We start from the raw sequence: 1089776 nt of genomic DNA on the forward strand, positions 1-1089776 counted from the left end.
CTGAACATGAGTCAGCAACATGCTCCTGCAGCAAGGCAGCTGGTGGTGTCCTGGCTGTGTGATGACAGCATGGCCAGCAGGCCGAGGGGTGAGCTGAGGTCACAGCTGGAGCATGGAGCTCAGGTCTGGGTCCTCAGTACAAGAGAGACCTGGGCTGTGGGCTGGACACAACGCAGGGCCACCTGTGAGCAGAGGCTGAGAGAACCAGGCCTGTTTAGCCTGAAGGAATTTCCCAGGGATCTCACCAGTGTTAATGAATACCTGAAGGGAGGGAGCAATGAGGCCAGGCTCTTTACAGTGGTTCCCAGTGCCAGGATAAGAGGCAGTGGGCACAACCTGGCACACAGGATGTTCCCTCAGAGCACCAGGAGCACTTCTGTGCTGTGCAGGTGACGGAGCGCTGGCACAGGCTGTGTGTGGGCTCTGCAGCTCAGAGACCTTCAGCAGCTGCCTGGATGTGGGCCTGGGACCCTGCTCTGGTGTGCCTGATGGAACGGGAGTTGGGCCTGATGGGCACTGCCAGCCTCAGCCAGTCTGGGGTGCTGTGAAATTGTTCATGCAACAAAACCGCTGAAAGCTGTGGAGTGCAGGTCTTATGGGGAGCAGTTGAGAGAACTGGGATTGATCAATCTGGGGAGGAGAAAGTTCAGGGGAGACCTTGTTGCTCTCTACAGTCGCCTACACGGAGTCTGTAGCGAGGTGGGGATCAGTCTCTTATCCCAGGATACTAGCAATAGGACAAGAGGGAATGGCCTTAAATTGTGCCAGAAGATGTTCAGGTGGGATATTAGGAGGAAAAAAAAACCTCTGCTCGGAAAGAGTGGTGAGGCAGTGGCAGAGGCTGCCCAGGGAGGTGGTGGAGTCAGCATCTCTGGAGGTGTTCAACAAACACAGAGATGTGGCACTCAGGGGATGGGCTGGCAGTTGTACCAGATGGTCTTAGAGGTCTTTTCCAACCTTAATGACTCTAGAATTCTATGCAAACAGCTTCTGAGACTTCAGAAGAATGTGGCTGTATTCCTGCCTTGAATCCCTGAATCCTACTTTGGTAAATAGCATCACTTTTTTACTTACTTGCTTAGTTGCCCCCGAGCTTCACACCGTGAGGAGGAAGCACTGAGAACTACCACCTGAGCTGGGCTCCTCACCTGCTGGAACGCCGGGACGAAGGCACCCGGGGCAAGCCGGTCTTTACCATCACGAACCTGGGCAGCTCGTGCCCCTTTCCCACCTCGGAGCCGCGCCGGCCGCCCGCACCGCAGGGCTCCGCGTCCGAGCGCTCGCCTCGCGCCTCGGGAGGGCGCTGGGGTGCTGGGAGCGGGGCCGAGCGGAGCCGTCGCGGCCCCGGTGGGACGGGGCGACGCAGGGAGGGTGCAGGAACCGGGGACCCGGCACCTCCGCCTCCCTCCGTCCCCCCGGGGCCGCCAGGTGGCATCGCTCTGCGGTGCCCGAGGGAAGCGGCGTGCAGGTGCCAAGGGAGGAGCCGCGCGGACAGGGGCCGGCAGCACCTCACCCTTTCCCACCCCTCCGCGCACACACGCACACCCGAGAGGCAGGGACGAGCCCGGCCACCTCCCCCTCCTCCTCCTCCTCCTTCACGGCCTCGCACCCCACCCGCTCCCGCCTCCGGGTCCCCGGGGGTGCCGGGAACACCCCGCGCCCGTCACTGGGACGGGAGGCGGGGCCGCCGCCGTATAAGAAGGCACCGAGCGGCCGCCTGCACTGCCAGGTCCCGAGACGCGCCCGCGGGGAGCAGCGCCCGGCGCAGCACAGCGCAGCACAGCACAGCAGTCCGGAGCCACTCCGCAGCCCGGTAGCGCTCCGCAGCCGCAGGCAGCAGCCCGGCCCCGCTCCCCTCCGCCCGTCGGAAGCTGTGGAGCCGCGAGCGGCGCGCAGCAGCGGGTGGTGCCCGCGGCCCCGAGCCCCCATGAGCGCCGCCGCCCTCTACAGCCTGGACTCGCCGGCATGCTATAGGAGCTGGTGCCCCGAGCCCGCCAACTTCTACGACGCCAAGGTGGGCAGCGGCGGGCCGGGCCCCGCCTGCAAGCCGGGCGGCCGCGCCATGAGCGCCGAGGAGGCGGCGGGCGGCGGCGGCGGCGCGGACCTGGCCGAGCTGAGCGCGGCCGCGCCGGCCATGTACGAGGACGAGAGCGCCATCGACTTCAGCTCCTACATCGACTCCATGTCGGCCGTGCCCAACCTGGAGCTGTGCAACGACGAGCTGTTCGCCGACCTCTTCAACAGCAACCACAAGCCCGAGCGGGGCGGGGACTACGGCGAGTACCTGCCGCCCGCCGCCAGGGAGCCGGGCCCCGCCGGCAGCGCCCCGCCGGGCGCCGGGCCCCGCGCCGCCCCCGCCTCCTCCTCCTCCTCCCCGCCGCCCTCCTCCGCCTCCTCCGCCGCCTCCTCGCGCGGCGCCCTCAAGCAGGAGCCCGAGTGGAGCGACGCCGAGCTCTCGTCCTCGCTGCTGCCCTCGCAGATCGCCACCTGCGCGCAGACCATCATGAACCTGGGCGGGCAGCCCACGCCGCCCACCTCCCCCGAGCCGGCGGGCGGCTGCTCCCCGCCGGGCTGCCCCGCGCGCTCCCCCGGCCCCGCCGCCGCCGCCGCCGTCGCCTCCGCCGCCCGCCCGGCCCCGCCGCCCGGCGCCCGCGAGCGCGGCGCCAAGAAGTGCGTGGACAGGTTCAGCCCCGAGTACCGGCAGCGCCGCGAGCGCAACAACATCGCCGTGCGCAAGAGCCGCGACAAGGCCAAGCGGCGCAACCAGGAGATGCAGCAGAAGCTGCTGGAGCTCTCGGCCGAGAACGAGAAGCTGCACAAGAAGATCGAGCAGCTCACCCGGGACTTGAGCGGCCTGCGGCACTTCTTCAAGCAGCTGCCCGCCGCCTCCTTCCTGCAGCCCGGCTCGGCGGGCTCCGACTGCCGGTAGCGGCGCGGCGAGGCCGGCCCGCGGGGCGGGCGTCTCTTACCTCAGGGCCGCGCGGAGCGGAGCGGAGCGGAGGTGCCGGGCCGGGCCCACCCGGCGGTGCGTGGCGCTCCGGGCGCGGGGCCGCGGCGTTCGCCGCGAAGAAGCGAAAGGAACCGAAGCTACGCGTCTTTTCGTTCGCTCCCTTAAGTTATTTTTGTAACGGTAGTCCCTGTCTTTTCTACGTGTTACTCGAACCGATGCAGCTATGGTACATCTGTTAACGATCCGAACACCCGTGTGCGCTAGGCGGTAGGACGGCGAGGACCGAGCATGACCTTTTATATCGATTTTTACAGCATTTCTTAAGAATAAAACCGAACGAGTATTTTAAAGACGCTCCGCTCTCGTCTGTGCCGTACGGCTGCGGGCGGGCGCGGCGCTCGGGGCGAGGGAGCGGGGCGGGGCCGCGGGCCGGGGCTGTGCCGGCGGCAGAGCTGCGCTGCGCTGCGGGCGGGGCCGCCCTCCGGCCCGGGCCAGGTGAGGGAACGGGCGCGGGGCGAGCGGCGCGACGCCGCTGTGGCGGGTGCGCACGGAGCCGCTCTCCGCCCGAGGGACTCCTGCCCTTCGCTCTCGCCGTTTACGAAACCCACCCTCAGCCCGAGCTCTTACGCCGACCCCCATATCGGCTCCCCCGGGCGAGCTAGAGTTAGCAGGCCGCAGGGACGCGCGGCATCCCCCGAACACGCGGACTCGGAATGCGGGACACCTCAACACAAGCGCTGGTCAAGTCTTAGTGCCATTTATTACCCGGCGGTAACCGACACCGCCGCTCGGAACCAGCCGCTTCCGTGGGTCCCGCCGGCAGAGCTGCCCCGCGGCATTCATTGCAGAAGCGGCAGTAACGTGTTTGCCGTTGACATAACAGAATACAAAACGTCCCAACCGTTCGGAACTCCAGAACAAGGCGTTCGACGTGCCATAACAACAAACGGCTCAGCACAAGAGCCGGGGCGGCCGAGCAGAGCTCTGTGCGCTCCGTACACCCCCCCGTTTGACGGCCTCCCTTCTCGACTCCCCCCCCGCCCTGCATTACCGCGCTCCCGTTCAGCCGCTCGCCCCGCCGGGTCCCGCGGGCAGCAGCGCCACCTCCTCCAGCCGCGAGCAGCCGGGCCGCCCGCCGGCGCCGAGCAGGAGGCAGGGCAGCGGGCCCAGCTCCTTGCCCAGCACGCTGCTCGCCTCGTAGCTCTGCGGGGAGAGAAGCGCGGAGAGTGAGATCGTCCCGGATGCGCGGCTCTCAGACACAGGGCGTAAGGGAAAGTGCTCAGAACGGATGGAAGGAGCGAGCGCTTTGGGTTTCTGCTAATTAATTACATCTCATTGTCGTGTAAAGTGCTGCCTCCCCGCCGGGCTTTTAAAAATGAATCGTTTAAAGTAATGGGGGAGGGGGAGGGAAGTAAGTTTGACCTATTTTGCTGAACCCACCTCTTTCGCTAAACCCACCGGTGCTTCCTTTACGCAGCCTTCCTGCACCGGCGGGACCTCACACGCTGCGTACCGATGACCTCCTCAGCATCAGAACAACCCTTGCCGTACGCGATAACCACATCCAGCACCCGTTCCAGGTACCGTTCGGCCCCGCAGCCCGACTCGCCGTGCGGCGGCACAGGTGGCCGTGCCGGTCCCACTCGGGGTTGCCATGGGGCAGAAGTGGCTGAGCCCAGCCCCATTGCCCAGGGAAGGGACTGCAAAACATCACCCCCGTGTACCTCAGCAGCGCTGGCAGCACAAATAATAATTTAAAAAACTACCAGCAGCCACTCGAAGTGGTGCTTCTTGTGGTTGATGTACAGAGAAGTGCTGCTTTTTAAAATGCAGCCAGTTTTGAGGTGGAAATGCTAACGGGAAAAAAAAAAAAAAAAAAAAAAGCATCCCTTCACTTCAGATAGATAGGAAAAAAAAAAACAAAACAAAACCCAAATCCACAAAAAAAGCAAAGCTGTGTTTCAAGGCCAGGCTGGATGTGGCTCTGGGCTGCCTGGTCTGGTGGCTGGCGACCCTGCACATAGCAGGGGGGTTGAAACTGGGTGATCATTGTGGTCCTTTTCAACCCAGGCCATTCTATGATTCTAAATACCAGCATTATAACAACCGAAACATGAAGAAGAGGTTGTTTGAATCTAATATATAGAAAAAGTTACATTCTGTCAGCCTGTAATAAAACCAGACACATCCTGAAAAATTTTGAAGGACTTTGCAGCTATTTAAAGAGCTAACGTTTGGAAATGTATTCTTAATGAAACATACACCCTGTGGTATAAGAAAAGTAATACACAATTTCAGAGAATCCTCACACTTAAAGGATTGTCCAAGAATCACATTAAAACCATGGGGCACATAATTGCAGATTACCAGAATGCTGTATAAATGTGGGGAAGCAAAGTGAACCCCATAGGTACCACCTAAGTGCAGACACTTACCGAGGATGATTAACCAAAAAGACAAGCTGACCCTTGCCCCCTTCCACGTGCAATGGGAAGAGGGGTCTCCAGCTCCTACCAGGACTTAATCACTTTCTGAAGGTGCCGCTCCTTCTCTACTGATCAGCTGGCAGCCAATGGCAGCCACACACCTGCCCTCAGTGCCTCACTTACCTGCGATAAATCTGGGTCACTGTGCCAAATGTCAGGGTTCTTCTGATAGCCCAGAATAAGGAGTAACTACTTCATGGTTACATAAGCTGCACTTTAGCCCATGCATCCCGGCGGCTTATGTGTATTTCATTTATATAGATCCCAATTACAAAGTATTACTTTGCATGCATTTTGCAATTTGCTGTAGCATTACTGCCCCTCAGTAATTTTGTGTTCGTGCCTTGGTTGTTTTTATAGGGTTCAGAAGCCAGGAAAGGTAGAATGCTCAGACTGTAGCTTCACTGTCCGTGGACTCTAAAGCCTGGCACTGCCCAGTGTAGCTATGAATATCTGGACACTGCTATTGCAAGTAGCTGTGCATCCACATCTAAGCTAAAGCTGTCTACACATCCTGCCTGCAGCACCCCTGAGATGCAATAGCAGGGCATCAGCAGGTGCAAGGTGCAATTGCCAAAGGGGAGGTTTGTGCTAGGAGCACACTAACACACTTCAAACCACTCGGACCAGGCTGAACAGAAGAGGAAAAATATTTCTAACGAAACCTCCTACTGCTTTCAGTGCAGTTCTGAGAAGAGCTGCCTGAAAGGTGGTGGGACCTCTATCTTTGGATGTCTTCAAGACCCTGCCAGACGAAGTCATGATTGACCTGACCATGTGTTGGCAATAGCCCAGTGTGAGGGGCAGGTCAGACACCAACCACAGAATCATAAAATGGCCTGGGTTGAAAAGGACCATAAAGATCACCTAGTTTCAACCCCCCTGCCATGGGCAGGGTCGCCAACCTCTAGACCAGGATGCCCAGAGCCACATCCAGCCAACCTCCAGCATCCCTTCCATTTCTATGATTCAAATATCTTCCCTTTTGACTCGCAGCATCTTCAGGACTCTGCCACTCTATGTAGTTTAACTCTCATCGACAACCACTATACCTACCCCATCCACATTGGCAGCAGACATCAGGAGAGAAGAGATTGTTCTTTGTAGCAGCTGGAAAGAAGAAATGAACATGTTTTGATCATGACAAAAACTACAGGTGTTGGAAAACATTCTGTTTACAGATAAAACAGTCACGTTAAACAAAGATACATTATTCCATTATAGCACAGTTTTATTTCTCCGGACAAAAAAGCAGGGGAGAGGTGACACAAAAGATGCTTAGAATAGGAATGTGAAAATACAAGTTCCTTGCAGGCTGTGGGGAGCTTCCCAAGAGCCCAACCCAAGACAACCCTTCTGCTGGACCTGATGCTTTATTTTTTTGGGTACCTCAGGCTGAGCTCAATGACTGAGCTACTTGATCAAGATCTGGGACCTGGATTCTCTGTGCAATGACACACAAGTCCAGCATTAGATTAAATTATGGGATACTCTTACATCTTTTCTTTTTTCTTCTAAAAGAGCTTTTATAAAACTGCCATTTACAGTACTCATGTATCCACATATCTAGCCTCAATACACTCCATACACTGATGCTCATTTTTTGTCATACCTTTACTTTTACTGTACTTTGAGATTGGGATGGACAACTCAAGAAGACTTCCAGCTGCATTTTCAAAACGGGTGAAATGACAACTTCAGAGCACTGGCTGCAATACAGCAGTCCACTGAAGCGTGCAAATAATGATGGAAAAACACAAAGAATGGAAAAGTTATCAATCATTAAATCAAAACACAAACAAACAAAGAACAGCTTACTTATTTCCTAACCACTTTGCTGATAGGCTTCTAGTTGAAGAGCCCTGTTAAAAACTTCAGCTGATAACAGCAAATGGAGCTCTTCTGTTGGTGGACACAAGTAACATTAATGGAGGACCTAAACTCTTCTAGCAAAAGTATCTTCTTTTCTTACGTTCATACAACATGTGGGGAGGCTGTGATCTACACTCGACTCACTTAATAAAATATTAATCCCATAACCTTCTAAAAGTTATGGCCAAAAAAAAAAGAGAAAAATATAGAGTTGGCCTAAATGATTTGTTGATTTGGACCCTCACTGAGCAGACACTCAACATTTGCAGCACGCACGCACTTAAGCCATATGCACAAAATTAAGCACAGGCACAAGTACTCAATGGAATATGGTCTTAAATAAGTGTTGATGCCACATTGTTCTCCAAACAAAGCAGAAGCGTCCTTGAGAATACAGAAAAAAGATCATGAAGTACACTACTATGAGTACATGGATACCTCCTTGATTTTTGCACGACAGTATCATGCAGGACAACTTTTGCTTTATTTTCATCTTTTCCCCCCGGAGGTTTTACACAGCAGAGCACATGCAATAAAACCTCTTGTATTTAGGAAAATGGTATATATTTCAAGGGGACTGTAATCACCTTACTTCTGCTTTTTTTAAGTTTTCCCAATACAGAGAAGCCCCTTTCCTTCTTTTTACACTCAGCACTCTCTTACCTCCTCAAGCTTTTATCCCACCAGGTATCTCAAGAGTAAGCTGGCTAAGTAACTGAAGGGGATACTCCCCAAGAAAATACCAGTGTGATGCAGGCTGAACCTTTCACATGGTAACAGGTCACATTTGTGACAGCTCTACATCCAAAATTATTCAATTTCCTCTTTAGAAAGGCTGTACATTTCATTGGTCTGAAAGGCATCTCTTTCACATTTATGTAAATCACAGCAAAGATCACAGCTTGCTACAAAACCGTGGTGAATTACTGACATAGAGGGTAACAATATTGGGTAAAAAAATACTTTTCAAGGAGCTTAAAATCAGGCCTGTGATTTATGTGGCACGTTCATTAAAAGAAACACTACAATGCAGTAGGATTTGAAATCTTTATAAGCAAAAACTTAGCTTGGAAACTGTGGTAGCTACAAATTCAAACCATTCCATATCTACTTGTATCTTTCTTAATAAATTAATCTAACCTTGCTGGTTTTATCAGTTCATCAGCAATAAAAATACTACGTCTCAGTTCTAGGAAGGAACAAAGTGCAGCCTGTGCCTGCAGGAATTATTTCATCACCTATTGCTGTTATGGCTACATCTGCAGAACACCTGGAATTCTACGGAGCACCTTGACTCTCACCTGTCCTGGGGATACAGTTCCAACTTTCCATTGCCACATCTGTCACATGTAGGCCAGGAGAAAGCAGTGCTCTCATTAACTCCAACAACAGTACCTGCAGAAAATGGTATTTTTATTTACAAGATAAGAAATGTAAGCTAGCAAACACAGACACTACTGGCTTCACAGCAACTTCGGCCATTTTCAAAAACAATGATGCAAGTTAAACTCCATTAATAATAGAGTTATTCTTCATCTAGGCTGATTTAAGACAGATCAGATCTGACCCAGAGATTGAAGTGTGTGCTTAAGAAGGGAATGCCAAAGATACTTTGGACTAATACAAAGGGCCTAGCGAGTTTTGGCAAGAAAAACATTCTGAGTTTTATGAGAAGCAGTAAAGAGTTTATTATGCTTTATGGTAATGATATGCTGAAATAATTAGCACTGTTTATGGAGAAAATTCTTACAAGCATTTCGAACTAAACATGGTGGAACAGCGGAAAGACCAAAACTACAGTAAAATAAGCCCTCAGTCTAGTACAAAAGGTGCACAGACTAAAAATTCCAGCTCTTTTTGAAACAGAATCTCACAGTTGTATAACAGATTCAATGAAATAAGCCCCTGGAGACCAGGGAGCATTTGCACCGTCTGTAAAACAGGTTGTTAATCTCCTGTGTTCCAGACTCTCCTGAGACAAGGGCTGTCAGAAGGGACGAAAGGATACATAAACAGCAAACCCGCGTTTCCTTTGGGAATTCAGAGGACAGCAAGCCTGAAGATCAGGAAAGCAACTTCTCAAATGTAACATTTATGACCCGATTTCTGTATATATAACAAAATAACATGGATTACACTTTTTTTTTCTTATATTTAACTTCTTGGACTGTAGCAGGAAAAAAATTGTGATGCACTGTGGGTTTCTGTCAGCATTTGCAAGATAGACAATTCCTGCCACAGCACGGGCTTGCTCCCTTGCTAATGGAAAAGAAAAAACTGATTATTTTGCTGAGTTTTTTTCCTTTTTGTAACAACCTTTTTTTTTTTTTTTAAATCCCCTTTTCTGACAGATCTGTTTCTCTCTACACATTTCAGCTTGGGAGATTGGCTTTTTACATGGCAGAGAGTAACATGACAAGGCAGAACAGTTTCAAGCTAAAAGAGGGGAGATTCAGATTTGATGTCAGGAGCAAATTTTTCACTGAGAGGGCAGTGAGGCGCTGGCACAGCTGCCCAGAGAAGCTGCGGTGTCCCATCCCTGGAGGCACTCAAGGCCAGGTTGGATGGGGCCCTGGGCAGCTGAGCTGGTGGGGTGCAGCTCTGCCCATGGCAGGGGGAGGCTTTAGGGTCTTTTTCAACCCAAGCCACTGTATGAATTTTTCTGCCAGTTGTGTGCCATACTGCAACTACAGGATGCCAGTGACAAGCAACACAAATCCATTTGAGGAAGATGTATCAGGATCATTCTGACATTATGCCTACTGGAGAAGTTTATTTTGATGAAAACATGGAGTTCCCTCATGAGATCACCAGAGATCACTGAAGTGAGAAGAAATACAACTCTAAACAGCAGCATATCTAAGAATCCTGCAAGTCTTTTGCATCCTGCATGCAAAGTGACTTTTAAGCTGCTGATCATCTGTACATTTTTGTAAATCTTTTAGATTTTGCTTGTTTTTTTCAAACCTTTTAGACATTCTCCTAAGATCCTTCTTTTAAATGGAAACACACACAGCCAAAATTAGCTTTCCACTTCCACGCTACTCTTCTGGATTGTACCTGACAACACTGAGAAGAAACTGACAATAGCTCAATTAGGACAACACCTGGAAAAACAGATCTTGAGTGAGGGATGCAAGGGAGGGCTAAGGACTCAAAGTAACACTCTGGTTAAAATGCACCAAAAAAGGAAAAAAAAAAACCAAAAAGGTGTGTACACAATCAGTTGTCTGTTAGTTGGTTACCCTGATTAATAGATAGGAAAGAAAAAAGATGCAGTCCAAAAGCCCTAAGTAAGACAACTGACTCCATTTTGTTCAGACTGCAAATAGGGAAACTGAAAAAAAGAAACCTGAGTAAGGGCTTAAAGACAAAAATATCCAGTGTAAAAATTCAGTCACTGGATGTGAATCATACACTAGGCAAACATCATTAATCACGTAATAGTCCCACGCAGCATACGTGGTATGAACTAACTAGAATTTGCTCATAAGCATGGTTAAGATTAAGAGCAGTTCTCTACAGTGTGGACTGCCAACATTTAAGTCACACTGACTGCTACTATATGGCAAAAAGAGGTTACAAATCACTTTGGCATGAATAGTGAAAACAAATCTATTAACCCTCAGCTCACAGGTGAGAACCACAGATTGATCCTGGAAAGAAGAATAAACTGCCTTGTGGAAAGCAATCACAGGTTCTTACCAGGTACATGAGTGGGTGTGATCAGGCCTCCATGAAATTTGTGAGAAACTCAGTGGCTATGCTTGTCACCCATTCTTCTGATGGGGGAGAAAGGATTTGACCAAGTATAACTGGAAGACTTCATTTAGCAGAACACTGTTACAAACACATGAAGACAATCTGCACCAAGGGCTGTTCCACTGATTAAAAGGAAGCTTTTCTAGTGAAGGGTGAGATACTCTGTCACCTCCCTGAAAGGCAGAGGTGCAGCAAGTAGGGCAAAAGAGCACGAAGGAGCAACACTTCAAGTAGGGGTAAAGAAAGCCTTTGCAGCTCCTTTCAACATTTGATGAGAGGACGCCTGCACACAGCACACGAAGGTGACCAACAGTAAGGGAAGTAAAAGGAGGACACAGAGAAAAACAGTGAACACAGCAATCCTGCTGCTCACTGAAAGTCAGATTAACCATTTGGTGAGCTTTTTATAGATGAGACAGAGGTGGTGAGTGACCAAGACAATTTTTCTCCATCAAATTCATGTTCCCACCAATAAAGTAGTGCTAATATTATTATTTTCACTTCTTTTCATTAGAAAGCTGTAAGCTGTAAGCATTAGCTACCAAATCCCAAAGCAGTGGATATGTTTTAAATACAATTAAATAATTTTAGTTAGTTACACAAAAAAGTGAAGGTTGCAATCTATATATAGCAGTAGCATAGGGTTAAGGATGATGCTTCATATTCTACATTGGTTCAAAGGTGTGGAAACATGCTGATAGTAGCTACCCCAGGCAAATTTCATATCAAGCAAGACGAGATTGTAGGATTAATTTATCCTGATGTCATTCTACCATCTTTAATAAAGAACAGGGAAAGTGTTACACCTCTAACATATGTAAAGTAAGCGTTTGTTTACACATGGATTACAAAGACGTCTTTGCCTTGCTTTACTGAAAAAAAAAGGACAGGCACTTTTGCTTTATATACACTGTGAATGGGATGAAAGAAGACAGGTGCTTTGGGTAACCTAGTTATTAGTGTAACCTAGTTGCAGTGAGTAAGGGCAGAGGAGTAGGAACTCTTAGCATAACTACTGCAGAAGTGAAAATAAAAAGCATTTCCTACCCAGTGACAGAAATATCTTTCAAGTACCTCACGGTATCAGTGGAAGATGTACATAATGACCAAAGCTTAGAGAGCCTGTAGTTGTGCTTGTTTTTCATTATATAGAGTTCAATGTTTGCCACTTCAAGATGGCTTATATATCAATCACGGAGGCATTGCTAACTTGTGGCTCTACCCTAGAGAAGGTAAGTTTAGTGGTTTAGCTTTGAGTGGTTTAAAACGGACTTTTCGGTGTATTGCTGTATAGCTGAGAGGATTAATTTGTAATTACTATTTGCTCTTATTTCAAACATCATTTCAAACATTCAAGTGAATACTTGGAAGTGTAAATGTAAAACGGTGTCAAGAATTTTGTACAAGGGCTGCTGGAATTGTAAGAGTTAGATTAAAAAGGGAAAATGTCTTTAAAAGCCAAAAGTTACTTGGCTTTTAAGGACTTTTCCCTACAGGCATTCTGCAAATTGGGTGCTTAAGAAGTCTGAGTGGACAGTGTTAGAAGATACTGTGTATGAAATGTTTCTACACAGTTCAGAAATATTAGAAAATACACTGCAATAAATGTTTCTGCACGGTTAGCAGTAGGACTACACTATCAGACAAGGCAATGATCCAAAGTGGCTGGTGAGCGAATCTCAGCTAAGTTAAGCTTGGTGACTGTGGTGAAATATTAAATTGCCCCACTGCAGCAAAGCTCCAGGAAAATTAGACAGTAACCCCTATCATTCAGAGTCTGGCTGACATATCTTCTCCATCTGCCTGAAAAATATTGTTATCCCTTACTGTTGCCAGTATCAACATGGTGATGTGAACAGAAGGTTTCTGAAAGAAGATGGTGAGGAATATGACCAAACAGACCTGCACATCAAACATTTATTCTGGGGCATCAGTGAGTGGGAGCAGCAGGCAGGCAGAATTTGGCCAGCAAAAGACAAACAAAGCCCACAAAGAAGCACAAAAACTTAAATATCCTAATGATCTACAGCAGTACGGTGCTTTTTCATCCTTGCACCCTGTTTGTGCAAGAAATCAATATGAGAACCTGAAAGATTAAAGTGAACACAAATAATTAACCACATTCATTTCAGAAAAGGCCAATACGAACCTCTCACAGCACAAATGGAATTGGCCTGTGTGGTAGAATCCAGCTCATCGAGTTTGACAGGGCCAGGCAGCTCACTGAGGTCAGCATCAGCAGCCGAGCACAAAAGAGGCTTTTGTAATAAGAGAACAGTACGTTCAACACAAATAATCCTACCTGCCAACAAAGACATTTCAACTCAGTACAGTAACAAGGAAAAAGGTGACCATGATAACTGTCATGGCCAATAAAGACATTTGTCACTGCCAGCTACTAAACAGATGGATAGACTCTACCAGGTTTTCTCAATGACAAAATATTTTGCTTTCAGTGATACACGCAGCATGCTCTTGTCACATTTTGTGACTCTCGGGGAAAACAATTCTCTAAAATTCTAACATGTTACAAAAGCAAAGCAGATTCCATCCAGACTGCACTGTACCACGCTGGAAACAGAAAGTTCTTGTCTCTTCCCTAGTAAAAAGCTTGGTCGCCCTCAAGGTTGTTCTATTTTTATTTGTTTGTTTAAGATTACAAAGCGTAGGTGCATGCAATACTTTATTCTCCAAATAAATGAAACCAATGCAACCTCAGTTAGCAAGGGAAAACAGACTGATTAGAGGATGTGGTGACAGGACTCACAGCCACTTACATAGTTGCATTTTGGAAATGAGCAAAGGCATGAGAGGTGAATTACACAGGCGTACATCACACAGAAGGATGGGTGAGCCTCATTCATACAAATGACTAAAAAAGAATGTAGACTGAACCACCATCTCACAGGACCTGCATGGCACCCGAGGGCTCACAGCTGAAATGGTAAAGGAAAGCTTGTAATGGCTTTTTATCTAGGGACATGCAAGTCTTTAGGTTCATTGCCTTTCTCCTTTTGCAGGTTGTAAGTTCAATAAAACAAGATTCTGCAATCAAATATCAATACAAATGAATATTAAAACAAAGGAAAGCAAGTTTCTTACTATTTCTGAATCTTCTGTCAGCTAGCAAATTTGTTTGAGGTTGGTCTTTAGATTCAACAGTCATCAAGGAAGACTGATAGAAATATTGGTGAACAAATGGTAAGATCACTTAATTTCTTATTTTCTTGGAAGATAAAGAAAAAAAACCCCAAACTAACAACAACAGAAGAGAAACCTTACAGAAATCCTCCAATTACAACCCCTTTCAGGTTTCTCATCCCAAACTTGCAATGTTTCATCTTCATCTCAGAGTGGAAGTCTATACAGGTTATGTATTACAGTGTAAGTAACGCGGGTGTTTATTCTGTTTGATTCCAGTTGCTTCAAAACCACACGTAAAGCTTACCATTTCCCCACAGGGCATCCTTGAAGAAGATGAATCGTGAGGCAACATTGAGGGCTTCTATGATTTCCGTACTGAGAACACATGATGCAGTGACTGACACAGCAACAACTTTTGGAATTCCACGAACTACACTTTGCAAAGTGAAGTCAGTCACAAACAACAACATCTCTCTTTGATTTACAGGAACACTGTGTTTTGTCTATGATTTAAAAAAATAAAAAAATTCAAAATTAGAATGCAGTCATTAATTTTTGGAAGAAGAAAAGACAAGTAACACACTCATCTGTAAGCAACTAATAAAACTGACAAATTACTACACTTATGGCCAGTAAAGAAGAATGAATCAGGTTTTTCATTGTTCCTTAATGCAGTTACAGATTATCCTCTCTACCTTCAGTTAACTTTCCAAAGCTGACCCACTGAGATCTTGGTGCCCTCTCTATCAACTGTCATGTTTTATCGTGACTCATTTGCACATGAAAATAAATGCCATAAAAAGTTAATTGGATGTTTCTATGAACAAAGACTAAAGTAATTTTTCCCTTAAAAAAGAAAGGCTAACATCACTTCTATTATTAAGAAAATGTTCTATGCACTGTTGTGTGATTCTGAAGAGTACCTCACCCTGTCTAATAGCTCCTGCAAATACAAAGCTGCCGGGTTTTCTTTCTGCACATCCACAGGTATTTGAATGATACATAGAAGTGTGAAAGGAGATAACTCATAAGAAAGAAACACAGGAAATCACAATGACAATGCAAGTTTTCTGCCTAAGACAGGTACAAAAATTAAGGTATATCAAAACTAATGATGTCACAACCAAAATAACTACATTTCACATTGTATTTCTTCGTATCTGAAAACAGTTACTGCTAAGTCAATAGCGTTTTAAAACACTGACACTGTGATGATGAACAGGACAGCTTAGATAGACATGAATTTACACATCAGGGATTAGTTCAAAGGCTCTAACAAAATTAGATAGGTTGATAATGAGGTTTCTTTCTTCTTTTTTTTTGTTTTCAACACAACTGTTATAATATGTACATGTGTCTGTGATTTTTCCCACAGTTTAGAAACAAATGAGCTTAGTAAGATTATATTTCATATTTACCAGTCCAAGCAACTTGTAATTTTAAAAATTCTAATATTATACAATATTTAAGTGAAATTATTTTAGTTTTGCCTTAAAAGGGCTTTGTTACTATTTTTAATTAGTCTACTGATTAAAAACCATAGGACATTTTAATACTACAATGATTGGAGAGACTCATATCACACAAGTATTTTATCCTTAAAGTTACATTTCCGTGGCACAAGGCAATGCATTGAGAACTCCAACTTTTTATCTTCAGTTAAATTCACACCTTGAAAAAGTTAACCGGACTAAAAATAACTTCTGCTTGTAATGGCAGCTCTGAGGGCAAATACAGTAATCAGGAGTAATGACAGATATAATTCATAACTCAGATATTATGGTTATGCCTTAACGTAAGTTGCCTAATGCATTTACATTATTTCTTTCCCTCATAACTACGTGCATTTGAGTACCTCCTCTGTGCAGATACCATTAAAGCAGCTTCAAAAGGAAGATGCTTTACAGCTGTCCCATGAGAATTACTAACACATTAAAAGCTGTCTTTCAGAAGAATCAGACAAAAAAAGCAAATAATAATAACAGCAAAAATTTCAACTTATATAAAATCATCATCTTGCTATGTGTGACAATTTGTTCTGAACAGAGAGGACACAACAGACAAATAGCAGCAGGACTGAGTTACAAGGAAGGACAGCTCCTTAACCACAGATGGAATATATTTCCCCATATTCCTTCTGTACCACAGTACAGATTCTGAGCAATAATAGAAGCATATTCCCATTCCTCCTTCACACAAACGAAGCATCTCAGAACACTGTTGTTTCAGTGTTTTATTAACACCACTTTTAAAGTATATTTGAATTAATTCATGTTGCAGATTATCTCTGCTAAATGAACTAAACCACAGTCCCTACCTCAGATATCATCACTGAATGATTTTGCACGTGAAGAATAAATCTTCTTGGGAAAGGTAACTGCAATTAACAAGCTCATAACTTTCTGGAAGGATTAGGCAAGCAATACACTAACAGCAGGTAAATACCATGAGCTTTCTAGAGCAGCAATGCAGGGTGTTACCGAGCGCTTACAAAGACGAGGAACTCCCATTGCTTTTCCAATACAGCTTTCAAAAAATTTATAAAAAATCATGCTGTTCACTCATGGAAATCTACTGCTTATAGTTCACCAAGCAAATTCAGGAAACAGCTAGTAAAACTTCAAGAAAGAAGGAATCACAGACTTCTTTCTTCTTGTTAGATGAATTTCTACTCTTCAAAGTCACATCTGTTCCTGCATTCTTCATCTTTTCTCTAATTTAGTGATGAAGTGATTCTACACAAGAATGTTGATGACCTCCAGTGTCTCAGATGTAGATGTTCCCTTATAAAAAAAATGCTTGGCTAGGATATCACTAGTCTGTAATTGATTTATTTCTGTTAATTGAACAGACGCCACAGAATTCCACATATGTACATGTCCTGCTAGCATGTACATTTCTGCTAGCAGCCTGAAGATCTCCCATTAAGCTATCCTAATTTTGCATATTTAAAAATACTCTGCTGTCACTTAGTACGAAGAAAGCACTGCTGAGTAGTAAGAGCTGCCCCTCTCACAAGCTAAAGCTACTCCCTGCCTAATAATCAAATCACAACTCATAGGCTGCTGAAGCAAGAGGAAAAGACCTACATCACATTTATGTCCCATACTGCTGGGAAGCATTCTCAACTATTTTGCTGTCTGTTCTGGAGTTTCTTTGTCTTTGGTTCATATGCTTTGATTCACGCTTTATTTTCTGTGGTGCTGATGGACAACTGCAAATTGTTTTCCCCAGAGCTAACTGTACTGAGGGTCCAGTTGCCAGGAAAAAGTAAATAAATCAGCAGCCAAAAAAATCCTTCAACTACTGAGGGAGTTAGCAACATTTCAAAAGGAAGTTGTAGCATAATTCAGAAAAAATCAGAAACAAATAAAATGCAATTACAAGCTTCCCAGCACAGCGTGGACGGCAGATGTATTTACCTAAAGTTCCTCCTTTCTACTTGTGGGACCCTGAAAGCCAAGTTTGCCCGAGGGGCTTCTGCTGAACAACAACAGTCCACCCACTTGTCTGCAAAGAGCAAAACTGTATCTTTATAAAACCATCACCAGTTACATTCTATACCAACTCAACTGACCGATAACTTTTCGCTGTGTACATCTAAGGACAGCACTTACCTACAAACTGATTTTAATTGCAAGACTAAATTACCTGTCTGTGAGCTCCTTTATTAGGGTGAAATATTACTTTGGGCTAGATGGCAATTTATTCAAATATAATTCACCTTCTAGAGTAAATGGTACTGAAACTGCAGTTCATTTTACCCACTCACAAGCATTTTGGACCTGGTGATCATTCTTCTCGCACAGCTCTTGAAGGTAATCCGGAAGGTTTTTTTACTCTCCCCTAAACAAGACAAACGCTGGCCTCTTCACATAAACGTTATGTTACTTTTATGCCAATTTCATTGCTAAACGAACAGATTACCTGTGGCCTTAGATACAGTACTCGTGCCCAAAAGCTACAACGTTCATGACAACCACCCATCTGAAAAAAACGGTACAAAAACAGGGAATGAGTCAAACATGGTAAGTGAAATTTAGGGGTACAAAACATCGGTTACCAGCCTTTGAAAGCAACTTACCTGAAGAATTTCCTTTAGATTATGCACAGTTGGTGGCTGGTACAATTTAGAAATCGTCTCTTCCTCATCCACTTCCATGTGTATTTCACCAGACTGAACAGTCAGAACATAACAGAAGCTGGGAGGAGGCAGATTAGTTGTCATCTATTAAAAAGGAAAGAAATGTGACCTTAAAAAAGGCATTTCAATTTGGCCAGTTAGTATTTTATAATAATGTCCTAAATGAACCACACAATTTTCTTATTAAGAGCGATGGGAAAACAAAATAATGACTGTCTGAAGTAGAAGCTGAGATAACAAAACAATATGCACAAATTCTAAGTGAAATCAGCCTGTGTATCATTCTTTCCCTAATCTGACATCGATCCTCATCACAAAAACATCTTGTGATTTGGCACGCTTGGCAAACACTGCAACTTTTTCAAGGTGACAGTGCTTGTTTTGCATTTTTTTAGTACGTGGTAGGGGTGCCCTGATTATTTATTTCTCATCATCCATAACTTTTCTGAGATTTGGGGACTTCTGCATGTGGGTGGGTTTTTGTGATAGTAAACAGCTGAAGAACTTTAAAAGCTGCTAAATTAAATCCAGGACAGCACAAGGAGATAATGAAGAACAGGAACTCAGCAACTACAAGTACTGCTTTTTTCGTGTTATGCTGAATTTTCTCTCCCCTTAAAAAGTATTGTGACATAACAACCCTATCTCCATTTAAAGAATGAGAAAGGCTTCTGAGAACTAAAAGATGCTACACTACAGTAATTTTTATTTTGGACTCGGTAAATATTCTTATAACATTGTTAGTTGTTAATAAAGCATTTCATTTAATACAATAAATACAAATCTGCTAAAGACAGCTGTATATCCATATCCAAATAATCTGTCTATAGCAAAAAAAAAAAAAAAAAAAAAAAAAAGGCACGAGCTCATTATTTGCCTCTGACAGCACTAAAAAAGATATGCAAGTCCGTGCCACAGATCTCTTTGCAGAAACTTCATCAAATAATTGGCAGTAAGATTTAGGCATTGTTGCTTAAATCACAGAATCACAGAATGACCTGGGTTGGAAGGGAACTTGAGGATCATGAATCTCCAACCCCCCACCACATGCAGGGATACCAACTCCCATGTAATACCAGACCAGGCTGCCCAGGGCTCCATCCAATCTGGCCTGGCTGAATGGGCCCAGCTCCCTCAGCCTGTCTTTGTAGGGGAGGTGCTCCAGCCCCTTGATCATCTTTGTGGCCCTCCTCTGGACCCTCTCCAACAGCTCCCTGTCTCTTTTGTACTGTGGGCTCTACACCTGGACACAGTATTCCAGGTGGGGCCTCACAAGAGCAGAGTAGAGGGGGACAATCACCTCCCTGTTCCTGCTGGTCACCTCTCTTTTGATGGAGCCCAGGATAACATTTGCTTTTCGAGCTGCAAGGGCACGCTGCTGGCTCATGTTAAGTTTCTCATCTATCAAGATCCCCAGGTCCTTCTCCACAGGGCTGCTTTCACGGACCACTCCTTCCAGCCTGTACGGATGCCTGGGATTCCTCCGTCCCAAGTGCAAAACTCTGCACTTTGCCGTGTTGAACCTCACCAGGCTCACCTGGGCCCACCTCTCTAGCCTCTCGAGGTCCCTCTGAATGGCATCCCTTCCTTCAACCATGTCAACAGCACCACTCAGCCTGGTGTCGGATGTGCTTTCAAAAACTATGTAAAACTATACTTCTTGTACAAGGTAAAATGTATCTCAGCTAAAAAACCTGCACTTCACCAAAAATTTGCAGAAGTAGAATACATCTTGATACCCTGTAGAATGGATTGATATTTAAACCTGTGGCAGAAGTGTAAACTGCATGATTATGGAAAGTTTTCATCATTTCTAGGTTGTCAATAAAATAGAGAAAAAGAAGAACAAATGAAAATAACAATGCTGAAGAATATTTAAAAGTTTTGCTCCGTCTGTGTAAATTTTCATTGTTGTCCACAGTATTTTAACATACAAAACAGTCCTCTCCTCTGAGACTTCTAAAATGTGTGGATGAAAGGGAGAATCAAAGCAAGAGTGGTAGTTTCATTCATTTCCAGTCTTGGTTTTATAACCAAGTTCTGAACTTCTTATTATTCAAAATAAATCCCTGTACAATCCCAATAACTCTGTAGATTGCAGCGAGAAGAATCTCAGAGTTCAGAAATAGCTACGAATAACTAGGAATATCCTCTTGCAAAGTCCTCTGTTTTTAAAATTTGTTTATTTCCAGATTTTTCTTCCTAGACTCTAAAATAAATTTTTAATACCAGAAACTTCCTCCCCTAAGAACAGCTGTAGAGGAACAGCTATAAGACAGCACAAGCACTTGGTTACCAAGATTCTCAAATGAGCTTTTCATTTCAGATGCCACTTGATTTGACAGAACTCCTTTTCAAATACAAAAGCTAATTAAATGAAAATTAAAGATGCAGTTTTGGATTGGAAAATGTATAATAACATACTTGAAATCTATTTTAATACTTCATGTTGGGAATTTTCACCACTTCCCAAAATCACAGAAACTTTTATTACTTTTAGTAGGCAATTTTCGTTCTTATGTTTTGACTGCCTTCACAACAGGATGGACAACTGTCAGCCAGAATCATCCTAACTGAAAAGAGACTCAATTCCATCAGTTGGTCTGTCCTCATGGGGACTAATCTTCAGAAGAGTGTTTTCAAATATAAGGCTGAAAAGTTCTTCAAAAGAATGTATCATTTATGCATGTAGATTTATCAAATAGCATGGAGCCAGCTGGTATCTTTTCCTCCTGTGAGGAGAGGAAATGAATAATTTGGCTGGATACTCTATCATTTTAGTTCTAGATGGTTAATAAAAGTTTGATTGCATCAGACTGGAAAGAAGCTGCTGATCCAGAGAGTCTCAGGTTGGCCTAGGATAGATGGTGGAACCAACAAAACAAACATCATTAGATAAAGAGAGAATCTGATTCCCCAGATATGTTACACTACTAAGAAAAACAGTAATTATAGTGAAAAAGTACATTTCCATAATAACAAGACTTACCATTTCAGAGTCTTGACTTTGTCCAGGAACTTTTACAGGCACTACTGGAGGCCACAAACTGTCTATCAGACTAAAAAGTCCTAACGCCCTTCAAAAAGACCAATAAAATTAGCTTTAGAGTGGTTTCCACTGTTAGATGCTGTACTATAAAGATTCATTAAGAAATACAATTTAAACCATTGCATGATTATGAAAACAATTTTAAATCATATTTGTTTTCTACAAGCTGGTTTTGATTTGGTCTAATTAAATCTCCATCATTTCTGCTGCATGGTGGAGAGGGAGGGAAGGGACACATCGCATACAGTGACTAGCAAGTCATATTTAATTCTTTCCCATGAACAGCCTGTGACATGGTAAAATCCAGGGCAAGTGGGGTATGTGCTAGTTTGGGAAGGACACAGACACCAGTACAACTTTGAAAAAATAGCTTTTAACTATTTAGCCGATAGCTTGAACAAAATGTTTTGCTTCTAACATCTTCATTTCTTGCTTTTCTCTAACACTGATTGCCACTGCTGTTAGGAAAGTTAGCAATGAGATAGGAGTAGAAAGACAGGCAAGATTTTGTTATCTGAAGTGTACCCATGCCTTAGAGTACAAATGTGCAAAGAACCATCCCCTTCCTATGCAGCTGCTCATTTGGTTATGATTCTTTTCTTTTGCAAGTTTTCCACCTTCAGTTTAGAAACAAACAAAATGAACAGCCCTGCATACTAAGATTAACTGCTGCAAACCCTTCAGCTTTCGCACGCAAAGCTGTGATGTGCAGCAGTTCAGTGGCTGGCTTGTTGGTTGATGTGTCATCCATGCAGTAAAAGCAGGAACATCCAAGGGAGAGGCCAAGAAAATAGCTGAGGGAGGGGAAAAAGCTACAGATAACCAACTTGAAGAGGCGTGCATTTTTGAGTTTAAGCTCTCTGTTATCTTGTCCTAGCTCTCTGTGCATGTTCTGTGTGGTTAAAGCAGAGATCTGGATTTTAACCCCACAGTGCCTCTGAGAACTGTCTATTTGTTCCTCCAATTATGAAAGCCACCACTTCCAAAACAATTCTAAAATGAAGTACAAAACTTGCTGAAGGTAATCTTAGGTTCTAACCAAAAGTGCTTTGAAGAAAAAAAGGCAGGCTCTTGTTCTTGACTGAAGCACATTGCAGTATGCTGCTTCTTTTCAAGGAGTAACAGATCTCCTTTAAAGTTCTGCTTTTAATTCACTTCTGCTTGAGCTTACCTAATTTCATATTTCCCTCACCCTTCTTTTCAGCCTTAAATGCTTGTGTTTTGGGTATCTAATGTCAGTCAGCTTCTTCCCATATTTTTTCATAAAGCAGCAGGTATCACATATGAGAATGCTAACAGTGATGCCTATGGACCAATACTATATGAATTTAAATCTCTGGGAGTGACTGAATCTCAGGGGACAATGCTTTCATTTTAAGATTTGGGTAACCAAATGACAGGTTAAAAAGATGCTGCTGCTGTCTGTAGTTGTGTTCCCCACAGTGATTCAGAGAGCAGGAACAGAAATATGCTACCCTTCTACAAAAGCGAGAGAAGAAAAAGGAAGAGAGAAGAAAAGAATTTGCTGACTTATATGGCATCATCATTCCTGTAAAAGGAAAAGGCTGAGTACAGAGCCTGAGGTTTTTGTTTTGCATTTTGTTTTTAGCAGAATATTACAACATACAAAGCAAGTCTTCTTAGGTATTAATCAGACTTTAAAGCAAAAATGACCACATCTCAATTTCTTGACAAGGCGGCATTTTCAGTCTTCTACCATACAGAAAAGATCCTTCTCTGTATTTGCAGGAGGGCCAGTGCCCAGTGGAGCAAACTGCCCTTGTTAAGTGGGACACAAGGAAGGAGAAGTACTGAAGCAGAGAGCTTCTGTGTGACAAAGGAAGCTAAACAAGTGATGTTACTCACTTGACACTGAGTATATGGGCAGGATATGTATAATAGCATGCTGCAAATTTTGTGTTTGTTTGTATATGTGCATTCAGAAATCATGTATTTATCATCTTGGAGTCCAGATATAATCACATCTCTGCACAGACCTTACATTGATCTACCAGTGAAAATCTGTGTTTTTAAGTTTGCACAAGCAATATGGAGCTATCTCCCAGTCTTTAGTGCTCCTCTAGCTTGCAACTCAATGTCAGAACATCTATGACAGTATTGTGTCCTTTTGGAGGAGTTCATAAACTGCTTGAGCTAGAAGTACTTAATTATTACTGAATTACAGTATTTGTTTACAAACAGGGGGAGGAGCAGCACTGTGCAGTGAGTGTCTCCTAAACATCTTGGACTCATCCTTCTCTTTGACTCCAGTCAGGCAAACCACAAGTACATTTGCCACCCAAAGGATGTGCAAGTTCCAAGACACATCATGCAGGGATGAGGGGATTCTCCTCTGTAGAAAGGGGAGTTCTGCCCTTGAGCTGTCCCTGATGGGCCCAGGAATGTATCAGTCAGAGTCCCTGGTGAGGGGCTCCCCTTAACTTCACCCACTCCCATGCTCCCAAGAAAATTAACTCTCTCTTTACACTTATGGACTTTGACTTGCAGAAGGATGAATGGGGGAGGGGAGGGGAGGGGAGGGAGGCAACCACAGTGGAGAAATGGCAAGACATTGTGTCCTCCTCTGCAGAAAATCATTATCCTTGTGGAAATAATAAAATTCATTCTCTTTATTGGGCATGCAACACTCAAATCCCACTTCAATCTGACTTGAACAATGGGTTATTTTATCCAATAAATGTATCCTTCTTCAGATGTAGAATCGGGACAAGAGATGAACAGCTGGCTCTGTGCTACAGTGAGGAAACTTGGTTAGCCCTGATGTGCACAAAGAACCTTTCTCATTACAGAAGGCAAAATAAAAACCTAATGATTTAGATCCATGAGAGTAATCACTAGTCACTATTTCAAAAAATATATGTAATATTTTTATGACAACAGTATAGACTTCTAAAAAAATGAAGAATAAGAAGTGAAAAGAAACAAGCACACGATTAGAAGAAGAATTTTTAACCATTAAAATACTAAAATATTTTAATTATTAACATTTGTATTACTGAGATGACAAGGACTTTATTGTAATATTCTATAATCTTCCTTCAAAAAAAAACCAAGACTGAATCCAGGAAACAGACAGAAGTTACCTCAGATTCTAAATAAAAGATTAAATCTTCTAATAGCATGCCAAACTGCAATTGTCTGTTTGATAAAAATCTTTTTGACCCATACAAAATATGTATCCGTCCTGTACTTATCATTGACATAGCAAGATCACAAGTAATCCAACAGAGTTTTAAAATATTGACTTTTGCAGAAGTGTGGACCTTGGACAGACAGGTCCTCCACGTACAGGTACACTTCTCTCCTGTAAATCAACACCTTTAAGGTTTGCTAAAACACAATGATACTGTTATATATAACATCTGTGTGTATACACACAGACGTGAGCATGTACATATGACATAGGCTGTTGGCAAAATAATTATTTTTAGTATTCTAGATTATTTTTATTATTCAATATGCTTAAAATACGTCCTCTTAGATTTTGCTTGCTAAAATGTCTTTTCTGTGTATCAATAAGTGCAAACTGCGTGTTATGTACCCAGACAGCAATCAGAACATTTTAAAGATTGCCCATGACTGAGAAAATGCAAAATATGCTTGCAGCACGTGCAGGAATTAATCCTGACCTATTAGCAAATCATCCTGTCTGATAGTTGCACTACTTGCTGGAGAGTGATTGATACTAACAAAATAGCATTTACTTTTCCATCCAATAATTCTTGTCATAGATGATGACTGTGCTGCCCAGTACACAATAAGTTGCTTTCTTTTGCTCACCTAACTATCTTCTTTAATTTCACAGCTCAGTAGATAAGAGAAGTTACCTTCTACTAGCCTTCCTAGCTTGTTCTGCCCTTCACTGTGAAGTCAAATGGCATACATTCATATGTGCACACAAACACATATGTTTGCCCTATGATTTTTGATAAAAAAACATACAAATTAAAAAGTCCTTGCAGTTATACTTAGAAACCTGGTAAATTACAAATCTGTATCTACAGTCTCATTACATCCCTGATCCCGTGGACATTTCATACTATAAGTTACACTGAAAAAGTCAAACAACTTGGAATTTTCAGAGCAGTGTTTCACTGGTTTTCTGTTTCTTAAGTTACAGTAAGCAGTTACAGTGTCAAACAATACTCTCATCTGAACTGGGCAGATTTTGTTTGTTTCTCTCACAAGCATGAAGTTTCATCTACAGTTCTGGTCCAGAAGCGGTGCGTGTAATGTGCCTGACTCAATTTTTAAACAGTACAGATACACAGCTATGATTTTTGAGCACAAAGCAGCTTATAGTTTGGTAGATTTTTCCATTTTAATAACAACCCCACAGAATACATCAGAAACACCAAAGACGATCTAGGAAGAAAACAATGCCTCTAACTAGGAAAGAAGACTAAATAGAGGAGAGGAAGAAGATAAGATTCTCCTCCAATATCTTCCACAGCTTTGACTTAGCACTTCTCTGTTTCCTGCTCTGTTTCTCTTCCAATTTTAAATCTGAATGCAAACAGTTTTCTTTCAGCATTATTACTGTTGCAGACTCAATGTTAAGAACTCACAAATAAAGCAACTCTTAGCCCTCTGTGAAACTTTACTCAACATTGGAAAGAAATTCACTAGAAATCGCATAGGATGCATGACCCTGAACTACCAAGAGACAAGCAATCCAATCATAATGGTGATGCTGGAAGCTACCTTTCCATCTAATTTACATACTAAGATCTGACAGTACACAACCTATGCAACATTGTGTTTTCTCAGACTTGCATCTGAGAACAAGCAACAGAAAAATAAGGTAAAAAACAGAGCCTATTAAACTAGCATCTCAGTTAAAATACAGATACATTAAATCACTTTGTTGACAAAATTATTAATATGCTTTAATAACTATCTTCTGTAATACACTAGAATTTATCCATGCTATATTAAAACACCAAAATTCTAAGATAAAACTTTTCCTACACTATGAGTATGCCTGTTTCACCCTGCAGTGCTGGTTACTGAACAGACTCATGACAGAAGTACTGAATATGCAAAGCAGCAGTCACTGCTTGTTAAAGAGCACAAAGCCACGGAAAAAACCCTCTGATTTTCTCATGCATAATCAGTCATTAAAATAATAATATATATACACATTAAAAACTTTAATGTAATTACTTAAATTATGCTGTAAGTGGAACTCAGCTTTTAACCACAGCAATTACTGAAGTGTTTCAGGACCTCAAAACCTCAGAGATGTGGGTGGCTCTTTTAGATGGCAGTCTCTTTGGAAGCGGGAAAACCAAAGGAAGGAAGTTATGACTTCCTTGCTCTGTGGAGAAGTCTTACTATTACATTTCCTGTCAACGTCTACCAGTTGAAACGCTTTGTTTTGTAACAGTTAGCAGTGGTCCTACACTTCTAAATGTAAAACAACATCGAAAAGAAAGCATACAGTCACAGAATCATAGGGGTTGGAAGAGACCTCAAGAGATCACCGAGTCCAGCCTCCCTGCTAAAGCAGGTTTCCTACAATAGGCCACAAAGGTAGGCATCCAGATGAGTCTCGGATATCCCCACAGAAGGAGACTCCACAACCTCTCTGGGTAACCTGTTCCAGTGCTCCGCCATCCTTACTGCAAAGAAGTTCTTCTGCATGTTTGTAAGGAACTTCCTATTTTAGGCCATTACTCCTTGTTCTATCATTATGCACCACCAAAAAGAACTTGGCCTCATCCATTTGCCACTCATCTCTCTTAAGATATTCATAAACATTAATTAGTTCTCCCCTCTGTCTTCTTTTCCTCAGGCTGAACAGACCCAGGTTACTCAGCCTTTCCTCATATAGGAGATGTTCCAGGCCATTAATCATCTTTCTGACCCTCTTCTAGATTCCTTCTAGGAGATCCCTGTCTTTTTTGGACTGGGGAGCCCAGACCTGGGCACAGTAGTCCAAATGTGGTCTCATCAGGGCTGAGTAGAGGGGGAAGATCCCTTGACCTGCTGGCCACACTGTTGTTACTGCACACCAGGATACCATTGGCCCTCTTCGTCACAAGGGCACACTGCTGGCTCATGTTTAATCTGTTGTCTACGAGAATATCCAGGTCCTTCTCCACAGAGGTCCTTTCCAGTAGGTCATCCCCTAACCTGTACTGATGCATGCAGTTATTCCTCCCCAGGTGCAAGACTTGCTCTTGTTGAACCTAACCAGGTTCCTCCCTACCCAACTCTCCAGTGTGTCCAGTTCTCACTGAAAGGTAGCACAGCCTTCAGGCATGCCAGACACTCCTCCCATCTTTGTATCGTCAACAGACTTGCTAAGGGTGAACTCTATACCTTCATCCAGGTCGTTGATGAAGATGTTGAACAAGATCTGACCCATTACCAACCCCTGGGGAACACAGCTAGTTACAGGCCTCCAATCAACTTTGTGCTGCTGATGACAACCCTCTGAACTCTGCCAGCCAGCCAGTTCTCAATCTATCTCACCGCTCTCTCATCTATCCCACACTTTCTAAGTTTCATAACAAGTATGTTGTGGGAGATTGTGCCAAACACCTTGCTGAAGTCAGGGTACACACACAACAGACACTACTCTCCCTCCATCTACCCAGCCAGCTCAGGAAAAAAAAAAAAAAAAAAAAAAAAAAAAAAAAAAAAAAAAAAAAAAAAAAGAAGAAGAAAAAAAAAAGAGCAGAGGAAAAAAATGATTTGTACAGACCAGAGAATTATGAGACTGAAATAAAAAAGAAAAAAAAGAGGGGAAAAAAAAGAAAATGGTGACCAGTACCACAGATTGGGATTAATCATAGAATCATAGAGTGGGTTGGTGTGGAAGATACCTTAAAGGTCACCTAGCTCCAATCTCCAAATGTGGGCAGGGACACCTCCCCTTAGACCAGGCTGCCCAAAGCCCCAACCAACTTATTGCATGCTGCACTCATAAAGATCTGCACCAGCAGAAGTGACAAACTGTCACTGCTGCCACTGCTGAAACGCACCATCCTCCACTCACCGCGCTCACTTCCATGGTTGGTCCCCATAAACATTCAGCAAGCTTCAATGAATGTCAGTGGGTGCCATTTTTCCCTCACGGAGGAATTCAGTTCCACACCTTTGCTTCATACGCCCTCCCACATCAGACACCATTACATCAGACTGCCCCTATTCTGCCATCTGCCACATGGCAACAAAAATGTAATGAAATATTGGTGGGAATGTTGAACCTCTACTGCCATACCACCAATGTCCACCTCTGACATCATGGTCTGTTATAATAAAACAGGAGGAGGCATTACTTTTAAAGCAGTCCTTGTATATGTAGATTTTAGCAATATCCATGCAATATTCTCATCTTTTTTTTCCTTCTTTTTTTTTTTTTTTTTTTTTTTTTTTTAACTTTTCCAACATTTTTTTATCTAGGGACAAAATTGGCACTGACACCCTGCATTAATTATATTTTACAGTAAAGCATTTTCCCTCTTTCATTTTTGAATTGGTGTAATTTTTCTGTCCTGCTGGATATAAACTCCTCATCTTTCAACCTTGTAAATAAGTATTAGGAGAAGAATATAGTATGTCTGCTATACTCAGTAGTAAAACAAGTCAGTGCTTGGCAAATCAGGTGAAAGTTCACAGATTATCAAAACACAAAATATTCCGTGTGGAACTCTGGTCAGGGATAATAACATAAAGGTAATATTTTTTTGCTACTAAAGATAAATGTATAACTACAAAGTTCATCCTAGTTCATTGAGATCAGTTTATAGTAGGAAGCAGCAGACTATGCCAATTTATAGTTTATTTATTCCTGAGACATTTTAGTGAGTGCTCAGTCCCTGTATCTAATTGCATCCATTTAGTTACTGGTTATACTGGACATGCTGAAACAAATGGTCAAAATGGGAAGGTTACCTATTAGTTGAAATGCATGCATTTTTAGCCAGTATTTCCATCTCTAGCAGTACACCATAGAAATCTCACCTCCTCTTTCTCAAGGGGCTAAATTTATAAGGTTGACATATGAAGCAGTAAGAGGGCAAGAGATAGAAAGGCTCAAAAATCACCAGTGGCAGATCAATAAACATTTGGCTGTAGTTCTTATCCCACTTTTGTTTTGGAACACAAAGGTTTTCCTATTGGGAGAAGAAAAGGGTTTGGTTCCTCCGGTCCACCTCACAGTACAAGTTCATTTCAAAAATCAAGTCAGGTTTACAGCCAGGTTATTGCCTAGATGCAAACTATCCTTTATTATAGATTTTTTGTCACTGAAATGCAAATTCAGTTCACAATAGTGACTTTGAAATTGTATTTACTGGAATTATGTTAAATAGTACTTTAAATTAAATACTTGATGATGAGGATGAATGATGGCCTGGAACATATTTCAACAGTAACAGTATTCTATTGTTAAAAAACTTTGAGAACTTTTAGAATCTGATAAATGCAAATCTCTTCTGTCTAACAGAATGACTGAGGAAGCTCCTTGTCTCCATAAGAGACATTACAGTACACGTGACAACAGGCACATGTGGGATCTTATTAGCCATTCTTGATCTTCTCCAGATCATGTGCTACAAAGGCAGAAAAAAAGAAGACTTGTATTTCCCTCATATTTCCTACATTTTATTCCCTTTTATCTATTTTAAAAGTCACTGTCAAACTCCAGGAAACAAACAGTTTAAAAGCCATCTCCTTCCAAACAATAATTGGTGTTCCGGAAGGGGGAAAAAAAATAACAAATGTGTTTCTTGCAGGGCAGACCACAGAGTTGTTCTTCACTCATGTTCTACAAGCCAAGGTTGGGAACTTTACAGGCATATCCCATCATGTGCTCAGATATACCACTGGCTCTTGAAACGCATTTATGCAGCAGCAATGAGTTCTACAGCCCAATTATACTCTGCATGAATAAGTGCTCCCTTATATTCATTTCAGCTATGGCTTGACTGTGGTTTCCATCACACCTAGATTGACACAAAACATGTCCTGACACTTAAAAGTAATAGCAAGTTATAAAACAGAACTTAAGCTAAAACAATTAGGAAAGAAAGGACAGCAATCCCCCCACCCACCCAACTTGTACACTGAAATCACGTTTAACCACCGCTCTGTCCCTGAAGCTACACTGGCCATTTTCTTTTCATGTTTTCTAGCACGGTTACCACCAGCACAGCTCCAGCTGAGCCACCAGCATTTTCAGCAGTGTGTTTTCTAATCATCCTCAGAATAGCCAGAAGTAAGTTACTGCTGCTTTGAAAGAGAATTTACATTAGAAAAAGTCTGTCTCTTATTAGCTAGGCTGAGTACTGGAAACACCAGCAGCCAGTTGTAAAACTTCATTTGTATCCAGAATTCCAAAGCCATTATTTAATTTGTTTGGAAAAAATGTAACTTGAAAAAAAAAAAAAAAAAGCCAACAAAATAATTAAATAAGAAGACGTGTTTGTTATTAAAGATCCATAAAAATGCAAGTAGGCTTGAAATCCAAAGGATCTGAAAATTAACACTGCAAGTACATAAAAAGAGAAGCATACTGAATAGGGCTGGCTGGGAAACAACAATTCCATTTTGCTAAACATTTCAAGGCTTTGAAATTTGTTTTTGTTCCAGTATGAAACAAAAATGAGACTTTCTGAAAGTTTTCATGAAATGAAAAAGAGAGAGAGTATTCACTCCCTCTGGACCTGAAAAAATCTTCCCAGTAAAATTGTCTCCAAAATAGATAAAGTTTCTGTGAAAGTTTCTGGTTTTGATGAAACAGCATTTTTTCGACAGGAAAAAAGTGTCAGATGAAATATTATAGCCATTCTAATAGCAAAGGCTTATCGAGATAGGATGTTTTTACCAGAATAAATCATGTTGAGAATTAAACCAATCTAGTAACATTTATATAGCTCCCCATGTGGATACTATATCGATTCCCATGGAAAGATACTCTAAAAGATAACTCTGTAAGATCTACTTAAAGTGGAGTTGTTTTTTCATCTAACATATTTAATACATTTTATTTTAAGAAAGTAGAAGAAATCAAAGAATTAGCAAAATGAAGGAGGTACCATAACATCTATTTATTAATTAGTTGTGGGGATTTTTCTGAAAGTCTGTGGGTGCTCTTATTCCAAAACAGGAATGCTTTTATCATTCGAGAGGGTTTTTCGGTGTTAGGTTTGTTTGCTTTGTTGTTTTTTTTTTTTTTTTAATTTTTCTTTAGAGACACTTTAACTGTGCTTTCAAAAATGTATAGGCCTTACTGAATTAAGCTCCCAAATACCAAGGAAAAATCTTTTCTTGAAACTTCAACTCAGACTAAAAAGAACAGAAAAACAGAAGAAAAAAAACCCCAACATATTGTAATAAACAGCTTTGCAAAGAAGAGAGATGAACTAACATTTTTAAGTCTTTGAATCTACTGAAGAGGAAGAAAATTCCTATTTTATGAACCACTGCATAAGGTAATTCTTCTAAATTCTGTTCTCTGCTAAGTCTGTTTTTGTGTGTCAGCTTATTGACACTGATTTAGGAATACGATTGGCTCAAGTGCAATTGGATCCAGCTGATGCCTACTTGATGCCCTAAAAATGGCAATGAGGATATTTAATTGAACAGAACCTGATTCAGTTGTTCCAAAGAATACTGACCACATAAATAATTAAATGGAAGATCACCACTGCCTGCCACAGCACTCAACACACTCTTCTCAAATTGTTCTCACCTTCCTCTTGTCGTTCTTTGCAAAATTTTCATTCCAGCTAAACAGCAGAATTTTCCCTCCCATCTCTTGCAGTACTGCTCAAGGTCTTTTGCAGAATCCAGACACTGTAGCTGTACTTCACTGAACATGCCATAGGCATCCTGGACAAGGAGGCATAACCTGTAAAACATTCCTGTTACTCATTTATTCATGTTCATAACAAAATGAACAAACTTATCCTCTACAACATCTGAAGAAATCCTACCAAATAATGAATACTAGTACTAGTATCAGTAAACAAAACCAATATCATCAAAGGTTTTCTTGTATATATCTGCAGGAGGTAACATATAAAAGAGAAGTCTTACTGAAATTTACAACAAGGTCCTTCCATTCAGGATGAGAGAATCTAACTGCTAAACAATATATGCTTCTTGTATCTATAAAGAAAGTCATATTTTTGCCTACGTTGAGGTGAATTTTTCAGTGCAGACAAAGCAATGATGCAAACGTATATATGTGTATAAATACAAAAATATCTACTTCAAAATAAATAAAGGAACATATTTGACAAGTAATAATCACAAATGTTGAAACTGGTAAAGCAAGCGCAACATTTTTTCTGACTTCAAAAGAGTTCTGATGGTTCAAGACAATGAAATGTCAATTTTATTACATTTTGAAAAAAAACCAACATGAGTAAATTCAATATTGGGTATGGAAAAAGTCCAGAGGGACTATTTTAAGGAGGTAATTAAAAAACCTGCTAAACAAACAATTTGATTCAAGTAATCTATGGAATCGGAGCTGGGAACCATTGCTTAACCAACTTGTTGGCATTTCAAGATATTACCATCGTAGCAGATAAGGCAAAATCCAGGGGATGTCATACATTTAGACAGACGAAAATGCACTTCACAAGGTTGTGCACCTGAGATGAGTCACAACAATAGCTTGAGTCATGGAGGAAGGAGGGTGCTGTCGACAAGGTGGGCTTAACTGCCCGCCAGAAAAAACAGTTAAACATGGAAACTTTTCAAACAGCAACAAGAAATAGCTTTGAGGGTAGCACACATCTTTCCTTATTTCTAAATAAAACTCAGGAGTGTAGTAAGCAGCAGAATTCCACAACAACTTACTTCAGCAGAGGACCAGAAGACCTACGGAGGCCTTTCCAACCTCAACCATTCTGTGATTCAGTTCATTTCAAGAGTTGATGCCAAAACTACCTTCTTCAGAGAAGTACCATTGTTCACAACAAGCCAACCCCAAATGCTTTTGGAGAACGCTACGTAATTTGCTATACGCATCCCAAAAACATCCAACAGTAGTCATTATATCTCTAAAAACTAATTTCAAATGAAATGAGCTCCTATACATCTCTGTAGGAAATCTTACATTTTTTCAGTAGGGAGATTTAGGCACACAAAAGACCATTAATTATGGTCTTATTAATAATTAATTATATTAATTATGGTTTCCTTGTTCATTATGAACTAATTTTTTCTATATTCTACAGAGGATACAACTTTCTGAAGCCTTTAGAGATTAGTAGATGCTCAAGCACAAGCTATAAGTTTACATTTTTTTAAATGCAAGTGCTGGTTTTGAGGACGAGAGAATGGCAGGACTGAGCACAGATGAAGGCCCCATATTTTCTCTGTATCTATAACTATAAGGGTTACACAAAATCTTCACCTGGCAAAGCAAAGCAACCTTATGTACAACTCCTCCATAGCCTGGCAATGTTGGGATGTCTTTCACAGCCATGGAACACTGCCTTTATCTTGAGCAATGACAAACAAGAAGAAAACAAGTGTTGTTGTGAAGCATGGGGCTGGAAGGATACATATCCCAATTTATGGTATGAGCATTGCTCCCAGCTTAGACAAGTGTGTGACTGGCCTAACACAAAACTGTCTTAAGTAACTTTATCCCTAGCTTCATTTTCTCTGTAAAACACTCAGTGAGATCCCTGTGGATTGGTATCACACAATCATCTTGAACTCAACAAAACGAAGACTGTTATGCTATGGCTATGACAGCACAGAAGCACAACAACCAACGTTGCTTGCCATGTTAGGGCTTTGCAGTCACTTACAGTTCTGTTAAGTTTTAACTGATTGGACTGAAACTTCTTTGCTGTTGTTTTGTTTGGAAAACCAAAGCTAACGCGCTCTAGACTTTTCTGAAAACCAGACTGAAGAGAACAGAAAAAAAAAAAAAATCAAAGTTTTGTTTATACTAGCAAAACGTTCAGTGACTTCTAATTGTGAAAAATCAGGCCTTCATATCTTGGAGCAAGCAAGGGCCAACTGAGCTAGTGTCTTAGATCCAATCAGTTCAGCAGTCTGTTAACTGATCGCTGGAATTTCTCCTGTCTTTAGTGAGAAATTACTGAACGCAAGTAGGCCTCAGACTAGCTGGCACCATGCTCACATTAAGTCCCCTGGGACACATTAATTGCCCAAATAAAATTAACTCAGTTGGTGCCGAATATATCAAGCCACTGAAAGTGCATTTCCCTCATCCTTTTAAGCCAAGCAAAGAGGTGGTTGCTCTCAGACATGGAAATCTCAACTTCCCAGCTTCCAGCCTGCACATTTCCAGCCCTTCATGGTGACAACCATGGTGTCTCCTGGCTAGCGCAGGAGACAGATCTAATAATAACAACAAAAAAAATACTGTAGTCTAATAATAGAGTCAAACAATAACAATAATAGTATAATAAAAATATATAATAAACTTTATAATCATCCTCTGATTATAATCTATATCTCTGTATCTCTAATCATCAGCTCCCAGACAATGAACTCACTGAAATTAAACTCCAAGTTGCACAGAGTACTACTTCTAGATGAGGATGCATTATATGCAGTGTTAGGGGCTGAAGCTCCCACTCCAGCTTCTAGAGTATGCAGCACAACATCCTAGGTCAAATGATGGGGGAATGGTCATCAGATGACCAAGCTTGATATATAGAAGTAAAGGAAGAAGTATGTAACTTGATGCTCATAGCACTAATGTGCCCATTCATACTAGGAACATGTTCATGATTATTGGTGTAATGAAAAAAATAAAACTGAGCAGCAGATCCTCTTGCCCCAGACTCAAATCACTTGTTGTATTAGGATCACACGTGAGCAGACACTTAATATATTGCTACACTCACTTTAACAGCATCCAAAGTAAACATGATTTCTCTACAGCATGAATTTAAAATGAAATTAATATATCCATTCATCTGGAAGACAGAATTTCAGAAATAATCTTGAGATTCCTGATTTTTAGTCCGAAAGATGAGGAACATCCCAGACAAACTCTACTTTGAAGCTCACTGCCAGGATGAAAACCTATGTCTGACTTACAAGACAAGACACAAATTCAAACTGAATACTTGACCCCAGGAATTAAACACTTATGTTTTGTGCATAGCTATTAAAAATTCTTTTTCCATAAAATGCAGCATTTGTACTGAATCGGTTAATCAGTGAGAACATACCTTTACCAATGGCAAATGTGTTACCGAATTGTTAGAAAAAGGGAGAATATTGCCATTTTTTATCAGAGGTACTCATGCAATTAGGAAATTAAGGTCATCTTCATTTCCGAGACAACGGGATGAAACCCCATACAAGATGTGAATTTAAAATATGGCATTGGAAACATGATTTTTTCATGTAAAGGAGCAGATAATTCACTCCAGGAGTGAAGGGTGGCAGGAAAAGCAGTAGAGGAGTGAATGCAGACTAAGGAAAAGGTGAAATATGACTCACTGGTTATAACAAAGGGGTGAAGATAGGGGAACGATAAGAAAGTGAGGCAGAAATTAGCCTTATTTTTTTTAAAGTAATGGCACAATAAGTCTCATGCAAAAGCTTGGGAAAATTTTGTTCATTTGCTAATAGCCTGGAGCAAAGATTAGGGGCTAGGGGAAGACAAGACTGATTACTCTGCGTTATTTTTATGACGGTGCTAATATTTAGGACAAAATGGCTCCCAGTCGAAATCTGGAGAGGATTACAGGATTACACCGTCATGCTGTTCTCCTTAGTTAGTCACTCTTTCTGGGTACAGAGAGCAAGTTTCTGGTTTGGGTTGGTTTTTTTTGTTGGTTTTTTTTTGTTTGTTTGTTTCCTAATACTTTTATACACATGAAAAACCATATCTGTGCACATTGCTGCCTTGTATCAGGCAGGTAACTTTCCGGAGAGGTCAGAATGACTAAAAAGCTTAAGCTTTCATGCCTTCCAGCCTCCTCGGTGGTTAGTAGAAAAGAATAAGAAAAACGATTACCTGAAGAGATGACACAAGCAAGAAGGCAAAAACTGACTGATGGTGCAGTGGATTGCATTCACTAGGGTGCATTCATAGAGTCTTGTGAAAACAAACAGCAGACATTTATCATAAACAGATTTGAACTAACAAGTAACTGTTTTGCCCTAGGACAGGAAGACAGCCATATGGATCATACAAGCTTTCTTCTGTGCACGGCTAAGCTATGAAGTCCAGCTGAAGGAGCATGACCAGCAGACAAATGCAATGATAAATGCGGTGATCAGAAGGGACTTATTGTTCTGATGGAAAGAAAGGAAAGAATCAGGGAAATGTCTGCAAACGAACTACATTGTATCAGCCCTGATATTTGCTCAGTCTTTATCTCAACCACCCCCGAGACAGTTGTTGCTTCTTTTCTTTGTGTGACAGAAGGACTTATCTCTGAGGCGCGGTCCTCGTAGAGGCATAAAGCACACATAAACAAAACTCCCCTCTCTCTTAATCTCCAGAGGCACAACACTACCTACACAATTCCAATCCAGCAACTTGTCTGGTCAAGTCTCAAGGTGGAGCTGGTTAACTCCTGCTAATATGGCTCAGATTCAAACTGTAACCTGCAGGACACCACCCTACAGGGATTTGATGTATTCCTACCTTACACAGACCTTGAACACCTGTATTACCTCAGAAAAATCAAAGCTCAGTTCACTCGTCTAAAAACAGAGGATAGCTATCTATTTCCCTCGTCCTCCATATCAGTAGAGGGATTTCCCTATTAAAAGCCCCATATTCACTGGATCCGATCTAAACTGCTACATGTTCCCTTTCAAAAGCTACCTGACACAGCCTTCCTCATCCTCTGAAGATTCAGAATACTCTGTCCAAAATCCATGCCATTCGCTGTCACTAAACAAAAGCTCCAAGGAGCTGCAGTAACTGTGGATTGAATGGAGTTGGACTAGATGGCCTTCAGAGGTCCCCTCCAACTGTAAGGATTATAAAAATGTATGATATAGCCTTTCTGTACATAGGTCACAGATGCATAGAAGAAAACATAAACATCACTATTTCCAATTCATAAGGGCTCAAAGACTTCTGATCCAAGTACAGACATTCCCAGCACCTAAGCTGGTGCTCTGATTTGAAACTTGAGGTAACCAAAATGAAAATCGGAGGTTTAAAATAACTGAGAAGCAGGGTTTACGACCAATTTTTACTAGACATTTATGGAAGCACCAAGAAGGAAACAGAGAAGAGGGTTCAAGAATGTTGGATCTGGCAGAGAGGGAACAGAGCACACAGCTGCCACTGGACACACAAGTTCTCCAGCTAGAGATAGCCTATCTTTAAAATGGATTGGTGGGAACTGCACATGTGACAGGATTACAACCAGGGAAATAAGCAAGTCTTATCTCAGCATCTAAAATAGAAAATATGTAGCAGAGGCCTCCTCGGTCTCAGGAAAGGAATCTTTTCTTCGCAGATGGTTCTCAACATGAGCATAACAGAATATTTACACACCACCCTTTGCAAATAACTCCCTACAGTAACTATACCAAACTCACCATTTTGTATTTTCCTTTGTTTTTAATTCCATTTTTCATATGTATGTTAAAAATAAAATGTAAAAAAATGAAAAATAGCATGAGAGTAGAAAGTAACAGTTGCTTATTTTTATTCACCTCTTTGAATAGTCAACTGCTTCAATACAGACTGCAAAAATCAAATCTAACTTCCACAGAGTCTTTCAGGAACCTCCACATGCTTACTGCTTTCTCCATTTCTTCATTTGGGTTCGTTCTTCCACCTACTATTTTCTCTCTACAACGTGAAGAAGCACATACCTTCCATTGTGAGCTACTTTTGTGGGAAACTGCTTTCACACGTAGGAAGAGTCCTGTATGAGCCAAGCATAACAGCACACCTGCCTTTTTAATGCACAACATGCACATTTTGAATGGAGCTCCACACTGCAGCTTTCTGACTCAAAATGTGGAACACCAACTGCTTTGTGAGAACTACTTACAAACCCTTGCGAATGGATGTAAAACAAAATCAGACGGGTTTTGATATGTGCAGTGATGACCACGGCTTCACAACTGACAACTTTTCAGCATAACCCTGTTCTCCTACAAAGTTTTCCAATGGCACCAAATGAACTTCTTAAACTTCCCATCACACACTGTCTCTAAATGCACTTTCGAATCCTTAAATCATTGATCTGTCTTATCTGCAAGCAAAATTTTACTTTTAAAACTAAACAAAACATTTAAAATGATAAAATGGCATTCCCACCATCCACATAAATGCAATATATAAATTATAGCCTAAGCTATAATTTCAGTTATAGATCTGCAATTGACAAATATTTCCAATATCACAACAAAACTTCAGTTATGTCATATTCATAAATGAATACGAAAGTTTTGCTATATCAATAGTTTTAATTAAAAGTAACTATACAATATAAAAAATAATATAGCAACAGTTGGTTTGGAAGACAGGAAGCTAAAGAAAAATAGATGCCTCAGTACTGGCTAAAAAATGTGTAACAGTTCAGCCACAGCAAACCAGTAAGTAGTTTCCCACTCCAGATCCCCCCCCACATCTCTCCATTACAACACTAAACTGCACATAATTTATGGTCCGCCTGCTAAAATGCATTCCATAGAGTTTGTTACGCAAATAAAAACAAATTTTGGGTGGTAACAGAAAAGCAAGCACATCAGATTGTCCTAGCTTGTTTCAGACTTCTATGCTCTAAGTTGTAGTAGCTATAAAAAAAAAGAAATGATACGCACACTCCTCAGGTTCCTCAGTGTCCCCAGTACCGCTAATTCAGTATCAATTCAGAGGAAAAAAAAGATTTTCCCATATGACTTACTTATTGAGAGGAAAACATATATTACAGAAACTTACAGGCTCCACTAAAAACTTCAAATCTCTGTTATGGATGATCTCCAGCAGAAAAATCATGTTCCATATATTATGTGTAATTACCATCCAGCCATTTACAGTACTTATCTATGAATCTGAGGAGGAGTTCTTTGTTTATTTTTTTTAATCTTAAGACTACGTAATTACAGTTTTGGCATCCAAGAATTCCAACAGTCAGTGAGGTGATGCCAAAAGATCTCCTGCAAGGTGCTCAGCACCCTCCTTTCCAAGAAAATCAGTATTCAAATGCTGATCCTGGCAACATTTCACATAATCTTTGCCATACCGCATTTCCTCCACACCTCAGTTTCTTATATGTAAAAATCAGAATAAAAGTCCTGTCCTCAAAGGGTGACTGAAAAACTATAACTGGTATCTAGAAAACTATAGGATGGTCCAAAAAGAAGAATAGGTCCAAAACATTTATATGCTAGATCTCACTTGAGCTGAGGGAGGAGGCTATCTATTTATCTATATCTGTGCAGATCTGTCATGGGCTTGCAGCAGCAACCCATGTCTTCTGAGCTACAGGGTTTAGAGAACTGTCAACTCCTGCTGCAAAACCCATGGTGAGTGCTTTACACAATTGCAGCACCTGAAATGAAGCAAGAACACTGCAGCAGCAGTAAATTGGGATTCACCTGATTTACTTCTGAACCACATAAATGGAATCTTAGAAGACTTTGGTTAAAAAAAAAAAAGAAAAAAAAAAAAGGAAAAATAATGCATCAAATTAAAAAATAAAAATAATAATAATAATAAAAAATTTTAAAAAGGACTGCCCATCTCAGAGGGCACAGAACATCCCAAAGTACATTCTTGGTAGCAAAGCATTATGCTTGTGCTTCTACAGTGCGTGTGAAAGGTAAGTGAAATATGCTAACGCTACAGGATTTCTTTCAGAGCTGCGTCTGTATTCAATAAGATATGCTGCTGTTTCAGTGCCACATCATCCCACTGAAAAAGCACAAAAATATAATAATATTCACTCAAAAAAGCAGAAGAACAAATGCAAAGAAGAAAAGCAGAAATTAAATCTTGCTGGGGCACCTGCTGTGTCAGAAAAGCAACTTTCTAGTGTTCCTTGAGGGGTCTGCCGTTAGTGTTTTGCTCTCATGTCGTTTCCCTTTCCTCTTGCTTCCTGTCTGCATTTCCTAGGTGTGCTTTTAAAAGAGGGAGAGGGAACATGTTTGTGTGTAGCATGTTTACAAGAGTTATGGTAGCAGTTCTCAGCAGTCCACCGAGAGTTCTAGGAACTGGCCCCTGCTATTTTATTCTAGGTCAATGTCAGCTCATGTCAGGCAGGAAAGATCACACAGGACAGCTTGCTCCATCACACAGTCCTGGACGGAGGCCTCAATGGGAGAGGGAAAGCAGGCAAGCTGCGAGTGGGCGGAGTGCCTTCCCAGCACTCTACCAACCACTGCACAAGGAATTATGATAAACACCACTCTGGAAACCAGATACAACAGTACATTGTGTTCTTCTTCTGAAAAACAACCAGACTTCTACTCACTTTAAGTAAACAGTTAATCCTGTTTATCTTTCTCTTTTTCTTGATGAGTTGTTAACAGAACAATCTCTTCTGAAAGGCAAGTAAGAAGTTTGTCCCTTAAATTCATACTGATTTTCTCTTCCTTTGAGAGAAAAAAAATCAATTCAATACGTAAGCTTTCTACTATCAGCAAACAGCGTGGAATAACAATCTTTCTTGGCTTAAACTGACTTAACAAAGCAACGCCAACACTGAATGAAACCTTTCCCTCACTTACATATTTTATTTTGGAAAACTGAAGTTCCAAACAGAGCGTTCTGTTTGTCTCATTTAACTCTTCCTATTCTGGCAAGAACAAGGAAAACCAATTAATAAATCAATAAATCAGGACACGTGTTGTTCTTGCAGCTTGAGCAAACTGGGCTGTATGCAGAGATCAGCTGCTAAACAGGGCAGGGGGATTCTCAGGTTCTCCTCGTGAGTGGAAAGAAAAAAAAAGAGGAGTCAGAGCAATTGCCTGCAAATGAATTAACAAAGCTTTTGTTGTTGTTGTTGTTGTTGTTGTTGTTGTTTGTTTGCTTTCCCCAGAACATTTACTCACTGTGCAAATACATCATATCCTCAACTTTCAATATTAAGGGTGACTAATTAGAAAAGCAGATGCAAGTGATTATGTTGTTTTGTTGGAATCTCCACATTCTACCTATTAACTACTCCTAACTGGGAATCTAGCTGGGTCCCCTGCAAGCTACCACCTTTTCCAAGGGGAATTCTAATTTTTAGCACTTAGGAATTTAAATAGTTCTGAAAGTCAATAATGAAAGGATCCTTAACATCTCCAGTCAGTAAAAGCCTGTTGATTTAGCTATTTATATTCATAAAAATACATGATTTGCAAAACTGAAAAAGGAGAAGGAAAATATTCCCGTTTTATTTTTGCCCATCTTGCACTCTCTGGGTCTAATCCCCTGCGGTTTCTGTGCAACTGATGTCATTCACTGCAAAAAGGTAAATTCAGGCCTGGGAAAGTAAAAAAATAAAAGCCTGTTTTTTCAGATTTTTAAAATATTTCACATGCAAAACTTCTCTAGTTTTTATGCTTTCTCTTTTTCTTGCTCCCCTGAGATCTCAATTTTTATTTTTTTTTTTTAACACTTCTGTAGCATCTGCTGAATTTACTCAACCCTTAGGAGCTAAGTGACAACAAGTTTCCAAAGTGACAGAAAAGGCCAAACTAGAGCTATTTCTCATTACAGAATCTGAACTCTGGAGACAGCCAGCAACAGGCCAGGGCCAGAAACTGAGCTCAACAAAGCCCTGAGGAGCACCCTGGGGTCTATTCCCCCAAGTCACACAGCGCACTGCAGCCTCCAGCCAAGAGTGGAGATGCCAGAACTGGGAGGCTGGGGTTGCTACTGAACACTTCATACTGCTCCAAGTGCACCCTGTGTTTCACCCCCCTTCCTCCCACAGCTGCACTTGCTTGGGGAAAGCACAGTTGCTCTCTGATGATCATGGCTTTAGCCCACGAAAATTCTCCCAAGATGAGGCAGGACTACAACACTACAATGGAGACAACTCAGGCCATGATGCTGCAGCCCTGAGCAGAGCAGTTCATAGCAGCAGGACTGCAGAGGAGAAATATACGTTGATGAAACCTGTCTCTGAGGAAGTCACAGAAGAATGCAGCACTCTCTGCTTGTTAGAGAATCTCCTGCGAACAGGAGAAACAAGCAGTGCATATAAATCATCTAGCATATAGCTGTAATCCACATATGAAAGAGGACTCTCCTTAACCCCACACTGACTGGCCCCCACCATGGCATATTTAAGGAGGGAATATACCAGTCAAGAGGAACATGGACAAGAGGCAAATCAATGGGAGATCATTAGGAGGTGAAGCAACAGCAGGAGGAAAATGGAGGTGAAGAAAACGAAGACCAGGAGGAAATCTCTGATATTACCTCTTTCCTACTTTCCTACACCTCACTTATCTCCATTTCTCTGGCATTAAGAGATGAAGAGAATAAAACAGTCTGAAGCAACACCACTATAACCCCACGGATGCCCTGCAAGGATTACTTGATGAAGCATTTTCCACAGATATGTTTGACATTTTTTGATCCAAAATCAAGGACACAACAAGCACTGCTGGTAGAGAAGTGCAAATGCCAACAGTTTTCTAATTTGGAAATAGAAATTAGATTTGTTAGCCTTCTAGCTTCCATTAGAGCTTTTCAAAATGAGAAATCTCCTTTTCTGTTGCAGGTTGAGTAAAGCTCTACAAATTACTTTTAAATAAGCAACATGTTTGGGCCATTATTCAAAGCTCACCCAAGTTACTATTTTTCCAATGATTGCAATGAGCTTCATTTCATGCTGTGTAGAGGGTAAAGAAAACCAGGGCAGCACCAGTCACAACCCTCCACCTTGATTTCATTCAATCATTTACACAAATTCCATGTTTATCTCCTAAAAGCTATCTGAACTAAACACCAATCAAGGAACACTGACATAATTTTATTAACACCACATTTCCAACTTCCTATGATTTTAAAGAATCACTTTGAGCAGGATCCGAACTTGCAGCATAGCACAAAACATGAATCTTAAGTCCCATATGCTAGTTTTGATTGGGCATCTCGATACAGGAAAAGAGAATCTCTCATTTCTGTCATCACTTTTGTTACCTTCACATGCAACATGAATGAAGAGTTGAAATATTTTGTGTGTTTGTACGAAGTGACCTAAAAAAAAAAATAAAAATCTATTACTGTAACTCAATCACATTTATCCTGTACTGATGGCAGTCTTTACTTTTTTTCTCACATGGAACACTATTTTACTGTAATGACATAATCAGTCATTACACTGGATTTAAGGTAACTTCAGTGAAATAATGAGAAACAGTGTGCATGGTATACTTGATTCTGACTCTCCCTCTGTCTGAGAAAAAAAAATGTAGTCCTGAATGTACGAGTCTGTTCAAATATCAGTTGAGCACAGCTTGTTCTCACTAAATGTACTCCAGGAAAGAGAAAAAAAGATGGCTAAATCTAATCAAAAACTACAGGAAGAGTTTAGAGAGACAAAAGATAATTGTATAAATTAAGACTTGATTAGGGCCCTTAGTAAACCTATCTATTCAGGTCAAAAGACGTGGTTTAATATTCTGTGGTTAAGATTCTGGTTTTGCATCTTATCCATAAGAACATCAACAATAGCACATTGTTCTCCAACCACTGCGCTGCTTACAGCCTCTGATCTGGTTCACGGACATAAAGGGAAAGTAACAGCCACAAAAGCACTGCTTCTTTGCATTTGGATTTTCGTTAGATATCACCCATTCCAGGTCACATGAGATGCAACATCACAGCCAAGAGAACAAGGTACCTTTTCTTTTAAAAAAGTGGTTTCCTGTTGATAGCACTTCATATAGACACATATGTTGTCTCATCCTCTTTCCTGTCACACATTCCTTCTGCTAATCAGACTTCACTGCATTGCAAGAAGCAAGTGTTCTAACAAGGAATATGATTTGTACCTGCCTGTAGAGACAATACCACTGGAACATAAAGGTATTACTGTTGCACAAAACCAAATCAAGCCACAGTTTTGGTGTATGGGGATGAAACATTTAAAGACCACTTGTTGCTGCTCATCCTTCTTAACAACAGGCAATAGGGGTACATTTGTATTTTCAGAGTTCTGTCAGCATTTCAGAGGTTAAATTTTTCCCTCTCAGTCTCTTCGTGGAGACTAAGTAGGGTCTCTTGTCATTGAGGAATCTTAAACCAAGCTGCTGGACTACTTCTTCAGCCTGACTTGCTTTCTGTACCACAACAATACATTCAAGAAATCATCAGACAAAATTCGTACACCATTTCAGGAGTGTCCTTTCCTACTGGTCATGTAATAACACCATGAGCATATGAAAATGATGATATTTTACATAAATATAGGCCACATTTTTTGCACTTTCTCTTGCCATGGAACGCTTCCTTCACGGTGTGATCTCCACTGCCAAATATTTTCAGACACAGCAAATTTTGAATCATACGCCACTGTATAATTCTAGACCGAGCATAAAACGAGCTCACATTTAAAAAGCAGAGATACTCTAAAACAACAAAAAAAAAGCCTCAAAAAATACTTTAAAAATGTCCACATTAATGCATGCGCTTTATGACGGCCCGTTTTTCAAACATGTTTCAGAACTTCTACCGCTGCATTAAGTGTGAAAGTACGAACAGAAAAAAAGATACTTGAAAACACAGTAGGTGAATCCTGCTTGGATTAATCTAAGCACTTTGCTTTACCTATTAATAATAAAAAAGTTAAAAAAACATAACGAAATGGCATTTCTAAACAAGTGGCTTCACAGTAGGAAAATGGCATTCTTTCAAAACATAGCATTTCATCAGTTTCACAATTTTTAAACTGGTTGTACAAGCTTTTCCTAACTTTTATTTCATTTTATTTTTACAAAATGAGCTGACAAAAATAATTTACTTGAACAATTCTCAGCTATTTTTCCTAGAATTATTTTTTTTCAGAACTGTAGTACAGTAACTATTCATTAATTTTCAAGGTTTTGTTTTGACAAAGCAATTATCCAACTACCAAATAATAATTGTCCACTGTGTCTGTAAAGAAGGAATGTAACATGCATTTTCTCTTCCCCTCTTTCTCTCGAAATAGCTTATAGAAATATTTCAATATACAACATCTTTTTAAACAGAAGCACAACTGGAGAAAGCTATAAAAAGACCACTTGTGTGAAAGATTCTAAGTTACACAACTCACACAAAAGTGTATTTTTGTTTACGTTTTTTCTGTTTGTTGAAAATATCCTATTGAAGTTTAAGAAAATTATAAACTTGATGCAAAAAGCTAAACTCTCAGTTTAGAAGAAGAATAAAAACCCTGTGTCCAACACAGATAAAGAAAGAAGTTGAGACTCCTTGTGACATTTCTGGAGGCCCAGTATAACCGTGCCTGTCTTCCCAGAGGGCAACCAAAGCTGGGTACAGCCACTGATGTTGAAAACATAACATGAAAACAAGACAACTCGTATTTGTATGAACCTGAAAGGGAGGTCCAGATATGTGAGAACAGCATTTGGGTGAAGATGATTTAGTATTTGGGGGCTGCTGGTGGGAAAGCCAGTGAGAGTCCTGAATCTAAGAAAAGCGGCTGGTTTCCCTTCCTTTATGAAGACCACCTGCCAGCTAAGCAGCGCTGAATCTGAAAAGTCACTGCTGGATCTGCTCTGGATTGTACAGTTTAACTGCACCTGGATTTCAGAAGTGGTTTACATGCATTGCCAAAAAAAAAAACCAAACAACAACAAAAACAAAAAGCACCCCAAAAAACAACAACAACAACAACAACAAAACCAACAAGGCAGGGGGAGTAAGACACTCATGAGAATTTTCTTGGTAACTAAAACTGTATGTAACTCTGTTTCAATGTGTCATTATCACTAATTTTAATTCTGAAATGGCAACAGGCATAAACTGTATGAACTGTATGACACTGCTCTTTTTAATCCAGTTACTTAAATAGGTTCTCTTAATAGCAGTTCCACAGAATACGATCAAAATGTTCCTCAGTCTGGATTTTTTTCACCGATCTGTACAGAAGTTTAATTCACCACAAACTTTCCTTTTTTGACTAACAAACATCTCTTTGAGTGTAGCTAGCTGTAAATAAGCATGCATGTATAAATACATATATTTCATATACCATTAAGTCAAATATGTAATTGCTGGGGCACTAAAAAAAACCTGTTTCAGGGGAATATTCTCAGCTTAGCTTGACCTGATATGACAAGATAAGATGCTCCTTCCCTCCCCCCCAAAAAACCAACCTTGAAGATTGAGAAAGCATTAAAAGAAAACAAAGCAAACAGCAGGAAGAACTGACTTTCTAAAGAAAGCCAATGCTCTCCTGGTTGCCAGCCAAATAAACAATGAAAATCATATAATGCACATCTAGTAATTGAACTTCTTTGCTCCAATAAAGTTGTTTATGCAAAGTACAAAGATATATGTTGTAGGGCAAGCAGATGTGATAGCACCTGACTTGGGATGGGACACCAAAATAACATTTAATTTCAACCTATACTTGTTTAATTTGCATTCCTAACTCTCCCTTTCCTCTCCCATGTGTTTCCCCTTTCTCCCCAGCTTGCCATGTATTTTTCAGTGCTACCTATCTGTCCTCTGCACACGTACTGAACCCCATGTTTCAACATAAGCTGTCAATGAAAGATTCCACTATTTGTCCTTTTTTCACTCCACAGTGTAGACACCAGTTTTAGCTGAGATGGTAATGCATTGCAGCCCTTATTAAACACCGTATTCTTTGTATGCTTTATGTTACGATTTTTAATGATTATTATGCTATTAAGTGGAAGGAGCTGGGATAAATCAACCTTGTAAATACAGCTATACTGATAACGTTTAATTGATAAAGTGGTAAGAATGTTTTGTAGAAGTCAGTTGCATTTGTCTGGTGAGCAATGGTTTTCTAACTTAAATCGATCACCTAACGGAAGACAGCTATGGGCAGGATAGGAGAATGAAACTGAAAGAAAGTTATTTCTGTTCAACATGCTCAAGTCATCAGAAATCCTGAATCATCTCTACAGACTTGTCTCCAGACTCCAGTTAACTACTCCAGCATCAGCCCTCATAAAACTCGGTAAGAAGCCAAACAGTTGTCATGTCAGAGAGAAATATCACCTGCAGTTATTCCAGAACTAGACTGTAGGAACATCTTATAGCTTCTGAGAAGTGGAACTGCTTGAACAACAGTGTGCTGATGGTGGCCCTTGAAGAACACTCTTGGAAAAGCATTGTCCTCACCAAGTGTTTGTGTTTACCTGAAGAACACCAACAATTCACCTACGTCAACAAGGCTTACAAGGTGTTAGTCATTTAGGTTTAGAGAGTAAAAAATGGAAGTTACTGTTGTAACTCTTAAATATCAACGCTGGGATAATTACCACACTGATCTTCTTGCTCTACTAACTCTGTTAATTAAGGTACCAGAGAAGATTGCCTAAACATGACCACTGTGCAAGAGTCATTAGGTGGCTCAAAATTCAGACATTTGTAGTTGCAGAGCGGGTTGCACGATTTCAGCATCACAGTGGGTGATATGTAGTAAGAAGGAATGGATCCTGCGGATTTTATGCCTTTTCTAGTTTTCTCAACTACAGGTTGAACTAATATCAAGATGAAAAACAAAGAAAGCATCAATGGACATCACTCATCCTGTACAGTGTGCAATGAGAGGCCAAAGTGCGCAGTTTAGAGGAATAATTCAGAGTTTGCACTTCATTAGGTTTTAGCACAAAATTTTCCATACAGAAAACAGTGCCAGCAAGAGAAAGCAAGAACAAAAGAAATGCCTTTTCATCATCTTTTCCAGCTCTTTCCAGCTCTTTCTAGTACCTCTGTAGAACCAAGTCAAATGACTGATTTAGGCTGAGGCTGGCTTGCAGTATGTGGATAAGAAGAATGCCATATGAAAAGAAATAGATAACTACCACATTTGATGACACAAGGCTGTGTTAATCTTATGTAAAACCATCCAAAGAAAACAGAAATCAGAACTTGCAAGGCTGAGGGTCAGAATACTTAGTCTGCCTAGACAAATTTACCTTCTCTGTTGTACTTGTTTTGTATAAGATCTGCGATAGTAAAAGTGGGTTTGGACTGACATTTAACACAGGTAATCTTGGGACACAGAAAACTTCTTATGTTGTTTTTAAATTTCTAGTTGAGTAATTAAAGAAATATCAACATCTCCACCTACACTTCCTCATAAACTAAACTTTTTAATGACCAGATTCAGCATGGAAAAGGCTCAGCTTCTAGTGACGTGGTTTCATAAGTTCTGTAGATTTCAAGAACATTTGCACTTTCTGTAACATCATCTTCCTACTGTCACTTGAAATCATGTCCTTTGAAGCATTTTTCTGACAAATTGTAACACTCTTATTTTACATGCTCTGCAATAACAGCAAGATTTTAACTATCTTTTCCCATACACATATGTAAATTCATATATGTATATAGATAGAAACATATGCATACGAACAAACATGCACAAACAAATACAACCCGGGAGTTGTTCAAGGCCAGGCTGGACGGAGCCCTGGGCAACCTGATCTAGTGGGCAGCAGTCCTGGCCACAGTAGGGAGGTGAAACTGGGTAATGTTTAAGGTCCCTTCCAATCCAAGCCATTCTACGATTCTATTCTATGATTCAAAATACTATTTGTCAGGTGATCTGAACATTTAGCATCCACAAATTATTAAAGAGTTTCATGTCATAAAATCAGTGGAGATACCAAATGAAGATACTTCTGCCCTTCCCACTCCTAAGCTGCACTATATTGGATATTCCTACTCCTCATCTCCATCTTCCCATAACTGTGAAGGAAGAGCAGGCTGAGGCAACAAGGCAACACAGATGAGGGAAACAACTTGGCTTTAACAAATTAATCTCAGAAGGAAAAAATATATTTAGCTTTCCTTTTCATCTGTTTGTGGACTCAGCATCACAAACAGCTGTTCTGACTCAACTAAAAGGGCGCTCCAGCATGTCAGGGGTGGTAATAGAGCTCAGCATGGCGAGAAGCAGAGAGACAGCAACAGACAAGAGAATGCTTTAAGCCAAAAGAGAGAATAATTTATCAGAGAGTTACTTGACAGGAGATCACAGTTTCAGTGACATTGGAGATGGAGCAGAAAATCACATGGGCCTTCTGTCACTGCTTGAAGGTCCATTGCTATGCTCCTGTCTCAGGTGTTTATCCTTCAGTGTGGCCTCGATGAAAACATTCTTACAAGCTGTGGGGATTCAGACCAAGAATTCTGATAAGAGTAATTTCATACAAAATGTTTATGTAAAGAATAGCATACAATGCAACATTAAAAACAGCATCATTTTATTTTTATAACTGCAGAAGAGATAGAGGCCAACCTAAAAATGAAACCTACTTAAAAACAACAGCAGAAAAACTTCAAAAACACTGAAACCAGTCTAACAGGAAAAAAAAACCACATTCAAAACCCTATAAAAAGTTTCTATCTGCGTATTTTTGATCCCATTTAATCTTTCCAGCAAACCTATGTGTATAGCCATATTCTAAACAGATATACATAATCTATTTTCCCATCAGAATTCACTTACTAACACCAAAAATGAGGATCAGGCTTTCAAATTCATGTTTTAATTGGCATCCAAGTGTCAACCCCTAAATTTCTGACTGACTCACATTTCTTCTGATGCATCTTCTGTATGGATTACTGAATTTGTTCAGCCTACCTAAAATTTGAAATATAGTCTGCTTTACTGACTATTTTATTTATAAATCAGTTTTATGAAAAAAATTGTTTAAGCAATCCTCTAGCAAGATCTGCAACTGTTGATGTACGCTACAGTGAAAAATTATCGTATTCAAATGAATGTATTAACTTCTGCATTTCATTTTCTAAGGCAGATCAGCTGGTAAATGAGACAGCTGCAGGAAACATTCCCTTTAGTTTATCACTTTGTACTTGCAAGTAGGGACAGTTACAGGTATCCGTTTTTTCATAATACTATCTATTTGAACATATTCTAGTTGAAAATTATTAATAAAACCAATAACATATTTCTTGCTTTAAAGGGGGGGAAAGAAGACAAATCATGCTTGCTTTTTTTTTTGTTTTTACCAACCAAATGGATCTAAATTGTCAGACTCTAGGTCATCACTAGCATAGGCCAGAGCACTGGCACAAATGACTATGCTGTGAAGCCTACAAGCTTTATTTGGTTTTCAGTTCACATTCCTGTACAATGAGACATTCTTAATTTGGAAGAGCTACGGGTAAACATTTATGGGAAAAAAATATTAAATATTTCCTTTCACAAAGGTGGGAAGCAGAAATAAAAGCAAAAGCAAACTTTGGCACAATGTTAAAGGTGGTCTTTAACTATTAAAATTCAGCAAGATGAACAAGACACCTACACTCTTTTCTGACTGGCACTTGGAATTTTTATTATTACAGGGAAACTGATTTCACCCCTACCATTTATCCTTCTTTAACTCATACTGTGTTTATTTTCAGACAGGGACAAGATTATCTGTATGTGAATGTCCATACAGAACAGTCTTTTGCCCTACGTGGAGATAATAGCAATTATTAAGGGCTCTGTGCACACTTGCACTTAGATTTAACATTACAGAGGAAGTGAAAACACTTGCAAGGGTAATGATAATGATACTATTACAACACCTGATGTAACACTGGTCACTTCCCAAACCTCTCTCTGAACTCCAGTAGCCTTTGAGAGCTGTTTGTTGCAATTCAGTTTATGACACAATGTTTTAAATGTCCTTACTCCAAAAGTCTTGAAAGAGGAAGCCTATCCAAAAAATTTTCTCTCTAAATATGAAACATGTTCTGCTTGCAGATGACTTCAGAATTTTAAACAAACACAAAACATAGCTTAGTCACTTCAGTGAAAGAAGTCATCTTGCAGATGGGTCTAAAGCTGAAGAGGACATTAAGCACGATTCCAGAGAAAGGCTAAAACCAGTTTTTTATCCGGGCTGTAGCCCTCGGCGCTGCAGCTTGCTTGCTCATTTGTCTGAGTCTGAGAAATCTAGAGGAACACCAAAGAACATATATCAAGATGTGTCTTGATCACTGTGTACCAGGAGCAGAATCGTACTCTGCCTTTACAAGCAGGAACATGTTGGCCTGACAGCAGATCAGGGATTACAATGCTCTGCTGCTCCTCTGACCAAAATAAGATACATACTTTTCTACTGAAAATTCAAACATATGCACACCATCCCTGCTGTACTTCAAGCTGTATCCATTTTAACTCTTAAGAAAATAGAAGATCATCTGCTTCTCTCCTCTGCATCTACAAAACCATGCCATAGAATTCCTGACTGGAGAGGCTGTATGTCGCAGCATGCTTCCCTCAACAGGCTGATGGGTTGCACTGGCACTACATTTGTGACTTTTATATTATTATTTCGGGGTTAAAGTTGCACCATTTACCTCTCCTGACTTCAACAAACGTAGCGTATGACTGCCATTAAGTACTCCTATTCCAAACAGCAGTTAACCCAGGAACGGTTCCTGAAAGTAAAGCACATGGGTACACCAAAAACACATTGCTTTCCTCAGCAAATAATTTCCACGGAATCTCTGCTGAGTCTCACAGGGAAGGGTGCTCCTCTCCTGTTTACCTTTCTACCTCTCTCTATCCCTTATTTGGTAAGACTGAAGCAAAAAAAGTTTGCAGTAGATGAGTGAATTTCCTCTCATCTAATGCAACCCTGCTGCTCTTTCCAGTCAGACTGCAAAGATTTGGAACCTTCTCAGAATTTTTCCATGGCTATATAGAAGGGCCAAGCTTTTATTAGCATTTCCAATATTTGATACAATTTCCCATGGACTTCCAACATAGCTAAAGAATAATTCTTGGGTGCACTCAGTACAGTGAAACCCAGTTTTCCTGAAATGTTAGGCAAACATCTGGAAGATTTTCCTGGTGGTGATAGTGCCAAAGGACAGTAAGTCAGTAACAAAAAGCACATTTTGCTCCTCAGATGCCCTATGCAATAACATGCCAAAAATCTAACCTTCTTTAAGAATAGACTATATATGAGTAGTCTTTTCAGATATACATATATAGTCTATACAGTCTACTCTGCCACATACGTGGTAGAATTACTTACACAATGCTGCAGGACAATTATGTACACAGATGTCATACAGCTTGTAGAGAGCATAAAACAACTCAAAAACAGAACTAGTGGTAAAGAAAAGAGGCTACTTTTTTTTCCTTGGGAAAAAGTATTTACTGTTATGGTAAATAACTGATTCTTCTCAAGAAGCCTCAAGTACCATTCTTGTTTGACTACTGAACCGGCCAAACTACTGCCTGCTAATCCATAGAAACTGGGAGTATTAATTAGCTGGTACTCATATGTCATTTCAAGACTGTACATAGCATGCACGTGACTTCAAAAATCAATCATATATGTTCAAAATTTTTGGAGGAAGAATTACAAATTCTTACTGATTAATGATAAATGATCCATCTCTGTTTATTAGAGACTTCAGAACTCAGTTAACAATTGACGTCTTTAAAATACAGCGGAAATGAAGTCTTTTAAAAAATGCAAAGTTTATTTGCATGTAGCTTACTGTGTTTCTTCTAGGAGACCACAGAAAGTTAAAATGACCTAACAAAACATCAAGATATTATGATATAGTGAAAAGTTTAATCCTACTTGATTGCCTGACCTTTTATACTAATGTATAAGTAGTCTTTTGTTCCATGGCTTTTCAAATGTCAAGTAACTTATAAATGATAATCTGGATGTAAACAAATGTATGCTTGTTAAAAATTCTTATTTATTTAAAGTGTGAAATCATTACTTCAAGTATTTGAACAGCAATGTCTTTTCTCAGCAACTAACCTAGAGACTCTTCCAAATAGCCAAACTTGGACTACATCCATGAAATAAACATGGTAACAGCAAGACAGAATCTTCACCCATTTAAAACATTCACCATATATTAAATAACAAAAAAAAAAAGTTTAATATCAGTATTACTATGCTAATTTGAAGTAAGAAGGTAGCTGTAAGTATGGCAAGAGAAACTGAATTATAAGAATGTGTTACTATTATTACTATTATTATTTAGTATTATTTATATGTAAGTACCTGATTATTATATTTTGTTACTCTGTCAGTAACAATAATGATTGTTAGCAGGATTAAGAGCTAGAAAGACAAAAGTGAGAAGACTTTAAAAGCCATGCATGATGAAGGGTTTGACTTTATTTTGTTACAATGAAGGGAAATATTAATCTTCATACAGGGGTCATCTCACCTTTCCTTCCCATTCCCTCATAACACATGTGTACAAAGATTTAAAAATATTGTTTTAATTAAAAGAGAGTTTCTTTCGTTATTCACAAAATGTTTTTTTACTTTCACTACATACACTCAGTAAGTGAATTGTGTCAATAGAGGAGAATAACATGGACAGACGTTTTTAAAGTGAGATTTTAAAGTGAGACTACCCCCAACAACCCACAGATGTGAGCAAAGAAGTGAGTAGTAAGGTGGGAGGGAAAAAAGTCAAACCCTGTGCCAATTCACCACAAAAATCTGCTGAGCTGGGATTGATAGTCAACCCTTGACAAGCACAGCAAAACTGCAATGTCCTGCAGCCTTGATCTTGTAGGTCCTTTCCAACCTTGTGATGCTATGATTCTATGATTCTTCTCACCCCCCAGCACAGCAGTGTAATAGATGGCTGTTCTCATCAAGCTATGCTTGTTTAAAAATACAGTTTCTCCTCTCCCTCTTATTATCAGGATAGAATTAGTGATTATCGGATAAATAAATTGTTACTCAATTACCACCTAACCTCATCCCGTCAATTAATCCTGGGCACACCTTTTAAACCACAATTAAAAGAAAAAAAAGCGTTAATCTCTTCTCCTCTTTTCCCACATCTCCTTTCCCCACTCCCTTTTCCACTCTCCCCAGATTAATACACACTTTTCATGTTTGAGACCCAAGAATTAAAACATCTTCTATATAAGTTCTATAAGGGGGTGGCCAGGAGATGTTTGTCCCAAGCCTAGCTTCTTGAAGAGTATTCTGGTCTCACCTTCTGGAAAAGCCCAAGAGAGTGCTACAGCATTTCAGTTCTAAGAAAACTCCTCAAAAAGTGGTTCCACGTTGCTCAACATCCCTTGACTCCCCCTACTCTTCCAATACTAGTATTTCACGTTCTTCTGATCTCTGAGCTCCTTTCAGAGAAGTAGCTTCTTAGAGCACCTTGGTTTATTTGTTCAGAAAAAATAAATGTATTCAACTCGAACAGACTGCTTCAGATGTGAGAGTTAAAAAAATACAAATTTCTGAAGCAAATTCTAATCACAACACTGCTGCATTCCACGTGATCTATATATGTTGTATGCCATGTGCAAAAATGATCTGTACGCAGTGTTGACTTATGTTCCCCACAATGCCACACTACACAGTGTGCAGAAAGATAAGATCACTTATGTAAGCAAAATATGACCTTACACGTGTGTAAATCCCTTATTTGTGTATGCAAGGGAAAAAGCTGTGAGCACCAGCACTACTTGGTATGTGCAATTATTTGTTTTACATGCCACATCAATTCTGCAAACAATTGTGATTATTTAGCAATATGCATCTCTTTCTATTGTATAATACTGAACTAGGGAGAGATAGAAATACAAGAATTTGAAGTTACGGATAATATCATACTGACTACAAGCTAATACAGAAATCTCCAGTTTGTGCTGCAAGAACATAAATCTATGGCTGACAAAGCACCAGAAAACTGATTCAAGAATCAGAACTGCAATAGGCTGTGCTGCTCTGAGGGAAAATATGGCTCTAGAAAGAATAAACACACAGTAAATACATACACACATATGGATAATACATATGACACACTCATCGCCATTGGTGGCTTTTTAATCCACTAGAGAAGTGGATCACCAAACCTTCCTGTATTAGGAATCTGAAAATGGTAAAATCAAGTACTCAGAAGCCATCAGATGACAATCAGTTTTTAGTATATCCTTAAATTCTGCACTGTGGGAAATCTGGTATTAAGTTTCTTTTGGGTATTTTGCACCTGGACTACTCAACATTTGATTATAGAGTATCTATTTGTATTACCAAAGAATGCAGCTTGAAGACGGTCCATTTGAATTAGCAGACATTTGAGGGCCAGTATTGGGTAAGAGTGAAAAGCTGTCAGCCACAGCTCTGATACTGTTATTCAAGCTTCTGATTTACACACTTGGGAAGCATCATGTGATGCCCCTACAGGGGAAGCAGCACCAACATAGCGTATGCCCTCACTTGGAGGGTCGTTTGGAAAAGCTTTACCTCAGCAGTTGCCCATCTTGAAATATTTTCTGCCTCAGGTGGCATGAACCTCTTGAGCTAAAGGAGAAAAGTCTACCTCTTATCTCTTTGCCCCTTCTCCCTTTCCAATCTCAACTGTTTCCATGGTTTAGCCAGTTGTAGCTGCTGCCAAAGAAAACAAGGCATTTTCCTACCTTAAGGGCATTCCCCTTTGAACATCTAAAGTCTATAGTAAATAATGGAGTTGAAAGAGCTTTGTAAATAAAAGGTCACAAGATTTTTTTTTATAGTGGAAAATATCAGACTACCTTCAGGAAGGGGCTGCTTTTGGCTCATGAATACTGAACTTGCTTGTAAATACACTTTGATGCGAGTTGAACTAGTCTTTGCTGAGATGCTGCATGGTCCCAGTGATGTAACTCTAATTTATCCTCCCTCCAGCTATTCTGCAATCATCTTAATTATCAGGTCTTAAAAAATATATTTTTTTTCTATTCTATAATCACCTTAATTATCAGTTCTTAAAAAATAATATATTTTTTTGTTGTTCTATGGGAAGGGAATGCACTTACATACAGTTAAAAGCAAGCATACTGCAGGGTGTTCAGAAACAGCAGCTCACAAATCAAGCAGTGCACAAAGCAGGGGAAAGGAGAAAGGGCATTCACTATGGGAGTGCCTCAGGGAGAGGAGCAGAGCATGTGATAAGCGATTGATGGAACTGCACTTAGTAAGCTCTAGCCAAAGGACAAATGAGCACCAGCAGAGAGCCCTTGGCTGTCAGGAGCTACTGAACCCAGGTAGAGGCCTCCATCAAGAAATGACAGGATGGGATTCAGCAACAGCAGGAGCTACTTGTTCTCTGGGCTCCTGTCCCCTGCATGTATATGCCCAGAAATCTCCCAGAGGGTCAAGTTCCCCCCACCCTGGCCATTTCACTCCCTTAAAGGCATCCTTGCCTCTTGGCCTTCCCTCTCCTGCCTCTCAGGAACAGGGACTGACAGGAAGTATGTAAAACCATGTGAGAATGCTGCTGTTCTGAGGATGAGCAGAAAACTCCTAGTCCCTAGACCAACACCCAAAGCAAAGCAATTCAGGCATCTAGTACGAAAGAGCCTGGAAAAGCTCCTGTTGAGCAGCTTTACTGCACTAACCCTTAAGTGAACTAAAAAACCCTTCGGTTGTACACAGTAAGATGATTTTAGTGAGGGAAATTAGCGCACTTAAAATCTGCTCTTCAGATATTTCGCATTCATTTCCATGTAGATAAGCCTTCAGCTGTTCAGTACTGCAGGGCAATGAAGGAGTTGAGCAAGGAGGTATGAGCTGAACATTCTAAATTATCAGCACAACTCTTGTTGAAAATCAGAACTGCCATCATTCCATAATAAAAATGGCTTCCATTGGATCTTTATTATTTTATTTTAAATTTCCCGTTACTTTATTGGAGAGTTTAGCCAGAAATGCCAGTGTTTTAAACCGTAGATGAACACTTTAAAAGAATTAGCATTACCACCTCTTTCACATATCACCATCCTGTCAGCTCACATGGAAAGCTGCCCAACAAGACCATCATACTCACTGCTTGCAGCTTCTCCTAAGATTTCAACACACTCATCCTTGACCTAAAGTGCCCAGTGTGGGAACACTCCTCCAGTCTTACCTTCCTCTCTTCTCCTTCCCTATTTAGAAAAGCCTCGCCAGCCAACACTTTCTCCACAAGATGAAGAAAACCTGTGAGTTTGACTAAGTACAAGAACACGTTCAGAAGCACTAGCAAATTTACTACTGAGAACAAAACATCAGAATTTTTAGATTTTACAATATGGAGGCTTGAGCAAATGGGACTTGACTTGTGGAATAAGCTGTTAGTTAAAGGTCACTTTAATTGGAAAAAGAAAAAAGAGCAGTTCAGGCATTGTCAAAGTTCCTTTATAGAAAGACTGCTCCCATTTGGCAGCTTTCACTGCTCACAACCAAAATGACAATTGGTTTTCAGACACACAACTTCCGTTTTAGCAGAAACCATCAATTGAGATTAGTCCGGAAGCTGAATACAGCTCTGTATTTTCAAACAGATGTAGAGAGAAAAAAATGTTGTCGGTAAATAGCACAATATGGACAATAATGGAGATTTTTTGTTTCCTTCACTGCCATACCATACATGTTATTTAACAGTGAAATTTCAAGAAATCTTCATCAGGTTAATGCCTCATCAATCCAGCCATATGAGATATGTGGCAGTTTGCCTGCAGTGCTCACATGCATTAGTATCATCATCAATTTTAACAGATGAATGAAACAAATTGGAAATGTTGGTGTAAACAAGGGAACTTGTAAATAGTCTACAGAAATCAGTGCTAACTTATTCTGCTGCCTCTTTATTAATATTGTAGTGTAATGCAGATGGCTTAACCTCACCAACAAGGTCTCCAATCCAACATCTCATTAAAGCTCCCTCTTTTTCAGCTTCTATTTAATTTGTATATCTACATCCCAAGACAACTGTCATATTTTTTATAAGCAGGCAGCATGATTATTTCTGAGATATGCTAACACGTCATATGTACATACACACATATATATGTATATGAAAAGAGACAAGGAAAAGATGCATCAAACTATTTTACAAAGAGGCCAAGAGAAGAGAGTTTTCTGGCAATTATTCATCATCAGGAGCAAGGTATATGTGAAAAGATTAGATAAAATTAGTAGCTGTCGACCTAATACTGCCTGCTGACAGAAATTGTAGCTTTATCTCTCCCCTATACTTGCCTCCCTTACCATGTGCTTCATTAGGATGCTACTGACAAAACACACAAGAATAATATCCTCCCCTCAGTTTAGCCATCAGAAAAACTCAGGGAAAAACTCCAGCCAGTGTGTGATGACACTGCATGCGTCATTTCTGTGTACCTAATAAAAACAGTTTATGAAGCATTTAGGAGAATAGTAAACATGAATAAAAAATGTTTTCTACCATCACAATGAGCAAATGTTTCCAACAGTTGTACTGAATGACTGAATTTTGTTAGTTTGCATTTAAAGGAAGACTGTGAGAACATCAAAGCCCTACTTTGCCTGAGCAAGTGATTCTTCTGGCCCTCATAAGACTAGCAGACTTACAAATCAGAATGAACTGAACCTTGACCCACAATTGTAAAGGTAATAGTGACCCAGATCACAGAACACACTCTGTAGGAAAATCTAGAAACTGCTGATACAGGAGGTTTCCCACCTGTACTCCGAGGTTTCAGCTGTAGGCACTGAACACATATAATTCATGACCTGCACTTCCATAGCTTCACAAGGCTTTCAAGAGCTTGTCACATTCTTTTCAAGTGGATCATTAAGGGTGGCGTACCTAAATGGATGGGTGGAGGAAATTTATCTGAACAGGAGATTAGAGGTGATTCAATTTTGGGAGATAACCTTATTTTTTTTTTTTACTACAGTTCAACTATGTGAGTTGACATTGGCATCTGGAGCTACTCAGCAGTTTCACATACAGATACTGTTGTGCAGATGAAAAAGAATAGCATTATAAAACTTCTCATTGTGTACCATAAAGGTATACTTCTGACGATGATGGCTGATGTAATCAGCCATTTTTATGAGAAATCTAGGCTGAACAAGGGAGATGAAAACTACTTACAATGCTCTGGTCTTGAAAGCTCATCATTAACAATTGGTGGGAGAGTGATAAAGATAAAAAGAATGGAAATTCATGACAAGAACATTCCATGATGACCTAGCCCCTAACCATCTACTCTGGTCTCTGCAAAACACACTGCAAGTAGCACCAAAGGACCTGTGAAGAAGAGGAATAGCAATTGTCTTGAGAACAATCTGTGTCTCTTAGAGGAGGAAAACTTGAGAGGGAAGTCAGCCCTTGAACTTGGAATTCCAAAGTTTTAACTATTAAAGTGACTAAACTAGCTTTAAGAGAGCAATATACTCATTTCACACCTTCCACAGAAATGTAAAGTAAAGGGTAAATGACATTTCTTACTTCTTTAGGTCCAGGCAACCTCTACCATTGCCTAGTTAAGCAAAGTTGTCAGAACTGCTTGGGAAACATGGATTGAGCAGGAAAGGAAAGTGTCACACTGACGCAAATACCAGAGCCCATGGTGCTTGTCATACTGGAGCTCTAAAAACAGCACTACTTGTGCCCTTGTGCCTTCCTCATTCTCTGTTTTGCAGTTGCTTTTGTTATTTATTTTTAAACACCCTTCTGACTAACTATCTTCCAAAATAGCAGAAAGAAAAAAAAAAAGCAAAAAAAAAAACAAAAACGCAAGAACTGGGGGAAACCAGAGAAGGAAAGCTGAGCCATCAAATCCTCTGGGCCAAACCCTTAGGTCCAATTCATCCTAAGATGCTTCCAGCCACTTACATCATAGCAAAAAATCTAGCACTCCAAACTGGTGTATCCAGGACTTGTAGAAATATTGCTTATGCCCAATTCATCCTAAAAGCTAAACAGAAAGTACTTTTTGTAACTGTAGCTGCAAAACATTATTTAAAAAGGAACAGCTTTTAAACATACAGTAAGCTATTTAAATATGTAAATCTTTCGATTTGCTATGCTAAAACTTTTAGCATAAAATCCCTTTGAATCCTGGAAGGTGAGTTCATTAAAAAGGTGCACGCTGTTCCAGCATATATCCTATGTCAGCACAAACAGCCTTCCTGTAAACACGCAGCCATGAGGACCATGAGTAACAACTCTGTTTCCATCAGAAACCCTTTATCCTGCGTAAGAGGTCTGCACGCTAATAGATGTCCCAGGCTAATGTTAACTAGCTACAGCTGGCTCGCGGCTATAAAAAGCATTAATGAAAACATAAATACTAACTTCTCTGCTTCCCTCAGCCTGCACGTCAAGGCTGCGCAAAGGCATCACTTTCCAAGCGGTCTGTGTGAATGAACGGGCTGCTCTGAACCAGCTCGCTCTGGTTCCCCAAAGTTTGTTTACTGAACAGCGTGTGCAGAGACACTGAGCACAGGGCGAGGGGAGAGCTGCACCACGTGTCTGCCTGGCGCACCCTGCAAAGCCTCCTGCTCTCCAGAGCCACGGGCTTTTGGTGACGGCTCCACAGGGGAAGGAAATGACTATTAAGTGAGGAGCTGGCCTATGGACATAAAAATGTCAGTCTGAAGCTGAACACGCTCCGATTCTCCCAACATAATCGCTTTGCTTTGCTGTGATATTGCTTTGCTGTAACGTTGCTATGCACTTTGTTACAATAAATAATGCATGCGGTGACATACGCAGATCACAGGAAGGACGCTGCATATGTTAGAGCTCTGAGCCTCCTCTAGCTTCTCGCAGGACTGATTTAGTTATTGTGCCAAATATAAAACTAAAATGCAGGAGAAAAAAAAAGACTCATATGTATCAAATACATATACAGAAAAGGGAAAGACAGCTACTTCTGTTTAATGGATAAGAGGACGCATGCAACTTCATGCAACAAATTTGGACAGAAATATCAGGACGTCAATGTGCTACAATATTCAGCCATTTGTTGTTCAGACAAGCTGTGTGCACATTCTTGGTTATTCTCTGACTGTGGTGCTATTTAAAAATTGTTAATTTTGCCCTGAAAATAGTGACTTCCAGCTCCTGTACACTTCAGCACGTGACCTCAGACAGACAAAACCCCCAGGTCTATGCTGGGAGACCAGATATGCTGTTCTTTGCTACTCCTTCCTGCTAAGCACATCTCTCTTCTGTCCCATACTTGTCTCTTTCCAGCTTAATTTTGCATCTCAAAACACTGGATATTTATCTTATAAATTCAGCTTTTGGAAGTCCCACCAGTAAGTAAGAATAAGAGCTAAAGTTATTCGTTTTAATTTTTATAAAAGAAATCTATTTCTATATGATGAGACATCTTGGATTCCTCATCCTAAAAGCTTAAAAAAAAACCTCATTTCCAGATATAATAATCTCTCATCTTCACAATTCTCATGCTCAATGCGTAACTTCTGTATTTCCTCTGACTACACCACCCAAACTGCAACCATGTGTGTCACCCCCAGATTTAGCTTCCACAGATTTAACAGGGATCCAACTCAGGTTAGAACAAAATACACTTGTCTACACCAGGGTTCCCTAAATGCCACATACAGACACGTTATCTGACACGGTACAACCCTCTGCAAGCATTTTAAAATTTTGATTTGACTTCTCCTTCTTCTCCTCAGTGAGTAAAATCCGATTTCCAAGTCCCTTACTTAAAATCTTCAACACCATTAACACTAGCAGAGTTTCTTCCTGCTTACACTATTGAAATGAAAACAGGCCGAGAGCCACCAATTTTCTCAGCCTCTGAAACATTTGCTTCAAATGACAGTTTTCTCAGAATGCTACGGCTACAATTGACCCTGCCCAAAGTGGACGCTGAGTCTGATACACAAGAGGATCAGAGCACATATGGATGAGGTAGTCTTGATAACTACTTAAAAGCTCAGGCTGCAACAAGAAGCTTTGACAGTATCTAGCTCCCTCCCTCCCTCATTTAGAATTAAATAGGAATAATAGAAACAAAATATATTTTTGCAAAGATTAGGCACAGAATGTTTTTGTGGACAAGCAAAATGATCTGTTAATTTATAGCTCTATATAGGAGGTGTGACATTGCTTCTCATTCCAATCAAACCAATCTCCTGGCACATTTTTCCTCATGTCAAGTGGAGTTCACAAATTCTGGCATTAGTTCAGAGGCATCAGAAAATGCATAACCTATCCATGTAAGACAAAGACAGAAGCACCTGTAAGTGCTGTGACTACACCGTATTTGAATTCAGCGATGGGAAAACTCAGTATCTCAGAGAAAAAGTTCACTGCAGGACCTACATAGGCTCAATAGGAATTGCAGAATTCCTATTGAGGAACATGCAGAAGAAAGGTAGCTCCCATAAAATGGTATCTGAACAATCTTACAGCCACTCTCACATTCCCCCTATGAGAACTTCAACTCTGTGCATTACTTCCTTCTCCAACTAACTATCACACACTGCCTTGCCCAGGATTGTCATTGCATGATCCCAAGTACTTTTTCCATCCCTGTGTAAATGGGACTCCAGTTATGGAAGGGACTGCCCTTCCACATGTCAAGCCAGCACTTGTAAGTGATTGCCTTTGATCTAAAATAGTTGGGAAACCACTGAAAAAGTGCTGAAGAGTTTAACATTCTCATAATTAGTTCCTTAAAGTCATCTTCCTATGTATCGGTGAAGATAAGACAAGATCATTTGCAGTAGCAGCCCAAGCTCCAAGTGCCAAAGTGCAGCACAAATTCATGCAAAGTGAAAAAGCTGTACAGACTCTCATTGCATCTTGCACTGAAACTCTGCTCCTAATTGCTACCTGTATTTGTGCCCACGTGAAACTCAAAAGATCATGGGCAAAGAACCAAGCATGAAAATACAGAGAAAGTGCCTGCTGCTGCTTTCATTTCCATCTTTGCCTCCTGTCCACTGCTGCGGATCCAAGGAAGGTTACAGGGATCAGTTGATCCTCTCACCCAGTAGTTCAGGTGGCTGTATGAAGTCAGCTTTCAAATGTAGCCTTTGCACCTCAAGTTTTATGGATCAGTAAATGCCTCTGAACTGGAGTAACAGCTCCACAAAGACATTTACAGTTGGCTGGTGGCTGCCTGCTGGGTTAGATTAGCACCTGCAGAAGGGAAGGATCTGGAGCTGCTGGTGTGAAAGCCTCCTCAGTGACGGGCATACCACCCAAAGTAAGCACACCAGAGTTGAGAAACCACTGATACAGATAAATAGTTTTTAAAATATGTATACAAAATCATGTTATCATGTGATACTGAATGAAATACTGCAAGCATGACCAAAAATTACCTTTGCAACTTCATATCGTTCTTGCTCTGTTTAATGTGAAATCTCTCTGAAATATATTTCGTATTCACTTTTAGCCTTAATCACTTCTAAGGCAGGTCATCCAAACAAGTTCACACTGCAGCCAAATACAGGCCTCAAAAAAAAAATATCCGAACTCACTGAGTTACAAAACCTTTTGGAATAAGTATTACATAGTAAATAAATCAGGTGAATAGTTTCATTTTTTTCTGCTTTAGGATGAAAATTACAAAAATAACTCAATCTCTCAACCACCATTCCACTCAAGTCTTAACACTGTGAATTCATCCCAGGTTCACTCTCATTTTAGGTGTATGTTCTTCTCCCCATTCCAGGAAGCACTAGCAAAAGAGGGTGCTCAGGCATTAACTGCAGTGTTTTGGAGCATTTCATCACAGTCAGTATGGACCCTCACCTAGCGTGACACTGCTGACTTGCTCTGGCTGAGAAATGGAACAAGAATAGCAGGCACTGCAGCCGGTCACAACTTGAAATAGACTGGCACGTGAGATAACACTTAAGCATTCCCAGCACTTGGAAGTTACCTCCCAGTTTTAAGCCACAATGCCTACCAAAACAAATTTAGATGGTCTTCTCTGAAAAACTTTATCTTTTGTATCCCATAAAAGAAAGTGTACAAGAGTTTATGATACATCTATACAGGTCTATGCCCCCAGAGATATTCAGACCCTTCAAAATCTGACTTTTCTTAACTACTGGAGTGTGCCCGTTATTTTAAAACCACACAGGACAGTGTATTCTCAGCTTTATACTCCCTGGGACAAGAGACTTCCTTCTTCCCAAGAGAGTGAGATTATGTTCATAACACCCTTCCAAGGAGTAATAATTTGTTATACCCAAATCAAAGCTTTTTTGAAGTTGATGACAAAGTTATTCTTAAGAATCTTCCCTTTCAAAAACTTGCTACCCTGACATTTCTTTGTATGCTTGCTAGTCTATACTGGTACTCATGTTTGTGCATACAAAGACAGTTTATGTGCCCAAATTGCATAGAAATTAAATGTTATATCTGGGTGGTTTAGATTTCTTTCTTATCTGTTAGCTCAACATGTGTCCATCTAGGTATTTATAACATTTATCACTGCTCACGGTCCTTGACTTCTGCTGTACCATGGTAGCAGGAAAACAAATTCCAGAGACACAATCTGGCTTTTATAAAAGTTTTGGAGAGCTCCAGCGTGACTTTAACACTTCCTCCCAGGCAGGACTGAAGTCATGTATTCAGTGAAAGGTAGGGGTGTAAAATACATGTGGACATTTTCTGCTCTCAGTTCTGCCAACCACATAACTTCCAGAGATATAAAAATTCAAGGGGAAGAAAGGTCAAAAACAAGGGAAAGATTCCACACCTTTTATGTAGGCCATCTTAGAATAATTCTTGACAAATAACAGGCACTAGAAAATTATTAGTCCTGGTTTATCCAGGCAATGTACAACAATACATTCCCTGACTGTGGCTCTAGGGGCAGGAAATTACCTTTCCAACTGATCACTTCCTACTCCCTAAGCTGGTCTCCTTTATGGGATAACATACGAAGGACCACATTTCCCTTCCTGTGTTCCCTGCTTACATATTTCTTTCAAAATAGTTGGTTAGGTGAATGCAGCCATGAAGTAGAGAACAGTGGGAAATGAGGCGTTGATATGCAATAAAACCTCCCCACGTTTCTGAAGTTCTGTATGCAATTAATCAGATGTGGGAGGAGTGGAAAGGCACAGTTACACGGTAAGTGGTGGTAAATATATAACTCTATGTAACAATACATGCTATTTATCTTTTTCATTATTATTTACATATATCTGCAATTTCTCTATCATGGGGAATATATCACTAATCAGAGCTACTCTTTGTTCTTGACCAATGGAAGACTCTTCAGAAGGTAGGGAAGGTGTTTGACTTCTGCTAAAATACTGGCACTTTTCTGCTTACTCTACTGACTGCTTCATTATAGAGAAGAGAGAAGTTAGAAACCAGCATGTCCTTTTTGCTAGATGGATACACGGACATGCACATAGCATTGGTTATCTGGCAGTTGATCTGTGATCCTGACCATTTGCTTTCCAAAGAGACTAAATCTGTGCCATGCTTGTGGTCTATACTGGCTACTGTCTTCTTAAGACACGTCAGCAAGCTTACTTCTGCTCTGACATATTTTAGATCAGTGGCAAATTATTTAATCACTGATTCCTAGTGCAGAGCTGGTATACATTGTAGGGGGGGAAGGGGGATGTTCTGCAGAGTATATCAGATAACAGTGCTCTCAACTTGCCCTTGGACAGAATAAGATTATGTAAATATTTAGCACTGAAAAATAAACGGTAACGTCAAATTAACAAATTCTTGTACTACACTGGCACTGGAAGAAGCCCAAGTTCCATCTATCCATCTGCAGCAACAAAAGCAGGGAAAATAGACTTTTAGGGCTACCTGGGCAAGTGCACAGGGAATCCACAGTGTTAAATATGCAATACAGTTTAATGTGTCAGCTAGATAACATGATACCAAAGCTGTTTTTCCAAGTCTTTTGTCTTTACTCTTTGTTTTGGTAGCTCCAGTTTGAGAATTACAAAAGAGCAGGGTGGAAGAAAGAAGGAATATCCAAGTGTCAGAGAGTCTTAAAAGTGCTTTAAAAAGAAAACAAACAAAAACTTCAAAGCAGAAACAGGTTCCTAGACCTTGAACCACAGCTGTTATGAGAACTATTACAAGCCTGTCAAGTAGCAATTAGACTACTTTGCAAGAATATTAAAAGCACAGTATCTTCATTTCCGAGAAGGGTCTGAAAAAGGGAAATCAGAGAGAATTTCTAGCTCATGGAGTACTCTCTACTGCACTTCAGTTACCTATTTCCTGTTTACTTCCCACTTGAAAAATCACATCCCAGAAACATAATGTAATTTTAAAAAAAAAAACCTTGCATTTATGACCATCCCATTTAAAATGTTTTGTTGGGAAAAAAAAAAAAACAAAAAACAAAAAACAAAACTCAGAAAAAAAAACAAATGGAATGCTGTAAACAGATTTAAGTCAGCCACAAAAAACACTCTGACAGATGTTAGCATCTGTGAGCATGGATTTTTCATGACAGTCCTTTGCAATCTGGGCTATTTTCAAATAAGATTTCTATTTTTTTACCCTCCTCTCCCTAGTCCTGCCCCCCCCCCCCCCCCCTTTTTTTTTTCCCTTCCCTTTCCTCCCCCCCCCACCCCCTTTTTTTTTTTTCCCCTTAAGTATGTCTTATGAAATTGAAGGTAAGTTTTCCATGCCAGAATGGTTACTTTTCAATACTGCTTTTCAAACTGGTCTACCTTCTCAAAACGCTAGTTGCAGCACTTGATGCTCAATTTTTAGCAATGCAAGCAGCCAGACAGGTTAACATGTTGCCTACATTCATGTTAAGATAAGCAGCAAAGACCATCAAGAAAGAGAGGAGAAAGGAAATCAAACTTTGAAATGAATTAGTTCTACGGGATTACCCTTTGCCAGTAAAGCTGTTCTAAGCAGAATCACACAGGAACAGACGACACAGAAGCTTGCAACAACTTGGGAGAGTGTAATGAATCCCAGCAATAGACATCAATGTTTCCATTCAGAAAGAGAAACGTTACTTTCCCCACACTCCTGCTTCTTTGAGCCACTCTAACAAATGCTTGGCTCTTCTACATATTTTGCTCCCCAAGGGTCCTACTTGCACAGTAGCTGGTCTTTCTGCTTCTCTAAGATGTGGCAGATTGAAAACAAAATAAAAAGTAAAACTGAAAGAACTATTGATGGGTAGTGGATAATTTTTTAATGTAAATGTAGAGTCTTTCTTTTGTTCTTGGAATACATTCACGGTAGCCTTGAAAGTTAGCTTTCAGGTGGGAAGTAGGTCAAAATATACGCCAAGAGAAGTGAACGGAACATTTCTTTACTCACCCACAAAGATTTTAAAATCTGGATTCACAGCTATAGCCAGCATTGTTTTATTTTAGAAGTGCTTAGCTTTTCCTTCTTAGGAGACAACACCCTTCTCAGCCCTGCTTCCTAACCCAAATCTTGTGAGATTGGGTTTCTGGCCAGTTTAACCCCCCTACCAGTCCTGAAAACGCATCTATTTTAGTTTCACCAACTATCACACAATGATCCCTGTCCTTTAAGGAACAGAACTGACTGTCTATTTTTTACTGAACTCGTGTGGCCCACTCAAAACAAACAGATACTGGCTAAGAGTAAAATCCAAATTATACACTGCTTTACCCTAGGAACGCAAAGTACAAGGCCGACAGAATGAGTCAGACACCTCAAAGCCAGAAAACTCCTCAGGTTGACAGGATTCTCTCTGGGATTCATGTACCCATAGTCAGGCCTTTTTCAGAAAGTCAAAATAATTCGTTTTTTGTGTTGTAGTGTACAACAAATACACGCTGTGTCACTTGTAAAAGTATCTTTCTCATCAGAAGGGGAAAAGGCAGCAAAAAGTATGTCAGGAATGCTGGAAAGGGGCAGACAGTCAAAGCAAGTCATACTTTCTTCCCTCCCAGCCTACCCCTCACCCCCCCGAAACTCTTAACTTAAGCATGAAAAGCCCATTTGCAAGAACAGCTAATTACAGGAGGGAAAGGCAAATGATTCAGTAATAATGCAGGGAATGTGAGAACAATTTAAGTATGACAGAAAATGGAGAACTTTTCAGGCGCTGGGTTTCTGAGCATCCTAAGAAAATGCTGAGACAATTCAGCTAAACACACAGTCTTACTGAAGTAGTAAGTAAAGTCAGACTTAAAGGCTTAACCATTTGCCTACCAGTGAAAGGCTATAGTCTATGTATTTATCTTCACAAACAACAGAAGATACATACCTATAGGCATTTTCCCACTTGAGCTTTAAACAATTCAATAAATCAATTTGAACACTAAAAACACACATTTCTCCCACAATTTGTCAGACTCTTTCTAGAAAGTGGATGCTTTGAACAAAATGCATCACTTCCCCTGTTTGACATTCCATGTCTCTGATTCTCTGTGTTTCTCATGCTCCCTGAGGCAACAGCACCTAGATTATACTGCATGCTACAACAGAATAAATACAACAGCCTACAACAATACAAATCAAGTAAATACTCACCTACCTTGATATCTAATTAGAAACTTATTTTTACAGAACAGTGAATTATCTTACAAATGTTGATTTTATGGCAGTTTTACTTTAGAAAAAGAAGTTAACAAAGAAAAAAAGGCTTTCTTTACAAAAGCATGGGCCATTACTTGGTTCAAAGGACTGTCAGAGGGTGTTGAACCTTTTTTACTCACTATCAGGTGACAGACAGACTTTTTTGATAGAGGAGAAATGTCTCGTGCGGATGCTTATCAGCCATGAAAATAGCAGCTGATAGATAAAGGAGTATGAGGTGTTTTCTGTTCTTCAATCTTTAAAAGTCTTAATTCTCCTTCTTTCAAAGACAAAAGGGGTTGATTTTTTTCTCTTCAGAGCACGTGGATGCAAAAGGCAGTTCTAATTGCTGCAAATGACAGCCACCAAGGTTTTTTTTGAACAAAAACATTGACAAAATTTGAGGAATTTCCAATAGGCCAGTTCAACAACTGCACATGGGAATACCCAGCTACAACATATTCTCTTTTTTTTTTTTTTTTTAATTTCTATTTCAAGTTTGGCATAAGAAGTGTAATCTGAGATTTGTGTTGTTTCACCCCATTCCTGTGAAGAGTGCAGACTCAGGCAGGCTAACTATCAAGAATTGTGTGATTGAGTGTTAGGCACACTTTTGGTCAGAAGTTGAAAAGTAATAATGGAGAGCTGTCATTTGTCCTCTGCTGGAATCAGTGGCGTTAAAAATCAACTTGAATAACAGACTGTCAAGTGCCCTGACTTTTGATCAAATGTTTTAGAAGAAAACCTACACAGAGGAATATGGTTCTCAGAATCAAAGACTGATGTGGGATTGATAAACACCCTTGCCTATCTTTTTTTTTTAATGCATAAAATAGCAAAAATTAAATTATAGAGCAATGACTTCACACAACAAGGTGTGCCAGCTATGTTTTTAAAATAATGCAAGTTAAACCCATGCAACTTTTATAAAACATGAGAGGCAAGGCTGTTGACAATTACTTTTCTGAGAGTGATTACTGAATATGCTTCTTAGGAAAGAGCAATCTTCCTAAATTCCTCTTGGAAAAATATTATTGACCATTGAGTGCCATACATTGGTCCACATCCAGTGGTTTACAAGGTAGTCAGAATTAGGAGAATTCCAGTACTCCAAAAACTCAAGAAGGACCTGTGAACATGGTACAACCATCAGCAGTGTGGCTTAGAGGAACTGAAATTCTTCCAACCTTTGAAGAATTTCTTCAAAGCCCATTGCAAACTACATTTGCAGTTCTCAGAAGGATCTTTCAAACTAATTGCAGGAAGAAAGATCTCCTAATAGAGATCTACAGTCTCCTTGAAAGACTATACTTACAAGCTTAATAAAAGCCCTGCCACTGTAACTTACTTTAAGTTAAAATAAAGCTTATAAAATGTTAACCCATCTAGAACCAGAAGTTAGCACAAACCCTGGAGGAAGGAAAAACAACAACAGACACAGTAATCTTAGATCCAGAGTTGCTGAGAAAGACTTGAAAATCTATCTTTGGTCTCAAACTTTGAGGATTCTAAAAGGTCGAAAGGGAAAACTTCCCTGTCTATCTTTTGTACTGACAAAAACAAGGTCTCATTTCTGACTCCCTATGCTAAAGGCAGACCAGTGTCAGGATGCAAAGATTAAAATAGAAGCAGCTGAGAACACTAATCTAAATCTGTATGCTCTACAGTTTTGCATACAAGATTCCTGATTGGTGTTAATGTTTTGACACCAGATCACTTTTTACTATGGAGCAGATGAAGTGCCATGACTTCTGGACTTCCAGAAGTCAACGGGAGTGGCTTCACAGTGGCAGTTTGCATGTGTTTGCCTGCGTTTCTCATGCGAGGTCTGATCAAAATACCATTTTAGAAAAGCCTTTTGCTTCTCCATCTCTCCCTATATTTCTCCTGTCTTCCAAGAGACGACTCTATGAGCATAATTCACAGTAGAACATACTGGAGACTGGAATAGGTAAATGAGACATGTTTGATACAACACTTACTCTGTAAAACAAAAGAAACAGTATAGAATGCCCATGATCATCAGTGGTTCCCCTTCATGCATTTTCAGTCTTCCTGTTAGTTGCTGATGCAAATACAGAGAGATCCCTCCCTCCCGTGGACAGCATTACTTCTATTTCACACTGTATCTATTAAAAGACTATTGAAAATCCTGCACCTTGTTGAATGTACTTATTTCGTGGAACCTGAAGGCTAAGAATGACAATTCCAAACTCCCTCCTCTTTGGTTTCTCATACATAACAGGCACGTTAGGATAACTCCCACACATCTTATTACTTACCTAACATTTAGTAGATCTGAATTTATGATGGGTGTAGCACAGACAGGCTTGTTTCCTTGAATTTGGCTTCTGAAACTTTCTCTTGCAGGCAAATAGTACACCCTTTGGATAACGACTCGTACCTGCACTTCTCTCCATCCCACTGCTCCTTGGCTTTCCACCATTTCAAGCAGAGAATCATTAACAGCACCCAGTGCTAAGGGATGCTTTTTAGGATCACAGGTGTTATGGATTTGTGGAGCACAAGCCACCTGATGAAGGAAAATCCATTAACAGAAATATTTATTGGGACGGTGAAACTATGGAGTGCTAAAAAGCACAACATAAAAAAATCTCTGCAAGAAATACAAGGTCAGTTTCAAAATACTTACTGCACACAAACTGACTTACATACTATCGACCAATGTTTATTGGGGATTTTTAATAAACAGCTAAAGAGACTACAGCACATAGCACTCTCCTGTATTGATTGCTGCTCTGGAATGAGCTAAGTCAATCCATGAGAAATTAGGGCAACAGTAGGAGGAAAAGAGAACTGATACTAGTATTTATGATTCTTCCTCTTGAATAGTTTCATTTTTACTTTTCCAGTGTTCTGTTTCTCCCTTTTCTAAAAGAGAGGTAAAACCTGTCTTGAATGCTACAGATTTTCACACTTATGTGAAAATGAACAAGTGTCTAGAAACTTTAATGTAAAATGTTTCAAGTAAAATGTTTCAATTTAAAAATTAGATGATTAATGAGAAGTATAAAAACTTAATCTCAAAGTACAAACCTTAGTCCACCCTTTAGCTATTTCCCAAATGTATTTTAGAAGTACAATCCTCTAAACTTCCCAAATATATATCATGCACAAAATTATGTTTTATTTTCCCTCAGTTTAAATGAGAAGTTGCATTAGTTTTCATTCTAAAATAAATCTTTTAGTAAAAAAACTGATTGCAAGTATGAACTAACACTCTATGTACAAGCTCCTTACCAGCAGAAGCCAAAATCTTATTTTCAAATAAGAATAAATTCAATACAATGAAACATGTCTAATGAGTTTTAAGTGAGATGGTTTTGCTAGGAAGTATCAGGGAAAGAATTAAATTGCTCTGTTTTTCACATACTATAGAAGCAGCTCTCTACCAGATGGACCTGCAGCAAGAAATTAAATTAGGGTTTGACTTAGGCAACTGCTTCATTCTTACACTTATAGATGGAATTATATACATATATATGTATATATACGTAAGACAAATAAAACAATGACACTCAGTGTTGTTCCTGAGATTCTTGGGACCAAAATTCTCAAATGCTAACAATGATTTTTGGGTGGACAATACAAAAACTTCAAACAAATCTTTAAGAAAGTGTTGGTGCAAACTATCAGATAGCCAAATCACTTAAAATACTTCAGCTTGTACAACAGCTGGAGAGTCAGCAGTTATTTTGATATAAACAAAGTTATAACAGGAAAGAAAACAAATTGTAAAGATGCTGGAAAGGAGGCTGGTGTTCCCAACTGATGCATTAAATAAAGAACAGGACAGACTAGGAAATGAGTTCAATAGGAGTGGGAAAAGGGAATATTTATTAAAAATAATATCTCAGCTGATACTATCTTAGCAGTTATCAGGAAATTGATTTTACTTCAAATAAAATTTCGCTACTCAGCTATATAGAATAAAATAAAAATGTATGAAAAAACAAACTACAATTACTATTTAACACAGTAGTGAGATTTCAGCAAAATAACCTCTCAGCAGTTCAGCCGTTAGATGGGCCAGAAGCCTCTGCTAAGAAAATATTATTAAAATAAACATCACATATTATTCAGCCTTAGTTAAATGAAAGCGGAAACTGAACAGGTCAGTAATTTTTGTTTTTGTTATGATTTCCAAACATCTGCTTGCCAACTTCTTACAAAATGCTGAAGAACCCAATGAATGAGCCTTACCTGATTATTTGAAGATTCCTGGGGTTGCTTGTCAAGGTCATCTAGTTTGAATGTCTGTGCCAAAGATACAATATTCTTTCTAATAAGAATCTTTGTAGGACCCCGTGTCTTGCTTGTTTCTAAGTGTTCGCTGAGTAATACCTTCTGACTGAAATATGTATTCATGATAACAGGAATATCTGCATTCTTGAGAAGTAGTTTTTGCCTGGAAAAAAATAACATAATTGCCATTAAATCTAGTACAAGGTAAACTACAGATAAACACTATTTTCAGTTATGTTGTCTATTTCTCTCCGCTTTATTCTATAATTACCACTAAAAAACACAAAGTTGTATTATCCGACATTGCAAATAAGTCACCTCATAGATACATTCAGCTCGGATCAGCCCCGTGAGCTCAGGCACAGCCCTGTGCACCTGGGGACAGCATTCACCTGGTAGCAGTTTGGGCTGACAGGCCCCATGAACCTCATCCAGCTTCACTCAAACACTACTTGGTATCTCAGAATTGTCTTAGAGTACCAAGGACCCCTCCGTAAAGTTCCTGCGGTATAAGCTTGAAAAGGAAGATAATTCATTCAGTTCAGTATGAATACAGAGTGCTGGAGCTGCTGAACCCAGCCAGGCCTTTCAGAGAGACAGACATCCCTCTGCTCAGTACTTCCCATGAAGAAGAGTCCATTCTCACCAAGGCCACTGCAGAGCTGTTCCTGATTCTCGTCATTTTTTCTCAATGAAAATCATATGTTTTTCCTAGGATACACTGCATGTGATTTTGCCTCTTTATTCACTTCCTGTATGTTTGTTGCTGTCATTAACTTGGTCTCCAAGACACAGTTTTGGTTTCTAGTGCCAATCTAGATTACCAAATAGTTTCATATGCAGCAATTTCTTGCCTCACAAACTAAGGTAACAGTTGCAGAATGTCTAAATACAGCAGTAATTTAATGCCTAAGCAGGTCTCAATGTTGATACTGTTCCACACAATAGTACCAGAATCAAATATGTAGAAATACACATTTTATCCTCACAGGATACAAATCTACTGAAGTCACCTTTACAAAAACAGTCATCTCATTTTCTCAAGACCATCAAAGGAGAAACAAAATCCATTTGGTAAGTCTATTGCAGGCTATGTTTTTCTATTAGGTACAAAGAAATCAAGTCAACAGAATAGGAAAAGTAGCAACAGAGTGATAAATATAATCACCAATTTTATTTATAATTTGGACAATAATGAAACAAGATGATAATTTCTGCCCTTTAGAAAAAAAAATATATTAAAGAAGGCTTGCAACTTAATAAGTATAAATCATATACAGAAATTACAAAAAAGATGTATTGTTTCTATTTATTAACACTCACAGAAGTTATGATTTGAAATAGAAAATTCATGAAATGGAATAAAACTGACTACTGAATCCCACTGCAATGCCTTGCTACCATTTGGGAACTCTTAAGTAGGCAGCAGTTCATCCTTAATGGCCATCCAGTCCTTTGACTCCAAGGGAATTTATCGACATGGGTCCCAGCTCAGAAAAGTATGACAGTAGCTCACAAGGCTGCCAAATTCACATTGGCTGATAATTACAAGATTAAAACAGGAATTAGCTCAGTCAGCAAACCAAGACATCTCTGGTTCTTATGAGCTTTCTATGCCTCAGCTGCCATTACTCCTTTCTGAAGAATAAAAACCTATATAAAGTTGGTTACAGATCTCTGATCAGTTTTGGCTGCCTTTCCATGCAGATGTGGAATAAAAGTTTTAGCACCCGCTTTCTTGAGATGTCTGCGCTCAGACCCAAAGTAAACAGGAAATCTCACCAAACACGAGTCTGCTACGTCACTAATGCCAAAAGAATGTTTGTTTGATCTAAATAATCACATTCTCTAAAAAAAAATACTGACGTTAGCAGCAAATCATTCATAGGAACTCTGAGGTTTACGGTGTTACTTTTATCTTCCTGTTACAGATATATGATGAGGTTATACATATGCACACATATATATTTTTAAAGGCAGGTATGTTTTTACTGGTACTCAAATTATTTGTAACCATGGTTTTGCTATTTCTATGCCTCAATTACTTTTACAACTGCTAAGAGATTTCTGTGTTCCATTTTCATCATACCTTCACATGGATAATACCATTAACTAATGGCCAGTCAGCATTTCCACAAAGAATAAAAAAGAAATACATTGTCAGGACAGGCTCTCCCTTTCTTTCTTGTATTATTAGTTCACTAAAACTGGCCCTTTAATGGAGCTTTTCTTACAGACATTATTTTCTTACAGAGTATTTATCCACTGACTTACTTGACTATTAGCTAGGTCAGGAGTGTGATCACAGCCATCTACTTAAATCTTCCCTATCTGTCAATAAGCAGATTTCTCCCAAGAGGAAAGGAAAAGGATCAGTAATAAACAGAAATGATAATCAATTGAAATGAAAGAAATAAAAGTTAAGCTCACAATTCTGTATCCAGGTAGATGGCCAAATGGAAGTGTTTTCTATGTGTATGTATATATCCTTCCCAAAGAATGGCAGCTACAGGTGCATCATTTTTAATGTGCCTAAGCGAAATGAACACATTTCAGTTTTGGGAACAAAATAATAACATATTTCTAAGGTAACCTGCTTTACAGAAACTGTGATAAGATGCAAGAAACCATGAACAGATGAAGAAGATAAAGATGCTTTAAAAATCATTACAACAAACACCAATTTAAATACTGTGAAATGAACAGAAGTTTCTCTCCTTCATGTTTTTCACTGTGGAGATAAATTTCGTAAGAAATATTATAAGATAGAAAATAAATGAGACAAGCATTCCATGACAAACATGCTTAAGGTTGTGTGGAATGCCAGATGGAGTATCCCCCCACCAGATAAGACAGCTTGGTATCAGAGATACCGATCTCAGGATTTCCTTGACCACAGAATGACTGAGCCCCTAGCCCCTGTGATAGGTATTGCCACCTTCTGCCGCTGGATATGAGAAAAAAAATCACTTCCACAAACTGTGACTGTGGTCCTGAGCTTCATGTGTTGCCCCTGCTTGGGACCCCATAACCGATCCCCTCAACCTTCTGCATCTGTCCCATGTAGATTCTGTACAGTCAGACACAGGCCAGCTTTTACTCTGAGGGACTTAAGCATATAATGAGGAAAACATCTTGGTCTTCTGTTGTATTTAAACAGGGGAAAAAAACACAAAAATAAACAGATTTGAAGATGGCTTGAAGAGTTTCCTAGATGATTTTGCAGAACCCTCCTCACAGAGAAAGTGTTAAATGAGCATTTAAAGCCTTCTGTATCCTCAGTTTTCTTCTATCTGCTTCCCTGTAGATGTTTATTTTCAAAGAATGAAAAAGCCATATCTCAATATTCAAATTAAGCAGAAACAATGGAAAGAAAATGAACTTCACTACATGCTTAAAAAACCTTTTTTGGCACTCTCTGATTTTCTTCTGGCTCAGCAAAGTATATTTAAAGGTTGGATTAGACGTCCACTTCCTTAATAACTGCCTTTAGAGGAAAGGTTATTTGCAATGACCTGAAGTGGAGACTGTGAACTTTTTATGCTAGAGGACATTTTTTTCCCGGTATGCAGACAATCAACAGTTGCTGTAACTGGTCACATGCTAAAACAACATGAGGCAATGATGGTTTTTTTTTTTTGGTTTTTTTTTTTTTTCCTCTCTTGCAGCAGCTTCTCTCTCTAAGGATGGAGCTTGCTTTTTCTCTTCACCCCCCTCCTATGATGAAACACAGGAGCAGATATGCTTGCCTACTGCTCTGCTAATCACAGTCTATCACAATTTCAGGTACGAAACACTGCAGCAATTTATGCAAGGCGCAGTAAGAAGCTTCATCTCGAGGCAGGGTCCTGATCCCGCTCAGGCGGTCAGAAGGCTTGTAGTGTGGTTTGCTGTGAGCAGCCCACTGTGCTTGCTTTCCATCCACGCTCTCAGGCAGCAAGAAGTTCTGAATCTATGGCAGCAGTTAACTAACAAACCACAAACTTCCGCTCAGTTGTGCTGACATCAAACAGCGATGATGGTTCATGAACTTAAGATGACTTTGGATCACTTTAAATTCGAGAATTTATTCTTTGCTCCTTCTGGGTATTTTATTGGGCTTCCCCCACTCCCTTCCCCTTTTCTTCCACAAAGTACAAAATGCTTGAAGCTTTTTTTTTTTTTTTTTTTTTTTTTTTTTTTAAGAATACAGTATATTAGCTGAAAACTCTTAACATTTCAGCAACCTACAACATGCACTGTAATTATAAAACACACTCATTTCTAGATTCAAAACACTGATTTAGTAAGTAAATAAGATTTAACCTCAAGAAGAACAGTAGTCACATGTGAAGGCTAAAAGCAAGTCAGAACCTCACCCTGGTACCCAGAGAGCAGGAAGGGCCTTCCCCTGTAATGCATACCATACAAGGCCCATCCCTGATTTTCTAGAGATCATTTGTTTTGTCCAATATGGAAGAAGCTGCTCATGTTGCCTCTCACCAGGAGTTGAGTGCCATACGCAGTGTTTAATCTGCAAAATATTGTAACATGTCCAAGAAGTGTGATTCTGAGAAATACCTGAGCACTTCAATTACTTTTTTAAAAGTCTCAAGTCCAAACTAATCTCTGTGCACCTACCACCCAAGGACAATAACTATCTTCCCAATGGTCAGTTCAAATCAAAATACCATTTGGAACAAATTAACCTTATGTCAGGCCTAGAGCTCTCCCAAATACAGAATTAGCTACTTAGCAAAAACAGTAAAAAACAGTGTGACCAACATCCACAAACAACTATTCACTCAGCAGTGAGTAATATTACCACTCACACGCGAGCCTCCATCAGTCTCAATTACCATCAGTTGAACAATCTGTACAAATACCATGTTCACAACTTCACACTTCCATAAGCCGACTTTCCTTCCCCCAATATCAAAGGGGGGAAACAAAAGTTGGTGTGTCCTTCTTTGAAATTATCTCATTCAAAGCAACAGTAATTGTGGGACACAGTTCTTAAGACTGACTACATGCTTTTCTCCACAAAGAAAGAGTGTTAAGCATCTAGACCAATATCCAGAGTCACATACATCAAATATATAATTCTCTGCCTTTTCAGGTTTTCAAGGAAATGCAGCTTCAGCACTTCAGAACAGCAGATAAGAAGGAAAAGCTAATCAATATATGCCTAAATTGCTTACTCTTAGAATATGATGCATTTGTGAATAGCTAGACATTTGTTCAATATCTTTATTAAAAATGCATCTTATTAGAGGCTCCATTCCATGAATGCAACACAAAGATTACATAGCAAATCAACGCATATATTTCATTATAACCCAATTTACAACCATTTGTCACTCAACTTAAAGTGAAATACAAGTAGTGAGGAAAAAGAAAATCCATTGCACTGCAAGTTCCTCCTTCAAAATAACACTGTATTTCACAGCCAAATTATTTGTAAACCTAAGAAATAACCCTGATAAGAAATAACAGTACAACGTTTTATCACTATATCATTTTACTAATTTAAAATTAATTACATATAAACTAACCACTGGCTTGCCATAGTACTTCCTTTTGAAATGTGACACCTTGCAATGTGAAAAAGTTGGATGGAAAGTTTCGTATTTAAGAGAGCTCTGCTCTGTAAAGCTTGTGGTTCGCACTGCGCTCCTCCCTGTCAGTGCTCTCACCTCTGCAGGGAAGTGAGTGGGTGCCTCCTGAGGAGGACGTGCAGGTCTTCTGATGCAGGAAAGCACAGCTGAATAGCAAAGCAAATCCCATCCAGCTCTAGGAAATTACCACAATGACACACTTCAGCAAGACTGGAAAATAGGGATTTTTCTTAAAGCTTTCCAGCTACTTTCACTATGAGGAAAGCACCTGAAATTTCTAGAATTCTAGACAATTTATTGAAAAAAAAACTTAACTTTTGGCACCTACAACCATAACAAAATTCCACTCACGGGCTGCACAAAAATCATCTCCTGAGCTACAGGGGATACTACTTTTGAGAGAATTTGCTAAAAAATATACTTAAATTGTGTGTAAATCAGTTACAAAACTGTTATAGGAGTCTGAAGTTCTACCGGGTAAAACACAAAACAAAATGAAGCTGAGCACAATAAAACGTTAAACTTGAAAACTGATACAAAACAAGCAAAAAACCCAAGACTCCCACACACATGGAGGGTGTTACAAGTAACTAAGGAGATACAAATATCATGGTTATCTTTTCATAATCAAGATGTTATGAAAGAATTCTAGCTCGTATGTTTACTCCATATATCAACTTGTATCTGACTAGCCATGAGCTCATTACTCAGAAGACTTCTTCTATCTGCTCCCAGTGCTAAACTGCACGTAGAGTTCGAGGTAAACGAGGATGAAAGCTGAAGTCACCAGAAAGTTCAGTGATACATTGTAGGGATTCCAAAAGGAAAAACTCACCACCCAACCAAACAGTAAGGAAGAACAACTGAAGCACGCAAACTGCAAAGTAATGTCATACTAAAATTTGTGGGGAGTGTTAAGTTAAAGACAGCAAAAAAGGCCATAGCAGTGTCAGATCAGAGACTCATCTACCTCAAACCCACTTCCAGCAGCAAACTGCAGATACTTGAGGAAGACTACAAAATTAGAAGTAAGCCAGTAGTGAAAGTTCTCTAGAACACTCTTTTGCATTCTAGAGAATTCTAAAAACTTTCAGCTTACGAACTTAATGAAGCAGAAGCAGTGTCAACACAATTAAAGAATCCTCAGTACATTTTTCTTCCAGGAACTTATGTGCCTGCTTTTTGACTGCACGTACATTTCCAGCATCCACAACGGCTGCATCCACACGGCTCAACAGTCACTGTATATGCACGTGAGGAACCACTTCCTTTAAGCTGTTTTGAATCTGTCACCTAGTGGTTACACTGCTACTCCCCTACTTCTTGTTTTGTAGGAGTAACTACCCTTCTTGATACATTTCCTAATAGACATCCTCATCATATCTTTTCCCAGCAGCTGCTTTTTTCAGTGTGAAGATCCATAGCTGTTTTACTCATTTCTCATAGGGAAGCTATTCCATGCCTCTGCTTGTCCATCTTCTCAGATATGTTTCTACTTGTTTGAGTTGAGGGACTGACACTGCAACCTAAAAATGCACCACGAATTTCTAGTGACATAAGAATCTCCCTGGCTTCATTTCTAAGTCTTAGAGTTCTATACACTTTTTCTGATTGCTAGATGAAAACTAAGCTGGAAGATTAATGAAAGCATTAAGGGAAATGAGCTCAAGAGATAGAATGCTCACTTAGCAAGAGAGAGGTAATGGGATCAACACCCACATTCTCCACTCTTTCTCTGGGCAACCTAATCCAGAGCCTGATTTAGTTGGATGGCAAACCCGCCTGTCACAGGAGGGTTAAAACTAGATAATCTCTGATGTTCCTTTCAACCCTAGCCACTCTAGGATTCCATTAGAACCCTAAAAACTCAATCCTGAATAGTAACAATCCAGAGTCCATCATTTCATGTGAAATTTGAATTCACTTACAATTTCCTCATAAGACATCAAACCCTTTGTCCAGCCCCAGCTCTAGAGCACCCTACAGGAGAAAGAATATGCTCCCCATGTCCAGAGGACTGCAAGGACCACAGCTTGCAAATGAAGAGGAAGGAAATCTGCATTCTCTTGTAAAGAACTCATCCAATTCTTCATTCTTGACAGTGTGACACAATGGAGATCTGAGGAAACAACTCTGCTGCCTTCACACAGCACCACACCATGAGGTGCCAGAAGAGATCTGTGAGACCCATCCAGGCAGCTGTTGGGTCAAGCTGGAAGAATTGTTAGAGGAACTTTAACAAATTAATCTTTAGTTTTTTTAAAATATGTTTACCATATTTAAATACCATACTTAGTGGCTATTAAGAAAACCAGCCTTTTCTTCTACAAAAGCTTGGAAATTGTTATTTGCAAGGACATGCTTACATACATTCTCACCAAAGTCCTCAAGTGCACACAGTAATGAGAACAAGTACTCATACCTGAGCAAACTCCAGCATTCAGAAGACAGCTCGGTAGATGCATGCATTTGATTTTGTGTTTAATTATTAAACCTAACATTAAAACAAAACACAACAAAGCAAAACACATCAGATTCATTCTTGTACATTCCTCATTTGCCTGCTCTTCTCTGGGCACTTCCTATAGTTTCTTGGTGAGGCCACGCAACAAAACCACACTGCATTCTGATCTAGAGGTCATTTCTTATATGGATAAAGCCAGTGCTGTGAGTACCTCAGTACAGAGTACATGAAAACAAGATTCTGGATTGTTTTGTAATATAAATAAGAACACAAAGGGTAGCAAGTACTTGTTCAATGCTGCAGGGCACAAAAGCAAAGCAAGACTCCCCTTGAGCTAGTCAAACTCTGCTTAGACAAAGTACAAAGGGCAGCAGCCTGAAGATGTTAACGGCCCATGCTGAGCAAAAGGAGGTGGCTGGATTCCTAGCACAGAGACCTGTCGCCCAGTACTCTAGGGGATCCTTGCAAAAGTCTTAAAGCATGCTTACCTTTACCTTGATGCCCTTCAGCTTCACTGAGCTGCCCCTGGGCAGAAAAACCATTTTTTTCCATTGTGTTCCCTGTTGCCATTGATGCGTGTGTAAAAAAGGTAAGGGCAGTGTGGATAAGCCCTGTGTCACAAAAATTGTTGCAAGCAAAGAGTTGTTGGAACTGGAATCCTGTCTACAGGAATCCACTCTACACACACAGCTAAAAACACAGCAACGCCTGTGGCCAAAGCAGGATCTTTAAAGAAACATCTCTGTGCAGACACCCCGAGTAAAACACAGCAAGGGAAGAAAACTGGCTCAGTCAGCTGCAGTAACACTGTTGTTCTGTGTTCTATAAACAAAAACTTTTCAGGGTGTAAAACAGCCCTCAGAAGTCTACGCACTTTAAAGATCTTGGTCATGAATTACTTTCAGAGCTTCATTTTGCTTCTATGTAATAGTATATCTTCTACATTTAAAGCACAATAGATGGAATGTACTGCATAGCTCTCCCACAGCTAAAACAAGGAAAAACCCTCTAAGAAATTGAATGTAAATTTCAATATCCTCATTGCCCTTGCCCTTACTTCCCTCTCTCTCCCTGCCCCGCTCTTTTTTTTTTTTTTTTTGCAAGATCACTGCACTACTTTGAAGACAACTGTACAAAACCACCAACAACATTTAACTTTAATATTGAAATCTTACACTGGTGGTCTTCAGGCCATTGCTTAACTTTTTTTTGTTTCATTTCACTGAATACTTGCAATGACAAAATGACAATTAGCCACCAGACCATAGCTAGAAGAATTTTTGTACTGTATCACAGTATTTTCACACAACAGAAACTCTTTTTTGGATTGGTATAAGAGGGCTGATGATCTGGCACAGCAAACCCACTAAAGCAAAAACATGCATAAAAATCTGGATTGCTTCTTTTGTGATTGCATTAGGCTTTAGAAGCTAAACAGCTTCAGCATGTTCTAAGGTCATTTTCTTGTTTTAAAGAAAGGAAATGGTCTCTTCTTAAATCAGATAGAAGAAAAATTATGGAGGTATAATGCAGAGATAAAAGTCCTTAGTATTTAAAACAAAAAAACATACGTAACTATGCTTCTCTGTTTCTTTGCAATACTTCAACATCCATCAACATCCACCTACCACATCAGCCAAGCCTACCTACCACAATTATCCGTGCTGCTCAGTCATATGAACTCATCAACCTGAAACTAATTTTAAGCCAAGTCGAAAGGGGAAAGACAATACCAGATAAATAATTTCAGAAACAATGAAGAACAACTTTTTCAGAAGAATGAGATCTGTATTTTCCTACAGGATCTAACAAAAAAGACTGGCAACCCAATTCATTCATTGAAGAACTACCATCAGCACAATACGAAGTCCACAAACCCGACACAAATCCACTCACTAAAACCGCCAGCCATTAGCACAGCAACTTTAAAACTGGACAGTGACCTGGTAGCAATGAGGTTCCTGTGGAAAGAACTAGTTGTCAGATAACCCACCACAGCCAAAGGGCTCTACAGGAGCAATGGTGCTCCCAGGGTAGCAATGGGGTCTGGGTATCTCTTTCTGTTGCCCCAAGCCCTCCTCTCATAAAAAGAACAAAAGCAACGCCTTTGAAGGTGGGGAAAAACACTCGTGAAAACATACAAATTCTAGAGCAAACCAGTGGAACAGGCAGATAAGAAGCTATACTGCCATGAAAACGTTAGCCCCAAGAAAGAAAAAGAAACAAAAAAGCAGAAGTTTAAAGGTAAAATAAAATTTCAAGCACAACAGTGAAGTTGGCCAGTACAGGGGGTTGTTTATACAATACAGTACGAAACAACTTCACCCCTACACACACGTTTCCCATGCAAACAACTGTAAATTAATCCAGGACTTAAAGATACCCCTTATTACTTAACACATAATGGCAACCCTATTTTCTCAGACCTATTGTCTGCAGATAAAGTTTTAGAAGCAGGGATTTTGCAGCTGGGTTTGAACACCTGAGAAATATGAACCTAAGAAGGATTGCTGACCAACTTATTTTAAATGGATCATTACGTTTTTTGATTCATTTCTATACTCCTCTTTATAATTGTATCTTCACTAAGATAACAGCAAGCACAATACCACTATAGAATGTGCCACACAGAACCAAGCTAGAAGTTGCTTTTGAGTGTGGAGTCACATGCTATCACCAGAAAATCATCAGAAAAAAATCCTTGACAAAATGATCCAGACCACAACTAAGTTAAATGTGTTTCTTCCTTACTATCTGACAAGAACTGAAGTGCTAATGGTGAGAAATCACCTCCTAACTCCAACAGAAATGTGCTTGTGCCAGTTGAGATGAAGCCAAAACTCTTTTGGAGTGCCCCCTTCTTGCTGAGTCAAGTCAAGCCAAGAACGATCTCTCTTGACACCCTTCCCAAGGAGTGTCCTGCTCTCCTAGCACTCTGCTCACCCCTCCTGTCCTAGTATTCCTGCTGCTGGCACTGGGCAGGGGAGAAGAGAGCTTCACACCCATGGCAATTAAAGCTAGACCCAAAGCAAAATGAGTCTCTTGCTCAGCTACATCTTTAAACCAGACCTGGAAAAAAAAAAAAGTATATAAACAAAAAAATACCAGTATATTTTTTCTTAAAGTTGCACAAGCAAATATATTTATGATATCGTATTTTAAGCACATATATATACACTAGTTTTGAAACTCACTACCAATGCAAGTTGGGGGATGGAAGGGCAGAGTACAGCCCTGCTGAAAACAACCTAGAGGTAATGGTGGATGACAAGCTGGACATGAGCCAGCAGCGTGCCCTTCCAACTCAGAAAACTGTATCCTGGGCTGCATCAAAAGAAGCATGGCCAGCAGGGCAAGGGAGGTGATCCTGCCCCTCTACTCTGTGCTGGTGAGACCTCACCTGGAGTGCTGTGTCCAGATGTGGAGTTTTCAGTATAGGAGAGACATAGACCTGTTGGAGCACATCTAGAAGAGAATCACAAAAATGATGAAAAGGATGGAACACCTCCCTGCAAGGACAGGCTGAGAGAGCTGGGGCTGTTCAGCTTGCAGAATTGAAGGCTTTGAGGGGATCTGCTAGTGGCCCTTCAGTATTTAAAGGCAGGCTGTAAGAGGGAAGGGGACAGACTGTTCAGCAGGGTCTGTAGTGACAGGCAAAGGGAAATGGTTTCAAACTAAAAGAGGGGTGATTTAGATTGGGTATAAGGAAGAAGCATTTTACAGTGAAGGTGGTGAGGCACTGACACGGTTGCCCAAAGAGATGGTGGAACCCCATTCCTGACTTTTCAAGGTCAGGCTGGACAGGCTCTGAGCAACCTGATGTAGCTGTAGGTGTCCCTGCTTACTGCAGAGGAGTTGGACTAGCTGGCCCTTCCAACATTAAGGATTCTATGATTCTAAAGCAAAGTTACCTGTGTTCTGTATTTTTCTATTTAGCAGTTATTAAAAAAATAAATAGAAAGGAAATGCATGTCTGAAATCTGTGTGCAATTACCTACTACTATTTGAAGAGGGGTTTTAGGGCTGTATGTAAATGTATACAGTTGAAAAAATGTACAAGGCACAATTCCTGGGTTAAAGAACAGCAAAAATAATTTCGTAGCATCAGAGGGAACACCCAAGGGACTCAGCAAGAAGAAAGAGGCCACTCTGTGCCCATTGCAAGCGTGCATATTTGCCTGCAGAAGTGCACATGTGTGTGCATTCTCCTCCCTGCCCTTGTCTTCTCCTCCATGACTGGTGTGGGTGAGCAATTGCTGCATCCCCTCCAGGGAACAGCTCTGGAAAGATCTGATCCAACTGACTGTGCACAACATTCTTTTAAAAAAATATTATCTGTTTGCTTGCTTGAAGCGTCACAAAGATAATATTCACGTCTGTGACCCTGACTGTCTCTGGTCAAGAGGCAGAGATTGTGCAGACCGCATTGCTTTCCAGCACCCCCGGGACACCCGCCAGAGTACAGCTGTGCTGTACAGGAGGGGAGGCCAAAGCCCCCAGCACGGGGCAGCGCTGCTAGCAGTGCTGTGTTTCACTGCTGGGGAAAGTATGGGCACACTGGGGAGGCCTGTCTTCCACAGCCTAGCATCTGGGGTGCTGAGTGCACAGCAATAACACCAGTGTCCTAAATGCTGGGAGAGAACGTGAGATTATTTTCTTTCTAAAAAAGAACCTTACGCCCTGATCATTTATCTTGCCATTTCTTTCTCATTATTGCCCTCTAAATACCTACACCACTACCCCCTTTAAGTATCTGTCAAAATATTTGTATCTGTTTTTGACATTGTGGTTGCACATGCATGTGGGCTGAAAACCTTTTAAGGAGTCTTATTTAAACATAGCTTCACAATTCTGATATTATTTGGGCACCAACCTCTACAGAGCCAAGCAGTGTTAGAAAATCCCCTTTAAAGGCTTGATCTGACTATGCACACAATCATTTTAAAGTGAATCTAGCCTGGTATTCTTCCCATAAAATCCTGCCCTGCTACCATTAAAAAAAAAAAAAAAAAAAAAAAAGCAGCAACCCACACATTTTGCCAAGTGCAGAAATACAACCTCTGGCCTTGGAAGTCCTTGAACCAAAGTTTGCTGAAGGCTGGCAGGTTAATCCAGGAAGAATCAGCCTGTGTTTGCCCAGTTCTTTTATTCTCTCTCTGACATGCACTCCTGGAGATAGGACACCAAGATAGGCAGAGCTACTAGCTGATCTGATAGGGCTGCTCTGTTCAGCAGACCCACCACGCGTGTCTCCATGCCAATAAAGGCACAGCCTAACAGAAAAGTCAGCCATGACAAGCAGTTAAGTGCTATGTACATGTTTTAAATGTCTCAAGCTCATCCTGTCACGACAGCGTTCAGCACAGTACCCCATGCTACCACACACCTCAACCACAAGCTGTAATGAACAAATGTCTGCACGGCTGCGTGTAATAGAGAATGAATTCATTATTTTATAAGTTTGTCACAGAGCAACTGAAAGGCTTGAGATGCAAGCAGGCTTCACTTTATTCTGAAGTTGTTCTGGAGCTCTGTTTTTGCTTAAGTGCACTCCGTAAAGGTTGAAAAAAAAGTTCTGAAAAAACTCAAGAGCCTAATAAAAACAAGAATTTCATCTGAGTAGAGAGCACATACCAAAATATGTACACCCACAACAGCTATTTGTAAATGTAAATCCTCCAAACCCAAAGCCTTCTGCTCCTTTCAGAACAGAAGACAAGCGGCCTTCACAGGGCGTTCTGCCTGTGATCATTGAGCATGGTGCCCCTCCCAGAAGGGTATAATGCCTTTCCACCACTGCAACAGACGGTGGTGTAGAGTCAGATGTGCAGAGAACGTGAAGGTGAGAAGGTTAAAGAAAGAAAGAAAAAGAATCCATGTAAACACAGACTCTTACAGAATGCTATCTTCCTTTTTTGCCTTGATCCTTCCCCCTCCCCATCCCTGAAAGATACTTGTCAGCTGTTTTGCTGCGTCTCAGTATTCCAACAATGAGCAAACCTCATCCCATGGTGCTGGATCTCAAAGGCAGACTATGAATAAGCGTCAGCTGAGCAGGCGCAGCCACAAAACCAGAGTCAGTGGCTGGGAACTCAGTGCCACCCGAGATCCCGCCCAGCACTGGGATCTTCAAACATGAAGATATCCCTTCTGAGACAGGGAGGAAAAAATAGCACTTCCAGCAAGGAGAGAGCACACGGTGGTCCTAGGGTGACATGAAGGCTTTCTGCACTGAGACCTGTCGGAACTGCTGAGTTCCCTCACCAAATGATGCTCACCATCCTGCTCTATCCTGAAGCACTGCAAAGGAAACGTGTGCAAGAGGAATGCAAGTTGGGCAGGTCTGCAGGACAAAGACTACAGAGATGCTCAGCCACATCCCCTCACATTCAATATAAAAAACATCCCAGAGGCCAGTGAATTCTTCAAACGATTTTGGAAATAATAATTACCATTCAGATCAGTAAAATCAACAGTAAATAAATTTCCTTGCTCTGCTGCTTAACATCACCTATTCATTCTGGAAATCAGTTCAGCTGATTTTACTTTTGATACTCCTTACTGTCAAGAATTAGGTTGCTACAGGCGCACAGTTCTATCTGCTGGCCTACACTGATTTCATGCCATGGAAAACGCTTCTATGCTTTTCATAGAAACTGCAGGGAGAAATTGCATGTAGAAAAAAAAGTACCTGCAGATGCCCTCCTCCCCAACAGCAAACAAAGCAGGAGACTGCTAATGTTTGTCTGAAAGCACTTGCCCAAAGTGATAAACCTGACAGAAAAAAAGGAAGTAATTTTGCTTACTCTCTGCCTTCAGGTGGCTAATTAGAACACCTCCTACAAAAGAGGAGGATATGAGCTTCTCCTGAGAACTTCATGTTTAGGCTAAGCATCTTTGATGAAGGCAGCAAACGTGTGCAGGCTCAATTTCTTGTTTTGATTTTGAATTTAATTTGCAGCAAAACCAAACTTCAGATAGAAGGCAAATTTTGACAAATTGCAACTGCTGTGAGCTCTGCTAAGAGCAGGATGAAACATGAATGTAATTCTCCAAGAGAACAAATTGTAATAATTGCATACAAGCAAAAAAAAAAAAAAAAAAGCTTATGTTACAGGTTTATTTTCAGGCTGGGTCTAATGGGAATCCTAAACTTCACCTTCAGACTATGAAGTGATCTGCAGCATAAGGTGACAGGAACTGTTGTTATTTCTGAACTATAATTACCCCTTTCTCTGCTTATAGCTGTACCACCTTAAATCTGGGCACATCTATGAACAGAAATAGATCATAGAAACAAACCAATAGTCTTTCCCAACACCCAAGTAATTAGAGCTGGGAATGAAAACAGCTACTTAAAAATAGTAATTTCACTGTATATCTACGACACAACACAGCATGTGTATTAAGCATATGGTGAGAACATTTTGCTGTTCAATTCAGCCACAGTATATACATATTTTAAATATACTGCATTACATAGAGTGGCACAGTCTACAGGGAAATGTAAATTATTACATTAGACTCTACGATATCAGCAAATAGCCAAAGGCGTTCCAAGCCTAAAACATTCACCAGATACTTAGGAGGACTGGGATCTATCTAGTTAGCTTTATGAACTGGTCACTTAGACTCTTTATAGTTAAAGAGCAGAAACAAACAACTTCAAAGCAAGGTTCGACTGATTCCTTAAGAGGAGATGAGCTGCACTGCAGAAATGCCCATTTCTTCCTCCCTGCTTCATCCAGAAGCCCACGTGTGCACCTATTGCCATGGTGGTCAGGCAGGCACTGCACGGGATAGAAGCAATCTGTAAACCAGCAGTGCCTCTGCTAATGCAGGAAACACGATTTGTGCAGCTTCTCACAGCATCAGCTGCTCTCAGCACTGCACTCGCCATCATCTCATCACGTGATACTTGGCAAGGTGGTTAAGAATCATAATGAAACTGTATTACAAACTGCTCTCCCTGCCTCCTGCAATTCAATGTTCCTATTGCCTGTGAAGCAGACCTGCCTCCTTGATGCTGGGAAGAGGGAGTTCTTCCCATCCACATACTGCCCAGGATGGACAGAAACAGCTAAGAACAGACATCTCCACTCCTATTTCTGCATTCTTTCGGTTTCCAACCATGAACATCAACAGTTCACTGCTCCTACAGACAGACAGAAGATCATTTTCTGTAAACATCCTTATAACCGAGTCAGTGCAAAGCCATTAGCAAAAACTGCCTCAAATCATTAACCGGCATTCAGCTCATAGATTTTGCACATTCACACACCTGCTGATGTGGGATGGTTATCTACAGCAGGAGAGCAGGGATGTGTCTGCAGCTCATGCAGCAGCAAGCCATGATCCTCAAGGCAAAAAGATCTGCTGCTGCAGCAGTCTCTCTCCCTTCCTGCCTTTAATGTCTCCTCTGTTCCAGGATATGCTTGATCCTACTGAGACATAATGCAGTAAAGCAACAGAAGTTCATATTCTTTCCTCTTTTCTCCCCTCTCCCTCAGATAAGTTTTCTACAGGTTTGGTGATATGGGTCACTTTAGTGGTAGATCAGAAAAGCACCCACGCCTTGCAAGTCAGTACAATGCTGCAAGCTTTTGCAGTGGCTAAGCTTTACTCTAAACAATCAATTTATAGTTCAATACTTCACATGAAGTCATATACCCAAAAATTATGCAAGAAAGGGGTAAAATTTGTACAGCATGAGCAATCCATCTATCTGCCTTTTTTCACCACCAGTTCACACGAGAGTAGTAACACCAGACATGCAACTTGCAGAATGCTATCTGAAAAACGATTATTAGTTTCATGCAGACACCATCTCCTATCGTGCTTCTTGCTCTGGTTTACCATCTTGTTTTTTTTCCTCTTTGTGTTTTTTTTCCTCTTGATGTAATTATTTCTTTGAGAGTACAGAACAGAGTGAATGGGGATAAACCAAAGAAATAAACAGGAGCCAAAATCCCTCGCTGTCTACAACACAAACGTCACTAGCAACCACAAAGGATATTAAAATCAACAGATAAAGGTCAGATAAAGCACGAGATAACGTACTGCGTACATTAATATCTCAAATACGCTATTCCAAGGTTAATCAGTTATACTGTCAAGATTTAAATTTGAGTTATTTGTTGCCTAAGGAAAAAAAACAAAATTGTTTATTTGTACTTCATAAACAAAATGTAAATCAACCATGGAATTACAGCTTTTCATAACAAAGTGAATATAACACAATAAAAGTCAAAGTCTTAGATGTACAGCTATCCCTAGGGATTTTTTATACTAGTAAGGCTATACTTATATACTTTACTACTTTATACTTTATATTTATATAAGCAAGGTTGCTTTGCCTTACTTTAGTCCCAAGTTCTACCACTGCTCTGCCTTTTTTAAAGCCACGGGAAGTCAAATAGAAAGGCTGCATCAAAGTTTAGCTGCTCCAACGCAAAAAAGAAACCCACATACACAGATAAGCCCTGCACTGGCTGAAGAACAAACAGAAGAGTACTTGGGTTTGTTGGTTTTATGTTTTTCCCTCATTTAGTCACCTAACATATAGCCTTTACTTGTCTGCTTTCAGGGATGCTACTGAATACCACTAATTGGAGATTTCTTTCTTTATTTTTTCTTTTGAAAAAATTAGAATTTTAGGATTTGCATCATGGCTGTGTCAGCAACTTCCTTTCATTTTTGATCCCACTATATTTCTATAACCAGAACTTTAAGCCTTCCACAAAACCCTGGTTTCACACAGGGGTTTATGGTCAAGACTCCAGCTTCTTGCTGACATTCATCATGAAGGTTTCTGGCTCCTGAAATGAAGGAGAAATCATTCCTGTTCATACCATTACAATAAAAACAAAATATAGAAGAATTTGGAAATATTTGTTCAGACAACTTAATCTATCTGCAGCTTTTATAGAAAAAAATATAAAGAAAGACATACGTGCACCAAGAGAAGCACAGTTCTTTTGCCATAGCCTACTTGTAGTTCCCAGAAGCATTGGATGTTGAACCCTTTCAGTTCAGAGATAAGTCACAAAGATGGTTTCAAGTCAAAGTCTTAAGCTAGACATATAAAAAGGAAAATTACTATCAATACAGTATAAGTCATTATCTAGTGATTAACGGTTCAGTAGAGTTTAAAGACCATTTTAATTCCACATTTATTAAATCATTACCTCTGTTCTGTATTATCCACATAGCAGAAGTCTTAATTGCCCCACACTCTCAACTCCTTCCTCCCCACAAAAATGAAACAAATCAAAAAGGCCTACATTCACCCAAAGTCTACCTTTAACAAAAGTCTACCGAAACTCTAGAGTACAAATTGCCAAATGCTAACCATAAAGCTTCACACTGCACTAGTGATAACATTTATTAAGCTTTCATGACCCCGTTAGTATCAGCGTGCCATGGCACACACAGACATGGAAACAGAAATAGCAGTCCCTTCCTTCCCAGCCTTCAAGAGAGACACTTCAGTCAGTTTGCAGCTTTGTTGTTTGTTTGTATATGTACGTGGGTTTATTGGCTTCTTTTGCACAAAGAAAGTGCAAAAGGAAACTGAGGTAAAGCTATACTGAAAAAGATTTTCATACTGAGGACTGAAAACGCTTATTAGTTTCATGCTTTCATAAAAGGTGAGGCAGTAATGTTCAGGCACTTCCAAACTGCCATGATCTTGTATGGCAGCCATTCACTTTGCACCAATGTTTTAACGAGGTAATGGATTATTTAACTCCATGAGCAAGAGGCTGTTTCAAGCTAGACCTGCACACCCCAAGGGGAAATCACATTCAGTGTAGATTCGAGTTAGAAAGGAGAACATCAGTGACTTCTCTGAACATTCACTAAACAGATCTGTCAAATCAATCATTTTTCTAAGCACATAGCATCAGTCCTCAGAATACCGAGCTACTGCCATACAGGCTGGAAATGCTTAGCTTCATGACTAAGAGTGCAGATGTCTCTTTATTTATCATTTTTTTTTCCAGGAAAAAACTGTTCTGCATCAGTATCTAAACATGTAGGTGTTGAGCATGCTATAGTAGCTGGCTGAAAAAAATAGCTATCTCTTAAAACAGTACACTCCTCCTCAAGATCATAGAATATTGCACAAAAATTGAAAAGTTCAAATAACAGTTTTTATAAATCTGTGTCTTGTAATTTCTGTCTTAAGTTATTTCTCCCCTCATCTCATGAAATCAGAACCATAGGATGGTAACTTGGCTAAAGCTATATAGTAAAGGCTTCACGGTACAAGATGTTCATTGTGCCAGCAAGAGGTGCTTCTACCCTCATGCTGTGGTCTACCCCACCTCTCATTTACCAGCACATCTATGAGTTGTGCTGTAAAACCAGATCAAGAACTCACCCAACATGAACAAACAAAATGAAAACCTCCTGCCTTCAAACGATACAAATCTAACAGTTGGACCAGAGCCCCTCTCTCGTCCAGGCCACAGCAGAGACCCACAGTTACATATGCAGAAGCGCGAACAGGAACAAGCAGGAACAGTTGGAGGAACAAGGAATAGCTGAGGTCAGTTACACCAGAGGCTTTACCCCTGGCTGTTGCAGCTGCTGGTACCATTCTCTGTCCCACACTCTTGATTCCCTCAAAAAAGCACACCACTTACACTAAAAGCCCAGCACGTAGGGGAGAGGAGCACCTCAACGCTTTAGCTGACTGTAACTTCACGATTCACAGTTGAGGTAGACTGCAAGGAACTGCCCAGGTGTGTCGCTCTTTTAATGTGAACTAGTTCTTGTTAAAACTGAGGCATCAAACAGTCTGAATCCCAGGTTAGCAAAACTGAAAGAAATAAGGTAGGAGAAACAAAAACTTCAATCTAAATACTTCTCTCCAAGTTCTACTTAACCTCATTACAGTTTAGGTCATTTACAATGCAGCCAGAGCTGATTTTAGTCTTCTCAAAGCAAGAATTTACACTTTCTCCCCTCTAATTTAAAGCTAGCTATAAGGAGGATCTTTATTTCTCTTAGGGCTGCCCTCTGAACCTTTCAGAGACTGCTTTCAAGCACCTTGCAGCAGACAGCAAAGCCATGCACATTTCTTCTGTGCTGAAATGCAAGGGATCAGTATGAACCTCTTAGCAGATCATGCTCAGGGTCTTTAAAAAAAAAAAAGGACAACAGAAACCTTTGGCACAGAATTGACGTCACTTCTGATAGCAGTGCTTTGATACAAGTCTAGCAGAGACATGTGGGCATGGCCTTGCTGTTTGCTCTAATAATCGCAGCCCCCTTGCAGGTAGCTGACTGAGAATTAGCCCACTGCAGATTAGTAAGGTGTAATAAAAGTAAGCTCTCAATCACAATATGGAGCACCGAAAGCAAAGGTGGGGACGGAAAGATGAGAAATAACACACTTCAAACCACAAGAGAATAAAGTAGGTGAAGCACACTGCTGCCAATGAGCTACAAAAGTGCAAGGGGACGGTGCTGCCCAAAGAAATGCTTTGTGGCAGAAGAAAGAGTTTACAAGGAACACACAAACTGAGATGCTAGTTTTCAAATAGTAAAATATCCTACAATTGACACTGACAGTACTTGTACAAGAATGATTCTGCTTGTTGCTGAGATCATAACACTTACATATGGTGGTGCATTCAGATGAAACCCCAAAACTGCATCCATGCACACAAGTCATTAGCTGAGTGTTATACAGAATTCCATTTATTCCCTTGGGTTTTTTTTAAGAAAAGTTTCTTTTGTTTGGGTGTTTTTACTTCATTTTTTTAAAACAAAATAAAGAAAACCAACAAATGCAAGGAGGTCAACAGTGCTTACAAGGCAGGAAGTTGCTCATTTACTTCTTTTTTTTTTTTTTCTTCTAAGCTTCCACAACATTTACCCCAAATTACCACCAGTACATCTGTGCTAAGTTAAGTTAGAAGCACGGCTACTAGGGCTTTTAAACATGAATTTTCTGCAATAAAACACTGTCCTTACTATACGCTTTATTACTGCTGAAGTAAGCAAGCTGAGCTACAAGTGATGGTAAATTCTATGTTTTCCAAGTGGAGACAAAACCTCATAGCAACTCTCTTCCTTACAAGAAGTCAGAAATTGTTAGAAATCAGTGGGACTGGGAAGATAAGTTATCTGGATAACAAGTAGATCAAAGCAGCCAAAGTTCTTCATATCAACTCAGACTTGAGCTTTGTGAGGGATGCTCATCACTGGGGCAGCAAATTGCCTTCATTTGACTTTCAAAAAAAGTGTCAGGGATTATCTGCTGAGAAAACTCCCTTTTTATTTAACATAAGGAATTAAGAAGTAATTACATTATATTTACACATTTATAAACTACAGGTTGCCTTTTGTTCAGAATATTGGATCCTTTAATCCTTCCTTAATCTAATCACACAGGTAGGCAATAAATAAAGCACAAAAGGTTGTGGCAGCCCATCCAAGAAGCTGCAAGGAAAATCACCTCGGTTGCTCCTCAGCCTAAGGATGGAGAGCAGGCAAAGAGATCAGCTTCAGTGGAAGGAGAGGAAAGAAGGGAGCAAGACAAGCACTATTGGCTTATACAAAGTTGAAGCAATGAAATTTGCATTGCCATCATTAAGTCAATATACAGTGATCACATATTTTCCCTAGAATTACACCACATACAGAGACAGTCGTATATCCTCCTGAGTTTATGCTCAAAGGTTTAAACAGATCTACTTATGATCACAGTTGCTTCAAGCTTCAGCATCAAGCAATGAGAGGTTTAAAAGGATACGTACACATTTGGACTTACAAATAAAACTAAACTTACTTCTGTATTTGTTTTAAAGGTCTGAGAGCATGCAGTTATCACTGGAATTGATCTAGGACATTTGGTATTGAATGTTCAATAAATGCCAAAAAAATTCTGAATTATTTGTCAGGAATAAAAAAAAAAAAATCAATTCCTCACTGGTATGAGGGGAAAAAAAGACTGAGCTGTGAAATCAGTAGTTTCATACTGCAAATGTTTCAGTTTTGGACACCAATGGTTCATTACACAAACTTTTTCAACAGCATCTGATCAGAAGGACTTAAAATATAAAAATGCTTTAAGCCTCAGAGAAAATATACAAGGATGGATTTTCCTCTAGCCATCTTCAAGGTATATAAATTAACCACAGCATTGAATACATCACCAACAAAACATCACACCACTATCGCAGAGTCCACATTTTATTGGTAGTAGGAAAGTTGGGCATGCAGAGCTGTGTTGCAAGATAAATTTCTTTCTGGGAAAAGTCAGAGCCCAGTTTTCCAGAAATGTCAGCCAGGAGCATCGGAAATGGGCAGAACCTCACTTCTCCCTAGGTAAGCACCCTTGACTCTGCTTGTGTTGCCACACAGTGGCCCTGTATCATAGCTTGCTCAACTGGCTGAGGATTTCTGAGGTTTTTTCCCCCCTTTCTTTGAACTTGGTCAACTACAAGGGTTTAGATCTATTTCTATGGTTAACTGCCCTTCAGTCACCAGCTCACTTCAAAACCAAGATGCGAAGAAGGGGAGCTTCTTTAGCAGTAATAGTGAAAAATCCAGCATGAGAGAGAAAACATCGCTAGGCATTTGCTTGTTTGATAGCAGTCAGCAGGAACTTCAACTGTATAACAGATAAGTACTTGCTTATAAAAATTTCAATGACAAACTAACGTAAACATGGCATCAATGTTATAATCCTTGATCATGCAGAATTCCCAGGAATGTAGTGATGTTCTGCTTCAACAGCAATCATAAAACAAACAAATTCCAGAATTCTGTGTTTAGCCTGCAAAGACTTTTCTTCCCTGCTGTATTTTAACATTTTCTTATTACATTGTTCACACTAAGACCTGATCTTTGCAACAACATGCTTGTATTTCTAATCACACTCAGAAACAGTTTCCCAAACACAAGACAAAAGCTCAGCTTTCTGACAGTCAGAAACAGAATCTGGAATACAAACTAAGTCACTTATTTTTAAGTATGTGGCCACAAGGACAAACAAGAAGTGATTAAATTTCTTTGTTCATCACTTATTTGTAAAAAAAAAATATATATATATATTTTTTTCTTCACTTAAATTTTAACATCTTGTTAGTAAACAAGTTTTTTTTTTTTGTTTGTTTGTTTTTATTGCTGTTTTTTTTAATATTTAAAACCTACACTTCATTTCTAAATACCGAAACAGTGGAGAAATTGATTGCTGGTCTCCATTACACCTAGATCTAGTAGCTAGAGCACTGAGCCATAGATTAAGCTGATGCTCTGACCTTAAAGAACAACTGAGATCATAATAAACACGGCTCAAATTTTCAGTTGAATTCAAGCAGAGAGAAATCTCAGGAGATGCAGTTTCTCAAAGTATACCTACAGTGATTAGCAAAGGAGAAAAAAAGTGAACAAGAAAACAGACTGAAGTTAGTCTGAATTTGCACTCTTCCCCTGTACATACACTTCAAGTCCAAAAGTTATCCATGCACAGAGAACCACCAAAGCCATGTGAAACAATCAAAGGTTAGACCAGAGTCCAGTAGTTATGTGTAGCCTTTATGACACAGAATTTAATTTTTGTTAGAGAAACTAGAGATATTTCTTACACAGAAGGAAACATTTTAGTGATACATGTCCAGTGAAAGTAGGCTCAAATGCTGAAATACATATTAAGGCAGAAAAGTTAGGAACTATCTCACTTTACCAAACTCATGGGTTTTCCTAGTCGCTGTCATACTATTGTTGTTTGGTGGTTGTTCATTTTTTTGAGCTCTTATCCCAAACAAAACTAACTCCTCTTTCTTCATAAGCCCTTCAAATCCACTATGGGCCTCCTAAGATCTGGCTGTATGACCAAGTGCTGCACTTCTGCTCAGCTCAATGTACTTGTATCAGGACCTGTATTCTTGCATGCCTTTCAAGCCCTTATCTGTCAACATGAAGTTGTTAAAGATGTGTTGCATTAGCAGTTTTGTCACCCCAAGATTGTTTTTCACTATGCAGACACGTTTATATGAGCATAAATGTACTCATTCTAATGCAATTACTCCTAAGCACAGTACATTACAAGCTACATTCCTCACCAGCATACAGCTGCTACACTACCAAACAACTTATTTTACAGCAAAGCCTTTGTTTTTAGCATAGCTGAAGCTAAGCCATGTTAAGAGGTTGCTACTCCACCTGGGTGGTAGCAAGTTGTAATAGATTACTGTCAACTTTCAGTTAAAATGATAAGTAAATTTGGAAAAGACAGAGACCATCTCTTAACGTTCTTCCTGCGTTCAGAAGAATTTCTTTATGTAGACAAAACCAGGCGAGCCACATGATTCCACCGAGTGTATCTAGTGGCTGATTAAATCTTGGAAGGGAAGAGAGGGTCCAGCCCTGCTCCCTACTTGTCTATGGGCAGCTTCAGTTCACTAACCCAGGAGAATACACCAAGCTGGTCGATTGGCAACAGCCTCAGACATGTGTGATGCGTGCTGCAGATCCCCATACTGTAGCTGGGGCTCTTTGCTTAGGAAGGGACCCTAATACTCCCAGGAACACGGATCTTCAAGACAGGAATGATAACAAGCAACAAATATCTCAAGCTTTAACAGTAACAACAACAAAACCAGGAACAAAATGAATATCAAATACTGTCACAGCTCCGCGCCTTACTGAACATGAAACATTATTTATGTTATGCAATTCAGTTTATAAAGCACTTTCACTCTTGCCTGTACATCAGAAATGTCAGTATTAGATCTTGTTTGAAACGCCTCTTGGAGGCTTCAGCAAGTTCAGCAGCTCACTGCTGTCACGTGTAAAACTGTGCGCTGCCCCTGACTCCCTATGTAAATGAACTCACCTCCCTGGGTTTTCCCCTTTCTTTTCCCTGATGGTTAAGGAGGATATCGAGCTCAAAGGGAGCAGCAGCCGGGAGTTTGCTCGGTACTTTCAGTGTGGGAAAGAAGCCAAAATACAGATACAATGACTGGATTCAGCTTTTTAGGCAAGCACACCAGAATGGTATACATGCTTCTCCGGGAATAATACTTTCCACCAGGGCTTTAACAGGAAATCTAGCTCTAAACAGAGAGTGGGCTATCCCCTCATTAACTTCTCATACCTGGCTATTAAAGCTGTTCTCCCACAAGAAACCCCTTCCTGTTAGAGAAGCTCCAAAAATTGATTAAGAAATATTTGTTTTGGTCTTATGGTGATTTCATGCAGTGAATGTTAATTGTGGTCTTCAGTATTGGGCTTTTATATCAAGTGTTCCAATAAAAATACAGTTAATAGTTACTTGCTAAGAAAATAGAGTAAGTGTATCATTAGCAAATTAAACATGGTTTTGTACATGAAAATGCCTCCAAAGCCACTGTGTACTCATCTTTTGCTCTAGAATGTATTCCACTAGACATAGCTTATGCTAAATTCCTGTTTTCTATATGTTCCACCTACACTTTCCTTTGTCTCTATTTAGCTTCCTGTAACATAGACAAATTACTTGGTCTGAAGTTCCCCTCTTTGCGCTCAAATCCAGAGTGGATTTCCCTGGCTAATAGATAAACCTAGATACATTCTGTATTCTCATGCTCACTATGAACACAAACACCCTGAGATTGACTTTGCATATGATTCTAGAGAGAAGCAGCACAAGATTCAGAACTCATAAAAAGTCACCTTCAAACCTTTCAATGTGTTGCTGCTCTTGGAGGCTACAGCAGCCCCTGACACAGATCACTCAACCTCCCGATGAAAGGCTTCCCTCACACCCCTCCCATCCTGCCCTTCCTTCAAAGGCAGCATGCCAGCATTTCCTTAACATTATTTTGATTTACTCACAATCCAATTTTTACTGTTAAACATCCTTATTGTCATTTTTTTCACATGCAGAATCAAGGCTTACAACAGATAACTCGCTGAAGGTTAAATGGGAAGCCTGTGGCAAAAATCAAATGAAATTAGGAATGTAAACAGTATTTAGAAAACAAAGTCTATTTCTCCTCATTTAGTAGCCTTTGATGATCCTCCTTCCTTATATTACAAGGCATGTCAGGTCAAGAGGGAAGCAGATGATATTTTGATCAGGTGCTTGGCGTGCATCCTGCTGCAGGACATAGTCTACCACAACACAGTTGTGCTGTACGAGGTCATAGCACATGATCCTCCTCTGTGCCTGTACAGACTGTGCAGGTGACCCAGGAGGGCTTCAGGAGAGTTAAGGTTACAGACAGGCTTAAATTTAGATTTGCATAAAGAGAAAGCTCTGAACCTGTGCCATTAGTACGGTATTTGGGCTAGCTGGCATCTCCTTTCTTCACCCAGGGTTTATGCTGACTGTATCTCATAACATTTCCACATATAAACTTCCAAGACCTTTGAAATGGCCATTTACAGCATCATATTGTTAAGAAATTTTAGATTATTGCCCCAATCTTTGTTCCAGGCCACAAACTCTTCCTTACCAGTTAACAGAGGTTACTGGCAGAGAAAAGGTGTATTCATTAATTCACACAGCAATTATTGTCATGGAGGTTGAAACAAAAACAGGAAAAAGTGAATATGTTGAAGACAAATGTGACACTCTCCTCACAGAAACTAGCAGTCTTTGGCTTGAGAACAGTACACTTGTGTTTTAGTATTCATCCTCAAAACAGGGAAAGGGGAGATGGAGGATAGGAAAAGAAAATCAACAATGTTTGCTGCTGATTACATTCTGAAACAAAGGAAAATAAAAATATGAGAAGATATATGTCTAAGGAGATGGGAAGTGATTTGTTACACAGCAGAATTTCTGGACACATATCCCAGTCATAAGAGACATGGACACAAACACAGACTATTTTAAATGAGGTTACTAGTGTTTCTCTGTTATGGAAATAGGGGAAGCTAAGAAGGAAGGAAAGCTAAAAAAACATGTTGTTTTGGAGACATTATATTTTCATCAGTCTGAGGGAAGGTTGTGAAAAGAGGAAAAGTGTGTATCCTGATAGCAACTGACTGGATGAACACCCATTACAGATGAGCAGATTACGATCACACTTTTCATTTTTATGCGAGGCAGAACCTAATTCCTTGCTGATACTGCCCTAGTTTAAAGTTGCTTCTACGAAAACAAATATGACACAATGAAAAACTGCTTGAAGATTCACTGAGCTACGGAATGTCCTTCCTGCTCACCCTGGCTCACTTTTTGCTTTGAAACGTAAAAGGAATGTCACGCATTTCTAAACTATGTCTGGGAGCAAAGCCTCAAGTATCACGAACAAAAACACTGAAGATCTTCACTATACCAATAAAAACGCTACGTGACTTGCACTCGGGCACAAGCTCAGATGTTTCTAAATATATACAGTATCCATCACATGAAGGAAGAACATTAATTGCTATATTTGATGTCTTTCTTGGGAACTGCACCCATCTTCACTGAGCAGAACAACTCTGGCATACTAGTGGATGCCAAGCCTTTCCATATCTATCTTCAATGCAACGTGTATTCTCTACAGAAAGAAGAAAACAGGAAAAGGAAATATTTGTAAAGCAATCATCCATTCCGAATGGTACATTAGTTGTTATCTCAACCTAGTTTTTATTACCTAAGTTTACAGCAGCATCACCTCCAGGCAATTACACATTCACACACACACTGACAGCTTGTTTTTTCATTTATCTGAAATAAATGTTTGGCAAAACTTGTTACTCGCACCTTTGCCATTCAGAAGCTGTAACAGTGCACTACAGGGTGCCCAAACCTGCCCACATCTGACTGCCCCATGGCCCTGGCCTACACATTCTTGCTGGCTAAAAGCTGGCCCTGCATAGGAACTACGTGAAGCACACAGCAGTCTGCCTGCTTCTGCTGGAAGGAAACCTCAGCACCTAAGCAGGATGATGGAGAGATCACAAGATTGACTACTGTGGTGGACGTACTTTTTTCCATCTACCCTATCGCTTCACCAAAATGAAGTGTGAAAGAAATAAATGCTTTATTTTCCCTAAAAGCAGAAAGGACCACAACCTTACTTTCCTTAGCTAACACACACAAGTGTCTCCTAGGTGTCCATACTGCAGTAAGTGTTGAACTTGTTCCTTTACAAAGTTAATAGTATTTAAGACTGGTTTCCCCACTTACCATTCCAAGTATCTGTTTGCCTATGGTACAGTACAAGTTGTCAGCAATTTCTAGGGCAGTAGTGGGAAGGAAAATTTCCCTCTTTCAAGTTAATGCATATCAGCTACAATGGAACAATATCAGTATTTCAGTGCAGTCTTAGACACTCCAGAAGGAGAAAGGATAAAATAGGATAAGGTCCTGAATTTTATCAACTGCAGTGAAGACCATACAATTACCATTACCAGACTGAGCAACTCCCAGGTATTTGAAAACTGAACATCTACTCTTTTCCTTCTTGTTAGCATTACAAGAGCAGCACAGTGTCTGGGTTATCTATTTATGACTGTCCATCTGTGTATATGTATGACAATAGGAATCCTCAGGGCAAGCCAAACTGAAAAAGATGAACTGGTCTGATGTCTGGTCATCCGCGGGTGTGTCCACAGCAGCCCTTTTGTTCTGATCAGTGGCGTGCTTGTGAAGCAAATCTCTCAGTCTTCCCCATGATTTGGTCTGGACTGCGGAGCAGCCTTCTGACCTTACAAACTGGATTCCTTCTGAGTGAAACTAAACCTGAAGTTGTGTTCCAGATTCTAAAGGGCGTTTTGTCCACCAGAACCAGACTACAGCCAGTCTGGAGTCTCCAGTCTCTCCCACCAAATTCTGTTCCATAAAGCCACTCCTACAGCATATTATACTTGCTAGTACAGGCATACGTGTGTCAAAACTGGCAACTTATATCTTGGGTAAACGTGATTCCATCTGCATTCTTTGTCAGTTTCATTATTTCAGAAGAACATAAAACTGTGGAAGGCCAGGAACAAAGAAGGACATAAACTTTCACAGCTGGATAGCAGTACAAACATTTTTAAGTAGGTCTTGGAATCAAAAGCACAGGAAAGAGATCAAACTATTATGTTCAAGGTATCCATCCAGTCAAGCTAGATTAATGGATCAGACTTTGGGATGAACTGAACGTCCACCCTCTTCGAGGCTCTGGATGTAAACTCGTTGGTAATGAAGTCCTTAAAATGCCTATAATGATCAACCTAGGCACTAGACTTCTTTAACAGATGTAGATGTACCCATTTTTTGACGTACTGCTTGGTGGGCCATAACACAAGCGTGGGAATCCCTAAACAGATTAACATCACATTTAACTCACTGCTACCTTAAAAGAGGCGAACTTTGATTTAGTTTAAGTTTCAAATGATAGTTTGTGATCCATCTGCTAATTCATTACAACAAGAAATCAGGATGGTATTGAAAAGACAAAGGGTAAAACATAAAGAGAAGACTTAGAAATGGGAGACCTGAAAACAGGAGTTGAAATGGGGCTGAGAGTGTTGGGGACCCTCACAAAATAATGGTAAGCTATTTTTAACTTAACTGTCTGTTCCATATTTTTTCCTTAACTTCTCTGAATAACTAATTGGATTAAAAAAATGTGACTGATTCACTTTCAACGGTAAACATGACTTAAGACAATGACACAATAACAGAAAGTATGATAGCTGGAGCATTGGAATGAATCACTGAGATTTTGCACAGTTACCAAGATTGCAGTGTAATTAGTAGAGAAACATACCAAATAGTGGAGAGATCAGAAAGCTATACAAGAACAGGCAGTAAGAGGAGACCCATGTATCTGAGAAATTACAAGCTTACACTGCCACAAGCAGAAAGCTCTTTGCAGTACATGTACATATTAAAGACAGGAACCAGTCTGTGAAGTATGATATTACTAGAAAGAACTCCAGGATTCTACTAAGGCATATACAGTTACAAAAAGCTGACTGTAAAATGAGTAGATGTTCTTACTAAATTGATACGTGTCGTACCAACACTTTTCCTGGAAAGCTGGACGACACTCGTGTATTATTTTATTTATTTTTCTTCAGAAGACTGGGGACACGATCTTTGCAAAAAGGAATGTTCTGTGCCTCATCCAAATGAGAAAAGGGTCCAGCAGCAGATTGAAGAAGGGGTTATCTGGAGTCAAGCAATCTAGTTGAGGCATGTCTACCCAGGTCAGATGACACATCTATCTAGAGAGGACACAAGCAATGCCGCTAGTTCATGGCTCTTGGCATGAATTTTACTGACAGGTGGCTAGAAATAATGTAAGATCTATATTATTTTTCCAAGTGTCATGGTGAGTGCCAGGGCACAACCAAAGAAAATATACTTATGCAACTCTTAAAAAGGGACTATGCAGCTGCTATAAAATCTATGAGGGAACTGGCAGATATGGTCAGAACAGCCTTCTCTTGGAGATGGGTAGCTGGCCAGGTTGGAGTCATTAGTAAAAGTGGATACAATTGAGTAACTTTGCTGCGTGTGCAGCCTGCAATGATCTCTGCCCATAAAAACCTGCAGCAGTTCACATGCAAGAGCTGTATTTCCATTAAAATGAGTAAGACTGGGATTTTCTCACGGGGGTGAGCTAACAAATGAGCTTACTGCATGTCATGGAAACAGTCTAAGGTTCCACACAGCTGAGACCAACATCACTACTAGCTCTTCTAGTGTTGTCCTGTCTTTCTGGGCCTCCAGCTGTATCTGTGACTTGCCTCTTTTTTTTCTGGCCACACCAGCACTCCTGGATCCTCCAACAGAATGGTCACAGATTTGTCAGCCAGTGAGGAAGTATCCTCTTTGTTGCCAAAGCTGAGGATCCTCCAGGCAGCTACCATCACTTGGTCCCATGACAAAAACCAAGGAGAGCAGCTACACATTATCCAACTACAAGACAGAAATGGACATCCTCAGGGATACTGCACATCACTTATTCTAAAGCCACCTGCTGTAGGGTTGCTGTAAGAGATCTGGAGGTTTCCTTCTGTCTTGACTTTGTTTTTGGTATGTGCTAAATCTGTTGGCTTATGCTATGGATTCAAAAATTATTGGTGTTGTGATTGGAAGTCTCCAGATGATTCACTACTAATATAATTTACCAATAAGATATAAAAAAAGGGCTCTATGCTATTATTTATGCAGATGTACAGAGCTATGATGAGAAAATGACTAAAAGCTGACATAAATTTTAGATATTAGATGCATCAAACATTTTTTTCCCCACAAATTCTTATTCCATTTTATGACACTACGGGAATGAGCCTAGAGAGATCATCCCAAAGCACTCAGTGCTTGTTCAACACACAAACATTATCAAACACATAACACAAACACAATCATATGCAACACACAAGAACACATCTCAAAAAAACAAAACAAAACAAAAAAAAAAAACAGAAGATGAAAATCAAAAGTTTGCCACTACGAATTCAAGCACTGCGATTTCATTTTGAGAGGCGATGTAACTTGAAATGACTCCTCTGTCATTCTAGTTTCTGGCCAACACCAGTGAAAAACAGTATACAATGTTTTCTGTTCAGAAAGAGGGAAAAGGCATGGGAAAATACTTGCAACGTGACTGCTAGAAGTACAAGGAGAACAAAAAGAAAGTACCAAGCTTTTACAGTGATCTTATAATAGCACTAATCAAATACCTCAGGCATGTCCAACCTGCATGCCAGCACAGCTTGCACAGCGGCCTGTCCCCTGCACCATCACAGCCAAGTGGCCCAGCCTGGCCCCGTGCACACATCCATCGCTCAGCAATAACCAAACTTTGGTGGCTCTTAGTGCTGTTTTGGATAAAACCAGGGCACGGGGAGTACACAGCATGGTGCTAACTCAAATTATGGCAAGTAAGTGTATGCATTGTGATATATTGGCTAAAGGCAGCCTGTGAACAGAGAAAAATATACAATCTTGCTTTCCATTCCAACAAAGGAACTTTGAAGATAGGGTTCAGTATTGCTGAAAAGTCATCCATATATATTTGTGACTCTATTTTCAGTCAGCATGAAAAGATTATCAACCAATTTTCGAAGACATGTATGGAGTTGCAGTCAGATATTCAACTCAAAAATGTCATCGTGTCTCTCTACCAGACTTTTATAAGACCTCTTTTACCACAGAAAGATATCTCTCACTTCACAATCACACCTTATTCATGCTGTTGCTTTTTGATAGTGCATTTGTGAACAATGATTAAGGATAAAGTACACAAAGAGTAAAATTTCATCAAAAATCTCTGACAGGCACCTTAAGAACTTAGTAAGAATTGTAAGTATTGCCATTAAACACCAGACTGATGTTTAACAAAAACAGGGTCAAATACCCCACCAGCTTTGGTTTTGTTGCTCTTTTTATTTTATATGTTTCAATAAAATATTAACGGTTAAAATAAGTTCTGTACACCAACTATAGTATATATTTTACAAAGGCTGCTCCAAAAGTAATGCCTCCCATTTTATTATGTTGGCTTATACCATCAGAGAAGATGTTGGTAGTATGGTAGTAGAGACTGAATGTTCCTGCCAAAATTCCATTACATTTTGCTGCTGAGTGACAGATGGCAGCAGAGCGGCAGTCTGATAGAAAGGGATCTGACATGGGAGTGGCATGTGAAACAGAGGTGTAGAACTGAATTCCTCCATGTAGAAGATATTGTACTCACTGACATTCATTGATGCTTGCTGAACATTTATGGAGACCAAACAACGGATGTCAGCACAGTGAGGCAGTGAGTGGTGTATTTAAGCAGTGGCAACAGCGACCATGGGTCACTTCTACTGGTGCAGGTTTTAATGAGCAAGGCATGAAGGCTCCTGTTCATCACTGGCAAAAATGCAGAACTAATCACGGTGATTATGTTGAAAAATAATGTTTTGTAACTGAGAATTTGCTCTAACAGACTTAATGTACTCACTGGTATCTGCTGTTGTTTCTGTGAAAATAAATATGAGGCATTACTTTCAGAGCAGCCTACGTATATACGGCCCACGGCAATCCCTCTTCACCCAACGCAGCCCACACAATCCAAATAGTTGGACACCCATGAAATACCTGCTACACTTCTGCTTCAATAATTGGGGCTGCAGTCCCACCTCATCGCGTGAGAAATACAGGCAAGTAGGTGCCAGCAAGTTTCAGTCTCCAACGCTTCAGCATCTCCTACTCTGAGCGATATTTTGAACCACAGTGGTGGTAAAAGCCTTCTTGCATGAACTCCTTAAGGTTCCTTTACAACAACCCATTTACTGGGGAAACAGAGAAGCATCTGTATTTTAGCAAAACAACCTGTTTTCCAAATTCTAAAAATAGAAAAGAAAAAAAAATTAAAAGTGTCTGTCATTTTGAAACCACGAGCAAGCATTTCACCCTAAGCAACACAGCCTCCCCCCTTGCTAAAAATAAAACAGTACATTACAGCAACATTTTTTGCTGCCTTCAGCCAAAAGCTCGCAGCCCTCCCCTCAGCTGGAGCCCTCGCCTGCATACTGTGAGTCAGCACTTCTCAACATCGCTGGAAATTCCTCAACAAAGCATCCGCCCTGTAGCAGGAAGTGGCTTCTCCCTTTCAGCCCACACCAGGAAACACACGGGCGCTCGCAGGCCTCACCTGAGCTGCAGGCGTGACTCGTCAACACGGCGTGAAGCTGCCAAAGGCCCTGCTTCTCCTCTGCTTCCCTCCGCGTGCCCCGGGAGCACACTGCCCACAAGATCACATCAGCTCAGCTCATCACAAAATAAATTAAGCTTCACGTAGTGATGGTGAACAAGGAAAGGCCAGTTTAAGAAATCGTACCAGAAGAGGCTGACACGGCTCTATTCAGCCCTTTCAGTCGTAGGGGCTCTGCCACCCAGAACCCAGACGGTCTGGGGGCAGCTCTGCTAAACCTGCCATGGGATGGGGTCTGTCCCTGGATGTGGAAATGGGAATGATTAAAAGCATAGCACCATGCCCTACCCAGGTACAGAGCAGGGTGGCCTCCAAAGAGATGCACAGAAAGGAAAGGACTACGAAGCTGATGTGGACTCAGGGCATCATCATATCTGCAAGCAGAAGGGAGACATGACCACAGCTTCCTCCCTCCATCAGTCCTTGCTTTACACAGAAAGCTTGACAGTTCACGTAAAATGGAGCTTTGTGACAGGAGGAAGATGCTCTTGTTTCAGAGAAACACCCCGGGTCTGCAGAAGATAGAGCATTCTCAGGTATCTCGTATCCCTGAGCATCACAGAATTATTTCAGTTGGAAGCGCCCTTTAAAGGTGATGTAGTTCAACTCCCCTGCAATGGACAGGGATACCTACAGCTCAATCACACTGCTCAGAGACAGGTCCAGACTGACCCTGAGTAACAACAGGGACAGGGCCACCACCTATATGTGTAGCGTGTTCCACTGCCTAACTGTAAAAAACTTTTCCTTATACCCAGTATAAATCTCTTCTTTTAGTTTGAAACCATTTGCCCTTGACGTACAAAGCACCCTCCAGGAGCTTTTGGTGCTCACAAACATCTATGATGAGCAAGGTGGAGGCACTGATTTGAAAGCAAAATGTAACTTGCACTCAGGTCTTTCTTTAGCTATGATGCAATTATCTCACAGTTAGCAGCCATGGCTAAGGCAGCTCCTACATTATCTAGCTCAGACTGAGGATCTGCTGCTGCTTTAAATATGTACTTTGTCAGGGACATTAAAGAGAGAGTTAGGGGAATAGGAAGTACTTTGCAAACAAGAGTAATGACATGTTCTGACCCAGCTCACATTATATGTATTATCCAACAACCACAAATCAAGAAACAAATCAAATTTAAAGATCTTAACTTTCAGCAGAAAGCATATGTTAAAACTAACAGAAGAACAAAACAAACACTGACCATGTTTCTGCTTGTTTGTTTTAGTATGTGTGGCTTAATCTCCCAGAAGAATCGTGCCTTTCTTTTTTTTTCTTTTAAACATTTGTATAAAAGAAGTTGCCTAAAGTCGGGTACAAAAATCTGTTTTTCTCGACTGTTTTTAAATACAGAGCAATGAGATTAAAGCGGGGCAGATAGCCAAATACCTCAGCCATCACAGTCATTAATAGATGCATTTAACATTTGTGCAGCTTTCGAATGCAGAACATCTGGTTCTAATTTCCAATCTGGCTTTTAAGAGAGTGCCTCCCCCACAATACTTTTATTATAAAGTGTTCTTTTCCTCCTCGCGCTCTCGCCCCCCCATTTTTTAATTTAATTTTCTTTTTTTTTCATTTTTGGAAGCGGCTGTTCCTTCCTTCTTGCTGGAAGCCACCTGACCACTGCCAGGAAGAGGAATGCAAAACATTCCCAGGAGCAGCTCCTGACGTCAGGCAGCACTCCCTGCCTCACCGCCAAGCACTGCCTGGAAAGTCCAGGCCCTGCGCAGCTGATGGGACGTGGGAGCAGCTGCTGCCTGCTCTGTGCCGCAGGAAAAGCTGCGCTCCGCTAAGGGCTGCTCAGGAAGGGAGGGCAGGCACCAACTGCTCACACGTGCCATTTAATGGAATTCACTGCTCATTTTCCCTTTTTTTCCCCCCCATTCCTCCCTTTTTCTCCACCCTTTTCAGCATGGTAACAGTCTCAAGTGTTTTGGGGGGAATAGCCTCTTCTTAAGAGACTGCCTATTATTTTTGGTGTTTATTTCTTTCCCCACAGGAGAAGGGCTTACATAAGCCTAGCAAGGGATGAAGGTGACTCAGCCAGAAGCCCTTACACAGGCTCAAGCAGCGCTTTGGCCAATCTATGTATCCCTTCTGCCTGCCCTTAAATAGGAGTGCCAGCTTCAGATACACTTTCCATCCCTGGTGGGCTTAAATCAGCTTAGACACCAGCTTTTATGATTCCTTCTTTTTTACTTCTCAGTCCTTCAAGGCACTTAGCCTTGAAGCATGCCAAGGGAGCCAGTCACGCATTGTCGTTGGATTGTTTGTTTTTTCCACTGTTAACAAATTCCAGAGAGATCAAGACATGATAGCAATATCCAAATAGGTGGTAAATTGCCCTCATAAAACATGATTTTGGAACACAAATTCTCTTTTTTTCCCTTCTTAATTCCTGTTTTCCTTCTCCACAACATGACATGACAAACACAGACTAATGAGGTGGTATTTCTGTTCTGTGTTTCTTTAGTTTTGTGCATATGATATCCAGGGTAACGTCTACCAGGACGCATGAAACAATAAATGGCATTATATTCTACTCTTAAAGTAGGTGTTAGTTAACTATAAATAAGAGTGTCTCTGTTAAATTGCAGCCAGGAAGTTAACTTCTTCCAATACGTTTTGTCCAGCTATTATAAGGACAAGGGGGAATGGTTCTAAACTAAGACAGTTTAGGTTAGATATTAGGAGGAAGTTTTTCACACAGAAGTTGGTGACGCCCTGGAACAGGCTGCCCAAGGAGGTTGTGAATGCCCAACCCTGAAGGCATTCAAGGCCAGGCTGGATGTGGCTCTGGGCAGCCTGCTATGGTGGCTGGCGACCCTGCACATAGCAGGGGGGTTGAAACTGGGTGATCATTGTGGTCCTTTTCAACCCAGGCTGTTCTATGATAATATTTTTGGGACAAAATTTTTAAATGCTATACAGTGTCCTGACTGAAAAAAAATCTTCACATGGTTTAATAAGCTACTGTAACAAAAAGAGTGAGGAGAGAAAGAAACAATAGCTGTTACCAAATCCAGGATGAAGTCAAAGGAGAGTTCCCTAATTCCCCCACTCCAATTGAGCACAAAGTTAGGAGATGGAATATTAAAAAAAAAATACAAAATAGTATTTTTCCAGAGAACGCAATGAAGGGCTTCATGAAATACTTCTCTATTTCATATGCTTCTAATTGTACAACAAAAAGTTTAGGACGTATCATTTAATCACTCTAAAACCAACAAAAAGCTATCCTTTGGATTTTCTGCAGGAAATGCAATTTTTCTGAATGCAACATTCCTGAATATCCAGGAAGTACAACTGGTAGCACTGAAGTATTCATATACATGACATTCCCCCAAATATTTATACTATAAATACAAATGACTTGATGACTGACCACAATGGAAAAAAAGCTCTTGAAACACTAAGCAAAACAGTTGCAACATTTTCAATATAGATTGCAATTAATCAGCTATGTGCTGGTAGGGTCTTTCTATCTTCCTAGCCATTGCCTTACACACCAAGATCCAGATGTCTCCAAACCTGTAGCTGCTCTGTCAGCCACAGTTTTCCAGCTTCTCACTCCATTTGTGAGAATTTAAAAAATACATGTTTGCTGTTTTCTCCAAACGTAAGGATTTGATACCAGAAGGACAAACAAATGTCTGTCCACTGACCAACCACATACTATCTATGATTTTAAGGAAACCTGCTCTCTGAAGAACCACAGAGGAGGTAAACACGTTGCCTTCCTGGCAAGAAACCCACAGATGTTGATTACACCAGTTGGCCACATCTGAGCAGCTACAAAACCCAAAACCACTTTTTTTTCCCTCCTTTTCTCCAGAGGTCACAAATATTCAAGCAATGCATCACCTACTAATTGGTATTATTGGAAAATATGACAACAGGAAGACTCATTCATTTAAATATATAAAACAGAGTGGACCCAGAAAATCATTAGTCAGCGTTACAGAGCCACTGCAGCTAGAGGCAAATGAAAAAAAAGAACAGTCTGTTAGGTGGTTAGTTTTTTCTACTAATATATATATACACACACAAGTAAATTTAACTATAGCTCACTGAAAGTGAGCTGTACCCTCAATACCTTCTAAAATCAAGCACAAGCAAAAGTGGCCTGCAGGCACTGAGGCACTGTACTGTTCTTGGTTCTTGACACTCCATTTTCTCTCTTTTTTTTTTTTTTTTTTTAATACCATATGCAGAAATAAAACACAATTTTTTTGCCATAAACGTGAATTTTTTTAGCCATATTTTATGGATTGAAAAATTCTCCCCTTTTTCCCCTAGAAACAATTTTTTATGAATAAACATCACCTTATCAAAAATTATATTTATTAAAATCATTGCAGGCCACCCCTGAAAAGCAGACTTAAGAATTTCTGAAAATCCAACATTTAAAAATGTTTGAATATTAAATCTGCAATATTGAAGCGTGGATGGAAATTGGGATGGGCGCAAAACACACAAGAGATCAGAGCTGGGGCACGTTCTCCCTGAAGATTAAACCTATTCTCCTCCTTTGTGTTTTGGTTGTTCACTCATTCTACTTTCTCTCACCAGAAACACCCTTGGAATGCCAAAAGCATGAAAGATGTCACAATAAGAACTTCCTCCTATGTGTGGCACACAGGATTAAGCTTCAGGTCTGTTTCAGAAAGCCATTTCAAGAACCTGCAACTGACAGGCCCTATAGCAAATAGCCACGGGCAGCTCTTTCCCAACAAAATCTAGTAAGAACTTTGATCTTCATCCACCAGCAACAGAAGAAAGGAACGCTAAATTGTAAATTCAATCTCAGAAGACTAAAGATACCTACAATTTTTTTTGGTCAAGAGTAACAGAGTTACTCTTAACATATGTACATACATAGTTGACGTTAATTGGCAATACTGAGCAATACCCAGAGATCCGTAAGAAATAGTTCAACTCTATTCTCTTGGTTACTGCTCCATACATTTCTTGCTTATGCTACTAGCTGCTGAAATGTCTTCAAGATGAAATTTTTGTTTGAAAACAGATTGGTCTGCGACACAAGCAAGTGAAAAGAAAACCTTAATTCCCTAGAACTTATATCTGTGTCATGGTTTTACGATTTTTGTTATCGGTATTTCACATCATAACACCTTGTAAAGCCCTGGGAGTTATAGAGTTAATGCTCCAGGTCCACGGACTGCTGATTTTTCCAAGTACTTGGTTCTCAGAAGAGAACTACATACCCCAGAGGACTTTCCATTTCTGTGAAGTGAAACAGCCCAGATGCCAACTGCCATGATGCACAGCCCTGCTTGCACAGGGTTAAGAGCAGAGCCCTCTGGGAAGCAAAACTCAAGGCTGCAAGGCTGCAGGAAAACCTCACCTTTGTGCACAGCCTCCACCAATTTTTTTTCACCCATATGTTTTTTGTTTGTTTGTTTTCCTGAAGAACACTTCTTCTTCCCCTTTGTTTTTCTTTTCTTGCATCTCTGTGCTCTGTTTCTGGCTGGAACTGGCAATGGAATTGCTGAACAACAGAAGCTGATCCAACTGTACTGCTGACTCAATCCTGAGAGCCTGTTCTCATCAGATTTCACTGCAGCATTCCAGATTTCAGTACCCAAAAATTTCAGATACTTATCTAAACCAAACTTCCTGAGGGTGAACTATCCCCAATGCTAAGACAGCAAGAGCAGGGCTGACACACATTTGAACAAGATTCCATCAGAGCACAGGAGACAGCATGCCAACTATGCTTAAAGCAATACCTACCTACATAATTTCAACTCTGTCTGACTTGGTAAATTGCTGAGTTAATTGCCTTGGTATTCATATTTACATTCAAAAAAGAATACACAGATCTGAGGTCAATCATTATGCTGTTCCATTAAACACTTTGTTCTAGGCAAATGGACTTCTGAAAACTTCCTTTATAATGTAAAATGGAACCATCTGTATATAAAGTTTGGGAATTATTTTTATCTTAGTTTTATTGATATAATTACGTGGTTACTAAGATGCTTACAGTTTCAGACTCCTAATAGCTATAAGGGCTTGTTACTGATACTCCGTAATCACAGAGAAGTCTCTTCTTTCCCTTTGGCTTGAGAAGAGAAAAGAAAAATTCAAAATGTTTATTTCCATTTCTTTAAACTTTGTGTTTAACAAAGTCTAACAGTGCAAAGGTAAGATATTCCTTCATATTCACTGTGTTCTTAAAGCAATAAGGAAAGTGATATTGCAATTACTACAGAAATAAATAATCACAGGAAGTTAATACTGTGGTAATAACCCACCATATCTTAAATAATTCCCTGTTTGGAGTTGGAGGTTGATTTTTCCAGCTGGAATTTTGAAAAGGAAGTCTCCCACACATCTCAGAAAAAAAAGGATTTCTCAAAAGAAAGCTTCCAATCTCTTGCCATCTGAATTGTGGAAATAGAACACAGCACTTTCTGTCTGACAAATTTTCCAGAAACCCAGTTGTTTTTTGAAAGCCAATCTTCACTCTTAATACTAAAGAATTATTATCAAGGACTCGCATGGACAACTGCTGCACCATTTGCAGTAGGCAAAGTGTCCACACAGAAACAGATCTAGCTATCAAGCAATCAATCTTTCAGAAAAACTGAAACAGAGCCAGAAGCCTTCAGCATACAGTTAACGCAGGGGTAGTTAACCTCAAGAGACAGACTGGTCAGGAGAGGGGGGACAGAACCATACACTTATTTTAACTCTGAGAAATTGTACAGAGCTAGATGCACACACTCTGCCTTCCTTATGAAATATGGTAAGCAACTAGGTAAGTTCAACAAAAAACTCATTTCTGTTGTAAATAAATGTTAGCAGCAGGGTGTGAGATTAAAAGGTAATATCATCTTATTTGCTCTCTGCTTACCGTAAAGTATGTCAAGAATGTTTTTTTTTTTTGTTTTTTTTTTTTGCTCCATTTGATCTCCTAAATGGATGAAGTCCATTAGATCTTGTCAGAGTTTCAGTAAGGAACACAGAATGAGAGGTGAACCCAGTAATTAAGTATGTCTAATGGCTCCCAGATCATGTAAAATCAAGGATGGATTTACCACAGCAGAATCAAGATAAGAGAGTCAAAAGGAATGGTATAGAATAACAAACAAAAACTTGTGTACTTTCCCTTGAGGATGGCAAATAAGTTTTAGAAAAAATGTCAAAAATCATAAGGCACAAAAGTCTTGGAAAGGATCATTTGAAGTAGTTAAAAAGAAAAACAACCTCAGGAACGGTCTGTTGGGTTTTCATCAAGCTAAAAGTATGCCATAGCCAGGAGGTAGCTGTGAATAAAAACCCATGGCATGCAGGAAAGTTCTCAGTTTCTCCTCTGGCAAGCATGCTTTAAGGCAGAACTTTGTAAACACTGTGGGGGAGGGAGAAGTCAAAGTTCCAGAGCATTTCTGAACCATTTGCAAGTGTTTTGTACAAATGGAAGTTGAGTCGAGGAGATTGCTTTTGCTCACCATGATGGCCATGCCAATGACAACTAGCAGGAAAAAATCTTCAAGAAAGTAGGTGTTAACACTCAATGGCACATGGCCTTCTTCATTATGCAGGGAGGATGGTGAAGAAAATAGCGTCAACAGTGTGGTGACTTGTCTTAATGCTCAGTACCACCTTCAAAATAGATAACACCCATGGTTATTAAAAGGAACACAAATACAGTATCACACAAACATGACAAATCTCTCTTGCAAACCACAGCTTCACAAACACACAGCTTTGATTTTACAAAAAGCTCTGGACTGAAGCGATATTCAAGAGGTGAGTCAATCGAGTACAAGGCGGGGTGGTTTTACCTGGCCTTGTGCTGACAACATTGCCACCTTGAGCTCCAAGTGGGAAGAACACAGGCAAGCTATGCCAGCCACAGGCATGCCATGCTGAGCTCCAAGGCACCTGCCAAAACAATGCACCAAGCACCTCCTTGTAGCCAAAGACGTCACTTAGTCACCAGTGAGGACCAAGCTCAGTCTTTCACTGGATTTGGAAGATTTGATATATTTTTAACTGTTTTTCCCACCACTGACCTTCAACAGAACATTTATGTGGGCAGAGAGAGAACAATGCTTTCACATAATTTTAATGTTATCCAAAATGGTCCTACCCTTTGAGGCTCAGCACCACAGTTAAATGCTTCTGCAGTTAGGTCTCCAGTACTCCTGAGAGACCGTGGTGCTTAAAAGCCCAAAGTTAGGATATATTATTTGGTTTTATCTTCATAGAATCATAGGCACACAGAACAGCTTGAGTATGAAGGGACTTCAAGGATCATCAAGCTCCACCCCCCACCAACCATTTTCAATAGAAATGATTTAATTGATACAGTTTCCAGTACAGTCCAAACCAAAAACCGTGGGACAACTAACTCAGCAAACAGAAGGCAAACATACTCAAGTGAAAACACTCTTTACGAAGTAGTAAAACAAGCATAGTGCTGAATGCATCACCAGTGTGACTGTTTATGTAACTTCTGAAATAGCTTTGGAAGCTGAAGCAAGCCAAAGGCAGAAGTTACAGGCAGGAGAGTGCCTCATCTTCCCCAAGCCCAGACCAACGACCTCTCATTCCAAGTTACAGCTTTAACATATTTGTTTATGATCATGCCCAGTTTCAGTCAAGAGCAATAACCATCCACATGGATCTTGTTTTGGAAGAAAACGCTGTCTTTGCCTGGGTGCAAAAAGGACAAAGCTCTTTGAAGTCCTTTGTAAAGGCTCTTTTCAGAGGTGCCCAGTGGCAGGACAAGAGGCAATGGGCACAGACTGGAACACAGGAGGTTTACTATTATTTTAAAAAATAATTCATCGTTGCAATCAATATCCACAAAAATTCAGAAAATGAGTACTGAAAATTTCATCTCATTAGAGGGAGGCTTTTCAGATAAGAGCTACACACATTTTCAAAACTCAGACCTCTTCCATGAAGGCAATCCTAAATATGTACAGTTTACCTATAGGGAAGATTCACAGTCACACTAGTAAAGCTCAGAAAGAGAACACTTCAATATGTAGTCCGACCTAAGAAAATAATAAAATCTCTCATGTGTTCCCCTCTCCCTCCCAAAATGTCTTATCTATGTTTCAGTTGTGAAAATAGTTTTTTCTCTTCTTTTTCTCTAACTTAAATTGGTAATAAGGGAAATTTCAGTTTAACTAGAAAACCCCAAGTGATTCCATTCTAAAGTGAAGGTCCCATAAAAATCAGGAAATAGGAAATTATATCTGTATCTGGCGTGATCGACTACCAAAGCCAATTCTCAAGGCTTCAGTGGAGTGCTTTTGAAGTTGTTCATGTGATATGCTGATGTTTGCTTTCAAAAAAGGTCCAGTTTGGAGCACAGCCAGCAAATGTCTCCCTGCTATATAATAAGGTGGGAAGGTGAACTGGAGTGAAATATCTCCCAGCTAAATTAAACGATCACCACACAAGCAGCTTCTCAAACTGTAAGCAATGAGAATCAGCAAAAAGAGGCTGCAAGAAACAAAGATGGCCTATTTATCTTTTGTGTGAGAGATAGAAGGTAAGAAGTGCTTGGGTAGGTGGTAAAAAAGTATCTTATTCTCTATAAGAAATTTTCAGTTCAAGATTAACTGTTATGCTGTTAAATACTGATATGTTGTAAATCTGGGCTCCTTTATAGCTACAAAAGCTTTAAGTTCCTCATATCAATAAAATACATCGCTTACTCAGTCTCTATAGTCATAACACGCAAAATAGCACCAGCCCTATTAAATTAATATTTATGACAAGCTAGGAGAATCAGAAGACAAGCAGCAATTGCTAAGACACAACCATGAGCACAAGTCTCATTTAATTGCACTGCCCAAGTTTCTCAAAAATGAACATCAACTCCAAGAAATGCAACTTTCAGGGCAAACACGATCTGCCATCCAGGGAAGACAAATTACAACACAATCAATTAAATCGATGGTCATATGCAGAATTTAAGTGCTATAAATTCCAGCGTTTTCCTTTTGTTGTAGCACGCAACACTCTGGCAGGTATTCTGCCAGGTTTTGTTTTGTTTTTTGTTTGTTTGTTTGGGGGGGAAGGGCAGGAGTAGTTTAAAGTTATGATCAAGAGCACCCATCCCAACAACACTTCAGAGATGACAAATGGAGGTATTTCTTTACAGCTTCAGCTCACAATTATAAGGTATTACCTGAAGATGTGGACAGACTTGGATTTCCACTAACTCATGTAGTGCGAACTGCAACAGCTTAAAGGTGGAGATGCAGTCCTCTCCCTTATGCCAGCCACAGACCATGACTATAGACACTGATCTCCCAAAGAAAACAATGGAAAGGCCAGCACCACGCCCAGCACCACGATCTGCTCTATAACAAATACATGCTATTTATTAAAAATAATAATAGTAATAATAATAAAAAGCCAAACTTAAGAAAGGGGGTGGTAAGGAACAATCAAAACTAGAAACATCCACATAAAAGTTCAACAGGCTTCTTAACTCCTTTAAGAGAGAAAAATGAGAGGTACCATTTCTGGAGTCTTCAAGAGGTTAAAGCAAAAAAGAAAAACCTGTGATATATCGGCAAGTATTGGGTCTTTCTTGAGCCACATCAGTGATTTGGCTTTCAAAATGCACAGTGAATCCCTCAAAAGTAAAATTAATGGTTGCACACCACCTCTAGTGTCCTGGATACTGTCTCTGATACTTCTGCTGGGAGATGTTTGGTCTGCCAGAGAGCTGTGCTGGCACAGTAACAAGAGGAATACTTTTTAAGACATCTCAGGAAGCTGTCAAAAGAGTCTAGGGCTGAGGGAGGAGTAACATATTGCAAATTGCATGGTTACTGTTGAATCAGAAGACTAGTAGGAAGAGAAGCTCTGACAAACACATAAAAGACTACACTAAACATTTCACAGTTGAATTGCTCTATATACCAAAGGCAAGTGTTGTTGCCACCACAAATACAAATGCAGAGGATTTTTTTTTTTCCATGAGCTTTTACTACAGTGAAACCAATCTGTCTGGTAAAAGTAACAGGAGATTCCACCCTGCCATCCCCCAGATAGCAGAAATGTTTGAAATACTGCATTTTGGGAAATAGCTTTCTATTTGTTTGAAATTTTTGAAAGCAACATACCATTTTTTGAAATAATTATTTCCTTCTTTAATTATTATTTTGCCTAAGATCATCATTAACCTTTGCTTACCTACAGTGAAATATGTCATTTGAGAAAAGAAGTTTGAGACAGCACACCTTCACGTTCCATTTGGAATACTGTGTCCAGGTGTAGAGGCCCCAGTACAAGGAAGACAGGGAGCTGTTGGAGAGGGTCCAGAGGAGGGCCGCAAAGATGATCAGGGGGCTGGAGCACCTCCCCTACAAAGACAGGCTGAGGGAGCTGGGCCCATTCAGCCTGGAGAAAAGAAGGCTGCGGGGTGACCTCACTGCAGCATTTCAGTACCTAAAGGGAGCCTACAAACAGGAGGGGAATCAACTCTTTGAAAGGGTTGATAACTGCGGGACAAGGGGAAATGGTTTTAAGTTAAAGGAGAGAAGATTTACGCTGGATGTCAGGGGAAGTTCTTTACTATGAGAGTGGTGAGGTGCTGGAACAGGCTGCCCAGAGAGGCTGGGGATGCCCCGTCCCTGGAGGTGTTCAAGGCCAGATTGGATGGGGCCCTGGGCAGCCTGGTCTGGTGTTACATGGGGAGGTTGGTGGCCCTGCATGTGGCGGGGGGTTGGAGATTCATGATCCTCAAGTTCCCTTCCAACCAGGGCCATTCTGTGATTCTGTGATGTCAAATGGAATCAGCAGCCATGACAATTTAGAAACCTCATACCCTGTCCACCTTGTTATCCATACAGAATTGCACAAGGCACAAGCATATTTAGTGTGAGAATTCATATTGATGTGCAATATTCAGCATGTTCAAAGCCCAGCAGAAGTGCATGTAAAAATGTTTATCCTAACTACATACTTACCATTACAGTAGCACATCACACCCTCTCAGAGTTAAGCACTGTTCTTTTTAAACTGTTTCTTCACAGTGGAACTATGGAAATGCATTGTATTCCACGAAGTTAACACAGCACTGCTGGACAGCAATTCAACAAGAGGAAACTTCATTTTTCAAATTGTAAATTTTTAAAAGGATTAGCTGATCGCTGATAAACATTTAAACAAACCCATTCACACAGGCAGAACTCGCTCTTTAGTGGTTAAACTACTGCAGGAATTTTGGCACATGGTCTTTTTACAAATTAAGTATTGTTTTACACGTCCCAAATGTGTTAGTCATAAACATTAGCAGAGGAATACAATCGCAACTTTTTAATAACCCTGCATTAATTCTGAACTTGTTCATCTGAACTTATTTTGTTTTTCCTTCATGACTGGATAAAGCAGACTGCAGAATTTTGTGCTGTGCCAGGTCTTGGCTCCATCAGTTGCTCATTAAATGAGATCTGGAATTCAGCACTGGAGTGAATGCACATGGGAACTCATGTGAAGCTGCTCGTATATCATTGATAGCTCGGTTGCTAACACAGAGTTTATCCAAGACGGTACATTTTTCGTTGACATGAACAAAGCTGTTCACCATCCTCTGTTTTTGACGTCAGTGGACAACTACCCACTAACAGTATCTGTCACTACAAAATGCTTGGAATTTCCTCACTCATAAAAGCTGGAAAATTTCAACTACATTATTGGATTTTAAAGACAACAATTTTTAGTGATCATTAGGGTAGGACATTTTTACTCTCACTGATTTTTTTTCCAAAATCTTCAAAATTTAAACTTAAACAACATCACAGACTCTGAGGAATAGATATTTAAAACACCTCTTTTTGTTCTCTTCCTAAAGAACACGTTCTCAAATGAGTGCTAATTACCCAGTATACAACCATCACAGCAAGATACTTTAGATTTTTCCAATTAACTGGACACAACAATCATTTTGGTAGAATCTCTTGTGTAACTGGCAATAGGACTAGAAGGAATGGCTTCAAGCTGCACCAGGGGAGATTCAGGCTGGACGTTAGGAAATATTGCTTTTCTGAAAGAGTGGTCAGGCACTGGAATGGACTGCCCAGGGAGGTGGTGGAGTCACCGACCCTGGAGGTGTTCAAGGAACATCTGGATTTTGTGTTGAGGGACATGGTTTAGTGAGAACTACTGGTGATAGGTGGATGGTTGGACTCGGTGATCTTGTAGGTCTTTTCCAACCTTGGTGTTTCTTTGGTTCTGTGATTAATACTGGACCATAGCTAGTATTTAACAGAACTGTAGAAAACCAATGCCCTAGCATAAGCTATTTATTGCCTCTCTTCTACACCTCCTGTATTCTTCCAACTGCAATGGCCCCTGCGAAGTCAGTCATTCTGGTAGCAGTTTCCTCTCTGGAGCACAGTGTGACTTCTCAGGAACAAGGCACTAGGCTGGTTTCAGCCAGGGTTGTGCAGGCAGAAGGGTGGCCAGCCTTCATAGCCCTCCAGAGCCTAAGAGCATAACAACGGTCTGTGTATACACAATAAAGACATCCATCTTGACAAAGCTACATATTTTACCTCTGCTGGAGGCTTTCCTGCTGATAAGAATGCATTTCAACCTTGATCTAAAAACCAAGCTATGAAGCTGCTGCTTCACAAACACATCCCTCGCTTCTAAACCCCCCAATTTAGCTGAAAGCAAATAAATATATTAAAAAAAAACCAGCACGTTGGTACAATACAATGTAAAGTCCCTTTTTCTCAGCATGTCAAGATACCATCAACCAGCAAACTAGAAATAGCCTTGTTTAAAAACCCAGTTTTAATATTTTATGGATCTCTGGAACTACTGTCTCTTAAGCCTCTCAAGTTCTTTAAATGTGTTTCCATTCTTTTCTCCACAACAATCCCCTTTCAGAGAACAATTATTTCATTTTTGTTTTTTGGGGTTCTAATCTTTGAGGTATGACATTCATCTAATGCTTCCACAGAATAGTTACAAAAATAAACAATTCCATCTCATTTAAATGACCGATTGTGTTCTTACGTTTATTATACATAAGCCACATCTGAAATGCCAGGTATGTTGCTTCAGGTGGTTGTGACAAATCACAGAAATGGCACAAATGAAATGTTCTTCCCAGGGAATCACTGCTTTGTAGGTCTGTATTTTTATGATACGTCATTTTAGAACTTAACTTCATATGAAGGAACATAATTGTGCATCCACTGGCTACTAAGAAATGGCTCTTTTTTAAGGGTATAAAACAGGATATTCGTGAGCAGCTCTACAGAATCAACTTCATATGAGGGGATAGGAAAGAGCAAACATTTTTAAAAATGGAAAAATGAGTAAATCCTAAGTACTACTCTATCAAAGCAGATAAAACAAAAGCATTGAAGAAATGTTATCAAAAGCTTCTTAAAGACAACTTTCTATTCATAAAAGTATTCCTATTCTTAAGAACTCAGCTATTGTTGAGTGACTGTACTAGGAAATGTATGTTCTAACAAAAAATATGAAGAAAATATGCAAGAAACCTGCAGCTGTCTCAACTTCTGAAAGGAGCTTTGATTTTCACAACTGCAGCATCTCTGAAAAGCATTTCCAAGTAGATGACATGATATGATCTTTGGCTCGAAGGTCATTCCATATGTACTGTAGACACAGTGCCCACACTGGCTTTACAACTCTGAAGTTTTGTAGAATTTTATCTTCTGAGTGAGCCTTGTGCCGCTTATCAGGGTTCTCCCGCTCTGCTATTGTAACATCTTCAAAGAAAGAATGTAAAGACAGAGCCAACATCTTTCTGATGGGAGGGATATAACTCCTGATCTTTTCCTCTTTTTCATCTGTTTGAATATTTATATGTATAAGTGTTTGCATGTACAGATATCTATTTAAAAATGCTTAGATTTCAAAAGAAGACAGTGAACATACATCACTTGTGTCTAAATGATCAACCGAGCATTCAGAGAAGCTGTCTCCCTGGGGAGCAAGTAGGGAAATAGAGTTTATGCAAAAGATGTTATTTCTGTATGTCTAACTCATGTTTACATTACTACTTTTGTGGAACAAGGAAAGGATAGAGACTTCTTGTAGAACAGCAGTTGGTCATTTCTGCGTTTCTCTAACATACAAAGTCCAGGACCTTCCTTCCACATGATTCTGTGGTAGAGAGTTACTCTCTAACAGCATTCCTGAATGCTTCCCTTAACCAGTGAGAGCAGCAGTAATAAAAAGTCTGCGTCTTCATCAAATGGAGGGCAAACACTTTTTAACACCAGTTACACTGGTTGAAAATACCTATTTTAGTTCCCTGAATTTTAGCTCACTCTTACTGCTCATCAAGACAAAGTTAAGATCATGCAATAGGCAAGATATTGTATTAAGACAATGCTAAAATCACAGAGATATATCCATTTATGTTAGGTCTAGCAGTTAAGCCAATGAAACAGCTTACATCATACCCAGGATAATTTTGAAGCAGTAGAATGCTTAAGTTCACAAAGCTAGATTGTTCCCTTACATAAACTTGTTCAGAGCTTGCTTAGAAGTCATTTATATCAATGGCCCACCTTAAAGAACTCTCATTATAGGTTTCATTACATTACTTTCATTACATTAGCTGATTTGTAACGATGGTTTGTGTGAGCTCTTCTTGACAGTAAATGTATAACAATTTGAACTCTTTAAAAGCTTTTTCATTGAGGAGATCCTGAGTGTAGTGTAACACAAGTAGAGATGAGAAGTTCACATTAAACACTTTCACCAGGCACTGGAACACTTTCAAATCTGAGTAATTACGAATCCCCATGGTTTCATAGGTTAAGAGAAACAAGTATAACTTTCAAGTTACTTGCCGATGTCATTGCATTAAGCATTTTATATACTTCCCATACTGAGTTCCTAAAATAAATTGTTTTTAAACAGAGAATTTTTACAGAGAACAGCAGCTATCCAGCCACGAATCCTGTCTCCTGCAGTTCTTAATGGTCAGTGTTTGCAGACAATAGAATAGCACAAAGAGGCACTTTCCTCCTCATACTGTCCCAGCCATCCAGATATCAGCAACAAGTGAACCTCCTGAGCTAGAGATCATTGTTTAGTTGGATGGATGGATCTCTGAGCCTATCCAAATCACTCTTTGTTTGTTATTTTCAATGACTGTATGAATATCAACATCCCTTCAATAGTTTCACTTCAGAAATACACACAAAACTTTTCAAAGTTGTTAAATTTAATAAGGAAAAGAATTTGCACTATTTTCTTCAGGTCAATTTATGTTGAATACTTGACAGCAGGTGTAGCATTAAGCAGGAGGTTGGAATGGCTGAAAGGAACTACGCTCAAGATCTACTGTCTGAAAAATGGACACTCATGTCTCCATATCATTTTCTTTAGGTACATTAATTTGTATTCTATCTTTTTTTTTTTTAACAAAAAACAATAACAAAAACTCCTAGGTAAATTGTAAAATCATCTCCAGTGGAACTTAGAGGCCTCTCTTCCTACTCTTAAATGTCCTGGAAATGTCAAGCAGTCACCACTTTTTGATAAATACACATTTCTGTGAAACAAATAAAGGCTTAGCAACCAAGGCACATATACTCAGCAGCTTTTTCTTTTCCAGCTGCTAGAAGCACTTAACGATTCAGAACAAGTTTGTAAAAATTATGAAGTATCATTCAAATTCTTAATTCAAAAAGTTGCTCAGGCACTGCGATGACAATCAATGGCAAACCTGAATAGGCAGGGCTGACTTCTTGTCTGTTGTATTCCTAGCTGGCCAAGCACAAACCACCTCCAGTCACAAACGTGCAACATGCTTGCACATGATGCATCCAACTTAATAAGCTTTATTTCAATACACTATTGAAATAATACCTCAATACAGCCTCAAATGAGAGCAGGCTCACATCAGACAGCTCAGAGAACAGGTAGCTGAATTCTTTGTTCCACCAGATAAACTGGTTTTAAAATGTTAATCAGCTTAATAGAGTTTTCCCTATAGCAAGTGACCGGTGTATTATGTGCCCTAAGATAGAAGGCATTGATATGAAGTATATCCATGATATATCCAAGATATCCATGTCCAGTTATAGAGAAATCCAAACTCAATCCTACGGATTCTTAAATAAATCCCCCCTGAAGTCAGTAGGGCCACTCATGGGGAATGTCCAAGTTGATAAGATACTTACAACTGGCTGGCTATCTGCCTGTATTTTAATTTTTTTTAATTAATTGGCTTGCATTCTAGTGCTTAAGTATTATGAGATTCTGTATGCAATCAAATACCAACAATCATGTCAACAAATATGTAAACACCATCTCCCAAAGTACTTATGCAAGTCTCCTGTCTGAGACATCTCACATACCAAGCTGTGCACTAAGTTCCCAGCATACACAATTAAAAAAGCCAAGTCTAATACTGAAAAGGCTCTAAAATGATGCACTCAAGTTTTGCTCAGAAATGCAGCCACATATCAAAGCCAGCAGTCCATGCATCTGCTATCTTACCTATCTACTCAAGAACGTAATTTGAAAGCACGGAATTACATACGTATAACAACATAGTTATGGTGTATACAATTGAAAACATCACAAAATGCTATACTCCAGGAGAGCATTCTATCAAGCAGTATTTGGTTTTGGCAATGGAAGTACAAATTCAGTACAAAGTAACAGAAACTACGTTTCAGTGTTAAAAGCTCTCAAGAGTTCAACAGAATAGAAACTTGGAAATGTAATAGATGAAACTTCCACTGTGTGTACGAGTCCAATTTCCCAGTAATGTAAACTAGAAGTGCCAAATAATAATCAAAAACAAAAATATCCCCCACATCTCCTGCCAATAGGTTTAGTTTAATGTCATCCAGCCCAAGTTATTTTCACTTCTCTTTGAGTGAATAGAGACAACTGACATTCAGATAATGCCTAAACAATAGAAAATAGGACTAAAGATGAGATACCATGAAATTTTGTTCCTATCTGATTAGTAAAAAAGTGCCTTCAGAGCCCGGAAAGCAACTCTGGAGACTCAGCCAAAACTTGCTGCTTTTACGAAATAAGCCTTGGCTTACGTTAAAAGCACATCCTACTAAGAAAACCAACAAACAAACAGAAAAACACTCCAAGAAGCGGTATAACAATGAAGTTTTCCCATGAAATCTCACTTTATACTCTTTGCATATATACAGGAATGAGCTGTTATGTCCACCTGAGAACATTTTTCAAACAGATGAGAGTACTGCACTTGTACTGCACCGTAATAGATGCTTGTTGTCTGTAAAGGATTTTATCAGTGCAGAGTTGCATCTTCCCCAAGCACACAAGGAATAACCTAGAGTAACCCAAGACTTACACATGGCACATTTACCAATAGCAACTGTTCAGTAAAAGAAAAAACAACTTCAGTCACATCCTTGCTAAAATAGCTTTGCTGTTACTGAAATCTTTCTTAGGTTCAAGATCTCCATAAAAAGATACAGCTTTGTGGCAGTGTCTTGTGGTATAGAAACAACCTGAAGAGAAAAATGTAACTAAGGTAGAAATCAGTAGGGGAGAGACATAAAGTATGAGGAAACAAAAACAAGTTTAAAGTATGTAATGAAGCACCAAAGAAAAGGGAAATGAGACCAAACAATTGCATCTTGAGGACTGGAAGGGAAAAAACAAAACAAAACAAAACAAAACAAAACAAACCAGTGACACATCAGAGCAGGATTTTATTTCTATTCAGCTGTATTCCTCTGGCTACTGACCTATTTACATCTCACCTATCAGCACTTGCATCTGTAGCCGCAATGAATTCCACATTATATATATTCCTTTAATTTCTAGATCTCTTTCAACAAGTGAGAAATTACAAGTTAGGGAATCCAGAAAAGATTTGTAGCTATCTTAAGATAGCTTTAAGATCTTAAAAAAATAATAATAATAAATACGGGCCTTTGCAAAATAGGAAAAAGTATTTTGGAGAAAAAAACAAAAAACCTTCAGATAATGAATGCTGATCCATTAGAAGAAAAGTATCTCCTATTTAGTAATTTGTGTGAGAAAGAGAGAGAAGTAATATCCCCTTGTACCAGTTTTATTGATGTTTTTTTTCATTAAACACTCAGACCTTCCCACCTACAGGTGCTAACAACTAATTACTTTACTACAAATCTCACCACCCTGTGCTACCCCTTAAAACCAGGAAACTAACCCAATGTAGGAAAGACACAAAGCTAGACCAAACATTTTAAAGAGTTCTGAAAAAAAAAAAAAAAAAAAAAAAAAAAAGAGGTTAACTAGTTGCTCTGAAGAGAGATTTGGAGAACTGACGGCATTGACAGCAGCAGCAGTGTGAAACCATCAAGGCTTGTTTACTGATTTCATAAGAAAACAGCGTTAATCTCTCATTTATTTTTTCCCCATTTTGAGCTGGCACTGTCTTTGCTGGGCGCTACACAGTTAACACAGACTTGTCCACTGAAACATTATACCCGCACTAACATCAACAGATGAGCATTCCTGAACTACTTTGCAATGAGAAAGTATGTACTCTATTGGCCTTATCATTGATAAGACATTGCTCCTGCCTTTCTATCACTCAAAACACAAAAATATTAAGTGAAAGTCAAACTGAAGCCCCAAGCAAGACCAGAGGCATTACATTTAGTTGTTATCTCAGCTATCTTTAAGGTATCTGCCAAAGTCTCTCAGCCTGGCAGAGACAGATGAGCAACCACAAGACTGCTCTGTTCCGCACCCTCCAAGCTCTTTTCTACAGAAATATGACAAGCACAGTACCTGCAGCACCCTTATTCTGCAGCACTACAGCAAGCTTGACCAGTTCTCTCTCTACTTACCATGGGGGATAGATGTGGATGACATCCTGTGGCCTACTCTTCAGGTGAGCTGCTGTCTCTCTTGCAAAAAGGACTTTGATTATCGGTTCTCTTGTACTGATGACAAGGTCTTCGGATGAAATGATAGCAGGAGACTCTTCCAGCTGCTGGCAGATGGCAACTTGTATCATACACTCCTCAAACATTTCTAAGATCTTCACAATTAAAACACCAGATTTATCTGCAAATTTAAAAGAATGCAATGTTTGGATAAGGAGAAAAATTCTGGCACAATGAAGATGTATGTTCTGCTCTCTCCTTTCTTTACTGATCTGCAGAAAAGCCACACGAGCATAATACACCCAAATGAAGTTTTAAGCAATTACACCATTTTAAAGGTGAGCAGGTGTTTGCCCTCCAATCTAAGACAGCACCCATTAAGTACAAAGAACCTAAAAGCAGTGTTTCACATTCAGAGACAATGTGAAAAAAACACAGACTAAGATATATAGACTAAAAGCAGCTATTGCAAAACTTATCCACTTTATCAGTCCTCAAACAGGAGAGAAGCAACATTAACATATACCAGCATTCCTACAGTTTGATTCTATGCACTTCTGTCTATTTAAAAAATTACTTCTAGCTCCCTTTGCAGTCTGTACAGATCTACTCTGACAGACCTGGGTCTGTTCCTTTCATGTAAGATTTATTCTCTTTCTCACCTAACTCCACTTCAGTTTGCACTCTGATCACTGGTGTTGTTATCCACCTGCTAAACACTGCTATCAATAGTGGGGAAAATCATGGTGCTATAGAACAGGAGCAGCAGTATCCCAATTCTACTGATTTTGATTCACAATTTGCATTTAAAAAAAAACAACACAGTATCCCAAGAAAAACAGCTGATATAAATTATCTTCCCACAGCAAAGCAGAAGCAGAGGCGGAACTGTGAACGTGGTACTGGAACTTAGCAGAGCTGTACTAGTTATTTGCTTATTTTAAAGCCCATTTCACAATTGTAAATGTCTTTCCTTTGGAAAATAAGTCAAAATATTTAAGTTTATGAGCAACTTCAGAACAAACTAATGACCCAACCCTTTAGGAAACCCCAAACCAAAGAAACTGGGTTCTAAATCTTTTCAGATTTATTTAATATGTTCAATTCTATAAAATATATTATATATTTTGCCCATTTCATATTTCCATGTCTTTATTACATTTTATGCTAGAACTGAAATAAAATCATTTTGAAATATAAAACCAAAGTTTTCTCAAAACCACTTTTCTGTAAACCAATTTTTCATCACACGCAACATGTTTCTGCAAAGCATTGTTTCTCATGGACTGGTATTTTCCAGCAGGATAAAAGGTTCCTTCAGGAATTCCCCCATGCAATATATGTCAGCCATTTCTGTCCAAATCGTTACAGCTTGACCTCCTTCTCCAGAGCTGCAGAGCAGGAGTAAGAGAACCAATGCTTTTTGCCAGATCCTTTTCGTCAAGTACTTTGAGCTCGACTGGTGAAGAGAGATGGATGCCACCACTATCAATCCTCACCACTGTCACCTTCTAAGGGAAAGCTGTAACAAATGCACTGTCCCTCCAAAGACTCTGCTGACTAAAGTCTGCTTAAGAGCGTACTTCTGCTCATTGTGAGCTTGGACTAGTTTTCTATCCCTAAAGGCAAGGATTTCGAATATTCACACTTGAATTACACTTTGCCTGACTAGCTCCAATTGTAGTCCTCTGTCAACCCCAAGTCGTCATAAACAAATTGTACCAACCACAAAAATCTCAGCCTCCCAAGTAAGCAAAGTAGTGAACATTTACCTCTACTCATACTCCAGAATACAAATTTTCACCCACTTTAAAAAACAAGTGACAAAAAAAATCAATGTCAATGACGAAGCACACCAGCAGTCCCAAATATATATTATATATATATATAAACATCCTAGAACTTTTCATCACTTCTGAACAATGCATTTCTCACGTGCAAAATTTTTTGAAAATTCTTACTGGTCAGTGATGTATGTGTAACGTTAATCAGTTGATAAACCAGCTTAAAGAAATCACTGTAGAACAGAATGACAACTTAATACTTCCCTTTAAAATATCCCAGACTAGAAAACAGTTAAGAATGCTAGGCATATCAAAAACTTCATCTATATGAAAACCCCTTAAAGGATCTTGGAGAAAATGCTCCACAAAGACACCAGCATCTCTTGCAAGCCAAACTTGGCTCAAACTCTAGAAGCTGATACTAAATGAAGCAGAATGCCTCTGCGTTAAAAACAACACAACTTCAACAACAACCCACGTCTCAAACTTGGCACACGTGCACACTCTACAGAACCACAATCTATTTGTTTATTTAGATGCATGGAGATAGCTTAATTTAATTGCTCAAATTATTATTACTGCTGATGATAGAATGCTTTCTCAAACAACATAGCAAAGCTTTTTGAATTCCTGGCACGTGATGAAACATCAAAGTTCAGAATGTAGCTTTATTTTCAACTCATTTGGCTCCTGCTTTGTTATGCCAATCAAAAATAAATCAAACGTGCGGCTGCAAACTGAAAGGAGAATTTGTGGGTGAGGAGATGGGCTGGATCACTGCAATTTCTACAGCTTCTAGAGGAGTTTACTTGATTGTTCACTTGTGTGAAAACCTTACCTTAAGGTTTTGCAGTGTCCTCTTTCATCCGTGGATAATTCACATAAGTTCTCACTTGATAAACTCACCTCATTTCACTCACAAAACAATTATAGACTGAGAAATTGAAACCTTCAGATGCACAATTTTCATGGCAATATCCAACATTAAAAACTTTTGAGCAGTAACTGTGGTGCAGCCCTGCCTATTCCTACACTGCATATTTCTTCATGCCTTATTCTGCTGTCTAGAGCACACGGATTTCCTTCTTCACTGTTACTTTTTTCCAAAAATTAGTGAGCTAATCTTGCTAACAGTAAAGTCACTGAAGCATAAGAGTGGATACTAGGGAAAGAAGAGATGAACAACATAAAGGGGAGGGCACGAAGGGACAGGCGGACAATTGTTAAATGCTCTTTGCAATGACAGACTAACTAGGCTGGATTAATTGAGTTTGACTAAACCTTGAGGCTGCATATTTGCAAATAGTATCCAATTACTTTTCATCCCCTATAATGTCCACGTTGGACTGTCCTTGAGAAGCTCCTCTGGGACTCGGAGAAGGAATAATAACTACAAGTACCTATGGAATGCTCATTTCAAAAACTTCAGTTTATTCACATGAAGGTAACCTTTCTTCTCCCATTAAAAGAAAAGTCACTGTGCACATTCACAAACAGTGAGTACACACCTGTCCAGATGCGTTTAAAAAATCCTTCATTCAAGCAGCCATTCGAGGACTGCTTAACATAATCCACCTTTGGTGCAAGATGCCTTTCCAACAGCACCTTGTAGCAGACTTCATGCAGTTAGCAGAAGTTGGAAGACATTCACTTATACAGACTTAAGGGCCATTTGAAGCATCTGGACCCATGATTATAAAGAGACTTTATTCACTCCAGGGGCACAAAGTGTAAAGTCAGTCCCTGATACATATAGTATGAGATGTCATGAAGAGAGAGAAAAGCACTGACATAACTGGTTTGAGTATGGACTTTGAAGGTGCATTTAGGTTGTACAACTTGCTTCCTCTAAATGGCACCATTTAAAAGGAGAGCAAATCAGCCATCAGAACTCATAACACTACCTCAATGCTAACAATCTGCATCAAGACCAGAAACCTACACAGAGATGCAACATGCTAGCAAATCCAAAAGGCACCCAAGTCCTCCTGTGACCAACAAGAAAAAAAAAATAAAAATCAAGTACCAATGATAAGCTGTGTCAGCTTTCACCTGAAACATCACATCAGCCCTACGCAGAATGCTTCACCATGATAAGTGTCAATCATTGGATGGAAACCATCGCTAGGTGAACTGCGATGAAACAGATGAATTCCTCCAGATCTCACAAATGTGCAGACCTAGTGAAACAAGCTCAACATGCTGACTGGTGGGAAGAACAAGCCTTTTAAGCACGGAAGTAGCTCTGGAGAAGCCTCTCAATTATTGACAAGGGCTTCTCTCACCTTGCAGGCAAGATATGGCTCTGACAAGAAGCCAGTCAGTATCCCTAGCATAAGGAGATGCAGCATGGCCCCCTCAGAACACATAGGTGGAATGAACTTCAGAGACCTCAGAGACAGACGAGGAAAGCATCCAGAACCAGGCAAACAGAACATCAACAGCTCTTTGTTACTGTTAGCTAAATCTGAGAAATCACAAGGAAATATCTTTTTAGAAACAGTAATAATTGAATAAATCTGTCAACTTGGGCATCTTTGTAAACTCCTCAGCCACAAGAGCCCTGGGAATCCCTCCTGGAAAAAGAAGAAAAAACTGGCTTGTCACGAGATTGCTCTGAAAGTAATGTCTCTTATTTATTCCCATTCAAACTACAACACCAAGTTGTACAGCAAGTTCTCAGCTACAAAACACTATTTTTTAACACAGTCACTACCATTAACTATGCACTTCCACCAGCAATGAACAAGAACCTGCATGCTGCACTCAAAAATCTGCATGGCCACCTGGAACGTGTCTTGTTTTTCACTCCACTGTCACCACTGCTGAAATGAAACACCTTCCACCCCAACTGTGGCGACATCCACTGCTTGGTCATCATAAACATTCAGCAAGCATTAATGATAGATGCCATTTTTTCAGCATGGAAGAATTCAATTCCACACCTTTGCTCCATACACATTCCTATGTCAGACACCATTGTGTCAGGCTGCCCCTGTTCTGTCATCTCTCACAAAACGTTACAAAACGTTGGTGGGAAGGTTCAACCTTTACTGCCATACCACCATCATCTGCCTCTGATGTCATGGGACAACATGATAAAATAGGAAGCACTGCTTTCAGAGCGGCCCTCATATGCGCTTGTAATATGGAGCTTTTTTGATCGCAGGTTCACAAAAGCAACCAATAGCAGCTTCTTGGTAGAAGGAAAAAAGCTATTCAGGACAACAAAGAACATAGTTATCTCTGGATCAGGAAGACCTCGAGTCAGAGATCTGTGCAAGTTAAGATAATACTTTGGGAGAGATATTGTGAAGTATTATTTTTCCTAGGCATTTGGCAAGCCCTTGCCACTGCCAGAAAGAGGATTCTAAGCTAGGTGAATTTTGGGTTTGTCCATTTAGCAAATTTGCTCTCATGTCTAGGTAATTATTTAATTTCAGACGACCTCTGGGACATTGGTCTCTCACACCAATGCGAAACCTGGACATGAGGTAGCTCAGTTCATCTGTGATGCTATTTCAGACATCTGGGAGTTGAACAAACCCTGCTAAGCTCCTTTCATTTGTTTTTTATTTCAGTACACAGGGTGATACTGCCCTTCAGTATATATATACCATGAGAACAAAACATGTTTTAATACAACAACGTGGCAGATGTTCCACATTACCCTGAATTCCAGAAGAATTAAAAATAAAAGATTCTCTGTTCCTTTGGAGATCACGGACCTTGAGATGTCAAACATTTTAAAAATTTGAGCATGACTCCACAGTCTGAGTGAAGGTCCACAACAATTTTCAGGCTTAACAAAATAGCATTACAGATGCATATATTTAAGCCACAGAGCCACTCCAGCACTGAATGAACACGAAGGATGCACTGGCCATGCCAAAGGCAGCTTCTAGGGACATTAAGAAGAAAGCTGGTCTGTTTTCACTCTTAACAACCAAAGAGAATTCTTGAGAGAAGGAAAAAAACTGAGGAGTACAGTCATAATAAATAGAAGTAAAATAAAATTACATTCAGACATTCTGTCTTCAGTGCCCAAAATACAACTCTGAAGTTTGCTTTAATAATTCTGGAACTATCAATGAGATAAAAAGAAGTTATGACCTCTTGGGGACTGCATATTTTGTTGCTTTTACTACACACTGATGAGACACTGGAGAGACTGCAAGCACAGGGTCCATGGGACTGATGTGGAAAAATACATCAGATATTGACATCAACAGGACTACATGTGGCTTCATATTGCTCACATGAATTTTGCTAAAATGTTACGGTTCAAATGCTCAAAAATAGCTCCTACAGCCCTGAATGGAAAGCCCTCCTAAGAAACAGGTTCTCTTCATAGTAAGGTGACAGAACCCCGGTAGTGGTCCATACAAGATTAACAGAATGAAGATAAATGCATGGGGAGCACAAACTGGAATGTATAGTACTTCTCAGGTTCTGAAGAGAAAGCAGGGGTGGAGTTCATTTACTGTGTTCTGCATGATTGGAATGTGCTAGCTGGGACACCCAACATGCCTCTGTGCATGTTAGCTCAAGCTTGTCATGGTTCAGAGAGAAAGGAAGAAGATAGAGCTTCCAGCACCAGGCATTCCTCAGAAGTGATGGAACTTTGTGTTGCTTTCACTGCCTGTTACAGAAACCCTCCCCCTCTAGAAGACAAGGAGAAGACGACTTGTCTCCACAGAAGCAACAACAACAATAATAATAAAGGGAAGGAAAAAAAATAAAAAGCAGCACCAGGCAAGTTCAAGAAAATCTGTGAAAACCAAAACCAGGCAGCATTTACTACTGAATTTCTGGATTTTTTCATTCTTTCGTGAGAATTTAAAAATTTTGCAGTGTCCAGGGAATGTGTCTCACTCACAGGATAGAAGGATGTGATGCAACCATCTTCAGTCTGAATACAATGATAACACAAGGTAGAAATAATTTTTCACAAAGGTCAAAGTAAGAACCAGTGATGAAAACAATGAAATATAAGCTTGAAGAATCTCTACTAACTACTGGCACCTGTTTGTAGACCTTAAGGCCTGTTGTTTACTAAAATATTAGGTAGTGTACAACTCTGCTCCTTCGAGCATGCTGATAAAAAAATCACTCTTATGTGAGCATAAAGAATAGCACAGTGGAAAGCATTATTACTGCAATAGTAAAATAAAAAGTCTCTAGTAATAAAGAGCATGCACATCTACCAGTAAGAACACACGTGGACTGTCATACCTAACCTCAACAGGAAAGAGAAAGGAATGCTTTGGAAATTCCTCAGCCACAAGTCTTGCAGTGCAAGTCACATGAATGAAAGAAAAACCAAGTAAGCAGGACAAGAGGCAAATGGAAGAGTACGACAGTACCTTCCTTCAAAATCAAATAAAACACTCCTACAAGTAGAGAGTTTCCCCTTCACACACCTCCCTTCCCCCCTCTCCTCCTCTAAAAACAGAAAGCACCAAAGAATACAACAAAAAAAATGAGACAAACTCATAAGAAAATCCAAGGAACTGAGAGAAGGATAACGATGCCTTAAGCCATGTTAATCATTGAAAATGTGCTAAAAAATATTTTGTGCAAAGGCAGACAGGACAATCTATATTTTTTCTTACCAGCTAAATTGTCACGATGTACTTGATATTAATGATAGCATTAAGATATCTGAAGGACAGACAATTTTAAGAAAAAACTGTTACTTTCACTCAGTTATCAATCACAAATTATATATACGAACTGCAGTTTAGAAGCAGAGTTGCACTGAACATAACTGATATTTCTAAAAATTGTGTCCAAAAAGTTAAGTTACACTTCTAGTTATATGGCAAGTTCTTTAGAAGTATGAACTACAAGAACTATAGGCATTACAATCAGGTCAATGTTCTATTAATCCTAGCTGAATATTTCTATAAATTTCTAAGTTAAAAAAAAACCAATCTTGTGCAATTCATGTTGAGAACAGTCCTTCATATCATAATGAAAGTTAATTTCTGCATTCAGTTGTGATGGCTTGATCAGATCAGATCTACATTATGGAAGTATAAAGTAAACAAAGAAAACTCCTAAATGCCTTATTTAATAAAGTCAGCTAGCATCAAATCCACAGTAGCCCCTCAGTTATTTTTTGTTTTCAAAGGTATTATTTGATCCTAAGAACGTCTAACTTCTGACTGTCTAGCATGGAACAACAGTACTAGCCACATCATAGAATCATTCTACCTTTAGAGGGACCCTGCTAAAGAGAAACCTCCCCTCCCATCCCTGAGAGTGTTCAAGGCCAGGTTGGATGAAGCCTGATCTAGTGAGTAACAATCCTGCCCAAAGCAGGGGGTTGGAACTAAATGATTTTTAAGGTGATGATTCAATGCAAATGATCCAACGCAAGCCATTCCACGATTCTGAGATATTAGACACCCTCTTGGGACAGCACTTATTATTTGCAGTGGAAAAATAGCCAAGCCTACATTTTCTGGTTCAGACCAAAGTTCTACTTTCATTCCTGTAAGTATAAAATGTCAAATTACAGGCACCAAATGAAAAGAAACATTCTTTTGCTTGGCACCCATTGTTGCTCTTTGTTCCGCCTCATGCAAAAGACTGCAGGTGTAGGCATAACAAAGTCAGCAATCCAGCATATACCAAGCAGACCCTTGCAATCCAAAAGCCAACGTTTAAAAGCCAAGAAACAGCACTAAGATTCCAACATTTTCACAGCCCGTACAAAACCATCTGGTTGCCATTCTGAACCATACACGTTATTCTTCCTGGGCTGGTAGCTTCTGAAGCCATTCTGAAAGATGTTTCTCAAAACTATACCATGCATGCATACATGATGGATTCTTCCCACCTCTATATTTAAAAGAGGCTGCTGAATTTGGCCCTGCTTTACACATTATACACTCTTTATAAGCACATATATAAGCTAGAGTGATTGTGCATGCCATTATTGTTTCTCATAAGAAAACACAAATAATACAGAGAATTCTTGTTTGAAAAAGACAAGTTTATACTCGATTTTTCCCTCCCAGTGCTGTGACATGTTCAGGCAAAAAAACAAAAAAACACCAAATTTGGCTACTTGCCATTTCTTTAATTTATATTAACTCAAGACTAATTAAATTAGCAAGAACAAAGAATTAGTAATAACTAGGAAAGCTCAGGCTTTTGTATTTTTAGAAGAATTCTGCATGGTCTAAATTTGCTTACAGGAAACTGTATTAAGGACTATCCTTGTTTTCTTTGTCCACAGACAAATTTTTGTGCAAGCCTCATCACATTCAAGCTGCTAAAGTCTTTTATTCTCCCACACTGTAACTAGTCACCCAAACTGGAAGGTGGGAGAGTGACTCTTCATACTCTCTTCTGTAAGCCTTTCAGCCTCCCTGAAAAAAATGCACTACTATGCCCAAGGCCTGTCCTCAGCTTTAAGGCTTCACTCTCCTCCTCACATGTTACACTTGCTTCAGTCACCAGATCACTTCCCATCATAAGGAGGAGCAGAGAGGAAGGTACAGTTTAGAAAATGCCCACAGTTTAGGCTTGGTATCAATTTAGTTTAATTAATGCACTCAATTGTAACCCAATCACACTGGCTCATCCTAAATCTTCATCTCAGACCAACAAATACCAGTTATCTCACCAGGTTACAAACTTTAAGAATAATTCATGCCAGTATTTTAAATAAAAAAAGCGCTTCGACAGCAACTGCAAGAAAAAAAAACGCAGAGAAAATTAGTTTTTAGAAGTTACTTTTGAAATGAATCTGCATGAGTTTGCTTTATGTCTCATTTGTATCTGCTACGGACAGGAGAGTCTTCCAAATAAAACTCAGAAGAGCACTACTTTTTCTTCTGCATCATGCAATCCCCATATAAGCAGCAGATGTTGACAGGAAAAAGGGTTGGTTTTATTTTCCTCCCTCAACTGTCCAAATCTCTTTGCCCAAACAGGAAATTTCACAGGGAAGTTGCAGCACAGAACACTGCCGGGGGGAGGCGGGGAAAAAAGCTTGCAAATGGTCTAAAAGCCTTTGTACTCAGTACTCTCCAACCATCAGCTCAACTGATGAGAGACTTACTCTTACAGCGACTGCACACCTTTCAGCCTCCCTTTTGCATCTTGTGAAGAACAACTAATTCTGGATCTGTGGAGAAGAGCCTGATGCCAATCTGTTAGTTTTAAACCACATAAGCATCCAACTAATGCCATGCAGTGCAGGCAGGCTTCTGCTCTCTCTCCTTTCAGTGACGGCATTAGGTTGATTACAGAAATGGAATTATCCATCAGGAAGAACACAATTAGTAGTAAACACTTTCCCCCACAATACACACCTCTGCTGTATGATACCTTTGTTTCCATGTTTGCCTGCAGTTTCAGAAAATTATCATCACTTGAGCAACCCAATGCAGGGAGAGGCTGCCAAGCATAACACTCCAAAATTGTCTAACTGGGAAAAACACAAATTCTTCTGTCCTGCAGAGTGATTCTGACATAAGTGGGACAGTTCCCCCCACGCGCTTCAGAAAATACAGAAATGCATGCTGCAAAGAGGCACTCTTTTTGGAGGTGCTACCTCATCCCAGTAGCCAAAAGGCAGTCAAACCACATTGGATACTTATCAAAACAGGTCACAGGAACAAACAAAAGAATTTTAAAAAATTAAAGCCAGCCAAAAGATTTTTTTGGAGGTAATATGGACATCAATAAAATAGAAAACCAAGTAACAGCAAAACAAAAGCAAAACATTCTATAACATGAAATGCTTTAAAAAGGGGAGAAGAATGGCCCATACTTCCAAAAACAGTTTTCCTGATGACATAAGTGGAAGGATGACTTCAAACTTATCTCATTTGTAATTGCTCCTCCTTGCCTTAATCATTAACTTCTGTTCTATGTGTCTGTGGAATACCCAGAATGACTTGATGGCTCTTACATTACTTCAATCCTCCACATTAATCTTCAGATTCCTTTGGTAAATCAGTTCAGTTTGTCATTTGATAAGTTTTTTTCCCTCTACTTCTGTTGCTGGAATCAGAAACAATCCTGGAAACAGCCTGGGTTAGAAATATGTAACTATGCAAAAGAGAGGGAGATGAATCTCAGAAGAAACTCAGATTAGTAAGAGATCTCTAGTATGAACCTAAAAGATGACAGTAGTATGCTTTTGCTTTACCGGTTATTTCACACTTTCAGACTAGAAGCAATCGTAAGGTCATCTAGTTGCACTACTAAAATTTCAACCATTCAGACTGACAGTTGCCAAAGCAAACATCAGTTTTATTCTGATGACATCAAACTGTTCGACTATTCTAAGAACAAAACTATGAAAAGCTAATTTTTGTCTAGATGGAAAAAATATCCCCAAATATTATCACAGCTATTTTATTGTGAATTTTATTATCTTCGTGTTTTGGAATAAGGATTGGTAATTGGAAATATTGGTAATTGGAAATGAAATTCCTACATTATGGCACGTTCAGCACCTTAAAGAAATTCAGTTGTAAGTTCTGGCAAATGCTTGCAGAGTAAATGAAGCAGTAATTTGTCCTAGAGATTTCTAACTTGCCCAAGTTCTTATGTTTTTTCACCACGATGGCAAAAGGCATATCCCAGAAATGCCTTATGAGACATTCTCCCAAAATGAAATCATCCCAAAGATAAACTCTCCAGAATTTAAATTTTTTTTTTTACTTTACAGTAGAGCAACATATTTTTCCATAGCCTTTTTCCTCATAAAATTCTAATTAATTCTGACTCATTTTCTGAAAGAAAAAAATCTAGCCGAGAAAGATGTTTTGGTTGACAAGTTGGGATTGATGACGTGCAGAGGTCCCTTTCATCCTCTACAATTCTGTGATTCTGTGAATATTTCAGCCTAATAATTAAAGCCTAGCAGACTGGTGAGTAGCCAAACAAGTTCTTGTAATGACACATGCAATGTTAAGAGAAAAAGAATATTAGTCATTTTGCACTCCCGTTAGCACAGAGAACAGCAATAAGAACTGCTAAGATGACAGAGCCATTCAGTATCAGTTTCTGTTCCTCATTTCAGAAAAAAAGCAAGGAGACATTCTCATACCACTGTAAGGACAGGGAAGGAACTTCCTACCCATTAGTAACTCAGGTGGAGGATGAACAACTTGCAAAAGGCTTGATCAGTCTTCAGTGAGCATTCCTGTATCATATTCAACATAGATAGCAATTCTGAAGAGAGTTGACTAATGACACTTCTTGTTCTCTGATGCCGCTTTGTGGAATACAAAACATATTTCAGACAACTAATTTTATAAGTTACAGTTTGAGCTTTTCATCAGTGGAAACCCATAATTAAACAACAGCACTTCCAGCAGGATTTGAGAGTAAACACTATTAAAATTGTTTCATCAATGACTTTCCTTTGTGTAGATAAAAGAAGTGAATGGTAACTGGAGAATGGAGACTTGATCTCAGAAATCAACAGCTGCAGAAGTTATGGAATCACATCAGACAATCATCCTGTGATCAAAAACAACCAGACCCACGTCCTTACTTAAGTGCCCTGAACACACAGGAGGCCTAGAAGTGAACAGAAGCTGAGCTTCTGTTTTGACACGACTAACACTGAAAGGATACATATGGAGTAGCTGCCCTCATTTCTAAGACCCTGTGAAAAGTTTGAGAATGTGTAGTAAAGAGCCATGAAGATTGAAGGAAAAAAAACTCTAGAGCTCCTTAAAGAGCTTATTCTGTTTAGTTTATGAAATTTGTGAAGCAGCATGATTTTGCTATGCAAGCGTCAGAGAGGGATAATGCCACATACTAAGGAGCTCATGAATCCAATGGAGAACTGCTTTATGAAAAACAAAAGATGGGAACTGAAGCCAGACAAACCCAGATTTGAGAAACAAAAAACAAAAACTTTGAGTGGAATTAAGGACAACTCTCAAGGCAAATGATAGATTCCCTTATCCGCATGTTTTCAAATTAAGACCAGAGGACTTTCTGAAAAACAAATGGAATATGTGCTCAGAAACAATTAGTGGGCTTAATAAAGAATAAAGGCTTGACATTTTGTATCCTACAGTCACATACAAACTGACAAAAAAGCCTCTTAGACTATGAATCTATTATCTCCTATCAAATATTACTGAAAGATGGTGCTATCGGTCACTTAGAACTAATTAGTTGAACTCCTACCCCTTCTTTTTGGGAAGAGCATCCCTATAGTTATGTTTCACACTCATTTCACAGTTGTGTTCATTTGTCTACGTTTGCTGTCATCCACAGTTTCAGAAATTACCCATGAACATGGGTGTCCTCAAAAAAAAAAAAAAAAAAACTGTTAAGAGGAAGAAGTGGATATAAAGACATTATGTGAGGATGGATGGACTAGATGATCTTGAAGGTTGTTTCCAACCTTGTGATTCTATGATTCTACAATTATAAGAACAACAAAAAAAAATGCACGTCCATAAAATAAACCTTGACTTGTCTTAACAACTGCTAGAAACACAATTTTCCCAAGTGTTGGAAAGCAAAGAGTTCTAAAGAATCTAGTAGATGGAAGATACTTAAAAGAAGATTTTTACCCTTCACATTTAAATGTCTTCATAACGGGGATATTGCAAACTCAAAAGCATCAAGAAAACACTAAGCCCAATTCAGGCAACATCAAATTATAAACTTCAGTAGTACACCTACAGAGGCCCCATGCACATATACATATATGTACTTTCATATACATACTTACATATACATATTTATATTTCACATACATATATGTACTTTTACATGTGTATACTGCTTCTTACCTGATGGGATTTTAGCATCTGAAATGCACTGATGTCTCCAAAAGCTAATAGTAGATCTTTCTCTGTTCTGCAGTCGACATAATCTCTCAGCCAGCCCTCCCCTGCAGAGAAGGAAGAAATGATCAGTTTTGCCAATAATCAGATTTGCCAAGAGAAACCATAGGACTAATGGAATATCATAGAATGGTTTAGGTTGGAAGGGAGCTTTAAGACCATCTAGTTCCATCCCTTGTTATAGACAAGGACACCTCCCACTACACCAGGGTATTCAGAGCCCCATCCAGCCTGGCCTTGAAAACCTCCAGGGTGGTGGAACACATATAATTTGGCCCTTAAAGACAGAAGCATACAGTAACATTACATTTTACAGATTAGCTCTCCCAGTTTTTCACTTCCCAGAGAATAACCATGTGTTTTATTAGGAGTATAGAATCAGTACACACAATAAAACATTTTCCACTATCTGCAAGTCCATAACCCTCAAGTTTTCAGTTGTGTCTCAATCTTTACACAAGGATTGTAAAGAAAGACCCCCAACTTCTCTGCACTTATCGTGACAGCTACTACAGACAGTTTTGAATTTGAAACAAACATCCCAAATGGTTTAGTGTAGCCACTAGTTATAACAGGTTGGGTTTTTCCCTCCTAGATTTGTTTGTCTGTTGGCAAGGAGTGATCACAGAAATATTCTTTTACCCATACTTGACCCTGTGATTCATTTCACAAGCTGGGTCAAGTGTGCAGCTTCAGTGGTCTGAACACTCTCCAAGATGGAATTAATTTGGCATTCCCAAGGTGAGGAGCAGAGGAGTGGCATCTAAACCGCACACGTTTAAGGTAACACTAAAGCAATTTCTACCCCTTGGATTCCAATCCAAGGTACATCAATTTATCATCTTAAAACAAAAAATACTGTCATAGAAGATATCCCTCGGTTGTTGCAATGAACTTAAGGACAGCATGAGGGTATTTGTGCATTTCTCTCTGGCTTCAAACAGGTTATTTTTATTAAAAAAATACATTATTATTTCCTTAACACTAAGTTTCCCCACTACAAGAACAATTCAGTATATTAATAAGGGCTTCCACTAAGCTGCAATGTGTCCTTAGGTAAACTTGGTTTAGGAATCAAAGAGGGAGCACAAGACCACCTTGTTTGTGCATATGAATGGGGTTATTATTTTAGAATGTAGTTCACATAGCTTGGTAAAGCTGACGCTGCAAATGAGAAACTGGGAGGACTCACACCTGTGAAAACCAACGAGGAGCTGAAAAGGCTAAACACTAAAAATCTATGGTTAGAAATTACTAACAGCCATTTCACCTGCAGATAAGTCGACAGGTTACATAAAAACAGATTATCAGTCTCAGCTGATTTTCTAGTTAACCAACTATCTAATTTGCAAAACCATAACTATCTTAAGACTTAGTAGATAGCACAGCTGAACACCTTAGTAGAAAAGACCACAGAATGGATACTCAAATTTAAGAGCCATGCTTTACCCAGAATGATTCATGGAATTTACATGGTTTACATTATTGCAGCCTCTTCTACAGCTGAGGGGATTCTGGGAAGAGGAAAACTCTAATTTAGTATCTTCCAGAGGAAGCAAAGAATCTCCAAATTCCCAAAACAAAGAACCCTCTCTCAAAAAGCTACAGGACTTGCTGTATCAAGCAAGAACACTGACAAAAATATTTAAGAAACCTTGGGCTCCAGAGAACTTACAAAAAGCTTAATAACATGAACTGCTTTCAGCAAGAATCACGAAACACAGAATCAACTAATACAGAAAAATGCAATGGATACTTCAGTATGCAGCAGGGTCAAGTTAAGCACAATTTTGTACAGGACAACTTGATCTGCTGCTGTTAACGTTTTGCCATGTTTACCTCAAACTTGAGTATTCAAGCATACTGCACTCCAGTAGCTGTGGACAAAAAGCTTTTACAAACATCAGCAACCTGCCCACCCAGTTTTTCTTCTTGCCAGACTGCCATTCTTGGATGTAGTTCGTTGTTCAGCTCTGCTGCATGATCTACCCAAGCCATGCTAGAACACCATTCACTTCAGCTACACTTGGAAATACAGCAGCTACATGCATTTGGAGTTTGCTTGCTTGAGTCTGAGACTGGTCTCTATACAGAGAGTTGGACTACAGCAATAAACAGAAGAGCTAGTAGCTGAAAAACATTTCTGGCGGAAGAAAACTGCTCAGTAGAAGCATTCCAAAACACTATTTCATTCCTTCCACAAAGAACATTCAAAGAAATGCAGTTTCTTATAATGCTTAAGGCACAAAAAAACAGCTCACAGTATAATTTAGAACCATACAATCATAGAATCCTTAGAGTTGGAAGGGACCTTCAGTGGCCAACTAGTCTGATTCCCCCGCAATGAGCAGGGACACCACAGCTAGATCAGGTTGCCCAGGGCCTGAGCCAGCCTCACCTTGAAAGTCCCCAGCGACTTTCCTCCCCACTTTTCCTGATTAGGGTTGCAGTTGTGCCTAATCAGTCCCTACTCTTCTGGAAGCCCACTCCTACTTTACCTATGGCAGAAGCACTTTGTAGCATGAAAGGAAGCAAGTTCCTGGTTTTGAGGCACACAGCAGGAATTAAAAAATAAAAAATAAAAAATAAATTTAAGAAAGCAAAAAACCCCCAGTTTCAGGCCAGATGTGTCTGCCAGGGAAGCTATGTCAACAAAACCATGACAAGCTATCTGACCCTTCATTACTGATTTCCTAATCATGTCTGTATTAGAACAGTTATCACAGGGTCTATGAAGAATAAAATCATGTCTTTCCCTCGCAGGCCTTGATGCTGATAAAAACAAATTGATACTTATATTAATACTCATCCTTCAATTCTAATTCCAAATGCAGTTTAAATTAGTTAAACTGCAAACATACTGCATTTTGCATCTGCGTGGTTGCAAGATATAAAATGTATGCAAAAAAAAAAAAAAAAAAAGCATTTATGAGATGTTCTCAGTTGGTCACTGGAACTGCCTTCCTCCCCCCCCCAACTCCTTTGCCTGTTGCATACGCTGTGAAACTAGGAAAATACAGTTCAAGGACATGCCATGCACAAAAGGAATTTATGTAGCAATTGAGCTGGCTGTTTATGGTTCATTTCTTTTAAAAAGTAGAAATAAAAAAAGAAATTTAAATACTGCTCCAAACACAGGAGAATGAACTCCACTACACTTAAAGCAAAGAAACTGAAGGAAAAAAAAAAAAAAAAGGTGCTTTCTTTTGCAAGTTTGGCAGGTTTAAGACAACGACGCTTGAGATCAACAAATTTCTTCTCATACAGTACAGGTGCCCACTGCTGAAAGTGTTCATCTGTGCACTGTGAGATATTAGGAACTACACAGACTCACTCTTGGCTGCACAGAGGAAAAGTAACGGAGCTACACAAAGCTCATTGGAAGCAGAGTGTGATACTGAGCAGGTGCCAACTCCAGTGTAAAACCAAACTCCTTGCTTAGAAAAGAGCAACGCTTCCAATTACTATTTTATTTTCAAAAATATCCAGTTCCCTCTTTTACACATATCTAGCCCTCATAACACACTTAATTGTCCTAGATGACAAACCCACCATCTGGAGTATATTTATCTCAAATCAGAAAATGTATTTTGATTACTAATTCTGATTTTTGTGATCAAGGAAGCCAATGGTATGTATTTAAATGACAAAAGCTATAAGCTCAGGTGCATACCTTACTGACCAGCACTTCAAACTTGACCCCAAAACAGTGTTTTATCATAAGCAAACGTAATGCATTTGGCAAAAAGTTAATGCAAAGGCTGCTCAGTGAAGCCAAACCGCTCAGATAGAATCTCGACCAGTCAAAACCTTTTTATTTTTAATCATGCAACTCTAAACTATTTTATGTTGTTTTTTGGTGTTTTTTTTTTTAATCCCTTAAGGCAGTCATATTTAACAAGCAGAAATTCATGCACCACTTCCCTATTAAATCTGAGCTTGTTAAACTACTCATTTAAAATATGTATTGCCGCTGTTGCCCAGGTTGAACACCATCCACACGAAGGGCGGGTTTGATGACCAAAAGAAAGCTCTGTACCTGGGTAAAAGCTTGGTTGCTTGTGACTGTTGGTTTGCACAAACAAACAGCAAGTTTCAAATGTTTTGTACGTCACACAACAAGTACTATCCAAAAGGTAACACAGCTGGAACAGACATATTGCTGGTTCCCAGCTTCCAACTCCAGTCAGGTTAATAGAGAGGAAAATAAAGCATTAATGAGTAGGGTGAGTTTTAAACAGTCATTTTCAATCTTCTTTGGAGTGCTGGAGCTCTACCTGTGTTCATGTAATGAAGTTTTAATTTAGTAGAGCAATTACTAAAAATAACGTCACAGAATTAAATTAATCTAAACTTACTTTCTCAGACTTCATCCAAATTTATGAGCTGTGAACACATAAGCATCTCTTTGATTAAGTTATCTCCTCATATACATTACTCCACATATTTCAAAACATTAAGAATTACACAAATACATGAATCCATCTCAGGACTGGGCACTTGGCCTCATATTTTCTTTTCAAAGATAGATCTTTACCCACACTTCCAAGTTAACTAATTAAATAACTTCTGCAACATTCAGCTGTCCAGTTCCACTTTATAGGGTGCATGTTGGCATTTGTCAGCACTGTAAAGCCCTCAGATGTTTTCAGCTTGCATAATAGTAAGCAACACTGAGTGCTGACAGTTGCTACTACATGTTCCTTTAGCATGAAAAATTACACATGTAGGTATGAAAGATGTGATCAAAGTCTTCTATGGAGGCCACCTCCTCTCCAGTGAAGAAGAGGAGTTGTTGACTTAGTGAAGTAACAAAGAATCTGAAAGCAATTTTACATGTACAGATCAGCCCTATTCAAGCTTCCGCCTTGGGATGAATCACTAGTAACATGGTGATCATTGGGGTAATTCTGCTTGTTAAATTAATACAATTTTTCTAGAATCCTTTTCCATTCATTAGAACAAGTGGGCACCACCAGAATATCATAGAATGGTTTGAGTTGGAAGGAGCCTTTAAGATTATCCAGTTCCAATCCCCTTGCTATGGGCAGGGATATCTCTCGCTACACCAGGTTGCTCACAGCCCATCCAGCCTGGTCTTGAACGCCTTCAGGGAGGAGCATCCACAGCCTCTCTGGGCACTCTGTTCCAATGTCTCACCACCCCCCACAGTAAAGAGTTCTTTTCTAATATCTAGTCCAAATCTACCCTCTTCCTCCTAAAAGCTATTCCCTTCATCCTGTCACTACATGCTTTTAAATGAAAAGTCCCTCTACTCAGCTCTTGTGAGGCCCCATCTGGATTACTATGTCCAGGCATGGGGCCCCCAGTACAGGAAGGACAGGGAGCTCTGGGAGTGGGTCCAGAGGAGGATCACTAAGATGATCAGAGGACTGGGGCCCTTCTATGGAGAAAGGTTGAGGGAACTGAGCTTGTTTAGCTTGGAGAAGAGAAGAGTCAGGGGAGACCTCATTGTGGCCTTCCAGTACTTGAAGGGAGCGTATAAACAGGATGGGGAACGACTGTTTACATGGGTTGATAGTGACATGGGGGAATGATAGGACAAGGGGGAATGATTTTAAACTAAGACAGGGGAGGTTTAGGTTACATATTAGGAGGAAGTTTTTCACACTTCCTCCTAAGGGTGGTGATGCACTGAAACAGGTTGCCCAAGGAGGTTGTGGATGCCCCATCCTTGGAGGCATTCAAGGCCAGGCTGGATGTGGCTCTGGGCAGCCTGGTTTGGTGGCTGGTGACCCTGCACATAGCAGGGGGTTGAAACGAGGTGATCATTGTGGTCCTTTTCAACCCAGGCCATTCTATGATTCTATGATTTAGAAAAGTGCACTGTTGATTTCTATTGCATACCAGTCACCCCTATTTCAATTCTCTGAACTACAGTATCCACTTGGAGAGGTTTTTGGGGCTTTTTTTAGACCAGCTGAGTCTATGAGGCAGACGTGCTGAGGCCTTCATTAGAGCTTTAAGAGTCAGACCGTCTCTTAGAACAGTTAAAAAAGTCAGCGGTCTTTTCTGGTTTGCATGTATTTCTTTTTTTTTTTTTTTTTAAACCAACTGTTCCACAAAGATGCTCTTCCCCATAAAACATGCACAGAACAAAGATACCATTTTCATCAGCCACCATAGCTTGAGGTCTCATTCAACAACTGCCTGAGAGAGAAGCAACCATCTAGATGACTTACAGGGTCCCCAGCTGTAAATTCCGCGCAGTGTAAACTAGATGTGTCCTCATTCCTCTTTCAACAATTCAACTTTCTCATGTAATATTTTTGCATCACACCACAGTTATTCCTGCAGGTCAGAAATGGTTCTTTGTAACTGAGGCCAGAGCTTCATCCCTGTGTAGTGAGATTTTGTTTACAGGTCCTTGAGCCTCAAACAATACAGAGGAAGAGAACTAAGAGGGATGACAGCCGCAATAGTCAAGAACAGTGCAAGCAAGCACTTCTTAGGTTTCACAAATTCCCCAGCAAAAATATCTAACTATAACTTCATAGGCAGTTGATTTTCCCACACAAGTTATCTCTCAGAGTATATATGAAAGAATTTGGGAACACACAGACATTGAGGCCTGCTTTTTTCTTAATTTTTAAAGCATTGATTACCCTTCTTTTCAGTTTCTGATAAAGTTCAGAGCAGCCCTCTGGCCCTTCAGGCTATATAATAGAAAAAAAATATTCAGATTGCCCTAGCTCTTTTACAGCACCCACCAGAATTAAGATGATTTAACATGGAGAGACTTCATTCACAGAAATAAGTAATCCCTTTTTTGGAGGTATTGATAAATAAATTAATCAAGTACCAGACTCACACACCATTTCTCATAGAACACTGACACAAATTTAAGAGGAAAACAGTGCAGGAACCAGCTTTGATAGGAACAGCCTTGCCACACTAGATAAGGGAACAGCTCTCTTCACAGTTCTGAAGACCCATCAAAGTGACTCCTGTTCAATAGAGAATAACTACATTTCTCTTCAACCATTTCAAACAGGAAGATGTACTCTATATGAAATTTGGAAAATCTGTCACACTAAGGAAAAATTTATTTATTCATTTATTTATTTAAAGACTTATCTCCTTTTAACAACAGTCTTCTGGCCCATTTAAACTATCGGTTTGTTGGGTTTGTTTGTTTGTTAGAAAAGACATTTTGTTAGTAAGAAAAGACATTTTAGCTTTCAGTAAGTGACTAATAGACTGCCCATGTGTATTTTCAGTGATTACAAATGGCACATCTGTAGCGCAGCCATGATATTCTTCAGTTATATTCTCCTAATCTAAGAAGAAATTCACTAATAAATACAATTTCATTCAACTGTAAGGACTTCAGCCTAAGATCACTAGGCTTAAAAAAGCTAGTTTGTGGTTGTTATACTCTCGTGTTATTTATGGATGCATCTGAGAAAAACAGATCCAATTTTAAGGCTTGCTCCATTTGTGCCAACTCTTTCCTCTCTTGGCACTTTACTTTCAGGATCTCAGTTGGCCTCATGTGACCATTTTATTGCATGTAGAACCAGGATATTCTGTAATTGTCTCCTTTTCTAAAAAAGAGAAGTTAAACATAGCAGATCAAACCTGTTGGTGATCTACTGATTCATGTAAGAGAATTAAATGGTATTTTCCTAAGATTTTTGTTTCACTATTAAGCTAAAATTTGCAAACAAAATTAACAAGAAAATCAATGCCATTGGGAACAACCATCTACCTTTGATCCAAACCTAAAGCAGTTACTTCTACACAACTAAAAGCAGTTGCAACACGACAGATTTTGAAGTAGAGTTGACATTATATAATGTAAGATATCCATTTCCTGCATTGAAAGCCAGACTGCTTTGGCTGACAGAAATAAAATTCTGTTTGAAAAAATAAACAATTCATAAAACCTCCTGGTTGTCTTCCTGTAGAAAGGAAACACTGAATGAATGCATTTTGAGTTTTCTTGTATACAGATACTGAATAAATGCAGTGACTGGTTTATCCTGTGTAACAAATGTTGAGACTTCCAACATACTCTTTATTTCTCCCTTTGTTAACGAGGGATACTTGAGTGACTTGGAATTAGCACAGTTTATACATTTTGCCTTGTAACACGAATTCATAATCTGAAAAGAGCTTCCTGAAAACTAGTATTTGCAGGACCTACTCCCTTCTCCCTTAGCTTTGCAAATCACTTGCAGGGGATTTTTATTTGGTGCCATTCTATCATAATACTCATTGCTGCCAGCAGGCAGCTTATACAGAAGCAAAGGTAGTCTATACCTTGCTGAGAAATCAAAACTTTGTGGTAGAATAAAAGGGCAAGAACATCTAAAACCAATATTTCTTGACCTAATCACCAAGCCAACTCATCTCTGTATCAAATGCCACTACTAGTACTTCCTTATCAGCTATCTTAATAGCTTATCAGTGCAGTGGCATTTATATCTCAGAACATCTTGGAAAATGATATTTCTCCCACTCACTCTGATCCCATTTTTATTTAAATTAAATGAATGTGGCTACCAAAGATGGCACATAAAGCCAGCATTTAAGGTGAGGATGTCCTGGGTTTACAGTTTTACAGTGGCAAACGAAAGATTTCATTTTGCTACCAGCATAGCAGATCTGACTGGCACCTCCTACAGCACTGCCCTGCAGGGAGCTCAAGAACCTGACTCAGGCCTCCAACACGTCTGAAAAACAAGGCAATACTGACTACCATCTCTATGCTGCAGTTCACTGTAGAAAGAACAACAATCTCCACCTAAACAACCCTGAAAACAAGAACTAGCAATACAGGGGATATATGAAGAGATGCTTTTATTTGGCAAAAAGAGTACAGAATAGATCAATTAAATGAGGGAAAAACTGCTTACGTGATTTCTTTCTTTTCTGAAGATTCTAATTGCATCCCAAAACCCCACAGAGCTATTAAGTGAGAACCATTGCATTGTACCCCTTCAGATTTCACTCATCACATCCCAGCACTGTATACGTCCCACATTCCTTTGGAGGAGACAGGTGGACTTCTCATTTTCTTTCCACTCCAAGGTGTTGACCTTACACTCAAATTTCTAACACTAGCATTATTAGATTTTAATTATCCATAATCAGCTCATTTCTGAAGATTTGTTATGTATACTAAACTTCAATTTTTGTAGAGAATCACAATTGTATCCTTAATAGGATGAAACAAACAATACTCTTTCATTCAGTAACAAGAGTGTTCCAGCCAGAGAGGCTGACTAGAAAAATGAGGTAACTGGAACACAGCTGCAATTAAATAATATAGATAACATAAAAGCAGACAGCAGAATGCATAAAGAACATCACAAGAGATTATTCCACTCGGTATGTAATTTTTCACAAAAAATAAGCTAAGTTTTTTTTTTTTTTAAATATGCTCTAATTTTTGAAGGTCATCACAAGCTCAGTGATCACAATCAGTAAAAAACATATAATTATTTTTTATTTTGTAAAAAATGGAAATAATAACATAGGTGGCTTATTCATATCAGCACTTTTCCATCAAGTACATATAACAAAACAGTCTGGTTTTGGATTAGAATCTCTCACACAGAGCACAGGAACAGGTTGTCCAAAGAGACAGTGGATGCCCCATCCCTGGAGCCATCCAAGGTCAGGCTGGATGGGGCTCCGAGCAACCTGATGTAGCTGTAGGTGTCTCTGTTCATTGCAGGGGAGTTGGAACAGATGACCTTTAAAGGTCCCTTCCAACTCAAACCATTCTATGAATTTGCATAGGAAGACCAAGACTGTATCACCTCTGCTATCTCCTCTTAACCCACACTTCACTAAGCACCAGTCTGGAAAAAGAGAGCTTGGTTAAGCTCTTTTCCACCCGCTGCAGAATTTCAAATGGTCCAAGTGGGAACTCATGGAAGAGATCCTGTCTGCAAGAATTCTCTTGCTTACTGCTTTTCTGCTGTGATCTCAATCTGCAGCAGAGGCAGGAAGGAAGGAGAAAGAACAAGCCAAAAAAAATGCAGCATAGCTTTTAACTATATAACCAGAAAGAAAAGATTATCACTTAATTGATCATGCAGCTGATCAACCCTCTCCAATCTGGACTTCAATCCACAGCACTGAAAACCTAAGCCTTCCACTCAGTGGCAGCATACAGCAAAAACAAAAAATCCACCCTGCAAATTTTGTTCCTTTATTCATTCTGGCCAAATTGCATTCTGTATTGAAAAATTACAAATGAATAAATGCTTATTCTGCTGGACATCCATTTCAGACTACTTGAGCTATAAAAATACATTTTTGCACTAAGTGATATGTGATCATCAGAATCATCAAATTAAACTGACAGGTGCAGGCTGAAGCCATGTTTAAGCTATGCAGCCACTAACTGTGGGGTTTTATTGCAACACTCAAAGCTTTTTATGGCGTCAGAAAACTACAGGACAAATCCACGGAGGATAACAAAACACTCACACAGATCCTGAGCAGTAAACTGCCAAAAGCTCAAAGTACATCTGTGTAAAATAGCACCATGCCATTTGCCCTGTTCTTACTACCTTCACATAGACTTGCTGTTAGCCACCAGTAGCATTTTTGGTACAGCTTTGGTCTGACTTATTAGAGTTCTGTCTTCATGCTTTTAAAGTAGTAAGAAGTAAAGCTTGATTGCACAAGCAAAGCACTGCAAGTACAGAAATCCTCAAGTTGTTACAGCTTCAAATCTGTTCCCTTGGTTGGCATTTCTAAGTAGTCAAGAAAATTTTGAAAGATAAATAAAATATGGTTATTTAACAGAAGCAAGGATTCTCTCTAAGTGCCTTATTTTCTGATCGATTACTGTATAAAATCAGTAGGAAGAACCATATTGCTAAGGATGCAATTGCTATCTACAGCAGCATTGCTCATCATTTTCCTTCTCATAATTTAAGCCATGCTCACACAAATACCACATGAAACAACTTCTGTGAATTCAAAATAAGAACCAACTATTTTTGCATTGCAATTAGCTAGGGACATACAGGATCATGTACATCAGAGCTCCGCATCTCAAGCTTAGGTGGGTTTTGTTCAGCACCTTTTCAATACACTTAATTTAGTCACAAAGATTTATATTTCAGACAAACAAACACATCCCACTTTTGCTCAAATATCACTCCATCATGCATTATTCAGCACACCTTTCATAGGCCATTTTGGATAATTTTACCCTGACAAACCCTTTGATTCTTTTGCATCTTTTGCAGACTATCTGAAGAGGCACATGACAATGAAATGATCGCAAGCTAAAAAAAAAAAAGTATGCATGCTCATATTTGTAAGCTAATTTAAGGCATTTCTGAGATAAAAAATATTATATCAAATTGTATACTGGGGTTCAGGATTGAAAGGTTGACTCTAGTTTTGCAATTTGTCAAAAATCTTTCATGTGTTTGCCCTTGAAACACATTCCTACTCTTCTTTTAGTTAACCTGCATTATTTTATTTACAATTTAAAAAGCACTTAAGAAGAACAGTATCTTTACCTCAGTAATTTCCTTTTTTTAGCAGAATCTTCCGGGGTTCTTGAGGCCTTGCCTGACTGTTTCTTAGGTGTTTGTAGAAGGGCCTGTGCAGACTTGAGCCAATCGCTGGCAGGTCTTGCTGCAGCTTCTCCCACACTCAACTGCAATTTCTTAATGAATCCTGGATCAGTGGGCTGTGTGTCCACTTCTTCCACATAGTCATTGTCAGATGAATATTCAGAAATTTCTGCCAACTAATGAAATAAAAATAAAGAAGTATTTAAACAGAGTGCTAGTGAAATAAACTAAATTACATGAAATATCTGGTTAATTTCAGCTACAGATTTATGTAGACAGTTATGTTCCCTACCAATCAGTAAATGAAATCACAATTTATTGATTCGTATAACTTGAACAACTGTAAATGCATATTATTTTTTTCTGAGTCAGCATGAACTGCTGAATATAAAGATCATCTGTTGAAAGAAAACTGAGATGAGTAACATCTGTTCTAAAATAACCAGATCTGGAGAACTCATCAAAAAGCTAAGTCAATGCCCAACTCCATTAGAAGTTTACAAACAAGTGTCAGGATTAAAGCAAACTCAGGAAAACAGAGCCTAATGTGGAAAGGGATCATGAATGGCAAGAGAGCTGAAAGGCAACACAAAAGTTAGGTCCGGATTCAGGTAAATAGAAAGTTTTCTGCCCTATTCTGAGCTGAGAAAAAACAAACTAAAACAAGCACGTGTCTCTGCATGAGACAGAAATTGTAGCTGGCAAGCAGTATTTAACATTTTGTTAAAACAAGAATTTGACCACTACAGCTAGGCTTCATGCATGTCTAGTGGGCCTGTGAGTTGCAGGGAAGGTATCAGAAATGCTGGACCAACATGCAGATGCTATCAGGCCACAGCCACACAGCACCTTAGAGGAACCCCCAGTCAGCAGCCACAGCCACCAGCAAGCAGAGAGTGGAGCTGAAGTTCCTAAAAACCTTGCTGGAGCTCCTCTCACAGAAACACACAGGAGACATTGAACCAAGAAAGGAAGCATGAGAAGGCCTCAAAACAAATCTGGAACGGGAGATGAAAGGCTCAGGAGAGTGCTGACAGGAAAAAAAAATGACCTGCTTTGGCTCAGTTTGCCCTACTCTCCTGCAGGGCTCCTGCACAGACAGGGCAGGGCAGCAGGTTTGGCTGCCAGGGGTAAGACAAGCAGCGTTCAGTTGTTATGTAAGTTATTATCTCTTGACCCAGTATTTCTTAAAATACCAAGTACTAAGGAACATTAAGCAAAAATACTTGGAAATACAAAGAAAAATAAACATGTGGCAAATAGTCAGTGAAGTGCACAGCCATTCATCCTTCCAGAGCAGTACGGAAATGCTACACAACTGCTCACTCCTAAGTAAGAACAGACAAAATTCATTCAAGCCATATTCTAATGAACTGAAAGACACTAATTTACTGAAAGACACTTAAATAGCATTAGACTGTCTGCAAAACTACACTAAAGCTGAACTATAAACTGCATTTATAATATATGCCTTTGTCTCATTCTTCCACTGCTGTAAGTTGGTTAACAACAAAGCAGCACAAGTGCTCTGGAGCACAGAGCAGTTCCAGCACCAGGGCACAGCACTTCCTCACTCCAGCAGCCTTCCACAAAGCCCTTCTTTGGGGCAAGCAACTTCTGCAGCTCATCCTCCATCCCTGGAAAAGCCAAAACCCAGCTGTTAACTGCAATGCGTTAGGTTCATATTATCAACAGGGAAACTGGAAAAGAAACTAAGATTAACTAGGTCCAGATAATGCTGCTCCCATCACAAAATAAAATGAACCTGTTTAACAGCTCTCCACACAGCTTGTAAGACAAATGGCTGAGATAAAGACTCTAAAGATAAAAGGTGAAAGGGAGGGAAATCACTGCATTCACTAAAACTGCATGTTATTATTTAGCATAACCATCTGAAGGCAACATTTCTCTAGTGCAGACAACAAAGCCCCACATACAGCTACTGCCAGTTCTTTAACACGTTCTTCACGTAAATGATGAGACACTGTGTTCATGTTCTACGAGCTGACCTAAGTACTCTGGAAACTGGAAGGACCTTTTAAAGCGATCCAGAGAAGAATTGCTAAAAGAATGTAATTCATATCAGCCCGTGATTTTGCTGTTTTAAACAACGCAGTCAACACTCGTCCCTTGGCAACAACATCTCTCTGCAAACAAACTCCTTCCGCGTTGGAAAAGAGCCAAAAACAAAAAGTTTCAAGCAGTACAAAAGCAGTAAGCAAGTGCTTTGTTCTAAAAACACTTCGATGCTGTAGGAGTGCTTCAGTTTTACACAAATTGCTATGATACCTGGTGTGCCCAAAGGATGCAAGCCTCAAGTTCTCCCTGCACGTAAAATGCAAATCAGGAAAGCCCTTGGGATGTAATTGAAGTCGAGCACATTACAATCCCACAGACTGTTGTAAGAGTTGAGAAGCTTTCTTAAGGCTTGTCTAATAAATCATTTCATACTTCTTCTATTATTTATTACTGTATACTTGTTTAGACTTAACTTCCCCAAGGAAACCACACTTTGAGGTTTTTGTTTTGGGGTTCTTTGCTTATTAATGCTTTTCTGTTTTGTGTTTTTGTTGTTTTAACTTGGTCTGTTAGCATTAACAAAAAAGTCATTAAAAATGGAAAAGAAAAACAGGGAAGAAAAGCTTTCAAATGCTGAACATCATTCAGTTACCATCAGAAATACATCATGAAGAAGAAAACGTGCTCAGAACTTCCATGATTTTTATGCATGCAGATAAAACACAGCATGTCTACCAGCATTATGGCAGTGGCCAGTTGAGAAAATCATCTGAATTCTTAGGTTCGCTTTAAAATGATCACTGATAGCTACCGAATTGTATATCATTTATAAGTATCCTAAATACAAATTTTCACAAGGTTTTTGTTTAGTGGGTTGTTTGGTTTGTTATAAAATAACATCATCCCCAGTTGCATCACCATGAGTTTCTGGAGAGTGTCATTGCTGTGCACAAAGAAGCGTCATATTAAAAGTAGCAGATTTTCCTACATCGCTTGTTCCTTTGAAATATAGCCCCTTCTCATTTATTTTTTATGTTACAGTGGCAAAAGGCACACTGCTCCCACTACCCAGTCACTCAGTTTCTCTACCTTAGTTCTTCCTCCACACCAAGCCCAATCAACCATCCCCACTCTGGCATTTTCCACAGCTGGCTCTCATGTATCTCCATCACTCCAAATACTCTGCTCTAGACTATCCACTAAGATTCCCTTTCATTTCCAGTGATGACCTTGCTGCCACACCCTCATTTATGTCATGCTAACCACTTTTTCATTTCCCAGAGTTGGTTCCAAAAAAAAAAAAAGCAGGAGCTGACCTCACACTCTCTCTCCAAGATGACAAACATGGTTCATTTTCGTTCACTTTTAGAATAGATTGATTTCCTCTCTGAATGTTTTCATTTGAAATGGTCTAAATGCTGCTCTTCTAGGACTCTTCCCTTTAATGGAAAAATGACTTTAGTATAAATATACAGAATAGTGTCATTTTTTCCACTGAGATTTGTCTAGAAGAAAAAAGTCAGCAACTACTATAGTAGAGCATTCGGGACCCTGTATCTTAAAGATAAGCAAAATGCATCAAAAGATAGCTCTGAAGGTAAACTTCTGACGCATTTTTGACCACACTCACCAGTACATATTGGATGGCATGAACATGGAAATAGATACAAGAAACAGCAAGCTTGTGCCCTTAGCCAACCTGTTAAAATTACTAAAAAATACGAGATCAACTTAAATAAAAGCCAAACAAAAGTACCTTCCCATGAGCACATACATTTTGCACCCAGCAGCAGAGCAGCTAATATGCAACTGATACATGTGGGACCAAATACTCCCTCCTCAGCTTTCAAGAGATTGACTTCAGCTGTTACTTTATTAAAAAAGAAAAAAATGCTTTTTTTTTTTAAAGTACTTTTACAGTCTGCACAGCATTTGCCCTAGGAAGGTGTGAAAAAGTTACCTTTTGACTTCAGTATTGACAGAAACAAGAAACAAGAAATAGCTAGATTTGATCACTTTAATAAGCACTCGATGCATCTTACCAATAACACAGCAATAAACTGATAAGGATTAAATCTCCATGTAAATTTTCCAAATTCAGCACAGAACAGAGAAGTATACTCAACTTTTTGTACAAAGCTAGCATACCAATCTTCTTAAAACAAATTGTTTCAAACACAGGGATATCTCATACAATGGTTGCTAATGAGAGGCAGTGAGGTAAGTATCTGGGAGTCTCACCCCCCTCCCCCCATGGAGCTCGTCTCAAGATACACTTCTAAAACTTCTCTGCAGAGACATTTCAGCATATTCACCATACTTTTGTACTGGTTAAACACTTTCACTTGTTCAGACATCACACATTTAGAAAGCAAAGTGTTTTTCAGTTTATATGAAGACATCCCGCAGATATAACACTCAGTAAAAGTACACTGATATCCCAGATGAGCCCAAAAGCTGAAACTGTTTTGCCTAGTTTCTATCACATTATTTTTTTGCCCAAATCTTTCCCCGTTGACCATAAAAAAAAAAAAAAAAAAAAAAAAAATCAAATTCTATACAGACACTGAAGTAATACTTGCAAATGGAACTCGCTTAGTCTGTTATTTCCCTCACTAAAAATCATCTATTTTTTTCCCTCCCATTATCTTGCCACACCTTGGTTCAAACAGAAGTAGTAATCTGGTTCCTCAGATGGCACACTTGTGGAGCCAGGCATTTGGAAGGTCACAGAGAAAAGTTACGTTAGAAACAGAAATCCTATTTTGAGAGTTTCAGACCTCAATTTTCCTCTCTATATATACGATCAATCTTGTTGCGTTTCCTTTCTTAATTGTCCTTTCATGCATCTTTGCTTCCAACTATCTTTTATATCCTATTTGTTCTCTCCTCTCCTCTGATTCCTTTATTCCTTTCACAATTTGCATTTGCCCTAACCGTCCTCTCATGACTACTCACAAGATGGCTGGAAACCAGCTGCTTTAACAAACACACATGGTGACACTGTGTGACTGTCCTCCCACCTCTCATTTCTCACGTTTTTCCTTTTTAAGCAACACTACATCTGAACTAAAGGTTCTCTCTGCTCTCAGGCACGCAAAGGGATTTAGATGCAGAGAATTTCAACTGCAGGGAAGTAGTTACAAGAGATTTCATATCTTTCTCACTACTGCCCCAAAAATAGAGGGAGCAGAAAAGCCACGAAATTTGCTGCAATGAATATTCACAAGCATAAATCACCAGTGCAGTGTGCCAAAGGCTGAGCCTACATTAACAAATGCTTGAAGCTAGTTCCACCAGAAGCCAGCTTGCAGATTTATAGGGAGTAAAGGTAAGAAAGAAATTTTCACTTCTTTTAATCAACCAACTCAAAATTAATTCAAGCATTGTACACACAAGTGTAGGGGATATTATTCAGCTCTATGAAGATAATTAAAGATAAAGATTTAAAGCCTACAGTGCTCTTTTACATCTTTATGTTTTCTGATGCTTTAACTGAAGCACTGAAGTCTATGCCAGCTACTTTCCTACTACCCTTGAGAAATAATTTGGGTTTTGTTAAGCTAGCTTCTTTCACTCAGAAGAGACAAAAACCTCAGGGATACCTTCGTATAAGCAGCTAGATTTTCATGTCTAAAGTGAGGAACAGTCCACTCTGTGAGTGACACCAAGCTCTGTTCACACATGTCAGCCACAGAAAAGCACACAAAACACATGAGATAAGGAAGCGGACTGTGGGCAGAGAGCTGTATTTCAAAAAGAAGCAAATGTGAAAAATAAATCACTAATAAGATATTTTTTGTCTACAAGCACAAACTGATGCAGCAGATTAATTGAAAATTTTGTGTTAAACATCCAGTGTTACTCTTACAGACAGCATACATTTAAAGTGGATCCAGGCCATCGCCTACCTGTCTAGCTACGCACAGTGCATGCGCTCATACCATCTGATCTGCCCTAAATATTTACGAGCAGTGTTGGTTCAGCACGCTCGGAAATGGCTCGTCCTGCTCCACACAGGTTGGTGGCTGCCGTGACAGGACGCGGCCACACGCTCTTCAGGACAGGAACGGCCACCCCAAGCACGCAGCTCTGTTTGGAGGCAGCCCTACAGAAGGGCCTCAGGCACTGCCCTCAGCAGCTACATCGGGCCGGTTTCCTTATCCTCTCTCCACCATCGCTAAATTCCAGAGGCATTTCCCTTCACACGGACCTGGGAATTAATTTTTGCTATCTCTCACATGTCACCAACCCTAGGCTGGAATGCAACAAGTATTAGTACACAGAAAATCATTTATGCCAAGTAGCACAGAAGAATGCTGTATCTACTTGAATAAGGAGAAGTGTAGGCAGGAACACTGTAATTATTCAAAGCAGAATTTGGTCACAGACTGCACCCTCATCTTGTCTTAATGGTGTTTTGAGGCCTTTAAACAAGTGGTTAGAACTTCTCTTCTATGACTAATTAGAAAGGATTCATTGCATCCAGCAGCCTGGTGCTTATCACAAAGGAAATTGATTCATGATTAGCTCCAGAGAAAAGAGGCCAGCTACTAAATATTAAGCATCACTGCTAACACTGTCGTGCTTCCCTTTGGAGAGCTCACAGGTAATACTTCCCTCTGTCTGACCCCATTTGTTCTACAGTATCTGACAAAATTCACAGCTGCTTTAGCAACAGTCTTAAAAGGTCATCCCAAGTATGCATGATTCGATTCAAAGCAGAACCACTGCTGTCTGTTATCAAATGAAGGGCAAATGGGACAGTTTCAGACTCTTCCACAAACCAAGGGAGCTGAAAAGGCTTTGATATAGAAACTAATGGAATAATATGCCCGCTGCCGAGTCTGACTGCCAGTTATCCTCCAACGATGAGCTTCCCATAGGATTTCTGAAACCACAGGGAAGTACAGAGGGCAACACTGACACAGTAACTCAGTCTCATACTCTTCAAACCACCAAGCAGTTGAAGTACTGTATCTAAACCAACAAATTGGTGTTCTACATCACAAATCAAGTACCAATTAAAGTAAAATGTAACATTTAACTAACATTTAACAGTTCTCATATTTTGGGCAGATCATACTGCCTTGAATTGGAAAATCAGGTATGTGTCACACACAGTATGTTTGGGTGTCCATTCTTTTTTTTAAGGAGGATGTATATTATTCTTTGGTTTGAGTTCCTCCGTACATAATCCTGTAGCATTAGCAGGCAGCATCCCACACACAGCACTAGTAGTTTCAGAAATGAAAAGCAACAAATATTTGGTGCATGTACAATTACTTTATAAAATATCAACATGAATATCTGATATTTCAAAGAATAACTTCACAAGTGGAGCGATGGCATTGAGATTTTTTTTTTTTAAACAGGTAAAGAATACACAAGAATTGCAAAAAAGAAATTGAAGCTGTGAAGTTTAATCCTGAGCAGAAACCTTAGCTTTTAGAAGGCAAACAGGTTTAGCAGGCTTTGCCTCTGGAGATGCATCCACAAGCTGTTCCAGCCTGCCTCTCCCAGAACAGGTTGTTCTAAGGCACATATCATCCAATCAAAACAGGTGAGGCTGTCTTCTCAACCCAAGTACACTTTTATTCAAGGCAAGTAAGTAAAGCAAGAAACTCTGCATTTATTCCCAAGTGTGCTCTTTACATGTAGAGTCAAATGATGATTCTGAACGTAAGATATAAAACTCCTGTCTGCTGGGCACAAGAAAGAACAGCAGGAATATTAAGGTATTAAATGGCCGTAAAGCAACAGCTTACACAACCAGTTAAGGGACAGATTTGTACTTCTCAGAACATAAGGAAAACCCTGCTGCAGTCTTGGCATGTGCAGCGTTAGTTCTGCAACTGCACCTCTTGGAAGCATCATTTTAGTAGTTTAATGAAGCTTTAGCATTGAGAAATCCATCTATCATTTCCTAATTTTCTACATTACTACTGATCTCACCATCAGCCTGTGATTTGGTTAGTAGTCAATGTCTAATAGATCCAATAATGTTGAAAAATTTCTAGACAGACAACCTGCAACTGCCTTTTTCTGCTTTGTCTAATTGTTTTTTCCATTATACAAGAACATCTTCAGTTTCTCCCATTGAAAATAACTAGCTGTTAAAGCCAATTTGGACCACTTCAAGCATACTGTTAGCCAACATATAATATGCAACTGAGTTACTGTAACCCTTGCTCTCCCTTCCTTAAGGAAAAGGAGGAGGGAAGGAACAGGACTTCACATGTTGCATCTTGCAGACTGCTCAGGGACAGAACAAGGTCTCTTCGTACGCAACAGTGTATTATCCCACGCAGTAGAGCTCTCATCTTGATAAGGATTCTCCAGATGATACAAACCCAGGTTTTCAAATATAAATACCTGACTCTGATAGGACATGCAGATAATTACATCATTTCACACAGAAGCCTCAGCACACCTTTGTGCAGCGACGCTCGGACACACACACAAAATAAAACACTGTAGTCAATTATAATACCACTTAAACAGGGTTTAGTTCTCGACACAGGAATAGATACTTTCATGTTTCCAAGGACCAGATGTTATCACATGGTGTGATAACCTACTTTCACATTATTGTTTATAGTTATTCACTCAGTTTCATTTATTAAAGTTACTGGATTCAGGCTCTAAAACCTCAGCTACATTGTCTCTTTTTTAGGTGATGCTATGGTAATCATCTGGGTTAATGCTTGGATGTAACACGGGGACTCAACTAAAAGGTATGATTAAAAGCCAAATTATTATTTATGAACTAATTCCTAAGATAACTAGACTAAATACCTGCAGGATTCAGCAGAAACTGTTAATGGAGGAAACATCTCCATCTCCAAGTAGCTCTTTTGTTCTGTTCCAAGTCTAAAGAGAGAATACTTCCATGTTTGTCAAGTAAAAAAAAAAAAAATTACCTGTCATTACAACTGCAGGAAAACAATTAAGCTTTCAGCAATAAACCCTTCTAGAGGTCCCAATCCCAGATGTTTGCCAGTTGTTTTTTTTTTCCTCCAAATAGATCAAGCAACCTAAACAAATCAAACCTTTCCTTACAATGTGATTTCTTCTCCAATCCTTACCTATACATGCATAACTCTACATCCTCTCCCCACCCCTCAATTGACTCAAAAAATGGAGGGGAGGAGAAGAGGGGGGCTTCCTCACTTCATTGTTGTGAGAAAATAGCTCTCACAGTAATGTGACTGTTTAGACCTAACAGGGAACAGTCAAAGACCTTAAAACCATCTTTCATATTAAGTGTTCTCAAAGAGTAGGTGACTCATGCAAATATGTTATTTAAGATAAAAGGAATCAATTCCAGGACAACTAACTGTATGAGAGATTACACACAGATATCTATTGAAGGGCAAAGTATGCACAGTCTTCTCATCTTTGGTTGATCTGTCTCCAGTTTTCTGTGAATCCCCTTAGAAAACTACTCAAAAGAAAAATAAAAATGAGAGAGAAAACACAACTTTTGTATAAGATATAAATGCAATACAAGCATCATTTCTGCAATAATGCTCAGCACATTGTGAATATATATATATTTTTTTCCAAAGTGCCCACAGAAGGACACTATGCACATCTTGAAATTCAGACTTCTGCTCTGCACTTCCAGTTCCAGCAGTACCAGTGCTCACAGCCCTGGCAGACCAAGAGCCACTGGGGCTGCAGTGTAGCACATTACATTCATTTTCTTCTACTCCCACTCACTCTACATTCTTCTCACTTGACTGTGCTCCCCTTTGCCCCATTTACTGCTTCACAGTGCCTGCAGTACTGCCCCCAAAACTTCAGTCACTTCGTTTCTTCCCTCCTCTTCATTTCCAACTGCTTCCAACCCTTTCTTTCCTTTCCAGAAATCCTTGCACAGATTGTTTTCTAGAACGCTGTTCCACATTTTTATCCTGTCAAAGCTGTTTTAAACAACCAACCTTTCAGGGCAGGAAATGCCTTACCATGTCTGAAACACTGCGATAGTAATGACAGCACACGCAGGCACACAAAGCACCACCTTCACCTAAGCTGATTTTTAACCATGACAGCGAATATATGCATGCAGACTGGAGAAGCAAAAGAGCTTTTTAATTGCTTTTTCAAGAAAACTGAAGAACCCCCAAACAAGAAAGCTAGTTTAAAAATATATTGAAGTGTACTTTGTTGAAACAGGAGAAAAAAAATGAAAAAGGAGTGTGGCACTAAGTTTACCATTTTGTTGTTTGCTTTTTTCTATTTGGTCACAGGCTTAATCTTCAGAGGAACACAAAGAAAACAAAGCAAGCATCAATTGAGTTGGGCCTCTACAATAACATGGCAATTTTTATTTGCAAACACAGATTTCAAGAGATTCAAAGTCACTATCTGGTGCAATACTGACTCATGTTTACCATTTAGTTATGCTGACTGTCCAAATAAGAGCATAATACTTGAGAAGGTTTTACACTGAAGACCAGCTAAAAATCACTGAGATCTAGATTAGAGTACCAACTGTATGCTGTACAGCATGTTACATTGCATAGGTATTAGTGACATGATTACCATAACATATAAGATAGTCACAGATATTTAAGACTTGAAAGTAATAAGCGTATCAGATAAATACACCTGGTAAAGCACTTGAAGTGTCACAGTAAAGCAGTACTCCTGAGCAATTATAACTTGAGTTGCCTTTAAGCCTCCATATTTGTACCACTCTTTGTAAGGATTTTCTAGCTTACCTCAAGTAGGAAGATTAAGACTAATTAATGTAATGATTCTCAGTTAAAGGCAAAGGAAAAAAAGAGAGATAATCAGTGCACATCTACACACTTGAATTTGAAGAGCAATAGTTGGCTGGTTGGTTTCCACAGCAGCCACCCATATGTTTTCACTTAACACCTCCAATATGTCAAATCAGGTGAAGAGATTGTCTTCACTGCTATTCCTGAATCAATGCTTTGTTTACTTCAGAAAGTGCAAAAAAAGTGGAAGTGTTGGTTTTTTTTTTTCTATAACTACAAGGCTAGCACATGTCAACATGTATTTAGACACGGAAAAAAAAAACCTCTGCAACATTCAGAGCTTTGTCTTTTTGTCTTCATATATGCAAGAAGCTCAAAGCTGGGAAGGTAATGCTAAAATAATACAAGCCACTTTGGCTTCTAGGCAGAGCATTTAAAAATAAACTCTTTGTGTCCTTCAAGATGCCATTAAACATTTTGTCTTGATTTTTCTCTTCCTAAAGTAAAAATACCTGTGATATTTGTCCTTCAGATTGAACTCTGTAGCTAGCGGGACTGTAAAGAGTTGCAAACCACTTCTTCAATCTGTAAGTGAACTATTAGATTAGCCTTCCAATCAAAAATTCACCTTACACATGAGGCAACTGAAAATACTGTGCAAGTTGCATTTTCCTGAAATGTTCACTGTATGGGGCCACTAACTCCTTCTCAAGCATGGCTCTACAAGTAACTTGAAGAAAAATACTTTAACTAAGACACCAACAGTAAGGGATCTTTCTCTGAGAGCTGTGCTCAGCACTTGAGAAGTTAGACAGAAAAGGAAAAACCAAGCTGAAAGAGCATCAGTAAACAACAGCTCTGAAGGAAGTGCACAGAACAACCCTGCATAACTAGCTGCATAAATTCAGGGAGCGTGGCTATACTTCCCAGAAGACAAAGTGCAAATGCGGGCTTCTATTGTGGCAATTCTATGTTTGTCCCATTGGAAACTATATTAATTGGAAATGCTACTACTTAGCAGAGGTGCATGATACACTGCCATCTAGTCATTACTTTAGCAGCAACAAATGGCCAGTGCAGTCAATCATAACCCAAAACACTTTCTACTGACATTTTCTACTGCCCACTTCAAATCATCAGAGCATTCATGGCACATACTTTCTTAAACTACTCTGGAAGATCTCCGTTCCCTAGTTGACAAAACCAGTAATTTCATTTTAGCCAGTAAGATGGATGAGATGTTTTAACAGTTGGTCTCCATCCCTATTTTCTTTTTTAAATTAATCTTAATCTAAAGACACAGCTTCAAGGGTCATTTTCCTGGACACCACATAGGGCAAGACTGCTCTGGAGCAGGACTTTGCTTTCTACTTCTTAAAAGCCCAAGCTGATTATCTACATTGCTAGTTCAATTATTTAAACTCCAATTCATACAGTATTTTCTGTTCAGAGCACAGGGCATTGACTACAAAGACCTGCCAATGCACGATCACTCCTCTCACACAAGCAGAAGAAACAGAAAGCTAAAGTAAGCCTTTAGACAGAACAGTAGGTACCTGGTCTTTTTTCCAGAGTTACTAGTTCATTAAAAGAAAGTTAGATGCTCATTATAAATGTTAAAACAAGGCAAAAATTCACTCTGTTCTGAAAATTCAGCATGTAAACAAACACAGCTGTTGTATTATACTGTTAGATGATTTTGTCCCGGCAGAAAGGGGAGCATAAGCAAGATTCTGACAAGTATTTGTGTTGCCTTGTAGAAAAGATTATTTCTCAGTTTTAAACTCATTTGTGAGAACAATTTTAAAGTGCACTCACTAGTGCCCTGGTTTCCAAAATGCTGACTTGTGATACTGCAATTCAGAGCATTAATGTAACTATAGCACATACCAGAACTTCAGGATAAAAATCCTTCTGACATGTTTATTGACATCTGCTACAGCCAAATGTTAACTTGGAAATAGACATTTTTAAATGCATTTTCCCCCCAGATTGCCAGAAGCAAATGGATTCTTTTATGTATTAATCACTTAGGAAGGAGTGGAGCTGAGTTTCTAGATCAGGAGTTGACTGTCAATTTACAAGAGTACCACTGAACAAGTGGGTTTTTTTCTTCTATTTTTACTGTTAAAAGCCCTGGAAGATCATGTAACTACAGCCAAACGCAAGTATTGCTATTCCTGAAATGCACTAATACAAGGAATACAAAGTCTAGGCAAAATAACAAAACGTATAGCCGTGTTTAGACTACCTGATGAAACAACCAGTTCTTGACAAAGTGCTCCAGAAATGCCACAATGAACAAAGGCATGTGTGTACACACCTGCATTCCAAATACAAGCATTTTACAATTATTTGTTCAAGTATAAGCAATCCTGTCATCTCCACTTGGAAAATAGCAAATATTTTTCTCACCGGTTTCAGGTTTGACTGTAATATACACCTAATGTCAGCCTTGTTCTGGGCAAACTATAAGAACTATAAAAGCTTTCCTGAATTCACTTCTCTTTTTTGCAGAACAGAAACCATGGTTACCATCACTAACTTCTGTGCAAGGCTGTAACATTTCATCAGAAGTCTTACCAAATCCTGAAAGTATACATAGAAAGCAGATGCACGCAACTACATATCTGCTCCTCCTCACCACAAAAAGCAGTCTCAACACCACTCCACATAGGCTGCACGTGCACTTGCAGGACTTGCACGGCAGCTAACATCACATTTGAAGGATTATAGAAACATACCACACAAGGAGCAAAAGCAGCGATGTTTTCCCACACTGAAAACCACAGAGTTTTAGGCCAACATCCTAAGAGCTCCAATAGTTACAAGTGATACCATACTGTTAAACTAGGGCTTGGAGGACATTGAAGCAATGATTTATTCAAGTCCCAAAGAGCAAGTATGGAAGTTCAGGCAAATTAAACAAAACAACAAATGCAGACTGGCAAAGTTCCTCTATTTCACTTGACGTCCTTTTAAAAGCACAGTATAGGGAGAGGATTGAGAGCACAGTATAAGCTAAGTTTCCTATGAAAGAAAAAAGAACACTGGATTTAAATGGATGGGCTTATAGACCTTATAACATTACAATAGACCAAGGCCAAGACCGGGTGCACAAACAGGGCTTCTCTAGGAGCACATCCACACGGATGGAACAGAAGTAGACTGGAGCCTTTTCTCTACATACCAAGTTGGCCTGCACTAGTGCCAGTCAGGAATCTCAGCAGTGGTGCTACACAGGACCTGACGCCTTTGAAGAGCTAGCAAGCCATCCTAGTAGATACAGCTTAAATCATCAGATCTTCCCCACCTTCACTGTTCCTCCTCCACACGCACTCTCTCCCTTAATCTGTTCCCTACTGATATTTCCAGTTATAAATACGGTTCTGAAGATGGGTTTGTTGATCACTGCCTCATGATGAAGTTCACCCGAGACACTTGGGATACTGGCAGCGCAAACTCACAGGTGGATTTAATGCTTTTACTTCGCAGTTAGTGAGATCTTTATTTTGGCTGCTAATATTTTTCACTATTATGCTTCAAGTTTTCTTGTTTTGGCTTATCATCTTAGAGATGTGTGGAAGACATGGATTTACATTAGAACACTGAAAGAAAAGCTCCAACCCTGGCAGAAAGAAACACCAAAAGGTATCTAACGCAGCACAACAGTAAGTCAATTCAGTAGAAGGAGAGGAACACTTTTGCTGTAGATGGCAACCACCACCAGAAGGGTTTGCTCATGACTGATGAAGTAATATTTAACAAGGTAATTTTTAAGTGAAGGAGACTTCAGAGCATAACCAAGTACTAAATATTCTTGGGAGAAACGCGGGGAAATCCCTCTTTCACCTATAGAAGAAAGCATAGCAATCAAAGATTTACTTTAAAAAAAAAAAAAAAGCAGATGAGGTTTATGAACTACTGCCTGATCATATAAGGCTGAACAATAAAATGCTGCCTGGTGGTGTAAGCAGAGGACTGAGTCAGAAAGTCTGCTATTTAAGACTGCTTCTAACATCAGTTCTTGTGGTCTTGAGATACACTGTTTAAGACAAAATTTTCAGAAGTGACTCAACTGGATCCAACAAGCTTGGCTCCCAGGCTTATTTATCACAGGTCCTGGACACAGACTCCCATTTAGAAATGCTGAGCACCACTGATGCTTGGTGTCCAAGGGCAAGGGAAACAGAACTACAAAGCATCTACATTTTAATTTGAAGATATTTAAATGGAAAAGACTTTTGGAAATCTTCAATTGCATGTTTAAATCTTTAAAATAGGAGAGTGTTGATCATTCTGTTTAACTTGACGGAGAACACAAGAAAAATACTTTAAAGTGTTCTACACGCTTAAATACATAAACTTATCTTCAGCTATAAAAGCTGAGGGACTCAGACTCCAAAGGCACTTTGGTAGCATTTAAACACTGAAGTCCAAGAGTTCAGTCACAACATCTTCCATTCCTGTTCACAAAGCCCCCAGACAAAACCAGCTTTGTCAGGGCTCAATATTTCAAGATTTCCTTAGAGCACTGCTTCTTGTCGTAGCCAGCTTCAACATAACTCCACTGGCTGCTTTGCTTATAACACACTTCAACCCATGAGAACAAAATTGCTACTTCTATACTTAAGCCTGGCTAGGGACTTGGCTAGGATTAAGTAGGTGTGTTTACGTTCTGCAGAGATTCCAGCTCACAGCATGCTATATGCACATGCAATTTAATGCAAATACATAACAGCAAACATCACACTGCTCCTCTGCGGCTGCCCAGCCATTTCAGCCTAAGCAATGAGGAACCTAAATTCAAGCAAGACACTTTGTAGCTTCAGAGAGTTTAATCTTGCCCTCTTGGAAAACTGCCCGATCCAACAAAAGCAATAAGGAACTCATTTCTAACTCTCCCTTGAAAGCTGGACCACTCTGAGGGAAGAAAAAAAAAACACAACAAGATTTGTGAGGTCTTCAAAAGCACAGGAGTGCGCTATCAGGAAAATACATTCACTTGGAAACACAGAACAGAACTGTCGAGCCTGTGTTACAGTCCCTGCTCCACATCAGACAAGCTCTAGATAAAATGCAGGAACACCAGGGAGCTTAAGTGTTCCTCGATCAGAAAGGCAGTAGCTGTGAATCCTGGCGTTTTGCACTTAAGCTCTCTCCTGCTCATTGTATGCAGAACACAGGAATCTAAATTTAAGTTTAACAGCTATTTTACAGGCCAAGACTTAGATTCCTGTAATTCTGGCTCAGTGATCAGCCACACCACAGAAATCAGTGCGTTTGTATGTGTCTGGCTCCAAACATGCTGCAGCATTTTTTGGAATTCCAGACAACTCCCAGAAGGCAGATCTCCCAAAGTCTGTGATTATCACAGCAAATATGCTATAATTCAATCCTCTCTAGCTGCCTAACCAGCTTTAACTTACTCGAGCTTTGGAATTTTACAATGACACAGCATGACCAAGCACAATTTAAATGTATTTTCATTTGCTCGTTATTTAAGTCCCTATCCACTTCTATACTTCCTCAATTGAGGGAAGGCAGAAATTCAAGCTGTGAAGACAACACTGAATTTTGCAATGCATTCAGGACGTCAGAAAAAAAATTTCAAATACATCAAAGTGGTCACAGAAGTTAGTACTCAATAGGAAGTTGTTTCTTGAAAGGAAATTGCAAATTTCAGTCAAAGAGGAAGATGGAGAGTTAGAATTAACAAACTGTTCCAAAAGCTTCAGGAAGTAGGGAGGGTTTGAGAAGATTACAATAAGAAACTGCATGTGATCACATAAGCTGAATTTAGGACAATGCAAATATCTTAATATGCCTCCTACTAAGAAAAATCAGCCACAAGCAAAATAAAGATCTCCTTCAAGATGCATGTATCCAAAAGGACACAGCAGCTATCCCACAAGTCGTTATATTCAGACCTATTTACCAACGCGATAGGCTGGACGCAGACATCTTAAAGCTGATTACGCACAAATTCAGTTTGAATGGAATATGTAAGGACACATTTAAAATCATAACTCTTTCTATATTTTCATTAAATACTCCCTACCAATCACAACTTTCTAGCATTTGATTATTCAGCCTTGTCTGAAGACCAAGGATTACTTCAATCCACATTCAGCCAGGAGCAAAGCAAACAGTAACATGATTTTGCCAGTCACCAGCTTGACCTACGTTTATATCTCATGATCAAATAGCGAATAACTCACAACAAGCATAGAAGGGGTATAAGAATAGAAAGATCTTCAATCTGTCCTATATAGTCATTCTTATATCTCACTGAAAAATGTTCCTTTGCAGCTGGGGAAGAGGTGCATGCTTGTAAAGTCATTTAATACAACACTAAGATAGAAAGGCTACCAACTCACGATCATCTCCTCTTGTACCCACCCAGCAACAAGAGACTTGCTTGGCCTTTCATGCCCCAAAACACTAAGCAGTTCCTCAAGCTGTGTTCAGCTGCAACTGTGCATAAACTCTACAGGCAAATCCCTTCCAACTGCCTTGTTACTGTACCTGAATGTAACTTGGCATGTGCACAGTTCAGAGCTGCAGCTTTTCTGTAACACCACGGTAGCACGGGCTTGGTGCAATTACACCACATGCATTATCTTGGCATCCAGGCAGCAGCAGCTCCACCAACTGAGCTCAAGGCCAAGCCATCAACAGTCATGCTGAATGCAGTTGTCCGCACATTTTTACAAAGGCTTTCTCATTTATTATGCTTGTTTTAACTCACTGTGCTTATCTTAATGCTGCATCAACATCCCAATGCAATGCTTGTGTACCCAGTAAGTTGCGAGAAAACATACAGTAACAGGCAACAAACTCTAGCCTTGCCATTACTGCTTTGCAAAAACAATACTTCAAATCTTTTGCTCAGGATAAAATAAAATAGACAGTGCCTAATTAAGCTTGAAAAGTCATATGTACTCATCTTAGACTCAGATTTGCATTATGAATTCTAGGCCTCTCAGCTCACGATGCCACTACACAACCCTAAGGTCTTCCTGACCATCTAGAAAAAAATTCTCAGACATTTTCAATTCTTTTCCCAACTGCTTTTAAGCTTTTAGTTCAAAATTAGTCCAGATTCACTGCACTTCATTTCTGTTGAAAACTTTGACGTGTGCCACCTTGTGAAACCCATACACCTGGCTGTTTGAAATAACTGCCATTTTGATGTCATTCCTTCTTCACTGTTTGGTTTCTGTTCCTTTCTGCCATTTTTTCCCATTTTCTTTGCACAGAAAGATTGAAAATAATCATATCTGACAAAATGTGAAACAGAGCATAAGCAAATGCTGGAAAGTACTGTATTTCAGACTAGAGCAAAAGAATTAGTTTTAAAATAGCTGCTAGCATAATTAAGGTCCACAAGAAACAGCACCTGCTGGGCTTTATTAAAAGGACAGGATCAGTACAGGGCAGGGTGGGAAGAAGTTCTAAGTCACAAAAACCATACAACTCATAGCCCATTTTGATTCCAACTAGAAATTAGAATACTACAATAGCTTGCTTAAGCAAGCATGCATAGACAGTAGCTGAGCTGTGTCTTTGAGGGGCTGCGGGGATAAAACTTGCCCAGATCACTGTTTGGAGGTAGAGAGGATTTCTGGAGGCCACAATTTGCTTTCCACACCCATCAGCCTCTCGAAAGCTTAAGTAGTCTGGATGTGCTAAAAATTCCTCCCCATATCTTTAGAACTACATCTACTTCCAAACAAGACAACAGCAGAAGTACACTGAATGTAGACGAAACGATCACATTCAGTAAGAAACGAAACACACAATAGAGGTAGAAAATAGAATTAACAGGAGCATCTCCTTTCCCCTCATCACCATCCCCAAAAATAAGTCACACTGCCACGTACACTCGTGTACAGTGGCTTTAACACGCTGAGTGATTAGAGGTGATGATGATGACTATAGGCCATACTATGCATCTTTAGATACTCTTCAGTTCAGCACTGAGGGGCCAAATGGGGTTGCCGTGTATCTAAAATATTTTACTCTGATTAAAGGTGTAATTATACAGTTAGTCATAATAGCTGCCATACTTTAAAGAAACCCACCTCTCCTTCAGGGGAAGGGAAGGAAATTATGCTACTTTATTCATCCAAACACACTCTCAGTTAAATTCAAATTCAACATGCAGTCTAGATAAATACAGTGACACACAGCCACAAACGCTTAGTAATCCAAGATAGAACAAGGAGATGAATCTTAACCTATAATCTTCGCAAAGGGAAACTAAATCTTATGATTAAGAGTTCTGTCATATCTGTACAGGTATCAAGGGAGGCCGTGTTTTCTTCTCAACTGTCATAAGAAATTCATGCTGTTTTTAAGGTCTGAAAATGAGCTGAGCCACTGCAAACATGCAGTTTGACATCGGGCTTAAGGGATTTACTTGTTCATACGGTTAGCACATAACTTGGATATAACGTGGATACCCACATATATTTTGCAGGGAGGAGTAGGTTGAGTCTAAGAATCTTATTCTGCATAAACAACATAAATCTTTTTCTTCTCATCTTATTCTCAGCCCTGCAAAAGACCTCCTCCATTACTGTTACCTTCTCCAAGTCATCACTGCAGGTCCACAGGAATGACTTTTGTCTAGGAAGGGTTCCCTTGGCTCAGGTCACCTTTCACATAAGTATAATTGAACTACAAAGTAGCTACTATTGATACGCAAAGAAAGATGAGAGAAAGTAATTCCTGTGTATAACTGTCTTTTAAACTAGCACTTCTGGCTACAGAGGAGATGGAGAGAAAACAATATACACTTTTGCCAGATTTTTTTTTATTGACACTCAAAGTCCAAGTTGAACACCACTCTGGCAACTCAGAGAATCCTCCAGAGTGAGCACTGTCTGGAGACCCTCCAGGAGGCTCAGTTTCCTGACACAACAGATGGAGACACAACACAGATCCAGCTCACTTGAACCCAGACGAGGTGAGGCAGAGTCTACGCAAATGTCCTGATCCACAGCAGTCTCAGCCCCCACATTGAACGACAGAATTGGGTTGGAAAAAGGCATTATGTTTCAAGGGAGAAAGCAAGGGGGAGGGTGGGAAGCGCAAGAGAAGAAAAATCACTTATCCTTGCTGATGAAGTTTCCAGTTATCTACATGGATACTTTCTACTTTCTGGAAACTCTCCTTCTGGAATAAAGTCTCTGAGTATTTGGTGTACATTCAACAACTTTGAACCAATCTACTGAATTTTACTGATTAACCTTCACACCCAGCCTCCCCCTCTTTTTTATTTTTAAGTATTTCAAAATAACACTGATAACCAAATAGTTCAGTGACTGAACATACACTCCCCATACTAATTGCCTGATGAGGAAGACTGCTGACCAAAACCTAAGAGAGGCACCACATTCCACATAATTTGCTAGATAACACAAGTATAAATCATCTTTATGCACGCATTGGTTTTTTAATAACCATCCTTAGCCCAACATAGCTCAGTGGTCAGGTCCCAGGAATAACTTTGAGTTCCATCACCTCCATTTCTTTTTAAGCATTCTTTCAAGTGATCCAGAAGTGCCATCAACACAATTTCCTGATCCGAGTTCCCAAAGCTTTTAAAAGTTCTCAGCTATTAAATTCTTCCACAGTTGATAATAGAGGGGATGAAAGGGTTAACGATAAAATTTTCTTGTGCATTTCCTTGCATCAGTAGAACAACAAAAATGTAGATCAAGATATGCTGTAAAGCAATAAAAGTTACAAAACAACATACAATAGTTTTATGGGAAAGAAGGATGGGAAAAAATTCTTTTCCACATTTCACACCATTTCCTTCCCCCACACACCCAATTTGGGTGAGGTAGGAAGCAGGAGAGTTTCTTTTATTTTTGCCCTGAAACATACTTGAAGTAATTGCAAGTGAGTGACACCTAGTGATGAACACAAATCTGATCATCCTCCACTCTCCCACACAGAGAAGATAAGGCAGCAAGCACCAACAGGTAACCTAAGAGTGGGTGTTGAATCATGGGAACCTGACACTACTACGTTTCTCTCCCTTAAAAGCCAAACATCAAGTGAGCCAAGACATAGAATCTTGAAGCACAGCTAAAAAGAATACATAAAATAGCTAACCCATCCAAATAAGAGACAGTCAAAATATACTCAAATTATAATTCAATTAATTATGACTTCTTCGTTCTCTTTAAAATTAATCCCTTCTCTCCATAAGCATTGATTTTCCCCAGAGATCTCACTCTTAACTTAAAAAAATCCCAGAAGCAAACAGAAGAATGGGTTTCTCAAATACTAAAACATCAACAGTGGTCTTAGAGATCTCTTACTGATGTCGTCTCCGGCATTGCAACTACTGTCCTGTTGTGGGGATTTTATGAGCTTGTCAAAGACTCTTATTTTGCCAGTAGTTCCAAAATTGTTGCTCACAGAGCAGTTACTGGAAGTGAAGGGGAGGGGATCTAGTGTGATTTGTGGTAGGGTTACAGGAAGGAAAAGTGTGCTACTATGCAAAGTAGCAACAACACAGTCCCTGAAAGGGAAGTTGGAATCAAGAGGCAGAAAAAACCGACCTGACTTTTAACACAAGACAGTTCAGTCAGTATATGGGAAGCACATCCTGAAGAAAGGATTTCTTTAATTAGCGCATTTAAGAGCGGCTCAAAGCTCTCAGAGCTTAGAGAGCAAGACAAAAATTCCTGCAGGAAAGGGAAGCAATTAACCTAGCAGTCATTGGAAGCTTTTATGCACTATATGTCATTTCATCTATTTTTATCATGAGCAGGATTTTGCCACCGGAACCTCAGAGGTACCTCCTGTTTTAAAGACAAAATAGACCGATCACAAGCACAGGAGCAAAAAATAATAATAATCAGAGGACAGAGAAGGGAACACACAAAACACGACAGCTTGCAGATCTTGTTCTGCTCTATAACCCTACGAACCAATCTCATTTCTCTCTCCTCACAGACTCGCACAAGAATACAGGCTTTTATTTTCATCTTTTTAAACTCCTTACTCAAATTTAAAAGACAATTCAGAAGTGCGAACAACTCAAAAACCTGAAATCCCAAACGCTTTGGAAAACTAACACAACAGAGCCCCCTATCATGAGAAGGAGGACTAACACTGCTCACATAGAGAAAGCCTACACTGAAACTTATTTGAATGAACTTGACCCAGCTTGGCTTCAGGCCAGTGCTCAACGTCACAAAATGACTTAACAGAACACAGTGTTCCTGGCACAGGCACAAAAATGTGTTGAAATCCATGCTGGAGAAAGAAAAAAAAACTCAGTGTATGTTTCAAATTAATAAAGGAAAATGGTAATAAAAAGATAATAAACACAAAGACAGCATTAGATGTATTTTAAAACATATCTGCTGCTTTTCCCTCCCAATTTAATTTTATCCTTTGGTATTCCCTCATTTACCAGAAGTTGAGTGCATGGACAGTTCTCCCTGTGCCAAGCCCTTCCCTGTCTAAATCCCAGCCTACGCGCTCTCCCTCTCACCTCTCCCAGTGCTGTACCTGGAAAATTCCAGCACACCTTTTAGCTAGCGAAGGACAGGAGTGACAAGTTATAAAGCCAGAGCTGCTCATGACTCACTTCCTCTCCAAAGCTTCAAGCAGAGGCGACCCTGTAGGTATCTCATGCAATGCTTCTGGACAATCTGTTATAAAGTTATGTCATTCACACACGGATTAGGCTAATGCTCTGTCATGGGATGAAAAGCAAATAAGTAGAAAGACAAGAAAAATAAACTTGGTGAACCATGAACTTGATGTATTTCCTCCACATAACATAAGGAAAAGCTCAATAATATCCATATTTCCTCTCTCCCTTGGGACTGCCCGTCTTCATCTCCAAAGCCTAATATCAAGACCTGTTTCCTCTTTCCTTCTGATAGCCCTTCCGTCTCTTACACCCCGTCCTACTCTTCCATGAACAATCAAGGTATTTGATGCACGCAGATGTAGAATAAAAGCCAGCTCACAGATGAGTGCTGAGAGAGCTTTCCCCAGACACCTCTTTAGGTCTGTGATCCCATCAGTGTCCTGACAGCACAAGCCTGCAGCAGCACCTTCCAGCCAGGACGTGACACCAGCAGGAAGATGGATCTGGATTCACCCTGAGAACCTTCTGCACACACAACTTCAGCCTAGCATGAGTCCAAACAGATAGATCCACAGGAGGTGGCAAGGCAAACATGCAGCCTACTCAGGCTGTCCACTGAAGGTGCTTCTACCATTTCAGTACAAATGTGAAAAGCAGTTAATAGCTTCACCCACCTGCTGCAGGAAGGCAACATTTTGGCTTTGCTGCAGATTCTCTAGGAACACAAGACAGACATGCATCAAGGAGAGGACCCATGTCTCTGCAAGGCCCTCCAACATCAGGAGTACATGTGATGTGAAGACTGCACTGCATTTTGTCTTCACTATGCACTGCAAAGTACTATTACAACTACAAGAACTGCTAAACAAATAAATCTGCTAACCAAAGAGACAATAAAAGTTGTATAAGAAGTTACTGGGTCCCTGCTTAGTATCATACAAAATCCTTTCAGAAGTCCTTTTTTTTGAACCAGAATCCTACTTGTGACTTACCACTTGTATTTTATTAGCTGTAATTCTATAGTGGTTGGAAAAAGAAGTCTGCTTTAATTCTTGAAAGATGAAAAAGAAATGTTATGTCCTTGATGTTTTGAAGTTGTATTTTTTCATGCTCAAAACACTATTTTCTGAATAACTGCATCCTAAAGTAAAAATCTAGAAAGGCATCAAAAAAAATACAGCTCTTGAACCATTTTCCTTTATCTCTTGTGTAGGTTATACATACACTGGGTACAAATTCACATATCAGAGAAAAACAACCAGATATTAACCAGGACAAAGGAAGGTAGTAAAAGAGTGAATAATTTTAAAGCTCCCTATAAACAACTAGCAATCATTTGACAAATGGGCGAAACATTAGTGACAGTCTTCACAGTAGAGAAAATTCCCCATCCCGTTTTTATGACAGTTCCACTGCAGAATGAAGAGGGCAGCTGTAGTTGTAGTACAGATGAGTGAATTCATACTTAGATAAATTAGAGGAAAGCAATTATATAAGAAATATGCAGATGTCTGATGCCACAAATGACAGAGAATTAATATAAAGAAAAGTAAATATATTATCAACAGTGTGCCTTGACTCAATAGGTTACCACTGAAAATCCCTAGGGAAGGCATAGAAAGATTTCAAGATTTATTTAACAAAGATGTGAACACTGTACACACTCAGTGTCAAAGCAGTTACTTTCCCATTGCCCTCCAAGGACATCCGGAGCCACCAAATTGCAGAGGAGATGGGGAAAGGCTTTCACAGAGGATGGGAGCTCCACAGCAGTCCCATGTTTACAAAGGAGTTTACTGGGTTGTCAAGGAGAGAATAAACCAGCAATCCCGCACACAACACCATTTGAATATGCTCAAATTTGTCACAAAATTACAGACTAGTTCCCTGCCAAATTTTGAAAGCCTGCCCTAATGCCCTTCCCTCTCTCCTAATTGCGCTTGGCAAGGAGTCCTGAGATACTGTTAAGTCTGAAAGTTTGCTCGAGAACCAGATCCACAGGTTAGTGAAGTTTTCTCGAGCCACTCCCAGCTGGCAAGTGGGCAAACCACAGGGAGACTGCCAGCATCTCCAAAGAGGGCAAAGTTGAAGGGAGGATGTGACACACCACAGTCACGCAAGCTCCACGTCTTAATCACATGCAGCATGGCGTGTAACCTCAAGCAAATGCATGAGGGCCATCAGCTCAGAAAGTGTGAGATTAATTTTTGATTTTGTTAAACTAAATATTTAATCAGATTGCCTCTTCTTACACTCTTGAAGACTACGAATGGGATGTTTAGGAAAAAAACGAGCTGAGATTTCCTCCATCTGGAAGATGAAGTAGCAAGTCCTCTTATTTTGCAGCAGGACACAACAGCCAGCAAGGCCTGTGCTCCATCGCCCTCCTCCTAACCATCTCATCTCTCTGGAACATGAAGTATTTCAGTTTGTTAAACAGTGGAATATTTTCATTTGTGGTTGAGAACTCAAGTAACTGGATGCAATTTGCTTAGCAAGGACCAAAGGCAGAGTAACACATCACTTGATTTCAGCACATACTGTTTGAATTAAAACTTTCAATTGCTATTAATGGTTTTATTTAACATACAAAAGCAAATCTGATCTATCCACCAATAACTTTAACAGGAAAGCCCCATTTTCAAAGCACAGTTGAGTGCTGAGCCACAAACTCTCCTCACACCATTTTCAGCTATAAACATAGGAAAGCAACCACAACAGCACAAGACAGCAGCTACAGCTATAGCTAACCTACCTGCCAGGTAAGAAAAAATTGGGTGAGGAATATGTTATTTTCTTAAATACAACATTGTTTATCAATTTAAAAGAGTAAATTAATGGCTCACTCTTCTTAAAAACAAGGGTTAACAAGGCTCAGATTCTCAACAAGAACAGCAATTCCTTCTTGCTGCTAACCCATCAATTTACTCATTTGAAAATTGGGCCATTTCATAATAATAAAGCAAAGAGCACCTACTGGATTTACAGTAATGTTGCAGAACTTGACAACGGCATGTTTGCCTACTTTCTCCTCCCCCATTTTTCAACAGTTAAAATATGCCCTTACGGGGTCAGAGAAAAGAATCTAGGACAGATCCACAGCAGCAGGGAGACGTAAGTGCAGAAGCAGCCCAGAAATATGACTTCAGAGGAACAGGAAGCACGGCATCACATGAGATACGATCACAACCATAGGAAAGCACCACAAGGATAAGGCCAGAATTAGGTTTGCATTGCTTTTGCTACCACGTGGAATAATGGAAGTCAAAGCATTTTAATTCTGTTTTTCTTTTATATCACACAAATTGTTAACCCTCCCTAACACTTCGGTCTAGAAATGATTTATTACTAGAAGAACAGGTAATAGGTGAAAAAACATCTAGCCACCTATGGGAAAACTCAATAGCATTTGTGCTCTATGGTTACAATAAAGGCAGACAAATTGCACCTGACTGTGCACAGACAACAGGACCTTTCAAGTTAAATAAGATTAAACCATTTGCAGCGAAGGAGATGATGCCCATTGCCAGCTAAACATAGGGTCGCAATTCTGGACTCTTTAAAAGCTTAGGGTTGAGAGGGTGGGTGGTTTTTGTTGTTGGTTTTGTCTTTTGTTTTATTTCCCCTCCCCTCTCAAAACCAGTGCAGGTTGTCTTATTTTCCTAAGCCAACAGGCACACACAATAATGAGCATATTTCAACCCCAGCAGAACCATAACAGATCAGGCCTCCGGATGCTATGCAGACTTTCAAAGAGCTAAAACAAACTTGTTACCAAATCTTAAATAAAATTTCAATTTTCTTCAGTCTTAATTTCATTATCATTTCTGTTAATTCCTTTATGTTCCACAGTATGACTTCCATCACATTTGTCTTCTTTCATATTGTTACTTTGCTTTCATTTATTCTTTGCCTGATTAGACTTCTAGCAAGTACTCATTTCCCACAGTATCATTTCTACTCTTTACAGCACTACATAGTTAAGCACAAAGCAAAACCAAATTCCTTCCCAACTTTTCCCAGCACTCTTTGCTTACACTTCATTATTAATCTCATTTAGCGAAAACTTAAACATTATTCCTTTTAGGAACAGCATACATGGGGATTAAAGCCTGTCAGGGAGAGACTGAGGCATCAGGTATGAAGTTTCAGTTTCACTAACATAAGCAACCTATCAGATCCACTCTGCATTTTAGATATAAACAACGAACCAGAGCTTCCTTTTGCTTTAATCTCATAAACACTGGCAGAACGCCACGTAAGATAATATGCTAACCAGACTCTGGAAGCTGAGGACTTAAATATACAATAAAGCAGCAATTAAAAAATCATGGAGCTCAAGGAAAAAAAAAAAAGTAACAACAGCAAGAATGAATCAGATCACAGCCTTGCTGAAATCAGCATCCTGTCTGCTGCCTATTTGAGACACAAAGAGAAGAACAAGTACAAAATACATGAATATTTCCTCCCTGGTACGGTCTTCCCTACTGAAGTGATTTGTACTTATTTGTAATTCCAGAACTTCCTAAGGTAGCACCATTTCACTGATTAGCCCAATAGATCTTTTTCCCCAGAAAACTGTCCAACCATGTCTTAAAGCTAACTGTAGAAGTCCAGTGATGCACAACTCTTTAATGTTTTCTGTCAGTAGAAGTAATCTGAAGAGACTGCAGGTAGGTCAACAGCTACAGGTTTCAGATCCAGTTACAGTCATGTATTATTGCTGCTATACCAGTGCAAAAAAAAAAAAAAAAAAAAAAAAAAAAGCAGCAAAACAAAGTGACAATTTGTGCAATGACTTTGTGCCAGCTAAAGAGCCTGAGCAATAAGTGCATTAAAAAAGTTATCATGACAGAGGGGAAAGAAAACTATCAAAAGCTGTTTTTCTTCCGGCTAAACAGACACCACCAACACAACCACAAGCTACATCATCATTCCCTTCTCCTTAAACCCAGAACACAGTTCTGCTAAGAGGCAGATCATCAACTGGCTGCAAAGTTCAGAAATTAAATCCATTTGCTGTCTTCCCATTTGAGAGACACCTGGTGACAAAGCAACAAAAATTAACATTTGGTGGTTTCTCAAATCAATCCTCCCTGCTCAAAATGCAGAAAATAAACCACTGTACATATCAGCAGCAGTTTTATTTTTTTCTGTTTTCCCATGACAATATGGATTATTGCCTGTGCCAGGGCTGGATGCTTGTCTACATTATTACATCTAACTGTTTGGACATTTGGAGCATGTAAGACAGAACTTCCACCACTACTATCTAAAACGCTTACAAAGTAATTCGTGGCCATCAAGTAACGGCTGAGTAACATCAACGAACATATATGCAATTCACAGGCAGAGGATTTAAGAATTTTTGCCTCTTCCCAATCTAATTTTTGAAGCCATAATGTACAAGCAAGCCTTGCAGTACAATCTTGGCCTTGCTTAACCACGATTCAAAAATGCAGAAATGCCAACATGAGATTGTTCAACTTAGTTGCTAGGTTATACAAACAATGAAAAGTGATGGAGTATTTTAAAATGTTCCTGTCTTTCGTCATTATTTTAATCTGTTAAGTGATTTGCACAGCACAAGTGTGGTATAAGAGTTATGTTACCTTCTAATACTGTGTAAAATCATGTTTCACATTTCCCCTTCATTATTTCTTCCACCGAGCTTCCAACTCATCTCTGCTACAACATTAACTTAAATACTTCTAAGCATTCAGAACACATCACGGGAACCAGGGAAGTTCATGCAATATTTTTCACTTAGTGATGAATCAACTCATCAACTAAAGTGGTTATATACTAAGTCTTTAAATATAAAATGCTCTTACAGAATAGAAAAGCAATCACAGAATCCCTAAGTCACAAGTTACGTAAACTATGCTGTATCTACAAGTCTAGCTCTGTTTGCATAGGAAAAAAAATGAGGAAAACAAATGTCAAGTGCATCTAAAGGCTAAAAATAGATGGACATCAACATGGTCTTTTCGCCTCCTCTCTCCAGATTTGTTTATTGTAAAAACAATTATTTTTGTATCTGTTTAATGAGCTGAACAGCAGGTTATAAGATTGTCAGCTTTTTTTTTTGGGTGCAAGAGTGACAATTATTCCTATTTCAGTGCCTCATCCCAAGTTTGTACTAGTATTCTAACCCTTTGAAAAGTTGACATATGTGGATACTTTACAATTTCTCTCTCCCTCACAAATCACATAAACATAATACATCTTTTTCTTTACCTCTTCTTCCAGTAACTACAGGCTCATGACAAACTTCCCTAGTGCAGAGTTGCCTTGACTCTTCTCTTTCAAATACATAAACAATATATAAGCACTCTTACATCCTTCCAATGCACCACAAGTATCTCAACGTTATAAGAATGATTCCAATAAGTCCTGTAAAGGAGGAGCACAGTAGCTGAATTTCACAGCTAGTGAACTTCCCAGTGTACAGCTGTACAACGTAGTTTTACAAGCACTTCTTACATCATTGGCCATAATATTATTTCTTTACCCTGAACGCGCCTCTAAAGAATAACAGAATACTATGAAATACAGTGCTTTACCTACAGTCTCCATAGCCAAAAATCCTTTCATTTCCTTCTCATTCTATCAAACACAATACATTATTAGACTGGGGCATCCACTTCCCCAAATGTTTGGAGACAGTGGACTTAATTTGGTTCAGAAAGGAATAGAGTGATGCACTGGAGGATACATCTCTGAATCTCTCAGCCTTAATAAAGGCCATGTAACACTAGGCTGAGAAAGCACCTAAACTGTAACAGAGACCCTCCTCCCCAGCAGGATGTTTAATACAGTCATACACTGTTTCCTAGTGCTACTGTAATTTAGGACCCGAGCTTGATGAACACTCAATATAATAATCCTGTGCCATCTGTTCATGAATAGCCCATTCATTTATTGCTTCAGAGAGTTGTGTACTTATTTCCAGCTTTATTCCACACCATTATGCACTCATGCATCCATGCGCACGCTCCAAGATTATCCTGTTAGCTGCAGAAAATTCAGTATTGTGGATTTACACTATCCTATTTTTCTTGCACTGCCATTCATATTGTTCACTCATTCCAGAAGATTCTGGAAAACTTCATATCTTAATATCCTAGAAAAAGCACTATTTCTGGAACATATCAGATTCACAATGCAACTCAGCAACACTTTTTAAGTTTCACAATTTTTAAATACACTTCAATAAATACACATAAAAACAAATGCCTTGGTGCTCCTCCAAAAGTCAAAAAAATGAAAGACTTCAATTGAGAAAAAAACCTTTGCCTCTGCATTTCTTCCTCATCCAATTAGGTTAATAAAACAGCCTGTGAAGCCTGATACCAGCTCACTCCAGGGAAGCTAAACGCTTCTCTAGGCAAATCTGAATATAGCCCCCACTCTCTACAGAATCTATGTTGTTTTATAAGCTTCTTTCCATCCCTATGACTGTTTGGAAAGGTTTACTAAAAATGTAAAGTAAGCATAAACCAGACTGTACAGAAAAAAGATGGCAGAAGCCACATGGAGGAGCAGATGATATAGAGAGTTAGAGCTGCAAAAGGTACTTACTGCTTTGCACCAAGGAAATACTTATTTGCAGCATTGTCTTTTGACATGTTGTCTTCTCAACTCACTACAGAAAAAGGACAAAATTCATACACATTGAAAAGCCCACAGCATACAAACATGGGAATAACTGCAGGGGAATCTACCAGGAACAGTTCTAGCCTCTTAGTTTGCTTCTGACAGGGATTAATGCCAGATGTTTAAGGAAGAGCTTAAAAGAGGACAAGTGTGTGGCAATACCACCACACAGCAGCTTTCCTTCTTCCAGTCTGTGGCTTCAACTAGAGGCCAGATCTTTGTATTAAATCCCTAACAGATTTCTTTTTCCACAAACTTTATCCAACCAGTTTTGAACCCATATAATCTTTCAGCATCCACACCACCTATGGCATGGAGCTTCAAAGCTCCATCTCATGTAGTGAAAAGAATAATCTTTTAAATGTTGAGCCAACCTGTAAGTCTCACCTGATGTCTCCTAGCTCTACACAGCAGCCAGTAATTTCATTGAGTACCTGCTTGTTATTCATGGCCTTCTTTAACACTCTCTCACAGCCATCTCCTTCAGCCTAAAGGTTCTTATTATACCAAACTCCTTCTCATGCAGAAAACATTTCTTATATCTGATCACTATTACCAACTTTCACTCAACCTTTCCTACTTACACTACTTTTTTTCCCTCCCCCAAAAAAAGAAAGAACCAAAATTACCAGCCCACAAACATGCTGATGGGAAAACTTAGTGAATTTTCTTTAAAGCTGAATACTTCTTTTTAAGCAATTTTTTTGAGCATTTGAATTCCAACAAAAACCTTATCTTTTTTCATCCTACATGTGAAGCTGCTCTCCCCATAGCATTCACACTTCACATACAGACAGCTGCAGTCTCCTTTCCTCACTTAGCTGCCCTGTGCATGAGAAATGAACCATGAAAGGGTCTGCATAACTCAAGTCATTTCCTTTCAGAGGCATCAAACCTCTCAACAGCCCCACCAGGATACATGCTAAGTGAGAACATGTCTTTTCTGCACTACTGTAATGATGACAAAGATACATGAAGAAGAACAACAACAAAAAAAACCCTCATATGCAGAACATACTGGAAGATGCAACAACAGCACTGCCCTGGCAAAGCACCTGACATGCAGAGCTACCCCTTTTTGAAGGGTTGCTACTAGATGAGAGTATGTGTTGATGCAGAACTAATGTATTGAGCAAGAGAGATAGACCTGGTGAACTGAGACTGAGCAACAGAGGGTGAATGGGGACAAGCAAATGAAATGGTGACAGAGTTGGGAAGAGACAGAGTGGGTGGAAAACGACTGGGACAGAGTCAAACAGCATGCCCACTGCATTGGGATTGAGCAGCCAACAAAGGGTGAGGTTCAGCATTGCCTGTGTGATAACTGCAGATTATAAGGTTGAGCTGAAGTTGTGAGCAGCAGGAGGCATCTTTAAGACATGAAATTGTTACTCATAACATTTACGAGTGAATAATCATTCTGATGGAGTTACCATGTCTGAAGGTTTTCAAGAAACATGTAGTATGGCACTGGCACTGAGGGATATGGCTTAGTGGACACGGCGATAGTTTGATAGCTGAACTAGATGATCTTTACGGTCTCCCCCAACCTTATGATCCTATCAGCATATTTTCCAAAGAGACTGAGGACAAAGACAAAAATCATCAAGCAATAGCAGCTGCTAGGCCTGCTCTGAAGGCAAAGAGTGACATGCTAAAGAGAAAAAATGTGAAAGCAGGATTATATGCAGCTGGTCTATCTGGAGAGTGTGCTAAAAGATTCTTGCAGAACAGGTAAAGTCCTTTAACATTTTAGGAATTTGGAGTTCCAGCCCATCTCTACAGGACTTGTCAACAGAAGGGGTTAATCAGTCACCAGGGTTATTAGGCTGGAATGCAAGTATCCTGATAACAAAAGATTTGTAAATCTGAATTGTCATCTACAGATGATTCAGACATTTGTCTAGAAACTGTTTATCACAAAGCAAGAGCAACAGAACATGACACAAACCCTGCCAAACTGGCTATGAGAAACATGAGGACCTCACCCCACCCCAGGACAATTTCATTGTCCCCAGAAAAGCCAACCTCTCCCAGAGTTCCCACTTCAACATTTCTTAAACATTATTATAAACATTCTCAGCTTATTCTATTTGTTCTCATTTACTCCTTTCTTATCTATCCAACACACTTGCACATTGTGGTAGGAGCCAGGAACAAATGTCCTGTTCCTCCATACCATACCACAAAACTGCATTCTTTCCAATCAAAAGACACAGCAGCACAAATAATAATAAAACCTCAAAAAAAAAAAATCAAAAAACCCTACAAAATTACCTTCTGCCACAAAGGAAGAAAGCAAAGACAGATACACAACATCTTCATCCACTAAAGAGAGGGACAAACGCAGCCACTGGGGCTTTTAACTGTTTCTAGACTTCAGTTTCCTGTGTTTTCCAAGGTATTCTAGATTTATTTTCAGATCTTCAACATTCAGTAGATTTTATCAGAAACCCTTGTTACAAGAACAGTTCTGTTTTTGTGAAAAGTGAAATTAAACACTTAAGTTAATATTGAAATAAAGGGATAATTGGATAATTTTGATAGACCTCATGGTTGACTTATCCTACCTGTAACTGCGTGATCTTGGACATGTAATACCTTATTTTTACTTAATAGTCATTCTATACATTACACATTACACAAGTTTTGTTTGGTTGGTTGGTTTTTTGGTTTGTTTGTCTTTTAAAGAGGGACATGCACCTGCCTTTCCTGTACTGCTGTGACGAACCTCTAGATCAGCAAGCTTCAGCTCGTAAACAAATGTGGACTGTGAAAGCATGAGGTACAATTAATGTTTTCTTCCCCATTGGATGCAAGAAACATATCTGGTGGTAAAAGAGTGACTTTCTCTGATGCATTTGGTCCTTCATCTGATGCAATCATTGGCACAACAGGTAACAGAAAAAGTCATGGAAACAGAATAAAATTTTTAAGACAAAGCAACAACCCACAGGACAGATTAAAACAAAGGAGCTGCTAATTGAATAAAGGAGTTGTTAATTAAATTCTAAAATCTTTTAGATATAGATATTACATTCAGTTTGCAATACAGAGACTACTTTTTGTGGATGGAAACGAAATTCAGGTAGTCAACCTACTTTTGTTATGATTTCTTTCTAGAACCACAGTACCATTACCAGAACAAACAACTAAGACTGATTCTGTGTATTCCACTACAATTTTTTTCCCCCACATTTCCCTCAGAAGGGATTTCAAACCAACCTCCCATCTAGCCTGAGGAGCCCCAAGACTAATTGTTAAAAATTGGTTTGGAAGACAAGTTTAGACAAAACAAAAAAGCCAGCAGCTTTCCCACTGTCTTCATGGATCTTCGCAGAGCAACAAAACTACTAGCAAATTGTCCATATCAGCAAACAGAGTCTTATCTGAGGTAGGAGACAAGTAGGACAAAGGACTTCAAACTCCTACTGATGTTGTTAGCTCTCCTGCCCTCCTGTGCTTCCAGAGGACAGCAGTGCACCCCCAGTGTATGATCTCATTCCTACTGCCACCTCTAGTACAAGCACAAAAGGGACATATGTGAGACACGCTTTCTTTGCTTCACCTCCTGAGTGTGAGGTCAGGACCCTGACAGAGCAAACATCCACCTCCTTGCTTCTCCCTAATGCTCCTGAAGACTCTGTAATGCCTTGACAGTCTCAGCATTGAGTGATGCCAGGCCTGAGAAAACCCAGATCCCTCCCACAGAATGCAGCCACAAGAAAACCACCACAGGCCACTGCGGCCTTCTTTAAGAAAGAAGGGAATACAGTAAAGAAGAGGAGCATTTGATACACGTACGCAGAGATAGCAATGCTGTCAACTGCACTTAAAGTTGTTGCTCTCCAGAGCTGTGCAAGAAAGAATATGCTGCTCAGCTGAAGCCCTAACTTAAACAAAGCAGAGGAGTTGGATTAGCATACACAAACAGCCCAGTGTTTGAAACAACATAAAAATACAGCCTTGGAACGACAGCACAGGCAGAAGGGTCTAAAGTCTGTTTATGTCACTGTGGTAACTTCTGCAATTCATCAGATTTTGTACACCCAGCATGTGGATGGAATACAGGGCTCTTCTCTACTTAGTTAAGATGACACATGGGAAATTTCACAAACTAAGCTCAAAGTAGTCCTTCAGGGACACCCCAGATCACCCACAAGAGCCTACAGATATATGGAAGCACACGAGTATGTCACAGCTGTGACAAAAAACTTCCTGCAAAATGGGCATCGCAGACCCTCAACATTTTTACACCACAGAAAAGGCGCTTAGTGAGAACCAAGTGACTCTTAAGGCTCACTGCATCATTCCTAAGGAAGATAATGAGCCAATTCAGCTAAACTGATATTTGAACTCTTATCTCCTGGACTATAAAGAAAATTCTTCCCAAGATGCTTTAAACCATTAAAGCAAGGAACGTTTGAACCAGCCAGCTATCAGCTTAGCTAATACCTGACTGATCCCGATTTAAAATTAATGGGGTCATTACTTAGCTGAAGACTTAGAAACTAGCCATAACACAGATAGACACAGCTCAACCATTAACACGCTATTTTCTATTCTGATAATCTCCAAATAACTGAAACAAAATGTTGAGTGGAACTCTTGGCTTCGACTATGGAAAAAAGCTGCGAGGTTCTCTCCTAGATGAGAAGATGTAGTGACATGCCTGTAGCAGAAAGCAGCTGGCACACCTCTTCAGCTTTGTCCAGTAGTCTAGGTGTAAATCACTTTATCACTATGAATTCAAATGCCATTTGTTCCTGCACTTACTACCAACTTGAAGTCTTGACTAATATGTTACACTAGAAGGTCCACCTGAAGAGACCAGTTCTACCCAGAAAAGCAAGGTTCACTTTTTCCAGGGGGAAGAAGGGATAAGAGAGGCGAGAGGCAGGGAAAGAAGATGGACACTGCCCAGACTGGTTGTGCAAACACCATTCTTAAAGAGTTTTTCAAGATCCCACAGGATGAAAGTGCTCAGCAACCTCATCTGACCTTGTACCTGAGCCCGCTTTGAGGAGCTTGAATTAAATTGACTTAAATTAATTAGATTTGCATGTTTGGAAATAATGTAAGCTTGTGCATTTCTTGTACATATTCCAACAGACTTCCTTTAGTAATGGACTGACAAAAACAATTGCTTGCAACAATACAGTCACATCATCATCTTTTATCAGCGTTAAGTCAGTCTGACAGACGACACAAATTCCATTTGCCATAATAATGAGCCCCTACTTTGAAACAGCCTATTTTAAAATCTGTTACACAACAATAGATCTATGCTTAATTCCACACACCAAGCCAATAATAGCTATAATTACCACTGTAATAGATCAAAAAAGCAAAGACAAAAACAGGGCCAGAAACATAAGCAAAATCTTGGCCATGCATGATTCTTCCTCTCACTTAAGTGAGCTCTTCAAAATATGACGCTGAACTTCCCCATTTAACACCACAGGGGAAGAGAGACTTCTGAAAAAAAAAAAAAAACCTACACATCAAGACAGCAATAAAATAAATGTACTTAACAACTGATTAAACACAATTTTGACAGATGAGAAGGCCTCAGAGCGCAAGTCCTATGGTGAAGTGGCTGAGAGAAATGGGATTGCTCAGCTTGGAGTAGAGGAGGCCTCAAGGGAGATCTTACAGCTCTCTACAGGAGTTTATGGAGAGGCAGGGGTCAGTCTCTTCTCCCACACGAGTAGCAATAGGTCAAGAAGAAAAGGCCTCAAGTTGCACCAGCAGAGGTTCAGATTGGATGTTTGGAAAAACTTCTTTAGAAGAGTGGCAAGGCATTGGAACAGGGGAGATGTGGTCCCACCATCCCTGGAGGTGTTCAAGAAACATTTAGATGTCATACTAAGGCACATGGTTTAGTGGGGAGATACTGCTGGTAGGTGGACGGTTGGACTGGGTGATTTTGGAGGTCTTTTCCAACCTTGATGATTGTACAACTCCATAAAGAATACATATACAATAATTCACACCTAGGAAAGGTCTCAAATAATGCATTTCAAATGATCTAAAGTTCCTTTCATCCAAAAAAGATCAAATCAACTTTTGCACAACTGCACAAAAACCACATCAGATCTCCAATTATCAGTGCACACAGACCGCAGCACAGAAGGAAACGGAGATCACAGCTGTGGATCCCTTTAAAAAGTTTTGAAACAAAATACGATGATTATCTTTAATTGCTTATCATTCAACAAGATAGTTCAGAGTTCCATCCAATCTGTATTTCAAGAAAACAAGCTCTTACGTAGCTTTTTGATGGATTTTCAGCCACATTAGATGTCAAGATTAGCAGGTAAGCTTATTAGCACGTTCTGCAATAAAGTATCTGCTGCAACCATCTAAGTTGTATTTGTGCTGTATAGAAAGTACAGAAGAATTCTTAGTTCTTATACTCTAACACTATAAAGGGCACAAAACCTCTTATCATTCTGGAATAACTCTTTCTGTGCATAGAAAGCAAGCAAATCTGGACACCCATCAGAAACAAAGATGTTTAACAGAGGACAAGACAACTGTACTCCACAAGACACAGAAATTACACATTACATGAAACTACTTTAAGGGATAAAGCTGCAAAATATTTTGGATAAGAATTTGCAGAGGTGATGCCATTTAGCACAAAGGGACAGAGAATGCTTGCAGAGTAGGAGGTTCATGGCAGAAAACACAAATTCACATACAACAGCACTAGAGGAAGAACAGTAGTGATCCTCAGGCTGGTGACACTGTGACCACCACTATTTAATATCTTTGTCAGCAACGTGGACAGTGGGACTGAGGGCACTCTCAGCAAGTTTGCCAAGGAAGCCAAGCTGAGTGGTGCAGCTGATGCACTGGAGCAAAGTGCTGCCATCTAGAGTGACATGTACAGGCTTGAAAGGTGAGTCAGTGCAAACCTCATGAAGCTCAATACAGACAAGTGCAAAGTTCTGCACTTGTCAGAGCAGCTCCAAGCACAAAAAAAAGCTGGGCTAAGAATTGATTGAGAACAGTCCTGAGGAGAAGGCTGTTGGTTGATGAGAAGCTCAGCACAACCCAACAAAGCACGCTTGCAGCCCAGAAAGCCAATTGTATCCACAGCTACATGAAAAGCATAGCCCGTGGGGCAGTGACTCTGCCATTTCACTCTGCTCTCTCGAGATTCACCTCACCTGAAGCACTGCATTCAGCTCTGAGGTCACTGGCAAAAGGACATGAAGCTGTTGGACTGAGTCCAGAGCACCAGGAGGATTACCAGAGGGCTGGAGGACCTCTCCTATGAAGACAGGCTGAAGGAGTTAGCATTCAGCCCGCAGAAGAAAAGTCTCTGGAGAGACCGCATCTCAGCCTTCCAGTACTTGAAGGGAGGCTACAGGAAAGCTGGGGAGGGACTCTTTATCAGAGATTACAGAGATAGGGAAAAGGGTAGTGGCTTTAAACTGAAAGATGGTAGATTTAGATTTAGACATTAGGAAGAAATTCCCTACTCAGAGGGTGCAGAGGCACTGGCACAGACTGTCCAGGGAAGCTATGGATACCCATCCCTGGAGGCATTCAAGAACAGGTTAGATCAGCCCTGAGTAGTCTGATTTGGTGGGAGCAAGCCACGACCACAGCAATGGATTTAGAACTAATCTTTAGGGTCCCTTTACAACAGAAACCATTTCATGAGATTTCATATAATCCACAAAATATTCATAAATTGCAAGCAACTTAAAGATTAATACAATACGGAACTTAAGCTCATAAAAGAAGACCTCTGCACAAGTCAAAGTAGTCATCACCAATGCATGTAAATGCGTGAGATCAATTCTGAGTTCATTAGGTAATGCTCTTCTGGAAAATGTGGATGCTGAAAAAACTAACATTAGCTTCAATCTTTATTCTAGCAACACTGTCTCCAAACAAAACATCAACTAGGCTTCCTTCACAGACAACAGAGAGCAAAGGAGCTCTCAGAATAAAACCTTCTGGGATCAGGCCTTGCTAGAACTTTCTTCTGCATCACCTTAAACAAAAATTCAACCAGTTATAAATCAAAGAAAATTTAGTAATCACAAAATAAAACTCTCCCATCCCTTAAAGACATACAAATAAAGACTGTCATATTTCACACCTTTTCTTTTTTTCCAAAAATTCTGAACAAAACCAGAAATTAGTTAATAGTTGCTCACCCCAAGGCTAAATTCAACTTGCCTTCCTCACTCTCTGCCAAGTAGCTTTACACATCAGAGGCAGCTAGCTGCTAAGAAAGGCACTGCATAAGAACTTAAGATGAAACACAGACTGAAATGGGACTAGATTTACACCTGACACAAGCAGAAGTTTCATCTCTGAACCAATACAAGTCTTTCTGCATAGTTAATTGTCACTGAATAGAAGTATTTTTCAAATTAGATCTACTAATACATTGGAAAAAATAATCATTCACCTTTTTACATTTCCCAGGAGAAACCTAGCATACTCTTATCATCCATAAATAGTACAATAAAGATATTTGGCAGCAATCCTAAACCTCTAGAACCTCCTGGTGTTTGGTGCATTTTGAAGTGGAATAAAATAAATGTCAAGGTCTTTTGATTATCCACACACTTCATTGGGTTCCAGAGGTTTAGTAAACACCACAAAAATGATATATCAACATCTGGCTTTTTTCCTCCCTGCACCATGAACTATGCCTCAAAACTAAGAGGCTTTTCTTGAAAGAAACTCATACAGCAAATGACCTTCTGTGGGGAGCACTTCTGTATTCTCTCTTGGAACCATCCCAACTGTCTGCTATTTTTCCTAGGAAAACAGCATATCCCAAGCACAGCAAAGCATGCATATGACACGTGCAATCACTGGGGCTCTGCCCTCCTACATACATGAAGTTCCCAGAGAAAAGTTCACTGGTAAGGCTGACCACCCATGGAAACCCCCACCACGTGACACTCTGACTGGAAAAGGGAAACCTGCAAAGGTATCCTCCTGTCCTGTTTACTCAGGGACTCCTGTAGTACTGTAAATATTCTGGTTAAGATTGAACAATTTCGTTCCATATGTTTGCATCTGAAAAGCCCTCTCATGAGGGCTCACCTCTTACTAATATTGAAGTGTCTCAAAATTTATCCAAATTTCCATCTACAGTGGGGTAACTCATGCTGATGTAGTAGAAGCGGGACGACTTTCTACCGCTCGCACAACTCCCGGGTCTGCTGCCCCACGTTCACTCCCTCGAACCCGCCGTGCAAGCAGGTAACGGCCCTGCCCGGCAGCGCCCGCCGCTCGCAGAGCGGGCTTGCGGCGCCCCCTGGTGGACACGGAGGGAGCAGCTGAAGACCGGCGCTAGGCTCCCGAGGGGCTGCGCGCCCAGCAGTGCGGGACTCGCTAACCGCATGCCGGCACTCCCAGCACGGGGCTGCACGGCCCCTCATACAGCGCCCAGCCACCCTCGCTGAGGAACGCCGTCCTCATGTGGTAACACCGCCCCTCGTCCTCTCACTCGGTTCCTCGAAGGGACAGGTCACTCTCCTGTTACTTTAAGGGGTGAAAAACAGCACGGGAGGTTCCATAGGAATATGAGGAAAAGCTTCTTTACTATGAGGAAAAACTTTACTATGAGGGTGACAGAGAACTGGAACAAGCTGCCCACAGGAGTGGTGGAGTCTCCTTTTCCGGAGATATGACCCACCTGGACACTTTTCTGTGTGACCTACTGCAGCGAAGCTGCTTTAGCAGGAGGTTGGACTCCACAATCTCTAGAGGTCCCTTCCAACCCCCACAGTTCTATGATTCTGTATGGTCAGACCTCTGCTCTGCCTCCTCCAGGCCCAGCAATGCCAGCCCTCATACACTGCATATGCCAACCCCAGCCCCCCACACTGCTGAGGAACAGAGAGGAGCAAGGGCCTCACTGGAGACACTCCTGAAGATGCGCCTGGCTTGCAGCACCAGAGAGAAGCTCAATGTCAGCCTGGCCAAGAATGGTGTCAAATCTCAACTCTTTTAATACAACTCATTTCACTGGAAAAGCTCTTCTTATTAAACATTTATTCTGTACTTGATAGGACATGCCTTAAGTTTTATTTTCTGCAGTTAAAAAACCTCCCCCATACAAGAATAGAAACACTACCAGTCCTAGCTGATACGATTCAGTATTTACTTCTGCCTTTCCTAAGCTCTCCAATCCTCATCACCAAAAAGACAGTCCTATATTCATTAGTCTATTACCTCACCACCGCTCAGAGATTATGCCCTATGCACAATAACTGAATTTGATGTAGGCAAGCTCTCAAAACACTCCAGAGAAATAAGAAGCTCTCTGATCCAGCACATAACAGGAAATTGACATCAACTCGCTGGAGAAAGCCATTAGACAAGGGCTACAAAGAATCCAGACCACCATATTTCTGGTAAGAAATCTACCCACCAGGACATCTTTTTGTGCACATGTTGAAATACAAGAAATTCCATTTAAGAATAAACTTTATTCAGAGTGATTAAACAGCTTGCTCAGAAAGACTGTGGAGTCTTCAAGCCTGAAGGTACTCAAAACACAACCACACAGCCCTGAGCAGTTCACTCTATCAGATCTTGCCTTGAGCACAGAGGTTGAACTGGATGCTCCCCAGGAGGAGCCTTCCCATCATTGTCATTCTGTGTCTCAGCAATCACACTACCAATTTCTAGGTGTGGGGCACTGGTGATTTTGAGATATGGCAGTTGGAGAAAATATCCCGAAATTCTCGCAAACAGGATTCCTTCTAAAGTTAAGGTAAACAGAAGCCTCACATTCCTCCAAGTTAAGTGCAATCAAATAAGAATACACTACATAATTATAAGAGAAAAACTCCTTTTAAAAGAAAACGCTTTCTTACCTTACAAAGCTCATCATTCTCCTCTTGGACAGGTGGAGAATTAAGATTTGTGCAGGAGTCAGTGTCTGATATCTCCAGTGAGCTGTCATCTTTCTCAGATTCGTTACATTCATCTGCAGAATCACTATCTTTCTCCCAGTCAATAAACTCTGATTCATCTACAGAAAATTTGTAATAATGTTTCTTATTCATTCCACATATTATTCAAAAATATGAATTTAAACAGTAAAACATTAATTATCCATGACTTGGGAAAAGCACAATTTTTGTGCATTTTTTTTTTTGCTACATATGTTGAACCTGCCTTTATGTTTAACTACTTTATGATCCCATCCCTTGTAAAATCCATACAGAACTTCCATGAATGAATATATTAAAAAATAAAAATACAAAGTGCTGCCCATAAGGAGGCAGCATTTTTAACTACTTAGGTAAGTACTTGGTTTAGTTGTTAATTTCTTAGGATTTAGAGTGGTTATGGGTTTTTTTTTCCATCAAGCTGAATCAGATTTTTTTTTTTTCCAAGTGTACTTATTCAGAATTAACTGTTTTAAGTAAAAGCAAATACGTCAGACAGTGACCCAGAAGGGCTGCAAAGCTGATGGAAATTAGCACCTGTTATGAGTGGTAACTCCCACGTATAAAAAAAATACTTGAAATGGTAACCTTGTAAAACCATGCCCAAATACACAGGTCTGCAAACCAAACCTTTGACAGATGCGCGTATTAATTTCTCCTAAACAATCAGGCACAAGAAGACATGTGCTTGCTTCAAGCAAAGAACAGTGACAAAATGGCAATAAACACAGACACTGCTCTTTCACCACACTCGAAACCACGTAGTCCAGAAATACACTTGTGCTCATCTACAAGGATCTTCTGAAAGGCAGTGGAAGCCTGAGTTGCTGCAGCAGGCCTCCTCAACCTTCGGGTCCAAGTGTCTCAGCGCACAAGCTACTGGCAAAAAGAACCTCATTTAATTTTGAAAAGATAAAGTTTGGAGGAAGAAAACTGAAGACCTGAGTTTTGCTTGTATTGCTTTTGCAGACAGCAGAGAAAGGAGGCACCTACATGTAAAGGTGCTCTAGACATCTCTACAGATATGTGGAACAGCGGTAGTATGTTCTATTAAAGTGCTACAACAGTTTCACATAATTGAATCACAGAATTGTAGGGGTTGGAAGGGACCTCCAGAGATCATTGAGTCCAACCCCCCTATCACTAATTTCTTCACAGAACTTCCTAATTCTGAAGCCACCGAGACAAATAAACATAAAGCTCTGGTTTGCCTGTGTGAATTCATTTCTGTTTCTAAAAGCAAGCAAGCTATATAGAAAAAGTTTTAAATATAGTCATTGGTGACTAGTTTAGCACAAAGAGGTCTCTTGAAGCTATGTGTCACACCGCATGCAACTTTTGATGGCAGTATGAACCCCAAGTTTTACCTTGTCACACATAAATTAGTCAATCTATTTGCTCAACTCACAGTCCTGTTTGAAAGCTACCAGATAACCAGGATCTGAAGTCTGTCTGTAGTGCTTCAGATCCTGCTCAAGTAATCACATTGAAAATACTTACTTTCTAATGCAAATTAAACATTATCCTAATCAACTAAAATACACAAGATTTTTCTGTCTTCAGCTGCACTTTAATCAAAGTCTGCTATCTGGCATGCCTTGCTCCATGAAATAGAAAGCAAGTCCCAGAAACAAAACTCATGGTTGCCTGCACAATACAGCTAGCAGAGAAAACAAGGAATACTGTGTACTGAAATGAAAACTCATGCCACGTAAAATGATGTTATCTGCAGCTGCAAAGCCTGCCACATCTTCTCAGTATATGTAGAGGCAGCAACACCCACTAGAAGAACAGAGCAGGCAGAGGAAGGTGTTCACAACACCAGCATGGAAAAGGAAATGGTACAAAATGGACTCCAGAGTTTAATTTTTTTTTTTTACATAATTTATAATAAGTTATGCTATACTCACTGATACGATGGAAAAAAAGTCCTTCAAATGATCTAGACCTATTCTGATTAAGTCATGTCCTTTAGCCAGAATGATCTCGCAGTATTTTTGTCACAGCACTTGAAGCTGACAAAGTTCCTTGACAAATCTGCTCGTGTTTGGACTTACCTTCATCACTTCTGTCCTCTAACAAAAAATGCCTGCCCTGTGACTTCTCTGCTTTGCAAGTGAGACTTTTTTTGCTGTGTAACCTTGAAATCGATGTTTTATTTTCATTATCTGAAAAATCACTGCCACTAGAGGTCCAAATTATGTCTTCAACTTCCTTAGAGCTTTCAGCAGCAGATCCTATTAAAGAGAATTGTGAAGTTTTAGATCGTTACAGAAATACAGTACAGTTAAATTTAAAATCCTATAAGAATTATGCTAAACTGTTTTTGAACTGGAAAAAATTTACCAGTGCTGTCAGCAAGAGATCAACGCAGGAAAGTTAACTTAAATATTTCTTATACAGTCATGCTTTATTTTCATTTTGATTCTCTCTGCTGCTAGAGCAAGTAGAAAGACAAAGACTGAAGAAATCACTGCCCTATCTCTCCTTTCCTCTGGACTCAAGAAGTGAAAGATATGGAGACAGTCCATAAGTCCTCGTACTCCTCATGACGCCTAGGGTTCTTTTTCCAATCACAACACTAAACAGACTCAAGTATATACAGAAGATGGTGAATGCAGGATGCTGACAAAGTTCTGTTTCACTGTCTATTCCTCATAAAACACCTCGTTTCTCTCATGCCTGCTTCTCAGTCTCTAAAGTCAAGTAAGAATTATCTCACCCTCTATCTAGACAGCTACAAGTTGGTTTTCACTTCCTGCTCTTAAAATTGTGGACAGTGTTCTGTCCCTGCCAGGATACATAGCATATACTATATTAATAATAGTCTACCTATTCAAGAGCAATAGCTAAAGTTTTTGCAGAGCTGGCATTCCAGGTTAAGACAGGAGCTCAATCACAATAGCATCAGGACTGTCTCATCAAAATTAGATTCTAAGTACAAACACAGAAGAAAACCAGTACTTCTAGCAGCTTACACCTTGATAAGGGACAAAACAAAGTAGAAGTCTTTTTGACAGTACCAAGACAACATTGCTGTAACATACCAACTGGGCTTTCAGCAGTTGTTAAGAGTGGTCCAAGGTGCTTCTTAGTCTTAGATTTATTATCAGCAGATCTCAGTGACTAGAAAGAGAGATGTAATCAAGATTATCCACACTGAGTTAAAATTGTCCTTATAGCAATATACTTCAGATCTGTTATTATACACCCACCACAACTGAGCACATCTTCAGACAGATTTTTCAGTCTCCTACTACACTGTAGTATCATGAGAACATTAACATGAAAGCTTAACTTTCATCACTGAGGAAAATATAAGTTCACTGTGACAATGACAAGATTGACATCTAACCTTGTGAAGAGCAAAAGCTACTATTTTCAGCATTAAAATGTCAAAAAGGGGCAGGAAGACCATGCTTAATAAAGCACGTGCCCTGTTCCAAGGCTGCAGAAAAGCTTTCCATGCTCCTGTGTCTATTTCATTAAATCCCACAAGCTATGTAACACTAGGACTGCTCGGTAGAAGAAACAAAAACAAATCAGTTGAAGATTTTCAGCACACAGCCCTTTCCCACTCAGAGCTAACTGAATATCTCAATTCATGACCAAGACTAACATAGAAAAAATTAAGCTTAATTTGATATATAATTCCAAAGAGGAGCAGTAAGGCCATAACGCAGTATTTTTTTACAGTGAATTCATTGTTGCAAACAAACTCTTTATATCTAGCAAGAATTCTTCTAATGCAAAATAAAGTAATTTTGTTCCATTTTTATTTTTTTTTTAAAGGAAGAAACAGTTCTCCATCCCAAATGTTAAATTAAGTAATACTTTTAGGGACAATGCATAAAAGGGTGACTATTCAGTCAAGCACGGAAAGCACACCACCAGTTGGGCTTTTCTTTCTTACACCTTTAAGCAATTTTACCTCCAGCATAGAAGTACTCTCAAAGCCATCCCCACACTTCAGCCACGCACTGGAAATGGAAGCTGCAGCCACTGATGCCCTGAGACTTGATTTTTTCAGCTGTAGGGTTGTCTCATCTGGGAAGGACGCACACTCTGCATTCCAAAACCGCTTCCGCTAAGAAAAAGAAACCCATCAAAAACATGAACGTGCAAAATGCTTCTCAAGTGAAATTCACTTAACCTAGACATTCCCTTTTTCTAAATATTTCCAAACAAACTCCTTATTTTAAAACAGATGGAAAAAGTTCTGAACACTTCCAAGCATTTCTTGCACAACACCACACGACAACAGTAGCGCTAATTGTCACGGCTCAATCTGACCTTTGACGAGTGTGCCTTTCACTGCTCATCTACGTTCAGTTTGTAGTATCTGTTAGCTGCCCAACGAGGACGACAGTCCCAAGAGCAGCTCAGTAAAGTACGTTATAACTACATAAATCCTTCAAACTCTCATTTAATCTGAATCCCGTGTTGTGCAGGAGGTCAGACCAAGTAACCAATAGCCAGCGCTCCATTACACAACCAGCAGCAAAATACCAAGAACACCAGGCAGAACTCTTTCAGCTTCACAGATAACATTTGTTTTCATCCATTTCTCCATAACGGCGGATGAAGTGAAGCACTTTCCTTTCGTGCAATGTGAAAGTCATTCAGACTATCAAGTAAGCTGTGAAAACAGGCTCCTCATTTGCATGCAATAATTTCATGCAATAGATTTTACACGTGAAACCAGTTTAAACTGTTACCTCTAAGACTCTACATCAGTTTACACATATCAATTGAACTTGAGCACAGTAAAGATTTCAGTTCACTCTGCTGCTGAAACACTTTAGAACACTTTGACAGTACTTAAGAAGTACACCAAAGCTATGTTAATCAACACATAAAGATAGGGGAAAGAAAGAGGCCAGGGGCAGCTTTTGTGTCTGATGTGTATTTGTTTCTTCCTTAACTTCTGAGTGCTGGCCATAATGAAAAAGGTACTTCCAAAAAGCACACAGTGAGCAGCACCATGGTTTGCTCTTCAGTCAACTAGTCCTGTTTTATACACTAAACCAGTCCTAATTATACACTGAAACACAGAGAATAGATTCAGGCACATATATAATGCCAACTGATTTGTAATCCCACCGTAGATTACATAGGAATACCCAGCCAGTAATTTGCATGCAGATTAAAATCTATTTGTATTTTTCAAAAAGGGGATTCCAGTCAATTCCTTTGTTAATTTTTGCTTTGTTAGTTATTTTTGGAACCTTAACCAATGTTGGAAAGCTTGCCTATGTGTACGCTATCAGGACTTCTAAACCTATACAAGAAAAATTTTGCATAACAAAACCTGCAGTATGTGGCAGATCAAAATGTGATTCATCCAGTCATGTTTCTTAACTGGGGTACTGCAATTTGAAAGAATATGCATCTGTGTCAGTAACATCACTGTGACTTGTTCAGGGATTTACAATACACAGCTTTTGATGGTCAATTAAAAGCAGAGGCAGTTGGAAACAACTGAAAAAGCCACACAAATGCATGCACTAAGAGTTATGTAAAATAGGCTTTGTAATGAATTTCTATTGTCAAGAAGCATTTTAAACAGCACTACAAAATGACTATGTCCTGCTTCTCACCATATTATCCTTAAAAATCATTAAACCCCTTTTCTCAGAGAATCCCTCAGTTTCTCTGCACTGCAAGTACCAATGGAAGCAAAAAGAACACTGCATAAGAAGTGCGGTGTGCCATGGCAGATGAGGTAGCATCAGTGCTGTGGGAAGGCACATATAAAAAAGGGCACACACACTACGTATATATGTGCATATATACACACATATGCACAGTGTTTTAAAAAAGAAAAATACACCATGTAAAACGCATAAATTTCAACGTGCATAAAACAACTTGTGCTCATATAAACAAAGCACTTTTTTTTTAATAGAAAGCTGTAATATGAATGCTCCATGGAACAGAAAAATAAAGCTAGATTTACACAGACAAAGCTCAAAAGACAAATACTTAAGAACACAGGTGACACTGCTGAGTTCTCTCAGCCAAAGGCTCCAACCACCAGCCATGGGGGCAGCTCTGCAGAGCACTGTGCACGGCTCATGGGCACCGTGGGACTGTGCCTGTGCTGGGGAAGGCAACGGCTGTGCCAGCCAACCCTGCGGAGCTGCTGCCCCTCACACCTCTGCACAGAGACCTGCTGCTGTGGGAACACACCAGCTGGCACACGAACAGCAAGGTTTAGCTCCGGTCTGCTTCAGGGCAACAGGGAAACTGATAGTTGAAGAAACTTGTTTCTCTCAGTATTTATAACAAAGCTAGTCCAAAGGACATGCTGTTCCTAAAGAACAGTGAGTTCCTTCCACCTCAAGTCACAAAGTTAATCTATCTTTTTCCTCTGGCATAAAAGTGGGACACAAACATATATTAGGTAATTACTAGTGTTGCACATGAAGTATCCAAACCCAAGGTATTGGTATTAGTGAAGTTCAAAGGAGCTAGACCACATGGATCCAGTGCATCTCAAAAATCAAAACGTACTCAGAATGAAGGGCCACAGAATAATCTCATAGATTTGAGCACAGTGTCTGGAGACAAAATACGCACTCTAATATTGAGTTTAATTTCAGACTACCTTATGCAGAAATTGTCTGCTGACCTCTGTTCATGAAAGCATTGTACTTTTTCTCTGGAGCAATTCCTTTTAAGCAACAACAACAAAAAAAATAACAGTGCTGCATGTGTCACTGGATTAGGATCAACCCCTCCATGCCAAAGGCACAGAAAACAATCCTTCCCTCATTACCCCTGCAGTAACTCTCAGCAAAATAAAGGGCAACTCAGCCTCCATGGGTAGGGGTGTGCAGTGAGGAAAAGTGAGACAGAGACATCTCAAATACATAATGATTGGACACCAGACTGCTAGATGTATAAGGCTGGAGGGCTGGTTTTGACTTTTAACTAGATGGTCCTATCCAGAACATCTCCACCAATCCATATATCATTACTCCTGCAAATATTTGGTAAGCAGAGGCACCCTAAATGCAGTCACTGGGACATATGTTCAATGTCTACTAACTGCACACAGCCACTTACACACCACACAATCTCACTTCCTTGAGCCTGTGCCAAAAACCACAAAACAAACCCCCACAAAAAGCATGACCCAGTACCGTATCTAATGCATATGCCAGCAACATCTCTTTGATACATCGCTTTCTCTAACACAAAAACAACACAAGCTGAAGGACAAAAGAGAAAAGGTTTTGCTGTATGACTCCTGCTACTGACCTGCAGATCGGTTAGTTGCACCACTTAAGAACAGAAATTATTTCAATACACTTGTTGTATTCTTCTCTAGCACAGAGCAGGCAAGATGCTGAAGTTCTTGATCTCAAAGAGTTTTTTTCCCCATTAAAAATAGCTTCTGAATACATCACAGAACACAGAATGATATCAAACACTGACCAACAACCATTCTCATCTTTCACCTTCATCTTTACAGTCTTAGCATGAAAACACTCTTAAATTAGAACAAAGGAGTTCCAGGCTTTAAAAGCCCAATTTTAAGACTGCATAAAACTGAATTTGACAACAGAAATCTCATTCTCAGCAGAACTCAGCATTCATGCCACTGAGCTCCTGAACATAGAGTTTCCATTTTCAGTGCCTGGATGGAAATTGAGGTTTTCATTTGTTTGAAATATTAAAATATCCTTGCATTTTAAACCTTCAAGCAAGGATTTAAAATCAGGCTGTATTATTTCAACTCAAGATATTTTTTTTTCCTTAATGAAAACCAGCATACATCCTTTCCAAAGTCAACTGGCAAGAATACCCAGAATCTTCACTAAGAAGTGTTCTCACCAAGTTGTAATAATTTGCAAAAAATGCTGAGCTGCATTACTACGGTCACAGTGACCTGGCATTCCTCCTTCCAGCTGTTAGCATGCACTTAAAAAAAAAAAAAAGAAATATTATTTTACAAAATACTTCTCCTACTGATGCTGATGTAAGGGACGGGTATTTTTATATTTTAAAACTCTTATGTTTCTGATTTTTACTTCTGTTAACAAAAGCCTATTTTCTCATTAACTGATACACATGCAGATATACACACACAACTATGTAATATTACCACTTGAAAGCTGAGCGTTTTTTTAAACCTATACATGCTTACGTAAGCATCAGTACAAGTTACTGTGATAACACTGAGGGAGAAAACCCTCCCGGAATAAGGATACTACTGAAATATACTTCTTGCACATAGCTTGTGCCAAGTCATAGTTAGACATAAATCTGCACTTTACCAATCAAACTGATGATAACAGAAGTATATAGAAAAGCTTTCTCATGATTAGGTTATCCAAAACATTTCAGACACAATCATAACACCACACATCAGTTAATACCAGGTCAGTTTATTTCTTGAAGTGGCTTAATTAATAGAATAGCAAATGCAGAGGACTGCTGTCTTCTCACCTGACCAGTACAGCTGTCATTGATACAGTAACTAGAAACAGTGTCTACAAATTATTACCAAAAAGCTGTAATCAAACGTCAAAGCAATCTAGTCCAGCCTTAGTTGCTCACCTGTATTTTCCAATAGTCAATAACTTATAGAACCTTTAGAAGAAGTAGAGTACGTTACCTTAAGCCTGATGACATTTTTCAATAAAAATGACTTTAAACTTAGCTGTACTTAAAAAACTGGGGTGAAATACTCATACCATTTCCACCCATGTGCCAAAAAGAGAAACGATTTATTTTTTTTTTTTTTAGCACCTACACCTGACACTGGAGGTCTGTACAAGGCTGCCCAGAGTACCTGTAGGTGTCCCTTCCCTGCAGGTGTTTAAAAGCAGCCCGGCCGGGGGCCCCGTGCAGCCCGAGCCGGCGGCTGGGGACGGCAGGGGATTGGAGCTCGGCGCTGTTTAAGGCCCGTCCCACCCTAAGCCATGCCGTGGCTGCCCGCACAGGCGCCAGGCGGCAGCACGGGGCCGGGGGCACAGAACAGCAGCACCCCGAACGGCGCGCGCCTCCGCTTGGCTCTCTTCCCGCCCGCGCCCCGAGAGACCGAGCCACCGAGAGAGCGTCAGGGAACCCGCCCGTCCCGACCAAAGCCCCGGGGTTTACTTTCCACGGCTGCCACCGAAGCCGCCGAACCCCGTCCGCGGGGCTCCGCTGTACCGCGGCAAACCCCCAAGGCACGACGCGGGGAGGGCACAGCGTCCAGGACGCGTTGGAGCGGGCCGTAGTCGACCCCTTCCGGGGAGCCTCAAGGCCCGAGCTCCCAGCGGCGAGGGCGGGCAGCGGGGCCGGAGCTCGCCCTGAGGGGAGCGCGGCTATTAACCCGCCTCGCGCACCCCCTCCCGCACGGATCCCCTCGGCGCGCACGCAGGTACCTTCCGACTGGGCATCGCCCCCGGCAGGGCGGCCCGAACCCCGGTCACGTGGCAGGGGAGCCCTAGGGGCGTGGCGACAGAGGAACCCCCAGCCCGGCCGCACCGCCTCCCTTTCTAGCTTTGGCGCCAACAGAGCCGCCGCTCTTCATTGGGCGGGCCGGTGACGTCACGGAGGAGAGCGTCGCGCATGCGCGTGTTAGCGCCCAGGCTTGGCGGGTTTTGTGGTGCCGTCGGGCTTCCGGGGGCGCTTCGCCATGTGGAGTGGTGACCCCGAGCAGTGAGAGGAGAGCCGTGTTTCGGCTGTTGGGGCAGGAGGAATCCTTTGGGTGGTGTCTGCGTCGCTCAGATCTGACAGGGATGGTGGGTGCTGTGTTAACAGCTCAAGGAAATAAACAGCTCGTACCTAACAAAGCAAAATGCAAACACAACACAAAATGCTTTATGTGAAATTCGCTTGCTGTTAAGCCACGAGCTTAACATGTTTAACTCTAAACTAACACCAGCGTGCATTTACAGGCAAGAAAATATAAACAGTGCCAAAATGTAGGGCCTTTGAATGGAGCTTGTCTTGCTGCAAAAAGTCGCTGCAGCCAACTGAAGGGCAAAGAAGGCTGACAGCCTTTGACAATGTTTTCCTGATTCAGGAGGAAGCACTGGCAGAAAAAGGGCATCCCAGTTATTTTTAAATGCTTTTGTGTTGTCTTGAGAAGGTCAGACTGTCAATGGTGGTGTAAGGATAGAATAATAAACAATCTTGGTAAAAGAAAGAGAAAAAAAAGAATTATGTTTTATATTTCAGCATAACTAGAATTTGTAAATGTATATGTTTTGTTAGAAGGCACTGTATGACTAATTTTTGTTATTAAACCATAATTGCATGTATCTGCAGCTATACTGTACAGTTTGTATTTTTTCCAAGGCACCCTGGGCCAATACCTATCTCACATTCCCTTGGTGAAACTGACACTAATTAAAGTGCATTTTGCAGAGAGAGAGAAGAGCCAGAATCATCATTTACAACTCATGCTGCCTTTGATTGTTATGTTCAAAATAGAGTTCAAAGCTGTATGTTCACATCCTTCCAAAAGCTTGCAGTACTTCTTTTCCAGTTACCAGATTGACAAATTAGTTCAATTATGCATCGTCAAGGTGGTTTTCTTTGATATTTCAAGAGGTATTACTGTGCTATTCAGTTAGATAGGTTATGTTAGAGCTAAATAACAGAAATACTCAAACCACAAAGGTTTAGCCAGATAAATGAATCTGTGTTATTTTTTTCTGTAGTCTCCTTTTAAGGATCACAAGATACTTGTATCTAGCAGGAATTTCCTTCTATGGAATCACAAGAAAGTGACCCAATAAACAGATTTATTTATTTGCTTTAATGTTCTTCATAAAGTAATACTAAAATGACATGGAAATAGAGGAAAGAAGCCAGAAAACAACCCTATATAGTATGAATTAAAATAGAGCTGTGATTGTTCTAAAAATAATTTTTTGTGAAAAAAGAATACTGGATAGCCAGCTTTTTCACAAAGGCCTAAAGAAGCTTTGTAATACTTGTACATTGTTCTTCCAGTCTGTTAAAAGTTTCTGTGGGTTATACCTGTCATCACATCTTGCAGGCATGAACAATAGTTTAATTCCATACTTTGATCTGATGTACCAATTGACTGTGTTTGTGCTCAAGATCATGATGCCACTGCTTAGGAAACATTAAGAAATAGAACTTTTTGTATTCCAGTGCATTAAATATTTATTTAAAAAGAACAGAAATTTCATGTAATCAATAAAACAGTTTCTTCAGTAAAATCTGAAAAAAAATTAAAAACAAAAAAGAGCATTTATTTTTCTGCTGTTGCTTGCATGGACATTTTTAAATCCATGCAGAAAGAACTTCTCTCTCAAAGAAACAAAATGTATTTTAGACAAATTAATCAACAGATAAGGAGGCTTGGATTACTGAACCTCGAAGAACTTGTTTCTATTGAAGGAATGTGCCTGTCCTTCGTTCTAATATGAGTTTATGGATTCATTTCCTCCGATGGAGCATTAAGTTACAACTCTAAAAGCTTTCCAGTGTATAAAACCTTCAAGGACAATGTCAAATTTGAACACAGAGGAAGATGTTTGGTTAAAGTCATTTCCTTAGCAAAGTTTTGAAAGTCACAAACATCCCAGCCACTTAATTGGAATGAGACAGGGAGATAGCTCTAAGTATTTTAGAGCCTATGTTTCAGGATCAGCTTCTAACAGATAATAGGTGATCCCAAAGCCTAGCCTAGATCAAAGACAAGTCAGTGTAGATCCAACACATTTTTCTCCTGTAGACTGTGTTAAGTTTTTATGATTTCCAGCTTTCTAATGTTTCCTAGGAAACAACATGTAAAACTTCAGACTTCTTAGTCCCAAAGCTATGGTTTCAGTTCTGCTGCAAATTAAATGGTACCACTGCCCAGTGTGATATGCAGTGATATCCCTTTTTTCTTTCGTAACACTTGTATCTGTGGTATAGTGCTCCTTTCTAATATTGTCTTCCATGCACCAGTGGCACAAAGTGTCTGATCTTTCAAAATAATAAATCGCTGCTTTTCTTTCAGTGCTACACATCATTAGCAAACAGCACTGAAGTCTTGGGAATTCCCCTACTAATTTCGCTGGAGTCAGATCTGGCCTCAAATTATTTCCCTCTGAGCTGCAGAAAGCTCTGTATGGGTAATTTCTTTAGTACTAAAGTCTGAACTACCACGAACATTCAAGCCAGAGATTTTATAAAACTTAAACCTTTCCTTTACTGAAAGTTAACTGTGCTCTGATTTGCGCATTTGCCTTAATGTTTATTTCATCCACACTTAAATTCATGAAATGGAAGTTCTTTCAGGTCATAATACCCACTTACTGGAGCCAGCTAGAGCTCTATTTTCCTCAGGTTACAACTCAGTAATTTTCCAGAACATATACAAGGGAATGTGCTATAGCGCTAAGGCTGCTTTCATTGCTTTTCCAACATTCCTGTGTGAAGAATAGGTAGGTTGAACCATAACTGAAACATCTGTCTGAAAAAGCATCAAAAGCATCTGGGAGAAAATAAATAAATAAATACATACATTGTGAGATAAACCTCTGAACATACCATAGCACCCCAGACTGGCTGAGACTTGCAGTGCCTTCTGGCTCTGTTGTACTCAAGCCCTGCTTCTGCAGGGACACCAGAGCAGGGGCCCAAGCCCATGTCCAGGCAGCTGCTGGAGGTCTCTGAGTAGCAGACCTGCCTCTGGGCAGCCTGTGCCAGTGCTCTGTCATGTGCACAGCACAGAAGTGCTTCTGGCACTCTGAGGGAACATCCTGTGTTCCAGTTTGTGTCAGTTGCCTCTTATCCTGGCACTGGGCACCACAGAAAAAAGCCTGGCTCTGTACTCTTTGCGCCCTCCCTTCAGACTTCTACGTACTGAGATCCCCTGGAACCTCCTCCAGGCTGAACAGGCCCAGCTCTTTTAGACTCTCCTACCCAAAGCTGACTGCTTCAAATAAAGTCAAATGTGATGATTAGCAGACACAGAACATGCTGAGGTACAAATCCATAAAATTGCATTCTTACGCATATGCAATCTTGCATTTTCTGGATAATGGAGCATTTGCTAGAGTTTTGTTTTGTTTTTAAATTATTTTGTGTGTTCATCAGCAAGAGAGTTTTGAGTGAAGGAAATAAAATTTGTGCTCTATATCTATCAGTGTGTATCTACCTTCTATATCAATATCTTCCTGGCAGCAATTCTTTTTAAGATAAACTTTGAAGCCTGTGGAGAGGAAAAATATTTTGTTACCTTTCAATAAAGCAAGTGCCTTTTCTACCACCTGAGTGGCTGAGGGAGCTGAGATTGTTCAGTCTGGAGAAAGGGAGACTCCGGGGAGACGTCATCATGCCCTACAACTTCCTGAAGGGAGGTTGAGATGAGGAGAGCTTTGGTCTTCTCCCAGACAACAAAGAGAACCCAAGGAAATGGGCACAAGTTGTACCAGAGGAGGTTTAGATTTGATATAAGGAAAAACTTCTTCTCTCAAACAGTGGTTCAGGGAGGTGGTGGAGTCACCGTCCCTGGCAGCGTTCAAGAGGCATCTGCATGAGGAGCTACAAGGTATGGTTTAGTAGCTTATTGTATAGTAATGGTGATAGGAGAAGGCTGGACTAGATGATCTTGTAGGTCCTTTGCAACCTTGTGATTCTACGTATCTATCACATATCTCATATTTGTCCAGATGTATTTCTGCTTTTGTGTTTGAGGTTTGTGAGTGTCTGAGTTAAGGAATGAAAGCGATAACTAGAAAATGGTCAAGTCACTTTTAGTAAACTAGTTGTGTAAATAAACCCTCTGCTGACTACAGGAGTAGTCACGAGCCTTTCCTCAGACACCCTTGTAGATAATCTTGATAGCATAATACAGCTTAAAAACATGGTAGCAACAAGGGGAGGTGAAGGGAACCCCAAATCAAAATCCAGTGTATGAGTGCACATTAATTTAAATTGTCAGATCCAAATACTTTACCTTTCCTGACTGGCATCACTCAGTAATGTGAAGCTCAGTACTTATGCACTGGCAGTTTTCAAGGCCTGACGTTCAGATGTTGCTATTGGAAGCAGAATGTGGGTGTGTGTCTTAAGTGATTAATATGTAATTAATCATAGAGAACAAGAGCCATCGTATACAGCTTGCACTTAGTGATTTTAACTTGTATATAAATTCCTATCGAACCTGCACAGCTTGTAAAATAACACTGGCTCTCACAATGCCTGGAAGAGCTCGCAGGGCTGAGTAATGGGTTTTAATTGATTTCGTTGCTGGATAGATTCCCGTTGGTTAATAGGATCTCACGCCCTGACGTGCACAACTTCAACTCCCCACCGAACAGCGTGCAGTGAAGGTAACACGAGGTGAAAACCGCGCACTCACAAGCATCTGCAGCCCAACAGTGGCTCCGCGCTATCTGCAATACGGAAGGCAGAAAAACAGTTAACCAGAAAAATACATTCAGGGCCCGAAGGCGGCAGACTGGAGGCGTCTCCAGCCACCGGCAGCTCGCCTGCACGGAGCCCGGGGACACCCCCGACACGGGGAGCCCCGCCACAAAGGCGGGAGCACGGGGCAGAGCCGGGCGGCGTCGAGGCCCGGCAGCGGGAGCCGGCCCCGGCCTGACGGGCGCGGGTGGGTGCCGCCCTCCAGACCCGCCCTGCGCCCGCCCCCGGCCCTCCCGGCCCCTCCAGCTCCGCTGCTGCCTTCCCCGCCCGGCGCGGCGCGATGTGGCGGTGGCGGTATGTGAGCGGCCGGCAGCTGGACGGCTTCCGCCACTACAAGGTAACGGCTCGTAGCCCCGCAGGATTCCGCGCCGGGTGGGCTCCGGCCCCCGCGGGTGTCCCGGGGCTCCGGCACGGGCTGGGGCGGCGCGGAACGGAGCCCCGCTGCCTGCACAAGGCTCCGGGGAGGTGAGCGGGTGTTGCGAAGCGTCAGGTCCTGGTGGAAACCTGGTAGCGGTGTTTGCAGCGGGTAGCTGCCTCTCGGAAAGCCGTCTGCGTTTCAAAGAATCACGAGTCACAGAACGTAGGGAGTGGAAGGGACCTCTGGAGATGACCTAGCCTGCCCCTCTGGTAAAACATGGGTGAGGTATGGTCTCTGTGTGCATCTTTATGGGGCTGGTTGTGTTCCGTGCATCCTGCCTTCAGAAGAATGCTTCAGATTTGAAAAGAAATACGAAAGCTAGAGAAAAAAAGAAAAAAAAAAAGCTTACCTAAAGAAGTTGAAACAAACCTGATGTTTGCAAATAAGAGATCTGCAGAATTTAAATGAATGGGTGGGTCGCTAAATATCTTGATTTACTGTGTGCAGCAGATGTACGAGATACTGAGTTTCGTTCCCAGGCTGCTGCCTGCACGGTGCCTCAGCAGAGGTGCGGGTGCCCAAGACACCCTGTGCAGCCCCATCAGCACACCTTCACCTGTTCCGTCCTGCAGCACAGGGATGTACCAGCTTCCAGCAACCAACCTCTTATTTCAGGCCTGCTTTCCCAGAGCTGTTTCCACCTTGCGCTCTCCTTGCTTCTTGCTTTTTCCTAGTCCGGCTGTCTGCTCTCTGGGGTTCCCACCCAGCTCTGCTCACTGCTGAGGGAGTTATTTGGGAGCAAGTGTGGCTGCAAGATCTGCTCCAGGATACTTCCCGGCAGCTTGTTTAGCGAGCAGCTTGGTAAATGTGCTAACCTGGCTGGATGTCTGCTGTGCTGTGGGCTGCTGCTGGCTGTGAGCTGCACAGACCCATGCTTTGGCAGCAGAGCCAAGCTCCTGACTGAGATTGCCTGAGGAAAAATGAAAAGCTATTTTGAGATGGAACAGACATAATAGTTGGGGTTTGTAAGGCAAACACAAGGAATTTATGTTACATTCTTCCTTATCATTTGGGTAAAAGTAGCAGCAGACAAACACAGATAGAAAAGAACCAAAATAAGTTTTTTTTTTTTTTAAAGCTTGTAACCACTGTGTGCTTCTAAAGAATTAATCATTACCAGAAGGCAGAATCACATATTGCAACATTTTACTTGAGTGTATTAAAATGACTTTGGTTTCTTGGTTGCATTGGAAAATATGTTGGACCACTTTCTTAACCATAGGGATCAGCCAGCACATTTGAGAAGTATCTGTTAAACTGTGATCTGGAAAATGATGGTAAGTGCAGGTTTTGGAGAAGTGAGACCAAACAGCAATTTCTTCATTATCCCAGGTCACTTGGGACAGGGGCACGGCAGAAACAAATGACTCAGAGTAGCACAGCCAGATGAGGTGGGCACTGCAGGTTGTAGTAATTGCCCACCCTGCTCAAGTCTGCAGAAGGTGGTGGCAGAGCAGGCAGTGGCCCATTCCTGCAGTGCTGCTCACAACATATTTGAGCTTCCAGATGTGCAAGGGGAATGAAGCAAGGTGAGGCAAGCAGACCCTATCAGAATCCTCCATCTCGCCCGACCTCCTCCCTGCTCACTCCTATGCCCAATGCTGTCACCACAACCACAGCTTCTTGCCCCTCCCAGGCCAGAGATAATACTCTTCCACTCCTCATTGCTCTCAGGCTGCCATTCCTCCCCCATTTTCAGCTTGAACTCAAGGCCTCAGCCTGCACCTCCAGCTTTCTACCCTGCTTCCTTTACTGCTGAGTCAACAGGACCAGTGTTAAACTCAGCTCACTGTGCCCAGCAGACACAGGTTTCCTCCAATTCCTTTTTTGGTGGACCAAGCTCTAGAGCACATGGGCATGAGAGCAGGCCCTGTGGAGAGCTGGATAAGCTCTGGGAGGATTTATAAGAGCTAAAGCAATCTATTGCTTCAGACCTGAAGCGTGCTTGGAAAGCTAGATAGAGGCATCCATCTCCACTGTACACTACATTGCAGCATTGTGTTTGCACTAACACAGTGGCTCAGTGCAATCCACACTTCGCACAATTTCTCCACTGACAACTAAGAGTCAAACATAACACAACTTAAGAGCATGTAATCAGTTCCATTTCATAAAGGTAAACTTAGCAAGAATAAATCACTTTGTAATTTTCAAAATCTTCACACAGCTGAACTCATTTCTTTGCCATGAATGCCCCAATTGTATGCCTTAGCCATTTTCTGTCTCTTGTTCGCAGTGGGAGGAGGGTTTTGGCAACAAAACCCATACAGTTCTTTGCAAAGGGAACAGCAGACCTAATGAATGCAGAAACTTCAGCACCCTTTAGCATCATCAGGTGCACATGTATTTAGCATTATAGCTCAGATCAGGAGTGCGTTTTTAGGCAGGTCTGCCATTACCAAGCTTTGGTTCATGTCACAGTGCCACCTTGAAGCACACAAGAATGATTCCCTTGGAATGATTCTAATCTAGGTATATTAGGCACACATGAATGTAGTTATTAGCATGCAGTCTATGAAGTTAGACTAGAATAAGATCAGTGTAAAACCTTCTGAAATCATTACGACATGGACACTAGTCCTCGGTGTCAACTATACAAATATATGCTATATAAATATGCCCCTGTTGGTCTATTCTGAATGCCAGTGGGGACATAGCCATTTAGAGGCTTGTTCTTCTTTGCTCTGGTCCAAACTGTGCAGTGAACAGGTGGAGGGGTGATGATGAGATATGCAACCCTTGGTATTGCTGCTGTGTGTATATACTGCCTTGTTTCTGCCTGGGGGGCAGATGGGAATGTACTGATTTCAGACAATTGCAAGCACAGGAGATTCACTGTAATTGTAGAGCAGAATAAGCTCATACCTGGACTTGGTTCTGCTTCCTACCATTGGGAATAGCTACAGCCAACTACAATTTTAGGACTTGGGTCATGTTGTTCCTACTTTAGTATTTCTGTTACCAGCATTTTTCAGTGGAATTACACTGCATGACTGCCTTTCTTTTTCCTTCTTTTTTTTTTTTTTTTCTTCCTGTTTAGATTTCTGTTAGAAGCAGGCAATTCTGAGATAGCCAGGTAATGAGAACAAATAATAGCAGAATTTAGTTATCTTTATCCTCCTTGCCAGAGTCAAATAATGTTAATGAGCTCTTGTCATTGCCTGTTCCAATCACTTAGGACTTCCCCTGCAAGCTTACCTTGAGTTGGTCTCTCTATAGGACCTGTGTTCTGGGGTTTGTCAAACAAAAAACTTTCACACATCATCCTATTTCAGAATAAATAAGATCTAAGAACGAAGTCCATCAACTTGATTGAAAGAGTAGACTTGGCAAAATGTCATGCAAAAATCAGATATAAAGTTACAAACTAAGGACTAAGATGCCACATTTTCACTTGATATATCTTCAGCATTTCTGTCCTCTGAGATATCTTCAGAGCTGAACTCACTCTGAAGAGCAGGGGATGCTAAATCAAGAAGATAAGATTTCATTTCCGTGAGACTTCTGATACTGTCCCACGTTCCTGTAAATACACTGAGTACAAGTAGTTAAGAAGAAATCAACACAAAATGGAAATGTATTTCTCTGAAGTTCTCTGTCAAAGTAGGAAACTGTATCAAATGGAGTTCTATCCATAGAACCACCTCTGTCCCAGTTCCATTATTGTTCAATATTTTCATTAGATGCCAGAACAGAGAATACTCTTGTAAAATTTTCAGGTGATACCAAAGAACTTTGAAGAATAGGCTTATGATTTAAAAGGTTCTTGACAAAGAGATATAATGGCCAGAAATGAATATGATGCAATTCGGTCAGTAAGGCACAACGTGTAAGGAAAAGAAATTCAGCATTTCAACTATGAAATAGAAGACAACAGACTGCAAAATAGGTACCTGGGATTGGTGTGTCATCAGAGTTGTAGCTGCTTTAAACAAGAGAAGTTGTTACGTGTGAAGTGTCATAGATAATCAAAGGGCTGCATATACTGCTGTCCCTGAGGTACCACTTGGGTATCAGATGGAATAATGCACCCTACTTGGCACACAATTTACAGTCCACAAAATGGCTTTAAAATGTTTAAGACTCTCAGAAAATGCAAGCTGAGAGAAACAGTCATAATACACTCAGATTAGAAGAATACCAGCCAGATAGTCTTCGTGCATGCCCTCTTAAAGAAAGATAATGCACAAGCTTTGGCTGCACAAAGACAAGTGTAAGTTGGGAGCTATGTCAGTGCTGTGATGATAAGGGCAGCCAAGCCCTGTAACAGCAGGTACTAGGGGAGATTGTGTAACCATTTCACCAGTCTTAAGAAATCGTTCCCTTTCCCTCTGAAGGATGTAAAATCCAGTGCTTAGAGCGTTACAAACCAGCTGCTTACAACTTTCTCGGGCAAGTTTTGGCTAGTGTGTTTTATATTAGTTCACCAGCATTGTAATTTATCACAAGCAATTGGAAGGCAGAACTCATCACCTCACGGTAAGTTGATCTGCTTCCTGAACGTCCAACAAATGGGATCCTGCAGTAGGTGAAAGCACAGGGTTGCGTGACCTCTCAGGTTACCTCCCTTCAGTTTGGTGGGCTGGAGAAACAGTATCAGGTCCGATCATCATGTTTCAAGGTTGGATTGTTTCTCTCGTGCCAACAGAAGAGCAAAGTGTGTTCAGTATCTTCCAGCTAGTTACTTTGTTTAAATCCAGGATTGGACTGATGTGGAAAAATACAAGATTGGATATCTAATAAACCTTTATAGGCTACCTCTATAACTCAGAGATTGAGAAATAATGGGTTCTGCTCACACTGGTTGAATAGAAATTCTGCTTTCAGTACCAGAAGCGCAAGACCTGGACATACTGGAAAGGGCCCAGTGTAGGATCACAAAGGGACTGAAGCATCTCTCCTAGGAGGGGCTGAGAGCTGGACACATTCAGCCTGGGTAAGGGAAGACTTAAGGAGGGATCTTAAGATGTATAAAAATCTGCAAAGAGGACAGAGCCAGGGTCTTCTTGGTAGTGCTCAAAGCCAGGACAATAGGCAACTGATACAAACTGGAACACAGGATGTTCCCTCAGAGCACCAGGAGCACTTCTGTGCTGTGCAGGTGACGGAGCGCTGGCACAGGCTGCCCACAGGCTGTGTGTGGGGTCTGCTGCTCAGAGACCTTCAGCAGCTGCCTGGATGTGGGCCTGGGCCCCTGCTCTGGTGTCCCTGACGGAGCAGGAAGGGCCCTGCCAGCCTCAGCCATTCTGGGATTCCGTGATTTTTTTAAACTGGAAGACTAGGGTGTAATTAAAAACTGATTAATAATACATCAAATAAACTTTCTTTTTCTTTTTTTTTTTTCCCCCCCATTAGCTTTATGTTTTCTCTCACTGTGTGCATGCCTAGAATGGTCATGAGCCATGAACTACAGTATGCCTCTCATTTCTTATTCCTCATCCCGTTGTAATGGTAGCTGACATCATAATGTAGTGTATCAAGTACTCTGTAATCATGATACATATCAAATACTAATGCTAATGAGTCAGCAACATAATGAAATTACATCATAAAGATGTTGCAGTTGATATTATCAGCCGCAGGACTTTTCCCAATGATGGTGTAATCGTACCTGTTTTCAGGTGCTGAATTTCACTCATAAATTTACAAAGATTTTCCGTCCATTAGATCACTTTTTGGATATGTTCTAGATAAAATTGTATGCCTCGAGTCTCATAAAGTGCAAATAATGTTTTTATTCTACTGCTTTATCAAGAGATGTTAGTGCTTTGAAATGCTTACTGCATTCTTATGTATGGGATATGCAAGAATATGCACATTTATGTATTCATAAGTATTTTTTTTTTAATCCATATTTTAGCAGAAGATTAATTGTAAAGGTGAATCTGTGAGTAGAATGTAAATGATTTGGGTTTTTTGTTATTATTACAATCTGCTTTCTTTTGTTGGGATCGTGTCATAGAGGGAGGAATTGGAATTTTGCATCTTACTGTGAAATATTGCCTCTCTTTTAAGCATCAAGATTATTGTTCAGGACTGCTTACTTAGCACACATGGTACAGAACTCCTGGTCAGCATCCTTCATGCAAACTGCAACCCAGTTTTATCTGCCTACTCTTCTGGGATTAAAGCAGTTTCTTTGGGCTATCCAGAAGTTTGGGTGCACAGCCAGTCAGAGCTCTCTCTAGGTGAGAGTTCTGGCTACTGTTTGTACAACACAGGCGTTTGTACGTATACACAAAGAGATATAGCAAGCAAAACAAAAGAAAAACAAGCAAATAAACAAAAACCCACTTACTAATTGACTTCCTTGTCACGTTAGAACTCGTTTGAATATGGACGGTTAAGGTTCTTTTTGTGCATTCCTTGAGAGTGGATAAGTCTTGCTTTTTAACGGGGTTTGTGCTTTTGCCAGACTAGGCCAGCCTCTAGCTTTACAACAATAAACTTGTGTGCAATTAATAAACATACAGTTAGAAGAGTGGTGTGGTTAGGATGGTATTTTACAGGTTTATAGTTAGAAAGATTATCATGGTGGAATCAAGACAATCAAAAATGAAATGCTCACCTGTGTTCTAGGCTCACAGTAGAAAACTCCAGAAGGAGGGATCTCCAGGAAGAGATCCTTCCCCAGAGGCATTCAGCCCCTAAATGGGGTCTAGGAGAGGAAGAGCCAGGCTCCACTGTCACACAGGTGAATTGTCTTCACCTGTGCTCCCAGGGCTGACTCAGTCCTTGCCTCAGGTGATCAATCGATGGTTCAGGCCATGACTCAACAATTCCCATACAAACTTGTATCTGCCTTCTGTTATCCCTTGCTCAGTATTTGATCATATTTCTGTGTCCTTTTCTGTCATCTTTCTTCATTAATGTGTTTGGACATGTTTCATTACACAAACTCTTTTCCTGAGGATAGGTTAGGAGCACCCTTAATATAACTGTTGTTGACTGAAAAGTATTGCTGACTTCCAGCATTATCCCTCTCCACTTCTCTCTGCTTCGAGCACTAACATTCCTGCCAGCAATGAATCATATCTATCTATTCTCACATATTGAGCAAGATCTTAACTCTCAGGGCCAGCACATTACTTCTTCTTGCCCCCAGATGTACTCTCTCAGCAGTAGCTCTGATGTCTCTCACAGATCCCACATTTCAAGCATAGTCACTCAATAAATGAGACCATTGGCCTCTTACTCCTGGCAAATGGGGGTGTGGGAAGCAGAAAGCTGAATATGAGCTCTCTGTGCCTTGACAGAAAAGAAGATCAAGAGCATCCTGAGTCGTATTAACAATAATATGGCACAAGAGAAGTAATTATGTCCCTTTATTTGTCATTTGTTAGGTCATATCTAGAATACTGAATCCAGTTTTGAGTCCCTCAATACAGGGAAGACATCAACAAATCAGAGCAAGTTCAGTGAAGGATCTCCAAGATGGCTGAGGCTGGAGCTGTTTCTTTGTGAGAAGAAGCTGCAAGATTGGAGATTGTTTGGCCTGAGATGAGCTAGCTCTGTACACAGCTAACCACAGCCCCTCAGTACTGACCTCCTGAGGTCCTTTCTGAGCTGATATACCCTGTGACCTTGGGGCAGCAGCACTGCTTTGCAGGCAAGATGAAAAGCCACTATCAGGCATGACTCCTTTGGAGCAGCCTATCTTGCCCTACAGCTTCACGTGCTCCACAGACTCACGGAATGTGTGGTGTGTGGCCTGCAGTCCATGTTGGCATTCCTGAAAATGAGGAGGGATGCCTGAATGATGAGTAAACATCTACAAAGAAGTAACCATAGCACAGTGGTTTGCATAATAACAACTTCCTAACAACTTAATAATATTAATCAGAATTTGCCGAGGTGTCCAAATCATCACATTGGATTTTGAATATTTTTTTAGTAGTTTAACTTGATCAGGTTTCCTGACTGTGAGTGTGCAATGGAATTGAAAGAAAGTCAGAGGACAATCATTTGTATTCAAGGGTGCAACTGAATGCTCTCCACCCTCTGCTCTTCTCCAGGCTCAGTTACAAACCCTTTTCTTCTGTTTCCACTCTGCTGTAGGCTTTAGCCCTAGATGTCTTAGAGGCTTATACCTCCTGGTGACCTAATAAAAATACAGATACATGGATGTGCTAGTCCAAACTAAGCAATGGGACATAAAAGAATCCAAATCATTTACTTATGAATAATTAACTAAAAGATGGTATAACAGAAAGGAACTTCATTATTAAAAGTGCCAAAGTTGTGTTTTGGAATGCATCAGCACTTTTAAACTTTGGAACGTTTTGAATTTATTTGGTATCCACAATGTTGTATAGCTATGTTTTGTTGTCTTAGAGTTTACCTCTCATCTTTCCCTTTGTGAAGATTCTGTTTAAATCCCAAACCTGTAATATCTACAAGCCTGTAAAAAGACATATAGAGTAAAAATTAAAAGTCCTTGTGTTCAGTTCATTACAGGAATCTGAAAGGTGCATAGAAGATTATTCCCAGATGTTTCAATATTTAAGTGTTTTCTTTAATTTTTTTTTTGTGGTTACAAAAGCATAAATTACTGAAGGGAGAAAGTTTGTATTACATAATCATGAAATAACTTGCCAGAAGTGAGAATTGCTACTGAGCTCTCTGAAGTTGCAAGTGTGCCTGAGGTGGCTGTGTTTGCTTGTGAGATGTTCTTGTGTAGTTGTTTAACTGTTCTCATCTTTTCTCTGTGGAAACAGCTTGTGTATTCTTCCTCTGGAGGCATCTAATCACACATGAAATGTTAGAAGGATCACAGAACCACATATTCTATATATTGCAACCTAAACCAAGATTGCTCCCTGATATTTAGTTGTTTTAAATGTTAGTTTGGGAAATAATTTTTTGCAGGCTTTTGATTCTGGACGTATTTATTTATTTCCTTCTGCAAAAGTGAGTTCAAGTACAAAGTTGAGCTAATTTGGGTGATTTATTTGAATACACTGGTACTGGTATTGTTTATAATTAGATGGTGTCTGTAAACATGATCCTTGTAATAATATTGTGTCTGTACCCTTTGCTAGATACTCTTAGAGTGAATCACTGCTCATCTGTGCCTCAGTCTTGCAAAATGTCCATTGGGGATAGTAAGACCTGTGATAAATCACAAAATTATTGCACATTTTAATGAACAGGTTGAAGCAGGTGATTTGCAGGCAGGAAGGTAAACAAGAATATTTGTTGCTGTTAAGATGAAATCAATACCTATGGAGTCATGATGCTAGGAATTCAAATGTAAACAGTTCACTTCAGTTTTGCTCTGTATTTCTGAATGGATGTGGCTGCATTGCACAGTATGGTGCAATCTGGAGTAATATAATTTGTCTGTTAGCTTAAAGACCAGCTTAAACTGAATAACTATCTCCCTGTAGTAAATACAGCTATCTGTCTTCAGCTTACTTTCTCTACTGACTCTGTAGTTTGTGTAGACATGCTTTATGTTCTTCTCTTCATTTCAAATTCTATTCTTGGGATGCTTCTGTAGTGAAGTGCTGGAGAGGGCCAGGAAGCCAAGCGAAGATCCAGCTCTCTGCCCTGATTAATGGTTAGCTCACTCCCTCCTTCTCTTTTCCATTTTCTCTGCAAGGCTGTAGTAAGATTTTGTTTTGGAAATAGTCCATCTTGTAGGTGTTGTGCACCATTGTGTGGCTTTCACCATTCTTCATCCCTATCCCAATCTGCACATTTGGGTCTTTGAAGGTTCACTCTGGGTTACAACTTACTGTCCAGGTTGTTTCAGATCCTCTAGTACTGAAACAGACTCAGTGCTAATGAGGTAGGAGTTGTACAGATAACAAGGCCTCAGACCCCTCCACCAAGTGTGTTGAGGTGTGGATGTGATCAGCTGGTAACAGCTGGAGGCACTGCTAAGCTGTGTGGATGACAGCTAGAGGTAACATTTGTCTTGTGTGTTCAGCAGAGCAGACCTTGGTCATGGAGGCTGCTTTTGACCCACTGATGATCTGCCTCTTCTGTTCTGGGCAGGTTGTTTCCTGTTTGCCCACTCTTCTTTCTTCTGTGTTACCTAACTTTGCTTCTGCTCGTTGTCTTTTCTCTCATTTTTCCTGCTTACTTTTCTTTACATACTCTTACATTTCCTACTGTTCAAACCTCCATTCCCTCACTTGACCCCCTGAACACCTAGGTCTCCATGCTGTGCTGAGCAGAGGTCGTCCTGCAGGAGCTCAGTGAGAGCACATCTTACATGTGTTGTACACACGTGTGTCTGTGTGCATTGCTGTCTGTGCATCCTGCCTGCTGTTTGTATTGTCCTCACTTCTAGCTCTGACAGAAGCCATTCCTAACACTGAGAGAGAAAGCAGATATCTTTCAAGGAGACATCAGCTATTTTAAAATACACAGTAAGCATTTCTGAGCCTAGGAGATGGAGATGGATAATGCCACTTTTCCTGTTCTCCTCCTACTGCCATTCTCTCCCAACTATTGCAGCTTCCTTTATGTAATAATTAGTAAAACTTTCTGATAATTCCAAGTCCTTCTTCTTGATATAAATAAAAGGACAACCAGGACCCCCTATCAAGTGCAGGAAGGGGTTGCTGGGGAGTGCTTAGTACTTGCCTCACCCTTGCACTTAAACACCTCCAGCAGCCTTGTCCTCCACTTTGGTCTTTTAGTGTAAGTGTAATGCCCAGAAAATGGCAGTTATGCAATAGCAAATTGCAGTACTATTTTCAAATAAAGTTCTGGTGCACTCTCATGTTAATGTTCATTCATTATAATATGGATGTTTTACCAAGTAATTTGCTTTTCTGAGAAGCTGCGAACATTAAATTGCTGAGGATTTAATGACCTTGAGGTTAGTAGCTTCTTTGAAGCAGAGTGTTAAACTATATAGATTTTAAGTATTAGTTTTGCCAGGAGAGAAAACTCAAGCATATTTTTTCTCCTGGGAACAAGTAGTTGTTCAGGAAAGCCAGTGCATACCTTGGGTAGAAAGCCTCATTTTGCTGCTGTTATTTAGCAAGGATTGTATGACGTTATTCTTGGTTTTGAAGGGCTGAAGTGAGGAGGAGAAAGTCAATAGAAGGACCAGGAGCTGAGGTGATGTACTGTGCCTTCTCGTCTAGGCATGTTTGAATTAACAGAGGCTGCTGGTCAGTAAGTTGTCACATACCTCAAGTAGTCTTTGAATAACATCTGTAGTAAGGATGTGCCTCAGTAGTGCTAATGAATACTTTGATTTTTTTCCCCCCATTTTCAGAGGATTTCCTCCATTCTCATCCGAATTAATCACCACCTGACTATTCTATTAGCATAAGGATTTCATAGCTTTGTATTACTATTATTTCTGGTGTTAATATAGGCAAAGTGCGTGGCTGGTTCAGACTAGGCAGCATGTACTATCAAAAGATCAATCAGTCGTAATAACAAAGGTTTGAAAGACCTTTCAAGGGGACCTTGAAGCCCATGCAGCTCCAACCCCCTGCCATGTGCAGGACTGCACTCTAGCAGCTCAGCTGCCCAAGGCCCCATCCAAACTGGCCGTGGGTGCCTCCAGGGATGGGACTCCACAGCTTCTCTGGGCAGCTGTGCCAGCACCTCACTGCCCTCTGAGTGAAATATTTCTTGCTAGCATCTAAAATAAATCTCCCCTCTTTCAGCTTAAAGACATTCTCTCCGTCCTATCACTGTCTGACCATGTAAAAAGTTGTTCTCCCTCCTGTTTATGAGTTTCCTAATTATCCATCAAAAGATATTAAATCAAAAATACATTACAAATGCAGAGTCTTATAGGACAGCTTGCAAAATGATGAAGAGTTTAAAAGTAAAATGCGACTCTTTGCTATTTCATCAACCCAAATCTTTCTGTTTGAACATAGAGATACCTGCAAGATAAATGTAAACCAGGTCAGTGCTTTCAAACTAAATTCAAGCTGTAAGAGGGGTCATCAGTATAAAATAAATTTGCACCAGTTACACCCAGAATTATTTCTCTTAGATGTTGGATGGTATCCAGTGATGGAAAAATATGTATGGAAAAATAGTGCTTTGTTTTACATCTTTGCTTTTTTCCTCACAGTACAGTGCTGTGGATACAAATCCTTTATCAGTGTATGTCATGCAGCCCATCTGGAACAAAATCATTAAGGTAAGAGTCTTACTAAACAGAAATGTCACACAATAATAGAAGAATTTGTTTTAAATAGAACAAGTATTTTCATTTAAGGATACATATTGATCAGTAAAGCTGAAATTAGGACATGTATATGAAAGAACCCATATTACTGGATATATAGCTATATTTAGGATGAATATGTTTGGATTTAGATGTGTTGTTTTTTTAGAAAAGCAAGGTTGTATCTTTTTCTTTACCATTATACAAAAATCATCAGTTTCGGTTACATCTTTCATTAAACAGCTTTGCAGGCATTAAAGGGTTTAAGTGGTACACATTATTTTTGTTCAGCATATGCCACCTAACAACAGCATGACTGAATCTCTGCTGTGCAAGTGATTTTATGCAAGTGCTGTCTCATTTTCTCCCCTGGGTACTTGCTCCAGGGAGCCAGACGTTTCTCTAAGAAGCTGAAAATGAGAGCAGTTACCATGATCACCATAACGATTGGGAGATGGCATCTCTTGAATGCATTATGATCTTCAGTTCTTAAATATAAAGCTGCTCACAATTAGTTTTGCTGTTGTTGGCAAAAGCAGAAGCTGGATCTCAATAATCGTAAATTTATTGATCTTCAAGGAAGCAGAGACCACTGCATCTGTCTCTGAAGTGGAAATCTTTGGATTGGAGTAGACTTGAAAGGAAATGTATATGCAAGAAAATGTATGCATGCGGTCAGAATCTGCCATATTTGGGTTTTATAATCCAGCTGTTGCTTATGCTCAATATAGCAGAAAATTGTAATCTCTTGTGCATTACCTCAATGTAATTTTATAATTGCACATCCTAACTTCAGAATTAGAAAATAACTGGAGCCGATATGAAAGAAATTCCAAGACCCAAGCTGAATTCAGTGATTTAGTTATGAGAAATTTGTTTCCATTTCCATCATAATGTGGGGACAAACAATGAGAGACCCCCCACTCTGAGTCCCACGCAGGAGATGAGCGGAGGCTTTGCTGCATGTTTGCTCTGCGCTCTGAGGGATCCAGACTGAAAGAAGAGCACCACAAAGATAAACCTACCTTGGGGTTGAGTTCTTCTGCAGCTGCAGAGTTTTGGAATAATAGAGTCATTGAATCATAGAATGGCTTGGGTCCTCAAAGATCATCTAGTTCCAATCATCCTGCCATGGGAGTTTTCCTGGAAGGAAAGCAGTGCATTGTTTGTCATACCCACTGAGCACAAGGCGATAGGTCCTTTGAAAAGTCTGACCTCTTCAGATACCTTCAACCTCCTTGTACGCTAGCTGAGTATGGTTTTGTCCAGAGTAGAAACCAAAGCTGAGCACAGGGCTGAAAGTGGGAGGTAGGAGTGCAGAACCAAGGCCTGTAGAGTTGCTGCCTGTAACCTGTGTGAAACTATAGATTAACAATTAATTTTTTCTACATGTTATTTAAAATTATTCTGATTATGCAACTGTGGACATTTCTTCTTAGGAATTATTTAATCCATTGCATGATTCTTATGCCTTTAATTAAGGTTTGTGTTTTATAATAAATAACCATCACACGCTGTCTGGCAGATAATAGGCAGCATTACTTGGCTACTGCACTCTTCTTCCTGCGTTTGTATTCATGAGGAGTCACGTCTGTGTGGGAACAATAAAAGGAGGAAGTCCCAGTAGGAGACACAGGTGTATGCCATCTCCACTGAAGTCAATTAACCACCTCCCCAGGTCCCTTTATGAACTTTGATTTTATTATTAGAACTGTGCATGAGTAGAATTCTAGCAGTCTCAGGTGACCTACTTAAGGAATATCTCAAGTTTGAACAGAGCCTTATAGAAATACAGGTACTTCTCAACTCATTATCCAAATAGGCAATCGATTGTATTAAAATATTTGTTGTCTGTATTAAGGCTTTTAGCATGAGTGACTGTGGGCCCGTTAAAACAGGCATCAGTATTTTGTAGAGGTAGGTTTTTTAAAAGGTTGAAGTATGGAATGGTTTTGCAAAAGAGCAGATATGATTCTTCCCACTGGAGCCTCCAGCTGTATTAATTGTGTAGTGCATGGATGTGTTAGCTTTCTGCTGTCTGTTAATTAGACAGTAAAGATTCAAAGGTGTCCTTAATTAGTATACTATGGTGCTAGTGAAGTCAAGCTTTGGTTTTCCAATGTATTTGTGAAGTTAGTCATTACTACACTTTAATTTACAATTTATGAAATAAGACAATAGTAGTGTAATGCTTGATAAAAGAATAAGGGATATTGAATACAACAACAGAGATTTTGCACTTGGAATATTTTCCAAATACACGGGCAGTTTAGGTCAGTAAAGGATTGAAACAGTGACTGTAATGAGAGGAAGGGATCTTTTCCTAAGGACAGAACTCCTGTAACTGTTTTTCATTGCACATCTGCTAGCCAAAGGATTGGACCTACCTGTAAAAGTGTGCAATCCATAAAATACAGGTTTGTATTTGTACTAAAATCTCTATCTTCGTAAGTTTCAATAGGATGAGAGAAAATGACCTTAAGTTGCACCAGGGGAGGTTCAGGTTGGATATTAGGAAAAAATTTTTCTCAGAAAGAGCAGTGAGGCAGTGGCACAGGCTGCCCAGTGAGGTGGTGGAGTCACCATCCTGGAAGCGTTCATGAACCACGTGGATGTGGCACTGAGGGATGTGGTTAGTGGGCATGGTGAGGGTGGGTTGATGGTTGGACTAGGTGGTCTTAGGACTTCAGTGATTTTATGGTTCTGCATCCCCTGTACAGAAAGAAGGAGGTGTGCTCTGTCACTTACATCCAGAGCATGCCGCTGCTTTACTCTTCCTTGGGAGTTCCCTGAGAGGAACTTCAGCAAACGTTTGCCATCAATTGTTCTGAGGGATTTAGAATTGGGGTTTCAGAAATTCAGAATGATATAAGCATACATCTGCACAGCAACTGTGTGCACTACATTATGTACTTCAATTACTCTAAGATCTGACATACAGTATTTTAAAATTAGTGGCAAAATCCTAGTGGTAAAGAATTCAGCTATCAGATTTAATATTTTTTCCAACGTTATTAAATAAAGCAATGAAGATATATAGTTGAAAAGTATTCAGAAAATTTCATCTGAGTTTTGAGTTTACAGTGCACGTTATCAGTTGTACTGATTATCTGGAATATTATTCCTCGGCTGTACAGTACTAGCAAAGCAAGGATCTAATCATGATGATTGATCTGTCCAACATTCTTATTTTTATATACAATTTTTAGGATAGAGGAAATATAAAATGTATATAAATTAATATCTATTCATCCATCTGTTTGTTTACCTATTCCAAACAAATTAACGAGTTGGATTTCAAAACAATATTAGTGTATGAAATTATTCTACTCCTTTTTTCTACAATATTTATGCTGTTTTCTAATATGTTACAGTGTTTAAGTCCACCTTCATATACATTTTCAGTCCTAAAACAGTCCAGAGGATTTGATTATAATCCTCCAGTATTTTTATATTTTGTATATATCAGTGGCTGCTGTTTGAACAATATTTGTGCACATATTTTCTGTCTAAAAAACAATGCAGGATGCTGTGTATGTAACCTCAGAAAACATTTTGAAGCAAATGGGCAATTTGGAAAGAGCATTGCCCTGATGGCAGTATAAAGAATACCTTAAAGCCACAGGAGATGAATGATTGAAAAGGGTTAATGGGACAAAGAATTACTGGCTTAGGAGGAAACAGAATCTGTTTCTACACTCCACAATGTAAAAAAAAAAAAAAAAAAAAAAAAAAAAAGTAATGTTTTTGATTTATAGGTAAAGATGGAGACCCTGCAGAAAGTTACTGTCTGGAGAAGTAGGGAACTATTTGTAATACAGAGTTCTTCTGAACCTAGAAGTGTATGATTTTGTTGCTATTCTGAGTTGGGAATTATTAGCATACTACAGAAGAGATTTCCTTGCTGCAGTTGGAAGTAGGAAGCCTGACAAAACCCTGCCACGCTGATGCTGAATTGCCACACTGGGGTGCTGCAGGCCTCTTTCGTTTGCAGTATACAGAGCAATGAGAAGCTTTCCCTTGTGTTGAAGAGAAGAAGGAGAGCACGTAATTGAGGAAATACAACATTTTTACATTAAGCTTTCACTGCAGTCTCAAAGATCAGGCAAAATGATGACATGTGAAAATAAAGCACTTAAAAAAAAACCTGAATGGTAAATTCAAAATGGAAAAACATCCACAAATCTAAGTATTACTCATGTTGTTTACAGGCTTCTCATCTCCTGATGAAAACACAAAACATTTCATCAAAATAGGACTTTTAATTTGAAACCTGATTTCTTAGATTTCTCCTTTTCTCTTTAACAGATAGTGCCTTTGTGGATTGCTCCAAACCTGCTCACCTTTTCTGGATTTGTCATGATTTTAGTTAACTATTTTCTAATATCTTTTTATGACTGGGACTACACTGCTTCGGGTAAATATCCTCATACTGTAATTTATTATTATTATTATTATTACAATTACAATTTCTTATGTATGATACAGGGGGAACAGATACCTGAATCTTCCTCTCATTCCCATAATGTACATATAGTAGGGTCTGACCTCATGCATGGCATGATAAATTTAGATCTTTTTTATTGGAAAAACTGAATTTCATCCCTAAATATAGGTTTCAGCATATGCTGTTCGAACTCTATGATAATATCTCATTTTATTTAAAGTCCATGCCAGGATTTTAATGAACACTCAAAGAACAGCCTAACATTCTTCATAAAGTTTTCATTGGTTTCACATTTCCTAATACCTGAATCCATGTCACGAGTGTGTTGATTCCCCTTCCATTATTACATCCTTTCACTATTCTAGACTCCCCCCAAAAATTTCTAAACAAATGTATCCTGAAATTCTCTCACTCCAAGTCCAAATCTCCATTTTCTCCTTGTGAGAGTCCAAGTTGAAAGTTCCATGGAGTTGTTCCTGAGTGTAGGCATTGTTCAGTTCTGGTCTTCTCAGATCAGTTGTTGAAAAAAAAAGACCTACAGCCAGTAGCAAGCTTCTCCCAGATAACTAATATATAAAAATATTTGCTTTTCTTTAAATTAGACAATCTGGGGAAAATTTAGCACTCCAGCACTTCATGTTCCAGAATAACTGCATTAGATTTTTTAAATCACTTTTAATTTCTTATGCCTGTGGTTGGATTTTGTGTGCTAGTCTTTTGTAGTATGTATATTACAACAATTCTGTGGGAAGAGTGATGTGCAAGCAGTTTTGGTACAAAAATAGTCTTGTATGAACATCAAATTCTGAGGTGTCATGAAGCTTGGGTTGCCTATATTCATACTTCAACACTTGCCTTTCAATCAATGAAGCTGATAATTACCAAGTTCTGTAATAGTAGAGAATCCAGCACAGAACCTTTGACAGGATAATTGCATTAGGTGGATACATACTAAACATGAAAGATTTGTGACAAAGTTTGTTCTTTTGTGTGTAGTCTGCAGGCCTGCTCTTAGCTTCACAGGAGAACAGCATCCATCATTTCTGAATTGAAAACGCTCATGCAATCCAATGAATCTTTTGAATATTGCATATCAATTTCATGCACAGGATCAGAAATAAAAGCCCCAATTTCCTGGACAGCTGTCTTTCATTCTGCAGTTTGAAAACATGCAGCTAGGAGCCAGGAAGCGCCTTCTTCTCTTTCCTGCTGGCAAGGCAAGGCACTGAGGGGCAGGTGGTCTGAGGGGCCTTGCCTCAGGTGCCAGCCTTCCCCTGCAGTCCTGGGTGCAAGCCTCACACATGGGTGCTGGATGGAGGCTGCACGTGAATGGCTGCTGTGGTAGCCCTTACTGGGTTACAGACAGTTTAAATAGAACACCCTTTGGAAAAACCATTGATTTCTTGAAAAGAGCAAAGGTAGCCTTGGGTTACTGACAGATAACAGAACCTTGGGTTCAGTCCAATTCAACTTTCTTTTTTGCATTCACTCAAAGTTATCAGGCACCTTATCAAAAGGGAAAAAAAATAATGTACTAATATCTGACCTAGTCAAAAGGGTTACCCACACTAAAAGAGTTACCTATTATGACCTAGGCAAAAGTCTCCTGTTTGGATTTGTATGGAAAGCTGATAAACAAAACCCGTATTTACACTAATAAAAATGATCAAGCTTAAAAACTACAGTTTCCAGATGTGTTTGGTTTTTGTTTTTTGAAGGATTTTTCATAAACATTAACTAGTTTTCTGATATTTCATTCAAAACATTTCACTATCTTTGACACTGGGGGCTCATCAGTGGCAGCTCGTTCATGTCTGTCTGTCCGTCTTGGTGGAGTGCTTTGATATTAACCACTGCTGCATTTTTCAGGTACCAGCCCTGGACGTGTTCCAACCTGGGTGTGGCTGTTCAGTGCTTTTACCACCTTCTGCGCTTATGCCTTAGGTAAAGTACGATGGAATGATTGATGCTTCGTATAGTTTGATCTACTGGCTCCCTTGTACTGCTTCCAAAAGAATCATAACAGAGTCTTATTGATCTCTCTCTAAGTTGAAAATAAAAATAAAAATGAAAACCAGTAGGGTTAAAAAACCACCAATTTTTAAAGATGCTTTTGTGCTCCTATGAGTGCTCCCTTATCTCTCTTCAAAGTGTAGATGTTTGTGAAGTTATAATATAAATAAAGATTGTTACATAGCAGCAGTTATTGCTGGGTTTTCTGGAAATGGTTGGCGCACAGGAGTGATGTTCTGAAAAAGTACCTGACACCTGCATTTTCAGAGATTGCTTTCAAAGTCAGGGAAAATAAAAGACAAAGCAGAGAGAAAGGAAAATGAATGTAGCATTTTAATCTGAGAGACACTTCAGTGCTTATGGCCTGTGTCAGCAGAGAGGGTGTGGACAACTCCATTATCCTGAGCATCTAATGGAGATGGGGTACTTTTTTGTTTTTGTTTTTGTCACTTCTAGGGCTGCTTTTCTTTAATAACATATCAACACCATTTTTTGTTTTATATTCCATATTTACTTTTACCAGTATACCAAGATAGTATTTCTTTGTCCAGCACACCTTGCTGTGCAGTTGTGTGAAGCTACACCTCAGTGAGTTCAGATGTAGATGTAAACTGTTGCAGGTCTCAGAGTGACATCTGCACCAGATGGATACATTCCCCTCCAAAGCTAACTCTGAAAAAGCAGGCAGTACATCAGAGCTCATTTTGGGGGGATTCAAGCTGATATATTTACAAGCATTGCACAGTGTTGCATGGAAGTATCTTCTCTTCTGGAGCTGGTTCTTGTAAGGCACTGCATTGTGCAGTGTAGCCATGTAGTTGTGTGCCATACTTCAGATATCTGGACTAGATGCCTATGTTCTACACATGCTGAGCACTTTTAGTGTCAGACTCATGTATGTGGAACTATCTTCATTAGCCCTTGTGTTTTCCATTGTGCAGACACTTCCCTCTGTACTTTGAGTACCTTAGCATTTCACATTCACGTTGGAGTTTGTGCCAGAACTACTTTCTGCAGAATGTCTTTGTTTTTGTTTGTATCATAAACATCACTGGGACAACCACCACTTGACATTGATTACCAGTCAGATTTCCTAAGCAATTTTCCTTAATCGTTATCAGAAGCAGCAGCGTCTTTTACATCAACTGTTTTCTTTGTAACTGTGAGAAAGTTAATCAAATAGCCGTTGTTTCATAAATAGGAATTTCATAGGAATTTATTGTATAACATCTCAAAAAGCTGTCTGGATATTGAGCTTTGGAGGTTTTTACAGTAGATTTTGCCAGTGAGGCCTATCGTTTCTAATACTTGGAAGGCAGGGAACATGATGCTGACAGTACAAGCAATAATGAACTAATGTGTATGTAGATTTTTGTATCTGCTGTCCAAGCCACTATATAAAATATTTAGTCTCAGATTTAATTCTCTATGGCCAAAGTTTTCCCTTTGGAAGACTGCAGAGAGCCATAGTAACTAACCAAATATGCAACTTAAATCTCTCTCAGCTTCTTTTTAATGACACAGTTACTCTCTCCAAATTCCCTAACATACTGCTCTTTTTTCCCCTCTTTGTTAAGGTGGCTTGGTTAATTTTCCCTTTCCATAAAGGGGACTATTTTTCACTATTATTTTGAATTCCAATGCTTAAAAGTTATATAAACTTTAATAAAACTGAAGATTTGTGAACCTTCATGATAAATAATATGAGAATTCTAAAGCAACAGAAATGTGATGCAATGTATGTCCACTATGGCATACAGTTATTATCATAAATGATTACAAACTGACACCTAAAGCAGGAAATATTTTCAATACCTTGAAAAGCTGGTGAAATTGAATGGAAAAAAATATATATATATAAGATTTTGTGAAAGTCTAGTTTTACATATGCTTTACAAAGATGCTGTATTTCTTCCCACACGCGTTATAATTAGAAGCGGTATGTTTCTTGACATTATTCATGTAAGATTTGTTTAAAATTAAAATATTCCAAAAACATGAAGGCCACTGTTTCATTGTGATGTACATAGTTTAGTATCTTATGTGAGTATTCCCTTGAGAAAACCTAAAATAACTTATAAATAGACTGTAATGTGATAGAAGGTACAGCAATGACAGCAGAGAAGCAAGATCCTAGGCTACGGCAACAACAGCTGGGGGCAGAGAAACAAAGGAAAGAAACTTCTTACCTTCAAAAGATCTCCTGGATACAGGGATCTCCAACAAGACACCCTTGCCTCCACTGCCAACTCTTAAATGAAGTCTGGGATCCAGGATCCACCCTTTCTTGTCACTCAGGTTCATTGCATACACCTGAGCTCCCCTGGGTTGGTCCTGCCTTCTCATCGGGTTCTCAGTCACTGGTACAGGTTATGACTAAGCATTGCCACTAAAATAGACCAATCTTTTATCATCCTCATTTTTTAAAAAAAAGAACTAACCCTAAAACTGAGATCTGTCTAATCTGGGATAGATGTTCTTGAAACAAGAAAGACCATACAGTGCTTAGAAGTGTTCAGGTATCTGATTGCTAGCTAAGTTTCAGAAGCATCATTTAACAGACTAAAGAATTTCTGCACTTCTAATACATTATTCAGGTAACCTCAGGCTTATACGCAGTTTTCTTTCTGCACGTTTCAGTAAGGTGCTGCTAACTCAATGGCAGTGTTAATGGGAGAGAATGTGGCTTGAGAAGGGAGCACTTTGAGGTTTTTAGAGCTGTGAGAACTGCCTCAAGACATTTGTATCTGAGGCAAGAATATGTCACAGCTGTGCAGGTGTGACAATAGGGAGATAGTCTACATTCTGTGACAAAATGAAATTCCATGTTTTTCTGGTTTAGTTCCCTGAAGTATATTTACATTAAACAAAACCCAGTGCTGCCAAATAATCCAGAGAAGCTGCATATGATCTATAGCAGCTGTGGATTTTGGTCTCACTCTGCAAAATTGTCCCTTCAGTCAACTCGGGGTTAATAATGCTATCAACAGCCAATAATTGTTGGCTGTGGTAACTTCCAAGTAAAATAAAAAATATATTATCCTAGCTATTACACCAAGTAATTTTTAAGAATTTTTCTGTTTACTTTTTCTGAAGAGGTTCATCCTGTGTACTGAACCTTCTCCTGCACTGAACTTTAATAAAGAAACTACTACTAAACATCCTCACCAGCGGGGCTGCATAGCAGAGTCTGAGGGCATGATTTGATAGTAAGTTTAAGACAGTTTTTGGCTGCCAGGCCTTCCACCTCCCTGCCTTTCCCACCTCTCCTTTGTGCCAGCTCCACTGCTTTTTGTATTTCCCAGAGCCAACTCTGTTCAGTGACCCAGACCTAGAAGAACACAAAAGGTCTGGCTGTTTTTCTGTGAGCTGAGCAAGCTGCATGTCTTCCCCTGCTCAGCAGCAGGGAACTCTCAGGGTGGCTCTGGCCACAGTGACAAACCGTATTGCAGAGTGAGAGCCATTACAGCGCTTGGCCATCTTTCAAGCACCAGCTCCTCACAGGGAGCAGAGGGGCAGCACTGATCTCTGCTCCCTGTGACAGTGACAGGGCTCGAGGGAACAGCACGGAGCTGCATCAGGGGAGGGGAGCTGGGGTTAGGGAAAGGGTCTGCACCAGAGGGCAGTGGGCATGGAGCAGGCTGCCCAGGGCAGTGGGCACGGCCCCGAGCTGTTGGACTCAAGGAGTGTTCGGACTATGCTCTCAGATATAGGGTGGTCCTGTGGAGCCAGGGGTTGGGCTCAGTGATCCTTGTGCATCCCTTCTAATTCGGGATATTCTGTGATTCTATGAAATGCCTTAGTGAATCTACCCACAAGCATTCTCCGTGAAATGTCAGAATGCCCACAACAGCAACAGATGGGCATGAAGCCATGTGGGCACTTTCCTGCACGTTCACTGAGACACTGTCTGCAGGGGCTGACATGAAAGTGTGTTAAGGCCACTGGAGACAAATGTTTCTGAATGTGTTTCTAACAGGTGTGAGGATGTTGGCTTTTAATAGAAGAACTGAGGTAAGAACAATATTACATGAGAACTGAGGCAGTCCTAAATATGCTGGTTTTGAGATAATTGTGCTTCAGTTTGCTGTCAAAAGTGCATTTTTCCCAGGTACATATTGCAGTAAATTGTATGCATATATATGTAAAAACATATATGTTGTTAAATCTATGTGAGAAAACTACTCTTCTTGTTGTGTTCTAATCCTTTGTTTCTTTTTCCTTTCCAACCCTTTCAGATTCCATAGATGGGAAGCATGCTCGAAGGACTCAGTCCAGTAGTCCTCTGGGAGAATTGTTTGACCATGGGCTGGACAGCTGGGCTACCTCCATTTTTGCACTCTCTTTTTTTTCTGTCTGTTCCCGGGACAATGGGAAGACTGGAGTTTCTGTATATACAATGTATATGTATTTAAGCATTGTCTTGTTTAACTTTATGTGTTCACACTGGGAGAAATATAACACAGGAGTTCTTTTTCTTCCTTGGGGATACGATTTAAGCCAAGTGGTAAGTATTTATCATTCCTGTTTTATTTTTATTTTTTTAACTGTGTTAGTGTTTGCATAATATTACTGAAGTAGAAAAAAAACATAGCTCAAGGCAAATGTATTTGGCTAAAAGTTTGAGTGTGAAATTGAATAACCCTAGAAGTAATTTAGAAAAATTTCCTGCATTTGCAAAGAAAGGGAATTCTCAAGCCAATTGTCAGCATTGGGGATTCATTGCCTTGTAGGAAAAAGATTTGCAGCAAGCTTAGCAACTGGATGGCATGCGTGAGAATGTCATTTAACTGCCTTTGATTTGTGAAATTAACAAAAATTGTTATGCTCTCCAAAGCCGTAAGCAATTTTCCCACCAAAATTAGGTTCTGAACAGTGTGCAAATTAGTCCAGAGTTTATTAAAGTAATTACACAGGTGTGTACATTACTAGGCCAGACCAGTTCTCCTAAGTCTTAAACTGAATGTGATAATATAAACAGCACTGTACATATTCAGTGAGCATCCACTGTTGTCAGGTGATTTCCACCCTTGAAAAATGTTAGATTAATTATTTGGGAATTATGTAAACATGATTCAGAACGTGAATCATTTATCAGTCCACAGCCACCTTGCAGCTGACTTCTTGCCCAGCTTACAGCTCTGCCACAAGATGGACATCTTCACAAACATGAGCAGTGAGGTCACCACTTGCCGTAGTGTGTGCAAATGAATGGTAGCAGTGGCAGCAGCATCATGTGTTGCCAAGGGCCCTGTGCTTGGATTTTGGGGCTGCCTAGTCTCTGAGACAGCCAGATAGCCAGACTCTTGCAGTCTGAAAAGCAAACTCCCAGAATTCTGAGATTCCTGTCCCAGGCATGGGATAAAAGATACAGCCATAATTGAAAAGAAGTCTGACAAACATTCAAATATGTGTGTTAATGGAAATATGGTATTTGAATTAACGGCTGCAGATGTATTGCTGTAAACATAATCAGAATCCAGTTGTTTGAGAACAGCTCGGAGACGGTGGTCCAGCTGTGGTGCATCTGTTTTATCTCCTAGGAAATAGGTTCTGGGAGAAGAAGTTGGCTCAGCACTAAGACATTAGGCAGCCAGCTGGTCTGCGAGTTTCTGCTGTGTCTGTGCAAGGCTTCTCAGTGAAGTCCTTTCAGCCGGAGATGAATGGCTGTGCTCAAACCAATTTCACTTGTTGCTTGGGTGATCGCCACAGAGAAATATATGCACATTTAGAAAGATCTTTTTGATTGCAACCTCATCAGAACTGTGTGAGTGCTTAAATGTGGGAGTGGATATCAACTAATGAAGCCGTACTGTTAAATCTTCCAGTGCCTTTCAGTGACCTAGGCCCCTGCAGCAGCTTTCCCATCTGGGAAATAATGTAATAACATTTCCCCACCTCACAGATTTGTGGTGAGGCTTAATTTCAGTAGAGTTTGTAAACTGTTTTGATTATCTTGGATGCAAGGTGCTAACAAGTGTTACTTCCTCTTCCCCTTTGATGCGGAATTGCTGTCCTATGTGCTTTCTTTCTAGCAACTTCTGTGATGATTAACTTACAGTCAAAATAATAAGCATATAAATGTAAGGGTTTTTTAATGCTCAATTGCACAATCATCAACAGTGGTGGTAGACTGTACTATTGAAATGTCTCTATGTCCGTTTTTCTATCTGCTAAAATCAGCTTTTGTAGTTGTGATTGTCTGTGAGCAAAAAAACGAGATGTAACGTGTAGATAGAGGTAGTATTTTTTACATTAGTTCAAAGCAAATATTGTGCACATCAGAGAGACCCATATGTATTTTTTTCTGGCTGTGCTAAGTAGTCCAGTGAAAGACATTAATTCTGGCATAGACACTGCCTTGCTCTTGTTTTTCAAACTGGTCCAGTAATGTTGTATGATGGGTGCACTCTTCATAAAATCACAGTGTTATAGACCCACTTGGGTTCGTAGAGACCTCAATGATCATCCAGTTCCACCCCCCCCCCCCCCCCCCCCGCTGGAGACAGTGTTGTCAATTGCTAAACCAGGTTGCCCAGTGCCCCATCCGACTTGACCTTGAACACTTCCAGTGACTGGATACCAAGAACAGCAGCAAATGGCTAATGAGAAACAAGAAAGAAAATGCTTTTCTTGCTGCTTTGGTTTTTTTTTTTTTTCCCCTCAACTTGTCCACCAGATGTTGCCACAGTCACATTCAGAGGAAGAGGGTGAGGCAGCACTTGCAGGCTGTTTTCAGGCTGCTCCCATGTTCACGATTTCCTACATGGCATTCCTAGCTGAGTTGCTGCATGAGCATGCCTCTGTGCTCTGTCTTAAATGATTCTGCTGGCAGTATGATGTGATTGCATTGGCATGCCAGAAATTCAGGTGGACTGGTCCTCTGCTCCGGCTTTTAAAACGCATGGCATCCAGGAACACGGGATTTCGTTATCATTACAAAGCTCAGGAAGTACTGCTTTTAATATAAGTGTACAGATAAGTAACTTAGAATCATAGAATTACAGAATCATAGAATCACCAAGGTTGGAAAAGACCTCCAAGATCATGTAATCCAACTGCCCACCTATCACCAGTATTTCCCCACTAAACCATGTTGTCCCTTAGTACAACATCTAAATAATTTCTTGAGTACCTCCGAAAGTGGTGATTCAATCCCCGCCCTGAGCAGCCCATTCCAGCTCTTATCCACTCTACCACTCTTTTGGAGAGGAAATTTTTCCTAATATCCCACCTGAACAGAACACTGCTGCTGAGTCAGCTCCATTGCATATAAACACGGATGGTCCTCTGACTGGGTCTGCGTTAACTTGGTGTTAAAAGAGCTGTTGTACCCTGGGAAAAACTATCTCATTACGAATAGAGACATTTGTGGAACTTTGCTGATCACATTTTTCTGTGTTTTGATGACTCATTAGAACTGGTAACCTAATTTCAAGAGCTGAGCTGTAACTGGCACTCCAATTAGCTCTGATTACAGCAAACAGCCCTTTATGGGGAACTATGGCATGTAAACCTGAGATACAGCTTTGATAAGTGTGAAGGAGAGTCAGTCGAGGGGCTGAATGTTAGTGGGCCCAGCATCAAGGAGCAGGGCACAAGGCTGCCTTGTACTTACTCCCCTGCAAGCAGAGAGGAGCAGCCTCTTGGCACTGTCATCCTGACAGTTTCTGATAGAAGTTTCTGTCCAACTCAAATGATTCATCGATTCTGTGTCATATTGTTGGAAGGACCATGATGGCTTCTCCTCCTGCCTGGTTCCTAAAAGAGAAGGCTGTGGCATCTTTCTGAGCACTGTGAGATTTAGTGGGAGCAAGGTGATATCACGGGTAAAGGGGAAAGCCCACATCTTGCATCAGATCCCTTCTTTCTGAACTATTTGATTACGATTTCACTCAAATGCTACTTAGTTAATTAATCCCTCAGTGTGTTTTGTTGTTTGCCTACCATGTACCGTGTGTCTAAATGCAAAATGAGCTTTTTTAACATACATAAGAAACCATGTTTATAAGCAAATTATGCCAATTTCAACTATTTCTTGAAAGAATAAATGTTGGGGAAAAAAGGAAAATTGAAAAATTGCACATCATACTAAAGCTCTTGTGGGAAATCATTAATTTTTATTATTTTAGGAAAATACCATACTTACTGTCAGTGTAAAACTTGTGTTTATGTGACTGTACTCCCTAGATGTTCAGTGTGAGTACTGTGTTAATGGAAAGTACTCCAAGGCATGAGCAATTAATACTGGTGTAATGTGCTAGAGACACTGAATATTGCACTACAATTCATGTCATTTTTTTGTGGAATCATAAAAATTCATAAGCATATCCAGTGTAGTTTCAACAAAGATGAAAAAGTGTTTGAATTTCTTTTCTGTATAATTCAGTATACCCAATGAGCCTGTATGCAAAACACACTAACCTACACATTAACACCATCTGTTTTCAGATTTCTATCTCTAGTAAGTGCTATTGCCTCCTCTTAGATGAGATCTTGAGACAAATCTGGAATTGGCCTCATCAGAAGCCACAGAACCCAATACCATATATGTCTGATACTTGCTTGCAATACAATCTTTACTATTATTTACTATATTTACTATTATTTAATTTGGACTTCTTATTTTACGAAAGTTTGTGATTACGCTTATTTGCTCGTGACTAGCTTTATACATGAAAAGTACTAAATCCAATCAGTAAAAAGCTGTCTGTCTTTTCTTAGGTAGAATTACACCTTTGCACTTGGGAGCACTGCTGCACATTTTAATTATTATTATTTTTTACCATCAATGCCTTTTAAAACAGTCTAAAATACATACAGCTATTTAGCATACTTAGTTTCTGTCTAATAATTTTGACAGTCTTCAATTTCTGCTAGCACAGCTTAGATCCAGGGACACAGCCAGCTTCTCATTGCCCAGGATTCTAAAAGAAACCTTGGAGAGTGCTGCAATGAATTCACAGCGGTTATTCCTACTGATTCCAGTGATAGCAGGGGCTTGCTTACAATTCTCTAGAAACCAAAATACCAATGAATTGAAGCCAAAGAGTGTTTCTCCTACACAACATCTGTTAAATGAGAGACAACCTCAGCCTGGGAGCCTTGAATCCCCCAGTCCCAGGGCAGGGGATTCCCCATACGGCACGTTGCCTCAGCGCTCCCGTTCCTAGAGGTGTGCTGACATCTGACAGTGATACCCGTGAGTGTTCTGCCAAAAATACTGACTGTAATAGCGGATAATACCGAAGCTCCTCTTTTATTGCTCGCCAAAAATGTCTGTTCAGAGTGCAACGTGTGAGGGTAAATTCAGGCTCTGTCAAAGCCAGCTGGAGTTTTGCCCTCAAATCTGATGGAGCTAAGAGTTCATCTGTCATGTCTTATGGATAACATAATGCAGTCTCCTTAGGGAGCCAAATGTTACCTCTGTTGTAGTGGGTTGTAAAACCCGTTATATACATCCTTCATTTAGACCAATATTTCTCAGAATCCTAAAACACAACTTTTGCTCTTGTTCCTGCTCTTCTCCTTTTGGTTCTCACACAGGCAATTGTGCGTGCGGTCCTATGATGTCCCATTCAATAAAATTCTTTAAAATTTATGTAATGATAGGGCAAGAGTCTTGAATTTAGATACAGAGAAGTGAATGAAGTCAAATACAGTGGTATCTAACCAAAAAAACAAGCTAAGCAAAAAGGTAGTAAATTCTATCATATGGTAAGGCTGGAAAATATTTGCGATCCCAGAGTGAGAAGCTGTACTGAATGGAAAAAATAGAAGTTACCAAGTGTTACCTGAGAAAAAATAAGTGAGTATGCAGTCTCCTCACAGCATTACAAGTAATGTGACTGCTTGGACTTAGAGGTACAGTGAATTTTCATAATTCACTGTTAATCTTGGTCCAGAACAGTTCAGGGAACTGAACCAGACAGCACAGACTTAGCAGTGGTTGGCAGGGCTGCTGGCAGCCAGCATCAGGTGGAGAGCAGGGCTGTATTTCTGTTTGTACTGAGATGGTAAGCAAAATTCTGTGCCCTTAGGAGGAAAGGATTAAAAATGCGTTATCTTTTTTTCTTAGGTGTTAATAACAGCATATCTGCTCACTGGCATTGTTGGTGTGGAAGTTTGGCAGAAGCCTTTCCTGTTTGGTTATTACATTACAGATGTTTTAGTAATCTTGCTTATAGGTAAGTGCCTGGATCCATAAAGAACTTCACTGTTATTTAATTCCTTTGATCAGATAATTCCCTATTTTGCATATAAATTCCCTTTTCCTTTTGCAAGCATTGGCCAGTCCCAAGCTGACATGAATAGAGGTGATTAACAGGAGTCTTACTGGTAAACTTAAGCTGGAAACATTTTTCCTCACTGAATTCATATCTGTTGTATACAAATAACACAAAAATTGTTCCTCAGTTATACATGCAGATCAGTGTGCTGTTCTGACTGTTTTCAAACACTCACAAACTTCTACTATCAGTCAGGTAAAATGTTGCTCACATTTACATACGGTAAAAGATAAGTAGTTCAGCCTGCAGCACACTACAATCCAAAACATCATGGATAGAAGAAAGATATTATTTAAATAACGAGAGGAGGCAAAGCTGTAGATGTAGAATATCTAGATGGTTTCTAAGTTCTGTTCTTAAAATTACTCTCAGACCAGAAGTATACATTTTTCATACACAGCAGTTGCCAGTTTGCTCGTTGCTTGACACTGTCAGTGTATCTTGAAGTAAGCAAAGAGCACCTTCCAGCTGCCACAGCTAGACTAAGAACATGAGTAACATTGCAATGAGCTAGAACAGCGGGCTCAGATACAAAGGTGTGCATGTGGAATGCTTCCGTGTGTTGACTGGAAGGTGACAACATCAGCATATGTATTTTTCCAGGATTTCTATATGAACTTACAAGTAATGACAAGCGGGCACAAAACAGAGGGTTTGGCACAGGCCAGACAGACAGAAATGGCCTTGAGCCAGATAGAGGACTTGAGAAAAGGCTATCACCCAGATCCAACTCCAGCCAGGGGCTGCCAACATGTTTGTTGGGGTGCTTCTAAACCTGCTGCATTTGCACAGCTTTGTGTTGTCACCTGCCTGCAGAGATGTCTGCAGCATCTAAAACTGATCCTGTGTGACTGAAGTTGAGCAGTCTTTTTATTTATCAGGACTGCTGTGAGCACAGAGAAAAAGGAAGAAAGGAAAGGGCAAAAGCAGTGGCTGCCCTTTTGGTAGGCAATGCAAGGATCAATCTGGCCGTGTGCAGTGAGGAAATGCCCTCTGGTGGGAAGAGGGAGCTCTGTCTGCTCTGGGAGCCGTGCTGCAGAGCCAGAGATGGGTGCTGGCTTCTGAGTGAGCCGTGCTGCTGGGGTCTGTGAGTGCAGAGCTCCATCCACACTATCTACATCATTTCTGCTCCTGTTGTCAAGGCACATGACAGCTGCCTCTGTGAGGATCTGGATGCACTTGGGAAGTCATGGGTGAAAGTTAAACTCAAACTAGTCAATGTATTAGGAAGAACTGTGCTAGGAAAGTACATCAGCATGACAAAATCCATAGAACTGAGCATCTTTTTTCATATTCTATTGCAAAGTGAAGTTTGATGGAATGTTCCTTTAGATTTAGGAAGAAGTGCTGCTTCTGTCTAGTGTTGCATGGCTGGATTCCTAAGCAGGGAGCTGAGTACTTCTTCCATCATTGTCCCAGGCAGAGGAAACATAACTGAGAGCCAAAACATTTCTTTGAAAATATTGTTTCTTGCACTTTGTCTATAATGCCATTAGCAGGGCAACTTTTGCAGCTCAATTATACCTTTAATAAAGGTGTAAAGTATGCAATGCTTAGTAGCATTCTGATCCAGAGAACACTTCAGCTTTGTCACAGGTATGAATCCCAGTTCAACAACAGTGCTTAGAATGTTTTATCACTGGATAAACTGTGTGCTGTAAATCTGGATATATAAAGTTTTTAGAAGCTTGCAGTAAATCCCAGGAACCCACTGTGCCCACTGAAAGAGCATTGAGGTAGCCCGCACCAAGGGCAGAGCACACCTTGCTTGGCCAGACCTGTTTGTCTCAAGTCACCTCCCTGCAGCACGCTCAGCTCACTGCCTCTGTGGCCACTCAAAACCCAGAGCAATGCAATAGGGCCTCTGCAGCTTTTTATGAGTTTCTTTCCCAGAACTCTGAGAGGAGCCTTTAAGCCCTAACTGCTATCCTTAACCATCTGATGGCATTTAAGAGTCAGCAGTGCTCACTCTAACAATAGACCTGCACGTCTGCTTCATCAATACTTGGCCAAGAGCATGCCTGCAGTTTTGTGCTTTTACTGTTCTGTACACAACAGGAGTTCAACTGCTGAGCTGTCACTTTTCTGAGCACAGCTGGGCTTTAGCTAGCTAGTACCTTTTATAGTGGGAAGAAATCCAAACAAGAAGCACAAGAGTGGAGTTTTTCAGATGTGTTTCCTGGAGTTTCTCGGAGAAAAAGAAAAAAAAGAAGAGCCCACATATAACCTCAGGATGAACTCCACTCCAAGCACATCCTCAGTGGAAGCTGCGGTATCACCAGGTGACATTCACTCCCCCAAAAAGCAATTTTTATCAGGTGCCAGAACACAGAAAGATATACATAAAAACCACAGTGATACCGGTGTTTAGATTAGAAGCTTTATGAAAACCTCCCAAGAGAGAGCTTTACATATGTCCCTGGGAACTGTCTTGCACACAGTGAACACCTGTAGGAAGGTCAGCACTTGGGCTGCTGAAAAGTGCCCTCGGAGGCCTTCCTTGTGAAGCTGAGAAACTTCTGCAGAGTGTTCTGTGGGAATTCTGCTACCCAGTGAATTGGAACATGTAATTTTTGCAGGCAGTGAATGCAATTCCATCCTGAAGCTCCAGTCCTTATGCCCCCTAACACACACCTAGCTGAGCATCAAACAAAATAAAAAAGGCTGTTCTCTGTTTCCAGAGCCTTCTGGACAGAAATACCTTTGTTTTCCTGCCTTCTGGACAGAAATACCTTTGTTTTTTTCCCCCTCTTATGGCATGAAAGTAGCCAGACCTTTCTAAAGTTATGTGCCTGTGTGCTCAGCTGGAACTAATTACTTCTGCTCTCAGCAAAGCTTTTGTGGATGACACTCCAAAAGCCCCACTGGGATTTAACCACAACTGTCCCATAGCATTATCTGGCTAACAAGGGTCTCTTCAAAGGGCACCACTGGGGTGAGACCCATCATTTATTTTCACCCCTCCAGGATGCCCCAAATACCAGGCATTCCCTGTCACTGCCTTATCGGGTTGAGAGCCATATAAAATATTTACAATAAGCATTTTAAAACAGTCAGTTTGCTACATGCAGTCTAGTACCAAAAATGATGCCAAAAGATGTTACAGACTTTATACAAAGATTTTAATTGACAGATAAACGTCAGTAGTTTAAGGAGCAGCATTACTAATTGATTATGGTTTCTGTCTCACATTGCAATTACATGACCTATGATAGGGTGCATGAAGCTTTTTCATACTCAAGACACACACACTAGCTCTCTGTGGAATAGATTTTATAACGTGCAATAAAATCTGAGCTCAGGCTGCAATCTTCTCCTCACTGGAAACATCCATGTAACTGTTTTCCTTTACTTGACTGTTTATTTCCAGGCAACTTACAGGAAATGTCTTTCAACCTATTAAATTCGTTCAGAATTGAATAGGCAAAGTGTTATCAGTCATATCAGCTTCATTCCTTAGGGTGCCATGTTGGAAAAACTACTCCTAGGTGCACAGAAAGGTTCCTGCTCCTCCTCAGTATCAATTGCCGTTGCAGAGCAATGCTTTGTGGTTGAAAGATTGCCAGAGCATAGAGTGGATATGCTGTGCTTCATTGGTGTGTGGCACACGGTGCCGGCAGTTCCGCCCTCCAAACCCAGGGGCACATTTGAGTCTGATCTATCTGGTGAGCAGCAGTGCCCACATCTGGCTCGTGAAGCTTGTGGCAAAGCTGGTGCAAATTTTCCAAGTACAGGTTTGAACATGAAATGTTCAGTGGAGTACTAACAGCTGTCGTAGATCGGAAACTTGAACTTTCTCTTAGAGCTGGAGCCAAAGGATTCAGAATTTTTTCCTACGATGTGAACTGGATTGGGTCCTGTACTCTGCAAGGAGTGTGTGCCTTGAGGTTGCTCATTTCTCTGAGCTACTTAAGTACATGAAATAGGGAATAAGTGCATAAAATAAAACACATTAGCAGCAAAAAAAACTAATGATCAGACCAAGCTGCATTTAAAACATGCCAAGTATTTCAATTCTGTAATATCGAGAAAGCACAGTTATTCATCTAAAGCAGTTCTTAAACGATGTCCTATACTGTATGGATTGAAGGAGGACAGAGAAGTCATACAGCTGGCAATTATACAACAGCCTGTTCCTTTTTCCATGTAACAAGATTTTAGAAGGCCATGGTCAAACAGCCATCATCTGAAATGCACATTTCTTTAGTTGAGTTTTTTTGGTGCAAGTCAGCGTTACAGTTAAAACATACCTGATATTTTATTCATTTGAATATATCTCCTGCAGGCCAACCCTTCACAGGACATTTATTCCCGTAAATCCATTCAGTAGATCTGCATCACAGCAGGCAGGCAGGTTTCTTCTGGCTGGAGCAATCTGGACACAGCCCTCTACTTCTTCTCTGGGGCACAGTTGCAAGTGAGGCAGCTTGCTTTCCCATGGAAAGCCGGTGATGTTGGGAGCCTTCATAGCAATGCAAGGCACTGATCACAAAGACAACTTAAATGCACTTCTGATGGTGGAAGGAATTTTTCTTTCTTACATACATTAATTGTGTATTTTTTTCTGCTTCATGCCAATAAGTCATTCTCCACTGATTTTCTATAGTTCCCATTGCAAAGTAGCTGATTTTTCTGCCTCACTGTTGGACAATTAAGTGATTAAACGCTCAGTGAAATGTTTTCTAAATGCTATCACTCCTACAGGCCCTTGTCTAAAAAGTGTAGTTAACATGAGTTTGCTTCTGCTGCTCTGTCACCAATTTACCATCTATTAAGGCATTGCTGTGACAGATTGTACAAGGCTTTATAAGAAAAGGGTGTGAAATACTCATTTGTCACTCCAGGTCTACATAAAACACACTGAAGTTCGTGTATAGAATAACCCATCCAAAATAGCCACAATAACCCAGAAAACAAGAGCTCTGAGTGTTGCTGGCAGAATTACACCCTGAAACTCTGGGGTGAACCGTGAACCTCCAATCAGTGGTGTTGATCAAGATTCCATGATGGTGACTGTGACAATGATGTGGTTTCATTTCACAGGCAGTGAGAGCCCCAAAAGGGAAGTCACACAAGGGAACTCACCTGGCAGGGACCATCTGGTGGCCAGCCTTGAGTTTTCGACTAAGGGCACTCACTGCTCCTCAGGTGCTTGATTCTTGCTGTATGCTGAAAAAGAAACTTGAACATCCATGCTTTTAAACAAGACTACATCAAAGCAGCAACTGCATCCATAACCTAATTTCTCAGCCTATACTAAAGCCCTCCAAATGCTAATTGTTACCTTGCAGCCCAGTTCAAAGAGATTAATGCACTGTGTTCTTAGACTTTGAAAATAAGCTATAAAATCAGAAAGCATGACAAATGCATCCCTTTACTGCTTTATACTCAGTGTCTTAGATTCTAAACATCGCAAACTTACATCAGCTTTTTGCATGAATGCAGTACTCATGTTTACACAGTACTCTTAATCATGTCAAATCCTTTGAGAGTGTGTAGGTGTGTCCAGGTTTATTTTTCATCTGTCCTTAAATTACTTAATACAAAATTCTGAATTTACGGGTGCAATTCAGTCTGAAAATTATAAGTTTAAGAGTTTTCTTCACTTACTCAGTGGTTATAAGATTGCAATTTTATGTAACACTAAAATGCAATTTTATAGTAGACTGGACAACTGAACATGCAGTAATCTGTGTGCACAACCAGTCATGAGTTCTCTTCCCAGGAAATGCATGGGAAAGCCACACAGTTCCACAGAAGCTGCTGTTCCTGCTGGAAATGCTCCTGAATGTTCACCTTTCAATGAAGCCAGCTTTCAGGCACTGCTCAGCATGCTGAGATATGTTTTATAGATCTGGCTGTTCTAAATGTGGAAGACGTTTGGAAAAAAATCATGGAAAAAAAATTGAAGAATTTTTCAAGCTTACATTGAGGCCTCAATATTTTCAATCTTCCTTCTTTTTTTTTTTTCTAGTGGAAAAGGAAGTACTTGCTATCCCATTCTTTTGAAACAAGCATAGTCTATGATGAAGAATAAGCTAATGAAGAATAAGGGAGGAGGGTGATGATATTTAAATCGTAGATGCAACATCAGCAGTTGAAGTGTTGGTTTTTACTCAGGAGAGCTTCTGCAGTATGCAAAGGAAAAGGTCTGTGCAGGGCTCTCCACAATTGCTCCAGGAACTCTGTTCTGGGGGAGGACAGGGAATGGTAGGTACCCACCTGAAGACTTTGTGATGAAATAGGTGCAGAGAAAATAAACAGCTGAGATACCTCTTCCTTTGAAGCAGTGTATTTCATTAAAAATAGTATCCTAGGCGTTCTGGCTGCCTACTTAGAGTTATTTTATTTAGCATTGCTTAAAATCTCTGCAGTCGGGTGAATTCAGGAACCTGGTTACCTGAGGCAGGCTAGGTCTTTTCGCTGGTTACTGTAAGAGCATTTTGTAGAGCTGACAGCAGTGCCAGCTGCCAGTTTCTGGACTCATCCTCCCTTTCACTACAACAAGCAAGTCACCCAAGTGGCTGCACTGTGCCATGGTGAGATAAGCCTTGCAGTCTTCGTGCCATCAGGAGGTTTTGGGGAATGCTTTAAGACGCCTTTGTGTAAGTGAACTTAAATACATCACTGCCAGTCTGCCATTACTGCCAGGTTAACAGTGGACAAATGTATTGCATTGTCCATCTCTTGCTGTTTGTTTGTTTGTTTGTTTTCTGTTTTTGTTTTTTATTCACTCAGAAGTGTAACACAACTAACACCTTAGCAGTATTGGAATGGAATTTGAAAGAAGCAAATGAAATCTGAAGTTGTCACTAGAACTGATGGGAATTATCTTTTTGCCCTTTGCACACTTATATAAGAATGTGTGTGCTTGAGTACATAACTGTCTGCATGCTTATAGATATATAAATCTCTATACGCATCCTTGCTCACGTTTGGAATACAAGATATGCCTTTATTTCTGACATATCTGTAATCCTGAATTCATTGGTATTGGGTTTTGGGTTATTTTTTTGGTAGTTGTTGTTTTTTAATATGGACAAGATAATTCCTGATAAAGAGCTTTGCAAATGCTTATTTCTCTGAAAAGTGAGACGAGATATTGAAAGGCTCAGGACTGAGCATGGGATTGTGCCTAAATCCCAGGATTTGGGCTTGATGCCCAGCGTGACACAAGAATTCCCTGTGTGTATCTGTGCCACCCATCTGTGCTTTGCATTTCTGCCCTCAGAGCAGAGCTGTTTTCTTACCTTTGGGATTCAGGATTTAAATTAGCTGGGGAAGATATTGAAGGTAAAACTGAAAAAATACAACAGCAGTGATATTTTTAACAAGCATCTGGGGGTTGGACTTGACAATCTCTAGAGGTCCCTTCCAAACCCTGCCATTCTGTGAATCCATGAATTGTCTGTAGCCTTAAAAACTTCTAACGCACTAAGCTTGACTTTGTTACGATTTTAAAATAAAATAGGCTATTTAAAAAAAGAAAAAAGAAGAAAGCACCAAGGCCATCCCTTGGGCATTGCAGAGCTGGACCAGCGCCTGAGGGACAGCATGGTGGTGGCTTTCCAGGCTGCACCTTTTGTTCCCTGGACCAGCAGGGAATGGCAGCAATGCGGAAGCAGTAATTTAGCTCCCAGGCACAAAGGGCTTCTTAATGCCAATTAAAAGACAGACTTAATGAGTACCAAAAGCAGCCCCCTAGCCAGGCCTCCTTAGCTAAAAGACGATGGGGGAGAGCAACGTGTTGTAGGAAATGATGGAATTTTGAAAATCCTGTAAGAAAGAGGGGAACACCCTTTGCCTTCCCTACTGCATCCTCTGCACTCAGTTTGTTAAAGGAAAGGTGTCTAAAAATACAGAGGAGTGACTGCTGTAACTGTCCCAGTCCAAAAGCGACTTTCAGCTATAGCTTGGGGATTGTTTGTGGTCAGCATGTTATTTCTAACTAAAATGGCACTTCATAAAAATAACAAATTGCTGGCAACCATTGGGCTTTGAATTCTATTTCTAGTTGCAGTCTCTATTTCTGTTCCTCTTGGTTGCTTTTCTCCTAACAAATCAAACTTCAGGATTGCAGCAGGAAATTTAGATTTAACCTCAAGAGTCAATGTTTTGTCTCATGTCTGCTCTAATGTGATGCAGATGTTGGAACTGCTGTATGTTACTCAAGCTTTTATTGAACCAGCCCTCCCTGCCTAATAGAAAACATAGATAACTGCAGTGCACATGAAGCACAGATCATTCTGAAGGCACTAAGCTTGCAAATTTTGTAAATACATTTACAAAATACTTGAGCTGTAACTTCAGTTGCACAGCCTTCAGTTGTGTGATACAGAGATTCCTCCATGGCAAAGAAGCAGAGCTCTTATCTGTTTTAAGAAGCAACAAGAAGTAAACACATGAAAATGCAATACCTGAAATGACTTGCAGGCTGGATATTCTTTTTCCAATTCTCTGTTTCTTCTCCTTTAAAAGATAATTGAGAAGACTGCAGAAATAGAATATCTATTGTATCCCTTTTTATTTGTTTTCCAGCAATCCTGGAATCCCTACTATCCCTGCACTTTAAGTTTTCCTTCTCCTGCGTTGCCACTCTGGCCATGCTAAGACTTAGGTATGTCTTTGATGAGGGCTGAATGCTAAACACTGACATTTCTTGAGAGTCCACTATTCTGCACTGACTCTGGTGCTAAGTAATTCGGAATGGTTCTTGTGCTTGTTCCTGCTGCCTTGTAATTTGTAATATTTCTAATAATGAGATGAAAGTGTGTTGTACTGACTGCGCGTGTGAAATTTTAAGGGCAAAGCAAAAAGTTTACAAAATCTGTGTTATTCTTCCCCCTACAAAATATTAATTACACATGCTTTTAGTGCTCCCTTGGTGATCCTCAAGTATTATATTCTAGAAGCCAGGCAGAAATATATATGCTGCTGAGAGCCATACCGACCAGGCAGAGGTACTTGATACAGGAAAACCAAAACCAAAGAGCTCTGTGAGAAAATGGATATCACGGAGTAAAGAAGGTCATACATGCTCACCTAGTTGGGCTGACTACTGCTGCTGCTTTTTAAAGGCACTTGAATGCTCACTTCTTGCTGGAGTCCTTCTCTGCCCCTTGGACGAATGCATTCTGTGTGGGGGTGTTGCACAGGGCACCACGCTGGTCCTCAGCCAGCTCCTGGGTCCTCGGCAGCAGCGAGGCACAGAGACACAGAGTTAACAAAGGCAAATTCCTTGTCCTTTATTGGTTAAAGCTGAGCTCCAGAAAGGTCACAGCTGTATTTAAAAAACAAAACAAAACAAAACAACAACTCATCAAAATGATGGCTATATCATGAAAATTAATTCCCTTACGCCATTGTCTCAGCAAAGCCTCACATTAATTGAACCTCAGCATATTGGACCATAAACCTATTATTTCCCCACTGATGTGGTCAGCGCTGTTGAAGATTAATTATCCTTATATATTCCATTGGAAAGCTTCTGGTGTCAGATTTGTCTCTCTCTCTACATGAACAGAGAGCAGCTCACGCAAAATGGGGCCGTGATCTTTCTTAGATCCCGCAGAGGAACCTGCACTGCACACAATTGATTGTACTGACTTGTGGCATCACGTTTTAAAAGTCTTGCAGCTTTTGTCACTCACTGCACAAGAAAATCTGTATCAGCAACTACTTCTAGCAGCTAACACTTGGAAAAATAAGGAAGGTTTGTTATTGCCTAAAGCCTCTGAATTTCATTTGCGTCCTGTGATGAATACTAGAATACCAAGTCATTTCTACAATGGCTCATTGGCTCTCTTGTCGTATGAGAGACTGTGGGATTGTCAAGCTGGTATGACTGTAAATCAGTACATATCAATCTCTCTTTTCTTCCAGGCTTCAGTTTACTTCTTTCATTTCCACAGACACTATACAACATCCACAGGTAAGTGAATTAACATTAAATAAGTTCTACCCCCCAACCCCCATTTAATTGTGTATTTAATGGTTTTGTTACATGAGAAATACATGTAGACTTTCAGCCAGCTGTCCTAAGATGGTACAGCAGCTTTTTTTTTCAGTCCAGCTTTCAGCATCTGACTGGCTTCTTTCCTATGTCCGTAGCCTCTCTAGTTTCCCTTTCACTTGCAGCTCCTCAGGCAGTCTCACACTGTTCCTGGATGGCAAAACAATGAATGCCCTCTGGATATAAACAGTGTGTTTTATTTGCAGCCAAATGTGATTCCTGACTTTTACCCGCTTTAAGCAAAATTATGTAGCTGATCATCTCCACTCCATAAAGAGTTTATTGTCTTTCAGATCCTCCTGTAAAACTCCTCTCTGTATGAAGGCTGCAGATAATTGCCATCAGATATGGGCTAGGCAGGTGGCAAGCTGTGATTACATCTAAGAGTTGGCTTGCTGCACCTAGTGATTTCATACACAGCTCGCTTATACTCCAGTGGCCTATTTTTATTAATGCTGTCTGCCTTCCTCTAGTATTTGCTAGCTCATTTCCCTCACCTGTCACATCGGGTCTCTCAGAACCCACATTTCCTGGAGGAGGGGCTGTCACTCCCTATCTTAAGGAATTAGTGGCAATGAGTGTTAGTGTGTTGATTTTGGAGAGACTCTAAGACAGCAGTGCAGAGCTCCTAAGAGGCCCTCACCTCATCGCAGTCTGCCCCCAGTGAGGAGTTGCGGGCATGAGGGGCATCAGGGAGGGCGAGGAGGAGGAGGGCAGCACTATGTTCTTTCCACTCATTTCGGGACTTTTGCTTAGTATTTGCCTCCTCATGTCATCATCTGACATAGGCCTTTTGGCAAGTTTTATCATCCCTCTAAGCAGAAGAGCACCCAATTCTAAACATCCAGCTGGAGTTGCTTGAAGGATGCACACACAAGCTATGTGCTGGTGAGAAATTTGTGTTTTCCAGTAATGCTCTTTCTCTCCATCCTGCTGTCTGTTCTCAGTCATTATTTTATCAGAAGACTATTCTTTTTAGGACTGAAGAAAGTATTTATTGGCTTTTTGTCTAGCTGCTTTTATAAACACAGATAGTCAGAGATTTTAAACAGGACACTTCCCAGTACACTTCAAACACAGAATCGCTCATGTGAAAACTGTGTATGAAGAAATAGTTTAATGATAGTGAATTTTAGTACATTAAAGCTCCTACTGCTTTTATAACCTCTCAGCGTGTTCTGCCTGAGTGAGAATGCAAGCCAGATGCAAAAGGTACTGATGTTACATTTACCATTTTCCCATCTGACAGAAAATACAGTCCTTCGCTACCTTTATTTAGTACTGTTTCTAAAAAGCATCTTAAAACATCCAAGAAGAAAAACAAACAAATAATGCCTCACAGATTTTCCATTACTTTAGTTAGCAAAAGAAAAAAAAAAAAAGTACCCCCTACCTTTTGCCATTGCTGTGGGATTGTCCAGCATGTCTCCTCTCAATCCAAGTAACAGCAATACCTGCCAGCCACGTGCTCAGCTGTGTTGTCTCTGTATTGGCTGAAGTCATTTCCTGTCTTATATTAGAAGGTTAATCATCTAAAAATACACGCTTTGAGTTCACAGTAAGTTTGCATGCTGTGCATTTGGTGACACTGGAGCTACTACAGCTCACTGTGTGCAAGCCAAGGGGTCCACTGCCAGACAGTGATGAGAGAGGGGAGCTGACCAGAAGCTGTGTGAATAAAACAGTGCAATTATAGTCCATAAATATGTTCCTTTTATATCCTACCCTTTCTCTTTAAAAGCTTAGGTATACCTAACAGGTTTGTACAATTAGCTGTGTTGCAAGATGAATTCTTGGGCTGAGTTCAGGCTGGAGTTACTGTGCGGAAATGGAACGGATACATTTTCTTACTCCATAAAATCATTGTATTTATTTGCAGAGCACATTTAAGGAAAACACTGAAGAATGATTCTTTGTATGAAGGACTCCTACCTCTTGTGTCACCTCTGTTGCTCTTCATGCTTCTTACAGTCTGGGTGGTTTTATCTCCAGGCAACATATTAGCAAAGCAGCCAAGATTGTTTTTATGGATGGTTGGGGTTGCTTTCTCAAATGTTATTGTAAGTATGTTTGTGGTGATGGTATTATTTAGAGACAGCTTTGTGTCAGCAAGACTTCTATTTTTATGTGAATAAACAGAAGGAGCAGAAACTGTAGTTAAAATTCAGCAGAATCGCCCACACTACTCCTCTTCCTCTGTGCTACGCTCCTTCTTACAAAAACACATCCCAGCAGTTGGCTGGGCTGGGGAGCTCACAGTGCTGCAGCATTTATTTCACCGCAGAAGAACATTTTGATGAAGGCTCTTCCCCTGCCCTTCGCCTCAGGGTTTTATGAACAACCCAGAGAGGCTTTAGTTCCAGAAACGTAGCAGCTATGCACTGGCACATCCAGAATCAAAGTACAGTAAAGCTGAATGCAGGCTCAGATTTACCAGCAAGAGTAGGGGGTTGTCTGCAGCCTTTCCCTGCTGTTCTGCCTGTTAGCGTGTGCCACACACAGGTCAGATGGTCCTGCATCTCCTCTTCACTGCTCAGAATAAGGCCGTGCTGCAGACAGCAGCTTTTAGGGAAAGACACGAAGTGATGCAGGAGCACAGGGATGGCTCTGCACCCAAGGACTTCCTTCCTCGAGCCACATCAACACTGTTTCCAGTTTCCCCCTTTTAGTGACCATGAGGCAACATAAACCATGAATGTGACCAGGAGCACCTCCGCTATGAAGACAGGCTGAGGGAGCTGGGCTTGTTCAGCCTGGAGAAGAGAAGGCTGCAGGGTGACCTCACTGCAGCCTTCCAGTACCTAAAGGGAGCCCACAGTCAGGAGGGGAATCAACTCTTTGAAAGGGTTGATAACTGCAGGACAAGGGGAAATGGTTTTAAGTTGAGGGAGGGGAGATTTAGGTTGGATATCAGAGAGAAGCCCTTTACAGAGAGAGTGGTGAGGTGCTGGAACAGGCTGCCCAGAGAGGCTGTGGATGCCCTGTTCCTGGAGGTGTTCAATGCCACATTGGATGTGGCCCTGGGCAGCCTGGTCTGGTATTACATGGGGAGGTTGGTGGCCCTTCATGTGGTGGGGGGTTGGAGATTCATGATCCTTGAGGCCGTTCTGTGATTCTGTGATAAACCATAGCAAAGTAATAGCATGGGCAGGCAGGCACAGTCAGTAGTGGGGCCATGGTAGGAAACACAGGGCTGAAGCCTCATGCTTCTCTTCCTTCCTGGAGAGCAGTAGCCAAGAGAAAGGTATTTCTCTAGCTAGCATTAAAATATCCTAAAGCATTGCACTGGTTGACTTGTTAGGAAGGCAATCTGCAATAGCATGTCTGAGCAACACTGCATTCCATTTAAAATAGTGGAAGTCTCAAAGTGCCTTGTGTTGGGAGAGAGAGCTTTGAGAATACAGGAATTTTCAAAAGGAAAGCAGCACTCTTTTAGGAACTGTATCAAGGCATGGGAAAAAATCTTAACTGTGCTCCTTGATAAATGCCTTTTACAAATGTGCATTCCTGAAGGTCACAGACAACTCCATTGCAAGGAATCAGTCCCATAGAAGTCACAGAATCACAGAATCACAAGGGTTGGAAGCAGTAGCTTTACCATAGACTGCCGTTTACAAGGCACTGAGTGCAGCGCGCTGAATGCGAGGCCTTGTTTTCCTTGAACCAAGGCATCTGCTGCGGTACGAGAGGAATTAAAAATGTATGCATGTTAGTTGAAACGTATAACATTTAAAAAGCGGGCATAAAAAATGTATGTGTATTAGTTGTAATCTTTAACATTTAAAAGCGAAAGCTGGGCCCCCGTTTCCTCTCACCTCCCCCGGCCCCTCGCTCCCTGCAGCAGGGACGGTTGTCATGGCAACGCGCATCTTCCTCCAGCCTGACAGGCCGACTTGTCCTTGTCTGCTCTGCACATGCCTGTGTGATGGCCTCCCCCAAGACAGCAGGTGAAAGGCATCCAGCCCATCCTGAGAGATGGGGCATTCCCTGCATTTTTGGCTAAACAGAGGCAGAAGGGCCTGGAAAGGAAAGCTACTGGCCTGGCAGAGAGGTGAGAGAAGTTCTGCAACCCTGCTTGGCACTAAGCTTGCACTGCTCCAAATACTCACTGTAAATCTTTATGAAGGATTGAGTAATGTACTTAACAAGGTGTAATAATGATTTAAAACAGTGTGAAATCCAACCTTGGGACAGGTGCAATTATTCAGTCAGGAACTATAGCCTATACTCATGAATTGGAGAGATTGCTTTAGCAACGTCTGGAGCGGTTCCTAAAAGGCTTGTAGAATTGGTGCTACTTGAAACATTCATCATCCATACTGATAATTCACTGTAAGCAAATACGTTTACAATACGTACAGACACACATTGCATTATTGAAAGGTTTTCATTTTTGGACATTCTTCATGCCATTATTTTTTCCCTATCGTTAGATTTCATTCAGACTGCTACTGCTGCTCTTATGGGATTTCAAGCACTGCACAGGGAAAGGTTTTTTATTTTTTTCAGTGTTTTCAGGATGCATAACATCTGTTTTTAACGATATTCAAATTCTGAATGAAGCTTAAATGGATAAAACTTTCCTAAAATTCAAAAGGGAATGTTGTACTTGAGACAAAAAATCCTAAGGAGGCTCAAACAGATAAAACACTCGAGTATTTAACTGTATAAATGTGATCTTGATCTCATGACCGTTCAAGGTCTCAGTAAAATGAAGCTAACTGCTTTCAGCTGAATGTATCCATTTTTTTCTGCCATTCTGGGTGGGATCCCTTTCCTAAGGCCCCAGCTCCATCCCAGAGAGAGCCCATTGCCATAACTGAGACAGGGAAGCGATGCTGCTCAGGGGGTTGATGTGGTACAGGAAGGAGTGCTAGAACAGAAAAACAGCATTCAGAAGAGGCCTATTACTTCCTCTCCCTTACGCACGGCACATCTCTCCATGCCATGTGCCATGTGATTAGAATACCATTGTGCTCTCCCAGTGATTAAGTGGTGGCAATTTGATTTGGGATTACAACTTTATGAGGCTGTGTGAAAGCACAGAGTGTCAAACAAACTCCCCTTTTGCGAAAGCAGGCTTCAGCTCATAAAGTGTAGCATGTCAAAACATTGCCTCCTTGAAAGAAGTGTATATTTTAAATTACCTGTAATATAGTCCTTAAAGAACCACAGACAACAAGGCACAAAGGCCGTCGATAGCAGTTGCCTTTGCAGAAACAGGCTCCATTTTGAGGTCTAGCCTATTTTTCCCCATCGAAAGCAATCCGAAGAAAAAATGGATGAAGGCTGTTAGGAGCGAGCCGGCTGCCCCAGCACTTCTCACCCATCTGCCTTTCTTCCCACAGTGCAAAGTCATCATCTGCCAGATGAGCAGCACACAGCCGGAGCTGCTGCACTGGTTCCTGTTTCCCTTGGCACTGGTGGTCTACGCAGCCATCTCAGGGCTGCTGGGTCAGGCAGAGGAAGCCGTGCTGGGTGCATTCACAGCGCTGCTCACGGCCGCACACGTGCACTACGGCATCTGTGTGGTAAGGGGCCGGGGGGAGCTGTGTGCTCTGCGTGGGTGAGGGGCTTCTGGAGGGGGCTTGTGTGTTGTCTGGGTGGGGTGCTGTCCTGGAGTCCGAGCGTTAAGCTATGGCTTCCTCACGTGTTGCACGTAGCTCATCAATGGGGCGTGGATGCCCTGTCATCTTTGCTCTTTCTCCTCCTGAGGTTACTTGAGTGAAAAAAGCAGGAAGGTAAAGGGGGAGGTAAGATGTGTCACTTTCTTACAGTAAGGCGGTCAACTTTGCTTTGAATCCACAAGCAAAACAGCTGCTCGAATTTCTCATTTTTTCACAGCCTTCTATTAGCACCTCTTAAGCTGGAGACCCAAATGGTTTTCCAGTTAATTCAGTCTTCCCAGCACATTTCTGTGTCTGCTAGATATCAATTTTGTCATTTATTGGCATCTGAATTACTGCTGTAATTCATTTTCTCTCAGTTAATGCCCTTTTTTTTCCTAAATAGCATTGTCAAATAATCCTTAGCAAAGTGTCTTAATGGGGGTTCACATCCACATCCAGATAAGACATCTTACATGGCAAAGACCTAATTTAAAAGGGATTTGCTCAGCATTCTTTTATTTAAGACATGCTGTTGGGACACCAGGATTTTTCCTCCTGGCTATGAAAGAGGCCCTGTTACCAGCAGATATTGTCACTGTAGCAGACTTTATCCAAGCACCAATGTGGGATACTCTGTGAGGAGCAGAATGCGGTTAACTGGTCAAAATCCACTACTGAATGGTTGGGTCCAGCTCTGCCATGATGTATGCCAGCTGGGAATCTGATCTGTAGCAATTCAACTTCCCACAGCCCTCTTGCTCAAATACCTGAGGGTGCCCAAGCACCCGCAGGGCTCCAGAAACACCAGGGTTGAGTGCTTCCCACTGTGACCATGAGAGGAGAGGTGCTGAACTGCAGAGCATGTGCTGAGCTGATCTTTGGTTTGTCTTTAGGGGAGGCAGCTGAGCGAACACTTCAACATTTACATCTTTTCCCTGAAGAAACGTGTCCAAGAGTGAACACCTGCACTGTGATCGGACTGTGACACTTCACATAAGATTTCCAGCTTTTTGATGTGATCAGTAGTGGAATGAATCTGATTAGAGCAACCAAAGAACAGAATAGCCCAGATACTCGAACTGCTTGACAACAATGCTTCATCTCAAAGGAAAATTCCTGGCCTGCAGAGGCATTTACCAGGTTGTTCTGCTGCCAGTATTTACTCTCTTCACTAATGCCGTATCTCTACTGTGAAGCACTGGTCTTCCTCCTCCTTGCCACCGTGCCCCAAGCCCTGGGTACTGCCATGCTGGGTCATGTGGGACCCACCATGTTTTGTAACTCTGCCTGCTCTGTCCACCAGTGGGACCCCACAGTGCAGACCCACCCAGTGCATCCTTCCCACTCAGACATCTGTGCCTGCTGCCGTTCCCATATCTGTTTCCTCACAACTCATTTCTTCCATGCAGCCTCCTGAAGGGCTTACGTACACCCAGGCTTTTCTTCACCTTATCTGAATGCGTGAAGAGAATGAGATCAGAAAGTTATGGGCACACCATCTCTTCCTCCTCTCCAGCAGTAGGGTGAGCCTCAGCTGACCCGCATCTGTCAAAAACATGGGCTCCATACCCAAGGAACTTGCCTTTATGCTTCTGTTCTATGCAGAAACCAGTGCGCTCTTGGTACTGCAGTAGCAGCAAACGGCGTGCCCTACAGAAGTAACCAGCTGAGGATAAATGTAGTCAGCAAAGATGCTCATATTTCACTGCCTGACGGGTGCTTGCTGATAGGCCGACTCAGCATGCAGCATTCAAAACAAGCAATGAAAAATGAGCCATGTTCCAAGCATTTTTAAGCCCCATCTCTCGATGCAAAATGCTAAGCAAGTAATTATTTGCTTCTGTTCTTGATCCGAATTCTTGTGGTTTTAGATGATGGAAAGAACAACAAACAAGACAAGAATTGAGAAGAGCTTTTTTGCTTTTTATCACCATTTGCATGCAGATGTAAACTGCTCACTTCATCCATAATCTGCAGGGGTTTTCTGTGTGCCTTGGAGGAAGGTGCAGGAATCTGAGTTCCATCTCTTCGCCTATGCTGCCCTCGCCAAAGGGCCCTGTGGCCTTGCAGCTCTAACCAAACTACCTGCCCACTTGCCCCAAGGGGAGCACTTTATTACATCTCTTGCACAGACACGGGTGACTGAACAGCACGTGTGTCCAACAGGGAACTCTCAGCCACCAGAAGCAGGGCAGAAGTTAGCGAGTCGCTGAACATTAGATTCATCATAACCTGCGCACTGGGGACGAGCCTGCGGTTGCCTTTCCCCCTTCACAAAGCAGGGGGGGAGGCTGATCATCAGCAAGTGAGGAGCAGCAGCTTCCAGCCTCCCTCCCTGCTACAGGCTGTCCCATTCCTGCCCTGGGAGCATGATGCTCCACAGAACTGCTCCCCAGGTGCCCGAGGTCTCTCTCAGAGCCAAGCTGATGGCTGCTTAATGAAGGATGCTGCTAACAGTCCTGTGCATGCTTTGTTTGAAGGGGAACTACGAGCCTGAGGCAGGTGTGCACCCAGCGGTCTCATTGATTCAGATTTGAGATTCATCATTGTATAAGTCTCACCTATTTCAATATTTTTAACACATCCATCAAAAATGTCTGGAGGAAGACCTGACAAGAAAAGAACGTGAATACAGAACCCAAAAATATGCCTGGGCTGAAAGTGATAGGACTGGAGAACTCTGTGGACAGGTTTTCATTTTCCTTCTATCTTGCACTTAAATTGTAAAATAACTGGAAATAATGGTCACAGAATTGACACAATTGGATGCACTGGAGTATTTTGAAATATTACATTGATGAAATTATAAAACTTGAACTGTCACAGCTGCCTGCACTTGTCTCATTCTGAAGTATAACATCAATTTAAAAGGAAATTGAGCACTTTTTTTTCCTTTTTAAAGTAATTTGTCACTACAGTCTATGTGAAGACAAGTATAAGCAGAGATAATGCAATGCACAGTGTACATATTGAATTGTTAACCGTCAGAGATGGTAACCAGTACAACGAGAATAAAAATGCTCTGTTCATACAGCAGTATGGTCCCAGATTTATTTCTGCCATGTCAGGTAATGGCATGAGGATGACCAGAACATGTTGAAGAACAATGCAATTGTCTAAAAGTTTTCAGCTATTTGAACTGGAAAACACATTACCTCCTTTTTGTGCTGTTGCACATTGGAACAGGCCCAAAGACACACATATCCCCAGTGGGCTATGAAAGGTGATTTCACTGGCTCTGCTCCACAGGCTGGAGTGCCGAGCTCCCCTCTGCCAGAATCCTCCCAAAGTGGGGCTGGGCAGAGGATCAGCCCCAGCCTGGTTGTATCTGGAGGGCTCAGTCTGACCCTATGGTGGTGGCACGCACCCAGGTGGCTTCAACCCACAGCACAGAGATGTCCACCCCCAGCTCACACCCCTGCAAGTCAGCAGAACCGCTGCAGCACCACTGCATGTGCTGCCAAAGCTCAGTCCTGAGAACTGCAATAAAGTTTTCCCCTCTTCTTCACAAGTGGTCTTGCAATCTAAACAAGGTGGCTTTTAGGTATGGTGCAGCAGATTCATCCCTGAATACTTGAAGTGCACGGGGTGCTTCAGTGCCTTTGCTGTACAGAATCATTGCCTTCCACAGAATCATGGAGGTTGGACAAATCCTCTAAGACCACCTGGATTAACCACCAGCCCACCCCCACCATGCCCACTAACCACGTCCCTCAGTGCCACATCCACATGGTTCATGATCACCTCCAGGGACGGTGACTGCACCACCTCCCTGGGGAGCCTGAGCCACTGCCTCACTGCTCTGAGAATAAATTCCTCCAGATATCCAACCAGAACGTCCTCTAGCACAACTTAAGGCCATCACCTCTCATCCTATCACTAGTTACCCCCACCTCTCCTTTAAGGTCATTGCAGAGATCAATAAGGTCTCCCCTGAGCTTCCTCTTCTACAGACTGCACAATCCCAGCTCCCTCCCAGCTCCCCCCCATCAGACTTGTGCTCCAGATCCATCACAGCTTCGCTGCCCTTCTCTGGACACACTCCAGGGCCTCGATGTCTTTCTTGTAGTGAGAGGCCCAAAACTGAACACAGTTCTCATGGTTGCAGCCTCACCAGTACCCCACTCTTGCATCCCTCAAGTTTTGCTTTTGCTGCATTAAAACAAAGTAATGTTACATGAGATTAAATACTCGAAAGTTGGAAATCTGGCATAAAAAAGAGTGCTGTTCACATGTACATAGGTATACACACGTATGTGCATGCATAGATACTATTTGCACACACAGAATAAGTGAAGTTAATTTTTTAAAGCAGCTCTTTTCCCTCCTGCCCCCCTGTGCAGCCAGTCATGAAGCAAGTAAATGTTTTGAAAAAGAGAAAAGGATTATTTTAGCCTCTAGAACTGGACAGATTTTAACATACATTTTTTTTATTAAATATGTAAAAAGATAAACGCAAGTCAAGTTATTCACATATTCAGACAAAAATCTACTCTACCATGCGACAGTTTGTGGATAATGTGAAACGCCCGATACATCTGAATAAGACTTTTAAAATCTATTATGTCATTACTTATCTATTTATAATTAACAATACATATGTTTACATTCCTTTCAGTTTACATTTAATATATAACCGAAGCTTTACGGTGTGCTATTTAGTAAAGGTCATTAGAGACGCCTATTAAAACCATAACAGATTGATGGGTTACTCACGGGGTGGCAGGAGGAAGACTCTCTCCTGCTCAGAGCACGGCTCTCCACTCAGCACAGCGGCTTCCAGCGCCAAGCAGGTGCAGCCCTGCCACGGCTGCCTGCCTCCCTCACTTCCCCAGACACGGCAGTGGGAGCCCTGTGCTCCTCAGGCCCAAAAAAGCAGAGATGGAACCCGCCTGACACAAACCTCGGCTTGCTGTCGCTGTTGTTCTTTATATGTGCCCCAAAGAGGGAAAAGTCAGCAGCCTGGATGTGAGACACCAGGAGCTCAGCCACCCAACTGCCTTGGGTTGGATACCTTCAGAAGGAAGTCTTGGAGCGCTCCCCGTGCCCCTGCTCTACCGCTAGCAGGATGAACTGTGGCCATCAGAGACCAGGGCTGGCAAAACCAAATTGATGCCTGGTCCCAAACTGCGTGCCCCCCATCCAAAATCCCCTCCGGGTTAAAGGACAACCGCTCCTCAGTTCAACAGCGTTATGAAGAACTACTGTTTATTACAATGACAATTGTAATAAGTACATATGTTCTAATAAACACAAATACAATGAAAATGACAATTCCCCCATCTGTGGTGATTCCCAGAAATAATTCCTTTGGAAAATATGCATTCTTATACACCAGATCTTACTTGTACCCAATCAAAATCAGGAAGGGAAGCACTGCCCTGTTGTTGGTTGCAGCACTTTTGGTGTCACCGGGCTGGTGCTGGAGGCACAGCCAGGAAACCCTCAATGCGGATGGTCCAAAACTCTTCTGCGGGGCAGGGGGAGTGATCAAGGGAACTGAAATACCTGTTCTAATGTCTAGCAGTATTCTATATATTGCCTGCGGCGCAGCACAACAGCAGCGTTGTCACATTTCACTCAGAGCCACTTAGCTGCAAAAGATTTCTTGGGAATAGAAAGCCGCATGCGAGTGTGTGTATGTGTGTGTGTGTGTGTGTGTGTGTGTGTGTGTGTCTGTGTGTGTTGGGGGGCTGATTCATTAAAACCCTTTCTGTAGAAGCATCAGCTGGGAACCTGAGCTTGAGGTTAGGTCAGCTTTAGACCTAAGGTGATTCTGCTGTTCTATGGGCTTTTGAACTTTTCAATGACTGCAGACTGAGCTGGGACTCCCAAGTACCTGCTTAACTAGAGGAACAATTTGGAATTCAGAAAATTAAGTGAGAGGCCAAGAATACCAAGCATAAAATATTCAGAGCAACCAGAATGCACAGTTCCACAATAAAAACAAGGAATGCTTTGTACACTTCAAGATATTTCTGTTGATAAAATACCATCCTTTAGAACAGGGTAGCAGAGACCGTTCTGGAAGGGAGCACTCTCACCACAGGCACCTCCAGGTTTGATGCATTTGTGCAGCATGCTGGCTTCACTGGAGGACTCAGCCAAGTGCGGTGCCCTTGGCCAGTTGGATGGGCACACCACCTCAAGGAGGACTCCTTGACTCCTCTTCGTGCTTCAGAAGCAGCCTCGGCACCCACAAGGTGCTCATCACCACTTCTAGGGGGTTGGGAGGTTTTCAGGGCTGGTTCTGTGGTTGGTTTCCTCATCCATGCTTGTGTCGGGGCAGCAGAGCGGAAGGAAATGGTTGCCCTACTTTGTCCTCTTCTGAGGGTGCGGAGCCAAGTGTGATGGCAGAGATGGTGTCCTGCAGCTACACTTGTGTCAAGGAGATTTCTGCACCTCCGTCAGCACTGTGCCCTGTGGAGGCGGAGCTGCAGCTGCAGGCTGGGACAGAGTTCCTCAGGAAGGAAGAAAAGCTAGGAAATGTCTATTGACTAGTCAAGAAACTGGGAGGGTTTTGAAGAACTTAAGTGGATGTCTGTCCTCCAGAATTAAGCCAAAAAACATACCATGCAGCTTTCTAACACAAGGTTTTAGATCTCTCCTAGTGAAACAGATGCCTTGCCTCCCATTTGGTAAAGGCAGGAAAGGAACAAACGTGAGCAACACGAGCATTTTCCTCCACAACACATCTCATCGTTATGGCTTGAACATGACTTCCACTGTATCCCTTTATTCCAATTGTTTGACCAAATTTATGCCTCAGGGCAGACGTACAAGAAAATGCCAAAGCACCACAAAAGTGAGAGACACAGCTAGTGGTACGGTACTTCTTGCCACACAAAATGCCAATATAAATATGTTAGAACAAGTTACAAGTGTATCATACTTAAGACAAAAAGAAAAAAAAATAAATATATATATTTTCTTAAAGAGCAGAACAAATCTCAAGCAGCCAAGTGGTAAAGTTGCAGTGATGTACAGTAGGTGATGTAGCCCTACAGCCTCTCGGGAGGATACACTGAAAGAAGACTTCTGCAAACGCATCTTGGCAAAGTATGGGTACAGAATGCAGTGGTTGGCTGGCACTCACTATGGTACATAAATGTTAATGGCAGACTGGGAGTGAACTGATTTCAAGTTTGAGGCCACACATGTTCCATTCTCCAGAAGAAAGTTCTCACACAAAATGAAAATTGTCAGAGACGCTGCGTGAATCAGTACTCCTCCTGCTGCTGGGGCTGTTCGTGGACCTGCTCTTCGCCTTCATGCTCCTCTGTGTGGCTCTCCTGTGGGCAGAAAAACACCCCAAAACATCCTTCAGCAGAAGCATGTCATCATCTCCTCCCCTTCTGAGTTCAACCAGCCTCAAGCTCAACTTTTAATTTTCCTTCCAGTGAGCAGACAGCAGTAGCTGACAATTGCAAGATTGCCCCCAATTTGCTTCAATACCCCTGAACTGGTTCCATCTCATCTCCCTGCCTGCACCCAGCTTTTCTATTTGTCCTTTCACAAGGCTGTATCTGTACAATTGCTTAAAAGCAAATTACACGCTTGATATATTAACATTAAACTAAATTAAGACACAAAACTGACATAAATGCTAACTCCCAGGTAACATAAAGCTGAGCCATGGTACAAATGAAACTTTCCATAGCTCTTTTGCACTACTTTCTATTTAATTGGTCTTAAATACATTCTGTTTGCTGAAATCTGTTGCTGCAGCCTATGGAGTGTGAGTAGTGGCACAAAACTCAAGTGGAGTTTAAAAAAAAAAAAGTTGATGGAGTAATCAGGTAAGTCCATGTTGGCTTGTTTTCTTGACTGTTCATTGTTTCTCTAGCGCTTAAGGTGCTGCACATCGACATAAAGACAGACAGAACTGTTGCCTCAGAAATACAGCGTCTCATGATATTACAATAAAATGAATTTACTTTGTTTTTAACCAGTGTATGTGCAGCACTGACAGATCCCCAGAAAAATGGCAGTTCTCAGCACTATGGTGTTATCTGCTCCAGCAAAGCAACACCATAAATAAGTGGGTCATGAGGGGCTCCATGTACATAGCTTCCCAGTGTTCTCCCATTTTGTCTCCCCAAGGATTTCTGAACCTGCCTGCTACAGTTCTCACACAATCTTCACTCCAGGCTCTTATCACAAAAACAGACAAGACACTTCTGCTATCGTTTGCTTTATAAATTAAATCCAGCCTCATTTTCTAGATCAAACATCACTTTCCCAAAGCGATATGTCTATGTTAGTACAGACCAGGGTCCAAAGGCTACTGAAAACATAATTTTTAATATTATGCAGAAAATATAGCCAAAGATTTTCTTATTATGAATGCATTTTCTTTGAAAGGAATTTCAGTCTGGCATTCATTGACTTCCAGAAGCTACTGCTATAGGCAGGCGATCTTTGACAAACAGCTCCCTCTTGCAAATGACCATTATACCTACTATCTTCTAGAGCTGTGCTGCTCAATCCCTGATCTGAGAGACTAAGAGGAATGCTGAATCTCCACTGCTGAGGATGCAGGTTTTACACAAATTCCAATTCACAGCCAGACCTGTTATCTTGAGTTGACCTAGATGTTCCAGCACTCAGAAAGGCAGGCTGCTGCTTACAGCGCTGCCTCTGCACTCCCCTAAAGCTTCTCCTGGGTGGATTTTCATCTTTCCACAGCGTTGTTCACTGAGCAGATCTGACACATCTACTCCCTGTCTTGCACTGGCAGAGCTCAGCTGAAGACAGTTTCTAAGGACAGTGCTGTTCCAGAACTCTGAGCTGCCATTCAAAACGCACCACAGCCAACACGATACCTCTGCAGAACTTGCCCGGCGCCCGGTGCTTCTCATTAGAAGCAAGAGGTTTGGACAACAGACTGTAAGAGATTGATATTGTTAAGGTTTACAAACTGAGGCCAAAACTGAAAGAGAGGCCCTGTGTGAATCTTCCCAGAACAGTTCAAAGTAGCTTATGCAACAAGAAAGTACTTCCCTTCTGGCAGCAAAATATGTCTGCTTTTAAAAGAACAGGTGAATAAGGTCTCCAACATTTGCTGATAGAACTGCAGAAAAACACTGAAATATTCACCTGTTTACTAAATGCAGAAACAGCCCCATTTCAATCGGAAGCGAGCTTTCTACCACTCAGGTGCTATTTTGAGGTAGATGTCCAATAGATGCCAGATATGTTAGATATGTTAGATGGTAGATGTTGATCAGTACAATTGCACTTTAGTGTCTTACGCCCCCCTGGGGGGAACAACGCCCTTATTACATGTGGTACCTCAAGTCAGAATGCCTTCATGCATAGCATCTAAGAACCACATCCTCTCCAATGGGTTGGAAGAGTGCAAGGCTTCTGAAGCACAGGAGCTTTGTGGGCAGAAGCTGACAGCTGTGGGAACATGATCCTGCATTACAGGGTAAGAAAGCTGAGGCCTGGTTAACCCTAAAGCTATGGGCTGCTCTGTTATGTACCTCTTCAATATGCTCCACAAATACAGCTCTTATGAGATACCAAATAGAAAGCATATTCAGGCAGGTGTTACAGGTCATCTGTGTGCTCTCCTTCCATGCAGAACTGGCACAGTCACTAGCCATAGGAAACGGCTTGGGAACGTACTCCACAGCTCTGAAGGAGAGCGGTGGCTCCTCTCTTTCCAGGGTTACCTTTGATGGAAATGGTAAATCCTACGTGATCAGCACAGAAGTTCTGAGAATTGGACACGTGCTTTTCAGTATGCACAGCTTGTATAAATACATGAAATGGGAAAGACAAGAGTCACTATGCACAATTACCTTGGGACTGTGGAATCTCCTTGAATAGCATCCCCTAATAAGGAAAGCAGTGGAAGGTCTATTTAGAGCATTTATTTCTGACTCAGATCACAAGGCCATGGCCATCTCTGCCTCCCGTTACAAAAGATGCTTGCTTTTGACCTCTCAGTTCATGTGCCTTGAACTCTTCAGGTGTGCCCTCAGATGGAGGAGCTGCAGTCGATGAAAACCAGCTGCTACGGGGGTGAGTGCCTTGCCCAAAAGCAGCAATAGCAGACGTACAGCCTGCTGGAGCAGAAAGTCACAAAACCAATGGAATTTTAAGCTACTGGTTTGAAAATGTGAGCTGTGCAACAGACAGACCGAAGAGCAACAATCCACCCAGCTTCTGCATGAACTGAGCCACAACAGCCTATCAAGGAAAGCAAACGCAGCAGTGCGTTCACTTTACACCAAGGCCTATATGGTCTGGCTTTCATAATGACACACAAAGCCTCTCCCAGCTCTTCAGACAGAAGCTGTAAAACCAGACTACCAAATGCTCCACGTACTATCCAAGACCTCCATCTTGTATACAAGTAGTCACAGCACAAATGCTAGAGGCCACTTCCTACAATATCCAAACCTATCCTTTTCAAACACTGTTCTTGGTCTATTTTGATTTTTTAAAAAGAATTTTCTTTTTAAACAAAGAAGCAGAAAGACTACAAATCAGCAATCTGTATTTGAAAATTACAGAAGATTACAGACTGATTGGCCAGACCAATGTAAGCAATACTAGCAGTCACAACATCTCTCTCTCACAAGCAAAGATGGACAATGAAGTTAGAACAGAAGCATACCAGGGAGAAGAGGAAGAATCTTTCAAAGACGAGGAGCCCACGTGGATTGATAATTGTGCTGTGAAACTCAAAACCCCACACAAATAAAGGGGGAAAAGAGTCTTAAAAGCTTAGTCTTTATTGCGTTAAACAAAAGATTACAAAGACACCTACTTGAAACTATGCAGGGATTTGGAATATCTAAAAAAGTAATGAAAAAAATGTAAGATGAACCTGATAAAAATCCCTTCAGTGCAAAACTACAATAATTAAACTTGTGGAGAATGCTTTTCGTAGGAACTAAACTTTTTATTGCACTCTGAGTTCATCTATAAGGAATTCAGCCTACAATTCCCAGGAGGGATCTGTGAGCTACTGGGAGACCTGAGCACTTTAAGTGCTGTCCCAACATCTTTTATCTTTTATGAGGATTAAAATAACCATAACACAAAATACAGAGAGACTTTTCCCTTCAGAATAAGAGCAGTTGGAGTAAAAACCAGGACACGATCACTATAAATACAATAAACGTCTGTCAAATTACAGCTAGGAAGGAACAGTTTGAGATTACTATCAAATGCTTATTGGAGCTACAAACTCTAAGTTAGCCATGATATTCCAGCACGAGGCTCTGGTCAGGTGTGATTTGTGTAGTGTGTGTGAGCTGCGTTACCTCACATCCCCTTCCTAAAAGAAAGACATGATGGGCACTGCAGCATTTATAACTGTCAGTGATCCTGGAAAAAAAGCAACAATCCAAGATGATCTACATGAATTTATTAGCAAGAAATCAGAAATGCTGTCATTGTCTATGTTGGGAATTGGGGCTATTTCCCATCTGGGGCTTGGGAAATCCAAACTGCTGTTACCAAGGGATTAACTCTCAAAATGCTGTGAGAGAACTTAAACTGAAACAACTTCATTACACAGAAAGAAAGAAACAGAACTGAAAGGCAAAGCAGGCTGGTGAGACATAGCAGAGCACAAGAGCAAGAAGTGTGCATCAGCAAGAAAACAAAATCTTTGGTTCTCAGTGCTAAAGCACGAGGGTGCATTACAGTCCACCTACAATAGTGAGGAGGATAAATGTACCCCAGAAGAAAAGAAGATGAATCCTCCCACTGAAAGGCAGAAAAAATTGAGCGGGGAATGGCCTCTGCATTCTTCCCTGGGAGATGAGGACTTCTGGAGTGACATCCACGGTCTCCAAGTGGATATGCATTCTAGATATAAGCACAGCTGCTATGTGTAGCTCATGTGCAGGCACTGATGGTGCTTTCAACAGAGAAAGGGTTGGACAGAGGAAGCAGATAAAGCACCGAGATGTGGGCTGAAGTAGGACATTTTGTAATGTGTTCTGCCAGTAGGGAAAACTGCAGTGAGAAAAGTAACAAATGCATTTCTTGGCTGGGAATCGCTTCCTATTTAAGCCAACTAAGACAGATGTGGCAGGGGTATGGGGAGAGGAAGGACTTTTCTGGCTTTGCTTTATAAATAAATCACTGTTCCTGAATCCAGAGGACATTTTCTCTGACCACTGTATGTGAGTAATTCTTTCAGCCTGTTATCACGAGCCTGGCAAATGTGTCCGATTGTTTACTTCTGTGAAAATAATGCTTTCCTCCTCCTTTGCCTCTCCATCACTCGTCCCACACCACTGAACAAATCCTCTTTCCCCTGTCACCTCTAATCTGAGCGGCGGCCCCTTTGGGTGGCAGCCTTGTGACCCTCTTGCACCCAGCATTCACTGGTTCTCTATTAGTCTGTTTTAGAAAAGCATACGAGTTAGCAGCAGCTTCAGCACTACTTCTGATATAAAATTTTGAGTCGGCTGAATGCAGCAGCTTTCTGGGAACAGATGTAAGAAAGACTACAGTGCCACAGGGCTGGAGAGAGATTAGGCTGATGCTTATGTGCTCTGGAGCCAAAGCTACTGTTCACAGGAGACTGGAGAGGTCAATCGTCAGAGCAGCACATACAGGGATTTAGTTAGCATGAATGGGAGCAGTTCAGCTAAATCTCCATCGAATCATTATCCCTCAGTGTATCTGAGGAATTTAACCAGTATCCTTTACAGCTCCTTGCTTTGTTCAGTGTCTACAGCGTTATGCCTAAAATGCAGTCAGATTCTTGTTTAATCTTGTAGACAATACATTTCTGCAGTTTTGGTAATAGGGGATTACTGCGTTTGCATCCTGAAGAATTTTGCCTATAGCAACAGGATAAAAAATGCTAAGGAGCATTACCTCTGCAGATATAATTATGCACTTGGCAACCTGCACAGTGCCTACTGCAACAGTGCCACATGGAAGAGAGAAAGTTCACAGCCGTACACAGCAATCAGCACCTCTATGAGAATTTCTCTGCTTTTCAGTCTTCAACACCTTAAAGAACACTGAGTGAAAGACTTCATGCAGAAAGGTAGGACCAAAACAGAACTAAGGCTCAGGACCACATGAAATCAATTTACAATTGTGACATACACACTCCCCTTCCAGATTAACTTGTGCTAAAATAGAATACAAAACCTACGCCAAAGCAGCAAAAAGCAAGCTGGCCTCCTGAATCTATCCCCAAGCTGAAAAGTCTGTTGTTTGTAAACGCAAGCTTCCTTTTGGGGGAGGACGCATAGAAAGCCTTGCTCTTACAGCTCTGCTGACCTACATATTGAATATCACTCAACACTGTGCCAATATTTTTTAATGGAATGAGGCTGTCTTATCTCAATAAAATACACATTAAATTTGAACTTACGTGTTCTTCTGAAGCATAGAGGACTTCCATTAGCCGATGGACAAGGTCATTATTCTCTCCCCCGTGTTCTTGGCAGAGAAGTTCAATCTCCCTTAATTTGCCAAAGTAGAAATCCCTTTCCTTCTCCACTCCTTCAAGTGCAAGTTTTAATGAATGTACCTGCACATAAACCAGTACGTGATGCATCAGTTGTGAGGCATGCTGCAGACAAAACAACTCAGCCTAAAAGTACACAACTGCACATGCTGACCATCACCTTAAATACATATTTGATTTTATAGCTTAAAGTGAATTCTACTGTTTTTGAAATGCAACACAACAAAGAATAAACAGCTAATCAGGACACTGTGTCACACCTCCTGGATACATCTTAACCTTGGATCCTTAGAGGTCAGTTTTCTCAGGCTCTTGCAAATTGAAACCTGAAGTGGCAGCTCAGGAGTCAGCGCTACTTAAAGCACTGCTTCCAGCAAAGCTGCCAGAGACGTCATGTAATGGTAATTAATGAAACATTCAGCACTGGAATTCCATTACTCTGCCCGGATTAATAGAAAACCTACCATATCTCCTTCCCTGAAAACACACAGGTCCAGCAGAAAAGCTCACAAAGGGAAATGGACTAGTTGAGAAGTAAACGGTCTTTCAGCTGCAAGCACTGCCGTGTTGTTTTCTCACCTCTTTGCTGCCTCCTGACCTGCTGAACCACCACAAAATCTGCATCTCAGAACCCCGAGGCTGCTGTGGTGACCAGGTTGCACCATGGATTTTCTGGTCTTGTCCATGTGCTGTCACTATCAACAAATTCTCTTAAATGTCAGCCTTTCCTTGTACACAGGAGTCTTTGGATTACGCTGTTGGTTTTCATTTCACTGCTAAGTCTGCTGCAAATAATTTATGGGTAACCCAGCTATTAAGGATTAGGCTTCATATAAACCAAGACAGATGTCACAATATATTTTTATACATACATATATGTACACGCACACATATATATATATATATATTAAAAAGAATAATTTTGTGGCAGCAAAGCATGAATTACTATCCAAAGTGGTACAGACGATCAGAGTAACATGTGCAAGTGGCTCTCAAATTTGGAAGACAGCACTGTGTCAACCAATGGAAATAATCAGGGAAGAAGCTGCCTACAGTAAACACTCTGACCCCAATCATGTCCAAATTACAGCCAAATTAGCATCCAGATTTTAAGCCCTGCAATTACACAAATGAGTTTTCCAAAGGAAGTGTGCTACATAAATTAACTTGCATCAAGATGACATTTGAGTGAACAGATACAGTTTAATAGAAAGTTTCCTGCTGCCAGATCCACTGCAAGCTGATTGATTCCCTTTGCCGGTAAGAACACCAAGGGAGCTCACGCACTGCTTTGACAGCCCTCTAAATCCTAGCAGTTCATCTTTCCATAACTGCTGAGCTGGCAATGCCTTCTTCTGACCTCTGACTGCACTCCCAGAGGTGTCAGACAGCAGAACAGACCTGCTGCCAGGGCACGATCTCAGAGCATCTCATCCACATACGAATCCATCTCTCAGCAGCCACCTGAGCTTGACACCAAACTCTTCCCTTGGTAGTTTGAATCTATCAGTGATACAGTGACTGGTCACTTTAAAATTAACCATTTAGTCACGGGTAAGTATAGATAGCAAAATAGATCAAAAGTTTACAACAATTTGGTCTATGGATGTGTATCCTACTTAAACGTGGGGTCTTCCTCACATTTAAGATGTTTTGTGGATCTGCAGCAATGTAGCAATGCATTCCTTGAGAGCAGCTCCAGCATCCAGACAGAACAAGAACCTAACTACTGCCAGATCCCCTGCTCTGTGCTGCAAAGCCACCAGCCTCTGCTGAAATATCTGCAGCTAACAACACAGGCAGCTTCACCTTCTAAGCTATTTACCATGAAGGCAGTTTCCTGTCTTCATTGCACCACGTACACACCATTTTGAGAAACAGAATCATTAAGGCATAAAAAATACGCACACAGCAAATTATCTGCAACATTCAGTAAATGTTGTTATAACCAAAGCAAATACACTTTCCTTCACTTGCATATCATCTACATGTCTGTGATGCATTACTTTGTACTCCTTCAGACAATTAGCACATCTGCATGCTAGTGTTTCCTTGTATTAAGATGCCAAGAGGCTTATCCTGTAGGAGGAACAGCAGATGTTCACTCCCACGTGCGGTGTCCGGACCAGAAGTACCCCTGCAATCCAGTTAATGTGTGCAAAGCAGTGGCTCTTACTAACTGCTCTTTCCTCTGGTGGTATGAACGCTCATAGGGCTGCATATCCAGGCTGAAGATTAAGCACCTGCTGTAAACACGCAGCCAAGACAGTGCTGTCTTCAGATATTATGTCTATGCTAGTATCCAGTTAACTGTTCTGGGACCACTCTCCATATGTAAAGGTCCCTTTTCCGTACATAATGTAATGTTCCTGGTCTGTGTTTTCTCCTCAGCTGCACTCAGAAACCCTTTGGGAGAGTGCTAGTTGGCGCAGACCTAAAGCACAGCAGGGACCATTTAGCATTTTAATGCTACAGATAATCAAACTCCAGTGCACGGTGACATGCCTTGAAAGTGTTTAATTTACTGGCACAGGCCAAGGCAATAGCTATGGCCATTTTAAGAGAGACTTTAAGATTGTTGAGAGCCATTAAACCAGCAAATGTTATGCATGGCTTACAATCATTGCAAATAGATCATCAAGTAATCCTATGGTAAAATATAGCTTATGGACGTTCGTACTTAAACTTTTCCACTGTAAGTTGCACAGAAGTTTAATGTCAGAATCTCCCTCAGCTGCCATTTGTGAAAGGGCTGAAATTAAGTCTGTTAACAACCAGACAAGGCTGTGATAACTGCAGATGCCATTCAACAATGTTTTCTATCAAGACAGCAAAGTACAATTGGCTCCTGCCCATACCTCGCCTGGCTGCTGGAGGGTGGGGGAAAAATGGGCAATTTGGCTCTTCCAACATGTTCATACTGGGATAAGAAAAGCCTGGCACAAAGTGGCTTGCAGCAGAGCTTTTTTGGCTCATGTAATTTGCCTGGGGTGCATAAGTAATCATTAGTGGCAAATGAGATACCAAGTACTGCCAGCATTAAGAAAAAAGAAAGGAAAAAAAAAAAAAGGCTCCCAGATGATTCTAGCTAGAAAAGGTCTCTCAAAAATGAGCTTGTAAAACACCAACTTTCAAAATCTTTAGGATTTATTTTTTGTGATGGAGGAAATCATTAATTTTCCTCAGGGGTGTATGTATATAAAGCTGAAGGTTTTCACAGGTGGAAGCTGCTAGGAATACATTAGCAGAGGATGTGATAGTGACTGCCTGTTTGCATCTTAGTAAAGATCAAATATTTTTATCTTGCTCATATCCAAAGTGACTCTTCCAGCTGAAGTGAACACCTTCTGACTTCTACATACAAATGTCACGGTTTAAGCCACACTGAAATGATGTTCGAACTCCGCTTAAAATGACATAACAAAAGGTTCTGATTCTATCAGAAGTGTATACATTCATTACTTGTGCAACATTTAAGAACATTTCTGCTACAGCAACAACCCTGGAAGGCTGGTGAGCTCTGCTGTGCTTGCTGCTGCTCAGAATTATACACAATCTACAGTACGTCGTGTTCGGTATGTGGCTGTCCATCACCACCTCTGGCACATAAGAGTAACAAGGAATTTGCAGTCGGTGCCCAAACAAACCAAGGTCTCTGTTGTTGAGGTCAATGAAAGTCTGAAACTGAAATGACCTTAATTGTGGAAAATTATACTTAATCCAGAATAATGACTTTCTGTATGCAGCTGCCAGGCAGCTCTTGCTGTAAAATATGAGACTTTTCCTTTCTGTACTCCCCTGACAAATACAGCAGTCAAGTCTCATTTATACAAGTGGCCTTGACATCATCAACAGCATGGTCTTGAGCCAGACGCAGGTATTTATTGAAATTCTGGCATTTTATTATGTTGCAGAACACTATATACTCAGCATTTTCATAAAGGTAGACCCATTTTTAAACGAGAAAGGCACATTTCCTCCCAGATGTTTTCATTCCAGAAAGCAGAGTGCAATGAGCTAGTCTTGGTTCAGCCGCAATTCTCTAACCCTGCTAATATAAACAGGCTTGTTTTCTGCACAACACATTAAAATGATTTATTTCAAATCTGTAATACAGAAGAACAAAGACATTGTTGGGCTTTTTCCCATCCAACTGAAATAAAAGATACATTTCAAAACCTAATTAATAAAACCATCTGTAATAAAACTCTCATACTTCAGTAAGACTCACCTGGCATTCCTAAGACTCCCTTTCAAATGTACTGGCACAATACCAGCCATCTCTGGTAAATGCTATTTTTAACAATAAATCTCTTTTTCTTCCCAGCTGGGCTATTTAAATCTTTTCTACCTTCATAATTCTGGAGGATATCATTCAGCAGAGGGCAATATCAGATTTCATGCCTGTCTGTGACAATGAATGCATCTAATTTTATGCCTCAAGTAAATTTACCTGTTCACTGAGCTGTATGACTTGAGTTTCCAAATCTTTATCTGATTTGGATGCTGAGCTGCTCGGTGCAGCCTTTTTTGCTGAAGATGGGCGAGAAGGTGTTGATCCCGGTTTAGAAGCTGGACTGGATTTAGCAGCACCTAAAAAATACAATCAATAAATAGCAAAATCAAATATTTTCCCCAGGATAAATATGTTGCTATTGGCCTGATGCTGAAATACATGTATCTCACTTGCAGACAGCCATTCACACCATTACTTCAGTGGAAAAGGTTCCAGCTTTCTACCATGGAAAAGGAAAACAAATTTTCATCAGTTTTACTTTGACCTTATTACTGAGAGGGAAGTAACTCAAAGTAAAACACATGAAAATCAGCCTAGGAGTATCAAGTCCCCTTAGCTGTCGGCAACTTTCAGCTTTTAAAACAGAGCTGTTAAAAGACAATTCCCTTGGCCCAATGTTTGGTGTACCTGTCTAACTTCAGCCCCCTGGAAAAAGATGGACTTGGAATAAAGTCAGCTAAACCATCCCCACACTTTCCTTGTTGTCTCTATAAACCATCCCTACGATGAGGGCATGGAGATTCAAACAGTGTGAGCAGAACTAAATCCATCAGTGAACTCACAGTTGCCATGGTGACTGAGCGATCCCTTTTGATCTGCTTAGGCTTCTCTATTTGTTTCTAATGACACACACAGCTGAGCTTGACAGAGCACAGAGCAATGTCTCCACCAGGAAAAGCAGCAGCTAATGTCACACAGGCAGCCCTTCTCCACAAAGAAACCTTGCAGCCTCCTCACACCCCTCAGAAGGTCCCTCAGGCCTTGCTCTGCCAGAGCTGGTCCTTCCTGGTTAGCTTACAGCCTCGCACTTTGTCCCAGGGTCACCAGCACTTTGCTCCCCTAGCAGCACTCTCCTCAATTCAGCCTGCTGGAAATGGGTTTCAGATGGAATCAGCACTTTCCTTGCTTGGGCTAGGAACACAGAGAAAAGCCCTGGCCCTCTCTCTAACCTCTTTTATTTGATTCACTAAGCAGGTATGTGTCATGAGTCTTGCTTTGCAGCACCCATACTTACTGTTGGCTCTTCTGAAGAGCCAAGCACAGTCGTATGCTTATGGGCTCTATAGCCTTCCTTTACCACCAGCTGTTCTTGGCTCTGAATTCTGGGACACATGAAGCCCAAAGGCCAGCTAAGCTTTGTGGTTCAGAGTTCTTACTGTATTCCACGCATGCAGGAAGCAGTTCAGCTGAGAACTGAATGCTAAAAACAAGGTGTGGCCATTCAGATGTGAAACCTTAGCTGGGCAACGCAGCTTTCCTCTGCTCACTGACATTCTTGCACACTAAGGCAGTGCTGGACTTCCTCACTAGGTGCCTGCACACGATGAGAAGACAGGCTTTTCCCCTCAGAGGCCATGGCACATGACCCAAGCAAGGCAGGCTGTGCAGCCCCTACACAGTGCTTCCTCTCCTGTCCAACAGCTCTGTGAAGAGAGCCAGTTCTGTGTAGACTGAGGCAGGGATCACAAAAAGCTGAACAGTTAAGGACACATATCTTTTTCACCTGCAGAGAGATATAAGGACAGAGCAAGAGCTAACACTGAACGGCCAGATTTTCTCTTCAATTTGCAGCTGAGCCATCCCCACAACGCATGCTGAGCAAGCTCACATCACCGCTATCTGCAAGCTGGACAGTACCAAATACATTGCATTGTGTTCTGCTCTTTGAAAGGTACAAAGCCTTATGGATTTCTGCAGCAAAGTGATACTAAGCTTTATAAAGTCCCGACAAATCAAAGGAAATGGACTTTTCTCCCCTCAAGATCAGCTCTGAAATGAACACATATTCCAATTTCAGTAACACAGTTAAAAGCCAGCTAAATAATCTGAGCCTTTCAGACGGTATTGGTGACAGCTGGATAGAACTTAATTGCAACAGAGAATGCCCAGGGTTTTCTAATTAAAAGTCTCCTGGAGAAGAAAAGGAAAAAAAAAAATCTTTAATGCACATCTATCTAACATATCAATTTTGGAATCAGCTCAGAGGTAAGCTTCCCATTTCTAACAGAAGCTTAATTTCATAAAGGAATTAAAAGATGTTGGTTGATAAGAGTTGTGCAAAGTGCTTGAGACAGTCAGATGCCTTAATGGAGATGAAAGATTTTAATAGACATTAATAATTTTGCTATTGAGCACCATGATGACCCTGCAGTCAATTAGTGCAAGTGTGGAATAACTCCTAATTTATTGCTCAGAGGAGCTAGGTAACTCAAGCAGTTTCAATTCCATCCAAAATCACATCTTCCATGAAAATATTTATTGCCCATCTAAAAAGAAAACCTATGCTGGTAGTGATCGTGTATTCATTAAGACTTCTCAGGCATCCCACATTGCCAGCATCACAAAAAACAGGGTGGTTGTTGGTTTTTGTTTTTTGTTTTTTGCTTGGACAGCATTCTATGAAGTCCTATTTCCATTTTCTGAGAAAGCACAATATCTCACACAAATATTTTACATACAAAATATATTCTTATCAGCTTTTTTTCATGGAACATTGAGAAAACTGCATTGCAATCAGTGTCACAGATGTTACCTATTACTGATTCCTTACCACGTTTACTGTCGATGTTCAAAGAACAGTGCAGAATCCTGCGCCACACAGGAAAAAACCCTATCCCCAAAACATGTTGGAGGCCAAATGTCTGGAAAGCCCCATGGCAGAAAACAGACCTGTGGGCTCTGGTGAACACCAAGTTGAATGTAACTCAGCACTGTATCCTCACAGCAAGGAAGCCAAGTTTCCTGGGCTGCATTTGGAAGAGCATTGCCAGCAGGTCAAGACAGCTCATCCTTCCCCTCTACTCAGCACTGGTGAGGCTGCATCTGGAGAGCTGGGTCCAGTTCTGGCCCCCCAGTACAAGAGAGATCTGGACACACTAAAGAGCGCCCAACAGAGATGATAAAGGGTCTGGAGATTCTCCTCTATGAGAGAGGCTGGAAGCTGTGCCCTTTCAGTATGGAGAAAGGAAGACTGAGCTGATCTCATCAACATGTATACATCTGATGGGGGAGAGTTAAAGTGACAGACAAACTTCTTACAATGGTGCTTAGGGCAAGATGAAGCACTGAAATACAACAAACTGTATTTAAATACCAGGAGCACTGGCACAGGCTGCTCAGAGGCTGTGTGTGGGCTCTGCTCCTCAGAGACCTTCAGCAGCTGCCTGGATGTGGGCCTGGGCTCCTGCTCTGGTGTCCCTGATGGAGTGGGGTTGTGGGCCCGATGGACCCAGAGGGCACTGCCAGCTTATACCACATTGTGAAAACTTCTATCACAGCATGCTCTGATTTGAGGTCAATAAAGGGTTAAATAAGAACATTTTTAAAGCAGTGTTGCAGGCGCATTCATTGGCACCTAAATAGCTTTTTGTTCCTACCTGTGTAACGCTAGCAGGGATGAGAACAATAAGTGAACTTCAGCACCAACTGTTTCTAAGAACACGTTATTTTGTTCTCATTCTTAAATAAACCAAATGAAGCAATTCTGAAATGCACTGCAGTTTTCTAACTGTAATACTCCAGAAACAATTACTAGTCAGTAAGACCATTACCGTTTTTTGCTAAACATGAAAAAGATGTACACTTCCAAAACGTGAAGCACAAAATGTTGGCACTGTGTATGTTTTGGGTACAAAGCCAGACTTGGAATTCCAGGTCACACTTTACATTGCAAGTGTGGTATTGCAGACAAGACCCATTTAATGCTTAGAGACAATTTTTCCTTGAAGCTACATGAGTAATTAGTATGCTGTTAAATATTTATGTAAAGTTCCAAGGGAACACGTGCATGACTGCATTGTGGATGCGTGTGAGAATAGTGTGTGTGAGAGCAGTGGAAGCCCTGAGCAAGCAAGACTCAGCTGAGCCCCTCACAGCTATTGCTTCAATTGAATGGGGAACCATTTGCACTGTATCTTCAAATTAAAAAACTGAAATGTTAATTTCAAATTGTAAAGCTTCCTAGAATGCATATTCCTGACTCATGCCACAGAAGAATACACAAACCCACTAAAAGGCCGCAGAGCAAGCGATTTATTCACAAACTAAAATATCGGCCCATTTAAAACAAACAAGTGAGAACAGTAAGCAAATTAATATTCACACATGCTTATTGTTACAGCTACAGTGGGGTGCAAGACAGTATTCCATCTAGGGATGCTTAATGGCACAAGTGATGACAACTGATGCTTAATGGGAGTGAAATGACCTCAGTCAAACCAGCTTTCAGCATCTGATACAGAGCAGTGCAGCACTTAGTTACTTCATGGTACTGACTTCCCCAAGTTGTGGCAGCACCCCTTTCCCCTCAGCTCTCCACACTGCCACTGCTATTGGCTCCAGTATAGTCTAATGAGCTCTGCACTGCCAGGGAACTAGTAAGAAGTCTGTACAAACACCTGAAAATGGAACGACCACAAATTTCAACCAAGTCATCCAAGAGAGAACATACAATTGAATCTATTGGTTAGATGAATGTCTTGCTTACGGTATGACTGTCCATATTCATCTTTAAAAGAAGCAGATCTGGTAAACAGGAACAAACCACAGCCCTTTCCTCATCACAAATTGCATCTTAAAACATAAAAAACCCCAACATTTTAATGGCAAAAGAATTGTCAGCTGAAACCCCTATTTTCTCCAGAAAAGTCTTCAAGCATGCAAGCACTCCAGTTAAGAAAGCATTTCACATTAGGCCTAACAGAAAAAAAATTTAAAATGTGAAGTCCTCCCAGAAAGACAAGAAAAAACCCTATGATGTACACAATTCTGTAACTACCTGGTTAGCTATTAGGAAATGATCCCCCCCCCAAAAAAAAGACAAAAGCCCTGCTCCTGCACTGCAAGCAATGTTGTTATATGGTCTCATTTCTCTGCCTCAGTGGCTTTAAAAATTAAACCCTCCTGACGTGGGTAGGAGAGGTCTCTGTCTGATGCCTGAGTTGTTTCCCTCTCCACTTTGCACACACTGTTCCTGTGGGGCAACACTCTCCTTTGGCCTCGCATGAACCAGGCACAAAAGCATTTTCAGTTGTCACTTTACAGCTCTTCTTATCTTCAGCTCTACAGCAATGTGCCACGTCGGGCAGGGCTACCCTTGGACATACCAACTGCCTGCAATGTGGGGAAAGGCAGCGTGTTGTGGTGGAAAGCAAAGAAAAATGCGTCAGGATGAGCTCTTTGGTTCCCCGAGATGCTTAATCATGCCACTAACTGCTACGATGAAGATTGCTTTTGTTGAATATATTTATCCCTCAAAATTAATTTGCAGCACTTCTGCCATAGCAGGGTATACCATCTCCCTACAGAATATTGGTGTTTTTCTTGCATAACTGGCTCTTTGACAGCATACACACACATATATATATAGCATCCATGCACAAACAGTTCATTCTGCCCTGGTTATTTTCCCTGTCATAGCATGATTATTTTTAGCCCTCATGTGATCCTTCAGTATTTTCCAGTTCTGCTTTAGTCATCCTGCTCTCACAGAGTATTTCAAACTAAAAAGTCCATCAGCCTTCAGTTCTAAGGATCTCTCACATTTTTAGCTTATATGTAAATAATTAATTTCATTAAGCTGTCTTCTAGTCATGCGTTTTTGACACTCCTCTCCCATACAAAAAGCTCTGATACACAGAAAATCTTATATAAGCCACTAAGCTGAAACCCTGACAACTGGATCAAAATTTTCAATTTGATCAGATGAAGCTTTTCTGGTTTTATTTTTTTCCTGAGAGGATTAGAACCGGCACAAAGAACAACATGCTAATATTTTAATCCCTTCCAATAATCATGATTCTACATCTGCAGGCTGTCTACCACTGCACAGAGAAAAGCAGGGGGCTGCAGGACACCTAAAAGCTCAGGGTGGGCAGATGGCATCCTATCCGAAAGCAGCTGTGGCCCTGCTGGCACAGAGCCCACGTTGTTGGGCTGTGCTGCGGGTTCACCCCACAGAGGATGAAAACACATTCATCTGCCAGCAGGGATCTTTGTCTACCTGGCACTCCTCGCTGTACCTGCCGCTTCTAGAAGAAATATATACGCGTTCCGAAGTCATTTTTCCTTCACAGCACTACCAAACCCTGCAGCAAATCAGCTCTGTCTCCTGAGAAAGATGGGCACAGGATGAGGGTGGCACATGAGATTAGATGGAGGAGCTGCTTATGCTGCCCTTATGAGCTGCATTCTCCTTGACCTGCCTGACTCACCAGCTGGAGTGCCTTCCAAAGGGGTATGGAAGGGCCTGCTGGCGTGCTCACCAATAAACACAAAAATTGGTGTGTTTTCACACTTCTCAGGTTCTGCTTTGTGTTAACGTCATTTCACAAAATGAAATGAAGACCACACTTGGCATCTGCAGAGATACAGATACGTGCCACTTTGTGGTATAGAAAGCGACTATCAGATATAGTGGGTCTGTAGAGATTAAGAGTCAGATTAAATCACCAAAAATAATCCTAACTCGCTGCAGCTACCTTTTAGGGTAAGCTTTGCAAGCAGTCCTTAGGGAATTGACCACTTTTTTGGTAACTGAATGACATTATCCTTGCCTACCTCTGAAAACACAGCATCAGAACTCTATTATGAATCATTAAAGAGATTAACACCTCCTCCTAACTTACTCCAAAACAAAGGTCTGGCAAAGGGCACTGGAATAGCTGTTGTGTGGAACAATACGAATCATCTGAACACATGGAATTGCTAGCAGCTAAATACATTATTCCCTTAAAATATTCGATCACTTTGGATCATACATTCAATCAATTTGGATTAAGCCTATTTAAAGGTCAGTGACAAAAACAAAAATATAGCGTAAGTGCCCAGAAGTCTACTTGCTCCTAACACTGAACAAAAGATACATACCTGTCTACTTGCACACTGCTTAAAAACTTCCATATGACATTAAAAGATCTGCTGGTTCCTTTGTATCATGAATGCATCTTTTAATTTTGTTAGTGATTCGAAATCCATTACAATTTCAAAGCTTCAGTGTTAAAATAAAGTGGGTGACACTTATTAAAAGTAACAACAAAAAAAGGCAAGATGTTATGGCACTCTGCTACTGGTGTTGGCAATTACTTACTGAGTCGGTGCAAGAGGTTGTTGTATCAAACAGCCCACAATGCTTACTACTCCCATAACAAAGTCAAGCCAAACTGTGAAGTTTAGCTGTGCCCCAAACCTCAGCCATTTCACTGAAGATTCATGGCTGCAGAATAACAAATAACTGGCATTAAAGTTATAAACAGCTATTTAAATTATGCCATCTGATGTCACACTTATTCATGGCCATATATTCTCTCTTCATGACTGCATTGCTGTGGAAGATGAAACTTAAGATGGAGTGGGGACTTCTTCAACCGCTGTAGAACTCAGTAGACCTCATCTTCTTGGGCTTTTTTTAAAATAAATGGTTAAGCTTGTTTTACTCACACAAGTAGTATCACTATTGTTCCTGTAACATCTGTAATGGATATCCCTGCATTTCCAGTAAAGTGTGCACTTGCATGCACATAATAAATCTGTGACCGACACTTAACTGTTCTACAATGCAAGCAGCAATAAAAGCTAGAATTCTTACTTCACCTATCATTAAATTAGTGTCCTGCCTATCATAAATCCAGACAATACTTAAATTAATAAGGAAGGAAGCTTTCCACGAAAAAAAACCAAAACATCCGTGACCAAAAGAAAGTTGATGAAAACACACCACATATCTCAGTTGTCCTACTCCATGTTGAAGGCACATGGCATGCTCTCGTATGACCAGCAAAAGGACATGAGATCACTGCATTATCATCCAAACTGACTGGCATCTTCCATTCCAGCAGCTACTCTACCTCTCCAGGATTGCCACCCCCATTACCTTAATTGGGATGACACATTTGTGACTTCAGTAAAAACAGACCACTGCCAAGAAGGATCAGCAAGCATGGCAAATTCTGTATTTAACAGAAGTGTATTTTCCAATTTATCAAAAGAACCACCTGATGCTCACTAGGGTTTTTAGTTTTCAGAGGCAGTGCAAGATACCACGCAGGAAATTATAGCATACTAAGCCCTAGAATTCAAAAGTTTAGATACAAGATGATGCAGAAACAAAGATGTGAAGAAAACACAGTGATAACAGAACCACCATCACTTCAGAATCTCAGAGCAGTACTGCCCAGCTATTAGGTGCTCAGCTCCCTGGGAGCACTAAGGAGATGAAGGCAGCTGGCCAAGTATGCCCACTTTTGACGTCAGAAATGGTCAGAGCAGATTGCTGAAATCTGGGTACGATTCCAGAGTTTAAGCCAGTCTAAACCTGAGGTTGCCTGATACCTGCCCCTTCCCTTTTGCCAACAACTGAGCTAATGAGAAGACAGGTCACAGAATTACATCAACCAAAAAGTAATCATTATTTGAGGATTGGTTTAGCATAAATAAGGCACACTCAGGACATACCAATAAAGGAATTAAGAGTACGCACGTGTGTGTTTCTGTATGTACAAGTCAACACATCTGTAGGCAATTAACTGCAGCACCACTTGCTTAGTAATTACTTAAAAAAATTTTTTTAAATCTCTACATACCTGCTCTTCTGTTCACTTAACAAGTTACCAAGAAAAATGGCATTGTTGAGTGACCAGTAGTGCTCATATTAAATAAACACCAAAGACCAGGTTTAACTGTTTACTCCTGTTGCAGAAATACAAAGCAAAATGTCAGAAGACAGATGTATTTTCAAGAAAGAGCAATAGCTGCTACGCTGCTCACTTAGAAGACTGAGCTATAAACTGCCACAAAGCACACATTATTATTATTTTTCTGCTTTCTGGACAACACTTACAATTTAGTAACTTAAAAAAATTCACTGTGTTATAAATTTCCTGTTCTTGAAAACACATGCAAATAGTACAACCAGTGATGACTATCCTAAATGTCTTTTTCTCCGCCAGAAGATATCACAACACTTATGCCAAGGGTTCAAGTGGGGGACATCCCAGGGCTGACAGGACTGAGCACACCATAAGAAGTTAACTTCTGACACGACAGATGCTAAGTCTATGACAACACAGAAAGAATAGCTCATGCACATGAGGTGGTAATTTCTAACTAGTATTTAGGTAAAATTGGTCACAGCTTATGATCATTTTCAGAGATAAAAACAGAATTACTTTAGACACAACATACCTGCAGTAGGAGAGTTTGCATGGTGGGACTTTTTGGGCAGATTAAAGATTTGTTCACCAGGATCTGGTGGGGGAAGAGCATCTTGGCCTTGTCGAGCTTCCACAGGATCATACTCTTTCCCATCATAGTTAGCATCAAAGAACTTCTTAAACCACTGAATGAAATCTAAGTTGTCTTGGAAGCGTCCTTTGACCAGTTTTTCCACTGGAATTACCTGAAAGGTAGAATAAAGTTTCCAGTAACAAACCATTGATATTTTTATATTTAAAAAAACAAACAAACAAAAAACCATGCACACTAATTTGGAAATATATATATATATATATATAAAATAGAATCATAGAATGGCCTGGGTTGAAAAGGACCATAATGATCATCTAGTTTCAAACCCCCTGCTATGTGCAGGGTCACCAACCACTAGAACAGGCTATATATATATATATGTGTGTCTGTGTCTGTGTGTGTGTATGTATATATCTCATAACTCTTTGTCATTGTTGCCCTCCTAATAGCAAATTATGCTGGAATTGCAAGTGGTCTTAATGATTAATAAACGAAGGGCCAGCCTTTGAGGTGGCTATATGCAAACCTTCATAACTACTGTTCCACAGAGTTGCTCCTTTCCTATTGCAGTGGCAGCCGTGATTAATGAAGCTGTTCTGGGAGTAGGACTATATTCAGCTAAGTGGCAATTTCTGTTTCTGAAATTCACGTGCTGCAGGTGGGCACAGTAATGGTGAACAACTCTTCAAGAGATCCAGATTAAGTTTCTTGTTCTCTGCTGTACCGTCTGAATCAGCTTTTCCAGGTCATGCTGAAACACCCTACATTTTGTAGTACATGTACACTATGAACTAACCTTGAAGTTTTAACCTTGTAACTTTTTTCCATTCTGTACATAGCTATACATAAAATGGTTTATTGATCTGAAAATCTTGACAGAAACGTCTAGTAGAACAAAAGTGAGGCTATAAGGAACATCACCATCAATGTCCTACAGATTTTCACATAAATGAAGTCTCCAAAAGGTGACTGGTGGTAGGAAAACAGTGCAAGGAGACGGCTCTATAATGCTTTGTGGGAAGCACAAGCTTCCAAGATGCTGTGGGCAGACAGTGACTATGAAGAGAATGCTGCAGAAAGAGGACTGCCCTGCCTTGTTGTATGAAGTTAGCTTCACACAGCTAACTAAAGAGCTAAGTTCAACAGACATTAATACCTCCTGAATGCATTCAGTTATCAACTGGAAACAGAGTACCTAAAAGCATTACAATTTTCATCTGTTTCTTCAAGGTTAAGCCAACTGTCCAGCATTTTGTAAGTCTATGATACTGCTGTAACAATTCACATAGCATTTTGCATATCCCTTATTTGTTTCATTTGAGTAGAGCAAGTTTTCTCCCTATAGAGAAATGGGCAACGTTCATCTTTATTGGGCTTTCCAATGCTTCATTATCAAATCATGCTGTAAATAGAAGCACAACATTTCAGGAAATAATAAAGGTTTCCAATCTTCATGAAATTATTGCGGGATTTTGTAATAAGACTGTTTAAATTTCAGGATAAGGCAACACTAAAATCAGTGGAGAATCCTCAAATGATTTACAGGTACTGCATCTGTATAAAACTGCAAGAAAAGAACATAACTTCCATTATTCAGCACAGAATCAGTATCTTGTGGTTGAATAACAAGCCACTTCTTCCTAAGAGAGACCTCCATTCCTAAACTTTACAGGTCACATGCACTGGCCAGTCTACCAAATCACTGGGTATATTATTCCAGGTCTTGAATACTTGAAATTCCCTAAAGCCAGTTTTGGACAAGAAATGTGGAATATTTATAATAACAGTATACTTCCAGGTTGTTCTGCTGGAAATTCAGGTCATCGGTAATTTTATGGTATCTCAAATTAAAGCCCTGGTTCAATGATGACAAAGAATTTCCAACAGATGGTATTTTACCAAAAGAGTCTCTGATATTAAGAAATAACGAGTTCAGCTGTACAACTCCTTATCGGACTTTATTATTGACTTTATCCAGTTTATACAGCTTGTGAAGCCTGCAATGACTGAAATACAAACACAGAATGCCTACCTTATCCACATTCATTCTTTTAAACGATGCTTGCAGAAGCTTGAAGTTGTGAATGTATTCATGTTCCAGCTTTGCCTGGAACTTCACCTTCTTCAAGCTAATACACCCGGGGAACAACATGTCCATGAACTGGCAGTAAGCTGCTCCTATAACAAGAGAATGCATTGACGTTAATCCAGATTCACCCGGCTAAAACCAAATGGCGTTTAATGTCATTAACAGAAAGCATGAGCAGAAAGCAACCATACTGAATAAGTCCCTGCTGTAATTCAGTCTAGCACTATGCATCCCAGATGTACTTGTCACATTGCTCAGTGTACACTGGATGTTCTCATGTAGTTTTTCCATTGTCTGGATGCACCAAGCACTTTTGTACAACAACTGAAGAATCACCACGAGTAACACAAAGCGCATCTTTCTTCTACTTAAAACTGACGCTCCTGGAGTCCCTTTAAACATTAGGACTATCCATATAGTGCAATGATTACAGCCAAAGTAGAGATCTCCTAGTAAGTTCCTTCAGTCTTCACAGTACCCAAAATTCAACCAAGATTTTATTTATTCTGGCAGTTGAAGTTGGAAGCTATCCCATAGACTGATGAATTCCAAGGCAATATTTCAAGATTACCCCAAATCATGATTGAAAAATAAAACTGCAAAGCTCCTGCCTGTTAAAATACACTAGTCTTTTTCATCCCCTTTAAACCAAACATCGATAATGATCTTTATCACCTGTGAAAAGTGTTTGAATTGACTTTAATGTAGACCACCCAGTACTCATAGATTTCAGAAGCCAAGCTCCTAGCTTGGCAGCTCACTCAAAACAAGATTTCCACGTTCAACTTTGAGAGCTATGTGAACTTACATATTAGTAAGCAGGGGTACGTGAGTGTAATTAATTCAGCACAGAATGGCAAATATATGGAAAAATTTCTAAACAGTGTACTAAATATAGCCAATAGAGATAACTTTTCTCATATTCAGAGATCTTCCCTCTACATTATCGCATCACTGTCATTTGCAAAATGTCTACTGCTGACTCAATTAAGTGTTTTGAAATTAAAGCTGAAGACGTTTGAGGGAATCAGAGGATCACCAATTTAAGTTCTCCTTCAGAAAAGAGTTTTCTAGTCAACAAAATACTTTATACTTCAAGACTCACTAAGGTGAGTCTTAAGGTGACCCTAATCTGAAGCAAGAGGGCACAGGCTTAACAGCTCCATTTGAGCACACAGGCCAGGTAAGTCAGCACCCAAATAGTCACAAGTTAAATATGACTCCCACAAAAAGGACTCCTGAACACTTAGTGCAAATCAGTTTTGATAAACTTAAGTGTCCAAATCTCACCTAACAGTTCAGGACAGTATCTGTGAAAACTACTTGATCACCCTGCCCATGCAAAAACCAAATTAACAAATCAGACACCTGGTTTGTCTAGTTTTGCAGGAGGGGCAACAATAACTGAAGCTCGATATTTTTCTCTGTGGGTATACATGTGTTTTGGCAGGACCAATTTTACACATCAGATAGTTCTCATTCTCTGTGTGCACCCAAGCTCCATATACAAAGGGTGACAGAGCTTGTAACTCCTCCAAAAGAGGAACAGAGATTCGGAGTCAAGTCTAAAAACACCTAAATACTGATATGAAATTTGGTCAGTGACTTAACAAGATCAAGCTTGAAAATAACTTTAATTTTTAAAAATTCTCTTCATGTTGACTAGCTTTGTGAAGGGAAAACTGTCAGAAAAAATAATCTGATTTTCCAAGGACACCTTGTACTTAGCTGTTTGCAGTGGTTTTGATATGATTAAGAATCAAAGTAAGATATTCCCTAAAGGGAAAGAAGCCTTCTGGCAAGCTACAAACATGAGATGACACATTTGCATCTTCTTATAGGAAGCTATACAAACAGAATTAGTAATTCAAAACCTATCCTTAGCAGGAGAACTGGCACATATGCAGCAACAGAAAAATGACATTACAATTAAAAGCATGGATATACAGATACTGCAAGGCTTAACTGTACTTATTACTATTTAATTTCATGCAAAAGGATTATTATGCAATCATTTCATGTTATAAATTGAATTTGTTCCCAACTCTGCCCTTTCATCCCACCCGTATCTCAATTATAAAGTTTACTCTGATATCTAAGTAATTGCCTAGAGGCCTTGAAAATGCACTGTGCAACCTTTCATCTACATCCTTTTAGAAAACTGGAAACCTAAAATGTTCGCATGAGATTTCCTCCTTCTGCTAGTGATGCAAATTCCTCTTGCATGCCTTTAGATAGAGTCTGACTAGACTAGAGACTTTAGTTAAGACATTTCCTCGTGTTTCCTTGTCCTCGTGCAAGTAGTTGTTTCTGTATTTTATCAGCCAGGAGGTGGTCCTGGGTCTGTTCAGTGCCTGAGGGCAGAGAACACTGGCATGCATCCATGTGATGGTACAAACCCAGTCTCTGACACAATAACCAAGCCTGCTGCCAGACTGCTTCCCCAACAGGAGGATTTTATTACAGCAGCAAACACAGCTTATTAAAATGCCTCTTTCTGAAGCACAGAGGCAACATGCAAATACAGACTGAACTAAGTTCTGCAAAGTACAAAAAAGAAACTATTTCTGACTCCCATATAATAGAAAAGAAAGTTACAGGTGTCACTACATTTAACTGGGACTACTAGATTTTGGACATCAAGATTACATATATATTTTATACAAAATAGGCATTACTTATTTAAAATTTTGCTCCTAAGGCCTGTGGCTGTCACAGTGCATTAGGATGCCTGCATGGCAGAACCAGGATGCTGCTTTCAACACTGTCAACTGTTGAGGTTTCATAGAGGCAGCAGGAGAAGCAGCCTGACAGAAGTAATGCAAGATCGTTGTGCCTTTGCTTCTTGGCCCCAGCACGCAGACATGCAGTTCCCTGCATACTGGACAGCACTTTAGGAATATTCTATTTACCATACAATTGATGTTTCAATGCAGCTGGCCAGGAAAGGAGTATTTTTAACTCAACATCAAGAAAACAGCAGTAGGGATGATGACAGCATGGTTTTCGATGGATACTTCTTGCATAATTTACATGGACAAAATGGGTTTTATGTCACTGTATTTTATTTAAGATTTAAAAGCTTCCCTGCATTTTCTGATAAAAAGCAGCAGCCTTTTCCCACAAAAAATGAAAAGAACAACAATAACAATACAGCCCAATCTCTCCCACACCAAGACTAACAAATTATTACCTGTCTAGAATTGCTCTCAGAGTACATCTGTCTCTATGACCAAAAAACTTGTACATATTTAAAAATCTGCAAACGCACACACACACACAGATACAGAAATAATGTGAAATCTCTTCAAAAGATGGATAAAAACCACAGCTGGTAGCACTGGAGAAGAAGGATTACTGAACGTGGGAGACACGCTGATGTTAAACCCTCCCAACTCTCTATTAGCCAACAAGCAATTTTGAATCCAGGCGCAAAACCCCTTTCACTTTTCCATCTAGAACTCTGACGCAGCCACCAATTACAAGAGACATTCACAGGCCAGAAGCCAAAACCAACTTGCAAACACAACTAGCGAGCGGAAACTCCATGCCTGCCTTCACAGTGCAGGACACGACAGCAGCTCAGGGGGCTGCAGCATCCTGCTGGCACACCGACCATGAGCACAACCATCTTCACTGACTCCATTTTAATATTTATAAGAAAATAACAGAGTGGAGAATCTCAGCAGTGTTGAATCTGACCGGCAGGCTGCTGCTGTCTGAAGGGAGCCTTGTGACTCGTTTACTACTCCCTCCTCTCTGGGAGGAATCCGGCTGTGGCCTAGATTGGAGAGCCGGGCAGCATCGCTGGCTGTGGTTGTGCATAGCAGGCTGTGCTGTGCATGGCACTGGGCTAGGGGGTGGGCTACTGGCCAGGCTGAGGGCAGCGGGGGGAAGCACATCTGGGGCAGTGTTCAGAACCATGCCCAAGTTATTATTTATCTCCTCAAGGAGGAGCTGAATCAATCCTTCTTATCCAATGTACCTCTCTGTTTGTCCCTTCATCACTGTATCATGTGGAGGTGAGGTCCCTCAAAGTCACGGAAAATCACAGCAGACAGCATGGGAACACAGAGGAGCTGTGAAAAGGCAGGGCCTGTCTGTGTGGTGGTAGGCTTTAGTTCAGTTCTGATGTCAGAACTGTGGCAGAAAGAGCTAAGTTGCAAACTAGAATTTTGCTGGAAATGTTTAATAAAAAATTGGATCTAAAAACAGCATGTGATTCAAGCCTCAGCCAGGCCTCAGTTTGATTTTCAGGCACACGTTTTTGGGGAAAAAAAAAAAAAAAAAAAGAAAGAAAAAAAACAACAAAAACTTACTTGGGAAAAGGCCAATTGCACCTTTTTCTGTAATTACAGTTATTTGCTTCAAGGATCTTTTTTTGTTCTTTGCTTCAAGGATTTGTTTTTTAAGATTCTCTAAAAATGTATCCTGTCACATTAGACAGAAATTCCTTCAAATTATTTGTTCACTCCAAAGCTGCCACAAGCTAATCAACGCACTTGGAAAATGCGGCACGATTCCCATGCGTGTTAGTCATCAGTGCTTCAGCTCACTGGAGCGGCATTGCCAACACGGATGGGAAAGTGCACACACCCAGCACTTCTGCTGCCGAGAGAACAACAGAAAAAGGCAGTAACTTATAAGAAGCATGTGTGACATCGCAGTGTTCATGAGAAATGGGGAAATAAATACAAAGGCCAGCAATCAGTGTTTGCAGTACAGCAGCACTTCTGGCTTTTTACCTCCAGCTGCTTAAAACTGTGTCCTTAGAAGCAGATTAAGGTAGGCACACAGCAGGTTTTGATGTAAAACATGAGCCCATTTCATGATACTTACATCTCAAATGTGTTCTTCTATTCTGCCACTGTCTTTTCTTAAATTAAAAAGAAAAAAAAAAGTCAGTGACCACAAAGCTGTGTTACCTACAGCTGTGTTTAAGCACCCTATTTGCAGCACCCATATGACTGAGGACACAGAGCAATGAATTCTGCTGCTCCATTGAAAAAAAAAAAAACACATTGATTTAAAGAGGTTTCAACCCATTTCCTGGACAACATCAGAGCCCACTGCAGTTTACTGCCTGCTTCGTGGTAGGGAAGCCAGATGTGCATCAGTGATGCAATGCTGGCGTGAGCTCTGCCTTTTCCACTAACAGCCTGGGGGGGGCACTTAAATAAATAAATACAAGTGATCCAGATGAGAGTGCAGCCCTGCTCTCCTGCAAAGAGCTCTGGAAACACAGCAAGAACAGAGTGAGGACCTGCATACAGACACTGCAGAAAGCAGCATCCAGAAGCACTAACGCAGAGCTGCATGCTTCTGAATTGAATGTGCTTGGGAAAATCCTAACACGTGGGGCATTCGCATGAGGCAACTCAGAATATTCACTGATCTTTTTAAATAATGGATTCTGGAGAGAGGCTTCCCTGGTGTTAGACTGTGTATATATATATATATATATGTTAGACTGTTAAATATATAAATCATCAAACTTCTCAAAAATTGTAAATAGCACAGCTTCTCATACTAAGTTTTTAGTAGTAATTTAGTTTGAAACTCATTCATTTGCAAACAAGCAGGCCAAAACAATTTCAGAAAACACTGTTCCCACTTAAAATAGGTGTGTAACCCAACTTGACTGAAGAAAAAAAAAAAAAAAAAAGCCACAGGAAAATCTAGCAATCTCTTTATAAGGGAGAGAGAGGAAGCAAGCAATGGCAAGTGACAGCATTATGAGTAAACACACAAAAAAGTAGAAGCCTTGTTTAAATTTGATTCCTTCTGAATTTTTAATGTATGACATGAAATACATACATACATACATATAATATACACATATATAGGCTAAAAGTCTCAGGATACTGCTTTCATAGCTTCCCCAGAAAGTTCTGTAATTGATCTTAAATCTGATCATCAACATGCATTATATCCCTCTAAACCTAAACACCATCTGGAAGACGTTAAAGAGTCATTTACACTGAGCATCCTCTGTGCTGCAGGACCCCAGAACAACATGCCAACTCCCTGAAACATGGCTTGGTTTCATAGTGCATCAAGCCATGTTTTAACATTTCCAAGCTGCTCTAGAGACTGAGGCTTTGCAGGGCTGTGAATTAAAAGCTAACAAACAAACAAACAAAAAACAACACTGAAATACACTTCAGCCCAGCTAGCACTAGCACAGCAGTTGTGCAGAAACCATGCTGAATGCTCCAGCTGGGTGCTATAATGCAGATTTTAGTAATACCTGTGTAGAAAGTTCATGAGTTAATGCAGACACTGAGCAAAAATACAAATACCTAAGCATGGAAAATGAAGTGAATCCTATGCATGCATGTCACAGAATTTGTACACAGACACAACTGACATGCAGAACTCCTCACCACCTAGTGTCCCTCAGAAGAAGAGTAGCTCTTCATGCAGAAAGCCACTGGCCATCATCAGTGTCATGAAGTTCTCCCTCAAATCCCAAGCCATCACAACAGCACAAAGCCTCACACACCAACAGCTGTATAGCACATGGCCTTCAGTTCTTCAGGATGAGAGGTGAACCAGAAAGCATCCCTAAAGCAACCACATACTCTCACAAGGAGCATGCCAATGGAGGTATGGTACCAACTACAGCAGTTGCTGTGCAAAAAATACCCAGTTGCAGTAACCAGGTTATCTGCAAAGAAAGCATCACAGTCTAGCATTTCAAACTGCTGAACCGCATGCTCTTTTTATGAGATAGGCACTTACTAAAAGTAAGGGAGAAAGGGAAACATCTCATCCTTTTCCCTTGCATAAAAATCCTTAAAGGTGAAAGATCTCTGAGCTGGAGTCCAAATTTACAACTTTATAAGTCTACTGGGAATTTTCAAACGTAGGAAGTTAAAAAAAAATAATAAAATTCTGCATTTTCTGCACCTCAAAGGCTCACATAAGTACAGTTAGGACAGAAATTACACTTCAGGTTGCATTTGCTTTTCTGTATACATTTACAATTTCTGGCTATTAATAATTTATATAGCTTGTGTACTTGGTGTTTTTTATATGCAAGCCCTCTATAGTCTTCTTTGCCTGACTCTTATTTTGAATATACACTCTTGTAGCAGCCAAACAATCCTGAAAAAGCATGTTACAAGTTCACTTGGTATTCCCCATAGATGAAAAATAGCCTTAGTAAAGAAAATTCACTTATAAGCTATTTAGTCAGAACTGTTTTTAAGAAGCCACTGTGTATGTATTACAAAAATAGCACGAATCCCATGAAACAACCAGTGTCATAATTCATTTAAAGCTCTTATTCTCCGTGCGTATGGGTGTTGCACATAAGGCTCTAATACATTAAATCCTTTCAGTTTTTCTTCTATTATTCTTCACTCATCTGTATCAAATTAAATGCTCCCAAGTTTAATGCCCAGCTAAAGGCAGTGCACACTATGCCTTACATTATAAGCATGGATCATAAACTTGATATTCTGGCTAAAAATCTTAAGGGAAGTCAAACATGGAGACCAAAACTGACTAAATGACACACACCTAAAGCACAGGGAATATTTCTGGTTTGAAATGCTTGGGGAGATTTTCCCTCTTGTGTTGCCAAAACTAAATTACCAGAGGAGGTACACACTAAATTTAGACTCTTGGAGGCTGCATCCATCCATAACCTGGCCTTTTTGGCACATCACAACTACTGCAGGCATTCAGAAAGCTCAGGGGATGCTACACATTGCTCGGCCTACTTAGCAAGGACAAAAACACATGTAGGACTCATGAAGAATACAAATACTTTATGACTAATCCAGCCTTTTCCTTGGCTGCTTCTCATCTTAGCTCTGTTCCTGTAACTGGCAATAGGGGAACAAGCTGCTACTTCCATAGCACGCATATTACTAGAGCTACTTTTTCACGCAGCAATAAGTGCAAAGAAAAAAGAAGAAAAAAAATAGAAAGGACCAACTGTCTTTTCCTTACTGCAATCAGTAGTGTTAAGTTTTAGGTATACTCTTCAGATCAGAATAAAGCCCTCTAGGAAAGGCAGAATGTCATATTACTCCTTACTGTTTTAGCTCAGATTGTCCACAATTACTTCCAGGCTGGCTGCAAAGCGTAGGCACACAGAGTCTCGCAGTGAGATGCTAAAGATGGCTGTAAGGCACATCTAGGTGGCTCATGTCTCCTAAAAGCAAAGCCTCTGAGATTGATGTCCAGACCTAGCATCCTTAACCCCCCTGCCCTGCTTTTGCATTTAGCTTTTTCTGAACTTTTGATTACTCCTTGTTAACAAAAATGAATAAACCTGAATGCTTGTAAAACAGCACGACAAATCTTAATGCCTTTTTTCTTAAAAAGAAGAAAAGGCCCACGCAATTTTACGAGGGGTAATAAAATTTCAGTGGCAGTGGCTCTGAAGTCCACTGTTAGTGCCATGACATGCTTCACAGTGTTACAGAGGTTCCCACATATTCCTTCCCTTTCAAGTCCTTGAGAAATGCTCATATTTTATGGAAGCTCATACTAGGCTGCCAAGAAGGCTGCCAACGTTTTAAGAAGCATCAGCCAGAGGAATACCAGAAGGAATGGCCACAGCTGCTCCCAGTCTGAGGCCATGCTGTGCCTGTGGTGTCTGCCCACAAGCTGGCCGGTGGTTTTTTGCTACCGTTTCACTTAGTGTAATCTGCAGGATGGCACCTCTCTGTGCATGAAATAAACTATTTGTAGTTTAAATAGTAAACTATACTAGATAAAGATCCCCAAAATTTCTCCTCCGATTCCCTTCACTGCCTGCAAAGACACCCTGCAACAGCACGTGAGAGGTGAACTGTGCAGTCTCAGATGGAAAGGAACTTGTCAGTAAGACTTCTGTGTGCCAGTGCCTGCCATGATCCAGCAGACTTTAGCAGAATTCAGAAATGCAGAGACTAAAGTTTTGCGGAACAGAAAGGATTGTGCCAGCAAGGAAGAATGCTTCTTGAGATAATGAAATACTGAATCCCATTTTGGCACTATAATGAACATAAAATAAATAAGAATCAAGCTGGACTATCAAATCAAATGGAGAAATTCAAGTTTACAGGTTTGACCCACTAAGATATGAACATAAAAGCAAGTAACAATAGCAATTAATACAGGAAGTTCTAAAGGAAGAAAAAAAAATTAATTTTCCACAGGATAGAGTAAGAGCTCTAAATGAAACAACCTTTTTTCAGTCTTTCCCTTGTGGTATGTCCTAATATCCTCACTAGAGGTCACAGAAACAATTGTGTAAGAAGCTGCATAATGAAATGGGACGGTTCTTTTGTGACTGTTTCCGTGCTTTTCCCCTGCTTGTCCCATCCAGCTAAAATCTCTCAAGTTGACTGTATTTAAATATTTTCCTCTTGTATTCTCAGTAATCAAAATTCTTCTAGATCACCTCCTCCCTATTTTGGGTAAGTTTTATTAATTTATTTATTTATTTAAAGCCCACACACATTTAGCTTGGTGGAGAATTCACTTCAAAAGCTTCCTTTCAACAATTTAAGAGCACATAAATAGCCATGCAGGAACAAGTCAATAACATGGCTAGTATAGTTCCTGTTTCAAACAATGTCAAACATGTATTTTATGATGAAAACACCCCTTTTCACACATCCTTCCATCTCCTTGTAAGTGTGTATATATATATATATATATACACACACACACATACATCCCTATATAAACACACGCATGCCTGCACATCCCTACGTGTATATTTCCTCCATGCATAATTCACCAAAAGAAAATACTAACTTCCGGACCTGTAAATATAACAACAGCTAAATACAGTACTTCAGTTCCAAGCTTAATAATTGTCAGAAAGGTCATTTCCCACATTCTCTATCTTTAGTTACACAGTTGCTATCAGTTTCTTGCAGGCACTTTAAACTGCTCCTCTTCAACCTTGTTTCATAGTCATTGTGCAATTCCTCAAGCATGCAAGATACATTACGCAGGTGAGATTTGTAAGAAAGAAGCAATTAAAGAATATGTTACAAGTTTGTCAGACTCAATTTTCTGTACCTTTCAGGGAACATCTATGCACAAAAAACATACCCAGAATACTAGGTAAAGTCACACATTTCAGTGTAAGACCCCATTTCAACTGGACCACCAAGCAGCTGAAATGCGGTAATGTGGGTTCAGTTCTATGTATTTAGAGCACTGTCTTCAGACGCAAGATAATCCCAGCATGTCATTTGTATGGAAGTAGCAATCTAACTAGATCTCCTCCAACACAAACATCTTCAAATTTAAAAATCACAGCAGGAAATCAGAAAGAATCACTCCCCAGGGCATCTGTAATCTCAGTAAAACACCAGCCTTTCCCTGTATCTTTCTAGTCAGCATCTGGATACGGATCCTGTACTTTAACATGTAACTTGCAGTTCCCACTCTGATTAATCAGACTGGCCAAAGTTTTCAAACCATTACTTGTCTTTTAGGGTTTATTAACCCTAAAAAAAAAAAAAAAAAAATTATTTACTATAAGAGTTCAGTCACATTTAAAGTGAAACAGGCAGATTTCCTTGACAAACTACTAAAGCAACTTACAGCAGCCTAAATGTTGATTTCCTCAAATGTTTATTTTCCTCCGTGCTCACACACATAATATTCTCCTGTAGAGTTCATACACCCGTTGAGTTTCAGGACCCTTACCCAGAAGGAACAGCTGCTGCAGAATTCTGTTCCTTGCGTTTTCAGGAGACTATTGGTCACTTTTTAGCTATGTACCACTCTCCATTTGTAAAGTTACCACCCTTGTAGCCTTAAAGTACACACAAAAAAATCTTACTGCTATATTCTTCCACACAGTCAGCCTTTTTATTATTTCTATGCATCTCCTGCTACATTCCTCCTGTTCACCTATGTTACGCTATCTCAAGGCACCTTATCTTTCCATGATTAAGATGAACACAAGAACTTTTCCTCTGTACATACAATGGTTTCTTTTCGTGGAGTAACTGCTTTATGTCAAAACTGAAAGTGATCTATTTTCAACAAATCAGACTTTTAAAGTGGATTTTAAATAAACATTTGTAGAACATGCAATATTTTCTTACCTGAACAGAGCTGTTCAACTTTTGTGTAGTTTAAAGCTAATATATCATTAACCCATGCGATGATGTCATGTCTGCTCATAGTCTCTTGGGTTATAGAGGTAGAGTACACGTTGACCGCCATTCCCCAGCTACAAGAAAAAGACAGAAAAGTATTTTTGACATTTTGATCATTGTTTTCTAGATATATTGAATTCAGAATTCGTATTCAAAGAAAAAAGGGAAAGCTGCATCACTCTGGAATCTTCCCTCCTTTATCAAGAAAGGTATCTTTTCATGTTTTGAATGACGTACAGCCTTCTCCTCTTGTACTCTATGAGCACATTTCTCTTGATGTCAGTGTGAACTTAACTCACAAACCTACAGTATTATCCTTAATGCTGTCCAAGTCAGAACAAAAAGAGTCAAACATAGCCTACAGATACAGAGGCAGAATTAGACCTGGGATTCCTCCATATAGTGCTGGACAAAAAATGGACTATTTCCACTGAGATTTTGCAAAGACATACCCGTTGGAAGCCTGATACACAATTCTGCAGAGAAAACCAAGACTGCCAGTAAACTCCACCCATTTCTAGTGATTTGACATCTCTGCCTTTGTTTTCGCTATTTTATTGCGTGATGATCCAATTTCCCAGATCTGCATTTAATTTTTAGATAACTTCTAGAAGATGTAGCTGTTCTGCTTGCTCAAATACTGGTTTCTTCTTGGGACAGGGCTTTTTAGATGACTTACTTGGTACCTAGCAGTCACAGTGAACATGATACAATGAATGTTTTATAAACAAAAGTAGCGACCTCTACTCTGAAAATAACTCAGCTTTGCAACCCCAGTTGTCTGGTTGGGAAGCTGTTTTGTAGCCTGATGTCTCTAAATCATAGAAACATTTCCTGTCAGCTTAAACTCATTTGTTCTTCTGCCAACATTATCCTCCAGCTCTAATGGCTTTACTTCCTGAGCTGATTTCCTAATGTGTTGCAGAAAGCAATCGGAGCCTGTCCCAGTGCCCAGGTAGGCTAGAATAAACAAATCAATTCTCCAAGTCTTCTGCAAAGTCACATCTTCATTTGCTGGTCATTGCAGCAGGACCTCTGCAGCATAGCTGAGCAGATTTCCACAGCATTCAGAAAACCTTTCAGCAAGACCTTGAAAAAAAATGGCACTTTGTGCTGAGTATCTGCTACCTGCGTAGCCATATAATTTAAAATTATATATATAATAATTTTCACTTTGAATTAATAAGTTAATTAAGGTCCTTTTCTGTAAGTAGTTCTACTTCATAGTAGCATCTGTCCCCAAGTGCACTGACTTGAAATGCATATTACTGAATTTTATACCCTTTGATTCTACACTAGCCATATCCTTCTGTTGCAAGACACTGCTGAGATAAAAGGTGAGCATATTCATGTTCATCTCGTCAACCGTTTCAAAGATCTGAGGCAAGATTTTCCAAGAAAAGAGCAAATATTGTTCTCAAAACTAATCCAGGAAGTTCACTAGTAACAAGCCAAGAAAGACACATCTCAGAAATGATCAAATACCAAAAAAGCTTGCAATATTATTATTGAAAACAAATGGTTTGGTGAGGACTCCACACTTCTGTCCATAGTGACACTCTGTATCTCCCACTGCACAGGTCAGATGTAGGGCCAGCCAACTAACTCCACTGTAGACCTCAACTTTCTTCCTCAGTGAAAGACAGCAGGTCCTCTCTGGGATTTGAAGAGCACGTGGACTATTTCCACTGAGATTTTGCAAAGATATATCCGTTGGAAGCCTGATATACAATTCTGCAGAGAAAACCAAGACTGCCAGTAAACTCCACCCATTTCTAGGTATGTTGGAGCAACCTAGATAAAAAAGTTTACCAAACAAACAAGCAGGCCCCACCAGAGTAAATCTACCCTCAGTAATATTTAAGTCTATAACTACATACAGCATTAAAGTACAAGATGACAAAGTTCCTAATGTATGCAACTTCCTATGAACAAAATTTTATGAGGTCATTTAAATTGTCCATACCTACTGACATCGAGAAGCCAGTCCCTTACTATTTGTCTTAAAGAAGAGAAGATTAATAAAAAAAAAAAAAAAAAAAAAAAAAGGGCATGAAAGCCAATAAGAGAAAGCAGGCTCCAAAAATTCATGCTCTGATAGTCAGGGCTATGCCTGCAGTGCCAGCAGTTCCCTCAGAACCAGGCTGCCCCTCTGCCCACTTCTGTACACATCCAAAGCTTGGAAGAAACCAGACTTCCCACAGCCTTCCTGTGGGCTCCTGGACAGCACAACTGAATGTGCAGTAACAGCTAGCAAAGGTTGTTCTCTTGGCATGCAGTAAGTGCTTGGACTGAGTTAAGAGCTAGGAATAATGTTTTAGAAATAAGGCGTGCCCTTTTATTTTTCAGACCATGGTGGTTCATCATGGAAGCTCAGCTCCAACTCTGGGATCAAAGAGGGACTGGATATGCAAATGGTACTTTTGTTACCAATGTCCTCTCAAATTTAAAACATCATTTTAAGCACATTTTTCACTTTGTTTCATATAGATGAGAAAGGAACAGAAAGATACTAACTCTGTCACTATTAAAGTGATGTGTTAAATATTATTTATAAAATCAGTTCAAGTAATAATTTAACAGTGAACTCAATGTTCACTTAAAATTCCAAATAGTGAATTTGGTATGAAACCAGCAGTTCAATAAAGAACAGTGCACTCACTCTAAAGAAGTCAAAGATAATTGGACAGTAACATTTGAAATAAATCTATACTAATTTTAATTGCCGTCAACTTTTAATCATCCAACTTTTAATGGCCTCTTTAGGCTGGGCAGAAGTCAGAACAACCACTAGCTACTGGCAGTGAAACTAGTGAAGCTGCTCTGTTAAAGAGATCCAGAAATCCACACGCAGGAAGGAAGCAGGAATTCCCTCATCATACTGTTCCAAAAGCAACATCAAAAAGAAATACGTATTTTGCTGCAACTGACAGCAGAGCAAACAAGCTGCTTGCTGCACAGGATGGACAACGAGTAAATGAACAGCCATGAGTTTTAAAGCAATATCCTGAAAGATATGTGTAATATTACTCATGGTATGTTTGCAAATGAAAGGAATTACGATGATCTACACATCAAACAAAAGCTTTGGCTACATTAAGAGACAACAGCTTTACATTTGTGTACACAGGTATAAATGAGGGAGCATCAATAAAATTTAAGTGATCTTAAGGAAAGTGAATAAGAATTTCTGTTTAAAAAGTTGGTAACTTCTACTCATTTACTGACATTTACTCATGTCAGCCTGCTAGCATGTCTGAGTCTTCCACGGCCCGTTCTTTAGGAAGAGGTCACAGGTCCCTGGCTGGCTTGTCCCTCACCCTCCCATGGACACGGTTTGGATAAACACAGCTAGGAAAAGTTTCCTGTACAGAACATATATTCTGTTTTGGTACTCAGATACACACATACTCTGTCACGCAGACAGACCTTACGAAAGAAAAAAAGAAGAAAACCCAGGCAGAGGAGTCACCATACAAAGCAATAGATGAAAATCCCCGTGCTTGAAACATGCGGCTGGAGGCAGGATCTTGTGGGTGACTCAGCGCCCTGCGTGCGGAGCTGCTCTGAGAAGCCTGCTCTGGATTCCACATGCTAACAAACATCTGCAACGTGACACACGTGGATAGCTGAGCAGGTGGAGCCCCATAGGCCCTGCGAATGGCTGAGAAGCGAACAGCTTCTTTGTATGGCCTGAAGCGCTGCCTCTTCCGAATACATTATTTATGTTTTCAACTGTTAGGTTTTCCCTTGTTTAGACTGAAGGCTCTCAAGCATAAGCCTGTGATGAGGCTTACAGAGGCCTGAAAATCAGCACCTACCTTCCTGGGATCTGTCAGTTCCCACCACCCGTGCAGATGCCCAGCGTTCCTACAGCAGCTAATACCAGGGCCAGGCCAGCTGACTGCATCTCCAGCTCTCAGCATGCAGTAAAGGTTCAAAGCTTCCAGCTATCACAGTACTGCCCAGCCACAAAGGACTCCACCATATTTTACTTATTAGACACCAAAACTCAAAGCCACAATAAATACAGATAAGCTGCGAGTATCTTCACATTCTCCAGTCCACATCATAAAAATGCTTTTACACATGCATGTCTAGGTGCTATAGTGTTTAGCTCACAGGATATGTCGAGAGCTGAAAATCACGTATACTCTCAGGTAGTTCTCCAAATCAGAAGCATACTGGCTCAGCTTGCCCAATATTAAACAGTGCCCCAAAAGCAGCATTACTTTTTAAGGCATCACAGGCAGCACTTAACACTCAGCTACAGGTAACTGCAGCTCTTAAGGACAGCTTTGCAAGAGGCACATCCACTTTACTTGCCATGCTAGCAGCTCCTGACAGCAGAAACTGTCTTGTGCCAAACCTGTAACAATGACACAACTAGAAGGACCACAGCAATGTCAATATAGAGCACATGTGCAATCACCCTCCAGCCCACAGGCTTTCCTGTTCCGCACAGTTCAGCAAGGTATGATGAGGGACTTTCCAAGACAATAGCAAGCCTGTGCAACAGCACAAAGAGGAGCCTCCTGGAAGCTGGCACCGGAGAGCACCAGGATGGATAGATACTCTGAGCAGAACAAAAGCTCTTGCAACAAAAACAGCTGAAGCGGAAGAGGCGACAGAAAGTGAGGATGCGGTTCACCGAGGCAGCCCAAGCTTCTGCTAGAAAAGCATTGCAGGTGAAAATAAGGATTCCTGGAAGAAGAAACCCGGGAGCCCCAGCATCCGCATCCTTGCGGAAAGAAAATATGTCCTTCAATATAAACCTGCAATGGCAGCTGATTTGCTCACCTCTTTAGTATTCATTGCAGACAGTCATAACCATAATTATCAGAGGGCAGTTTCACACACGGCTGTCTCTACTGTAAGGGTCCGGAGGATGGAAAAATAGCAAAAGGCACAGCATGATTTTACAAACACTGCCCTTACTCTCCCTTTTGACTGATGCTGTGCTCCTGTAGCAAAGCCAATAGCTGTGAACAGCTACCTCAAATCACAGAGCTCTGACTAAAGTGCTACTTGTAGCAAGCATTTTAAGAACTGTCTAGTCAGAAATGCAGTTAAAGATTGATCACAATGAACTACTGCCACAGAACACTGAGAAAACAATCCTCTGGTTGTAATATAGGGGGAAAATCTACACCTTTCAGAAAGCAAAACTTTCTTGTGCCCTTATTCCCACATTACTAAATAGACCTATGTTAGAAGCCTTTTACTATCGATGTATCTCATTCACTTCTGAATGTCATTTTAGCTTCACAACGTGGATCTGACTAGGAGACCTAAAATGATTTGCAAAGCATGATACAGAGTCTAGAAAGAATGAAGCAAACCATGTATGTTTCAATGGTTTGAATCTTGCTACACGACCAGAAAAAAAAGCACATTTTGTATTGTTCTCACCGAAGTTCCCTGTTTAAATGCAAGTGTGGTTAGAGTACAGATTGCTTTCACTGGATTAGCACATTTTATCTTTAAAGTTTTGTTCTTTTCAATTAGAGGCTGCCTGCCAGTGCTTGGATCTTCTGACCTACATAGATTTTTATGATGGGTCTCAAGGCCTGGTTTAGTCCCAAATCTAAAACACTCTTCTAAAGACCAGCGGTAACTCTGTTTTGTGGTACATAAGACCAAAGAAAATGTAATTAAAAAAAAAAAAGCCCATTTTATCTGGGAGGCAGAAAAACAGAAAAACTCTAGTACTTTTGCAGACATTCAGTTTTCTCAAATCTGAAAAACAACCAACAGTATTCAAACAACATGCACAATTTGAGCCCAAACCTCTGAGACAGTCCAGGAGCTCGCAATGTATTACATTGTCGACTGCTTACTTTCAGCAAAACAGTTTTAAGTTTATCCACTAAATGCTTATGAAATCAGGGCAGTCCACAGAAACAAAATAGAACAGTTCCAAGCTCTAAGAAAATACCTTAGTGCTTAGAATATTTTAGGGCACCTGAAGAGGAGAAGCCAAATCTGCAGGCACAACTGATTTATCTATTTATTTATATCTGGCAGTTGTATTTGCAGTGCAAAAGCAACAGTTTTTTCAGATTACCTTCTTATTCCTTCATTCCTCCCGCTGCCACTGAAGCTGTATGGCAATGAAATGCATAATGTCATGTCTCCACTTTGATACTAACAATATTAGCACTTAATTACAAGCTATTTTAATTTTGGCCGAAAGCGCATGCCTATCCTGACAGAATCCCTTTCAATTTCTATTCATAAATGAATCCTAACTAAAAAAACGCTCTTGACAAAAGGCAGGAAAACATCAGCAGAGGTTGCCTTCTCTCAATACAACAAAAGCCCAACGGAGAATGCCCCACCCGCTCAACTCTGTGCAGACAGCTGCTTGTTATCCTGGGGAGAGGCTGCACGAACCTCAGTGTGAAACAATGCTACTACAAATTAAGAAGGTTTTTTTACTAATGAAGAACCACCAAAAGCTTTGAAGTGGGCTGAATGAGCAACGTAAGCATGGCAAGGCAGCAATGCTAAAATATTAACTACCTTTTCTTCCAGTTATTGTCCTCCCCCGCAAGGCTTTCAACTCTGAGATTTGAGGCTGGAATTGCTCCACTGATGCCCTGAAGGAAGATATTCAACCTGCACAGTTTTCACAATAGGATGGCAGCTACTTTGTCTTTTGCAATAAACACTGGAATGGTGGAGAAAAGAAGTTGATTCAGAGAAAAATAATTCTCAGACTTCTGTTACATAACAAACCCAAGCCAATCAGGAATTGGGATAGGAAAGAAGATGGACGATCATTTTGCAACTAGAAAACCTTGGAAAAATCTGATGAATAAACAAACATTTAATCCTCCTTGAAACAAAGTCTCAATTTGCCACAACAAACATGGGAGCTTAAATTCTTCTTCTATTCATTTTAATCTCTTAGGGAAAACAGCAGATTACTAGGAATATAGTACAGGATTTCCAAGATGACATATAGGTAACAGCATTGCTGAGCACTATGGTGGAGAAAGGATTTGCAGGTGCCTCGAGATGAACAGATGAACCTTCTGTCTTATTGCTCCCACTGGATGCTGGATCAACAGTTACAGATTCACACGGCACATCCCAAGTGTTCGAGCAAATGCAGACTTGCTGTGACACGGAGTGTGGAGTAGGACTGACCCCTTAACCCACTGCCCACCTGCACAGCACTCAAGCTGCTGGACACAGTGACAGGACAGCCCAGCAGTCACGACAAGGAACTCCTGCCCCTGGAAAGGGGCAGAAATCATCACAAACCTTAGCTAAGGGAAAATAAGTGCTCTGGCAAGGGCACGTGTGCACCCAGACTGCTGGCACCCAAGGTGGGATCTGCAGTACAGCAGCACAGTTTCCGTACTGCTGTTGCTTTGGCCATTCCACCTTTTACGTCCAAAAAGCAGCATGCAGCCTATGAGCTCCAGCAGGGCTGGCATCCAGCTAGTCAGTAAGATGAAGTCACCAAATTAATTTAGCGCTGACCTATCTGCGGTCTGGCCGCCCCCTCCATCCCCGCAATGTCCACACATTAAAGCAAGATGCCGACGCTTGCATGATGGCAGAAGAGATTTCATAACACCACGCAGGGGGGGTGGCAGCCCCAGCTGGTGGCTGTGACACAGCATAGGTCTGAGAGAGATGGGACAGGAGGTTAAGCAGGGAAGGCTCACTGATCACAAGCAGCCACAGCTTGCCAACAGCACACACAACACTGCTGCTCACAGGGGGATGCCTCACTGGAAGGGCGCTGCAGCGGCTGAGGAGAGAGACTGCAGCATGTCTCTTTGTAACACACTGCAGAGCACGGGGACCTTGCCACGCATCAGCTTTTCTCTCTTGTAAGAGTAACAAAAGCAGACGCACACTGTTTTTGTGCACTGTCTCTTCTAACCTTGATACATGCACGTTATCACAGGCAACAATACCTCCCAAGCAGGCAGTGTGGAGGTATACGGCACTGCACCTGGGGAAGGAGGAGCAGAATCACAGGTGCCACCCACACACTCATCCCTGGATGACAAGGATGGGTGCCAGTGCAGGGCCCACGGGACAGAGCCAGGCAGGCGGCCAGCACTAGAAAAGGAATAAAGGTGACGACACCGAGCTGGTGAAGAGACATTTATTTTAAGCCACCTTCACCCTGCAGTTGTAAACAAGCATGTGACAACAGATGAAGCAACACATAACCACGCAGGCTGCTTGCACCCATGTATCATCCTCTAAAACACGGCTCTGTATTTCTGTAACATAAGACAGTGCTCCAGCATGGTTGCCCAAGGCTCCCGCTACCACCACTGCTCAGGGCCACGGGACAAGCACTGAGCTCTGCAGGGCACACATGGGCAGGTGGCTGGGACCAAGCAGTGCACAGCCATGGCACAACCCACACTTAGGTTCCTGGCCAACACTGTGCTGCAGACCACCAAACCCGCTCACCAGCCTGCCTTTCTCTGGGTTCTGTGCTCAGCCTCTTCCTCATCTCTCTCTACCACAGATAAAAGTGAGACTGAAAATAATAACAGCTAAAAAAATCTGAATTTTGACATCTCTGTGTTTGTTGAAATAGGCCCATATAAAGATCCCTGTCTCTAGCTCATACAAACTCCTCACTGATCACTGTTAATGTCATAAAGGTTTTCACTACTAGCATTTCAGCCATGACACTTGCTTTTGGTATTGGACACCAAAGAAAGTCAACCTCTTCCCTCATTTTCATGAGTTAATCCCTTAACAGCCAAGGAGACACTATGAAATTATTCTGGTGCTCAAAAATATTACCAGCAAATGACTTGTACTTAAGGATTAACCCTACTAAGGGCTGCCTAGGATAGGACTGAACTTTTAAGTGCTACTGCTTAACTGCTAAATTAATTTTAGAGCAACTAAAACTAGAATACGCTAATCCTTTATGAAGTAAATTGCCCTTTATGAACATGCTAGCTCAGCCATCTGTGATTTATGTAATGTATTATTATTTCTGCATGCCAGTGGCCACAAACTTACATTACCTTTGCTGCACTACCAATGCAAGTGTCGAAATTACCAGGATAAAGTAAAGCTTCCCCCAAACTCTTATTTTAACCATACTGTTCTTTGAAGGTCTGCAAAGTCACTGTTTTCTTTCAGTTTTCAATTTTAAATATCTCCTGCCAAACTAAAGTGGCACATTCCCGAAGTTGTGCTTTTTTCCCAACCATTTTATTTAGATGCTGCTTACTGCTTTGATGCAACTGGAGTTCTAAGAGCAGAATTACTGACGGTTACAACAGTCTTTATCTGTGAGCCCCAGCAAAGCCTTGCACCTTAAGCTAAGAGAAGCATAGATGCCCTGTTTAATAGGATTTGGCCTCCTTTCATGGAATATCTTGAGGTCAACTCCTAAAGTACATTGCTTCCAGCTGGCAAATGGTCACATTAGCAAATTCAACTCCCACAATAAACAAGACAAAAAAAAAGTTTATTGCTTGAATTACCTTTAACTACACACAACTGCAATTAAGAAGTTAATAACCCATGCTGCAATGAGAATATTTGGCTTCTTCTGTCCTCTCAGTGCTGGTGTAGGTCATGAGATGAGACAGTTCTGCACCCCTCCCTGTAAACAAACATCAGACTACGCATATATCTGACACAGCTTAACAGCCCAACATTTCCTGCAGATTAAACTTATCAATAATGTTAATATTTTCTACATTAAAATGTATACAAGTCATTAAAAACTGCGGGAGTAATATATTGGCTCTTAACTTCAAAACATAATCCTTAATTGAAATGTAGATAATTAATCTTATGACGCAACAGAACTATTCCTGTGCTCCACTGTGCGTCAATGAACTTTTGGCCATTCCTGGGTAGCAAACTGCAGAAATTTCTCTCAGTGATTCGTGCGATGCAACAAGAAGTAATTAGTGCACTGCAGAAGCAGCAATACAACTTCGGCAAGAATTAAGATCAAAAACTATTGAACTGACATTGCATACACACATTTTTCTTTCCCATTCGAAACCTTTGACCACAGAACAATTTCATTTTGGTGGCACTACTAAGTGTGTTGCTACATATTACTTTTAAAGAAGCACTGGAATAGGTTGCCTGGAGGGGTGGTGGATGTCCCAGACTTGGAAACATTCAAGATCAACCCAGACCAGGCTCTGAGCAATCTGATCTAGCTGTAGATGTCCCTGTTCATTGCAGGGGAGTTGGACTAGACGATCTTTAAGGGTCCCTTCAGACCCAAATTAGGCTTTCACTTTAAAGTAGCTTGATACCATGACTTAATTTTGTGTGGTGCATTTTGAACTCAAGAGCTGTTTATGCCTCTTCAGGTTACCTAATATGATCATACTGTGATTGAGGTAGGCAAGGAACTCCAAAGATCACTTAGTCCAACCTCCCAGTGGCAACAGAGCCAACAAGAGAAGGCTGCTGATGGCACCATCCAGCCCAGTGCAGGAGCCGATTCTAAATCTGTACCTTGTAACCTTTGAAACATTAATACAGGCAAGGACTGACGTGAAACCCCAAATAATAATTCAGTCAAATATAATTCAAACCATTCTGCACAACATGGTTTTCAACAGGGCAGCTTTTTACAAGTGAATGCTGTCCATTACGGAAAATTTCTTTATTTATTCAGTCAATTATCATTTCACTGCCTCCATGCTCTCAACACTCCTACACAAAACAGCCTTTCTTTATATGAAAGCTCCCAATATATCATGGGTTACATACTCTACTTCCATACAATCACTCTCAGATTCTGTCATTATTTTCATAAGTCATGATTTGTATAACACCGAATCTGTAAGTAAAGCAATGCACGTCCTGCTCCAAGTATTTCAGTACTTCCCATCCGTGGTATTACTGGACTAACTCCGCAGAGATTAACCATTAGAAATGAAGCCTAACAACCATGTAAAAATTGCCTAAAATGAATTTTCATCCCCCTGAAATTGTTTAATACATATTGCCAGCAAGCCCTCCTGAGAATCAACACTGCATTCCAGAGTGACAAGCAAGAATTTACATTCAAGTGCATCCTTGAATAATTGCAGCTGGTTGAGTAGGAAATTTGTACAGCTCTGAGGAGCCCTGCTGTAGAGGGAATATTCATTCCATTTACCCCTAAAGATAAAACTGAAGTCCCCTGATCTCTCTAACTACCTTCAGGGTTCCAAGAAACTTAATAATGAAAATTAAACCACTGAAACAATACACATAGCCACATGGAAAAACGGGAACATGCACTACCACTGGACACAACATCATGGCAGCAAAGTACACTATTCCCTTACTGTCTCACATGCTGGAGAATAAAGATCCATTTTGCACACAGAAGAAATCCCAAACGTAACCCAGACCAGGAATTCTTCAGTTTGCATAGCTTGCTTCAATATTGCTCCAGACTACACTTAAATTCACAAGAGCTCACCCCAGTGCTGCTGCCTTGCCTCTCCATCTTCCATCACCTCACCCACATCTCAGATTGCTCCCTCCCCCAGACACCATGAGTCAGGCACGCAAGCCAGCCGCGTGCAAGACCAGAACATCAAGACCATGATCTGCATGGCATATTCCTCTCCAGGCACAACAATTTTGCACAGTTGTAGGATTTCCTCCGGAAGCTGCATCCTTAAGTCTCTACGCACCGATTAACATTTACATTTCCTGTTTAGATAGCACAACAAAACAGCAGATTTAATATGAAAGCACAACTCAATAAGCACAGAGTTCGATGCAAAGCAAGAAAACATTTCCACATAGATTAGCCAAGCCACGTAACGGGTGTGCTTTTGGTATACAGAGCCTTCTCTATCAAATATTTACTGACTTAGTATGCCATCGGGAATTTAGACAAATTGTAGTAAAAAAAAAAATCATAAGCAGTTCTTCACTTTGAGTTAGATGAGTTAGCATGAGGACAGCAGAACTATGCTAAAAATAAACAAAAAGGCTGTTGTTTTCAAAAAACCTGAAGAGTTAAATGCATGTTCAGTAAACTTTTATAGCTGATACTCTCCTTCTCCTCCCATCTAATTATAATGAAACAATATGATGAAGATGCTTTATTGGTGAGTCAGGCAGCATGGATCCGAGCACGGCAAGACTCACACAGCTTTTCAGTGCTACGTTAGCACCATCCCCGCAGAGACACGGATGTGTTCCATCCATACTCCCTGGCATTGATAGGGGCAGCAGGTGATCAGCAGCCCGAGCTGGGAACAAAGATCCAGTGGGACACACCAGGCACCCGCACGCAGCCCAATATTCACTGCTGTCACTGCTGTTACTGCACGCTGCGGCCTTCATGCCATCCCGTTCAGTGGTTCGTGTGATTGAGAACAGATGTGGTGCGACTGCTCGTTTTCAATTATCAAACAAAGGCTGAAAGTTGCATCCCCAAAATGAAAAGCTGGCACACACTTAATCTCCTTCCTTACCAAGCCTCTGCTATAATTATCTTTGGGCATGAGGAAGGAGAAAAGACTGTCAAATTAACTAACCTCCCCACCCTCAGGCCCCAAAACCAAAACCTCTGAAGATATTTTTAAGAAGTCACTTATTTGAATGCCAAGGATTGAAATGCAAACCTACTACACTTGTGTTTTTTTCTTGGTTTTTTTTTTTTTTTTTTTTTCCTTTCTCCTTACTGCCTCCAAAAACAATTTTTCCTATCTCAAGTGGTTACTCAGGCTTCTCCTCCTAGAACATTCCTGCAGCGCAGCCTGCCTGCACAGAGGGGGCTGTACCTCCCTTGCATTAGCTGCTTATGCAGCAAAGAAGGAACCCAAAAGAAAAGCTTCTATGGGGCATTCCTGGTCCACAGCCCTGCTTCCACATCACCAGTTTTTCAGTGTTATCCAGGGAGACAGGATTGAAGCAAAATGCCTGTTTCGAGAAGTGGCGGCATCCAATTCAGTTCTATCTTAAATTTGCTCCTGTTTTTGTTAGCATGCAGGAAATACTGCTGTTGCTATGCAACCCAGAAAGGTTAAAAAAAAAAAAAAAGCGCCAACAAAAAACCAACAACACCCACCATGTACTAAAATAGGGCCCAGCCTCCTGCCTAGAGGATGCTCTGGAAACCCACAGAGGTTGGGTGCAGTTCGGATGTTCACAGATGCCCCTGGAGCTGCACAAAACCAGGTTGGATGGGGCCCTGGGCAGCCTGATCTGGTGGGTGGCAGCCCCTGCCCATGGCTAGGGGTTGGGACCAGATGACCTTCGAGGTCCCTTCCAACCCACGCCATCCTGTGATTCTCCTTGGTGAGAGTGCCTACGTGCATGCTGCAGAGATGGTTCTGCCTGAAAGCACCTCGTTCCCTTGCACAAATTGGGCTGTCTGGCATGGAACATCTCTGCTTCAAACCCCCCAAACAGCACTGAGCAGAGCCATCCTCCCCAACGTGGGCTCGCAGGCAATTCCTAGTCAGCATGAGGCAGTTTCCCCCCTTGCTTTTTGAGAGCAGAGCCTGACCAGCACAATTCTCTCTGGGCAGAGCACTCCCTAATCACAAAACAAGATTTCAGATGAGCAGCCGCAGTAGAGGCAGGAAGGCAGCTTTACGAAAGTGAAAGAAAAGAGAAGGGTCTGAGCTGAAACACAACGGCTTTCTTCAGGGTCCCTGCTTCTCTCAGGGAGCAGTGAACACTGTGCTGCCCTCTGGGTGCTTGCAAGGCACGGACTTATCACAAATGCAGTTGTTAGAGAAGCACAGGCCACATTTCTAGGGTGTGGTCTCTTACAAACATTTCCAATGGCCTTTCTTATGCTTCCATTACAACCTAGGATGGAACTTATGACCTGAAATTGCAGCAGTTAGGCCAAGAGTAAACACCTCTGGAAATAACATGCCAAGTTACTAATGTGGTTAGCAGCATTTGCTCCAGGAGCATTTACAGTATCAGCGGACAACAACAACTCGCTGCATTTTACTCAGTCTCCTTTCCACAAGTTCTCAACAAGTCTGGACCTTGAACTATTAACATCGTCCACACAAATCGTCTTTTTTTCTTACTTCAGTGGAATCATTCACTCACTGCACCCAGCAGAGCACAGCTTTGGGGTGAGCAGCGCCTCCTGCCCAAAGCAGGGTGCAGCAGCACATCCGCTCCATGCAGGTCCATAGCTGCACAGAAGGAACAGGCACTCAAAGAGCAGTTTCCAAGAAGATGACTAAGGAGAACCAAGCATCTTAAGGAGATTCCTTCAGAAATGTACATAGAATCCTTTGAGTTAGAAGAGACCTTTAAGGGTCATCTACTCCAACTCCCCTGCAACGAATAGAGCTTCGAAAAAATACGGTGAGCTGATCAGCCATACAGAATACTCCAACTCTGCCAGGAACCACTGCAGACATGCTTACTTGAGAACAATTCTCCACCCAGCTGTTGATTTGGTTTCTCACTGAATTTTTTCAGTTTTTTTTGAACACAGAAAAGAAACTATACTTAAATTTAATGCTGTTCTCCAAAACAAGTACAAATCTATTTCAGGCCAACAAAACAACACCTCACTTCCAACCACATTGTAAAGTTAGTCTCCTGATCTGGAACACGTACAGCTGACACATGCAATTCCTTCCTTTGTGACAGAAGGAGCACGTGATCAGAGAAGTACAGATTCACTCTTATCATTAGTTATTATTACTTTCTGATTTTATTATTTACTGCAGAAGACAACATCTCCCCACGACCGCATTTTACACCAAAGCAACCTGTTTCCATTTACCAACTAAACGAGGGTGGAGGAGAAACTTAACACCTCTGGCCTGTATGTCCCAGTCTGCAAAACATAATATGTGCTCTGGACAGCTTGTAAGGACTATTTGTGGCTTCACACAGCACAAGGCTGGGACTGTGGTGTGGGTTCAGTTCCTCGCTGCACTCTCAGTATGATGGTAACACCAGGGAATCCCTCTCGTATCAGATTCCTGACTTGCAAATTGGTACCACCAAGTTTACCTTGTTCAAACTTCATCAGGATTCACAGGCAGCTCAACTGGCAGGAGCTGGATATTTCAGAAGGAAAGCTTCATGAAGTACTTTGAGCTACAGATTGAAAGCTAAGCATCTTCTCTCTCCAGTGAGAGTGAACCTACAGATCTAGGTGCCATGACTCTGCAGGGCAGGGTGGGTTTCCACAAGGAGCCAAAGTAGGATTCTTTAATTGAGTTATTCCTTTTATACATTAAAGGTTTGTTTCTAAAATAATTTTAATTGGATTGCTTACCTCCCCAAGATAGAATGCAATATTAGCATTATCTGCCCTGCATTCTTGTATATTCCCATAGACGGGCAGAAGGATGCAAAGCCATGCAAGGCGCCTTGCGCTGGGAAGAATTTGCCTTTCATACACATGCTGCACAAGTTCATGCTTTCTGGAAAATTGGGCAATTGATGCAATTATTTCTGTCATCATGTGCTCAATACAGCTGTCTCACAAAACGCCTTTCCTAGACATAGCTCAGTGCAGGGTGAAGCAGACAGAAGGACTAGCAAATCGACTTGTTGATAGCTGCTGGAGACTGTATTTACGTGCTGCAAAAGAATAATGGAGAATTCCATTCAAGGGAGGTTTTCCAGAAGAGCCTTCTGAAGGCAAGCAGTGAGATTGCAAGCTGCAGCATTTAGGGTGCATGCTAGAATAACTGAAGGTTGGCTTGCAATGAATTGTCGTGCGTCCACCTCATATTTCTACTCAGCAGTGCAGTGGAAACACAGCTTTCCTCAACCATAGAACTAGTTAGTGCTGAGCAGTCATTTAGGGATAGGAAGCAAAGGCTCCATTTTTTCCTGCCAGCAGATACAGCTCTTCACAAAAGCAAACAACAACACCGAGAGCACGCACCGCCTCGGCACCGCGGCTCCGCGCTCCACGCACGCACCGGGGCTGCGCTACAGAGGCAGGACCAGGCTCGGGGGCGGCACGGCTCAGCTCCGCGGTGCAGCCCGGCCGCGCTCGGCTCCCGGTAGCCTTCCCCGCCCCACGGCAAGGCGCCAGCACGGAGCCCTCCGCCGGCTGTCAGCGGCCGGCAGCGCCCGCCGGAGCCGCAGACGTTGCGGTTCTCCTCGGAGAAGCGCCGCTGCGACCCAGCGCAGCCCGCCCCGGGGCCGCTGCCCGCGGGCAGCCCCATTTCCTGCTCCAGGGGCGTTCCCTGCAGAGGCTCCGCTCGCTGTCAGCGCGCAGCATCCGAGCGGCCGTGCCCGGCCCCGGAGCCGCGACCCGCAGCGAACAATGCCACCGGGCGCGGGGCTGCGACAAAGCGGCGGGCCCGCACCCCTAGGAGCGGGGCTGGGCTGGGGGCCGCGCCCGGCGCTGCGGTTCCCTGCGCGACTGACGGGCGGGTTCTTTCTTCCTCCTCCTTCGTGTTTTTTTTTTTTTTTTTTCCTAAATCATTAATTTTAATTTTTTTTTTAAATTATCATTTTTTCTTTTTTCCTCTTGATGCATCTTCCGCCCCGGCCGAGGACACCCCCCGCCTCCCGCACAATGCCGCGCCGCCTCTCTCTCAATCTATGCGTATTGGGGGGAGGGGGCTGAGCGCCGCCCGGCCCCGCTCCGCACGGCCCCCCCCACACCTCAGCGCCCGGCCGCCGCCCCCCAGCGATACCTGTAGGAGCGCTCCCCCCGCACCGTGTGCTTCCTGAAGGGGATGATGGTGGTGCCGTTGTCCTGGATGATGTCGTTATTGTTCTCGCCATTTGGGGACAGGGCTTGGGTCGGTCCGGGCATTGGCGCTCCCGCGGCTCCGCGCCTCCCCGCGCTGCGCTGCTGCTGCTGCTGCCGCTGCTCTGCGGAAGGTGGTGCTGCCGCTGCCGCCGCCGCCGCTGCTGCCGTCTCGCGCCGCCAGCCCCGCCCCGCCCCGCGCGTCAGCCTCGCCACGTGACCGCCCCGCGCCATGGCAACCGGCCGACTCCGCGCCACCCCCGCCATCCCCCCCCCTTCCTCCTCCGCCACCCAGCGCCGCGGCCCTCGTGCCCGGGTGGCGGCAGCGCGTGTGGGGGCGACGGCACAGAGCCGACCTGGCACCTAATACACAATGAGTAAATACTAAACGGTACAAAACGTCGCAAATCATGCACTCCCAACCACAAAAACAAAAGAAAAAAAGAAATAGCGTAAGGAAGTCTGAGTTCACCGATGGCATTTCTGTCCCCGCATGTGAGGATGCCCAGGCTCTGCTTGCAGCCGCACTGATCGCACCACACGGCCCTCACACTGCACTTCCAGGCTCCTCAGGCTTACACTGAGGGAAGTGACGGTGCCCTGACCATCCTGCTTGGGTCAGAAAGGAGGGAGCAGAGCCTGGCGATGCAGGAGGCGGCCTACCAGCACCACCATACGCACTGCTCATCTCCCAGCCCGCGGTTAGAAGCGCTCCTCACGCCCCAGCCCTGCCCCTCCTGCAGGTGCCAGGCATTCACCATCTCCACACTTCCTTCCTCAAGCCAGCGCTGCCCTCTGATGTCTGAAGCCAAAGGAGGGACAGCCACCTCCTCAGAGGCCTGGCCCTTGCCACGCTGTACCTCCCCACATGCCACAGTCACAGCGGAACTCACACCTCAATCATCCTACTGACAAACAGACCAGCAAGCTGCTCACAACTTGTCTCCCCTGCCCTGAAACCTGTGAGGGCGGCTATGAGCGCAGTGTCTAAGCAGCTCTCTCTCTATGGCCTCAAGGCTGCTGAATGTGAAAGAACACTTTCAAATTAGTTTGATTCGATTAATACATCAGGTAGGATTGCTTTTTTTCATAAAAGGAAAAAAAAAACCCCACAAGATTTTAACCAATCCTTATAATAATCACAAAATCATTAAGGGTGGAAAAGACCACTAAGATCCCCCAGCCCAACCACCAGCCATCCCCACCATGCCCACTAAACCACATCCTCAGTGCCACATCCACACAGTGAACTCCTCCAGGGATGGTGACTGCACCACCTCCCCGGGCAGCCTGTGCCACTGCCTCACCACTCTGAGAATAATTTTTTCCTAACATCTAGCCCAAATCTCCCTTGAAACCTTACCTAACCTTTCAGGCTAAATGACACTGCTGAAAGCTGAGTTTACATGGTTATGCCCACAATATAGATTTTGGATTCAAAGAGAAACTATGAGTGCAGTCAATACCTCCACACTGACTGCACAGTACTCAGTTAAGAACTGACCTGAGCTTAAATCAGCATCACACAGTAACACATGCGCTCAGAGCAATCTAACAGAAATCACATCAGCCAGCGGGTTTGCCATAGCCCTCTGAACACTGAGGCTGGAGGTGTTATTTATTGCCTCTGCCAGGTTTTCCAATACTCCAAAGAGAAAAAAATGATGTTTCCAGTAACCAACCTCTGGCCCTTTGCAGATGACATACTTTATTGAAAAAAATGCTCAATTCATCTGACAACAGTAACCCGCTGGAGAAAGTTTCCTTTGAGTCTGTTTAAAAACAAGCACCAAAATATATCTTGCAGAGAGGGCCAATAAGTGTCTTAGTAACATTGATGACCAGAGAGAAGCCAGAAACACTACATGGTGACAGAATGTAAAAATAATCTATAGTGGGCCTTCAGCTGCCAGACATAACCCTACCTGCTCTGCCAGGCAGCCAGCTATAAAACACTGTTACCCTAATTTGTAAAAATATTTTTACTTCTTCACCAGTTACAGAGAACAGAAGCTTCTTTATTGAAGCCTCCCAAACCACTTCAAACGCACTGGCAGAGGTACAGCAGAGAAGCACAAGTAAGGACAGTGTGGCAGCTTCCCTTTAGACACCTCTTTGCCTTTCCATAAGGATTTAAGCACAAAGAACTGCCTCAGTGAAGTGCCTTACCTTTACCAAGGCTGAGCCAGGCACAGGCAGAAGCTGCTTGTTGCAGGGCTACAGACAACACATGCTGATTTGATTAATCTAGCACAGCCCAAGGAGCACAGGGCACAGCATTGACCTGGCATGCGTGGCATTCCTTCTGTTACACCACCATTTTCAAGCACTGTGTGGTCCGTCAATGCAGCTCTTATCTTTATGTGCAGGAAGCCACCATGTGGTCTTTCTGTTTTCGTCAATCTGAGCACAGATTTGAGACATAACTCCTCCTAATTTATCAGGATGAGAAACAGGTACCTGCCAGTATTACCAGGTGACTGCATCCTTGCTGGCCGCACAGCTTTTGGATTCAGTGGGCATATGAGCTTAAAGATCTAAAGGTCAGAGCAGTGTTAAAACACATATATATGTGATAAATAGAAAGTACTGAAATCTAGTACTCACATCTGACAAGTCAACTGAGCAAAAGTGAGCAAAACTGAGCCAAGAAACCAATTAATGCACAGTGGAGATGACAAAGCTTGATGCAACAGATCTTCAAGCATCAAGAACAGCAGCAGCAGTGGTGGGAAGGGACATATGGAGGTCCCCAGTCCACCTCCTGCCCAGAACAGGATTGCCACTGCCACCATGAGCTCAGGGCACGAGTGGCTTTCTCCAGCCAAATCCTGAAGCTCTCTAAGGACAGAAATGCTCTGCCTTCCCGCCACACTGCATTAACCTGTTGTTCCTCATCTCCTACCTGAGTTTGGCTGATCCCACAGTTTCACGAGAGAGCTTCAGCTGAGCTACAGACAGAAAGAAGCACCACTCTATACCAGTACATACGTTTCAGTACAATTTCCACCATGGTAAAACAGGCAGAGTGGAAATTCAACAGCCCTCAACATTATTCTCTAAAATTATGCTTGCTCCTTTCTCTTCAGAACTTTCACTTCCAGTTCCTTGTTACTTGCTGTAGTAAAATGGCTATGCAGCACAATTTATAATGCCTGAAAGAAAAATCCCCTAAAAGCCCAAACAGCAGGGGCTGAAAAGCCTCAGATGTCTCAAGGCAGAACTTCGTACTATCTAGCTGATGTGGAAATTACTTATGATATTTTAGCACTGACAAGAAGTGCCCAATGTACAGCCTCTGAAAACAGAGTGAATGTCTCTAGCCACACTAGAGAACTCAACAAACATATTTGTCAGACAATTAAAAAAACACCAGTTGTAGTGAGCTTTATATGACACAGCCAAATTGCAAATTACAATTAATGACTGCAGAAATTCCCCACTGCTTGAGTAACTTCTTTCTGTGGTGGAAGGGAGATCAAGAATGCCAGTGAGCATCCCTCATCTCTGATATCTTCCATACTTGCTCAAATTAGCAAAGGAGTCCCTGTGTGATATTACTCCTTGCACTGCTCTCAGAATACTCCTCAGCTGCAGCCTCAAACTACAGCAAACACCATTCAGTATGATTATTTTGGCCAACATGCTTCTCTTCTCAGAGGAGTTTCATGAACACTCCTGTCACACGTGCAGTTTTTTCACTGGGAAAGAATGAGAAAACTCCAGGCTAAGAGTTGGAAGGTAGCAGAGCCTTTCAGAAAGCAGCAATCCTGACCAATGTAGTCCACTTTTGTAATTCAAGTACCATTTTCCCGTACTCCTAATTTATCAGAATAGAGATTAACAGACATCCACAAAATAAAGGTTTTACAGCCTGTTAAAGCAAAATTAAAGTTATTTTTAGCATTCAAGTGTGTACATTCATCAGGAACAGGTTGTACACGAAGGTACACAAAGGATCTGGTCAACCGTGTTCAGATTTGAAAATAAATGAATAAAGTAGGAAAAGGTTGGAAAGAGCTAGAAAAGTTACCCTGAAGGCTTGGACGCATCTTGTTAAAGGAAGCCCCCGTTCATCAAGGTACACAGACTCACTTCATTCCCAGTATGAGTATTTTCAGTAAAATGGATAAAATCATGAGTGCACTGTGACAGAATCAGCCTAATATCGAATAGCCTACACCTTGAATAAGAGTTTCATTAGTAAACTAAAAACAGAAGCCTTAGGAAATCCCAATTTGCATGTTATCTAATGGAAGTGCAGATGTGATATCTGCAACTACACATCTGTTAGGGAGCACTAGTTTGTGCCAGCCTAAATTAATGCATGGTTCCAACCTGTAATGATAACAATTACACAGAAACATCCATAGGGGAATTAGCAACAGCAGTGTTAACTAACCCATGGAACGCATATCAGATGCGATGTGCTGTACGATATGTTTCAGGCTAACCTGGCCCGTGCAGAAGAGCTCACATTTCCTGTTTCACTGACATATCATCCAACAGCCTCACTGATTAAGCCAAAGGAAAGCTCCCACTGTGATGTAAAATCACTTAAAATGATAACTCTAAACCAGAACTGTACGTTTCTCTTTGTATACATGGCACCAAACCAACTCTCCCATGCCATTACTTCCTTCGATGCTGTATGTTTCAGGGCATGCTGCATTTAAATTAATCATGCCAAAGAGCAAACAGTAATGATTTGTCAGGACAAAGAAACACTGCATGAATTTTATTAAAACAGCTACTTATCACTCCAGACATCCTGTAGATAAAGAATGAGCTTCCCACCCCTGGGGATCATACTGTTGCCACTTTAAGCAAAGTCTTGATTATTTGCCTTCCCTGGAGAGAGACAGAAAGAGAAAGAAAGAGAGGGCTGTCCCAATTAGACAATGTGCATGGACCATATGCCTGTGAGGTAATTCAAGCCTATTTTTAAATATATGGGCATATTTATATTTCAGAGGTCATATTTCACATTTTAAAGTGTTCTGTGCCTGGGAGGAAGAGTGAGAGAAAAGTTCAGGTCTTTGTCAGCGTGGCATTCCTGAAAATTTAGCCATAAGCTGCAAATCCAATCTGGCCAGTACTGTATGAATTCCTCACTAAAGAGGATAGTCTTGAAGAGCCACAGCCTGTGGGCATTTTTCTTTAGAAAGGTAGCAGCTAGCTACCTTTTGTAGTTGCTGTAGAAAGCAAATAGAAATCAGACTATTATTTCAAGATTCAAAAACAGTCTAAAACAAAAACAAAAACAACCCAGGATTTTCTTTTGTTGTTGCTGTTCACAGAAACACGATTGCAAAAACTGTCGAACAGAGCAGATATTGTGACTCAAATCATATACTTTAACGTTGTTCAAATTGTTTGATTAGAATTAATAGATAGCTTGCTGAACTCAGCACTTTCAGGATTTAGCTAAATCTGCCTGCTTTATAGAAAAACAACTCCTATCCAGGAGAGAAAAAAAAAAAAAGCATTCTTCAATATATATCAAAGGTTTCGAGGTTAAAAACACTACTAGCTCACACTGAATGTGAAACGCTTTTTACACAACACTTCCTACATAACAAAAAGCAGTGACAGCAGGAAACGTTCAGTGAATGATGGCTACAAAAAGGAGAAATTTCTACTTCCCTTTACTTCAGACCAAATCAATATTTGAATTCTTTAGTCAACATTTAGCATGTACTGGGTTATCACAAGCTTTCAGGCACATTTTGGGGAGTCGCTTCATTTGAACACCTATAAACGTCAGCTGTGATCAACAAATGCTTGAAATAACAACTCTTCCATCTCACCCTGTCTTTAATACTGAATAAAAAGAATAAAGAGAAGGGCCTGACTCACTCCTTGTGCACGCACATTTACATGGAAGTATTTGGCTGGAGTTGTTCGTGGTGTAACTTGTTAAGATATAAAATGATCAGAACTTCAGACATTTGTATACTATATAAAAACAATCCATCAAATTATGACTGGCAAAATAATTGAAGGCTTCAGAAATGTAAGAGTAGAAGAGGAATCTAGCTTTTTTTTTTTTTTTTTTTTCTTTCCTTTAAGTGTTTTCAGCTTTCAAGGAACCTTCTTGGCTTTCCTGGAATTCAAGATAAGTGGGTGGAAAAATGGTGAAATAAAAAAGCAACATACAGAAATGGAAAATCTAACTCTCTAACAGTCATTCTTATACTCGACACAAAATATAATAGCAATGTACTTTAAAGACACTTCAGTCTAATGACATGTTTCAAAAAAGCAATGTAGGGAAGATTAGGGAGGACAAATGCTTTGCAATGCTATCTGTCAAGGGTACAGGTTTCTAGCATGAAAACCTGATATGCCTGAGGTCCTGCATTACAGTGATACCTTATTGGTAGGTGATGATTTTGAGCAGTACCTGTTACACTACAGTGCTGAAAACTTGACCTGGCACTGTTATTATATACCAGGAATTCAAGAATAGCTAATAATCATAAGTGATTCTCTGCTCATGTTGTGCAGCAAGAGATTTGTAGTTGACAGTTATTTGTGTATGTTATCCAAGTAACTAAATGCCACATATGAATGCATAGTACCTCTATATAACATAAGTAGAAGTTTAAAAGCTTTGCAATGATTATCAGTCAAGAACTACTTACAGCACTGGCCTTTGTCCTGTACCAGCATTAGAGTTACTGAACATGCAAAGTTTGCATAGGATTATAGCTATCACAAGGAAAATTACACTTGCCAAAGTCTACCAAGCTGTCCAAGACACCACTGCTAAAGAAGAGAGAGGCCTGGCACAAGAAAACAATGGTTCCTGCAGAGGTTGATAGAGTTTTTGAAATCAAAAATGCTTCAACCAAACAACTAAAAGGGCAGAACCATTACAGACCAACATCTGAAGGGGTTACTTTGCCCCAGGAAACAGTTAATTAGGTGTCTGTCCTCCCACACCCTTCAAAATGCCAACATAAACATTATTACATACTTTAGGTAATGGGAAAGAAATACAGAGCGCATTCATGCCTGCTTCAGAGCAAAATCTTACTGCCAAATCATTCAGTAGTGTGTGACCATTCAGCAACTGCAGAACTCAGGAACCCAGTGCCTATCTGCAAAATAGGAGGTTTACTCATGTTCTTACAGCATGCTACAAAAAGTTCTCTTACAGAGCATGCATTAAGTGCCCATCAAATTAGCAAACGCCAAGAAATTACACAAAAAGAGCTGTGTTTGTTTTTGTTTGCATTTCACCCTTCTCTCAATAACTGCTTTTTATCTCATACATTTATAGCATCTTACAAAACCTATTTTCTGCCAGCTTTCCTCATTTTGCAAGTACAGAATCAGGCCCTGCTGTTACAACCAGCTTCCTCAAAACATTGTCACTTGTCTGCACAAATTTCCCCTGCCTTGCCCTCATGGCAGGTGCTGGGTCACACTCTCTTCTTCCAGGGTTTGCTTTCTGATGCATGAGTTCTTTTAGCTAAGTTTGCTCTTCCTAACTGGCTCTGCAGCTAAGCAAACCCGCCCCTTTTCTCCATCGCTATAATGAGATGAGTGGCTCCTCCTTTCATCTCGAGATTTCTTCCCCATCTGGGGTTTCCCATTGTTCCTTCTCCTATTCTTTTTCCACCCTTCCTTTGTCAAGCATCACCCTCTGTAGTGCTCTGGCAGTTTCCACTTTCCTTCATCAGCCACCTGCAGAGAACCTGGGTCACACCGGTTTCCTTCCCCCACACAAAGCCTCCAGTGTGCCTATTGTCCCGGCTAACACACTGTCATTAGCTAATAACGCCTCATTTCATCTACAGAACGAGAAGAATGCACTACAGAAGTAAGAGCTAAGGTGCATACACACTCACACGCAGACACCTCAAGCCCCAACACCTGTTTTTATGACTCCATCACCTCCACAGCTCCTCACTGTAGGTGAGACATCTCCTCTTAACACATCACAGCTGGAACCCTTGAGGGCACCTCCCAAACACCAGGTTGCAAGGGTTTACTTACAATCACCAACTCAGAGAAACTGAGCAGCGTTGCTTCTTTGGGAGCAAGAAGTCATTCTTTTAAATACAATATTATTGCTCCCTTACGTAAGTGTATTACTAACCTTGAACAAGTGATAGTTTCCTCATCTATTGACAAAAGATAGATTATTTTTTTTTTCCAACAGTAAATGATTAGTACCTTACTGTTTACTCAGTCTTCATCAGTAAGATAGTTGTCAAATAAAGAGGAAAAATATTCATAGATAATTTTAACCATAGTGTTACACTTACGCTAGTGCTCTGAATAAAAACAAAACAAAGCAAAAAAACAACCAAACAAACCAAACAACAAAGATTAGCAAACTGTGCCAGGAAACTTATCTCACAGACAGACATTTCCTAAGTGGATTTTTGGAACTTGGCATATCAGACCAAGTTTCCATGAATACTTTGAGCCTGTTACTAGCCTGATGCTGCAAGTGCTTTATTTAGATACAGCATACTACCAGCACTTTCTGGAATTCTGAAATTCAGAACTAGCAAAAAAAAGTCTGTTTGTTAAGAGACAAAGCAAGTTGGAAGAAAGTTACTATTGGGCTGCTGTAATGGAAGGTGGATCTGTTCACAGAAACACATAAAATGCTGGGGCCTGGGAGGTTAAAATAATGTTTGTGAGCTTCTGTGCATTTTCTTTTATAAAATCAAATGAATAATACCACAACCAGTGATACATATTTGTGGATCAAATGTGATACCAGCTGAAATACCTCTGTGATTTGTTTATTTGAATGTAGGGGACAGATAAAACAAAATAAATCTCAGGTTCCTATTTGAAAATAGAGGGAGTGCTATTGGAAACATACACATCTGCATTTTGAACAGACAAGAGCATACAGAAAGCGCATGATCTTAGTGAAAAGATAAACAGCTGGATTGACTGGCTTCCATTAACCAGTGACCCACTTGTCAAACATAAGCTTTTGATTTAGAAGAGTGATTACACGAAGCCGCTTATATTAGACAAAAAAGATCTGAGTTATGAAATCAGATCAAGTCTGAAAACACTTGAATGCAATCAATAGTGTTCTTCTATAAAGACACAAGGTGGGAACCAGTTACTGTTTTGAAAATGTCCAATGTAATGTAACAGTATTTTCTACAGCACTATTCACAGTGTGTTTATTCCATGCAGCCCACTCAGGTCATTAGCGATGAGCCAAATCCAGGCCTCATGTAAGAGGATGAAGCTGATGGAAGCCACTTCATAAAGCTCAGCTTGAGGGCACCACTGTTTTCCTTGTACTGTGGATATTTATTGACAGAAAACTCGGACTGGCACTCCCCACACTGGCACTGTGATGCTCAGCCAGCCCAACTGCTCACAGCAGACTTCTAACAGAGCTGCACCGTTACGGTAGGGTGGCAGGTCTCCAGCTGAGGTTTTGGAGGCTGAGCCACTTGGACTTTGTGTAGGCTTCTGCCTCTACAGGCCTCCCTTCTGCTCCTGCACCACGCTGAAGGACGAACAAATGCAGGAGAAGATACTGGTAATCACAAAAATTGGGCTTGGGTGTAAGCTCTGAGTTAATAGCAGAGTAAACACAATGAGGGCAGAAAATTACTAGGTCCTAAGAAACTGAAAACCTCTAATTTTACCACCTTGTAACGCAACAGCAGAACACACAGCAGCAGCTGTCCCACACCCTACTTCTGGCTAATCAAGCCTCCAAGAAGGCTGAAGGTGACATTATTATAAGCAACATTTTTAACCTAAGGATAACTCCTTGAATTAAATACGCCTTGCATCCACCTGACCTCATGAGCCTGCTGTGCATTGCTGGCAGCTCATGCTTTACTGTGACTGCATACAGGGTGATTTTTTCTGGAAGCCACAGATCAATGGGCAATTTACTGACATCAGAGACTAAGAAGCCAACTAATAAAGAGTAAGTTTCCACCCACAGTGATTGCAAAGAAATACTGAAAATGCTGAAATTTGAATTAAAAAGCAACAAAAAAAGAACAAGCCAACAAGCACCACAACAACCAATTAACACGAAAACAAACAAAAAAAACTAAGAAAACTACCTATAACACAACCCAAACACTAAACCTAAAAATCCCCACCAAAATTCTCTCCTCGGTAGAGGAAGAATTTTCACATAGCTTTTCTAAGCCTTTCTTTGGGCTCCTGGCAGGCACTGTGCTCTTCAGGGACATGTCCAGAGGTCAGAATCCTTCCCACTGGATTTTTCTCAGCTTGGGGAGGCCCTGAACACCCCGGCATCTGCTGCTCAGGTTCTTACTTCAGTCACAGCATCAGAGAGAAGGCCACCTGGCACCCAGCACATCACAGTACAGGTGCACTTCACACAGAATGGGATACAGGCAGAAACATGGCCACAGCACACGGCTTCACACTTCTCACCACATCTGCAATAGTCCGCAGGCTTTAGAAGCAGGTCCTCTGTTGCCCCTAACTGAACCTGTCTGTCAGCAGATGCAGGATGACTGCATAGAGCCAGCTGAGGTTCTACTTACATTTGCAAGACTATATTTATAAAATCCAGACATTGCTCTGAAAAATGAAACAGCTATTTTACAGCATCTGGATGCACTACAAATATCTCATATTTGACACATCTGACAAAGTTTTGTGTTTTTGTCTTTTATAAAGGTACTACAAAAAAAAAAAAAAAAAAAGATTGTTGGTAGAATAAAACCAGAATCATACTTGAGTTATTCTTTATCAATTATTCACCAATTTATAAATGAACCATCATTGACAGGCAAAACACAGAAGGCGACAACAACAAAAACACAAATAGAGGTATCATTCTTATTTCTGTTGCATACTGTCATGATTTTGATGGTTGTGGCACAAAATAGCAACACTCATACTGTGTATAAATGAAAAAGGAGGCCTCTGTAACATTTTGAGCACAAAAGGTACTAGTGGCATAAAAACAGCATAATATCCTCATTACAATAGAAAATGAGTTTTCTATTTAATAAAAACTCCAAGCACAAGCCTCTGTGTTACTGTGATTGTGAATTTATGTCAGTGCTGTTGTCAGCTTCTGCATTTGAAAGGATCTCATTATTAAGTCTTAGCAAACCCACGTGCTATCGTTCAGAAAAGCTAAGTTATGTTCCTGATGAATCACTGCTTTGCTGTGATTCTGTGGGATAATTTTTGGTATGGGATGCTGAAAAAATAAATATCACCCCAAAGTTCATAATATTTTCAGACAATACCATAAATGGCTATTCAAACTAACCAGTTCCCAAGTTAAGAAGGGAACAAGGACTGGTGCTTACAAAGCCATACGCAAACATTCCACTTCAGTTAACTTTTCTCCGTTAGGTTCAGAATTTAGGTCTCCCGTTTTCTCATGTTGGATCAAAACAACATTATAAAGCAGCTGTGTCCTATACAGAACTGACTCCCAAACAGATGTCCTCCACTGCTTTTTGGGGGACCTGACATTGTTTCCACAGGATGAAAAGGCTTTCAAAGCTGTCCGCTCAGCCCAGAAGTTCAAATATTTCATACATCTGAATTCTTTTGGCTGAAAGTTCAAAGCAGCCCTTAGGGAAGTCAGGTCTTCTGTGGTAGGAATTAAGGGGACCAGTCTGGGGAAGCAAGCAGGGTTCCTACCGAGCTGGAAACAGAGCTCACTTATCTAGAAGCAGCATTTATTCTACACCACTGCTGGTGCTGGCATGCAAGGAGAATGAAGTGAGAGGGAAGTGCCTTTATTCTTCACAGTTTACGTAACTCAATGCAGCATTTGCATGAAGAACCAGGGAGTATTTGTTTCTGCACAAGAGAGGAATGAGAAAAGATCATACAAGACTTTTTGTTCAGGTCCCCCCCTGAACAAATCACAGATCAGTAGTTCAGCATATGTTATACACGGATGTGTGTTTATATATAAATAAAATTTGTTTTCTGTTCTCCTACCCGCAATCCTAACACAAAATTTCTGAACTCATGTGAGAACTATAAAATTCTTGGATGCTCCAACATTCATTCCTATGTTATTCTCCATGTAACTTAACTCCAGCAAAAAGTATGCTTGTTTGCCAGCCTCAAATGCACCAGAACATGATTGGAAGGTTTCCTGAGCAACAACTAGCATATAGCAGTATGTCACATGGATTTACTTTCTGCAGTTCTAAGTTCAGCTAATTCTCTAGCAATAAAAAGAACCTCTGGTGTTAGAGGCTGGTGGATACACTTTTATTTTGACCATAGGTCATAAGAACTAAAGGATTTGGAGAGGAACGGTTGCACAGTGAGCAGCAACTCATGGAGAATACAACGGAGAGCCCTCTGTTGCTTCAAGAGTAAGGTTACTAATTATAGGAAAACTGCATGTTTCAGATAACTTCCAATTAGAGACACAGTACATGACCACCAAATGAACATCCGTATGACCAGACTATATCCTATCTCAGTGCTCATAGCATTCTTCAAACTTCCTGTAGCTCCAAAATACTTGTGAGAATGCAGTATAGCAACAATAATGAAGCTGCATTCCTGCAGGAATAGAGCTAGATGAAATTTGCCTCAGATGAGTACAGGGCACTGCCCCACTGCAATTCCATCTGCCACACCTTCGAGGGAAGGAGCATGTCCACATTACATTTTCCTGGCTCTTGGTATCACATTTCTCCTGTAGTTCATCCCTGTTTCATCCTTGCTGCTTACAAGCCTCTTTCAGCTCCAGAGTATATACTGTTCTTTCTGGGTGCTCTTGAGACCTGAATATCTTGTAATTGCTCTGAAAGCAACCTGATGATTTTGAGGCTCCTGTTTTAACTCTCCCAGTGTCAGCTTCCTTAAGTGTATCTGTACCAGTTAACACAGGCAATTCTTATATTTCCCATAGAGTTTACCCTGAATAATTACTTTGTTTATTATGAATCTGGACCAATTTTGCAAACTTTTTTTTTTTTTTTTTTTTTTAAGGACACTAAATAACTTGGAGCAAATCCCCAGTTTCACTGTGAAATGAGGCTTTAAAATAGCCCAGACATAAACCTCTCACTTTCAACTTAACTACATGAAAAAGTATGAATGAAAGTACCACCACAAAGTGCAACGTCTCCTACCCCCATCCAAAGTTAGGCTTGTAACAGCTTTTCAAGCACTAACAGAAGCAAGGTGGTCCATTTTAAAGATGAAAGTGCTTCATTATACAGCCTCAGGATCGTTTCAGTGCTATACATATTTTCAGCACTAGCTACAAATAACCACACCCCCAGCCCTGTACTGCAAACTATTAATGTTGCCAAGAGAAAAGGCATACACAGTACACACCACAGCACAGTGTGCAGTGCCACTGGCTCATTTATTCCAACAAGAATTATATTACTGGGCATCCTGCGCTGCATTTTGACAACAGTTATCACTTCTTGTGTAGCAGCAGTAATGCACAGCAAGGATAGAAAGGGAGCAAGTGATCGCAGCTGGAAGGAACAAAGATCTTCTGGAGGAGCATCCTTTCTAAACATTGCCACCTTGTGGGCCTTGCATTTCTCCGTAACGTTCATCTCTTTGCAGGTGACTCACTGAGAGGATTTCAGAGAAATCAAGTTGGAGGCTAGAAAATTTAAGTTTGCATCCAACTTGGATGGGATGTGGTCTTAACTCACATATATGGGAATTTAAAAGAAAGAAAAAAAAAGGACAGTACTTCACATTTCATCTGAATTACTAACCCTGTACAACAGCATTTGGTGTGCTTTTCCATTTCATGTCAAAGGAAGCGCTAATAGTGTACAGAAGTGTAAACATTAAAAAAAGGCAACAAATGAAAATAAGAATATGATTTTCTTCAGTGTTCTCAGTAGTAATAGTAGTTTTCTCCTTTTATTCCTTTCTGCCAGCATCTCCTTCTGACACCAGCCAAAAAGACAAGCTACATCCAAAATGTTTGCGGCACCTAGTTTAGCTTCCATCATTTCTGTTGCATGAATGAATAACTCTTAATGACTTGAATCTTTTAATTACGTGGTCAAATGCATTGCAAAAGAATATTACTAACCATTGGTGTCAAATCTATTTAGCTACTGCATTAAAAACACAAATCAAGTGCAAATTCTTGAATATTTTATCAATCACAAACACAGTAACAAATACATACAAAGAAACAGTACTTACTTTGAGCATCCAAACACTTTCCCTGTTTGCTGGCTTGAACTACTCCTTGCAGCAATTTGGTACTGGAAAGAAAGCATGAAAACATTTAGTTCAACAAGCAAACAGGAAATAAATAGATACATCACTGAATGGTCTTTGTCCGTATTGGCTGGGCAGCGATGCAATAGCCGTATTCTAAAAATGAAGCAAGAGGAGAAGTCCCCCATTACAATAACCTAATTCAGCTGTGTACACAATAGTTCAGTGTCTAACACATCTGCACAACAATCAGATGTCCCTCTGATATAGTAGCAAGTCTATGAGCTCCCTTGTGCAGGGCTACATTCAGAGTTCATTCTTAATTGTTGAGCACATCGCTGATTCTTCATCTGACCATGCTTCTGCTGAGCACAGGCAATCAGTTATGACCATTGTGTCATGCAACCAGGGCCTTGCTACACTTGCCTTAACAGATTTACAGAGGGAAAAAAAAAACAAACAAACAAAAAAAACCTACCATTGAGAAACATGAACCAATACCCAGGAAAACCTATGGTTTTGCTAATACAAAACTAAAAAAAAAAACACTGGCAATCCTTAGAATTTTCTTACTTAGGAATGAAGCCATGATGCTGCCCCCTTGCAGCAGACAAATTCACGGCCTGATCCTTTCCATATTCTTTGGCACTGTTTTCTACAACTGCTGGATTTGTCCTCACATCCATTTTCTCAAGTGCTACGTCACAGGCTACAGAAATACAAGCAGGAGCAACCACATATGGCTTTCTTATATGGTTTTCTGTTCGTGTTATGAATTGCATACCAGGGTTACGTGGCTAGATTTCTTAATTCACCATCTCAGTCAGCAGGAAATATCATTCCTAGCAGGTAAATAATGGTTTACCCAGATTGAGGCTTTAGTTATTGCTTGTTTTGCATTCATGGCCAACTTGTTGAGACACACCAGCAGGAAGGGGTATTCTGAAGGCATCCACCTCTGCAGAACAGCATGAAACTACATTAACTACAGATCCCAGTGGTGCTCAGGCTGAATCCAGTCTGAGTGATACAAGAAGCTCCAGCAGGTGAATTTACATTCACCCTAACCTCTATTTTAAGAGGAGGAAAACAAAAAACAAGTCTCTCTCCAATACGTTATTATCTGAGAAAGGTAAACAGACCTCTAAACACAGCTTGTCTGTCTAGAGGGCTGGATCCCAGCTCCAGGAGCTGTGAGTCATTCTGGCAGAGAACTTAGGAATCCTGCTAGCAGACTGGAAAGCTGAAGCTACCTTAAAGCCAAACCAGAATAGGAATTAGCTATTAAACGTGTTATTGTTTCATTTCTTTGAATCTCTCCAAGCCTCTTAAGCTTTGCTTTTCAATGTACTTTTTTTCCTCCATTTGTTTAATGTGGAAAGTGATTCCAGCACAGCTGACAAACCTCAGGCATCCTACTGGCATAGGAACAGCAAATCTGACATGGTATGTTAGCTTTTACTCAAGTAGACCCTCTGAACTGAACTTGGGATCTAACAGCACTGCTTTGAGAACTTGTAAGGATAGGACAACATTTAAGACAATGCTGAAGAGAAGTGATCTTGCATCAGAAGTTGTTGAGCAGAACGAGCAGGTAAAAGCAATGGAGAAGCATGGTTATTCCCTTGGAAATGCAATAGACAATCTGATCATGGAACAACTTCTCAGCTACATTTTCTGAACAGAGTGCTATTCATCAAAGGCAGGTAACTATTTCATTGTCTTCAGTAAGCAGACAGCAATTTGAGAGTTCGTTTAATGATGCCACACTGAACTTCACCCATAAACAACATAATCATAAAAAAAGAGGAGGGAGGGGAAAAAAATGTCATCATAACAGAGGTGACTAATGCCTGAAAACTGATGATTTACAGACAGGTCAAACCAAGCATGTACACCTCAGCAGCATCTCCTGACTTCTACCTGCATGCAGGTGCTCACCTGAGCCACAGGTAATGAGCAGCATGGTGGCTTTGGCCTGGTGAGATAATTGGCATTCATTTGCCGCTGTGTGCAGCAGCACTCCCAGGCCTCCACCTGCTCCACAAGTCATGCCAACACCTCAACCTGTACTTCTAGCTTGAGATGCCAGAGCAGCATCCAGGCAAGGGAGTGGTAGGAAACACAGGGTCATTAAGGTAGAATTTCATTTAGGTGGACAAAGGAATGCAGAAGAGGTCCTAGTTTCTGAATGTGAGGGAGCTAACCATGGGGTGCTGGAGTCTTCTTTAGAATCGTTGAAGGATAAAGGCATGCAACAAAGAAAAGGGAGAGGTAAGGATGCTCCTTCCCTCCTCCACATGCCAGGCCACACTGCTCACAGCTGCAGACTCAGGCATCATAGCACTGCTATGCATGAAGCAGCAAGCACAATTCAGCCCCTTAATACTCCCCAGTACACACACAGGCCACTCTAACATTAAAATAGGTGCCCACCTCCTAAATAGTTAATTTATCAAAACATCTAGAGAAGTCATTTCTTTCACTGGTAAACGTGGGGAAAAGGCCAAGAAGTAAAAGTGGAGAGGATAAATACCTAGAGGATCAAAGTCGTGAGTCCAAGCCCAGCCAAAGGCTGTTGGACTGGCAGGCCACAGGCTTCCAGGAAGGAGATCAGAAAGAACTTTGTGGGGCTCCCCAATTCACCAGCTGTATCCACAGCCCTGCACCCTATGTTTGTCTCTTTCTCAGATGTAGATGACTTCCAGAACATGATCTAGTGCATGTTGGTGGTAGCCTTGGACAGATTCAAAAGACTTTTGCTCTTGGGTGTTTGTTGGATCTCGGGACAGTCAGTTGATTCAACAGGACCACTGCCCTCCAGGGCTGATCTGCTTACCTCAGGAAGCTTTCACAAGCTCTCTCTCAGTGCATGCTTTTCCCCTCTATGAACTTGTTTTCTGGTAGCTATTGCTACATCCACAAACAGAACCATCTACTGAAAGCATTCACACAAATCAACTCAGAATATGTTTCTGTAACAAAATCCCTTCAAACACAAAAACTTAACAAAACAAGGAATGAGCAAGATGGATTTGAGAAAGCAGGCCAAAAGCCAAGATACTAAGCCAAAAATAAGATGATAAAAAAAAAAAAGTCCTCTCCAAAAAGCAAGGCACAACAATTTTTAGATGCACCTCACATACTCATACTAAGAGAAGAAGTAGCCGTAGCTGTAAGCTGAAAGGATCAACAAGGAAAAGTTAGAATAGAATGGTTTTTAAAAGTTCTTTCAGCCAAATGCCTTCTATTACATTTTACTATCTTTGCACAAGGCTTTGTCTGAGGGAGATGTATTTCCCCTGGTTGCATAGCCCTGTGTCCTGCCCCTGTGTCTCAGTGACTGCATGATCTCTGCTACTCTGCATATATATTTTTCACTCCTCCCAGTGATGACTGGGAAAGTGATGTTGCGTGAAAAAGATTTGTAATATAGGCTAACAGTCACCTATTATTGCTTCAGATATCTGTGGCATTTACAGAAAACAACTTCAAAAATAACTTATTTTTAGCAGCTGAAAGAATTTGAGCAAACTCATTGTGGCTGCTATCCAGGCATTTACTGACTAGAGAATAGTTTGACAAAATTCAGAATGGATAAACTCAGATTTTAACTTAGAAAATAGTGTATATCACTGTTTTTGTATACTTTCCTGTTCAATAAAAATGAACTGAAATATTAACTTTAGGACATCTTGTGTCAAAGGAAAGAATTCTTTAGTTTTCATGATCTATACATGAATTCAAAACATTAAAAAGTAATAATAAAACAAGAAAAGATCAACATATTTAGCAGTTGGATTTACTATTAATTTACTACTAATTACCAGCCCAATGATCTGTTGTCTCATCATTCTTGGGTGAATCCTCCGCACTTGCCCACAGGTTTCTGCAAAGTCAGATTCTTGCACAAAGACACAGATTCAAAGCAAACAGATTAACAGAGTTGAGTTTAGTACCGTTCACAATTCCAAAACCATGAGAAATGCTATTTTGGCTCAGAGCTCTCAAGAAGGAAGGCAGCTACAGAAGACACAAGATGCCGCTACTGAGCGCCCATCCAAGCTTCCCACCTCTTTTATTGTCGCCATTTCTAACAGGGCTTAGTTCCAGCGGTTCTGCTTCTCAGTCACTGCTCTGATTTCAAGTCACATACTGGCATGAAAGAAGTCTAGAGACTTCCTTTAGAACTCAGCTCCCTCCCTCTCATTTATAGTGCAGCCAATCTTTTTTTGCTTGTTTACATATAAAGTAAATCCAAGCACATCCCGTTTAACAACTTAGTAGCAAAGGACATGCATCATTTCTCCAAAAGTCTCCTTCCACCCTACTTTACTCCCCAGAGAGCAGTAATCATCTTCTCCTGTTTCTGTTGTCTTCTCCCCTCCATTCTGGAAGCTGGAGTTTCCCAGATGCAGATGTCTTAAAGACAACACTGGGTTCAAAGCTGTGGCCAGCTACAGCAGAACATCCGCTTTTTGCAGCAGCTCACCTGCCCTCCTCCCATCAGTAAACTCCTCTGCCTTCCTGCCCATGAAACTGAAGATGCAATAATCATCTTCTACATGATTTTGGTTAAAGTTTGTCTTTTTTTTTTTTTTGACACAAGCAATGCCAGGCAAGAGCATCAAGCAGTAGGTGGCAGACTTAATAAGAAGAATACAAAGTGTGTCATTCTCTGTACTTAGCAGCAGGCTGCCACATCATACTTAGCTCTGTTTCAGCCTAAAAAAGATCTTCCTTTACTTCTTATCTTACTTCAATTATTGGAGACACATTCTTGTTAAACCTTTACCTCAGATTCACTGATGCCTCCATTTCAACTTCTATGTTAGCTGAAAGTCTGTTCTACTTGCATTGTCAGTGCCTACACCTGTTGGTTTCCACAGCCAGCACAGCCACCAGTTTTGTTAAGCACCCACTTACATTCTGCACAGCTGACTGCAGTTTGCTACTGACTCACTTCTGTGTGCAATAAATCTGCTTTTTGATTTCATTTCTGGTAGAGATTATACCATGTTCTTGGCTTAAGAATGGCTGGAGCTTATCAGTTTTATGCATTGTTTCATACACCAGAATCAAGATACACTAAAATAAAGTCCAGGGAAAAGCATTAAGTTTAAGAGTACCTTTTACCCTTTCACTTCTAGATGTGCCCAAGAAAAATGCAAGTGGCTTGGTAGGGGATAAGATTAAAAGGGCTGAATCTTTCTTTCTTGTGACATTAATTTTTTGGACCTCTGCAGCAAGTGAAGGAAAATAAGCGTATCAGAGAGTATTCAGCATTAATCAGGTAGGTGTTCCCAAGGAGGGGGATAAAGCTCCTACCAATCTTCTGCTCTAAAACACCACTCTGCTGCTGGCATGTCCATCTGATAGAGTAGCAACCTCTGTTGAGGTGAGCAATTCAGTGTCTTTCTTCAGAAAATAAAAATAATCTCCACAACAGTACAGGATTCACTACCTGTGCCTATTTCATCACAGGAAAGAAGCAGGCATAACCTGGAAAGCAAGTGCACAGATGTTTGTCCCTGAGAGGGAAACAACCCTGATGGACTACACAGGCTGGGTGCCAGCCAGCTGGAGAGGAAAAACAAAACAAAACTGAGGGCTTTGTGGGCTGGATTTGCAGATCCAGAGCAGTGATTTTTCCCCTATAATCAGTCCTTGCGAAAGCAGCATACCTGAGTCCTGGGCAACCACAAACCAGAGACGGACAAACTGGAGCCCAGCCCACTACACCCAGGTGGTGTAGGGGCTGGAGCACATGGTGCAGGTGAGGCTGAGGGACCTGAGCTTGCCCAGCCTGATGGAGAGAAGGCTCAGGGTGTGGGACAATGTCCCATTGCAGCCCACAGCTACCTGTGGGAAGGGCATACAGAAGATGGGACCAAGCCCTTCTTAAAGATATGTACTGGCAGTGAAAGAGTCAACAGGCAAGTTTCAACAGAGCAAATCCTGATTACATGTTAGGAAGAGTGTTTTTAGCATGAGGGTGGTTGAATATTGGGTTCAGTGAAGCTGTGAAGTCTGTTCTTTGAGACATGCAGAGCTCAACAAGTCCCTGAGCAAACTAATCCATTGGGATTAGGTTCAACACGGGTTGGACCAGACAACCTCCAGAGGCCTCTTTCAACTTGTATCGTCCTATATTTCTCTATGAAAGTACTACAACTGCAGGCTGCTCGTGGCTCACTCAGGAAGCAGAGTCCTAGCTGGAATGCTAGACTCCATGACACATCACATATCTCTGTCCTTTTAAAACCTTTGGTGTCTCTCTGCCTGAAGTTGCTCAATATCAAAAAATTATAGAACTAACTCAACAATGTAAAGATAGATTCCAGTATCTGTGGAGATGGCAAAAAAACAGAAAAAAATCTTGTATCAAAATTTTTATTTTACTCCTTAAAAGTCTAAATATGCAATGCAGAAGTATAGTTATAATACATAATGCACAATGTACTCATATATAAGATACCAATCTGAAAACAAATCTTTGCTCTCTATAGCACTGGTCAAACAGCTAAAGAATTCTTGGACTCCTCTCTCACATGAGTGGAATGGTTGGCTCGCAATAAATTACAGATGTACACACTTGTAAAAGCAGTCAGGCCACAGTTTGTGGAATTCTTCCTGTGAATCCCTGATTAGAAAAGGTACATAAGAGCCATTTTTCCATAGATATGCAAGGGCACTAGTGTCCCTGAGTGCCAAACTTTTTTCAAAGGACTGTGCTCACAGCCAGGTGGCCATGAAACTCCTTGGATAGCCATGTTTTAAGCCTTCTCCAAGCTGCTCATGGGCAGATCCTCAACAGTTTCTCATGTTTTGAGTCAGTCCTCCATCCTCATCTACAAGGCAGAAGACTGGCACACCATCACTCCATACCCTTCCATAAATACTTTCAATGAAAGCAGTGCTATGTGGCGCACAAGTAACATGATCTGAACATGCTGATAGGACTGGACCCCTTAGGAAGAAGGCAGAGAAACACTATTTAGTATCTAATCCACACATCACAGTGGTGAGTTCTGAGCTGCTCAGCCCTCCCAGGTGGCAGTAGCTTTGATCACTTGAAGAAGCAGAACTTCACCGATGAGTGCAGCTGCCTAATATTCTCAGTAAGACCATTTACAAGTGCAGGCTTCTGATCTGATTAGCAAGTGGAGGCAACCTCACATCCTGCCTGCAAACTGGTAAAGCTAAAATGCATGGAAAATTGAGTGCACTTGCATTACGATAATGACACCATAGAAGTAACTAGTATAGATGAAATTGCAAGACCTGTATATTTGACACAGGAAGCACAAATAATAGTGACAGCTTGTTATCTCATTTAGTTAGACTATGATATTACACACAGTTAAAACAAGTCACATGGAAGGGGGCTCTCAAGGCCAGGTGCTAGGCTTCATCCTTTCAAGTTAGCATTGCATTGTTTTGAAAGGGCAGTTTGTATTTAAATTTCAAATCAGAAATTTCTGGGCTGCATTTGTGAGCTGTAGTATTTCCTCCAAGAAGCTACAGTACAAAACTAAGTGGAATTTTTACTTTTCTTTATTTGTTCTGCTGACAAACGCCACAGAACAAAGCAGACTGGCACATTAACTTGAAGACATGCATTATTTTTGCTCATTAGATAAAAGCTGACTGGGAAATTTCCAAGTTGTTCTATCATATCAGATTGAATTTGAGCTTCCACGGTATTTTGGCTTTGAAAAGTCTTTTCCTTCAGCACACTGCATGCAAATATTGGTCTGGAGGAGTACTAAACTCCTCTTAGTAGCATATACAATGTAAGTGTGGATACTTCTCATACTGCCTTTCCCAGACATGCTTTGTTTTCTGTTTGCTGTCCAAACTAAGCAAGAAAAGCAACAACTTAACCAGAGAAACAAATACTGTGGACGGATTCACCATTTACATATCTTCTATTTCTCTAGCTGACAGAACTTCCACACTGGCTGATTTTTCACACCTAGAAGGTGAAATCTTTTAGCTTGGATGGAAAAACAAAACACTGGCAGTTGTTCCTCGTCACTCCTGTTTTGTGGAAGACATTATGATGGAGTATGCATATATCTGATTCAATCTTACTGGGAAATCCACCTCTCTCTCAACACTGTCTTTAGTAGTGCTGCCCTGGTCTCAAGTGTCATTTGAAGCTGCAGTAGGCTACACTTGAGTTTGAATACATGAGACCAGGCAAGGTCATTTCTGGTGAGACATTCAATGGGACAAATTCTAATTCACCCAGATATTTTGTTCACATACAGACAGCTGGCAGTCTTTGCAACGCTCTCAAATGACAATGTTTGGCAACCTACCAAACAAGCTAAATGCCTTTTGCTTGTCAAAGCACAAGCACATCACTTTACTTCAGTGTAACTCTGCTCTCCCTCAACACGATGTGTCAGCTTAGACAAACTGCTGTATCCTAAAGACGACTGCCAGGATTCAGCTTGCCTGCTCTTTTTTGATGACAAATTGATGTTGAATTTCCAGAATATGAAAATGACCATGATAATATATTTTGACATACAAGATATGCAAAGAATAACACAGCTGAAGCTGTCTCAACTTTATTGGATCGATGTTTAGTTAGATTTGGAATCCAATGATTTTTATTCCCAGAAATACTTTTGTTTTCCTTAAAGCAGATGTTTATAACTCTTCTTGCTGAGGTGCTGTGCTCTTTTTCCTACCGTTCCACAGCAGAAAGTAGGCCATGAACGAGAACCCATAAACTCACAAACACCAGTTGCTGCCCCTTTCCCCTGCCAGTAGATTTATTGATTTGCAAGGAGATGATGGAAGTTTCACTGCTTTCCTCCAGCGCAATTTTGCAGTGAGACACTGACAGTCACCAACACCCTTTAAGACCAACCTCCATGCCTGGGATTGTGAGACAGGGAGAAATACACCATGCAGTTCTATCTCAGATATTGCTCTTGTCAAACTTCTTTCTGCAGTTTCAGGTTTTAGAATTCAAATGTAAGTAGATAGCACACACACACATCACCATCAATAATCTATGCTGCACAGAGGGAGACATACAGGAAATAACAGTCCTGCACCACTGTCTTGGAGGATTTAAATGGATGCATTTAGGCTGCAGCAGAACCCATACATTTATCTTATAGTGCATTACCAAATTCAATAAAACTTCAATAGGATCTTCATGCAGAGTGAGGCGATACTCTGAATTTTTCACACTAAAGCACAGTGAACAAAGTGGTGACAACTCCTCAGTGCCACATTGTTTTAATGGACAGACACTGTACCAGTAGCTACGCGTTCCTTTCAAAGGAAGACAAAAGACATCACTGCCATCAGTCAGACAAATGGTTCTTGTTGGCCCACAGCTACATAATAAGCTCCCTGTCATTTGACAAGCCCATCATAGCATTTCTCTATCTGGTTTTCTAACATGATCATGTGTTATAGTCCCTGCATCCCAATGAATGATTATTGCTGCTCCAGACAATGCATCACCCTAAAAACATAAGTATAGCACTAATCACATCCCTTGCCTGATGTGGCCTTCAAGCATTTAGCACACTTCACAAAAGCTATTTCAGGTCAATAACATCTGGCTGGGTGACTGGCAGTTACATCTATTTCTCAGTTTTATCATACACAGACAAATAAAACCTCTTATGATCTTAGTTACTGAAGGAGAATTTTCATTGCCTCTGCTACAATGCACAGAGAAGCTAAACTTCAGGCTCCTGCCTCATGATGAGAAATGTTGCTCATTTGCATGATTGTCAGGTAGATAAAGAGATAGCAAAATTTCAAATCCACTAGAGGCAGCATCTCCTTTAACCTTTGCAGCTTGGCTTGACTTGAACTTACCCAGGGCAGTAGAGGCCAGCTTATACTTCCCTCTAACAACACCCTGAGAAAAACTACTACTAAGAACATCCAGTCATCTTGAGGAAACTGCAGTGACTTTAGAATCTGTAAAAGCCTTCTAATTTCAGGTTCCTAAAATCTAAACAAACCAAGAGAATCAGGAGAATCCATAGAGGTTTTCTTGTTCTCAAGGTAACAAGGCACCCAGTAAGCAGGGCCAGCTCAGGTCCTCTCAATGGTATATTGAAAACTTGCTGACCCAAGAATATAGATAAAATGCATTTCCATCCTCATGCAGGAGTTAGAAAGCTCAGTTTCTTGGTGGCAGCAGAACACATTAGGGAAAACAAGGAGAGTCACTGGAGACTGTTCAGGGCCAGCAAGGCTTAAAAGCTGGGCAAAGTCCCAGAAGACACCATCGGGATGGGGCCTATCTCCATCCACTTTGCCCTCCTCATCCCATGGGGCTACCCTTCTCCACAATCATCTCTCTTCCCACCACAGCTGATACCTGTAGGCAGCCCCACACCTCCCTCAGCTTGATTCTGAATGCTCTCCTGCTGCCATACGAGGACGAGGAAGGGAGAGCCAGGTGAAGTTTAATTTTAGCATCCATCAAGATACAATGAAGTTTTATGCTTTAAACTTCTGATAACAAAACTATTTAAATATGACAGGACTAACAAAACACCAGTCTGGATTAATCTAACTGCCAGTGCCATTCGTCACTGCAGGGAAGTTGGACTAGATGACCTTTAAGGGTCCCTTTCAACTCAAAGAATTCTAGGATTCATACACCACACCAAATAAAATAAGTTACTGAAAGGTTTTCATCATTCATTTGTCACTTAATTACACAGCTTACTACCAAGAAAGTCCATCTTTGTGGACTTTCTGCACGTAGTACTAACACTGCTCCAAAAAATAAAAAGAATCAGGAGAGAAAGATGGCATCCTTATGTTTGCAGTTTGGCTACTCAAATATAGTCTATTAAAATTACCTAAATATGATCAAATACAGAAAATAATCTGCAATAGGATAACCAGTGTCCTTTGACTCATTTGTGTTGAATAGTAGGTGAGCGTCATAAATACACGGGCTTTATTCCAAGAGTATCACTCTTCAAGTCACAAAAAGGCAAAAGTCATTTTAATTCCAGTTTAGAGAGGTGACAGAATGTACAGACACATTAGGATATTGATACAATGCCTAAATAACTCTACATTGCTCACTTGAAAAAGTTCAAACTTTCTTTCTGATTCGGAAAACCCATCCAAAAGAATCCAAGAGCAGGAACATCTACATCTACAATTCTCTGCTGGTATTGAAAGTATCAGGCTGGATATAAGGAAAAATTCTTCCTGGAAAGAGTGGTGCAGCATTGGAACAGCCTGTCCAGGGGGCTGGTGAAGTCACCATCTCTGGAGGTGTTCATGGTTCGTGGGCATGGTGCGGATGGGCTGACAGTTGGACTGGATGGTCTTAGAGGTCTTTTCCAACTGTAATGAATCTATTTTATGATTCTATTTTCCTCTTTCTTCCTCCCGTTTACTGTATTAACAAAACAGATAGTAACAGCAAGTATTTTTGAACAGTTTGTTAATATACCAGTTAGCAACAAAACTTAAAATAAATGCAACGCACTTAAGAATATCTATGAAGAATCCAACCACAGCACGTCAAGATATTGGAAGAATGGCATTGGCTAAGGCCAAGGGACTTCTCTGCAGGATGCTGCTGTGCTTTCAACAAGCCTCCTCCCACCACAACCAGTTTTGTCACATATCAGTAAAAACACACTGTAAAACGTGGAAATGACCACATGGCTTAAGCACCCTACAAGTTCAATATTGACAGTACCAGCTCCAAAGCAAAACCACAGCATTATCATGGCAGAAAATGTGTCTCCTCAAACTCAGGATGCATTCATTTTCTCATGTCTACCAAGTACACGCTGTCAAAATGCTCTGACAGCGTCTCTAACTTGCATCATACCATTTTGCCCAAGGGGCTGTCAGTCAGCTTCTCTTGCCAGATACAGTTTTGCTTACAGCTAGGAAGAAAAAAAAAAAAAAAAGAAAAAAAAAAAAAAGAGAGAGAACCCATAAACAGCACCAGCTCTGTGGAAACCAAGACTTCGGCTATTTTTGTGGCACTTGGTAGTGAAACTTAGCACTTGGCAGAAAAACTTGTAGACTAGTGATCCTCAAATACTTCCCATGTTTTGGGAGCAATGACTGAAAACAAAATAAAATGTGACTTCATTCCTTCTAAACTGAAAGGTCACAAAAGAAAATCTGGATGGCTACAAATGAATTGATTGGAGGAAAAAGTTAACTTTTCACATACATGTCTCTGGTAGCTTATTGCATTTTTTAATAAGTCCAGGCTTTCTTCCATTTTGCCAAAGGCCTGATGGGAGCTCCAAAAAAGGCATTTCCAAGGTTCAGTCCCCTCTTGCTAGTTTCATGCAATTACACTTTACCAGCAGTAAGCTCAGCTAGGAAACCAGTGCAAGAGAGGTATTTTTATGCTGACCATTACTCTTGATACGTCCCAGCTGCACCCTCTCTACGTTGCTGTGATCATTTCTTAGTTCTTCAGTAGAAGATTACGAATGTTTTCACCCAAGCACCTTATGAACAAATACAGATGCATCTAGAAAAGCATTATGCCAACAGAAGCACCTATGTTGAACAGCAACAAGCCTTCATAGCACAGGTTTTCATTTCAGGACATTCATAGTAACTCAAGAGACCTCTGCTGAACAGAATAGTTTCTAAGCACTTACGTGCAGATGTATAAAAGGAAACTGTGATACAATTCAAACCAGAATTATGACAGGATTCCTGGGTGTATCAAAGAGTTCTGACTAAGCCACAGTAATTATGCAATTAAGCATAGCATATCTTTTATTTGTACATTTGAGAAGTTAATATTGGGGTGGCTAACAAACAGCACCACCATAACAAAAACCACAATAACCTCCATGTTACAGACAGGTGGCACAAATTAGTCCTTAAAGCCATCACGCTTAAAGACCAGATCACCCTGTAGCCAATACTAACTTCCCCAAAGTCTACAAAATTTGGGGATATTTAAGGTTGTTTTTTTCCCCCACTTGAATTAGCATTATAGGAATGCAAAACTACAGAGAACAAAACTTCAATTATACACAGCAAAGAAAATACAGGCCTTTGAAATTACAGTAGTACTCAGGTCTCTGCCTCAGATGTATTATGCACAAAAAGGATCTAAGCTAGTAAAGCAAACTCCATGACTTACCTTACTTCGCTGTTTCAAAGATGTATTTGGAGGTCTATCCCCATTACGTGAGTCTTTATGAAGCCTTGACATATTAACAATTGAAAACAAACAAACAAACCTGCTAAATAAAACTGACAGTTGCCAGAGACTAGTAAATAAAAAAGAGCTTCCCTAGAAACCTCCTTATAAACCTCACCACGGGTGTAGCTAAATGTCTGGCTCCACCCTTCATCCCACCCAGAAACTCAGCCTGTAATAAGGTTTGAAGCAAGATGATTGTGTTGTCAACTTCTTGTGTGCTCTGTTTACTAATGAAAAAAAAGAAAAGTAGATAGCTAGTTGACAGCTTTACCAGATAATGGTAAAATGTAGATAAATAAAATTAACCTTGTCCCAATATTTGCATTTTCTGCCATATGGTCTAGAAAAGTTAAGTGGGTGAGCTTGCTTGGTTGCTTGCCTTTTAGAAGCACTGATGTAGCAAACTGAGTGAAGCCTAAGAGCTTTTAGTATTTATTTGTATTGGAAGTGCATCAAATTTTAAGCCAACCATATCTATGAAGTTGCAGCAATCTCTACTTACACCAGCACAACCTATCAAAAGTCTCCACCACCAGTGCAGGCTCCTTTCTTCATCACTGCCATCATGAAGATGATGCAAGATTAAAAACCTTTGCAAACCCCATTAAAACACACGCATGCCATGGATACACAGGGACCAGAGCTTCTAAAAATTAGATTCTGTTCCTTTGACTTCTAACTACTACAGTTTTTAAAGAAAAAAACAACAAAACTTTTTCCTCAAGGTCTAATTCAAGGGAGTGAAGAGATGCACTAGGATGTTTACATCCTTAGTGGTTATATATACTGCTTTGGTGTGTAGTATAAACAGATCAAGAGGTATATGTTCCTATTTCTTACTGAGTATTTTGTACCCTCCCAATTCATATTTTTTTCTTTTTAAAATTGCAGATATAAGGAACTATAAATTCACAGCGGTTAGGCTCTTCTTCCGTGAATAATTGAGGTTATCCTGGCACTCCTGCAGGAGATTGGGTGTGAAATTGGAGATCTTGAGTTGCTTGGCAGGAGCCCAACTATGCTTCTATTATCTGAGTTTGCTGTCAAGGGAGTGATTAGGAGATTATGTTCTTGTTAACAAGATCTGTGCGAGTAATGGCTATTATGCCCAACATTTCCTGTATTTAAGTTGAAGTGATTGCCCCATCTTGATATGGAGAGGTATTTTCCTGAATCATCATCATAGAATGGTTTGAGGTGGAAGGGAACTTAAAGCTCATCCAGTCCCAGTGCCTGCCATGGGCAGGGCTGCCTCCCACCAGATTAGACTGCTGAGGGCCCCATCCAACCTGGCTTTGAATGCCTCCAGGGATGGGGATCAAGTCTTAATTTTAATAAGTATTAAAATAACATGCATTCCTTCTCACAAAACCAGTCCACTTCTGTCAGAAAATGCTAATTGGCCATTAAAATACATGTATCCATATGGAACTTTTGCTATAACATTAAAATATAAGCTTAATATTGTCTGTGTTCCTCTTCCAGTCCTTACGAAGTATCAGATGGAGGAAAAAAACAATAAAAATAAAAGATATTACTTAATAAGCTACAGCTTTTAATTTTCATTCCTTCCAAACCTCTGCAAGCAAGAGAAAGCATCTTTTGCTTTAAACTCAATAATTAAAGGACAGATACCTATGTCTTCTCCTGTGGCTGAAAGAACATAATCTCATGTCATACCACATGTGAATACAAAATTTTCCAGGGTCAATAAAAGCATTTCATCTTTAAAGAAAGTCTGATGATTCTGAGAAAAAAGATACAATCTTGGTGAGTTCACAAATTAAGCATAGCATGCAAGAGCAAAAAAAAACCACAGTTATATTTAAATATCAAGTTGGAAGAAAAATAATAAATTGCATTTGCTTTCCTACCACTCTAAGGTCCCATAGCAGGCTTCCTCTCCACCCTTTGCTTCAGCAATGACAAAGCAGACTAGCCATGACACCCATGGTTGAATTCTCCCTTATTTTGGGCTGATGTTCTCAAGGACAGTGGGGGAATCCAGAGGTGTGGGTGAAGGAAGGAGGAACATCACAAGAGATGAGTAAAATCAGAAATCATGAGATAAATACTGCTGTGCTTTGTGCAGTGAACCCTATACCTAGGTTAGGACTTGGATCTGGCTTCTGTTAGAAATACTGGATGGTAAGATAACAGAGAGACTTTAATTTTTAAGGTACTGCTGTCTTGGCTGGTAGAAACTATTCTCTATTACTAAAACATGAAATGGTAAAATGGCATGGTCTGGCAGCTAGCAACTAAAACCAAGGGAGAAAAAACTGTGCTTCAGATTGGCTTCTAATAAACCTTGCACATGAAAAAAAAATAATCTGATTTTCTGAGTATTGCCAGTGCCTCTTCCAACTACAAGAACCCACCTGCACTGCCTGCTAGAACTACTTTATTACATTTCTAAAGGCAAACAAAACATTCTGCAGCTGTTCAAGCAGTCACACTTGTTGCTGTTACAGCCATGAGAAATTGGTAAAGCTCAGCTGACCAGATTATATGTTAGCATCCAAAACTAGAAGAGGTGAATGCAAACAAGCAAGTAGATGTCCAGTGGATCAACACTTACTGGGAGCTCATCTCAGCAATATCCACCTCCATCAATGCCATCTGGCTTTTATCAGCAACTACTGTGCAAAGGCAAGACTTAAAAACACATCTACTTTCCTGGGCAATGGTAATTACAGGTGCTCCCCAACTTGGAGCAACTTGGAGCAGGTCATAAGTAGGATCCCACCACAGTAGTGTACAAACTAGAGATGAAAAAAGGAGGTGGCCCATTGCCCCAACAAAGTCAGAGATGGGAGGGAAAAAAACAAGCTGGCAAAATTGAGGAATTGGTGCAGTCAGGATGCAGTTAGGAGGAAGAGAAATAGATACAGAATGTGAAAATTACTTAAGAGGGATTGTATGAGAAAGGAGCACAGCACATGAAAAGGCAGCAGTGAATGAGAGCAGGGCTCCTCCCAGGCACAAAAAAAGAGTATTAAATGTAGAAAGAGCTGAAAGCTAAGACCTTTCATTTATTTATTTATTTATTTTAATCTGGAATTATTTAATCTATACTTTAAAAAATTTCCAAGAGACTGCAAACTAAGAGCTGCTGTTCAGAACTTCAGCAAATGCAGTTTTCCTCTGACATTCCCCAGACTGTTTTCAGCTGCACCTTGCAACCTTTGCTTCTTACAGAATGTATATTCCTAACAAGTTTCCTGTGGCTTGCTAAGGTGACACAAAGATCTTCACAAACAGCTGTCAACGTATCGCTAACTTCTCATTTTCTTTGCAAGCATTTCTCAAGATGATGATTGACACCAAAGCACATTAGGCTGTTAAAGGATTAATGGAGTTGAAAGAAGTGGAAGGGAAGTGCCTATAAAAGCTATTGCAACTAATAATGGCTGAGAACTTAATTCATGAGAAGATACAGAAAGTTTGTGATAATCAATGAACAGCTTTAAGGTTTAATCTGCATACATTGCATGCTACAATTATGTCAGAGTTTTTAAATATTCGATCATTTGGAAATAATGGGTATTGGTCATATCTGTACAGCAGATACGTGAAGTAACACGTTGGAGTGGAACACAGCTTCATGAGTGGGTCATCCCATCCACTAGGGTGCTAGGAAAATGCACTGTGTGCCATGCTGTGCGGGACACCAAGAGCCAAGGCAAGCGTTGCTCAGTTGGCACAATGCAGTGGCTGGGAACTGAAACAACAATTCTGAATGAGTTACCCACTGCCTCTCTGATTAGTTTAATTACAATCATAAGTCACCTGTTTTCCTTTAGTGTATATGCTTCTGTTGATACCAACCAGATGCTATTTGCCAATGAGTTGTTTCTAATATGAGAAAGCAAAGCAAAAAAATATTTGCAAGTGTTTAGAAATGTATTTATCTGTCCATCAAAATCCAAAAGACCCAAATACTGCCAAACCATACTTGCATTTGCAGTTACTCCTTCAAGATAATGTCCTTAGCATTGTCAGGCCTGAAAAACTCTGGAATCTGATGGACATCGGATAGGACCCTTGCTACAGAAAATACACTGAGGTGCTGGAGCATGCCCAGAGAAAGGCATCGAGGCTGTGAAGAGATCGGAGCACAAGTCTTATGGGGAGAGGCTGTGGGAAATGAAATTGTTCAGTCTGGAGAAGAGAAGGCCCAGGAAGACCTCATTGCTCTCTGCAACAACCTGAAAGGAGGTCGTAGCAAAGTGGGGTTCAGCCTCTCCTCCTAGGTGGAAAAGAGACAGCATGAGAGATAATGGCTTTAAGTTGCACCAGGGAAAGTTCAGGTTGGATATTAGGAAAAATTTACTCTCAGAAAGAATGATGAGGTATTGGAACAGCCTGCCCAGGGAGGTGTTCAAGATCCGTGTGGATATGGCACTGAGGGATGTGGTTAGTCAGCACTGTGGGGATGGGTTGACAGTTGGACTAGGTGATCTTAGAAGTCTTTTTGAATCATGAAGTCAAGAAAAGTGTTCTCCTATTGCTTCTGTTTTGCTTCTTAGCCTGGGTCTTTTCCTCTGGCTTGCAAATGTTCTTCAATTTGGATTCTTGAGCTCTGCAAGGGATGCTGCATTCCCAGAAGAGATGAGTCATGAGATCCAAGGTTAGTTCCAAGTGCCACATTGCAATGAAAATTCAAGAACAAGTTTATTCATAGCATTTCTATTCAGTCTGAATGACAAAGCCAAACTAAATATATTGTTTTTCTTTGATAAAACTGTCTGAAGAGACTGTTACTGATCTATATTCAGTTTAATGTTAACCAGGACATAAAATGGTTACCAGATCAAAGCATACTTGAATAAAATTCCTCAAAAAGGAGTAGCCTGAGAATATACTTGTCTATTTCTCATCAGAAGTTGCACAACCAAAGTCTGTGATGAAATCAGAGACAGCTTCTTCTCTGCCGACTTTAACAAGTCTATCAAACGTACAAACAGATTAACTAGATTAGAACAATTTCACTGTCTGAAGATTACATCTAATAAACCTGCATCTTACATCTTCCTTTCCTTCCCACCTGTCAAATATAGGATTTGTATTTTCTAGCAACTTGTTATTTTTACTTGGTCTTTGCTAGGCATTGATAATTAGATCAACCTGAAAGCTTGCTATTTGTGTGAATGGTATTTTACTTAGTGTTAGGCCCTTATTAACTTTATCCCTTAATGAAAATTTACTCAAATTCGTTTAAGTACTGAATATCTGAAAGCATCTGAGTAAATATTTTTTACTTCTTCTCACAAGGTGGAAAAGTTATATAGTCAGCTGTTTTCAGAGGGGATTTGATTAAAGATTAGGCTCCTGTAAAGCATTAGAACTATTCCTAAGCTTCAAACAGAACATGTTTAAAATGGGGTTATTCAAGGCTCGATGGAATAAAGCTGGGAGAAAAGAAATGTTTTCAACATAAGACTCAGAGAAGATTCTGGGCCTGAAGAGGTGCTAGGATCATCTTCTTCATCACCCCTTCTCCATCATCCATCTTTACCTGACTGGTATGGACCATCATCCCTTCTTCAGAGCAGTAATGGCTGATCAAATCTGAGCATGCTTGCCCCATCTAAAGCCCTGCTCTTGCTACGGGGACTGTCAGACAGTGGGGCAGGCTTTCTTCAGACTTTTTAAAAACCTCTTTCTGGACATGGCCAAGATAAAAATAGCCCAGGGCAGCCTTGCAGCTAGGCTGCTGATGCTGGCTGTTCTCCCAGAACTGCCCTTAATTCTGTCTGTCCCACAACTGTGTGCTGGGGATGTGGTTCAGCCTATTGATGACAAATGCAATGTGAAACAGCTCCAAGACCCAGCTGCATTTACAGCTAATCAGACTTGTCCTGACTGCTTTCCTGGAGCACTCTTGTTGTTTTCTGTATCCTTTACCTGCAGTTCAAGTTCTGCCTTCTATTTTCCTCATTCTTTACCCTGCTTCCAGTCTCCTTTTCCTCATTTGACCTCCCCAAATGCAGATTAGATTTTCCTTACCATCCATGAAGCCTTCTCAATCCCTTTGTAAGAAGATGTCCTGTTCGAGGTTTTCCTCACCCACCCTCCCAAGATGGCCAACCATCCCCATTTCCCTCACTCCCCTTACAGTGCACAATGTTCCCAGAGTCTGGCAGCAGGAATGGTGCAGATGCACCTCATGGCAGTAAGGACACAAAAGCTGTGCACTGATTGCCCAGATCACATCACCTTTTCAGCAGTGAGAAATGCAGCCCCACTGAAGCTGCAAGGAATTCGTGTGAAGGAGTTGGAGCTATCCTAAACTTAGCGCTTTGCTAAGCAAAAAAACTGACTTTTGTACACACACACACACTATGCATATATAAAATAATATATATAAAGGTGCTGAAAGATTCAGCATCTCATTGAAGCCTCAGCCAACACCAATACATGTGCCATCATGCAGTGACTGGACTTTGGGCCACCAGTGACTCAGAGCAGTGCTATTGACACGCTCATCACTGGCACTTTCTGCACCATCTGCATTTTCCCTTCCCATGCCTCACACAAACACTGGCCCAGCCCAGCTCTGTGAGCCACAGCTTACAGTTTTTGACACGATATTGTATCACTCTCCAGAGGTGCCTGAGGGAAAAATTCCACTCACCTAATTGTGTTAGTCTGAAGCTTCTCCCTCTTGGGATTAAGCTTGTTTTCAAAACACTTAACCATATTAAAAACTTTCAATGTTGCAAGAGAAAAAGGGCCAGGATAATGGCTATTTAAAGCTAAATGGAAGGATGTGTTTTAGCAAAATTTGCAGCAATTTTGAAGGCTCCTTTTTTTTTTTTTTTTTTTTCCCTTTTTCCTCCCCAAAATTTACTGAGCATGAATTCTTGTGATTACCCATTTGGGTGTTTGTATGTATGTGGCACTGTTCGTGGTTTTTTCGAGGTTTGCTCCTCCAAATGTTTCACTAGCATTTGGAGAAATGGTAAAAAAAATAATGCCAAAATATCTGAGCAAGGTTTTACAGTAGCCAGAAGAGACAATGCTAAATAGCTTAGAATACTTGAGCTTGTAAGAACTGAATGAAAAAAAAAAAACCAAACACATGATTTGAAATTCTTACTGTCAATGAAAGGACCTAGATATAGAACATCAGAAGTTAACTGCGACAAGGCAATACATATTAAATTCAAAGAGCTGAAATATCTGCGCAAGCCCCCACTGCCAGACAGATTTGTCACTGTGGTTGTCTCCAGTACATCTTAGAGAACCAGGAATAAAGTTTATGTGTCTTAACATAGCATGGCTTGAGTTGAAAGGGACCTCAAAAACCCAACCTCATGCCTTGGGCAGGCCTGCCACCCACCAGCTCAGCTGCCCAGGGCCCCCATCCATCCATCCATCCATCCATCCATCCATCCATCCATCCATCCATCCAATCTGGCCTTGAACGCCTCCAGGGATGGGGCACCCACAGCTTCTCTGGGCAGCCTGTGTCAGTGCCATCACCTTCTGAGTAAAGAATTTCCTCCTAATATATAGTCTAAATCTCTGCCCTTTTAGTTTAGAACCACTCCCCTTGTCTTGTCACTCCTTGTCTGTGTTAAAATTGATCCCCCTCCTGCATGTAAGATCCCTTCAAGTACTGGAAGGCTTCGATGAGGTTTTCCCAGAGCCTTCTCTAAGAACAAACCAAAGTCTCCAGGTGTCCTTCTGCATCCCCTGTTCCTGCTGCCCTTGTGGACAGGGTTTGAGGAACAATAGCTTCAGCACAGGCACCTCTGTTTTCCCTAGGGAAACAGACACTACAGGAAAATTTAACCTTGAGGAACAGGCATGTGGTAAGGGGCCAACTGCCAAAACCTTCAAATAAACATAAAACACTCCAAATTAGTAAACCTCACAAGGACACACCAGAAGTTCTTTTAGTCTGTTAGTGCAGATGGCTGGCATGTGCCAGCCCACCACATCACACCCCACACAGTGACATCACAGAAAAATACCCACATTTTGTCTCTCTTTGAAACACATCGAAAGGCCGTAGGTACCTCAGAAACAGGCACCAAGTTCATTAGATGCTAACTGCCCCACCTGCTGCTGTCCTACCAAGCTGATCCTTCTCTCCTTGTTACGCTGAAGAATGTATGGATCCAATATGCTGGATTTGAGACTGACTGGAAGAAACCCACACTTGCCCTCAGGACAAGTCGGATTCATGAGCTGTTTGTCACTTCTGAAGCCCAAGGTTGTATTTGAATGGAGTACGGTCAGTCAGCCTTTCCTGCCAGAGGCAGCACAAAGCACATGTGCACTGGGGACTTGGAGAGTGCTCGATCCGTGAGCTGGGCATCCTGATGTGACAGCTCGTACAGCTGCAGAATGAGAAATACCTAAGGATGCCCTTGAGATGCTTCCTCCAAGTACTGAGCACTTCACTGAAGCAATCAGAACCCTGGCTGAGAGATCTACCCTGCAGCAGTGCTGCTGCACAAGTTTTTAAGCAGTTCATTTCACCTTTAAAGATAATATATTTTAAGAGAGCAAGCGCATCTTGTAACCCGTACGCCGTATTTCAAACAGAGCACCACAATGTTCTGCTGCTCCACTCTGGAGATGACACTTCTGTCGGCATTTATCTTCTTGCAGAACACGAAGATTGCTGCGATATTTCTTTTTTGGAAGTTTCTACCTCCTTCACCGCCGCAGGTCTCTCACTGTTGGAAGTCAGGAGCTTACACCATCGGCCTCGTTGCATCCGCTACCCAGTTTGGGGGCAGAGAGAAAGCTAAGATCCGCGTGGGAAGCCAGGAAAGTACAGAAAGGACCGTAACTCACCACAGAGGACTGTTACCGGCAGACGCCGTTTAACACGAGTGATGCACTGATGCTTGCTCCGGACGCCCGCAGCCCGGCGGCAACAGGCGTGCCCGCAGAACCGAGGGGGTTCGGCGCTGCCAACCGAGAGTCACGGAGAGAATCACACTTTCCTCTTCCCACCGCGGAGAGCCGGGGACGGCCTCTCGCTCCCCTCCACCAAGTACTTTTGGGCCGACGGTGACGGCGAACACCGTACACAGCCCCCGCCGCGCTACCTGCCCCGGCCGGCCCCACCGCCCCACCGTGACCGAGCGGTCCCGTTATCCCGGGCCCCGCCGCGCACAAAGCCGCCCCCGCCCCGCTCCGCACCGCACGGTTCCGCTCTGCTTCTCCCGTTGCCAGCGTGGCACGGCGCGGCGCGGCGCGGCGCAGCGCTCGGGCGGGGCCGGGCACTGGGCTCACCTGCTGGGCTCCGCGCCGCCACCACCGCCGCTTTTCCTTTCTCCCGCCCGCCCGCTGACAGCGCGGCTTTGTCCGCCCGCCCCGTTCCGCTCCGCCCCGCCCGGGAGGCGTCGCGTGAACCGCGCGGGCACCGCTCCCAGCGGCGCGGCTCGGCACCGCCGTCCTTCCTGTGCCCGCACGCTCACGCCGTGTTTGATTCCCCACCTGCTCTCCCACACGCGGCAGCCCGGGCCCTGCCTCAGTCCCGAGCCGCAGATAGGTTGTTGTTCCAGCCCTGCCCACGTGGAGCCCCGTGTTTGTGTTTTCCAGCTCTGTCATGCGATCGTGAACGCCGGGGGAGGAGAGCCGTGTGGGATGCGCTTCCTATTTTTGTGGTGGTAACCGTAAACCGTGGCTTGGAGGAGAGGAAACGGCGCGGATCTCTCCCTCCCTGTTAATGCAACCTGATCGTTCCCACTGAGTGTTAAGTCTAAAGTTGAAAAACTAAAAATACGGGGTGGGAGCAGACGAGGAAAGCTCAGAAACCGTGACATAAATAGGCTGGATTTGCTGTGGCCTCTTATTCTTGACAGGGGAAAGCAGCACGTCTGCTCCAGGAGACTGAGGCTTCTTCCTGAGCAGCACTGTGTGGGTCCCAGGTTGTCCCCCAGTGATTCTGGGACTTCTGCTGTGTGTGTTACGCGATCCCATGTCCTTGGGGATGCATGGATCATGTGCAGACCTGGCACAGCTCTGCTGTTCCTCTGAACCGAGGGAAAGGATAGTCCAGCAGTGGGTATGGAGAACCCAAGGGTCTCCAGGCCTTCCCGCTGCCTGAACCTAAGCCAAGGCCCAGAGGACCAGGGCCACCCACTCTGTGGGGTGCGGGCAGACTCATCACCAGCAGATGGTCCCAGTAGAAAGGCAGTGATGGTGCCATGCTACCATCACTGCCCCACAAATGGATGTGATGATGTGAAACAGGGCCCAGAGTCCTAGTGTGCTCATGGGCACCCCTACATCTCACACATCTCCCAGAGGGGAAAAGTGTCTCAAATATGAATACTCTCACTCAGCACAGAGTGGCCAACACGCTGAAAACCTCCCATTCAGAGTCAAAAGGATTTCCTGTTTGTTTTTTGATAGTGTTTGAGAACTGCCAAATTTCTTCTTAGTCCTTATATGAAATGTGTTTTTGTATCTATGGAACAAGTAACAGATTTTACTGCATCAATGGGATTTGCTTAGCAGAGTGTTTAGATTAAAAGATTTGCTATTTTTGTATTATCTTCCTTGGAACCCATCACAGCAGTGTCAGAGCTCCTGGTGCACTATTTTGTTATCAGCATGTGCCTGGATGGCTCAGGAACTACAATTCCTTGAGCAGAAGGGAGCCTGTACAACGAAGCGATGAGCAAAGAAAGTTAAGCCTAAAAATATCCCTTCATTTTTAAGCACGTCCTGTCTAAATGCCCATCAGGAGACCTGCCATCTGTGGAGACCTGTCTTCTGCAGATTTAGCTGCAGGTCACCGTGTGGCCCCTCTCTCCTGCTTAAGGCAGCGCCCGAGGTCAGAGGTGTGGATATCACTTATGGCCACGTGCTCTCCTGTATGCCATGGCTGGTCATGGTGAGCATCTTGGGTCACACTGTGCTTGTACATCACAGGGAATCATGGCAGTCATTTCATAGCACCCCAGAATGGCTGAGGCTGGCAGTGCCCTCTGGGTCCATCAGGCCCACACCCCTCGCTCCATCAGGGACACCAGAGCAGGGGCCCAGGCCCACATCCAGGCAGCTGCTGAAGGTCTCTGAGCAGCAGAGCCCACACACAGCCTGTGGGCAGCCTGTGCCAGCGCTCCGTCACCTGTACAGCACAGAAGTGCTCCTGGTGCTCTGAGGGAACATCCTGTGTGCCAGGTTGTGCCCAGTGCCTCTTATCCTGGCACTGGCCATCACAGGAAGGAGCCCGGCTCTGTCCTCTTTGCACTTTCCCTGCAGGTGTTTTTGCACATTCATCAAGATCCTTCCTTAAGCAGGACTCTACACTTCTCCTTGTTGAACTTTATGAGGTTCCTGTCAGCCCTTAAAACAGCCCTGTGTGGTGGACATTAACTCCCAGAGCCTTCAGGTACTTCAGAATGCAAAGTAATGAGGATTTCTACAGAGACTCACTCTGGAGTCCATGGGAACGGTGGTCACTTGTGCTAATGCAGAGGCTGCCCTTTCTGTTGGCATCCTGACATGGATTTCCTTCCCTCAGACACTGTCCACGACTCCATTCTACTTAGATGTCAACATCAGCGTAAGGGACCATGCATGCATAAACAGTCATTTTTTGTTGTAGTGCCTCTGCAGTAGATTTTGCTTCACCTAGTGGACAGGAGTTTGGGTCACATAAATGGCCAGTATTGAGGGGTGCCTGTGCCAGCTTAACAATCTTTTTCTGGCCAGTGAAATTAAATTGATTGGCTTTGTTTAACTTGTTTACCATGTTCCACCAATGATGCTGATATAGCAGCACCTAAACCAAAACTGTTTAAAGAATGAACATTTGTCACACACCTAAAACTAGTTGCTTGTTAGTTACTTCTTAACAAAACTTGCTCTGCATCTCGCATATAGATTCCTGTTTAGCAAGTAATGACTCCAGGAAATGACTCCAAATTGAGAAAGCAAAGGGCAAAGCAACACATTTGTGCCTTAACTCTTCTCCAAACACAAAGGGAGAAGCACCTAAAGATGTGGCCGTGACCCAGTCAGGGCTGCCCTGACACAAAAAAGGCCACTGCGCTCACAGGGGTTGGTGAATTATCTGTCCCTGCAGAGCACAAAGGAAACACTTCCATCTTCAGCCACACTTTCCTCGCAGGGAGAAATAATGACCTTTAGTTTTTTTAAGAGTTCTTTACATTTGATCTTTAATCACTGATGGAATAGTTGCAGTTAGGTTATGGGACATAATCTCAGTGTAATTTATTACCAAAGGCTTTTTCCTGAACTCCTTTGACCCTGCAACCCCCCTGATGTTAATCCAGTGCAGGGTCATGGCTGTGGAGGTAATATGCCTCTCCACTTTCATTCTTCATAGCTGTAATTAATTATCTTAATCATTTTCATCAGAGAGTGCAGTTAAAGAAAGGAGAAACAAAAGGCATGTCAGTCCCTCTAATGCAAAACTGATTTAGATGCTCTTCCACGAGCATTAAGCTCTTACCCAAGACACAAACCATAGGAAAAGCTGATTCTTCCAGCAGACATACACCCAAGCCATCTGTCTGAGTAAAAAACTTAGCATTTCCACTTGTAGTCATTTCTCTGTTTCTTCAATTATTACTTCATTAACAACAGGAAGAGATTTCTGATTTGTTATTTCTTTTTACAGTAGCCAACATGTGCGATATATTTTCCATTAAAACAAATTGGAAGATTTCAAATGAAAAGACTGTTATAATATACAGCTGCAGCTTTTCTTTTGGAAACTCATGACAAAAAAATATCTCAAGAGAAGTAAAAGCACTTCCTAAAAGTCACAGTTAGTCTAGGTTAACAGTCAGTAGAAACTGTCATAAGACGGGTTTTTTCCTCTCATACAGCATTTCCATCTAAGTTGGAATAAAGCTTTCCAGTCTCTTTTTTTTCTCCTCCTTTGACCAGCTGCCCTCCGAACCCATAAGAGTTTCCCACAAAACATTGCATTCAGTCAAAACTTCAAAATTAAATATCTAGGAACTTCTGGATTTTCTTTTTAAACCAGTTGCTCCCAGTGTGCCTATAGCTCTGGTCAGGCACGCCCCCTTCCTCCCTAGGAGGCACAATGCAGTCACCAGGAGAGTATGCTCTGCATGGTGTGGCAACTGGTACTGAAGTCAGCCAACAGCTCTGGCTTAACCTACAGACTTCTGCAGAGTGGTCTCATCTTGAGACAGGAGCCAGGAGTTGGAATTGGTGATCCTTCTTTGGCAGGGGGTTGGACTCAGTGATCTCTGGAGATCCCTTCCAACCCCTACAATACTGTAACTCTTGTGATCTTTGTGAGTCCCTTCCAACTCAATATGTTCTGTAGTTCTATGATTCTATGGTTCCACAATAGAATCCACCACTCATGCTGTAAGCGTGTAGCCTTGCACGCTGCTGGGTCCCACAGGGCATACAGCACTTCAAAACACACATAGCCTCATTAAATACAGCACCTCTATTACCTCTCCCTTACAAGTGTTGTGGTGCACAGACCAGAGCTTCAGGAGGGAAGGAAGCTCCGAAAGCTTTCATTATGTCAACATGTACAGTACTTTTATGGAAGTTCTCCCAGCTGAAACCTTGAGGAAAATAAAGATCCAGAAATTCATTAATGGTAAGCTAGGTTATTAGATTGTTCGCTTGGATTCACGTAGCCCATTTTACATGGCATGTGTGGAACAGAAGGGATGTGATATATCATCTGTCATTCTTAATATTTTATAGTAAAGCATAAATCAGCAGGGGGGTAATTCTGACATGTCTGACTCAAGGGCATGCTGATTTCATCACATTTCATGTGATATTGCTCAAAGGTAAGTATGAGTAGAGCAGTTTAGGGTCCATGCAGGATATAATCATTGCTTCTGCTGCTCTCCTAATATGTAATTTCTAGCAGGGCCAAAGCAAGACTTTTTGGTGCAGTCCTCCCTTCACATATTTTACCTAACATGTTTGCCTTGGGGAAGAACAGCGTTAAGTGGTAATTACCCTAGCCCTGTCTCAGCTTAAAAATTAGGTTCTCATCTGTATCTACATATTTGCCCACTCTGCAAATATCCCTGGAGAGCAATCCCTCTTATCTAACCTTACTGTGGCCCTGGTATACCATATTACTGGTATGAATGGATGAGTTTTAAGAGTGCATTTAATTTAAAGGGCAACTGCCATGAGGTCAGGCCCAAGAGTGGCCTTTTAAAATGGTTCTCTCTAGGGTGGGGGGTGTCTCATTGTGGAACATTCAGATAGATAGTGGTGAGAAATGCATTCATAGCTAGTGAATCAGCAACGTTTGAAGAAACAGATGCTCTAGGCAAGTTCTTCTTTGTGGGTTATGCAACAGCACCTGCCAATCAAAGGTCCTTTACAGGAGAGTTCCAAACCCTGCACTTCCTATTAGGCCACACCTAAGTACTTTTCTGACTAGGATGCTTTCTTGAATATGTTCCAAATACCTGATTTACACAGGGATGCTCACGTCTGTTTTGAGCAATCTTTTCCAATTCATTTTTGACCTTAAGCTTTCAGGATTTGGGGATGTTCTCATTCATTTTGCAGAAGATGTTTCTGTCAGCAAGAGCTTGGCTAATTATGTTGTTTCTGTGATGAAACTGGGGTGGTTAAATCTTTCCAACGTGAAAGGTTTTTGTGGGGTCTGATGCTTCTTTCCCAGTGCTGCAGGATTTCTGGATTGGATTGTCACTACCCAAGTCAGGAAAGAAGAAAACCCTTCAAGATTAGTTTAATCTTTGTCATCATATTAGAGAGGTATTTGCAGCAGTCCAATCAGACTGTCAATAGACTGCGTTGCAAAGGTAGTAGTAGTGCAAAAAGGAGATAGGTCCCCTTTTTTAGTGAAAGCAGACAGTTGTACCTCTGTGGATGGGGACAGTCCCCACCTGCTGGGACCTGCCAGGTGACAAGTAGGGCAACACACTGTGAGAGTGAGGAATGGTAACGTGAGGCTGAAAGTCTCCTTCCCTTGGAAGCTTCACCAAAGTGGAGGTGGAATCATAGCAATGTGTGTGGGACTGAAGCAGATGACTGAGCAGACAATGTCTGTGGCACCTCGCAGCACAGATAGTACCTAACAGAGTGTGAATCTTTCCCCCATTCCCCGTACCCCTAATGCACCACTGTGGTTGCTGAGTTGCCTGAGGAAAAGCAGCAAAGATCTGACAAAATTGTTGCTAATTGCCACGTGGTGCCATCATGCAAGGTCTACTCACTTTCCGCAGGTGTCTCCCAAACCCTGTAAAAGTCAGGAAAACTCCTGTTTTGAAGAGCCAGACTTATCCTTATTGCAACTGGAAGAAATTCTGCTCCCTGAGGGGATAATTACGAAGCTGAGATGAAGCTCATGTTGAACACATTTTGCCTTTACGGTGTTTTTCCTTTGCATCACCTAATCTGACTTAAAGGGCAATGTTTCTTTGTAAATACTGTGCACATCTCACTGTAGCAGAAGCCTGAGTATGCCGATGCTGTACTTCCCATCGTCATTGGAAACAGAAGCAGTGAAACAAGGAGTAAAGTGAGGAACCATCTATTCTCAACAAAATTTCTTTTCTTCCTAGGCCAAGGTTGTTCAGTGTAATCAGAGCAGCAAGAAGCATTGTGGTAACCAGATGCAAAGTGACAACTTCAGTTAGCATAGTGGGTCAAAATGGTTCAGTTTACGACATCTGACATTGGCATTTCTAAATAAGGAATCACAAGTAACTAAAAGTCTCCTGTTTTAGTATTACCATAGAAACGAGCCACGTGAGGAGTAAATGAACTGTGTTTGCAGAGCTGTATCAGGTCGTAGTGAATCTGCAAAGAGTAAAACTAACAATAGAGGAAGAGTCCAGGGGGCTGAATGTCCTAGTCAGCAGAGCATTGAAAACCCCATCATTGTTCACCCTGCCACCACGTGTTCCTTTGTTCTCTAAGAAATTAATTCTGCACACTATCCATGTATGCACATTTGGCTTTGTCACATAATAGTTACTAACAGTAGAACAAAAATTAACACATTTTTCTATTAAGCTGTAGATCTTCTGTGAGTGTTTCACGGATGATTTTTTTTTTCTATATAATGGGTGAGTTTTTATTAAATATTACATTTGAAAATGTGTGTTCGAACCAATAACTGCTCATCCATTACAGTGGGTAATAAATAAACGAATGATGAGTGCATAAACCATTTCCCAGAGGACTTAACAGTTTGAATTAGCAATGCCTACCTCCACAAGTGACTTTCTCTCTTACAAGTCAATAAATTTTTAAGTTAAACATCATAGGTGAGGAGCCATAAAAGAAAATCAGGAAGAAGTACCAGTCTCCTGAGCAAATACAATCATTGCTGAACTTAAAAATCTCTCTGCTTCTCATTTACATAAAATTATAATATTCATAGAGTCTCAGTAACACAAGAAAGAAGAGAAAGTCTGTATCATGACCTCCTGATTGAAGTCATGTCTTCAAAGTTTGATTGGAACCCTAGGCGTGCTGCTTATAAAAGATGGGAACTGGTGTACTAGCAACTCGTGTATCAGTACAGGTAAGATGATTTGAGTTAAAAAGTGATTGTATTTAAACAGATAGCAGAGTTCCTTGGTTAAAAAAAAAAAAAGATTGACTGTAAATGTAGTGCTGCTTATATGGGGTGTGACATATGCTTTTTTTTAATTTAACATTTATTTTAGTTATTAGATATGTTTAAGTGGGCATGATGGTGATGGGTTGATGGTTGCACTAGGTGATCATAGAGGTCTTTTCCAACCTTAATGATTCTATGATTCCATGGTTATCCTTGGAACAGGTTTGATTCTGTTTACAGGAGCAGGCAGAGGGAAATGTTGGTGTACCTGACAGACATATTACCAATCTGAGCTGAAACCTCCATCTCACTACATCCTTTGTAGATGAGTCGGCATCCCCAGCTTTTAGTGACAGCAGAAAATGAACACAGATCTTCAAACAAACTGAGAAGAATCGGCATGCTCCATGCCTGTGGAGTTTCAATAAGAACTAAGCTCCCAGAAATGAAAACCCAATTTGGCAAGTGTTGGTTAAGCTTACTTCAAAAATAATTAGATGTCCAACATCCTGATATTGAAGGAGACACCTAAATAACTTGAGAGTTTTGTTAAGATTTGGCATAGCCTCCAATCTCTGATGATGATAATAAGGAAAGTCAGATTATGATTGTCATCTCTTACAACCACCATACTGTTTTTAGTTATTTATTTGCAGGCAAGGAAATATAACTCTTCTGTGGTATTGCTTGTTGGGCTGGAGGTTCCAATGTGAGTATAGCTGCTGTGGAGACAGAATGTACATTGTAGCCTCAAACCAGGCAGGAAGAAAAAAAAATACTGTAGCAAATGTTTTTTTAGTTGTTGTGATGTGATGTGATGGTTCAGGCTTGTAATAAGGGACATCTTCTGTGCTGGAGAGGAGAATTGTCTGGGAGCAAAGGCAGGAGTGGCAGGGGTAGGAGGAAGGAAGAGGAGAACCACACAGCTATGTTTGTTACAAATCGTCCAGAAAGGGGCTGATTGTAAGGATTTAGTTAAACAAATAGTACTCACAACTCTCTGTGCCACAGATGCCCTGATACTAATGAGGCCCCCATAGAAAGATGCATAATAACAGTAGCTGTTGCTTTTTACTGCTTCGTGTGCTTTGTGAGAAGTAAACATTAAAAAAAACAACAAAAAAAAACTGAACGACACAACAAAATAAAACCTCTCAAATCGTCCTCCCCATCTGACCCTATTATGTTTTAAAAATCAGCTGTCCACAAAAGGAACCTTTCCTTCAGGGTCACGAGGTGTGAGCGTTGTAAGGAAGATAAGACTTGTCATGGCCTGAGATGCTGTGTCAGGGCCGAAGTAGGCTGTTTGTCCTTTACATATGCACACGTTTGTGTTCCTTCTGCCCTGCAGCTCCCTATGTGTTTAAAAGAGACAACGAACCAAGAGAGAAGTATAGGTCATGTATGTGTGTGTCATTGCCAGGCTGCTCGATGCACTTGAGGTTAGAGAGTGGGGCTGACACAATCCCCGAGAAAGGAACACCGCATACCATTTCAGGGGCTGGCTCAAAGCAGAGCAGCAAAGTCTGGGGTTTGGTAACCAAGGGATCCAGATTTCATTTCAGCTGGCCAGTGGTGGTTTCAGTGGTGGTAAAGTTTGCAGATATCGATAGCAAGGTCTCTGTATAGACTTCACTATCACCTACAGAGCAGTAACACTCCTGTGCAGTGGTACATCTCTTGGCTGATTTAAATCAGTCTTACAATCAGTCCTACCAAAGAATTCAAAGACCTTTTCAGTAATTGGAACTACTCCATGACGAATCTCAGCTTTTGGCATGGAAGGACTACGACGGTACAGATATGCTGAAAAGTTACTGAAAACATTCTGGAAAGGAATCTGTATTTTTCCATTATCCTAGTTCTTACATTTGAATTGAAAGGTCAAGGCTGAAGCAGGAACATTTCATTTAGTAACTTGGGAATGTTATCTAAGTTTGTTGAGCAGAAAGCAAACATTAAGACCAAGCGCCTAGTTAGCTGATCATTGTGGGCTGACCTATGATTGACATGTCAGACTGGAATTTCTGACATTTTTGACATTTCCATAAGGTTTGTAATTTCTAAAACATGTGTAGTAATTCTCTCACAAGTGCACATTTTTTAATTATGGTAGGAAAGTTGTAAATGCAATTAAAATTTTTGTACAGCACCATATAAAGCAGATCTAGTGTTTTCTCCTCTATCACTAATTGGTCTGCAGTACTACTTCCACTCTCTGTTGATAACTTTTGCCATTTTTGTTATGAGTTGCACTCTGTTCTGTTATTTATCATTATGACATGATATATGGTGCATCTAGACTTGGTTTCTCTCCCACACTTCCCACTGGAAAAGTTTAACAGCAGAGGAAGATCTACACAGAAAAGCGATCAGGAATATGAAGGATGTGGCAGCTTTGCTCGGTTTGTGATGCATAGATGTTTTCTACAGCCAGGAGAAAAGACAAGTGGGGGCATGTGACAGATACCTCTGTTACATCCTTTGTGGCACTGAGGAGGTCATTTGGGAGTGATTACTCTTTCTCAGAGCTAGAGAGATTGGGATAAAACACGCAGCCTCTGGGTGTCAGACTGAGAAAAAATGCAAGAACAAATGTGCTCTTTGCCCAAGAGGTATCTAAATTATGGATCTCACTGCCACAGAATGTTATGGATCCAAATGGCTTGAAAGGGTTAAAATTGTCAACGTAGATGAATGGAAGAAAAATCCTCAGGGGCTATTGAACACAAAAATGCCATTTCTGGTCCAGGCATTCCCTGCAGTTGCAGAAGGCTGATAACTGTATTAAGAGAACGTCACTATGTTGCTGTCTATTTTTATATTCTTCCCCAAATATATAGTATTTTTTATGGACAGGGAAAGGATCCTGGGCTAGCTGGACCTTGAATCTGATTCAGTGTATCTGTTCTTGTGATCTTAACAGTGACATTAACAGTCAGTAAGAGAAAGAAGTGGGGATGTTTTAATACTCAGGACTTTTAGACTTTGAAGCTTGTACTTTTACTTAGCTACTTCCCAGAGCTAAGTAAAAAGAACTCTAATCTTCCAGATTTCAAACCAAGATTATGATTTCTGAGTGATTTGGGTTTCCCAAACGGGACTATTGTGTGTATTAAACCAGCATTATGATAACCCAAAGGAGTCCAAAAGAGATGGCAGATAAACATATTCATAGCTGTTTTGTGACAATCTTGAAATACAACTGATGTTACCATTCTGATTTGCAGATAAGCCTCTGACAGCGTTATAAAACAGTGCTTCTTTCTTTACACATTTTTCTTCAAAGGTACTTGAAGGTAAGGAGCTTCCTTGATAGTTTTTACAAATTGTCCAGAACCTCCCTCTGCTAAGTGTCCTGTTTGTGTTTATGTATTATCAAATGTAACTTCACATGAGTCAAATTAAAACATGCTAATTAAAAGATTAGGAATGTCATTTGCTTTACAGCAGTTCTGAATCCAGCGAAGAATCACTGAATGATATTGTTGCAGTAAACTGCAATATGGGACTGTATGTAGCGTTATTTTTCCCTCCTCTTTCATTTGAAGCCCTGATTAATAAATCATATTCACAGTGGTCAGAAGGGAGAAAGGAAAAAGGAGATTATTGCTAGAAATTATCAGGCTGGATGGGAAGCAGAACTAACTGCCTCTTTGATTATCTCCCCTGGCCACGATGAGATATGGTCTACAGCTCATGGTTCGTTCCTCATAACCAGTGAGGCAGAATGCAGTGTAATGAAAATCGATCTATAGAACATACGCGATTAGAGAAATATGAGAAAAGGAATTACTGCTGAAGAAAGTGAAAATTAAGAGGGTATATTGGCACCAGCAGACAGACAGACAGACAGATAGGCATTGTTTTTCCCTCTGGAAAAGGAGATGGGGTAATTACAGGACAAATTCACCAAGCAGAGTTCATTACTAGGCCTACATCTGAATCTCACCCAGTTCAACTGTAGAAATAGAAAAACAAATGTGCCTCCCTCCCCCAAATACACACACATATTTATGAGTGTTCTTTCATTAATGATCAGGAGGCAGAATTTTTGGAAAAGTAAAGAATGGCTTCCCTGCTAAAGAATACTCTGTTGCAGCGAAATATGCCTTCAAGTCTTCGCTGTTTCTTCAACTTGTCTGTTAGGCTAAGGCAAATTATTTCTTCCACATCTTTTGTTTGTAAAATATGGGTAAAATACACCAGAGTTCTGAGAGTACAGTGGAATTCTGTGAGAATTAGTGTAACACAGAGAGTGTTTTGACTTCCTTGAGCAACAGGTTTATGACATCTAAAAATATGTTGGGGAAATAAATGCATTCCTTCTTATCTGAAATATGGATCTACTATGTGGTCACTCGTACGTTCTTAGCAAAGCAGTACAACCGATCTTTCCATCCATGCAGGCTCTCTCTTATGGTAGGTACAGAAGAAAAATAACTTCTGTTGTTGAGAAGAGCAATGAGAAAACATGGAGGAAACCAGGATAAGCAAACACTGAAGGCTACAGCTCTACAGCACTCGAAAGCATGCACAAGCTGAAATGGGTTCATGCAAAACATTTATAGGCAAATTTAAAAAAGGAAATCTTAAACAATTGAGTCTATTTGTAGAGAAATCATGGAGAGAAAAGAACTGTTAACTGAAATACATTTTTCGTTGCCAATATCTCAATAATTCCCATGCAGTAGTTTGCCAGGAAATGCTGAAAGCATTCGTTGTTCCCTTTGAGTCTGTTATGCCATCTCCAGGGACTTCCCCTTTCCACAGTGCCCCTCTCTCTGCACCTCAATGCGCTTACAGATTTTTGCTACAGCTGCCTCTTGTGAGTGTCTTTATCTGCCAGACGGCAGCAGCACGAGCACCATTAGTCCCAGCTCCAGGATCAGCTCTCATTGCTGCAGTGGCCTGCTGGTCCTGTGCGGGTCTGCGAGGCCTGAGGCATGCCTCACGTGGAGGTTGGGGTTGGAAAGGAGGGCTGCCGAGGAGGAGAGGCGTAGGGGGCACACAGCAATGGGGAAGGTAACACCATCTCCAGCCCTTTCTGAGATCTGCAGGCACTTTCTTGTTTTCCTTTTTTTGTACACAAGGTCAGAAGATTTCACGTTCTCCTATCACCAAAATGATCCCCTAACAGCAGAAAAGCAGTGCACTTCCTTTGATAGAGCGTGTGAACCGAATTTCCAGGATGAAAGTACTTCATCTAGTAGTACAGCTCCTATAGAGGGCAGTTACTGCTTTGTGCCAGAGTGAATTTGGTCCAAAGATCTCCGACTTGGGCTGAGCCTTTCCTTTGTTGTCATGCTCCTGTCCAACAAAAATCAATCAGCAGCCAAGGGATTGAAGGGCAGCTTCAGCCCTTCGCTTTCATGCTCTCTGAAGGGGAGAAATGTCTGTCAACCACAGAGATGGGGCCCATCAGTAGCAGAGGACAGCCAAGCACACGGTCTCAGGCTTACGGTTTTTGGCAGTGAGATGTAATATGATATATAATTTGGTGAGAAAGAGTACAGAGCTAAAAATGCTGCAGTGGAAGTGATGCTTTCTAAGTGACCTCCACTCCTGCAGGCATAAAATTGTGCATTTTCCACCCCTAGACGTTGCAGGAGCATCCAAAGGAATATTTTCTGAATAAAAGCACAGATTTGCATTAATCTAACACATGGCTGAACACAGCTAAAGAAACCTGGATGACTTACACCATCTCCATGTTCTTGAAGTGGCAGATGCTTGTTGATTCACATTTCACATGCCACATGCCTTAAGCTAACCTCTGTGGAAGTCAGTGGGGGACCTTCCACACATTCAGTCAGCCATGAGCCAGGACTGGAGAAACTCTGGAGTGAGACTACCTCTGAAACACACTGATACGTGGCAGGTTGTGTGTTCCTTGTAGAAACAGTAATGGCTGACAATATGCCAGGGTATTAATATCCTATATTATTTACAGACTCGCTTGCAGGGCCAAGTTAAACACTCAGCAACTGAGTCACCTCAATTTGAACTCTCTCTCTTGCCTTGAAACTGTTCTCATGGTATCTACTGCACTGCTGTGTTTATTCAGTTTGCTGCGTGCTTCAGATTAACCTACAGTTCTGTCTTTTTCACAGTTAACGCAGCATCATTGACAAATGTGGGCTTCCACGCCCAGCATTACTCATCGCAGAAGAATGACTAGAAGGGAGCACAGAGGCCAAAAGAAGAAGTGCCAGGCCTATTTTCTGATTTGTTTTTATTCAAAGTGTTTCCATAGATTCTCTTTCACTTGCAAAACTATCGTTGTCTGAGAATTTTGCATGAACTAAAAATAAAAGCGGCAGAATCATCTCTAATTTCTAAAGAAAAGATGCTCGAGGTAAGCACAAAGCCATGCTCCAGGTGCAGTGGTACGCTCAGCTTCACCACCAGTGGGATGCGGAGGGCAGATGGGGACAACTGTGACTTTCTTGACAAAGCCCCCCAAATCCATGTTGCGATCATACCCCAGTTTTCATTCAAGTTTGGATTCCTGCTGTATCTTGCAAGAATGCGAGGGGGGATTTTCTGTTTCACCCACCAATCCTGATCTGAACATTTTCCCTGAAAATCTCTGCTGGACTTCAATGGCTGCATTTATGTTACAGAAACCGGAAGCACTTTTGAACCTTTGGAGGTTAGAATTTTTTGGAGCCCAGCTGTACTGTGACTCCTGTCCAATCTGAGTGCAGGAAACAGAAGTGTTTCCTCTCTCCCATCATAGCAGTGGTGGAACCAAGCACGTGCTTGCTTCAGAAGGTTTTCCATCCTCTACAGTTTCTAATCTGGACAAGTAGATTTTACCCATGCAAAAAACCAATTGTTAATCCAGCTTTAGAAATTTTGATGTCTCTTCTATTTGGGGCTTTAACCTAATCTTGGCTTAGATCTGAAGAGATGAAAGTGCAGACGCAGGCATAGAAAATCTAAAAAAAAAAAAAGTAGAACAGTGCAGACAGTGGTCACAGTGTAATGTGCAAAAATCATGCAAGTTTTAGGGTTGAGAACCATGTTTGAGCATCATGATATAAAGACTAAAGTTCAGGACAGTTGGCAGTTACACAGGTACCAAGAAACCAAAAGAGAGAAGGAGGAAAGAGATGACAGACCTCTTAAATACTACACTGTGTTGTTTATAATTGAATTAGACTGTAGGAAGAGAAAAAGTGAAATTCTCCATCTTGCCAAGGGGCAGTTGGTGTATGTGGAACTTCACTGATATACCCATACAGCCCAGGAAATCAGCATCACATGCAGGAATAGCACAGATACGTACCTGGGATACTGAAATGGTTTTAACTTGCTTGATGCATCTTTTCATGCTCTGAGGATATTACTGTGGGTCAGCAGCACTCCATCACAGTCTACTGGTATGTCTGAGATCCTGGGCATGGCTCCTGGATGGTGAGACCCCAAGACCCCAACAGCCAGCAGCAGAAACTGCAGCTGCAGCTGGGGGCAAAGCCTCACCTTGCTCAAGCTGGGACGAAACTTACCTGGCAATGCTTTGACCAGAATGTTTCCTCAAGACTTTGTTTAGAATGCACAAGAACATATATTCTACCTTCAGTGTAGTACACAACTGGGGCAGAAAAGTAAATGTTTAGCTTCAAAGACTTTTCTCTCCTTACCTCTCTCCATCATCTCTGTTTGTCTGTCACCAAGTGGAAGAAATATGCCTTTGTACTGTATGTCATGGATATATTTTTCCTTACTATATATATTCTGATATGGTACATGAAAAAAAAAGAAGCATTCCAAAAACATCACACTATTACAAAAAATACAGAAAAAAGATAATTACACTAACAAGATCTTTCAAAAGAAGATATAATTCATCTGTCAACATCATGTGCCAAAAATTCCATATTTTTACCAAAAAATTTACACCTCCTACGAGCTCAGAATTTTTCCGGACCCAGAAATGAGCAATGAAGCCATCCACCTGCCACAGAAAACTGATTTCTGCATCAGACAACAGCTAGAGCTGCATATTAAAGCCTGATACAATAACCTGAACAAAATATGAAACGTGTCAAAATGAGAAGCTGAGGTTCAGTGTAATACCTTCTCTGAAAAGCAGAGCTGAGTATCTTGAATTAATGAAAGTTTCTCATTCCTACTTCTTCAGCTACTTCTTCCGCCCCTACTTCAACCAGAGCTAATGCTGCTGGTTCACCTCTGCAGAGAACACAGTGCACTGTGTTTGAACTGCAAGTGATCACTGCTTAAAAAAAAAAGATCTCAAAGATAGAAGGAAGGAGGAGCAGCCAGGTCTCCCAAAGGCACCTCTCATAAAAGGAAAGCTGAGGACGCTGGGAGAAGGTCTCTTAAAAAAAATTAACCCTTGCCAAACTTCCTTCTCACTGCCTTTTGTCTCTGCAGGAAAGGACCTGAAAGTTAATGGCTGCCCAGCAGTGAGGAAAGTTGTGCTCTGCTCCGTTTGTCTGCTTTCAGCCCCATTTACACTGGCTCACACTGGAAAGAGGGGAAGGGAGCATGGTTTATTCTGCTAATTTTCCTCCCTTGGGTGGTAATGATTTCTCAGAGCTAATATGCCCTGACAGATGCAGTCACACTGGTGCCCGCACTCTGCATCTGTGTTGGCCAATTGGGGTCATGGCTGGGAAAACCGATCTCCTAATCATCATATCTGATAGATGTCGCCTACTGTAAATCCACAGTTGTTGGAGGTGTCGGTATTGACCGCGGCTGTTCCCATTTACACTGGAGACAGGCTTTCTATGGGACTCATTCAGCCAGACACCAGGGCAGATGAGACAGCACAGCTATTTAACCATTAACTTCTATGTATGTGTGTATATATTATGGCATTTGATGATTTTGGCAGGGAGGTAATTGGCAGAAACCAAGGCTCTGCAGGGCACGATGCCCACACAGCACTGCATGTCACACCTCCTGCAGGACTTTGAACTGGGTGAACAGCAGCAGCCCTGGGTGGGGTTTGCCTTTCCATGCTTTTAGCAGGCACTGGGTTCCAATCACTCGGAGTGGATAACAAGCAGTAAAAAGACAGCATTTTCCAACAGCCCAGTTATTCTCTGCAAGTGAAATCAGTCTTCACAAATTATGCTGATTTTAACACATACGTGCTACTCATGTCTTTAATAACCATCCAGAGCACTGCTACGTGCAGGTCAGTAGCTAGAAAAATCCTTCTTGCCTTATTTCATCCCACGGACAGTTTGATAGCTGGCTGTTCAGAGCTGAGTGCCTTTGCTGCCAATGGCAGCATGGTGCAGCTGCTCTGCTCTCAGGGCTGAGGGCACAGGGCAGGGTCAGGAGCTACCCACGAGCTGCAGAGGCAGAAGAGATGTCCTGCATGCAACAGGGCTGCAGCTGGTAACAGTGAAGAGATCCACGGGGAAGGAGGAATTAGCAGAGTGTGGGGATAAGGTTGATCATTGCAATGGACAGTGTGGAATGTTATGTGGCATGAGCAGATTTTATATACAAATCAAAGTAGTATCTGGTGTCAGTAGGAATAGATCAGAGTTTAGGTAAGAGCTGTAGCAAGGTCAAGCTGTTAACAAGGTAGCAGGGCTCAAAGGCTCAGCCTGGGCTGAGGGGTGTGCTACATGGTCTGTCCTCTTAGCCGTGTGAAAATGGTGGAACTGTGCCTGAGAACGCAGAGCCAGAAAGACCACATTTATGTTACTGAAGCAAATTAAGCTAGAAAGTGTTTTCCCCTACAAACAGGCCCCAAGAGATTGATCTAATTAATTAGCTTTCAGTTGCACAACCCCGACCCTCTGCTTCCAAGTCACCCAGCAGGGCGGCTGAGCACAGGGGCCAAAATAAACAGCGCTGTGCTGGGAGAGCGGGGCTGGGGCTGTGCCGAGTGCCCCTCCTGGGAGCACTAAGGATGGGGTGCAGGTGGCAGCGGGCTCCCTAGGGAGAGCTTAGGGGAATGAGACCTGAGAGCTGACAGAAGGGCAGCTGGCGCAGCAAGGTGTAGCACTGTGCTCTCTCTCCATAAAGAGCGCTGTTCAAATCATAGATCTCTACTGTGATTCTGCAACACAGAAATCAGTGCATAGAATAGTATAAGCTGTAGGCTGGCTGAGAAAACGACGAACCTTTGAAATGGTCAAAGTGAGCAGCTGCCTTGTGTTATGGCAGCTTTGCCTGCATTACCCCTCATTCTGAGGAAACAGGGTCCGATGTGGTAACAAAAGAATGGTGGGAGCAGGGCAGCCACGCTATTGTTACCGACAGCACACTGGAAGTGTATCTTGGAAGACTGTGTAAGGGCCTGAAACATGAGGGGCAGTTTGGATATGTTCTGTTTGATGTGAGATCTGAAGGGGAAAATGTGGCTCTCCTGCTCACCTTACCTAGAGAGCTCCACTCTGCAGAACCAAAGGCAGAGGTCTCGCAGCAGGGCTGGGGCCTGCCAGGCAGAATCATGATGCCATGCTGTAACATAGGAAACTCCACTTATTTACACATATTGCTGAGAAATTTTGATAGAGACTTCACCATTTTTGTCTCTTTCTTTGACTAAGCTGAGATGAGAGCAGTTCTATCTGTGGTGCTTGGAGGTCTTACTCAAGAAATGAACAAGAAATTTCCTTCATATTGCCCTTCCATCCCATTAAACAAGCTTTTCTTTTTACTAATTACAAAAAAGCTCTCTGAAAAGAAATATTTCTGTCTTACAACCGCTTTTCATTTGAATAAATGTTCAGTCTATAAAACGAAAAAAAATCCATAAATTTTGGTGCTAGAAGATACAACTTGGAAAAGCAGAGTAATTAAATCTTGTATTCAAATAGGTCTCAATGGTTACCTACGAGAAGTATCTCAAAGTGGTGTTGTGGTTCTTTGTGACCATCCATTCTGGTGCATTGTCAAAGGCTCAAATGGAAGTTTCTGAAAAAGAAAAGCACTCTGTGATTTTTCCTTTGCCCTCAGAGCAGCAGTGAAGGTGGACCTGCTTCCCTCTGTTCCTGCAGGTGTGAGCCTCAGCTGTCACAAGTGCCAGTGAGTGCTGTGTACCCTATAAAATGCTAATTCATCACTGCACTACAGAAGGCACTTGTGAGAAGAAACAAGCATACAAAGGGCTTTTTTACATTTGCACCTCTGCTCTTTTGTACCACTGCTGTGCCACAAGCGACTCCAAGCCTGCACAAGTTGATATTCTCATGGCTGCAGCCAGCCCTAGGAATTTACAGGCTAGCTAAAGCTCTTCCCTAATTGCTTGGCCTTGAAGCTCTTGTGAAGCTGTAATTTTTCCAGCTTCCAGACATCAGCATTTTCAAGGCTAGACAAGAGATAAATGTCTCAGGCAGAAAACAAAGACACTCTTGAGGGAGAAACACTTCAAAGCCATCAAAGTCAAGGCCTTTGCTGCATCACATAAATATCAAAAAGCATAGGGAAAAACAATTCATCTTTTCTTTTCTAGAGGTCGCAGTTCACGTTGGTGAGCCTCACTGAGCTTTGATGTTAAGCTAAATGCCACCTTCTTGAGAAGGATTTGTCCCACGTGAGGGGGGAAATGAAAGAGTCCCCTTCAAGAGTCAGGTGGTGAGCTGGGAGGAAGAAGTTCCCTCTCCAACCTTCAGGGAATGCCCTGAAGTTTTAGTCCTGGTTATAGCTATCGACACAGCCCAGCACCATGGGACAGAGAAGGAAGGGGAAGCGGCCACACTGGGGCTGGTTACTGTCCCCCAAGAGGGAAGGAACTGCTCCTGCCCAGCTGTGTCCCACCAGTTCTGGTGACCAAGATGAAATGCAAGATGTGTACACTGACCACAGCCTGGAGAAGGACAAGAGGGATGGATTCTGCTCAGAGATGTTGGAAAATGAACAAATATTAAATTAGGAGCATGAAGGAGAAGAGGAAATACAGCCATGGCAGCGAGGATACTTTTTGGCCACAGGCTGAAAGTTAACAGAAGGGCTTTATATAAGACTGTCTGCCCAAGGATGTTTTCAATATCCTTTATGCATGAATTCACAGGTGCCCATGAAAACTCAGGGAAATGCTTCAAAATATTTCCAAAGAGATTTTTATTCTTTCCCAGTCTCCCTTACCACCACACCTTAGCTCCCCTGTAGGAAGACAGAGCAAATTAAGGGACCAAGATTTGCCCCTGGGTTGTACAGTGGCTGAGGTTGCGCAGTGAAAAGAGATGATGGCTGAAAAACTGTGCAGCGTGCCAGGTACTTGGCTCACATTGTGCTAGGATTATTGTCTCTACATGCAGTGAAAGGAGCTGTTCAAAATCCCAGCCTCACATCACGCCAAAAATCTGTGCATGTCAGGTTTTTTGTTTGTCATGGAGAATGTGGCACTGCTTTTCCATTCCTATTATTCCTTTCTGTGGGAATGCCCTTATCTACAATAAATAAACCCCAGCAGTTTGAGTGTGCTTTATGGAATATTTATTTTTTTCTTGAATTCTTCTGATTTTACAACTTCACTACTTAATTTCTGATCTGCTAGCAGAAAAAGCCAGGAGACAGCGGTCGGTGGGAACACAACTGGCTGTTTTAGGAGGCAGATGTGCCAATAACTATGTTAAGATGTGCACACATGTTCATGTCTCCCTGTATTTTCTGCAGTTATTTGATGGGTTTTCCATGTTCTCCACCTTCCATGGTTGCAGGTTTGTACTTCTTTAAACAAAAAAACAACAAAAGCAACTATGATTTCTACAGTTTCAGGTCTGCAGAATGTTGCTTTTTAGATTGTTCAGAAGTGAAAAGCTGAAACTTTCTCCACATTCTACCAACCAGCAAACTATCACAGTAGCCTTGGTCTGTGCTTCCAAATTCTGTATTTTAGATCAGTGGTACCAGATCAGCCCAATGCTCCTCTGTGAGGACTGGACTTGTATTGATTATTTTTTTGCAAGTGTTACTATGTCACAGGTAAACAAGAAATAATAATGAATAAACAAATTAACTATGTAAGTGAGGTTAATTTCAACTAGATAGAAAGTTTAACCCCTGTAAACAGGCACACCTATTAATAAAAAGACTTTTATCTTCAGTAGATCGTTGTGTTCATTTCCAAACAAGTAGGTTCTTCCTCTGATTTGCCCTTCCTTAGTTTAAACGTATTTGTGTTCTTGTAGCTGCAAAAATTTTGCAGACAAAGAAAGAAAGTTGTAAGTATTGAGAGATTACCTCTTGTGTGATATGTTGCTACCTAGCTACAGATCTTCAGGGGTTGTAGGTGCTGTGAGATTCCAGACCTTGTGTGACTGTGTGACTTCAGGCAGAAAATACGAAAGAAATGGGATTGGTGGGAGCAAGGTATCCCCAGCATTCACACTGTGACCTCACTTCTGAGCAGTGCCAACTTGTTGGTGAAAATGAGTGCTTCCAGAACAGCAATGTTACAGCTTCACAGCGGAGAGAATTCACACTTTCAATCAATGTTGGATTTTGTAGAATACTTGAGACCTCTTTCAGGACTGCACTGTATGAAGAAGACTTATATTCACACATGCAGAATCATTCACTCACAGAATGGTCCAGGTTGGAAGGACCTCAAGGATCATGAATTTCCAACCCCCCCACCACATGCAGGGCCACCAACCTCCCCATGTAATACCAGACCAGGCTGCCCAGGGCCCCATCCAACCTGGCCTTGAACACCTCCAGGGACGGGGCATCCACAACCTCTCTGGGCAGCCTGTGCCAGCACCTCACCACTCTCATAGTAAAGAACTTCCCCCTGACATCCAACCTAAATCTTCCTTCCTTATTTAAATGCCCATCTACTCTACTAAAAGCACTTCATAGGCCTGCATTTTCTGTGCCAACATAACCGAAAACAGAATATGGTTACAATAATGTACAGTCCTTTTAAAATGATTGTGCTCTCTAGCATTGCTCTTGTTAATAATTTCCAAATGGAATTTGCATAACAATCTTTCTTTTCAAACTGCTGGTCCAAGAAACCAGGCTGCAACACTGCCACTGAAGCTTTGTTCTGCAAGTATGCTGGAACAGTAATTTAGTTGTCAGCTTTAGGTTGCATGAACACAATTAGCTTTATGCAGCCAGAGACAAGTCCGCATGCCTCTGTGAGGAATCAGATGAGGAGAAGCACTGGGTCTGGCTGAACTTGCTAGAATTCATCCCAGAAATTTTAGAGCAAGCTTAAGTATCTCTGTAGATATAGGATATACAGGTTTCCTCAGTTTCAGCTACGTACCACTAAATGGTGGTAAAATACATCCCTGTTTTCATTATACTATGCCCTGTGGTCAAATGAGGCTGAGAGGCGAGCACGTATGGCTGATAACTGCTGTCTATTGAGATCTTAAAATTAAATTGGCCTGAAGCTCCCCATCAGTTGTACCATATGATCACATATATATTTAATTTTAATTAATATTTCCTTCAAATTTTTCTCTTCATCCCACCTCCAGAGGCAGTTGGTGTGGTGGGGTTCTGACATCTCCCACAGCTGCTGCTCGCTCCAAAGATACAAAGCCAAGGCCAGAGGGTTTGGTGGTTGCCAAGTGGTAGAACCAGGTCCCTCACACCACTGGGTCTCACAAGTCACACAGTGTCGTCAAGTGCCATGAAAGCAGAGACGGCACCTTGCTGGAGCTGTGCAATTGCCTTGGGAGCTTGGTGTGAGGGCACGTCCAGCACAGCTCTCCTCTGCCCCGTGGGGAAGGCTGCTTGCACACCTTCCTTTGCAGTGGAAATGAGAGCAACCCAACGTATGCAAACAGGGCAGGAGAGCTGCTCTGTGACTCATGCATTCTGAAGTGCCGCTTCTTGTTCAGCACTGCAAGAACAGACGCACAGTGCACACGTGCCAGCCGTCACACACAGCCAGGTGTGCAACACTGGCTGAAGCGAGCCAGGGAAATGCTGCTGCAGGGGATCTGTGCTCCTGCACCATCACCAGACAATGAACACCCACATCAGTACAACAAAGTGAACACAGCAAACCAAAGCTGAGTCCTCTTCCCTTTAAAACAACTTGGTTATTTCTGCAGCTTATGACTCCTAGAAACAAGCCCCAGAATGTTAAACATGGATACTTAGGCAACAGCAGCTGACAAAGATGCTTGGTGAAATCCTTGCCTTCCTGATTTTTTTTTAATTAATGCATTGGCTTAAGTTACACCGGCTGAGTTCAGAGGTGAGACATAATTTTTTCACGTCTGTCTAGGAAGGCTTTATGGCATAGTCCTTCTGAATGAAATGAATTTATTTTATTCTCAGTACCATGGCTGGAGAAAAAAAGAAAAAACAAAAAAAGAGGGCTGACAGGACTGGGTGAGTGTTTTGGAACAACCACACTGTGCTTGCCATTCTTCTCCAGTTTCACTCCCTTCACGTGGGAAGGTGGACACCCAGCTGAACAGAGGAGTCTGATTTTTCAGTCTGCAGCCTTGCAGGGCTGTGACGGCCATTTTCCTAAGCTGACCCAACAGTCAGCCAAAGGCTTGGGGGAGGTACAGGCAGAAGGCTAAGCAATGCATGCCTTACACCCCCAGGCTGGAAACCACATATGTGTTTTTTTAAGCAGCTGATGCACCAAGAGGGCCCCAACCCAAACCACACAGCGATAAGAAAGCTGCTCAAAACACATACTCATGGAGCACTACTCTCCTTGTAGACCAGGCAGGTTACACACAGGACCAGGCAGTTAGAGGCAAGAGAGCGGGAGTGGTAGTGAGAGGCCTTCCCAGCTGGCAATTAGCATAACGAGCGGCAGGCTTAGCACATCTGCCATCTGCCCACCGCTAAGTGTCTTGTAAAAAAACTCAATCACGAGGAAACCAATTTGCTGGTGGTAAATCGTGTTGTATGAAAACAGTAAGCCACACTCCATAAGGTTACATGCCAACGGCAGAATACATCATGGCCTCCTCTGATTCCTTCCAAGGCGTGTAACAGCAGCTACTCTAACACATAGCCCGTTCTTTTAGTCTTTAGCAGTAATGACCTTATCTCAAAGCCTGCACAATGGACCTGCAGAACTCCTTCTACTTCCCTTCCCTTCTATGCTAGCTCCATTTCTCAAAATCAGTTGGAAAAGATGTGAGATTTCTACTCCCTCCCTCACTGAACCCATTTCTGTGATAGGCTTAACCTCTTATTCCTCTTACAGAATACCAAAGGCTTCACCCCGCATGAAGGACTGTTTATGAGGCAACTGCTGAGCTACAGGCCTTGGAGACATGCTATGGAAGAGCATCCATCAATTCCCAAGCTGCCGAATGAAACTCCCAGATGCTCTTAAGAGACTTCCAGATGCTTTCAGTCATCTAACTTAGAAATGATGCAGACAAGGTTACACCTTCCCTGACATAAAGACAACTATTCTTATTCTTTTCTTATTCTACTCTACTCTCGTTCTATTCTACTCTTACTCTCTTATTCATTTCTTTTAGCAAATGAAACCAATTTATTCCTTCCTATATAAGTCTATTTTTCTCATGGGGAACAGAAAGTAGAGTAACCAAGAGGCACCAGGAAAACAGCCCGTACCTATAAATTAGTTTCCAGTGGCTCCTCTGTTCCCCACAGGCCATAGGCTGACTGTGGGTTAGGAAGAAATGCAGCAAACTGAGATTAAGCATGGATAAAACAGAGTTATCCTTGTGAGCCAACAATATGTCATCATATATTAAAATCCTGAGAATATGAATTTGGTCTGGGATTGTGGAGGCAAAGTTCAGACTATCTGGCAAATAGTTTAATATGTAAAATGATCACCTTTATTGAAGAACACCACCGTGCAGACAGGGGAATTAGGGCAAATAAACCTCACGGATTTATAGGCTACCACAGCAGGCAGCTGGGAAGGAGGAGACTGGGTTTTATCCACTTCCCAGATATCGGGACATTTCTCTCCATGATAAGAATTACAGGATATTTTTGATACACTGATAACACTTTTGTTCTAAAGGAGCCCACTCTGGTGTAATTAACTAGACAGTTAGAAAGGGCTGCTTGCAGCACCACAGGGGAACTATAGAAAACACCTGTCCTTGGGCTCCATGGGCTTTTGAAACCAAAACAAGCCACAAACATGATGCTCCATATATTACTTTTAAAAATCTTTTTAATGAAGAAATAATTCCATTCCAAAATATAGACACACAATTAAATAGTTTAATCACTTCAAAATATAACATGTCCCCAGTAGGTTCCAACACACACACACAAAACAATACTTAACAGCAATACAAAAAACCCATACAATAGCAGTTCTGTTACAATACCAATGAATATTGTGACATCTTTAGTGTCTCTGTATCTGTCTCAAGTGGTGTCAAGTACAGTAGTTTTAAAAATGTCTTGCAGTTAGTAGCCTCAAGATGTAACTCTTCATACATTTGTTTTTGGTTCAAAGGTAAAAATGCCCTTTGCCTTCAGGACACAGTGGAGTGCTTGTTGTTCACAGCTCCGTCTGCTGAATTGAACCAACGTGATTACAGCAACCCGAGGTTGCAATATTTACAAAATCTATCTACAGTAATTGCCAAGAACCAATAAAGATGGGAGAAGATGACCGAAAGTAAAGGCAGACACACATGATAAATCATGATGCAACAATTTGGCTCATGCATATAAGAAAATACATATTATATCACAACAAAGGCCACACACCTTTTTATGCAGTTTAGTTAACATTACTACTTACAGACAACCCATTCACCACCTTCGCTTTGGACATTCGAGGACCCTATACATCTTCACATCCCTGTCTCCTGAATCCAAACCACTGGTTCCCTCCAGTGACAGTAAAACCACCCAGAGTTTTGACTGCTGTGGTGGGCCATTGGGAGCTAAGAAGAGGCCCCCGCCGAGGACCTCTTCTGTAACTCTGTTTGCTTTAATGACCGCAAACCACAATCAAAATAATATTCAACAAGCAGACAAAGACCAGCTGGGTGAATATGTAGCCAGCTTGACAGTTGGGAAATGCTTAAAATAGATATTTGGAGAGCTGAGTGAAGGGTGCTTCATCTCGGGGCTCCGGGGAGGCAGGGACCTAGAGCTCTGCTGGGGATGGCCCTGCTGACACCAGTCTGACAGAGAGGCATGCGATCCGCCAGCTTCCCTCATTGCTCCTAGTCTGGAAGCTCTCGCAATAGAGTTATTCTATTGTGTCTATTTTAAGCATAGTGATAATGATCACACAGACATGAAGATGATGGGAGGGAGCTACTACTCTGGGTACAGTTAAACATGACATGGGTTGAATTAGTCAGCCATCGCACGTAGCTGTGTTCCAACTTGTTTGTTCTGTCTCTGTTCAGGAAATGTTCGACTGGAATCCTGAGCTGACAGCAACATCTACAGTTTCTCTGGAGTAGCTCTAAATGTGGAGTGCTAGGCACTAGTGGAGGCTCACCCATTCCTGAGAGGAGGCTGGAGGAGGGGCATCAGAATATGGGGCCAGCCTTGCCAGGCTGGTACATATCCCAGGGAAAGGACCTGTGGCTGCAGAAGTGAAAAGTTTACATGAGGGTATCTGGATACCTCAGAACCTGTTTGGATGTCTGAGACCAAGCCCAGATACGCAAGGAGGTATGGATAAAAGATCTGCATAAGCAATAATGTGATATGAAAGTGAAAAATGGCAGCAGCTCTTTCATACAGATACTCATCCCCTAACACACTGTGCCCAGGGAAACAGCCATAAGCCTGGAGAGTGCATGCAAGCATCAAGTGAACAGAGTTGAGCCACACAGCAATCTCAAGTAAATACGGCAGCGCACATCCACGTAACCACAAAAGAGAGGACAGACAAACCATGTTCACCTGCTCCACATCAGTAACTGACCACCTGCTGTAGGCAAACTGTGCTGGTGTGAAATACCTGTATGAAACGCTACTGATATCAGGGCTGCTGGACGGCATCACTTCGGAAGCAGCAGTGTCGTATCGGTGCAGTAAAATTACATCTGCCCAGAGGTCGCCCCAGGCTAACGCACTGCGCTTCTCTACTGGGCTGTGCATCCAATGCACTGCCTTGTGTTGACACGGCCGTCCTGCTTCTGGTCTAGCTGTCCATGGGCTGGCTCCAGAGACGTGGCTCTAGAACTAGCCATGGTATGTGATCTGCCATACAGCTGTAAGCTTTATTTCCAAGCAATACGCTGTGTGGGGGACATTCCAGCTATTTTGCATCCATCCCTGCTCAGAATTGTCCCTCGGTTTGCAGTAACAGTGAGCAAACAGTTCTTAGCTAGCAGTCTCACTTCCTAATCCCAAACAGCAGGATATGTCCCCTTTCTCCTGAAATACCTTTACACTTGAGTTACAAAAATGCACAAAGCTCCAATTCTGTAACTGTATGCCCGTCCTTTCGAGAAAACCCACCGCTTCTCTTGTGCTTTTCACTGATAGCTAATTCTCCATCCAGCTCTGAAAGAGTCTCACCACACATTTCCAAGAGTGCATGCAGAACATCTGGTGGCTGGCTAAGGCAATACACATTCGGAAATCAAAAGAGAACAGTTGCAAGCGCACTTTAAGCCTGTACATTTAAAGCTGAAGGCCTCAAAAATAACGTAATGGAGTGGGTGAGACGGAGGGGCAGAGGAATGGAAAGAGACGATTTGTTGAACACATGCTTACTAAAGCTAAAACATCAATGAAACAATACCGTGGAAGATTATACATAACATCAGTCAGTTCAGGGATCTTATGGCACCTGTGGTTTATAAACAGCTTTAGTAACGAGTATTTCAAAACATAGTTCACAGTTTTAAGAAGATCTGTGCTGATTTAAAAACTAGATTCTATATCATTTGAATGTCACCTTTTGTATATGATATCTATTTGGAAAAAAAATATTTACACTAACTTCTATGGCTGATTTGTTAGATTATTCTGAAAGAAACATTCCTAAGTTACACATTAGCCCTAAATTAGAGATTTTTTAAATTGTTATTATTAATTATATTATTATTATTGTTTTAGTACATTTTGTATAAGTCTCAATTTAAAGACTCGCAAACAAATCGCAAATATAAATCCGGTACTTTGATTTTTGGGCTACTAGATATATACACTCAGGAGTATAATCATTCAGTGTTAATGCGTAATCGCTTTTTATTTCTTCTGTGGAAAAAAATGTACAGTGTATAGTAAACCAATCTACTAAAATCTCAAAGTATTCAGAAATCAAATTTCTATCTATAAACAGTACTGTCATTGTAAACTGAACAGGTTCAATATCATGTGCAAAGGGTTTATGTGAGTTATTAATACTGCCATCCTTTGTAACAGCAGTATGCACTTCAGTCTGTATTCTTCACTGGTAATGAGCCATGTTACAGAAGATGTAGCTAATATAAGTTAGCTTTAAACGAAAGTCTTTTGTCAAAACACACATCTACAAACTACAACTCTTAGAACAAAAGTACTGTGCTACAGTCCTCAGAACTTAGTTATGTGATTTTTTTGTCAAGAGACGCTGCACCTCTTGGTTCCATTCTTCTGTGAAGTTTGCAGCTAAGCTTTCCTCATCATCTGTCCGAAAGCAGCTCTCCTCATCATCAGTTCTTACATAGCTCTCGTTGTCTGTCTGGCTGCAGCTTGCCTGGTGAGAAATGTTGAGGGAAACTTTTTAAAAAAGAGCCAGTGGAAGACACTGCATGTGTGTACACAGCCACGCAAGCACACCCACAATGGAATGAGAGCAGGCTGCTTGACAGAGAAAGGGAGGAGCTGGCCAACTCTTGTGGCTATGCCTGAAACAATCAAAAAGAAAAAGTAATTGCGCCCAGGTGAGTCATAGAATTGATCCTAGAGTCATTAAGGTTGGGAAAGGCCACCAACATCTCCTAGTCCACCCACAAGCCCATCCCCCCCATATCAACTAACCCATGCCCCTCAGTGCCACATCCACACTAACGCCTCCCTGGGCGGCCTGTGCCACTGCCTGACTGCTCTTCTGGAGAAGAATCATTCCTAACATCCAACTTGAACCTCCAGTGGGACAACTTAAAGCCATTCCCTCTCATCCTACTGCAGTTAACTGGGAGAAGAGGCCGACCCCACCTCACCATAACCTCCTTTCAGGTCATTGCAGAGAGCGATAAAGTCTCTCCTGAGCCTCTTTTTCTTACCATGGTGAGAAGACTGCTTTACATGTAGGATACAGAGGTAACTGACATTAACACAAGTTAGCATATTTTTCATTTCCCCTCCCTTTTTACTCTTACAGCTTTCTCTAAAGCTAGACTACTGACAGCCAAACCATGGATTATTCCCCTTAAGCACAGGGTCCTGAGCCACTCCATTAACAGCCACTTGCCAGTTCCCACCACAAGCCTCCATTTGTAAAAATGTCCTACCCTCATTTAGGCTTGGGTATATTTTACTATGTCTAAGAAGAAATGCAGTTATTTTGGAGGGCAATTCTGGGAGCAACACATCATAAACATCCCAGTTCACTGGCACACCAGTTCATTCTTCTGTTGTGTCCCGAAGAACAACTAAACATCTTATTCAGCTGATAATGAAAAACGCTCAATAGGCAACCTGGCTCCCCCTGAACTACATCAGGACCTGCAACCATTTTCTTTTGGCATATCTACCCTAAAGGCACTGTATTCTCATCCCTTTTCAGAAATAAGGAGCTCATCCTTTTTCTCTTGATCTGTCTCAGAGCACCAGTTCACACTGCATGAGATCTGATAGTAACAGCATAAAAGACCAAACCCTACTGACATGAATTCTTTTCTACTCAGTTCAGGAATAAAGCTGGTCTACCAGATGAGAGAGGAAATGCAAATGGTTTCAGCAAAGAAGGATTAAATGAAATCTGATGAATCAAGAAAGGTCAGGTAGTTTAGCTTACTTCTTCTTCCTGGCACCATTTGATTGTATTAATTATTCAAGCACAAATGCTTCCACCCGATTCCTCAATATCTAAGCGTGTCAAATGGTATGATGATCTTAATTTAGTATCTCCGTGTGTCAGGCAGTTACAAAAGACCTAACATTAACATTCTGTTGATGAATGAAAAGGAAACCTGCATTGCAAGTCTAATGAGGGGTTCACAAAGAATTTCTGACGTGTATTTTAAGCAACTGTTTTTAAAAATCAGGCATGCATCTGCACCACCTAATTGTGCAAACTAATTTGGAAAGCTTCATAAATGAACATTTTGGTCTTTACACTACAGCCAAAAAACACAACCAAAAGCCATGGCATAGGTCAGTTCTCAGCTGTGTGAGACTAATTTTTATTGAATCAATGTAAAAGTTGTGTAAATATAGGTACATTTCATACTTCGTGATGGAATCATTATAACCATAAGTGCAAAGCAGGAATGGCTTGTGGAACGTTGGATGCATGAAGATGCATTGATAGTACTGACGAGAAGCTGGTTTTATTTCTAATTTTCTGGATAAACTACTTTTTGAGTGAGTAGAGGGTTTTTTACATTCTTTCATGACTTGTCTCTGTTTCACATCCAGCATTGTGATAGAGAGGCTCCCATAAAAGTAAAAATGAGCACTGATGAACCTCACAACTCTAATTTCATGGCAGCATTTTGGATATGCCAGAATTAATTCCTATTTGTCATATTATAAAACTGTTTCTCAGCCTTTTTTATAACTGAATTCTCAAGTTCTTAACTGCTACACATCATTCGGAGATTTTCAAGAAACATCCCTGCCACTTGTGTGATTTTAAAACTAAATTAAAAGAACTAAAGTTGCTTCTTCACAGTTAACTTGGTCACAGTCTTCTTGCAGCTTTTCTACACCTACATGCTAAGAAGAGGAGGATTTAAGAAGAAAAAATAAAGAGGAGACACAAAATATAGCTCACAAAGTAGCACACAGTTTTAGAAGTGCTGTGCTGCCAGCCTCCTGTTATTTTCAAGTGGGATGGATCACATAATGCTGTTTTTAATGCATTTCTTCAGTAAGAAAAAAATCAAACCAAAAAAAAAAGAGACACCGAATCAAATGGTTTTGCTACTGGATTATGCCTTATTGATGTGATCAGTTCACCCAGGGCTTGTAATCTGCATCTCCATCACTGCATCACTGACTTATGAAGACAGGACTGAAGAAACTGGGCTTGCTTATCCCTAGGCAGGGGCAGAAAGGGAGGTTTGGTTAACATCTGTCTGAAGGGTAGTTACATGATAACAAAGCCAAAATCCCCTTGATAGTGATAGAGTATACACAAAGACAAATTGCATTTCGGGTGGTTTGGTTGGATTTTGGGGTAATCATGAGGAGGGAGATGCTGCACTGGCACAGGATGCCCCGAGAGATGATGAAATCTCCACCCAGGGAGGTCTTCAAGTTTTTGATAGACAAAGTCACGCCTGATAGGAGCTCATGCTGGAACTGAGCCTCCAGAGGGCCCAACCAAACAGAACACTTGCACCTCCATGAGCTCCTGAGCTTCTGGCTTGAAGCCCACACTAGGAATGAGCCCTAATGCATGAGCTTTAAATCACAGAACCACAGAATGGCTTGAGTTGGAAGAGACCTTAAAGATCACCTAGTTTCAAACCCCCTGCCATGGGCAGGGTTGCCAATCACTAGAAGCAATCAGTCATCTCTGACTGGCAGTGTTTGGGACCCTGCAGCCGAAAACAGGTCAGGGCACGGCTGGGAAATGTGGTGAAAAGCTCAGGCAGTGGGCACAGCAAATGTGAAAACTAGACATCCATTAATTGTGGGCCAATAACCTAACTTGGACCCTGGGCTACAGGTCCTTCATTTCATCTTTCCCAAACAGTAAATGGCCAGATCTATATCAAAGGGCTCAAAATGTCAATGGCCTGTGAAATGCAGGTTTGCTCTCAAATCTTACATCTTGCCCTGAAAAAAAAGATACAAAACTGTTATGCTTCCATAGCACTTAAACAAATAATCTATCACACTGTGTCCCTTGGCTTAACCAGCAACCCTTCTCTGGCAGGCTGAACTGGCACACTATCTCCCAAGACCCGTGGGTTTTCTCAACCGGTGTTCAGCAATATTTATAATCACTGCTGATAAACATGAGAACAGAGTTGGAAAAAAGGGAAAAGGTGAGAAAAATTTAATAGTGCTACTCACAAAGAATTTTCCTGTCCTGGAAAAACAGTGAAGTTGAATAAACAATTATTCTTTAGCAATGTCTTCTTAGCAAAAAGTCGAGACAATTAGGGGGTTTTATATTTGAGACATTTCTGCCTGTTTCCATACTAACCATTCAATCACCTCTACAATGGAAAATGTCAACCCTAGTCACCCGAGCGGGTAAAATAATGTTGGAGTTGCATTTTGAGACCTGCCTAGTGCTGGCTCAGGACAAGCTTAAATTCATTCTGCTATTCTATTAAGAACAAACCAAGTGCTATTCAAGTGCATTTAACATACAAAATGATCTCAAAAACATGATTAAATTATATTTTATGTATTACCCGAACCACTTATCTCTTGGGATCTTATTATACTAGATTATACTTACTATACTACTATATGCTTTTTCAAAATCAATTCTGGAGAATTGAACATTAGCACTTTTAAAAAATCAAATGCAAATAGAGCACAAAAAGCCTTTATCAATTGACATCAACATTGCTTATCCATGGCTGATAAATAAAGAAATGAACAGAAGCCCGTGGCTGGCCATCAGTGGCAATGCCACTCATATGATGCTATAATAAATTGACATGGTTCCCTCCCAGTTGGCTTTCTGTCTCATACATACAGGCAATACACTATTGACTGTGTCATTATTGATTGAACAATACAATCTTTGAAGTAATAGTCTTGCTGCAATTTGTAAACTTCAAGTAAGAGCCCAACACAAACACCATAGGCATTTCAGACATTCTATCTGGTATGAACAATTATTTTTCCATAACTAAGAAATACTGCTACTGAATAAAATGTGCACGATACAAAAGTCAGTTATTCATAATTGCAATTAAACCCAGCTATATATAACATTTCCATTACACACACAGTTTATATGTACATTATCTCTGAAAGACCTATTTCCCTTTTCAAGCAACATGATCTGTAACTGGCAAGTGCAACAAAATAAAAGAACAAAACTTGCTTTTCTGTCTGTCTGTGTTTAGGAAACTCTACTCAGCTCACATTTTTTACTGGACTACCAAAAAAATGAATGTAACCTGAGGGGCAACATTAGGAGAAAATTTTACATGCAGTTATTTGGTGTTTATAGTACTCTGGGTATTGCTGTTTGTTTTTCACGTTCATTTATTTTGCTTTAGCTGTTAGAAACACTGAGACAGATGCTTCAGAAATACCTAACGACTTTTAACACTCAAGACTGGTGGCTGCTTTACCAAGGCCCACAGTTTCACATTCAGATCATAGTACCACCAGAACTTGTAAAACTCTTGAAGTAGGGTCAAATTCTGCTATCAAAACTGCCATCTAAATAAGGAGAGTTTCAGCCCTTCCTGAAATTCTGGCAGCTCCAGCATAAAACACAGCAACCAAAACACAACAAGATGAATTCCTGCTATAGCTGGCACAGTGCAGCCTGCTGGTTTTGCTGATCTGAATGTCACCCTGCTCCCACTACTGACCGATAGGGGACCTCTCACTGCAGGGGACTGCACTCTTCCTTGGAAGTCAGAAAAGCAGACCACAGCTTCAGATGAGGCAAGAAGTTAGCCTGCAGTCTCCCATTTCCCAGGGAAATGTTGAGAATAAGAGGCTCCTTCGTAAAAATAGTCTTTGTCTGAGTTTCCAAGTAAAAACACAACTGCTGAATTTGGCATTAAACTCAGTGAGGCTGACGTGTGAAGAACATGACCTGAAAATGGGCCAACAGGGAACTTCTAAACTATCCTGCTTTATCTCTGAATTGCCAGACTTTAGCTAGTATGTGGGTACCTTGCACTTTGTATCAGAGCACTTTAAACCTCCACAACGCATCTGAAGACACCTCTACAGTTAAGCAGCTGGTGGATTGCTTTCTTTGATGTTTGCCTAACTCCTGTTTCCCACGCTACAGCAGATGTTCTGGTTTTGCCAGAAATGATTTATTTTGGTTATACTAGGAAGACTCAACCTTTGTAAGAGTTAAACTCAGGTCTCCTGAAATGTACTCTGATTTCTTATCTTCTGTATATACTTTCTCTGCACTGGCTAGTATACTTGTCATCATCCCCAGAGATGAAAACTCTGCATTCTCACTCCTGTGGCCAACAAATGGAAAAGATGAAAAGTGTGATGGTGTAACGTGAGTCTTTGATTCCACGACCATATTTCAAATGAGTTATTAGAAATGATTCGGTGACATTCCTAGGCATTCTAATACAAGTTAAAAGAAGAAAGAAACAGCATTATCACATACACTCAGTAGTATACAAGGTGTTCTGCAACTAAAATACGTTAGGAGGATTCATTCCAAACATTCTTCTAAATTATAATGATACTTACTTGAGAGGAGAGAGAGAAGGATATTGCACTCAACTTTGCAAACTGACCTGCATAACAAAGGATAGAAAACAAGAACATGACAAATTAAGCCAGTGAGCAGCCAGGTAGTGTATTATTCTGAAGAAAGCCATGCACAAGCCTAGAAGTAAAGACTGTAATTACAGACTTGGAAAACAAACCCAATGAAAAGTGCCTTACACAACACATTCAGCAAAAGATTTTAACAAGGACACAACTGCTAACAGATGTGGGAGCATCAGCACTGTTAGCACTTACACTTGTGCACTAAATGTGATTTTTCTGGTACAAATAGTCGTTATTTACAACATGCTTCGGAAGAAGATAGAAAGAAGCCTCCTTTGAGGTTCCCTGCTCCAGATTCCCTTGTGCATCCTGAGTGTTCTGCTCACTTTACTAATTTTGAGTTTTGCTTGAAAATGTTGCTTGAAGACAAGGTGACACAAAATAACAAGAGTGGGTTTTGACCAACCGTTTTCCACGCAAGGCTACATCTACACGTTTTTCTAAATGTGCTGCTTTTACAAAAAGTGAGATATTTAATAAAGTAAGAACAGTTGCCATCTTGTTACCGAGGTTACCATTCTGTAACCTCAGTAGGAGTTCTCCCTTGCAGATTATCTCAGCCGACAATTGCATTATGACAGCTACAGCCACCACTTATTTTTTTGCTATTCAGATTAATTCAGTGTACACATGAGTACAAACAGCAAAATAGCCTGCAATAAATTTCAACGGCTGGATGCACAAGGAGAATAGTTCACCTGACCACTGTTCCATAGGATACCCTAAAACAATAATTTTCCAGCTTTCTTTTATTTTTACAAGTGGAAAGCAAGCCATGGCTTTGTCTTCAGGAAGTACCAGTGACAACAGTGGAAAAAGGAATAGCATAACAAAATACCACAAATTAACTGCGAAGCACAGAGAGCAAGCCAAAGCAAAAGCGCATGTCTCAGGAGCAATACGTGGTATTATTCAACCACCTCCCAGTCATCCTAGTGGTTGCTACTAACTTCATACACAATTTTGCTTGCTTAAACATTTTACATAATCAAGAAGGCATCAGATATTGTAGAAAGGATTTCTCACACACACTGGATCCTTCGGACCTGTGGTTATCAACTAAAAATAGTTTCTACTTATAAGTTACTGCTATCAAATAATTGCCTGATAGCAGCTGATAACCTGATAGACAGTGGAGTACAGTATGAAATTTCTTCTGGAAAGATTTTCTTAAATGGAACATGTCTAGAGTAAGGATTTTCTATTGCCTCAGTGAACACATTTCTGTTCATCTTGGTGTAGTCTTGGCTCACCTATACTCAAGAGGAGTTTTATTCTGACATCATCAAGGAGATCTCCTCCCCTTCTGTCAGTGTTGTTGAAAGACAGTAGAAAAACTATTTTTGACTGAAGCAAGAGTAACATCCAGGTCTATTTAGCAACAGTTGCAACTCCTACTACACAAGGAATACCCTTATTTTGCATTATACTCGTGTATTCAGTTTTTTGCATATACAAAATGTAACTTGTATGTCATGTAACACTGTTACTGTATATTGTACTTCCATAGTGTAATCAAATATCAGTCAAATTGGCCTAATTTCCTACCTTGGATTAAAACAAAAGCATGACAAAAAAAACCCCCGTATCATCCACTGTTGCCTTAGCATATATACCCCATAACAATACTGCTGCTGCTGCCACCATGTCCTTAGCAACCTTTGCAACTAAATGAGTTTTGGCAAGTTACCATGAGCCTGTAGCAGATTGAGGTAAACAAGCCCCCAAAAGATGCTCATCAACCTCAAAATTACCTGCAATTTTGATATGAGACAATGAACTTTTTAAGAATAATTAATTCTAGCAGCTTTGCAGAAGAGGCAACTACAAGAACTGCCATTTTTTATTAGACCAAGAGCATGTGAGTCCCACAATCTTGTATCCAAAGTGACCATCAGAAAACAGAAAATCTACCAGCACATCCCGCATCTAGAAAGTGCTTTTGAATCTGATTTCTGTACAGTTGGTCTCTCTGTATCAGCTAAATCCTTTTTTTTTTTTTTTTTAAACATTTATATTTCTGGTCTCTGTTACACTCTATAGGTGAGATCCAAATTTTAATTGACCAACATATGGGAAAATACTTATTCTTGCTTGCTTTAAACCCGCTCCTTAGTAACTGAATTGGGCATGCCCTAATGGAAACATTACTACTATCATTATTACAAGATATGAGTTTTATATTAGTATAATCCAAATCAGAATAACTTAAAAAATTGTGATAGTTTATTACAGCAGGCAGAAGTGGAGACTGCTGCACAGGCAGGACAGGATATCTACGGAATTCCAGGCCCCTCTGTCAAATTAGCTTTTCTTGGATTCTCAAACAAACGCCCTTTGAAAGCTTCCTCAGGGGGTATTTAATGACAAGTCCCCAGGCTCCACTATACTAGATGCTTGTTGAATACTCGGTTCTCTAGGATATAATTCATTCCAGACCCTCTCCCTCCCTTCCAGATTCTGAAAATGACAATGACACACAGACTGTATTTAAGCTTCAGTTCACAGTGGAGAAACCATTATGAATGTTTTCAACTACTGGAGAAAAACAAAATCTAAATATAACAAGAGCTTGGCTTAATACCATGAACCAGCCTCTGTGGTATGGAGTGTGGAGGTCTAAGCGACGTAGGGGGAACTGGCAGAGAACATGCTGAGAGGTAATTCTGGCCCACCTGAGGGCCTTGGTAAGGATAAGGGCTACTGTTGTGTGCCTCAGGTGTGGTCCTTCTGAGCATGCACAGAAGCTAGATGCACACATGCCTACAGGAGAGAACAGCAGCAGTTTTCAGAATTTTGTAGTTTTTGGAAAGGCTGAGAGACCTGAGTCTACTTAGCCTAGAGAACAGAAGACAGGGAATCTGATCAATGTTTATAAATATCTAAAGTGTGGGAGTTATCTGGATGAGGACAAACTCCTTTCAGTGGTGTGCAGTAATGCAACACGGAGCAATGGTCAAGAATTGGAACACATGAAGTTCCGCACAAATATGTGGAAGAACTTTTTTACAATGAGGGTGACAGAGCACAGGAACAGGCTGCCCAGAATGGTCGTGGAGTCTCCTTTGGAGATGTTTGAGATCTGTCTGGATGCCTACCTGTGCAACCTACTGTAGGGAACCTGCATTAGCAGGGGGTTGAACATGATGGTCTCCGGAGGTCCCTTCTAAGCCCTGCAACTCTGTGATTCTTTGAACGTGGCTGTTCTAGTAACTGAGAAGAGATTACACCCTAGGGCCCAGGACAGGATAAGAAGGGCTCTGGGAAGCTCTGGTATATAATCATTTCTTGTTTATGGAGAGGTATGGTCAGCTCCTTTTCCCACCTGGTATGCCTCATCCTGCAGCTTCTGCTTCAGGTACTCTTCCATCTTCAGTTCATTCTCCAGCTGGCGGACAGAATCATTCTCATAATTTTCATCATCTGCTCTGACAAAAGGATCTCCGTCTTCTGTAACCCTAAAGACAATTATTCATAAACAAGCTCCTCAGATGAATGACATTCAAAATGAATACAACCTCCCTTTATTGTAAAGTTTGAGGACAGCAGGATACCTTTGCTCCAGCCACATGCACCACCAGGTAATAGTAATGTCCTGGAAGTGGAAAACATTGCTGTTGTTTGCCCTCTCCAGTGGTCTTGTATTGATGAAGTAGACCAAAGGGCATATTCAGCTGAAGGTGTTTTGGGGATATGGAAATCAGTCCTCAGTAATTGCTTTGAGAGTAAAACAAAGAGTAAGAGATTGAACTAAAAATAACTGGAAAGATGCCTATTGATAAGATTCTGGTTCTAAAAATAAATTGGTTTGTTGATCAATTTAGTTGGTCAATAAAAAAGCACTCTGTCTTCCCCAGAAAAAAAACCAATTTCTTTTGTCATTGTGCTCCAATAGGCTCTTAGGTCTCCATAAGCAGGGATTGGGACTGCAGAGCATATATGATTAAGGGACACAGCTGTCCCACAGTCTCCACACTAGCTGAGTGTCCTAGAGTTGACAGGAGATAGCTCACACCTGAAGGCATCCTAAGCTCTGGCCTTTCAAGTGTACTCGAAAGCAATAACTTACTACTGTCTATTCATAAAGCTGTCCTCATTTGGATTTAGGCTTTTTTGTGTATTCAAATAGTTGAGAGGGTGAGAAAATATGCTGCATTGTCTTCAGCAGAAAAAGAGTGAGAGAACAAAGGTGAATTGAGCAGGTACCCACATGTCACTGCGCATGGATCCAGTGGCAGCAGCACTGTGGATGTAGCCTGGCTTCCGGGCATGGATCTGTGCAAGGAAAGCCTTCTCGGATGTTGGAGATGGAACAAGGTCATCAAAATGAGTCCGTCCAAATTCAGAATCCACGTTGCTTTCTGTCTCGCTGCCCACTTCTGTGAAACCAAATTTGACAGATGTTTCCATTTAACTTTCACAAGATTAAGTCTACTTCCAGTCTACCTCTCTAAACCTTTCTCTGTCTCTCCAGCTTAGGGTGGTCATCTCATCATAGTGAATGCAGTAGAATATAGTAGAATATGTTTCTGTAGACTTAATGGTCTTCATCTTGTGGTGGGACAGGATAGTGAAGCTTTTGCTTATTTGGCTTATTAGGTAGGATATTTTTATGAGTACACTACATACTGCATTTTACAGAAGTTCCTATACATTCTATATTGAATGAAATTTCCAAAGACTGAAATCTCTCTTCAGTGCCACCCCAGTCATCTCTCTAAATGCAAACTTCTCTTTATGGAATGGAAAGTTGCCATCAATCAGGGTGCTTTCACAGCCACTGATAAAGTTTCCTCTCAGGTACAACAATTCCCTGACAAGGCCATTTCCCTAAGAAACAAGGGCCAAACTTCTCCATGAATTTTCGTTGCATTCAGCTGTATGTTTACAACCACGGCTTTCAAAACCCCTGAATTCTAAAGCTGTTATTTGGAGACTTCTTTTTCTATAAGCAAAAAAACCTTTGAAACTACCTTTGAAACTTTTGTACTGCTTTCTTTATTGGTCTATATGCTCCTAGCTCTAATTTTTTACAAATATATACAAAATATCCATGTGTTGACTATCCACCCTCTTCAGCCTCACTCACCAGAATTTAGTTCTTTTACCAAAGACGACATTGTGTTGGTGATTGAATCTGCTGCTACCAGCAAATCATTTCTTAAGTTTCGTCTTGCACCTGAAGCAAGAGACAGACAAAACAGTGTTAATATTCTTCACAAGACATATGTTTTCCTGTTCAAAGCAGTTTTAACCCTGCTGAAAGCTGCCATTGTGATGATTCAGGGTATCAAAGACCTTACGAGGGACACGTGCAGAAGAGTTCTCTGCAGAATGGCCTCATTTACTCATGCTGTATGCAAGAGCAGAAGCCTCCCCTCATGCTTCATTTAATCACAATGCCAGATATGTGGAGATTATTCATTGCCATCAAGCTTGCATTTGTGCAGTGACACCAGCAGACCAGGCCTGGAAGATTAAATCCAGCGTGAACTCATTTAAAATGTCTGTGGGGAAGGAGGAAAGAAATGAAGTGTTTTCTATAAGTTCCCACAGTTCTGTTTAATGACACCATTATTGCTAGGTATTTGCCAGATAATTACGGCAAATGTTGAAGAAACACACTTGACCTCATCAAGATTTATATGGATTTTCCTTCTCTGCTTCCTCTCAGCTTCTGCTCTAGCTGAAAGATTTTTCTGTATATTTCATAATTTACCTTTTTTTTTTTTTTTTTTTTTTTTTTTAATAAAAGAAGCACTATTGCCTCTCTTAACTGCCCCAGGCTGCTTTTAAACTCTTTTAAATAATGAATCTAGAAGTGCTTCCCTGCTGGACCTGGCAATATTCCCTTAATCATCAATCATGAAGGATTCTTGTGAGCTGCATGAAAAACTCCTTCCCTAGGAGCAGGCTGTTGGAAACGCATGCTTCACTCCCCCAGATCCCAAACATAGCTCCTATTGTGGCTGTATAATCAGTATATCCCACAGAACCTCTAATCTTCCAGGCTGATTTATTCACAGGAACTTGCAGGATTCAATTGCTGTAGATTCTTCAGAATGGGCTGAATGTAAAATAATACATTTTAAAAACTCCAAACCCTAAGGTTTTTTCCTATTCCTTTTTTTTTTTTTTTTTAAATATACTGTTGTTAGCAGATGATTCCTGGAGTGTAAATCAAAGCGGTTAATCTCTCTCTCACACACACAGGAACACTCACTCAGACATCCACTCCCTCTCTAAAGTTGTCTTGGATTTGTATCTATAAACTATGGCAAACTCCACAGCGAAAAAAAGCAAGAGAAATGGTGCTTTAACCATGGCTTGTGTGCATTACAAGACATGGATATGGACACAGGTCTCTGCTGGTGCAGTGCAGAATGGAGCACAGTATGTCAAGATGTGACAGAGTGGCTGTCAGGTTCTGTGGTTTTGACCTCTCTGCCTAGGGAATGTGGTCAATGACACAAAGCTAGATATTCATCAAATGCTGCAGTTTTTGAATGTGATCACTTAACTTTTTTTACTGCTTTCTTTCTTGAATAAAACACATTTATGAACTTTAAGAACATCTGCCTGGGGCAAATTAGTGTTATTTATGGATAAATTACTGCTGCCACTATCTTATTTCTCACAGTCTTAACTCTGGAAGAAATTACTTAACAACATCATTGGAGTTAGTGGCCAAATTTTTGCCTTTGTCATTTTTTTTAAAATTTTTTTTCACAGCAGAAAAAGGAGAATATGTCTTGAGTGTTTCTTTTCTCACAGAAAATGAGATATCCATCAGCCTGGTGTGCTGGAATTAGGAATTACACCTAAATAAAACATGTTCAATATATGAACTGACTAGCATTTTAGTAGAAAGTTCTTCACTGCATTATAGATTTGACCTTGCTGTAAGATACAGAGAGATAGTGCTCAGAGAAGTGCAGGGGTAGGGCTGCATGAGTGCTGAACTGGGTTCTTAGGAACAAACACACATTCACTCTAGCAGGGGAACTGGAGAGTCCTGCTTACAATTTCACTTCTACTACTGAAACAGGGCAAAAGAATTGTTTAAATAAAAGAACTGCAATGAGATAAATATTTTAGAATAAAGCAGATTTTTAAAAAAGAAGGAATTATTTCCTCATTTGGGTCACATGGGCTATTTGCTTTCTTTTGCATTCAACATAATCACTTAACCTGTGGCCTTAGAAATTCGAAACAGTTGAAGATGTATTGCCACTTGACAAGACAGTGGAACGAGAAATGAGAAACACGGTGTAGCCTACAGCAGTATTAAAAAAAACACAGAGGAAGGGCTCACTGAGATTTCCCAGCTCAGTTCCTGTTTAGTCTAGTCAGACCTTCTTAGAGGCACAAAGCAAAAGGGCAAGGGACAACAGCCATAGGTTGCATCAAGGGACACTCAGATACAAGGACAAAATATTTACGTAAGAGACAAGGTCAAACGCTGGAGCAGAGGCTGTGGAAGATGCATGATGGGAGCTGTCTGGAGCTCAGCTGATAAAAGTCCTGAACAACTGCATTTTGCTTTGAAGCTGGCTTTCTTGGGGCAGGATGTGTGGCCAACAGAGCTCTTCTTACCTGAACTAATTCTATGGTTGTAGCATATATTCTTCAGCAGTCTTCATGTAAAAAAACCATACTGAAAATATACCTTGCTGAGGTCAGTGACAACTCTTCTTATTCTGGTTAATAGAATTCATTAAATGGCATAGTGTTCAGTTTCTGCTTACCTGCCTGCCTGGAAAGCAAGGTGTGACAGCTGACAAAGTCAATATTTGACAGTGAAACACAACTGTGGATTCATAGAATCATAGTCTCATTCACTGAGGTTGGAAAAGAACTCTAAGATCATCTAGTCCAACCATCAGCCACCCACCCCCACCATGCCCACTGACCACATCCCTCAGTGTCACATCCACACGGTTCATGAACACCTCCAGGGACAGTGACTGCAATACCTCCCTGGGCAGCCTGTGCCACTGCCTCACTGCTCTTTTGGAGAAGAAACTTTTCCTAATATCCAATCTGAACTTCCACTGGGACAATGTAAGGCTGTTCTCTTTTCATCCTATCCCAGTTAACTGGGCGAAAAGGCCAACATCCCCTTCGCCACAACCTCTTTTCAGGGGCTGTACAGAGCAATAAGGTTTCCCTTAAGCCTTCTCTTCTCCAAACTGAACAATCCCAGTTCTCTCAGCCACTCCCCATAAGACCTGGGTTCCAGACTCCTCACAGCTTCGCTGCCCTTCTCTGGACACACTCCAGGGCCTCGATGTCTTTCCTGTAGTGAGGGGACCAAAACTGAATGCAGTACTTGAGGTGCAGCCTCACCAGTGCTGAGTACAGAAGGGAAGAATATCTGTTTTGTTTTACTGCATGCATCTTAGAAGTCCGTCATTCATTAACCACACAAACAGCCATTTTCAAATAATTTCCAAGTACCTCAGACAAGCTCCTAATGAGACTTACTTTGTGCAAAGGCTTCCTGCACATCTCCTCCCACCCCAGTCAGAGAGTCCTGAGGTGTGTGGGTGGGTGTGGAGCAGGCAGAGGCAGATCTGATAGGCATCGGGATGGGTCGGCTGATGGTGTGGCTAGGCGAGGAGCGGGGGGAGCCTGCCCCTTGGGTCTGCAAAACAACCAAGCACAGAAATGGGTCCTCGTGAGAGCCCTCGTCCTCAGCTCAAAGGCATCGTGCTCTTTGTAGGCGGGCTGTGTAATGCTAAAAAGAAATGCACTGGAGTCAGTTGTTTGTTTGCAGACAGCAATGCTCCAGTGTAGAAAAATAGTAAGTAGGAAAACATGAGTGAAGATCTGACTTTCTGAAAACATGGGAAAATGTCAGGCAGCTAAATTAAAAAAAAAAAAAATAAAAAAAAAATCCATATTAATGAACACCAAAGCATAAGCCTGATCTCTGCCCTGACTCACTTCCCCCAGTTCACATGCACATGTGGTAAAACATAACTGATTTGCACTGTGAGAAGGGGAGTGATGCTGCACAGAGGACATCAGGCCCTCCACCTCCTCACAGAGTCCCATCAGGCCTGGGCAGCCTCTCGGCCACATGGAAGCTGACATGCTCAATAATAAAGCCTCAGGCCTTTCATTTGGGTCTAGAGAACTATTTTAAGCCACATAAATCATACACCTCTAAATTGTTTACTGGAAGCTAACATGTTTTCACACCAGCCATATAAAATGTCATGCTGTTAGCACCTCGCCGTTAGTATCACTTAGTTGAAATTCAAGCAGACTTTACAAAACAATAATTTTTACCAGGGTGAGTGATGCCAAGAGACACGGTGCCCTTTTCTCTGACTGTTTCAGAGCCCCTGGGAATGCACGTCCACATAAGGAAAAATGAATGTCCAAGCCCACGCCAAGCTGCACACATCCTTAACGACTGAAATCCTGGCGGATGGAGGTGGCTGGAGAACTTTTACACAGTGACTATAACACGTATGCCAGTTTACAGCAAAAAGAAACATATGTGCTGTCTCTCCCTTCCCTCATGTTCATTCCGAGAATTTAAAAGGATTTCTTAAGTATTCCCATGCCATTTCTGTTGACTCCTGTAGTGGCTGCCACAGTGGCCCAGAAAAGGGTTGGCAAATATATTCTAAGAAAAGACAGTGGCAGTCCATAATGGAGAGAAGGCAGCATTGCCCTTGAGATTTTTATAAATTCCTGCCATAAATTATGTATCAGAATACTAAGCTATTTGTTCATTTCTATCACCCCCTTCTAAGAGACATTATCACCAGAGAGACATCAAGGCTTATGAGGAATAAGCACATTACTGATGGAAGAATAAAGGATTTAATATATAAAATTTCTCTAATGATCGGTTTTAGAACATTTAAATGATAGATGAAAGAGAAGTCAAATACATAATGGCCAGATGCTCTCCTGTTTCTGCAATCAGCCGTCCCCATAGAAGTAGCAATACTGATCTCTGGTCCAGAAGGAGCTGAGTAAAAAGCACCCTTGAGATGCTTCAAGGTTCTTGGAGGTCACACACCCTGCACGACAGGCAAGGCACCTGGGAACTACATCTTTCATGTCTCAACTCCTCTATCAAACAGATCTGCTAAAGAATTCCTTGTTCCCAGTTCCCTCCTTTGCTTGCTCTTTTTCCTCAGCTCCCCATGGTCATAGTTCTGGGAAACACCAACAGTGGAACTTTCAGAGAATATGAGAAAAAAGGGATGAGATTTGTTTCCTATAACCAAGTCACATTTAAGGAATGAACTTCATAATAGGCATTTTATTTACTAAAAATAACAGATGCCTGCCAGTACTTCTTCACTGGAATTTTCCCACAAGGAAATGTAAAAGCTGCACACCAGTGCTTAGCATTGCATTTGCTTTACAGCTATGGCTGACACCTTGTGTTTATGTAAAATAGTATTTTCTTATCTGAAGCTTTCAGTTTCTGAACAAAGTGTTTGTGAAACATAAAGGAATGAAGCTTTTGGATCTCACTGTCTAGCTAAAAACTTTTCAATTTTTACATTATTTGGGCAACATCATACAGAAGTAATGAAGACAATGCTGAAATAGGTGGGTGTTAGGGAATGCCTGATGAAAGAGAAATAAACGCTTATTCTACTTAGTTTCAGCTCAGCCCAAATTTGTGGGATGGAAGTGTTATTCCTACTTAGTGGCTATCAGGCAAAATGTGGTTTTCATGGGCTGGAGCTCCTGAAACCTGCAGAGACCATCAGCAGCGCTAATTTGACACAGAAATGTAGCACCTAATTGCTCCCGAGGTAGCCAGCCATACCAGCTGAGGTCTAGGGCATGCTGAAAAAGAAGCTAGGACAGCGACCACCAAATTGTAGATGACTTCAGGTTTTATGCTGTAATTGGCTGCAGTTGTCACTGTTTTGGTGCCTTTTAGGAAAATCTGTGTTTTAATTAATTCACCACCTCTAGTTAATGGAGTAAGGATTTGAAGCTAACCCTTACTAGACAGGGGAAGGTTTCCCATCATTACGCACTACGCATGCTTAGGAGAAAAGGCACAGTGAAAGCAGGATCTTTGGTGCACTGCTCCCTCTGCCGGGGCTAGCAGTGATCACAGATGTGAAAGTGTCCTGCAGCCTCATCAGGTGGTGAAGAAGCTACACAGACATGAAGAACTCATTATCCTTTCTCAAGGAGGGGCAGCAGAGAAATAGAAAGTTCATAAGTGTTAGATGATTTGCCAGATGGCTCATCCCAATTGAATTCATCCAGAAATTAATTTAATCTTGTTTCTCTCAACAGATCATGAAATGGCACAGTGTAATGAGTATAATTGCATGGAAACTCAGAGTAATTCCTGAGCACCATCACCTCGTATTCAGCATGGCTATTACTCCGTGAAGAAAAACTCATATCCTGCAATAGCCCAAAAATGAGCTTCCACTTACACTGTCCAGTGAACATTCTATATGATAGGGAAACTCTTCATGTTGGGAGCCTCTCTTTTGTGAATGGAAGATCCTTTTAACACTGTTACGCAGAACTATATTGATGGCTCTTAAACAGAGGTCATATTTCATAGGATGGCTTGGGATGGGGGGGCTTTAAAGATCAGTATTTGGTCAGATTTTATTTTTGGGTGCCACAGATTGATGCTTCATAAAAATTAGCCAAAACGCAAAACACTAGCTATATGATAAGTACTGCCTATGAACTCAGCATGTTGTATCACAGACAGAAAACTTCAGACTTTTAACTGTATTTCTGCTGATGAAACCTGGAGGAAATGTGCTTTGTCAAAATGCAACACTTCTTTATTGGACTTATAAATCAGACTGCTGTCTGAAAAGGGTGTTTTTTAGCCTAATATTTTTCCAAGACTATTTCCAAATATTTTTCAATACTAAAAAGCTCCAAACCAATGAAATCATCTAAAGTTTAAAACTGCCCCTTCAAACTTAGCTTACAGAAAACAATTAGTTTTCAACTGAATTTCAAATGAATTCAATTAGTTTTGAATGAATTTCAAATTCATTGTTCTAATGTAAAATCAGTTACATTTTTCTGATAGTCCCAAAGTTATCATTACATTTTCAAAACATTTTCTGTGGTGGAAGTGTTCTTTAATTCATGTGCAAGGTCGCTTTCACATCCTGTTTTTTTATATAATAAATGTCCTTATTTAGAAGAGTGAGAAAAAGATCAAGACTCCTTGTAGTCATGACTCACATTCTAAGGGGTTTGATTATGAAAATCGCTCCAACATACTTGAAAATAATGTGTGAAAGAAATGCAAGATATTAATTTTGGTCAAAAGAATACGCACACATTTCAAGCAGAGGAAGTAAAATAAATCAGTAAAATAAATCACAAGAACACAATCACATTCAGGAGTTAGTGAGGTCTCCAATAAGTAGGCAACTTACTGCCTGTTTCAATTCTTCTTCCTAAAGAAAAAGAGGATCAGCACATTAGATTAACCAGCACATAAGTGAGGAATAGAAGAAAAAATGTGGAGTACAAAGTTAAGCTAAAGCCACAGCTGCTGAGAAAGTGGCCAGGTGATGGTCTGATCTCTAAGCAGTCTGAAACACAGAACAGTGTAAAGTGTGCAGAAAGCTACTGCAACCTCCTGCTCTATGTTCCTTTTGTTCAGGCAGTGCAATGACAGCAGGCTGACCTGACCACTAGTTGCAGCTGCGAAGCATTTCACGGATGGAGGGAAAAGTATCTCATCTAATCCTGGACTTTCAAAAATCTGCTGGGTGTTCGGTTGGCCTCCGTGCTCACATGTCACCAATGCACTGTGGCTGCAGAAGACCATGTGAGAAGAGATGCAAATAACTCAAGGGGTCCAACATCATTTAATGCAAATACATGCTGCTTAATGGATTTCCTTGAAATTCTCTCTGCTTTTATCAGAGCCACATTTGACCCAAGCTGCACTGAATTTTCCACGTGCTCATTAAATCTGGCATAGCAAAAAAGAAAACACTCTCACGCCATTTAGAATTCTTCCTTTCAACATGAATTTCCGGCATTGTTTGTGCTGAGGCACAGCAGAAAAATGGAGCTAGACTCAAAGAAAGATGCACTTTCAACCTTACTCTAGCCTCTCTTAAAAGTGCATATGTTTTGATATTTTGATACCTCAGCTTTTAAGTGAGATCCTTTCTTGAGGTATGTTTCACCTCGTTAACACAGGCTTGTTTCTACATTTATGAAGATGATCAAGTGTTACTTGGGAAGCACTTTCAGAGACTGATAGACTGAAGTCCAGAAATGCTGTCAAATCCTTCTGCAAATGAGCAAAACAGGACTGTATAGCATTGTGCTATACTGTTATTCAAATGACTGTGTTATTTAGTCCATAGTATGGAGCCTATCTCTACTGTTTCATCCATTTAGCAGTAGATGACAACGATGATCTGTTATTGCAGGAACACCATTATCTGGTCATCATTTAAAAGCCTTGAATTTGAAGATAAAAGAAAAAAAAAAAGCAAAAAAAAAGGAAAGAAAGGGAAGGTCAAAGAGCCAAGTTGCCAAATTCTATCATGAAAATTGCCAAGTTCTGCAGAATCCTGCACTCGTCTCTCCTCTCTGTCAAAGGAAAGGGCAGTATCAAGTGTTAGTATCAAGTGCAGTTCCTTACCTTCAGCAGTTTCATGAGGCCTTCTAACTGAACCATAAGCTCTCTTCGGCTCTCCTGGAGAGCAGACATCCTCTGTTCCAGCTCGTCCTTCCGCTGTCTGAGAAACAAGCAGATACAATCAGACCTTAGCCCTCAGCAGCTTTTAACCACGTTCAGTGCCTAGAAAGCAGGGTTATGTGTAGGCTATGGAGTTCCCTCATACTGAGAATGTTCGTGAGGCTGAGTACAGAGATTAGGAAAAAGACAGATATCGACACAGATCCTTCTCCAAAGAGCAAATGGGGTTCAAGATTGTGTACATTTTCCCTTGTGGGAATGCCTGGCAGTGATTTCATTTTTCTATCTGTGAATCTCTCTAGTCAATAACCTCGCTAACTGTCAGGAGAAATTAAAGCCATGCCCTGAAGGGCAGGAAATTACAGCAGGGGCACTGCACAGGGCAAGATACGTGTTGTGTACTATAAGAGTTGAGAAATTCAGCCAGAAAACCACAGTGAACTGCCTTTGTTCCTACCTTTTCAGAAGCAAGCATAAGACTATCACACAGCAGAACTATAATTGCTTGAAAATAGCTGTTTGGGCTCTAAGTCCAGTGCTAGTCCTGTGGCACTGTGAACACTGGGCCACCTAATGTGTGGCAGCCAGTCTGTGCCCCACAGTCAGCAATAGTTTTGATCCTGCATAGCTCCAGTGCATCGCAGGGATGTACAGCACCACATGCTTCACTGACACAGCATTGTATGAGAGGTCCCCAAATGAATACAGTATGGAATTGCTGCCTGCTGGAAGCCAGGATGTAACCAAAACTGTTACTGTTGAAAAAGGTATATCTTGGGTATATCTTATACATTATCATGCAAATCAAATAAAAACACTATGTTGTTATCTTTGTACTACCTGTAAAACATGACTTTATCCTAAAGGCCTCACCTAGAGTACTGTGTGTCCAGGGCTACAAAATGGCTGTTAAGTTACTTAAAAGTGTCCAGAGAACAACAAAGCTGGTAGCAGACTTCTAAGGCATGTCCTGTAAGGAGAGGCTGAAAGCAATGGGTTGCCCAGTCTGGAGAAGAGGAGCCCTAGAAGAGACCTCACCACTCTCTGCAGCTCCCTGAGGAGGGAAAGCAGAGAGGTGCTGGGCTCTGCTCTTTGGGAACTGATGGCAGGATGGGAATGGCAGAGCTGCTCCAGGAGAGGGTCACACTGGGCACTGGGAAACATTTATTTACTGTGAGGGTGATCAAACACTGGAACAGACTTCCTAGAGGTGGCGGATGCCCAGTGCATGTCAGTGTTGTAGAGGTGTTTGGATAATGCCCTTGTTAATATGCTTGAGCTTTTGGTTAGCCCTAAAGTGGTTGAGTAGGACTGGACGATCTTCGTGAGTCCCTTCCAACTGAACTAGTCTAGTCCAATTCTATTCTGTTCTATTAAGGAAGAACAAAATCAACAAACTAAATATGTTCCCCATATTTAAGGAGGCATGAAATTCTGATTTGAGACTTCTATTTAAGATATGTGAGCAGATACTGATATAAATATCATTCATTTCTACAGGTTAGCATGTGTGCTATCTCTCACCTGTATATTAAGACAACAAGATAACAACTCTGCTAGGTTGTATTTCCTCTTCTGGAGGACTAATTACCTGTGTTGGACCTTCTTTTCCAAGAATGTAATGGCTGGAAATGCTATGATTTGTACAAAAGCTACTGAGTTCAAGAAACTGCCATTAAAAGTAAGATATCCACGTAATCCAAAGTGGCACATCCTAGGCACATACCTCTGTGGGTTTGGTTGTTTTTGGTTGTTTTTTTGTTTGTTTGTTTGTTTTTAGATTTAATCTGTGTAGAGAGAGGATCTAAGCAGGGTACAACACAGTGTACAGATGCACAGATTTAAAGTTACTTACTGCTTCTGACACTGCATATTCAATCAGAAAAGATACTGTAGTCAAGGAACTCAGCACCACTGCCCTAGGGACATCCCACGTCAGGAAATTTAAATAAGGTTATTAAGGTTTTATTAAGTGTGGCAAAATTGAAAAGATGTAAAATTAAGTAGTCAATCTGCTAACATTGCACAATCGTTTTGTTTTTTTTTTTTAAAGAATAATTTTATTTATTAACTACATAGAAGAAAGCTGACCTCCTAAAACTGTTTAAAATAGAGGTTCAGCTTGATACACAGAAGGAGCTACATCATTAGCATGTTTTTGTGCAGAGTATCAATTTTCACTGTGCTCAGTTTTATACCTTAAACTCTCACAAAATTATCTTTTGCCTGTGGATATCTAGGAGTAATTACATACTAAAATCACTCAGAAATCAAGAAGCTGTTTGTTTCCAGATTGGAAAGCAAATGTAAGTATTTGTGAAACAGAAAAATATTTTAGTGTGGAAAATGTAGCAATACAAACTGTACAGTATTTGTAAAGAAAGAATTTAGCATAATTTTCTACAGTAATTTCCTTCAGTTATGAATTAGGGACCAGAAGTATTTCTAGTGCAAGGAGGAAGAGCTACATGGCCAAAAATTTTCTTTAGTCTTCTCATGAGAGAACTGCTGTTTGGGCGAGGGGAATAAAACTTAATCTAGCATTGTTTCACTAGAAAGAAATGATTTACACTCTATTCTCTAAATAGATTAAGTGTTTTGAATAGTTCCCAGCCTGATTCTCACTACAGGAACTCTGGGACATACAGGGAGCCTACAGATCTGTACCAATTGTTCTTCTTCAACTTGACATATATGGCAATTAGCATACTTGTGTAGAATACCCTAATTAACAAGCAGACACATCCGTATCAACGTTTTTAGCTTAGTGGGATAATGTGAGAAATGATTCTCTAGGTCCTCAGCTGCGGCAGATGTCGTTATTCCTCCCCGCCCTCACATGGCATGGCGCACAACTCTGCAGCCTGGTCATGCACAATGAAGAGAACTGACCTTTCCTTTGAGTTCAAAGCATGGGGAATTTTCCAAAAATTAATGTCTAACTCTGGCTGTATTTTCATGTAACTCTATATTTACTTTAGCACAGATGAGAAGTCTTTGTGGAAGCATTTGCTCTGACAGAAGAACATTTTTCCCCATATGATTAATGACACTTGGACAAGGCTTTGGGGACTTATTCCAAATGACCTAAGGGCCTAACTCTGCAAACACTAATGCACAGGCTTAATTTAATGTAGATGAGTAATATGTGAGATTCTTCATGCATGCTGCTTAAAGCATAAACTTAATTACTTTTAGGACCACAGCCTGCACTGAAATAGGAGAAAAAATACAGTGTTATATTTATATAAAAAAGGTCCCAAAAGCATAAGCCAGGTTTATCTCATACTTCTTCCTCAATTGCTACAATTCTGTCTGAGGAGCTGCTGGAGGTTTTACTGCTGTGCACTTACCTGAGGAGCCGCAGCTCTGCCAGGAGGGTAGGATTTTGTTGTGCCTTCTCTGGTGTGGGCTGAGATGCCTGCTCATGCTCAAGTCGCAGCCTCTGGATCTCCTGCAGGATTTCTCTTGGGAAAGGGAAAAAGCAGAAGACCACAAGTCAGTCATTTTCTGCAAAACCAGCTCATTACACACAGCTGGGGGAGAAGAAATGTGACTGTACACAGCTTTTAACCAATGTGGATTTAGTGACTGGGCTCCAGCCAACAGAAGCAGCTCTGGATATTTAAAAAAAAAATAAATTCAGCACTTTGTAATAAAAGGGAAGCATTTCTTCAAGATCCCCAATGCCAGAAGCAGACACAAAATAACTGTATGCTTAATTAAACTGCTCCTTTCTATTTCTTCCCCAGGAATATTTCTAGTACCATATCAACTTAACAAATAATAAAATAATATCTGCCCATCTTGAGTATATACGTATATATACTGTAGAGTAAGCACAGATCCAAGAATGGTCACTGATTCATGGAGAAGCACATTAACAAGACTTGTTATGGCTGGCATGACATCCCTGGAATGCTGTCAGAGATCGAACACAAAGCTTCACAGCTGAAGGTTGAAACCTTTGTGATTTTTTTCTCTCCTGCACAACGTGTTGGGTACCAGACGGTCAGGAGGCGGACTCCAACTATGAAAGACAAATCAAGACTGGAGCTGGTGGCTCATTATACCATGACAGAAGGCCATGCAGGGCTTGCAATAGGAAACCATCTGGTTTGGGCTGTCCTGTTTTACAGTCCAGCAGTAAAAGCAGAGCTCTGCTGTCATACATCTCACGACATCGGGCAGTCTGATACTTAGGGCCAGACACTCTGCTGACAGCACATGGGTGTCACTCCTGTTGGAGGTGGCTAGCCCATTTCTCCTGGGCACTATCCCTCAATCTCACTCACATCTGAACCCAGTGTCTCATTTCATCAGTGCCCTCACCTGCTGCTAACCTTTCTGCAGGCCTTTCTCAGGCAAATTGTGTTCTGGGGAGCTTTAACCATCTTCTTCACAAATAAAAGCAGGGGAGCATATCGTTACCAGGAGGACTAATCCTTTTATCGTTTTGTGTTATAGCTCTACAGAGGATCCAAATAAAAATTAATGTGGTTTTGAAACAGAACTGGGCTTTTTTTTAAGACCTGAACAAACAGCAGCTGTGAAAAATAAAGTATCAATGATTGTATCATGTCATTTGACAGGACATTCATTAAAGAAGAGGGTGGCTGGGGATCTTAAAGCCTTTGTCATGTTCTGTGGACCTTTTTGTGCCCTCTGCTTTTTGCTGGGGAAGGCACATAAGTGTGTTTAAGTACAAAGCACAGAAGTGGTGGTAGAAAATAACACACAACACATGGGGCTGAGCAAAACCAGGTACGCTGTGGATCCTTACCGGTTTTTATTCTCAAGCTCTGCAATCAGCTGCCTCTGCTGCTTGTTTGCATCGATGGTGAAGGAGATGTCTGCCGCCCCTCTCTGCTGTGCCTGCTGCTGCTGTAAAAAGGAGAGCTGCTGAGCAAGGGATGGCCAGCGGGCACCCACGAGCTCAGCACAGAGAACTGCTCACAGAACACACAGTACCATGCATGTCCACATACAGAGAGCATACATGTTTTGCTTCATACCAGCATGGCTCCACTGCTAGCGAGCAGTGCAGGTGCTACAGTAAATAATGGAGTGTTTACCATCCTGTCTTTTCACCCTTCCTTTGGGAGCTTTCTCAGCTCCACCATCTAAAAGCTGAGGGAATGGCGCTGCAGCAGGCAGCTGCTGCAGTACAGACACTAAAGACAAGAGAAAGGCACTGACAAAAAACCAGCTTCTCTCTCCAAAAAGAAGAGGATATGCTTCCACTTCAGCAGTGCTTCCTTCCCTTGAAAGTTGGGTTTTACTCTCAGTTTGAAGGCTTTTGCATCCAGGTTTCAGTCTGGCTGCACTGCCCACTCGGCCAAGTTTTCCCATATGCTCCTTGATACTTCTGAAAGCTCACCCTCCAATCCTGCAGAAATAAAAAGCCCTTTTTTCCCCAATAAAATGAAGTGGGAATTGAATTACTTCTTACTAACCTAAGCATTATTCACTTCAGTTTTATTGGACTATGTTATTTTCTTGTATTTTTCAGCAGATGTCAACTACTGGTTTGTTTGTTCGTACACACACCAGTATTTCAGCACTGCATCAATGACAGTGCAAGGCAAGAATTCACACAGACATACAAAGTTTTATAATTTTGATCAGACATCCATTTATGTGGCTCTGGGCAGCCTGGTCTGGTCAATGGCGAACCTGCACATAGCAGGGGGATTGAAACTAGATGATCATGGTTGTCTTTTCCAACCCAGACCATTCTATGATTCTATGTCTAACACGAGGGTGAAAGAATCAGACCATGAAGGTTCCTCTGCTGAGCTGCTGCTGCGATCTGAGCGTTTCTCACTGTCCAAACCCTGTGAGGCCTGGACCAGCTCTGTGTGATGCCAGACATCCCTCCTGCAGGAACGGGCCCTCAAAAAGGATGAAGACAACCCAGTGGTCAGTGGGCTCTGTGCTATCTTTTCTGTTGTGGGTGCATTTTCAAACTGACACTGCAACAACCAGGGAAGGCAGCGCATAAAGACAGGCTGGTGGGTGTCTGATATTGAGGGAGCCAGGGTCACTTTCCTCAGTGCCCAGTGTTATGAGTACATATGTTTTCTTAAAAAGCAGAATGGCCACCAGCAAAGCTTTATACATTCCTACCCTGCTCCTAACTTGGTTCTACTCTTGTGCTCTGCTGAAAGATTTTTGTACATGGAAACCTTCATTTTTTCTTTTGTCTCGTCTCTTCAAAGAGCACAAAGAAATGGGCACTTGGCTGACAAAGAGAAATACATTGATTTTACTCAGACCAGCTCTATTTAAAAGCTACTTAAGTACTGTTTCCTCAGTTCCTCTCCCTTCTATCAAGGAACATGTTATGTACACCTGATTTCTACCAGTTCCTACTCAGAGACCTTACCAGTAGGGAATTTTGTCCCCATGATAAATTACTTCAATAATAGTCCTTCAATAATAGTCAACTGCAGGCTGCCTGAGAGCTGAGTGCTGTGTGTCACACCATGGAAAGGAACTGCTGTGGGATGGCTGGTCGACCACAACCCTTGAACCCACTCCTCGAGAGAGAAATTGCACCAACCAATGATGGCTGCATGAGGTGGCCTCACATCGAGAGCACTGCCTGGCTTCACCCTTCCAATTGACCCCACAGTGTAAATCTCGGTGTGAAAGTATGCTTCCTGACATCCTGGACCGGCTGCCTTTCACTTAACTATCATTTATGATTCCTTGTTCTACCAAATGTGCTGAGATGGAAAAAAAGTAACTAGGCTGACCTTACTTATGCCATTTAAGATTTTATATACCTCGATTAGGCTCCCACTTCCCTCTCTAACAGAGTTAGTGAGGTTTCAGCCTGTCACTACCTTCTGTCTCAAGATACACAGAGCAGAATAATCACTGCTCTGAAATGAAAATGAGAGCCGGGGCTAATGCAGTGGGTCATTATGGCCATCCTGCTGGAGATCACTCTTTAAAATCCTGAGCACTTAAGGCCCTGGTGGTAGTGATATTTGAACTAAAGAGTAAAATGGATTCATCACTCATTTTTCAAATGCAGTAAATCATTAACCTTTAGCCAAAGCTTGTCCAGACAATATTTTCCAGTTTTGCCTGAGTTTAAAGTGTCAGATTCCCTTTGATGTACTTATTTAAGTACCATTACATTAGTATATAGATTATATGCATTAATATGTGAATTCTTTGACTTAAATAAAATGTTACTCATAAAATATAACAACATCTGATGAGAAGGATAGTGAAATACAACCCATTAACCATGGAGCTTGTCAGACATAATTTCCCCGATCTTGCCAAGCCCCTGGAACACGACAGAAGGAAAGCACCTCCCTTTAATTAAAACACTTACTGATGAAGAAGTTTCTGCTGCCAGCCTTGCTGCATACCTGGCGATCAGCTTGTGCTCTTCATCCAGGCGACTTGCGCTGTCGAGCACGCTGCTCAGGGTGGGAGAGGAGGAGGGCAGACACGTTAGCGCACAGTACGCACGGCAGCTGCTCTGCCACTTTGTCCACTCACACTCCCCCATCACAGAACTTAGAAACAAAACATCGACAACATGTTTACAACAGCAGATGTTAATTGAGCCGAGGAGAAATGTGGGAGAGTAAATTCGTAGGGGCAGCTTTGCAGGGCACTTACCAAGCTCTCACAGAAATCAGCTTTAGAACCACTGATCTAGGAATTTATAATCAGGCTTTTTCTTTTATTTTTGTTTTCTTGATATTTAGGAGTAAGCTTTCAGAAAACCACATAAATGTGCCCCACTGATCCTAGCCTTGGACTGGCTTTATCATGGACCCAACTCATGCTGCCAGGATGCAGGAGTTCAGTAGCACCAACTGTAACAGTCTGCTTTGGTCACATACAGAACTGCTATAAAAATTGCTAAGAAAGTGCAAGAACTTCCAGCAAATACACTGCATTCCTTTAAAATATTGCACCTAATTACAATTCGTTTTCTAACAATATCAAAGGCAAATACTCCTCACAGGTTAATCCTTTGCCAGCTGTCCTTATTTTAAATGGAGATTATTACTAAGTTAGAAGAGCATGAAAAACTTAATACAGTGAAAACGTTTACTTCTTCTAAACATTTTAGAAGTTTGCAGAGAACCACCAAAACTATTCTATATTGCATTATGCCCACTATATACCAGAGAAGTGAAGATGAAGCTGCTAAGAGAAGGTAAGAAGAATGTTTTGCCGTGTGGAACATGACAGCCCTGCAGATGATCCTGGATAGAGGCAAGCCTGCCCTCTCTTCTGATGCCTTGGAAACTGTGTGATGTTTTGGCTGAAGGGAGACAGGCACGTGCCTCTCTACCCATGTACCAATTATGACATACAGCTTGTTGCTGGAGAATGAGTTTCACATCTCAAAGGAGTGCACAAAACAAGGGCATGGGCATCCTATCCTGTTATTCTGCTAGAAATTTTACCTTGAACCTGAAAAGCCTGCCAGATGAAAATAATTTCTGAGCAAGAAGTTCTGCTTCTGAAGAATCAGCAGATATAAAAGAAAACAGAAATATTTCCCCCAAAAATTCTCAGTGAGTTCATATCCCCAGGTACCTCAAAGAAATATAGTGTGCATCTTTTGGTTGGCTTGATTAAGTCCACTGGGATCTAGAAGTTATGTTGGAAAGATGAGTAACTGTTGACATTCATTGATCATTAAACTAAAGCTGGGAGTCATGTGGATTTGTTATGACTTGCTGAGGTAAGGGAAAAGAGATAAACATCTTTCTCTCATTCTGACAATAACCTGTGAGGCCAAAAACATGAAGTACAGAAAAACACTAAAGCTATGAGAAGTCAGGCATGAGAGGGTCTGTGCAACCTAAGCTTGTGCTTTTTTTTTGTTTCAGTTATCCAACTTATTTTATTGCATATGTAGCTTAACTCTGCTCTTACTCAGATTCTTGCAGGATGACAACATACGACGGAGTTACTTTCTGAAAAGACTCAAGCCAAAGGTGTTTTTTTGATCTTTCTAAATCCATGAATAGTGCTCTTCTTACATACTCGTGCCTACTGTACCAGTATGTCATCCAGAGAAAGAAAAGGAGAAGAAACTCTTACAGACACAAACGATCGTGCAAACCAGGTAATAAGGATTAATTTCATGACAATAAAATTCATTTTTAATTTTTCCTTAATGACTAAAACATAACATTCTAACAGATGGCTGTGAAAATAGCAAGCATTGAGCATCAATTCTCTTTTTTACAGCAATGTGCAACTATATTATCCATCCTGGAAAAATAATAGATTATGGTTCCACTTGCTGGCACAACACAATATGCAGCACAGCTCTGGGATGTGAGCTAACTCCTAAAACAATGACTTCACTGAAAGAATCAAGGCTCTGCTGCTTTTTGATTTTTACTCCCTATTTATGTCTTTGATATACAGTTATGTGTAGGCTGATGTCATCAAATTGATGCAGCAGTGCATCAAATTTGGCCTATGAATGCCAGAAATCAGTGGCATCAACTCTTTGTAAATTAAATTTCAATGTCTGAGAGATATTTAATTCCGAAATATACCTATTCTATGTGATCATTAAGCACAGAGGTCTGTACAGCAGCATTAGCCTGCCAATACTTTTATGTCTTAGATTTCAGATTTGCCATAATCCACTTCTGTTTTTATTTCAGCAATTTCACAGAATATGATACACTGAAAACACACAAGCTTTAAAATGTTACGAATATGTGTGTAGAATGTGGGATCCTCAAGAGAATCTTACAGGCATCCTTTCAAAGGAGACTCATCACATAAAAACAGTCTGCTGATGAGTCTTGTGCAAAAAAAGTTACACAGTTGTTTCAACACTGCTTCTTCATTAGTGACCATTTCTCTAAAGATTTGATAATTATCAGCAGTAATTGGTCTGACAAATAACCAATACTATTCCCTTTACAATAGGACTTTTTGTTCAGGCTTTTGTTCTTCTGTTTGATACTTTACAGGCTGAAGGATATCCACGAGAAAAGATCTCAAAACTCCAGGCATAGGAATGATAGCCTGTGGATGAGGAGAGACACCCAAGCTCCTTGGCTATTTCCTATGCTTCAGATGTGCTCAATTAGCCTGTTCAACAGCAGACACTGTGCACTGGGTGTTACGGATCCAGCGATCCCTGGTATTCTTAAAAATATGCCATCAATGGTTTGAAAAGTCTTTGAATTGCCATTCTCTCATGAAAGTTTTGCAGTATTGGAATCGGCAGGGCCTGCACGGTGTGCTCTTGTTCTATAAAATGCAAACTTTCACTTAGTTAATAAATGAATAATATACTATGAAAAATGCTGACAAAAGCAATGTTAGGTTTCTAAGTATTAGTGCAACAAGAACAATGTTCTAATTGCAACCTATCAATGCACTTTGATGCTTGTTACCTGTGAGACTTTCAAAACTGTTCTGGTCTACAAGCATTTAAAGCTGAGATGTATCATCTCAGATTTACTTTAGAATCACCCATATTTCACCACAGAAATGTCAGTATCAATAAGGTATGCAGAAATCAATTCCACTCGAGGGAGCCCAGTGCCTATACATTTCCTCTGTCATCAGAGCGTCTCTGATTTTTTTCTTCTTTCATGGGAAGACTTAAAGCAGAAACCCAGCTCCAGTATTCTGAAAGCCTGTGAAGCTGAGCTGATCCAGAGATACGCTTTACTTTCCTCCCAGCTAGCTCAAAGTGAGCCTACCCTTCCTAGCTAGTTAGCTCATCTGCACACTTCTGTAATAAACATCTTCTAAAATAACATGGAATAACATGGCACTATTATAGTACAGAAATATGACTCACTACATTCCTATACAGCATAACATAAAAACCATAAGCCAGCTCTCTACAGAACAAAAATACCCTCCTCCTCATAATGTATCTTATCTTATTCTGCAACTAAAAGGAAAGACTGGAATATGTGAAATTGATATGCAAAACTAGGTAGAAACTCTAACTTACGAGAACAAAGAGGCGCAGCTAAAGGCTTTTCTTTCAGAATCAGACATTAAAAACGAACACAATTAAATATCATCTATTGGTTTTACACTCTAAAACACACTTTAAGAATAAAATAAGCAAAGCATCTGGGTAAGGGGTGCTATTTTTACCCATACAGTTACTATAAATAATGAAATAGTCTTTATCTTGCTTCTTAATTTGCCCTGCAGTACTGGATCTAAATAAAACCTGAAGTAGCTTATTAGCCTATGAGAGATGGAAAGGAAGCTTGTACTTCTCTCGTTTCAGTGTCAAGTAACTGCAGATGGAAGACAAAGATAAGCACTGAAAAATAATTCAAAAAACCAAATACGAATACTAGCTATGCTTAAACAGACAAAAACACTAACTGGACTATACTGGATCATTAGCTGATCGTTAGCTACTATAAATTAGCCAGAGTCATCATCTAAAAATCTAACCTGTTCTGTTCTGAAACACAACTTATAGCTGTCAATAACACTTTTATGTACTGTGCTCACGAAGTGTATTTGTATTTGTCTTTAAGGTGGAGGTCGACCTCCAATCATTCCTCTTTTCAATGACAGATGCCAGCAGCACCTGAAAGCATGCTGTGGCAGATAGAGGTTTGCATACACAGTATGTTGCAGGAAGACTCAAAGGCTGAGCTGGCTAGCTGCAGAGCTACCTGATTACAGTTAGCTGTGTGCTTCACTCAAGTGACCACATGTTGAGCTGCAGTATCAATGATCTTGAACTCAACACCATCCTAACACAGCTGCATGGGTTTTGAGCAAGATGCATCAAGTCATGTCGGGACCAGGACAGATGGAATTTCCAGTTTCCTGAAGATGCTGCCCCGGACGATGCAGAGAACTCACCTTCCTCTCCTGGTGACATTTTGTTTGTTCTTCCCATCTTAACCAAAATGTAACCATCCACTATTATCAGTCTCACTGCAGCTGAGCAGAAATTGACAATGCAGCATGGTTTGATGCATGACAGAGACTGCTGCTCCTCTCGGTTATGTTTCTGTCAAAATCTAATTGGTATCTCATATAAATGATTGAGATTGTTCCTAGTTGAGGATGTTGTGACTGCAGTGATTTAAAGTTGGTAATGAGATTGTATGTACTATACTTTGCATCAGTTATTCCAGTAATTAATGCCACTACCAGTCACTGTCCATTCATTCTTTTAAAAACATGACGTTTTAAGGATGCTATGGTACATAAATTTTATGTGCATATTTGGATACAAATATGTACTGTGACTTGGTGAGGTGGGTCCACATGCTTGAAGGAACAGGTTGAAGTACTGGAAGTACTGAAGTACTGGATAAAATTTAGAAGTTGAAGAAGGTAAAGATGAGGCTGGACGCTCAAATGGGATCTCACTGGTGATCCTCTCAGAAGCTAAATCAATCACAGGCATGGCATCAGTAGCACACCACCAAAAATGACTCTAAACCAGGTCCAGTCTATGTGGACCTCCTGAATCACCTTACTGAGTAAGTCACTCATGGAAGGCAGGGCAACATTTCCTCCTTCCTCTGTCAAACTAGACCTAATGGTAATCTCCTCCTGTTCTCTTCAATCATAAGTGGGCAAAGACCGCTCTGAATGCCCCAGCAGCTTGTTTTCACGGCCGCTCTGTAAATATTATTAAACAGGCTTGCTTTCTGAAAGTGCTGCTGATCCCCTTTCAAAATGTTTTTGTTTTGAGGAAGTGGTTTTCATTTTCTTCTCTAAAATGCAGCTTTTTTTTTTTTTTTCTCCCCTCTGGCAAATTCTAGTGGGATACAGAGTAAAGAAGCAGATCCAGAACAACAAATGCAGATTCTCTGCTCCACAGGGCACAGCTACATGGCAAGTTACCATTTTCAACAGGAGCTACACACAGAAATCAATTTTCTAAGGTTGCAGAGAACCACTGCATTCACCCTCTCTAAAGAAGCTGTTTATTGCCTTCTCTACGTATAACAGTATACAGGGAGTTTCTAACCTGGGAAAACCTCTGCAGTAGCAGTAGGAACAGCTGTGAGGCCATTAGCCACCAGCATTAGGACAGCACATGACTTTAGAAATAGCATGGAGCCCTGTGCTCCATAGTCCCTCCCTCAGAAATAATGAACTACATTCAAGGCACCCATTTAAAAACCTTTCATACCTGAATCTGAATGAAATATAAGGTGTGTGTATATATATACAAGATACACATAAACAAAGCAGAAATCAGGTAAATGTAAAAACACCTGGCATAAGTAAAAATTGAGATTAATTCCTTCACCAGGCTAATAAGCAAATTCCAATTATTGGCATTATTTACATACTACTGCCATTTTTATTATCAAGGTAAGCTGAAGCTACGAATTATGTATCATCTTAAAAATTATTGTCTTGGAAATACAAATTCAAGTAATTGTGTGAACACGTTACCATTGTCAAGTTCCTCACTGACTGGAGTGTAGCATTCCAAACCAATTTGTGAAGTCACTTTTTATTCAAGTACTTATTTGCAATACCTTGCTACCAGCAATATCTTCAGCAGCTCCGGGAGGACATACCCCACAAGCATACACGTTCCCTTCAGGTTAGTGCTCATAAAAAGCTGCTTCATGGGTAGCCACGAGGAGAGCAAGTGGCCGACCAGCGTCCCTTTCCTGGATCACCCCAAAGTGCCAAACCTGCACTAACCGTGCGGGGTTGCTCTGCAGCATGTTGACATACAACCCAATGAGCACATGTTCATCGGCCAGCCTGTCTGCAACATCGAGGCTGTACTGTAACCTGGAACGGGGTCGGGGAGAGAGGGTGCAGTCCGGACAGACAGAGGGAAATAAACAGAGAAAGCAGGAGCAAATGAGATTGCGAAATGAGAATGTAGGAACGAAAAATTAAGAGCTCTTAGAAAAAAGATACCAAGTGCAGAAATTATTTTGTTATTGCTGTAAGTTACATATTAAATATTTAATGGCTTAGGATGGTAGAACCCAACTCAGGTACAGAGCCAGCCATGGAAATTGGTGAAATGCCACATCAGGCCAGGGACTGGGGCTATGCAGAATCATTTATTTTAAAATAAAGCAGATTGCAAGGTCAGCTCTATTTGTTTCATTATATTCTGTAGAGTTTAAATACATCAAATATATCTCTGTTACACAGATTATTAACATACTGAAATCACAAGCTGGATTTGCTTGGAAATGTCTGATCAAGACCTCGCGCTCAGGTGCACACAAATACACTTAAGCATGCCCTATAGAGCTCACAGGGTTAATTGGTTGCTAGCATCTTATCAGGAAATATATTTACAGAATATATTAAAAACAGGGGGAAGTAAGAAGAAGTTTTTGTTTTAGCTGTGTTAGTGCAAGCTACGAACATACTCTCTCTTTAACTTACCCTTTGCCTTTCAAGAAAGCTGGAGCAGCCCTAGCCAGCAGTTTGCTCTGCTCTACTTCAGTGTTCTTGGAGGGAGAGCTAGTTAATAAGACAGGAGAACTAAGAAGAAGGTAATCACTGAAGCCTACCATTTATTACAGAACAATCTGGAGGAACTCATTCAAGAAGCCTAGACTGAATGAAAGAAAAAAACAACAAACACAGAGCTTTAAAGAAATATTAGAAAACTTCAGAAATGTGAAGTCAAGAATTAGCTTTCCCTCCTGTTCTTGAAAAGCAAAACTATAAAGCCTTCACTATAGAAAAGAGAAACAAAACATACTTCTCTCAGTTTGCAGGTAGAGTATGATGTAAATACTGAAATGCAGCCTCCAAGTTGGTAAAACTTCCCCATAACAGCTAAATTGTTTTTCTCCATGCCTGCCATGAGGCAGATTCAATAACCTATGGAAATCTGCTTATTTATATGTAGTAATGGGACACAACAATTCTGTTTTCAGAAGTATTGTTTTTCTGTTGATTAAAAAATATACATATTACATAATATTCATCAAAGCTCAACTGCCCAATTGCAAAATGCCACTTTTTTTCTTAATTACTGTATTCAATGGATTGCAGTAACTGCATCTTTTCCAATACAAAAATATCCATGTTAATAACTTTATAAGTTAGTTCCTTCCTTCACCAGGCTAATAAGCAAATTCCTATTATTGGCATTATTTACATACTACTACCACTTCTATTATCAAGGCCAATAAGACTGGCCAAAAGTAGAGAAATTTCAATATTAGTTTTTCTTTTTACGGCACTTCTGGCTGTAGGCAGCTAAATAGAAATATATTTTACTTTTTTGCTTTTAAAATCTATTTTGGGGTTTGGCTACCATTACTGTAAGTATCTTTGATCAGAAGACCTGTGTGTTAGCATGTATGCACCTGTGCTTCCAGATGTGTGTGTGTGTATAGGCAGATCATTTTGCATAAATATGATACATGATGCTCTGATGGACTGAAGAGCAAAACTTTAACGCTGGGATAAATAAGGAATTCTCGAAGACGAAATGTTGTCCTTCTCCCACTGCTATGGGAGACCAAGGTTATTCATGGAGTTTTGAAAAACATGGCACTAAAAGGTGTCGCAGGACTCCAAGCCCTATTGTTTTATACTAAATCTGAAAGAGAGCTCAGTGAAATGCAATATAACACAGAACAAGCAAACAAAAAACAACAAAACAACTTGCTTCTAGTTTCTATGTCCATCAGCATGCTGTTTATGTGTGCTGTGCTTCTACAGAAGTAATGTGCACGCAGGAAAGTATGCTCCATTTTGTCTAGAAGGATACATTTTTTCAGTGTTTTATTCCCAGTTACAAAAGGAAAATGCCTTAAGGAGATACAGAATGTGTTAAAGATAAATTTGTTGCCATAATCGGCAGGGAAGATTTCAAGCTTTGCTTTCTAACAGCACATTGTGATGTCCCCTCTATCATGCATAAACTGTCCTATGCTTCAGCAGCAACTTAATTAGGGTGGAGGAACCGATGAACAAACATGACAAATGGCCTCACCTTGTTATCCTGAAAGTATGAGCATCCAATCCTTTCTTAGGAGCTGTATTTTCTAAGCTTTTTTGATACTTGTGCATCTCCGCTGAACTCTGACATGCTCAGTAACACGTTTGTTCCAGTACCATGCCCTACGTAGGGTGCAACCTGCCACCACCTCTGGGTAATGACTTTTCAGTCCTAGTCCTAGTGAGATGCATTCTAACAATCATATTGCTGACCCCAATTAGTTTGTGGTTCACTGCAACTGTAGATCCTCTGTCAAAATATTTCTGTCCATTCAACTATGCTCCATGTTTTATTTGATTATTTGCTTCCTTGCTATAGCACTTACAATTACTGAGTTTCCTCTAACTGATTTCAAATCATTTGGACATCAATTACTACCACTGCAATTGAGCTGCTTTTTTAATTTAGAAATTGCTCTCTGAGCACTCCTCTCCGTAACTGTTTCAACCTTTGTACCATCTACAAATTGCATACACTCACAATACTGCTCCAGGTAGGTCATTACAAGAAATAGTGCACAGTGTCTGACTGAAGATAGAACTTTAAGAATCCCAGCTCATACATCCTCCTAGAATGATAGCAAACTTCTGTAAATCTAATTACAAATTTTCAACCGCTTGTGCGCTGACTTTATACTAATTTCCCTACGTTCTTATTTCCTTTGGGTACTTTTGTGTCATACAGAGACTATGTCAAAAGTCTTTTTAAGGTCAAGCTGTATCATATCTGCTGCTTCTTTTTTACCCACTAGACCAGTTATCCTTCAACGAAATACATCAATTTGGTTTGACATAATTTCTTCTTGACAAATCTATGCTGGCTATTTCTCATCAGTTTATTATCCTTCAGGAACTTACTAATTCTTTCATAATTTCAGTATTGCTGGATACCAAGGTTAGGCTTCTACTTGCACAACTCTTTGACTTTTTGTCCATTTCCACCTTCAGTTGTTTCCTTCTTTGGAAGAGATTACATTTGCCCTTCCTTGTCTCCCACAGCCTCCTACATGCCCCATAATTTCCCCAAAATACAGCTAATAACACAAAGATTATTTTTACCACAGTGAATTTGTCTGGATCCAACAACCTAGAGTACATTTTTCTAAGATACATTCCTGTTGCAATGAGCTGCTGAAGAATGTTTTCCTACCCAAACTAAGAGATAAGGCCTTCATCTCTGGGCAGATGTTTATAAAGATGTACACCTAAGGAGATTTGTGAAAAAGTTATACTCTCTTTAGAGCCTACCCGATCACTGAAACAGCCAGACATTTAGCCTGCTTTTAGCAGGCAGAACACTGGCCAAAAAATCCAAGAAGGATTCTCATCTTTTCCTGAAAACGACATGCAAAGGCATCTGACAGTTGAAGTTTACAACGCTCTTCAGACATAGAAATGTGGTCAACAAAGGCAACCAGTATGCTCCAGAGATACTGTGCAAACATCTCTCAGTGCTCCACATCCACCTGGAATTCAAAGAAGGCACCATCCACACTGACTCAGTATTAAATAACACTCAATTTCTCATTGGCTATGGGCATTTGATATCACAGTATATTCTTTCTGTCTACCACAGAATTACTAATTTCAACTTTACTGGAACGTACTGCATCACTTCATTTATTCCAGTTGATTATATCTTCAGAAGAACTAAATGTATCAGCTGTCAGGGGGCGCTGAAAAACATGCAAGAAAAGCCATTCTGTGTCACCTTATCCTACCTCAAACTCTGTAATTCAATAGTTTAAAGAAGACTGAAAGAGGTTGTATCCATTACTATGCTAGTGATAGACCGCAGCTGGGGAACAAAAGAATCCAAATAGGGAAGACATTGTCAATTCAGCTAGGGATAGAGTTATACTTCTTGACTAGACAGAAGTTTCTACAATGCTCAATCTACCTGTTTTGGCTTGAAACATTCAGCTCACTGAATTTCTAAGGGCAATGGCTACTCTGCAGCAGTGTTCTGCTGCCCTCTAGTTAATCAGAGATCACAAAAATAAGTGTGAGATTAAGAAAAAATAAAAATATTAGCCAGGGTAAAAACAAACCAGCTCTTGCAGTGTTAGTCACTTATTAGCTGTCATTACAACAAACGTCTATCATTTGGTATTTGGGAGAAGATCGGTGATTTTTTGTTCCTTCTTTACTAAGATAAGTGCTTTAAAGTTCTTAAGCTGTACAGACAGGGGTAAAGGACTCAGCTGAGCATGCTGTACTGTTGATACCAATTTGCACACGGTGTAAATTTAAAAGGAAGGCAATTGTTACGCCAAACTTCTCATTAACACTCACTCATGGACATCATGGCTCAAACAGAGCAAGCAGACTGTGATGGAGAAGTGGACTGAAGAAACTAAGAAGCATCTCAAGGAAAGCATAAATCTGACTTCCTTTGTGCTTTGGAATAATTGTGTATCCACCCAAAGCTCAATTAATCTGCAAATAACATCTCATGTTTAGTCTCCTTTCAGCTGTTCCCACAATTTATCATTATACTTGCTAGTTATCAAAGATCTTCTCTTTAATAAGATTCTTCTTCCCAGTCCTTTTCCCTTGTCCATCCAAGAATTCAGAAATGAAGAGCATGGTTTGCTGCATTTATGCTACCATAATCATTTCTAGCAGCAGAGTGACTGGGTGCTGTATGCAGCATTTCCTGCTACAGAGAAAGACTGGCGGTGAATGGCAATGCTCTTATGTGAATGCAGCTATCTGAAACAAATACCACAGGAATGCTACAAATGAAAGTTTGTGCCAACTCTCTTTTGCATAAACTATCCAATTACATAAAAACTTTCTTCAAAGCTATCTAAAACCACTAAACTAGACTGCAACACACATTAAAGTAACCATAAGTTGTCTGCAGTGAAAACAGACAGCGGATTTACCCTTGATTATGTTCAGCTAGAAATTCTACCCTAGGTTTGTACAATTTTTATTATAACATGAATCACTGAGCATTTAATATGAAATCAGCAGAACTGCAAACAAGGCTGTCAAAGTCTGTTTCTCTGATGTATGAGAGGATGAGCTTCCACTAATGAGGCCTGATTCTCCCAGGGCAATAATAACAGTAAAACCTACAAGAACGAACGAAGATACTGTTATTAGTCTAATACAGATTGAAGAAGTTGGCATTTAGGAAAAAAGTACCTTTGTCTCAGTACTTTCTCATTGAATTATAGCTAATCCCATGCACTAATCAAAGAAGAAAAAAAGAAAGGCCGTTACACTCCACAGTAAAAACTTGGGAAATTGTTCTTATCCAGTTGGGTACTTTTACATAACATGAATTTGGCTCTCCCTACAGGTCACTACAATGAGAGAGAATGTTGGGAGAAGAGCATCAGCTAGAAGCACTGGTCCTCCTCTGAAGCTCCCTGAGGAAATGGAAGGTTTTCACTAACTTCAGGAGTGGATACACACCTGCCTCTCTTTGGCCATTTTGAAAAGCAAAGCAAAGTGGTTCAGGGAGGGTTACAGGCAAGCAGCACAAACTGCTGACCGCTAACTCTCAGCAGCAAGAGCTGTGGACAAGGGAGGGCAGGCTGGCTGTGGGACTTGGAATCGTTTCCAAACTCTTCTGCGAGCCTCTTTCATGCCTCTGTCAGGAATACACCCGGGAAGTCATGCACTGAAGATGCAAACATGGAGGTGCATTTTTTGGCTTTCAAAAACAATGTGTCCAACTTCCCCCAGATGCACAATATTAATCCTGTGTGAAAAGGTGAAATGAAAGATTAGTGCTGTGCGAAAGCAAGGAAAGTTGGCAAAGCCCACAGCCAGCAGGAAGTCTAATCAAAAGAATAATTAGAGCCATAAGAAATCCTCCAGCCCGCCAGAGCCCTTCCTTAAAGACTATCTTTAGTAATTGAGCAGAATTGCTAATGATTTAGTGCATGAGCTACAGAACTACGGCAGTTAGTGGGTTAGTGCTCTCATACTGACCGTGAATTGTTGTGAAGCTGATTTACATACAGCTTTATAAGAGAATGCTCATCAGCCACAGGACTGGCTACATTTATACCCCCAAGTAACCTGAATGATTCAAACAATGAAACCTTGTTAATACTCCAGAAAGTAAGCACAGGCAATAGCGTGTTCACAGTGAATTCTTCAAAATAGATGCAACTTATAACCACTTAGAAAGAACACTGACTTGATAGCTTGTAGGTGTTTGTTACTTTTTTTTCTAAATAAATAAATGCAATTGAAATGTATACGAGTTAAAATAATGACAATAAGGTGAAGCTCTTAAATTGCAGTTAGGGAAGTGAAACAAAAGTTACAATAGCACTTATTACACAGAATTGTTTAATATATCACAGAATTGTTAGCTAAAAAAAAAAAAAAAAAGCCAGAACCAACCATTGTATCATGGAAACTTTCATGGTATAAGGACATCATACTGCATGCTTAGTCTGAGTACCCATGGTTGTGGGTTTTGCCTCCTGCCTTCAGAGGATTCTCCGTCAATCAGTTCTTCCTCCAGAAGGAAAATAATTCTAATGGCCCAGAGATTACCTACATTTAATCCTGACATTTAGGCAGTCAGCTGAACTACTGAAGAAGACAAAAGTAAAATTATCAGGAATTTTTCACATATAAAAAAATAAATGTTGCACAGAAAACTGTGCTGTAATTATTCCTGCAGGTTGCTGACATACATGGCAAAGCGTACTTCTTTTGAAAGGGACTTCCTGGGCATAAATAGAAGCAACAGCTATATACTCTTAGAGAGCACTGATTTTAATGACCTGTCTTGGAGAAGCCACAGATAAGATTATTCTGCCTTGCTCCAGAACATAAAATCCCACATATGCCAACTCTAGAAACAAATTTGCATTTGCAGTCACATTGTTTGTGCAGGCAGCAGACTAAGGGGCTGCTTTGGGACCGGCTTTCAAAAAGCATTTCAGATGTACCCAGCAGCCTTCTGCACTAAGATAACAATGAGAGTTTACAGTTTATAGCTCCCAGTACTGAAGTCCATAAATCGAAGTAGTAACCATACATCTTTACTTTGACATTTCAGTGTTGTACACTGAGGATTTCTATTCTGTTAGAAAAGGTATCCACGCATACCCAGAGATTGTGTTTGGTTATTAGGGAACACTGAAGCACTGACAAATACAGCAAGGACCAGGCAACAAAATGCACCTGAGGAAGACATAGCACTCATCTTCCCCAGTATAGCAAGATGTTATTTTTCTGCCACTTTTTCATCTATGTACATTGGTAAGCTTACACAGAGATTGGGTGAAAAAGCCAGCAAATGCTACATATGTATTTTGGACATAATGAGCCAAAATACTGGGCCAAAATGTACACACTCAGCTGCAAGCACCTTTTCTTTGGGATTAATGTTGCTGACTGCCCCTCTCTGTACTGTTCCCCAAACACTCACCACATTCCAAGACAGTCTTTTCTCTCTTGTAATCTTTAGAGAAAATCTGAATGGTTTAACAGAAGGATGCCTTGCGATGTTGTAAGAATCAACACATTTTCCCTTTGTTTATATCACATCTTGCAGTATGATGCAATCACTCCTAGTAGGTAATGGTATGCCCCAACTTCTGTACCCACATTGCTTTAACATCTACAAAATGTCTACAGAGGCCCATTTTCAGCCTCTGTCAGCGGATTACTGAGTTGCATTTGAGCAGATTTAGTAGAACTTGAGGGTCCAAATAAGAACCAGAGCTCTGCACTCAATTGTGAGGAGTTTGGAGTGCCCCTTCTCCATCTCTCCACTTGGATATCTGCGTATTTTTCTGCTCACATCTGCTAATTTTATTTTGCCTTCTTTGTGGAGGGAAATCAAAAGTGGAAACCTCTACCACCCTCATCTAGTGATTTAACATAAATTAAAATAACAACTCACCTTCTGTTGGCAAAGGGACTTCCTGAGGGAACAGAGTGGGAGAAGAGTGTGTCGTTCATGCTGGTTACAGGTCGGGGAGGCCTAAAAGAAGGTAAAATATCTAGTTGCATTCATTCGGTACAGAACAATCAAACAGCAACAGTATTTACAGAGAATTACATAAGTTTCTTGTTTAAATTAACAATACGGCTGGCATCGTCTGTTTTAAGTATTAATTCAAAATTAATGATGCTGTGTTTTTAACGAAAAGTTGATAAAAACACATTGTTACTTAGGTCCAGCAGGAAATAATAATTTTATGTGTTCTGAGGGAGTTTTAAGCAATTCTCTTGATTTTGTTCCTGATTTGGCAAACTGACTCTTTCCAGAGCTTGTAGTTTGTGATGCAGACAGTGCATTCAACTAGCCAGGCTGAGCACCAGTAGCAGGTTAGCTGTGGCAGTACAGAGGTTTGCACGAGGCTATTGCCAATAAATTACACAGCTTTTCTCAGATTTATCCACAGCATTGGGCTCCATATCCCCACAGTGACCACAACGTATCCATACACCTCAGTGTCCCATAAAATACTTGTAGTGCAAAACTGCCTTAAGTGCAAAGCTTTTCAACTGGGGTTTATTAAACCCCTAAATCAAAATTTCAGATCAGTTTCTAGTTTAAAAGGACCTATTAATAATGATGGTTTTATTATTACATTTTTTATTTCCCACTCTCACTAAAAATGAAATGAGAAAGAATATTTCCTCTGCTTTCTTTTATTGTCTCCTCTTAAAAACATTTTGTGCATAATCTTTTTTTTTTGTGTCCATCAAAGCAAATTTTTCCCTTCTTAATGGACTTCTTACACAACACTAGGCAAAAGACAAGGATGCTTTGGAAAGAACAGAAAATATGATACTAAATCACAGGCTTTTCAGATATAAGCAGAACATGAAGCCATATACAGACCAGGCTGTAAACTGCCTAGATTTCAAGTTGGTCATGATTCCCTTTAAGCTCTGTGGAAGATCCGTCTTGCTTTCCGAATTTTGCAAATTCAATTTTTTCAAATTTTTCAAACTCTTTGTAAGAAACAAAGAAAAACAGTTCTGCACAGAAGTGAACTATTAATATATATGTTCATTCTTACTTTGTAACCGTTCAAAAACAAGCACAAATACCTTTTCGATGAGTATCAATGGATTTCTTAGCACGAAAATACCACACTGATTGGAAAGAAATTTGAAGCTGGAAATAGCAAGATGTAGAATTCTGCATACTTATGGGACAGCATAGTTTTTAGCCAGTGTCTTCAGACCCATGGGCAAAATTGCAGATCTAGTCAGTAAGAAATCTGTTTTAGGAGCAATTGTTTTGTGGATGCCCCGTTCCTGGAGGTGTTCAAGGCCAGATTGGATGGGGCCCTCGGCAGCCTGGTCTGGTATTAAATATGGAGGTTGGTGGCCCTGCCTGTAGCAGGGCAATTGGAGATTCATGATCCTTGAGGTCCCTTCCAACCCTGGCCATTCTGTGATTCTGTGTGTCCTACGTAACTATCTCTGGATGAAAAAGTGTTAAGTATTATTTTCTGTAAACTGCTTCATCAGAGCTAGGAAGAGTTTGGGTGAGGCCATGGTGTATGATTCCATAATAATGGCAAGGTCTCTGTAAGATGAGCCCTGTGATATAGAGATTTGAAAAGAAACTTGGAGACAATACTTGGAAACTAATGGGTAAGCAACTGGTGATTTGTTGGCTGGGAACTGTAATTATTTAGGAGCAACTATTGATCTGCTGCTTTCTCAATTTTCACAGTGTAACCATTGTTCAGCAAATACATTCAAACTCTTAACTGGGCAGCCTTTCTGAAAGATGGGTCAAGCCCAAGGCTATGCAGTCCTAGATGCCAAAGAGGACAGGAGGAGGGGCTGTCTTCCAATGCTCCTCTAGAGAGGAGGCAGGAGAGGTTTGGGAGAGCTTGAGTTCCACTCTTCCTGGCACTCCATTCACTCCTTCTGATCATGTGGAAGTGCGTACGCTGCATCCATGAAATGCAGCAGATCATTACACCCATGCTTCAGGTTCATGTCTTTTCTAAGTTTTATCTCAAAGCCAGGGTGGAAGGGAAGGTTTCTAAATCCTAGCAAAGTTCTTTCCTTTCAATATGTCTTTGCATTCAAAGACAATGATTGTGTTGAAGACTCTTATAAAAAGTTAGGGATTGGTAATGAGATCATGGAATTTTTTCAAGCTATTTTCCTCCAACAAGTGTACTAAAGAAGAAAAATACTCACCAAGTATCTCTTTTGCAGCCAAAATGAAATGGAAAAGAGAAAATTAATTAAATTGCTAGTTTGAAAAATATGTGATTTCAGTACAGCATTGGACAATCTCCCTTCCTATGACCCTGATTTTGTACAAACCAAGATAGCCGCTATGCATAAAAGGTCACTGATGCTGCTAATATATGCAGAGTTACTCTTGTGTACAGATGTCTCTAAATTCTAAGGCTTTGCTAAACTTTTGTGATTAACATTTGTTTGTCAATTCTTATATCAAGAAAACTTAAAATGAATCTGACTTTCCCAAGTCATGTTTCTGCAAGGTTGATGCCCACTGTCACATTCCTCAGGTTTAACTTCAAATGGATGTTCAAACACAGCTACAAAGACCTATAAAAGCTGGTGACATGGTGAAACAAGAAGAGCATCCCTTGTGGTAAAACAAAGGAAAACTATTACCTACTGATTATAAATGCAAATCTCTCAGAGGTTATTTCTAAACTTTTGAAAGTGAGTGATTATGCTCTCTGATAAAAGTGAACTGGTGACACTCAATCAACTTTCTCAAGGAGGCAAAAACACTTAAAACACTACAACTTAAAAATGCTACATCACAGTGCATGCAATAGCCTAACATGCGACCATAGTAAAAGAAAAAAATAAAAACAGGAATTTTACAAAGTGCTCCTTGCTTGTCTAATCTATTCTAGCGATGTCAAAAATAATGCTCCCACTGGCTTGGATGCAAACAATGTTAGGACACTGCAGAATGTATTTGAAAATCCCTCTGATCAAGCCACTTGTCTGCAGACTATGGTGCCTTTTTTGTTGCCAATCTTAGCTATAGAAAAGTAAAATCTCCCCTTAGTAATTCCTCCATCAGATTAACTACACATTGAAAACTATTCAAAATGAGCCTTAGGTATATTACTTAATTGAAAATCTTGTGTGGCTCCAGTAAAAGAGAAAAATCCTGCCGCCCTTCTGTCTGCTACCACTTCTAAGTGAAAGAACGATAAACAGCAAAGATAGTATAGTAATGCAGAGAGTATTTGTCCTCATTTAAGGAAGGAACTACTAAAAAAAGGGTATGTTCTGTTGCCAGAATTCTTCCATTAAATGCACGTATAAAAACCTTTTTGCCTGGATTCTCGCCCAGAGCTGTTTCTCTCAACTTCCATTATGTTTAAAAATAAAAATCACATTGGCAAGAAGTTATTCTCAATGAGATACCATGGCATATTTCTCCCCTCAGTTAATTTATGTGAATTATGCTGTAGATCATGCTACCTCCACAACTTACAGGTTTTTCATTCACATCCCATTATAGCCAATATAGCTATATTGCCTTCAATCTACGGATAAAGAGAAATTCTATCATAAAACAAAATAGATGGTGGCTCATTCTCACATCCAATCACTCTAAATTATGCCTATATAGCTAGGAAGAAGGGAAGGTGTTAATTTCGCAGCAAAGACTTGGAACAGATCCTAATCAATTACAGTACCTTCTTCTTCCCTTACCTAACTGCACTCAGCCTACTCACAGCAGTCCAGCTTTTACTTGCTGCCATCTTCCAACATGCCCTGAGGCCTCAGAGGCCCTCTGCCACCAGGGAATAGAGGCTTCTGTTTTGGTTCCATGCTTCCTGGCTTTCCAAATCTGCCTTGAGATATGAATGGCCCAGTTCTGCCCTGTGACATTACTGCTGCCTCAACCAGCACAGCCAGGCTTTCACACCAGGCAGGGCAGAGTGATAGTTCAGCAAATCCATCTCTGGCTGATGTGCTCCAAAGAGCACCTCCACGAGGAGCTGTGCAGGCAGTAGGTGACAGCTGAGCCTTACAGCAACTTGGCACTGCCTAGCTGCTGGAGCACCTTTAGTCTAAAGAACTTTTAGGCTTTGGAAGACTTCTAAAACCACATCATGTTCTGAGCATGAACACATCCCAAAGTGCTGAAACTGTATGAAATTGCATCTTCTCTACTTCTGAAGGGAACAGGAACATATCACCATTGTGTCCCATACTTGATCATATGTACATATTTCACCAGCCTTCTAGTGAAGACACACCAGAAGCACATTTTTGTACTAATTATCTCTATCAGCAGATTTGCACTTGTGATGCATTGAACTTGGTAATGACACAGCTGCTTCCTGCTCTATTGAGAGCTATACCATCTAGACTAGGCGTAAGCAAGCCCCACAACAAAGCTTACTTTCTCCAGAGCACACAGATACTTACACAATATGAGCCAGGTTTAGAGGTTTTTCAGGCTGGTCAGGGAACATTGGGTGCAAAGGTTCACGGCTGGAAGCACAGCTTAAAGACTTGCTAAGTGCATTAGTTAGCTTCTTAGCAGGTGATTTCTGGGAGGAACAAGGAAGGTAGAGGTAATGTGGACAAGTAAGGTGCAAACTGTTTCTGCTGTAGGATGCACAAAACAACAGGAAGCTCTACTGCTTACATCAATATGACTGACATTCTCCGGTCTCCTCCCGCCCCACTCTGATAAGCCAAAGACCGTTCAGACTGGAAAAAAGATTGCTCTTACCTTCAACTGCCTTCAGAGAAGGCTCTGAGGGGGTTTATCTATACAGACAGGTGCAACTGCCATTGGTCCCTGCAACGCTGTGCTCAGGAAAAACTGAAGGTAGAGCAGTACAAAGGGAGGTCTCTCAGGCTGGAGCTGGCTACACCTCACCAGCTGGCAATGTCAGCTGAACCCATCTGTTTGTGCCTGTCTGTACAGTACTGTACAAGACACCATCCACTTTCTAGCTGGGGGCCAGCTACAGAATTGATACATTCTTTCTCCTTTTCATGAGTGTTTCCCTCCTCGGCTCAGCATCTTATTGCTATCAAGCTTATCTTCACCTCCCTGGTTACACAGGTGAATGAACCAGGACATGGGAAATTTCACGCAAATCTGGCCAGAATCGTACCAACAGCGTGTGAGAAGAAGCTGACATACTGACTGTCATTGCCACCAAAAGACTGAAGGGCTCTGTGCAGAAAGCATGAGTTCCAGCCTCAAATCTCACTTGTCTTCAACAGTACTCATCTAAAAAATCAACACACTCTGCTTTAGTTTTGCTTGAGCACTCCTTGCAGTTGAATCCTCTCTTAAAAATGAGCTTGGAGACTGAGGATCCCTTTTAGGTTTTGTGAGAGATTTTTGGGGAATCCAGTACACCTCTCTCTGACTCAGCTTCTCAGCCAGGTAAACCCGGGCTGATGATCCTTACAACCTTTCCTCCCCTACAAAAAAAAACAGCTCAGCAGTATGAAATTTAAAAGTGCTTTGAGAAGTTAGCAAGAGAGGTATATATATATACACGTGTACAAGTGTACATGCATGCCACATAAAGTTATTACTGTAATCAATGTAATAATGAAATATTTCTATTACACAATTTCAACCTAAATATATAAAATTCAGGCTTTTTCTCTCATATTATAAATGAAATTTTACTCTGAATTCAGATCAGTTGATCTCCACCATATATATTAAAACCTTTAGCCTGCATGTAGAGCTTGATATAGATTTATTATAGATAACACTAACCTGTTTTGAATGAATGCTAATGATCACTGTAGAAAGGCTTTTTCATACTTGCAGGAAAATGTTTGTTTCTGACTATGAGACATTTGAAACCATAAGGTATAGTCGTGTTTTCTCTTCTGTTGAGCAGAAATCTTACGTGTCAAAATGATTTCTTGCCTATAACTACAGCTCTCCTGCTACAGCCAAAAATGGTTTTATAGCACAGATTGCTGTAAGTGGAGCCAGAGCTAGGTAGCTGGCATTCCCTTATTCAGAGACCAAGCTCGAGTCATTGTGTCTATGCAAAAAGCAGCAATTAAGACCCACAAAAACATTCACAGACCCAGATCCGCTCTGAGGCAGTGCAGGGCCATGTGACTGGCATGCAGAGCAAATCACATCAGATTTAACCCTTGCTGGCTCCATCAACAGTAAGACTGCTGCTTTATAGATGTGAATTTCAGAGCTTTGTTAAGAAGCATACAAAAAGCACTGTTTGTACGTAAGTTGTTGCCTCACTTATCATTTTCTTTTATAATGATTACACTTTTGTTGTATTAGAGATCAGCCAGGATTTGTCTGCTGGTCTCTGGCTGAGCACCCTGAAGGATAGGGAGGCTCAGGGACCAAGGGTTGTCTCCAACCCCGGGACAGTACAGCCAGCACACCTGATACCCTGAAAAGGGTAAGGTAGCTGCCAGTGCTTCTATGCCAGCTTAGAAAAAGTATTTAATGATAAAAAGGCGAAGTCTGCTTTTCTCCACAATAAACACTGCCATGGATGGATTTAAGCCTACGACCACGCTCAAATCTACCATGCCAGGACTACCCCAAAATCTACGTATATGCTGCAGCCACTTGGCTTAAAATACTGATGAGCCAGCATTAAGCCACTCCACCTACAGAGAGCCAGCAGTGCCCAACAGAGACAGCTGGGGACAGTCCCATGGGAGCAGGAGGACTTACTGTGCAGCTGGCACTCTGCTCTGGGCCCCTGGCACTGCAGGTCTGCAGCACGGCTGTCACACACCCACCCTGAATGCATACTCCAGAAAGTCTGCTCCTACCTCTGTGCTCTCCCACCAGCTCCCTGGGTGCAACTTCCCCGACAGGCTGCTGATCCCAACCGGCAGTCCCTGCCGGGAGCCCCCACCCAAGGCAAAGCGCCCGCGGCCAGGCACAAGCCTCCCCTTACCCATGACGTGTACTCTTTCATTTGGTGCTGGTTGCTGTGGGAACCGCTGGCATGGCCTCTCCAGAAGCAGTCCTGACAGAGCTGGTAATTGTGGCATTGCTGGCAGCGGTAGCGGAACCCCATCATGCTCTCGCTGTGGCAGTAGGAACACTCAACGGGATGGAAGACTGTGGGAGAGAGACGCCAAGCTTTAACCCCAAGCAGAGGAACCCAAGAAAAAGCAGATGCGAAAAATCTCTGAATGGAAGAGTGAATCTTTTTTTTTTCCCCTAGGAATCTGTGACATCAGGTGCTGTCTGTGCTCTGACCCATTGAGCTCTATGTACAAAAATTCATGTGCCCTTCCATGCATCTGGCCTGAGCCGTGAGCCCTAAGCCTCTGACTTTTGCTGGACAGGTACCTGTGTCTCTGCTTGCATCAGCAAGAAATACGTTCAAACTGTATCTAAGAGAATATAGAGGAAATACACAAGTGAGATAATCCCCTGCAGCCCTTGGCTACACTGCTGCGGGAAGCTGAATGTTTCGCTGTGCCGTCAGGAGGTACAGCAATATGTCCCAGAGAATATGTCAGGCTCCCTGCCCAGTTACACAGCAGTGTCCTCAGTCATAAAGTTGCCCCTTATTACCTCTGTCTCGTCTGTACAGCTGATGTCACTTAGGCATACAGAATTGGCTTTGGATGTCTTATTTTGGAAATGTAGCCATTGAAGGGACCAGCTTGGTCCTGCTCTCTGCTCCCTTCAGAAGCAGGCAGAAATGAGGATTCAAGCACTGAGTACACTAAGGCACCAGTCAGGACATTCTGAACCCCTCTCCTGGCACTTCTGCTATGTGTGTTCTCTCCTCACTGCACCATGTGTCATACTTACCATAAGACACTGTACTTCTCTTTCTAACCAAACACCTGCTCTTCCCTCCTGAGGTTCAGTCTGGGAGGATTTAGACCAATCTAAGTATGTCAGCGTTTCATTTCCTTGCCAGAATTTCGCAGCAGGAAGGGTTTGTGCTCAAGGCTGGGAAACGGTGCAAAGCCAATAAGGGACAGGGATGGATGAGGAGAGCAGGAGGAAGCTGAGGGATGACAAGAACTGGAGGAAGGTGGGGTTGTCTGCTGGCTCTGTAGCCAAGGAGGACTTAAGACTGTCACCTCATCCACCTTCATGCCTTTAAGTGGAAAGGGGAATTAGTACAAGAAGATGTACAAAGTCCTCTGTCTCTTGTTATCACCAAAATGGCTGGAGATCTCAACTTCCTCCAGGCTCATTTACTTGTGAGAAATACGTGACGAATACTTTTATTTCCCAACAGTGTGAGTATATATATGACTTGTTCTGCTTTCAGAGCCTTGCTTCTTCACCTCTGCACTGTCTCAAAGCTTTAGTTATGCTAGAGGCAAACCTTCTGAGAAGCAGGAACACAGGAATATTCAACAAGCCCCTTACATAGCAACCTCAGAGGCAAAACACTGGGCTGAAAAATTATTTACAAAAAATCTATTTATAAAGCATAATTAGTATTTTAATGTGGATTTTGTTTTAGTATAAACTTCTTCTTCCTCTACATTTCCCTTTTTCTAGGTTTAACAGTACTGGAATAATGCCTGTCAGCACTGATGCCAGTGAGCAAGAAATGCCCCTTTATTAAGAACAAGTACACCTAAACAAGACAGGCATTCCTTGTATTGTCTTTTTTTGGACTATTTAATATTGGCAGTGTTGGTCATTCTGGACAGCAGCAGCATGTTGGTTTGGAGCTGAGAAACTCTTCCAGAAGCACATGAGGAACTGTACAGTTTGTGGGGTGCAATTTAGTGGCTGCTCACTGAAATGAGAAGGCAGACTTTCCAGTTCTGCCCCTGCACTTTCAGCATGGCAGCACTGTCTGTGCCCTAGAGAAATCATATATGAAGGGTTCGGCTGGAGGACTCCTCATTTGTGAGCATGGAGCCAAGGTGCTCAAGGAGTTTTAAGTCTGACAGACGTTTCCGTCCAGAGATAAGCAATGTGTTCAATGCAATAACCAAAGTAGCCAATCTTCACGACCCTTTCCTGTCTTAACGTCTGTCATCTACTCATTTTGGGGAAGGACAATCCTTTATGGAAAAAGAGCCATCTGACAGTTAATCCTCATCTTCCACGCAAAAAAAAAACAAAACGTAAGGATGAATCTGCAACTTCCTTGCTCCTTTTCATAGTATATTGCCTGGCAGCATAGGCCTCTTGGTATTCTGCACTGCACTGCCCTTCTGTTGCCAAGAATATCACATGAACAGAAACTGCCAAGATGTTCCTCCACTACTGCCATATGTCACAGCTAATAAAAGCTGTGGCCTTGAAGTATGTGAATGGATCAAATCCTATCATCCTTTGCTTATCCAGAGCACAGGAGGAGTGGACAAAATCAGGATAATTTCCAGAGCACAGCAAAACACCTCCACAAAATCACAGGACTTTAGGGGTTGAAAGGAACCTCTGGAGATCAACTAGTCCAAGTCCCTTGCTAAAGCAAGTAGAGTAGCCTGTTTCTGGCTGAAGGACCAACAGGATTCTTCAAGTATTTTACCAGTAACTGTAAAAATAGCACATGGAATTAATGAACACAGTACAGTAGCTCCTATAAAATCAACCACAGAGTGAGAAAATCCTCCCACAGAAGCTTACTCTAGTAATGTGTTGTTTTTTTTTTTGTCAACAGCTCTTACTTACCATTTTCCACATTTGCCAGCCGATGCAGAAGTGGTAACCACACCAGACACTGTGGCGGGGGATCAGACATGAGAGTATCCAAGAAAGTGTTTAACGTGACTTTTTTCTGCTCAAATAAGAAAACAAACATGCACAAAGAATCAGCAATCAGATGTATCAACACGATTATATCGTGTTCTTAGAGAAACACTTGGGAACAAGCTTCAGACACTCTTGTAACCTTGGTCTACTTAAAAAAACAACTGACACTAGGAAACATGGATTATTTTTAGGAGTCAGAATTTGTATTACTAATGACTTTCATGAGGCTGGGTTGGAGATTCCTAGTTCCCACTTATTAGAAGAGTCTTCTAAAGTCATCCCCTGAAGATCCTTTGTGAATAAAATTCACAGTTACATTCTCACATGTTTTGAGTACCCTCTAAAAATACAAATGAATGTAGGGTATCGCTGTGCATAGCTTACAGTCAGCAAAGAATGGCTGATAGTCCAACAAAGAAAAAGAAAATGACAAGGGAGTATAAGTTCAGTAAACAATGTAAGATATGGGCAGATCATCACAGCAGATTGTGTCATAGCCTTTGGGCCACGGTAAGTGGCTATGGGAGAGCTCTGACCATGAAAATATTAACTCTCTATACAGAATCACAGAATCACAGAATTGTAGGGGTTGGAAGGGACCTCCAGAGATCATCGAGTCCAACCCCCCTGCCAAAGCAGGTTCCCTACAGTAGGTGGCACAGGTAGGCATCCAGGCAGGTCTTGAACATCTCCAGAGAAGGAGACTCCACCACCTCCCTGGGCAGCCTGTTCCAGTGCTCCGTCACCTCACTGTAAAGAAGTTCTTGCACATGTTTGTGCAGAACTTCCTATGCTCCAGTTTCTGGCCATTTCCCCTTGTCCTGTCTCCACACACTGCTGAAAAGAGTCCGCCCTCGCCATTCTGTCCCCCACACCTTAGATATTTATAGACCTGGATCAGGTCCCCTCTCAGTCTTCTTTTCTCAAGGCTGAACAGACCCAGTTCACTCAGCCTTTCTTCATAAGAGAAATACCTATAAGCACTACACCACTCTCTTTCAAAGAGATTTCAACTCCAAAATATCCTTGTTGATTTAACAATCCAGTATCAGGCCTTAAGTTTCTTAGATGTCTGGAGTCACACAAACCTTAGTTCAGTAGTTTTTTCAGACCTACAGGTGATACTTCAGCTTCAGATATCTCTTCCATAAGTCCTTTCACTTTCCTATGTAGTGCATTAGCTATAGAAAGAATACTAAAGTACACAGTTACTGGTTGGTCCAAAAGAGAGAGTCCTTAAGAAATCAGAAACCGAGCCTTCCTTTAAAATAAGATTAAGATAAAAAATATTGAGTCCTCTTGAGAATATGTGCAGGTGTAATTTATAAACCTACGTATTTAAGTGGCATCCCAAATCCAAAACGATTGCTAAGTTTTCATATTTGATTGAGTAAGCACAGCCTTAACTTGCTGTAGAAGTGTGGTAATCCTCATCAGAAAGGACAACAGCAGCTATGCAATGACGTATATTACCTTCATGCATAGTGGAGTGCTTTTAGGAGTTGAAATTTTCAGATGGAGTGCCTCAGCTGCACTTAGATACAATTGCTGTGAGATGTAAAGAAAATCAATATTTGTCTTATACATTGAGTGATCAGTGGAAAACTCTGCACTCTGGAGCAATCTCGAGGTTGAAATATTGCAAGATATTGGGAAATATATAAAGGTTTCTATCCCTAAGACAAGAGAAAATACCTTAGGCTATTTGTGAAAACAGTCTTGATTCTTTAAAGAACACAAGTAGCTGGAATATGAGATTTAACTCAATGAAATACAGCCTTTTCCCTGCCATGCTTGCAGTATGGAAGTCCAAACATATAGTCTAGTAAGGGTAATTAAAGCTCTGCCAGTCCCCCAAGCCAGCTTATGTCAATGCGCTATCACCTTAGGTACCACCTGCTTGTTGTATGGATGACCTCCCCAAAGTGGATGAACAAATCAGGGAATAACGGGGTCCTCCAATGCCTCAGCTGTAGGGCCAAGCAGAACCTGTCTCCTCTCTGCTCTTGCTGGGAGGTAAGTTGACATTGCATCCACAAGTGTTCTAAGCAAGCAAATAGATGGGGAGACAAGAACAGCTCTTCCACAACAGATACAGCTTTTGCATGCAACTATGATTTCAAACAGTGGCAACTAAAACAAGTTAGCTTCACCGACAGCTTTACGGCCTGGAGGAGCCATATGGAGATCATCATTCGTCTGATGATCACTGGTTTTATGGATTAGAGAGAGCAGTGGCCCTTGAAAGGGCACCGGCAGAACAATTTCCATACATTTTAGAAGACATGCTTCCTTCTGCAGTTTTTATCAGCTGCTAGGAGAATAAAAAGAGAAAGTTGTTTTCTAAATATATATCACATGCAGATGGAGTCTGGATTTGTGGAATAACACTTAGCCAAGTGATAAGAAAATGAAGTTAGTGCCTATTTTTTTTTTTTTAGTTTGGGATAAAAAGAGAAATTAAAAAATATGCTTTTAGCATCATAGCACTTTTTAATATGAATACAATGTAATATCACATTAATCCTACCCATGGGGGAAAGTGGTAAAATACAAAAAAAAAAAACAAACTCCTTTTTGAGCCACAGATCCACATTCTGAAACACTAAATCATTTCCTCTGCCTGGCATTTCCATAAATTCCATAAATTTGCTGATGAGGAAATGCTGTTTCTATTTTGATCAGTCATTCCCTCTAGCAGTGGTTCAAAGACAGAGGAATGCACATGGTTTAATTAAATGAATGAGTACAATGGAGAAGAAATAAACATTTCTGCAATAGGTAAATTCCTTTCAGAGGCAAAATGAAATGGATTTGGCATCACAAGCAGAAGATTATTCCCAGAATTTTTTTATTCCCACGACATGTAGGAATCTGCTTATTATGGGGTTGAGCTGCTTCTGGTAGATCAAGATGAGAACAAATGGAAGTGGCTAACTGAGCACCCCAGTCCCCTGCATTATCACTCTGGGGGTGTGGGGAGAATGACTAGAAGTAAACAGGCACAAAATGCATTGAAGTGCTATGGAAAAAAAAAGATGACTCATGTAAATGTGTGTGAGGTCTCTCTTCTACAGCAGAATAGGTGTACTGAGTCAATAACACACCTGAATGCTCTGACCTAGGGAAGGCAAGGTCTACGCTAAGAATTAGATGTGTGTTTCTACGAATAAACAAAATACCAATTATTTTTTACACAAAAATGTTCAGAGACAGCCATCATACCATCAGTGTAACTTCCTAGCTGTGGATAAAAAGAAAACATTCATATTGTTTGGAATCTGCCATCTCAATTTTTTTAGACAAGAAGGAGATGATCGAGGACTGTATTTTTTTGCAGTGTTGTATGTACTGCAACGAAAAACATCAAACTGTTTGGAAGGCACTTCAAAACTGTTTTCGAAGATGAGTCTGATTTATTATTATAACTTTAACCAGAAGCAGTAATCTTGAAGCCGGTCTGTGCTGAATGCTAAGCCTGAATTTCTTAACTACCACATGATATTCCAGTAGCTGAAGCTTAATGTTCCCATTGGTTGCTGCACTGGTTGGCTCATGAAAAAAAATACAGAATAAGAGGGTCATTTCTGCAATAACATTCTAAGAATTTTTTTTCAAATTAATAGCTCAACCTAATCATGTTCTTAGTGAAATGATCAGGTTTGCTCAGGAAAGTGGTATTTTGTAACACACAACTATATAACAAAAAAAAAGGAAAAAAACCAAATACAGCAAAAATGTATTGGAATATCAGGGTGAACATGTTAATACATCGATCTTCTTGGATATACAACCTAGTGGGCATAAAATCAAACTCCCTCACTTGAAACTTTAAAAACAATACTGAATATAACATATGGTACTAATACATGCAAACAGCCATTGCTTAAAAATAAATGGTAATTGTTTCTACTTATATAGCTTATTAACTACAGTAGAAAAAATATCTGAAGTTCAGGAATGCTTAAAACAACAGAAAGAACGTTGAACTTATCCCCAGGTACACTAAGTGTAATATGAGATGGTGGAAGAATGACCTTCGGTGTGACAAAGACTGTGGCTACCATTTATCACAGTGTCACATGGATACATTGCTCAGACTCACATTTCAAAACTCCTGTTCATTCCTAGTGATGACTGAATGAGAACTGCATAAAGTGAACATAAGTGAATTACTGGACTAGATTTACAAGAACACTTGGCTGTTTAGAGATGCAGACTTTGTAAATCCGCTTCGTACTGACATTACTCAGAGACCTAACTCTTGGTGGCTTTAAATGGAGTCTGTTTAGTCTGGAACTAAACCTTCTAATGACTGTTTGGAGGATCTGGAACAGGCTGCCCAGGGAGGTGGTGGAGTCTCCTTCTCTGGAGACGTTCAAGACCTGCCTGGATGCCTACCTGTGCCACCTACTGTAGGGAACCTGCTTTGGCAGGGGGGTTGGACTCGATGATCTCTGGAGGTCCCTTCCAACCCCTACAATTCTGTGATTCTGTGATCTATCTTTCTCAGGGTAGCTTAATATGCCTGGTCCACTCTTATTTGGATGCAGTGTCAATGAAAGCCCCATTGCCCTCATGGCTGCTTGAATAGAAAATGAGGCCTAAATTACAATATAAGGAAAAAGAAGAAACTAATTTTTGATCTTCATAGTATCATGTTCAATGTTCAAAGCTTGAATGCTCTGTTGCCATGCAAGAGCACTTTTTTATTATTTTAAATCAAAACTACCAAAAGTCACTTTCCTATTCTTCAAGACAATATGAAGTGCTGTTCTAAATCTCCCACTGTGAAACAAGACTATTTTCACATATGCAAGCATTATCATTTAAAATCATTTGGGAGATGATTCAATAAACGAATTTCAACAATGCCTTTCAGTTTACTGGAGAGCCTACTGATTAGTGATGAAACTGAAGGAAAATAAAAAATGAGACTGTTTTGCATGGAAATGACACTATTCCTGCTCCATTTGTTCAACAGCATTCAGTTACACTTCAGTAATGAATGTAACGAAAGAAAATAACATTTTATTTCTAACATTTTCCTAGTTTCAGCATCTTGCCTTATGCTAGATTTATGGCATTACTCAGTGTGCTGTATAGCAAGTGCCAGAGGATCTCTCTCCTTCCACTCTATTGGAGAAGTGGATACCCAGCCCCAATTATGGGAAATAAGAGTGTGCCTACACAACCTGATGAAGTGTGGCAAATCTTGTGCTCTCTTCAGGATAACCTCACTGTTTTCCTGATGGTATCTGTATGGGACTAGGGATTTTCTAGAACCTACAGAATTCCATTTTCAATACATGCTGAAGGCAAATATTTCTACTCCCTTGTAAACTTTTTGTGTGCACACCATCACTTGGAAAGCATATAGTTTGATTTTCTGATGAGAGTTGTATGGTGAAGTTAAAGTTTCACATATGTTGCAGCAACAACAACTATCTGCAGTGGGAGACAGCATGTCTTGGGGTATTCACATTACGTAGGACTTTGCATTTAACTTCAGTGATTAGATTAGGAATTTAGTCTCTACAGGGTCTCCTGCTCTGAATTACTTTTTGGCAAAGCTGCTCCCTCCTTGGTGACTGTGTAGGGAACCTATAGAGACTAGATTCCCACTATGTGTAGCTAACCTGCATGCCAGCAATAAGTAAACTGAATCTCCATCCAGCCATGTGTTCCTCTACATAAGAAAGGAGGAAAGCCTCAGCCTGCTCTGAGGTGTGACTGAAAGCCTGTGTTGAGGACACTCGTTCTTCATTTACCTGTTGAGAGAAACAAGATTTTGCTGATTGCTCAGTATAACCGAATGAAGGCCCTTCGAAAACAGCTGTGGGCAGCTTGAGAACTTCCCGCAGAAACAAGTCGTATTTGCCATAAACCATCACTCCACTGGAGTCTGAAATCATTGAGAATATATCTGAGGAGAAAAAAAGACAAGAAAAAGACACAGCAATTTCAGTTTGAGCTTCAAATTTGCTCCTAATTCAGTATTATCTGATCTGAAAAAGAAGTGCTAAACAACATGTTCTGCTTATGGAAACAGTCACTATTACCACATTTTTAATTATAATCCTACTCAGTAGAATACAAAGAGAATGATTTACATATAAAAAAAGAAGCTGATATTGATATGAAAATATTCCTGCTTTTTTTTTTCATTGTGTGTGGTCATCTTCTAAGTGGAATCTGATGCATGACATGAGGCAGCAATTTAATCAGATAAGAAGGATCTAATTTGACAAGATACGCAACATCAGCTTTTTTCCTACTGCCAGCTTACCCTGTCAAATTTAAATCTTCACAACAAGCTCATTAAGTTAATTAACATTGTTTTGGACACACAAAACAGTGAAGCTCTTTCAAATACGTTCCTTTCTATTCTTTTTTCTGCTTAACTTTTTTGTTCTTGTAGAAAAATATTACATTGTTTTATTGCTCCAGAGATGCAGGTTTCTGTTTTCTCAGCCACTACTTTCCCTCTGGTTTCAAAGGATCCTAAGCCAATCATGGGATCATTGACTAAGCAATATCTATCATTTTCCAGGCTGTGATGTCAGCTGCTTCATTTCTAGGAAGCTGGAATGAAGATCCCGGTGACAGAACCTTGAGACTGCTACTGGAAAAACTAACATCATTCCCCAGTCTTCCACTGGATGCACTCTGCTCCTTATCCTTAAAACAGCCTAGAGAACACTGCTGAATTTACAGTGGCTCTGTATTTGAATCTCTACATAGAAACTGTATACTAAAAAAATGGCACCAAATCTGGCAGACTAAATTTGCATCTGGAATTTCTACTGTCCTACTCTAACCAACAGCAATTTGTAAATTCAGTTTTCTTTGGCTGTGGTAGAAGGCTCAGAGGAAACTGGAGGTTAATCTTAACCCCTTGGTAAAAATGTTTGGAAAATGTTGTTCTGGATCTGAATTACAGACATCACATCACTGAACATGAAGTTTTTCCTTGCTGCTGCATGTAAAATGTATCTTAGCTGATTGGAAACTGAAATAAGTCCTGTGAAATGAGAATCCATTCTGCAGAATAGATGGAATTAATATGTGCCCTATGGGAAGAAATATAAATCGTGAGTAAATATATTGTACTTCTAAGTATGAAATGAGATGTTCTTTTTTTTTTAAAAAAAAAAAGCCTAAGAAATTGCCAAATGATGTTTCATGATGAACATTTGAGGCACTTGACTATACTCTGCATTTAATCATCCCAAAGAAAAAAAATGAGATGTTCACTGATCAGACCCTGAATATATGCAGTGTGGTCTCAAAAACATGAAATGTTCTGTGACATTCAGCCAAACTTTTAGCGGGATTTTCATGCAGGTGCATACAGTGCAAATCCCAAACCCAGCAATGAAACTATAACCTACCCTAATTCCTCCTTCTCCCTGCCTGTACTATTGTATCTCTAAGTAAAACAATGATTAATGGGTAAAAAATACGACCCAAAAGACTTACATCTTAATTTGTCCATTATCTTTCCTCCACAAAGAGTTGCCAAGGCCATTTTGACTGCAAAAACGGAAATTTTACCATGTCCTTCCCTGTTCAAAGATAGAAATTAGACATATTTTGTAATATGTTATCATTCACACAACATATTGTAATACACACTATAAGGAAATTCACACACAAAGACTTTTGAAGTTTTGCAGGAGCAAACATCAGTATGTTGCTCTGTAAAGACCTCAGAAGTGATGCACAATGTATGTGACTCTCAGTATTAAACTATTTATCTCATTATGCATTAAGGTGATCATCATTAATGCTGTTTATGCAACAGCAGTACTGAAGGACAAGTTCATGGCTTCCCTCTTCTTGTTATGTGCTTGTTTTAGCACATTAAATGTTATTACATGCTTTACAGCTATGTTCATTTTTTAAAATTGTGCTTTTTGTCAGAAAATCAACAAGAAATGCAGACAAAAAGAAATAAATTGACTACTTCAGTATTTAAGAAGTAAATCTTTAATATGTTCTTTAGTGCTGGCTTTGGTGCACATCTCCTTTTTCATCACATTGTGTTCATCACATTGTGCACATTGTGCCTGGCTTCCTGAGATTAAATCCCAGTACAGGGCATTCAGAATCTATTCCAGTTTTTTGCATTTCCACTCTTCATTGGTTAGACTCTAATTTGTGCAAACAAATTGTGGCTACAGCTGAGAATTTGATCGTTTTGCATTCCATTCCTTTTTTGCATTACACCTTTCAGACTTCTGGGATATTTTTTCTGCAGTTTTTTATATGAGGTTTTTACCTGCCTTGGAAAGAGTTGTTATGCTAAAGAAAAATAAATGCTAAGTGAAAGCAATAGTGTTATTAAGAAGCTATGGAAAAATCTGAACAAAAAATGAAGCCCATGTGGAACTGCTTCAGGTTTAGATATTTTTCCCAGTAAATTTAGTTATGTTTACTAACAGGATTATACTCTTGAGTGGCAGACACATCAATTCACCATCAGATCTCCATCCCAGAGCCACTGGCGTTTCCCACACTCAAATGGTACAGAACACAGGAACAGAAAGAATAAGATTTCATTTATCTCTTCAATCTCTCAGTTAGAGTTGATAACTTCTGACACTGTGTTTTGTATCAGTCATTTGTATTCATAAAAGCATCACTAGACCCAGTATAAATTCAATTAGCCCTCCAAATATATATGTGCATGTGTGTGCATACATATACACACACACATGCATAAATAAATATGACTGATGAACAAAGAGGATAATGGAGCCTAAGACTTTCCAGTATCAGTCAGATGCAGAAGTGCCCTAAGCTATTGCTAAGCACTACAAACACCCTTGACTGGCAGCAGCAGGGCCTTGCATGTTTGTGGCATAAAAGCCAATGCTGGAGCAGCGGCTCACAGCAGCATGAAGCCCTCCACTGAACGAAGCTTTAAGCTGGATAGAATCATAGAATTGCCCAGGTTGGAAAAGACCTTAAAGATCTTCAAGTCCAACCGCAACCTAACCATACTACCCTAACTCTAACAAATAATGCAGGAAGATATAAATTTCGCTAGTGGAAACAGGACAGGGCAGAAAATGTTGTGGCTTTATAAAGCACCCTTCTTCCAGAAGTTCCTCTTCAGTTCCCTGCAGAAAAGTGCTGGGAGCATTAATGATGGCCAAGGCAACCCCTGAAGCTGACATGCACTTAGCACCAGCATGGGAGAGTACTTAGAGAAAGCAATGGTGGTCAGGTAAGGTTACCTCCTGCAGCTGGGAGGAAAAGGGCAAAAAGTAATACATGCTTTTAGACACAGAGCAGAAGGTTTCTTCATTCACTGTGTGGCTGGAGGAAAAGACGGCCTCTCTCCATAGCAGGGAAGTCCCCCACACTGCCTGATCAACTTTCCATCAACTCCTAGTAGCAAAACTTCTGTACTCGTGGACTTCCTATCATCCACCTAAATTAGGGCAACAGAAGCAGTATTGTTAGAGGCTGTAATTACAACCTCTGAGGGCTTTTCCAACCTCGGTGGTTCTGTGATTTTCACAAATGGTTTTCAAGGACGAAATTATTGGAACCAAGCAACATTCTTTCATTTAGGAAAGAAAAATTCGTAACAGCCAATTCTCTGCCATGCTCCTTTTTGCAGGACTTGCTCCATGAAATCCAGTCTGAATGCATCACTTCCAGTGATTAGCAAAGATGGACAAGAGGGCAGTTTTACACTTCATAGCTCCAAGTGGATGATCAAGCAAGAATTTATATATCCAAACAGGCACTGAACATTTCTACATGTTGAACTCAATAAGGCTCTAATATACGTCTGATTAAAACCAAGCATGACTATTTCTTCTTTATTCTGCAGAAGTCTAACCCCTGCAATTAGATTTAGTTTGTTCATTGCTCAGAGCTCTCAGATCTATTCATGAGACAAACATGTCAAGGGACAGAAATATCTGTGATGTTCCCGTCACTTAAACTTTGCAGGGAGACCAGCTGTACTGCAATACTGAGCAGATGCTGAAGATGACCTAGAACAGATTATCTTACAGTCTGCTTAATACGAGTCTTTTTAGGAGCTGCTTTATTGAATGAGGCTGACATTCCACCTAGTTGGCTGTCTGGGCTTTGACATGTCTTGGGATGAATTTTTCAGAGAGGTTTGAACTTGTCATGTTGTATAGTATCTGTGTGCCAGTGAATGAGGTATGCTATTATTTCATAAAGTCAGCTAATCACCTGAGCCCTTGAAGCAAAACTATAGCCCGGTTTCCATGTGACATTAAATAGCAAACCAGGAACAAGCAACTTTCATATGCTAGGGGCAAATTAAGTGGAATGCTCCTTGCACAAGAGCAGAGAATCCTGCCAGATTTTAAGTGGGCTATAATTAAAAGGAGCAATGTATAATGCTTGGATGATCTTCAACTTGTTGCTAGCAGGCTGCCAGCATGGTCATGTGGGACAGTATATATTGACCAGAGTTGAATAAATTAGAGGTATATTGGATTTTAAATCACATATTGACTTGTCCCTTGTGGTCCTTTCTTATACACTAAGTGATGGACTCCACTTCTCCACTCCTTTCCTTCGCATTTCAAATAGAACGTGAGCAACTGAGCAATCTCTTCTGAAACTACCCTTGGAACAGCAGGAGCAGCCTTTGTTCTGCATAGCCACAGACACCAAAACACTCTGTGATCACTTCTCATTTATACTGAAAGAGCTATGTTGTCTTAGCCTTAGAAAGCAGAGTGCTTTTTTTATGGTTTGGGTTTGTTGTTGCTGCCTGTGTACATAGAATCAAATGTGATCTTATTCATTAATAAACACATCCCTCACAATTTGGATTAGGCATTTTGGAAAGGCCAGCCGTTTCTTGAAAACATGGCTACAAAACAGGAGTGAACTCAGGTCAAAGACAACAGGACTATTTTAGGAGTGACTATTTTTTTTCCCATCAGACAAGACTCCAGGCAATTTAGTTTAACTGTCCGGTTTCTCCATAAGAGAGGAAGGAATTGGAGAAAAAGACTTCATCCAGAGCCTCACAGCTCCCTTTATGCAATGTATGAACACGTATCAGTGCAGTTAGGAACGCAGACAGCTCCTCTACTGAGCAGGAGCTACTCACATCAGAATCAGGGAAATCTGCACCGCAAGCGGTTGCTAAACAAACACTCAAAACAAAGCATCAATCATCTGAGTCATGCTAAAGGATTTTGACACCAGTTTTGAGAATCAGACGTTTGACTTTCATGTCTATATTTGCAATAGGTGGGCAAACATCCATCATATTAAAGAGACATCTAGATGACACAGATGTCTGTGAAGCCTGAACTTAGGTCTCACAGACTGTGCCTGAACCTTGTGATTAGATGAACCACACACACAATGCTTGGTGCATTCAGCACAGGGTTATGTGCAGCCAGTCCTCACCTCAGGTTCTAAGGCAAAGAGCATTTTCTTCAGGATGCTCTGTCTGTCTCTGCCATAGGAAATGCACCCTGTGTATCCTGCCTGAAGGCAGCAGCATGAGGACGATGAGATGCCTACAGCCTCCTCAGGTCCTCTGGGAGCCCAAACCAGGTCATTACACAGCATGTAGGAAGCTGTGCTCAGCGGAAGCCAAACCCTGCTCTCACATTCTGTTTCTGTACAGAGGAGTTAAACCCTATCCTCCATTTTGCTATGACTGGCCTTGACATCCAGCTGACAACTCCACCCCCCACCGTGGTGAGCTACAAAACAAGCACGTTATCACAGTTCCTGCTCTCATGGTCCTTGGGCTGCTGCTTGTCAGCTGGGGAGCAGTTTGCGTGTGGCGTGCACCGATGTGTGCATCCGGCCATTTTCCTTGTCCTTTTGTGCTCTTGTCACAGCCTCAATGGCATACATTAAAATGCTTGTTCCCTGCCTTACTGCTGTTGAGAAGGAAAAAATATTCCTGAAGGCTACAGTTCTACAACTGATTGACTTCTTGTTTTTCCCTCAGAGGGACCGGAGGGGAGGCTGGGTGCAGCCCTGTCATGTGGAACAAGTACTTTTTCTCCCCGTTGCCATGGTGACTGAGCCGCCTGGCTGGGCTGCCTCCAAAAGGTGCACAAAACCCAGCCCCGATACCCAGCACTGGGACCATGGAGGGAGAGGGTGGAAAGAGGGAGGGGAGAAGGGCAGCACGGCCAATGTTTGCAGCTGGTGAACTGCCATAAAGAGGCAATAGGCAATATGCAGACTTAACAGCTGTTCTCCAGTAACGTGGGGCTGAGGATTTTGAACACAGCAATGCAGGCTGATGTCTACTCATTCAGTAACTAATACGTAATAACTAATACGTACACAAGGTACACTTGCTACAGCAAGCAGCTCACTCTACCTTGAACCTGTCCTTTTTGCAGTATGGGTCCATGCAGTAATAAACAACACGAATTTCAGTTTCACCTCCTGGTCATTATTCTATTTCTGTCATGGTCTCAAAATCATACTGCACTGGGAAGAGCCAGAAAAAAAAATGCTTACAGCTGCAAGAACTTGCAGTAAATGGAGCTCTTTCCAAATAATGAGCTATTAACCCCTGTCACTGCCGCACAGTCATTGCAGTGGTGTCAGAGACTGGTCGTCAATAAATAACAACATAAATTAGAAGTGAATGTGAATTTGTTTCTGTAGATAATTCCTCTTTGATATGAACAAATTGGAGAAACTGGATGGAAACACGCTTGTGCTGAATTTGGCTCAACAGAAAGGAGAGGCCCTTAATTTTAGGTTTTCTCCCTAGCGAGCACTATTCACACGCTCATTATTTGGGTCAGAATATAGCTTGTGGGATTGTTTTCCAGAGATATTTTCAGAGCAAGCGAAACCCTTTCACCAGTCAGGGAAGCAGGGAAGCCCGTGGGGGTATGAAAGCAGACTTACGGATCAAAGGCTGCCAGCAAGAAGTTGAGCAGTAAGCTGATGGACTGCTCCACATTGATCTGGTGGGTCGTCGGCATCCGTTTGTTGAGCTGGTAGAAAATAGTTGAAATCACAGCTTCCAGGCGAGCCACGTTCAGTTCGATGCTGGGATCCAGGTTGTTGAGGGCATTTTCCCGTAAGGCTTCTATCACGTTCCAAATGTCCACCAGGTGCACTAGGGGACAACACACAAACAGTCAGGGGGACACGTTCCTGAACCATCACGCAGGAGGTGCTTCAGGAAACATTAAATGAATGTATGCATGTTCCATCTCCGAGAATTCAACTTAGTGGAGGGAAGAGCAAATAAAAATCAAATCCATTAATAAACAAACCATATACTGTTACCACTATCTGCAACGAGTACAACTTCAGCTCAGGAAATCACTCCTCGTTGTATGAAGTGTTCAAGCAAAAATCTGTATTTCACTGAAACCACTGGAAGGAAAACGCACGCTAATAGTTTTTCTGAACCGTGTCTCTATGGATACCCATTCAGAAATTACTCTTAGATATTAATTTGCATAGCATATGGGCTTTTCAGAAGAGCCTATGAATACTAAGTGCTTAACACACACTGACATTTTGAAAATGCTTTTCAGCAATTTGAACGGAAAGCAAAATATTTTACAGAAACAGAGTTGTAATTGAGTCAGGGCAGACAAACTACATATAAATAAAGAACATGTAATGAGTGATCCCTAAGTCACATTTTGGTCTTCTAAATATATTTTCCAAATGATTTGTTAAATCTCTCTCTTGATCTCCTGATCTAGGCTGAATTTCACAGGGGCTGGTTTTGCCTGCAAGGACAGCTGAAAGGACAATCTCTGCTCATCCCTCATATTGTATCCAAACAGAGCTCTTGTTTGCATAGCAGCGTTACAGTGACTGTGTGATTGGCTTGCTGCAAATTGGCAATTCTTGAAGCGGTGGACCAAAAATCAAAAAGAAACACAGTCATTCAAAAGTTAGATTTAGTTTAAACACAACTAAAATAAATCATCTTTTTTTTTTAATCTTAAGTATTACCTTCTTTCCTAAAAATTTCAATAAGAGATAAATCATGAGATTCAGGGTGCAAATTCTTTCTTTTTACCAGAGGAACTACTGTACAGTTCTTATTAGTTAGCATAGTGATATGTCTTCATATTGAGAGCTACCTGTATCTGGATGAAGATGCATTTTATGGCAGATAGAAATGAGTTCTAATCCTCATCATTATATTTTCAGTTGCTTTGCAGGCAGCTCTCAGACTGCAATGTGGCATGACGGTCTGATGGCAGAGAAATGTAAGCCAACACTAGTTAGATAAATGAAACTACACTGACTCTGTTTACTTAGTCTAGAATTTTGCCCATTATTGTTTTTTTTTACTTCTACCTCAGGAGAAAAAAAATATCATCTCTATTGCCCTGCTACTGCATATGTAAGCTGCAAGCCCAAGGAGGAACACAGAGCATACAGGCAAGTGGCAACAGCAGCAGCAACTACTCAGGCATTACACAAGGTACTCTTCCCCTTCTTGCTGCTCCCTAGCAAATAATTGGGAAAAATTGCAAGATGTAGTTCCATTGTTACACTAACTGCTTACTTGGCCTTTATACTAAAAGGAAGCTTCTACAGCCCACCTTGTCTGCTTGACCTTGTCAGGAAATTGTCTTCAGAGAGCCATCCTGAATGAAGGCAGGGGGGTGAACACAGCCTCTCTGAACTTGTCCTATCTATCTCTCAGAAGAGCACATTCCCCAAAATAAATCCAGTGTAAGACTCAGATCCTGTTAATGCAGCCATTCCCATTTTTCACATTCCCAGTTTTCACTGCCAAGTTGCCACTGAGGTAATCTCAGTAAACAGGAGATGAACAATCCTAGGCTGTACAGGTTGTACAGGCTGTACATGTACAGCTGACAGGCTGTACATAACAACGTGCTAGGAAGCTTCTCTACATAGCTCAGAAAACAGATTAGACAGGGGACAGAAGTCATCACCAAAAATCATGCCACTGTCTGGTCCAGGAGAGAAGTTAATGAATTTCCCAATCTGGGTCACCAGCATAAGGTAGCAAAGAAACAAACACAGAGCAATACGCTGGAAGACGCAGCAAGAGGCTGGCCCTGTTGCACTTAGTCTGTGGCCTTACTATGAGGGAAATGGTAGGCAGAAAGCAAAGGCTGACTGAGAAATTTCCACCAGGGTCCAGCTGCTGCATGCCATGAGATTGGCCTCTGGTAACAGACAAAAGAGATGAAGAAGGTGCTTCCACCAGTAGTTTTGGGGTGCTGGGGTTTGTGTGCAAACTGTCAAACCTGGGCTGCAGCTACACTGAGAGGTGGCAGTGTCAGCAATGACAAGGCATAATGAATAGGAGAAAGGGAGAAATACCCACGCAGATGGCTAACCTTGACTTGAGGCTACACTAGCAAGATAGCAAACCCAGAAAAAGCATGAACAGGGTTACCAGCTGAACAGCACTGCTGACCAAGGCGAAACTACTAGGGCAATCTAGACATAAATATGGAATAAGGATGTAAAATCAGCAGCATTGCGGCCAGTAAGAAAGGGACAAGCAGGGAAAGGCTGCTCATCTGAGAGGAGATGAGCATAAGTGAAAAAAACCCCACAGTGTGATGGTGGAAGAAGGGAATATAAAGGACAACAAATCATGTCATTGGAGCTGCTTGGGGTACTCCTCAAGCAGCTCTGCACCTGATCAGTGCAGAGAAATGAAGACAGCAACAAGCCTTGTCCTGCCCACATGCATATTCGGTTCACTTCTGCCCCTGCAGCATTTCTTCTTTTCGCACTGATACTACATTTCTCATAACACAGTCATATCCAGAGTTAATTTTGATGATGGTTTTCAGAAGGGAAATATCCAGAGGCTAGCAGAGGTGAGACTAATATCAGCACGCTAACACATTCAAGTGAAAAATATTGTTTTTAGCATTACCTCTAACCTGAAAGCCTCACAGGCTGTCCTGATGTTCATTCGTATGCTACAAAGGTAGGGCACACATCTAAGAAAATGATTTAGTGGAAACTGCATAGCAGCAACCGTCCCCCACCTACCATAAAGTATTAGTCTCACAGAACTGCTGTGTATTTGATATTATAAATAATTTTACTTGGCTTTTTTTTTTTCTTTTTTTTTTCCCCCCAGAAACGCCTTGGTTCCACTTGAAGCCAAATAATCAACAATCCTATTGCACCATTTTATTTTTCATTTTACTCATGAATTTTAAATTTATTTTACAGAAGCTTCTTCCTGCAGGAAGAAAGGAAAGACGGATAAGATCCAAACTTTTTAGCATCTGCTAATTTTGAAAACATCTCTTTAAATCTCTAGCTCAAAATTACAAATAGAGTTTGCTAAATTGTTGTTATGAGGACTTCCCCAGCTTTTACTCAAGTTGGTTGTTATGGGCAAGAGTTTGGAACTCACCCACCTAAGCTTAATTCCTCAAAAATTGGTAAACTGAAAGGCATCTAAAATCAGCTATTAGAGACAGATGAGGTGAACGATGCTTTGAAGGTGCTTTTCTATTTCTTTACTGACTAGAAAGCATACGACAACAAGCATACCTGAGATGTGACCTCAAGGCTGGCAAGGTTAACTGAGATGAATCCCACACCTTGTTCTTTAAGTAGTAAGGAAAGATGCCTTTTTTGTTCTGACCACTATGTGGCCTATAATAATTAGGTCTTACAGAAAATACAAATAATAAATAATTTAATCTCCATAAAAAGTTATCAGATCTTACCATAGCCACCTCCTCTGCATTCCCTGACTCTGCATCTGGGTGGTACTGATCACTCAGAACCCTATTTTTCAAAAATGTACTTAGGCAGTAAGCAAGCTTAAGTATTATACCATGTTGCCTGCCTAGGGTGGGAAAAAGCAGAGGCAAACATTGGCCTTTATAAGCTCCACTCTGTCTATCAGTACTATTAGAAACTTACGTCAGTTTCAAACTGCAGCTAATAAAGTATCTGTAGCGTCACACCTTTTTCAATGCAAAACCAGAATGATAACCTTGCAAACTTCGCATAAGCTTGTTTCCTTCCCATTTTACTTTTCATCCTCTCCATCATTCCGCTATGCCCAAGTATTCATTTGCCCATCCCTCAGATTGTCTTAATCTCACTGAAGAAGGCATTTCTCCTTACGTCGTAAAACATGTAGTGCAATAAAACCTGAATCTGATTTCTAAGTACTGTGGTGACAGGAAGTTTTCAGTGTAACCAGCTTACAAATACTACCCAACATTTTCTCTCGAAAAATCTGCCCCAATTCCTTCAACAAAGTTAAACTGTAGGTTTGTCTCAGATTCTGTAATGGCTACTGTGGCAGCTGTTGCTGCCTTGTGCACTTATACTTTTATACCTTCAACATGAGAAAAATGCCCTTTCTCAGACAGATATCTGCTAATTGTTTTTACAGAGTCACCAGACTACCACTACACATCAGGAGCAAAAGCTGCTCATGTCTAGCATCTGTGTGGAGTTAAAGTGATTCAAAGATATACAGCCTAGCGAAACGTCAATTGCAAACTGCTGTGATGGGTTCATCTGATGGGCAGCTGAACTCCCACTGCCTTTCTTCAAAGGAATAGGAGAAAATAAGAAAAAGGGCTGAGATAAGGACAGGGAGATTGCTCAACTATTACAGTTATGGGCAAAATAGTCAGCATAGGGAGATTAATGTAATTTGTTGCCTATTGCTAACAGACAACAGCAGTGAGAACTAAAAGCAAACTAAAAGCACCTTCCCCTCATTCACTTTCTTCTCCTAAGCAGTGCAGGGAATGGGAGCTGAGCTCAGTCTGCTACTCCTTCATGGTCTCTCCCTTCCCCTGCCCCAGAGTGGAGTCTGCCTCATGGGATGCTGTCCTTCCCAAATTGATCCTGTCTAGGCTTCCCACAGGCTGCAGCTCTCCAAGCACCGCTCCAACCCAGGTTCATTCCACAGCGCCCACCCTTTAGGAGTTGCTCCAACATGGCTTCCCATGGGCAGCAGCTCCCCCAGCCCTCCTGCCCATCATGAGCTCCTCTCCATAGGCTGCAACCCGAACCCAGGGCTGCTCCTGCAGAGGCTCTCTGCAGGCTGTGCCTCCTTCAGGCCTCATCCACCACACAGTGATCTCCTCCAAGGCTGCACGTGGAGATCAACTCCATGGGGTACCCACGGCCTGCAGGGGACTTCTGCACTGACCTTGGTGCCTGCAGGGCTTTTCTCTCACATTTTATCACTCCTCTCCCAGCTGCTGCTGCAGTGTTTTTCCCTCTCTTAAATCTGCTCTCTCAGAGGCACAAGCTCAGATCTGGACATGGCAGGATCCTTTCGGAGAAGGCTAGAGCTCTCTCTGATCTAACATGGGACTCTTCTCACAGCTACCCACCCCTGCCACGTAAGCACAACACAACTACAGAGCGCACAAGGCAGATGAACAGCACTACAGACGGCTGCCACTCACTTATTTTACACAACAATCATTAGTAACAAATGCATTCTTGGAGGAGGCACAACCCAAATCACAGAGAATTAAGATTAACGTATGGAAATACACTCCAAATAACAAATGTTATTTTCTTCAGTGAAACTACTTCACCTGGTAAAACAGCATTTGGAGAAAGAGACTATTGCCAGTACATTGTAAATGAATTGGTCTCTCTCTGCAGCATTTAAATGTGGATGGAAGACCACCGTCTCAGTCTGAAAAGTGTTTTGCATTTTCCTCTATCCAAAAAGCTTTTATACATTCCTGAGGATTTACATCCTGCCATTCTCCCTTCATTTGTGTTCAGAACATCCTTTCCTATTGCTTTTTACTGATTTGATACTATGAAAAATAGGAATTAGAAGCCACAGGGCAGAATTCCACCATTCTACAACTCTGTCAGGAAGTTGATCTTTGAAGGAGGTATACTTGATACCATTGGAGAGAAGTTTGGACAAAATTATGTTGCTTACTATAAATGCATATGACAGTTTTACCAATTTTGATCTTCCTTTTCTCTCCCAAGAGTTCTTTAGCTTCTACATTAGGAGGAAATCAATGCACTTTTATTTTAATGGCTATTCTTAAATAGTAGCTTTCTGTTTGGTAGATTACAGTATAGACAAAGTGTGAGATAAGAGATGGACTATCCTTTTTTACTCAGCTTAAAGCAAAGAAATTAAAATTTATTTATAAGGTGAGAAATGAAGTCGTCCTCCTATCATGCAGTTTATTTATAGTTACCATGAGATACAGAAGCTGTGAGATAATCTTGGATATATCACTAATCTCAAAGGAGGCAGATTACTTCAAACATCAGCTGCCAAGAAATGCCGTTGCCTGAAGCAAGCATAAAAAGAAAAGTGTAGTGGAAGTTATCTTCTAAGTGGAAAAAGCAACAATAAAAAAAAAAAACAAAACAGAGGAAGAGTTTGTGTGCTTAAGCCTTCTTAAGATTAAACCAATTTACTTTGCAAAAAACCAAATCTTTTCTACAGTATTTTTTGTACTCCACATACACCATGGACTCTACAATGTTATTTTTCCATTTATTATTAAATGAACATGGAAGAGAAGACTGTGTTTAATCAAACACGGGAAGCAACTAAATTATGGCTTTAATAATCAATTCAAATTTGCTTAACTTACAGTAGGCCTAATTACATCTAAGGTAAATATGCCCAACTGACAGTTACCACAGAATTCCACCTTGACAGTGTTTGTTGGTGAATATAAGAACAACTTTTAAAGCAGTATTAACTTAAATCTTTTCAAAAATCTAAGGATACATTTTATTACAATTTTAGTTCAGCACAGTTCTTACAGATGTGCCTGAGTTTAAACATACCAGCATTGTAATTTGAAATCAATGGCACTTGAATGTATTGCAGGTATTCAATGTGGATTTCATTAGAAGTGAAAGACCTATGCTTCCTTGTCTAGCAATCTCCCGGATATTATAAAATGTTAGATGATTCTTCTCTTTCAGATTAGAATCCATGAACCCATCACCAATGAGGGTGTGCAGCCATTTGTCATCATCACTGTTGTGAAGCCCTGGGAAGTCACTCACTCTTTCCTGCTTGACTCCTCTTTTCTGCTGCCAGGAGGGTAATGGAGCACTGAACAACGTATTTTCTCACTACAGAACACCTGTTTGTGGCCAAGCTGCCCCTCATACCAAGCAGCTGCAGCATGCTCAGTAAAAGCCTTAATGTTTGTCCTACCGCTATGCAGACCAAAGTGCCAACTATGATGGCTTCACATTTTCTGGTGCCAAATTACATGAAAAAGAAAATGTAACAGGGTGTTAGGTCTGTTTGGCTCAAAATGAGGTATTCCACCCTTTGGCTGGGTATGTCTGGCAACAGATGCCACCCTCCATAGCCTGGCACACCCAGGCTACGCTCACTACCCAAATATCTGAACCTGCTCCTGGAAATGTCTTCTATGCTTTGCTTCTACCTCCCTCATCTGCTTCTGCTTCCAAACACAGTTTATCCAGCACAGTGACTTCCAGCACAGCTGGGCACCCACTGGGCAGCTAATCCAACAGGCATGGCATGTCCTAAGCTAGTAACAAAACATTCAGAATATTTACAGACATGCTATTCTGATCCCCAAATGCTTTAGTTTTTTTGAAATATGTGTATTCCCATATAATAGTAAGAAAGGTTGTAAGAGGATGGTACACTGAGGTACTGATAATCTAGAGCAACCAGAGACAACGTTTCTGTATTTCTTTGTAGAAATCAAATTCTCAAAAACTGCCCCAACTCAAGCTGAATTTGGCAAGGGATGTGAAGGGTAACAATAAAGGCTTTCAACAGCAGGACAAGCTTAGTAGGCTAAGTAGGCTTAGTAGGCTATGGCACCCAGTGACAAAAAACATAGGGAAGGCTGAGCTACTTGAAGCCTTCCTATCCAGTCTTCACTGCCAAGTTTCATCTTCAGGAAGATGCAGATCCCTGTGATAAGTGGGATAGTCAAGAAGAGGAAGACAATCTTGGTTGAGGTGTTTTGGAGCTGGTTAGAGGACATTTAGACAGACTGGACACTCACAAGTCCATGGTACCTTATATGCGATGCACCCACAAGTGCTGAGGGAGCCAGGTGATGTCACAGCAAGGCCACTCAATTACCTTTCAAAGGTTGTGGCAACAGGGCAAGGTTCTTGAGAGCTGCGAGAAAGTTGGTGTTAATCTCTTTAAAAACAAGCAAAAAGATCCAGCGATCTAAAACTTCATCTCAGTCCACAGAACGGGGAATGGAGCAAATCCTCCTGAAGTTATTTCCAAGCACGTTAAGGACAAGAAAACAACTGGGAGCAGTCAGCATGGAGTTATGAAGGAGAAGTCATGCTTGACCAACCTGTCTGCTTTCCACAATGAAATGACTGCCTCCCTGGACAAGACAGAGCAGTAGATATTCTTTATTAAGGCTCTAGAAAGGCTACTGACACAATTTTCTATAATTTCCTCACTGAAAAAAATAGCTACAGACTGGACAAGTAGAAAGTGAGCTACACTGAAAACTATCTGAAATGCCAGGCTGAAAATCTTGTTAACAGCAGCACCAAGTCCAGCTGGAGGCCAGTCACTAATGGCATACCCTGAGGCATAATACTGAGGCCAAAGCTGTGGAACACCTTCATTAATGACCAGGATGACGGGACAGAATGCATGCATAGGCAGTATTCCTGAACTGCTGCCAAAGCTGGCTGCTGGATGCCTGGAAATCTGTAGGATAAAATGTATAGAGCTGAGGTGATGGATTTCAGGGGAAAAGTTTTAAACGTTCTCCAGTCCAAATTCTAGGCTTGCATTCTTGTATCCTCACCTACTGTTCTGCCCAGAGTGAAAAGTGAGTTATTTTAAAGCCTTTTGAGATTCTGATCACTCAGCACATTAAACAAATGTGGCCTGTTGGACGTGCCCGTCAACTTGGCCAAGTGCTATTCATGAGGAAGAACTGCTAGGATAACAATATGCTGAAATGTGGTCTTTTTATCCTTAATATGGCAACCGACAAAGCCTCCAATGTGTAAGATCACATGGACATCTCCAGTAAAATTATTGTCTATGTTAATTACATTTACAATAAAAGCTCCTTCTCCCCCCTGCTGTCTCTTCCTGCCTATTCTATCTCACCTGTACTGACAGAAGGGCTCTGTGTGGGTGGCTGAAGAGGCCAACAGTCTCCCCAGCAGGCACCGCTAATGACAGTCGATCCTGTAAGGGAGAGCAGGGGGCAATGCATCCCACAGTGCTGGGCTGGGGAAACGGCTGCCACTGCTTTTCAGCCAGCTGCTGGGAAAGGGGTTCCTTTTTTTAAACACTCTTGAAAATCATTTATTCGAAATGCTGAATAAAGTATGACATACATAAATTAAAATAAGAAAAAACATAACTCTAAGCTCCTTAACGTTTTTGTGACAAACAGGAGAGAACATTCAGTTAAAACACTGCTCTGTTACTAGAAGTCACGTAGCTTAAATCCACACATTATATATCACTTACCTGTTTTAAACCTTGAACACATTCATAAGTCAAAGACCAGCGTGTCAACAGCAGACATGCTGACATCTATATTCCATATCCAGAAACTTTGTAAATTCTGCCCAAAATGACAATGGTACCCTTAGATTATTCATCTCCCTTATTTTTTAATATCTCTCCCTAACACCATTCTAGTAAGAAATGCCTCATTTGAGGCACTGTGTAGTCAGGCCCGAACGTGACTAAGTATTTCCTTCAAATGGGGATATGAGGTAACAAAACTTGGTCAGTAAATATGGATGATACAGAACAGCTTTCTCATTTCTCTTAAAACAAGGGCAATTTGTCTTACATCTGAGTTTGTATTTCATCAGCAAAACTACAGCATCAAAATTTTAATTAGATATAATTCTTCTGTAATATACTGCAATAAAAATATTTTAGGAAGATGTTTCTGCACTCCCAAAAGGAGGTAAAACAACCTCCAGCGTGGGTGATACCGTACCTGCAGCTGATTTGCAAAACACCATCTCTGTTATACCTAACCGGTGACAGAAAATGAATTATGGAAACTTTCAAAAAAAGTGTTTCCAGGAAAAAGACATGGTCCAGCACTCCTATTTATGAGATTATACTGGAAGTTCAGAAATGACTGAGTGTCTGAGAAGAAAGCTATAATTTGACAGCCTGGCACAACTCAGCTTCTGTGCAATAATCCAAGCCAAAATAGCTTTTAAAGAAAAGGCAGAACAGAGTGCACAAGCCTTCTGTTCAACATAGCCTTGACCACAGGATGGCACTACTGGGTGCATTTTAGTAAATGCAGCACACGTTGGCCATTAAATTTTAACTCTGTATTGGCACGACATCAACCAAACTAACACAAATCAAAGGTTGTGTATTCCCACTGCTGTCCCCAGAAAACTGCCTTGTCCATGAATTTAGCTGAATATGTGCTTGGAGATTCAACAGTGTGAACAAACTATAAAGGCTATCACATTTGATAGGCAAATAATGCTAAGAGGTAAAAAAAAGGGCAGAATAATCTTCATGTTGGGTGTCCTTTTTACGGTAATAAAATCTCCTCTGGAAATATGTTTCTTCAAGTGCCAACTCTGACTAATACCGCATCTTTTTCTCCTAAATATGTCCACTTTTTTCTTTTCTTTGGTACCGCTGCTCCCAGCTGCCCTCTACCCCTCAGAACCTCTCCATACCACAAGAGACCTCTAGCCACGTTACCTGCAAACAGTAAGTGTAAAGCAAATGCAAAAGCTGAAAAGCTGAGTTACTTACATTTCCACTAATCTTGAATTAATATGTGTTACCAGCTCTAATGATACAAAGTGTTAGCCCTGCTCTTACAGTAACTGCTGCTTTCCTTAAAATCCCTGACACTGGAAGCTTGTGATGGCAAGTAGATATTCAGCTTAACAGGTCTTTATAACCCTTTCCTCCCTCATGGCCATGGAAAAAAGTTGACATTACGTTGGCAACCTTTAAAGTTCAGTCATACCACGAAGGTCAGAGAAAAAGAATGAGCACTTATACACTCAAAACTGCTTGAAGACAAAGCTCTCCTCGGCTCATCTTCTGCTTTTCAGAGTTTGACTCTCACCATTTTTTTTGTTCCTAATTTTTTTTTTAATCATTTAGGGTTGGCAAGACTGTAAACAACAACACAAGGTGCAGAATGCTAACGAATGAGGAACTGCACATCTCCCTGAATATCAAAGTAGTATTTTACATATAAGCATATTGTTAAGCTGATCCTTTCTATATTAATTTATTTCTTATGTAACATGCAGTGAATTTGGCCTACAAAATTTTCATCAAATAACTAGAGAAATATTTAAATTCATCTTAATCCTTGAGTAAACTTGCTCATTTCAGAACTGTATTTTTCACCCCCCAGAACAGAAGTGACACACAAAAAAGAGATGATAAACGTCCCTCTCTTCTGTTGTCAGGAGTTAAGACCAATCCAGAGAGTTGTAGGTGCCCTTAATTTATGAGGACAAAATCCCAATATCAACCTCAGCTGTTAATAGCAAGAGCCTTGAGATAAAGTTGGATGTTCCTGTAGCATGGGACGTAAGTGAAAAAAAACATCTTATGGCTAAAGTCATAGGGACAGTTCAAACTCCAACCTGATTTAATCCCTTGCTGAGATTGGTAATGAAAGTGCTCATTACTGCCACAGGTTCAAACTTTCACATTTAAACATCTATTACATTTGAAAACAGGATGATTGATTTGCCTAAGAAGTCTTTTGGGATCTGAGTTACAATCAGCTCTGAGACGGATCCTGGTATCCTGAAGATCCTTTTCTTTATGTTGAATTCTTTTGATGAGACAATGTCTAATTCATGCAAACTATACAGAACTTTCGACCAAATCCTATCTGTGTTCACATAATCTTTGCACATTTGCTCTCCTGCCATACCCCAAGCAATGCCTTCTCCAAGAGCCAGCACCCCAGTCTCTGGCTGAATCATTCAGAAACCATAACTCCAGAACCAGGTGGCAATTACAGTGGCTCCTACTTCAGTGATTTGTGGTACCATGCACTAAACCATCACATTTCTTAAGGAGAGATACTTGAAGATTAAGCCAGGAAAAGGAGAAAAGCTCCAGTTAACATAAACATTGCTTAACAATCAGAAATAATGAGAAAGGAAGCAAAAACATAGAATGTAAAATGACAGATAATCAGGATTTAGATGAAGCACCACACATCTATATCCCTTCTTTGTGTGACAGAAACTCTCTAATGATGTTTTCAGGGCCCCTAGATGGAGTAAGAGCCTCAATGTACATGGCCACTTAGCTGTCATCCTTTACACAAGCAATCCTTCAAGATATCCTACAGATTCAAGACAAAATAAAGAGTTTAAAGGTAAAATGGGCATGAATGAAACAGGGAAAACTAAACCTGTGGAAGATCAGCACCTTTACAAGAGACATACTATGATACTAGCATTTACTTCTCCTTACTACTTTACTACTTTATTGGAAACCGAGTTCATCCTCTTCACTAAGAGACTGATTCACTCTTTTCCTCATGACAGTAAAGTCAGTGGATTCAGCAGACTTTCAATTTGTAAAGGCTGAGTATCCCTAGAACTTCTGCTGGAATTAGCCACACTTGACACAGTGATGGGTGAGACTCCTGGCAGCTCCCCTGCTACAAGCCTGTTACAGCCAACAACAATATCACAGGTATAACTCAGCTTGAATTTGGCCTCACAGTGGCTTAATTCAGCACAAACAAAACCGTCTCTGCAAAGCTATTGTACATCACAAACAAGTCAATGACGGGAAGCTGAACGTTCATTGTGTAGCATCCCATAATCATAGTGAGAGCAGCACACACTGAGGACATTATATTATGCAGTCTCTTCACACTTTTAAAGGTGGGAAATTATTTTTATGGCCAACATCTTCTGTTCTCATAATTTGTCCTGGCACGCCGCATATATGCTGTATGAAATCTTCCACTAAGACTAACAGAAAATGATAGTAGGTACAGCTGGTATGGAAAAATAGGTAACAGTTAAACTCAAGCTTCTCTTTGAATATTCTAGGCATTATGAAGTTGACCTTTATTATTACAGGTACACAAATTGCCCTTCGGTGCAACTCTGAATACAAATGAATCACAGAATGGCCCGGGTTGGAAGGGACCTCAAGGATCACGAATCTCCAACACCCCCAACACATGAAGGGCCACCAACCTCCCCATGTAATACCAGACCAGGCTGCCCAGGGCCACAACCAATCTGGCCTTGAACACCTCCAGGGACGGGGCATCCACAGCCTCTCTGGGCAGCCTGTTCCAGCACCTCACCACTCTCTCTGTAAAGAACTTCCCCCTGACATCCAGCGTAAATCTCCCCTCCCTTAACTTAAAACCATTTCCCGTCGTCTTGCAGTTATCAACCCTTTCAAAGAGTTGATTCCCCTTCCCTCTGTAGGCTCCCTTTAGGTACTGAAAAGCTGCAATGAGGTCACCCTGCAGCTTTCTTTTCTCCAGGCTGAACAAGCCCAGCTCCCTCAGCTGAACATGGTTTTAGAAGGGAAAAAAAAAAACTTTGGGAATTTCAGAAGCAGTGAATTACAGTAAAAAACAAGATCAAGGCCTACATTCTGACTTCCTTTCTTTACAGTACTTGCTCTCTTCACCCTAAAGAAGCCCACATTCACCACAAACAGCCAGCATGCCTGATGACTCCACAGCAGTTATATTTCCAAATGGTACTGGAGATGGAGTCTGAAAGGGAATGAAGAAGTATAGGAGATGCATCAGATCATCTAGGAAAAGACTGCAGAGGAGACAACTGGTTAGGAAAGTTGCATAGTGCCTGGCCATTATTCAGAGCTATGTGACAGCATCAAAGCCAAAAAACAGCAACAAACCAACCAACCACGAACCCTCAACAAAATCCAACTCAGCAGATGCTGTGGAAAAGGACACTTTTAATGCAATACTACAGGACATGGACAAAATGCTGGAGCTTATCTTCTCAGAAAAACAGTTTTCTGCAAGGGCTTCAAAATTGTACACTGCTCTCAGGTATGGATGGCATTCACATATAGCTCCTCCTTCTGCTCTGAGTTCAGAATAGAGGCAGAGTAGGTTTGAAATGATGGTCCGGATCTCCCTAGGAACAAAGTACTGCAATCACCCAATTTACTGATATCTGCTCCAAGGAAAACTTCTATTTTGTTTATTTCCCCTTTCCTGGATAAATATGATGTCAAATGATAAAAACTGAGAGAATGACCAACATGTGACAGGCATGAAGTCACACTGCTTAATGCATTCTAGCACCTTATGGAGGTACTTGCATGACACTGGGAGAGTCCAGCAAAATACCCATGTGGGTAGGACAGTCTCAAGTGTAAGAGAGGAAGCGCCTGAAGACAGGCTTCTTGCAGCCAAGAGGGAAGTAGCAGAAAGAGCAGTTAAGAGCATCAGAGTCACAGAGAAGTCAGAGATAAAATGCATGCTACAGGTAATGAGGTGATGCTGAAGAAGGGGCAAAGAAATGATGATGGAGGAGATTTAAAAATATAGCTACAGTTTGAAGGAAAAACACAAGAGGGCAAAAGAAGTAAAAGCTCTCACATGAAGCAGAAGCAGCTCCCAGACAATACAGCAATTCTATTATCATCAAGATACCCATTTGTTTTCATGAGATTGCATGTCTGCATGTATGTGCATTTTGCAATTTTCAGGATGTCTAGAACAGTACTAAGTTAATAATTGTTTATTTTCTTTCGTTGTGAATTTTCCTTAGGAGGACCAAAGTGAAATAGGATGCATTTTCTGGTTTTGGATTTCTAAACCAAAGCATCCTGGGTCGAAGGCAACTAATGCCTGACACCAGGAACAGATGTTCAGAGACAGCAGCTGGTAAACTGAACAGACTGCCCAGTCTCAATCTCAAACCTGTATCAGAACAGCCATCAGAGATAATGCAGTGAATGGCAGCTGTATCAGAGTTCAGGAAGTCAGTCAGAAAAGATTTTCAGCTGTGATCCAATTACAAAGCTGTCTGCATAGAACTGGGGCTGAGTCACTGGTGTCGTGGAGGGCAGCCTGTAGGTGTACTGAGGATGTGGTCTATTTATGTGTCTGCCAGCTTCTGACTCAAAGGATGCCAATCCAGACATCTTCCTCTGCAAGGGACAAAGTAACATGAGCTGACAACTTTCTGCAACTCAGTTCTTAACAGGAGCTACTTGGAATAATGGGTGTGGCTGAAAAATCAATCTGGGAGCAGGCAAAGAGCTGAGAATTTAAGATACGCAGCCTTGTTTGGATCACTCTTTTTGACACTGAAATGAATTCCAAATGTCCACTGACAGTTCTTATGCTAATCATGTATGAGCTGGAATTGCGATGGCAGCCTTTAAAAGCAAATAATCAGGGATCAGAGACACTGCAATCCCTCACGTAATAACAGTCCACTTTGTGCCAGCATCGAAGGAAGGATGAACTGCAATCAGTCCTGTGGAACATGTTAAATATAACAGCTTATATGACAGGTATTAGGATCTGTCAAGCACATTAACAAACTTTTACAGTTAAGAGAAGAAAATCTGAAACCATTTTCAAGATATTGTGCTGTGAGTGAACACTTACAGCCTAAAATCTTTATGAAGGATTTGTCTGCAGGGAATATGCTAAATCAAGCCCTTTTGAACTTTTGATTAAATAATTGATGCATAATGCAGAATGTATAATATATGCATCCTTTTCCCATAGTTGCCTGGAAACCCATATGGGATGGTACTAGCAGTTCCAAGAGCATTTAGCCTCCAAGTCGCTAGTAAAGACAAAGGAACAAAAAAGTTTTCAAAATCATTAGCTCATCTTTCTTTTCATTATCCAAGTACTGCAGGATACCAGAATTAGTAACTTACACAATGCTCTTGTAATATAGTAATGCAATACAGAGTGCTATTTCTTCTTCATTTTTTTTTAAAGCTATATCTTCAAGAGCTACATGAATGACTAAGTCTCAGTTTTCTTAAAAAAAGAAACCAAAAAAACCTCAGGCCTCTGCATTAACTTAGTAATATTAATAAGCAGATTGTAGAATATCCAGGAGGGTCAGCAATGACAAAAACAAAAACATAAGATTTCTAAGCAAATATCCCAGGCGACTGCTACTGAGGGTTTAGAAGAATATAAGGGTGCCATGATAAAAAATTCAAGAGGCAGACTGTTTTTCCCTGGAAATAATGTTTCAAATTGCAGCCAAGAAGACCTTTTACACTTCTCAAGTAGGCAACATTACTTGTCATTCAGCTTGACTGCTCTGTGACCCAGCCAGAAACCATCTTGTGCTTTATTGCTTACAGGATGGAATGAAAAACATGATAAAAACCTACAATGAGAACAGAACACTAACCACAGAACCTGACGATGATGGGGGATTAAGCTATTTAACTTAAACAACTCTACAATTATGATAATTTGGAGGCTCTGCTTGTGATGGTCATCTGAAGAGAAGAAGGAATGAGGGGCAAGCACAGAAGCACACAGGCTATACAGTCCACGAGAACTATTAGGCACAATATTGCCACAACAAAGATATTCATGGGATTCTTGCACACTATCAAATATTTCTTGTGGACTCCATTTCACGTTGGAGAAAATGAAGTTTTCAAAGAAATATTTTTCTATTATGGTGGCAAGATTCTATGATTCTATGTCTTATTAAAGTAAAGAGAAGCAATTCCTGCATCAATTAAAATATAAAGATGAAAGATCCGATGATGTTTACTAACAGGCCAGATGTGGACACTTCTGAACACCCTCTTGCTGTGTTCCCCAAAAGAGAACTTTTTAAATAGTTAAGACCAAAGCATATTTTCTCATGCAGAACAGAAAGTTGAAACTGTATCTAGTAACGCCTTCCTAGGCCACTGGGGTAAAACAAAGGTCACAGCACCATTTCCCCTGTGGAACCAAGACTTGCATATCTTCATACCCTTTCCTCTTACCACAAGGACCAGATACTGCAACACTTCATTTTGTGGGGAATGGCAAGTTGAATGGGAAAGCTTAAATACTTTTAAGCATTAGTCCAGTACAGGAAAACAAAGAAACAACAGCATTCAGCAGTAATTTCACTTTGATTTAATAAAAGCAAAGCTTTCCTTACAAGTGATTGCTATCCTGACAGGGGCTAGTAGCTCACAAAGGCCGATTACATCACTTTATACCCAAATTGCCAGTTTCTAAGACAAACCAGCAGCGTTCCAGAAGGTATAAGAGCACAGAAGGTAAAAAGCTTTAAGAAAAGTATCTAAAAATAGTGTGTTTACAATAACTGTCATTCATTTTCAGTGGGAAATTATTATATTTCAAGAGGGTGAGAAATGATTCTAACTTAAAACAAATGTAAAAAGGCAGATCAAATCAGAGAAGCACCCAGGAGCATGTATGGGTATTAAGCTGACATGCCTCCATGCTTGGTGGTGATTGCTTAAGCCCAGAGGAGGTAGGAGGAAGAGCAGGGTAGAGGTGGAAAAGGCCCTGGACATTCACAAAGTCTCCATCACAGCCAGAGCAGCTACACTCCCTGTATGGAAACAGCCCTATTATGACTTGGATAAGACAGACCAAACCAAACCAAATTCACTCACACAGAAAAATATTGAAGGCAAAGAAACAAAGACTCCAAAACCCTAAGGTGCTGGGATTAAACAACAAGAGGGAAAAAAAAGCTTCCTTTTTGTCTGAATTAAACGTCTTATAACAATCATTGGCAAGGCTTCAGGTTCAAGCTTTCAACTGCCAGTGATTTATTCTGATCTATGGAAATCAGCAAAATTTGCTCTCTGCAGCCAGAGTCAAAGAATAACCTCACAACACATTCAGAAGTTCACTGAGGACAGCAGCAGTTTTCCAGCTGTACAGTTCTGTACAAGTGAGTGATGTGTAATTGTGTAATGGTTTTGATTACGATATGTTGCTACGTTCTACTCCTGCTGCCACCATAGCCCAGAGGGAATCTGCATGTTAACATGACATTCCACCTCAGATTGTTTCTCTCTATAAACAATTGGATTTTAATAAACCAACAGAACAAGGACGACTGGGGATCACTGTGAATCATAATTTTTTGGTGTTTTCTGCAGACCAGTGAATGTTGAAAGATAAATGCAGCTGCATTATAACTGGACACTCACGCCTTCTTTTAGGAAAGCATTATTATTCTTCTGTGTCTGATTGTTATGGATAAACAGCTTTAAGTCAACACTGTCAAGGTGGCATCTTCCTTACATGGTGAGAACGTACACTGGACATTTCAAAACCTGCTTCAACACACAGAAAGCCAAGTAAAGGACAGTACCCTAATGCTCAACTTTAAGAAACATCAGTCTGTAGGGTTTGAGTTCTGTGACTGCTACAGACCTCACAGTGCTTACCTGTGGCTTTCCTATCTCTGCCCTTGACAGTGGGCCTCCTTCACACACTAGAAAACATAGATGAAGTTCAGCCAGCTGCATTTTGTACATTTTGTACAGCACAGACATACTGTACTTTTGATCAGGTTTCCACACCTGCTTCCTCTGTGTTATCATCATCCCAAATAATGAAATTTAGCCTCAGATGATTAGAGTATTGCTATTCCTGAGACTATATCCAACATGAAGACCCCTGAAAGCAGTCACAGTCAGCCAACATGCTCCTGCTTTACATTCTTAGATCTGAAGACAGTGCAACCTCCAGGAGGGTATTCTCTGGGGTCTGTCTCTCCAAGACTTGTCTAATTCACTTGAAATTATTCATGCCCCCATCGTAAGTTCTTAAGATTTCTTTTACTTTTTCTTTTTGTACAGTAGAGGTATCTCCTTCTTGTGCTGGTCTTTATGATTAAGAGAAGACTACTGCTATTGCAAGGAGATGTGCAAATTAATAAGCAAGTAGCACATACTCATCTCTTTCTATACTGAACATTCTCTAGAGTTTGTCTTTTCATTACTTATATGCTTAGAAATTGTTACCAGAAATAGGGAAGCACAAAATGAATTTATATTTATGTTGCAGTAGTAAAGCTTCCCAGCTTTCAGAATGCATATGTGCAGAATTTCGTAGGTCTCTTGTTTTGGGATGTTTGCATCTCACATTTGGGTACTAGCAGGTACAGAGGTGTGCCCCAATAGTTTGTCAATATTATTATTATTTATTGATAGTATCAACACAGGAAAAGAAGAATACTTAAAACTGAAGGAAGCTCTCCTTAAAAAACAGCACTGCATTTTTTTTCATATTTATGCACATATTTTCTTACTTCTTATGAAGAATTTGTTGCTTCTCTGAAGAACGAAGCTGGATTGGATTCAATTCTGTTCTGTTTGACAAATAACAGCAATGACTGATATTGATTTTTTTCTCACACTGCTGATTTTATTTAAACTGGCTGTTGGTTTAAGTGCTCAGAGAGATTTTTATGGAATATTTTTCACTTTTTTTTTCCTAAAGTTTTACAGAATATGGACCGTTTTGAAGGATGTTTTTAAAACACCTTTAGAGGTATCTTCCTCTTGAGAAAGTGAAATAATTCAATGATATAATTAATTCGATCAGTAAGTGCTAGTATTCAGAGCACAACATACGCAGTGATGTTCTGGTAAATGGTGGTAAACTACCACTTTCTCTATAACTTTTGGCCACATCATTTGAACAGCATAAGGAGAAATACTGCAGAGAACAGCTCTGAGATTGCCAGTGCACCTTACCCCATTACAGAGTACTCACATCACCAGTAAAAACCACCCCAATGATGTAGGTTTCAGCAAAATACTCTTTCACAGTGAGAAGACTTCACAGTGGGTGGCAGGGAGATGACCCTCCGTGTGTCCCTGCTTTAAAGGATGCAGAAACAAGCATTGCATTGTTTGTGATAAGCACAGCCACCTGATATCCTAGGACTGTCACACTCTGTTCCATACTAATGTGCACCTCAGGGTAAAAAAAGCCTGTGTTAATAAAACCTCTGCTCTGCTTTTCTTGGAAGAGCTACTTCTGGCACTTAGAACAGCTCTTTGCTTCCATCCTCATACATCTCCAGCCTGCAGCCAAGAGCAGCTCCCTGCAATTTATTAAATTAGTTCTCTAAAAGAACCCCTTGCACATACTTTTTTCCAAGCAATTCTTTTTCCCAGTGACTCTGGGCCACAGTGACTGGGCAAGAAGCTGGTCAAGGTAGTGCAGGAGAGCACAGCTAAAAGAAGATAAAGATGGCTTGGGTGACAGGAGGTGACATGCACAGGAGTGTGACTGCCTTTGAGCTTTTCCTTCATATATTCTCTTGTATACAAAAGAGCTCAGATACAACAGAAAGTTTTTTCCCCTATGTCACTTTTTTTTCCTCCTGATCTTATTACTGAGTAGAGCTTAATGGCAATTTCTGTAGGAAACAAGAGTCACTAACATGAGCCAGAGGTCAGACATTAACCACTTCAGACCAGTACTTGGTTCATTGGCTCTATGTTTAGAAGCTCTGCACTGGACCACCACTGCACAGTGAATGAATGACTCCTTCCAGTGAGAGGAAGCTATGTGGGAGAGCAGCAGTTGGACAGAAATGAGAAGAAAATTGTACTTTATGGTGAAAATACATGCTCAATTCAGCCTGATCCAGAGCAAGACAAATTATTCCTTAAGTTGCACAGAACATAATTCCTAGGACATTTTTAAGACTTTTTTTTTCCCAAAAAGGGCTGATACTGTGTAACTCTTGATGTAAGGCCACCAAACCACTTACTAATGACAGCCAGAAGGCAAGTACCGCCGTGAGGGACTCAGCACAGACTGGTCAGCTGAAGGCTACGTGCATTGGTTCTCTAATATTGGATGTCAGGGGGAAGTTCTTTACAGAGAGAGTGGTGAGGTGCTGGAACAGGCTGCCCAGAGAGGCTGTGGATGCCCCGTCCCTGGAGGTGTTCAAGGCCAGATTGGATGGGGCCCTGGGCAGCCTGGTCTAGTATTAAATGTGGAGGTTGGTGGCCCTGCCTGTGGTGGGGGGGTTGGAGATTCAAGATCCTTGAGATCCCTTCCAACCTTGGCCATTCTGTGTGATTCTGTGATTCTAATACAAAGAACAAAAAGAATAGTTCCACAGAAGCAGTTCACACTTAGGAGGAATAAAGTTGAGATTAACAACCAATATTTTTAGCCAATCAGCCACTCCCAACAATGTGGCTATCTCATTCTTAAGCCTTTTAATTTGCTCTGCATACAGTTACCAAAGCAATTAGTCTGCATCTTTGCTATCACTGTCAACTTAATTAGATATTTCGGTCGCTTCAGATTATTGAACTGTTACCATGAAAACAAAGTGGAAATTTCATCTTTTTAAACACAATCTAAAAAAAAATTTAAAAATGAACAACTGAACACAGCATAATAGTGTCTTCCAATGCACTGGCTTTTGTATGGGTAGCTGCTGTGTAGGTACTAAACCCCTCCCAAGTTTTGTGTCTGGCAGTCTGCTTGCAAAATGGTACTAATCTGTCAACTCATACTTCAGCTAACTACAGATTCAAAATATGAGAAACATACTGCAGAAGTGATTGAAAGACCAAGTAGTTAATAATCTACTAAACAGCCTCAAAAGACTTTTCTGTCACAGCTTGGTCCCTGTAGTATGTATGGACAGCATGAATTAAACATTTCTGTAACGCAGACAGGTATAACCTCAAAACCAGGAACTCCCTCCCAAGAGGTTAATCCCTATCAACAGAACATTTCTTAATACATTTACCACCATGCATAGCACAAGCGCAGCCAGCCTGTCATTCTAGTTTAGATACAAAGACCAAAAAAACTTGGTCTCCCTACATTAGTCCTCCTCCTTCTGTTTCTGCCAACAAGAGCTTCCACAGATAGGATGGGTTTCATTAAACTTAATGTAGACAGATTCAGTGAAACACATAAGCCAAAACTCATCATTCTACATATTTGAACAATATTTTAGATGGAAAATAAATGATACAATCCGTAACAGGTTTTATATGCATTGAAATCCATTAAAGTTTATAGGTTTTCTCATGAATGTGCTAATAGAAATTGAAACAGTAAAGGAAGAGAGACCAGATCTCAGAAGAAATGCTAAAAAGATCACTAATCAAGTGGGAAACTTCTTGGGAATTAGAAGTTCTGGAAAAAACAGAGCTGACTAATACTGCACATACTTTGCTGCACCCCAGACAAGGAACAGAATCACCTTTACTCCATCACAGAGTTACTATAACACCTAATTTGCATGATTGCTGAAACCCCCAAGTATTACTTAAAAGAAAACTGGAGAACACAGCATTCATGTTAATTAAAGCTGCAGCCTGCATGAAAACCAGTGCTTCTATGACTGAATCATGGGCACGTGAGAGACAAGCTCCATATATGAACAGGCCAGTATTTGAAATCTTCCCAGGTGCTCTGATTGGTGCCTTTTGCCATGCCAGATCCAACAACCCCTTTTGGGACTGATCTGAAAGACAAACTGTAATGTAATGTAAATACACTATCAATAGTATAGGAAAGCTGACATACTTACAGTTGCATTTTTTCTGAACAAATCTAAGTTTACATGCTGTTCGGTAGGTGGACAAACGAATGCGATCCAGATCTTGAGCCCCTAGTGGAAGAGAATAACAGCAACATTTGTATGGAATATGACCTATGTGCATCTTTCATAACAGGGAAAGCAGAGAACACAAAGAACACAGCAGTTGAGTCATAAATTATTTTCAAGGCTATCTCGTTTGAAGGGAGGGTAGTGAGGGGTGGGCAAGAAGAAGTAGGAGCTACAGTGTTAACAGACTTTTGTGAGGGAAGGCAAAAGTAGTCAGCCCATTGTGTCTGTCACTTTGAAGAACAACCTGGTCAAGCTGCAGGCTAAATGACAACGGCCAGGCTCCAACACAATGAAAACCTTCATCTGATTTTAATACTTAACAAAAAATTTTGGCTGACATGCCAGATCACAATAACGTATTGCCAGCAAACCAAATTAGAAGCAATATCATGCCCTAAGTAATAGACTGATAGCAATCCGCGGAAGGGAGCAAAAATACTGCAAGGTGAGGCATCCTCCAATTCATAGATGCGCATTCTCTGCAACGGAGATCTCAAATAGTCAGCTCTCTGGCTCACACACTGTATGGTCCGGGCTGTTACAACTTAAAGATTTGGCAAGATTTCCAGAGCAGTTATCCAGGAGATACAGGTAGAAGCTGACTGATAGCTCTTCCACACACAAAAGCAACACAAAGGGACCAAAACGGGGGCAGGATGTGACACAGTGCCTTTAGGCATCTTGCTGCTGTGTATCACTCACAACATTTTCAAAGAATCTCAGAAAGTAGATGAGTAGGTCGTTAATTAAATGTTTCTTCTTGGCTGGTATGTCTTACCCAAGAAGTATTGTTGCACAGCCACAGTATGGCCTATTAAATACAAGGCTGATTATTAATTCCATTACACATTTCAAGGAAATGTTCAATTGAATCTTTGCACATTTTCTTTTTCATGATATTTTGGCCCTAGAATAAAAGAGTAAGAACTATCCTGTCCAGCTGAGCAGCCTCCTAGGCAGGAAAGGTACCAACCTAAAACAGAGCTCCTTAAGGGACTGTCCATACAAAACATGTCTATACAAGATACACTTGGGCTGTAAGAAAAGTGGAGTGAAATATCATGGAATCAGAGAATAGTTTGGGTTGGAAAGGAACCCAAGGGTCCCAGGCTTCCAACCCCCCTGCCACAGAAGGGGCAACCAACTTTCAGGTGTGGTACTAGACCAGGCTGCCCCAGGCCCCATCCAAACTGGTCTTGAAAACCACCAGGGAAGGAGCATCCACACCCACTCCGGGCAGTCTGTTCCAGCATCTCACTGCCCTTTCCATAAAGAACTTCCCCTTACATCCAATCTAAACCTTCCATCCTTGAGCTTAGAACCATTTTCCTTTGTCCTATCACTGTCCACCCTTGTAAAAAGTTGATTCCCCTCCTGTTCATAATCCCATTTTAAATACTGCAAGGCTGCAGTGAGGTCACCCTGCAGCCATCTCTTCTCCAGGCTGAGCAAGCCCAGCTCACTCAGCCTGTCTTTGCATGGGAGGTGATCCAGCTCTCTGATCATCTTTGTGGCCCTCCTCTGGACTCTATGCAACAGCTCCACATTTTTCCTGTATTGGGGGCCCCAGACCTGGACACAATACTCCAGATGGAGCCTAACGAGGGCAGAGAAGAAGGGGACAACCACCTCCCTCTCCCTTCTAACCACCCCTCTTCTGATAGAGCCCAGGACAACACTGGCATTTCAGGCTGCAAGAGCACACTACTTACTCATGTCCAGTTCTTCATCCACCAGAACCCCCAGGTCCTCCACAGGGCTACTCTCAAGGAGTTCCTCTCTCAGTCCACATATGCATCTGGAATTACTCTGACTCAAGTGCAAAACCTTGCACTTTGCAACATTGAACCTCAGAAGGTTCACATGGACCCACCATTTTAGTTTGTCGAGGTCTTCCTGGATGGTATCCCTTCCCTCTAACGTGTCACCTGCACCACTCAGCTTGCTGGCACTGGTAAACTTGCTGAGGGTGCAGCCTATCATCAGTGAAGATGCTGAAGAGCATTGGTCCCAAGACAGACCCCTGGGGGATACAGCTCATCACCGGCCTCCACCTGGACATAGTGCTATTCAACACAAAACTCTGCATACAGCCTTCTAGCCAATTTCTTGTCTATCAAACAGTCCACCCCTCATATCCATATCCCAATTTAGAGATGGCCCTATCCAGCTTTTATGTGTTTTCCAAATATTTTCTTTAAGATTCATCATGACATTATTTGTTGTACATATAGCCATATTGGCACCATCCACCCACACTCTTTTAAACAACCTAGCACCTTTTCAAAGCAAAGTGAGACTCTGGCTTATAGTACTTTCTAGGTTGCAGTATCAACAATAAAGCAATTTTGTAGGCAGTAATGTTGCTTTTTTTCCCCCTACTATTTGCACACAATTACTTTCTGACTATGTATTTTTGTTGATAAATCCTTGGAACACACTATCTAATTCTGACACAACTCACATTTTACCATAGTCTGAAACCTATTTGTCAAATCACTTCTGTAAAATACTGCTTCTCTTACATGGATAGTGCTCAAAAGTGGAAAGATGTGTGGCAAATGAGACTGAATTTCTAACTTGCCTACAAGGACTGCCAGTGGCTTCCCATTCTCTTTGACTACTAGCATTGTTTCACTGCTTCTTTTGAATGTTCTTCTCTATGTAATACTCTTGACTGTTCGCAAAAAGAAAAAAAAAGAAAAAGAAAAAGAGATGCACTGCAAGCTTTGGTTGCTTTTTCCACAGTAGATAATATGTGCTGGCAGCACAACAACTATGTTCATTATGAACTCCCCATCAGAGCAGTCTGGATACATATGAGCATGTCAGGTTAGACTAAGGGTAGCCTATTGATCTGACATCCACTGGTGCATTTTGTGAGATAAGACAATCCAGACTCAGACTCTACAGAGTATGATACTAATTCACAATGTTTGTAATTTGGAACCAGAAAAATGCCTCTTCTAAAGTAAGTCAAACTAAACTCTCAACACAGGGAAAAGCACAGATCACCCCAGATTTGAAGTGAGGTTAAGTTCCTCCTTGTTAAGAACAAGTTTCCTACTTAAAAAGAAATGAATAGAAGAATTTCTTTTGTTACTATCTTGTGTAATCTTGAGCACAATCCACTTTCTAAATATACCATGGAATTCTAACCACAGACTTGCCAGTATTACCACTAGAAACAAAAACACCAGCAAAGTCCTCTATATCATTTGTTTTCTTCCTCTAAAATTGTATAGTTTAAATGTTAACCAGAAGTGCATGGTTTTTTATTTTTTTATTATTATTTATTTATTTACAGTTTTCAGAAACTTTGTATCATCAAGGGCATGTAGGGCACATTAAGTACATATTTACACTTAAACATGGATTGTGTGGGCTTGCACACAGCTGAAGAAACTTAAACGCAACAACAGCAGGACAAGCTGCTGTTGTACTGAAGCACACCCTTCATACTAACGCTAGAATTGAAGGTACTCTCAACAACATGCAAAACTGGGCATTTTCTGAATGTGGACATTTCTTCACCTATAACATATTTAGTTTATCATTAGAAATCAGTGTTTTCCCCTCTATCTTTTACTCTAGTTGAAACCTGCTTCTCTGGAAGTACATGTTAGAAAAGAAGAAAGAGAGGCAGGCTGTAATGATAGGAGACAGCAGATATAATTGCCTTTAATCACTTTCACATCACCTAAGAAAGGTACTCATCACAATTTAGTAATAAATAGTAATAAAAGGAATAACTTACCCTCCCCTTTCCAAAGATCAGAGAACACAGAAAACTCCTAAAGGAGCTTTTCCTAAAGGCTAGAGACCTTTTCCATGGGGCTAGTGAGGGGTGGACACACAGGGTCCAGTCCCACAGGTGACCTGACCTGCTTCTACCTGTGTTCCCAGGGCTGGCTATACCCCTTCACCAGGTGCTCAATCACTGGTTTGGGCCACAATCTAATGGCTCCCATATCAGGCAAATGGGAAAAGGGAGGAACACCTGGCACAAAAAGTAGACAAGTAACATGTTAACACACTGAAGTGTGAGGGAAAAAAAGTAGTAATCAATGAGTATTTGTGTATTACATGGAAAATAATCCCTCCTTGTCCTCCCAGTGCTCACTGCGTATTTTAGAAACATTGCCTCAAAACAACAAAGCCTTCAACCTCATGGAAATAAACCACAAACCCTCACTGGAAGTTTGTAGAGAATTATCTCCTGGTTTGGGAGTTCAAGACCATGTCAAATTGACTCAAGTTAATGGAAGCTTTGCCATTGACTTGAGCTGACACAAGCTCAACTACTCTAGATAAGCCAGAGCACCTCCCCATACAATCAGGTTAAGAGAGCTGGGGCTTTTCAGCCTAGTAAAGAGAAGGCTCCAAGGGAATCTCATAGCAGCCTTCCAGTACTTGAATAAGGCCTACAGTAAAGCTAGGGAGGGATTTTTTATAAGGGCAAGTAGCAACAGCATGAGGGGAAATGGCTACTATAACAATCAGAAAGATCAACACAATAGAAGGGTGATAGAAGAGGTGCAATGACTGAGGGACTGATGCAACAGAAAAGTGTTAAAAACAAAAAAGGACTGCTCACCAAATACCTAGGCTCAGAAGGGAAAACTCCACAAAGGAGAGGCATCCAGAAAGAGAACCTTCCCTCATAGGGGTTAGCCTGTAAGTGGGGTTTAAGAGAGGTGTAGCCAGGCTCCGCCCCTTCCAGTCACACAGGAGAATTGCCTTCACCTGTGCTCCCAGGGCTGACTGGGTCCTTCCCCCAGGGTGCTCAATCAGTGGTTCAGGCCATGACTCAACAGTTATCCTACAGCTACAAACTTGAAGAAGGTAGATTTAGACTGGATATTAGGAAGAAATTCTATTGTGAGGGTGTTGAGGCTCTAAAACAGGTTGTCCAGGGAGACTGTGGATGCTTCCTCCCAGGGAATGTTCAAAACCAGGCTGGATAGGGCTATGAGCAACCTGGTGTAGAGGGAGGTGTCCTTGCCCATAGTAGGGAGCTAAAAAGTACAGCTGGATCCTGTATTTTGGTTACAAAAACCTCATGCATTGCTATAGCTTGGAGCAGAGTGGCTGGAAAGCTGCAGGGAGGAAAAAGGACATGGGGGTGTCAGTTAGCAGCCAGCTGAACATGAGCCATCAGTGCGTCCAGGTAGCCAAGAAGGCCAATGGCATCCTGTCTTATATCAGAAATAGTGCAGCCAGCAGGACCAGGGAGGTGATTGTCCCTTCCTACTTGGCACTGGTGAGGCCACACTTCAAGTACTCTGTTCAGTTCTGGTACTCTGTTCAGTTCTGGGCCCCTTACTACAATAAAGACATTAAGGCCATAGAGTGTGTCCAAAGAAGGGCAACAAAGCTGGTGAAGTGTCTAGAACGCAAGTCTTACGGTGAGTGGCTGAGGGAAGTGGGATTGCTCAATTTGGAGGAGGCTCAGGGGAGACAACGACCTGAAAGGAGATTGTGGTGAGGTGGTGGTCAGCCTCTTCTCCCACATAACTGTGACAGAACAAGAGATAATGGCCTAAAGTTTCATCAGGAGAGGGTTAGGGTGAATATTTGGAAAAATTTATTCTCAGAAGGAGTGGTGAGGTATTGGAACAGGCTACCCAGGGAGGTGGTGGAATCTCTATCTCTGGAGGTGTTCAAGAAAAGGGTGATGTCGCACTGAGTGACGTGGTCTAGAGTGCTAACAGGCATAGGCTGATGGTTGGATAGATGATCTTATTGGTCTTTCCAACCTTGACAATTTTATGATTCTACAGTCAAAGCTAGTGGATACAGTGGAATGGGCCAAGCCTGTTCTTAACAGGCTAGCTGAATGGAAAGTCCTTATTTTGCAGAGCTCAGTATTGCAGACATACACCATACAGTGCACCTGAGCTGATCCTTGGAGAACAGTACTGACCACATTTGATTCACCAGGATAGCCCTGGCCTTTCAGAGTGCACAGCTGCTCTGGACACATTAATGATTTTTTTTTCATTAAGGCCTTGCCTTTAAATTCAGAGAACCAAAGTCTTGATACACAGGACAGAAAGGGCAACCAGCTCCTCGTGCTAACTTGATCAAATATTTTGAGGAATAAATATTCACAAAAATCCATTTTCTATATTTCTATATTTCAAGGGGCAAATAATAGGAATCTTAACCATCAAACAAACAAAACGTTGGTAGATCTAGCAAGAAGGTGCCAGTCTCAAACTTCATACATGATACGAATTCCCTGTGAAATGGTGGATTGTAAGAGAAGTAAGAGGGGACTGGCAAGAGAATAGCAGGAGAGTTGTTAGAACAACACAACCATGACACACAGTTCTGCAGGGAACACAAAGCTTAACTAGACATTAAAAAAAATATACTGAAGTGGTATCTGAGGTACATGAAACCCTGTACTGGGTCTGGCTAGGAGAGAGCTGACTTTCTTTAGAGCAGTGTGCGGAGCACTGTATTTTTGACTTGTGACTCAAACAGTGTTGATAACATACCAGTGTTTTAGCTATTGCTTGCACACCATCTAGGTTCTCTTTTTTTCCTTTCTTAGTCTTCTGCACTGTGGTGCATCACTTGCAACAAAGATGCCTTGTCCTTCCTGACAGCAGCTTCTAGCATTATGCTGTGGCCTTTTAGGTCTACAAAGATGCTCTATATAGAGCCCCTGGTAGGGTGAGATCTGGATCTGAGGGCACTCAGATGGACACTGGAAGGATCTACAGACCTGAGAACAAACAGACATTGTGGCTAAACCAGAGACTCAACTCTTGACTGTTGGTGAGGGACAAAGAGGTTCCCCATGAGTAGCATGGAGGGAAGCAGGAGGGAAAACCATGGCAAGCAGCCTGCTCCTCAGTGGGACAGATGTAAGGACATGGAAGGCAAGAGAAACATCACAAAAGAGGCAAAAACCACCTCATCCCTGAATAAGCTGTGGGATATGCGAGATGCTTGTGGCCATGATCCAAGAGAGCAGCTGGCTGCTCAAATGCTGGGCCAGTGGTGCCAGTGGTCTGGAACTGGAGGGCAGGGAAGCTCAGCAGCTGGGGTCCCTCTCTAGGGACCACCTTACCCACAAAATAGTCAGAAAAGGGCCAGATGTCCGCAGCCTCTGGAGGCAGCTCATGTCAAGCATGAAGGTGATTGCTTTCAAAAACAAAGTAAACTACCATGGGCAGTGGACCACTGCTGAGGAAAATATCTGAGGGAATTAGCAGTGGTGGACAGGGTCTATAGCAATGTGGACAACAGGACACCAAAGATCCAGATGCTGTACAATGCACACAACCCATGTGGTGGAGGCTGGTATGCAACACATCAGAGTTACACGCCTATACTTTCGTGACAACTGGCTGCTCAAACAGACTTCAAGGCACCAACCACGCAAAGACTGTCCTTCCAACTTCATGGATTCAAAGCGAATCTCTCTTCCTCATTCACTCTATGGGGCTGCATCTCAGCTGAGGAAGCACTGTCCCAAGAGGATCAGTGATTCAAATTGAGTACCAAGAGCATTTCTTCCTTCTTATCACTACATACTATGGAAGGAGATAAGGTCCCCACAGTACATTCTCCATGGTGATGTAGAGAACTGGCTGGGAAAGATGGCATGGGTTGTTCTTTCCTTGGGAGAAGGTAAATATATTTGTGGGATTGCTTTCACCAGAGGACCCACGCAAACTTGGTGGGTAATGTGTGAAGATGGTGAAACCCAGTATGTACCCTAAGGAGCTTTAACCTTGGGGGGAAATAACCCATGATTTGAGTTCTAAACATCACAATTATGCCCAAACTGTATGTCGCTGTTGTATGCTATCCTTCTATGTCAAAATACTACAGCAGGAATCACCTAAAACAGCAGACGATGAGCCTTGTAAGGAACTGGGCATGTTCAGTAGTGATCCAATCTAAGCCAGTTTCTGCACACAACACAACTCACCGCCTATCCTATCCTTAGTGACCACCACAACAGATGGTGCTCAAGTTATGGTTAAAATTAACTGAACACACTTCTACAGACATTTGAATGGGTATCTTATGGACAATTGATGGGAATGGCTCTTAGACTAAAGGAACTGTATCTGCATATGTGCTAAAGGGCTGGGAGAATGGTGGACCATATAAGACAGGAGCATGATGCAAGTGATACGGAGTAAAACATAGTGATTATACTGGGTTTGGCTGGGATGGAGTTAGCTTTCATAGCAGCCTGCACAGTGCTGTATTTTTATTTTTGGCGAGAACAGCGTCAACAATACATCAGTGTTTCTTAGTTACTGCTGAGCAGAACATCAAGGTGCTCTTACTTTCCCACTGTGCCCGTGCAGTAAGTTGCCTTAGAGTAAGCAAGAAGCTGGGAGGGGATACAGTCAGGATGGCTGATCTGTAATAACCAGAGGGGTAGTCAGTACCATACAGCATCATGCTCAGCAATAAAAAGCCGGGGTAGAAGAAGAGGATGCGGAGTTTTGTCTTCCAAGGTGGGCACTCTTCAGAGACTGGCTGGGCACTGGTCTGCTTTTGGAAACATTTGCCCCCCCCAGTCCCCTTTCACTGCTACCTGTGTATTTCAGCATATTTGTCTCAAGAAGGCATTAATTTAAATAATATCATGTAGTGTAGAAAAAATACAAAAGCCAGTATAGGAAATTCATTTCTCCTGATATTTGGTTAAATCAGCCCATTTTCCTGTAGTTTTGTTTTCACAATATTAAACTGTTTGTGAAACAAAGGTATCAGTTACTTGAGATGGAAAGCTTACGTAAATTTTACTGACAATGCAATGCAAGTGGCTTGGTCTAATACAGTGAAATTTCTAGGAAGTACTTACGCATTTCTGCAAACAGCTGCCTTCTTTCTGCCATGGTATTTCCTCTTTTCCCGCAATCTTCAATCATTCTGGAAGACAAAATCATGTGAAAAGTCTAAGTACTATTCCCAGACAGAACATTCACATTTGAATATCCATAATCGATCCCGGAGAACCTTTGTGGATGACTGGTGCTCCACATGTATTCAGTGCCTTTTGCCAGCCTCTTTGTGGCATGGTTTGGGGGAAAGCTGGTCCCAAAATTGCCCTCCATTCCCTAGACTCAGCTTTCAAGCATTTGTTTTCCCCCTCTCTATCTCCCAAAGGCAATGTTCAGTTTTTCCGCTTGATGTAACTAACTGACTTACATAACACAAGCTCTGAAATTCAGTTTAGGTTTTCTTAAATAAGGAATCTTCAGTTTAAATTATATAAGAGAGAAGAAATCATAAAAGATTCAGAAATTAGTTTGCAGCTTAGAAATTGCTTTTCTAGCCAGTTCTGGGTGGAAGACAGAAAAAAAATCACACAACAAAATCCACACTCCACAACATAACACCTCTATTTACTCAAGCAAATACACTCCAAATATTCATTCAAACTCAGGACAGCATGTTTCTGATTAAATGAGTTCCAGAAAAAGGCTCAGAAGTAAGAATATTTTGTCCTGCAGTCTTCAGAATATTACTAAGAACACCACTGCTGGATAGAGAATAGAGAAAAACTACAGCTTCCCTCACAGCTGGCATTCAAACTGTAAAAGACAGAAGCTTCCAGAATAAACATCTTTAGAATCACTTAAAAAAATGGAATCTGTGTCAGCTTCACCACTTCCTATAGATAATTACTCTAGCAAAACAAGCCTGGTTCAGGCTTCTGACCCACATTTTAATCTACATCCTTATTTCAACTAGATCATGTCAAATAACATTGGGCCATGTGGGATGAAAAGGAGATACTATGTAGAGGAATAGAATCCAAAATACTCTGCTGTTTTCAATAGCAAACCCACACATGTATTTAATAGGAAGGATAAAAGTATTAATTGCGAAGTCTACTATCTGCCTACCAGAGGACTCTGGGTGGAAGACTAGTTTCCTTTTATTTCTTGGAGAAAGGAAAGCAGTCACATAAGAGATTTCTGATTATTATTTTTTTTCTCTCCATAATGCACTGCTCAAATGAAGTGCTGGTACATTACAGCTGCCTTTTCCCAATAGCCTATTCAAGTTTGAGAGTACTGATAAAGGTTCCACTAAGGTACTGTTTATGGTGGACATTTTGTGATGTGAGTAGCAGTCTCATTACAAAGTGGACAAAGGGCATGGCTGTACAATGTTTATAGGTATATTCAAGTTCACTCATGCTCTGATTTGGCTATGAGAGATACAGATGTGTGTACCATGGCATTAAGTTGAGGAACTAATATATCCTGCTTTTCTCTAAAGATAAAAGCCTTCAGTATGATGCCTTATTGAAGTGGCCACACAGCCTCTGATCTGGAGCTAGTTTGTGTCTTGCTGGCTGGGAGGCGTCAAGGTAGGCTCACAGCAATCTGCAAAATGAGGTAAGCCTTAAGATACCCATTCTACATTCTAAGTAACAAGATTGTTTGTACCTGGACCAGCTTTACATCTCCCATAAAATATGAAAAATCATGTAATCCCACTAATCCCAGCTCGAGTTCCCCGCACCTTTCTCTTTCTAATTGAACTTACTGTAGCAAACAATTTTGCTTTGGGAAATTACTATATCTCCTACAACAGGTGAGTTAATAAAGGCAATTTAAAAAATAACATTTTTTAGTCAGGCAGGACAGCTGAGCGAACACTTCAGAGCAAATACGATTTTAGATTAACATTTATTATTTGTAGAGTGGTTCACAGAGCATCATCTTTTTTCTTTGACTTTTACTATATTCAGAGTTATTCTACCAACAATATACATACTGTTCATATTAACTGACCAAGCCTGGGTTATTTTCATTTTGGCACAACAATTACATCACCTTTTTCAGTTTCTTGATACATTTTATACTTATGGATAACACAGATTCTTCTCCATTGATTAATGTGGCATTTCTTTCCAGAAATGTTCAATACAGTCCATCTAATAATCACTGGATTTGCAAACATTCCAACCTCTGACTTGCTTCAGTGTTTATTGAAAACAAAAAGGGTGCCACTTTATTCATGCTTTCCTTACAATTCCTTGTAGATAAAAGCATTCTTTAGTCACAGCTTTTACATACAGACAGAGCATTCATTGAGCATGGCTTACCTGTGACTGTATTCACCGTGTGAAAGAATTTTCCCAATCAAAACCAAATGAAAAATGCATTTTTCAAATAATGCTAATTCTAAAGCAAGATCTCTTGTTCCTCCAGGAAGCCTTTTGCTGAAGTATCCTTATACAGTGGGGTAAAAATCATCAACTAGTTTTCTCTTTTGTGCAGTCCATCCTTATTTTTATTTCACTGGTGGTTATATCTCTTTATATGAAGGGTTCTTTGGACATGGTCATCATTTTTCAGAATGTCCCATATCTACTGAAACACTTCATTCACAGCTGTGAAAACGGGAGTGTATGGAGATTACCAGACTTGACAAGGGCCTCTCCCTGGAAGCCTGAGTTACATGTATATATATACAGGTAACTTTGTAAGACTCTCACTGCAGTAGCTTTTCTTGCAGATTTCTGAATAGCCTTCATCCAAAATACTCCTAAAATTCTCTCCAGTGGCATATATACCATTAAGCTAACGAGAACATTAGCACCAGCAGTATTATCAGAAGTATCTTCTGTCCCTCTCTTGCATCTTTCTGATAGAACTAACCAGCCAACCAAATACAGATGATGGTGATCAATACTATTATTTTTGGGTTTCTTCTGATAGGAATTCTAGAATGTGTCCAAGCCAAGGCTCAACTAACACCACTGGTGATGAGTGCTGCGCATCTTCTTTTTACCCCTTCACCTTGTTCCAGCTCACAGATATGCAGCTCAGCTCTTTAACTCAGATTACAGAAACTTGTACTTGAGGATGCTCTGAGCTCAGCCCTTGGAGCTGGCCATGAGCATAACTGACTGTTGTCACATTCCAGTATTTCTTGTCTGGCTTAAAACAAATGCCAATTCACAAAAGAAGAGGTATCTTATGTTCTACAAATCACAAAGTGAAGTTTAACATATTTAACAAAACAGAATAAATTTTTACAAATATTAATTCTTGTACAATCTTCTCTCAGTAGAAGAGACACACTTCTCTTCCCTTGATGCCTTCCACTATCTTTTTTCCTTCTCTTTTCTCCCTGGGAAAAACCTCTTCTGTACACAGGGAGAACACCTACTGTGCATCTAATTAAAATTCTTGTCATGGACTAATTAGTGAGGTACTGATTAGCAAGGTATTAAGGCTTCAAACATTACAGGCATTCTAGAGCAGAAATAATTAAGCATAAGGTTTCCAGTTACTGAAAAGGATACCATGAATGTTTCACTTCCACCGGTGCTTTGAGCTGAATGCCTTTATGATGTCAGTTGGAGGGAAAACAATCAATAAACAAATGGCTTAGCCCAATTTGAGCTGTTTCAATGACAATTTAATCTTCATGCTTGTTATGCATCAGAAGCAGAGCTGGTCTATTTTTTAGTATATTTTATTTGTTTATAAAATCTGAGAGAAAATACCATACATACATAAGGTGAGAACTTCATGCCTTACTTTTCTTTCCTTTCCGCCACTTTGATTTATGGGTAATATAGCAACCTCTGTCTCACATAAGTGTTTTTTTGGCTTTAGTATTTCTAGGATAAATAGCTTTTTATTAAATTCTGTTTTAAGTCATCAATTAGTATATTACCAGCTTCTTGAACTTGGCAAAAGCAACACCTGCTAGCACTAAACCATTTGCTCCAAAACCCAAAAGGAGCTAACTGCCTGTCTAACTGGAAAAGGAGCTCTCTTCTTGAGAGCTCCATAAATTCAGGAAGAGACTGTAAGAAACTCCTAACGTGACACTCACATACGTGCACAGTTTGATGACTCTGAGAAAAGCCACCCCCATTAACACTTTGACAAATCCCTGTGTTGTTTATCAGTGACAGATGAAGTGCCACAGGGAGTCAGGAAGTGTGCCAGCGAGGAAATTTCATACACTGAAATTGATTAATTGTGGCATGGAAAATTTATAAACTCCTACGTGATGGCTGTGACGCAGCTGCGCGTTTTTACAACCTTGACACAAGAGCTCCAAACCCAGATCAGTGACATTCCTGCCTGCCTTGTAGACTGGATAAAAGTTGTTCCTTCCATTGCACCTGGCACAAAAGAAAAAAAAAACAAACATTTCTGTCTGCCTGAGTCTTGTCTACTTCTGGTTGGGAATACTTTGGGATGTAACTTCTAGTTGCATGTTTTGATCCAGAATCTTGGTAAAATCAACAGTGAGTGTCCAGAGATCACCTCCGGAAAGAATAACTTCATTTGGTAGAGAATATCAACAGGGCTCAAGCATCTGAGCAGCATGTATTTCCCTGGCATGGAAATCCCCTGATCTAAAGAGCTACTTCTTAATCTAACATGAAATGACAAAATACTTCAATCTAAAAATTTGCTTAGGTATCTTTGGGAGTTGGAGGAATTAGGATGATTAGGAGAGAACTGCAGGTTTCTCAATGGCCTTTCTTCATGCTGCTAACAAATCAGATGCTATTTTCTCCACTGTTGGTCAAAATTTAAAGACAGATTTGACTAGACAATAGTATTCCTTTTCAGTAGCACAGGCTTCTTTCTGTCACTGCTTGGGCCAGTTTTATCAAAGTGCTGTTGCTCCTTTTTAGGCATTTTCAGCTCCAGAAATTCCTGTTTATGGAAATGAAAGAGCCTGCTAAGGTCCAGCTTACAGTGATCTGATAAAGTAGTGAAAGAACTCTAGACAATACGTGGGTTCGAAGCACTATTCACTCTGGGATCACAGCAACCTGAAAGAACAGATTTTAAACCTACAGTTCTTTTCTCCCATCTTCTCCAGATTCAGTCCAGTTAGCTGGGGCTTGCCCGTTTAACTAGAGCAGAGTGATAGGTGCTTATTTCAAGGAGAATTTGGACCAGAGAACAGAGGGTTAAAAGGGACGCCAGCTAAAAGTGTATTTGCAGTCACCAACTTCAGCAACCTCAGCAATTTTAATAACTGAAATCATCAAAGGCCATTTCAGAGTCCTCTGTCACTTAATGGATTTATTGGTGCCTTACAAACGTCTTGTTCCACATCTTTTAATGAAGCAGGTCCGTAATAGGACTCTTGCAGCTTTACATTCCAGGATTAATCTTTGGCACTATAATAAAATTGTTCAGTGCTCTTTCCTGAGGCTAGGTATAATTGCATTGCACTTACAGTGCTTGTTTGTATTTTTATCTAGATGAGATTTTTACATTGAAGGAGACAAAATGTAAGCTGTTGCTAGGCTTACATTCTGCATGAGTCTCTGCAATTCTCCATCTTCTTTTATTTTTGTCATATTTTTGCAATTTTAATTCTATATAAAAAAAATCTCTCCTGATTTATTCCTTCAGTAAAATGTGCTGTTCATTTTTAAGAATTTTCCACTGATTTTTTCATCAGTTCCCCTTCAGGAGCTTCACATTCTTAGAAGGAAACTGCCAAAAATGCCCAATAAGGCACCTACTGCAACCCATTTTTGGAATGCTCAGTATCCAGGGAAGTCTTGAGCGTTACCCAGATCTTATTTGCAAGGTCTGAAAAACAAACTCTGATGAAATTTGACAGTATAAGGTGAAAGGGACAATATGCAGGTAGAAAACATGAGAGACAAAGCATTTGAATTTCATATGTAACACTGTACAGAATGAGAACCGTAACAGAGAATGTCATGACTGACAATGACAATGAGGGAACAAATCAGCCACCAGTCATTTTCCATGTGCACTAGACGTTTAAGAATTCAAAAAGTTATTAATTAGGCCAAAACATATCAAAAAACCTTTCTACGGGTGCCTGTAGAGTGTAGATTCCAGCTTTTCCCCTTGAAACTCAGAGAGGGACTTCTCTCAACAGAAGAGACCCTTACCACTTGAGACAGGAAAGCCGTTCAAACAAGGCAGTCCTTGAGGCTGTCACACACAAGGTGCTCAGATGTAATTTTGCAATCACGTGCTTTTAGAGTCAGCCTTCTTGGCATTCTAAGAAACTACTCTGTTGGCTGAAGCACTGCAGGAAAACCAACGTTCAGTGCTTCAAATGTATCTTCACCCTCTGAGAGTATAAAGCAATCCAATAAAATCATTTCGTTCAGCTCCAAAATCTTTTTCTCCAGTGCTCCATTGACATAACTTCTGATAAACAATTCTGATAAAGAGCAAGATTGATTTCAGCTAAATGGTGCAGATTTAAATACAGCTCTTCAAAGTTCTATTCAAATGCTATCTTCAAATTATACTTAGTCCAAGTTCATTAAATATTTTAAAACAAGTTAAGCGGATATTGATTTTCTTTATACTTCATAATGTTTCGGAGCCTTTGTACAGCTGAGGGGTTGTTAGGAATAACTTCTGCTAACAGCCACTTCTTTTTTTATTACACTAAAAACGCATTTCAGAAAAAGACCAAACTCTCAAAACTCAGACACAGAAATTGACAATACGCAATGCCAAATCTGCCTGTCTGATGTGTTAATCTGTTAGTGGAGCTCTGCCATGCCCTCCTCAGGGACCTGGATTTCACCCAAAATGTAGTTTTTCATTCAACATTTGTTTGGCTTTTATTTTTTCTTTACTATTTTTTCTGAAAAACAGGATCGATATTGTATTGATTACCTCTGAAAACTCAAGTTTGCAATTCTACTTCTTTCATTTGTTTAGACAAAGAATAGCTTGTAGGGAGAACCTTCATGAAACTCAGGGGATAAAAAGCTATCAGGACTTTTATCACAGAAAGTATGTAATTGATACACCAATACTTTGCTGCGATGGTCTCCTCTCAGATCTTTTCATTTGCCATTGTAGAGGCACAAAGGAGGCTACAGGATGTCAGATATAATTAAACTCCTTCTTAGTCAAAGATTTCTTTCCACTTCTTCTTGTGCTGGCATAATTAAACTCAAATTCATTTGAGTAAGCTGTCAGTGATTGTGTTGGGAAGCATTTCCTGGCTTCTGCCAATTTTAATAAGACAAGTTGTCAGTTTTTGCAAATAGGGATTTGATGATTATTTGCTGTAGAACAGTAGGTAGAATTACAAAAAAACCATCTAAATAAACCAAATATTAGCTGTGGGTGAAGATACATTCCTAGGCAACTGAAGTTATTAAGCCTCACTGTGCGCATTGTGAAAATCTTTCACTGAATGTATTGTTGAGTAGTCAAATTAGTAAAGAGGGAAGCTGCTGTTTTTTGTCACCGCACCTGATCAATAGTTTCAGCATCCAAACTATTAACTGAATGGCCATTGATTTAGAGAAGACGAAACAACCCCATCAGCTAAGAAGAGTTTTCACTATTCAACTGAGAACCACGAACTTAAACTTCTTCATCTTTATGCATGAAATAGGCCCCTCTGGACTTTTTCTATTTTCTATTTTTCCAAAACATTTGTAAAAAATAGATTCATGAAGATGTATTCTCAATTCTACCTCAAAAACACAGCTAAGAAAGATTCTTTAAAGTCATTCCCATGGAAATCCAAGTTGCTAAGAAGACCTAATTCAGGGAAAAGTGGAAAACAAATTACAAATGAAAGACTAATGAGGCACTGATGAAACTCTTCACATATATTTTTTCATAGTGGTAGCTGTTAATTTGTCTTAAGTATTAATAGCAGTTGCTAGAATAGCAGACTGTCAGTAGGATGACAATTATTGAATTTATGAATATATTTGGAAAAAGTATGCCTTCTAAACAAAATAAAAGCTTTGATTACTGCATCTTCATGACTCATGCAGAGAGAAACCAGATCTTTAATGCAAGTAGATTATCCTAGGAGCTGATCAGATCAATATCTGAAGAAGGTATGTTAGCAATTAGCTATTGTCAGAGAATAAAGATGTGAGATTTTCTCCTTTTTATCTGAACATATCCTTTCTGTGAGTGGTCTGATGACTTGGGTAAAAGTAGCACAACTTCACCATTATCGTAGCTCAAGCTCTTTTAAAGGAGACACCATCTGGTTGCTTTTAATTCTGCTTTCAAATACCAGACCACATTTAAGGATGCAACTCAAAGTCTTACAGCCTTAGAAGTTATAAGTTTGTGGTGAAATACAACTGCCATCACAATTATTTCATTTGGCAGCCTTAGCTACAACAGTTCAGTCCTCAAGATACTCAGCTAAAATACTAACTATACAAAGACAATGCCTGAAATCAGCATTTGTACATTCTTATTCTGTACCGGCCTGCATACTCATGAATAATCTCATAAGCAGTACACCAATACAATCTAGTTATATCCAGAAGAAACATAACAGGTAGCCTGGCAGTACCAAGTGTTAAGAGAAAAAACGGCAGAAAAAAAACCAACCCAAGCAATAAGACATCTAAATTTGTTAAAAGGTAGGTGATCAGAAATCATAGCCAGATACAAACATTTCTGTTGCCTCCTAAGAGTGAACACAAAGGAAAGGCAAACACAGACAGACTCAAGCTCAACAAAAGCTGTCTTTAATATGTTCTTATTCAGCAAACCCTTCATACACACATTAGACATAAAGGTATGCTTGAACTCCATTGTGGTGACTGAGTATTAAGTGAAAAGGAATGGACTGCTGAACTAGACTCAAAGATTTTTCTATTTTGTTCTCAGTAAACATCTAACAGAAAAAGATGTACTTGGAAATGGCACGCTGAGGAGTCAAAATAACTTTCAATACATGACTGTCTTTATTCACATGCAGAGAGGTATCTAACAAAGAACATACCTCCACATAGCACGTAGAAGTTTACAGAGTACTGAGGTCACTTGGAAAGCACAAGGAATTAAAGAATTAAAGAGAAGAGGATCAAACCCATAGAAATCTTTTCCTCTTTCATCCTCTCCATTATCTGGGTGTATGTTGAGATGCTATTCAGGACACATATAAAAGTGAGCTGTGGAAAAGACCTACATTTTATGTCAGTTTATACATCAGTGGTTATTCCTCAAGTACCCCACCACAGAAGGCTAACATAAGCTTTTCTGTTACAAAACTGCCTTTGACGCAAATAAATTCTGTCTTTGCCTCCCAGCAAATTTAGGCCTCCAGTTGCTGAACTACTCTCATGCAGTATTATCAGATCCTTTCTTGTTAGGCTGGATAACTCACTTCAGTGATTAATAAGGTGCAGCTATTTATTCAAAGCAGAAATTTCTGCGAAACTAACCATTAAATAAATAATAAATGTATTTAATATTATGGCAACTTCCATCCTCACAATGAAAAAATAGATATAAGGTGATGAGGGATTGTAATAACTTACATAAGAAAGAAAGACAACAAAAACCAACCCCCTCTTATCTCAACAGGTTAAGGATGACACGAAACCTAAACAAACACAAACTAAAAAATGGCTAGTCTGATATGCACTACTAGCTAGTTTATTTTCTCAAATAAAAAACCCAGTACGCCAAATTATTTTTAACCTAATTAAAATCTGACATTATTTTATTAGGCAATATCATAATTACAACAGTGTACAGAAGAAAATGAAATACAATACAATTACGTAGCAAATAATCTTAGACATTAAGCCAGAACACACATCTAATGTTTGAAATATGGGTTGCAAAGCTAATGGCTGGTGATGCCTGTAAATGGATAAGCAGAAATATCCTGCTTTGGATGATTCACAGATCCTGGTCTTTCTTAGATACATGCAGTAACACTGTTTGGACCATGCTAAACTTGAGTTATTGCTATATATACAAAATATGCTTGAAGAGGAACATTTTTAACAAAAAAATATTAATTGTACTGTGAAGGAGTATTTAGGTTATAAACACCCCTCCAATGCGGAGTAAACATTTCAGCTGATAGAAATAGACTTGTAAGCAGACATTCATCTGGAGAAATTTCAGTGTCCTGAAATTACCTCTCATATGGCAAGGGGAGAATGAGAATGTGAAGAAAGCAAAGGGGAGAACACCAACGTGGAAGAAGAACAGCTCACCAGGCTGGCAGTTACATTTGCAGGGATTCCTTGTGTGTTTTGAAATCCCCCAACAGCTGTGAAAGAGACTTTTGTTCATGTAAACCAAGTAGATAGCTTCTTAAGAATGCTAATGTAAGGGCAGTCAAAACACACTCCTGTGCAAACATAGCAAGGGAAGCACAAAATGCAATGGCCTTTATGGAAAACTTAATTTTGAAACACTAACTACAGGTTAGTGGAGGTGTCAAAATTGTCAAGATACTGTCAAACAATTCAGATCTGTACATGCTTCTGTCACGCTTAACAAAAGACTAAACTTCCTCAGACTAATATCAGTACAACTAGAAGTTATTCAACAGCCGCACTGGACTTCCCCATCCCTGTTCTTAGGTCACAGTCACATTCAGAAGAGGGATTTAAAGCCCCAACAACACACTAGCTGAACTGGCTCAAAGAACACCCAGTGGTGCAATCCCAGTCACTGAGCTTCTAGCTCTAAAAGTGTGATTTCCAAGACCCAATACACTTACGTAGGTATTTTGCAGACTGGTGACCAAAATTGGGTGGCCATCAACTATCAGATAGGCTCACAGATGATGAAGGAAAGAGAAGGGATGATCATGTGAAAAGAAGACTGCTTGCAGCAGTGTGGAGGGTGCTAGGGCCTCCAGCAACTTGCAAGACATGATGTATTTTGGAGAGATATTCCAATGCTAAATGCAAGTTAATTTTTTTACGTGAAATATCATGGTTCTGTGTAGGTATAACATTACAGAAATACTAACAGTAAAATAACAGGTATTCATCATTTGTACCTGTTTCTCCTCAGCAAAACTCACTGGAGTATTTTGTCTACCATCAGGGATTTACAAATTAGGCCACAAGAGCATGAGGATGGCATGAACCCTCTGGGAGAGAGATAATTTATCTAGGCTTGAACACTGACCAAAAAATGTATTTGAACTGACTGTGACAAGCAAGAAGCACGCTAGTTTGGTGCACTTTAGACTAGCAAGTAGCTACAGAGCCCTTCCACCTCCTGAAGCACCACTCACAACCTCCAATGAGGCTGCCAGCTTCTTGGTGCAATGCCCCAACTGCACATCAAACATCAACCTGTTTACTTCAAAGAACAGAAAGTGAGACTGACGAGAGCTCTATGCCAGTCTGAAGTCTCTCATCACCACCTTGACAAAACCACCTCCAAAGAGAATCCTGCTGAAAGATGCAGCAGATACACTGGTACAGAGGCATCTAACCGGAAGTAGTTTAAGCAGATTTAAACTAAGCTGCTTAATGATACTTAAAAACAAGAACAAGTGCGCCTCGAGTGCCATTTGCTTAATAATCAGATCATGTCTAATATTCTTCTGAGCATTCCAACGACAACAACAAAAAAAAAGGCAGCAGTGGTCTGTGTTATCAAATGCATCAAATCAGAGCAGGAAGGAAGAGACCTTCTCCCTTGTTTGGCTCTGATTCAACCTCATTCAACTACTACACTCTGGTTTAGGCACCAAGTTGTCTGAAAGCTATTGACAGAGTGGAAGGAGCGAGAAGGAGACATGGGTAAGTAATCAGAGGATGGAGACAGGACAGTCTGATTTCTGGGAAGAGAGTAACATCAAACCTACACAGCTTTGCTGAATGCTGATGAACTGCAAATAAAATAGTTGTATGCTATTGATGCTGAGAGCTGAATTATTAGGTATGATACATAGGTTTTAACTGGGAATAAAAAACTGATACTTAAACAAAGAAACTGTCATATCTCAAAAGGGGAACTCTGAAGTGAAAGATGTATTAGGCTTGGGCAGTCTCTCAGGAAATGTGGAGAATGCCCTACAGTCTGTCTTTTAAAATTATCCCAATAAATCTTTATCATATATATTGTAGGCTCAACTATATTTTCAGTGAGGTGAAATGGAGACTGTAGAAGTGTTTCATAGAAAGATCCTCAGATGGTATAAAATAGAAGAGAACCATCTTTCATTCCCCATGTGTATACTCATTTTTTCATCTTACATATTTCATCATTTAGTTTCTGAAACAGTCAGTCTTTAAAAGAGGCTAGCTCATTAGCCACATCCTATTCCCTTATTGCTATTTCTGCCTTCACTATTACCTTTTTTCTGCTGCATCGCTCCCAAACCATCCACTTTGCCTCTACTGATTCCTGCCTCTCAGACTTCCTGTGTTGTACCACAAAGTTGTGATGTCCTACAACAGACTGCTTGGTGACAGTCAAGCACTTTGTTCTTGCCTCAGACTGCAGTGTAAACAGAGAGTAAAGGAATGCAAAGAACTGCACAGCTGGACTTTGGATTCTGGGCTCATCTTTCATTTCTTCTGAAAGCTCAATGGTTGAAACATGAAAAGGACTGAAGAATGACCAGGCTTTCCTTATAGCTATGAGAAAGAAGACAATATACGCTATACATGAGCAAAATGCATTAAAATCTTACAAGATGACAATGAGTAGCGCTAGAACTGTGAAGAAGCTGCTCTTTCCTTTAGAAAAAGGAGCAGGTGAAGCCCCTTTGTACCAGTGACTCCTTACATGTTCTTCACCTTCTACTAAAACAAGTTCTCATGGGTCGTTTTTAGGATTGGGCTCAATTAACCGATACTTTTCACAGGGTGCTTGAGCTACATGCAGAAACTGAGTATAATGGAACTTTCTGGAGCAAATTCTACCACTTCACAGCTGGCAAACTCCTACAAGGTCAGAGGTATGCTATCCCAACATTCTGCAAGAGAGTACACCCCATCCTCCCATCTTGGTCTCCAGTGAGAGCCTTTGAATCACACAAAGAGGAAAGAAAAACCTGTGTGGTAGGTGGAAAAACACCAGTGAGCCTTGATCTGCCATCACAAAGCATCATCATGATGTACCTAGCTCAGAGGAACTAAGCATCAAACTGGAGACTGGTAGCCAAGTCTCAAGGGTTTCTAGAGGCCACAGGTCTAGGGGCACAGTAAGAGATGGGGCTCCAGATCAGGAAATGAATGACTCCTGTGTATTAGGACCCTGGGCCAAGGCAAGAGAAAGCTGCGGCAAAGTCAGTAAAAGAAGTAAAGGCAGAGGAGAACTATGACGATGTAGAAAAAGTAGAAAAGGGAGAGAACGAGTAGGCGTGCTGAATGAACACAGTGTAATACAATGACCAGTGAAGAAAAACAGGTGGGCCTATCTGCTACATGAGGCAAGCGGCCATCTTCTCAACCCGTGTCTTAGTTGTGGGGGCTCACTTTTGCCAACTAGATGGAGTACAACCCATTGCAGGACTGCAGGGCCTTGCAGAGACTCTCTGAGCCGATCTGGGATTTCTACTGTCCCCTGAGAAAAGCAGTTTCAAGCAGAATTCCTCAGGTCTCCCACTGCAAGGTGGTGGCACCTCCCCACAGCATTGTTTTCTTGAGATCCAACCTGGGAAGGGCTGGAGGCGACCTGGAAGGCACAGGAAGACTGACAACACGCAGCTCAAAATATCTCCAGCACCATCTAAAGGACTGAAAATATTCAAGTCCAACTCAGTTTTTCAGCTAAAAAATTTCCAAACCCTAGAGAGACAAAAAATTATTCTGTTTTCTCAATCCATTACTTATTGACTCAGTTTATCAGTTATTTCAACTCTATTTCAGCTCTTCTAATACCTGCTTTCACTACAGATGCCCAGAGGCAAAGGTTACTTAGGAATTAGAGGTGTGAATTCATTTCCAGAGGCAATGAAATAGATTTAACAAAATCTATTGGGTAAATATTTAGCTGCAGGCCTGGTTTTAAGCAAGGCTGTGGAAGTGCGGTTTTACAACAAAAACGAGTCAGAAAGAGAATTTTGAAAAGGCAGACAGGACTTTTCTCATTATTTACAACTTTATTTTTTATTTTATTTACAATTTTGCCACTCAATCTTATTCATATAGAAGCCAGAGAAGACAGATATCTCTGCTTTGAACAGACTTAGATGCTGTAAGGTGTTGAAATATTTGGCAAAAAAAGGCCTTTTGATGGTGTTCCTTGCCTATGCTTCATTCTTCTTCAACTGGGAAATACTGAAAAGATTTCCACTGGCAATCCCCAGTGCCAGGACCATTCATTTATATCAAGTGCAGTCATTCCTCACTATATCAGCAGCAGGCTATTTAAAGTAGTATCATCAATTGCATTTTTTTTTTTTTGCACATCACAGAGATTTGAGTAAGGTAGAACAGCACTACAAAGTAACGCTTTTGGAGGTAAGCATTCGTATGTCAATTGAATGAATTGCCTATGGGAGGTCATCCAACAGATGAGGGCCCACAAGAGACCAGTGTGGAACAGATCTTCATTCAAAGCAGCAGTGATCCTGGAAGCCTTTCAAATATTCAGCTTCTGATAAAGTCAGTCCGCTCACAAAGGTCTTAAACATAGCAGTCACTGAGCTACAAATAACCCACGGCAGTAATAAGGTCAAAATAATGAGAAAAAAAATGGCATGGGATTCCTTCAAATTTCATTTTTCCATCTATTTTCTCATGTAACAAAGAAAAAGAATAGATAATTTTGAAAGTCATGTTAGCTAGTAAGGAAAATTCAAGTCCGAGACAAAAACAGCTACATTTCCTTTCTTTTGAATGATCTACTGAAATTGTACTGTCTGAAAAGGTGACATTGTCTTGGGGGGGAGACTAGAAATGTGTGAAAATGCTGCACGACTATTAATTATAGAGTCATAGAATGGCCCAGGTTGGAAGGACCTCAAGGATCATGAATCTCCAACCCCCCGCCACAGGCAGGGCCACCAACCTCCCCATGTAATACCAGACCAGGCTGCCCAGGGCCCCATCCAATCTGGCCTTGAACACCTCCAGGGACGGGGCATCCCCAGCCTCTCTGGGCAGCCTGTTCCAGCACCTCACCACTCTCATAGTAAAGAACTTCTCCCTAATATCCAACCTAAATTTCCCTCCTTCAGCTTAAAACCATTTCCCCTTGTCCTGCTATTATCTACCCTTTCAAAGAGTTGACTGCCCTTCTTTTTACCCTTTAGGTATTGAAAAGCTGCAATGAGGTCACCCCGCAGCCTTCTCTTCTCCAGTCTGAACAAGCCCAGCTCCCTCAGCCTGTCTTTGTAGGGGAGGTGCTCCAGCCCCCTGATCATCTTTGTGGCCCTCCTCTGGACTCTATGCAACAGCTCCCTGTCTTTCTTGTATTGGGAGCTCCGGACCTGGACACAGTACTCCAGATGGGGCCTCATGAGGACAGAGTAGAGAGAGACAATCACCTCCCTGTCCCTGCTGGCCACCTGTCTTCTAATGTATTACAAAACTAATTTACAAAACCATAAAATGAACTAATCTTTTTTAAAAAAGGGAGAATCAATCTTTTCACGTGCCTTGAAGCTGGTACAACTGCCAGCAATAGTTAAATGACATCAGCCAAACTCTTCAACAGTGTTGAAAGCTGATGTCCTGGAACAGTTTTATGTAAGCTACTCTGAAAAGGAAAAATACACAAAACCCAATGCTTCCTATGTTCATTTGCTTTCCTTTTAGCTTTATCATGCAAACATATTGAAAAAAATTCAGTTAATCAAACTTGAATGTTTGCTAGTATGAAAAATACACATAATCTTTGTCTTGCCTGTTTAGTTTTTGGTATAGCAAAGGATTAGAAAAGAACAAATACAGCACTCTCAAGTGTCCAAAAGGGAGCAAATTTTTTTTGCCCCCTAACGGTCACAAATACTCCTCCTAGGTAAGGAGAACCCTCCCACCACTCATCTCTCATCAAAACAATGAAGTTATCCCACAAACTGTATTTCTTCTGTTCAGGCAATTTTCTGAACAAGAAAAAGAGAACAACTCTCTTTTCTTTTGTTCCCATTCTCCTTAAACACACTGAGCAGAGATTGCATCTGTGCACCTCTGATTATATCATGATAAAAGTCAGTTTGTTTTGTATTTGTTGTCCCAGTATTGCAAAAACTGACTGCAAAATTGGCAGCAACTGAATGTATACAGGATAGAATAGCTTTTAAAATTAAGACTTTTAGGCTTCCTATGGGCAACAGCTACTCAGAATAATCTTTTCTTCTCTATCTTTACTCATGAAAAAGATTTCTATACAGATTTCCTGCTCTTCTAGGGAAGATGCAGCATTTGAAATGCCTCTGTCCTGTTACAAAGGTTTTTTCTGCTTGCTCTGGAAGCCAGGGATACAACTGCAACAAATGTGAACTTTAAAATACATGTATCTGTTTATGCTGATACTTATGGGATAAAAATACAGACTTGGAAAAAGAGGAAATTTAATTTACATTTCTCATCCTTCTCAGAGGGTTGCTTTAAAAAAGAAAAAATGTCTTTCGTTTCATTTTTTTCTCAGTAAACAGTTCTTTTACGTTCCAGTCAGGTAACTGAGAAGGTAGATGTCAGCTCTTTAAAATTAAGGTTTTAGTGGGTTTTTTTTTTGGGGTGCTGGGTCTAAATTTTGCCTACAACGATAAACAGCAGACACCTGGGGAGACTTGTGCCTGAGGGCGCCTGGCCAGTTATCATGAGCACTTGAGCAAAATATTGTGGCAAATGTATCTTGGCTGGAACAAACACTGCAAATTTTATTTTGACAAAATGGCATCTTTGTACGATTCCTGCTTCTTAAGGAAGTCCATTGTAAAATGCATCATTTCTTGTTTCATTGCTTCCAGGCCCTCAGGCAATCCTCAGATTAAACACCTGGAACAAGCCAGGCCTGGCAAAGCTCTCTGCTCTTCAGATCACTGCCACACAGAGAAAGGGCAGAGCTGACGTCTGTTAGTGCAAACAAACATGCTGAAAAGTGAAAACTCTGTAATATTGAACACTGATATGGCTTAGATAGCTGCAAGGTGGATATCCAATACATTGTTTTAAGCTGCTCTTACAATATACTTTCACAAACGTAGCCTGCATAACATTTTCTAGAAAATGTAATACACTGAATTTGAAAATCCATAAGTGTGCTTGAAACTTTGTTTAAACCTCAGATGAAGCCTGCTGAAATCTACTTGGAGCTTTTGTGCTGCAGCACAGTCAGAGGAAATGCCCTCTCTTTTTGGAACAAAAAGAACTAACTGATGTATACAGCTATGCTTGTCCTTCATTCCTTAATGCTTCTCTGCTGTTGGCATGACATCTTTCATAAAGGTTGTGAACTTTTAAGTGGCACTTTCCCAGTACAGTACGTTTATACCAGAATAAGGAATAGAAAATGTGCATGTGTATGTATAAAAAAAAGTGAGAGCTCTTCATCTTCTACATAAATACAGAGTTTAATCTTAGCTCTATTTAAACCAATAGAACGGCTTGCACTGACTTCAATGATAATGAAGTCAATTTTGTCAGGATTTTACTCATGTTTAGTTTCATCTATAATGGCTTATCTTTTCAAAAGTAACTTGTGATTTAGGACACCTCTATTTCTGGCAATACTGAAAGATATCCGTTAGGCATCTGCCCTTCACAGAAAGAAGAGTTTTCATTCTCCCTCTGGGATCAAGCTGGGCAATGAAAATAAACATTATCTGAAACCAGAGTCTAGCATGTTTGTATTTTCTGTAGCGTTGTGGTGTTAAAATTAGAATGCTGCAAGGTTAAATTGTAATGTGAACAGATAGCAATCAAGAGGCAGTCAAGACAGCAGAACAGCACCATCAAAAATAACAATTGATATACAATGAATTATGGCAATGTGTATGTTAGTAGTTTAATTATTCTAAGATTTTCCATAGAAAAGGTGGCATTTATTACTAATGACAAAATCTTCTTCAACCTCAAGTGGCAGATGTGAAACGCTCACTGATGGGAGATGCACATCATCACACCAAATCATTTTCCCACACCTTTATCCACTTCAGATAATTTTGGATTTAAAATTAGCAGCTGTTTTACAAAGAAAAGAAATTAACCAAATGACCTTGATGGATCAATTTCAGTCACTGATTCTAATGAAAGCAATTTATCCCATAGTTGTCCAAAATTTTGATAGTAAAGTGTTTCTACCCATATGTGAATAGATACAAGAGAGGATGCAAAGGCATAAAGATTGAATGGGATACTCCCAGAAGGGAGGCAGGCTTAAAATATTAGCTATTTTTATGCAACAAATCACAGCGTGGGGTGGAAAAAAGTTATTTTCAAATGCAGGCATAATCACTTAAAATGTTCTTCCTGGCCTGTAGGTATTTTCACATACCAACATTTCATCTGGCACAAAGGCAATTTAAAGGGCCAGGAGTCCAGTTAGCAACAGTTCGCACAGCTGCCCTTTGAGGCCAGCTTCAAAGATGGATGGGAGATGCTGCAGACAGTTGAGTCACATTTGTCATGTCTCCAGCACACAGGTGGGACCAGCAGCAGTAGAAGGGAGCACTGATCACCATAATCCCAACTATTCTGACTTACACATTCCCACTTCTCCAGAAGAACAGATGTTCGGAAACTGGGATGTCAAATTTTCATTTTCTCTTTCCAAGAGATACAACTGCATAATATTTATGTCTGGTGTGGGTTAACTCCTAACAAGAAATATCACCATGAAGACACCCTTTTATGTGATAGTAGTCACTTTAAAATACACTGCAGTATTTTATTTCTCTTAGAAATTACAACTCACACATAGAACTTTGGTTTGTATTAGAAACAAGGACGAGACACAAATATACTGATAGAAAACTTTTAAAAATGAACTGCTGAGCTCATTGCAACATTGTCCTGACTCTACTTGCAACTTCGTGTTAGCCTGGGTTTTAGTCAGAACTCAGACACATAGATGTGAAACTACCAAAAGCCAGTGAAAGCATTTTCTGCCCCTTGTCTCACTATTTTCAGATCCGTAGCTGTTCTCTGCATCACCAAGTCACACCCTAAACTGAGGAATGTTTTCTGAGCTAATGCTAATTGTACCAGTGGATCTTGGATCGAGCTCATCCCTATACCTATGTTATAGAGAGAGTCACGGGAACAGGATGGGCTGGCTAAATTCGGCATTGTCTTTCTGGAATTATTTTTTGAACTTCACTCAAAATTTAAGAGCCAAAGTTATTCAGCAACTCAAAACACTTCTGAACTGCAAGACCTACTTCTGCATCTGTCTGATACATTTTCCATCTTACAAAAACAAAAAAATGAAGTAAAAAAAGCCCCTACCATGTCAAGAGCGATAAAACACGAGTAAATGGAGGTGAAAAGCCCAATTGCAAACAGTTTTCCTGACTGCTGCCAGGAGGCCATCACAGGCTCCCAGGCCTGCACAGGTCCCAGGGCAAGTGGGATGGTGGTGCTCTGGCTCATGGTTCAGGGCCTCACTGCTCAGCCTGGCGGGTTTGAAGGCAGAAGGATTCCTGCTGCAGCCAGCTCTGCTTTAAAATCATGCTTTAAAACCTCTCCTTTAAAACCAAGGTCCCTTGTGCCAGAATAATCACACTCAGGCTCTTAAAAAACAAAACCTGACCCAAAATGAATAATTATTTCATTCTGCTTTTAGCCTTTTAGGTTATTTATGTCATTTGCAGACTTACATTGCCAAATGGGAGAAGAACCCTGCGCTAATGGCTAGCTTAAAACATCCTCCTTCTTCAGCTTCTAATCATAGCTCAGGATTATATTTTCCTGCATTCAATATATCACTGTAATAAAATCACTCTGAAAAGGAGGCTCAGCAGTGAGGTGCAGCAACAAGAAAAAGGCAGCATGGCAGGAGGTGGCTTCATCTCCTTACACCTGGTGTAGCTGTCTCAGGTTTCTCCTTTAACATGCAGGCAGTCCATGTCCCAGTGACACTATCACCTCTGTTCATTCATCCATAGATTGTCCTTTCCAAAGATCATTGTTCACTGCTAAAGGTACAGAAAATAAGCTTGCTTACTCTTTCACCTTACCTCATAACATTCCTTAGCTAGAAAGGAGCTCCCAAGCACACAAGGATACCTCAGAAATAAGTGACTTTATAACTTTGGTGTTTTTAGGGTATGCCTTGAGCTCTTTTGGAAGCCTCCTTGAGGCTGCCCTCTAGATAAGTCTCCGCACAAGCCCAGACCTGGCACTTTCAAAGGTCTCCTTTCAGATGAGGATGGAAGGTCTGATGATGCTGACAGCTCAAAGCTTGCTTGGCACCCCAGTGTGCATGCCTGGAGAAGTCATGACTCCTAGGCAGTCCAGTGCAGACAAGGCAGCCATGTGAGAGGCAGCTGGACAAGGAGCAAGCTTTGTTCATAACCTCAAATCATCTCAGGTTTGTTCATCTCCTCAAATCAGCTCAGCTTCTCTTCAGGAGTTACGTGAGCTTCACCATGGAAAGGGTCTACCATGGGCACAGCTTCTCTGTTACAGTACTTTTCCCATAAGTAACAAGTAACTGCTGGGTTCCGGTAATGCCTAATCCCACTAAGATATGTAGGACACCAATTAGGAAATGTTATCAGACACAAAGCAAAGATGTGCAGGAGTGTGGCTCAAATCCAGTTAATATCTCTGAATACATTTGCAACTGACTGTACACAAAGTGTAAAAATAATTGCAGCGAGAATTCTGAAATCAATCAGCATTCACAGGGAATCATACATGTAACTTACATGTTTTACGAGCACAAGAAAAGCTTGCCATCAACGAAGACAAGAAGAAAGACATATAGAAATTATTAAAGGAACTGAAAAAGAGCATGGATTATTGGTGAGGAGAGCTAAGAGAAGGGACTCCTTGCATAAGTGTTGAAAGACAGATGTGAAGAAAGAGCATCTGGCTATTAGAAAATATAAGTTTGAGGCAGTGAGTAGTGTGATGGAGACAAAAAAAAAGTACATATACGTGGTGAAGAAGGAGTGAAGAAGGAGGAATGGGATAGATCAATATGAAAAAGAAGCAGCAAAGCAGGCAGGAGAGGGCAGTAAAACGAAGTAACAGAAGACAATGAACATACAGTCTAGATAATAAGGGTACCCCTTATTATCAATGCCCTTCACACAAAGGCACTGGAAGCTTTTTCAAAGTTCACAGAAGTTGGTGAATCATACCTTTGCACACAGAGTTTTCAGAGGTCAAGAAATATTTCCAACATGGAGCAAACTCACTACACTCATGGAATATAAACCTGAATAACAGGTATTTGAGGTCAGCCTACTTGTAGAAGACATCAGCTGGAAACAGTGCATTAGAGAGTCATTTAGGCACTTACTCGCTCTGCTGAGTGACTGCTAATGCAGGAGCTACGTGTGCACAAAGAAAGTCTTATAAAAGATGACTAAAGTCATCTATCATCACACTTTGAGCAAAACAGGATGCATTAAGACCTTTTTCTCCATCTACCTTCTGTCTCCTTCTTCTTCTCTCTCTTTCAGTGCAGCTAGCAAGATAAATAAACTCATAAACACACTGGGGTTTTCCAACTATAGCAGACTGGTGGTTTTGGTATGCTATTGTCCCCTCATACCCATAATTCAGGCAGATGCTCAAATGGGCAAAACACCTCCATAAAACAGAACAGAGCTTTAAATGCTAAAAAGCCAATGAAGTCTAACTGGTTACTTGCTAAAAATTACCACAGTGCTGTTAATCAGGCACCTAGAAAAGCCAATACAAAAACTTACTTCTTTCAGGACAGCAGGAATGAACTGGTTTTCCTGTACTTCTACCTGAAGAGACCGACCACCTCTCCAATTAGGGAAAAGAAAAAGCTGGTATATTTCTCTAATAACTCTTCCTCATGAGGATCTTGTTGGACAATGTCAAAAAAGCCCTCAAAGAAGAAGAGAATTATATAGTTGGTTGCCTTCTGTCAGGCAGAAGACCTAAAGGATATCTGTGGGACCAGTCATTGTTCAATAGAATCTGTATTGTGCCAGCACAATATTTAATCTTCAGTTAACCTTTTAATTTAATGTTCATCTGCTTGCTTTCAATATGATTTAAAGCTGGTAAAAATCCAGGAAATCTTCAATATATGTGAAAGACAGCCTGACTGGAATGATAATAAATTCTTAGGTGAGATGTTAGCAGTGATTTCCCGAGCAAATTGGCAATAAGGAAGCATGATGCATTTATGAAGCCTAAGGGTTATGAAAAGGAAAAAAAATCCTCTCTCTTTTTCAGTTTTGCTCTGCTAACTTCAGCAGAATTAACAATCAAGACGTTCCTACTTTTCCAGTATTAGCATTCCTCGGAGCACCCGCAGTTCACTGTTGTTGTCAAAGGGTTCTTGAAAGCCTAATCTGCCACTTTAAATTCTAAGCAGCATCCCACACAAAAATATCCATAGCCAGAGAGAGTTAACAGGCATTTAGCTTTCACCTCATTACATAAATGTGTAAGAAATACATACTTAATTACCATTAGTAGGTAGGTGGCACTGTTCCTCTCAGCCCTGCAAATCCAGTTACTTTCAATCCAGTATTAGGTTGCAACTCACACCAAGACTAAAGCTCACCCTCAGAAACAGTCAGAAAATCACTTCACCATCCTGGATCAGCACATAATTTGGCAGAATTATTAGGCAACTTGTGCAGTAAAAGGAAGGAAGGACAGACTTGCAGATTGTGCCAGTTTCACTCTGCCTGACCCAGTGTGATGTTAGAAGTGGACGGCAAGGACATGTGGCCAGGGAAGAATACAGGGATGCTGTCCACATATGAAGAGATTGGATCAGGAAAGCCAAGGTACAGATGGAACTGAACTTGGCAAGGGATGTGAAAAATAACAAGAGGGATCCTAAAGATATGCTGGTCAGAAGAGACAGGCCATGGAGTGTGTAACTCCTCTGATAAATGAGAAAGGAGAACCAGCTCCAAGAGACATGAAGAAAACTGAGGTACTCAAAATGCATTGGGGCCCAGGGAAACCTGATCTGGTGGGCAGCAACTCTGCCTATGGCAAGGGGAGTGAAGCTGGATGATCTTTAAGGTCCCTTCCAAACTGAGCCATTCTATGATTATGCCATTTATTTTTGATAAAACAGCTTGTGGCACTCAACATCTTCAGCTTTTTTTTTTTTTTTTTTTGAAACCAGGAAAATGAAAGTAATTAATCCCAAACTCATTTATTTGTGTCTAATAACATATAGCAAGGCTACGTGATTTATTTTATGTGTGATTGCGTGTACATGTACACAAGCAAAGCATATGAGAGCTACATTATATGAGACAGGTAGGGAGTGAGGAGTCTTGTAGATTATTTACTAACTTAGCACGGTCTGAAGCTGATGGAGAAAGTAGTAAAATCATGAAAAGGAGCTTCTCCTTGGCAGAAGATCTGGGCGTTGTTTGACATTCAGAGGAAGAGATTATCTCAGTGCAGGTTTATTGTGAGACAAATCTGTAAGAAGAAACTATGCTCTCTTTCCATTTCTCCAAGGTTCATGATTTCATCTTCTTTTCTGCAACAAGCCAGAAAGATTCAGAAAGAAGCTTCAAAATCCCATGACTGTCCTGTAGCACTGAGTCATGACCTGTGAGCACTGAGACGTTAGTACTGAAGTCAAGTAAGCGCCTCAGAGGAACAGTTATAGAAAGCTTGACCGCAGGCAAATACAGCTAGGTGATGGCTCTACAACTCTTCCTGAAATACCCATGTACAAGGGTCCCTTATATGTGGCACAGAAGCCACGGAGCTGGAGCTTCATTTGCTGCAAGTTGGTGCATGTGTTTGTTTCGGTCTGTTCTAGTGCACCCTTAAAATGGAAATGGACATTGGAACTAGCTCCGCAGACACCCAAGGTAAATACACTGATACCACAATCTCTTGTGCTCAATGATAAAATGAATCACCTTCTATGACGACTTCATAGTGGACATTTTTTCAGAGAACGGATTTCTTTAATTCACCATTGCTTAATGCTTTTAGCTAGTTGGACCTTTTGGAAATAGCTGGCCCCAAGTGCACAGGTCCTGTGTGGAAGGACAGCCTGGACTGCTACAATCCAGCCACTTGTGATCTGAGGTGTTGCCCAGGAGATGTTTGCTCTCCCTTTAGAAATGCTTTTGCCCATTTTCATTTAAGCAAGATGAACATTTGGATGTGGAGCTCAAGCTCTTAAAGCTAGCGTCTGTTGCTGTAACATATTTATCCCTGGAAAAATATCTCAGCCATCTGACAGTTGAATGAAGGACTGGCCTGCTCCTCCTGGTACACATATTCTGGCATCAATTAGTCACTGCAAGTTGTTCCCCACTGGAATTTTGCCCACATTATTATTTGCATACAACACATGTACACATCATATTAACCGGCCTTAAAATGTTGTGTCTGTTTTGATTCTGGGTAATCAGGACTCCAGATTTCTTTCTTCTCAGAGACTGAGGCAGTTATGCTAGTCCAACGGATCAATGTTTTCTTTCTCAGTGGAATCATTTTTTGGCTTTTCCACTGTTTTCCATGAATCCAAAACTACCAAAAGTTGATTATACTAGTAAATCATGTGATTTTACTTTATGGAAGTGGGCCAATGAGATTTCTCCAATAACTTTGTCAATATTATAAGTGAGTTACGAGTTTTAAAACTAGCTAAAATCTGAATAGTAAAATCTTGTAATGACTTTAATGTTGGTTGATGAGACTCAACATGAACCAGCAAAGTGTGCTTGCAGCCCAGAAGACCAACTGTATCCTGGACTGCATCAAGAAAACACCAGCAGGTCAAGGGGGGTGATTCTGCCCCTCTACTCTGCTCTTGTGAGACCCCACTTGGAGTACTGTGTCCAGTTCTGGGGCCCCCAGTACAAGAAAGGACATTGATATGCCAGAGTGGGTCCACAGGAAGGCCACGAAGATGATCAGAGCACCTTCCCTGTGAAGACAGGCTGGCAGAGCTGGGGCTCTTCAGCCTGGAAAAGAGAAGGCTCTGGGGGACCTCTTAGTGGCCTTCCAGTACCTGAAGGGAGCCTAAAGGAAAGCTGGGGAGGGACATTTTGTAAGGTCAGGCAGCAAGAGAATGAGGGGAAATGATTTTAAACAGAAATAGGGAAGATTTAGACTAGATATTAGGAAGAAATTCCTTACTGTGAGGGTGGTGAGACACTGGAACAGGTTGCCCAGAGAGGCTGTGGGTGCCTCCTCCTTGGAGGTATTCAAGGCCATGCTGAATGGGGCTTGGAGCAACCTGGTCTAGAGAGACGTGTCTCTGCCTGTAGTGGGGGGTTGGAACTAGATGATCTTAAAGTTCCTTCCAACTCACTATTCTATGAAATTATTTTGATGGCACAGTGATACATTTTAGCAGTGTTCTGAGTCCTTCTCAGCTGTCCCATGTAGGAAAGTCACCTGTAAAGAATTCTTGTTTTACTCCTCAAAAACTACAGTTAGCCCTGGCTATTAAAATCTTGTGCAGTCTACAGGCATAAAAGACACCATCCCTTGTGCAAAAAAATTTTATACCAGATCCAGAGGGATTAAGGAGACAGCAGAAAGCAACAGGGACAAAAGTCCAAGGTAAGAAAGTTTATATGTATAGTTCTTAAAAATGGACAAAAGGTGGCTATTTGAAAATAGTGTTCTTCATCAAAACATGACCACATTTCCAAATCAAGTTGGTCATCTTTAAGATCATCTGCACAGCCTAGCATGGTTCTAGAGGAACCACACAGCGGAACACCTGATTAGGCATAGGAAGGTTTTTTTGGACAGTGCTTATACTCCTTTTGTTCACCAGAATTCACTGAGGATTTTCCATACCCATACTTCCATAATCTCTTACCTTTTTGCAAAGATGACCAGCTAAACACAAACTCTTCTATCTTGTTTGTTGCTGAGGCTTAATAATGAAGGCCCTTACCATGATTCTCACTTCTAATTCTCCCTCTCTTGTTATAAGCTATCACAGCTCTGACTTCAAAGATGAAACTCTCAGAGAGGGGAATATTTATAAGATGGTGGTTTATCTCCTTTCATCTAAATTCCTTAATTTTTGAATCCCCACATCTAGGGTTATCTCTGTGACAGTCAGAGGAGTGTTAGTGATACTAGACTATGAACCACTTGCTCCCCTGTTGCCTTATGCTTTGAGTCACAATGGATGTGCTACAGTTGTGATAATCCTGGGTGTTTCAATTAGATTCCTCATTCACCGAATCGAACAAGGTCCTTAAATCTAGAGAGATCAAACTTCTTTGATTGCTTGGATAATTTGATCTGATTTTTTCTTGCTCTGCTTGAACTGACGGAATCAGAGCTAAATCACAGTCCTACTTTGCTTGACTTCTTCCTCATTTGGCTAATCTTCTCCTTCAGAGAATTCCACTGACATAAAATGCTCATTTTCAAGAATCCTGATTCAACTCATTGTAAATCTGTTGCATTCTGGACTTATAAATGGACTGCTTAGCTTTGCACCTCTTTATTTCACAAATTCTATCTTGTAAGCTGACAGGCAGGGCTGGCTGCTTTTCTTCACCTTTGATAAAATCACCTAATTACAGCTGAGTTGAAAACCTGAGCTCTGAGCACTTACTCCCTACAGCACGGCATAAAGAACACGTCGTCTTTGCTTGTGGCAAAGTTACCTGCCTCTCAGACTTGGTTTAGTTACACCATAACTTGAGCTGCCACTGCTCCCCACCAGCAGAGGGACAGGCTGACCTTCACCAGCCCTGCTGGAATGCTTCCAGTTTACCTACAGTGAGAACAAGGATTTTAAAACAGCCTGTCCTATTTAACCTAGTCATGCGTAAAAGTAAAAAAAAGAAAGAAAAAGGGTGCACAGAGAAAATAATAGGGGGATAAATCTCATTTGAGTTTGTTATAGGCATGAATACACAGATAGAACCCAATGCTGATATTTCAGTTCATCTGTATGTAGATAAATGGTTAATGGGGTAAGAAACGGAATATTCTGTGGCACTGCTTCCACATTCACATCCCTATAAGGCACTGAAGTTTGGTTTTATGCTGCCAAACTTAAGGAGGCTGTGTAAAATCTGTAGGAGGAAATGATATAGATACTCTTTTCCTCCCTCATCAGAGACACTGATTCCACTACTCAGGAAAGAGAAAGGGAGACATTAATAAATATTAAAGACTAAAGCAGATTCTTAAGAAGTATTATTAATAAAAGAGTAAGTACAACATTGGTTTCTTAATGACAACAGATGTTCCCAATCATTAAGCAACAATGATAAACACAAAACTAGTTACACACCTTGACGCAAAGCCAATGGAGTTGTAGAAACCCGCATACACTTTTCATTGATTTGAAGGCAACCACCTCCTAAATGACAAGACTTTCCTTTTAGCAGTAGGGGAGTCCCTCAAACAGTTAAACACCTGACAAGGTGTTCACATAGCCACATGAGCACAGTGACTTTACAGAACTTGGAAAAATGAAGAGAAAACACTCCTGGAAGTTCTGCTGACCCAGAGAGGAAGGCAACGCTTCAGCTTAATCGATGCTTACCTGCTTCTGCAGTTTCATGCAGCCACGCACCCTTACTGCTTTCTCTGAGCACAACACGTGCTGGGAACCAGAGCACTTGACCTTACCCAGCTCTGCAACAGGAGCTCTAGAGCAGTTTCTACCTTCAGCAAAAAGCTGAGCTCATTTCCCCTCACACCCAGCACAGAGCAACCTAATACACCTCATCATGTGGTGTGTTGCCATAGCAGCGATGAATCCAGCTGCTGCAACACAAAAGACTGATAAAAAGTTTTTTTTTCTTTCTTTTTTTTTTTTTTTTCCTTGTCCACCCACCCAGGAAAAGTCAGGGTTATTTTCTGGTGCAGCAAATCTAATCCAGATAGATTCATGCCACCTATGAAAGCTACACTGTGATGAAGACTAAAAAGAAAGACACAATTAACGATACATTTTACTTCAGGGGATTTGAGTTTTATTTATAAGAGAACAAATGAATTAATCATATGAAATCACCACTGATCCCTCAAACAGCTGATCATTGTTTTTCTGCTCCTGGCATTCACTGGTTTCAAATTTAGGTCACTACCTCCATGGGAAATGAAAACAAATGATTGTACTTAACAGAAGTATAGCTGCACGATCAGCACAGGTAGCAAAAGCCAGATTTGCATCTTCAGAAAATGCAACGGGTACTTCCACTCTCCTGGCCTGGGAAACTCTTACAAGAGTGTTTGCTTTTGGAACATGACTGTATCTATCTGGAAAATGCTAAATAATTGTTATGCTACACTGCATTCTACATGAGTATTAATCACAGCAGACGTTTTGGAGTTAAACACTGATGCTTTCCAACTTCAGAATGAATTATTGCACTGCTTAGATAGATAGTATAATAATATCACTCAAAGTCTGCCTCAGGAAGCATACTAGAATACATAGGCTAGCACCTCACAACTGCACCTTTGAGAACAAAGTTTGACTAGGGAGTAGGGTAGTTTCTCCTTCACAAGCAGTGATGGAGCTGACAGAACCTGATCCATGGCACAAGACCCACGCCAGTACTTTCAGAAGGGGTTTGCCCAGCAGCTAGCCCACCCCCAGACCTGCTAAGCTTTTTAAATCACAATAATCTCTCTCATCTCTGAGACAAAAGTTTAGTCAGTGTGAAAGACACCGCTGCTCCAAAAATGACCTAAGTAGTAATGTATTTCTGCAACTGTGTCACCAAAAGGTCAACATTTCTACTCATTTTTCTATCTTTCTAAATATGATGAAAAAGTCAGAGAAATTAGCTTCTGCTATCATGGATTTTGATACAAAATAAAAATAAAATCATACCTACTAATTAATTATTTTGTACTGCTTATGCGTAGAGTCATACTCTGTTCAAGTCAATTTGTAATATTTTTTCCTATTGCCATGAAGTACCCGCTTGAAGAATCTGTAGTTTGCTGTAACTGCCACAAAGGCTGGCTATGGAAGACACAGATCCCTAGTTCTGCAGATGTACACAGCCACAGCTGTAAGAGACCTCTGAAGACAGAAAAAGCCATGCAGGCTGCTGGAAGAGTTGCCTTACTTGGCCTTGAAGTAGACATCTATTTATTAATTTTCAAAATTCCATCTACTGTTCCAAAGAGAGGGACAAAACACACGGTGCAAGACAATGTTCCTCAGAACTATTTCTACAATTACTATATTATATATTGTATATATATTGCATATATATAGTATGTATTGTACTTCTCCAATAACTTGCATCTCCTTAATTGTTACCTTGCTGTGAATATTCTCCCTGCAGATTCTCTATCAGAACAGCAGACAAACCATAAAATGCTTCCTAAAGCTGTATAATGTGATGCAGTCTTGGTTGTTGCATGTGCAAACATTATAATAAGCACTTTAGAAACAAACAAACAAACAAAAAAAGCAAAAAATAACAAAAGCTGAGAGGCAAGCAAACATTCTGTGCACATCCTTTAATATTACTGGCTTTTCTGTATGCTTTTAATGACTCAACTCTGCTTGTGTGTAGAGTGAAATATATATATAAAAGAAAGAAATCCTATCAATGGAGCCTCATGGACTAATAAAGGAAGTCATCTGCTCTGAAAGAAATGAATGCAAGCTTTTGAAGAGGGATGTCCCCTCTATCTGAACCAGGAGCCAGCACAGCTCATAGCTGAGGCCACAGGCTGGAAGCCCAGCACCAGCCTCCCTGTCCCTGACCAGCAGGACCCCAACTAGCGAGACGTGGGACAGGCAGCACCTGCTCACTGTTTATGGCAGGGCTGACAACTCAGCCATTATCGGAGCCAGAATATCAATAATTCATGCTTGCTCAGGTGCCCCAAGGCTAAAGGCAGCCTCCCGTGTCGCTCGCAATTTAATGCTTTAACAGGCTTTCTCTCTTCCGCTGTGCTGCCCCCTAAGCCCAGTTCTATGCACTTGGGGGTCTGCAGCGAACTCAGGGCACCTGCAGGGTAGGCAAGCTTGACAGTAATAGGGAATAGCCTCTGTATTTTAACAGGAGCAGGCACCCAAACATACTCTTGAGGAAGGTTCCAGGTGGCGTGCACTTTTGTGTTGGAAGGGCTGGACACGAGCATGCTTTTTCTTCTGGAACAGTTAATGCACACCTGGAAGTCATAAGAGAGACTGTGCCAATGTCAAACATATGCAACATGGAGGTCACTCTGCCTGGCTTTACATGTCCTGTGGCCAGGGATTGCCTTGCACAAGCAGCATTTGGTCTTTTAAGATGAATGGCCACTTTGCCTCGAAAATATCTTCTCATCAGAAATGCTGCTAACCTATGTAAAGCTTTTAGAGGACTCTTCTCTCACTATCATGGGATAATTGATTCTCTTATGCAAAGCCCAAGCCATGCAAAATAAAGGCAAAGCCTGGCTCCAGCATGAACTGGCTCTATTTGGAGGAGCCCGGCAGCAGCAGCCGCCAAGATTCAGATGTCCTTGTAAAATGCTGCCCAGGCAGTGCGGATGGAGCCACGGCACCACTCCAGCCCTTCCAGCACCAAGCAGGAGTTGATAGATGGAATCAAATTTCTTCCCTGTGTCCTCGCTTGTCTGAAAGAGAAGTTTGACTTCCTTCACACTGCCATCATGGCACCCCTGCCTGGCATGTCCTTTAGATAGAGGCCAGCACTTACACTTGCATTTTTCCCCTTGACTGCGTTTTCTCTCTTCGGTGAGACCAGGGTATTTCTTCAAACTCATGGTTCCACAGATATTTTGCCCTACTACTGCCAAGGAGGCCCTGTGCAGCAGCAGGAGTCACCAGCTGTGGGGTGGGTAAGTGGGAGGAACAGTGAGGCAGCATCTCACACAGCTCACACTGAGGAGCTGTGTCCCTAATCTTTCAATAGCCAAAAAGAGGCTGTGGCTTCCAAAATCTCCATAGCCCTTCCTTCCCTCCTCTGATTAGGCAGAACTCACAGGCTGCCACAAAGCAGTACCGGGGTCATGCTATCTCTGCCATAACTGTCAGACAGCCTTTGTGGCACACTGCGGCCTGGTCCCGCAGCCCTCGGGCAGCAGCTTCTACTCCAGCACCAGCAGTGCTGTGGTACCTGTGTGCTTCTTCATTTGTATTTCTACATGTTTATACAAAACACACAGCCTGAACTGCCTCAAAACCAATCTGTGCAAAGTCAGCCCCACATCAGCCTCTCATCACCCATCCAAAAGCCTCATGCATGCTTCTGGGCCCCAAGCTTCCTTCGGCAGGGAGATGGCCAATTACGCTCAAGACACAAATAGATGGACTCGATGAAGAGAGCAGATGAACTGCATTTGCTTATCTGCTATTTTAAGCATCTAACTCAAATGACCTGAATTGCCCACATAGAGACACCTGCCTCTCCGCAGTGAAAGCGCAGGGAATTTCTTCTCCTAATGCTGTCCTCTGAATTGCATCCAAGTTGGATGTATAAGGCAGATGGTATCAGTGCATCTCCTAAGGCTCTGCTTCGAGTAGACAAATGCTACCCTCTTCAGAAATGCTAAAAAATCAGTTTCAGGAGTGCAGATCACCATCCACATTAGCTGGGGGCTAGAGAAACACTCTGAAGAATCCCTTATTCCACTGGCTCTGATGAGACTCCTGTCAAAAGCTCTAGCACCACTTCACCCATTTATTTTCCCTCACCTCAAATACCTGGCATAAACTGAGGTTGGTACAGAAAGACAGCCCTCGGGAGAAACCAAAACCAACCAAAAAGGAGGGTGAGGACTGGAAAGTGCTTCACTCTGAGCTGGTGGTAGGGGTGGATGGAGATGCCAGCAGACACTCTTGAACATAGGGCTCTCAGGCAAGAGGCCAAGCAACACCTCTGACTGCCCGTCATGACAGATCCTGCAGTCCTTCTTCGTCATGTCCTGGCCTGAAGCACCAGCCAGATGACACTATCAGTAAGTAATTCTGATGGCTCCAATTTTCCCTGCAGTTGCAATTGGACACAGCAGCCTTTCTCACTTTCCAACCCTCAAAGCAGGTTCTTCTGCTAAGATTTCCATAAATACAAAGCCTTATGCAGTCTTCTGGAATGCTTAATCCCTGTGATTACTAGGGATATATTTACATATCATTGTTATCAAATCTTGTGTTGTTATACTGTTGTTTGGGCTTCTTAAGGTTGCAGCTGCCAGAAAATGTAAAAATTCTGCCTTATCTAAGGATCTAAGGATTTTCTGTCCTTAGCTTAGCATAAACTATATATGGTGATGTCTTTCTCTGAAGATAAAAGTAGGAATCCTGTTATCCATTTATATATGCCTCCCTAGATACTTATTCCATGCTTTAATTAACCCTTGGATTTGAGTCTTTCATGAGACAAGTAGGGCCACTGCGGTGTCATTTAACCACTCAGCCAGAGGGGCATAAGAAAATTTTAATTTCAAAATGACTGAGGGTATACCAACAACATTTTAACAACAGTAATTTGCTGTCAATAAGGTCACCATAACAGAAATAAAGTTATTGCAAACAGTGCCATGACATCACTAGCTGAAAAGCTAAAATTGATGACAGCTAAAACTGTCTGGCACTGGTTAATTGCAGGACGCTGGGGAAGCCTGTGTGCATCAGGCAGAGGGAAGCCACGGTGGCAGCATCCATGGGCAGTGGCCAGGAAAGAGCCAGGAGCAGCATCCACCTTAAGTGAAGTAAACAGTGTCCAAACACAATGGCAACAAGAGCCAATTCCTACCTATCTGCTCTTCTACATGGCCTCTCAAGCTTCCTGCAGTGTTACTCTGCTAGCAGGCAGCATGAGCATTCTGCTGTGGGGAGCAACAACATGCCTCTGCAAATGCTATGGAAGTTATTTTGCCTTCAGGCAACAAAAGTCTGTACAGGGCTTCTTATGACTGTGTATTTTCTATTTCTTACTATAAAGAACAGTAGTCTTTGTATGGACAGTCCTTAAAAGATACAACCAACCTGTCTTTTTTTAAAAATCACTCCTCTGACTTTCAAATGTGCTATAATTAAGTGATACTTAAAATAACTTCAAATAAAACCATTCTGGAAATAAATAATTTTTGCATTTGTTGGTTTGATTTATGGTTTAAGTAGCACTTTGCACTTCTGTTTGTGGAGCTTTTCAATATAAAAGCAGAAGAGAGAGAAAGGCGTGACAGAATAAAAGTGATTTTGAAATAAAAACATGGACAAGAGATTAAGGGAAGTGCAATAACTGAAAATATTTTTAACTCTTACTTGAATATTTGATTATACTTTGAATGGAGAAAATGAGAAAGATCCTGCTGCAATTTTCAATTTCGCCTTTCTATCGTACCACAAATACTTACAGTGCCTCGTCAATGGCTTCTGTGCTTTTTGCTAGCCTGCCTTAACACGTCTGGAAAATCGGTGGGAGGCAATAAGGAGTCAGTGCATGCATGTCCCTCTATACCAGCCTTAATCTTTTGTCATTTAACCCCTTACATATTGTGAGGCACCACTTGGCTGATTTCAAGCAGAAGCACTGAATGTACACCTCAACTTTATAAGGTCCTGCATCCCTGAACAGACGTTCCCTGATGTTGCACTGCCCCCACACAGGCAAACCCAGAGCTGGTGATGTGAAGGCTCACAGTAGCCAAAACTCAGCCCGCTCCTGGCGTTCTGCTCCACAGAGTGCAAGAAACACTGCTTTTGAATCCAGTGAGTTCAATTAAGCACATCCATAAGTGTTGGGAGGACTAGAAACCAATAGATCTTGTATCGACAGAGGCGTAACTATCAAAAGAAACAACATTTGATCTTCATTTATGGGCCTATTTGCATTTTTTTAAATTAGTGCACTGGGATGTAGTGGTTTCCCTCTCCCCCTGTCTCTTTGAAAACATGTTAATGTGTTTTGTTTTTTTTTACTTTATGAAAACAAAAATGGATGGATTCGGCAAATCTAACACTACTCAGAAAGAAATGACATTAAATAGGGCAGCATCAGCACCAATTACAATAATGTCTTAGTATTGCTGTATCTGCTATTAGCATGAACAATAAGCATGAGGAACAGTATTGCGATAAATGTAAAAGCCTTTGTAGAGAAAGCTTTAAGGAAAATGTGATTACACACAGTGGGTAAACCACAGCAGTGGTTTTTACATGACTTTAACCAAAGCAACTTTCCTGTTGGAACTATGGTGCGATACACAGCGATACAGGGAACAAAATGAAGATGGAAGAAGACAGAATGAGACAGGTCACCTGAAACCGTTAGCTGTTGTGAGGTAACTCCTTTGTTAAAGTGAATTCTGTACAATAGATGAAGCACGCTTCCATTGTCAAACATGGGCAATGCACTAAGACATCTAACACCCTCCATTAGACCTGCTCTCTACTGACATTTCTCCCATTGATTTCACCACAAGCATCCCACAAAGAGTGTAGGCAGAAGGGGCTGTAACTGGAAAGGCTGTAAAGAGTTAATTGATTCTGTTCCCAGCTCTGGCAGGCTGAATTCATTTCCTGCTTGTATCGCAAATAAAAATAAATTCAATCTTCACCCAGTGCTTTTCCATAAAAAAAAAAAAACAAACAAGTTCCCACTCCATCTGAGAAGATAAGCAGCCTTTTGCAGGAAACCAAAGGAGCAGTGTTGATTGCAGAAGTGGCAGAATGGTCCCTGCCTTCCTGAGGAGACCCATACAAGCTTTTCAATAAGCCTACCACAGCCGCATGGTCCTTCAGATACGAGACGTGATTCTCAGGTGACCTCCCTTAGGTCTGGTTCCTGATTGTTTATAAACAGCATCAAGCTGCACAAAATTCCAAGCAAAACTTTGCACCAAACAAGGACATTTCTTCATTAATTTTTAAATGATGTGCTCAAGTGATTTTTAGTAATTTCACTGTGCTTAATTTAAGTTCTACTTTTACTGCCTGCTGGAAAGTTGAAAAGTATTCTCTTAAAATTAGTTTATCATCTTTGATTTGGCAACATTTTCTTTCTTTCTTTTTCAATCTAAAACAAACTGCCTTTGTTTCAATAGGAACATTTGTTTCAGTAGGAACATTTGTTTTTTACACCAGACCATCACCATAGGAAGGAGGCATCTTTAACTCTGAACCCAACAGAACTGTTATCAAAATAGTTCCAGAGACAACGTTTGACAATTTATAAGATGCCACATATAGCAGAATTCTTAGGTCCCTACTTTTCCCTGAAAACAAAAAGAATTGAAAGCTAATTTCTGGCTCATGTTACAGATGAGCTTCAAAACCTAACTGACCAAACCCTCTCTGCTCTTCCCCCAAAACTCCTCTGCCCAAGATAAAACACAGCTCAGTGGCCTCCCAGCTTTCATATTTTGAGCCGAAAATGACATACAGGATTGGTGTCCACCGCAAAAAAAAAAAGGTGAAACAGAAGTGATAAAATAGGTTTTTGATTCGACTGTTTATGAAAGTGACACAGATGTCTGGGAATCCAGATCTGCTTGTGCCACAACATGCCACAACACCTACATGTGACTTAGAACATGCTGCTGAACACATGGATGCTGCTATCTTCCTCCACTGTCTGTCCATCTTCCGGTATATGAACTATGCCTAATCATGAATCAGTTCAACTGCATCCTCAGATTTCCCAATCTAACTCTACCAAAGGGTGCACACCAGTGAGTAACCTGTCAAAAACCCAAGAGCTGTGTAACTGCAATACTGCATGCACTACAAAAACCTACACAGCTTCTTTCCTCCTGATTCTTCCCTTAGAAATCATCTTTTATTTCAGTTGTACCTTGCAAGTGGGAGGAGAGGCCAGCACCCTGCTACTCACTGCCTGACATTCAAAACAAGAGGCTGTAGTCCTGACTTTGAAGGAGAGATGGATTACATCTGACCTGCTCCCTCCCAGATGCAGCCTTTTCTGAAGAGGGAGCCCTGAAACTCAGCAATTTGACTTCTGCATACCTTGCACAAAAATTTAAAAGGTGTTGTGGAATTTCTGCCCAACGGGCATTGCTACATTCTGGAATTCTTCCTCCTGTTCCTGCCAAGAGCCTCTAATCTCTCCTTTCTTCTGGATGTAAACTAACAAAACATCAAGCATGACAGGAAGGATTTCTTCCTTCTACCACTCACTGCAATGAACGTCTTAAAGTGCCCTTGTAATACCCTCAAATCCCATACTTATCCCAAGCTTCAAAGGATCTATTTCTCCTTAGCCAGCTTTGAACATCTTAAAAGCAGCATCGGTCCTCATCCCACTGTTGAGCTGCACTTCACTCATTGCCCTAAAGCATCTCTTCAGCAGTTCTGAACAAAAGAAACCCTGCATCTCTGGACATTTGCACCAGGGAGAGAGGATGGTTATGATGTGTAAGAATACCTGCTGTATTTCCAATTGCCAACAGAAAGGACAGAGCCTTTCAGGTCATCAGCAATGGGCCATCGTCAAGACAAAACCTCTGTGACCTGTCAAGGTAAATGAACTGTGGCCCAGGGGACAGACGTGACTGAACTCTTGGGATTCGAGCACATTAGAAATGACTGACCAATTACACCACTGATCTCCAAATGAGGCACCTGCATAAGTATGTTTAAAGCAGATATTGTACTTATCTATTCTTCACAGTTATTACTAATATATCTACAGATAAATGTTGGGGGAAGACAGCTAGGAAATTGTATTCAGAGTAATCAAGTTGAAGACAGCTGCATCTGATTAAAAGAGTTTTAATTTAACTAGCACTGAGAGAGTCAGCCAGCTCTTTGAGGAGGAATGCAAATGAAGTGTTTGCTTGTCAGCCTGACGGACAGCTGAGAGTGCTGGCCATCCTGCCCATGCAGACAGGGCAGTGGGTCTGCAGCAATTGCAGCACTTCCGAAATCCATGCAGGTCATGGAGCATCCGCAGTTAGCAGGAATATGACAGATCATTCAACTGTGGTAAAAATAGGCATAATGAAACGGAGCAAGACTCCTTCCTGCACTTTAAAATGGAGCCTTGTGGGGTGAGGGAAATGACAACCAAAATGCAGACTACATAAAGTAATAAATTTATCTCATGACGTTGTTAGAAGAGGGACGAATCTGAAGGGCATCAAGTTATTCTTACCTCACAGTGTGTAAAATGTCATCTACACCAATCCTGACTACCCTCATGTAGCAGCTGCCCACCAGAAACGTTTGCCTGTTATGGATTCTGATAAACTTTCAGAGATATTTGCAACAATCTAAAATTTGTTTCCAAAGGAACTGCAGAGTGCACATTTACCTGGAAAATGTTGTATTCGCCTAGTTTATTTAGTTTAAAAAAACAAACACAGTGAAGTTATATGTGCAGTCAACACACTGAAAGGCTGCAAGCCAGGGGGACCTTGACAGGGCAATCCCAAACACAGGCTGAGTGGATAATGGAATGAGAGTAGCCCTCAAGAGGAGGACTTGGGAGAGTTCATTGATGGAAAACTCATCATAAGCCAATAACCACATGTCAGTTTGCAGTCCAGAAAGCCAACTGGGCTTCATCAAAAGAAGTGAGACCAGAAGGGTGAGGGAGGTGACTGTCCTCCTCCGCCCTTGTGAGGCCCCACTTGCAGGACTATACTGAATAGCTCTGGTGCCCCCTACGCAAAAAAGGTGTGAAGCTGTTGGAGTAAGTCCAGAGGAGGCCACAAAAATCTTAGAGGGCTGGAGCACTTCTGTTATTAAGAAAGGTTGAGGGAGCTGGGCTTGCTTAGCCTGGAGAAGAGGCAGCTCTGGGGAAACCTCACTAAGGCCTTCCAGTACTTTCAGGTACCTTAGGATGGGGAGGAACTTTTTACAAGGGCATGTAGTGATAGGACAAGAGGAAATGACTTTAAACTAAAAGAGAGGAGATTTAGATGAGATATTAGGAGGAAATTCTTTACTCAGTGAAGTGAGCAGTGAGGCAGTGGCACAGGCTGCCCAGAGAAGTTGTGATGTCCCATCCCTGGAGGCATCCAAGCTTGGGTTGATGGGGCCCTGAGCAGCTGTGTGTAGTGGGAGGTGCACATGGAAAGGAGGTTGGAGTTGGATGATCTTTAAGGTCCCTTCAACCCAAACCACTCTATGGTGCCATGTGCAGGAAAAGCAATGGATTTCTCCTTTACATTCTCTTTCAAACGTTCTGATCCCAGATTTATCACATCTGACACCAAAAGCATTGTTTGTCTTCAGCAATGAGGTTGGTGTCAGTATGGAAATTATTTTAATTGTAAAACACATTGAATCCTTTGCATAAATACTTCAGAATGAAATGTGACTTCTACATTAAAGCCAATTATTATTTATATTTTAATATCACCGACAACATTTTATTTTAAAAACTGCTCCAGCAAGCTACAGGAGGCATGCAGTAAAGTCTGAAGGAATACAATAAAAGCAGCATCATTCATAACTGGGTACATTACTTTTGGCTTACAGAAGGAAATTGGTTTTACAAAAAAAAATTATCACCACATAGACGCATAGTAAGAGCAAGTTTCAGAAAATATACTAGGCATCTGGACACCTTATGTAATCCAGAGATTAAATGCCTCACAAATCCTGCATTGGAAAGCCTACGTAGGTCTGATTTTCCATATACGAAATTCTACTAGGAGTTCTTCATTTGGGACCACGTTTCTTCCTTAACACAGATGAGAAGAAGAATAATGAATCAAACAAGAGAAAGGGAATCAGGATTATTCTCCATTGTACAGTCAGCCCACTCCTCGCACTATGCGGAACTCAGTACTGCAACCTATGCATCCCTTGACAGCGTCTGAAAATCTACGTTTAACCCTGATTTATTCTCCTGGGAGGTCGGAGTTGGATCTGAGTTCTCCCCAGCAGTGATAAACTTCACTTGTTTACTTCTTGCTACAGCTAAATCAAAGTACCTTGAATTTTTGTTTTTTTCTTTTTCGAAATAGAACTAAGCTGAAAACAAATAGAAAACAATCAATTGAAAGATAATTGAAATCAGCTTATCTGCTCAGACACTCAGCAAGCATGTATAACAGAGGTCAAAACTTGCACACAAAAGAGGAGAACATTTCTTACAGCACCATGTGAAAAGCCAAGCTGGCTGGGACCTTTTCCAACAGGAGTCTGTAATAAGCAAATGTGGATTTATCAAACACAATATCTACCATCAGCATACTCTACTTTTGATAACAGTTTTGTTGGAAGTGTTTCTTGGGGTCTGTGGTAGAATTTCTCTTGAAAGGCCAAAAGAAGTAATGCACAATGAGAAGTCAGGTCATCCTCTGATGACTGAGAAGACACATGTTTGGATCTCTCACTCTGTCACTACAGCTACGGAGCCCTGAAACTGGAATGCCACCAGGAGAAGCAACTGTCCTTACCTCTGGGCTCTTACGACGTCTGTTTCTGGGAATCCATCTCTGCAGGTTATCTTGAAAATAACTTAGCTTTGAATCAATGGTAAATGGAAAAAATCACGTTGTCAATGCTGACAGATTTCAATACAAGGACAAGATTCTGCACGTCCAATAATAACATAATTCTGTGATTCCCTGACTCCTCCCTACCTCCTGTTTCAGCAGCCTTGTAACTGCTGGTTCACTCCATTTTTTCACACTCTTTTGCTTTCATGCTTAAAAAACACTATCCAAATTGAAACAAAGAGTATATTGCTAAAAAGGCATTATTATACCGATTTGTAATTTAGGTTAATTTCCTCTTTGTTCTGACCCCAGCCCCTCACCTACAAAACGGGATGAACAGCACATTCTATCTCACTGAATTCTTCTGAAGGCAAGAAAAATTTCCAAGCCTGATGGGATAAGACAATCACACCAATAAGAAGCTTGGAAATACTCAATACAGATATTTAGCAGACCACTCCTGCTAGAACTCCTGGGCTCCATCAGGAGAGGGGTGGCCAGCAGGGACAGGGAGGTGATTGTCCCTCTCTACTCGGCTCTTGTGAGGCCCCACCTGGAGTACTGTGTCCAGGTGTGGAGCCCTCAGTACAAGAAAGACATTGAGATTTTGGAAAGGGTCCAGAGGAGGGCAACTAAGATGATCAGGGGGCTGGAGCACCTCCCCTATGAGGACAGGCTGAGGGAGTTGGGCTTGTTCAGCCTGGAGAAGAGAAGGCTGCGGGGTGACCTCATTGCAGCCTATCAGTACCTGAAGGGAACCTACACCCAGGAGGGGAGTAAACTCTTCAAAAGGGCTGACAACAGCAGGACTAGGGGAAATGGTTTTAAGTTGAAGGAGGGAAGATTTAGGTTAGATGTTAGGGGGAAGTTCTTTACTAGGAGAGTGGTTAGGCCCTGGAACGGGCTGCCCAGGGAGGTTGTGGATGCCCCATCCTTGGACGTGTTTAAGGCCAGGTTGGACGGGGTCCTGGGCAACCTGATCTGAATGTGTATGTTTGGTGGCCCTGCTAGGCAGGGGGGTTGGAACTACATGATCCTTGGGGTCCCTTCCAACCCGGGTGATTCTGTGATTCTGTGAACTCTTCGCACTGACATCAAACAGCCCCACCACCAGCCCAATATCTAGGAGGTGTCTCAATGATATTTAAGAGGACTCTCTTAAAGCTCTCCCAGAGCCCCACACCTCCTGGGAGGAGAGCAAGCCCAGCCAAACCAGAGGGCAGTGGCCAAGAACAGAAGACTCTCAGAGAGAAGGGCATGGCAAGTCAGAAGAAAAGAGGGAGGGGAAGAAGGAAAGAGGAGAGCAGAATAACAGGTAAATAAACGGTAAGAGTCAGAGCTGAAGAGGTGGGATACAGTGGGCAAAATCGTGGTGAAATTAGAGAGAGAGAAGGTCTAAGCTGCTATAATAGAAACTTTCTTGCTCAAGGCATGTGTGCCTTACTTACAAATCACAACAGTATTGAATGTCATTAATTGATGTTCACATGAACCTTTCTATCATTTCTGGAGCTGCTTAGAAAACCCAGCAGGATTCAGTTCCGGTTTTAATGCAGGTTTTCTCTGAAGTTTCAGTTCATATATTCCTTGTGTCATAACAACATCTGCAGTGTCTGCTCCCAGCAGCCTGAGTACTTCACATTTCTCACATCAGGCAAACCCACAAATTGACAATTAACTTATCTCAAATAACACACAGAATACATCTCCCTGCAGGGTTGCTCCATACTGTCAAATACCACTCCTTCTTAACCAAAGCCATCACTCCCTCCACCAGAACTAACGTAAATATCTGCTGTGAAGAGTGGGAGAAGCCAAGGCAGAGTTGCCTTTCCCCTATCACTCATGATACACAAGAGCGACCGCACTGTTCAGCCCTTAATCCTTCACCAGCTGCATGCCTGTAAGCTTCTCTCTAAAATGCCTCATAAATAGGGAGATAAGAAAATAGCAACCAGTATTACAACATGCCTTCACTGCTCATTGTGGAAGCCCAAATGACCGGACATAAAGGCCGAGTTGGAGACAAGGGCATCTTCTTTCTCTCCCTAATTCACTCTACAGTATAAAAGCTTTCAAATGTTTCTTTCCCAGACACAAAAAGGCAAAAGCAGCTGCTAACACAGGCTGTTATTCTGGAGGCTGCTAATACAAATCAGGAAGAAATGTAGAGCTCTCACTATTCACACACAATTGTTGGGATGCAGTCAAATAATTGAGCAATAAATCAAGTGAGCTGAAAGTCTAAACATCTCTCCAGCTCCCTAAGGCAACTGCACCAGTCTTCATCCTCGTGGTTAATAGTGCTTAACCCTCACCCAAAAGACGGGAAGGCTTAATCTCCTGATGGAAGGCAAGGATTTCCCAAGCAATTCTTGCAGGTATATGCCAGACCACTACTTATATGTAGAAGGTTGGGGGAAGAAGGTACTCTCCCTTGATTATTTTAACAGCTTGAAATTTTTTTTACTAGAAGAAAAAATACAGGTCTGAAATTGTTGGATTGAATCTTGTACATCACAACATAATCTTATAATATGGAATAATGATAACAAAAATCATAAAACCATGACAAACCTTTAAACAATACAGGATTTTGTAGTGACTTCCAATGTGTCATCATGATTTCCCGTCCACCCACCTCAGTAACAAAATGGTGAGATGTCAACAGCCTGAGCCTGTATCACCCATCACAGATAAAGAAGACAGCCTTACAGATTACACTTACAAACTGAGCAGCTGCAAAAGCCTTTGTTTACTGTCAACATCTGTATTTGATTCTTCTCAGATGCTCTGTTTTTCATTGGCTACCAGGTACCTCAGTACTTCAAACTTAAAGCAAGTAGCACTTGTGATGTTTCTTAAGGCTTCCCCTTTTCCCAGCTCCAGTTTCACAGAATTACCACTCAGAGACCTGCTATTATGTTCTTGTTACTACTACCAAGCGTGTAGAATTATAGTAATCTTTTGCCCCTTTACAAAGGAACTAAATCTCTGATTCTTCTCCAAAGGAAAAAGTAGCACTTAGCTGTAGTACATACTGAGTCAATGTACACTGAGTAACAACTGGACCTGCTTCTGAACTCAGTGAATTCACTGATATGGCTGCTGGATGTTTCTGTACCAGCAGGACTAAAGCCAGGTTTTCTAAAGACAAAGTAAGTCAGATTACGAATGTCTAGGTTTATCAGAATGATTATTCACTTCCTTACGGTAAGCCCCATACCAATAAGGGATGGACAGAGAAAAACAGACACTGTAAACTGGTGCACCACAGGAACAGCAGTGCTGAGACACAGTGACTTCTGTGTGATGCTGAAGAATAGAATTACAGAATCATACAGAATCATGGAAAGATTAGGCATGTAAGCACTAGCATGCTAATATTGGGGTAAAAAGTCTTAAAATTAAATGGGAGGTGACATGTTTTGACTCTGGTTTTATGACCCAAGACAAGATGAGATGAAAGCCTTCCAGTTGCTTTTTATATTTGACACTTCTGTTGTGTATACAAACCATGCTCAAAACCACCCATTCCACTCCTAAGCTGCAGCTGCAATGCCATGATCATGAAAAGCAGCCTGGGTCTGATGGGCATAAACCTCACCTGCAACTCAGACTGCCACACAGTCATGTTTCTGACAAAGTAGCCCAGCATGCAGAACAGGGTTTGGGTCATCTTTACACTAAGCATGAGAGGCTCCCTGCCTGTTCTCTTTGAGAAGCCCTGAGTACGTGGTGGTAGGTGCCAGGTGCCCCAAGATTGGCCCAGGAGCCCATAGGACACTGCTGGCCAGCAGCAGCCTGGAGACTGTTGCCAACATTTGCAGAAGGATGAGCCAACGCTGCATGCTTTCCTTGGCTGTGGCTTTTTGCTCGTTACGCTTCATCCAGGATGTGTTACCAACATTCTCTATGGCCAGTAATCAGAGGAAGCTTTTTTGTCACCGGAAATGACAGACTACAATACTCGCAATAGAGATGCTCCCCCCATGTCAACATCTGTATGGCTGCAGCTGCTTTGGCGCTCTCCTCTTCAGTTCAAAAAAGACAGGGATCTCCCAGAAGGAGCCCAGTAAAGGGCTGCAAAAATGACAAAGGGCCTGAAGCATCTCTCGTATGAGGAAAGGCTGAGTAACTCATGTCTCTTCAGCCTGAGGAAAAGAAGACTGAGGGCATCTGATTAATGTTTATAAATATCCAAAGGGACATGGGAGGCAAATAGATGAGGCAGGCTGTTCTCGGTGGTGTGCAGAGATAGGACAAGGAGTAATGGCCTGAAACTTGAACACAGGAAGTTCCATACTAACATGTGGAAGAACTGTTTTACAGTAAGAATAATGGAAAGCTGGAGCAGGTTGCCCAAAAAGGTTGTGCAGTGTCTGTCAATGGAGATATTAAAGACTCGTCTGGACACCTACGTGTGTGACCTGTTGTAGAGAATCTGCTTTAATAGGGGAGGTTGAACTTGATGATCTCTTTAAGTCTCTTCCAACCCCTGTGATTCTGTGCAATTCTGTCCTCCCTCTAGCTGTCAGCCATGCAGTGTTAGAGGTGCATTTATGTCAAATTCAGCCAAATTAGCCAGATCTAAGCAGTCATGTTTGCATCATGACCAGGAAGCACATACAAACACTAGATGTAAGTTCCAAGTTCCAGACCTTCCTCCCTGTAATGCTGACGTACTTCACACTGACCTGCTGCACTGCCTTTATTTCCTTGTTGCCAATTTTTCCTGTTAAGCACAGATCCACATTCACAAACAGCTAGGGCTGAAAGGATAAGCTGCATGTGCTGAGAAGCTGTGGCTGCCAGTAGGAAGGTCCCACTTGTCCCGTGGTCATGCAGGTTTCTGGTTCTTCTTTCCCTTCCCTTCACCTCTCACATGGGTGAGGGAAATCTGTCTTCTTCATACACAGTTTTGAGCAACCTCCAGTCTAGACAAGGTGGACTGTGGAAACTTGCAGTGCAGATAAGGGTTTTCCTTGTAAACAAAGTACTTTCTCTCCCACAAAATCAAAACAAGGCCCTCTCTCTCCCAGCCTATTTATTATAGGTAATAATTTAAACACCAGAAACTCATTGAGTTTCTTTGTAGTTTGCTGGAGGGAGAAAATGGAGAGGAAAAGTGCCAGACACAACCCAGATCAACGAGCCTGACTATTGAGAATGTTTGTAACGCCATCTGATCATACAGTAATGCTGAAAAATGCAGAGACCTCACTGCTAGCTCAGGAAGTCCTCAAGCCATGGATACCTCTGCACTGAGAAAACATTCTGAATTCGTGTCAGCATGTTACCCACCTCTGGTACCTCTGTTGGATCCACATGCAGCACCCCATGGCTTTGTGCAAGTTCTTAAGATCACACAAAGCACTGCAGTACACAGATCTCCTCTGGCAGCAGAACTGGCTTAGGGGTATCCCAGCAGCCAAGCACATAAATTGCTGTAACCTCTGGCATGAGCTGGGATAAGGGGACTGCACCAAGATTTGCCACAGCACGGGGCAGTTTTTCTCCCCACTCTCACTCTGAGGACGCAACCCCTGTCTTGGGATGCTCTCTCAGCTGTTGGCAGCCGTCGTGCAGCACAAGCAGGTTCAGGCTGTTGAACCTGACAGATTTCCCCATGGACTAGAAAAACAAATCCTTTCTTTCCCCTTGCCAAGTGATTTCTTGTTCTCTTTGTTTTAAAAAGAAAAGGAATTCTTGTTCTTCCACTGAATAAGATACCTGGTATTCGGCAGCTACGTGTTTGTTCTGGGAGAAGCAGAAAGAGCGCAGTGTAAGCTTACTGTGCTGTAGCACAAACGAAAACACAAAGGATGCCTCTTCAAAAGCTGTGCGCAGAGCGGCCAATGCTTGTACATACTAGTGTGTGTTTTCCAAGGAGGCAGTGTCTACTGTGGCTGCTAGGAGGCCTATCAGCTAAGGTATGAAATCAGAATTATTTTTAGAAAAAATACAGGCTGATGTAGGAGGCAGCATGCAATCAGAGATGAAAAAGACGTTCTTGGCTATGGATCTGGTCTCCCCGGGGCTTAAAGGATATGGCTGTAACAAGACCTTTTTGTGCACAAAAACAGGAAGAAATCTGGCGCAGCCTACAGCCTTATTTTCCACAGCACTCTCCTCTTCTCCTTCTATGGTCCAGTTTGATAGTCAGTTCAGTGGGCAGCTAATGCACTGTTCCCTTGGATTTAGCAGCAGAGACTTAAGCAATATTAATTTTTAAAACTAATTTGCACTTTTTAGGCACCACAGTCTCAAACGTTCTTTGTCAGAAGGAAAATTTTCTCATCTGTCTTTTGATAGGGAAACCTTCCTTACCTGATTTTTAAGAGATGCACACTGACAGAGTCTCTGTTGTGTGATCCCACTCACACAAACAGGAAAAAAACTGGGATAAGCTACTAAGCTGGGCAATTATGCACTGCCACTAACAGCTAGCTCACAATCCACAAATCAGTTCTGTACATCCCTGAAAGCCCTTCTTGCTGTCCATCCAGGAGATGCCAAGACTATAAGGAGGCTTCTGCATTACAGAGAGCTGACATTTAACTTGAAGACAATGCACCGGGACCTGGTCCCTGCTTCTAGATCAAATCTGAAGAGATTATAAACTATGTGGCTTGGGAACTAACTTCAGACCCTGAAAGACTGAATTTTCTCACTATTAGAATAACTACCTATTTTCACTGTATAGAGAGAAGTGAGCTTTCAGGGTTACCTCAGAAGGCTAATTTGCACCAGATTTCTGTTGTAAAGTTGGCTCAGGCTGTTTAGACAGCCCAACCGACTCCAAAGCTTTCCCAAATCTGAACCTGTATAGTGGCCACATTTAAAAAGATCTGGTCACTGCCTGTCCACCACAGCTTGGAGCCCATTCAAATTTCCACCCCTTCTATACCACTGGTTTAGCCAACAAAAACTCTTTTTTTTTCAGGCTCAAATGCTCCTTTCAAAGCTAAACTTGGACATCTCATTTAGACTGCAAACAACAGGCCCAGCAAATTCAAGCAACCTTCTTAGCAGACTGAGACGCTACACTACCCAGATGTCCTGAAGAGCAACGGGCTCAGCCTTCCTCACTCCTGCAAAGTGACTACAGGCTGGAAATACATCCCATAGTAAGTTATCTCCACTTTGAAAATACTACTTTCAGTCTCATGCTGTTTGTTGGTTAGGCTCAATTCAATTGCTAGCAGTGCTTAGAGAAGGGCAAACCCTAAGGAAAATGCAGCCCAAGTAGAAATTTGCAAGTTAAAACCCAGTACTGAAGTGCAAAAAGTAACAAACTAAACCAGAACAAAGACAAATACAACGTGCTTGCTGTTTTTGTCTGGAGTAGCTCAAGTTTTACTGGCCATATATAAGCAGAGTATGTATAAAGGCAGAGTAATGCACTGATACGTGCAAGACAAATCCTTTTTATTCTTAAAGCTCCTCCAAGAGCCAGAATGTGGTGAAGTCAGACAGCTTTACCTACTGGATGGTTTTTACATAGGTAAGTCACAAACAATAACAAGGGCAAACAATACAGTTTTTATCCTTCACTATGCGAAATCAAGAATAACCTCAACTTCTAGGTGTAGAAATTGAAGTGGAACTTCAGGCATAACATACCTGACTGTAACAAATCTAGGAGACTGCACCTTAAGATGGATTCAGGGGAAGTATCTTGGTGCAAATTATATCTCCTTTCTGGCAACACCTGAAAATAGATCTGAGGGGGAGTGCAAACTGGGGTGTCTCACGAAGATTTGCCGCCAGACTTTTGTTAGTACCATTTTTCATTCTAGTCTTAACCCACGCAGTTCTAGGTTTAATCTAACTGCATTTTCCAATCCTTTAAAATTACAACTACTGTTTTTTAACTGTATGTATGGCTTTCAGTGCACTGCATGGCAAGAAATCCTGTCGCACATCCACAACAGAGTCTCTGGTCTCACAGCAGCTTTCTGGGAAACGCCATTTGGGATACCAGTAGTTGCTATATTCATTTTGTTTAGCAAGAGTAGCAAGAATTAAAAGAATCATAATGGCATTTCTCAATCTCTGGTCCCTGTGATCAATGCAGAAGCAAGCGTGAGGCAAGTCTCATGTCTGGGTTGTTTTGCTTCCTTTGCAAGATGGGTCCTGGAGAAAATACTGGGCAAACAGAGGGCTTGTGAGCTTTGGTGGGCAGTGGGCTCATGTGCAGTGGCAATACCAACTGTTGTAGATGCCAAGTAGGTAAAGCCTGCAAGTGTCAAGTCATCTTGTACAGAGCAGGATAAACCTGCCAGAGGGCCAAGAATGTTTGTATTCAGGTACTGTCTTTAGCCCACCTGCTAAGCTGCATCTCTGTCACTTCTCCATGATTAATGTCTAGATGGAAATCCCAGTAAGTTATTTTAGATGGAGATTTTTTCTGTCTGTATGAAGAAGATGTACAAGAGTAGACAATAAACATTAAATCAAGAAGTCTTCTTGCTTTTAAACCCTGTATGTTCCCTGTTCTGTTCACTCGTCCTTGCTTTATTTGTAACCTTTATAAACAATTCATTTTACAATGGAACAGCACAAAAAGTCACATTTTTACCATTAACTTCTGATTTCACAGAGATTACTTTTCATTCCCATTGCTCCTGCATGCAGAGATCCTCTCACATCATCTGAAGCACTGCATCCTCCCTTCATGTCTCTTTGCTTTGCCCTTTGGCAGGTGAGATGCCCTAAAATATTCTGATGGACGGAAACACAATTGCTTTTACAAGCACAATACTTCATTATGTATTTGTTTTGAAAACAGCTTCCAGAGCCTACAGTATGTCAGCAAAAGCCAAAGAAAGAATGTTGATGCTGTTACAAGGTCAGCCTGTCAGAGACTGTAGGCAGCACTGCTGGCATGCCATCAAGTTATCACCATGGCAAACATGGCAGCTTGCAGGCAATGATTCAGCTGCTCTGTCAATACTGAGGCTCCAGCTAAATGTGAAGATGAGTTACTCATACTGCCTCACACACACATGCACGCACACTACCTTGGGAGTTTCCTAATGACTGTGTTTTTCTACATGGCCATGGGGGTTAAGAAGGAATAAAAGCAGCATGCTTGGGTGACAAACCACACAGTTCCTTCTCTTCATACATATATGCTGTACACATACATGCAGACATGTATGCAGACGTGCATGCATACATATACCTCCTGATGATTGTTACTACAAACAAGTTTTTCTTTAAGCAGCAGAAACAGTGAAACCTTATTCTCAGAAGACTTCCTCCACTGGACGCAATTTCCAGCTTTCTCCCGCTGTAACACAACTTCTGCATGTTGAGTGGAGCCAGCCATGCTGACCTTCCCAGCAGCACCAACATGTGCAGGGCTGGAAAGAGCACAGGTGATTTGGCTCCTACCGCCAACAGGCTTTAACTTTAACTGCTGAGTCCTGCTCTCCTGTTGCTCCAGGACTTTGGTTTCTTCCCTCCACTCAGTTGTCAAGATTCTAATAACAGCAGTTTAATAATTCTTGAAATCTTGCCTTTTAAACTTACATTGTTATCCTGCCAGTATACAACGAATGTTAACATTGGTAATGTTCACAATGTCATTTAATGCACTTGGAAAATATCCCTTATTGGGATATATGCTTATAGGCTACTTATAAAGTGCAAGTCCTCTTAAAACTATGACATTTGGCAGGGTGCAGAGCTGCTCTGTTAAGTGTACAGCTTTCACTTCTTTTTTTTTTTTTTTAATTGGGATGTGGTGTTATTAATACACTGCTTTAATTTTGAGGGCTTAGGAGGACAATTTAAAATAATCAAGAATGAAAAGATGACTTGAGATAAACTACATCCAACAAACACTTCAGGGTTGTTAGGAGACAATGCCAGCAGTTTGCTTTGAAAAGTCTTTTTCCAAGATGAAGCAAGCTATAAAGTCTGTTTTGCTATATGGGGTATTTTGTTCCAAGTTTTAATATAATAAAAAAAAAAAAAAAGCTTTTGTATCCGGGTCTGCCCTACAGCCATGTCCTCACTCCATGTTAGGGCAGAACTGTGCGTACATCAGCTCTCTCATCTGCCTACTTTGGCCTGCACCCAGCAGCCTGCAACTCTTTCGGAGGAAGGGAAACCAGGGACCGGGAGCTCCTGTGCACCCAATCCAGCCTTACTGGGGCCCTGTGGGGAAGGAAGAAATAAGCCTCCATATACTACCCAACATCTCCTTCAGCAAAAATGCACTAGTCTTTCTGCATGAGCAGATTCTTCCCCAAGAAAGGCCTGTGGTCGCTGCTCACCTGGTATGGCGATGCATGAGGAAGGGCCAGGACCAGGGTGATGGGCAAGCCCACACAACAGAGTCACACGGGCTGCAGCGGGGACCGTGCTGTCACCTTGCCCAGAGGAGGCTTCCCAAGTAAGGATTCCTTGATTTGTAGCAGTCCTGAATGGACTGAGCAGTCCCTGTGAATGTGGTCTCCCCTGCTCTCACCCTACCATGGCTCTCAAGCTCTGCAGCGGATACACAGCCTGCAGCAAGAGGATGCAGAAGCCTGGCTGCTTAGGAAACAGTAGCATTAATGGGTACTTCCTAGTAGTCTCTAAAAGGCAGTACAGGAAGTCTACTAATTTTTCTAAGAAGGGCAGTGAAAGGGGGAACATTAAAAAACACAGTCTTTTGACACATAAGGGTTTTTTTCTGGAAGCACTTGGGTCTTTGGATGCTTCAGAGCTTCAAGACATTAGACCAAATCACGGATGACCTGTATCTATGTGTATTTACTCAGCGGACCACAGAACCATAGAATATCCTGAGCTGGAAGGAACTCACAAGGATTACAGAGTTCAGTCCCTGGTTTCACACAGGACAACCCAAACTCTATGTCTGAGAGTACTGCCTAATGCTCCTTCAACTCCAGCACTGGGGGCTGAGTCCACTGCTCTGTTCCATGCCCACTGCTCTCTGGTGTAGAACCTTTTCCTAACCCTGCCCTGATGCAGCTCCACGCCATTCCCTCGGGCCCTGTTGCTGTCACACAGAGCAGAGCTCAGCGCTGCCGCTTCGCTCCCTTTGAGGAGCTGCAGCTTCCATAAGGCAGCCCTTAAGCTCCTCTGCTCTGGGCTGAGAAAACCCAAAGAACTCAGCTGCTCCTCACACACCTTACCCTCCAGACCCTTCACTGTGGCCCATCTCTGGACACTCTTTAATAGTTTTATGTCCTTCTTATATTGTGATGCCCCAAATGGCACCAACGCTTTCATGTGGCTTACTGCAAGTGTACACCTTCACAACCAGACATCACTCAGTACACACCTTGGCCACCTTGTTCATTCTCTACAGTTTCATGGTTATTATTCTCAGGATCAGAACAGGCCAGTGATGAGCACAGGATATCCAGGCTCAGCTCTGGTCTGGCTGCCTTCACCCATGACTCTTGGGGAACCTTCTCCATTAGGGATGCATCTCCCCACAGTTTACAGCACTGGCTGCAGGGAGGCCTCTATTTGGTCATGCATAAAAGCCCCACAGGGAGTTCCACATTTGGCTGTTTTTCCCAAGGAGAAACTATCACCTTCTTCTCTTACAAAAAGAAACTTATCCAGAGAATAGTGGTGGAAAATAAAAGACAGAAGCCTTGTTCCAGTGCTGAATGATTACAGAAAGATAAATTTACTTTCACTGAGTACAAGGGATGCTGTCAGAGCTGGAGGAAATGGGGAATCGTTAGCCCATTAGGGGACTACACAAAAAACATGAGAAGAGAGGTGAGGCAGGCAATGTTTTCAAAATGAGGACACACATATGGATGAAGGAGTCTAATTTTAATCACCCACATATGAAATCCTTGGCCCAGCTCCCAATCTCCTTGGAGCGGGAGCAGTTGTTCAGGATTCCCTTTCTTGGCAGGTGTGCAGCCAGCTTCTGCTCCTCCTCTGCAGAGTCTGAGCACGCACCAACTCCTGCAGGGCACAGCCCAGAGCAGAGGACTCACCACGTGGCAGAGCAGTGGCAGTCCCTCTCTGACATCTGACATCAAAAGGAGGCATTGATCAGCTGCCCCTGCTTCCTCCTGTGTGGGTTTGCTTCCTGCCACCACCTGGCAGTCAGGTCTGGGTTCCCCATCAGCCTGCTCAGCATGAGGATGCAAGTTTCTTTAGGAGGGCAGCACGTAATGGCTGACTTTGTAATCTAGGGAAGAACCTATGAGAGGTATATCTTTTTCCTTTTTAGCATTGCCATATATTGCCTTTACTCAAGCAAACTAAGTGCACAAAAATCACAGAATCACAGAATGGCCTGGGTTGGAAGGGACCCAAAAGATTATAAAGTTCCAACCCACTTGCCACAGGCAGGGCCACCAACCTCCAGATCTGGTACTAGAGCAGGCTGCCCATGGCCCCATCCAATCTGGTCTTGAACACAAAATGGCCATTTCTTCTTTTGTATCTCTCATCTATTTATCCCAGTCGCGCTGCTCAATATGAGCAGCAATGCCAGGCCACTGTTATTATTCTTAGAGGTCTTAAGCCTTAAAATAACAACAGCCCATGCCATAGTAGGGGAAAAGATACTACGGATAATTCAGAATTACACTCCCCAGATGCAGAGCTTCTCCTTTTGCTAGCATTAGGAATCTAACTGAAGACTGATAGAAATGCATTTTCTAAAAATTAATAATCACCGACTTCCCGCTTTCTTTTTACCACACACTTAGCAGGCTGTCTTACCCACTAAGGAAGATCACAGCTCTCATTTCTTTGCTGCTGGCACTGCTCTGCTACTTCACAGAAGAGGGAAATAAAAGCAGTCTCACAGGAAGGTTAAAGATGCATCAGAAGCACTCATTGACCCCAGAGTCCCACTACTGACCAGCAACATCTTGCAAGCCCATTCATTATCCTACTGCTGGAAAACCAAGTATAATAAATAATTCATTGATTTTCAGTAACCTAAAGCATGAGCAGTTGTACTGAAGTTCAGAGAACAGGGAGGAGCGGGGAGGAAAGAAGGAATCTTCTTCAGAGCTTACTGTAACTGAATAGTTTATCCCATCTCTGCTTAGAGATTTAAGGCTTGGTCCAGCAATACTATTAAAGTCCCAGACAAAAATATTCCTTTAGAAAAATTTAAGTAAACACACTATAAATAACTTAATGGGAGCCAAAATCAAAGCAAATGGCACCACAAGCAACTCGACAATAAAAATGTGAAAATGCTTATGACTTCCTGAGAGCAAAATGCAGCCACTATACATTGCGAATAGCAAATCGCTGCCAGCAGCAAAGTGTTTTAACACTCCGGAGTTCAGAAACAGTTCTACTTAAAATTTTATAGTGAAAACCAATTTCAATAATATCCTTTTGGGGGAATACATTTTCAGAGGCAGGAAAGTCTTGGGCTAACCAGCTCCAAGCCTGCAGATCCTGCTTTAGTAGAACACTTTCAGAGATGAGACAGAAAGGAACATTAAATACCTCTTCGCTTGCAAGCTAAAAATAAAGCACGTGAATGCCTGCTTCCTTTCAAGATAGTATAACAAGCCCACAAACAATTACTTGAGACAGGGTTTCACTGGATTGTGCTACAAGCCATCCTTCCCTCTCATTTAATTTCCGTCCTTGGCAATTTTTACAGAAAGCTGAAAAGAAGACTGGCCTAGACTTTGGTTCCTCATGGAAAAACATGGTATCTCTTAGCTCTACAAATAACTAGCTATGCTATTGCTCCACCCTGACAGCTCCAAGGGGACAGATCCAACTCCCAGGCTGCTTGGGGTGCCAGTGGAGTGGGCAGCAGGTGCAGGAGGTGGAGGTGGTACAGTGCTTGGGGGAGACAGAGCCTCTGTCCTTCATGATGCACAGCACCAGAAGCCTTCTGTGGCTGAATGCCAGTCAGAGTTGATTTTGCTAAATCACCTATTTTAGCTTTTTAAAGAACACTGCCAAGAGAAAAGGCTCAAATACAAAAAACTCTTATCTGTGTTTTTTAAAGATGTCATATTTTTACTAGTTAATTCAGCCTTTCACTCTGAATGTGCAACTAACTTGGCCCACTGCACCCCCAAGACAAGTACTTAAGCACATAAAGTGCTGTGCTTGAACCCCAAACTCAACAGCTTTTGTAATAGTCTCTAAATAGTCTTTAAAATTTAAGTTAAAAAAAAAGCAAAGAAATTATATTCATTTCCAATTGGATAAGGCTTTAAGAAGATGTTTTATTAGACTTCAATGCTTTACTACTTACCAATAACAAGCAGTAGTAATATCAATGATACAATAATTCCTCAAGTTTACTTGACAACTTGACAACTACATGCAAATGAGAGTATAGGACATTCATCTCTTCTACATTCTCAGTAATTACTTCGTTTTTAGCCAACCTTCAACTTTTTCCCTTGTTCATCAGAAAAACTAAGAATTTCATCACGTACCAAAGGAGTTTTCTGTGAGGAACTTTCCTTCAGTTACAGAACCTATGTGTTACAAGACCACTGCGGAGAACAAGAGAAAAATGAAATAACCTACAATGCTATGGGTACCCTCACAGTTATGACTACACAGGCAAACAAACTGCACTAATTTCTTTAAAGAAGCCCTTTTTTCCTTACTAGTTTTCAGAATAGTCTCATGCTCTTTAAGGTAGTCCAGATATACCTCCAAATTACATAATTGCTAGTCATTCATCTGTCCAGTGGTGTCTCGTCTGAGCCTAAACGATGAAACAAAAATCTAGGAATTAATTATGCTTTACAAAAATCCTACATGCAGCTCCTTGCACCAAATTATTGACTCCTCAAGGGTTAATTAACTACTTTCTTAAAGAAGATGAAAATTCTATATGAAAAATCACATTCCCACATCTCCAAAACAATTAACTTGGATAATTCTGTTGGGGATAGCGGCAGAAATAACACATTTCCTATCACAGGGAGCATCTCAATCAGAAGAACACCTATATTTTCAGTCTGAGCTGGGGACTTTGGTTTGCACATGTTTGGCCTTGTAAGAGTGAGGCAAATTAAGTAATGATCCCAATGCTGTTACAAATAAAATGCTAAGGCTGCCAACAGGTATGTGGTCAGTAATTTCATGACATGAGAAAATAGCGGAAAGCAAGTACAATGTTTAAGCACCATTATTTAATATTATTTAAATACTAATAATGGTCACAGAAGTCACCCACATTAAATTATGGAAGAGTTTCTTACTGTCTAAGATAGCCAGGCAATTACACGTAGGTAAGCCAGCCTTCCAGAAAAAAACAGCTCGTGTAATTCCCCAGTGACTCTTTCATTCAATACAGTGGAGCAGAAAAGGTGAAACCTGGTGAGTTGGTAACTAGCTGTGGTCATCAGTGACAAAACTTAGCAAGATAATCCCTCCTATCTAAGGGCATTGAGTACAACACAGAAACCAGTTTCTTCCCTCTAGACTTTCTATTGAAAACAAACAAACAAGGGCTAGAAATAACATTCCAGAGGAAATGTCTTTCTCTCTATTGAACTATATTTTAAAATAAGCAGAAAGCACTGGGACCCAGGAGGACTTTTTTCTACTGTTAATATGACTTATTAAGACCACCATTGAGGTGGGTTACTGTGTGACATCCAGGTCTCCTACCACCACCGCACAGCCTCAACTGTCTGAGAACCCAGATCCAAGGTTTCCCATTGAGAAAACTTCACCATGCATTTCTGGAGAGGGACCAAAGAGATTTTGATTTTAAATCAATCTCCCTGGTAAACATAAACAATGGAAAAGTTCAGCAACCTAGCCCAGTAGTCAGACTTTAGGTGGCATCTATTACGGGAACTGAAGCAGTCTTATGCAGACAGCAACTGGATTACAGACTGGTTGAGGTTGGAAAGGACCTGTGGAGGCTGTCGTGTCCAACATCTACTCACCCAGGGACACCTAGAGCTGCTTGGCCAGGATCATGGGTGCCCTAACAAAGAATAGCTCAGCTCTTTTTACCATAATCGTTAAAGCTAAATCAAAAATAGCATTTTCAGGATGAACTTTAAAAAAAGGGAATTTGTAAATGCTAAGACAAATACCAACATTAGAAAAAAAAAAGGGTAGAATTGATCATCAAAGTTTAGGCTTTTTTACTAAGAAACAACTGTGCTACATAGTGCTACATAGTGTTCTGCTCTGTGGACATGCATGGATGCAACAAAAATCTGAAATATGAATTCTGCTTAGAAAAAAATGTTGTTATTGAAGTTAAAGAAACAGTTGAACCACAAAGAATCCAAGAAACAGAGAAGTCTATTTAGAGCATTAACCACATTTTGTTTACTGCTTAAGATGAATTCATCATGCAAACAGTCCAAAGTGAGATGCTGGCAGGCTCTGAGCATGCTCTGAAATGCAGAGGCCAGAAACATTCTACATCCATATTAGGCTGTCCCGAGTCCTGAGCTGGATTCAAACCCTTCTGCTTTGCCTGTGACTTGAAAATTCCAGCGATGGCATCTGACATGCAGCATCACCACAATCAAAACATCTTAAAAAGGTGTTAGAATACACCAGGCTGGTACTAGCTACAGAAGCACGAAACTAGGAACACAAAACTGGAACCAAGAGCTCCCACATTAAAAGACAGAGGGAGAATGTGGGGAAGGACTCGTCTCGAATAAAAACACAACTGTTTATTAATTAAACAAGAAACTTTAGCCTAAAGCAGCATAAGTCTAACATATATGTCAAATGAAATCTATGTTTATACTAAGGAAACTAGCAACTTATAACATAACTAACAACTAGCTCACTTATTCAGCGTATAATTCATTTCTAAGAAAAGAGATGTGCAGTACCAGTCCTTTAGTTCACCTCCTGACCGTGATTCCTCACACACCTACATACAAGAACATTTCAACACAATATGGATCAATCTGATTGAAGCTGACACTCCCTGAAAGCTGCAACCAAATTTTCCCATCTGAACTGTTTGCACACATGCATCAGTGATCTCTGACATGACTGGGACAGGAGAGCTACATGCTGCTACTTACAGCACAGTAACACCACCACGTAATGCACACTGAGGTACCAATACAAATACTTCTTTGCCAGCAGAAGAAAACAAAATCACAAATATAGAGAAACTACGAAAAAAGAATAAGTCCAGAAACAACTGCATGGTTGAATTCCCTTTCCTAAAAGCATGTGTAAAAGCAAAGATTCTGCATTAATTTGTCCACTGTGTTTCAACTAACAAATAATGCCTGGAGAACAGAATGCACAAGGCTGTCTGAAAAATGTCTTGGGTAGGCTAAAATCAAACACAGCATTGGCAATGCAGCAGCACACTGACTACACGCAAGGCACAGCAGACACACTTTTCTGTATCCAATGCTGAGACTTTCCCACAAATATTTTCACTGATTTTGAAAGCAAACTTGCAACATCTCTTGAACATCTCTGCTGCTAGCAAGATCCTGCCCAGCAAAACCTACAGTGGAACCGGGTTCTGGTGCTTCCAGGAAGATTTGGTCCAGCTGAGCTGGGAAGCTGCTATGGAGGCAGCTTGTCCAGAGTTACTACATAATCTGATACAGCCTGCAACAGGGTTTGCAACAGATATGTCAAACATGCCAGCGAGTGACAGGAACCAAGTATTTGCCTTTCCTTTATTTGGTCCTATCTCCTGATAAGACCATGTCTACATCAGTGAGAGAAAGCAGAGAAGGGAATGCTTCATGTACCAGAACCGCGCTGCCTACACCACTGAAGCATTACAACAGTCCCCGGGGCAGTTTTTGGTCCTAAACAGCCCTCTTTCTTCCAAAGAGCTTCTGGGCACAGACTGGGAATTTGCACAGAACAGAGATATCTCCCACAGGCTGCCTGTTTCTGACTGCCCTGCTCTGGAGACCGAGACTAAGAGCATGGCAGGGGCCAGGGGCATCTGGACCACAAAGATGATAAAGGGCCTGGAGCATCTCCCTTCTGAGAAAAGGCTGGGTAATATAGGTCTGTTCAGCCTGGGGAAAAGAAGACAGAGGGGAGATCTGATTCATGTTTATAAATATCTAAAGGGCATTGGGAGGCAAATGGATGAGGTCAGGCTGTTCTTGGTGGTGTGTAAGTGACAGGACAAGGAGCAATGGCCTAAAACTTGAACATAGGAAGTTCCATACAAACATGTGGGAGGAACTTCTTTACAGTAAGGATGATGGAGCACTGGAACAGGTTGCCCAGAAAGGTTATGGAGACTCCTTCTGCGGAGATATGGATGCCTACCTGTGCAACCTACTGTAGGGTACCTGCTTTAGCTGGGGGGTTGGACTCGATGGTCTCTTGCGGTCCCTTCCAATCCCTGCGATTCTGTGTGATTCTGTGACCTCTGCAGCACATGCACTACTGGAAGAGACACAGCCCCGGGGCCTCCATCAGTGAGCTGTTAAATGCAGCAAGCTCCTTACCTCTTCAGCTAGATGTATTAATCTGCATGTTTGAGCTCCTTCCAAATAATGTAAATCCAACCCACTGCAGAGAAAAGCGCATGTCTAAAATCAGCTTTTTCCCTTTCAAATTATAATAGCAATGGTAATAATGATAAATCCCAGCCCAGCTGATTTACCTGAGAGATTTGCCACTTCCCTTGTACTCCTGAAAGAATGCCCTCCACAACTACAAGTGAGAAGCCTGATAGAGGCTAAGCAGACCTAAGATTACACTGATAAAGATCATACATTTCAAACTCACCAGTTCCATGCCAATTCTTTAAAACTGATATGTTCTCAACAGACAGAATCTGATCCCATCAGTGCAAACTTGGTCCAACTTTTCCAGTAATGACCCTTTGCTAGGAGCAAGAAACAAAGGTAAGGTGCATACCTGCCCAAGGAACTGTCATCCTTTGGAACATGCACAAGCAAAGCAGAACTCTCTGGCAAGCATTGACAGTGGGTAAACAGGACAAGTGAAAAGATGTTGAATCTCATAAAAACTGCTTCACCTGCAATGGTTTCTCTAAGAATCAGTATTTAAAGTTCAAGTATTCCTATCTCCAAATCGAGGTTATTAAATGAACAATGGAAGAAAAATAACAAACAAGGAGAGCACGAAAATAAAGACACTCTCAAAAAGCCTAGCTTGTGATCCTGAGCATAGGAGGATTAACAGCAGCACGCTCCTCCAGCTAGAAAGAAAAACCTCAAACAAGACCGCATTTCTCAAAGCTGTACTCTTGGTTTATGCTGTGCTCTGCATTAACTGCTGACATTAGTGATGGCCTGTATTGTGAATGAATCCTACCCATTCCATCCTTCCGTGCCTACAAGGGAGCGGTTTTTCTGCTCTGCTGCGTAAGGTGAGAATCCATGGGATGAGAGGTATATCTTGTGGTATCACATATCCTCTGAACTACAAATGTCAACTGAGAGCGGGAGTTTCACTACTTCAGCACTCAGCCAGAGGCAAAGTTTCATCTCCAAAGCTATGTTTCATGTTAGTAGAGTGAGACCACTTGAGCTGACATCCTAAATCAATTTCCCAGCTGATCTAGCTGAACGATTTTGTTTAAATCAGAGAGTAACTGTCACAGATGTTCCTAGCGATTACACAGCCAAGATTTTAAACCTTCTTGGAATATAGGCTTTTTTTTTTTCTTTTAGCCTTTCTTTCTATCCCATTCTTACACAGAAACCTGGATTTTGCCCACAAATAGCACTGAGGTAGCTTTTCAGGCTGCTCAGAAGGCCAAACAAAGCAGCTCTGGTCTCCTAAGTGGCACTGGGCCTCTTGTCAGAGCACTGGCCCAGCATGGAGCTGGCAGGCCTTCATCCACCCACCGCCTCCTGTCATGGGCACACAGAGACTTGACTGCCTGATGCTCCCTCAGTAAGCCTCATTCCTGTGTCTGACAATGATACAAAGGGCTGTATTTCAGGCAGCAAAGTGACTACGAAGAGCCCAGGCTTGTCCCAATAGCAACATCAGGTTAGGAGCGAGTGCTGGCAGCCCCAGCAGCAGAAAAGGCGACTGGCACACAGCCTGATTCCTATACATAAAAAACACTTGCAATGGCAGTATAAGCTCACTTCACATGTGTCTGCACATCAGCTGTGGCTCCCCTTCAGTTCAGCATCTTTCAGTTTTGCAATGTGAAGTTCACAATTTTTCTGTGCCATCTTAAAACTGAGAATTACATTCGTCCTTCATAACAAGTCTTACTCTACTGTCTTAATTAGAATATTTGTATCTGAGCAGCTGGTTATCCACTTACTCCAGAATGAAAGCCCAGAGCATATTTAAATAATGACTGAGTTCTGTATAGCTTTCTCTGCTCCTTAATATGTTGTTATACTGAGGACTATGGTTTAATACACAAATTACAGTGTACAAAAATATTGAGTGCTCCCCTGAAGAAGTCAGGAAGGCAAATTTTGTCTGGAGCAAATTGCTGGAATATAGGGTATCTTCTTTTTATTTGTTCCCAAACATGCATTTGCCTATAGCGGGAAAGTCTGCCTTGCAATAATGAAAGGCCATGCCTTTAGTACGTCACCTAACTACAGATTTTAGTTGAGTTTTCCTTTCGATTAAGTATTTATTAATTTTGGAAAGTGTTTGTTGTGGTAGAATTACTGAGATGTACCTGTACCCTCTCCACATTACTTATACAGTCAAGCAGTACAAGGCCCAAGGGGCTGAAGGGCAGAAGCAGTGAGCACTGAAAATCTTGTGGTAGAGATCAAAAAATTTCCCAGGCCTGCTTATTGCTTCTCTGCAAGACAACACCTCTCCCATTTGACAGAAATTTGTTAATCTTTCCAAGATGAACAGGTTGGCTCTATAAAAAACACTACCTCTGGCGAACTGTGACTCACCTATTCTTACACCACTGCCACGAGAGGGAAAACTGGAGCAGTTGCACTGAGTCTGAACGCAAGAAAGAACTACTTCCACCAGAAGAAGATTCGCCAGCAGGGACAGGGAAGTGATTGTCCCTCTCTATTCTGCCCTCATGAGGCCCCACCTGGAGTACTGTGAGGCTGTGGATGCCTGTTCCTGAAGGTGTTCAAGACAGATTGGATGGGGCCCTGGGCAGCCTGGTCTGGTATTACATGGGGAGGTTGGTGGCCCTGCATGTGGCGGGGAGGTTGGAGATTCATGATCCTTGAGGTCCCTTCCAACCTGGGCCACTCTGTGATTCTGGGATATATAAACAAGATCTTTTGAAGAAAGAATTGTCTCTCAGTATTATAAACTGCAAAGCTCTTTTCCATAATAGAGAATTTATTTAGATGGACCTAAGAGGACCAGGGGAATCATTAGAGAAATGTATTCCAAAGAACCATGTAGTCCAGAAAAAAAAATTAACTCTTTGCTCCCTTCCTCATGCAACTTTCTCGTTGTTCTCATGCAAACCTATTCATGTGGATAAAATACAGTAAATATGGGGCACTGAATAAACAAACTGGAAATAATCTCCATCTGACTAGACCGAATAAACAGAAATTCAATCAAAAGTCTTCTTCTGAAGGGAGATAGCTGAAGAAGTACAAAAAATAAATAAGAGCAGAGATGTGCTCTTAATATGAGGCACAATGATGACGACAGGAGGATTATTTTCTTCTCAATACTGGCCAGTATTCTGTAACCAAGGTTTCAAATTGCTCATGTATTTGTTTTCACTGTGTTTTACTTTTTTTCCCTGTGAGATCTGTTTAACCAGTGCTTGGCAATATGGCAGAAAACTAGAAGCTTTGAAAAGCAGTTCTTCATAAATCAACACTGAAATGAACTTTGATTTGTAAGACCCTTTCTCTCTCCTGAGACTGTACTGCCCAGGAATAGGAATGATCCTTTGCCCTCCTCCATCTGTTGCACAGCATAGCCCATCCTGCCCTACAACTGCTCCCTGCCAGGCTGTGCAGTCCTCACTGTGCTACACCTACCTCATGGGGTAGTAGGTGAAGCTTAAAAGCACACCGAGATCTTGGATCAGAGCTGTTTTGAATGTCAATTTATATACACTATATTATTCCAGAGGAATGAGGTAACAAGAATGTTACAAGTCTGCTTAGTTCAGCAGTCTCCACGTTTAGGAGCTGTGAGATGACAAAGTTCAGGTTGCACACTGCATCATCCTCTCTGTGTGTAAGATCTACAGATGCAATCTTCAACTCCTTATCTTCCGGTTGAGCAGCTCTGTGTCTACCTAAGGCACACGAAGACAAATGCAGCAGAAAGTCTGCCAGGTGTTAAGGATTCACAAGTGCTCTGAGTGCCAGAAGAAGGCACAGAGACTCTCTAGCATGTGCAGATGAGCTGGATATGTCAAAGATTCAATTGGTTATACTCATAGAAGGGCCTGGATTGAAAAGAACCACAAGGATCATCTAGTTTCAACCCCCCTGCTATGTGCAGGGTCGCCAACCACCAGACCAGCCTGGCCTTGAATGCCTCCAGGGATGGGGCATCCACAACCTCCTTGGGCAACCTGTTCCAGTGTGTCACCATCCTCTGTGTGAAAAACTTCCTCCTAATATCTAACCTAAACCTCCCCTGTCTTATTTTAAAACCAGTTCTCAGCATATGTGAGCAGCTCTGGAGTTTTTGTGCCCTATGGGCTAAAATATAGGCTAAACACGGGCACGTCTGCACAAACCACAGAAATACTCCTCACACAAAGGTCAAGGGGGCTACCAAAGTTTACATCCTTGCTCCAAATTACAGGAATACTGAAGCATACCAAAGACAGTGTCTGAAGTTTTCTTTTAACATGAAAAAAAAAAAAAATTATGCTAGCTTTGTTCTCAGTCTTACTGAATCACTTAAGCTGAAGTATTCCAAAAATTCTCAAGCAGCTGCCCTGAAAAATTTCATCTCAAATGTTAAAAGTTTTGAAGAATGCCCTGAAAAACAGGGTACTATAATGGGAGCAGCTGGGCAACTTTCCTAATTGGCAGTGCTATTACATCGTTAGGAATTTATGTGTTTTGTTTATCACAGACAATATTATCAACTGCCCTCCACTGAGTTGATAATGCGCAGAAAAATAAAGAGAAGAAGGGCAGCTAAAAGGCGTCAGAGCTGCTGGCTGAACTCAAGTCCAGAAGTGTCTTGTTGCCAATCCAGGCAGTGATAGACAAAGAAGGACAGCCTCTGCCCCTCCCAAGGTCATGTGCCTCAAGGCCACGGCGAGCCAAATGGGCCGCCTAGACACATAGGCTGTTACGGTAAAATCATCACAGTCATATTTCTGCAGATGAAAAAGAAATATGAGATGTGTGCCAGTATTAGAAGCAAGAAAGAAGATACCCAGATAACTAGCATGCAATTCTATTTGTGTGCCAAAAGGAAATCTGGAGCAGTTTTTACACAAGCCTTCAAGCCACAAGACCTTCAGAGAAAGAGGAGCAAAACAGAGCCTTCTTCACAGAATCACAGAAACACCACGGCTGGAGAAGACCTACAAGATCATCCACTCCAACCACCCACCTAACACCAATAGTTCTCATTAAACCAGGTCCATCAACACCAAATCTGGAAAAAATTCAGAGCAGCAAAGGACCATTTCCAGAGCCAAGCAGTGACAGCATGGTCAGTACCATGCCTCAGGTCTGCCTGTTGACTACCAGGAACCCCCTAGAATTTTTAAGTAATACTGTTCATAAGTAATACTGTATCTTCAGTTCAGGCATGGAAAGACTAGATGTAGAACTGCAATAATGCATTTAAGTTGTGGGGATCAAAAAGTTAAGCCATAAATTTCTCACATCATGTCAAAAGAACTGGAACACTAGAAATTCTTTACTTCATGATGAATCATAGACAGACAGAGCTGTCATCTGGAAGATGACAATGCAAATGTCTTGCTCAATAATCACTCTCATACAGGATACTGCTTTTACACCTCTTGCCTTTAATAATGTGTGATCCTATCTTAGGACTTCATACTAATATGAAGTGACACTTCTTTACTAAGGGTTCAATGTTTAGTTGACCTTCCATTCTGCCTGGACAGGTCAATGAACAGAACTATCAATTCTGTAATAACCAGCTGAATTTTACTTGTAATAAGAATCCCAGTAGAGATCCCTTTCCAAGCAATTCTACTCATCAATTTTCTGCAGGGTCAGGAGAACCACTGCTGTTCCAGATCACAAATTGCATGACAGCATAAAACGAGGGCAAATTACAAGTACAATATTTATTAAATAAATGACAAAAGATGAGACAGAAGATAAGTAACCAGGTGAGCTGCAAGTGCCAGAAAGCAGCCACCAAAAGCCAGACAGGACAGACTTGGTAAAGATAGCTACACCATAACAGCATGATTCCAGTGTAGGGTTTCTGTGGATTTCATTCAGAGATACAGCTGCACAGCATCTCCAAAAGTCAGACACAAATGGTAACACTACATTCAAAGCTCTGAAAGCTTTGTGTGTGCAATGCAGCCTCCACTACTGCTCTATTTCCAGAGTGTGAAATGGGGTTATTTTATGAATGAAGTTATGAATGAATGGGTATCCTTTCCCAAAAACCCATCTGGACAGCAGACAACAGAGCATCAGGAAGGTGTGGGTTTCTTTCCTTAACTCCTCAGACAGGAGTGCTGTCTGCTGGGTGAGAAGAGGAAACACACTTCTTCTCTCATCTCCCATCAATCACAGAGGCTGTGAGAGGCACTCAAGTGCGGCACTTTGCCCTATGGAGGGCTCATAGACAAGGGAGAAGCAGAAGGTTCTCTACAGATATATCTGTAGAGTTCACTATGCAAATCTCAGTAGTGGAACTCAGATTTAAATGTATCTGCTGCTCTATATACTGCTGCAGGCATCACAACTGATGTGTTTTCCAGTAGGAAAGGATTTAGGTGAGAACCAGCTACTCACAAAACAGACTTTTCTTCCAAAGAGAACTGCGATGTCTTTTGCTCAAACTTTGGCACTTCAGATAGAAGATAATTTACAAGTGGTACATGTGTCATCTCCTGCTGCTTTTGCCACTTCCTCCTGTTTCGGGAAAATCCCATTCTTTATTTAAAAGCTAAATAATCAGGCATGGCTATTCATCCAAAAACCACTTTTCTTTTCTGATTTTTTCCTAAATCAATACAAGAAAGTGACTCAAAGTGACCCAGACTGTAACTTACATTGTACCAATGCAGAGCAAAGGCACTATAAAATAACCAGGGAAACCGAAGAGTGCTCTGCACCACTGCCCAGCGGTGAGAGGTCTTTTAAAGATAGTAATAACCTTACTCCAAAAGGCAGAGTCAGACTACACCCTGCTAGTTTCAAACTCCAAAAAGTGCTGCCACGTTCTCTTGTCCCACTACCTGCACTGGGCGTAAGTGCTATGCATGGAATGAGATATTCATGGGCAACACGGACAGACTGAGTTTCTCTGCTTTCTGAGTTGCTTCCTGGAGGCAGCTCCAATTTGCTGTCAGCTCCAGCAGCTGCTGGGGCTCCATGTGGTGCTAATAGAGCTCCTCAGCTTGGTGTTGGCATTAGAGCACGTCCTGCCAGCCTGGGGAAGGGACCACACATGGAACTGCCTTCATACAGGCAATCCAAAGCAAGGTTGCTTGAAGCTTTCCACATTCCTTCCTCTGTTTTATCAGTAACAATTAGAAATATGTAAGCCTGAAGCCAACCCAAGGGATAACACCCTCTTAAGAAATGATAGCTCCCTTGATTTACCAGAGCTGAGATCATTTGAGAAACGCCCTACCAATGACCACAGGTCTGCACTGTGAATGTGTCCAGCAGGGACAAACCCCTTGTCCACAAGGAGTCCTGTTGAAACAAAGCAGTACTAAATGCACCGTGAGATTGTCATAAAGAAAAAAGCTTGTAGAAACAGGTCCAAAACACACTATCCCATATGTGTACAGGCACACAGGTATGTATGTATATACATACATACACACCCATCAATACACTCAAGGGGTAACTTAACCTGGAGCTTTTCATTTTCAAATCTGTAACAAGAGAGTGCTGATGGAAAGTTAAGAAAAGTAAAGCAAAGCAAAGCAAAACAAAACAAAACAAAAAACCAGAAAACACTTCAAAAGCCCATAACAAAAACCTTCTTTTCCCTGAGAAGGTTTTTCACATAATCTTGGTACTGAATGTACTGTATTAAAAGAATTCAGTTAATAACTGAATCCTTATACATGATTAATGTATTGTATTGCACGTAAGTACTCTCCTGTTTCTAGGAACATCCAGTTGGGTAATATTCTCATCTGTGATTTATATGCATGTTCTCTTATAATTACAGTGAAATAACAGTTTGTGGGGAAGTGGTTTCTAAAAGCATGCTGGGCACGACAGAAGATCAAAGTAAAATAAAACTTACATGGAAGCAAAAATCATGCATGAATAATAGCATGAGCTTTAACAATGGTCTGAATAAACATATGTATTCTGAACAGGATGAACTGGATTTTTCGTACTAGCAATTGATCATGTAAATCTACATCCAAATGAAAAGGCTGAGTAGAGAAGTTTGCACGTATCACCATGATTACTGCTTCAAAACTGTACATGTATACATGCCCAGGTTCCCACACACAGTGAGATACTTGCTACAAAAAGTCAGCATGGATTTGTACATACAGTGTTTGGGATCCTATGAATACACTAAGCTCAGCAGTAGAACCAACCTCAGCTAATCCTAATACCTAAAGCAGGCAGACTTTTATTTCAGGGAGCAAAGGAGCAGTCAGAGCAGCTGAAACAACATCCAGTCCATATCCCTGAATAATCAAGAAGCAGAAAACAACTGCAAAATGTGCCAGATGCGGCACATCAGGGTCCAGCCACCTGCTGCTTGTGGGAGGGAGGACACTGAGGCAGTGGCTGGGAAGGATATTTTGCATGGCTGTTTGAAATAAAAGGAAGCACTCTGTGGGCATGAGGTCAGCAGAGCTCCAATCAACTTCCAGCAGAACTGCTGCTCTTGGTGCCCTGCAGCCTGGTGGGGATTCCAGGTCACGGCGACAGCTCTGAAAGCTACAAAACAAGCGGGTTGCCAGCTCAGCCATCTGCATTTTGAACCAAACTGTTTGGTGGCAGGGCTCTGGCATTTATCTTAGCGAAAGTAAGTCGTAAGTGCAGTGACTGACAAATGAGCAGCAGCCTTTGTGGAATTACTCAGCCATACGGACCCCTCACACAACTCACACTCCAGCTCTCTGCTCTCCAGGTATCAGATAAAAATAAAAATGGAGGAGAACAACCTAAGACTGACTCAAACGACCGGAGCAATGAGCAAAGAACAAGAAGAAAAGGTATTTTTCAGAACATTAAGCAGCCAGAATAAAAAGGACAGTTGTTCAGAATAAAAGAAATGCAAGTAAAAAAGCATATTTTACCTATGGAAAGTTTATTTTTGAATGAGCGTATTGAAATACCGTGCTTTGGAGGCAACATCCAAATACCACAATGCTACTTTAATCTTGAGCTACAAGGATCTTATTTTGCTAAAACAGAGAAAAGAGAAATCTTGTGGCTTAAAATGTCATGAGAATTCTGTATATCCTCTTTGCAGGAATACCAATCTGCAATGCAATGGGAGAAAAGAAACAAAACCAGGTGGTAACCAGCCCCATGCCCTGACCTTGGGCTGCTATGGACAGAAGTCCAGAAACTCAGAAAGAAGGGAAACACAGTGCATTCAACAGGTCTGCAAAGCTAAAGGACTGGCACTGCTGGCAGCACTGCAAGAGGTACCTGTGGTGCTGCTCACAGCAAGGCTGTGGGATGGCAGGTAAGGCACAACACATCGCCATGTTTCTGCCTGCCCCCCTCAGATCACTGGGCTCAGCATCCCCAGTGTGGTGAGCTGCCTGGGCCTTCCTACTCTACTGTTACACAGCAAAAACAGTGAAACTTCTGGTGAGACAACAGCCAGTACAAAGCATGACCAGAAAACCCTGAAGTAGAAGCCACCCACAACAACAGAGAACTCAGGGTGCACAGAGCGGGTCTGCACTGTTAACAACTTTGTGTGAATGACTGCAGAGCTCTTTCTACCTCTCTCCTCTGTGTAGTAATGAAAGGTTTAAGTACTCCAAATGTCTGAGTGTGACCTTAAGAAGCTAAAAACTTGAACAGAAATTGCACAAGGGTTTTTGTTTCTTTCATAAGCTTCAGAAACACATTCTTTGAAATCCCCAGTGCTCATCCATCGAACAATATGGAGCTGAATAAATGAAGCAAAGAGCGAAGGTATTATGGGGCAACCCCGTCTGTCCTTCATTGCATCATACAGCCTTTCACATCTCTACGATAAGCCCAACCTCGAATAAAACCTCTGTCAGTGTCTGACAAAGACTTGCCCTTGCTTTTTATCAAAAGATACACTTTCTCAACAGGTTTTTTTTCCCCTCTCCAAGAAGAAAGTTTTCAAATGCAGATCATATTTCTCCAAGCTGCTGCTGCTGGTATCAATAGCTCCCACAATGGCATTAACTGCACCCTACCCGCAGAAATGACGCCGCTCCGATTGCTCATCCTGTTCCTTCCTTCTTCTGCCTCAAAGTGCTCAGATGAGATCCTGTCCTAGAGAAAAAGCAGAGTCAAAGGCCTGGCACACTCAGAGCCCAGCCCTGAGCCAGGCTGTGGAATGACGGAGGAGTGCTGTGCTGAAGCAGCACGGAAGGCAGACATACCATGGCATGCTATCACTCACCCATCAAGCACAGGTAATTGAGAGCATCTTAATTTGAAACCACTGGTCACCATCTGGTCATAAAATAAAGAAACCCCAAGTGAGTTAAAGCAAGCTTGTGCATTCCAGAGTACTTTCCCTAACCTACACAATGAAAACCATCATCATCTGCATTCACTGCAGAGCCTTGCCCTGGTTAGAGGTTTAACACAATTTGTACTGCCTTTGTTTTCTTCTCCTTGTGATTGCAAGCTGGTTTCATCTTTCTAAGAGATGATTCGCTCCTGAGCGCATACATGATCTCCTGCTTCAGAATATTTCTAAAATGAAAGTAAGTTAAGTGCAGGAGGGAGCAGCTGAACCCCATGGAGTGGTGCCGCTCCTAAAGATGCAGCTGACAGCCATTTGGATAAGTATGTCAAACAAGATAGAATTAAACGGTTAAAAAGGGGCAGGATTTGTTCTCTCCCTGTTTCACAGCTCTTGTGTGTGCTTTTACGAATCCTGAGATGGCAGCAAAATTAGGCCTCGCTGGCCTCTGTGAATGAATTATTTCCTGACACGGCAAGATGTTTTTCACGTATGTAACTGCTTCAAACAGCTGAAGTGCTCGGCTTCCAATTATTTTTGCTACATATGAAATATTTGAGGAAAATATCTACGATATCTTTAATTTGTTAATTACCAGCTGGCTCCTACTGTGACTTATTAAGCCACTACCACAGTGACTAATGCTTCTGACAATACCAAGTTAGCAAAAACACCTTGTGGAGGGATGTGACCTGGCTGGCCCGAGAAGGGCTAGCTGCAGGTGTTTATTTGCAAAACGTGATGGTTTACTGACCCAGACATAAGACAACCAACAGCAGTATCACACACTGAGTGCTGCAGCCAGCACAGCCCTGTGCCACCAGGCCTGAGCCAGCCTTCCCCTCGCTCTCTGCAACATCCCCAGCCCTGCAAGTGGCCACCACTGCCTCATGGCACATTATGAAGGACCAAGAGATTTGGGATTTGCCTTGTGTGCTGTTATGCCTGCTGCAGGGCAAACATGTGGAAGGAAGGCAGGCCCAATGCCCCTTGCTCAGCTCGCTGCTGCAGGGCTGCCCAGAGGCAAGTGGAAGGAGATGGAAGGGCCTCAGGGAGGGCAGGGACTCTGCATCTGGGAAAAGGAAGATGATGGAAATGTGGTTGCCAGTAAAAGGCTTCTTTGCACACTTCCAGGCACATCCTTTTTCTTCTCACTTCTGAATACAAGTTTTTTTTTTTTTTTTCTCAATCAAAGCACTTTCTGCTGAATTGATTGGGTTAATAATATTATAGCTTGGACAGGAACTTACACTTCTTAGCACAAAATGTGTGAAATAATGTTACTCATGCTGCCAAACCCTCCTGGCGTGGTTAGAAAAGCCGGTCTGCTCCTATGCCACTGCAGTATAAAATCGCTGAACAAACCTATTCTGCTATAATGGAAAGGGACACGTTTCCTTCCCTGCTGTAAGTAGGTCAATGAAAACACGATGTTGTGAGGATGAAACAGTTTTCCTCTGTCCTCTTCCCCCTAATGGCAGTTTCAAATCATTCTGATTTAATTACACAGTGAGGTTATTAACAACTGATCTATTGGTGGTCCTAGAGCCCGGGCGTTGTGCTTCTTTACAGGCTGGTTCTATCCTCAAGTAAACGTGCACCATTCTTACACTCAGTGCATCACTGCACAGCTGAGAAAAGCCTGCAAAGAAATTTGGATGTGGCAATGCAATCGTACATTAGGAACACATGAAATTTTACCTCCCAGCTCAGAGATTAACACTGAGCTTTTACGTCAGTATGATCTGTTTGAGGATGAACTTCCAATTATCTCCTCTAAATCTAAAGTAGCCACACTGTGAACAGAGAACTTGCTCTGAATTAGCACTGCTATAAACAAAGCCAGAGTACTTTCAGTGGAGCTATTTTAGCTCACAACAACTGGAGACATCTCTGCATGAGTTTCATCAGAGGACATTAACCAGTAGTTAGCAAAACATTTTACTTACAGTTACGCCTATCTATTAAATGCTAATTATAGGTTATTGGAAATTAAAAAAAAAAAAAAAAAAATAGACTGGGGGAGAATCCCTCCCCAAAAATGCAAAAAGGACAAAAAAAATTACACTGAAGAGAATACAGAATGCCTGAAGTCTTAGCAAATGAAATTTTAAAACCCAAAACAGGTTCTGCTTTTTCACTGACTGCCTCTCCTCTCTTTTATGCCAGATGGTGTAAATTCATTTTGTTGACATTAACTGGGAAAAAAAAAAGTAAGAGTAATTGATTCCCCCCATATAACACCTGTTGTGAAGTCTCCCTCACCCCCACACAGGCACTCCAAAGGCCCCTCTGCACACAGATGCTGGCCACGCAAGGTGACACACTCTCATACCTCCCAACGCACCCATCCCACACACAGCAGTCTGCATGGGACAGCAAAGCCCGTCATGTACAAGTGGACGCCACTCGGGCCTCAGCATGAAATTTCTGCCCTATAAAAACCCGTGACTTCAAAGGGGACTCAGATTTCATCCCAAGAATCCAATTACGTGTTGCAAATTTAGGACGGCTTGTCAAGTGCCAGCTGACAGAGTGATGTCTCCAAGTATTTCAGGATGATGGTATTTGAGCTGAAATGCAAAGCCAGCTGTTTGTGTCTTAACTACTCACCTAAGGAACATTTCAAAATGAGGAAACAACACGATGATTAAGTGCCTCCGCACCTCAGCAAAAACTGTCCTGCTCTGCACAGAGACCCCTCCTAGCAGAATTAAGGAAGTATGTATTGCAATAAGAAAATAATTTCAGGCACAGGATTATCACCAGTGTCAGCAAATCACAGGACAGACAGAAAAGATCTGTAATCTGCCTCCTGCTGCGAGAAACAGCCAGATATACTCATGTTTATTAAAGCCATTCCTAGCGCCTCCGGAGATGGATACTCCACAGCCTCCATCGGCAGTGTATTTCAGAGGCAACATTTTCCTAGGGCTTACCTCATCTTCCTTGCTTCAAGTTACAGACATTTCCCTTTGTCTATGGGCAGCCTGGCCTAGTGGCTGGCAACCCTGCTGTGTGCAGGGGTGTTGAAACTAGATGATCATTGTGGTCCTTTTCAACCCAGGCCATTCTGTGATTCTATGATACGATTCTCTGACCAGTCTCCTTTTGGCAACAGCCTGTTCTGTGCTTTCAGTTCTGGGAGAACTGCCTGCCCTCCTGCCCTACCTGCAAGTCTCACAGAATCAAGGCTGGAAAAGACCACTATGATTCAGCCATCAACCCACCACCACCTTGCTGGCTTAAGGGCACAAAGCCAATCTGCTTTATGCTCTCTTCAGAGGGAATACACTGTTTCCAGGTGGGTGCATATGAAACAACACAAAGTTTAGTCCAAGTCACCGCCAACTTCTTATTTCCAGTTGCTTTCCTAACTCTGTGCTTGATATGAAATTCCACATACCAGATATTGCAGTCAAAATGAATGTTTTATGCATATACATTCAACAATCTTTGAAGCCAAAGCTAAAGAAAGGAGATAGTCCCACCTATGCTAAATATAAAATATTAATAAGAAAATAATCAAAAATAAAATATTTTTAATTCTTTTGCTAAGAACCATGTACTTGTCCACATTCACAAACAAAAACTACTCTTGTTAAAAGATGTGTTTTGAAAATGTATTGGAAAAGGGAAAGATTAATGCTATCTGCAGCTGTTATTTGGTAATGAGCACTCAAGGACAAGTTGCTGCAAATGTACTTTTCTGTGTTTTAGCTGTGCTTACTTTAATTACGCTTGAAAGAACTAGGCACTGGTTGTCAATAAATTGTTTTTAATGCCTACTTGCTCACAGACTTCTGTGTGTCTCATTCCTTTTTCACTTTCTTCTTTTTGGGGTTCCACTGAGTGCAAACGTCCTTAGAAATTTACAGGGAGGTATTTTATAGTCAACCTTATCCTTACAAAAGATATAAAAGGAAATAAGAACTTAGGTACTACTTTTCATCCCTTGATCTCAGAGCAATTGCAAACAAGGCAGCAGCAAGCCCTCACATGGCTTATCAGAGATGACGGGCAGATACTTGCTGTCTCCTGCTCCCTTCTGTGCCCCAGGGAAGGCCAAGTTCAGCAGACGCCACAAATAAATTAATAAACAGACATTCATTGTGCCCAGCGCTTTCTCATCCCGTCTTTATTACTCAGAGCACATATCAGTTCAGGTTTTATAGCCAAATGCAACAAGAGGCCACACAACTGGCTCAGAAACGTGGCTTTGTGTAACAGCCCCCTGATAGGAAGGGTAGATTTCTCCAGACTGTTAGGTACCAAAAGCTTTCTCAACTACCACTGCCGCAATTAGATGCATTTTTAAGTATCCCATTACTGGGAAGTCTCACTGTATTTCCAGGTAAAGTCACTTCATACAGAAATAATTACAGTAATAATTAGCTCAAGAAGTGCTCTGTTGCTTGATACTCAGGGAGCCAGAATCAATAGTGAGTGCAGGACTTGCATGGATTCCCAGTAAACGCAGCTGTGAGAGTTCCTGGGCTCTGAGATTATATACATGGCTACATAGGACACCATAATTTCATTAGGTATGGTTGGTTTTGTGCGTTTTCTTTCTTTATGACAGTTACAAAATTACAGACTCAAGGATTTCTGCAGTGTGGTGCCTTGTGTAAGGCACTGCCTGCCATATTCTGCCAAAACAAATTAGCTGCTGGCACTAGGACTAGATTCATTAGGACCCAAAGGAAATTATATCACTGAGAGCTGCTCTCAGGTGCTTGTGAGCTCAGACATATGCCAGCATCTTCTCAGGGAACCTTGGGGAAAAGCCCTTAAACTTTTACCAAGCAATTCCAGACAACACTCCTCTTTCTTAATCTTCAGCAGAACAATCACTGAAAAAACTTTGAAGAAGAGGCTAGAAATAAAGACGTACAATAGAAAAAATGATCCCAACAGAAAGGAAATGGGAGCCACAGGCAATAACTGTAGAGTCTATTAAGGAAGGATTATAAAGTCCTTACGCACATTCCTGCCAATGCTTTTAGCAAGGTTCACAAAGGAAGAAATGTATAATTTATTAAAGGAAGAAAATGTGTCAAACCCATCCATAGCTTGCATGACTTGCCTGAACTCCCATGACAAAGACACTTAAAATTTGATGTTAACAGGCAAGAGGCTGAGGCCTGCCCGCTCTGAGACCAAGCATGCTACTAGCCATGCTAAAGCAGGGTTTGTTCCCAAGCAACACCAAGAAGGCAGCTCTTCAGAGCAGGAATTCATGGCACATATTGGTGTTGGACAGCACATCAGCATTAGGGCAGCACTGCCCCACAAAAACAGCACCCCAAAGCAGAAGGCTCCAATGCTGCAGCAATTGAATCGGTACATGCTGCACTCATTGCCTCATCTACACTATGTCACCCTCGTGCTGTTGGTCACCAAGCACAGGTGACATCATATTTGTCCTAACACAGAAATCAAAGCTGGCCAGGGATTCTTCATCTCAGAAAAATATACCAACACTACAGTATATGAACTATATACCAAATGTATCAACATTTTCTATGGGCAAACAACGGTTTATTAAGGATTTTCCATTTTACCACTAACCCAAATTAAAGTTGTTATTTCAGAAGGGTTCTACACCAGGATATATTTTTTGATCAACCCAACATTGCATTGCAGCTTCTTATTCTGGGAATGTCTCTTCCTGGTTCAGATGCCCATTTCTTCCAAGAACTGTTTGTTTTCAGCAGCTTCACTTCCCACAGTACAAAGCGGGTTTCCCTCTGACGAAGCTCTCCAGCACGTCTTGCACATTTAATTAGGAGAGAAGGGCCTCAGATAATGAAAAAGGAACATCACGCTCCTGAACCGATGCTTCTGAAAAGTAATAAACTGTGGTAGGGAAATGCAATTTAATTTTGAACTGACTCAGGAATTTCCCATGAAACATTAATTCTATTTTCTGCTCACCTCTGAGCGTCAGTCTATTTTTCTTATGCAGTTTAGGAAGGTTGTAAAAGGTGTGGTAAAGCTCTGCTTCCAAAGTTGTGAACTCATCCTCCCTGTCCCTTTTTGCCTTAGCCCTGGGGAGGGGGATGCCATCTGAAAACAGAAGTCAATAGTACCAAGCCATATCAGAGGCAATGCCTATTCCCTGTAGGACCTGCTATCTAAACATGAATACTCCCTTCCATTTTGCAGGGGCTTGGAAAACCTAGCTTGCTTAATGCTGCGCAGGAATCCAGTGCAAAAGCAAGAACAACCACAGCTCTGCTAAGACCCACTGTAATTTTTTACTCATCCCAACATACGTATTTTTTCTCAAACTTCTTCCACTTCAGTAGCAAAACAAAAATTACCTTAATGTTAGAGCCAGCTGCCCTGCATATTTTGCATGGGACTGAAGTGTTTAACTAGTCCCAGCTAGTTAGGAAAACATCCAACTACTGTTAACAATCAGAGAACTGGCTTAAATGGCATTTATCACTTCTGTAATTGTTCTTCTCTCCATAGTTCCACTAAAGGTTCTGCATTTCCCTCTCCTTCATCCCCTACATTTAACCACACAGAAGATAATTCACAGCAGATCACAGAAGTATAGAATCACCAAGGCTGGAAAAGACCTCCAAGATCATACAGTCCAACTGCCCGCCTACCACCAATGTTCCCCTTAGTCCAACAGATCTGCTCACCCAGGTGTTTTGCAAAATTCTAGAAAGCTGATCAAAAGGTTGATCAACTTGATCAAACAGAAGAAAGATAATAAAACATATCAGATCTATCATCTTTCCTTCAAATGCTTCTATTTTAGTTCATTCCCTTGCACGTATTTTGCAACACTGCATGAGTCTCTTTGTGCTTGTATGTATAACCAGAAATGCTCGGTGTTCCAGGAACCTGCAGGCAGTACCCACTTCCTACAGCTCCCGTGGGCACCACTGACATGTCAGGAATGCTGAATATATTTGGGTGAATGGACACCGACACCAAGGCTAAGAGCATCCCTGTTGCAAATGTGCAGTACTTGTGCCCAAAATACATGATAAAAATGGTGCTGCCATTTAGGCGATTCTCATAGTATAAATCCTGAGGAAACTCACTATATGAGTTCTTGCTAGGCAACTAATTTTACATCCAACTTCCCACTGAGTTGCCAATATTTACTTGTGGTCACAGAAATAGCACAACTTCACCCAAAATGTTTGGGAAGTATACAGAAAATATCACTGATCAGTGCAGAGATGAATCCACTGGATACTGAAATTACTTTTGGTAAGTTGTGGAAAGAACACGACAGTTTGATTCTTCTTCTTACTCACAAACTCACAATTTAAGTAATGGGGAATGCATACGTTTTGTCATTACAGATAGAATTGATTTTGCTTAGAGAAAATGTAAAAAGCAAAATGTTAAAAAGTATAAATGCCAAAAGCCAAGTATTATCTGAGAGCTAACAAACAAAAAGTTTAAAGATAATGAATGCTGTGTTGTGATCAAACTCACAGAAAGGAAATAGCAGGTAAGCGAATCCCTGGCCAAACAAGCAAACAAATACTGATTACGTTCTCTGCATTGTGGAAAACAGTTAGCTTTTCAACTGTAACAAAAAGCATTTCAGGCAGCACATCTCTCTGAGAAGGGCAAAGGTTTATAACAAAATCCAGCTGATAGGAAAACAGCGCTCAAAATTGTAAGGAAAAGATTATTAAAGACAAAGACTCCCTAAGTACATCAAAACAAGAAACCTTGTGAGTTAACCCATTGTTGGAGAATGCAGTTCAAACAACTGCATTGGGAAAATAGGGCAAAAGAAATCATGAGGGAAAGCATTACTTGAACATCTACCTTAAAGGAACTCCTGCGCTCCAAAAACTGAGCTCCGAAAGCAGAAGGAAAGCAGAGACACCACTGCAGCAAATGGCAAAAGGCAAGCCTCCTACTTACCCTATGGTATGCACCATGATCCCTTCTGCCACCTCAGTAATTCCACAGAATCCAGAACTATGGTACTTTTTCAAGGAATATTAGAGTCTTGAGAGGAGATAGAGGAAAGCTGACAGGCAGAGCTCTGCGAGGAGCCAGGCGGACAGGGATGAATTTAAGCCCTGGCTCAAGATGCTGTGTATTCTGCGTCTATCTTTAACTTGTAAATGATTTGGTTTCACATTCCTCTGAAGTCCTGCTGGCAGATGCCTTTGTGGAGCTCTTACCAATCACAGGCACCCAGACCCCCTCCCTCCTCTCCCTCTCCCCAGGCCGACATTCCATCCCCACGTCGCCCCCATGCACAGCACATACCTCCCACAACACAACACGCACAGCACACGCACACTCTTCACCTCAACAAAAATAACCCCCTCTGCAAGCGGCTCACACGCACTGCCACCAAACACCGCATTCTGAACATGCTCGTTTACATTCTGGAGGCTCGCTCAGCCTGTGTGAATACACTGAAATAATCCCGTCCTTCCTTGGAAGCTGCTGCAAAACATGCTGCTGTAGCACTTGGGAATAAAAATGCTTTAAGTGGCGCAGCTTATGTTCGGCGCATGGGGACCTGGGATCATTGCTTGTGCCAGAACTACTATCAGTCACAGTCTCCGAGTTCGAATCCTGCAGTCACCGATTTAATCACAGTAAGAAACAGGATCACCACAAAGCATTTTCTGTGGATGACTGCAAATGCCACCAGTTAGGGAAAGAAGGATGCGGAACAGCATTCTGTCATACCAAGCTCCTGCAGAAATGCATATCTGGATGCTGGCAGCACCTTAGCCCATACAGAGATCTATAGAGAGAAGCTGAGTATAGAATTAAAAAGAACCATACTTGATTTGAAACGTTAAGACTCTAAACTTGTGTCTCCTTACAATACCAATGCATTGCAATTTTGTTCAGAAGTCAGGCTCCGAAATAATTAAACTACTGATTCTTGGCAGCTTTCACTGCAATTAAGTGAACAAGTCCTTCCACAAAGCACAGAAAGTCAGGATTACTATTGGTGACTTCAGGAGTCAATACTGTTGACGCAAACCCCTGGCTCTTGATACCAGCCTTAGGAAACAGCTGGTTTTTAATCTGTAAATGTGCATTCGGTTGGATACTGCTTGCCATCAGGATTTCCTTATCTCAAAGACTGGTGCTAATGGAACAACACTGTATGTAAAACACATGAATTATTGAACGCTTTGTGTTAAAACTGGAAAACACCAATTTACTGTCAAAACAGTTCAAGCAGAAAAATACAGTAAATATCTGTTTCACAGTCCTTAGCCTTATCCTGCTGCCAGCACAGGTCAGAGCAGGGGGCGTGAGGCCAAGCTGTGTCCAACATCACTTAGCTAAAAGCACAGTTTATAAATGCTCTGCCAATGGCCTACTTGATGAGACTTTACACTTTCCAGAGCACCCGTGTTGAGAGGCAAGGCTGATCTAGTAATAAAAGTAAGCATGCATTTACTCCAGGCTAACGGAGAAAACAGCTCAAACTTGGAAAGGCTGAAAGGGCTGTAAAAGGATATTCTGAAGGGCTGTTACGTTAGTGAAAAAGAAGTCTGCACTTCATCTCTGATGAGCTACTGTTCACGATGCTCCTGCAGGAGACAAAGTTGGATAAAAACACAAAGTGCACACCCCTGCTGTGGTCAGTCTTGCAGGCAAAAAAGGCAACAGCTCCTAGCTTGGAGTCAGCTAAGGTTCACACACCTGGAAAAGCTGCCCGTAACATACAAATATTAAGGAATAAACTAGCTGACAACATGATTCCTGAAGAATCAAAAGATTTATTTTGAGTCGCTAATCTTTCCTACTATTAGCAAATACAGACTTCAGTATGCTTAATGTCTGCTTTGCAGAGAACTTTAAAACTCCAGTAAGCAAAAAATATGCCACTGACTTCCTGCCAGATATTAAGGCAGTCATTCAACTTCTCCTCTGCCTCAGGTCCCAAAACTGTGGCTTGCTGATAGCAGGATTCAAGGACCATCTCTATTATTCAGTTTTAGGAGTTGCTGTGAATTGCAGAAACGATGCCTAGCACTGATTTCCAATAGAGCCACATCTACCATTACAAATCTCTTACACCAGAGAAAGTCTTTCCACTGCAGTGACTCCCATTCAAACAGAGCAACTCCATGCTGTCTATGACAACACTGTACCTCAAATCAGTGTTCTTAAACTGTTCTGCAGGGATGGGAGACCCAAAGGGCAGATAAGCACTAGAAGCAAAGTTAACATTAGGTTTTAAGAAGCGCAGTGCTTTAAAAGCTCAGAGAGAGAAACAAGAAAGAGGAAGGCAAGTTGTGCTTTTGCGGCTGAGGGCTCCTTTTCATGAACACAACCTGCAAGGAGAAAACAGCTCTCCATGGAAGAAAGTGTGATGCACCAATGTGATGGATCGGAAGTGAAGAATTAAGACTGAGCTGTTTCTTCGATTCCAATCTACTTTTAGAGAGTGCTCAATTGAGGGGGAAGCAATGGATCCACAAAAGTTTTATCTGATTGGTTGTTATTTCCTTTACTAGATAACGGGAAAAAAAATAGATTAGGTTTTGGATCCTCTAAAAGAACACTAATTATACACTTCTCATGTGTCATAAAATGTTAATTATAAATATAAGAGTATGTAGAGGTGGAGCTTTGAAAAATTGGGTGCTTCAAATTTCTGGCGAAGCTTGATGGTGATGTAGACAGCAAGATCCCATTGCCATGAATGGGACAGAGAGGTCATACGTCCAAAAACTGTTTCACGTAAGCCAAAGGAAAAGACAGGTGTCCAGTTTCCTCAAATGAAGAGGCGTACAGCAATACCAGCGCCTAAGATGGCCAGAGCTGAGCATGGCAGCCAGTACAGAGCATGGTTGGGTGAGATTTACCAAAGCTAGGAGGACTACTGCTTTTCCTCTCTTAGCAGGGCCTGTTGCTTATAAAAATCACTAAATGCAACAGACTGGGGAGCACCCAGAGACATACAAATACAAACTAATAATAAGTTGCTGGAGGGGCAGGAGCTGGGGAGGAGAGAAGGATGAAGAGGTGAGAGTAATTTGGTCACGAGTACAAATACGTAACACATTTGAAAGCATGTGACTTCCTACCCATTTCTAATTTAGCCCAGTGCCTAAGAGGCATGCTCTGTCCCTTCATATTCAGCTATTTTTAATGTGCATAGAACTTGCTCTTGATCTTCCCTTCTCTGTCAGCATCTTGAATTCATTTCTCTTGACAGCCTTAAGATTTGAGCTTACTGGGACAAGCAACATTTTTCACCCTACGGGCTCTGTCCTTCTAAGTCTTACTCAGAGTAATTCTTGCTCATGGGAACAATCTCTTTAACCTCTACAGCTGATTTCAGCACGGGCTCGTTCAAGACTAGGAGTTTTGAGTAGAGGACTGCCATTACATTGACAGAAATGCAGTTCCATGTGTCATGATGGATCAAACACATGGACTTTTTTCAGTGATACTTAAATTGACCCCATTACCCCCAGTCTATCTCCAAACCTTGTGACTCAGCTGCTTGGTTACACCAGGAGTCCTCTCCGGTGAGGTCCAAAAGTCAAGGTTAGGCCAAGAATTGCCCTACACGTTGCTCCTCTCCTACCTACCACCTTTGTACTAAGCCATAATAGTATATCCTGAGTTGGAAGGGACCCTTAAGAATTATCTAGTCCAACTCCTAGCTTCACACAAGAGAATTCAAACTGAAAGCCTATGCCTGAGAGTGCTGTCCAAACGCTTCCTGAGCTCCAGCAGCTAGGGGCTGTGACCATTGTCCTGGGCAGCCTGTTCCATGCCCACTGCCCTGTGTTGAAGAACCTTTTCCTAACCCCCACTCCAAGGGTACAGCTGTACCCCTGTCACAGCTCCAAGCCATTCCCTTGGGCCCAGTTCTGTCAGCAGAGAGCAAAGCTCAGCGCTGCCCCTCCACACCCTGTGAGGAGTGTAGGCTGCCTGAGGCCTCCTCTCAGCTTTCTCACATTTTGTTATCCAGGCCCTCCTTTGAACACTCTCTAATAGTTTTATGCACTTCTCGTAGTGTGGCACCCAAACCCACACACAGTGCTGGAGGTGAGGCTGCACAGTGCAGAGCAGAGTGGCACAGCCCCTTTCCTCACCCACTGACAGTGATGGGCCTGATGCACCACGGAGTGCAGGTGGCCCTTTGGGTTGCCAAGAGCACACAGCTCTCATTTAACTTCTTGTCAACCAGAACCTCCAACTCCCTTTTTGTGGCATTGCTCACAAGCTTCTCATCCTCACTCTGTATATACATCCGGCGTTGCATCATCCCAGGTACAGATTCCAGCACTTTCTCATATTGAATGTCATGTGTTTGGTGGTTGCTCAGCCCAAGAGAAAAAAAAAGACTGAAAGAGATGGAGAACATCTAGTGAAGTCAGTGGGGATGGGGGCTCTTGGTGTCATCCCACAGCACCGAACCCCTTGCTGCTCTCATGACACAGCACAGGAGACCAACGTGGCCTCAGCCAGGCACAGCACAGCCCCAGCCCTCAGAAGGAGACTAGCTGCTCCATGGAGACCTGTTCTGGCACCTGGGCACTGAGATGAGTCCTCCTAGTGCTCCCAGGAAGCTCACCACTGACAAGCCGCTTACTTGAAAAATACCAAAGAGAACAACCAGAATAATTCTCCTTCCATTTACCATTAATACAAACACTGAATAAATGAAAAAGACTACTCTTCTTGGTAGACATCTAAATTGATCAGTAAAACAAAGACCTCTGAGATTTAACAAAATCAAAAGAACTTAAATCAGTGAGTCATCATAAGTCATTTTTACTTCACTGAAAGGAAAAATGTGTTTTTTAAAAAAAGAAATAGCACGGAAAAAAAAAAGACAGGTAAACCTAATTGCACCCAGTGCTGAGTCCTGGAAAAGTCCTTCCTGGCCTCATGGTGCTTACGGATAAATAAAAAAGGCTGTGTCATCCATTATTGGTTCCCTGCCTGAAAATGCTGAACTTGAAAGGTTTGAAGTGACAGCTGTATTTCATTAAAGTTGCTTGGTGAGCAGTGCATCTAATGAAGATTGTTTTCCTAAGGATTTAAGGACCTTGTTAATTACTGCTCCCAATGACAGCAATCCCTGTTTCCTCTAAACTCCCATCAATATTCCTATCCCTCAGGAACTGAGAGTTGTCCATATCTACCTTCAGCTTCCTCTCAACTACCATGCAGTCATGCTGCAACGCTACCTCTACAATGATCCTTCAAATTTCCTCAGGTCTCCACAACTGTCCTTCTAGTTGCTGCACTAATCTGGTTTTGAAATCATGTCTAACGCCGCATGCAGAAGTACCAATGAGTGCTAAATAGGAGAGCTCATGGCATCCAGTGCCTGAAAAGAATGGCTAAAACACTTGTCAGACTGAAGACCATAGCATCAAAATTCATCTTATCACGACCTTATCCTGATATTCGTGTCCTTATTCCTGAAATTAGGAAGCAAACAGAGTATTTTTATTAAGAAAATGGCTCTGCTATCCTTTCTCATTCCAGTACCTTGGTTTCATTGCAATGCTATGTTCTGAAGTGAAAGAAGGCTTCCAGTAAATTCTTACATTAAGGTGCTACAAATGTTAGGTATTTACATTTGCCTAGACAGACAACCACAGGCCTTTCGTGGAAAGCTGGCCAATGTCTGAAGCGCGCGTGCAGGCAGACACGCATGCAGATGAAGAGACCATACACTTCTTTCAGGACTGGGAGAAAATAATCTATGAAGTAATTCTCTGTTCAGTTTGGCTCAACACAAGAATAACTTTCTTTCATTCATCCCACATCCCACCAAAAAATCCTTCCCGCTCTAAAATGAATTATAGAATGGTCTGGGTTGAAAAGGACCACAATTATCACCTAGTTTCAACCCCCTGCTATGTGCAGGGTCACCAACCACCAGAGCAGGCTGCCCAGAGCCACATCCAGCCCGGCCTTGAATGCCTCCAGGGATGGGGCATCCACAGCCTCCTTAGGCAACCTGTTCCAGTGCATCACCGCCCTCTGGGTGGAAAAACTTCCTCTTAATATCTAACCTAAACATCCCCTGTCTCAGTTTAAGACCATTCCCCCTTGTCCTATCACCATCTACCCTCGTATACAGCCATTCCCCCTCTTATTTATACGCTCCCTTCAGGTACTGGAAGGCAACAATGAGGTCTCCCTGGACCCTTCTCTTCTCCAAGCTAAACAAGCCCAGTTCCCTCAACCTTTCTACATAGGAGGGGCCCCAGCCCTCTGATCATCTTAGTGGTCATCCTCTGGACTAAGAGCTCTGCGCCTTTCGTGTACTGGGGCTTACTTTATTCAACTCTCCAGACAAAAACCTGGGCAAAAGGGGAAAGAAAACTTTTTCTTTTTTTTTTTCTTTCTTTTTTTTTTTTTTTAAAGAAAAAAATACCTAGCAAGAACACAGGAAGAACCCTAACAATTTTAAAAGTGATGATGATTGTTGGAGCATAATATATAGGGCAGTGACAGGAATCCCACCAGATCAGTTATATAAATGCCATCGGTGTCTGCCTCACACTCTGAGGTGTGGGAGGCTCTGCAGACATTGTGGCGGGTGTCATGGCCACGCAGCTGTCTCCTGCCATCTGCATCCCGAACCAATGGCACCCATGCACCCCTCGGGCTGGGGCTGTATCCTGCTGGGAGAGCAGGGACAGAAGGGGATGCTGCTGAGCCCGGGGGCTGCAAGCTGGGAGGGAGCATGCAGGGCGAGACAGCCTGGGAGAAGCTTGTCCTACTGCTCCCTCTGCTGTACCCATCCTGCAGAGAAATCCCAAATATCAGCCGGAGATGCCAGGATGACAGATGACAGCTTTCAGTGAGAAATCTGCACAGACCCAGGTGGACTCGAGGAAGGGGTGAAAGCACACTGATGAGGAAGGAAAGACCACCACACGCAGGAGATGGCGCGATGCACATCTTCCCATGGTCAGCACATTAAATCTCTTTTGCTCTGTACCTGCTAGGAGAGATGTTATCCTTCCACTTCTAGCACGGCGCGGGGAAAACGGGGAAACAACGCCTCTCCTTGAGCGCGGTCTTCCCACTTTATAACCTATATTTAGCTGATGATCTCATCCTACGAGGACGGGTGTCACGATCAGCTGCACGGCTCAGCCTGCAGAGAGGCGCATGAAGCTCCCCAGGCACAGTTGCTTACAGCAGCCAAATGACAAGTTATGCAATGCTGGCAGCAAATGCCTCACAGACCCTGGGCTCCTCGCAGTCATCAAACAGGAAAAAACACCCAACCTGCGAGTCATGTTACCGCCACATTTTACAAGATGAAGCACAGGCAAAAGAGGTGAAAGGGGAAAATGGGCTTACAGAAGGGCAAATAATGATTTGTGAATTATCAATTTGATTGTTGGTGAAAGAGAGACTTTTTTAACCCACCACCACCTGAACATTACTCCGGTCAAAAATCCCACCGTGCACACTATTTCTGAGGTCTGAGAAATCAGTAGCATTGAATACCACCTACTAAAGACATCTGCAGCTGCCATGAAAATCTTTCTTTGAATACAGTGAAAACTGGTACCCAAGAAAAATACACACTTTCAAAAGCTCAGACATTACAGTGTGCTTCTTGCATTCTTCAGAGCAATATTTCAGCTACCACAAACTTCCCTTTCAGCCCTGATTTATGGAAATTCAAACCAGAGCAGAGACTACCTCAGACAAGAAATCACTCTCAAAGGCTTTTCTCCGAGAAGGTGCAAACTCATCAGAATGGGAAGGAATGATTAGAAGAATCAGCACCTTCAGGAGAAGCATACATTTTCCATATGAAAAGAGACGATTAGAGGCTGCAAGTCCAAAAGGCTGGAGTGCAGCATTTAGGATGTGGTGACTTTGAACCTCCCATCATACGCTCATCTTAAACCGTGCAGAGAATTTCAGGAACTCTACACAACTTTTACTGAAAATAAAACCCTAAATCTTCCTAATACCAGTATGAGATTAAAAAAATTAATTAGTGAATTTTAGGAATTAACAGATTAACTGCATTTCCTTTTCCTCCATGACCTAAGTATGATTTTCTTTTATATTACAGAACATCTACCAGCTAATGAAAATATCAGAAACTGGATTTTATGATATAACATGGTGATAGAAGTAAATTACATTTAAATGTCAATGGGATCTATGGAACAGAGCAAATCCGAAGAAACTCATTCAATAATTTTAAAGTTGTGAATAATTAGCATTCACATATAAATGCACTCAGTCATGACCTATTTCTTCTCTAAATGCTTTAATTTTAGCTTTTGCAAAGCTATACAAGTCAAGCAGTACCACAGTAGCAGCAGAACCCATGCAACAGCAATATTGAGTCCTACTGAAAAATCCCACTTTGAAACGAGCTCCAGCAAAACAACAGGAAATGATGATCTGGGGCAGAATCCAGTCCATTCTTTCCAACTGTCCTACTGAAGATTTACATAAATACAAACAAATGCAAACAAATGCAGTTTAGTCTCAAGACAGACATAATTACGTGCCTGACTCGCACTTCCTCAGTTTCCATGAAAAAAGAAGTAATCTTGTCTACATTTATGGCTGGAATAGAATTGAACGCATAAACTAAACTAACAACTTCCAGAGAAAAAGGGATATATAGAAACATACTTTAGGCATAAATAATCCATCAGTAATTACAAACTATTTTAACATTGCTCTGTGAAGCATCATGACAAACAACCTGCAAACGTACAATGTGTATGCACAGAAGCTGAGCACAGGTCTGGACGTAATCTACTTGTTGTCACAAAACTGCTTTGAATAAACGCATTTATTATTACAGCACCTCCTCCCCTCTCTCTGAATTCATCTTGTCTATCCCCAAATAAAAGGAATTTTTTTTTTGCTGTGTTTGAAATAGCGCATGCTTTATCTAGGAAACTCAGACATTGCAGCGTAAATTATTTGCACTCCTTGCTACACCAAGTCTTGCTCCAGGACTTCGTGACTGAACACAGAATACCTGAGGGAAATCAAATTAACAGCAGCTGAAACAAGACTATTAAAGGCATGTTTTCCCCTATGTACAGTAGTTTGCTAATGGCATCAAGACCATCCACCAAGGATAAAGCAAGGACATTTCTCTGAGCCCTCACTGTATTTCCCATTACTGTCTATTTCTCTGAAGAAGCTGTGGACACAGTGATACTGATGGGCACTGGAGCTCCTTGAGTCTCAGTGTGAGCATGCAAATCTCCCTAGCACACATACTATGAATCATGGAATGCAATGGTTCAGGTTGGAAGGGACCTTAAAGATGATCACAAAACAAATCAAATTAGCCTTTGCTCAGGAATTGCTATGTTGTTTCTGGCTTTATAAGTGCAGCGAGGCAAGGAAATGGTGCACCAAAAGCCCATCTTCCCCACCCTCTCAGCCTGCTCATGTTCATGTTCTCAGGGGCTGGTGTCTAATTCCTCCAGCTCCTGCACTGGGTTTCAGATAAAACCTTTCAGCCTCCTGTGCACCCTGCCAGGGTTAGGTGCTCACCAAGGTGATGGCAGGCCAGCCCCACCACCACCAGCCAGGCTGTGGGCTTCAGTGGACTGTGAAAAATAGGCCAGCATGAAGACAGTGTGTATTTTGTCACAGGAACTGAAGCTCCCACTCATCCCTTCCCAGTGAGCTAAGTTACAAATTGGGCCTAAAAATACAAAGTACCCACCAGCCACATTCAGTAACTTTTAGTTCCAGTCTAGCCTAGAGCTTCTCATTTTTACCCTCAAGGACGTTTGTGGCACTTGGAAGCAGTTTTCCAACCCCCTCCTTCAGCGAATTTGTTTCCTTTGTTTACCTAGACGGCTGAGGCTGGCAGGGCCCGATGGACCCCAGGCCCAACTTCAGGCAGCCACTGAAGATCTCTGAGCAGCAGAGCCCACACACAGCCTCTGGGCAGCCTGTGCCAGCGCTCCGTCACCTACACAGTGCTCCTGGTGTTCTGAGGGAACATCCTGCGTTCCAGGTTGTGCCCACTGCCTCTTGTCTTGGCACCAGGCAACACTGGATGGAGTCTGACTCCATCTTCTTTGCACCCTTCTTGCAGGTATCTATAGAAACTGATGAGATCCTCCTAAGCCTCCCCTTCTCCTCCATGCTGAACAGATCCTCCTAAGTCTCCTCTTCTCCACGCTGAACAGCCCCAGCTCTCTCAGCCTCCTCACAAGAGAGGTGCTCCAGGCCCTTCATCATCTTCATGATCACTTGCTGTATTAACAGTGCGATGAACGACAAGACATCACCACTGCTTTCAGAAGAAGGCAAAGACAGCATCAAAATGTTTAGTATGATGAGGACTGCTTTGCAATTGGAAAAAAAACAATCTCAAATGCAGTTGTCGGGTGCCCATGACCCAGAAATGGCCACATGCAGCCCTGTGCTGCCGAAATAGTACCTAACAGTTAGGGCACTGTGGGCCCAGCACAAAGACATCAGCAGTGGGAGAAAAGCAGCACTCCTCAGCTCTGGTTGCTTAGAGCAACTAAAACTTCAAGCTAGTATCTGCCAGCACTGCTGCAGCTAACATACTGTAAATTGCTAAAGGAGTATTTTCATTTCGTTTAGGAAATGGGAAAAATAACTAGGTAAAAGAAGAAAAAAATGCAGCTCTCTTCAAAAGCCTCTTTAATCAACCCCAGAATCTGAAGCAACACTGAGCACAAAGATTTAAATTTGGCTTAATGAAAACTGAATAGACCAAAAAACAACAAAAAAGTATCTTTACAAAAGATACGGATTCTACCTCACCAGTAAATAATTAAAGCTCCTCTCTGTTCCCTTCCGCTGTCTATTTTAAGGCTTTTCATTACGTGGGATCAAAGTCAGCTCGAGTTGGAAAGAGTTAGAGACATCCATCACAGAGGCAGGGAGGCTGGGTGATCTCAGCCCTGGTGGCAGCAGCCCGGCGGTGCCACCTACTCGAGCTCCTGGAGGCACCGGCAATGTCAGGCACACAGCCTGAAACCCGAGGCGGGCTGCGGAAGCCCTCTTCACTCAAGCAAACCAAGTAAGTGACTGTAAAGCTGGCATAGGGACAGCACCGCCTACAGCCAGTTCAATAGGGAGGTTAAAACTGAAAGGCAAAGCTAAAAGAGATTAATGAAAAGTCTGTTCTACCTTTTTAAACCTGAAATGTAGTTTACCCTGTGGAGCTGTCTGCATTATATTATAATTGGGACCAAAAAGGACTATTAAAAATATTCATTAGATTGTTAATGAATTCCTGCATGTTCCCATTAGAAACTCATTTGTTTTAGAAAGAAAGGATATAATCCTTAATGAACCTTGCTTTCTTTAAGCAACAGAAGACAAATATTTATATTTCCTGACACTAGCAATGATTAAATGTCAGGGATTAAAAAGAAAATTCCCCTTCTGTCACATTACTTCATAGCTATCCGCTGGCCTGTTCCTGTAAACTGTCAGGAACAATGCACATGGTCAGATCCAACACAATGTTTGCTTAACTCTAAAGTTTAGAGAAGAGATTTCTGCATTAAAATCTCATTTCTGTTTAAGAAAAAAAAAAAAAAAAAAAGATGATAGCTCTGGAAGTGCACCACAAACCTTTGCTTTCTAAAGCATTTTTTCACTCTGCCAGTAGCCAGCAGCACTTGAAGATGAAGGCAGCAAGCATACATCAACTCCTCTTGCCTCAGTGTGTAAAAACACCTTGCCCAGTTCCTTTCTTGGAACTGCTTGACATGTTCCACACAAATGCCACTTCTGGTCTGGCACCATGGTTTTCGGCACTCACAATTCGGGGAGATTCAGGGGTCTGCCAGCAGATGAACACTGCCACTACACCATGCATGATACAAAAGAGAACTGCAAAATTGTTACAGATCAGAAAGATATCACTGTGAAAATTATGCAAGTCATTTCTCAGAGTCTACCAAGATGAAAACAACGAAATACTTCAGCACATCACTAGCTGGCAGAGCTACTTCAAACCCTAGACTAGGTCAGGACTGCAGAGCAGGACCTTTTCCCAGTGGGGAAATGCTCCCTGGGGATGTGCAGAGGCCCCAAACAGCAACATTCTCCTGTACAGCCTCATTAGTGTCTATGTGTGGGAACAGCTCCTTTAAGTATGTGATTCTCCAGTTTACTCTGAGGCGGTTGTTTAATCAAATTCATAAAATTACTTTCAGCTGGTAGCAGACAAATAAATAAACACACATTATTCAGGCCCAAGTGTTCCTCAAGTGAAAAAAAAAAAAAAACAATTAAAAAAAATCAGATTGGAAAGGTTTTGATGCTTTATGTGGGAGTTAGCTGCATACAAAATTGAACTGTATTTCTTGGTTCAGCTGAAGTAAGCTGTACTGACAAGAGCATGCTGAATTAGATCCGGTTGTAACCCGAGGTGAACCTGCAGGATAAACCTTACGTCACTTACGTCACTTACGTGGGGACAAATTCCCCACTTTGCTAAAAGAGGCCTGCTTTTCTGAATGCACTCAGCTTGGCAATTGGTGTTACTGTGCCACTGAGCTTCTCGCCCAGCAATTGTTTAAGAAAATTCAGGGCAAACCACAACCAATTTTTCCTTGACTATTTTCTACTTTAGATTGCAGACAAACATGCTTTTACAACTGCTGTTCTCAACTGGAATCCTTTCTCTACGAGTCCAGTGCTGTCAGTGCCCCATACCTTCACTTCTTACTGCTGGAAGGTCGCAAATCTGAATTCATCAAAGAGGCCCAAGGGTAAAGAGATGACATCAGAACATGACAGCTACATGCCACAGCTAGAAAGCTCAGCCCTGTACACTCTTACAGGCATTTATTGACTTTCTGCTGTTTTCTCTGAATTACTAAATTGGACCCAGAAAAAACCTTTCATGGCCAACATAAAGTTGCAAGGTCACTCTTTATAGGGCATATAAACAAAGTCAAATTTATATAAAAGTTTTGCATACCTAACTAGACCTACATTAGAAAACACAGCATACCAAAAAGGTGATGATAGTGTAAGCGGGATTTATGCTGAATGCAAGCATTAGCCCTGCCTGCCCTCTTGCAAGGTTACTTGTTACTGCTAGACTTCCATTTTGATTTGCAAAGCCAATTCCTGCTTACTTCCGCTGATACAATTCCAAAAGCAAGGGTCAACTCAACAAGCGTGTCTATTAAAATGCTTTAGAAAATGTATTTGCTCTGTACTAATATTTGTTTTCCATGCACAGTAGCTGCTTCCTACCTAGAATTTTCAAAGGCACTTAACTGGGATCTATCCCTTGGCAAGGGGTCTTATTTGTTAGGGTTTAATTTCTTACAGTTTTATGCATGGTCAGTTATATAAAACAACACTAATACCATTCCATGCATTTTGCACAGCCAACTTTATCAGGTAAAGTCTTAAGATTCTACTAAAATTTTAAAAGAATTACCTTTAAAAACCAGTTCTAGTTAACAAAAGGGACAGTACGACCATCCAGTGACAATAAGATCATATCCCAGGTAAGGAGCCTAGGCAGCTAAGCCATGGAAAAGACTCTTCAAATGCTGAACATTTGATTGCAGCTTTTGTAATATATGCACTGTCACCTTAGCGATGCCAATTAGAGGAAATACTGGGGACAAAACCCAAAAGACTGATTCACTTCTGACTTTCATTTTAGCCCATTGTACAGAATAAAATTGCACGCTGGCTCCTGAAAAGGAGCTAAAAAAGCGCATTAAGACTTGTTATCTCAGAAGAGAGTCTCTCTCCCCTTTATTACCCAACTTTTGCAAGTAATCTGGCAAAGACCGAACAAGTTAGGATGCCCACTTTTGCTAAACTGCACAATGAGTATGATTTTTTTTTATCCTGCCTCCTTCACATGGGTTTCCTGAGTATTTAGGAAGGAACACAGAACACACAGAAACCACAACAGATGTCATGTGGAGTTTTCTCATTAACGTCAGTGGTCTGACAATCCATCCACCTAAGATGCAAACGTTTCCAGGAAAAGCAGGAGACATTGAGCAAAGGGCACAGTCATATTTGCAACCTCATTCTCTGCACTGCAGGTACTTACTTTGTCCTACACAAAGCAGATGCCTTGTCTATGGAATGTATTCTATCAAATCGTATTCTATTTATGTTCTTGCCTACGTTTAATCTCAGTTAAAAACATTCCCTTTTCAAAATCACCGAGTTCTATTGAAGTGTTTTCTAGGGAAATACCGTCACTTACTGGGAAAAGAATTACAGATCTAGAATAAAACTGGCAAACTCTAAAACTTTCTGAATGGTGCTCACTTCCAGGGCTAAGACATCATGGCTGAGTCTTTGTTCAAAGCAGAAGAGAGCCCCGTGACCTGGAACTGTAGAGGAACTTCAGCAATAAGGGCACCAGCAGCTGGAACAAGGTCAGTACAAAGCAGACTTGCCCAGACCAGGAGGGAAGAAAAGCAAGACAGATGCTAGAAGCATGCAAGCCACCTGGAGGTTGTTTGTAGGATCTAAGATTTGAAAGGAAATTCATAATGGCAAATTTCAAAGCAGAAGGGGGAAAATAAGACTTGCTCAGTGCACTGTGGAGTAGGGGCAATTAAGTACACACATACAATGCTGTCAAGTTGCACCGTTTAAGTCAGATTATACACCTGCACTCAGAATCCAACTAAGGCAAACTTGATCTGTATTGAAAATAGATTTAAAGTCCAGACAAATGAGAACATCTGAAGATTTCTGACAGATCTTGTACTAAGCTACTGTCCTTTTCCTGAACTAATGAAGTTAACTTGAACAAAAGCAAAGCACAAAGGCATATTTTAAACCACTGCCTTGGCCCACATGATTGTGGTGATCAACGAACGCTCTTCAACCGCATCAGGACAGAAATAACATGGCAGCAGAAGCCATCACTGACTTTGTTAATGTCTGTGCTGATAAGGACTATGGGAGCTCACACGAGCACACCACAGCTGGGAAATTGTAAGTTCCCCATCTGCCTGATGTATTCTACGAATGCTGCAGATAAACATGGAAATTCGTGGCAAAATCAACATCCACAAAGGTTCTACATACTCTGCATGCTTCCACTCACACAGACCAGCCACTCTTTGCAAAAAGAGGCCTAAGAAATTAACTCTCAGTTGGCATGAAACTGTAAGCCATTGTTTGTAATCAGTCACTTCTGACACTGTTGCAGAAGTGTATTGCTTCAAAATGAACCAACTAACATTCACAATTTTATTGGCTTACTCCTAAATATAAACCAATTTTACCTGGAAGCCTGGAAGGGTTAATTTGTATCCTTTTACATGCGCGTATAGGAGGCTGAAAACAAACAGATGTTTGCAGGGTTCAAGGCTCATGATTCTAAGTGACATCACAGGAAAATGCAGAGAAGACAGAAGTTGGTGGAATGAAAAAGTTAATAAAAGAAAAATGAATATGAGGAAATGAGTATATTTTTGACAATATATCTATCATGCTTTGGAACATTTTCCCAAGGGAAGCAGTGGGATCCCTATTTCTTCAATAATTTAAAATTAGACTAGCATAAAAGCAGTAAATGTACAGCACAATATAGAATAATTCTATATAGGAAGGGCAATGAAGTAGATGACTAATAAGTCTTTCTTTCTAACAGCTATGATTCATGCAAGCGTGGCTGTGGCTTGACACTGAAGCTCCTATGCATGGATGGTAATGTAGACAGGCTCTCATATGGAAAAGGTTGGAGGAACCAACTTCCCATATGCAATAAAACATAAATATGCACGTATTAAAGAGTCTCCCTAAACTCCACAGAAATATCCTGTAAGGATGCTTTACTCACGACCCCCTCTCCCCAAAACAGTAACAGCAATACCTGTTTCATTACAGTGTGCACACTGGTGTTGTTGGGACAGAATGTCCTTAGCTAAGAGAATGTATTGGAACTAATTTATGAATTAAGCACTTTCTGCGTAACCAGAGATACAAATTTCTGGTCACAGATTCCACCGTGTTCTACTTGAGTTTAATTCATTCTCTGTGCAAAGGCATATTTAAGAAAAACATTTTATTTTTTGCATATGAGTTCAATAATTTTGGAGAGTAACTGAGAAAAAGAATTCTGCTAGATAGCAATGCACGGGAATCACAGTGGATGCAGTACAGGGTAAATCATAAACACTCATTTTTCCTTCTAATGGCAAAACACATACCAGAATCTAGTAATTAAATAATATTTTTTTCCTTCTCACGCTTCACAATAGCAGAAGAAAACTGAAATAACAAGAAAATCATTGCCAAGCCAAAGATGTTTACCCACTAAAGACTCGGGTGGAAATCCACCTCAGTGCCAACAGGGGTAGTAGTTTAGCCAGGTAGGTCTGAAATAATAACTTACCTTGATCCGAATCCCACCTAGCACTCTTATTTTATACTTTTTTAATTAACCCATACTATCACTGAAAGAGCAAGACAAATGAATAAATGCTATGGATTTATTTTGACACTAACAAAGAAAAATCATTAGAATTAGGACAGTACTACTGTGAAAATGTATTTATATTTCAAAAAATGCATTTTAATAACATTTCGAAATAAAATCCATTAGAGGACCTTCAAAGCATCTTAGTCAGTGGACACCAATTCATCATTCAGAATCTTCCAAGTCTCACAACACAGTGACTTCTGACTTACAGAAACTGGCCAAAGTGATCCCATACATTTCATCTAAGTAAAACAGAAAATCATAGCATAGGGAATTTAGGTTTTCTGTAACTACCCGTCTTGGGAGATGACCAGCCAGAGGACACTTCGTAACACTGTGCATAGCACAGCTTACAAAACTCTAAGCATTTACAACTGTCAGAAAATACTTCTTAATGAAAACTATATGAATTGTTCCCATTTTTGCAGTTTTTCAAAAATGTTTGCCTTCAAAACACACTCTCTGCTGACCTGATGGTGATCAAATGCAACGCATGATCCTGGGGTGCGGTGAAGTTGCAGCAGGATGGGGAAAAGGAGGTGAAGATACAGAGGTGGGATTATTAGAAGCTCTCGCATCAGCTGGGAAAGTCCTTGAAGGTCCACCTTCAGTTGAGATTATCAGGACAACCTTACCCATGCGAGATGCTGAATTCTTCCCATGAAGTCTAGATGTCCCATTACTTTTTTTTGCCAGAGCAGGACCTGTTGATATCTCAGCTCTCCCTCCTAGTGTGTCTGATGCACCCTGTGTAGTTACAGATGTCAGTATGGGCGTGCAACTTTTAAGCAATTGTATGATCAAAGCCTTTAGGCTGTGAACAGTCAGTGGCTTCTCTGCCATTAGCAGGTCACTGATTAACTGTGTTTTCCTTCATATCTGACAGAAGGCTAGACATATATCACTGACATTTTCCTGTTGTAACTTTTAAATCTGATTTAAAAGACAATCTATAGCAATTCAGTTTCAAGCATCTTTAATAAAGCGCAGCAGAAATGATTTGGTATTAGATTTTCACCTGAAGAGGCTTAGGAAAAGCTTTTCTCAAAGCCACTTTATGTGTCCCAGAAGAAGGTAGAAGCGTTTATCCCAGGCTCCGAGCCAGGCAGGATGACACACACAACACACACAGCATAATTTCCACTGAGTTTCACAGCACAGCTCTTTGCATAAGGTTAGTGCTGCCATAGACTGCTAGTGCTGCTCACAACTATCCATTCTTCAAGAGCATATTTCTACTATTCTCATCATTATAGTTAAGTATAGTTGAAACGATAACAATAACTATACATTCTTAAAAATGTCGTCAAGGAAAAAGCAGTTCAAAGGGAACTTAAAAAATAGTTCTAAAACATGTCAGGATAGCCTTTCAGTGTTATATATTGTGTTTTCAACTGCTAAGAATTTTACTAGCAAAGGCCAGACAGAACGTGATCTCCAATGTGTCTTACCCCCCTCCATTATATTTACAAATCTCATGCATATTTCAGTTTTGCTGCTGTACTCATTGATGCGAGCTCATCCCAGAGGAGCACAGGTAAATGCTGCCCTCATGGCAGGGTCTGAAAGATGAAATCCTCTTTGCCAAGAATGAAGGAGACTTGGAGGCAAGGGAGGAAATACAGAAATAATCAATCCCTTCATTAAGTCTCTCCATTAAGCCAGCCTTTAGCGTTTTCTGGAGCAACACTGGGTGTGCTCCAAACATGCGCCAGCCATGTGATGTGTCTCGTGTTTGTGAATAATGACAGACTGGCAATACTGATACAGGTCAAGTTTAGTACAAGCTCTTCCACACTGCTCTGCCCATGCACAGCAGCTCTCCCTGTTCCCTGACTCCTAATCCAGCCTCGGCAAAGCGTGCAAGTCACAGGAGCTTCCCTCTTTGTCAAATACTGAAGAATGTCATTCATCAGACAGGCTTTTTGTCCTGATGCAGGAGCTGAGGATAAAGGCAGAATGAAACCTAGCACATCAGTTCACTAAGCCTGTTTTCAACTCTTTCCTTGAATAGGTTTTCCAAACACACTTCTGTGATAATTCTCCGCATTTCTAACTATCCTATTCACAACACAACTCACAGGAAGAGTTAGCAACAATTTTCTCTTGCCTTCTAAAATATGATAATCGTTTTTGGAGTTTAGATGCCCTGTGGGTGTCCAACGGTCCTTGAAAACCAAAGTGATTCCCATTTTCAGATATACAAACTAGAAGAAGAGGAAGGAATAAATTCATGCTATAATTTTTTCAGCAAAAATCCGAAAATATCAGTGAGCACTCATTGATATAAATTGTCTCTATCTGTTACACCCCAACTGAAAATCTATTACTTTTGCTCATAAAAGTGACCCATTTGTTTGGCCATGCTTGCACTGGAATCAGGAGCACCATTCTTCTTACAACTCAGGGCAGGCAACAGCACCTGACACCACAGAAACTTCAGCATGGCAGGAACAATCATAAGGAAGGCCTTCTAAAGCCCACAAACACAAGTCAGTTTTGTCAAATGACATATTTTCTGTAATAGACTCAGCAGTTCTGAGAAGCATCTCTCATGTCAGCTGTCCACACAAACCAACGCTCAAAAAGGGTCACACACTTCCAGTCCAGAAAGTGGATCACCTTGTAGCAGTGGGAGAGCATTGAAGCCACAGCAAAATCCTACCCCGGTTCTACTGCAAGAGAACTCGTGGCTTAAAAAGACAGCTGTACATGGGAATAGGTTGGCAAACAGAACGTACCAGGATTCTTAGGAAAAGAGGTTAATTTTAATACATGGGCAACAGCAGCAAAGCAGAAGAGCAAAATCCCAAGAAGAAGAAAAAATGACATCTCAATTCAAAAAGAAAAATCCATTAATTCCTTCTATGAAGCCCTTCTATACATTTTCCAGCCATCCCAAGCTTTCAGTATATTAGTATCAGACTTTTTCTTCTTTGGCTGGAGTTTCGCTTTTCTGCTTTCTTTAATCCTGGCTCTCTATATGCCCTTTTTGGACATTCCTCTCATCCCACTTTCAGCTGCTATTGTGTTGCCCTAGAAGAAACATTCCTTGTTTAACAAGAAGAGCCACAAAGCAATTTTTAGCCCATTCCAGAAACAGCACTGCACTGTTTCCACCTTTTATTTTTTTTCTACAAATTGCCTTTACAAAGGTCATTAAAAAGTATATATGATATCCTACATCAAAAGAAAGCCATTCCATCAAAGCAAATGCTAATAGGCCTATAGCCACACTATGAAGACTGCAGAAATCACCACATTCTCTGTGCTTTACATTTATTTGCATGTGTTCACTCATTTAGCAAGATTCCCTGTTGAAGCTTCCTGACATTAAGGTGAAAGCTGTGGTACTGGGGGATTTCAAGACACAGTAGGCCAAGACAAGTGAGCAGACCTTTCTGGGCAGTCCCCATAAAGGCAGCTCAGCTAGAAGCTGGGGGCAGTTCTAAAAGCCTGTCTGAGATCATCAACTCCACAGGGTATTGATGAGACGTGCTTGGCATCTGGGGGAGTCTGTAGCTGATTCTGCCTTGCAGGAAGGTTCAGCAGCTGTGGTGTGGGTAGGGTCATTAGTAATGCTGCATTCGTGACTCATCCGTGGGTTATTCCCTTACCTACTCACATGCAGACAGTGCTTTTTGTTTCTCTGGGCTCCAAGTCGGTCAGGACCTGAAACCCAATTTTCTTGCATTAGACCACAGGAAAATTTATCAGCTCATTGTGATGCCTTTCTTCCACCTTGAGACGATTGATACTGCTTCCCTGGTTCCCTGCATGTAACTACAGCAAGCACATTTCAGGAGAGAATCCTTCTCAAAGATATTCCCAGGTAAAAGTCATGCAAATGGTGAATAGCAGAGCATCAGAAGAGAGTTGGTCAGCAGAACCAAATAGAACAGATGGAGTTTTACTAAGGAAGCACTGTATCTAACACTGAAAACAGAAATTTCCCATCATCAAAATCCAAATAAAGTACTGCATAAAAGCCAGGTTTGATTCACACAGGAAAATATATCACATTCAGAGCAGACTATTTTGTATTGGGATAAGCTGTGTTATCTGAAGCACCACTCTGGACTTCTAATTTTGGTGCCTTGTCGAGTGAACCACAGGGCTGGTTTGGAACAGTGCATCTTCTCAGCATTAACCACAAGTTCCCCACTGGGTACAGAAGCTGCATGCTTCTGATACATCGAGACAGCTGTATCTCTGGACTGAGCAGGCTTACTGGGAGAAATGAGGAGGAGGAAGAGTAGTTCTTCATTTTCAGGCAGAAAAAAAGTTCAGAGTGAGGTGAAAGAAAGCATTGAATTTGGAAATGTTAAAATTTCTATTCATTTCTATTATGAATTTCTAGAACAAATTTTAAGAAATTCCTTAATGGGAAGCCTCAGTTTCAGCTGTAGTTTTTTGCTGGTCAGTATAATGCAAAGCTTTACACAGTACTGAAAATGTATTTTTAATTTCTTTCAGCCGTACATACAAAGAGCAGCCATACTCTGCTTTTTGAATCAATTCCTGTATAAACTATGCCACAATAAAAGGAAGCATAACAAAATCAGTCTGCATATTCAGTGACACAACAACCACACTTAGATTGGTCAGTAATGATGCCTCCTACACTTAAAAAGCAGTGCATTTACTTCAGTGCCCTGAAGTATATATACATACCCTCAAATTCAGTAGTACTGAAAATAATACCGTATCTTTCTAAAACAGGGGAAAATTCCTTATCCTATTCTCTAGGAAACTCACTAAAGTAAGAAATGCCGTGAAGTACCAAATCCAAATCCATATGTTCTTAAGACTCACAAGTGTTTCTGCTAATTGTGTAGAATATAACTCTATTTCTGATCTTTTTCAAAGATAAGATATAGCAAATTGTTGTTTTTTTTCCTACCCTAATAATGTGGGTTTGGTTCTTTAAAGCTCTTGTGTTTTCAATGTGGAGTTTTTCTTCCTCTCTTTTCATAACAGCTGCTTTTTTCTTTGCTTTGCTTTTGAGAACAGGCTATGCAATTTTTAGAAAATAAGCACTGCAAATGAATCATCAAATGATAGTAGTTAAGCTCCAGCCATTGTGGATGCTCCCACAGAGGGGAACACAAGGGCTTACTTAGGCGCTCATACCATAGGGGTGGGTGACCTTCAGTACAGGCTGTACAAGCTGATGAGTGCTTCTGCTGCAATTACTGAAGGTTGCTAGCAGGGGCTTAACAACAGCATGGCATCGTGTGGAAGTGTGCTCACTGACTTCAGGCACATTTGGTCACCATAATCTCCAGTGGTGACGGACATCAAAGGACCCGGAAGGAAAGCACAGGCCTCTGGGAAGAGGAACAGAATTACTGCCGGGCTCCTCAGGAGCTGTACAGGGTGCAGACAGGATGGCCACCAGCACCTAAGTTGGGATTGTGTTCCTTACTACCAACCCAGCCAATATCTTCTTACAGAAAGAGAAACGAAGAGCCTTTCTACAGCCACGAGTCACTTCTTGCATGTTCTACAACCAAATCCCAAATCTTGTTTTAGCTCAAAGTAAGCCAATGTAATCTTAAAGTCCTGCAGCAAAGCAAAAAAAAAAAAATCTTATTATGCCAGTGAAAATCATGGCTGAGGTAAATACATTTGGCATTTCTACTTTCAGACACTTGTAACCTACTAATAAATGCTGTCCTTTGGTCCAAGGATTTCACGTCTTGTCAGTTCAAAAGAATACTTAAAAATAAGCAAAAAATGCTCACCAGCTATTTTTCATCATCTGAAGTACTGAGAAAACAGAAAATAAGTGGATGAAACATTGGATTAAATATGCAAAGTCACAAATTATCATTTTTCAGCCAGAGAAGCCTTCTCTCTGTAACCAGAGGCTAACTTGGCATTTGACTCGTGCTAAAGCAGATAGGACTGTATGCAGAGACTGCCATTGGAAATCACCACTCGTATCTGCTCCCAAAGTCTCCAAGATGTCATTTGTTTCTACTTATGTTGACAACATTATAAAGAAAGGGAATTGACAGAAACATTTGTTATTTGACACTCACTATATACATCTAAATCTGACAAAACCAAATCATTACATGCAATGGTGGCCAACATGCTGAGAGATGCAGCAGGTAAATATCAAAGGAGACAATTCCACTTGGTTGGTAAATAAAACAATAAACTCACACCTCTTTAGGACTTGAAGTCCAGCAGTGAGAGAAGAGATGCCTGAATATTACTCATATTACAAGTGGGAAACAAATTCAACGTCAGTCAGATCACCAAGATGAACAGAACAATTCCCAACACTGTAAATATTCTCCCTTCCTAAAACAAGGATTCATGCAGACGTGAATTCCAGTCCACTTGAAAGAGCTTCTCATCACCTCAATGCATGTTCTTAGTACTTTCACCTTCTGGTTATTTTTTGTAATACAGAGTAATTTCATAAGCTTCCCTGAAATTGATTACTGGTGTGGTTTTTTTGCATTACCATCATCTCCTTCTATCTCTATATTCTAAAATCTCTCTCTACATATTCTAAAATGCTATTCTCTCTACATTCTAAAACGCTAAGAAGTCATCCTGCCTTTGCACACATGTATGTTTTTGTCTATTCAGACATTTACTTCCCTTCTCTGATGCACATGTAGTTTGATCTTGCTCCAGCTGTTTGTGCTGGGTGTTTCACAGGGAACACAGAGTCAGAGCAGATTCTCTAAGAAGTTCAGTGAAACAACATGAGTTCATGAAGATACAACTCCACTGCTTACGCTGTGCATTACACAGTTCTTTTGCATGAGGAGGCATAGATGATGCTCTAAAGAGGCCTCCTGCACCATGGTAGCTTTCTGCTGTACTTCTCGATAGGTGTTCCATGCATTTTCTTTTTGAAAAGGAGATTTAAAAATAGAGTTTGAACACAGAATAAATACAGAATAAACAAAAAGTAACAGAACAAGTTACCACTTACAAATGCTGCATTTTTAGAAGCAACTGCTGTAGGTGCTTCTGCTGAGAATTTGCCAAGTAGAAAAATACAATAATTAAGAAAACAGTTAATACAGATGCACAGACAGCATGGAGCAGAGTTTGATATATCAAAAACCACTTAAACATCTCACTATCTTAGTGACACTAGTGGTGATGTGTGCATAGCATGCAAGAAGATGCTGCCATTTTCCAAAGTCTCATCAAACACTCAGCTCTTTCAAAACAAGGGAGAATTTTCTCATTAGAAAGCAGTAAAGGTCCTCTGAACGCTCTAAGATTTCAGTCTAACTGCTCTTGTAATGACACAACATATTCTAACAAATGGTTTTATACTTGAGGACTGCATATAAGTTTATGTTGGAGCTTCTGTTTAAAAAACATTTAATATTTCAGAAATTGCTCTTGTGATTGATAAGGAACTGCGCTAAGTTCTAGACAAACACAGGCAGAAGTATGAAGTAAAGCATAAAAAAAATACTCTTAATAAATTTCTGACCCCTGGTTAAAAGATTCTATAGATTTAGCCAAGCAGACGAGCTTCACTCGTGTGGCTGCCAAAGACAAAGTGTCAAAAGGAACACCTCTCCTTCTGGTCTGGGGCAAAGCAACACATTCTTCTTGATTTCTGCATTCCAAGTCCACCAGAAAAATGTAAACTGGCTCAGTATCTTGTAGTCAGCTCTCCAATGGAGACAGATCCACAAAGAGCTAACTACAAAAGCCAACACTTGCTGTCAATTCACAGAATGAAGTTGCTAAAAAGAAAAGCAAACAAAGGAACACTAAAATCAAACACTTTTCTCTACCTCCCAGACATCCACGAGAATCATCCCAATGGATGCTGACAGTTTTGGATCAGATGAGTTTGGATCTGATGAGTTGAGTTTATCTGTCTGTAGCTTAGCAAAGATAAATGTGTTGATATCAATTAATTGGGGTGTAAATCACAGCACCAGTGGCATGATGTTCATATATAAATATATATATATATATAAATATATATAAATACATATATAAAAATATACATATATATAACAAATTCATCTGCCTGGGACTTGGATGCCTTATAATCAGGTGCTGTAATCCCCGCTCTCCCTTCTTGCATTTTGAGAGGGTCAGTGTAGCACAAGACCCATGGCACCAGTATATACAGTATGCTTCCTTTCAATTATCTCTGCCTGAAATAAAAGTGAAGCCTTCTGGGCAAACAAAACGTGACAACAGTGACGACTTTCTTGCCAATGTCAAAGGAATGTCAGCCCTGCACCCTGCTCTGTGCTAAGTCTGCCTTTCCCAACATGCAGGGCAGCAGTGCCACTGCTCTCAACCTGCAGGAAAGCCACATGCTTCTGGTCAGCTCCAGACAACCAGGCCCAGCTGCTACATTTGGCAGCAGCTTTCATCTCTCCCTCTATTGCACAATCTCAAGGTCTTGCTAAATGCATGTCCGTGAAGTATGGGAAATTTGGGTTTCAAGGACAAATCTCAGCAGCTGAATAGTAAGATGAGATTGACTCATAAGCATAAAGTCTGTCAGAAGAGACAACTTGGGATTTTAAATATTTTTGCTCAGTTTTGAGCAACAAACAGTAAAGAGAAAATGAGACTACTAAGGTTTCTGCTAGTGATATTTTACTCCTGCTCTTTTTCTTCCCCATATTTTTTTTTATTTTCCAAAGCTACATCCTTAACTGGCTATTTAGACTAAAGTGAGAGGTATTAAAAATACATAAACAGTAGATCATCAGAGTACATGCAAAATGGTAGACTTTAGAAATACTCACTGCTAAAATCTCAGCTGTTAAATGTGGTTTGGTAGGCAAGAAAGACTGCAGCTTTCTTAGGCATGAGGAAATCCAAAGGATTACATCAAATCATGTTACAGGCACTGACAGATACAGGCTCTCAAGCAAAACAGCTGTCACTAAAGCTCCCACAACTGCTTAGAATACACAGCTCCAGCCTTCTTAAAACCAAAACCATGGGGAAAAAGGGAGCACCTTTAATCTATACTCTAACTTCACTACAGAGGCGGTGCACCAAAAGCAATGCAAGCCATTTCTATGCCTATGGTAGCCAGCAAAGGCCCAGAGGCCACAACACAGCCTCCAACAAGTCTGTATGCCTTAGCAGTGACTACAGTCTCAGACATATTTTCAAGGAGAGCACTCGCTGCTGCATGTTCATATCTCATTTAACAGCAAGGTGTTCTGGACACAACACAATTTCCTACCTTCCAAATGTTGATGCTGTCTGACATGAAGGCAGTAAGCTCTGGAACAGCATCCAGTACCAATGCAGCTGCTGAGATGCTGCTGTGTCCCTTCCCTGGGCAGCTGTTAAAGCTGTCCCCACACATCTCCTGAGGCAACAGCAGTCTGCCATAGCCACAAAGGCTTCGCTGTTCTGCAGGACAAACAGTGCAAATTATTTACAGAGATTATTTGCATGTATGGTCAATATGCAGCAATAGCTGAAACAGGAGGGCTACTTCCACCCAAGCTCCATGGGCAGACAGAGCTTGAGGTTGCATAGGAGTGAGCATCTCTGTGCTGGGGAAGAAGAAGGGAGGCCAGCATCAGAAGTGGCTGGGCTGAGTCTCTGTAGAGCTAGGAGGGCATGGGATGGCGAGAAATAATAAAAGCAGTTGGGTCTAGGATACGCACAGAGATGACAGAAGGAAGTGTCACCTCTAAACCAGACTTTTTGCTGAACTTTGGGCTGCCCTCATGGCCTGACACTGATCAACTTTGATCCAACGTTCATGTCATTATATGGCACAGAGGGAAGAACCCTCACATCTAATGAGACTTAGCGAGTCTCAGTCCTCAAAGGTATCTTTCAGGCCTGGTGTAATCTATCCCTGTGTTACAATAACAGTGCTGCCAACTCACATAGTTCCCAGCTTCATTTCTGGCATAATATTTGCACAGTAATACTGACAAATACATATTAATGCCTTTAAAAGCCATTCTCACAGGAAATACAAGACAGAAGACAGATCTAGTTGTACTCATCTTAAACCTTCCCTGTTTGTACCTTGCCCAGAGAACCTGCATTACTTACTGGCAAAAGGGTGCCCCCTCTCCCTGCCCTTCTGAGATCAGAGTTCTCAAAGTCTTTCTTCTGGTCCTTCCATTTGGCTACTTGGTGAACCACAGAGGCATTTGCATTGACGGTGCAGGACTTAGCACTAGATCTGTCACTTATGGTTAAGCTGCTGCTGGGCTAAGCTCCCTTTTTTTTTTTTATCCCAAGTGGTATTTTTGCTTTGAACTTCATGAATTTATACAGTGGTTTATCCTTTCAAATATCTCAAAATTCTTCATAGGATCTACAGCACAGGCAGGGCCTTTTTATGAGAGAAAGATACGGTAGGTTTCCACGCTTCGCAGTCACTGTAATGTAGCCCACTGCATCACTAAGTCCACTAACACTACATTAATTATATGGAATAGAACTTATGGTTAAGAAGCTGCGGTCATTTATTCTGATAGTCAAGCACATCATCAAAAATCTGACTGCTCACAACAAATCAAAAGTTTTATTATGCCCCACCACATGCCTTCATGCACTGAAAGGAAAAAAAAAAGCCACAAATTGCAAAGGAATAATTATCTTTCTACTAGCTTACTTTTAAAAGGAAGATAAGAAACACTTTAGTGTAAATGCAAGCAGTAATCATAATACGGTGCTTCCAGAACATAAGAATTGTAGCATTCCTTTCGGAAATGTAGCGAAGCATTACAAGGGGACAAAGATTCTATAAAATGTAACATATCCTTCAAAATGTATTTTCTCCATAAGGAGGACTGCCTAGCCCATGATGCAGAGAAATGAACTAATGAGCTGCACTTAAGTTATCAACCTTGTACAACATTTATCTTCTACAGCGCAAACAACTTTCATGCAGTCATCCATAATAACATCAGTCTCATATGACTAGTTTAAGCAGGGGTTAAGCAAAAATTAGTGAAGTGTCTTTTAGAGTAGACTGATGACACCTTCACGAACACTGATTGCTTTTAAATCTTTTGTAGCTGTCTGAAGGAACAGAAACCACAGAAATAATAACTCTAATATTATGGTATCTGACAGTATGTACCACCTTTCATTGCAAAAGGTTATACAGAGCAGGGTGTGATGAAGTTCAACTTTCAATGTGCCTGTCTGCAGACTTGAAACATACAGCAACTCAGTGGCCTCTTCCCAGTGCCAGCACTTAACTGAGGACAAATACATTTCCACCTCAGCAGACTCAGCAATGAAAAGGAAACCAGTGTCCTATCTGCTGGCATAAACAGATACAGCTTGACCCTGCTACTCTGAGCATACTGGCTTTTTTAAATTTAGACTAGACATTAGGAAGAAATTCTTTACTGTAGGGATGTTGACACTCTGTAACAGGTTGTCCATTGCGGCTGTGGATGCCCCCTCCCTGTAAGCATTCAAGGCCAGGCTGGATGGGGCTTTGAGCAACCTGCTCTAGAGAGACATGTCCCTGCCTACTGCAGGGGTTGGAACTGGATCATCTTAAAGGGCGTTTCCAACCCAAACCATTCTACGATTCTATGATCGTGCAGTAGGTATACCACAGCACTCCTACCGCAAGCAGCTTTGTCTTCTGAAATCTAGATCCTAAGAAATTACCTCATTATGCTCCTCCTTCAAAACGTTCCCAATTGCACAATCTTGCCAGGCAGGTCAGCCCGCACCAAAAGCTGATCCCCTCCTTTGGGCCAGAAGGCCATACCTGGCCCTGCAGACCTATCTGCACTGCTGGCTTACAAATGAACAAACTTGCAGTGCCCCACAGCCAGACACAGAAGACAGATTACTGCACTGCTTCACCTAGGAGTCAAAACAAGCAGTTACTATGCCTCCAGGTTAAATTCAAAGGCATTTCGTACCCCCAGAACTTCTGCTCATCTGTCTAGTGCAACAGTAATCGAATCACAAAGCTAAATCTCTACTTTTATACTGAGTTGGAAAAAAAAAAAATCCAACAAATTTCTAACCATATGGATGATCAAGACAGCTCTGAAGGAAGTAAACTGCTTTCAGAGCTCGTTATGGATTTTGCCAAAAGTCACAGATCCTTGTTTTGCCCTGTGGAGCTTAAGGAAAACTATGTCCACAGACCATTCAGAGTTTTGAAAGGAGCTTCCAGTTGAGGATGTGATACCATTCATCTCACAATCCACTAATGCTCTCTCCCAGCATGAGCTGGACTTTCAACCAAGTACCTGTGTGACTTTAAACAGCAAGGCTAGGCAAATCTCTGGCATGATAACATTAGGCTGAGGTCTCAAGAGACACAGGCTTCTGCAATCCAATCCCTCTGCAGACAAATTCACGTCACTTTGCTTTCCTGTGGTCCTTCCGCAGAGATGCAACTGACATTCAGTTCAGGCAATGATTACTCAGCATGCACACCTGTGGCAGCTGACTGTAACCCATAGAAGGGGTCTGGCATTTACTCACCAGCTAAGCACGCCCAGATTTTGGAAGCATTCAGGCTGGTATCCACAGAGGTTTTGTTGCTTTCAGTACTGTAACTGATTTCTGTGCAACTGAACTACTTTTGCTCTGCAAAGTATTTCCATACCATAATTAATTCAAAATGAAAAGCATGAAATGCACAGATTTGCACTGATCTCAAGCTGTAGTGAGCATCTTGGTAGAATCTGAGCCGAAACAAGCTTCAAGCAGGTTTGTAAAGGGATTCGCTGCAGTAAAGCGTCATTCTCCACATTCTTGCAGATAATAACAAGGGTGCCTGGATTCAAAAGACTAAATAGCCTCCTTTGTTTATTATATAATCTGCCCAACAGCAAGCAGAGAGTAACAAGGAAAGCACAGATCCTCCTCTGAGTAACTCTAGCACATCCCATCCTCAAAAGAAGTCTCTTTAAAGGCTCTTACATTTAGAGCTGTCTTCCACTTGGACATCTTTTTCCAAATGGAAAAGATCCCAATTTTTTATGCCTGTATGTACAATATCTATATCTACGCATATATATCTGCTTTGCTGGCTGCCCACATTCAGGTTCATCTGTTAGGTTGGCACACTGCCTGCTGAGAAGTTGGTAGGTCCATTTCATTAAAGCGTAGCTGTCAAGCCATGATGGGCTTTGGTGGGCCGCCAAGAACTCTGCTTTCTTCAGGGAGGCGAGCCTCGCTGGAGTTTGTGTTGAACGCCACATGGCCACGCTCATTGACACGCATGCCAAAGCAAAGAGTGTTTCAAAGAGGAAAGAAAAGAGGAGAGCTGACTGCTGTTTCAGGCTGCGATCAAGACCTACTCTGTGGCAGCGATTATGGGGGGGACAATGATCCTGCAGCTGAGCACTGGCCAACCATCATTTAACTTCCACTCTGGCACCAAGCAAGTACAACAGTGCAATTGTGAGAAAACTCAATAGATGCAAATTGCTGTTACACAGGACAATTTTGTGAGGCATAAGGACACAAACAAATGGCCTACAAAGACAGCTCCTGCGGGTACCGACACCAGGGAGGAACTACAGCTACCCAAGAACCAAGGGTCAAGATCAGAGCAACATGCATCAGATCCTAAACTCAGCTCACATCTTTCCAGACAGACCATACTACCAAGATGCTCCCACGGTTCCCTCTTACATTTCTAATAGAAGCTGATCTTTCTTTCCTTGTAGTTTTTCACTTGAAAACAGAGGTGAATTGTGTTTTACTTTTGTTTTTAATCTTTTAATAATTACACTCCAGAAAACGTCACATTACCTTCTCTTTTTCCCTTTCTCCAGTGACCATTTTCTCACAACTGAGATGCATAAACTGCTCAATATGGCTCTTCCTTCTGGATGCAGCCAAAGCCACTGAAAGCAGCTCATCTATTCTGTGAGATGCCAAGGTGAGGTGCAAACCAGTTCCACTCTTCTGCATAAACCAAGATGAACTGTTCAACATGGTCTCATTTTTCACTGGGTCTATGTGCCCATACACATGACTAGCAAATTCAGCATAAAAGCAGGAAGCTGCTCTATTCCCCACGAATTCCCAAGGCCTTTTGCTCAAACCAATACAGTCAAACTTCTCTATAGAAGAGTTTCACCAGTTGGCTGGGCCTTGAATCCCACACTCCACTGCGAGTGGAGTTGACCAGCAGGAAGAAGTTCCAGCTGAGCTTTAGAAAAGCTGCGGCTAACACTGAAAGACTTCCTTTTCCCTGTTAATTTTCATCATGTCACAAAAAAATCTTACGTTATGATTCTTACATCAAAAAACAGTTTATAGAAGTCACTGTCACATCACATTTTAATTGCTGCTACCTTTTTAGACAACAAAGCCGAGGCAGTTTGTCAGCATCACAAAAGAAGAAAATCAAGCGCGCTTCTGAAGTCTGAATTTCATTTTAAATAAAATAAGCAGAGACATCCAGACCACCACATGAAGAAATTCCCCATGATTCTCATACTTAATTTTTGTGGCGCTCCAGCTCAGCTCTTCTGCCATCTCTTCTAGATAAGAAGATTTTAAAAGCACCACCACCAACAAAAAAATTATTTGATTACTTCACTTCTTGGCACCATTCTGGTAGAGGATTTAACTGGAAAGAGCCTTTATTTTTGTACTTTGTACATTACAGGGTGGAATTCTGTGAAGTTGTAATCTCTGTTAAGTTGTAATTCCCCTTTACAAGCCGTTCTAGCTACACAGAGCATCCATACACAAAAGCAGCCTCTGTATGATATGAGATGCAGGTGAGGACTTCCCTGCAGGTCCTTGCAGCATACGCACCAGTACGTGCACTGTCAGCATAGAATGGATACCAACGGAGATGACATCAGACAATTAACAGTAATGGTTCTGAACAACGGAACAAGCATACTCTCCAGCAGAAACTGCAGATATGCTGCAGATAGGTAGTAGAGTTGCTGTGATCTCTTTCGCTTCACTGTGAGGAGGAAAATACACCAGGTCTGGATTTATGCCATCATAAATGAGAAAAGGATCTGGCCCCATGCATTTCAGCCATGATTATCCTAAATATTGGGGAAAACCCTGCTTCTGCTGATTTCAAGGGGGCACGATATCAGCTTGAAACTTCATGATGTTCCAGATCTACAGTAACTGAACCCAAACAAAGTGTATTTGAAAGTTTTTCTTAGATCTCTGCATCTCTACATTTGAGATGTTTTTTTTTTTCTCTGGAGCTTCCTAGTTTCAGTATCACTTTCTCCATCAGTGCAACCGGTCTCAGGCTTGTTGATCTCCACTCCAGGACACAAAGTCCACTGACATTTCCAAGTTTTTGCAAGTGGCTTTGCATTTCATCTCAACTGCTTAGACTGCTCAGCAATCCACGTTGGTATTGGGTTTTAGCCCTCCACATGAGACATTCTAGAACATGTACATTTAGAGAATACAATAGGTGCACCTGCTACTTTAAAAACAAATGAAGTGCTTATGCTCAATCAGAATTTGAGGGGATTTAAACCTGAACTGCCACACCCTTCCGACATGTTTTCCATATAGGAGTTTCCAAATATAAGGCAATGTGAGAACACTTCTTTTTATTTCTGCAAGACCGTTAACGCCCTCTCCCAAAGCAGTGCAAATGCCTGTGGTGGTCACAAAATGGTGACTGGTTACATTTGAGAGATATAAAAATATACAGATCAATACAGTTCTGCTACACATTTCATACAGAAACCTCATGTCTTTTTTCCAACATACTCTCTCCAGCCGCTTCTGTAATGAAGTCGGAGAGACAGACACTGCATTACACTCTTCCAGCCCATTATGGCTACTCCACACCTTTGCCACCTCCTTGCCCAACCTGCCCTCCCCCATCCCAACAGCTTTCAGCAACAGCACAGCTCTTGTGCTGTTTGTGTCAGTGGACAGAATTTCAAGCATGCTCCTAAATGATTATAAATGAAGGAATTTTCACGCTCTGTTAGGTTGAGAAGATGATGTTATTAACGATTACCATTCAAGGAAGCTCAGAGTAAGTGCCGAACTGAAGACACCTTTGACATAAGGCTTTGTTTTGTTCCTGCAAACAGCTGAGCAAGCAGTCTTAGCTCTCGCTGTGTAACATATTCGAGGCTGCTGCCTCTAAGAAACTTCATTTTCCTTAATTTAGAAATAACATTGTTTTCCTCTGGAAACAGAAACAAAGACGTCAGTCCACAGCAACGCCCATAGAAGTAATTTGGCACAAGCAGACACTGGAATGTATGAAGGTGCAATGCTGTTCTTACTCCTCTACTCCTGATCCACTTTCAGACTCCAAAAATGCTGACGCAAATCTACAATGCAGAAAGTGAAAATAGAAGTATGAGGTCATACTACTATTGGATTGGAGACAATGCAGGAAATGAACCTGTGTTGCTTGGCAGACCTGATTTCCTCGGCAAGTTCATGCACCGCAGTTCCCCCTACAAAAGCAACCAACAGCTCTGCACCTCAGTAAAGGGGCAGGATAAGCTCTGTAAAGAAAAGGCATCCCGCTGTCTGTGAGTTTTTCACTTGTGAAGTGCTCAATGAATGGAGCACAGCCAGAATGCGAATACAACACAACATCAAAGCCACAGTCTGAGGTCCAACTCATCCCTTCATCACATCGGCTTTGTGCCCTCAGGCTGCACATTCCCAAGAATCCTCTCTCCATGGTAAACAAGACCTGCAGTCCATGCAAGGCCTCCCTTCAACAACAATTTGCCCCTCCACTACAATCCCCATTTGCACAGCAGAACTAACTGCAATGTAACATTACCTCCCGTTTACACTTCGTTGTTACACCTAGAGGAACACACCTGCAACTAATATAAAGAATAACAGCTTAGAACACAGTCATTAGAAACAACCTTGTGACACCTGATGACATAAGCAAGCTCCCCTGTTTGAGAGAAGTCTTTGCCCATTGCTAATAGTGTGTATACATGCAAGCTAAGATTAAGACCACAGAATGAAAGAGGAGATTAGTCACTGGAACAAGAATTTCCCAAGAATAGTTCTCATTCTAAGATCGCTAATTTTGCTTTCCTCACCAAAAGCTGCTGAAACTGGAGAAAGAAACTTTCTGGGCAACTCCAAGAGTGGCATCAACTACTTTGTCTGAAAGGACACACTGTGTTCATGGCAGCTATTTCTGACTTTCAGCTGTACAAACATAAAACACCATGAAAGTACTTTTCCTCTCAGTTTCATGTCAGTATATACTCATTGATTTCAGTGCAGTTATAACTGATTATTTGCCTGCCATGAGAATTAGATCAGTGCTGGCCATTAAAGGCTGCTCTGAACAAACTTAAGCTGAATGAAATGGATAGGAGATCAGCTATTCTCCACTCTGTGACAGCACACAGCTGCAAAATGAGGGAAATCATTAAGGCAGCACTGCGTCTCCAAAAGCCAAACAAAAAACTCTATCCTTCACCTTCCTCTAAACCTTAACAGACCACTATTCACTACCTTCCCATGACGTACTCTGTGGGGTTTTTTCCCTGGTTTTCCACTGTAGAACCAGCAGATTACCCCACCATACAGCAATCACAGCCACACACTTCGCTTTCACCATTAAGGTCTGAGGGGCTTCCAAGAGAGAGCCGAGTCCACCAGGGTTGAAGTGGCATAGTTGAGGCACTGCTGCACATTCACAGCAGCACACTGAAGGCTGCCTGTGAAGACGATTACACTGATGGGAGGCACAACATGCATAAGTCACCCACCTGCTCTCATCACAGCACACAGGTGCCCAATTTTGTGCATTAGCTATTAACTTTGAATCGATATGAGAGCCTTCATGCACTAACAGTAGGGTAAAACCCAAACACGTGTCAGCAGCGTATCGCTTGTAGAAGAAATACGAAGACAAGCTGACAGCAACACGGCGCTGGCTTTTGTCTCACGCTCACTTACTCTTGGGCAGCCAGACGCCAGCACAACCCAACTACCCAGCACCCACTGCTCTCCAGTTGCCATCGTTCCATCAGCAGATAGGTGCCCAGCGGTGAGCACGCTCACTGGCAGTGGATATGTGAGAGAGGCTACACCGCACAGGGATAAAAGTAAGGAAAACAGCTCTGCAGCCACGGCAGGGTTAAAATACAGCCTCCAAGCCTTTATCCCCTCACTACTGTACGACTGCACCAGTACGGAAAGGGGAAGAGCAGAGGTGCAGCGTTTAGAAGTGAACAGAAAGTTACAGAACTTCCAACGTCAAGCTGTATTTAACGCCTAGAAATACTCAGCTTGTGGCACTACTTGAACACTTCTCCAGCTCTCCTTTCCACACCTCCGAGCCCACCGGCGCACTCCGCGGTTCATCACGCAACACGTACCCCCCTCCAACGCTTTAAATCTTACCTAAGCACTACCCCTACTCCTCCACCCGCCTGGGAACGGAGGCAGCGGATAAACGCGGGGCTCACCCGTCCCCTCAGCCACCAACACGACGTAACGCCTGGCGGCGGGAGCGCTGCCCGGGATGCCGCTCACCCAACTTCGCGGCGGGCGTTACGGGGCGCTCCCCCCGCCCACCCTCCTGCGGGGCCGCACGGCGGGCTGCGAGCCGGTGACACGGAGGACCCGCCCGCCGCCCGCACCGCGCGCAGGCACACGGATATGTCACACACATCCGTACGGCCGCACACACGCACCCGCGGCCGCTCAGCCCCGCTGTCCCCAACCCCGAGGGCGAGCGGACACTCGCGGCCCCGCACGCCCCCACCCACCGCGGCCGCCCCGCGCCCGGATCCCGGAGCCCCTCGCAAGGGAACCGGGCGCCGACAGCCGCACGCAGGTGAGCGGCAACAGGCGCCGCCCCGCTGCCCGCGCTCCGCCGGCCCGGAGGGGCGAGCCGCTCCGTACCTGTGAGGTAGCGCCGCTCGATAAGGTCACGGCGCGCCGCCGGCACGCGGCGCCGGGCGGGAGGGATGCCGAGAGCAGGAGCTCCGCCGCCGCCGCCGCGCACGGCGCCGGAGCGGGGCGGCCGCGCCGCGCAGAGGCAGAGGCGGCCGCTGCCGCTGCAGCTCCTGGCACATGCTGCAGGTGTCAGCGCAGGAGCTGCCCCGCCGCCCGCCCGCCGCGCCCGCCCCCTCGCTGCGCATGCGCGCCAGTCCTACCGCGCCGGCGCGGAGCCTCTGCGCCGGCGCCTTGCCGAGTACGAAGCCGTCGCGACGCCGCTGCCCGGCTGCGGAGCCCCCCCTCGGGGCCGCGCGCCCGCCAGCACCGGGGGGCGGGGGGATGACGTCGTGGGTGTGGGGCAGGGGCGCGGCGGCTGGCGGCGGTCCGGGGAACGCGGCCCCGCGTCCCGCGGTCGGAGCCGTGCGGGTGGCGGGGGTCGGGAGCAGCCCGCCGACCGTCCCGGGGCGGCGGCCAGGCCAGGGGAGCGGCGGCGGGGCCGAGCGGGAGGGATGACGTCACCCTTTATCCCGGCGAGGGGCGGAGGGGGCGGGGCCGGGCGGAGCGCTCCCTCCGCGGGATCTGAGGGCGGGGGGCACCGCGTTGACGGCAGCGGGCTCGGAGCCGCCGGGGGCTGCTGCTCCGCGGGCTGCGCTGCCGCCCTGAGCTCCGCCACCGTGGGTCCGCTGCAGGATGCGGAGGGAGCTCGCACCTCTGCGCCACGCAGTGCAGCACAGCGGCACGTTGAGCCGAGGAGATGCACCTATTAACCCAAAGTCAGAACCTTTCCGCTGCGTTTCGTTCCTGCGGATGTCAGCGGCTCTGTGCATGCTCAGCCTTACCGTGGCTCTCCTCAAGAGCAGTAGGTATCCTTGCGAGCAGCCCCCTGGACACATGGGGCAGCCGGCTTCCAAAGCCTCCGCTGTTACTGCGCGCTTACCTCCCTGGTGCAGAAGGTCTGTGACCGACCCGTCCCCTCCTTCTGCTCAGGTATGCCGTGGGGGTGAGCTGTGTTGGCCAAGCACACACTCAGCTGTGCAAGGGGGGGCAAATGCAACACCATTCACTGAAGCAGTCTTGCATCTCCATTCACTGTCACACCTAGCAATAAGAGATGCCTGTCTGCATTAGGAGTGCATTGGAGAGTATTTAAAACAATATTTGTTCTCATTGGGAGCAGCCCTGTGAAAAAGGACTTAGGGGTGCTGGTGCATGAAAAGTCAGACATATGAGCCAGCAGTGGCTCTTACAGCCCAGAAGGCAAAGTGTGAAGTGTGTCCTGGGCTGCACCAAAAGAGGGGTGACAGCAGGGAGAGGGAGGGGATTGACCCAACTACTGTGCCCTTGTGAGGTCCCATCTGGAGTACTGCATCCAGGCCTGGGGCTCCCAGTGCAGGAGAGACGTGGAACTGTTGGAGCATGTCTAGACAAGGGCCATACAAATGATCCAAGGGATGGAACAACCCTCTATGGGAATAGGCTGAGAGAGCTGAGGCTGTTCAGCCTGGAGAAGATAAGGCTCTGGAGAGACCTCATTGAAGCCTTCCAGTACTTGAAGGGTGCGTATAAGCAGGAGGGGAACTGACTGCTTACAGAACCTGATAGCGATAGGACGAAGGGGAATGGCTTTAAAATAAAAGATGGGAGATCTAGGTTAGATGTTAGGCAGAAACGCATCGCTCAGAGTGCTGTGAGGCACTGGCACAGCTGCCATCCTTGGATGCCCCATCTGCTAGGCCAGGGTGGATGGGGCAGCCTGCTCTTGTGGATGGCAGCCCTGTTCAAGGCAGGGGCTTGGGACTGGATGGGCTTTTAAGCTCCCTTCCAGCCTACACCATTCTGTGATTCTACCTGCATTTGTAAGGTTATTTTTTCTATTCAGCTTTCATGGATATTTCCAACTGCTTATGAAAACAATGAAGAGTTTTCTGTAGCTACAGCATTTATCTTGAGCATGCATTCAGGTGTGCCATCTTGCCCACCACACAGGTTCAGGAGGGCTGCAGGTTTCAGGGTGTGTTACATTAATACTGTGTTGGAATTGCTGCTTGACCAATTTGAAAACAATATGAAGAGAAGCCAATTCTGACCAGAGATAAACAAGAAAGTGAGAAGAGGGGAAGATCTGGTCATTCTGGAGGCTGAAATGTGTGGTGTTAGGTAGTTAGGGCATTAAACTATCCACATACATGTAGAAATTTAAGAATCTGGTAATCCACATATGAATGCAGGAGAATGGTGTTGCCCAGGCAAGGCCGGATTCGTGCACCGGGATGCCGTGTTCCACTAGTTTGCAATTACTGGCCTCTTCTTGCTGCTGGAGCAGTGGGAAAGAGAGGTGATAACAGGATGAGAATGTGATGCAGGAACATTGGGTAATGCAGACCATTGTCTGCTGGTGCCCTCTGGCTTGGTAAAATGCAGTGTGGGAGGGTTGGAGTGCACAAGTGACAAAACAACTGGAGTACAGTGCAACATTGTGGAGGACAGAGAGGTTGAAATGGGAGCTTGAAATCAGGTTTGGTAGGGGATGGAGGGGCAGAAGGGAGCTCTCTGTGTCTGCAGACCATACCAGCTACAGAAGTTGATTGTTGCTGCCAGAGTACAATAACAAAATGCAGGGGAAAGGTAGTGTCACAAGTGAGCCTGCAACAAGAGTTGCTGTCACTGTAATGCCAAGGTGAGCAGAGATTGCATGTAAGCTGGGAGGTTTAAATGACAGTAGCCTTACTGAAAGGGAAAAGCGATGCATAAAGGAGATGGGACCACAGAAGAAACTGTCTTTAGAATTCTGTTTCCAGCTCACAAGATGACAAGGCCTGATGCTCACTAAGGATCTAGTGAAGAGGTTAGCAGGGCTGAGAATGTTCTTAGCCCTCCAGGCTGCTCAGTGGAGGGCTATCATTTACATTTTTGCTTTGCTCCATTTCTTGAAACTATGGGCTACATTAATTGCCAACAGAACACAAAACTATTTGAACTTCAATTAGAGGCAATTTCACCATAATAAACCATGATCTTTCATTCTCCAGAACAAGACTACCAAGGCCTAAATGCTTAAGGGACTGCCCACTGTATGGGCAAAAGATCTGGCTGTAATGGTCTTCACACAGTAGTCTTTCCAAAGGGGACTGAAATTAGTGTTAGCAGCAACTGTTCAACTGTAATCAAATTCCCCTAGAAAAGTGCTTTAGTTCCTGACAGAGTGCCTTAGGAACTGCATGTTTGGCTTCCAGGCTGCTCTAGATCTTGTTAGTAGTCATGGAAAGGGCTGAGCATAACCACCCAACTAAGCAGCCTGCCATAGCAGGGAGGTTATTTTGTGTGGGGAACTCCGAACATCAGTGGAGTTTTCCTTAAGCATCTGTTTTGCAACATGTTGTGGTTTAACCCAGCAGGCAGCTAAGCACCAAGCAGTTGTTCGCTCACTCTCCCCCTCCCCCGATAAGATGAGGGGAGAAAACTGGCAAAAAAAAACAAGAAAGTGGAACTCATGGGTTGAGATAAAAACTACTTGCTAAGTCAGAAAAGGAAGAGAAAAAAAATAGTAATGATAATTATAGATCTATACATATATACAAAGCGAGTGATGCACAGCGTAATTGCTCACCACCCGCTGACTGATGCCCAGCCAGCCTCCAAGCAGGAGCTACCTCCCAGCCAATTCCCCACTGTTTATCAAGGTTTGGGTTTGTTTGTTTTTTTTGTTTTCCCACTTGTTGTCAAATGGTATGGAATATCCCTTTGGCCAGGACAGGTCAGCTGTCCTGCTTCTATGCCCTCCCAGCTCCTTGTGCCCATCCCCAGCCCCTTACTGGAAGGACAGCACAAGAAGCTGAAAAACTGAAATGTCCTTGGCTCTGTGCAGCACTGCTCAGCAATAGCTGTAACATTGGTGCGTTATCAGCACTGTTTTTCTCCAAAAGCCAAAACATAGCATCACACCAGGCATGATTAAGAAAGCGTCAGCTCTGTCCCAAATGAAACCAAGACACAGAAATATTGTTTTTATTGGGTTTGCTTGAATTAGATGAAAACTGAATACCAACAGTGGAAACTGCTAGTAAGGGAAAATCCTGCTTTTGGGTAGGCACATTGAGAGCTGCCTGTAAGATAATTTTCAGGCATCCTTCCCTTGCAGGAGGAGTGTTGGCTTGTGTCTGTCAGAGCAGGCATCTTTCTGCAATCAAGCACCTGAAAACTCTTGTCCTTTCATTAATTCACACACCTACAAAGGAACACATTCTGTTTGTTGATGCTCTATATATGCCCTGCGGAGCAGTTCCTCTGGAAGCTGCCTCTTCATGCCTCTTTCCTTGGAAGCATTTGGATTTTCTCAGAAAATGGGAACACTCTGAGGTTTGTTAGCTTCACCTAGGCTTGTCATTAACACTAGTGGAGTGCAAACATTAACCAAATTAAAGGTTTACTTCAGCTTGGCATAAGGGCAAGCTCCTAATTACAAGACTGGAAAATGAAAATGACCAGGAGTCATTTAAACTTGAAATGTAATTCTAGGGCAAACTTAACAACAGGTTCTTCCTTTGCTGCCTATTATCCTTCACATTGAGTTTTTAAGATGTGTTTCATCCATAAAAATCATCAGTCTAATTTGTACATGCAATGCGTAGCTTGTCTAGTTCCTTCCAGCAGGAAGGAAGTGCCTCAGGTGTGGCCAGCTGGGGTTCTGTTTGAAGCTCCTTCCTGACTCTGCTTTCTTTCATGCTTTCCAAACAAGCTGTCCTGAGACACCTCCTCTTCCCAGGCAGCAATTCATGAAGCAATTCACAAACCTTTTACTGGCTCGCCTTAATAACATGCAAAGCTATGAGCTCTAGCCATTGTCTCAAGTTTTCCATGCATAGCTGATGTGCTCTGGAGTAACACAAATGTGCTTCAGCAACAAAGACGACAGACTTGATAGCGGCACTTTTTGACCAAGCAGCCGTCCCACCATTTGGTATCAGCTTATGGGGTTCCCAATTTGACATCATCTCATTGCAGAAGAATGAGAGGAGATCACACCTCCCACATCTAAGAAAGCATGAGGAGGGAGGGAATCACGCTAGGCTGTGCTGATCTTAATGTTACAGTTGACAAATCTAATCTTTCCCTTGTTCATTTACCAGTGCCAGCCAGGCATCGTTTTGTATGATTAAGTGCCTGTGAAATCAAATAATGAACTGAATTTGTTCCATTTGGATACATTATCCAAACTGGACTTTTGGGTACATCATCATTACTGTGATCTCTAACTTGTCAGAGATGCCACAACACAGATAATAACAGTAAAAATACTGACACCGCATGCTGGTGGTTTACTTGACTCATTACAGAGAATAAAGAATATCACTGAAATAAATGTAGTGCTTAGCACGGAGATGTCATAGAAATAAATAGAATTTGTGCTGCGTAGAAAGAAAAAAAATTGTGGATAATGTGCTTGCAGGGAACTACAAACCATTTGAATGCTGTGTTTTTTTGCATTTTTTTCACTAAATGCTTTATTCTCTCCTTAGAAGAAGGAAATGCTGTTGGCTTGGAACACCATAGCACTGGTAGTACCAGATTGGGCTTTCTTAATGATCTGGAAGTTAGAATCATGATTAAGTCTGTTTATATATCGGTAGCTTTGTGGTAGCTGCATGAGTTCCATTCAGAATACGATGGCACGCTGTACTGGAAATGCACTGCAACAGGCATGTATTTGCTTGCAAAATGGGGGGACTATCCGTATCTAACGCTTCCAAAACGCCTTCTGGGAGTGCAGCTTATTCTATTCCAGGAGGAGTTTGAAGCCGTTTTGGTAGCGGGTGTTAGCAGATGGTCCCCGAAAATGGTGGGACGTCTGCTCAGCCAGGCTCCTGCAGGCTCCCAGCCTCATGATGCGGCCTGGCTCCGCTGCCACAGGAGGTAACAGGCTGAAGGGAACCCAGGGGAAGCACCACTGAGAGAGGGAGGGAGGCAGACAAACGCTATGGCGGGGGCTGTGAGGAAGCAGAGGGATTTTCTCCAAACCGCATCCTTTTAAGCAATCAGATTTCAATTTGTCTGAGAGGATGATGCTGTAAAGGTCGTCAGTCACAATAGTAGAAAATTTAATTCTCTTTTAGTTTGTATCTTCAGTAAATAGCACAGCAGTGTCAGTCATCTTGTGAAAGAGTGAAAACATTGTGCCGTGCAATTATCATCAGCCTATATGTGCAATTTTATGATTGTTATTTGCATTAATGTACTGCACTGTTGTTCTCTACATCTTGCAAACGTGAAAGCTTGAAAGTGTTAGGAAGCTGGGCATGGTGATGACACTTTGTAACAATGTAGGGCTTTAATTTCATTAGTGTATTGCTGCTGTCTGTGCCAAGCAGATGAGTGGTATCCCTCCTAAAATGGAAAGTGAAGTTAGGTGTATATCAAGACCTCTGTACATATTGAAGGAAGTCAGCAGCTTATCCATGAAGACACAATGAGGCTGTGACGAGGATGCTGGATTCAGCAGCCAGGATTTCCATCCTAACTCACCACCCCAAGTGTTGCTGTGGATGTAGTCCTCACCTTTCTGTATTCTTCTGTCAGACTTTTGAAATCTGCCGAGGAAAAATGGTAGATATCTTTACTGGGATTAGATGTATCCATAACCACCATTTAAATTAATTGCATGGAAAGTTTTTTATAGGAGCACACAGCAGTGGCAAGCACTTCTAACACGGACACGTGCAGGATGTGAATATGAAACCACGCTGCCTTGGGAGGGTGGCATGTCCATGAACTAACCCACTACTGGCTCTTCAGGAGCCAGAACCACTTTGCCAGCTGTGCGCACACAAGGCTGCGTGACAGAGAGCTGGCTGTGACTGCATTGCCTTCTTTGTGTCCTTGTGACTGCAGAGAGTGCCACAGAAATGCCCTGCTGCATCTCCAGGTTCACCTTGCAAAATAAATGACAGGAATCACACAAAAGCAACTGCACAGAAAGGGATAGAGGGACAAAGGACGCCTGAATAGGAAGGACTCAGAAAGGCTAAGGCACAAAATGAGTCACTAGGGACAAACTGTAATGACAGCTTTGAAAGGATGTTAGAAGCAGGGGGAGGCAGAAGGAAAGTCTACAGCTGAGTGAGGGATGAGAAGAAAAGCAGGTGACACCAAGATTGAAGTACTTACTCTGGCTTTTAGTCACAAACAAGGTGCTGGTACCCAGCAACTTAGCAAGCTTCATTTTAAGAGAGGTACAGACAAGCTAAAAATCATGTAAAAGAATACAGTTTAAAATGCCAGGAGGTGTAGATACATTGAAATCAGCCAGGCCTGCTGAGCTTTATGCTGACAAATGTGGAGTGCTAGAGCAGCCTTCGCAGCACTAACTATAATCTTTGACAGCTGCTAGCAGCAAAGTCCCAGTGGATAAGTACAGTACCTGTCATTAGAAGGGAGAAAATGAAGAAAGCAGGAACTCAGTTCTACGGAGATATTCAAGACCCATCTGGATGCCTACCTGTGTGACCCATTGTAGGAAACCTCCTTTAGCAGGGAGTTTGGACTTGATGATCTCTTGAGGTCTTTTCCAAGCCCTAGAATTCTGTGATTTTGTGGCTTTTGGAGGAGTCAGGCTGGGAGTGTTGCTGAGAAGCATTTTAAGACAAACAGATACAGTTTGTCCCCAAACACACAAAATAGAGTCAGGCAACAAAGACTTTTGAAGAACATCGTGTCAAACTGATCTAACCACCTTTTTAGGACAAACTTCCCAGCACCTATTGCTGCTGGTGATGTGACCTCTCTGGGAAGAACACGGGAGTTGCCTTGCTTTCCCCACATGCTATGGAAACATGGTGCCCAGAAAACACTTAATGCCTGCAAAACTCTGTTCTTGTTGCTGCTGGATTAGCAGGGCAAGCACTACAAAATACATATGACTGAGACTTGCAGATGAACATCATTTGCTGTATGCATAGGTACAGCAAATGCCTGGCAGTTGGCTACAAGCTACATGAGCTAACTTGGAGGATATAGTCCATGAGATGTGTACATTGGACAACCCTCGATTATCTGGGATGTGGTAAGCATGAATTATAAGCAAGAGCTTTTAAAAACTTTTGATGTGGTCCCATGTAATGTTCTGATGTTCTGAGCTGAGCTGGAACAAAAATAAGATCACTGCAGCCAGGCAGGTGCACAAGTGGTTGAAATACCGCTTGTCCAGAGTAATTACCAATAATTCACTGTCAGACCAGGAGAACGTTGTAAGTGAGGTCCCGCAAGGGTCTGTCTGGGGTCAGCGTTACTCAGTGCTTTCAATAATGACTTGGATGAGTGTAACAGTTTGAATAAAGAGTAAAATTTGTGGATGACATCAAGACAGGAAGGTTTGTGAGCACTTTGGTGAACGAGATTAGAATTTTAAATAATCTTGCTGCGCTGGTGAAATGCTGAGAAATCAATAAGATCAAGTTCAATAAAGAATACAAAGAACTCCTCCTGGGGGGCAGAAGTCAAATGAGAAGTGGATAATAGCTGGTGGGGCAGCAGTCCTGCCGGCAAGGCTGTGGTCTTACTGCTGTTTACAGATGCTGCTGAAAAAACATTTCTCCCACAATGACTTTACTGCCCCATGAACTAAACAAATGTAGTTCTGGTGACTATAAATGTAATTTTTCTGGTCTACTCAGCACTAATAACTAGGATTGTGTGTCCAGAATGGAGCACCGTAAGAAAAAAATAAGCAAGAAAACAGGACAATAGCAATAGGTGTGACAAGATTTAATAAATCTCAGGGGGGAGGAGGAGAGGGAGAGAGTTTATTTAATTTAGACAAAAGGAAATTGAATGATGACCAGCATAAAAGACTTGCAAAGAAAATAAAGACTTCTCCATGCTGACAACAAATTAGATGAGAAGTGACTTGCAGCAAGAGATATGTGTTAGACAAACCATTTCTCAGCATTTGAAGAGGTTTCTTAAAGAATTCCCATCATCAAAGTTTTGGAACAGGACAGACAAACTTCTTTCAGGAATATGCTAGACAGATCTGATTCTTTCTCAAAGGAGATCTGAGCCATATGTTTCCTCTAACCTTATGTGTCTGTGATTTTGTCTAACAGCTTAAATCACAGGGGATAACATAATTCTTAGCAATCCAATTCTGCAAGTCAGTGTTCAAGTGTGTAGTCAATACTAGCCAATTAATTCAGAGCTCTGGCAAGATAGTGGTGTGCAGAGCTGAAAAGCTAATGTGTCATAATATTTTACTGTGGTACAATTTCTTCTACTGGACTCCAGTCCTAAATAACCTCACAAATGTCTTTGTAAAATTATGTTGCCTTTGCTCAGGAAAAAAACAGTGACTCAGATCTATATGAAGCTGAAGAACTGGACTTGTTTACATACTACTAATGTGCAGATTGCAGAAGTATCAACTCGGTAGTATATTTCATTGGCTTGTTTCTCTGGTATTTGTGGGTTGAGCCCATCTAAAACCCATTCTCAATTCAATTACACGTGCAAAAAGAAGTACCTTGAGCACTTACTTTTGTTCTTGTGCAGATCAACACCATGCACACCACAGGTGGGACTGGCTGTCCAGGCAGGCAGCTAGCTCCTGCCTCCATATTTCTGCTGGCTGTGGGATGCTGGCAGCTTGTAGCAGAGAGGATCTGGCCTGCGGTATCTCTAGAGCACTATTCTGCAGCTCTGATAATGGCAGCATGAAAGTACACAACTTATTTTTGCCATTTATTCCTTGTATGAGCATTTTTCCTCCTTCTCGGGATCCCTGGTTTTAGTGTAGAACTGCTGGAAGATCGACATGCAGAAAAATGCTCTATTCGTTTACTGGTTTTCTTGTTTTTCTCCTGTCCCAGCTATTTGTTTTTGTAGACCACGTGATTGTAGCAAGAGATCAGATATGCACAGATTTGAGATTTCCAGTTGGTTATGCAGGATATTAAATAAGATATAGGGTTAGGGAAATGGAACATGGAAAAACATATGGTGGATGTTGAGGAATTCACAGATTTAGAATGAAGGAAGTGCCAGTGGTTGATAGCTTATTTTAACCTGGTTTGATTCCTTAGTACTATAGCAAATAAGGTTAGGTCAGGAGTAGGAAAAAAAAAAGTGAAAGAGCCCAATTTGTGAATATTCAGTGGTCTACAGGGTTAGGCTGAAGGCTGAGGACAAAAGGAGACACAGTTTCATACTACATTTTAGCCATATTTCTCTGAATAATCTTCCCAGAAATGGGTTTAGGAAGACAGTTGTGGGAACACTAAGAGAAAATTGAAAGGCTCCTGGTTATGAGTGAAGCACGCAGAGAGAGACAACGAAGTCTGATGCTAAAAGAAACAAATGGCCATTTGCCTATTTCACTTCCAGTTTTATCAACTGCTTCTTAAAGAAAGGAAGGATGAAAATTCAACCTAGAATAGGAGCAAGGGGATAAGCAGATCCCAGCCTGTTGCTGAGGACCCAAACCATTTGGGGCTGTGATTCTACTCTTTCTCTCTGTTCTTATCCTAAACCTACGTTTTTTTCATGGCAGGTCCTAAAGTACCATCAGCAAATAATGCCAAGAGAAAACCCTTAGGAAGTAGCAGTAGTAGGGAGTAAAGCATATACACATGAACAGTTTTCCACTAGTCTATTCATATTTCTGAGATGATTAAAAAATATGTTTAATTTCAGCCCTCAGGTGCTCACAGAATATTAAATTAGAACCATAATTATTCTGTGTGTTGCTTATGGTGGAGACAAGTGAAAAGAGAACATCATTTAGGCGTAAGGAAGCTAATAGTTAAGAGCAAACTGTGTTGGCAGCCTTTCAGCTGAATTAAGATTCATTTTCCTGAACAGTTTTGAGACAGAGTTTGGATAAAATAGGTGAAGCTGTGATCTACAGGGAATACTGCTTCTGCATGGAAAAGTCACTGTGGACACAACACTGTGAGTTAAATCTTCAAACACTGAAATAATTATGTGTTCCCAACTTCAAGACAGACTGGCTTTCTAAACCGTCAGTTGCAACAAGACCGATGATGAGGTCTTCAGCAGTGTCATGATATCTGGTGTGCCAGGCAGAGAAAATGTTACTGAAGAGATACCTGCTGTTACCAGTCTCAGTATGATATGAAAGCAGGACCTGGTTTTCTAGGCAATATTTAAATCTATAAAGCAACCCCTGGCATTTTCACACTGAGTCACTCTTTGGCCCCAGGATCTCACAGAGGCACAGTGCTTGAGGTGCCAGAGCTGTGGCACCCGGTTTTGGTTCTACTAAGAGCATTATCACACTTGGCAGTGACCTTAGCTTATTTCTGCACTCCTGTATTATTCACACACCCATGGTGGGCCCAGTGGCAGTCAGGGAGCACACACACCTTGTGTTTCACAGCAGAAGTGAGGGCAGCGCTGACCTTGGAGAGCCCCTCAAGAGTCAGCTGAACTGCTCTGAAGGGGGGACAGTACATGCAACAGGGCAAGATTTTGCAGTTTATCAGGTTAATAGTAAAGCATATGGGTTTTGAAGAACTGGAAATGAAATAGTCTTAAGTTGTGGTTTCAAGAGAAATCATGTGAGGCTTTAGACACCTAGCAATGGGGAATTCAAATGCTGCAGCGTGTTGATGGCAGGCTCTGAAGTGGGACACTCACCTGACTGCTTCAGATTTGTTCGAGACATGCTGAAGGGTTAACTTTGTGCAGACTGCATGTCAGATCAGGTATTTACTGTCCTTGTAGTGCTGGTATTGGATGAGGAATAACTTAAAGAGGCAGCATAAAGCACCGTCAATGTGAATCATGTTCTGGATGTTGCAGCTAACTGGACAGAAATGTAATTTCCTCCCTGATCCCGATCAGTTTTCTTTTCCCAAGTGTTGTAGAAATCCAATATTAATAACATGGAACCAGAGCCCTAAAGACAGTGAACAGATTGAGTAAGTGTAACAAATGAATATATAACAACCCACCAGAAATCACAACAGAATATGGACACAGCAGTATTGATACTCTGATGTGGTAAAATAAGGCTGCAACTGTTTGTGTCAGCTTATCAGTTAACACAATTGATATAAATGATTTTGTCTTAGTTTAACCTTTTCTCAATTACCACTTCTAGCACCCCGGGGATAATTGTATTTCAAGAAAACAAATAAACCTCTCAAACCTTTGACAAAGCACAATCTCTTTTGAAAAGATGGTCTTTTTCAAAAGAAATCATAGCTGTAAACATGAGGTGGTGGTGGCTCATAACTTTCTTACAAAAAGCCTTTTAAAATTGACTGACAGATTCAGCCCCACCTCAATCAATTATATGGAAGCAAATGGGCTGCAAAGAAAACCTACTTAAGAAGTCACCCGGCAGGAGTTTTGGTTACTACCTAATGTGACTTACAAATTGGGTAATAAGAAAAGTAAAGAAATAACAGGCTTTACTAACATTAGGCTAAGCTAGTATTAGTCCAATTCTTATTAGAATCATATTAACACAAAGACAAAACTTTAGCACTGTTTGTTTGAGTACATTGAGCTATGTGGGAACATAGACTTCAGAACATTAAGACATGTTGGCCTGTGATCTCTCTATAATAAATGTAACTAATGGAGTCTTCAGCAAACTAGCAGAAATCAGGTACTTTTCAAAGTGTCAGAACTCAAATAGACTAACAAAACTGATTTAAAGGCTGATCTGATTGAAATGAACACTGACTCTTGAGTACAGGCATATTTCATTTAGCACGCATACAAGGCATAACCTTCCTCACCCCCTCCAGCACTTTTTAAATTGAATAAATACTACTGAGTTAAATCATGAATAACCAAGAGCAACTAACTTGGCAGGAAAGGCAGACCTCACAGAAAGCTGTGAGAATCTTCTTGCACACACAGTTTTCCAGAGATTTGTTCATGCGTTGATGTCATTTTGGTCATGTTTTCTTGTTCGTAAATACCTTTACACTGAAATAAAGAGAGTGCCCTACTGCTGCATCTGTCAGAGGCCATGGAATCTACAGGCTGGACTGTGCCACATTATTTGCAAATGACTCCTCACCAAGATAGCACTGCTGTGCTATCCCCAGAGCCACCAGTGCAAAGGTACCTGCCTGCGGCACGCTTGGCACTCAGCTATGCTAACAACGGGGATTTCTCATCAAAGAGCATAGAGAAGTGCTCCTGCCTTCAGCACTGGCTGGTGCCAGGGGATGGCTATATGCACAAGTGGCGAAGATGGGGCTAGATGAGTGCAGCTCTTGGTGCTCTCAGACTACAGGTACTGATGCCATGTACACTCTGCAGATACACTCTTAAATTACTCGTGTCCTTATTCTTCAGCTCTCTCAGTCTTCCCGTCACCTACAACTTTAAACTGTAAGTGCAGCGAGCAACTGGCAAAAGTTGTTTGTGTTTGCACCACAGTCCCCTGTTTGATTGAACACTTTTAAACTTTTTCACATGCAGTAAACTAGTAGCTTTTATACTGCTCTGTGGATCCAAGGCAGCAAAATTAAGCCTACCATTAAACTTGGGGTTTTAGCGCTTTCAGTTACAGACAGCAGTAACTGTGTGTTTGCTGCATCAACTTTATTGGTGTGAATATATATGTCTGTGTAACCCAAGAGACATGGACACAACACTACGTAGGTAAATAACATTAGCAAAATATTTGGGCTCAACATATTTCAAATTGTGTCAGCAGGGATACAGATTACTGCTTAGATTCCACAGATTCTTCCCCCATGTGTCCTGCTTTCCCATCCAAAGCCTCCTTGGGCAGTTCTGGAAATGCTTTTGAATACCCTGGAGTGGCTAATCCCACTACCTGTTGACTATCCCAGCAAAGATTTTAGCAAAGATGTGCCATTTTAATCAATAACAAAATGTAATTACCAACCATGAGTCCTACTGACATATGAGGAGAAAAAGCAAGACCATTAATCACTTTACCCTCACAGAAGAGTATTTGGAAACTCCCTTGAAGTATTTAATGGTTGCTTAGCAGCTTGTCCCTTTTTTTTTTCACATGGTAGTATCTCTATCTTTGAAGACTTCTCCAGCTTTGCCATCCTGGGTAAAAATCTCCGCCTCATGACTTCCTAAATTCCAGGTTTAGTACAGGAATAGACCTTGTCTTTGTATAGTTCTGGCAACTTCTGAGGGGAAATCATTTCCAGGGGGGTCTCTAGTAGCAACCTGCAGTATTTTATTAACTGTAGAATGATAATGAAAGCAATTAGATAGCTTTAAGCTTCATGGGAAACTATATGTAGAATTTTTTGAAAAACACAGATGCTTAATTTTACACTCAGAACTTCTCTACATGAGAGAATATCCACAGACGTGATAGTTTTCCATTTGCTTGCTTCATGTTATCTGCTCTGGCATAGGTAGAGATAACGAAGCAATTGGCTTTTATCTTGCTGTAAGTCATTATTTCATCATGGTGGTGATTTCTTTCACAGTATTCCCTCAGTGCTGCAAACTAAAATTTCATGCTCCTTGGGGGCAATGTGGGGCCTAGTGCATCTTGGGATTGTTCCATTGGAACTAGAAGCATATCTTGTTGATAGCCACTGTAAATCTGCATTTTCTGTATCCTCCTACATAAGTGTAAAAATGCTGTCATTTGTCTTCTGTCACAAGAGTTCATTGCCATCTGCCCGTGAATTTATGGCTCAGGATGAATTAGTGATACATCTGGATGGAAACAGGATGTATTCCTGCTAGGCACCTTGTTCCTGAGCAGTCAGAAAGTGACTCTTCATCTCTTTTTAAAATTTTCTTTTCTTCTGAGCTTCAGAGTATCCTTAACCTGGGGAACTACTGACCTGTCAGCCTCACCTCTGTGCCTGGGAAGATCATGGAACAGATCCTCCTGGAAGAGATGTTACAGGTCCTGAGGGACGAGCAGGTGATGAGACAGCCAGCATGGCTTCACTAAGGGCAGATTGTGCCTGACCAATCTAGGGGCCTCATATGGTGAGTGACAGCACAGCAGACAAGGGAATGGCAAATGTTGTTGTCTGCTTTGCACATATACTTTATATTATTTTCTCTATTTTCTCATCAATTAAAAAAAGACAATAAAAAGCCTTCATAGCCAGCTTTACTCTCTGAGCAGCTGTGTAATCCGTAAACTTCTCAATCTCACTCTCTACCATTTTGATACATAACTTAAATATCTGGTAGAGTACAAGCCTAGCGTTTATCTCTGTGGTAATACGTGGGAACCAGCCACTGCTACAAAATGTTGCTGTTTATTCCTGTCTTTTCTTTCCTACCTTTTAACTGGGGGTCTGTTTATTAGTACACCTTCTCTCTTCTCAAGAGCCTTTAAGAATCTCGTTGAAACTTTGGCCAAGTATACTATATCAAATAAATCACCTCTGCTCACATGCTCATTGACTTTTAGAAAGAACTCTAATCAACTGCTATCTCATAAGTTCACTTTACGAGAATCACCTCAGCCTTTTCCCAGGGCATCGTACTGTCTCTTAACTATACTCATTATCTTGGTTTCTACTGGTCAGCTTTATACAAACAGATGTGGAGATTGGTTGGAGTGGATTTTGCAGCAGAATTGGAATGACCAGTGATGGCTGAGTTACTTGAGGCTGTCAAAGGATATAGTCCTGAAAATAAGCATTTGGAAAACTCATAAGCAACCAGTCTTCTTGTTTCTGATTAACTGTCAGGAGATTGACCCTGAATGAACTACTGTGGCTGTGTAGCATGCTGCTATGAAGAGGTATCCTCTCTAACAACCACAAGGGTTGCTATCCACAGAAATTTGGAAGCAACTACAAAAATGGTGTTCCCTGCTTCTAGCATGCACCTTTTGTCTCCATACCAACCCAGTGAGTTTAGAAAAGAAAGACTGTTCTGTTTCTCTGCTGAATCTTACAGTCTGCTATGTTGATTAATAATAACATGAGTCTGCTTGGGAAAGACTGTGAGTGAATATTCATAAACTGTTATCCGTTTTCCCTAGTGAAAACTGAAAAAAAAAAGAAGTAGTTTTCCAATGTGGTTAGTAGTATGAACATAAATGCTATTAGCTTTTCTCTTCTATCCTCTTACAGTCATGGTTAAGGAAGCCTTTCACTGGGCAGGAGAAAAATCACTCCTATTTCATCATTGTTTATGCATTTCCAGTGTGACAGTGGGTTTTCTCTATAGGAAGTGGAACAGTAGGCAGAGAGCCTGAGCTATACAAGCAGTATATGCTTTGAATTATAATAGAGCACTGTGCCTTGCATAAGGCTGAGACTAAAGGTTAGAGCTTGGGGTCTCTGGACAGAGATTCAAGGATTTCGAGACAGGTCGAACAGCCTGGGGAATGTCCTCCTGAGCATGAGCTGCCAGCAGTACATAATCTGAGATGCTTGGAGCACTGGCTCCAAGGAGTGAAAATACTGTTTTTCAAACACAACTTGGATTTTTTTTTTTTTTTCTGAAATGGAGTAGTACATGTCAGTCCTAATGTGTGGGAGAGCTCAGTGTGCTGCATCAGAGGGACCATTTTGCAGCCTGCCTGGGCTTCCATGGATGTTGATCCTTGTTTGCCTGTAGCACAGAAAGGATAGTCTAGGTGAGAGCCTTTGCCTATAGGTCCAGAAAGGTTTTCTGTGCAGTGCCTGCATTCTCAGTGCGTTCTCAGTGTGAATGCTTCAGCTTTTAGAATTAGCAGTTTCATTACATAGATTTGTCATGAATTTTAAAATCAGTGGATGAGAAAAAAATAAGATCCTTAATCAGTAAACAAGAAGTGGCTTTACTAAGTAAATAAGATAAGCCTCTGTTGTCCTTAATGTGAATCAAAATAAATATCACCAGAGGTGCATGCACAAATAATTTAGAGACCATTTTGAGCAAAGTGAAGAGGGAGATGAAGAGCAATATATTTTTGTAAATAAGGATGAGTTAAAGGTAATATTAGAGCTTTTTGTGGGAAGGTTTAGGGATCACCCATATATTGAGGGTCTCTATCAGACTCATAGGGTCTCTGTGCTGTGCCAGACCAAGTTGGCAGGGGAGCCAACTGCTGAATGCTTTTTCCTGGTAGGACAGGAGTAGGCACTGGCAGTGTCAGGGCTGGCAGAGCTGTGTGACATGAGATGCCAGAAGTAAGGGGAGGCAAAGAGCTGGCAGCCTTGGCAGATGGTTCTTTACAATACTAATAATGACCTATTGTGAATGCCCCTGAGCTGCCACATTGTCTCCATAGCCATATCAGTCGCCCTCTCTGTTACAGCCTGACTGTGCTTTGTTATCTTGAGGCTGCTTTCTGGCAGCTACCAGCTCACACTGAAACCCTTTTTCTATCTCTAGTACTTCTATAAAGCCTTTCTTCACTCTTACGCATTTACTTCCACTTGTCCTTCACTTTCTCTTGTCTGAAAAACACTCTGTGAGTCAGAAAGCTGGAGACTACTTTGAGACCCCTGAGCTTTGTGTTTCTTTCTTTTTCATTTATTTATTTAGTTAGTTAGTTATTTTTTTTACTTTTCAGTTCAGCTAAACCTGGATGACGGTTAAGCTGATGCCTCTGAAAATGTTACAGGTGCTGTGTTTGAAAAACTTTAGAGGCTGTTACCAATCCTGACTTTTGTTTTCATCCTGTAGTTTTCATTGACTTACAGTGCTGCTTGAAACCCTGGGAAATTTCAAAGATACGTCTTTCTCCAGATTCTCTCCGAGGTTCCTTAACATGGATACTCTTGTCTAGCTCATAGAACTACTGACGTTCATACTGGGTTGCTGATATGATTGCACAAAGTGGCTGAGCAGCAAAGAGCCAGTCCTACTGCTGCTGCAGACTGGCATATTTCCACTGGAGCTCATTTTGTTTCATAAAGCATCGGTTTAGATGAAAGAAAAAAGTAAGTCATGATTCAATAGAAAACTTCTTAGGGCTTGATTTCTTTGTATTGGTAGCCTCTATGCTAACACAATTGGTGTATGTTTGAAGATTGCCTCATCCACTAGGATGCACACATTACCTTGAAATATATGCTTAATATGCAGAATGACAATACCTGCAGCATTTGTAGTCAGCAGCAGCAGTTCACTGGATTAAGAGGCTGAATGTTTCAGCCAACACACAAGCAATTACTCACAGTGCTCTACGAAGTTTGCAGTGTTTTAAGTCCACTTTCCCCTGACCCAGTGATAACCAGGAATTAACAGACGTGCAACATCTGTGCATCAGTGGCACATTAGGTTCTCCATAGTTAGTATCACTCATTTCCTGTGGGAAATGGAGTCTCACGATACTGATGACAAAGTGTTGAGGCTTCCAGCACCAATATTAACCATGCATTTTACTGACAGATCCTTTCTTCATTTTTAGTGGAGCATTTCCAAGACACATGATTTGTGCCTTGCTGCTACATGCTTTCTACACACAGTGCTTAAGGGATAATCCCAAATGCACTGTAGTATACAGAGCAATAAATGGCTGCTGAGATTAATAGACTGAGCAAAGCTGAAACATTTAATCAATCTCCAAAAAAATACTCATTGCCAGAATATTCCAGGCAAGATAATTTACTCCTCCTCACATGCAACAAACCCTAGCAAGGAACACCAATGTTTCTATGTGCCATGAGGACTTAAACTCATGAGCTGTTCCCTTAACATGACACTCCTGTATGAGGTGGAGATGAGGGGACAGACTGCAGTCCTAACTAAGCAAGGAACAGATACAGTAACATCCAAACTGCATAAATATGCTAAGGGTAAAGGTTTCCATGCTTTATGTGGGAAGAATAATGATGCCCTATTTCTCTGTGCCATGATATCTTTGCTTAAAACAGAAGAATAATAACAAGCGTATTTCTTGGTGAAAGAAAGAGCAGAATATAAGGAGACTTTGGATCCTATTGATCCATCCCAATAAGATGCAGTTTACAGCAGCTGTGAGACTGCGGCAATTTGCAGCATTGGTTTAAAGTTCTTAACCTTGCATCAGCAGGGATTACTGAAATGAGGTTTGATCTGATAGACTTTGATGGGCCCCTTATATCATCAAGGTAGAATGCTAACAAGAGTAAGGAGCTCCTGGCCAACAAGGAGCTCTCATATGAAGGCATGACCTACATACATCTGATCCCGACAGAGGTTGGTGTCAAGGCTTCTGGCTTCAAGAGTTGTCTGCAAGTTCTCAGTTTCCTGTAGGAGCACATGTAGGAATTGTGAAGTTCCTGCTTTAGAGGATATCACACTCCTCTTTGTGTCCTGAGCCACCAAAACAATCCAGAAAAAAATCAGCAAGTGTCTCCATAAGAAACTTATATTTCATGGTAATGATTAAGGGAAACACGTGAACCCTGATGGAGCAAGAGGAGAATAGGAATAATTTTTCTTACATCTCCTCCTTTCACTCACTCACTTTCTCCTTTCTCCTTATATATTTATTTGTGCCTTATCAAAATCCAATCAAATGAAAAGTTAGAATTTTCACTGTGAAAACATTTACTTGTTATTTAACCTTTTCAGAGACATGCTGGTGCATGGGTTGGATGCTCTGAGAAGTGCTGGGACTATATACCACCTTACACTGAACTCCAGTTCATCTCTGCTCGCACCACTTCCCTAGCTGCTATATACATTCCCTCTCCTCTCCATTGCTCCAGATTGTCCCAGTTCTGTGCGTCCCCTAATGCAAATTTTCTTCCAACCCTTCTTATGATTTTATAACTTTGAGAAAATCAGTGCTAATACTTCCTGAAAAGTCATGTCATGAAGGAAATAGAGAATCAATGGCCACTTTTGAAAATCTTGCCCATGTGACCAGCTCATATTTGTTAGAGGCTGTGTAAGAACACAGATGAAGAAGCTTCTCTGCTTCAAACTCAGGTGTTTGAAGAATCAGAACAATAGACTGGACCAGATCTGCATCAGCTTTCTAATACGAATCTTCCATTTTTAACTTCACAGCACAGAGAAAACTATAGAACCTAAATAAAGAAGATAATGGATGCTCATTTGTAAGGACTTTGAATATAAACAAACAGACAAATAAACAAAACCAGCTTTACCTTGCCATAAATCCAAGGTAATCTGCTTTTCTCTAGTATCTTTGTAATGAATTCTCATTAGTTTACAGATGGAGTAGTGGCACTTAAGTGGATAATGTAACATGCCATCTTTTATCTTTCCTCGCTCATCTGATGGATGCCCAGAGAGCCCCTAAGATGTCCTTACTGTTGAACTCCAAACAATATGAAAGTCTTCCACATAATGTTGTAAAGTTATGATGATTTTGAATGAACGTAATTTAGAAATAAGTTATTCAAACAACACACAGACTAATCTGAACTGAATGTTAATAGAGAATTACCCTAGTAATTGAGATGAGAGGAAGGACTTTCATAAGGCTTGTTTCCAGAGTTTGTTTAGGCAGGGTTTACGCTGAGGTGATTCTCTTGGATTTTATTTACTTTAGCATACATTTGGACTAAGTGCAATTACAAGTACTTCATGTTTCTATCAGAATCATATCTGTCTTCCATGAATATAGCACACTGGGAGTAATTGTGAACGTTCTGTGTTTTTTGTGTAAGAAACACGGGAAAGCCTTTGGGAATTGTCTGAAGCCAATTAAGTTAATCAGTCCTTATCACTGCTCATTCAAGTTAGAGCAATTGGCGTTGCTTACTTAAAGACAATGGCCTAATGTTACATTATTTATTTTCTATTTCTGACAAACAGTATAAGACCATATTCATGTTCAGACCTTCTCAGATGCGTATTTTTCAAATTTTCTGACAAATTCTGTCATCAAAATTCACTTATACTCCCTTGAGAATTTAGGGAATGGAAAACGTCACGCTAATGTCAAGAAACAGATTTTGACTGTGACAGTCCATAACTAAATTGAAGGAATATCACCAATTAATTTGAACTGAAAACTTGACCTGTCTTATAATTATTTTGCTATGGTAAGAAATTTGTTTTTCATCTTAAAGTCACATTTTTACTTTGTTTATTTTTTAAAAGAACATCTACAATTTTCCTCTGAGAAACAGAATAATCCCCAACAGAGTAACCATTTAAATGTATGAAATTTGAAATGCTGTTGGAAATAGAAGAGCTACCCATGTGAGGAAAATAAATTAACAAATTGGAATCTAGTCCAACTCATTGTTCAGTTGATAGGTACAGACATTTAGATGGGACTATGCATCTTATTTCCCAAGTACTGTTGACTTTTCTGATTACTCTGCAGATATTCATAGGAGGAAAAAAAAAAGTAAACCACGTCATACTCTTTTGGTGTGTGATCCATATTGACTTCACTCAGAAGAGGAATTAAATTCAGGGAAGAATAGGTAACCGTGTCAGAACTCAGGTCAGTTCTGTCCCACATACTTAAGAAGATATTCTGACAAAGACATTATTCTGACTGACTTGTTTAAATTGTACTTGAGGACCTACAGCAAGAGAAGCTGATTTGTCATTGTCCTGTGCAGAAATTTACAGGGTAGTAACATAAATGCAAAGCATACTACAGCCACAGATACAGTGTTTTACTCTGTGTATTAGCACTTTATGCCTATTTTGCTAAAGAGCTAATATAGCAGGTAAGGGGTGATGCAGATACCAGAGATATATCCCAATTAGTTGACTTCAGTAATGGAATGAACCATGAGCAAGTCTCATTCTGTGATAGCTCAGCCTGTCTTCTGTACAGGTTTGCTATAACAGTGTTACTGTAATGGGAACTTCTTAAATATTGAGACATATTTCCCAATTTCTTTTTTTAATTTAGGTATATGATCATCTAAGTGCTCCATAGAGAACTTTATGTAATCTAAGATTTTTGTCCTGAGACAAAATAATTTCCACTTCAATTTTAATGTTGGCTTGATAATATTTATACATTTTGTTTATCCTTTGACTTTTTACTGTGTTAGACCATACTAATTTGCTTCTTGTATTCTACATGTAGCAGAACTCACCTTTCATGTCTAACACAGGTTTGTTGCCATGAATTACATCTATCTGTATACACACACATACACAATATTTATATAGATATAGATACTTTATATTTAATGAATGCACAGGTTTTTACGGTGCGTGGTTTGGAAATGTGCATAATTCCAGGTATGGCTGCTACCTGAGCCACATATAATCATCTTATCTAGAGATTTATATATAATCCTCCTTTGATATATCATTATGAATACCTTTGAACTTTGCAGTAATGGATCTGTACTGCATATTTTATTTGCTTTATTTTTACTGTTCAGGAAAGTCCTAATGCAATGCCAAGGAAGATTTGATATTTGAGCTACTCAACTGATCAGAAGGGAAACAGAGAACTGAAGTGCAGTGTGCCCAAAATAGTGTAGAACAGCCAAAATAGAAGGGAAATAAAATGAAGGGAAAGCTTCAGGACTTCAAGGGGATTCCATAAGCACTACCAGGTGAATGGGAGTCGTCCCTGCAGACGAGATTCAGGGTCTCCCTGCAACTCAGACCTGGCCACCTCAAGGCTGGGAGGCTACACCTGGCTGGGCCATCTGGCCTGTCAGAGCAACAGAGAAGAGCTATGGCTGAGGTGTGGTGTGTAGATAGGAAAAGGAGAAGGCAGGGCTCATCCCCTCTCCCACTCTTCAAGCCAAAGCTGCTGCCTCAGGCATCTTCATACCTCCCTGGGCAGCACCCACACTAAGTGCTTAGCCCATGCAGGGCTTTTGCCATCTCTAATTTAATAGAGAGGTAGCAGTTTTGCCTAGAGCTGGCTATGCTTCTCCATGCAAGAGAGTCAGAACAGTGATACACACTTGCTCGTGTCTGACCTTTCAGAGACTGGGGAGATTTTTCATGTTCCTCTTTATTTCCCTTATTTCCCTTATTCCTTTACCTGAACTTGAACGATTGGTTTGGGAGTGCCATTCCTTACCAGGTTAACCTGCAGCCAAATTCCCTTCCTACACACCATGCAGGGCTTTTCTGTGTTTCTTTCTGCAGCTTACACAACTTTTATCAGGAAAATAAAATCTGAAGCAATAGGAGGTAAAGCTATTTAACATTTTCTATAAGTCAATAGAGTTTCATATGTAGAAGTTACAGTGAGGTTTCATGAGTGCATGGTTGAGAATCATTCTGTTATAGCATTCTGTAAAAAACACAGTACAGAAGATGTACCTGACTTACATATGTGCAGTATATGCTTCTGAGTGCTCAATCTTTGTAATTTCTTGCAAATCCTGCACTGAAAATCAGACCTCACTTGGGATGGAAGGCAGTGGTTTTCTTCATTACTACACTGGCAACCAGCAACAGACCTGAACTGAGAACAAAGTTGGCGTTCCTCAATGAACTATTTCTAATTAACATGATTGGAAATCACACAAGAAGTGTCCTAATATTTGCAAATGGCATTACAAATGATGTAATTAAGTCACCAATGGAAAAGGTTCTTATTGGGCTTTTAAAAATAGATATACATTTTATACACCACAGGGAAATTTGTCCCCCAGAATTAATGAGAAAAAAATGCTTGAAGTATTGCTACAGAAAAATTATTATGAACAAGTTTCCTACGTTCTGAGTAATTATTATTACTATTATTTTTGTCCTAAGGCTTCTTGCATATTTTCAAAACCTAGAAACATAAAGCAACATGACATCTTTCACCTCTGCCTTGTCAAGAGATTGATCTATTCCCCTCAGCCACTGAACAAAGTTTCTGTAACAGCCCTTGCATTCCATACATTCACATTCTTTCCACTTAACCCTTTTGGAGGTCTTCTGTCGAAACTGCTAATTGCTGGGCATCAACACACCTCCAGTGGCCATTTAACCTTTGGGCCCTCAGGATGCTGAAATGTAGCTGTTTCTGAGCAGATTCCCTAAACTGTCTCTTTTACATCTACTACTGTGTGCTGAAGTCCAATGCTCTTTCACAGGCCAGACAGAGATTTCCGCAGTGCATAGCAGTGCGACCGAGTGCCCTTGCAGAGGCGCGAGGAACAGAAACATAGAATCATAGAATCCTTAGAGTTGGAAAAGACCTTTAAAGATCATCTCGTTCAACTCCCCTGCAACAAACAGGGACATCCACAGCCATATCAGGTTGCTCAGAGCCCTATCCAGCTCGGCCTTGAATTTCTTCATGGAGGAGAAATGAAGTGCCCACCACATCTCCAGCAAACCTATTCCAGTGCCTCAGCACCTTTAGCGTAGAATACTTTTTCCTTATATATAACCTAAATCTCCCCTCTTAAAGCTTGAAACTATTTCCCTTTGTCCTATCACAACAGACCCTGCTAAAGAGTCTGCCCCTTTCCCTCTTACAGCCCCCCTGTAGATACTGAAATTCCACTCTCAGGTCTTCCCAGAGCCTTCTCTTCTCCAGGGTGAACAGACCCAGCTCTCTCAGCCTGTCCTTGTAGTAGAGGTGTTTCACCCCTTGCTTCATTTGTGTGGACATCCTTTGGACGTGCTCCAATAGGTCTATGACTCTCCTGTACTGAGGATTCCACATCTGGATGCATTTCTCCAGATGAGGCCTCACCAGCACAGAACAAAGGGGCAGGGATCACCTCCCTCAAACCTGCTGGCCCTCCTTCTTTTGATGCAGCCTGGGATATGGTTTGGTTTCTGGGCTGTGAGGGCACACAGAAAGAAAAGTTATTTCAAATAAATCAGAACAACACACATTTTTTTATTGTTGCTATTAACTAGGACACTCAAGCAAGCCTTTATTGGAGGAAGCAGCAGTTCAGGGATAGTTTTTATTTCCATTTTTATTGACGAAGCAATAGATGGGAGATGAACTGGGAAACTCACGTGAGCTGTATTGCAGCTGAATGCCTTGCAAATTTGTGTGAAGTCCTATGGCCACGGGACAGATAGATCTATAGATGTTTGCCAGGGTAAAACAACACAAATGACTCTGAAAGGAGAAGGCTGTTGCATCACATTTCACCAAACAGCTGTTAATTCTTCTTAGTGTGAGATCTTTCTACACCTCACATAAAATAAGATTCCTTTTGTGGGAAAGTTGATGCTATAATATTCCCTGTTAGGATACTGACAGGGATGAGTACCTCTTTCAGCACAGAAAGGGTGGAAGGCCCTTCAGTGGGCTTCAGAGAAAAGCCCAATATTCTCTGCTGTGTCATCACAGTGGCAGAGATGAAAGTGTGCTTTCTTTATTGCCAACGCTGATCCTCAAAACAGTCAGAGCATCCCAAGCCACCTCAGCTCTATACCTCAAGGAACATGAGCCAGGGTGTTGAGATTGCTCTGATTTCTCTTAATTGCCTCCTTTGTTCCACAGAGCCAGATGCGGCTATTTCATTTAGACTTTTTTTTACAGATTTAAAAATAGAATAAAATATAGGTTACAGCAAGAGTTGCCTGAAAACTCATTAGACTTGAATTTCCCTATGTTGTATCATGATGTGAAAGCAAACCAATGGCAGGTAGGGAAGTACACATATAAGAAAACCTCCCGTGAACATCCCCTTAGCCCAGCAGTCAGATTTGACCAGTGTTACGGTATTCACTGAACAGATCTTGTCCACGGAGTTTGAGCTCTGATTTGCATAAAACGTAGAAATAACTTACAACTAACACTTCATAAACGTGTCCTGCTTCATTTTCCTAAAAAAACAGGAATGTAGGTGCTCACCTGGCTGTACAAAGAGTTTGAAATGACTATAGGAGGGGGTTCCTAGGCAAACAGGATCATGCTCTTTATTTGTAGTTGGTGAATTTTCTTCTCATATGGAGTACCTGCTATAATTGGAAACAGTTCTTCAAATGTTTTGTACTTGAGTTAACACATAATCTTGAGCAGTAGCACTCAAGACTTTCTTTCATCGTGTGCTACAAAAGCAGCAAGCCATGCAGGAATTTAGTCAGTATCTGATTTGTTGGCTGTCACATTAACAGATTGCATTGGCCTTACAGTGTCCAAGTGAAATTCTCCCTGAGTAGAGTCTCATCCATGCACAATATAACGTGATGGAAAGTACAGCAATAATAGCAGGATGGCAAAGTCTTTGGCTGCAGCAAATGAGGGCAAGCCTAAATACAGCAGCCACAGAAGCAAAGGAAGAAAAACTACTTACCTTTAGAAGGCCACAGGGGAGCAGAGATCTCCAGCAAGATACTTTTGCCTCCACTGTCAACCCATAAATGTGGTCTGGGAAGGGGTGGATCCTGGCTCCAGCCCCTCCCGTCACTCAGGTTCATTGCATGCACCTGAGCTCCCCTGGGTTCACCCTGCCTTCCCAGCAGGTGCTCCATCACTGGTTCAAGCTGTGACTGAGTTTTTCCTCTAAACATACATATTTGCTCTGTGGAAACCTGGGCTGAATCTAACACTTCAAAAAAGAGCCTCCCGTGAGCTGTTAAGAGGTGTTCATTGAAAACAAACATTGGAAACAACTTGTAAATGCACAAAGATGCCTTATGCAAACACTATAACATAGCATAGTCATTGCCTGCTGCAGTGCTGTGCATGAATGGAGTACATTTCCCTGAAAAAGCAGATCTGGTCTGGACAGAGGCTGCCCTGTGCACTTCTGCGGCATTTTGGGGATTTTGCCTGAGGGCAACCCAAGGCCTGTTTACCTTGATTTCCTGTAGGCTGAGACTGAAGCAGTATCAAGAGCAGACTGCCCCAGCCTTTAGGAAAGTCACAGTGCTGCTTTGAACACAGCCTGCCAAAGCCCATGATGGTCCAACTCATCCTGACTGGGAGACAGAGCAAGGAGAGGGAGATGTGCTGGCAGATGGTGACCCATGGGGAGGCGAGAGCTACATGCTGCACTTTGGCAGCCAGTGACAAGGACAACTTACAGTAACCTAGTTTGCTTACAAAGGGATGGGGCTTGTTTGCTGCTTCCCCTTAGCCCCCCATCTTTAGTCATATAACTCTTAAAAAAAGCAACACAATGATAATTGACTTATCTCTGGGAAGGTGTACTTCTAATGCTGGCAAAATGTAATAGAGCTGGTTTAAGATAGTTAATTTTTTCAGCCTTTGATGCAGTTTCACTTGTGTAGATGAGCTGAGTGATGAATTTTCCTCACTCGACAAGGCACTGGTGAGTAGTTCAGTCTTCACTGTTACGTGGCCTGAGTACCCCAGCTAAAGACAGAAACCCACAGGAAGTCAGCAGAGGCTTTGTTATGCTTTCTGCATGCCTTTGCCTTCAAAAAAAAGAAAAAAAGAAAAAAAAAAAAAAAGTATTTGCTTGAAATAGGCAACAGCCAAAGGGGAAATAACTTGATTTCTCACAGTTGTTTTGAAAAATCATGCTCCTGTCTCTGCCTCTATCCATTAAAAGTAGCTTGCTATCTAAATGGATCTCATCTAAATTAATTGTACTGTCTCTATGTAGTGATTCCCCAAGGAATGCCTGCTCTTGGCTGATTGAGATAATAATTAGTTATATGAAGATAGCCCAGGAAAATAAAAATAGGCTTCTGTCTTAATTCAGGTGAATAACAGGGTCCCACACACATGGAGCTTGCCATAGTCACTTTGCTGTCACCTCCACTGCTCCCTCACCTGAGCACCATGCTCACTTGGTCATCATCTCTGCCACTGGCTTATTTACGGCTTTATATGTTTGCATTAAAAAAAAAAAAACAGAAATATTTTGTTGGAATGAGAAATGCTTTCTTAGTAGCATTTAAGAATACTGAACATTCAAACTCAGTAGTTGCAACAGCAGCTGCTATTTATGCTGCTCAGCAGTGAACATTTCATGCTCCTGAAATACGTCTATTTCCAGTGCGCCTATTAAAAATAAAAGCATTGAACTATTAAAAAAAAACCAAACAACAATAGATCTTCCCTTATAATTTAGCTCTGACCAGTAATATTTACATTTCAAAGCTCAGACTTAATTTGAAAATAACTATATTCCAAGAGAGCAGGTGTTAAAATTGTTCCCGTGTTTGTTCCAAAACTTTCTGTATGCTTTACTAGTCCATAATTCTGACGAATACACTGAGAAGGGTTCAGGAAATTTCCTTCCCCATGAGAAATTGTTTTCAACAAGGACGGGATTATGAAGCCTCTGGGTTTGTCATAGCAGTTGGTAGAGCCCAGAGTCTGGGGAGCTGCACTGTCTGTAGCATGTACAGGGCTCAGAAATGAATGCACCAGTTCCCCTGGATTAAATGCAGAGCAACTCCTTCACTTGGGTGCTGGTGCCTTGCATTTCCTCTCACTGACCAACACTGCAATGTGGCTCTGTGTAACCTGGCTATTTTGATGCAATCATTTTGCTGGAAATGATCACAGGATTATTAAGATTGAAAAACAGATTTGACTCAGCATTATCATTTTTTAACATTCATTTTTCATGTGCCATCTATTGATTGTGGCAGGGAGATCTTAACCTTAAACTGAACATCCACATTCTGTAAGCAGCTCCAATTTTTGTGAAGAGCAAAACCCATATCCAGTCCTGAGTACCCTGAAACTTTATTTGGGAGTGCTGTGACCAGAGATCATGCCTCTTTACTCAGAGCCTCAAGTCTGCCTTAGCAAGCCTGGAAGTTTGGAAATTAAATCAGCCTTCCCTTTAAGATACTGTGTTAGTTGCACCCCAAATTTGTTGAAGGAATCTAAACAACTCTGATAGGAAGTTAGAAACAAGGAGGAAAAAACTGGCTGAATTCCTATATCCAAATATTTTTACAGCATGAGAAATTGAACTAATAATGCTTCTGTCTGGTTAACAGCTGTCAAAGGATGAAAAATAAGCTACTGCAAAGGCAGTCGATCACTCCCTCCTTTTAATGTGGTATGAAATCCATAAAGGCATTTATACTGCATCTTAATGTGTTTTATGGAAAAATAACTGGTAGCTCTGTTGAACAGATGCCAGTTTTTAACAAGCAGCGTCTGGTGCTCACAGAGGCTTTCTACGCATGTGTATTCTGCAGGAAAAAGATGAGTTTGCATTCTGTTTGTGACTGTGAATTCATGTTTTGTAACATTTCCTCTGCTCCCTCTGCTTGGGCTGGGTCATGGTGACATAAGCTTTCATTCACAAAAGCACACTGGAGCTTCATCCAATCCCTCCCTCCCTGTGCCCATAGCCATGCACCTGCACAGTGCAGGCTGCAGCCCCATGAATGCAGCACTCTCAGGGGCAGGACCACGTCGAGTCCTGTTGGTTTCTGAAGCTGCTCTTCTAACACCATTTGCAGGTTGCCCTAACTCACGTGCTGAGTCCTTTAACCAGTAGGTAATGATACCACTTCCTGTGTGACACAGTGAGAATTAATGTGGGCAAAAAGCTGAGTGTTGAGCAGCCTATATATAACCACAGAGAGCAGCTTCTGAAATCAGGAAGACAATTTTTATGATGAATAGTACTGGGCAGTGAAGCACTCAGTGACTGTGCACAGAAAATGTGTAGCTCTGGTTACTGGAGAGTTTGCTTTCCCCTATGGCCCTGCTGTCCAGAGGGGTTCTTGGATGGACACAGCTGGATACAGCTGTAATGATCATGGTCTGCCGCATCCTCCTTGCCCTGCCTCAGAGGAGATACACTGCATTAGGAAGTGCTAATGCGTGGCCTCAGCCCCTTTGGCTGCCCTCCTCCTCCTTGCAGACCCATTGCAGCTGTTAGATCAGTGAGTGTGGGGTGACTGCAGGGGAGTATGCCCTGCCCAAAGCACTCAGTCATAAGAAAGGAGCCAATCCAGGACTTTCTGTCATTGTTCAAGGAAAAAGAATCAAGGGCTCCCAGCACTCCTTTATATCTCACAGAATCACAGACTTGTAGGGGTTGGGAGGAACCTCTGGAAAACATTGGGTCTAACCGCCTGCTAAAGCAGGTTCCCCACAGTACGTTACACCGGAAAGCGTCCAGATGGGTTTTGATTATCTCCAGAAAAGGAAACTCTACAGCCTCTCTGGGCAGCCTGCTCCACTGCTCCATCACACTCAAAGTAAAGAAGTTTTTCCTCACGTTTGTATGGAACTTCCTGTGTTCCAAGTTTGTGCTGGATGCCTCTTGTCCTGTCACTGGGCACCACTGAAAATAGCCAGACCACATCCACTTGACTTCTGCTCATTAGATATTTGTAAGCATTGGTAAGAATCCTCCATCAGTCTTCTCTTCTCCAGGCTGAACAGTCTCAGGTCTGTCAGTCTTTCCTTGTAAGAGAGATACTCCGGGTCCCTCGTCACCTCTGTGACGCTCCATTGGACTCTCTAGAAATTCCCTGTCTTTCTCGGACTGGGGAGCCCAGAAATGTACACAGTACTCCGGATGTGGTCTCAAAAGGGCTGAGTAGAGGGGGAGGATGACCTCCCTTGACCCACCGGCCAAACTATTATTAATGCACCCCAGGATCTCATTGACCTTCTTGGCCACGAAGGCACATTGCTGGCTCATGGCCAACCTGCTGTTCACCAAGACACTCAGGACCTCCTCTGCAGAGCTCCTTTCCAGTGGATCAGACCTATCCTGTACTGATGCATGCCGCTATTCCACCACAGGTGCACAACTCTGCACTTGCCCTTATTACTCCACCAATTTGTCTGGCTGTAAAGGCCAGGCTTCCCACATTTGAACCTCACTCCCCCTTCTCGTTACTTAAACCTATTGTGTGGTCTGAAGCTGACCTGGTGTGCTCAACCCAGGTAATGCTTTTGATTAATTTTATCAAAAATTAGGAACAGAAACAAGGCACTGTCCCAGCTATAAATTGGTATATAAATTCTATGCATAACAACAGTAACAACCTAGAAAGACACTTAAGAGACTTGCTGTAATCCTTTCCATTAGTTACCTTTACCTAGTAATCTACAGAATTGAGCAGTTATTTTCCTCAAATCAGGCATTTACTCAATTTCATAATGTATCTCTCACATACAAGTTAAGGCTGTGGCCCACACTTTCTCATAGGTTCACGGTACAAATGTTACAAACACACACAATGGAAATGTTCAGCAGTGCGATTACACCAAATGCAATTACACTGAAATATTAGTCTTAATGATGAGTCCCCTACTGAGTTCTTCTTTCCAGGCCAGGAAGGGCATGGACATAACCATACTGTGTTCCAAAATAGTAAGTGCCTCAGGATGGCTGTAGGGCTAACACTGGTGTCACAGTCCATGCCCAGCCTGATGCCATCAGTATAACGAAAGCTGTGGTTTCAGCTGAGTTTTTTGCAGACCTTAGTTTAGAGTGCAAAAATTATCCCACTCTCTCTAAGGAAGAAGTGACCAGGGCTGAACAAGGATGATGGTGAACCTCATTCAAAAAAAGCCCATTTGTAAGGCCTGTTCACATTAACAGCTCCCTATAGCTTGCCAAGCCCATGAACAAATATGGCTGTTGGGCTTCCTGAGCTCTCAGAATATAACTGCTTCTGAGTTAGTTTTGAATTTGTATAGCGCACAACATAAAACCACTGCTAAATATATTATATGAAACCACAATTTGTGCTTCCTTTTCTCCATGTATTCATTTTCCTCTTTTAATTTAGATCAGCTACCAGCCTCCAGAATCTGCATCTTACAGAAATATTGTATATTGGTGATATAAAAATTTGGAGGCTTTCCTAATATAACTCTTGTGTTCCACTGTGGTACACTTTTATTCAAGTAAATGCATTATGGCCAGATGCTTTTCAATTTCACTGGAATCAGAGAAGATATATACTTGTTTGATGAAGATTGTACCTCATAAAAGAGTATTTTTTTCCTACTGGATGACAATTTTAAACAGACATTTAAGTTTCTTAGTGTACAGGACTTGAAGTCCTTGAAGGACTTGAAACCAAGTAAGTTTGCAGATGATATTAAAATAGGATGAACTGTTGGTTCCCACAAGAGCAGAGAGACCTTGCAGAGAGATCTTGACAAATTATAGGGCTGAGCAGTCACCAACCACATGAAATTCAACAAATGCAAGTAGTGGAATCTGCAGTAGTACAGATGGAGCAGCCCAGGAGATACATACTGACTGGGAGATGAGCAGGCGGAGAGCAGGTTTGAGAAAGGGATGTGGGAGTTCTGGCTGGCAGCAAGATGAATGTCAGAGAGCATTGTGTCACAGCAGCCCAAAGGGCCGACTTCACCCTGGGGTGCATAGGGCCCAGCACTGCCAGAGGGTGATGAGAGGGACTTTGCTGCTCTGCTTTGAGCTGTGTGGCATTACTTCCAGCACTGGGTGCGGTTTGGGGTGCCACACTATGAGAAGGGCATAAAACTATTAGAGAGTGTTCAAAGGAGGGCTACGAAGAGGGTGAAGGGCCTGGAGGGCAAGACATGAGAAGTGACTGAGGTCCCTTGGTTTGCTCAGCACAGAGCAGAGGAGCTGAGGGGAGGACTCATGGTGGCTGCAGCTCCTTACAGGGAGCGGAGGGGCAGCGCTGAGCTCTGCTCTGTGTGACAGCGACAGGACCGGAGGGAACGGCTTGGAACTGCGTCAGGGAGGGGCAGCTGAGAGTTAGGGAAAGGGTCTGCACCATAGGGCAGTGGGCATGGAGCAGGCTGTCCTAGACAGTGAGCACGGCCCCAAGTGCCAGAGTTCAAGGAGTGTTCTGACACTGCTCTCAGACATTGGGTTTGGGTGGTCTTGTGTGGAGCCAGGAGTTGGACTCGATGATGATCTTGTGGGTCCCTTCCAACTCAGAAGATATTCTATGGTTCTGTGATTCTAAGTATTTTACCAAATGCATATAAACTGCTAAACCTAGGTCTTGGGTTATCTCCATGACAATATATTTTGAGACAATTATGGTACTCAGTCACATCACCTTCAGTACACTACAGCCAAGAGAGAAGTCAGCCTGCTGCAATTAAATTCATGAATGAGAGTATCTTTCTGAAAATCAGCAATACCCCTTTTTTGTACAGAAAGTGCAATATCTCTGTTTTATGAGACCTGCCACTTGTTTTTCTCAAAGGAAGCTCAAACCAGGTGCTCAGGCAGCCAGCGAAGACACAGGGCACAGATGCTTCCAGACACGTTTAGCTTTGCCCACATAATGGAGAGGGCAGTACAACTTGTGAGAGTCCCATGAAGCAAAATGCTGAGTGCCCAAGGGTATGCCCACCATGAACACTTGTGACATAGCATCTCCTGAAGACCTCTGGGTCACAGAACAAAAGTTTTGTTCTGCCAAGTGCATCTGCCCTCAAATATGTCCTTTCAGTGTTTGCTTTTAATTGGTTTTTTTTTTTGTGTGCATGATTTCTGTTGATGGTGACACCAAGCTGAGTGGTGCGGTTGACACAGTGGAAGGAAGGGATGCCATTCAGAGGGACATCAACAGACTTGAAAGGTGGGCCTGGGTGAACCTAATGAGGATCAACACAGCAAAGTGCAAGGTTTTGCCCTTGGGCTGGAGGTATCCCAGGATTACATACAGACTAGAAGGAGCAGTCCTTGAGAGAAGCCCTGCGGAGAAGGACCTGGGGGTCCTGGTGGATGAAAAACTGAACAAGAGCAGTGTGCTCTTGCACCTTGGAAAGCAAATGGTATCCTGGGCTCCATCAGAAAGGGAGTGGCCAGCAGGGACAAGAAGGTTATTGTCCTTCTCTACTCTGTCCTCATGAGGCCCCATCTGGAGTACTGTGTCCAGGTCTGGAGCTTCCAACACAAGAAAGACAGGGAGCTGTTGGAGAGGGTCCAGAGGAGGGCCACAAAGATGATCAGGGGGCTGGAGCACCTCCCCTACAAAGACAGGCTGAGGGAGCTGGGCTTGTTCAGCCTGGAGAAAAGAAGGCTGCGGGGTGACCTCACTGCAGCATTTCAGTACCTAAAGGGAGCCTACAAACAGGAGGGGAATCAACTCTTTGAAAGGGTTGATAACTGCAGGACAAGGGGAAATTGTTTTAAGTTAAAGGAGAGAAGATTTACGCTGGATGTCAGGGGAAGTTCTTTACTATGAGAGTGGTGAGGTGCTGGAACAGGCTGCCCAGAGAGGCTGTGGATGCCCTGTCCCTGGAGGTGTTCAAGGCCAGATTGGATGGGGCCCTGGGCAGCCTGGTCTGGTATTACATGGGGAGGTTGGTGGCCCTGCATATGGCGGGGGGTTGGAGATTCATGATCCTCAAGTTCCCTTCCAACCAGGGCCATTCTGCGATTCTGTAATTCTGTTAACTTGTACTCATTACAGTGTTGAGCATTCCCTCATTCTCTCAGTTACTTCTGTCTTCCCAGCTTCAAATAATTTCAGGCATTTATCTACATTTTTCCTTAGAACCTTTTGTGCCATTAAGTGATCAGTTACTTCCTAGTTTTTTGGGTTTTTTTTCCCCCCCTCGATTTCAGCCACAAAAGCGGTTGGGGGATGGGGTGGGGGTTGTCTAGAAATGCCGGTAGAGGGAGCCGGGATCTGTGCTGCCTCGGCAGCCTCGGCCAGAGCTCCCCGCGGGCTCGGGAAGCGCCGCGCCTTAACCTGAGTCAGGCGAGCGTGTTCCGCGGAAGGCCTTCGAGCAGCTCTTCATTGGTTTGCACCTGCCGTCTTTACCCGTCGTCCGTTGTTTCACACAAAAATCTCCTGGGAGCCTGGGTGCTTCTTCCGAACAAATAAATAAATAACAAAAATGAAGGGATTTTAAAAGGCAGGGGTAAGCTGCATGGAGCACACGACAAAGTGTCGCGTGTCCTGAGCTTCAGTGTGCAGAAAGCAGTGCATGAATGAGAGCCAGCAACAGGAATGCATTTGAAGATCGTGGACAAACTACCTGCAAGATGAAGTACGTAAGAGCCGGATTCAAACAGCAGTGTAGCAAGCTTAAATGCGAATGGCCATGCTGCTCCCTGCAGTAGGAAGTGCTGTGTTGTATGACTCCGATTAAACACCGCTTTGCACAATGCAGAGTATATTATTCTCAGTCGGATGTGAGGACTGTAACGCTTTCCCTGCTGTACAGCTAACAATGGCAGAACTGCAAAGGAGACACTGTCTCTGAGCAGAAGCTGCGAGGGCTGGCAGTGCTCCCACCTGCAGACAAGAACAGTAGTCACTCTGGCCAAGTAATTCCTAACTGCACACTGACAAGTAACACTGTGAAAGGTGCCACAGTCTGCTTTAAAACAGACAACTTCATGATCCCACAACGACTGCATTTCATTTTTGTCTGTGCTGGAGAGTTGTCTTTATGTGTGTTACGTGCTCTCTAAAAGCACCTAAGCTGTGCTTACATGGTTACTATTTCTTTTAGGTTCAGGATCAGTTCAGCATGCTGGAAGAAGTCTAGTGTTATCATGCATCCTGTGACCAAGGCAATTACATCTGCAGGCAGTCTATGCCTAGGAGTCTGAAGAGGAAGTATCTCCACTCCCAGACCTTTTGTGCTTTTGGCAGGTTCATGTCAATGCCCTGAAAGTGCAGCAGCAACTCCACTACTGGTCTGTGCCTGCTTCTGCTCAGGAACGCTGCATTCTACAAAACAGTAGTTTTTCACAAGCCATGAAGTGGGACCACTTAGTGCCTCAGGCCACCTCAGGTAAGCTAGACAGCACTGCAAGGACAGGAAAACAGAGATACCACTACTTCTCTGCCTAGATTTGCTAGCAATATAATACCAGCTTTTCCAAGTGCGTTTCTGTATTTAATAGAATCAGAAAATTTTAGCATGGTCTGTGCTGGGAGGGACCTTACATCCAGTTCTAATCCCCTGCTGTGGGCAGGGATACCTCCCACTAGATTATGCTTCCCAGGGTCCCATGCAACCTGGCTTTGAATACCTTCAGGGATGGGACATCCATGGCTTTCTCTGGGAAACCTGTTGCAGTGCCTCACTGCACTCACAGTGAAGAATTTCTTCATTACAGCTAATCTAAATCTACCCTCATTTTGTTAAAAGCCATCACCCTCTGTTCTACCACTGTAGGCCTGGATGTGATATGGCAGTGTACAAAGGCAGAGCAGAGGGGGAAATCCCCTCCCTCTCCTTGTTGACCACCCCTCTTTTGATGCAGCCCAAGGTATGGTTGGCTTTCTGCGCTGCAGGTGCACACTGCTGGCTCATGTCCATCTTTTCATAAACCAGCTAACCCAAATCATTATCCTCAGGGCTGTTCTTTATTCACTCATTGCCCTGCCTGTTTTTGTGCTTGGCATTGCCTCAGCCAAGGTGCAGGATCTTGATCTTTCACTTGGCCTTGATGAATTTTACAAGGTCCTCATGGGCACATTTTTCAGGCTTGTCCATGTCCCTCTGGGTGGCATCTCATCTGTCCAGCATATCAACTGCACTGCTCAGCTTGGTGTCATCTCCATTTGGGCTTCCATCTTCAGAAATCCTGTCTGTACAAGATCTGCCTGTGACTGTGAGGATGCCCACACAGCATTTGTAGGGTAATACACTCCAAGCAGAATGGAAATAATAGTCTAGATGCCGTAACTATAGAAATAAAATGACCCTGGAGCCAAGGCCTGAGTCAGTCCTGGTGCTTAGAAACTAGAGAGAAACAGAAAGCAAAACGACTGCTTCTGACATAGATTACATATTAGTTGTTTGAGGAAAGGCTTTGGATTTCCTTCTTCGTGGAGCCGCAGCTGGAACAGAGCCCAAATGATGGTTGGTTCTCATCCTGCCATTTCTGCCCTCATCTGTACCCTCTGCCCATCTGTCTGACTTCACAGAAAGCCATGCCCAGGGCTTAAAGGACTCCCCTTGTGAGTGCCAGCTGTGCTTTCCCAGCAAACAGGGACAAAGTTCCCAATCTGGTGCCCACCTCCTCTGTGTGGGTCCTCTGCAGAGCATAGGATAGCAAGGGCATTGCCTGCAAACATCTTTGCTAAATCCAGCATTTGGCCTAATTCCTTGCTTTAATGCTCCTGTTAGGGAGAAAAAACAAATCTGGCTATTAAACAACTGCCAGCAAGCAAATGGGTTAAATGGTGCTGTAGGTCCATGAACGCAGATGGGTGGTAGCACAACCTGTTTATAAGCGGCACCGGCTGCTGCCTGGAGATGACTTCATGGCTGAAGAACCCTGGTAACCTTTCTCAATCTATGCCTTTCTTTCCCCATCATACAAATGTTGTGCAAGGACACACACTACATTATAAGAATGTCACAGAAAACTGCCCAGCAATTGGGCTTTCCTCTTACTTTCCTTTTCCCTCAAAAGTGAGTCCTTCCTTTCTGCTTCAAGTGAACAAAAATTGGTTTTGATGACAAAATCTAATCCCCAAACAAGTCCTTCTTTATCTGTGAAAATTTCAGAACAGTGGACAAGCAGGCACACGGGCATAGCTCTTTGCTGTGATGATCATTGGGGAGCATAGTAAAGATTAATCACCACTTCATCAAGCTGTATCACCTTGATTAGACAACAGCTTAAATCCTGTAGAAGCAGCCAAGCCAGAGATGCACCACAGTGACATGTTCGCTTTTTCTCTTCACTGGGAGCCTGAGGACAAATTCTTGCACACGCTTTGCAGAGAAGCCAGAAGCAGTTGCACAGCAGTGAGCCCCATTCCCACGTCTGCGCTAAGGGCTTCACTGCATGGGGAGTTATCCCTAATTAACTGCTTCCAATTAATTTCCTGAGTAGATGCTCTTATTTCAGAGCAAATGTTCTTAATTAGGATTCTACATAGCTCATTTTGCACAGGGATAGAAACTGGATATTCGTATGTCATAGATGTGCAATCTCATGCAAGGCAGTGGCTGCAGATGGTCTGAGCATGCGGTGAAATTAGGGCAGGCTGCTCAGGCCAAAGAGGAGGCGTGTGAGGCTGGGCAGCATCTGCAGCTTCTCATTCTCCTCATTCCCACATTATCTATGAAATCAGCTGGACGTGGAGGCAAGGGAGCAGTCAGGGCCCAGGGAGCTCACGCTTCAATGCCATTTCCCTGCCTTCCCCTATGCTCAGCTTTGCCACACTGTGTTATGGATGCCTCTGGCCCTAACCCTCTCTTCCACCTGTATTTCAGACTGTGGGTATCTCCCTGGGTGAGGAGTGCTCCTGCTGTGCTCTCACACCCAGTAAAGCTTTACTGCAGCCAAGGCACTGCAGCAGCTGATGTGCTGCAAAGAGTGTCTTGCAGAAAGGAAGGCATGTTTGGAGTTATGAGCTTAAGCATAACCTGGTTGAAGATGATTGGTCGATTCCCAAGCGCAATAGGGCATAAATTATTAAAAACATCATTGCCACAGATTCTTACAAGCCAGGTGGTAAACACATGATTCTCACAGTCTTCCTGTAAAAGGCTTGGAGGTGGGCAATGCCTAATGACCTGAGTGTTCAGGCCTTCAGCATTTATTTATGGCTACTATGAGTAGGCTGCAAATCTCTTAAGCCTGTTGCTGGAATAAAGCCCTGAGGAGCTGCATGAGGCATGGGCACACACATGCAGTCAGCACCAGAGTGAGAATATTTATTACACTCAGTGAAGAGCAGGTAAAAGAATAAGTCCTCTTTGTGCAGAACTGGTAAGAATGAATAACATCTACATATGCTTTGACTATAGATTTGAAGCTAAAAGAGGGTAGATTTAGATTAGACAGAAAAATCCTTCACTCAGAGGGCGGTCAGCCGCTGGCACAGCTGCTCAGAGAAGCTGTGGTACCTCATCCCTTGAGGTGCTCGAGGCCAGGTTGGATGGGGCCCTGGGCAGCAGAGCTGGTGGGGGGCCACCCTGCACAACGCAGGGGGTGAGACAGGGCTGTGAGGTCCCTTCTAACCATGTGACAGTTCTGTGATTCTATGATAGTAACTTTTTTTCTTTTTTTTTCTCCCGAAAGTCTCTATTTGCTCTTTTATAAGGGAGGAATAAGGTGAAAGACTCATCATGGTTTGTTTTCCAGTCTCTGGTGTTCATCCTGGAGCACCCACTGAAGGAAATACAGACCCTGTGCTAAGTCCAAATGGCTGTCCCTGTACTCGCCAAAGTGAACGGAATACTTTCTGAAATAAATATCTATCTAGTAGTTGTGAGATATTTGAGATATTTTGATCTGCTTGCTCCTGTTTTGCTCTGAAATAATTTCTGCAGTAAAATAATCAGCTCAGAAGTATTTGGTGACTGATTTGCCTGAGAGGTGACTAAAGAAATGTAGGTTTCAGCCCTTTCTTTTTTTTTTTTTTTTAACCTTTAATGGGTCATTTGACTAATTCATATTTCTGTGTCTCTCTCTGATCATATACTAACATTGCATGCTTGAAAATAAAAAAGTATAAGAAGCTCTGAGAGATTTCTAGGCCTTCTGACATGACCATTTTCAAGATAATATTCAGAGACTTTATGAAGCATAATCCTTAACTACCTGAGAGTGATGTCAGACCTTCTGTTCTTTTGGGTTAATGTATGATTTAATCAGCACAAATGGAGCTCCTCAATGTGTCTTTCATTGGAATTAAGTTTCTGTTACGTTTTGACATCCATAAAGACTACAAACAAACACAGTGATCTATATGCAGAATATGGCAACGGTGACAACTTGAAATTAAGAAGGACATTGGTAATTACATGTAGTGAAACTGGCTAACACAAACCACCTGATAGCATTGCACATTTCACTGATTAATAGCGCTAGTTAAAAAAAACTGCAGACTTAACTTACATAGTCCTTAAGATACGGAGAGAAATTACAAATGAAATTTATAATGTTTATATTGCAAGTATGGCGCAGCTGGCTGGCAGTTCTGGCACGATTTATGTATGGCCAAATCACAAAGCAGCTAAAATCATCACAAATGCCGGAGTTGTACACACTGCACACTAAAAGAACCACAAAAGCCCTTCTTAAGTCCAATCTTCCTTAAAGTATACTCTACCAAATCTGCACCTTTTTCTCTTATTTGTGGCTTCAGAAACAACAGGGAATCTAAACCTTGCATAGATTCACTGTACTTTACTCCTGTTTTTATTTATATCAAAATGCATCACGTGCCTGTGGAATGGTGGTCCTCCAGACCCAGGTGAACTCAGCCACCGGTGGTCCTGCCCAGCCCTTGACCTCATAAGCATCTTTGCCCCTGACTTGCTGGACCCCATTCCAGTCTATCCTCCCTACTTTGGCTAATTGCAGTGTGGATGTTTGTCAGCAGGGCTTCAAGAAAGAGCATCAACTCCTTTTCCTAGATTCATGATTTACAGCCAGATAACAACTTCTGGCCACTTTTGACAGGATCAGAGGTGAAGCAGTGACCCAGAGTTGAAAGGTAACGCATCCTATTACCAACACACATCTGACTGCTGCCTTACAAGCCTCCCAACACCCTCACTAGAGGAAAGCAGATGTCTTATTAGCTGCTATCCTTAAGTGGCTTTTGTCATCATGTCAACTTAGGAATAGCATCGGAGAGACTAAGGAGACAATAACCCAAAAAGAGCTGCTAGACACTTCAAATGGAGTGAGGAAAGGCATCAGTTTATAGAGAGAACAAAAAAACACGAAAGTGCACAAAATGTTTTTGTGGGTTGCAGACAATGAAGGAATAAGACTTGCACCCAGTTATTGCAAAATATTAATGATACCTAGGATTTAATTCTAGTAAGGACAGAGTAAAGAAAGCAAGCAGCAGAAAAATTTATGGCAATGCTTGGCACCCATCTCTCTTTTCCATTTACAAAATGTATAGTTAATGTAAAAGCCTATCCGGCAGATAGCCTACCCTCCCATCACCTGATCTGGTGCCTTAGAAATATGGGTGCTCATGCAGACGTCTCACTTGGCACCTGAAAGAAAGATTCTTTATAGAATGTGGAATTAATCTGCTGGTACCCAGGTAAAACCACTGACCTTTCTTTTCTGTCCATGGAAAGGAAGGCAGTTGAAGCACAGACAGGCAGCAAGTTCATTTTGCCACATGTATTTCAAGCTGAGGAGGAGCAGGCTCAGTTCACAGCCAAGCTTTAGGACACTGTGGGAATTGCTGGCTCCACACAAGGGAACAAGATGGAAAATTAGGGCAGCCAGAATACGAGCCATGTCCTTATTGAAGTGACCTAGCCCTGATGGTGGGGCTAGAGGTGGATTTTGGTGATAGCATCTACCAACAGCCCCTGGACCCACAGGTGAAGTTTGGAAACACTCTGGGAGATTGGGCAGGACCTCAGTGCTGACAGAGAAGCTGGAGAAAACTGCTTTCACTTCCCCAGTGAAATCTGCAGCTGGCTATACTGCCTTATGTCTCCTTGAAATAGCTCACAGGCTCTCCCTGTCACTCTGAGCACACAAACAAATCTGTGCCACCCTGGAAGGAAATAAGGATGGGGACTGGGAAATAAGTATAACTGGGAATGCCTTTGCCAAATTTTGCCACCCACAGAGGATTTCGTGATCATGTGTATTAAAGGAGGAGGTTTGTGTTTACTGGACTGCTTGTTCCTCTGGCTCCAGGGAGGGAGACTGCTGTGTGTGCTCTTGAAGGAGAAACTCTCAGCAAGAAAGGTACTTAGTGGTGGAGTTGCTCTGGTCTTGTTCTGTTTAGTAGGAGTACAGAGAAGGCGATAAAGCAGTACATTGTTGGCATCAGACTGGGTGCACTGCCTGCAGAAGGAGGGCTAAAACATTAAGGGAAAGAACAATGTAATGGGTATGTAGATCAGTGTGGTTGAAATGAAAATGTATTTAATAATAAAGTTGTAATCTCCTTGCTTTGGGATTAATGATGGAAATTTCTTCATGTTCATCATCTGTGAATGACTAAGGAGGAGTAAGTCTTGGCTTTATTATTCACAAGATGGCAGTGACCACTGAGAAGTGTTACCTGAGAACTAAAAACAGGTGACCAAAAATCTGCTAGGCAAAGTACTTACTACAGAGATCAAGGATTATTATTACCGCTGTTACAGTAATCTCTGGAGGGATCTCATCTCCATGTTTCAGTAGTGGCTATGAGTCTGGAAAGCCTTGATGAGCCTGGAACAGACATAAAGGTGATGGCTGGGGCAGCCACTCTCTTTTAGGGGAATACATAGAAGAGTAATTAGCTCAGCAAAAGACTGGGAGCTTATATGATCTCTCTTCATAAGTAATTCAGAAGAGTTAGTAGCAGGAAGGGGGAAAGGGCTATTTAAGCTAAGCTAAAGAGCACTTTTGGCACAAGAATGAATGGTGTGAGTGGCTGCAGGAATCCCACAGTGCCAGAGACAGAGCTGGAGGAAGTGCAAAACGCCATTAACCTTCCTGGCTGTCCTTGGCTGTGTGCTGAGTGAACTGGTGCTGCTGCACAGGGCTTGCTGGGCTCTGCAAGGAAAACAGGAAGTTAATGGCAGGAGATCATTGGAAGCAGGAGCTAAATTCTGGGTAGCCAGGGTCTTTAGACTGGGGTAATTAGCCGATAGCAGAAGCTAATGTTTGCTTTTCCAATAGGGTATAACTATTTTGAGATGTTTGGAATAGTGAAAAGTTTGGGATATTGAAAAGGGTGAAACTCAGTTGGGCCAGAGCCGAAAAACAAGGTTATGAAGCTGAGAGGTGGCAGTCAGCACAAAACCTCCTTCTCTGAGTCTGAACTGGAGAAGACTTCATTAACTACCAAGAACACTTTGTTAACCACCAAGCTGAGGCATGTTTGTTGTGGGGAGCCTTGTACCTGTACAAAATGTGATGGCCTGGAACTGTGAAACTGCTACAAGCTGTGTTCAGGCAGTCTAGCAGATGCCCCTTTTGAGTTACCCTCCTCCAGTCTCATCATCACTGCTCTCAGAAGTGTCCTGGATGATATCTGTAAGTACTGAAGTGCCTTCTAGCCATATCATAGAATCATAGAATCATAGAATCATAGAATCATAGAATCATAGAATCATAGAATCATAGAATGGCCTGGGTTGATAGGGACCAAAATGATCATCTAGTTTCAACCCCCCTGCTGTGTGCAGGGTTGCCAGCCACCAGACCAGGCTGTCCAGAGCCACATCCAGCCTGGCCTTGAATGCCTCCAGGGATGAGGCATCCACAACCTCCTTGGGCAACCTGTTCCAGTGCATCACCACCCTCTGTGTGAATATGCCACCAAATATATCATGTTTTCCAATCTCTCCACCTTTACACAAACAATACCTTTCATGGTTATAAGGATTGGTCACCCAAAACCACATGCAGCACACTCTTATCTGTCAAAAGCCTCAGTGGCAAAAGCAAGCCTGATGCATCCCATGGCAGCACAGCCTCCATGGTGCAGTGCAAACAGGAGTGTGTTTCCCAGTCTCTCCCCATTTCCCCAGCTGAGGCTTGTGCTGCCTTTGCACAGTGCATGTGCCACCATCACAGCTCCACTCAACCTCCCCCCATTAACTACAGGCCAGCAAGGGTGGCAGAAGCTCTGATGTCCTGGCACAGAGATGTCCTGGCACAGGTGGGAGAGGGACAGCAGGTGATGAAGGACAAGCCGCCCTAGTGAAGGAGCATTATGGTCTGATGGAGAAGCATGAGCCCCGTAGGGGTGGAGGAGGAAGGAGTTTGAAGAAACACTGATTGAGGTCAAAAATATTTCCTTTTTAAAAGAGAGAGACAGAGGAACATTAAACAGGTAATGACAAAGTAAATGGAGGAAAGCTACTGCACAGTACAGCTGCATAATAATCAAGAGAGGTTGTACATGCATTCAGCAGCTATTTGCACTGATCAGCCCAGGGACCTGGATCATGATGGAATCTGAGTATACAACAATAAAAGCCAATTTCCCAGGTGATCGGAGGCACGATCCAAAATGAGCTACTTGCAGCTTTGTGACCACTTTGTAATGCATAGCCACAGTACTCCAAATAAAAAGGCTGGGAGCTCAAAGGCAAATGTTGTACCTTGTCCTCCTCTATGCCTTGGGAAACTGAGGAAACATATTTAAACAGAACAACCATGTGAAAATGATTCTACAGTTTACTGGGGAAATACTGGCGGTAGGTAGATGGTTAGACTGGATGATCTTGGAGGCCTTTTTCAACCTTGGTGATTCTATGATTCTGTGATCTATGAAAATCAGTTGGTACAGCTCTCCTTCTTACGGACAAACAACTTCTATTGGGATCAGTGAGAGCAAGTCATAACAGTCCGAATAGAAGTCCTTTGCAATAAGTAATAACTCCATGTTCATAGACCTTCTATTTGCTTCAGCTGCTTTTGTTGCTGTTGTTTGTTTTGTGTGTTGTTGTTTGGTTGGCTGGTTTTCCAAGTCAGGAAAACAAGACCTCTGTTAGCTAAGGTCTGGAGAGAAGTTACGTTTCTATTTTTATTAGTGTTAAAAATTGCATCCTTCTTTTAGTGCAGAAAAAAGTATTTGTAAGCTATCCTTCAGTAACAATCCCTCTTGGACTAGGCAGGACTAAGGCTATTTGTAAAGCAAACAAAGAAAATCAACCTTCCAGTGCTTTAATGTGAGGGTAGGCTGCCCAGAAATATTTATCTGCATCCTGTCATCTGCACCACCATGCTGCAGTGGAGTCTGGCAAATTTAATTACAACACAACATTCTGTTTTCTCCCAAAGAGAAGAGAAATGTGATTGCCTCTTGCCCCGGGCTCTCACATTGTGCAGAGAGCTTGCCTGCACCAGCACGGGCTGGGCAAGAGCTGTGCAAGCTGCTGGTGAGCTGCCCGCAGCCCTGTCTGTGTTCTGGCACAGCTACCAGCCCTGCTCCTGCCTGCAGTCAAAGCGTGGCGGGTGGGCTGCCGGCAGCACCTCTATTAAATGTGTGCCACTGATGGGGCTTTCCCTGGCGAAGCATAACTGTGCTGGGCTTCAAATCAGAGTGTCTGATTTGAAGCATCAGCAGCGGAGAGGCATCAGCCGTTGTTTCTGTCAGCAGTGAAGGTGGAAGGGTGGGAAAGAGCCTAAAGCTGATCCAGAAGAAGGCCTGCATTGATAGTGCTGTTCCTGTCTGTGTGATGTGGGATCTGTCAGCATGCCAGCAGCTCTGCTCCTTTTGAACATCTTTGAGCAAATAAGACTTCTGATTTCTGTTCCAGTTGAAATGCTTCCACTGATTTCTTTTGGTACCACCTGCAAAATGGGATTTAAATCAGAGCCTTCAGGCAGCTGATTTTCCAGGTGTGGTACTGATTGCCAGGGCTTTGGTTCATCCACAGAAACAGCAGTGGAATGCCACCACTGAACAGTGCACTTGACCTGAAAGCAGATCTCTGCTTCAAACATCAAAGTTCATTGAAATGATGTAACTTCCTGGCAAACAGTCTGCCTTGGTGCCTACCCATAGCCCTAGGAGGAGCGCAGCTAAACCGGCTATGAGAACAACTGAATTCCCACAGCAGTGCCTCCCATCGGTAGTGGGCACTGACTGGAGGAACCCTGCAGTGGCCTCATACCTTCTGGATATTCCCCAGGGCTGAAGAATCCTTACGGGATCACTTAAATACAACTGATGATGGCTTTGCAGAGTGCCATGACCAGAGTGCAGTTTCTGCTCCATGTACTGCACTGAGCCTCTACCCACAGCATTTCCAAGCACTTTGTGCTGTGTGGGACTACTTCTCAATTACATAATGAGGCTCAGAATATTTCTAGGTAGTACAACTATGACTCAAAGAATATTAAACTTTTTTATTAGTTTGAAAAGTCTTAATCTCATTGAGAGAATGAGACGGTTGGAGCTGATAGCCACTGTTTAACTTCCAGCTTACAAAAAGCTGCTGGTTGCTGCTGAAAGTCACCGCTTCACACAGAAATGACTGTTGAAAATCAAAATAGCAAATTACTTTCCCATGCAGAAGTAATAAGTGCATTTCATAATAGGCAGAAAAGTCTGTTAGCACATTTCTGATTCCAGAAATTTGCAGGCTAAGGAATTACCAGAGACATAAAATGCATAGATTTAGAAAGGATAAGAAATTCCAGTTACTTTTACAGTTAATAATGCAATCTGGTGGGCTTGGCCATTTTACTGGAGCCTTTTTTAAACTGAGGTAGATTTTTTATGGGTTAAAGTCACTCTTGCTGCTCCAGTTTTCTCAGTTGTCCTGGTGAGTATATGCTTTTCCAGCATGAGAAACCTGAATTTAGATGGTCCTGAGTCAGCACAGCTACCTCCAGTCCTATCTTGAGTTTCAGTACAGCAGAGGCTGTGCAGGATAGCTGGGATGTACCAAACCCTGCTTCATGCCCTATGGCATCCCTTCTCCTTGCACAGGAAAAGGCTGATCACACAAACACCCAGCCCTTGCTCAAGAAGGCTGCACAGAGCAGGACCTGAGCACAGGTCAGGGGCAGCACAAAGCAGCCTGCTGCAGACAGCACATAACTGGCAGCAGCGTATGTAGGGTTAAATGCATGTGCCCATTACACCTGCTGGGTTTTAAGGCTTTGTCTGCTCTCAGGAGGAAGTCACCAGGCAAGGTGTCACATGGAGTGACAGGCTGGATTCTGATCATCCCCGATGCACACACAGGTGGTCTCAAGGGTGGTCATTCCCCTGGTTCTTTCAGTGACAACAGATACCACGCAGAGGCTACAATTCACTTTTTGTTTACCGTCTGCAGTGGATGTTCCTCCATAGCCTTATTGTACAGAGAAAAACAATGATCACTCCATTTGTTTTAGCACCCTAAAACTCTGAGACTTTCTGTGAGCAGACCCCCTTCGGCCCCAGGGGATTTATGACACCAGGCTGCGGCCTTGCCAGTAAACCTACAGCCTGCCCTTTACAGTCAATGGGACAACTTATGATTTCACAGCTATGGACATTAATGCATTTGCAGAATCAGGGTCTTCTCCTCCTGACCTTTCTCCCACCTCCCTGGATTTCTGGAAGTGTTTATGTGTGCGGCCAGCTGCCTGCCCAAACACCATTGAATTGACGGCCCTGAGATGAGGCTGTGTCTGAGCACCTAACTCCAAGGCAGCTTGCTGCACACCCAGGGACTGCTTTGCTTCCCACAAAGCCGCGGGATCTCTGTGCTTCCTCCAAGGACTGCTGATCATCTGTGCAGGAAACAGCACTCTTCCTCAGTGTCTGGCCCTTACCAAGGAAACCATTGATCTAATGGGCAGCTCAAATTTGTCAAGTACTGATTGGATCCACCTTGGCTGGAGAGAAAGGTCTTTTATATCAATTAAATTGCGAATTTTACATCGAATTCAATGTCTGCCGTCTCTGAAGGCAAATATTTTCACTGAGTTTTATTCTGAAGTATAAACAGCCTTTCACAGTACTTGTTTTATTAATTTGCAGTCTTGTATTTTCTGTATGTTGACAGGATTTCTGAGTAAAGGTAACTTAGCGAGATCAGATTCTAGCGGTGATTGTGCTGCTGGTTAGTCTCCTACTTACAGCATGTAGCCTTGTTTCACTTCTCTCCTCAAAGCGACTAAGACCCTTTGATACTGAAATAGTAATTACTCCATCATCTGTTGTTCACTTATTAATGCAGTTAGATCTCTTTAGGCATATTTTTGTCTTTTTGGTTGTTGGCTTACAGTTCACTCTGTAATTTATTTGCTGTTTTTTCCGGCCTTTTTGCAGACTAGATTCTTAATCTCAGTGCTGATGAATATAAATCCAATTTTTTGAATGTAAAAAAAGAGATTTTGTAGTTCTTTGATGTTTAGAACTACTAAACTCAAGAGACTGGAGAATGCTTATTTGTTAACTAGACTGTAAATGTTTATTGTATTACAGAGTTTTACTTGATTTGCTGAATGCATACCCAGGGCAAAGGAAAGGGTTCAGACCTACAGGACAGATAGTCAGATCCAGGAAAATAGAGGAATGGAAGAAGATATGAGGATCCTAAGGAACAAGCAACTCAGCAGGAAATCCTGTTGCCCTCTCTTGTTGATGCACATGGTGTGTGAACTGGCAACTTGTGAGCAGAGGATTTCACTGCTATATGGGGCACTGGAATTTTGCATGCCATTGCTGCTGCTGCTGCTGCTGCTGCTGCGAAGATGACATGGGAAACAAACAGAAAAAGTCCAGAACTGAAAAGGGCAAAGATGGGGCCAGGACAAGCCTTTCAGAGGATGTGTCTCCTTAGCTTTATCAAAGAGAAGGTTGAAAAGCGACTTGATCACGCTGAGGAGTACCCTCACAAAAAAGAAAACAAATCCAAAATCTTTTTAATAGACCATAACTTAAGACAAGAAAGTAGAATAAGGAGTGAGGCTGATTGTTCTTGGCTGTGTAAGCTGGTCTCAAACTCTAGTTTCATTTGAGCCCCAGCTAATGGAAGAGCCAAGAACTATGAAGTTATCTTCTCTTTCACTTTGATGATTTTGTATTCAGAGTGAATATTTCCCAAGCAGAGATGGAATCATAGCAACAGTTTATCGGTGGATGTTTATTGCTTTTGGTTTATTGCTGGTAGGAGTTTCCACCTACACTACAATCAAGCATGCAGAAGCTCCAGCATAGTAGGATACTGCTTGCAGAAAATGCTATTGCTTTCGGCTTCTCTGCTAAGAGATGACCTATAGAAGAGTATTTCTGTGCTTATTTTCTTATTATAAGAAAAATAAGCTTGTTGTGGAGCCATACTTGATGGGCTGCAGCTTGTGGTGCTCTCTTTTTTTTCTTAAAAAGAATGATATGTAATGCGCAGTCAGTGACTTTGCTATTGAGCCAAGTGATTTTCTTTGCTTCACAAGCACAAGTGGGTCAGATGCACTGCAAAATAATTACTGCCTATCCTTTTCTTACAGAGTTTAAGCCAATACTGGAAATTCAAAAGGAGCATAAAAATTCTCACTGTCCTTACACTTGTAGTTTAAAACTTCGCAGATATGTCAGTAGTTGATCCTGTTTAAAAATTTCTTTAATGATCCCTTGAATCTTGAGGCTTGGGGTACACATCAGCTGGGAGTTGGGCTGGGCCTGGCATTATGAAAGGATATTTTCTCTGATCTATCAATCTACAAACACCAGAAAAAAGTAGGGCTCAAACTTATGCATGGCACTGTACTTCAAAGTAGTTTGAAAATCCTGCTGCACAGAAAAAGTCAAGTCAGGCCCTTCTTGTTTAGTTAGTTTAATATCCATCAGCTTTGTAAAGTTTAGTCCTCATAATTTTAGCATGGACAACTGATACATCAGGTTAGATGCTGCAATAAACCATTCATTATTGGCTCAGCTTTATTCCAGCCAACACTTGGAGGTGTTCATAACTTTCTGAGCAATCTGCTGGTACTCTGTGCATCTTTGATCAGCACAGTGTGAGGCAGGGACTCAGTATGGAGTGAGAGAGGGCCAGTGTGAAACATCTGGAAGCAAGGTCAACAAGGAGAAGGTTCCTGTGAGGGTCTTGAATGTATACCTGCAGCTAGGTGAGGAATATGGATTTTATTATTAGGTCCTTTTTCTTGTTTGAATGGGTCAGGGAATACTAGAAGTTTGCTAGTCGCATTTGTATCTATCTCTTAAAGTTTCAAAATATTCAGGTGAATTGCATCCAAAACTTTCAAGGCTTGAATTCTTCCTCAGTGCTTTGTTTCATCTTTGCTTTCCTACTCATGTGGAACTTCTGGTGCAAGGCTCTAAAGGGGACCATGTAGTTGTAAGCACTTCTAAAACAGGCATGAAAATTATGGCTAAAAAACAAGTTAAGGACCAAAATGCTCTCGTTTGTTGTTTTTTTTTTTGTTGTTGTTTGTTTTTTTTAATCACAGTTCTTACGGATTAGTAGAAAAAAAGGACTTGGAGAAGGTTGCTTTAGTAACCAATGCTTTAGAACTTCAACAACCCTAATTTCCCTGCCTGTAAAATGAGCATTTACCTTCCTCTTGGGCTGCCCAGCAAATCAAGTAGTTTAGGCCTTTGAAAAGCTGACAGAGGCATTGGCAAAGCACGTTATAGTTTGCAGCTAGCATCGCTGTGGTTTTTTTTCCTCTCCATTTCACAAAACAAGAACCACTTCAGTTACATCAATACACCAGTCACCCAGTACAAATTAACTCCAAAAAGATTTGAATAATTCAGAGCCATTTGCTGCGTGGACAAGCTGTGAATGGAGAAGGTCCGATCCATAAACAGCTTTGACTGCCCCTCCTCTCTCTGCCTTGCAGAGCTGCCACATTGAGTTACATTTGCTGCACTTCATGAGAAGGAGAGAAAGCAGCTGTGAGGCCAAGCTTTGATGGCCAGCGGTACTGCTTTAGCTTGGTTCTGCCAGATTTCATTTACAGCAGGTTGCTTTCTTCTGTTGCATGCAACTTGCTGCACATTAGCAGTGCAGGCGGCCCAGAGCCCATTGTCCAGTCATGCTTGCAGAGGAACACAGCAGGTCCTCAGGCCACATCACAGTTGGGCTGGGTGGAGATTCTCACAGGACAGTGCCTTCTTGACCCTGTGGAGCACAGCCCAGCCCAACTCTTCTATGTGTTGTGTCTATAGCCTGTGCGAGCTACCGAGACACTTAACGTAGCAAATATGAGCTTCTGAGAGGGACAAAAACATGAAGGAGTGAGCTATTTCTATACCTCACAAAGGTGACATTCGTTATGTGTTCCATTTTCCTCTCTCCTCCATATGCACAGCCACACACACACAAAGTAAGGGAGAAAAAAACAATCAAAAAGCCACGAGGACCACATACTTGGAGGAAGGAGCCTATGAAACAAGGTCCTGAAAAGCATTTGTCATGCCTGTTTCTCATGCAGCCTGTGCTTTTAGATTTATAAATGTACCTAGCTGAGACCACTTCTCTTGTGCCATGCTCTCTTAGCAGCCAGCACAGAAACAAAAATACAGATCATAGCAGAGACTGGGCATATGTTTTAATACAAGTCCTCTCTCACACTAGAATTTGATCACCTTCAGGAGGCGTGGGGATGTGAAATCACACTATAACTCTTCTTTCCTTTTTAATTTTTAGTCTCCATGCTGTATTTTAACATATGACTTTGTCTTTTACAAATAGCATTTCTTTTTTCAAATGTGAAACGCATGTGAGTAGGAAGACCTCATTACTGAGCCAGGATCACTGAGTAGTTGCAAAGTTGAATAATTAAAGTTCACTTTGGGCATTGCTGCAAATAAAACCTTTGCACCTCAGTACCTTTGCACTGAAAATCAGCAATATTCTCATCATTAAAGTAGACTTCATGGAAAGTGTTTTGCATTATTTGTATCACTTCAGAGGAGTGCTCAAATTACTGAACCACAAATTTTCAGTATCCAGCTTGCGTTGTGACTGTACACAACAAAACCTATTCGAGGTGCTGAGAAGCAGCACTGCCTCTTTGCAGCACTTCAGTGTGCAGTGCTTCCCATCCAACTGGGTTTCCTCGCTGCAGAGCAGGCTTCATGCAGCCAGGAACAAGTGTTTGGCTGAGTGAACAGGAGGGGTCCTCTACTGATTTGCTTTTTCAATATCAAGTAATATTGATATTCACAAAAAAATGTGAAATCTTTAAGATTGTCTCTCCTGAATTTCCATCACAACAGTGTTTGTTCTTAAGCACAGTTGCCTTGGTATATCTGGATGGAAGTTTACTCTGCAGAAATAGAAGGCTGTAAAAACTCAGACGAATGAGTGATATCTTTCTGTACAAGGACTAAAGCTATGGGAAGGATTTTTGAAGTACACTGATCACTCCTGCAAAAAACAACAACAACAACAACCACCAAAAAAAACCAACAACAAAAAGTATTTAAAGACATGTACGACTGTAAATCATTAGAGATTTCTGTTTAAGGACTGAGAAAGAGGGAGGTGATATTCCTAAGGCTCTCTGGTGTTTGTGGAGATCAGCACCCTGCTGCCTCTCAAGTAGCTCTCTGCTCTCCCCCAGAGGGATCCATTCAGGGCACTTAGGCCACTGAATGCCAAGACCCAAAAGCAACAGGCTCTGTAGGCAGAGGAAAGGGAGCCCCTGTCTTACACACCAGTGTGGTGCCCCTTTGCTATCCATAGAGCAATCTGATTTTTGTAAGAAATTATAAACAAATGTCATGAAAGGCAAAATGTCTTTTTTAAAACAACTTCTCAAAGAAACCATATAATTTTTAATTCTATATGTAGTAAGTTATTTGTACCTGAGCTTCAAATTAAGGTATAGGAGTTTTTTGACATTTGTCCAGCTATGTTCATGCAACAAAAATATTCCTTCTGGTGCTACATTTGAGTCTGGGCTGGACATAAACTCCACAGTCATTAAATCACTAAAAAACCCTGACGTAATTGAGATTTGAAAACCATTGTTTCTTATAATAAAGCTCCTTAAGTATATGCTTTATACCTCTTACTAAAACTCTAGTTTGCATAGCTCTCATACAAACAATTAACATTCTGCTTAAAATCACAAAATCATTAAGGTTGGAAAAGACCACTGAGATCCCCCAGTCCAACCATAAGCCATCCTCACCATGCCCACTAATCACGTCCCTCAGTGCCACATCCACACGGTTTCTTGAGCACCTCCAGGGATGGAGGCTCTACCACCTCTCTGGGCAGCCTGTTCCATGGCACGGCCACTCTTTCTGAAAATAAGTTTTTCCCCATATCCAAACTGGGTCACTTACTAAGACTTATGGGCACATAAATTCAGCATTTTACTCAAAAAAACTTTTCAGCCTTAGCATATGAGATTTCTCCATTTTGTTTCCTTTGTCATGCTACAGAATCATGCAACAACAGAATTGTAGGGACTGGAAGCAACAGTTAAGGAATATGTAGGTTTTTTCACGGTTTAATATTGGCAAAACTAAGTACCTAATAGAAATCCAATACTACTGACATACCAAAAACTTTTTTCCTTGATCAAACGAATCCTATCCACAGTTGTTTAACACATCATACAGCATATGAAGAACAGTACCATATCAGGATTATCCAGCCTTTTTCTACTCAGTAGAATAATAAATACTAACACAATGAGAGGATATAGTACCAATAGATAAGTATATAACACAGAAAATGCGTATGTCACATCCATTGTACAGCTGCACATTGATGATTTTTTTCAATATTAATTATTGTTAAATAGAAAAATGCAGGAAGGTACTGTTAGTCTCCTCACTGGATCAAGGCAGAATTGACTGTATCTGCTGTAGTTCATGGCAGTTCTCATCAACATCTCCTTAAAGCAGCCTACTGAAGCTACACAACTCCCTCAGACACTCACCATTTGAGAGCTTTAGCTCACAACCTTTCTTGCACCAATTTAAAGCTACTGCTCTTTTTCGCTATATTTGAAGAGGTTATTTCCTTCCTCTATGTACTTGAAAATTGTAATAATTCCTTCCCTCCCACTCCCAAGTTTTTTTCTTTAATTCAAATAATATACTTTTTAAGAAGGTCTTTTCTTCTTAGGTTATATTCTTTACAAGGAAGAACATGTTCTGCTCTGGATGCTCTCCAAGTGTGCCACGTTGCTCTTGAAGTACAATATCCAAAACCGGGCAGAATGCTCCAGCTGAGGTTTGATCAATGATGGGTAGAAAAAGAATTTCCCATGTGCCTTGATATTTCTGTCTGTCTCCCACTCTAATGAGATGGAAGGGGAGCGTTGGCAACAGCACAGTTGAGATTTGCGTTTAGCTATATGCCCAAGATGCATGTGGAAAAGACTTCACCACTTGTCCTTTATACTCTATGGGAAGCAAGCAACAAATTGGATCCTATTTATCCTTATTGTATCCCAACTAGTATTTTTAAGCCATTTTGTCTGGATCTTTTAAATTCTGATTTAACCCTTGTGCACACTTGCAGTTCCTTCCTCCTCAAGTCACCCCAGATTTTAAGCTCATTTAGAAGGCCTAAATCAGAGACCAAATGGATCGGCATTAAATCAGCCAGGATATCTCCAGTGCTCCATCACAGCTTAACAGCCTGTTTCAATGTCCGCAGATGGCTTGACATTTTCCACAAAGAATCAGTAGAAGTCAATATTCATTAACTTGCAGTTCCTTCTATTACTATAGTAGACTTCTGTGTTCTTCCTAGGAATTGGCATCAGAATGGTCAGTCTACAGCTACCACAACAATCTATTTTTCATATTTCTGTGGGAGCGATCTCATTTTGACTTGTCCAGAACTTTATCCATCTTCAGTAATACCCACATCATTCTAACATGGCTCTAGTCAGTTTAAGTGTTCCAGGCCCAGCTAGCTATTTAGTATTTAACGTATTTAACATAGTATTTAAGTATTTAACGTAGGTTCAAAGTACTTAAATGTCTTCTTACTCTTGGAGATCTGCACATGAACAGAAAGCTGATTTTACACAACATTCTGAAGCAGTCGTACAAGAACTGTACACTAGTTAAGAAGTTGTGTTTGACTTTCTGAAAATTCAGCGTGTGCCTACAAAGGACACAAAATACTGGTAGCACAGTATGCTTCCATATTTTAGGTGTATCTAGCAAGTTATTAGTGAGCAAAGGGCACAACATAAAAGATTGGCATCTGAAAGAAGAGCTCAACAGCACTCTTAAGTTTTGATCAGATCATCCTTGCAAAAATCAGCCTTCAGATTAAACTGAACACTGTTCTGAAAGCAGAAATCCTGTTGTTTATTGCCAGATCTATAGCTTATTGATGAGAGCAAAGAGATTTGTTATCCCCTAGCTTGTCCTCCCACCATACTCATTGATCTAACAGCTGTGTTACCACTCCTATTTCTTGTTTCCTACAATGACTGTTGTCTGTAGCAGTTCCACCAGTTCAGCCCTTTGCTCTAGTCACGACAGAATTAAGACTGGGTATGTTAACAGGAGTCACAGATAACATCAGAACTCAGTTTTAACTCTGTAATCACTGAAAAGCTCTGCTTTACCTGTTTAATAAGGTAAAGAGATAAGGTCAGCACAAGTCCCTATAGACCATTCCCGCACCCCTGTTACATGGCTGCCCTGCATCCCTCCCTGCAGGTGACCCTCTGATACTGGTGGAAGCCCGATGGAACAGCAGCTGCAGGATGCTCGGGATCCAGGGAGCAGGCAGAGCAAGACGTAAGTATTAAGCAGTGCCACCTAGTGTAGTGCGGGGACTCCTTCACAGGGAAGGAAGCCGCCTTCAGGCATTGTTTATCCCTTAACGGGGCGAGAAGAACGGTGCTAAACCCACAGGCGGGCTTTAACAATAAATAAGAGCAAGAGATACCAGAACGGCTTTGTGCCTTCAGAATTCTGCCTTATCTGTACCCTGGATACCCAGGTAGCCCTCTTTTTGTTTTCGGATCTTTGCCATAAAGCGTGTGGGGGAAGGACATCTGCATAAGCCTCTCCCTAGATTGGAGCATCCCTACTGCAGGATTAAGGGCCCTATTTCAGCAGTGCAATGACAGATGGCAAGAACTTGGTTGGAGGGAGCTACCGAACCAATTTGTGAGCAGCACCTGCTAAAAGCAAGGCTTTTAGGCAGGCTCCAGCTAGATTGGAAGCCCCTGGTAGTATAAACTTCCACTAGTGAAGCAGAAGAACCACTACAGAAGGAGTGAATATGCTCCCTGATAGTTTTGCACATTACCCATCCTATTCAGAGCTCTAGGTGATAAACTCTTATAGCTCTGCACAGTGATAAGCTCTCCATCTTTCTTGTTAGAATTCAGAGTTGCAACATAGTTCAAGGACAAAAAATGCGGATAACCTATTGCATAGAAATAGCATCAGTTGCTGTTGAGAGACAGTGGGTACATAACAACGTCAAATATCCCACATAGGTCAGTGACAATTTCTGCAATGGAACAACCTTTGTGAAAGCAGAGTGTGTTCCGCTCAGCCAGAACCGGATATCAGCAGCATTTCCCGAGGCTGTTCTAAAAAGATTGAACCAAACAGAGCTACAGCCAGGTGAGATGGATAACCAGAGCTCCTGACTGCTCCAAGATCACTGCATCACCAGGCAGCTCATCCAGTTCTACGCAACAAAGCCCTACCCTCTCCATGACCCAGTCTCCTTAGCCCTAGAGCAGCTCCTCCCTTAAGTAAGCTGCTTGTTAGCCTTATCTCATCAGCTGGGAGACAGCTGATTAGTTACAGGTAGGGACTAAGCCCATCTCCTTAAAGTCCCATCTCACATGTTACCAGATGAGTACATACATATATATAATTTTTTAGTAAACCTAGGGAGAATGCTAGTCTTCCTAAGCACTACCTAGACAATTACAAGTTACTAAGAAACCAGATGAAACTTTGTGACCTGTGTTATGCAGAACAATGGATTAGCTGAGAAATTGGCTTCTGCCTTCTTAAACCCCATGAATGCATTTGGTTTGAGCAGCATGAGAAGTGCTTTTGAGTTGTAAAACTACATGCCCTAATAGAAGTGAATATTATTGTCACAAAGAAACTGTCTCCTTAAGGGAAATTTTTTCTTTGAAAATGGTTGTTTATAGATACAGGCAAATTAAACACTTCTCAGTTTGGGTTTCTGAGGTAATCACCTCTGCAGGTAAATGTAGCTGTAAGTCTGTCATTGTTTACAAAACAAATTGGAAGTGTACTGAAAAGTAAAAAGCCAGTGGCAGTGTGTGACATTCCGGCCAGGATGAGGGAAAGGGGAAGCTGAAGCACGTGATAGCCCCATGCAACTCCCTGCTGCCCCGGCAAAGCAGCAGTCTGCAGCATACATTTATTGTCTGCTCTGCTCTGCTCTGCTCTGCTCCACTTTTTGATCACTTCACAGGTTTGCCAGCTCTCCAGGGGCCTGATCTCCAGGTTGGGAAACTTGGCTGTTACCACTTGGGAAGCGGAGCAGCAGCCACCTGCGGTGGTTTCCCAGCAGGGCTGGCTTTTCCTACTAACCCATCCTCACCTCCTTGCTCAGCCCTGCAGCCGCGGGAGAGGAACACGCCTTGTGGCCCCCAGCGCCGGGCTAATTACCCCCGGCTGCCGCTGAGGATCGCATCAATAATACAAAGCCCCGGAACACAGCAGCCTGGCATTATGCTGCCCGCTAATTAAACATTCCCTCCTCTGCAGCTAGATCTCAGAAAGGCTTCATGGAGATACTCGGGGCAATATATAATCTATTTGGAAATCTGGAAAAGATATCCCATGTTATTCCATTATGGATCCCCTGTCACAAACCTCCCAATGAGGATATGGGGTCAGTTGTCCTGCTGTGAGCCCTGCATGGCCAAGAGCTGTGGCTGTGAGCAGGCAGGAACAACAAGGTCTGGGGTTCAAACTCCATTGATACGGCATAAGAAGGACATCCAACTCCTCCCCATACACAGGTGGATATTCCCCTGGGTCTGGCCCTGTCTATAGCCTTGAGGTTTGTGCCAGGTGTAGTTTCGTTTTTTATGTTTTCTTCCTGTGTAATTTCAAAATGCTTTTTCAGAGTCTGTGTGAAGCAGCCAGGCACTCACCTGAGAAATTTAAGAGGACAAGGAGCAAATTTACCCATATTTGCTAGTGGCCATCCGGTTCCAAACAGGCGCCGGAGTGGAGGTGGAGGTCTCAGAACAGGCAAACCACTTACACCCAGAACATCGACATCACCCAGAATGGTCGACACGGTTGAAGGAAGGGATGCCATTCAGAGGGACCTCGAGAGGCTAGAGAGGTGGGCCCAGGTGAAGCTGGTGAGGTTCAACACGGCAAAGTGCAGAGTTTTGCACTTGGGCCGGAGGAATCCCAGGCATCCGTACAGGCTGGAAGGAGTGGTCCGTGAAAGCAGCCCTGTGGAGAAGGACCTGGGGGTCTTGATAGATGAAAAACTTAATGTGAGCCAATATGAGCGGCTTGGAGGGCAAATGGTATCCTGGGGTCCATCAAAAGAGGGGTGGCCAGCAGGGACAGGGAGCTGATTGTCCCCCTCTAGTCTGCTCTTGTGAGGCCCCATACATGTCCAAGTGTGGAGCCCACAGTACAAAAAAGACAAGGAGCTGTTGGAGAGGGTCCAGAGGAGGGCCACTAGGATGATCAGGGGACTGGAGCACCTCCCCTGTGAGGACAGGCTGAGGGAGCTGGGCTTGTTCAGCCTGGAGAAAAGAAGGATGCGGGGTGACCTCATTGCAGCCTTTCAACACCTAAAGGGAGCCTCTTTGAAAGGGTTGATATGTGTGGGACGAGGGGAAATGGTTTTAAGTTGAGGGAGGGGAGATTTAGGTCAGACATCAGGGGTAAATTCTTTACCCAGAGAGTGGTGAGGTGCTGGAACAGGCTGCCCAGAGTGGTTGTGGATGCCCCGTCCTTGGAGGTGTTCAAGGCCAGGTTGGATGAGGCCCTGGGCAGCCTGGTTTAGCATTAAATGTGGAGGTTGGTGGCCCTGCATGTGGCAGAGGGGTTGGAGATTCATGATCCTTGAGGTCCCTTCCAACTCTGACCATTCTGTGATTCTGTGATCTCCCATGGGGTGATGATATGCCTGAAGTGCAGGTTTGTTTGATAACAGTGATTCCTGTTAAAAACTGCAGCAAGCTACTAATGGGAGAGGGGTGTGGAGGGGGTTGTTGATTGTAGAATTCTCACATTGAAAAATGTTTCTAAAAGTTAATTGTTAAATGTTTTCATTCTGATGGATGAAAAACTAAACATGAGCCAGCAGTGTGCTCCTGCAGCTCAGAAAGCTAATGGTATGCTGGGCTCCATCAGAAGAGGGGTGGCCAGCAGGGACAAGGAGGTGATTGTCCTTCTCTACTCTGTCCTCATGAGGCTCCATCTGGAGTACTGTGTCCAGGTCTGGAGCCCCCAATACAGGACAGACAGGGAGCTGTTGGAGAGGGTCCAGAGGAGGGCCACAAAGATGATCAGGGGGCTGGAGCACCTCCTCTACAAGGACAGGCTGAAGGAGCTGGACTTATTCAGCTTGGAGAAAAGAATGCTGTGGGGTGACCTCACTACAGCCTTCTAGTATTTAAAACTGGATTATAAACTGGAGGGGAATCAATTTTTACAAGGGTAGACAGTGATAGGACAAGAGGGAATGGTTTCAAGCTCAAGGAGGTAAGGTTTAGGTTGGATGTCAGGGGGAAGTTCATCACAGAAAGTGGTGAGGTGCTGGAACAGGCTGCCCAGAGAGGCTGTGGATGCTCTGTCCCTGGAGGTGTTCAAGACCAGGTTGGATGGAGCCCTGGGCAACTTGGTCTAGCACGACATGTGGAGGTCGGTAGCTCTTTCTGTGGCAGGGGGTTGGAACTTGTTGATCCTTGTAGTCCTTTCCAACTCAAGCCATTCTGTGATTCTGTGATTCTGTGAAGTGGCTGAGCACTAGCAAGGCCAGACTGTGGCCTAGCAGTGATCTGCCATACTGCCCTGAGTGGAAGTTCTTTTCCCATTGACTGAAGAGTTCTTGGAGAGTTTAGTTGGAACCTCCAGACCATGCCGTTATGTGGAACATATTTCTTTAGAATTGTTTCAGAAGAGCATTTTGCTTAATTATGAACTAGGCAAAGGGGTGTGAAGTGAACAAAGGCAAAACAGATGCTGCAGGGAGGGATGTCGAGGGGGAGCGAGACGAGGAGTGCAGCCTTATCTCTCTCTTGCACCAGGCACTCGTGCTCACACATTGGTTCAGACTGTGACTTAAGAATTCTATTACAACCTGCAAGTCACGATAACTCAGCAATTGGGGTGGAGAATACGATGATAACTTCTTGGAACCATTTGTAATATCTCCTCCTATTCTAATTGTAATATCAGAATGATCTGTGCCTAGTTTCTTGGAATCAATAGTAATATTCCCTCCTATTGTTTCATATGTATAACTTCTCTCTATAAATATCCTTAAACTGTCACTTTGCAGTGTGCAAACTAGGAGGGGCTACTCCCTTTGCACCCAGCACTGTAATAAAAATGTATACCTGCTTTATAACTACTTTGTGATTATACAGTTTGATTTCCACAAGTCAGCCACGCTGTGAGTCTTTCTGGAGGGTGTTTCCTTGCTGTCAGCAAAATTTCTGCCTAAATATTTGGTGGTCACTACCAACAGGAGTCAGCTGGAGAAATAATGTACCAGACCAAAGCAAGACTACCCAGGAAGTCATGTCAAAGGCAGCAACTGTCCCAATAGCATACTACCCAGGAATCACTCCATCCCCACCTAATTAGCACCCTATTTCAAGTAGGAGAGGTTCTGAGTGCTTTTGTATTCTTTCAAAGTTGCTGTTACCTGTTAAATTGCACCACAGATAGCAGCAATTTTCCCTCCTTCTCCCTTATCCCCCCAAAATCTCTAATGCTTTCCAGCATATTGCCATTTACTGCTTGTTTTGCCACATGCATGGAGCCAGCTCACTAATCTCTGCTGTTAATGCACAGAAGCATTAGTCAGACCTCTCAGCATCTGAATCACCCTTACCCTGTGCTCTGTGTGTCTCATTCAGGTGTTTAACACACTCAGCACAGAGTAGCTCTCGATTAGAGTCATTTTGTAAATGAGTGATTGTTTTAGTCTTCAGAAAGGAAGGGGAGAGAGGGGAATATTTTTGTTTTGGTACAGTGTTGCTGCCACCCAATTTCATGCAGAACTGTGATACCCAGTGTATGAACTCTTTTCTTTCACTTCTTTCTTCGTCATAACTGAAGATTTATTTATTTTTTATAAATGTCTCCCTTATATTTTGATATGAACTTAAGAAAAATGATTATGAGTTGATTTTTCTTCAGAAATAGATGGTACATGATTAGAACAGATAGAATTTAAGTATATGCGTGTACATGTATGTATATAAATCATAGAATCACAGAATCATGAAGGTTGGAAAGATCACTTAGAGCAACTGTCAGCCCATCCCCACCATGCCCACTGACCACATCCCTCAGTGCCACGTCCGCATGGTTTGTGAACACCTCCAGGGATGATGACTCCACCTGGGCAGCCTGTGCCACTGCCTGACCAAATAAGCACGTACCATCTCTTTCTGAATGAAAATCAAGGCATAATTATTTGATTATGGATAGAAATCATTCACTTGATCACCCTCAGCAAATTTGCAGACAACACCAAGCTGAGTGGTGCAGCTGACATGCTATAGGGAAGCCATCCAGAATGACCTGGACAGGCTTGCCCAGTGAGGCTGTGGATACCCCCTCCCTGGAAGCATTCAAGGCCAGGCTGGATTGGGCTGTGAGCAATCCAGTCTGGAGGGAGGTGTCCCTGACTATAGCAGGGGGTTGGAACTCAATGATCTTAAAGGGCCCCTCCAACCCAAACTATTCTATGATTCCACGATTCTGTGATCACAGATTAAAAATAAAAAATAAAAAAAATAAGGGGATATCTTTGGCGAAGTGAGTAACTGGGATGAGTAGTTCAATCTGTGGATTCTTTTAATTATTTTTTTACTGCTACTTCTACAACATTTGAAATTCACACCAAACATGAAAAGAGAGAACTATTGCTATAAAAAATCATTTAATTCTATTAAAAAAAAAGAAAAAGAAAAAAAAAAGAAAAACCAGCAAAAATGTCTAATTTTTTTTTTCTACCTTTGCTTTAAAATGCATAATTTACTGTGTATGATCACTCCTTTTGTTTTACTTCTTGGCTCAAGTGTTTTGTGCTGTATGTAAAATGAGGTCTGCCAACAATACTGTGTGTGAAGAGCATCAGCTTTGTAGTCATGGCAGTTCAAAGACGTGAGAGACAAAGTTTGCGGGAAAAAGTAACTCACCTCCTTGATTAGAGCAATTGCTTTATTCATTTCTTCCAGCTGTAATAAAACACCCCTCCCCTACCTTGACTATTTTATATAGGTAAGTGTATCATAATGGCTTCATAAGAGTTAAGTATAACTGCCTGCAGCTACACTTTTAAGTGTTGCAGTTCTCTGCCTCGTTGGTCTCCATGACTTGCCACCAGGATATTGAAACGGTTCTTTTCATTCTGGGCTGTAATTTTCTAGGTCAAGAAGTGTTTGCAGTGAGCACTGTATTGCTCAGACACAGACACGCTCCTGGATTTGGATGGTGCTGCTCAGTGCAATGGCTGGGAAGGCCTGGGACAAGTTTTGAAACACAAGATTCTCTGCCTCCAGAGAATCCTCTCCTCCTTCTCTGCTGTGCTCTGTGCTGGACATATGCAGGTTAAATGGTGGCTAGGCGTTCCCCAGCCTTTGAATCCATCTGCCAGACAGAATATCCTGCATGGACAATGAACACGTAATTTATGCTGTAGTTTTTTACTGTACATTTCTCAAACAAATGTAAATAAAGGGGAAAATGTTTGAGTCCCACTTACTCGTTGAATATAAGACACAGGCAGCTATGCTTCAGCTATTTGGTGCAGGTGTATGGATCATAAAGCAGGAAAGACTATTTCTATCATCTATTTTTTTCTTGTATTAAACAGGTTATGGGATTTTCTTGGATTATCTCCTGTATGAACTGGAGCATTTCTCTGAGAAAATAAATCAATTTCAACTTCAGAATGTCTAGCGATGAGGAATCCATAACAATCCTCAGTAAGTTGTTCCAATAATTAATTACCTTCTATGTTAAAATGTGTCTGGTTTCAAATTTCACCGGTTCTTGTCAGACTGTTTTCCACTTGAGTGAAGTGACATATATTATCAAATTCCTAGTCCTCTATTCTATTTCCACAGGAGAGGGAAATGTGTGAGTTATAATCAACTCTCCCTTTAACCTTGGCTTTGTTAAGTGAAATAGATTGATCTAGTTAATTTTTCTACAAAACAAACAACCTTGAGTTGTTTCTTTGGATGCATCTGCTTTTCCTTTTTGGGGATGGCATCTACCATAGCCAGGACACCCAGCCATATCAGAGAAAAAAAGACAGAGGTGTATCTGGAAAGGCTTTTTCCCTATAGTTATTCTCTAGGATATATTTCAAGCTCACTTTTTGAAGTGGGAGATAAGGGAAGTTCTCGCATGGGATCTGTGCTTCCAGATTTTGAGAGCAGAAACGAAGTGATGTACTTTGTCTTCAGTACACCACAATTACTTCCTGCAGATTGTCTGTCAACTTGCTCTTTGTTTTCTAGGGTTCTTGCATCTATTGTTAGATTTATTGTATTCATTCTCAAAGGCCTAAAGCAAGTAATGCACTAAGGGACCACCTCTTTAATGAATCCAAAAATGATGGCAAAAAGCAAAGTGAAAAATTGGGCCAGACAACATGAACGAACTATGTGATGGACAAATGTTGGGTCCGGCAAATGTTCTTTACAGAGAGAGTGGTGAGGTGCTGGAACAGGCTGCCCAGAGAGGCTGTGGATGCCCCGTCCCTGGAGGTGTTCAAGGCCGGATTGGATGGGACCCTGGTCTAGTATTACATGTGGAGGTTGGTGGCCCTGCATGTGGCAGGGGGGTTGGAGATTCAGGATCCTTGAGGTCTCTTCCAATCCTGGCCATTCTGTGACTCTGTGATTCTTTCTGTGTTTCCTTTAGTTGATAAACAAGTGAACACATGAAATAGGAAGTTACTAATTTAATGGCAGGTTTCGTTCTGCCAGTGTCAAATACAATGACAGAGTGAGTGGTTAAAGAGCTGGGAATCTCACAGGTTGGAAGGCAAAGCCTGAAATGGCATTTTCCTTCCCAATAGGGACTGGCAATTCCATGGCAGTTCTTGATCTTTTGGAAAGAGTAAACGCATTTTTTTCCCTTTACTTCTATATTTTTTATTTTCTCCCATCCCCCTTGACAAGCACTAAAAGCATTAGAATGGCTTTCTAAGCTCTCCCATCTATGGCCATGCTCATCTCTAACTCCCTGATCTCTGGCATGAGCAAGAGTGGTGAAGTTTTGCTTCTGAAGTTTAGCGCATAAAATGATGAGTAAAATTCCCCCACTGAATCATCGTTTCTCTAGCATGTAGTATCTGTATAACAAGTTGGCCAGAATTTCAACACTGCATATGGCTTTTTCACACATGAACACATTTTTTATTGCATATTTGTTTGAAAGGGGATATCAATTTCAGAAAACAAAGTACACCTCTGGTTTGAAAAATGGCTGTGTGAAGTACAAAGAGCTCCAATTTTACTTTCTTCCATAAAAAAAATTATGCAAACTTCAATATGAAAAGCATGAAAATATACAGAGCTTAACACTGCAAAGTTCAGTATGTGTTCAATAGAGTGTGGACTTTGCTAAGGCAGCATTGTTCTCTACAGGCTAGTGATGATAAATACAAATATTCACGTGATCCTTCAAATTTCAGGCATGCTGCTATCACTGAGTTTTTCCACTAGGCAGTTTTCAGTTGCAAAGCCTTGAAGCATTATCCAGTGAGCTCCTTCTTTCAACTGGTGTCTTCTTATCAAACCGATAAGAGAGAATGTCCTGGTTCAGGTGAATCACTTGGTCTTTGGCACCTGGGAAACTTGCCTCAGATCAGCATTGAAGAGATAAGGCATCAGGATCACTTTTGTAAAAGCACTTTTGCATTTCTTCTATATTAGAGAGTGACCAGTAAGTGGTTGCAGATAGCAAGTGGAGAAATCTCACTGCTTAGAAAAGTCTTTCATGATACAATACATGGTTGCAGCTTGTGCTCCTTCTCTCTCTGCTTCTCTTTCCATATACCAGCTTAGAGAGGGGCTGCATCAAAGGGGTCCATGGACAGAGAGGTCATGGTGATGCCTGGCTCCTCCATGCCTAAAACCCCACTGTCAGATGACTGATTTTGGCCTTTACGTACTGTGAATAGGGGATTCAGGCAACACACCGGCACAGAGGCCTAAATATACTTGCTTCTTATAACAAATATCCCTTGAGGTCTTGGTATACATAAATGCAGTGATTCTGGCAGAATTGCAGAGATGGTGCACCATCCCTGGTGCTGGGCTCAGAACTTGGTTAATTCCTGAGTGCTGATGTCTTTCATACACAGTGCCTCCTCTGCAGTTGGTTGGAAATCAAAGCCACAGCCATTTCCCTGTTGTTGCAAACTGTTGCAAAATGTAGTCTCTTGCTGCAGAACTCCAGTTTGATGTAAAGTGCTGGGAGAGTCCTGGAATGATGGGGAAATGTGGAGGAGTATTGTAGCCAGCCCATGTCTAAATGTTACACCAGATAGGGCCTGTGAGGATGTCTCCTCTAGCACTGTCTCCTCTAGCTCCTGAGCTGAGAGGTGTGCACAATGGCAGTATCTTCAGCTCCCCATCCTGGGTATCTTCCACAAATATCACCACAAAATCCTTGATCTCCTTAGATTTGTGACAATGTCCTGCTCCCTGCAGGTGGCAGGGACTTTTCTCAATCAGAAGTCCTCTGGAAAGGCCTGGGAAGCAGCAGCAGCAGCAGGGAACCTCTACTGTATCTCCTCTACAACTGGTGTTACATGGGGAGTGCTGGCCACACGTGTGTGGGTTGAGCCTCAGGCTGTACTACAAGAATACAATGCAATCACTGAGGAGTTTGAGGATGTCATGTTAGGAGGAAGTTAAAATATCTGAGTTTTGGTAACAGTCACACTCTTATAGCAATCCAGGGCTACTCGGTGTATCCATACCTCTAGTTTACCACTGTTTACCACCACTAAACCTGTGCTTTTGTTGGAATTCTCTGTTCCAGGTGTTCTCTTCCCTGAGTAACTGCAAGCAGAAGCACAGTTCGTTGGTGCAATGGCTTCTAACAGCTGCTTTGTTCAGCATGGATATGTCAGAACACACACACAGCAGCAGGCAAACCAACAGGCAAACCAATAACAACAGCTGGGACAACCTTCCAACTCAAATCAAAATCCAAAGAAACCAATTTTTCTTTCCACAAATTGAGATCTGCACCCCACTTTCATGTTTAATTCCCCAGTTATTGTGAGAACACCCCACAGCAAGGAACTAATGATCCTCAAGGTCTTTTCCAACCTAAGCCATTCCATGGTTCTATTTAATTAATTACATTACTTGTGTTTCCTTTAAAATAATAATAATAATAATAATCTTTCTTTTGTTGCTATTGTTCAAATTGGGGTTATATTGAATAAAAGGTACTTGGTATTTTAACAGGAACAAAGGGATCAACATAAGAAGCATGCAGTAGATAAACAGAGATAAGTAATGTGAGGGTAGTCACTACTTACACTCTTCTGTTGTTTAAAGTTGATATTAACAGCATTTGCTCGGTGTGTCAATGATAGTTTTATTCAGGACATTAAAATGGCACAAACATGTTACTGTGTCAAGAGCTGCCTGTAAGGTTTGTTTCTGAAAGGCCGCATTTTTACAACCATTCGGTGACCCTACAGGTACAGCACAAAATAAGAGTAGTGTTTTCACGTAAGAAACACGGGTACCTTGTGTCAGAACCACAGCAGCACAACTTTGGGAAGTACTTTCTGCAGATTTCATCCGTGAAGAAACATCAGTTGGGTGAAGGAGCTGAAAACCACAAAGCAGTGAAGGAAGAAGTGACTCTCATTTCTCCTGGTCTCCAGCTGATGGTCTCCCTGACATTACGAAGCGGTGGGAGGACCCTGCGCTGCTCACACTGTCATCCATCTCAGAAGCAGAAGTGCAATTTAGATGATGTTTTATACCAGGGAGGGATTAAAGTTGTGTTCCATCAAATATTTTGGACGGAGTAATTCTCTTCATTTTCCCTTCTCTGCAGTTTCCTTCCACTGTAGGAGCAATGTGCCAGCTGGGCAACCACATGTGTTGTGCCTGAACAGCCGCTGTGCAACCCGAGAGGGAACTTTTGGGCCAAATTCCCATTATCACATCTTCTTCCACAGCAATAAAGCCAAGAATGCTAACAGAGAGAGGCTGCTGGCATTTTCAGCACCTTCCTATTGGTCCTGGTTTGGTTTTGCCATCATACTGGATGATATTCCAGAAGCTGATTTACGTCAGTGTTGCTCTAGCTGAGTAAGGTACATCCTCTATGGAAGGAAGAGAAAATCCTGTGCAGTAAAAAAAGATATCAATTCTGTGAGCACACCTTCTCCTTCAGGATGAAAGCAAGCAAAGCTGAACGTGGAACATCATTATAACATTTAAGAACCTTTGAACCACATAGAAAGTTCAACACTCTTTTATTTTATTTTATTTTATTTTATTTTATTTTATTTTATTTTATTTTATTTTATTTTATTTTATTTTATTTTATTTTATTTTATTTTATTTTATTTTATTTTATTTTATTATTTTCCGGTATGTGTCACATATCTGCTCAGTTTTCCTCTGTTTATCCTTTATTACTGAGGAAATGAGGACATTTGCATGAAAATAAGGTCTCAGACTCTTGTAAGGATGCCTATTGCTGCCCATATTTTCATCCTCTGAAGGGATCAGAGCCTTCTGTGGGGGAACCATAATTGCTTCCAACCCAACGAGCTGTGAGGAATAGGAAGCCGGAACTTTTAAACAAAGGCCCTGTTTTCATACAAATATTCATACTAATAAAGCAGAGAGTAGGAGAAATATGTGAAGTTATGTTTTGCAGAACCACCATTTAAAGCGAAGTGGCTTTGTAGAATAAAGTCATCAGAATTTTTCTAGCAGCAGTAAATGGAAAGGGAGTTTGCATGTTTTCCATAACAGACCCCAAATGTCTTTAAATGAGGCTGTTAAAATGTAAATACGGAATCTATCTCAATATTGTTGTCATCGGCATCATCAGCACAACTCTATGTGAAAAGATCCCAACCGGAATTACAACGGTATTTTTTGGTATCTCAAAAGAACACAGGAACATATTGCTTCTTCCACCCAAAGATTCAGCAGTCTAGTGTCTTCCTTCAAAACCACAGAATCACAGAATCTAAAGGTTGGAAAAGACCACTGGCATCACCCATTCCATCTGTCAGCCCATCCCCACCATGCCCATTAACCACGTCCCTCAGTGCCAAATCTGCACATTTCTTGAGCACCTCCTGAAAGAGTGACTCCCCCACCTCCCTGGGCAGCCTGTGCCGCTGCCTCACTGCTCTTTCTGAGAAGAAACTTTCCCTAGTATCAACCTGAACCTCCTCTGGAGCAATTTAGGTCCTTACCTTACATTACGTTTCAACCTACCTCCAAGCCATTGCTTTGGTCTACCTCCTCTTAATTTTTCCAAATTCAGGAATCACAGAATGGTTTGTTTTGGAAGAGACCTTAAAACCCACCCATTCTCAGCCCCCTGCCATGGGCAGGGCTGACTCCCACCAGCTCAGCTGCCCAGGGCCCCATCCAGCCTGGCCTTGAGTGCCTACAGGGATGGGGCACCCACAGCTTCTCCAGGCAGCTGTGCCAGCGCCTCACTGCCCTCATGGTAAAGAATTTCTGCCTAACGTCTAACCTGAATCTACTATACTTTCATTTAAAGCCATTACCCATTGTCCTGTTGCTAACTGCACATGTAAAATGTCGGTCTCCCTCGTGTTTATAAGCTCCCTTTAAGGACTGGTAGGCCACAATGAGGTCTGCCTGGAGCCTTTTCTTTTTGCAGCTGAGAAAGCCCAGCTCCCTCAGCGTTTCCTCGTGGGGGATGTGCTCCAGCCTTCTGAAATAACTGAATAACCAAACAAAACCTACTGAAAAAAGAAAATAAAAATACAGACGGACATCAAAATTAGGAACCATACAGAATTAGTAGGAAACGTCTACATGCAACAACAATGCTTTAATACTTTGGGCTCGGCTACACCATAGCCGACAGCTCAGACACCAGGAGGCACCCCCTTGCCTGCAGTTTTCACACATCAATACCACCACGTGTCCGCCCCTCTCCTTTCCCATCTTCAGCAGCCGATGCTTCGCATCCGTATCATAAACACGCACAGCCTGCCATGGGGGAGCACTTCCTTTGTTACCGCTACGGAGCCACCCCGCTCCGGGCCGGCGGCGCTGCGCATCCCGGCTTGTGGCGGCCACCGGGGCCCGGGATGCGCAGCGCCGCCGGCCCGGAGCGCCAGGACCGGGGTTGGGCTCCGCCGCTCCGCCCGCTCGGCTCCCGGTAGCGGCCGCGCTCCGCCGCCATCCCGGCACGGGACAGCGCCGCCCGTCCCCGCTCCGCCGTCGCCGTCGCCACAGAAACTTTTGTCCCGGCGTCCAATCAGGAAGCGGGGGGGGGAGCGGAGCCCGGTGAGGAGCGGAGCCGCGGAGCGGAGCGGAGCCCGGCGCTGGATGGAGGAGGCGGAGAAATGCGGGAGGAAGAGGAGGGGGGGGGGGGTCCTGCTCGGAGCGGCGTGAGCTGAAGCGGTGGCAAAAGGAGTAGGAAAAAAAATCACTGCTTTTCATTACTATTATTATTATTATTATTATTATCATCATCATCATCATTTCTTCTTCATCCCTTAAAAAAAAAGGGGGGGGGGGAGGGGGGTTCTGCTCAGCATCCGCATACAAACTTACTTACACGCCTGGCAGCCGACTCAGTCCGAAGGGTCCCCCAAGGCTCTCCTGCACCCGAGGAGTCCTGCGTGCGAGAGCCGGCATCACCCCGGCACAGCGCCCGAGAGCCGCCTCCTTCCCTCGCAGCCCTCCTGGGACCGAGCTCGCTCTCCTCCGGTCCAGCGGCCGAGCCCATCTCCCATCTCCTACATCTCTTCGCTTTTTTTTTTTTTTTTTTTTTTCCTTTTCTTTTTCTTTTTTTTCCCCCTCTCCATCTGCTGGGAGTGAATCAATGGATGAAAAACCTTAAAAGGGCATCGCCAAATTCAATGGGACGGAATATGAAGAAGTGAAATGCTTACGGAGCATTACAATTTTTAAAAAAATTATGATTATGATTTTTTTTTTTCCATAACAAAAATCTGTACTAAACCCGCGGATCGGATGTAATTAAGCTTAGAAAATAGCAGGTAAGAACTTTCTTTCCTTCCAGCACCTCCATGCCCGGAGCGGGGACAGCAGCGCGCCCAGCCCTGGAATAAAGGGGAGCGAGGAGAGCAGTTTGCCCTTCAGTGCTCCCTCCCTCCTGCGCTGCTCAGGAGGCACAGCCCGGACGGACACAGCCCGCCACAGCCTGCAGGAGGGAGCAGGAGGGAGGGCTTGCTTTTTTTTTTTTTTTTTTTTTTCCTTCTTCTTTCCATTTTTCCCCTTCACCTGCGCTATCCAGGATGAACGCGGGCGCAGCGCGGGGCCGAGTGGAGATTTGCTAAGGATGGGATTTTAATTCTTTCTCTCCGGCCGAAGCTGTCTCTCCGCCGCCGCCGCAGCCGCCGGGATATCCTGCCTCGCTCCGCCGCTGCGCAGCGCGGAGCCCTCCACCCGCCCCGCTCCCCACCGCGCAGAGCCCCCCCCGCCCAGCCCCCGGCCGGCCCCCGCCCCCCCGCCCGGAGCGGCACCACCACAACAAAAAAGCCCCGCCGGGGGCCGCCTGCCTGCGCCGGGGCTGTGCCGGCGCCCCATGAGCGCCGGGCGAACAGGTGCCGAGTGACCCGGGCGGCCCCGGCCCGGCTCGGCCCGGCCCGGCTCGGCTCGGGGGTGCCGCGTGCGCGCGGTGCCGGGGGGACGATGGAGAGCGGCGACCGGGACATGTACCGGCAGTTCCAGGACTGGTGCCTCCGGACTTACGGGGACTCGGGCAAAACCAAGACGGTGACCCGTAAAAAATACGAGCGGATCGTCCAGCTGCTGAACGGCTCCGAGTCGAGCTCCACGGATAACGCCAAATTCAAATTCTGGGTCAAATCTAAAGGCTTCCAGCTCGGCGACTCGGACGAGGTCAGTGGTGGTGCTGGAGGAGGGAAGCAAGTGCTGTACGTGCCAGTCAAAACCACGGTTAGTAGAGAATCGTCTTCTTGTTCTATGTCGGCCGCCGCAGCCCGCTCCGGGAGCGGGGGGAGCCGCAGCCACAGTTGGCTCCTTCCTCCCTCTCCCCCGAGTCATCATCACCATGTCGCGCCCGCCTGTCACATCCCCACCGCCGCGCTCTTTGTGGGCCCGAGCGAGCGATCACGCGCGGAACACACCCGCCGGTCCCCGCAGCCGCTCTCGTCGCCGCCGTCGCCCCCCGTCCCCCCCGGCCGCTGCGGAGCGGAGCGGCGGTGGTTCGGGGAGGGCCATTGTCCCGCCGCCCGCCCGGCCATTGTGCCCGGCCTCGGGCACCACCGATGCGCGGGGCAGGCGCCGTGCACGGCTCGGCCGGGGCTTTCCCCGGGATGTCTGTAGCGGCGAGGGGGGAGGGAAGGAGAGGGGGGGTCGTCTTTTTTTTTTTTTTTTTAATTTATTGTTAGACCGCAGCCCTCGGAACGGCGAGCAGCGGGAGCGTGCGCCTGGCCGCCTACGGTGCTAGGAGCCGCGGCGGGGAGAGGATGCTCAACAAAGGGAGATGGGGTTCCGCATGACCAAATGGTGTCTCTCGGTGCTCTGGTCGGGATTGCGCGATGCTCGCAGCCACACAGCCTGCGCTCGGCCGCTGCCAGCCCCCGGCGGGATGCGGGGCCGCAGAGCGGGGCGCGGGGCTGACAGCGGGAGAGCTATTATGTTGGCTGGTGGCAGCAGCTACAGATTTTCCTATGTAAGAAGATGGGAACGGTTGGCTACAAGTAGGTTTTGCCTATTGAACTCTCTTAACGTCTCGTTATTCTGACTTCTTACACTCCGGGTCACGCAAGCTAAGCTTCTTTTGTCTATGTGCGGGGCGGAGGGCGGAGGGGGGGGGGGGCCGCTGCGAAAGGAAACCCGGCAATTAAAAATATCCCTGCCCGGGCACCGGCGTGGCCGAGCGCCGTTCGTTCGCCGGTTCGGTGGCAGCCCGGCGGCGGTGGGCGGCGCGGCCAACGGGGCTCCGTGGAAGCGTTCTGGGTCTGGCCGTGACGTAGCTGCCGGGGAGGGAAGGAGCCCGGGCATCCCTTGGCAGCATCGCCCGCTGGCTGCGGGGAGGCCGAGGTGGGAGATTCGTCGTCGGGAGTTCATAAATACGAAGATTGAAAGAGAAGGGGAAGCACCGGAGGGAGTCTTATCCCTCTCGGTGGCTTCCGTGCGCTGCCGCGTTCTAGGCGTGCCTATGGAGCCGGGCGCTGGGCCATCCCCTTTGGTCTGCCGGGGGATTGGCTGCTAACCTCACCCCCCAGCAGGTGCCACAGACAAAATGTAATTTGCAATGAAATTTGACAACAAGCAGAATGAAAAGTTGTCCACAACCGAAGTCTCAATTTAGGTTGCTATTTTTTAATATCTCTTCTGCTTAACAGTAATAACAATTTTGGAGAGTCAGCAAGCAAGATCTTTTATTCCTAAGACCATTCTTTACCATGGAGAGTTCAAAGATATAAGCAGTCATATTTTTGAGAGTAAAATTGTACTGACTGCCCTACTAAACAAAAAGGCTATCCTACATTCTACAACACAGAGTGTAAAAATGAAGGGCTTACCTGGGCTTCTGACACACAAGATTCAGATGATCAGCTTGTATATTTTCTCTCACTTTTGCCTGTCCATGGGAGCATGGAGCACCCACCTCGCATCCCTTCTTCTATTTTATTTGCAGGTCAAATTCTCTCTTTTTTTTTCTTTTTTCTTTTTTCTTTTTTTTCTTTTTTTTCCCTTCAGCTATCTTAGTAAGAGGTTGAGCACCTCTTACTAAGAGGGCCCACCTTTGTTCATTTGGAGGATCACACCCTCAACATTGGTGCATATCCCTATAAATGCATATACGCGTACTGATACTTGTATGGAAATAACTAGCTCAGAATCACAGAATCTTTTGGGTTGGAAGGGCCCCTTAAAGGTCACATAGTCCAACTCCCCTCCAATAAACAGGGACACATACAGCTCGACCAGGTTGCTTAGAGCCTGTTTCAGACTTCCTTGGCTGTCCTCAGGAATGGGGCATCCACAACCTCTCTGGCAGACCTAGTGCCTCATTATCCTTATTGAAAAAAATGTCTTCCTTATATGCAATCTAAATCTCTCCTGTTTTAGTTTGAAACCATTTCCGCTTGTCCTATCACCACAGACCCTGATAAAGAGTCTGTCCCCTTCCTTCTTATTGCCTCCCTTTAGATACTGAAAGGCTGCTCTCAAGTCTCCCCGGAGCCTTCTCTTCTCCAGGCTGAACAGCCCCAGCCTGTCCTCGTAGGGGAGGTTCTCTAGTCTCTCTTCTCTCAAGCCTGTCTAGGTCTCTCTGGATGGCATCCCATCCCATAGGCATGTTGAACACACTTCACGGTTGGCATCATCTGCAAACTTGCTGAGGGTGCACTCGATCCCACTGTCAACATAACTGATGAAGATATTAAAGAGCATGGGACTCAGTACTGATCCCTGAGGGACAACATTTGTCCCCAGTCCCCCTTTAGACATTGAGCCATTGACCACCACTCTACGGGTATGATCTCACAACCAGTTCCTCGTTCATCAAACAGTCCACACATCATATCCGTATCTTTCCAATACAGAGAGAAAGATGTTAAAGATGTGTCAGAGGCCTTTCTGAAGTCCAGATAGATGACATCAGTAGCTTTTCCCTTCTCCATTGATGGAGTTACACTATCATAAAAAGCAACAGGGTTGGTCAGGGAGTGCCTGCCCTTGGTGAAGCCATGCTGGTTATCCATATCACCTCCCTCTCTTCCATGTGCTTTAGCAGAGCTTCCAGGAGGATCTGCTCCATGATCTTCCACGGCACTGAGGTGAGGCTGACAGGTCAGTAGTTTCCAGGCTCATCCTTTCTACCCTTCTTAAAAATGAAATTGATATTGCTTTATTTCCAGGCGCCAGGGACTCCAGCTGGCTGCCATGACTTTTCAAATATAGTTGGAATAGTTAAGTAACCAAGCAGGCATCATAATAAAAGCAAGGAAGGAAAGTTAGCATGACATATCCTTTAGGAATTTCAGAATATTTGCATGTTAATTAAACAAGGACATACAAACCCTTACAGAAAAGGACTTGCATTTAGGAAAAAAAATCCTCCTTTCTTCTGCTATCCAGGACTAATCCATTGTCCAACATAAGAGACCACACTCAGCACTCTTACACAACAGACAGCTCTGAGAAATAAATGCCTCCTAAAACCATGGAACCAGCGTTAGTGTCCACCCACACAAGGCAGAGGAGGTGTTTATGCAGACCTGTGGTGTAGCAGATCTTCGTGTGAGGTGCTGGCTGTGCCCAGAGCAGGGCTGCAGCCCCTGTCCCACTGGTATGTCTTCCATTGGTGTGCACAGGGTGGGATTTCACCCAGCCAGAAATTACATGTACAGGAGGAAAAATGGAGTTTTCACTGGACAGTAATTGTTGGTAAGCCTTTAAAGCCCATTCTCTCTTTCCTTTGACTCTTACGAATTATTTAAGAGTTTATCAATTTACAATAATTTAGAGACATCCCTACTGTTCTTTTTTTCATACCTATTTTATTGTGTACAGTTGTGTTTGTTCAGAGAGAGCCGCAAATGGAAACAGATCCCCAAACTGTGACTCCCTCCCTCGTCCTCTCCCTCTTCTGTGAATCACTTGATCTCACCATAGGTAAAAGCAATTTCAATTTAATATTAATCACTACTGGCAGCACAAGCACTCCCCCTGCAATAACAGGATGGATGAAATTACGAGTTGGACTCTAAAGTCACAAGCTGGTCAAAAACAAGAAAATAATATTGAAATACTTTCCTAGGAATTATTCTCTCCTTGAAGCTTTAAGATTTGCTGCTCAGCTTTGCTGTCAGCCAGAGAGATTTGCTCCTGATGGTGCTGTAATCCACTGCTGCTGGTAATTAGACATCATTACTGCTGCGTTAAAGGGAAAGAGAGAAGGAGAGAGGACAGGCTGGGGCTAATTAACTACTTGATTCTAATGAAAGAAAGAGAGCCTGATAGCAACTGGGAGGTTGCACCGGAACAGGCTGGATGTACAACACAGGCTTAATTGAAGCAAGGGTATCTTGTAGCCTCACAGTAGCTGGGCTTGGTGTACTTACATATTCTGCGGACATGAGCAGGCTAGGATTTATTCTGCTGTTTCCTCCTCTGGTTGGGAAGGAGCTCCGAATCACAGGCCTGCCTTAAATACCAAGTTTAAGCATGCCAGCAAAGAGAATGGATGGTTGATTATGTGTTGGCTTCATCTATTTTCACATTTGGACTCCTCAAAAGCAACAGGAACAGATCAATTTTTGAATGTTCACATCCCTCTGTGGCCTAGGAGATGCACTGTTGGTCACCAAGCAACAACAGCCCCTGCAAAACAGCCATTTTAGGTCTAGAGTGGGACAGCACACAGTGCAGCATTTGTATCTGCAACTTGGCGAACATCTTGCTTTGCTACTTTTCTGATTGCTGCTATTATCATCCTGTATTTTCTTTCATTAGGCCCAGGTTGTGCTTTATGAGAACAGTGAGATGATGCCTGGCTCAGGCACACTGCATGCACGTGCTGAGCCAACAAATATGCCAAATGCCTGGCAGCTATTGCTATCAGATTTTAATGGGTGGTGCTCCCAAACATAAGGATGTGTGGAATTAATACTACTAGTATAGCATCTTACCAAACTGTATACATGACCTTTATGGTTAAATTTTTTTTATTATTATTATTTTTATTTTTTGCATGTTTTCTGCATAGTTCTCTACCTAGAATTATACACTGATCTGCTACTGGAAAAAAAAGAAAAAAAGTAACTTCTCTTTCTCTCGTTTTGCATCTTCCATAGACATAAATATGAGTCCTAAGGTCAGTACTGATGCACAGATAAGTTACAAAATAATGGCCCAACCAGGTTCTAAGCAGAACTTATCTTCAGAATAGAATGGCCTAAAATGATTGAGATACAATTCTGACACAGAACACACAGTGTATTAGCAAACTAGTAGAATATAACCTCAAATGCCAGGTTCAGATTGTCTTTATGCTATTTTTACTTTGGAATGATTCCACAGACTTCAACAAAATCCCATGCTTAATGTACATTTTTTCCTGTGTCTTCTTTTATTATTTTCCAGTAATAGGCCATATAGAATGGCCTTTCATTCAGAAACCACATTTTGTCCAGCAGGACCTGGCACCTCCTGGACTGTCATGAGCAGAACAGTGAGGCCCAACACACACAGGGCTGTGCTACTGAATCTGATTACAGGATTTAGGGCTTACAAATTATAGGCCAGTCAGGTCTGTGGAGCAGGGTGTATCCCAGCCCACCTCGTGCTCAGTTGGTGATGAGGGACAGTGATGGGCACATGAGTTTACGGTTCATTTGATTTTACATAAATTAGTTTTCTTATGAACGATATTGTATCAGAAACAGACCACAGTACAGAATAGCTATATGTCAAAATATGGTGCTTTAAATTATCTTCTGTTTTAAAATGTGCTTAGCATGTGGGGGAATTTTATAGCAATCTGAAAATACAGATTTGCTTTGCTGAATTTCTCTCTGGTATTTTAGCCATCAGTATCAAAAAGAAAGAAAAGGGCTTGTCAAACATGTATTGGTAGCTCTGCAGTCTACTGAACTGCTAACACATACCGGGAGTTAGTGCCACAGAAAGGTGACGCTGAGAGTGAGTTGTGATTTATCCCAGGGTACGTTTCCACAGTAGTTTACAGTCCTATTAAATGCACTTTCTGGGCTCAGCAGCCGTATTCAAGCCCTGCCGCATCCGTCTCATTTTCCTGACAGCCACACTTTCCCTGTTCAGGTCTCCAGAGCTCCTCAGTTACCCATGCCTTCCATCCTGCCATTCTCAGGCCTCCCTACGGGCTCTGTGAGGAGGGAGGCTGGTGAATCAGACAGGTAGTGCTGGAAAATGGTCCTAGCAGATGGAACAAAACCGGTTTATACTTGGCAACTCTTGATGTAGGCATTCAGCTCAGTGTTCCTGAATTAAGAGAATAACTCTGTCCTGAAACTGAAAAATGTTAGAGGCCATATGTAAGATGCTATTTCCACGTGTGTGTGTGACAGAGGTAATGGAAGAGGAGGATTTGAGATTTTGTAGTAAAAACGTTGAGCTAGAATTTTCCAAAGAGCCAAAGAGAGTCAGTTTTTGAAGGAGGAATCATTTAAAGTGCTCCTTCTGTAATACTAGTAAATACGAGGTAGCAAGGTGTTGTTTCTGTAGCTACACTGCTGTAAGATCAGTAAGAAGGCATTTGCTAGTAAGTCGTACCTGGAATGAGGAGATACGTACTGGTACAACCAATTGGTAATTTGTCTAATTTTTAAATGGTGATAATTTGAAAACAAAATATCTAATTTTTGGGGTGTTCACCATTGTTCTTGTTCAGTGCTCTAGACAGGAAGGAGATGCAATTCATGTAGAGAGAGCACTCCCCATGAGCAGGGAAGAAGGCCCATGCTGGACAGTGCCTGAGTTAACAATTCAAATTTAATTTTACACTACAGAAATATATAAAAATTGGCTGTTGTCAAACCCTCAGTTTTGGTCTGCTGTTCAAAGGAGGCAACTATCAGCTTTGCTTTTGGTCTAAATGAAGCTATTTGGATCCTGGTATTTTCCAGCACACATGACACAGCTCTTGAGAGCTTGCTGGTAACAAAGGAAGATAACAAGCAGGGCAAATGTTGAACAGAGATATAAATGAGATTGGTGTGGAGAAAGATCATGACATAGCATGCCAGGAAACATGGATCTCCAGGAAGATCCTATTAGATTCTGCAACTTTCTGTGTAACACAAAGTACAGGAATCATTTACTCTTTGTTGCATAGGTGACCCTGATCAACAAGGTTCCAAAATGAACTTCATAGAACATAAAAGATGCTTTGATCTTGAATATGTCATTTTAGATCCATCAGAGGCCTCCTTGGCTTTAAAAAACTCAAGGGATGATACTAGATGGTGCATGGAAATTGCTGCCCTACAGCAGCAATGAATGAGATTCCTGAAGCTTTCTTAAATTGTCTTTTTGTTCTGCTTAAGCAGATGAAACTCGCAGCCCCACATTTCCACCAGCAAGGTATTTTTAATGGCTTATGAACATAAAATACCTAGGTAGACTAGAAAGACTTGCTACAAGCTATAGCATTGGACATTTTTCTGGATGCAATGGACTTCCTCAGAGATTATAACTTTAAGCATAAACAGTTGTCCAGGTTTCTAACTGCTTATTCAATAACTGCAAACCTCAAAGCCTGACAGTTACTCTATGCATGTTACTACGTGATTAAAGCTAGCTGCTGACAGTGAATGGTAGGATCAGAACCACTTACTTGTATTTGTGGATACTCCTCAATTTAACAGGTTATTGGTAGTGAACTTTTTACATAATAAATCTAATCTATGGAAGCCTTGACCTCAAATAAAGACTTTTTATTTTTTTTTCCAGAAATATGTATTCTGTAACAGGTTGGAAGGACAGTTTTTATTAAATGATCCACTAGCGCTCAAGACAAAAGTCTTTCCGCTTTTTTGACTTGAGAAGTTGCAATTAGGTTCCACTAGGAAATGAGAGGTTTTATGTCTTTTTATTGCCAGTAAGGTCTGCATGTCTGAAATTTCTGTTATTTTTTTTACTCCTGAGTTTTTAACACAATGACAGATGGATACTTTAATATTTTGACTGTACTTCAAAAAAGAAAAAAAAAAAAAAAAGCGATGAGGCCACTTGTACTTAAATAACATATTGCTCTAGCTCACCATACAAGTTTTACATGAATAAGTGTTGGAATTGTTCTCATTGTCGCCTATGGACTTACATGTGGACTACCAGCAATATGCCAAATGGATTTTGTAGAGAACTTTTGTTCAAGGCTGATCCAGAGCTGATGGAGCTGCCATTAAATTGTGACCTATCTGTAGGATAAAGCAGAACTGTATTGATACATGAGAAATCAGACTTTTGAATGATGAGTAACCTGAGCTAACGGAAGATGAATAATTATACAACTATTTGGTACATCAAGAGAAGAACAGCTAAAGTACAGCCTGAGATTTTAGCAGACAAGGAAGACAATCAAAGAGGATAAAAAGGCTTCACAAAACTTAATTTTTCTGTGCATATTTTCTCTGTTATGAGTAATGAGGAAATATGTTTTCTTGGTTTACATTTTTCAGATGATGAAACTGAAAAATTATCATACACAGAGGAACAAAGAAAAAGGTGATGGTGAATTGATATATTAAATTGCAGTAAATCACCAGGGCACTGAACACTGAAGAACTCAAGAATGAAGTAACCAAAATATTATTAAAATATATCACTTGCCACTACATGCAGTGATAATACTGGAGGATAGTCAAAATGTATTGGAAAGAGAAAAAGAGAGGTGGTAGAAATAACAGACCTCTGAACCATATTTCAACACTAGAAAAACAATCAATAAGAAAATCATTAATAGTAGAGCTGTTATGTGTCAATATTAACCGCACCTGGTTGATGCGACTAGTTTAGATTTTGTAAGGTTAATTACATTCCTCTTATCTGTCATATTCAGAGGTAATTTTCAGGTGAAAATTTGGTTCTGTCTTCCTGCTGAAATGAAAACAGTCTGATATTGGCTTTACTAAAGTTAGGCTGAAAATCTGTGATGACAACTTAAAGTGGTGAAAAGTTGGAAAACTTTTTTAGAAAGTGACAGAGCTGTACAAATGTAGTTCAGTGTGCACACATGCACATAGATAGATACCAAGAGTACTGATAGAACCCAGACAAAAAGGTTTCAACACCATATAGAGATAGAAATTAATTAGATTAAGAAAGTTAAGCAAGAGTCAGAAAAGAGAATAGAAATACCATAACAAAGGACAAAAGAAGAAATTATGGCAGGCAGTTCCCTCCAGACCATTGCCAGGTAATTTACATCTCATGCCACTGTGGTACTAGCTTTTTGAAAAGAACAAAAGATTTCACTCTTTTCAATCACATTGAAAATGTACAGATTTATCATAACATCTCAAGGGAAATATTTAGGAATAATTTTGAACAAATCTATGCATGCATATCATAAATAAGTATACCATTAGAAAAGTATGGAGAATTATATGGAAAACTTATTCTTCTCATTAAATAAATGATATGCCCTTGCCTTTAGTAACACATTTAGTGTATTTACCTCAACACTAAAAGGCCAAGATATATGAAAGTTCCAGGGAAAGTATCTAAGATAATTAAACAAAAGGGGCACTTCCAAATGAAACACATTTGAATTGGCCATATCACAGATGAGATTTAAGAGAAAATGCACAATGGAAAAAAGATCTGCAAAATGGTAGAGAAAAATTGAGAGAAATGGTGTGGTGTAAAGACTGATGAACAGCAGAAAGAAAATTCAGCAGGTGCCCTTTTTAATCCCATTCCGTCCTCTGAGACTCATTTGACAACTATGTTAATAGGCAAATTCAAAGTTAGGCCATTGTTTCATAACCTTAGTGTTGGGGATGAAAGTCTGCATTGCATCCCTAGGAGAAACTTTAACTGATTCAGCAAAAGCCTCTTCCAAGGAGTTTACAAGACAGTGATAGTTCTGTGGCTCTTGTAAGGATTCTTTATATCAGTTCAGCTATCCTGGCTGGAGCAGAATAGGACAAGGTGACGTTTCAGTCCTTCCTTCTCTGTTTCCTTGGAAGTGTTGACATGCTGATGGCACTCCACCTGTGTCACCTGGAGGCAGGCAGCAGCTCTGTGTGTGTTTTCCCACAGAGCACTCCAGTCTATGTAGTCAAGACGAGGAAAGAGTCATAGGGTGCGGTGGAAACCCAGCATCTTCCCACATCCTTCTCCTTTGTGCTGAAATTTGGTATTGCTGGCAGTCTTAACCATCATGCTCTGGCTTCATGTTCCATAAATGGATTAGCAAGATTTTGGTATGTTTTCTTATGTTGGTTGAGGCTAACAGAGGAAAATAATTTGGTCATTAGTGCACAATGCAGTGTGATGTGTTGTATTTTGTTAAAGGATTTATTTGTTTACTTGTTAATTACTGAGCTCTGAAACATCTTTTACCGAATCCCTTGGAGACTGGGACTGGATGGTTTGTTGGTCAGCTTGACAGTGGCAGTTTCTGTGGCTTGTTGACGTAGGGCTATTAGTAGTCTGGAAAAAGGAAGCAGACTGACAAATGTCTGAGCTCCAGTACAGACCTATGTGGATCAGTGTATGAGATTACAGTGATTTATACAGAAAGTTTTCAATTAACCATCTCCATTTTCCAATTTACTTGTGATGAAAAGAAACATGCTGGTTTCACCTTCACATTTTTGCCTACTCGCACAAGCATTTTTTGCTGGCTCTTTTTACAACTATTACCAAACTCCTACTAGGGCAGAAAGGAAAAAACAAGAACACACAGGGTTATTAGAGTATTATTTATAAGCATGAGAGAAAAATCATTCATTCAAAGAAATGTAATTTCTGGATGACTTTGCTTTTGACCAGCCTGAGCAGCACAAATGGCATATATCTATTTAGAGGAGTCGTCCCATCGCACTTCTCAAGAAATGACAATGGAAAGAAATAAAGAATGTAGCTCATTCTCTTTTCCCTTAATCTACATGTATTCCCTTTTAAATTTTTAATGACATCTTTCAATATCATTTATTCTGAGAATCCAGTGAAGCCCCACACCCGTGGTTGCCATAATACTAAAGAATTTAGTTCAGAGTGAGCAAACAGCTCAGCCCTATTTTAATGAATATGCTATTCCAATGCAAGGCATCCATCTAAAGCCTGCAGTTCAGACAGACTCCATTCCAGTTTACTCCTTTCAGGCTGAATCTGGGACTATCCTGCAAGTAGACAGAATAGTTCTGCAGGGATGCATCTGCAAAAAAAAGGATTTCTCCAAAAAATGTATATTGTAAACTCATTGGACAACAGCATTGCTTTTTTAAAAATCTACACAAATCCTCCACTTTGTTCTACCAGTGTAAAAGGCCTTGTTACTACTGTTTTGGAGTAACTGAGATATAAGTTTGGCATATGGTAAGCTTTTGGTGAGTTACATTTCTACTGAAGCAAATAATAAGTCAATGGAAATTAAGCTAGCTCTAGAAATAAATACAGCTGGTTCAAATAAAACTACTCCCTTCCTTTTCAGTTGTCTTTCTAGATAATAAATTGTAACATTAATTTATTCAGATCAGTTCTAAAACCAGTTTTGGTGAGATACATGGGATATTGAGGAAGCCGTAGAGCTAAAACTATTCTTAGAAGGATATTCCTATTGCATCCTACATTTTGAATTCAAACCAAAAGGGCTGTTTTCAAAACCTGAGCTAAAAAAAGAAAGAAAAAAGCATTTTTAAATAGGAGAAAGCAGGTCGAGTTTCTTTAATAATAACACTGTCTTCTCTGCTATTTACATTTGAACATTAATAAGTTCACAGGTTATCACCTGAATTTTATTTTTTTTTTTTCTAAAAATTTGTTCCTTAATCAATGTTGTCAGGAAAATTTTCAGATATACAAACTTCAAACATTTTTACAGATTTGCTTTATCATGTTCGCTATTTGAAAGCAGGCAGAGGAACAATGCTTGGTATGAAATGTTCTGTGAAAATACTCAAAATGAAATAATGAAATAAATGAACTAACAGATCTACAAAAGGGATGAAAAACTGTAGCTTTAGATTGTTAGGAAGAACTAAGCTGTTTAAATCTGAGAGCTCCAGGACCAGTTCTGTCATTCTAGCTACAGTGTCCCTGTTCATTGCAGGGGAGTTGGACTAGATGGCCCTCAGAGGTCCCTTCCAACTCTAAAGGATTCTATGATTCTAAATGGTACTGGATAAAATCCCCTTGAGGACAAGCAGAAAGCGTGTGGGTTTTTTTTGGCACAAAGATGATGCCCCTGCTTTGAAGGCACAGTGCAGTTCTTTAGCGATAGCCACTCAGACAGCACCCACCAGATGCACTCAGTGCTCTGCACAGTTCATATCGTTAGGCTGGGTGGCAACGGCTGGGATCTCAGTATGATATCTTTGAATAAATTCTTCCATTTGTAAAGGGTAATTTACCTGTAACTGCTAGCCCTCTTTGCCATAAGATACTACAATGCTATAGAACAGTGCTTAGCAAATGTATAAATATGTTTATGAAACATATAAAATCCCACACAAAGGCTTAATTCCATCAAGGACAACACCAGTTGTAAAACACTCCTGGAAGCAAGCAGCCTCCACTCCTTGGTACAGTACGAGCTTCTGCAATGCCAGAGCACTGTATGAACAGCTCCTTGCTGCAGAAATCAGCTTGACCTCTGTCCTTTAAACTCCCCATATCCAGTACATTAAAAGCATATATCTCATCCTCTCTGCTTTCCCACTAAACACGCACAACGCACACGCTTATCCTCAGTCACACTGTTGAAGTAGTTTGTTTGCTTGGTTTTAAATATTCTCCCATTTCTACAGATTTTTCATTAAAACATGCACTGTGGGGAGAATTCAGATCTCTTTCCCTTTTCCATGTTCTTTGAACTATATTTACATTAGAGAAGCTCTGCTTCTAATAACACTGAAAGAAAAGCCAGACGAGAGAACAAATGGGGTAAAGTGTTAAAGCAAATAGAGGATAAACAAACTTTCACTTAATAGCTCCCTGTGAGCTCATACTAAGGAAAGTAAGTCAGCTTTGGGAGGGGTGGAGGCTGGGGAAAGTCAGCTTAGCCTGGAAATGCATACTACAAACTTCAGAACAACAATAATAAAGCTAATGAAATAAACCAAGCAAAATAAGGACGGTGCTTCCTGTTGGTTTGGTAATAAGACAACTATTGATTTTTCAAAATCAGTATTTATGCAGCTAAGCATACCTGTCGGCCACCAATAAACACAGAATGACTGTAAGATATTAATCATCTAACAATTCAAACTGCCTGGAAAATGTGAGGAAGATAAAGCGTGATTACTTTTTTATTGTATTTTTCACTGAAATTTCATTTCAGAGGTATTTTGAACAAATTCTACGTATCTTCCCCAGTATTTATTCCAAATCAGAGCTTATTAGTCAACATTTTGTTTAATGAGTATCACAGCATGATATAGCAGAAAGAAGCTATGCAGAATGTTGCTAGACACCAAAACCTTTTACATATAAGCAAATCCTGAATATAGGTGCTGGCCATACCTCACAATTTGAATGGGAATATGTTCATTGCTGTACAACAGCCCCAAAATCTATTTGATGGCTGCAGAGCTACACATTTTCTTCAATCCTCATCACCTGCCTTTGCTACTGCAGATTATTATTTACTAATAGAGAGAGATTAGTTTTTTTCCTTATGTTGCCTTTATTTCCAGACCTCGAGGCCTGCAGCATCTCATTTTGAATTCCAACCCAACGACAGTTGCCAAGCTTCAAATGTATATTATCTATGGGCAGTAGGCTCAGCACATTTGTGTCACATCAGCTGAACTGAGTCGCTCACTGTGCTGGCTGCATTTTAATATTTTTAATCTTTCTTTGGAAGGCAAGCTATTTTGGTGAGCAACCAAATGCAGTCGAAACTGCACACAAGAGGAGATCTACAAATGTGTTTCTAAATGTAGACTTCTGTAAAATTAAAAAGCCACCATCACCACCACCAACAGCCAACAAAAACACAACAAAAACCAAACCTCAAAAACATGTAACTGGAGAACTTATTAGGCCCGATCCGCCCACAGCCATCTGGAGCAATAAGTTATCTATCTTATTTATCTAAACAAAACTTTAGACATGACATGAGCAGAAACGCAGTGAATGAGTTGAGCTGAAATAATTTGTACTGTAATCTTCTCAAACGTGCAAGGCCAAGAGGGCTGATTTTAAGAATTAGTAAATGACATTACCATAATAATGTGAAATAGACCATTTTAGTGGCAAAAACTGTTCCCGCTGAAGTCAATATCAAAATTCCACTGACTGCAGTAGTAGTGGGATCGGTCTCCTAAGCAGCAAACCATGCTTTTAAAAAATCAATACTCCAATTTTACAAGGTAATGTGGATAGCAGTACAGTTGCCTATTCAGAGACACTGCTGCCTGTGGATTTTATCTCTCCGATAATCCAGAGGTGCAGCTCCTCTCATGTGAATCATGGTGAGGAAAGCCGTTCTGAGGCACATCCACTGATCCTGGTCAAGAGAGACCACTCTCCATGGCATTTGGTGGCAAAAATGTTCCATCTCAGCCCTTCTTACACATCCGCAATGCACAGAGGTGCCCTGAGATTGGCCAGCTTTTCTTCTCAAACCAAACCATGAAAAATACCAGCAGCATTTGAATATTTTTGGGCACATCAGGTATGGCTGTGAGCTACACGCCACACATCACAAAACAAAAGGCACGCACAGGTTTTAACAGAGACAGACTAGGGAGAAGCCCCTGGTGAGGCCCCGCAGAAAACATCGATGCTCAAAATGGAGGCTCTGGAGCCTCAGGGCGGGCCGTGCCCTGTCATCTCCTGTCTAGTGGTGGCAGAGAGGAGGAGAAACCACGTGCTCCCACGGCGGCCGAGGTGCTGGGGGAAATTCGGGGGAATGCCTTGAGATTTGGCGCCGGCCAAACGAGGCGCAGCACAGCTGACTCTGACTCCATCGGACATAATGAGTGCACCGGTTCAGCAACCGGCAGACATTTCTCCCACCCCTCCCCCTGCAGCCATATGGTACAGTAAACAACCCACCATTGAGCCTTTTTTTTTTTTTAATGGTTGTAGGTTTGTTTATTATTATTATTATTATTTATTATTATTATTACTATTTTTCAAATTATTTTTTCCTCTTCCCCCTTGCGGATGCGCAGAGCCGCGGGCACAGCCGGGCGCCCCGTCAGGCACGGAGGGGCCGGGGCGAGGCAGCTCCGCGCTCCACGCTCCCCGGCCCATGGCTGCGCGGCTCCTCCGCCGCCCCGTGACTGGATGCGAGGCCCGGGCTGGCATTGAGGGCACGGGGAGGGGGAGAGGGAGAGGGTGCGGCCGCGCCCCCACCGCCTCCCCCCGCCGGTTCCTATAGTAACAGCGCAATACCTCCGGGACACGCACACACACACACGCGAACACCCGCCCCTCACGCCCACTCGCGGCAAAGGGGGAGCGGGCACGGCCGTTCCCCCCCCCGCCGTTCCCATGGCGACGGGCTGCGGCAGCACCTGTGCGGCCGCCGCAGAGCTCCTCCCGGCCGGCCGCTCCCCCCGCCGGGTCCGCAGCGGGGCCTCCCGCCTATGCTGGGCGCTGCGCCTCTGGCGGTCGTCGTGCACGGCCGGGAGCTGAGTGGCTGAAATTGGAAGGTGAGGGGAAACATTAGCGTGAATGTATATTCTTGGAGAGCGGCCCTGCCTGCGCAGGAGGTGATCCCTCTTAGTGCACCCATAGTAACGGGATGTTGGTGGGGATGTGCTGCGACAGCACGCTCGCTGATTCATCAGGGTGCCCACAGCAGGCTTGCGCTGTATTCGTGTGGTGTGTGGGCATCATAGGCAACGAGAGCCAGCAGTTTGGCCTTGGGAAACCCTTGCTTCTGAAAATAAGCCCCATGTTCCTCAAGGAAATTCTCCACACTGTGATGTGCTGCCCCATGTCAGTAGTTGCAGCCCCACATGCAGTTACCAAAGCTTGCTGATGTGCCATGATTGGCGTGAGTCAAGGTGCAGAGAATGAAAAAACCTTGTGCTGCTGCTTTTGCCAGAACCCAGTGCTCAGGATTGCTCCTGCCTACCAGCCCTGTGTGATCATAGCTAAATTCTACACATAGTGTTGAGAATTATAGAATATCCTGAATTGGAAGGGACCCACAAACATCACTGAGTCCAACTCATGGCTCTATGCAGTACCACTCAAATCCAATTCCTGTGTCTGTGAACATTGTCCCTGAACTCCGACAGCTCAGGGCCGTGCCCTCTGCCCTGGGCAGCCCGTTCCATGCCCACTGCCCTCTGGTGCAGACCCTGTCCCTAATTCCCACCTGCTCCTCCCCTGACACAGCTCCATGCCGTTCCCTCGGGCCCTGTCACTGTCGCAGGGAGCAGAGCTCAGCGGTGCTCCTTCACACCCTGTGAAGAGCTGCAGCCACCATGAGTCCTCCCCTCAGCTCTTCTGCTTTGTGCTGAGCAAACCCAGGGATCTCATACATCCTCCCTTCTAGACCCTTAATGATCTTCGTAGTTCTCGTTTGGACATAGCATGGTACATAGATCCACCGATCACTGAGGAGCAATACTACTCAACTTATGGCCCTCAGGGTGCTGGATGGGCTGTTCTGGATGATAAAAATCATTGAGCATGGTTGTGATGGGAAAATGTGATGGCAGCTCTCTGACACACAAATATTAACTTGCTACAGGGGGTTGGAGCTCTATGATCTTTAAGGTCCCTTTCAACCCAAGCCATTCTGTGAATTCTAAGATTCTATGAAGTCAGATCTGCCCTTCTGAAAAAGACCTGTGAGTCTCTTCCTCCATGCAGCTGGATGAGGCAGCCCCTGTCAGGATGGATGTGCATAGCCCTGGGCACCAGAACCAGGTTTATCTTCTAGTGGTAACATACAAAATATATTTTTGATTGGCTTCAATTAATGCTGCACTGTGTGTCTTTGAATACGCCATCAAATCCCTGTAAAGTGGGGAACTCCCATTGTCTTCAACAGTAGACAGATGACACCTAATAGGATAGTAATACACCTGACCAATAATAGCATCACTTGTGAAAATAACATTGAATTCCTTTGTGAAGAGCTAACCACAAAGCTGTATTTGTGTCCTGAAGATGTTAGTGTACAAAAGAGCAGGAAGCTGTCTCTTCCTGCATAGATGTTAAAATAGCTTAAAATGGAGTATTATCAACGGTTACAATTTCTTTGTGAGTTCCATGGTGTTTGTCATTTTTTTTTCTTGAAACATCTCATCTACAGTCAAATGCTTGTGTGAAAATTCTACTTTTGTATTAAAAAATCAGACAAAAATCATTTAGTAATCCTCCCATCTCTATAGAAGAGACTGTCAGTTGTAGCAGTTACTCCCTCTCAGTTCCCAAAATCTCTCAAGGACCCAAGGTATGCTATTATCAACTTTTGACTGTTGAGTGTATAACATGCCAGTGGTTACTGTGGTTACAGAGACCAATACTGATGATTTGTAAGCTGTAAATGGTCAGCAATTGCTATTTGGGAACTTTCACTTAAAAGTCTGCAGAAGGTCCTAGTGGAGTTGATGCCCTGCAGACTTTCAAGGCAGGACTGAATAAGGCCCTGCCCTGTGCAACCTGATCTAGCTGTGGTGTTCCTTTTCATTGCAGGGAAATTGGACTCAGTGGCCCTCAGAGATCCCTTCTAACTCCAAGGATTCTATGATTCTATGTCTTGTGTATTTAGAAAATAGGGAACTAAACAACTTATTTTTTATTTATTAAATCACAATACTTTTCAGACCAGTTTCATTGATTTTAAATGGTCCAAATCCAGGTTAAGTAATTATTCTTAAAACAAAGGCCATCAGTGTGAAAGATAAGAAAATGAAAGGTATGAATTCAGTCAAATCCTTTCAACATAATGCCTTAACATAAAAGCTCTTTGAAAAAAATAATAATCAGAAGGTGCTGAAAATAAAAATAACAAAAGACTAAAATTTAATTAAATAGAAGGAATGCTGAACGTATCTCAAATTATATAAGTATTAGCTTTATAGTAGGAGAGTCTCAAAGTTTCAGGTTCTGAGGTTTACAAATCAAATTGTAAAAGCATTATATGAAAAAAGATGTGTGACTATGCTGCTGCATCCTGAAAGGCTCTAGAAAATGAGAGCCCTGTGGTAAATAGCTTGTTGAAGGCTGTACTCACCAGGTGCTATCTTATCCAAACTGAGGGAATTCCTTCTGCTGCAACCCTGGGAGCACAGAAGGATCCAATGTGAAAGTATCATGAATATTTCACTTCTTGGGCTGCATAATTCTAATAGCTTGACTTGTGTGGGACCAAATAAATTGCTGTAATATCTAAATCATCAGTGGTGCAAAAGGATTAATTCACATAATGTTGCAGGTTAAGTTATACATAGTATAACTTCATCTGAGATGAGATGAACAAAATGGTTCCTTACTCTCTAATAACTCACGAAACCCAGTATAGCTGAGGTCACAAAACCAATATCACTGAGGTCTGGAAAGGATGAAGGCAAACAATAGGATGCTAGGCTGGATGCTGTGCCATCTTAAATAGTTTTCTTTATTCTAGTGAATATGCAGAGCAGAGGCAGATACACCGAATGGAGAATGCATGGCCGTGACATAGAAGGGGAAACACAGGGAGAAAACAAACAAACAAACAAACAAACAAACAAAACAAAACAAAAAGAGGAGAAGGAGCATTTCAGCAGAAAATTTATCAGGAGGAAATGAAATGAAGTAACACTTTTTGCTTCAACAGCCAAAATGTGGGGGAATTTCAGGAAGATATATATACATATTACTTATACCAGAAATCGTAATGTATGTTTGTCAAAAAGCCTGATGAGAAAGTGTGTTGCTGACCCTGGGAGAGAGTGCAGTGATAGCATCATGTTGTGAAGTACCTTCAGATGGGAGGTTACTGCTGAAAGTGACCGAACAAGATTGGAAATGGTAGTAAATAGATAGATGGAATAAAAGTCCAGATAGAGAATGAAACCCCATCCCAAACACATTGTACCAGCTGCTGACAGCTACCTCAAGGGTCTGTTTGTTTTTCTCAGGCAAAGGCTAGCCAGCCTGCCATGCCAGTAACATATTATTGAATCAAATTGAATTTAATTTCACACACACGCATACATAAAAACAAACATACATATTTACCAGACGTGCAGCTGTGCCTGATGTCTCCCCAGAAAACAAATGCCAGGATACATGCAGAATACCCCCAATGAAAAGTTATGCTGGAAATGATTTGATTTGATGGGAAATTACTGTGTCATTTCCTTTCAAAGACTGTAGCACTCAGAATGTAGTACTGTAATAGGCTATTTGCAAGAACAGAGCATGGATTGTCTACACAGTCTTTTAACATCTTGTAGGTGCTCCATGCTTCTTTGCCCATTGTAGATGCAGGATTTTGAATTTATGGTTTCTCTTGTGGGGGAGAACCAGCCATATCTGTGGTTTGGGTAGCAGGTGTGATTCATCAGGGACGTAACAGCGTATTTCTTAGAGCAGACAGGGCTTAAGTGATGTGGATACAGTACATATTCAGTCCACACAGCTGACTCCATCTGTTGGTACAAGTGCTGCAAAACCATTTAGGATATTTGAAGTTAGTGATTGCTATAAAGGGCAAGGAAATGAGTGCGTATAATGTATTTACAAAGAGAGATATGTGATGCAAAAATTCATACTACATTAATGTCCTTGATTTAACTAGAAGTTTCATGATACACAAGATCTCCTTTTACGGTGTCTTGGGAAATGTAGTCCAGGAAGAATAAGGAGAAGATGAAGCTCTGAGACAAGCACTTGGCCAATTCGTGTAGGCACAGCAGCATCTCAGAGGATGCATTTTAATATTGAATTGCTGCAGAAAGAAACAAAATGTTTCTCTTTCAAATTGCATTCTTGATAGCATTTTGCTTTACAGATTAAAAAATGTTATCGTTGATGTTGTCAGCAAGATGAAAATCTTGGCTCTCCTTGTAACGTAGACTTGAAGCCTTAAACCCTCAGCTATCTCTAAGGTGGTTGTGAAACTATGATCAGCTTTGTAGAATCTTTGTATTATCTTTACTGAGAGGCTGAAACTGACGACAGTGTATCCCTTGTCTCTGCAGACAGAGCAAGATTGTAGAAAGAGGTGAACAATTTGGGAGCTTGAGTCATAGTTCATTGAAATCAATAAGATTCTTCAATGGGATTCTGAATTATGTTATTATTCCAAAAGAAAAAAAATTCTGGATATCTAACAAGAGAAGCTGTATTTTGGCAGCTGCAGGAGCAGAGCAGGAACTGGAAGCTGCAGCAGAGCCGTGAGGAGATCACCTGTTTTTCACTACCACAGAGATGCTGTTGCTGGCTCTTTTTATCTGCAGACGTGATCTCATGTGGCAGAGGGAAACTCTCCCTGCGGTGTGTCCAAGGGAGTGTTAGCATAGTGCCTGCCTTCCAAGTGAGCATAACTAAGGAGCAGTGGCACAGCAGTCTACAAACATTTGTAGCGGGCTGTTCCCAGAGGCTCATCCAAAGATTCCATGCTTACCTCTGCTAGTCTGTAAAACAGTCTCTCAGAAAAGTCATTTAAAATTTGACTGCACACACTACATCATAAGCAATATAAAAAAAAAATTCCTATACAATCAGGGGTAAGTGACCAAATGATTTTTCTTTCACCTGCATCATCCCCGATGTTGTAGAGTACTACTCATCTCAAGAGATCCCATGGCACATTGCAAGCTAAGCCATGAATTATGACTGGCTCTGGGGTGGATGGCTGTATCAATCAGTCAAGCTGTACACAGCATGTGTACATAATGAGAGGAAGAGAAACATTATTATCATTATTATTATTGAACACATCCGAGTGCTGTATCCCATTATCTTAATACACACAGTATTCACAGAGGAGTGAGAAAATGGGCAAGTCACTTAATACCGATGAATTATGGTTTTGCTTCAGTTTGAACAGACTAGTTTAAAGTAAGATTAAGACACAGAGCACCAAATTCTCATGAACCTGATGAATAATATAGCCATTATACTGTATTTAACACATAATTGAATTCTAATACTATGTTTCAACTTTTTCTTCCTGTTCTGGTAAGCAGCTGAGAAATTTGAAAGTTTGGTCTTTTTGTATAAAGAAAGTGCAACTAAGGATACATTCTTACAGAAAAAAAATGTTAATATACTGCTGGGTTTGCGTTTTGTTTCACAGGGTGGTACTAATAATTGTGAAGATCCTTATAGTTTGCATATTAACTGCTGCAGATATGAAGGAATAATCACAGAATTTAATTATACAGAGCAGACTATTTCGTCTGCATCTTTTCTTTCATCAACTATTCTTTACGTCTGCTAACTTTAGCATGCAGAGCAATACTGTATGATAGTAAATTCACAGGCATGCGTAGGTTAGGGCAGAGACTTGGCAAGCGTTTGATTAATAGCTGGTCCTTAACTTACAAATATTCTGATTTCCTGTCTTTTTTCATGCACCACATGTTGGGTAAATCAGGTTACCTACTTATTCAGAGCACCTATTTTTGAAGTGCTGTTGAGGAAGTAAAGTTTTCTTTCATTATTTGTTTGTTTAATTCTGCTAAAAATAGGAAAGGGATGGCTCTCAACATCATCAGTGATCAGAACTGGAGTGTACCTACTGTCTTCACTAAAAAAATATGAGGAAAAACCCTACCTTTTCCACACTTAATACAGCATTTACAAATCTGAGGTTTTAATCTGCAATTTCGGTCATTTTGAATTGCTTGCTGTTTAGGGTGTGTTCTAGACAGGAATAAAATTCTGTAACTGAAAGTCCAACCCCCTTCTACCTTGAATCTATAGTTTGGACATCTCTGTCATATTCATATTCATATTCAAAGCAAATAAAGGAAATAGTTTAAGCCAACTCTCCCACTTCTACAGTCGGTGATACAAGTGCATATTAGATAAGATTGCAAAACACAAAATTCATGTAGAGGCATATTGTTCAAGTGTAGACTTTTGAAGAAAGGGACTGCTATGAAGTGAAGGCCTGAACAGCAAGCACAAGCCCACTGAATTTCATTGCCAGTGGCAGAACAGACACGGCTTTTATTCCCAGCCCTCCAATGAGTGGTGCCTGAGCATGCCTGAGAGAACACGCACACAGTCTCTGTGGAAATTGCTAACCATAAATCTGTTTAAGCCCTGAAAAAAAAAAAGGGTTGGAGCACATGAGGAGCTGCAGATAGACTGAAAGAAGAGCAGTGGAGAGAAAAACAGTGGGAAAAATGTGTTTTATCCTACTGCTTCCATAGGAAGAACCAGTATGACTCCCACGAACACTGAGTATTCTCACTGTTTTCAGAAGGGCATTAAGTAAGGTGAGAAAGACTTATATTCTTATCCTCATTAAAAAGGTGTTGATGAGAATTTATTTGGAGAAAGTTTCAGTCTACTGGGTCTTTGAATAAGTTAAAGATACCCTTTAAGATGGTTGTATCCTCTTAGTGCATAATGCTATAGGCCAAAGAAAGTTTGGGCTTTCATGAAGGTTCATCATTAACAAGTGCTTTCTATCACACAGTTTCAGTATAGTACTTGATACAGAAGAATGTTCATTAGAAAAAGGATTACTAGAAGAGTTTTTAAAGGCTTCCTTTTTCAGTCATCACCACCACTTTTTTTTTCCTTAGATTCTTTTTAGATCGCAGTGTAGTAGAAAATTAATTGGCAAGGTGAAATTGCAGGCCAGTGCTGAAAATTTATCCTAAGCAAAGCCTGGCTAATTTTGACTTCAGCGTGCAGTAGCAGCATGTTTTTGCTGAATGGTGATATGAACTCTCCATCTGCAGATGTCAGCCTCCTAACGATCCTGCTGGTCAGGGCTGAACATATGGCTGAGCAGTGTTTTTCAAAACTTGCTTCTGCTGGCAGGGATTGGCCTCTTCATGCTGTGGACTTTGTTTACAGATGGGGAGAGAGGAGGAAGAAGAGGAGAAAAATTGGTGTAAATGATCTGACTGCAGTGGTGCTGCCTTGCAGAAACATCGGGCTTTGCATCTGGTACCTGTTCTTGGCTAGGTAGCCCAGGAGAGAAAAGTGCTGTTGTAGGAGTGATAAAAAATGTAGAATTAGGCAAATGTAATTTAAGATTAAGCCTACAAATGGGTTGTTAAAGAGCCCCGTACAAGTCTGTTGAGGTCATTTCATTTTGTAAAATGTGATCTGCACATACATTAACAAATTATTATAGAAAAGGCAATATTCTTTATTTACCAACTAATTTAGTTCAATGTGCCCTATTGAACACACAAGCCCTCCCTCAGGTCTGACATAAGAGCAGTATATTTTTGGAGTGAAAACTTTTGCAGTCCTTTTAGTGAATTTTCCTGACGATCTCTGATAGGTACTTCATTCATGACATTTGCTGGCTACATTGAGAATTCACTGTCAGTATCTGACATGCCATTTTCTACTTCTGTTTCAGACCTGATGGAAACATTTTTTATCTGATGTTTTGCCAGAGTTTTGTAGATCTCGTTTCCCTTCATTTGGGAACAGATCCTAATTCTCTCTACAGATCCTACTTGACTTATAGCCTTAGTTCATCACAGTTGTGATGTGAGGAGTAACTGAGGGAGCTGGGATTGTTCAGTCTGGAGAAGAGGAGGCTCAGGGGAGACCTTATTGCACTCTTCAATTCCCTGAAAGGAAGTTGTGGCAAGGTGGGAGTTGGCCTCCCTTTCCACATAACTAGCAATAGGACAAGAGATAATGGCCTCAAGTTGCATCATGGGAGATTCAGGTTGGATAGTAGGAAAAATTTCTTCTCTGAAAGAGTGGTGAGGCACTGGAACAGGTTGCCTAGGGAAGTAGTTGAGTCACTGTCCCTGGAGGTGTTCAAGAAATGGTTAGATATTGTACTAAAGGACATGGTTTAGTGGGGAAACAGGTGGTAGATAGATGTTTGGCTGAATGATCTTTGAGGTGTTTTTCAACCTTGGTGATTCTATGATTCGATCACTGTGTGTGCAAACAGAAATCTGTGCCATGCACTCAGACCTTTGGATGCAATTTTGTGCTAATCTTTCAGATGTGTGAGCAAAGGCCCGTAAGCCTGATCAGGTAACATTGCTTGTGAATTACAGCAAGTCCCTTCATAATCCCCATTCACTACTGCTTGCAGAAATCCAGAGGGACTTCCATTTCAGTTTATCCTCCAGGAAATTCCCATCTCAGAGATATCACTTTGCACCCACTCAAGCAGGCAGCTTTCTCCTGGAGTAGGCAGTATACTGGCAACTGAAACAGAGAGAACCAGCCCCTGGTTAGAGCATGGTTTGTTGCTGGAGGCTGGTGTCCCTTTTGGCACTGGGGCTGTGAATAGCTCTCTTTCTTCTGTGCCCACTGAACTAGTACCTGGGTTGTGTCAGTACCAAGGCTCCCTATGGGTGATGTAAAGCCACTAATGATTTCTCCTCCATTCCTACCGTAACCTGCCTGTACAGCACCAGTGCAGCTGAAAAGCTGTCCCTGGTGCCTTTACTGATGTTGCTAATGAGGTTACCAATTAATGGCACCTAATGGTCTGTTGTAGCAATGGTTTTGGTGATGGAGACAGCTGTCCTCCGGGAACTGTGCTGAGACCATGAACTCATTTTGTGTAAGCAAGTGAACAGCTGTTGCAGAAACATAGATGGGAGAGATTAGGTCACACACTTCATCCCTTCCACCCCAGGGTTATTCCTTGCAGCTCACAGCAGGTGGAAGCAACTTGAAGGGACAGAAGCCCTTGCTGGAGCTGAGCCCAGAGATCTAGACAGACTAACACCATAACCTACTAACAGTCTTCTGATCCAACCCATTACCCTGACTTTTTGGAGTATTTCACAAATTACGGAGGCTTTTAAAGCAATTTATTGTATATATGTTTTTAAGCGTTGTCACTGAACAGTGTTGATCTGTGGTGTCGTAACCTGATTACAGTATGTGACTCTTGGCACATGCATAATCACATTATTTATTAAAAATCCTCCCTGTGGGAACACCCTTGTATCAGACAATTTGGAGTTTGTGGAAGATAATTCAAAAACACACATTTAATTTCACGAGCAGCACTTTGGAGCAATAAGTTCTCACTGTTTATACTTTAGTGTTAGGTTACTTCGGGCATACAGTAGTTGCATTTCATCAGTCTGAAAAAAGGTGGCATTATAGATCTACATTGCATTCCCCTACTGCTTGAATACCTGTAAAGTATAGCACACTTTAAAATGTAAATGGGCAAGTTTTGAGACATCAAAGGACTGTGAAGAGTTAATATTGTTAGTAGATTTACCACTGCTGTTTCCTGAGCTGGTGACAATACCAGAGACAATAATTAAAAAAAAAAAAAAGCAGCAAAAAGAAACATATTAGAACATATCAAACAGGACCACTTTAGTATCTGTAGTCTTCAATTTTATTATCCTTTGCAGTCAAAAATAATAGAAGCGAATTAGTAACCTTGTTTGGGACAATTATTGTCATTCTCACAAAAGAGATATTTATTGTATATTATTGCTATCCTAATATTATCTGCACATTCAGTTTTACTTACAGTAAAAGAATAACACGCTATTTTAATGGGATGAATTTTCACACATTTTCATCATGTTTCATGGTAGAACTGAAGTCTTGGCAGTTTTTTTAAGCTTAAAAAATTTCTTAGGATTCACACAATTATAGAAAAAATTTTTGAGAGTTCCTCATAGTTAGATGAATCCTCTAATGAGCCATCAAGAAGAAGTAAATGCATTAAAACTTTGATAATGAATGTGAGATGAAGCAAAAACTTTAGATAAAATTCATCTGTGTTGCACTCCTCCTCTTTGGTTATCTTTAGTGTCCTAGCTAAGTGTCCTACCTTGTAGCTTACAAAACTGGGGGTTTAAAATGACCAAGTGAAATGTACTGAATATTTTCAGAACTTTAGTGAATATTTGAAATATATATATATATTTAAAAGACAAAACAATTATTTCTAATAGAAAACCACCCCACTTGAAAACAGACAGCATCCTTCAGAGAGCAGGAATTGAAAGTCTGGTTAACATTTTTGAAGGAGGAAATAGTTGTCACTTTTCTGTATTAAATAAAGACTTCTGGACACACTACTTGAAAACGATCTAAGATCAGGAATTATTTTCTAGATGCCTTTTTTAAAAAAAGAATTCATTACTGAATTATAGTCTATTCAGATTTATCACACAAAAGTGCCAACTGCAGTCTTCCATGAGGTGTTGTATGAGCTCTTCCTTTCCATCCAGTTCTAGCTACTTTTTACTAAATAGGATGCATTTAATGCCTCAGTTCATTGTTTCTGTATTAAATATATCAACTGCAGATAGTTTTGTGGAAAAAAGCAACCATTTGCTTTTTCTGTGAAATAAAAACAAACCCAAAATCAGTCAAAGAAACAAACCTCATACACACACACACAAACAAACAAAAAGGCGTGAAAGAGCACAGCCGCAGTAGGACTGTGCATCTAACGATGAAAGCATCACCTGCCATTTCAGCAGGCTAAGCAGGCAGGAACTTGCTGCCATAAGAGGCATGAACAGGGAGGAATATGGCAGTATGGTTTCAGTGTCAGAATATATGATTGTTCAGCATCTTTCTTCCTCCTGCTCTCCTAGTCTGTGTGTCCCTGAGCTAGACATGTAAGCATCTTCCTCACCAATCTGGGTAGTATTCATCACAGTGTGCACATGTGAAAAATGCAGCTTGCCATGAAGATGCTATGGCTGCATCTGCATTGGTGTTTTAGTTTGGAAAAGGAAAGCGTGCTTGAAACAAAGCTCCTGTCCACATTCACTTAACTGTGTCCAGTGCCAGGGACCAGACTAGAGCCAGACTGAAGCACGTGTACTGTGAAAGCAGCTCCTTGTTATCAACAGCTTTAGCTCTGCAGTTCTGCTCTTCTTGTGCTGCTCTGCTTGCTCACCTACATATCACCTGTGGTGTTTGGTTAGACTGGATCAACAGACTTAACAAATAGTAAAATGTGGCCTGCCTTGTGACCAATTATTCAGAATAGTTGTGTGAATGTTTAAAAGTCTAAGAAGAAAGAATTAACAAAAAAGTAGAAATAAATAAATAAATAAATAAATTTAAAAGTGCTAGCATGCTGAGTAAAAACCTGCAGGCTCTGTCTGCTTTGAATTCTCACTGGGGTTTTGTCTGTCCCCCTTCCAACTTCAGTATGGATTCAACTCGAGGCATCTGTTTGAAAATGCTTCTTGCTTCCCATATCTGTACTTATTTTAATAGGAGAGAAAAGAGACAGTAGAGTGGCCCCATGCTTCATTTCTAAGCCCTTCTCCTGCACTAGCCCTCATGATGGTAGGTTTGCCTATCCATCCATAATTCTCCTAAGACAGATGAAAAATAAAAGTTTCTGCCCTTCTCCAATATGGATAAAGCTTTAAATATTTATCTCTGAGACACTGACCAGTTGTTATCCTCTTTGTGCCAGAAGACCAAACAGGTTTCTGATGATACCTCTGAAGGTATCTTATCAGTCTTGAAATCATTCCCAGGACCATACTACTACATTTCATGGAAATAAGCCTTCCTTTTGCAGCTTGGCAAGCTGGGTTTCACAATCCATTATCTGTAATTGCTAGAGCTTGATTTAATAGAGCTAGTGATTTACACCAGAGGATGACCTCACCTCAAATTACTCAGTAGGATAGTCCTTTTAGGTGGGATCTTTTCAATTTAAATGGCACTCATCACTCATTCTCTTATGGTTTGTTGAAAGATTGTGCTTTGGTGCTATCCCATCACCTTGACTCATCCAAGAGACAAAGGGAAAAAGAACTCAGTGTTTATTTGGTCTCTCTTGCTGTTTATTAGGTTTCTGAAAATCTCCCATCAGGACAATTAGAATCATAGAATCACTCAGGTTGGAAAAGACCTTAAGGATCATCGAATCCAACCATGACCTAACCATACTACCCTAACTTTTATTCCTACAGCTTTCAGAAATCTCTGCTTGGAAGAAAATCCGAAACACTGTATCGTTTATTTTTAGTTTCTTATCTCAAATTTGTTATTTTACTTCAGTTAATTCTATTTTCAAAGTTAATTCTTTCGGTTTTCAAAATTTATTTCCACAGTGAAGCTTGACTTGTTAGTGGCACAGCCAAGCTTATTGCGTTACTCCTTGTAAGGTTAGTGCTCTAAAAGTTCCAGAGAAAGAACTTGTCCTGTGGAAATGGTGTATTCTTGCCTTCATGAATCTTTGATTTTTCTTGTCTCCATCTGCTGGCAGAAGATGAGATTAGCTGTTCAGATGGTTCATACAATGGGTATCAGAAACAGTACATTTCAAATAATAGATGTCCCTTTTGCTCTTATAGGGAACTTCCATTAGGAACTAGATAGAAATGATCTATTTATTTTTATGCCACTTAATAATACCTGCCAAAAAATAATAGTTTTTGATCTGTTGTAGATTTCTGTGATGCAGACAGTAGAGATTTAGATATTCAGATGAATGTACTAATAACTTGAGAACTCAAATCAATGTGCCAATGAAAGTAGATTTGTTCATTTCTACAGTAGCAAGAGATGCTCTTAAATAGTAATCAATCTTCTTAAATTTTCTTATTTTTACAGCTACATCTGAGCATGCAGATAAAGGCAGTAAAAATAATGGTGTTTTCAATCTGATGATTCATTGTAAAACATTTTAGCAGGCAGGTATATATGGATTATGTTACACACAAACTACTGGTTCATCCTAACACAACACAAATGTTGCTAGTGTTTGCTACAAAAATAATGAAACACCAGCCTACCATCATGTCAGGAGTTTCTTGTGCATAATCTATCAAGGTGGCTGGGTAACATGCAAAACATTTTGTAAGGTCATATAAAGCATTCAGGGTGCAGGGCTTCAGTCAGCAAAAGACTTTGCTTTCTGTCCAGTGAAAATGTGAAAGACAGCAAAAAAGCGTGATAGTCAGCTGAGATATGATGGCATGAATGTGCTTTATGTTCTCTATAATCCATACTGGTATATTCCAGAAAATTGTTATACAAATATTGCAGCAAAGTGGTCTTGTATTTGCTTGTCACTTATGTAATGTGACAAAATATTTAGGTTGATTGTTATTTCCATCTACCCCTAAAGTTTTGTAGACGCTTCTGGCATTGATGTGTTTACAGCAGAAGTTTTTATAGATTTGAGCATTTTTTATAGAACTACCAACCAAGCCTATTCTTTTATTTGCTATTTCCTTCTGTCACATTTTTATAGGAATATTTTTCAAACATTGTAAAGATGCTGATAGTTATAGTCATTCATGAAGCAAGAGGATGTTTTATGAGTCCTATTTGCCCCAAGAAACTTCAACACGAGATGTAGCAGGTGTTCTCAAGCAAGAAACAGCAAGAACCTTTTTTTGGTCAGCTTTAATTTTAAAGGCTTTTTTTATTCAGCTAACTGCTAAAACGACTGCTTTCTGGGCTCTATTTATTTATTTATTTATTCAATCATTTAATAGATCTTTTTGATCTCTTTGCTAGGAGTTTTGGATCATTGGCAACCTTTTTTCTCTTTACTCTTGCTAGCCCTGCAGGTCCCGTCTCAATGTAGGAGACTGACTCTCCTCAAGCGTCATTGTTCAAAGGGATGCTCAGCAGTTTTTGAGAGGTGCATAACTGTCAGTAAAATCAGTACTGTCCAGAAGCGTATTAGAGTACTCTTTGTGTACATACCTAAACAAAATTGAACAACTTTAATCTCAGATTGCACATTCAATTTGTAGGGCTGAAAATGAAAAGGAACGTCTATTTATTTATATCCTAAGCACATAGGAAGATCATAGGAATAAACATAAATGAGATCTGCAATGCAAAGAGTAAAATTAAGTAACTCTGCTGTGGTAGAGATTGAAACTGTTCCAGCTCCTGTAAGGATGAATTGTGCTTTGTAGTGATTGTCACACTGTTGACCAGAGAGGAATGTGAGACAACTGATTTAAAGTAAGGACGTACTTCTGTGATAGCTGAAACAAATGGGATGACAGTCAACCTAATAAATTTAAGAGTCTAAGTCCAATTTTTGAAAAGAAACATGCAGTGGAACTTCTATCCCTAAGTCAACTCCAAGAGTGGAACTTGAGTTCTTGCCATGATGAAAAAGATGCTTAAAAATACCCCAGTGATTTATAAATATCTTTCCTGCTCTCCTAGAGCTGTTAGTCCTCTTGTAACTTTGAAAATGATCTTTGAGCTTCTCAGTTATTGAGTTATCAAGAAGGGACTCAATTAATATCTGGTTCTATCCAAGAGAGGATTTACTCAAACTGTTCCTGACAGATACTTTCCTAACCTGGTCTCAAAATCCTCCTGTGACAGAGATTCCCAAACCTCCCCAGGCAAACTATTACTGTACTTGACTATCCACATCAATAGTGAGCTTTTCCTAATGTGTAATGTAAATCTCCCTTGCTGTGGTTTAAGCCTATTACTTGTCCTGTCCCTTGTGGACATTTCACAGCCTTTCAGACATCTGAATAGCATTATCATGTATTCCCCCATTTGTCTCTTTTTAGACTTAGTTGAGGCTAAAAAATTTCCCCTTAGGCACTGTGAAAATTTTACCCAAAGCCAGCTTATAAAGAACTGCTTTGTTAATGCCTTTATCAAACAGCAATTTCAGGATAAAAGTGTAATGTAATGGCATGTGATGGGAAAGTCCAATACAACTGCGTCCACTTCAGAGACATTATGGTTGATATGGAGGTCTGGGGTTGTAACACTTGCCCAGATTTTTGCTTGCTGAAATGTCAGTGCTGGGATATCTAAAGTCTTAGTAAATAGCTATCTCATTCTCATTCAGGTTACTTATCTGGTGTATTGCGGTTAGAGCTTACGTCTCTGCAGAGCACTGCCAGATGTACTTAACAGCCTGCTCCTGGCAATTCAGCACCTTTTTTAACACTGCAGGCTTTCTGAAACAAGGTCTGCCTTATCACCTTGTGCAGCACTATGCAGAATGAATCCTGACCAATTCACTGACGAGCTCCAACCAGATTCGTTTACGATGAAAAACAAGTGTAACTGCTAAGTGATAGTGTTGTCTCTCCTGAAGAAGTTTCCACTCTGTGTACACCATTTTTTTTCCTATCACTTCTGACTGACAAGATCTTCAAAGTTTGTATTCATTTTCTGGCATTTCAGTTAGAAGGCGTGACAAAGAGTTTGTGCAGATTTTACTTCCTTGTATTTTTAAAAGTTGCAGTGATGCTTACTGCGATAGTCAGCTGAATGAAACCTGAAGAACACTCATATCATGCTTACCTCTCTTTGGATCTCAGAGACCAGTGAAGGAGGGGCAGGGGGACTTCCAAAAAAGAACACCTTACACTTACGGCCATCAACAACAGCAGAAAGAATTTCCATTTTGAGGTTCTTCTTTGAATATATACCTAATGTTTGTATGTGTCAGCTTTGCTGATGTAGCATCTCAGGTTTTAAATTAATATTCTTGTAATGGATTTTTCTTTAATTAAAAAAGAGAGCTCCCCCATAGGAAGTTTCCTAAAACAAAACTCATTAGTAATAAGCAGATAAAATCTTTATCAGTTAATCAACACTACAAACTTCTGACAGTTCTGAGAGCGGCGTGAGATAACACTGTCGTCATAATAAGAGCATTTGAAATCATTAGGAATCCCACTGAGCCATTTGGGTGGTGTGAGAATAATGATAGAGGGATGGGCCCCCTGCAGAACTCACATGTGAATTCCCCTAAAGATTGAAGCAGCAAAAATCTTGATTTTGTCTTGGCCCCATCTTTAAAACATTTTTTTTTTTTTTTAAATAATACACAGCAATGAAGAGCAATACAAAGAAAATTCTTAATGCTGCTGCTACCAGAACCTGGCATGATGCCACAAAATTTTTGAGCAGGTGGTTAGTGAAATTTTAGGGAGTTCTCGGGGATGGGAGCATCTCTACTGTCTCTGAGCTCTTCTTCCCAGCTGATCTCTCTGAGGATTTAATCTTTGGTGGAGACTGTAAATTCCTCACCTTTCCTCCATCCTCAACACAGTCACATCTGCCACTCTTCTTCTTTGCAGGACTATGGCAATCTTCTTAACATGCATGTCAGGGAGTTCTGCTCCATTCCAGCTTTCCTGAAACAGGGAGCACAGACTGCTGAATTGATCGTAGAAAGTATCTAGCTTTGGGCAGGGGACTTCTTTGAAGAGTGGTGGGAAGAGCAGGGGCATGATGGAAAAGGACAGCACAAGCTTGCAAAGTATCAACACCACCTAATCTGATACCATCAGGCACTTGCAGAAAGCTATGCTGTAGAGATACTGATATTTTATCTATCATTGCTAGTGATGTGTCAGTGCCCCGTTGCCACCCTGGAGATCCTTTGAAGCCATTGGGATTATTTGGATTCTTTCTATGAACTTTGTGAAAAATAAAAGTATGTGGGCTGGAATAAAATGGTGAGGAAAAAAAATAGTGGTTGTTCACATCCAGCAAACTTACTGGAATGGATTACCAGGAAGTTATTAGAGTGGGGGCAGCAACTTGGAATTGTATGCAATTGTTGTATTTTTATTTCTCATCTTTTGTCTGTATTTGGTCACAACAGCAGTAATTTCATTTGCTTTGTTACAAAAGGGTGAATGTAAATCAGGGTTGGTTTGGTTTTTTTTTGGTGGCATGACTTACAGCAGCAGTAATGACATTATCAAATGTGTTAGGTTTTGAAGGTTAAGTGACATTGTTGCCTTCTGAGATCTAACTTTAAAGATTGTGATGGATTGCAAGTGAATGGGCCATTCTCATTTTATTCCTCCTATACTTACCTTGTATTACAAAACATAGCCTGCTTGATAGCTGCCTGCCCTACAAAACCAAGAGTGCCAGCTCCTGCCTCTTCATTAGAACTGAATCCATAGACAGCTGTGAAAAAAACCCAGCCCTTATGGATGGTCCTATTTAAAGGCTTGAATTGAAAGGTAGTAATTAATTTCAGAGCCACTGGGGCTTCTCTCTGTTTAGAAGTCTTCAGCTTAGAAACTGTGTGATAGTGTCTTTGCTTTTCTGTCCCTCATACCAATCTGACCTCTGAGTAAAAAAACAAAACAAACAAACAAACAAAAACCCCAAAATTTCCCTTTCTTTTCCTTATATTGTGGTATGTCTTCTTGTAGTGTATTTTCAAGCAGATTTTCTGGCAGTAAATTGTTTGCAACAACTTCCTTTGTATTCATAATTACAGTCAGCTCTGTCACCTGCAAATTAGAACCCTTTATTAAATACCTTTATGAGATGCTAGGTACAGATTTACTGGGAGGGAAATGAGAGGATAAAAGCACTTTGATTCTTATTAACAGCCACATAATGCATTTCTGTACCACGTGGTACAGAATGCCTTTGAATGTTGTTTGTGCATTTGGAGAAAGAAGCATGGGTACTTTTTGTTTCATTTTTATAATACTGGAGTGAAAGATCACTGTCAAGAGTCTAAATGTCCTGGCCTGGCAAAATGAGCTGATTGTAGGGAATGGTGTCATATGATCCGATCCTTCTGATAATATAGCTTTTTTACATTAGTCTTCCTGTCATACATACACTGAGTGGGTGACCTTCAGTTCCCAATGGCAGGGTCTTTAACTTGCTGTCACAAAAGGAGAATGTGTCTCGTAATGATCACCATTTACCTATTTATCCTCTCCTTATCTTTTTTCTTCTCTCTTTTTACTTTCCAGGATGGAGTAGGTGTAGATGAGAAGCTGTCTTTACGGCGGGTAGCCGTAGTAGAAGATTTCTTTGACATTATCTATTCCATGCATGTTGAAACTGGGCCTAATGGAGAACAAATCAGAAAACATGCTGGACAGAAGAGAACATATAAAGCAGTAAGTACAAAAAAACCCAACAAACGACCAACTAAAAGTAAACATCAGTCTCTAAACACATCAATTATTTGGATTTAGTCATATGACATGCAACTTGTGGTGTTGTTTTTTTTTGTTGTTGTTGTTTGGTTTTTTTCACACTTAGGTTAGTATTGCAAAATTCAACCTTAAATTTATTTCAGAGACCTTTCAGGAATGCATGCCAAAATACAGTTTGGAAATCAGGAAGGCCAAACTTCCTACTCATTGGATCCTGGGCCAGATCCATTGTCTTCAGATCCACTGTCTTCTACTCATACTGGTAGAAGAATAGAATTTATTATTTTCTATACTGGCTTGACACTTTCTCTAATAACTATATCAACAAGTTGTTATTAAATTAAAGAAGTCTGAAAGAAGACTTAAAATGTATTGAGACAACTTTGCTAAATGGAGTGTTGTATTTCTACATATGAAGTTTCCTTGTAATTTATTGCTGCTGACTAAATATTCTTAATGGATTAACGGCTTGAAAACTCGTATGTTTCTGGAAGTTTTCATGCCACAGCTGCTCCCACCCTGGCTGGGACACATATCCTTCACAGATGGTCCCAGTGGAGATGGGGGTGTCAGGAGGGTGGCTGAGGGACTAAGGTGACTCCCTGAATTGAATCTGAATTGTCACCCTCAATACAGAACTCTTAACCTTAAAAGTGATCTGCAGTTGTGCTGATCAGTAGTGAGCCAGCCGTGTGCCCAGGTGGCCAAGAAGACCGATGGCATCCTGGCTTGCATCGCAAATGGTGAGGTGAGCAGGACTAGGGATAAAAATCCTGCCCCTGTACTCAGCACTGGTGAGGCCCCACCTTGAGTACTGTGTTCAGTTTTGGGCACTTCAGTACAGAAAGGACACTGAGGTGCTGGAGCAGGTCCAAGGAAGGGCAACAAGGCTTGTGAAGGGCTTGGAGAATATGCCCTATGAAGGGTGACTGAAGGAACTGGGGCTGTTTAGTCTGGGAAAGAGGAGGCTGAGGGGAGACCTTATTGCTCTCTTCAAACACCTGAGAGGTGATTGCAGCGAGAGTGGGGTTAGTCTCTTCTCGCTGGTAACAGGTGACAGGATGAGGGGAAATGGCCTCAAGTTGCCCAAAGGGAGGTTTAGTTTGGATATTGGGAAAAACTTATTTACAGAATGGGTTGTTAAGCACTGGAATAGGCTCCCCAGGGAGGTGGTTGAATAACCATCCCTGAATGTGTTTAAAAACCATTTGGATGTGGTGCTCAGAGACATGATTTAGCAGAAGGTTGTTAGGGTTAGGGTAGCATGGTTAGGTTGTGGTTGGACTTGATGATCTTTAAGGTCTTTTCCAACCTGAGGAATTCTATGATTCTAATGATTCTAACCATTTTTTAGTAAAAGGCCAGCAAATGTGTGGGCACTCTAGTTTTCTGACATCTCAAACTTTAGTTGTAAGAAGTAACTTATATATATAACAATCTTTTATTTCTCTCTGAATCCCTTCACAAATATATTTTATTTATTGTCCATTTCAGACAGTTTGTTGTGTGATAAGCTCTTGGCAAGGTTTCTCATAATTTGTTCCCAGCTGTATTGACCTCAACGTAGTCGTATAAAGGAAGACAGCAGTCATCTGGGTGTGCTTTGTATGGCTTGGAGTGATATTTCAGCATTAACAAACACAAACTGTCTAAATTAATTTTCATCTGTCACCTCAGCCATTTTGATACTTGATCTTGTGTTTTAGAAAGCATTAGAAAAGTTGACCTTTGTCTCTGTTTTGTTTTACTTTGGTAAGCTGTTCAAATGTACAGGTCACAAAGTTTGTAGAATAAGATACAGGTATAAGGAAAAAGAAAGAAAAAAACACTCCAGAACAAACTAATATAAATTCTTGCTGTCTGTCCCAAGATAACAATTAGGCTAAATAAATTGGCCTCAAACTCTTGCAGACTAACTGGGGGAGCACATGCTGCTTTACTGGCCCTGTCAATGAAAATATTCTCACTAAAAATGATACGCAGTAATGTCAGTCTGTTCCAGAAAGCCACACAGTATCTCCTTCTGTGATGCAGCAGAAGAGGTAGTGTCTTGAGTAATAATCTTGTAAAAATGATACCCTAAGAGCTTTATAAATCAAACAGAAATATTTTGGCAGATCTTAATTTTATTAAGTGAATTGGAAACATGATTAATTTAGTCTTGCTTCTTTATTCACAAGTCAAAAGTGAATCATCCTTGACTTCTGTGAATGTATATATTATGCATAAGCATTCAGCAAATAGTTTGAGTGAACAATTTTTACAGGGATGGCGCTTCATCTGCTACAATTGCAGCTGATACAGCAGAAGGAAGGGTTGCCATCCAGAAGGATCTTGAAAGATGGACCCTTGTGAACCTAATGAGGTTCAACAAAGCAAAGTGCAAGGTTTTGCACTGCGGTTGAGGTAATCCCAGATATGTATACAAATTGGGAAAATAAATCCTTGAGAGTAGCCTGTCTGAGAAGGAGTTAGGGATCCTGGTTCATGAAAAACCTAAAATGAGCCAGAAGTGTGTACTTTCAGCCTGGAATGGTCAATGGTATCAGGGGTTTCATCAGAAGAGGGGTCCCTGCAGGGCGAGGGAAGTGAAAGTAGCCCTGCATTCTGCCCTCATGCGGCCCCATCTGCATCCATGTGTGGGGCCAATACAGGAAAGATGAGAAGCTGCTGGAGAGGGTCCAGAGAAGGGCCACGGAGATGGTCAGAGGCTGGAGCATCTCTCCTATGAAGATAGGCTGAGGGAGCTGGACTTGTTCAGCCTGGAGAAGAGAAGAATGTGAGAAGACCTCATTGCAGCTGTCCAATATTTAAAGGGACTTTATAATCATGAAGGAAATAAACTTTTTACATGGGTAAATAGTGATAGGACAAGGGGGAATGGATTTAAACTAAAGGAAGGGAGATTTAGGTTAGATGTAAGGGGCGAATTTTTTACTGACTGGTAAGGTGCTAGAACATGTTGCCCAGGGAGACTGTGGATGCCCTTTCTCTCAAGGTTTTTAAGGCCAGGTTGGATGGGGCCCTGGGCAGCCTGATCTAATACTTAATCTGTCGGCTGGCAACCCTGCCTTTGGCAGGTGGGGTTGGAACTTATGATCTTCGGAGTCACTTCCAACCCAAGCCATTCTATGATTCTATGGTTCTATGAATTGCTATTTGTTATTCATAATTCCTGGCATGTGATGATCACATTGCTTTTGCTCACTGACTGGACAACTAGAATGTCTCAACAGAAAAAATGATGGGAAGAAAGCCACATTTTTGGTAAAAATTGCTAAACTTCTGTAATACATATATCTTTCATACCCAAGTATTTCTAAAAAAAATACATGGCACAGCTCTAAGGACTGCAGCATAGTAATTTTGAGTAATTAATTTGCTTATATATGCACGAGTCACTATTTTCATTTGAGAAACTGCTTTATTCAGGACTTTGAATAGTATTCAACCATGGTTAGAAAGGTAATTAAATTGTCAGAAGTAATTTAATTTACCACTGTTCGCATTTATATGGAGTAACAAATTTGGAGTTGGTAGAGCCTTTTTCATTTTTGATAGTGTCCCCCCCCAGTTGCTGGAGTACTCAAAGATATTGGTATTTCTCTCTAAAAATATGTTCAGAACAGCATACAGACTCAATTACCAACTCTGTAATCTTAAGTGAGTTGTTAATGTCAACTGTGTCACTGGTGTTTTTGCAACTGATTTCTGTGGAACTTTCTATGGAGGTGCTGCACAGGAAGGTACATAGGAGATGTTGCTTGGTAATTTTAAAAAAGCAACATATTGGAAGGGAACTTTTACATTTTCATGGTGCAGCAATGTACCAAACTCAAAATTTAAGTTTTCTTGGCACAGTTCCTGCAGATTAGTTAAGAAAGGATCTGTGCTTCAATATTCAAGATTAGAATGAGTTCCCATTCTATTCTTCTCCGTGCACTAACGCGTGAGAAGGGAACTGTACAAATTCTGTGTCGATGATTTGGTAGAGTAACCTTGAAAATACGTATTAAAAAGTGCACTTCCCATTTAACTAGCAGGTTTCATGCTCATGCTTGACTTGTATACAATATAAGATTGATAGGCTATGTTCTTTGCCAGCATAGCTGTAGGTAGACCTATACTAGTAAAAAAAGTCTTGACTTAGACGTGTTAAATGAAACCAAGAGTTGTCATGCCTTTAAATTATATCCAGAGTGTTGCAGTATTGAAATTCATCAGAGTAATTTTGATTATTTCTACAGTTCCCAAGGAAGTTTACAAACAGGAGGGCCTTGAGGGAGATAATTCCTGCACAAGGCAGGATATGGGACACAAGGTCAGGCCAAGCTGTTGGCTCAGCAGGAGTACAGTTGGCTGGGAATGGGAAAGGAGTGTGTTCCTTGGTGCCAAGGACAGCAGTTATACTGTATATCTATCTATATCTATATCTATATATGTATTTATGACATTTTTAACAATAAACTATGAAGAGTAAATGCCTCACCTTTGTGTATTACATCTGGAGAGTTTCCTGTAATTAAGTGTCTACTTGAGAATAGATTGCATAGGTCTTGCAGCCACCTTAAACTCTTGAAATTGCATGTACTTGAATATTTTTACATGTGAATAATGATCTAATGTCTGCCTGTTGAGCCTACATTGCCACAGTGCAACACCATGAAACACTGCAGCAGTGAACCTGAGTTGTAAGCAAGGGTTTCAGGAGAAATGGGTTGGTTAATAAAATTCCCAGCCCATGAATGAAGAAAGAGCAGCAGAATGATGAGCTGGAAGAGAAGTAGGCTTGTAAAACTTGTGGGACATACTGATGTGTCAAGGGAAAGTAGCTAGAGGCAAGACTGATCAGAAACAGTACATAAATATATAACATCTGAGGAAAAACAGGAGTCTATTAGGTACGGGGAGTATCTGGAGTCCTGTTCTTCATCCAGTTCTTGCATTAATGGATGTTGTTCTGTCAAACTAAGAAAAATATTCTTCAAATTGTAAAACACAAAGTGACTTTTTCCCACTCTTGAACAAAGAATGTGTTTGCAAATCTCCTCTAAGCACCACACTGAATGTGTTTTCCCTGGAAAGAATTTTTTGACAGGTCACATTATGAATAACATCATTTCCTTCCAGTACAACTTCCTCGATCAAGTAGAATTAAGAAAGTTTGCAGCCTAGCTGGTCTCCATCCAGGGCTAAACTGTGCTTGGGAAAGAAGAAGAATATGAGGTTTATGCAGGGTGTTAACACACTAACATACTTGTATCTGCACCAGTCTTTGTGCAAGGTGAAACATCCAAGCCCTGTGCACTTTTATCCTTCTGTCTTGTTTCTGCTTTTTTTTTTTTTTTTTCCTCTTTTTCCAAAGGACAAGTTTTGAGTGCCCTGGCAGAGAACCAGCTAACAAATGCTCCGCATTCCCCCCCTCTCAGAAAGATAGTCCTGTTATGTAGGGAGGAAGTGGAGTTGTGAAGGTAAAGTTGTGTATGAGAGAGAAAAACATTCTTCCCAATATATCAGGGTAGAGAGTTCTTGATAAAACTCTCAGCAATAATATATATGCTTTCCTACGTCAGTCTTCTATCCTGACCTCTTGCTGAAGTGAGGAAAGGACTTTCCTTGTCTGGCTTGCACTCCTGTCATCAAGAAACCAATTTCTGCCACCTGGTTTGATGGCTGTTGGCCCAGGACAGATTGTCATTTTCTTCTCCCTACATGTCTCTCTTTCCTCTTTCAATTTTTGTTTGGATCATCTTCCCTTTCCTCATCATCCTTAATTAAAAACATATACATGCACAACAAAAATTCTCTCATTTCTGACACATCATATCTTCCAGACTACACATACATTCTCTGTGTTAATTCCTTAGGGGTTAATAGGTTCACTTGCAATATTTCACTCTCTCTCCTCACACTTGTCTTTCCTACTCTGCCATATGTGTCCTAAAATCTGCCTTCAATTTAGTGCTTGTTAATTTTCCAAATAAAAATGGAGCTCTGAGAGCTTTCTCTTCACAACACCGTGCACTTAAATCATCTGAACACTGGGGAACATGAAGTTCACTTTGCCCGTTTTCTCTGCCTGCAGTGATGCAATGGGAAGGCAATTTTGTTCTCATGGATAGTTAGGGCATACTTCACTTAGCTGCAATATGAATCAGATTACATGCTCAGTTACTAGATTAATTCCCTCTTCTAATTCTGCATGGGATCCAATAGATAGGATGTAGACCAATTCCAGACTTAGAAGGCTTTTGTTGTTGGATCATATTTGGAAAGGCTTGATATATGTCCTCTGGGGGATACTATGGTCCCCCCACATGTAGCAAGGTGGGAGTTGGCCTGGTTTCCCAGGTAACTAGCAATAGGACAGGAGGTAATGGCCTTAAACTGTGCTGAGGAGGTTCAGGTTAGGAAAAAATTATCAGAAAGAGTAGTGAGGTATTGGCACAGGCTGCCCAGGGAGGTGTTGCAGTCACTGTCCCTGGAGGTGTTCATGAACCGTGTGGATGTGGCGCTGAGGGACATGGTCAGTGGGCATAGTGGGGATGGCTGATGGTTGGACTAGGGGAACTTAGTGGTTTTCCCAACCTTAATGATTCTATGGTTCTTTGTCAAAATCTACTATAGTGTAGAGTTTTTATGTGCAGTAGATTAAGATTATAAAAACGTTGACTTGTAAGACACTGATGTCAACTCTGTTTTTATTTCCCTCTGTGTTAAGAGTTATAACAAAAGTATATGTAGGTTTTCATGGACTGTAACTTCTGGGGGCAAACTGAATACAACCTTATAGCACTCCTAGCTTAATGTCTAGTTTCATCTTTGTATATTTTTACCTTTACAGTGTAAAAACCGATCAACTGTAGTAGCTATATCTAGCACACAACACTTAAATGTTGACCTGCTAGAATGCGCTTATTTTCTGGTTTGTCCATGACAAGGAATGCATCCAGATATAACATAAAGTGTTTCTATGAAAGAACAGAAGACATAATAATAAAATCAGCCGTAAGAATAAAGAATCACATAAAGCTACTTTAATGAATCGCATTTGAAAAAAAAAATATTTTTTGTTTTTAATGAAATCCAAGTTATCCAATCCAATCCACCCTCTTTGGGTGCACTCTGGCATATTTTATCAATATGGTCAATGAGATGAATTCTGGTATGTTTTGTAAGTATGAAATATCAACACTATTTGTTCTCTGATTGATAGAGGTAATGACCAGTTTCCTGTAAATCATACAAAAAATATGTGCCATAAGTGTGAAAATCATGTAATATCTCCCAATTCAATTCACTTTTCTGACCTTTTATCTTAAAATTTTAACTTTTTAAAAAAATTATTTTATTTGTTTTTTATTTAATGGAATCGCAGTACAACACTGTTCTTTGATTGCAGGGCATCACTAAATGAGATGGTCTGGCTATAGTTTTTGTTAGCTAATGGCCTTGAGAAGAACATTGCCACTGAAAGCAGTGAGAATTTACTGCATCAGTGAGGACTGAGTCACTATTGCTTTCTTTCAGATAGAACAGAGGACAGAAAAACATTTTTTCCTGATGAAGTCAGACCACTAAGGTATTTCTATATAGTTAGTTACAAAGTCTCATTGGCCTACAGGTTCTATTCTGAAATACATGCCAGCCAAATCCATGACATACATAAGCCCAAACTTGAGCACAGGCATTAAGCTTGGCTGAGGAGTAAAATACAGAATTTTGTGCTCAACTTTGTGCTGATTTGGTTAGAGAGCTTTTAGGATGCTAGTGGTTCTAAGCCAGCTGGTTCAGAGCATGGCCGGAGTTACCAACCCATTATCTTCATTTCATGAAATAGAGATGCTCTTCTTCAACGAGAAAACCTAAAGGGAGTCTGCATTGCTGAGGTGTGAGGGTTGTTTTTAAAAAATCTTTCTGGCACTGAAAACTGAAAAGAGATCTTTGTATATATTCAATCAGCAAGAATAAGGAAAGTTGTGAGTCTCTTGTTTTAACGTCAATTTAAACAAGCTGAAATCTTGGCCTGTAAATGATTAATTCAAATTATAAAAGTAAACAGGGGAGGAAGTTGGTGAAAACTGATGTTATTTATGGAAGGGCATCCTTAAAACCGTGTTGCAGTGGGAAGTTGGAGACACAAGCATCTGCTATGTGGATAAATTTAGTTATAAAACCTGGTTCCCTTATAGTCAGTGGAGCATACCTATTGAATCTGGGACTTAGCTCACTTGCTTTCCATGGAGAATTTTTGTCTTGTTTGAGCAGAACTGGAATTTTGACAGAGATGTTTGATTGGAATAAATGGAGCATTCCTATCAAATGCAGGTAACTAATGAATCCATGGGTAAGCTCCATTAATTTCAATACAGTGCTAAATGTGCTAAACGTTATGAGAGAGAGGTTGTTGCATATGTGCACTTAGCAATTTTCTTAATGATACGTTCTAGCTGATTTTAAGTTCTATCATTTTATATTCTATAGGGACTGTGAATGAGCAATATTTCTGAATATAGGAAGGTAAATGAACATTTATTCAGTGACATAAAAAACAGGAAAATTATCTGAAATAACTTTTTTGGTAGGATTTCCCATTTAAAAAGAGTTTCAGCTACTGCGTTCATTTCTAGATAAACTGTTTCAGCCCAGAGAAAATCTGTACCAATTCTCAACACAGAACAAATTTTGCTCGTATAATAATCCCGTTTTCTGCCCCCCCTCAGATAAGATTTATGGTATACACAAAACCTGGCAGCAATAAACAGCTCGAACAACAATGACATGAACAGGATGGTATAATTCACAGTCTTATTTTGCAATACATGATTTCCCATATATTTATAGACAAAGCTGATATTGCAAGAAGCACTAATATTAAATTCACTTATTTACTAAATTCATCAGTGGTAGAGTCTTTCAGTTCATGGAGTTTTAGGAAGTGTAACTTTCAACATAGACAAGCAGCCAAGAAGGTATGTCTGTGAGATAAAACAGGCCATTCGCCCTCATCTTAGCATCCTTTTGAGAAATACCATTGAATGAATTGCACAGCATTTCATATTTAATTCCATTTATATACATTTAAAGAAAGTATTTTGTCCTTTCCATCTTTCTGCATACTTTCCTACATCCCATCTCTGCCTTTCTGAACTTCCTGTGTAGACTTTGATCAACGTAGCCTCTTGATAGAAAATTGAATCCTGCTGCAGGTTTTACAGTAAAGGTACATAAGTGCAAATCAGGTAACTTTTCTTGACCTGCCACTCAGTCTTCTCAGATGCCTTCTTGAGCTGTGGAGGGGCAAACCATGCACAGTATTCCAGCTGCTACCTTACTAGCACTGAGTAGAGAGTTATATTAACTTTTCTTGATCTGTTGGCCATATGTTTAATGTAGTCGATTTTATCTGTGATCAGAGTATGCTATTGGCTCGTTTTCAACTTGGCACCTTCCCCTCCAAGTTCTTTTCAGCAAGGCAAAAATGTCTACAAAGATATATATATCCCTGTTGAGGAAGCAGGAAAAACGCAGTTTTTAAAAACAGAAATACATTCTTCTTCTTCTCTTGTTTAAAAAAAAAAAAAAAAAAGGAATAATAATAATCCATATCTAAAATGTTGAGTATGTGGTTAGAAAGAGTGATTATAGTGAAAGAAGGAAAGAAACAGAATCTGTTGCAAGGTATCTCCAGGTGAAGCAGAATCTCTAAATTTGAGTAAGTCCTAAATTCTATAACTGGCAATAATTTATTTGCCCTACAATACAAAATTAGAAGCTTTTTGAGAATATCTTCACAAAAAATTGAAATACAAAGTTAGAACTGCAAAGAGAGTGTTATCATCACTCATACACAGGCTTCTATATCTGTCTACATATTGTCACAATACTAATAGAGCACGCAAGATAAACATTTTTTTTTATTAGTTATAAGCAAAAGGTTGTGTTTTTGATTTTTTTTTTTTTTAAATAATCCTCCATGGGATGCCATTTATGCATGAATCTTTTCGCTGAAAAGAAATTGTAAAAAAACCTATAAACAGAAAATGAGGTTCTAGTGATATAAGTGAAATTTTGCCATTAGCCATTAGATGATAAGTAGGCAGATTGGATAGATATTTCTTGAAATCCTACATAGTATGCAGAACATGCTTTCATTGTGCTTCCTGGCAGAATATGAAAATATGCCTTATTTGGAAACATAATGATCAGTTCTGTTAAATCATGTTCAATCAGCTTATATAATAACACCTATATTTTGTTATTCATTTCAGATTTCAGAGACCTATGCCTTCCTACCGAGAGAAGCGGTGACACGATTTCTAATGAGTTGCTCAGAGTGCCAGAAAAGAATGCATTTAAACCCAGATGGAGCAGATCATAAAGGTAGTTTTAGTGTCAAACAGTGAGATGTAAAGTAATTTTATTTCTAATACCATTTATATTTTCCTTGCTTAAGTGAAGGTTCATAAAAATTTGGTAGACTGGAACAGTTCAGTAAATCAGATAATCTCATTTACTTAAGCTGGAAGGTAGTGAATCTTCTGCTTTTGCTTAAGGATGGAGTGTAATACCATATGCACCCCTGATAGAAAAAATGATTTTATCTGGAGGAAATCGTTTATTTTGCTACGGAAATGTTTATATGAAGGCTTAAACATAAGGAATAGATAGGATGCATGTGTTGTAGTCATTTAGGATAGAAGAACTCATCACTTTTCAGGTTTTGAATTTGATTTTCATTTTTCTTTAGGAGATTTCCATCTGCACAGCCTACAAGCAATTGAAAATGCCAAAGTTAGAACTGAATGACATAACTGTCTGCCTTTGACTGCAAAGTAGGCTGAAGTAGCCTCCACAACTAACATATAATGCATAATAAATATTTTTATTACAGATAACGGGAAACCACCAACACTGGTGACCAGTATGATTGATTACAATATGCCAATTACTATGGCCTATATGAAACACATGAAGCTACAGCTACTAAATTCACAGCAAGATGAGGTACAAACTGAAATCTTTTAAGTTTGTTTTTCTTTTCTCATGTATTCTTTGATGCTTGTCTTTGTGGTAGCCAAGAAACAGAACTGAAAGTTGATGTCGATGTCATCTTTATAATTTGCTACAATAGTGATGGATATCAAACCAAGACTGTGTGCAAGTAATCAGTAATCAGAGAGAAAATGTCACGACTTAATGCCCTTGCATGGTAATATGCTGTACTGCTTCAAAGAACCTGAGGGTGCCCTTTCAATGACCAGAAAGGATGAGGGGGGCTGCTGAGTATAGCCTTAGTGTTATGTTCAGGATTGACTTTCATTGTTTACTTCTTGAAAGCAATACAATTTACAGTTGAAATGAATGCCATGATGCTCTCCAGGTTAGTAGCCAGATACAATATATTTTGGTGGGAAGCCCTAGCCACATCAGGTCCAATCTTTAAGGCAAAAAGCTTGCTTTATTGATAAATAGGAGTGGAGTTTTCTCATGAAACTTCAAATAAAATAGAAGGGAAAAAGAAAAAAGTAGGCTGATTAAGTTTCTTCAGGGAGAACATAAGTCAAATTGCAGTTATTTTATTTCAAAATAATTTCTGTGATTTAATCCGATTTTTCTCGAATCTTAAGAAGTACTTCATCAATAAGGAGGTCAGCTATCACGTTATTTGTAATAAACTCATTTTGCTACAAATGTGTTCATTTACCATTTGAGCTGCCAAATATTTAGAAGCTCCGCTACGTGCCAGCCAAAAAGCAACCCTACATGCTGTGTCCTTCTGCCTGACTACAAGATTGTTTTGAGTAAAGAAAATAACCAAAAACAACCTTAGCAGCTGGATTATGTCAGAGACTCCGACTGACTCTTGACTTCTGTGGAGTCAGCTAGGTTTTGTTTCATAATAGGTAGATATTGGCTACTGGTGGAGATGTATGAATTATTCAGTGTCCCATAGTGGGAATCTTTGTTTCACTTTTGCCTGTTTTATTTATTTATTTTTATTTTTAAATTTTATTGTGAAGGGTAGAGATCACTTACTGAGTTCTTCACTCACAAATATAGCCTAGTCTTCTTTCCCTCCTATGGAGTCTCCCTTCTGTGTGCTGCCCCTTTACAGGAATCTGACAGCAGGACTCCAAGCAGCAGGAGGTAAGAGGCTTTATCCCTGTAGTAGCCTTAGGGGTTGAAGGACTCTTTGGTTTCCCCACTTTCCCTCTTTGACAGTTACTCATCCCACAGTAGGGTCAGGCACTCATGATGGATCAGGGCGATCTGCCACAGTGCCTCTATAGCCCAAATGTTTTGGTATAGTCCTTCTGGCCTGATGACTGATATTAAACTGTTTTTTCATCTAGATGAACCAGTGACAAAGATACAGGGGCAGCAGGAAGCAGCATTGCTTGGTATCTCCCTGCCTGGCTAAGTTTTGTAGCTCTGATCTCACTGTGTATGAAATATCTGCAGTACTGTTTTAATGAAGAGAAAAGTAGTTTTTAATACATTTTAGTCACATTATATTTTCCTGGACACAAAGGAAGTCCTCAAGATAATCATTTATGTCCTTTCTCAAAGCAGTTTTGCTAAGAATTTATTTTTTGCTCTGGACTATACATTTGTTACACTGAGAAAGAAGTGGTAGTGAAAATATTATGTTGCAAAGCAGAAAGAATTCATGCACTTGAAATTGTGCTTGGGTTTGTAGGAAGGCTCTGTTTCCAAGGTTTCATCAGTCACATCTCTGTTCTTACGGTGGGGGCGGAATTGAGACTGGAGTGAACTTAGATACCACAACGAGCCAGCACAGCAATTGAAAGTCTCCAAATTCTCTCATTCTCAATTCATCATTTTTCATCTGAGGCCATCAACAAAAGGGAAACAGGCTTAATCTAAAAGGAGAATTCATCTACGTGTGGGAATTTACAGAGGTGCTGCAACTGGTACAAAGAGGCCAGTGGCCACCAGTTCTGCTCCCCATGCCTGCCTGTACAAAAAGTTCTACACAGTTCATAGAGTGAGGTGGAGATGTTCTACACACTGCCATAGGCAAACAGGCTGCCTATGTATGGTGTTGTTTTATACCTGTTCAAGTATCAGTTGCCTGACTGGCAGCCCACATATATAGCCCAACCTCAGAATTAGAAAATGAAAGCCACTGCTTGCTGACTCCTGCAGGGACAAATGAGAAATACCACTGTGCTTCAACAGAGTCACAGTGTTCCAGAAGGTCTGGAGAAATTTGTGTCCCGATCTCGCTCTTTGAGAAAGCAGCACCCATTTCTGCTAAATCCCAGCACCAGATCACAGTGTATCTTGACCCTGCCTGTCTGGAGCACGAGCTTGGTGGCCACCAGCTTTGCACAGCTCTCATGTTCCTGATATTTACTGTGCTGTAGCTGAGGTGTTTCCTTCCCCATCCAGGCAAGGTAAAAAAGTGCCCACAAGAGAATCCCTCTCTCTTCCATTCTTTTTTTTTTTTTTTTTTTTTTTTTAATTAGAACTTTAGAAACAAGCTATGTTTGTTTCAATATTTGACATTGTCCTGGAGTGATAGTGCAGAGCAGTATCACCTTGCATATTGTCCCTCTCTTACTCTTGGATGGCATTTGGCAGTGCCATCCTCTTTCAACAAGAGATGCAACTGCAGAAAATTTTGCTTCCAAAAATGAGAGAAATGCCCACACAAGCTGGAAATGACATTAAGATGCACAAGATGAACTGACTTAAGGTCCAAGTGCTTAGACAGAAGAAAGCAACTATATTAGCATCTGTAGAAACCAGTTCACAGTAAATGCACAATAAAAAAACATTGTTGTAAATGTTGCCATTTTTTTAGGTCACTTCTGATAAGCAGCCCAAATAAAAATAGTCTGAGTTCTGCCAGATAGTTTTGTTTTGATTAAGCAACAACAACCAAGCAAATAATAATAATAATAAAAACATATAAATTGGAAAAGTATTTTAATCCTCAGTGGACACTGTATTTTTTCTAGATGTTCTTGAAATGGCTTTTATTCACAATAGGAGCAATTATTTCAGAAAAGTTGTTATTGAAAATATGTTGCCATAGGTTTCTGAATTGCCACTGCAGCTTTCAGAACAAGACTCATGAGAGCTAAATTTTTAATGTGTGAGTGGATGCAGTGGGACTGAAATGAGTGAAGTTAAACGTACTATATACACGTTAACCCTGTATATAAACATATTCTGGACTAGGTCTCAAACAGTTCTGTAACCAGACTTTCTGATTGGGACTTTTTGCACGCTTGTATCATTCCTAGTAGAGATTTTGTAATTGGACTTGATAGATAAATCATATAAAAGATATGTGAGGTAGAATAAATTTCAAGTGATTCCCATGTGATTGTATTACCTCAGTTCTCCACTGACTTTTGAGTCATTTGAGCATGATAAACAGTCTTCAAAATTTTCACGGATGCTTCCTTAAACATAATAGCGGTGTAGGGGCGAAGTTGTATTGAGGGAACTTAGTTGTGGATTCTTCTTAGGTCATTTGGAAATGTTTTACTGTAAGTGAAAATCACAGGGTTACCTGCCTTGCCTGGGAAAAATAGGGAATTCAGGTACAGACTATGGAGAACACTCCTCAACCATGTTTTGAGTAACAAGGACTTTGCGTGGGGTCTCCAGTTACAACCCTATGTTACAAAATGCTATGGAAACAGTTACGAGTGTGGTAATGGAGTGTCGTCACAGTTGATCAAATTGCATTTGTCAGACTAACATATCACATAAGTGCTGCATGTTCTTTGCTCTTCTTTATGTGCTCTGCTTGTTTGCTTATGTACACAAGCATTAGCATGAATATATTCCATGCCAGGGACAAATGAAATGGAGTGAGCCTCACATGCAATTTGAACAGCATCCAGCATTTTCTGACATGTCTCTGAAACTTTCAAATTATAGGATGAAAGCTCTATAGAAAGTGATGAGTTTGATATGAGTGACTCTACGAGGATGTCAGCTGTGAACTCTGACCTCAGCTCAAATCTTGAAGAAAGAATGCAAAGTCCTCAGAATCTCCAGGGCCAGCAGGATGGTAAGTCTCTCCTTTCATACAGAAAATGTGCTATTGTCTTGTCTCCTTCCCATTCTGTGCTTTCATTTAGTACCTGCTGTGTCCTTCACTTCATAGTGTGTTTCATTAGGTAATTTGAACTATATGTTCCCTTTGTCTCAGCATGAAGAGAATTAAGTTGGTTGGTTTTTTTCCCTTTTTTTTTTTTTTTTTTCCCCAGGTTAATTTATTTGTTGCTTAGGCAACAGGTGAGTGGTTAGACCACTGTTTAGTATTATTTTACTATTTTTATTTACCAAGTGTGATTCTATACAGACAAAAAAGGAAATGAAACTGAAACCTTTCCAGGGCAATCCAGAGGCTGAGAAAGTTGTTTTTGCTGATTGAAATGGGGAAGAAAGAAGAAGGATATAAGAGAAGTTTGAAAGCTAGGAGCTGGGTGTGTTATTCAGAGAAAAGAGTATAAAAGACAAGTTCCAACAGGGAAACAGATGTGCAGAAAATAAAACCAACAGCATTATAAATCTGAATATTAATATTTCTAGTTTAGTTGTAACATAAAGCTAATTAGTTGGTGAAAGAGAGAAGTTTTATTTTGTGCAAAAGGTGAACAGAGGTGTGTTTTTTTACTCTTTGTTGCCTGGTTTGGACTCAAATTTCTCTTTGGTTTGGAGTTCACACAGAGCTTGTCCTGTAAAGACTGTTACAGTGATTCATCAGAGGCACGGGAGGGAGTAATACCCAAAGTGCAGATCTGTTCTATTGCTATTAAATATAACATGATATTCTGTACTTGTTATGCCATAATTTCCTAAATATGTGTGTCAACTTAGAAATGCTTACATTTCTCGGACAAGAAGTATGTGGAATTTGATAGTTAAGCTGGATTTTTTCCACTTAAAGCATCATCATCAGTTGTTAGCTTGTAAGTTCTGTAGGTAAGAACGTGTGTGTTGCATTGAGGCTGACAGGATCTGGTCAAGGGCAGGAACTTCTGCTATGTCACTTTCTAGACAAAAAAAAATATTGAGAAGTATGTTTATGATAATTTCCTGCGCCAGATTTTAACCACAGCCACTTTTTCTCTTGGTGTCTTTAAATTATCACAAAATGTGTGCAAGTATGTTGACTAAAGGAGCAGCACTCCAGGACTAGGGGAAGATAATTCACTTTGCTGTTGGAGTCTGACTTACTACTGCTAAGTTAGAGTTTTCAAAGATACTTTGGAAACTGTTGAGTTTATGTGTCTGGCTTTGGGTGAAAAACTGTTTTAGAGGTTACTGTTTACATAAATAATATGTTTTCATATGAAATATTTCTTAATAGGTAATTAAGTGCATGTACACATATGTACATGAGGTAGAAATTACAGTGCAACAACCTATGGAGAAATGCCTGTCACACAGGTCTTAATGCGTTCTTCAACAAGAGTCATGCAGTACATCTGATCATAGCAGAACATATGTATGAATGATAAAATGCTGAAAATCTGTCACTTGCCATTTAATACCTGTGGCAAACAAATGCACTGTGATTTGATCTACAGGTAGCATGATCGTACAGAATTGCATCAAGTCTCTCTGTTTTTTTCCTCTTTTCCCAAATGGCACTTTCTCACCTTCCTAAAGCAATCCTATTTCTTTTGCTGTTTCTTCTGAGTAAAACATTTTCTGATAAAGAAATTTGGAATAACACCTCTTCCTGCCATGGTTTTCCGGTCTTTGATGTCACCAAGTTGCAAACCTGAGTGAGGGTGGTTGTAGCAGAACTGTGTTTCAAGATAGGCAAGAAGCAGCTGAAGGAGAAACTGAAAGAAATTGTGGGGAAGGAGAGGAAAAAGGAAAAATAGCAGAGGGCAGGAAGAGAAGAAGATTAGAAGAAATCAGTGAACACTGGAACATAGGGCAGGAAATGGTACTGGAAGGAGGGAAGACAAGGGGGAAAAGTCAATGTAGTAGCAGTGTTCTTTTTGCTGTCACAGTTTTTACTGTAAAATTTCCCAAATGTACACAATTACGGTGCATGCTCACAGAAGTTAGGACTTAAGTGCATATGCGTGTGTCTAAAGTGATTCCTCTCCCTTTCCCTCAAGCTATTTTATATGTCTGTGAGAGTTTACGTCAGCCACCAGATTAAGTCTGCCTGTAAAGACACCTGGTGTCTGGTTTATCTGAAACACGTTTGCTGCATTCTGGCAGGTGGAAGTTTACCGCTGTGTGTGACTTTCTGTGCATACAAGGCTAGGAATGGTCCCTGTGGTGGAACAGGAGAGCACACATCTTTTGCTGCCGCAAGTGTGCTCTCACTGGGGTAACGGTCTGCTAATGGGAATAATATGCAAATAGGAATCACTGCTGCCTTGGGTTGGATTAAGGACAGACCATCAGTGGTTGGACATGCTGTCACAGTGTGTTTACATGGCCTTTCATCTAACATGGCCTAAGAATATTTTAGGATATCTATCATTCTCTTCCCGCGGATTTCAATTGATTAATGGTATGATATACACGGAGTTGGTGTACTCTAGGGGAATGCATAGTGGGCCTGACCATGCCACTGGGGTTTAAAAGAAGACACCCTCTCCAGGTCAGTAATCAGAGCACAGCAGCATGCTGACACTATAAACATGAAAGAAAACAAGGTATTTACATACCTTCTTATCTGGGGCTATATCTACATCATATTCAATCAGGTATTTGGAAATTCACTGCAGAGCTCATACTAGAAAATTTGACCTCCGATCTCTCAACAATGTCTAGTCTAGTACTCTGTGTTCTTTTTCTCATGGTTAGGTCATTTTAACCTAAGTAGAATAAAGGCAATTACAAGAGCCACCCACAGTATGGGCTGAAAGTGATAGACTTCTGCATCCAGAAATATCATGGTCAGCAGGAAGACTGCTGAGAGAAGATACAGAAGGGGAAAGTGTGTATTTGCTTGTAACAGATTGGGTGTTGCACTAAAAATGGGTGTAGGTACTGCATAAAAATCCTGAGCTCTGCAAACATGCCAAAGCTTTGTGAGATTCACTGTATAAAGAATAGTAGATTAAAAGTGAATGAAAAAAAAATTAAAAATAGGGAGAGCTAATATATTTTGCACATAATAGTGAATCCACAATACTGTGAAAGAGAATTCCCACTTCAAGTTAGCCTTTGAATGCTTTTAAACAACAGAACCCTGAGTCACACCTGCTAGTGGATGGCTGAAAATAGCATCCTGAGCACCTGCAGGGCTGCTGCAACTGTGGGGGAGGAGTTGGAAAAGAGCTGCTGCTCTTCCCTGGGGAGTTGGAGAGGGAAAGCAGCTCTAATTTGCGATTGGTTCGTTCCCCAGCTGCGAGTAGGGTAGGGCTATCTGGTTACCAGTCCCCAGGATCTGCTTTCCCTAGCAGCCAGCTGGTTAATATGGCTGAAAATTGCTGAAGTGTGCCTTTCTCTTTTGCACTTGCTCCCTTAGTTGCTCCTAAGTTGCTTCTTATTCACCTATTGTGGTTGTCTTCACTTTGTTTCCCTATAACATGCTATGTCTTTTTTGTCCTAAGTTTGTTCTTAGGGTGAGCGTTGCACTCTGGCTATCTGCAGGCAAAGCTTCTGCTTGAGGGATGGCTTTAATTATGCTTTTTCCTAATAATGCTCTAGAAATGCTCTTGGATGTGGCTGGATCAAAATATTTTTGCTCCTGTTCAAGAGTGCAGGCAGCAGACAAGATTTGGCAACTGAATCTGAAATAAAGGAGCTTGTTTTGGTTTTATTTTTTATTTTTTTTTATTTTATTAGGAGCTCTGCGCTTGAACCTAAAAAAAAATTATTTATTTATTTATTTATTTGGTAGAGAACATGTACAACTAGAAGTAATGAGGAGCAAATGTTATGCTTTATGCTATGAGCCACTGGATAGAAAACAGGTATAAGTCTATTTGACTATAACTTAGTGCAAGATGGAGAATCCTTCTATTTACAGTATCTTTCATTCTACCAAAGCGCAGCAAAACATTTTAATGCTTTTGTTTGGATTTGAGTGGAGGGTTTCTCTTTAATACAGTTAGTTGAAAATGATGCAGTTGTATAAATACTCGTAAACATATAGAGCTCCCTCTCACAGGCACTGTATAGAGACTGTGCTTGTAGGAGATTGCTATAGCAAAATATGTTATGATTCAGTATTTGACAGGAATTTTACTGTGATCTTAGATGTGGAAATTAGGAATAAGCTCTTCCCAGTTGTCAATGTACAGCATATGGTGTAATAGTACTGTAATGTGATGGACAACTGCATTCAGGTAGTTTGTGGTCATTTGGATCATGCTGATGCTCTTTCCCTAGCATGTTTGCATTGCCAGGCTTTCCACAGTATGTATTTAGGAGATGTGGTTGTTGGCATTAACCATTTCCTCCACACAAATGGTGTTTGTGACAGATGGAGGTATTTATCATGTAAGTACCTTTTTGTACATCGAAGTTGTAATCTTTAATTAACAGCTTCACCTGAATTACTATTAACTGATTCAGTTGTTAAAACTCCGTCTGTGCAGGGTGGAGTTTGCTGGACCCACACCTGCCATTGTTTTGTTCTCTCTGAAATGAGCCCTAACCAAATTCTGAATTGGCTGTACTGTAGTACTTTTTTCTGCTTTTATTTTTATTCCACTAAAATCTGGACTCACTGCCTTACAATACTGAGTTTTCTTTTTCCACAATATGACTTAAGTGAAATGCATGGGATCAAGCATTAAGTGAAATGTATGAGTTCAGGCCAAAGTGAAAGTAGATTGGCAAAAGAACATACTGGGGTAAATCGTCCCTGGTGTTGCCTATGTTTTTGCTCTTGATGTTGAGTAAAGCAAGTAGTAAAAATAAAAACAGCATGCAAGCAGAGGATTCTCAACACTAAACCCATTATAATATTTTTGCTGCTGACTAAGACATCTCTATGGAAATGCAAATGCTATTTTACATTAAGGGATATTGTCACTAATTTCTGTTGGAGCACTGAAATTCACTGAAATATATGCTTATTGTCTATGAGGACAAATTGCACGTGACTTCTGTGATGGCACACAAGATTAAGCAAAACGTTTGCAGGATTTGGGTGTCTTTACTTAAAATCTTGACATCTTCAAAATGAAGCACCTGACACTTCAGTAGTGCGTGGGATGGACTGAAATAACCACACAAAGTCACAAAGCTGTAATAACAATATTGTAAATAAAATAAAGAGCAGCTTACTAGTTTTCCTCCATGCAACCTCCCACACTAATGAAAAGACTTTTAATTTGGAGTTTTTCTGTGGCTTGACTGGCTTTATTTGCAATTTGTAGATCATACTAACACAGCTATAATACTATAAAAGTTGCTTATTATGCTTGTACTTTATACAAGACATTAGGCTGATTAGCATTTTACCCTAAAGCAAAAGGTATTTTTTTGCTAAATAGCAGGGGTTTGATCTGATTAAGAATGGAGAAACTAGTGCTGCTATCTTATAAAGAGTACAGAAAAACAATTGCTTTTTTTTTTTTTTGCAGACCACTTAAAACTGCAATTCAAGTTGGGGCCAGGATAGCTACTGAATTTTGAGTTAAATTCAGACCTTCTGTTTTTGCTCAACCTGGCAAAACTTGTAATGTTTGGGGCAATAACCTCAATACATACAATTAAGGATGAAGCAATAAATACAAGCATACTGAATGAGATCTATGATATCTGACTGTCTCATGGCAATGGAGAAGAAGAAATGCATACAGTACCATCATGGCAATGCTGGTAATATAGTGCTTTCCACAGTGTTTTGTGATCTTGCTCTAATTTCCCTGGAGAGGAAAGCCCACTGGTACAGATAGGTTTTTTACCTTTCCCTTATTCTACAAGGCTGAGCAGACACCGCAGAGGCTGATGGAGGGCAGCAAGTACATCCCACAGATGAGATCTGAGACACAGTGGCAAGAGGGTATGAGGGAGCTTTTGAATTTAGCAATCTGTTCTGAGGATAAGCAAAGGTCTCTTGTCTCTGCAGCTCACAATCTGCTACCTCTCCCAAGCACAAGATCTGTTCCTGAATCAACCACAAGATTGCAGAGTCACGTATACATGTTTCTGAATAAGTCTTCGGGCTGCACTGAAGTGTTACCATACTCTTGACAAAATTACAGATGTTCCTTTAAACAGAGAGTTTGGTGTAATATATTTCTCCATTTTAGAAAATTAATATAATTTTCTGCTAAGCAGACTTAAAGTGGACCTGGGAGCTTGGCATACAGTGACACTATTATTTTGCTTCAGTGGAGCTACACCTGGGGTGATCTGGCCCATCAGATTTGCTTTCATGTAATTGGATTTATACTAATACATTTAAGAGAGAAGAAAAAAAAAAGTTGAAATGAGAACAGAGAGGCAGGCAATTGTACTACATGTTTTCCACCTGTGTTTTAATGGCTTCTTTGGAGGTGATATGCTATCAGTGCAAAAGGCACGATGGGTGACACTATCAAGGCTCTCAAGCACTGCTACGATGTCAGAGATATTGTGTTATACTGAACCTGTGAAACAGTTTGAAGTGTTGGTGCTTTGGTATTAGAAATTTTAGTCCTTAGCATCATTACAGATCCTCTGGAGATCCTGCTGGGTGGATTTTTTTTCAGCAAATCAAGTATTTTAACATACTAGCTGCTTACTTTTGGGGCGGTTTATGTTTGCACTGTCATCAGAGCACTGATAGAGTAGAATCTTCTTTTGTGTCATTATACAACTCAAATATGTTTTAAGTATTGAGTGACACTGTCTCTCCATGCAGAGCATGCCTTCCTTCCTCCATGTTACTGTTAAATGAGTGCATGACTGAGAGCAGAAGTCTACTAGGTGGGTGAATGAGCCTAATCAGATTAGGCTCTCAAACTGGGATTTGGGCATGAGCATCTCCCTCACTAACGTGTAGTGCAAAGATTACTTATATAGTTGACTTTTTTTCATTTGAAAAGCTATTGTACATTCATTTTCTGGTTGCAGTGTTGCAATCATCTTGTGAGTTGATTGGACTGAATATTTATTTCCTCCTGCATTTCACTTCTAATTGTATCTTCTCTTGTGTTTTTATAAGTTGTGTTCTCTCCTTGATGACTTTGTATTCTTTTTTCTATCTTATACCGTAATTTGTTTTAGAGACTAAAATATTATTAAACATGAATTATGCATTTAGCAGACTCTCAGCTACAGTGCGACTGTCGTGTTGTGAGCAGCAAACAATCCCATTTCCCGTACCACCCTCCCAGCTGCGCAACTGTCACTTTCTATTATGCTTGCCTTGAACAATTGAGTGTGCCTTCTAATGACAATAATTGCCTCAAAATTGTTTGTCATGTTTGGCTTGTTAGCAACAAACTACTAACTGTTGGTTACAATCAAGTTCTCTGCTATTATTCCATAATTACATAAGGGAATACTTTTAGCCAATAATAGCTCAGAAATGAGAACTATCTTTTCAAAAGTAATGCTAAAGTGCTTGCAGTCCATTCACTCTATTCACAGCCACTCTTTTTACATGACTAGTCTGGTGTTAAGTGAAGCCTACTCCTGTGTGAAAGGCTAGCCTCACTCCTGTATCCTTTTACATCTTCACAACAGGTCTACAGGTTGCAACAGCAGTAGACAGGCCCTCTGTCAATGGAAGTTCACTTTGACGATATGACTGACCCACCAGGCTCTCTCTTCCTTATGTGGGTACTGAAGTGGGCCACTTTGCTGAAGAATACAACACCTTGTAACTAGGCCTGGCAGGATTTCGGAATATGTTGGTTTTGGTTTGATTTTCTTTTTTTCATATGTTACCATTTCTCAGGCTTTTCCCTTTCATTTCTCTGTAACTTCAAAATCAGTGAGGGGCATTCTGGCATAGGGATTTACTTTAGTTTTCCAGTACAGACATTTTATCCAGTTTATTCTTTTGCATGTACCAGTTGATGTTAGCAGTAGTTATGTTCATAGATGAATTTTATCAGCTTCCTTACAGTATAAATACATATTTCATTTATAGTTAGATTTAAAATATATTCTAGTCATTTATTTCATGTTTTATTACATTTAATATACAAAAATATAATTGAGCTTTTTTTTTTTTGTTGTTTTAGTAAAAGGAGCATACTTTAAAGAAAATTAAATATAGCCATTAATTCCTTACTGTGTTATATTTTAATTAAGCAAGCTCGTAATATTTTATTTTTATCTGAACAAGAAATTCACTGGAGACACTGGGCTGTCTTGCAATTTTTTTTTAATACGGAAATTTCTTCAAAGTGTTTTCATTTGATATTTTTTTTCCCAATGAAAGTTTAAAATTAGAAGTGATTTGCTAACCAAATGCAAATGCTTCAACTGAAAAAGAGAGTAATAATTTCTTAGTACCATACAGTTTTATAATATTGAACACATAGTTATATAAGTTTACCTGAAATCTGAGGAGCAATGTTTTCAAATAATTGATTTAGCATTGCCAAATAGTAACCATTTTCTTTATTCTAAGGCAGGGAGACATACTATCTCTGGCACAATCGGATGGAAGAAATATCTAATCTTTTTGGAATCTTTTGGTTAAGCTGAACTTCAGCTGTCTCCTCCAAGTATTCACAAACACTAATAGCCTGTGTTTATCATGAAAAAGACAGTGCAGATTGAAATGAGAAAGCAAAATACATGAACAATTAGACAACATCAAGACAGATTAAAATACAGGTTTTAAAAGCAGGTTCTTTTACTAGTTCATTTAGCATGTGGTGACCGGCTGGCAGCCTGCTAGGAGGCATGTGAGGCTCAAGCCCTCTGCTGCATACTAGTTGGGTCCTGGAGGAACACCCAGATAGGTAGACAGACATTTTTAGCTACTCAGAGCCACTCAGGGAAGAATTTCCTGTATTTCAGTTCCAGTGCATATTGCCCCTTTCCTTGTCAATGGAAAGAGCCCATCTACTTGACTCTTGCCCATTAGGTATTGATAAACATTGATCAGATTCCCCTTCAGTCTTACCTTCTTCAGCTGAACAGTCCCAGGTCTCAGCCTTTCCTCATAAGAAAGATGCTGCAGGCCTCTCATTTCTGTGACTTTCTCCTGGACTCTAGAATTTCCATGTCTTTCTTGGACTGAGGAGCCCAGAACTGGGTACAGAACTTCAGATATGACCTCACCAGTGCAGAATAGAAGGGCGAGGATCACCTTCCTTGACCTGCATGCCGTGCTCTTGTTAATGCACTCCAGGATCCCATTGGCCTTCCTGCAACAAGGGCACACTGCTGTTTCATGGCCAACCTGCTGTCCACCAGGATGCCCAGGTCCATCTCTGCAGAGTTCCCTTCCAATAGGTCAGCCCTAACCTGTACTGATGCATATTCCTCCCCAGGTGTAGCACTCTGCGCTTGTTCTTCTTGAACCTTATGAGGTTCCTCTCCAGCCTGTCCAGGTCTTGCTGAACAGCAGCACAGCCTTCTGGTGTGTCAGCAGCTCCTTCCAGCTTTGTATTATCAGCAAACTTCCCTTCATCCAGGTCACAGACGAAGATGATGAACAAGAACAGAGCCAATATCAGTCCCTGAGGAACACTGCTATTTACAGGCAGAAAACAAATAATTGTTCTAGACTTGCATCTAGATCACAGTTCTCCAGCAGAAACATTGTCCTGGGATCGGTTTCTACTGCAGATCATAAAGATATTTGCATCTCTGCATCTTAAATCCTTCCTCAGATTTTCATTTTCTTTTTTTTTACCAGTTTTTACAAGGTCACTTTCTTGTGAATGGATGGAATCAGTTTAGTGCACGTCTGAGAGAGCAAGTGACATCTACTGATGCCCCATGAATTTTCCTGAATGGGTTTGTTCCCTAAGCAGTAGGTAGAGTTATTTCTGATAAAAACTGTCCTAGATCCCTCCTATAAACAAGTGATTAAACTTGTGTAAAAGCAATAATTACTTCTGACTGCAAGGTGGAATTCAAAACTCTATTTTTAGCCTTTCATACTCTGAAACTTGGATTTCACATCACTAGAGACATGGGCATGGATATTTAAGTAAGACTGTAAACAAGGATAAATTATGCGGCTCATTAGCAGTTTTTCAATAAGACAAGAGTAACATGTACTTTGGGGTAATAATTGATTAGGAAATTTTGTTCTGTGCTTTGAGAAACACTGTGATAAATCCATGATATCAACAGACGTTTAAATTCTTAGTAGCAATAATTAGTATTACTGGTTTGATGGAAAAAGAAGATGAGAGATACAGAGTGGGAATAGTTATTTGTTTTTCTTTGCAAAGACTAAAGAGTGATGACATTTCAGTTACACATAGTCACTCTTCCATGAAGAACCAAAATATGAACCATGCTAAAATTTTAATGACTTAATTGGCAGAGACATACAGTGGTTTGTTACGTTGCAGTGTTTAAGTGTCTCTTGGGTGATGATTCTGAAGGCAGCTGAACCTGCAGCCTTTCAAAGAAAGGATGAAGAGACAGAACTACAAGATGTGAGAACTCTTGATGTGAATTTTCTGCAATAGGGAAAATAGGCCTTCTTCAAGAGTAGGTGATGCAAATAGTAAGAGCAGCCAGATGGTCTAGAGAGGCTGAAAGTAAATGTAAACAAGAAAGTGCAATCAAGTTTCTTTTACAACAGACTCCGTGTATGTATATAAAGATTAATATGTATATGTATTATCTACATATGTGCATAGATGTACATATATGCACATATAGATTTATAAATCGATAAATAATATTTATAGGTCTATATGCATCTTCTTCAGTAACTTCTATTTTTTTCTAAATGCCCCTCTATGCTACCTGTTCAAGAACCATATTTTCATGAAAAGTTCAACAGAATTTCAACTTTTACTGATTTGTCTTTAGAAATTGTGTCCTGCACGATCGTGTCCAAAGAATAAGACTGCAGTTAAAACCTTACGAAAGTCAATGTGAGAACCTGTACAAAGGCCAGTGAAGACAAGGTTTCATCTTTTGCAATTTCCTAATAAGTTCCAAGCTTTAAAGAGTTACTGTGGATGCTGAAATTGCCAATGGTTCTTTAATTAAACCATCTGTGTAGTTTATGTAGAGCTGATAAGCTTTAGCTCAGTGAGTTAGCCAGCCTCTATCCGTGCTGCTGTGTCTTCCTTTCTTCTTTTGCTCCATTTTTGCAATTCTGAACTAGCTGTTATGTGTGCTGTCTAGCAACTGCATCTACTTAAATTCCTGGCTCAGACTATAATACTTGGTACATCTGTAATCACAGACTTGTAGTTGCACATATTGTTGTATCTCCTACAAATGGGTCCTATTAAAAGTGTGAATGTTGTAAAGCCTGATAGCAAGGACAAATATTTTTCTGTTCTCTGACTCTACTACTCAGCAGTGTGTTTCCATTCATTTCCCATGAAAAAAAATTAGAACCTAAGACGATTGCTTACCCAAAGAAATGTGGAAATGGTGGTGGAAAAAGCATATAGTTTGGGTAGATTTTGAAAAATTTAGTTGAAAAGTTCTCCGTGCTGATTTAAAAAAGAAAATTCTGTGGTGATTTTTGAACTTAACTCTCTGTTGGCAATGTATAATATTGATTTCAATAGAAGCTTATTTAAATGAAGCTTTGCAAAGGAAAGGTTGGACAGTTATTATTTTTTTTTTTTTGAGACATAATTCTTCACCAGCTAGGAAACCATGCATGCTCCTGGCCTTCCAGCCTTTTACAGGCAGTTCAGACACTGCTTTGGCCACACACACTGCTCTATTCAGAGGAGTTCCTGCTGCTTGGATGATTTGCTTGGTGGGTAGTGGTAGACCTTTTAGTCTTTTCTGTTTCTTGCTTCACCTTCCAGCACCCTACCTGGTTTTGAGTAGTACAGTTGATATTCTGTAGAAGCAGTGCTGCTCAAACTAGGCTGGCTTTGATTTCTCTAGGGCTTCTGCTGTTTCTATGATCACCTGTGAGTAAAAGAGGATGCTGTGATATGACTTTGGAGGGGAGAACAACAGGGGTTTCCAAATCTGGCCCGTGGCCCACCAAACTAGTATTCTGTAATACAAATAAAGCTCATCACTTAGCTGAAGTAGATTGTAGGACATTGTGTGCAAAATGAGCTTGATAACACCTGAGGTGTATGCCATCTCAGTGAGCTTATGTTTACCTGTTCAACAGAAGTAACAGGAAGCATCTTTAGCTCTTCTCACAATATTCCAGTGGAATTTTGTGGGGAACAAACATCAAAAATAAATTTGGATGACTGTCTTATGTTGAAGTAGGTTCCATAGTGAAGCTTGTGTGAAACCTACATAATTGTGTATGAAACCCATAGGGAAACTCTTTCCATCCTTCAAAGTGCTATCCCAGTACAGGACAACGCCCATCTAGGGAGCTTCCTCTTGGATCTGTTTCTGGTGGTGCTTTGCAGGGCAAGTTAGAAATATCATGGAGAACACAAGGATAGTGTGCAGAAATGGCACTAGTGAGTAAATGATCTCCTGAGGTTTATCTAGGACAGTTCTTTAGGTTGTTTTGTTCTTAAGTGTGATTATGGGATATTTTGAGTTGAAAGGAACCCACAAGGAATCCGACTCTTGGCTCCACACAGGACCACCCAAAATTATCAGCTTAGGGCCATCCATAACCAGTGCCTTGGGAAGCCTGTTTCAGTGCCCAGTGATGATGGTGGTAATGAAGGCAAGGATTTATAAAATTTACAGCTCATAAGGCCTAAAAAAAGAAATGGTATTTCTGGCTCATTACAAGTGAAAGATTATTTGTTTATTTTTGCTTTTGTGGCTGTCCAAGTGGACAGTCGGTATCATAGCATTTTGAAAGTTCTTAACATTGAGACTGGGTTAAATAATTTAAAGCTGGTTGTTCTTGTCACAGGGAGATGATTAAGAAATACTTTCTTCCTCCTACCACTTTTCATTTATCCACCTTCATTTTCGAACACTGTTTTTCTCTGTCATGTAAACATCAAGACAGATAGAGAGAAATGGACTGGGGATTGAAAGACTTTTTTCAGTAGTGTCAGGATAAAGAACAGTTTTTTTCATAGCTTTCTGTGGTTATTTGTGAAAAACACCAAGGTTTTTTTTGTCTCCGAGGTGAGAGTTATGGAGGAAAAGAAATAGTTTTCGTAACAATCCTTAGCACTCAATGTAGGAAATTTGAAGTATTTCTCCTCAGTACTGCACTTTTGGCTATTTGCCAACTATAGGTATGTAGTATCAAAGGAGAATTGTAGTAAAGGATGGGAACTGGTGATTGAAAGATCTGTACTTCAGTGAGAACAGATCAATATAGCTAATAAACTGATCAACAGCCAATAAGAAAGTAAGCTTTCTTTGTGCTGATTTCTGATTGGGATGCTAAGCATGAGAAGAGAAAGGCATTTTTATCAGCAAGCAGAAATAATTTTCCAAAGAGCTGTATAGAAGACAGAAAGAGAGGTGGTAGTGATTGGGCTGTCAGAGTCATAACTGGTAGTTAGACGTCTAACTCTCACAGAGGTAGAGGAAAGAGAGCACTTCTGCAATTTGTGCCTTTGAAAGTGCTGCTCCTGGTGAAGGTTTGCAGGTTCTCTTCTAGTTGTTCCATGAAGGAGCTATTTAAACAAGTATTGCCGGTGTGTGAAAGGAAAATGGCAATACAGGCAAATTTAGATGTCTTTCATCACATTCTCAGTGGGCCTACACTGCTGTAGTGCAAATGAGGTTCTGATCTTGTTTAAAAACAGCTATCATTTTCTGTCTTCAGAATTGACTTTGATGGTTGATAGTTGCCATTACATTTTCTAAGTATGAAAAATGTGGTCTTAACCTCCTTAATTATTCAGCACATTTTGTAAGTCCACTGTGCAGTGTCAATGAAGAAAACATGCTGAAGTCCACCTGCTATTCCTTCTCATCTTCAAATGGTGGAGTAACCAAATAGATGTTTGTGATAAATGCTTGCTTGATTTCACTACAATAAAACCTGTTCTGGTATGCCAGCTAGTCTGTACCACAGCAGAAATGGCATGCCATATTATGTTGCCTAAATTTCAAAAGAGATGCTGTCACCTCTTCCACCCACCTTGTACGTGTGGAATATCTTTTCAAAGCAATCTGAGGGTGTTTGCCTGTGCATTTAAATTGAAAGCCTGATTCAGTAGTTTTATCGTTCCAGGTAGTAATACTAACGGAAGTGTTTTCAACTTGAGGGTGTTTGGGAGAATATTACCATCTTTGTTAAATGTATGCTTCCATAAAACATTTTCCAATGACTCAGGGCATCATTAATCCAAAATGTTTAGAGCTATTAGCAGGGATAGCAAAGCCTAGAAAGGTTACTTTCCAATCTCCCTGGTTAAATCAGAAGGCCAATGGAGTTGAGGAAATAAAGCAAGGATGGGTCATAGACAGAAGAATAATGTCCATTGCCTTGAGCCACAGCAAAATCTATCATTTAGAACCTGGAGGTGTCAGAAATTGCCAGTAATGTGACTGAAGGTCAGAACATAGCTTGCAGAAATAAAGAATAAAACAAAACTAAAACAAATCTATAGTTAAGAAATAAAAACTATAACAAAAACTTTGCAACCAAATACTCTAAAGATACAGTTTTATAAATTGAGCTGCCGGTTTGAAGATGCTGGAATTTATTGATGCTGTAAGAAATATGCTGAGGAACTCTTTTGACAGAGTAGAGAAGAGGATGGACATTACTGTCATATTCCTCCCTTGAGAGTGAACAGAGGTGATCAATGTTCTTTGACATCTATAAGCTGTAATGAGAGGGAGCTACACAGTTTGTGGAAAAAAATTATACCTTTAGTTAAATCTGTATTACACTTCAATGAAATTTGACTGGCTTTTGGGAGGAGTGGAAGGGTTTTGGCCCTGCAAACTGCAGATAATTTGTATTATTTTTTCCCTGGATGTTCTCAATAATTCAGCACTCTCTCTCTCTCTCTCTCTCTCTCTCTCTCTGTATTTCTCTTCAACAAATCCACTCTTATGGTACTACTGAAGAGTAGCTTTTAGACTAAGCTAGAAATCTAGATGGTATTTTAAGATCCACCTACATCTTATGAAATAGTCTTTACTACTCTGATTTAGATTCTGTAAACATACAAAATATGAGAATGGGTAGAATATATGGATTGGCTAAAGGTATCTGAAATAGGAGCCTTTTCTTTCTGCATGCTACAGCTCAGTTCATCCTGAAACATGACAGGCACTTTTAGTGACATGTTCACACAAGAAAGAAGAGGACAGCTGTGAAGATAGGTCAGAAACTTTCTCCGTGGTGAGAGCTCTGCTTGTTGTATGACATGATTACATTTATATTACATAAATACACTTACATATGGTACCTGTTAGATGCTGGTGTCTTTAAGGTAGGGCTGAGGTCTCACTTTTGCATTTTGGATCATGACCTATTTCTTACATTTATCTAGATCCTGTACAAAAAAAAAAAAAAAGTCTATGAGCACAAAACACCAGAGAGTTCCTTTGTTCTTTGCTTGAAGCACAAACACTGATAAACTCTTTGAAGTCCTGACTAAAAAAAGTACCAAATGTTTATGATATTTATGTTATGTAACTCAGGTCCCAGGTCTTTATTAGCTTATTTTGGAGTATCATAGATTGCATATCCACATCTTTCACCCAAATGTGTTCTTTATAGTTGAAATGTACCAGTGCACCCTGTAATGCAATTAAGATTTTGGTAGCAGAATCAATAGATGGATAGTTTCACTGGTTATTCGGATTCCAGATCTTCAGTCTCTACCAGGTGCTACCTTGGGCTGAAGTCCGCTCAGAGTCATTTGAGTACAGAATGCCTTAAACTTGTACCTCTTCACTACTGGCTTTCAAATGTGAGTTGCTGATTCTCTCCCTATTCTTATTCTTTTTCAGGACAAACTCGAAGAAATACATAAGAAAGTTCAAAATTAGTTTCTACTGACTTTGCAACTCTGTTATTAGCAGAGATTAAGATGTGATTATCCCACTCAGTGCTTGTCAGGCTATACCTGAAGTATTTAATTCTAGGCTCTGCTATTCAAAAAAGACACAGGCAGGGTCCAGAGAAAGACCACATAGATGGTCAAAGGGCTGGCAAACCTGCCCCGTGAGAAGGACTGAGGGAGCTGGGTCTTTGCAGCCTGGAAAAGGCTGAGGACATCACAGTTTTTCAGTACTTCTGTGTGTGAAGGAAGCTCTCTTTTCACAAGGAACCACATGGACATAACCAGGGGAAAGAGATACAAGCTACAATAAGAGAGGTTTCATTTTGTTATGAAAAAACATTTTTTATAGTGAGAACAATCAGTTAATGGAACAGTCTTCCCAGGGATGTGGTGGAGTGCCCATCACTGGAGATTCTCAATATATGATTGAATAGGGGATTAGATAATCTCACCCACACTCCTCCCACCGAAGACTTCAGCTGATGATCTTTTGAGATCTCTTCCAGCCTAAGCTGTTATGTGATTCTGTTGACATTATGCTAAAGTAGATGCACTCTTGTGCTTCATGCCAATGAGCTCAGTTAAATGGAACTGCTCCCTTTTGTGCATCTTTCCACTGTTCTGTTTCCAAAGACACTGTAACCTGGAACTTTCAGAATGAGATAAGGGTTGTCCAAAGTTTGGCTCTCTCCAGCTTTTGGCTCTGAAAAATCTTCAGAGCAGCAGAGTTAGGAACAGGAATTTTAACTGTTTGAATGAAGGTTTGTCTTGGAAGAGTGTGTCAAGAATCGTTTGAGCTGTAAGCTCATCTCGCTTGGAGATAGTATTTTTCATGGGTTTGGAAGATCTGGCTAATATACTGACAAAGGAAAATGTTACTTCAATAGAGTTTAAAGAATAATAAATGGTGCACTTCCAAGTTATGTTAAGACCCTAAAAAGTGTTCAATAGAAGAACTAAGATACTTCTTAAGAGTTTCCAATTTGTAGCTGTGTTTACATCTTAGGACTGCAAAGAATTCTTGTAGATAAATTAACCAAATAATGTGGGCTCTTTCTGTGTAAAGTAAAAAATATGCATCACTGTTTTAGCATGGCTTAATCAGCTTTGCGACGGCATGTTTTCACTGCTGGCACACAGCTAGCAGTTTTTGCAGAGTAAAATTGCTTCCAGTGTTATCCAGGTTGCTCAGCCAAACTTACCATTAACTAGTTTGGCAACACCCTCAGGCAAAGAGTTGATTTGATAATAAACAACCATCATCTTATCTGAACGGATAACTATTAGACACTGACTGCCAATGGATCATATGCTGAACCCTTTGGAAGTATGACTGCCTAGCTGCAAATATTTTAAACACTCTCTTTTTGAACCACTCAGCCTACAATAATCAGTCAAAAATAGCTTCAATGGATGTGTATTGGAAGTTCTTGTTCAAGCCAGGGACTTGACTGTGGCACACACATTTTAGATCATTGTGCTTCCCAGTGTGTGCTCAGATCTCTTTGGACATTTGGACATTTCCACATTTGCTTCATTAAAACAATCTGTCTTTGGTCGTGTAGGTCTTAAATTCTTTTGTAAAATCCTGTGTTGTGGTGCACACAAAGATATGTAATGCTTTGTATAGATGTTTTCTAGCTACCAATTATGTTGTAAATTGGTATTTTCTAAATACGTGGTGCAGAATTATGTTTTTCTGATCACTACAGAGTCCATCCAAAGGCATGGATTTCACTTATAGGTGAAACAGGACTGTTTTTTAAGCAAAAATTTACTTTTCTGATTGTGCATATGATTAACCAGTTATTCACCAGCATATAAAGGAGAACCCACTACAAATCTGTTGAACCCAACTGTTTTTACTTAGCAGAATTGTTTTGAATTAGTGTTTTTTTAAATATAAGACAATGTTAAGAAAACAAAATTGTATCTATTCTCAATCTGAAATAATCTGGAAGTAGTGTGGAGATCAACTAAAGCAAAGTCTCTTAAATGGGCACTGAGGTGATGAAAGTTTAAATTTCATACTGCTTTCTGACTAATGCTGCAAGATGCCAAGTGTATCTGCTTTGGAAATAAAATCCTTCTGGATTCCCAGAGAGCAGAATATATTTAATGCCACCTACACAATCAGTGAAGTGTTTGTTAGGCCTAGATATCATAAAAGACTTTTAACTCATTACATGACAAGACCAAGATAGTGAGCTGTCATATAGGCAGACTAAATAAGCAAAATATTGAATTCTGAGTTTTGAGAGTCCCATATGCAGGCACCAAATCCGTTGAAATTGCATTAAGTTAATGAAGCCTGATTTTTCAAGGGTCATCAAGACCTGTCATTTATTAGTTTCTTTACTAAATCACTGCAAGGGATCCTATGTATTTTACACTTGTTTATAGGCACTGAATTGTGACAATTATGCCATAATAAATGAAGGGCAGTTAAAATGGATATTTTACCAAATACCAATTATCTGACTCACCAATCTGTGCTATAGCACATTTTCCTGTCCCACAGTTACTGATCCAGCCTGGGACCTGACCCAAGGCCTCTGAAGACAACTTTGACTTGCGGGTCTGGGCTTCTTCCCACCAGAGAACAAACTGAGAAGGGACAGTGTGTGTGCGACAGACATGTGCCCAGACTGGGGAGAAGGAAAACAGTTTTCTGTCTCTTTTGAGACTCCACCTATAAATACCTCTTTCAGAGCACTTGGCAAATATTTTTAAGTTAATCTCAGGAAATTCTAAAACATCTGCTTCTGACTCAGGGGTGGGTTTTGGTGACTAGATTTGAAAAGGTGTTTAGCTGTGTAATTTTAAATTAATTGTTAAATTACCTATTAAATTATTAAATTAATCATTAAAACCAGAACTGGGCCTCTAAATACGTATTGAATAACAGTTGTAAATTAAGATGCTTGTTATTTTTTTTTTTCTTCTATTTTAATAATATTTTATCATGGTTTTGCTAGTTAGATTTTTTGGTATTAATTTTTGAAGAAAATATTAACAAAAAGTCATGTAATCACCAATTACTGTAATAGCCACTAGAGGTCTACTGATATCAAAATTCTGCCAACATCAATTATTTCTGCAAGTATTAAAAATGCTTCATCCAGAAGAAAATGCTCCTCATTAAGCATTAGTTGTTTGCTTTGTGAGGTGCATAATTTAATTCTCAGAATATTTAACCTCTTAGTATTGTTTTTAGTAGAGCACTATTTTGCTGAAGTAGGGAAGAATTCTAATGTAAAATCTACAGCTGAAAGGAAAAGTGACTAAAACTCTTCCCAAGTATGTTCACCAAGTATATTATAATGTAATTCACTGGACAAAATACTTTTTAGTGGTTAACCTTACAGCAAACAATGATTTAATGAAATTGCCCTACAATTAATGGCTTTTTATGGCCTTATTGGATTCCATCTGCCTTTGAGGATTTTTATCTCTCTAAAAAGTAAAACAATCTTCAATCCCTCTTTTAAATGGTCTTACTATGTTACTTTTTAAATTTCTAACAAGAAGTGGGAATTAGATTACTGTATTTCCTGTAGGCCAAGTTATTCATCACAAGAACAGGAAGGTATTTGTTGGAACAAAAAGGCTGATATATATTACGTTAATGACTTTTCTCCAGAGACTTCCCAGTAGTCAGGTGACAAATACTGCTTCTAAGTCAGAGCAAAATCAAAACAACAACAAAATATATTAAGTCATAGTTATCCGTGATTCATGAGCTCCTTACCTAGGGTTTGTAGGGAATTGGTCCAGGTTGTGAAATGATACATGAGACCTGAATAATGTATAGAATTAAACATGATTTCTCTATTCCTGTTCAGCAAAATGATTTTATATCCTCTTTGTTGTGGACTAATCCAATCACAAAACAGCAGCCTGCATGCCTCAACTTGTTAATACACAGATAACATACCTCATTTTTGTCCCTCACTGAAGGATGAGGGTTATGACTGTGTAGTGACTTCAGTTAACTGTCTGGTGAAAGGCAGGTGGCTGGCAGCTGAAGAAAAGGAAGAGCCTATAAAATCTGCTTTTTCTCAGATTTAATATAATAGAAAAAAATCAGATGGCCAAGTCTGTCCATCAGTTTTAATGAAGGTATCCACACATTCCTCATACTCTGAGTTCTTGATGTAAGAACTGGATGGAGCAAAAGAGATATGGCATGTTAGGACAAAGAGAACATTCTCCTGCCATTATCTGTTCTTATCATTATTGTCTGTGTACCACCTCCTGTCTCAGCATGAAGCCTTGGTTGAATAAAAGCAATAGATTATTATTTTTACTGCATTATTATTATTATTGCTATTATTATTTCTGTTTCCATAGTCTTTAGGCATTTTTCTGGTGCTAAATTCCCCATACAGAAATTGTGATGATCAACAACCCTGAGTTGTTCTTTGAATACTGTACAACAGGCCAAATAGTTGGACTGTCCAGTTTTCCCTCCAAGCATTCCATCCCATACTTGAGAGGAATGAGTGCTGAAAACAATTAGTGTGAGGGAGAGAAAAAGTACCAGATATGTCACGAGAAGGGTCCATTATGTTTTTCATATTTAAATAAGAGAAGATGTAAATTATATGTGTCTAATGGGGCATTGCTTCTAGAGTCTCAATGTAGCAAAACTAATGGAAACAATTTTCTTTTTAACTCTAAAATACAGTGTTTAAATGGACTTATATGGCAGAATTGATGGAGCTAGCAAGGCATTTTTTTCCAGATGTTTGAATTCCTGGCTATACTTGCTCCAGAACTGTTCATTCACCTTTCCGAATCTTCATGTCTGTTGCTGTTGTTGCTTCTGCAAGTAACAAGTTTGAGGGAAAGAAAGAAAGGGCAAATTATTTTTCCTTCCCTTGGGTAAAATGTGGCAAGTTCCCACTCTCTGCTTTCTTTTCCCTATGAGGAGGGGATGAGAAATCAAGTGACAGTTTATTAATACTAGCTATGCTCACCCCTGTCTCAGGCAGGAACCTCAGCCAGAAATACGTTTCAAGCATTAGGAGTAAATGAGAAGGATATTGTTCACTGTAAGATTGCCAGCCATTCCTCAAACTCAAAGATACAGCCAACAGATTTGACTGAATTCACAATGAAAGCATCCTGAGGACTTTAAAAGCTTTTTTCACTTTCATATTTTGTTTCAATTCTCCAGAGAATATGGTTGGCTTTAAGAGAGCATTATGCAGAAATGCTTATTCAAGCAAGACCCAAGGAAACACCTAAATGAAATGCAAAAATCCATTTTGGTAAACAAAGTATTGTTATAAGAATGTAAGTGTATGTACATACATACGTATAATTTTGGAACAATTTGGAGAATATGGGACTTCCCATTTGGGGACCTCATACCAGGAGAGTGAAAATTAGGGATAAATAACAATTTCTGGAGTTCTTTTCACATTTTGTGTGAGAACGTAAATGTTGGCAACTTAAAATATTTAAATATTGTATTCATATTAAATGATTTAATTAAATATCGTAGACTCAATGAACTGCATATAGATAACATACTGGAGAAAGCCATCTATGGTGCTGGTTTTATTAACTGAATCATTGTACTGTGTATTTTACTTAGGGAAAGGAGGTTATGAATAGAAAGCCCTCAGGCCTGTGACTTAGAGACAGGACTTGGGTTTGCGTGTGGCAAGTTGGGAGAAAGCAAACCTGGGAAAGGGTTTCCCCCAGGCATTGAGTGCTATACATATAAATATGTATGGCTTTCATACGTTCCATAGATTCAGTGGCTGGAATGCTAAGATGCCTGTATTTGAAGCCTTTAATTCCTATGACAACCTAATGGCAGTGGCTATCTGCTTGTCCTGAATGAATGTCCTGCCTGATGTTGTTTGTGTTGTGCTTCAGGATGCTGTGAGGTTGCAAGTGAGCTTGTCTGAGTCTGATTGCCTTCCCCTTGGGAAGCTCAGGAAGAGATGTACTGAATCTCCCATAAGGTTATCCTTATAAACTGTTTTCTACTTAAATAAATGCTGTCTCCTGGGAACTTTTAGAATAGTAATCACTGTATAACTGCCATTCTGTTTTCTTACAGTGAAAAATCTGAAAACCTTAACTATAGCACCTTTAATATGAAAGCACTGTTAAGATGCATCCCCTTTTGATCCTTTATAATTTACTGACTGAACAGCATTGGCTTCCTACCTGTTTCTCTCTTTAACTTAAGCTGTATATACCTCATATTTTTTGAGACTGACCTGCCTTAGGAAGTTTTGTTCTCCTTATAATATGAAAGCTGAGGTCATTTGTGGCATGTTTTCTGTTTTTTTCTTAGTGGTACGTATTAAAGTGGTGTCCTGGTTTTATCTGGGCTAGAGTTTAATTTCCTTCTTAACAGCTGGTGTGATGCTATGTTTTGGGTTTGGGAGAAAAATAATGTTGATAACTCACTGATGTTTTAGCTGTTGATGAGCAGTGCTGCGTAGGGCCAAGGACATTTCAGTTTTTCAGCTTCTTATACTATCCTGACAGTGAGGAGCTGGGGCTGGAAGGGGATGGAACCAGATCTGACCTTAACTGGCCAAAGGGATATTTCATACCAGATAACTCTGACATCATGTGGAAAAAAAAAAAAAACAAAAAACACCACAGTAAAACTAAGGGGAGCTGGCTGAGGAAGAAGCCACTTCCAGGGGACTAGCTGGGTATCAGGAGGTACTAAGCAATTGCATTGTGCATCATATGTTTTGTATAAACGCACACACATATTTATATATAATTTTAATTACTGTTATTTTTCCCTTCCTTTTCTGCCTTAGTAAACAGTTTTTATCTCAACAAGACTTCTACTTCTTTGTTTCCTTTGATTATCTTCCTCAGTTCACTGGTGTTAACCATGACAAAAGGGGAGGAAGGTGGTTAAGGCAAGCTACTGTATTCCTGCATGATATATCTTAGCTGGGGAGACATATGAGTATCTTAAAAGCCTGTTCTGTAAGTCTAGTCCATCAGACCCACTGATGTGAGCATTACAGTTTGTATGTGCATAGTAAGTGGGATACATCCTGAATACACCAGATTTATTGTTAATGCACCAAACATTTGCAGTAAGTTCAGCGTACTCTGGAATCACTCAGCTTTTTGCACACTGCTGAAAAACTGAGATATGTATGCATAACAAATTATGCTAGAAAGCATGAAAAGGATTTATTTTTTCTTAGTCTGGGTGCAGAGAGGTCTTCACTACACTTTGTACACATTTTGAATTACTCCTTCTAAGTATGTAGGGTTTGTTATTTAGACAATGCTTGGTTTCCAACAGCCTGGCAATCCAATAAGAAAAATCCAGACAAGTGTCCAAGAATTTTTTGGTTTTGTACAAGCAAAACTCTTCTGGAGAAGAATCTTTATAAAAAGCCCTTGTGTTTGATAGTTTATGGATGAATAGTGGATTTGAATCTCTTTTGTACATAAACCAATCACACTTTTAGGTACTTACAAAAGAATATTAGCTACTAAGAAGTAGCAAGGACTTTTAGTAACTCTACTTAGACACTTTAAAAATGTTTCATGTAGAATTCTTTTCATATTATGTTTCTTGTGCTTCCTTGAACTTTACTGTATTGCTGCACCTTGAAAACTGATGTTAGAGAACAAAAACAAGATGATCTGGACTTAGAAGAGACACAATGAGGAACGACTAGAATGCAAGGCAATGTGGAATGAAGAGACATTAAATAAACTCTTGGATTCTTCTGAGTGGAAAAAAGAAGGTATGAAAATTGGTATGACAAGGATCTGTAGAATTTTAAGTGTCACATTGTATTCTTCCACACTTTCTCATACTGTCAAAAATGGCAACGTTTCATAAGAAGACCAGGCAGTGAGATCATAAGATTCAAAAGATGTCTTTGGACACAGGACATTAACAAGTTGTGATATTTGTTGTCACAGAATGTTTCAGAAGGCAGAAATATGAACAATTCAAAAGTGAAGTAAACATGGTCTTTAAGCATAGAACCACTGGTGGCTATTCAATATAGCTTTTGAAAACTTTTCTCGGAGTAGATTCTGAAGTATTGATTGCTGGAAGCTTCAAGGATGTACTAGCATAAGGGTTATCATATATTTTACTGTTTATGTGGTTGTTTTCTCAACATCTTTCAGCACTGCATGGAAGATAAGTTTCTAATGCAGGTGATGGAGGAGCCAATGAGGAGAGGTGTGCTGCTGGAGCTTGTTCTTACAAACAAGGAAGGACTGAATGGGAAGGTGAAGGCTTGGAGAAGCCTTAAATGTAGCGACCATGAGATAGTGGAGTCCAGGATCTTATATGGAAGAAACAAGGAAATAAGAAGGATTGCAACCCTAGACTTCAAGAGAGCCAACTTTGACCTCTTCAAGGACCTGCCTGGAAATATCCCGTGGATTAGAGTGGAGGTTGACATTCAAGCACAATTTCTTCTAAATTCGAAATCAGTGCATCACTAAGAGTAGGAAATCAGGCAAAGGTGGCAGTAGATCCATCTGGACAAGCAAGGACTTCATGGATAAACTAAAATGGAAGAAAAAAAGCCTATGGAACACGGAAAAGGGGACTGGGCATCTGGGAGGAATATGGGAACATTGTCAGGACATGCAGGGATGCAACAAGAAGGCGAAGGCACACTTGGAATTAAATCTGTGAGGAGGTCAGTTACAACCAGAAAAGCTTCTTTAAGTATGTCAGTAGCAAAAGGAAGACAAGGAAAAATGTGGGTTTGCTGTTGAATGAGTGCCCTGGTAATGGAGGACACTGAGAAGGCAAAGTTGCTGAATGTCTTCTTCACACTTTATCATTAACATTGCCCCTTGGGAATCTCAGAACGGTGAGTAAGAGAGAGACTCTGGGGAAAGGAAGACTCCACCTCAGTCAAGGAGAATCTGGTCATAAATGATCTTGGTATACACAGTGCACACAAATGGGGCCCTATGGGATACACTCACAAGTAGTAAGGGAACTGATGGAAGGGATTGCCAAACCACTCTCCATTCTCTTTGAAACGTCTTGAAGAATGGCAGATGAGTGGAGAAAAGCCAGTGTCACTCCAGTCTTCAAAAAGGGGAGGAAGGACGACCTACAGAGAAACAACAGGCCAGTCACCCTCACCTCTGTCCGTGGGCATGTGATCAAAAAACTTACTCTGGATGTCATCTCCAGGAAGGGGAAGAGAAGGTTAGCAGGAGCAGTCAACATGGACTGCTGACTACTACAACCAAGGGTGTAGAGTGTTCATGCTTTATTAATCTAGTAGCCTTTTATGATGTAATGACTGGCCAGGTAGTTGAGGGGAGAACAGTGGATGTTGTGTACCTTGACTTTAGTAAGGCTTTTGACACTGTCTTCAAAAACATCTTCATAGGTAAGCTTAAGAAATGTGGGGTTGATGAGTGGACAGTGAGGTGAATTGAGAACTGGCTGACTGTCAGAACTCAGAGGATTGTTGATCAGTGGTGCAGAGTCTAATTGGAGGCTTTTTAGCTAGCAGTATTTCTCAGAGGTCAGTACTGGGACTGATCTTGTTCAACATCTTCAGTGACCTGGATGAAGCGATAGAATACATTGTCAGCAAGTTTGCTGATTATATGCAGCTAGGAAGAGTCTGGGAAGACACACCAGAAGGCTGTGCTGCATTCAGCAAAACCTGGACAGGCCAATTGGACAGACCAGTTGGACGAAGAAGAGCCTCATGAGGTTCAACAAGAGCAAGAGTTGAGTCCTACACTGGGGGAGGAATAACTGCATGCACTAGTACAGGTTAGGGGATGATCTGCTGGAGAAGAGATCTGTGGAGAAGGACCTAAGAGTTCTGGTAGACAACAGGTTGGCCATGAGCCAGCAATGTGCCCTTGTGGCCAGTGGGATCCCAGGGTGCATATAACAAGAACATGGTTTGAAGATCAAGGGAGGTTATCCTCCCTCTCTGCTGTGCTCTGGAGATACTGCTTTTAGAATACTGTGTCCAGTTTTGAGCTCTCCAGTTAGAAGAAGACAGGGATTTCCTAGACAGAGTCCACTGGAGAACCACAGAGATGGTAAAGTACCTGGAGCATCTCCTGTACAAAGAAAGACTGAGAGACTTGGGACTGTTCAGCTGTAGAAGAGAAAACTGAGAGGGATTCTGATCAATGTTCATAAATGTCTAAAGGGCAGAAATCAAGTGGGTGGGGCCCAGGCACTTTTCAGCGGTGCCCAGCAATAGGACAAGGGGCAATGAGCACTAACTGGAATGCAGGAAGTTCTATCTGAACACAGGGAAAAACTTCTGCACTGTGAGCGTGACAGAGCACTGAACAGGCTGCCTGGAGAGGCTGTAGTGGCTCCTCCTCTGGAGATGTTCAAAACTCACCTGGATGCTTTTCTGTATAATCTACTGTAGGGAACCTGGTTTAGCAGGCGGTCTCTAGGTTCTTTCCAACCCCTATGATTCTGTGATTCTCTGATCTGCTTTGAATTGGGATACTTAGCAAAATGAATCCTTGCTTGATCCATTGTGATTATTTGTGCTCACTTTTAGATGTCCAGATATCACCTGTTTGTCAAACCCTTGATAGGACACACTATGTAGCATCATGCAAACAAAGTCCTACAGTTAAAGGCGGTAGGAGGATTTACTTCCACTAACAGAGTAGCAGAGGAGGAATGTGTAGCAAAACAGGAAGACAAGGCAGTGCTCAGTACATGCTGTATTATGAGCCTGCTGTTTGACTTTCAGCATCCATTATGCTAATTATCATAATAAACCATCATAAAAGCTGAGTCTTACCTGAATCTCTGTTTTACCTACCCCTTTTGCCTAATATAGAATTCTTCACCTGATTGTTTTGTAGAAATACGTTCATTTCAACCACCCTCAGGCGTTCAGTTTGTTACTGCTTACAACTTGTTTTATTTTAAAAAATAGAGCATATAGTATTAGATGCAGAAGTGGTCACTAAAAAAACCAGCCAAACCAACTAGATCAGACAGAAAGAAGTGAAGCACCACTACAAAATTGCCCTTTTTGGGATGTTAGGAGAAAATGACTAAGCAGCAAAAATACTGGAAGTAACCAGTGTGCACACTGTCCTCTGATGCAGAGGAAGGGATGCAGAAATAAGATCCAGCAGATTTGCATGTTTTCCAGTCATCTCTGCCCTGATAAGTCATTTGATTTCCCTTTGTTTTTTTTTGCTGCCTGGAGAACGAAGGTGGTATTATTGCTTGAAATCCATCCATTTTCTGTCTTGCTTGATTCAGCAGTAGGCTCTGGGCTAGGGACTTCTGACTCTGTATATGTACAAAGCCTGCCTTAGCAATGACTTGACAGCAGCTGGGGCATGTAAACACTAGTGCACTTACACAGGCACTTATACTAAGCAGAAATGCTTCAACCAACCAACCAAACTAACAAAAGAAAAGCTACTTGAGCACAGAGAAATAGGAAGAGGGAAGTTCTTGGCTCTTCACTTGTGCCCTTTTTTCTTCATTCCTCTCTTATACTCTGCTGACACATTCTCTCTTTTCCTTAACCTTTCTCAGCCGGCAACAAGGTGGCTTTAAAACAAAAGCTTCATTCTCTTTGATGGTGTGCTTTAAAAGAAAAAGAAAACTGTGAGGGAACCACTGCCTGAACTCAGTGTGCCTTCCAGAATGTGCATGGATGTTTCCAAGCTGTGTGATGGCTGCTCTGTGGTCCCACCGGCCTGGTCACCTGTGTCACCCTCGTGTGCCTCCCCTGTGCTGCAAGAAGTGATGCACTCAGACATGCCTTGGAGGCAGAGCTTGAGGGAAACACAGGTGTTCTCAGCAGTTTTGCCAGACATTTCTACTGCAACCTCAAACACTTGTGCCAGCTTTGCAAAAGCAAACCAAGAGCACACATCCATCCTTCCACCACTGACCAGTACCCTCTAGTACATTCTGTCTCTGAGCATCCATGGCCTTTTAGTGATCTGGTTTCAGAAAATGAGGAAAAGAATTGAAAAAAAAAATAATAAAAGAGACTTGGTTCTTTCAGTGAAAATCTTTTCCAATTTTAAGACATGGTAAAATGTTGCCATCCTTATTTTGATGTATTAAAACCTGAGTGTTGGTGGTTAACAGTCTTTGTGAATCATGTTTCCTTGGGGGAGATGGGGAAGTGATGCACAGATAGGAGCTAACAATATCCCACACGTCTCACCACTTCTCTGTGTGGCTGGGCTGGGCTAGGCTGCTACTAAGACTAGCCATCAAAGGTAGCCTCACTCATTTTGACTCAGTAAGGGAAATATTAGGCTTGCAATATTTCTGTGTCAGGGCTGCCAGCCAGTGTACGGAGGACTAGGAAAGAAGTGGCACTTGAATTCCTCAAGATATGGCTATCTCACCCTATCATGCAATTGGTATAACTTTGCACATTTTTCATTTCTTAAATTAGAAAGTCACAGTACTATTAAAGTCACCCATTGGAGCAGAGTTATGCAGAACCCACATAAGCCTCTGCAGACAACTGGGATTCCAGGCCCCTAATCCGGGCCATGCACTTCTCATTGAAATCAGTTTTGCACCATGGGAGCCCAAGATTTCTTTTGTCAGTGCTCAGGTTTTGAGCAGTTGTTTCCTTGTTTGTCCAAGTGTCCCATCTCAGGCTGTAAATCTCAGTCCACTATCCTTTATAGTGAATGTCATAGCATCTCCTGCTCTGTGCTTTAAATGCGCTCAGAGCTTTGATGCTCCTCTACAATGCTCCTCTTAGTTAAGTTTTATGGTTCCATATCCATTCTGTCCCTGTTAGATGTTCCTCAACTTTAATGTCTACTTATGAAAATTAGATTGCAGATGAATAAGCAGCTGAGGTTATGACCCAGGTAATGTTCTCATGTCTGAACTTTTGTTTATTTATTTTTCTTATCTGCAGTACATAAATGATTTACTACGGGATTTGTGTCCTTTGAATAACTTCTTTATTTAATTATTTGAGTCTAATGCCAGGTGAGATGAATCATGCTTTTGTGATTCCTGTCTGAGATTTTTACTCTGGAAAACACTCCTACCAGACCCAAAGAATTGATCTTTATACACCTACCAGTGAAGCCAGAAATGGCTGGCACTACTTTCTTGTCACTTTTTATAGCTATGGACTGAAAAACATACATTCCTTCACTTTTAGTTTTGGTACTCTTGGTCTTACATCAAATATTCATCCATAGATATTAAGAAATAAAGAGCTCAAATGTTGCTGGACCATTAATGTGGTACTGCTTTTCTTGTTCCCTCGTCTTGATTCTTCTATGTGTCTGTTGTAATTAACAGCTCCTGGAGAAATACTGGGAGACAATATGGTATATGTAAAAATTGTAATTTTCTATGATATTTAAGATAGAAATTCCTTTAAATATTTTCTCCAGCTCTGAATTCATAAAGCTATTCAAAGAGCAGTAAATATAACTTATCGCCTGGCAAAATAGGGAAATAAGCATTTTTTTTTGGTCTTTCAGAGTTGTTTGTTTATAGAACTTTCAGTCGTCTCAATATGTTGTTGGTTATTACTTTCAGCTTATTTTTAATATATATATATATTTTTTCTTTTTCCTAAACTGCAACTTAAATTGATAGCTAGGAGAAGAAGCTATAAAATTCCCAAAAAGATCTAATATTATATTAGGAAAAAATCAGACTTCATGCTACACTGAAAGCAGACCTAAATATATTCAAACACTGAAATGCACAGTAGGTCATCCAAAGTCTGTAATGACATGACTTGGGAGTACCAGAAAGGAAATTTGATGCAGCTTCTAAAATTAATTTCATTTGAAACTATGAGGATTACAAAAAATATTTATCAACTTATCATACTGATAATAACTTCTGTAATTGTACTAGGCTGTGGGATTTTTTTTTTGGAAGTAATGGAAAAGATGTGCATGGAAGAATGGGGCAGAAGAAAGTTCTAGTGTATTTAGTAATCTTTAAAATACAGAATTGTGAAGGTTGGAAGGAGCCTCTGGAGATCAGTCAGTCCAATACCCTGCTAAAGCCGGTTCCCTCCAGTAGGTTACACAGGTAGGCATCTAGGCAGATCATGAATACCTCCAGACAAGGAAACTCTACAGCCTCTCTAGGCAGCCTGTTCCAGGGCTCTGCAACTGCACTGTAAAGAAGTTATTCTGTATTTTTGTGTGGAACATCCTATGTTCCAGTTTTTGGCTACTGCTTCTTGTTTTACTATGCACCACTGAAGAGTCTGGCCTCACTCAGTTGGCTCCTGCACTTTGGATGTTTATAAACATGGGCCGGATCCCCTCACAGTCTTCTAGGCTGAACAGACTCAGGTCTCTCAGTCTTTGTACAGGAGATGCTCCACGTACTTTACCATTTTTGCGGCTTTCCAGTGCACTCTGTCTAAGAAATCCCTGTCTTCTTTGAACTGGAGAGCCCAAAACCGGACACAGTATGCTAAGTGCGGCCTCACCAGGGCAGAGTACAGGGGGAGAATCATGTCCCTTGACCTGCAGGCCATGCTCTTGTTAAATGCATCCCAGGATCCCTTAGGCCTTCTTGGCCACAAGTGCACACTGTTGGCTCATGGCCAACCTGTTGTCTACCAGGACCTTTAGGTCCTTCTCCACAGATCTTCTCTCCAGCAGGTCATCCCCTAACTTATATTGATGCATGCCATGGATTTGTGCACACTGATTTTGGCTAGATGGTCTCTGACTATATACTCATTGATCAAAGAGAAATTCTTCCATTTCCGAAATTCAATCTCTTACCTGCAGGTTCTAGGATTCCCTAGGTGCAGTCTTTGTAGTAAAGACAGAAGCAAAGAAGGCGTTCAGTATCTCCATCTTCTCAGCATTCTCTGTTACCAGTCCTTCCTTGTTAGTAAGAACAGGATCCAGCAGCACATTTTTCCTCATCAGCTCCTCCACCACCTGTATTAGAAAGTTATTTTCAGTGCATGGCAGGAACCTCCTGGACTGTGCATGCCTGGATGTTTTGCTAATGCATGCCTGGATGTGTTGCTAATACAACAAATATTGGAATGGTTGAAGTCCCTTATAAGAACCAGTGCCCAGGATCACAAGGCTACTTCCACCTGTTTGTAGAAGTCCTCATCAACTTTCTCCTTCTGATCAGGTGGCCTGTAGTACACACTCGCAACAGTGTCAGCCATGTTAGCCTGCCCCTAAATTATCACCCACAAGCTCTCTACTCAATCATCATTCACCCCTAGGTGGAGCTCGATATGTTCATAAAGAGCAACTCCACTGCCTTGCCTCACTTGCCTGTCTTTCCTAAAAAGGACACAGCCATCCTTGACAGCATTCCAGTAATGTGAGCTGTCCCACCATGTCTTTGTGGTCACAATGAGATCATGGCCTTGTGACCACAAATAGATCTCTAATTCTTCCTGTTTATTTCCCATTCTGAGTGCATTAGTATACAGATACTCCAGGGAAGAGGGTGAAGGTATCCCTAAAGGGATAAATGAAGGTTTCACCTAGGCATACTCACTTTTCAGGTGGCTGGCCTTTTCTGCCTTTTGTCATGAGAAGGAGCTAGGGAACTAAGGAAATTTATTACTCTTTCTGTTGTCTTGGCGCATTCCCCAGTCAGTTGCAATGGCATGTGCATTGCCCTTATGGACCCCAGCCCAATTCCTTCAGTTTAAAGTGTGCCTCACTAAGGTTAGCCAGCCTGTTCCCCAAAATTGCCCTGCCCCTTCTAGACATGTGGATCCCATTGCTCCTTAAAAGATTATAATCTTCATAAAAGGTTCCATTATCATAAAACCCCAAACCCTCACAATGGCACCAGCCATGTAGCCAGGAGTTGATGTGTATTATGTGTCTCTTCCTGGCTTCACTCTTTCCATAAACTGGTAAAATGGAGGAGAAGATAACCTGGGCTCTAATGTTTTTCACTTGTGCTTCCAAGGAACACTTGATTTATAAAATTTGCTGAAAAAGCGAGACTGAATATTGTGTACACTTTAGTGTAAGGGTGCTACTTTCTGACTGCAGTTATCAGCACTAAAAGAAGAAAGCAATACATATCTGGTTCATTTATTTTTCTGTGAGAAGCCCAGGATGATGTTAATCAGCCCTGTCTGCACAAAGATTATCCATAAAGACAGGTTGTAGAGCAAAATTCACATGCAAAAATCAAAACAAATCAATGATCTTCTTTAGTAGAGTTAAATGTAAATATTTGAAGCAACAGATAAAGAAAAGAAATAATTTCAGAGGGTATGTTTTGATGCTGTGTAGAAAAGACAACAGCACTGAACTTGGAAAGCAAATTTAGAAATAGGGACTTATCTCAGATTATAAATAGATTTTACATTATTGAACATGTGTCTACATTAACATGGTGCTAAATGCAACTTTTTAATGATAATACCTAGGTCACATTTGAAATAAACATTTTAAATAACTGTGCCTTGAATTTGCTGTTTGGGAATTTGCAGTTTAACGCTTATATTTAGGTAGATATAAACAATCTGACCTTCAAAACATCTCACATTGAGAAGGAAGATGGCAGATGTGAATTTTTTCAGTGTTACAGCCAGTATCCAGGGAACTGCACATGAAAAAATCAGAGGTCTTCACTGGTCACGTTGGTAGAAACAATCTGAAGAACAGATTTATTATGCAGGAGTACATAATAGTATGATATATACATACAATGTACTGAGGAAGAGTTGGGAGCTCAAACATGTTAAAAGCAAAAGCTGTTAGCGTATGAGTCACTGAGCTTGTGGCTGATATGAGGTACATCTACAATAGAAAGGGGTCAGGGCTGCAGGTTTGAGCACTGGACCCCCTGAAGGCATTTAACAAGGCTCCTCCTCAAGGTGCTGTAGTTTCCATTAACTGAAAAATCAGACATGGGGAATGTGCATATTTAGCTTTCTCAGTGGGAAGAGATCATCAATGGAAAGTTACTCAGGATCATAAAACAAATCCTGATTGTAAGGAGTTACTGAAGAATTCCTTGGTACTAGGTAATAGAATGACATAAGAAATTAATCTGTTTTGAATGTAAAGAATAAAGAAATATAACTCTGAGTTCACGCTGGCTCTGAACTGGTAGTTACCACCTTGAAATAAAATTGTGGGGGACCTATGAAAACGTGAGCTGATTGCTCAGTGATGACTGACAAACAGGGTGAGTGGTATGAATTGTTAGTGATAGCTGTAAAGATATGGGTTAAATAGGATCTGTAGATACATATACAATACTGTAGATCAGTTATTGCATTTGGAGAAAAACTTTAAGGTACACAAATGTTGATGAAGTTGGTGATAGAAGGAAGAGACTAAAGAGCTTAATATAGACGGAGAACAATGGGATCCAATAGGAAAACGGTAGAGAAGAAAACAGTGAACAGTAACATCTCCTTTTTCACCACCACCAAAGACAGGCTTTTAGGCTAAATGGACTTCCTCTGGTCCAACAGAGCAATATGTATGTTTCTGTAACATCCTGACGTAAATTTATGTATCTACAGTACCATTCTGCCCTCCTTTTTCAAAAAGGGTGTTGAAGAGAAGGTATAGGGGAAGGGGATTCGGATGGTCAAAAATAAAAAAATTGTCTTAATGAGAGAAGGATGACTTAAGTGAACATAACTGACATCTATGAAGTCTCAAATGGAGAAGATTAAGAAACATCATTAACTTGCTGTCTCTCAGAATACAAAATGCGTGATGGAATTATCAGAGATCATGACCAGAATAAATAAGATACTTCTTTTTTTTACATCACAAAAGGAGACAAAGACACAAAATGTCTGCTAAATGCTTATAGAGTTTCAAAGAATAACTGAAAAAAATAATGGAGAGAAAATCCTTGAAGAGCAATATCTTTAGATTGTTCATTGTATTTCTGTATTTTGCAGATCCAGATCTGATCTGGACACATCATGACCATGCAATTTACATTCAGACTTTTCTTGGGAACAAGTCAACCAAGTCCCGCTGAGGATTTGGACATCAGAATGTGATGTCATTACTATGCTTTTACAACTACTATATGGAGGATTGTAGCATTTCTGTCTCCTCATTTGGTTAATTTGCAGTTGCCATGCAGATGAGGTGGCCTAAATGTAGACAAAGTCTAACCTTTAGCATTGTGGACACAAGTCAGTCTGTTCTAGCTGATCCAAAGCTCACTACCAAGTGTGGTCCACAAAGCTAACAATGTAGTCAAAATGCATAGGAAGTGTCTGACCTAAAGGTGATGGGAGGATAAACCATGGAAGTATTCTTGCTTCTCACTCTTGGCTCTAGACTCTGGCTGGTATCTGTTCCTATGTCTTTCCAGCCCCTTGCTGGAAATAATGACTTCTATTTCACAGTCAGTGTTATTTTCTGTATGTGTCCTCTTTTTGAATAAGACCATCTATCAGACATAAATATGATGTAATCTTTTATTTTTGGTCTCACTCATCAGAGTGCGTACTGCCACAAAGAAGCCTGTGTAATGGACGTTCTTTGAGGATCTTTGAGTTTGAAGGGGCCTATGGAGATTGCCTGATCCAACCCCATTGTTTAAGAAACATATGATATTGATTTTTTAGAATACATAAGTAACAGGCATTTGAAAGCACATGTTTATCCGTGGTATGCCTCTCTATCACTCCTGGTCTGATAAAGTAGACTCAAAAGACACAGAAAATGAGAACATCCGATTGCATCTTTACTTCTGACCTCGTCTTGCATGTACGATTTCAGTGTTGAAATGATTATTTTAATATTAACTGTTGTCCATGTCTCACAAGGGTTGATTATCCCTTCAGTGACTGCTTTTACATTTGGCACTACATTTCCAAAATGCAATGTATTGGCTTTAAAAGACAAAATGATATTATACTTTCTGTAAGTGCAGGCTGTTTTAGTTTTTCTGTATAAATTACATTGGCTATTTGAAAGGAATCACAGTGTTTTTTGCATTTTTCAAATAACCTCTCATGCAGTGTGAAATTGCTTACCGTAACTTTTGATTCAAACTTGAACCCTGGTTCTGTTAATACCTACTCCTATTTGTAAACTTTGTGTAATATCAGTGAACTGAGAGGAAACAGAGTCGGAGAAAAACAGTTTAAGTGGTACAGCAAGTAAGTCCCAATTGCTCCAATGAACCAGTGAACAGAAGTACAGGAGGAAAATGCTAAATTATATGTTACTTTTCCAAAGTAAGATTGTGTTTAAGAACAAATTTGTTACTGTCTTGAAATACAAAAGCAAAACTTTTCTTTTCAATTTATGTATTTAAGTGCAATCTGATTATTCACTTTGTTCATTTAGTTTTGTGCTTAGAATATTGAAACTGTTTGCTATCACAGGGTGCTGATATAAATTGCACTGGTTTCTCATCCTTGATTTATCACTGCACTAAAACTGGAAGGCATTCAGTGGTTCATATCAGGAATTCATCAGACAAAGCCAGAATCTGAGTTACCAAGGTGTTGAAAGAGAGAAAGGAATAGATATGGAATTAGGAGTTTAAAAGTCTCAAATCAAGGGTTTGATTCTAGTAATGGGAACTGTAGCTCAATTTTAGCAAGAGTTACGTATCCTTAAACCTTATGCTCAAGGCCAGCATTTAGCACTGTTGAATCTCAAAAGAATAGTTCTTAAAAAAAAAAAAAAAAAAAAAAAAAAAGGCTGATGTTCCTTTTCACTCACAGATACACTCTGTGAATAGCTGTGTAGAGGAACTATAAAATAAAAATGAGAATTAAATGGTGGTTTTACAATTAGGCATAATAATGCAAACCTTCAACTTATTTTGCCAACTTTTGAAGTTGAACCCATTTAATAGCCTTATTTTCCTTTCTTTTTTCTTGTTTACTTTAAACATGATATCCTCAGACTGCTCATTTATGGCCAAAGATGTGAATTTGTGTAGAAACATAGGACAAGATGTATCTTCTATATCTTCCCTCATCTTTTCATTAAACTGTGAGTGTCCAGTTCAGAAGAAAAGTGCTTTCACCAGTTATTCCCTCTCAAACAAGAGTCTAGATAGAGGACACAAACTTCAGACTCCACTTTCATTAAAAAGTGAATTCTGAAAGGTAGAGCAGGAATATGACAGCTGTTGTACCAGCTAACTTCTAGTGAAGACCAAGAGCTACTACCTGTAATTTTGAGTGTTAGCAATGTTTTTTGCTCCTGGTATGGTACAGGTATGTGTTGCTCCCTAATCAGAGTAGATTGCTTAAATACATGCCATCACATTTAGTTCTTGCAAGCAAGAACTTGTTACATGAGCATTAAGAAACGAATTTTTGCATTCTAAGGGCAATACTTACTGATTTCTATACTTACAGTTTGTGGAACAAAAAAAGAAACAGAACCTCACTTTCATTAACCATAGTAGTAGTTTAGGTATTTTCATTGCATTAATCTTGCTGCCATATGTCCCTTTCACAGTGTGAGAAGACAGCATGTGACAGAAAAAATTTGTAACATTATTCGACATCTGATTGCGTGCCCTTTTCCCTCAAAGCCAGTTTGCATGCCTACAAATATCAGTGTTTCCCTGTGGAATTTAAGGGATAAAATATTGTCTCTTGAGCTGAAAATTATTTAGCCAAAGATTCTTCAGTATTTGGGAATTCTGGCTGGATGATTTTAAAAGCAAAACCATATGTCGTTTACATGATTTGGAATTTCTCCAGCTGCGTAGAACAAGAGTAGAAGAGTGGGAAAAAAAAAAGAAGACAGCTAATACTAATTAGATGATAATAAATACAGGTGCTATAGTGTGTAGTGTAATTCATTTTCATAGCAAGCTGTGGGATGAGTCAAAGACAGCAGATTCTGAGTGATACTATTCTGTACATGTGCGTGTATATTCTTGGTACATGCTGAGATTCGAATTAACATAAAACTGGAAGGATTGCGTAACACATACTTTTCAGTGTTTGAGATGCAAAATCTTGTCTAGGTGAGGAAAATACACTGAATGGTTTTTGTTTGTTTGGGTTTTGTCTGTGTGTTCCTCACTGCAAATGCAATGACAGTAGTAGCAGGAAAAGATGGATGATAAGTCCATCCACATTGATCCCGGCCACAGTTTGTCCATGGGCTCACTCCTAGACTTCCCCACAATTTCCTTTCCTATTCTAGGCAGCAAGGTGCCTTTACAAGAGGGCCACTTCTGTCTTCTACAAAAGCCTTATTCCTGGCAGTACCTGGTCTGCTGAGATCACATTAAGCTTGGACTGACCTTCCAGCCCTCCTATACAACTTGCTGCACAGGAAAGCTACATGCTGGCCCAGTGTTACCACCCCCATGCCAGGAGACCTGGCTCATATGCAGTCTCTGGGCATTTTCATGTATTGGAGATCATCATGAGGCCCTGTTCTTTCTACATTTCCTGAGAGAGAAGTGGTTTCAGATGGTGCAGATTTGACTCATCTACAGCTCTTTCAGTGCTAAGTACCAGCAAGCCATTGCTGGTACTGAAGGACTGGTGGTCCTGTTGCTGTTGCTGTGCGATGGACGTGGCCATGCACATCAGTGCTCAAGAGCAAGGGCACAAAGGAATACGGAAATGGTTCTGTGCAAAAGGATGATTAAAAGCATGGTTTGAGCCTGGCCTTATGAGCTGCTGCTTCTTTAATGGGAAAGCTCCTTGAGACATGCTTGTGTCTGCAGTAACACAAGAAGGCACTGTCGTACAGAATCACAGAACGGCCAGGGTTGGAAGGGGCCTCAAGGATCATGAATCTCCAACCCCCCTGCCACATGCAACTCCACATTAAATACTAGACCAGGAGTACTCCCACCTCCAGGAATTTACCACAATAAGATGTTGTGTGGTGCTGCGAAAAATATTAAGAGAAAATCCCTCTGCATGAAAATTTGATTGAATAATTAAAAATGCATCAATAGTTGAAACACAGGGACTACAGAAGCTTTCTGTTGTTCTTCTTGAGAAGAAATGCTTAAATTGAAGGATCCAGACGTGATGCTGAAGCAGCAAATAAATATTTGCAGGATGGATCACTCGATTTCCTTTGCCTGACAAGCAGGGCTCCCAGAGCTCATTGTGCTGTGTGTGTGGGATGCATGGCACTGTGATGTGCTGTTGTCAGCACCCAGCCTTCCCCAGGCTGCGAGCCCTGCGCTCCCAGCACAGCGCTGTGTCGCTTTGTATGATGGGTGTGCAGAGATGCAGTTATAACATGCTGGGGAACCACTGCCGATGCACAGGGTTTGGCTCACGGCTTCGTTTCTTCATCATAGTGAGATGTTTGCATGGACTGAGTGTGGGGTGATGTGTGTGAACAAGCGGTGTTTCACAGCTGTTTATAGAATCAGATGTAACGTGAGCGAGAATGGCAGTTGCATTAAATAACACTCTGATCTCTCAAGCATATTCTTAACTAGTAATCTCCCTGTAGCAAAACACACAGCTAATCAACCTCCCAGCCTGCAAGTGAACTTGCAAGGGAATTAAATCCTGGAGGAAGGAGCCCGTGCCCCCGAGGAAGGCTGAGTGCATGTTTCGCTGTCGTCTCTGCAGCTCATCTCCCTGGTCCCACTGCTAGAACGTGCTCTGTTGCCATGGCAACCCCATCTCCTGCTTCCTACAGGAAAGATTAGCTCGCGCTGTGCACTGGAGAGAATTTAGGGGAAGTCAAGCTAATCCCTGGGTGCACTGCGAGAGAAAGGTTGGACCTCGCCTGAGGGATGCTGTACCCGCACTGATAGAATTGGCCTGCCACAGACACTGGTATTTAAGTTGAAGAGCAGAATTCACAGTAAGTGTCAGATCCTCCAGAGAGGAATATCGGATGAGGTTTTCTAAGTCTCGCTGAAGACTGTCCCATACCAACAGTGGAATGACAGCAGGAGGCTGTGTGTGGAATACCAACGTGTTCCACCCTGTTAGGTGCTATTTCAAAGACAGGTTCAAAGCCTCAATTCCCTGGAATCTAGGTGATAAAATTTTAAAGCATCATGGTGAGACGTGCACATGGAAACCTCGTTTGGTGCACAAAGCTGAGCTAGTGACGATGTGTGTGCCTTACAAATTGCGTGCCTCGGGATTCCGTGTGCCAAAAAATGAGCGGGAAACGTGCTTGGTGTGTGCTGCAATACCAGCTGCAAACGTGCTGAGCTGCCAGTAGTAAGCATGATATGTACAGCTCCTGATTCAGCAGTGTGTTTTCTTCCTATTAAAACCCAAGCAGAGAAAACATCAGCTTTTTAAAGATACAATCACAATCCCAGGTTTTCTTTGAGGAGAACTCATTTTGCTGTAGCTGAATTGAGGCATTGTGTGACATGATGCAGCATGTGAAATGTGTGTCTGTTCTATTGCTCGTAGCAGTTAACAGAGGGTGTTGTAGCTGTTTCATTGCCAGTTGTTTTAATGCTGTTGTTTTCTTTGCTGTGGTCCTGTATTTCACTTTAACAGATGCTCAGGTCTCCCAGCTTTAAACTAGACAATTTGCAATAAGATTTGAGCTGTTTGTTTTTTTGTTACTGTCAGCTTTTCCTAAAGTTGTTTTTTTTTTTTTTCAGCTGTTTCTATATTCAGCCTATGTATTTTTACAGCATTAATATGCTTGTTTTCCCTGTTGAGTTTTTAAGTGGAAAAGTTAAAATTATTTAATATATGCAAATACTATCTAATTTAAATTTATTTATGCATATGTTTTACATGTATAAAGTGTGTATGTGTGTGTGTTTCTGCAATACATATGTGCACACATACATGCAGATAAATAGGCTTTTTGCAATAATATAACAAACCTGTTTTCACTTTGAAGAATAGGTGATTTTTGCATATCTAAAACATTTCTTGTTGCAAAAACCCAATAAACAATGCTTAGCCTACTTAAAGAAACAGCACTTTCCATATTTCTCTGTGTTTCTGTAGAGTAAAAAGGGAAAGCATCATGGCTGATAGGATGAAAAACCACTGTGTTGTCTTTTCTGAGACCTGGGTCAATGAAATGGGTTCTGAAGGGATATATGTTTTCTTCTATTCCCTCCCAGGGCATCTCAGAATGGCTCACACATAAGCCCTAGATTGATTAATATAAGAGCAATCTTCTCTGAAAACTTTTTTTTTGTTTATTTTGGCTTGTTTACCAAATAGTAAGAGAACTGTTAGTCAAAAAGAATGTCTGTCTTCTACATAGATGGTAAAATCAGTAGCCACTGCATCCATAGAGGACTATAGAAATAAACACAAACAATATGGAAGCTTTATTACATTTTTCAGGCTAGCCCTTGAATATTTGGTAGACTTACGGGTAGTAGGGAATCTGCACAAGTGTCAAGCAAAGTGGGGATCTGGATAAGAGAAAATTCATCAAATAAATGTTTTTCATTAGAGAAAACATTGAGAAATTAGCGCTCATTACCCTTCCAGTTAAACTATTGATTAAAAAGTCCCTTCTGCACGTGGGCATATTTGCCAGAGAATTCACTGTATGCTTTCACAACTTCTGTGAGGCTGTTTTAGTGAGACCTTTTAACTTAGCTGTTTACAGATCTCTAAAAATGGTACATGTTTAATTGCAGAAATTTTCTACCTTTTGAACCACTGTGTTAAATTAAATTAAGCAAGATGTAGGATATTTTTTATCTCAAAGTTGTGCTTTATCTTTTTTTTTTTTTAATCTGGTGTCTAAATTGTGTATCGAATAAGGTTGGCTGGTCAAACTTTGTCTCCACTTCTGTTCTTCCACAAATCATACGATTTTAGGAAGTTGCTCCAAATTTTATTAGGCCTGAATTTTCACTAAGGCTCTTGAAATCCTTGTCTGTATTCTCTAGACCATTTTACTACAAACTGTCAGCAGGACTAACTGCATTTGTGAAAGTGCAGTAAGGATCAAAGCTCTCAGACCCATAACCTGTGATGCATTCTCTTTCACAAAGAGGATATGAATACTTCTTGGGACAGTGTGAGGGCAGATCCTTGTAGTAGAGACAGCTCAGGCTCAGGAGTCCAGGCCTCCAAAGTTGAGGGAGTTCCTCTATAAACTCTGTGTTTTGATTAAAGAAAACTAATTTTCTAGACTTACAAGAGCAGAGACTCACAATACTGTACATAAAAAAATAAATCAGAGTTCCTCAAACTCCTAAAAATTATAGCAGCAGCATCTCCTACCAAGTTTCTTTAGTTGGATTCTTTTGCTGTGAGGACTCTTGGCCTCCTCACTGCAGGGGTCACTCTGCCCAATCTCTTCTGGGGCCCTGGGCATTCTGATCTAGCACATGACCTTGCAACAGGCAGCCCTACCTGTGGTGATGGAGGTTGGAATTTGATGATCCTTGAGGTCCAACCCAAGCCATTTTATGATTCTGTTCTATGATGATTCTTGTCTTTATTCCATTTCTGCTCGGTGTTCCTGCTCCCTGCAGGTATTGCTTCTACCTGACCTGCTTCCTCCCTATGCTACAGTGTCACAGCATTCAGGCTGTCTGCTGGCTAGATGTTGGAGGGGCAAATGTAATGCTCTCTAATGCGTCTTTTCCACTACAAAAATAATAAGATTCAATGTATATATTGGTTCGCCAGATTGAAGTTTAGAATTATGACACCAACCTGAAAAATACTGTTAATGATGTGTCACTCTCCTTTCTTGAAACATTTCTATCGCCAAAAAGAAAAAAAATAATCCAAAAACATTATTGATAAAGCACAACCCCTGCCTACAGCCTGAGATATTCCCCCATTTGGGATTCATGGATAACAATTTGTTCCTCTCTCATTGTGATCCCCATCCAAGGAAAAATAAGCAAGATGTTCATCACTTCTCAGGTGGCACGTTGCACCTTGCAGGAGCTGGCTGTCTGTTAACATCCATAGATAAGATAAAATCACAAACTCTATTCTGTCCCAGCAGGAATCTTGCTGTTGGTATTCTCATTAGATCAATACAGAAATCACAAACTTATACTATATACAAACTTTTGACTACATTGCATCTTTAAGCACAGTGTATGTGTTTCTCCATCTCGTAGATTTATCCATCCCATTCTGTTAAGAAAGCAGCAATATATGTATGACAATGTATTTTCTTGGTTGCAAGGCACTTTGTTTCATTAGGCTTCTCTGCCTCTTTAATTCCTTCAAAATGTATGTTTCTTGTATTTCCAGAAAGGCCATAAATAGCTTGAAATTTTTAGCAGGTGTACCTTAGTTAATGGTGTTCTCAACTGACACAGCAAATTTAGATCTATTGGGATTTTTTTAACCTTGAAACATAAGCTCAAGTCATCTGATTATTGTCTGTATTTTCCTTTTGGTTAAACAAATCTGCAAGGATCTAAAAATATTTTTTTTTAGTTGAGAGTTTGGCTTAATTTGAAACACTAACATCCACATGGGAATATTTTGACTAATTTAAAACCTCCTTTATGTGTCTTTTCTTTCCAAAGAAAAACTCTGAAGCCAGTAGGTGTGTGTAAATTACATTAATTTAATGGACTAAATTATTTTGCAGGCAGCACACACTGGCTGCTGTTGACTTTAGTGAGATTAAGAACATATATATCCAAAGGTAGATTTCAGCCCTCTCTACGGTGTTTTTCTGACTAGCTTTGTACCAGTTAATTAAAAAGTGCTTTCTCAGTGCTGCACTATTGGCTTCATGGTCTGTGTGTAGTGTTTTATATTAGCTGAAGAGATTGGCAAAACAACAGTGTTAATTTTCAGCAAGGCCACAAAGAAAGGGTGAGAAAATAAGATTTCCTGGTCAAATTCTCTTTCTAGTGGTACATGAGATATTACCTGCCTTATTGACAATAGCCTTTATGTTAATGCAGGAGGATTTTTTCTTGTTGTGACCTTAATACTTAGTTACATATGCTACCAATCATGGCAAACTGAACTTTTTAGTCTTCTCCAAAGTTTATTTAATTTGTCAGTCTATGACAGCAGTGGGCTAGAAGGAGCTTGAGGGGCAAACACCACCCTACTGGGCAATGCTAAGATTCATTTTACAATCAAAATATGTAACAGTAGTTTCAATAATACCAAAAATTGCAATTGCAGTAGAAATACATACAATAAGAATCCAGGACTTTGCAACTCTTTGCAACCACCTGGACTTTTGCAAGATTTACGAGAATCAGTGTAAGCATTACTCATTGCACATTTATTTCTGGCAATATATTAGCTACTGGTGTACTCTGGCATGGACTCATTTGATGGTATGTCTATAGGTGGATAATAAGTCCTTTTGAGTTTGTATTTCTCTAGTCGTTATAGTTTAAATAGTTTTCTGAAACATACTGAGGTTTTTTTAGAAAAATATGCCCTCTGCTGAGTAAAGGAAGATAAGATAGTTGCTTTTGTGTTTAAGTTACATATTTCATGGCTTATGTACAATAAAAAACATGTGTGAGCCAACTCTTTAGGTACAAGTTTGTTTTTCCTGTATTTCATAAAATATCCATATGTAATGGGATTCTATCTACACCATAAATTCATTATAATTTGTAGCAATAGGAATAATTACCATGCCTAATTGGATTAAATTGCTTATTTGCTTCAGGTTTCCATAGCATTATCAATTGCTTTTCTTAAAAATATATCTTGTATGTGTGAGTAGTTGAACTGAATTTAGACATCAGCCACCTGAAACACTTGGCCCATGCAAGACTATTTGAGTGGGTTGATGACAACATTAGCAGTAATCTTGTAGCGTCTGTGATTTGTGAATGCATTCAGCCAGCAGCAAACCAAATGGGATCTCATCAAAATGCTGCTTTGGATATTCAAGTCCAAGTGCAACAGTGCCATGCTACTCACTAATGACATCCCATTCTGTTCTTCATTGCCATGTAATCTACTGAGAAATTGCACTGTCCTGTTTGCAAGTGTGCTGTCAGCATTACTCTATTTCTTGGTTTTTATCTAAATTTCCTGCAACAGCAGCTGCGTTGTTGAGTTTGACAGCTACATTTAGTGTAGGAAACTCCAGACGCTGCAGAGTTCATTGCTGAAGTTAGAAAGAAATGCATTTTGTGAAAATAGATTGAAAATCAGGTTGTAGCATCTACATAGATATGACTTCCTTGCCCATGATTTTTATGTCATTTCTCAATTGTTTATTGCTCTTTGTTAGAAATATGTCAGATAACAGCCGTCCCAAGCTTTCTTTAGCAGACTAAGATAATCTCAGCCTGAAAGTTTTTGGACTGAAAATCAAAAAGCCTCCACTGGGGCATTTTTCCTACAGTTGAGAGATTCAGAACTCTTATCTGAATCAAGCAGTGAAGAAACTGAAATTTAAGTATTTTCTGCATCATTAATATTTACTCCATCCCCATCTATATGGACTTGTCTTTGCTGTGTTGACAATGTGCACAGAACAGTATGTTGTTCCAGGACTTCAGCTAATTTTGGGGAAATGGAATCAGATGTGCTGTGCTTAGCTGCTTGCATGAAGAGGAATGCCAAGAATATCTTTGAAGTATTATAAACTTTTCTGAATAGGAAAATAATAATCTTAGAAAGCCTTCTAAATGCTTCTTTGTTGGAGCTACTGTCTAAGGCTCATAAAGAGCTGTGTTCTCTTTTACAGAGGATGCTCTTTGAGTCTTCCAAAATGTTTTTGTTCTTACTTTGGAGAACCAAAGATGACAACAATTATTTTTCCTGAAGCTGAATCTTTTTGAAGTGTCTGAGTGGACATACACAGTACAAATGGTCATTTTGCATCAGTATTTTTCTGTGTGTTGAGTTCTGTGATATTCACTCCGTCAGGAGTAATAAAACTATGCTTTGACTTGACTGATATGTAATTTTTGGACCAATTTAGCATCTAACCCTGAAGCCTTTTGTTGATTCCAAAATGAGAACCGAACTGGTAACAGTATGAGAAGCTGTCATATCTGGAAGACCTGTAGGTGCCATCAACAACAAACTTGCCAACCCAAATTTGTTTTTGAAGTGCAAGTAATAGTTTAGATCACAGAACTTTTACTATTAACCTACATTATATTATTTGATGCATTCGTCGTATTATTTCTTCTGATGGCAGTAATTTACAGGTGCAGAAAAGGAAAAAAATCAGTTGCTGTTCTGCTAAAGAGGACACACTAAGCATTTCATGACATCCAGTATCAGTATTATTGTTTGTGTTTTCACTAATACAAAAATAACAGCCCATCTAGATAGAAATAAGTATTTCAAACAGAATTCTATTCATGATCAAGATTAATACCATGTTTTCCTTTTTACAGCACAAGTATAACTTTTCTACTTGATCCAATGATAATAACTCTCCACTGAATGTTGATAACTTGATAACAATAACAATCATAACAATGATAACTTATTCTGTTCTCAAACCCAGCTTCATATCCATATTGTGCTTCTAAAAATTTATAGCTAAGCTTCAGAATTGGTATATTATTGTTATTTAGGAAGGAAAGAAGTTGATTTTGAAGGTGATGATGATAATTGTAAAGCAAAGACCTGGGGTTAGAAGGAACTTCTCAGGAATTCTGTTGTTTTGATGGACATTTACATCTTATTTAAGCAGGAAAAAGTTAGCGTTACTCATTGTTTTTGCAAATGTTGTATATTGTCTATCTTCTCTGGAAGATTAGGAGCAGGTCTGTCACACAGTAATAATAACAGTGCTGTTTCTATTTCTAATGTGTGTTTCAGTTAGATTGAAGTAGCTATACAGCGATGAACCCTACAAAACATGTGTATCATGGGCCAAATGATCTTGTTTACAAAAAGATTTTAAAGGAAAGTAAATGATACAGAGGATTTTGCAAAGCACTGTCCTTTGTACTTTGTTATTTAAAATAATACCAGACGTGTCTTTGAGTGCTTTGGACCCAGGCAAGCATTACAATAGAGAACAATATTGTGGTCAGAATGCTTTGTTTGCCAGGAGTACCTTGCCACTTTCCACATACAGATCAATTGGGCTAGCTCAGCAAATAGTCATTTCTCAAAATTTTATGCTGTTCTTCATCCTTAGATAACCCCTCATTATAATGAGACCGAGTATTACAGTTGAGTATGGCTTCATTGTTTCCATTTCTAGCACTTTAAGCTTTAACAACAACCTGTACTGAAATAGTTGGAATTGTAGTGAAAAACCATCTCAACTTCTGTTTCTATCAGTCATTGTTCCTCATCAATACTGTAAAGTGCCGAAAAATCACATGCCACAAATATTCTGTGGGTGGACTCTCCCATTGCTGAATCCTGCAGTGACATCAGAAATGAATTAGGAGCATGGATCTGCTAGTTTCTTCCTTAAGAAGTCTCTCTGGTCTGCAAAGAACTGCAAGACCATTCTCACTGAGGAAAGAGATTCTGTTCATTCTACTTCCTGGCACCTCTGAGTATTCTATTTTTGAGTCTAGGTCATAATGATGTTTCAGTAAGGGCAAACTGACCACCTTTAACAAGAAGAAAAGTTTTGAAAGTTGCTGAATTAGTATTATGTCCAAGGTTTTATAGTAGTGTCTCTGCTGGCATTAGCTGTGAAATGATTGCCTGCCTTTACGTGAAAGTTTTCAAGCACGGAAGTCTTCGAGTTTTCCCATCTTTCTTTTACACTCATGTTCAAGACATCCTCTCATACTTGTCCTATTCTCCACCAAAGGGCTGTCCACTGTGCTGCAGAGTCCATAGGGAAAAGAGATTCAAATTTAGATGCACTGATTAGCGAAGTGGCTTGACAGTTTCAATTTCAAGATCACAACTCTGTTGAGGAATAACTGGATGTAGCAGAATTTCTCTCAGACCCTTTGAGCTTTGTGAACTTTCTGCTCATTGTATCATTGTTATTTGACTTGCTAGAGATCTAGTAAGATCGTTCTGTCTTCAGCTACCTGTTATTCTACTGATTTGTAAATGATGGGGAAGAAATGTTCAGCTGTACTATAGGAACTCTACAAAATGCATTGGCCTTGACACTTTTGCTAAAAATAATTTCTGAAAAATAAAAGAACATGTTTTAATTTTGACAGTGAGATTGGAAGTTAACATCTATATGTAGCAGCATGATGGAGTCAGGATTTAAAATTGGGGGCTTTAACAAAGGCAGAAAAAAACCTTTCTGTAATATTAACTATTTCATGGAAAGTCCAGAGTCCTCTGCCTTATGTCATCCAATGGGTGATAAAGATCTCAATAGTAAATGTCAATTTACAGATATTATTTGAAAATCTGCTGTTTTTCAATGGAAATTAAATAATATGATTCAGGATTATGCTGTCTTTGGCCGTGTTATTTCATAGTTATATTGCAAAAGAAGGCAGCAAGAGCGCCTTCTAATGAGATTCAATACTACAGAGCAATAACAAGTAACAAAGAAGAAAAAAATCAGCTCACCCACCTTCTGAAGATCGGTGATACCTCAAGAGAAGTACAATCTCTATCCAGAAAGATGGTGCTCACTGGGCTGCTGACCCTTAAATGAAGGGGTAAAGAGGGGTAGATCCAGGCTCCACCCCTTCTGGTCACTCCGGTACAAGGCTTGCACCTAAGCTCCCTGGATTAGCCATGCTTTCTCACCTGGTGCTCAGCCATTACCTGGCAGTTCCACTGCAATAGTACAAAAAATATCAGAAATAATATTGTATAATAATATAATAATATTGTATAACTTCTGTATGTATCACAGGGAGTTTTAGCATTCATTACAAGAAAGAGGTTTTTCAGACTGATTAAAGGGATGCCATTTGTTTGATGCTTATCACTGTAATCAACATGCTGGTGAGGCTCCTGATGTGGCTTTGTCACTTATCTCAATGGCAATATTTTTGCATTCAGGTAAATCCTCTGTAACACAGATGAATGTTGTCATTTTTTGCATTACTTGGTGATATTTAGGGCAGTGTTTAAACATTGTAGATGCTGAATATTTTTAAGTTGTTTTTAACAGATGTAGTGAAAAATAAAATTAAGACAGCATAATTTATGTGGAATTCAAAAATGATTGCATTTCAGATGGAGAAAGGCCAATGAATTTGTTACTAAGAGTTTCCTTGCTTGACTGGAATACTGCTTTCACTCAAGCAGTGAGGACACCACCCACTGTGGCTACCCAAAGCATGCTCAAATAGGGAAACAGTACTGTATGTGGTGCCAGGGACATCCCTAAACATTTAAAGGTGACAGAATAAAAGGAAAACAATTCAAAAGGAGCAATTAAACTATATCCATCAAATGGATATCTATCAAATATTTACTCAGGTTTGTTTGCAATTTTCCAGCTCAGAATTCTTCATCAAATTTCTAAACTCTAGTTTGTAACTGAATTCTGCACCGTAAAGTTTGGGTCTTAAAGAAGGGTTTGGACTCCGTGCTGCTAAGGCAATATGAAGCTCAAAGCACTCATTTGTGATTGCTTTCTAGGCTTCTCTTTCATTTCTCTCTTGCTTAAAAGACAGCTATAATGAACCTTAGGTCCTCAACCTTAGTGCCTTTATAGAAGGGCAGGTGTAGTTAACAAAATACGCAAGTTAGAGGTGTAGTCAACGAAATACGTAAAGCGGGGGCTGTCAAGGTCATCAGGCATAACCAGGCGTAATCTGTGTGGGACCCTTGTGTGGTTAGCGAATACGTGAAAGGGGGGCTGTAACAGTCATCAGCCTCTGCGGGGGCTCCTTGACTCATAAGAAAACCATGATGAGACATGGCAAGACAAGACATGCCACATGTCTATTGGACACAGATAACCGTAGCAAGGGTGATTGGTAGCACTGTGATATAAGGGACAACTATAAGAAGAGTGGGTTGCTTGCAATAAGTGCCATTTGCCGCTCACCACATTGGTGTCATAAAGCGTGTGATTTGGCCGGGGCTGTCTGAGCACTTCACGACGGGACATTAATCAGAGGTTGCCGAAGCAAAGGCAACAGGCAGGTAAAACTTTGCCTATGGGAGCAGAGCAGTCATGCAACCATGTGTCTTGCTCATGTTCAGGGCTTCAACCTTCTAGAATGGAGTACAGACTGATGTGAGCACTCACTGTGAACCCTCTCAAAACACCAAAGCTGGCAAGCTGCATTTTAGACTTTTAAGGGTTTTATTAGACACCAGTATTTGTGGCATGCAGTCTGTAGAGATTTTCCTGACTCCAACTTGATCTTATATCTTTGCTTTCGTCTTCTGGGAAATCCTGATGAAGTAAAAGCTGACACTGCACAAATGCAGTAGATATGAGTGGCAGATGAGTTTAGCATAATTCATTTCAGCCTCTTTTAGGTTGCTGCTTAAGAACCAAACTTGACCCTACATTTTACTCCTTTGTCTGTTGCTGGCACCTTACACATTCCTTTCGCTGCCAGGCATGGCTCTAGCAGTTAGCTGGAGAAGCAAAACCCTCTTTCAGGTTGGACAAGAAGGAGGCAAAGGTAAGATCTCTTGGGTTATACAAATACCAAATATTTTGTATTTCTCCTTTACTTAACATGTTTCTGTCTCCCAAATTCTTTTGTAGCAGATATGTTTTGTGCTTGGTTGGAATTTCCCTCAAAAATAAGAGCTGGTCCATCTTGAAACCGATCTGCCAGTGTGCCTTCCCCAGTTGCTAGTTTTATATCAGTAAACAGTTCAAAAGCCTGTAGTCCTATTTAAGATGGGTGCAAGCTAATACCTCTAGCACAACTCATCCATCTGGCTGAGAACTTTTTCCTGAAATGCTTGTCCAGAAATGGAACTCTTAGCCACAGTTGTCAAGGCCAGATGACATTTTACCTGATAAATAAACAGATTAAAAACTTTTAGAGATTTTCTGGTTTTCTGTATTGAGAACTGCTTGATAGATCTTTTGCCACAAAAGTGCCTCAAAGGTTTCTGCAGAGTAAAAAGAAAATAAGGGAATTTTCTCCCTGGATGCAGTTAGGGCTATGTCTTTTGATGTGGAAATGCCAAAGGACAAGTAAAAACTAGATGCATAGTCATAATAAGACAACAGTGGACACAGTGAGCTATTCAATTGGTTATTTACATGCGTGGTACCACCCAAATAGCTATTCTGTTCCATCTCCTTGTGCATATTCAGAAACAGAGCTCTGCAGGCAAAGTAAGCCTGCAGTCACCCACAAAGCTTTTTAAATGTGCCCTTCTCAGCACTGCTATGAGTGACAGGGCAGCATTACTTTTCTGACAGTTGCTGATGCTGTGGAGTGGCAATTCTTTGTTCTTATTTAATGTTACAATTGAATACAAGGATCTGTCTGTTTTGTGCCTGCACCAAGAGACATTTATCATAGACAACCTGTTAATTTCTACTTTCTGTTTGCTTAATAACAAAATAAAATTTACAGGCTGACTAAAGTTGATACCACTGTGTATGTGCATGTATATATCAAACCTATGAGTCTTACTGTCCTCTCACTGGCAACAGCTAAAGATTAGTTTTGTAGTTTTCTTTATTCCTTTTCCTTTATATAAAAAGATGCAATGCTTGAAGACAAAATTTACCCCTGACCATTATTCCACCACTGAAAGAAGCAGTGAGGGGTTCAGTGATTGGCGTAATATTGAAACTGATGGAAATTCCAGGTTTTAATTTCAATGCAGCAAGTTCCATGGTTGAATTCATAGAAGCCAACCACGTCAGGAAAGTCAGGTGTAGAAGGACAAAAACAATAATTGTTAATGTTGTTGATGTTAACTGAAGAGGACAATTAATACATATTTTTGCAAAGAAGCCAGTGCTGTCCCACTGAGAATGGAGGGAATGTTCTTTGCACATCACACTCATGTCCTCTGCAAGGTCTTACCCGCCTCTTTACACCTGTATGTTGTTTCCTTGCCACAGTACTGACATTTCAGACGAAACACAGTGGCAGTAATTTTTCTGATGAGCACAGAAGTGTGCTTGAGACTTACAAAGGTTCAAAGAGCAACTGGACATCTAGAAAAGAAATGTGCCGAGTGTCCGATCACCTCCAGCTCAGAAAGACCTTGAACTGAAATTCACAAGCTGGAGAGGGGAGAATTCTCTACATTTGCCTTATTCTCTTCCCCAAACATTTCCTAATAACCACTTCTGGAGATAGGATATTGTGCGGAATGGATTTTTGATCTAACCAGCTATGTCCATTCTTACGCTTTATGAAGTTAGGAATAATAGAGGGTCTGAAATCACCTTTGTACCTCCATTAATTCTCCTGGTGTTCTTTATCATTATGTGAAAAGAAAAGGAGAAGATGAATAGATTTAGTTGATTTCAACTGGCTTTTAAGTTATGTATTGAACTCGTGCTTGAAAAATGACTTGTGATACAAATGAAGCATAACCAAATACATAACTGTGACAAATTGATATTAAACGGTCATTGTGAAAAGTGGTGGGAGTGAAATGTGACCTCGCTTTTTTTATTAGTTCTCGGAGAAAAGGCTTTATAATTATTTCATACTGCAGAAGTTCCTATGAGTCTGCTGTCTATACCACGTTTTCTCTGATCCACCGTGCTCCTCTCCCCAAATTGCCTACTACTGGTTGCTATCAGTAGAGGGTTTCTTTTCAGTAGCTACCATTATGAAAGTTTGTTAGCATGGCTTGGGCTTGTGAAAATACTGAAGGAATGTAATTTACTTACTTTTAAACATTTGCTATGCCGCATATTATTTTCATCAAAATTGTATTTTAACACAGAAAAAAATAAAGCACGCATAATGTTGAAGCCAAAGGTTTAAAGGAGGCAGCATAGTAATTCAAAACTGCTCTGGAATCTATCACTTTTTGGTCTGCAACTGTCTGTTGCAAGTGGTCCTGTTCAAATGAATCAGATTGCTATGGCTATAAGCTGTTGTTCAGCAAGATCTGAGCTGCTGGTATCCAGCCCTAAGAAATTAAATCAACCTGTGCTATACAGACCTTTGGTAGGCAATCTGGGAGAGTGGGTTTTATGACACACTGCACTTGCACAGGCAGCAGCTTCAGTCTCACTCTTCCCACTCAACTCATTCATATCCAACCTCCTCCTTTTAGAAAGAACAGTTACGCATCTTACAGGAACTGCAGCTCTCAGAGCTTTTCTGTCAACAGGCAGCCCACTCCAAGTGTTCATTTAACCTGTGTTAAACGACCATGCTAACCTGGAGTCTGCAAGTATCAGTGTATGTCTGGACTGCATATGTGCCCATATACCATCTTCATGTCTTACAACAAAGCAAGCAAAGTGGCTCCAACAATTGCACTATTCATTTGTTGTGATTAATCAGACTGATTATCATCAGTAACGGTGTTACCTTGTATGATTCTGCTCATATGGTCAATTTTTTCCTAATTTTCCCAAAAGAGCCAAAGTTGCTCTGTTGCAAAGTTGCTATGTTATAACTGCTTTGGCATCTTTGGGATCTCGCTTCACTATTTTGTTAATGAGAGGGATCCTTTGCTTCCTGGCCCGTCACCAGCCTTTCAGAAGATGTAGCCTCCAGGTGGCTGTGTGGTTGTGGGACTGTGTCATGCTACTGCTGTTAGAGCTGAAGGGCAAAACTGTAGATTTCTGACTTGTAAAATATGCAGTTAGTTTCAAGTAATTTTCATACAATTTTCAACTAGAAAAACTAGTTAAGCATGCTCTAAATATTAATTGAATTCTATCTTGACAAGTAATTTGAGAAAAGGAGACAAATTATTCAGAGATCTACCTTTGTGTGGAAGGGTTTGTTGACTCCCTCCCTGAATTATCTGCAAGGAAGACGAGAAGCCTGAGTGATATATAGTATGAAATTGTTTGCTAACAATAATGCAAGAGATCCTTTAAAACATCTGAAGATTTTTTTCTTACAAGGAGATAAGCAAGAATCGTGTATATGTACCTTAGTTCAAGGTTCACAGTAAATCAGTGATGCTTATATCAGTTTTAGATCTAAAATTTGTGCTCTGAGAAAACTAGTGTTTGAGGGACTTGTTATTCAAGTCAAATTTCATGCACACTTCAACTTGTTTCCCTTTAAGAGAGCCCTTACTGTGAACAGTGTTGAGGATTTGTCTTATCTGATCTGAGGACAATTCTCTCTGAGTGGAAGAGCTCCATTTTAACTTGTAGAGAAGAATTTTTACTCTAAGCAAAATGTGCTTTTTGGCCCATTCGAAAACATAGATGCTGTTGGTAGGAAAAGGTAATCCTTTAAATTAATACCTGACTTCCTGCTCTAAGTCAGTGTCCTTAGATTGTGAACTGTCATGGAAATCACTTGCACAGTGTGATGTGTAAAATACAGAGAAACTGATTTTTGGCAAATAATTAGGTCATGTAGTAGATAACTGAAGTGAAGGATGCAACTGTTCTGAAAAAAAAAAAAGCAACTATTTAGAGTACCTGTTTTTGTGTGTTGGTTGGGCTTTCTTTCCTGCCATTTTTTTCAGTTTGGGCTGTGTTCCTTGGTTCAGCAGAAGGCAGAATGCTGTCCCATTCAAACAACAAGCTTTTCTCCGGGGGAGTTATACTCCTTAATCCCTCAAAGGGCATATCTGTGTAGGCATTTCTGAGAAGCAAAATACATACCTGTTTTGCAGTCAGATTCTCCCTTTTCAGGCTTATGCAACTGAAAATGTAGATATACTTCCATCCTTCCAGTGTGTGGGGTAAGGGTTCAAAGTGACAGTTCCTAAAGACATGGCTTGCACTGAGGAAGCAGCATTGTCTGATGAGGCCATCATTCACTATCATGGCTGATGTCTCTGGACAGCGGTGACCTGGGGAGGAATTGAAGATGTGAATGGCTGGAGGGGGAACAACTGTTTACAAGGGTGGATAGTGATAGAACAAGGGGGAATGGTTCTAAACTGAGACAGGAGGTTTAGGTTAGGTATTAGGAAGAAGTTTTTCACACAGAGGGTGGTGATGCACTGGAACAGGCTGCCCAAGGAGGTTGTGGATGGCATTCAAGGCCAAGCTGGATGTGGCTCTGGGCAGCCTCATCTGGTGGTTGGTGACCCTGCATGTAGAAGGGGGGTTGAAACTAGATGATCTTTGATGTCCTTTTCAACCCAGGAAATTTATGATTCTATGATTCTATGAACTCTTCTCAGTTCCTCTTTTGTGACTGTCCTGGCACATGATACAGGTCAGGAAGCTATCTGCCCCTTTTCTTTCAGCTCGTGGTACCTGCAGCTGCAGGGTGCTTTCCTGGAGGTCTTCCCATAAACCTTCACAAGCCATGGTTATGGCAAGAGGCATATTGCAAAAACACACTGTCCTTGCATCAGTGGTGCAACCATTGCCTACACATGAATTGGCTGTGATGAATGCCAGGCCCAGTCCAACCCCAGCTGCCACCATGATGCCAATGAATCCCAGGTCCCACCAAGTTCCTTGCTTACATTTCTCTGCAACCCAAGGGCTGGGCCTCTGCCTTTGTGGCCCACCTTTAGTGGTGTCCTTCATGAAACAGGAGCCTTTTTTTCCTCAACCAGTTAATCACACAGTCTGTGTTTCTGCGCCTCAGGCACTGGGTAGCTCCAGCTTTAAAGTAGCCTTGTTCTTGGCATGAGCAGACCCCACCTGTCCAGAATGAGAAATGCATGAAACCTTGTAATTTAGTTACCTTGGTAACATCTGTAAGGAACTACCAGTGCTAAACCAGTATTTTTTATTTTTTTATTTTTATTTCTCTTATGGCAACACATATTTATTTTTACTTGGCAAAAGTGTGCTTTATGGTCATTGCAGCTGTTCTCCTGAACATTTTTCCTAACTGACAATCGGGAAACTGTTTCTAATGAGCAAGGTTAAATGACTGTAAAAGATGGTATTTGACATTAAAGTAGAACTGAGATATACCATCAAGTAACAAAGCTTTTGCTAGGCAAAGCCAATGTACATGTATTATTGCTTCAAAATAACATAATGCTTGATGACATTTATTCATCAAGCGTAGGTATTTTATAGGAATTTTTCAATGGTTGTATTTCAGAATAAGCAGAAAAGATGTTTAATTTTTTTCTTTCACACTGTAACAGGCAGACATGTGCAAGTTTTAGTTATCAATCATTCATCATACGGGAAAAAAAAAAAACCATGAAAGAAAAGGAAGAGAGAATTAAAACCAAGTTAATGACTCCAAGCCCGAAGTAAAAGCCTTTCTTTGAACTTTAGCCGTTCCTAGATCTGGCTCTGGATGCACCTCCTTTCCTACTCCATCACTCCCATTTAGCCATCCGGCTCCTCTGCACAAGATTCTCAGCTCCCAGCACACAGTGTCTTCCCAAGAATCAGATTTAGGTGCTGCAGAGGAACCATTGGCCTCAGCTTTTAGCTGTGCATTCTCTGGTAACTGAATTGTTTCTCTCTTTGCTCCCAACTACAGAATTCTTGAATTCCTGAATTCTTAAAAGGGAGGAGCCTCCACCACTTGCTGCTGATTGATTTAATTAATTTGAATCTATCTGTCACTTGTTAAACCGATAATCAAGAAGGCAATCATCTAATAACAGTATAAATGCAAATCAGCCATAGCAAAAGTGTTTCTCTTTTAATTAAATTGAATTTCTTTTTTTTATATTTCAGAGCTTTTAAAATGAATAGATAATATAGCTGTTTTCTTTAAAAAAAAAAAAAATCATCTCCCTTTTCAAGTACCATTTCCTAGTTCTGAATTATACAATTCAAGTAAAAGTGTATTTATTTATGAAACTTTATTTGGAATTTTAATCTTTTAAAATTATGATTATGTGTTATTGTTAAGGTCCTGTAAGTCATAAATTACAAGGAATTGTTAGAGATACATTGTGTTGACCTCAAAATCATGTCACTTCAATCTTCAATTAGCCCCAGGTTTTTAAATAAGAATGTCACAGTGAGATGGTGCCTAAAATGCAAGTTGTATATACTTAAAATCTGCTTCTAGGAACAGCATGTATCTTTTAGTCTGTATACATTTATATTTACAAGAGAGGTAATGTAAAAATGTTATAAACTGAAACATATCTTGCTTTTTGTTTTTTTCATTGCAGCCATTAAATATAAAGCATTTTGTAAAAGTCGAATCTGCTCCTTAAGTAAAAGCATTTAAAATGTCATTTTTATTATGTATTTTCATGAAAATAGATTTTTTTACAGGTTTAGAAACCAAAAAATCTTCACAATGGGAGCCAAATCTTACATACTTTGACACAGTGGTGTTGGATGCGTGCAGCAAGCAAAATGCTGATGTATGATGTCTTGCCTGTGGCTCTTTAAGAACTTAAGTGAACTAGATCATTACTAATTTGTATTGCAATTTTCTTCACTTTCAAAATTCTAATCTGAGGGTCGGAATACTTGTTTTTTACTGTGTTAACTATTGATAGACAACAGTTTGATCAATTGTATAGCTTGAAGTGTGAATGTTTCTGAGCACACCCTTTAAAGTATGCATTGTGGTGTCTTTAAATACCATATGTGTATGTTTGTTTCTTTCAATGGAAAATGATTAGGAGAGCCTTGATAGCAGATGTCATATAAAGGTCCATTTCATCTCATGTCTCCAGTTTTGATCTGTGTGAATTCCAGGTGGCTAACTCCTCAGTTTTGATTCCAGCTTTAATACCTATGATATACACAGACTTGTAGGACTCTGGGCTGGGCTTTGCACCATGAGCTAAACTACATAAATTGCTGTAAGGTGCTTGGTAGAGCAAGTAAGCAAATTGAGGTCCAAATTCATCTACTGAAGGATAAATTGTTTATTAGATAGCCAAAGGACTGCTTCAGAGTGAACAGTGGCTGAGAAAGTAGAACAGGTGGCAAATCCCAGTGCTGACAAACACAGGATATACAAACACAGAAGCATGTCAAAATATATGTTAACCAGACTTTTCAGCTGTAAAATATAGGGGCCAACACCACCACATCCCGAGTCTCCAGATGTAACTTCCAGGTTGATAATTTAATCATTTATTAAGTGGTGTTTTAAAATGTATTGTAACACAAAAAATGAGCAAAAGAGATGAGCACGTGAACGAAACAAAGAGGGGATCTTTTGCTCTTGGAGTCGACTTTCTCAATGTAATCTCTATTGCCAGCAGTGAATACATTGGATATATTTACATTGTATCTGTGTAAGAGGATGTTTATGAATATGACATATGCTGCTCAGCACCTTTAAAACCTGAGACTTACATTCTCTCTCAATACCATGTGCATCTCTGTTAACCTCAGAAATATGCAAGACTGCAGCAACGAATACGATATAAGAATAAATAGATCCACAGACATATGGACAGACAGATTGTTTAAGACAGATTTTGTCACTTTGTCCCTAAAAATCCAGTGTGATGGTTAGCTTTTGTGTACACAGTGACACTAAGGTGTCAGCCTGGATCACTTCCCTCAACTTAGCAATATTTTGTTGATTTACACAAAGTTTTTATTTGAATAAGTGGAGGGGTGTGCACACACATTTTGCAGAAATGTACTGAGATTAAGTAACATAAACCTTTTTAACTCTACTTTGAAAAACATTGTGAAAATATAAATTATGTTTGAACTGGACAAAAATGATGATGTGGCATATGACTGAAAATATATATTTTTTAATAGATGATTCAGCTGCAGAGAGTTTTAATGGCAATGAGACCGTGGGACACAGTTCCAATGCTTCAGGGGGAACACACTGCAGGGAGATGGCAGAAACCAACAGTAATGGCAAAACAAATCTGGAGCAGGATGAGCAGCCTCTGAACCTGAGTGACAGTCCCCTCTCTGCTCAGCTGACTTCAGAATACAGACTAGATGATCACAGCAGTAATGGAAAGAACAAATACAAGACTCTCCTAATTTCTGATCTCAAGATGGAACGGGAGGCAAGAGAAAATGGAAGCAAGGTAAGATGCTTCCACGTGCTCCAGATATGAAGTGTGTAGATTAGAAAAGGAAACGCTTTGAGAGGCCAAACCAAAGGTTATTCCCAGATAAGTGCTTATGCAATGTGTCTAATGTTTGTCACATCATTACTCAAATGCTATATATGGATTTGTATGCTGTTACACATATATGATGCATACGTACATTAAGTGTATGCAAGTATATATGGGTGAACACGTATATACTTAGGCATACATAGTGCGTTCACACTTCAACAAAAATCTTTGCAGTTCTCCATCAGACATGAATTTTATCAGCTTGTTTATTGAGAATTGTCTACATTATCTATTTGAGAGATATAAGAGTATGTTATTTAATAAATAAACAGATATATATATATACTGGGATACACATCTATATGTATATTTATAGATGACCATCTCATTACATGTATTATGTGTCTATAGAATGAATCCATATAAATGTTAAGTGTGTATGCCCAAACAAATCACTATGTGTGAACCATCAGCATCTGAAAGGAACTGATTGGGTTCCTTCCTGATTGTTTGTGTTATGCGAGCACCTAACCTGAATTAAAACTGACAAATTTGCTTTAAGAAGCTGTAATCCCCTGAGGGCTTTTCTTTGTAGTTGCAGTTATGTGGGTAAAGAGGAGCAAGAGTGCTTATATTGTGAATAAAGGCAGATCCTATAGACTAGACAGATAGCTTGATAGATATTTGTCATGAGGGCATGACAAATGTAGGAAGGGTGAAGAAATGGCTTGTATCATAGAAATTGTCTGTTGTTCTGCTCTGCTCTTATTGGCAACAAGTTCTTGATTTTTTAATCTGATAACTCCCAACTGGATTACCTCTTTTACAGCAGCAATAATAAGATGTTAGTACTGGATCCAAATACTTTTAATGCTGGTCACTAGCTCTCAGTAGCACACTTCAAAATAACCTGACAATATAGGTGTACTTTGAACTCCCTTGTTTTTTGCAGAGCTTTGAAATATGAGTGATGCGAAAAATCACTTTTTTTTGGCAATCCATAATGGGATTGTACATGACTGATGCCTGGAGAAGAGCAGTTATTTTCATGAAAGTTTTAACTCCTGTCATCATTGCCTGTGGTGTAAAAATAAAAACTTGAAATGTTAATTCAAGTGTCTGGTTTTGATGGGTAAAAAAAAGGGAGACAAAAAAGGAGATTGTTAGTAGTTCTCCTTCTTGGCCAGTCCCATTTAGTGAATCATGTATACCCAAACTTTCTCCACCAGATCTTCATGAAAACTTATTTATCAGCATGGAATGCATTTGTTTCTACAAATACTAATTTATTGAAAATGTTCTGAATAACTCAAGTCTGGGAGTGTGTATGCACTCCAGTGCTGGATTTATTCACTACTTTGTCTACTGCACAGTGAGTTCCAAATTGGCATATATGAATGGTATTTTCATTTGCTCCAGGGCACGTTGTTCCAATGAACCTTCTCTAAGCCAGTCACCCAAACACTGATAGACACACAGGCTCTTTCGCCTGAGGTGTATTACTGCTTTTGCCATTACTCTTGTACACAAATAAGCTTGGTGAAGGAAGGGAGAAATCTTAATGTGGAACTCATTCACAGCTAAGATGAGAATATAACCTAATATTTTCTTTTCAGTTTTATTCTGTTTCAATGCAGACACAAAGAAAAAAAAGTTATCAGAAAGTGTAAAAAATCTATTTGTAATGAGTTGAGATGACAACCAAAGATAACTCATTCTTTGTTACTCTACAAATTTTAAGAGGTCTGAATCATCCCCCACACTGATATACTCTTTCATCACTCACTGTCATCCTACCCACTCCATACTGCTAACAATATGCAAATTTGCCTCCCCTTTTTGTCCTAGCAAAATTCATGTTGATGGTTACAGTTCATTTAAATATATGATTGATTAAGTACGCATGAAAAATTATTAAATACGGAGTGAAGACTTCAGGAAGAGCATACTCCTGGAACGAAAAAAAAAAGTCAGAGGTTTGTAAGCTAATTGTAGAATAAAATTGTTTTTGTGGCCACATTCTTATCTTATCTTACAGATGAATTCTATTCGTAACTTTTAAATTTAAAAGTAGTTACAGAACAATTTTAGAAGTAACAAGAATCATCAGTATGTTAGAACAAAATGGGCTGTACAACACCTCAGTGTTTCATTCACATGCACGTTTACTTATATAAATCATTACTATTGTTTTACCTAGAATTCTAAAGAGTCAGAGAATATCTTACAAGCCTTACACCTGATCAAGAGAAAAATTACATGAGTTATTAGTGATAAAAAAATCTGTTTTTTTAATACAGGGAAATATATTTTAAATCATTGGGCTAGCATTGCAGGAAGTAATAATTTATGCTTCATCCATTTTCTACAATGGCCCATTCAGCCTCTAGAAGGTGTTACTTGCTTGAGATGGCCAAATCTCTGTGAAACCCACAGGTGAAAGAATGGAGCTGAGAAGATCTGATGGCTGATGTGTTTCTTACCTGCTCTACCTGAATCACCTTTTGGATACTTCATCATAGGTTTTAACTAACTCGAAGCTGCAGTTTCTCTGGTCAACTTGCATTCATTTGGATCTGTCTCTAGATTTAATGTAACTTACACTGTCACATCAAAGCTGAATAGCCAGAATAAAAACCAAAAGGTTACTTGTCTTTAGTTGAAAGTTATCAACACATTATATCTCCTCCACCAAATCACAGACTTTTAATGTGAATTTATTTTCCTACTGCAAACCAGTAGTATTCTTAAACTATATTGGAGGTATTTGTTTGTACAACGCTATTTTTAAGAAAATTTTCTTCACGGGTAATGGTGAGCTCCACCACTTGACAACACAATTCTGATTGATAATCGTGTACATGCTGTGGATGTATGATCACAGGAAGCATTTGGAGAAAAAATGATAGTATTTCTGTCATATTTTCTTCACATATCTGGTAGGTAATAGGCAAATGTTTAATGAAAATTCTCACATTTTTGTTAGATTCCAATTTTTAGAATATCCACCCATTTTAAGCAGTTATATGCTTACGGTGTGTGGTAAGTTTGCTAGACAGAGACCTCATTCTGAAAGAGCAAGAGAGTTCTGGATGTCAAAACAGGGACAGTTGGCATTTTCCTAAAATCCATGCTCACAGACAAAGTAATGAGTGATTATTAAGAAACGTGGATTTTCTGGGAATCAAGTTTGTTTGAAAGGACCGATGCATAATTGGAGATCAGAAAACCACATGAAGAAATTTCAATTGAAATTTGCAAACTAGCAGAGCACATTATTGAAAGAACACTCTAATTTTATTTAGTCTTTAAAAACTGATGTTGACAACACTCCCTAAACAAGAATTACATTTTAGAGGACAGTCTAAAATTTCTCATTGGATCCTCAGTTTCAAGCAACAAGCATGTGTGGTAACTTTTGTGTGGAAAGAGCACATTCTGTTTGCCATGGAGAGTTTTGCCAAATTGCAACCTAACCTTAAAATGTGGTCCAAAATTTTTACCATTCACTGAATTTTTTTAAATAAAAGAAGCGTGCTTCAGTAGCATTAGATATATACGTGTAAGTATGCATGCATACTTTTATGTATATATATACATGTATGCTTCATATATATAGTTTTATTAAGCTGATATTAGGCAAGTGGTCCTCCAGTAAGAACCAGATATTCTTTCAGATCAGTAGAACTCCCTACAACCATTTATGGTTCTACTGAAATCAGTGGAACTTTGTCTAGATGGAAAAATATACACATATGTCTCAACAAGACTGAATCTGTATTATGGAAAACTTATAAAAGTACTCATCTTTAAGTATTCTGCAAATGCAGTTATTTGAATTTAAACAGTTAAGTGCATTTATACCTTATTTCAGATCATTATGTGTGAGACTGCTGTGTTTGGTTTGACCACGGTGGAGTCTACATAGCAATGAGATTTTTGATTTCTGATTCTTGTGTTACTGCTTTTTCCTACAGTGTACACTGTATTTTGAAAACTCATTATGTAACATTATCTGTTACACCTCATTTATTTCATGAAATACAGCAAGTGCACACCTTTTAAATGGTTTTCTTCCTTCTGCATCGGGTTACAGTAATATACTATGGGAAAACAGTTTTTTCAGCTAATCAGCCATACTAATGTTGTGCTGTATACTCTACATGGATTATAACAAATAGCTCATCATGTGTATACTGCAAAGGACACCCATCATGTGAAAAACTTCTGTTCTGGGATTTCCCAGATAGAAATATGCGCTACTGATCATGAATGCCTACGAGGTGCATTAATGTGAAATAACAACACACACCATGTGTCCACTTTGTCCAGATACCTACTAATTGCAGACAGTTGGCTAATGTCTTCTATTTTTTCATGCCAGAAAGATTTGTGACAGAAAAGTTGGACGCCTCCAGACTTTGCATGTATGGCAGGCCAAACTAATATGATCTATAATTAGCTTGAGTGTGTAACTGGCTGCATGGAGAAGCGCAGAAGGTTATTAATTTTTCTCTAAGTCTGAAAAGAAAAGCAATTTTAAAGGAGAGAACAATAAATAATAATTGCTGCACACAGTGATCTTTAGTTATAATACTGCATTCCAATGTAGCAAGCATTATAGTTACAGTGGCTCACAACACTTCAGAGCTTTCATATAATTTCTAAAAGGAAGTCCTTTCTTTCTACAACTCCTTTAATGCTAGACTTTTCAAGTGATTCCCAGGCTATTTTTTCCAACTTGATATAAGGAATTGTTATCACAGACCATCACCTGGGGCTGTTTGTTCCCAGCTACTGCAACTTCAAACTGGTATTGTAGTGAATGCACTTACACAGTTGCAGGTTAGCCTAGCAGGCTACCCATTTTTAGGAAAAATCCCAGTCTAAGAAGGTTTTAAAGACTGTAAGCTTGCAGAAGTTCTGAAAGCAAAAGCATACATGAGATGCGAAGAGTCATTTGAACTTCCTGCATGCTTCTGTAGGTAAAACTTCTGTCATCTTCAGTAGGTAGTCCACTTGCAGCTTCTTGTAATATCTGTTTTGTTGGGGTTAAGCATTATTGAAGGAAACATACAGAATCAAAGTAATCTGACCTGAAAAAAAACACCCAATACAAATATACAGATAAAACTGATGTAATCTGTTGGTACATGATTCCAGCTAGTTTCCAGAAGTGCATGTGAATGTAGCCACAGTTAGATTCTGAAGTTAGATCTCTGAAGAATAAGGTAGAGTTTCAGTGTGTTTCTTACTCATTCTCTTTTTTTTTTTAAAGTAGTTACATCGGTGTAGTATGAATTGTCATTTCTAATGTCCTGTAAATGGCATCAAATATGATACTGGGTATCTGAGGCACATGGAGTCACTTGTTTCCCTCTGCCTGTATGTTTGTTTTCAGGTTTGCCTTAAGAAATGCTCAGAATTTAAGGGATCATGCAACTTCTTTTTCAAAGCAAGTGGTGTCCTCAGGAGTTAAAGTGGACGTTTGTACAGAGCACTGGTGGTTTATTGAGTTACTTAGGATGTAATTTATTTAAAAGAAATCATGATGAGGTGCGAAACAAGTGTGCATGTACCTGAAGGGAGGGATGAAATGAAAACTGTAAGAGTTTGGTGCGCTGAAGAATAGTGTTGGATACACTATTTACCTTTTTCCTCTTTTCCTTCCTTCCTTCTTCCTTCCTTATCCTTTCTTTCTCTCTCCCTCCCTCCTTCCCTCCCTTTAAGTTTGTGCTGCCAAGTGCCTACATTACAGATTATAAATATGGATTAGGAGTTAGTTGAGGTTTGAGAAAAAACTGACAGCAACTCATGGTCTTCACAGAACGTCTTGCTCATTTCTCTTGCCTGAAGTTGGATCTCACTGTGTCTGTAAGAAGAGGAAACTGGATTCCTTTTGCATTATTTTCAGTTATTATATTTTCCCTCAATTCCATAGTCAGATAGAAAGTGTTAAAGCAGTGGCATATTTTACTGACTGCTGTTTTGTTAATGTGTCTTAAGAGTCTGCATACCAGGTGTTTGACAGCTTTGTTTTATGGATTAAGCATCAAGTCCATGGAAGACTCAGAGTGAAATTCTGTTTTCTATTGTAATGACTACCCTATGAGGAGGGAAGCAAAGTCTGATGAAAGGTGTAGACAGGACTTGTTACAATACTATGTGCTATAACACATTTTGAGCAGACAACAACAAAAGAGCGGGACAGAATGCAAACCCATAATGATACACATCCTATGAAGCAGCAAGACATCAGCCCACATTAGCCTGTAGCCCTACAAGGTTCCAGCCTGCTTTCACCATTCCAGACATAGCACCAAGAAGAGGGGGGTAACTTCTTCCAGCTGTGCCTTAATTGTTATCTGATTGATTGTTGCTTTTCATCAAGTCTTGGGAAGTACTTTGTACTGAAACTCAAATGAAGAAATGAAAACAGAAGTGAACTGAATGTGAAATTCACCCTTCCTGCCATCTTGTATAGGTGGTACAAGGCTACAACATCTTTTGGCTTGCATCTTTGGTGTGTGAAGGCAGGTGAAAATTTTCTGCTGATCAATGCATCTTGTTATTTCTCTTGTATTCTTAGGTCTGTGCAAATGTAGCAGACACCAGTGTTTTCCACAGCTGCTTTGGAGGTGCACTGCAATAGAAAGAGACAGATTCCTTTTCATCCATACACAGAGAATAAAAAATGAATGCAAGGAGTTTTACAGTCTCCTCCTTTTTTCCTACCCACTTATTTACACAAGAATAAGACAGAGTAACCTGTTTTCTCTTTATCAATTCCTACTTCATACGTAGGATTTATGTAGTTTGATCTCATCGTAAAGACATAGACCTTTAGATTTTGCTTTAGAAGAAGTTACTTTATTTATTGTTAGTAGAAAGGTACAAGGAAGAAAAAAGTTATTTTCTTTTTCTTTTTTTTTTTTCTTTTTCCTCTGCTCTTTGATAGGGTAATTGTTATGGGCCACTGAGAATTGTTTCTGGCACTGAAAATTTGATACTATGTTAAGGATCCTTTTCCTTAAAAAATAAGTTAAATTTATAAGACATCCAGATTTGAATCTTCTGAGTTTGGGGGTTATTCAGAATAAATGGCAGAAGAGAATGATGTTATAATGAGAAACAACTACAGGTGCATGCAAAAATTAGTGCGTTATTTGTCAGGAAATATGAATACTCTCGGATTCTCTAGCAGTTGCATCCATCAAAGCCCTTTGTTTATACTAACATCAGTTCCATGTCTAATTCCTCCTACTGGAAATACATTTAGTAGCTGGTTTTCACTTTCTGCGAAAACCCTTGAAAATGAAATTGGTTCCCTGCAGGGAATTCATTACGTTGATGCAAATCCAGAACAGTTAAGCTGAAGTTGATGATGTTACTTCAGATTTACGTATTTGTAACAGAGAATACAATCTGGTTCAGTATGCATATGAAATCACAGCTAATGTATAACTGGTATGGAAGAGAATATTTTTAATATGATCTTTTGTAAATCTTCTTAGATTTTTTTTTAAAGGAACAAATGCACACTGGTCATGTAGCAGACAGTTGTGCTGTTGATTCCAGATTGCATGTGTGTTACTCATAGATCCAGCTGTCTGTCTTCATTCACACCCACCTTTGGAGCCACTCATCCCTCATACTGGAACAGAAGCAGTTATGACTGGAGGGGATGCAGAATTTTATCCACCTTGTTTTTAGTGACTGGACATCTGTTCAGCGAAGTGAAAAAGCAATCAAGGGCAGCAGCAGTCAATGAGGTAAGGTGTATGAAATTACTACGTTTGTCCCTATGTGCAGCCAAGAACTTTTTATAACTCAATAGCCTGGGAACAATTGTCTGTATCTTTCAGGAAGATTCCTGTTGACTTCAACCTGGGTTTATTCTTGACAGATACCTTTAGGACTGGGTCTTGTTACAGTGAAAAATACCTTTAGTCCCTAACCCTTGCTTTTGTGAGTGTGCTTTTTTTCGTTAGGAGGGAAATTGAATTTATGTTGAAGACCTACTGGGTCAAATGTTCACAGCAGCTTTTTCTTCTCCTTCTATTATCACAGCCTGTCTACCAACTAGAGAAATACAGAGAGCAAATCTTCCTCTTGGAAGATTAAATACTATTTGATGGGAAATTGAGTAAGATATAATGGGGCAGCAATAATTGCTACTCTCTGCAACTACATTTATTCTTAATATTATTTAGAGCTGATGAGCTGTCATTTTTTTATTTTTCAGATGACAGAGGTTGAAGAGCTAATCCTGAAAACAGATCTGTGATGAATGGCTTGATAATTGGCCACATTCTACATGTTATTCCTCCAAAACTACATTGTTATTTAAGAAACTGATAATCCTGAAATTTTATCCTATTTTTTTTCTTATGATATTGAATTATTTTCTATATACCAACTCTGATGCTCAGGAAAGAAGTTACAGGGCTTTTTTGGTCCTTTTTTTTTTTTCTTTAATGACTTTTAAACCAATGTGTTGCTGAGGTTTTAAAATAAACATATTTTTAATTAGTTCTTATAGATTCCCCTTTTCTTGTTTTTTGTTGAATGAATGCCATTAGTCAAATGTCTCGCTGCGTATGTTTGATACACCTGTATACATACTGTGCTTTTGTGTGTTTTCCATTTTCCCTCTACAGCTGGGAGTAATCAGGCACAATAGAACACTGAATGCTTATTTCAGATCCTCAGTTATTCAGGTAACTGGATTTTCAAGGTGATATGAAGGAGGTGAATAGGTTAATTTTTAAGAGAGGAAGGAAGGAGGGACAAGTAAAATTCACTTTTAAAACTATTTAATTATTCTGCTCTCTTTTATCTTTATCTTTGTTGCTTGTCCATCTTCTTGCTGCTTTGGCTTTTTCTGTTAATTATCTTCTGTTCTATTCTATTTGCTTCCAAAGACTCCTTGGAAGACCTAGCTGAAATTTTGTGTTTACAAATAAAATAATAGATGTAGATAATAATATCAATTACCAAAAAAGGGCACTGCAAGGAGTCACCTGAGTTACTGTGTCCCTTTCTCTTGAAATGGCAACCTATGTCATAGAGGGAGGATCCAGGACAGTGCAGCTCACCAAACCAAAATGTCCATGAAATTCTGGTTAATAACCTTTAGCCTTATAAGAAACAATTGTGCAGCTGAGTTGTGACACAGGAAAAATGTGAGGTATACTGGAGATATCACTGATGCCTCAATCTCTGCAGTAACAAATAATTTGCTAGATGGATTACCCAAATGGTTCCTTTCCTTCCCAACAGAAGTGGGAAACAAAACCAACAACCTCCAGTAGTCCCTAACAGTCTGCTTCGAGTTTTATTTTTGCTCTGTGTTTCATCATAAGATATTGCCTTATACTCTAGCTCTAACAGTGACCAATTATATATGCTTCAAAGATATACAGAAAAATGTAGTATCTAAAATCATGATTGTGACAGAGAGGGAATGGTAATGTAGGGAAGCAGTAGAAGCTGTGAAATATGTGCTATGTTAATTAAACATGCTCAAAAGTCATTGATCAAATAATCTTTCAAAACACTTGGTAACAAATAACCCACTGGTTGTTATGAACATTACAGAAGAGTGTTCTTGTGTAAGCAGAGAAAAATCCTGGGAGTTGGCCTTGAGTTCTGTATAAAGAAATCTTTATTTTTTCCTTGGGTGCTGATGACAAAGTACGGAAATGTGAAGTATGAAAATATGTTGCCAAAGGTAGGAGTACATAACTTGTGTTTTCATTTCATAGAAGTGTTATGCAACTTACATGAAACATTATACATCCATAGAATTTTTACTAACCTGCTGCTTCTTGGAGCTCACAAAACTTCTGTATACTCCAGCTGTTGCTTGGATGTTGGCATAATACAAATACTTCCCCTACAGATGCTTGTTCTCTTCAGCTGTTTTGGTCACATATTATCATTCTCAGAATCCCTTTGCATCTCTACAGTTTATTTTCTTAATTTTTCCCATCCCAAGGTTGCCATGAGTCACTCCCTTGATCTTATGGATAAACAATACATGCTGTTCTCTTCCTATTTACATGTACATTCACAGAAGCATATATACACTTTGATACATGTGTAAAAATATTTATTTATATATTCTTTTTTTCCTGTTGTCTGATGAGAACAGTCCTATTCAGTAGTCGTGACTGGAAGTTGAAGGCATCACATGGATGAATCAAGAGCATAAGAAGTCTTCACATCTCTTGTTGTTGAGGCATCTGCAACACCACACAGCTAACCTTTGTGTACAGATGCTCTAGTAGACAAGAATATGTGATGGTCTTTCATGAGCATTTTAATTAAAATGTGAATGTTATCTTGTATGTTGCTGCTGATTCCATTATATATTTGGTGCTTGGGTAGAGCTCATGATGTAGTGTATTTCCTCTGCTCATGTTTTTCACGGCCTTTGGGAATTGTCTTACTCCATCAGGAAGAGCCTTTTGGAACTATTCAGAATTTCTACCCTGTACTGTTGCCCTTGCTCCTGGTCTGGATAAGAAAATATACAAGAAAAGCAAGGAAAGGTGAGTTGATTTCCTTAGTGGATAGCATGAATGGCCCCAGTATGGCATGACCTCAGTCCTCAACCTTATACTATGAATTCCATATCAGCACTCAAAAAGATACATGGATATTATTTGGCCCTTATTGGATAAGTGATATTTAATTTTTTTGCCCCCTCCCCTCCCAAATGCATGTGTTTTTGTTCCCCTTGTACAGTCAGTCACAAACTCTTAACAAATATTTTACAGATGGACCCCCGTGGGACCGAACATCTGTCAAGAACTGTACTGAAAAACTGAAATAAAAATTTTAAACTTCCTGTTTCCCTCAGTGTGTTTGCTTAGAGGGAATAGCTGATTTTAGTGGAAAAGAAGAATCTGGGGCATGTATGACACTCTACACTCTTTTGGCTCAGCCCAGGAATGGAGGAACAGAATAACAAATGCCAGTATCTTATGGAATATGCTTCTTCCATTAATGATGATTTTCTTACAAAGTTTATGCTTCTGTGCGACTCATTAGACACTTTTTAAAATCCACCTCTATACAAAATAATACAATTAAATGTTCACTCTGCCTTCAGGAAGTACATACAAGTTTATGTAATATTGAAAAAAGATACTGGAAACCATAGTGGATTTGAACATAACACCAAGAAGTTGGAAAAACTTGCAATGCAAGGAGAGAATTGCATTAATAGAAATAAAGCAAAATGGCAGCTTCTTCACAGATATTCTCACTGATTCTTACCAATTAATAGGTTATACTGTATTTTACAAGACAAAGTTTCTAAAAGACTCAGTGGCTGAAACTCACTATTTTTAAAACAGTCTGGAACTGAGATAAGCTATTTTTCCAACTGTAAACAACTATTCCTATGAAAGCAGGTAACTATTACTTAAACTATTCAGCGTAAGATAGTTGTTCTTTACATAAATATTTGTTCTACTTAACATGCAATTTATTTGGAATGATTGTTGGCTTGTACAAAAGAGTGAAAAGTATTTCCTTCTGTTCAGATGTTACTTGATGATGTTCTGCAATGCGCTTAAAATCCATGAGTCTCTAGAAGTATCACAGAATCGTAGCAGTTGGAGTCCAACTCTTCTGCTAAAGTAGGTTCACTGCAGTAGGTTGCACAGGAGGGTGTCCAGTCAGGTCTTGAAAATTTCTGGAGAAAGATTCCACATCTTTCTGGGCAGCCCATTTCAGTGCTCCACCTTGAATGCTTTAAAGATCCAAGATGTCTTTTAGTTTCTTAAATCACTAGTTTCCTGGCATAAATTTATGAAAAACCTGGCCTAGGAGTCTATAACTTGCAGTCCTTAGCAGATCTTAAGCCCTGCATACATATGTGGCTTGGTGTATAAAACCCTGGATGGACTATTTATTTTTACAGCAGTAACCATGTCAACTGAAGATAATTCTCACCAGTATAAGAGGTAAGTAGTTCTTAAGAATACCTCTAAACTGTGTTGAAGTGTTGACATCACCTTTTATCTTCCTTATTTTTCTTTCTTCCTTTTTTCCTGTATGAAATTGGCAGGAAGTATGCTGCTTTGATTTTAGATTTTTTTTTTAAACCACGTTTAAACGCTAACTTTCTGATAACTTATTCTAATGACTAAATTTTTATAACTTGTATCTAAGTCTGTATAGCTCAAATAACAATTAAAAAAAAATGACTTGAGGCTCTATGAATCTACCATTTCATTGTGAGGCACTTTTATCTCTACTTCAATTGATAGCGTCAGTAAACTTTCAATGAACCTTTTGTTGTCTTTTCCTAGTGAAGAATTATGTTCCTCGACCTTAAACAATTCTGCAGTGTTACTCTTTAAATGTGTCATTTAACATGTATAATTCATACTTTTACTTCAATTTTTATGATATATTATTTCTAGTAAGATAACTCAGTGCATAGTATCTTACTGCAGCAGGAATGAGAAATCTATACCTTAACAGCTATTTTAATTGTCGGGGTTTCCTATATCTTAATTCTTTGCATTTATGTAGCACGTATGTGCTTCTTGAAGCATTAATAAGAATAAATTAACTTAGCATTGGATTGCTCCTGTGAGGCAAGCATATTCCATCACTGTCTATTGATTAGAAATACAGGCATGAACATACTTTCTATTTGCAATTAATTACAGTACCAGTCCTTATCTCCAGACATTGTTATTCAGTTTCAGTAGAGTTAGAGTCAACTTCAATTGAATAGCAGTTGGAAAGGTTCCTCTGGATTTGTTAGCATAGCCAGAATTAATTTTTTAAAGAGTTTAATTTCTTCTTCCACAAATGAGAATGAAAATTTCACTGATTCTCTGGGCAAATATATTCAGCCTTCATCATGAAAACATGCGTATGTTTTCACAGAGTACAACATTTTTGGCATTTACATGAATAAACATTACTTACCTTAAAATTAGAGGTTTCCATTAAAAGTAGTCATATAAGTTCTCTGTATACTGTATTTACATAACATGGAAGTTTAAACTTGTGTGAGTTCATCCTTCTTTAAGATGGTAGAATGGGATTCAGTTGCATACACATGGGCATTTGATACCTTTGAAGAGATGCTCATCTGATCTGTGCTCAGCATACATTTATTTGGAAGGATCTGTGCCTCCCACTGGCACTGTGGCATATTTGCCAGCATCATAAAGTGCTTTTATTCCATCCTAAAATAGAAATGGGGCTCTGGGACCTTTGATGTGCTCATCTGATTCCCTTTAAGACTGTCCTGCAGGTCCACACAGGCTTTCCTCTTGACAGTAGTGTGAGTTCAGAGTACTTTGGTACAAACTGCACTTAATTCTCTAGCCTTACAGAGTTGGACAGTGTTCAGCTATTATTTTGCTGATTGTACCATTGATAAATCTTTGATAAATAATTTCTTGAGTAAGTAACCAAAACTGAGAGAACTGCATAATAATGAGAATGTGGGAGTGTCAGAATGATTGTCTGAAACTGTATGGCAGTGTGATTAGACAAGTAACTTCTGCTTAATTATTAAAAAAAAATAATAATAACAGTTAAAATCACTGAAGCAATGGGCTTTAAATCTACTTTTTTAATTTATGTGTAATGTAGGAGTGTACATGTACGTGTGTGTACAAGTCTAGAAAGTTGACTTCCTTTTTAAATATTACTTCTTACAATACAATTATATTATATATATATAATATATATATAAAATATAATTATATATTATTATTATATTATATATATATATATATATATATATATATATATATATATATAATATATACATATATATATTATATATGTAACTTTCTTGGCTGAATGCTCTCCAGGTTGCTAATTTTATTTCCTTCTTAATAGGCTTACTTTTCTTGTATTTCTGGCAAGTGCTTTGACAGTGTGCCTTTATGCACATTTTTAAATTAAAAATTATTTTTCCAGCAGACTATTTTTAAAATTTGCATATTTCAGCCACTGCAGAGGTGTAACTAATGTTGACACCAGCAGATTCTTGCAGCAGTAAACAAACATCATTCAATGGTTTTACGGGCAATGCGTGCACCATTTGCACTTTCTAGGCAGGTGTTTACTGAAACAAGGAATGGAGGAAACACAAAAATTTTCAAAAATGAAGAACTTTTTGCCTTTAAATACCAAGGACTGTAGAGCACTGAGGACAATAAACCTTCGCTAGTTCTTCATTACTCCTGCAAATCTGAAGCTGAGTGTGCACTAGCCTCCTTCTCCTTTCCTTCTTTGAAATTGCGTTGTCAGCAGGACATAAAATTTCCACGGACATGCAGCCACTTTATTCCCAGTTCCTCTGACCATCCTCTATACGTGGTATAAATTACCTTTTATGTTATTACCTCTTGTCTTCTGTGCTGTAGAGACCTTTTCCTCAATCTGTTTTACAGGTTAATCCAAGTCAGTTATGCTGCATAATTACTTACTGAGAGAATTCAGCTTAAAGAGTGGATCCAGTCTGTATGGCAGTCTTCTGTTCATACAGAACTATCCTAACAGATGATCTCATGAATTTCAATCTCTCTTCTTACACTTGTGCCAGAAGCAGAAGCTTCCTGTTGCCTCTGGAAAAATATATAAAGGTAAAACCCAACAGAGGAGTAACAAAAGCTGCCCATTCAAAACCAGCTCACAGCTGAAGTCTTACCTTATCACTGCCTTAGTTCAGTGACCTTGTCTTGTCACTGTTCACTTCAGCAAAAAAATATTCAGAAAAACAGCTACCACCAGCTGTCTTGCACCACAAAGATGTTTACTTCTGTTGGTGGAAAAGTCAGAATTCAAGATACAGAAGAGCAGAAAGAAGGCTTTTAATTTCAAAAATCATTTGGGCTCACCAATCCCACCCTAAACAAAACAAATAAGACTTGTTTTTATCTCTAATTAGCTAATTGAGGACATTGCAGCTTTCAGTGACCAGATCAAGTACAGCGCTAATCAAGGCAAAACACTGTGCAAAGTTGCACAGTGGACATAAAGTCTATTTCCCAGCTCTAGTTATTTAAAACCTGTACGAGCTCTACAAAAAAATAAGTTAGCAAAGACTTAGTTTTGAGCATATGATCCCATAGTCAGTAGTTGGTCTTCAGAAGCACACTGAATCAATGATTTGCCTGCGGGCATTAGAACTGGCTGATGCTGTGCTTTTTTCTAGGATCAAAAAATAATTAAAAAATGAAAAAAGATATTGTTGATACCTTATTCAAGGAGCGGCACATAGGTTGATCCATTTGTACAGAATAGAAAGAAAAGCGAAGCTAAATAGGCCTCATGTTTATTTCAACGCTTTTTCTAAAATAGCTTCTAAAACATTGACCTTAGAAGCAGTGAATGTAGTTCACAATGGAAAATCATGTCTTGTAGTGCTCCATATTGAAAGAGATATTTTTAGCTCCAACACTTTACATGTGTTTACATTTGTGTGCAATGATGCTATATTTTCTTCTTAATTTTAACAAGACAAAAATTAAGGATTGTTTGTTTATTTAAGATTTTAACACGAGTATTTTAGAAAGTGTTTTGTGAGTGCTGGTAGGGCAAATATTTCCTTGTGGTTAGTTTTCAGTGAGAGTCCCTTTGGAGTGAGTGATGGAGAGAACAGAAGGTTCTCTGTGTCTTTGAAGTCTTGCAGTTGGATGATTTACCCCATCTTTTTCTAAGGTGAGAGCAGACTTGAGAGACTATAGGCATAATTTTTGGAATTCCACTTTTGAGAAAGCATCAAAAAGATGGGTTAGTGTAGAAACAGCTTCCTTCCTCCCTCTGGAGAGGCTTGCAGGGAATTCTTTTGCAAATCAAGAAGTCTGAGATAGTAAAATTGGTAAGTAAGAGACAGTAAAATTGGCAAGCAGATTTCTAAGTTCTTCTCCAGTTTTCTCACTCTGTGTTGACTGTGACAGTGCTGTTGAGTAGTTTGTGTATCTTCACTGAAAGGCTGAAAAGTAAATGGCAGAAATCTTTGCTTTCAGCTTCTAAACTTGGATTTTTGAGGTTTTAAAGAAAGCTTATGTTGTTCTAAAAGTCATGTGGAGCCTTGATTAAGTGTATCATGCAGAATCTATTAGCAATTAAAAACTACCGGATCATCCATTTGTCGCAGTGTTTTCAGAGCAGAGCCTTGGAAGCAGTGTATGAAAGGGGACGTGGCTGTGTGCAAGCATATTACTTCTTACATTGGTTATCCTCCTATAGGTTTGCTAAATAAATGTCATTACTGGGAAAATTTAGATTTTTTTTTTTAACATCACCTTATCAAATCACTTTCATGAAATTTATTTCATGCCTTCAACAGATTTTACATTTTTTTGCCTTCAGACAAACTGTGAAGTTAAATTACATTAAATAAATAAACGAAGATTATCTCCCAGCCTTATTCAGCATAATGAACTACATAATAATGCCACAGAACAGATTCATACTTGTGGGTGTATGAACACTTGGGGTTCAAAGGCAATAGGATGTCATGGAGTGAAATGGAGAAGGCATGCTGGTGGAGATGTGGGGTCTAAGTCAATAGGCTGTCATGTTCCTTCAGTTCTGCTTACTGAAGATGAATCTGTTTAATCTAATAATCTAATATACTGGATATTTCTGTAAAGGAATCGCTGACTGGTTATTAAAGCTATGCCTTTACAGACTCATAGAGATCATCTATGACTGCCAGAACAACTACAGAATCCCTGTACTTTGTTGCTTATGGCATTGTTGAAAGAGCTTACTGCATAGAAAAAATCAATAGCTTGAAGACATACTGTTGCATTCATTTGAAAATGGTACAGCAGTTGCAAAATTTCTCGACAAGACTGCAGAAGTCGTATTTATAAGAAAAAAAACCAATTTCTATATGCTTTTATTGCCTGGGTGATGTTACTTTAATACTGGAAAACAAAGCTAATAGTGCCCTATGCCATATGTGAACAGATCCTATTATAGGTATTGCAGGCTCCTGGTCTGCCTTACAGACACACAAACTGCTATTTTATAAATTCTAGTGTTACAAAGCTTGCAGGTACATATACTTTTAGAAACTGCACTGGCACATATATGTTTTAGGAACCTATTTGAGGACCATTTTCTGAATTGGAACATTTGCATTTGTAATTTGGAAAATCTGCCTGTAATCCCTGAACTACAGAATAAACACACTGAAACCTTTCTAGAACCCCTACAAATTCCTTCTGGTGAGCTGAATTGCAGATTCGTTGTGAACTCTGACATTTAGAGGCTCTTTGCTCCTGATGTCCAGGGCCTGTTTAGATAAACAGCTGAGACACGTTCTAGTTCCCCGTCAGGGGAATCTAAAAAAAAAAAAAAGAAAAAAAAAAATCAGTAAAATAAGAAGAGCAGATGACTTTGTTTTCTGTTTTATCCAGTTCTCTTTAAATCCACACAATTCAGGCAGTACCATCATCCTCAGCCTGCACACTGTTGAATTAGTCAATCATAAAGAAGCAGTAAAGTTCTTTGAATAAAAACTTGATGTTCTCCTGGCATGTAGATCACAGGATCACAGAATGACTTGAATTGGAAGGGAACTTAAAGCCCACCTAGTCCCAGCCTCCTGCCATGTGCAGGGCTGCCCCTTAGCAGCTCAGTTGCCCATGGCCCCATCCAACCTGGCCTTGAGTACCTCCAGAAACAGGACACCACAGCCAGCTCACCTAGTCCCAGCCAGCGCCTCACTGCCCTCTAAGTGAAAAATTTCCCTGTCACCTCATCTAAATCTCCCCTCTTTTTCTTTAAAGCTATTCCCCCTTGTCTTATCACTATCAGACTGTGTAAAAAGTCAGATCCCCTTCTGCTTGTAAGCTTTCCTCAGGTACTGGAAGGCCACAATGAGGTCTCCCCGGAGTCTTCTCTTCTCCAAGCTGAACAACCATAACTCCCTCAACCTATCTTCATAGGAAAGGAGCTCCAGCCCTTTGATCATCTTCACGACCTTGTCTGGACCTGCTCCAGCAGCTCCACATTTTTATTGCCAGGCCTCAATCCTGAAAGACAAACCATCTTTGGCTATTCAGTGCTTTTTTCTCCTTTTTCATATAGCCTGAAGCGTAGTATGCAGAACACAGGTTTGTGCAGGAGGGTGTTCAGTAAGCTGCAGGGATTCCTGTACCAGTGGGTTGGACCAGTGTGTGTGGAAGGCCAGGCACAGGAAGGAAATGTTGCCCAGGCAGTGCATGTACAAAAGAAGTCATCCTGCTTATATTCATTGAGTCTTGTTACCAGGGAAAGGGAACTTCACTAAAGATGTCTTTTCGTTTCTATGGTTAATTCTGGTCTGTGGTCTTGTGACACAACGGAGCAGAATCATTGCTACTTCCAGTGATGATGACAGGGCTGCTCACAGAAAACACTACAGTCTCTCACATTCTGTGCATCTTGGATCTGGGCTTAGTAAAATGCAATAGATGAGGTCTACGTTTCCCGTGTATACTCCAAAAGGATTTCATAGCCTGTCAAGATCACATGTCCACGAATTGAACTCTGTGAATGAAGAGGTAGTTCACAGTGTAGGCAGTTGCATCATAGAAGGGGTGTGACTTTCTCAAACTAGATATGGTTATTTTTATTAAAAAAAATAAAATTGTTGTCCTGTCTGTTGCTTTAATTTTATACATGGAAGCCAAGGACAAAGAAGTAATTATATAACATAGAAAAGTAAATCAAAATGGACACAGACTTCAAAGCTTTAGGCCAGCACAGATCTGGATGTGAACTTTCCAGCTAGTTCTCTGCTCAGGACAAAGTGGACTAACATAGAATCAACAGTCTTTTCCTGAACTGGTGGGGGAACAAAGTTTGAACCATTTGAGTGACTCAGTCAGGGAAAGAGCACTTCTTCCACACCAGTATGTTTTTTGCTAGAATTGGTTCCTTCAATATCTTGTTCAGGAACACAGCCAGTGTGGATTTAGGACTGAAAGGTTCTTTTGCTGTTTCTGCTTTTTGGTGCTCTTTTTGCTGAATGCTAAGGATACATTAGCCTGGAAGATTAAAGTTTAGAGGTTGCCCTTGTGAGGAATTTTCCTGCAATACTCTTATGGTTACTGTCACGCACTAACCTCAAGTGACAGATTTGACTTACTCTAACACAACACTTCCTTTGGAGAGCTACGGTAAAGGCTTTACTTGTCCTTCTCTATGTAAGGTGAGGGAAACTACAAGCCATTCACACAGATCAATCTAAAGATTTATTTGCAGCAGATAAGTAGGGAACTAAGCAGTAAATCTATTCCATCTACTTCAGCTACAGACATCTCAAACACTCTCCTGCTTGAGAGACTAGCACAAACCTAAAACACCTCCCTCCAGTTCAGAAATGCTCTCTTCCCTGTCCCTTCTTGATTGATCTCAAGTTCTTAATCTCTCCACTTGGCCCTCAAGCAATAATTAAGGCAATTAGCTTCTACCTTCTAGGGCTGGTTGTTAACCCAAACCAGCTGACTCACCTCCAGAGAAAAGTTCAGTGAAGAAAAGGGTTGCTGCTTTAAACAGATAAATGCAAAAAGGGGAAAAGCAAGAACAAGATAGGCTTTCTTTCTTGTTTCCTCGTAATTTTGTGTAATTGGTATCCTTTTACGTTACATATGCAACTTATTTCTGTAATATCCTTGCTGCGTTTCTAGCTTTCTCCAAAAGCAATGGATGGGAAAGAAATCTGATTACTGAGATCAGGTGTAAATTGCTGCTCAATACTGATCAGATATGAGGTTATATGCAATCATTAGTCAGCTGGTTGTGGTGGTTGGTTTTTCATTGTTCAGTTGGGGTTTTCCTCTTTGTGAGTCTGTCTCTCAGTATGTTACCATTTATGTCTTTTATTCTTCCAGTTTTTACTTTCCAATGTATAAGTGGTCAGTCAGGCTCACGTGATCAGTAGAGAAAGAGTAAGAGGAGAGTCTTCTCTCACCCATTCTGGCATGTGACTCTAGTGGCTGAGCAGCACAGTGTGAAGGAGGGAGAGACTAAATTTGTCTCAAAGGATTGAGATAGTTGAGTTAGATATCCCTCCTGCACTGCTTGTACCAGTTGTGTCTTAATCTCCTTCTCAAAGATTTGTATTGCTACAGTGCTCAGATTGAAAAGGAGAAAGGTGAGGGAACATCTGAAGTGCCATTGTGTAGGACTAAAGTAGGAAGGTGAAATCAGTTGAGGAGAGCTTATGATAAACTTGGAAAAAGCACACCAAGAAAGATCCTTTTTATACCATTGTTAAAGCATTTCCCTTTCTTGTCCTACTCACCAATTTCAGTCCCTCATTATTTCATGCTTCTGCTCTATGCCTATTCTTTCTCATATGAGTAAGAATAAAAATAAATTTTGGAAGTGCTACTCCTCCTTCTACATTGGAAAATACAGGTCTGCAGCTCAGCATCTAACCATGTGTTTAACACATCCAGCTACTGTACAGTCTTAGGCAGACTTCACAGGGAATTGCTGAGTTCCTGAACCTCAAAAAGCATTCTTTTGCCAAAGTTCTAGCAAGAGAAGGGCAGAGGCATCCTTCATCTTAATTTCTTTCATTCTACCTAGTAAAAACAAATGATCCCATCCTTTGCTCCTGCTCTGGTGGTACACAAGCCCTGCAGTGATGACCTACTTTTTTTCCCTACGTCTGTCTCTGCTGCTACTCTCTAGAAGTTTCTTTTGAAACTGTGTATGTGCCCTTGCATAGCTTCTATCTTCAGCTTTGATGCATGTGGACAGGAGAGACAGGACAGCAGGATGAAAGCAAGTATCAAAATAAAATCTTTATCCTGTGTATTACTAATATAATCTGAATGCCTGTGAGTGTGTTTACTCCTTAGGACCTTTCCTCTGCAGATAGCAGCTTGGGTATACACAAGCTTTTTCAATGGTGGAGTAGGAAACAATTTAGTAAAGAGTGAGAGAAAGAAAAGGTGGTGGAGCAAAGGTGCAGGATGCACAGTCTTTATATTATGTGTGGATGTAGTTCTAGTAAGAGCTTCACTGTAGCTGACAGTCTTAGCCTCAAGGGACATTGTTCACAAATAAACACAATTTCCCAGGGTCGATTCTACAGGACTTGAGAAAATAATCTTAAGTTTCATGTTAGTAATTGAAGACGAAAATTGGCTATTGAACTCTTTTGGTGTTGTAGCATAAATTTCCAGCAAGAGGGAGTACAGAGATATTTAGGGAGGAAGATGTGAAGGAAATAGTGTGAAAGAAGTGAATTATGTAAGTGGAGAATGAAGCAACAAGAACTAAAGGCATAAGATAAAGAAAATAATGTAATATTTTAGAAGGAAGCAGTTTGGAACAATTGGTCTAAAGTGAATCAAGGGGCATGAAAAGAGGAAGAAATAAAGGGCAACAATTGTGGCCATCTTCTAGTTCATTTTAAGTTTTTGGAAAAGGGCCCATGAGTAAATCATTGAATTATGTATGATTTATATTCTCTAGTAATGGAATAGTAACCTTAGGACAATTAAACTACTACTCAGGAAGTTATTTCACTTCTGTATTCTCGCTCAATTCCTGTTTGTGTTGACAATAACTTCATGTCTAAATCAGACTATAGAGACCATGTCTGCAGCTGTTGTACATAGCAATTACTTTTGAAATCAAGCAGCAGCCTGTGAAATTTTTTAACAGGTGGTACAACTGTTTACTAAAAGGTTGGCTCTTTGAAGATGTCAGGGCTTCTGATGCTCTTTTGCAAGAGAGTTCCTATGCACCTAGACTGTTGCACCCATACAAACATGCTTGGTTATAGCCTTCTCTTCTGTAAGAGAGATGAGGACAGGTTGCAAAGACATAAGTGAGAATCTTGAGGCTTGAGTTGTTATGACTGTCATTGTGATATTCAGATTTGTACAGCTTTTCTCCATCTTAGCTACTTCTTAAATTTGACTATATTACAGGTTTCAAGTCTCAGTGGGAAGAAATGGATAGTTTAATCTTTTTACAATAGTTGGTAGCTTTTAGCAGCCGGTTGTCTAACAAGTGATCAAAGAATGATGGGTTTTTACTGATAGTCAAAAATGATCACTCTCTCCCTGTGATGTGAACCTTAGGGGCCATTAAAGTATATTTCAAATGAAAAATATTCTCTAATTCACACATAAATTGTTGATGTTTCTTTAAAATATACACATATCCTGAGAAGTGAAGGGGGTGGAATAAGGGTGAAAACTGTAGAGGTCCTATTCAGAAGGTCAGTATTTCATCAAAAATTAGAAACAGTGATTTTATGCTTAAGCTTTTTGATTGACAAAAGCACAAGAATGATACAGGGCTACCCCCTGATTTCATAGATGAGTTGATAGCGCCTGTACTAATGCTGTCCTTGGAACACTACTTATAAACTCTCCTTACTTTTTTAATAAGAGGATTTTTTGTTCAGAAGATTGGCTCTTCAGAAGGGGGTATAATATTTGTAGATCTCCTAGATCTATTAAGTACATTACAGGAAGTGTTTAAATCCTTTATTGCGTCCTGGTTTGCAGAAATCCAGAAGCTTATGATGGAACTTGCCTATGTGGCAGCCTCTTTCTCAAGTTCACATAAATGTCAGATGCTTTAAAAATCCAAAATAGCAGTGTATAATGCCAAAAATAATTTAGGCTTTTGAGTCTGTCACCATTTAGCATGGACTTTTTAACAAATGTTATTGCATTTTTTTTTTTTTTACTGAAAAGCACAGCAGCCACATTGTACTATAGTAGTTATAGTAGTTATTGCAGGCTATTCAACTAGGGTTTTTTTTGACTATTTGGTTGAAAATACCTGCCTTCCAACATCCATGGCAGGAGTTCTAGAGGTCATTAATAAAACAAGTTTATGAAATAAGAGCAGTGGGAAGCACACAAATCTGCTCTGTTAAATCAGCTCTGACTTTTTCTTCTTGACAACAGTGGGCTAAGGAGATTTGGATATGCTTCTGATTATTAAAGAATTCCTCCAGAATGTCTGGGTAGGCACCTTTTTGCCAAGCGGGAGCCTTCTTGTGAGTGTAAAGGCGAGTAGGAAGGGACTGCTTATGGATGAATTAGAAAAATATTCCTTTACCTATTGCCTCTCAATACACTTTGTTATTCTACTTGTCTGAGAATTCTCAGTTGCCTCTCTAGTTTTACTCTCACCTTAAATTTTGAGGTTGTTTCTACTGGAGTAGAGGGATACATTTCGATAATGTTGATCAATACCAATTAACCTAGGATAGACTATATTTTATCTAAATTGAGAAAATGTACAGAGGAAAATCTGTGTTTCACAGTCTTTGGATAATTGAAAAATAAGAAATAATTTAGTCTTCTATCTCTCCAGATATATCCTGCTGGAATTAAACTGTTTGGATAATTCATAGTTTACAGTGCTTGTTGGTGGTAAATATGCCTCTGGTGAAAAGATTGTTAGAGCAAACAGGTAATATGATATAGACTGGCTAATAACTGAGAAAGAGCAAATAGATCTTAGGAACAGCCAGTATTCTCTCATTGATTACTGTAAGAAACAGTGAGTCTGGGAAAGAGACCATGCCAAAGACAGTTCTAGGAGGAAAATAATCTATTCATTAGTCCTACTGTAAATAAATGAACAATTGGCTTGTGTAACTGACACTGTTAAGACTCAGCAAACAAAAAAAGATCTTTTAATATTTTGGTGTAATACAAGTTTTGTGTACCTTATGCAGTGTACTCCAAAATATTCACGTTAAATAACAGTGTTACAGAGTCAAACAGGTAAACCCTAGATTTCAGCTATTCTTTTTTTTTTTAAATGCTATTATCCTCATGCTCCAAACAGCAGAATTATGTATGATGATGCCTTTCCATCATTGAGGGTGAAGTTTTATGAAGAAGCTGGAAAAGACAATTGTAGTGTAACGAGGAATAAAATAGTCAGTCAGGTACAAGTATACAAGTAACATGAGGAAATGTATGATAACATGAAAATGAGGTTAATTGGATCTTGAAATAAATGTGAGATACTGGGATTTTGTTTGAGACTTCACTCTCTTTTCTATTATAAGAAAAGAAATTATGATAGTAAAGTTTCACATACATGATAATATAAAGGTTTAAAGGGAGTATGTGAAAAGATAATAACAGTAAAGTCAGGAAGAGATGAAGACATAGATTTTAAGAAGAGTTATGGAAAAAAAATGGCTTACTAATGAAAAATTATGGAGAGCTGGACTTCTATCAATAAAGTCTGAGAGAGAATTGTTTGGGATAACAACTGAGTTTTGGTTTCCAGTTCTGCCTCCTAGATTACTGTTTAAACTAAGGAGAAAAAGATAGGAAAATTTGAATTCATAATGTCATCTCTTAATGTCATCCCTTTCAATGGAAAAAAAATCCTATGTATGCCAAAAGTATTTAATGTTTTCTAATGTGTTATTCATGTTACTTATGCCATGGATTTAATGTTAAAACAACAAGAAAACTCTTGTAAGGAAGTTCTGTGCAGTTTGGAAAGTTTGGTTTGCATAAGATGGAAAGTCGAGCTCAAGGAAACTGATGCTCATATCAAATACAGTTCTTAGAGGAAGATGTAAGATATAAATTCACCCTTAACCTTGACAAATTAATTTTATTATTTATTTTTTATTTAAATATGAAGCAAAATGCACGATTTGTACTCAGTCAGTTCACTGGACATCGGTGTTTTACTTTACACCAAAACCCTCTCATACATACAATCTGTTAAAAAGCATAAACTGAAATAAAAAATTTAAGTTATGTTTTGGTTTAGACAATTTCAGAAAAATATATTGAAAACAACCAAACTAGGCATCAGACCATGAGAATATTCTCTTTGAAAGTAGAATTTGCAAGAGTATTTGCTGAAGCTGTAGACTTTTGTGTATTCAGAGGCAGAGTGGGAAGGGCAGAGGTACAGAAAGAGAAGGAAGAAAACATTGGAGGTACAACTCTATATGAGGGATGAGCAGAATGTTATTAGCTTTAAATTATGATTTTATTTATTCATGTTTTGTTTTTTAATATTTAGTAACTTTTAAAGGTATAGAGACAGATTACTAGAAAGGAATCAGATGTATACAGCAAAGTGTTTTCATCTCTACTTAGCAGTAAATATTCTTTCATGCTTCCTTCCCTTTTCTTGCAGGACAGAAACCTGAGTTAATGCCTGCCAGCTCTTCACATTTCTGTTGTCTAATATAGCAACTGAAAGAATTATATACTTGTATGGGAATTGTTCAATCAGTGCCTGAACCACTGATTGATCACCTGAGGCAAGGACTGGGTCAGCCATGGGAGCACAGGTGAAGACAGTTCAGCTGTGTGACCAGAAAGGGTGGAGCCTGGCTCCACCTCTCCTAGACCCCATTTAAGGGCTGACTGCCATGGGGGAAGGATCTCTTTCTGGAGATCTCCCCTTTCTGGTGTTTTCCCCTATGAACCTGGATCCTTAGATATGGGCGAGCATTCCTTCTTTGATTGTCTCTTTTCCACCATAATAATCTTTCCAACTATAACACCTGTGAAGTGCTATCCTAACTGCACTACTCTTCCAAATGTACGTTTGTTGACTGTGCAATATTATAGAATGAAGTGTAAGAAATATAAAACAAATGTAAGAAATGAAGCTTAGCTTTCAAAAAAGCTGCCCTAGACTTCCTTCAGAGACCTTTTCCCCTGGGAAGCTGGGTCTTTCACTCGCCCTTGGCATTAAAAATCTTGAAGGCCACAATATTCCCCAATCTGTAGTCATGACAAATAACCAGCATCACAGATGACCTTTTTGAGTAACTGAGTAACGTTTTGTCTGTCATCAGTAGCCTCCTCTGTTGGCTCACTGAAGAAGTTAAGAGTTGCTGAGTCTATTGTTCGGAAAAGTCTCCGGCAAATGAGTACACGTGGTGTCATTCAGGAGATCATGGCTAATGGCTGTATACGAGCATCTGAGCCTACTAGGCACTGGGAAGATGTGGTATACTTTGATTTTGTTCATTGCTGTTTCACAGAAACTAACAACACAACCTCTGTTGGCTATTGCGGATTTTTTGCATTAATAAATATTTCATATAAGTGGTATATATTTTTTTTCCTCACAAATAAGGTGATGTGCTCTTTATACATAAGCGTGTAGAAATCAATGAATCAGTCAAGCAATAAATAAATCTATTATCTATAGACAGGTCTTATATGGAATTTTGGAGTTTTTTTGGAAATTATTCTTTGAAAAAGTTTCAGATAAAATGTACAACTTTCAGAGTAGGCCGAAGAGAATGTTGGGAATCTGGAAAATGTGTTTTGAAGAAAGAATGCATTTACTGGGAAAGAAATACTGAGGGGAAGGGACATTACAAGAATCTGAATTCAAACATCTGGAAGGTTGCTATAAGGTGGAAAGAGAATGCCATCTTCTCCAGGTATATCTGTTGTCTCTTGCCATATGTAGTAGACAGATGAAGACAGAAGTTTAGCACCATCTACAAATGTTTGATGTGTTAATATATTAATAAGTATGTATACAGTGTAACGTAGAATATTTAGAAGATGCATTTCATCTCCATCCCTGGAAGTCTTAAGATAACTTCCATACAAACAGTGGTCAGGAATGACATTCTGACCTTGTTTAATGGCACTAAGATGTACTAATCAACACTGCATTTGTCTTCTCAGGTTTTTATTGTATTACATGATACCTTCCTTCCGATTAACCTTGTTAATTTACTGGAAAGATGTTGGTATTTCATGATAAGCTTCTGAAATCAAGTTCTTAGGCAATAATTTTTTTTTATTATTATTATTATTTTTTTTTTTTTGTAATGGAAGAGAGTACAATAAATACTTACTATTACAAGGGAAAGATTGAAAGAATTAACTCGGAATCTTCAGAAAAGGACAAAGTGGCCAAAATATGTTTATCAATGTCTCAATATTTTTAAGGCAACCTAATATTTTTTTTTTATAGGTAATACTCTATGCCTGGTTTGTTCTCCTTGAACAAGTTCTCCTTTTACATTTCTATAGCTTTTTTTTTTTAAACACAGAACTTTCATGTTTATAGATTTCTGTCCATCTAATAAATTCACTTCAATCTTGGACTGCTGTTGAGATGTGTGCTCTCTCTATGCGAGACTCGCATCATCCTGCTAAGCCTAAAGGTTTGTGCTTGTTCTGTTCGTGAAGAACTGAAACTGCTTCTACCAGGTTCTTGGCAATACTAGGCAGAATATTTGCAGGTAGACCAATAGTTGTATGCACAGGGACAGAAAGAAGAGTCAAATTTGTCCACCTTGTAAAGGAGCTCTCTGACCAACCACCCAGCAACCCTTCCCAGGAAGTAGCCTAGGTTTAAGAGACATTCTCCTCTCAGTAGCTGGCCCTTATGTGAGTTCAGGGTGCCTCTGTCCTGGGTCCACCACTTCTGGTCGCTTGGGAACATAACTGCAAAGAATTTGCGTGTGCCAGCCACAGCCCTTCACTAGGTGCTCAATCACCAGTTCAAGCTGTGACCTAACAGTTCTCCTACAGTGCTTTTGGGTGGTGAACTGGAACCAAGAACTGGTCTTAAAAAAAAAGAATAAATAAGACTGGGGTTAGCTAGAATTGCTTCTCTAGTCTACTTCACCCCAGGACTATAAAAATGTATGTATCAAGGGGTGCACAGGAATAAATAAGCGTGTTCTTGCCTGGCAAAGGCAGGAGTAGCCATTTCAAAAGACAGTGGCAACCTTCAATAATCTGGTGTGAGACTTGAAGCTGGAGAATGTGTTAAGAAAAAATTTATCCTCTGCTTTCTTACTTCATGTTTATATACCTCTGCAACTGATAAGAAAATGGTTATCAGTTTTTTGCACAACTACAGAGTCAAAACAAATGAGAGAACAGCTTCTTCCTTCTCTGCCTAAATATTATTTTGTGTAGAAATACAAAAAATGTAGAAAATATATTTTTAACTGAGGCTCTGTGATGACAGTTTGTTGACTCCCCTGCTAGGAAAAAAGCGTACCTTTTCTCTTTCTTTCTTTCTTTTTTTTTTTTCTTCTGTTGCACCATCAGCAAATCCCTAGTGAATAATAATTTTTGTCATACAATGTTCATACGGCATGTTATTCTCCACTTTTTATTTACAATGCTAAAACTGTTCTTGAAATAAATATTTGGCAGAAAACATTGGACAAGGCCCTCTGCAATGCTTTCTTTAAAAAGACAAAAAATAAAAACTTTTGCATTTTCTTTTATAACACACATAGCTAATACATTTTGGTCTGGATTTCTTTCCTTTACAAAAGCAAATTTCAATCCTAGTATATAATTTATGATCTTGGCATCTAGCCCAAACATATGTACATGTTGAAATCAGTTTTGCATCTGTTTAACTTTATGCACATGAGTAGTCTAATTCAATTTAATCTTATGAAATGACTTGTATGAAACCAAGTGTTTGTGGAACAAGAATTTCAGATAGTAGGGTTCTTGAGGGCAATAGCTTCTGCTTGCTGAAACTATGTGGTTCTTACCACAGGAAATTGTATCTAGATCATCTAGGATGTCTCTTCAAACTATAGCTGTAGTAAGGAGAGAAATGATGGAGTGCAAAAGAACATTTCTTGCAAGCTAGATTACTTTCTACTTCTTTTTCTTCCTCTTCTGAGAATCTCTTTACTATTAAGTGAAATCAGTCATTCCTTCATAACAAGCTATCAGACTGCTGCTGTTGGCTTTATGGTAGCCAGTGACAAAGTTAAATACTGTTTTTATATATGCTACACTCTCCGGAATGTTATAATCATCATGTCCTATCTGGATGGAACCATGTTCTTCGTGAAACTTATTATTATTCAATGAATTCAGCAGCTGCTACAAGGAAGAGTTATGAATGGGCAGCAGTGTAGATATTCACCATCTTCCCCAACAAAACGTCAGTGCGCCAAATAAGAGAACAGGGTTTTTGCTGCTCTGCCAAGTCTTATTTTTCCACACCATCTCATGTCTGCTATCCTGAACCCTGCAATCAGGCAAAAATTCTTTGCCACGGAGTTGTAGGCTGTAGGAAGACAAGAGGTGATGCTGAGCTTACTAATTGTTGAAGATATTTGCATCCCAAGCTGGATTTTCTGTTTTCTTCTGCTATTTCTTCATTCTTCCTATCTCCATTATCTAGGCAGTGAAGAGACTCTTAGGAAAGGAACTGAGAAAGAGGCTGCAAGATCTGCTGTTAGGTGCATTGCATTAGATATTTAAAAGTGGAACTCAAGAGGATTTGTATTGTGATAATGTAGTCTGGGAAGGTTAGATAAGGAAGGCTTGGACAATGAGTGCTGGAAAGGCAAGAAAATGAATGGGAGTGACTGCAAAACTGATGATGTAAAGAAGACAAAGATGAGATGGAACTGAAAACAGGGAAATAAAAAAGTTATGGGAGTAAGAATTTAAAGCAAGAAGTGTATGTTAAAGACTAATGCGGTTTTGTTGGCCTTTCCCTTCTACCTCATTACACAGCTACATTTATGATTGATGAAAACACCCCTGAAATAAGAAGCGAATTTTGGGAGGCTCGGAATATTGCTCAAAATGTGATTTTATGTATGTGTATTTGAAATAAATTTATGATTGAGGTATTATGCTCTTGAGGGTTATTTGGTGGCATTTAGATGAAGGAATTTGAATGTGAAATTTAAAATGTAGCACCTGATTTAGATTCTCTGAAGCTAATAGAAAACAGTATGCCTTGAAGTGATAGAAAAATATATTGAAATATTACAGGATTAAAATATTATAGAAATAAAATTGAGCTCTGAATTACCTTCAGATGAATGTGATGGCTCTGATGAAGATTCTGTGATACCTTTGTGTGGCTGGTGTAAAGATTTGATCCTAAAGTGTTAAGTCATATAAAGCTTTTTATTCCTGTTGTCTTTGTGGTTTTCATTCTGAAGCATATGCAGAGGAAGCAGGTAACTGAAGTCTTAATGATACAGGGAAAATTGTACAGTATTGACTCTCTTTGTAACTGAAAAATTTTGGTCCTACAAGTGGGTAGAACTTTAATGAGATGGTCATCTGATTTATACGAGAAGCTGACTGTTCTGCTAAGGTGAAAATTCTGAATGTTGATATGTGAAAATGGCTGTACAGTACATTTCTCAGCAGTGCATTCACAATGTTGGCAAACCTACACACCTCTAATTCAGTGTGGGGTTTTGCAAGTGAAAACTAGAATATGATCACCTCCATGTCTTGAATATTTTGAACATACTGCACCTTTTATATTTCATACCAATTGAATTTATATCAATTTTTTCTAGTGAAATCTGCTTTGCTTTAAAATGTGTAACATTTAATCATATGTGGTTTTGTGCAATTTTACTGCCCCTTATTTATTCATGGCTAGTATACAGAAGTCAGTATTTCTTAGAATCTTCCGTGTGTAACACTTGGACAGTGCTGTATAACAAATACTTCATCTTAACTGTAATTACCACAGGCGATCTATTTGGCAATTGATTTACTGAATTTGCATCTGGTCACATTTTTTTAAAGCATGGAAATGAATATTATGGTGAATTGTTCATTTTTAAAAGGATCACGAGCACATTTTGTTGAACAAAGGATAAAACAAAATCATGGAATTATTTAATGCTTATGAGGCGTTTTTGATGAATAGACCTTATTTCTATGGTGATTTTTTACAAATGTATTTTTTAATTTCTTTTTTTAGTCTCCTGCACATAGCTATTCAAGCTATGACTCGGGCAAAAATGAGAGCGTAGACAGAGGTGCTGAAGATCTGTCTCTGAATCGAGGGGATGAGGATGAGGATGACCATGATGAGCAGGAAGATCCTGAGAAGGTTAATGAGTCAGATGGGGTAGAAGCTGAGCGACTGAAAGCTTTTAATGTAAGTCCTTCTGCACTTCCTGCTTTGCTTACCTCTGCTATCTCTTTTTACATTATTATTTATGGGTAAATTTGACAGTATTAATGGCACATTAATTTGTTTGATCTCTCAATTATTATATTAATGCAGATTAAACACTTGCCAAAAGAAGACAGATTTATTGTGCTTTGTTTAGAATTTAAATCAGAGTGCCATCTTTACCAGTGAAGAAAGCAAAGCTTTGTTTTGTGTGTGTGTGAGTGTGTGTGTGTGCGTACCTGCGTGTGGATGTGTGGATGTGCATGTTCAGTCAGTGTACGGAAAGGGGCCGTAGCTAGTTTATCAGAAGACCATTCCACTGGTCAGCTGTTCTCTTTTGCTTTCCCAGTGTATGTAATTGTGCATGAAAACACAAGCAATTGTTCAAATCAGAAGTGAAATTCACTTCAATAAAATGAAGTAGCAATCACTGCTTATTGTTAATGATGAAACTAAGTGGTGTCTATTTTCATAGTCTATTCTGGTTTATCTCTCAAGTTCTATATCCTGTAGACTATTCTTTTCTTTTTTTTTTTTACTAGCTTCTTCCCACTCCCTATATAATCCTTTAAAGTACTATTTGCTTAATATTTCTGGCTTCCCATTACAAAGCTATTCCGTGGATAGAAAAAATGTCTTCCTATCAGTAATCAAGACAGAAAGCTAGGAAGAGAAGAGAGCAGCCCTCCAAACCCGTCTCCTCTGTCTCCCTCTTGCCAACAGATGTTTGTCAGGCTGTTTGTAGATGAAAACTTGGACCGAATGGTCCCAATCTCTAAGCAGCCCAAAGAAAAGATCCAGGCTATCATTGACTCATGCAGGCGACAATTCCCTGAGTATCAAGAGCGTGCCAGAAAGCGCATACGTACTTACCTCAAGTCCTGCAGGCGGATGAAAAGAAGTGGTTTTGAGATGGTGAGTTTTGATTTAAAACCCAGCCCTAGTTTCCATCAAAACCCCATATGTAAATCCATGACACTATTTTGTTTTCATCTTAGTGTCTTTTTTTGTTTTTGTTTTTTTTTTTTGTTTTTGTTTTTGGTAATACCAAGTCAGAGATTTCCTTTTTCCCTCCTTCATTCTTCCTGTATTTATCCCCTTTCTTCACTGGTTTAAAAATGAGAGACTAGAATTCACAAGATGAACTAATATGGATCCACAGGAAAAGAAAAGTAAAATAAGGGATAGGGAGAGAAACCAAATGATGGCTTACGTGAGTGGTCATCATCATGGCTTATTTCCTACTCAAGGTTACAGTTAGAAATTTTTGCCTGGCAAAGTCTTAAGTAAGACAGGTTTTTCTTTAAAATGCTTTCTCTGATTATACTTCTGTGAGCTCTGTGAAAAATAGATCGTGCTAGAGAAATGCTATCTCCAAGCAAATGCCCAGTGCGGTAACATTGCGTTGGCAATTTTTTTTTTTTTCTCCTTGCACAGTTTATTCTATGAGCTATGAGTAGAAGTTACCCCCTTGAGTTCTTTCAATTGATGTAAATCGAGTTTACGTTTTGAGCATCAAAATGGTGCAGTAAGTGTGATTGAACCAAAGACCATGAAAAGCATATTACCATACAACTGGCATTGTTTTCAGACATTACTATTTTAGAATCACCCAATCCCCTGAGAATGGGCAAAGGATAACTCTTCTCACCAGTTGACAACTTTTTTTTGTTTCTAAAAACCAATCTTTTGTATTTCCCAAACCCTGCCAGGAAAGGTGCAATAACTTAGGTACGTACACACCTTATTATTGAAGTGTCTTAGCTTTCACTCTGGCCATTAGATGACAGTGAAATCACCTCCTCTTTACAAATACATACCATTTAGCAATCAAACATATCATTTTTTATTTTACTGAATCATCTGCAAAACCATTGATTGCATTGAAAATATTATTGGGGATCATTGAATTTTACTGTTTCTCTCTCTCTTTCTCTTTCCTGCAGTCTCTGCAGAATACTTATGTCCATATGCTATTTTAAGATGTTAGCTGACAGTTTTTTATAGGGTAAGACCATTGTTGGATATTACAAAGAGCAGAGACAGAAACAAAACTGTGTTTGTGATTCTAAATGACTGCATTTCTTTATTACTGAAATACTGGGATAATGCTATTTCTGAACAATAGAAACACAGATGAAAAGACACAGGTAGAATTAAGGACATCTGTACTGATAAAAGTGCCAAAGATTGGCTGACGATGTACATGTCAAATTGTACAGATTTCCAATGTATAAGAAGGAGAACAGAAAGTAATTTTTTTTTAGTAGCATCAACTTGCATCTATTCACTCCATCTGAAAATAATTCAGCAACATCAAGTTCACCTTTCATGATGCAAAATATTTTTGTTTTGCTGTACTTTCAAATGAAAATACTAACAAAATTAGCCAGTGTTAGCAAGCCTCTTCACTGTTCTGATTTATGGCCTCATTAATCACTATTCACACTGATGAGGAGTTATGTAAACTGAGTCCCTTTTTTGTTATCTGAAAGATTTGTGCAACTCCTTTTCGGTGTGAATAAGGAATTTACAGTCTGACCCATAAAAAGGTAGGTTGGCCTGACCTTAGAGGTTTATATATATTTGCAAATGTTACTTTCAGATGAATAAAGGTTGTAGGATCAAATTTATTCCCTTGAGAGGAAAAGGAGCAGAGAAAATGATTCAAATATGCAATCTTTGTAATTCAGAAATATTCCCTATAATATTCCATTACATTTTATGGTGGGCTTTATCTCATTCCAAACAAACAAATCACCCTCTAAAATATTAAATTTCTGCCCATGAATGGAAGTGACAAGGCAAGACACTGGTGTTTGTTCCAAAAACTGAGGCTTTCATTGGGCAGAAGGGAAATCTGCAGGTAGGAATATGAGCCAAAGACTATTCAGTGTCTTTGGAGGACTTCCCATTATCTTCCTGAGATAATAAATGACGTTTTATGCTTATGTCTCAAATAATTCCCAAATGGAATGCATATCCACTTGGTGGTTTTAATTATTTTCTAATTTCTAAATTACTATATTAGTACCTCATGATTATAAGCAGTTTTTAAAAATATTACCATGGACAGAAGCACTTGACTGTATGATTATTTTGACCCTATTCACCACTTTGACAGTGGAAAGGAATCACTTTGTCTGAATAACAACATTTGTCCAAAACAATCATGAAAGGATATGTCGGTGTTGATTTGAATCAAGTACTACACTCAACTACAGCAAAACAGGATAATGATCTCCTCAGGAGCAATAGTGCTACTGTTGTTACATTAAATAGGATGTCAGATAATAATCTCCACAGGTGGTGTCTTTTGCTATAGACATGTTAAACACAAGGTTTTCACTTTGTTCAAGGCCAGAATTGTATGTTTTGAGCATCTAGTTGTAGGAGAAAGAGAATTAATCTCTTAGGTGATATGTGACAGTTCAGAGTGTGCATGTGGAGTGGTGCAGCTATCTACAGCATCATATTGCAAAGTGAAGTGAAAATGTAAACACTAAATTTAATTGGTGTAAGTCTGCCTGGTAAAGATGAAAAATCATGCCTGCAGCATGCTTCTGTCAGTTATTTGCCATCTGTAATCCAAACGACACTTCTCACTGCATGCCAGGCCAGTTCTAGCTATGAGGCAAGAAAAAGATTCAGTCTCACAAGTGTTCATGTTTGTTAAGTTTCTCAGCATTAATTTTTAAGAGATACTTACATTTACTCTGCTCGTACTTACGACAGCTTGCAGTCTGTGGCCTCCAAGGCAGCTTGAATAGCATCTTGTTACAAATAGCCTTTGGAGAAATTGAATATGCTTTCTTTTTTTTTTTTTTGATTCTTCAGCTAACTATCATGCCACTTCCATTTTCATTCTGACACAAGCACATCCCTCAAAAAAGCACTGTAAAGTTTTTCTCAAGAACTGTAAAACCGATTTTCTCCTCAGGTTCGCTCCTGTGTATGGTCTATTGAGAATCTTCTCTCACCAAATTCTGTGATCTTGCTCACAATTTTTGATTGAGAAGAAAGTTGTTTTTTTTTTTTGATCCTGAAATCACTGGCTTTCTGATGAGGTCTCTGGGTTCTGCTTCCAGGTTCTGCTTCCACTTGTGTTATGGTGTATCACTTACGAACTTCAAGAAGTTCTTGAAGACTAAAATAAAGTTTTTCTTTATTAACCCACAATAAAAAAAAAAAATTATCACTTCTCTCTGAAGGACTGATGGTAATGAGAATTCCTTTCTATATAAGAAGTGTTATCTGACCTATATACACTGTACAAGAGGGGTTTTCTCCCAGAAATAGTCAATGACCTATTTCACTAATTTTAAAAATGCATACTTCAGAGTTGTCCCTGCCTATGTATCTGTAGGAAAAAAATACAAATTAAAAAAAGATAGCAGACAGCTGCTGATGGTATCTACTTACTTAGTCCAGAAAAATTTAATGTTAAAAATGATCAAATGGGATTGAATTATCTTAATAATCTTATCTTTGTTCTACTATCTGCTCCATCCCATCTACAAGATTTCCTATCATCAATCTCACTAACTGTATTTTGTTTGAAACAGCACCTTACAGTATCATTTGCACCGACATATTTTTTTGAAGTGCATTACAAGACAAGATCAAGGTTTTAATAAACCTGTAGTCACAGAGAGATTCTTTTTATTTAAGCTAGAGTAAACCTTTCTTGGTAGACGCTACTGTAATACAAAGAAATGTTATCAAAGAGCAGTGTCACTACTGTAATATATTGTAAACAAATGGCTAAGTTATAAATGCCTTTCAATGTCTGAAGATGTTTGGATGTGTAAGACACAAGAAAAGGAGTAATGCCCTCCTTTGCCCTAAAGACAGCTCCTGAGTTACATCCTGTGGTCCTTCCCAGCTTCTATCCTACTGCCAGCATCAACAACAACAACAAAAAAACAAGCTTGATGTCTTTTGATTCTTTGTTTGTGCCAATTGGCTGCAAGTGGTGTTTCTACAATTTGCAACTGTGCACGCATCAAGATGTTTTAAATGCATCTATTGAGGTGAAGTTCTTCTGTACTGTAATTGAACAAATTCTGTGGGGGCTGTTTTCAGAAGGTGGTGTGTTTTCTGAAATCTGCCTCTTTGCAATGTCTCTGTTAAGTTTTATCTTTACAGAGAGGAAGCTTCCATGACTTAACCAGTTTAGTGTTGAGTAGTCCAGCTGTCCTTGCAGTCACTTGACTTTTCAGACCTCCAGGCCTCTGTTGGTTGGAAATGTTGCAAGCATTTTCAAAGTATGAAAGCCTGCAGGTTGAGGGTTATGTGCCTAATTTTTATTGATTAAGTAAGGAGGTATTAAGGAAAATATCACAAAAACAGTTGCATAATGATCTACATATAGGAACAGAATTGTTATTTTATAGTGCACCCCAAACTCTTGATCTGTCCCTTTCCTTTCTAAGCACTTATCTCTTGTGAAACAGTAGTTAGTTTACATGATTCTGATGGGTAAGCTGGTTAAAAAGGGCAAAACTATTCTCTAAAAACTCACATCATTAAAAAATCCTAGAAACAGATTTTTTAGCTATTGAAATTCCTCTCCTTTCTGAACAATTCAATGTGTACTGAAGTAATTTTTTAGAAACTACATTCTAATTCTGTCTCAGATATGTTTTGCTTTTTAGTAACTTATGAAGGTATGAACAATTTTTTGAAAGTGAGTAGCAGATGTTATCCTATTTCCAGTAACTTTGGAATATGTGAAGAAGTTAGCTTTGGAAATAGGAAAAAGGCATGATAAAAGGCATGAAAAGGGTGAAAACAAGAAAGTAAAAAATACAACCCTATATTAATTGTTCTTTTCTTTTGTGTTCTGTGGGAGAGAAAAAGGCAGAAATGCAACTTTGACATTAGTTTCATTCTCTTACTGAAAAATTGTAAGTACCAGTGTAGAATAAAGCCCACTATTTTATGGGAAAAAAAAAGGGAGAAAATAATGTTCAGCTTGATTAGTTTTTCTTGTACTATGACTGACATATTATGACCTCTGCTACAGTGCTACTTGATGAATTGGCTTGTGTGAGTAGCATGAATATGTGACCTGACTCAAAGTGTTTGAACTAGGAAATAATGTTAAATCAGACTCACTTGTTCCTGGTCCTCTGGAGTTTTACTAGCAAACTGTTTTCTGTTGAAGTGCTTAATCTAATCTACTCAATCCAAATCCATTTCAGAAAGAATAAGCTCTGCCCAGTGATTTCTATGGCTTCCTATCACTCTGAAATACCAGATATATTTAGGGCAGTCATAATCACTCTTATGTTAGCTGAGTTAAGGTGCTAGAGAAATTAGATGACTTGGGCTCCCTCAGCAATAATAAATGAAACCCATAGGTGACACACTCTTGAGCAATTATCCCCAGCTATCTTGAAAGTCATCTTCTGGAGATGTGTGTCTTTTCAAAGGTATAAAAAATGAGCCTAGATAACTAGATTAGATAAAGTACCAAATCTTTTTGTGGATAAAATCAGATAGATCTTATTCCTGTTGATCACAAAAGATAGTGAAATTTTCTGCTACCCCATTTAAAGTGCTCTCTTCAATAATTGGGCCAAGATGAGGCCGTATGGAGGTGCAAAGGCAGGAAAGAATTAATTGGTTGAAAAATGTCAATTGTTTAACATACAGGCAGGAATATGGATGTGTTTGGGTAAATGGATATAGTTAAGTGCTGTCATAATGAACTGTGCAATAGTCAATATTTCAGTTAAGGTACTCTAAAGCTGAAAACTTTAAAAAGCGGTGTGAACATCACTGAATGTTTTAGGAAAAATATTTCTTGTTGTTTTTTGGAATTTCTTAGTAGGTGTTAAAATTGAGTATTTATCACAACTTCACTGCAATCTGAAAGACTGAGTGAAATACATCAAAACCCAGTCTGAAACAGTTGCTGGAATCGTTAAAATGCCAGTTCAGTTGTTCACATTTCACTGTTTTGCCCAAAATAAATATAAAAGTACGTTCAAAAGGCTGCAGTACTGTACTTTACTATATGAATTTAAAAATACTGTAAGGAAAGGATTCAGAATCCTTTTAACTGTGCAGTGCAGGATAGCTCTGTGCCATACAGTTAACTACATTATACTGACTAAAAAACCCCTTTTGAAGATAATGCACGCCCTGCATATTTTGGATGTTTTCTGTGAAAAACTGCTAATTAGAGATTGCTTATTTCTATTATATATATTAGAGATTCTAATAGAATGTGTTAGATTGTAATATGTTATTATGAAAGGTTTGTGGCATAATATTTGATTCTGGCAATGAACATAATGCATACACAAACAGCTGACATGCAGGGGAGCAGCAGGGAGACTCATGGTGTTAGGACCTCAAAATGCTTGATGGTACCTATGGAAAAAACCAATTACTGCTAGTGAGGTATCCTGGAGATTCACCTTTACCTGTGGATGCCCAATTGCTTTGGAAAATGTTTTTGTTTTTGAGTAGTAGTTTAAATGTGTTCTCATTCACACATTTATATTAGATGCTAGAGTATCTGTAAACAGAAGAATGTAACTGTATATTAATGCGATTGCAACTGTCTTATACCACAGGATTCTCCTTTTTGTTGTTGACTGACCTAAAGTACAGGGAAATATTTATGCAGAAATGTTAATTTGTGAAGTCTGGCATATTAGCAGGTATGCATGTGCCTGTTATCTGACAGAATTGGTAGCTGATTTTTTTCAGAACTGAGTCAGGCCGGTGTAATGTGTGCAAGAGTAACTAGACCAACTTCCTTTTGCTTGTAAGAAATTACTGGACCTAACAGCAAATATATAGGTAGTAACTTCAGAGGTAAAAGTTCTCCAACTATAGGCAACAAACAGTGGATCAAAAATTCTTTCAGGTGAACATACTGCTCCTAGTGGTTTAGACTGAAATAGTCCCTCTGATATATCTGTAATTGGTAGATTTATACCAGGAATGTACATTTGAAACATAGCAGTTTGTTAGATTCCATATAGAAACAAAAGAATTGTGTGAAACAGCACTGAGCCATGCTGAGGGGAACCTGACAGCCTAAAAAAAAGGCTGGCTTGTCTGAGAGCTGTCAGCTTTCTTTTGCAGAATGGAATTACATTGCTTTTGTCACATTTCCCTATGTCTTTGTGTCTCACTCTCAGACAGGGATGTTGGAAATGGGCAGACCCACAGAGATTGAGATGTTTCTTGGGATGCATCTTACTGAAAGGATTTTATAGCGGTAATCATGACAGGGATAAAAAATAATCAGAAGTATTGAAGAGGAAGTTAAACTAAGGCAGAAGGGGCCTCTGAGCTTAGGAGATGCTGCAATGGCTTCAGTTTATTTAGAAATTAGAAAAAATGTGTGTAAGAAGAAAGATTATTTCAAAGTGTTTTTTTCCTCTTAGGCAAGGCTTTTTGAAATTGATCTTTTTGACATTTCACAGGTATGGCATTTCATGGAACAGCAAATCTTTGTAACAGTTCTTCTATTAGTGACAGTCACCTTCTCAATCAATGCCAGACCAGGACTCTGACTAAGTTGAGTTGATGGAGCCCAAACCTTAATCAGACCGTTTTTCTGCTGTGCTTTGTTACAGTATTTTACTGCTCGAGTGACTCAACCGTGCATTCATGTTCTCCTGAAGGTTTATTCTAGATAGTTCTTGGCATGAGCATATCAACAACTGGCTGTGGTGATGTGTGAGAAATTGTGGGTTAATAGATGTTTCAAGAGGAAGATACTCAATTACCCTGGAGACTTCCTCATTTTTCCAGGTATTAACTTTTGAGCAGTGTTTCAATGGTGAATATACCTGCTACAATCATTTTTAGAGGAAAAACAGGTGACTGCTTGATTGTAATGGTGATTCATTATTTTTAAAATTCTAATAAACCTATTCTCTCCCATAAATAATCTGGGGAACATGAATTCATTTGGCTTTTTGGACAGAATGTTACTTTTTTTAGTTCTTACATCACCTTCTGAATATCTGTTGATGTTTATGTAGCTTTATAGCTCTGAGCTTTAAGTATAGCTGGAGGAATGAGCCAGATGTTTACATAGCATTTTTCAGGAACCTACTACTGGAGGAGCACACTGAGACTTCCATGAATCTTCAACATACGCAGAAAAGTGGCATGTAGAGTGACACTTGGCCACCAAATACAGAGAGGGATTTAGTGCGGTTAAATGATGTGATAAGATATTTAGATCACCATGAGATCAGCACAGTTCTAAGGAAGAAAAATATTTATGCTTTGTCAATGAAAACCTCATTCGAAGGCTTACTCCCTCCTCTGAAGCTCTGAGGAAGATAGCTGTATTTGCTGTGATGCTAACCTCGTAATGACACCAGGTTTTAGCAGTACTGTCCCTCATCTCATAGAATGATTTATTTTCAGTGCATGGGAATGCATTGCTGTTCAAACTGCAACCAAATTCAGTAGGTTTGTTCCACCCAAATGTTATATTTTATTGTAGTATTGCTGCCTCTAATTATCTTTCTGGCACAGCCGTATCAGGTGATAGAGAGTTTCCTCTTGTATGAATGTGGAGAATTAAGTTAAGAGCACTAGAGATGGAGGCCCACAAATCCTTCTCTATTTTTAAAAGCTAGTTCAGCCACTGGTCCCCAACTGACTGAGGTTCTGTGCATTGGAGAACGTAGAGAATGAGATGATAAAATGACATTCTGCAGAGCACATTCAAAGTCAATAAATTGATTTAAATTTTTAAAGGTAAAAATGTAGTCGTGGTCTCCTCACAGTTTCTGGAATAGTATGAAAACCATAAAATCTGTTGTGTCAATATGATCTCAGAATCACGGAGGTTATATAAAAACTGAACAGTGTACTTCAAAATCTGCTTCTAAAACTCAGTGACATTTCACAGCAGGTTCATGCTTTTTTTAATAAGAAAAGAAAAAACCCAATCGAACCACAAGAACCACCCAAGAAAAACCACGCATGCAGCCCAGCCCAATAAAAAACAAAACAACTAAGAAACAAAAAAAAAATCCCCCAAACCACATATGGCTAATTTCCCAGTAGCTGTGAATTCACACAGTTCACTTGAGTTCAGTGAGGCTTTGAAAATTTACAGTAGTTCAGAATAAGGTCCAGTAAACTGTAATGTCTGGAATGCACTTATGTTTATGTACATAGATCACTCCAAAAGTAATGTCTCCTTTTTATTTCCATAGAAACAACAGATACAAAGAGCACAGTAATGGCATTTGACTAATCAAGAACAAAAAACTATTTCTTACCACAGCCACCACCATTAGCTAATTTGTGTGAATGAGCTGATCGAGACACTCTTTGTTTCACAGTGTGACAGCTCTGCATGGTCACCTGGTCTGTGGCTTGTCCTTCACATCACTGTCGCCACTGCTGAAACACACCACCCACCCCTCACTGTGCTCACATCCACTATTTGGTCTCCATAAACATTCTGTGTTGATGACAGTCAATGTGTACAATTTTTCCCACATGGAGGAATTCAGTGACACACCTGGGCTTCATACGCTCTTCCATGTCAGACACCATTGTGTCAGACTGCCTCTTTGCTGCCACCTGCCACACAGCAACAACATGTAATGGACTACTGGTGGAGAGGTTTAGCCTGTACTGCAATAACACCAACCTCTACTTCTGACACTGTGGGCAAATATAATAAAATAGAAGGCATTACTTTCATAGTTGCGCTTGTATGTGACAGTGTCTGGGATGCTGTCCTAATTTTCTTCATTTCTTTATAGTTCAACTTTATATACTAACAAAGATATAACTAGTTTTATTGTTAGTCTCATCTCTTAGTTGCTGTGGATGTAATTAGGAAAAACACATGTAAACAGTCTTATTGATAAAGGGGTAGGGAAGATCATACTGGAATTCATGACTGAGCTAAAACAGATTTTAGCATTCTTTTGTGTTTAGGGTTTTGGTTTTTTTTTTGTGATTCATTGCACCTTTTACCTAAAGTATGTAAATTCTATGAAATTAGTAACAAGGGGTTTTGTTTGTGGATAATGAACTATACCTAGTTAAACCACAAAATATCTACATAGTTAGAAGGATGACAATATCGAGAGGAAAACAGATTTTTTTAGAAGTCACTTTAATCACATCAGTCATGTTGCAGTAAGGAATGCAAATATTCACATACTACAGATTGAGACTGCTCCAAAATGTTCTGACAATCTGTTCTGAGTGATGCCTTAGCCCCAGTCACTCCGGGTTTTTTGTTTTGTTTTGGGTTTTATGACTATAAAAAGCCACTACTCGTCTCCGTCACATGCTGTACAGGATAAAAGCCGTTTGGCTTTCTTACCAACAATCAGACGGCCGGAGTGCTGCTGGAACACAGAGAATATGCCACTGTCTGTGCAAAGTACAGCGTAATGAGGCAGACTGAGCGCACCGGACAATAGAGCTGTGGGGGGAAAGGGCTTCTCATGGGTATGCCAATCAGCTGCAGCTTTAGCATCTAACTAGTTTCATTTTTCATCTTTGCGAGTTCCATTTCCCTGTTTTGTTGGTATAAACTACATTTCAATGAACGATCTTCCTGCCTAGGTGACAGCACTGTGAGCTTTATTGAGGATGTCGTGGATCAGGCTAGAAATAATTTCTGTGTTTCTTTTTTTCTCTCATAGTCACGACCTATTCCCTCACACCTTACTTCAGCAGTTGCAGAGAGTATCCTGGCTTCCGCCTGTGAGAGTGAAAGCAGAAATGCTGCAAAAAGGATGCGGTTGGATAGACAGCAGGTACTGTGTTCTTCGGGGTCTTCCACATCCATATTGATCGATGCACTCAGCTCATTTCAACTGACAGTCGTGATGAAGTGTGGTGCAGAAGCTGCACCTCTCTAATACCTTTGTTTATATGTACATGAGAAGCACGAGGGTGCCTAGCACAATTATAACGTTCAGCTGGATAAGGCTGCATATTTGCTTTTTAATAGCTGTAGATTTTGAGGACATAGCGTACAGTCTGCCTGCTAGAGTTATAAGTAACAGAACATGTAGTGTGTGTGTTACATAAATATCAGAAACAGTGCTTGCATACGTGAGTCAGACTGCTTACTGTGAGCATACTCCCTTTCCAATTTTTGTATGTATTTTTAAGTGCAATGTGCAATTCTGTAAGTTTCTGAAAATACCTATTTACTTACAACAGAAAAGTCACTGGAATATACATAAAAAGAAAGCTATCAAATGACTTGGTGAGTGTTCTAATCTCATATCAATGTTTATTTTTTTCATATGCATATTTTCAGCTTTTATAGTGTGTGATAGGATTTCATTATTTTTAAATTGCTGAGAATTGCTTGTTTTCCTTCAACACTTAAAATTCAAACTCATAACTCACTTTAGGTTTTGATTATCTAATTGTTCCAAGGTTACAGTGGATGTCTAGCATTTTTATTGCAAAAACCGTTCTAGTCTTTATTTCTCTTCATAACTATCAGAAAGCCCAGTCCAAGTAATATCTCTGCTCTTTCTGAAATATGCTTCTGTTATGGTAGGTGAACTTTTTTTGCGGAATGCAGTGCTTAAAAGAAGAATTTCCTTTACACCGTCCATTTCAGTCCATTTATTTCCCCCAGGTCCTGCCCTGGCTGAATAAAGGATTCTTAGTACTATGCTTAGATTATTGATAACTTCAGATGTGAGAGTTGATAATGATATGTCCCTTTGTTCTTAAATTTTTTGTAGTATTTTCAATAATGCCATATACTTATATTAAGGTTTACAAATCCCATAGAATGTCAAAGTAGTGTAATGTCAAGTGCGGCTTACTGCTCATTCAGATTGTGCAGATTTTATATACTGTCTATTTTCCCTCATTTGTCAGGAACAACAACAACAAAAAAAGCTACAGAATCAACATGCTTGCCCCAAGGAGGCTGAGAAAAGACTTGTGCAAATATCATCTATTTTCATTGCACTGTCTAGAGACTAACCTGACCTCAATAATCATAAATAGAGTGGTTCAATTCCTCAGTCCATCCAGAGTGAGGCAGAGTTTTCAAGTGATTTAAATCCCACAGTACTCCCCAAGGAGCCAGAGAGCTGCTGAAATAAGCACATTTTAAAAGCTGTAGCCAGAAGTCAGAAAGCTATTAATAGGATTTTTCTTTCTTTAATTTGTGGTGTTACTGAAGGATTTGGTAACAATTTTTATTAAGGGGTGAGCTGGTTCTTTTCTTTCAATTATAGAATTCAGTATTTGTAGGCAGAACAGCTCTGAACTGATCATCTTGCTTCTAAAAGTGATGTTAAAGTAGCTAAGTATTGTGGTTAGGGCTATCACCAGATACTTGATTAAATAAGCAGTAAATTAGCTCACTTGATGTGGGATGTTGCTATCAAAACTATTCATGAATTTAGGATAAATGTACTGAATATTTTTTTTTCTGGAAAAAAAAAAAAAAAAAAACCTATGGGAATGTCTATTGGTAGCTTCATGAAACCTACAGTAAGAAATTTACCCTAGGAGGGTGAAGAGTTAGGACAGTAATTAGAGAAGTAGAAAACCTTAGTTCTAGCCCCAGTTCCATTGAACTGTAGTTCTTTATTCCAAATACATAACATTAATAAAGTAGATTGAGAGGAAAGTATTCTGGAATATTTCTTAGTGGAATATTTAACATAAAGAACTGTACTCTCATGCTGAGATGGGAAGTGAGCCTGTATCTGGAGAAAATGATTCATAGATAAAAGGACTTTATCCTTCTCTTCTTATTTTTTCTTATTTTTACTTTTTATTTACTTTTATACTTTATTTGCCTTTCTTACATATATCCAAAATGAAATATTTTCAATGTTTTTTTTTTCTTAAACAGAATAAGGTTGAGAAAGTTGAGTTCATCTTCCATCTTTTTTTTACTGTTCTGTAGTTTTGAAAACAAAGACAAATTTAAAAATTAAAACAAAGTCAATTTAAAAAAAAACAAACCAAAACCAAAATAAGGCAAACAAAAAGAAATTTATCTTCCTGTTAACATGGCTCTGCTTTTCCTTTTTGAATGTATATTCCCAAAGTTAGGCATTAAACAAATGAAGTGGACTCAGGCTTCAGTGGAAATTTGGGAGGAGGAAAAGGGAAATAAACTGTAGATAATGGAAACTACCATTTGATAAATTTTATCAGGAGACTTTCTATTAGGGAACAAATGTTAGATGATTCTGGAAAATAGATCATTAAGAGGACTTGGTAAGAGCACTCCTCCAGCACTTCTACTCAGATGCGAGTGGAAGCATTGCATTAAAGATGCTTTATGTGCATTGTGCATGCAGCATGGTGAAATCTGCCTTTTTTTCCCCAAAGGGGTCAGTCTGCCTCAGAGCTAGATGTAATTTGAATACCATCACCATCTTCTCAGAAGATACAAACATTCATATGCATTTTATGGATAGTTTTCTGAAGTATTTTTTCAGAATACGGCAAATGTACTTCTGTAGGTACAGTCACAGAATCCTTAGAGTTGGAAGGGACCTTTAAAGGCCACCTTCTCCAACTCCCCTGCAATGAACAGGGAAACATACAGCTACATCAGATTGCTCAGAACCCTGTCCAGCCTGACCTTGAGTGTCTCCAGGGATGGGGCATTCACCATCTCTCTGGGCAAGCTGTTCCTCACCCCCCTTATTGTAAAAAATGTCTTCTTTATATTCAATCTAAATCTCCCCTCTTCTAGTTTGAAACCATTTCCCTTTGTCCTATCACAACAAACCCTGCTAAAAAGTCTTTTCTCTTTCTTCTTATAACCCCTCTATAGATACTGAAAAGATATATAGAAATGTGTAATATATAGATAGAAAATGATGCATATGCATGGCAGTCTTTATAAGGAAACAGTAATTTGACCAATCAAATCTGTTAGCAAACCAGAATGAATACTGGAAGGTCCCAGTCACTCTTCCTTCTGTACTCATTCTCATGTTCTCACACTTGCTCATTCTCTCTCCAGCTATACAGAAAATGTCTCTGTATTTATGCTGCTAAGAAGTGCTTGCCTCAGGTTTATTACCTCTGTCTTGCAGGGTCTGTGCAGTGAGTGGTACGTGTTTAGAAGCGGTATAATGTCACCACTGAATAAAACCACCTCCACTGGTACATAGGGTTGATGATAGTCCCCTGTCACATTCTTTGCCTCGTTCGAATAGCTCAAGGACACCTTGCCACTGCAGGGGTGACTGGAAACATCGTGTAATGAACACGAATCTGATATTCAGTCCTGAAATTGAGATGCAATTTCAGCAGCTTCCTGAGCTCTCTTTATTTGCTCTTTCCTCTCCTCTGTTTTACCACTGCTTCTCTTACACAACAGTCTCTTAGCAGGAAGCTCTGAGTATGTTGAATATAAATCCCTACTGTAAGTCTGTGCTTTAGTAAAATAACACAACTTTCCAAATTAAAATATGGCTTTGCATATAGTACTAGTGACTTGATAAAAAAATACGCCAGTTTTCGCTCAGGAAAAATAACCAGCTTAAAAACCAAAGCAATGGAAACTTTAAGTGCAGAAAATTTCTGCCTGCAAAAATCCAAATTTAAAAATAGGTTTATGCAAGCTGGTCTCGCTAGCATTAGTTACTTGTTTTCAAAATTCGTTGTTTATTTTTTTAATGACCACTTATTTCCTAATTGGAAACAAAGTGATCTTGTTTGTAAGGAAACTAGTACCTTTCAAAGGGTAACACTGAAGACATTGTCACTTTCTGAGACTTCTCTGTAAGGAATATAAATGTGTTTACTAGATCACAGGAACTTGGAAGATAGTACCTTTGTCTGTCTGTTGTGTTAGGTGTTTCTCAAGTAAACTCTTTAGCTTCAGTGCGCTTCCATTATTTTGAGCTTAAGCTCTGTTTGTTGGCTTATGATCTAAGTGCTGAGAAGTCCCATACTGGAAATGTTACCTGATGGAAAAGTTCTGTTCTTCCACTTTTTATTTCTGACTAGTATTTAAAATAATTTATTCCACTGCACAAGTTTGGTAGATTTACCTATTCAAAGTATATAGGTTTGCTGATAATACTGCCTGAGAGTGGAATGTCCACACTCACTGGCCTGCATTTGTTGATCTTTCTATCACCCAGATGAGAAATTGGGTGCAAAAGAAATGAAGAGCTTTTGCGTTGCTCTGCAGTTCACCTTTGTAGAGTCCAGATTCTAAAACAGGATGATTCCAGTCTTGCATTTTGTGGGCATTTTCTTCAGAGATGACCAAAATGTGGAAACAATAGTTAGGTAATCCTCTTATTACATGCTTCAAGTCAATGACAGAAGAAATATTATCTGAATCCTAATGGTTTGTTTTGGTTCTGAGCGATGCCCCTGGACTAATCTTTCAAGATCCTCATTACAACTCTAGCAATATTCACTATGAACCAGTTACTCTGAAGTGAACCTTAAGGACTAACATCAACAAGGGAGTCTTGCAAAGCATTAAATAGAGCTGAGGTACACCCCTTTTACATGCATTCATTACATACTGTGAACAGGATGACTTCTTTTATTGTGTCTCTTACTTTGCAGAACCAAATAGTCTTGGTTGGACAAAAGGAGAGTGATTAAATAAATAGAAGTTCTGTTAAAGCCATCTGGCCGTTGCTGTCCTGGGCAGCAAATGGAGGCTGGGTGCCTCTTCTGTGAGTGGCTGTTACAGGAACCTTAAGCCCTGTGGCTCTGCTTCTTGTCAGTCAGAGAAACTGAAATATTGCGTTAGGAGCCTAACTGCTGTCAGTCTCAGCTTCTTCAGAAAAGTTATTTTTGTAGTGTAGTTTTCATGAACCCTCACCTTAAGACAGTCTCGAGCAGAGCTGGACTGAGTTATGTGTGGAAAGTGGAGGTGGATTAATGTTGTTACCATCCTTTGTGAAATCAGAAAGACCAAGGAAAAATTTCCAAGGGAAGATCTAAAGGAAAATAGTAGTTTATGAAAGTTAATATGTGCATGTTGAGTCACCATTCCTGGATGTGTTTAAAAACCATTTGGAAGTGGTGCTCAGGGACATGATTTAGCGTGCAACAACAGCAACAACAAAAAAGCCTTCACATATATTTGGACACATGTTATTTTTTTACAACAGCTGCCTTATGTTTCATTGTTTTCTTCCTTAGAAATAATATTTTGCATGCTGTCATGTTGCAAAACTTATGAACAAACATTATCCTTATAATTGAAGTAAAGTTTTGAACATCAAAACAAAATATGAGCATCTAGGAGGGAGGATAAATAGCAGAAAGTAGAAGAACTGAATTACAGAATATATTATTATCTACACATAGATAGCCAGATCATTTAAAAAAAAAATTGAGATAGCTTCAGCAGCATCATGGTGATTGGTATTGCATAGGAATCTGGACCCTTAAGAATTCATTATTATGTTTGTAGGTAGAATGGAAGTCACATATGACTGCGAAGCCAGTGGATGGGATTCTATCTCAATTCAATTCACGTTATTCTAGCAGTTTGACCTCCATTTCAGTGACTAGTGTTATGGAAATGCTACTTTAGCATGCAGAAGTTTTTGAGTAGCTAAAAAAGTGATCTACATACACTTCTTTCAGCCTTATGCCTTGCGTAATAGGATTTCAGTGTAGGATTCTTAGTTACACAGCAAATGGCAAGTTGAGATAAAAGAGAGGTTAAGCTCAGAGGAAAGTGAAAGTTACCTTACATATCTCCCATCCTAACAAAAGCATTTCTCAGCCAAAATTTGAGGTTTTTAATTAGTAGACTCTACAGAGTGCTTGACAGGCAGTATTTCATAGAACATACATGTTAAGAAAAAGAATTCTGCATTATCATTTTTAAAAATCTGAATTCAAGGACTACAGTGAAATTTCATTCCAGAGAGTAGCTGAAATCAACAACAGTCAGACAATTTTACAGCCTGACCAAGGTGATGGCCTCATACCTTCACTGCACATAGAAATCTGGATAAAACTTTTCTTGTAAAATACATAATTGGTTTTGTTTGATTTAATTTAGCTATTTGTTATCACTGCCTACAAGGCAAATGAGAGGTAAAAAAATGGGACTACTGGGATATGTGTACATCTTCACGTGCACATGGAAGACAATTACCCTTCCACTGAACAAACCAATTATATGCAGGCTTTCTTTAATTCTTCACATCAGATCATATTTGGAGATAGCTGTGAGACAACTCTGCAGTTACAACATTACTTTCTTTAACTTTATCTCTGCTTTCATTATTTCATTCCCTATTTGGTATGCCAGAAAAGTTTGCATATCCTCAACATAATAGTAAAAGTTTTTTCTTAGTTGGTATGTTAAAAAATATAACATAAAATTAGAATAAGATTAAGATAAATATGTGGAAGATAGTCTGGGGTCTATAGAAGTCATCAGTTTAATTATAAAAGCTAAACTCAGTAAAAGAGTCTTCGATTATTTGAATTTTTCAAGTTGATAAGAGTAAGTCACTCGGGTGCACTATGATGCTATGAAGTAGTTCTTTATGATGGAGCTGATAACATGATAAATACTGAATGCATTCTTTTTTCTTCTCATCAAGAGGGCAGCTATATTTTTTTTCCCAATGCTGTCATCTGTAGTCAGGCAAATGAAATATCAATAATCATCATGATGGAGTGGAGGATAATATCCAGCCCCCAAGGATAAGATGACTCCAGGTTTACAGTGAGATGTAAATGAATATAAATTTGCAAACAGGCACTGTAGATGTATTCTCACGCCCTATGCCAGGCTAGGGGACAAAGAGAAGGGAAATCTAAACTTTTCAATGCATATGAATAGAGTGTTAAGAATATTGCAACATTTCATATTTTTTACAATATCGTTTTTACTGTTAGAAGAAGTAGGAGTAGGTTGCTGTTAGGTGTCTGACAAAGCAATTATGGCCCAGACACATATGCTGGAAGCTGACCTGACATTTGCCTCTGGATAGTTGTCATAGCAGCAACCTGAATAGAGTAGCTTGATACAAGTGCCAGTTGCAGAGTGGATACTGGTTCTGTGTAAATGCAATACATCTGAATATTAATAAATGCATGCATACATGGAGACCACCAATACTGTGTTTCATCCCATTTACATCTAATTCCTTAATGTTCATTTTTAAAGTCTCTATTTGACTTGTTAGAACGTGTTAATGATATACTTCCATACAATATCTGTTGTTGTTTCTGTACCTGTAACAAGGGGGTTGACCTAAAGACTCTTCAAGTATAGTTTATTAACAAAACCCAAAAACCTAAATGCGTAGCTATTTTAGACCAGGTATAAAAGGAAGGAAGTTATTGGTGGACAAATTACAGGTAAATCTAAAACTATTTTGGAAGAAACTAATTGAAAACTTGAATTGCAGGGAGGGCATGGACCTCCATTTCAGGACTACTGTATGTGGTGTTCGGCACTGAGGGGGAAAAGATCTTTAAACCTTCATATTTGAGGACAGAATTTGTTTCATCTTTGCCACAAATTCATAGCCTCTCAATCTTGACAATGAGCAGGTATTTCCTGTATTACAATTCAAACAGTAGGAAAGAAGGAAGGACGATATTTGTGTCAGTGTGTATACTCCTTCCTGATGAATGGCTACTATAACTTGAAGGAGGAAGGAAGAGACAAAGAGTACAGCTCTTAAATGCTGTATTAATTCTGTTATTCTGTTATTTATACTGCCTGTTTTCATATCCAGGGCAGATTGGACAATATTAGTTACATAAAAAGGAGTTATGCAGAAATGTCTCCCTGTCTGCCAATGGAGAGCTGGATCATGCCCTTTGATGCAGAGCTTCTGTGACAGAAAGCTACAAATACAGCAAGCACAAGGAAGTGGTCTTATTTCAGGGAGACTGAGTCCTTGCCACAGTTGTTCAGTATGCAGGAAGAGCACATCAGCTCTAATCCTTGTAAGAGGTGGAGGGGGTGCCCTACCTCTTGGGTTTCATGGAGCCTAATTTTCTCTAGAGGATGGGAAAGGAAAGATGCTTCATTCATGCTGACAAGAAGTGGCAACAGTGCAGAGGGACACTGTGGTGTATTTCCATAAAACCTAAACAATTTCACCTCAAAGTCATTTTTGCTTCAGAATTGGAGGCTTATGGAGCCTCAGAAAAGAACAAATGGAAAGAGACAATTCCCTTAATATAAAGCGACCAGATAGAAACTGGAATCCTAGAAATTACACAAGGCAAAGTCACTTTACTTTGCAGAGTTCAATGCCTCCTACTGTATTAATGATAGTTTCATTATCGTATTTATAATAGCTGTATTAATGATAGTTGATAGTTATTTTGTGTTCAGTCTCCTGCTTGTGATTTGGTATTTAATAGGGCCATGAGTAATTTCTGTATCTCAATACCTATCCTATTTTATCTGTGTTCAAAATTATCAGTGAGAAGACTGTACTATCCTTGGATAACCACACACCAGTTTGCATTTCAGGCTTTATACACTTCCATCATTTCCCCACCTAATGATAATTTTACTTCTGAGTTGGGCTATGGTTTGCTTTTGTGATTGCAAATGATATGCTTTAACCACTGAGGCACAAAATGTTATGCAGGCACCATTTAGCTGCATGTGGATTATTGTCAAGGGACCAAATTATGTACCAGTAGTGGGAAACTCAGCTTCCTACCCACAATGCATCAACCATATTGTCAAGGGGAAGAAAATAAGCAGCATGCATTGTAATTTTAAATCCCGCTGCCTTTCAAGTCAGTGGCAAAATTCCTGATTTCAGCAGTGCTGGATGAAGTTGTGCTATTCGCAGATGCAGCTGGAAAGAACTGCTGAGTATCACAGGGCAACCCCCTCCTGCCGCAGTCAGCCCAGCCCGTGTTAAATTTGCAGCATGTACTCAAAAGGAATAATGTGCAAGGCATGCAATTGAGAATAATTTCATGCTTTGGATTTACACTGGGGCCTTAAGGTGAGCAGGTAATTTTTCACCTCAACACAGAGATCATTAAACTAGAAAAAGCTTTATTTTTCCAGGCTCTTTGTGCTGAATTTCAGTCTGCTAACATTTTGAACATTCAGAACTGCAATCTTGAACATGAGGTAAAATTGATGCTGTGTCAGTTTTCTGTTCTGGAGGTTGATAAAGCTGAAGGCTCAGGAATGTTTTTTGGACATTAATTTTAAAATAATCTTATCCCCTTCCCTACTCTATATGGAATGCAAATGAACGGGGACCAAAATAGTTGTCTTACCCTGTCTTTAATATTTGTCTTCTGTCAAGAAGACAGAAGAGGAAAGGCTGATGGAAATATGAATATAACTGTTCTCAGGAGACTCAGGCCCAAAGGCATAGATTTTGGCCTTTTGTTCTTCCCATTTTTATGTTGAAAGCCAGGAATAAGAGCTATTTAATGATCCCTTCCTTTCACGTACAAGAAGATATTAAACATGAAGCTCTTTCTAGTCTGTCAGATGTTTCTAGACAAGTATATAAAGGTCTAATTTTGTCTTTCCCGTGTTTAGCTAAGGGCTTCACTTACAGCATGGAGTGGGGATGTTGTTTCTGGGAGTAAATCCCTGCTGTCATACAGAATTTGAGCCAGTTTAATGAAATGTTTTGGCAGCAAATATCTGACCAACTATTCTTAGCTGAAACTGTGAGCCAATTTATAATTCCTTGGTATTTTTGATCCCCACGGAGCCTTAACAAGCACGATTATTTCTGGCACCTCTCTGCATAAGAGATGTGTTGCACCTTCAGAGCAGACTGTTCTGCTGAACACCTTTGTAACCATAAGGAATTATATTAGAAATAGTGTTGTCAGCAGAAGCAGGGAGATGACATCCGTCTATACTCTGCGCTGATGAGGCCACATGTCGAGCACTGTGTTCAGTTTTGAGCCCCTTACTACAAGAAGGACATTGAGGACCTGGAGCACATCCAGGGAAGAGTAATGAAGCTGTGAAGGTCTGGAGCATGAGTCTTATGAGGGATGGCTGAAAGAACCGGTATTGTTCAGTGTGGAGAAGAGGAGGCTGAAGGGAGACGTTATGGCTCTCTACAACTCTATGAGAGGAGGTTGTAGTAAGCTGGGGGTCAGACTCATCTCCCAGTTAACTGTGATAGGGAGAGATGTAATGGCCTCAAGTTGCACCAGTTGGATATTAGGGAAAAACTCTTCTCCAAGAGTGGTAAGGCACTGGAACAGGCTGCCCAGGGAAGTTGTGGTATCACCATCCCTAGAAGTGTTTAAGGAAAGAGAAGATGTGGTATTTTGGGACATGGTTTAATGGACAATATTGGTGGTAGGTGGACAGTTGGACTTGATGATCTTAGAGATGTTTTCCAACCTTAATGATTCTATGAAATCAGCGCAAACTCACAATGTGCATGTGCAAATCCTTATTTTTCAAGAGAACAGTGATGTGTTTTGGTTTTGGTTAGTAAAGTAAGTAGATTTAGAAGATTTTAAACAATCACAGATTACTTTTAAATTCAAAGCATCAACTGCAAAATATGTTCAGTTGTATTCCTCAGAACAAGGCAATTCTCCACACAGGAAATATATTTGGAAATATATGCACAGACTGCTTCTGTTTGATAGCAAGATCATGTTTGTAATTCAACAACTGGCTTGATGTCCCTAAACTAAATTTAGAAATATATTTTTCTAAGAAAACAAACAAACAAACAAACAAAAAACCAACAGTGGGAGCAGGAATTGAGTGCATCGCCTGGAATCAGCACCAGCTGCCATAGTGGCTAGGTGCAGGGCAAGGCAGCCAAGTAGGCAGTGGCCAACAGCTCAGGCATTGTGCCAGGCAAATCCTCCCCTGAAATGAGAATATTTGGGGAACAGATTTGTACTGCAGTGCACAAATTTAATGCTTATTACTCATGATATTTCATATTAAGCTTCAGTTTTACTGTCCCCATTAATGAAGCAAATCAGACTTTGCATCCTCCAAAGCCCAATCAGAGGTCATTTCTTTGTTTTGTCCAGCCACTTACATTGCTATGGTTTTACAGTTATGGAATCAAAAGGCCATACCCCAAAGCATCACTTCTTATTTATTGAATCTTCTTTTAGAATACAAAACTGAAATCAAAGGACATGCACTGAGTTCATTAAAATATTTAGAGTTGGTCTTCTTCACTAGCAAAGCATTTCCCTTTTATTAAATGCTTAGAGACATGGTGGGGAGGTTTTTTTTTTTTTAAGATACCTTTTATTTTTAAAATTCTTTTTCTATTTTAACTGTAAAAGTCAAGCTGTACCCGAGGCAGTGTTTAAAAACATGCATTAAATTCATAGAAATGATTTTGTTTTTCACAAACGTACAGTTCAGATTTTAAGGCAAGTTTAAAATTGAGTAGTTAGGAATCAAATATATCAACCACAGGGCAAAACACTTCAAGACATCTGAGCCTGTTGAAAACAAGAACCAGTCATTAAATGTGTACAGGAAAGCAACTGTACACTCTCTTATTTTAAGACAAGAAAACTCTTTTTGTAAGGCAGTTATCTGTAACTCCTATTGGAATTTACCCATGGCAGAGACACCATTCTTTAAAAATGGCAATATGCTACTGGAATCTACAGGATGTTTTTCCTCTTCAAGGCAGAACACAGAGGCATTTTTAATTGGGTGAAACTTCCACAATGACCTCAAGCACTTCACATCTAGGCTATCATCTCCTGTATCTAAATGAAAAAGAATTTCATTTGGAGTCTAATATATAGTGTTTCCCTTCACTGTGGAAAGTAATATGTGCAGTATTAAAAGAATGTGAAGCACAAAAGAAAAATAGGAAAAAAGCACAAAAATTCCAAACCATATTCTGTAATTTTCCAGTAAAATCTTTTTGAGCAGTCGAATCTCCATACCTCAGAGACAAGAGATGTATAGAAAGCTATTTTTATCTAGAAAATATCCTGTCAGTGGTTGGGAATTGGATGGGAAGCATTAGCTCAGAGCCTGAACCCGTGGCTGAGCACCTGGTGAAGCGGTGTAGCCACCCTGGGAGCACAGGTGGAAGCATTCACCTGTGTGACCAGAACCTCTCTGAAGGGCTGGCAGCTGCAATGGAAGTATCTCTACTTGGTGATTTCTTCCTTTGGAGTTTTTGGTGAGTCCTGATCCTTGGAAAGGGGTAAGCAGTTCCTTCTTTGTTACCAGACTGTGACCTCAACCTTTCTTGGGTGGTTGGAAAGTGGTTATTATCTCTCCTTACAAGAGTGATGCCACGTATAAAGTACGAAATGAAAAGACCTATAGTGGGAGGTGTAATTATATTGCCTGTGATGATACTATAGTAATAAATCCACAAAGCTGGCACAAGCATTGCTCCACTTCTCCCACACAATTTCCCCTGCATGCTTTTTAAATACTTGATTCATGAGTTTTGAAAAGTTCTCTAGTGCCACAGTTCTATTGCACTGAATGGAGTGATATTCATCTATCCCAACTGAACTTGTTGCCCATAATAATAATGATAAAATAACATACTGGCAAGGGGTAATGGAACTGACATAGTTTCTTGAGAACAGTACACACATCTACAAAAAGGAAAAAACCATCACTGTGATGATAAATAAAAGCAGAGTTGCCTGAGGCATTGCAAGGCCTGTTCTGAACCAGAGGTGTATGCGGCAACAGAGGAATTTCACGTTGCATCTTTCTGGTTCAGCAGCAGGTACTGCTACATCTCTATCACCGTGCCTCAATTTCAGTAATATGTTGATTCATTCAACAGCACTACCTGAAGGCAAAACTGCTCATGGGATGGGAAGTGACAACATTGCTTCCACGCAGTTTATGCTGTTTGTTAGAATGGTCAGGCATTCAGACTCCTCTGTCTGTACTTCCTGTCAATGAAAAGGCAGCAAAAAGGATCCACGACCACCTTCTGCAAGGTGCTAGATGCTGCAGAGAAGCAGGCTTTCAAAGGACGAGGGACATATGCAGAAACATAACAATTGCTTTCCTGCTCAGAAGGCTGTGTCTAATTTCCACTGAAGTTTTACATGTATTTTCTTCAGATTTGCAGTTACTCTCATTGTATCAGGAGCATCCTGGTGCTTCACTTTTGAGGCGGGGCACTTAGCAATTGAAGTCCCCTTAGGAACAGGCTCAGCTAGCCCTCTCCCTTAGTCCCATGCCTTGAGCTATCTTATGCTGTGCAGGTCTTCATTCAAAATTTGCCTTTGTATCTGCCTATCCTAAGAGGAAAAACATCTGTGTGAAGTCTGGACCTTAACAAATCTCTTCTCTCTTGGTACAATGGGGATAAAGCAACAGTTCCAACCATCATCTCTCCTCTCATCTTCCTCCATTAAATTGTAGCTCTGAGGACTACTCTGCTCTTTGTGTGGCACTTTTGTCCCTCTGAATTGAAATAGATTGGGCTTTCTCCAAGATAAATGCCATGTATTTTGTGAAGAATACCATGAACACAGAGGAGTTTTGCCAAGATTCAAAGGCACAGCAGCAGTTTACTTTCTCAAGCCAAGTGCAGTAGAAGTTTCTAATCTGGTGCTGGCTATCACTGGACACATTATTTAAAATCACACTAATGAAGCTGTGCATACACTGCAGTGCAGTATGCAGTCTTGCACTATATCTCTGTGTTGAGACTTTCAGTTAATACTATTAGTTGAGAAACCATTAGCAAAGTGCATTTTTTCCTACATTAAAGCTAGACAAGAGCACGACCATATCCAAGTTTCAGATTTCCTTCTTAATATAACAGGAAATGCTCAAGTATCTTATGAACCACTGTAACTTCTGCCTAAGACAAGAAGAGCAGGAGCCGTAAAGGTAACTTGCAGGGCACTTTCCAGGCGAAAACACACTGGGAATCACCTATTTTGAACTTCACTGAAGAAAGTGAGTTTGTCTCAGGCACCCCAGAATATAAAAGCTATCCTCAATTGAAGCAGAGAGAACCAATCTTTAGAAGAACCCAGTCTCTCCTTTCCCCAGTGACTTTGTATTACAGATATATAGACCACAAGCCCAGCTTGTTTGTATTTCCATGCTCAGCCAGCAGTTCTGGTGACCTCTGAAAGCTCATGTTGTTCTGATGTCACAGTGGATAATGAACTGCACGTAGCTGACAGGCAATGAAAAACAATCCCTCTGCTTTGCTATCACTCCAACAAAAGTGATTCTCTGACAACTCCTTGCAATAATTGTCTGAGTCTCTCTTCTGAAAGTTTTCTGTTCTGTAGAAGAGGTGGCAGGAGTTAAAACAATAACAAAACAAAAAAATCACCAGAAAACCCACACAGCTCAAACTCTGCAAAGTGAAAACACTAACCTTTTATTTAAGGTTAACATACTCGTTCCGATCTACAAATAATGTGTCATGTCATCAGGAGTGCAGAAGACTAAAGTGTGTTTTTCTGTCTTCTCCACAATAGCACCTTTATATTTTGATCTTTTTCCTTGCTAGTCTCATGCTTTCATTTCTTGTCAAGCGCTGGCTTTGTCAATTTTGATGCCTGGTGACAGCACTGATTCTGGCAGTTCATTTCAGTATTAATAACTGCAAAACATAAGGAACCTACTACCTTTATAATCAGAAACTGAAATATGGTAGTTTTTCTGTTTTTATTTCTTTTCTTTTTTTTTTTCTTGAACTTTTGGCAGCTAACAGTATTTTGATGGGCACTTCAAGATCCCTCACATCTCCATTCATGTTGCAGGGAGTTAGGATTCCTAATTGGACTCTATTATGCCTGATTTGGCTCAAGTAGTCTGTACCAATATTTCCACTATTTATGGAAATATTATGGAAAAACTATTATACCAATATACCGCTATTTGAAAAATTATATTAATCATTTTTTGTCTTTAAAATATGGATCATCAATCATTATGGATATGATAAAATACGGATCAAAATCATTAATAACAACTCTTCTGTCAGAAATGTCTTGCATCTCTTGCACTTTTTTCATTTGATGTTATCCTTGTGACAGAAAATTCCTAAGAATGGGCTTTCCCTTGATTTTTTTAACATACCTGCCTTAAATACATAAAAATGATGCAGAGAGGGAAGTCATGAAAAAATAAGATCTAGGTCTGAATAAAGAGATTAGGAAGTGGAAAGCTGTGCAGTCTCCCAGCTGTTCCTTTCAAGAGAAGAAATAGTGTGCATATGTGAGAACAGCAATTAGGATCCTCTTGACTTCACTGGCAAGTCTACACTGAACTATCAAAACAGTTCCTAAAAAAAATCTAAATAGTATTTGGCATGAGTCCTTTAAAAACATTTGGAGTTGACTTTGTAATTTAATCTAGTTAGTTTGTTCAAATCTATTCTTAATACTTCTGGGGGGAAAAAAAAACAGACCAAAAACAGGAGTCTCTCTCCTGGTTGCGCATAGGCCTCATCCATAAATCATTGAGTCACAGACTCATTTGAGTTGGAAGAGACTCTTAAAGGCCATTTAGTCCAACTTCCCTGCAATGAACAGGAACATCTGTGCTACATCAGGTTGCTCAGAGCCCTGTCTGGCTTGACCTTGAATGTCTCCAAGGATGAGGCATCCAACACCTCTCTGGGCAACAGTTCCTCACCACCTTCACTGTAAAACATTTTTTTCTTTTGTCCAATCTAAGTTTCCTCTCTTCCAGTTTGAAACTATTTCCTCTTGTCCTATCACAACAGACTGCTAAAGAATTGTCCCCTTCCTTCTCATAGCCCAACTCTAGATATTGAAAGGCTGTTTTCAGGTCTCCCTGGAGCCTTCTCCAGGCTGAACAGCCCCAGCTCCCTCAGCCTGTCCTTGTAGGAAGGTATTTCATCCCTTGGATCATTTGTGTGGCTCTCCTCTGGATGTGCTCCAACAAGTCCTCATCTCTTCTGTACTGAGGATTCCACATCTGGACACATTACTCCAGATGAAGTCACACCAGCGCAGAATAGAGGGGAAGCATCACCTCCCTCACCTTGCTGATCATGCTTCTTTTAATGCACCCAGGATATACAGCTGGCTTTCTGGGCTGCAAGGGCACACTGGTGACTCATGTCTAGCTTCCCATCTGTGAGTACCTGCAAGTTCTTTTCATCAGAGCTGTGCTCCATCCTTGTGTCCCCCAGCTTATACTGATAGCAGGGATTGCCTCAACCCAGCTGCATGACCTTACAGTTGGAGTTGTTGAACCTCGTGAGATTCACCTGGTCCACTGTTTGAGCCTGTCTAGGTCTCTCTGGATGGACTATTATCCCTCCAGTATGTTGACCGCACCCCCCACAGCTTGGTGTCATCTGCAGACTTCATCCCACTGTTGTGTCATTCATGAAAATATTAAAGAGCACTGGTCCCAGTACTGACCCCTGAGGGACACCACTTGTCATCAGTCTCCATCTGGACATTAAGCCATTCTAGTACTTTATCCTCTGGAATGTCTCTAGTGAAGGATAACTAAATTTGAAGTGGGAGAAATTGGCCCAGAAGTACAATTAGTTTTTGAATCCATCTGTCCTGATAACTTTGGACAATGGGTAGGGGATGCTCAGTGTATGTGTTGTCTTAAAAAAAACAACACTGTGAGCAGCCCGAGAGGTGGAGAAACATTCAGTATCTGTCTTGGAAAGTTATCAGAGAATAACTTTTTACCTATGATAAAATACATCTCTGGTGTGTTTTGAATATTTTTCTGAAACAGATTATAAAGATTCTAGCAAATAAATTTTCAGTTTTCAGCAATAGATCTGTTGTGCGTAGTTGAAATCTCCGGTAGATGTTTATTTTGAATGCCTAACTTTGGAGATTGGGAATTTTGTAGGATCTTTTTTTAATAATAGTTTTGAGATATGCAACATCGCAAACAAAGTCATGTGAAACAAGTCTTCTGCACGCAAATTGATCAGGAAACCTGTAGAAATGTTCTCATTACAAATACTGAATCTATGCTGACTTCAGCCAAACATCTAGCTTTTTCACATTGTGCTAGAATAGAAATAAGGCTTTCTGAGAAAGGTAATATCATTTAATACATTTACTTTAGGGAATAGAAGTTCTTCTCCTGGTCTAGGAAAAGATGCCACCTATTTCTACGCTCATTTTACCTTCATGCTTAGATCACAGAGTAAGAACACCTCTAATACTGTTAAAAGATGTCATTCTTTTAAAGGACTATAAATATTTAGTACTTTGCATTGTCTGATTCTTTTTATTTAAAGAATTATCATAAAACCTCATTTGGATTTCAAATTCAGTGAACTGTGTGTGTCTTTAATTTTGTTCTCCCTGGTCCTGAACAGGTTTTATTTAGTGGATAATAATGCCAGTACTAGCCTTTGCAACTGGAGAGGAATGAGAAAGAATGTGCAGTGAAAACCAAAACTGAAATGAATCCTCACATCCATCTTTTGTGGAAATTCCACTTCCACTATTGCTAAGAATTTCATTGCTAAGTGAATCAGCAGCCTTATTGCCGTGTTAAAGGAAAATATACTCTCCTGTGATATGCTATAATATTGTTCAGGTTTCTGGGCCTCCAGGATATTGGTCATAAAATTAAAAGGTGGGTCAAAGCCAGGAGAATTAATGTTGTGCATTTAAAACCAATAAAAAGATGCAAAGTTCAATCAGAACAATGCATGTAATCAAGGCAGTCAATAGTATCATCACCTATTAAGATTAACTGACACTTTCTATTATCACACCAGATATGCAGTTGGGTAATAACTTGATGATATTTACTGTTCTGTATGTCTTCCGCCTATTGAAGTATTTCAGAGAAAACTTCAGCCACTTTCAAAAACGAGGAAAGATTTGTCCTTTAAGGATAATTTGATCCTTAAATGTGATTACCATTTCACAATAAATAGGTGAATAATACTATCTAGTATTTACACTGTAATGGTACATTTGGTGTCACTTAAGCCAAGGATGTTTTGCTGGATGCCCATGCTTACACAATTGACATTTAGTTGCTAAATTACCAGAATGTTTGAATTTCAGCAGGTGTAACAGGAATCTGGTTTCAGAACAGAAAACAGGAGATGTGCACTGGATTTGTGAACCATAGCAAGAGTGATAATGATAAAGGATGAAGAAAGAGTAAGGTTGTGAAATGGGATTCAATAAAGTAGAAGTGAAAGAAAGAGGGTCAGATACATCTGTATAGTAACTGTTGAGTCACAGCCTGAACCACTGATAGAACAGCTGGGGAAAGGACCTGGTCAGCCCTGCAAGCACAGGTGAAGGCAATTCTCCCATGTGATCAGAAGAGGTGGATTCTGGCTGTACCTCTCTTAGACCCTATTTAAGGGCTGACTGCCACTGGGGGAGGATCTCTGATTAGAGAACTCTTCCTTGTGGAAATTTCCCTGCAAACCTAGCTCTTCAGAGATGGGTGAGTGCTTTTCCTTCATAACACCCTTCCGTTCGCACTAGGCCCTTTGCTACTATACTCCTGTATACTCCTTCCATTGTGTTGACCTTTCTGATTGTAACAGTGAATAACGAAAAATAACATGGGAGTGAAAACAGGAGTGACTTTTGTGAAATGTAGAAGCCAGCTTTTCTTTTGTTGAAAAGGATAGGATACTGGGGATCTGAGGCTGAAAAAAGTCCTGGGAGGGAGAGAAAACCTCAGATCGGTGAATGTTAACAGTGGTGAAATGCAAAATAGGAAATGAAAAGACTTGAATTGCTGAGACTACTCGGGTATCAGGGAACAAGAGTCTTGTTTGAAAAGGAGAATTTAAAATTTATGGGCAAGAAAACTGAGAAGGAGGGTAGAAGGTGGAACTGCAAAAGCAAGGAAGATGCGATGAATTGGTATTTGGAAGGCACAGCATGGAACAAATGTGAAGAGGCAGAGTACAGGATGTGTGCTATCGCGTCATGGTGGAGGGAGAAACAGCAGCAGTGCCTGGGTTGCCAGAAGGGGACTTGCCTACAGACCTGGCAATAGGGGCCAGGAATCCCATGGTTTGCCCTGCTTCCAACACTGCTGCATGCAGTTGCTGATGGCCAGTCCCATCCCCTGCAGATTCAGCAGAGTGTTCCTGTCAAGTTTCTTTTCATTGTTTAAAAAAAAAAAAAAAAAAAAAAAAAAAAAAAAAAATTAGTTAGAGAAACCAAAGGCCATTGCATTGTTATGGTTGTAGAACTCAAGCACTGATGTAGTAATGCTAGCTTAAGGTTGCCAGAATCTCACTATCTGAAAAACAGTGATAAAAGGCCCATCCAGCAAGAGTATTATGAAGATTAATTGGGTATATGTTGGAAAGTACTGCACAGTTTTATCATGCATTTCTGTTGATTTCACTTTTGAATCAAAAGTCACAGAAATAAATTGGTGTGGCCCAGATGGGAAAAATATATGAAACATTAATTTTTTTCTAAGGCCCCACTACAAGCCATTGAGGCTAAAAATTATTTTAAAGAATGTGAAAGTGTTTCATTTTTTTCAAGTGAATATGTTCTTTCCTGTGCTGAAGAAATGGAGGGCTGGTATTCCTATCTGTTTGAAGATTAATCTACATTCAAGATTTTCTAGCCTCAAAGTTGTCTTTTGAGAGCAGTACTTACTGACAGGAACAAAAACTAATCCACATTAAGCAGTTTAATATATCCAAAAATGAAATGTCAGGCAACATGAGGCAAAAATGTGTTCCTTTGTCTCTCTTTTTTTCTAATTGAGTGGGAAAAAATCACCTTGACATAGGGGTGGTTAAAAGCTGGTATTTGTGGAGCTATTAATTTGATCTGGTAGAAAGTGGCTTCCATGAAAAGCAGCAAGTTAACTGAACGTCACCATCTTTGCCATTTTTGGAATATTACAATTTACATTCCCTTTGTAGAAGTTTTGCTAGCTTTTCGGTCAGTCGGCATTGTCCATTTGCTTTTTGTACTTGATGATAACAGTGGAGTAACAGCCAAGGCAATAGCTATATTTTGTCTTAATGGGAGTGCACAGGATTTTTGATGCATATGTATGTGTATATATGGGATCAAAACTCAGAATGGAATCAATTTTCCAGGCTTTATTGTTTTAATAAGCTGTTTATTTTATTATTATGATGATGGTAAAGGAGATAAGAAACAAAAAGGAACCTTTGTGCCTAGAGTTCTTTCCAGAAAAGACAGACTCCTTAAAAAGATGTCTATACTGTATCTCCTCTGGCATTGATGTTGGATGCTGGGATGCTGCCAGTTGGATTATTTGTAGCACAGCTGTGACATTCTGTACTAACATCTGTGCTGCTGTAGGAGGTATTTCCCTTTAAACTATTCCTTAGATGCTCAGAGTATCAGTCAGAGCAGGACTTCCTTGGTATAAAGGCTATGCAATTGTTCATGAAATCTTTTCTGATTATGTGCTGTCCTTAGAAGACTAATTGCTTACATAAGGGAATAAATAAAAATAATTACAAACTTATTTGAATTTGAAGGGGAAAAAAAAAAATTCTCCTGATATAGACCTAGGCATAAATGTGAGACAGTGTATATCTCTCTGATATACACTAAGTTGACAGTCACAAACTCCAGTCTATCAAGTGAACAGATAATATGCATTTTAGCATGTAATGTATGTAAGAGGTATCTCTATATTTCTATGATTCTATCAGTTTCCAGATCATATGCTCAAGGTCTAAATTACTTTTCCTCCCAAATAAAGTTTCTACCCTGTTTCTACATTTCAGCATCTTGAGGTGTTGAGCTAAGCACTTAGTCCTAAACTTGAGGACTGAAACAAATGGTGCCTTAGTCATTATTTGGGTACTGCTTTTAAAAATGTGTGTAATATTTAGAAGGAGGCACCTTTAATTATCTCATGGAACCAAGAGTCCCATGCCCAGCAGCATCCTGCTCAACCAATCTCATGGCCCTGGGAGTGTCTTCCCTGCCAGGATGTGGTTACCTTCTGAGTTCCCAGCACAGGGCACACTACATGTCCTGTGTGGCTGTAAATGGTTTGATACAAAGCCTTTGGATCCCACTGTCAGAGCAGCTGATGAATTCTGTGACAGGGAGATGCTGAGTCAGGAGTATTGACAGGGAGCTGTGCTGGAAGCATCCCTTAGTCATGCTCCCTGACTGCTGTCTCTGTTCTATGAATTGTATGTTTCCACTCCGTGAGTGGCACAACTTCAGACTATGACTCCTCCCAGAGCTTTGCTTTTAGTCTGGTTGCTAGGAGATGGAAGCTTTGAGTTCAGGTTCCCCCCACCAAAGCTATCAAAGACTTCACATTCCAGATTTTACACCTCTTCACTGTGCATTGCAACAAGAAGGCACAGTTCTGGTCTGTTGCCTCTTAGCCATGTGCTCCAACACACAGGCTAGCATGCATCAGCATGCAGCATTGTGCAGCCCTGTGGCCAGGCTCTGTTGTGCTCTTCCACGAGCTCAGAGCATCTGCTCTGAAAAAAGCTCACTGCTGTGTGTTCACTTCACATGGCGGGTTCAGTGACCAAGAGGGGCTCTAGAGTGCATGTATATTCAGGAACAGCAAATCTGTGGTACACAAATAGATGGGATAAGGAGATGTGCTTCTCATCTGTGGGACAGCACTTCTTGTCTGTTCAGGAATTATTCTGGAGTTATTGGTACATGTATTGGTAAAGATACGCTGTGTAAGTTGTGTCTGTACAGTTAGTTGTTTTGGCAGCTTACATGATTTAGTTCCCTTCGCTCTGCACCCTTGATAGTGGCCCAGGTATTGGTAAATTTGCTGAAGATCCCTTGAAAATTTTCATGAACTGAGGGCTTGAGGGAGTTTGTAGCAGAAAGGATCATCTAGTTTTAGAAATAAGGATCTCAACCTTGAGACTGCTAAGGAATTGGGTGATTTATGCTTTGTTGCCAAGAAAGAATTTTCCTGTATAACTTATGAATATTTTCTTGTAGAAATTAATATGTTATCTCTTATGGCAGATATCAGTTGCCTTTGGAGTTAAAAGGTAAATTATATTAAGGTTGAATTCTTTGCAAAAAGAAAAAAAAATCATGTAATTTTTACTTGAGTCTATCATTGTTTAAGAAAATGTGTACAAGACCAATTTGGCCAACTCTAAAAAAAAAAAAAAATGCAGAGCTTAGCTTCAGCTCATATTAGTGCCCAAGAGGTCTCATTCTGATTGTTTATGGAGTTAATTATGTGATGATTCAACATTCTGTATTAAATATTAAAATTTCTGTTAATAATATATGTTCTATCTTGTGAGTCATCTCAATTATAGCCCAATCTCTTTAGCCAGTAAATAACTAAAAGGCAGGGATCTCTTCATCTTAGAAAAGCTGGCGGTGAGATTGACTAATGCAAACAGGAAATCTGCTTCATGGCCATTTTTTTTTTTTTTTCTTCGACAGAATCTGGATGCTGTTTGAACTATTTGATTCTTCCATTGCTGATATATACATAGATATTTCTTAAATGTTTAAAAGTCTGTAATTTTTTGTAGCAATCTCAGAAAATTTGGTATACTTAGCAACCAAACTTGTTTTTTTTTTTGTTTTTTTTCCAATATTATAGCTCCTTAGATCTGTTTTATTTGAACTTACTGAAATGTTTTTGTCAGACACTGATGGTTTTCCTTTTGCATCTAATAAAACAGTCAATCTTAATGCTTTTTTTCTTCTTTTTCACTTGTTGTTGTGAGTCTGAGTGGAGGTATGGGGCTCTCAGCAGTACTTACAGCATCTGATGGAGGAAAACAGACTTCTGAAACAATCTCCTCACGGGGAAAGTTGTGGGGCAGTTGTGCTAAATATTGTTCTGTATCATGCAAGCATAACGGAAGTAAACTGAGAGTGTTAGGGAAATGTATGATGTGCAGTTGTTGCTCAATTGCAAGATTATAAATGCTTTCAAATCATGTCTGTGGAATCATCTTTGCCCTTCGATCCTTGTAGGCATGGTCACTGTCTGAGCCATCTGCAAATAGGGGAAATGTGACTGTATTCAGTTTCTCTACTCCTTCTGTCACTTCTGAGAATGATGCTTCAAGAGAAGTACTTGGAGCATTTTTCATTGATTTCTTTTATTGAGAAGGAGACAGTTTTCCTACTTAGAGAAGTGATTCCTGTAGTCAGAAAGTAATGGCTTCTTTCTTGTTTCCCATACTATTTTTAGACAGAGGTGGGTTTTGCAGGAGACAGTGAGCTCTTCAGGATGAGAGGATGCCTCTTCCCTTTTAAGAAACAGTATGTTTGGCTATTGGAGCAGAAATAAATAAAAATACAGGTTTCCCATAGATCTGAGATTATTTATTAGCTGCTGTTCTGCCTCTCAGAGACATGTCTGTGCTTGTTTAACGTGAATTAAAATTTTGTGAAAGCAAGTACATGGGAAGTCTTAACAATGGAAGAGACCCTTCTTATGCAAGGTAAAATGAAGGAAAAAAAAAAAAAATAAACACAAAACACTCAAAACCTTTCTTTGTTTTTGCAGGATGAGGCTACACCAGCTGACAAACAGTACAAACAGGAGCCAGCCCAGGTCACTTACTCAACATCAGCTGTTTCTAGCACACAGGAGGTGTTGTACATCAATGGAAATGGGACCTACAGTTACCATAGTTACAGAGGGCTCGGAGGTGGGCTGCTAAATCTCAACGATGCTTCTAGCAGTGGTGAGTTGCCTTATGAAATATGTCTCTGTGTGTATGTGTTCACATGTGTGTTTACCCTGCTGCACAGAAAGCTAGTCCAAGGGATTCAGTATCCATGGAGTGTAAGTGGATAATGAGGAGGAATGCAATCCTGCAGATGACTACTGCTAAACAAAATCCTTGTTCTCTGGATGTTACAAGTCTCTTTCAGTTTCAAGGGACTAATTCACAGCAGTCTTCAGTGAGACTGAACTCAAGCTGTGTGGCTGGAATTTGAAAGCACGAAGCTCCATACTTTTTATGAAGGAAATGAATTAGCATAGATTTCTCAGATGGTTTGTCTGGCTAACTTAATTTACTGTAGGTAAGAATCTGGCATGACAAGCGTCAAATGAAAAATCCTCAGTCATTGAGGGGTTTTCCGCTTCAGGTGCGTGGACTAACTTTGGCAAGACAGGAGGTGTTCAGCTACAGCCTACGTTTTTCAGCATGCTAAGCAATTTTCAAAATGTTATCAAGGCTGCAGCCTGCAGTTTATGGTATGCTGGTGACCTTCAGTCGCATCTTCTTCATCTCTCTTCTGTGAATGATTTGTGCTATATATTTAAAAGGCTCTTAAAATGCAGTATTTTAGTTCTCAAAATTGTTTCACTTAGAGAGTGAATGATGATTACAGTTGTTTCCATATGAATGAAAAACACATGCGGTGTTTAATATGATTTCTAATCAAATGTTTTCACAGGAGTAAGACTGTGGAAATCTGTTTTCCTGGGAAAATATACAAGAACTTTAAAATTATTTTACACTATTTTACATTATTACATTATGGTCAGAGAATGTTTAAGTAAGTTCCCACTGAAAACAGTTTGCATTTGCTCCTTCGTTCAAGTATAGGTAGGGTTGATCTTCCCATGCATCTTCTTTGTCCGTAGAACCCATCAGAATTGTTCTATGTAATCCTAAACTGTGGTTTATGTGTTGTGTGGAATCATGACTGTGTTGTATCCAGTTACAAGAGGTTTGAATGGAAGACCAGGAATACATTTTCGTAATTCCCTTTTTACAGTGGACTGCAGATTTTAGGCAAGAGTATTTTGTCACTTCTGTATAGGCTTTATTTAAATTAAAAAAAAAAAAAAAAAAATACAAATTTGGCATCATAAATTAGTCTTGCTTCCAGATTAGAAGCAATGCTTTCTTTGTATAATTAATGTAGAGGAGTCTAGTGCTATGTTGTAATTAAAGCTGAAGATGGTTTTTGTAGGGAAAAAATGGTTATCCTGTAATCCAGAGACTGCACAGCTAACGTTGTTACTTAACTGTGGGGAGTTCACTGCATTCCACTGTGTAGCAATACCAGGATACAGGAATCAGTGGAATGCTTATGGGTTGCATAGTGATGTATGTCCAAACATTTCTTCTTCCTCTCTTTTTCCTACTTCCCCTGGCAAATTTGGCTGTATGTTTGGTGTTGTTTTTTTTTTTTTTTTTAAACTTTGGAAGACCAAGTAAACCATTGCACCTCTTCCAGTTGGCTCTGCACAGTTGCAGCATTGTACAGAGTTGTCCATCTTCTCTGCAGGGATTTCATGGGATCCAGAACTGCTCAAACTTACTATCTGTGTGACTGCACTTGGAAACTAGTTGTTAATGCTAACAGTCTAGCTGGCTGCAGATCTGTGTCCCACCTGCCATTTCAAGAAGTTCATTAGGGAAGTTGTGGAGTCGGAATGCCACAAGTTTCTTAGTTTCATTGACACAAAATCGATCAGTAATCAAACTGATTATCTCTGGATTACTGAGTGCAAAGTCTCTAGCTCCATTAGCTAGTATCCCTGTAGGACAAACTTGGAGGATTTGGAGGTCAGTTATTTGGGATTTGATCATCATCTCCTACATGTTCACGGATATTTGGTTTTTCATTCTTGATTGGGGTTGTAGTTGAGTAGTAACAAATTCCCTTCTGACTGATCTCATATGGTGGTTGTTTTCAATCATTATTAATTTCGGGGAATCTTGTTAATTCCCTCTCTGGAAAATTGAGAGTTTTTTGCAAATTGCTTTTAGAACCTAGGTGAATTTTAAGAACACATTTCCTCTTCAGTTCAGAAACCAATCAAATGCTCTCATCACCTTTACAAGTGTAAGAATAAATACACATCTCAGTCAGAATACACGTATAAACAAACAGAGTCTGTTTTTGTGTATCTTCTAAAGCAAGGAAAAAGGAAGAAGTTGGAAAAGCTAGCTAAAATTCGTAGCTCGAGTATCTATTTCTGGGCATTTCCACTCAGTTAACAATTTAATTTCCTTCCCTATAGAGTTCATTCCTACACTGATACCATCTTACAGACTTTGCTGTTTGCTCACCAAACAGTTTGGTGGCTTTGGCTCAGGGAACTATCTGTGTCTGCTGTTGCAGTGCTTCCCTCCTCAGTCTATCCTTCCACATGGCAAATTACAGATCCATAATTAGCTCCTTACACAACCGTATGGAGTGAGCCTTCATGCAACAGCTAAATATGAGCAAGCAGCAGCTTGTACAATGACCCTTATTTTATTGTAGGAGTGAAATAAACACATCAGGGAAAGGTGTGGTCTTTAAGTCCTTTTTTTTTTTTCTTTTTTTTTTTTTTTCTCCCTGCTTTTAAACCATCTATGCAAACCAGCTCAGCTTGAAAGCTTCATCTGAACAGCAACGAATCTGCAGGTTGTCAGAGCCTATTTCAGCCTGTACACAGGTTGGAGAGAAACTGTTGACTCTTCTAGATGCTCAAGGCGAACTACTTGTCGAGAAGTGTGGCTTTCCATGATTCTTGTTTTTTAAGTTTGATGAAGTCCCTGCTTACAGAGCTGAAAAGAAAAGCTCCAGAACGATCTCAGTGTGAATGAAATTGCCTTGCCAGCCACAGAGACTTTATCTGACCCAGCTCTGCATACCTAGAGAGATATCCAGCTTGAGGGCAGGAAACAAACTACTCCATTGGGAGCAAAATATTTAATTGCCACTATCATTTGTCAGAGACCCACAGAAGTAGGAACACCCCGGATATCTCTGTCTGATGGATTACCATTTGACCCTGCACACAGCAAGGGGGTTGAAACTAGATGATCACTGTGGGCCTGTTCAACCCAGGCCATTCTATGATGATGATTCTCTCCTGTTGTCTGCCAGCTGTCAGGACTGGATGTCTACAACCACTTTGTTTCCCAAGGAGCATTTTCCCTTAGAGAATATGTTTCTACTGCCACTGCTGGGCTTCCTCTAGGTGATCTGGGAACAACTTCTCTGTTGTCAGATTTTCAAGGCAGAAATGTCAGCTATTTCTAGCTGTGTCTGTAAAAAAAAAAAAAAAAACAAAACAAAAAAAAAAAAAACAAAAAAACCCAAAACAAACAAAAAAAACCCCTGCATTTCTGGCTGGATGGTAGACTGGCTACGCAAGACTCACCCAAGACATTACCTTGTATTATGGTATGACAATGCAGTTCTTCTGTCTCTATTTCTCTACACAGATCTGCAGCCAACTTCCACTACAGCCACAACTCAGCATTGCATCCCAGGCTCCACGAACGTCCAGTCTCCTTCCAACTCAGGTAAGTCTTCCTGGCAAGTCCTAATAAATTCACACTCTGACCAGATCCTGAACCCACACAAGTCTCTTGCATTCCCCTTTCCCTCAGGCAGGCCTTCACACCCTGGCCAAAGTTCCTGTTGCCCAGCAAGTCACTCTGCTCATCTCCCACTGCTGCCCCATGATGAGAATGGCCTGCTCTGTAGGCCATTCTCAGCTTTACCTACATGCAAATCAGCCTTCTTAGTCCTTCAAGCTCCTGAAAAGTCTACTATATTATCCAATCAGCTCAGGCTGCAGGATCTCTGTAGTAGTTTTGTAAAAATCTATCTCATACTCAGTCCAAGTTAACCTCTGTTGATATTTGTTACTGACATACAGGGGAATCTGATCTAGTACTTGAACTAGTGGATGGCAGCCCTACCTGTGGCAGGAGGGTTGGAACTTAGTGATACTTGGGGTCCCTTCCAACCCAAGCCATTCTATGAAAATTACTGTATGTCTTTTCCATTTTTCCCTTTATGCAAACTTGTTTTCCTTGTTTATAAACCTTGCCAAGCTTTAACTATTTGAACTTGAAATTCAATGGAATTTGAAATTTTCCATCCAGAGGTCACCTGTAGGCTGAAAATTTTTGAAGTTGTTTCATCAAAAGTAATTTAGCCACAGGTTATTGGGAAGGTGTGCCAATTTATGTGCTTATAAGGAACACCAGCACCTTTATGAAATGGCCCACAAACAACACTTGGCAGAGGGAGTTGTCATGGGGATTTTCTCTGTTCTGAGAAAATGTGCTCAGATTTGGTGAAGCTGTAAAGATTATTGTCTGTGAAACTTTGACATTTGAATGTTTGGTAGAGGTTTCTTGGTAATAAAGTAGAAATAAGTAATTAAAGACCAAAAAAAAAAAAAAAAAAAAAAAAAAAAAGGCCAACTGAGAATATCAGGAGTCAAGCCAGTTCTTAAAGTGGGGTCACCATGCTGGCCATGATGCAGGGGGTGAACAGGCAACCACACAGTTGCCTTCTCCAGCATTTCTTTACGTGTTTACTGCTGTACAGTTTTCTGTGTTTTCAGTGCTATCCTTCTGAAATCAAAGTGGAGCTAGAAAGGAAAGGCAAAGGAGCCTCTCTTTATCACAGAGATGCAGAACAAGACATACAGTTAGGAATCTGTGAGGGCGTGCTTAGTTCCATTTCAAAAAGGCAAGATGCAGTGCTGGGAGAAATTGACATATGTTGTGGCAGAAGTGGGAATTTCCCTCCATGAAATACTGTCTGAATTATGTATTAAGATCATCCTCATATTTCTTCCTCTACTCTTCAAATTATCAGCTGCATAGCATTTGCAAGTATTGTCTTGCTCCCACCATAAGAACTGTAATGCAATGTCTGTGAATTAAACTGACGGTATCTTTTCTGCCTTTGTACTAAGTCCAGGAGACAGGCAAGACAAGCGTATACTACGTAACTAATCTCCTGTGATGGATATAAAATGTTACTGGAGTGTCTCATATAATCCTGTCACTGAAAACCAGTGTGTTTGTTGAAAACGCACGATATTCAGTGGCTGTAGGTATTTCTGTATTTTGACATCTCTATTCTGAGCAACGGTTTAAATTATCTAAAAATATGTTTCCCAGAGGGAAGGGTGTAGGAGGGAGAAAGAAGCTTGAAAGGCCCATTGCATTGGTCCCTGATTTCCCAATCGAAGATCTCTTGACACTTATAAGAACAGTTTAAGGCACATCTGTTCTGTTTGGAGGTAGGAAGACAAGAGACATTGACAAATACATAATATTGCAATGAAACAGTCCTATAATAGTAAATACATCTGATTTTGGGAAAGCTGCATGTTTTGATGTTTTTCTTGCTTATTTCTGTGGGAATAGAGGTGAATCCAGTACAATATTCACTTCTTGGTTGTGGTAGCAATGGTAGTGGGAGGATGGTTGGATGATCTTGTAGGTCTTTTCCAACCTTGTAATTCTATGATTCTTCTGAAGCCTTTTATGAGGGAAAAAAAATGGAGAAGTATGACACAAAAAAACTCTTTGAAAGATGTTCCTTAGCTGCTAATAAAAGTATAGAAGCTTAGATGCTTAAAATCATTCAACTTTTAAAAATGATTTATTATTCTTAATAATTATTAGAGAAACTGAAAGAATAATTGACATATTTATTATTCATTTATTGATTTTTACTTCAGCAGTAATGATAAGATTTCTGTCTATCCAGCTACAGCATTGTAGTAGGAGGCAATGAAACACAGTACACAATTCTAAAGGGAGTTTTGCTGGGACAGGTGACGCTGTCTAGGCAATCACTAATAGTATCTCTTATGTCTGACTCATATTTCGAAATTTAATACAAATTGCTTTGCTAAAAGTAGTGCATGAGGGAATAACCAGCTTCATTTCAGACCTGCAACTTATAGAAAAGCCATTTGCCCAGTGTATTTAATGGCAGATACTCCCAGCAGCTAACTTGATAAGTGGTTGTCTAACACACGAAGAGTGGATTTTCAGAGTTCTCCTACTTAGCTTGATGTGATTCCAGCAGAAACTGTTTCACTTCACAGGGGAAATTAGGTCTGTGTAACTGGACTGAAGTGGTAAGTGTACAATATTTCTGTGTTCAAGTGTCAGACAGGTGGCCTCTCCAAGGGGCAGAGGGAACGTATCAGAGTCTTCAGAAAGTATACTGCAGAGATTATAAAGGAAAGGATCTGCCTTGTGAATATGTATATCCCACTGTTTAAGGGAACGTAGTGCAGCCATAGGAACATGGGCGGTGAATAATGAGTTGAACTCATGCACTAAGGAAAATAGATGAAGTAAATATCCAGTTTTCACCTTTATAATGTGTGCTTGATCTTTGCTTGCACACTGCCACGGACACTGTGGAACCTGTTGATGGTTGCATATAGGATTTTTAATTGTCTTGAAATACTCTAGGGTGGGAAATAATATGCTAAATCATGCAGTACTACCTTGGAGGACCTTAACACTACAAAATTTATTGCAAAAAATTCAGATTAGGCTTTCCCCACTATTTAAGAATACACTTCCCCATTCTTGTGAAGATTGGCAGGATAATAAGTACTGTTAAGCATATGAAGGGGAAATACTTCTACGTAGGAGAAATACTGCGTAAGCTACTCAATTTTCTCCATATTTAGGAATCTCTAGTTATGCTTCTGGAGATGGAGGTATATGAAATGTATACTGTAACCAGTTATTTTATGATTTATGTGATTTATTTGCCTGGGTGAAGGAATGTGGTGGAAATGTATTAAGTTTTAGGTTTTTCAATAGCTAATTTAAACAAAATTACACAGGAAAATCAATACTAGAAGAGTAAGATGCATTTATTCCTTAACCTAGAATCATAGAATGGCTTGGGTTGTAAGGGATCCCAAGGATCATCAAGTTCCAACCCCCCTGTCACAGGTAGGGTCACCAACCTTCCCTCCAGGTGTGGTACTAGATCAGATTGCCCAGGGCCCCTCCTACCTGGCCTTGAACACCTCCAGTAATGGTGCATCGACAACTTCTCTTGGCAGCCTGTTACCATTGTCTCTGTGAAGAACTTCCTTCTGACATCCAATCTAAACCTTCCTTACGTGAGCTTAAAACCGTTCCCCCTTGTGTCACTATCTACCCTTGTAAGAAGTTGATTCCCTGCTTGAAGGACTACTTATGACTGATAGAACTACAGATAAGCTAAAACACTTTTAACATAAAACAGCCTGAACAATCTTTTAATAATCTGTAATATTGCCAGTAACTGTAATATAGACAGTGTCTATCATGGCTATTAGAAGATGAATCCAGTGTAATACGTCATGAGATGAGTGTCTGAGTGAGATATTGTCCCAGATATGAAGCTTGGCCTGTCATTGGCAAGCTTTGGAGGTGAGGCATAGGGGTCACATCGCAAAACTAAAAGAACTGAAGTCCTTGTCCTCACATCATGGCTTCTTTTCCTTCTGTTTGGTTCTCTGACAGCGCATGTAGCTTCTCTTCCTGGGAAGGCAAGGTATATTCACTTACAGAAACCATAGCCAAGAACTCTTTTCTGTGTGTCTGGGTTTCTTTGTTTTATTGCCTGGGATGCTTTTCTTTGAGGGGAAGAAGGACAGTGTTTACTTGTTGAGAGCAAAGCAAAACTTGCCTTGGGAATGAAAAACCTGTTTTCCTCCTACTTATAAATAATAATAAAAAAATAGTTTGAAATAGCCCAGTGAAATTAATTTCTTAATTCTTAACTGCACTTGCACACAACAATATTGGTGGTTGGTAGATGGCTGGACTAGATGGTCTTAAAAGTCTTTTCCAACCTTAATGAGTCTATGATTCAGAGACACCTATTTTGAGGAATTAGAGAGCCGTCTTCATAATCGTTAATTGGGATATCTAGGAGCACAGGGCAAGGTCTGCATTTTGACTACAGATTGTGGAGAGTTGCACTTGTGAGTACATTGTTACATGTGTGAGGATTCTAATAACATTCTCTTCAACCAATTAAAATCTAGATTACTAAGGAGAAAAGCCCTTCACTTTCCTTTCAGGAAAAAAAAAAAACCTGTGCTCTGCCACAGCACTCCATTCTGCCCTATATTGTGTGTGCATTTTAGGCTATGACACGAATGAGAACCAAGGCAAGAGCATGAAAGTTAAAAGCAGGTTTACCTGGAGCACAGTGCCCTCAATATGTCAGTGGTAGCTTTTCCACTGCTGCCTCAGTAAATATACAAGTCTTTAATGGCTTCTCAGCACTGTTCATTCCAGCTGACTTTATGATTAGTATACCCTTCTCTATGCTGGTTTAAGGTTTTACTTGGAAGTATCCTCTGTGCTTCTTCCTACTGTGATAGTTTGCCTGTAGCGTATGTTAGCACTGAAACATTCGCTGAGGTCATTGTCCTCCTATTTATCCTTTGTGTTCTGGAAGTCATTTAAAGTCAATTCATTGATGCTAGTGTAAAACTGGATAATATAGTTGTAAGGCTAAGTAGTGTTCATGCCAGTTACATAGCAGGAACCAGGAAGATCTAAGCTGACCCTTTTGGTTTGAGTAGTTTCTTTGTGTAGTCCCATTTTCCTTTCACTAGAGGGGAGGTTTTCATTAACTTCAGGGAAAATGGAAACATGGCAGTTTCAGCGTTCTTCGTGGTCTCAGCCATACTGTTGCATAAACATAAAAGAAAGAAAACATTCTTGGTTTTGACCAGACTTTCTGCTTCTGGAAATTGGAGCAACTCTTGACAGTAGTGCTTAATCCAGCAAATATGTTTTTTGAATCCTGTGGTTCTGATGAGACTATTTATGTACGTCTCTGGAATACAAATTGGTGTGGTTAGTAATCTAAAGTTGAATATGCTAGATTTTATAATAATTCCAATCTCTTTAGAGAGAAACATGTATCCAGTGGGCCAGTGATGAGAAAGCTTGGGTACTGACAGTTTTTCCAGATGAAACTGAACAGTGACGTTTATCTCATAGGAAAGCAAGATGTACTGCTGGGATAACTTAATCTCAGTTCACAGAAGATTAATATGGGGTTAGGCTGATCGTCTGCCTGATAAAAGTATAGATTTGCTACATTGACAAGTGAATGAATGCTGTTTATTCAGGTTTGCATATACTAAACTTCCTGATATTTACTTACATAGGTATGGGAGGGATGGAACACCACCCTCCAAGAACAGACTGAGAGAGCTGGGGCTGTTCAGCCTGGAGAAAAGAAGGCTCCAGGGTGACTTCATAGAGACATTTCATTAACTAAAGGGGAGCTATAAGAAGGAAGGGAACAGGCTCTTTATCAGGGTCTGTTGTGACAGGAGAAGAGGAAATGGTTTCTAATGAAAAGATAGGAGATTTAGTCTAAATATAAGGAAGAAGTCTTTTACAACAAGGAGGTGAAGTGCTGGAATAGGTTGGCCAGAGAGGTGGTAGATGCTGCATCCCTGGACACCTTTAAGGTGAGGCTGGGGGCAACCTGATGTGGCTATAGGTGTTCCTTTTCATTGCAAGGGAGTTGGACTCAATGTCCTTTAAAGGTCTCTTCCAACTCAAAAGATTCTGTGATATGATTCTATGATAGACATCCTTATGTTTAAAAAGGACCTGAGTCCAATTTTGCCTGTATAAATCTCCAGGCAAAAAAAAAAAAAGAAAAGAAAAGAAAAACAACTTTGAATAGTGCTCTGTTGGAAAAGGCAGACACCTCATCAAAGCATCACATACCTTAGCTGTGGTCCTGGGAAGTTCCCCAGAAAGGTGGACTTCATGCTAGCAGGTTGCTTTAATTGTAGTAATTTGCAGCCTCCCCTCGGGAGTGCTGTCTTCTGCTGTAGCAAACATGTTCTTGAGAGCATTCTTTGATGAGAACACAGTGATACAGTGGATGAGCTGCCAGCAGAACATGGTGATTGCTGCAGATTCTCTTGCCAGTGCTCAGACCTTACAGGGTCCTTGCAGTATATTGCCAGCTGTATGCAGCCCACAAGAAATTTACAATGTGTTTCTACCTATATCAGCCAGATTGTCACCAACTTCATCAGGTCATTCATGACTGGCTATTTAACACATGGCATCGGGGCTATTCAAGTGAATGACCAGTTACCTATGGCAGTAAGAGATTCACAATCTGGCCATGTGCTAATTGAAGCAACAGAAAGTTGTGAAAATAGATATCTAGAGGGTGTAAGTTCAGTACGCTGTGATAATGAATGCAAGTGTGCAGATGGCCTGCCTGCCAGCAGCAGATCCCATCAGTGTCAGGTCAAGCAGATTGCACTGCTGGGATACCCCAGAGGCTAAGTTCCTGCTGGCAGAGGACTTGTGTCATGTGAGTAGAATTTTAAGGATTCCTGTCATAGATGAAAACAAATCTCAGTGATTCCTGTCAAGGGAATGGTAACTGGGCTGTTACTTGCATGTGCTGCTTCTCTCTGGCACTCAACTGAGAGTACAAATCCACAGTTTTGCTGCTGTGGCTTTGTCACTACAAGCCTGTGGTGGTGAATTGTCTCTGGCAGCGGGATCTGAGCCTTCTTTTCTTTCCCTTTGTTGCCTGCAGGTCCAACAGATCTCAGTATGAAGAGGCAGTTAGCAAGCAGCTCAGGCTCCTCCAGCAGTACGAGCTCCAGGCCCCAGCTGAGCCCCACTGAAATCAACGCTGTAAGGCAGCTGGTGGCAGGGTACCGGGAATCGGCTGCCTTTTTATTGCGTTCTGCAGATGAACTGGAAAACCTGATTTTGCAGCAGAACTGAGTCACGTGACCTACACACCGGCCTGGTCTTATCTCAGAGTTTCCACTAATGACATTTTGATTTCCCAGAGCACACACTTCAGTTACCGCGCAGTCTTTTAGGAGAGTTAATTACCATAATGCCACACTGTTCTTGATCCATAAAGTGATGTGTTAAGGTGCTTCAAGTGAACTTTGACCTCTGGTATTTCTGAGGTACTTTACTGTGTCCAGCCTATTGCTTTTGTCTTAGTGTGTCAGCATAAATATCGAAACAGTGGCTAGAAATTAACTCGTTCTAACACGTGGAGGAAACAGAAGATGCTGTGGTGTTTTTTTGAAAAATGGTTCAAGATCCAAGTGCAATATTAGTGGAATGTGATACTGACTCATTGGACTTAAAGCTGCAGTATATGGCAAACTGTTGCCAAATGTCCTGTTGCTACAGGGCACAATTGCAATTAAAAGGATCTTGTATTTTAAAAAAATGTAATTTTTATAAAAAGCAAAACAAGAGATTTTTTTGTTTTCATTCAAGATTTTTCATTTTTACTTTGGTAAACTTTTTCACTGGTCCTGAAAATGTTTTGAGGAGCTATTGTAAGTCCCCCTTCCTCTCTTGACCCCCTGACTGTGCCCTTCTCCCCAACTTCATATTCTTTCTACAATGAGTAACTCTTGATGCTGGATAATTCTCCCCTGTGTACTGTAAATTGTCATCTACAGGATACCTTCCAAAGGAAGCATGCATTTCCTGCGTTCATACCATTCTCAGCTCCATTCTGTAATATATTGCAGCTTTATTAGCAATTAATAAAAAGTTGAGGGTTTTTTAAAAGAAAAACAACATATCACTGAGAAAACAAAACGAGAAGTTGATTTCTTACAGTGAGCTCATCTAACTCCATGATCACCGCTGCTGTCCTAGACAAGTCCCTCGAGTTGTGATTGGATATAGGTGATGAATGTTAAGAGGTTGCAAGTGACAATCTGAAAATTTGCACTCTTGTGTGTATTTATTATTTTTTCCTTAATTTAAACAAAATTCTTATGGAGGAAGGTCACTGACACTTCTGGAATGATTTGTATAACGCCCAGGCCTAGCTAAAAACTGTACAAAAATGTAAATGGATGCAGCTGCAACTATATTGAAACTCTTCTCTCTCCCCCACCCCCCGCTCTTCCCAACCCCTCTATTTCTTATTTTATAATATTGATTACACATTAATGGTGTTTTCTTTGTGCACTATGGCAGGTTTATTTTTAAGTATATAGAAAAGGTAATTTAGTTTATGCTTACTGTACTATCTGTTCTGTTGTTTGGCTTTTGTTGAATAACAATTTTCTTGTGCATTCCTAAATTTGCCTTATTTCATGTACAAAATTTTATGTAATTCCATTTTTTGACAATGAGTTTAAGGCATCGGTGATATTTTATATCTACTTGTTACATATAGTTTTCCAAGTAATGACTGTGATTGTGACCAAGTAATGTGCACTTTTTCTTGTAACTGTGGACATTGCTATGCTTTTTTTTCCTCTAGTGTTTCTAGAATTACTGTTGCTTACAGTTATGTAAAAGAAAAAGAACTTTTGTGATACTGTTGGTGAATATTAATGTGAAAAAGCCTATGAAATATGAGTATTTTGAAGGTACATAGATACACAAACATCTAAGTTGTGAACTGATGTTCACATATTTAAATGGGAATTCAAAACCTGAGGGCTGGAATCATTTCCTCTGTTTCGTTTGGGTAAATAAACATATTTCTGTGTTTAAATACATGATTGTGAAACATCGTAACATTTAAATTGCCATAGCATTTAAAGTTATAAGAATTATTCTCTTTCGACAGGGAAAACAGACTTCCAGTCCAATTCATGCAGACAGGCAAAGCTCATTTCTCAAAATAATTGGTTAAATCCAGTAGGCTTATTTAGCTGAGCTTTGTTTTAGTGAAGAATTTCCTCAATAAGACTAGAAGCTTGTGGTCCATAAATCATAAGACCCAAGTCACTAACATTTTATAATATTAAATTGGCTGGAGGCAACACCATTTTGTGACTCTGCATTTGTTTAAGAATAAATTAAAAAAAAAAAAAAAAAATCAGGTGTCTATTTTAAAAGCACTTCTTGTATATGAGAATATTGTTTCAGTTCCTTACTAGCTGCTAACCTATCGCTTGAGAAATGCATTTGCTTCCCACATCTACTCACGATGTTTGTGAAAGCCTGTAGCTTGTCTCTCCTATAGAAGTGTGATTCCCTCAGCTTCTGTCTCTCTAGACATTCAAAAGTCTATTAAGATCTAAGTGTCCTTTTCCACTCTTCCACTTCTATTTAGCTCTAACTTCTTCTGTCTCTTGCTTGTCAAAGGGGAGATTGCTATGTTACTGAGGCAAAGGACAACACTAGCACATGTTTTCCATAGGAAGAAAAAAAAAAAAAAAAAAAAAAAAAGAGTAAAAATGCAGCTACCAACAGCTTGTCCAGAAGGCTGCTTCCCAGCCAGGAATGCTTCTCAACTGGACAGCCTCAGTACTTTTTGAGATGCTTTGCTAAATCCAAATAAGGACAATAGGTTAGGGAAAAGAGATTTCTGTCAGTGGCCTACTCTCTGAATCCTCTTTCCAACTGTAAATCCTTCACTTGAAGAAGAGGAAAAGTTCCAGGTCAGCAAATGAACTTCAAGGCCCGCTGCTAGCCTTCCCCTTTTTCTGCTCTATCCCCAACCTACATTAAGCATTCTCCAAGAATGTCTTCTATACCGCATCCTCCTTTAAATGTTCACAGAGATACTTAGCTTTCAGCCCTCGAGTGCTCTATCTGTGCCAAATTCCAGGGGACTAATGGAGTTTTTAATCTACAGCTGCTTCTACCTCTGTGTACTGGGTTTATTCTTTCTTTCTTTCGACGAATCATAGATTCAGCCATAACTTCCTTTTTTAAGAGGGTACTGAAATTTAATCCCATCCTGTGAGGGAGAAACTATATATCTCAGTCCATTTTTGTGTGTACAAATATAGATCCAAGCATCACAATCAAATTTGCTCTCTTGGATCCAGTACAGCTCTCACAGCCACCTATTGTCTGCTTGCCCTGAACCTCCTAAGGAAGTAATGGCTCAGGTGAAGAACTCCCTCAAGCCACAGACTGAATAAGATATCCAAAAATAACTTGAGAGAAATCTTTTACTTAGCCGCATCTTCTGTGATCAATGCCCAATAACCTCAGTCTAAATATTGCTATTAGGATAAGGCCCAATCCCTTCCAGTACAGGCGCATCTGAGTATTCCTGCGTAAGTCTGCCTTCAGAAAAGCATTCCCAATACGTCCAGTGCTGTTATTGTACCAGTGCTTCAAGCTGATGTATGGCTCAGTACACCTCATCCAGGCAGACTGTAGAGACAGCTCCACCTCTCTCCAGCTACCCTACGGTTTCCTGTCCTGCAAAACCCTCGGTCTTCCAGGGAGTTTCTGGAAAAAGAAGACTTGGAGGAGAACATCCTTTAATCTCCTTAAATTCCCATCTTATCTGGTGTCCAGAGTACCAAACTTGACAATGTTGACAGTGCATTGGGCCTCATTAGTCTTAACCATTCACACTGGGGAGGCAAGTTGTTATTCTCTCTTCAAATTCCAGGGTGGTTTTTGTTGATAGGGCAGGCAACTGGGCAGCAGCTTTAGAAACAGCCTTAGACTGTGGGAGTGGGAAATGCTACCAGCTTAGTAACTTAGTAGATTTGTTTACTGTACTTGACATTGTCAGCTGGAAAACTAGAGATAGAGCACATGAAGAAAGGTCTGTGGACAAATTATTTCTTCTAGGTTGACACCTTGCTCCTTGTCGTCAAAGAATACCACTGTCTCAGCAATGATGAACATCTCAAGCTCCAGAAAAGCAGTGCATGAATAAGCAAGTTGCCTTTCCCTTATGGACAATCTTCTGAATGAGGAAAAACAGATGAGCACGTATATAACCATAGTTACAAAAATGATCAGAAAGCAGCTATACTGAAGGAATTGGATATTCTTTCTTGAAGGATCTGAGTGCCTGCTGACAACAGTAAGTGGAGGTAATTTTGTTGCTGAAATTCCATTCAAACTTGGAGAAAATTTGTTTTTCCTCAAGTTCCTATCCCTGTGTTAAAAACCTATTGTAAAGTTTTAAAATCCTCCCATTTTGAGATGCTTGTCAGTCATTCATAATGAAGATGTATACTTTCTACTTAAAACTGATCTGATTGGAGACTAGAGTCAGGACTACCCTGACATCCACTACTGAAAACCAATTACTGGCACATGAAAATGGATTCTGAAATAACGACACAAATCAAGCAGTGCCACACAGATGATTACTGAAGTAAGTACCTAAGAATATGAAATGACTCTGTGGGAGAAGATCAATCTTGCACTTAGCCTTGTATCCTGGCTCTAATAATAAATAAAACAGATAAAGACGTGGCAAATATAGCAAATACAGCAATTCAGAAGAATAGATAGAGCAGTGTTTTCAAAATACACATTCATGGCCTTCAACAGTTTAAGGCCGTAGCAGATAACTTCCCATCCTGTTACTTGCTCATTACTCCCAGCAGAATGAGGGGGAGAATCAGAAGTGCAAAAATGAGGAGAAAAAAAAAAAAAAGAAAAAGAAAAAAGGTAATGTTTAATAGGTGAAGAATAAAACATAAAAATACAAGAGTGACAGAAAGGGAATCACTCAATACATCTGATCAGTGGACTGGTCCCAGAGCATTCAGAAAGTGCTTCAGAAAAGCTTCCCCCTAGTTTTAGAGAAATTGAGAATGTCATCTGATAATGACATTACATGACAAGATATCTCTTTGGATGCTATGGGTCAACAGACCAAGATGTGACCCTTCCTAGCATTTAGCCCAGCCTACTTAAAGTGAGGAGGCACAGTGGAAAACAGAAGGCCTTGATGTCATTCAGACACATTTCAGCAACAGCTAAAATGTTGCATAACTTATGACACTTCGGCACAGATCCAAAGCAAAATATGGACTACTGTAAAGAAAGTTGCTCTGTCCCAGCCAAACCCAGTACTGAGGCTCAGAAGTTTCTTGACCCAAAGCATATCCTTGTCATTTGGAATATGAAGGTATTGACCAACACCAGAAATCCATCGTGCTGTGCACTTCGCAAATATAGTGAGATATCATAAATGCCCTAAAAACCACTCTATCTACATGAATACCAGTTAGTGGGAGGAAAAAAACATGCACAAAAGACAAACGAGTTGCTTGAGGCTATGCAATCTGTGAATGCCTGAGCCAGGTCCATTGACTCCTTTCCAACATCCTGCCCTAGTAAACAGCACTCCAGATGTGCCAAGTACAGAATGTAAAGTTCACAAATTGGATTCAGTTTTTTTCTGTTAAGCTCTCGTTAGGACTGGATCAAATGTTGGGGAAGAGGGCGCAAAATGATTTCATATTCTAACCCAAATAGTCTGTTTAAATCTCTTATACAGTAATGGAAAAAAAAGGAGCAAAGGAGAACTGGAAAGAATGTAAAATTGATATCTTACACTATCCAAATCAGTTAATTCATCTGTGATAAAAGATGTTTCTTTTTTTTTAATGCAAAGTTTTTCATTTCCTGTTGTGACAGGAATGTCTGGAACACAATGGAAAGGCATTCTAATTACTGTGACTATCTATCTATCTATATAGATAGGATAGCTGGGAGAAGGATCCAGTCTACTAATTGTGCATAGATAGGATTGCTCACGTTCTCCCTGAGAGGCTGAGCAACCACTGACTCAGCAGAGGGAGAGTCACAGAATCACAGAATTGATTTGGAAGAGATCTCTGGAGAGCATAAAGTGCAATTTCCTGCTAAAGCAGGTTCCCTACTGTGAGTTGCTGTGTCCAGATGAGTCTTGAATATCTCCTCAGAGTGTAATGCATGGAAAGCACAGCAGTAATAGCAGAATAGCACAACCCTAGGTTACAGCAAGTGAGGACAAGACCGAATGCAGCAGCTGTAGACATAGAACCAAAAAAAGAGAAATTGCTTACTTCAAGTAGGCAGGGATCTCTAATCAAATACCCTCACCTCCACTGCCAACCCTTAAATTAGGTCTAGGAAGGGGTGGATCCTGGCTTTACCCTTCCAGTCACTTAGGTTCATCGCATATACCTGAGCTCCCCCAGATGGGCCCTACCTTCCCACCAGGTGCTCAATCACTCCTTCAGGCTGTGATCTAGCATTTCCACTAAAAGGAGACTTCACCATCATGGAGGAGTCCAGAACTGTACACGCTGCATACTCCAGATGTGGCTTCATAAGGGCTGAGTAGAGGGGGAGGATCTCCTCCCTTGAACTGCTGGCCACACATTTGATGTACCCCAAGATCCCATTGGCCTTCTTGGCCACAAGGGCACACTGTTGGCTCATAGCCAACCTGCTGTCCACAAGAACACTCAGGTCCTTTTCTGCAGATTTCCTCTCCAGAAGGTCAGCCCCTAAACTGTAGTGGTACATCCAGTTATTGAAGTTTTCCTAATGCTTCCCTGGAAGCTTAATTCAGATAGAATGCCCATTTTCTTTCAAGGCTACTATTTTATTATTGTATGGTTGATAATCAGTTCGTAGTGCTGGCTTATTTATTTATTTTTACACTCAGTCACAATATAGCAAAGCACTTATAACAGGAAAAACACGGGGAAAAATAAATAAGAAAAAAGGGAAGGAAGGAAAAGTATTTTTGATATTATTACTTCAAACATCTTTGTTTAACTGTTTGAAATTAATTTTATTTGTGGTGACAAACTCAGAGTGCTTTAACTCCGCAGGCTTGACCCATTTATTTCCTCTCATCTTCTGTAGCAGGGAAGGAAGGATTTGCTATATGGAGAAATAGCTTCTAGCAGAGAAAAGCTCTTATTGCCCTAGCCAGCAGGCAGCTTTATTGGCATTCATTTGCTGCCCTTGATACTTGAAAATTGCAAGCTACAAGGGAAGCTTCACTTGCAGATCTAGTCCTTAATAACTAGAGGCAGAGGCTAATTTTTAAATGCCTTTTTTTTTTTCCCCTTTAAGCATTTTCTTTTTAATACAAACATTTATCTATAAAGGAAAAAAGAAAATTATAGATTTAATATATCTTTAATGTCCAGTGTACAGCTGAGGTCCACAATTCAGAAAACTTTTAATATCAGTGCTAAACTACAGAACCGTGTTTGCTCCTTTTTTGTTATTGTTAATGGAGTAGGAAGAAACATTGCATAAAAGACGAGGGGGAGTTTATAAAAACAGATAAATTGAAAAGGGAGGAGAGAAAGAAAGGGGAGGGGGAGAAAAGTACATCAGAAGAGTAGAGAAGAAACTCTTTAGTCATCCAAGTGAGTGTTAAACAGAATCCAGATTTTTTGCTCTTAGAGTTTTTCCCAACTCTACTGAGTTGGGAAATAAAAGTGGGAGTCAACCCTTCACTTCAGAAAAGTGGATCAAAGGAGGTATACACCTGTCTACTGCCCCTGACAACTGCTTTATTACTTTGCTACCTTATAAAAATTTCACTGATGTAGGTCTTGAAATAATTCAAAAACTACCATGTAATTATTGACTAAAGTTTAGTGCTTTAAACCGAATCATTTTGATCCTGTAGCAACATCATGATCCATTACTCCAATATGCATCACAGTATACTATCAGGATTATTGTGTTATGCTACAGAAAAATCTCTCTTCCTGCTGACCCTTTTGTCTATGCACTGATTTTTAAATATTTTGAGGGCCAAAGAGTTTATGGAAAATATCCATGAAATGCTATGGCTGAGGTATTGTGGACTGTCTGGGGATGTTTCAGTAACAGTTTAGAAAATCTTCTAGAGGCACAAGTTCCTACATCACTGTCACTGGGATTTCATACTGATTTTTTTAAGCCTTGAAAGAGAACTCCATTGTCAAGAAATTGAGAGTGAAATGTGATTATTAATTGGGACGCTATATATCCCAGATAGTACTACCTAGATAGTACATTGTTATGATGTAGAGAAATGAAAATGAATCACTTTTGATTAAAAGGGGTCATCTGCCCATCTTGGTCACTGTGAAATGTGGCATTCTTTTTTCTTCTTAAGGAATAATGAGAACACCAAGAAGGCTATTGATTTTTATTAGCCTTCTATTACTCCCCACCAGTAAGAGTATGTTATTGTTACGGTAATACAGAGTGAATTACATAATACAAGGAAATAAATAGATAGGCAGTAGGTGCCCCGGAAAGAGCTAAGCCCTGACAAAATTCTGCAGACCCAGATCTATTTGTCTTAAGTTACTTGAGTTGTGACTCCTCAATACTCTTTGTGTGGGCACAATTTACTCTATTTATCACTCTTTTGTTCACTGAATTGCTGTTAGTCAGCTATTATAAATTATCTACAGTTCAAATATTCCAAATCCTGTCCCCAGGCTATAAGTAATAGCTAGTGGGGCACTCCTGATTTTGAAGAGAGGTGGCACTTGTTGAATAGAGAGCATCTACAGGTTCAGAAAAATCCTTATACAAATGAGAAGCAGCAACATAAGTCATAAGTTTACCTGATTCAAATTATGTCAAACCCTATGAACACCATAACCAGGCAGAATTCCAATCATAACATCAAGCAGTAGAACATCAGGAAAATATTCAACAAAAACAATCACATCACTTATCCGGATGAAGCATGGTAGCATTCAGGATAATCTGCTCCATAACTTTTCCAGGTACAGGGAACCCTAACAGGTCCGTAGTTTCTTGTATCTTCTTTCATACCTTTTTTTTTTTTTTTTTGGGTAGATAACACTCTCTGCCTTCCAGTTACTCCAGTTACCAGGGACTTCCCTAGACTCTGAAGACCTTTGGAAAACTACTTGGAGAGCTCCACTTGTAACACCTGCTAACTCTAGGGTACTTTAGGGTGAAACCTACTAGACACCACAGATTTGTGAACATTCAGATGATGGTCCTATATGATTTCTGTGGCCACAAATATACAATAACTGCTCCTACAATCATAGTCTTCTAACTTCATGCAGCCCAAGATCTACCATTAATATTAAAAATGAAGGCACAAAAGACCTGAAATGCCTTCTCCTGCCCCCTTCCTCCTCTGTACTTGTTAGGTGACCACCTTCTTAAGGTATCAGTCTAATGCTTTTCTTGGGCTTATTTTTACTGCTAACCCTCTCTCCCATTACAACAATTTTTCCAGTGATCACAGCTAAACTAGGGGTCCAGTAACAAATACCCTGCTATCAGTTACTCTTAGGTGATGGTAAGAAGTTCTTTCATTATTGACTAATTTTCCATCAATAGAAAAATTAAGATAAACTTCTAGACTGGGAGCCAGAGACCCCAAGTTCCTCCTCTGATACAGCTATCTAATTGCACTCATAGAATTTGCTTGTCAAAAGGTAAACAGCACAAACACCAACAGTAGTGGTGAAGTACATTGAAGCAATTGTTTTTTAAGACAAGCAAGTATGCTGTATTTATTCTTTGTGAACATTTCACTTTTAATTTATATGAGGATGCTGCTTTGGAATAGAGAGCACGCTACAAACAAATAAAAACACAGCCTTGCCTAGCACCAAACATCTAGACCTGGTGTAAGAATCAGAAAGTTTAACACAATGGAACAGCATTACAGGAGATGTAATGACAAAGGAAATAGCACAACAGAAAAACAGAAAAGTGCTACAAAGAAAAAACACTCACCTGCCTCTGAAGATCTAGGCTTACAAGAAAAACTCCACAAGGGAATGATCTCCAACCTGAGATCCTTCCGCCCTAGCAGTCAGCCCTTAAATGAGGTCTAGGAGAGGTGCAACCAGGCTCCACCACTTCTGATCGCACAGGAGAATTGCCTTCACCTGTGCTCCCTGGGCTGAGCGGGTCTTTTCCCCAGGTGCTCAATCAGTGGTTCAGGATGTGACTCAACAGTTACCATACACCTGGGTTTCTACAAGCTGCTAAGCAGTATCAGTTTTGAAAATCTGTACCCAGATGAGGATAGCTGCTTTTCTCTGTGTTTGAGAAATACTTGAATAGCAAGGAATGGAATTTAAGGTATTTCCAAGACTGGCTCCCGTCTCTTTTCTCAAAATAAATACAATTGGTGAATTTGAGGTAATGGCCTCAGTCAAGTCTTTCTAGAATTGAATGCTCTCATGGGCTCCTGGTGGTTGACACTTGGGTCCTTCCATGATGTCTTCTTAACCTCAGGCATATTTGTTCTCACACTCATGTTTGGATTCATTATTGTGTTTGTAGAGGTGGGGAAAACTAAAAGGAAAGAAATGCATGCTTTTTTTTCTTCCATCTGTTCTGAGGAATCCACTTAATAAGATTCCATTTGTTTTCTTATGCTAAATCTTGAAGAATCTAGAAATTCAGTTGCAAACACAACTGCCTGAAAGACACCATTGCAGCTTCAAACTGAGGGCTGCAAAAATAATTTAAAATACCCAAAATATATTGCGTGTTATTGTGCTCCTTGTATCTGTTATAGTTTCCACGGGCAAAAATAGGAAGCATTACTTTCAGGGAAATTTATGTTCATTTCTAATATGTTATGCTCCTCTTTTTTCTTCTCCTATTGAACAGTGACAATTCTGTTTATGTAACATCTGTTTTATTTTTTTTAACCATAACATTTAAGGGCTAGTAGAAATAAAAACAAACAAAACCAACAAACATAAATGAAACTGAAAGCATTTTAGCAAGTGCTCATATTGGTAGCAGGAGATGTAACCAGGAGAAGTCACTAGGCCAGCTGTTGCATTGCCTCCTACGCTACTAACCCTAACCAGGTCAGGACCAAATAACTGCACATATACACCAATATGATGGACAGCAAAATGGCATTTATTACACATGAGCCCTAGCTTACATACCTTATGTGCCTCGTCTACGCCCCTAAAGCATGTGCCACACATCAATCGTAGAGCTTGGGAGGTCCTGCCACATCACATCCTGTGGGGGGGGTCCTTCAGTCACCTACAACAGCCAGCAATCTGATCAAGCATTGCTATTTTATTCCACTGAAATTTCAATCTGTCTGCACAGGCAAAGGCTTGAAAACTGAACATCCTCTCTGGCATTCCTGCCCCCTGCTCACATGGACACACGTGGAAGCCGTGCCTGCTGCTCTGCAGGCCTGGTGGGCTGAAAGAGAAGGTAAGCATGAGTTGTGCTGCAATTTGTAGCAGCTTATCTCAGTAAATGCAGTTGTGCATCTGCTAAAACTTTTTCCCCACTTCCTGATTATTTACCCTATTTTGGAAAGCGACATTCACTTGCAGTCATATCTTGCTAGGATGTTCATACATTCATAACTGCAACTCCATTGGGGCACAACAACATTACAGATTTAACCCAGACACTTTATTGGCCATCTGACACATTGCCATTACTTTTAATTAATTTATCACACCAGACAGGTGGTTTCATTTATTTCTTTATTTATTTTGCTGGAAGGATGAACTAAGGATCATCACAGAAACAGACGTGGCTGTAACGTAAGAGTGTTTTGATGTGTGACAAGAACATCTAAGCAGACTGCTCTCAGATGTAGCAAATGTGTCTGGCATTCATCCTGAATCTCTTTCTTCAAATGAGAGGTTATCATGGAACTCTTCAGAGGATGATACTCCTCAGTTACTTACCCACTACACTGTTAGTGTGCCCCACTGAACAGTAGATACAGTTTCTGGAACAAGGGAAATGGGTATATTGTATATTTTGGGTAGTGACAGAGTTTTTAACCTGTAATGTACCCAAAACAAGGAGTGTAATGTCTAGGTGGTAGCATCTAACAAAATTAACCACCATTTTAACTGCTGACTTGCAGCAATTTAAATAAAATTCCACAGCTGTTAGTGTTTACTTAACCACTTTATCTACCAGACACTGAATTTTCACAGGTTGCTATATCATGACACCTACTGGTAGAGATAACCAAAATAAACAGATGCAGCTCTTTCTGAATGATGAAATAGATTCTTCCATTTAAAATGAGATTTTTGTCTCTCATTGAAGTGGCGATTGATGTATGTGCAGACACACATGCAGTCACAATTTCTGTGGCTTAGAAATAGGGTGATGGAAAGGAATGGTGGTGGATCTGACACTACAGTGTTTTCAAAGGGGCAGGTGTGCCTCAGGTTAATGTGTGTCAGGCAAGTCTTTCACATTCAACCTCTGTGCCTTGGACTCCCTTCAAGGCCTTTTTTTTTTTTTTTTTTTTTTTTTAGTTTTAGCTTCATTTGAAGCTATATTTCATTTCTATTTTGCTGTAGTTAAGAGAGCAGAGAAATTGTGTAAAAGAAACCATTCCTGCTTGAAAAGCATAGCTGCTGGTTTACCCCAAGGTTTTGGAAAGCAATAGGTCAGCACTGAGAAGTAGATGCTTTCCACACAGACTGCCATAGGAAAACTTGACTTTCTTTTTAATCGAAGGAGAACAATGGATGAACAGCCCTGAAGACGCCAGAAATGAACTGAAGGTGCTGTGAAGACAAGTGTAGAACTGAGCTTTAAATCCTTTTGTATGGTTATCATCATCAGGTTTGTTTTTCCTTACAGACCTTCTCACTGTATATCACCTATCTTTTTGTTGGAGCAAAAAGATTTCCATGAAGTCTTAACATGCAGGCAGTGCTGAGTTAACTTCAAATGCCGTATTTTACCACACCACTTCATCAACAGGTGCAGAATTTTCCCAAATATTTCTAAAGCAAGGAAATTCTTAGTGTATTCACAAAAATAAAGAATCTTTCCATTTCTCAGCACTAACTCCATTGGACTTTGATCCTTAAAACCATTTCATTCTAACTCAGACCAACACTCCTATTTCTGTTACTACCTTGAAAACCATCTGCTTCACTGATGTGTCTTGTTTCATTACTGAATAGAATTTCCCTATTTGACAGCACTCTGGCAGCAGTTTTATTCCTCAGGATATGGTTTACCAGTGAGCTATTATCTGTGTCTATTCAAGCTTTTGAGATCTGGTCTAGGTTTTCTCCTCTTATTAAATTACCGTAGCAATGTCAGTTATCAAATCGTCATCCCTGTTAAGTCCCTCCACTGTGCATAAATCCATTTTCACACTGCACAAGGCAGAATCAAGCAGCTTTTCCAGCAGTTTACTAGGGGTATGTCTGGCCAGTGCTTCAGCAGCATAAATCATCTTATGTCAGATGTAAATGGGAGCTTAGGTGCAGGTATAGGGAGAGGAGAAAAGGGTAGCAAGGATGCCATTTGTTGCTCGTTACGTTATCTTTCTCCTAGCAATTAGGAGCATAGTAAAAGAGACATTTTCCTATAGTAGTTTCCAAAGCCATAACTCAGATAGCATGGCTTCCCAGCTAGAGAGGTGCCTTTGCTTTAGCCATTTTTGAGAACTCCAATTTAAAATGTCAGAATATTTTTTTACCATGCAACCACCCATTTAAAAGCTGTGATCACACTTTGGCTGCTTTCAGTTGGATTTCACCTATAGCACTTTCTCAGTGATTGTTTTTGTATTAGCTGGAGAGGTTTCTAAGCAGATGATACACAACCATTTTGAAGGAAGGAAAGTGCTGATCTAAGTTATGTATTTGGGTCCCTTTTTACTGCTGCCAGATTGCAGGGGACAAAAGAAAAAAATAAAAAACCTTTTTTTCATTACATTTGCTTTGGATGTTACTTTCATCACCAAATTACCTCTCACCTGAGATAAGACAGTATTAGGATGCTTCTTGTTAGTTGATACTCCCATGATATCTTTACCTGATGTATTTGCTATGCATTACACCCAGCAGATGCTGGGCTAGAAAATTTGTCTAGTAGATTCTTGCAAAGTCTTTTTCTGTTAATTTACACCAGAGAAAACATGCTTTCCTTGAAAAAAAAAAAAAAAAAAGCTTAATTGGGTAATTACAGCTGCAAGTCATTTCCACTGTCATCTTTCCTGCTGGGTAAAGTCACATGCTTGCCTAGTCACACACACAAGGTGCTTAAAAGGGAGCTCCTCTCCAAGAATCATAGAATTGCAGGGGCTGGAAAGGACCTTTAGAGATCGTTGAGTCCATCTCCCTGCACAAGCATGTACCCTAGAGCAGGTTGCACAGGTAGGCATCCACCTGGCTCTTGACTGTCTCCACAACCTCTCTGGGCATCCTGATCCAGTGCTCCACCACCCTTCCTGCAAAGAAGTTCTTTCACTTGTTTTTATGTAACTTGTTAAATTCAAGTTAAGCCATTACTCTTTATCCTGTTGCTACGCAGCATTGAGAAGATCCTGGCCTCATCCATTTGCCTCCCACCTCCCTTTAGATATTTATAAATGTTAATCAGATCCCCCCTCATTCTTCTTTTCCCAGGCTGCACAGACCCTGGTTTCTCAGTCTTTCCTCATACAGAAGATGCTCCGGGCAGTTTATCATCTTTGTGGCCCACAGCGGGACTTCTAGAAGATTCCATTTTTGAACTGCAGAGCAGGTTTTCAGCTCTTTTGTGGCTATGGAGACACTCCCAGTGCCATGACCTCAAGTTGTAGGGTTCACAAGCTCAGAGGATTGCTGCACATTCAGGGCAAGCAAATATGAGGTGAATCATCCACATGCCCACGCGTTGGTTGTGCATTCCTGGATGTGTCACATCCCCATGTCTGAGCCCAAAAATAGGCTGCCACTTTGAATGTACCAGATGTCCTCTGAGCAAAGCACTTCTGAGGGCCTAGGACGTGGGCATAGATCTTCTTATTAACAGTCACTACTGAAAAAAAGAAATTAGCTTCATTTACACATCCATAGTTAGATCTACATAAAGGCTGTGTGCTGTACTTGTGTTTCATTCACTAATCCTCCCTTTTCTTGACAGCGTTTTCCCTGCATTAAGGCGATGACTTGCAGATCCATCTGGTGGCTGCTCCCCTTGTCCCCATTCCTAGAGGTATGGGCAAGGAAAGGGCCTCCAGGAGGCCCAGCTCACAGTCCCCTGCTCTGCCAGGCCCGTGCCTCCTGTGAAAAATCAACCAATTTTTTACCTCTGCTCAGGCAATCCAAATCTGAAGCTTATCCCAAGCACACAAAATCTGGCGTTTCTTTTCTTTATGTGCCACTGTGTGTGCAAGAGGAAAGAGTATGGATCAACAGCTGCCTTTAGTCAACACAGTCAATCGGCTTAAGAATGTAATCATCTAAAAAAAGGAAGGGAGGCTAAACTGCTGTCACTTGCTGCTAATAAAAGTTCCAGCATTAAGCATCAGCAGGAGACCAGCTTTGTTCTCTCTGAGGGAGCGCCAGGCTCATGGTGTGCCTGATGCTGCACAGCTCAGTGCGCTAAAGAAGGGCTTTCACAAAGCGGCAGACTTGGAGGAGATGTTGATCAATGTTCTGTTTACACTGCCATTAGCCTGAATGCCCATGCCAGCTCAACCAATGCTACAGCCTGAATAAAGCTTTCCTTTCTCTGCCATCTTATTCTGCATTGTTAGGCACAATCCAGCGCTTTTGTTTCTCAGGCTTGAGTATTTTTTCTTCTTCTTTCTTTTTTTTTAAACAGCATCTGGTTGAGTTTGGCACAGTAATTACTGTTGTGTCATAAATTCAGCATAATGGCTGTGCTGCAGGACTGAGCAGACAGGCTGGAGGCAGCAAGAGGTAACAAGCCCCTACTGAAACAAAGGGAACTCTGATAAATAGTAATATTAGCCAGGAAAATCATTTAAAAATATTTGCAACAAAGTACAGGATCAGTTACCTGACAGTTACCACATGTTAACATACTCTTCCCTTTCAATACATTATTCCTCATAATCTTCTAGAATCATAGAATCACCAAGGTTGGAAAATACCTCCAAGATCATCCAGTCCAGCCATCCACCTACCACCAGTATTTCCCCACTAAACCATGTCCCTTAGTATGACATCTACATGTTTCTTGAACACCTCCAGGGACAATGACTCATTTATTTGATCTTATTTTGGTTCACGGGTCTGGGGAGGGCTTAGTTGGATTTAACTCTCATAGAGCAACCACTAGGAAGGATACTAGAGTAACATATACATATAGAACAGCTGAACATTAATTCCTTAATCCAGTCAATGTGCCTAAGGACCAATGTGGAAAATCAACTGCCTTCCAAGAATCCAGCACATGCTTTGGGTCTTGGCATCCTATCTGAGACCCTTCAGGAGGACAGCCAGCAATGGTTATGCCCATTCAGGGATTCAGACCACTTAATCTAGACACTGAATGATTACCTCCAAGGTACTTCTTTCCTAAGTGTTGCTCATATTCTGAGATGAAGCAGGAAAACCAAGGTTAGGGCAGCCAAGCCACAGCAAAAGTTCAGTATCTAACTGCAAGACATGAGAAACTAAAGAAATCACACCAATGTCAAATTCTTCTGATTAAAACAAGAGCTCTGGTTGGGCTACTGGCTACTGCTGTTCAGATAAGCTCTTTCTAGGAGGAATCCCACATGTAATGAGTTTTCTACATATTTTATAAACTAGGTTAATAGGATAATAATGCTATAGATCTATATTATGGAAGTGCAGATTACATGGAAGCACTTGAATTAGGAAAAAAAGTGGCTGTTCCTATTCAGAAAGTAAAAAATTATTTTGGCATCTCAGTGTACAAAGTAAGACTCATAGACATCATCATTTTGAATTTATTCTCTTTTTTGTTTTCAGCATTGTCAATAACCCGGGAGCTCAAGATGACAGTTTTTTAAGATTTAGTTAAACATCTGTTTCTGTGTTCCTCTGAACCAAGTCCTGCACTCTCCATTCAGCGCACACAGCACTTGGGACTATTAAAAGCATTTAACAGCAAGCATTTAATGTGAATCAGCATTAAGTGTATCCAAGACGCTGAGATCAGCCCTAGAAAGAAAGCTAAAATTGTGGCATTTCAGATAATGTCGGATGGTGATAGCGGGTGAACATTGACTTTAATTGTAACTCACTGCAGTCTGCTACCCTGCATGGAGAGAAATTATTGTCTGTGCACATCAGAAACCACAGCATGCCTCAGACACCCAGAGGGGCACTGCAAGAGCAGCAGCCAACAGCTCCTCCTCTGAGTTATTTCTGCTCACTCACCTCTGGCCAGGTTGACATGCCCAAGGAGAAGGGCAGCAACACCATGCTGGAGTTCATCCCATAAGAGATGTATAGAAGTGCTGATTGGAAAGGACAACAGTGTGGCAGCTTCCTGTGAGAGGTCTTGGTTTTCCTCACCTCACTAATTCCTCACTGGGTGAGCTGTGTAAGCTGAAGCAGTCCAAGGGAAGGTGCTGAGCCCAGAAGTGTAGTACTTAGCCTGACATCCTGGACTGGATGTGACAGTCGGAGTCTGCAGAGCTACTCAAGGAAGAAATGAAGAGCAGTCTCTTAGCCTGACAGTTATGTGACTCTCCATACTGTAATACCAGAAACATGTCATAGAAAGATTTAAATAGAAAGTGTTCCATTTAATGGGATTTTGGTCACAGCACTGTGGATCACTTTAGCAGCATAAAATGTATATTTGAAGTACTGCCCCCTACCTGAAACTTCTGGCTCATTTTTCTTTGCTAGCCCCTTAATGGCAGGCACTTTTTTTTTTTTTTTTTTTTTTTTTTTTTTCCAAAGGGAGAAATGGTCTGCAGCACATACACCATTTGACGGCTTAACATACTGCACTGCCGGTTGCTGAAGGCAAAATACCAACCATTTCCTCTTCCCTTTATCTGTTTTACATGCTAATTGATGTAACTGAAAGTAAAAGGAATTAATTATGGGATTGTACAACTAATTTCATTGAATGAGAACTACACTTAATCAATATGTTCTTCAATTGAATCTTTTCAATCTAGCTTGTATTTTACTTCTTCAAACACCTTGCTTTTTCAATCCCTTCTTGCTGTATTGAAGAAAATGAGATTTCATGGTTGAGACATGAGACAGGGACAACACAGGGCATAAAACAGGTGACAGTGTAACTGACAAGGAGGAGAGAGAGTGAAAGGAAGGCTGAAGAGAGCGGAAATTGGTCATCAAATCACCACTTGCATCACGTCCCCAGTAAAGCAGGAAATGGATTGATTCATGAAGGAACTGTCCAGTGCTGATCGAGACGACAATGTTTCTTCCTTGCAACAGTTTGCTTTCTTTTTTTGAGGCTGAAAGCAACCCCATATTGCACTCAGTGGTGCTGCAAAATCAAAACACACCCACCTGGAGTACTGCATCCAGTTCTGGGACCCACAAAACAAGAAGGACATCGAGCTGTTGGAGCAGACCCAGAGGAGGGCCATGAAGATGATTAGAGAGCTGGAGCGCTTCCCCTGTGAGGACAGGCTGAGAGAGCTTGGCTCTTCAGTCTGGATAAGAGAAGGTTCCATGGGGACCTTATAGCAGCCTTCCAGTACCTGAAGGAGGCCTACTGGAAAGCTGGGGAGGGATATTTTATAAAGGTATGTAGCAACAGGACAAGGGGAAACGGTTTCAAACTGGAAGAGGGAAGATAGACCAGATATTAGGAAGAAATTCCTTACTGTGAGGGTGGTGAGACACTGGAACAGGTTGCCCATTCAAGGTTGTGAATGTCCCTTCCCTGTAAGCATTCAAGGCCAGGCTGGATGTGACTTTGATCAACCTGGAGTAGAGGGAGGTGTCCCAGCTTATAGCAAAGGGGCTGGAAATTGAAGATCTTAAAGGTCCATTCCAACCCAAACAATTCTATTACTCTATGATTCTATGAAAAAAAAAACCAAACCAAACAAACAAAAAAGGAAGAACAATTCTTCTACAATCAAGAATATACAATTATTTATCAGGTACCGCCTACTTTCTTGAGTTCTGTGGAGGTCCTTCCACCTCACCAGTGAGACCAGCGGCATGCTCATTCCCCACATTCTCACTTACCCTCTTTGGGCAGTCATCATCCTTATAAGGAGAAATAAATTCTTACAACCCCACTCCGCTCCCTGGTTCCCCTTCATTTTCTAGTGGAAAGCAAACCTCAACCCTGACCATTATCTACGGCTGACATACTCTTCTTGAAGACTTTGAAGCCAATGCCTAGTTTTTGTTCTAAAAATATTTCTTGGTGCTTTCCACTTTTTCGGCATATCTTTCACACACACATTCACTAATGTTCTTACCATTAATAAATACTTCATGGTCCCTTGGTTAAATGATGTCTTTAGAAAGGCTAGCAGTTACCAAATATTCAATATTTGCTTATAGTTGTAACATCTGAAGTTTTGCAATGCAGGAGAAGAAAAGCAGGATTGCTATGCAAACAAGTGACATAATGCAAACAAGTGACATAATCCAAGTGTGATATGCAAATTATACCATCCTCATAAATTTGCTGGAATTGTCACATAAATGTTATTTTGCACAAGCACTCTCATTTGTGTCTCTCTTAACAGCAGTGGTGGAACAGGTCAGACTTCATCTGCCTGTTCACATGCAGGAAAAGACGATCATTTGCTGTTCAGCAGGCCTACGAGGTTCCAGCTGACCCATGCATTTGTCCATTGTTTGTAGACAATCTCATCCCTTTAGACATATTTGTTTTGTTCTTTTTTTCTTGTACAGCTCAGTATTCTGGAACTTGACCATCCTTCTAACATTGCCCCTGAATGGGCAAGGGTCTAAGTCTCTTTTTTTTTTTTTTTTTTTTTGAGAGAGGACTGAACTAATGTTCACTCTCACCCTTGCAGCCATCCACCTTCCAGCAGAGCAGAAAGGCCATTCTGTAATGGTTATTGTACCTATACTGTTAGGTTTAACAGGCAGAAAAAACCTAATAAACCTGTAAACAAGTGATCTTCTCATATGAGAAGCTTCTTTTTTCTTTGAGTTCTTGGCTCCATTTGCAATTCTTGCCACTGCATGCTTGAAAACTCTGTTCTTACAAATGTGCTCCCCTGTCCCAGCCCTTATCCTTTGCTGTGGCCTTCAAAAGTCATAGAACTGTATTGCCAAATAATTATATATATGGAAAATCTGCTCCAAAAGTAATGCCTCCTATTTTATTACATTGGCCCACGAAGACAGAGGCAAATGTTGGCAGTATGGTAGTAGAGGTTGAACTTCCCTAAGAATATTCTGCTACAAGTTATTGCTGTGTGATGGATGGCAGCAGAGGGGAATCTGACAGAATAGTGTCTGACATGGAAGTGCAGATGAAAGGAAGTTGTTTAACTGAGTACCTCCATGTGGAAAAATTTGCATCCATTGACATTCATTGATGCTTGCTGGATGTTTATGGAGACCAAACAGAGAATGTTAGTGATCATAATCCCAATGCTAATGCAGGCATATCACCTTTCACTTTAATTTCTGATAAGCCTACTCTCTTCACATTCATTTGAGCCGTCTCTCCACAGGACACCAACTTATGATTACACACCAAAGCTTGCAATGAGCACCCCATATACTTTCTCATCTCCCCAGGAGTCCAAGCACCCTGTGGCTGATTCCAGGTCCTCTGGTTAACAGCATTCCTAAAAAGAAGAATTCCCAGAAGCCATGCGGGGCTGAGCTACATGTATTTTGTGTTGGTAACAGTTCTCCAGCTCCTCTTTGTTATCAGCAGAGCATCAGCAGGTGACATGTGCCATGTCCAGCAGTGATGCTGCTGAGGGTCTTTGTAGGCTCAGTTCTGCATCAGTTGAAATCTTTGTACTCACTTCAGTGGGTGTGATTTTGACCATCAGTAAAGGCATGACTACACTTCGAGGTGCATTTAACGGCTCAAAGGCTTTCTCCTCTCTATAGTTCATCCTCCAACAGCTCTCACTCATGAAGTCCTCTGATTACTTTTCCTATTCTACTTTAATCTTCTTCCTTATCAACCTCTGTTATTCTGCTCTTTGATACATTATCTACTTCTGAAGTTTCTCTGTCCTGTTACTCATATTAGTTTTGTCTTTTATCTCATGACAGCAACTGCATTTTCTTGGCCTTTATACAGGAACTCACCTAGTGGCCTTATTTCACAATATTACTTTGAACTTTGTTTGAAAAAAATAAAAATAGGAATCACAATTCACAGCATTCCTAAATATTACTACTCTGTGTGACACAGTTGTTTGTTGTTTTTTTTCCCCCTGAGGAAGGGCAGCTAACAAGAGAACCCTGCCATCCCACTGAGTTATTGACTTTTTGTAGGTCAACTCCTTTTTGTCTATTTTAACCTACATAGTGCCTCAACTTTCAGTTGACATCTTGCCTCTTTGGCAAGGGGAGATTTCCCTGCCTCGGTAAATGGAGAGAGGATACGTTAGGAGGGAATAGTTAGCATGACTTTACTTGATTTAAACTAAGAAGTGATTAAAAAAATCTCTTTTATTATTAAGTGAAAATATTGCGGGGTTTTTTGCTGCTGCTGCTCTGTTAAGAGGTGAATGTCATGGGCAAACAGCAGAGCAGTATTTCTGAAGTGCATTTTCATCTGCACATTATCCTGTGATAGTCCTGTAAGTACGACCTTAACCACAAATGGTGAGTATTAACCAACATTCTCACCAGATGAAAGGGAATGTTAAGGAGTGCATGAAGCTTAGTGAAATTAAAACAGCCAACTTGAAGTTGTGCTCACATTGAGCCAAATGGCTTCGAGTGACGTTTCTGCAAGAGGGGGAGGGAAAAATCCCAAGGTGACAGCTGCTGTGCAGAGCAGAGCCTTTCCAAAGAAAGAAATAAATCATTTATGTACAATATTCACTAAAAACTGCAGGGGGCAAGAGACTGCAGGTTTTACTTTCAATAAGGAAGCAGTCATTGCAAATGCATCTTTCTCTTTCAAACGTTCACCATACATGGAAAGTGAGTCCTGATAAGGCCCATGCCCTTCGTCATGAAAGAACGTGGCTACATTATACCTAGAATGCTCACCTGTTAAGCAATAGCAGGATTATCTTGCTGCAAAATTAAAGAAACCTAAAATCTTATTTAAGTTTGTTCCACTGAACAGTTCAAAATGCATAAGAAGCCGTACTGATGGGCATGTGCACACCGTCCACCTGCCTGAATGTGAGAAAGGGGTCACAGTGCACACAGATCTTCAGACAGAAGTGGTTTGGTGGGGTCTGCAGGAACTGGGGTATTTTGCAGTGCTGGTGGTGAACTCATTACTCCATCAAGGTCAACAGTTTATCAACTGCTACAACAACATTATGAGCAAGGATTTTTCTTTTCACAGAAATGTATCACCAACACTGGAAAAGACCTCCAAGATCATGTAGTACAACCATCTAACTACCACCAATATTTTCACACTAAACCATGTCCCTCACTACAACATCTAAATGTTTCTTGAACACCTCCAGAATGGTGACTCTACCACCTTCCTTGGCAGCCCATTCCAGCATCCGACCACTCTTTCAGAGAAGAAATTTGCCCTTACATCTAACCTGGAACAACTTTGAGGCCATTCTCTCTAGTTCTATTACTGTTACCAGGGAGAAGAAACTGATACCCACCTTGACACACCCTGCTTTCATGTCTTCATAGAGAGCAATAAGATCTCTCCTGAGCTTTCTTTTCTCCAGACTGAAGAATTTCAGTTCCCTCAGCTGTTTCTCATAAGGCTTGTGTTCCAGACCCCTCAAAGCATCACTGCTCTTCTCTGAATGTGCTCCAGGGCCTCAATGTCTTTATTGTAGTGAAGGGCCCAAGACCAAACACAGTACTCAAGTTGCAGCCTTCTTGGCTACCTGGGCATGCTTCTGGCTCATGTTCAACAGCCAGCACCCGCAGGTCCACTTCTCCCACACAGTCTTCCAGCCACTCTGCCCCAAGCCTGTAGAATTGCTTGGGGTTTTTGTGGCCAAAGTTCAGGACCCAGCTAGTCTTGTTAAACTTCGTCCTGGCCTCACTGGACTCAGCCCAGCTACCAAGATGTTTTTCTTTCAAAAACGAACAAACAAAATATTCAGAACAGCAACCCAATGGCAGTCTCAAACTTCATAAAGAGAACACTCATTTATATTTAAGCACTCAGGAAAAACAAAAAAAACTCCTAAGTCAGGATGCTTAAGGTAAAAGCTTCCTTTTGCTTTGTTTGATGCTGTTATTATTGGTTGCATCACTGCAAGCCAGGGGAGCCCATTCTCCTGCCTGGACATGGGCCTGGGCACCCTTCTTTGGGTGTCCCTACTTCTATAGGGACTGAACCAGATGGTGGTCCAGATGCCCACCCAGAGGTGCCCACCTCAGCCATCTGTGATTCTGTTGATCACCTCAAAGGCAGCACAGCCCCTTTCCTTGAGTTATGCTCTTGAAGGGCAGCTGCAGCGATATATCTGCTTCTTATACACCAAATGTTAACATCAGTCATCTCACATGTTCTCAGAATTCTATGAATCATCATAAAATCTCAAAGACCTGATATTTCTCTAGTAGCATCTGTTCTTTCCAGGGGGACATTTGTGATTAACGGTGCTGATTGTACTAATCTCTCTTAAAAGAGCGAGTTTCTATACACAACTCCATTAAATGGCTTGCTTACACACCTGCCCATAGCATACACGGAGGCAGGAAGTCCATCCCAAACCCAGGTTCTCAGTGAAAAAACAGTCCAGCACTGAAAATTTGGCAGCAGTCAGTAGCCTGCCCCATGTTTACTACTTTAAGTCATTCTCCTGATGCCAGCAAGAGCAAACTCACCCAGGGATTGCACACCACGTGTTTAGGTGGGGAATCTGAAGGAACTGCTGTTTTTTCTCAGACATCCTGGCCCTGCATCTGGTGGAGACAGGGAAATGTAGCCTTATCTCTCTGAGGGCTTTCTGCAATAGCTGGTGTGCACATGTTGCTGTCAGCTGAGCCCACAAATGACTTAATGACAGGTACATAATAGCCCGTTAGTACCGGTTTGCCTGGGATTCTGGCAGGTGTTTGCATGAAATGTTGCCCTGCTTGTCACAGCATACAGGACAGCCAGCACCTGGCAACCTCCTGCCAAACAACACATCCTTTGATTGTGTTGGAGCAGGAGCAGCAGCTGCTGTCAGCCTTGTTAAATAAACAACAGGTTCTGCACCTGCTGGAGCAAAAACCCAACTGTGCAGGTAGCCCAGCCCTCCTGGCAGCAGGCTGCCCCCTGGATGGGCAGGTTTGCCCCATGCTGCTAAGCCAGGAGATGTGGAGATGTCCCCTGGCAGATGTTTGATTTATGGATGGCTCTTGTCACAGGCACGCAACCCACAGACATGCAGGCACAATTGTAATGAGAAAAAAAATGCTTACAGCACAGCATTCAGTTCCTTGTAGAGCACTTTGATACAGCACAGGAGAGTTGTGAGTCACATCCAAGGGGCCAAAGGCTTGGTACAGGATGGGGAAACTGGAGCTGTGCAAAGGGCAGCTGTGTGTTAGGTACTGTCAGCAAAGACATAGGGACTGTGTGCCCTGGCTTCTTACAGGTGAGGTTCTACTCTCAAAGCCATAAGTGATTATTTTTTCATTTCCCTTTCCATCAGGTTTAATTAAATACACGTACCCTATTAAATTCTACAATAGATGTTCTTGCTTGATCCACAAACTGATGGAGTATTGGGGAAAGGGGCCACTCACCTGCTGCCAGAGCAATTCCTCTCTGCTCCCTGACCTTACTGCTGCTTGGAGTTACACCGTGGCTGCTCCCGAGCCCTCAGCCAGCAGCAGCTGCCTGAATGTGAAACATAAGTGAGAAAAAGGAATAGATACAAAAGGCCTTGTTAGTCACACATAAGACAAAAGGCAGTGTAAGAAATGAAACAGTTACAGCTAAGAGAGTGGAATTCATGGTGACTGCTAGGCAAAGTGAGAAACAAATCAAACAAACGAACAAAAAACAGGTGACAGTAGATCAAGATGGTCCATTTAAGAGATGAATGATACTTAGTCCGGAACAACGCTGAGAGCTGTGCTAATTGGGCTCCATTCTTCTAATCCACAGAGCAGATTTTCTCCATTTCAGTGTTTTCTTGAGAATTAAAAGGCAGAAAATACTTAGAGGAGCTTTTAACAACTTTTAACACACAAATAAAGAGAGAACCATCTGCAGAGTCTTTCAGCTACAAGAGAGAAGAAAGGGAAAAGGTGAAACAGGAGCATTGTGTCTATTCTGAAATCATAGATCCACCCAGACATATGGATTTATTCACTACACTTTGGCAGCAATAAATTCTTGATAGAAACAAGTGTTTCTTGCTAATTGTCCACAGAGGCAAGCTGGCACAGCAAATCCTCCTCACACAGTCATAAGGAGCTTCAGGTCTACAAAATCAGTAGTGATCATCAAGAGACAGCTATTTTCATTGAACTCTTTTCCAATAAATTTCCTCCAGCCCAATTTGCTAACACAGCTGACAAATACTGGAAATGCTGTTTTAGCACAAGGTTGAACTGCCTGTATGCCAGCAGAGATCGTTTCTTACCTTCTGCCTCACAAATGGTGCCACAATCTCTGCCAGAGCAAAGCCCACATTTTTAATAGATCCCCTCTAATTACAGGTGTGAGGGACAAAAGTGATCACCCCAAGCAGAAGTGCAGGCTTCAGCCTCCCTGGCTCTTAGGGAACTAACGTGGCTGTTTGTGGGACCACGTTGCCTTCTAGTGGCTGGCCCTGCTCTGTCACCCAGGGTGGTTTTGGGATGCTCTTCTGCCTCAAAGCACAGACGCAGCCAGGGTGGGGAATACATGCAATGCTCCCGGGACAGTAGCAGCTCTCTGACAGGACTGCTCTGTGCTCCTTGGGAAGCAAGAAACTGCTGTCACAAGAAAAGTAATCATGTAGTGCCGCACATTACTGCACACTTCAAGCGTCTTCTTGGGGAAATTCTGAATATGTTTTTAGCTATCCCCAACTTCTAACAAGCCAAAGGAATGGAATTTTCTTTGGTTTCTGCTGCTAAACAGGCCTCTCCCTCCCTCAACATAAGCAAGGAAGGAGAGAGAAAACACAAATCAAGCAGAGTGAAGGAATTTCCCTCAAAACATTGATCAGACAAGACTGACACAGAGAAGCAAAGCAGAACAGGAACTGCAGGAGAGCTCGGGGAAGGGGTCAGCTTGCTGGGACTGTGCTGGGGTGGGTTCTGTCTTAGCAAGGGGAGAAACAACAGGCACTGATAAAGAACAGGACTGAGGTGTGAAAGTGCTCGGGACAGCAGGCACAGGAATGAGGTGCACAAGTGGGGTGATGCAGGGGGCATGATGGGGCTGTCCACCCTCACGGTCTGCAGGAGGAAGAATCCCCAGGGCAGGAAATTAGTCCAAGCTTCTCTGCGTGGGTGGATCTTGAAATGCTTATCTGCAAATGCAAGGAAAGTCATTACAAGATGAGGAATTAGAAATGACTGCAAGAAAACAGTGACTAAGCTACATCACTGAAAAAAAGGAGACATAGTGGACAAATAAACAGAGTATTTAAAGAAACACAGAGAAGACAATTTTTTCCTTTGATGTACAAGACTAAGGCTGGGGAAAAAGCAGGGGATGAACACAAAGAGCAGAGGGAGAGGAAACAGAATTACAGCTGAAAATTAGAAGCAGAAGCAAAATATTAGAGGAACAAAGACTGGATCATCAGCTCAGAGGGTGAAAGAAAACATGGCAGTGAATCAAAGTTAAGAGGCCTGCCACTGGAGTGCTGAACCAAACGAGAACAAAATGGCAAGAAGTGTGAAGACAAGATGTTCAGCTGCACAGACTACAGGGAGCACGTGCCTGAGGAGAAATATAGCAGCATACAAGGGGGCAATTTTAAAAATTTATTTCCCAGTCCATTCCCTCACATCAGCCAATAGCCTGGTGGTTATCATCTCAGGAGAAACAAGGTCAGCTCCTAGTGGTTGAGGACTGCTGATTAACACAGCTATGAGAAAAAGAGTTTAAGTCAAAATGGGGTGTTTTCCAGCAAAACATTATAGGGATGTAGAGAAGACAGCATTACATGAGAAGTCAGATTAGATTCTCTTAGTTCTTCTTCTTGTTTTCATAATCTTTGAATATACTTGTAACACATGGCTCTATCATTCCTACCTGTACTCCAAAACTTGGCATGTGCAGGTACTGCATCTCTAATGTGAAAAAGGAGGAACATATCTGTGAGCAGTAACCGACTTTAGTGCAATTTGCATGAGATAACATGAATATATGACACAACATGCAACTGTTTCATCTACTCAGAGCTCTGAGTACCAACTTTTTGGAAACTGCCAGTTTGAAGATAAAATGTGTGTGTTCTCATCTTCCTTGAATATCCAAGCAGCAGCACTGGTGGAAACACATTCTTCTCTACTCTGTTATAGAACTGCTTCCCAGAACCTCATGCAAAATATGAGGGAGTTGATTGTTTATCATTAGCAACTCTTAACCTCTCTTTTGTAATTCAGCCATCAAACCCAAGGAGCTCCTCATAGCTGAGGATTTATATGCAAAAAATACACAGCTTATAATCCCCTTCCAAAGAAATTGCTATCCAGGTAAGCAATGTACTTGTTGAATATTCTTTTCTGTCACTCCAGTGCAGGAAAAGATAAATACAAGACTGAATTAAGCCTGATAATTGCAAGATTTTTTTTTTTTTTAATTAATTATTTCTTTTTACACAGAAGTCCTTCAGTCACCTTTTTTTATTCTCCTGTCTTGCTAGATTCTTACGTGATGTCACACTGCGTAAGTGCAGAGTTGCTTGAAATGCACAAATAGAGCCTTCTCAAATTGTTACCAGCGTATTCAGGTCAACAAATGAGAAGGAAAAAGTGAATTAAAAACACTGCTAGAAACTTTGTAATGGTTTTGGTGCTTTGAGGAAGATGAGGCTCAAAGCTTATTACTGATTTATAATGGAATGTCTAGTTAAGTACTGAGAGGGCAACTTCCTGAAAGAGACAGTGCCCCAGACTGTTGTAATCACTGTGTGCCATCTGATGAGATAATTCTGCAGGTAATAAGGAATGTCAACATCAGTCCCCATTGGAAGCAGTCCATGCCTTTCAAGTGGAGTCACTTAAGAAGAAATTGTTTTAACATACAGATAAAAAGAGTTAGGCTGTGCTACAAAAGGGAAAGCATTTAGTATAGGATAAAAATCACTGCAATGACAGTCCAGTAGTCAGAGTACCACCTCACTCTGAAAACAATAAACTGATTCATAAAGCAGAGAGAACTATCCAACTTTAAAATGCCAATTTCTTCTTCTTCAGGAATGATAAAAAAATCTCCTCCTACAATATTTTGATTGCCTGATAAGGAAAGGGTATTTATATTTAATAATTCTATTATAGGAGCTGCCAGAAACTCAGTGCATGGGTCAAATAAATTACATTCATGAGGCAGATTGAAAGCACAAAAAAGTAAATGGAGTTCTGATTTTAAGTATACTGGGATTCATTTATATGAAGTATTTCTAAGGAAGAATTCAAAATTTCCTTAGTATTCTTCATCTTCAATATAGCACATTGAATAAAAATCAAAATGCTTTTTCCTTAAGCTTTCAGAAAAGTTTAATAACCAAGATATGCAATGTGGAACAGTACTAGCATTCATGACTGAGATGTCAGATATTCACACCACCATTCTGCATTTCTAAATTCATTTCTTTAAAGTCAGACAAAAATAAATGTGGTTACCCTTACAGCAGCATTCCCAACTACACTACACAGGGGCAGGGTTTCATCCCCTTGTGACTGCAATTCCCGAGTAGGTGGCTTTGTTTTCCAGTGTATAGATGGGGTCCAGCCTCTATGAAGCCTAGTGTGTCTATAGCACTTCATTAATTATGGCTGGAGAGCATTGGGCTTGTTGAGCCTAGAGGAGAGAATGCTCCAGGAAGACCCCATTGTGGTTTGCCAGGGCTTGAAAGGAGCTTATAGGCAAGAGGGGGACAGACTTTTTAAATGGTCTGATAGGAATAGGACAAGGGAAAATGATTTTAAATTACAAGGGGCAAAAAAGGCAATAAGAGTGCCTTCAAATGGGATAGAAGCACTATGAAACAATAAAAGATAACAAAGAAAAATTAGCTGACCTCTTTCAACAACCAGCAACATCTCAAAAGGAGCACAGTCTCTAGAGAGATGATGCTCCCTCAGCTGGTAACCCTTAAATGATGGCGAGGTGGACCCAGGGTCTACTTCTGCTCATTCAGTTACATGGCTTACACCTGAGCTTCCTGGGTTAGCCATACCTTCTCACCTGATGCTCAACTGTTGATTCAGGCTGTGACTTAGCATTTCTCAAGCAAACTAAAAGAGGGAAAATTTAGGTTAGCTATTAGGAAGAAACATAGAGGATGATGAGACACTGGCACAGGCTGTCTGGAGAGGTTGTGGGTGCTTGGAGGTGTAAAAGGCCAGGTTGATGGGACCCTAGGCATTCTGATTTAGTGGGTAGCAGCCCTGCCCATGGTAGGTGGTTGGGGCTAGGTGATCTTTGATGCTCTTTCATACCTAGGCCAGCGTATGATTCTATGATCATTTTTCACAAACTGTCACAAAAACAAAAATCATTCTCCTAGTATCATGCATCTTCAGTCACACCATTCTGTCTACTTGCAAGCATTTAAAGTTCATCTCAGGAACATAAACTGCTATCTTAGATTCAGAATAACTGACAGCATGAGGATGACTGATTTCAGATTCCTACAATACAAACCAAGCAATCCTTCTAGGAAGATTCCCATTTTAAACAAGGAGAGCTAATTCATCATTTTGCTTAGTTTTAAGTCACTCACTATGAATGTGATGTGTTAAAAGAACATCATGTTTTTAAAAACCTTGAGGAAATCTTTTGTTATGCCTACAGGGCATTTTATGTTCTGCCATTGCCTCATTCTGCCCATGCCTGGATTTGGCTGGAAACAAACAATCTCTGAATGAAAGCTAGGCAGACATGCTTGCAAATGCTGGACCCAAACTAACAAGCATTACTGAGAATCAGATTCTTTTGTTTGTTTCGGGCTGGCAAAATGTTTATATGACCAAGTAGCTTCCAGTAAGGCTACAGCATTAGTGAACATAGTTTGTGTTTGCCTTGGGGCTTTTGCAGTCACACTCACAGGTTGGGGAATGAGAGAAGGAAAATAAAGAGTTGTGTTCATTACAAACAACAGACTTGGTGCCTGTGCTGCAGTCACCTGTCAACAGTTAACCTGTCTGCCATCAATGAGGGTGCAGCACCAACTAGTCCTGCTGCTTTGTGTCTTGGGGAACACAGTGCTATAGGACAGCTTTTGGGGTCACATCTCCATCTCAGCGTGCTCCCAGGACAGTCCAGTGGTGCCTCATGACTTGTTCAGAGGCCATAGTTACAAAGCTAGCAACTGATGGTCATCAGCCTTAATTTTCCCATACCAGCCATAGATTTGGTCTCCTTTAAAAATACTGTAATTAAGGTGAAGAGAATGCTTAGTAGTCCTGATTAGAATAGCGATCTATTCCTAATTACTACTCAGTCCTAACTGTCTTTGGAGTGTGCATCTGATTAGATTGAGTTTTAAAGGCAGGAATCAGAGCAACAGCTTGTTACCTCAGCCCTCTGAGGACAGGAAACAAAATGATCCCCAGAATGAAGTCAGAGGAGGCAGCTGTCTGAGACACCTGCGGGACACTCAGGAGAGTTGGAGAGATCCTGCGCTGTGCCTTCCCTTCTGCTTGGAAATTCCATAACTGTTACACTACATCAGAACTAAAAAAAAAAAAAGTCACTCTGGAGTGTGAGACACCACATGTCAGAAGTGTAACGTAAAACATATGTTCATGTTTTCCCTTTAAGACAGAGTATTTCACATATCATTTTTATATATGTACGTCAGATTACAGATGACTCTATTGTACCAAAATATTGGCAGCTGTTTTCCAACATAGAAGGCTGCCTTCCACATTCACTGAATTCTTCTTGCTTCTAATGCAAAACATTTGAGGAACCTCTTGGATATTCATGTTCATTACCTGTATGGTTTGCATAACAGGCACTCAAACAGCATGATCAATGATATCAGCTCATATTGACTAGCTATTTCTACCCTGAAATAGGAATGTCAAGCTTCAATTGATTCACATTCACACACTGTGTAAACATAATTTAAAATTAACATGTACAAGATAGAGGAAATACTATTACTTTCTGAAGTAACCCAGGGGATGTATCAGAGCACAAGGCTGCTGTAGTAGAGAAAAACAGTCAATAAAACGTAAGCTGTAATTTGCTGCCTAAACATCCTATAAACTCCAGAGTCTCAGCAATGGTCTGTTCTTGTTCTGGCTGCACAGCAGGAGGACAGGGGGAGAGGGCACAAAGCAGTCGAGGGGAGTCCACATCCATGTCCACATGGATGCTCTGGGTAACTCTCTAATGCGACTGAGGTACATGAAATTTTCCAACTGAGGAAAAATGTGACAGGGTAGCGCTCTCCTGGCTTGTCGAGCAGAATCAAGGCTTTTTAAACACACTGAATGCCCACAGCTCCCATGCTGCCTCCATGCCTTATGGCTCAACCTTGGCAAGGATTTGATGTTCTTCTCTTGACAGCCAGGGCTGAACAAAACACCCAACAGATGATTCTCCTCAACGCAAACAATAGTTACATGACCATTATAATGCCAGACTGATCAATAAAAATCAAATAGAACCTCAAGTCAAAGAACTAAGAATTTGGCTTTTACACACACACATCTTTATGTGAAGAGAGAAAAGGCTTCTTGCCAAGCTAGGACTGGCCTCCAGTCCTGCAGCTCTCCAGCCTCATGAAGAGATTTCACTGACACTGCACTGGTGACATAGAAGGACCACATTTTATCCATCAGCACCCTGACACTCTAAAATCTCTGTGCCCTATATTTTTATCTGTTGAGGGCTCATCATTTAGTGTTTTCAAGGGAAAAATAATGAGTCTCAATGATGAGAAGAAAAAGATACCATAGAGAAGCTGCAGTGTAATTGGCAGAAGGGCTAACAAATGACCTAATATTCTTCAAGCTTGGATTTATCCAGCTGCTTACTGTTCTGATTAAATAGGATTAATCCATCAGATGGAAACAGCTTCACTGAATCAAGAAGTAAAGTTACCTGTTTCTTAATTTCTCTTTAGTTTTTCTTATTAGAAGATAAAGTTCAATTTCTCCAAATGTAATGTTTATTCTCAACTATTTGTGGATAATTTTGTAAATTAACACATAAATCTATTCCCATTGTGCTCTCTTGCAAGGCTGATGTATCTGATCTTTATATAAGCTGGGAATTACAACAAATCTCAAGACAAACCACAAAAACTCCCAGGTTTATCTCTCAATGAATATATTTCATACAAGCTACAGAGTTTTTTGGTTTTTTATTCTATTATTTGACCTCCTGAAATAGGAAGCTACTGTAGTTATAAGTAGCATTTGATTGATCACAGTATATACATCAGTTGTTCCACTTCTGATAGGTGTTTTCATTCCAAGATACACATGTCCAATTAAATTCTAATCAGTACAATTCTTTCACCTCATCAAAAGTGGTATGAAAATAACATTAAAACTGACTGAAACTTTGGCAGGAATGTTTTCTCCTATGCACTGCCTGCATACTGGTGCTATTGTCCCAGGTAGGGCGAAAAGTCGTTTCTTCACATTCAAAGAAAGTATAAACATCTCTGTAGGACTAATATGTTTCATCAAATATTTTTCTTTACATAGCCACTAAGCTCCCTCCCTGCTTCCCCACCTCCCAACTTGAAGCACAGCCAAGGTTTCACAGGTACACACTCCTTGTTTCTATCCTCTATATTGATTCAACTCCTCACTGTCCTGTCCTTAAATTCTGGCTGGCAGACAAACTCCCTTTTCCCCTAATATCTCTCTCTATGTGACCATGCCAGCCACAGACTACAGCATTTTCTTCTTCTTTCAGCATGGTAATAGAAAGTTTTCTATATCATCTTTGTCATTTCATTAATGTTCCTCATACCGAGGAGGGTAATGACTTGAAGTCCTGACTTGGCTGTGCTGCTATGAAAAAAACCTAAGGTAGTTACTAGCAGACAGTATGCTACAGTATGCTATACATTTTTGGCTAATGTCACCGTGCTTCAGCCAGCATTACATGTCTCATATTAGGAAGCATCATTTGCAAAGTACAATTTTCTGCTTAGAAGATCTACTTGTGAATCCACTAAATGTGCAGAACATACAGTGACATTTGTGAAAGCCTCCTTCCAATACCATGTTTCTTTTTATACTAAAATACATGAAAAGTTTTTCCTATGAAGTCATTCAAGACTTTAATATACATGTAGACAAACAAAAATATATTCTCTGTGGCAGCACTTCCTTCCCAGCCATTACTCAAACGACCTCCACCAATTGCATGTTTCTCTTCTGTTCCACATGGATGAGATTGCGCTTCAGCATCTTGCTCCGTCAGCTAGCTTCAGCTCTGGGGCAGCTTCATTATTGAAATAAGGGCAGAAAATGAAAATACCAAAAGGAACTTGGGATGGAACTGGTAGAACTAACTAACTTTCAAGAAGTCCGTCATTCATTTTCAAATAAACAATTTGTTTAGCTACTAAAGAAACAGAGCTGTAACATGACTGACATTTCACCACATGGCAATATCAGAAATAGTTTACAAGATCTTACTGACCAGATAAAATATCAGATTTTGGTGGAAGGCTGTTTATTGGATCTGAGAGAGCAGCTTTTCCAATGTGTACATCTGAACATTAGGAGAATTCACTGTTTTTCTCTCTTGAAATCAGTAACCTCAATCTTAACTACTTACAATATGTAAGTATACAAAAAATTAAAAAAAAAATCAAAGGAAAGAGTACCAGAGTACCAACATATTTATCTATAAATTATATTTATATTTTTTGTAATTAATCATAGTCTGCTACTTTTCTTGATATGTTTTCCCATCTGTTCAAAAAAGAAGGCAAAAAAAAAAAAAAAAAAAAAAAGAAAATAATAGAATTAACAAAATGATGGTATAAATACTAAAAGAACATTATTACTGAAATAACTGTGTACTGATGTGGTCTTTTAGCAAGAAACTGAGACTTGAGCAACTAACTGCCTTGCTTTGAGGCACCAGGCAGTGGTTCATTTCAGCATTTCTGCCATGTGCTCCTTACCATTTTCAGACATCTTTCAATTTCAGGCCCCTTGAGACTGAGCTGCCTCACAAAACAAAGCAGACAGCAGCAGCTCCACAGAGCAGGTTTCTGCTGGGCAGAGTGGAGTTTGCTGGAGATGAAACTGCCGATATGGGGTCAACTCTCTGCTAAGCTCACTCCTGACCACCCATTTTCACATCAAAGCTTACATGGAAACTATGCTTTGTATAAGGTTCTGAAAAGTTGATCTAAACTGAAATGTCGAGCCTTTCACCTGTCATAAGAAACAGGTTTGTAAAACTGTAGTCCCAAAATCTTCTTGGTTAAGCAATGTAGGAAAAACAGATGTATCTAAACGTTTTAGGATAAAAATCATCTCAATTTGCCACCTTGGATCATTGAGTACTGCAATCAAGTGCCAAATAGAGATTAATACTTACTTACATTTTAGTGATTTCCTGGTTTCAATAAATCCAACATAACAAAACTGACAGATGCTCTTTTACCTACTCAAGTGATTCATGAAGGGCCTTAAGCTGCAATGTTGCAACAAGATATGCCATCTGTGCTGGAGTTAGTTTTTCACAAAAGAAAAAAGGAAAAAAGAACTGACTGGCCACTGAGTGGTGACAGCACACAATTTGCCCAATGCAAATTGAGGAGCTGCTGCCTTTACTTACAGATACTTAACTGCATTACTGGTACCAGTTACTGTTCTTTTATCCATTGTCTATTTAGTTATTCCACAACTGCCGAAAGGAAAGAATCACTGAAATTTTAAGTAGAGCCAGGGATTTTTTTTTGCATGTCTCCATTTAAATTTATGTTAATTGGCATGCATTTTTAATGATAACATTAGCAGTGAATAATAAAAAGTCAGCGGGATCTACACATGGATAAATAACAACACACTAATGATAATTACATAAACCTCTGTGTAGTGACATGTGGGTCAGAAATTGAATTTGCACTCCTAAATTAAATCATCTATCAGGTTCCCACACAATCAGTAATAAATGTCTCTGATAGGATTTTTTCTCCAGCGTTCAGAATGTTCCTGTAGTTCTGTTAGTTATCACCTGACAGAAGGTTATTTTTCAAGACAAATCTTGACATAGAATGGTATTCATTATCTAATGATTCAAGTTGGATATTAGGAAAAATTTATCCTCCAAAAGAATGGTGAGGCAGTGGCACAGGCTGCCCAGGGAGATGGTGCAGTCACTGTCCTTGGAGGTGTTCAGTAACTGTGGAGATGTGGCAGTGAGTAAGTTAGTGGGCATGGTGGGGAGGATGGTTGGACTGAGTGATCTTACTGGTCTTATCCAACCTTCATGATTCTGTGATTCTATGATACTCAATGAGAGCACTGATTGCAGAAGGCTGACAACATTTCAGTTTGCAAAAAATGTTCATTTCAAAAACTTAGAATATGTTATTTCTAATTTATAGTTAGGTATTCTGAAAGTCAACTAACTTTTTGATAAAAATTATCAATTTAAATACACTTGTTTATGGTCACATACTGGCATAACTAGCATGTTGAAAAGGGAACTTATTTTAAATATGTGCCTTTATCAGTGAATATTTAAAGGCTGAGGGAAGAATTTCTGATTAGCACATTATTGAAATCAGGCCAGATAGGGAATGTTTGAAGTCAATGGAAATGTTATTTTCAGAGAAAATGAGCATTTTCACTTGATTTTAGTTTACTTTTGTGTAGTAGGATTTGTTCTCTCATCATTATTGAATAAGCTGACAAAGTATCTGGGAACAATTCTCCTAGAATCCTAAGTGTCTTGTGTTTCCAAACAGGACTTGATTCTTTGAACTGAGCATAATTCACAGCATTTGGGTAGCAGAAGAGTGTACAGTATCCTGCATGGGAGAAGGCAATGAGGTGCCCTGGACAGCTCGGTCCACTCAGCACTGAAACTGGAAGTCCTTTGAGCATCCCATTTGCCCAAAAAAACTTCAATACTGAAGCAGAACACGTTGCCTGTGTTAAAACTCATGTGAGAAAAAGGAGCAGCCGAAAGGAGCAGGAGACAAGTGGGAAGACATTCTGGGAGAGATGCATTGAGGAGCCACAGGGAAAGAGATATTGTTGGGGCATGGCAGTGACTCAGGGGCACACCTGAAGGACTTTCCCATGAGCAAATCTCATTGGTGGAAGAAAAATTAAAAAAAGCAGTAAGCAAGGAGGAGAAGAAACTGTTAGGCACAGGACTTCAATTTGCTTAGCTGCCATAGAATGAATAGAGAGGAACTCCCCGAATGTAAATCCAAAGGAAAAAAGGTAATTTGAGCTTAAGATGAGGAGACTGGAGATTTTTGCCATAAAGAAAGAGGAAGGAAATTTGGTTACTTAAGTGTTTATTTTCTTATTTATATTCCTTTCCCACAAATACCTGAGTCAGAAAGAGGTGTAAATTGGCAGTGCAATAAATCAAGCAAAAGAAAAGCAGTCACGGCTGCTTTTCCCATCACAACTACAATTGTATGGTTGAAATAAAGAAGATCTTGTGAAATGTCAAATATGACTTTTAAATTTATGGTGATAGAGAATCCACCATAACTTTTGACACTTCAGGAGCTCTTTATCATTTATCAATTTCCTGTCATTGTTAAAAATATAATTTTAAATTTCTCAATTTAGCTTCTGACCACTAGATTTTGTTACACCATCATCAAATAGCATAAGCTATTTGTGTACGTCATTTATTTAGCCACTTTCTATTTCAGTATTTAGATACCATGAGCTTTCAGAGTCTTTTATGTTCATATTTTCTAAATTTAAAATAATTCCACAGTTATCTGGTAATTTCTCACCAGGTTTTCATAGTTATTCATTAGTTACAGAAACCAGACTCAGTGAGTTTATGTAGCAGATGCACAAAAGCCAAAGAAAGACACAATATAATCTCTAAATTTCAATTCAAATCTAAACAAGACTTCTTATTGCCAACTAAAGAGTCACTAATTTGTTAAATTCAGTTTAGTACATGAGATGAGTACACATGGAAGAGTAATACATTTTTAATTCAGTTTTTGTACTTGCACATTTTATCTTGGACCAATATGTATTAAACTGACACAGTGGTATTCAGTTTTCATGGAGAAAAAGACAAACTCTTTCTTCCACAGTGCAGGTACACAAACAGTGGTGAAACTGTGGTGTTCATGACAGTCAAGTTATATTTTTGAGAGTACAGCGTGATTCTCAGAAAGAATAAGAAAAGTGCAGGGTTAATTATGTATCAAAGTGCAATATGCAATTAAAGTTGGGGAAATGTAGTCAGACAAATGTTTCAAAGAAAATGTGTAGAATTAGCATTTTCCTCCCAGAATAATCCATCCATTTTATTTCTTATTAAATGAGCTATATTGAGTATGTCTAGATCATGAATATCATGAAAAGAAATGCATAAAATCTAATAATCTAAAAAAACACCTCTCAGCCTTCAGATAATACTTGACAAGTTCAGAATTCCATAAGAATTACTTTGGATTTTAAGAAGTTATTTTTGCCCTGAAATGTTAATTCCAAGTGTCTTGATAAATTAAAGAAGATCCTGTTAGATGATTAGTGTGGACCAATTAAAAAAAAGGTGGTTAACAAAATAAAAGTTTGCTTTGCATATTTGTGCCTCCACTTCAGTAATTTGCTAGAGCCCAGCTGCCTCTCCCATAGCAATGAGAAGGCATAAAATCAAGGAAGAAGAGTCCAAGGCATTTGCCAGCACTTAAACATGGTCTTATCCACTATTAAAATATTGCATTATCCTCCGCAGAGATTCTGGCCCATGCCAAGAAGCACCATTTCAGGAAATTCCTGAGGATGGTTCTCAAGTCAGAGCAGTTTGAGCCTAATTCCCTGGCAGCACTCACGCAGGCACCCAGTTTTGGAGCTATGAGACGTGCTCTGGCCTGTTCCAGTTATCCTCAGAATTCACAAGCATTCCCACACACAGTTAATTTGGAGGCTTAGATAGAGCCATCGTGGCTTCCTGGATAGCAAGAAATGTTGAGCAAGGTCTGCTCCTCTACCAGGGTAATGTTTTCTAGCTGAAAAAAGGACTTTGTCTTGTAGATATGCTCTGTAACTAGGATGTAACTTACCCATACAACATACCTAAATGCATAAGTAATTAAAGAATAATATGAACAGTAGCACCCGTGTATACTTTCTTACAGTTGATGAACCCTTGTGCTGTGTATCAGAGATGCATTCCATGTTACTTCAGTGTGAATACGGTGAATCTATGCAGTTTTTAGTGGGAGGATGAAAATAATGTATGCTAATCACTTAGGGGGCATAAGCTAGCAGGCAATTAGATAATAGTTTAAAAATATAAGAAAAGGCTATAATGTAAAAAATACAGTATTAATAAAACTCTATAATTCAGCATAATGAACATACTTCTCTATGCCATTGATCTTCAGTGTAAGAAAATCCACATCTATAAAACCCACGTCTAATCATAACATTATGTGCCAACCAGCAGAAGGGATTTTGTTTGTTTGTTTCGTTTCTGAGACACAAACAGGCATGGTTCACTTTTTTAAATGTGTGATTAGTATTTATTTCCTCTGCAGTCCTGCATCTGCCAAAGTTGAGACTGGTCTTGCTTTCAGAATGATAGAGAATTTATTTCTTTTCTGCAAAAGCCATTTCTTGGCAAAATGACAGGTGGCATTTCAGCATTGGTCTGGTAGTAGCAGCCACAGTGTTTGTTATGCTGCGTTTTGGTGGGATGTTCAAGACTGGGGTTCTTCTGTATGCACATTTCAGTTCCAAATGAGTCCCAGTCTAATCTAATAAAAAATCAGGACCCAGCTATCTCCACTGAGTTTCTCTATTTTTTTTTGTTTTCTTCTTTGAATATTCAGTTGAATATTGCATGTCCCAAACAACCAGTTCATGCACTGGCAATGCTTTTATAGGAAGTGGCCACAAATGATATATTAACATAAAAGAAAGTAACCTGTCGCTCCTAGACGAGAGACATTGTTCTTTAAAAATATAAAATGAACATAACATTGGTCTAAAATCCTAGAGTTGTCCACAGGTACACCTTCACAATTTCAAACACTGAGGCAAATACCTAAAAGCTTTATAGCCATAGCAAATCAATCAACAAGTACTAAATTCTGCAGAATGTATAGCAAGGAATCAAAGGTAAAGTTGTTTCAAACTCACATTTTTGAACAATTTCTAAAATTTATTTGCTCTGCTTGTTTCACCACTTTGTGCACTGCACAGACATTATGCTCATTTTTACTTTATAGTTTTACTTTATAGTTAGTTTTTCAGTTTGTTCTCTAATAATCAATACAGACTTTTTGGTGATTATTTTCAAGACTAGTGGCAGCTTTATGAAAACCTGCACTGTGTCAGAGTACTGTTTTCATCATACTATGTGATCTTAATGTCATAGTTCACCTGCTGCATATTATTCTTCTGAAAGATCTGGAAATGAATTTGATCTGTTAATGTATAGTATTTAATTATGATTGACTGATATTCTATTATTTATATTAAAACGTCTTTATGGAGTGGGGTGGTCCAGAGAGCCAAAATTTTTGACCAAAATTTTGAAGAAGCAGTGCCATTTTACTGAAGAGAAGGAGTAAGGACAGGTAGAAAAACTTTTAGTAATGCTTTCCCCTCGTGAGCACAGTACAAATATGTCAGGTTGAAATCAGAAAGGCCAACCACAGTTTGGTTCAATCAGCAAAAGATATTAAGAATAAAAAAAAACTCAGTCTTGAAATGCATAAGCATTAAGAGGGACATTAAGGTAGCACTTGGTCAGCTATTTAGTGGAGAGGGAAAGCCATCTCTAAGAGGTTGATTGTAATCAGATAATTAACACAGTTTATATCAGAGACAAAAAAGCAGTATCTCAGCCTTGAGTAGGTTAGAGATTATCTGTCTGGGCTGTACGTTTTAAAAAGATGTGGGCATAATGAATTTCATCAGAGGCATTTGAAGGCATGTAGTCAGAGGTCCTTGAGGAATTATCATCCAGAACTTACAAAAATGCACAGAAGACTGGGGAGGGAAAGCATAACCACAACAACCAAGGTTTCAAGAGAGAGAAATGAAGGAGTGGAGGATCAAGCATCATCAGCTTGATTTCATTTTCTGGAAAATTGCTAGCAAAAATTAGCATTAATAATTAATAAGCACCCCCAGAGATTAAAAAAAAAAAAAAACAGCAGCAATAAATATGAATTCAACAACCTGTGTCAAACCAGTCCATCTTTCTTCCATGACAGAGAACAGGGCTGTGGACTGAGAAGCAGCAGGCTGTCACATCTCAATTTCAGTAAAGCTTTTAGCGCTACTTCCAGGACATCTTCATAAGTAATCTGATTTTAAAAAAAAAGCTGTTAGTTAATCAAAAATGGGTGGAAAATCATTCTCACAGAGTCATAATGGCAACCACACTGGAGTTAGTTCTGGTGTGGCTCTAGTTCCTTCCAGCATTTTCCTTAATGAGATGGATGATAGAGCAGCAAGTGCCCAACAGGAGAATGGACTTCATGACCTCCTGAACATGAATTATCCTATGATACTATGCTTCTTCTGACTTTGCAGACAATACATACCCAGGTAGTTTGTTGGTGGATGAGATCAGACTTGAAGATGATCTGGATAAATTCAAGTTATGATTTAAAAGCTTAGGATAGTACAGAGTGGTGATAAATATTTTACACTTAGAAATTGTTGTTCAAATATAGGGTGGGGAAGATGTAAGTAGAAGCAGCTTTACTGGGAAGCATTCAGGAATTATTGGGACCAACCCAGGTCTCCATCAAATAGGATGTGGACAAACCAAGCACACTGATCTGGGACACAGAGCACAAACTCAGCCTACATTTTAGCATGCAAAACGCTCCTACCACTCTGTTCAGCTTTGGCTGTGATAAGGCATTCACTCTTGGGAGCTGAACAGCAAAGAGGATTTGAACTAACTGGAGAGAGTCCACAAAAGATGAATGAAAAAGATAAAAAGGTTGGAAAACATGACCTATAAAGAAAGGCTGAATATTAGGATTGTTTAGCTTAAACAATGGAAAACTGAGAGGCAAATTAACAGCCTAACTATCTAACAGACGGCTGGGAAGAGTAAAAGAAAAAGTTATTTTCAATGTCTGTGAAGCATAGATAAGACTGAAGGTACTTAAACTGTAGTGAGGAAGATTTGGGTTAAATATTAGGATAAGCTTTCTAATTGTAAGAACACTGAAGCACTGAAACAAATTGTCTCTGTGACTGAGGCCCTCAGGAGTTAGCTGGGGACACCACAGCCAGCAACCATTTCAGCTTGTTGGAGGACAGAAGGGACAAGCTGGCCTTCAGATTTCTGGTCATCTTGCTTTGTGATTCTGTAATACACAAATAAAATCGCTGTTCTTTCTGTAGCATCAGAAAACACACAAATATTTGATCCTTATTCAAACATTCTTCATGTCCCTGTTCCCACTGCATTACCCTCCTTTGGTAGATTTTAGATACAATCAGCTTTTTCACCATCTCAATTCAGCAACAATCATTGGATGCCAGAGAGAACAGCCCATTTGGGCTGATGCTTCACTCCACTTTCTCTCGCTATTCCTCCAAAGGGTCATTTCATTTTCCGTCTAAGTCTCTATAAATCCTTCCCAATTAAATATTCAAGTACCATTGGCACCGGTATATAGATCAGTCCTCTTTATTGTCACCTGCACACAATATAAAGATTGTAAATATCTTTATATTATTTCTCCAAAATACAGAGGATGCAGAACGGAGAAGGCCTGTATCTCGCAATCCGTAGTACTCCATAAAGTCCCTTGGATCACATGGGCATCTTCATTGCCCTTTCATTTAATTTTAAAGGGATAAAAAAGACAAATGCATATATTCCCCCCCTAGGCTTCACTGTGTTCTAGATAGCATGAAATCCTTAACAGAAGAAATACGTGACAGCAAATGTATTTGTAGGCTACTTTTTGAACTGCCTTACACAACTAAGAGCATAAATCTGACTTATTCAGCAGTGTTAAGGATGTCTGGGAACAAGGAATCTCAGGAAACCCTGAGATTGCTGGTTTAGGAAACTAAAACAAAGATACTTATTTTGAAAAAAACACTGAGCATGCAGTAACTTCTTAATTTTCTAACCAGAAACTATAAAATTCCATCAGCTGTTATTAAGTACTTAGCTGTCAAGTTTTATAATGTCAGGTTTCATAATATCAGCTGGCTGCGCATCTGTTTTTCCTTAAATATGTAAATTTCTCTCTCAGCTTAGAGCTACAAAAGACGTTCTTAATATTCAAAATTCTGCACAGATGTTGAAAAGTTAAAACAACAGGAAGGATCACTTCCAAACGCATCACTGAACTTTTTTCACTTTCTATATGCTGACCACTTTCTTACCTGTGATTATTCTCAGCAGCAGGCTATCTTGGTTGGCTGTGCTCTCGTGGCGCTCTCAGGACATTTATTTGGACTTGTTGAGCTGTAAACACTCACTTCTGAACAGAATCCAGGACAAATGGTCTACACTGGCTACTACAGGCCAGCTTCTGCTTACGGACATTAAGAAACAGGAAGCTTGGATTTATTCCTCATTAACCTAAAAGAAGGCAAGGAACGTATATTAGGATTATTATATTTTTGCAGGTAATTTTTACCTTTTTTCTATTCCCCAAGGACTCTGCACCATGCACAAGTAAACAAGAGGATGGTGCATACAATTTTTCCACCTTCCCCCAGATCTGCCCCTTGAAATGCCAGAAAGGAACCCATTTGTTACTAAGGTTCTGTGTGATGGATGCTGGGCTGAGAGTTCATTAGGAAGGGGCATGAAAAGTGATTTGCAGGGTGAATCTGAGCAGCTACAAAAGACTCAGAAACAAATATCTGTTCACAGCAAAGCCACATATTTGCTTAATAAAATATCTCCTTCATATACATATCAGTGGGCATTTATTTACTCAACATGGCAAGATTTCATTTTTATGCAAGTAGGTTATCTAATCTATTCAGCTTGTTTTCCCATATGTTTTTCTACTGTGTGGGATCCTAAACTGTCCTCTCTGCCATTGGTACATGCATAGGATGCTCAGAGGCACTGGAAAAAGAGAAACAGGACGATGAACCTACGCTCTGAGATCCCACAACTAACAACACAGAACAAAAAGGCTTTGTACATCATAACTTATACAGGGTGCCACTTATTTCCAAAAAGCACGATCCAGACATTTTTCCCCATGATCATGTGAATAAATTCCTGGCTTCCTCACTACTTGTGAACCAGCAGACGCCCCCCAGTGGCGTGAAATTTCCCTTCTAAGAAGTCAATGGCTGTCATTTCAGTGAGATGCAAGAAACTCCCCTCATTAGTGCCTGCTATGGAGAGTACCAGGTGTCTAAATTATTTCAGCAAACGTTGCTTTATTTCTTTTTCTAGCCCAATTTCCTTAGAATCAGCCATGCTAATAACACACTCTATCTCCACAAGCAGGTGTCAGTGCTTCCCAATGCCCATGACTTCATTCACCTCTCTTATGGTGTAAAGCTGTTTCCAATGCCGGTACCAAATGCATTGCTCTTTTGCTGTTGTTCAGCCATTAGCTGTGATCTGACACAGGCCAGGTCTGATAGCAGCACCCCCTCTGTACACCCAGCAGTGATAAAACCTTCCCAGCTGTTTGTGATGTGCCGCAATGCCCAAAACTGCCTGGCTGTCTCCCTTCATCTGTGAGCAGCAAAGCAAAGAGTGAGAATACAAAGTGCCTTGGCTCTGACCCGGGGAAGAATTACTTCCAGTGTATCAGTACTTCGCTTTCATAGACTGCAGAACTTGGACAGAGATTGCAAAGGCAGGTGCCAAAGCTCCCACGTGCAGGAAAAGGAAAGGCTGATGTGAGCTTCAGGGCATTGCTTTGCTGAGCAAAGTCCCAGGGGTGGGACGGGGAAAAGGGGCCTGTTTGCACTACAGCTCTACGCTGAAGAAAGGAACAGAAAACCTATGTATGGCCAGTATTCCTGTGCTGAGGGACAGAGAAACTGGAGAATGACACGTTTTATTATTTTTATCTTTTCCTAAGAGCTATCAGTGAACTTTCTCCTGATGCCATCTGCTGGCTGAACTGATGTGGTCTGGCTGGGTTGACCTAAGGAGAGCACCTGTACCAGAAAAGAACTGCAGGGCTTAAGCTGCTGTTACTCATCAGGTCCTCAGCAAACACCACAGAAAAGCCAAACACAGGTGTTGTAGGATAAAAGAAAATGTTCAGAAATACCTGGCAGATTTTAAAAAAGAAGGAAAAGTAAATATTTAACTATAGCAGATTTGAGAAGTTGATTTGTATTCAACTTGCTCAGATGAAAACTTGCAAAAAGAAATCAGATTGAAAAGTTGTCACTGTCAGAAGCAGAGCTAGTCCCTGATTTTGCACAGCTTGATACAAAGGCAAATATCTAAGCGGAATTAAAGGAGCCGAATTATCTGAGTGGCAGTCCCAGGTGAAGGAGGTTGCTGCATGGGCACTGGATATTTAAGGGGAAAAAAAAAATAAAGGACTCGGAACTACAGAGGGTGGCACTGTCTTCATTCTGCCTTTGTACAAATTTTGTCAAAAAGGGCTGCTGATTCCTACTAGCAAGACAGACATTCACTGTCAGAATTTAAACAATAATGTAGGAGGCTGCACAAAAGGTGATTGGCCCAAGCATTTCTGTGGAGGCATAGGAAAATGTTATTTATCACCTATAATCTAACACTTTCACCTTAACCAACAGTGTTCAAAGCTGTTTTTGTGGGGTAAAATGTTGAAAACTATATACATATTTATCTAGGAGTATATATCCCTAACCCTACATAGGGTTAGTGTTATATGTACATACATATATATGTTAGGTTATATGCCATAGTTTAGGGTTATATACTAGGTTATATATATACTCACATATATATGTGTAGTTAAAGGCCTGTAGTGCCTGAAAGGGGACCAGCCCAAACTATACATGTAGGGTTAGGGTTATATATACACATACATATAGATATATACTTATGCAATAACTACCCAATTTCTCTATTTCCACTACATGCCAATAACATTCCAATAACACGCCAGACTTCAAAGGATAACTGCTTTGAGAGGTACAGTTTGGGCTGGCCCCCTTACAGGCACTACAGACCTTTAACTTCTGCTGTGAGGATGAGCAATGACAGAGGTGCACATCTGAATGCAGAGTTGTTAGGACCATTCTGGACGGGGTTGCAGATGGAGGGGAAACACTCAGATACACCAGGCATTAACTCTCCAAAGCATGATAATTACTTTCATCCACAAACTGTTCTACTTACAACAACTTAATACATAACACCTAGTTTATTTTACTGATATAAGATGGTAATGCTTGAGTTACATCAGATGCCGTTCAGATTAATTCTTACATAACTGTCACTTACAGATCCTTTCCAGAGGACTGGTTTCTCTCCCATTTCTCTTTCACTGACCTATATGTACATACAGTGGATGTGCACAAGCAGGATCTCCTGCAAAAGGCACTGAATGGAAAATAAATAAACAAATGGCAAACGTTATTTTATCTCTTTATTTTTTTTTTTCCAGAATAGTTTAATATTGAAGCTCAAGTTGTTATTTTCAAGGGACAGAAAAGGGGAAAAGGAAAGGGAGAAGAGAGAAGGTACGAAGACAAATTATTTTATTTAATTTATGGTTTTGTGAGCGGTCACTTTTGGAGGCAACAAAATGTTTTCTTAAAAAAACAAAACAAAACAAAAAAACAAAACCAGCACCATTAAAGAAAGCACGATCCCTGAATTCTAAACAAAACGCTGTCTTGAAACAAAAAAACTGCCAAGATGCTTGTTTCCCCCAGCTGGGTTGGGCTGGGTAACACAGCGACGCATAACAGCATTGAACTGTAGCAATCCTGCTGAATTCAACTACACCTCCTTCGGAAGATTCAGAGAACCATTTTCCAACCTTGTCCCATGGGAATAATATTTTCTTTGGTAGAGGACTGAAGGAGTGTATTTACATCACTGAATGTGGATAGAAAAATATCTACGCATGGCGCACGGTAGGGATCTCCCCACTTAACCTGTATTTCTCATGCATGTGGATTATGAGTGGATTTCACATTGCTGTTATACTGTAGGAGTAATACTGCCCTATGAAGGCATAGAATGGCTAATGTCAAACAGATGTAAACATTCAGAATACTGACAAAAAAAAAAACAGAAAAAAAAAAAGCCAACAAAAAACATACATACAAAAAACCCTGTACTGAAAATGTGGATTGTGTTAAGTTTCCATAAAGCAGAAAAAATATTTTACAGCAGTACAAGAGAATGATGGCAACAAAGTAAAGCACTTTTCTTGTAACATTCATGAACAGTACAAATACAACAAAGTTATTCTACTGACTAAATTATTCTTTAACTATCAAATATAGTACAAAGCGAAATATTATGTGCTATAAAAGAAGCAGCTCCTTAAATTAGACTAAAAAAACGCTTTTTGTTGTTGTTGGTTTTACAGTGACAAAGCATGATGACCGAAGACAACAGGATTTCATAGACTTGGAAACACTTGGCTACTTGGGTCCATGACAGAGCCACCGAATGTCCCGCAGAGCCCAGAGGACGCCCGGCCGTGCTGTGCCAGGAGGCTGGGGAAGTCATTCAGTGCTCAGAGCAGGGCCCCTCACATGCGGCAGCTACAACGATCCCTTTTGGTGGCATTTCTCAGCTCGTGCTTATCCCGGTACTTCACCACACCTTGGTAAAACTGCTCAACCAGAGGCTACAATAACTATTCTGAAATTGTGCGTGTGTTCATAAGGGGAAGGGGGTGCAGCATAAGGTAATTTTACTTCAGAAATTGCATTATAAAGCACCATATGCACCAGCTTAAAAGCCGGGCAAGGAATTGCAGGGCCCTGAAAAACCATCTGCACGTTCCATAGCTTACCCTGACAACATGCACCGCCCTCAAGAAGAAAGTCTATAGTACAGAGAATACACCTTTTGCTTTATGGCTCAACCTTGATTTTTGTCTTTTAAACATTGTTTCATGTACTAGACCTCAGCAGGTAAATAAAACGCAAACAGGGAGCATCCAGTTTACCATTTCCTTTTTTTTTTTCTTTTTTTTTTTCTTTTTTTTCTTTTTTATGTTATTTCAAAGGGAATTTCTGCTTGGAAAACTAGTTCAGAACAGGAACACGCAAATACACACACTGCAAATGCCCTAATGTTATCTGCATAACTCGCAGGTATGCAATTAACAAAAACAAAGAGGGAGGAAAGAAAAAAGGAGTGTTTCTCCCTTTTACCCAAAAGTGCTGCTTCAGGGGTAGGAGTGGGAGTTAGGAGAGGGGAACAGATCTGGAGATTTACAAAAAAAAAAACGAAGTAAATAATATGTGCTGGACATTGGAACACGTATGTACACACAAACACAGAGCAGTGTGTTATCAAGCAAATCTTTCACCACTTTTCAGTGCATAAACTATTAACACCCAATGGTGCAAACTGCACAGTCATAAGAAAACAGAATGACATTGGGCGTGAAGCCCAAAAGAAAAGGAGTCATTCAAAATTAACTTCTAAAGGTGATTGTGTTCTGCTTTAGGACCATAGGTCACTCTTCCCCAAGCATTTGTGTGATATGAGAATGCAAGAAAGATTTTCAGTCCTACTAAGTGGGTTCCCATATCACTGCAGTTGCTTTTGAATATTTCAATAACCTAAAACTATTTTCTGTAACAACATTTCACAACTGTTGTTAACTAATTGGTCAAATTTATTCCTGGTGCAATTTCAGTGACTCGTGAATGAAAGAAATGGAACTGCACTATGGAAGAGTTTGGTCAGTGGTGTAATACAACATAGCACCATTTAGTCTAATGCCACTTTAAATAACATTTTATCATGACCTCACACATGCAAGTTGCAATCCTGATACAAATATGTCAATCTGACATGAATGAGTTACCTACCACATTAGTCACACTCTTATCCTTTGAACAAAGTAAAACTATTTTTGTGGCTGGAATTTATTTCTGTATGATGTTAGTCAATACAAGAAGTATTTCAAGATGCAAGTACAAACAAATATTGACTTATGTGCTGTGGACAGGAAAACCTGAGCTAGAAATAAGGATTCCCAGCAGGCTAATATAAACACAGGTTATAAGAAGTCTAAGACTGGTCGCTCTTCATTTTAAATAGAAGCATCCTACCTATACCAAGTATAAATACAATGCAATACAATTCCAATACAAAGGCTCCTCAAATATGAACTTGATATGCATGAACTGACTACACTCATGCTTACCCATGAGTATTTTCCAGTCGCTATTTTTCCAGCAGCATACCACTGAGTGCAAATTTTCACAGATTACTTCTAGGTTTTTGCTTGGCTGGCATATTGTCTTACGAGGAGACGTGAAAATGCTGAGAAGCCGTTTCTTAACTCTCATTTCATATTAAGGAGCACTTTTGTATAGAAAAAATATATTATTGTATCAGCAACAAATTTGTTAGTGTAATTATAAATGGCCTTTGTATCACACAGTGTCAAAAATAATATTGATATGTTGCTAATTACAATAAAAGAGAACATCAAGGTGCACCATAGAGCTTCCTATGACAGGAATGTATGTTGTAGATATTCCAGCTCAATGTTAAGACAACAAACGGCATTTATCATGTTTGCAAAAATGGTCCCACAAGGAAATAAATGCGATTCCTCCATTCAGTAGGACCTCACTAATACCAGCGTCACGGAGACCCGTTACAGCTTACTAGTAAGTGTGTAAACACAGATTGAATTTAAAAAGTACTGTGTAAAATGTAGTATGCTGTTTCCTAAAATCATTAATTTCCTAAATTCATTCACATTAATATTAATTCACAATATTTCAGAATGCCACAGTAACTGCAGCATTATATACTTAAGTAATGCTGAGATCTAAACAGTATTACACCTGATGCACACTTATTACACTCTTATTACATTGCTCTGAGAACTGTGAAAAGAAAACCAGTTTTCTTGAGCAGATTGGAAGGCCTTTGGATTAATGAGGTGCTACTGTAATGGTAAAAATAACATTTCTCTCTGATGCTCACATTTGGGCAGACCCAATCATGTATTAACAGATGGATGATTTGCACTCTACATTCTGTGTTCTTGAAGTGGGAGTGAAAAAAAACAGGAATTTTCATCTCCCCAGCAACTGCACGTGCTTTATCCCTTTATAATATTTTCCTTTTAGGTGTATAGGGCCCCCAAATTATTGTTTCTCTTATCTGCTGTAATGGTGGCTCACACATATGGAATGCAACTATAGTCCTAAATTTAAATACAGTACTGGATAAATACTGAAGATCACTTTAAAGATGCAGTATCCCTTTAAAAAATGCCTTTTCGCTTTCAAATTTCTAAAATGTAGAGTAAGAGGTCCACATTTCTTTCAGGGGAAAAAAAAAAAAAAAAGAAAAAGTAGTGCTTAAGAATGATTTTAAGTGACAAAATTCAGATGTTATTTTGAGTAACTCACATAAAAGGAAAAATAACAGATAATCTAGTATTCAATTAATACACAATTAGAATATTTCCTTATTAATTCATCATAAAAATGCATTGATTTTAGACCACAGGACGGCTAAAATATCCAGAACCTATTACATACGTCTGACCCTATATACATTTGGGGCTGACGAACCAAGTGGACAGATTAGAGAGACAAATACAAAGAATATTTGAGGAAACAGGAAAAGAGGCTTCTAATCCCCAGTAGAAAAGTTACTTTCTCAAGACTCTACTGAAGGCAACGTGATTCCAGTGCTGGTCTCACTAACCCATCACTAATATGAGTCTTTCTCAAGGAATCAAGGAGAAGAGATGATAAGTAAGATTTCAGTTCCATAATCTCCAGCAGGCACATGAGGAAACTCTTCTAATGATCTAAATTCCTCATTTTTTGCTAAGTGAGGTGACTATATTTTAGGTCTAGACAGTACAAGTTTTAAAAAAACAATTCAATTAGCAGAAAAACTGCAAAGTAACTGAGAGGCTACCATGACCAATGTGCACACCCTGCCCACATGATGGGCAGCTGGCATGCAGTGTGCAGTTCTGCATAGTACTCCATTTCTCGTAGAGTTAATTTTCCACTGATCTTTAACCGGTAGCTTCTATCAACAATCAAAAAAGTGGGGGAAAATGTGCTGCACTTTGTGCAAATAAATAGGAGCTAGGAATGCCATGCAATAATGCCTTTTTTTTTTTTTTTTTTAATCTTTTCATAACAGCATGAATGCTCATAGAAGCTTTGGTGGCAAAGCTCTCAGTTTTTTTTTAAACTAGTCCTACAGGTTTCCTCTTCTTTCCTGCAAATGGCACGTAGGCCAGAATAATTGAATTCTGAAAGCACCAAGAGGGGGAAAAAAAATAACAAAAATAAACAGCCAAACAACTAATTGCAAACTGTTAATGGCCTAAACTGTTCCATCCCTCCATTCCTCTGCCCTATTCTCCCGCGTTGACAAGGGATACTGCATCTTTGACCCAGTCTCTACCGTACAACCAGGCAAGCTACACACAGTTTGGAAGGCCCTATGCAGTCATCATGACAGAAGGCGCCACAGCCTTTGCACACAATCATGGCTTTCAGCCTGCAAGAGCATTTCAGTTCCAGTTCATCGGCATTGCTACTGTCAGAAAATTTCTGAACCGGCATCTGCACGTTCTGGTTAGACAGGCCCGTGGCAGCGTTCGAGCCACTTCCTAACATCCCAATCGATTTCTCAATTGCAGATGCTGCCCTTTTGAAGCTTGTGCTACCGAAGTGTATTGTTGGATAACTTCCACAGAGCTGCTGCTGCTGCTGCTGCTGCTGCTGCTGCTGCTGCTGCTGTGGCTGCGGGTGCTGCGTCTGTATTTTTGGAGCAGCAAGTTGGGTAAAAGGCTTCTGTGGCTCAGTGAGTAAATAGGAAGAGAAATCTGCATTCTTTAATGCAAATGTTTTTAACTGTTCTTTCACTTCGTTCTGATCATAGGAAGCTTGTTTCATGCCCAGTTCACAGCTGCTGCTTAAACCTTCCTCAAAAGAAACAGGTTCAGATTTTATATTGCTACAGATGCTTGCTGGCTGAGGCCAACTAAGTCTTTTTGTGGTTTCCATAGTAACTGTCGGTTGTTTTTGATCAGAGGGGACATCTACATTTGGGTGAGAAGGGGGAAGTGGGGGCAGGGGTGGGGGTGGAGGGGGAGGATGCACTAAGGTTTTACTCTGGAGCGTCTGAGAGGCACTGGCAATGTCATCACCTTCCTTAATCTGAATACTAGGGGAAAAGACACTTCCTAGCCTCAGCTGGTGAGCTGCTGTAGAAATATTCCCATCTCCCAAGCTCTTCTGTTCCAGGTGTCTGCTAAAAGCAAATGCATTGCAGCCAGGTGGGCCTTTTGATGTAGCTTGCAACAAAGATGCCGTGGGAATCGGGCCTCTCGCAGCCATGGACATTTGGTAAAAATGCTGTCTATGTGAGGTACTAGCTTCTGCATGAAAGCTGCCGTTTTTATCAATGTGAAATAAGCTCTGCTGGAAACTGCACGAAGGCAATGGCCTCTTCTGCTGCTTGATCTCTGGGCTGTGAGCGATGCGGCTCTGAACTGCATGTTTGTTCAGCCACTCTTGTTTAAATGGCTGCCCATGCCCTAGCTGGTTCATGCTGGAACTAATTACACAAGGAGTTGCTTTAACATCGCTGTCCATTGACACCTTCCCAGGCTCGCATTTAATTTGAGCATGTTCCCCTATAGTCCTGGCCATCCTCTTTTTTGGATGGTTTTCACGCTTTCTGATTTGTAGCGGGGCTATGCTGCCTGCTGTAAATCCTTTACCATCTGGGTTAGGAGAACTGGAAGGATGCTCACCAATATTTCTCTCGGACACCGCTGTTTTACATACTGAGGTAGTTTGCAAAGGCAAGGGAAGCCTGCTAATTTCTAGTTTGGCTCCTGATCTGGGCTGCGGCAGCACTTTCTCTAAAGGCAGATTGCCTTGCAGTAATTGTGTCACTAAAGGATTGTTGGCCTCCACTGATGAGAGGCGACAGCTTGAGCCCCCAGCACTTGTAACTCTTTTGAGGGTTTCTGTTGTCAGGGACAGGGAGTCATCCATGGAATCCGCAATGGGTGCCTTGGCGGCGGCCTGTGCTGGCTGAGCGCTTGGGGCTATTTCTGTGGGTTGGGCGGCCATTTCAGGGCCTGTGAAATCCTCTGTATCCATCCTGAAGCACTTGTCAGACTCGTTAGTTTCAGATTTAACAGGAACAGCAAGGCTTGTCAAAAGATTCCTGGACTGCAGCTCTGACATTTGCGTGTAACCGGAAGGTTCGGTTTTGACACTTTTTAAGCAGTTTTGTTCTGCATATTCCTTATGCTTACTGGCATTAAGATGGCTGACCACCGGCTGGTCTGTGCTCATTGCCTCTTCATCATGCCAACAAATTCTATTGTTAGTGCTATACTGACTGACACAGGCAGCATCTGCTTCATTTTTAAATGCTGAAGGACCTCTTAACTGCTCAGAAAAACCTTGGCTGGGAGTAACCACCTCAATTAATTTATCCTGGGGAGCAAGTGGCACTTCTCGAAGACTTGAACAACCTGCCTGCAAGTTCTTGCTGTCTTGCTTTGCTGTAATGTTGATAAAGCTGGAACTGTGCTCAAGGCTTTCATTAGAGACTACTTCAGGCCTGCTTATTACAGACACCTGAGAACAGGCTATACTTTGTAAGGCAGCTTCTGTCCGCACAGGTCTGCTCTGCAGGTCAGTGCTGTTCTCTGCATTTTCAATTGAAGAAGAAAGCGACAGACTGGAATTCAAATTTGTAGTGTGGTCAACAATGACTTTGCAAGGTATAGATCTATTCATGGCAGTTTGTGTATAGCTCACTGGCTGAGATTTACCCGAGAGATCCATTCGGTTTCGTGCTCCAGAACTTTTGTCTAAGAGATCAGCATTTAATTTAGTAGCATTATCGTAGGAGCTTATTGTCACCATGTTACCAGTAAACATTGAAATGGGTGGCCTTGAGATAGAATCTGCTACTGCAACAGCCTCACCGCAACTTAAAGCTGACCTGACGGTAGTGTGGATGGAAACAGCGCTTTGCTCGTTACACCCTGTTATGGCTATCTTATCAGAAGAAAATCTGGTGGTAGTCCCCACTGGGGGAATCAACACAGAACTACCAGAGAGATGATTTGGCAAGTTATTTGCAATGGATGAAGCTGGCACAGCGGCATAATGACCGGAGACTGCATTATTTGCATTGCTACTTGGTATTGGCAACCTTTTGTCATCGACGGCATTTGATAAAACTGTACTGTCTATGGAGACCGGTACATTACTGTTATCAATACATTTTGGTCCAACGGCTATGCATGGAGTATCAGCCCCTTGGATGGATTTCAGCATTTTTATATTACAAGCTGAAACTGCTGTGTTCACACTGTCAACAGACATTAAAACAGAGGATTTATCAACAGAACTTGCAAAAGAAAGTTCTTTAATTGCTCCAGACATAGCAGTGCTGCAAACAGACACAGAGACTGAACTTTTATTATAAAGCACTGGCACACTGTTCACACTGTTACTTTCAGTAGAGGTAGATGAAATAATTTTCTCACACAATTGTGGCATAGGTATATTCTCATCGGAACTGTGCACCGGTATCTCAATAGCAGTTTCTGGTAATGTAGCTGTGTTAAGTGACTGCTGTAATAAAGTGGTAGTCTCACGGTGATGAGCAGATTTGTTGCTAGGGGACCTGCAGTTAGGATTAACTATAATGACACCGGTAGAACCTTCAATCTTTGTATCAGTAGACGCTGATACTTCTAGAGATGAGGTACTTTCCTTTGAGTTGAACTGTGACTTTGATTCTTTATTAGTCTGGAGTAAATGAGCTCTGGCTTGATGCTTTGCAAATAGCTTGGCCTTTGTTTGTTCCTTGATGTGTGCCAGTGTTCTTGTCTTCCCACCTTCGCATGGAGTCCCCATTGCTCCAGAGACAATGCTTGCAGCTGCGGCCACAGCTGCTGCAGCTGCTGCTTCTCTTTGGGCTCGTGCTTGCTGAGCTCTTGCTTTGATATCTGCAAGAGTTCTAGCCCCAGTGTTCCTTCCACTGCTGACCGATGTACTTGGGGAAACTCGAGGTTCTGGTTTTGAAACAGGTTGGCTCTTGATGATAAAAGGTGGTCCAATTTTTGAAAGTTGAATCTAAAGGAAGAAAAGAAAAACAATAAATTGAATCAGATCAACGACTTTAGTTAGCGTCACTTGTCTCTTACAAGGGTCAGAACAAGGTGATGAAGGGAATTACTGTTCAGTGCCACTGGACAGAAAAATGTTAGAAAGTAATGATGTTTGCACTGCATTATTTTCTCATTGTCCAGCAGCACAAACTGACACCTGTTTTAGCCTACTCATGCTGCTTTCTTGACTGGAAGAAAGACTGAACTGGAGGACTACATGATGCTTATCTGACACAGTTTATCAGTTCTGTTCTGTCTGCATCTAACTGAGAAGATGAACAGGCCTAGTGCAATAATACTGGGAAAGTACTAAGCATTTGCTACAAACACATGAAAAAATAACAACAGTGCAGTGCTTTTGCTCCTTAGCCTCCAGTGACTAAGCCATTAGGAACAGCCTGTATTCCCCTTACATATCAGGCAACAAATCTTGCCTCTAGACAGGATGTAGAAGTAGCACCAGTACAACCACTGAGCTTGTTTTTCACATTATATCACAGAGCACTTTAGAGTACTATAAAAGAAGTGAATCACCAAGGATACATCTTTCTCATCCTCAACTAGAATTTTAAGAAACTCACTTTAGTACATCCCTGGAATACCTCCTACACTACTGCATTTCAAAAACGAAAATCTCAAACCTTCAAACATTAAAAGTGCAAACAAGACATTAAATACCAAAACCTTTAAGCAAAGTAATAATCTCTAGAATCACTATGATTATTTGTATGTTTTCTAATTAGGCACACCCGCTTTCAGGGTTAGAGATTAGAAATCCTGGAATCACTTTGTAACTTGTATGCTCTTTTAGAATGCCCAAAGCCTGGCAAGAGAACATTTCATTTTTTTAAAAAGGACATAGATTTACTGACTGTCCACAGTAATAGGATTTAGTGTTTAGTGCTATCACTTCTTTCCTGAAAGGAGCTGGAAAAAAAACCTACATAGTATTATTTCTAACAAAAGTAGTCATAAGGTATGACAGCAAGTGAAAGTCTTATCAGATTTAGGAGAAAGGAGGTTCTTTCCTCTCTTTCAATAACAAGCAAAGTGGTTTGTTGGTGAGATAACCCAAAAGCAAATAGTTTTTCTGCAAAAAAAAAACCATCTTGAAATGATCGTTCAAAGTTATTTTTGGAAATGCCTGCCAAGTTTTAATATCCTCATTCACTGCTTGGAGCCATCAGGTTTTGTTTGACATGACTGTGCAAGACTGACGGTCTTCAGACAGCCCAGCTGATGGACTCACACAGAGGGCTGGAATATTTCACTCTTCCTAGCAGTTAATGCCACTAAGCACTCATCGGAAGGTGAATTCTGATTTTGTTTACCCCTCTTTGGCATATTACATAAGAAATAAGGTTATTATTTGAAACCAACACCTTTCATCATCAGGTTTGTTCCTCAGTTGTTGAACAGATCAATTAAAATTTATATTAACATATTTTAAAGAGTACTGCAAGCTTACAATAACTTCAAAACATTTTGCTTTCTTTCTCAGTGTCTTTTTTTCCCCCCATTTCCCACTTTGAATCACCAGAACTGCTAAAGCTCTAAGTGCTTGATTATTTTTACTATTATAGCCATGACTTTTTTTCTTCCCTAGTGATCTACATTCCTTTGGCTGTAGAGAATTAATAGAATTTATTAGGCTGGATAAAGACTTTCCAAATACGAAAGAATATCAGTAAAACTCAGAACAGGCTAACTTCCAATTGCATCACTGCTCATAAAAATAAATTAGTTGAAATAAGCTGCTGCACTAGTGATTAAAACAGTTAGCCTATTTGCCCTCCTGGCCATATTAACCATTTTCAGTGATTGCAGCAGTTAAAAATAAATGCAGAAAAGGGCATTTCTGAATAATCGGGAACTAGTATTGCAAAGTCAGTGGCTTAAGTTCAGCAAATTGGATCTGAAATTTGGGTGATGCCATCATGTAGAAAACTAAAAAGGTCAAAACACTGGGACTATATATAACTAAATCAAGAAATCCCTTTGTTAGAAAAAAAATGCTTCTCAAGTGGAATAGACGTTCTTACATAGTAGAAGGACACCTTTAAAAGAGCTTAGTTAGAGTACCCTTTTTATTTTTTGCTTTGCCTTCAACAGATATTTATACATACATCAATTTATACATACATCAAAGACACTTCCTCCTGATGGCAAGCTCTGTGGTTTTCACTACAAAATTAGAAATCTTATACTTCAGCCTACCCCAAGCCCTGGACTTGCAATGGGATCTCCAACTACTCTGACTTTAGGTTCTCTTGATAGATTAAGGCACAGATTGTTTTTCTCAGTAATAGCTATGGTTTATTATTCACGTTTCCTGGAGAACTCATCTGTGGGAGAACAAATGGACAATATAGTTGGCAATTAGAAAGAAAGACAAGCAGCACTGAATAAATGACATGGAAGCTCTTTAATCAGATTAAGCCAAAGATTCTGGAAATTTAGTCTCACACAGAGGTGCTCTGTAGCAAAGACCCTGGCTGAACAACTATGGGTATATTTACATCAGATATAATTTGGCATGCTAAGGATAGTAAAGCAAAGAAGTTGGCACTTAGGTCACTTAGGTCTTTCGCACCTGTACAAAAATTCACTATGCTCTGGGTCTGCAGGCAGTCAGCAGAAGGGAAACAGTAAACCTCCAGTTTCTTAGTCAGCATGGTTTTCATTACTTTACCTTAAGGGGTGGAACTCGGGGTTCTTCTCTGAGTGGCTGATCTTTATCAGATGGACTTGTTGATGAAGCACTACGATTAGGCTGATCATCATCTATCCTAGCTCTCTTCTCTTTGCAGATTCCAAAACTGTGCTGTTCTGCTGTTTTCCTCTTTGGGATCTCTGGGTCTCTGCTTTCATTCCTCACTTCAGGTGATTTTGTGGTTTCTAATGATTTGGAGGAATGTGAACTCTCTAGGCGGCTTTGCGTACCGCCTGTTAGCTTATGAGACTTACTTCTGCACACTTCGGAGAATGAAGATTTATCTAGAGATGAGGTATATAGCTTTTCATGTTGCTTTGATGGAAACAGTTCAATATTTTTGCCTGTTGATCCTTCTGGTAAAACAGCTACCTCTGAAGGCAAGAGAGTCCCCTTCTTGTCACCTCGTTGCTGAATACTGTGATTTTTAATTTTGATCACCTCTGGAGGGGAGGAGTGTTCTGGGATGGAAGCAATGTAGGATTTCTCAATTTCAGAATGTGACTTACATGGCTGATGACAAAGGTTTTTGTTTTGGGGCTCTTCCAGTGCTGAAGTATCAGGTATAATTGTTAGTGGACCCACTTTCAAATTTTCAGGTGCACTCTGAAGTTGCTTTGGTTGAACAACAAGATTCTCTTCTTGAACCACCTTAGGAATGGTACAGCTTTCTTCTTTTAAGGTAGGGAGTGACTCTTCTGACAGACATGGTGATTTCCTTTGTTGCAAAATAAGTCTTTCGTTGCTTGGGGAATTTGAAATGGGAGATGTTTCTGATGGAAGAGGCAAACTATTTGCCACAGATGTTTCAGAAGTCAGAAGGACAGAAGATACTGAAGATGTTTCTGATGTTATAGGTAAATCAGACATTGGAGATGTTTCTGATGTTAAAGGTAAATTAGAAACTGGCGACGCCTCTAATGTTAAAGGTAAATTTGACATCAGAGATGCTTCTGAGGTTACAGGTGAGGTGGACATTGGAGAGATTTCTGACATTAAAGATGTATGCAAGTTCTCATCAGTGGCCTTTTGCTGAATATCACCATCAGTGTTTTCAGTACTGGACACTTCAGATGAACAAGCTGTTTCAAGAGATGCTGGGGTACAGGGTTCCTCTGAAGTTGACTGAGTATCTCCTCCAGGAGATGTAATACAAACACATGGTCCTTCTGGACTTCCAGAGGAAAAGGAAGTCTCAGAAATACAAGCATTCTCAGATGACTGTTCCTCAGGGTCACTTTGAAGCTCCATATCCACTGCAATGCCCCCACCAGTGAACAAAGAACCCTCCAGAGCAGCATTTTGCATTTCTGGAGCAATTAGCTCTTTTGCAGAATCAGAATCCTTCTCTACTGTATCACTGACAGAATTTGTGGATGAAGCTGATCGTGCTGGTGATACACAATCCTCCAGCTGATCTATCACAACAGACATCTCCTCCTGAGGGCATTCTGACTTCAACTCCACTTTCATTTCAATGTGAGATGCAGTATCAGTTACATCATTCATCATGACACAGGACTCAGCGTTGTCTGGAAGCTGCACTGCCTCTGTTTCTTCATTTGTTCCAGATGGACTTTCTGACTCCTCAGAAAACTCCTGTTCTGTTTTATAGTTCTCCTCCTGGCATTCACAAATACTAGTCTCAACCTCTTCAGCAATCTCCTCCTGAATTATTGATTCCTCAGGTATCAGTATATCCTCTGTCTCTGCCACTAGATTCTTGACAGGAACCTGCTCCATATCACAAAGAGATGGACCGTTATCTTTTTCTGGTAGTGCTGGAGTTTTAGTGTCTTTTTGTTCATGTTCCTCAAAGGTTGCTTGCTTAGAAGGACCAGGTGTGCCAGAAGATCCACACAAAGAATTGCTGTCATCTTCATTGTTGTTCTGCACTGTAGTGAGTTTCAAAGATTCCCCTCTTGACATTCCCAATCTGAAACAAACAAACAAACAAATTTATTAAAAAAGGTTTTTTCATCAAAGATATGGTAAAGAAGTAGAATCTCCTTTCTCAGTCATGCCTTCCATTTACAAAAAAAAGGGCACACTATTCAGTTTAAAATAGTGGTTTGGCTAAGTGGTGGCTGACTAATTTCTACAGTTGTAGATATGGCTTTATATATTTTGGAAAATGAATTACCCAGCTTGCCTTAGTAGTGTTAAAAACTTAAATATTTTAAAAATAAATAATCTATTCCTTGTTATTTAACTATTTGGCACTTCAACAAAAAAATAATAAAAAAAAAAAGCCACAAAAAACCGCGAGTTACATAGATTCACAACTACTCATATATATATATATATATATATATATGTATATATATATATATATATATATATATATATATATATCAGCCCAACACTGCAATTCTAACACTGCCAACAATGAAGAGGAAATGCATAACTGTGCCTTCATAAGTCAGTAACAGTTCTAAAGGAAATTCATTTCTTCCTCCTCTACCTGCATTTAGGGTCAACACAACCAGCACTATGGCTTAAATGCTGTGTGAAAATGAAAAAGCTGCATCTAAAACCAAGACAACAAACGAGGCATTTCAGTTTTGCAATTCTACAATCATTTCACATTTATCATGAAAATCAAAATCATTCTGCTTCAGTCTCATTTTACTAGTCAAGCGATCAGCTGACAGCTTGTGTGTTTCTGCTCCATTCTTTCAGCAAACTAAATATTCATTTAGGATAAAAATTATTTCTAAATAAACATTTCTGTGTATATGCTCTTCAATTGATTTCACTGTAATTAACAATAACATTCCTAAGGAGATAAAAGATATTTATAATGAATGCATTCATTTTCAAGGATGAAATGCAAAAAACTGCATTCCTTTGTATACTTGTCTTCTGAAGATTCACTTACCTTTGTTCCTGAAAACACAGTTTTAATAGATATTTATTGCTTCAACAGAAAGAAAAATCAAAACAAAAGAAAAGTCAATGGCGGAAAAAAAGTGGTTATTTTTAAAAACGTTTGGTCTTTGACATCCTCATTTCCTGCTATGGACAGCAGAGCAGGTCTTCAAGCACCTTTAGTGAGATCTTCCAAATAAATTTTGTGCTTGAGTGATTCCACAACAGTAGAAAATACACAAAAGTTTCGTTGGAGGACTTAAAAAGTTGTCATGGTCTTAATGATCTTAAAATCTAATCAAGAGGAGTTTGATCTCTGTTCTCAGTTTAATCACAAAACAAAGTAAGTGAATAACAAGATGGCAGTAAGCGAGCGTGAAAGATACTCAGATATTACAGAAGAAGGAGAACATACCAATGGGCAGCCAGTGGGAACAGAGATTACAAAGGCCCACGTATATGGGAGAACAGAAAAAGTATGTAAAAAGATGCAATCTGTGATTATGCTTTTAAAAAATACTGATCGGATGCATTATTCACACTGACAGGTGTAAAGAAGAAAATCCACAGCCTGGAACTGGTACGTAAAAAAGCACTCCCAAGGTTGTTATTAATATTGCCTACTGCTAGTCAGTTAATAGGCACAAAGTCTCCCTGTGCCATCAATGTGCTGAGGGAGGATCCTCCAGAGAGTAATTCAGAACAGCTATTTTACATTCCCCATATTGAATGCATTTCTGAGATATGTCTCTCTTGTATATAGACTATAGGTTCCCTATACAGTTTAAGCTTAGATTTTAAGTTTAGGTGAGTAAAGTTTAGTTTACCTGGGTATACGTGAATAAATTCCTTTTCTTGTGCAAATAAGAAAAAGTTATCTCAGGAAAATAAAGAGGGGAAAATATAGTGCATTACAGAAAACGGAGCCACTGTTATATTTTCTCTGGCTAGCTTACATCATGGAAGATATTGCATGATATTTGTATTTATGGAATGAAAAAACAGCAAAGGAATGAAATACACAATAAAGGTCAATGCAACTGCCACATGGGCACTGCACAAATATATACACTCAAGTAATATATTAAAAAGGAGGAAGTGTAGAAAAATAAGAGTGTAGGATTAAGTTCAGCAGAACACATACTGAATCTCAATCAGTTTTTCAATTTTATGCAGAACTGCAAATATCACTATTTTGAAAAAGATATCGCCATGAAGGAAAAAATACTTTCAAAAGAAGAAGGCTCAAGGTCAGGATGTTTAAGGCAATCCCAGATTGCAAGATAAACAGCTGATCTGTCATTCTCCTTAGAGAAACAGACATTGAAACTTTGCAAAAGAGCAGAGAAATACAAGAACAGCAGTAAACAGCCATCAGTGAAAAGTGCTGATAAGTACAGGATTCAATTGATAAAGGCAGACAGTTATCAAATGGTAAAAGACACAAACAGCTACTCAAGAATATACTAATGCTGATACTCTAGTGTTGCGATTAGTAGTACTAGAGAAAATTAAAGAAAATTAATGAAGGATTATATCAGCAATAAAATTCAGAAGTCTGCCCAAAATGAAACCTTTGATTTAGTGAGCTGACAGTGCCAATCCTGACACGTATCACACTCAAGACTGGGAAAGGAAATAATATATTGAGACAATAGAACATAACCCTTGTAGTCCTAGGGGCATAAGCCAGAAGAATACAAATTTCTGGCAACACATATCAGCTGATCCTAGATAAATGACTGCAGAATGAAGTTTCTGTGTTTTAAATTAAGTCCAGAAGAGGAAAAAGAACGACATGAGAAAATGGAAAATGAACATAAATTGATAAAGTGAACTACAACTGGTAGTCCCATGCCCAGCTGCCTGGGCAGAGAGAGAAACACAAAAAATATAATGCACATAGCCTACATGAAAGAAGCACTCTAAGCCACTGAATGCCACATAAAAATGTTTTCCAAAACTCTGCATATATTAATGATTCTTCTCTAGGTATGAGGTGAAACTTTAATAAGTTATGGAATATTTAATGATCAAATTAGCTGAAGTCAGAGCAAGATTGCAGATTGGTTGGAAAGCAAGTTAGAAAGAGAGATGACAAATCTGGGAAATTGCTCAGGAAGTTTTCAAAATCTGCTACTTCAGATGAATCAACACGACTGAAAATATATGAAGCCCAATCATCTTCAAACCAAGTTTAAAAAAAATAACTAAGTCAAAAAAAGGCAAGGGAAACAGCAGGAAAAGTTACCAGAGAGACAGTAAATAATGGGAAGAATAATTACTACAGGCCAAGCAGTAAAGCAGTAGAAGCTGCCTACATATTAACCAAGAAGAAGGATGAGAGTCAAATAATGTATGTTAGAGAAAGAGCAGGAGGAAACACATTCAACACTCTAGTAAGCAATGGAAATTATGTGTGATATGACATTTTGCATAACAATGCTGATGTCAGGAACTTATCTTCCAAATGACACATATTACTGCAGACTAAGTAATTATCTGCCAACCATTACAGTGTCCAGCATTCAGCTAGCACAGCAGGACTGATGGCTCTGTAAAATTCAGAGTATCATTCTCTGTGCATACGACAGTCATTTGTGTCTTGTCTTCACAACAGTCTTCAAATAGAGCTTTGCTCTTACTAAACTTCTAGTTGTGGAAGGTCCTTTGTTAATACATTACACAGCCTTTTCCTTCATAAGGAGATGGTAACTGTGTTGTCTTGATACACATAATGAAAAGCCCTTACTAAAAACCTAATAAATACTTTCTGATGCTACAGGAATCAATAAATCGAGGTCTCAAAACTTGTAAGTAAAAAATGAAGCACTTGACAATAACAAAGCATTGCTAAGACCTTAGAATCTCCATTATTTTTAAAGATAACATTGTGTAGTAGTATTCACACTTCGAGGAAGCACCTAGAAAGGACTGAAAAATAAAATATTAAAATGTATCTGTCCATTTCCTGCCTTGTTTTCACCACATTTCCCAATATCCCAAAGCACTGGATTGAGAAGTAGCAGTGTTACTGCAGAAACATTTCAGTTAATGCCTTATCTTTAAGTCAACCACTCATATTTGGGTTTTCCAGTGTCTCAGATTTCTTAAGCAAAAAGCATCTAATAACAAAACTAAGAAATCTCATGTGATGTTTCTTTTGGCTACTATGTGTAATTCATAAATTCCATTTACTCATATATGAAAATAAGAAAATAGTAACTTCTAATTAATTGTTTTATAATGATGAAGATTTTTAATATGTATTTTTAAAAATTGAAGTCTGATTTAAAAGGTGGACAGATTAACTTTTTAAAAACAAATTTCAAAAGGAAGATTTTACAATTTTTAAGAGATGTGAATCTCTTTGAAATTCTGATTCTTAAAACAGAATTAAGGATTAAGCGTCACACTTCTGCAGAATGCCATCTCTGCTTCAGTCAAATCATGCTGACTCTGCGCAGTGGAACACCTGGAGCAATATCATCTAATTCATTTTAGCCAATTATGGGCATCTATTTATCCTTTGCATCTCACTTCTAAAATTAGACTAGTTGTCATTTTTATATGACTCTATCCAGTATCTCTTCCGCTGTACAGTCTGTGTGAAAGGCCATCTCTGTCAAACACTAAGAACTACTTGATTCAAAAAATGACAACTAGCTTAGAAAAAAATGAAGGAAAAAAACCACAAAGAAATATTTCCACTAGTCTTCTAGTCTGAAGAAGCTGTATTTATATTTTGCACTAAGAACAGACCTAATCTCATCTTTTAAAAGATAATTAAAAAATACTCACATGCTTGAGCCTTGTGTCTTAAGCCTTCCTTGAAATGAATTTTTATGGATGAGTTATGAACCTTTAAAAACGCAATTGTAATGCAAGTGCAGATGTGCCACTATAATTCTACCCACAACTTCTTATATCAGGGAATGATGCCTTTGATAACCATTTTATTAAGTTTTACAGCATATAACTGTGCTATGTGAAGCAGAGAATTATATTTTCATTTGCTCCTAAAAGCATTTTTTTCATTTTCTTTTATTTGCTTCAATACTTACTTTTCACCATAAAACCTTTCAAAGAATTTTTCTTTCCAAGGCTCTGTTTTCTTTTCCTTTTCCATCTCCTGTCTGATACGCAACTGCATTTCTGGAGTAAATTCTCCTACAAAACAAATACTAATATTGAATAAAAGTTGTCGATTAGTTTCATGCATAATTATACATTACAGCTACACAGACGATGAACAGTGATTTCTGATCATCCAACAATCTCCAATGAATACACTGAAAAACAAGAGTGTGAAGTAGCAAGACTTGCTTTACCATGTAACTTCACTATCTTGAAACTATATTGGTGGGATTTAGTCACTTGCATTTACATTTCCGAGGTTTGGCAGTGATGAAAATGCGTTGTTGTCTTTTTTCCTTTCTAACAGTCAGTATAAACTGTCACAGGAAGTTGTGATAATGTAGACTAAATTCAAAAAGGAATCAGCAATGTTCATTTTGCTCAGTTACCATTGCATTACTCTTTCCCTTGTTAATGTAATCCTCAAATGGAAAAGTGGTGGCTTTCCTCATGAAAATAATTATTCTTTGGTAAATCTGAGAGCAAATAAAAAGTTACCTTCTGCCAATCGTTGTTTCCACCCTTGTGCTGCATACGCAAAGAATTCATTGTTTAGAGCAGAACTACTGAGGCGCAAAACTCCATCACTTCCCATCTAGAAAATAAGCCAATAACAGCAGAAGATACTGTCAGATAGAGCGTCATCTAAGATTACATAAAAGTGGAATTCCAATGAAGGGAAGCTGGACAGATCAAAAGTGGAAATAACACAGGAAATGATCTGCTACTACTAAAACTTGTTTTTTCATTATAGTTACTGTAAGCACGAGAGGACTAATCCTGCATCAGTGTGCTCTTTTCAGTCGTAATCAGTCTTCACTATTACTGATAATAACTCAGTTTACAGCTGATGTGTTTCAATCACAACTCTCTCTGTCTTGAGCCTAAGATGTCTAGAACTGTGGTGCACAGTCAAAAATCAAGCTCATTAATGCACCTGCGCATCTTCCTGGAATACGGTACGAAACAAATTAAATATAATGACAAAAGAACTTTGCTCTGTTTCTCAGTTTTATGAACATTCATGTTAGCTATTATGCTGTACGGACAGAAGAGTGGATGATGAGTAACCTTAAAAAATAAGTTAGAACAGCTATACACCTAATTTTACAAGCATCAAAACGGTGGAACATTGTAGTTATTTTACTTCTTACATCACATTCATTGATATAAAACCATTGAAGGTATCAATTGTAACATTTCTGGAATAATGTTAAAAAGCAATACAAATATCGATCTTTATCATACAACTTGATGCTTGTTTTCAGTTTCTGCAGATATATATGACTTCTGAAGGAATTCTAGTAAGTAATTGAAGGAATTCTAATAACAGATGAAAGTAAGTAAATAGAACAGATTAGTGGTGGGTCTCATCTCTAGGATAATAGGCAGACTATAAATACAAATTCATACATTTGAGGTAAATAATTGAAAACACCATTTGTAATATAGTACTGAAAAACACCAAATTAACAGCATATTATTGCGTATTTTAGATATGTAATATTCCCCTAACTCATAGCACTTGTTCCAAACCAGAAGCAGAAAGAAGCAAATGTGCCAGAAACACTTCAGGATATTTAGGCATGTTTCTCTCACTGACCATTACCTTTCCCAGATAACGTTGGCCTTGTTTTCAGAACAACCTTTGATAATGTTATCTGAGACAGGCAGCATGGCTCCACTAAGGGCAGATCATGCCTGACCGATCTGGTGGTCTTCCACAATCAAGTGACAGCATGAGTGGACAAAGGCAGAGCAAGTGATGTCACTTACCTGGACTTTTGAAAGGACTTTAATGTGGTCCTATACTGTATCTTAATCTCTAAATTGGAGAGATATGGGTACGAAGGCTGGAATATTTGGTGGATAAAGAATTGGTAGAATTTTCTCATTGCCTAGCTCACATACTGTCCCATAATAGCCTCATATGAGTAAAACAGAAAGATGTGTAGAAGTAAAAATAGAAAGAGGCAACGCAAAAGCCATTTGATTACAGACAGAAAACCGTATGTGTATGTGCCCCTCAGCAGGATACACACCTACAGAGCTGCTGACCGTGATCTCCTGCTGTATCACAAAAATCACAGAATTGTAGGGGTTGGAAGGGATCTCGAGAGACTATCGAGTCCAACCTCCCTGCCAAAGCAGGCTCCCTATATGCCATTGTTTTGCCAACAAGTCATAGGACATCAATTAAGGTGGATAAATAATGCCTCTGTGCTTCACACAGTGTGGGTTGTGGACTGCATTAATTACAGAAGGCTATGACTAAAGATAAAAATGGAGAAAAACTGGAAAGAAAATGCTGAAATGTGCAGCAAAAGCATCAGGAAAATAAAATCTGTGTGATAACAGAGAAAGGACAAGAAGAAAATGCACTTATCAGCAGATTGGTATGACACGTCATTTTCTTTCTACACAACCAATCCTTTTATAGGAAACACTTAAATGTTTTCTAAAAGAATTAATAAATTAAACTGAGATTTTTTGATACTGCTGTCTCCTGCAATTGAACAAATACATCAGAAGTTGGTCAAAATCAGCATTTACACAATTTCCTAAAAAGGTAAGATGAGATATTATAAAGAAAAGAATCAAAAGTTACTAAACAATTTTTTGCTTCCTAAAGAGAGATGCTCAAGCTACCTCAATTTCAACATTAAAGGAGATGAAATACTGACATCCACTCATGTCAGTGTAGATTCTACTCCAAACTTCAATAAACTCAAATTTTCATCCCAAATTCTGACAGTTTTTCACGGAAGGGTAATACAGGCACATTTCTTTATTTAACTTTGTATAACTGCAGGTTACCTCTGGTCTCCCTGAAACCCCACTGCACAGCTAGTGGCAAACTGTGCATTCATATTATGAGTCAGAACAACAAATCGCATAGGAAAGTAATAATTCACATATAATAATTTTCTGCTAAACCAGCAAGATGATGCAACTTATCCTAAGGTCACATAATCATTAGATCTCACGCAAGGATGGAATGGACTGCAAAAGGTGGATGGAGAATAGTGATTTTTAGCAGCAATTCACTTTTAGATTGTATGAAATGAAGCCAAATATCATTAAGCTATTTCACTAGGCTGCATAAATCAAGAGCATTATGAAGATTGCAAAATTAGAATACCATATGAATATAAGAAGAACAGCATTATTATAAGAACAGCTTCATTGTACCTGTGTTTTCGTTAAGGGTGTGAGAGAAGCAAGGTTTATAGAAAGAGATACTGTATATTTCAGTATATTAGCTAATACAATTGCAAAAAGTGCTAAATTTCTGACAGCATCCTACAAGGTGTGAAAAAGACAATGCAAACTCCAAGATAAATATTAGAAAGGTTAATTAGACCACGTAACAGAAAAAGACAGGCTGGAACTTCAGAACTGAAATAAAATGTTGGCAGGGTCACAGGTAAAATGTTGTTAGTTCCTGTAATGTAAGAAAAAGTAATGACGAATAAGTACTTATGGAAGAAAACAGAAACAGAACTATAGGGAAAAAATAATAGCAGAAATGTGAGAGTAAGACTGCAGTGTCTCACCTATGAGCAAATACCCATACAGTTAACTAGCAAATATAGAACAACAGATCATATGGGAACTGCACCTGAAAAAAAGATGCAGGCTGCACTGAAAATATGATGTCAAGGATCAATAGATTAAAAAAAGATAATGAACAAACTTAAAGAGAAGTGGCTGCTGACCTCATGATTGTCATTGCTTTGATGAACTGGCTGTGGAAGAGCTTTACTGAGATCTGTGTTCAGAGCCCCACAGACCTCATGGAAGACTGAAGTAGCTGGAACAGCCAAAACCTAGACAGAAAATCACGTATCATGTAATGATCCAGAAGATGGAAAAGCATTAATTAATTAGAGGAGAAGCTTCCAGTGGTCTACTATAGCACAATATGAAATAATCATTTCAGGTTAAAATGCAATGGAGGAATGTTGAAAGCAACATAATTACATAGGCTTGGTACACATTATTTAGGGCAAAAAGATACCAAATAAATTCAAAAAGGAGAGATTGAGAATTCTAGTCAAACATTAAAGGGCTAAACTTGCAAATCCACCAGGATTTGGAGTCCCCTTAAATCAACACATAAGTTAACAAATTAATGCAAAGCAGACAAAATTTCTTCTTGAAAAAAAAAAAAAAAGCAGGAAATAAGGAGTTGACTGGCCTCAGTGATGTGCTCAGAAATTTGAAATCAAAGAAATCCTGTGCTGAGAATGGAATAGGAAGAATGCACTCAGTTAAAGATCAAGGAAAAGGGATGACAACAAAAAAATCTAAAGGAACTCAACGGCTTTAAGAACTAAAATGAATGAGACAGAAATTTTCAAATTATTTTAAGGAAGCTAGATCCATTACCAAATGAAGAAAAAAAACCAACCACCAACTAAACTAAGTTAATCCTTTAGCTATTTTTGGTTCATTTAAAAAATTCTAAGGGAAAAAAGAAATTAAAAATCTGCAACCAAAAATGGACAAGTTTGAGCAGTCACAGAACTAACAACTGTAAATCTAGTTACTAAAAAAAAGCAAAACACCAAGGAATTAAATGCTTGTCAACAAGAAACAAAGATACTAACATAGATGGTCTGGTTCTTTCCTCAATTGGTTGTGTGAAATGAGGCCAACATTTTTTTTCTGCTCTGTTAAACATGGAAAGACCAAGAGGTATTCTTCCTACAGGATTAATTAACATAGCCTCTGTTGAATTCTTCTCTCATTGAGAATATATTTTCACCTCACTCAAAAAAATTAAGTGAAAGCTAAAATTTTTGAAGCAAAAGGTTGTATTTACTTCTCTATACTCTGACAAGCAGACAGCACAATTAAGCACTAGGTCTAAATTAGAATTTACAGAAATATGCCAAGAGCAGTTCTAAAATACACTATTAAGTTTTATGTTATGTTAAAAATGTTGTCCAACAGAGACATTGTGTTAATGACTTGGAACAACAAACATTTCTTGAAAAATTTATGTTTTATTCTGTTGAAATTTAAATTCTGATTAAGCACAATGGTAAAATTGTGTCTTAAAACTAATATTTCTATGCAGAATTCATAATGGCTTTAATATGTTCCTCTTTTTTATTGAAAGCTAACAAAAAATCACCCAACTAATAAATATATCTGCTAAAACTCAACATCTGTTTGCATTACAAAGCATTAAAAATAAAACACATCAAGGAACTGGGTAATTTTTCTACCAACAGCTACTGCCCATAACATTTCTGCTCTGTATTTGCTACCTATGCTAGACAACACAAAAGACCACTCTCCTCCCTGTAACCTACACTGAAAGACAACATCAGCAGAAATATTTGTAGTGTACAAGATACTCAGTTTTTCCACAGAATCCCAAAATGATAAAACAAATTACTGTCAAATCTGCTAAAAAGTAATTGGAATTTTCAGAACAGATTGCAAGAACAGTGTCAATATGCACAAACTTTTACCAAATGGAGGTCCTCTGAATGCAAACTAGTGTAAACTGGGTGAGTAATTCATGCCACACATCCTAATGACACCTTAGTATGACCTTCAAATGCAGAGAAGGGTATTGTCACCTCTTCTGGTAAAAAAGATAAACCAGTCCCAAGACCAGAGAAAGAAAAGCCAGTGCTCCCAGTGTCCAAGAGATTCACCACCTGAAAAACAGATTCTGAGGAGGGAATGAAGGGGAGTGAGGATAACAATGACATTCTGATGATCTTCAGTAATGAAATCTACCCATTTCACTGATTATTAAACTTTGTTGTCCATCTACCTTTGATCTAAGAATACAGCCAGAAATGACGGTGAGTGGGTCACAAGTGACACGGAGACTGTAAGACTCATCATGGAGTCTATAGATCTACTGATACTTTTATCAGCAGTGACAGATACATACTGGAAATGGTAGAATAGGTGTTATGGACAGAATGGCTTTGGCACCTTCACCCATGAGGTGATATCCAAGAATGTTTAGATATATGGCAATAGGTAAGCAAAGACAGAAAACAGCCCTTACAGAGAAAAGAAACATGCTGTAAAGACATACTGGATAATTCCTCCATATCTTACTGCAGTATTTATATATATGTCACCCAATTATATGAGCAAGAATGACTATTCAAGCCTACTTGTGAGATGCACTTCAAACTAAATCAATGTGGAAGACTGGGAAAAGAAAAAAAAAAACTGAAAGAAAAACATCAACTATTAGATATAAAACACCGCACTGTGAATCACTGTGAAAATTAAGCTTATTTATAGGAGGTTAAAGAAGGAACTAATATGATAACAGTGGTACATTCAGCTCAGCCTCTAACAGTTGAACACTACTGCAAGAATTACAAATGGTATGTAGGAGGACTTGGAAGAAGATTTACTTGACAGTCAACATCTTGACTTGATGGGCAAAATGAAAATCTGGTAATTCATATGACTCATAGTAATATAAAACACTACAGTTTGTTTGGGAAAAAAAGGGAAAATACTAATGACAGTAGAGTTAAAAAGTGTGTTCCAATTAGGCATACTTTCAATAATGCAGAATTACTTGGGAGAATCCCTCAAGAACTCTGTGCAAGCAAAAAAGGGAGTTAGAGAAACCTCACAGTTTTTTAAATAAACAATAGTGACCAAATGCAAATGATCCTGAAAAGGAATAATGGGGACTGTACAATCAGACCACACTGTATTAGTGAAGAACCCACTACTGATCTTACAGCATGCAAGGAATGAAAATAAGGTCCAAGAATACCACAGTAGAATATGTTATAAAGGGCCAAATGAGATGCAGTTGGAACAAACACATCAATCTCTGAAAGAAATAATTCTGTAAGTACATTAGTAGCAAGAACATGATGAAAAAATGTTAGTCCACCATGCAACACAGTGCAAAAACTAGAGGGATACATGAATATAGCTAATGCTCATAACACCTTCTTTGCACTCATCTTTATACCAGATGCTTAAAAGAATAAATACCATCAGCAGAACGGTAACATCTCAGCCTTGAATAAGCAAGGAGCTGAATACTTAATTGTATTCAAATTTGATTGACTTGGTGGACCAGCCTCCTAAATGCCTTGTTGTGAATCTACATCAGAAATGTTAAAAGATAGATTTCAGGATCCATGGAACGCTGAAGAGGGTCTGTGATAATTGTAGAAACATGTAATTTAGCTGTACATATACAGCACACGGGTATCGCCTGAGTATAAAACAAGTGATAAGCATAGCTATTGGCTTACAGACCAATCCAGCTTCAGGACATCTCTGTGGCCAATACAGAGATATCTCACTCTTTTTTGAAATGTCTTAGGGTGTCCTAAAACATTCTTATGGATTTATTCTGGGTGAATATGACACAGAATCTACAGGGGACCTACACTCTTTCGAAGAAGCTTCTTGGTACTAGATTACATCTAATAATCTATGGTAAAGTGCACCCTTGGCTGGTTTGCTGATGAGACCAAACTAAGGTGTGTGGTCAACACACCAGAAGGACTGGATGTCATCTAGAGGGACCTAGACAGGCAGTGGACCAAAGAGAACCTCATGAGGTTTGACAAATCCAAATGGAAGGTCTTGTGCCTGGGTCGAGACAGCATCCCCTACTGATACAAGTTGGGGGACGAAAGGATTGAGCACAGCCCTGCAAAAAAACAAAAAAGACCTGGGGGTACCGCTGCATGGAGAACTGGATGTGACCCAGCAGTGTGCCCTCACAGCCCAGAAAGCCAACCGCATCCTGGCCTGCATCGAAATAAGTGTGGCCAGCAGGGCAAGGGAGGTGATCCTGCCCCTCTGCTCTGTGTTGGTGAGACTTCACCTGGAGTACTGCAACCAGATGTGGAATTCTTAGTACAGGAGAGACATGGACTTGTTGGAGCACATTCAGAGGAGGGCCCCAAAAGTGATCAAAGAAATGGAACATCTCTCCTATGAGGACAAGCTGAGAGAGCTGGGGCTGTTCAGCCTGGAGAAGAGAAGGCTCCGAAGCGACCTTATAGCAGCCTTTCAGTATCTAAAGGGGTGCTAGGAAAGAATTGGACTGACTCTTTAGCAGGGTCTGTTGTGATAGAACAAGGGGAAATGGTTTCAAGCTTAAAGAGGGGAGATTTAGATTAGACATAAAGAATAAGTCTTTTACAGTGAAGGTAGTGAGGTAGTGGAACGGGTTGCCCATAGAGGTGGTAGATGCCAGGAGGCAAGGTGGATCAGGCTCAGGGCAATGTGATCAAGCTGTATTTGCCCCTGTTCATTGCAGGGAAATTGGACTAAATGAATTCTAAGGGTCCCTTCCAACTCTAAGTATTCTATGATTCTATGATACATACAACTCATCTAAATCAGTACAAAAATTTTATGTCTAAGTACCTTGCTTACTCCCTCTCTTTGCAAGATCTGGAGAGTATGTGCAATCTTTAAAGCACAAGATATCAGACTATAAAAAGCTGTCTGGATGTTAATACGAGTTGAGCAACAGCCAACACAGATTTGTCAACAACTGATCATGTCAAGTCAATCACTTTTCTTTCTGACAGCATAAAAGGCCCCACGATAGAAGAGAAATAGCACAAGCTGTGTATCTTGATTTTAACAATGATGCGTCACATGACATTTTCTTAAGGAATTTAGGATATGTAAGTTGCCATTAAGTGGCTCCAGAACTACTCAGAAAACTTTTCTTAGTTAACTACAATTTACTTATTACCAACAAGAAAGGTTTATTGCAGGGATATGATTGAAAAATGGTAGAAATATGCTAATGATGTAAATCTGAGAGGGAGTGAGAGTACACTGAAATTCAGAATTATCTTGACAGATTTTAGAATTACAGTGAAAGCAGTGGGGATAAGAAGGGTATTACAATAGCAGTAAATGCAAAGATCCTCATTATTGTAGAAATACTTAAGCAAAGAAAAACCAAATTGGAGAAACTAAATGGCTATGCCATGCTTTTGTAGAAAAGGATCTGTAGCTTAGGAACACACAGGCTGATCATGAACTGAATATAACTCAACCTTCCTATACAGTTGCAAAGAAGGTGAGCACCACACTGGAAGTTATGAACAAGAGTACTGTGTAAATATGGAAATCAGTTATCCTCCATTTGATGTTACTTACCATCTGACCTGGGGTAAAACATTCAATTTTGACTCTTGCAATTCAAAACTGATATAAACTCCAGAGTAGAGAAATGAGGCCAACCAGAAGCTGAAGGTCCTCAAGCAATAAAGAATGCATTAATAAAGACTGCATCTCAAGAAAGGAAAACAGGAAGATAGGGCACTGTTTGAAGGCTATTGCAACAAAAAGTAACAGGGTTAGAATTCTAAAGATTCAGATTAGACAGAGGAGAAAACTTTCTATTAGTAAAGCTAGTGAAGCATTAGACTTTTATTTGGAAAGGCTGTGAGTTCTCCATCATTGGACAGCCCAAAAATCTTTCAGGCAATATCTATCAAGAAAAATAGACATTGATGATTCTTCCTTGGCATAGAGAAAATGGAATTTTGCTTTATATGCATATTTGCTGTTCTAAGATATCAAAGATGCTAAAGAATTTAAAAAATAAATTAGCAACAGTGTTCTAGTTTACAAAGCTAAAAGGTGGTAAAATTGTCACCTATTACATCAGAACTAAAAAGGAAACCAAAAGCTCTCTTGCATGCATATCTCTTCTGAGCAATTATCAACTTGCTTTGTTAAATGAGGGTGCGTAAATCAATCCTTGCACTGCCTTCAAGACCTCTAGCCTCTTCATGCCCTTCCAACCAAGTCACCGCGGTCTAGTTACTGATCACAGTGAATGATTCGTAAATGAGTCATTTAAACAGAATGACTTTCAGGAACACCAGGATTTCATAAGATAATAGCTTAACTTTGCCTCCATAGTATTTAAAGACTTAGACTGTACTTAATTCCTAAGCATCTCAAGCAGATCTCACAGCATGTAGCATTGTACCTTCCTGGCACTGTTTTCTGGCTCTGCTTGTCTTGCACACTATAGCTACACTTGTCTTTCTCAAACATAAAACCTTCTATCAGTCACTCACATTCATGCTTCATGATAGCTAGGAGCTTTACTCAATCCATCAACAACTCCTTTGCTAGCAGTTGATAGCTGACACATATTAGAAACCAGGTTAAACACTTTCTATTCTTGAGGCCAAGTTAGTTATCCCTGTAGAAAAGAGTTCTCATTAAGCCAGAAAATATCATTGGGAAATAAAAATGCTACTGCAGAAGTAATGCCTCATATTTTATTACATTTGCTCATGAAGTCAGAGATGGATGGATGTCGGTGGTCTGGCAGTAGAGGCTGAACCTTCCTCTCAATATTCCATTATCTTTTGCTGCTGTGAGACAAATGGAAGCAGAGGGGCAGTCTGACAGAATGGTATCTGACATGGAAATGCTTATGAAGCAAAGGTGTCTAACTGAATTCCTCCATGAGGAGAAAATTGAGAAAACCGCACTCACTGACATTCACTGAAGCTTGCTACACATTTATGGAGACCAAACAGTGGATGTGAGCACAGTGAAGCACGGGGTGGTGTGTTTCAGTAATGGCAACAGTTGTGTGAAAGACAACCAATGTTCCCAACAGCCATGCAGATTGGTATGAGCATGTCACACAGGTTCTCTTGTTTATCTCTAGTGAAAATGCATAGCTAATGCTGGTGACTATATTGAAAAACAGACCCAATTCTAGCTACAAAATACTAACAAAGACTGTTATCATGTTTTCTGTATCTGTAGCATTTTTCATGGAAATAAATAGGAGGCATTAATTTTGAAGTGATCTACATTCTTTATAGGTCTCCAGAATAATACTATACACCCATATGCTTTGTATGTAGCAATGTTTTCTAGAAAAGTTGCATTTATTCTATGTAATAATAAAATACGATTTGCTTGTTCAGTACTTTAGCTAATGAGCTAGTATCCAGCTATGTAAAGAAGAAAGCTAAAGCTTTCCCTGTGAAATAATAGTTGGCAGCTACAGAACTGAACTTTAACACATCTGAAAAATACTTTTAAGTGAACTTACACATATTTTTAGCATGGAAATCATTGAGAGAGTTCCTCCATTTTCTATAGAATACTGCTGAGTGTTCCAGTATGCCATTACCTATTTAAAAGTCATTTTTCTACTTAAACAACAAACACCATTCAAAGAGACTGTGATTAATGGAACCAAACTGAATAGATGCTATAGCAGTTGGCAAGTCTGTAATAAAGAATGAGTGTGAATGCACTTGAGTAAGAAAAAGGTAAAAGCAGCTTTAGTTGTCACAGAAAATCTGTAAGATCTGTTAAACAATGGCTGCATTTCTGATGACAGTGTATCTGCTACACAACTCAAGTAAAGACACTAAATTTTTCTGCAGTTAGCAGTATGGGAGTGGTGCCATATGGTAACAACACGAGATAAAATTAGAGGTTCAACTGATCTTGATAATTACAAGGAAAGATCACGAAGCTTTGCAAAAGACACCATAATAGTCAATTACTAGGAAAACATTCAGAAGAAAGATTGCTGTATCTGTTTAGCTTAGGTGGCATATAACTAAAAAAGGGAATTTTTATTTCACATAAATATTTCAGCCCATTTGATGTAAGTGTGCCCATTACTCATATATATCCATCAGCCATCTATTTATATCTGATAAAATCTGCCCAAAAATCAATGCTAACCTCTAATACATAAAACATCTCCGTGGGTCAGTTGCTTACTCTTAAAATACAGCACTTCACTGTTATTAAATTTGTTTCTCTTCATATTTAATCTGAGTCTTGTATACTAAAATGCTCAAATCAGATAATTTTATTTTAAAATTTTTGTACAGTTCATGTAAATTTTGGCATACTTCTCTTTTCATAGCTTTAGAATTGAATTGGCCATTTTTAGTATTCAAAATGATAACTTAAATGACTATATATCTAAATAACAGATATTTCTTTCATGTATCCATGTAGGTTGACCTAACAGATGATTCTGCTGAGTTGTACATAATTGTGACCTCCTTTATAAATCTGATTTAGAAACTATTAATTGAAAAACATATATCATTATTTCCAGTAGAAAACGATGTATGCTTTCCTACACCAAAGCCCTGCTAACACCATTAAATTTCAATGTCTACCTTATAATGCCTCACTATAGAACACCTTGGAATGAGAATATCAGGTTACCTCTGTTAAACCTTGTACTATTAGGAAAAATGGTGAAAAAAAATGAAGACCTCAAGAAGCCTCAGGAAGTATCAGTAGATGAGACAGATAACTCATATTTCACCCAGAACTGACATGAAAACAGTTTGGAACAGAAACAGGAACTATGTAAAGATAACATCAGTGACATTACTAGGTCCCAGAGTATCTGCCCCAACAGAAAAGATGAAGACAGCTGAAGCAAAGTATGAACCTGGCAGTACAATTAAAGTATAATAATACACTTCAAGTTCTCTGACTTCAAAAAGTCAGAAGCCAGGCATAAAATGAGATTTACTAACAAAGGAAAAGCAGAAAACTAAGAAATTGAAGGGCTAGATCAATACTGAGCAATTAATATGCTTTGTTTATAGTACTTCTGGTTTTCCAGATCCAAACATTCATACACAGACAAAACTTAAAATTTTACATCCTGGTAAAAAACAAACAAACAAAACAGGAAATAATGTAACAAAGAATCCAGAAGATTAAAAAGAAATGAGGACTAACCATCTCTCAAGAAGAAATCATGATACACATCAAGTTAAATAAAATTTTCTGACAGAACTGAGATAAAAAAAAATAAGCAGTATTATCATCTATAAAACCATGCATGGAATTAAGTGAGTTGGGTGAGATCTTTAGAGGTCATCTAGCTTTCCAAGTCATTCCACTTCTAGCAGCTTTCTTAGGTACTGTCCACATGAGGTTGGAATGTTTCTAAGAGGAATGCTCCCACAGCCTCCCTGGACAACCTCTTCCAATACTTAACCAATTGTGAAAACGTTGTTCAATCAGAATTTCCCAACTTCTACCTTATGTCCATTGCCGCTAATGCTATCACTGTGTACTTCCGAGTTCTATCTTCTCTACAGTCTACCATTAGCTAGCTGCAGAATGCGGTTTTCTGTGTGAACAAATGCACCTTGCCTGTGCTCTAGCCCTTTAACCATCTTGGCAGCCCTCCACTGGACTTGCTTTTATAGGTCAATGCCTTTTTAGACAGAAGGGCTATCAATAATTACTTGTCCTGATCTGCTGGCCAGGTTCCTGCTCATACAGCTCAGGTTACTGCAAGCTCATATTACTGCCAGGATGCACTGCTGTTTCATATACAACTTGCTCGTCTATCAAGACACCCAGGTTCCTTTGGCCTCCCTTGAAGATGGGTGCAACATTTTCATACTCCAGTCACTGGGGACCTTTGCTATCTCCATGACCTTTCAAAGATGTTGGGGCAAGATTTCTACACTCAGTGACCTTCAGCTTAAACAAGTTCTACCTTCTGTGTTTCAGTCTCCAGTCCTGTCAACTTCTCCCTTCAGGTATTTACACACATTGATGAGATACCCCTGAGCCTATCTTTCTCCAGGCTAAACAGGCCCAGCTCTATCAGCCTCTCAGTCATCTCAATGGCCTTGCACTTGAATTTTCCAGTAGCTACATGTCTCTTTTATCCTGAGGAGCCCAGAACTGGACATAGTATTCTAGGTGTGGCCTTATCAGGGTTGAGATATATCACTTGGTCTAACAAACTCCCACTCCCATCACTGTCATCCATGCCACTGGCCTCTCCTCTGATCCTGCTCCACAAGCTCTCAATCAGACTGTAATCTATCCCATAAAAGAGTTCCATTACGTATATACTGCTCCTTTCCATAGGGGGGCAACCAATCCTCTTGTTTTCCCTGTCTGTTTTTCCTGAAGAGAACCAAACTTTCATAAATGGTTTGATATATCTAAAAAAAGAGAGAAAAACACATGCAGAGAAAGGCACAGTACCGTAATGACAATGAGAAGAAAAGAAAAAGTGGGGGAGAGAATAAGTAGTAGAAAAGTTACCGATTACCAAGTTGAAGACGAAATGCTGTTTTCAGGTCTTGAGGACACAGATGGTAGAAATGTGAAAGAAGTAATACAGTTAGAAGATACAGAACATTAAAAAAACACATCAGGACTTGCCAAAAACGCAGACACAAAAAGATAGCAACTGTTTCTTTGCCTGAAGATAAGGAACTCTTAGAGGCTCATCTCAAACACAACAATACATGCACACATTTGCTCACAGCACTATGACTTCGTAGAAAAATCATTCTTTCAATCTCCATGTACTTAAAGCCAAAAACAATGGAAGAGATTTTGAGTTTAAAGTAGGGATATGGGAGTATACGAAAACTACTTTTGAGAAGATGCAATTATCATGGTCCTTTTGCTGTTCCGACCACAAAATACAAAAGCTGAGAAATACAATAAGACAAATATATCCAACACAAAGGAATACAGCAGACAGCAATAGATCTGACTTACAAGTTGCTCCCAGATCAACAGACTCAGTCATGCCAGCTTCATATTTTAGACAGGTAATATGGGAAAACACTTGCTTATACTAAGCCTCTCAACTCATTGCAATTCTCATGCAATACAACTCAAGCGCTACTGTTTGCTCTGTGTAATCTCTTTTCCACACATCCCACTTTTCAGAAGCAGAGTATACCCTGACGCAGAATAAGGCTAAATTTTATTTAGCTCTCATTATGTGATTATTAATTCTTCTAAGTAAAACTCTGTAATTCCAAACTGACCACCAGCATAGCACAGTTTGTCCTGGAATGCAAATACAAAGACAGATTCCAAAGATAGATAGTGAAAGTAATTCTAAATATTACTTCTGTCCTTTAAAAAACAACTAGACTAAACTTAGAAGTAAAATACCTGAAGATGAAACAAGAAAACATCTACTATCATAGGAATAATTGCTTCAGACAACAAGATGAGAGAAGGAAGAAGAGTCTTTTAAAGAAAGAAACAAAGACATTTTCAATCTTCACTAAAGCAGGAAATATGTCAAGTAAGACTGGAAGAATTGCAAACATATGTTTTCAAAATGAAATGTGACTTGCTAATTTAGACCTTGTCTAGATCAAGAAGACAAATGGGATAGCTATATTCATTCCAATACACTGTAGTGTCAAAAACGACAATACAATGCAATCTGGTTGGGCTCAGATGCGAGAAATTAAATGAAAAATTTAAGGAGAATAATGAATCTGGGAAAATGAAAAGATAAGGAAAGTTTCAAAATGAAGTAAAAAATAAATAAAATATAAGGAAAATCAGAATACATAGCCAATAGTACTTTCTAAATGCATTAAAATTACATACTTCATACAGTTACCAACCCCAAGCATGTCAGAACATGTAACAAACTGCAAATATTTATAAAGGTAGAAGAGATATGTAAATGTGGAAAAAAAGTAAAAAAACCAAACATATGCAAGCTGTGATCAAGGCAAACATGCAACTTTTTCCAAGAACAAGTTTTAGAGAAAGTAAGAAATCATGAAATTATCTAATAATGTTTATATGCTGGGGAAGGTACAGAAAAAGCAATATATAGGCCAGTATCTACTCATCAAGCTTTTGATAAAAATAAACGACATACACCTCTGGCTCAGAGAAACAGGAGGTGAGGGGATGCTACACGCAAACATCTAAAATTAGTCTGTTGTTCTGATGAGTATTATAACTGAAAATGGTGCATCCTACCCCTTTTCTTTTGTAGTCATAATAAAATATTGTCTGCCAATGGGGGGAAAAAAAAAGACTTTCTGTTCTTTAAACAAGAGAGAGCAAGCTAAAGAAAACTGAATTGGAACAGTTTGCAGACAAAAAACACTCTCACTAACTGGGAAAAAAGCAATCTCTTTTACCCTTTTTCTTTAAGCAAGGAAAATATAGTAAATAGAGATACTGAAAGGGAGAGAGAGAGGAAGGGAGAGAGGGAAGAACAAAGAGAAGAAGGAAAGGGGAGAGAAGAGAATAAGTGAAGATAAAAAGAAGGACAGTGACTGCAGCAGAAGCACAGATGGATCACTTCTGTTTGCTCTCCTTTCCAGTGCACTCCATCTACGACTCTTCTGTAAGTCTCTAGGAGGCATATTCTGTTCTCCGCATTAACTCCAGTGCAGCCCTACAGTGGCAACGCTGGAGGCACCACAGACCAACTCTTACCTTTTATTAGCATTTTGCAAGGAAAGAACAGTTGAAACAGTATATGTTTCATTAATGCAATGCACCCTTAATAGCCACATAATTTGAAGCATGCTAGTCCCTTCTGTCTATATATGTTACCATTTATGTCCACATATTAGTTACACTCTCATAATAAAGCTCCAAGCACAGTCTTTTAAAAAAGGGATTTGTGTAAATACTCCCTCACTGGAGGAGAGTGGTTTTGTCAATTATTTTCTCTTTTTAAAGTACCACTATTCTATAAATATAAACAGAGCTGGAATTGCACAAAACATCCACTTTTTTAGCACTGAAACCTATATAAAACTTGGAGAGAAGGAGAGGGGAACAAAAGCTTCACTAGTTCAAATATGGAGAAATAACATGAGCCCGGGGCTCTCACAAACCAGAAGAACCTGAGGAAAAAGATATTGCGGAGAAAGCCACGCCTCCTGGACCTTAAGCTTCCAGCTGGCATGGAACCACTGCTGGGCCCTAAGTAGCTATTCTGAGTTGAGCACTGTATCAGACAAATGTAACTGCTGACACTGCTGCACTAGGTATTTGTGAAGGTGAGAAATTCTGCAAGTGTGAAAAGAGCTTGCAGAAATGAAAGAATTTCAACAACGTGGATGCAGGATGGCAAAAAAACCCACAGTGCTCCAGTTTACACTTCTGAAATATGGTGACCAAACCTACAGAAAAAAACAAACAAACGTGAGAATCAAAAATGTGAACTTCTAGGTACGTAGAAGTGCTGATACTGAGGAGGACCTGAGAGGATGACTGCAAACAAGAGAGCAAGCATTCCATTACAGCCTCCATCAGAACAGCCACATCAGACTGCAATTACAGTGAGCCCTGCTGGGCTGCACTAGGGAGGCTAAAAGAATATTCCTGCAAGCTAAAGCCAACAGCGATTTTAAATTAAAATCCTTCAGTCTTCATTTCGTGTAAAGTTTGTTGTTAATATATGAATGTGAAATGTGCAGACTTATCCATACAGCTGTGTTCGGGGAAAAAAAATAAAAAAAGAAAATGAATTAACAGGCAGCGTAAGGACAGAGGAAACAGCTGGGGAAGTAACTTTCTGAACAGTGATGCTCTCTAGCACAGCTCTGAAATTGGAGCCCTAGAACCTTACTGAAAAGGCAGTGCGTGTGCTTTGAAGTTTCTCCATCCATCGAGTCCATAAGAGAGCTATATTAAAACTACCCTACAAAGTTGTGCAAATAAAGCAGATTACAATAACACGGTACTATCCACATTAACCAATAAAACCAAAGAAAAAATGTCACAGAGAAATGTGGCAGAAAATGACCTTAAATTACTACACACACAGGGGTATCAATTTAACAGCTTTTTAAATACACTAATGTGCAGAAGGTAAGTAACATTTCACCCTCTCCCTCAACATTCTCCTCTGAACTGAGTGCTTTTGTTATAACCCTAAAACAATTTCACTGTAGAACTCAGACATGTACAGGAACATAATAATAAATATTTGAAAGCTAGTGAGTTTTCTGATGATAGAGAATTGAAAAGGACAGCTAAAAGGTTGTGGCATTAGAAGAAAAAGGCAGCTGATGTATGAAATGGTAGCAACTGAGCTACTACTACCTTTTAATTCCATGAAGAGATGTAAAGCAAAGCTGGGAGGAAATAAATACTCAAAGGACTAATTTCTGAACAGAAAGAAAATGCTGGAAATATCATCTTAATGTACTGATGAAGTTAAGAAAGCAAAGAGAAAGATGGTGAAAATAAAGCTTCACTTCTCTCTTCTAATCTAATACACAGCAAAAATACATTAGATTCTGTTGAATATAAAGACTAAAAACAACATCAGTTGTCTGAATAGGATGTACCAGATTTCTCCCGTCTTCTGCAAGTGAATGCATTTTTCTACAGTATTTATTCCTCTTCTCTGCAGAACTCACTGATGTGCTTGGGAGTAGCAGCATTTTGGGGTACAGTGTTATTGTTGTTTGAATGATATTACGCTGATTCAACCTATTCAAAAGCAAAGAGGTTTTGAAAAGGAATTCTATATATAACTTTCCCTTTAATTACTTCTAACTATTTTAAATAAGACAAAGAAAATTACTAGTTGACATTGATGTCCATTTTTTCAATGCAAAGTGAGAAGGAACCTTTGAAAGGTGACATAATCAACTTGGAAGTGACAGCATCAACTTATATTCAGCAGGTGAAGAGAGAAACACTGAACTTGAGCTGAACGTGACACAACAAGATGCTATAATGGCACTGACCCAGGAGACAGTCATTATTTAGAAGTTCACTGATTTGGAAACAAGAAGATTACAGTATGTTTTGACCCATTTTAACATATTTTGATTTGTAAGTTTTGTTTTTCTTTTTAGTGGATTGGCTTACTATAAACCTGAAATAACTCAAATGCATTTGGGCAATATTACACAGCCTAAGTCCTTCATAGAGCCATAGAATAGTTTGGGTTGGACAGGGCCTTCAACACCTTCCACTAGCCCAGGTTTCTCAAAGCCCAATCCAACTTGTCCTTGAGCACTTCAACGTATGAGGCTTTTCTCAAAGAACAGTTAAATTTAGAGATCTGCATTTAAATAAATGCCTTGACAATCTGTAAGTTGTAGAATGATTAAGAAAAGAAAAATTAGCGAATGTCTAATTTGTTTCATAAAACAATTAAAGACAAGACAGAAATTTTGGTAGGGTAACTCCTATTGTCTTAAATGCTCTTTATGAATAAGTTTGGTCTGCTATGACATTATAAATTAATACACACATTGGAAGAGGCTTTGAGATCCCTGGTGATTGTTTTGCAGGAGTAAATTCCCATCCTGTGTGAATGGGTAGGACAGGTATTAACTGTAAGAAGCTCAGGAGAACTCAGTGTTACCAGCAGAGAAAATAAAGGATAGGGAGTTAAATCCTGGAAGACCAGAATTAGTTAAGCACTTACAGACCTTGTTGATGTAATAAAGCAATCTAGATGCAAATAAACTTCCCACTCTGAAGATCAAAGTTTGCCGAGAGGTGATCAGAAAGGTGTTTATTATATAAAATTATCATATTGACTTATTAATAATAGAACTATTTGTCTGATGAAAATTTCACTGTTTTTCACTTGCAGATTGTTCAAATTAGAGTTGAATAGAAAAATTATTTGCTGGGATTTATTATAATTGAAATCCTTTATGCAAAGACTTTGCTACACTTACATGCTTTATTATTGACAACTCAGCCATCTAGGTCTCATAATGAATCCCCCAACAGGCTCCTGAATCACTGAATTTTAAGGTTTTTGAGCTCTTGAGACTATTTAGGTTGACAAAGATCTAAATACCTGCAGACATGTTTCCAGTATCTAACAATGCAAAATTTTGGAACAGCCCAGTAATCAGAAAACTCTGCTCATGGCTGCTTCTGTGAACAATGTCCTCATATTATTTCACTCAGAACCCAAATGAAAGCAAATAAAATCTTTGGTGAAACCTTGCTGCCAACATGCTGAATTTTTCTCAAAGGCATTTTGAATAGAAAGAATTATACACAGAACTCACTGCTACTGAAATCAAATTTAAAGTAATATAAAAACTGAAATCAATTCTTAATGTGAATAACTGATAGCCAACATCAGTACAGTAGTTCTTACACTCTTTCCATTCTGGCATAACTTTCCCAAAGCTCCCTGCTTCATGTAGCCATGAAGGGCTTCCAAGACTCTTCTGCAAATAACTTGGAAGCAAAAGAAAAAATCAGAAGAAACTTCCTGTGAAGTTCCCAATTTGGCCCCAAACTTTTTTTGAACATATTAAAGTAACTGGGTGTAAGAGAGATATTATTTATTTATAATTAACACTTACACATACAGGAAAAGGAAACCTCAGCTCTCTTAACAAATGGTTTCAAGAAATGCTTATTCAAACTGACATATGCATGACAAGTTTCAGCTCAGTACGATTTGAGGAGGAGGAGTTATACCACCCAGAAAAATAGTGTTTATGACAGAAATGACAAAGGCTCATTCATCATAGGACTTTTCTGGGTGGAACAGTAATAAAGCTTAAATGAGACTGCACTTCATTAGTAATTCATTTCACAGATCACTATATATACACAAATAGCATAACTCTATTACATCCTCATGGTACCATTCGTTACAGTACTTCATATACTACATCCACATGACAACACAGAAATGCAGCAATTTCTGGGGAAGAGAACAGCCACCAAGTGTAGAGCAGCACACAGAAAGGAAAACCATCAGCCAGAACCGCAGAAGTAGCAACGCTCACAAGAAAAGGACAGCACAAAACAACTAAATTGAATGCTCAGAGACAGGCCGTTAAGTCAAATAGTTTTACTCCATTTTTTCTTGACTGATGTCCCATTTGATTTAGAAAGCAGAAATAAAGGAAGAAGACTGAAAGAACCTGCCATTCTCAGTAAGACCAACTAACATCAGAGGCTCTCACCAGAACTTCCTGACTGGAATTCACTCTCACCCTCACTTGATCCTTGAGCTTTGCACTGGTGTTTGCCATTTACCACAGGAATGAAAAGCACATCAGTTCATTTGATTTAATCAGTCCGTATCTGGAATGCTGCTCTTTAGGTATAGAAAACAACACGTTCTGAGATGCAACTCTCTATCTACTATGACTTCTGCTAAGTAAGAACTCGGCACAGATCATTGCTACTTTACTCTCCAGCGGGTAACAATCCTCAGACTATCACAACTGGAGGTCAAACATTTTCATTAATCCTCAAGAGATGAATGAAGACCTTGGCCTTCCACATGCATGTTAAAACATGGTATTCTGTACAACTCCACTGAATGCTGTGAGAAGAACAAAGACAGGACAACTGTAAATGTCTCAACTCTTATTTGCTGATTTTTTGTGATGAATTATCTTGGGAAGCAATAGTGTTCAATGATGTAGTGTTGGACCTTTGAAATAACATTTGTAATGTATACATTATGTGAACATTTTCTGAAACACCGACTAAAAGGAAATGTGTCACTTTTAAATAGTGAGTATGATTAAATTCATTCTCTTGATTTTCTTGCCAAAATCTCAGCTGTAAGAAATATATTAAGAAGGTAAATTACACGTCAGTTCTAGAGCTTCCAGGTTTAAAAAAATATATATTTTTATTTTATTTTTATTAGTAAGAAAGTTATAAGTAAAGCCATTGTACTTGCAATGCTAATTAAGCTAATTAAGAAATCTGACAAATTCAGAAGATCTGCAGAAGCTGGTCAGTGTTGAGGTAGACTTTACATTCATTTTACATATAACAGTTTTACCTAATAGAAGCATGGAAATACTCTTCTTAGTCTTCTCTAGAACAATTCCTAGTCAATCAAGTCAGAAAATGAAAACACTATTAAAAAAAAAGTCTCAATAAGTACAGAAAGAAATATTCCATGTTTGCACTTACCTGTCTGTCTACTTCTGGAAGCAAAAGCAGGAGGTACTGTTGAAAGTGCTGAGGTAAAGAAGCAAAGGTGTGTTTATTTATTAAAGCCCTCAGGTTGGTGTTCACTAGAATAGATCCCGGTGTTTCTATGTCAATATCCTCAGCTTTGGTCCATTTCAAATGTCCTGGAGAGAAAAAAAAAAACAACAACAAAGAAATAATTTCAAACACATATAAAGAAAGAGAATAAAAACAATTCCTGTTTTTATGCTTTTAGTTTTCATCAGTTTAATATAGAAAGCTCCAGAGAAATGGTACTCTCAGATGGTAACAGCCTTTTTTTTTGCTCACAGCTTGTTTCATATTTCCTGTATTTCTTTCTCGAGATCTTATAGCATCCATGTTCCAGTCAACAGCACAACAGACACATTCTTACATTCAGATCAAGAGATCAACTCAACTCAGCAGAAGCAGATAATTTTCCTGTCATCAACATAATTCTATTTCCAAGCAAAAGGCTGATGCCAATCAATTATTATAGAGAGATTTTCTTGGGCCTGTGCCCCGCATTTGCAGTGCACTATGGTTTGCCTAACTCAGTCCACAGACTTGCTAAAACCTACCTGTATGAACAGACAGTTATCACAGAGGTGAGAATATCTACAGTGTTAATTTCGTGTTTGAAAACATGTATTTCTCAGAATTTTTGTTAGAACCTATGATCAAAAATGAGCAACACAGAGAAGACAACCGCAACAATTATCAGAAGTCTACAAAACAGAGTCCGTGAGGAAAAATAAGACAAAGACTACACAGGAGGAAGGGGAAAATATATTAAAAACTGAATACAGGCATAAATGTCTTCCTACTGCCCACAGTCTAGAGCAAAGGAAGTGTTGCACAGTATGAAATATTACTGTCAAAGTAATACAAAGCTTTCAGCCACCTAGGACATTAGATTATTATAGAACTGTAGAATATCTTAAGTTGGAAGGAACCCATAAGAATTATCAGATCCTACTCCTGGCTCCACATAGCCTCACCCTAAAATCAGACCGTATGTCTGAGGATGTTGTCCAGGTGCTTATTCAATTCTGGCAAGCTCAGTGCTGTGACCACTGCCCTGGAGAGCCTGTTCCAGGGCCCAACCACCCTCTGATGAAGATATCTCAGGAAAGGCATTTCAGTCTTCATCACTGGAAAACTTTTAAGAATATGCAGAGAAATATCTGTCAGGAATGACAGATGTTCAAGCTGATTTTGCCTTGTGACTAATGAATTTGGGTCACTACTGGAAGTCCCATCTGGCCTAACTTTGCTTTTATTTCTGTGATAATACTAATAGACAAAGCCCCTTAAAAAGCAGCTCACTACTGCTGCCTGCATCAGGATGTATACATACTGCTATGAACCTTTTTGCCTTCCAGTTTTAACATACTATGATACACAGTACAGGAATGGAAGAAGTAAGGAGCATAGGAGGCCATTACAAATCAAAAACTTCTAACTCTTCACAGGAGGTTTTGATCTGTTGTACTTTCAAGTATTTCAGAAATGATACAAGAGGGACCTTGTAGCAAGAATTATAACTGTTTTGTTAAGAATATTTATATTTTATAAATATGGATATTTGGGCATATTAGGAAATTCTCAAATGGTACAAAGTGTTAAACTGCTAACATTAATAAAAGCAGTGCTGTTACGCTTTAGATTTCTTGGAAGACTATGATCATTTATCCTGAAAGGTTATAGCATCACCCACAAAGTGCAGAAATGAAAGAAACTGCAATAGATTTGTAAATTCTGCAAGCTCCCCTTCAGTCACAGCCTCCCACAAACATTCTTCTAATTTCCTCTTACTTTTTAGCAAACAATAGTAACTGAATGAGACAACCGTTACTTTGCATTCAGTACATATCCTTTTCCAACTCATTTCTAACATACTGTATCTCTGCACAGCAAAATCTCCACTATGAACAAATGAATGCCCTGTTATAAAAGACAACTGTGTGGAAGAAGTGCTCATTTTCATGAATGCATCACAGTAAAATGTCCTCACCATCTGTTCCACCCACAAAATATGAATGCAAAAAGAACACAATCTCCAAGTGTAGCACAAGTAGTATGATGTATCCAAATGCAATGCCTGTATATATATTCCTTTCTTTAATCCATAAAGCATACACATCTCTATCTTCTAAGTAACTCCAAAATGAAGTAACATTTTCCCCAGTTGATGCTTCGGATTATGCCATACACATATAGGTGGTCCAAACCAAAACAGAAGATATGATTGCAAAGTCAGCAACATCCAACATTGGTAGGTATTTTAATAGTGAGAAGAGACCAAGACAGTACCAGAAACTCACGCCTAATTCTGTGTGCCTGAGTTACACATTTTCCAATTATTTAACCTCCTACCATTGCACGTTGCTAAGGCTGCTTTATCAACATGAGGAAGAAACACACACACTACTCCTAGGATAGCAGGCTACCAGATCACTGTGAGTGGCCAGCATAGATATGGCAAAAAAAAAAAAAGGGGAAAAAAAAAAAAAGAGAAGATCTGTTCAGAAAGGCAACAAATTTTCTCTCCTGTATCCCTCCTAGCTTTAGGACCGTTGCTGTAGGTTTCAAGTTCACAGTCAGATTTTGAGAAATATTTCAGAACAGCAGGGAAAGTAGCAACACTGTGGAATTTGACTGTACACCTCCACTGCGTAGCTACTCATAACTCTGAGAGACACGAGTTTATAACAGAGCATTTGTCAATGTTTTTCATGTTGTGTTTCCACAGAAAAAGACACTTTGAGTCTTTATGTAGCTGCTACTACAGTTTGGGGGTACCTCTGGCCAGATCAGAAACAGAACCTGGAGGATAAGAGAGAAAGACAAGCTTACAGCCTTGGAAAATAAGAGATTAGTCTTCAAGATAAAGCACTACCTATGAAAAGGGTGAAAAATATATTTTTCTACATTGAAGTATGGGAGTCAAAATAGAAGGACAGAAATCACAGAAAACTTTAATCTTTATACAATATATCCCACGTTCCAAGGATGGTACCTCAAATGGCTGCAGAATTTATTCTGAAAGCTACAAAAAAAAAGATTTAATGAATTAATTCTGTATTTGGTACCAGAGGCCATATTGATGAAATATCTAGGGATAGGGAGGAATGGATGCATCAAATCACATGTCTCAGTCTCACAGCTAGAGAAAAGTTACAGGAAATCATCAGAAATTGAACATTTTTTTGCAAAGCAAAAAGGCAGTATTATCAGTTTTGTGTAACACCGTTTGATCAACAGAGATACCACATATCCATCTGAGATCAATAAATATTCTGCCAGAAGATTATATATGAAATCAAAATACAATTTCCTGGAAGTCTGCGATACAATGAGGTTTGTATAAAAGAGTTCACCAGAAACTGGAAACAGAGTATTTAACAAGCAACCTATAATATTGAGCAAGTATCTTCATTATTTTGCAGAATAGTTATATAAGAAAATAGATGAGGCTGTTCATAAAGAAAAACAATCCTATAATGAAAACAGGCATTAAATAATTTTGGGGATTATCCAGCCATTAAGAAAAACTAGTTTGCAAACATTTCCAATGTGGTCACATTGTGAAATTCTTCTCTAAATGATTCAGCAGTCTGCTGAATGCAAAAGGTCCTCTGTAAAGAAACAGTTATGTAATTATTCGACTTTGCTTTATACGAGACAAGAGTCTTGGTGAATAGTACTTTTTCTGTTCCTTAGGGAACATTTCCAATTATGTTTTGTGCAGTGCAGAAAAAATTTCTCCATCACATGGAGCTATTGGGACTTTACTCTTTGCATCTCTTCAGAGAAAATTCTTCATTAATTACAGATCAGCATTCACGAATCTTGGTAAATAACATGGAAAACAAAAAACAGAAACTGTATCTACAACCTCAAGACATGTAGCTTCAAAAATAATTTAGGGTCCAGCAGAAGAAACAAATCAACCAAAGAAACAGAATCAATCAAAAACAATGTGCCAAACCTCTACATGACACAGAATAATGCAAATGAAGGAGAGAGTTAACTTAGAATAGAACAGATATGTAAGAAAATACACTATTCTCTTTGGGATTAAGCATGCATTAAGACTGCAAGCAGACTTAACAGTAAGAAAGAATATCTGCTACTCCACCCCTTACCACCCGCCCAAAAATCATAACGCAGCAATCAGAAGCAAGCTGCTAAATGACCTCTGTCTGCACTTGCTTGGGTCTGTCAAATTTAAAAAGCAAGTACAGAAAAGCATTCTTGGGGAAAAACAATTGCCTGTGGATTTTCAAAACAGCCTGAAAAAAAAGATACTTTCTTGCGAAAAGGTCAACTTCGGACTTTGAGAAAGAGACTGGTAAATCAGCAACACAGAACTTTTAAATACAGCATAGACATTCTAAACATCTCAATAGTACAATAACAAATAAATATACTTATTTTACTCTCACTCACCTAAACCAGATTTTTTTAACCTCTTTAAGTGCTGGCTTGTTTGTTTTCCAGTTGGAGACTTTTGTCCATGTTTCATCTCTTTATCAGAACCATCTGCTTCACCATTTTTAGATTCAGATCCTTAGGAGAAAAACAGAACAAAGCATGATACCGATGCACTTGTATCACAAGCTCTCCCTCCTCCCTGTCCCCTTGCTACACTGTAAACACAGCAAAAATGGGATTAAAGAAAACTGACATCTACTTGCTGAGAGGCAGTGCACCTTTCTGGTCACAATACAATTTCTCATCATCAGAGGAAATGGAAGAAAAAGATCAATAAGTCAATTAAGCGCTGAAAACTAAAGTTTATTGAACATTATAGTCAATAAAAATGTTCACTGATCTAATAAAAATAACGTTTTCCTATAACACACAAGGGATATCTTTAAAAATATTTTAACCTCAAGCTATGGGGCAGTAATGCAATCTAAAGGTGAAAAAAGATCATTTTTCTCTGAAGTAGCACTTACAGAATGGAGATGCCTGGAAATACAATTGTCAATTTCTGTTAAACACAGACATAAAAATCTCTTAAAATGAAGAAACTTAATCAGAGCTAAAGGTCATAGTAACGCTGTGGTGCTAAGAACAGCACCAGAACAAGAAAAGCTAACAAAGGGATCCCAGGATTGCAATGCAGAATTGACACAAATTCACATTCACAGAGAAGCTTGCCTTTCTTCTCCCCTCTCCTTTTCATGGCCTTGAATACCAGCATGTGGTCCTCCATTAGAGTTCCAGAGCCAAACAAAACGTTACTTTGCATTCCTTTAATGCTGCTGCTATTATTAATTGCCATTTTACTGTGTGCCTTCAGCTCTTTATTAAAATTGAAGTAAAATGTCCGTCCTTGAGTCACAGATTTGATAAAGAAATAAAGACGTTACACAAAGCTTCCAAGTGACAATATTATTTTCAGCAGTCTCCCATTCTGTATGCTACACATCTGACTCAGAGGAAGGCTCTGTGACTAGCACTGATCTTGCAAACAGTCCTTTAGCTATTTACCTGAAGGTGAATCCGACTGCTCATCAGACACCTTTAATGGTGTCAAAACAACACGAGGAACAGTCTTGTTTACCATCATTGAGACTCCATTTCTTCTTTTCTGCTGTTGTCTTAAAGCCTATAAAAATGATAACAAAACATAAAAATGTAACAAAAAAATACTGCTCATAAGCGAATTACACGAGACATTTCTCTACCATTTCACTGAATCTCTTAAAATAAGCATAATTTACGTAGTTACTGAATTGCCAGATTTCGCATTTGTCCCCTTTATGTCATTTTCCTTTAAAATACAAAATCAGGCTTTTTGGTTATAAAGAGAAAGATGCACCTCAGATCATTTTCCCTCACAACTTTGACAACAAAGAAGCACATAATTGTTTCCTCTACCTTAACAGCACAACATGATAACCCATGGAATGTGAAACTAAGAATTCCAGGTAAAAAAACCATAAAATAAATGTTTCAGAACAAGAATAAAAATATATGTGTCTGCACATCTCTTGCAGGTGCATCCTCTCCAGTATACTGCTCAGTCAATCAAGTTAACACAGAGTGTCATCAGTATGTACAGCATGTAAGGACTACAGTATTGATGCACTCACTCAGCCGTGAGTAGTGCTGCACAAAATCACTGAACATGGCAGGAATCATTTATTTTTGTGAAGGGAATCAGTCCTAATCTTGGAAACCTTGCAGCACTTGGCTTCTGCCTGCTTGACTTTGGGCATTAACCTTCAGAACACGAACACGATGATGTTCTGGCAAATCTCGGGAAAAATGATACAAGAATAAATCTCTACAAATGGAAGTGCTTTGTGTTTCATAAATGGATCAAGCACAGGGTTGATAATGCAATACCAAATATTTAAAGGTTTGTAATAGCAAATACCTGACAGACTGTTTTATGTGGAAAATGATACCTGATTCAAAAGATCTTAAAATGTACAAATATGAATGCTTGCACATTAATACATTTGCAAGCATTAAAATTCTGGAATTAATCAGGATGGGCTGGGCTTAATATGGATCCCTTCTATTCTCCTGTCTATTTTCCTGCACCATCTTACTGTGCACTCTCTTTATATAAATGTAATTTGTGTTATGATCTTGGGAGAGATTTATTAAAGTAATACTATATCAATAAGATATGTATTTGATATGAATTAGTTCTATAGTTTTATAAGCATGAATGATTAAAGACTTATAAAGATTAAATCTGTAACTTCAATTAATCTGCAATATTCAGAAAGTTCACATAGCTAAATCAAATAGAGAAAAAAAAAAGATTCCTGAAAAAAAGAAATCAATATCATTCCACTCTTCTAAATAACACACTATGCAACATAAAATACACCAAGCCACATAAAAGCTATTTCATCGATTAACCCCTTTTATAGTACAGTTCTTTAAAGACACATGAGCACTGTCCAATAAAAAGTGAATTACAACACCCGAAATCAAACAAATAGAAGAACCTGGTCGGATCTGCACTGAACCAAAGACACAAACAGAAAGCAATGAAGAACAGCCTACAGAAAGATACAAAATTCATACTTGTAGTGGGCAAAGATAGTCATACCCATGGATAGAAAATTACAAAATGTAAGAATGTCTCAAAAAGTACCCCAGAATTCCAAAACTTATTCCTCAGTGTACAGTCCTGCCAACCCAGGTATCAAAACAGGTGACCTTCATTCAAGAGTGATGCCACTCAACAAACAGTCTGCTAAAAATTAAGTGAAAAGACAGCCAACTGCTGTCATAACAATATGACATAACCACAACCCAGTCATTGCACTGTTGTGCCCCAGAGCCTTATTTACACAATGAACAAAGAGAAAACATCCAACCTCAGTAGTATCCTCCCTAGGCAAATGAATATGAACACAAAAAAGTCCCACATTCTCCTGCAGTTTCATGGCAATTTCCACCTTTACCAGGGCTCATGACCTTGTTTCCAGCACCTTATAGAAGTATTGTTTTAGTGTTTTATATCACTGCCATGACAAAGGTAGATTCTTTTAAAGCCTCTCAATTATCCATGCTTTAGACTCAAGGCCACAGAAAGGAGAGGGGACAGGACATGGTGAAGCACCCATGTCAGGTGATCAGTGTTTGTATGCTGCAGGCAACACACTAGCTGCCAGAGCAAGGGCAGCACTACCCGGTCTTTGCCAAGCAGACTACTCACTTACCTTGTTTTGGCCAGCACGGGGCATGCTATGCTCACATGGTTGTATGGAACAGGAGCACCCATCCCAGCATGTCCCAGCCAAACCCGCAGTGCCACAAAGGCAAGAAACAGAGTAGGATCTGGTGGACACCGCTACCAGTAGTACTGCATAGCACACTCATGAGCTAGAGGCTAACTGCCTCAACAAGTGAGAACAAAACAAAACCTTAAAGAAGCACTTCTCTTGATAGATATTTGTTTTTCAGCATTTCCTTCTCCCTCTAACATTCTTTCTTTCACTGGCAGTCCCTGCTCCAGTCTCACAACACAAGGGACGGATCGCCAGATGGGGCTGTATAGGGTGACTCAAGCTGACAATAAAGATGCATATGTGTGGACAGCCAATAGTCATGTTGTAAAATGGAAAAAAAAAAAAACAAAAAAAAAAAACCACCCCAAAACTAAGCAAACACCAAAATCTAAGTCTAACTTTAACACAAAATGCCAGTGAATCATGCTGTGCCCAGAGAATACACTAACAGTCATCCCTGCCCTTCTCTTTCCATTTGTCTAAGGAAAGCTATGAAGTAGGAGGAGAGTGTAGTAAAGTATCAGGTAAATAATTTCACATTTGACATACATGGTTAAAATATGGCTGAGATTTTGCTCAGTCATCCTGTTTCGTGGAAGAAATTATTCTCAGCTAATCACAACTTTTTTTTTTTTTTTTATTAATATTTCTACTTTGAATTTAAAGGTGCAGGGTCTAAAATTGCGGATAGGCAAGTGTTTGCATGACAACACTAGGAGCAAACTAAGCCTAGGGAGAAACTGCAGACTGAAGCCTAGTTACTAGTAAAACCAAACACCAGAAGGAGTTAAGTATAAACCAAGGACACTGCGTGCAGTCTCTGCTGAGGACAAATATATAACAGCTCTACACTTCGCCTGAGGGATATTAATTTTAGGATACAAGACTACTGTAGGAAAAGACAAGAATCTTGTATCCCAAGATTAATTCTACTTAGCTTGGAAGTCAACAGGATTACTCAGAGTGAAATATACACCAAATGCTTTGCTATATTGAGCCTTCAGTGTACCAAGCTAATTTAGTGCTTTCCTTGTCACCTTAATCAGATAAATCTTCAGTTTTAGCTCTTTTGGTGAAGGGAATAAACACAAAGTAGACAAGTAAAATTTGTAACTACCGCTGAAGAGAATGAGAAATTTTATAACTTATTCCAAAGAAAAATGGTTCCAGAACTCATTGTAGAAACAGAAACAGTAACTAACACAAATGATATTGGCATCTTCTACTGACACAGCCCATTGCGTCTCATTCATATTTATACAATCTCTCTGGATCTGTAAGAAAGAGCCAATGGCTCTACCAAATGATAAGGTGTCATTTTTACTACAGAAAGTAAGATAGTAGCATATATAGCATGTATGATAGCTTATATAATACATATTTTTCCTTAATGAGATGAAGGTCTATGTTTACACTTCAAACGTATTCAGTCATTTTGTGCTAAATGCTTCAGTTAAAAAAAGCTGCAAGTTGTAAATTCCTAGAACTGAGAACCGTTACAGCAATCTGTAAAACATTACTGTCATCCTTTCTCTACAGCACATGAATAAAAAAGGAGAGAAAGAAAATGAAGGTTCATGTGGCATACAAGTTAAACATTAAAATCTCTATTAAAATCACCACCAAAATATAGTACTTACATACAGCCTTTCACAAGCAGATTTGCAAAGGACATCTGTGAATCTCTTGCACATAACGAGTATGGAGAATTCCCAATATTCCCATTCATAAAACAGAACCTGTGACCATCTGTTGAATAACACTGCCACGGTCATTATACAGGGCTTGGTATAATTAATTTGTTTAATAATATTATTTTTATTGCCAAAAACTTTAAGTAGCCTGTCAATCTATTTTCATCCAAAGAGCTCAAAATAACATAAAAAAAAAAGAGTGGTAAAAATCCAAACTCAAAAGATATGTGCCAAAAGAAAAACATAATGCAACTAACACTGATCTTCTAATTTCAATCTGTTTTTCATATGTAGGTCACAAGAACAGGTCTCCTCTTTTTTAGGGAGTTTATGACCTTGCTGGAGCATAGCAGCATGTTGAAGGATTCATGAATGCCATTATATATTCTTAAAAACAATCTTTTCATATAAGTAGTTGCTTTTGACATAGGAAAGACTTCTTCAACTAAATGACAAGGTAGTAGACTCTATTAAATAAAAACAAACAAAAATAAGCATTCCTTGATGCAGGAGTGAAAGGAAACTTAGACTAAAAGATAACTGGGGAGAGGGAAAAATATATCCCTCAGAGAGTCCCAGAAGTAAAATGTCAAGCATTACGTTCTCATTTAATGCTGCTTAGGATTTTTTTTTTTCATTTTTCTTTCCCACATCTTTTCAACTCATAATGAAAAAATGCAGCACACAAACAAACCATTAATGTAGAAAATCACTTTCATTTGAGCTTAAATGCATGACACGCTGAGAATGTTAAAAATTAAGTTATTAACAACAAAGATATGTACCAGTTGGTTGCATTAAGCAACACTGTCCCAGATTTCTTTTTGTTACTGAAATGTCAAGTCTACATTCTGAAACTCATATCATGAAACATAACCTTTGAAATTTCACAGTTTATGGATCAGAAACATAAAGCTACGGAATTCTTCCATTCTGCCATGTAAAAAACACATGCTATAATAAACAGAAAAGAAGTCTACTGTATGAAATAAATAACAACTCTGCATTATGGTCATGGATCCTAAATTGTCAACGCCAAAACAGATTTATAGTTTATCACTGATTCACTTAACACCACCATAAAATTCCATCTTTGTCCTCTCACTCATCTTCATCTTGTTAGTAAAATAAAGACAGGCTTTAATTCCCATGTTTCTCTTGAATTAAAATCTCAGTGGCAACCTGTTTCATGGGTACACAGAACACTTAAAAAAACAACAACAAAATACAGCAAGCATCACAAATCATGAAGAGTAAACACATTATTGTTCCTGGGATGCCACCACTTCTTATAGTAAACATATGCTGAAAGTAGTTACAGGCATGCAAATTTATAATTAAAACAATAATAAAAATCTCCCAAGGAAACTGCTACAAAATACAAAGCATCATTTCCAAAGCATGGAACAAATTAATGTACTTCCAGCCAGACTTGTACACCAAACGTAACAGTATTGGCACTATATGTATACAACTGGTTGTTTGGAGATGAAGAACAGAGGCAGAATACCTGGAAGTTCTTAAACCTAGAGACTATTTTCAACTTATGCTGATCAGTTGTAGAATAAGTGTCTGTCCTTGGCCAATGCTATCCTTCTACCTTGTCATGCTCCTATTTATTTTTTGGAACATAAATCATTTCCAGGTCTCTGTAGCACTGAAGGTCTTTATGCACAATTACAGCACTCATTAACAGATGAACATTTTTCTGTGTTTTAACAAAAATGAAAATAAAGTGCATGGACATTTGTGACGTAGAGAGAATGTGCATTCCCGCACATGTCTGCATCTGCAAGTCAGCCCTACCTTCTATAGGGGTAAAAGAATGCATTCACACCTACAATTGCTGCAGATCACAACCGACTGCAAAGTAAAGTTTTGTTTGCTTTCCCAATCCCAGAAAAAGACAGGACAAACAAAAGTGTGATATGTACAACACCTGTTCTGCCTTGCATGTGAACGGGAATGACAACGACATGGGCACTCACTCAGTGACCTTTTTTTTTGTCTGAAGTGAAGAGTGAATTTGAAAAAAAACAAAATGGTGTAACAATATGATAATAATATCTACCAGCTGAAAAATATTCTACAGGAAAGCTGTTGCTTGACACAATAAAGCACATGTAGGTAAGCAAGCAGTTTGCATAAAGCAGTTTAAAAACAATATAGCAATGTCAATACAAAATCTTGTAACAGTAAACAGTATTTTCCCACAGGTCATATTTGCAAACATACTACGCTTGTACACTTGTCAAGGGTGCAAAGTGTAGTGGGGGAACTACAAGGCTAGACTACCATCCTCCAGATAAAAACATCTCGTCATTACATCTCAGAGAAAGTGGTGCAGCAGTTTACATTAGACTGTTGTATGCACGAAGATTGGACTGTCTTTATGCCAGACACCCTGCTCCAGTTTGAGTTCTGCCACATGCCCCTGCACCCTAGCAAGCAGCCTTCTGGGGACCTATCCAACAGTTCTTACAAAGGGATTTCTAGATTACTGCTTGTCAGCATTTTGTTGGAGGCTTTTGAGAAGAGTTGTGAGCTATTACAACTCCTGCCTTTCTCTCAAAAGACCAACTATTTCTAAGATGCACTTTGAAATTGAGGCCAGATTCATTTTCTCCTGGGTCTTATTTTGTATGTAATACAATATTCCAATCAAAATCCGTTCTTTACATTTGGCTCAGAAGAAGGTATTCACTTAAGACACCCACTGCCAGTATATGGAAGAATCACGTAACATCTTCAGAAAAGTTTGACTAATGTACACTGTACCGACAAAATGAAACTCCCATCTACACTGATAGTATTTGTCATTAGTACCATACTTACAACCAAGCCATCTTAAAAGTTCCCTAGGCTATCTAAAGAAGACCATTATCAGATAAGTGCAGTGTTTAAATTTAGACCGCTGCCACCATTTTGGTTGTCTAAGACTTGAGACAAGCAACAGCATCTACACAGCAGAAATAAGAGAGAGCTGAGAGAATTTTTGACATAGATTTGGGAAGGGAATATATGTATGGGTGGAATATTTAAACAAAGTTTACATTCAAGGGTAGATTTTAAGTGAAGGATCCAGTCTTACCGTGAAGGAGAGCAGTCAACAATGCTTCAACATGGTAGTGTTCTAAAGTTGCTTAAAAATTCTTTTTAGATATTTCTCAGAGTAAGAAATTCTGAAAACCACATTTATTAAAACAGCAAACATGCAGGACAGCTGCAAAAAAGCATGCTATGCAAACAACCCATTAGGGAAAACAAACAAGCAAATGCCCCCAGCAACTGGAAGTTAATATTTAAAAAGTGGCACAAAAAGAATAGAGGGATCATTTGGATTCCTGCCCCTTTTCTTTCCACCACAAGTAAAGGCTGTGGACCATGGGGATGACCCAGAAAAAAAAGTCCCATAAACACTGTCTTGCGTCTTACCAAAGCACTGTGTTGAGCAGCTGGTACATGCTGCCCACGCATAGGGACCTTTAGAGGGACATACCGTGCAGCCTGCCTTCGGGCAATGCATGTACTCCCTGAAGAGCTCCTGCTGGAACTCTTGCTCTTCCAGCTTCTTTTCCCCATTATGCAGTCTCCCTGCCATAGTTTCTCTGTCCTCTTCCCTAGACTTGTCTTGACAATCAGAAAATCAGTTTAGTTTAGCATCTTCGAAATTCCATTTTCCTGAATGCATTTTGTAAATTCCACTGTCCCTTCCCATGTCTCTCTAGTAGTCAAAAAGCAACACATTTTTCTTGTTTTTCATTTGTTGACAGGAAAATTTGTCAAGAATCATCACTTATGTTGCCAGACATCTGATCAAACGCTTCAGCTAGGGAGCCAGAATTCTCCAACTGTGGCCTTGGTAAATCTGCAGTATCTGAAATGAAACATAGGAAAATGGTTAATGTAGGCTCTAAGACAGTACAACAAATTCTCTATTACCAAGGAATTCAGTACAAGAAGTATCTCTCAGTTCACAGTGGAATTTCAGAGACTTTTAGGAAGTCACCCGGTGCTCAAACTCTACATGTTCTGGTCATATTCAGAATAATCTCCTCTGTCATGCTTATTTCTTCAAGGGTGGAGATGGGAAAGGAGGGCAGACAAATATATCAGGCTTGTATCAGAACATATGAATGAGTTGTTCCTCAACTGAGTCAAAGGACAAACACCATAGACAGAGTCATATGGATTAATTTCTAAGGACAGGAAAGTGCTTCAGGAGAGCCTGTATCTGGCTGTAGTCAAGGAAAGAAGTCCTAACAGAATGACCATGGAGGGAGCAAGACTGGTGAGTTTGCTCTTTTTCTTCTCTCAAAGCAAGGTAAGAGGTATGCCTGAGCTGGAGAAAGGAAAGCAAATCCACACCAGAGTCAAGGGAGTACAGGATTCTACCTTCAGTGCCAACCTAGGCACGTGGACACCTGTGTAATTAAAAAAACCAACCAACCATACGAAAAATCCTGATAAAACAGTTCAGTGAATTTGGGCAAATCAGGGCTAAGTCATGGTCTTCACCATCCTGCTCCAAAATTTAATCTTCTGTTGCTTCATGTTATCGATTGGTTTCTAATAATATCAATTATAGTTGTGCCAGAAAAGTTAGCCTGAAATATTACTTGGAGTTTATATGTCTAATGTCCTATAATTCAGAAGCAACATATGAGCCAAACTTCCCCACAGCTTTCTTACTGCTCGGGGGCTGAGAGCATCCACTGAAATGAAAAGGGGTGTGGAGCTGCCACTTCTGTTCTAAGAACAAATCATACGGATGGGTGCTTCCTTCTTCATGAGAAACTGCATCTACCCACTTCATGAATAAATTAGTGGCACATATTACAAACCCAGCCACCAAGCATGCAGACAAAGCCCAAAGTTAAGAAAAACAAAACAAAGCAGCAGCAATAACATACCTTGAGTAGATTCCCTTATTTCCTGAGCTTGTCTCCTCCCAAACCCACTTGGCTGCTGTCTCTGGAGTTTCTGTCTCTACAAAGAGATCTGGATGCCCAGCACAGTCTCAGACATGTCCTGGTCTGTATTCAGATTCTGAGTCTGAATGAAGTATCCTTCTCTTCTCCCAACAGAAAATTTATGGGTACCCTTCTTGGTGCTGCTTCCAAAGTGCCAAAAGTGAGGCAGGATTTTCTTCCATGTCTGAGAGGTCTAATATCATCCCAGACATCGTTATATCACATCTTCAAGTTCTTTATTCTTTCTTGGTACTGACTCAGGAACCAACTGGTACACTGATGGGCAAGGTACTTGGCTATCAGAGTCCAACAGACACTAACACCACCTCAATGTCCTTGATATTCACAATATGCTCATGTGTTACCTATGTGAGGACAGTTTGCAGGTATGATCATTTCTTCTGATAAATGTTCCAAGAACATCTTGATAGATACAGACAAATCTGTACATAGTGAAGACTTCCAGAAAAAGTAACACCTCAAGTCAATGGAACAGAAACTGGACCAGAGAGGAGCATGGTAGATACTATGCCATGACTTGATATCCATACTTGAGTTTAGCCTTGTCCAGAGCAAGAATAATTCACACAGTAGTGTGATCATGTGCCACTGTTAGCAGATGCAGATGTAGTTCAGTACTTTCCTGGTAAGAGATCCTTACATAGGTCTGCATGCCAAAATCCTCAAGTGTGAAAATGAGGTATGGAACTGATCAGTACTGATGGGAAATCAGTATGTGACAGCATGCCAGGAACACCTTTTCCAATGTTACTAGATATGCAACAGCTGGGCACACATACCCAACCACTTCCAACACCAAAAGGGAAATAATATCTTTAAAATCTGCCATCAGAAAGATGAGCATAAAAGACAGCTCTACACCAGACTCTTTTGTCTAAACTAACATGAATAGGAAATATTTTGTTGGACTTTGCAACAACTATTCAGGAGCAAAAGTGAAACTTCCTCAAAAATGAAATAAGCAGCATGAAATACAATCGGTGGTGAAACAATTGAAATACCTCTTCCAGCAAAATGACACTATGGAAGGTTGTGAAGCTAGAAAGTTTCCAGAACAAAATGGCAGCCCAGGCTTTTAAATGTGATGAAATAAGGTCTGAAGTGTGACACAGACCTTCTGAGAGTCCACAGGAACTGTGAAGCTCCCTACCCCCTGCGAAGCACCTCCAGATCCACTGCTACCTGAGAGAAGTCAAGACCAAGAGCCAGGGCTGAGAAAATGCCCCTTCCTCCAAGCTGCTGGCATAGCTCAAGAAATTCATTGTCATGACCAATTTGATTCACGAGAACATCCTAAAAATGCAGGTGGTCACAAGGAAACATAAGATTGCTCTCTGCAACCTACACCCAGGAATATCTCTAAAATTCATTAAAAATGAAACCATTTGTAAATCCAGCATAACACTTTAAAGAGAATGACATGACCACAGTGACTAACAAGTAGATAAACAGTGGAAAAAACCTGTTGATTTGAGCCCAGATCTTCAGGTGTACTTCATATTATCAACCTGCCTCTCTTTAATTTTTAATGGACAACAAAAGAAATACACACCTCATTCTGACATTATATATATGATTATACATCATAAATATTGCTGAAAGCAGGCTTTTGGCTCATCTTTTGTTACTTCAGCACAGAACCTATAAGTTGGTATCAGAAGACTTGCAGCCAACTGCCTGAATTTTTTCTGCATTTAAATGAACTCCAGGCCGTCATTTGTACAAATTTTGCGTTATGTATCCACAAAAGCAACAGAATAAAATTCCCACAGTAATTTTATCCATTAAATCACTGCTGAAATTCATTTTTCCCTGTTACCATATCAAATTAAATAAAATCTGCAGCATGCATACGGCAGTAGCCAGCACCTGAAACTTCTGAGAAAAAGTAAAACAGGTAAAATCCTCTACCACTCCACAATGAATGCAGAGAACGCATTTCACTGATAATCTCATACTCTGAAGTACAAGATCTAATTACTATCAACTTAATTAAAGCTGATTTCTTTCTATTGATTACTTAACTTTCAGATGGTGCTTTAACCCTATCGCCTTAGGGAATATTTTCAATGATTTCCATCAGTGTTATGACTTTTTACATTAAGCTATTTTGATTAGTTTGCTCTTTCTTAAACTGTTCTCACTGCTACTCATCTCGAATTGTTCTTTTTTTTTTCCCTCCTTCCCTTCCCCTGCTCCATCCGCTCCTAAGTTCATATATTTATTACAAAGAATCTATACAGAAGTTTCCAAAAAGCTGTGTGTGTTTCTCTCAGTGATCATGCAGCTAGTGAGTTGCTTTTTGCTCACTGTCCAACTTTCCTGACCAAACAGTTGTGAGACCCCAATCTAAGAATCCTCCCCAGTCTTCAGAATGTGTAAGTACAAGAAAACCTGCTGTGAATAATACCAGTCTATTAATTTTAGTGGATTTAAAGTCAGACTCCATGAAAACCTAAGTATAAATACTTAAACGTTTCAAGAAGGCAACACGGATAGGCCTTCCTTAACTTAAGCCTAAATCAACAACTCTGTAATAAACTACCCTGTGAAATACTGTACCTCAGTTAAACAGAACTAAGAGAGGAGTCACAAGAAAAATAAAAGCAACGACATCTCATCAAACTAATGTTTTTAACAAGCTGTATTTCATTTTTTACAATATTTATGTGACTAAAACAGATTTCTACAAATTCAAAATTGAGGAGATACTGATACATTTCTTTAATTATCATTTTTTAAGTTTTTCATTTGTCCTGTTGTAAGCTGAACTAATTTGGCACTGTTGGAAAATAAATTTCACAGTTATACTCTCTATTAATAACTGATTTTTAATATGTAGTTACTTTTGTGAAGTTTTACTATATTACTTGCAGCCTAAATCATCTGAATCAGAGGTTATCCAAAAACCAAAATCAATCCCACTCTTACACATTGTAGTGTCAGACTTAGTTTGAAAAAGAATTACTAAGCAGGCCATAAAGGAAAACTGAAGAGCAAGTATATCTGGATTCTTACTATCTGTAGAACTTACTCCAAAATCTTTGTTTTATTTTAAGCCTCACATAAAATATTCAGTATAAGTGCTTACATAGAAAAACCTGGGATGTGATTAATACAAACAATTCTGCTTCCTTGCTTAAGATTGCTTCCTTCCTTAAGAAAACATCAAAAACACAGTAAATGGCAGGACTGGTAAACAAACAAACATAAAAAAACCTTGCAATGCACCATTAAACAAAATCCTACAAATCCTCTCAGAAATGCCCTGAAATTCTGCTGACGTCGCATTCTCACATTCATATCAGATACCCATGTGGAGGACAGCCAACTGACCTGCAGTCAGCAGGAGCTTACCTGCTTAAGTGCTTTCTTTGTGTGCTGCTGGAAGGAAGATACTAGCTTGCTTTGCACTGGTGCATTTGTAAGGCTCGAATCACGATTGGAAGACAATTCTTCAGATGTCTGCTTTGGGCAAACTTTATTAAAAAAAAAAAAACAAACAAAAAAAACACTGTTACGGAGGTTATCTTCTCTATCCTTCTTGAAGAGCCCCAAGAAAGGAGGAAAAAAAAAAACAACAAGGACCTGGAAAACAAAACACTTGTGCTATGAAATTAAACTAATCTTGAGGTCCAAATAAGTTGGGAATCTGGTCACACTGTAAATAAAAGTGTTGCTTCACAATTAGTTGTGTCTCCCCAGGCCCTTTCTTTGCAGCCCTGGAGACTGCAGGTTTTGCCTGTTGGGTCCTGAAGGTAACTGAAGGAGTCGAACAAGGGTCCTCATACAGAAGCCAGGCAAAAATTATCTTCTTCATTAAGTCATTTTCTAAATGTGTACTTTATGTACAGAAGACACTGATGACCCTGTGCTCTAGAAATATCAGTGGCTTCTTAGGAGCCAGACTACTCCATTTTGTTCAATTCTTGGCAAAAGTAAGAACACACACTTGCTTTTTTAACGGGTAAATTGGAATATCCTGAAAAGAGGAAACTGGTCTCTCAGGCAATACACACTGCTATTCGTCAGTCCTTTTAATAATACATGTTTTAATAAATAAATAGCACTCGCTTTAAACAGCCTCTTGACTACATGTTGCCTGAGACACAGAAAAGTCTCCCGGTTAAAAGGAAAAATGACAAATTATTTCTAAAAATCCAGCTTTACTAAACAGATATGAATGCCTGGAGCATTCTGTTAATCACAACAGTCAGCAAGCTTGACTAAAAGGGCTATGAAAACCTTTCCGCTCTTAATGTCTGGAATTACCATTACTTTTAGTAGTGCTTAAGACAGCCCCAGCTAAAACAGAATGAGCGTGAATCCAGAAGCTGAGCACTTTTCTTCTTCCCTCGTCCTTAAACTCAGTTCGAGTCTGGCTGCCCAACACCAGTGCATGCTGACACGTTCCCTTTGTGATGCCCAGGTCTGCCCTACGTGGCGCAACTCCATAGCACTCTGAGGACATGTAAACAAGCTGCATAGATGTGCAAGGAGGAGTTACAGCCCAAACTTTCTCTTCACGTATGATTTTCTCCTTCCATCCTTCAGTAGTGTGTAGAGAACTGAAGGAGCACATCAGAACCCTTGCCTCTAGCAGTATTTCACAGAATAAATATTTTAAAGGCTTTTTCTTTGTGTTTGTAAGAAAAAAGATAGAATTGAGACAATTCAGCTATCAATAATTAATTGGCAGCATAAGATGCATGGGATATTAAACATTTCCATGCTGAAAGAAAAACTAATTAATACTTACCTCACAACCAGAGAATATATTCTGTTTTATAATATTGGGGCTATATCAAGATAATTTTCATATTAGATTAAAAATTTTCATTAGCAGATAAGAGAAATTCAATTTTGTCACAAGATTTCTAACCGATATTTTCAACTTTTTTCCATGTACTTGAAGCATTTGTCAAGAATATACAAAGAAGCTGCAACACAAAACAGCTTCCAAGCTTATGTCAGGATTAATCTTTTCCACATGATGAGCAAAGCTCACAATCAAAAATGACAACTTGAAGGAGCAGTATACTGTCAGCAGAAAACAAACAATAGCTATTTTATATAATCTAAATCACTGCAATAGTGAAGCTCCTGAGATACAGAACACCTACACCAAAACAAAAATCTGACACTTCAAATTATTCAGCTTTTGCTTTGTTTCTTCTTTCACAGATATTTTTACTGTTTTCTGGCAAAGACTAAGACACTCAAAGGATTGAATTAAAAATGGAAAAAGAGCAAGAACACATCTCAAAGTTAAGGAGAACAAATTGAAAAATGCCTGAAGAATGGAAACTATCATGTATATAACACTTCTAAGAGATGATACCACATGACCACGTACCATCATGAAGAATGTACTTTCGTCCTCCAGTAGAACTGAAACTTCCATTTACTTTTTTGGTTAAGTGGGAAATTCTAATTTTCATGACATTGATTTTAAACATTACCCAAGCGTGTCCCTGTTCATTTTGGTGACAAAGTCAATTTTGGAAAGGTTTGGCAACACTAACTAATGATGCTCAACACTAGTGACACTGTTAGCGTCCAACCCATGATACAGTGAGAGAATAAATGTAAATGTGGTCCTACACTGATTTCGTGCTTTCATTCATAAACTCTTTAAGTTAAATGAAAAATGAAACTGTGGCAAGGTCTATCAGAGGCAGTACTTCTGATTTCTATCATTATTTCTATTTTGCATAAAAACACTATCAGTGTATTGTTTCTTTTTACTTCTGCTTCTTGAAAATGTTGACAATTAAGTAAAATCAAGAAGCAAGCCTCGTTCTGCTTGGTGAAGTAACTGGAACTAAAACCTGCTGAAATAATAAACCAGTTACATAGCCATAATCTCTTCTGCATGTACAGAAGGAGTACCACTGGATGGCGGTTCAGTTTACTGCAACTCCAAATTACTTTAGATTTTTGAAACAAGCAAACAAACATGTAGGGAAGAGAGCAATTCTTCTTCCTGTAGTCTATATAGGCACATGAGGTTGAAAGACACAGCTTAATACATTTAAAATGACATGGCGACTAGAGAAAGGCAACTTCATTTATTAACAACAAATTAGTTGCCTTTCTAAAATATATTTTCTACATTAAAGACAGTTTCCTTCAGATATTAAGTTGCTTAAAATAGTAAAAATCTATTTAAAATATTGTTTTTCATGTTTTACTTTACTTTCCATTTCCATTTAAAAACAGCTTGATACAAATAATGGGTAAAAGCCTAACGATCTACAGTAAATAAGAGATATCACAGACTGTTTTCTAGAAATAGAAGAACATAAACACTGCAAATTTAAATACATGATGCTAATTTATATAATTGTTTAATGGCTTATGCAGTCTATTTTCCCAATTAGCACAAAATAATACCCAAATTATTATACAAGCTTTATGTAGAGGCAAATCAATATATTTATTGTTTAAAAGACACTATGAATTAATCTTTCATTAGGAAATTAAATACAAGACAACTAGTAAATTTATTCTTATGTAAGTCGTGCTACATAATGATTTAAATCAAACTGTAACAAAATCTCAGTATACTGTGAAGGCTGTGACCACAGAAAATTGTGCTTATTTGTTCACTTAAATGGGTAAAATCCAACTGTTTTTCTCTGCGTGAGTTAGAAGTGGAAAAAAAGGGAATAACAGAAAAATATGTAGGTGTTTGAAGTGAACACTGATGTTCTTAGTGGGAAAAACAAACAAAAAAATAAAATAACTGGAGCAGGTATTTCTGCAAAGAACAATGGCAAATAAAAACAAATTCTAGAAGAGTTCTTGATACGTATGTATGTGGTCTCTACACATACGTAGGTCACTCTGAAAGTAATGCATCCTATTTACTTCCATGGAAACTACTACAGATATAAAAAGCACAATAACATTCTTTGTTTGACCAAATTCTAGCTATAAAACACTGTTTTTCAACATACTCAATACCATTAGCTACTCATTTTTGTCAGCGATGAACAACAGCCTGCATGCAGCACTCACAAAAATCTGTATCTACTGCCTCACTGTGCTCAAATCTACTGTTTGATCTCCATAAACATTCAGCAAACACTGACAGAAAAAACTGCCCTCATTTTCCACATGGAGGAATTCATTGACACACCTTTGCTTCATACACATTTCGATGTCAGACACCATTGTGTCAGACTCCCCCTCTACTGCCATCTGTATGGCAACAACGTGTAATAGAATACTGGGGGGAAGGTTCAACCCCTACTGCAGTACCACCAACATCTGCCTCTGATATTGTGGACTAACATAAAAAAACAGAAGGCATTACTTTTGGAGCAGCTCCCATAAATACAACTTTGCAGAGCTGGAGCTACTCAGTCCATAAGCTATGAAGTTTCATTAATATTATCAGATCTATGCTGAAAAGCTGTATTATTAAAGAATGCTAAAAATAAATTCAATACTGAGGAACAAAAAAAGAATCCGGAAAGAGTGCAACAGATGAAGGAAAAATATTTGGGTAGCAAATAAAAAGACTTCACCATTATTGCTACTGTAGAAAAAGAGAATGAGCCGTTTTAAGCCCACAGGAGACATTTCCATCTAGTAGAGAATAATTAGGCCCCATTCTTTAAATCAGCTTCTTTAAGGAACCAGGAATGAGTGAAGGAATAAAGCAAAAAGCAACTATTAAGCCATAAAATGTTAGGTTATGAGCTGGAAGAGCAGCTGGGTTTCTGAAGATAAGACCTCTTTAGTGAGTGCTCAGAGAGTGTTAACATGAATGATAAAATTAGAATTCCTTAACAAAAAGAACATGTTAAAATGTTTTAGACAACTTCCAGATAAGATAACCTCCTCTCTTCCATTTTTCCAAGACCAGTTTTGGTAATTACTGTGAAAAGTTGTGATTTATAAAAATCCACAATGTTACCTTTCAATTTCAAATTTTATGAAGTGATTCAGTAATTTTATATTACCAGCTATATCCCCCCCCTGAAAAAAAACCAAAAACCAAAACCAACCAACCAAACAAAAATACTAAAATTATGATACCTGCTTAAAACATAATAGAAGATTATGTCTCTTCAAAGAAACAGTAGGAATACAACTTCATTATTTGGTTGCACTGTCACTGAAATTTATTAGGAATAATTATAAACAGATTTATGTAACTGAAAGGATAGAAAAGTTTCTGGAGTGCTTTAAGGGTCTTATTTTCCCTTAGCACAATTAATTCTGATTTCAGACAGATGATTCTTATTTAAAATCAAACCAGTAAAATCAACAGCATTTCACTTCCTTCTTTTTAATAGGAACCACAGCAGATGAGACGTATTGTTTACTAATGGCCACATTACAAAACTCAAATTAATATTGCTACCATATGCCGAAGACTATAGCCCCACCTCAAGCATAAAATGTATGCACACACTCTGGAGATACGAAACTTAACAGACCCTTAGGAAAACAAGTACACATAAACTGCCTCTAAAATATCCATAAAATTCATTATTTTCCTTGTGTGACACAGATCTATACTTCTATTGACATATATGGTCATGCTTTGCCAACATAGATGTATCAAGTAATTCACCTCCATCACTCTTTGATCTCTAGAGCCCAGCTTACAAAATCTGAACAATTCAGAACTTGACTGTTGCCATCAGCTTTTAAAAAAGAAAACCCATTTGGGAGTTAGTTAATTGCACAGCTTCACCAATGCAAGCAAAACCAGAACCATATATCAAGGCTAAGACTGTGACTATAATATTCTTTCTGAAAAGCAATACTTCCAGCATGAAATGATAAATAACATTCAATCATATGTTTTGGAAGGGGACATTAAGTATCCTGTTAGGATAGTAGTTTGCACTGAATCACATAATCATCTGAAGAGAATTTTGTGCCTAGACACTTCATAAATCTTTGAAAACTACAAAATCTTATTCCAAAAGAAGTCAACATTTTCCACTAAAAATGTAGTCTATCATCACTAAGTCACCAATTTCTAAGGCCTCATTAACTTTACTGTACAGCAAAGAGAGCAGATGAGAAGACCTTCCTCAAGATCTACAGGATCTTCTCATTTTTATGACTCATGCAGTGGCAATGAAACAAACAGAAGTTAAACTCAGTCCCAAAACTTCTACAATTAATTCTGGGGAAATGAAAAAGAAAAAAAAAAAAAAAAACAAGCAGCAAAAAAGTGTTGCTTTCTGTCTCTTTCTTTCAAGTGCCATACCAAACTCAATATGTTCAGGCTGCTAGCCTCTTTGCCACTTTCCTGCTTTGAAAAGACCCTACCTTGCAGCAGACATTGCCATGCGCAACAGAAACACTCAGCAGAATCAGCAGATTATAAGAGAGAACAAGTTGAGAATGACAGGTTTCCCTGGACTGCGCCAGAAATTTCATTCTCAGAAAAATAACTGAATACGAAACTTGGATTCAGCTTTCAAATATTGGTGAACATTCATTTCTCAAACAGGAGCAATCCTAGCAACTTCCTAGTCCAAAAAGCACAAGCTGTCCAAGAGCGTAGCAGTTACAAAGATAAAATTTCAGGATTCTGCAAGAATCTGATCCTCTATCATCCATCTACTACTATCTCTAAGAAAACAAAAAACAAAAAACAAAGGATTAATTCTACCATTCTATTTTTGCAATTGAAGAACTTCAGGAAAACTACAGAGCCTTCCTCAGAGAGGAAATGACATTGCTCAGCTCCGGGCAAACACCAGGTGCCCACTTTGGGCTGGGCCTGGTGAAGGAAGACCATGCAGGAAGGGCTGCCTCCACCACAGCGATGTTATGGTGCATCCCACTGCTGTGGGTGAAGACAACTTTTAAACAGCTGCTCTCCACACCTGATGGATTACGTCTGACTTCAGAAACCTTAGGGAGCCATGCTTTTTTAAGAAAAGAACATCCTCTTGATGGGCAAAAAAATTTAGTCATCATTTTTCCAGGCAATGGAGATCGTGATTTTAATTCTTTTATTGTGTCTTTACATGCTGTCCCTGTGGTTGAGTGAAACAGAATTTCTAAAAAGATATGGAAGAGTGTTAGAGACATTCTGTAGAATTCCCATTCCACACAAAATCAACTGTAATATAGTATTTCTTTAACACATGCCTTGGAAGATAGTGGGGAAAGAGGAGAGATTTCTCCACAGCATCAGCAAAGCTCTGAGTTGTGGCTTCTTTTATTATCAGTTCAGCAGTGCTGATGTGGGCCCGGAGCTTTTGCCAAGTCACGTATTTATAACTGTAAGAAATTTCTATAGCATTATGCTAATAAAATTGTGCAGTAGCTTGCATTTATACTCTGCCTACAGGGGAACACTGTGATTCTTCCCTGTTTGAAAGTCTGCTGGTGCTTTTTAGTGAGAAAGCTGAGGACTCATCTAAATGCCCACAAAAGGACCAAAGTAGTGGCCAAAGTTCCTCTGTGAGGGTCTCATACTCAGTTTCCAACCAAATAACTTTAAGGAGGCACTGTTTAGACCCTCACTGACAACATCTTTTGACATCTCATCACTCTGTCAGAACTGGGACTTTTGGACTTTGTCACACTGGACACAAACAAATTAAAAAACGCAGTCAGACAGCCAAGAATACAATGTGCAAACAACGTCCACTGTTATATGTATCACATGTACTGAGGCTGAAAGGAGTTGTTGCATCTATTGACCTTTTCTAAAATACAAGTCAGTTTTTCATAAAGAGTTTTTCGTAGTGGATGTTCTTCATTTATTTATTTTTATGTCACAGAATACGTTCCTGGAAGGAAAAAAAATCTGTTTTAGTGTGCACAGTTAAACTAATGCACATTTCATCAGATTTGTTCTTCCAGATTAAATATTTTCTACAGAAATAATGTTTCTTAAATATTTACAAACTGATCAAGTAATCTTCTCATTTTTTATAAACTAACTAGACCGGCGCTCTTCAATTTCCCAAAGCAAAGAGGTATTTGTTCACTCAGGAGTTCTTATGCTTCCTTTCTAAATTCTTTCCTACTTTTCTTAATTCTTTCCTACAGATCAACTGAATGCAAAACACTAATAATCATTTAACTAGCGCTGTACTCAGAACAAATGCTATACCTACTATATCCCTTAATCGATATTATCAGATTTATAGTCCAAGAACTGCATTAGACTAATTAGCAAAAGCATCTCATTTGTGTTCAATTCATTTCCTACTGTGATCTTCAAATGAGTTTCACATTTGCTATACACCTCCACTGCACAAATATGACCTTTATGATTTACTTTAAATTCCAATAAAACTCATGTTGTCCAACTATAACCATTTACAAGGCAATCAAGAGTGTTGCATTTCCTCCTACGCTACTAACCCTAACCAGGTCAGGACCAAATTCGCCTACAACACAAGGGGTCTCCACATTGTATAGTATCAATAAATTTAGCCAGGAAAGATTTTACACTTTTCAAAAAAGTATCAATAAATGTCTTGAATAAAAGGGGGTCAAATTACATTCTCAGAAGAACACCATTTTGGATGGTGATTCTTACTCCTCTGCAGAACTAATAACTTGTAATTTTCAATCCACTTAGAACTGCTTTTCTTTGTCATGCTGCTGTTTTTTGAGCCAAGCGTACACTGAAAACATACAGAATCACAGAATTGCAGGGGTGGAATGGAGCTCAATAGATCATCAAGTCCAACCCCTCTGCTAAAGCAGGTACCCTACTGTATGTAGGTCACACAGGTGGGCATCCACACGGGCCTTGAATATCTCCAGAGGAGACCCCATGACCTCTCTGGGCAATCTGTTTCAATGCTACATCATCCTTACGCTAAAAAGTTCTTCATGTTTGTATGGAACTTCCTATGTTCAAGTTTTAGGCTTTATCCTATCACTACATACTACTTCATCCATTTGCCTCCCACTTCCCTTTAGGTATTTATAAACATGAATCAGATTCCCCGCTTAATCTTCTTTTCCCCAGGCTGAACAGACCTAGGGTACTCAGTCCTTCCTCATACAGATGTTCCTGGCCCTTTATAACATTAGTGGCCCTTTGCTGGACTCTTCTAGGAGATCCCTGTACTGGACACAGTAGTCTAAACGTGGCCTCACCAGGACAGAGAAGAGGAGGAGGATCACCTCCCTTGACTGCTGGCCATACTCTTCCTAATGCACCCCAGGATCCCATTGGCCTTCTTAGCCACAAGGGCACACTGCTGGCTCATCTATTGCCAACAAGAACAGCCAGGCCCTCCTCTGCAGAGGTCCACTCGAGCAGATCATCCCCTAACCTGTACTGATGCATGCTGCTATTTCTTCCCAAGTGCAAGATTCTAGTCTTGCTCTTGTTGATCCTCACCAGGTTCCTCCCTGCCCAATTCTACAGTCTGTCCAGGTCTTGTTGAATGGCTGCACAGTCTTCTTGTGTGTACACCTAACAGAATTCTAAATATATATCAATATATATATATATAGATGACTTTACCAACAAATTTTCAGTCTTAAGAAAACCTATTACCAAGCATGTTTGACAAAACTAATCTCTGTCTCACTTGGCTGATACAACATATGCTGTCTTCAATTCCATATTGATCTCACGCAGCCCTGGCCTTTCTAAATACAATGTAGACTCAGTTTTTTCAAGATTTACTAAAGAGAAAGTACGAGTTCTCAGCTGTAAAAACAATCTAGGTGCAAAAGATTGCTGGATCCTAAATAGTTTTAAATGTTTAATTTTAGCAGCTGCTTTTTTACAACAGCATAAGTGCTAGAAAGATTTTTATTACTGCAAACTGTGAATACAGTATGCGGCTTCCACACAGTCAAAACCCAACAATTTTCTACTTCTGCTATTCTGGTACCATTATTTACATTTTATTATTCCTATATAGTTGCTGTGTTTTTGCCATTATTTTTCCTTGCTCATAATAAGTAATATCTACTTTTGCTATCTGGCTGTATTTACACTGTTTTTCCTTGCTGGATTCTTCCTCTGACTTAAAGAAGTATCCATCAACTTACTGTCTGAGTATTACATGGGAATTATTCAAGAAACACAAATATTTACGTACACTTTATACATTCAGTGGAGACTGAACATAGAAACAGTGCACATGCACAGTCTAATTTATAACTGTAAAAAAAGTAGTAGAGCTATTTAATAATTCATGACTGTTCTTTTTCAGTCAAGCTTCATAACTTCACCAGCAGATTCAAAGCAATCTGGCTTAGGTAATTCTTTTATTCCTATCATAGAGCATGTTGTGATTTTTCATCGCTACTAAAGAGCAATACTTAACAGTATCAGCCCTGCACAGCTACAGCATAGAAGCCAAGCAAGTCATCCAAGATCAAACAGGAAGTCTGTAGTAGGAAAAAAATATATTAAAAAAATCCAAGAACAGAGCCTTTTCATGTCATAGTTGTAAACAGGACACCTCCTCAGCATACATGAAGTCTGCCAAAACAGAAGGCTGCACACTGTGCCCAGCAGTGGGTCAGTTTCTAAGCAGGTGGGCAAAAGAGAACTGATGAAGGGAAAGCTTATTTCAGAATCCCTGCAACGTCTCTTTTCTGTGTAAAGAGATCATTTCACAAGCATTACGTGAGTGTATCCCTAATAACAATATTCATTTACATCACTTGCAGGACTGAAAAAACATGTTTTCTTTATGAGTAATTGTTAACTTTAGAAAATTAAAAAAAAAAAACTGTTTTCTAAGGCACTGAACAGGTAGCCCAGAGAGGTTGTGGATGCCCCATCCCTGGAGGCATTCAAGGCCAGGCTGGATGTGGCTCTGGGCAGCTTGGTCTAGTGCTTGGCGACCCTGCACACAGCAAGGGGGTTGAAACTAGGTGATCATTGTGGTCCTTTTCAACCCAGCCATTCAAGGATTCCATTATTCAAGTGCCTACGCTATTTTTGTCATTATTTCAAAGAAAAAAAAATGCACAGGCAAGATTCAAAATTTCCATATGTTTTTATGCAAACATGGTATCGAGGAGAATCTGAAAGAAAAAAAAAAAAAAAAACAACTTTGTCTTATAGCCAAGAATAGTAACGAGGGACCCTGCTTGCCCACACTAAAGTCAGCGAGGTACACCAGCGTCTGTTCACTGTAAGTCTGAAGCCTTACAGGGCCAATTTCTCAATAGCTACGGGACCTAGAACAAAAAATGTCAAACCAAAAACTTATCTACTCAGTACATACCTAACAGCATATTCATTGCCCTTGGCAGAACAAAGACAAATTAACACACTTGGCATTCCTGATTTCTTTATAAGGCCACAAAAGATAAGAGCACACTCAGAAATAGTCCAGTGCATGCAAAACATCACTTCTACTTTTTAGAAACCATACCAGGAAAATCATAGGTAAACAATACTCTTTTCTTCTCCTAAAACATGCCCTCTAATATTGAAATTAAAGCACCTACCACCATTTTCTTCTCCATTATTATTGTTTGTCTCAGCCATTTCAGTGCCATCTAACTCAGATTCACATCCTAAATCCAATGTTCCATCAGTAGGGCATGTTGATTCTTCTTTCTACAGTTAAAATGAAAAAGAAAACTAAAATTAACAAGAAAAAAATCAGATTTGATCCTGCTGCATCTCCAAAAATAGATTACTGCAGTATACTCATATGCTTATATCTCAAAAAAAAAAAAAAAAAAAGAAATGAAATGAAATATGCTTGTGAGTCCAGAGAAAAACATAAAAACAGTCTTTCATGAAACAACTTGCAAAGTAAAACCAAAAAAGCTACTTTGTGAAGTCAAAACATTCTCTGTGTTTAAAAACTGTCATATAAAATGCAAGTTCTTCCACTTCTTATTTTATTTTTTAAATTCTTTTAACAGAAACAGCCTTGTTTGGCTGTTAAAAATCCTAGTGAGTGAGTGTCCAGAATGCTGCAGCAAAACACAAATCCTTTAATGTTTCTTTTTAGCTTTTGCCGGTTTCCTGAATTCAAATAGCTAAAGCAACCTGGAGTTCACGAGCATGGAAGTGATTGTGAATGCTTGGATTTATGCCAAGAATATCTCCAGATTTAAAGCAAAACAACGGCATTTATTTTAGTAAATTAGGAAATGGAAACCTATTAATTCAATCTCAAATACAGAATTTTTAGTTATCACCAGCAAACAAATCTACATGGGTTTATGTTTTTAAACTCTTACATGCAATTTGTCTGCCAGAAACTACAGAAAAGCCTTCCTTTCACTCCCCCCAGCTTCAAATTTTAATTTTCGACATTTAGGCGGCGAAACACATAATCTCATTCTAGTTTCTCTTCTCTGCTTCACATTCTTCCAGTTTGATTGTGAAGCCACTCTAAGTTCGATCATGGATAATAAAAAAATGTCATCCACAGAAATCACCAGATAGACACCGAGAAAGACAAATAAAGCAGAAAAGAAACAGCACAAAGGCAAAACTCCATCACTGTAACTATATTCCCTGTCAAAACGAATGATGCAAGCAGAAAATTTAATGCTGATTTTTATTAGACTCACAAACAATTTTTCACTATTCAAAAATCAAACATTAATAAATTATTTAACAAGAAAGTCTGTGATCATCTTGCTTTCACTGCTCATAAAACAATGGCTTTTCTGTGAACAACTCTGAAAAATCAGCATTTTAGTTAAGCTGCATGTTTTTTGTACTACATGCCAAAGTCAAGAACATGTATATGCTTTCTAGGATAAAACATTCAATGTTTACTTTCATTATAAATCCTTTTAAAAGACATCTGAAAGCAGTTAGTAGGACTATCAGGTCATTTCCTCTCCAAAGAATCTAATCTGTTTACTTTTCTATCTATTGAAACATTCATAAAGAGGATTAATAGCACCACGTACTTTCTATTCACAGCATTTAAACTTACTTTGAGAGCGTAGAGTCCTGACTTCCCAGGGATTTTGAAGAATGTTCCATCACCTACGCGAGTGTTAGTATGAAGCATTGCATTCAGGCAAGCTAATGGAGAAGTTCCACTGAAAAATAAAATTGTGCAAAAATAAAATAGTCCAAGATTGAGTGCCTCTTGTAAAACTATTCCCTCAATCTGCTTTTTCTTTTTTTTTAAATCATGCTTGCCTGGCTTTTTTTTTTTCCTCCTTCTTCTTTTTCTTTCTTTCTTTCTTTCTTTCTTTTTTTTTTTTTTTTTTAAATTCTCTCAACGCTGAAAACATCTACATTACAATAACAGGCCAGTTTCAAACTTAATCATATGCATCTGTCCCCTAGGCTCGAGGCAAAAAGTCTGTGAATTATAATTACGCTTTTCTTCATACAGCAACCAGCTCCACATTTAAAGAGAACCATAGTCCAAATATTTATGTGAAATTACTTCGTAAATAACACCGCGAAGCCTCATTTATAAAATGTAACAGACAACGTGGCTGCTGCACATGAGTGATCAAAACAGCACCAAGTTCAAGGGCAGCTGCATCCTATAGGATGAAAGGCGACAAAAGAACAATACGGAGCCAAGGAACAACGCATTAAAATTAAAAGTGATATATAGTTAAGACTTCTCCTGGCTTAATGTGGTCAGCATGCATTACTATACATAAATATAAGCACATTTATACGATTCTGTGAAGCACTATCTTTCCTAATTAGAATTGTTTTAAAGATTAAGAGACTGACCTACTCAAGGTAGTAATTAAACATGATATCATTGTGGAATGTTCGTTAAGGGACTATTTAAATGGAAACACAATGTGTTAAGAAAAAGAGTACCTGTACACAGATCTCTTTATTAAATATGCATGGATACAGCAGAAAAAAAATGCACATGTTTCTACAACTGTGAAAAGTTGCTATCAGAAATGTTTTATTTCGATTTAATTTTAAAATGAAATGTTAGTACAAGATGTACAGTTGCACTGTCACATCTCTGTCCTCATTTACTGACTGCTGAACACATAGTCTGGGACTGACTCTGAAACTGTGCTTCTTCCCTGGGGTCGTCAGCCTGCACGCGCACTTATCTTGAGCCACGTAAATATATTCCACTTGGTTAAGTGGAACAATGCCTGCGCATTAAATTTAGCATGCTGCTAAGTATTTCAGGATTAATTATACACTCAGCTATAAGGCAAGATCAGGGCTTCAGAAGTCCGCCAGAAACAACTGTTCTTTATAACGTGTTGCTGTAACAAAACATCCTTTTTGAAATTCACAAGACTGGTCTTTTTTAAATATAAAACCTCTTTCTTTCACAGTACACTGATGCTTTGTGTTAACTCATACAGCTCTGTTAGAAGATTCATCCTTCCTGTACATATATAAATTTAATGGAAAGATCATGTGGTAGAATCACAGAATGATGGAATCCTTAGAGTTGGAAGGTACCTTTAAAGGTCTCGTCCAATACTCATGTAACAGGGACATGTGCAGCTAAATCAGGTTGCCCAGCCTCACCAGCCTCACCTTGATCCAGCCTCACCTTGAAACTCTCCAGGGACAGAGCATCAACCACATCTCTGAACAACCTGTTCCAGTGCCTCACCATTCTCCTTGTAAAAGACCTTTTCCTTAATCCAACCTAAGTCTCCCTTCCTTAGCTTGAAGCCTTTTTCCCTTATAATTGCATTCTGTCCTATATAATTTATTTACTATTGGTCACCCAATATATCACATTACTACATCCAAAATCAAAAGTACAGGTAAAAATGGTGCTTGTTAATAAACACATCAGCTATTTAACATAAATGTATTTTATAAGTATTCTACATATGATTATCCAATATAAAAATTCTAAAAAATTTTCTGTCGTTTCTTTTTCTTTTTTGGGAGGCAAATAAAACTAATTCCACATCTGGTTTTAATATAATACTGTAACATAATATAACAGTAAGTATTGCAGAACTATAATGGTACTACTAACAGTAGCACAGAAGATACTAAAAGATTCCATTTCAATTGAATTTAACAATCACTTTCAAAAGTTTTGGAATACACAGCATACCTCTCTTTACACATTTTTCATACTGTATCAATGTTTGACAAGCAAAGACAGGGGCATTTAATGGAGCAGTTCTAGCTGCATAATTTCTTCCATATGGCAGCATACATAACATGAGGCAGTTTAGACCCTCACAGTCTTGGATCTTTTCAGTTAAACATTATCACAGATTAAGACTTTCCCTGCAAGATAGAAAGAACTTGCTGACTCTGCAACGGAAGACAAACTCAATATATCAACAAGAAACAAAACTCTGCATACATGAATGCAGTGATTTGCTTCACCCTTCTAGACCTATGTAGAAATTCTGAATCCCTCACTTGTTTTTAGATATCATTAAGCAATTAAAATGATACATGATGAATGAACCCAGAATAGAGGATTTGGCAATATCTCATGACCACTACTGTGTTCACAGCAGATATCTTAATCTTCAAAGTCTAGCCAACTGGCAAGCGGACAATAGAAACTACTCTCAGACTTACAAAGAAATCTACATCAGCTACTGAGCCAAGAGGTACCGTTATGCTTGTTTCATAAAGACATCTGCAATTCTGAAATAGTTTTGCCTGTGACCAAGAGGCTGTATTCACTCTTCTTGAAAAGTGGACTTGCATATATCTGTAAACAAAATAATAATCTGGATGCTAGCTAGCAGCTCAAACTGGAATCTCCCTTATCACTGCTATTCTGATCCATGCTAAGCGGTCATTTGCCTATTCTGTCAGCACAGGCATCCTTAAAATTTCTAGCCATTACCCACAAGGGGTGATGGACATGCTTTCAGTACATGCTATTACAACACAAAGAACAGTGGTTAGAAAACCCAGCAATCAAAGAGCCCATGACACAGGCTGATGTCTGAATCATAGGGTAGTACGTAATACTTATTGCACACTTTCTAAATTCTTCTAAGGCCATACTCGCTCTTTTCAGAGCTACTGGCATATATTGATAGAGCAGCCAAGGATGGGCAAATAAATGGCTATGAGTATCTCTGAATGTGAAATGCTGAACAACTTCATCAAAATTTTCTAAACACTCCAAATTGGTTCAATTTTGATTTGATAAAATCAAATCGGGTACAAAAACTCTCTTCTTCACAACTTGGTATCTGTGAATTTTTTAGCCATAACACATTTTAATCCAATATGCTGGAAGTTTTGTTGCCATAACCTACACGTGAGGAATATATTTAGCATCTACAGCCTTCAGATGCTGAACTTCTATATTATTTATGGCCTCTTGGGTAAGACTTCTTTAAACCACTGTGGTTACATATATATAGTGTTGCCTCCTGTAGTATGTATTTAAAATATACCATTTTCTGCTGGTATATTTATTTTATACAAACATACATACAAACATAAGAGTAGTATATTATATTATTTATATGTGCACAATTTCAGAAACTTTTTTTTTTTTTTTTTTTTTTTTTAAGTTACTTACTTTCTGTGAAGGTGATATGGAGTCACAACAACCAGCAACATAGGAAAGAAAAGAAAATACTGATTAGTCATTCAAAATAAAAGTTCTTATTACAATTAGATCATTTAAAGGACAATTTAAAGGCAATTCAAGGTTACAGATACGCTCTTCCTCATAATCACAGTAAGTTGGAAGCAGTCAAACATTGTTCCAAATAATGTCACAAAACTCCTGTACATTATAAAAGCAAGATAATCAGCCCAACTCCTCAGTCAAAAATATATTGTGATTTTGGACTCCCTCTGCTGGTCATGCAGCTGGTGCTACCTGAAGCCAAACTCCAGCCTCAATGGCCTCCAAACAGAAAGCTCTGCAAAAACATGTGCAGCGAGAACAAATGTCTGTTACCTTTCGCCTCCAATGCCTTTCCCAGAGCAAAAAAATATATAAAAAGAGCAATAAGACCACAATTTATTTGTAACTTTTCAAACACACAGCTTTGTCAGAAACCCTGAAAACTTCTACGGTTATACTTTTAATAGTAATGGCCTTTGCTAGACTGCTTGCAAAGAGAAAAATGATGATTTTGGAAAATGAGATGTTTCAAATGCGGAAAACAAGATGCCTAAAGCCAGTCTGTTCCACCAATACAGTGTAGCAGGCAGTGGAAGCACCCTGAGACTGGGCACCACAGGGCATCCAGCCCCAAAGCAGGCAGCACTTCAAGCCCTTCAGCTCCTTCCTAGAGCTTCCTGGGGTTCCCACTGGGATCTTAAATGGGACTACAAGTGCTGGAAGAGCACTTCACTGCCATAAATGTGATTATCAATTTCTGTCAGCAATCATCTGCTCATCTTATACAGATCCATAAATAGACAGAAAGCCAAAAACAAAGTAGAAGCAAAAGGGCCCGTAACTGATTTCTAGATCAGCTAGGAAGTCACACAGCTAAAATACGCTTATCACACTTGTAAATTATATCAAGGGATTGCAAGTACCCTGGAAGAAAGACCTAAGGTTACAAGATGCCTCAGTGGAGACTGAGGTTAAAATTGGCAACACGAAAGTCAGTCAAAATAAGTGCTATACAGAGTATGAAATCAAATACTGAAAATACATATATTCATGGCAAGTCAAAGGGAAAGACACGACCACAATGAAATGAATCAAAAAGTAATGATGGCCCCTCAACTGTATTAACAGAATGGGTCAACTGGATTGCCATCTGAGTCATACAAAGCAAATATTTGTTTACGTTAAGTGCTAGTGGATTCTTGTCAAATGCTGGGCCTCCTTAATGAAAAATGTAGACAAAAAGTAGAAAGTCTAGAGAAGAACAACCATGGTAACACATAAGAGAATACAACCTATGGGGAAAGGTTGCAGAAAACATATTTGTGTGATTCAGTGGAGTAAAAGTAAGCATAACTGTAATTTTTCAGAAAATTTAGAATGCTTTTGCAAGTCTAGAGAGATTAATATACTTCACAGCCACTGGAGGAAGAAAAAGAAAGTTCACAGGTTGTTTGAAAGTGTGAAAGTAACTGTTACTGTTTTAATCAACACCAGAACAAAACAAGTAAGTTTGTAAAATAACTTTCATCAGAGGATTAAATAAACACCTGTCCTGGTTGCTTCACATACTGGAACCTGTCCCAGTTTTAATGCTGATATCAAATGACCTCTTGAGAGTGAGTCCAGCACAGCCTCCTAGGATTCTTATCTCTTTATTAAACAGAAATGTTAAGCCTGAGATTAACTGCATACACTTTTTCAGGCGGGCAGCTGCTGCCCTGCCTGATGAGCAGCACTGCTGCAGCCCTGGCACTGGGGCTGAGCCCAGGAATAAAAATTACCAGAGGTCTAATGCATAGGAGACTGAAAAAAACCTTGAGACATTGTTCTGTATCTAAGTGGCAGGATTTGTTTAATCTGGGATGGAAGTGTTTACTTCACAGTACCTGGTATGATGCTATATTTTGGTTCTAGGAGAAAAACATCGATGTTTATAGTTGCTGCTATTGGCACTGGTCAACACTTGGCAGAACATGAGCTAACAGCATGCCCAGATAACCAAGAAGGCCAAAGGCACGCTGACTTGTATCAGAAATAGAGTTGCCAGCAAGAGCAAGGAAGTGATGATTTCTTTGTACTCTGCACTGGTAAAGCTGTACCTTTAGTACTGTGTTCAGTTTTGGGCCTCTCACTAAAGAAAGACATTGAGGCCCTGGAGTGTGTTCAGAGGCTTACAGGCTGTGGGAGCTGGGCTCATTCAGCCTGGAGAAGAGAAGGCTGTGGGGTGACCTCATTGCAGCCTTCAGTACCTAAAGGGAGCCCATAAACTGGAGGGCAGTCAACTCTTTGAAAGGGTAGATAACTGCAGGACAAGGTGAAATGGTTTTAAGTGGAAGGAAGGAAGATTTAGATTGGATATCAAGAGGAAGTTCTTTACAGAGAGAGTGGTGAGGTGCTGGAACAGGCTGCCCAGAGAGGCGGTGGATGCTCTGTCCCTGGAGGTGTTCAAGGCCAGGTTGGATGGGGCCCAGAGCAGCCTGGTCTAATATTAGGTATGGAGGATGGCAGCGCTGTCTGCGGCAAGCGGGGATGGAGCTTGATGATCTCTGAGGTCCCTTCTAACCCAAGCCATTCTATGATTCTATGATAATTTAGGGAATGGCAACAAAGCTGTGAGGGGTCTGGAGCACAAGTCTTGTGAGGAGCATCTGAGGGAACTGGGACTATTCAGAATGGAGAAGAGGAGGCTCAAGGGAGACCTTATTGCTCTCTACAACTGCCAGAAGGGTGAGGTGGGGGTTGGAATCTTGGAGTTCTTTTCCAATCTTGGCAATCCTATGATTCCATGACTCTATTCTATGCTAAGCAGTATGCATGGCACCAAGACCATTCACAGTAAAGGGCCCAAGGAGCTAGGAGGGAAAATAATTTAGCCACCCTGCTAAGTTAAACCACAACACTGGGACAGCCAAAGGATCATCAGAAAGCTTCCCATCAATCATCAGCAAGCTTTTCAGAAGCAAAAGCTTCAAGTTAGTCTAAACAAATCAAATCATATGATGCTGAAGTCTTGCCCTCATTCCACATTTTCCCTGGATATTTTGTGGATCTCTGCATAAGAAGACTGTAAGTAAATTCATTTTCTCACCCCTTGTTAAATAAAATCTGTGCGTTTCAGGTAAAATTTCTTTTGAACTTAATAGACAGCAAAATCATGAACTAAACATGTTAATCCAAAATAAACCAATTTAAATTATTGAACAGAAAACTTGATTTGAACAATCAATTTGAAGCTTGCTTTAGTATTTTTTTCATTTGTTTTCCTGCTGGGAGGTTAATTCTTTCATTGCTTGAAATGATTAAAATACCACAATCAGCAAATAGATAGACCTTTAATGTAGTATTACTTCATGCTAATCAGAAGACTATATATACATTCAGCAATTATCTAACTTAACTTACAATAATTAACCTAATAATTGTATTTTTGATGTTAAAATAGCAATGACATCTTACTAAAAGCTGAAAAGCTTTTAGTGTTAAGCTATTTTTGGAAAGAAACTGGAATTTGCTAGAACATTAGCTTTTAAATATTGAATTAAAACACACTAAATATATTGGATATAAAAAAAAAGAAGGGAGACTTTCCAAAATATTATGCAGCCAGCTAAATTTATTAAACAATAAAAACATGATGTTTTACTATGTAAGTAGTAGGGTAGGGAAACATCTACCAGTTTTCTGTGAAGAGCAGTGAAACTATTGGGCTGATAGATCTCAGCCTTTCATACAAAGTTTTACTCATAAACTGAAACAAGAAAAAAACATTTTTCTTTTGTAAGTTCCAATTGGCTTCTGAATTTTAAAAGGACTCCTAGTTTGCATTACAGAAAATAGTCAATAACTACAGTAGGTGTGGCTATCAAATCTAGTTATGTTCTTAAGTCTTTTATAGGAACTGAAGTGCATACAAGTAGAATACTATTTATACTGTTTCACTAAAATACATTCAAGTGTTTATATTAAGGTAAGTTCTCCCAATTTATGAACCTAATCACATTCAACAGGAATCTCCTTCAGCAAGATGTTGCACGTAGGTGCTGGGGCAATCCTGGGTATGTCTATAGATTGGGAGAACTCACTGAGAGCAGTGCTGTAGAGAAGGATTTGGGGATCCTGGTAGATGAAAAGCTGGACATGAGCCAGCAGTGTATTCTTGCAGCCCAGAAGACCAACTGTATCCAGTGTATCCCAGGCTGCATCAAAAGAGGGGTGGCCAGCAGATTAAGCGAGGTGATTGTCCCCTTCTGCTCTGCCCTTGTGAGGCCCCATCTGTAGTACTGTGTCCATGCCAAGGGTCCCTAACGAAAGAACGACATGGAGTTCTTGGAACAGGTCCAAAGGAGGGCCACAAGATGATCAGAGGGCTGGAGTAATTCTCTTATGAAGAAAAGCTAAATGAGCTGGGCTTGTTCAACATGGAGAAGAGAAGGCTTCAGGGAGACCTCACTGTGGCCTTCCAGTACTTATGGGGACTTGCATACAAAAAGGAAAGCAACTTTTTACATGGGCAGATAGATAGTGATAGGGCAAGGAGGAATAGCTTTAAAGTAAAAGAGGTAAGATTTAGACTAGATATTAGGAGGAAATTCTTTACTCAGAAGGTGATGGCACTGGCACAGGCTGCCCAGAGAAGCTGTGGGTGCCCCATCCCTGAAGGCGTTCAAGGCCAGACAGGATGGATGGGGCCTTGGGCAGCTGAGCTGGTGGGAAGCAGCCTTGCCCAGAGTATGGAGGTTGGAACAAGATGATCTTTATGGTCCATTCCAAAACAAACAATTCCATGATTCAACTGGATATTTAGAAGTACTTCAAAAGAAAGCTTATGAATTTCCTAAAAACTAATTTGTATTAATTTTTAAGTTTCTTTTAAAAATTAATTTTATCCACTGTACCCCAAATTATAATCACATCTGTTCTCATTTGGGCGGCACCCCCAAAAAATTTTAGATCTCTGCTCCTACTCATGCTTCACATTTAGCACCTGACTTTCAACCTCAGAATATCACATCCATGGCTGCTATTTCTGAGCTAAGTAGCCAGAGAGCTTACTGCTATCATGCAATAAAGCAGTCCAGGACAGCTGATCTGGCCACAAATTCGTAGAAAATGTAAGTAGATTCCAAAAGATGATGGGGAATGATCCCGTGCAAACTGCTGAAATTGCTCCATATCCAGCAGATTTCTTTGTTTTCTACATCAGATATATTATTAGTATGATGGAAAAAAGAACAAAAACTAATACAGACATGCCAAAACATAACACACTCATCACAGGTACCTCATGCCTGCCTCTAGCTGGCAAAGCGTATCTACCGGCTTTCACTGAAGTTAACCCAAGTAGTGACTCCTAAAGCAGGAAACTTAGGGATGAACTTGAACCTTGCCCACTGTCGCTTGCAAGGGATTTACAAGAAGCTGGAATCACAGTTGATTGAAGAATTTGTTATATCACCAAGAAAACAAATCTCTTCATTTGCTTCAAATGTGAAATAACTTGGACCAATACTGGAGAGAAACTCAGTGTGGATATCGCCTTCAAGCCAAGCCTAATGCAAGGATGCTCTCTGCATTCTTAGCAGAACAATCAAAAAAGCTGCCCAAAATCTCAATAATAAGTTCACCCACTGACCACACAATCCAGTAAGACACAGCTTTCCTTGGTAAAGCAGAGCTACCACATGTGACTAGCCAACTGTCTCCTAGCTGTTTCTCAGTAGCTAACAGTTTGGTTCACTCTTGCAAATACTGGCCTAGACTTTACTTATTAATCACCTTTTTGCTGTACTGTAGCACTGTAGCACTTTTTTTCTTGTAGTAAAGACTACTGAAAACACATTGGATCTGCCCTCTACTCTACAACAGCCTTTGACAGATATTTCAGTCTAGTTCAGTGTTTCCACCCTTATTTTTTGAGAACTGTGGTCTGAGGCCATGACATCCACTCTATAATTCTGACATAGGAAGTCCTATATTCCACAATACTGTTAATCTTTCTAACATCTAGAGGAAAATGTACTGTAGCTCCTTGCTCAGACTGGAAAAATTTCTCATAGTGGCAAACGTGAAGACAACAGCCACATTAATGTTCCAGGAAAAAAAAAAAAAAAAAAAAGTCCTTATGTAGTAAAACCAAATTTTTGTTAGAAATCATTGAAAACAATAAAAAGGTCCAGGACCTGGAGAAAATCTCTGTGGTCTTCATATCAAATAGGCCTCTTTTTGGTTTAATAAACTGGCTTCTCCTACAAGAAAACCTTATACAAAATTACAGAACTTGTATAAAATTTGAACTGTTCCTGAATACAACTTTACACAACATGTGAAAATAAAGAGTTACTGCCATATTTGTTCCTGAAAAGATTTTTTTCTAAACAAAACAAGCAAGGAAATCTTAATACCTATCAAGACATACATTTCCTCTAGGTTTATAATTTATTTTAAAGCACAAAGAAAAGGAAAAATGAAAATCACACAAAACTACATTAACAATGTCACATTAGAATCTGCAGACAGAGCAATACAAGCATGCTTCCCTGAAATTTAGATATCACTAGTGAATATTTTTGCAGATCACCCTTCTCCACTGTCAGTCATTCCTCTGAGTCTGTCTCTCCAAATATCTTTAATGATCTAAGAAGTATGCTTATAACACCATGTCACCTCTTTAAATGATTTTCACTAATGGTAACAAGCATTCTTCAACCACAAAGAAAACAAGACATTTTAAAGAGAATGTTTACACTTTCTCTGTGTTTTGTAACACCTGGGAAAACCTCAGGTTTCTCTTCTTCAAGAAGAAAAATCTCAAAAAAAGGATATACATAAAGGCATTCCTGTACTTTGAATCCTGCCCATTTTGTTAGATGTAGAACAAACAACACAAGAATAAAGCTACGCTAGCCAAAGCGAGGGGAAGCATTTAAATGTGTTTTTCAAAGACGCAAGCAAAGATTAGAAGAGTGCCTTTTGAATCCTTCCAGAAGAAAAATGTTTCAAAAAGGAAGTTATACCAAAAGAACAAGAAATCCACATGTATCAGAGGTGGTCACAACAGCTACAGTGTCCTCTGGACGGAGAACACCTTCCTCATTCAACACATCTTGAAAGAAACTTTGATATCTTTGTGTAATGAATTCGTACCTTGGTCGAATAATAATTCTCTCTTGACAGCCACTTCCTTTGCAAGAATATTTTTTTTTTCTTTTCTTTCTTAATAAAATATTTCCTTTTAATAGTTTTAACTGATCTCATTAAAAAAACACTAGTCCACTTTTCATATTCTACTCTAATACCAAAGATCAGCACGAAGAACAAAATTATAAAAAGAAAAAATGAATTCCTCTCACATGAAAGGAACTCTAGAGTAGAGGTTAAAACACAGCTTTCTTAAAGAAACCAGGGTTTTGATATACATGATGTCTTATTTTAGTATCAGATTTCACAAGCCCTTGTGGATTTTAAATACATATGTTTAGAAAAATGAAGTAATGACTGTTCTACAATCAGAAATGGTCTGAGCCCAAGAAAAACATTGCCACAAAATGTGCAATGCATAGAAGGAAAAAAAAAAAGAAAAAAGAAAAAACAGCCTTCCAAATATTCTTGGCTTCAAGTTGGTTGAAGCTTACTCTTAAAATACAGTTAATGTGGAAAGTAAAGTGACTATGCTGAACACGACATAGTCAGTAATCACAAATGCCTCTTGTTCTCTAAAATTTAATCATACTACACAAGGGACCTCTGTGAATTTATCCCAAGTTCTGTTATTTGATTTGGCTTTTTAATTGGCCAGCCTCCACAACAACTTTCTCTGTACCGTTTTAGGAATATTTTGAGTGTGTTATCAACATATTACTGGTTAGTCAAATGCAAAATACACACAGCTGTTTATTAGAACATTGAGCTGCATCAAGGTTCACACACTCACATCATCATAGCTAATGTACAGTGCAAGGAACTTCCAGAAGTTCCAGTCCAACCTTCTGCTCAAAACACAGTCACTTGGATTGGGATCTGTCCAGCTCAGTCTTGTGCAATCTCCAAAAATGAAATCCTCACAACCTCTTTGGACAACCTCCTCCTATGCTTAACTGCTCTCACTAGGAAAATATTTTTCTTAGTATCAAATAAGAATTTTCCATGTTCTAGCTTATCTGTTGCCCCTCATGCTACCACTGCACAACCTCCAAGAAAAGCCTGTTTTCTCTACACCTTCCCATAGGTTAGCTGTGGACTGCCATGAGATCTCCACAAGTCTTCCCTTTCATTGTGCGATCAAGCCCTGCTCTCAGCCTCTCCTCATACATTACATCTCTGGTCTCCATCCATCTTGGTGGACCTTTACTGGACTTGCTTCAGCATGACAATGTCTTTCCTGTACTGGGAGACCCTAAGCTGGACATAGCACTCAAGATGTGGTCTCACAAGCTCCAAGCAGAGGGGAAGGATCAAAGGATCAGTCTATCTGACCTGCTAGTCATACATGCTCCTGCTACCACAGCCCAAAGTGGGTTTGGCCTTCTTTGCTGCAAAGGCACACTGCTGACTAACATTTGGACTGTTAACTACCAGACTCCTAGGGAAGTTTCTGCAAAGCTGCTTTCTAGCCAGTTAGCTCCCAACATGCACTGAATTGTGTCAAACAGAACTGAAAACAATACTCTGTATAATGCCTGCCAAGCTCTGAGCAGAGTGGGATCATATCTCTATTTTTTCTTGTATTACCCCACAGGATGCAACAGGATATGATTTACCTTTTTTGCTGCAGAAGCTTTCTCATGTTCAGTTTGTTGTCCACCACCATGGTCCCTTTCAGTAAGGTTGTTCTCCAGCACACAGATTCTAGCCTATACTGGGCTCTTTGATTATGTTGTCCCAGGGCTTGAGAAGCTGCTCTATGAGAGGAGACTGAAGAAGTTGGGTTTTTTTCAGCCAGGAAAAAAGGTGAGGAGAGGACTTCACCACAGTCTTCCATACTTGGAGAGTGGCTATAAAGTGGTTGAAGGCTCTGTCTTCACAAGGAGCCACCAGAGAGGACAATGGGGAAAAGGTACAAGCTGCACCAGAATGAAGGTTTCATTTTGGTATCAGGAAGAATCTTTTATAGGGAGAATGATCAATCACTGGAACAGCCTCATGGGGATATAGCAGAATCCTCATCACTGGCAGTTTTCAAGATGTGACTGAATAGCAAGGTAGATTGTCTCACCTGGGCTCTCTTTTCCACAGAAGGTTGGACTTGATGTTCTTCTGAGATCCCTTCTAATCTGTGTTGTTCTAGGATTCTGTGCTGCTGCATAAGCTACTGTGCTCCAGATGAAGGAATTTGTTCTCACCTTCACTGAGGTTCATAAGGTTCCTGTTAGTACACTTCTCCACTGTCTCAGCCCTTCTGAACAGCAGCCCAGCCTGCTGTTACATCAACCCAGCTGATCCAAACATGCTGAAAATACTCTGTCCCACCATCCAGATCTTTCATAGGAACCTGCAGCAATAATAGCTGCAGTATCAACACCTGAATAAGTGGCCACCAAGTGGCTTTTGCACCTTTGATAAAAACAATTTGGGCCATACAGTCCAGGCAAATTTGCTTCAAAAATTTAGTGAGTTCAATATGACAGGCTTTGTCAAAAGTCTTGCTGAGTTAATGGGAGCAACATCTGCTAATCTCTTCTTATGCACTGAACTAGACATCTGATCATAGAAGGCTACAGAAGGAATTACCCTTGCTCATTAGCAGTCTTCTGCCATACATATTCAACTTCCTGAAGATTGGAATGAGCCATTCTTGTTCACCAAGAAGGACAGAACAGCTTCCATAGGCCTTTTTTTTTTTTTTTACCCCAGGCTGCTTGATGAGTGCCTCTGTCTCTGAAAGGATAGTGTCTCCAATAGCCGTAATGCTCCTCATCTTCATATACACATTTGGAGAGGCTTCAGCTGGCTCTGATGTCTCCCCTGACAATCCTGTGCACCTCTTTCCAGGATATTTTGCCTGTCCTTCTCTGCAAGCTGAGAATCTTCCTTCTATTGCCAGCAGTCATAAATTTCCAGTTTCCCAGTCTCTGCAGTTTTTATTCACAGGTTACTTGATTATAATCTCTATCTGCTATTCCTCCATATTATGAGGCTCGGGATCTTGCTTTTGCAAAGATCCTATTATCTCTTGTTTGATCTGTATCATGCTGCACAGATTCCTTGGATCTTTTTTCCTTGGCAACTCAGTACCTTGAACAGAGTGCGCATCCTATGGGCAAGGCCAGAGCCCTCTGCAACATCAATCTTAGGGACAGGCTTTATGCACTCCCTGAAGCAACCTAAGATCCAGAGTTCACTTCAGGTCAAGGCCTCTGATGTATGAGGAACAGCTGCTACTGACCATACACTGTGACACATTAGTACCATCATTCCTGTATCATTCTGAGCTGACTTTCTGTGCCCCATTGTATCCCTCTTGTACTAACTTCTCTGACAACTACCAGTGTGTTTCAGCTGCTACTGTTTCCTGGGCTCTAGGAGCTGCACTCTTGTCTAATAATTCTACTGTTGCTCCTTAAACACTAATCAAACAGTTGTTTGACACTGCTTGATAAAGTCAGCTGAAGTCAAAATGCACAGGTAGTTCATAATAAGAATTAATAAGGAGGTAGCGAAGAGAAGCTCGTGTATAAGAGCTGACAAACACCTCCAGAGGCTGGCTGTAAAATGCAGCAGTGAGCCACCAGAAGTCCCGGAAGCAGCAGCTCCCAGATGTTTACTGAAGCTTCTTAAAGAGGAAGCCTGGAAGCTGCCACACCTGCTAGGTCTCATACTGGTTGCCACTGCTGCAGTCTTAAAATAGTGACAAATTGTATTGCAAAAGAACAGCAGGACTTCTGAGCTGCTGCACCACCCACAGAGCAAGCCCATACAGCATCTGGAAGAGGCTTCATTAACTCTGCTGCACAATGAAAAAGGGAAAGGAGGCAGAAAAATGTTGCCAGAAAATCACTGTGGGCCATATTTAGTTCAGAAGTCTGAGCAAGACACCTATTCCACATGGTGCAACCAGAAAGCAATCCTGATGCAGCCACAACTTCCATCCATGCTCCTCCACTGACCAATGAGGAGAATCTCCAGCTTTCCCTTGCGGCCACAGCAGGGGCCTGTGCTACCACAGCTGTGCCAGGAACATGCATCACCCTGAATTATGCCAGCAACAGTTGTACCTCTATGGAGCAGTTACTATTTTCAGTGGAAATCCCCCTTTCTCTCAGTTTCCACTGGGGTTACCAGGTGAGCTTGAAGGAGCTCCATACTCTCCTCAGCTCTTCCACTTGAGCCTAAGGTTGTGTCCTACTCTCACATGATTTCACTGCAGTTTTCCAATTGCCACCATTAAAAGCAATTGCAATTACATTTATAAAATTACGTCTACAGACATCTCTATCCACCTTCCCCCCAGTAAAAATGAACAACTAAAAAAGAACAGACTGTTAACTGCTATTAGAATTGAATCTTAAAAAGATGAATGTATTTCAGATAGAAGGGTTGAACTGCAGCAATATGTAACCATTCAAATGAAAAAATCCACCAGTGCTGCTGAGCAAAGTTCACTATTGCAAAGTTTAAAAATACTGCTTACATTTTATTAGAATTATGGATTTTTTTTCAGTTCAGAAATCTTTAAATATTGAATAAGTTACGTAACGTTGAGCCACTAGACTGTAATATGAGATTACTTTATTAAATATATATGTTTCTCCTTGAAAGGAAAGCTTTAAAACAAATTGCTATGCAGAACTTAAAATAATTTATTTTTCTTTCTTTACTTTCACTAGCAAGAATCTTATTAAGCCTTAGTTACCCTAATTAAATTGTTTTATTAACTTTGGCCAGTCTTAAAAATCGACATGTGCCAACATGTTAGCCTGTTGGAGCTTGCTATGTTGTGGCATTTCAGCCACACCATCCATCTGCCTGACTAATCATTTTCTGAATCAGTAAGAACATTTTTATTTATTACAGTTTCAATGGATTTTTTTTTACCTAAAAAGAATATATGGATACAGATACCACCAAAACTGAATTATATTTAAACGTCAGCATTTTACTGTTTTTAGTTAGTAGGAAGTGATATTCAGGGTCTTGCTGACCACATACCACTACTGTATATAAACTCACCCAGTCAGTTAAAAATTTTGACTTTGCTGGTAGCAGTATGAAGGCACAGATTCCTAGAACGCAATGGAGTTGCATACATTTATTTTTGGTTTTTTTTCTCTTTCATTTTCCCTCCTTTTTTTTTTTTCCTCTTCTTTCTTCTTGTTTCCTTTTTGATTCTTTTCCCCCTTATCCCTTTCTTTCTGTATCTCTCCACTTTATTATTTCACCCTTCTCAATCTTCCCTTTTTCTCTGTTCTTTCTTCTCCCTTTTGTCTCTTCCTCTTCTTTCTTGTTCTCTCCTTTTGTTCCTTCTTCCTCCTTACTTTATGTTTTAATTGGTCCGCTCTCTTTTCCTTTTCTGAATGCTTTCTCTTCTCTTTCGGTTCACTTCTCTATCCTTTTTCTTTTTTCTTCCTTTTTCATCTCTTTTTTTTTTCCTCCTTTCTCTTCTCCCTTGCTTTCTCTCTCTTTCCACTTGTGATGGACTAGCCTTGTCCAGCAGACAACTGCCCACCCAGCCACTCACTCACTCTCTCGACAGGAAGCAGAAGAGAGGATGAAAAACTCGGGTAAAGACAGGGAGATTGCTTACCAGTTACCAGCAGACACAAAACAGATTTGACTTCAACTTGCATGTTAAAATAGATTTGGGTAGCAAAAAACAAAGACTTAAAATAAAATGGAGGGAAAAAGCCAACAAAGAACAGTGAGGCCACCTCTGCAGATATCCACTACCAAAACCTTGCAATGGACATCTTTTCTTTCCCTCTTCTCTTATTTTTGTTTCCTTTTCATTTTTCTTTTTCTCTCCCTTTCTCGCCCTTTTTCTTCTTTCATCTCCTCTCTTCAGCCTTTCCCTCTCCTTCCTTTATCTCCCCTTACTTTTCTCTTTCCTCCTCTTCTCTCCTGCCTTTCTCTCTCTCTCATTCTATAGTATCATAAACCTTCAAAATAGTTATACCTTTTATAGCAGAAACATACAATAATAAATCTTTTTGTGAAATAAAAACAACTAAAACACTAATTTTCATTTTATTTTTGTTTACGTCTATTCAAGATGAAGAAAGGGTAGCACTTCTTACAACCAAAAATTCAGGGAAACCCCCACAGGTTTTTTGATTTTTTTTCCAATTTACTTTTACTTTTCTATTTACTTTCAGTTGGGCATGACTTTTTAGAGAATAGAATTCAGAATTTTGGAAGTAAATGTCAAAGCAGGGGGTAGTTATGCAGACATATACTTACTTTAAGAATAAAAAAAAACGTTCTCAATCCAAGAAAAAACAGAGGTTAGAATGAATATGAACACTCTTTCTACATCTTTAGTTCGTATTCTACTAACCAAAGAAAAGATTAAAAGTGATTTTCTGAAGCCTACTGTAAAACATAAAAGAACAAATTAAAATAAACATTAATTCCCTTTCAAAAGTTGTATCGATGTTTTTGTATGTATTACTGTATTAAGCATGTATGCTTTAATCAACCCCAAGAGAGGCGGAAAAAACTGATGTAAAGAACGAGGAGAAAGGGAATACACATAAATAAAGATGACTTCCAACAGAAAGTTACTGTTTTCCAGAATTACTCATTGCTTCAAAGATAATACCTATAAGCAAAAAGATATTACCTTACATTATATCAAAATAAAAGTATCTGCTATAATTCTGCAGCCTAATAACTGCCAAGTATTTCTTTAAAATATTTTTGTTAAGAATTTATGTCTGCTTGCAAATCCTGAAATAAATACAGAACTGGCAATCGCGATACATCCTGTATCTTTAAAAAATATAGCAATGTAAGATTTACTGTATTGGTTCAAATTAAAGTATTTGGGTGGATGTAAAACATTTAAGTTATGCTTGTGTGCACGGGGGAGTTCCATTTGGCAAAACAGCAGAGCAAAATGTTTTTTTCTTTCCCTCAAAGCACTGAGCAGATACTTTTACTTTTGTGTTATAACTTAATCCAGCTGTCACTGCAATTCATCCTATGGTGGAAGATATTCTTTTTTTTGACTCAGAACAGTGCATTAAGTCTGGAAATGACAGAATTAAACTCCTATTAATCATGTAACTAAAACATCAATCTCATTTCAAAATGTCACAGAAAAAAAAAGTTTTCAAGTTCTAACAATAGTAAACATCAAATAGTTCCTAACGGTATAACATTGATAACTAAAATGAATACATTAACGTTTTAGACTGGCCGTACTTGATAGGCACAGCATTCTACTTGAAAGGAGCTCAATTCTGCTGAAGTCATTAACAATTTTCCTTTGAATATAGGGGTTGAGATATATGTACAAAGAAAGAGTCAAAGAAACGTAATATAATGTAGCATCACATGAAAAATTCAGCCTTTATCAGAAATCAGTAAGTTTTCTATCAGTCATCCTGGTCACTATACGAAAATATTTTTAATGAAGAATTAAACGATATATTAAATTGACAGTATCAACCATCTCATCAACTCAAACTCCTACCTTTTTAGTCTTTGTTCTTATACAAATGGCTTTTTTCTAAGTGCTTCTGCAGTAATCCATTTAATTTGTACACCCAGTAGGTACAAGCTCTAAGAATTGATTGGTAATGCTCAGTTACATTCACTGTGATGTCAAAAGTGCAAAAAAAAAATCTTCCAGCTACAGCCTGTCACCAGTTTTATTTCCTCCACACAGAATGTGGGTGTCTAAACTTGCCTGGGCCACACTGAGTGAAGATGAATTGTCTTGGGTCACATATAAAACATACAGTTTATGTAAGTAACAAGATTCCTTTTTTTTTTTTTTTCTTTTTTTTTTCTTTTTTGGTATTTTTTACTGAAGAAAAAAAAAAAAGGGGTAACAAAAACACAGAACTATTGAGTGGAATATTTGCCCTTGTTTTTGTGAAACTAATGCATTGATTGGTCCCCGGTTTGATGGAAGTAGTTGCAATTCTTAGTGAGCTCTCAAGGTGCCCCATCAGGTTTTGATCTAATTTTATTCTTCCTATGCTTCATCCTTAAAAGCAGCTCTTCACAAAGGTACGTACTGCAAAAAAACAATGACATGAATAAGGCACGACTGTGGAGAGGGATTTTACTCTCTGCTAAGACATGGTTTATAAAAGTCTAGTAAGGAGATTTATTTTTTTTTTTTTTTACTTGAATGCCTGATTGCAACTGTATACAATCCTCTTGAAAATCCCCAGGTAATGCATTTATGTTGACTGAACGTGGAGTTGCAAATATACAAAAAAAAAAAATGTTTTCTTTCAGCAACCTTGGGTATTTTTCACTGTTCACAGGATTGTGTTTCGCAAATGTATCAAAATACATTTTCATACTTTCTATGCCACAGCTGTTAAAAAACTACTTTAACACATTGACTTTGGAGACCGTAACTGTTGTGGTCATTTTGTTTTGCGCTGAGGTGCAAAATAAAATGAAAACAAAATAAATTGGGCAAAAAGACCTCTGTCCTCTTCTTTTATTTTAGCTATGGAGAACTAACAGCAAAACAATTCTTTGTAATGCTTTGAACTTTTTCCCACACGGTTTTCGCCACTAGAAAAGCTGCGCAGAGGATATATATGAGTATAGTTCTGTGATTTACAATTCTACATGCATGCACGTAAACTGCGTGTATGTATCTGCGTGTAGAAACACGTGTCTATAAGTACATTTACACACAGAAGCACACACTTTCGTACTTCCAGTATTTTATTTATATTTTTACTTGATACATTTTGCTTGATAGTACTTTGTTAACACTGTAAATATTTGCCAGTCATACAATTACTGGATTTAGCACACAGCCATCATAAAACAGACTGTCTTGCTGACAAATTATATGAATTACAAACAGAATATGGGAATTTTCCACACTCCTGAAAGAAAACCATATCTTGCTTAAAACATGTTTTTCTTTCAGATAATGCTAGGGTAAATAAGCCGAAAGAAGTTTAAGCACTTTTCATAATAATTCTGTTTTGAAATGAAGACTGTGCATGCCATTTAATTTCATAGTAATTAAGAAGACTAGCTGTGAAACTCAAAATAAAATTAAATGGAATTGCTATCAACCAACCTTAGACTGGAAAAAAAAAATTCATGTCTGTAACAGATTTGCTGAACAAATATACCTGATGGTGGCTACAGTCCTTGGACAGTGGAATTCAGAGGCTTTTTTTAGCTCTCACTCTATAAAAAGATAGAATTTTAAATGAATTGTGCACGACTAAGAGAACTAGTACATTTTTCAGCTCCAGCTTCAGCTATATGAAGAAAATAAGAGAAAAATATTTCCATATATTTCCCCTTCAGTTAATAAATGTTTTAATTACACATAGACTGAAAAACATGCCTATGTCTTTACAGAAATATAAAGACATTCATGGAAAGCTTATCCAGAAAATAAATTATTACTAGAAAATAATGCCTTCATAGAAAGCTTGATGATGTTTTCTTCCTCCACATTCAAGTGAAATGCATTTAATTCAGTCTGCCAGAAATGGCTATACTTCTGCTCTGTGAAAAATACGCTTATAACGAAAATAAATATTTGTCAATTTACTGAATTCTTAGCAGAAAATCTGTAATGAATTGACTGTTGTAGTTTAGTTTAGGTTTGGGTTTTTTTGTTTTGTTTTGTTTCTGTGGAATACTAGAAGTAGCATAAAAAACAGATTATACCATTCTGTGGGACATTTTGTGTATGTCCCTTAAGACACAGTGCTTAGAAATAAAGACAATAGAAGTCAGCTGTGGAATAAATGAAATTCAAAGCAGTATTTAAACCTATTGTTTATTACTAAGTCTTCAATGCAAAAGTGGAAAGCAGAAAACAAATCAAATGTCAAATATATCATAGAATCACTCAGGCTGGAAAAGATCTTAAAGATCATCGAGTCCACAACAAACAAATTTCAGTTGGTAACTAATAGGTTGAAACCCAGAATAATTAATTCTGCGCCTGCAAGAAAAATCAGCTTCTTAGGTTACTTGAATTTTTCTTGCAGGTTCAAGCCTTCAACAGCTTAAACTCTTTTTGTAAAGAATATGTTACCACAGAGTTCATTCAAAAGATGACTCTTTTGAGCTAGTGTTCATAGCATTCTGTGGTTCAAACTTTGATACATATATGGCTACTACTGCCAGGCTTATGTGTTGAATCTCTTTTGCCCAGGAGTTCCTAAAGGAAAAACAGAAGATTACTCTTGCCTTTTCTAAGCACAAGAGAGCCAAACAGACTTGATAACTAGCGAACAACAGTTCTTGCACTGTGCTTCTAACTAACACGGACTGATATTCAGCTTTCTTGAAGGTCTTGTTTCAGACTTTTACTTAAAAACGCTAGTTTATCTCCAATATGACAGATCTTCATTTCAGAACAATGACAAAAAAAATAACACCTTCTGTCAAATCTCACTTTCACAAATAACTTTTAGAAAGTTTTGGCTCTGGACAATAGGAGATGCATATTTCCAGTAGACTGGAAAGCTCTTCTATGCCCTAGGTCCTCTTAAGTTGAAAGATGCTGGCAAAGCAGGCTGGTAAAGGTACTGAAACCAAAGAAGTTACACCGCTATCTATCCATCTTCTATATAGTTCTGCTTCAGTTTATACAGCCACAGGCAAAGGTTGGACAAAGGAACTGATAAAACACTGTAGAATGTGGAAGGCCTCACCTCCTCAACATTAAAAAGAAAAGAAATCATGCTTAATAAGGCACTATGCTAAGGAAAGCATACAATTCATAAAGGAAAAACACCAAATAGCTTGCACTGCAGGGAGGATGGATTAATCATCTAGTGAAACTTTTCTAGTTTCTCTAAGTATCTGGTTATTTTCAGCTTGTCTGTGTCTCTTGGATATCCTTATGCAATTTCTCTTTCTGAACACGCGAAGCAAAACTAAATGCAGAACAGCTCTCTAATATATAGAAACACTGCTGAAAAAACATATGTTGCATACTTAAATAGCGTTAAAAGAAAAGTTACATTTTCTAGGAAAAATGGGGGAAACCCACCTTGACACAATCTGTGCTTCATGTTAATTTTATGCATACAATAACATCAATTTGTAACTCAGGTTTCTCTTATCATCATCCTGAACTATATTATCACTTTTCAGATCCTTTCAACAGCAGTCTACATTGAGAGGCATGGCAGCAGAAAAACAACATACAAGATCAATTCTTGCATTAAGCAGAAAAATACATTAAGAAGGAATTTATTATAAAGCAATAAAGCCAGCACTGAATTTGTTGAGAAATTTACACCACTTACTTTTCACAGCTGATGCTCACCTACTTCAAAATAAAATGTCCGCTAATGGGAAGCATTGCTTTTTATTGCACAGAAAGAAACCTAGTACATCAGTCTCTGTATTGCTATCCATTATTTGTTACAATTAAGTGGCTGGATTTTCTCTTGTATTAAGAAAAAAAAAAAAAAAAAGATTATCTTTAATATGGCTTTAATATATTTTATGTATGTCTTAATTTCAGCAAAGTAGACTGTGATAAAAGGGAGTTGGGCACGCATTCAAAAGAAAATATTTTTTGCAATACAGACTGTTAAAAGCTGAAACATGTTTATCACATCACAAAATTTAACCACCGTCATTTTTCCTATTACAGTAAAAGAGATAAGATGTCAATGCTTCCATTGAATTATTAAACTTTAATATTTAATGATCATATGAGCCATTCTCCCTTACCAATGGAACGTCAAACAAATGAATGCACTGCACTAGCATAATGAACGCTCTTTGAGAAAATACAGATTAGGTTTGAGTGGAAGTAAAGGGGGAAGCAAGTCTTTAACAGACTGGATTCCTATTTTCCCAATCTTTACAAACACATTCTGGAACGCTGCTAATGGATTTAAAACAAACCACTTTTTTGCTGATCTTTAAAAAAATAAAATAAAATCAAGCAGAGTATTTCCTATCACTTCCAAGGAAGAAGGTTACAATGCTTGTTTTAGCAGCCAGACAGAGAATATTATACCAGGGCTCACTTACTGAAAAACTGAAGTACTGAATACTAGATGAGCATAAATATAGATAGAAATGTAACAATAAGATTTTTTTATTTTTTATTTTTTAAAGAGAAAACAAAAGGGAGAACTAACTGTTCTGAAATATCATCTCAACCAAGCATACAAGTGCCAACGTTGACACAATGACAAATCAGAGATGGCGTATAAGTGGGATGTCAGATGAGCCTTTCTAAACTGTTCTTAAATAATATGTTGAAGGTCCCAGCAGTAACAGAATGATGGAACTGGGCTTTTATTCTCTCAAAATTAATGCTGGAATCAAGCTAAATAAGAAAGCTTGGTTGGTCCTGAGCCAGACTACGAGCTAAATGCTAACATCTGCAATGTCAAAACTGTAGCCTTTAAAAATTTCAGGCACATCGGATGGTCAAATGAGACCATCATACATGAGAAGGGAAAACAGATGACAGCAGACTGGGGTAATTGGAGACCATGGGACTGGTGACCTAGTTAGAGAAAGAGGGAAGGATTCCTGCAGCAGAAACTCTTGGGACAACAGTCTGCACGTAGACAAGAACTTGTAGAGATAGTGCACCAGGAACACCAGTTTACTGCATAGAATATCAGAAGTAGGAGGGCAGAAGACCACATATTTGTAGCTCTTCATTTCACTTTGAAATAATTTACTTCACTTCTGTATCCTCTCTTCTTATATATGCTCCATTAATATTCCTAACAGAAAGAACAGTGTCCTCCAAAGTATTGAGTCATAGTCAAAATATTCTTCTTATTTACACTGTGCTATTTATCAAATTAAGTTATTTCCAAAATTATATGCACGCCTCAGTAAGTCTAACAAAGGCATTTGCATTTGACACGAGCATGATTTTTAGCTTGCCTGTAACATCTTGGGTACACATTACTACAAGCATTATTAAAACAAATAAACAAAAGCCACAAAACCAACACAGGTAATCTCATCAAACATGTGGGTTGATTTTACTGAACTGTTTATTGATGTATCCAGATAGAGACCCTCCATTGTCCCATTAAAGGAAGAGGAATGACATTAAAACAAAAACAAACCACACAATTTCCAAAATTTGAAATACGGAGCAAAAATGAAGAGGTTCAGACAAAAATGTAGCAACTTGAAATATATACACACACAATTCATATAATTATACATAAATATATATACAAAGGACCCATCACTAACAAAAATCATGTCATCTGTGCAATCAGCTGATGGAAAATATTTGAGAATTTCTGATTTTGAATCCATTTCATTGGCATCAAATGACAGTTTTCCAAATCAGTACAAAAACAAGATGACCACTATAGAGACATAAGCAAGCTAGCTTTAAATTCACCTTAGAACAATCATAATGCAACGTCAGGGAATCAGGAATTACCAGACCTACCCACAGGACTGCTTTTTAGGTCTGAGGTACTACCATAGTTATTTTAGGGCTACATCACTATCAAAACCTTAGATTGTAATCACAAAGGTGATTATAGAAGTTACAATTCCACGTTTGGAATGCAGCGGGGAGGAATCCCATCCAATTTTACCAAGTTAGGCTGTACTCTGGAAAAAAAGATGCTGGCTGGGAGCAGCAAGGCAAGAAGAAATAAGCCTGAGATTTTCACATGGTGAAACGTCATTAACACAACAGCCTACTAAACTGAGTGGCTCACTGCTACACCAGGACAAAAATGTGTTTCAAAAGAAATGTCTGAAATGAAAAACAGGTAAAACTGAAAGATCGTTTCTTTCACTGCTCTGCAGACAAAAATCACGTTTATAGAGGCACAAGGAAAAACCTCACATTGTCAGGCAAAAGGATGTGAACGGCTGTCCTGCGCTTTTCCCATCAAAGTTTCCTTTCTGCCCGTTCCTGGGAACAGCTACCTTCAAGACAAACCACCACTCTCCTCCAGCTGAAAGGCTCCCAAGTAAATTCTATTAGACATACACAACCACAGAAGCCTTTTAACTGTCTGTGCTCTTCCTTTAATGATCAAAGTCTTGAGACAAAAAAAACTGTGGTTCTTCCAATGAAATTTTTAAGAGCCTGTGGTTATTAGAGAGCACTTGATTTTTTTTTTTCCTTCTAAGTGAAAGATAAAAACAACGACTTGTTAATAATTACAGATCACAATGACATCTTGGAATTACTTCACAAAGAAAGGAAGTAAAAATTTCTGTCTACATGCATATGCAATAAAACAAGGAACTCAAGGTAAACAGCAGAAGAGTGCAGCCAGCTCATTTAGCCTATTTACAGAAACTGCAACATTCAGAAAGGGTTTTATTTTTAAGTCAATAGCTCTAAGGATGAAGTATTCAAAGGCTTAAAGAGACACTGTGAAAAAGATCAAAGGATTCAAAGGTAAGGGTAATATTTCCAGGAGCATGATCTCACTTCAGAGCTACAGACAGACTGCAGATCGTGTGTTTCACTCCACTGATGACTGCTCAGCAGTTCAAAGTATCTAACCCACCAGTTTAATATTTCTGCACAAAGAGTGAAAAGCTAATAAGAGTATTTTGAGATTTATTAGGGTCATACTTTGCTGCTTTTCTAGGCTCAATAGACTTAATGTATTATGATATAATTCATGATAGATATTATCAACAATGTGAAGAAGAAACAGCATTAGTGCCAGTGGCAAGAAACTCTTTTCACTCTTCAGAAAGTCTACTGTCACAACAATAAATCAGTAGATAGCTTAATCTTGCCTAGGAAAATGCAAAATATGCAGAGGAAAAAAAAAGTTAGAATTAATGCAGTAATTCTTATAGTTGAAATGAAGATCAAAAAAGAAACGTCAAAAGAAAGAAGTTTAGGATTCCTACCAGTAAATGAAAAATGGGCCAAAGAAGAGGGGTTGTTAACCTCTTCTTGACACTTCTACATGGCACTAAGGGACACCGTTTACAGATGGGTCTTTTTAGGTCACGTTGATGGTTGGACTTCTATGATCTTGAAGGTCTTTTCTAACCTAGATGTTCTATGCCACTATGAAAATGACTTGACAAGACAGGTCAGTTGTCCCATCTAAACAGCAAAGTTATTATGAAATCATCCCATTCTAGGGTTTACATTCTTGAGTTTAATGGAGGAAGAAAATAAATAGCTAGCATAGCTGTGGGCTAAAGTTAGACTTCAAAAATTAAACTTTGCTTGTTCCATTTTGAAAGTTTATTGGCTTTTAACTTGTACTGAAAATCTTTTCCAGACATGAAAATGGACAAGTCAATTTCCCAGCCATACCAAGCAAGGGGGAAAAGAAGCTACAAAAAAGCTAACACATCATCTACGGCTATTAGCATCACACATTTATCAGAATTTGGCCGGATATTTTCCTCTGGGACCCCCACAATATATATTGCCTTAGTACTGCAAATCAATTTGGAAAAAATCATAAAAAAAGAAGTATCAAGGGAAACACTAGTTCATTTCCTTCATTCAAGGTAGGATCAATTGATTCTGCAGAATTTCTGACAAATAAGTAACTAAAATGATTTCAGAGAGATCTACAGATCAGTCGCATCTTTCTCATAGCTTATGACAGAACTCAGTTATACCTATTAGAAAAAAATCTTCTTACCATCTAATCTCAATCTCTCCTTCCTACAATTTAATGACCTTGTTTCCTGTCCTGTCCATATCAGACAGGCAGAGTAATGTATTCCCTTACTTTTTCCTCTATCTTTAATGTATCCAAAGACTTAGTGTGTCTCAACTCAGTCTTCTCTTCCCTAACCCAAACACTTAATTCATAGTAATTTCTGTCCTATTTTTATCTCCCTGATATTTTTAAAATGTCTTCTGTTGGCCCTAGCCTCCCTGAAGTGTACTACCCTAAAGAGAAGGGACTAGATCATTTCTCATGCTCCTACGGGCAATTTCTGGGTAATGACAAGAAAGGGAAAAAAAAAAAAAACAAAGATGGTATTAAGATCAGAATTTTTTAGAAGAAGAAATCAGGAGAACTCAAGAGAGAAGCTTTTTTTTCTGGAAGAATCAGCAATTTTCTTTTTTAAAGCACATGACCTATTTAAATACACCGCTATGACTCCGCCAGCATCCCTTAGAGGGGGGAAAATAAAATAAAATGGCACAGGCACAGCAAAGCATCTGGCAAGTTCCTGGACTGTGTTAAGGATAAAAATCCTTAAATAGAAGAGTTAAAAAGCTGTCAGGAAGGAAGGCAGCAGTAGGTTTGATTCAAATCAGTGGGGAAGATGGAGCATTCACGTAGGAATAATTCTTTAATGTTAGGAAAATAAGGAAGAACACAAAATGAAGAAAATGAGCTTCAAAAAAATTAAACTTCAGGCAGCTCAGAGAACTGATGTGCGAGATCTCTTTTTCATCCATGAGGCAAAAGGACATTTCTGTAAGTGCAAAAATCAATAGGACTGGCTTGCTCTTCAGTGAAGAGAGTGGCACTATACACTCATCCCTGAAACATAGGAGTATCAGTGCCTTTTCTTTGTTGGCACATAATTAGAAAGATGTAATGCTTAAACACCTAAAAAAACCCCAAAACAATACCAAACAGAAAAAAATGGATTAAACAACAAAAATAACAAAAATGTTATATGTTGTTAAGTCTGTTTAAATTTACCATAAGGTATTGAGAGCTGGCTGGATCAGCCTCAGAATTATTAATAGCTATTTTTGAGAAATTCTAAAAGGCAGCAGTGATTCCAAAAGACTGGAAAACATTTAGTGACTAGCTTTAAAAATTGGAAAAAAGATGGGGCAGGGAGCTAGAGACAACAATTTAATCTCAATTCTCCCAAATATGGAATAAAAATAATCTGGAAGCATTCATGAGATAAGAAATTGAGTAATACGTATATCTGTCAAGAATAAATTACTTCAAATCCGTGAGAAATATCCTTTCTGACACAGTACCAGACTCTGTAGAGAGAGAAACAGAGAGGGTATCATTTACCTCAAATCCAGTAAGCCTTTTGACATTGTTTCTCTTGGAATTTCCATAAGCAAAGGAGAGAAAAGATTATGCTACAAAAGGAAACAAGCTCCAATACAGAAGCAATGCTAAATTTGGAAGAGATGCAAGCATGCTAAATGCAAGACTACACAATAAAGCAATCTTAATAAAACATATTGAAAAACATATGTAGAAAACTTGAAAACAATTTATTAAAACAAAGGAGGAATTCTAAACCTATCCAGTAACATCAAAAATACAAGACAGACAATCATCAGCAGGATCACAGAACTGCAGAAGGAAACACTAAGGTTAGAGCTGATCACAGAATCATCAAGGATGGGAAAGACCTCCAAGATCATCTAGTTCAACTGTCCATCTACCATCAGCATTTCTCTACTAAACCATGCCCCTTAGTACCAAATCTAAATGGCTTCCTGTACACCTCCAGAAATGGTGAACTCATCCACCTACTTGGGCAGCCTGTTCCAGCACCTGATCACTCTTTCAGAGAAGAATTTTTTTCTAATATCCAACCTGAATCTCTCCCTGCACAACTTGAGGCCATTCCCTCTCGTCTTATTGCTAGTTACACAGGAGAAGAGGCCAATCCTCACTTTGCCACAACCTCCCTTCAGGTAGTATAGAGAGCTATATGATCTCCCCTGAGCCTCCTCTCTTCTCCAGACTGAATAATCCCAGCTCCCTCAGCTACTCATCGTAAGATTTGTGTTCCAATTTCCCCAGCTTTGTTGCCCTTCTCTCAACATGCTCAAGGGCCTCAGTATCTTTCTTGTAGTGAAGGGCCCAAGACTGAACACAGAACTCAAGAGCCTCAACTGGCCCAAGTACAGAGGGACGATCACCTCCCTGCTTCTGCTGGCAATACTATTTCGGATAAAAGCCAGGATTTCCAAATCCTCCCTATACTTCTTGTAGATGGGAGTCACACTAGCAAGCCTCCAAACCTCTGGGACCTCAGCATAGCAAAGTGCGAGGTTGTGCAGTTGGGTGAGAGTAATCCCAGATATGTATACAGACTGGGAAAAGAACCTGAGAGTAACCCTGCAGAGAAGGACCTGGGGGTCCTGGTGGATGAAAAATTGAACATGAGCCAACATTGTGCTCTTGTAGCTCACTAAGCCTGGGCTCCATCAGAACAGGGGTGGCCAGCAGGGATAGGGAGGTGATTGTCCCTCTCTTCTCTGCCCTTTTGAGGCCCTATCTCGAGTACTGCATCGAGGTCTGAGGGCCCCAATACAGGAAAGATGTGGAACTGTTGGAGAGGGTCCAGAGGAGGGGCTGAGATGATCAGAGGGCTGGAGCACCTTCCATACAAAGACAGGCTGAGGATTACTAGCGCAACAACACATTATCAGTAGGGTAAAACTAAACTGTCTCACAACGGTCTAATCAGCCTGGATTCAGCCTGGAAAAGAGAAGGCTGCAAGGAGACCTCATTGTAGCCTTCCAGTATTTCAAAGAAAATTATAAAAAGGAGAGGAATCAACTTTTTATTCAGGTAGATAGCAATAGAACAAGGCGGAATGGTTTTAAGCTGAAGGAGGGAAGGTTTAGATTGGATGTCAGGGAGAAGTTCTCTACAGAGAGAGTGGTGAGGTGCTAGAACTGGCTGCCCAGAGAGGCTGTGAATGCTCCATCCCTGGAGGTGTTCGAGACCAGGTTGGATGGAGCCCTGGGCAACTTGGTCTAGAACCAGATCTGTAGGTTGTTGGCCCTGCCTGTGGAAGGGGATTGGAACTTGATGATTCTTGGTGACCCTTCCAACCCAAGCCATTCTGTGATTCTATGATCCTCCCTTACCTCTCCCTCAAATTGCATAGTCTCAAACCTATTATGGAGGAATTCTTAGGGAACAGAGGTAGATAGGGAAGGGGTCTCCATGCAATGCCAAACTGGGACCTGTTTCCAGTCCTCCTCATCTTTTAGGCCCCTTCTCTCTGCCCTACAGTGACAGGGCAGGGGGTCCATCACTGTTCGGGATGTATCACCTTTCTTGCAGGCGCAGCAAGGACTTACTCTACCAGTCTATCTCTTGCTCACACTTCCTGATGCTGCTTAACCTCTCCCTCTCCTCCTTGGGCTCTGCCATCATACTGAGCGGATCTTCCACCTGCTCACACTTCACACAGGTGGTATCACTGCTGCCCTTCACCAGTAAAAAAAGGCTCATGCACTCCCCGCAGATGGAGATCTGAACAGCCACATTTTTGGACAGGAACTCTAGGTCACAACACTCTATTTGGCATGAGCTTTCCGCCTTGTGGAAACCATGGCTAAATTTGTTGTCTGGAGGCAACCGATAGGTAAGCATATATTCATAAATATTTCTCACTTGCCTCCACTTCACCCCAAAAACACCATGTATTTCTACATCCCCAAAAGGTTCACCATACAAATTTTTAATACTTCTAGATAGCAAAAGAACTGCCAGCCAGCTGATCATTTGGCAACCGGTCATCACAGCAGGAAGGAAGATATTTAAAAAACAAAACTGAGCCATACATCCCAAGATATGTGAACCTAGTTAAGTGTATGACCTCTCACATTATATTAGCAGCTTTTGATTTTAACTCCTAACTTATATCTGCTTTGCAACTTTGAAATTTTCCTCCTATTGCATTTAACAATTTCAGTAGTGAAATATAAATGTAGATCTTGGATGTCTTTATTGCAAACAAACAAAAGAAAAGCCTGAAGAGTCTGATACTGTATTTTTAAAGATTACATGTAATGAGTACAATGAAATTGCTGAAATTCATATGTTATTCATTTAGCTTTACTATCACAGCAAAAAGCTTTAGATTAATTACTGCTGCAATATATTTGAAGAATGACTAAGCCAACTAATCTCATTCATCTATAAATGGAACAGCAGAAACAAGAATTTTTGAAGAACTTCATTTAGGATTGCCAAGGTTCTACTGACAAAGATAATCAGTATAAAGGAATTAGCACAGTATATTAATGTAGTAACATACTGCTGGCGTAAGTCCAGACTTGGAAAAATACACAAATCATTACAGAATAAAATGTGCTAGCTCCATTCTAAGGCTTATGACTACGTGAGTGCATATCATAAAATCTACATTCTTCAGTCGTCTTAGCTGGCTGCAGCTTAAAGACCGAGAAGGAATAACTTCAGTAATGACAAAGGTACCATACTGGTAGAAATACACTGAAAGAAACTGCAGAGCTTGATAAAGTAAGAGGGAGACTTTAGACTTAAGTAAAATTTTGCTTTCACAGTCCTTAAGTGCAAAGGCCCAATGAACAAAATATGTGTATGTCCTTACTAGGAGATAGACATCCGGACAACTTTGCAAGTTTGTGCTTAACTAATATTAAAATGTGACAGACACACAACTCTTGAATAAAATCAGAAGCTAAATGAGAAACTAAGCACTTTAAAAATTAAAAATAAAGAATCAATATCTTTCTTTATTAAACTTGCACAATTTAGATTTTCTACACTAAACAATGCAGAATGACATGCACGCAACTTCATACAATTTTTCACATATTGAATAAGGAATGTTCAACTGTATCCTTTTTCACTTGTCTACATACCCATTGCCACATATGGCATCCTGCAATAAACTGCATATTCACATACACCAGCATATACCATGAATAAAAATCAGGTCAGTATGAACTTCAAATTCCTTCCTGTTTGCCTACAATCCTCAGTCACTAAAATACTTGGGCAATGAAAGAGAATCTCTGGTTTTGATGCTTTTTAAAGGAATCTTTATCCTATTATTTATTCAGCAACAATTCTACATTTTCTATATTTAAAACATATAAAAATGCTGCCTTCACTGCTTCCCATAGGTTTTGCACACAAAATTTTATTTATGCACTGTCTGGGGAAACAAGAACTCTTAAAATCACAAAGAAATACTATTATCAGGCATGCAAGCTGCTACCATACAGTTGTCTCATATCACAGGAAGAAGAAAGCAATCTATTCACTGCTGTGAAAAAACAGTATCTTAATAAAAACAGATTCGTCTTTTTCTTTTTCAGTATGCAAATCTTTGCAGCATAACACATGTCTGGACATTCATTTTCAAAAGCTTTCGTTCCCTTGTTTCCTTGGTATTGCCAAATATACTTCAAGAAACTTCTTAGCAAGAACTAATGCATGTTATATCTGTAAAAAGGGGAAAAATCAACTTGCACACCATCTCTTTTGCACTTTCACCAACATACAGATATCATAAGCGTGTTACAATCATACAAAGAAAGCAGAACATGGTTATGCTCTGCAAATGACCACTCTGAGTATTCTGCTTCTTATGAACAATAACAAAATTCAGTAACAATATATCCCATTGTTAAGCCTGGTTCAACAAAATAAAAATTCAGAAGTAATGGACATAATGCTTTATTACGACTCTACAAAGCCTGTGAAGTTCTCTTTTCCTACATTTTAGGTGACATAATAAAATAATGTAATTGTTTTAATTTAAAAAAATTTAAAATAAAAGCAAATGTCTCCTTTTGCTTTGAAACAGCAACATGTAATGATTAAAATTATTTATTAGAACAGTGAAATATTACTGCATCATTTGGAGGACAGGAAACTGCATCGTGTGGAAGACCATCACGAAGCGGTTTTTCCTTATTTTATTTCTTGCCCACGTGTCCACTTGTGGGTCACTAGAATCCTAGATCACTTTTGAGGAAAAGGAAACAGGCATGCTCATCTGAAGCAAATCATAGTTATCTGATTCAAAACGTAATGGAGGCAATGGAAGGCCACTCGAGTTCCACAGGCTTTGAATAATCCACCTAACCTCTAACAGCTTAATGGTGCTAAGCCTGGGGCTCCAGGCAAAACTAAACAGCATCACTGGTCTTTCTGATCAGATCCCACTGTCTTTCTGAAGAAGCCATTAGACTGGAGCCGGCCTATAGAGGCTATTAGACAGGTACACAGTTAAGCCAGCCACTTATCGTTTTAAAAGCTTTGGACTAAGAAACAAAACCCATCAGCTGTATTTCCCAACTTGGTACTGGAAATTAATTCAGCCATTAATGAGCACATTGTGTTTTGTGAACCATTCCTAAACAGTTTTCACAGAGACAGTAAAAATACAGAACATATAAACACTGACCTTGTTTCTTTTAGCCCTTCTTTCTGAATGACTTCCAGTATTTGTTTTGCGGTCATTGGTGAGTTGGGATACTTTTCCAATGCCTGAAAATAAATAATAAATGTATAAGTGACATGACAGCTGTCCTGCGGATCTGTAAGGTTATAAACCATGCAGTTCATGTACAGTCACATGCGAAAGGCAGGGAATGCTAGTCTTGAGATCGGAGTCCTTTGTCTGCTGGAAGGCCAAATATAATCCAAGAAACTGCAGTAAGACTCAGGGTTACTTGCTTCTTGTGTGCCTCATCTGCTATATCACCTGGGAAAGATTCTTACCAGGTTCCATACGAAGAGGTGAAACACGCAACTGATTTGATCACAGAGCAACAGAATTTCTTTCAAGGAGAAGGGAAAATAAAACAAAAAGCGAGAAACAACAGGACATGTTCTCCTCCCCCTCTCCTTTTTTTTTTTTTTTTTTTTTTTTAATTACTTTAGAACCATCTGAGGCCACTGGAATATTTGACACTTAGGCTTTATTGTCACCTCAGAAACAAAAAAAGAGAATTGACTCTGCTAGGGCAAAACGTTCTTTGTTTCTAAAAACAGTGAAAAATGAAGTAGTCAGAACAGTCACAGCACACAAGATGCTACATGACAGAGAGCAATGTATTTTTCCAGTTCAACTCAGTTTTCCACTCCTTTGCCTTCTCCAATCAAGCCCAAAGTAACTCATTCCTCTTTTCACATACACTCATTTTGTACAGAATTTTCTGGTTCCCCACTTCCTTTTGTCCCAATCATTTTTAAGCTGTTAAACAAACAGCCACTCTTCTGCTCAGGTGACGTGCCAGACTGACAGCCCTGGAAAAGGAAACCTTTCAATCAGCAGTAAAAGGTGCATCACAGGCAACAGCAATGCAAGCTTCCCAGAGCATCTCACCAACATTATCTCAGCCAGAACCTGCATTTCTACCACAGGTAAACAAGACACCAGTTCAGTTTCCAGTCTTGCCTGATCCTGAGCTTCTCTCTAGTAGTTAACAAAGACAAGCAATTGTGCAAGTTGCTACTTCTGTGTGGATACCTGCCCACTAGAAACTGGAGCCACCACCAAATCATATCACACTAGTCAGCAATCTGTGAAGGGAGCCAATCAGGGCTGTAATTCAAACAGCTCATACAGAGAAGCAGAGAAGCCAAAGCCTCTTTGCTCACTACCAATTGACCAGCACTGCCCACTTCCATCATTTTATAACCCTAGCCTGCTGCCTGTTCTCTTTCTCAACCAAAACACAGTTTACCAAATCCTTTGGTTCTTTTGTTGCAGATGAGCTTCTTATTCTTTAACTTTCAGCTCCACAAAGAAAAATGCAGAAGTAAGGGCTGCACTAGAAAAGGTCTGGGAGCTGATCTGAGCTTATCTCGTGTACATCAATAGGCAAGATTCAAAAGGGACCTGTCAGGAAAGGAAAACTGAAAGGTGATTTGAAAGGAGAAGGAAAAGTAGATAGGAAAGAGTATGACAATGAGTAAGTACTAAAAGTACTGTAAAGAGAAAAGGGCCACGGCACAGCAGTGCAAGAGAAATGGTATGGCATATTATGGACAGAACCACAAAGCACAATGGAAAAGTGACACTGAAGATTAAGATGAGGATGAGAAGAGATTTACATATAGGAGAAAATTGAAAGTTTGACCTTCGAAAAGACAACAAAGAAAAGGAACAAAGTCAAATAAGAATACACCAAAACACAGGGGAGAAAAGGGAACAGAACTGAACTGGGAACATTCCAGAGGGCAAACTAGAAAGAACAGAAGAGGAAAACTACACTGTACTGGACACAGCTACGAAGGAAACTGCACTTGAATGCGGGGTTACTCACTGTGGAGGATTCCCTGTTTCTCTTCCTGAGTACAGGCCCCTCAGCACACCTGGGCAGCTCCTCCCTGCAAGTGAGAAAATTTGGGTAGCCCTGTCCCCTTCTCTACAACATCACATCCTACTCTGTAGAGTCAGTCAACGAGCCAAGTATTACCACGTGTGTTTGACAGTAATGGGAAGGAAACAATAAGAGTACGCAAACATCAGCAGTCCCCCATTCTGGACAATGGAGAAAGGAGAGCAGTTTGTGCTGAGGAAGCTGCACTGAACTGGTTGTGGGAACAATGGCCAGACAGAGGGATATGGAAGATCATCTTCACTGAACAACAATGAAACCAACAAGCAGGATGCATAACACTACTACAGAAAGTTTAACCAAACCCACAGGGCAGATTTCAAATACCACAGTATGAAGAGAACACATTCAGGGTATAATGACAAACTGAGACGTGGAGTGTGTTAGACAGGCTGACCGTGCCGGAGCAAACAATTGCCCATTGTGTGGACTTCTTTTACTGCTGGACATGTCGCCTGGACTGCAGTTCATACACCCTATGAATTTAATTCTCTTCATCTAACCCTTTAAACAAAGGCCTGTTATTTAAAGAACTGTTCGTGTCCTAACTGAAAAGCACAAATTCTGCAATTCAGAACTACTTAATTTGAAAACCATGTCTCAGGCACTTGATTAAGTTTTCTTTATCAGAACAAAGATTAATTTAAGAAAACCTTAACTAGGATGCCTTTTTCTACCCCCTCCCCCTGGTACTCTCCATTTGTAACTTTTAGTCTATTTATCACAGTAAAAAAAATATATATATATATACTTTAAAAAAAAAAACAAACATTTTAATGACAATCCTAATATTTTCTTCCCCCTAGTTATGAAAAATAGCATTGGAGTATTACTTCAGAGTCTGTGAGCTAATGAATACACTGAACGGATAATTGCATGAGGGTCTCTTGCTTCCGTACCTCACCATTAACATTACTAAAAGCCTACAGTCCCTTTTGCATTTCTAGACTTTTAAAAATAATATCAGAGATTCAAATTGAATTACTGACTGTCCCCTAAGGCAAATAAAATCCTAAAATGCCATAGTGTACTTGAGTCATAGACTGCTGGGTCAGACAAACTAATGCACATCGGAGGAGGAAGCCTTTATCTGTTTCAAGTATCTTTCTCCTTCCTCCCACTCCATCCACCAACACATACAGTGTATGGGCAGTGACTAACAATGCTGGAATTAAAATAAGCTAAAGGACTGTCATGAAAACTATGATTGTTTTGATGTGTTTTGCTGCAAAGGATGGTGGTGAAAGAATGGTTTGCACTGACTGCAACCTCTATTGCTGAGGATCAAATATGCTCTATTTATTCCTGCCATTCAACTACAGCCTTAAATAGGAACAGCCACTAAATTACTGGGACAAATTATTTGATACCCATCACGATAGCCTGAAAGAGAACAGAAGGAGACATTGCAATGAACACATTCTTGCTGTCCGTTCCAACTCTGGTTAATACCTCAATGAGAAGGCAACTACAAAGCAATAGCAGAAGAAATCAAACCTCCCTACAAATGGTAGCAACTTGACAAACTGTTTCACCTGCACTTACCAATGCACAACTTGAGCAATACTGAACAACTACATGAATGCCATGAACGCACGCATTCCCAGTTCCAGCTGAAAAGTCTTGCCAGTTACATATTATGAGAAGAAATCCAAATTCCCTTCCTCAGCAGGATATCTAAGGTACATCTACGCTACTCAAAAACATCAAGTGCTACACTGGAGAAAAGGTACTTTCCAATGACCTGGTAACAAGAGGACTCTGAAGTAGTCTCAAAATTCTGAGCTCTGCATAAGAGACAAATCCTGCTAACCTATGAAATGGACAGTGTGGCTAATTTAATTTATATGTACTTGTACATATATTGTACATGTATTAATATGCTTGAATTAGATCTGCTCAACCATCTGCAACTCAGCCACTAGAGGGAACACAAGTAGAGGAACAGCATGAAGAAAACTAGAAAGTAAAGCTTGCCACTCACAAACATCGTCCTGTAAAAAGAAAAAAAGCTTTGCCAGAGAGACAGCCATTACTCCTGCATCTGGGAGTTATGACACTGACAGAAAACGATGCTTCTAAAGACAAACCTAGTGTGGACTGAAACAGTGCTATGGTCCAAAAGCAGCAGCTTGGTCCAGAGCTCTTGGTGATACTGATCATCGAGTCCAGTACGTAAGACAGAGCCATACCTTTTTCTGCAAGCTGCCTGCAGGGATCTGAAGGTCAGACTGCTGACAAAACTCAGAATCATTTTATCACATCTGCTTAGTGTCCAACTATATGCTGAGCCACTACACACAAACTGGAGCAGTTCACTTTAGAACGTTATTTAAATAATTCAGGAGGAGAAAAAGGAATAGCACAGTTATTGCCAGAGCTCCCACTCAGCAGCTACAATACAAGTAAGGCTAAACTGCACAACAGACATTCTTTACTGCCCAAAAAGAGAAGGGTAGATAGAAGAACAGAAAAATATCTTTCCTTCTTCTAAGCAAAATATGCATCATCTTTTCTAGACACCCATTCCTAAATTAACAAATTGAAAGATGGAGTTCCAAACAGGGTGCAAGAACAGCATCCTGGAATAAATCCAGCATTGTCTTTTCCAGCTGCTTGTGTGAGGTTAACAGGAGGACTGATTTTATTGTGGGAAATGCCCCACTCAAATCTTTTGTATTCATTTTTGATTAACGGCTGTAGCCATTGGGGAATTTTGGGCAGCCTGGTAAAAGTTCAAAGCCCTTTGTGTGAAGAAAGATGGGTAAATGGTTAGGAGAGGAGAGGGTACGGCTAAGATGTAGAGCTGGAGAAGAAAGGAATTGGATAGAGATAGATGAGGAAAAGAAAACCAAAAGACTGGGAGGAGAAAGGGTATACAAGATGTGAAGGGGAAAGGGAATAACAAGGGAAGACACACTACAAGCTATTTTAACCGTTCTTAAACAGAGGTCCATGGGGCTCTTGCTGATAGTGATTAAGAGAAAGGTAAAGGGTAATTTCCAAGTACTAAAATATTAAAAGAAGCTGAAATGGGAGTAATAACTCTTCTCATAGGCCTTTTGTCCTTATGCAAGCACTGTTACTGTAAGGAAGGTACAAAATTTGAGTGGCGGTAATTGCACTTCATCAGAGATGTCTTTCATGAAATGCTCTATACCATGCATTTGCCTTTGTAATTCATGCTTCATTACATCAGAAAGAAAAGCAAAATCAAGCAAGGAAAGGAGCAAAGATTTAAAGAAAGCAAGAAAATCACGTGAAAACACCTAAACTCGCTGAAATATATTAAATGAAGTTTTAACATCACTTCTGTGTTTGCTTACTAATCCATGCTTATTTTAGGTTCCAAGGTAACACTACTGACATTGAAAGCTCAAATAGTTAAAGAACACTTTGAATCCATACTCTCCAGCCCTCTTCCAATCAAAAGCATTTTAGCACAGTTCCTTTAGTATGAACTAAAGGCAACAACAATTTCTAATGCGGAATTGTTTGTAAGCTGATCTGAAATAGCCTAACTTTTCTAACCTGCCAGACACATAAAGCAATATCATCTCCTAAAATACTGAATGAAAGAAGAAGAAAGAAAGAAGCTGAATGATTTGGGTTTGGGTTTTTTTTTTATTATTTCACTCCATTTCTTTGACCAGCTTGTCTGAAGCTTGCTCGGAGATCTCTGAACCCTTTTATTAGTTTTATTTATCCATCTACAACGTCACACTTTAAACTGATAGAAAGGCAGCAATGCTGCTTTGGAAATTCCAAATAAACCCTACACTTGACATTTTCAATTCTGGATTTTAAATCATGTAAAAATATAATCATGTTATTTCTTTTAAAAGCCAAAGTTCTATCAGCAAAGACATCTTGGCATCGCCAGCAGTCTCATCCATCACACTAGAGAATGTATGGAAAGTTTTCAACTCTCGACAACTGGCATCTTCTAACAGCTTACCAATCTGGTCTAATATAATGAAAGAAAAGGAGGCCTTCATATTTCTCTCCCTACTGATGTAATCAGTTTGCCTGAGCAATCGGGAACTTTCATTTAAAGGATCTGCTGGCACAGGTCCATGAACATCTCCATAAGTCTAACAGGATGAACTCAGTGAGTACACAGGATTCTATCAGCAAGGGGTGTGAGATGAGGATCAAATATACATATCCCAGTGAGCACGATGTCAAACTTTCTACCCTGGAATGGGTTCCACTACTATTAGTGTAACCTCATTACGTTACATTATTAGCAGTAACTTCAGTTCAAGTAGTGAAGCATTCAGACTCATAGAATGCGCAATGCTGACAGTGCAGTACAGCCTTCTGCTTAGCCATGCAAGCCTTACCTCTCCTTGCTTTAAATCACAACACCCCACTGCCTTTCTCTGCTCAGCCTTTCCCAGCACACAGTGATACTCTTGCCTTTTGAGGTATTGCAAGACCTGCAACTTTTCCACATCCCCATTGTAAAAAACAAACAAACAAACAAAAACAACAACAACAAAACTTTCTTCCCTGTACTTTACCACAGTACACTCTCACAGTACATCCCTATGTCCTTTACATCCTGATGCATTAGCACATCAATACAGATGTTTCATTGCTGTGGGCTCCCCACAATCAAACAGAGGGACATGGCCAAGGTAGCCCAAATGTGCATGTGCTTAGCAGCAAGCCAGCAGCACATTGTAGTTCTGGGATGCTGACAGGACAAACTGCATTGTGAATCTTCCACAGCTTGTAGAATGTAATCTATTAAGTTTAGAAAATTAGTGTAGAGGTTTCAATTTCAGCATCAGTATAGTCAGCTGAAAAACATGGGTCAAAGCTGTTTACAGTAATGAATCGTTCTTTCAGTGAAGAGACCAGGAGCAAAAACCAGCTCCATCACCCCAAAATATACTGATATCTACACTAGCTCAGTGATGAAACAGGCCACAATCCTGAAAAGCCTCTAATTCCAGCAGGGATAAAAATTCCCCTTTGGTTCTTCCCCCTGTACAAAATGAAGAGAGGCCATGCTTAGGTAACTGAGACTAATGGGGTAGAAAGGATATGAGTTCCCTGTCAGCTGCCTTTATGCTACAGGTAACAGAAGAAGTACCAGCAATATGAATGTGCTCATCGCTACTCATGGAACAATACAAGGACAATAATAAGCACCAAACCACAACCATAGTTACTTCCCTATACACCGTTTGCACTATTGAAAGCTGATATACTTCTTTTTTTTTTTTTTGGACATACTGAAAAAAGCACTGCTGCATGACCAATGTTTCAGCACAGAAAAATAAAAAAATATATGGAGAGTAAAACTTCCCATAAAAATCAATAGAGAAAACGTGTATGTGCTAGTTTTAAAAGCCTTCATTGCTTAATTTCCTCAGGCAAACGTAATGTGTAAGGGTTACTTTTAATGTGAGAAATAAAATTCCTACTGGCCACTCTCTGAATGCAGCAGACTTAACAAGAGGTGACAGTTACGCCGGTTTTGTTGCCATTGCTTTATTACCAGAGCTTATCTTGTTCGACAGTGTCCTAAAGATACAGATCCAACATTTCCAGAAGGTGAAGAAAAAAAAAAAGAGGAGAAAAATAAAAATAATAAGTCTGGAATCACAGCAGAATACAAATCAACCACTTTAACTATGTATTCCAGCTAAATATTCTAACCTATCAGTTTTGGCCATTTTAAGTATTTTATCCAGGTAAAAATCACCTACTAAAAAGACAAGCTTCATGCTGCAGCTGGCACTGACTCCAGTGATGTACCATGAATATATTTAAGCAGCCAAGAAGCACTTCTCTTCATGCTTATAAAATATGGCTGATGACAATAACCACGTAAATGAAACTATTACATTTATACTGTCATTTTAATTCTATAAGATAAATGGCAAGAAACTATCTCAAGAAACTTGCAGTGCATTTTGATGCTTATGTGAGAAGCCAATATAAGAGCCATTGATACTCTCAACCTCACAGGGAAAGTTCATAAACTTCACAACTCAGCTGTTTGTTCTGTCTCTCCCTCACAGGATGATACACAGCACCACTCCGTTCAGATTAATAAGCAGAGACACAGAAAATGACTAAGAGTCTTTCTTAGTAACTTTATCCTCAAAAGAAAGACCAGACTTGTCCAAAGCATGAAAAACACAGAAAGAAATTCCTGAAAGGCATGCAGCAAGTGATAGAGCCAGAAAAAAAAGGGAAAAAAAAATCCCTTGCAATTACAGGAAATAAAACAAAAGTCACTTTCAGTTCCCTGAGCCCATCTGTTCAAGTACTGGAGGCAAAGTAGAGAACAGAACCTCCACAAACCTGAAAGCGCTGAAGTTTGGTTGATGGTGGAGTTGTTTATTTTGTTGCTGTTGTTGTTTTCTTTATTGTTTGGTTGTTTTTCTTTTGTTCTAATAGGAGTTATACTTTCTCGTCAGAATTGGCAATACAAAACAGTAGCATCTGAACAGTCCTAGCCCATTATATACATTCTTTCCCCAGAGCTGCACAATGATTTCACATGAGTTTTTATTATTTGGAATCATGACATTGTTGCATACAGAATTTAGTTCACTGGCACAACACAGAATCACTGCTTAAATTTCTCTGAGAGCAGATATGATAAGTCATGTTTTTGAAGTAAAGAAATACAGCCTTCTCATAGAACATGTAAAGAGAGAATTCTTTTGTTAGCTGTCAGTGGGATTTTGCTATCTCTGCTAAATATATAATGGTTAGTGTCATAACAAAGATCAGCCATCATGTTATAGCATTTATCTTCATGAGTGAAGAGAGGAAGGGCTACTGTGATTTATTCCATCTCTCCTCATGAGACGATTAATGTCACAAGAGATTAGCCTTCAGTATTGACTTGTACACATAATAAAACATAGGGCTAGAGTGGGATGCTAGGCAGTTTTAATTGCCACAAATTTGGAAGCCCACATTACTTACAGATGGCACAGTTGACAATTACTCATCTAAGACTTTCAAAAATAGAAGAATATTCTATGGTTCACTAACTCATATCCATTTTCTGAATGTTCAGTCCTTCTTACCAGTCCTTCCACACAGTCCTTTCCCCCATCTCATCACCCAGGTCCACCCACAGTTGTCCTGTTAAACACAACATTTAATGCAGAACATCATGGTGGTCTGCAGTGATATTTGTAGCATCTGTTTAAAGGTTTGAAAAATACACCATTTAACAACCTTTATTAAGAAACATTTGTCACAGTAGTCAGATTAAAAAGAATGTATGATGGCTCTCTACCTGCATTTGCATTCATTTCCAAATACATAAATAAAAGTATTTAAGGAGCTTCCCCAAGTTCTGAAAACAGTTACACGATCATTTCTTCCCCAGGATCTTGTAAACTAATCTGACCATCTCAAACTTATGTTAATGATCTCTCAAAACTCAATTACTTTGGAGAAAGCGTATGCATATTATGTTGTTTATGTGCTTCTGGAATGTTGTATGTAAAATGACAACAACGTTTCAGATTATACTGCAGTGAACACCGTGATAAGCAGAAGTTCTGTTAAAGAGGAAATAATTATTTGTACTCAAGATGGAGTACAAATTTTCTGTATTTTCTTAAGTTCTCATTTTCTGGATACTGCTAAATCATGCTACACTGGGTGAAATTTGATCCTTGATATGAATTTTTTTTTCCTGTTAAAAACAGCAATCCTTCACCATTGGTTTGCATCAAATATAGTGAGTTATTGAAAAGTTCTCACCACAAGCATTATTGTTATCTAGACTTCCCAGATACTGACTCAGACATTTTTATCAGGCTGTTAATTACAGCCACGTAAATTATAATCAGCAACTGAGGCCAGCCGCATCACTGAGACCAGCCACATCACAGGGTAGCAGTATGGAAGGTAAGGGCAAGGAAGAAGTATCATGAAAGCGATGGATATTTCTAATTGATAGTGAGTGGATAGGAGAGAAAGATCAATGGAACCTTATCAGTACAGCTGTCTTCCAACTGACTGCTGATTTCCCTTACAGATTTGAAACAAGGAGCAATCACTCGGCATCGGCAAACCAATTCATGGGGCCTCCAGCCTATGAAGAAGAAAGATGAACTGTGACCTCAGAACTGGTCTAGGTAAGGAGACAAAACATTGATTGTTAAAACAACAGTTTGTATCTCGCTTTGAGATCAGATTACAGAATGTCTCTTCCTCCATAAGGGAAAAAACCAAAAACTTTCTGGACAGTCTGTAGTCGTCCCAACTCCTGAATCTGTTGAAAGGCATTATTCCAAACCATGTGCCCAAATTCCCAAAAATCAAGCTGGACAACAGCTGAGCAGGCTGCACTGGGAAACGACCAGCAGTCATCCATCACACAACTCCTAACACTGACTTCTGGAATCACAACAAAGTAATTGGTCAGCAGACAGGAACCACAGAGGATTTTCTAAAGGAATACAAATATACCGATCTTTTAAAGCTAGGCTTCCTGTTCAAGACACACATCTATCTCTGGGGGCCATTAACTTCACAGTGTATTTCTTAGGATTCTTTGCTACCTGTTAATCAGATTTAACTGTTACTTCAGCTGAAGTTAAGAAAGAACACTCAAAAAGACCAAACCATGAAGGGACAAAACATGGCTGAAGCCTATTTGGCACGTTTTTCGCACTTTCCTGTAAGCATCAACACACATACATTCATATATCTGAGGATCTGAGTCTTCCCAAAGTCACATCTCCTCAAGAAATGCAGCACTACCTAATTGTCATCAGCTCCTAGGGAATGCTACTGGCAAATAATTTGTGTCTGTGGGGTTTAGACACATTTCAGATTTAGTACTTAGGGAGATTATAGTCATGCTTGTTTGAACTAAATCTTCAATCCCCCCACCCCCCCCAAAAAAAAGGCAAGCAAGAGAAAAATGAGATCTGTTTTATGCAAAAGTTACACAGCTTCAGCTTGGGCTTCCAGTGTAACAACTGAATTTATATCATACCTTTGAACCAATGCGGGTTGGTAGGGAGATGCAACTCAAATCCAGGAATCCAATCTTTAATTATGTCAGTTAATTAATCTCATCCAAAGACAAAGAAGTATACACAGAGAATTTAGGCACTACGTTCTTGACGGTTTAAACAAAAATAAATTGCATTGTTCAGAACCACAAGAAAACTGTCACCTCTTCAAGCATTGTATCAGACCGAGTTCTGGACACAAAAGATTCCAGGGTATACACATTTTCTGCAGGTCTAGAAATAACCTGGACCTTTGAGCCTCATTTCGAAAAGTCTTAATACCAAACAGATGAGAGAATATTGCAGAAGACAAACTGGTCTTTTCAATTATTTCATAGGGATTACTTATAATTTCAACAGTAATACTTCGGCTGAGATAGCCCACACTGCAAATTGTTCTAGACAGAATGCAACATAATAAAAACGCAGTATTTCATTTCCAAGACAAAGGTTTTATCTCTCACAGATGAGAGAAGACACCATTTTATTTTTTCCATTTCCAACTTTAAGGTTTGAGAAACAACTGAACATGAAAGATGAAGGTTTGGGAACTTCAATGGGTTACCTTATTACATGAAATGGCTGCAAAACAAATAAGTAAATAGAATGTAGTTTTATCATAGAACATAGAAGTATTTCTTCTCTATTGCCTTCACTTTCACTCATAGATTTTTTTTTCCTTCTCCTTTACATTTACTATTCCTCATTGACAAAATAATATTTTCTTCTTTTTTTCCACTGTTTGCCAAAGCAGCTGGACCATCCAAGTACATCAGTATTACTCAGGCACACTTTCTTTTTACCACATGACATGCCAGCAAACAAACTCAGTTTCACTTTCTTCTACTAATCCCAGAAAATGTATGCAAGTACTAAAAGTAACAAGCATTATATTATTATGTATGTTTGCAGCTTTTAAATAAAAACCATTTATTTCAGAACATTAATCCTCAGAATGCTTTCCCCAGATCCCTCTTCTGCCACTCTGAAATTGTTCTCTACAATCAATCCCAACATTTAACAACACTTTAACTAACACATGAAACTTCTTGCCATAACAGCTCTCAGACTGCTGATAACAGCAAACAGGTGCAGTGATTATATTAAATAGAAAAAGACACCTCTCAATCTCTTTGCAGCTCTTTCAGGAGAATTTCCCAACTGCTGTGTGTGTGCATCAGCCTCCACGATCTAAGCAGCCTGTTTTGCAGTTCTGGCTCAGAATGAAAATAGGAACATTATTCTACTGCAACATTACCTTAAACAGCTTGAAATATTCTTCTGCAGCACAGACACTAATATACAGAGTATACTGTAGAAACCAAGTTTACCCTCATTAAAAAAAAAAATACACATGTCTAGATATCAGATATATATATACACACACACAGCTAGATATTTTATATATGTGTAATTAACAGAAGCATTAAAGATTTCAGAAATCATAGCAAGTTGAGTATGCTTTGGATTGTTTGACACCTCATCTCCAAGCACAGCAGACAGCCTCACAGACAAATGGAAGCAGAAGCGTTCCCTGCTGCAACGTATCACCTCTTCTGTTAGAAATTAACCTACAGAAAATTCTGAAAATTAATCCCACTATGGCAAACTAATTTGAAAGATCAGGATATCTTTGTTTTTTTGTTTTAAACAGACTAAAAGACAACAAGACAATACTCTCCTGATTCACCTTCCAAATCCATACAAAATAACCCTGATCAAATGCTTTGATTCTATTATTTCAATTCTTTTTTCCCTAGTTTCTTCACTTCCTGCCATTGTAGATTTCAACCCCACATTCCACAGACAGCTGGAAGAGTCCACAAATCACAGTAGCTCAAATAACTGCTCAGACACTGACTTTATCCTTAATGTCTTTGACTATGCCCGCTCCTTTCATTGCTCATCCCATGTGCCATATCCTGCAATCTGCCAAACCAACACAAACTCATTTACTTCTTGCACGTTTATATTCTCTTTCATTGGACAAGTCCCCAGGCAGCCCCTTATGAGTTCAGCAGTCTCCTCACTGTCGCCGCTGCTGTGACCTGGAGGCTAAATTAATAACCCACAATGAACATCAAACACTTACTGCAAAGGACTGATCACAGCACACGCACTGAAAGGTACTTAGTAAATGCAGCAATCATCAGCAATGGATGAGTAATGGATGTATACAGCATGCAGTAACTTGCACAGCCAGACTGATAAAAATCTCCAAATTTACCTTGTGAAGTCACAGCACTCTAGTTCTTAAGTGCTTTTAGTACTCTGAAAAAGAACGTTTTAACATCGCAACCACTTAGTGAAGCTCACCGAGTCCTTGGAACACTCCATCACAAGGAGCACAAAAGATCCTTCATCATAGGATAACTGCAGTGCTCTAACTAGCTTAAACCAGTAATTCCATTTTCTCTCAGTATCTATTCTTTGAGGGCTGATCATACACTCTGTAAACCACAGCATTCACCAACAGATAAGGAAGATGAATATCACTCCACACCAAAGACATAGGGTTGGTTATCACTGGCAAGTTCCAATCGGACGGGTAACTCTCCTCCCAAAAGCAACAGGGGAAATTGGCAGTGATATGGTTGATCTCTGAGCACTGACAGGAGGAAACAATATTTTAGCATGAAGAATTTAGTTTGCAAGATGAAAAAACAAACAACTGGACCAAGAGCTCTGCAGAGCTGAGAGTAGTGTCCATTTCTTGCTATTGCTAACTCTTCTCCAGAGGATGCTGAGACTCATTATGGGCAGACTGAATGTCCCAAGCATTCAGACTTCTGTATTTGATTCTCCCAGCCAGTCTCACAGAGCTGTAAACCAATACTTGACACAGCATGTACTATTTGGATGGCTAAATCAGGAATCTGAAGGACCAGGACAACATCAAAACAGGAATCTTTATTCAGACTTCCCATGAAATATTACTTGCTGGGATACCTGGCAAAAAGTACTTCACCTATTGCTCAAGAAACTACTGTTGGACTGTAATCTATACTCGAAGCCTCCAGCTGCTCACATGTATTGAGTTTGTATGATGAGGTTTTGGTAGCAGGAAGCTGCAGGAGTGGCTTCTGTGAGCAGAGCCCAGCAAATGCCCAATGTAGATTTAGTCCCATCAAATGGGATGCACCGCTGAGCCCCTAAGTGACATTGTTTATGCCTCTGGGAGAGCAGATTTAAGAAAAAGAAACTGCTACACAGTAGCAGATGGGAGAAAGGAGTGAGAAAACATGAGGAAACAGCCATGCAGACCCTGAGGTCAGTACAGAAGGAGGGCAGGAGGTGCCCCAGGCACAGAGCAGAAGTTCCCTGCAGCCTGTGCAAAGGCCCGTGGTGGAGCAGGCGATCCCCCTACAGCCCACGGACACCATAAGGAGCAGATCTCTATGTACAGCCTGTGGAGGAGCCCATGGTACAGCAGTGGATCTGGCCTCACGGCTGTGGCTTCCTTCATGGACAGCCTTCACAGGAGCAGACCTAGGCTGGAGCTGCTGCCTCTGGAAAGTTGGGACAGGAGGGCTTGGGGACCGACCTGCCACCTGCCAAGACCTGTGCTGGAGCAGCCCACTTCTGCAGGCTGGGCCTCATGGTATTGAAGCAGTGCTTGAAGAGCTGCTGTCCGCAGGAAGTCCACAGGATCACACAGGATCAGTTTGGGAACAATCTCTGTAGCAGAGAAACAGACTGACAACAAAGGAGTGGCAGAGACAAAGCATTATGGACCCATTGGACCCATGGATCCATGCAGGTCCCATTCTCCTGCGCTGTCCCAGGTGAAGAGGTAGAAGGTGGTGGATGGGGGGGAAGGTGGTTTTAGTTTTCTTTCAGGTCACACTCACAGAGTTGCAGCAGCCAGTGGCTTGATGTCCAAGTAGATACCAGTGATGACAGACCTTCCTTAGGGGGTCAGTACTGGGAACTGGTGCCATTTAATGTCTTTGTAAGCAATATTGACAGTGGGATTGAATGCACCTTCAACAAATTTGCCAAATACACCAAGCTGTGTAGTCAACATGCTGCAAGGCTAGGATGCCAACCAGAGGAACCTTTGACAGGCTTCAGAGGTGGGCCCAGGAAATCTTCATGAAGTTCAATCCCAAGCACAAATACAAGCTAAGCAGAGAATGGATTGAGAGCAGCCCTGAGGAGAAGCACTTGAGGACTGTGGTGGATGAGAAACCTCAACAAGAGCCAGCAGTGCATGCTTACAGACCAGAGGGTTAACCGTACACTGGGCTTTATAGTGGCCTTCCAGTATTTAAAGGGGGTCTCACAGGAAAGACAGGGAGAGACTTTTTAAAAGGGCATGTCGTGATAGGACAAGGGAGAATGGTTTTAAACTAAAAGAGATTAGAGTTAGATTAGACATTAGGAAGAAATTCTTCACTGAGGGCAGAGATACACTGCAATAAGTTTCCCAGAGAAGTTGCAGATACTCCATCTTTGGAAGCATCCAAGGCCAGGCTGGATGGGGGCTTTGGAAAAAACTGATCTATGAAAGGTGCCCCCACATACAGCTGGGGGTTGAAACCAGATGATCTTCAAGATCCTTTCCAAATCAAACCATTCTAGGACTCTAAATTAACTAGTTTCTCACTTCTCTAGTCTAGTAATAGACAAATTATGAGTACTGCTCCAAAAATAATGCCTCCTATTATGTTGGTTAGCAACATCAAAGGCAGCTGATGATAGTAACAGCATAGGTTGAACTTTCCCATCAATATTCTGTTACATCTTTCTGCTGTGTGACCGATGGCAGCAGAGGGGCAGCCTGATAACACGGTGCCTGACATGGAAGCGTGTATGAAGCAAGAGTGTGTTACTGAATTCCTCTTGGCAGAAAAAACTGCTGAACCTTATGGAGATCAAGCAGTGGATGTGAGCACAGTGATGCATTTTAGCAGGGGCAACAGCAACATGACAGACCAGCCACATTCCAGACAGCCATGCAGATTTTTACAAGAACGTCACATAGGCTTTTATTCATTGCTGATGAAAATCATAGAATTGCTCAGGTTGGAAAAGACCTTAAAGATCATAAAGTCCAACCACGACCTGTCCAAACTACCCTAACTCTAACAAACCTTTGGTAAATCATAGAATCACAAGGTTGGAAACGACCTATAAGATCATCTAGTCCAACCGTCTCCTCATCATCATTGCCACCACAAGCACTAAACCATATCATGCAGCACATCATCCAGACGCCTCTTGAACACTGCCAGGGACGGCAACTCCGCCACCTCTCTGGGCAGGCCATTCCATTCATGCCCCTGAGCACCACATCCAAATGGTTTTTAAACATATCCAGGGATGGTGACTTCAACCACCTCCCCAGGGAGCCTATTCCAGTGCTTAACAACACCTTCTGTAAAGAAGTTCATCCTGATATCCAACCTAAACTTTCCCAGCACAACTTAAGGCCATTTCCCCTCATTCTGTCACCAGTGACAAGAGATCTACCCCACTCTCACTGTAATCACCCTTCAGGTATTGAAAGAGAGCAATAAGGTCTCCCCTCAGCCTCCTTTTCCCCAGACTAAACAGCCCCAATTCCTTCAGTTGCTCCTCATAGGGCATATTCTCCAAGGCCTTCACAAGCCCTGTTGCCTTTTTTTGGACCTGCTCCAGCTAACGGTGACAACTATGCTGAAAAATAGCATTTTGTAGCTGAGAATTCACTCTATCAAACACTGTTATTGTGCTCTTTGTATCTGTTGTAGTTTCCATGGAAATAAATAGGAGGCATTACTTTCAGAGCAATTCATGTACATTAACCTCCCTACACCGAGTTCATTTTGCCTGACATTGATTTGCAAGCTACCTCCCTGCTCTTGCTTCAACCCCTGAGCCCTTCATCATTTTATTTTCTCCCCCTGTAATGTTATAAACAGATGATAATAACAGGGCAAAATCTGGCTACAGCAAATGAGAAGGAGCCCAAATGCACCAGCCAAAGATGCAGAAACAAAGGAAAAGAGCTACTTACCTTTGGAAGGCCTCAGGTAAAGAGGGATCTCCAGTAAGAGATGCCCTCACCTCTACTGCCAACCCTTAAATGAGGTCTGGGAAGGTGTGGATCCTGGTTCCACCCCTTCCAGTCACTCAGATGCACTGTATGCACCTAAGCTCCCTGGGTTGACCCTGCCTTCCCACCAGGTGCTCCATCACTGGTTCAGGCCATGACTTAGCATTTCTGCTACATGCCCTGCTCTTTTGAGGAAGGGGAATGAGAGAGCAGTTGTGTCAGAGTTTAGCTGCTGATCAAGGTAAAGCCACGACAATACATACACCAGGCGTAGTAAAGTAAACCATTATTTTAAAAGATTAATAGTCTTATAAGCAGCAGATCATGCCACATACTAGAGTTTTGCCTTTCATTCCTATGATTCTGCCCAATGGACCCAAATATCCAGCCATTCCTCTGCTGTGTGCTTAACAGGCAGCAGATATTCAATAATGCAGTACAAGCTGACAGCACAGCATCCTGGGAAAAGGACAAAAGGAAAACAACCCATTTGGCAAGGACTGCCAACATAGCAGAACTAGCTACACAGATTTCTCTTAATCTTGGCAAAAAAAAGAAAAGTTTCAAACTTAGAGCTCAGTACAAGAACAATCCATGCAAGTGCTGTGTAGTCTCTGACACCTTCAATACTTTATACAGTGGTGGAGCCACTGGTCACCTTGAAACGAGGGGCAAAAAGGCACTAAGATACCTACAGTAGTAACTTACTTGAAACAGTGATTTACAGAGCTCATTCCACAGCTACAGAATGAGTCCCACTAAACTATTCTGCCCACTTTTTAAAATAGAAGGTGAGTGCTTGCAAAAACTTATGCTATGAATGAAACAAATTATGAAACAGAATAAAATGCATTGCGCACTACTGCTGTAAGGATGAAGCTGCACAGCATCATCACATCAAACTGCTGAAAACATCTGTAGGCTTTAAGTATTAAAAATTGTCAAAAAAGACAGATGAAGTGACTGAGCACCATTAAATGAATACAGAATTCTCAATCTGTAGAAATAAACTGGTTCTTTCTGTCTAATCATTGTCAGAGAAGAAGAGATAAGAATACGTACATTTGAGCTCTAAAACATGCTCATCTAACAACTTGTCAGAACCTCTTTTTTTCTCCTAGCTCTCCTACATCTAAGTTAGGATGTAAATTCCACAAGACAATCAGATGCTGGTAAACTTCAGAAAAGCCCTTGTCTAAAAAAAAAAAAAAATAAAAAAAAATGAGTGTTACCAATTGATGTTATTGATGTCAGAAATTTCAAATTAATTTTAGGTATGCAACTTACTTTTAAGTCTAAACAACGTGCCAATGAGGCCCTTGCAGCTTCATCTTTTAGATTACCAATTCTATGATTATCAAACTAATGGTCTAATTGAGATGTTTCTTATGCTTTAAATACCGAATTCCAAAGAGATTCTGTTTAGTCTTACATATCTAGAATTTCTAAGTGAGAGAAAGGCCAAATGAAATGAAAGAAGCCAAAGCTGCCATAATCCCAGTCCAGAAGAAAAATGGGCCATGGCCAAAGCGACCTCCTCCTCCCCTCCCCCCCAGTTACCTTGCTAGAAAGTACTGGCAGATACGTGGTGACACACCACATCACATGCTTCTCTGATACAGCAATGCCAACACGCATCCCAGCAGCTAGTAGATAACTGGGAACTTTGAGACACAAAATGAATCAACTTAAAAAAAAAAAAAAAAAAAAAAACAATTGAAGAATTGAAATATCTGAGTCTGGAATTTGTTCAGTTAAAATTGATGAAACTAACAGAAAAAATAACACAGTTATCAATTACTGAAGGACACATTAACACTTAGGCAATGATTATGGTAGAGCCTCATCATATATAAAGAAGTTTCACATCAGAAATGCCGGAAGTTACGTGGGACAAGAAGATTGACTATGATTTAATAGATTCTGTAGACATTTCAAAGAGAAACTCGTCAATTATAGTGAACTACACACAGTTAGGCATGTTCTTCAGGATGCTAAAAGTCAACTGAAATGGAGTAGAACTTTGACCTTCAAATTGTTGTATGCTTTGATTAAGGCTCTTTTCCCTCTCTAGACATAAGTTATACAAAGAACTAACAGGATAAAGCAATATAAATGCTGATCAGAATGACTGCTTTACCAAATTCATAGCTCCATCTATGCACAACCAAGGTCACAATAAGAAAGAAAAAAAAATAACTTTATGTTAAGTTCTCCAAATCACCTACTAAACCAAGACACTCTCCTATCAAGGAACACTTTTGAAATTGTAGAGACAGCAACATTCTCTGAACATCTCAGTTAAATGATCCCCTGTAGGATGTGACTGTCACCCACAGGAGAAGGTCAGTGGGATGGGGCTTTGAGCAACCTGACCTAGAGAAACACGGCCCTGCCCATGGCAGAAGGCTTGCACCAGAAAATCTTTAAAGATCCCTTCCAACTCACCACATTCTATCATTCTATGATAATAATCTCTACAGTTGAGTCTCTACAAGCAGCAAGAAGATATTTATCATCACAGACTCAACTAAACCAATCCATGCACTTAGGAGAGCCAGTTTTAAAACACAGTATATAATTTCCACCTTTTAAATATTTTTTTTATGCTCCAAACTCATGAAAAGTCACCTAGAAAATGTTCTGCAATGTTTTCTATAGAGAACTTTAGCACAGTTCTCTTAATGAGTTTGTGAATACCCCAGTGCTTTAGAGCAATGCTGAATAGCTGAACCAGTGCTCGCTGATAAGGGCAAAGGTTGTCAGACAAACTAAATGCTACACTACAAAACAACTCTGCCTCAAACAGCTGAGGTACAAGATGCCACACTGGACAAACAGACCCAAAATGTTAAAAACCAGATCTAAATGTTCCACCAACAGTGAGGGAAGCTACAAAGACTTTGTCTTTCTGTGTCAAGCCACTAAAGAGAGCTGAAACTCTTAACATTCGAAGAATGAAAACAGAAAACATCAGATTACCCCAGTTTCTTGTTCCAGTGCAAGCAGCACACGAACTTGCTTACACCAGAGTCAGTGCTGCTGCCATAGATTCTTCCAGCAGTAACCACAGTCCTCAACCTCAATCAGCGGCCTTAGACCAAAGAAGATAAGAAGGCATTAATTGCCAGCTGGCTTACTAATTCTATCCTGATATTCACGATATTTGTGGTAAAGTATTATAGTCATAACTGGACGTAACTGGGGACTGATTTGCTTAAGCCATGATATTCAGAGACACAGATCATCCGTTCAAAGCTTACCTTCGCTGCAGGTTTAGATTGGATATAATGAAGTGTTTTACAGCAGGCGTGGTGAGGAACTGGCACAGGCTGCTCAGAGATGTGGTGGATGCTCCATCCTTGGAGACACTCCAGGTCAGACTGGATGGGGCTCTGAGCATCCTGATGTACCTGTAGATGTCCCTGCTCATTGCAGGGAAGTTGGACTAAGTGATCTTTAAGGATCCCTTCCAACTCAAATGATTCTATGATTCCAGTTTTAGGTGAAATGGATCAAATCTCACTTGTTAGGAATTTGGAAACAGATGGAATAATGAAGAAAAAGACCTATTATTCCAACAGAAGCATGCGATATCACAGCAAAATATTGGTGGTTCTACAAAAAAAAAAAAAAAAAAAAAAAAAAAAAAAAAAAAAAAAAAAAAGCGCCCCTGGGAACATTTACTGTATCAGTGAGCATTAAACCATAGCTTTAAACACTGATAACACTGCCTCATTGTTGAGGAATCCTCATATTTAGGTTTGTTTCTAAGGGCTTTCTCCTTTTTTAACCCGGTTGGTACAAGTACTGTGACTTTACTCAGAACAGGTCCCATTCTTGAATCAGGTTCCTGCTTTCCAAAAGGTTTGTGCCGCCAAAGGCTGGAATCTTTGTTCCTCCCACTCTGCCCTAGAGAAGGACTTTTTAGATCAACTTTTGAAATAAAAAAAAATATTGAAATAACTTACGTAATATTTTACACTAATGAAAAAACACAACCACAGGAGGTAAAAAAAAGAGATGCGGATCCACCTTGTCTAACAAGTGCAAAAATCACTTTGAATAAAACTAACTGGATAAAACCCTAGAGCAAACCAAAATAAAATATAGCTCTTCAAAAAAAGCATTGATTGGGGATCAAAGGGAAAGGCCATTAAAACTTCCCGAGCTACAATGTTTCTGCATGTCTGAAAAAGAATTAGATCAGAACAAATACAGAAAATAATAGCAAGTCTGTGTTAAGCCAACAACAAAGAAATCCTTAATACTGTAAAACAAAGTCGTGTCAAATCTCCTATTTTTAGAGATACATGAAGCTCCTTTCTCAATGCTTTAAAATGTATTTATAGCAACAAAAACGAAGACTTAAGATAAAAGTCAAAGGGATTATCATCAATGGTCTAGCTACACAGACCAATTTTTTTTGTTTCAGCTGTGGTCTTCAAATATGAAGACATAATGCTAAAATAGTTCCATAGCATTAACAATCTATTTCAACTCCACTATCTTAGCAGAGCAGATGAAGCTCAATCAGCTTTTGGACAGCCAGTCACATTAAACAGTAACACATAAACTAACAATTCCAGTGGGCTTTTGTTGTTTTTTCATGCCTTTTTTTGTTTGTTTGTTTTTGTTTTCCCCAGCATCCATTTCTTAATTAATTAGCATAATTTTCCTAAAGTTTACACCAGCAACAGAACAACTGTTAATTAAAAGCTGGATCCTGTCAGGAGACTAGTACAAAAAATTCAAGAATTAAGGCATGAATATTACTCACCCAACATCCACACATCAGCTGAATCACGAGAGTGCTCTATAGCACCAATAAAGTACATACAAGCTCACGTAACATAAGAAAACCTTTCTTTCAGAACAAAATTTAGAAAAGAGAAAGCAAAAACACTGGAGAAGAAACGGAGCAAGCAAGACATGAATAACCCAACAAATGCTACAGTTCTCATTGTTCGGTTTTTCTTCTATGTGATTATTAAATAGTGGTTGTAACTGAAGTGTAGGGTTTCAAAATGCCACGTATGGGAAAGATAAGATAAGAAAGCAATAATAAGGACAAGCTATGCATAAAACAAATCCTTTTTAAATGTTACCATAAAATGTTACTACCACCCTTTGTAGATATCCAACACTTCAAACATATGTTGAGCTCTGCATTCATGAACTCATTTTGTTCAGGCTTCTGCTTTTCTAGCTCACAGTACCAAGGCAGGTCCAGCAGTCAAAAGGGATGATACAAGTCGGGTTATTGCTACACAGTATCCCAGGACACACTTTGTTCTCAGCAATTTTCATTTTGATATTTCTTACACTGAGTCTCATGGTTAAACTGTTGAGAGACAGTTCAGTATCTGAAGTCTTTCAGAACACTTTGAGAGCTCTTGTGAGCTTAAGAAGAGCTAAAATTAAACAGAAGTTTTTTCAACTGATTGGAATTATTTCAAATTGCTTGAACTCGTCAAGTGCGTGGTGCCGTTCAGTTTTTGTGAGATCCACGTATGACTAGAAAATAACAACAACTTAATCACAGGGATCAACACAGGGATCAACAGAAAGACAGAGGAAGGATGTCCTCCTCCCTGTAAAAGTTTTCCTTTGGTCTTGTTCTTTTAAACGTAGCATCCTAGTCTACCTGACACAAAAAGCAACAAAACTACCTACCTACCAAAATAAATAAATGGAGTGGAGATAACGCCCAGGTTGTGCACAAACACTGCTGAGCTTTCTACAAGTACCCGAGGGTTGACATATAGGGTCTACAACAAAGCTTTGCCCTTCGGCAGGTTGCAAAGACAGGTTGCAATTTTGTCCATAAAAATGCATGTTGTACAAAACGGGTTCTGTAAGACGAACTGTCAGTGGTATGCCACCATTCCACTGATCCTGCACATGCGTTCATTTCCCTGGAATGCTTGTAAGCTGGGTTATGCTTGCCCTAAGATAAGCAGACTTGCATGAGGAAAAAAAAACAAAAAACAAAAAACAAAACCACAGAGTGTCACATAAAAGGTTCAGCTCTCTGCAGGAGGCTTCTTCCCCAAAATGCAAGTTCCAGTACAGTGCATTCCAACGGCCCCTTTTTTATTGCTTATATCACAAATACAGAATTTACAACAAGAGCTGAATATAATGGGAGTCCCCTCCTGCTTCAGTTTTAAAAAAATCAAGCATCTTGAAAAAGCCCTGCACTGCAGAAACTTGAGTTTTCAAAGACTTTTTAATCAAATAGAAGAAATAGAAATGCAACTGCTTGCCATTGTGGAGCTCAACACTTAGCCTTACACATTACAATGTATTTTAAGACTGTCATGTAATATATTTTTCTGAATATATTCTAGTCTTTCTTTCATTGTGAATGTGGGAAAGGGAGAACTGTGTAACGATTTCAGGCTTGAGTCCAGTTTTTGTACTCCTTTTTATCCATGACAACTATTACATGGTGAATTATGAGTTTCAATATAGATTGAATAGAGACATGACCATATCCATTTCTTTCATAATTACTGTGAGAGAAATAGTAATAGAGAGTGAATGAGGCAAAAGTGTAGCCACAGAAGGAAGATGATTTTCTGACTAAGAGGCAGGACTACTACAGAGACACTGATGGTATGATAACTGCCTCTCCCACAGATTTCCTGTGCAGCTTCGAGTAAGGTACTTAATCTTTCCATGCCTCAACTCTGCGTGGCTAAAGCAGAAGTCAAAATACTTAACTTTATAGAGATGTCACAGAAAAATTTGTGTTTGGGAAGCTACTGGACATTGCTACTACATGTGGGTGCCTGAAACATAGGAGAAAAATATATTTTAGCATTGACTTTGAACAGTTTAGAGAAAATGAAGCACAGCACCTCACATCAAACAAATAAAATGAACAAAATCAGCAGCTCTTGTGAGTGTATCTGAAGTACTAGGAAAGCGCGCAAGTACATCATTTTAAGTCCAGACTGTAATAGATGGACATGCACAACAGAGCAAAAAAGCAATGCCAGCAGCATCACCTTTCTCCTTTTATATGTTTGAGCACTTAGTTTTGAAAGCTCAATATTAGAATAACGTTATGGGTTTCTATAGAAAATATAACACACATTTCCACACATTTGCACTGTATTAATTCCATCTCGTTTCTAAAAATAATGCAGTACTATACAACTTTACATCATATTGATCCAGGTAACTCATGAGTCATTTTCTGTGAGCAGGTATCAATCACTTCATTGTTTACTTGCTGTTGGAAAGAAATTGATTTAATCAAACCTTGCAGTAATACATTATTGATGCATCCCAAGAAAGCAAAGTTGTAATGAACCATCAGGGCCCTAACATAAAACACTGTAAGGAGTGGCAACTTTAGCTTCAATCTTTCACTGTGATTTGCAGAGGCATGTCACTGTACTGCCAAAGCTCTGTGCAGGACGACGGCCAGTCTGAGCAGCGCTATGCACTGCTCACATAACAGACTCGGGACAAGTTTTCTGTAACACAGCAAACCCCAGGAGCCTAGACAAAACCACACAGAGGATCTCATACACCTCTACCACTTACACACAGCAAAGTATCATTTTTACTGGATTTTAGCAAATAATGACCCTTCAGGGGGGAGTGTTAGTTGATGGGACAGCACGAAAATAGGAGAGAGTCTTAAGTCCTCCTCCTCAGCACAGGCTCAGCCTTTGTTCTCCAGAGGCTCTTAAACTTTTCCACATACTGGACCACATGGGAATAGCAATTTTAATAAATACACATTAAAATTCCTTTATGTACATTTGTCAAACAAAAGACAGCTTACAGTAGCAACTGCAGCAGCCACTTGAAAGAGGAAAGTTAGAAAAGCATTTGGTTGAATTTACAGACTTTCAAATGCAAGCTGCCTGTTTAAAGCTTGAAAAAACAAGCGCTATAGCAACACCCACTGCTACCGCTACTTAGCGAATACTGTTTTACTGTGGTTAAACTTCTCTTACAAATCTGAGAAACTAGGCAAAGGTGACAATGTATCAGAACACGTTCGCTGAAGCTGAGATACTGCGAAATGTCGTACAATGCAGAATGAACCACACCAGAATTTAGCACTGACCAAGCACATGAGAACACCTATGTACAGCTCGCAGAGACATCTATAGGTAGTGTCTGTCTAACACCTCGTAATTATTTACATAGGAGAGGAAGGCTGAACTTCCTATGTAGGAATTCATACAAGGTGGAAACATTTTTACAAGGAATGTCTCGTGGAGTGTAACTAATAGAAATATGACATCAATATCCATCGCCAAAAATAGATGCACCATAACCACAGAGACGTTACTTAGGGAATTATCTCAGAGATGGATAAAATACAAAGTTGACATGGATTCAAAAAAAAAAAGAAAGAAAGAAAAGCAATATAACCAGTGATGTATCTTCCCTGCTCTGTCATCTTTCTAGGCACTGAACTGAAGCTCAGCCAGACACAAGTTTGCAGAAGACACACACAGAAACACGTACAACCACACATGCTGTACTGTGCACAGATTGTTGTAAAATTCCTAGAACGAAGAGAAACCATACACACTCGGAAACTGAAAACAACATCAACAGTGTATTCTATTACACTTAGCAAACAGTAATACAGAACCGTGAAAACAGATACAGTAGGTAAGAGAAGACAGTTTCCTAATGAAGAGGGAATTGAGCAGGTCTCTAGAGCGCCCGTGGGTTTGATTGCCCTGGATATTTCTCGGCTCAGTTGAGAAAGTAGAGAGGGTGGAGGGAAACCGGGATGAGAGTTCTCTGTCACGTCCTTGCCCCTCTGCCCTGCCCTCCTGCTCACGCTAACGGGATGAAGTAGCAATTCCCAGATATTTTACTTTTCTCTGCAATTAAACGGAGGGGTATTCTTGGGATATCTGATGCGCGAACTCAGAGAGACAAAAACAACCCCTGGATATTTACACACACACACGCAGACGCGAAAGAAGAAAAGAATAGGCATTTCCTCACGCGCACGTTGCCGAAGGGACGCTGCTATTTCTCCTCTCCAGACGGGGACAGGAGGAGAGCAGAGGGCCGGGCTCAGCCTCGCACAGCCCGGCAGGAGCCGCGCACCCGCTGCCGCCCGCCTCCGGCACGGGCAATGCCTCCCTTGAGCCCTCGCAGCCCCACCGGCAGCCCCGCGGCCGAACACACCGCCTCGCGGCCGCACACTCCCTCGCACGCGCTCCCCGTCCCTCGCGCTCACTCGCACACCTCCTCCTTTACACGCTCACACACTTTCGCACACTCGCGTGCAGCTCCGTGCACTCACGCTCTCCCTCACATCTTCGTGCACTCCCCCCCACACACACGCGCTCCGTTACACACTTCCTCCCTCGCACACACGCTCCCTCACTCACACACTCCTTTGCACGCTCACACGCAGACTCACGCACTCCTTCGCACACTTCCGCACACCTTCTCGCACTCCCTCACACACACACACACTCACACTCCCTTGCACACTTCCTCCGTCGCACACGCACTGCCGCCCTCTCCCGCTCCCTCCCACGCCCCAACGGCCGCCAACAAAGCGGCGGCGGGACGCGGGCGGCGCGCACACAAGACGCGCACACACAATGCTGCGCGGCACCTACCAGGCGGGCAGCCTCGGCCCAGGTGCGGTCCTTCTTCTTCCTCTTGTCTTTCATGTTTGCATCTCATTGAGGTGGTTCGGTGGGGGGCGGGGGCGGGGGGAGGGCGGACCGGGGGGACGGGAGGAGGGAGGGAGAGGGGGGGGCCCGGAGGGGTTCCGCACGGACAATGATACGTTGACACCGAACGCCGGAGCCCCCGGGGCGGGAGGGGCGGGGGCGGAGGAGGAGGAGGCGGAGGCGGGGGAGGAGGGGGGCCGGGCCGGCTCGGCTCCCCGCCGCGGCGGCTCAGCTGACAGCTTGAGGGATGCTCCGCTACGCTCACAACAATGCACTATGACGTCACGCGGGGGAATGGCGCCCGCACCAAACGTCCCTCCGCCGCCGGCGGCCGCCCTCGCGAGGAGGCCGCCCGAGAGCAGAGCGCGCCCGCCGCCAAGCCTCGCGAGAGCGGCCGCGGCGCCTCTCTCCCCCCCTGGGCCGGGGGCGGCCGGGAGGGGGCCGGACTACAACTCCCGTGGTGCCGCGCGGCGGGCGGACGGGGCGTCTCCCCAGGGACGCGAAGGGCGCTGCCGGGGCGGGGTCGCCGGGGTCGCTTGGTACCCGTTGGCGCCGTCCCGCGCCCTGCGTCGCGGCTCTTCTCGGGGGCCCCTTCCCCGCCCGCCCGCCGGGCGCCACTCGCTGCGCTCCCAGCCCAGCCGAAAATCGGGGCCCGGCCCTTCCCCGCTGCGCGATCTCCTCGCCGGCGCCTACTCACTGCTCGGGGTTCGGCGGTGGGTCCGGGCGTTCCGGGCGGGCGGCCGCCCCGGGCTGCGGGTGCCTGCGGGGCTCCCGCCTGCGTCTACCCGGTTCCTCTAGCCGTGTCGAAATTGGGCACGGGAGCCCCCGCCGAGGAGGTGTGGGTTCAGGAGGAGCCGGTGGCTGCGGGGCTCCTGTCGGAGCGGGGAGAAACCCTCCGTTCTGTTGCAGGATAAACAAAGGAGTTGGTGAAAGCTGGGTTGGTAAAAGCCTGAAGGATGTTCTCCTTTATTGGATGCCTTAGGATTAAGATGCCCACAACGTGGAAAGCTGTGGGTTTAACACACCTTCCTGAGTTACAGGATATTACGGTGGGGGCTTCTCCCCTATCTCCTCCCCTCCCCCAGCCGTTAAACTATTGGGGGAATACCATTGAAACATTGTGGTGTTTTTTACTTAGACTGAAATGAATTTCAAATTCTTTAGGCTTTGTGTGTCCATCTGGTCAGTGCTCGTGCCCTCCTTCATCCCTCCACAGCAGCACTGCTGGTCTGCTGGCATCCATAGTAGTAAAACTATAATTTCCCATCCAATGCACAATTCACTGGAAAAACAAACAAACAAATCAGTCCAAAGAAGCACAACACTAAGGTTGTCTTACCTAGAGAAGGACAGAGCAGCCCTAGAGGAAGCAGCAGTGGATGCCTGATTGCCCTTGCAGAGCTCTGGCATTGCGTGGGGCTCCAACCTCACAATTGTCCTGTTCTTTTTCCCTGTCTTTTACAGCTGGATGTGATCTGTGGAAGGTAGTTCATCGCCACAGAACCTTCCCAGATTTCGTAACACGTTTTCACACCCAAATGAAAATAATTAATGAAACAAAATTCTATTAAAACAGTTGCATCTAGATTTTGTTTTGATTCCAGGCTGTCCAGAATCAACCAGAGGATTTGGAATGCCTCGGAAGTGTTTGAGAGAAAAATGTTGAAGCTGGACTGCTTCAGGCTTGAGTTTGCTTGTGTAACAGACTTAAAATCATTCAGTTGTAGGAACAGCTCTGTATTCCTTAACTTTGTTATTTACTGAGTATTTTTTGTCACCTTAGTAACGTCTAGAAAGGAAATGCTCACTATTAGTGTAACTTCTTTGTCAACACTTTGTTTCTTTGTTTTATGCCTTTTATATCTCTGCCCTACTTTTTTTTTTTTTTTTTCCTTCCTTTTGCATTTCCTCGCCGTTAGTAATTTCCTATTCCTTTATAACATGGGCTTCATTCACATCTCCCCCGTGCTAACGCCTAAGTTTTTAGTTGTTAACTACTTCAATAAAGCTGCCTTTGAAATACTGTCACTGTTCTCAATGTTGAAACTAGAACAAAAGTAAAACAGCACAGTGAGGTTGATCAGTCACTCTTGTTATACATGGCTAAAATAAACATTTCTGTTAGTTTCCTGCCCGTTTGCAGATAGGTGATGATCTGGCTGTTGGTCTGGTTGCTTCACATACATAACATGAACTGAATTTCCCATTTCTGAAGAGAGCTTTGGGCTTGCAACAATGGTATTGGGCAGAGGAGGATATTTCTCGAGTAAAGAGAAGTTTAGGGACCCTTTAAATCTTAGGGGTTTTTAGTGGTTTGATTGGTTTGCGCTTTTGTCTGCTGTAACCAGGACCACACTTTCTGGTATTTCTGTGGATGCATGTATTGCATCCCTTCTATTCAGCTACTGCAGAAATGGGACCAGTTTCTGTGCTGCTATTGAATTCATCTGCATCATTCCTACAAAGTCCAGGTGCTCCTCAGTTCCTTTGGTTGTTCAAATGCAAATGGTTGGAAATCACATACTTAGTGTTCCTGACCTTGCTGGAGAAAGAAAACCATTTACACTGTATGATGTATCTGAGCAGAGAGCTAGTGTGCATTCTGCATGCTTTTTCCTCATGATAAAAAAGAAAATGAATCCATGCCACTGCAACGAAAGAATTCTTTCTGCAATACACGTTGTAGCTGAATTTTATAAACACTGCCAGCATACTAGAAACAAAGCAATCAACAGCATAGTGAACTGCTGCTTTGAGGGTGTGAAAAATCATGTCTAACTAAGACTTGAAGCACAGCAGAAAAAGGTCAAATTGAGCTTACAGAAGAAAGGATTTCCTATTGATTATAAATAGTATTTACTGCTTGAATTAGATCTGACACTAAAGAGATTGTAACCATTGCTCTAACTGAACTGACAATCACAAAATCAAGAGTAAGAAGTGGTGAACGGCATTCAAGCTGCAACCACTAGAACTATGGCTGAAAGCTCAGCATACGTAGGGCATATCTCAGAGCCATGATCTCAGGGAATTGTATGCATGCTTGTATGTATGACAAGTGTGACTCTGTATAAATATTGAAGGAAGATGTTAGATTCAAATATACCATTAAATTCTACGTAAGCAGTATTTATGTGAAATTACCATGCCAGATGTTACTGTACTGACTGTGGATGGAAGCAGTTATTTATTATGAATGCATTTGTGTGTGCTTACCTTTTCGTTCAGGATAATGTAGATAGGCTACTAAAATAATACTGGCCACTGGCTTCTGCATTTCAGTATTCAGTGAATGCATTTCCCTATAATGCTATAGAAGTTCAACATTTGACACATCTAGTGAAAGTACCTGAAGAACAACACTGTTGTTTCCTGCATGTGAAAATGACTTTTGATACATATTGCTGAATTCCTTATTGTGTGCAATAATACTCCTTCCAAGTAGAAATCTGTAAACTGCAATAAGTACGCACACTCATACTGGCTGCAATGCTTCAGTACAACCAAACATTTCTGCAACACAAATTCCAGTTTCAGCTGTTACAAAAGAAATAGTATCAACTATTACATGGAAATACCAGATGTGCAGAAGGGTTTATTCACAGCATGAAAATTCAATCTAATGTGCTGCTATTACAATGGAAATTATATTTTCTACAATTGAATGAGAGATGCTGAGTCACAAGATAATTAAAAAAATAGCCCCGAATGATGCTAATGAAGACACTGCATTTTCTGAATTAATTTCAGCACAGTGGTGACAAAAATCAAACTGAAGTACTTGTTTTTTTATGGACCTAAGGAAGCCAAAAAAAGCCATTGTGATGGACAGTTAGCCATTTACAAACAGCGCTGTATTTTCTGCAGAGTATGTTTTCTACTCCTGCTTTAAGGAACACATATTACCAAGCATTCAGAATGCATGAGGTTCACAGCGTTTCTTACACGTAATGGACTTTTCTCTTTTGTTCATATGCCATATGGCCCAGAATCATCATTCAGAGTTTTTCAAATATGCTAATAATTCTTAATAACAAGCTTGGAATCTAGTATTATCTGGATAATATTACTGTATTTGGACAGACTCCTTAAGCTCATGAAAAAAAAACCACCCTACAGGCTGTACTTCAACATGTCAATACAGGAGGGGCTGAAGCTGAATTCTGCTGAATGGTAAACAAGGTATACCACATAGTCTTTTCTTGGGCACGGCATTTTTTACATAGCTCCTGAAAGAGGTCATAGAACACATGGAAGAGCTCACCTTTCTTTGGAAAGAATAAAAAATAATTTTAAAAGAGACAAGCACTTTTTTTTTTCAGGTTTAAAATCAAGATATACTTGTCTGTTCCTGACCACTGAATGGTTGTAGAACTGCTAAGAATAGTAAGTCATAAACCCCAGCTTTACCCTATATCTCATAGCTGATTGTCTACCAGTGAAAGCTTTGGCTGTAAGCAGTCAGTAGTTCCGCTGCTCACTTCAGTGTTTTTTTTTCAACTGTGTACAATTGTCATTTCTTTTGTCTTAGACCAGGAATGGCCAACTATTGTGAAGTTTCTTTTGCACCCTTCTAGCCCTCCAGAGGCCAGATAAAGGCTTAGGCTTCTTTTTGTAGCATCACAGCTGACCTAACAAACCCAGGCATAGCTAACCAGGGATTTGCTTTGTCATCCCATCAAATTTAAGGTGGTACAGCATGGACAGCCCACCAAGCAGCCACACTGGAATTGCACTCGGATTAATTTCCTTTTCCAGGCAGCACATCCCTGGGCCATGCTGCCACCATTCTTTCATACTATGAATATATTTTACTCAAATCCATGGGGACAATTTCTATGAGAAGTCCATTGTATGTGAACCAAGAGCATTTACACTGTATCATAAAAGTGTGAGAAAGGAAACATTTCTTTGTGCATGCACTACAGAAGAGAACTCCCGTCTGAGGCACCACACTCAGGCTGTACCCAGATCACACCTCCCTGGAAGTTCTGTTAACTGCAGAAAGACTCAGAGGAGCAAGAACTGTCTGCAGATGGCTAGCAAGATTGCTTTCATTTCTGTGTAGTCAAATCAAAAACACAGCAGCTGATAGTTTATCTCATCTGCTCTTTTTCAGATGCTTATCTAGTTGATTATATGGAAGTTGTTGCATGGATTATAAATATACTTGCTGCAATTACAGAAGAATTTAAAGCTCTTTGCTTGTAGTATCTGGTTCAGCAGAAATTACATATTTTCCTATCTAGAAGGTGATCCAGGAATTCCAAATGCATGGATGCCATTCGACTACCACATTTTAGCCTACAGAATGAATTTCATCTGTAGGATGGGTAGGTAGCAAAATGTTGCATCAAGTTATGTGGAATTTTAAGGAATTACGAAGGTGTGAGGAATTAGAAGCAAAATTGATATGCTATTTTATATTTTATTTTTCTCACAATGAGTCTCAGAGGATTGTCAGAACAAGCAAAAAAGGATAGGACAAATGTTCATGGCCAGAGCAAAATTAGTGCAGAGTCCCTAAAATCACTCACCAGAATGAAGGGAAGTGACTCATGCACTACTAGTACAATTCACCCATTCCTTTTTTTCTCCTTGAATGACTGACTTCAGAGCCCGTTTGTGCAGTTGCTCTAGCTGTCTAGCTATCTGTCTGCGATAGGCAAAATCATAAAATGACCAAACACAGCATTTATATTGTATGACATCTGCTGCCGAAATCACTTTCTGGTCTGTTTTTAGCCAAGAGTGAAAGCTGTGAGAACTAGTACCAGTTACCTTACGATGTGCAGTTTTTCCAACAAAGAGTATATATATGTATGTATACATATATATAAGATCAGCATCGCATTTCCTATAAGCGAACAAAGAGACAGAATGTTCAGAAATTTGGAAAAGGCTTTGAGACTTCACAGCTAACTTGGAAGGAAGAGCTTGGAAAACCTTCTCAGTGGACTAATTATAAATTTGAGAAGTAACATACTGTGCAATCACAGAAACTAATGCCAGGAGTGCTACACACACAGAGTTAAACATTGCTAGGTTGAGGATCCCCAAACCTGACATAATAGCACAATCGCATAGAAACAAGCAGTCTAACAGAAAGAACTGAAGTTCATTGTTGTCCAGCAGATCTGCTATTCAAATTTTGCTTTGTAAGTGCAAAACCTCAAAATCCTATGGAAGGAGTAGTCAGTGTTTATGTCGTCTCACATGGAGAAAAGGATGACATCTGTAAGCTATCTTCTGGATCAGCACACACCTGCTTGCACCTGCTTGCCAAGGGCAAAAAAGAAATATTTGAATTGTTTTCTGGTAATAGGTTACTTTCCTGTGCCTTCTCAATATAACAAAGCAAATGATACCAGATAGTCTGGTCAGCCTTCTGCTAGCTGCCACTGACTATCTGATTGCACCTGAAACTTTTAGATAATAACAGTGAATAGCACAAATACATATATATATATATAAAGGTTTATTAACAAGCACACATTTCTGAAAAAGAAGGAAAATATGGTGATGCAGTATCGGTGATAAGCAGCAGGAGGTACTTCTCAAAGGCACTGATGCAAAAGAAAAAATCAGTCTGGGGGCATCTCATTGTGTGTTTTGTACGGACTCTTACTGCAGATGTGATGGATTTGCTGCTCCTTTATGGCTATGGGAACACCTTTCAGTTCTAGCACACCATATGTGATCCTCTGGTTAATAAACAATTTCAGTTTAGGTGTACTGAATTAGATTTTGCCATTTGACTCCTTTACTCCTCAGTTTAGCAGGTGCTATGAATGCTTGAGACAGCCCCGCTGATTGCAGGAGCCCCTGCTTGGGCAAATACCTGCACAATCAATGACATTTTATGTAATCACTTCTATTGGCAATGTAAATGTAAAAATTGTAAAAAACAAATGAAAATTGAACAAAGTACTTCTTAAAATTACAGTATTTTCTTACTATCGGTGAAAATTGATGTGTTGTAATCTGGGGCAGGGACCAATTTCTGGCAGCGTGTCTGCAATGTAGCTTCTACATCAGTCAGTGGTCTGTAAGCTGATGATATAAATGCTGATATAAATGCTGATATAAATGCTGATGATATAAATATTTAAGATAAAATTATGGACATATGACTTAAATGCCCTTTAAAAACAGTTAAACAACATGTTACAAAATGCGTACAAATATCACGTAAGAAACCAAGAGCTTTAATTAAAAACAGACTAGTCAGAACAGTGAGATTAAAAATCAGAGTGTTTGGTATTTGATTGCCTCAGTCTTTCTTCTGTTGCTTTTTTTTTTTTTTTTTTTTTGGTGGGATATCTCAGATAAACCTATGCCTGCAAAAGGACATCCTGAATTCTGTTCCTGTGAGCCATCCATTTCTTACAGCCCAGCCATTTAGCATCAGGTCACATATACTCAAGCCTTTAAGAAATAAAGGAAGTTAGTACTTTACATCACCTTTTGCCTTTTGCATGAAATAATTTCTCACTACACCTAAGAATTAAAACTTTCATTTGTATTCTGTGCAGTTAACCATGCTCATTACAGGCTACAAAATGAAATATCGATGCTCAACATCTGACATGTCACAGTTGGCATGTCCAGTGATATTTCCAATGATACTTCTAAGTTTAAAAGCAAGCTTAAGCCTTAAGTCCTTAATATTCCTAGATCTAAACATTCTTCAATTTAAAATATGTGAGTAGCCTACTGAAATTCATGAGACTAGCTGTGTTGAGGAATTGCTTGCTAAAAGTAGGCTTCCAGCAGCGCAGCAGGTAATACAGCCACTGTAAAAATATTTGGCTGGATTGCCAAGGGCACATGGAGGGGATGCATGCATGTGGTGCTTGGATTTGCTCTTTCTTTTTAAGTCATTAAAAAATGGAAAGTGGGTGTAGTATGCTTCTGGTTTGCCTAGCAGATATAGGGATAATTAATTGGGATTTATTTTTGAATTTCCTAATCTCCAGATATTTTTCAAGCATCCTTTTAAAAATGTGAGTTGGTAGTTAATCCTGGCTTAAGAAAGTTAATTTTAAATAAACATTTAACAATTAATTGGACACACACTCAGATGATTTTGCATATTCTTCCAGAAGAATTACTATGTGTGGTTGCTCACTGTCAGAACTGCAAGTCATCTACATAACTACATTGGGTTTTATATTGTCATTGTGAAGTTTATGGATTGGAAATTCCTTGAGTAAATTATAGCAACTTATGGAAGGCTAACTTGGAAATTTTAAGGATTTGCGTGGCAGATGACTCTTCTTAGAGGAGGCTTTTTAGGTTAGGGCTGGAACAGGAAGTAAAGGTTAAAAGGCAGATTATAAGTGTAAAGGTTTGTGGACTGTGAGCTTTTTAGATCAATCACTTCAAATAGCTTTTAAGTTATATTCAAAAATTATGGTGGGAAAAGTCTGTAAGGAAGTTATTTTGGGAAATGAAAGAATCTAAAACATGTTACTAAAAGAAGAATATCACTTCTGATCAACTGCTTTTATAGCTGACTAGGTTGGTTCACTCAATTTGCATTTAAGAGACAAGTGAATAATCTCATAATTTTCCTCATTCATTATTCTAGAATTTGGAAAAGATAACGAGAAGTGTTATGCATAAGTACTGAAAATGGATGCAAAAGAATAAAATGCTGCACAGACAAGATCTATCTTGACTTTTTCAAGGCCAGCCATCTATGTACACGTGGGAGAAGTAAATGAAAATAAGATTTTTTTACACGAAAAGGAGCAAATGCATTTCTTGATTTGATTTAAAATATCTGAATTGGTTATTTATCAGAAAGAAAATATTCTAAGCAGGCTATTTTTTCTGAGTATAAATGGAGTTCCATATTAGTAAGCGCTATGTGAAGGAAAACAGCGCTTTGCCAATCCCCATATAAAGATATTTCAGATGGGTAAATTTGTTACCGCTCAGCAGCAAAAGGCACAGTGCAAAACTTTCTCAAGCAAACCTCTGCATATGCTGCCTAAATTCTTAAGACAGAAGCTTGCCATTGAGCAGGGGAGCAGCTCATAAGCTATACATCATTTACATGGCATGTGGCCTAGCAGTATATGTTAACTATTTTGCCACAGAATCCTATAGCAAAAATACAAAGACGTGTTTTTAATCTACCACCTGATAGAGATTACTTCTGTTGTTCAGATGATCTCTGAGCAGTCCAAGCATGTACACTACAGCTGCATCCAGTCCCAGGCGCATGCAGCCTGTGATTCAATGTATCCTGGCAATTTCAAAGAGAAAAAAATATCCATTTTACGTTTTCCAAATCAGGAGTAGTCTACAGTTACTAACAAGTATGCAATGCTGTCCCTTTAATTAAATAACTTTGTTTAAGACGTATAAATATTTGCTTGGGGAATTCATTTTATGCATTCAGGAGATGATCATGAGGAAAAATTCTCATGCTTGCGGGCGAAAAAGGCTAAGATGCTAGAATTAGACTCAAGCAGAAATGCATTAATCCAGAGTCACAAACCTCAAAGCTGTTCAAGATTTTTCTTGTCTGGAAATGCATGGAGTTCCTGGGAGCCTGCCCGCTCTACTGCCAATTCCATGTGTGCTTGCTACCATATGGCTTCTGTGCATGCCTCCTGTGAGAGGCCAGGCGGGGTGCCTATAACTACCTTAAAGATAGCAAGCAGACTACAGTGGGACTCCTGGTTACGTTTAGTATACGAACAGTGAAAGAAAATGGTCTACTTGTAATCAAATCACTTAACGAAGTGCTTCTGAAAAAATAGGCAGATATCCTCTTATGTCATTGTAACGTTGTAGTTTTATTTTGCAAAGAGTGAATAAACTGGCTGGAATACACAGCTTTTCTTTGATTAGATCAAGTTTCATTCAAAGTTGCTCTAGCTTTAGTCTTGTGGTTACCCATATGTTATTAAAGCATTTTTTTTCTTTTGGCATTTCCTTTGTGGGGAAGAGACTTGAACAAGAGTTTCAAGTTCCAAAATAAATGAAAGATAGTTATTCTGGTCTAAACAAGAAAAACTGTGGTTGCCGTAGTCAGGATTGCAAACCAGTTTTGGTTTAAGAAAATATCCCATCAAACCCCAGGAGGCATGGAGGAAGGCGAGCGTTCACACAGAGATGCTGCACCATCACAAATCCTATGCTCAGATCCCCTCCCTCTTGGAGCCCCTGGCAGTCCAATACTTTTTCTCTACCACAGTTCTCTATCTCTAACTGCAGATATTAATATTTCATTTCTTCCTCCATTTGTCTTCCTTGCTTATTCAAATTGAAAGCTTGTCAGAACAGGGACTGAAAATCTCTTGGTATGTATACATCATGAAATAAAGTGGAAATCTGAGAGCTTGGTTTGGTCTCACAGGAGATCGTATGAAATAATTTATATATAGATTTGTATATATATTAAAATAAGTGGCAGTTATATGATATTTGAAAAATACATTTTTCCCAGTGTAAAATTATTACCTCATCGTTTTATTTTTTTCCCCATATAGACATCTAGACAAAGCTGGACGTTAAAATGTGGCATGTGAATGGTCCACTGTCCCACTGACTTAGGGGGAAAAATGTCCACTGGCCAACAACAGTTTTCTGATATTTTCAACAGCTGGAACATCGCAAAGACATAAACCAGCAATAATATTATCACACTGCAAAACTGACTGAAGTTGGCACTTCTGTACGAAGAAATTTTCAGCACAGATGCAAACATCAAAATAAATTACTGCACTTGTGGCAATGTACACTTTCTAATGAGAATTCTCTTTGTTTTTAAACAAGAAATACAAATTGTATGGCTGGATTTTTTCTTTCAAATAATTCAATTTACTGAAGAATTCAGGAATCTGAAAACATCATTACAACCCTGTTCAGTTTCACAACTTCATTCAGACATTCTCTGCTGTTAGAATTTTGGGACTGAAAGCCACAAAATGCTGCTAAATGTAGCCAAAATGCTTACATTCAAGATGGTCAGTTTTAACCTGAAGACAATTACTCTTCAAAAAATGTATTTCTGGCTAAAATAGGAACTATTGAAATTCAGCCACAGATTAAGCCTAGCTTTCCCTACCAGAAACTCTGCAGCCAACATGTGTTGCCTTCCTTATGTACTATTGTACTTCAGCTTGCCAATGCCACGCAAGCTGATATAATAGTCTAGAAGTGGTGAATAGGTGTATATGATTTTTCTGTGATTCCAGTGAGAGATATCCGACACTGTTCACGCTGTTCACTTTGTCTCCAAATAAACAGATGTAATTTTTCAATACAAAGAGTTATTTTTCATCACCACTGAGAGGGAAAAAAGTAAGACACTGTCACGGATTTGACCAGATCAATCTTTGTCCGTGACAGGGGCGACAGGCCTCTGCCCTCCCCCCCCACCCCAGTCCCACAAAAATGGGAAGGAAGGAAGGGAGGAAAAGAGCAGCGGCAGCAATCTATGGAGGAAAACTTATTTTACTATAATATTGGAATACAAGATAACACAATATATACAATTCAATTGAAATTGAGATGAATAAATCAGACAAGATGAGAGAGAGAGAGTTCCCGGGACCGATTCAAACCTGAAAAGCTTGGAACGGCTAGGAAAGCACCCTCCAGCACCCACTGCAAGGCAGCAAGAGAGCGCCCCCCCACCCGGAAGGGACAGATCCCGTGACTGCTGTAATGTACAGGGATAGGTACTTGGAACTGGGGCAGTGACACTTTAATGCCCCGTACACTACATGATGTTTTGATGTGGAATACTGAAACCCAGAAACAAAAAAAAAAAACAAAAACAAAAACATAGATCCATGACAGACACTCACCAGATTAAATATTTGTTTGTGATCCAAAAGATGGCATAAAATACATATATAATATCTAATATGGTGATTCTTTAAACTGTCACTGTTCCTTTTTTTGGCTACATGTTATTCTTCTAAAATCCACATTCTTAGTATTCTTTGAACACTAGCACTAGCGTTCTATCTTCCACACCTGGGGACTTCAGCTTTCAGAGTATTATTCCATCTGGAACTTATAAATTTTGACCTTTTATCCTAAAGGCCAGATTTCAATAGCTTTCCAGAGTTCTACAGTCCACATGGTGCATTTCTTCCATGCTTCAACATCCTCAGTGTGTTCCATAATTGGTTGATTAAAAATGTAAAAAGTTTGAGATTCAGAACAGTTTGTATTTCATGCACCTATGATACTTACACTTCAAACAGTTCCCTGACATTTTATTTGTTTCTTCTTTCAAATAAATAATTCAGGTAACGTATAACATTTTTGTAACTCAGGAATGAAAGTCAATACTATTCGTAGTGCTGTTGACATGTCGTCTAGTAATTTATGGAATAATTATGGCCATATTTAGAGATGCCTATTCCTTACATTTCTGATCTGTCCTCCTCCCATACATCTTGACAATGTTGTTGTAATTCATGTATATTGTACAGACTGAATATATTTGAAGACAGACAATTCAATCCAGACAAATACATTAAAAATATAACACAGCTGTTTGGAGCTCTAGTTCTCCATGGGAATTTAACAGTAGACATTTTGTTAGCAGTGAAGGAAATCTGCAATTCTACCCTTTATTCCTAATCCAGGAGACCATGAATGATCATTTGTACTGCATCGTTTTTCTAAATCTGCTTAAACCTCTGAAGAATTCAATTGATATAAATATGAAGTGCTTTATTTCAAGAAGAGGCTGGTAGGCAGTACATTATATGTACTTGAAAATAGTTTCTTAACAGCTTAATTTAAACATCTAGCCTTACTTATTACAGTTTTCTCAGATTTTAATTTTCTCAGTTACAAGAACTACCCGAACGTAGGAATTTATTTCCTTGTTAGTTTTTAATAATTCTTTTTAAGACTGTATGTTGCAAGAGCTTAAATCTTAAATAACCCTGATGTCAAAAAGAGAGAAAACATTTCCAACAGCGAAAAAGGACTCTGAAGTTATGTTGGTACAAATTAAAGAATGGGGATTAAAGCTCAAAGAAATCAGTGGGATTTTTGCCATTGAATTGCCAAGATTTTCCAGCCTTCCACCTTATCACCTTGGTATGTTGATTTTACACCTCCTGTTTAAATTAACATTTCCATAGTACATGGTTGTTATTCCATGAGGTTCAGTATTTCCTAGGGCAGCAATATCAACAGGCAAAGAGCACAACTAGTGGAAGTCAACACATGTAATTTATAAACCTACCTGCGTGTTGTGATTCATTATCCTCTAAAAACATTTCCATCAGAAGCGACACGGCCATTCACTTTCTGAAAACAGCTCGTTTTCAAATTTTCATTAGAAATTAACAGATTTGTCATGTTCTCTGAACTGAGTAACTGAAAATATCATTAAAATACCACTATTGAGCTTATTGAGAGCGATAATTAACACAAGATCTTCTGTTTAAAGTGACAGCTTTCTTTAGGACACCATTCAAAATTTATTTAAACTAGTTCAAAATTAGATATTAATCATGAAATTACTATTTCATAATAGCACTCTAGAAAAATGCAAATCAGATGCAGAAAAAGATTGGCGTGTTTAATTGGTTTTTTTTTTGTAGTACTCATTTTCTTTCATCATAAATGAACACTGGATTACTTTCATTAACAAAAATATTTCATAAACATGAGTGCATTTAAAATCCTTGGCTACTGCTTAAAAATATCTTTTCACAGTTACCTCATTATTGCCAGAATTGAGAAAATAATCTTTCTCTGGGTGTTGATCAAAAATTAAGCCCATAAAAAACATATATAAAGTAATCAGAGATAGGTTAGTGTCAAAATTACATACTATTTGGTAAACAGAATAGTGAGTAATGAAGTGTTACAATGGGTGTTTTTGACTAATTTTATTTTAATTATTTAACTTAATTTTCTGTGGTGGGAACTGTTGTTTCTATTTGTTAATCTCTAGTTAGATATTTTTCTTGTAGAAAGTCACAGAAGAAAATACCTGATTTGGGAGGATGTTCTTTGTTTGAATGTAGCAATACATAGAGATTACAGAAAAATCTCAGTGTGTCAAATATATAAACATATAAACTTCCTATATCAATGAATGCTTTAGATTATTTCCATATACATAACAACTTTAAAAATTACCACTGAAAGCACTATCATGGGAACACTTCCTCTTTCTAGAAACAGGCTGCAGTGCAAATGTTATTAATAAACTGTGAGTCCCCAAATGAAGATGAAGGTAATGTATTTCCTCACTGAATACTCACGTGACCAACAAAACGTTATTCTGTGTAGATTTTGGTTTTATAAAATGCAAAGTCATTACAGAAGAGCTCTTCGTAGAAATGAAAGGATAGATCGGAATATTTGGTGTTTTCTGAAAATACCATTTTGGTGTTGAAGCAAAAGAAGTCTGTACTATCAGCAGGAAACTATTGCCTTCAGTGAGGGGGGAGAGAGAAGAAAAAAAAAGAAAAAGAAAAAAGCAAGCATTTCAGTTTAATACTTTAATATCATTTCACTACAAACATGAACATTGCATTTGGAAATTCTGATTCAGAATGAATTCTCTTCCTCCATTTGCATTTTATTAAAAAAAAAAAAAAAAAAAAAAAAAAAAAAAAAAAAAGTAAACCACAGCTGCATCTACTTTCTCGTTTTATTTCAGATAACTTCTTCATCAGCCAGGCATTGCATGTTGAGACTCTGCTGTGTTCCCTGTAGACTGAATCCCTTTGGGTTCTCGTTTATTCTCCAGCAAAGTAGGTAAAAATCTAAATGATAAAATAGTGAATCTTCATTTAATTAAAATTCTAGGTAGAGCACTATAAAGCTTCTGGGAAGATTTTTTTTTCTCAAGATATAAGCAGTGTTAGCGCTTTCTGTGAGTTTTAAATATTGTATCAGTTAGTTCTATTTTACTCAAATTGTAACAGCCTTTACTTAATCTCTTTTTTGCCACAGTATTTTTAAAATCAAAGCTCCTGGGAGGATCTTGCTATAGAGCCTTTTTACCCAGAAAAGTAATTTTGTTTGAAATATGGGGGTGTTAGAAATTGTAACTGTGGTATATCCAGGTGTAAGTGCAAAAGATTAAGTGCTTTTTTAATTACTGTATAGAAAGGATTTTTTTGTTTTTGTTTTTTTTGTTAATACAGTGAGCTATTTTTGACAAGTCCGCGTGGCTTCATTTTTCCCTTTAAAGTAGACATACGCAGTTACTTAAGAAAGTATTTAGTAAGTGTCGCAAGTATTAGAAGCAATGAGCAATGATAGTAAGGTAGTAGTTTACATGCTGGCACAGACTGATATGGTTAGGGAATGCATTTTTTCCTGTTTCTTTTTTTTTTTTTTTTTTTTCATATACTTCCAAGCAATTTAGATAGTCAGTGAAATCACTCATGAGCATAGCAGACAAAATAAATCAAAGAAAACTCTGCTCTACCATGTGATGAAACCCTTTAGAATGCTTTCTTTGTGCTGTTATTTAGCTCTGTGTTCTCACCAGATACTGTACCATGAAAATATACTGCAAATAGAAAAACAATTTTGTTCAATAATGTGGTGATAATGAGGTGACATAAGAATGCTACTTTCTCCAGCCAAAATATTATCAAACCCTAGGCATTTATGAATTATGTGAGATGTTAATGAAACTTAAAGTTCATAAAATTCGTAACAAAAATCACTGGAATTCAGGAAAAAAAGCATCTCTATATTAGATTCTTTCCAAGTTTCCCTATGAGGCCATTCTTAATAAGATTTCAAACTCTTAAGTGTAATTAAGGGCATAAGAGCATTGCTTCCGTGTGTACACAAGTCACTGTCAGTACTCATGATTTAAGGCTTTGAATTATGTCAGAAACATGCTGATAGTTAGAAAACAATGCACTCTAAGAGATTTAATCTGCTTCTTTTTTGAAAGGCAATCAAAATTAAGTAATATTGAGACCTTAGGCCTTTTGTGACAGAAGTTTGGAATGGCAGTTCAAACAGGGGAAATGTGGTTTGGGGTATATCAATTGCAGTCTGAAAAAAAATGAAGAATGTTATGAGAGCCATTACTCTTTTTATCCTTTTTCAAGCATTTTCCCAAAATTTCATTTAAGCTATATAAGAAATAGTTGAAAAAATCATTGCTTTCTGTATATTAGGGATGTAAGAGAGAATTATTGGCAAGACATCAGCTTCTAGGCCGCTTCTGAGTTGGTAAACGTTTCTGGTTGCCAACAATGTACTTTGGGAGATATTTGCATTGGCTGTTTTTCTCATTGTTATGTTTATTGTAAATTCTACAGGAAAACTGAAAAAAAGCATCTCATGTTTACACCACTGCTTTCTGCTGCTGTTTATTATTATGTTGTGTATAAACATAGTTTCCATCTATATCTGGAAAGACTATCACAGTGCACAGTCATGCATTGTTTCTCAGTTGTGAAACAAGTACGAAAGGATATGGATGCTTTTCTGTATTTATTTGAATAGTGTCTTAGGTTAAAAAAATGATTTGAAGAATATGTGTTGTTTGGTGTTTTGTTTTTTTTCTCTTCTTTGCGGGGCTGTTTTTGAACATGGAGTGCGTATATGTTAATTCACACGCTGGTAGAGTTGTGGAAGGTTTCTTTGCCCTCAGTGGGCATTGGATGCGATTTAGCATGAAGATTCACAATATTATGTTGCTGGAAAGTCAGAATTTTGAAAAGAGAAGTCATGACAGTGAGTCAGTGAAATAGCAACTGGTATTGCTTTTGCTGATGGATAATTTCTAGTTCGGACTGCTTATAATCATTTATCAATGTGCATATGTCTATATTACAAGTCAAATCAAAGAAACAGATCCATGTTTTAGTAGTTCTTATACAGAGATATATTTCTTGCAAAAAATGCAAAGATCCTAATTCTCATCAGGCTTAAATGAATGTTTTGTTTTCACTTATTTTCCTAAAATTAACTTTTATGTCATTTCCAGGTCTAGGATTCAGGATTTTCCAATCTATGATGTATCTTTAAATGAACATAAAGTCAACTAAAATTTTACAAACAATATTATTTTCGTGCCATGCAGTGATGTATTTCCATATCTATTATTAATGCCTTGGTTGCTACTGTCTCTTTTAAATTACTTTGTATTATGCCTGTAGCATGTGTTTGTGTGCATTATCTTCACATGCCTCATCTTGTTCTCCTGCTCTGATCTGAGTGGGGAACTTCTTTATTTAAAATCAAGACAGCAGCTTCTGGGTTATTAACAACTCTGTCACAAGAACTTGCATCTGCTATTCTACTGTGGTGGTAAGACAATGTCTGTCTCACTGTATCCTGTATTTTGATAACAGATATGATCTCTATCAGTTTTTCCACACAAGCTAACTAGACTCAAATGAGTAAATCTATTTCTTTACTGGCAGTTTCTTTTAAGCTTACAGGACTCAACAGCACTTACATAAAAAGAGATATACGAGCATCACACAGAATTCCGGTCACTGTTAGATAACACAACAGAGATCGCATTGATGTACATAGGGACGCTGACCCTGCAGAAATGTTCCTGTTGGTCACAGTACTTGTAATTCAGCATGTGGGAAGTTGTGCCTTTGCAAGAGGTCATGATAACTTTCTTGTGCAGGAGTATTAGTTTAGGCAGCCAAGACATTATTTTTAAGTACATGTGGCTTTTCAGCATTGTCATAACCACAGCCTGTTCTAAAGAGTTGCATGAATAATTGAGTATTTGCTTTCACAGCCAAAGTGAAAAATGTGTGTGGTGGAAATGAGTCATAAGAACCAAATTGTGGCTTTTCACAGTTAATATGAAGGAATTTTTATGCAAGTTAAAAATTCTGTTTGTTCTGTAGTGTTTTTATTTTCAGGCATTAGAAAGAAAAGACAAGCATACAGACACATACGTGTATATACACCTACGTATACACAGCCTTCCAGTACCTAAAGGAGACCTACAGGAAAGTTAAGGAGGGACTTTTTAGGAGGACATGTAGTGACGGGACAATAAGAAATGGTTTTAAACTGAAAGAGAGTAGATTTAGACTAGATATCAGGAAGAAATTCTTTACTGTGAGGGTGGTGAGACGCTGGAACAGGTTGACCAGAGAGGCTATGGACGCCCCCTCCCTGGAAGCACTCAAGGCCAGGCTGTATGGGGCTTTGAGCAAGCTGGTCTAGAGGGAGGTGTCTCTACCCTGCTATAGCAGGGGGTTAGGAGCTAGGTGATCTTAAGGGTCTCTTCCAATCCAAACCATTCTATAATTACGTGATTCGATGATATGTACCAAGCTACTTCTATCCAGTAAGCTAGTACTGGATCAGCCAACCCAGATGCAATTATCTAATGTTTCCTTCTATTTTGAGGAGCTCAAATTCGCATTTTCAATCCCATGAAGATACCTTTAAAATCTGTGCCTTACCAAAACTGACAGAAACCCTTCAGCATTTCACTCACAATTACTGAATGGTTAAGGTTGACCTCTGGAGACCACCTCTGGTCCACCCCTCCTGCTCAAGTAGGGCTCCTAGAAGTAGTTGAGACCACAGTAGAAAATATGGGGAAATTTGTAATTTGCTGGAAAATCCCCTCCCTCCTGTTTTGATTCTATGATCTTCTCTGTTGCTACTAAGCAAAGATCTGAAGCAGCTTATTTTGATGGTATTTGACTAGTATTTCAGCTATTGATGCAATAATTACAGCACAATTAGAACACTGACAAACACATTTGATAGAACAGCCATGAGATTCCATTGAGAATTCTGAACAAGAAATCTTTTGCATCCCTCCACAAACTTTTATAACTCACTGTTGCTGTTAAGTGTGTATTCCAATGACGTGTCTGCTTTTGGCCATTATTTGTATTTTGCCCTGAAGTGTAGTTTCAGCAACTGGCAATGGGGCAATAGCAGTTTGTTTTGCAGTACACTTCATCTTCTCCTATCCTGCTTACTTCAGGATGAGCTATAAGTGTGGTACAAGAGATTAAACACTCTTCCAACATGCTAGCTATTCCTCAAAGTTGTGCAACGGGCAACTTACTATGTTAATTATATTTAACTTTGCACTGCTTGATTTGTCGAAAGCAGATAATATGAAATGGATCTGGATCATGGATTCTATTTTCTCACATAAGACATTACTGTATTATTAACATTCTGCATAAAGGCTGAAAATGTAAAACCACCCTAGAAGGCAACCTCAGGGTCTAGTTTTGTTCTAAAAATGTACTTAATGAAACAGCTCACTGCTAAACAAGTAGACTTTCTCCTTGTATCTGCTAAGACATTTGTAACACATAATATCTTGGAAAGGGACTTCATCTTTATATATCCCTGCTAGCACTGCAGGGTGACTTGGACTATCTTGTTTTGGCAACATGCTAGCAACTTGTGTTAAGTTATAGTCAGTTATGTTTTCTATATATGTAATTAAATACACAACTTGCATAGCTAATAGGATTTAATAGTAATTAATTATGAAAAAAAGAAATTAATAAGGGAATAAATGTTTTCATGTTACTATAATCCTAGTTCAAAGCAGTTTGAGCAATTGAGATGAGGCACTTCCATTCCTTTGGGTATAGCACAGGAAAGATGTTGTTTGGTGCAAACTCAGGAGCTGAGTTTTTGAGACTGGTGCATTTAGGTACCTCATTCTGAAGGGAAGCATTTTCCCAGTCTCCAGTTAGGTGTAGAAATGCTGTTGTAGACACAGATCTAATGCCTCTTTTGACAAGGCCAAACATCTCTGCAATAATTATTCTTTCGTCTTCTCTTTTAATGGAAAAGATACACAGTGCTATGTTTGCTTTTTTAACTTAACTTTGCTAGTCATAAATGTACGAAATTCTCATGTACACTGCAGAAGATTAAAGAAGTGGGACCTGAATTTCAGTATTGCAAAATCAACATTCAGTTCTGAGGTGTAAGCAGCTTATCATTTAACTACATTCTGCTGCAGCACATGCAGGCTGGAATAAATGGCATAAATGGGGTTGATTTAGTACATGTTTTACTGACAGTAAAAAAAGAAAAATAATAGCAGTTGTAGGCAGTGGGACAAGCCTGCAGAAGAATAAAATAATCTATTTTAGAGTATGGTGAGTTTTTTTTTTTTTTTTTCAGCCTTCTTTATTGTCTTATTTTATGTTCTGTGGATTATAAAATAAACAAAATCTCGAAACTGTGGCATGTAGTAATATTCAGGATTTTTCTAGTTGTATTAAAATCCTGATTATTATCTATTGAGGGTGAAAGGATATAAGAGAGATGCAAACATGTTCACTGGACACTCTATCACACTAATTAGTAGCTGATGATCTGCATGGGTGTTTATGTTCATGTTACATATGTCTATAATTTCCTAATTCTAAATCCTAAAAATGTGATGTGAGTTACTTATGAGTAAAACATTACATACTTAGTCCTGCTTCTTTTGAACAACATTGATGCTACTTTTGAAGGCATGCAGCTGTAAGAAAAATCTTTGTGTTATTCTAATATTAAAAAAAAAACCCACACCAGGAAATACTTTCTATGAGATTAATGAATATATTAATACACTCTTGAAGCTTTATTCCCATTTATGAATAAATTATGGACCTAACTACAAAGACATTCAACTTTTGGGTAAATCTAGTTTTTCCTAACGCAATCTAAATTTTTCAAGTATGTTAGATAGCTGACAGCTATCTAAATGATTTTTTTTTCTATATTTGTTTAGAAAATATATTTGTTTCTATATTTGTTAGGAAATTCTGCAACTAAGGATGACCACAGCAGTCTTATGGTAACAATCAAAAGATGAAATGTGTTCTTTGTCTCACAATAGCTACCACGATCGATAACTACTCCGTAAGATCAAACACATTAACATGGAAACTTGTCATAAATCTGTGATTTGAAAGAGCTCCCTTCACCACTTCAAAAGTGGTTTTTTCTTTCCTTGGAAAAGCCTAGAAGATGGCAGAAACTGTGTACTGTCAAATAAGTAGTGATAAATCTCAATATGAGAAATGTGTGCAATAACCATGGTGGTCAGGGGCTTGGATTTAGCCTGAAAAACAAAAAAGTACACTTTCTCCCTCTTCAGACTTGATACATAATTATCACAAGGTTAAAATTGTGATTTCAAAGCCCATTGATATCTAGGAACGTGGTATTTCTTCTCCTTCTTCATGACTTCCTAGAGTACCGAAGAGTTTCATTTTGTTATTGTTCTCTATCAAAGGGTATCTGTTTTGAGGTATCTATTTAAATGCAATATCAGCAGAGAGTTAAGGATAGTTTTGAAGTCCCCTAGCCTGACAATGCTCTTAATCCCTCTCACTGGATGAATCACAGCACCTCAGACTGTGCTGTGGCTGGCAGTGCCCTCTGGGTTCATCAGGAACACCAGAGCAGGGGCCCAGGCCCACATCCAGGCAGCTGCTGAAGGTCTCTGAGGAGCAGAGCCCACACACAGCCTGTGGGCAGCCTGTGCCAGCGCTCCGTCACCTGCACAGCACAGAAGCGCTCCTGGTGCTCTGAGGGAACATCCTGTGTTCCAGGTTGTGCCCACTGCCTCTTATCCTGGCACTGGGCATCACAGAAAAGAGCCTAGCTCTGTCCTCTTTGCACCCTCCCTTCAGATACTGATCCATATTGCTGAGATCTTCCCTAAGCCTTTTCTTCCATAGGCTGAACAGCCCCACCTCTCAGCCTCTCCTCACAGGAGAGGGGCTCCAGGCCCTCTGTCAAATCTGTTGCCTTGTGTTGGACTCTCCCCACTATGTCGGGGTCTCCCTTGTGCTGGGGACAGAGGTGCAACTGGACGAAGTGTTCACCAGTGCAGAGTAGATGGCAAGGATCGCTGCTCTCTACTTGCCGACAGCACTCCTTATTTCCCCAGCTTAATTTTATGCTCCAACTTTAAAATAGGGGGGAAGTGCAGAAAGCTGAGCTTTTACTTACTGCTGTTAGACAAGTAGCGTTAATGATCAGGACTGCTGAGGGGTCTGGAGCACAAGCGTTACTAGGAGCGGCTGAAGGAACCGGGATTGTTCAGCCTGGAGGAGGCTCAGGGGAGACCTAATCCTCTCAGAACGGAGGCCTACGCCGGCTCCCGCTGCCAGGGGAACGGCCAAACGGCCCCCGGCAGCTCCTCACCACCCACCGCCCGGCGGAGCCGTGAGTAGCGGGAGGCGGCGCTGCCCCGGCTGTGGGGGAGAGCAGGGGGAAAGTGTGGGGCCCTGGCTGCTTGTCTGCCTCGGGAGGAGCGCTGTTTGTGGCTACAATGAATACACTGTGCTTTCCAATATGCGGCTTAAAAAGGGTTCTCAGCTTTCTGTTTCAAATACTGTCGTTACATGAGTCATTTCTGAAGAGGAGTCGGAGATTAAAGTTTAGGGGTTTTGCCCTTTGGAGTTTATGGCGATTATTCTCTGGTAGTTTTGTCCTCTCTTTTTAGAAAACAGCATGTGTAAGGTAGAAAACATGGAAGGAGTTGGTGTGAAAGTTGTAACAGTGCTTGGTTACTTTCCGAAAGCTCAGGGGTTACTCTGAAGATAGTTTGAAAGCAGTGTGGAAAGGAGGAGCAGCCATTATTGCAGTGTTGCTAACTGGTCTCTCATTCCCATCTGTCTTGTTATTTCTTTGGGAAAATAATTAACGAGGAATAGGGGAATTCGTGGCAGGTTTAGCGAACATGCCTTAGCTCATAGTGCTGTGAAGTTCTGGTCACGTTCCAGTTGTGGGAACCTGGGTGAATACTGAGGAAATATGTATCAAACATCTTGAAGTGTCAGCTGTCGCAGAATCATAGAATTGCTCAGGTTGGAAATAGACCTTAAAGATCATCAAGTCCAACCACAACCTAACCATACTACCCTAACAACCCTCTGCAAAATCGTGTCCCTGAGCACCACATCCAAATGGTTTTTAAGCATGTTCAGGGATGGTGACTCAACCACCTCCCTGGGCAGCCTATTCCAGTGCATAATAACCCTTTCTGTAAAGACGTTTGTCCTGATATCCAACCTAAACTTCCCCTGGCGCAACTTGAGGCCATTTCTCCTCATCCTGTCAGTTTCACATTTCACCAGAATTTCCCTATCAACAGTCCTTTCTTGCAAGTTCTTCCCCATTGGTCATACTGAGATGTTGTTTGGACGTTGAAAGGCTGGTCGTGATCCCAACTGAAAATCCAGTATGTGATCATGTTGGTTAGGGAACTAGGCTATTCTTTCAGATTGCCCTGCTTGTGAAATGTGCTATGCTTGCTAACACAATGAAATACTTTTCGAATATGCTTTTGGGAACTTAGGGATCTGCTGTGGTTGTGGAGGTGTTTGGTCTGCAGCCTTTTAAGGTTGCTCCTCATGGAATTGCAGCCTCTTTCTTTAGTGAGACAGTGCCAGTGTTAAATACAGAAATCAATTTTGGATTGCACATAAAACAGAGAACTTTCTTATTCCTCTTTTAGTACTTGCTGCAGTTTTGGATGAAATTATCTTCTGGAGAATTGTGATCCACACAAAAGTTAATACTGCAGTATTTGGCCCCAAATATGTTGTATCATCTGTTAAAATTCCTTACAAGTTTAGTGAAATTGATTTAAATGACAGTGAAATTATTTTTCCTGGTATTTTCAAGATGCATACTGAACGATTATGCTTGGTGTTAAAAGAGAGTTTGGAGTAGAAATAGATATTAAATGATTAAGAATGATCATTACTTGTAAAGCGATAAAAATCTCATAAGGTAAAGAAGTCTGGTTATCCATTCCAGCTTTCTGTGGATTTCCTGAATTGGCATTGCAGTCTGGTTTCCTGTATCTTTTCATCTTCACCTTTCACCTTCACAGCAAGGCAAGAAACAATGACAACCTAAGAAAATTGAAATTGCTGAGACCTTCCTGTTTGAGTTCAAGGGACTTGATACACAACACTTGTGCCACTAACTGTAGTGAGGTAGTGTATTACAGTAAAGCTCCTAGTCCTAGGCTAGCTTCACCCATGTAGAAGGAAGGACCTTCTATTGGCATAGTTCATCTCACGTTAAGGAAAGGCAACAAGCATTATGCCACTCTGTGCATGTGGATAGGAAATGATATTTTCTGCCTAGCAAAAAAAAAAAAAAGGAAAGGGAAAAAAGGGTATTTATATGAACTTTGGTCTGTGCACACTCTGTGAACTGTTACATATTTGAGAACATAACTGTGGTAAAGGAATTTAAAGACAGAATGAATAACTAGCAAAAAAAACCCAAAAAAAACCAACAACAAAAAAAAAAACCAAAAAGCCTCTTCCACGTTCTTTTTGCTCAAATATGTAATAAAATCTTATTATGCTTTTTTTTTTTTAATATTTAATTCATTTTACTCTGTATTTTTAGCTTTGTCTGAAAATTTAAGTTTAATTACTGAATCGTAGAGCACAAGCAATGAGTAAAGTTAACGGTCACATTTTATGGGTAAAAAGATTTACGATTCAGGATGTGTCACTCTGGAAGGTAGATAATAAGGAAGCATGAGCTTGCGAAAACAGCAGTTCCATTCAGCTTCGGGGTACTGTTGATTCTTTAGGTATCAGTCTTCTCTTTTTTTTGTCATGTAAAACTTTGACTGGGATCTGTCATCTTCTAAGGGTGTCTTGCAGAACCAGAACAGAAATGTGCTCTTAATGTAGCTCTATTGAAATGTTAGCCTTTCCTTTTGAATGTTTATAAAACAGCCGCCTGAAAATGTATAATTAAAAATAATGTTCTATTTTATTTTTAACAAGATTTTCTATTAATTTTATTTTTTAAACAAGGCAGCATCAAGAATTAATTAGCTGCTCAGATCTGAGCAGTGCCATGAAACACATCTTGCTCCATCTGAACAAAGGAATGTTTTTATGGTTACTCAGCACTTGGTCTGGAGCTTGGCAAGATCTCTTTATGCTAGAAAATGCACAGATGCAATTTCATGTCTTTTAGCAGTGTGTTATGTTCGTTTTTCTTAAATTTTAAGTAGACTGTGTGAGCCTGCCAAATTTTCAACACATTTTTTCCTAATCTTTCCGACTAAACTACTTATATAATATACATAGTAGCTAAAATTACCACTTAGCTGCAAGTTCCTCCTAAACATAAAAGAATAAAGTACGTACAATTTGATGGAAAATCAAATCAAGATGGATGCATCATTTTAAATGCTTATTTCTTCTTCTTTTTCTTTAATTTTAAAGATTTATTTTTTAAAACAGTATGGCATTGTCCTGCTAGGAACACACCGTATGTTACTGATGGCACTGGGGAACAATGGAGGCGATCTGAGAAGCTGCACTGCAGGGGCTTGCCACATGCCCCCACTGGGACACAGTGCCTTGCTGAGAAGAGGTGCAAGAACTGTTCAGTGTTCAGGATCATTTGCAATTTGAGATGGACTGGAGAAGTCAGAGAATAGGGTGTAAATAAGTAAAAACAAGTATGAAGTACTATGTTCTGTGCGCATTATTTATATTTAGTAGAAGAAAATTCTAGGTAAGGTAGTAGAAGATCCATAGCTTATAGTGTGAAACACAAAAACCAGTATCCTGTTGTTGTGACAGAACCAAGAGTTACTCCAGGATATGAAACCAAAAGCATTGTGTAATACTTCTTCTTAGCACTGAGGCATCAGCTGGAAAGCCACATCCTCTTCAGGACACATGTGGAAGGACCTGGACCAGCTGAAAAACATGTGGAAGAAAGCAGCGGAAAAGCAATAAAAATATAAAGGTAGAGGGGTTAGAAGAATTTTATCTATTCAGCATATAACAGGGAAGAGAAAGCTTCTCAAATGTTAAATAAATTGTTTACAAGATGAAAGGAATAATTTTCTGTGTCCATAGAGATACGGCAAGATTACATTATACTTTAGCAAAGCTGACTAATGGTGAAAATAGTTGAGTTTGGTTTAACTTTGCAGAGATTCTTTATAAAAACTGTCAATATGAGATTTTAAAGCAGGTTCAACAACATTTGTTAGAAATGGTTTGGATTTAGTTGAAACTGCCCTGGATCTTTCAGTTAATTAAGGTATTATTTTGCAAATGAAATCTGTCTTCACATTCTACTATGCTCCAAAAAATAGAAGAAGTTTCTACTTAGTTTTACCCCCTTCTGTTTGTTGTGGAATTTTGTAAGTGCTTAATTAAATGCACAATTTCCTTTTTTCAATTTACAGATCCTCTGTCATTTTGTCCTTATGTTGTCCCATTCCAGTTTTAGTTCTGTGTCTCATCTATCCTCTTTTTCTTTTCCCTTTAGATTTGTCATTTATTCTTCGTTATGTTCTGAACTTTTCAATAATTACCTTTCCATACTTCATAATAAGTTTTTCAGCTTTGCCTTGCAAATGCCCTTCATACCTGTGAATTCCCTCTCACCCACTATACTTCAGCATTGCCAGCATGCTCATGCTTGTCTCTTTTTGGTCTCTTTTTGTCTTTTTTTTTTTTGTCTTTGTCTTTTTTTTTTTTTTTTTTTGGTCTTTTTTTATCTTGGCATGTGAAGAATGTTGTCTCTTTGCCCTCTACCTAAGGTTGTGAAGTTTAAGATCTTTCTAAAAAAAAAAAAGGATTTTCCATCTTTGATGGAAAGATTATAAAAGAAATGACTACAATCACTTTAGGTAGCTTCCACTTAAGGAGCTGGTTTTGGTTTATCTAAGGAAACAAGTATGCTGTTGCTGTAAATTGTGTGTCAGTGCTTGTCCTCCAGAAGCTTTTCAAACGTAATGTCAGATTATTACATATACCTGAAAGGAGGTTGTAGAGAGAAGATTGGCCTTTTCTTTCTACATAATTAGTGATAGAATGAGAAGAAATGGCCTCAAATTGTGCTGATGAGATTCAGGTTGTATATTAGGAAAAATTCTCAGAAAGAGTGGAATTGGAACAGGCTGCCCAGGGAATGGAGGACTCACCATCCCTGGAGGTGTTTAAAAATATGTGAATGTGGCACTGAGGGCCTTGGTTATTGGGCATGGTGGGGATGGGCTGGTGGGGACTAGGAGATCTTAGAGGTCTTTTTTGACCTTAATGTTTCTGTGAGTCTATGAAATTTCAACCAGATTTGATAGGTTAAAGTCTCAAGGATGTTGAGTTCCTCCAAGTTTCATGAAAACTGGCAGCTGAGTAGGGGGAGGAAAGACTCAAATTATTTCCTCCCCTATAAGAAAGAAGCTATAAATTAACTCTTATTCTGCAGGGTAGCGGTCAGCTGGCTAATCTGCTGTCTTTCTGGTTAGCCAGACAACATTTGTAGAGCTCCAAACCCGTTGTATCACATGCACATGGCCAGAGGGGATAGCTAAGGAAGCTGTGTTGGTCAGGTTCTTTGGAAGAACCAGGAAGAATTGGTTTTCTTTTGTGGGATCTTTGTAAAATCAGACTTTATTTATTCTAATGGTTATGGGAACTGCTGCCTTTTTTGGGCTGTAAAATGTTTTTAGCAGCTTTTCTCTGCTCTGCAGTAACAGAGAGCCCATCAAGTGTTAAAAAAATAACCATTTTTAAACACTTAAGTGGTCTTTCATTCATATGTTATTCCAGACTAATCCTCTTTTTATCTTCTCTTTTTTATGAAAGCCTCTTATCCTTCAAAATTTGGCTGGATCACTTCCACAAATTCATTAAGGATTTGACCCATTAATCTCTGTATATGTGCAGAGTAGATACCAGAAGGTCTGGGGAAGCCAGGTAAGCCAACATTGACATTGTTGATACTTTAGGTTTCCAAGCTTTAGATTTCCAAGAATTAAAGTTGAGATTAAGTATGTATATATATATATATATATATATATATATATATATATATATATATATTTGTTTTTCTGTTTTGCATTACTAAACTCTTTCTGAAATTCTGATGTTTGTATTTCTGAATATTGAAATGAAAGGTATTGATGGTAATGAACAATGTAAGGTGATTCTGAAACAGCTAATTCAGAGCTAAGATACTGAGCAGGCAAAGCTTGAAAAGGAAAATAATGGAATAGGTCTAGTTTTGAAGTAAAAGCATGCAAGTCCAATGGTCCTACCTTTCACACAACCACAGGGTTGTTGTTGGCTTGTTGATATTGTTGGTATTTTTGTATTGTTTGGCTTTGTTGGTTGGTTGGTTGTTGATGTTTTTCTTTTAAGATGCTTCTGATTCATTCTGACAGCTAATAAAGAAGCAGAGAGGAGTTTGTAGCTAAATCAGAGATTGGTTGAATTGACTTGATTTCTCCCTGCTGGATGTATGTTATAATGCTGTTGAGAAAATGATGCTGTTGTAAGACTGACTGCCAGCATGTCTAGAATAGTCCTTCCTTTGCTACTATTTTGTGGAAGTAAAGATACAGGTATTCTTGTTCAATGTGAACCTCATTGCAATTGGAAAGGAAATAAGTTTGTCACAGGCTATTTTTTTTTTCCTGAAATTTCTTTAGAATTGAATTTCTTGAAATTCAATTTCTGAATGTTTTATTATTAATGTATTTTTTATTATAAAATAGTATTTTGATTTTAATGTTAGTAGAAATGACTTGATTATCGCTAAGTAAAAGATAAGCAGTAATTTACTGCATGGTTTAATAGAATGTGAAATAATATATTCTAAGTGTAAAAGAAAGGAGAATGAATTAAACAAGAATATTTTGCATTATGTCTGTTAATACTTGATCTCATTTTTTGTTTCTTCATTACCCTATTTTTTAAAAATGGAGTTCAGAAGTGTCAACATTTCTAATGCTCAGAATGGGAGATGTGATTTGTATGAACATATGCAGCAATTATGCCAAAACTAAATTTCTTCCCTTCTGTGGTTACTATGGTAACCAATATTTACTGTATTTCATTTAGACATATACAACAGAATGGAAAATGCTAGGTTTAAGCTTTAGTAATCTTTGCAAAAAAATATTGTGCTATTGTACATGATATTTTAATTATGGGTAAAGGGATGGATCAAATAACTAACATGCTTAGTAGCATGAGCTTTGGTAGGAATCATCTTTAAAACATATTGGAATGATTCTTCTGGTAATGGAATTTCAGATGCTCATTTCTAATAATTGAATTGAATTAGTTTTTTGCTTGAGCAGAGATTGTTCCTACCACTGTCAGATCTCTTTGACCTCGCAAGAATAAAAAAGAGGTTAATATGAGGGATGCTCCAAAAGCAATGCCTTCTATTTTATGATGTTGGCACACAATGTCAGAGGTGGATGTTGAAGGTATGGCAGTAGAGGTTGAACCTTCCCACCAATTCTCCATTGTTTTTTGTCACTGTATGACATATGGCAACAGAGGAACAATCTAACAAAATGGCAGCTGACCTGGAAGTGTGTGGGAAGCAAAGGTGTGTCATTAAATTCCTCCATGCAGAAAAAATGGCAGCCATTCATCAATGCTTGCTGAACGTTTATGGAGACCAGCCAGTGGATCTGAGCACAGTGAGGCAGTGGGTGGTGTCCTTCAGCAGTGGTGACATTGATAGTTGGTCATCTCCACTTGTGTAGATGTTTATGAGCGTGGCATTCAGGCTCTTGTTCACCTCTGGTGAATATGCAGAGCTAATGATGATGACTGTATTGAAAAACAGTGTTTTCTAGCTGAGAATTAGCTCTGTCAAATAGTGTTATTGTGCTCTTTGTATCTGTAGGATATAAATAGAAGGAATTATTTTCAGAGTAACCTACATATAATGTTTTTTCTAATCATTAGGCTGCAAAATACTGCACAACAATGCTTGAAACGCAGTTGTTTTCCTACTCTTCTAAGGACACTGATGAACCACCTCAAGGTATGTCAATGTATCTTCTACTATATGGTTTTCAAATAGCTTAATGAAAGGCTTAAATTTAAGACATTATTATTTTCAATTTTTATTTTAATAGTGTGCAGTGCTAGTTCTCTTTTGTGGTTTTTATCTGTTATGCTACTCAAAATTCTTCATAGCAATTATGCATTTGTATACTTTGAATGTCAGTCATTTACTTAGTGGTGTCACTCAATCATCTAATAACAGTTCAGTTTTTCTATCTAGAGAAAACACTATTAGCTGTATTTCACATGGCATTTACACTTTTTTTAGATTTTAAGAAAAATCTAGTGAACGATTCCATTTTCTCACTGAGTTCTATATATAACTTGCTTTTACAAATGTCTTAGAAGGCTTGTGACATTGTTTGCTTTTGCCAATAAAAATCAAGGAAGTAAGAGATTAATCTTATTTTCTTAATGCCGTTCAGGTGTTTCTGATTTTTTTTTTTTTAATGGAAGTATTCTTAGGTATATTGAGGCAAGAACATTAAATAATTTTTACAACAAAATTAATATTCATTTGGTAAACTGATAAAAAGTAGCAGCAGAAACAGCTAAGTGAAATTGAAGTAATATTAGTCTGGAAATGTGAACTTCTGTAAGCACAGAAAGATCCAAAGTCTGTATACACTTAGTCCAGATGGTGCAGCATAGGCATCCTGAGAAGGTTGCTCTCTGGAAAGAGGCTGAGGAAGATCACAGAATCACAGAATGGCCAAGGATCATGAATCTCCAACCCCCCTGCCACATGCAGGGCCGCCAACCTCCTCATGTAATACCAGACCAGGCTGCCCAGGGCCCCATCCAATCTGGCCTTGAGCACCTCCAGGGACGGGGCATCCACAGCCTCTCTGTGGATGTTCCAGCATCTCACCACTCTCATAGTAAAGAACTCCCCTCTGACAGATCCTGTGAGCTCATTTTAGTGGGTTCTATTTTTCCAGCAAAATTTTGCAAACTGTCTTTTCCTTTCCAATAAAGCTGTTTACCATGAAGTAAGTGTATGTAACGCCTAGCCTTCTGATCTTCTAGTCTAACTATTTTAATTAAGACACTGAGAGATTATTCTTAAAATAAATAAATAAATAAATAAACAACAGAGCCACCTACAAACTGTATGAAGGTTGACTGCTAATATATCTATTTTACTGAGTAATCTCTATAAATATTATTGTTATTTTTTGTAAATATCCAACACACATTAAAGCACTGTGTTGCCCTGAACATAATTAGGTTAATGTTCCATGTTTGTAGGACAACTGATCACACTTTTTAATTGCTCCTCTGCTAGATTTCATTGTCTCGTGGTGATTCGTGATGACTTTCATTAGTGATCCCTGCTGTCAGACTCCCCTTCTCTGTATCAGTTAAATAGATAACATTCAGTAATGTGACAGAGTGTAATTTATCTATGTCATTATAAGGCAAGCACACTTGAAAGAAAATGTAGCCGTGAAACCTGAATGTTCTTATGGAACAGTTATGTGCCATGTAGCTTGAATGTCCCAACTCCAGAACTGGCCTTCTGGAACTTCATTCCTTCATATGATTGAAGCCAATGCTGATTGGCACTAAGTATCATATGCACAGGAGTTGGCTAAGCTTGCGTCTTCGAGCTGTAAGACCTCTTCTGTTTGGCTCTAGGCTTCTCTTCAGTAGCTACCAGCCTTGCTTTTTGGGGTTTTGATATTATTCTTACTCTTTGGACAAAATCTTCACTGAGGACTAGCCTAAAGTCATCAAACTCAATTAATTTGGGATTAATTTTATAAAATTAATTATAGAAAACTGATATTCTGACCTTACCCCTTTTATCACGTTTTGTCTCTCTGATGTTATTCCATCATATTTTTTCATGCATTCATTTGTCCCTCTCTTCTCATATTGAAAAGGAATGACCTTTTCTGTGTAATGTGTGCATGGCAATAGATGCAGCGGTTGCGTTCTCTTAGCCAAGACTAAGATTTGTCAGGTTTCAAATTAAGGGACAAATTCAAGTATCAGACTATCTGGTATCAGTCTTCAGGTAAAGCTTGGCAACATTCTGTATTCTCATTGTTTCTGCAGATGAGTGGACCACCCCAAGGCAACGGAGCTGTGCTTTTGTAAACACTCCATTACCATGTATTAATAAAACTATTCATCACATTCAAGAGTTGGAAGTAAAGATGGGGAAATACTTTCAACAGGTACAGTTATGGTTGAAAATGGCTGAGCTCTTTTTATATCAAGTGTATTTTAAAATAAGATTACTATGGTGATTTTCTCTCCTTTATAGCAAGCACTGTTTTTTTCCTAGAGAGTACTTAACAATTCCTTGATTAAATCTTCTCTCTTATTGAGAGCCATGAATTTGAAAATGTAATGGTCCTTTTTCTAGCAATATATGATGTTTTCATAGCCTAAGTAGATTTTGTGAATAGAAACAAGAGTAAAGGGAAGCTGAAAATGGCTAGCTAGATGAAGAAAGAGTGCAATACTTTGTCTTTTGAAGTACAGTAAAATCTTCCTATTAACTTCCTTGAGAATATGATCAGTTTTATTTAAATAATTCACAGTGGAGTGTTGGAGTGTTTTCCAAATTTTTAATAAATTTTGTGTATGTCTACACTGCAGTAAGATCTGATTGCTACTGTTGCAAACAAGTTATGTTTAAATAATTTAGCTCCAGTATTGACTGTGTTGTAATCACTGAGGTACATCAGAAAGACTATCACACTTTAGTCTTCTACTTTATTAAATGCTTTGCAGTGAGAGTTCTGCAACTACAGAATAGGTACTGGAGGAATCCAAATTGGATAAGTTATAAGAATATCTTGATATACAGTATAGACGTAGATAGGGAATTTTGTATTGCCTCATTCATTTTGAGTTAAAATAAAGTGAGAATAGTGAAGTTATTTGTGTGATAATTTTGTTATTACTGTACATGAATTAAATGAGGAAACACTGATCTGTCCAGATGTTCATTCATTTTAATGTATATGCAGTCTCTTGTGTATTTTCCACTTCTAATTTTGTGTATGTCAATGGTTTGTGGGCTGGTTCAGCCCAATTCTGTGACCAGCGGGGTGGAGAGATTTCACAAAATTCACGCCTCCAGAAAAGGGAAACAGGGGACCCCAAAATAATTAAAAACAGTGGCAACGATCTGAGGAGAAACAAACTAATTACTAAATATGTTATCAGAATGCAGGATAACACACTATAATACAATATAATTAGAATTGAAACCAATTAATCAAATATAATGAGTGTCTGGAAGGTGGATAGGCCTCTCCATAATGCTGAGGTGAGATGCGCAGTGTGGTTGAGCAGCAGGGAGGAGAGCCTGACGAAGAAGGGGAGGCCAGATGACCTTACCAGGGTTATATCTTCTCACTGACTGCAAAGCCCCTGGGCTCTGATATTTGATTAAATATAATCAGTAATGTGTCCAGTTGACATGGAAAACCTCATATGTATATTGTTATATTCTTACCCTGAAAAACAAGAGAGACAGTATGTGCAGGGCTTTGGGAACTGCTTTATCATTCTTTCCAATTCCTGAACTGTTTGGAAATTGGGAGTGATTTGGGTATGTGGTAATTGTAGCAGTAAGTTTTTGTTACGATCTTATGATGCAGTTGATAAAGTTTCTGGGCCCAAAAAATTTGCCTGGCAGCTTTTAATTTACTGTTCTGGACAGAAGTCTAATGAAGGAAAAGCATAGAATGTTCAGGCAGAAACTGTCCAATAGTTTTGGGATTTAATTACAGAGATTAAGAGTGGCAATATAATTAACAATGTAAAAGGATTTTAAAAAGCTTCACAAAATTGAGTAATATTTAACGTGTGTACAAAGAATGGGTTTCATTACCAACCATTTGGAGATTCTTACACAGGTTTTCAGAATTCAAAAGCTACGTAATTGTTTAAAGATATTAAGAAACAAAGATCTGTATGCACATATCCTTTTACAATACAAAGTTCAGTAGTCTTTTTATTAGGTAACAGACAATTATGTATCGTCTGAGATGTGTAATGAAACGTGCTTTTATTTTGCAGTATGACCGTGTGTTTAAGGAGGAGAAAAAGCTGTGGTAAGAATTATGCATACAAAATCATACAAACTGTTTGGTTTTTTTTATGTCAGGTAAACTTTTGATGAAAAATTAGCGTGACTATAATGCCTTCTCTGTGAACTTTAATGTTTACCAAGTTCTACTTTTGTGCAGAACACAGCTAAAATAAGCATTCACAGTGCCTGCAGGAACTATTTATGTCAGGAGACCAAAAGTATTCATGCACTATTATGTCTTCCCTATTCTGTGTTTAATATTCAAAGATTCAAGGGGATCTTAGGACCCACCTAAATGGTAACTTTTGCTGTGAAGTGCAGTTCAGTTATTGATACTTCTGAAATTGCGCCTCATCTGAGATACTTAAATATGGCTCAGTATTCCCATTTTAAGTTCTCGTTGTTTTGAGTTATAAGATACCCAAAACAAAGCTGTGTAATTTTAAATTGAATTATTTGTGATGTGGGCCACTTTACGATGTCGGTCTCATTACACTGATTAAAAAGAAGAGTTTGAAGAGGAGACTGTATCTCATGCATTCAGCTTGTCTTGGCTGTTTTGCTCAACGAAGCATTTATTTCTGTGTGTATTTTTGTGTCACATATGCCTATTGAGTCATTCTGTGTTTGCTTATTTATCCAACTCCTCTTCGCTGAACTTCTGCTTCTATATCTAATTTGAAATCTCTTCCATTACCAAGTCCCATTTTTCTTATCAAATTTCTTATTATTTTCCATTACTGGAATCTTCCCAGTAACTTAGATGTAACAATCAGAGGCATCAGTTCTTTTTTTTTTTTTTCTTTCTTTCTTTCTTTCTTTTTTTTTTTTTTTTTTTTTTTTTTTGCTTCACAGAATCAGTACATTTTTGTGGATTGCTTTCAACTCTGGACTTTCACATTATGCATCGATGTGTGGTATACCAGTTTGATTATAGATTTCATTTTGTCTTCGCTGCACGTGACAGACCTGTATATACTCTTTAACCTGCACACGTGGGCAAATATGGGGGGTGGTTATCCTTCATCACCTTGTTCTCAACTCCAGTAGGCTAATGAGCCTCTTGAGGTCTTCTGAGACTTCTAGTTTGTTTCTGTTCTTTAATTATTTGGATTGTTTATTTCCCTCTCTCACTTGCAGATTAGATTTATCCCAGTCTTATTTTAACAAAAACCTTCTTTTTTCTGCTTTTGAATTTCCCAAGATTTCTGCTGGAAACTGATGAAGCCATTGTGTTTCTAAAAAATCTTCAATTGCTTTTCTTCATTGTTGACCCTGAAATTATTACATCCCTTAAGGTGATAAAACTGAAACTACTTCTGACTTGCACTGGCAATGCATCTCTGTCTGATGGTGCCATTTGATGCTTCTGCTGCTGAGAAGAGTCTGCAAAGTGTAGAGTATATAGATCCTTTCACTTCAGAACTTGGGCAGAATAACAACTTATCCTCATCGGTTTCTTTGGCAAATCCTTGGGTGTAACAACAGAGTTGGTCTGTGTAGGTACAAGATGTTAAGGAGTCTATCTTTTGTATTTCTGTAAATAAATATGAGGAAAATCATTTATACAGGAGTTACACAATTAAAAATTCTTTTGAATGACTTGCATTCTTTTTTTTAACAGTAATTCTATATAATCCAGCATTTAAGATACAAGACTGAAGAAAGGCACTTCTGACTTAGTAAAAGAAATATTTATGTAACAGTGCCACTTTAAATTCAGTCTAAAATTTTTGAGTGACAGTGGGTTTTATCCACAGGATAACAGAACAAGTCAGTGCTGAATCTAATGAAGATACCTGGTTATCATTATCAACTAGTTTGGATTTTCAAGATGCTAATGTATCTCGTGAAGGTAAAATGCTTTATAGTACTCAGTACAGTACTCAGTCTGAGTGGAAATAGTTACTTGCCCTCATTTAATATATGCTTTGCATTTAATAATGTTTGCTGGCTGCTTGATAGATCTTATGTAAATGATGTGTGCATCCTTTGAAATCTATCGGTGTATCATTTGTCAAGCTGAAAGACACATGGATTTTAAATGTTATATTAAGTACCATGAAATCATCCTGTTTGCAAGATGGTAATTTACATTTTTCTATGTAGATTTATACTGTACTTTAAGCCAGCAGAACAAATTATTTTGTGTTTTGTTTAATTTCAGTAACACATGTAGCTGCATCACTGTTGCAGGGTTTTCACAAATACACTCCTGACATGAAGTTATATTTCTTACAGTTGGCATCTTTGTTCAAATTAAATGTTTTTGAATTGTTTTCAGTATTCAAGAGTCTGTGTGCAATTCACAGTGTAGTCTTTTCAGTACTGCTAACTCAAGTTGATCCTGTCTACAGTGAATTGTATAATACACTTTTTGTTGGCAGCAAAGCTAAAATCCAGATTTTAAGTAGCTATCCTTATTTTCAATGCTTACAACTTTTAATGAAAATAATTTGAGGAGTTACTGATCATTGACTGTAGAATTTAATTGGAAATGCTTTGAATTCTGTAGTTTATGCAATTCTCTCTCTTTTTTTTTTTTTTTTCTTTTTTGTAGATCAGGTTAAGGATGATGACCTCAAAAATATTTTACCAAAAACAGTAAGCTAGGGCATTTTTGATAGCCAGATTTTTACAGAATAAAATGTTGATGACCTATTTGCATCATGATGAAAACCAGTGTTGTGTATTGTTGAGATACTTCACTGAATATTCTTAGAATTCTGAGAACTTTAATGAAGTCATTGATACTTCCTGGAGAACATAAAATAAGTGTTCTTAAAAAACAACAACAGCAACAAAGATATAATGAAGAACTTGGGGTAACTACTTATCCAAACAACAAGACAAAAATGAAAATTGTGTACCATCTCTATTAGTGTGTTTTTGGAAATAAACTGGAGGAAACATGCAAGATTTGTTTGCAGCCAATTTTTGCTTGCCTTGATAAATGTGAGGAGGCTGTCTTTATGTTGAGGATGACTGCAGAGTGTAAGTTTAAGCTATCATAAGAAATAATGATAATGTATTATTAAAGAGCAATGTAACTAATTGTGCTTACTGTGATACACACAGACAGGACAACTTTGTGTTCAGAATGAAGCTGGAATAAAGAGCCTGTGATTAAGCTTTCATAAAAAAATAATATTTAATGTATTTTTAAAGACAGCAAGACGTTAACCTTGAAGCAGGAAATAGTAGCTTTGCTACTGGAAGTTACTAAGCTAATTAAGCGATTGGAGGCTGATCGTATGGAGGCAGAAAAAGCTTTGGAGCGGGAGAGACAGCGAAGGAAAAAGCTTGGCATGGAAATTGATAGTATGTCACTTTGGAGGCTTCAGCACTTCCCTGCTGCTGTGCAAAAAGGTATCACTACTGAAGTTAAGAGTATTTGTTATTTTCAGTCAGTTCATTACCAAGGAAAATAATTACACTGTGAGAATAGTTGTGTTTACTGTAACAGAACTGCAGTACTTACTCTTCTGAATTTGGCATGCTTAAATATATATCCATAGGGGGGAAAAAAACAAACAAACAAAAAAAAAACAATACAGAACACACTATATTACATAGTTCTAAACTGTGTAGTAGTTTAGTATTGTTTGAGGAATAACTCAAGAGTAGGCAATGCACTTAAGATGATGAGAGATACTTTTGTTAGGGCAGGGAATGAGAAGTTTGAACAGAACTATAAAATAATGCAATTGTGCTAAACTGCAGAATAAACCATCAATTTAAATAAAATAAAATGTGATAAACTTGGTTAAAGTATTTGCATGAATAGTTGGATGTAACTATTGATAGAATTTCTCAAAATCCCGGATTCTAAGGACGTTTAGTGTTACCTTCTGTGATTAGCTGGCATCTACACAATAGAATTAAAAAAAGCAAAGAAAAAAAAAAAAGCACATACTTTGCAGCTGTTTGCTATTTGTCTTCTGACTCACAGATCATAATGGGAAGTAGGTATCATCTGAACCTAGACTGAAAATCTGATGCCTGTGGGAAAACATGTAACTAGAGGAAAATTATAAGCATGCATGTATTTGCCTTGTCTGTTAGCGTGTAATATGTCAAATGTCACTCATATTCGTTGACAGTCCTAGATTAGTAATCAGGGTGGATTGCCAAATTCTCACTTAATATTATAGCTTTTTTACGTTTGTATTCTTAATACTGTAAAATGCTGACAGCAGTCTTAAGATCACCTATTTTTAGCTGGGATCATCTACTCTTTTTAAGGTTACCATGCCATTCTTTGCCCTTGAAACTTATTCACTTTTCTTTCTACCTCTTCTGGTTTTTTTCTACATATTGTGATTTCTGTTCTTTGGTCATATTTATTACTCATTTTAAGTACGTATCCTGATTGCATAGAACAATTTTTTTTTTCTTTAGTTGCATTACTGTGTAGGAGATGAATGCATATCAAATTATTCTTAAGAATCTCACCCAGCTTTTTTTATTGAATCACGTAAGAGTTTGTAGAAAAAATAAAAGTAATTTTAAGAATTTTGAAAGTCCTACTGGAATTGCAGTTCCAGAATAATTTAAACCTTTTAGAAATAAAGTGGCATTTTCTGAACTATTCCGTAGTTAGGAATCACCTAACATACACCCAAAGCATGTTTTTTTCCTGTGTGCTTTGTCAAACAAGATATTCGTCACTGTAGAAGATGTTAAGAGAAACAAATGCCTTTCATCTTGGTGTTTAAAGAAACAAAACATGACAACAAATAGCATATAATTAACAGTGCCGGCTACCAGAGCCTTGATTACAAATTTTAATGAATTCTAATGAGACTGATTATTGAGGAGAGCTTTGAAAGACTAGGAAGAAACTTAACTACATGGTACTCCAGACAAGCAGGAGAAAGTAAATTGTCTTTCAATCCATAAAACAAATTCTGCAAAAAATAGTTGCACTTTTGCCTTGTCACGAAGAGTTTCAAACCTGTGTGGCCACAAGCATCAGTTCTGGTTTGTGTCATTTGATGATTTAAACAAAATGAAAACTAGAGGACATGTTAAACATGCTTAATTTTGTCAAAGTGAAGGGATTTTCTAAGTGAGAAGAATGAAGTTTTGAAGATGACAAGAGTCAAATTAATGCAGAATCCAGAACAAATAATTTTCTACTTCATTTAGAAGAATCTTTTAATAACAGATACACTGATAATAAAGCAACCAACAGATGTAAAGGAAAGATGACTGGCTGTATGGAAGAACAGATTCCATAGTGGCAGGTTATTTTTCCTTTCAGAATTCACTTTTCTGCACTGAAATCTGAAGATATGTTAATTGTGATGCTTGAAATCAGGGAAGGCTTTTTTTGCTTGTATGATTCAAGCCCTTCAGTGTCAACAGAGAATGGCAATCATTGACAGACACATGGGTTGTTTTAATCTATGTAGTATTCCTGAGTAGTGTCATAGTACTATAGCCATGAAACTCTTGACTTTTGCATGAGAGCAAGGGTATAAATGTCATCATGGTTAGTGAACCTGTTTTTTCAACTTGCTTTTTCCCCAAATTTTATTCCTATAGCCAGGGAGTAAGCAAGCACAACATCAAACTTTTAGGCTTTTTGTACAGTGTGGCATCATGATATTTCAAGATACCATGGATGTTTATTGTCAGTGAGTAATGGGTGTCTTGGTGGCTGCCAAGCTGGTCTTGTATCTTTGTTTCTGATTTTAAGGTTTTTTTCTCAGTTCCTTTACGTCTGCAACACATCACATTATATGAAGATACACTATGACTCTCTGAAGTCTCTCAGTCAACATCTATAAATCTTCAATTCCTTTCCACAGAAGTGCTCCATGTTATCCTGTAGCTTCTGTGGGGATAGTTTATTATTTTTATATCCAGATGTCTAACAAAATATATCACAGCAGCAAAAAATAATCAGGACCCTAAAATCCAGGAAGCAAGACTTTCTATATTAATGCTGATTTGAGGGCTGGCTAATTATCCATTTTTTCATAAGGAAAACAGTTAAGTTCTAAAGAAATCTAGATTCTTGATGTCAGAGATGCAGTGGTCAATGTGTCTTCACTTAAGCAGTTTTCATATGATTGGTAGCCATCACAGCTCTGGAATGTCATCTCCTTGCGGTCTGCAATATTTTTCTTAGACTGAGAGCAGCAGAGCAGTATTTATAGCTATTCCAAGAAAAAGGCCTCAGAGAATGTCAGTCGGATCTTCTCAGTTGTGTTTTTGACCACTTTTTACAGTCTTGTTTTGGTATGTTGTAGAAGAGGAAAAATACAGGCTCAGAACCATCATGATATCTCATTACATCTGTTTGTTACTGTGTGGTTGAACTAAAATTAGAGATGGTGGGAAGTCAGTTAATATTCCCAGACACTGATTTGCAAAGCATAGTAGTGGTTTGTCTATAATTTTACTGTAGTTTTTTAGAATTATAGTGGATGCCAAAAGAGAGACAAACATTAAGATGAAAAGAAGTGACATAATTTGTAATAGCGAGTTCTGGGATGTGAAATCACAGTCAATACTGTGGTACATATTCCTGATGCTCATCATCCTGAGAGTTTGACAAGTTTCTCATGGTCCAGGATGTGTAGGATATGTTTTCAGTTTGAAATACTTCTTTTTCTTTTTTTTTTTTCCATAGGCAAAATGTGAAGATGGGCACATTTCTGAGAATATATGAGAATAATTTTTTTTTTATATTTATTGGCATATGAATTTATATATTTATCTTAGCCAGTGCCTAATTTGAATTGGAAACAAGAAATTGCTGTTAATACATGACTAATTTGAAGAGAATGTTACAGATTTTTGTTTGTTTGATTATTTGTTTTTAAAACAGGAGTCTCTGAAGGGCAGTTTATAATGTTCTGAAAACAAAGGGAGAGGTTGAATAAAGGATCAAAATTAAAATTAATTCACTGGGAGGTTAGAAACTGCTTTCAGGAGAAAATCCTGTGGCAACTGAAAGGTCAATTTTTCCAAAGCAAAAAAGCTGTAAGAAGGTTAATAATACAGCTTTGTTCTGCAGCACAGTAATATGAGCTGCAGAGCTATTACATTCCAAGTCAACAGCAGTAATGCAAGATGCAAAAAATAAAGAATAAAAATGTTTTGGGGGGACCCAATACTTTTGCTTTACTGTTTTGCATTCAAAAGTTTGGAATAGTAGAATAATGATTTTTAAATGCTGTCAGTCAGTTATGCGGTGATATACTGATAGAATATTTATTAAAATTAAAAAAAAAAAATAAAAAATAAAAAAGTAGAAGTTGGGTTTTAGATATTAACCAACTCTCCTCCCTTGATATCAGTAGGCTGTGGTAGTGTGGTGTGTCCTTGGGGTAAATTTGTCATTTCCAGGTTTATAATAATTTACAGTATTATCTGTAAAACAAAAAATTATGCTAAAACAGAATTGAGGATAAGGGAGAAGACCCCCAGGGATGTTACAATTATCCCTAATCTAAATAATACAAACCCAGGAGATTCTTAATTAAGAGTTTGCATGACCCATTCTGAGTAGGCACGGAATTCTGTTATTTCTTCAGACTTCCCTTGATTTCCGTTATTGCTGACTCCTGCTGCCCTTACGTCCTGTAGGCTGTTGAGGTAATTGCAGTGACACAGCCCATCTTCAGAACTGACCTCTTCTGAAATATAATAAAAATTCAGTGTAAAACACTTTTTTTTTTCATTTTACTGTTAGGCATCACTTAGTACGATACAGAAAAGCCACTTACTCATATAATGTCTCTTCAACTTTTAGTGGCAATGAAATAATACATTTGTAAATTTGTGATTTATGTCTTGTTAACGCAGCAAAATGTATCAACTGTTAAGGAATCGCGCCAGATATTCTATAGCTACTTCTCTGAGCTGGAAAGCCTTTTCTTCTCGGTAAAATGTACTTCTCTCTCTCAGATTTATAACAAGAGTTTACTCCTGTTTAGATGTTTTTTTTTCTCTTAATTGGTAATCTTTTTCACTGTTAAATATCAGCTGCTGCGGTACCGTTAGGACACAGTCTGTAATAAGGTTTTCTTTCTGAGCAAGATGAAATATGTGCTGTCATTCAGCAACCAATGATCTAGTTACATATTTTCTTGTAAGGGCCCTCAGGAAATTTATACCAGTGTAGGAGAAGTAAATGCAATGAAGTGAATTAAGACTGACACATTTCTGTATGGCAACGTGAATGTGTTCTTCTTGATGGCTTTGAATATTTATCTGTAGTCTAGATTTTTTGAAGCCCCATTTAGTTTCAGAAAGTGTTCCTGAACTGAAAACAGCTGTCATATTAAGGGGATCTGGGATATATACTTGCCCTGTTCTTCCTCTGCATCCGCATACGTCCATTGCTGGTGACTGGCAAGTTTAGTACAGCTCTTTTTGTGTGGTAACAACCTTTCAAGATATGCCTTAAGGCTAAGTGTTTTAATTTCCTTCATAAAAACAAAGCCACCACTCACTCTGAGAATTTACTTGAATGATGTAGTTAGACTATTGAGTTTCAGAATAGTTCCACTCCTAATGTACTATTTGGTGATGTCTTTTGTAACCAATGTCCTCTTTTGGCCTTAACAGTGATTTACAGCAAAATTTTGCAAGTCTTATACTCGGTATTGTAACTGTGCATTTCCTAATCTCACTAAGCATTCACGGTGTCACTCAAATACACATTCTGTTATGCTAATTATCTCTAACAGAATACGAAACATGCGCTCAAGATACCTTAGAGCTACAATGGCATTTGGATTGCAAAAGCCGTCAGCTGCGACAGGTACAAAACCAAATACTTAAGATAGAAGCAGTTAGCAGAAGGATTCAGGAGGATGTAGACTTCATGAAGAAACACAGCCCTCTGCTGGAAGAAAAGTTGAATCTGGAGGGTGAAGCTGTGAAGGATGTGTTACTGGCTTATGAAAAGGTGAGTACGCATCATACAAAAAAAAACAATCACAAAGATACATAACCTTTTACAGCAGCATCACCAGTCTATTTTAAATTTTGTAGACAAAGACTGTGAATTGTGTGCCTCAGTACAGAGTACAGGCAGAATCCAGGGAATATAATGCTGTGGGCCTTTAATAAAAGTCTCATAAGCACATGTAGAATGTAATTCTAAATTTGTAAGCTCATTCCATCTGTTTGGGTTTCTTTTTTTTTTTCCTTTTTTTTTTTTCTTTTTTGCAGAAAATGTAGATGGCACATATCTGATGTTTGTATAGATTCTTGATTCTTTTCAGATTTCTCACAGACATCAAGCTTTGTTCCAGAATGTGGATAATGTGGAAATATTAGAAGCTGTCAAAGAAAGTAAAATTGAATTATTTTCAAGTGGTGGTGCATTTTTAATGCGGATAGTTGCAGACTGAACAATCAAAGTGCAGCAGAGTTGTAGATATTTTTAAATGGTATCAGAAAAGGAGGGGTACTGCGTAGCCGCAAGTTCAGATTTTAATACTGATTATTTTCTATGTATGCTTTATAGTTACTTTTAATCTCAAATCTAGAGATGAATCCATTTCAAGGTACTGCATTTACATTCTCAAAATGATCTTATTCTTCCCGGTGATTCTGAATAAAAGTTTATTTAAACATTTGCTTTATTTTTAACCTTGCATTATTGAGGTGTCAACAGTCATGTCAAAGTACTTCTAAAATAAAAAGGAGCTAATTAAGCATTACATCACATAGATAATAGGAGAATTGTTATAAAGTAGCGTCCTTCCAATTCGTTTCCCTTTCTTAGTTAAATATGAATGGGACACAATCATTACTCTGTGTGTGAATGACAGCTTGCAAATTCTTTTCTTGTGTGTTTCTGGAAATAATTCTCCGCACACCAAAACTTGCATATGGTTCTGACTATGAAACAGCTGGTAGTTCGATCATTTTTAAGATACCAGCTAATTAAAAATCAATTTGGTTATTTCAATTTTCATTTTGTATCCTTTTTTTCTTGTTAATTTCTTAGAATAAATTGTATGCAGTCAAAAAAATTAAGATGCTCTAAAGTACAGATCAGGAAACAGACTGTTTTCCGAAGACTGTATTAAATTAATACGTTTTTCAGTGTCTTTCTTTTTAGACACCACATTTCTTAAGAAGACAGATTTTGTGTTCTTGTGATTCATTTATATATATCATTTCAGCAAAGCTTCTAATTAACAAATTGTGCTCTAATTTACACGCTGCTCCTTACTCCTTTGTTTTTTTCTGTGTTGGTTTTTTTTTTTTTTCCTTTTTTCCCCCCATGGCCTTTGGAAAGCAGCTCATATTGAGTTTTCTTTGCAGTTGAAACAGTTACTGAATTTTGAATCTCTAGTTTTTAAAACCCAGCAAACTAGTATTTACAGATTTTGTATCAATTTTTTTTTAACATCTGTAATATTTTCAAAAGCTGAGGTAAAAAGCATGTGTATAGCACTAAGTGGACAGGAACTGAGCAGATCCAGTACTGTTGATACCAGTGAAGATTTTATTTATTGTCTGCATTGTCTCAGGCCCCTGTTTTGCACAGGTGACTGCAGGGCTTGCGCATGCTTTGGGTTGTTTCGTTTAAGTAATGATTCTATCAGATTACTGAGAGAAACCTCTGTGACTTCTTCCAACTTATTTCTTTCTTTCTGCTCCAGAGGTCACTATCTTCCCATGGAAGTAGTCACTTTTCACAATAACTTCTATGCTGTGCAACAGAATGAATGGCCTCTTGGTAATACTTCCTAATATCATGCAATTTTACAACATCTTGTTGTCTTTCACTAGGGTATTTATTGCAGAACATGTGGAATTTGTTGTGATGGCATCACAAAATACAGCTTCAAATTTAAGATTCAATTTTAAAATTACAATAATCAAAACTAGATATATATATATATATATTTTTAGTTATTATTATTTGTGACATTGTGTGTGATTTCTATGTAACATCTTTCAGAAAACTTGTTTTATTTGCTTAGGCATCCAGAATATATTCTGATGTTCATTCTGAGCTCATGAAAATTCAAAAGACAATGAAAAGAATTGATGAAGAAGCTAAAAAGAAGATAAAATCTATGTATGAGAAAATTAAATGTGCTGAGGTGCTACTAAGTCAATACAAGTAAGAGCTGTTCAAAACAGTCGTACGCATATTAGTTTTTAGTAGTGACAATGAAATTATAGAAAATTTGCATTTAGAAAATATTTCAAATTCTCAGTTTTGTAAAATTGAGTAGTTATACCTAAAATATGTTTTTCATAGAATCCTTAGAGTTCAGACCTTTAAAGGTCATCTAGTCCAATTCCCATGCAATAAGCAGGGACTTGCACAGCTAGATCAGGTTGTCCAGGTCTTGATCCAGCCTTGCCTTGCAAGTGCCAGGGATGGGACGTCGCCAGAACCTGTTCCTGTGCCTCACCACCCTCACTGTAAAAGACTTTTTACTTTCTTTGTCTTAGTTTGCATTTGCAAAAGGTCCAATAATATATGCAAATGTAATGTTCCATGAATCAGTTCCTGAACTGTTGGGTTTTTTTGGTTGTTTTTGTTTTTTTAACCTTATTTTACTTTAGAATTTTTATTCATTCTAACAGAACTAGGCAGATAACTGGGTGATTCTAGAGAGCTATGTCAGTATTTCTTTGTGCTTCTGTGAACTACAGTGACTACTCTTTATGCAAGCACACATGTAAAACATGTAAGAGCTGTTACTTTTACTCAGTGAAAGCCTCTTTGCTAAAGAGGTTTCTCATGGGTATGTAAGATCGTTATTAGAAAAAAAAAACTTTGTGATTTTCTATGTTTATGGGCTATCAGCAGCTTATCTGACTTTCTAAAAAAAGTCAGAAAATAAGCAGTTACAAACAGTTTGTACACAAACTCGTTGTAGTTCCTGTATTCTGGCACTGAAATACCATTTGTCTACCAGACTTATCTACCATGAAGCTGAACATCAAATTCTCAAATAACAGTTATAAGAGTTTTGGGTACTGCTATTGACCTTTTCATTTGATGTTCCCATTAGGAAGAATTAAGATATTTTTAAACTTGTATTGTAGTGATGCACACTAGAATAAAGCAAGACATGCAGTAGAATTTGAGAATAAAGTGTTTGCTACCCTCTGTGAAGAACACACTCTCAGGGGGAAATGAAGAGAGTATAACTAACTGCTGTAACTGTTTTCTTCTGGGTTTAGATTTTCTCATGAACAGAAATGGACCATGTATATTTTCTGTTTCACTAGTTTAACATATTTCCTATTTGTAGCACGTGACAATGATGTAGACTCTCGTGCATCTTGCAAACATTTTTGTTTGTGTGGATGGTAAGTTAAACTAAAAATGCTAAGGAGTATCATCATTTAATGAGTAAAAAAAATAAGACTTTTTTCTACCCTCAGTGAGGAAATCAGTGGTCAAGTCTGTTTTCTCAGCCGTTTGATAAGCTTGTAACTGAAGTAATACCTATGTTGTCGAAGTAGATTCTTCATTTGCCATCTGAAGAGGATCAGAACAATGTAGTGCTTATTGGTGACAAAGGCAGATTTGTGATGGCACAGACTTGAAAGGCTGCACTTCTGTTGATACACATTTTTTATATGTTGAGTACCATCAGTGAGAGAACTGAAAATACTGGAGGAGGGGTATGTCAAACAGCACGGTCTGTTATTTTTGCACATATTCACTATGGCTGATAGAAGCATATTTTTCCATGGGATTGTTCTCAGAAAAGTTGTAGCTGATAGGCAGTATGCCTGTTACGTATCTGTCATCAGAAATTCCAAGTATCATTTATATGGCAGGACAAGGAGAAATGGTTTTAAGTTGAGGGAGGGAAGTTTTAGGTTGGATGCCAGGGAGAAGTTCTTTACTATGAGAGTGGTGAGGTGCTGGAACAGGCTGCCCAGAGAGGTTGTGGATGCCCCATCCCTGGAGGTGCTCAAGGCCAGATTGGATGGGGCCCTGGGCAGCCTGGTCTAGTATTAAATGTGGAGGTTGGTGGCCCTGCGTGTGCTGGGGAGATTGGAGCTTGATGATTCTTGAGGTCCCTTCCAATCCAAGCCATTCTATGATTCTGTGATATGTTGTGAATAGTAGGACATAAGGGAGTGGAGTACAGATATTTGAAGTGTTAGGTGCTCATTTTATATATATATATATATATATATATATATATATATATATATATATATATATATATATATATATATATATATATATAAATATAAATATATATGACCTTTGGCTCTTGAATTATTAATTCAAGTTTTTGTCTTCATCAAACAAAAATAATAGACAAACACCAACACTCATTGTAAAATGTTAACCCAATATCTGTCTATTTCTTTTGCCTTTTACAAAATACCATTCTCTTACGCTGTTGTAACAAAAGACCTGTGCTCAGCTTATTGCAAGTTCTAACAGCTCATTGTTGGAGTGTTTTCCTGACTATTGTTGTATTACCTCTTTCTGTAATTATGGGTGGTTTTTCTTCTGATAATTCAGTGTCTGCTGATACATCTGGGAGTTGGAGTAGAAATAAGGTGTTTAGCTCCTTCTTTGACATTATCTACTCTCTGCAAGTTCATTTTTACATAAATAGTTGGTGTCTTACTTGTGTAATGGCACCAAAGATAACAGTTACAAGATGATACAGGAAAAAAAAATCACTAATGGCGTTTGTCCATAAAATGATACTGAACTACACTGATGAAATGAAGATAGCTCTGAACTAGATTTAGCCACTAGTGGAGAAAATAAATTGATTCTTATTTTAATAAATGTGTTGAACAAAAGTCTCCTACTAAACTACACTAATGCCTGTTCAGAAGTCCAATTAGAAGCTGCAGTGTTGGCAGACTTTGTAAGTATAAGTGAATGGGTAGCCTGAGTAGTTTTGATTTCTGGCTGAAATTGTATGAACCTGCCAGGTTGGGTGTTTTGAAATTCTCTCATGCATACCTGCTCAAGAAACATAGTAGAGAATCAAAATAAATCTTTACTAATTTGGATCTGCTTTACATTTTCCTTTATGGAGAGGGACTACCTTGGAATATTTCCAGATAGATGGATTCACTTCGGGTGTATTTCTATTAGGAATGAGTTAAAGCATTCTGAATTTATTTGGACCGAATACTGTATGAAGTTAAAAAAAACAGAGGAGAAGATTATAAAGGATGAAAAACACCTTGAGGAGTTAGTGAAGCAAAAAGCAGAAATCCAGGAAGATGCAAAATGTTGGAACAGCAAAGTGAGTCTTGAATATTTATAAACAAGCCAAGTAAATGAGTATCTTTTATTGAAAAGTACAGGAATGCCTGAATATTTTTGTATGCTTAAAAGTTATTATCCTCTGTAAAAGTAAAAATGCAGGTTTTGATTTAAAAGTAAAAACTGGTAGAATTGTACAGAACTCTATTGTCCATTCTTGTACTGTGCTATTAATGTTTATCATTATTTATTAAAGTTATCAATCATCTTACATTGGTTTGAGTGATCTACATATTTTTAGTTGTGTGCACATCTGCCTAATACTGGTTATCCTTCTAAGTCACCTACACTGAATGTTTAGCAGTACAACATGAGTGTCCTTTTGAATTAGTTTTTTTTTTTGTCTTAAGGTGACGCATGAAGCCCTTTCCTGCAGCATGCAGAGTGATAGCCTGCTTTACTTGAAATTCCCCTCTTTTCTCCCATATTTATCTGATACTATTTTTGGAATCTTGCATTTTTGTACTCAGCGGTTTAAAACATGAAGTGGAGATCCTCATGCAGTCTGACTGGGCATTTTCAGTGAACTTACTATTTCATTGTGGTGCCACAAGGAAAAAAAAAAAAAAGAAAAAAAAAAGAAAGAAAGAAAAGAAGGAAACAAGCCAAAAGGAATGTTTAGGTGCCTAAAGCAGGACTTAGATGGCCGCAACAGAACTTGTCATGTGTGCATGCATATGTGTGCATATATATATAATATCAGTAGTAATAAAAATATCAAGGTCCTCCTCAACGGAGATATTCAAAAGCTGTTTGGCCATGGTCCTGGGAAACATATAATGTGTGGGCCAATCCATGTCCAAAAATAGATAGACAGAGTCATACTGGACAGTCTGTAATGGGTTGCTTTATACCTTTTGTTTCCAATACTCAACGGTTTATTAAAGTTGTTTGTTTTTTTTTCTATTACTGACACTAGCAATTGCTACTGATGGAATGTTTTCAAGTGTAATCATGTCTTGTAGTACTGTTTAAAAAAGAGGATAGATTTCATACATAGTGATAGAAAATGAAGAAACAATTGGATGATGTAAAAGTAACAACTGAACAGTGTTCATAGTGTTCAAGTGCACAAAGTTAGTTTGTAAGTGTCTTCTAAATCTGTATTTATAATTTGACAACAGACACCTTCATAGCTCACATCTCTCCTTGAAAGTCACAAATGTCAGACGTGCAAAATGAATAATTTAGGAGACAGGGGTCATTGCAAGCTTTCTGTGTGTGTGTGTGTGTGTGTGTGTGTGTGTGTGTGTGTGTGTGTGGTTGTTGACGATTAAGTTGTGTTTTAAGAAGAATGAGAAGAATAAGAAAAATGCTTTGTTTTTGAAATTACCAGAAGAGTTATATTAGAAGGGATTTCAGGATACCATCTAGAATACTTTTCATAACGTGGCAGCATTTCAAATTGTTCTTGTCAAAATGTTTGCTCTAAAAACATGAAAAAGAGAAAAACATTTCTGAATCATCATCTTTAAGTACTATCAATTGAAAAACCAGAATTTGTGGGTTATTTTCCCTGTAAATGTAACCAGTTTGTCTTTCCTATACTGCCCTGAAATATTTCTTTCTTTTTTTAAGAATATTTCACATATAAAAAAATTCTGCTGTTCAGTCTCCTTTTCCTAGATTAATAAAAGTGCTTCTCTTCAATCTTTCTGATCAGAACGTTTTCTAATTCCTAACCATTCTTTCTCTGTGAACTCTCTCTGTTCATTTGTTTATTTATTTATTTATGAGTTGGAATGAATTTTTAAAGGTCACCTACAGCTAGATCAGTTTCCCAGAGTCCGATCCAACCTGAGCTTGAGTGTCTGGATTTAGGGTCCCTGAAATTGGCACACTACTTCAACTGTGACCTTGCTACATCTTCGGCTTTCATTCCTAATGTCCAGGACTATCTAATAGATGTTTTAAACTAGATATTTATATAATTATTTCCTATTTAACATCAGTGAATCATTGTGACTGTCTGCCTTGTTTAACTGGACTTAAGCAGTTGTTTCCTTAAGCAGGTTTGAATTTGTGTATCATATACCTCCAGATCGTAGCACTTTGTATTTGTTTACCTTTAATTTAGCCTTGTTGGTTATATACCAGCTTGTAGTTTATCCTATTCCAGTTGAATGTATCTCTGAGGAGATTGTATAGTTAAGCTCTGCCAGGATATGTGTTGCTTCAGTCTCTTCAGGGTAATGAGAGGGGAGTGAAGCAAAGTGTTTTTCAATTTCTGTATGAATCTCTGTGTTAGCTCAATAGAGATATTGGGATATTAAAGTAAGTCTTAGAACTGAACAGAATTAAAAGTATTCAGTTCAGTTACACAACATATGTCACGTATAAATTAGCAGACTGTGAGAGTGTGCTTACTGGTTCTGTGAAGTCTTAAGGATTCACCTTGGATACATAACAATGGAACATGTGTATGAATAGCATTGCATGAAATATCTCTAGTTACTGTTTAATAGGCTGCCTTTTAATTATAATTTAAAATAAATTGTTTAATTTTTATGAAGAAATATAGGAGATATCTGTATTACTTAATTACTTAAATTATATTTTAGGTAGAAGATTTGAATAATAAAATAACTGCACAAGCTGATGAGAACATAAAAATATCAGATGATTGTTCTGACTTGGTTAAAGCTATGGAAGAATTGGTAAGTTCTTTATTATTTTAAGTAAAATGTCTGCATACTTGCTTCTTCTGTGTTGACCTGACTTATTCTGACTTATTCTAAAAGTGTCTTAATGTTTTAATGATCCTTAGAAATCCACCAGGGAAACTGATCTACAAAGTAGAAAGCAAAAGCTTCTCAAAATCAATGAAGCACTGGACATTTTGAAACGTGAAAATGAAGGACTCCAAGGAGAAAGTGAAGAGTTTTTGCAAAAACTTGGAAATTGGTAATGTTAGCAATATAAATATTGGAAGCAAGTGTTGTTTTATCACTGAAAGTACACCTATAAAACAAAACCTTGCTGTTATTTATTGTTTTTTTTCTGTAATGCACCATTTCAATGTCAGATTGCCTTAGGCTGAAATTTATCACTGGCATTTTTTGATCTTCATTTGAAAGAAGCAAAATGAAAATTCTGCCAAAACCAGAATACATAGTTTGATAAAATAAAATTACGAAGTTTCTGAAATTCTCTTTGTTAATGTAAGCCTCAGTCCCAAAGGCATTTCAGTAAATCTTTTACGGACTTTACTTGTATTTTTTTTTAATTTATGATATTTAAAAAACAGAATCTGAATATTGTGTGTCTCTATTTTTCTTTGAATTCTTGTAAGATATTATGCATTTTTTGTGGATCCTCAGTTTATTGATTCCAGATAGCTGTACTTTAAGCTGTATTTTGCTTAATGTTCCTAGTGCATTTATAATATAACAGCAAATAGAACAGATTTTCAGTTCTTCATTTACACACCGGTATCTTGTTGGTTTTAGGTATCTTACAAAAAGCCCAACAAAAAGAAAGAGTGCTCTTTGCATGGAATTTTATTTGAGTAATACAGAAATCGTAAATCTTTGATCTTACTGGGGTTCTTGGCTAAATAAGATGAGTTCTAAAGACTATAAATATTGTTCTTTTGGGGGTTTTGCCATTAAGTGCCACACAAGAGGCAGGATGTTCGGTAAAGCTCAAAACTTTTAAATGCTCTGATCTGCTGCTCACCTCTTGCCTGATATTGGCAATATTTGGTATGTCATGTCAGTACTGTGATACTCTGAGGCTATGATTGTTTCCTGGTTTCAGCTGAGACAGGGCCAATCACATACCTGTGTGTTGGTTGTTGCTGAGCAATGAGAGCTGCTGCCAGGTTACACCACAACAGGCTGTAATTATTTTTTTTCTCACAGTGAACTGCCAATTTCTTTAAACTCCTCCAAACTTATGTGGCAGTCGTCAAAAAAGAAGTGAAATTGTCCTTGCAGTTCAATCTTTGTTTTCAACGAGGAACAGAAAGCAGTGCAGGGATGACGTATTTGTCTTACATGACTTTATTTCCTCAGTATAGTAATGGAAAGAAATAAGTAGTTTTTATCTTAGTGACATTAGACCAGGTAAACACCAATGTATCCCAGCTACAAAGAAGGCTAATGGCATCCTGGGCTGTGTTGGGAGGAGCATTACCAGTAGGTCAAGAGAAGCGATCCTTCCCTTCTATTCATCTATGGTGAGGCCACATCTGGAGTGCTGGATGTGTTCTGAGGCCCTCAGTAGAAGGGAAACATGAATGTATTGGAGAGAGTCCAACACAGGGCCATGAATATAACAAAGGGCCTGGAGTCCCTCTCCTAGTAGGAAAGGTTGAGAGCTGTTCAGTGTGGAGAAGTCTTGGGGTGACCATAATAATGTTTGTAAATACATTATGAGAGGTTCAAAGAGCATGTAGCCAGGGTCTTTTCAGTGGTGCCCAGTGCCAGGACAAGAGGCAATGGGCACAAACTTGAACAGAGGAGGTGCAAGTTCTCTTCAGAGCACCAGGAGCACTTGTGTGCTGTGCAGGTGATGAAGCACTGGTACAGGCTGCCCAGAGGCTGCGTGTGGGGTCTGCTGCTCAGAGACCTTCAGCAGTTGCTTGGACGTGGGCCTGGACCCCTGCTCTGGTGTCCCTGACGGAGCAGGAAGGGCCCTGCCAGCCTCAGCCATTTTGGGATGCTGTGATTCTATGATAAAGGTTAACAGTGGGAATGTGTAGGTAAAAAAAATGGCTGTATGTAGTTGTTTGATATGAAGGAACTATCAGGGCTTACAATCATGAATGAAGTAAGTTTAAAGTTTTAGGGAAGAGCTTGGTGTATTCATCATCATATAAATGGATGATGAAATCCTGCCTTTACTTTTGATTTTCAAATATTTTAGCTTCACTTATTTAATATTGAGTTTTCCTTTTAGTAAGCAGACTTTATGAAAGAATTTTATTTTAACAGTTCAAGAGCAAAGGAGGCATATCAGTCAGAAGTCAAAACTCTCAGCAAAAGCATTGAGGAGTCTGAAGATCAAATAAAACAACTAAATGAAGAGCTTTGTAAAGCTGAATTATCTTACAATGAAAAAAAAGCAAAGTATGAAGAAATCCAAGAAGAAATAACTGCAGAAAAGATCTCTAACAAGGTTCTACTTTTTTATTCGATTTTAATGTGGAAGAAAAAAAAAACCAAAACACTTCTACGGCGCAGAATTACTAGGCAAGCGACAAAACAATACACAAATAATAATCTGGGATTTCTATATTTTTATCACGTATTTTAAAACACTTGAAAATCTGAAAAATTTGAAAAAACAGGAGAAAATAAATTGCTTATTAAATGGTCACAGAAAATGTCAGGCTAAAAATTAAAGTTTACAAATATTAAAGCATACTAAAATTCTGCTATTTGTAGGTAATTCAACGGGAATACTAACAAATAACCTCATTCTTATGTAACTAAGTGATTTGAAGAATTTGCCAATCAATATATTTTTATGTGATAGCAAATGTAGACATCGTGCATGAGATACTGCATTAGAGTAATTATTTAGTTATCATTAGAAAGTAATTCATTATCCAGAATTGAAATATAAATTCGTTCTTATATATAGGTTTTGTCATGACTGTGTTTGAAGATTTTTGTGGGTTTTTTTTTTGCTTGACATAATTCTTAATAAATAACATAGTACATATGCATTCAGAAATATGTGAAGGAAATAAAAAGAGGAATTTTCATACCAGGGAGATATAAATGGTGTTTTGTATATTTTTCATTAGTGTTCTTCTACTGTATATGAAGTATAGATTGCCTGGAAGGAGGAACTTCAACATTTTATTTTCCGTAACAATTTCAAGATTTCCTAACTTTTAATCAGGAAAATTAAGAACATTCATAGTATTTTCTAGACTAGTATGCATTGACATATTAGGCTCTTCACGTTTTTCCTAAGTAAGCAAATCCAAGTACTGGACTCTGCCTGAAAAACAGGAAAGAGGAATTGTTGGATGTGATTTAAAACAGAACCAGTTGAAAGGCTTTTTGAGCCAAAGGGAAAAACTGTAAAACATGGGCTAGAAAACTTCAGAGCTTTTCATTGTGCTAGGTTGTCTTCTCTTGCATCAAATTTATATTACTGGCAATATCTGAATTTGCACCAAGTGCAAATTCCAAGTGCAAGTCCCGTTGAGGGACATGGTTTAGTAGGAGCTATTGGGAATAGGTGAACGGTTGGACTGGGTGATCTTTTAGGTCTTTTCCAACCTTAGTGATTCTATGATTCTATGATTCTAAGTAGGTTTGCCCTATAAATTGTATTTTTGGTATATTATGCTGTTCTATGGCTGTATGTTTTAATGCTAAATTTCTTCTGTCTTGTTTGTATATAAATTTGTCAAGTACCGTTTTCCTTGCATTCTTGATGGTGTGTGCTAAAACTTACACATGAATGGATGTTCAACTGCATGAGCAGGGAGTCTTTTATGGTGCTTTTTTTGCTTTTTACTGGGAACTTCATGGGTGCTAAAAATTAGTCTAGGAAATAAGGATTTTAGAAGAGTTTTAGGAAAAAGTCCCTGTTTATTTGCTTAATTTATATTTTTCCCTCAATTATTCAAATGTAATTTAGGATTGATGTTTAGTAATCCAGATGTTGTTAAAATCAGTGCTTCTGGTCATCTATTAATCTGACATTGTCTCTAGCAGCCTTCCTATTCAGATATATTTGGGAAAGGATTTGTCACTACTTCTTATGTACTTTGCATGTTTAATCTAAAAACTCCTGTTTAACTTCCCTGATGGTGCTTTTTGATTTAAATCCACAAAGTTCAGGATCTTGTCTGTTTTGCTTCTTTTAGACATCATTTCAAATGTTGGAGGATACAGTCTGGCTGCTGACAGCTTCCTTTCTGTTGTGGTGTTGATTTTTCTATTTCATGTTTCCAAAACATCCATCAAAACCTGATTTGCATGTGCTTTGAGCCTCTAGTACGATATATATAAATAGTCTCTGTCTAGCTTGCAAATATTTTACTTTTTCAGCTATCCTTCATAACATTTCTAATATACTAATAACAAAAAAATCCATTTTTGAATTTTGACTACAGTGTTACTTTTTGGATTTTGTTGCTCCTTAATCTCCTTAGTCAAGTCATAGATAGGGTTAGTATCCTGGGCATGCAGCCAATCAGAAATGTATCTCATTTATGGTTATGCATTTATGGTTAGAGACAGAATTTCATTTTGTTTGTGTTCTAGTTTCTTTCTTGGCAGAACTTCTACATTAAGCCATTGTTAGTGTCCCATCTCCAATGATTGCTTTCCAGCATCTCTTAAGTTGATTCATTACCCTTGTTGTTGAGTATCTCTGTTTCCAGCAGCATCAGAGTTATCATTTTGTTATCAGCTTTAATGATTATGGTTAATCTGTGGTTAATCTCAGCTACCATAATAGCTAAAGTTGTGTGGTTATATTTTCAAAACTTAAACACATGAAGCCACATACAAGGATGGCCAGTTGCAAGAGCTAATTACAAGGTAAAAGTTGCTAGTTCAGTGAGAACAGAATGCAAGGAAGCTAAGATACCTCTCTGTCCATGCAGTAGCTGAAGAGAGCTGAATTTTAAATATGCCCTTATAAATGATGGTGCAATTGTAAGTTGATTTTCTGGTCTCTGCTGATATTTTGTTAGAGCAATTACCCCTTGATGTGTCTGACAATGCATCTGTCTGTAACCACCAGTTAAACTGTCTCTGTGGGCCACTGAGGAGAATGAAAAATATATTCACACAATCACCAGGTGTTATCATCAGTCATTCTAAATGATGCTGCATTTTGGAGAGCAGTCCAGAAGCAGTCCAGAAGCAACAGTTCTAAGGCTCAGTAGATTTAGATTCAGATAGGTTTATGGATGTGTTGGGGGATATGAAGGCCCATGGACACTGATTTTTGCTCAGAGTTTTCCTTGGAGGAAATGTATGAACTTTCATCTGGAAATAAAAGTCACACAGAATGACAGAATGGCCCAGGTTGGAAGCTCTAACACCCCCACCACAGGCAGGATCACCAACCTCCCCATTTAATACCAGACCGGGCTGCTCAGGCCCCATTCAACCTGGTCTTGAACACCTCCAGAGATGGGGCATCTACAACCTCTCTGGGCAAAAGACAATGTGTACTACTCATTGATTACAGGATTTCCTCCAAATGTACTTTCTACATGAATGCTGGTCTGCCTGTCTCCTTTTCCCATGAAGTTTGTAATAATCTTTTTTTGATTGGAGGCTTGAGAATAATTGTATTATTCTATTATTAAATAATTGTATTATGACCTGCTCATGCAAGAACATCCCTCTCTAAGTGCTGATGGCACGTGCTTCCAGAATGCAGATACAGATGTGAATTAAACATCTTGAAGAAATAGATTTCAACAATAGAAGGGATTGAGTCTGTTTCTAACTTTATTGTTGGCGACGTTATGCCTAGTTTTGCCTAAATAATGTCCTTAAATTCACTTAAAAGAAAACAGAAAAGTCTAATTAGGATTTGGCTTACAGTGTAATCAGGTATATTTTAGTTATGATGATCTGCTAACGTGATGTACATTAAACTAGAGGTTTTCAGTGTGCAGACTAGAATAATTTATTTGACTGTAATTCTAGAAGTGGTGTGAGTAGAGCACTCATATAAGAAAAGGTTGAAACGTTCAGATTTTTTTTCTAGAAATTATGAAAAAAGTCCCATCATAGGCTGACAGAAGGTATTGAGATTGTTTAAAATCTCAACATTTGATGTTCCATATCATTTTAGGTGAGCCAATTCAGCTTCTTCATGTATGTTAAGCTCAGAAAATAAATAAATAAATAAATAAATAGTTACTGATATATTTATTCAAATTTAAAATATAGTCTTCCTTTTCTTGTAGTCTATATTTATTTAACTACTGTGCCTGAGTAAGTGTTGTAATTTCATCTTTTGTATAGTTCTGTGATAATCGAGAGAAAATTTAAAAGTTGTGCTTGTCCTTACTGTGATGTCATTGCTGTTGTCTATTAATTTATTTTCTTATGTGTTGCATATGATTTTTTTTTTTTTTTTTTCCCAAAGAATCTGGAGTGGAATCTTATAAAAGAAATTCAAGATGCAAAAGAAATTTGCAAAGTGATTCAGGTAAATATGACATAAACCCATTTACTTGAAAGCTAAGTTTTCCTTCTGTGTTCTTTTTACTTTCTACCATAAATTAGCTCTGAATACCTTGTAGCCAATTTATATAGAAAGGTAATGGGTTTTGCTAAGTAACTGAATTTGTTGTTTTTTATATCCAACTAGGAAAATGCAAATACTCATGAAAATTTGGACCATAGTAATTGTATTCAAGATGTTTGCAATAACTTCCAGTTTGCTAGAAAAAAACACAACAGCTTTCAATAATAATTCATATATGCAGAGACAGTATCATCTGAATTTGTATTTTTCTTCAGTTTCTGTAGAAAGTACAATCAGACTCCTACCATACTTGATACTGATGCATGTACATATAAAATGAGCCATTTTAACACCATTTGATTTTCCCCTGGTGTGAACTACTTAATTCACACAAGATATGCCACTGTTACTTTTTTAATTGTCAAATACAAGCCTTTTTGTCTGGTCTTCACTGCTGCTTTTCAACAATCCTCAGGCAAGCATTGATACTATTTCAAATTTTCTTACTGAAATTCCAAGTAGGGCATTGCCATCCATTTCCATCCTTTGGAAAATCAATTCCCTCAGGTGCTTCCCTTGATAGTATGTGTAACAATCGTATTAAATGTGTTGCAGTAACTGTCAGTTCTTAATGTTTCAAGCAAGACACGCAGTGGAAGCTCCAGGACTGTTTTCTGAAGAAATCCTCAATTTCTCCATTCAGTGTCACCAGTAAGAAACAGGGAGGGGGCCTTAAGTTGGAGTTATCAGAACCAGGCTCTAGCTTCCATCTGATCAATGATAGTCTGAGCAGCAGCTTTCCAGACAACAAGATAACAGAACTTAAGAGATTACCAGTTAGTCTTCTAAAGTTGGAAACCCTCTCTAGCTTCTTTTGTGGTTGTAGCAAACAGGAAAGAGATAATCTCAAAGGCTGCTCTTGGATTTACTGTGCTGCGCTGACCGTAAGTTCTTCTGAGATCTTTGTTTCTCCTCACTCCCACACCCTTTTTTTTTTTTTTTTTTTTTTGAGAGAGAGAAGTCTGATCCTTTTTATTTGATTGTGGATATTCAACCTCCAATTGAGGTTACAAAGCTTGTTCTCTTCCATTCTGTGACTTTGAACTTGCAAGAAATTTGCAGTAGAACCTAGCACATACATTTCACGCTTCTAGAAAGAACACCTCCAGGAGGGATCTTGCAATTCCTTTGCATCCCTGACATAAGCAAGAAGTGTTGAATGCTCCTCTTCTAAGCCTTGTGGTGCTCAAGGTTGTCACCATCCTGTGTCTTTGTGGCTGATGCCCACCTTCCCTCTAATTCTTAGGCTTTGCTTCAGAGAAGGCTGAAGGGAATGCTTTTCGTCCCAGCTGCTGCAGCATAACAGGTTTTGTTTGCTGCTTCTGAACATCTTCACTTTCTTTGGATTCATTACTGATAATTTTCTATTATTCATTGGAACTAAAAATTGCTGCTTTCTCTCTTGGTTCTTGCAGAAATCCCTCAGTACTCATTCTAGCCTACTTCTTTCCTTCTACAGACAGGAACAGAAGAACAATTCCCTAATGGGATATAAATTTGCTGCTGAGAACTTTTTTCATCGCAATTCATGTGTTTTCACAACAGAGGTTCATCTTTATAAGTATCTCATACTTCTTGTGGGTTCATCTTTGTATTTTATACTTCTTGTAATGTTCATTTTCGACTACAATTTCTTTAACTATTTTTTTTTCCAAAACTAATAGAACAAAACATAACGATGATAGCAAAGGCTACTGAAAGAGCAAAATCTATTATTAACAACTGACTATAAAAATGCATAGCAGTTTAGAGGAGAGTCTTTTCTAAGGTAACTAAAGGGAATTTCCTAATGCCATCTGAGTATAACCACCATCAATCCAGAATTACTTACGCTTATCTGGGGAGCTTTTCTATTCTACTTACCAATCATTTTGTCACCTGAAACTTAATCCATAACCTTCACCTAGCATAGTGAATTTGAAAGTTCTGTTGCATTAACTACTAGAAGCACTTCAAGTAAAGGTATGTTTGTAGACTATTAAAGGAGTTATTAAGGGATTAAAAGCATTTATTTTCCACCTAAAAGTAAAACAGTAAGTTGTGTGTATGGTCATTCCTTGCCTTCTTTCCAGTAATCTTCCTGGAATTCTGTTTCTAAAAGGGGAAATCAAAATGGTGGCAGTTGAATTCCACTTCATATATACATAGATACATAGATATTGGTTCTAGATATATAAGTTCTAAACAGATAAATAATTGAGTTCAAGTGATGGTGAATTTGGTGTAGTAGAAATTCAAGTGTATGTAAGACCTCCCTGCTCTTTATAAACAATGTAATTGCTAGTACATAATATTTCTCTTTCTTTCTCTTTTTGTATTTCTTTTTGGTGAAAGAAAGATGACGTTGGATGTATGCTGGCTTTTAAGCTGGTTGGCGTATTTCCCAGCCTTGAAATGTGTTTATTTATTTTTGCATTTTTTTTTCCTTTCTATCCTATATTCTTTCTCTCTTTTCCTTTTCTTTTTCTGACTGTTGGTTTTCTGGTTTTTTTTTGTTTGTTTGTTTGTTTTTTGGATTTTTTTGGTTTGTTCTTTTTTTTGTTTGTTTGTTTGTTTTTTTTGTTTGTTTGTTTGTTGGTTTGTTTCCTGAGAACTTTCCTATGGTGATAGCATTTCCCATCAGAAAAGACTTCCTTTTTCAACATCATTAATATTTGGAATTTTAATTCCTCTTTTTGGAATACTGTTCTTCTGTTTGCTTAAGTATTACTGTAAATTAATTGTCTGCTTCAATATAATACTTGTATTTCATACTGTTTGTTGCTGATGCCTCTTCTGTGTTTGTTTGCCAGTTGTAGTGGCTATTCAGCCTTTGTTATTCATGTGCTGATTTAATGGCCAACTTTCCTTCATTCTGAAGACATCTTGAATTGCACAGAATTTTGTGGTCTATTCAAAGTATTCACTTAAACATATAATTTTTTTTTCAGACTTGAATTTTTCATGTTTAACTTATGCTTCTGATTTCAATACTGAAAGGTATTTCTCTATGTATTTCAATAAACAGGCCAGGACTAAAGATATATATGATGAGCTAGAGGAAAAGCAAAGAGAGAAACTAAAGAAGAGAGAAGAAGATATGAAGAGGATAGAAGAGCTAGAGAGACACATAACTCATCTAGAAGCAAATTTTAAAAGAAATGAAGATCTATTTAATGAAAACCATAAGGTAAAAGTGGTAGATTCTGAGCCATTTCCTGACGTGTTTTCTAATTGTTACTACAACAACAACAACAAAAGTAAAAAGAAAAAAAAAAAAAAAAAAAGAAAATTAAAAAGATGTAACAGAAGAGTTCAGAAGAGATTGATTATTAAGGTGTGTGATTGTGCTGTGATACAACAAAACATACAGCCTGATCCTAGCCTTAGAGTCCTGTCCTTTCTTGCCTTCTGTATTAGAAAAATCGTTATTTCTCTTTTAAGTTTTGTGATTTTCTTTCTTACAAAAGGGAAGACTGTTTAGTAATTGCTTATTTCCTTTGTATCTCTTTGTTAAGTTATAAGTTGAAAAGAGCAACCAATGTATAAGCCGTGGCAGGCTGGGAACCCTTTTCCATTCTCTGCTTTGTGAGTGATATTGATTTTTTTTTTTTTTTCCTTTTTTCTCATGAAATGTCTGTTTTATATAAGAAAAAGACACAGAAAATCTTAGTCTTAAAAACAAATCCTCAGTATTCTGGAATTGACTTTGGATAAAATACACCTTTCTCTTCCAAGGTCTCTATTCATTTTGCTTCTGGTAAAGCATTTGTACTGTCATACTCTGATGTGTTTTGAAAGCAAGGCTAAATAGATGTTTTCCTCCAGAAGTCCAGTAATGACATGGTACAATAGTATTGCCCGCATGTGCTGGATGTATTAATGATGCTAACTCTTCCTAAGGGGAAAACCTTGGGAAAATTTTCAGGAAGTAACCTTTCATCCAGAACAGTTCAAAAGAATAACAGGAACGACAACGGAAATTGTAAGACTGTGAAGCACTTCTTTTGTTACTACAGTTTCCTCTTTTAAATCTGGCAATCTTGTAGGTCTTTAAAACTTTCCTAATAAGGAGTGTTGCAGCAGTGGTGATAAAAAACAGAATGTACATTAGACAATGTTATCTAAATAAATTACTGTTTGAAACCAAGATATTACAGTGAGGGATGGTTTTGAAAAATACTCATAGTAGGTGGATCAGTTTATTCAGTCTTTAAAACTGGAGGCCTTAGGTGGACAATCATTTCCTTAAGTAATGATGATAGTGACCGGTGTCTGTGGGAAACATGATATTTTAATGAAAAGATGTGGAAATAGTCAAAATATGGACACTAGAGTTTGATATAAGATGTAATGGCACTTCAGTGACTATTACGTATACATATATAATGTACATTTAAGAAAAACTAAATGAAACCAATACTGCCTTTCCTTTACAGAGCTGCTAGGATGTAATTTATTTGAAGATTTTTTATATTTTTTTTCTCATTAAAAACAATTCCATAACATTGCATTATTCTTTTTGTACATCCTTTTCTTTATTAGATTCTTATTCCTTTTCTTATTTTGGGGAATGGCTCTGACAACTAGAAACAATGGAAATATTTCATTTGTTTTCTGTCTTCTGCCACACGTGCAGCAGAGTTTAGCATTCACAGTGATCATTGTACAAATCAAAAGCACTAATTGTGAGCTGTCCTGTTGTCATTATGCTTCAATTAAGCTTTGCCTTACAAAGCCTTTGTTCTGTATGCCACCATGAAGTCATAGGACCATTGAATAGTGGTTTGGAAAGGACCTTGATCAGCTTGTTTCAACCCCTCTGCTGTGGGCAGTGACACCTTCCTCTAGGCCAGTGCTCACTAAACTGCTCACTAAAGCAAGCAGTTTTTCAGCGTAGGGAAAATTACCTGAAATTTCCCTCCACACACACCCCCTATGTGCACTCCTGTTTCTTGGCTGTTGGGTTGTTTTTTTTTTTCTGTCAAAGGAAATAAGTATTTTATATACCTGAACTGAAAATAATCAGTTTGAAGGAAAGGTTTCTCTCTTAAGTGTCTGAAAGAGGAGAAAAGTTTCACTTGTCCGTTGTTCCCGTTCAGAAAAAGCACAATACCTTCATTTTTGTTTCAAAATCAACACCCAACAAAACTATTGCTTTTCCATAATCCCCATACATCTCACAGCTCATGCTTTCAATCAAGTGCAGTTAACATCTTTCAAGCCTTTTTAGTTTAGATACATGTTTTTTTTATTTTTGGTCAATGCCAGACACAAGAGTTTCTATTGCCTCATCCATAAGCTCTTACAGAATCGTTCTGCAATCATTTATGGTTCAGTGATCTGCCTACTGGTAAATAGTTTGCCACAGGAGATCATCTCTATTTTTTATTGTTACTCTACATGAATTGTTCTTTATATTACCTGCACATAGCAATACTTCAACACTTTGGGGGAAACACTGGAGAATGTAGAATAGTTTGAGTTTAGATAATGAATTATTTGATAGTTTATTTTTGGTTCAGGTTTAATATGTCAAATTGGAAAAAAAAGCCCTTCTCTAATAGCTAATAGTATTTTCAAAACAGCATAATAATGGCAGTGACAAACGGTGTTAGCCCTTCCCTAGCTAAAACTAAGTAGAAACAATGTGACAAAGATCACATCATTAGTCTCCTGGAAACCTGGGGAGGTGTGGCATAAGTTATGTATCATTGTCCATTGCTGTGTATTTGCTCCTGTAATAGAAGCTTGGAAACAGAGTTTGCCCAAGCAGATTTATATGTGAATGATGTGTGAGGTACTGGTAATGCCAAACAAGGACTTTCTCATTGATTAAATGTTTAAAGTGCTTCAGAATGGAAATATTAATACTGATTTTAATGTTTATTGTTATATAAGATGAATTGAATTTGAAATTTTGAATAACATAGCATAGTTGTTATGCAATTATTTAAGTACCTTTTGTGATGTAATTTTTTTTATTACATGCATTAATAATAGTTTATATCATTTAGTATCTGGTGCTCACACTAATGATGCAAATGAAATTAATACAATTGAGAAGAACTGTTTTGTTTGAGGTACTAATTAATAACAGACTGGATTAATGAAAAATACAAAAATCAATTATACAAATATTGCATTTTCCATCTTCTTCCTCTTCTTCCTAGTTCTCTTTAGCTGTATTTTTCACGAGTTAGTGATAAGAAATAGTAAACATTTCTCCTTTGTATTCCTTCCATGGAAGCTATTCCGATGCGTATGCATTTTGGTTAGATAACTTTATTTGTAGCTTTCTTGGCAGAAAGAATGTAAAGAAGCCTGGGGAGAAGAGTGAGCAGTGATATTTTGTTGTGTGATGATAAACACTGTTTGAAGCACCAAAGATGTTTTCTCTTTTATGTGTGCATTTTTTCCTTCAAAGCATAGAGTACACAACATGTGAATGAGCATGCTGTGTTGATAGAAAAAAGGTGTGTAGGGGTAAACAAAAGTAAACTTAAGAATAGTAACTTAAGCAGTTTACAGCTAAAATATTATCTGATTTCTCTGGAAGGTAAGACAATATGTTTTGAATAATAACACATCTCTTTGTGGATATTCCCTCCAGAAACTCTCCTATTTAAATCAGAGAGCACAAGAGCTAGATAAAAAGCAGAAGCAAACGGAACAACAGCTGAAGCAAAAAAGAAATATTCTGCAACATCAGTTAAATGCTATACAGGTGAATAATTTAATGTTTTTGTGGCCTTTTTGAAGTACGTTTTATCTCAAAACTTAAACTGTCTTTTCTACACAGTTGCTTTGAAACTATGTACATGTAAATAGCATATGCTTTTTTTTTTCTCTCTTGTAGTTGCACTAATGTATGAGGTCCATAGCCTTAAAACACAGTAAAGTACAAAGCAGAGTAGATATCGAGGTCACTGAGAAGTCCTTTGCTTTCTTCATTTGCTGCACTGGCTCAGATTGCTTGAGGGGCTTTGGAAATGTAAAGGAGAAAATCAATAACAGATGAAAACGATACTGGTGTGATAGAAAGTGCCTGCTAATTGCATGTTTGCACAGCAGATGGCATCTTTTTGTAAATGATGGCTTATATCTGCTGTATCAGTTACTAAACTGTATAATCCACTGAAGGGAATGACTGAATTTCATTACTGAACACTATGTTTTATACAAATGTGTTCATAAGCATTACAAGAAGAAAGCATCTTCTTTCTAAGATATTGTTCATTTTTATTATTCTTTTATTTGTATATGTATAAACTTAAATTAGATTAAGCCTTAAATTAGATACTAAGCCTGAAAAATGAGTCATAGATTAAAATAAAAACAAAACAAAATGCTTTCATGTTGTTCAGCGTATCTTTCACAAACCTGGTAATTTCTTCCTAAAATCTCTGACACTTCCTACTTGTGACAGTCTTAAATTAAGGATTGGAGTATTCACAGGTACATTCAAGCTTCTAAATTTGATAGGAAAGGCAGAGTTTATGCATCTCTTTCTGTGAAACATGAAGCACACTGCAGGTTTACCAGAAGACCTTAGAACATGTGGAAGTGACTGATGAGTCACATACTGGTCAACGTACATATCAGCATATTGATATTCAGTAATTCTACATTGTTTTCCAGTGCAAATCATTCTTAGTCTTTAGTTTTAAGAATACCTTTCTTAGTAACTGTAAATAACTGTTCCACTATTTCAGGTAGTGTTCTGTGGAAATGAAACAAAAAAATGTAGAAAGCCAATTTTATCACATCTCCAGAGCAATGAACTAGTAATGATATTTGGATACCCTTAGTACTACCTTCTTAGAGCTTTGGTTGGTATTCCTTAAGCACAGCAATTGAAGTTTTGTGAAAGGGGAGCTAGGCTGTTAGCTACTATAGCAGACCTTAAGGAGGGGCTGTTCAGTCTACCAATTTTTAGATTACAGAATGTAGAATAACTCAGTGTTTTTATTTGTCTGTTCTAAAACCTGATTGCAAATTATTTCTCTTCTGTAATAGGTACCAGATTGCATTGACCCAATGGCTAGCATTCCCTGGCCTTGGAGGCCAACCTTTTCACTTCTTATCTGCCTTCTCAGGATGTCAGAGACAAAATGCTTCTTCACTGGCAGTTTTGTTCTAACATAGTTCATATATGAATCTTTAGAAAAAAAAAGAATACACAGGTCACAACTTCTTTTTGTATGTATTTACACTACGCTCTGATGCCTCAATCATCTCAAATTTTATTATTTGCTTAAGATTAGGGCCTGAACCCTCTGCTCTGATATTACATATACTACAGGCTATCACATTTCCCTAAGTTCCTCTGATTCTAAAACTAACAGGGATTTGAGACTCTATATGGGGATTTGTGTTAATTACCATATCTTCATTTTCCTTCTAATGATTCTATGTTCCTGAAATTTCCACCTTACCCTATAAAAAAACGTATTACATTTTAGAAAGTTCAAGAGGTCTTAAGGTATCTCGTACTTCTGTGCTTATGTTCCTATCTGTAATAAAAGCTTTGATTCATCAATTTTTTTTTTCAGCCTCCTTTTAGCTATACCTAGCTATACCTTTACAAAACACTTACTTTATAAGGAAAATGATCATTAGGCTATGTACCAGGGTACTGCCTCAGAAAAATGGTACAGTATATTAAAATATATATATATGCTGACCTTTATTAAAATATTTACATATATTCTTTGTCTACTAAATTTTAAGGTCTTGAATTTTTTTATTTCATGCAGTGTTTATAATTGGTGCATACTTAAATTATCTGAATATGTGTGTATGTATGGGAATAATCAAAAGGTATTTTCCTCTCTCTTAATTTAACCCATTTATGTAACTACTTAGAGCCCATTAGTATGGTTACAAAATCTAATGCAGCTACTTTAAAAATATAACCCAACTAATAGACTCAACTTCTTAATACTTTTGTATTGCTGCAGTGCATTATGTTTACCTTGTTTATTGAGGAAGCTACAGTGTTTATTTACTAGATGCTGATGCTATTGGAAGTACTGTTTGCTTTTGTCATGAATCTTTACTCTTTTTTTGATCCTATAACTGTTGGTCTCTTTTGGAATGAAAAAGATATTGCAGTGTAATCTCTTCTGTGGGTTAGGAAGTTTAGTTTTTAACTTGGTGTTTTTCAAAAGCTTAATATCAGAATCTCTTTGAAAAGTTGTGTACTTTGAGATGAATTTAGCAGTCTTGTCCTCTGTGCTTATATTCTCCGAAGTATGGAGTACAGAGTAACTCTGTTATGAAAAAAGGTCAATATTTAAAAGAAGAAAGCTCTCAATTTAGGCAATTAAGTGAATAATGGCAGTTTTCAGAGGTAATGACTACGCTACATTCTGCCTGGAGTTGGTGCCATCTGAAAATTTGTTTTTTTCTTTAAAGATCAGCTTTTCAGGTATTTGCCTGAGACAGTTTTGCAGCATGTAAGCAATTTGATGATCTAGCAGTAAAAATGGCCAGTTAAGACACTGCCTGCACTGAAATAAACAGACCCAGGCTTGGTCAGATGTGAAAATTGCTCCTTTTCATTGTCATTAATAAAGTTGTTGCTGTGCAAGGCTTATCTGAAAGACTTCTATGTAAAAGAGCAAAAATTAAAGAGGATATGTAATGTTATGTATTTTTATGAGGGTGATCTACAAACTTACAAACATACATGTACAATATAAGTGACTGCAGAAATTGTGTCATAATAAAATGTATGGATATACGGTAGATGTGCAACAAGTTGATGGGCTGTAACTAGATGGGCAAAATCATGCTCTAATAGAAAAGCAATTATTCTGTTTCGCTAAGTACTTCAACTGCCCCTCTAGAAGCAGTTCTGTTTCTTTGAGTATACAGTTTACGATTTGATGCCCGTTATCATGTTCTTAAAATACAGCACTGGGAAATCTTGCCCTCCTAGTTTATATACTATATGCTTTTTTAATTTCCAGGAAAAACAATCATTTTTTTCTAGTCAAATTGATGAAAACTGTCTCACTATGGAAAATTTAAAAAATGAACTTAAGGAACTTGCTGAATTATGGAATATGAAGCAAACACAGATGGAAGGTGCAGAAAAACTGTTAATCGATTTACGGTAAGACCTGCCTGTTACGTGAAGCTGTAAAGGTATTTTATTGCTTTTGTAAAAGTAATTTAGTAGTTTTACTGTATTTCTATTTCTACAGGTAGTTTTATTGTTTTACAGAGTTATTCCTAGGAAATGTAATGCACTTTTCCTCAATAATTTGAAAGTATTTTTGTGTGTTTACTGACTGTAGTTGTAATGCATTTGTAGAAGTTATTCATTACACAATGTCTACCTACCAAACTGAATTTTGGGTATCAATATTACTTCTGGAAATCTAATAATATTCATGGTCAGTTGCATCTTTAATTAATGGTGGATTCCTCTCATTCTGTGTTCTCTCTGTTTTAAGAAGGGTGGATCAACATTTACTGTGACTGATGAGTCCTGAAAATAGTCTCAAAGGGCTCTATCTAACTGATTATGGAGACTGCCTTCTAGGCCACTGAAGCCTTGGAGGGCCATATATGCTGATTGCACAGCAGGCTTACTCTTCAAGGAGAAAGGTGAACCTGCTATGCAGTGTCAAATGGAAAACAGCTTGGATTGTTGAGTAGTGCAGAATAGCTAAATAATGAAAAAAAACATTCCTGGTGTCATTGTAATGCACTTTGCTGTCTGTCATCTTATTCACTAAATATACTATCAATATTGAAAGATCTTTGAGAGATTATTGCATTAACTTCTTGTCTGAAAAAAAAGTGATACTATATATAGATTTTTAACTGAATTTGTGGAACAGAATTACAGACTTACTGAGGTTGGAAGGGGCCTATGGAGATCATCTAGTGCAATGCCCTTCTAAAGCACATTCCCTAGAGTATGTTATACTGGTAAGCATCCTTGTGGATTTTGAATATCTCCAGAGAAGGAGACTGTAACCTCTCTAAGCAGCCTGTTCCAATGCTGTGTCATCCTCAAAGCAAAGAAGTTTTTCTCATGTTGAGAAGGAACTTCCTGTGTTTCAGTTTGTCTGTGTTGCCTCTTGCCATGTTGCTGAGCAGCACTGAAAAGAGTCTAGCCCCATACACTTTAGCACATGCCTTTTAGATATTTGTAAGTATTGGTAAGATCCACTCTCAGTCCCTCTTCTCCAGGCTGAGCAATCCCAGGTCCTTCAGCCTTTCCTCATAAGGGAAGTGCTCCAGGCCCCTCATCATCTTTGTGGCCCTCTGCTGGACTCTCTAGAAGTTCCCTGTCTTTGTTGAATTAAGGATTCCAGAATTGGTTACAGTACTCCAGATGTGGCCTCACCAGGGCAGAGTAGAGGAGTATGATCATGTTCCTTGCTGGCTACCCTCTTGTTTATGCACCTCAGGATCCCATTGGTCTTCTTTGTCACAAGGGCACACTGCTGACTCATGGCCAACCTGCTGTCCACCAGCACAATCAAGCCCTTCTCTGTAAAGCTCATTTCCAGCTGATCATCTCCTAACCTGTTCTGATGCATGAAGTTATTCCTCCCCAGGTGCAGGAATCTATGCTTGCCCTTGTTGAACCTCAGAATGTCCCTTTCCACCAACTCTCCAGTCTGTCTAGGTCTTGCTGAATTGTAGCTCATCCTTCTGATGTATCAGTTCTCCCAGCTTTGTATCATCAGCAAATTTTCTGAGGGTACACTGTATCTCTTCATCCAGGTAACCAGTGAGTATTAATGGTAAAAATATTCAGAAGACTTTTTTTTTTTTTTTTCAGGCTGTTCTACTTTATTAATTTTGTTTTGACTGATATGTCACTTGGTATTTTGTCAGGCTGTTTTAAGTAAGTTTTGTTTAGCCATTTCGTGTTACATTTTGTGTTAGTCTTCATAAGAGTGCTGATTCCTGCCTTCACAGAAAAACTGATATTAAAGGACTGCTTCTGGTTTTACTCTTGGCTATTTTTCCTTTTTTTTTTTTTTTTTTTTTTTTTTTTTTTTTTTTTTTTTTGCCAGCTAACCTAATCTGCTGGATCTGAGGTAAAACAGCCCCTACCTTTATCGTTATCCTTTTATAGTTAACTTCCTAACATTTTCTTCTGAAGAACAACCCTTCCTTCACTTATTATTATTTACCAGCAATGCAATAAAAGTACTAAATAACAGCTACTGGCATGAAATAGAAAAGAAATACTGACACAGTGTTTTCAATATAATAATAAAATCAAATACTTTTTTTTTTTTTTTTTTTTTTTTTTTTTTTTTTTTTTTTTTTTTTAAATAACATATTTGACTGCACAACTGAAAAAGATCCCATCACAAGTACCCCACTTGGAAAGTTCTTTATACCACTGGCTTTGGAAAAATTATGTTTGCACTCTTGGAATAGATAAAGACATGTCCTTGTGTCGTGAAATTAAGAATGACATGAAATTAAGAATGAGCATTAAATATATTAATTCCATGTTTTTTAAAAAAATCTCATTGAAGTTTGGTGCCAATAAAATTAGAAGAATGATGACCATATCCTGTGAGCTGAAGATTTTGTGAGAAGCACACTTCCTTATATTTTTCTTGCCCACTCTTTTTGTAGGTTTTAAGAAAAAAAAAAGAAATTAAAAAAAAAAAGAAGAGAAGAAGTGTTATTACTTATATACATTAATTATTTTATATATTTTGTATACTGCCTAAGGCAATTTATCTTCATTCAGTGCAGCCCAGGCAAGCTAGATAACTGGACATCCATGTCTTAGATGTTTCAGTTTTCTGCAGAAATCTTGTTCTGTAGAAAGTCTTTGAAAAAGACCATGCTAGGTAAGGACAGAGACAAAATAAATAAATAAATAAAGACATGTATGTACAAATCATAGAATCATAGAATCACCAAGGTTGGAAAAGACCTAAAAGATCATCCAGTCCAACCGTTCACCTATTCCCAATAGCTCCTACTAAACCATGTCCCTCAACACAACATCCAGCCTTTCCTTGAACACCCCCAGGGTCGGTGATTCCACCACCTCCCTGGGCAGTCCATTCCAGTGCCTGACCACCCTTTCTGAAAAGTAATACTTCCTCATGTCCAGCCTGAATCTCCCCTGCCGTAGCTTGAAACCATTCCCCCTGGTCCTATCACTAATGACACGAGAGAAGAGGCCGACCCCCAGCTCACTACAACCTCCCTTCAGGAAGTTATAGAGAGCAATAAGGTCTCCCCTGAGCCTCCTCTTCTCCAGGCTGAACATTCCCAGCTCCTTCAGCCTCTCCTCTTATGGCCTGTGCTCCAGACCCCTCACCAGCTTTGTTGCCCTTGTGAAAATGATGTGAAGCTTCCTTTTTCTGTCTCAACAAATAATAAAATATTGTTTACCCAGTGTGACATGAGCTCATTCTGTGTCTCAGAATATAATTATTTCAGCAAATGTTTCACATCTAGTAGTAGACCAGTCCATTCTCTAGAAGGTTATTTTTAAAAAAGCAAGTTGTTATGAAAATTGAGAAATTTGTATTTCTTGATAGACTCATAAGTGCTCCACATATTCATGGATAAGATCAATCATATTGCTCTGTATTTTTAAAATGGTATAATTATTAGGAAGAGGACTGCCCATTTTATCTGTTATAAAATTTAAAATTAAACCTGCATGTAAAGAATGAAAAACAGTGTAGGATAATCTCGTGATTGCTTCACTGAATTTATTTTTTTCTTTTAAAGGAAAAATCTAAGTGGTGTGATGTTTAAGCAGCAAAATGTCCAGACAGTATTTAATCATTTCCAAGATGAGCTAGCAGAATATGAAAAAAGGTTAAAGCAGGAAGCAAAAGTGTGTGGAGAGTTACTACAGACAAGAAAGAAAGATCTGAAAAATTCGGAAGTGAGTATTATCAGATCTGTGTTTCTTTATCTGAGAAATGATGCAACAATTTTTAGTTAGTTCTGTCTCTTTTTTAGATGTAAAAAACAGAGTAATTTTATCAAAAGTTTGAAATTAGTAGTGCCTTGTCAATATGCAAGTATTGTAAGTGAAATAAATTTATACTTTTCTGTAGTACGGTTTTACATTTCAGACTCACCAAGGTTAGAAAAGACCTACAAGATCATCCAGTCCAACCATCCACCTATCACCAATAGTACTCACTAAACCATGTCCCTCAACAAAATCCATATGCTCCTTGAACATCTCCAGGGTTGTGACTCCACCAACTTCCTGGGCAGTCCTATCCTGTGCCTGACCACTTTTTAGGAGAAGAATCATTTCCTAACATCTAACCTGAATCTCCTCTGGCACAACGTGAGGCCATTCCCTCTAGTCCTATCACTAGTTGCTTGAGAGAAGAGGCTAACACCCACCCCACATTTCTTTGAAAAAGAAGTGATTTTAGGAAAATTATAAAATGATGCATTTGCTTTGGCACATTTAGTTTTCCATTAATGTTTAGGATTCTGGTATGCTTTCTGTAACGTATTTTCTTTCCCTCTGGTTTGTGGATACCTGCAGGAAAGGAAAAGTCATCTCTTCTGCTAACTTAAAAATCATTTTATTCTTTTCATCAGGAGCTTAGTCTTGAACAATTGTGGGTAAGATCAGCATCTGTAAGTTCTCATTCCTCTTTAATCACCTATTTAGAAGAATAGTGCTCCGTGCTTTATATAAAACTTTTTGAACTGTCAGTAGTGCTCCACAGTAGAACCCTCATCTGGTTCTTAGGAATAGCAACTGATACCAAGAAGGTGGAGCCAGATATTAAGTGGGCAGCATCAGAGCCAATTGAAGCAGAGGTGTAAAATACAAAGGAGTAATAATCACAAAATCTTAAAAGAAATCAGATATGATACAATTATTTGTTGTTTTCTGCGTTACTTTTAGAAGTAAATCGAGGAAAAGATGAACATTCTTGATTCTCACTGGTACAAGATGAAGTGCTTCTACAGTGATATCAAATCTGAGTTTTATTTTCTTTCTACTGATGGGAAAATTTTAGCCTGATTTTTGTCTCAGCACTGCATAGTAGAGTTTGGGGTTTATTATTCTGCTGCAAATTGCATTTTTATCAAAGTCTGTACAACTTAGAGTGAAGGAAACTTATTTTTTTTTAAATTAGAGATTGCTGCTTTATAGCTACTCATTGGGATATCAATCCTTACAAAATATCAGTCTACAGTCTTGTGTTAAATTAATACTAAGGTCAAAAATACGTGCTAGTATTTCAACTTGCTCATTTTTATCTTACCTTCAGAAATCACTGTAAGGGTTATTAGGTGAGGTACCTTTCTTATCTCTTTTAGAACACGAGATTTGTTCTTCTTATTGTTTCCTGTTATGTCTCTACGCCCATCTCCCTTTCACGCTGAGTTACAGGTATTGCATGAAGAGCTCTTAACAGTATTTCTTTATTGACATAATGTTGGGTTAATGAGATTACACCATGATTTTGATGGTTAAATGTAACTAAAAATATTTTGCTGCGTGTCCATGAGCCTGTTTAAATTTTTACTGTAACTCTTTTCTGGTCTCTGTGATGACATCTCTTCAGTTAGATCTGCAGCTTGAATGGAGGCACACACTGTTACCCTTTGACTGTTTGCCTACTTATTACCTAGTCATTAATGTTATTGCTAGGAGTGTCTCCAGCAAAGACGGATATTTCTTCAGCACCTTATGGACAGTCAAAAAAATTAAGCAGGGACTTCTGTTTTTGTTACCCAAAAGAAATGGGTAGAAGGCCTAGTAACAGTGAGTGAAAAAGTTTAATAAACCATTGAAACTAGGATTTATAGGTGATTCAATTTAAATTCTAGTAAACTCAGGGGAGATAGCCATGATTTGTGGAGGCTGGAACATTTATTTTACAAAAATGACCAGCATAGCTGTACAGGAAAGGTCACTTGCACAGTTTCAGAATTTTTTTTGCTGATGGTAAAAAGTCAAATAATCTAGCCAGTTAGCTAAAGCCTACCATCCAGCCTATGATAAAGTTATCTTTTCTTATTTAATGGATATAATGAAAAAGCATTTCTATTCTGATTTTTGGATCAAACCATGTATGTAGATGTCACGACTTCAGATACTGTGATATTTTATTATGAAGCTTTGTCACTTACGGTCTGGAGATGGAAACTGGTTTGCTGATATAGTAATGGGGCACACATCTCAGTTCAGTTTTCACAAGTCTTGTTCTCTGTGAAATTGGTTGAGGCCACTCAATTCCCCTGCTCATAGATAATACAATAGAATGAGACGGCCTATTTTTAAGGTGAGATGTGGAGGTCTGATTAACATGATTTCTCCCTTGGGGAGAAAACAAACAAAATCCCCAAAAGAATAACAGAAAAGAAAAGCACTGATTTCTTGAACGCAATATATAGGAGGCAGGTTCAATAGGTTCTGATCTAGGATTTCTAGGAATTCTGGTCAGACATTATATTGAATGAGAATTACCTGTCCTAATATAACAAAAAATAAAAATAATTACAGTAATTAAAAAAATAGTACTTGGTTCCAAGTGTAAGAACGTGAAAAAACTGAAAGGGAGTATTCCCTCAACAGGCTGTGAATATGTATGGTAACACCGCATGTATTCAAAGGTGAGGTGAAAGCAAAACCCCAAGCTACTCAATGTAAGTTGTGTTGTTTAGTCTAGAAGAACCGCTGTTAGATATTTTGGTTGATTCAGGAACTGATTTAAATGGGAGAAATGAACATGTACGTGTCAATGCCAAACACTAGATGTGCACATTTGTCCTGGTTTCAGCCCAAAGAACGTTAATTGTACGATGCTATTTTGATTCTTGCTGTGATGGGAATGCACTCGAGCTGCTTGGTGGCAGTGCTGTCACCTTGATGGTGCAGGGAGGGGCAGGGTGGGGCCAGTACAGATACATAGAATCACAGAATTATAGAATGGCCTGGGTTGAAAACCACCACAGTGATCATCTGGTTTCAAACCTCCTGCTGTGTGCAGGGCTGCCAGCCACTATACCAGGCTGCTCAGAGCCACATCCAGCCTGGCTTTGAATGCCTCCAGGGATGGAGATTTACCTCCTTAGGCAGTCTGTTCCAATCTGTCACCACCCTCTGAGTGAAAAACTTACTCCTAATATCTAACCTCCCCTCTCTCAGTTTAAGGCCATTCCCCCTTGTCCTGTCACTATCCACCCTCGTAAACAGTCATTGCCCCTCCTGTTTATACACTCACTTCAGGTATTGGATGACCACAATGAGGTTGCCCTGGACGGAGCCTTCTCTTCTCCAAGCTAAACAAGCCCAATTTTCTCAACCTTTCCTCAATGGAGAGGTGCTCCAGCCCTCTGATCATCTAACGAGGCCGGGGTCATTCCAAACCACGTGGCACCAAGTGGAGTATAAAGCTGCAGGCAGTGGGACAGGGCTGGCTGCTGCTTGGGGTGCTGTGAGTTGGTCAGGGGGGTGAGTCCTTGTATTACTGCAGGGTGTCATTTTGGTGCTGTGCGTTGGTCAGCCGGTGGTAAGGAAGTGCTATGTGGCTGCATATTGTTATTGCATTTTTGTTTCTATTTTCCCCTTCTGTCTTAGTAATTGGCTCTTATTTCACCCCATGAGTTCTAGTTTGTTTCCAGTTCTCTCCCTCATCCAGTGGTGAGGCAGTGGACAAATGGCTGTGTGGTGTGAGCTGCTGCCAGGTTACACCACAACAACAGTTGACTGTTTAGCTTCAAGATTAAAATTACAGTAATCCTCATTATCTTGTTTTTGAGGCAGGTATAAGCCTGTAGGCCCAATGGAGAAGTTTATGTTGCTGAAAGGGGCGGAAGGAGTATTGAGGCTGAGAAACCCCATTGGAGGTCTATGCAAATGTCCAACTAAATGTCGTTTTTGTGGTGACTTGTGGGTTTTGTGAGGGGGAATGAAAGCTGGTAACGGAGAACAAGAGGAAAGGAAAAACTTGCCAAGAAAAAGAGTTTGAATGGCTTGACAGCAAGAGGATCGATTGTTCAAAGATCTTAATAAGAAGCCTCTCTATTCTGGGGTCTAGAGGGGACTATTAAATCCATAGAAAAGATCTCTTACTAAGAGATAAACTGGCCAGGAACCAGGTGAGAAATTTAGTAATTTCATGAGAAAGCTACAGATTTCTTGTCAGAGCTGTGATGGATTTGGAGTTGAGAATTAGCCTTGGTAGGGGAGAATCTGCATAAGCACATGATGGCCCTAGCACTGCTCTGGAAGAAAGAAATATCGTGAGGAGATTCCTGTCCAGAAGCAATCTTATCACGATGAGGACTAACTATCATGAGAAACCAAAGAATTGATGTGTCTGGTTTTTGCAGGAATACACGAGGTGTATGTTTTGGCTGAAGAGCTGAGTCGCAGCTTTTGCAGACCTCCCAGACAGTCTTATCATGGGAGAAAGTGATGCCAAGTGCTAAGATTGTGACACATTAATTTAGCAAATGTCACAGCTAAACACAAGGTGTGATTTTTGTTTTCCCAACGTGCATTCTACTAAATGTGGTAAAATTTACATATGTAATGATAAAGTTATACCTTACAGGCATATTTTATCACTGTGCTGTTTGTAACTACTCTCATAGCATCTCATTACCTTATGTTCTACAGAGACTGTACAGTCCCCAAACTATCACATTGCCATTTGGTTCAGTGCTGATATGTGCAGTATTAAACACACAGATAAGAATTCTTTGACATAATAATTCATAATGAGTGTTGGATCACGTTCAGAATGATTATATTGTGCCTTGTTTTCTTAACCTGAAAGCAAGCCTGCTTTTCTGCTGCTAATGTGATTATTGTACTTCCAATTACAGTAACTGTAAAACTGATTACTGTTGTTGTTGAAGATTGAGCGAGACAATTTGAATGACCAACACTCTCTTGAAATGTGAAAATGCGTCCTCATTAAGATTTGCTATTGGCCATGTGATCATATATTTCTGAAGTGCGAGTGTACGAATTTTTAAATTCAGACATCTGAATACAGTGGATTATACATTTGAGAAGTGCATTTAGTTTTCTATCCAGAGCATTAACAGAAATACTGATTCTTTAACTTTCCTTTTGCTTTGTAATCAGTACCAATATCAGAATTTCCTAATTCTATTAAGTAAGATTAGTCTTCTGCTAAAAAACCCTTACCACCCAGTAATGTTTCTAGATTTTCTGTGAATTTACTTGAATGTTGGATGATACTGGAAAATAAGATGATAGTAAATTGTTATTTCTTTTGCATTGTACCTTTGTGAGCTTAAGAAATGTTCAATCTAAAACTGAAAGTGAATTTCTCAGTCATATAGAAGTGCACCTTGAAATTCCTTTATTGGAATGATGTTTTCAGCTTATCATGATGTGAAAAGCTTAAAAGTAAAGAAATGCACCTTTTTTTCAGTGTAAATGTTGTATATAATGAAATAAGTTTTTAATAATTTATTCCTAGAAACATATTCAATCTGCAAATATTTGATCCAAATGTTTTGACCCTAACTTAAATGTCTTTTGTTTTAAAACAAATCCGCATGTTCCTATGAGCACCTTTTTCTTTTTTTTTTTTTTTTTTTTTTTTTTTTTTAATAGAAAAGCATTTTCCTTCTGGGAAATGATATATCGGAAAATCCATGACCGCTTCTAACAACTAGTCATGATATGTTATTTCATCAGGTATTGAGAGTATTACTAATGACATAATGTACAAAATGGCATATTTCAGAAGAGATTCTTACAGCAATACAATCATACAGTGCTGAAAGCTGAATTAAGAAATAGGGAGAAACTAAGTTAGATGCAAGGGGCTGTTTATCATCATGGTATTAGATAAAATCCACTGGGCACCTTTTATCATTTACTATTCATCTATTTAGGTCATTTTTTCTATTAGTCATTGTTTTCAGTCTTGCTGCACTAATATGTTCAGAGAGCTTCCATCTCTTTCAAAAAATTCTGCTGATCAATATTAATGTTACTGAAGAGCTTTGTTTCAGCATATCCATGTAAATGTGAGAGTTACGTTTGAAGATATATGACAAAAGAGGATTTTTTTTAATACCTAGAGAGCCATTGATCCCTTTAGGCTATTCTCTGTGTGTGTGCGAGGTAAGGATAACAAATAGTCTGGCTATAAAATTGTCTTTAATTAGTTGACTCAGTGGCTTCCAACAGTGTGCTATGCTGGTATGTGAGACTCCCATGTTACAAGATAGGCTTTTGAATCTTAGTCCATGCTCCTGGGTAGACTTAGCATATCAGCTTACATGCTGTCCTGTGGGAAGCACTGGCAGTATTACTCAAATAACCATCCCACTGATTTTATTGGCTCATGGGGAAGTCATATCCTCTACCTTCTGAGGAATACACAGTAATACAATAGTTAGAGGTTGGGTGCCATGACAGTAATAACATTCTCAGTGAAAATGGAAGAGACATAAAAGGAGAAAGCTAATGCAACTTTTGAAGGATAGTTTTGTTTCTTGACTGAAAAAAAAAATAATAATATGAATACTCATTGCAAGCACATTATCCCTTTTTCTATTTTAACACAGCATTAATTGGAACAATTGTAACAGTATAAAAATAATTTTAAAAATTAAGTCAACTATCAGTTATTCTTTCTGCAGAAACAAAGGCTTTTTCTAAGATTGCTAAAGCAGTTTTTATTATTTCTTCATTCATAGTATTTCAAAAATACTTTGGTCTTTACCAACAGTGTATTCTAATTCAGAAGGCATTCCTTTCTGAATTTTCATTGGGGGAATAGAAATGTTTTCTACAATTTGTTTTAACATTATCTAAAATCCAGAACAGGTCTGAAACATATCTGCTGAAAAATCATAAATAATGCCTGGAAGTGTCAGCACGGAATAGCCAGAGGATGTGTGTAGGGTTGGGAGCTAAGGAAATCTGTGAAAAAATCAGCATTATAAACATTTGAAAATTATGATCTGGGCATACTGGACATCACATTTTTCTAAGACACAGTTTTCAGTCTGAGAACTTTTTCATTTCTTTCTTTTTGATATATTTCATAAATATATTTATATTTATATTATTTTTATATATATATTTATATTTATATTGCATAAATTTCAAAATACAGTAGTAGGCACAAAGACATTTTAAAATGTCTTAGGTGGGTGTGCTCTTCATTTTGTAAAGACTGTGTAAGCTTCTATATTTATATTGTGGTAAGTTCTTAAAATGACTTTACTCATTTTCAATTAAAGTAACTCAGAACAGTACACAATATTAAGTATACAATGTCTCTCAGTTGGAGAAAAAAATTCTTGTCCTGCTATCTGAATGCCTGCACTGATTTAAAACAGATTAAAAGCAGTTAAGCATATGACAGTTGTTAAGCATACG

General features: G+C 40.1%; 8 protein-coding genes and 3 long non-coding RNA genes across 51 annotated transcripts in view; 6 read left to right on the forward strand and 5 right to left on the reverse strand.

Annotated features, from left to right (window-relative positions):
- Positions 1-1711: 1711 nt before the first annotated feature.
- CEBPD (CCAAT enhancer binding protein delta) lies at positions 1712-3302 on the forward strand. The gene has a single exon (XM_048938540.1). It carries the CDS (start codon positions 1928-1930, stop codon positions 2927-2929), a length of 1002 nt encoding a protein of 333 aa, XP_048794497.1. The 5' UTR covers positions 1712-1927; the 3' UTR covers positions 2930-3302.
- Positions 3303-3488: 186 nt separating this feature from the next.
- On the reverse strand, positions 3489-202345 carry SPIDR (scaffold protein involved in DNA repair). 3 transcript variants are annotated; one of them, XM_048939561.1, is made up of 20 exons: positions 202246-202345; positions 196797-196952; positions 195913-195991; positions 194923-195102; positions 192788-192945; positions 151827-152059; positions 140257-140357; positions 126645-126864; positions 73066-73270; positions 71124-71374; positions 32134-32292; positions 21348-21435; positions 18299-18442; positions 18142-18201; positions 14519-14717; positions 13220-13372; positions 8610-8703; positions 7049-7163; positions 6493-6546; positions 3907-4153 (listed from the first exon to the last, which is right to left on the reverse strand). In XM_048939561.1, exons 1-20 carry the CDS (start codon positions 202258-202260, stop codon positions 4013-4015), a joined length of 2805 nt encoding a protein of 934 aa, XP_048795518.1. In that variant the 5' UTR covers positions 202261-202345; the 3' UTR covers positions 3907-4012. The 3 variants fall into 3 exon arrangements, with proteins under 3 accessions (XP_048795517.1, XP_048795518.1, XP_048795519.1); XM_048939560.1 differs by lacking the exons at positions 7049-7163; positions 8610-8703 and having other exon boundaries at positions 3489-4153; XM_048939562.1 differs by lacking the exons at positions 3907-4153; positions 6493-6546; positions 7049-7163; positions 8610-8703; positions 13220-13372 and adding an exon at positions 13911-14006.
- LOC125690840 (uncharacterized) lies at positions 13908-14642 on the forward strand. Its single transcript, XR_007375809.1, has 3 exons — positions 13908-14014; positions 14091-14454; positions 14532-14642. It is a non-coding gene; the product is annotated as an uncharacterized LOC125690840 (long non-coding RNA).
- A 5145-nt stretch (positions 202346-207490) lies between the features above and the next one.
- LOC125690429 (ethanolaminephosphotransferase 1-like) lies at positions 207491-257894 on the forward strand. The gene is made up of 10 exons (XM_048938740.1): positions 207491-207596; positions 219736-219804; positions 224140-224248; positions 226148-226222; positions 230530-230798; positions 236370-236478; positions 246463-246511; positions 248472-248652; positions 251941-252123; positions 253095-257894. The coding sequence occupies exons 1-10, from the start codon at positions 207540-207542 to the stop codon at positions 253158-253160; spliced, it is 1167 nt and encodes a 388-aa protein (XP_048794697.1). The 5' UTR covers positions 207491-207539; the 3' UTR covers positions 253161-257894.
- An 870-nt stretch (positions 257895-258764) lies between these two features.
- Positions 258765-346188, reverse strand: MAPRE2 (microtubule associated protein RP/EB family member 2). 5 transcript variants are annotated; one of them, XM_048938741.1, is made up of 8 exons: positions 346166-346188; positions 323476-323537; positions 292581-292708; positions 281452-281597; positions 279357-279570; positions 270114-270253; positions 265565-265723; positions 258765-259493 (listed from the first exon to the last, which is right to left on the reverse strand). In XM_048938741.1, the coding sequence occupies exons 3-8, from the start codon at positions 292699-292701 to the stop codon at positions 259422-259424; spliced, it is 852 nt and encodes a 283-aa protein (XP_048794698.1). In that variant the 5' UTR covers positions 292702-292708; positions 323476-323537; positions 346166-346188; the 3' UTR covers positions 258765-259421. The 5 variants fall into 5 exon arrangements, with proteins under 5 accessions (XP_048794698.1, XP_048794702.1, XP_048794700.1 ...); XM_048938745.1 differs by lacking the exon at positions 346166-346188 and adding an exon at positions 345962-346103; XM_048938743.1 differs by lacking the exon at positions 346166-346188 and adding an exon at positions 336638-336770.
- Positions 346189-370392: 24204 nt separating this feature from the next.
- On the reverse strand, positions 370393-581056 carry DTNA (dystrobrevin alpha). 30 transcript variants are annotated; one of them, XM_048939442.1, is made up of 25 exons: positions 545574-545777; positions 537594-537646; positions 537385-537458; positions 469566-469633; positions 460643-460723; positions 438023-438236; positions 432602-432687; positions 430891-431045; positions 425039-425144; positions 422331-422497; positions 419833-419957; positions 415325-415405; positions 413389-413478; positions 407866-407943; positions 407158-407250; positions 400832-400922; positions 398261-398361; positions 396831-396944; positions 393421-393517; positions 392192-392212; positions 388263-388422; positions 384865-384954; positions 383986-384154; positions 383101-383233; positions 370393-373848 (listed from the first exon to the last, which is right to left on the reverse strand). In XM_048939442.1, exons 4-25 carry the CDS (start codon positions 469630-469632, stop codon positions 373693-373695), a joined length of 2475 nt encoding a protein of 824 aa, XP_048795399.1. In that variant the 5' UTR covers position 469633; positions 537385-537458; positions 537594-537646; positions 545574-545777; the 3' UTR covers positions 370393-373692. The 30 variants fall into 30 exon arrangements, with proteins under 30 accessions (XP_048795399.1, XP_048795395.1, XP_048795398.1 ...); XM_048939438.1 differs by having other exon boundaries at positions 537385-537463; XM_048939441.1 differs by lacking the exon at positions 537594-537646 and having other exon boundaries at positions 537385-537463.
- Positions 581057-581783: 727 nt separating this feature from the next.
- LOC125690755 (uncharacterized) lies at positions 581784-646371 on the forward strand. Its single transcript, XR_007375772.1, has 3 exons — positions 581784-581964; positions 643085-643196; positions 646273-646371. It is a non-coding gene; the product is annotated as an uncharacterized LOC125690755 (long non-coding RNA).
- Positions 646372-651087: 4716 nt separating this feature from the next.
- NOL4 (nucleolar protein 4) lies at positions 651088-836815 on the forward strand. Of its 6 annotated transcripts, none has more exons than XM_048939461.1 (12): positions 651088-651407; positions 684956-685105; positions 695416-695527; positions 696039-696151; positions 700070-700202; positions 757642-757925; positions 788679-788858; positions 789600-789791; positions 800540-800653; positions 824281-824461; positions 827957-828037; positions 835101-836815. In XM_048939461.1, the coding sequence occupies exons 1-12, from the start codon at positions 651141-651143 to the stop codon at positions 835292-835294; spliced, it is 2001 nt and encodes a 666-aa protein (XP_048795418.1). In that variant the 5' UTR covers positions 651088-651140; the 3' UTR covers positions 835295-836815. The 6 variants fall into 6 exon arrangements, with proteins under 6 accessions (XP_048795418.1, XP_048795419.1, XP_048795420.1 ...); XM_048939462.1 differs by having other exon boundaries at positions 651089-651350; XM_048939464.1 differs by lacking the exon at positions 651088-651407 and adding an exon at positions 651973-652174.
- A 44186-nt stretch (positions 836816-881001) lies between these two features.
- ASXL3 (ASXL transcriptional regulator 3) lies at positions 881002-963927 on the reverse strand. The gene is made up of 11 exons (XM_048940596.1): positions 963878-963927; positions 951531-951639; positions 950074-950185; positions 939001-939122; positions 926689-926806; positions 925639-925758; positions 921163-921326; positions 899962-900058; positions 899391-899496; positions 892435-894391; positions 881002-889707 (listed from the first exon to the last, which is right to left on the reverse strand). The coding sequence occupies exons 1-11, from the start codon at positions 963925-963927 to the stop codon at positions 885994-885996; spliced, it is 6669 nt and encodes a 2222-aa protein (XP_048796553.1). The 3' UTR covers positions 881002-885993.
- A 17350-nt stretch (positions 963928-981277) lies between these two features.
- LOC125690753 (uncharacterized) lies at positions 981278-1011083 on the reverse strand. The gene is made up of 3 exons (XR_007375771.1): positions 1010989-1011083; positions 984373-984455; positions 981278-983405 (listed from the first exon to the last, which is right to left on the reverse strand). It is a non-coding gene; the product is annotated as an uncharacterized LOC125690753 (long non-coding RNA).
- Positions 1011084-1012034: 951 nt separating this feature from the next.
- The window catches only part of CCDC178 (coiled-coil domain containing 178), a 183651-nt gene continuing 105909 nt past the window's right edge, over positions 1012035-1089776 (forward strand). Inside the window, exons 1-18 of the mRNA XM_048940597.1 lie at positions 1012035-1012094; positions 1038720-1038749; positions 1040760-1040838; positions 1042926-1043047; positions 1044906-1044940; positions 1046679-1046773; positions 1048087-1048287; positions 1053627-1053847; positions 1055883-1056025; positions 1059002-1059155; positions 1061737-1061832; positions 1061943-1062079; positions 1064113-1064296; positions 1068257-1068319; positions 1071426-1071587; positions 1075011-1075124; positions 1078375-1078520; positions 1082141-1082300. Coding sequence (XP_048796554.1) covers positions 1012035-1012094; positions 1038720-1038749; positions 1040760-1040838; positions 1042926-1043047; positions 1044906-1044940; positions 1046679-1046773; positions 1048087-1048287; positions 1053627-1053847; positions 1055883-1056025; positions 1059002-1059155; positions 1061737-1061832; positions 1061943-1062079; positions 1064113-1064296; positions 1068257-1068319; positions 1071426-1071587; positions 1075011-1075124; positions 1078375-1078520; positions 1082141-1082300 — 2202 coding nt within the window. The remainder of the gene's footprint in view (positions 1012095-1038719; positions 1038750-1040759; positions 1040839-1042925; positions 1043048-1044905; positions 1044941-1046678; positions 1046774-1048086; positions 1048288-1053626; positions 1053848-1055882; positions 1056026-1059001; positions 1059156-1061736; positions 1061833-1061942; positions 1062080-1064112; positions 1064297-1068256; positions 1068320-1071425; positions 1071588-1075010; positions 1075125-1078374; positions 1078521-1082140; positions 1082301-1089776) is intronic.

Source organism: Lagopus muta, chromosome 3 (genome assembly GCF_023343835.1).
Source record: "Lagopus muta isolate bLagMut1 chromosome 3, bLagMut1 primary, whole genome shotgun sequence".
NCBI classification, from domain to species: Eukaryota; Metazoa; Chordata; class Aves; order Galliformes; family Phasianidae; genus Lagopus; species Lagopus muta.

Bases quoted from the DNA above. Each gene is read 5' to 3' on its own strand.
- CEBPD (XM_048938540.1), top strand. From the start codon at position 1,928: ATGAGCGCCGCCGCCCTCTACAGCCTGGACTCGCCGGCATGCTATAGG.
- SPIDR (XM_048939560.1), bottom strand. The intron at 192,946-194,922 runs GTAAGTCCAAAC...AATTTTCTGTAG, and splicing joins AGAGGACAGAAGTGATGAAG to ATGAATCAGAGTTTATTGAC. The intron at 4,154-6,492 runs GTAGGTATAGTG...CTCTCCCCGCAG, and splicing joins CTGCTGCCAATGTGGATGGG to AGCTACGAGGCGAGCAGCGT.
- LOC125690429 (XM_048938740.1), top strand. From the start codon at position 207,540: ATGTGGCGGTGGCGGTATGTGAGCGGCCGGCAGCTGGACGGCTTCCGC. The intron at 207,597-219,735 runs GTAACGGCTCGT...TTTTCCTCACAG, and splicing joins ACGGCTTCCGCCACTACAAG to TACAGTGCTGTGGATACAAA. The intron at 226,223-230,529 runs GTAAAGTACGAT...CAACCCTTTCAG, and splicing joins CTTCTGCGCTTATGCCTTAG to ATTCCATAGATGGGAAGCAT.
- MAPRE2 (XM_048938743.1), bottom strand. From the start codon at position 336,709: ATGTCAAGGCTTCATAAAGACTCACGTAATGGGGATAGACCTCCAAAT. The intron at 323,538-336,637 runs GTAAGTCATGGA...CTTTCTTTCCAG, and splicing joins CTTTGAAACAGCGAAGTAAG to TACCAAATTGCTGCAAGGAG. The intron at 270,254-279,356 runs GTATGTTGTGTC...TGTATTTTTTAG, and splicing joins TGCAAACTCTCCTACTGCAG to GTGCTGCTAAATCCAGTCCA.
- DTNA (XM_048939434.1), bottom strand. The intron at 388,423-392,191 runs GTAAGTTGCCTA...GTTGTTTTGCAG, and splicing joins AAGAAGAATTGAAACAGGCA to ACCCAAGGGGCAGGCTCCCC. The intron at 384,155-384,864 runs GTGAGTGAGGCT...TTGGTTTCACAG, and splicing joins GGTAAAAGAACTAAATTCTG to AAGTGGGCAGCGAGACAGAA.
- NOL4 (XM_048939461.1), top strand. From the start codon at position 651,141: ATGGAGAGCGGCGACCGGGACATGTACCGGCAGTTCCAGGACTGGTGC. The intron at 696,152-700,069 runs GTACAAACTGAA...TTCAAATTATAG, and splicing joins TAAATTCACAGCAAGATGAG to GATGAAAGCTCTATAGAAAG. The intron at 789,792-800,539 runs GTGAGTTTTGAT...TTTCTCTCATAG, and splicing joins AAAGAAGTGGTTTTGAGATG to TCACGACCTATTCCCTCACA.
- ASXL3 (XM_048940596.1), bottom strand. From the start codon at position 963,927: ATGGTGGTGGACAACAAACTGAACATGAGAAAGCTTCTGCAGCAAAAA. The intron at 900,059-921,162 runs GTAAGTGCAAAC...CTTATTTTCTAG, and splicing joins TTCCAGAAGTAGACAGACAG to ATGGGAAGTGATGGAGTTTT. The intron at 899,497-899,961 runs GTAACTTTTTAT...TTTGTTTTGTAG, and splicing joins GAAACAACGATTGGCAGAAG to GAGAATTTACTCCAGAAATG.